We start from the raw sequence: 1,153,433 nt of genomic DNA on the forward strand, positions 1-1,153,433 counted from the left end.
CCCTCCACCACAGCCCTGGATCTCCTCCCCCTCCCTTACTCAAGGACATCGTTCCTGTTCTCCCTCATCGTCATTCTCTCATTCTCGGCTCCCCACCCGATCATCCTTATCAGCACAGACTGCTGTAAATCTCTCATCTTAAAAAGAAAGGGATCCCTTAGCCCCGTAATCTTCTCCAGGAGCTGCCTCACTTCTCTGTGACCCTTTCTAGCAAAACTTGAAAACGTGACCATCTTCAAACACTCACCTGCTGTTCTCTCTTGCACACTCTCCCATCATGCTTTTCCCCCAGCTCCACCCCCTCTTCCCATAGAGCCATAATCAAGGTCCCCAGTTGCCTTAGTCAGCTCAGACTGCTGTAACAGAATGCCATGGACTGGGAGGCCGAAACTACAAACTTTAGTTTCTCATAGTTCTAGAGACTGGGGAGTCCAAGATTAAGGTGCTGGCCAATTCACGGCAGAGCTCTGTTCTTGGCCTGTGGTCAACCACCCTCTGTGTCCTTGCATGGCAGACAGAGCCCTCTTGCCTTCTCTTCTTACAACGGCACTAATCCCACTGTGGAGGCCTCAGCCACATGACCTCAACTTAACCTAATCACCTTTCATGGACCCCACCACAAAATACCATCACACTAGGGTTTAGAATATCAATATATGAATTTGGGAGAGACACCAACATTCCATCCATAACACCGGTGATCTCTATGTGCCCAATCCCACGGCTCACTCTCAGTTCTCATTTACTGGACCTCTTAGCTGCATTTGGCATGGCGGATCCTTCTGAAAACAATATTTCCCCTTGGGTCCCAGAGTCCCACCTTCTCCTGTTCTCCCACTTCACTGGCTGCTCTTTCCCCATTGTCTTTATGGAGGCTCCTCTGCGCAGCATCCTAGTGGTGCAGGTTGCCCACTGCGCTCAGTACTTGGACCTCTTCCCTCTACTTCACTTTCTCCTTCCATGACCTCCCTCAGCCTCCCAGCTTTCAAGACTGTCTCCCAGATTTTTATCTCCAGCCCTAACCTCTCCGATGTAATCCAGGCTTGAATATTCATGCAGATGTCACTTTTGTCCCTGCACGGATGTCCAGTGGGTATTTCGCCCTTGGCACGTGCAAACTGATGCATGGTTTCTGTACCACCCTCAGCCCCCACCTAAACCTCTCTTTCCCAGGAGTCTCTAGCTCAGTCAGTGATTCCACAATCTATCCAGTGTTTCAGATAAAAAACCTGAGAGTCATCTTTGACCCCTCTCTCGCATACACCCTACATCTAACCAATCAGCAAATTCTTTTGATCCTGTCTTTAAACTGTGCCCCAAATCCAACTAAGTCTCCCCACCTCCACCACCACCAACCTGGTCCATGCCACCATTAGCTGTCTCTTGGATTACCACAGCAGTCTGCTAACCATCTCTCTACTTCTGCCTTGCCCCCCTACACTGCATTTTCCACAGAGCCAGGGAGATCCTTTAAAATGTAAATCATATCGTGAGCACCTGCCTTAAACCTCCCAGGGCTTTTCAACACTCTTAGAATAAAATCCCAAATCCTCACTGATGCCTACCAGACTTCACATCCCCTGTCCAACTTGCTTTCTGTTATGATGGTGATGTTCTGCACATATGTCATCCAGTACGGCAGCCACGAGCCACATGTGGCTATCAAGCACTTGACATGTGGCCAGTCCAACTGAGGGACTGACTTTTGAATTTTATTCCATTTTAGTTGGTTAAGACCAAGTCGCCATGTGTAGGTAGTGCCTAGCACAACCTCCCCAGCGTTTCCGGCTTTGCCTGCTACCTTCTTCCCTTCTCTCACTTGGCTCCAGCCACACTGGCCTTCTTGAGGCTCCCTGGAGCATTTTAAGCACATTCTCACCTCATGGTCTTTGCACTTGCTCTTCTCTCTGTCTGGAATTTACTTCCCCTGAATGACCAAATGTCTTACATCCTCACTTGATTCTGGTCAAATATCATCTTCTCAGAGAAATTTTTCTGAGTACCTGATACCAATAAAGGCATCACCTTTTACCCTCTGTCTTGTCCCTCACTTGATTTTCCTTCTTGGCACCTCTTCTCACCTGACATGATATTACAGAATTGTTTATTCACTTATCATCTGTCTCCTCCATTATGTTATAATCTTCATAAGGCAGAGAGTTTGTTTTGCCCACTATTGCGTCTCCTGTGCGTAGCTGGTGGCTTGATCCTTCGATGAATGAACTAGTGGTGAATGAAACAGGCTCCTGCCAAGCGAAGAGTAAGTTACCTGTGCTGAGAACTGTAAGGTCACAGGAGAAACCGGAGGCAGGGACCCTACCCAGAAGTCCACAGGAGATGACTTAGCATTGGCAGCAGGTGTTTGACAAAGATGGAAGGGCCTATGCGGGGTGCTGGGGCTCTCTGGGGCGGTATGGGGGTGTCTGCAGAGGTTGATGCAGAGAACAGAAGTGATTCAAGAGATTGTTGAAGAAGAGCGCACGAAGGCTGTGCTGTGGCTGAAAGGATGTGAGGAGGGGGTGGCTCCCGGGCCGGGGAGCACCTTGAACAAGGATGTGGAGGCCACAGACCAATGGGAAGCCTTCCTCTCTCTTGTGGGAGCCCCAAACCCCAGAACCGATCCACAGTTTCCGCTGGCCTGTGCTGTCTAAGGCAAGCTTCTCCACCTCCCTCCGCAGGGTATATTCTCACGGAGCTCTGACCTGTTCACCGTAACATTTTATGAGCTGTCTGTTATTTCTTCAGTGTTGCAGTCAGTTGTCTGTGTTCTCTGTGTTTCCTCATCACATTTAATTTAAAATCACTCAGGATGAGGAGCAGCGAGCCCCTTCAGGTCTTCAATCTAAGCTGCTTTCCCCAATTTGGCTTTACCTGTAATAAAGCAGATATTTGATCTCCCTCTGATCTCTGTGTCTGTCTCTGGCTTAACATCTGGAGTTGTGATGCATTGGCCTTCTCATAAAGCCCAGCATCTCCAGAATCAGTTGAAAATGTGGCCTCTTCTGGAAGCCTCACCCACTTCCTAGCAGACTCAGTGGCTGCTCTGAGGCCTGAAACAATTTGGACCCATGCTTGACAAGGGGCTTAAGATACTGTCTTCCGGCAAGCCCCAGTAGCCTGTAGCCTATAGCCTGTATAGCCTGTAGCCTGCATCGGCTCCTTGTGTGTTCCCTCAGCTCTGAGCTCAGAACAGAGGTCCCGTCACCTTCCCTTAAATCCAGGAATGGAAGAGACAGCCACAGCTCCTGAGACAAGGGTAGCACAAAGTCTCTGGCAAACAAAGCCCCAGGCCCAGTTTTGGAGTCTTCATGGGAGGCCCATCCCAGAGAATGGCAATAACACTACACCCAAGGCACATCTCTGTCCCCAAGGCTCCATTCCCTCAAGAGCCCAAGCTTGAAATGACTTTCTGGTGTTTAGGCCTTGTCTTTAGAAAATGTAGGCTTTTCCCATGTCCCCCTCCCCACCTTATATTTATACTGCCCATGCCTGGCTGCTTGCTAGGCCACTGCATTGGGTCACCGACTTTGGATAGAGAAAGCCAGATGCTTCTCTCAAAAACCAGCCAATGTGGATCCTAACTGAGATAGGCCAAATGTAAAGACATGCTTTTCAGACAACTGAGTCATTTGAACATGGACTGAATAGTGATAGAGGATTTTGTGAGTTTTACTGGGTGATAAATATTTGTATAGGTATTTGAAGTTTTTATCAGAAGGGAGTGTGGAAGAACTAACAAATAAAATAGAATTTGCCTCAGAATACTTTAGGAAAGTAAAAGGGAGAGATGAAACAGGGTTGGGAGAATGTTAATAATTTTTGAAGCCAGGTGATGGGTATATGGCATTTCATTTTACTGTCTCTAATTTTGTATATGTTTGAAAATTTCAATAAAAAAAAAAAAGCCGGGACGCCTGGGTGGCTCAGTGGGTTGAGCCCCTGCCTTCCTCTCTGCCTACTTGTGATCTTTCTGTCAAATAAATAAGTAAAATCTTAAAAAAAAAAAAAAAAAAAAAAAGCTAACCTCTTGATTTCTCCTCTCTCAAAGCTGCAAACTAACAGATTCCCCTTGGGGACCTTGACCGTCACCCCTTCATGGCATGCCCTATGCACTTTTTGTCTGAATATATTTCTTTCTACTTACCAGTTTAAGAACCCGCAGATCTATTATGACGGCTTTGTTAATAATCCTTAGGTTTAAAACTTTTTAAATGAATTGGCAAGGATATCAAGCAGAAGAGAAGGATAAGGTGATTCTGCAAAGGTCAAAGGGATTAGGAGAGCCCAAAGGGGTCCAGCCCCTGGTCTAGGGCAAGACCTTCATCACACTGAGCAAACTTTCTTGCCTCAGAAATAACCACACGAACCAGGGTGGATAAAAGCAGAAGCTCCAGGCCCCAGGCTTTGCTGACTGTGAGCAGAATTTGCCCCCCCGGGGCCTAGCTCCAGAGCCAGACCACCCAGCAGTGGGAGTAATTAAGCCAGGAAAGGTCACCGATTCATAATTTATGTGTAAACGTCTCAGTTTAACCAACGGCCCCCTCCTCCACTAGTGCCCACCTCAGTGGAGAGGGAAAAGGGGCCATCGGAAGTGTTCCAGGCCAGCAAAGACACCTGCCTGCCTTATCGGAGGGCAGATTCCTCCTGCTAGAGTTGAGGACACTTACGGCTGTGGGGATGTGACCGCTGTCCCGTAGGGAAGGTGTTCACTTGGAGCCTGTGACAGGGGTCCTTAGCAGTGCCATCCCCTTGTATTTGAGGCCACTCAATAATCACTTACAAAGTCTAAATAATAATCATAGAGCCACCATTTCTTTATTACTGTAAGCTAGGTCTTTTTCAGGTATTACCACATTTAAACTTCCTGGCTCCTCTAACAGTTGGTCGAATGAGCCTCCTTGGTAGATGAAAAAAAAATGGAAGCTGGGAGGAGGGCGGGTGTCATATTCATTGAATTAGTCAAACTCCCAGGATTAAGATCGATCTCTGCCATAACTCCCAGGCCCAAACCTTTAACTTCCCCTGGCTCTTGCCCATTGCCGGTTGTCTTGGGCTGAAACAGAGAGCTGTTCGACTCTGGGTGACAGTTTACTGGGGTCTGACTTCATGTTTTTATCACAGAGGTTGGTGTGGTTTGACCAGCTTATTTGAGAATGGGCAGAAACAAGGGGAAAAAAGGGGAAGTTTTCTGTTCTACCCTGAGTTCTCTAATCTCACCCAAGCTGCCCAACCACATAGCACACCAACAACCCGGAAGGGCAAGTTTGACACATTCGGAAGCCGTAGGTGGCACTTGCCCCCGGGGTCTGGACTGCTTTGGGTTAACCCTATCCCTCCTGGCCTCTGAAATTCTGGGTCTGCAGCTGGGACCTCAGTGCCTGGTGGCCTTTGACTTTGACTACTTGGCGGCCAATGCTGAGGTTAAGGTGAAGGTCAGGACCCCCTCGTTCCTGCCATTTAGTTGGTGACCTCTGGGAATCCAGCTCCAGGCCTGCCCCACTGGCACCGCCTTCCCCGGCACCTGCCCCTTCTGGCTAGAGGCTGGCGTATGGTGTCTCTACAACCAGAAGGTGACCTTGGGGATCTGACCCCCACCCAAACTCATTCACATGATCTAGAATTTCTTCCTCAGTAGTTCCTGAACTTTTTTCTTTTTATTTCTTTATTATCTTATTTTAAAGATTTTATTTCTTTATTTGAGAGAGAAAGAGAGAGAACACAAGCAGGGGCAAGAAGGAGAAGCAGGCTCCCTGCTGAGCAAGGAGGCCGATTTGGGACTCAATCCCAGGACCCTGGGATCATGACCTGAGTTGAAGGCAGACGCTTAACCGACTGTGCCGAGGTGCCCCCTGAGGTTGTTTTTAAAAATTGCTGGTCTGTCATTGCACACTGAGGAGAACCAAAGAAGAAGGTTTTGTTTTCACTTGGGCAGGAGCAGTGAGGGGTGGACCAACTCGCCTGAAAGCAGAACATGGAGGTGGCAGCAGCAGCTCCCGGGGAAACTGAGGCAAAGAAGTGAGGCCCCTGGTTCCAGGAAGAGGATTCCCAGGGGTATGGAGCCAATCAGGCAGCGCCCGCCCTGAGCTTCTCTAGAGGCACCTAGTATCAGTGCCAGGGAGATCAGAGAAGGAACACTGTGGCTTCCATGGAAGGTTGTCCTGTGGCCCCTGTCCAGGTGACCCAGGCCTCTGGCAAGATGTCAGGGCTTTCCCTGGAAGACCTTCAAAGCAGATGTTCTGACCACATGGCCATTCTTAGGAATTTCAGTCTGCAGACAGGCCCATCTCCCTTTCTGTGGCCCTCCAACTTTCCGTTTGCCTTTAGACACTTCGTGGTTAGTCGTTCCCTCCCTAGCAAGGGGGAATTGATCAAGTTAAAAACTGCCTTCTTCCCCACCCCAACACCAAATTTTGAAACTCTCATCTCAGTTAATTCATCTGATTAGAATTGATTGAGCACCTATTATGTAACGGGCACGAGAGCAGGGGCTGAGAATACCAGAGTGAACAGAACAGATATGGTTCCTGCCCTCACACTGCCGACGGCCTAGCCCCTATCTGGTCTGGGAGACAGACTGTCTGATAAGTAATTACCACGAGCCAGAGGGCAGTGAAGACAGCAGAATTAGAGGGCTCTAGGAGGGTCTGAGGGAAGGGTCCATGTCTGCATCCTGATCCTTGTGGGGGGAATGAGAGGGTAGACTTTGAGGCAGACATATGCAGGTGCTTTCTTGGACAGCAAATGGCCTTAGCAGGGTTGAGGGTAGCCAGAGGGGGCCGAGGAAAACATTGCCTAAATTCCACTTACAACCCTGAAGGCAGCACAAAGCCACGGAAGCCACCAGAATGACCTCTTACTAGCTCAGATGACAATCAGAATGGCTTTCAGAGGAAGCACAATTTCCCTTTGTTGTTGTGTGGTTTGGCTCTACCAAGTTAATCCAATGAATAATGAAAGCCCCCTCCCCATCCGCCACCCTCCCCACCAGCTCCCACCCCAGATGAGCACAGCTGTTTGGAAGGTGATTGGTTTTCAGCAATTTTCATGCACAAGAATCATAAAGAATTGGCTATGAGGCAAGCCAGGCTACCCAATCTACCCAATGCACCTCCTGCTAGGGTTAGAGGCACTCATTCCTCTGTGAGACTTCTTGCAAGCTGTGGAGCTGTGGCCTCGTTGCATCCCCAACGCCCCCCATGTCTGCTCTATCTAGAAGTTTCGTCTGCGTCCAGGCCCCTTCACTTCAGCAACCACCTGCCCCTGATTCCTCTTCTTCACAGGCTTTACCACCTTCCTCCTTCTTCCCTGTTCTCTTTTCCTCTTCTGCCCACCCTCTTTCCCTGGGCAGTGGGTGAAGCTGGGCTCCCCCCGCAGTGGGCTCTGGGCATCTCCCCGCCAGGATTTCCTCAGTAGTTTGAAAACTTGCTCTCTGTCCTACAGAGATTGCTGAGAGTTCCTAACATCTCAATGGCCTTCCAGAGGGAGAGCATGGCAGAGAATCTGCCAGGTGCTTTTAGGAGTATGCCTGAAAAATCCCCCTGGGGGTTTGTGTCTGAATGTGGTCTATGCGTGTGTCTAACTGCTTGAGTGTGTGCATGTGCACACAGTGTGTGCGTGTATGTCTGTGCATAGGGGAAATAATTACCCAGGATGAAACAAAGTATGTTTCCATTGAGCTTAGCTGCAGTTCCTACCAGCAGTCTCAACAAACACAATATCGCCCGCCCACAGCCCCATTATCTGGTTTGGCACTGGGAGAGCGCTCCACAGCTGGGGCAAATCAAATCCCCCTATTCCCAGGGTATTAGACAGGGTCCCTGGGGGGCAGACAACTTTTACCTACCCCAGAGGACAAGCTGCTCCAAGGGCTACCGGGTGCCTACCTTTTTAACCTTAGTGATGTTCTCCTCTGAGGCCAAGCTCTCCTTCTCGTTCATCCTCCAGCTTTTGTTCTCTGCCCCCTCCCCCGCCCCATGGGCACCTAGCTAATTTGGGAGGCCTGGGGGTCCAAATCCAATCTCTGACAGAGCCACGCTAGGCCCTCTTCTCCCACAGCCAGCTGGGAGGCTGGGAGGGAAAGGTCAGGGAAGAATGTGCGTGCAGGGGCGAGAGACAGAGCAGAGAGAGGCAAAAAGGGAGGGAGGGAGTGGGAAGGAAACTCTGCATTCCCCATTAGCGGTGCTAATTGCACAGTAATGACTTTGTGTTATTATCAGAAATTTATCCTGGAAAACAGTCAGCTGCCCCAGCAGACACACACTTCCTCTACAGCGATGACTTGACACTTGAGAAAAATGAACAGTTTCTTCACGTAAAGATACTTTTCAAGACCCCAACTCTGGTGTGTTCACAGAGGCAAAGGAGCTGGTTCCTCCCAGCTTCCTGTAGTGACACCACGATCTCCTTGAGGGCAGAGACAGTATCTTCCTCTGCTTCCCTTCCGACTGACTGGAACTACAGGGCTCGCCTGTAGGAATCCAGCCCAGACCGAGCAATGCAGTGGTGAATATTGGGGACATATGTGGGCTAAGGCTCCTCTCTCTCTCCTTGGTCCTCATCTGTGTTCCAGCCAAGAAAAATCTGCTCACTCTCCTTTTGTATAAATTGCAGATTTTTGCCCCAAAGCCTTGTCACAGGCTGTTCCTGTGTTCTCCAATTCCTTCCAGTCTCACCTGACTAAAATCTCAAAACTCTCCTCCCCCAGGAAGCCTTCCCTGATTTGACCCATTTAACTCAGCTCCAATTCTTCCAGCACTCACATACTGACTTTGCACTGTTATATTCAGGCATTCACCCTTCTTTGAAGCCATGGATACTCGCTGAATGTGCATGAGATGGCAAGCGCTGAGGATATAAAGGTGGATAAGACACAGATCCCACTAGAAGAGCTCACAGTCCAGTTACAGTCAACAATGTGGTGTTGCAAAACTCTACAACAAAGGTAGGCATTGTGCACAATGAGCCAATAAGAAAGGGGACATCTGAGACAGCTTTGAAGTCCGGGAAGGAACTGCTCTGAGTGCTTGTATAATCAACTCGTTTAAACCTCTCGGGAACCTGGTGAGAGCGGTATTTCTATTCTCATCTCTGTGGACAAGAAGACTGAGGCACAGAGAGGTCTAGTAGCTTGCCCACCATCACACAGCTGCTACATGGCAGATTTAAGACTTGAACCCAGGCAACCTGGCTCCAAAGTCCACACTCTGAATCTCTGTGCTTGATTGCATCCTGTAGGAACCAGCTGGGTGAGGAGAAAAAGAGGAAAGGTGCTCAGGGTGCAGAGACAAGCAGTTGCAAATTTCCATAATCTAGAGAGGGCCCTGGTGGAGAAGAAGAGGAATTGCAGGAACAAAGAGCAAAAGCATGGAAGTTTGGGTGGGATGTGAGGATGAGAGACAGGAATTATCACTCTGAGAGCACAGCACAGGCAACCTAAGGGATTCCAGGAGTGTGTGGAGAGAGGAGGCTAGATAGATGGACAGAGGCCAGGTCTGGAAGGGCTTTGAATGCCATGTGTGAGACCTCAATCTGAAAGCCTCAACCTCAATCTGAAAGCCCCCACAAGGGATTTTAAATGAGAGGGTGACATAATCACATTACCCCGTTAGGAAACTGTCACGATCCAGAAAAGGAATGCTGAGTGCCTGAGCTAGGTCAGTGACAGGAATGGGAAGGACAGGGGTTCAAACATTCTATTTTAGTTTTTAAAAGATTTTATTTATTTAATTGACAGACAGAAAGAGAGAGAGTAAAAGCAGGGGGAGCAGCAGGCAAAGAGATGGAGAAGCAGGCTCCCTGCTGAGCAAGGATCCTGATGTCGGGCTTGATCCCAGGACTCTGACTCTGGGATCATAACCCAAGCTGAAGGCAGCCGCTGAACTGGCTGAGCCACCCAGGAGTCCGAAAACATTTTAGAGATAAAATCAGGAGGATTCGGTGCCAGGCTGAATGAGGTGGATAATGGAGAGGGAAGAATCAAGGAGGGCTCTGAGATTTTTAGTTTCGTTTGGTTTAGTTTTGTCCTCCTTTAAGGAAGTGGAGCAGATTCATGAGGGAAAATATAAATTCTGTGTTGGCTGTAGGGGATTCGGGAGGTCTGGGGTAAATGTGTTCAAATGGGAATTTGGAAATGCACACGTAGAACCACAGACAGAATCGGGAGTGCTGAGGGTCTGGGCTCTGGACTGTCTGGGTTCACGTTCTGTATCTGTCACAGGTCCCTGTAACCTGCAGATAATTACAGGTTCACTGTGAGGATTTGATGCTATTGTCCCCATGAAGCAAGCAGAGGAAGTCCTGGAAGAGAGTGTGTGCTTGGTAAAGGTGCAGCGGTACTGCTAGTAACATTAGTATTATTTAGGCTTTGAAGCCTCCGGAGTGGATGAGGTCACTCAGAGAGAATATGCAGAGACAGAAGAAAGAAGGGACAAGAGCTGAGCCTGGGAGAAGATGGAAAGGCGGGGAGGAGACGGGGGAAGAGTGAAAGCATCAGGAAGGGAGGGAAATCCAGAATCATGTCACAGGAGAGAATTTCACAGTCAGATGTGGCGATAGCAACAAAGAGGTCAAAGAACTCCTTGGAAACCAATTTCAAGTATGGCCTCTCTCCGTTATGCGCCCTCCCTCAGGACAGGGTCTGTGTAATCAGGGTTCCGCTCCCACATGTGACTGAAGGCTGGGGCGGAAAGGCCATCACACAGGGCCGCCTCTCCTGGGACTGGTGCGGCACTGGGTCTGTCCAGGACCTCTGTAAATGCTCAGAGAGTGAATGAATGATGTGGAAGGACAGGCTCAGATTCTGGCTCTGCTGCTTGCCAGCTGTAACCCCGAGTCCGTTCTTTTTAGCCTCTCTGCGACCTCACCACCAAAGTTTGGATAAGATAAGAAGTGTCTGTCCACTGCCCAGGGGTATCGTCTGAAGCGAGGTAACAAACGGGAGAGTGTTGCGTCAACTGTATCACACTTCACAAACATGCGGGAGTCTTAAAACCACTTCCTGTACCTCTAACAAACAGCAGAGATGTGGATAAATCTTGGGGGCTGGGATGGAGAAGGGTTTTTGTTCTGTAGACGGGATAGGGGTTAACACTGGAGAAACCGATTTATTCTTTCTAGGGCCTTCAGTCCCTGATTTCCACAGAGGGCGGCAGGCCACCGACCCAAACATCTTCTGCTGATTCTTCTTGCTTGCACTCCAGTGAAATCACGGATTAAGACTTCCTCGTTTAGACAGAGGCCTTTTGGATTTGTCATTTTAATTAGTTTTGGCATTTTATCTGGTTTCTTTTCATTAGTGCAACACTCAGAGCTTTGAGATGGCAAACTATCTCCAGGCTCCTTGGGGAGAATTCTGGTCTTTGGGGTCCTGGTCTTATTGGAATATTGGCTTGGCCCTTTCCTGGAAGCTGGGCTCTGGACCATGGAATGCAACCCAGATGCTGCAGAGACTCCCTGAGCTGCCCGCTGAGGAGCCCTGTCTCTGTCAAGAGACAAGCATGTCCCGAACCATGAAGCTGCCTGGCCCCAGCCCTGGATTTTATCAATGACACTATCTATTCCCTAGAGCAGTGACTGGGCCCAAGATGCAACTGGTCAGAGGGCCAAGAACTTTGCAAAGAGACACAGGAGTAAATCTTTCACTGATCTGTAATTTATTTCCAAATATTTTTTATTATAAAGTCAATTTAAAAGTATTATAAATGTTTTTGTAAAAGAAGAAAAATTATTCATACCCTCATCATCCTTCCCAGTACAAGGAAGGGGTACTAACTAACCAGGTACTAGAAGGTCTAGATCCTATCCCTCTGCTGCCTCCTAGATTGGGTGGCCGGGACCACTCACTTCATTTCCCCATTTGCCAAATGGACTTTTACCATCCACCCATTCTGTCTCTCAGGGCTGTAATAAGATTAAATGAGATAAATTCCTGGGATGCCTGGGTGGCTCAGTTGGTTAGGCACCTGACTCTTGATTTTGGCTCAGATCATGATCTCAGGGTTGTGAGATGGAGCCTGCATTAGGCTTTGCACTGGGAGTGGTCTGCTTGAGATTATCTCTTTCCCTCTCCCTCTCCCCCTCCCACCACCCTAAAAGGAAAAGAGAGAGATAAATTCCCTCTTGGCAATGTTCAAGGACTTGCCTAATGGAAGAATATGGATTGAGCTCTGGACAGTGTTCCTCATGGATGTCCCTCTAGGATCTGAGAGACAGAGAGAGAGGACAAGAACCATCATTTGTTGTAATACCTACTATGAATAAGTCACAATATATTAGATGCTTAACCTTACTCATATAACCTTGTACACTATAAAATAGGCCTTATATGTCCCATTTTACAGATGAGGAAGTTGAGGTTCAGATTGCTAAAGTATGCCACCTAAAGTGATAGAGCTGGTAAGTGATAGAGCCAGGATTTCAACACAGGTCTGTCTGACTCCAAAACGTGTGCTTTTTATTCTTCATGAGGTCAGTGTGAAGAGGAACACACTTGGCTTCCTTCCTAGCTCTTCTCCTCCAATCATTCTCTTTCTCAAGTAGTACAGAGAAAGCCCCCACACACCACAGGTACTCAGGTACAGCTCTAAAACTTTCACAGATGATGTTGCCTTCTGACCTTGAACTCGTCTCTGTTTCCCCAGTCCCCGACCTGCTGGATGCAAAAAAGCCGGTCCAGTCTTCCCAAGTCTGATCTGGAACACTGTGCCTGAGCAGCAAACACAGCTCAGAGATAAGACCTCTGAAATGAGGAAGGAATAAGACAGAGGCAAATGTTCCCTGGCTCAGGAAGTTTGAACTGTTAAAGACCTTTCTTAGAATAAAAGCAAGACTGGACTCTCAGAAATACCTGGGCATTGATGCAGGGCTTTGCAATGTCCTTTGCATCTTTTCAAGCAAAGAGGAATTCCTGAAAACTCTTCTGATGGCTTGAATGGCATGGTTTGCAGAAGTCACCCAGCTTTGGCCAGAGTTGCTATGTTGGCAAGGGGATGGGAGTCAGGGGGTGACTGCTGGAAATGCTGATAAAGCTGTTCTGGCAGAAACCTCATAGGGATTCCATAGCAGTGTTTGTTTTAAATAATGATGTAAAATATTCCCAATCCCCAATATAGAACATCAACTTAATTCTCCACCAGCAGTGGAATAGGATCAACTGATATCTGCTTTCCTAGAGTAAATTTAAAACCCAGCCCAAAGCGTCCACATGCTTCACTAAGCAGGAGATGGGGGAGGTGGGGACAGGAGATCGGAGTCCTCAAGGTTGGGTCAGAGTCCTCTTGGCTCCAATCTACCTGACAAAGCCATGAGCACGCTTGTATCTTTTTCTCTCTGTCTCTCCATGTACGTCAGACAATCTGGCTGTGAACGTCAGACTGCTCCCTTTACATCTCTGCTGGGGGCTTGGAGGGGAGGAGGGAATGGGGAAAGGGCTCCCTATTTAGAAATTGCATTGAGATGGAAAGACAATATGACACATCGACTCATGTCAAAAGAGCTCATTCTTCTCGCCTACAGCATTAGCAATTTCCTACCGAGGTCTAATTTTTTTTTTTTTTTTAGAAATTATTGTTTTGTTTTAATTTATTTTATTTGTAGCATAACTCAACAGGCCATTGCTTCTCAGAGCAGAGTAGAGGACCTGTCCAAGGGCAGTCGAGCCACTGGCTAGAAGACTTGGGGTGGGGGCCCGGGATGTGCTCTTTGGCTGTTTCCGAGGAAAGGAGGGCAGAGAAGTGGGGTGCTCTGGTTTCTGCTTCAAATCTCCTCTTCTTCTGCATCCCACCCCACCTCCAGTTCCCTTCCCTGCTTCTGAGCAGTCTGGCCTGGGGACTAGGGGCCCAGACTCAGGAAGCTCTAGCCACCATTGAAGATGAGAGGAGAGCAATGGGGGACGGGAAGCCCAAAGTGAGTCTGGACATCCTCTTCTCTGGAGCCAGGAAAACTGTTCTTCTGCCCCTCTCTCCTTTCCCCACTCAGCCCTCTCCATTTTTTTTTTCATGTAAAATCCTAAAATGTTATTGCTGGAAGGAGCCTTGAAGAGCTCTTCATCTGGCTTCATCATCTTACAAATAAGGACACTGACATCCTAATAAGGGACGAGACTGCCCCATGGCTGGTTTGATGCACCAGTCCTGGAACCCAGCCTCCTGGGGCCCAGCCTAGCGCCCTTGTTTGCCACTCTGCAGTGCTGTTTCTGCTCCTCCTTCTCTCCACTCCACCCCTCAATCGAACTCAGATGGTCTTTCTCTGGAAGATAGCCTTCAGGGGCAGTAATTCTACTTCTTTCTACCTCCTTCCCTCTTCAGGTCTGGGTGGGACCTTGGGAGTCTGAATTTGGTCTCTTCATATGGGAGTGGGCTTGTCAGGGAAAGGGGTTTTAGAGAGGAATAGTTCCCACCTTCATATGTTTGTTTTGTTTGGTTGGTTGTTTGGTTTGTGGCTGGTTACATGAGCACAAGTATCAGCAGGTATCAGCATTAACCTGGGGGACAGGGAGAGAAGACAAAGAAGACAACTAAGGTGGGTTTTTTTTCCCAATATAAGGAAAAAATGTTTCTCTTTAATCTCTCTGAATGAGTGCCCCTTTATACTTGTATGGGTCCCTCTGCCCCTCTTTCCCTGTCCTCTGTATCTCTTGTCTATCTCCTATATTTGTCTCTATATGTCTCAATCCTCTGCCTCTTTCTCTTGTCTCTGTGTCTCTGTTTAGCTCTGTCTCTTTCATTTCTGTCTCTTTCATACACACTCATTCACACACTCAAATTTCAACAGTTATTGACTGACCTGGGAGCCCCAGCCCCTTCCCGCAGCCCTGTCAGAGCAGAAACTCCTCCCTGTTCTGTTGAGAAATGCCAGGTCCAGAGCTGCTGGGGCGCCAGAGAAGCCGCAGAACCGTTCGCCTACTGTGGAGGCTGAATCCGGGAACAATGAGAAATTATCTGTTAATTCTCGGCTCCTGCCACCTGCTCTGCTCCAAACAGGCTCCTTTGCCTTCAGTTTAGATGCAAATTCCCCCACTCGTTGTAAAGCAAAATATTGATTTCCCTGCATCACGGGCCTGGGCCCTTGGAAGGTCCTGTGCTTTTTCATTCTCTGCAAAGGCAAAACAAGGCTCTTTGTTCTGCGAATTTCCCCAGGAACTCGGGAGGGGGAGGGAGAAATCGCCGCGGAGTGACAGAGTTGCCATAAACATAGGCAGAGAGCAGTTCTTCTCCGTTTGTATTTTACATAAACACAAACCTGCTCCCTCGAAACTGCTAATAAGCATGTAACAAGGGGGCCTCCCCGGTGCTGAGTTCTGTATTGGGTGGGGGAGCAGGAGGTGACAGGGCTTCTGGGCTCCTCAGGTGGGTTCTTGAAGCACTGGCGGTGGGGCGAATGGGGACTCCACAGCCTCCCCTGTTCTTAGAACAGCAACTGAGCACCTCTCTCAGGAAGGCGTCCTGGATTGCATAGTGTTCCCGGGACCACGCTTGCTCGGTCCCTCCCGCCTGAGTTTCTAGCCTTCTCCCATCGCAGGCTCCGGAGGTCAGGGTGGAAGGTGTGAGCCCGCCACAACTGCCCATCCCCCCACCTTCCCTACCCTCCGCCCACGCTACGATTGTACTAACTGGGCTTTCAGCACCGTGGACAGAGCCATGGAGCCCTTCCCCAGAGCAAAAACCTGGTTAAGCCTGGGTCCTCTGAGGCCTCAGCTTGACCCTCTGTACTCCGGGCACTAGCTGCCGGGGGCTTTCCAGTCCAAGGGCCAGCTAGCGCGGCTGGCGCAGATGGCGCATGTGGAGACCGCCAGGAGCTGGGGCTCCGAATCTCCTCCCTCTGGAACGTGAGTCACCGCCCGAGCCACTTCCAATTAGCGTGATAATTAGGAGGAAAGACCCTCCTCCCCCACCCGCCACCCGGGTACACACCAGCCCCGCGGCTTCCGGAGGCTCCTGCTAAAGTTTCCTTCCCAGCTCGGGGGAGGCAAAGGGACCTGAGCCTGGACCGTCGGGTGAGCCGCACACGGGAAGGGGCCCCCACCGGCCGACAAGCCGAGGACGCGCGACTTCCGTGACAGGGCCCCCTGCAGGGCCGCGCCGGTGGCGGCCCATAGACCACCAGGGTTGAGTGAGGTGCCTTCGAGCCCCTCCGCCAACCTGTTCCTAGACCGCACGCCCCAGTTCCTGGAGGGGAAGTCTGCCTTAAGTCTAGCGTCAACCCTCCCGTTTAGTTTTCAGGCTTTCTGGCCCTGGCTATGCTTAATAGAAAGACGCATTATCTCCGGTGGCGTTGCACCGCTGTGGGGAGATGGGTCTGGCGGGAACGGAGCTCCCTCTTGAAATGCCCCCCATTCCTATTTGCGAGAAACTTTCCCCTCCCGTTGCCATGGAGAGAGACGGCCGCTGCCTCCCGTTGCCATGGCAACGTGCGGGTACCGTGGACCGCAGGATTGCGGGGCTCAGAAAGTCTTTCTGCAGTTCAAATAGCCCCGCAGTTTTAGGGTCTTCTGCCTCCGAAGCTGGGACTTGGGGCTCCCGTTAGGAACCTTAGCCAAGGTTCTCCTACTCCCAGCCGGGTCATTCTTCTTTCTATTTCGTTGCCACTTGTGTGGAATGTGGCAATTTACCCAGTGTTTTCACGAACACTATCTTTATATTCCCAGGCAGTCCGTGAAGCCCTCCTAATCATTATACCTCTTTTACAGAGTGGGGAATTGAGGCTGAGAGGCCAAGGTCACACCAGGCAGTGGATGTGAAGTCAGATGCCAGGCCCTTTCCTGGGCCTTGCACCCTCCGGGGTGCTGGACAACCGGGCTCCCCTGCCTCGAACCCCGCCGGGACTCAGACCTGTCCCTGGGTGTAGAGGGGGCGGCGGTGAGGCGCCAGACTTGCCAGCTGCCGCGGGATGCCACGTGAGGGGCGGAGACCCTGAGGGGAAGCGATTAAAAGCTGAACGGAGCCGCAGGGGGCCGCTGCGGGGAGGGTCTTCTTGGGGCTGCCTCGCCCCGCCCCAGCCCGGCGGCGGCACCGGTTCGGGCGGCTGCTTGAAGCGCCGGGGCGTCCCGGGCATGAGTGGGGTTTGGGGGGTCGGGGGGCCTCGGTGCCAGGCGGCGCTCGCGCTCCTGGCCTCGCTGTGCCGGGCCCGGCCGCCCCCTCTCGGGCTGGACGTGGAGACTTGTCGGAGCTTCGAGCTACAGCCCCCAGAGAGGAGTCCGAGCGCGGCCGACTCAGGTAACGGGAAATCCGAGGACCCCTCTCTTCCTGGATTCTCACCCTGGCTGTCCTGCCTCCCAGAGCCCCGGCCCCGGGAGCCCCGGAACCTAGGCAGAGAACTCCAGCTCAGGATCCTGGATTCGAAACCAGCCCTAGCCAGTGCCCTGTTCCATCGCCCGCAGGGCAAGCGGAGAGATATGAAAGGGGACCTGGGAGGCAGAGACTCCCCGAGCCCCCTCCCGTGTGACTCTTTGGGGGTGTCGCGCAAAGCAGCGCTCCCGGGGTGCGGCGCCCCACGGATCCTCAGTTTCCCTAGCGTCTCTCCGCTCACCCAGCGGGCAATCTGCCAGGGAAGAGGTCTGTGGAGCGACTAGGAGACCAAGGACACCCCGGCGGACGAAGTAACTCGTTTCTTAGGGGTATCGAGGTCCCAAGGTCCGTCTGTCGGTCTGCGCGTCCCTTTGTTCTCTCAGCAAACGCGGTCTGAGCCCCCTGGTGTCAGGGAGAAACTTGGGTCTGCGGGCGGCACGAGGTCTTGGTGTCCGTACCTCTCTCCGGCTGCGAGTGGCTGTCTGTGTCTCCGCCCGGGGGCGGGGGGCGGCGCGGGGGAGGGTGTCTCGGCATCCTCCCCCCGCGCCCGCCCCTATAACTCGCTCCCTCGGTCCCTCTCTGACTCACTCGGACTCGGGGCCGGTGCGCGGCTGAGCCGGTGCCTCTCGCCGACTTTGCCAAGCCGGCGCCTTCTGCCCGAACCGCGCGGACTGCGCGCCGGCAGCCCCGGCGGCTGCCGAGCCCAGGCGGGAGCCCGAGCCGAGGCGAGCTCGCCGGAGCCGGTGAGTCGGGAGCCCGAGCCCCACACGGCCCGGGCCGGCGCGCAGCGTCGGCGTCTCTCGGGAGTCGCGACAGCGGCAATGGCGTGTCGCGCCCTGGCGGCGGGAGCTGCGGGAGGGTAGGCTGCCCGCCCGCCCGCGTATTTACTTGCCTCACCAGCGCCGTTCCGCCAAGCTCGCCCGCTGCGGCCGGGCTTCTTTGTCGGAATGCCGACGTCTGGAGGGTCCTGGGCGAGAGGGAGCGTCGGGTCGCCTTCCCTCCAGGGGGAGGGGCGGGAGGGCAGTGTGAAGCCTCGAGAGGGTGAGGAGTGGGGGTGGGGAGATCCTGCAGGGACCAAGGCGCCGGGCTTCCTTTGGCTCCGCAGACACCGCCCCTCCTCGTCCCCAGACCCTGACCCCGGTGGCGCTGGGCCTCGGGGTAGGCGAGGGTCGCCCCTGTGGTTCCGCACCAACCGCGCGGGAAAGGGAGGAAGGGGCAGCGAGAGGCGGGAATTTCGTCTCCACGCGCGTCTCCTGGGACCACAAGCCAGAGACTGGAGCGGCGATTCCTGGAGCAGGTACAGGTGGGGTAAGCTCCCCAGAGACCGCAGGTTCCAGGGCTCTGTTTTCACTTGAGGTTAAAGGTCAGAACTGTTGGCAAGCTCCTGGGTTAGAAACCCGGCCGCTGGTCGCGGGAGGTGGGGGTTGGGGGGTAGAGGAATAGAAGGGAGGTAGTAGTGGGCCGAGGGGAGGATTGTGTGTGTGAGGGGATTGTGTGCAGCCTTGGAGGAGTGGAGCGCACCTCAGCCCTGCGAGGCTTGTAGGGGGCGCTGCTCTCTCGCGTGCACTCTCCCTGGCCCTGGCAACGTTGGATCAATGGGTTGATTACTGCAGCAAAAGGGACTGAGGTTAGACCTAAAGAAGAACTTTCAGAGGATGGTACAGTGATGGGTGTTGGAGACGTTGATTCTCCCTCTCGAAAAATCTCGGAATGGAGGAGGCGCATCAAGTGTTATTAGATTTTGGCTCACCTTCAGGTGCTGATCATCTGCTATCCCATCCCTCTTCCCGTATCTCCCAGACACACAATTTCCCCTAAGTTAGAGAGTCTCTTCCTGTCTGCCTACCCAGCTCCCTTCCATCCTTTCCTCCAACAATTCATCGCCAGTGGGGGGCCTTAATGCCGGTCCTGACTCTCAAACCCTAAAGGGGGTAATTCAGGGTGAGAACACACCTGTCGAGTTTTCCCTGGGATGGAGGCTGCTGCCCTCCTCCCCTGTCTGTCCAGAGCAGAAATGCTGCGTACTGGGAAGGGTGTATGTGTGTGTCTGTGTCTGTGTATAGGGAGGCCCTGATGTTCTGACTCCAGAGAGACATCCTGCAGTCTGGAACGACAGGAACCTGGTGACCAGGCTGAGAGTAAGAGAAGGTTGAGGAGTGAGAGCAAGCAGCCTCTGATGAATCAGCTTGCCTTCCCTGTAGGCTGCTTGAGCTTGACTTGTCAGCCCTGGGGGACTTGCACTTTGACTGCCGAGTCACAAGCCTCAAGAAGCACCCCCACCCCCTGGGGTCAAGCGAGGGGGCTGAAAGGGAGGAGGATCATAGCAAAAGAAAGTGGTTGAGAGTGGCTTTGCGATCTTGGGGTTTAAGTGAGCCCAAGTCTGGGGAGATATATAGTTTGGGACCTGCATCCCAGAGCCACTGCCAGATTCTCCAGTCAGAGAAATGTTGGATCTCTTCATTCGTATTTTTATGAAAAATGCAAGTGACTAGAGCATGCCCAGTTCTTTTTAGCTCTCTGTATGTTTCCCCCTACCTTCCTCCTACTGAAAGTCTCTAGCTTATGGGATTTGTAGTAACACCCTGAGATTCAACAACTGAGATTCAGACTCCACTATCATTTCCTGGGACCCTCCTCTATGTCATGGTCTGTGCTAGGAATTGCACAGGAAATCCCCCTTAATCAGATCTCCTTTGCTTTCCTGACTTGAAACACCTCAAACAAACTGTCCCAGATAGAAGCAAGTTCTATTTTACTTTAAACATTCTGAAGGTGAAGGGTCTACTATCCTCTTTAATATACAAACCCCCTCACCCCCCGCCCACCCCTGCAAGTGGACACTGGTAAGCGGTTCTCTTTCTTCTTCATGCTATTTGCCTTGTGGAGATTAATGAATTTGCTCCTAGGCCAAAGTGAAGACTGTTGGGTGTGGGTAGGAAGGTTCTGGATTTGAGGTAGCAAGCAAAGGTTCAGAGGTGTTTCAAAAAAATTCCAGAACTGTTGGGAGACCCTGAGCTGCCCTGTCCCCACCAAGCTGAAGGCCAGGAATGGTTATTCTTGGCCTTACCTGTGGCCATGAGACGTACGTACTGTTGGTTCACTTCTCTACTGACTCTGGAGATGTTCTGTGATTCATTCAGCTGGTTTGAAGTCGGCCTTCCACAGCACAGATGAGATTTTTCCTGCCTGTGATGGCAAGTTAAACGCATAGCATTTCATCAAAAGACAAATGTCCTATTTCTTTTTTTTTTTTTAATATTTATTTACTTATTTGACAGACAGAGATCACAAGGAGGCAGAGAGGCAGGCAGAGACAGAGGAGGAAGCTGGCTCCCCGCCGAGCAGAGAGCCCGATGCGGGGCTCGATCCCAGGACCCTGGGATCATGACCTGAGCTGAAGGCAGAGGCTCTAACCCACTGAGCCACCCAGGTGCCCCCAAATGTCCTATTTCTATAACTAATCGTTACTCACTCATTCCTTGCTGGCAGGAAGACATTCCACAGATGTTGCCATCTTTGAGGAAAGGTGCAGTGTAGGATCCTTTAGAACGTACATCCCTTAGATGATGTTCTGACTTTATGGTGTGTCTTCAGCTTTAAGATTCTAGAACTAGGGTAAAGTATCTAGGAGCTATAGAGCACTTAGGTTTACAGTTCTAGAAGTTTTCTTCTACTTCTGTCTGTGGGAACCGTAAGAGTAGAATGGTAAATCCATCCTCTCCATGTTCCAATATGGAAGATGTGTTCTAACCATTCTGTTCCTCTGTCCACAGAGTTGAGGGTATAACACAGGGCTGCAGAAAACTAGGACTAAGACTGGGGCATCTGCACCTGGCAAGGTTTCTTTAGGGTCTGGGTAAGACTGTCTGGCATGGGAAAAAAGTAGGGTAAGGGAAAGTCTTGCCCCAGCTCCATGGCACCCCTGCTGGTCCTGCTTAGGAAAAGAGGTCTCTGAGCACCAGAGGACTGAGTCACATTTAGGAATTTTCATGCAAGGGGATGTTGAAAGTGGAGGTGAATAGGATATCCAGCTGTGGATGCTCTAGGTACACAACACTGTCTCATCTCCCTTCTCACTCTTGCTGATCTGTTTTTCTTGCTCCATGTGTGGGCCTGAACAGACCAAATAGACCGCTCCTCTCAGTGCTTGCATGTGTAAACAGGAAGGGGGGTGTAGAGGGAAAGAACATTTCTGGGTCTCTGTCTGCCCCTCCCTCATCACCCCAGCCTTGATGTCCACAACTCAGAGAGGCCCCAAGCCCTGACTAATCAGGCAGAAAGTTACAGTTACCATCTGCCAAAATAGTAATACTAATAAATGCTAAATTAATTCCAATGCTCTGTTAGCTACAGCACTCCACATTAGTCTCCGATTTATCTCTGAATCCCCTAATGATGGTGGAAGCCGGTGCCCAGTCATAAAGCCCAGTCATAAAGCTGGTGCGGCCATAATTAGCCCGGCATTGTCTCTCCTCATCACAGCTTTTCAGGGGCATTAATTCCTTCTCTGTTTGGACTCTGCTAATTATCCCCATCGGTAGTTCAGTTCCGTCTGGATCTCTGAAAGAAGGAATGGAAGCAAAGTCTCCCTGCAACCCCCCGCCCAACCCTGAATTTTAATCACACCAGCTTCTAATAAATTTACAAGCCATGGCAGAGTTTATTATTAATGGACCACGTCTGTAAGGCTGGGAACAGAATAGCCTCTGTTCCCCCAACACACGCACATGCACGCGCACGCACACACGCACACGCACGCACACACACACACGCACACGCACGCATGCACATGCACGCACGCACACATGTGTGCACTCTTGGGTATTTCTCTGGGACATCTATCTCTGGACAAGGCCTTTCCAGGGGCCACTGGTTATGGGCCCAGCACCTGGTGGGTAACCTGCAGTGTCTATACTTTTTAGGGAAGAAGAAAGAGGTGGGGGATGAGGTTGGTCAGAATCCTAGTCTCCAGATTTCTACCCGGAGGCACAGAGGATCAGGCCAAATAGTCGATGACATGTCTCACACTCTCCTGATTATAACCAAAAATGCCACCCCAGCTTCCTCCAGCTTTCACCTCAGCCCCCAGTCCCCGCAGGGACCCGGCTCAGAAGCTCCCACTTTGGCATCAGAAGTCCCAGATTTAAATCCCAGCTCCTCCGTGTAATGCAATGTATCCTTGAAGAAGTTACTTAGTTAATAAAGCCTTTAAGCTGAGTTAATTTATCTTTGAGAGGTGCATACTAATTTCTTAGAGAGGTGGTAAAGATTAAAGGAGATAATATAAGGGGCACAGTGCTGACCATGTAGAAAGAAATAACAAATAATATTACTGGTATTAATATGAATGATTCTGCCCAGAGTCTTTTCCCTTCCTAGACTTGGTGCTATTCTCTCCAGGCTCTCAGGCCTCTGCATTTCTTGCCATGTGATCTCTGGGTTGTGCTTGTCTGTGTCTTGTTCTGTGTCTGAATGCGGGCTCCTGGGTCAGGTTGGCCCCTGCCCTACAAAGGGCGGCCGGTAACCCATTTCTCAGGGTCTACCAGAAGCCCTGAAGCCAGCTTTCTCCAGCTTTGGGGGAAGCAGAGAAAATGGTCCTTTTCTTTTCACTTCCTCTCCCCAGTTTATCTTTTCAGGTACAATCTGTTAGCAAAAATGCCTGTTACTGCTATAAAATGGATTTTCCTGACATGGAAACCTATTGGAAAAATGGGAACAATAGCAGGTGATAAGAGCTGTTGATGAATCCTAACATTCTGGGTGGGGAGAAGGGGAGGGGGCACCAGGCCTCTGTCTTTGGAGAAAGGAGAGATAAGAAAGCCCCGGGTTACTAATTAATAACCCAGCATTTTCCAGGGAAGGAAGGAGGCCATGAGCCATTACCCCTGGCAAACAGTCTCACTGAAGGTGACAAACAAATTCCTGCCCTCGTGGGCTTCAGGGAGCTCTTCACTTCCCTGAGAAGAAGGGCCTGAGGTCTCTTGGATGCCTTGCCCTGTGGTCTGGTGTCCCCGTTCTCCGTCTTAGAGGGCCTAGCTTTGGGTCCATTCTGTATTATTTGCCACCAGAAAAACAAACACATGAAAAAAAAATAGCAGCTGACCTTTGGGGAGTCCTTCTCATGGACCAGCAACAAAGCCCAAAGTCTTAGTTCATTTAATATTCATAATGACTCTATAAAGTAGAAATCTTTAGAATCCCCATGAAATCGAAGAGGAAAACCAAAGTTGGAAAAACATTAAGTAACTTGCTCAGGTTCACACAATTAGAAATGTGGACAGATGCACTCTGTGGTCATTCTGGGGCTGGTGCTCGCCTCAGCTACCTGCCCAGGGTCTGAGCACTCAGCCAAGTCTACATCCTCTGCCAGGGCTAGAAGCCACCTGCCCCTTCGCAATGCCAGGTCACTGGAGGTGTTTCCAAAGCCTACCTGTGCAGCTCTTTGCTCTCCCGGAGGCTGCTGGGTAATTGGCTAATATGATTTCCCAAACTGGGTGCCCATGGAATACTGGATTTTTCTGACACCTGAATAAAGATGTTTCACACCTAATATTGAGTAATGGACTGGACTTGCTTTTTCCAAATTTCCAAGAGAACTTTGCAAAACCATAGTATGTCCTCTTAATTGTTGATTTTTCTTCCATGATTTTCTTTTTACTCCTTTGGCGCTCCCTCCTGCTCACCAGATGGCTGGTGATGGTCCCAACGAAACTGGACAAGTAGCAAGCAAATGAGTACTGACAGAAAAACTTGGAGATGTGAGATCTTTAATGTAGTACATATTATGTCTTGGCATGTAGCTATATATGAAATACTTGTATACTTTCTGCTAGTAAGGTAGTTCCTTGTTTGCAATGACAAAATTAAAGCTCTGTCTGTTAGTGTTCATGGCTTGCAGGTGTTCTGCCAATGAAACTTTTCCAGATGAGGGGATATTCAAGACTAGACTGGGCAGAGCTAAGTGATTCTAGTAGGAACAGCTAGTATTTATTTTATTTTTTACTACATTCCAGGCACTGTCCTGGAACTTTTGATCTCACGGAAACCTCACAATGACTCTAGAAGGTAGATGCTCTTATTATACCCATATCATAGATGAGGAAACTGAGGCTTGAGAGATTAAGTACTTGCTAAAGTCACACAGTTTAAAGCCAGTGGAGATGAACATTGAAGGGCCCCAGTGTGACCCTAGGGCAGTGATTCTTACTCTCCGGGCTGAAGAGGAAATAAAGAAGGAAGAAGAAAGGGAGGAAAGGGAGGAAGAATATAGAGATTTGGCGGGGGGTGGGGTGGGGGGGGCTTTCTCCCTTACTGGAGGGTTGCCTCTCTCTCTCTCTCGTCATGAAGCTAGTGCACGATAGCTGTATGGAATATGAAGAGAACTGGATCAGGACTCAAAAGGCAGCTGAGTTGCCCATCAAAATTCTGTTTGCCCCGCAGTGTTGAGGTTCAAACAAGATGAATGGGAAAAAGGCTTTGAAGGTGACTTGTGCACCTGTGATTTGCTAGAGGGCAACATGTCCTGGTGGGTTGGTCCCAGCAGGCCTGGGGTAGGAAGGCACACATTGGAGCTGATCTGGCCCTTGGCAGAGCCCTTAGCCCATACAGGAACCTGTCCTTCCCAACCTCAGGCTATGTGGGTTGGCTGAGTTCAAGTCCGTAGGTAGTGATTTTACAAGGGCAAATCCTGTACAGTCACCTTTGCCCTGGCCTAATTCTGCTCTTTACCAGCCTTGCTCACTGCCTTCCATCTCTGGCAGGGGAGAATCCAGGCAGGAACAGGACCCCAATCTCCGTTGTAATGCCTGTGGGCGAGGTGTCCTGGAAAGAGATTGTCCAGGCAGAAGAAGGGCCTCTTGGTCTTATATAACTAGTATTGAATGCTGGGTGCTGATTCCCAATAATCCATACCTCTGCCTGCTTAATCACAGCTCCCAGGGAACAACAGCAGGGGAGGCAGTGGCGGGGGGGGGGGGGGGGGGGGCACATGCGCAAGCATTCACAATAGCAGCCACACTGAGGAAAACTGATTCCCTCCGCCCGCCCCCTTCCCCCACCTCTCTCTTCATTTATGAATTCAGTTTTTTGTCAGGCTGAACATTCAAATGCACTCAATGCTCTGGATTCCCCCCATTTCTCCCCCTTTCTCATTAAAATTCTAATTATTACCAGAGCAAGTAAGATGTATGATCAAAGGAAAGCAAAGTCTAGAAATACCTTTTTGTTTTAAGGTGACTCACACTGTAGATAATGCCTGCAGAAGAGCTGTAAGTGAGAGCAGATGTGAGGGGCCTCGAGATGCCTGGATACTTAGAATAAGGACCCGTATATCTGTGGAAGCTTTCCTCGTGAGCCCCAGGGGCATAAGGGCCTACAGAAACAGTCTCCAAACCATTTAGATAATGAACTTGTAACAGCACAAATTATTCGATTTAATGCCTCTGATATATATCTGTTGCCATGTTACATACCCAGGTGGGTCGTATTGCCATTCCTCGGCTTACCAGCCATAGGACCCCGGGACAATCTCATCCTCTGTGCCTCACCTTCCTCATCTGCGAAATGCAAATAACAATCACGCCTCTTTCACTGGAGAGTATTAAACGAGCGAATGCATAAAAAGCACTTTACCTCGGACCTCATAATGTTCAAAACTTAACTAAGTCCAAAAATAAAATGTTCTCATTTCTATTGCTACCAACTGGTATATTACAATTCTCATTTATTGTTTTTAAGATAATAGATAAATACGAAAGCAATCTGATATTTTTCCTCTTGTGCCCCCAGGATGCATGGACACTATACCAGAGACCTTTAGTTTAGAAGTGAGCTTAGGGTCGGCTTTCCAGATCCCTGGCAGTCTCTGGGTCAGGTGCTAATCCCACCCAGCTCCTTTGGCCAGGGAGAGGCTCTGATGTCTCTGTGCAGGGGCCTGGAGTTGCGGTGGGTGGCTGTGATAGTTCATCCAGGCCAGTACCCTACAGTCAGGGAGTCAGAAGGCGGTGCTAGCTCCCCAGAGAGGGTAGCTGACATTCTCACTGCCTTCCCAGGTTCCTCTGGATGGGGGATCGCTTTCCCTGGTGACTGTATGCTATGAGAGTACTTTGGATTCCCCCACGGGGGAGCTTGGCGTCTCGGTACTGCAAGCCTAGCTTAGCACCTGGTACCCACAGGTTCTCAGTAAATGCAGTTAAGAGATAATTATAGCTCTTTTATGTGCCATTCATTCATTCATTCATTCACTCATTCGTTCTCATGGGCCAGTTTCTGTGCTAGACCCTAAGTCAGACAAATATAAAAACACAGGGTTACAATAGCCTACAGTTGAATCAGGAACAAACAGGGTTGAATAGTGGAAGGACCCCCAGCCTGGGCGGCGGACATCCGGACCCTGGTCCAGGCTCTTAGTCTGACCTGTGACCCCAAACAAGTCCCTTCTCTGGACCACTTCTCCCATCTGCAAAAGCACAGCCTGACCTCAGTACTTGTAGGGTCATTTCTCACCTTAAATCCTAAATTTCCTGGGGGCACTGGGCCAGGATAATCCAGACCCTGCAAACCCACAGGCCTGCAGGGGCCACGTAGGTCACAGGGAGACTGGTGAGGACACACCCCTCCAAAGGGAGCCCAGGAGCCCAGGTCCAGTGACCAAGGCATCTAGCCTCTTCCAGAGTTTCCAGAAATTTTGTGTGATGGTGATGATGGTGGTGGAATTTCTCAAATTTTCCATTGTCACCCTAGCCATGCAAGACTCCTCCTTGGGCTTGACCTTGTGCAAACCCTGGCATGTGTGCCATTGGTTTGGAGCCTTCTGACCTCTCAGAGGGAGAAGCAGCTTTGGGCTCTAAGGATCATTCCAGAAGAGGGATGGGGGGGTTCTTTGCTTAATGACTTAATCATTAAGCAGACCTCTGCTTAATCATTTCTTCCAGAGGGAGGCATCCCCCACGGCTCTCCTGGGATCCCGGGAATCCTGCTGGGGGGCAGGGGTGGGCTGGGGGCAAGGCAGTGAGCACCCACCTCTGCACCAACCACAACATTCAAAAATATCAGCTTTACAGCAAAGCTTTCAACTGGCCATAGGAATGGGAAAAGCCGGCTACAGGAATCACTTGTATGTAGCTTGGAAATAAGCTGTGTGGCTCCAGTTCCAACTTCATCCAAGTATTTACTGAGCCTACTGTGTGCAGAGTTGAGAGTCCCAAAGAAGCCTGAGACCTAACACCTGCCTCTCATCGACTTCAAGTCAGCCCGTGTTCCTTGAGCTCTGCCTCTGGGCCCCACGGTGGGGTGGGGGTGGGGGTACCGTTAGAGATGGAGTTGGCAGAGCCTCTGGTCCCCAAGGCCACACAGCCTGTTGAGGAAGAGAGCTGTATACAAAAAATGACTCTGCTCTCAGTCTGGCCTTAGTAACAGCTCTAATAGAAATTCAAACAGCATCCGCGTGTGAACGCTTCACGAATTTGGACATTTGCTTAGGCTGCTATTTAAATTACTTTCCCTTCCCAGTGCACATGCCACATGCCACGACAGGCAGTAGGGGCGGCAAGGGAGGCGGCCCAGGTGCTCCCGGGGCTGGCAGCGGGGGAGGGGGGTAGGGGGAAAGGGGGAGGGTCAGGGGAAGGGGGGAGAAGAGGGAGGGTGCGGGTGGGGGATCAGCGGAGGCCCGTGCCAGGCTGCAGACATCTCACAAAGTGGATGGCGGAGCACCACCCCAAAAACCACCTCTCCTCTGGCGGGCAGCTTTCTCATGAGCGTTCTTTTCTCTTCTCCCGTCTTTGTCCCTTCTGTGTGCCCCCCTCTGCCGACACCCTCTCTTGCTTCTGCCCACCTCTGTCTGTCTCCGTCCCTCCCTGCCTGGCTCACGCCGAGGGCAGGCACCTCTGTCAGCCTCCTCGCAGTGGTAGTGATTGTGTGTGGCGTGGCCCTGGTGGCAGTTTTTCTCTTTCTCTTTTGGAAGCTGTGCTGGACGCGCTGGAGGGGCAAGGAAGCCTCCAGTCCCACTTCTGCTAACCCTCCCCCGGAGGCCCTCCGGGGCCCCAGCTCCAGAGGCAACATGGCAGACAAGCTGAAGGACAGCAGCACCCTGGGCTTCCTGGAGGCGGCTGTGAAGATCAGCCACACGTCCCCGGATATCCCAGCCGAGGTGCAGATGTCAGTCAAGGAGCACATCATGCGTCATGCACGGCTGCAGCGACAGACCACGGAGCCAGCGTCATCTACCAGGTGAGTGCGGACCTCTCCCCTCCCTCACCCCCACGCCTCCACATTCTCTGACTCGAGACGTTAATGAGATTCCAGCCCATGAGGAGCAGAGGCCAGAAATAGTAACACATGTACTCTGATTGGAGACTGTAACAGGTGATGGACAATGTGGTGGGTAACCACCTGGGAGGTGGATACCAGGAAAGACTGAAGGAGAGGGGAACCTTGAGGTGGGGCACTGTGCTCCGGGGCATGCGCAGGGATGTGCATGGGTGGGAGGTGGGGCGGGGGGGGGGGTGGTTGGAGGTAAGGAGAGATTGCAGGCAGAGGGCAGAGAATATGCAAAGGCCCAGGGGCATAAAAGTTCATGGTGTGTCTAGGGATATTCCAGTAAAGCCTTGTCGATGGAATATAAGACAAGAGGTTCCTAACATTTTGAGAATGAGGATTCCTTTATAACCTTTGACACAGTCCCCTGCCAGACCGCAGCTGTATCCATGGCATTCTTTAACCGAGAAAACCAAAAACAACTCCCACCGCATAGTAACAAACAACCAACTCTAAATTCAGAAACAGAAGTGGTGGCGTATTTATTCAAACCTAGGGCTCTGGCTGGCTCCTGGGTCCCTGTAATGTCTCCCCAGGCTCCGGGGGGGACCAGCCAAAGGGAAGGAGACCAGGTCTTCAGCTGTGAGTTCAGGAACAAACGTGCTGGGGGTCACATTTTCAGAATTTATCATATGACCTCGGGCAAGTTGCTCACTTTTCCTAGGCCTCACTTTTCCCAAGTATAAAATAGGGCTAATGACTTGTAAGGTTGCCATGAGAAGCCAAGGAAGGAATCCATCAGAGCTGGATTCTTTGACAATCTGGAGCCGACATGGTTTCACTTACTATACACCTGTTCTAAGTGCTTTTTATGTGTATGAATCCAGTTCCTCCTCACAGCAGTCCTGTGCAATTGTTACTTTTACTAACCTCATTTTGTCGTGCAGGGAAGTTAAATAACTTGACCAATTTCCCGTAGCCAGACAGTGGCAGAGCCAATATTAACCTACACAGTCTGACTCCCAAGCCCAATCACTGTTAACTACAGTGTCCGTGGTAGAGCTGGTGAGGATGACGAAGGGACAGACACAGCCAGGGTAAGAAAGGATGGTCCTTCCCCTAAGGAATCTCATGGTTTCATGGGGGGAACCAGAGTCACATCTACTAGGAAGAAACCCAGAAAGTAAGAAAAAAAAATGGCAGCAAAGGCTACCATTGAATTGAACTTAATATGTACCAGGCCTCATTCCAACTCCCTTCCGTGGACTTGAAATGCTCACAACCACCTGTGCACAAAGTGTGTGCAGACAGACAGAGGGTCGGCGAGCAAGAGGAAAAGGGCCCACAAAGGGTAGGATGAGCCAGGGTGGCCGGCAGGTGTCGGCCTGCACGCCCCTCCCCCAGAGCCCTGACCACCCTCTCCCTGCCCTCTCCTCCCAACCCCCTGCCAGGCACACGTCCTTCAAGCGCCACCTGCCACGGCAGATGCACGTCTCCAGTGTGGACTACGGCAATGAGCTGCCGCTGGCGGCAGAGCAGCCCACCAGCATTGGCCGAATCAAGCCTGAACTCTACAAGCAGAAGTCGGTGGACGGGGACGATGCCAAGTCCGAGGCCGCCAAGAGCTGTGGGAAAATCAACTTCAGCCTGCGCTACGACTACGAGAGCGAGACCTTGATCGTGCGCATCCTGAAGGCCTTCGACCTCCCTGCCAAGGACTTCTGTGGCAGCTCTGACCCCTACGTCAAGATCTACCTCCTGCCTGATCGCAAGTGCAAGCTGCAGACCCGGGTGCACCGCAAGACCCTGAACCCCACCTTTGATGAGAACTTCCACTTCCCCGTGCCCTACGAGGAGCTGGCCGACCGCAAGCTACATCTCAGTGTCTTCGACTTCGATCGCTTCTCCCGCCATGACATGATCGGAGAGGTCATCCTAGACAACCTCTTTGAGGTCTCCGACCTGTCCCGGGAAACCTCCATCTGGAAGGACATCCAGTACGCCACAAGTGTGAGTACAGCCTTGTCTCCTGGGCTTCTGGAGGGTTTCTAGGGTTGGGTTGAGTGGGCTGTGTCCCTATCCTCCTCCATCCTAGAGACAAGTGGGCCTTTGCCCTTCAGAACGTGAAGGGGGACTCTGGGAACAGACCAGTGGCTCCGCCTGCCCTGGGAAGGTCCTTGCACACTGCCCCAGATTGGGGAGTGGGTTGGCAACGAAGAGAATTTTTGTCCGTTGCTTCTGATTACACGTTCTGGGGTGGTTCCCTCCACCTGCTCAGCCTTAGGTCTACCGCCTATAAAATAAAGCTATCTAGGTCTTTGATCATGGGAGAGGATTGGGCAGGTCTCTAGACTGAATCAGACAGCAGCATCTGCCAACTGCACTGATGTGTACTAGAAGCCTGGAAAAGGCAATTAAGAATAGGACATGTTAATCAGGACGAATGAGGTTATGTTGCAGCAACAAATAATCCTAGGATTTGGTAGCTTAGAGCAACGAAGATCTAGTTCTTGTTCACGCTGTCCATGCTTCGCAGCACAGCTGGGGGTTCCACGTTACCTTGTGACCCAAGGTTCTGAGCAGATAGGGGTTCCGTTTGGACATGTGCTCCCATAGTTACCACATCGGGAGAAAGGGGATGTGGGGAATCACGTACTATTTCTCAAAGTTTCCACAACGAAAAGATATGTATGTTACTTCCACCTGTGTTTCGTTAGCCATAGCAAGACACATGGCACCTCAGGAGGGCAGGGCAAAGAAATCCTACCATGTGCCCGTAAGGGGAACTGGAAGCACTCAGTGACCGACACTAGTGACTACCACACAGCCATTCCCTGCCCAGGCCAGCCCAGAGGACACCTGGCTGATGCACGCATGGGACGGAGGCGCTGGGCTGCTTACGATCCACTGCATTTCACCAGGGAAGGTCTCCAGGAGCTGAGGCTCAGGCTGGCTTTTTGGAGGGAGGACAGGTTTGGCATAGAGAATGAAGAGGGCATATCTGGAGCCCTTTAGTCCAGTGTAGCTCCCACAGGTGTGGGGGAGCCTCTCTCTAAGCCCATCCAGGCAGCTGAGAGCACAGCATGGGTGTTCCCATCAGACACCAATGGCCTGTGTCTGGGGTCTTGAATGCAAACTGGTTGAGGCCCCCCGGATACTTCTTGCACTGTTTCTCTGGGGTGGGGCTCACCCCACTCAGTCTGCAGGCCCTCCTTCTGAACAGTCCATTCTCAAGGTCTCCATGTTGAATCCGTGAGGATAGAGACCGGGAAAATCATCCCCCCTGCTCTGATGGGAAAGCTGTAAGAAACTTGATTTGTTCAAAGCTTGGTGGGCTCTGTTTCTGCCCCAGGGTGGGTCTTAGGGATACCCCATTCTCCAAGCTGGGGTTGACTTTGACCAATTCAGTCCCAGTGCCTCCCCTGCCTTTGCTTCCGGGAAACCCCTAAGAACAGGACCAGCCGCAGGGCCAGCCGGATAGGGTGGGTGGACGGGGCAGGCTGGCACAGCATCTGTGCGCCGGCCCAGGCCCAAGAGCTCTGCTCTATAAATCACTGTGAAGTTTACATCTGGTGCAGCTCTTCCCTTGTGGTCTCCTTGGGCAGCAGCATCGTTATGGTGGCTGCACAGGTAGAGAAAAGCAGCTCGGTCCTCCCCACGTGAAGGTCGAGGCCCAAGGCCTCCGAGAGTGGGAAGGGGTGAGGCCGGGGGCTAGGGAAGCAGAGCTTGCCTCAGATTCTGAGGATTCCCCTCCCTCTCCTGCGACCTTAGCTGTGGGCGTGATGGAAGACCCAGGCCTGCACTGGACAGTCTGTGCCTAAGCGCGCTTAGGAGGCCAGCTTCCTAGGCCCTAGAAGGATGTGGCTGTCCCTGCCCTCGTCCCATCTCCTTTCCCCAGCCCAGCAGGTCATCCAAAAGGTGTTGGACACTTTGTCACCACCCTCATCATCCTCAGTTCTGTTCTAGTCCTCCTCCCTGTCCTCTGAGCAGAACACTGTGCCACGCAATGAGGAGTGAGAAGGACTGGGATAAAAGACAGCCTCTTTGATCCACAGAAAATTAGAATCGAATTCCAGAGACAAGAGACATCTATGCAGGAGCTGGTAATGCTAAGTAGTGAACAGTGTGTACTGTGTGAGGTTGCTTTCGGAGTTAGGACAGCGCTGGAATTTTCCCCGCATGGGGAGGGGCGGTATATATGGCGTGACAGAGGGAGGGCTAGCATCCTAGCCCGGAGCACAGGGAGGCTGGGCCCAGGAGTTTCTGAAGGGGAAGAGCAGGTGACTGTGCTCACACACTCTGTCTTGCTTGCAGTCTGTCTGAGCTGATGTTCTGCCAACAGAGGCCCCTAGGGCCCTCCGGTCCACAGCTCTTCCGGTGGGCTGGCTTATCCTCCTGGTGGACGAGGAATCAGGCAGAGGACGGGAAAGGGAAGTAAGAATGTGGGGGCTCTTACCTGTTTTTTGGTGCTGACCCTGAAATTATAGTTATTTGGGGGTCAGAGAGGCCCAAGTCATAGTCCCTGAGAATGATAAGCGGTGAGTGCGTGTGAAATCCTGCGGCCACCGTGGTGGAGGTGGTACAGATGAGCACGGGCTCCCATCTGTCCTCGTGCTAGATTCCACTTTTAGGGCTGCATTTGGGCCTCACTGAGCTCGGAACTCAGGCAGCTCCTCTGTCCTGCAGCCTGGTCCCCCGAGCGTCCCTGACATTCCTGCCCCCTGCCTGTGCTCACAGGCTTCCCTCTGTCACTCAGGCCTTTCCCCACTGCCCTGCCTGACTCAAACTGGTCCCCCTTTCAAAGTTCCCTGAGCCCTCCTGCTTTTAGAGGAATCTCTCCTCTGGATTTATTCCTGGGTCCCTCAGTTATCCCCCGAATCATCTTCAGACTTGCAAAGTCCTCCCAATGACTCAGGAATGCCTTTGGTCCCACATTTGACTTTCTCTTGTATTTTTCCTCTGGGCTGAGTGTGTCATTTAAGCAAATGTAAGAACTCAGCACATTTTTGTAGAATGGCCCACAGCGTCGTTAATTCAAGTAAAAAACCATATATTGGTACACGAAGGATGATTAAAGAAGCAGGAGGGATGGGGTGTGCTTATAACCTGGGAAGCCTTCCCAGAGAAGGTCAAACCGTATTTTGAAAATGGGTGGAGTCAGGCTTGGTGGGGAGAGACGCAGCCTGTGCGTTCAGGTGGACGGTTTTTGTCTGGAGCGGTAAGTTGATTCACCAGTTGGATCAGACAGTCTGGACGGAAGCGGAGGGTCAGTGATGCACAGGCTAAGGAGAAGGAGAGGAATTGTGAGAAACGGGGGCTTAGCAGGCTGCTTGGAGGTCACACGAGTCCATGGATACTGTTCCCTTGTTGGTCCTTCTGCTTATCTTGGAGCATTACCCTCAGCCCCGGTGGGGGGGAACTGGGTTTGTGCCTTATTTTGGCCCCAGCACCATGGCTCAAGTTGGTTTCAAGTAGCAAAGCCTGGAGCATCCTGTTGAACGAACTAGGGGCTTCCAGGCTAGTGAAGGAGAGGTGGGCATCCGGGGAGTCTAGCTCTTGGTTAATTGCAAATTTTAAGCTACAAGGGACATTGGCCTCATTCCCCACCCCCAACCTCCGGTTGTTCTGGAAGAAAGCCTGGAGGGAGCAGTGGAGGTAGTATACACCACCCCCAAAACCAGGCTGAGGGTGAGGAGCAGGCAACTTGGATGTGTTAGAGACATTGGAGGCCTCTTCTGATCCGCAGGGTCCAGGAGCTCCGAGTGGGAAGGGAATCACAGCAGTTCATTACATACACTCCGGCCGCGGCCCGGGCTGCCCCTCATGCTCTTGCTGCCCCTAAGCCGCCGGGCTTGACTGAGAACCGCTGATGGTCTCCTGGGCATTCCCAGCGGCTTGCCATTTTCCCTCCCCCTAGAACTTTGATTGGCTGAAAGCCCCCTGCTCTTCCCTCCCCGGTCTTCTGCCCCCAGTCTCATTATTTCTATATAAAGCTGTAGATTTATCATTATAATAGAGCCGCTGTCCCCGGGGTTTGCGAACGTCTCTGTAATCTTGTGGTTATTGCTACAGGGGCCTCAGACCCCACTGCACACAACTATTCCTGTTGCTGTTCCTGCTTCTTGGCGGCGGGGGGTGGGGGGGTGACGGCTGTAATTGGGGCCATAAATATGTGTTGTGCTTGGGGTGTTAATGGACTTGGCCATCTTCCTGCCTTAGCAGGTCCCTGCCAGGTCGGAGTGAGCAAGAACGGGTGTGTGTGCGCGCGCGCGTGTGTGTGTGTGCGTGCGTTGTTTTGGGGTGCTGGTGGGCTTCGTGCACTTCCAGGGGCCCGGATCCAGAGTCTGCAGGAAGGAAAAGAAGCCTAGTAGAGTGGGAATTCCAGCCTGGGAATGAGCAGGGCTGGACAGAAAGGCTCTGGCTTTGGTGCCCCCAGACCTGTGTTGTATTCTAGCTTCTCCTCTTTCTAGCTCTTAGACCTTGGCGACGTTATCTACACAGTGCCTCAGTTTCCCTATCAACACAACAGGGATCATAATGGGTAGCATAGCTCGTGGGAATAGTAAATGTAGAAAACTAAAGTAACACACATGAGATGCCTAAGTGGGCAGTGTCACAGAGCAGCCTCCCAGGCCCCATTCTCACAGTGACTCTCCTTCTGGCCCAGCCTGTGGGCCGCTGTGTGTGCCACTCTCAGACCTGACCCCTGCTTTGGTCCCAATCACCCATTCTGGCACACTGTTGGGTATTCTTATTAGTTTAGTTCTTGTCCTAGCCATGCCCTGTGTTCTCTGTGTGACCTTGTCCTCTCTGAGCTGCAGTTTACTGAGTGTTAAACCAGCTTCAAAATTCTGAGATTCTAAGACTCCTGGCTTCTCTTGGAGAGAAGTGCTTGGTTCCCTTGCTTCCAGGGCAGAGCTACCCAGGCCCTGGGAGTGTGGTCCATAAGTTAGTAGGCCACTTGGCAGAATTTCCAGACATGTCCTCCTCCCGTAAATGTCAGTAACAGTCCTCTCTTTCAGCCCCTGGGAAATGTCCTCTAGGGGGATCCTGCCACGAGGAAGCCCCTGCTCCCCACCAATAAGCTGTCTTCCTCCTTTTCCCACGAGGCCCAGTCCCATGGGAGGGAAAGGGGTGCTTAGCTCCCTCCTCAGCTGCCTCCTTTCGAATCCCTGTTTACTGGGGAAATGGGGCTTATTACTTGAGCTCCCACCAGGGGCCTAAAGCACAACAAACTTGATCACATTTTATCCTCACCACAAGCCCCATTATCATTCCCTTTATGTAAACAAAGAAATGAAGGATCTGGTTAAGTGATTCACCCAGTGTCACCCAGAGAGAAGGTGTTGGAGAGCCAAGACTCAAACCCAGGTCCTCAACCAAGCCCACGGTCCTTGCATGGTGGGAGCACGGCGGGATAACATTGCTCCCTGGGGCAGAAGGCAGCTCCAAAATTGTGCCGCTAGTTCAAGGTATCCAGAAGAGTGTTCTTGTTTTCTCTTGTGGCGCAGTTGGGTTCTCTCTTTCCTCTTGTTCCAGACGGCAGCTTTTGCCCTGATACTGGGATTCCTTTCCGATCTCCCCAGGCTTCTTCCTGTGGGCAGTAGGCTGACGTTCACTGCTCTTTCATTCAACGAACATTCGAGTGTCGAGGATGGGTGGTCAGTTGTATCACTGAGGTAGAAGCTTGTTGGATGCAGGAGCTTGAGCTGGCTCTGGGGAGGATGGCAGAGAAAGAGCCCTCCACCTCGGAGCACCCAGGCTGACGGGCGCCTTAGAGTAGACCCGGAGGCCCCGCCCCCCCCTTGCACACACGGCACATGCTTGGGGGGTGGGCCGCTCGTGCAGCAAAACCATGCCTACAGCAAGCCAGGTGCAGAAGTGCTGGGGAGAAATGGAGAAAAGAAATCAGGATCAGAAAAGGAAAGTTACAGGCTAGACTTTCATGGCAGCGGAGGTAGAGAGTGCTAAAAGGTCGGGATGGCAGGCGAGGTGGAGTGTTTTTCTTTACTTTCTCCGGATTGGGGGGAGTGTCTAGAAAGAACTTCTGTCATGTCAGATTGGGTTTTTTCCTTTGTGCAAGACGGGCTGCGGTGTAATGAACTCTGGACCAGGCGGCTAGCATGGAGAATACGAGGGCTTAAACTCCAGTCCTGTCCTTAGAGGCTCACAGTCTGATGGGGGAGGCATCCCCAAAGATGCTGTCCCGAGGGCTGTGCAAGTCCTCACTAGCCCAGCTCGTTGAGGAAGGCTGGGCTCCTGGAGTGAAACTGCCTTTCCTGGCCAGAAAAGAGTTCGGTTGAATCCTCTTCTCACGCCCACGTACTCAAGTCAAATGAGATCCAAGGGTAGCCACAAAAGGCCTCTTCAAATAGAGCCAAAGAATCAGCTAAATTGATCCGCTGTGACTCATTAAATCACTGTGGGATGAAGCCTCCCCAAGGCTCATTGACCAGCAGCTTGAGGCAACGCGCACCTTGGATCTCAGGCTCTCGTTTCCATCCTGGCTGGGAGGAATGGCAGCAAGAGGGAAGCGTGAGGACTCTTTATCCCCTCAACATGTCTTCAGTGATTGGTCAGAGAACTTATTTAGGTCCCAAAAAAGCTGAGGGGACTAATAGAGTCCTGGCTTCCAAGGAGCTTCTCGTTGAGTGAAGGTTTCAGAGCAAGGGAATGCAATCAGAAGAATACAATGGTTTGAGGTGATTTTGGAAGCCAGGAGGGTGGGTGAGTGGGCTGAGGGTACAGATGGTGGAAGGAGACGTTGGGAGCAAGAATCGAGCTTTGCAGAGGACTCACAGTCACGGAAGAGGAGGCGAGGAGCCAGCAAAGGGCAGCAAGCAGGAGGAGACCCAAGAGAAAAAAGAACTGAGGAAGTGAGAGGAGGGGTTGTTTGAGAATGGCGTCTCCAGTGATGATCTCTTTGACCAGCTGTGAGGCCCCGAGCACAGTCCTGAGCTTTGGGGTGTGATGCTAAACCAAATCCTTGCTCCCAAGGTGCTTATATTCGGGTTGAGGGACACAAATGAGTTGGTGAGGTAAATGGTACCGTCAGAGAGATACTGTGGAGAAAGCAAAGTAGGAGAGTGTGGTGGGGAGGGTGGTTTGACTAGAGGATGGCGTAAAGAGAGGGGTACGGGAAATAGGCTGGTCAAGAGAGGCCTCCCTGAGAAGGACCATTTGAGTAGAACCAAAGGATGACAAGGAGAGAGCCATGTGGATATCTGGAAGAAGGGAGATCTGGGTGGGAAAAAGTCGAATGCAAGGAACGTGGCGTGGGTTGGTTAGAAAAAATCCAAGGGCCAGTATGGTGGAAGCAGAAGTTGGTTGGGGAGGGGACAGAGCAAAAGCTGAGGTGAGAGGGGTGAAGGGGCAGGAAAGCTTAATGGGGTTCTACAGTCAGAAGCCCTTAAATATCGCTGTAGCTGGAAGGTTGGGAGCAGACTATACAACCAGGGCAGAGACAGAAATCAGTTGAGAGACCATTGCCGGAAGATACCGCGGTGGTTTGGACAAGGGTGGTGGGGGTGTAAGACCTGGCTTGATTCTGCATATATTTTGAAAGCCGAACTAGAGGAATTTGCTGACCTGTTGAGGGTAGGGTTGGGGATATGGAGAAAGAGAAGAATCAGGGTTTTCAGCTTGAGCAGCTCGAGAGGAAATCGCCATTCACTGAATTGGGGAATCCTGGAGGAAGAATCCATTTGGGGAGGAAGACCAGGCACTCAGACTTGCTCACATTATATTGGAAATGACTTTGGGACATCCCAATGGAGTTGTTGGAGAGGGACTTGGATATAGAGTCCAGGGTCCCGAAGAGAGGCCTTGGCTAAAGAAAAAAGGAGTCAGCATAGAAATGGTGTGAAAAGCCCTGAGACTAGTTGAGACCCCCTGCTTGGAGACCCATGTTCAGCCTGAGCCTCAGGACTGGGACTGTCTTGTTCAGTGGTGGGTACCAGGAGGAAAAATCAGCCAAGAGGACTGACAGCTGAGAGCCAGTGAGGGAGGAGGAAACCTGGGGAAGCAGAGGGCCCTGGGAAGCAAAGTGAGCATTTCCAGGGTGAGAGGCAAAGACCAACCGCACCAGGTGGACCCCGGAAGAGACAGACTGAGGGCTCCCCATTTTGCTCAGCATCATGTGACAAGAGCCCACCTGGGGAAGAGATCACATGTGGAAGACTGGGACATGGATTGTATCGTTTGGGGAAAATTTTACTAGGTGGCTGACCCTTGCAATGTGATTTAAAGGACTAAGAAGGCAGGTTTTGCAGTGAGCTAATAGGCTGAGTCCAGGGATGGGTCCTAACTCTGGCAAGGCTGGGTTGGGCTGGGCAGGGGGCAGGTGAGTGGCTGCAGCCCAGTCAGAGCAACCCAAGCCAAGATAACATATTCCATCAGGAGTTTGCAACAAGGGCTCAGTAGCTCTAGAATTCTGCCTTAAATCCCCAGGTGTCTGGACTCCTGCAGGCAGGCTCACGCCAGGATAGAAGCAGAGAGGGAGAGGTTCCCAAAAGAGGCCCACAGGGCAGAGCAGGGTCCCACAGAAGCCACGGGAGAAGTGAGGGAGCAAGGCCAGGCCTGGGCTGCTTGCCCAAACCATGAAGACGGCTCCCCAAGCCTTTCTACCAGCGAGGCTCTGAATAATGTATGAAGCCTGCCAGCCTTGCCCGCTGTTCCAGCGGCCTGTCTCCAAGTGAGCACTCCAGGCTGCTTGACCCTGAGCTGGAGTCAGAAGCGGCCTGGGTTCAGAGGGGCAGCAAGGTTCCCTTGTTTGCACGCTGCTCAGTGGGACTGCCTCGTAGCCTGCTCCTGTTCATTTACCCCCACACTCCCTCAGGTCTGGCCTCGTGGTGCTCTTTCTTCTCTGGAATCCAAGCCCCAAGCTCTCCTCCTGCACCCTCAGGTGGTGGGCAGAAATGTCCAGACCACGCTCCTGCGAGGGCACAGGACAGCTGGGGGGGACCCTTCCTTTGGTCTCCTCCCTGCAGAAGGGAGTAGAGGGAGGGCCTCGTTGCCACCCTGTGAGGAAGTCTTGGTCAGATGGGAACGTCAAAGCCTGGAGCTGCTTTTCCCGCCCAGAACAAGAACCGCAGCCCTACCCTCAGAGCTCATGTCTTATAATGACCGGGAGCCACCTGGAAGGATGGGCATGCAGGGGTCCCACTAGGCTCAAAGCTCAGGTCCTTAGAATGCGGCTTACCCTGCCAGGCTCCAGGTTCTGAAGCCAATGGGGCCAAGGCTTGTCTAGAAAAACATTGCTGAAAACCCACCAAGATCCCAGCAAGAGGAGGTGGCAGGGGGTGGGGCGCGAGCTCCACCCCAGAGGCAGCATGTTGGGGAGACGGGGCACACACTCCCAGAGTGACAGCAGGGCCCTGCGTGCCCCTGTGAAGCCTCCATCCAGGTCCGTGCGTTTTTTCGGCAGAGGCGATGGTCGTGCACCTGCCCTTTCAGGGTCCCACTGGGACCAGGAGCTGTTCTCGGCTCCAGAGGGTTCAAGGTTTCCCATGCGGTGCTGGAAAACAAAGCTGACTGGTCCAGACAGGGCCCTGACCTGGCTGTGGGCAGAGTTGCTCAGTAACCGCTCGGCTGGCCTTGGGGGCTCCCCACTTCATGAGAGGTCTTTCCCTGCAGTTGCAGAGGAAACAGCCCTAAGAGGCCGCCAGCCAGAGGCTCACCCCAGGAGAGACAGTTCCAATCTCACCCTTGATAAATTCCTAGCATCAAGACAGCGCCCCTGCCCGCTCTGGCGGGCTTCTGGCAGAGCCTAGCTCCCACTGGCAATTGGACGGGAGCCCGTCCTGCTTCCCTCCCCTGATTGCTGCTCGATGCAGCCCCGAGCAGGCTGGGCCACCCCCACCCCCCAACCCTGGCCCACGTGCCCTTCATTGGTATGCTGTGCCTCGTGATCGTATAAATATCTGATCTTTGCCTTACACGAGAATGAATGGGAAATCGTTAGGCAGGGAGCTCATGCATCAACAAAAATCTGTTCCTCAAACACTGGGGCGCTGTCTGGGCTTCCCCCACCTTGCTGCATGAAGCATATGCACTTGTCTTGTCGCTTCTATCACCTGATAACCCACAGTGACATTTTCTCCCAGAGAGAGATTAATTGGTCACAAGGTAAGCAACCGCCAAACCTTCCCTCTGGACACTGTCAAGGGCGTTCAGACTCCAGGATTCATTCAGGAGGAAGGGCTTGTAACTGGGTCTCCTAGATCAGCATAAATTCAGAGACTGGGGTCGCTGGGTGTTACTCTGACCAGAATAGCAACCGCTTTGGGAGAACTGGCATGGTCCCTGAGGGGTTTCTAATGTCTTGTGGCCCACACAGTGTTAGGACTCCATGTTCTCATGGACGTGGGGAAGATCAGAGCTAGAAAGGTTCTTAAAGATGATCTGGCCCAGTGTCCTTCTGCTACAGGTGAGCAAGTCAGGACCAGAGAGGTCACACTCGAGTGGGGTGGCTCGGGGAGTCCATGCAAATCTGGACCCCAAACTCTGGTCTCATGAGACCTAGTCCTGGGCTCTGCCCACTGCCTTGGATGTCTCTAGGTTTTTGCGGGGGAATTCTCTTGCCCTGGTTTTTGTTACTCACTCCCCATCCTTCTCCTTCCCTTCCAAAGCCACTGCCCACTTGCCATCTTCACTCCATGCCTGTGAGTCTCTCTATCCTGCAAGGAAGAGGCCCAAGGGAAGACCAGAAGCCCAAAGCAAGGAGTGTCAAGGGCCATAGAGCAAAGACCACATTCGCTGCCAACAGATAGCCTCTCTCTTGGAAGAGACTTCCGGTCTCCACTGAGACTGGAAATAGGGCAAACCAACAAGCAAGGTCAGCGTGAAAACCAAGGAGGGAAGAGAGGCCATTTCCCAAAGCGCCTCAGACCCGAAGCCAAGTAACCCTGACTTCAGAACCTCCTCACTGCTCATAAATATTTATACTTTGGAACAAGACGGAGACAAGGCTAGCAGTAGGGTCTAGGTCAACCTTGTCCTGTTGCTAGCGTATTTTTAGGGTGTTTTCATGTCAGCAACTATGTGGAAATAGTGGCCTCTCGAGCAGAGAGCCTCCCCTACGCCACTCTCACATCAAGCCCATGCCCCCCATTCACCCTCATCTGTTGTCCCTAACCACATTTTCCTCTCAGGTCTGAGTTGCCACGTACTCATTCTCCATGAATATCAATGTCTTCCTCTCTGGATGAAGTCTCTAGGGCTGTAGCAAAACTCAGGACAGAGCATTTTCTGTGGAGTCCACTTGGCATAGGGATGAGGAATTAGAGCAGGGAGAGCACCCCGGGATAGGAGGAGGCTGAAGGTTGAAGGTTCACCCTTCTCTGGCCACCACTGCTCTCAGACTTGATGGCCCAGTGATGGCTTCAGTAGACTCCCGTGTTCTATCCCACTGATGGGCTGGCCTTGGCACAGCCTGGCGTTCAGGGAGGCTCCAGTGTCCTCAACTATGACACTGGTTTCTCCCGGAACTAATTTATATTGTTATCGGAAAGCATGTGTTGGAGTCTGCGCAGGGTGGGCAGGGTCGAGGTACAAGGGGAAGCGGCTGGACACTGGGGCTCAGATGACTGTCAGGGCCCAATCCTACGGCAGATGGAAGCCGACATCAGCTGGGGCTTCTCTGCCTTCTCTAAGGGACGCAGCTTACTCTTCATCCTCACCACTCCCCTGCAGGGTGGACACTGTTGTCATCCCCAGTGATCCCCAGTTTCTAGATGAGGAGACTGGGACAGCATGCTCAACGGTGCAAAGCCAAGGAGATGAGGAGCCAGGAGTCAAACTGAGAGACTTGGCTCCGCTGTACATGCTGTGGGTCCTCCTCTCGGCTGCCTCTTAAAAGCTGGCTAGGGAGGGCTCTCCCCAAGGTCCTACCTCTCCTGGGGATGGGCCAGCGGATGTTCTTCCTCTGACTCTTAATTGTCTTCCTCTTCTGAAATGTCCTCTCTGCCTCTGGTGGCTCTTTCTTCACATGGACCAGTCATGGGACACGAGCCCAGCTCCACCCCACCCCTGGGGACACAAAGTGGGTTGCTGTGCCTCAGTTGGAGGTTTGTTGTCATGGGGACTGGGTATTTCTCCTCTCACTGCCCAGTAGACCCCAGTGGGTGCCTGCCCTGAGGGGCTCTCCCGCCAAACCTCCCCGAGGGCACTGGCTCCCATCCTCCTCTGGGCTCTTCTCCACCTTGCCTGCTTCTAAGCCTCAAAGCACAAACAAACGAACGAAGGCCTTCTTTAAATTGCCCTGGGCAAGTCGTTCTCTCCAGCTCCATCTCTGAACACCGAAAACCCTACAAGGTGTTTGGTTGGGGTTGGCATGACCAGCCATCACCAGGAGAAGTGGGATCCTGAGATCGGTTTCTGGCCTGTACCAGGCTCCACCCTCCGGAGAAGCCAACCGTGGCTTTAAGTAACATTTGTTTTCTCTCCTTACCTAAGAATTTCTCTGGCCATTGGTGTTCTGTGAGCCCACAAAAGAGCGTGTGGGGCCATCCCTACAGACCCAGGAAGAAGCCCCTCCTTGGGGGGCTAGGCAGAGCTACCACCGAGATGGGAGAGGGGAAGCCACCCTCTATCTCCACCCTCCCAGTTCTGCCTGTGGGTTGAGAAGGAAACAGCTCTTCCCACAAGGATAAGGCCTGAAAGGGAGGCCCCAGACTGACAGACTCATTGGACAGGGCCTCAGCCAGGAAGGGTATGGGCTGTTAGGAGACCACAGATGAATGCTGAGAAAAGCAACGATGCCTCTCTCCAGAAACAGGCAGAAGCTGCCAGGGACAAACCCAGGGAGGGGCCTGTGAGGCTGTCCCAGCCCTTTGGGGCTAGAGCCCGACGTTCCACCTGTGTTGCCCATGATTATTTCCTTTTGTTAGCTCTCAGTATTTAGAGAAGTTGCTTTGTGTATGGCCAAGCCACTTCAGGGATGCTGGGAGCCGGGATTAGAGCAGACTTGGGTCTGTACTTGGGTTGGAGCTTTAAAGAGAGTGTGCGGGCAGAACCTGATGGGAGCGGCTAGGACCAGAGAGAAACCCAGAAGGAAAGAAGGGGACACTCGGGGGCAAGAAGGAAGCTACCGTTTCAGCCCCTACTCCCCTGGCAAGTCCTCTCTGGAGCCCCTCCCTCTGAATAAGGTAGCCCCGTCTTTGTGGGGCAGGATGGGGAGAGTTGTTCCTCCCACCCCCCAGAAGAGCACTGGTGGAGGGCTCCTTGTCTAGGGACCTCTTGGTGGAGTCCACGCCTTCCCGGAGTCTTTGACTGACTCACATCTTTAATGACACAATTGGGACCATGTGCTAAGAACAGCCCAACTTCCAGAGACGAAAACAGCTTTGGTGGCATGTCATGATGCAAACATTAGAGGCACTGCCCTTCTCCACGAGCTGGGGACAGGCTGGCTTTGTGACTTGAGACACCTGCTGAAAAATACTTCGCCCACATCCCAGAAACCGTCTCCATCCAAGTCAACCCTCCAAGGCCCCTGCTGGAGTGACACTCTGAGGAACCCTCCCCACCACTTCAGCTGCAAGTAGCTGAAGGTAGGCACGCAGGAGGGAAGGCCCTAGAACAGCTAAGTTTGAGAGCCTCAGGGCAGCAAGGAAGAGGGCTGGGACGGGGAGAATCCTGGAGCCCGCCAGCTGCCCTCCCCAGGCATTTTGAAAGTGGCGGTTAGGGCTCCGAGGTGGATTTTCAGCGGAGAAACCAGGAGACTGAACTTCCTTCTTGCTTCTGGGCCTTTCTGGTAGTTCTAGGGTAAAAAAGAGGCCAGGGGGAAAGGCAGGCGGCAAGCACATTTATAATTCCAATTCCTGCTGACAGAGCTTTTTTTTTTTTTTATTATTATATTAGTAAATCCTATCCAAGACTGGGCAGCCACCCAGCTCTCTTTAGGGAGTGAGTGTTCCCTAAGAGAAAATAATCCCCCAACCCTATTTGGGCACTGTTTACAGAGGAACTCTGGCTAAGCAGTTGTCCCTTCTTGCAGGAGATAAGAAGGGTGATGTGCAGCAGAGTCCTGCCACCTCCCGTGTGGCCAGCTGGAGTCAGCCTGGGCCTCCCTGGGCCAGACCCCAGCAGCCTGTCCTGTACGAGCGTGCGCGCGCGCGCACACACACACACACACACACACACACACTCTGGGTCCCTGACACAAGCTTGCTTGATTAGCTTTGCATCCCTTCCCCTCCTCCCAGGGCTCCAGCTGTCCCGGGTGGGACACTCTTGGTGGCCCTAAGAAATCACATTTGGAAAAGGATAATCTGGGGGACGCCTTGTGTCCTAAAGATTATGTAGCTTATTATATACCCGAACAGGTGGTTATCAAAGCCCATGGCGGCTTCTGCTCTAGGTTGTGTCTCCCACGGGTTGATAAAAGAGGATAAAGATTACCTCTTGGTTTCACTGGTCAGGAAGCCTAGGATCAGGGAGGGCATCTGTTCAAGGCCAAGCAGTCCGAGAAGGCCCGTCAGTCAGGACCCACAGATGGGCCCACTGGGCAGACATGGTGCCCGCCCTGAAGGACTCGCAGATCAGCGGGACTTGGAGGCCAGAGACCAGGGCATGAATCCTGCCTTTGCTGAGTGGCCTCAGATGGATCACATCACCTCTCTGTTTCCTCACTGGTAAAACTGAGAAATTACCTGTATTTCACAAGGTTGTGAGGAGGAGGTATTAAATATCAACGAGAAAGGGCCTTCCTGGGTTCTTGCCATAGATTATAGCCCCTGATGCTAACAGCAGTAATACCTAACATGTTTCCAAAGCATCGTCTGAGTTTATTACCTCATTTAACCTCCTGAAACAGTGAGAAATCCCTATTTCGATTTTATGGATGAGGCAAACTGAGAAAATTTTTGGAATCATGTGGCTTTGAGATGCTAGAACAGAGAACCCAAACAGATCATTGTCTTTAAAGGCTGGAGGCTGTAAGATATTTCCTCCTTCCTTGCCTCAAGGCAAATTATTACAATGTTTCAGATATTTTGGAAAATACAGAAAGCCACACAAAAAAGAAACGCTGCTCCTCACCGTAAGCCCATTGTCCCAAGGTAACCACCATTACTGTTTTCACGGACTGCAGAGTCTTATTTCTTAGAAAGATCACATGGGTGCAGGGAGAGGCAGGAATGTGCTGGAGACTCAGGAAGTGCAGCTGTACTGGCTCAGTGAGGGATTTCTGGAAGTTTCTGGGATTAAGTGATTCTGGAAGAATGCTGGGGAAAAGGGCAGGATGTGTGTGGGAAACAGAAGGAAGGAGATGGTTAGGCCTGCAGGTCTGAGGTTCAGGGTAGTCATGACGGGCAAACGGGTCTGGTGGGCCCCAGGCCTACTTCTCACCATAGACTGTGCCCCCTCCTTATCTATTATTAATGAACCCCTTCATTTCCTGAGGTATGAGCAGTAGGAGTGGCTGTGCTGGTCTCCTCTTCCCTTAGACAAGGCTGACACAAGCCTAGAGGATTCTAGGGAGACTTACAACATCACGGTGAACTGCTGGCCTTCCTCTGGGGGACCCCAGTCAGCTCCTCAGTGGGCAGAGCAGCAGGGAGAGCTCTAACCGAGGCCTGCCTCCAGGTACGGAAGGTGTGAGGTCTGGTATAGCTCTGTTCCCCCATCAGAGCAGCATCGGGCCCCTCGGTGACACCTATCACAGCTGTGGGAGCCTTCCCACTACGTGGGACTGGGTCCCAGCCAGCAAGCCCCTCTTCACCAGTCCCTGGGTACAGACCGTAAATGGTGCAGGTGCCCAGGGGCAGGGACCCATCACATTATTAATAACAATGTTACTGACAGGTCTATCTTATTACCTATATATGGCACTATGGAGTTGACCAAGCTTTTCACACATTGTCTCATTTAATCCTCAACAAGTCTTTAATTCTCCAGAGAGAGAAAATAAGCTAAGAGAGACAAAGAGAACCGTCTGAAGTCTTGCACAGCAAGTACTAGAAACTGTCATTTATTTTTGTCCGTGACTTTGTGCTGCTCCAAAAAGGATTTAGCTAGCCCACGAGACCTATAATGCGATTAAAGCTAAGTTTAAAACGGCATGCAAATGTTAGGGAAGGGATCCACACAAGACAGTCCCCTGAAGTTCAGAGAGGCCACTATACATGTGCCCTGCCGTCATGCACACAGCTCCCTTTAAGCACTCTAGCAGCGAATGCAAAGAGGGAAACCTAGTCCCGGAATTCTGTGTCCATGACGTAAATACAGACCGGGTGCTTGGGGAAAACAAAGCTAGTCCTGTTCTTAGCACGGGAGAGAATAATGAACATCACGGGGGCTGTCCAGGACGTGGTCATTGAATTCCAAAACCTTGTTATCACCCTCCCCCCCGAGGCCTTAGTTTCCTCATCTGCAATGTGGCGGTAATCATAAGATCTAGTTCCTAAATTTGTTGTGACAAATGAGAGTCTCTTGAAAAGGTCTATGAAAATGAGGAGCTGGGGTAGTGTACGAAAGCACTGTCATGCCTTCCTCAATCAGGACTCCAGAAGTATTAGGGGAAACCCAAACTCTGGGTAATGAGTGTAATGAATTTGATCCCTGTGACAGCCTTGCACAAAATCAAGCTGGCTTGGCCTGGTGATTAACAGGGGGTGTGTGGGTTCGAGCCACATGACCCTCCTTTCCAGTTAAAATCTCTGGTTGCTATCTCTGCGCTTGCTTCCCTATCTGTACAATGTGGATAAGAATATCTCCTGCTCATAAACACGCAGCGTTCTCACGCAGGTGCCCAGTGAGTGTCAGCTGTGAATAGTTTTTTGAACGTTTTTCCCTGTGATCCTCCTTAACTGTGGTAGAGGTGGGCAGTCTCTGGAATCTGGGGGAATTCTCGTCCCTCTGCCACCCTTCGGTCTCATTTGTTTGTATGTCCCCTGCAGCCCTTAACCGTTAACCCTTGACCTTCATCTAGTAGGTGCTCAATTTATACATGTGGGGTGAAATTGGAAAGTGAGAGGAAGGGGTTCCAAAGTGGTCTAATAGCAGGAAACCCTATCTAGCATCACCTGGGCCACATGGCCCTTCAAAGCCTTGTTTCCCTGGTCTGTAAAATGAGAAGGGATCTCTATTATCTGAGGCCACTTGAGCTCTTACCCTGATTATCACAGAGAGGGATTTACTCAGAAACTGCTAACTGCAGAAGGTTCAGGAATCCTTTAGAGACCCAGGTCCCACCCTCGTCTTTAGGAAGGCACTGGGTTAGAAAAGGGTTATCGGGCGCTCTGCAGGGCCATGAGCCATAAGGATGGCAGTGAACACAGGCTCTGTCATTTCCCACTGCCTCGCCTGGCCTGGCGGGATGGGGCCTGGGTCTGCCTGTGAACCCGGTGTTTCCACTCCCATGTGGGTCCTCCCCACCCGAGGAAGAGTGGCCTCAGCTGACAGGACAGGAGATGCTCTTTCTGGTGTAGGAGGAGAGGCAGGTGGAGGCGGGAAGGGAGGCAGGGGTAAGAAGGAAGCACTGGCTGCTGTTTGGGAGGGCAGGAAGCTCTGGGCAGCGAGGGCCTGGGGCCTGGGGAAGGAGCCCGAGACATGGGGTCATCCATGGGGCAGCTGCCCTCCTTAGCGGCAGCCTCAGCAGCCATAGGAACCTGGGGATGCCCAGCCCAGAGGCTGAGGCCAGCCCTGCCAGGGGGTACGGCCTTGCCTCCATGCCAGGCTGTGCTCTTCCAGACTCATTCAGTGCCAAGAGGAAGTCCCTCTCAGTGAGGGAAGGCAAGACCTGGAAGAGCTTCTGCTGGGGGCTCAGGGACCCACTAGCTGTGGCTGTAGGCTGGGGGCAGGCAGGAGCCTGGGCTCCCTGGATTCCCACACCCTCAAAGCTGCCTCCTTGTCTGACCCTCATGTTGCTTTTGCCCCTCTCCACTTGGTGCCTGGAAGGGAGGAGAGAACCATTAGTGTCACCTGCTCACCAGTGGGAGACATTAGCTGGCTCCAGCAGAACATGCGACCTATAATTTTTGGAGGAGTTACAATAATGGAGCTAATTTGGTGTTTCATCATTGCACTCTTGGGTGAGCAGAGGGGGAAGAGAGAGAGGCCTGGGGTCTGGTTTCAAACAAGCAGCCAGTGCAGAGTGCTGCGGCCATCTTCTGGGGCCGGGGAGCCGGGCCTCCCCTTCCCTTGGCCTCCTCCCCCACTACTGGCTTCTCCCTCTCGTGATGTGTTGTCAGAATGCTGCTTGAAGAGGGTAGAAGTCAACTGCCAGAAGCAGCTCTGCGGCAGGACAAAGCAGGAGGGGGGTTGGAAGTTTGCAGAAATGCTCCAAGAGTCTGCCCTGCAGGGGAAAGTGCACACATCATTCAGCCGTTAACCCCCTTTTATGACGAGAAGGTGAGGCCGCCTCTACAATGCTTTCATTTCACAGCCAAGGAAACCGCAGCTCTGGGAGGCCCAGTGACTTGCCCGAGATCATTCTACAGGTTAGTGGCGGGGTTGGGATTAGAACCCAAGCCTCCTGGCTGTAAGTTTATCCTAGTGCGGAGGAACCTGGAGGCTGACAGGACGCACAAAATGTCTTCCCTCACGCTGCTTATTGAAGGTGATGATGGGTGGGGAAGCCCAGGCTGGGAGAGAGGGACGAGGTCTCCTACAAGCTGGCATGGCTTCATGTGGGCCCCAAAGCCAGAAGCTGGCTTCTGAGAGCAAGGCTAGAAGGTGTCCTCACAGCCGCCCTCCAACCAGGGACACGCCCAAGGTGGCTTCCCCGCCTTCTTCTCTTGCTGACCCAGATGTCCAGGGGGCACACATGGCCCTTCAGTCTCCCAGGGGGGCTTTGCTTAGCCTGTCCCTAGGCTGCGGGGCCACCACCTGCCCCAGTGGGGCTGGAGAGCAAGAGGGTTATACCCTGCCCGCTTGCTGCGTGTGCGTCTCGGTAGTTCCCCTGGCCACTGGCAAAGTTTACCTTGTGGTCTCCTCTTCTATCTCCACATCAGGGTTTACAGCAGCTTCCCCGGGGGGAGGCCCCTGAGAATGGCTGATACTCAGGATCAAACGAAGTCAAAGAAGTTCAATGACTTTCACAGTCATGCAGTCAGGAAACAGAAGAGCCAGGACTTGAATCCCAGTCTGTGCCCCAAACCCTGCGCATTCCCCACTCGGGTTGTTTATACTAATTCCCTTGAAGCAGACTAGTGATTCCCTCCCACTCTGGTTGGATGACAAACCAAGACCCCAGTTTCCCACCAGACCCCCAGTCAAGAGTTCTTTGTTGAATATTCTGGGTCTACATGAGGGCCACTAAAATGCCTGGAAACTATAGAAGGCCAAAGACACTGAGTTTCTGGGCTTTGGAGAAGAGAAGACCGTGAAAACTGACACAGTCTTCCAGACCCTGAGGGCGTAATGTCTGCATCATAATGAAATTGTAGGTGGGAACTGGGAGGGAAGGGCGTACCTGCCTTGGGACGCCAGGGGGTATGGCCCTGCCTTCGTGCCAGGCTGTGCTCTTCCAGGCTCATTCAGTGCCAAGAGGAAGTCCCTCTCAGGGAGGGAAGGAAAGACCTGGACATCAAGGAGAATTTCCTGAGTTCAAAGATAGTGGAATGGCTGAGAAAAGTGTGAGATGTTTTTAAAAGGGGGCTTCATTGTTGAGTTTACAAGTCCTGCTTAGAAGCTGGGACTGGATGAGTTGACCGATCACTCGTGATTTCTCGCTGTCTAGAATGTGATTGGAGTGGCCTTGCTCGGATCAACAAAGATCCGACATCAAGGGCATGAATCTCCAGATATGGCACCTGCACTCCTCTTGGAAAACTCACAGGCACCACAAACCAGCCCCTTACCCAAAACCTAGGGGAGCAAGAAGATGAAAGTGAGGGAAAATAGCTCCCGTTCTGCAGGAGACAAACTTCTCTACCTGAGGGTTTCCCCCTCCCAGTCCTGGTGTCTGCACCCTAGCTCAGGGGGTAGAGACTTGTAGAGAAAGCCTCGGGTCCTTGCACGGAGACAAGAACTTCTGCCTACCGCCAGTCCAGCTTTCTCCAGGCAGGGTGGAGGGGAGTGAGTGGCACGTGCACAGTTCCAGAGGATTCTGAGTGACATGGTGGAGAAGAGCAAAGTCTTCAGTGTCAGCAGACAAGAGTCCAAATCCAGACTTGGCCAGTTACTCCAAGAGCTTAGCAAGTTACTTAACCTCTCTGAACCTCAAGACGGCAATGATCATGGGCTCTTCCAAGGAATGTGATATGAATGCGATGAAGAACATATCTGTCAAGTATCCAAACGCTCCATATCTGTTAGTCTCCTTCTCTCTTGACTTTGGCTTTGGTCACCAAGATAAGTAGGTTAAAAGAAGGAAAAGAAAGTTCAAAATCCTGGCCAGAGCGTGCATGCTTGATTGGTTCTGCTAACTGGAAAAGGCAGTGGTTCTCATGCGGGGGGCAGGGAGGGGCGATACTTTGCTTTTCTGGCAGGTTCCAAGTGCTGCCAATGCTGCTGGTCAGGGAAACACCCTTGGAAAACTACTGCAATAGGACTATTTTACAGACTCATGTCAGACATCTTTAAAGCCCTACCCAGGTTTCTTAAACTCTCTAAATTTGGGGCAGGCGCCTTCTTGCTAAAACTTAGCTATCGGGGGATGCATGGTGCATTGAGGAAAGGTGAAGAGCGAGAGTGAGCACGCTGCTCCAGGAAGATCTCGCATGGCTTTGACCCATCAGAACCCTCGTCTGCACCTTCCATCCTAACTTTTGCTTGGTGCCATTTATACCGAATGACTTTGGTCATGTTCCGTCTCGCAGGGATTCTGCTAGGGTCTGATCTACGGCAGCTTCAGAATCCCCTCATTCCCCTTGTGCTGCAAACCGAGGATGTCCAAGAATGACCTGGGGAGCTTCTCAGTCATTCGCAGCCCACTTTCACAGGTTCTGACTCAGTCTGTCTTGGGCACAGCTCAAGAACCAAGCCTCCTCTTCCCCGAGGGAGGTCTGGTGTACCTTATGAGGCTCAACCCTGAAGCCATCTCGTTACCCAGGGGGCATGCCCCCTGGACAGACCAGAGACTGAGGTTAACCAAGGTCCACTCCTGTCACCCACCCCCCTTCACCACCTTCTAAACCGGGTGCATGCCACAAAGCTAAGATGTTCATTCATTCAGCGGTTATTTGCTGAGCATGTGTTATGTACCAGGCATTGTGCTAAGTCCTGGGAATACAGTGGGGAGTGAAATATGGAGCCAGGACTAGGGTCAGGGAAACAAGGTGCCTAGGAGGGACAAGACTGAAGGAGGCCCTCAGTCTTGGAGGCATGCATGAACCTGAGAGGGAGGGCCTCCTTCCCTTTTTGCTTCACCCTAGTCCTGCTCCTGATGAAGCAAAACCCAGTCCCTGTCCTTCGGGAACACACCATCCAGAGCAGGGGTGAGGCTTGGGAGGAAGCGGCCTGAAGGATGAGCGGACACCTGCCATGTGAAGAGCTGGGGAAAGAATGGTCAGACGGAGAGAGCAGAATGTGAGGAGTCCCAGGAGTGGGAAGACCCCGGAACGCTTCAGTTGCTGCGGGAGGGTGAAGGCGGGGACTTGGACACTAATCAGGTAGGGTCCTCCCTGTGGGTCTTGATAAGTGTTTTGGATTCTATTCTAAGTGCAAGGGGAAGACACTGGAGGGTTTTAAACAGAGGAGTGACGTGTTCCATCTTATAATTTTGCAAGAACACTCTGGCTGCTGTATGGAAAGTGGGACGCACGAACACGGGAAGCAGAGAGGTCCATTAGGAGGCGGCTGTAAGTGGGCAGGTGAGAGATGGTTTTGCCCTCTGTGTGGTACTGGAGATGGAGAGAAGTGGGCAGGCTTGAGACTGAATTTGGAGGTGGAATTGACAGGGCTTGGTGATGGACTATATGCAAAGGAGAGAAGAAGGCAGGCATCGATGAGACTGTCTCATTTCTGGCTCGAGCAACTGGGAGGATGCAGGGGTTTTTCCCCAGTTGGGCAAAACAATGGGAGGATGTACATGGCAGATCGAAGTTCACCTTTGAACATCTGAGAGATCTGCGATTTCTGTGAGACGTCCACATTGAGACGTCGGGTTGGATATATGAGTCTGGAGTCTAGAGGAGAGGTCCGAGAAGGGCCATAAATTTGGGAGTCCTGAGAATGCAAATGGGCATTAACATTATGGATGAGCAGAGAGAGAGAATGGGGGTTTAGAATTCCACTGTTTAGAGGCAGGGATGGGAGGAAGATGGAGCAGGAGCTGGGATGGAGAAGCCAGAAAGGTGGGAGGAGACCCCAGGGCAGGAGAGTCAAGGGCAGGAGAGGCTGTGGAGAGCCTCTTCACACAGCAGCCACACCACGGTGAGACGGAGAGATCCTCGAGTGTCGGAGCAGGAGGGGCTGAGGACCTGAACCCTCAGGTCAGCAAAGAAACAAGGAAGTTAAAGTCCCTGTCACCGGCCGTGCGAGCATGTGGCTGTGACTGAGACCAAAGCCCTGCCCACAGGCATCCCCAGGCCACCGGTTTGCAGAAATGCCCCTCAGCTACCCCAGGAGACCACGGCCCTGGAACCAGAGCATCTTCCCTCCTGCTGAGAGTCCCTGCCCCCACCACCCTGCTTGGGGCAGAGATTAGATGCCGAGATGCCGACCCTCTCCGGGCAGGGGGTGGGGGGCAGGGGTCGGAGGACTGACAGCGGTTTGATAACCATGCAGCAGGACAACTGGAGGCTAGAAAGGAAGACCCATTCTCACTGTTAACTTCATTAATGTGCCATTTATTCCTGTCATGAATGTGATGCCAGTGGAAGATCAGAGCAGAGTCCCTGGCCCCCCATGGATAAGCCCCCATGCGGCAGACTTTCCAGCTTGACCAGACATTGCCTCCATCTCTTCTAGAACTTTCCCAAACTCTACTCTCCTCAAGTTCCTTCCACCCCCTCACAGCCCCTCTCCCTTTCCACCCACCTTTTAAAAAGTCATTAGGAAGAGATCTGTACCTCCCAGTGTGATTCTGACTCACGGATATTTGCCCAAAAGTAATGGTGCGTGTGAAACACTAAACCTCTTTTTGAGGGCAGGTTCATGGAAGAGAGGCTGAGAAAAGTTTTCCTAAATAAAACCATCTGTTTCCCTGAAGATGCTCAGATACGGCAACATTTGCCTCCCCCTCCCCCGCCATGTGCTTTAATCTCTCAGGTCCCAGGGACACAGCCCAGCCCGAGCATCTCACCGACTTCTCCTGCACGCCCTGCCCCCCAAAGCTGGAGGGTCTCCCTCTTTCCCGGTGACCATCCAGGGCTTTCAGGGTCCACACCACAGGCTGCAGCTGGAGTCCATTGAGTTCATATAAGGCATCTCTCTCCTGCCAGATCATTTATTCACATTGCTGCAAAGCCCTTGGGGCAGAAAGCACCTGAGAGAACAAGTAGGTAGAGATGGAACGCAGAACAAATGGAACCTGCCCTAGCCCCCCGTAGGGAACCCGAGCATCACAGCAGCCCTGTCCGTGTTCCATCTTGGCCACCCCCAGCATTCTCCCCAAAACCTTAGAAGCTTGGGCCTGAGGAAGGGCAGGGAGGGAGCCAACCCAGCCTCAGTCCCTCCCCGAGCACACACACACACACACACACACACACACACACCGCTCACAGTGGGAGTCCTGGAAGCTGTGGAGGAAGGAGAACGCCCACCCCCTGGGATCCAGCGGCTCTGGGCGGGCGGGGTGTCAGTCTCTGCTCTCCGCCCCTGCAGCCCCATCATCCAGCGGGTCACTAGAACCCGCTGATCGTTGTCTCAGAAACGTGCTGCCTTTGCTTCAAGGCATTTGTAACACTTGATCTTTCAACCCAGAGGCATTGGGAACCCCAAGTGAGACCAGGAGCGTGAGAGTAGGCAACCCAAGAGGAGCGAACAGAGCAGCTGGCCTGGAAAGACAAGTGTCGTGCAAGGACATCAGAGGTAGGGACAGATGATTGCAGGCAGTGGCAAGAGCAGGACAGAAGCATGGATGTGCAGAAGTCCCCACCCTGCATCTCACCTTCTAATACAGAATCTCTCACGTCCCCGCCTCAGCCTAGAATGGCCTCACTCATTTTCCTCTGCTTGGTTTCCTTTGGCTCACCTTGCCAAAGACCCTGTTGGAAGCCTACCCTGTAACCCCAGGGCACTTTATTACTCCCTCTGCCGCCCCTTCCCCCTACATCTCGCCCAAGCCTGTCTTAAAGCACGGATCACACCAACAGATTACTTCTATGCTTTCTCTTCCCTGTCCCTGCCCCAGGACTGTGAGATCTTTATAATATTTGCAAAGATGGAAGTAATAATTATAATAGCAGCTAACAGTCACTGAAAGCCTGCTCTGAGCCTGGCACTAGGCCAAGCACTCTACACAGATGACGTCATTGAATCCTAACAGCAACCTTAAGAGGTGGATGCTGTGTTATTAGCCCCATTTTACAGATTAAGAAACCAGCACTGCTCATTAACATCACAGCTGGAGCTTGGATCGCACCCCGCCCCATCCCCCACCCCACCCCGACCCCCCCGCCCTGAGCTGACTGAGCCCCAAGTCCATACTCTCAGCCTTTCTCTCATCAGCCAGTACTTACTGAGCATTTACTGTGGATCAGGCCCTGGACTAGGTGCGACAGAGACCCCATCTCTGCCCTCAAAGAGCCCACGATCTAAGGCAAACCGAGCATTTGTCATAGAATCCACATGAGTGATAGGAAAGTTAGGGTGGTGGCCTGGGCTACGGAAGAGGAGGTCTGGGGTACTTTGGGGGCAGAGGAAAGGGCCCAGCCCCAAGAGCCAGCCAGCCTCCGCCTCTAACGCAGCTCTACCCCGATTCCAAGCCGCAGGCCTTCACAGAGGGATTGCTCCCTGGATGTTTTTCTACCCATTGGAGGCAAGTGGCTTCCACCCGTCTCTCTTGCAGGCCGCCCTACCCTGGGGTAGCTTAGCCGCACTTCCTACCCTGTGCTTCAGAGATCCTTTTCAGTCTCCTGTGGCCTTCTTAAAAGTGTAGCAGATGCTTCTCTGCCGATGATGAGAGATTCCGACAAGCCACTTAATGATTAAGAGACAAGCGTTCTCTAAGAGATGGGGAAGCATGGTTCTTACTTCGCTTAGCCTGGATTCCCAAGACAGACCCGGAGTGTGGATGCCACTCATCGCCTATATGGGAGAAAGAGAAAGCGCCGGAGAAGACTAAAACACTTGGGGGTAGTGGGGACTGAAGGAATGAGAGCGGTTGGATTTCAAGGCCAAGTTGCTAGATTCCTTGAGGCAGGCTATAGACAACAGTCAGGCATCTTTGGGTCGTCTCCATTGGTGATGTTGATGGTAGGATTTCCAGTGTGAATCCTTGGTTTTTATGGCTGGCAGGGAGGGACTAGAATGTTTAGGACGATCCTCTCATGTTATGGAGATGTGAAAGGACAAGCCCAAGTTCTCGTGGCTGACTGGTGGCTGAAGGATTCGTGGCTGATTGGTGGCTCCTGACTTGTGGTTCACTGTTTTTTCCTGGGCAGCCCCCAGACAGGAATTCTCTTCTGTGCTTACGGCTCTGTGAGTGCATCAAAGAGGAGGAGACTCTGTTGCAGACAGCCTACCGGGCAACCCACAAGAGCAGCGGTGTGCCATGGAGGGGCCTTTGAGAATCTTGCGGCTCTCTGCCCTCTCCAAATTCTAGCCAGGACTGAGAGCCAGTGCTCCTGGACCCCCATCCACCCCCATCAGCCTGCAGATTAGCAGCTGAGAGGGCCAAGTTGGTTTCTGCCAAGTTCTGGACAGCAGTGACCTCTCCATCACTGGGGAGCTCATTACCAATCAGGGGCCCTAAGGTGGCCTCCCCTGACAGCCAGTGAAGATGAAAGCAATAATGTGCGGGCTGTTCTGCAGCCCCTGGTCACCCTGGTTTTATTAAAGCCAAAGTCTCAGGCATCACTAATGAGCATAAAGGACTGGCAAGGAGTATAGGATCTGGGGCTGAAACCTCCTAAGAGAGGGGGTGGGGCAGAGCAAGGATTTGGCAAGGCCACCCAAGGGGCTGAGCTGGGGCCCAGCTTCCCAGAGAGGGAGGTGACTGCCAGGAGATGCTGACTCTGTGTTTGCTTAGCCCCCATCCCTCTATTTACTCAAAAGTAACCGCTTTATTTTCCTTTATCAAACAGGCCAGTCCTCTGCTGCCTGTGTGGGCAGGGGAACAACACCCGCTCCGTCCATTGAGCCAAGGGCATCCAACTTGCGGTCGGGCCCCATGAGGCCCAGTCACCCACGGCAGAAGGTCCTGGGTCCAGCTGCAGGCCCCTTGGCTCCTGTTGTCTCTCTGCCTGCAAGTCATGGGGGCGGATCTTGGCTTGTTTTCTTTACTGTGCATGAAGAAAGGAGTTCACGGTCAGAAGCAGGGACCACAGTGGGGGTAGGGAGCCCCACACCACGCCGTAGACTCAGCACGTGTGCTGCCCAGCTGCCACAGTCCTGTCAAGAAAGGGCACCCCTGCAGAAAAGAGGGGGCCCTGCTGGGTTGGTGTTCCCCTGGAAGGAGCCATCCTTGAGAGCAGTGCGGAGATTGAGCATGTGATTCCCCCACACCCCAAGCCAGTCTCCCGAGTCCAAAACAAATCAGCTCGGACTCCCCCAAATAAGACTGCCCTTGAAAGAGCCACTGTGCATTGTAGGGTGACAGGGGCAGGAAAACCAGCCCCTTCAGAAGGGGCAACTGACATTGAGAAGCACTCCTTCCAGGGCTCTCCTGGCTAAGACAGGGCCTTGTGTTTCAGTCTGTGTTCATGGAGCTCCTCTCACACGTGGCCGCTTCTGAAGCAGGGGTAGGTGTAAAGCAAAGCTAGACCCAAAGGGGCCTCCAGTCACCAGAGGCTAGTGGGAGGGCACGGGGGCAGCAGAGGGGGGACTTGGTAACACCGTGGCTCAGGGGCAGAAGGTGCAGCCAGGGTAGGGGGGAGAGGTGCTCTCCGTGGGCTGGACCCTGGGAGAAGACCCCTGCAAGAAACATAGGATTGTCCATGCCAGGACCGGAGGAGAAACATTCTGGCAAAAGGGACCGAAGCTCCACCAGCCCTGTGGAGCGGAGGGTTGGTGTAGAGGAGTAGAGAGGAAGTGAGGTGAGGAACTAAGATGGGACCCTCAATGCAAGCTAAGACGCAAGCTTCTTGATTCCAGAAGCCGAACAGGGGGAGCCTTTGGGGGTGTTTGAGCAGCAGCCTGGATCCGTAAAAACTGGCACCAGAGCACTCACTAGTCACGCAAGTGGCTTAACTTGGGCAAGCTACTTAACTTCACCAAACAGTCCTTTTCTCTTGTTTGCGGTGGGGATAAGAGCACCTACCTTGTGGGGGCTGTAGTAAGACTCACTGAGATGATTTGGCAAAAGACTTGGCATATGGCAGACACATGACTGAGTCTGAAAGGTTTCTCTAGCTTCGGGTAGGAATGAACCTACGAGGCTTATGAGGGAAATAAAGGGAGCTGGGGGCTCCCTCATGCCTCAGTGCCTTGGTCAGAGGTAGAACTTCCAGCCAGGTGCACCAGGGACCTGCTACATGAGGGGAAGGTTGCACTCCCTCAACACCATGTCACAGGGCCATTTCCTTTGTCTCCCTCCTTAGACTAAGGGACTAGGGGGACAGGAGACACACCGAGGGAGATGGGGACCCTGGCACCTTCTTCAAACTGTACACCCCCCCAAGACCGTGTGTGTGCTGAGGGGGGACTCTATCTCCACAGAGCATGGAGCCAAGTTCTAGAGGAGCCAGGGTCACCTTGAGGTGCTCCCTGGGTGAGCCTGATGGTGCTCCAAGATAAAGTGAGTGGGAGGAATGCTCTCCTAAGAGTCGGGAGTCCAGCTGCATCTCCCACCAGCGATGTAAGCCTGGGCAGAGCTTTGAGACCTGCGTTTTTGAACACTGAGCTCTTCAGCCTGTGAAGTGGAAGGAATAAGGACACTTCCTGCCTCACAGAGTTGCTGTGCACATGAGAGTTCGTGGCTGTGGGTGTCAGCTCACTGGCTCTGCACCGCTGTGGGGTTCTGTGTGCTGGAGGGGGTCCCACCTCTAAGGAGTGTACAGCTCTGCCCCCCTAGCTCCCCTCCTGGGGAGCTGGGGGCGTTCCCCTTCTGCTGCTCTGGGATTCAACGGTGGGGGCAAATAAAAAGACCAAGGCTGAATCTTGCACTAGAGCGAGGGTGGGCACCCATCCCACCTAGAGGAGAGCCCTGGGACCACATGCTCTGGAAGATGGTGAGAGAGGCTTGGATTCATCTGCAGCTGGGGCCAGGTATCAGGTGTTTCTAGGAGTCCTGAATAAGGCGGGGGGGGTTCTTTATGAGAAGAAGGGACAGAAATCTTGGTGTCACCCTTGACTGCTCTCTTTCTCACATGTCGTCTCCTCAGGGAGGCCTGCCCCGGCCAACCCGTCTAAAATTCAAACAACTATGGCCTCCCCTACGAGCATGATGCATCCCCCTTCCCTGCCTTACATTTTTCTCCTCGATACTTTTCACCGTCTAACTTTTTACCTTTTTTCTTGTCCTTTGCCTGAATAAAATGTAAGCTCCACGGGGCAGTGGGGGTGGGGGTGGGGGGAGGGTTGTGTATTTGGTTTTTTTCCCGTATCTCTAGCACGGAGAACAACACTTGCACACAGCAGGTGCTCAGTGAACATTTGTCGATTGACTGAATGAATGAATGAGCGAGCGGATGGCCCCATCCGAAATCAGAGCCCCTCCAAACCCTGCCCTCCTCCTTCACCCAGGGTTGGGGGTCAAGGAGGGGTGCACCAGACCAGCCTCAGAGCCTGGGGGTAGTTTTGGCAACAACAGCATCCTCCTCCATCAAGTGGGGAGCAGGGAGAAGCAGCGCAGCCAAGTGCTGTTTCACCGGACAGACAGACATTCTTGCCCTCTTTGACGTCTACTGAGAAACTTCCCAGGATTGGACTCCCCCGGGGACAGGAGGTGCTATACTCCCTGCCGGGTCATATTCGAGGGAAAAGGACAAGGTGGATCCGAGGCCTGGCACAGACCCGGGATGGGAAATGTACATCTCCTTGCTAGGCAGCATGGCCTGAGCAAGGTCACGATCCTTTGTGCTTTCGTGCCGAGGCCTGGAGGTTAGAGTGCTGGGTGGGTCTCCGGAGAGGCGGGAAAGCTGTCGGGCAGAGGGACTGGTGAGGGACAACTGAGCCTGGGGGCTGGCGGCAGACCTGCAAGGAGAGAGCCCCGGCTGGCCGGAGCGTGTCTCGTGTGGGACACTGTCATGCCCACGGCCAGGCAGGGCCTGGGGTGTGGAGTCAAAGGGGACCAGTGGTTGAGAAGGGCAAACTGGAGGGGAACGGGGCTGGGCCACTCTGGGGCTGCTGGTCTGGAGGCTGCAGCTGAGGGCCAATGGAGGGCAGGGCAGGACCCAGCAGGATGGCGAGGACTGGGACCAGCATCTGAGCAGAGCTGAGAAGGAACGATGCACAGGGCAGATTCTACTGAAGAGGCAACATCATTCTCATTGTCTTTTATTCCCAGTTACTCCCAGCACGGAGGCCAGACCCTCAGGTCCAAAAGACAAGGCACTCTGCCTCAAAGAGCCTTCTCCTAGGTCCCAGAGTGGCCCTCAGCAGCGGCCCTGGGAGCCGTGTGCCCCTCATATGCCCTCTTCTCTGCTTTTTTGCAGGAAAGCGTGGATCTGGGAGAGATCATGTTCTCCCTGTGCTACCTGCCCACAGCAGGCCGGCTCACCCTCACAGTGATCAAATGTCGGAACCTCAAGGCGATGGACATCACAGGCTACTCAGGTACCTCTTCTCCCCAAGTGGCCTGCCAATGGACATTAGCACCTCCTGTCATTTTCCCTTAAAGGAGAGAGAATAAGAAATAAACACATAGGAGAAAACAAACCAAAAAACAAAAACAAATACAAATACAAATACAAAAAATATCAAGGAAAATCTTTCTAGTTACATGAGGCCCCAGAACTTTCAAGGGTTTTGTCAAGTTTGACCGTGCAAATGTTTGTAGGTCCGCACGGCCCTGCGGCAGCCCCACAGATCTAGTCAAGGGGGCAAAGCCCCGGCAAAGCCCCTGCAAAGCCAAGTGTATTTGTATCTGAGTTTTTTCTGCAGGGCTCACGGCCCCAGGCCCTGCACCAGGATTGCTGTTAGGTACAGAATAAGTCCCGTTCTAGCAACTGAGGACATGCTTGGTTGGGGGCCACTGCAGAGACTGATCCTTTCTGTGATTCTGTAAGTCGTGATCCTTTCCATGATTCTATAAGTCGTTGTCAGAGAAGGTATCAGAGTTTTGATATAACAGAGACATTGTTTGAGTCCCAGGAGCCTCCTTTCCCGTCGGCTCACATTAGCCCGGGAAGTGTCCCAAAGAGCAGACGTGCAGAACAGCCTGGGCTGTGCTCAGAGTTGCAAATGTAGGGAAAGGCTTGTTTCCCTAGACCCATCCATCACCCAAGGGTCTCTTCTGATGAAACAGATTTCCAGTGTCAAGCCACTCCAGAGGTGCCGATGTTTCCTTTTATTCATTCATTATTTATTTTCCTCGAAAACCCCTTAGTATCAGCACAGTGACCATAAAGAGGGGATGGTCCAGCTGCAAACCTCCGGGCCCAGGTGTGACCTGGTGTAGCTGGAAGAAGATGAGGTATTAGACCTTGAAAAATTAGGTTTTGGGGGAAGGTAGTTGGAAAAAGCTGAGGTAATATGTGTCTGCTGCCGCTTTGACTCCCTCAGAGCTTCTGCTCCCAGCCCCCCATCTCTGTGCAGCGCTCGTGTCTTCCAGGCCGAAAGCTCCCCAAGGTAGCGTCCACCCTAATGCCACCTTCCGCTGGAGCTCCCACTGCACTTCGGGGAGGACGCCGGGAAGAGCTTAAAGAGCATCTTCCGACGTGTGCAAAGCTCTCAGGCCCCACCAAGTTGGCGTCCTCCAAAAATACAGCCAATGTAGATTTCATTTCAATATCAAAATAAGTGCATGCTGGGGACAGAAATTTCGCTGAGGACTGTCAAGCCTGCTGAGGGAAATAGGATTTTGCAGCCTAAGTCCCCACACTATCTTCTCTGGTGTAATTAAATTGATGTGCTAGAGAGAGAGCTTACGGCAAAGCCACTGAGGTAATCATAACGGCCGTTCCACATCAGAGGGTTGGGGGGAGAGATTTTTCTCACGCTAAATTCTAATCTTCCTCTTGCAATTGACCCTCTTTTCTACGTGGGTTTGGAATCTGCTGTTAAATCTCAGTTTGATTCTGAAAATTCAGGGGTCCTCTTTTTGTCAGGGATTTCTGCCTGTTTGGTTCACAGATGTAAGCAAGTGTCTGGAACAGAGCATGCAACACACTAGGCTTTGGATAAATATATTTTGAGTGAATGAATGAATAGTGCAAGGAGCCTTGTCAGAGGGTGAAACAGTGAGGCATGTGTGCCGGGGGCCTCTCAAACAAGATCTCTTGTTTTTGAGGATGAGTTTGAGGTTGCTGTCGGTCCAGACTTGCTTGGATCTTGGGCTAAAGCAGGGAGTGAGTGGAGCTCACTGCCTGTTCTTGATTTCTATGACATTGACCACCAAACCTGAGGGTCTATCTAGTCTCCTTGATTTTACTAGTCCTGAGTCAATTCTCTAAGCCCATCCACTGGAATGATCACAAAATAATAATAAGGATCAGGACACCGCAAAAGGGTGGTGAGCAACAGCACCCATCTTTTCCACATCTGGTCTTTACTGATTTGAGTCTAGTGGTTTAAAATGTAAACTTTGGAGTCAGACAGACCTAGTTTCAAATCCGAGGCAAGTTCCTGAATCTCTCCAGCCTCCATCTCCCTATCTGTAAAAGGGGATGATGATGATAGATATTCTATAGCATTAGTGGGAAACTTAAAAGACACAAGGTACATAAATCTCAGCACAGTGCCTGGCACATACTGAATGCTGGACTGTGATGGTTCCCATGACAATGGGGTGAAAGGTACTGCCAGGCTTTGTGCCTCCTCCCTCAGCTGCATGGAACATCATAGGCTCTTAGAGAGCAAGCAACCTCCAAGGTCTTACAGAGCCAGCATTCTGCTGGAAGCCACACACTAAGGAACAGTCATCTCTCTGCTTGGCCTCTTGGACAATCACGAGATTGATGGTCTCTCCAAGGGAGCTACACCCACTGAGTTTTATAAATGGATATGCCTCGTAGGAGTGAACAGAGTGGGGGAAGGAAGCTGAGACTCTCCCAGTTGGTGATAAGCCAGTTATCTGCCTAGTGGCCTCTGGGACAGTTGGCTCTGTCATATTTTTCCCAAGCTAGGTGGCATGGGACACCGCTGGGCTGTGGAAATGCATGGAAATGGGCATGGCAAGGGCTGGGAAAGCACTAGGGCAGCCTCAAGCCTGAAGACGCTTTCCAAGGCAGTGTCCACCTTACGGAGTGTAGACATTGCTGTGTTAGTGATGGGTCTTGTAACAAGCTTTCTCCACCTGACTGCTCGGACCTCGACCCTACCCTGGGCATATCCATAGAGAATAGAGCCCTCTGACATCAGAAAGCTGTCTCACAGAGGTTCTAGGAACCCCACCTTCCTTTTTACTGACAACACCCCCGAGAGCAGGGCCTTCCAAATGGGTCATTGGAAACAGCAGGTCGATTAAACACCTCTGCTTAATCACAGTCTTGCCAGCTCCCTCGTAAACCCGAGTGCCCCCGTGGTTAAGGCATGGCTGCCCTGTCATGTTAGTTCATCCACAGCTCCTTTGGGTGTCTGCGGCAATGCCTTCGAGGCTCGAAGTCTCCTCTCACATGTCGTAGTTCTCTCTAGCTTCCCCAGAGCTGGGTGCCTCAGCTGCCCTGTGATCGATGTCCAGGGAGCATGAGGGCCTGGTGGGTGCTCAGCGGCCAGGAGATAGAACCACGTGCCTGGGCCTCATGGCTCCAGGCAGCGGCCGCTCAGCCCACACCCCACCCCCCGCCCTGATGGCTTCCCGGGAACCCTGGCTCCTAGGCAAGAAGGTGTCTCAGTATATCAGCATCTCAGAAGCTGTTATTACCTGTGAGTCACTCTCCATTTCTTGAGCGGTGACGCATAAATAACAATTATGATGGTTCCTGAGACACCTGTGCTATGAGCTACAATAGGTGTCCCTTCACTCGGATGAGTGGGAAATTTCAGGGTAGAAGGGTGACCATGAAACATGTATTCAGAAAGCTAAAGAAGGGACAGGGAGTGGGGCATGTGGAGGCTCAGTAAAAAGCTATCTCCTCTGGCGATGGAGAGGATCCAAGGTCCCACTGGGCAATGAAATGTCACCGGACTGCCCCAAATCTCAGGAACCCGTCTTACTCCGGGCCCCAGCACAGCTCCATCCTCCTCCTCTGCCCCAAAGTGGGCAGGAAACGGCTTCCGGGGAAGCAGAGAGCAGGGTCCTTCCTGATGCCAGCTGGAAATGAGCTTGCTGGGACAATGAGACCCATAATTCCCTTGTCAGGTGGGAGGACACGAACAGCATTCCAACTGTCACCATTCCTTTACTCTGACAGCTGCGACTCCTTGCGTGTCATCGACTTCTGTTTTTACCCCCTCCCCTTATCCTTTGGTTAATAATGCTGACGAACCGGGTGCCTGGGTGGCTCAGTGGGTTAAGCCGCTGCCTTCGGCTCAGGTCATGATCTCAGGGTCCTGGGATCGAGTCCCGCATCGGGCTCTCTGCTCAGCAGGGAGCCTGCTTCCCTCTCTCTCTCTCTCTCTGCCTGCCTCTCTGTCTACTTGTGATCTCTCTCTGTCAAATAAATAAATAAAATCTTTAAAAAAAATAATAATAATAATGCTGACGAACCCCAGAGGAAAGGACTCCAAGCAGGTGAAAGGAAGGGTGCCTTTGTTCAGCTTCACCACCCTTCGGAGCCAGCTGGCCATCACGGAGCTGGGAGGTGGGGCCATGAACCGCATCCCCACAGGCAGGTGTCCTGTCTGATTTGAGGCCAGCTTCACCATTGGTGAAAGTCCATTAGGCATTCTCCCAATAATCCTGAGGTCGCTAAAGACTCTGTGTTTTATGAAGCACGAAGTGTCCTCAGAGACAGGTGTGCTGCATAAATACAAGGTGGTTTAATTATCCTAACAACCCACTGGTACCATCCGATGAGCAACAGTAGGTCCATGACTTCCATCCCTCTGCTGCAAATGATGTTCCAGGACATCTGGTTAACATGCTCCCTTCCCTTCCCATCACTCCCACTGGTGCAGATCCATATGTCAAAGTATCCCTGCTTTGTGATGGGCGGAGACTGAAGAAGAAGAAAACGACCATAAAGAAAAACACTCTAAATCCTGTCTACAATGAAGCCATCATCTTTGATATCCCCCCAGAGAACATGGATCAAGTCAGTCTGCTCATCTCGGTTATGGATTATGATCGGTAAGGTGAGGGTCCCGGAGGGCCATGGTTTCCTGCCTCTCACCCCCATGCCAGGGGCAGTGCAGGGTTTCAGGAGCCCATTGGCCTCGAGTCTGGCTCCACCCAAGAAGGGTGCAGAAGTTTGAGGAAGAGCCTGGATTCCCCTGAGCAGAAGCTCATGCTTTGCTTCCCAGCAGGCCCATTTCCACCCATCAGTTTCCCTGAATGCGCTCCTGCTGATTCCTTTTCCTCCATCTGGCACCAAGTCTGAGCACCTCTCCTCTCCATTTCTGATGCTGCTACCATTCCCACTGACAGACAGCTGTGCAGCCTCCCAGCAGACAGCCTCCATCACTCCCTGACTCAAGTCAGCCAATGCACGGGAGGCTCACCTTCCTTAAAGACCACTTTCTTCGGAACCTGCCCTTTCTTTGGAACCATCTGTGGTTCCTGTTAATCCAGGCCCTTCCCCTGGTTTCTCAAGACCTTCCAGAATCTGGACCCAGCATCATCATCCAACTTCATTTCCTCTTCCTTGCATGGATTTCTTCTCTTCCACTTAGTCAAATTCTCTCTTCCATCAAGGCTGGCTCAAAAATGTTTCCCAACCCCGCGCCAACCCCCGCCCCGAGCCACCATAACACCTCTCCAGTTCACTCCAGCTGAAGGAGGGGAAAAAAAAAAAACACAAAACAAACATGCAGTAAAGCCTTCATGTAGGATTTTTAGCACAAGTTCCCGGGCATACTGGGTACTCGCTGAACATATTTGCGTGAAGACTGATATTCTTGCTGAGTGAGTAAATCACATTCTAACCACTGGGGGTATGGAGAAATGGTGCTTAGAGCAGGGTGATTTATTTCCAAATGCCGATGTCTCGAGTGAGGGTGTGATGTGCTAGCTGAGTCAAAGAAGAGAAAAGACTGAAATTCTCCTGTTCCCTAAAGTCAGGCCATCCGCCCACCATTTCCTGAGATCCCAAAGGCGTTTATAACCTTTTTCTCATCTGTCTGAGTCAATGTCCACCCAAGGAGGCTGGGCAAAGCTTCACAGCCGCTGGTAAGTCTGAGAGACCTTGCCAAGCATCTATTTTCAGAGCTCAGCACTCCGAGTTAGCCCTGCCAGGCAGAATCCCAGACCCCCGGACCTCCCTTTCTGGCAGCATGTCCGGTCACCAGCTCCAGGCCCTTTGTTTCTCCCCCAGAGTGGGCCACAATGAGATCATAGGAGTCTGCCGTGTGGGGATCAATGCTGAGGGCCTGGGCCGGGACCACTGGAACGAGATGCTGGCGTACCCGCGGAAGCCCATCGCACACTGGCACTCCTTGGTGGAGGTAAAGAAATCCTTCAAAGAGGTGGGTGAGGTCGTGCTCGGCCCTTGGCATGTTTGCTGCATGGCCATGCGGGCTGGAGAATGGCAGTCAGCGGCTGTGTGACCTCGCCTGCGTTGCTCCTTCCCAGGGTGCGCGTCAGCGGCAGGAAGGAGGTGGAGAAGGATGGGGGGAGCTGCCTGACAGAAAGCCTCTGATGTTGAGTATATTGAAAGTGACACTGAGTCCTAACTGGAAAATTAAAACCGGGAGGAAGCCCTCCCAGCGGCTCCCCGGTGCCAGGCCCGGAATGCTTTCACAGAACGCCCTGGGCCAACTCGGTCCTCTGGGAGGAAGCCCCACGAGGGTGAGCTCAGAACTTGGCAAGAAATTCTACCCTTGTTGAATCACTATGTTCCCTGAGGCTCTAGCCAGGCCGTCCTCAGGCAGTCTTCATGGCCTCCGTGCGGATGGCCAGAGACGAGATCCTGCTGCCATGAAAGCTGGTTCTCCCACGGCTGGAGAGAGCATGGCTTCAAGGCGTCACGCTCTCTGACGGGATCCTAACAGGGATAGAACACGTGGAGCACTACCCAGGAGTCCTGAGCCCTGGGCTCCAAACTCGGCCCCTTCGGACTTGCTGTATAATCTCCAGCCAGTCATTTCTCTCAGTGGCAAAAGAAAATGTCCCTTCCCGTGATATTTACAGTTGGCTCCCCCTCCACCAAACTCCACCAGTGTGAGATCCTGCAAATTATCATCCTGGTGGCTCCCAGGCCTGCTTTTTCAAAAAGCGTTGGGATGTGGGGGTAGCCAGGCGAGCCTGAAACCTCAATTTGAGGATCTCATACCCCAGTCCATACCCTAAAAAGATAGGTGGTTGTTTGTTCATCCCAGACTTCAAGCCTAGGAAGTCCAGAGGTTAAAATGGGAAAATTGACTAATAAACAAAATAAAGCTTTAACCCTTACACCACATGGCCCCTCAGCTTAAAAGCAGTCACCTTAAAAACAGAGGACTGTGGACCTTTGAACAGCACAGTTCGAATGGTGCGGGTCCACGTGTGTGTGGAATTTTTTTTTTTTAAATAAATACAGAACAACACTGTAAATGTATTTTCTCTCCCTTACAACTTTCTTAATGACATTTTCTTTTCTGTCACTTTATTGTAAGAATACAGTATAGACCTCCTATAACATAGAAAGTATGTGTTCATGGACTGCTAATGTTATCGGTAAGGCTTCTGGTCAACAGTAGGTGATGAGTAGTCTAGTTTTGGGGGAGTCGAAGTCATAGCAGATATGACTGTGTGGAGGGTCAGTGCCCCTAATCCCAGTGTTGTTCAAGGGTTAACTGTAATCCCTTCTCCCGGCTCTGGGACACGAGAAAGGCGCGAGCAGCAAAGCCAGAGGACCTGGCAGCTCTGCCTTCTCTTCTCGGTGTGGCCAGGCCTGTCTCTCCCTGCTTGCAGCGGTGTGAGTGGTCTTAGGAGAGACTGAGGGCTCTGAGGGAGAGAGGGCTCTGGGAGCCAGGCTAACTGATTTACCTACTGCTGTAGGCACATCTTTGGGGTGAGCATGGAGAAGTAAGGCATCCACACAAAGCTCCTGTTCATCGGAGGGCTCCTGGTTCTGTCTTGTAGTTGCCTTGATTCACAGTGGTGAAGCTTGGATGACGGAGACCGGTCCCTCGGCTCTCCAGCTCCCTTCCCCCAAGGGAGCCTCTGCCCCTTCTTAGGCAGAAGGCTCCCTGCAGGGTGTGGGTGAGGCACCCACGACCACCCTCCGACTCCACAGGAGGCAGCTCCTGGAAGGAACCGAGGATGACCTGGGGTCCACCCTCTGTGCCTCACTGAACGCAGGCCTGATTCAACCAATGAAGGGCGCTGTGCCCCCTCCCCCCTCTTAAATCCCTTTGAGATATTTAAGAGTAGAATAAGCATACTAAAATGTTCAGGGTGGTTTAGGGGCAGGGACATGTAAGCTGATGGGCTGTAGGGTTTTAGGCAACTCATTGTCCCCCTCTCCAGGTTCTTGGTTGGTGAATGAGGGGGTCGGCTCCCGTCATCTCTGCTTTTCTAGGAAACTCTGACCCTAAGTGATGGGGTATAGAACCAGTGAGTACTCCTGTGGCACCAGCTCAGAAAGATAACCCTCCCTGTGTGACTGGGCCGCCCTGTCCACACAAACTGAAGCTACCGGCCCATGGCGTCTGGAGTTGGGGGTGTGTGCAGGGAGGCCAGAAGGTGCCGGCCCTCGGTTCCAGAATCACTCTATGGTGAATACAACCTAATTAAGCCAAATAATTGATTCCGACTCCCATTCCTTTGAAAACTCTGACTCACCAGTCCAGACTACAAAAGAAAGAAAGATAAAGTAGAATCAAGCCCTTGAAAATGAATATTTGATGAGACAGTAAAGGGAAAGTAACAGTATATGGAAAACGAAAAGAGAATAAATTGATTTATATCCTTTGGGTTTACTTTTTTCTTGACCTCGCACACCAAGCTCCCGAGCCCGCCCCTCCCCCTCTCATTATCCTACCATTTTGTGCTCAGGGGATCATTTCTCCATATGAAGAAGCTGAAAATGACATTCATCTTGGCAACCTAGGATTTCACCTACACTTTTAGCACCCACAGTTTGAGTATCTTTATAAAACTGCATTTAAAACCCTACCAGGCAGATAGGAAGCAAACCCTCTTTGGGCTTAAGTGATGCTTTGCACTCGAACACCTCCCCCCTCAATCACCCTTAAAGCTCCCATCTTGCCTCCTCAGTTAAGTTCTGGACATTGAACAAGAGCCTTGCTCCTGGAACTTGCTTCTCCCATTCATATCCTACATACAGAAATCTCACTCTCCCGCTCCCAGGAAGATCTATAAATTACACACATCTATAAAGTACTCTCTATTTAAATTATACCTTCCTTCGAGAAGTTTTGAGTGCCGTGATCATTTCTTTTTTATTAATGAGAACAGAGGGCACTCTACTTGCCCACTTGTTTGGGGTTTTAAAATAAGGTTGAGTGGAACAAATGAACTGAAAAGGCATTTTCCCCTGCTGGGATGTTTTTAGTGAGTAGAAATGGATTAAGCCCCAGCGAGCGTCCTTCCCTGGTGGCAGCGGTGGCAGTGGCCCCCTTCCCTCCAGGCACTGCTGCCTGGTGCTGCGTGTTACTGCTATCACCGCACACAGAGCCAAGGCTGACCAGCAGCCTTCTCCAAGGTGTTCTATCATGAATGGCCAAGTGGAGATCAGCTTCCAGAGATTTCAGATCTGTCTGAGTGTGACCCCATTGCAGAACAACAAAAGGTCTTAAGGAACACAGGCGTCCTGGCGCAATCACCTTCCCAGGCGCCAGGGAAGGGAGGCCGAGCTTTTTGATTCAGAGCCACCATGATAAGCCTGCTGGAGTCATTCACCTTCCCGTTGTCCACGAACCCCATCTCCTTCCTCTGTTTTTCTTCACAGAAACAATCAGGGGCTGGCAGGGAAGCCAGCATGCCTTCCGCATGTGTCCTGGATGGACAGTTACGCTCCGCGTGACTTGGGCTATTATAAGAAAAAAAAAAGGTACCCTGTGTGGCCATTTCGCTTTTTCTCCTCTGCACTGGCCTATCAATCAGATTGTTTAAGATCGTTTAAGTGGCATGCTTGATCAGGGGAGAAGCCAGGAATCACTGTGTAACTTTCAGCGGCCCTAAAGGCTGGCACAGAGAAAGTAGACCCCCTAAGACAGAGGTGTGTTAGATGAGAGCACTGGTGACCATCCTGTGTCGCCTTCTGGTTAAGAGGCACTGGAGTCAGAAGTCACCATGGGTTCAACAACCAGGCACTTATTTATTTAAAATATTTCACCAGGGAAACCCTCGGTTGTGATTTCATTCACGTGGACGCTGCAAGCAGAGAGACTGTCACCTGGAGTTAGGAGTAAGTACCCGGTGTGGCCCCTAAGACGTTAGGTTTCCTCTTGCCCCGTGCATCTCCTTCTCCCCCGGCTGTGGCCGGATAGAACCTGGCAGCAGGAGGGAGTGGAGGGAGCACAGAGCTGGGAGTTAGGAGACCTGGTTTCACCTGCTGGCTCTGCCCCTAACTAGCAGTGTCTTGACTTCTCTGTGTCTTGGTTTTGTTATACGTGAGAACTGGACAGTTGAGTGGATGGTGCCCCAGGCCTGCCCCCAGGTCGGCATGCTAAGATTGCTCAGGTCTAGGGCACGTAGTGGTGGTCCTCCTCTGTACCCGATGGCCCAATGTGGGGTTAGTTGTGAAGATCTGCCGGATGGCCTGTACAGGGACACGAAGGGACCAAGCCTGGGGAAGGTGACAGAGGCTTTCTGTAGAAGTGGGAGCGTGGAGATGTCCCGCAGGTCATGGTCTCTCCTCAGCGCCATGGATTTCCAGTAGGAAACACTGGCTGGCAAACATTCTATTCCTTAGGTGGCTCAGCTCTGTCTAGAGACGGCTGTGCTGTGGGGAGCATGGCATCCTTCCCCCTCCCGCCCCCATTCGTGCCCAGGTGCAGAGAGAAGCTTCTACTCAGCCCATCATTCCATCGTGGAGACCCCCAGAGCTCAGGGGCAGCAGAGGAGGCCGTACTTTGTTTCAGAAAGACCACCTCGACCACCTCCCTGACTCCCTCTGGAGCCTTGTCCCACGGGCACCTGGGAGAGGTTTGGGTCTCCTCAGCTCCCAGGAAGGATGGAGTGAACAGTGGACACTGCCTCACTTTGAAGTTACACGGCCCCAAGATGGGTCAAGAATTTTCCTGGGGTCAGATCTTTGCCCAGAAAACAGTGCCCCAGCACAACTGGCTTTTCAGTTAAGGAAGGGTCGAAGGGCTCAGGTGCGGGTCCATCCACTCTCAGCCCTCTTCTTCGCTCTGTTACGCCTCCTTACATCACCCACCTTGAGAGGAGGATCAGGGTGGGGCTGACAGGGCGACCTGTGAGGCAGAAGGCAGGGAATGGTCCTGAGGTGGGGAAGGGCTGCCCGCCTCCTACCCCCAGCTCCTCACAAGGTGGGTGTGAATGCCCACAGGAAGCATTAAACCTGAGAAAGAGAGCTGGATGCTAGAGCGATATCAGGTTTGTAGCTGCACTAACAGCTCCCAGACAAATTGCTAATAATTCATGGACGTGGGTTCTTGGCAGTAAGGGCACATTCTGTAGACGGCCTCTTTCGCTGCTAACATAATCCGATTTTCAGTGTGAAAAATGGCTGAAGCACTCAGAAATGGCCCAGTCATAGCATCTCATTAACACACACATACACACACAGTGGAGAAAACGTTCATTACCTCTGCGGTAGGTCTTAAAAAAAAAAAAAAAAAAAAATCAGGTATTCCAAACTGGAAGCTCTACAGCTCTTTTCCTTCTGTTTTTGCATGGCTGACAGCAAAATCCAAGTAAGCTTATGAAAAGCCGGGAAGGGTGAATTCAGTGCATGGGCCACAGAAGTTTCAAAAGTTGAAATACCAGTCCCCTTGGCCATCGGTAACCAGCCTTCTCCCCTCTCCACAGTGGCAGGGCCGGGCTGCCAGCTTTGACAGCGAGAGCTCGTGCCCGTCTCCGAAACCACCTCCCACACCATGAGCTGTGCAACCGGGCGACACCAACGGGACTCAGCGACGCTCTTTTTTGCACTCGTTCAGCTGTCCAAACACAGTGTTGCGCAGGGGCAGCAGCAGCCGTAGCACGAGTCTTAACTGCTCCTGCGTGGGTCAAGGTCACGACCCTTGTCGTGTGGCCAGACCTGTCTTAGTCTTTCTTGTCTCCCAAGGTGATGTTTTCTGTGGTTTTTCACTTCTTATGGATCTGCTGCCAAGAAGAGAAGGGGGGAAGAGTAGGAGAAAAAGAAGAGTAGAGAGCCCAGAAGCTGGTTCATATAAAATACAACGTAAAATAGTCTTCCCTTCTGGGGAGGTGGTGTGATTTCCTTCAGTGTTGTGTCTCCACCAAGCTCCACAACCCTGGAGGAGAAGGACGTGGGATGGAGTCATGGCTGTGTCTGCAGTAGCCTGCAGAAAGGAGCAAATCAGGCCAAGAGCCTTGACAAAGCTCTAGTTGTGACCCTTGGAAGCTCTCTGCCCCTGTGACACAGACCACGATGCAGACTCCTCGCTCGTCCTACGGTGAAATCACGAGCGCTCCGAGGTGTCCACGCAACTCCGCTGGTCGTGCAGGGCTCCTTGTGTCCCCATCTGCCCCCGCTTCCTTGTTGACTTTCCTCATCATTTGAAAATGTCTTGACTCCTCCTGAGAACTCAAACCCTCTCTTTAGGAACGATTCTGCTGAATCTAAACATGCCGAATGTTTTCTGGCACACCACAGTTAAAGACCATATTTGTTTGAACGCAGGGTCTTTGTTCTCAAAAGTAACCTTCGTTGTAAAGAAGAGAAGGCACACGTGTTTCAGAATGACTTCTGTGTCGTGTGTAGCTTTATGAATTCCGTGAAGTATCGAGCAACTGTGTAAAAATGCCTACACAGATCAAAGAAACACCTGCATAAAATGTTCTTTGGGGAATGGGGTGTTTTAATCCAAGTCACAGCTGGAATCCATCTTTCTGTGAAGAGAATCTTCTCGATTGAAACAAAGCCAGCTTAAGCCTATTTCAGCCCCCTTGACTCTGGGACAGTATTCATCTTAAACTTTAGTTCTATAGATTACTAAGTACTTCAGTGTTTGTTTTAGTGGTAGTGAACGCTTCCCCCCCACCCCCTTTAGATCTCTACCTTAGGCCAAATTCAGTTTAGGAAAAAAAAAAAGTTTCAACTATTCTGTATTGTAATAGTACGTTTCTGTTGAGTTCGTAGTGGTCTCCCCACCAACCACATATAACTCGGTTGATTTCCTCAGTCTATAGAGCCCTGGTAAATTTGTGGAGGTGAGTTTCTACTTTATCTGTGACTACACAATGCCAGCTTCCAGAGTTGTGTGTGTGACTTGCAAGAGGCAAGTCTGCTGAAGAACCCCTTCTTCCACCAGGGGAAGGTCAAGAAGGGAAAAGCTATTCACGCACCTTGTGTCTTAGTCTTTATGTCACATGCTTTAGAAGCAGAAACTCAATAAAGTAACCCTCCCCTTCAGCCAAGTTATCAGGTTTCTCTGCTGATAGAACTGTAGGCACTGTCTTCTACCCAAAGTTCAGATTGGGCGTGAGGATGACCAGGATATTGTGGCCAGAGAAGTTTTCAGCTTAGAGAAGCAAAGGCAGATACACCAAATTCCACTCTGTACTGAGCCTTAGGCTAGGAGTTAATGTGTCATTGGTATAGAGATAGTTTTCTCCCCAAATATCTTGTGATTGAGAAGCCATCCTTGTCAGGCTGTACTGAGCTGGGTCTTCTTTTGAGAGTGAGACAAAAACCCAAAGTCACGACAAGACTCAGAGCAGGCCATAAACTTCATTCTGTCTCTTGACTCTAGACTGACCTTATCAAGATAAGATGGCCATCTCGATCACTGAGCAGAGGCTGTGGGTCCTGCAACTAGGAAGGGGACAGTGGAGTTTCCTGGGTCATGAGCAGCCCAGAAATGAGTGTGAGAGGGTCTTTCCGGAAGTGATTTCAAAACGCATATCCAGCTGCCATCTTCATACCCCTGGACACATGAGGATGACCACTTAACTCTTGGAGGAGGGAGGGTGATCAGTGGAATAGTTACTGCTCTCAGACATCCCTTCTATGTCCAAGCAGCTAACTCACACAAGTGAACCTCCCAGTGGTTTTGGGAAATCATTTCCTGAGCAGATTATAGTCAGCCCCACACTACCTACCCAACTGTTCCCGCTCCCACTGCAGCAGTCTTGGTAAATTTCTACGGACTGGGAAGCCCACCCCAGGGAGGCTCTTGGCTCCAGGAGCCCCACCCCCCAGTGTCTTCTGGGGGGACTAGTCCTCAACCCAAAGCATGAATGAACCTGAATGTCTGTAAACGTCATTATCTAGCCCAATACTTCTTCCTCGCAGATGAGAGTAAAATGAATTACAAGTTTCAGAATAAAATGAAATACAAAGTCGAGTCATTTGTTAGCTTCTCTGCCACAAGAAGCCTTTTTCTTGGGTTGGTGTTTTGAGCTTTGCTGAAGTCATGATAACCAAGGCCTTTTGCATATTGATGTTTTTAAAAAAAAATGCCAAGTTCTCTTCTTTATTCAGCAGTTTTCTGGGCTGAAAGATGCCCTCCCTTCCTTCGCATACTCAGGATATTAATTAATTGCAACATCATTTAAATAATTATGTTGTTAATTACCGCTTCATGTCTCCCGCCCTGTCACAGCCTGGAGTTTTTCTTCAATTAAATCTCTGTGTCTTGCCCATTTCTCTTGTCATCGTATGTTCCTGAGGCTCAGCCGTCCGCATACACATAGGACACTGCACAGCTTTTGTCTTTAAGCGTTGTTTCCCATAGATAACCAGTTGCCTTCCATCAGAGCTACCGTGGAAGGCTTGTTTATTTTTTGTGCTGCCCAGAAAATACCCTCATACCCCATGAAGCTAAAATCCACCTGTGTTCTGCCAGGCTTATGGCTCGCAGAGCATTTGGTGCGCAAGGCTGTGCTGTTTCCTAGCTGTTCAGCTCAGCGAGCGGCCCCTCCAGATGCCCAGGCTTCTCTAGGGAAGCGGGATGCACGCTCATCGCCGGAAAGTGCAACACTTCCGCCCACCAGGGGAGGAATCCCGCTAACTCTCATAAAACACCACTTGGCCGAGTGAGGAGAAAAATCCTGCTACAGACTTGAACATTTAAAAAGAACATTCTGACTTAATAGAATATCCTCTGTGCTCACCCCCCCCTTTTAATTAATTTAGGAAGCAGCCCATAGGGAGGAACGTGGAAGGTACTGTCCGCTCTTGCACATCTGCATCTAAATTACTGGCACTCGGCAGTGAGCTGCCATGGAGAGAGCCCAAGTGCTGAAGGAAGCACTCTGCTTCCCAAACCCACAGCCTCCCAGGGCTTCCGCAGGCCGAGGGGTCGCCCATCAGCAGGCGGGGCTCGGTGATGTGCCAGTCCTATATGGAGCGGATCCTGGGACGAGGCAAATGGGTCTGGCTGGCCAGGCTGGGTCAGGCAGCTGGAACAACCTTCAGACATCCGTGGCTGGGAACAACAAAGGCTTCTCATTCGTGCTCGTGCCTGCCGCAGGTCGGCAAGGGGACCGCTGCTCATTGGATGTTTTCAGGGGGACCCAGAATGACAGAGCAGCCGACATCTCAGACATAGCTAGTTGCCACACCCGAGGGAAACGAGCACTCTGAAGCTTCTCTGTTGATGTCAACACTGTGGCCCAGAGGAGACACGTGTCCCTTTCCCTCCCTGTTCATGGCCCACGGCTACACATGGGGCCTCCCAGAACACAGGGGTTCAAGCGCCCAAGGGGAAGAAGAACTGGAAATCACTGCCCAGTGCTTGGGATGACCACAGTGAAGTTAGCAGCCCCATGGAGGGTGACAGCTGCCGCCTGGCCGAGTCAGAGAAGCAAAGAGAAGTTACAGTCCATTAGTTGTGAGTGAACTCAAGGGCTAGATGGAGCCCCAGGACTGGGCCAGCCTCAGACTCGCATGCTGCCGGCAAAAAGCTTTTGGCTGGTGAACTGGCAGCGTAAGCGATTATAGTCCGAGGTAGAAAGTGGTGAGCACGGGATGGGAGATGAAATAGAAGGCTCCAGAATTCCGAAAGCAGATCACAGTGGGGCAGAATGACCGCTTCAGATTTGGGATACAGGAAGGTGTGAGGAGGGGACGCATCCCAGGCTGAGGGGCCCATACACCATGCCACCAGGCTGCAGACCCGGCCCCTGCCTCATTCCTGCTAGGTGCCTCCACGAAATGGGCCCGCTGCCCCTCCTCCCTCCACTGCTGGCTTGGCTTCTGCTCCCGGGTGGGCTAATTCCCCCGGAACTGCAAGCTTTGCCTGACTTTGAGACTCTGTCTAGCTGTCACATGTCATCCCCTCACCCAGCCTCCCCTCCCCGGGAAGTTTTGCAGCCACAGCCCACTCAGGACTTCGTGATTTGTCCCATGGCCTGCTCCTCTTTGCAGTGAGCCCCATCTAAATGTTCTAGATGTTCCCCTAGGAAGGGGAACAGGACTGGCCTCCCCCTCAACCCCCCCCCATGGCTTTCCTCTGGCTGGTTCACAGCGGCACTCCCAGCATGGCCATTGCAAGCCCACCAGTGAGACTGGAGGCCAAGAGACTGGCAGGCAGTTGCAGCCACTCACCCAGGAGGGGGCGGAGGGCTGAGCTAGACAGAGGTCCCACGCAGGGAAACGAGGGCACCTGTACAGGACGAAGTGGACACAGGTGGACCACGCAGTGGGGCTGACGGCTTAGCAGATCTGGAAGGCAGGGAGAAGGAAGGGAGATTCAAGAGTTGAATGTTCTCACACTTGAGGCACCAGAAAAATGATGGAGCCTTCCATAGAAACTGGAGACTCAACAGATCAGCTCTGGGCTCAGCAATGAGTTGGGCTTGGGTCAACTGAATTTGAGATGCAGAAGGGATAAGCAGCAGACGGCCGTAGTTTGAGAAGCAGCTTGGCAGAGAGGTCGGGCGTGAGATGTTAATTTCTAGAAAGCTTATGCACCAGAGCGAGATGTGAAGCCAAGAGGCTGACACAGCCACATGGGTACAAGCAGACAAGGAAAGTCTCAAAGAGGGCTTCTTGGGGAACCATCAAGATTTAGAGGTCAAGGAAAAAGAAAGTGATGTGAATGATAATGGAGGTGTGCCCAAGCAAAGCTGATCAATGAGGATGGGGATGAACAAAACAGATCAGTCAAGGGCCTCATAAAACGATTCTTCACAAGTTCATCCAAAGTGCTTGGACATCGCTTGAGTCGCAAGTCTGCTCCCCCCCACATTGGCAGGAACGCATGTCTTCCTTCCCCTTGCCTCTGCTCTTGCCTTTGGTGTTGGGGGGGTGGTAGGTAGAATATACGTATCTTCAGTTTACCATTTTAACCATTTTTAACTGTACAATGCAGAGGCTTTCAATATATTCACATTGTTGGGGAACCGTCACCACCGGCCCTCCACAGAACTTTTCTCATCTCTGCACCCATTAAATAGCAGATCCCCAGCCCCTGACAACCCCATTCTATTTTCTGTGTCCATGAATTTCACTATTCCAGATACTTCATGTAAGTGGAATCATATTTTATCTGTCCTTTCGTGTCGGGATTATTTCACTTAGCAGAATATCCTCAAGGTAGACCCATGTTGTATATGTGTCATAATTTCCTTCCTTTTTAAGGCCGAATAATATTCCATTGTATGAATATACTACATTTTGTTTTCCATTGATCTGTCGCTGGACCTTTGGGTTGCTTCCACCTTTTGGCTATTGTGAATAATTCCTCTGTGAATGTGGGTATACAAAGATCTCTTCCTGTCTCTGCTTCTCTGGGGTGTACACCCAGAAGTGGAGTTGCTGGATCAGATGGTCATTCTATTTTTAATATTTGGGGGAACTGCCATACTGTTTTTCATAACGGTGGTACCATGTTACATTCCCACAGGCAGTGCCCAAAAGTTTCAATTTCTCTCCACCCTCACCAACACTTATTTTATATATTTTTGATGGTAGGCATCGGAATGGGTGTGAAATGGTATCTAATTGTGATTTTGATTTGCATTTTCCTAATGATCAGTGATGTCAAGTATCTTTTCATGTGCTTACTAGCCATCTGTATATCTCTTTTGGAAAAATGTCTATTCGAGTCCTTTGTTCATTTTTTAAAAAACTTTAAAACTTAATAAATTTTACTTCCAATGTAGTGAACATACAGTATTATATTAGTTTCAGGAGTACAATATAGTGATTCAATGCTCATTTTTTAGTTTGTTTTGTTGTTGTTGAGTTTTTTGGATTTCCTATATATTTGAGATATAAATCCCATTATCGGATTTAAGATTTACAAATAAAATTAGTATTGTATTGCCTCCCATTCTGTGGGTTGCTGTTGATCATGTCCTCTGATGAACAAAAATTTTAAAGTTTGAGGTAGTTTGATCTACCTACTTTTTTTTTTATTGTTGTTACTTGTGCTTTTGGGGTCGTATCAAAAAAAAATCATTGCCAAATCCAGTGCCATGATGCTTTGCCCCTATATTTGCTTCTAGGAGTTTTATAGGTTTAGCTCTTACACTTAGGTCTTTGATCCACTTCATTTTTTATATAGGTTGTGAGGTAAGGGTCCAACTTCATTCTTTTGCACATGGATATCCAGTTTTTTCTACATCATTTGTTGCAAAGACTGTCTTTATCCCCACTGAGTGATCTTGGCACCCTCGTTGAGAATCATTTGACCATACCTATATGTGAGAGTTTATTTCTGGGCTTTCTATTCTGTTTCATCGGTTTATATGTGTGCCTTTATACTAGTATCACATTAATTTGATTACTTGTAGCTTTGTAGTAATTTTGAAATCAGGAAGTATGAATCCTCCAACTTTGTTCTTTTTCAGATTTGTTTTGGCCACTCAGGGTCCCTTAGATTCCATATGAATTTTAGGATGAATCTATTTCGACAAAAAAAAAAAAGGGATTTTGAGAGGGACTGTATTGAATCCATAGATAGTTTCAGATATATTCATAGGGTTTCAATTTTTGAGGACACTATAAAATATCCTATAGGAATCACCTATAAGGTGCCATTTGCTGACATTCTGTCTGCAAACACATCCTCATCTCTGGGACTTCTGCTGATAAACATATGTTGTGATACTTGGTGCAGGATCAAGCACAGTGATGGAGGTTTAACCAGCTAACTAGACTTTTTACCCAGTTCTTGCCAATTTCCTATGGAGTTCATCTCCCACAACTGAAAATGTCTTGGACTAACTCCCAACGTGCCAACCAAATGCAACCCTACTTCCCAGCTTCTCTCTCCTGTCCTACTTGGCCCCAGAACACTCAAGAACTTCAGGGAACTAACTCCCATGAATGCAGGTTCATCTCTTTTTCTGAATGAGCAGAGGGATTCATTCAACAAACCTGTTGAGCACCTAGTATATATCAGATAAGGCACTAGACTGAGGGCACACCAATTAATAATAACAACTAGCCAACACTACATGCTTCTATGCTGGGCACTGTTTTAAGTGCCTTACATCCATTACCTCACTTAATTTTCTCTTTAACTCTAAGAGGTCAAGAAACCTGCCCATGGTCATACAACTAAATCCAGATACCTAAATCCCATTGTCCACCTGTTTAAGCGTGATGCTTAATCATTGATCAACCGATGCTGAGCTGCCTTCTAAGGAAGGCAGAGAAACACTTCTCTTCGATGTGTTTCATGATTCAGCTCATGATTCAGAGGAGGAGACAGACACACAAAGAGGCAATTACTACAATGTGGTAAGCCTGGAAAAGGATTGCCTAAGCCACCCACCTATGTGTATACCCTTCCTAGTGCAACCCTAAGTGTACCCTCCGAGATCCCAGCCTCATTCCTTCCAGGAGACAGCCCTGCAATGGCCTGTTTGTGAACCAGGAGTTACGCACATTCATTTGCCATCCCCCGGCCATCAGTTACTCCTTCAGGAATAGCTAAAGAATTATGGAGTCCATTCATCACCCCCAACCCGAGTCAGTCACCCCATAAACGTGTCCTGTGTTGGACAATGCCAGGAAGAGCAAAGTCTTGCTGTAACTTAGCAGCTCTAACGGAAAGCTCAGAAATGGCAGGAAGGCTCATCGCTCTACAATACACAGCTCCAAACAAAGCCTATGCCATCAGACTCGATATAAAGGGAAATGAGCTGCCATGGGAGGGGGCAGACAAAAGAACTCAGAGGGTTCGGAGGAGCTCTGCAAACTCAGGAATGCCCACGGGCTAGCTCAGCTCTCCTGCCTTCTTGAATCTCTTCCCATTCGGTGCCGGAGGGTTGAATCTCCTCCTGCAGGAGCCTCAGTGGAGGATGGCTCCCTGGCAGTAAATTGGTCCTGGGGGCAGAGTAGGGAGATGTGTGACTCTTTTCCCTGAGGTGACTCTTTTTTTCGGTACAGACAGGGTAAGTTTGGTGACACATAAGGGATTATCCAGAGAGACACAGAGCGCCCATGTGGGCAGGCGCCTTGGGCATCCCAAAATATGTAGCATTTCTTCTTTTCTCTCTGGCTTCACTTTATGCGGCTTCGGTCTGTGTCGGAGCTGGGACAATGAGGAATGAAAACCCGTGGCTAGGCATTCTCAGTGTTTTTGGAAACATGAGGCCTGGAGATGACAGAGGACTTGCTAATCACAGTTGAAAGGGCTGTGGTCCTTCATCTCCCCGGAGAAATTACTGACGAAGACACACTGCGGTGAAAGTGGATGGTGAAATCGAAGATCCAGACAAGCGTCACACACTGTCCTCCTTCAATGACTACTGGCTTTCTTTTCCAGATGGTCCAAATATGCCTGACTTCTTACGCAGAGAGGTTCTCCCTGTGCCTCCTGGTCTTGAACCGTCAGATGGCCCTGATGCTCCTGGCTTGCACTCTCCCCGGCCAGGAAGCTGGGGCAGAATGGTATTTTCCATTCTGTTCCATCCTGGTGGCTACCTGACCTGTAAATCTGTATCTTGCCACATTTGCCACGTGAGGACGGATTCAACTCTTCAACACCATTACGTTTGGTAAACTCAAGAGCCAGAAGATCTGGGTTCAGCCCTGGCTCTTCAGCTTCCTCAGTCTACCCTGGGCAAGTCAGGTAAACTCTCTGAGCCTCTTCCTGCCCCGCAGCGCCCCCCACCTCCCCGTCTATAAGACAGAGGTGGAGTGGGTGGGCTCAGCTCTGGTCTGCAGCCCAAGAGCACAGCTCAGAAGCCAGTGCTGCATGGACCATGGCCTCCCTCCTTAGAAACCTATTCACCTTTGGCAGCGGAGTAGCTGGAGAACAAAGGGAATAAGACTGCGCTGCTTTGAAATCTGGGGTGGGTGGGAGGGAGCAGGGAGGGGGAATGTACAGAATAAATCAAGTGGTTGGTAATTAATTTGGAATAACTTAAGCGCTGAACGCTGCAGAGAAAACAAAAGTAGTGACATTTAACGAATGTGTCCGTTGATATCTCACTCATTCCAGCTGTCTTTAGAAATGTCAGCTATCTCAAAATCCCTTTGCCTTGCAGCTGGAAGGTTTGTGCTAACAACCAATTCTGGTTTCTGCCCAGTGGGTTAGCACGGGCGTAGAATTTCAGAAGCAGGAGGTCCTAGCAGCGGAAGGAACAGGGGACAATGCCTGTCACCCGTGGAGAGCCCGAGCCTGCAGCTGCTCCTTGGGGCCCCCATGGTCCTGTCTCCTTGCCTTTCGCCCATCTTGTTGCCACTAACTATAAAAAACACACAGCGCATCCATGCTAAGAGAAAGACGTCCATGTTTTCATGGAGATCCTCCATTTATGCTTCATCAAACTTCTCAGAGCTTACAAGTTTTCAGGAGAAAACCTTAGCTGAACTCCAGGGAGAGAGAAAGCCAAGAGCCAGTGGCTCCAGAGAACTCCAGGCTCAGGAATTTCCATTCTGAGCTGATTGGCCCTTGGTGCAGTCCTCTATAAATACCAGATCCTGCTTCAGAGACAAACTGGGGAACAAACCAGCTGGATTTTCACTTTGGGGAAAAACATGAAGCCAAGCAGCATTGAGCAGTTTTCATCCCAAACTCTATCCCGAACCCCCAACGTGAGCTTCCCCGCTTTCATCCACAGCTGAGCGGCCGGCCAATCTCGCTTACTTTATGGGCGCCGAGAAGCAAGGTGAAGGAGCCATTAAAAGCCAAATGGAAGGGGCACCTGGGTGGCTCAGTGGGTTAAAGCCTCTGCCTTCGGCTCAGGTCATGATCCCCGGGGCCCTGGGATCGAGCCCCGTGTCAGGCTCTCTGCTAGCCTTCTTCCCTTCCTCTCTCTGCCTGCCTCTCTGCCTACTTGTGATCTCTGTCTGTCAAATAAATAAATAAAATCTTAAAAAAAAAAAAAGCCAAATGGAAAATGAGCTGGTGGAGGTTTAAGTGAGCTAGGCAGACTTCCAAGTTCTGCAAGTCCCGCTCATCTAGCGGAGTTCCGCTTCTGGCCTGAGGAGCAGAGAAGGGCCATGGTGTTCTAGGCTGCCTGGGAGCAGGACGGGGCAAGCCAGCTCAGGATAAAAGACAACAGCTCAGTCTTGGCCAAGCCCAGTTGTTCAGGGAGCGCACAGAGCACACGGTGACATGTCAGAGGAAGCCACCCTTCCACTGTCTGGTTCAAAGCCAGGTTGTGCAGGCAGTCCATGCCAGCCCCCCAGGCGAAGCCAAACACACAGGAGTCCCACCACCTAAGTGTGCTCTCACTTAGAGCTGAGCCAGACCACAGGGACACCCTCCCCCGCTGCCTTCCCACCAGTTCACAAACCCCAGGCTCCATGCGGCGAGCGTTCCAGTCCATCTTGCAGAGTGCCTCCTGTGTACTTGCCCTCCCTCCTGGAGCTTCTCTCCTGACTCTGGCCTCCACCATGGAGCCAGTTTTGCTGCCACCTCAACTTTTAGGCATATACCCTTAGAAGTGAGAAGGCCCCCAGGCCCAGTCCTCGGCCTCCCCCCCAACTTTCTATACCATTTCTGCCCCTGCATCCCCAAATCACTTCCAACCTCCGTGCTGCTGCTGGTCTATCCCCAGGTGCCATCACTTTCCCAGGGGCCACCTGCCACCTGCCCTAAGCAAGGCCCTTGGATGTCCCACGGCAGCCCAGCAGGTCCCCTTGCCGTCTGTGAACTTCAATAGCCCTCCCCCATGGGTTTAATCCTGGAACTCTCTTCTCTCCCTGCCTGAGCCACAACACCACATTTCTTTCTTTCTCTGTGTTGTCTCTCTCCCCTTCCCCCATACCCTCATCACTGACCTCCTGGGTTACCCCCGTGGCCTCTGCTGCTTGGGATTTCCACTTCTCGCCCTCCTCTATGCCGATCTGGGGATTGGAAACTCGGAGACAGCAGCGGCTAAGCAGATAGCGTAAATATGTGAAGCTGTAAGTCAAGGGTAAGGTGGCAGGTTGTGGCACTGGAGGGGGCAAGCTCTATCTAAAGACATTTAAGTTGATATTTTTAAAAAACGCACTAGCATATTAATCAGATTCAGCCCCTGGACAACTACTTCTCAGCCCCTAAAAAGCCAGTCTCCACTTTCCTGGTAGTTTCATTACCCTGACACATGTTTCTTTCTTTCTCTCTCTTTTTTTAAATTTTATTTATTTATTTGACAGAGATCACAAGTAGGCAGAGAGGCAGGTAGAGAGAGAGGAGGAAGCAGGCTCCCTGCTGAGCAGAGTGCCTGATGTGGGGTTCGACCCCAGGACCCTGGGATCATGACCTGAGCTGAAGGCAGAGGCTTAAACCACTGAGCCACCCAGGCGCTCCTCTTTTTTTTTTTTTTAAGATTTTCTGATTTGAGAGAGAGAGAGAGCAAGGAGAGGGACAGAGGGAGAGAGGAAGAAAGAGAGGGAGAGAGAGAGGAAGAGAAAGAGACAAGCAGACTGCCCACTGAGCCCAGAGCCCGACGTGGGGCTCAATCCCAAGACCCTGAGATCATGACCTGAGTCCAGATAGAGAGTCGGACGCTTCAGCGACTGAGCCACCCAGGTACCCCAATTCCGACACCTTTAGTTCACATTCCACCATTACTCCAAAATGTTACTCCCCTTTTGCCCACGGTGGGGGGAAAGGAATGATTATTGTTTGCATAAAATTTTAAGTATTATCAAGGGCCTTGCCTTACATGAAATGGTAATGACTTCATCTGGCATACAGGGCCCCTCGTGGGTCCCTGCCACCATTTCCATAGGCAACCCCACCTCTCATCGTGCTGTCCTTATGCAGACCCTGCCATCAGGATGCCCTCCCCTCCTCTGGGAAATAGAAACATAACATTCACTCTTCAAGACCTAGTTCCAGCCCCTCCTCTTGGAAAAGCTTCCCTAGCCTGGCGCATGGGGGAGTGTCCCCACCACGTTCCCGAGCAGTTCCTGGCACAGACTCCCTTACCACATGTGCGGGTGTGCATTGCCTTGTCTCGTTTTTGTTTGTTTTTTTTTTCGTGCATGCATGTGTTCTTGTCCTCCACCTGTGGCAAGCATCAAAGATTTCCTTTTATTTGGCTCCTTCCCACCGCCCTACACACCCAGGTGCCCCATCACGAGAGCCTGTCAGAGGGGAAGCCTCTCCTGCCAGGGAGGACACACTGGCCAAAACCAGAGTCAAGTACCAGATTCAGAATAGCAAGTGTGTGGTTGAGAAACTAGTTTTGAGAAGCCCCAGGGTAATGGTCATGATAATGGTTTTCAGCAGTGGCTCTCAGCCCTCATTGTGCTTTTGAACCACCTGGAAAGCTTGTTAAAAGTGTAAATAGCTACCACCACATCCTGTGGCCCTAGACCTGGGTTGGGGCCTAGGAATGCAGGTATCAACAAGCAGGCCAGCGATTCTGGTGCCAGGAACCCTGGCCCATGCTCTGAGGAACAGCTGTTTCCAGAATTAGAGGTTTGGCTCTACCTGAAGTGGGACAGTTGCTCTCAATCGTGAAGACCTTGATCCAGACCCAGCTCACAGGCGATTGCGTTCTGAATTCCACACCAAAGGTAGTCACAGAGGGCTCTTCCTGGACAGTCTTGGGGTGGGAGGACTCCCACCCTGGGTATCCTTCTGGCCGCCCCAGCCCCATGGGCAGCACACCATCAGTGTGAACAGGAGTGGGGGTTAGCAGCAAAGGCACCCAGTGTGGAAGCTCTAACAGCCCCCCTCCACGTAATCAGCCCCATGATATTACAATTCAGCCCCGACAACAGCAGGGCAGGCCATCTGCTTTCATTCCCGCACCCTTGTCCTGTGTCGCCGCAGACCAAAAGCAGAGGCAGCCAGGCTGACCATGACCAAGAGCATCTGCTCTAAGCTAGCTGACCGCAGCCTGGGCACAAAAGGGGCCAGGAGGCAATGGCGGAGTGCGACCCTGGCCTCGCACCTCTTCCCCTCTCCCTAACCCAATCTTTTCCTTCTTAGAGTCAACAAGCATTACCCAAGCCCCAAGGGACAGACACTAGAGAATTTTAGGGAAGCTTCTGCAACCATGGACTGACCTGCGATCAGGGAACAGAAGGTAAGAGAGAAGGTGGGAGACTGAGAGGGTGCTAGTGCCACCCACTAGTCCTGTGCCCGGAGTCTGAGTTGAGTCTCAGTTTTCCTACCATGAGAAAAGGTCCTGAGATGCCTCGAAAGCACTCAGCTTCCTGCTGGAGATCTCCAGGCAGAGGACTATGGGTGAGCCTTCTGCTTGCAACCGATGCTCCTCTCTCTGGCTCCCAGTCTTGGTGATGGCAACATTAACATTCTCACCCCCCAGGCCCAGGGCCTCCGAATCATTTTCTACTCCTCCCTCTCCTTGGCGCAGTCACTCACCAAGTCCTGTCCATTCCACCCACAGTCCGTCTCATACTTGTCCCGCCTTTCAGAAACTGCTCTTTCTGAAGCAGTTCTGTCCTTTCACCTGTGGCCCTGACGACGAAGGAGCCAGCACATCTCTACTGCTTGACTTCTCTACCCCCTTTGGTTCCCAAAGTGACCCTTTCAGATTATCCAGGGATCCTCAGTATTTAAAAAAAACTACTAGAAACGGTACATTTACTTCAATACAGCCTCGTGGAGATGATCTGTTACACAAGTGAATTCAAACTGTGAGACCTGTGGGAGTCCAGTAATGAAAGGGGTCTTCAGGTCATGAGAGCCTGAGACCCAGTCTATGTTTACACAATCCTAGTTAGCAAAGTCTCTGAGACAAAGGTCCAATGTCACTTCTCTTTCATCCCCCTCCCCAGTTCCTTCAGATTCCTTACTGTGGCATTCAAGGCCAGTGCCAGGTGACCCTACACATTCACCTCCTCTCTCCACACAGGCAGCATTTCCCAACCACCTATGCATTTCCACTTTTCCACGTCTTTGCTCACACTGTTCCCTCCTCCTGAGCATTCTTCCACCTTTCCTTTGCCCCTTAAAACCTTTCTTGTCTTCACATTCCTGCTCAAGTGTCCTCCCTCCATCTTCCCTGAGTTCTGCACGGCCCAGGTCAGTTCCTTCTTCTCTGTCCTGTAAGTCCAATGTTTGCTTCTTCTTTCTGGAAGACATTTCATTCTTACACACATCACAATTAGGGTCTTCCCCAAAAGAGTAGAGGCCACTTGAGAGCTGATGTCCCTACTGTCCTGTACTTTGCATAGTGCCTGGCATATAGAAGGTGCTTGGTAAATGTTTATAGGATAAATTGGGAATGTGATGAATGGGTAGATGACTTTTCCTATAAGCTAAAATCAACACCAACACAACACAACACCAGAATTATCTTACACCATCCATGGAACACAGGGTCATTTCCAGGAGCAATAGGCTAAAGAGAATCCATATTTGGAAGGTTCTGGAAGTACTTTCACTGCCCAGAGTGGTCCGGGGTGGTCCCTGAGGACTATAGTGGCCACTGTTTTCCAATAACACTAACATTAATAGTAGCAGCTATCACCTGGTCAATGTCTGGTCAATGGCCAAGCTCCACACTAGGTTCTTCTCCTGCATTAGCTGACTGGTTCTAACATCAGTGCCATGAGGAAGGTAACATAAGTATTGTTTCATAACACATAAGGAAACAAGTAAGAGAAGTCATGTCCCTTGCCCAAGGCCAAGGGGAAGAGCCAGGATTCAGGCCAAGGGGATTCTGTCCCCAGCTGCTCTGTCCTGCCTCTGCAGGGCTTGGGCACCCCCAGCCTGCACCCCACTGGCTGTCCCTGAGCCATCGGGGCAACAACATGTTTATCTCTTGCCAGAGAGTCTGTTAGCTCCACAGGCAGATTGAGCCCAGGCCACAAAGGACAGACCACTGCGCTTCCTTGAGCAAAGTGTGGGTTCCTCCCCAGCACCCCAAACACTGCTGGGGAAACAGCTTCCTTCCTGTCCCAGCCACCTGGTCCCATGCCAGTGTATCCCCAGACAAAGTACTGCCTCTGCGCCCGCCAGCCTCCCTCTCCCTGCAAGGTGGTACCTGGGAGCAGGTGCCTCTGACGATAATGCCTTCAATATTTTGGCCAGTCCCACTACGAAGGTTTGAACACAAACTGGGCCAGCAGGAAAAGGTAATTAGGCAGTGCTTTCCCGATGAAGTGGGAGGATCAGCAGGTGTAAGGTCAGGGATCTGAGTCCTGGTGTGCATTTAATTAAGTATCGCTGTTCTGTTCACACATTGGATGGCAAAGCTTGAAAAAAGCCCAACCAACCTCTTCCCTCACCCTGGGTGGGGGAGAGGAAGGAGGCCAAGGGTATCAAAACCAAAACCAAAACCAAAACAAAAACCAAAACCAAAAACCGAAAAACACCAAAACAAAGCCAACCCACCAAACAGAGCAGCCAGGATCCCAAACCTTCTGATACACGCTCAGCTCAAACCCAGCCCTTGATTACGAAAGGAATTAAACCAAAGGAACAGAGAGCCCCAGGGAGACAGGGCTCTAGATAGCCCCGTAGTGCACAAAAGGGGTGGAGGAAAGAGATGGAATGCTTAAAAAAGCACTTAAGAATAGCTGCAAGTGATCCTATTTAAATTCTAACAAGGCCACTACTCAGAGATAACAAAGGCCACTGTGTTTAATTAAGGGTAGAAAAGGTATAAATATGAGACAGGAACTCTTACTAGCTGTTAATGAGGTGGATGGGAAACCTCTAAAAAATAAACCATGGCAAGTTGAAAGGGTAATTAGGGGTGCAAAAATAAACAGAGGGTGTCAATTAGAAATTCTCTGCAAAGGCTTCTCCCAACACATCCCCAGTAGGTAGGGGACGCCCAAGAAAGAGGCCGCCCAAGGTCAAGGTCTGCAGTAGGGGTGAGTACCTTCTTAACTTGCCAGTTCTCCTTCCTGGCCTTGGAAGGAAGGATGAGAATAAGCTCCCCACGGGCTTCTGCCTCACCCCAACCAACCAGAGCCCGAGAGAGGCGGGCTGTGCTTCTTTATTGAGCAAGGAGTCCCCAGAGAGACCCGAACACGTATTAGCGGATGAGATACCTTAAGAGCTAAGTGATAAAAATCAATCTGGTTCCTGCCTCTGAGCTGAGAGCCAGGAATTACGCCTACCTGCTTGGATGCAGGGACACACAAAAGCCCACACACATCAGGGGAGACGTCCCATCGTGGCCAGCCCCCAGCATACAGGGAGCAGGTGACACTAACCTGGAGGTAGGTATGAGATGTTTTTGTAAGCCTCTGGCCTCCCACCTCCATTCTGTCTTTCTCCCCTTCCTTATTATGACTTTGAAGACCACCACATTTGGAAGTCAGTCTGCGGTCAAGTAAGTTTGGGAAAGTCTTCCGATGATAGGTCCCTCAGGGAGATGCTCGTTAACACATTGAATGCTCTGAAAACAGCGTAAAGGAGTCTTTGTGTTGCTTTAACTCAGGATTTCCCCAACAATCTGATTCTGATCCCGTGACCCTTTTTTCCACAAAATACTACTTACCATCTCTCCCCACTAGCCAACCCAACCAGTAGAATTTGGGAGCATTCAACACAGCCCTAAGGCCCTGGGAATTGACCTCGGGAGGGGTAATCGGGAACACAGACCCCTCCCTGCTCCGATGATGGGGCATCAGCCGTCTCCCCGAGAGGGGCTGTAGATAGAGCAGGTCATGGGGGCCAGGGAGGGTGAGACCCACAAAGGGAAACAAGGAGGTTCTGAGGATAAGTATCCCTCATTTCACTGATTCTCTCCCCAACTTCTCTAAATATCAGGCAGTGCCAGTGGTGCCCACCTCAAGGGGAGAATGGCAGCTAAAACATGGACCAGCCGGAAGACAGGCCCATCAACTGCTGTTGCTATCGGCTGTGTGACCTGAGCAATGGGACTGAGCCCTTTTACCACCTTTCCTTGTTTGTAAAAATTAGATTGTAATGATAGCGATCTCACAGGGTGGTTTAGAAGGGTAAGTAAAGTAATACACACAAACACTATGTGTCTTTTCAAGCCTGAAGGGTAAAGTATTTATAATGTCAGAATAGCAACATTTTCTGTTTCCCTTCATCCCTTCCTTGGGTGATTTCATCGTCTCCCACGGTCTTCATTCCGGGGCAATGTAGATGGGCCCGAAAATCACTTCCCGTCCAGGTCTCTCTCCTGAACTCTAGATGTCTGCTACAGTTTGGAATTTATTTTAAGAAAGCGGAAATCCAATGAACTCCAAGGACAGAACTCCTTGCCAGATCTGAGACGGTCTACACTTAAGATTGGGGAAAACCATTAAGAACAGAAGCAGTGACTCTGTCTCTCCCGCTCCAAGGTCTGCTCCGTTCTCTTGCACCCCGCTACCTGCCTACTTATCACCCTCCAAGTATATAGGACCCAAGTCTAGAGCCTACTCCCAATGGTGAGAGATTCCATGTCTTCTTGTTCAAGTGTTGGGAAAAAGAGTCTTCTGGGATGAGTCTATCCATTTGATCCAGATAGCAAAAGACACAGGATGGCCCCTTGGGTTAAAGGTATATGGCAGGTCCAACAGCTATGGTTCTAGACATGGAGGGGATCATGTGGCATCTAGAGCTGTCCCTGATGGCATCACTGGAAGGGACAAATAATAAAAGCCTATCAATTTTATTCTTCTGCTTGCCCTGCCCGGCACATGTAACTTTCTCCCTATTCAGACATTTGCAAAGATATTCTTATCTAACGGGATCCCATCTACAACTCTAAATTAACTTTACAGTCGTTTACAGCTATAAATCATGCACCTGCCCACCAGCATGTGAAGTCACATTCTGTTCCCCATTCGGAATCAGTGAGTGTCATGAGACGGCTGTGCGGGTGACTGCCGGCCTCAGCATCCACAATATTCAGGGGCTGTCTATCCCTCTTCTCATTCTGTGGGATCCTGTCCCAATGTACCTGCCCACTCTCTTACAATCTACGAATGAAATGGTAAATTTAACCTTTGCCATCCCCCCAACATCGACCATGAAGGAAAACCAAGATGACAGCGGAGGGGTGGAATTTACTTGGAAAAGCAGGAGAAGGAAAGAGAAAACTGGAGAAAAGGAAGAGATCTCTGGGGCAAGAACCACACAGTGGCTCCTGGTCCAAGTGTATGTCAAACCCTATAGCCACAGGGGACCCCTGACTATCAGAGTATAACCGATGTCCTTGGAAGGGGTGCTATTCTTTTTTTTTTTTTTAAAGATTTTATTTATTTATTTGACAGACAGAGATCACAAGCAGGCAGAGAGGCAGGCAGAGAGAGAGAGGGGGAAGCAGGCTCCCCGCTGAGCAGAAAGCCCGATGTGGGACTCGATCCCAGGACCCTGAGATCCTGATCTGGGCCGAAGGCAGCGGCTTAACCCACTGAGCCACCCAGGCGCCCCGGAAGGGGTGCTATTCTTACCAGCCCAAATGAACCCTGAGAACCAGGCTCCCAAATCTTTTGTTGTTTAGAACCCAGGATTATCTTCTTCCAGCTGACTGTCCTTCTCTCGATAGCGGATAGCACCTGGCACAGGAAGAATGTAGGGGAAGGTGGCTTGTCTTTCCTAGTCTGTCTGTCCTTATCCATATTCCAACCCTCACTGTGAGACTTGCCTCTCAGTGGGAAGGCTCTCCTTCTTTCGTGGGGAAGATGGAGTGAGAAATGCTGAAAAGGGCCTGTGGGGGTGTCATGATCCCCAGCAACTTCTCCTCCCAAATAATGCCTTTCCAATGGTCTCAACATCCATCTTTGTCAATCAGAGCTTTAACTTTGTCACTAGAGATTCAATGAGACAGAAAATTGGGACCAGACCACAGTTTGGCAAGGCCCATTGGTTTCTGGACTTGGCTCGAAGTAATCAGAGAGCTCCAGCTAGAGGCAAAATGGGCTTTCTGCACCAGAATTACATAATGACCCTGTTTTTCTTATTTGCTCCTAGACAGGCATTATGGACAGAAAACTCTCTCTTTGCTGCTGGCCATTATCTAAGGTTATAAGCAATAAATAATCTGCTTCATAATCCTTACATTCAGGCATCAAGCTTCCCAAAGCTTCACCTTTGGTATGCATATGGTCTGAGTCTCAAGAAACAGCAGATGACAACTTAATTAGTTGTTTTTCCACCAGAATCCACAGACTGCAAACTTCCTGGCCTATAATGAAAACAGTTTTGTATCGTATCTCATCCCAACAATACCATAGCTAGTCTCATGTGTTAGGGCTCTATCACTTTGAACCCCATTCCTGGTACCAGTTTCTATTCTAATTGTGACTTTTCTGGTTAAACACTTGAAATTACTAAAGAAAGAAAGAATTAAATGTGAGTTTATTTAACACTGAAACCTTTAGTACCCTCCCAACACCTTTCGTGTGGCCCCAGTGGCTGCTACCACAGCCCCTGACTCTAAAACATTCCAACACCAATGTCCATTAATGACTGGCGGTACTCAGTGGCTTGGTTGAAACTCTTCAGAGACAAAATCTGATTGGCGTAGCTTGCATATCTGGGCCAGACCACACACAAAAATTTACCGGTCAGCCAGTGTACTCACTGCCTTTGTGTCTGACCTCTCTCTCATGTCTAGTTGGCATTGGCAGTCATGTGAGGACCATGTAGTCTGTAATTCTGTCCCTTCCTGGAGCAAGCATCATGGATCCAGTAGCAGACTATCCAAAGACTATGTATATCTCTACGCAGAATCCACAGCCCCTGGAAATGAATTGTTGCACCCATTAAAATGATCATCTTTATATATGGCAACTCTTCTTCTTCCACAATCCTGATCTCAATGAATGGCACCACCATCCAAGCTAGAAATGGGGGTGTTACCCTTCACCATCCCTTCTATTCCCATCTTTATGTGAGTCAAACAACAAATGCCATGGATTTTACCCCCTGAACATCTCTTGAATCCATCCAGTTCTCTTCAACCGTCCAGCATTGTCTTAGATCATGCGGTCATTAACTTTTAAGTAGCTTATCCCAGTAGCCTTCTCACTGATCTTCCTCAGTCCTTCTTCCTCCCAAAATATTCCCCAGATGGTTTTCAGACAATTCTGATCATGTCACTCTTAAGACCTTTCCAAAATGTTCCAAACCCTCCGTAATCACGACTCCAACTACCCCACTAGCCCTGCTGCTTGACCTCACTCTAAGAGCCAGCTCCCCCTTCCCGGAAGCCACTATTGTCAGTCTCTCTTTTCGCTCAGCTTTGCAGGTGCCCAACACCTTTTCCGGGGGTTCTTCTCCAACCTTCCTTAGTCCAGGTTAGAGGTATTTTCCGTGCACTCTTATACTGGGCTTGGCGTTACCATAGATCTCATCACTCTGGATTGTAAACACCTATTTTCTTATCTCTATACAGCCCAGTGCTTGGGGATATACTCGATGCAGGTTTGTTGAATCAAAAAGACACATTTATCTGCTGCTGTATGTATACCTCCCAGTTCTATCAACACTTTTTGTTATTACGATTGCCAGCTTTTGTGCAGGGTCTTATATCTTGTAAAAGGTATTCACAAGTCATGTCTTATTGGATCATCCAAGCCACCTCACCCCTCCCCCAACACACACCCCAGCCCTGGCACAACACCAAGAATAGAGGAAGGGAGGAATGTTACTCTCATTTGCCCGAGAAGGAAATATGGCTCAAATGCATGAAATGACTCATCTGATGTCAACTTGCAAGGACTGGTTCCTACTGGGAAATCCATAAGTGACAGCCAGGGGAGCAGGTGCCAATCTCTGGGAGCAGAGAAAGCACAGGAATGGACAGGTTCTAAAGAAAGATGCCCTCTGAGTAGTGAGATGCGAGACTCTAACTCAGCAGACACGGAAGTTGATAAGAAAACAATGGGGGACCTATTCCAGGATCTTGCAACTGCCACTTGGTCATGAGGGAGAGGGCCACTTTGTATTCTAACCATTAGAGTGGATATTATGGTCCTTAAGTGATGATTTACGGCATTTTCTAATGGCAGCGCACACGGGTAGGCTGAGCAAGGATTAGATAAAACACCACCAGCTCAATAAGCAGCTAAAAATTATTGGCTAAGGGAAAGTTAGGCACAGGGTGACTTGGTTTTCTAGAAAACAGCATCACAAGGAAGGCCAACCAAAGGGGGGCGATCAAGGATCCAGTAGGATGGTGGAAGACAGAATAGGGCAAGCAGCTCCTGCCTACGAGGTCGGTCCATCCCACTCAACACCACCCCAACTGTATTCCAAGCACCATTCAGAGACTCTGCTCATAGTGATCAATAAGAATTCTTTGTATTCTCTGTGTGTGTATTTTAGTGCTAGGACATCAGACCACTTTAGCAACCAAATGCTTCACACACAGGGGAAAAAGACAGGCCAAGAAAGGGCTGGCTCCATTAAACAAGATTCTATCCAGAAAACCCAAGCCGTTGATAGATCCACAGTGACAGCCGCACATCTCCATTTGTCTTCCGGGTTGTACCGCAAGGAAAAGAAAAGAATGACACCCGAAACAAATCACTACCAACAAAGAGCTTTGCCCCTGGGCAGATCACAGGCCGGCAGGTCCCTTGCTGGGACCAGCACTTGTGGCTGAATTAAAGCTCTCTAAGTGCTGACATAGTGTTCTAGCAGCTAGACAGGGGTTTGCATAATTGATCCAACCAAGAGGCGGTTTGAGATCTGTGTTTCTGGACTCCACTGCTGAAATACACTCTGGTATGGCCTAGTATGGAAAAACCCATTCATTCCAGGAGCGGATAAACCAAGAGTTCTTCCTGAAGGTTGAGGACCACAACTCCGAACGGGTAGTGATTTCTTCCTGTTGCCTACCTCATACAATTCCAGAATTTCTAGGTATTCTAAATGTTTGAGCCAGTCCTCCTGTTCCCCAGCCTCTTTGCGAGCTCCTCATGGTTGAGTTGCTGACTTGGGTTCAGCCCAGCCCCAAATCCAAGAGTATAAATTTGACATGAGACAGAAGTAACTGGGAGAGCTTTAGTTCCCCACTTCCCCACCCCTGGTCTAGTGCAGAGATTGGAGAAAGCAAGCAGTGGTTTGGAATAATGGGCTCTCTCATTGGCCCCTGAGTCACTTTCTTGTTATTTTTGCCCAGGCTACCGCCATTGCCCTCCCGTGGGATCTGCAAGCTCTGTTGACTTTATCTCTAAAACCTCGGTCTTTATTTCCACCTACATCAGATCACTCTGCTCTAATCCACCATCCCCTCTCTCCCTTCTTTGGGTGACTGCCTCCTGATTGGTCTCTTTGCTTCCCCTCTTGCTCCTGCAACCCATTCTCCACACCACAGCCGAATTATTTACTTTGTAATGTTTAACATGCATTTTTAAAAGCATCCCTAAGGAGAGAGCAAAGTAAAATGGAGAGACTACTTTTAGGCAAACAGGCTTGAGCAATGGAATATACCAAGGGCTGGATACAGACCAGCCCATCAGAGAACCCACTTCAACATATCCATAGGCCCACACTGACCAATGGGCTGCTTACAACCAGGCACAATTACCAAAAAAGGGAGTACTCCATCTGTTGCCATACTTCCTTATCTTCTCCCTTTAAAAACGGCCCCCACCCACTGCCTCATTGCAGACCAGCTCTCCTTCGCTGTCCTGCCCGCTGCTCCCTTGCCGTGGGTGGATTCCATACCCTTCTAGCTCCTTTGTTCTGCCTCAGGTGAATTCTTCCACTACCACCCCACCCCCGTGCCACCCGCTTCTGCCGATCATCGCCCCACATTTGGGGGCCCCCATCGGGTCAAGAGACACCCCCACTTAGGCACCGCCTAACATGGAAGCTTGTTGATTTCTGTGCATGTGGGATGTGTCAAGACAAATCTTAGATATCATGGCCTATCACCCATAACCACCTGTGCATTATGCCTCTCAAACTAATATAGACTTTCTTTTAACCTAAGAGTCATGCTAGTATCGCACTTACCAAAATTAAGAATAATTATTTAAAATCAACGGATACCAAGTTTCCTAGGTTGTCTCCAAGATCTCTTTCACAGCTAGTTTGAATAGGGATCCAGACTAGGTCTGTAACTGAACTAATATGAGTTGGCTCTTTCATGAGACTAGACCAGGTGGATTTATCACAAAGAGGAGACTTTATTTGCAGCAAATAAAGAGACCACAGGGAATAACTTCTGAAACCCTGACTCCCCGAGCAAGTGTGAGTGGGTGCCTTTGTGTGTGTGTGTGTGTTTACGATTTTATTTATTCATTTGACAGAGAGAGACCCAGCAAGGGAGGGAACACAAGCAAGGGGAGTGGGAGAGGGAGAAGGAGTCTCCCCACTGAGCAGGAAGCCCAATGTGGGGCTCGATCCCAGAACCCCGGGATCATGACGGGAGCCAAAGGCAGACGCCCAACGACTGAGCCACCCTGGTGCCCCGGTTTCCTTTTATTTGGGGTTAGGATGGATATTCAGAAAGGGGAGTGGTCTCACAGCAAGTTTAGGCAGGCAGAACACATGCCTATAATGCATCCCATGTCATGTTAATGAAGCTCGTGCTCCTCCTTGGGACAAGATTGTGACATTATAACGAGGCTGAGGTAACTGGGACAAGCCATCATCTGCACCGCTGTGTGTGGTTGAGCTCAAACTAGTCTAGGCTCTTCCTATGGTTTGTCTCTAAAAGATAAGGTTAGGGACACCTGGGTGGCTCAGGTAAATGTCCGACTCTTGGTCTCAGCTCAGGGGTTGTGACTCCCAAGGTCCCCCACCTTGGGAGCCTACTTTTAAAAAAAGAATTAATAAATAAAAGATAAGATTAGCATTTCTGTGAAGAGAAAGAGGGGTCAGTGGGAGTCTTGCTGGTGAGTTTTAACCTCATTAACTATAGAGCGTGGTTTCAGATCTATACATTTGTTTCATTATGTTCTTTAAGGCTCTTTTAAAGATTCTTATTTATTTATTTGTCAGAGAGTGAGAGCACAAGCAAGCAGAGCGGCCGGCAGAGGCAGAGAGAGAAGCAGGCTTCCCGCTGAGCAAGGAGCCCAATGCGGGACTCAAACCCAGGACTCATGACCTGAGCTGAAGGCAGATGCTTAACCAACTGAGCCACCCAGGTGTCCCAAGGCTCTTCTATTTTATAATAGTTTCCCCTCATTTCTTTCCATGCCCTTGACTGATCTCTTTAAGTATAAATCAGATTAGTTGATTCCCTGCTCAAAACCCTGCAATTGCTTCCCCAGGAATTAGAATGAAATCCCAAGCCTTTGCCACACCCGAGACCGGCAGGATCCTGGCCCAGCACGCGTCTCCAATGGTCTCTTCACTTGCTGATTCAGTCCTGCCCTAGGGCCTTCCTGGAACACACCAAATTGTTCCCACCCAGGATTCTATACTTGCTGTTCCCACAGCCTGAAATGCTTTCTCCCCTCTCACCACGGACATAACCAGATCTTGACAAAACAGGTTCCTTGTCCTTCGGGTCAGAGCTCAAATTGCCACCTTCTCAAAGCTAAGGGCCTTCCTGGATCACACATTCTAAATTAGCTCTTCTTCTCTTGAGCCACTCTCTGTCCCATCACCCCAACTTCATTTCTTTATGTAGCTGATTACTATCTACAATTACCTTCTTGGGGCGCCTGCGTGGCTCAGTGGGTTAAGCCGCTGCCTTCAATTACCTTCTCTTTGTTTGTTTACCTGTGTAACCTGACATTAAAATAGAAGTTTCCACCAAAACACCAAGAGATGATAGACATGAATTTCAAAGCTAGATTGCTGTCTACAAAATCTACAAGGAAATTGCCAAGAACATTTCCATGATTGTTCGTCCCCTCAGCCAGATCAAGCATATAAAAAAGAGGTAAGAGGGGCGCCTGGGTGGCTCAGTGGGTTAAGCCTCTGCCTTCGGCTCAGGTCATGATCTCAGGGTCCTGGGATAGAGTCCCTCATTGGGCTCTCTGCTCAGCAGGGAGCCTCCTTCCCTCTCTCTGTCTCTCTGCCTGCCTCTCTGTCTACTTGTGATCTCTCTCTGTCAAATAAATAAATAAAATATTTAATAAAAAAAAAAGGTAAGAAAATTAAGGAGGAGGATGCCTGGGCACCCCAGTCCATTAAGCGTTTGCCTTCAGCTCAGATCATGATCCCTGGGTCCTAGGATCGAGCCCTGCATTGGGCTCCCTGCTCAGCTGGGAGTCTACTTCTCTCTCTAACCCTTCTCCGTGCTTGTGATCTCTCTCTCTCTCTCATGCCCTCTCTCAAATAAATAAAATCTTTAAAAGAAGGAGGAGGAGGAGGAGGAGAAGGAGGAAAAGGAGAGGGAGGTGGAGAAGGAGAAAAAGGGAGGAAGAAAGAAAGAGAAGAAGGAGGGATCTGTAGAGGATTTCTTTGGGAGGAGTTGTCCTAAGAGAGCCAGCTCTTTCCACCCAAGGGAAAGGGCAGTAAAATGGGGAGAGCCACCTCCCCCAAGTGTGGAGAGAGAGGGTTTTAAAGGACCACTCAGGGGCACCTGGGTGGCTCGGTCATTAAGCATCTGCCTTCAGCTCAGTCATGATCTCAGGGTCCTGGGATCAAGTCCCACATCAGGCTCTCTGCTTAGTGGGAAGTCTGCCTTTCCCTCTCTGACTCCCCCTGCTTGTGTTCCCTCTCTTTCTCTCTGTCTCTATCAAATAAATAAATAAAATCTTAAAAAGAAAGAAAGAAAGAAAGAAAGAAAGAAAGAAAGAAAGAAAGGAAGGAAGGAAGGAAGGAAGGAAGAAAGAAAGAAAGAAAGAAAGAAAGAAAGAAAGAAAGAAAGAAAGAAAGAAAGAAAAAGGACCACTCAGCTTATTATGTGATCTCTCAGGTTGGTGAGGGGAGGAGGGGTATCAGATATTGACTCACCTGAGAAACCTAAAGTGGTTAATCTAGGAAAAGAGGATAGAGGGTGCTGTCCTGGGTTCAGTCCACACATCCAGAACCCACTGGGATCAGTGATGCTTGAGTATTTCCTATGGACCAATGTGAACCATGAGAAAAAAAGTCACAAAAGGGTTTTCTGGGTTTCTGCCCAATGGGGGCTTCTAGAAGGTGCAGGGATCCCAGCAACAAGAAGCTGAGCATGAAGGCTGTTCCTAGAGGCCAAGGGAGAGTAGAAAATACCCCTCACAGTTAAGATTAAGCTACCTGGGCCAAAAGAACTCCCAATCTCCAAAGAAGGAGTCACTTTTAACCGTCTGCCAAGCCCAGGGGACACAAAATCTCCCAGTCTCGAAAGAACCGCTCTGTCCCCTTACCACACACCCTCCTGCCCCTCATGCACACAACTCCCACCTGAAAAGAGAATAACACCAGAGAACTTGAGAATAGGAAGAAGCTGCAATACGAGAAAGCAGGTGCCAGCTCCACCCCTTTCCCTGAGTCCAGAAGCCATCAACCTTTGGGTGAAATCAAAGAACTTAATTATTATCTTGCGCCAGGAATTCCAGATCTTAAACTGAGGCTGTTTTACAACTTAAAGAGGAAGAACTGTCTACAACCTAGGAGCGGACAGAACAATTGCAAGATCTGCCCACATTGGGGCGCCTGGGTGGCTCAGTGGGTTAAAACCTCAGCCTTCAGCTCAGGTCATGGTCCCAGGGTCCTGGGATCAAGCCCCGCATCAGGCTCTTTGCTCGGTGGGGAGCCTGCTTCCCCCTCTCTCTCTGCCTGCTTCTCTACCTGATTGTGATCTCTGTCAAATAAATAAAATCTTTTTAAAAAAAAATAGATCTGCCCACATTTCTGTTGCTCGAAAATCTCACCACCACTGAATTTACTTCGGACAGGCAGGGCAAGACAAAGTCAGTTATGCTTTGATCCTACAAGTCATACACTTAGTATGTCAGCTTGTTATGTTTCTCCTCCATGTAAGCCACACAGGACCATGGGCTGTGTCATCCTAGCATTGCATCCCCCGAGTGGAGAAAAGGGTCTGGCACGTGGTCATCTCTCCGTAAGTAAATAAAATCAGTATCACCCAAGACTGAAGAGTGGACTCATCCTTGGGTTTCCCCAAGTTGTGGATTACCAAATAGCTGAGCTTCCGCTCTGCGGCTTCCTGGACTTTCCTAGTTTAGCTGTCCTAGATAGGATAGGCTAATTGCCATGACAATGACTGCAATATATGATTGGATTAACACAAGGCGAATGTATTTCTTGCTTGTGACAAGTCGGATGACAATGTTCCTGGGCAGCTGTCTTCCAGGCAAGGGCTCAGGGATCCAGGCCCCCTGGCCTGCTATCATGCTGCCATCTTGAACTTAAAGCCTCCGGAGGCTGGGGAAGGGAAGGCAGTTGGGGGAAGCACCGTTGATAATCCCCTCAGCTGAAAAATGAGATACATCATTTCTACTTCGGTTCTTTTGGCCAGAGCTAGTCCTTTGGACCCAGCCAGAGACAAGTGGACTGAGCACTATGGTGCCTGGCTGGACAGCCACATTCTTGCCTTACTTCTGCATCATGGAAAGAGAGCTTGAGCCGAGCCAGACCATGCAGCCGGACGCCAGCGCCATGGACAAGTACACTCGGGAGCCTCGCCCCTGGTGAATGGTAGTCAATTGCCTTCCCTGTGGATTCATTGGCTGTGGAATCTTCCAGGCCATCAAGGCCTTCCGCAACGCCCCTGTCAAAATTTGCACTGACTGAGAGCTAGTGTCAACGCTGAGGGGATCCGAGCCCCCCGGACTGGAGGTAACTTTGCGGTGTGTGGGGGGAAGCTGTTCTCCACCATCAACTGTGGCCTGGTGTGCCACAGGGCAAAGAAGATCCCTGGAACTCCATCACGAGCCGAGAACTGACCAGGGCAGTGCTGGCAGCCCGCAGTGGCCCAATGGCCATAGTAGACTCAGCATGATGGGGGGCCTCCTCTTGGCCCTCCTAGAGGGTGTTGGTGTCCTCCTTACTCGCTACACTGCCCAGCAGTTCCACAATGCATCCTTTTTCCTGGAGGACCCCAGCCAGCTTCCGCTTAAGGAGGGTACCCCAGCCCTAGGCTATCACCTCTACCCTTAGAGACTGTCATTCCCACTCGATCCCCAGATCACCTACAGTTCTACACAAACTGAATTTTCCTTGTGCCCACGTCCCTTAAGCCTTTGCGCATCTTCTGCCTCAGCTGTCTCCCCACCCCCCCACCCCCTCACATACCCCTCCACCCCCACCAAGACGCACCTTCTCCAGGGAGCCTGCTCCTCCCCCCCGTCTGCTCCCCAGCCCATTCTTTCTCCTCAGATCCCATTTGGAATTTCTGTCCTATGTGGAGTGTGGGTCAAAAGGAGCTTTAATGACCGAGTTTACTGCCTCATGTCCCTGGTCCCCCCAATCTTCATGGATGAGGAATCGGAAGCCCTGAAGCTTAAAGTGACCCTCCTGAGCTCACACCGCTGGTGGTGGCTGTCTAAAGAAGGTAGGTGCTGCTGTCGCTCCTCTTCAGACACAGCTGGCCTCACCCTGTCTTTTCCTGCAGTCTTGGTCCTCTGTGAGCTAAGACTGTCTTCATGCTGAACCCGACAGCTGTCAACACAGCACGGCTGGCATCCTGGGGGTGACTTCCTTGTCTGTATATGCTGGGGACTTCTCTTTGGCCAGCTGTTGGAGGGACAGACCTCTGACCAGAAAGGATGGCCGCTGATGCATGAGACCTTTCTCTTTCTCCTCCAGGTAGACAGCTCGGAGATGTCTGTCAGGTGGCTTTGTAGATAAGCCCCACACAATCAGGCCACCAGGAAGTGGCTGGCCTGTCCTGCAGGGCATCTTTGAATGAGGTCTCTCCATCCCTCTCTCACTAGGCCGTCTGGCCCGCACTCTCTAGGAAAACTCCCAGGGAAGACAGCTCTGGCTTGTTGTTTAGGGGAACCCAGACTCAGAGACAGAGAAGGGGACCACTAGGAATGCCTGACTGCCCAGGAGGGGTTCCCTGCAAGGCGTCGCTCCCCATATCTGGTTCTCAGCCTTGTTGATTCAGAGATTCGATTTTTTTTAGAACCCATAGGGGGTCCCCTCCAGGGGAAGCTTGTGTCACCATCTATTTGGTCACCACAGAAAATGTAACTGTCAGTCTGGCCAGAGACTCGAGAGCACCTAGCCAGGGTGTCTTCTCCCTGTAGGTGAGAAACGCGAGAGGCCATGTGGCCAGAAAGTCCTCTGAGAGCAGCGAATCCCCAAGCAGCTGGATCTCATCGTTTAGAGGCAGATCTCTGAGCTGAGTAGCTTGAGGACCTCTCATGGCTTCAGAAGTGGCCCTTGTCAAGAAGATCTGAGCATACGCCTGCTTGGCCAAGAACTCATTTCCCAAAACAGTGCTTAGATGGGTACCATCCCTATTTGCCCCATGACATTACTATTGTTATGCTTCTATGTCCTTATTGCTGTCGTTATGATTAGCAAGAGGGCAGTATTTTGAAAAATTATTAATGTGTTTTCCTCTATTCGTCTTTCAGAGGAAAGCCGGCCTTCCCGGGTTAGCCCTAAGCACCCATCTGCCAGGGGAAAGATTAAATTGTTACAAATGAGGCAAAAAGAAATAAAGAATTAATATTCTGCTATTGGCATTTAAAATGAGATTTCTCAGCAAGACATTTATCTTTAGATCCAGGCTTCTGTCTGAGAGAGTTATAATCACCAACTGGCTAAAATGACAGACTCTCAGGTACATTATTTGGGCTCAAACCAGGTTCTTCCATTTACCTGTTATGTGACCTTCAGCAAATTACTGAATTTCTTTATGACTTACTCTCCTTATCTGTAAAATGGGAGTAATAATAATTACCTCAGAGGACTGTTTGGAGTATTTAATCAGCTAGTACGCAGAAAGCGCACGTTCAACAAGTTGGATTCCCTCTAGCTACCAAGCACTGTAACACTTAGAGGTAGTTAGAAAGTGTCTGGGACATAACAAGCATTCAGTAAGCATCATTCTCAAAATTCTCTTATCTTCCTCTTTAGCGTATCAAGAACAGGCTCTTAGAGTATCGATGAAGCCATGAAGTTCTCTCTGTGGTGACGGGGGATATGTCAGAGAGAAAGTGATAAAAGCCTTTCCTTTCAGTCCCAAGGGATTATGGGAAGAGGAGGTGGGAAAGAAAGGAGAAAACTCCCACTACACACACACACACACACACACACACACACACACACACACACACCTTACACCACACATCATACACACACACCATTCAAACACACACACATACACCATGCATCACACACTCCACACACACTATGCAAACCGTACAACACATACACACACACACACACACACACACACACGACCATTAGGACTGACCTGAAACATCCAGAGAATGAAAAGCACTAATGACAGAGAGACCTCACGCGTCGAAGCATAGCTAATGAGAACCAAGCTATGCCAGGCAGAATGAGGGTCTAGAGAAGATTAGGAGGGATCCCCAGGGTTGGGGAGCCAGTAAGGGCACATGACAGAAGCTCAGAAGGATTCCCACCTAGCCAGCAACTGTAATGTGGAGCTGAGCTTGCCAAGGAGAAACGTAGAGCCCTGAACAGCCTGAGGGACTAGATCACAAATCCTCCTAGCTGCCAGATTCAGCACTGCAAGCAGTGACCATAACTGGAGCCAGAGACAAGGCCCTGGAAACTCCAGAAACCAAGGTCACCGCCATATGATTCCAAGGGGGGCAGTAGAAAAGGGATGAGTGGGAAAAAGACTCCAGAAGCTGGGAGACTGAGCATTTTCACACAGAGAGATTGAGTATTTCCTAGAGGTATTGTTTCCATTGTTGCCTTCGATGGAATCTAGATTTTTCTTCCAGCTACCTAGAGGCTGGAGACAAAATAAAGAATCCAGTTCCCTCTGGATGTCCAAGGCATGGTGTAAGCCTTCTGATCTTAATTCAGTTTTTATTGCTGGTGTTATTTTAGTGGATGCTGTCCGCTGTGGAGTGCTCTTTTGTGCGAATTGCCCTCCACACCCCTGGGGCCGAGCCAACAAACCAAACTGCTTTCTATTAAGAGGTCCTGTTCCCTCCTCCCTGCTCTCCAAACCCCATGGGTGGTTGGTTTCCAGGCTGGACACCTGGCTCAAGCTGGGCCAATCTGAATCTCTTTTGGCATTTGGAGATTTTGGTCTGAAGAAGAGGTGCTATTAGTAGCTGGAAATTACAGCAGATTTCCAGAGCTGTGGCTCCCAAAGGACCATGGGAACACCTGGGAAGCCTCAAAAATGACCCGAAGTGCAAGCCCTTGTTCCTATTCTTTTTTTTTTTTTTTTTAGGATTTTATTTATTCAATTGACAGAGAGATAGAGCACAAGTAGGAGGAGCAGCAGGGAGGGAGAGGGCAAAGCAGACTCCCCACTGAGAAAGGAGCCTGATGCGGGGCTCAATTCCAGGACCCTGGGATCATGACCTGAGCTGAAGGCAGAACCTTAACTGACTGAGCCACCCAGGCGCCCCCCCCAACCCCGTTCATATTCTATAAATTGCAAATGACTTTAGTATATACTGCCATAAATGTTTATGTATAATGAGGGACTATTTTCTAATAATCTGCCGAATGGGTCACTATGGGTTACTAAAACTTAGGATTCATAAACTAAAGTGATTGTTAGAAGGGTGTTCTGAGAATGCCAATTCGGCATTGTGCTGGGGAAGCTGTCTGCTGGGCCAACTTGGCAATGAAGTGATGCTCTCACAGCACAGGCACCCAGATAGCTGAATTCCTGCAATTTGGGGTAATGACACTTTACCATCAGTGCTTTATTGGTGTTGTTTAGCATTGACTGTGGGTTTTGATGACTCAATTACATTGATCATTAATTATAAATGACATTAATTATAAATTACTATAAACTTGGCTTCTCGATTATTGAGCTTATAATTATCAGTTTAGTTTATTGTGGTGGTTGTGTGTAGTGATCTTTTGGACCTATCATTTTTCAATAATAAGACTTTAAAACTATGCATTATAATTCAAATGGCATCATCATGCCTCTATGTTTGCATATGCAAATGCATGCATATTGTCCCTTGGATTTTTAGGAGTAAGGTGATAATTCAGCCTGCACTGACTTTTGTCCTCTGGATATTGGGAATAACTGAAAGGTTTCAAGGTCTCCATTCCTCTTCAGTGAGTCACAGTGGAAAATGTTGAGATCCCTACTCTCGAAGAAGGACCCACAAATATCTGATGTTAAGCTTCTAGAGTTGCCCTTATTCCCAAGTACCTCGACTGTCAACTCCTTTTTGGATTCCATGAATCCAGTAAGTTCTCATTTTGATTTAAACTAGCTTGAGTTGGGTTGGGATACTTGTATCTAAAGAACCTTAACGAACAAAGTCATATTTTATTTACTTTTTTAAAGATTGTATCTATTTATTGGTCAGAGAGCGAGAATGCGCAAGTGGGAAGAGCAGCAGGCAGAGGGAAAGGAAGAAACAGGCTCCTGGCTGAGCAAGGAGCCCCACGCTAAACTCCATCCCAGGACCCTGGGATCATGACCTGAGCTGAAGGCAGATTCCCAACCGACTGAGCCACCCAAGCGCCCCAAAGTCATATCTTAGATAGGGACAAAATATTAATGTATTCAGTCTTTCCCCTCCCTCTGCATTCTAAGAAAATCCCCCCCCCCTTTTTTTTTACTTAGGGTATGGGTGGGATAAAGAATGTAAAAGTCAATCAGATTTGTTACAAGAGGCATGGCACCAGTAAAGAAAAGAGAGACTCAGAAGGCAAGAGGCAGAGATTTGGGATAGAGAGAAGTGCAAAAGAAGCCAGATGGGTCGGAATGTTCTGGAAGGAGAGTGAGAAGAGCTTTGCAAAGAACAGCTGCCATAATGAGTAGAGAGAAATATGGATTATGAGGATCTCTAAGAAGTTTTAATGGGTGCAGAGGCCACCCAAAGTGGCCAGTGATACTCTGGTTTGAACCTGAGTAATCCTCTTCAGTATGGACACATTTTCCTTAAAATGGATACAATAATAGAATGGATACAATAATGGATACAATAATACAATAATGTAACCTAATCCTCAGGTTAGGTTACAATCACATTTCAGGCCTACCCCCAGAGAGTCCTCCTATACCCCAAAAGTGGACTTTTGGGTGTTCCCAAATTTTTCAGTCTCACATTATAACTTATTTCCACAGACATACAATCATATCCATTGGAAGATGTTTTTATTAGTTATCTCTGAGGCAACCTTAATTCCGAGTTTTTAGAGGGTTGTCGACTGATGCTAAGCTGACACTGGACACTTTCTCCTGACTTTTTTTTTTTAATTAATTTATTTATTTGACAGAAATCACAAGTAGGCAGAGAGGCAGGAGAGGGTGGGGGGAGCAGGCTTCCTGCTGATTAGAGAGCCCAATTCGAGGCTTGATCCCAGGACCCTGAGACCATGACCTGAGCTGAAGGCAGAGGCTTAACCCACTGAGCCACCCAGGTGCCCCTTCCTGACTTCTTGATCTGATTGCCTAGCCTCTGAGCCCACTCTCAACCTAGAGTTCTTCCCACAATCTCTGTGGCCTACATGCCTTTTTAGTTCAGTTGTTTCTTTCATGGTGGTAAATCCAAATCAATTAGAATGCTTTCAAAAAGCATAAATTCTGGGTGGCTCAGTTGCTTAAGCAAATGCTTTCGGCTCAGGTCATGATCTCAGTGTCCTGGGATAGAGTCCCACATGGGGTTCCTTGTTCCGCCTGCCATTCCCCCTGCTTGTGCTCTCTCTCTCTCTGTCAAATAAATAAACAAAATCTTAAAAAAAAAAAAAAAAGGCAAAAAAAAAAAAAGCATACATTCCTAGGCCCCCAACTCAAACCTACCAAATATGAATTTCCCTGGGAAAGGCCCAGTCATTTGGGGGAAAAAGCAAATCTTCTCTCTGATACTGATAGGTACTCCTTCCTGATTTGAAAATAATGAAGTGTGGAATAGTCTTTAAGGACATTTCAGTATCACTGGCCTCATAGATCCTATTTACTTGAAGTCCTAGAGCGCTAGGTATAACTTGTTTATTTGACTAAACGGCGTGTTTGACTTAGTAAATATTTATTTTCTACGTTACTCAGTAGAGAAGAGGCCCTTATGAAAGTGAAGTTTTTCAGAATTATTGTATCAACAAATACTTATGTGTCATCATCAGGGATATAAGAGAGACAAAAATCAGTGTTTTAGTTGCAAACAACAGAACCCATGTTAACTAGGTTAAACAGAAAAGGAAATTATTAAAAAGTTCAGAAAATTCAAAGAATCTCTAGAAGAGCTGGAAAGTGGGCTCAGAGGCTACACAGTTAGCCTCCAACCCCCTGTGGGGTCTTTCTAGGAACACACCACTGTCCCAGCCTCCCTGATGATACAGAAAACTGAATGCAACCATTGCTGTCCATGAGAAGGTGAGACCTCCCCCACCACTCTCACTGAAGGAGGAGGAGGAGGAAGAGGAGTGACCAACGGAGAAGAGGAGGGGGAGGAGAAGATTCTGTTTTCTCTTGTCATTCCCTTCTGAATTAAACTTCACCTGGGTCCAGCTAGTTGGCAGTCACGTATCCATGCCTGAGCTTCAAGGGAGGCTAGAAGAGGCGATTGCATTTCTGGCTCTGTCTTGGAGAGTCAGGACTCAACTTCCCAAAGATGAAGAAGTTGTCCAAAAGTTGATAAGAGATTCTTCTTCCTCTTTCCACTGCTTCTTCCCTTGCCTTCTGGAACAACTCGGTACAATTAGACCGGCCAAACAAATCTGATGTCTGCCCTGGGGAGGGGAGGTATCTGTGGTGTCCGGGAGTGGGATTCGAGAGCCTGATCAAAGTGAGGCTGTCTACACCAGGAAGTGGGAGTATCCAGTGCAGAGTATCGGAGCTTGAGGACAGCAACTGCAATAGAGGGTGGGTAGCACAGGATAATGGAGCCTGAGCAGAGTAAGGAAGGAGTGTCCACGCAGGAGAGAATGCATACTCCAAGAGAGTCAGGATGGTACACACACAAGGTATAGCCCAGTGCAGCATGTCCTAAGCTGAGTAGGATGAAGGGGACATTTGAATCAAAAGGTGACCTGGGGCAGGGTGTCAGAGCCTGAGAGGAATAAGAAGGATATTCACATGGGGATGGGGACATCCCAGCATGGGTATCAGAGCTTGAGAGGAATGAGGAAGGTTTTGATCTAAGGGGTGGCCCAGTGTGCAGTTTTGGAGCCCAGACAGGCTGAAGAAGTCATCCACATGGGGTAGCTCTGCAAGCTCAGCACTGGAGCTCAAAAGGGGTGAGGAAGGGATCCTTCCACCAGGGATGGGAGATTGGTTACATGTAGGGAAATTGATCAAACAAGTAAATTAAGATTCAAGCCTAGCGGAGTTAGTTTTCTCATTATTGGACATGGGAGTTACAAACTTGGAAAGGGAGAAAACTAGAACGAACACTGATTTGGGACTTGAAATGTGTGCATGCGAGCACGTGCATGTGTTCTCTAGGGCTGGGTGCTGAGAGACCAGCGACACCTCCACTGTAATGAGCACACACAGCACCCAGACTGTGGCTTCCAAATATCATTCTCATGTAAAGGAACTAGGACTTCTTAGAGAAATGGCTGATTCCATGATGTCTTAGTTTGCCTGAATTGCCATAATTACCCTATTCAAGCTTCTCCAGTTGCTCCAGTAGAGTTCATCAGAGCAAAAAGATTCAATTCAGGATCACATGTTGCATTATCACATGTTGTCTATTTAGTCTCTTTTAATCTGAAAGTTTCCTCAATCTTTCCTTGATTTTCATGATCTTGACACTTTTAAAGATTACAGCCCAGTTATTTTGTCGAATATTCTCAACTTGGGTTTGACTATTGTTTCCTCATGATTGTATTTAGGTTATCAAACTTTGGTACAAATATCACAGAAGTGATGCTATGTTCTTCTCAGTGCATCTTATAGGCGGCACAGGATTTTTATTCACTCAGCTACCAATGATGTTAACTTTGATCACTTGATTAAAGTGGGGTCTATCAGCCTTCTCCTCCATAAAGCTACTCTTCTCCCTTTGGAAATTAGTATTTTGGGAGAAGGTATTTAGAAACAATGTAATATCTCCTTCCTTATCAAACTTTCCATTTATTTATTTATTTATATCAGTGACTCGTTGTTTTCTATTTCTTCCAAAGGATTTTAATATTTTACTTTATTAATTCTTTTTTTTTTAAGATTCTATGTATTTATTTGACAGAGCGATCCCAAGTAGGCAGAGAGGCAGGCAGAGAGATAAAGGGAAGCAGGCTCCCTGATGAACAGAGATCCCAACACGGGGCTCGATCCCAGGACCCTGAGATCATGACCTGAGTCGAAGGCAGAGGCTTAACCCACTGAGCCACCCAGGCGCCCCTATTTTATTAATTCTTTTCTTTTTTGTCTTTCAAGTAACATTTTATTTTCTTTAAGACATAAGTGTTTTTAATTTTATTATCATTATTTTTAATTTCAGTATAGTTAACATACAATGGTATTTTAGTTTTAGGTGCATACTATTTCTTTTCGTGCTCATTTTTTTCCAGATTTTGTCATTATGATCCCCTTCAAACTGGTTTTTGTATATTTCTGATACTTTTCTTTCTTTGAGAACTTCCTCACTTTTCACCAAGCAAGATGTTCCAGGCTCATCTTGCAGTTTTTTTTTTTTTAAAGATTTTTTATTTATTTATTTGACAGAGAGAGATCACAAGTAGACAGAGAGGCAGGCAGAGAGAGAGAGAGAGAGAGAGAGAGGGAAGCAGGCTCCCTGCTGAGCAGAGAGCCCGACGCGGGACTCGATCCCAGGACCCCGAGATCATGACCTGAGCCGAAGGCAGCGGCTCAACCCACTGAGCCACCCAGGCGCCCTCATCTTGCAGTTTTTATGCTCCAGTTATGTGCTATGGACTGAAGTGTGTCACTCTAAAATTTATATGATGAAGTCCTAACCTCAACATGGCTGTATTTGGAGATAGGGCCTATAAGGAGGTAATTAAGGCTAAGTGCGGTCATAAAAATGGGGTCTTGATCCAATAGGATCTCTATCCTTGTAGGAAGAGAGAGCGCTAGGTCTATGGTCCATTCCGAGTTAATTTCTTTTATGGTGTGAGATATGGATCTAAGTTCATTTTCTTTAGTATGAATTTGTAGTAATAGTTCTGGCCTGGAGTTTTCTTTGTAGAAAAAAAGGCAACTATCTATTTAGATATAAGAATACCCATTTCTTCTTGAAAGAACTTTAATAGTTTGTGTCTTTCAAGGGATTTGTTGATTTCATCTAAGTTGTTGAATTTATTGACATAAAGTTGTTCATAATATTTTCTTGTTCTCTTCCTGATATCCATAATTTATGTTTTTATTTTTTTTCTAAAGATTTTATTTATTTATTTGACAGAGAGAGATCACAAGTAGGCAGAGAGGCAGGCAGAGAGAGAGGAGGAAGCAGGCTCCCTGCCGAGCAGAGAGCCTGATGTGGGGCTCAAACCCAGGACCCTGAGATCATGACCTGAGCCGAAGGCAGAGGCTTAACCCACTGAGCCACCCAGGTACCCCCATAATTTATGTTTTTAAAGAGATCATTCTGTCTTCTCTGTGGAGAATAATGGTAGGGATGTTGGGTTTGAGGGAGTAGAAATAAAGAATTCATTTATTCTCCAACTGGTTTCTAAATTATGTGAGAGACTCTAGAATCATCTATATAATAGGAAGTTAAAATAGTTTCCATATTACTGATAAAAAGCTTGTTTGGAGAATGTGGCTTAGTTGTGACAACAATGAGTTTTCTAATACTTTATCCCTGAATTATGCAGAGTCACCAACCTCTTACTCCTGTTCTGAGAAAAGATTCACAACAACTATGTTTTTGGTTTCAAACGGGAAAAAACACTTGACTGATATTATAAAAACCTAGTAAAAACAGAAAGGAAAAAAGGGAAATGTACACATAGATGAGGACAATAGTAAGCAGTAAATAAGAATAAGACAGAGTTATATCAAATCAGGTACTTAAAACATCCAACCTCATTAGCTGGGGAAGCCCTGTGGAGACAGAGGGGCTGGAGTCCAGATTCAGGGGCCTGGGCAGAGCATCCCTCCCTAAGTGGCACTTCCCACTGACCACCCCCATAAGGGCCGCATTTATAGGGCAAATACAGGGTTTGAAGTTAAAGGTTTGTTTGCCTCTGTGCAGTTTAGGGGAGGCAGCATTTCTATGTTATCATGTTTTTACATGTTCAGGGAGCCTGGGCTATGTATGCCTGCTCTGCTCTCAGATTCCATTCTGGAGGGCCAGCAGAGCCTGGAGATAAGAGCGGACAGAAGGCAAGATTTATAGCTCTTGGCATCCAGACCAGAAGGGCCAGTTCTGAATTGGAGGCCAGATAAGTATCAACTAACCAGGCTCCCAAGGTCATTCATGTGGTTGGAGTCTCACAAACAACCTTCCTTAGCCTGCCTGCATACGTGCAGGTCTGGGTGGTCAGTTATGCGGGACAAGTCCTAGAAACCTCCATCCATACAGGACCACACAGCAATCTGTGACAGCAGCTCCCCTCTGGGGGCCATTCCTATAAACCTCTGGATAGAGAAGCAGAGCACAGCACATGCTTCCATAGAGTCCAGCCCTGAGGTGACCCTCTGTGCTTTTCTGCCTCTTGGTGTCCCTGCTTTTCTGTAATTCCTGCCATGAGTGTAGGTAGGACCTGCCTTGCTTCGAACCAGTAGAATATGGCAAGGGTGATGGACTGTCACTCTCTCGATTAGGTTGCATTACACGACAGTGTTGACGGCATGTCATTCCACCGTTACATAACTTTACAGAAGACTGTCATAGCAGTCTGGATCAAGAGATTCTCCTTGCTGGCTCGAGGAAGGAAACAGCAATGTCGAGCAAGCCCACGTGGCGACACTGCAGGCAGCCCCCATGACTGGAGGGTGGCCTCCAGCTGATAGCCAGCAAAAGCCAGGCTCCCAGGCATACAACTTCAAGTACATGAACTCTGCTAACAACGCAAATAAAATAAGCAGATTCTTCCCCAGTTGAGCCTCCAAGTGAAAACGCCCTGGCGGACACCTTGATGACAACTTTGCCAGAATGACACAGAGGTCCCAGCTAAGCCATACCCGGAGCCTTGAGCCACAGAAACTCTGGGATGACATGTGTACGTTGCATTAAGCTGCTGCGTTGGTGGTAGTTTGTCACACAGCATCAGAAAATTAACACAGCCTGCCCAGGGCAGGCAAACTATTCCGAAAGAAATCGAAGCCACGTGTGCCATCCCATTCCCCAAACTTACCACTTGGATCATGTAGAGAGGCCAACACTGTCCACCTAACAGGGAGGTGGCTCCGCAGGGAAATAGGAAATCAACCAGAGGGAAAACTCCCGCCTTCCCCTCACCCCCGTCTCAACAGGAAGGAGGGAGAACACTTAGGGGGCTACAACCCTGGCCCAGGCAAGAGGGGATGGTGGCCATCATGATGGGGAGAAGTGAACAGATCTGAAGCCTGTTCAGAAAATATATAACTTGCCAGAGTTGCTAGTTGACTTGATACAGAGGGCGAGAGAGGGGATCTGGAATGCCTGCCAGGTTTCTGGCTTGAACACCTGGGGCTATGGCTGTACCCCTGATCAAGCCCCCTGTATGACATCTCGACTTGGAGGTCTCAGAGGGGCAGCTTGGGGGAAGAGTGGAAACCAAGAGTTTACTCTGGACATGCTAAGTTTGAGCTCCTGGGAGACATCCAAGTAAAGCTGACAGTTAGGGGGCTGGATATGCCAATCCAGAGCTCGAGCTCTGAAGAGAAGTTGGGGCTGGAGATGTAAATGTGTGAGTCACCAGCATACAGATGTTATTTAAAGCCACAGAAAGGGATAGAACCGCCTAGGGAGGGAACACAGACCATGCCCTTCCAGTCTCTCCAAGCTGCCCTCAGAACAGGGTATTCTAGAATGCAAACTGATCTTTTTGTTCTGCTTAAAATTATGCAATGGTAATCAAAGGGTTTTTTTTTTCTTCTTCTTTTAAGATTCAGTTTAACTAAAATGTTGTTTAAACTGTAAAAGGAAAGTTATGTTAACACGTTGTACATTGACCTAGTTTCACAGAAGAAATTCTATAGCACTGATTAACAACCAGGACAATATTTGGCAAGTTGAGGAGAAACAGAAAAGGCAAAGAAAATATAATGAAAGCAAGTGAATAATTAAATTACAGCAAATGTGTCTCTTTTAACATTATTTTCTCTGAGTACCTATGATAATTTACAGACCCAGCCGAAGATTTTAATTGCTTAAAAGGCCATGTGCTAGCTGTTGTGACCTTGCAAACTGCTTTAACCTTTTTGTCTCCTTTTGCATTTTCTATAAGGTGGGAATAATCATGTTTGCACTACATTTCTGGAAAGGTTGCTGAGAGGGCCAAACGAGATCATGGAAATAAAAATATTGTGAAGGTTCTAGGAGGAGGAGGTGATAAGCTCCTCAAGTTCAAGGACTTCTGTGTATTGTACTTCTATCTTCTCTGCCCGGCCAGAGTGCCTAGAGTTCATTAGAGGTTTATTATTAGAAAGGAGAAACGGGCTTCAAGGGATCTCCTCACTGCCTTCAGAGTAAATGGCAGTTGGGTTCCCTGAAAGCAGAGTCTAAGATGGAGACAGGTGCAGCTGGTTTGTAGAACTATCCAGAAAGCAGGAGAAGGGGAGCAGGAAGAGAGAGATAAAGAGAAAAAGCCCACGTGGGGTGGCTGTTGGGATACCACTGCTTAAGGCAACGGGACTCCATTCTACAAAGACCCCTTCTGAGTCACTCCCAGAGTTGTTCGCCTGTAAGACAAGAGGCTAGAACCTTTGTCCACCAGCTCCAGCCCCTCCCTGGTGTGAGGTTGTCTGGGAGGGTAATACCCACTCAGCCCTCCCCCAGTGGAGAGCTCCCGGGGTAGCCTTGGAGACCCTTGGAGGCAGAAGGCAGAGTGTGCTGGAGGCGGGACCACTGTCATCGAGGCGTGATCTCTGATCTTGCCCAGAACCATCCACCACCACAGCAACGGAAATTGGGGTGGAACAAGGGGCTGGGACACAAAGCACCAAAACTGTCTGCTACGAGTTCTGAAACCTTTTGCCTCACATCTGTCTACCCTTCCATAGCTCAGAGACCCTCCAAAGGGAACTTTCTCTGCAACCAGACTCTGCTGAAGAGGCGGCCCTATCCGGCTCTTTTTGTACTTCACAGCCCTGTCCACTTCCCTGCGCCATGGCTGACTGGCCCAGGGACAGACACAGACACCTGTCCTGTCCTAGTCAACTCAGACTGCTGTAACAAAATACCATAGACTGGGCAGCTTCAACAACCGAGATTTATTTCTCATCGTTCTGGAGGCTAGGATGTCTCAGATAAAGGCTCCTGATGAGCCCTTCTTCATGGCCCACAAATGGCCACCTTTTCACTATATCCTCACAAGGTGGAGAGAGAGAAAGAGAGTGCCAGGGAGCTCTGGCCTCTTCTTAAAGGCCAGACACTAATCTCATCATGGGGTCCCCACTCTTATGATGTTACCAAAACCTAATTACCTCTCAACAGCCCTACCTCCAAATGCCATCAGACTTAGGGCATCAACAGAGGAATTTTGAAGTGACACAAATATTCAGTCCACAACATAGCCCAGTAGCAGCTAAACTTAAGGGTGACTAGGGACCTAACTACATAAGACTGACTGATCAGTTTCTCTCTTTGAGGAATTTGAACTGGAGAAAGCCAAGAGAATGAGTCCATTCATGGTGGGTATGGAAACCGGCAGGATGGAAGGTAAGGATGGGGCTGTATGAATAGGTCAGTTTTACCAGTGGTCAGGTTGATCTTTTGTTAATCATACAAGAGGTGATTCTTTTTTCTTTTTTTTTTTAAGATTTTATTTATTTATTTGACAGAGAGAAATCACAAGTAGGCAGAGAGGCAGGCAGAGAGAGAGGAGGAAGCAGGCTCCCTGCTGAGCAAAGAGCCCGATGTGGGGCTCGAACCCAGGACCTGGGATCATGACCTGAGCCGAAGGCAGTGGCTTAACCCACTGAGCCACCCAGGTGCCCCACAAGAGGTGATTCTTGAGCCTAATCTTGAAGGGTGACTGTGTTTTAGCCACACAGACAAAATGATGAGAAAGTAAGATGTAAGTTAGAGGATAGGTGAGTGTGGATGGAAATAAGCCAGTGGTGTGGCCAGACTGGCAGCACTGAATTTCCTTAATGGTCGAGGGCTACCCTGAACAGTTGTACCTGCTACCCCGGCCAGGTCAGGAGGCTGCCCTGTCCCTGTCTCTTCTCACTCCTCCTCACTCCTTCAGGCAAAGGGCCTACAGAGTTCCAGATGCACAGAAGCCTGCCCCTCTCTCAGGATAGTCCACAGTCTCTCACGCCAGTCCTGCCTCAACTTCCTGGGCTACTCTGTTCATCCTTCAAAACCCAGGTCAGGCTTCAGAGCCTTTCCCAACTCCACTGTAGCCCTCTCATTCCAAGGCACAGGTCTTTCCTGTCCTCCATATCCCCCATGCTCATTTCTATTCGAGTTCCCATTATGGATACTCATGTCTGCTGCCATGACCCTGAGAACTCTCTGAGGAGGGGAACAATGGATGAGCTGTATTTAACACATATATATTAAGTGCCAATGATGTGCCAGGCATGGCTCTAAACACTGGGGACATGAAAATAAACAAAGTAGACAGAGTCGTTGCTGGTCTGGAGCTTATACTCTAAAGGCTTGTCACATGGGTGGGTGGGTTGATGGTTGGGTGTGTGGGTGGGAAGTTGGGTGAATGGGTGGACGGAGAGATGGATGGATGGATGGATGGATGGATGGATGGATGGATGGATGGACGTGTGAGTGAATACACAGATGACACTCTGAGGTGGGTAGGCCCACTGAAAAGGAACAAAAGATCCTCTTTTCAGTTAAACTTGGAGAGATCCCTCTTAGTCCCAGGCTGATCCAACCTCATCTCCTTACTGCCTCCCACACCGGCCCATGACTGAATGGCTTACCACAGTGACAGTCCCTCATTATCTCACCGTTTTTGCATGTCATGTCTTGGACAAGACACACCAGGCATGATTCACCTCCCTCTGAGGTCTCTGGGGTCTCACCTGGGTGACTGAAAGCTGGAACCTGACGTCATCGGCAGGTGTGACTGAGGCTGAGGATGAAGAGCTGTTTCGGAGGCTGTTGGCCCACGTGGCAGGGTAAAGTTGTTTCCCCCGAACATGGGCTTCCCCTCAGGGCTGCAGGAGGGCCCTGGAGACACAGCAGTTGACCACCACCCCCACTCCCAGAGCGACTGACTCCGAAAGGAGCAGCGACGCCTTTGATGACCAAGCCTGAGAAGTTGCACCCTGTCACTTTGGCCATATTCTAGGCATTAGGATCAGGTTACGCAGTTTGGCCCACATTTAAGGGGACAGAAAATAGACTCCACTTTTGAAGTGCATGGTGTAAAAGAAGCTGTGGACATATTTTCTTTCCTTTTTTTAATTTAAGATTTTATCTATTAATTTGAGAGAGAGAGAGCACAGCAAGGGGAGAGGGAGAAACAGATCCCCCCTCATTAAGCTGGAACCCCAATGTGGGGCTCGATCCCAGGACCCTGACATCAGGACCTGAGCTGAAGACAGCCTCTTAACCATCTGAGCCACCCAGGCATCCCTGAGGACATATTTTTAAACAACCTCAATCCCTCTTCCTCAGGACCCAAAACCAGTTTTTCTTTTTTCCAGCAGTCACCATCTACCATCAAACTCCCTTCCATCACTGACTTCCCCCCACCCTCCGGTCCTGCCCCAGTAGGATACAGTCTTCTCAGTTTGACCCCCACCAGCCTTTGCTAAATAAGTAATAATCTTTTGCATTTTAAGGGTTTTATAGCTAGTTCCCAGAGAAAAGCAAAGCAAACAGAATTTTAAAATGGCAAATCTAGGGAAATTATAAAGTCCCCGAAACTGCCATGGCCTCAGCGCTATGGCTCTTGGACCCCTACCTCTCGCTTAGATGATCCTACAGGGAAATCAGTTCCCATCCTGGAAATTCACCTGTACTTCCTCTCTGGTTGGATGGCAGACTAGGCTATTGGCATTAGGCCGAAAATATCTGTTTTGACACCTCTATCTGATGGAATTTTTGGTCTCTTCCAGAACCTTCTTGCAAATCTCCTCACTCACTGTAGGCATCTCTAGCAGCTGGCACTTACAGGTTGTGCCCCGATCCTTGGACACTGGGAAAAGAAGGCCTGTCTCCACACCCCACCAACAGATCCCTCCCCTCTTTTGAGGTATACTACACAGACCTGAGGGTCACAGCACCATCATCTTCTGCTTGGAAAACTTTAATAGTCCCCTAACAGACAGTTTCCAAACCACCCTCTGTACCTCAGCCAGAGCAACCTTGCTAAGTATGTATCTGATCCCCAGTGCTCTAAGAGAAAGCCCACACTCCCTGGCAAAGCCATTCACAACACTGCTTTGGCTCACCTTCCCCAACATCAGCTTTCAACCAGGAAGATCTAGGTTGTCCATGTTCTGCCTTACCTTGTTGGGTCCGTAATCAAAGGAGCGAGACTGATACAAAGCGAAGGTCAAGGGGCGCCTGGATGGCTCAGTGGGTTAAAGCCTCTGCCTTCGGCTCAGGTCATGATTCCAGGGTCCTGGGATCGAGCCCTGCATCGGGCTCTCTGCTCGGCGGGGAGCCTGCTTCCTCCTCTTTCTCTGCCTGCCTCTCTGCCTACTTGTGATCTCTGTCTGTCAAATAAATAAATAAAATCTTTAAAAAAAAAAAAAAGTGAAGGTCAAGCAAAGCTTTATTTCGCACCAAACATCAGGAATCAAACTGACTGGCCGGGGCCGTCTCTTGCAAAGAGGCGACCTCTCTCTGCCTTGCAGACTAGCTTTTAAGGGCAAAGGCCATATGGTTGGGCCTGGCCACGCACAGGTGGCCAATGAGATTGTAACACACAGAGAAAGCTGCACAGTCATGCTAGGTCACACATAAGTCACCAATTGAATCAACTGAATTACAATTTACCCTAAGTAGACATTTGAACCAGCCTATCACCTTGGTCAGAATTGAAGCCCAAAAGGCACCCAACAGGCGGGGCCCATACTCCTTGGTAGCTAGGGAGACAGTATGCGCCCCCTCTGATTGGATACCTCCACCTGGCCTGACCCACCCTTGTATTTGGGCTTTGTTACCTGGACTTGTTTTTAAGTAAGTTCGGGGGGGGGGGGGGGGGGGGCGACGGGGGGGGGGCGGGGCAGGGTCAGTTTAAGTTTTACTGCATAAACAAAATCTCTGTTTAACCGGATGGAGCTGCTCTGGCTAAATGGGCCCTTACAACCAGCGGAAGGGATGCTATAGGTTCTACCTGGAGAGGTAGAACCTTCCACCTTTACCCGCTGCCACCCCCAACCCCAGGCCTACCTTACTCCTGTTCACTTTCAGGCGTCAGCCTGAAGCTTATCCTTGACCGTGCCCCACCCCAAGCGAGCACATTGCGCTTGCTTCCATTTTTCATACTCAGTTGAACTTGGCTTGTTCGTGTATCTGTACTATTAAAACTTTGGAGACATAAACCAGGTCATGTGTTTTTACCGGGCAACACAGCGCCTGGCTCATAGTACTTGCCCAGTGAACATTTCTGATGGAATGAATGAAGGAACAGAAGCCCTCCCCTACTCTCATCTGGGTGTCCGTCGCTCTGTTCTCTGGAAGGCCTGCCCTGGCCCCGGTCTGTTTCTGCCTCATGCAGCTGCCGGAAGAAAGCTGACTTAGTCCATCCATGGGTGTCATGGTGGGCTCGGCTCTTTTGCTGCCCTGGGTCCCCAGCAGAGCTGTCTCAGTAGCCACCAAGTGATGTGGGCGACTGCCACCACCATCCCCAGCTAAGCAGAGTCCTGTAACCCATGTGACATGGCCCTCCAAATTTCCAAGCCCTGCCATCCGCTCCTCCTCTCTGCCTGGGCAAACAGGGCCAGAGACCGAGGTATCAAACTCTCTAAAAGGACTCTCTCTCCGTACTAGTGTATGGCCTGGCCAGTGTTCACCACACTGTATAGCCACGTTTCTGATGGCGGTTGAAGCCGTCGTCAGAGGTGTCCAAAGCTGGGAAGACCCCCATGCGCTGCAGGGACAACCATTTCATTTCTCACTCCTTGTGTCAGCACGGCTCAGGGTTTGAGAACAGGGTTCTCCACTCACACTGCCCAAGGTGGACCCTGGTGCCACCACTGGCTAGTGGAATGACTTTACTTTCTCTATAAAACAGAGACAATACCTTCTCTTAGGATTGTTGGTGAGGCTTACATGAGACCATCAAGGCACAAGAGCTTAGAACAGACCTGGTCCTCCAAAATGCTAGCTGTTTGCCCAAAAGGGGAGCAAGGTGGAACATTCCTGGTGGAATATTCCTTGTTTCTAACTCTCTTCTTGACCTACTTCTTCCTCCCACTACATGCTCCCTTGAAGCCTCTCCTCTACAGGGCTCTCCTTCCGGTCCCATAGGACAATGCCAGACTCAGCCCATTCTCTTCTTGGCGTCATTCCCCTGGCGACTCTCAGTGAGTTTCCTGTCCCTGGTACTCTGCTGCTCCGCTGGGAACTACAGGGTCCAGTGGGTTAGGGAGGGCTAGTGAGCCGAGAGGTGTTTCAACTCCAGCTACCGTCCCTCGGCAAATGAGGCAGGCTGTTTTCCCCTGAACGACCTAAAGGCAAAACCCCTTGCTACAGCAACAATTTTCTTCCAAAGCCGACAGCCTGAGCTACACAGGGAGTGCGTATTCTTCCCACCAACACAACTCTGACCCTACTCTCTGGGAAGTAATTACCCTAGCCTTGTTATGCTAAAGAACCATTCATTCGCCCACTCCTGGCCTGTTTTGTTTTGTTTTGTTTTCCAAAACATCTCCCATTAACTGAAAAGGCATCGGCTTGCATCGAAACACTAACGGCGCCCTCTCCTCAGTATAATTTATCTGATCTCCCAATTTCTCTTTTAATAATAGCTGTGTTTCTTTCTGTTTACCTCAATGTCCACTTCCATTTGCCTGTGTCAAAGCGCCAGCCCTCTGTGGGACCTCCCACTCAGCTGCAGTTTCCAGCCTGAAGGGCACCTCTCGTCCCCGCTCGCTGCAGAGATGACTAACAGAGATGAATCACTCAGGTTACCAGCTCCGGCCGATTTCCTCACAGACCCTGCGACCTTCTTGGGCACCCACTCTCTTCCAGAACCATGGTTCTCAACTTTCTCCCTGTCTGCTCCCCCCCACCCCCACGCACCTGTCCTCGCTTTCCCAGCACCAGGGGTATCCCTGGATTATTTCCTTCAGTGCTCCGGGGCATTGATGAGACAGTCCCAAGGTAACGTTCAAACCCCAGTTCTGACTATAATTCCAAATCCTCCCCCAGCTGAGCAACACTCCCCCACATCCCACTGAGATCCTTGTTCTCAGTTTATTGTAGTCCAAGGCTACCCGCTCTAAAATTACTTAAACATACAGTAACACAAACATAATTCCTTTCAGGGGAAGAGAAAGCCCCCTCCTATCCCCCAAGTCTCCAAAAGACCAAGGAGAGTTCATTCTGCCTCAATCCCAAGCCGCACACTCCCAGAGGCTGCCAATAACCAGACGCCCATAATGGGTGCTCCAGCTCATCCCACCCCACCCTCCACCCCAATTTTCAAGGTCTGCTCAGCAACCGGAGCCATTAAACCCAGAAACTCATTTGTAAGGAAAACAATGAGAAGAGTAATGGTCTCTCAGGAGGGTGCCAATGGAAGGTCCCTCCTGGACCTGTGCTCTGTAAAGAATAGAACTGGGCATGGGGAGAGAAATGTCTATTAACATTCAAAACCCCCTAGTGGAATGGATGCTGACCCCGTTGCAAAATGGAAATCCACCCCAGCCCTCAGAAGCCAGCGCTCAGGTTCCCATTATTTGTCCTGCACGTGGAGGGAGCCATGGTGAGCCTGCCCCTGCGGCTCAGGGCCAGCCGGCAGAGCCGTCCCTAGGACACGTGCTTTGGAGCAGTGCTATCTGGAAAGGGAGAAAAAGAGAAAGAAAGTGGGGGAGGTGGGAGGGAGAGCCCAGAAGGCTGAAGAGAGAGTCAGCGGGCGGGTGGGCAGATGAGACAGGCCAGTCATCTTAGCACAGCCCCTGCTCAGACAGCCAACCTTGCCAGAGGTAAATGCCGATATGGTGATCTGTTCTCCACAGACCGAGGCCAGAGACTCAGAGACCCGTAGAGATTCACCTCGAGTCATCCCCTGAGTCATAGGCAGCAGGCAGAAATAGATCTTATGACCCACTGTTCCTTTTCACAGACATCTTGTAGCATCTTTGATTCAGGACTCCTGAGTTGGGGATGGATCCTGGGGCTCTTTGCAGCCAGGTTAAGGAAGGAAGGAAGGAAGGAAGGAAGGGAGAGTGGAGAAAGAAGGAAGGAAATAAGGGAGGGAGGGAGGGAGGGAAGAAGGAAGGAAGGAAGGAAGGAAGGAAGGAAGGAAGGAAGGAAGGAAGGAAGGAAGGAAGGAAGCGGGGGCGAAGAAGGAAGAAATGCCAGAATCTTCCAGCAACATCCCTGGCCAAGGCTTGTGCTCTCTGCACATCCAAGTGTGTGTGTGTCTACCATCATCAGCAAGGTGCTGCTCATTTGTTTTCTGTTTCCTTTGCCTCCACTGACTTCTCACTTCCATGCACCACACATACCAAGTCCATCCTGGACTTCTAGACATCACTGGAAGCCCACGCCCTCCAGAAAGTCTTCCTCATCAGGACCCAGTCTTGATCTTTCTCTTCCTTGTGTTCCCTTGGGGCTGTGACACAGTGGGTTGCCTGCCCAACAGCCAGGATCCCTCCTGTGCCTTTGCCACCAGAACTCTGCTTTAGTTCCAGTCTTCACCCTCCTCCTGTGCTCTAGGCAGGTGCTCCTTCCCCAGCTCATTTATGCTTACGGACTTGTCATGTGAGGATATTACTGTTTTTAAAACATAGGCTTATTATTTTTCAGGCGTGGTCAGGCCAATAGATCAGGAGACCATTGTCATTGGAAAGGGAGTTTGTTTCTCATGGCTCTCAGAGAACCGAGCATGCCGTGCCCTGTGGGGAAGCACCAGGGTCAGTCTGGAGGGAGAGGGAATGGGGGATAATGTGGACAAGGGGCTCTATTGCAATTTTCTGTGGGGCAGAACAGGTGAGGTAGGATAAGCAGACTTAGGACTGGCTAGTTAGAATAAATTCAGCCTGTTGAACGTCTGCCTTCAGCTCAGATCTTGATCCCAGGGTCCTGGGATCAAGCTCTGGGTCAGACTCCCTGCCCAGCAGGGAGCCTGTTTCTCCCTCTCCCTTGGACCCCCACCCCAGCTCATGCTCACTCTTTCTTGCTCCATCTTAAATAAATAAAATCTTAAAAAAAAAAGAACAATTTCGGCGGGCTCCGAGGCCTAGGGGAAGTCCCTAATTGCCTGGAACCTGGCTGTAGATGGCCAGGGCAGGTGGGTGGTCGGCCAGACCGTGAGAGTCTGATAAAGGTGGCGGTGGGGTGTGAAAGGCAGGCTCACAGGCCAGTGGTTTACTACCCCAGGGGTTGCGGGGGGGGGGGGGGGGGCAGTGGGGAGGGGGGGTTGGGCGGTGGGAGGGGAATGGGTATCTTCCCCAGGGCCAGCAAAGGTCTGCGAGCTCAAAGCATCAGAAATACAGAAAATAGAATGGCATGATGAACACAAGTGCCCTTGGAGCTGCTGCAGCCATCTTGCAACCCCAGGAAAAAGCCTCCAGGGTTCCTGAGAAGCCGCTTCAGGCCTCCTGAGCTGGTGGAATGACCAAGTGAAACAATCCTTTATTGCCTCACTGTGACGTTCTCATTATAAGAGACAAGCCCCAATTTTATTCAGCTGTTGATGTTACTTGCAGCCGAAAGCCCCCTCGGCAGCAGACATTTAAGCCTTTGCTTTACTCTGAAAGTAAAAATCCTAACGTTGGCTTTGTTCGTCACACTAGAACTGCTTTTTGAAGAATGAGTGGCTTGAAATAACACCATCCCCTGGCTGCAGAAACTAGGGCTGAAGTCGTAATAACACACCACATCTGTTTAGAATTTTATACTTTACAACCTTCAGTTGCTGCCTAACCTTCTCGGAGTCAAACAGGAAGTGAAAAACCAGGGCCCTGAATCCAGCCGGAGAGGGACATAGGGTTTGATTCCAGGTGGGTGTGGTGCTGGGAGAGGGAGAGGGCATGAGGAGGGGGTGAAGGTAGTGAAGTTCAAGTGCACTTGGCTGCAGGGCCGAATGAACACAGCGGAGGGGGACGTGAACTTGGAGGAGAGAAGCCAAGCTTCCCAGTCGGGGCAAGGCTGCTTGCGGACATGTGCCCTCCATCACAGCATATCACCTTCCAGGCCTCAGCTGGCTCTCTCACAAAGTGAAGGAGTTGGGACCAAATTTTCCCACGATTCTAAGTATGACTAGATTGTCGCAACTCAACTTTCTGTCAAAATGCCAACCACATACAGTTCTTTATTAGAGACAAATACCTTTTCATGAATTGGAAGAACTGGTTGTAACTGGTTCCGTTTGGCAGGGCCCTCGACCAAGATGTGGAAATACTTCTCAGTGATATTATTGGTACTACTGTCGTGGACTGTATCTTGTCCCTCTCCCCAGCCCCTATGCCTCAAAATGTGACCTTCGTTGGAAATAAGGTCCTTGAAGATGTAATTAGTTAAGGTGGGATCATGCTGGAGAAGGGTGAGCCCTTAAGTTCAATGACTGGTCTTCCTACCTTTTTTTTTTTTTAAGATTTATGTATTTATCTATTTGAGAAAGAGAATGAGGGGAGGGGCAGAGGGAGAGGGAAACAGAGAATCTCAAGCCGATTCTACACTCAGCACAGAGCCCAGTGTGGGACTCCATCTCATGACCCTGAGATCATGACCTGAGCCTGAATCAAATCAAGAGTCAGACACTTAACCCACTGAGCCACCCAGGCACCCCCCAGTGTTCTTATAAGAAGAGGAGACAGAGACACACACAGAGGGAACACCATGTGAAGACACAGAGACACACAAAAAGAAGACAGTCGTGACAACAAAGGCAGATGCAGCTACAAACCAAGGAATGCCAAGGGTAGCCCCCGGACATCGGAAGCTGGAGGAGCCAAAGAAGGAGTCTCCCCTATGGGTTTCAAAAGGGAGCACAATCTTGCTGAAAGCTTGATTTCAGACTTCTTGGCCTCCAGAACCATGAGACAATAAATTTCTGTTGTTTGAAGCCATCCAGTTGGTGGGATCTTGTTACAGCAGCCCTGAGTTACTAATGGCTAATATTTATTGAACACTTACCATGTGCCGATAGCTGTATTTAGTCCTCTCCTGCAGAATTTTTTTTGTCATCTCAACTTTATGGAGTTGATGCTATTTTTATCTGTGTTTTGTAGGTGGAGAATAGAAGGTTTTAGGAGTTAAGCACGTGCCCACAATCACCTGGTAAGTAGTAGAGTTGGAGCTTTGAGGTACAGGACCCTTTGTCATAGGGTGTGAAGTCTGGTGGGGATTTTATATATTCAAGGCCTCTTGTGAATATCCTGTTTCCTATACTATTTAAGCTGTCTTGCCTGTTCCATGTGTTTGTCCAACCAAGCTGTATCATAAAGCATCTCAAGTGTAATATGTCCAAAATGGTGCGCATCATTTTCCCACCAAACTTCTTCAATTTCCCACTACAACATCTCCTACCCCCTTCTCCCTAGCCTCAGCTGGTAGCTCTGTGCGTTTGCTCAGGTCCAAATCCCAAGAGCTGTCCTCAATTCCTGTACCCATCCCCACCCCTGGAACCTCAGGCAAGTCCTGTCCCCTTAGGCTGTCTGTTAATTCTGCTCATGTCTCACTGTCTCCACTGCCGCCACTCCTGTCCTAGCCACCAACACCCCTCCTCTGAGCTTCCTGCTGTAGTAACTACTAGTAACTCTCCCTCCTGCTCTCCTGGAGCTCACTCTCCACAAGGGGTCCAGAGTGGCCTTCCACCTCTCAAAACAAAGCAGATCATATTACTCTCCTGCTTAACACCCTTCAAGGTTTTCTCATCATACCCAGCCTAACACCTGACCCTTTCTGGGATCTGCGAGGCTCATGTGAGCTGGCCTCTGCCCTCCGTCGCCTCCCCACCTGTCACTCTCTAGCACTCTGTTTCTTGTTCCTGTGGCCCTCAAATATCCCTCAGCTTTACACTGTTTTCTTCACCTAAAACTTTCCCCACCCCTGCCCCCAGCTTTAGTTGGCTGTCTCCTCTTCATTATCCAGGCCTCAGGGGCCACCATATTTAAAACAGTCCCTTTCTCCAAGCCCACTTCATCCCATTACTCTGTTTGATATTCTTTATTCTCTGAAAATTTGCATATATATTTATCTTCTATTAAGTACTTCCTTGCTTGTTTTTTGTCTCTTTTCACTAGAATTAAACTCAACTACTCAAGTTCATGGCTTTGTTCCAATGCCAAGACAAGCACTTCATAAATGCTGTCTAGATACGTAAGTGACACGTTAAGTCTTCAAAGTGGGATCTGTGCTTTTGGTGACTTTCTCGTTTCTTTTCCTGCCCCCAGTTCAGTGCTCTGGCCCAAGGAGATGTTCATCAAATGTGTGCTGGGTGGATAACCAAAGAAACTTCTCTTCTAGAATTTCTGATCTCCTCAAATATAGTTTTCTGGCTGGTCCCAGAATTTCACAGAATTCAGAAATCTACCACAGTGTGTATAGATGGGACTCAGAGAATTTGTCCTTGATTTTTTTCTATAGAGGAAGTATCTGTTCAATGAGACAGATTCATCCTCCACACACATGCAGGCTTGACCTCCTTCAAATCTGGGGCCCTTCTGCCCTAACCAAGCTCCCATATGTAAATATTTGGGGGGTTTTTAATTACTTCCAACACAGAGAACACATTTGGATCCCCTTACCAGTCATTCTGCAACTCTTAACACACCAAACTGCTTGGGAAAATGAGTTTTTGTGCAACAGGGAACAGAGAAGAAAACCCAGGACTTATTTTTTTAAAATTAAGTCCGTATTTGGTGCTCTTCTAAGAACTGTTGCATCTACTTGTGAGAAACAAAAGTGGACTTGTATTTTGTAGCAATTGATTTCTCCATTCCCCTTAATACTTTGTTTTTTCTGACCTGTTGACTTTTTTTTTTTTAATTTTTTTTTTAAAGATTTTATTTATTTATTTGAGAGAGAGACAGTGAGAGAGAGCATGAGCTAGGAGAAGGTCAGAGAGAGAAGCAGACTCCCCGTGGAGCTGGGAGCCCGATGCGGGACTCGATCCCGGGACTCCAGGATCATGACCTGAGCCGAAGGCAGTCGTCCAACCAACTGAGCCACCCAGGCGTCCCTGACCTGTTGACTTTTAAGCCCCTCCAAAAGCTGTTCTTAACTCCAGATCTACTGGTGACATGCAGGGGTGGTAGACAATGGTTGCCCCGGTTCAGTGGCAAGAAATGTGCCAGTACATTCCTGGAGACCCTTGAAAAGACGGCAGGAAGCAGGGTCAGATGAGAGGAAACTCCTCTAGATGATGAGTCCTGGGAAGTTACTGATCAGAGGATCTAGATCTGATTCCCAATTGTCCTACTTTTCTGCTGTATGACCCTGGGAAAGTTATCTACCCCCTCTGAGCCTCAATATTCTCATCTCAAGACAGTGGATAGTGGTAACAACATGTGTTGGAGATGTGAATATACAACATTGCCCCGGACAGAAAATCTCCAGTACAGCTGTTTGTATCTTGTCCCTGCCCCACTCTCACCATATTCACCCATTCCCATTCTGACCTAATTACTCAGGCCAGGAAAGAGAAAGAGGAAAGTGATTTAAAGGAAGTTTTTTTTTTTTTAAAGATTTTATTTTTTTATTTGACAGAGAGAAATCACAAGTAGGCAGAGAGGCAGGCAGAGAGAGAGGAGGAAGCAGGCTCCCTGCTGAGCAGAAAGCCCGATGTGGGGCTCGAACCCAGGACCTGGGATCATGACCTGAGCCGAAGGCAGCGGCTTAACCCACTGAGCCACCCAGGCGCCCCAGATTTAAAGGAAGTTAAATAAGCTTGGTGTTAACCTCTAAGAAGGAAGCGGCAGTGTCCATTTTATCACCTGCCAACTAAACTGTCCAAATTCCTCTTCTTCCAGTAAAAGGTTATCAGGGAAGCCATCTGACTAAGCAACGTGTTTTGGTTAAGGTGTTTTGTTTGCAGATAACAGAAACCCATTTGAGTTAGCGTAAATAAAAGAGGAAAATGGATTGCATGGATATAAGAGTATCTCACAGAACCCAAGATCAAGCAGAAGCTATGGGTCTCAGGAGAGTCCAAACCAGAAACCAGAAAGCCCACAGAGACCAGATCAGCCGTTTTCTGGTTTTCTTTTACTTTAGTATCACATAGCCCATCATCCCTACCTCTCTCTCTCTACCTCTATTCCACTCTTCTCTCTCTCTGACAGTCATCATTTGACTCTCAAATTTATATGTTATCAATTCAAGCCACACACAGGATCTCACTGTCCTGGAATGGCAGCTCCAGGCTCTCAGGGGAAGGCGTCCGATTGGCTTAGCCTGAGTCAAGCACCAGTCCTCATCCCTTCCCATTCGACCAAGGGAACAGATACCAACACATCCCAGTGAGTAGACGGGGCGAAGCTGGGAAGATTCTCAAAGGGCTAGTGAGGGACAGGAAGCCATCCCCCTATTATCACCCTGCATGGACAGAGTTGCTTTTCCATGTCACAACTGTTGATGTTCTAGTCCAGTAACTCCATCCACTGAGTTTTTAAAAACTACTATAATCTCACACTTTACTTATTGCTTTTCTTATCTGAGAAGGTATCATTTGTTATTACCACTTTCTAATAAATCCTAAAACCATTTTTTTTCCAGGGTAAATTTCTCCTTTTTGCAAATGTCTGAACAGGGAGCTCTACGCCCCTAGCGCACAGTTGCTTATTCTCAGACCCTGGGAACTGAGGTAGCGGTCCTGGGACCATGTTAGTTAAGGCTAAGGAATAATAATAGCAATAATAACAATGGGAAGAGGGTAGAAGAAGAAATAGATGTGGAAGAGGAAGAGCGAACATATATTGCATCTTTACAACTGGCAGACATTGGAGTACGCATCTTAGAGACTCAGCGGCCAAACCTTTCCTCAAGCAAGTTAGAGACACTGGGAGCTAGCGCGTTATTACCCACCCACATTCAGGACTGCTGCTCACTCCTAAAAGCCTCTGCAAGTACTTGGTTTGATTGCACAAAATATTGCCGGCTATTTTCACTTACACAAATAGCTTTCATTTATACCTAATCACCATGTAGCACAAAGATGATTGTGTGTTGATTAACTTTGCTTTAAGATTAATTTCAACATTAAACGTCCCATTATTTTCAGACTTCCTGGTTTATTGTTTCTATGGAATTGATTTTCTACTTAAACTGAAAAATAATTAGAGGGAATGTCATATCCTGGGACACTAGGCTATAATAGAGACGGCACACGTGTCCTTCCCCCAAGCAGCAGAGGATAATTGGATATTCCAAAGAACTGAGCTTAAGATATCTGGATATCTTTTTGAAAAGGAAAGAATATTAATGTCATAGATAGATCGAGTATGGTCTGGTTGCGTTTTTAAGGTGCTAAACAGAGAGGTGGGCAGAAAAGATACTGCAGAAGAATGCTGGTACTAAAGTCAAAAGCCATGGCCAGCCTGTCCCCAGCAATCACTAGCTATGATACCACAGGGAAGTGGGGGTGTGGGGTTGTGTAGAGGGAAACGAACCTTTGCTGAATGTTGCTATTCTAAGTAATAGTACAGCCAGATACTTTAGTAAGAGTAATGACAATAATACAGAAACAACGGAAACAAGATAGCTAGCCCCTATCTAGCTCTTTCTACGTGCCACACAATATATTTAATCCTCAGAATAACCCTAAGGGATTGGTGCTGGTATCACCCTCATTTTTTCAGAAGAGGAAACCAAAGCTCAGAGATGCTGAGTAACTTGGCAAAGACCAGGCTGATCATTCATAGGTCTGCTGGGCATCAAAGTCCAAGGTCTTTCCAGTTCTAGGCTATCTTCAAGGTTATGTGATCCCTACTCTCCAAACATCTCAGCTTCCTCATTTGTAAAATTGAATAATAAATTTTACTTAAAACATGAGGTCTCGTAGGAGGTCCGATACGATCTCATACCTGAGAGCTCTTTGAAAAATGCTAGCAAGAGGGAGCCTGGGGGCTCAGTCAGTTAACTGCCTGACTTCGCTCAGGTCATACCTAATCTCAGGATCCTGGGATCGAGCCCTGCGTCATCCAGCCCCTGGTTTAGCAGGGAGTCTGCTTCTCCCTCTGCCCTCCCCCTGCTCATGCTCTCTCTCTCTCTCAATTAATAAATAAAATCTTTTAAAAATTTAAAAATGCTAGCACGTGTCAATTTGTTAAAGACTTAGAAAGTTTACCTGTTTACATTGAAAAAAAAAATAGGTTAACTTTCCTTCCTTCCTTTTTTCCTCCCTCCCTCTCTTCCTTCTCACTTTTTCTGCCTGTCTCTCCTTCCATTATTTTTGTCTGACTCTTGTTCTTTCTCTGCTTCCTTCCATCCTCCGCCCTCACCCCCAACCCCTGTCTGTTTTGGGGAAGAACGAACCAGGAAGCTCAGGACAGCATGCATTTTCATCAGTCGTCAATGATTCACTGGGAGATGGCTCTGTTGCTCTGAAGACAGGAGACCTGAAAGTTTCTCACTTACACAGAGACAGTTGCACAGCCAGTGGGGGCTCAGGGCATAGTTGCTAAACGAAGGATGATACGTTGCTCCATTCAGGGTACTCACTGGATATGAGCAATTTCCATTTTAGAAGATCATTGTCATGCTGAGTCTCAGGTGCCCACCCAGAACTCTCCTGGAGAAAAACTGGATTATCTGCCCTTGACAGGGTGTAGTGGATAAGGCATAACATCTGTGATCAGATGATCTAGATATGAGCCCCAATTGTCCTACATTTTTGCTGTGTAATCTTGGGAAAGTTATTTACCCTCTCTGAACCTTGATTTTCTCATCCCTAAAAAGCGGTAATAATATATGTTAAAGATGTATGAGATGAAGGAATAATACTTTGTAAATAGTGCTTATTAGTTGTAATTATAAATATGTATTATTTCCTTAATGGGGAGAGGCAGTGGCCTGAATTCCTGGAAACTCTTCTTCGTGGGCAGGATCTAGAGAGGGTTCACCCGGCCTCTTCTAGGAGCTTTACTTTCAGTCCTTCATCATTTTCATTAATTAGAGAAACAAGCACAGATGTCACTTATCAGAACTTGCAGAACAGACATCAGCGCCTGAGACAGACAGTGAGGCTAGTGGGCGGAAGGGATAAATTCCAGATACTGGGCTTTGGCGATGGGGGCCATTGCCCTTCAGGCAACACAATTACTGGGAGAAGCAATGAAAGGAGGGAGAGGCAAGTGTCCATTATAGACAAGCAGCAATCACACCACAGTCCGGGCCCACATGAATTCTAACAGCCCCAGAGGGGTTGCCTTTGCATAGTGTCCTCCTTCCTACTTCCAGCCCCAGCTGCCGGGACACTCCTTTTAATCCGACTCTGAGGAAGCAGGAATGCTGAGACAGCCAGTGAGGCTTGCCCCAGGGACCCTCTTGCCATTGACCATCAGGACAAGCTCAGATCTCTCACAGTCTTAGGTTCCGAAATGGCCACTTCCACCTGAGAAAGGAGTGCAGACCTCGAGCAAATGCTGAACTTGGTGCTGGAAGACAGGGAACTCCATTCAGGTCCTGCCACAAAAATGCTGTGGGACTCTGGCAGGTCGCTTAATCTCTCTGAGCCTCAAGTTTCTGCTCAGTAAATGGAAGATATGAATACTTGTCCTGACAGCCTCACCTTGCTGATACGAGGATCGAATTAAAAAACAAAACCGAAACAAAAAATTCATGGGAACGAAAAAAATCTGTTTTAATGTTTTTTGTTTTTTGTTTTTGTTTTTGTTTTTTGAGAACAATGAAGCTGTTCAAAGCAATGGGCTAGCTGTACACCTAGCAACACGGCCGGATCTTAAGAACAGGACCCTGAATAGAAAATGCAAGAAACGCAACGAGCTCTGTGCCACAATACTCTTCACCGAGATTAAAAATACACCTGCTCACAAAACAACCAAACGTGTTTTTCAATGATCCAACATTAAACACATGAGAATAGTAATCGCACCAAGGAATGGGAACAAAAGGAACAGGAGAAGGAATGGATGCCGAGGGTTCTGCAAGGACCAGTGGGAACCCTGCGCGACAGGAGCGGAGGGGCGGGCCAATCCAACCCTGTGCACTGGGAGATCAGGGGGAGAAAACGCGTGTTATTATGAAGCATCAGCTTTGTGAAGAGTCTGGACAACACTCTCTCCCACAACACGGTCTTTCATCTATTTACTCCCTGTGTTAACATTTGGTAGGCACCCACAGCTGTCCAAACAGTGCTGATACAGAGCTTTAAAAAAAAAATAGGTCCTATGGAGTGACAGAGCCAGATTGAGGCGAAGACAAGGGAGCCAAGAGCAGGAGACACCCCCCGACCCCCGCCCCACCAGCCTGGACCTGGGGGCTGAGGGAGGTGGTAGGAGAGCGAAGACTGGAGGAGGGGCACTTGAGCCCTTCTGGAAGGATGGGTCTGTGTCGATCTGGTGAAGAAGGTGAAGAGGAGACTGCAGGTGCAGGGAAGCAGAAAGTTTGGTGGCAGGCGTGCAGGGTTTAAGGAGTGACCGGCTCAGGTCAGGCTAGGGCAGGTGGCACAAAACAGGGCCCCAGAGGCGGCAGGCCCTGCTCCCCAGGGCCTCTGAGACTGAGCCGGGGAGTTCAGATCCTGCCTACAGGCACCAGAGCTGGTGTGGTTTCACCCAAGAGAACATGACAGCCCTGCATCCATTTTCCATAACCCCCCTGGATGCCGGCACAGATTGGGCTCCTGGAGGAAAGCCTGGATGTGGGGAGCCCATTCAGGAGGCTGGAGGAGCACCTGGGGGCCTGCACTAAGGCAGCCTCCATGGCGATGAAAAGAAGAGAGCAATGTTGTGAGACAGTAAGAGGAAGGACCAAGGAGTAGGCTGACTGGCGTCTGACTGGTCGTGGGGCCAGAGGAGGGCTGAGAGAGAGTCAGGGATGACATCACAGCCTCTGGTCAGGAAGCAAGGTAGCCTTCCTGCCATTTTCCAGAACAGGATATCCAGGGGGATGGCCAGATGGACAGGCTTGGGCAAGACCACAGAGTCCACGTGGGGAGGGCTGAGTTTAGGGTGCCACGGGTAGGTGCGCACATATGTATTCAGGGAGGGAGAGGGCCCTGAGTTCTAAACAGGTGCATTTGGGAGCATCACAATGCAAAGCCACTGGAGGAAAAAGAGAAGGCAGCCAAGAACAGACCCTTTCATTTCAGGGATGGGAGGAATTAGAAGCTGTGGAGGACGGAGAAGAGATGAGGAGTAAGCGAGTCCTAGATATCAAGGAGCAGGGGGGTTTCGAGCAGGAGAAAGCGGGGGCGGCAGGTAATGCAAATGGGCCAGATCACATCGAGACTGAAACAGGCACAACCACGGAAAGGCCACTGGTAACAACAGGGAGTGGATCCATGCCACGGCAGATGGAGAAACACACTGCATGTAGGCACAGCAGTTGCTGAAAAGTCAAGAATTCTGGCTGGGAAGGTAAGGAAGGAGACAAAAGTGGGACTAGAGGGAACCAAGGAAGGGAATTTTTAAGGATGAGAAGAACCTGCATTATCTATAGGGGAAAAGGATGTGGGAGAGAGGAAGAGACTGCACATTTGGGAAAGAAGAGGACAGGGATGGAAGGGAACCGTAGAGAAGGGAGGGAGGTCAGGCTTCACACAGATAGAAGGGCTACCTGTTCCCTGAGATGCAGTGGCTTTCTCAGCTCTCATGAAATAATACTACACGCATAGCTCCCTGCTCCCTATAAACTGAGACTGACATCTGTTACTGAGATTACTGTGAATTCTGTCCTGTTTCATCCTTTCCTCAACTCTTTCCAGTAAGGGCAAGAACTTAGAGGTGCCTGAGAAGCAAGAGGGAAGCCGGGGGTCCAGAGCCAGGAGAAGTGGGGACCGGAAAAAGGACTCCATCCTATAATGGACATAGACGTCTGCATCCCATAGCCTTTAACGTGATGCCTGTACTGACCATGGGCAAGCTGGGAATCCTCTCTAAGTTATGGGGACACTGGCCTGCCTTCTTTAAGGTTTAAACCTATCCTCACTTATCCTGCCTCCCAACTCTGGAAACACCTCTCAATTTTTTGCTTACCCCTGCTCTTTCAGCTTTGGTGTTCTTTCCTTTCTGTCCCTGATTCTTGGCTCCTTCTCCAGAGTTTTGTCTTGTATTCAGCACTTTGACACTCTAGTTTTTGTCTCTCGTGGGTAGAGGGATTTGACATGGTTAATAGAGATACATTGACTATAACAAGATTTTTTTAAAGAGATCATAAATGAGAAGAAAATGCAAAATTAGAAGAAGGAGTAAGGTGAAAATGCCAAAAATACATTCCATCACCATCAGTTTCTGTACTGTTTTTAATGGTCATAGACTGAGTTCTGAGTTTCCTGGCAATTAACATAAAGAGGAAACATGAGGTATGCGATTTGCTGTGCTTTTAAATAAAAACAAATGTATTAAAAAACAAAAGAATTCACAATAAAAGAGAGGCAAAGGGAACTTCCAACATGAAAATACAGGCAAATCCCAGGGTATTAGCCATGCAGCAGGCCTGGAGAGCACCAGAACATTCCAGGAGCTGTCTTCAAACAGCTGTCTCCATGGGAGGAAACCAACGGAAATCCTGATATGTTTGAGAGTATTAAAGAGTTTAGACAAGTAGGGGGAAGTTCAGCATGAAATAATGATAAATTCATAGAAATTAAGCATAATGAAAGGGCAATAATTATATCCAGTATTTTTTAAAAGTACAATAAAACTAATAACGCTGCTATGAATAGGGTTTATGTGCTCTTCATGTAATCATCAAATATCAATATAAATGTTGATCAAATTGATGCTATAATATATTAAGAGAAGTAAGTGACTTGTGAGAGATGAGTTTTTTGGTTTTAAGCTGCTAAATTTTGAGGTAATTTGTAGTTCTCGCTATAAAAATGAAAAGGTGGGAAATCACTAGATAATGCCTAAAGCAGAAAAATCAGGAAGCAGCTGTATAAGCTTGTTATTTAGAAATGTGAGAGTGAGTACCAAAAAAAGGAGCTTACGAAAGTTGGGGCCGGAGGATCCTTTCCAAGAAGGCTCACTCACAAAGCTGACCCAGTGTCGTGGGCTGTAGGCAGGAGGCATCCCTTCCTCACCACAGGACCTCTCCACAGGACCTCTCCACAGGGCTGTTTGTGCTTCCTTACAACATGGTAGCCAATGTTCCCCAGAGTGGGCAGTATAGGAAAGAACACAGCAGAAGCCACAGTATCTTTTATGACCTAGCTGCGGAAGTCATGCTCCGTCCTTCCACATATATTCCTCTTGGCAACACAGTCAGCCCTATTCACTTGTGGAAGGCGACCACATAAAGACATGACTCTCCGGGAGGCAAGGATCACTGGACGCTACCACACAAGTATTCAAAAAGTAGAAACTTGCTGATAAAGCGAACCTCAACCTTCCCATGCTTCTAAGTATATCGTTGTTAGGCCAGGTGCATAGCAGAGAAACCCTGTTCCAACAAGCTACCCAACCAGAGACCAAGATCATGTGTCTAGTCATCCAGCTCTCTGAAGATCTCTGAAGGTCTGATTTACCCAAGGATAAGACTAGGAAATCAAGAGGAATGGTGAGAATGCCTGTCTTTTGCATCTATGAATGCTACCTTTTTTTTGCCTGTGAGCATTTGGTAAGTGTTGAGCTGCAGGGAGCTCAATGTTATGCTAACTGACGAGTATGTGTAGTTCAGCTCCGCCTTCTTACCAACTGAGGGCAGATCCACATTCTTTCTTTAATAGGCTGAGTTGGAGATGGGCTGTCATTCATGTGTGAAAGTTCAGGAGACTGGCTAGGACACAGTCATGGCTGAAGGAGAGCATCTGGCATGGGATACCTATCCTAGCTGCAGAGAACCTTGGCATGTAGAGCATTCCCACTTGAGATCCACACCTCCTCCTCCTTGCCCAAGAGCAGAAAACTATCCATTCTGTCTTTTAAAGTTCTATCAACCCTCCAAAGTCCAGCTCAAAAGCTCCCTGTCCGTCAAGCCTTCCTCACTCCCTCCATACCTGCTCAAGGTTGCCTCAGTTGCCTCCAGACCAGTGTCCCAGCCTCCCAGCCCCTTTCCTGCTCCTTGGGTCAACCTTCCTGACCTATACCTCCTGACATGGAGGAAATTAACCAAGACTGAGGAGGAAAGGTGGGTACAGAGCGTGGGAACAGGGTGTATGGAGGTGTAAGTGCTGACCCCACCAAACTCCACCATTTTCTTCAGATGAAAGATTCACCTCATCCAAGTACCACTGGGTCAGCTTGTTTTGTTTTGTCTTGTTTTTTAAGATTTTATTTATTTATTTGAGAGAGAGAGACAGATAATGACAGAGAGCACAAGCAGGCAGGAGGAGGAAAAGCAGGCTCTCCACTGAGCAGGGAACTCAATGCCAAGCTCCATCCCCAGACCCTAAGATCATGACTTGAGCCTAAGGCAGACCTTAACCCCTTAACCGACTGAACCACCCAGGCGCCCCCAACTGGGTCAGCTTGTACTTTCCCGAGCCTCAGGTCCCTTCAGGAGAAGCTCTTGTCATTTCTGCCTCTATAAAGTTTGCCTTTAGAAAAGAATGATTCTGGGAGCACAAAGATGCCCACAAAGGATATCCACAATTTTTGTTTTTTCAGGCATATTTTTTCCCCTGAAGAAAAGACTATAGGGGCGCCTGGGTGGCTCAGTGGGTTGGGCCGCTGCCTTCGGCTCGGGTCATGATCTCGGAGTCCTGGGATCGAGTCCCGTGTCGGGCTCTCTGCTCAGCAGGGAGCCTGCTTCCTCCTCTCTCTCTCTCTGCCTGCCTCTCTGCCTACTTGTGATCTCTGTCTGTCAAATAAATAAAAATCTTTAAAAAAAAAAAAAAGAAGAAAAGAAAAGACTATAGTTTTCATCAGATTCTCAAGACCCAGAGAAGTTAAGAATCCTTGTCAGAGGACACAAATCAGGGCCTGCAGGACAGATGTGGCCTTCTGAGGTTATTTGTTTGGATAGCACAGTATTTGGGGGGCTTTTGGCAATGTTTAAAGGTCAGAGGATTTTAACCAACTGAGCCACCCAGGCGCCCCAAGGTCAGAGGATTTTACACAAAAATACTGATTTCTAGTTGCTGGTTTTTGTTTTTCTTTTTAAATTATTATTGGAAAATGAAGCAACCTTGAGCCCACACTCCCTGGTGGCAAGACGGCAGGACCAGGTCAGCAGCTGCCCTTCAGATGGGGCCAGATGGTCCCCAACGGACCAATTGCTTTTTGAGGAGTCTGCCTTCTTGACCGATTTAGGTCCTTTTGTGTAAGATTTTCAAAAACATGTACTGTAGCTCCCCCGGCTGCTCACCCTCCCACTGGGAACAGTTTCTGTACATGCTGAGGAACCAACCTGAGTCAACCACGCCCCGCCTGGCTTCGCCCCTGGTACGGGCCCTGGCTCCGCCCCCATTCTTGATTGGCGGACGGGCTGCCGGAAACAGGGCAGGCACCGCCCCTCCAGCTCAGAGCCACATGCCCACGGCACCCGTGTTTGGCTCTGGGTCCTCAAGCCCTTGGGGCGGGTCCCTTGCCAAAGGACCCCAGTTTGCTCCAGATGTGAGAGCTTCAGCAGGTAATAAAGGTTAAGACTTTGTTTTCCATCCGTCTACACATTGCCTGTTACTCTCTCTTTAGCCCAAGGATTTAGGAATCACAGTGCCATTCACTTACCAGCTGTGTGACAGGAGGCAAGTCGGTTCACCTCTCTTCTGCCTCAGTTTCCTGTCTGTAGAAAGAGGATGATAGATTAGTGTCAGCCTCATCAAGATATCATGAAGAAGAAATGTGATAAACCAGTTTTTTTTTTTAAGATTTCTTTACTTATTTGACGCAGAGGGAGAGAGAGACTGAGAGACAGAGCACAAGCAGGGGGAGCAGCAGGCAGGCAGGCAGAGGGAGAGGGAGAAGCATGCTCCCCGCTGAGCAAGGAGCTCCATATGGGACTCATGACCCGAGCTGAAGGAAGCCGCTTAACCAACTGAGCCACCCAGGTGCCCTGATAAACCAGTTTTTAATGCTTACCTAGCCTGATATCCAGAACATGATAGGAACTCACTAACTATAACCTATTATAATTTCTGATCTCAGTGTATTAAAAGTTAAACCAAACTGAGTTGGAAGAAACCTCCCAGTCTTTCATGTTATGTACCTCTTTATTCTCACAAGACCACCATGCTCAGAACACTTCTGACAACAGATGGTGGGGGAGGGGAGCATTTCCCCCACCAAGCAATTGTCTGCGATACCAGCTGGCTGGCCTCCAATTTAACTCAGTTCTGACACCATCTACCTGGAGATGGCATTAGACCCCGCAGGTTAAGGGCTCAGTCCCACAGGATGACCCTCACCTCGCTTCAGATGCTAGGTTGTCACCTGTGCTTCTGAAAAAGCAACTACAAATCAGAAGCTTCCACGCCTGCCTCTTCCGGTTTAATTTGCTGGAGTGCTTACAGAACTCAGGGAAGCAGTTATGGTTTATAGGTGTAATATAAAAGGATATGATAAGGATACCGATTAACATCCAAATGGAGGAGTTGTAAGGTGAGGTCTGAGAGGATAGCACAGGAGCTTCTGTCCCCATGGACATGGGGTGCTTCACCCTCTTGGTAACGTGAATGTGTTCACCAACCTGGAAGCTCTCTGACAGAAAACCACACTACTGGCATTTTATGAAGGCTTCCTTACATAGATAGACATGATCAATTATTAACTCCATTTCTTGCCCCTCTCCTCTTTCTGGAAAATGGGCAGTGGGGCTGAAAACTCCAACCTTCTACTCAACTTAGTCTTTCTGGGGAACAGCCCCCATCCAGGAGCCATCCGGGAGGCTACCCAGAGCTACCTCGTTAGAACAAAAGATGCTTCTAGTGTTCTTATCGCTTAGGAATTTATGAGGGTTCAGAAGCCCTGTGTCAAGAAGTGGGGGAAAGACCAATATTTTGATTTTTCTATTTTTTCACACAAACCAAAACAAGGAAACCAAAAACAAATAGAGAAACACAGATTTTCTCTGGTTGGAGCTCTTCCCTTCCTCCCTTCTCTGGCCTCTGAAGTGGCTCCAGAAGGTCCCCAGGGGTCCACCCAAAGGAGTCAACCAGACAGAGTTTAAAATACTACCATAGCTTTCCATTAACCCAGTGTTGGAGCCAGACACCTGAGAGTCATCCTTGATTCCTCTCTGTCCCCTCATCCATACTTAGCAATCCCAAGTCCTGTGAGCAATCTCCTAGATTTCTTTCCATCTCTCCCCTTTTCTCAACCCCACTGCTATTGCCCCTACCTTCATGATTTTTTTCGTTCATCCGTAAATTCAATAATTCACTCATTTAGCCAATATTTATTGATACTTAGTATGTGCTAGGCTCTGAGAAGATACTTCAGGGACAGCAGTGAGCAATACTGCTCTCAAGGAATTTCCCTGCCCTCAAAGAACTCCATTCTACTGAAGGAGACAGAAAATAGATAAGCAAAGGATACAGTGTAGTGGATGGAAAAAATTAATCATAGTGGAGGGTGCAAGGACTATTTTAAGTGAAATGACTCACAGGTCTTCATGGAAAAGAAAATTTTAAACAAAGGCTAAAGGAGATAAGTGAGGGAACCATGTGAATGCCTGGAGGAAGACCATTCCAGAGAAAAGAAATAGAAGGTGCAGAGGTCCTGAGGTCAGTGCTAGGCATGTTCAAGGAGCAGCTATCAGGTCAGTGTGGTTGGACCAGTAAAGACTGAGTGGGAGAGGAGGTCTCAGAAATAAGGGATCAGCCTGCAAGGACCTGGCTGGTAGGTTACTTTAATGGCTTTGGTCTTTCCTCTGAGTGCAGTGGGTAACCTTAACTGAGACTTCCCCGTTTTTCACCTGCGTTACTGCAGTAGCCTCCTAGCTGGACTCCCTGACTCCAGCCTTCACCCTGCCTGCCCCACCCATCAGTGCTGCCTGGGTCAGCTTTCTACAACACATCATTCCCATTCGTAACACCTTTACCAGGTCTCCTCTGTTGCCAGAAAATGTCAGTTTCCTTGGTGAGACTTTAAAACTTGGGTGATTTGAGCTTAGACTCACCTGTCTAATCTCGCTGCAGTCATTATGTAAGGAGCACCCCCTGCCTTCAGTAATATGGAACAGATTCTCATTCCCTCTGTGGGCCACTGCCTCTGACCCTCTGTTCCAGCTGCTCTCTCTGCATGCCAGATTTATCCCCTTTGCTATCCTCTCCTCTGACTGCTTCAGCGCTTCCCCAAGGACCTCGGAGGGGGAGGAGAACATCCGTGCTCCCCAGGATGTACCATCTTGTGCTCGTCTCCAATCCTGCGCTTTTCCCCACTGCCTCCTCATTGACCTCTCATTCATCCTGCTGCCCTAGAGAGTGCTCTGAAGGGTGGACGTGTCCTTTTCATCTCTGTACCTCTAGCAGTTGGCACAATACTTTGCACACAGTAGCAGCTCATTTAAATTTTAGCTTAAAAAGAAATGATTCTGTTTCCTATGTTCTTCAAATCTAACCTATTAAGCTAGAATTCCTCTTTCCTCTGCTCTTAAGCACCTCCTCGCATTTGATTTTGCATGAGCAAAAAAATCACTGCGTGACCTTTATCAGTTATATGTGTACATGTGTTATAACCCCTCATGCGTTCATAATCCATGTTCCAGGGTCATTGGAATTTTTTGTAACTTCACTCCACCCTCGTCCCCACACTTAGAACGATGCCTCTCATGGGGAGATTCTACTCAAATTAAGGTGTGGGCTTTGGAATGGGACTTTTGCATCTTAGCTTCCTGGCTTGTGCGTTAGGGTTTTTTTCTCCTTTTTTGGACAGTGGGTGGGGGTGGTGGAGATGGTGATGCCATGCCTGTGTCACAGTAGTGTTGAAGGACATGAATGAGCCTCTGCATGGGGGGTTGTCATTGATGAAGGGCTTTGCAAAGACAGCTGTTCTCATTAGAGGCACGAGATAGTATTTCTCAAACTGTTAGTTCAGTCTTCTTTAAAGGAGAGAATTTCTCATAGGATTCCCGAAAACACATATGCAAAAACAGTGACTCAAAATAAATTTTTATTTTTATAAATGGAATAAAAACTTTGGTAAAGCTTATCATGTCGAGAAGTCAAACCTGAAGCAATTCTTGGAAAACGTGCAGAAGCTAAGACTGTCTTGTTTACTAAGTTGACTTGGGGCTGAGCCAAAGGCAGAGGCCACTTCCACCGCCAGCAGGCCAGCAGCGTGGTTTCCTTCCAGGGCACATTCTTTGTGGTGGTCTGCAGAGACAGAGCCTTTTGTTCTTCCCATGGGGGTGGGACAAACAAAAGGGAGCCAAAAGGCCAGCGGTTTGCCCTGGCCTCTCCAGCCCGGCATGGGTCCAGCCCGTGGGTGTAAGCAAACTCCCACCAGACCCTGCAGCCAGCAGGGCCTTGCACAAGCCGGAGGGTGAAATGCACTGTGGGCAGAGGCAGAAAGAAGTTCAGGGAAAACGATGTAACTGAGGAATTTTGCGTCTCCAGCATATGGAAACATCGCCAAGACAAGAGAAGGTCTTCCAAGCAGAGAAGAACCACAGCCATTAAAAGTCAAGAACAACCCCTGTGCCCCCTCCTTTCCGCCACGGACTCTGCAGGGGCTGAGGATCCCTTGGGTGCCCTGAACAGCTGCTGTCTAAATGCCATTTCAACCCCACGCTGTCCAGAACACCCTCTTCACCTCCCCTCTCCCTTAGCAGGAGCCTGTTTCCGGCAGTCACCCGGCCACAGATCCAGAGTGGAAACATCTGGAAATTTCCCAATTTGCATTTCAAAGAGATCTCCAGAGCTCCCTCCCCACCAACAGCATATGGTAGCCCCCCCCCCACTTAGACAGGCGGGGGCCTCCATAGTAAACACCCCCCCCCACCATTCCCCCTCCCCCACACCGAAACAGAAGTCTAAATGATCAGGACAGCTATGGGCAGACTTGTTCTGTGAATGCACACGAAAATCCTTTACATTCGAGGTGAACCTGCAGAGGGCAGGGGGCAGCAGCCTTTGGAGGCTCCGTTTTCTCACCAGAGACCCTTCGTAGAGGCTGTCAAGCTTGGAATGCCATTCTCCTCCTCCCGAGAGACTTTGGAAGGAATACAGACCTTCGACCAAGCCTGGCACTCTAAAATGTTCATGCACACAGTGCCCTTGTCCCACGGCAAGGAGCTGGAAGCAGCTCCTGGCAGCTCCCCTCATCGGGGCTGTCAGATCCCCTGGGGCAGTGCCAGTGGGGGCCGGAAGGAGGGTCCAGCCTCTTCCAGGGAGGAGTTTTGGTCTAGAGGCGAAAGTAGCTCACTTCTAATTGAGGGCCCCGGAGTGCAATCAGAATGGGAAAAGAAACTCAACAAGTAACTGGAATTGAAATAAAAATTGGGGGTAAGGAAAAGAAAAGGAAAGAAAAGAAAAAAAGAAACCCACAGAGCACAAGGACCACGTTGGGCTCCCTTGTCCTGTTATTTCTTCGGAGCCCTCCGCCGGCCTCCTTCCTCCCCTCCCCACTGTACGTTGGAACAGCTTCCCAGAGAGAATTTCGTGATGTGTGCCAAAGGTCTTACTAAGTCTGACTTCTAAGAATCTACCCCAGGAGAAACAGTCTGTTTCATTTTGTCTTAAATCTGTTGAGTGTTCTCTTTGAAGTGTTATTCATAATAAATACAAATGACTCAACATAAGGGACTGAACAAATGATGGTATTTGGGGACCACTAGAATACCATGAAATCTTGGGGGAAAAAAAAGTAGGGAGAAAAGTTCATGCTCTGTTGAGAATTTTTTAAAAGCGTTTTCCAAAACATTATTTCAGTATATCTCTAATTACATCTAAAGGTGGGGGTGTTGGGGGCGGAGACGGGTATCCGGATGATTTTTTTTCTTTGTACTTTTTAAATTTTCCACAATTAGCATGCAATGTTTTTCAGTCAGCAGACAAAAACAGTAAATTGTCCACCTTCCTAAAGGACAGCCATATACTTTATCCAATACTCATTGAATGCACTTCTTATCACTTTGCTTCTGGAGAAAACCAGAGGTGGAAGGGACAGATGAACATAGGACAGGTCATTGATGGATGAAAGAATCATTGGCAGGGCCAGCTAAGTAACTTGCAGGATCTGGTGCAAAATGAAAGCAAGAACCTCCTTTTTCAAAAAGTAAGATTTTCCTGGTGGCGCCTCGGTGGCTTGTCTGCCTTCAGCTCAGGTCATGATCCTGGGGTCCCGGAATCGAGCCCCTACATTGGACTCCCTGCTCAATGGGGAATCTGTTTCTCCCTCTCCCTCAGCCTCCCACTCTCCCTGCTTGTGCTCAATCTCTCTCTCTCTCTCCCTCAAATAAATAAATTCTATAAAGAAAATTAAGATTTCTGAGACAGCAATAGCAGAGCATTATTATACCAAGGGTGGGGCCCTCTAAGGGGGCAGCCCTGTGCGGCTTCTGGGATCATGTGTCCAAGATGCCTGCACCGTCTTTGGTCTGGAGCAGGGCAGCCTGACGCCTCAGGTGAGGGCTTGCAGACCTGCACCGTTCCTGGAGGAGCTGGCGGGAGGTCACACTGCCTCCTCACCTGTTGCTGAACAGATTTTCATTTTCCTGAGTCCACTTTCCCAGCAATCAACCTCTGGAACAGTGGCATACTTTATCATATATATGCAAATCAGAAGCCAGCCAAGATTATTTAAACCCTGGATCATAACCTCCTTTTTTTCCCTTAAGGTGACTGCTTATTTATTCTATTTTAAGGATACCGGAAGGATGCCAACCCATTTTCTACCCTGAAATTAATGACAGTGCCTCCTGAGAACAGAAGTTTGTTTTTTTTTTGAAAAGCAATTTCTGCTTACTTTCTCTCCAGACTCATCAAGAACTCTGATTTGCAGAATATTATGGTCCTTCCCTGGTCTAAGACCCCCCCCCTTTCTTTTTGCCAGTCCCTACTTTTGGGGAGCAGAGAGGAAATTCATTAACAAATTCACTACAAAGCATTATTCATTCTGCATGTCTCACTCAGAGGTTTTTAATATCAGGAGTTGCAGCAAATCACCCGTGAATTGTGATCACATGAAACTAACAAGGCTCACAGAGCAGCAACCCTGCTAATGACCAAGCGAGGGCAAGGTTGGCAGAAGCATGTTGATTCCCCTTGTCTGAGGGGGAGCAAACTCATTAACTAAACCTTGTATTAAATTATGTGCAAAGCAAATCTCTCCCTTTGCAGCCAGTCACGGGGGGCCGCCTGATGCAGAAATGCAAACAAATCAGATTCAAACCACAGCCAGACACCTGCCTGAGCCAGAGCTTTTGAAAAATGGATGCAGAGTTGCTTAGGCAGAAATTCACACATTATATTTCTTCTTCCTCTAACTTCTCCAGGAGACGTCATCTGAGGTCAAGTCAGGGGTGGGGTCAGGCAGGATCCCAGTTCTACCCCTCACCCAATGGCCAGAGAACCCCTCTCATTTGTTAAAATGCACCACCCATCCCAAGTTCTTTGAACCTCTTCCCTCTTGACTTTTCCTCTTTTTTATCTTGCTGAAAAATGGAACAAAGTTTGAATGTTGGAAAATACTGTAAGGGACATCTAGTTCCACCCCTCTAACACTTGCATACTCTGTAAAGCCCCACCCAACATTCATCCAGCCTTTGCTTGCATACCTCCAGGAACAGAGACCTCACTACCGCCAAACATAGCACAGAACATTCTGACACAGGGCTGACTATTCTTCCTTTTGTTAAGTGAAACTCTCTTTTTGTGCAACTAACATGTACTGAGAGCCTCTTTCTACACTTTGGAGCCGGATAAAACAAGCATTATCCCTTTTCCTTTTCGTGACCTTTCAGACGTTTGAAGGCCATGCTCTTATTTCCCACAGGTTCTTCTCAATAGGTGTCAGCCACTCCATTGCCCAGGAACTTGGCCTGTGACAACCAGTTGGAGGCTCAGTTTTCTTACATGTAAAATGGAGATAATATCTAATTTGGGGCACCTGGGTGGCTCAGTTGGTTAAACGTCTGCCTTCAGCTCAGGTTGTGATCCCAGGGTCCTGGGATTGAGTCCCACATCAGGCTCCCTCCTCTGCAGGGAGCCTCCTTCTCCCTCTGCCCCTGCCTCTCTCTCTCTCTTTCTTTCTCACTGTCTCTCATGAATAAATAAATAAAATCTTAAAGAAAAAAGATCTAGTTTTCAGGATTGCTGTTGGGATTAAAAAGAATGCATGCAGGGGCACCTGGGTGGCTCAGTGGGTTAAAGGCTCTGCCTTCGGCTCAGGTCATGATCTCAGGGTTGTGAGACTGAGCCCCTCTTCGGGTTCCACACTTAGCGTGGAGTCTGCTTGGGATTCTCTCTGCCCCTCTGCTCCTCCCGCTGGCGCTCTCTCTCTGAAATAAATAAATCTTAACAAATAATCAGAATCAAAATCAAAAGAATGCACGCTAATGTCTCACAGGAGCCTCGCCCATGGCAGACCTCCAGTAAGTAGGAGCAGCAGTAATTATCCTCTGCCCTGGGACAGAAGGCAAGACTACTTCTCCAGCCTAACCACAGCAGAGCGACACCGGACTGACTGTTCCCCCTCCTTCACACTAATGTTGGGCTTCTACCTACGCGGCCTAAGAAGACTCATCTTTTGCAGCAGACACACTTCGTTGTACCTACTTACATAAACCTGAGATCAACCCAAATTCTTCCAGTCCTTTTGACTTTAAATCTATTGGGCAGTTAGAGGCAATTTATATTCTCAAAGAACTAGCCTAGTGGCTATTTCCCGACCAGGCCTGAGCCGACGCACCCCCCCACACCCTTGCTCACACTAGTCCCTTCTCCCAGAACCTGTTCTAGGTCCCATCTTCCCTCCAAGGCCAACCTCAGATGTCACCCCCTTACGGAGCCTCTTCAAATCTCCCTCATTGGAGAATGACCGCTTCCTCCTTGGAGATCTTACGAAGGACCCTGTCTTAAGGCACAGCTCTTTGACCCCTCAGGAAGCCTGGGTAGCAGAGGGAAGCGTGCCTGTTAATCATCCTGCCTGCAACACCTCCCTGTTCCCCAGCTTCACCTGAACCATCAGCTCATCACGGAGTCCTCCTTGACCCCCAGCATGAAGCCTGGCTCTTGTGAAATATCTGTTGGTGAGATCCATTGTTCTGAGCGTGGAGACGGCCGCACTCAGGCCATGGCCGGTGGGTGCACAGGGGTCAGTAGGTAGACGGTGCTGCTGCTTATTATTTCTATGTTATTATTGAATAACTATAAGGGCTGGTGGCCCAGCCCAGGGGTGAGGGCCCAACAGAAGCTGCAGCTTGAGGCAAATGTGAATTTGAGGCCGCACCCAGTGAATCTAGGCTGACAGGGGTGGGGGGGGGCACGGATGGGAGCCTGGCAACAAGGCCCCTGTTACTAGAAGATTCGCAGAGAAAACAGTGTGTGAAACAAAGATGGCTGCTGGGTTCCAGCCCTCTGGCTACTGGCCTTTGGCACATTTTCCATTCAGGAGAGGAGTGGCTGCATCTGGAGCGCTGACACCTGTGAAAAAGCCTCGTTGGGGAGAGGAGGGGGCACACTGGCCTCTCAAGCTCGTGGAGAATATCCCTGGGAGGAGGGGACAGCCCCCAGATGGTTAAGACCCTGCTTTCTACCTTTGCACCTTCCGGCCTGTTCATCTTTCTGTTTCTGGCAGACACCCCTCACGCTGGAGCACGTGGTAGAGAGGCAGTTCCTGTCCCGGCTGTCTGGGGGCTGCTTCCCCGCAGACAGGGGCTGTTCCACAGCTCACGTGGGGAGATGGGTCCAGTCACAAATTATGACAGTGAGACATGTGACTCGTGCGCAGGCACTGGGAGAGACTCATAGTCAAAGAGGTCAACTGGGAGCCTCTTGCAATGGGCCGGCCGAGTGGCCATGACAGCCATGCCAATGGTGTGCGGAGGAGCCTGCAGGGGTGGGGGTGGGGTGTCCCTCTGGCTCAGACGGAGGAGCTTCCAGAAGCTTCCCCCCTGCCCCAATAAGGCAAGGCTAGGGTGGAAGGTCCTCCTCTCCCATAATCCCATCACAAGGTGACATAGTTGCCTGTTGATTCATCCCGTCAAACCCCCGGTCCATAGTCCGTGAAGACATGTCCATGTCTGTCTTATCCAATATTGGGAATATGCATGCAGCACATAGTAAATACTTCGTCAATATTCATCACGTTCTTAATTAATCCATTGTCCAGTTGGCTCTGACACTGAAGTGTTCCAATGGATGCTACCTCTCACGTGGGCTCCCTTCAGGCCTCAGCGCGTCTCAGGGCCTTCCTATCTTGGACCTGTGTCTCACCCCAATTTTCTTCCTGCTCTGGGAACTAGACTTTGGGTCCCGCTCCACTCTCTCGTGTGTTCTGAACTGTGCCGTCGGAACACCATCTTTGGCTTTGTCTTCCCTGTCTACTGATGATCACTCGCAGCCGTCCGATCCCACACAGGGTCCAGGTAAGAGAGCATTTCAGAGCCTCTTTTAGAGTTTGAGATATCTACAAGTTCCCTTTGTTGCTAATAATCGACTCCCCCACTTACCACTTCTCATCTATATAACATCCCTTTGCTCCTTCTTGCTGGTCCTTGACTGCCTGAAACCCAGCACAGCCGTGAGACATCTAACTTAGAAATTGTTATTGTGAGCAGCTGGCATTTGTATACACTTGTGTGTTTTATGATTTACAAAGCCCTTTCACATACGTTATCTCATTTAGTCATCACCCTGTCCCCGGGAGGGAGGTGTTGATACCACCTATGCCATGGACCCCAACGTCAGCTCTGAGCCTTCCACCGCACTGCCCTCGGCGAGGATGAGCCAGCTGGGGCTTTCCAGACGTGAATCAGTACAAGTGTCGAGCTGCCTGATTTGCCCTCATTAAAAAAATCCCACAGAACATAAATCCCAATTTACGGCTGATAACCTATCTGCAATTTACAAGCTTTCATTTGAATACTGAAGTTTGATAGAAATGAGATTACTCCTATCTCAATTTAAAATCCAGTGATATGACTAACATTTCCCCTGTCTCTCCTCACCTCCTGAATTATTATTAAGCGAGTGCTCCTAGTTTATCCCTTTACTAGTTTACAATAGCAAGAAATAGTTCACCCCGGTCAGGATTAAGGAGGGCTGGCAAGGACAGAAGGAGGAAGAGAAGGGAGTTTACTAGGTCATAAGCAGAAATGAGAGGCGAAATCCACATCTCTGTGTGTTTCCCTCCCCTGGGCGGGGAGAGAAAAGGAGTTGAGAATCCAGGTCACTGGGTAGAGACTGCAGGGGGGCAGAAACCAGCGCACTGCCCAGCCAGTACCAGCAGCCACTGATGGTAAACTAATCACTCCAGGTGTAGAAAGGGCACAGTGAGTTAGAAGATATTTGTATGTCTTGAGGGGATGAGACCAGATGACTTCACACCACGTCCAGCCTAGAAGAGGCTGTGTTTCTGATCTCTGGAATATTCTGCCACACTCCTTGGGACTCCCATCATGGTACCTGGTGCGGGTGCCCCTTTAAATCTTTCAAAGCCCTCCACTCTAGGTCTGTCCCAGCCTAGAGGGGACAGCAATTAGAAGGTGATGCAGATTCCTCCGAGTGGATCCAGTGGCTACAGGAAGAACTGACAGGTGACAGTGAGAGAGGTAAGAGAAGAAACCTAAGTGGAAAAGCACAGTAGCCACATTCTACTGTGGTTCCGAAGGCATCAAGGCAGGGCAGCTCAGTGTAGGAATTAATGTTGATGACAACTCCAAGACATCAAGAGAGGTCAACCATCAGATAGGTCACTGAGAGCTAACTGGTCACTCGACTCATTTGCAAAATATTTATTGGCCGTCCAGGATGCACCTGACTCTGGACCCAGGGATAGCAAGATGGATAAAGTATGGTCCTCACCTTCAAAAGGTTCTGGACTTCAGTTTCTTGAGCTGTAACATGAGGGAGCCAAACTCCGCAGTTCCTAAGTTTCCTTCCTGGGGACGCTAAAAGCTTTATGCCTTATGGCTTGAACCTCAACAGTCCCGTGAGGTGGTAACCCGGGCCCCAGAATCCTGTTTTGCAAATGAACAAACTGAGGCTCAGAGGGGTTCGTGTCTGGCTCAAGGTCACACAGTCGATGCCGAGCAGGGCCAAGACACTCAGCCACATGGACCAATCACACCGATGAGATGGGTCTTCTCTCCCTTGCACTCTCTCTGCACTATCTTCCTTCCTTCAAAAGGGCGAGCAGAATAGACAGGGAACAGCCCACACACCTGACAATGGCACGGATTTCCCGGTCTGGAATACAACATTCAGCAGCTAACTAAACAAAAATCATGTGTAACTGGACAATCATAAATATCTGTACGACCACGTGCACCCGCAATGGCATGGAAGGATCTGTCAAGGTCAACAACAAGCTAAGTCATAAAAGTCAATTGTGATGTCTACCGGGCACCCATGCTGAATAGCTAAAGTACCTTTGAGACAAAATATGGTAGAAGGAAAAAGGCAGCTTGGGAGTTCTACATTTAAAAAAAGGGAGGGGGGGAAGACGAGCAAAACCCAAAAAACCAAACACACACATTACTGCTGGTAGCTTTTGTTTAGGCACAGAGAAAAGGGGGCAGGTTCAGGATCCCTGTCAACCAGAGATGGCCACCACCAGCGTACTCCTCACAAGAAGACAGTGAGAATCAGCCCTGGGAACGAGCATTCCTGGCTCTGCTGGCTGCATTCCTCACCAGCTCTGGGGTAGGTAACATTCCCTGAAGCTCAGAGAATTGGTGTGCTCAGGCTGAGGCTAGGGAGTGGCCGGGCCAGGATCTGAACTCAGCCTGAGGGGAGAGTTCCAGCTCTTTCCACTCCTCAAGCAGCCTCCAAGACACAGGTTCTGCCTCAGTACTTATTAGCCATGTGGCCTTAGACCCCTCAGGCTCCTGAGACCTGCTTCTCTTGTGGAATTGTTATAAAGATCGGAGATTAAATGCACCAGCTCTTTGCTCTCTGAAAAGACTTCTACAATCATGGTGACATTACTAACAATAACAAGAATGACACTTATTGAACATGTACTATGTGTCAGGCACTGGGCTCACTGCTTTATAGAAATTGCTCCATTCCGTCCTCATCTGTGAAATGGGTACAACTACCCACAATCTATGAAAAAAACGGAGGCTCGCAGAAGTGAAGTACGGGGCAAGCAGTGGGGGGCAGGGCTAGGGTAGGAGCAGCTTTCCTTGCTCCAGAACCGTTGCCAGGACCCAGCTGCTGAACCGGAAGCTTCTACTACCTTCTGTAGTTTTATTGCCTTCCTCCCCTGTGGTCCCAACTTGCCTAGTGTGAGACTTTGCCTTTCGATGCTGGAGCTAGAAATTGTCATGTGGGAAGGCCAGCATGTTCTACCACTGAAGGAGACTGCTTTCAGTGTTTCTCTGTAGCCGGTCTTTGTCCAGCTGAAATGAAGAATGCCGCTGAGAACATTCACGACATCCTGAGCTAGGAGACAGATACGCCCCAGGTTCTGAGTGTGTGCAGTCTAATGGGGGGGGAACCTGAAAACAAGTATTTACAGGGCTCCATCTACGTGCCAGGCTCTTGATGAGGCCTTGGGGACGCAAAGATGAGCAAGATACAGGGTGTGTTGGGGCGCCTGGGTGGCTCAGTGGGTTAAGGCTTCTGCCTTCGGCTCAGGTCATGATCTCAGGGTCCTGGGATCGAGCCCCACATTGGGCTCTCTGCTCAGTGGGGAGACGGCTTCCTCCTCTCTCTCTCTGCCTGCCTCTCTGCCTACAAATAAATAAAATCTTAAAAAAAAAAAAAACAAAAACAAGATACAGGGTATAGTGATACAGGCCAGAGCTGGGATGTGCCCGGGGTAAATTGGGGCCCAAAGAAAAGGCACCTGACTCTGCTGGGTGGGAGTGGAAACTCCAAGGAAGTGAGATTTCAGAGCCCCACGCTGATTGTCCACACTGCTCAAGAGTTTCCATTATCAGCTCTAATCCTCCCAGCAACAGTCCTGTTGGGCGGATCCTATTAGTTTATAGATAAAAGTCGTGAGGAACTTGCTCAAGGCACCACAGCAGGAAGTGGCAGACTAGAGTCTCAGACTCCAAGCCTGCCAGACTCTGAAGTCTGTGCACTTTCTAATACGGACGGCAGCCGCAGAGGACAGTGGGCTGAAGAAAGACACAGCACACCACGAATGAACCAGCAGGAAAGGGGAACCGCGCACCATCCGGAAGGTGATGAGGATGGGGTATGACAAGCTACACAGGTTTTTTCATTATCCTGGTGTGTCCTCTCGGTCATGAGGGGGGGTTGGCGTCCTAGAGGGGCAGGGCCCCCTGCCCAGCAGTCCATGGGACAGGGTGAATGTTTTCGGTGGGGAGGTTAGTCGAGGATGAGGAGTTGTCCGTCTTCATGTTGTAAGAAATAGAAACTTGAGAAATAACTTGAGAAGAAACATACTAACTGGAGAAAAAAAAGCAAAAGGTAAAGAAAGAAAAGAAAAGCAAACAAGAAAGGGAGTATCTGCTTTAAGGAGTCAGGCATTTCAGAGAAGTCAGGCTAGCAGAGCAGGGGTGAAGCACAGGGGAGATGGGTAGGGAGAGGAGAGGCCCTCAGCGGCCCGTTCTCAAGGGGCCTCAGCCTTGCCCCCCGCCGCCTCTTCCTTTCCCCTCTGCATCTAGCTCTTGCTGCCTCTCCGTAGCAGGCCAAAAGATGCTTCCAAACACTTTCTCAGATCTAACATCTCTGATCTGCAATTCTAAATCCCCAGGAAAGAGAATGTGATTTGTTCCCCCTTGGGCCACCCAGGGCGTGTGGGCGTCCATTCTCAGAGAAGGTGGGGTTTGGATGGCGGGGCAGACCCCCGGGGGTCATTCTGGAGGGCTCTGGAGAGGTGTCCACTCTAGACATTGTCAGATCCCATGTTCTGGAAAGACAGTGCTGAGAGGTCTGCCCTTTAAAGTAATACATTGGCTTCTACATTTATAATTCTTCTGTGGTGTTATTAAATCCATAAATAAAGATTTAATCTTTTAAGCTCTGCATTGTGAGAGCAGAAGTTAAAGAGCAGGCAGAGAGCTTGTCGGCCTCGGTGGTGGCTGGTGGCAGAGGTAGAAAAGGAGGGAGTTTCCAGTCTGCTGGGGCTGAGGAGACAGTGATAGGTACAGAGGGTGGAGGGACCCCCCCCCACACACACCACATACGCAGCAGAGCTCTTGGACCACACTGCCCTGCCCAGGCAGCCACAGAGAGGCTGGACAGCAGGTCCTAAAGAGAGCCATCCCCAGAGGCTGGGACAGACATCTCAACAACTCTCAAAATGAGCACGTTTTGACCTAAACAGTTAGTGGAGGATCCCAGGAGCATCAGGGAAGGATGGGGCTCCTGCACTAGGAGACGGACTGAGCCTGGAGGAGAAGGAAATGGAGGAGGGAAAGGGCTTTGCTTCCTGCTTAGTCCGGAGCCCTGTCCCAGAGGAAGCACTGACAGCTGAATCAACAACTTCAACTGTCGTCTCTGCCCTTCCCTCCTTACCATCTAGAGCTCGGACAACATTGGCTCAGGCTCCTTGATAAAAATGGCAAGATGAATACTTAGGGCTCTCTGGTGGCCAGACCCAGACGCAAAGACCAGCACCAGGGAGGAGAAGATACTGAGAACAAAGAGGAGAGCCTGGGAGTTAAGGCCGGAGGCTCAGCGCTGCAGTAGGGGGAACGGAGCCCTCTCCATCAGGCCTTGTGATGGAGAGGCACCATCTGGACCACTAATGTGGCCAACGGCTGTGGCCCAGCAGCTCAGCCTTGTCAGGCCAGGGGTTGGGGGGCAGATGTGGGGCTTCTCTTTGGGCATTTAGTCCCCTCTCCCCCATGCAGGGCTCTGCCTCCCACTGCCTTTTGTTCAACCCAAAGCAGGGGTCACAACCTGTCTCTGCCAAGTGATGGGTTATAGAGGGTCTGAGAAGGGGCACTGAGGCTGATTTGGGATGATAGGATTCAGCTACCGAAGCACTCTCCTTGAGCAGCAGATAATTTAGTTTAATGAATTTGGACAGTTCACTGGATCTGCCCACACAGTTCCACTCACCTTCCAAAACGCTTCCAAAATAGCACTAAGTATTGTATGGGAGCCAAAAAGAAAAAAAGCAAAAAGGAATAAATGACAAAGCTCCAGAGATTTCTGCCCTTTCAGAAAAGTCTCAGTGAACTTTTCCAAAGAAAATTGAAGCAAAAAAAAAAAAAAAAAAAGGATAATACATTATATGTTTATAAAAAAATTTTAAAAAATTAAAATAAACTAAAACCCTGCAAAAAAAAGGGGGGGGGTGTTTTTGCCTTTTTCTCATTGACGATGGAGGCAAAGAAAGATGCTACGAAGACAGGCCCCCCATGGGAGGCAGAAGGTCCTGGTTTTTACACCCTGGTCCTCATACTGCTGTCATGTCCACATAGTCTCAGAGCTGTTCCCTTCTGAGGGTCGTCCAAAACCATTCCTGATGTTTGCAGCCCTCTCAGGATAACTCCACAGACCCGGCCCCAGCCTCTCAGCAGCTTGTACTCACACTGTGAGGGTGTCACGCTTGTGAGGAGCGAGGAGACCATATCCTCCCCACGCGCACACACATACAATGACCCCCGCTGGGCTGGGGCCCCTCTCTCTGCAGGCCTCAAGGGAGAGCTCCCTCCTCCACACCCCTCCCCTGCACCGCCTGCCTGCCGGAGCCAGATGTTCCGTGGGCAGCCCCCTCTGTGGGTGACAGGCGGTGATTACTGTTGCCAGCCCCACATTAGGAGAGAATTGAATGGGAGAGAGCCCCCACCCGCCCAGGGCTCCTTACAATAGCGCCTTTGTGAGGTGCTTCACTGTCTCTCCTTTCCCTTCTTCACCAACCTACGTCAGGGGCAGCTCTGCCTGGGGAGAGAAGAAAAGAAGACAAAAGGAGGATCACAGAGCCCTGGCTGATCCACCCTATCCTGGGGGGGTGGTGTGTGTCCTTTAGGGAAAAGACGTGTTCCTTTCTCCTCCCTCCCCACACTGAGGTCAATGACTACCAGGACCCTCAGGCTGCCCGAGGTCTCCTTCTCCAGAAAGGCAGGGCATGTTGTCCATCACACGGCCTTGCTCCGGAGTGCGAAATGGGGGCATGAACCTGGGCTGTCCATCCCCCCACCACCCCTACCACCACCACTCCCCCCATTTCAGGAGGAGTGGTCCCCCCACCCCGGGGAGGGACCAGACTCCAAAAGCCATGGTTTTCCTCTCCGGATCCCTCTCCCTTCCCTCATGGCCTTCTATAATACCCCCCTCCGCCCCCCCCCCCCCCCCCCCGCCAGCCTGAGGGCCAGGGCAGGAAAGGGTTAAGTTTCCAGGCCTCCTGGCCAGGCTTCAGCCAGGTTCCAGGACTGTGGTGGGGGTGACCAGAGGGATGTGTTGGGAAACTGGTAAAGCTACCATCTGGGGCATGGTCGCTGGCCCTCCTCCTGGCCCAAACCGCAGACGCCGTGGCAGCAGGAAAATCAGCGCAGTTCAGAGCAAGCTCCATTGTGTAACCAGCCCTGGGGGACTGCCCCAAGCTGGAGAGGGGAGTAGGGCTGGGGCTGGGGGAGAATCCACCTCAGAAGTGAGACCCGAGGTTCTTTCTCAAAACACATTTGGGGCTCTGGTCTTCACTAGAGTCCAGAGGGACTCAAGTCCACTTTATGATTCAAACCCTCTGAGAACTGGAATGGGAAGCTCTGCCCCTGGGCCCCAGTCTGGCAGCCAAGGGCAGCTCTGGGAGGGCCACTTCGGAGGAGAGGTGGGTATGGAGGGAGGCCTTTCCTCAGCCAGCCTCAAGTGGCGGGATTCTGCGCTTCCCCAGGCGCCTCACAGTAAAATCTGTAACTCGAGAAGTCCCCTCTCCCTCAGCAAGAGAGCCCAGCCAAATCCCTCATGTGGCTTAAGGAGTGGCAGTGGGGTGGAGGAGGAAAATGCAGGGTCACAGGGAGAAATCTGAGCTGAGGGCCACCCCAAACACACACAGGCGAGGAGCAGTGGATTTTCCTTTTAATGCAAAACCTTGCAATACAAAATGATGTGGAGAAAGCCCCCATTCTCCGGGGCACTAAAGGGAAAGGGCAGAGAGCCAAAGTCTCCTCCTCCTAGAACTCTCTCCCTCCACCGGACTTGCACTGAGGCAAGAAATATTCTGTTGCCCGTTTGCTGGGGCTGCCCCCAAAGGAGGGTCAGCACTCTGGGTCTGCGTGGCCTTTGGCCTGAAATTCATTGCCAGGGGGCAGGAGGGGAGCGACACTTAGGGTTGTCTCTCTTTCAGCTCCGAAAAGATCTCTCGACATCTAAGGTCCCACAGGAAACGGAGGGGCTATGAGAATTTGGCTTCCATTGGCTGCGTTTATGGGCCCCAAACTGCAAGTTGCCCACATGAGGAGCAGGAAATGTTGTGGGGACAGAAATGTGTAGAGGTGAGGGAGATTCAACCACCAGAGCTAGGTGCTCAGACTTCTTCCTCTTTCCTTCTCATCTCCAGCTTATAGACAATCTGGTAGCCATCATCCCAGGCGTAGAGCTGGCGCTCCCGGGGGTTGTAACGGAGGCTGGCATGGGCCCCATATCGGCGGGGGAAATACGGGAGTGCCGCCCTTTCGGGGGTCAGGGTGCCGCTGGCATCAAAGGAGCACTGGATGCGGGCGCGGCTGGCAGGGCGGGTGTTATAGACAACGTACAGGGTCCCACAGATGACAAAGGCAGCCTCGGCATTCTCTCTGGGACATGGGGTGTCCCACTGCTGCTCGGTGTCCAGGGTCTGAGGGTCTAACTTGGCCAGGCACAAGTGCCTGTCATCTTCCCGAGTGGCATAGACAGCCCAAAGGCCCTCCTCGTCAGCAGCCAGGTCGATGTATGTGTCTGCTGTCAGCCCATACGGGGGGATCAAACCCTCCGCTGGGAATACCGAGCTGTCCACCACGGTCCGGTTTGCCAAGTGGAATTTGATGAGCTGCAAAGTGTTCTCCAGCTCACCTCCCCCTCCAGGTCCTCCAGGAGGCCTCCGGGCGTAATAAAGAAAGCCACCATACACCAGCTGCCCTGTGCCTACCCAGGGGAAGGGCACCCGGACCCGGGAAGCTTTCCGGGCAGCCATGGTAAGGGTGAAGTCCCGCAGCCTTGGGAAGACAAAGGCTGTGTCATTCTGTGTCCCATCTAATACATAGATCTTCTCTGTCGGCCCCATTGGATCCTTGGTCCATAGACCAGCTGGGCCACCAAACCGCTTCAGGATCTTCATTGATCTCACCTGAGAGATGGTGTAGCCACAGTCTGTCGGGGATGGAGAAGAGCACAGGACAAGCAATACACACATGAGTTAGATGCCCGCTGCGGGAAACCCCCAGAGTGGGCCGCCTTGAGGACGGCTGCCGGTGGACGCCTCCACTCATACAGAGGATAGGGAAAAGGGTGCCCCAGAGGTCTGGGTCCCCAGAAATGCTCGCAATGGACCTGTCATTATAGAGTCCCCTAAAGCAGATTCCAGATCACACCAAAGTGGCCTCTGAACCAGGAGAAAAACAGGGAAAAGCCAAGGCAGAATACATATCCTGAGAGTGTCAGGCCTCTGCTTACCTGTCAGCATATCGTACTTCTCGTTTCTTCTGCCCTTGCCTTTGATCCCAGGGCCTCCGGTCACCTTCTCATCAACTTCCACACAGGGTAGAGCTGGGTTCTGGGTCTCCAGATAGTCAACCTCCCGCTCCAGACGGTCCACTCTCCCCGAAATGCTGTCAGCCTCGGTCCTGAGAGCCTCGCGCTCCTTCTCGGCCACCTCCAGCAGCGGCAGCATCTTGTTTTTGAAATCTCTCAGCTCAGCGGCATGCCGGCTACTTTGGTCCTGGCACTGGGCCAGCCGTTCCTGCAGGGATGGGGGCCAGGAGAGGGGCTGAAGGGTTACCACTCCCAGGCAGGGAGAGGCCCAACCAGGGAGTGAGGAACAGGAAAAAGCACAAACTTGGCCAGAGATCAACTCCCCTGCAACCCCCACTGAAGGGAAACCAGATGTTCAGAGATGCCAAATGTGCAAAAAACCCAGCTGGGATCACCTAGGCCTCTACCCCTACTTCATGTCCTCAGAGCCACTGCGGGTGGCCTAAGTACATGAGGGCAGTAAGGGGTCTCGGCTCCCCTGTACTGTTCTCCTCTTGGGAATGAACAGATTTCAACTCGGGAATGCCACAGACTTCAAACTGTTAAAAAGACACAAAGCTGCAGATTCTCTGGGAACTTCCAACTCTCACAGAATCATCAGCTGCCCCTGAGATGCTGTCCTGCCATGCTAGCTCTCATGTCCGAGTCCTCAGTCCCCTTATCCCACGCAATCTCAGGGTAAAACACAAAGGCCTGTTTGCTTTGGAATCGCTCTGTCGTTGCGGGGGAAGGAGGAGGGCTTGCACTTGTAAGGATACTCTTAATAAGAGTTTTCTGTATGTCCTCACAGAGCCCTGTCTTGCCATGTCCCCAGATCCCTGACACACTGGGTGAATCAGCAAGAGATGGGAAGTCCTTCCCGCCTGGCCCAGGAGAGAAAGGAGTCACTCACCTCCAAGGCAGCTAGTCGGCGTTCCATGTACTCCACAAGGTGGTGCTGCTGTCCTTGAAGGGGTTGCAGCCATGACAAAAGGAACAAGGTGACAAGAGGCGTGCGGGGCCCCATGGCAGCAGGAGAACGGGGCCGGAGTAGAGTGTGAGGTCCTGTGCCTTTTCCACTCAAGCCCGCTGCTTAGCTTTGGAGGCGGGGTGGGGGCGGTGCTTTCTCTCTTTCTGGATCTCGGGTCTCTCTCACTCACTACTCTGGAATGCTTTCACAGTCTCCATACAGCCCCCACCCGCTCCTTTCTGCCTGGACTGATCAAACACAGATGGCCCTATGGCAGAGCAGCCAGAAGCCTTAACCGCCTCCCACCTAGGATGCAGGCTCCCCGGGAGAGGGGAAGAAGATGAAACCCCAGGGCAGAGGCCTCCCGGGCAGAGGCCTTCCGGGCAGTCACCCAGAAAAAGGAGCTGGCAGCAGGAGGGAGGGGCCCCAGAGTACACTCAGCAAACTCTATTCCTGTTTTAGGAGAATGCATGCTTCCTTCCAGTCAGTGCTGGCTTCTGAAGAAACATCCATCATTAATCTTTTCCTTTCCCAGCAATAATAGCATGAATTGTTTTCTGCCTTGTTGAGTGGAAGCTGGAAGCAGGAGAGATGAGGTTTGAGGAGAAGAGGTGGGAGAAAAGATCGGAGGTCCCAGCTACACTACCATCTTCTATAGCTCATTGGCGCCATCTTGTGATAGGCACCTGGTGTCATCTCAGGATTCACAGGGAAACCAAGGCTTAGACCACACGTCCCGTGGAAAATTTTCCACAAAGTGAGCCAAGCAGATTGAGTTTACAGGGGTTTTCATCATTAAAACACAGATTTCCCCACAGACTCACCCAACTACTTAAGGGGCTATCCCAATCTCTCTCTGATTTAGCCTAAGGAAGAGAATATAACAGATTTAAAAACAAACAAAAACAAACCCAGATCACTGACAATTTAAATTAATTCTTGATTACCTGGAAGTGAGATTGATGGCAGAGCCTTTCTACTTGGCTTTCTCTTGCCTGAACGCTTCTAGGTATATTCTCTTACCAAAACTGGGGAACGTTCAGTGAGTCCACCCTCGTTTCATGTCCATTTATTTAGGAAAAAAAAAAAAGGAAAAATATAATGTGTTGCAGTCTAAATCAAAATACATGTGTTCTGACTTCCCTACCAATGGGAGAGAAGAGCTTATTGATCATTTCTCTTGGTTATGGTCCAAAAGTGTTTCTAAATGTGTCTCATCTCTATATCCCAACCATGACTGCAGAACCCCACAATGAATTAATGACCATTGTAGGGTAGATGTGTCCTGAAACATGTGTCAAAAAAAAAAAAGCCAAGTGAGTATAGTGTTTATTCAGAGACCTGCAGTGATTGATCTAGACAAATCTCTATTTCTTTATCAGGAGAAATTTTCTTCACTTTAGAATCAAGAGAAATCTAATCAGAGGGGCTCCTTCTCCAAAAGGACTTCTAACAATGCAGCTTGAAAGGTGGGAAAAATAGCGTCTTCTGTGGTGGTTCTGATTTTCATTACGATACTTCAGATGGTTGGTGGAATGTGCTAGGAAACAAAGTTTAGTTATCCTGGGTCAGAAGTTCTGTCTCTTTCAGAGGGCCAGGACCAGATGATCTTCAGTTAGGGCCCAGACACTCCATTCTTGGGCAGTGTTTTCTACCAACTCCGATTCATTTCCATTGAGGATATTTGTATGAAAGATGGATTTGCCCCTAAGCTGCCACTGATGTTCAGATGCCATGTACTTAGCCACTCCAAAGATGCCATTTTTTGGTCCCCTTTGCACCCCTCTAACAGAAGTCAAGAACAGCCACATGAATCAGAAAATTTACCCATTTTATTGATGCATTGCAATTGCTCTACATTTTACCATATTATGTAGAAAATACTGAAAATACAAGCTACTTTGTAAAACCAAAGACAAACATTGAATCCAAAGATAAACTATGTTTTACACAATGGACCCTTTTCCCGTAGTTAGTATTAAATTTTAAATATCTATTTCTTTTGTTAAAATGATTATTTTACATACTCCCTAAGTACATCTGCATTACAAACATAGCTCAATAATTCTCAGAAACTGTTTCTAGAGGCTTGTTGTAAAAGGAAGCGCACAACCAGAAAAGGGAGAAAGCAAAAAAAGTTTAAATCGCACACAATAACTAGCATATCAAATACATTTAATAAAGTTGGAATTCCATTGCAATATCAAGGATTCAAAGCAGAAATACTAACATTACATATAATGTACATATAATGTACTGCTACATGTAGTGAGATTATTTTTCAAGCTGAATCAAAACCACACATTATATAAAGTTTAGCGACAAACAACCATGTGGACATGCTGCACCATCCATCAGTTTAAAAAAAAAACCAAAACCCAAAATAGGAAGCAGGCTTGGGCCATTCCTGTCACTGAGAGGCATTTCATTTCCTATCCTAAAACAAACCAACCTAACCAGTGGGTTTTTGCAGAATAATGCTGAATAAAACACACATTACTGTGTTTGCCTGGCTCAGGGCAATCAAGCTGAGCCCCTCTAGTGGAGGAGGATGGATGGCCAGAACTGTGTGAAATGGAGTTCTTATTTCTGGGGCTGGTATCTGAGCTGAGCACTGACGCCAGTGTCCCCGTCCCCTCCCGGGAGCTATTAAAACTCTGGAGTGATCAAGTGTCCCGATGAGAACCAGAGTGGCTGTACTTAAGCCTTCCCCACTTTCTCTCTCACCCTGAAGGGGAGAAGCTGGAAGCACAAGTTCTGAAAGGACATAAAGCCTGAAGCTGGCCTGAGGTTAGGCCACTATGACCAGGTACCAGCCGCTCACTGAATTCACAGGGCTTCCCCCCATCCTGTCAGGGCTGGCAATATGAAGCCCCAGGGACAGATTCTAAAGCCACATTGAGCACTGTATTCAGCAGACACAGATGGATTTTTATCTTGGTAAATTTGAAATGTCAATTTGCAGGTTAAGGCTGAAAATTTCTAAAATTCTTAAAGCCACAACTGCTAGTACGGATGTTTCAGATAACAATACACACTCTGGGTATTGTCTTTTCCCCATGAAGTTAGTTAAGACTTGCACCTTAAGTGGTATCTACTTATTGGATGGGGGGGCAGGAGTGGAATGTTTTGTATCCCCCCCATATCTCATTTGTTACAAAAACAACAAATCTTTTATCCCTTGTAGAGGAAAGATAAGGAATAAAAAATGTTTCTACTAGAAACTAGGTCTGCCTTTGAACAAGAAAATAAAAATACGTTTGGTAAAAAAGGAAACACAAAGATCACACACATTGACCAGAAAAATGTGTAACATTAGTGATGGAAACTATACGAGCTGCTTGGGTATCTTCAATACAGCGGTGCAAACACAACTCAGGAGAATGACCACAAGAAGAAATAAAGAAAGAAAGAAAAGAAAAGTAAAGTAAAGTAAAGAAAAGAAAAAAAGAAAGAAAGGAGAGAAGAAAGGAAAAGAGAAAAGAAAAGGAAAAAAAAAAAAAGAAAAAGAAAAAAGAAGTAAGAAAAGAGAAAAAGCAGAATACACCAACATGTTCCTGGTAGGCTGTACTGACTATCTGCCCCATCGTGGAAGCCCTTACTCTTTACAATGAAGAAACAAACTCCAAATACCTTGACAGCTCCTCGGTGTTCAACCCGGTACAGAGCTTGCTGACCAGGCTCCATGAAATCTCCCATCTCCATCCTGCACCTCCTTGACGCCATCTCTACAAAGAACCAGTCCTAGACTTAGCCCTCAAGTACATAATTTTCAATTCAGATGGAACACTTCTCTATCTTAGAGTTAACCTTCTTCCCCCAAATCTTTTATGGGCAGGAACATCCCCATCCCCAGTACCCTCCACTTGACCCAGATCCATGCAGGAGCTGAGAGTACAAGGACAATTTCACAGCCCCAAGAATATTCAAGCTGTTAAAAAGAAACGTCAAAAGCCCGATGACTCAACAGGCTTTGGTTCCTTTTTAATATTCTTCACCGGCTCAGAAACCTTCCTGTGAGTTCCCTGTCACCAGCGGCATCACAAAACTCCTCCTCATAGTATGGGGACATGGTAAGCAATACAACAGGCTCTTTGGTATAAACAGATCTGTTATATGTTTTTTTCCAACAAGCAAATACTTTACTAGGAATGGCAACTATTTGCAGGAAGGACTGCCACATGGGAAAAGGAAAAGAAAAATCTCATTCTAAAAGTGATTGCACATACTTTAAAGAAAAAGAAAACCACCATATATTTCATATTCGCTTGACTCCTCTCACCTGCTTCCCAAATTCTCACAGAAGCAAGGTAGCAATGCACCGTGAGAGAGCCACGTGGGGAAAATGCTTCTGTGAGAACTCAGCTGAGATTCCAGACTGGAAAGGGGTAGACGTGGTGCTAAAGGAGAAAAGCTGCTGTTTTTATTTTTCAACGTCGGCAGGGAAACTGACAACAATGCATTTACACGACACAGCTACTAATCCTGTTCTGATAAATCCCAGTGAACAGCTTAGGGTCCACAAGGGCTTGCTGGTCCATCCTAAGGCAAGCTCACTGTAAACTCTATGAACCACTACATTATCATATAAGGCACTACAATAAGGGAAGGAGGAGAAAGGGAAGAAGAGACACACACTGAACAACTCCTCACCAGACACACCTGTGCAAAACAATTCCAAGGGTCTCCTCTCCTTGCAGGCAATGCCCCTGCTCATTCAACACTACAGTAATATGCTCTAATATAATTGCAATTAGTTCACATACATTCCAACAAGTATCAGTTCATTTTGGTTTAAATACAATGGAGACATCCATTCCATCTCCGGGGTAACACTGGAGGATCAGATACACACTAAATACACAATTCAAGTGTAATCACTACACATTTGATTACAAATAACATTTTGGGTTAGCAGGAAAAATTGCTTGTTATATTTTTCTAATCAATATGTACATATTTAATTATGCAAAATATTAAAACACCACCATTACAAAACTTCTAAAATATTTTTAAATTCAGTAATAAATTTTTAAAATATTTTTTGCAATTCCTACATGCACTTATTGTATAAGTCTTAATAAGAGAGCATTCAATTTGCTGCTGGCATACAAAGGAAGCTACTTTAAAGTATAAAAGCTATACACAACGTTCTTATCTGGTTTCAGATTCTTTAGCTTTCTCCCCAAATAAATCATAGAACAGAAGGGAGAGATGAGGCAAAGAGAGAGAGGTGTATTATTGAAAATTCATATTAATCTTTAGGCAAAGCTCACCAATGCCAACAACCTTTAGGCAAAGCTCATCTATACCAGTATCGCATAATACAAAGAGATTTTGCATATAATAAGACAACCACCACCATACAATAATAACGACCTTAATGGCTTTTCCAATAATAAAATTTAAGCTGAATCAGAGAGAGAAATACTTTTAAAAAATAACTTAAGAAGAATGCATGGTACTTCATTTAAAAAGAGTAATACCTAGTGCTTTCACGGTAGGTATGGATTCTCTCACACTAAGTTACCAGCAAATGGTGAGCTGCCTTTTTAACACTACTTTACAATAAACACAGGAGCAACTGAGAGAATCCCAAGAGTAGTAAGGAGCAGTATATAACCAGTTTTGCAAAAATAACAATTGCCCAGTAAGTATAACATGACATGAAAACAAACTAAACACTGTAGTCTCAGGTCCCATAAGGAAAGGTAAAATTTTGAGAGGAGAAATGCCTGATAGTCAAATACAGACTTGTGTAAGCTGCTCTTAAAAGAGGCAATTAAGTCTTGGTTTTTAAATAAGCAAAAAGTGATGATTTTTCTTTCCTCACTTGTTACCAGATTTCAAGTCCTTCTATCAGCATTTTTCCTCTGACCAGCAATTATAATAAAACAAAGTTAAATAGAGGGGCTTCACTTGGTCTTAAAAACATTTATAGAAATCAAGTCAGAGAGAAAATATTTTTCAAAGGGTAACTTCAGAACGATCTCTCTTCCTTGGTAACTGCAGAAGATGGGCATCTGAACTCTTCCAAATACCAAAAATGCTGTCACAAAAATAAAGAATTAAAAAATAGGGCAGACTTTGGGAGACTACAACAATGCAGTCAACACTAAGACAGGTTCCCCAGAGAAAAACCTTCTGCTTCAGTGGGCCCCTGCAGAACAAGTTGCTGGCTAAGGAGTTTCAAGAGGGGCCTAAGGGAGGAGTTCATCATAGCCTGTTATTAAGAACTCAGGGCCAGGAACAGGCAGTCATGACCCCTCCTCCCTCTGCTCACCAACTACAAATAGGAATACTGGCTGATCTTGGTCGGACTCAATGGGTATCCAGTGTAAATTGTTGAGCCTCGGGAAGACCCAATGTAGGACTGGGTGGCAAACTGGTGTTGGTACTGAGCAGGGGCCACACTGGCAGAAGTGAGAAGGCTGGGCCCAACGCTGACAGGGACCTGGTGCACCAGAGTGCTAGGGTGGGTGCTATAGGCTGCAGCATGCCTTGAGGAGCCCTGGGGGGAGAAGAGATGAGCAATGGAGCTGGTGGAGCCCAATGCAGCAGCAGAGGTGGGGGCAGCATACGTATACAGGTGAGGCTGGCTCGGCAGGTGAGCAGGGGCTGGGGCCAGGTGTGGGTGCCCCGTCGAGTGTAGTGGGCTGCCATGCTGGAAGGCGTAGGGGGCCTGGGAGAGCGGGGCCACAAACGCCTGCTGCCTGCGGGGGGCAGGGTTGCTGCTTCTCTCCTGCGAGGTTGGAGCTGACGATGACTGCTGGTTCTGGAAGGAGGAAGAAGGGGGTGAGGAACCTTGAGGTCATTCCGGTTCAGGGACCAAAGGCCAAGTGGAGGATTGAGGTTCTAACCTGTACTGTTCCTGGGCTGCCACAGCACAGAATCTCCCAGACTGGCAATGCTGTCAGAAGTCAGACCCTATCCCTCCACCTCTTGGAAGAACAGATCCTAACCCAGTCCAGATACCAGCAGTTTGCTCCTAAGTACGACAGAGGCCACAGGGGAATCAAGAGTTCACGGGGGCAGAGGGTGGTGGTGCCTGGGTGGCTCAGTGGGTTAAGCCCCTGCCTTCGGCTCAGGTCATGATCTTGGGGTCCTGGGATCGAGCCCCGCATCGAGCTCTCTGCTCAGCAGGGAGCATGCTTCCCCCTCTCCCTCTGACTGCCTCTCTGCCTACTTGTGATCTCTCTCTGTCAAATAAGTAAAATAAAATCTTAAAAAAAAAAAAGAGTTCACAGGGTTACCCACTCCTGCAAGTTAGTAACTGTTGACTCAACTCACCCTATTTTGGTGCCAGGGAATTTGAATTTTTCCTAACCTTTCTTTCTTGCCATTGTGTTCTTTTGTTCTCCTCTAAGTTCTTCATATCCCTCTTGACTTGTGGAGCCTAAAACACATGTACTAACTCGAACTGACATTTGCACTTGCGTGTGCTTTCTCTCTCTCTCTCTCTCTCTCTCACACACACACACACACACACACAGTTACATCCTCATGTTTACACTTTCTTACTACTGGTAGACCTCATACAAGCACCAGAATTTTAGCTTAAGAAAGAATAAATAGTACCTCTTTTACAAGCAGAATAGTTCTCTCCCCACCCTATCAGATCACATAGTGGTTAGTGGGGGAATCTCAGACTCAAGGCAACACACAGCACTAGAACCAGTTGATGAAGTGGCCACAAAGCTTTGCACTGTCTCTTGCCTCAAGTAATCGGTGTGAGGCTCAAGGTTATTTATGACCTGGGTGATAAAGGAAGAGGACCTGGGAGCAAAGTATGTGGTGGTACAGAAGCGGGCATGGACTAAAGCACCCGAGGCTCTTCCTAAATTCCAGCATTTCTCTAATCTTCCAGGACAGTTTAGGGAGGTCTGATGGAAAACCTGGAATATGCATCCTCAACACACTTACAGAGGGAATAAAGGGACATAGCACATGCAGACATGACACAGGCCACAGAACACTAAACGGTCTGACACAAAAGGGGCTTCATTTGGCTTTATTCAGCAGTCCAGCCAGAAGCAGGGTTCTCCAGAGAGTGACAGTAGGGAGGGCCCCAAACAGAAGGCAGCAGCCCCTAGCGCTTACCTGGCTAAGGTTGAGTGGCTGTGCTGCGCTGGTCCCCCCGCGTGGAGCTCGATACCCTGTGGGGGTGATACAGCATCCAGATGACTGCCCACTCACTGAGGCCACTGGCTTGGTCTTACTGCTCACGAGACCTAAAAAAAGGGTCAGACCGTAATGAGTTATGAGTAGCCTCAGCTAAACCTCAGATGGCATCATATTCATCAGTCCACATCTGAAGGAGGTTTGCAAAAGTTAAGGTTTCATGTGTATCTTATTTCCTCAATTACGTTTATACCAGAGGAACAAAAACTGCACAACCCATTTCTTTTCTGGCTTGCTACAAAGCTCCATAAAGGATCTTCCAAAGATTCCCTTTAGTAAATCTTATATAGTCTCTCTCTCTTTTTTTTTTTTAATTTATTTGTCAGAGTGAGAGAGAGAGAGCGCACAGGCAGACAGAGTGGCAGGCAGAGGCAGAGCGAGAAGCAGGCTCCCTGCCGAGCAAGGAGCCCGATGCGGGACTTGATCCCAGGACCCTGGGATCATGACCTGAGCCAAAGGCAGCCGCTTAACCAACTGAGCCACCCAGGCGTCCCTCTTATCTAGTCTCTTATAATGTGCAAGGTACTACTAGGAATACAAACACCAGTGGGACACAGTCCCTATGCCCGGAAGGGGCCTAGAGTTTTATGTAGGAAGGGGTTAAACAAGTATAGAAATGGCAATGGGAAGCTGAATAAGATGTTGGTAATACTCAGGACATTTAGGTGTCAAAGGGGCTTCAAAAGAAGGTATGATTAGATCTTATTGGGCACTCACTAGCTTCAAATTCTAAGAAACTGCAGGCCAGTTGGATATAAGCAAGATCAATTTCAAAATTTTGTTTCCTCTGTAGTCCTACTAGGAAAACAGAATCATTTATTCAATGATTTGTGGAGTAGCCTCTATTCTTTGGACCCAACAGTGGACAGAGCTTCCAACAACACTGTTCAGTAGCTTGGCATCAGGAAGTTCTGCCTTGTCTTCAATGGGACAGCTACCCACTTCTGGGGGACGGGGACCATACTGAAGCTTAACACAATATCCTAAAATCAGAATCCTGTTCATGTCTCTGGCAGTAACACAATTCAGAGTAAAACACTAATTTACGTTAAGTACAGCACAGACAGCTATACTGACACCAAAAATTCATGCTTCCCTCCTTTGGTGTACAGAGTTGCCACTGGAAAACAGCTGCCTAGACAAGGACTCCGTTTCCTGGGCCCCCCAGCCTCCAGGTGGGGCCATGGGGTTAGTATGCATTGTTTCCAGGGCTCAAGAGCTAAAGCAATGTGTGTCCCTCCTCCAAACTCTTCCCTCTTCTCATCAGAGGCTGAGGATTCCTGGTCTCTGATCCTTGACTCACTGCAGGCCCACCAACCAGGAGCACTAGCACTGGGAAGTCATGTGACTGAGAAGCAAACTTCTATTATGTCAAACCCTGGAGATCTGCGGCTTGTTACTACAGCTAGCATTACCTGGTAACTGAACCAGCGAGCCCAAGCCCAGCATCTAACAGGAAAAAGATGGAGGAAGCTAGGTTGATAATAAAACCACAAAGTATCACTGCTATGACATCGGGTAAGAAAAGATCTAAGTACACACTGTTTAAAAAAAAAATAGTATCAGTTCCTTTTCACTCTGGATTATCAAATTTGAATCACTTGTGACAAAAAAATTTGCCCGCTGATTCTCCCGGCTGTACAACAGCTCTTGTCTGTGTTCTCCCATCAAAAGTGAGTACATTTCTGAGACTACAAATTCACCACTATGTTAACCTGAACAAAATAAACAAAGTAAGATAAACTGGTCGCCAAAAATATTTTCACATCCTAAGGAACTGATTTCTGAATTAAAGAACTGGTCGCTACCATTGGCATAAGTAGATTAAAGCGACACGTTCAGGACACAAACAGCGACAGAGAATTCCCATGTGGCTGTGAGGATGCTCACCTGAGGCTGGGGCTGTCCCAGTGCAGTCACCGAGCTGAGTTTTCAGTGGAGGCACAATGATGGTGCGGGTGCCGGCGCCATCCCCCGCGACTCTGCCGGGCCCCTCCACCAGGGGTCCACTGTTGCCCCGGAGAGCACTCAGGGTATCAGTGGAATATGGGCTGCTCAAGGAAGAGTCAGAGTCTGGAGAATCATTGACAGTGACATAACTGATGACGTTAGACCTTGCCTTCAGGCCAGAGCTGAGGAGAAGAAAATAGGTGAAAATTCAGCCCACTTTTAGCAATGTTTCTTTGATGATCATTGTTCCTCCCAGGACGATAATGGCAACAGAGTAACACGAGCAGCAGCAGACTTCTGAGCTCTTATTCTGCATCAGGCACTATTCTTACCCTCCACATAGGTCTCACTAAAACCTCACAACACTTCTATGAAGTAGTTACTATAACCCCCATTTTGCAGATGAGGAAGCTGAAGCACAGAGAGATTAAGACACTCAGCCAAGGTCACACAAGTGGTAAGTGGTGAAGACAGGATTCAAGCTGGCACAGAATGCTGCCAGATACACAGCTCTAACAACTCTTCCACATTGCTGCTCGGCCATTTCCACTCATGGTTATTTCCATAGTATTCTCTGTATCATCCTGCTAAACTATATTAATGATTCCTTGGTATGTCTAAACAAACTTCTCACCATATATTTTTTTTTAAATGTTCCTTCATAAACTGAACTCCACCTTCTTAACTTTAATTTTTCCTCATTTTTTAGAGAGACTTGGATCTAGTCAAAGAAATCCTGCTGGTTACACATTTTTCACCACTCCATAGTCATTTTTCCTCACTGGAAAGTTTACCTTTTCTCTTCCCCAAATCAGTTCAGAAACCACTTTCAATGCTTAGTTTCAAGTCTACATCCCATTTGTAAATACCATTTTATAACTGTTAATATCATTTGTAAATACCTCTTTTGAGGTACTTCATTCTAAATCTGCTCTTTCAGGTCATTAAACTTCATTCATATGTAACTCTGCAAAGTCTTCTCAGTTACTATCGTGTGTGAACCCCACCTCCCCAGGTAAACGCGGTGTTATTCCCTCTTCTTTATGCCTAGCACTAAAGGCCCAATAAAGCACACGACACAGAACAATTGAAGCAACTGACTATGTTCCCACTAAGAGAGGTGTATGTAACAGTTCTTCGAGGTATACACTCTCTCTTGGTTAACTGCCCAGTTAAGAACTTGGATTAAGGTGCTAAAATAAGAGGAAATTATCTGGTACTGACATTCCTCAACTTTCAGACCACAAAGCAGAAGGAGAAAGAAAGTAGCCCTCCTTCAAGTTGCACCTCTTCCAAAGTGGCCTTTGTAGATTAAGAATTTACAAATAACCTCCTATCTATTGACTTTTCCAGTTAACTGTTGTTTATGTGCTCTGCTATGGCATCTATTTTCAGACCTTAAAGGTCCTTAAAGGCAGGGAATCATGTCCATGGTATAATGTGCATTCCAAGCCAAAGCAGCTAAATATTAAGCAACTTAATATTCCCCTTCCAGCTAATGTATCTGAAAAGACGGATTTAACATGATGCTCAGTCATGGAAACTGGAGTGTTCTGACTCATGCATCCAAGGCCACACTTCCAAAATACCAATTTTTAGTCCTTCCTTTCATAGCCCAAACTGGACCACTTGTCTGAAACCAAGAGTCTAAGACTAAGGGTAGGAGCCACTGGGTCAGGGAGCCATTCACCTATCTTACCTATTGGGCTTATACTTGTTGTCCTCTTCCTCATCGGTGTCACTGCGGATGGTGATGACACTCACAGGAGGGCTGGGAGTATCTGGAATGATGATGGGCTGATGCTGATCTGGGACAGGGACTAGGGAATTGTAAGAAGATGTGGTACGGAGAGGACTGCTCCCAACAAGAGAATAGACTTGGGAAGGCAGAACATCCAGAGAAGACCTGTAGAAAAAGGCCACAAGAAACACCGTTCAGTCCCTGCCCCCCCAAATTATCCACCTTTTCCCCAGAACTCTTTCCAACTTGTTCTCTGACTCCTTTTCACCTAATCATTAATTCAGTACACTTGATTATAGAAGTTCCAATAAAAACTAAACAAACTACTCTAAAAGAGGGTTTCCATCAGGGCCAAGAACCCTAAAATACAATGTAAATTTTATTTTTGTATGCCCGTTATTCCATAGTTAAATTTCCCAATGTAACATGGACAGAAAAATAAAAACATTGGCATAAAAGAGGGCCTCCAAAGGGGCACGTGCACCCGAATGTTTATAGCAGCAATGTCCACAATAGCCAAACTATGGAAAGAACCTAGATGTCCATCAACTGATGAATGGATAAAGAAGATGTGGTATATATATACAATGGAATACTATGCAGCCATCAAAAGAAATGAAATCTTGCCATTTGCGATGATGTGGATGGAACTAGAGGGTATTATGCTGAGTGAAATAAGTCAATCGGAGAAAGACAACTATCATATGATCTCCCTGAAATGAGGAAGTGGAGAGGCAACATGGGGGGCTTGGGGGGTAGGAAAAGAATAAATGAAACAAGACGGGATCGGGAGGGAGACAAACCATAAGTGACTCTTAATGTCACAAAACAAACTGAGGGGGGTTAGGGGGAGGGGGGTAGGGAGAGGGCGGTGGGGTTATAGACACTGGGGAAGGTATGTGCTATGGTGAGTGCTGTGAAGTGTGTAAACCTGGTGATTCACAGACCTGTGCCCCTGGGGCTAATAGTACATTATATGTTTATTAAAAAAAAAAAAGTCATATAAAAAGGAAAAAAAAAGAGGGCCTGGATTCAAAGTGGCAGCAGTGAGAAAGGATGTGCATAAGGAGGACACACCTGGTATGCATGCCCAAGTGAAAAGGTTATCTCTTCCTCAATTTGGCAGCTACTCGCTGCTTCTCACCAGAAAGATCTCTACCACAGCCCTTTAAATGCTGGCGACATCTCTCTCAAAAATGGCACTTTTAACTACCAACTCTAACAAAGACTTACTTAGAAGAGACTGGAGCAGATTGCTTATTCTTCTTAGAAGGGAGAGAACTGGATTGTGGTTGTCTGACAACATGGGCAACACCAACATTCAGGGGCTGAGCAGTGGCCAGCGTCACGTGGTTAGTCAGCAAGGAGGGCTGCTGCATGATAGTGCTGTACTGGTTGCCATGAGAGTGGGCATTCCTGCACCAACAGAAAGACACAGAGAAGACTGAATGCCTAAACCACTGGGAAATTAGGTCCAGATAGGTATTAAAAGCAATTAAGACAACCAAATAGAGCTGCATTTTATTTTTTAAATTGGGCACCTGGATGACAAAGCCTTGGTTTTCATTGCATGGTTTCTAAATGCATAAGACTTTCAATCTGAAGTAAATGATTCCTGATCTCAGAACCTGTGTTTTCCTATATTCCAAGTTTCTCATTACTCCATCTCCTAGCCCGAAAAGGGTTCTTTTCTTAAAGAATCTGAAACAGAGATACATCTCTCCTTTCCTTTATTTTCTTCCTAGGAGTCTGACCAAATCATTAAGCACTCCTACCCTAAGGGATCTGCCCTTGCAGATCTCCCAGAGAGGAACACAGGGTACTTGCCTCCAGTCTGTGAGCTGCTGGCCACTGCCCATGGCCTCTGGAATCACTGCTGTGGGCTGGACAGAGTTGTGCAGAGCTACCCCAGGCAACTGTTGCCAAGTTGAAGGCAGGAGAATTTGTTGGGTTCCTCCAGGCCAAGCCTGCTGTAAGGAAACACACACAAAAAAGATCCAGACTTGACTCATTCTTGGCTTTTTCTTTTGTTTTTTAGATGAAAGAAAAATTCAATATTGTAAAAGAAGTTGCTTGTAGATTGTTAACTTGCAGAGATCAAAAAAGAAAAGTCAGAGGGGTCAAGGTTACAAGTCTTATGAATAGGGAAAGAGAAGATACTGCTTTCTCTGGGCCACCTCTGTAACATGACCACCAGGGTATTAAAGAAAAGAAGATCCCTGTGGTTAAGAGTTTCTCTATTATACTGTGGAGTCAAAGAGTCTGAAAAGTTCAGAGGTAAGCTCTGGTTAAATGATGGAATATCATTTTTGCAAGGATTCTAAAAATACACCTAGAAAGAGTTAAGACAGCTCCCTTGAGATTAAAAATAGGAATTTTAAAATTTAAGTGCCAATCAGTTAAGACATCAGGTCAATTCAACCCATAAAACAAAGAGGAGAATTATGCCTTTTTAAAAGGGCAGAACTTCGAACATGAAGCCAGATGTGAATGACCAAAGGCCAAAATCCTTTGGCAAACAAGCATATGCCAGAAACAGAAAGCCAACTTCATCGTATACAGCCATATGAGAGAATTAAATAAAGCAGTAAGTAAAATATTTCCAAAATAGATGCAGGGAGCACCATATTTTGTTTTTAATAGTTACCTAAAAAATACTGTTTAACATATCATTTATAAAAATATACTTCAACATAAAAACTAATCACTACAAGAAAATACATCATTTCTGGTTTTTAACAAGCACTTGCAATAGACAGCAACAAATATGTTTTCTGAACTTCTTACAGAAATTCTGGCATTTTCTTAAAAAATGGGAACAGATTTGAAAGTTTCCTTTTTAAACTTTAAAATTCCACAGTACAATCACCTACAATGCTAGGGTACATATGGTTCTTTCTTAAATTTCAAACTGCAAGGCCATCAACACACTGTTTTAAAAATATTTCTGCAAGTAACAGATCCACTTGTTACAAATACCGGTTCCAAACAAGAAGCCTTCAAAGCAGAGAAACTGCAAACACGTCTGCTACCATAAGCAGAATTTAAAACAAAATAAAACAAAACAAAAAATAAGAGAAGTATGTTAAGTCACACCATGCGTCTTTCCATAAGCCAACACCTGCACAAGACAAAGCATGTAGTTTAATACAGAGCAAGAAATAACATTCCAACGTGAGGCAGAAATCTGGCGTTCCAAGCGACGAACTGTTTTGACAGAGGAAGAACAAAAATATGCAAAGCTTAGCAAATGACTAGTGCAAACTTAAGAGAAGCAGCAAAGGAAAGTATCAACTAACATTCTCAAAACTATAGGTGAGCAAGTTAGAACCAGTGGCCTGGATCAATCAAATTGGAAATATATCTGACTCCCTTGCACTCATGATATAATTAATCTGGAGGTGACAAAGGCTTTTAAACTAAAAACCAAACAAATTCCAACAACCAAAGTATGTTTCTGGAAGTGTTTACACTCACATAGAGTCCTTGAGAAACAACAAAGGAAATTTAAAAGCCCCTTCACAAAAGATGCAGATAATCAGTATTCAGTAGTATCAATAAGATTTTCAAATGCTTACCTAGCTTTAAATTTCAAATAATGAAATGCTGGATGTCCAATAAACAATTCTAACTCCCCCGAATAAACCAAAATACATCAAAAGACCACTCTGAAGGGTACAAATCCTGAAATACACCTTGAGGTCCTACTCATTTTTCCTATCTCTAAGCCCCATACTACTGCATTTGCTGCTGCATTTAGTGACTTTTCCCCAGGACTTTTAGTCACAAAGGTATTGTATTAGCATAAGGGTTTTCAGCCATATTTTCATCTCTATATAAAGACCTCTTTGTAAAGTCATTAATTTCTCCATAAACCCCTAAAAATGAGTTTATATTTAATCTCAACCAACAAATGAAATATGACCTAAAAAAATTCTACAGGGAATATCTTTAAATGGAAGATAGCAGCTGCCACTGAACATGAGTGGCAAAGAGAGTTATCTTCATACGTTCATAGAAGAAAAGTTAACATCAACTGATAAAGCAATAAATTAGGAGCATCTTAAACATTTCTACACACACAAAAATTTTAGAAGCTTAAAATAGCAAATAAAGAAGGAAGCTAACTTGCCAAGGAGTTCAAATTTTGGCCATCCGGATACCTGCAGCAAAGCCAAACTAAAGGCCATTTCCTTTATTCTCAAGGATCAGAGGGTAAAAGAGCAAAAAACAGATACAGTGTTGAAGCTCTTCTGAGGCTACACCAAGAGCTTTTATCACACTAGGCTGGCAAAGAAGAATAAAGGGATCTGGTTCCTTACAGAGCCACTCTGAATATCAGAATCAAACACTGCTTCAGCAAATGTTGGGGAAGAAAACAATGAGACATTAAAGATGTAGCAAGAACACAGCCACAAGATGGCACATGCTTCCATGCCCTCTGCAAAGACTAAGTTAAATTTTTTTTTTTTTTAATGAGAAAACCAGAAGAAAACAAAACAAAAACAAGCAGGAAAAAATAAAAAAGAAAGAAACCAAAGAAACTCCGTTAGTAACACAATCAAGTGAGGGGAATTACCAGTACAGCGGCAGTCTGTTCAACCAGCGCCGGCCGGCCGGCTGCGCAGCTCAGAGTAAAGGGCACCGCATACTGCGGTGCGATGGTGGCTACTTGAGGGTGGAGAGTTGCTACCATTAGTGGTGTACAGCTTCCCTGCAACGTAGATCAGGCAGGTGAGTGAAACAGACACGGAGGCAGGTTATCTGGATTCAGAAGGGCTCTCATTCCCCCCAAGATATTACCAACAAGCAGTCATTTCGTATCACCTAAATGCACGTACAAACACAACTTGCCCCTTCAACTCTGCACAGCATCAGCCTACTAGGTCAAATGTCAAGGGCCTAAAGCAATCAAGTACAGGAATCCTTCTTGGGCCAGATTCAGAGGATCGGTTCTATAAAACTCAGGTAACAAAGGCATGTATTAATAATTCCTCTTCTTCCTACTCCCAAGAGAAGAGTTTTTGGACTTCCAAATTTCTTCTGTGTCATGGGACACAAATATTTACACACAGAATTGAAAATACAGTATCTGTTGCTTATGTAAGTCTTTCATGATGTTCTTGCCCATCTTAGTTGCATGTCCCATGGCAGGTAGAAAATTCTAAGGCTTCCTATAGCTTAAACACACAGAGTGAAGGAATGTAACACTTGAAGAGGCATCCTGATCTGATGCAGCCTCTCTGCCATGATGTCATTCTCAAAGAGTGAGCAAAGGGGCCGCTGAAGGGAACAAAAGGGCAACACTTTATCTTTAGAATCAAAATGTTACTCCATGTGTATAAAAAATTAACTACATCCCACAAAGTCGGAGTGAATTTACTCAAAACACAGTTTCTCAGGGTCAGGGTATTTATCCCTATAAGTCTAAGGAAGACACTGTCAGAGTTGCAATAGCGTTAGGAATAAGGAATCATTCCTCTAGAGCTGTCTCCTTTTAAGTCCACTGAATCAAAACCAAGAAAGATCTGACAGTCAAAGCAAATACCATCCTCGAGGACAAACACTGAGTGTCCGAGCTGCCATGGCTGTTACCTGCGTCAGCACTCCCGATTGGATCTGCAGCGGCTGCGCGGCCGGCGCCTGGGGTACAATCGGCACGGCGTTATCCATCCTCACAGGGAATCCAGAGTGTTTTGTTGTTGCTTGTAGTCCAGCTGCAGAAAACACCACCACTGTTAAAGTGCTGGGCGAGGTCTGCGCTTTGTTTGGGGCTTTCTTGTTTTTAGCTTTTCTGTTCAAATAATCCACCACCCAGGTTAGTACTAAACATGTAAAACAAAGGAGTTTCATAGAAGTCTAGGCGGCTAAGAAAAGGGAGACTGGTTTGGCTCTTTCAGGTTAAATTCATGGGAAGATGTTTGATACAAAAAGGGATGGTTTAAGGGAATTACAAAAAATTTTTTTTTGTCCTACAACACTTAAAACTAACACCCATCCCATTCCCATTAACAGCACATGCAAAAGCAAACAAACAAAAAAATCTACACTTATTAGGTTACATTCACCTTTTAATCCATTTGGGGGAAAAATTTGGATTTTTTACATGTAATCTATTAAAAGTGAAGACAAAATAATTCTTAACTTTTGGTTAGTTATGACTCTAAGTTAAGAAAAAAATTATCATTATTTATCATCTAAGTTACCCTTTGAGAATATTTTAAGATGTTTTACCCTACTCCTCAAAAAATTCACAAATTAGTTATACATTCTATCTTTAACTAGTATATGAACTGAAGAAATTATAACCCAGGATAAAAATATTTAAAAAGTAGATCCTTGGGTTTACAGAAACACTTTTTTTCTACTTATTTTAGGAATCTGCCTTTGCCTTTGACAGCTTTCTAATAAGGCTCTTTTACAACTAATGCATAGCTAAGAAAATCAAGAATTTTTGTTGCCTTGCTCTGGGCACAAATGCTGAATGAATGTTTCCTCCAAACGGGAATTTCTTATTCTGGGGAAAAGAGGGGCTCAGGACAGTTCTCCCTTTAGCCAAGAGTTGAAAAGAGAGACTTCAAAGCTTTCTTTTAAACCTGCCCTATCAAAACTGTCAATGTGGAGAATTTAAGTTTCTATTATCCACTAATAGAAGTTTCTCTAATTCACTAATGCCTACGTTTGGTGAAGTGGGAACACTTAAATTATTTATATATCTATATTAAATTTATTAAATTTATTATTAAATTTAATTAATTAAAAACTATATTAAATCTAGATATTTATATATCTAATTAAAATAATTAGAATACTTCTTCAGTGACACTTTCTAAGCTACCAACGACTAATTTCTCTTAATATTACTATAGAGACACCAAATAAGCATAACTCCTAAACTCTAATACTGTGGTTTTCAGCAAGCCTTCCAATTTTCCATTTCAGTGATTTACAAGTATTTTAGCAGTAAGATGTCACACTGGAAAACACAATCCAGAAATACACAAAGTAAGTAAGAGAGACTAGTAAGATTAGAATTAAAACACCAGAATAACTTTTTTAAAAAGTGCTACTTATATAAAAATAAAAGGTAACAAATCCAGATATCCAGATTAGAAAAAAAATCTGCCAGCTGTTCTTCATAAGGCAATGCTATCTAGTAAGATAGCTAAGCAACATCAAAATTCTTGTCTAAATTCCCAGGACATATGGCCAACTACAAGACAACATTACTGTGATAGCCTCCTAGAAATGGGCAGGAGCAAAGGGCAAAGGCAGGCAAAATTTAGGAAGAAATGTTCATGAAGTTCACCTATAAGTTTCAGGATAATGAAGTAAAAGGGGACAAAATTACAAAATAATAGTCATCACTGAGCAAAATGTGTACCTATTTTGGTCAACTGGAATAGTACAGAAAGTAATATTTAGAGTACTAACCTAAAAATGCAACTAAATAACCATCAGATTGCTTTCATAATTTAGGTTAAACCACAGCAGTTAAACTAGCTTCAAACTTGCTTCTTCAGGAAACTACAAGTGAAAACCAAGAACTAACAAAAGGCAACACTTTTGGAAGGTTCTCCCTGAACCCTGAACTAAGAAATTACTCAAGTTTTGGTTTTTGTTTTGTTTTGTTTTTGTTGAATACAACCCATTAAATAAAAAACCATGGAAGCATAGAAAGAACTATTTAATTGATGAGGGTCAATTTTCCTCTAAGTATAGTAACTTGCAAAAAAGCAGATAGTGAAAGAAAAAGAGGCAACCTGGAATACAGGACTGCTAGGAAAAAACCAGCATATGGCTGGGCTGGCAAACCAAATGACAACCTTTACAGCTGAGTTTAAATGCTAAGAGGAGGTACAGCATATTTCAAAACCCCACTGCCTAGGTTCAAGTCCCAGTTCTAACACTAACTAGTTATTAAGACTTTGGGCAGATGAAAGAATCAGGTTCAATTTTCTCATCTTTAATGGGACATATTGACATTAGGCATAATGACATTACCTACTTCCTAGGATTGTCTGCTGAGGATGAATTAATACAAGTACAAACAGAACATTATCTGGCGTGTAGTAATACTTATCAGCTATTTTCATCCTTATTACCTTAACTTAAAAACTCCCTTTTGTTTGGAAATTTTGTAATTTGCTCTAGCTCCTCAGGTTATTTGGACTTCCTAAATAGAAAAAAATTTCCAAAACTTATACTTACCTAGTTATAGCAAAAGGAGTTACACCACTTTTCCCCTCTATATCTAGTCTACATTTTTTTTTTATTAAGGGAACCAAAAAGTTCTGCCTCGTCTCATAAATACCATCTGAGAAGCAGCAGAAGACTTCAGAGGCTCATATCTGAAAACTGTTCCTGTGAGACTCACTTTGGAAAAGGTGAAGGGGAGGAGGGTGGCTAGTTTGCTAATTTCAGTAGAAAAATCACTCAACATATGACAACCCAAAGTATAGAATTTACTATCATGTAGTATACCAGAAAATTATTTGGAAGTTAGGCTAAATTTGCATTTACGGGTTTGGAATCTGCTCCTCCGCTCTCCCTGTGGTTTCTCCCTGGTTTACATCGCTATCACTCTCCTGTCCTCCCGGTAATCTCTCAGTCTCCCCTAGCCCCTCTTTTCCTTCTGCTTGCTCCGACTCTGTCAGAAACCAAACAAACAAGAGAGTCACAGTCAATAAGTAACTGAAGTTAAAAGATAAAAATGCTACCTGCTTCTACTATGACAAGACTGAATCCTGGTTTATTACCACGGAGTACAGTCAATGACTTTCTGTTGGGAAAGTCAAGTGTGCTATCAGAAAATATCCTTAAATAATTGAACCTTTTAATTGGCTCACCATATCAATAAACACATTTCCCATATTTCAGAAAAAAAGGAACTGGATGGAATGAATTACAGAACAACAACGTAAAAAATGAGGAAGGATGGGAATGTGAAACTTTAAATCTTATTGCAATGCATGGGGTCAGAGCCTTCAGCTATTCTGTTCCTCTGTTGATAGGAGTTTGCAGGAACAGTATGATTCATAAGCTGAAGCAGATAATCTAAACGTACTCCCCACAAGTACCTCAGCTTGTAGAATTTTTCAGTTCAATAAATAATAATCTTTATTTCTGAACGTAACTCATGAGGTTACATATTCCTAAGCATAATTTCTACATTTTAGGATAAAATTACCTTTTATATGAAATGTTAATTTTATTTAGTAATTGAATGATAAAGTAAGTAAGATTCAATATAGAATTTCTGTTTACAACAAATTTCTTCAAGCTTAGTATTTCTGCATATTGAGAGATATATTCTTAAACAAGATATAGGACACTGGCACAAGGTCTCAGTGGGCAAGAAATTGGTATCACAGCAGTTCAAATACAAAAAGTTAATTGAACTCCCATAATGTGTCAGACAGTATCAAAATTAAATAAATAACCAATGTAAAAAGGGTAAATCTTCATATTCAGAGACAGAGTTTAAACTTGTCAGAGATCAAAACTGAACAACTAGATACCTACTAAGGGACTGCCTAAAGCAAGATCTGTGGGTCTGATATGATACTATTCGATACAGGAGTTTCCCCACTTACTCTGAAAAGCAGGTGGACATACTATAAATGTTTGTTGGAACGGATCTGTCTGAGTGCAAATTTGGGTGGTTCCAGGCTGCAAGGACACGCCCTGCTGGGCAACTCCAGGAACTGGTGCTGCAGACGACGGATACAAAGCCGACTGGTAGTTTAGCAATGAGACATCTGAATTAGCCAGGGAAAGAGTAGCAGCTGCTGCAGTAGAACTGGAAGCTAGAACACTGGCCTAAAAACAAAAGGATAATAGTTGTATATGGACATAAAGCAGAAATAACAGTATTTTTACACATGTAGAATCTAGCCAGAAAAACTTAAAATTTTAAAATGTAGTATTAACTGTCCCTGAAATAACTCTCTGCTTAGGAAATTTTCCCAGTCTCTAAATTTAAGGCATACTATAAGGCTGAATAGGAAAACACAGAATCAAAAGCAGTCCTATACTAAGGACAGCCTCAGATAAACCCTTATCTCTTCTCTCTGTACAAAAAGTTGCTGGATGTGAGGTACCACCAAATCTCATTTTAAAAGTAGACCTAGCTAAGGGGCGCCTGGGCGGCTCAGTGGGTTAAAGCCTCTGCCTTCGGCTCGGATCATGATCCCAGGGTTCTGGGATCGAGCCCCGAGTCGGGCTCTCTGCTCAGCGGGGAGCCTGCTTCCTCCTCTCTCTCTCTCTGCCTGCCTCTCTGCCTACTGTGATCTCTGTCTGTCAAATAAATAAATAAAATCTTTAAAAAAAAAAAAAAAAAAGTAGACCTAGCTAAGAAATGAGGAAGCTCACATCTTCAATAACAAATATAAATATCACTGTTTGGCAAACAAATGCAAAATCACTCTTAAAGTTAATTATTGGAAACCCCAAACTGAACTCATAGAAACACTGAGTAGACTGGCAGTTGCCAGGGACAGGGCAGCAGGTGGGAGAGAAAGTGGGTGGAGGAAATCAAAGGTAAACTGTAAACCTGCAGTTACAAGATGAATGAGTTCTGAGGATCTAATGTACAGTAGAGAAAAAAATTACTGGAAATACCCTTCAACACATGTAATGAGAAATATAAAATCTTTCTAACAGAAAGTCAGTGGCTAAAGTCAGTACAACTAACAGCAGTAAGTAGTACAATAGCTATGGTCCACTTATGAAACTAGGTGAAAACTATAAGGACCTGGATTAGGCCTTTGTATTTAGTTTTCGGCGACACATTACTGGTAAGTGTCATGTCCACCTGGTCTTCCATCACTTTCGCCATGCAGGAAATTCGTTCAGAAATAACAAGATCACCAAAGCAAAGACTGGTTTCTTTATCTCAACATGTACTCTTAACTAGTTCCTTCCCCTTTTAGGTTCGAATTTCCAAAATCATTTACTGAATACCTGATTGTGCACTGTATTAAGCTGGTTGCTGAAGCTCATGGTTAGATTTGTGCTTGTATTTGGGGCAACGTGAGTAGTGAAGGGACTCTTGATCTGACTCACTGTATCATACATGTGAACCCTCCGCTTGCAGATCTCCATGTTCTGAAAACAGGACTTAACACTGAAAAGAAAGATTAAAGATTCAGTAAAATGTATGCTAAGATTTAAAAAGATAACAAAAACTCAAGATGAATACGGATCAAAATTTTAACCCAAGTATATTTAGATAAAATGAATCAAGAGTTTTTATAACCGTAAAGAGAAAAAACAGACATCTTATTTTTAATCTCATGATTTTTCAATGAGAAAGGAAAGCATCAGTGAGCCAAATATGCAAACACCAAGGCCGCTGCTCACGTGATCGCTCTGTTTAACTGTAAGATGGTAACAACACAGGACCACATCATGGTAAGTGCCCCAGACCATACTCACTGATTGCTATGTGGAAAATCCAGAAGGTGGGTCATTGTCACAAACTGATGGTTAAGAGTTTTCAGAGGAGTAATTCTCTTATCTGCATCAATTGTTAGCATTTTTTTTAACAGATCAATATATTCTCTTCGATCCGCCTTCTCTGCCAACATATCTGTTCCCTCCAAGTCTGTGGACATATTTACCTTACGGGAAAAATTTAGAAATATCACACTTCATCATTTAACCTTTAATGTTGATACTAAGCATATACATAATACATAGATAGATCAATAAACAGATAGAGATCTCAAGAGAAAAACCTGAGGAAATTCATTTTATTACAGAAAAATAATTTTCACAAGTGGAAACTCTTCTTACACTAAATAAAATCTTCAATTTGGTAGAGTGTGTTGGTAGAATAAAGCTGAATGAATCTTTTCATTCAAAATTTGGACAAACAAATGAAAGCAATTATTATACTTAAAAATTCCCATTATTGAAAAGATTAAATGACATAATAAATATGAAATGTTTAAACAGAATTTGGAACACAATATGCACTCAACTAATGTTAGCTCTTATGTATTTATTTAGCAGAGAAAATGGACAGTAAAGAAATCTTCAAAAACAGTATTTCAAAATACTGACAGGCAAAAAGATTAGTTAAGCAAAAGCAAGGGAGAACACGTAATTCTAAAAGTATCTTGGTTAGGATTCAAATGTTCTTTTAATACATGGCAGAATATTAATGAACTTTTATCTCTAAAAAATGAAAATGTACTAGAAGATAACAGATTGAATCTATCTTTAATATAATTAATCAATGGAAGTATGTCTCTGATTAAGAGATATGGAAATATTTGGCTTCCTGAAACTTTCTATACTCACCTGAGCCATGTCATCTAAACAATTAAAAATGTACTTTCGAGCTTCTTTTGATTTGATTCCAGTCTCCAATTCATGTTCTTCCGGTGTCTATAAAATACAGATTAAAAAAAAAAATTCCATCTGTACGTTATTTTCACATTTTGTTCAAATTAAAGCCAAAATACAAAGAAACAGGAGTCGTCACCTTGCCAATCAGAGATGGCAAACATGAAAGTAATTTACAGCCGGAAAATCTTCTAGCGTATGAATGGGACCTGGATATCTGACTACTCTTTTAATACCGCTAAATTAAATGTGGAAACAATGATGTAGCACAGTTCCTGAAGGATGTCATGTAAGAAGATCATTACCATATTTCTCTTAAAGCTACTTTCAAAGGAAATGATATTTCAAATCCTAACTATTAAACAGGCTCAGGGACAGAGATTCACAAAGTTACTCAAATTAGTTTGAGATCTCTCAAGTTAAAGGAGTAGATTCAGAAGTAAAAAGCAGGCATTTATTTCATGAAAATATATAAGGCCTTAACATGGTGAGTTAGAAAATTATGTTGTTTTCGCATATTTACTCAGAATTCTCTAAAAAACAGTCATAACTAAGTTATTCTCGTTCTTCCTGTGATTTAATGGTGAACACTGTTTTTCATACCCTCTTCTCAGCTGCTGGTTCAAATATACAAAACAACCTCAGACAACTGAAAGGTGTTTAGTTTATTTATTTGTTTTTAAGTTAAGGATCAGGTCAAATGGGTACAATGAGATAATTTTTCTAAGTACTTCTTCCTGCAAACATACATTGCCACCACCACCATCCCCTTTCCCGCCTCCACCTCAAGAATTTAATAACTAAAAAGCTGGGAGTAAGGAGTGCAGGAATGGGTAGTATAGTAGGGGAGACAGACCTTAAGCCTCCACAGCGGATACCCCAAATTAGGATCTCTGTTGAAAAACCTCGTTGTTTTTGTCCCAGCACTGAGAAGATATTCGGCGGGCAGGCCTTGTGTTTGTGAAATGTAACGAATCTGAAACATTAAAACATTGATTTGGAGTGGAAAGAGAAAATATTAAAAACTTCTACACTAAGACATCATTAGCTCTAGCCAAATCAATACAAATAAAACATATCTGTAAATACATACATATGCAAACCCACTCACAGGTGATTCCCAAATATTTATAGTTATTTCTGTGTTACTGTATCTGCCATTTACAAGGAAAACTCAGTTTTGAAAATTTTGTGTATAAACATTTTTGCTTTTCTGTAGACCTCTGATACAAGTTCAGAAAACTTCAGGTGATTTTTAGGACAGAACAGAATAATTTCCAACAAACTATCTCATGGATCACAAGGGTTTTTCCATTTCATTTGTTGATATATTTTCAAATTGAAAAGATCAGGAAAACATTTTTATAAGCTTCTTTCTTCCTTGGTTACTCTAGCTCCCTACTCTAAATTGCCATAGAGCTTCTCTCTCATACCATAAAATTAAATACTAATTCAGTTTCTCTATCCCTACATCACTAGGGGGCAGGCAGTGTGTTCATTCAACCAACATTTACTAAGTACCCACTATGAACTAACCTAACAGCTCTCAAAGTCTGGTCTGGGGAGCCTTGGGGGTCCCCAAGATCCTTTCAGGGAGTCACAAACCAAAACTATTTTTAAAATAATACTCAGAAGTTATCTGCCTTTTTCATTTCCTTATGGGTATACAATAGAGATTTCCAGAGAGGATGTGTGATGATGTCATTGCTCTGATGGCTAACGAAATATGTGCTTGTATACAGTTGTGTTTTAAAAATTTTCCAGTTTTATTGTTCAACATTTGTTTGCTTCCACAATTCCAAAGACCCAAGAAAGCAACAGAAGAGATGATTTGCTTTTCTCTCCACTACTGAGAGTGATAAAAGAGGTAATTTTTTTTTAACCACCTTTTCCATATTTGAATGGCTGTATTTAAGATAAAATTAGAGAGAAACTTGTAAGCCAGGAAATAAATCTTACTTCCCATCTCTCCCCCTAAAAACTTTTTTTAAGTTATTTTTTATTTTATTATTTTCTAAAAGATTTTATTTATTTCTTTATTTACTTACTTATTTTTTTTTTTGAGAGCGAGAGTGTGTGTTTAAGCCAGAGTAGGGGTAGAGGACAAACGGGGAGAGACAGAATCTCAAGCAGATGCTGTGCTAAATGTGGAGCCTGAAGCAGGGCTCTATCTCATGACCCCTAGATGACGACCTGAGCCAAAATCAGGAGTCCCATGCTTAACCGACAACTACCCAGGTAGCTTCTAATTAGAAGTTTTCTAATGCAGTATATACTAACAGATATAATCTATACAGACAGACTTCTTTGGGATCCTCACCAATTTTTTAACAGTGTAAAGCAGAGGTCAGCAAACTATGGCCTATAGGCCAAATCTGGCCTGCTTTCATGAGACAATTTCAGGTAACACCAGGATATCACTCTTGAATCTGTGGGAGCTACGTAATGGAAGCCAATATAGCATTAACAAAATAGAAAAAAAAATTCTAATGTAGAGAAGAACATTTTTTTAAAAAGATTTTATTTTTATTTATTTATTTGACAGAGAAAGATCACAAGTAGGCAGAGAGGCAGGCAGAGAGAGAGGGGGAAGCAGGCTCCCTACTGAGCAGAGAGCCTGATACAGGCCTGGATCCTGGGATCATGACCTGAGCTGAAGGCAGAGGCTTAGCCCACTGAGCCACCCAGGTTCCCCTAGATAAGCATATTTTAAATATGAATTTCTTTTGCGTACAAAAATGGTGAAATATTTTTTAAAATCCAGAATAAAATTTGTGCAATAAAATACTACTCAGACATTTAAAACAATAGAAGAAGGGCAACTGGGTGGCTCTGACAGTTAGGCACTGGACTCTTGATTTTGGCTCAGGTCATGATCTCAGGGTCTTGAGATCGAGTCCTAGGTCAGGACTAGATGCACTAGGCATAGAGCCTGCTTAAGATTCTCTCTTCCTATCTCTCTGCCCACTCTCATGCTCACACTCTCAAAATAAGTAAAATAAATAAATGACAGAAGTTTAATTCTTGACACATAAAGATATTTCACAGTATACCAAGTAGAAAAACAAGATTACAAATTAAATAATCTCACTTTAAAAAAAATTACATTTCACTGATTCTAAGAGGCATATTTTTTCACACTAACATCTTTGAAATCAAGATATGTCTCACAACTGATAACTGTCATGATTTAACTGGCAGCATTCTTTCTTACAGGTACGGAAAAATGGTGTATCTTTCAGTCAGTAGTGTCTTAAATATGACCAGTATATATGCTCCTCTATATCCCTAAGTTTATCATGTGGAATAGAACTATATATAGCACATATATTCATTCATTCTTTTAGGAAGTGCTTATTGAGCGAGGCACTGGTGATTTTAAAAATAGATATGGTTCCTGCTCTCATAAACCCTGCAGTCAAGTGAGGGAGACAGACACTGAATATTCAAACTGAATTGGCATTCTGAAAAAAAGAAACAAGCTTCTATAAAAATGCATAGCAAAGGAACCCAAGCTAGACTGGGGACTGGTAAGGAAAAGCTCCTTGAGAAAGCAACGCCTGAGCTAATAAATGAGTAGGCACTGACTAGATGAAATGAATGGGTGGTACAGAAGCATTCCAGACTATGAGAACAGTACGTACAAGGGGCCTTTGCTGGAAGGATGCATATTCTTAACCAGTGCTGAAATGATGCCAATAGTGCTAGAGCACTTTTCAAAAAGCAAGAAGAAATGGTACAAGATCAAACAGAGGGAAAGAGAAAGGGGAAGGACAACCTATGTAGGGGCTCAGAGGCCATATTAAGAATTTAGCCCTTCATTCCAAAAGTATTTTAAAAACCACTGAAGAACAGGGAAGTGGCATGATCAATTTGTGTTTTGTAAAAATCACTCTGTAAAAAAACTGGAGATCTATGTATATAATTGGAGATTATGTATATAATTTATATATTATGTAGAAAAGTATCATATAGTTATTTACTTAGTGTCTGTTTCCCATTACCAAACTATAGCCTCCATGAGGGAAAGTATAATGTTTTATGCAGCACTATATCCCCACTGTCTAAGGTAGGTACTCAATAAGTACATGATGAAAATTAACAAATTATACACATAAATAAATACAAAATATGCCAAATCATAAAGGGTCACCTCTGAAGGGTGAAACTACTAAAGGTTAAAAGTTTTATCTCTTGGTTTACTGCATCTTTTCTAATTTTTCTATAATGATGAACTTAAAGAATTAAAACATTTAAAAATTTTAATATTACAGAATGAGTTTCATTGTGAAAGTAGAATGGGAAGCTATCATCCAGATACTGCTTTTCACATAGCTTACAATACAGCAAAAACAAAAGTCCTGCATTTACGCAAAGAATTACTGTCATTTGTTATATTAAACAAAATGTTTTCAACAAATCCGAAGCTATTAACTAATATTTCAAGAATCACAAATACCTGCTATAATATCTGCTATAATATTCATGAAAAACCTTTAGCTGATATCATATTTAACAGTGAAATACTGAATTATTTTCCCCCTAAAATCTGGAACAAGACAAGGATTTCTGCTCTTCTATTCAACACTGTTACTATTGCTTTAATACAAAGCAATTAGGCAAGAAAAAAAAAAGGAATTCAAACTAGAAAGGAAGATGTAAAACCATTTTTTTTTGTAGATGACTTGATCTTATAGTTAGAAAACTGTAAGGATTCCATTAAAACAATGAGAACTAGAGTTCTATCAGAAAACTACTCGAGGGGGGCGCCTGGGTGGCTCAGTTGGTTAAGCAACTGCCTTTGGCTCAGGTCATGATCCCGGAGTCCCAGCATCGAGGGCCACATCGGGCTCCCTACTCAGCGAAGTGTCTGCTTCTCCCTCTGACCCTCTCCCTTCTCATTCTCTCTCTCTGCTCTCAAATTTAAAAAGAAGAAGAAGAAGGAGGAGGAGGAGGAGGAGGAGGAGAAAAGAAAACTACTAGAGGGGCACCAGGATGGCTAGTCAGTAGAGTATGCAACTCTTTATCATGAGTCCAAGTCCAATGAATTCAACCCCCACACTGGGTATACAGATTACTTAATAAAAATAATAAAATAAAAGAACCTTAAAAAAAAAAAAAGAAGAAAACTACTAGAAAAGAGTTCAACAAGTTTGAAGAATAAAAGATCAATTATAAAACTCATTGTATTTCTATACATTAGCAGTGAATAACCTGAAAATAAAATTAAGAAAATAATTCCATTTACCACATCAAAAAAACAAATAGAATACTTAGAAATAAATTTAATAAGAGAGATGTAAAACGTGTACTCTGAATATTACAAAATGTTGCTAAAGAAAACCTAAAAAATCTGGTCACATTTATGGGATCAGAAGACAATATTGTTAAGATGGTGATACCTCTCAGAGATTCAATGGACTTGACTTTTTAAACAAAACAACCAATAATTATTTTGTAGAAATTTAAAAAAAAAAAAACCTAAAATTCACATGGAATCTCAAGGTCCCCTGAATAGCCAAAACAATCTTGAAAAAGAAAAAAGTTAAGGGGTGCCTGGGTGGCTCAGTGGGTTAAACCTCTGCCTTCTGCTTAGGCCATGATCTCAGGGCATTGGCCTCTCTGCTCAGCAGGGAGCCTGCTTTCCCCCTCTCTCTCTGCCTGCCTATCTGCCTACTTGTGATCTCTCTCTCTCTCTCTGTTAAATAAATAAATAAAGTCTTTAAAAGAAAAAGAAAAGAAAAAGTTAGAGGACTCACACTTCCATGTTTCAAAACTGACCACAAAACTACAGTAATCAAAACAGTGTAATACTGGATAAACACAGATATATAGATCAATGGAACAGAGCTTAAGAGTCCACAAATAAATCACTGTTAGTTAGGGTCAATTGATTTTTTTTCTTTAAGATTTTATTTATTTGACAGACAGAGATCACAAGTAGGCAGAGAGGCAGGCAGAGAGAGAGGGGGGAAGCAGGCTCCCTGCTGAGCAGAGACCCCAATGCGGGGATCATGACCTGAGCCCAAGGCAGAGGCTTTAACCCACTGAGCCACCAGGCGCCCCTACGGTCAATTGATTTTTGATAAGGATGCAAAGAGGTAGGGAAAGAACAGTCTAACAGAAAATGGTGTTGGAAAAACTGAATATCCACATACAAAACAATGAAATTGAACCCTTGCTTTATTCTATATAGAAAAATCTACTTAAAATGGCTCAAAGACCTAAAGGCAAGAGATAAAACTATAAAATCTTAGAAGAAAACACAGGAGAAAAGCTTCATGACTTTGGATTTGGTAATAATTTCTTGGATATGATACCACAAGTACAAGCAGCAAAAGGAAAAGCAAACAAATTGGACTCCATCAAAATTAAAAACTTTTGGGGCGCCTGGGTGGCTCAGTGGGTTAAGCCGCTGCCTTCCGCTCAGGTCATGATCTCAGGGTCCTGGGATCGAGTCCCACATCGGGCTCTCTGCTCAGCAGGGAGCCTGCTTCCCTCTCTCTCTCTGCCTGCCTCTCTGTCTGCTTGTGATCTCTGTCTGTCAGATAAATAAATAAATAAAATCTTTTAAAAAAAAAATTAAAAACTTTTGTGCAAACAATGCTATCAACACAGTGAAAAGGCAACCCTAAGGAATCGGAGAGAGTTTTTGCAAATTATATATCTGATAAGGGATTAATACCCAGAATATATACAAACTCCTACAACTCAATAATAAACAACCCGGGGCGCCTGGGTGGCTCAGTGGGTTAAAGCCTCTGCCTTCGGCTCAGGTCATGGTCCCAGGGTCCTGGGATCCAGCCCCATGTCGGGCTCTCTGCTCCGCAGGGAGCCTGCTTCCTCCCCTCTCTCTCTGCCTGACTCTCTGCCTACTTGTGATCTCTTTTTCTGTCAAATAAATAAATAAAATCTTTAAAAGTAATAATAATAATAATAATAAACAACCCAATTCAAAAATGGGCAATCGACTTGAGTAGACTTTTCTAAAGATTGATTGACTGATTGATTTTTAGGGTGCTGTTGGGGAGAGATTCCTGAGTGCAGTGGGGGGAAGAGGAGAGGGAGAGGGAGAATCTCAAGCAGATTCCTCACTGAGCACAGACCCTGACTTGGGCTTTATCTAATGACCTAAAGATCATGACCTGAGCCAAAATCAAAAGTTGGACGCTCAACTGACTGAGCCACTCATGCACACCTTGAGTAGACTTCTCTAAAGAAGATATACAGATATTGGGACGCCTGGGTGGCTCAGTGGGTTAAGCCGCTGCCTTCCGCTCAGGTCATGATCTCAGGGTCCTGGGATCGAGTCCCACATCGGGCTCCTTGTTTGGCGGGGAGCCTGCTTCTCCCTCTGCCTCTGCCTGCCATTCTGTCTGCCTGTGCTCGCTCGCTCTCCTCTCTGACAAATAAATAAAATCTTTAAAAAAAAAAAAACAAAAAACAAGAAGATATACAGATATCTAGTAAGCACATAATGCTCAACATCACTAGTTGTTAGAGAAATGGAAATCAAAATCACAATGAGATTATCACTTCACATGCATAAGGATGGCTGCTATTTTTTAAAAAAAGAAAGAAAATAACTAGTGTTGGCAAGGATATAGAGAAATTGGAACTCTTGTGTATTGCTGGTAGGAATGTAAAATGATGTGACCACTGTGAAAAAGTTTGTTTAAACATAAAATTACGATATGACCCAACAATTCTACTTCTAGCTATATACCCCCAAAAATTTAAAACAGGAACTTAAACACTTGTATGTCAATGTTCATAGCACCATTTTTCACAATAGCCAAAAGATGGTAACTCAGTGTCCATCAACACATGAATGGACAAACAAAATGTGGTATACTTATATACAATGCAACATTATTCAGCCATAAAAAGTAATGACGTTCTGATAACAGGCTACAGCATGGATGAAAAACATGTTAAGTAAAAGAAGTCCATCTCAGAAAACCACACATGGTATGCGATAAATATGATCAACTACAATAGGCGACTCTATAGAGACAGAAAGTAGATTAGTGGTTGCCAGGGGGGTGGGGGAAGCAGAGGTTAGGGGAGAAAGGGCATTGACAGCTAATTAAGTATAGGGTTTCATTACAGAGGGATAAAAATGTTCTAAAACTGACCATGGTTATGGTTTACAGCCCTGTGAATGTGCTAAAAATCAGGGAGTTGTACACTTTAAATGGCTGAACTATATGGTATATGAATTATATCTCAATTAAGTTGTTTTAAAGAAACTTAACTATAAGAATAGAAATCCTGCAATAGAAATCTTTTTGTATAACCAGAGATGCACCAAGATAACCCATCCCCATCCTGCTCTACAAAAGCAGTATCCTATTTATTCAGCATGGGAAAAACGACTTCCTCCTACCACCCACAGTTTCACATCTATGCACTAGGCAAAAATTCTCTCAAAACTATCAGATCATTTCTTTATTTAAAAACAAAACAAAACAAAACAGTTGTACCTTAGCTTCTAAACCTTATTTCATTTGGCTCTACTTCCTAGGAAAATTACAGTACCAATCTGTTTACAAAGGTTGAAGGTTGGCCTAGGAATGGCACTTGTTCGGAGGCTGTAACTGCTCAGAACAAGTTTCTTAATTGGGAATCATGAATCCCCTAAATTTGAACTCAAAATACTGTACATAAATTTTTCTAAGAATATCCATACACCTATCTTTCATCAGATTCCCATAAGGGTCTAAGACCCAAAAAGGAGAATCAATGGCTTAGTTCAACCAACTGTGTTTTTGCATCATTTATCTCCCTCACACTTTGTCACTGTAAAGTAAGAAAGCTGGCTTCTCTCTCACAAGGTAGAAGAATTACAAAGCTCAAGGTAACCAGTTACTTATCACATGAGCAACTCATTTTTTGTTTCAATCAAAGACATGCCCAAAGAGTCAAATTTTTAGAAGGTGGCTCTAAAATGAATCAAGGAATCAAAAATTCTACGTTGAATAGGGGAAAATACTGTTTTACTCTTTTTTCCTATTAATAATTCCAGAGAACCATTTATTTCTTTAAAAACAAAAAACAATAATCCTCATGTACCTACTATGTGTCAGACATAATGTCAGGAGCTGAGGACACACTAGTGGAATCAGTCTAAGCCCTTAAAGAGCTTATAGTATAGTAATGAAAACCTTTTTTTTTTTTTTAAAGAACAAGAAATAAGAATTCATGGCATAATACATATAATACCTCCATGGCAAATAATACAATATATACACAATACATAATATACATAATACAGTAATACATCCATGGCAAAACCTTTTCCCTCAGGACTAGCTCCTTGGGAAACTAGAACATCTTGTAAAGCTTCTCTGTTTCGAGACACAGACCATCTTCTATACAATACTTTCCAATTCATATAATTTCCCTCCTTAATCCTATTTTACAGAAATCCAGTATACATTACAGCTTCCGGGGCCCAATGTATTTCAGTATGTAGAGAGTACTTATTTCAGCATATGTCATGTAAAAAAGGAAGTAACAGCTCTAAATGAGACAAAGTTCACTCTTAAAATTCCAATTCCTCATCCTTCTTTATTTTTGTATCTTAAAAACTCACAAGACACATTTGTTAACCAAAACCAGTCTCTAATAAATCATGATAGATCCGGAAAAGTACCAATCTAAGGTCATATGAAATAAAAAACTTAAAATTCTGAATTGCAAACATGATACCAGACTGAGAAACAGGTAGAGAAAATTCTAGTCTTCAAAAGAATCCTTTCTAATTGGACTACTCTTTCCCTAATATCTAAATACTTCACTAGTAAGTACTTCCTCTAGAATCTATTCCACTAGTAAATACTTGCATTCTATTTCCATCCAAATATACACTCTTACCTGATCATATTCTGAAGCACCAGGATAAAGAGGCCATCCCAGGAACAGCTCAGCTATCACACAGCCCAATGACCACATATCAATAGCTTCACAAAATGGTAATCCAAGAATAATTTCAGGGGCTCTAGCAAAAACAAAAATAGCAAATTAAAAAACAAATATTATTTGGGGAAATTAACTATGTTGACTAAGCCCTGTTTTAGTACCAGCTCAAGATACATACTGATTTAAAGAAACTGAAAACTATCTTTGATATAAAAATCCATCATTTGAAACTTCTGGGGCCAGATGTGTTGTGGAATTGAAAGTTTTTTTGAATTTCAGAAAGGTATCACCATACATAAAACTACATATTGCATAGTAATCCCAATGGAGTTTAGGGAAGCACCCCAAAACCAAACACATTAGTATTTCCACAATGAAATAATTGAACAGTCATACTAAGTTGGCTAAATAAAGACTTAAATTGCCTTACATTAGTTCAAGACAGAGTTTGCCAATAAATGAGCTTACGCCAAACTTAAAGTTTTTTAATTCTGAAATCTGAATTTTGAAATCACAGATAAGGGATCACAAATTTATTCTTTTTATTCTTAGCACCTTTTTAATTATAGAAAAAAATTAAGTGACCTGATCAATAAATATCCCTTGGTAACAGAAATGCCTTCTGTAGAGATATCGTGGTTGAAAGCACTATAGAAATATTCACTTCCATTAATGCTCCAAGTGAGAAACCAAACCCTATGGAGCCTTGAAGAGAAGACTAAGATAACACCATAAACTAAAAGCTTTATATATATATGAACATACCTAAGATAAAATCATTACCCACTTGGGTGCCTGGGTGGCTCAGTGGTTTAAGCCTCTGCCTTCGGCTCAGGTTATGATCCCAGGGTCCTGGGATCGAGTCCCACATCGGGCTCTCTGCTCAGCGGGGAGCCTGCTTCTCCCCCCTCTCTCTGTCTGTCTCTCTACCTACTTGTGATCTCTCTGTCAAATAAATAAAATCTTAAAAAAAAAAAATCATTACCCACTTACAGAGGAAACTGAGGCAAACAGAGTAAGTAATTTGCCCAAAATTACAGTTAATAAGTGGAAGGGCTAGAATTTGAACCCTGGCAATCTGGGCCCAGAGTTGTATTGTACTGTCTCCAAAAAAGTAAAATCTATTTGGCATGGTAGTATACGTGGCATTTTTTAAACCGTGACTAAAATTATGAGATAAATGGGTTTAAAAGGGGGATGATAACAGGTTATTACTAATATCGATAATAATAAAAGATGACACTCATATAGCGCTTACTCCGTGCTGCTCACTGTTATAAGTTCTTTACAAATGTGGTCACTTACTCCTTACCACAATCCTATGAAAATAGATACTACTACTGTTAAGTCATCAATTCTTTTTTTTTTTTTTTTAAAGTAGATTCCATGCCCTGCATGGAGCCCAGCATGAGGCTTGAACTCACAACCCTGAGATCAAGAGTCAGATGCTTAACCAACTGAGCCACCCAGGTGCCCCAAGTCATCAATTCTAAGGTGCATGTTTTTTTTCATATTTTAACATCTCTAAAATCAAGAAAATTCTTGCAAATGATGAGTATTTTAGCTTAATGGCAGTGCTTTTACCTTCTTATTGGTACATAAATGTTTCAACCTCTAATCAATGGTATCTTAGATGCTACGTAATAAAGGATCCTTTCCATTTTACAGATGAAGAAACTGGGCACTGAGAAGTTAAGTAACTCACCCAAGGCCACACAATTACTAACTGATGGGGCACAGGCAATCTGAATCTAAGAGCTGAGCTCGTAAACATTTTATCATCATCTCCAGACAATTTCCTTCCTTCTTACAAGTCATAGAATTAGAATCTGTAAGGGCACACCAAATCCAGACCCCTTGGCATATCTGTCTCCACAAGGAGCCCTCTAACAGACTGTGTCCCCTCATGGTGTGCCTAGGTTTCTCCAACTTTTAAGTATTATGTGCACGCTGCTGCTCTGGGGCAGGGAGGACTAAGCAGGGGCTATATAAAGGATATTTCCTTAAATAAGAATATCCTCCCCGAAGTAATTTTCTAAGTAAGTAGCCCTTAGAAAATAAGGTAAATTAGAGGACTTCACAGTATCCAAAGGCTTTCCTGATCCTAGAACAGGAACAGCAGGAGACTGATCCAGGCATGCTAAGACTTCACTATTTGACAGCTATCTGTGGAAAGACTAGTATCACCAGTTTTTATACTAATTGATGTGAACTGTGGTTTTGTTAGCCAAAGAAACAAACTTCAAAAGGGATATTCCTGTTGCAGGTGGCTAGAGCGACATATTACTGATGAAATTTCAGAGTTTAATTAAATCCCAACCACAGGAGCATGTTTTTAAGATGGCACAAGTTTAATAGCATTAATAAACTAGAGCATAAGAGTATCCAGAAACATAAAATCTTTTCTAAAATTAAAAAGGGACAAAATTTTTACTTTCAGTGAGCAGAATCATTAATTTCCAAGTTCATGACAGTGCCAAAAATAGCTGGCAGGGAGCGCGCAAATGGCTTTGTGCCAAAATAAAAACTAGGCTTAGAACATTCCTAAGCATCAATTGAAGAGCAGCAGATTGATTTTTGCCATTCCCACTATTCCAGGGAGACATTTTAAAATCCAAAGGTAGGTCATAGGGAGGGGCAGGCCACCCAATAACTTATTTCTTTAGAAAGGTAGCAAAAATATGTGATAACTATTAAGCTTCCAAAGCTTAAAGTTTCAGGGAAATTAAGAAAAGCATTAATTCCAGCCCCCAAGTCCCATTAGACAAAAAAATCCCCTGAAGACTGGCTGGAATCAGTTTTTCCATTTGGTCTCACTCTGCTTCCGGAGTAACAAAAGCAGCTAAGGATTTCCAGCAAAAACTCACTTAAAACAGTAACTCTACCACATCTACCATATAAAAAGGTAAGTATCAAAGAAAAAAAAAGTAAAAATAAAATAAGGTTGCTCAGTCTACTGAGGGATTTTCACTATCATTAGAAACTAGAAATACTATCTGACCTAAACTCTAGGAAGCAAAAAGACTAAGATTATTTTCTTTTACTGAACAGAACAGAACATTTAAAGCAGGTTCACCTCTAAAGACTGAATGTTTTAAACTCTGAATTCAGATTATAATTCTTGGTGCTATCTTCCTTACTGTATCATCTTTCCCCTTGCCCTCCATTATTTCTCAGTCCTTCAACATAAACTCTCAACACTAAAATTCTGCTTCTACTTCACCTGTTAGGGAGGCTGAGTGAAGTTAATTACTCTTCTAGGTCCCACTCTAGCTCTGACATTCTAACAACTGAACATTTAAAAAGATAACCTATAGAAACACATGGAAGAGAGGGAAAAAAACCCAAACTGGCAGTATTCACTTTTGTAGGAAAATGGCATTAACTGTACTTTGGACTTAGTGGGTCTCCTCTTTGAAAATACATCCCACCCTTAAAGAACAAATACTAAGCAGGCTGTAATGACTAAAACCAGGTGGCAGAAATAGCAATTCTTGCCTTTTGATTTTCCAACTTCAAATTTCTTTAAACTAAAAAAACCCTCCAAAGCCATAAAGCATTATTTCACTAGAACACGGAGTAAGTTGTGGTCAGGATCACTTAACAGCACAAATTAAACCCTGCTCATTATCATGAACACTGTTGTTTCTTCCTGCCCATCTCAGAGGCATCAAACTTACCAGATCAGAAATATTACATAAAGCCTAACTTCCTGCATCTGTGGCTCAGGTGAAACTGTCTATGTTATACTGAAAATATTCTTTCCTTCTCTAGCCCTTGTCCTTCCATATATAACAAATACAGTGATCTCAACTTTAATAAAGCCAGTTAATTTGTTCAGAATGGAAAAGCACTAAGCTTGTAAACACAGCAAACCCTTGTGCCTAACTAAACTCAAGCCCCAAAGACAGCAACTTCTTTGGAAGTAGTCTGCAAACACATTTATAGCGTCCAGGAAATAAAGTATACTATTTCCATTGGCTAAGGCATTTAGCCAAGCCGATGGCCAACAGAGAAGTATGGTGCCAAAAATTTATGTCAACTGATAAAATTTTGGCATGTAATCAGGAAGATGAAGCAATGTAAACTAAAAAGGAAGGTAAGAGGAACTCTGGCTTTGGAGCCAGGATGCTTCACTGGCCAAAGAGATTTCACAGAGGTTTTCTGAAAGACATCAGGGTGAGGACTTAACAGTCTCTAAAAGCAAAGCAAAGAAGATCACTGTGGATAAAATTAATGGTAAAGAAGGAATGCCTGAGGGGCGCCTGGGTGGCTCAGTGGGTTAAGCCGCTGCCTTCGGCTCAGGTCATGATCTCAGGGTCCTGGGATCGAGCCCCGCATCGGGCTCTCTGCTCAGCAGGGAGCCTGCTTCCTCCTCTTTCTCTCTCTCTCTCTGCCTGCCTCTCTGTCTACTTGTGATCTCTCTCTGTCAAATAAATAAATAAAATCTTTAAAAAAAAAAAAAGAAGGAATGCCTGAGCTGCTATTCCATTGGCTTGAGGTTCATTATCAAGTATTACTGTGACATAAGAACATATTCATGTTAAATTCCAAATGGAAAAAAAAATCCTAAATGCAGTTAAGCCCTGGACACTGAACTTCAGTATGCACAGTAATTACTCAGTAATATGCAGAAAGAACTCCTGTTTTTAAGGGGTAAACTGAGCTCCAGTCACAATTACTCCTCTAGTTGAGAACTAAATGCAATGGATCTGCAGGATGACTTGTTGAAGAGTAATTACCAGTGGACTTAAAAATCTGAAAATCGTATTTCCTATAAAAACAAAACATAATCAAATTACTCAAATGACAGCTGAAATTAAATCAAAAGGATAGGGTGCTTGGGTGGCTCAGTCAGTTAAGCATTTGCCTTTGGCTTAGGTCATGATCTCAGTGTCCTATGGTCAAGCCCCATGAGCCCCATGTTGAGCTCTCTGCTTGGCAGGGAGTCTGCTTCTCCTTCTCACTCTTCCTATGTGTTCTCCCCTTCTCTCAAATAAATAAAATCTTTTAAAAAAATTAATCAAGGGGCACCTGGGTGGCTCAGTCAGTTAAGCATTTGCCTTCATCCTGGGATCCAGCCCCACATCTGGCTTCCTGCTCAACAGGGAGTCTGCTTCTCTCTCCCTCTCCCCGCAGCTCATGTTCTCTCTCTCTCTCTCTCTCAAATAAATTAAAAAAAAAAAAAAATCTTAAAAAAAAAAGTACATCAAAAGGATAGGAAAAGGGGCAAAGACCAGCAACCTAACACTGAAAATTATTCAAATGAATTACTTATTAGAGAAAGCTAAGCCGCCAAAACTATTAACTCTTCAAATCTCCTTTACCCTTTAAGAGAAAATTCCATCAAAATTATTTCACAAAATAATTCTTACTTCTATTGCTTTTTCAATCTTAACATTGGCTTCCATTACCACAGACAAGGCAACGAGTTAAAGAACACCTGCAGGCTTTGACTGGAGAAGAGATCAAGAAGCAAGAGCTGATCAGCCTCCACACCCTTCAGCAGTGCTCTTCCTCCTACCTCCCCAATGCTCCAAAGGAGATGCAGAACTGAGCTCTTAAGTGCACCTGTAGAGTGTTTCTGTATATATACCTGAGTGGGTGGTGGTGGGATTGCTCAAAGGAGAATACTAAAAGAAAAAGTAATCAGAACCTAAATCTTCTAAGTCGTGAATAACTAAATGGAGGTGAGAGTTGCAAAAATAGCCAAACTGCCTAGAGCATAATGAAATGAGAAACCAAGGCCGTAGGAATCTCTTTACTCTATCTCACTCAAGAAATAATCAGAGTTTTACAAAACTATAAAAGGAAAAGATAAAAATAGAGAAGAATGGATTGGAAGACATAATGCTGTGAAGATGTTATTACTACCCAAAGTGATTTACAGATTCAGTGCAATCCCTTCAAAAACCAATGATGTTTCTTGTAGAAATAGAAGAATCCATCCTAAAATTCATATGGAATCTCAAGAGACTCCAAATAGCCAAAACTTGATTTAAAATTTTTAAAACTTACTACCAAGCTACCGGTAATCAAGACTGTGTGGTACTGGCATAAAGACAGACATACAGACCAATAGAATAGAGAAGAGAGCCAAGAAATAAACCCCTGTATTTGTGGTCAATGAATTATGACAAATGTTAAGAGCTTTCAATAGAGAAAAGATAGTCTTTTAAGCAAATGGTGCTAGGAAAACTGAATATTCACAGGCAAAAGAATGAAACCGAATCCCTAACTTACACCATATACAAAAATTAACTTAAAAATAGACCAAAGACTCAAGTATAAGAGCTATCTATGTCTGTATTCTTACATTCTTTTAAATAAGAGCTAAAAACTATATAACTCTTAGAGGAAAACAAATGGGAAAAAGTTTCATGACATCAGTCTGACAATGATTTCTTAGAATACCAAAAGTATAAGCAACAAAAAACACCAACTGAACTTCAATAAAATTTAAAACTTCTGTGCAAATACCACTGACAAAATAAATAGGCAACCCCATGGAATGAGCGAATACATTCGCAAATCAACTATCTGCAGAGGGATTAATACTTAGAATATATAAAGAACTCTTACAACTCAACCAAAAAAAAAAAAAAAAATCTAATTCAAAAATGGACAAAGGGGGCGCCTGGGTGGCTCAGTGGGTTAAGCCGCTGCCTTCGGCTCAGGTCATGATCTCAGGGTCCTGGGATCGAGTCCCGCATCGGGCTCTCTGCTCAACAGGGAGCCTGCTTCCCTTCCTCTCTCTCTCTGCCTGCCTCTCTGCCTACTTGTGATCTCTGTCTGTCAAATAAATAAATAAAATCTTTAAAAAAAAAAAAAAAAAAACAAAAATGGACAAAGGACTTGAACAGACATTTCCCCAAAGATGCACAGATGTGCAATAAATGAAAAGATGGTCGGGGCACCTGGGTGGCTCAGTCATTAAGCGTCTGCCTTCAGCTCAGGTCATAATCCCAGGGTCCTGGGATCAAGCTCTGCATCAGGTTCCCAGGTCCACAGGAAGCCTGCTTCTCCCTTTCCCACTCCCCCTACCTATGTTCCCATTCTCTCTGTCAAATAAATAAATAAATAAAACCTTAAAAAAATAATAAAATAAATAAGTGAAAAGATTCTCAGCATCATTAATCATTAGGGAAATGTAAATCAAAACCACATGAATACCATTTCATACACATAAGAATGGCTATTATCCCCCCGACTTCAAAAAAGAAAAAAAGGGGAAAAAAAGCTGTTGATGAGGAGGTGGAGAAACTGGAATCTTTATGCATTACTAGTGGAAAATAGTTTGGTGGTTCCTCAAAAAGTTAAACATAGAATTACCATATGATCCACTTCTTTTTGGCTATATACTTTTGGCTATATACCCACCAAAAGAATGGAAAACAGGGACTTAAACTCGAATGCTAATGTTCTTTGTAGCATTATACATAATAGCCAAAAATCTGGAAACCCAAGAGAATGGATAAACAAAATCTAGTATATACACGCACTGGAATATTATTTAGTCATGAAAAGGAATGAAATTCTGATACATTTTATAGTATGGCTTAACCTTGGAAACATTATGCTAAGTGAAATAAACCAGACACAAAGGGACAAATATCAAATACTGTATAATTCCACTTACATGCAGTATCTAGATAGGCAAATTCATAGGGATAGAAAGTCAAATAGAGGATACCAAGGGTAGGGGAAAGGTGGGAGTTAATACTCAATGGTCACAGAGCTTCTGTTTTGGGTGATAAAAAAAATTTAGTAGTGGTGATGGTTACACAACATGGTGAATGTCCTTAATGACACTGAATGGTTCATTTAAAAATCGTTAAAATGGTAAACTTCATGTTAGGCAGATTTTACACAATTAGGAAAAAAATATGTAGATGGCATCTCTTCTGAGCCTTGTACAGATTAAAATGTCCTATTATTTTCACACAATATAAAAATTCTAAGCTCAGACTTTCTATTTACTCAAAAGTTAATATAGGCATTTGACAGATTATCTCTTGATAAACATATCTCCTGATAAACACATATGGATTACCTATTTTTTTTTTGTTTATTGTTTCACTTCTTGATTGGGTGAGTGGGCAATCGCATTTAATGATCATTAAAATTAAGTATCAGATTCCTTAAAATTTGTAACTAGACAAATAGATAAATAAATGAGGTACTGAGGAAACAAAAGCTCACTTAAGAAGACTTCCCCCTTTTCTTTCAGTAAATCTTCTTGGTTATAGCACAGACAACATTGTATATACCGACATTTAAGAGCTGTCCTAATAATCATTATATACTAAAAAGGCAGCTTTGTTAGACATATCAATCTGGAAATATAAATCACTAAAGTATAAGGCACTTAGGTCAAGGACATTCTAGGATAACCAAATAAGGTCATAACCGAATAAGTTCGAACTATTATGGAGATGTTAAAACAGGAAGTGCCCTTAGCAATCATCAGATCCAATTCTATTACAAAAGAAAGAAAACGTCAAAGAATGAAATGTTGCTAGAGTTAAACCTGGAATTATTCCCAAGGCATCTTACCTGCCAAAAAAGGAACTTGAAAAAAGTAGCAGCATATGCCCAAATTCATTACAAGTAAGTAAACATCTTTATATTTTAAAAGACTCTTTAAAATGGGAAAACTAGGTATAATGGTACTAAAGAAGGAACCAGATGCTAGTATAATTCAACTAGGAACAACCTTCAGAATCGGACTGAATTAGATTTTCTAGTGTTAAGTAATAACTTCAGGGGCACCTGGGTGGCTCAGTGGGTTAAAGCCTCTGCCTTCGGCTCAGGTCATGATCCCAGGGTCCTGGGATTGAGTCCCGCATCGGGCTCTCTGCTCAGCGGGGAGCCTGCTTTCCCCTCTCTCTCTGCCTGCCTCTCTGCCTACTTGTGATCTCTCTCTGTGTCAAATAAGTAAATAAAATCTTTAAAAAATAATAATAATAATAATAACTTCAGAAATAAGACAATATTACATATAGGAATGCCAGACAAGAAATGAAGTAAAACATATTATCCTATTCTACTTTGGAATCTGTAAATAAACTCATTGTTTGTTATATGTGACTCTATGTAATATATGTTAAGTACAGAGACAGATCTCTAGTCTAAGATATGCTTTTTTAGCATTTGCCACTTGCCTGTAGTAACGTGACTGTAAGTAGGTTGAGCACACAGCTTTGGAAACGTGACTAGCAGAACCAAAGTCAATGACCTTCACTCGGTAGGGTTGGCGCACTGGATCGACCAGCATTATGTTTTCAGGCTTAAGGTCAGCGTGAATCAGACCAAGGCTCTTGAGCTTCATCAGGGCTGTGGCCACCTGCTGCAAGATTGGTCTGATGTACTTGAGTGGCAGTGGGCTAAACTTGTTCTGCTTTAGAAAATCATACAAGTTCTGCTCCAGCATCTCAAACACAAGGCAGGTGTGATTCTTATGCTGAAAGCACTCATAAGAACGAACAAAATTATACTCATCAGCATTTTCACTGCTTAGGCGAGAAAGGATGCTCACTTCAATCTGTCCTTGTCTGGCATAGGAGGGGTGGTTCTTCAAGATTTTAATAGCCACAATTTCCTTCGTGCTCCGCTTCCAGCACTTAGCCACCTGTCCAAATGTTCCCCGGCCTAGGAACTCCAACACTTCATAGCTATTGGTCATAGAGCAAAGGATCTCATGCTGGACCAGCTGGTAGTCCCCTTCTCCACTGGAACTGCTACTCTTTGTGGTCACAGTGGTGGTCGTGGCAGCAGCACCCACCACAGTCCTGTTTTGCAGCATGAGAGGGGGATGTTCTTCTATGATTTGCACGCTACCGTTGCTGTCAACTTCCTCACTTTTTCTTTTCAATCCACATTTTTGATATGGCTCAAGCAAAGAAACGTTGCTTCTGTGAGTCAGGGTCTGGCTGCTTTGGAAGGTTGATGGAGCAGCACTGGCCGAGCTATCAGCAGCTGTTACAACAATATGCTCCACTGCAGGAGCTGGGAGGAGGAGGCCCTGGTCGTAGGCAGGGATGTTGAAATTTGCTACCTGGTGAGAGGAGTTGGCTTGCCCTTGTGTGGCTGGGAGGGTTTTGCTGTGGGTATAATATTTGTCGTTGCTGCTCTGTCCAGAAACATCCCAGCCAGAGGGCTCTATTTTCAGTTTCTTCGCACTGCAGAAGGCACTCGACGACACTGATGGGGGGGAAAACACCTGCAGCTGTGATGCCATACCTACGTTGAGAGAGAGGAAGAATTAGACCCTCAATTTTACACAACCCCTCAATTAACAGCAGAAGACTTTTAGTTTAGAAAAACCACAAGTAAAGTATAACTACCTGCCTGGGGTTTTATTTTATACATTTTCCAAAACACATTTCCTATTACAGAAGGATCAATTTTTTGGTCAATCTCACACTCTTAATCACTCTTCAAGACTCAGCAATAGGTGGTCATATTGTTAAAAGAGCATGAACATCTATGACGGTTTATAAAATAATAACCATAATAATAATAATGGCTTAGAAGACTGATCACTTACTATGTGTCAAGTAGTTGTCTAAGCACTTCACATACATTACTCTGTTAATTGTCACCACAACTCTTTGGAAGAGATACTATCATTATTTACACTTTACAGATGAGGAAACTAAGATACAGAGTGGATAAAGTAACTTGCCCAAAACAGCAGAGCTATTAAGTAGCAGCACCAAGCTCTTTGGCCCGAGAGCTCATTCCACAGCTCTGTGTTCACTCCTGCCCCGATGAGCCTTTTGATCAACTATTTAAATTGAGACATAGAAGGCACACTTACAAAATTTAGAGAGGAATCAAATTTGGGCGCATACTCAATATTTGCTAAGTATCAGGTCCAAAAAGACCACAATAGGGTAGAAACTACAAAACTAGAAGATGAAATTTAACACAAATAGAGAATCCTACATAGTGCAAAATATGACTAGCACAAAGCAGGAGGATAAGAAATACAAGGTTTAGTGGGAGCACATGTATATGAAAGACACTTTCAGTTGGTAAGAGAAACATATAATAATGTTCCCCCCAACACACACATACCAAAAGCTAATTCAATCTTAAACTACATTCATAGAAATAGTGTCCAGAATGTACTGGACAAAGTGGATGCTATCTACTCTGTTCAGTTAACTATTTTAATAGTGTCTAGCTCTGTCCACTATAATGTAAGGGGACCACGGATAAAATGACCAGAAAACAAGATGGTGTGAAGCCTATCAAGAGGATCTTCTGAAGAACCACAGGAAGTTATTCTTAGAAAAACATGGACAAAGGGAGTAAAACAGCCCAATTTTCTGTCCTGGAATATCCCATAAACACCTCAAGCTCAATAAACCCCAAGACTTCCAAAGCTAATACTTTCAGAAAAAAGTTGAAACAACTGACAGAACAAGCCATTCCTATTTATCTTCCCCTTCTCAATCATATAACCCTCAGATGCTGTGGGGCTCTATATTAATTCTTCTCTTGTCCATACTTTCCCTCTTCTCAATAACTACTTCCCAGGATTAGTCATCTGCAAAAGAGTCTCAAATCTTTATTTCTAACCCAGACTTCTCTCTCCTCAACTCCAAATTCTTACTTCCAAATAAAATTCCACACTGCAATTTGGGTATCCTGCAGACATCCCAAATTTAACAAGTCCAAAATTAATCTTATGAGCCTCCACCCAACCCCTAGTCTTCTAACTCAATTATGATACTACATCTTAAGCCAAAAATCAGAGAGGCAATGAGTCTCCGTTTCCTCATCTATAAATTGGTGATAATACTTAACTCATGGGATTATTCTGAAAATTAAATTGTTTAATACATGTACAGTTTCAGTGCCTGGAATTCATTTAGTATGATTATCCTGAAACCTCCTCCTCCCTGATTACTCCACCTCTAATCTATAACCAAATCTTACCAATTCTACCTCCTAAGTATATTTCAAAATCAGCCATTTTTTTCCTACCCCTTTTGGGACCATTCTAGTTCAATAGCCAATAGTCTCCAAACTAATCCTGAATGCACTCTGGGGATCTTTGTTTTTAAACTATGCAAATCAGATGACTGCTCTTTCTTAACCACCTTCCTCCCCCTGCCTTCAGGGTTTTCCACTGCTTTGTGGATAAAGTCCAAAATCCTCAATCTGCCTTAAAACGCTCTCCAAAAATCTGGTTGTTGTCTTCCAGAATCTCCTCACCTTAATTCCTCCATCCCAGCCATACCGCCCATACTGCCCTTTTCAGTTCTTGGAAGGCCCTCTAATATGGTGAAGATTTTCTTCTGGAAAACCATTCATTCATTCACACACACACACACACACACACCCCTCACACACATACACCCCACAACTACCACCCATCCCCCACCCACCATGCACTCCCATAGCATCCTGTTCCTCCCTTACAACTCAAAATTATTTACTTAATGTTACTCACATTTCCAGCTACAGTGTTAATTCCATGATAGGTGCCATACAGGTCTTGTTCTTTGCTTATAGCATCAGAAACTACTGCACAAACCCTGGCAATATTCAGATATGCAGTATTTATTGGATGATTTCGACCCCTGCCTACCAACCTCGTATCTACTCCCTACCACTCATATTAAAGTTCAGGATTTTCAAATGCTTGGTTTTATTTTTCAAATATCCCTCCCTTTTCTCTGTGCATCTTTGAGATATAGAGGGAGTCTCCACTCCACTACACATAGTTTAATTTTACTAGTCATAAGAGAATAAACACACATAAGAAAGGAAGGAAGCATGACAAAGGATGTTACAGAACATAAAAAAGCAATGTGTACATTTCTTTGTGCCTGAATGCAACTAAAAACCATCTGCACTGGACTAGACAGCTGGAACGAAGAACAAATCCTCAGCCTTCGATTTCTAAAATGTGGCCTGGATTTACTTTAAAAAGAGTTTTCATAATTTATATGAATCCTGAGGAGAAAAAAAAAGTGTAAATTAAAAGCTAAAGCCAGTGCAATTTAAGTCCAAGGCTACGAATTTACAAGTCCTCTTGTTCTGCCTATATCACTGACATAATGCCAAATTAAAATAAAAGAAAGGGGCACCTGGGTGGCTCAGTCATTAAGCATCTGCCTTCGGCTCAGGTCATGATCCCGGGCTCCTGGTTTGGAGTCCTGGGATCCAGCTCGCATGGAGCTCCGCGGGAAGGCTGTTTTCCCTCTCTCACTCCCCCTGCTTGTGTTACCTCTCTCGCTGTGTCTCTCTCTGTCAAAAAAATAAATAAAATCCTTTTTAAAAAAGAAGTGAAAAGAAAAATCTGAAACCAAGCAGTACCTTTACAAAATTTACCTATTAAAATATATGCAAAAAAACTTCTCACCTATTATAAAACTGAGCCAATTTTTAAACAATGAAAGGAAGCAAATTTTTGAAATTTGTTTTCCATTGCATATCTGTTGAGCTATTAATTTTAACAACCTATCAATAAACAGGAGCACAACCTTTATGTGCCTAAAAGTATTTGATAAAAGAATTGAATACAAAATGTGCAGTTTGTAGCTATATCTAGGAATATGAAAGTTTAAAAAGTTAATAAATCTAAAAAGAATTCATGAAGTATAATACCAAATTTTTAAAAAATATGTTCATAACTAGACACTTTAAAATACTGCATTTACCAGAGTAATGTTATGGACAACTTTTCACCCAATAAATAACAGATACAGATGGTTTCAAGTCTTCAGTGAGCGCTGCAAAATGTGTAAGTTCTAGGAATTTTTCTAAAAGCTTAAGGATATAAATGGACGTAATTCTTATTTAGTATGACAAACTTTTAAGTCTATCCATAGGGAAAGAACAACCCAGAATTTGACTGGCTTTCCCCACAGTAAGGGTGCGTGGTACTTAAGTCAGTACAATGCCAGGGTGGCTGGGACTCACCCTGACCTCAACAAGCACAAAGTGAAAAGAAAATACAAAATCAAACCTGCCTGGAAAAATAAACACTCTTGGGACACCTGGGGGGCTCACTTGGTTAAGGATCTGCCCCCAGGTCATGATCTCAGGGTCCTGGGATTGAGTTCCATGTCAGGATCCCTACTCAGTGGGCAGTTGCTCCCTCTCCTTTTGCCCCTCCCCACTACTCATGTTCTCTCTAATAATAAATAAAATCTTTAAAAAAAAGAAAAAGAAAAATCAACACTCTTATCTATATGACATCCTGAAATTCAGCTAAAAGCAGTCATTCTTAGACATAAGATACAGATACTATGTTCCAGAAAACCACCTTTGCAAAATGCTGGAAAAAATTTTCTTCCTAGGGTGAGGCCTCCCCAACAAAAATATGGAACAGAATTAACATCTGCAGAAAACTTACTATGTATCAGACTCTGTTAAGTTACGAATATTACCAATTCGCAGGAGAGCAGTGCCCAATAAATTACTTGGGATTTCCTAAAAAATGTTGCACCTCTTGACTCTAGTAATAAACGTCTTTTCATTTCAAATCTGATTTCCAAGGATTTAACTATCTAAGTATATTGACAAATTTGGCCACTGTATTCATGGGGAACTAGAACTAACAGGCAAAGGGTTACTAGCATTTGTACTTATTGCTAAAGAGAACTGAGTCTTGCTAGAGCCTACAGTTTTCAAAAACAGGCTTTCAAAATTAAAGGCTTCCCTACTCCCTGCCATGCTCACATCTACTGAACATTTACAGGGTGCCCCACATTATGGGCACTACAGGTAGCTAATATTACTACAAAGGATTCAAATATTATAACTATGAAAGGAGAAGTGAGTTATGACAACCAAGGTAATCATTTGTCAGTGTTCTGCCCTTCCTTTCCAGGTAACTTACATCTTCCACACCAATAATAAACTCCTACTGCTTTTGCTTAGCATCATCTTTGCCTCTTTGATACAATTTAACAATTGGTGACCTAAATAACCTAAAATCAGTACTGTAAATTTATTGCTTTCTCTGGCACTTGTTTGTCCTCGGCTGACATGTACACAGATATACATCTTCTCTAGCACGATGATATATAAAGAATATTCCTATCATTAAGGTAGGTAAATAAGAAAACACATTCTGTAAAAATAAAGCAAGGAGTAGTGTTGGGAAGAAAACTCCTTCACCGTAACACCATCTATCTCTCCACTCCACTCATTTTTCTCCACCCTTGCTGACACTCCTGGGCTATTTCAACAGCCTAACTTGCTTTCCCCAAATGGGACTCTCAAGCCTCCTTCTTAAACTCCCTTCTCCCAACTCATTCTTCACCTTACAACTGAAACTTTAAAAAAATGCTTATCTGTCTCCTGCTTAAAACCTTGAGATAAAGTACAAAATCTCCAAATTTCCTAGAGTAGGCCTGATTTCTCCCATCCTAGTTCCTTTACACATAATATTTCCTCTCTGAACTTCATTGTCCCCTCCTAGTCTTCTCTTTTTCTAATTTCTACTTATCCTGTTAGTCTCCATTTTTTTCAGTGTGGTTATATAGGCTGTTGGTTTGGATCAAAATCTACTCTCTCCTTCACCCCAGGCTCATGGCTATGTTCACCAGCAAAAACCCATGAAGACCCAGCTCCTACCATGAAACAATGCTCAAGGATGACAGAGCTAGAGCTGGAAAGAACTGTCTCTGAATGATCCTGTAAGAGCAGAACCACCTGCCCACCAAGAATGCTCACTTGAACCTGGAACACTTACTTCAGGATGTCACATGAAAGAAAAACTATTTTCCTAGATTATGTATGTGTTAGTCAGCCTTATGCGGACAAATACACTCAGGAAAGCCTTGCCCAGGTCACTTCGTACTAGCTTAGGTTTCCTGGTAAAGGCTCCCACAGCATCCTCTACCACTTCTCAGTACTTATGACACCTGTACTTATTTATGTCATTTACTCATTTAACAAACATACTGAGTACCTAGTCTGTCTGCCTGGCACTGTTCTAGAAACTAGGGATAACAGTGGTGTTCCAGATGGACAAGATCCCTTGTCTCCTGGAATTTACTTTCTTCTGGGAAGACAACACACATATATCCCCTAAGAAAACAGAAGCTATGATGAAAACAAAACACAATGATATGACAGAGATGGTGGGAGGGGCAGAGATACTCTAGATTTGGTGGTCAAGGAAAGCCTTGTAAGGTTGTGGCACTTAAGCTAAGATCTAACTGACAAGAAGAAGCCATTCCAGTGGAAGAGAACAGTTAGTGCCAAGGCACATTCTTGGCTTATTTGAAGAAGAGAGCAGTGTAGATGGAACAGAATAGAAAAGGAAATAATAGAAGCAGGCAGACAAGAGCCAGATCACGTATTAACTCAAGAGGCCACCCTAAATGTTATTCTAAGTATGACTATTTAAAAGCTGACTTCTTGGGATGCCTGGGTGGCTCAGTCAGTCAAGCGTCTAACTCTTGATTTTGGCCCAGGATGTGATCTCAGGGTTGTGAGACTGAGCCCTGAAACAGGCTCCACGCTGGGTATGAAGCCTGCCCAAGATGCGCTCTCTCTCTCTCTCTCTGCCTCTCCCCCTCCTCCCTCCCTCTCTCAAAAAGAAAAATTGACTTCTAAACTGCAAATTCTGTAAGGGTAATTCTAAATACCAGTGTAGGTATCTTTTTGGGGGTGGGTATCACCAGCATCTATCACATACGATATGTGTCAAATGTGTGTTGGAATGAATGACTAGAAAGAGATCTTTACTTCTCCATATGTAAACATAAGGGGATCTCAGGTGTCATACTGACTGAATTAGAGAAATAATCAACTGAAATAGAAATTATAGTCTCTTGCCTACAAGAGAATACCTAAACTAGTTTTCTAAGTGTAGTGATACAGAAGAAAAAAATAAGCATGAAACCCTAAGAACACTATTTGAATGAAAGTCCACCACCCCTTTCCTGTAACACTTTCCTTCATAAGGAACCAGTAAGCCAATTACCCAACTAGTATGCAAAGAGAGGGTGTGGAATAAGTGGTGTTAGCTGATGAAAGAGTAATTCTACAATTCTATGTAACTTACAGCCACATAATCAATATTTTGTAATATTCTGGTAAACTATCCCTCTAGGCAGGATATCTTTTCCTAAATTTCAATCTCTCCATTATTTGGAATGATGAATCTATAGCAAGAGAACAAAAGAAAAGTACGTATTTTTTGTCTTTGGTAAAAAGGTATGCTCTTGGTATGTGCACCCAACAGTTTACAAGGCCTATAAAATTTAGAATGAAGAAAGCTATACCTCAAGGAGTTTCAAGCATAAGGAAAATGTCAAATTAACAAAGTAAATATCAATATGGAACATGAATCTTGAGATGACCCTGTTTAGATCAGTCAGCAAAGGCCTAAGGAAAAGAGGACTTAAATAAGGTAACAATACTTTGGCAGATAGAAGGTGGAATAACTTCTTTCAGATTATGAGATAACTTTTGCCAGTATGCCAGGGAATGTGGAAAAATGAAAAACTGTTTCAAGTAAGGAGATGTACTCGACTGAAGCAAAAAACACTGGCAAAAAAGTACAGGGATTCTTATAGCTAAAACGGACCTGATGAGACTCTTTCCAAAACCCCCTAATTCCAAGGTGAGAAAAAGGAGACCCAAGAAAGGCAAACAAGTTTTACATAGAGCTAATGAGTTGTAATGCTGGCAAAGAATTCAGGTCTTCTGATTCTTTTCCATTAAGCACTCTGGGAAAGCACCGTACCAGGTGCCCTTAAAGAATCCAAAAGAAATATACATAAGCTTCCCTATCTTCTAGGAGTTTAGAATGTTGCTTAGGTGATGTAACACACATACACACACACACAGAGGAAAAAGAAAGAAAGAGAAAAATATAAAAACAGGATATAAAAAGTTTTTTTTACAGAGCCAAATTATGCTCTACAAAAATACATAAGTCATTTAGGGAGCTGTGAAGTTAGGAACAAAAAAGGAACCAAAAAGCAAATCACTGATTGTTGAAGTGGTACTTGAAGGAAAAATGATTTTGATGGGTTGTGTTCAGAATGGCACAATGTAAGGGAAATGTAAGGGAAGAGACTAGGGAGAAATTAATAACTGTAACTTGAAAAAAAAAAGCTAAAAACATATGGATTGCTTTATGCAGTCATGAAAATGAAAAAGGGCAGATCAGGAAGTTCATGTTTGCAAAATTACTTCAAATTACAAAAAGACGAGTTACAATATATAACTAACAACAAGTTGTGCAAGTTCCAAGTGTAAGAAGTTTACAAGGCAGGTTTGGCTCACTGATTTCTCCCAACACAACCACTGACTGAGCTGTGCTTATGAAAACAAAACCACAGAATGAAGAAATTCTATTTTCCAGAGAATTGTGAATTTTGAGATTATCTTTTTTTCTTTTAGGAGGGAGTTTTGGTTTGGTTTTAAATCTCAAGTTACCAACCAACTTACTCTACAATCCATAAAACTACAATATCCAAAAATGGTATACACTATTTATGAGTATCACCAGCAGAAGTCCTACTTACCAACTAGAGCCAGTATACATATTTACAAGATCTCACTCACCATTTTACTCATCAGATGCTTTACTGGCTTGGCTGCCTCCAGTTCCAACCACAAGTTACTTTACTAAAATATCCTCCCAGCAAGGAACAGTATCTTAAAGTCACAGATATACTTCCATCATACCAGTATTGTAACACATAATTCTGGGGTAATTACATGTAAAGATCCAAAATCATAGGTAACAGGACTTGTTAGATTTTTTAAATGTTTTCAGAAAGCTTTAGAACTATATAAGTAAAAGCCTGTAATGACTTGAAATCTCAACAATCTTCAAAACACACACACTACAGACCAGGAATCAAAAATAGCTTTACACAAACAAGAGCAAAATTGTAGGTTTTGCTGAGGGCATCAGCCACTTAATTTAACCCCATTTCATCAAGAGCAGGAAGCCAGGCTGCTGTTTTCATCAGTTACTAGGGAACAAATAAGATAAAGGACAGACTAGGCAGAAGAGTCTACAGTTGAAATGAATATTTTGATGCAATTTCTGAAAATTCCCGAAGTGTCACTAAGAAAAAGCACCTAGGGCTTCCTCAAAACTAGCTGAGGGAGTGCTTTACGTGCAAGAAAGACATACTGAGGCTGAGGATTGTTTTTTCCCCTTCTCGAGCCCCTCCTCCCTTCCCCCACCTAAACAGGAAAGAAAACGCGCCCAGCATAAACACAAGGCCAGTGCTCACGGTTTGTCACAACAAACTGGAGGTTAGACCAGCGCTCTTGGAGACCGAGCCCCAAGTCCCGGTTGCTAAACACAAAAAGGGCCTCTTTCCCACAGACCTGCGAACAGTACGGGCCTTACCCAAGAGTTTTTGGTTGTTTCCTCACCTTTTCTCTCTCTCTTTTCTTTAAACGAAAGCTTTGGAAAAGTGGCGACAGACAGCAAAAGTTTCCCTCCGAGCCAGACCTCTAAATCCGCCTTGCACAGACACACATTAGGTGGGCTGGTCCCACGTAGTCTCCACCATCATTACAAATTACAAACCTAACGATTAAAGAACAGAAGCGGAGAGGATAGAAAAGCTTCCACACCCACCCCGCCACCGCCGTCCTTTCCAGACACCGCTTCCTGGTCGCAAAGAGCACAAATAACCCAAAACCATGGTGATAAGCAGAGCTGTGAAATACACACGCACAAGCCACACGATGGGAACCTGCCACGACGGCCGGGGAAAAAAACCGGCCGGGTGAGGAGGCGCAAGGCGGCCCCCTGTCATCTGAGGACAACAACACGCCCCAAAGAGAAGTGGCAGGAGGCAGGGGGAGTTGCCCCGAAAACAAGCCCGGAGCCTCCTCGCTTTCCCGGGAACGCAAGCTCCTCCGCGGCCGCTAGCGGCCGAGCCACCGGACTGGGCACCGGGTCCCGGGTGGGGGCGCGCCCAGGGAGGCGCCCCCCGCAGGCCGGGCGCCCCCGAGAGCCCGCGGCCCTCCCGGCCCCGCCTCGGGAAGCGGATGGGAGCTCGCTCCCCGCCGAGGCCCCTTCCCGCCCGGTCCGACTCACCGCCGGTGGGTCTGGTTCTCAGCCGCGAGCTGGGGCTGCCGTGAGGAGGCGGCGGAGGAGACGAGATCCGGGGCCCCGTCGCCGGGTCATCATACCCCCCGCGCGAGCCGGCCCGGGCCCCGGCCCCCGCCCCCCGGAGCCGTCCCCGCGCCCGTCCCGCGGGGGGAGCCCCCTCAGCCTCCCGCCCGCTCCGCCGCCCGGCCCCTGGCCGCCGCCGCCGCCGCCTCAGCCCCGCGCGCTCCCGCCTCGGCCTCCCGCTGCAGTCCGGGGCCACCGCCGGGCCTCTCGCTCCGCAGCCGCCGTTGTCGCCAGACTCGACGAGCCGAGCGCCGAGCGGCCGCCCCCATCCGGCGGCCCCGCCCCGCGGGAGCCATTCACAGTCCAGCGCCATGACACCTACTGAGGCGGAAGTGTCGAGGAGCGGGCGGATTAGGAGGACAGCATAGTACAGATGGGAGTGGGAGTGGGGGGACCTCCGTGAGGAGCCAGCGTGGATCGAGTGTGGGGGCCGGATTCCCCGCCCCCTCCGCGCGACAGACTCCGCGGTGATTTAAAGGTGTTTGGTGGCGGTGGGGGGGTCCAGCTGTGAAATGTCATCCCAGCCAGTGTGACATCACCACAGTCTAGTGTGACACCCCCAGAGATTGGGCAGCGCGCGGTGAAGCAGTGCCTAGGGAAGCCCCGCTGCTGGTGAGGAATTTCCTCAGTTTAGGCCTAAACGTTTCGTTGCCATCTAGAGTCGTTCTGGCAGAGTGGCATCCGTGCACGGGATCTGGAAGCCTCCTCGTACATCAGGAGCCGCTTAGGAGACTACCGCTGCCCGCCAGAGGAAAACTGTGTGCATTGCGAGGTGAGAAGGAGCAGCTGTGCTCTGGACCCAGCCCCTCAAAACGTGCAGTGAGCGAATGCTACCATAACGTTCTTGCCTCGAGCAGAAGATAGTAAGACTGGGTATTCAGGAACGGGAGTGCATTGGACACACAGCATTCAGAAAAAAATGGACTCTGTAAAAGCTAGGTTATCCTAAAAGAAAGACTGTTGCCATCTCCCAGAGTCAAGAGATTCTCTCCGTAGGACTTCAGAAACACCTCCCGCTGTGTAAAATGTTCTTGTTCCTAAAGTGGGGACCATTTTTAGAGACAGTAGTGTAACCTGTTTATTTTTTCTATCCTGCAAAGTGCTGGAGGCAGCAATGATCTGAGCCCTACAAAGTGACCGTCCAGCATCATGGTTGTTTGCATATACTCTTTGAGGAGGGGGACAGAAGTGGCTAAGTCAAGATTCTGCTATTACACTGTATTTCTCAGATCTCACTTGTATATGTTTTTGACCTATTTGGATCCCTATCTCCTCACAAAAAGAAAAAAAAAGTGAAGATGTGCTAGTACTCTTGTGAAGAAGTGGTAATACTACGTTAGTTTGTTCATTAAGGTTTCTTTTCTGGCTTAACAGCACTGGGAGCAGTTCTGTTTTATTGGGAAAAGGGAAGTTTATTTCCCTAGAGGACCAAGGTTAGCAAGTGTTCAATCCCACGGGGCAGTTTTGTTTGCTTATCTTCACAGGAACTGAGAACATAAAGTCCTACATTGGGCTGATCTGGGAAACATCAAAATACAGAGAGTGGGTGAGCATGCCCACTTGGGGAGGAGCCAGGAAAAAGGCAGAACTTGAGCTCTGGAGTAGAATAGATCCTGCTCTAAAAGCAGGCTTCAAACACACTAATTACTTACCATGACTTGGCTCAACCAAACTCAGTGACATGCTTCTAGGCTCCTATTATCTCAAGTTATGTCCCTTTCCTCTTTTCAAACACATCTCAAAGTCCAACTTGAGGGAAACTTTCCTGATTGACTCCCATTTTATTCTAATTATTTAATTCTACATCATCATCTGTGTATTTACTTCCCTCTACCTTATTTGTACTTGCTGATCTAGGTTCATGGTTCTTAGGTCATTCCTTCAGTCGGCCTCACTACATGGAGACCTTCTCAAAATCTACTATTTCCCCCTCTCTAATATACATTTATCCATCCAACAAACTGTATGCCTCCTCTACTCCAGGCATTCTCCTAGATACTGGGTCAGATGCAAAATGAATAAGACATTCCCTTGGCTCACAGTCAACAAGGAAAAAAAAATGCATGGTGACATATATAAGACTTGAATGACAGAGCTAAAGACTCCAGAAAAGGAGATATTTAAACAGGGCATGGTCAAAGAAGTTTCAAGTTTAATGTAGCTGGGTTCATTTGTCCCTTCAGCAAATGTCTATTGAGTATCTTTGTGTGCCAGGCACTATATTGGAAATTAAAGATACGAAAAAGAAAATGCATGGTCCATGGTCTGAAAGAGCCGACCCTTCAGCAGAGAAGGCAAGATACGGAATTAGTAAATTAGGTTGAGTCAGATTTTAAAGACCATGAAGAACTCTTAGAGGTTTAGCCAAACAGGTAATATGAAGGAATCTGTGCTTTAAGGAGAGAGGCAGTGGCAGTGAGAAGGATGGCTGACTGGGACATGTAAAGACTAGAGAAACAGAGACTAATTAGAAGGCTATGATGAAGGGTTGGTCAAGCAGAGACCCTGGAGAGAAGGGGTCAGAGAGGAGAACTCTTTCCTCCTAGACAAAATGAGTGCCACTAGAGAGGGAGCTGTTGCCGGTTGGAAGCATTGAATCTCACCTAGGGTATGATATTTCTCTGTGGCCTAGAGCCTAGATTCAGTGTTGCAGACAGGAAGTACTCGCTCAGGAGCTCCATTACTTAAGACCAAGTAGGAGAAGCTGACCCAAAGGCTGAGTCACAGGAGAAGTTGAATCAAAAAACTTGTCCAAGTATCCGAACAAATAGTGAATCCAAGGGTCCAGGAAAAAAAAAGAGAAAGAGAGAGAGAATTCAAGTAGACGCTGACAGTTGTAAAACTGGGAGAAACCAGCTGAGACAAAAGGTCTGAAGGAAAGGATAAGAGGCAGAACATGGAAAAAGCCTTTGAAACAAGAGGGCATCCTCAGTGGTTTTTTAAAATCTAGATCCCAGAAAACTTTTTACTTGGAAATAATTCCAAACACACAGAGAAGTTGATAATAAAAAGAGCACCCATAAATCCTTTACTTGGATTTGTTGATTAATTTGGATTTGTTGATTGCCCCTTTTGCTCTAACACTTGCAGTCTCAAATAGATAGCACACATACACACCCATTTTTTTCTGACCATTTGAAAGTAAAATGGCATCCACCATGCCCCTTTATCCCTTAATGCTTCAATGTCCTAAGAATATGTACATTCTTTTACATACACAACGTGTACCGTTATCAATTCCAAGAGACTTAACATTGGTACCATACTTCAATCTACATCCATATTCCAAATTTCATCAATTAATCCAATAATGTCATTCTTACCCATTTTCCCCTTCGAGTAAGAGGATCCATATAGTGCATGTCTCTTTAGTCTCCTTTAATCTGTATCAGTTCCTTAGCTTTTCTTTGTCTTTGATATTTTTGAAGGGTACAGCCCGCCCCCTTTGTTTGGACAAGGGAATGTTCCTCATTTCCAATTTGTTGCTTATGTTTGTCTCACCTTCATTCATTATTAGACCCCAGTTATCCATTCCTGGCCAGAATACTATTGTGATATTGTGATATTGTGTCCTTCTCAGGATATCAAACCCAAGGTCGGATGATGACTCTCTCCCTCATTGGGTGATGATAATTTTGGTCACCTTGTTGAGGTGTCTGATTCCTCCACAGTATATTTACTATTTTTTTCTCTGTAATAAGCAATTCATGGGGAGACATCTTAGACTCTGCAAATATCCTGCTCCTCATCAAATGTGTTCCCATAGTTTTAGCATCTATTGATGGTTCCTACTTGTACCAATCCTCCCTTATCTCTTATTAATTAATTAGTTATCTATTAATGATATAGACTCATGGATTACTGTGTTTTTCAATGGTTTATTCCTTACAGTCCTTAATTATTTGCATGCTAAAATTTTCCAAATTTAGTCAATGAGGACCTTTTCAAGCTCCTTTGTCTTTTTTTTTTTTTAAGATTTTATTTATTTTTTTGACAGAGAGAGACACAACAAGAGAGGAAACAGAAGCAGGGGGAATGGGAGTGGGAGAAGCAGGCTTCCCACTGAGCAGGGAGCCTAATGCGGGGCTCGATCCCGGGACCCTGGGATCGTGACCTGAGCCAAAGGCAGATGCCCAACGACTGAGCCACCCAGGCACCCCGCTCCTGTGCCTTTTTTAGCACGCCCGACTTCCACATGTTCCAGACCCATCTTGACTCTTGCAGGTTCCCCATTCCTTGGAGCGCTGGATTTCTCCACTGAATGCTTTGTATCTGGCCCGAAAAAAACAAAGGGAAGAGAAAATATGGATTATTTGTGTGGGAAGGTTTTTTTTAAGATTTTTATTTATTTACTTGGGAGGAAGAGAGAGCATAGAGAGAGAGGGGGAAGCAGACTCCCTGCTGGGCAGAGAGTCCAATGCGGGGCTCAATCCCAGGACCCTGAGATCATAACCTGAGCCAAAGGCAGCTGCTTAACCAACTGAGCCATCCCATGTGGGAAGTTTTTATAGGCCAGGCCTGCAGGTAGCAAACACATAGATTTACTTCACACACATCACACTGGTGGTAACTCAGGAACGTGGATACTGCTGCAATGATTAGGAGATGACACAATCTATCCGTGTGCCCAAGAGACCTGACATAGTAAAAATTAGGCCAGTCTCCACCATGCTTGTCCAAAAGCTATTTTCTATGTTACTTCTTCCATATTGGTAGGATCCCAGTTTTGTTCAGACAGAAGGAAGATCCTTTGATTTCAAAGAAGGTAACTTCCTCTCACCAAATCAGGAAATGAATTACAGTGGTCCAAACCAATCCTGGTAATTCCAGGTCTTGTCACCAGTGACTAGTCTAAAAGTACATATAGACTCAGTTCTGAAATAGGAAAGAAAGTCTAATGGGGGGCTCGTAGGAAAATTTTTCTTTTTGTATAAAAAAGGACCTTCACAGAAGAAATTCTTTTGTCCCTGCCTCTCTTTTTGCTGAGTGAAAACACCAGGCGTGGAGCTGTCATACCCATCTTGTGACCATAAATGTCACAGCAAACAAAGATGAAGACAGTCAGGATGTTGAGGACAGCAAAGGAGACAGAAAGGAGTCTTTGATGACAGAAGTAAGCTTTTGAATGAACCTGGGACTGCCCACTGCTTCTGGACTTTTTAAGTAAACAAACGTTCGTATGTTTCAAGAACACTGCTAGACGAGTTTTCTGTTCTTTGCTGCCAAAAATCATTCTTAAGTGACACGGGAGAGAAGTAGAAGAGCTTTTCTGGGAAAAGGAGCTAATTGGTGGTATCTGAATGTTCTGAGAAGTAAAGGAGAATAAGGATGGAAGAGTGGCCAGTGGATTTGCAATGAGATGGTCCCTACGGATCTTGGGAAGATCAAGTGGCATGGTGGGGAGGAAGAAGCAATGTGATTCCTACAAAGGATTTTTCCTGGTATGAGTGGTAACTGACAAACTGGGAAGGATGGTTTGAACCAAATGGGTGACAGAATCTACTCTGGTCAATTCCCATATTCAGTTCCTAATATCCAGGGAAGCTGTTTGGGTTCCTGCTGTCTGCTTCAGTTACACCTGGGAAATCATGAACTGAATCACTTTGCTCTCTTTGTTCTGGCCCCTGAACTGGTTTCATAGAGGGCAAATCCAGCATGTATGATGGGGACTAAATAGAACCTTTTTAAAAACATTTTCTTCCAGGATTTATTGACTGTATAATAAGTACCAGGCATTCAGTTAGACAGAATAAAGAGATGAATAAAGCATATTCTGTGTCCTCTGGGACTTCACAATCTAATTTAGGAAATAAATTAGGAACAATTATAACAAATCTGAGATTGGTCCTCAAAGTGGCATTACTAGTGGTCAGGAATATAGCAGTTACTGTCTGGAGATCACTGCAGATGCATCTAGAAGTATCACTATTGACCGAACAGGGACTTAAAGAAGACAGCACTGTTTCAGCCAGGCCATCAGTGAGATGTTATTTGGTTTTAGTAACTATCTTTAAGTACCTTTTCCATGCAAAATGTGAACAGACTAAAAACACCATTACATTATCACATGCAATGGATACGAGCTCTTCAATATGACAAGTACTCCTTGGGAAGGAGTTATTTGGTCTGCACTAGGCCACCAGGGAGCCACGGGGTTAGAAATTAAAACCAGGCAGAGATGGTGGTATACAGAGCAGTGAAGTGACATGCCCACCCATGTTACGATAACAGGTGAGTGAGTCCCTCCTCTGTATTGTAAAAAGGCTTGGTCCCCTCTTGGCTCCCACACTTCTCATGTTCCCTAGTATCTCCTCACTAGAGCTGGGTGGTTGCTGGGCTGAAGAGTGGGATTGCAAGTAGGAACTGGCATCCCTGCTCTTAGGTGTAAGTCTTGCTGGTCTTGTTCTCTTTTTGTATCAAAATAAGACATTTGGGGGACTGGGTCCTAGCAGAAATGACTTTGGGTGGAAGGGGAGTTTGGAAAGAGGCCACGGCCGTGGGATTAAAGAGAAAGAGTCAAATACAACTAGTTAACATTATGAATGCATGAAATGCCACTGAATTGTACACTTTAAAATGGTTAATTGTAGGGCACTTGGGTGGCTCAGTCATTTAATATCTATCTTCGGCTCAGCTCATGATCCCCAGGGTCCTGAAACTGAGTTCCACATCCAGCTCCCTGCTCCTTGAGAAGCCTCCTTCTCCCACTCCCACTCCCCCTGCTTGTGTTCCCTCCCTCTGTGTCAAATTAATAAATAAAATCTTTAAAAAATGGTTAATTGTGTGTCATGTGAATTTCACTTTAAAAAGGGGGGGAGGGGAGAGAGGTTTGCAGGATTTAGACATAATGGGCAAGAGACCTGACTCCTAATTTTCAAGAGTCAATCCAGAGCCTTTTGGGAGAAGAACAATGCTTTAAATACCCCTACAACCATATTTATTCCTCCTTAGACCCTCCTTCCCCCTAATCATTTCTGTTTCCTCCCTTATCGACACATCACCACCTTACTCTCTCACTTTCTCCATATACCAACTCTTTATTCAGCAAAACCAAGGGATAGTGCTTTTCTCTCCCTTTCCCTGGGTCATTGTCTTGTCTCATTATCATGTCTCCACCATTCTGTAGCTTCTTACCTTCGACCAACTGTTACACAAGCTTTTAGCACCTGCCCTCCATATGTCTTTTCCTATTTTCAATTCTAAGCCAAAGCCAAAGCCAAAACAAATGATCTGGGAAGGGACACAGAGACCCACAAGGGAAAGGGCTATGCATCGGGACAGGAACTCGAAATTCAATCATTGACTATTATTTGTGCTAAGTCATTTTGCACTTCCTGCAGGCTTGGAAATCAAAAAGGCCCTAACGAAGTATCCCTTGCCTAACACAATTCCTGATATGTGGTCAGTACCAGTAACTATTTGGCTGACTAAATTACTCTGTGTTTATTCATAGTGCTCAAAGCATCAGAATTCAATTAACTATAGAATAGAGTTTTGGAAATCCCAGCAATCTTCATCTCTGGCTGTGAAATTTTTTAACTTAATTTTTTCATTATTACTTCCGGAAACTCACTTTTATCAAATCTGCAAGCTGTTATCAAGAGGTTAGCAGGTGACTCCTTTGGAGGTGGGGAGGAGGAGGGGCCCAATCAAATCCCGGAGGGTAAATTCTCTGATGCGAAATAGGCTTCTGCCTGACCAACCTCAGTGCTCCCAGAATGTCCAATACAGAAGGAAAACATGAGCTTTGGAGTCTTGACATCAGGAGGAATCCTGAGTCTTCTAGTAACTAGGGTGATAGTGGGCATACTGATGAATTTCACGTTCCTTATTCTTAAAAAAAAAAAAAAATTCTATTTATTTATTTGAAGGAGCGGGGAGGAACAGAGGGGCAGAGGGTGAGGGACAGCAGACTCCCTGCTGAGCACGGAGCTTGATCTCAAGACCCTGAGATCAGGACCTGAGCCGAAATCTAGAGTGGGACGCTTAACTGACTATGCCCCCCAGGCATCGCGCACCTTCCTCCTTCTTAAAATGGAGATGCTAATACCTTCTCCTTACCGTCCTCATTCCAGCCATCAGAAAAACTTTTCGATATTACTTCCAAAAAATATCCTGAGTCTACTACTATTCATCTCCACTCCTACAGACGTTCTATTTCACAAAAGTAAGAAGTGAGATAGAGACGAATAATAAATACAGAATTTTCAGTCCTATCTTGATTAAAAGGGAGTGCTGATTTTAGTTATGTGTATATTTACTAAGAGCCTTACAGAGAGAGGATGCACCCTCATGAATGAAAATTTACCTGTTCATTCTGGTGCTCCTCCATAAGGATATGAAATATTATAATTTGGTGAATTAAACAAAAATGTTCGAGTCTGACTGAATTTGATTATACTCTGTTCTCTACTATATCTTACAGATCTCTGCTCATAGATTCAGATATTCAAAGATCAGGACTAATGTTATTTCCAGTAAAATTTTATGACTAAACTTTATAATAATTTAAATAATTTTAAAATTAAGTATTCTTTGATAATTTTTTTTTACTGAAGAGCCTTACTCGCTTAGAAAATATAACCTTTAACCCCAAGTCTTGTATTGACTCCAAAGCAAGTAAAACATTTTTCTTTCTCTTAAGTACATAGTTGTAAAGTATGTCTATTATAGGAAATAGGTTACATTCATAAAATATTCTAGTTACTTGTAAAACTCATTCTTTTCTTATTCCCCCCAAATATCAGAATGTACACATATATACATGCACACACTTCTCCTTAGTGAAAGCTTTGGTGGAGGAAAAGACATGTCTTTTATTTCTGTAGCTATGTGTAATAAAGAGGTTTCTCTAATAGATTTATACCCAGACACAATGCAAATTCCTTCTTCCAGAAACCCCAGGTTCAGCTCACCAGGATCTCTCACAGTTGCAAGACCTTCCTAACTTGTGTATGCCTGCTTTTGCTCTCCCCCTATTCTCCATCTGATGCTTTCAAAATATATATCAAATCATATCTCACTCCCCCCCACACACACACTTTAAGGCACACTTTAAGGCACTCTAGTAGCTTCCTATTATACCTAGACTAAAGCCCAAACTGCTTACTTTAAGTGCCTCCTTCTCTGAGCTCATCTTCTCCCTCTCTAACACATGCTCTTCTCAATGTTCCTTGGACACAAAACTCCTTCCCAACACATTGACTTTGCACTCATGCTATCAGGTCTTCCCCTGACTGGTTCCTTCTCATGACTGGAGTCTCATCTTAAGTGTCAATCCCCAATCCCTTGACACACCTTTCTTGACCTGTTTCTGAACTGCTGCCCACACCCATAAGCCAGTTTTATTTTCTTCTTAGCATTTATCACTATCTGATCTTTATGTATACTGCCTGTCTCTCGAGATTATAAGTGCTTTGTGGGCAGGACATTTTCATTGTTCACTATTTTGTATCCCCAGTGTCTGGAACACATAGTAGGTATTCAGTAAATTTCATTGAATAAGCAAATGAATGATTAAATTTGTGAATTTGTGGACACTAGTTTTCTCATAAGAGAGCTACAAGATTTAGAGGTAACATACAAAAAGCGTCTACCAAGGTAAGCCTTCAATAGGTGTTAGCTTGAGGGCTGGAACTTGCTTCACTTCCTGTTTGGGAGAAACAGTATTTATTGAGGGAGGCTTGCCTAAAGGATGAACAATCCATCCATTTCTCTAGATTCATTCATGTATTCATTCCACCAGTGTTTATTATTAAGAACCTGCCATGTGGGGCGCCTGGGTGGCTCAGTGGGTTAAGCCGCTGCCTTCGGCTCAGGTCATGATCCCAGGTCCTGGGTTCAAGCCCCACATCGGGCTTTCTGCTCAGCAGGGAGCCTGCTTCCTCCTCTCTCTCTGCCTGCCTCTCTGCCTACTTGTGATTTCTCTCTGTCAAATAAATAAATAAAATCTTAAAAAAAAAAAAAAAAAAAAAGAACCTGCCATGCGTTTGAGACATTATGGATGCAATGGTGAACAAAAGAAACCAGGGGGGGGAAAAAAAAGAGTTCTGGAGTTTACATTATAGTGCAGTGAGATACACATCAACCTCAATAGGTAAAAGAGTATGTTAGTAAGTGGCAAGGGCTCTATGGAGAAAAAGGAAGGAAGGGAGAGAGGAAGTGGCTAGCCACATGGTTGCAATTTTAAATAAGATGACCAAGAATCATTTTGCTGAGCAAAACCTTGAAGGAGGTAAGGAAGCCATGTGGGTATCGGAATGGAAGTCCTGGTAAGGAGAGGAAGCAAAGTGAGGTGAGTGCCCCTAGGGTCTGGCGTTGGGGTAACCCCAAGGAGGTCAGCAGGCTTGGAGAGTGTAAGCAAAGGGTGGGGAGTAATCGGAGAGAACAGGGCAGAGCATGTGGGCCAGGAAGCCCATGGTGAGAACTCTGGGTCTTATTCCGGGTGAGCTGGAAAGACCTTGGAGGATGTGAACAGAGAAGCAACATGGTATGATTTATATCAGGCGTGCTGGGGCTACCAGACTGTGGGTCTGCAGGGGAGAGGGCAATGTTGGAAGCAGGGAGAACATTTAAGAGGCTCTTGCAATAACTCAAGACATGACACAAAGGCTGCTCTGACAATGGCGGTAGAGGTGAAGATGGGAAAAGAAAGAACATTCAGGATACGTTTCAAGGTAGAGTCAACAGGATTTACTGATAGATGGTAGTGTGGTGGGCAGGGAGAGCCAAGAGAAGGGGAAAATTGGAAACCAAGCCCACTGAATAAACGTTAATAGGATTGCTTAGCAGAATGAAAGACCATTTTGATGTATGAGGTCATGATTTAAAACAAAACCAGCCTGGTTAGGGGTTTCTCCACTGTTCCAGTGCAGGCAAAGAGCAGAGAGATAGTAGAATTTGTTCAGAATTGGAGTTTGTCAAGACAAGTGTGTCTGAGTGAGTGCAAGCCAAGGAGTTGTATTATACTGATAGATCATGGGATGCGGTCGGGTCAAGGTGGGAAGTGAAGCTCAGAGAGGGCTCACATTGGCCATGGGGGTCCTTGAGTGAATAAGCTGGGAGAAGAGAAGATTTAAAATTGAGATTTCAGATGTAGTAAAATTTCTGGTAAAGACAGGGCGGTGCGGAAGACAGAAATAAGGTCTTTGGAGGTGAGGTCAAAGAACCTGAGGCTGGAATGTTGAAGTCATCCAGGGTGAAGACAGAGTTCTGGAGTGAACACATGGAAATTTGGGGAGAATGGCGTGCTCAGAGATCATGAAAGTTCCTCGCCCTTTCCCCATACCTTGCCTTGAGCCTCTCTTCCATCTGAGTTATATCCTTTTGTAACAAACCAGTGATTCAGTAAGTAAAGTTTCTCTGAGTTCTGTGGGCTGCTCTAGCAAATGAATCAAACCCAAGAAGATAAGAAAAGCTCCAATCTGTAGCCCGTGGTCAGAAGCACAGGGGATAACCCGGACTTGTGACTGGTGTCTGAGGGAGAAGAGAGCAGTCTTGTAGGATTGAGTCCTTCACCTGTGGGAGTGGGGGCTATCTCCAGTTAGAGAGTGTCAGAATCCAGTTGAATTATAGGACACCCAACAGGGATCAGAGACTTGTTGGCTGGTGGGGGAGTCTCCATCCCCTCTCCCCAGTTTAGGAATTGGGTGCTCAGAACCTTTTAGCGGGTTTTCTCCGAACCTTATATCCCTGACTCCCTCTATACAGGAGTCTGGCTCCACCTTGATGCTTTGTTTCCATGGAGCCCAGTTAGTAGGGAGAGTGAGCTGGACCCAAGGTTCTTGGTTCCACAGAAGCACACTTTACAGTGAACACATTAAGAATGAGATTATAGCACTGAGGACAACATTTTCATTCTCCACTCCCCAAAATTATGGAAAATTGACGGGAAGATTCAGAATTGGTAAAATAGCCGTAATTCTGTTTTTTAATATGTGAATATTTTAAGGGAAAGACTAACCCCAAGGCTAGCCAGAAGTTTTATGTGATTGAAAGATGATTCAGTGAGCCATCCGTCCAGGAAAGGAACCCAGCCTGAGATTCTGGGAGCATTCTGTGATCTGATGGGTTAAAGATGTGTTCAAAGAAGAGGAAGTTACCTAGGAATGAAATAGTCAAGATAGAAGGGTACAGCTAAATGAAATCACCGTGGTCAAAATAAAGACAAGTGTAACCATTCCGAGAATCCCCGCAGGAGCTGTAGATTTAGAAGATTATAATAGCAAGCAGAATTCTGTATTGATGTGCTGGGATGTTCCGGGGAGGATTGGGAAACACCACGAACCCAAGACAGAACCCAAGACAAAACAGCTTGTTGTGGTAGTGATTAGGGAGGGTGAAGAGTGGGAGGCAGGTAACAGATTCATAGCCATTCTGTAGTGATAGCATCAATAATATGTGAACATGGCCTCCCAGGTGGGATTTCTCTTGCTGAAGAACCACTCCAAGAATGCAGAGAGAACAGTCTCCCTGGGAGTGGACTTGACATGAGAACCCAAGTCCAAATCTCTTTTCTTAAATAAGCAGACTCGCCTATCTCCTATTTCCTACCACAAAGGGCAGTCTGGGTCAGGAGTGAGAGATGGCCCCTCAAAGCCAGCCAGGCAGATTTTTTTTCCTCTAAAGGGACTTAAGTCACTGTCCGTCTCCGTTTTGAAAGGTACATGTTTTCCCACAGATCATGAAATGACTAATTGATCTCTAGGGAATTTCCTTTCTCCGGGTATCCTTAAACCTAATTGTAAGATCTTAGATTCACGTGGTCATCCTTAGATTCTGAAAATAAATTAAGGGGCATCTGGGTGGCTCAGTTGGTTAAGCCTCTGACTCTTGGTTTTGGCTCAGGTCACGATCTCAGGGTTGTGGGAACGAGCCTTATGTCAGGCTCCACACTTGGCAAGGAGTCTGCTTGGGATTCTCTCTCCCTCCCACTCTGCCTCTTCCCTCACGTGGACACACACACACACACACACACACACACTCTCTCTCTCTCTCTCTCTAAGTAAATAATAAAATCCTAAAAAGAAATAAACTGGCTACTTACAGATATATGCTGTGCAGGACTTTTATGTGGGACTGTTGAGATAGCAATAAGGCAACTGCCAACCTCTATTATAAGCCAAATTTACTTTAGAAAAATATCCCATTATTGAAACAAACATGCCATCAACAACTAAATTCCTCAAAGAATTATTTGAGGAATAATTTGCTTCCACTCCCTCATCTGAATTCACCTAGATCCCATTTCAAGGAATGCACATGACACAGCACAGGCCAAGAGTAGACAGGTTCCCTTGTCCCTAGAAGATAATGCCAATCTGGGGGCCCTTGTATGAGGACTACCTTATCTCTCCCAGCCACCTTTGGGTAGCAGGGAAGTGAGACAGCTAGAGGCTCCTAGAGGAGCTCAAGCTAAGCCTTTGCCCACAGAGCCTTAGTAAATATTTATTAACACACAAGATGATTTGCCATATGTTCATAAGTTCCAGTCTAACAACATCATTTGAACTTGATGAATCTTCAGGGTATTCTAATCCTATCCTCTTCTGCAGAAAGGATGGTAGGGAAACCTTTCTAGAGGGCAATGAAGCACAATTTGCATTAGGAACTTAAAATTGTAGGGGCGCCTGGGTGGCTCAGTCAGTTAAGTGTCCGACTCGGTTTTGGCTCAGGTCATGATCTCAGAGTTGTGAGATCGGACTCTGCACTGGGCATAGGTTCTCTCTCTCTCAGCCCCTGCCCGCCCCCCAAAAGATAATCTAAGATGGTAATCCCACTTCTAGTAATTTACTCTAAAGAAATAAACAAAAATGGGGCGCCTGGGTGGCTCAGTGGGTTAAGCCACTGCCTTCGGCTCAGGTCATGATCTCAGGGTCCTGGGATCGAGTCCCGCATCGGGCTCTCTGCTCAGCAGGGAGCCTGCTTCCCTCTCTCTCTCTCTCTCTCTGCCTGCCTCTCCATCTACTTGTGATCTCTGTCAAATAAATAAATAAAATCTTAAAAAAAAAAGAAATAAACAAAAATGCCATGATAGATGCATAAAGATGTTCACTGTAATATGTATTTGTGAAAAAAGGGCACATAAAATGTTGACTATGGAAATGGTATTACCTCTATAAGGTATCATACAACTACTCATAAATACATTTCAAATATTTAATGGTACAAAGAAATGTTTAAGATATTAAGTAAAATGGGCACCTGGGTGGCTCAGTGGGTTAAAGCCTCTGCCTTTGGCTCAGGTCGTGATCCCAGGATCCTGGGATCGAGCCCCATATCAGGCTCTCTGCTCAGCAGGGAGCCTGCTTCCTCCTGCCTCTCTGCCTGCCTCTCTGCCTACTTGTGACCTCTATCTGTCAAATAAATAAAATCTTTAAAAAAAGAAAATAAAAAAAAAGATATTAAGTAAAATGGAAGATTGAAATTATATACAGTATTGCCCCAATTTTGAAAATTATAATACATTTATACATACAGAAAAGGACTAGAAACAATTGATGTACATGGAGGAATTAAAATTGATTTTTCTTTTCTGTTTTTATATGACTTGCAAAATTTCATGTTTTATATATTGAATAATCTCTTTAGAGAGCCAGAGGCTAAGAGAACCAATCTTTTTTTTTTTTTTTAAGATTTTATTGATTTATTTGACAGACAGAGATCACAAGTAGGCAGAGAGGCAGGCAGAGAGAGAGAGGAGAAAGCAGGCTCCTCGCTGAGCAGAGAGCCCGATGCGGGGCTCGATCCCAGGACCCTGAGATCATGACCTGAGCCGAAGGCAGAGGCTTTAACCCACTGAGCCACCCAGGCGCCCCGAGAACCAATCTTTGAAATATCCATCATGGGGTAGCCACCGAGTTAAGAATTTTACCAATTATCTAACTTCCAGAGCAACCAGGAAAAGTAGGTCTCACAGTCTATTTTACAGGTGAGGAATGGAGGAGCCACTAACTAGGCATGAGAGCTCTTTGCCCAGCATGCCCTGGACTCAAGCCCAGGACGAGCCCATGTTTCCTGCTGCCCCACAAGCCTCACCTGCTGCGGCTCTGAGTGGGCCCATGGGAGGCTTACAGTGAAGGTCACTGACAAAACAGAACTGAGCACAGCTTGCCCAAGAGCAAGGCCTCACTTTCTAAATTCTTCCTATCTTCTTCTGAAAGTAGAAACCACCTTCTTTATTGCAAGGCTCCATTCCGAAGCCATTTTTACCCCTGTACCCAGCTCCACTCGCCTGTGCCCTCTCTCAGAGCCTGTGGTATCTGCTGTCCTGCTGATTGGTTTGGCATGTTGTCAGGCTGTGAGCAGAAGGACAGGGCAGAGCTGCGCACCCCCACCCCTTCCACCAGCTGGCTCCTTGGTCTCTGCCCTGGATACTAAAACAAACAGGCTGTGTGCTCTGGTTCCCTACTCAACCCAAGGGGGTAGGGGGTGGGGAGAGTAGCAAATATCCCAGCCATGAACAATCAGGAGTATCTGGCAGCACTTTTGATCTTTTATACCTTTATTTCAGCCAAAGAGTCACAGCTTCCAGGCAGCCAGGAGGCCGTTGTACCCCTAAGTCTAATGCTCAGCTGGTTTCAGGTATGGCCTTGGTAAGGGGTGCCCAACTCCCCAGCTGGCTCTGTTCCAGAGAAATCTCCTGTGACACTAATTGTAAACTCTCATGGAAGCAGCGGGTAGTTTCTCTCCCCTGTTCCAGGGTTCTTCATTGCTTCCTGCTCGCTCCCAGAGGCAAAGAGAGGAAGCCTCTTTGATGGGGTCATGGCAAGTCAGTGACATTCAGGATTGGAACGTGCTGCCTGGATCACCACCTTATCCTCCAGCAGTGCAGTTCCTGACTAAAACAACAACAACAACAACAACATAACTACTTATGTTCTTTGATCTGGGAAGAGGGAGAAGGGGACATGGCAAATGGCATATGGCCCACCAAGAAACAATGGGAATAACCTGGTCCTTTCGGATTAAGACCACATCTCTTTCTGCACCCACATAAGAGGACTGCATGTTCAAGAGAGGTGGAGAAATACTGGGTTAAAGTAAAGCAGATTAAATTACCACAGGACTTCTCAGAACCTTTAGTGTGCTCATGTATACTATGCAGGGGGTGTAATGGGAAGTGTTTCTTAAACACAGTCAACCATAAAACTCATGAGTCTGTAGGCACTGGGATTTCAATGAACACGCTTTGAGAAATATTTCTCCAGGGTGAGCCCATAGGGATCCTGTGAAGATAGGAAAGTAAGGCCCATCACAAACCTCCTCCCCAGCCAACAGTCAGTCTTTAAAACTGCAGGCTGAACCAACCAAAGGTATCATTCTGCATTCTCCTCTCTGCACCCGAGCAACAGCTTATGGTATTTTTCCACTTGCTGGTCAAAGTCCCTAGAAGAGAACCGTGCTTGGAAAAAGTTCACTGGGGTCAGAAGGTATTTTAGTGCCAGGCCCCTGAACTCAGGAGCCAGGAGAGGAGCAGCCTTGCTGCTGTGAGACAGGAGAGACTCCCGGCCCAGCCAGGTGTTCTGGTTCCTTGTGGCCGCTGAGCCATCGTGGTTTCCCCTGGGTACCAAGTGGGGCACTACACCACTTTCTTCCCCAGTTTCTAGAGAAAGAAAGTCCTCATCTGTGGACTCTAAGTGCACTGAAAGACTCGCAGTCTGTACAGTCACCATCTTCAGGGACTCAGAGATAGGGACTGCCCCATCCCATTCTTTGCTGCAGAGGTCCGGGAACAACTGTTTCTTGATCTGCAAAGGATGGTGGGAAGCCTGCTTCTCAAGGTCCCCAGGAAGGTTCTCATTCTTGGCCCTCTTTGAGTCCCTGTCAGCTTGAGATTGATCAGCAGTTTCCTGAGAGGAGTTAAACACGACGCCCTGGGTTCGTGGCCTCCTTAGCCTCCTTTCTAACAGCCAGAGAAAGCTTGGTTTCCTTGAGGAGGAATTCATATATTGCTGCACAGAGTCTGGGATCAGAGGCACAGAGAGCCTGGGGCTCAGGCTATCCTGAAAGTAGTCCCTACAGGGCTGCCGACTGACAATGGGCACCACCCGGCCAGGCTTCAGCGCTGCAACAAAGGTCCGAAGCTCTGAGTAAGAGGAATGGTCAGAGTAAGGGATGACGTGGATGTCGGGGTGGGAGCAGCGGATCTTCCGGCTTGTGGGAAGGATAGCAATGGTAGGGTGGGTCTGGTTCCAGTGCAGCATGGCAGAATGGCAGACCTCCATGTGGTCCACCGCATGGATGCGGCCGGCCTTCTCCTCCACTGTGAACACATCCGCCAGGCCCAGCAGCTGCACCAACTCTAGGCGCCGAGGACTCAATACCACCCAGGTCTGAAACTCCAAGGCCAGCTGCTCCAGCAGTGACTCTTTTCCCAGGCTATAGAGTCCTGAACCATGTTAAAAGGAATGGGAAAAGCAAGAAATGAAAGAGAGGAGATACCGGGGAATCCTAATACGTCACCCAAATGTTTCATAAAAATACACAAATGGGGCAATCGGGGAGTGTTTCAGGGAGGAGGTGGGATTTGAGCTCAAATACATGGAAAATGGGGAAGGGCCTACCACTGATTCCACCCACTGGTTTGGTTCAACAGAGGAAAGCATTTACCAGATGCTAGGCACTGTGAAAATAAGCACAAGCCTCAGTCCTCAAGGAGTATAATCTACATGGGGACTCAGAGGCCATGTCAGAGACATGCACACAGTATTATGAGGGCACAGAAAAGTTATCTACCAGTTGACAGAGTAGGGAAACTTCCCTGAAAATGGCAACTGAGTTGTCCTAAAGGATGGGTCTGAGTTTACCTGGCAAGGGAAGGGGATGGTTCGGTGTTACGAATGTGCCAAGAAGGAACTGGTAAGAAATGACACAGGAGGGAAGGGTGGAATAATACAGGGCCCACATATATTGCTCAGGAGTTTGAACTTAATTCTGTTAAGTGAAGGGGAGCCATTAAAGAGCATGCAGCAGGAAAATGGCTTATTTTATTTTTTAAAAATGATTACTTGGGGCGCCTGGGTGGCTCAGTGGGTTAAGCCTCTGCCTTCGGCTCGGGTCATGATCCCAGAGTCCTGGGATCGAGCCCCGCATCGGGCTCTCTGCTCAGCGGGGAGCCTGCTTCCCCTCCTCTCTTTCTCTGCCTGCCTCAAGGCCTACTTGTGTTCTCTTTCTCTGTCAAATAAACAAATAAAATCTTTTTTTTTTTTTAAAGATTTTATTTATTTATTTCACAGAGAGAAATCACAAGTAGGCAGAGAAGCAGGCAGAGAGAGAGGAGGAAGCAGGCTCCCTGCTGAGCAGAAAGCCCGATGCGGGGCTCGAACCCAGGACCTGGGATCATGACCTGAGCCGAAGGCAGCGGCCCAACCCACTGAGCCACCCAGGCGCCCCAACAAATAAAATCTTTAACAAAAAAAAGACTACTTATTTATTTGTTTATTTATTTGACAAAAACATAGCAAGAGAGGGAACACAAGCAGGGAGAGTGAGAGAGGGAGAAGCAGGCTTCCTGCCAAGCTACCATCAGGGAGCCTGATGCGGGGCTCGATTCCAGGACCCTGGGATCATGACCTGAGCTAAAGGCAGGCACTTAATGACTGAGCTGCCAAGAGCCCTGAAAATGGCTGATTTTAATCACAGGAATAATATGATCAGAGGAGAGCTTGAGAAGACAAAAATGGCAGGAGTGTTACTGGATCGCCTAGATGAGTAGATGCTGAAATCAGCAGTTAGAAGGCCCCCAAATGAGGGCGCCTGGGTGTGTCATAAAGGATGGGTCTGAGTTTACCTGGCAAGGGAAGGGAACCCCTGCCTGTGCTCGGTTAAGCACCCGATTTTTGATCGGCTCAGATCATGACCTCAGGGTTCTGAGATCAAGCCCTTAGTGGGCTCCAAGCTCAGCATGGAGTCGGCTTGAGATTCTCTCTCTCCCTCTGCTCCTTCCCCTCCTCATGTGTGCTTGCACACTGTCTCCCAATAAATAAAATTTTAAAGAAAGAAAAAAAAGGCCCCAAAATGTTTTATACTATTGTGGAATCGCTAAAACAATGTTTCTGATTTCTCAGTGTGTCTGATTTTAAGCACAGCATTCACCTGAATATCTATATTCTGATAAATTTCCTGGGTGGCTCAGTCAGTTAAGTGTCTGCCTTTGGCTCAGGACATGATCTCAGAGTCCTGGGATTGAGTCCCTCATCGGGCTCCTTGTTCACCAGGGAGCCTGCTTCTCCTTCTGCCTGCCACTCCCCCTGCCTGTGCTCACTCTCTCTTTGACAAATAAATAAATAAAATCTTTTTTTTTTTAAGTTTCTTTTATTTATTTGACACAGAAAGACACAGTGAGAGAGGGAACACAAGCAGGGGGAGTGGGAGAGGGATAAGCAGGCTTCCCGATGAGCAGGGAGCCCGATGTGGGGCTTGATCCCAGGACCCTGGGATCATGACCTGAGCCAAAGGCAGATGCTTAATGACTGAGCCACCCAAGCGCCCCAAATAAATAAAATCTTAAAAAAAAATTTCACTCACTCAGATAACAAATATTGAGTGCCTCCTTAGGCATTAATCTAAGCATTTGAGATATAGCCACAAGTAAAACAAAGAGCCCTGCCATTGTGGAACTTATATTCTAGCAGGGGTAGATAGACAATAAAAATCAAATACAGCAATATGCAAATTGTGGAATACATTATAAAACAGTAAGTGCAATAGTGGCCCTCCTATTTAAAACCTTCAATAACTTTTGCCCAAATATAATCATTTGGATCAAGTTACATTCAAGGATTACATTTAGGATCAAGTTCAAGCTTACAAGCGAGCACTTCAGCCCCTCCTACCTTTATAGCCTCCTCACCCACTGTGTGCCTGTCATGCTGGCTGCTACTTCTCTGTTCCACAAGCAAGACTCCTTCCTACCTCCATCCATGTTCTCGAGGAGTTTGTGTGTGTGTGTATGGCAGGAGACGTGGAGAATAGACAAATAATAAGCAACGGCATATTAAAACATGGACAGAGTATACTGGAAGGTGATGACTACTATTAAAGAATGAAAAAATTGAGTTGGTATAGGGGATCAGGAGTTGGGAATGTCGCAGTAGAGATGGTGGGAAGATTGCATTTTTTTTTTTCAAAGATTTATTTAGAGAGAGAGCACACACATGGGGGTATGGGGATGCTGGGCGGTTGGGAGGAGCAGAGGGAGAGACAGAATCTTAAACGGATTGGGAGCTTAGCTCGGAGCCCTAGTCAGGGCTTGATCTCATGACACTGAGATCATGACTTGAGCCAAAACCAAGAGTCAGAGGCTTAACAGATGAGCCAATCAGATGCCCTGGGAAGATAACAATTTTAAATAAGGTTTCAGGGGTAAGGAGGGGATCTACAAAGACCAGAAAGATATGAGAAACCCCCCCAAAACCCAAGATTCACTATGGGTAAAAGAAAAAGGAAAGGAAACCACTTACCAATCTTTATGTTATGCTGGGGGTGCTTTCGAATGAGCTCAACAATCTGGCGGGCAGCTTCTTGTCGGGAAGGAAGAATCCAGGCTGGGTTACAATTGGTGTTGTCTAGGTATAAGGTATGGATCTGTTTCCCCAGTTTCAGGGCTGGCTCCTTTAACATGGATGGTGTATACCGAAAGTCACCTAGAAGAAGAATATATGGGGAGCAGAGAGTCAGAGACAAAAGTATAAAACACAAGCCTCTCCCAGTTTCCAACAGCTGGTGGACATTTGCTTACCAGCCTGTGCAAAAAATCATAGGAAGTCTGGCACTAACATAGTATAGCTTCTTTTTGGAAAGGTCTGAATTCTGCTTTAGTTTTTATTATTCTTTATAAGGTTTGAAACCTTAAAGAGTGGGAAATCAGTTGAGAAAGGGTCACTATGCTCATATGGGATGAAGCTAGGAGGTCTCCAGACTTCTGAGTTAAGGCTGCTCAAGAAAAAGTAGTGTCTAGGCTGGGAAGGTGGGAGGGACCCCTTGGAAGGCCCACCTGTGTAGAGGATGGTTCCAAAGTATCCTTCAAAGAGAAACATGACAGAGCCAGGGCAGTGATTGGCATCAATGAGGGTTACAGTCATGGTCTCCCTCCCAATTTCATCTAGAGGCAGGACATGGCTCTCACCAACCTCCAAGGCCCGGATCCACTCCTTAGGTACCTGAGGAAAAAGTTGGTCATTCTAGTGAACACAAAATCTCCTGCTTGATACTGCCCTGAATCAGGAACTAACCCTTTACTGAAATCAGGGAAAGCAAATGACATCCTAAGCCACCCAGGAGCAGAAGGTCTGACAGTCCCCTCAAATGCTCCCTTCTTCCTCTCACTCTCCCTTCCCACCCTTCGTACAATTTAAATTAAGAGTCCAAAAAACAGTCTAGCCAAGCGATTCTCAAACATTTCTGATCATAATAGTCCCTTGACGGGCACCCGTTAAAAAAAATTCCAACCAGCTATCCAGTACCTGCACCAGCTAGATCTACTGGAAGGGGGGTGGGGGGAGAACTGAAGAATGTGTCACCCAGCACTTTAGGTGGATTCTTGAGACTAGAGATACACTAGCCTAGTTTATCTGAAAACGTAGGTACAGTCTCCTTGGCTGGACAGAAAGATCTCCCCAACTTATAGCTGAAACATCCACATTTCTGGGTTCGAACAACTCCCACATTTGTAAAAATCAGTCCTCCAGGCCCCTACTCTACGAGTCAGGCTGTGATAGATCGGGATTCTCACCCGAATGCTCGACCCAGCTCTCGGAGGACTCCCGCCCCCTGCCCCGTACCTGCAGGTGACGATGCACGAGGTAAGCAGTGATTGGGGAGCAGTAGAGGGGCCGGGCCCAGGTGCTAGACAAACCCACGGTGTGGTCCGAGTGCATGTGGGACAAAAAGAAGAGCCGTGCGGAACCGGCCCGGCGCAGGCTCCAAAAGTCCACAGCGATGGGCGTATGGGGGATCAGGGCCCCGTTCATGGTGGCGGGGCTGGAGAGTCACCAGCGAGATCTTCATGGGCACAGAGCTCCCGCGCGAGGCTCCCGCGACCGCGCCCTGAAGGTAAGTCACGCTGGGGCAGCCACGCGCCCAAAGACCCTAACGGGAAGCCAGGCCAGCAGAGGACTACTAGGTCCCCAGCGTGGGCAAAAAGAAGGAAGTGGCGGTGCTCCTGAGAGTCCTGGGGGGAATCGCAAACCGCGGACGACGCTCCACTGAGCGCCACTCCTACCCGCGCGCGGGAGCCGGCGCTGAAGCCGGGCGCTCAAAGCGCGCGCTGCTGGGCGGAGACAGGCCGAAGCAGCGGATTTCCGAGGGCCGCCGCGCCCCCACCAGAGGGAGCCGCGCCGCCGCGCGGGGAGGTGAAAGGCGGGGGAAGGGCGCCCTAAGGTCGACGTCCGGGCGGCGCTCGGCGCTCGTTGCGAGAAGGTGAGTGGCAGCCGCCGCGCGCGGGCGGCCCCCGAGGAGGCGGGACTTCCGCAGAAAGCTCGATTGGGCCTATCCGGGCGGGCAGCCGCGCGGAGGCGCACCGAGGGCTGGAACTGGCGAGGGAGGGTTCGGCGGACCTCCGGCGGCGGGGCTGGAAATGGGGCGGAGGGTCTCGAGGTAGCGGGAGAGGTCTCGGGCGGAGCGAGCCGGCCTGCAGGTCCCGGGAAAGAACCGCAGAGCCTCGTTCGGGGCTCGCCGGGGCGCGGAGAGGGTTGGTGTGGGAGTGCTTGGGCCTGGGCTGCGGCCCCCGGGGAAGCCGAGGCTGGGGTGAGGTCACGCCTTTGGGCTCCTCGCTTACTGACATTTGCTTTACCCAGGTTCCCTCGTCAGGGCTAGGAGGAGCTCGCGAGTTACCTAGGGGTTCTGTGGGGGCTGCCCGGTGACTGTCGAAGATGCCGTACCTTGGCTCCGAGGACGTGGTGAAGGAGCTCAAGAAGGCTCTGTGTAATCCTCACGTTCAGGCCGATAGGCTGCGCTACCGGAATGTCATCCAGCGAGTGATTAGGTATCAGCTACCGCCCGCACTCCCCGCGGCGGCCCCCATCCGGGACCCCACCCCTGGCCGCTCGGAAAGTGTGAATGAACCCAGGGCAGGGTGTGATTTGGTCTTCCCGCTTCTCTGGATGGCCACGGCAGCCTCCCTTGTGGCACTTGCTTGACTTCGTTTACTCAGCAGGGTGGTTACACCCATGTCTTGAACTTAAGACTGCTGACTCCCTGATCTATAGAGTCTAGTACAGAAAGCCTTTTGTATCTTCAAACCCACATACCCTACTGCCTGCTGGGCATTCCCATCTGGATGTTTCTTCAAAGACATGCAAAGTAGCACCTGCATCCTTCCCCTCTCCCCAAACCTGCTCTTCCGCTTATATTTGGGTTGAGGAATGTCACCGTCCTGCTGACCTAGGGAGGAAGTCAGTCTTGATGACTCCTGGTTTTCACTTCTCGAGTCAGATGGTATGGATATATAGTTCTAAATATCCATCCTCTCCCCCCCCCCCCCGCCCAAGAAAATGTCTATGCATTTCTTTTTTGTTGGCACCGCTGTTCTGGTTTTATTACCAAAGCAATTGAAGTGGCTTCCTAGGTCATCTTGCCTCCTCATTTTACTCCGAAGTTTCCTAACATGAGTTTGAACGTATAATTCTTGGCTGTAGTTGTGGATCACAAACGTCAGGATGCACAAAAGTCCCTTGGGATGCTTTAAAAAAAAATGTACAATTTTCATCCAATCCAATAATGCTGCTTTCAGTCGGATGGGATGGAACCCAGGAATATGCATTTTAAACAGACATCCCATCTGATTCCTGTAGGAGACCAGGCTTGAGAAACGGATCTACAGAAGGAAATCCAAACTTCTTATCCTAGCACCCCGAGAACACCCTAACACAACTACTTGCAGACTCTTTTTTTTTTTTTAAAGATTTTATTTATTTATTTGACAGAGAGATCACAAGCAGGCAGAGAGGCAGGCAGAGAGAGAGGAGGAAGCAGGCTCCCTGCTGAGCAGAGAGCCCGATGCGGGGCTCGATCCCAGGACTCTGAGATCATGACCCGAGCCGAAGGCAGCAGCTTAACCCACTGAGCCACCCAGGCACCCCTACTTGCAGACTCTTAAAGAACGTAGCATTCTTGCTGATGTCTACACGTCTCGTAGCATGCATTATGTATTTTATGTATGTGTAATGTATTTTACTACTACACCTGCCTGGAAAATTCCAGCTCATTTAACTAACGTGTTACTTCCTATTGGAAGTGTTTTATGATTTCTTGTCAGTATTAGACTTCTGGATCCCAACTGCACTTTGTTACTTCTTTTTTTTATTTTAAGATTTATTTATTATTTGGAGGGGGGGAGAGGTAGAGAGAGAATCTCAAGCAGGCCCCCTGCTGAGCTCAGAACTGATGTGGAGCTTGAATTCACAACCCTGAGATCATGACCTGAGCTGGAACCAAGAGTCAGATGCTTAACCAACTGAGCTACCAAGGTGCCCCAACCTTGTCTATAACTTCAGTTTTAATACTTACCTATTTTAATATTTACCTATTGTACTGTATTTAGTGGTGTTTTTGTCTTGCTCCTTAGTTATACTTCAAGTTTCTAAAGATCTGAGACCAGGCCTTCTTCAGGTTTATGCCCCAGAACATATCCCTGGAATGTAGAAGCTGAATTAGACTGGAATGTACCAGGAATTCAATAAATGTTTGTTAAATGCATAGAAGAATGTTTATTATAGGTCCATGGTGTGAAGTATTGTGCAATGTAATAGACAAGACAGACTTGGTTGCTTCCTTCACAATCTAGTTGGATAACCAGGATGTGTATAGATAAAATGTCTTTCATTGTAGGCTGTGGATTATGTATTTTACTTCTGCTGTGTGTGTTGGTTTCAGGCACATGACTCAGGGCTTGGACATGTCTGGTGTCTTCATGGAAATGGTGAAGGCCAGTGCCACTGTAGATATTGTTCAGAAGAAGCTGGTTTATCTTTACATGTGCACATATGCCCCCCTGAAACCAGATCTGGCTCTCTTGGCCATTAATACGCTGTGCAAAGACTGTTCGGATCCCAATCCAATGGTGCGAGGGCTGGCACTACGAAGCATGTGTAGTCTCAGGTGAGTACCCTCTTCTCTGACTGTTAATAGTGGCTGATGGATTCAGGAGACCATGGGAAAGGTTTTCAATGGTGATAATCTATTTGAACTTCTTAATACTAGAGAAAATGCGCTTGTAACTTGAACCCAAGTTTTCAGCCATTGCTTAGACTTAAAAAACTATGTCACATTACATTAAATGTCACATGTTACATTAAAAGGAATTTTCCATCCTCACTCTTGCTGAAATAGTTCTTGATTTTGGTTAATGATTTCTTTCTTTCTTTTTTTTTTTTTAAGATTTTATTTATTTATTTGTCAGAGAGAGAGAGAGCACAGGCAGACAGAGTGTCAGAGGGAGAAGCAGGATCCCTGCAGAGCAAGGAGCCCGATGCGGGACTCGATCCCAGGACGCTGGGATCATGACCTGAGCCGAAGGCAGACGCCCAACCAACTGAGCCACCCAGGCGTCCCTGGTTAATGATTTCTAAACAATTATGTAGATAATGTATTTTTGCTGCCCTTGTAGTAGTATTCCAGATGAAAAGTCAACTATGACTTTTTAAGTTTAGCAGTGGCTTTCCATAATTCTTTATTCTCTTTTAAAGATTTTATTTACTTATTTGACACAGAGAGAGAGAGATTGAGAGTAGGAACACAAGCATGGGGGAGTGAGAGAGGGAGAAGCAGGCTTCCTGCCGAGCAGGGAGCCCGATGCAGAGCCCAATCCCAGGACCCAGGGATCACGACCTGAGCCAAAGGCAAAAGCTTAACAACTGAGCCACCCAGGCGCCCCTCCCTAATTCTTTATGATGTGATAGTTGTACATTCAAACATCTACTAAACTTTCTGTTAAGTGAATAGGAGCTGAGTTCCATCAAAGCTAGCATTTCAGGATCTGGCTGACTCCAGTATGTGTTGCTTAGGATGCCTGGTGTGCAGGAATATATCCAACAGCCCATTCTCAGTGGTCTGCGAGATAAAGCTTCATATGTCAGGAGGGTGGCAGTTCTTGGTTGTGCCAAGATGCATAATCTTCATGGAGACTCTGAAGTGGGTAAGTTTCAGTGTAATCTGTCATGACCAGTATTTATTTTTGCCTCAGTTACATGTATGACTTTGTAAAAGATGACGTGACTTTGGGAGAAAATAGTAATGTGGCCTTACTTCTGTACTTGTCTCTTTAAGTAGAAAGGCCGGTTTGGTATTTTTTGAGATCACAGAAGCCTTTTCTCTGGGGCCCAGGTGACATCCATCACGTTAGCTACTTAGAACAGTCTGCAGATGGCAATTTTTTGCCTTGCACTTTATTATTGCCTTTGTTATTTTTGTAGCAGAGAAGTTCAGCTTTGTCTGCCTGGAGCTAGTACTCTGGCTCTGTTCCTGAGACAGTGAAGCTGTTCTTTATCTGAGATCTTTGTGCTCTTTTATAGACGGTGCTCTGGTAAATGAATTATACAGTTTGCTGCGTGACCAGGATCCAATTGTGGTTGTGAACTGCCTGAGGTCTCTAGAGGAAATTCTGAAACAGGAAGGAGGCATTGTCATCAACAAGCCCATCGCCCACCATCTCTTAAATCGGTTTGGATGCCTCGGTGCTCTCTTTGTTATGAGATCTGCATCCTAGTGGGATCATGACATGACAGGAGACATTTTGAACAACTTCTGTAGAGTAGTAAAGTTAACCATGACTATTAGCTTCCTCATATTTCACTGAGAGGATTTCTTTTATTTGTCTTAGTTTCTTTTGGTGGTATAGAGAGATGGCAGAAATATCCCTTGGAAATAGGTTCTGTCCTCCCTTACAATCATTATGTTCCCCCAAACTAAGCGATTTATACTGTCTTAAACTGTAAAGACTCTGGATCTAGGTCCAGTGATCATGGTCCTTGGCCTTAGATGATGAGAATTTGTAGTATAAACTCATCTCGGAATTGAAAGCCAATTTTGTGTAAACTTTAAATAGCACATGGAAAAGAATAATTCTATTATGGCACAGCCTGTTTTCAAGAATTCTCTCCTTGTTATGATGAACAGATGACTGGTGACATGACATTTGCATGCAGATGGTCCTAATTTGGTTGCTGAAATAACACTCTTCTTTTCTTTTTTGCATAGAATGCCAAAACTGGACCAGTGGGGCCAGGCTGAAGTATTGCACTTTCTGCTACGCTATCAACCCCGCAGTGAGGAGGAGCTGTTTGACATTCTCAATCTGCTAGATAGCTTTCTCAAGAGCAGTAGCCCCGGTGTGGTGATGGGAGCCACGAAACTCTTTCTCATCTTGGCAAAAAAATTCCCCCATGTACAGACGGATGTGCTTGTGCAAGTCAAGGGCCCTCTGCTGGCTGCCTGTTCTTCGGAGAGCCGCGAGCTCTGTTTTGCTGCCCTGTGTCATGTGCGTCAGATCTTGCACAGTTTGCCCGGGCACTTTAGCAGCCACTACAAAAAGTTTTTTTGCTCCTACTCGGAGCCCCACTACATCAAGCTGCAGAAGGTGGAGGTGCTGTGTGAGCTGGTGAACGATGAGAACGTACAGCAGGTGCTAGAGGAGCTCCGAGGGTACTGTACTGACGTGTCAGCCGACTTTGCCCAGGCCGCCATCTTTGCCATAGGTAGGGGTCTGCTGCTTTTCCTTTTGGAGACCTTCGACTAACCAGATACCTGTGGAATCATGGAGACCAAAAGGGAACGAATCTTGCGTCAGAGACAAATTACCATGTACCAAATTACCATGGGGTCGGTGGCCACAGACAAAAGTGGGGAGGGAAGGGTTTTTTTGGCATCACTGGTGTTGCCTTATCTTCTAGGATAGAGAATACAGGTAACTCAAACTAGAGTAATTAACATTTATATGGCCTTTTCTTGGGTACTATCCAGAATGCTTTCCCATATATCATTTTAGCACAGTCTTGGGAGGCAGTCAGGAAAAGTAGGAAAGTGTTATCACGTCATTTTAGAGATGAAGAACCTCAGAAACAAAGAGTTTTTTAAGTGGCCAAAAGGTCATGTGGTTCCTGACCCGGGGTCAGAACCAGGCTTTCCAGACTCAAAGTCCTGTGTCAACTGGCCAGTTGTTTATTGAGCTTCTACTATGGGCTATGCATTGTGCTGAGTACAGACCAACACAATAAATCCTAAATCTTACAGGCTTTTTCATATTTGTCTGGAATTCAGAAGGCCAGACTGAGTCACAAAATGAAAGCAGCCAGGGAGCTATGTTTTGTTGGAGGACATCAAGTGGAAGAGGAGAAGGAACCCTTATGTTAGAATGAAGAATGAATATTTTCAGGGGCAGGAAGAGTGAACAAATCGGAGAGCAGAGCTCCTGTGGTCAGGTGTTCGCTCCCAGCAGGGCCATTCCTGTGAGGTGCTCTGAAGCCCACAATGCCTCGTATCTGGCTGCCGCACACATACCTTTGTTGCTGAAGGTTTTCAGCCTTGTTCAATGGAAAAATTCACTTTTACCAAACATAGGAAACTTAGGTTGTTACTTCATCAAGCAAGGGGTGGTTTTTTTTGGTGGTGGTGGTTGTTTTTTAAGATTTTGCCACTCTTCTTTGTCTTTGACTGGTGGCAAGTTTTTTTAAAATGAGGTGCTAGGATTTGACTTACCACTTTTCTCTGCTTTCTGTTCTCCTGTAGGTGGGATTGCCAGGACCTACACAGACCAGTGTGTGCAGATTCTAACAGAGTTGCTGGGGCTTCGGCAAGAGCACATTACCACAGGTAATGGCTGGCTACCCTTTGGGCTCTTTTTTTTTTTTGGCAAATGCCTGCCCTGTAGCAGTTGCTTAAAAAAAAAAAAATTATCGTTGTGTAACAGAGATTTAAGTTTTTCTTTACATCCTCAAGTGCTGCCATCAGAGAAGCATAGGGTCTGTAGATCTGACAGAGAGGGTCTTCAGGTTGCCATAACTCTGCAAGGCTGTTCTGTAGATAATGAAGGCTACCAGAATGCCCGGGCTTGTTAACTTCCCACCCTCACCCCTCTTTTTGCTTTATGGCAGCAGTGGCTTCCAGGACTGGGACTAGGGTGAGGCAAGCAAAGTACCCAGGATGCAAGAGGCACTCACTCTCAATCTTGTGCAAATGCTAACCCTGCATGTTTTCAATTTTACACCTCCAGCGCTTCGTTTGCCTCACCCTAGTCCCATCCGTGGTGGCTCCATTTAAACTCTCTTCCAAATATCATTCAACAATAATATGACCTCACATTTGCTTTACATTTTACCACGTGCTTTTGCATATATGAGCTCCTTGATCCTCATGGCCAATCCGATAAGAGCAACACCCATTTAAGAAATTATTGCCCGTGTTAGACATTTCTCAGAAAATCACTGACCACCCCTCCGACACCCATTTTACAGAAATTCACGTAGCAGTCTAGTCTGAATTTGTGACTTCTCTTAAGATTCTTTCTTGTGTGGAGCCTCTAATCCTATGCTCTTGTATCCTGAGCTGTGTTGTAGTGGTGGTGCAAACTTTCCGAGACCTGGTTTGGTTGTGTCCTCAGTGTACGGAAGCTGTGTGTCAGGCCCTGCCTGGCTGCGAGGAGAACATTCAAGACAGTGAGGTAAATGGCAAATTCTCTTTTATCTCCAGGCAGAGGGGAAATTGTTGGGACCCTGCTCTGTGAAATGGAACCTAATTCTTCTTTCTACTCGGTGTCTGAATATGGAAGTTCTTAGAATTGATTGCCACCTCAGATTCTCTTTGGGTGTAGTTAGGGTAGAAGTGATAAAAACATGAGATTTATCTATGATTTTTGCTACAAATGCTTTGATATCATTGTTTTCTTGAACAGTGTTGAACCAGAGATTTTAGACCATGGAGTGTTCAGCTGTAATGAGAATCAGAATCATTTGTGGATATTTGGGCTTCACTGCAGGTCTGCCAACTTAAATACTCAGGAGTGCTGAGCCTAGACACATAGATTTTTAAGAAGCTTCCCAGAGGTCTCCGATTTGCACTCTAGGTTAATTACCATCTTCATGAAGTGGTTTAGAGCGCTCTTTCAATAGCTTCCACTGACATATTAAACCCCAGACTGGGCCAGAGGCCCCCACACTGAGGAAGCCTCATTATATAACCAATGCAGGCTCTGGGAGTCTTGAGTCTCCTTTTGTGTAGTGACATTTTATTCCTATTTGTTGTAGAGAGTGCAGTCGGGGTGTGGGGGATCGATAACAATGCAAATTGAAGTAAATAAAAGATAATACCTTTTCTGCTGACGTTGCAGGGAACAAAACCCGTTACTGTGTTTGGTACAGTCAAATGGCAAGGACCTGCTCTCACTTCTTCATTCCTCAGGGGAAACAGGCACTTATTTGGCTCCTTGGTGTCCATGGGGAGAGAATCCCCAATGCTCCATATGTGTTGGAAGACTTTGTGGAGAACGTGAAGTCAGAGACTTTTCCAGCTGTGAAGATGGAGCTACTTACTGCACTGCTGCGCCTTTTCCTCTCCCGGCCTGCTGAGTGCCAGGACATGCTGGGGCGTCTGTTACATTACTGCATAGGTAGGTTCTCCAGAAGGAAACTGTACTTGCCATGTCAGATAGGAAACATTCTGACAGCTGACACTATTTGGTGAGTCACGCTGGGGACCCAAGAAACCACGTTAATGTTCTCTAAGATTTCCTCCCTCCTTTCTTTTTTCCCCCATTCCGGTTGGCACAGGGTAGAAGGAGTGTTTTGGTTTTGTTTGTAATTAACTCAAGTCTTTGTCTTACCTCAGAGGAAGAAAAGGATATGGCAGTACGAGACCGGGGCCTCTTCTATTATCGCCTTCTCTTAGCTGGCATTGATGGAGTGAAGCAGATCCTGTGTAGTCCTAAATCTGACCCTTCTCTTGGACTTTTGGAGGATCAGGCAGAAAGACCTGTGAATAGCTGGGCCTCAGACTTCAACACACTGGTGCCAGTCTACGGCAAAGCCCGCTGGGCAACCATCTCTAAATACCAGGGGCCAGAACGTCGGGGCCCAGAGCTTCCTAACGCTGCATCCTTTGCCACTTCAGGTAGAAATAGTCCTTACTTTACATCTTGTGAAAAATCTTTACCTTTTGCAATGACTGGTAGGAAGTAGAGTACCCTAGCTACGGCTCAGACTGTGGCCTGAATTTGAAGTCTTCGTGAGCAAGAAAGAAGTTCCTCATTGGCTATTTCAACCATTTGTCCAAAGATAAAAGTCACACTGTGTACTTATGGAAATCTAGATTTAAAAAACATAGTTTAGGGGTGCGTGGGTGGTTCAGTCGTTAAGCATCTGCTTTCTGCTCAGGTCATGATCCCAGGGTCCTGGGATCCAGCCCCGCTTAGGGTTCCCTGCTCAGTGGAGAACCTGTTTCCCCCCCACACACACACCCCCACACACCACTGCTCGTGTGGTCTCTCTCTGTCTCTCAAATAAATAAAATCTTTTTCAAAAAAAACACAGTTGGTATAGATTAAAAAGATCTCTTACACAAGCTTTCTAACTCTTTCAGGTCCCCTGATTCCTGAAGAGAGCAAGGAGACGGTTCAGGAACTTCCTGATTCTGGAGCCCTCATGCTAGTCCCCAATTGCCAGCTGACTGCTGAGTATTTTGAGAAAACTTGGTTTAGCCTGAAAGTTGCTCATCAGCAGGTGTTCCCTTGGCGGGGAGCCGTCCATCCCGACACCCTCCAGATGGCCCTACAAGTAGTGAACATCCAGACCATCGCAATGAGCAGGGCTGGGGCTCAGCCGTGGAAAGCCTACCTCAGTGCCCAGGATGACACTGGCTGCCTGTTCCTTACAGAACTGCTCTTGGAGCCCGAGAACTCCGAAATGCAGATCTCTGTGAAACAAAACGAGCCAAGGACTGAGACACTGAATAGTTTTATTTCTGTATTAGAAACTGTGCTTGGAACAATTGGAGACATAAAATCATAACAGATTCTTGCTGCTTGTCCTAGGTGAGATGAGTAGCTATCAGAATTCCTAGTTGTTTTTTTTTTTATTATTACAATTTGCTTTTAAATCCAGATGCTATCAAATACAAACGAGAATGGACAATCTCAGAATCAGGATTTTTATGTTTTTGTCCAAAGACTATTGACTTAGTCCTCTCATACCTATAGGTGAATGACCCCATTTTCTAGGTGATGTTGAAAGGTTAATGTTGGGATGGGGAGGGACTGAGGATAGGATTTGGATTCTTTTCTAATCCATTATAGGGATTGTTTTACTAAAGATGCCTGATGTTTATGGAAACTGATAAAGTCATCGTTTGTGGGGATCATCTTTTCTTCCCTGTATTACTGCAATAAATTCCTCACTGGTCTCCTGTTTCTAATCATGCTTTTCAAGGCCAGAGTCCAAAGTCTTTAGTGCGGCGTCAGAGGTAACTCTTAAGTGTCCTGTCTCACCGCTCCCCCGAACACCCTGTTCTTGCATCGGCAAACGACTTGGCCTTCCTTGAATGCACAAGGCTCTCTCTCACCTCTGTGCTTTGCTCCTGCTTATATTGCTTGGCTAGAACGTTTCCTCACCCTCATATCTTCTTTCTTTAGGCAGCATCTAGTCCTTGTCTCTCAGCGTTCTGCTCAGTCACGAGCTCTTGCAGGAAGTTTCCTGTGACCCTTATTGCTTTCATTACAGGTTCTGTCAGGCTGTCAAGGCCTCCAGTGCGTGTGTCTAGCAGGACAGTTGTAATTGTTTTCTGTCACTCTTCCTTGCTTTCAGTTTTATTCATACCTGCCCACATTTTCTACATTAACTGAGGCAACTTATGGTGAGAGCAGATGCCATAGGATGGCTTAAAGTATAAATAGTAAAGTATAAATAACCAGAGGATCCACAACAGGGAAGATGAAAATACCATCTCAGACCAGCTTAGTTAGGGATGGGGAAGTACACAAGTGTTCAGGCTTAAGGGCTGACATAATTGGTACAGTTGAGCCTCAAATTTAGCTCTTAAGTGATTTGGCTGAGTGAAGAGAACTAGGTATAAAGTCGTCATTAGAGAGGAAGAGACCTTCCAATATTAATTTCCAAAAGAAATTTACATGTAGTTTCACATAGGTGACACGGGGAAAAGTACAAGATTCTTATGGAAGTCAGTAATGGGTTTCTTATCACTTATGGTGTTCTTCAGTAAAAGCAGAGAGCATGACTTTAACATGGACCTTAGTGAGCACATTTCTTCAAGGACTTAAGATAACACAATCTAAATATCTAGCTTAATTCAAGGACTTCTACCACGTAGATACATAAATGGACTGCATACCTTTAAGTTTTTCAGCCATCATTTCTCTCAACTAGGCTCTTAATAAGAGTAAGTAACAGACGGTATTGATTTTTCTGGCAAGGGCCTGGATTTTGTGCGTTGTTTTCCCCCCTGGACAATTTCTAAGGACAGTGATGTTCTTTCCTTCCATCTCCACAGTCTGCCATATAATGATGACTCAGTAAATATTTACCAAATGAATGGCTGTCAATAATTAGATTCTGATGGTGTTTTGGGATTGGTGTTTGAAGTGTGTTTTGTTATATTGTATCAACCAAACAATAGTGGAAGTCCATCTATACTGGGGTTTCTCATAAGCAGCATTACTGACATTGGGTCCAGATGATTCTTTGTATGGAGGGTTTTCCTGTGGTCTGTAGAATGATTATCAGTAGCATCTTTGGCCTATACCCACTAGATGCCAATAGAACCCCCAGTGGTAACAAAAATGCCCAGACATTGCCAAAGGTGCCTTGGTGGGACAAAATTGCTCCCCACTGAGAAGGATCTAGATCATGGGTTCCCACGATTCCATGTAGAGAGATCAGAACGGTTTCAAAATTGCCTTTTCCATAGTTCGATTTGTTTGGTTAAACCGTGACCGTTTAATTACATACTAAAAGAAAGGAAATGGAAGTGAAAAGTGCTGCCAGTTTACAGTGTTATAAAGGAACAGGATATAAATGGTAGAGATTAAGTAAAATTATTTACTTCTTTAAAAATTAAAGGCTATAATTGAAATGTTGATCTAAAGAAAATTCGTAATGGCTCAATAATTGAACAAATGTTACCAAAATGATCCCATTTATTGGAGCTTTTAAAAGATTAAGTCCTACTTGGTCGTTTGTCTGTAATGTGTGGGGCATAGCCAAATATGAGACTGTTGCTTTTGGAAAGTGTACTTTTAAAATGGTCTGAAGGAGGAAATGATTTCTTTTAACTGTAGCCTGGTTTTGCTAATTTATAAGCAAAATGACTAAAGCTTACGTATACCATGAAGTTAATTATATTTCTTCTCCCTAGGAGCTCTCTCTAGCCTTGGCAGACATATGGTTTGACGATGTGATGTAAGTAGATGCATATTTTTAAAATCCTTGAGGGTAGTTGATATTGTGCTTTTAGAAAAATGACTTTTTAATGTCTGGGTTAGGAAATAGTATGTGACACGTGTAATGAATGGTGCTTTAAAACTTTGCAGAGGCAATCATTTGTGTAGTTCCTGACCTTAATCTTACTGCCATGGACTAGTGGCTGTTAAATGCTTCCATTTCCCCCATACCCCTCTTTGAATGGGAGTTCTGTAACCATTATTCTATCCCTTTCTCATATATTGGGTGTTTGGGGGAGGGGAGACAAAGAACTTATTTTCTCAGTTACAGATTTACACATTGAGAGGAGCAGTACCCAAGGATCCTCATTCACAGGCAGACCTGGGGCAGATGACAAGACCCTAGACTTTGAGCCAATGAAAAAAGGTGATGAGGCTTTTGAGAGAGGGATGTAAATTGTGGCCAGGGCAGCAAAAGAAGCAAGTGATGGTGAAAACACTGTGGCTTCATTTTTTGGTACTACCTGGGAGATAGTACTTGAACTGCAAGAGTGAAGGGGATGTGAGCTGTGGAAGAAGGAATGGGGTGGTTCGGGAAGACCCTATAATGAAGGCTCCAGAAGAAATACACAAAGGAGGAAACTACCCCATATTGCCCAGGAGAAGATCTACTCCTTACAACATTGATTCTACAAGATAATGCAAAGGATAGATAAGATAATGCAAAGATTAGATTCCAAAGGTGGCATTTGCCCATAAGCACATCAGCTGTGAAACAAATTACTGTGGGAAAAGCTTTATTATTTGAGGTAGGATGGGCTTGCTTTTAAATTTCTATGCTACCACTTACTGATGCCACTTACCTTGGGTATTTAACACCAGCTGGATGGTATCTTATAAACCTTTCATTTGTTTTCGTATGCACTTGGGGAATATGTCAAATTAATTTATTAGAATCCTTAAATTTTTAGTAACCCACTCTAGTGTGAAAGGATGATGGCTCAGAATTCTCTCAGAAGGATCTTCTGTCAGGTCTAAGGCTTACTCAGCAGAACCTGGTTTCAGCCCTAGTGATGGACAACAAATGAAAACAGCCCTTTATGTAATTTCTGTTTCTCATCCAAAAGCAGTTTATGATCATTTGTTTTTAGAACAGAATAGAAAACAGAAGATTGGCTCTTTTTATTTTGCAAGTAGGACTTTCGTTCTGAACAACCAGCTTACTGCTTATGCTTGAATTCCTTATCAGCTCACCAGGTCAGAATACCCTGGAAGAGCTGAGTGTTGACACCCAAATCCCAGACTTAGATGTGGCTTCATTAAGAAGGCAGCCACTGTGGGTAAGTGTCAGTCAGGAGATCTCATAAAAACAGTGATGGAGTCTAACGCCTGTTAGAAGAATCTTACTTAATTCTGTTGGAGAGCGAATCCCAGATTCCTTTCATCCTGGTCCTCAGGCCTTGGGCTAAGAGGAAAGACATTTAACACTTACTACATGTCAGAAACTGCTGGATCATCCCACATAACATTGTCTTACTTAATCCTCATATAATTTCCTTGTGAAATACTTTGTATTATCCCCATTCTTAATTCCTCAAATGCCCAAGTTTTTTTCCCCCACCTTCTCAACTTCTATATATCCTAGTCCCACCTGGAATGGTATTATTTCTCCTCTTTGCCTCATAATCCCTCCTTGTACTTCAGAGCTCATCTCAGATGTTAACAACTCCAAGGAAGCCTTCCTAACCCCCTAGGTCTGATTCCCCATTGCACAAGGTAATCACACACTATCTCAATAAGCACAAGAAATTATGGATTAATCATGTAATATCAGCTGTGCATGCAAAAGCGTAAGCTCCGCAAGGACAGGAACTGTGTCTGTGTCATTTTCCTGTGTTATTTGTAGTGCCAGGCATAGTTCCTTACCCATAGACACTCAATACATAAAACGTCTGAATATGGCAAATAAATGCCGTCTATTAGAAGTTGAATGCTGTTCTATTATAACTCTGAAACTTTCTTTAAGTAACACCAGACTCAGAACCTAACAGGAAGTATTTCTAAATGAAATTGCCCAAGAAACTCTTCCTCAACTCTATTTCAGTTCTAAATTGGCTAACAATAAAAGTTATTCATTAATCTTAAGTACTGGCTAGGGTGTGGTTCTGAGAAAAGGAACTAAAAGTTTTCAAAAAGTCTCCCCAGTTTGTGTAGGTGAGCTCTTCAGAGAAGTCCCATGTTTCTGACAGCTAGTTTTGAAAAAAAGTGGTAGGACACGCTCCAGGACTACATGTCCCATTAGGAGACTTTAGAAAGAACAGAGGTCGATGCTTCTAGTTTACCAGCAGTTCTGACTTCCTGCTGAGCTGAAACCTGCTTGTTTTGTGGAAAAGCAAAAACTCGGCAGCGAACATCTAAAATGAAGAGGCCCCGAACTTTTGAGGAGCAAACAGAATGCATCTTGAACACTTTACTCACAGACTTCTTAGGCACCCCGATGCAGGTTGCTAACCGGGACCTATGTTGTGGAGACGAACCAGATTCAGGTAAGACTCCTGGCCTGAGGTGCTGATTGCGGGTCAATAAGAGCGTCTGAGTATGCTTTCTTATTGCCTCCTAAGTTTCAAAAGGCAAACTAAGCTTTAAGCAATACCTGAAAATCAGTAGTTTCCATGGAAGGGAAAGATATTCTCAGTGAAGGGAGATTTTCTGACTATGGGGTTGAAAGGATATCGAAGGTGCTCTCGGGAGAGATCGATGCCACAATTGTTTGAAAGTCTAGAAAGCGTTCTCCAATGCCCAGATTCCTGGGACTGGCCGTCCCTTCAAGTTGTATAACGCCTGTGAATGTGTTCCTCCATCTTAGGAGAGCCTTGCTCTTTTGACGTGGCCATCATTGCTGGTCGCCTTCGGATGTTGGGTGACCAGTTCAATGGAGAATTGGAAGCTTCTGCCAAAAATGTCATTGAAGAAACCAGTCGTGGACGGGTAAAGTTGCTGCAGTTTTTCTGTTCCAGATGCTCCTTTCTTACCACTCTTGTATGACTATAACTAGAAATGTCCTGCAAAAGATTTGGGGGCTTATGTTCATCCAAGGAGACACAGCAGGAATTCTCCAGTTGCTAGTTGTTCAGGAGTTAATCAAAGGCCTAAGTGGTATTGAGAGGAAAATCTTCTGGCAAGGGCTGGTCAACCTTCAGATTGTTCCCATTTGTTTTTCGACAGAGCTGTGCTTATGTGACACGGAGCACATATGTAGCACTTTGTTCTTGGTAAAGCACTTTATTCTTTAATGCACCTATTTAATATTTATTTGGCTGGGAGTGGGTGTCTTCCTTCCCCCAACTCAAGGTCCAGCAATGAAATTATGTACTGGAAAGGCAGGCAGTCCTCAAGTACGTTTTAATGAGTACTGACAGCCGCCACCTAGGGCATATCTGGCTTTTCATCAGAATGCTGATTACTAGCGGTGGCACTTGGATGCTGCATTAGATGTAAAGACCACAGGCAGCGTTCTAGAAGATGTTGCTGCTTGTTATCAATAATGGCAGGTAATACAAACTTAACAGGTGCCAGGCAGTATTCCAAACACTGTGCACTTACTATCTCATTTAAACCTTCCACCAGTCCCTGGGGTATTATAGGAACTGAAACTCACAGTGTAACCTCCCCTCCTGTTTGTGGAATGCCGTGAGAGCCAAAATCTGACCTCTTTGTTCACTGCAGTCTTCACACAACCCAGCATAGTACCTCCTATACGGGAGACCCTCCATACATGTTTTCCTGACTCGCTATCCATTTAAGCAGATAAGGAAACTGAGGAAGAGGGAAACAAGAAATTAGGTTACTGAGTGAGTGTTGAAGTTAGGATTTTAACCCAGACTGATTCCAGAACCACACTCTTCACCATTATGCTTTATTCTTATGAAATATAGCTTGGATGGTGCGCCCATTCAGGCAGAACTGGACTTATTACTCCTAATTGCTTGCCCTGAAACTTTCCTAGGTAGCCGAGAGCTGAATTTACTTTTGTTTTTTAATTAAAAAAAAAAAAACTTTTTTGGAACTTCCAAATTCATAGGAAAGTTGCACATAATTAGTTGTACAAAGAATTTCCCTCTTGAATCATCTGAGAGTAGGTAGTTGATAAAATGTTCCATCATCCCCTAATACTTTCACATTTCCTTCAAACAAGGCCATTCTTTTATATAACCACATCAAAACCAGGAAATCAGCACTGACACATTATTATCTTGTCCTCAGATCCCATTCAAGTTTGGCCAGTTGTCCCAGTGATGTCACATACAACAAAAAGATCTAGGCCAGAGTCAGATCCTGCATTTAGTTGTCCTGTCTCTTCAGTCCCCTTCAGTTTGGAATTGTTCCTCAGTCTTTCCTTGATTTTTCATGATCTTGGTGCTTGAAGATTATGGGTCAGTCATTTTGTAGAATGTCTCTTAAACTTGGGTTTGTTTCATGTTTCCTCTTGAGTGGATTCAGGGTATGTACTTTTGGTAGGGAGGTCACAGAAGAGTTGCTGTGTTCTTCTCATTGCACCTTTTAAGTGGCACAGATTTTAATTTGTCCCATTACTGATGTTAACTTCACTTAGGATAGTATCTGCAAGGCTTCTCCACTGTAGTTAATATCTGTGGTTAATATAGTTAAGTGTTGTGGAGGTACTTTGAAACTATGTAAATATCCCCTATCTCATCAACATTTATTTATTTATTTATTTATTTATTTATTTATTTATTTATTTGACAGACAGAGATCACAAGTAGGCAGAGAGGCAGGCAGAGAGAGAGAGGAAGGGAAGCAGGCTCCCTGCTGAGCAGAGAGCCCGATGCAGGGCTCGATCCCAGGACCCCGGGATCATGACCTGAGCCGAAGGCAGCGGCTTTAACCCACTGAGCCACCCAGGCGCCCCTCTCATCAACATTTCAATCTATTCATTTATTTTTTATATCAACATGGACTCATGAATTCCTGTGTTATTCAATGGGTGTAACCTGTTACTATCATTATTATTTGGATGCTCAAATTGTCTTAGCTTTGACCAGTGGGTGTCCTCACCACCTGGACTGTGTCTTTTTAGTACGTCCCTGTCATTCTGTGAGTACTTCCTTAATTTCTGACAGCTCTCTTGTATTTTCCAAGCCGCAGCCTGCAATCAGTCTTTTTCCAGAGAGCTCTGGTATCTTTAAATGGAGAATGATATTTGGAAACCAAGATCTGGGTACATATGTGGATGCCCTCTGCAGCTTATTTGGGTTCTGACAACTGCTCTGACTACCAAGGGTCCCCCTACACTATACCACAGTAGATATTGCTTGGCCCCACCTAATGACTTTTGGATCAGTTCTGAGGGGAAGGAAAGAGGAGGAGGAAAAACAATTTTTTTTTTAAACTTTAGAATTTCACAGACTTCAGTCATTCAAGTAATACCTCTACAACTCGACCAGCTGTACTATTGTGTACTTAATATTTTTCTTTCAAATCACTTTTTACTTTCGGCCCTTTTTTCATGTCTTTAATAATATCTGAAATTATGGGTTTGATGGGCTACTTATGTTTTCTCTGTACACGTTACAATGAATAACAAAATAACACTCCTTAAGATTACCTAGATATGATCAGATACAATGTACTTGCCATTCTCTATGAAACTCTTGCTCTACTGGATGCCTGCCCCTGCAGTCTCCTGTACCTTTATATCAACACTTCACTGATATCCCGTGTCTCTCTCCAGGCAGGAGCTGCACTTCAGGACACAGTCAAAAGTCTTAGTCAGGCTTGGTGTGCTCAGGATTCCAGCTTAGCTTATGAGAGAGCCTTTCTGGCAGTGTCAGTGAAGCTTCTTGAATACGTGGCCCACATCGCTCCCGAAATGGCAAGACAGGTCGTTGTCTCCATGACAAGCATGATCAATGGGAACAATGCCATCCAAGAGTTTGTCCAGGGCCAGGGAGGCTGGGTAAGTATGTCGGGGCCCCTGGCTTTGATAGGCATTTGCACTGTTTTTGTACTAATACCCAGGACTCCCAATGCCTGATTCTTTTTGTAAGTTGGAAACCAAATAGAAGAACAGGTCTCCCTACTTTGCTGAAAATGGCAGTTTGTTGTTTTGTTTTGCTTTGTTTTTCCCCATGGGAAGGGGAGCAGTCAGAAGCTCAGGACTCTAGGTGTTGGACTCCAGAGATACTTTGCCTAAAATTTTAGTTGACTCCTAACAGTGTAAAGCTAAATCCCGCTTCCTATATATAACGGCCTGTTAAGTATACTGGTGATAGAGTACTAGCCTCAGCCCTGCTTCAGAAATTCAGAATCATCCCCTGTCATCTCACAACAAACAGTGCTATCTGCTGCTGCGGTAACTATAGGAGGCATTCTAAGCCCATGTCTTAGTAATCATTAGAACATCTGCTCTTGCTGAGCATTCCTCTTCATTTCCAGCAGCAGCAGAGGCCTCAGTAAGAGCTGTACCCCCTGGAGGTGTCTGCAGATTATTTGTGCTTTCTTTAGGATGCTCCCTTTACAAAGAAGTCCCTTTGACTGGAGGCTATTCCCTGTCCTTCCTAGGAGAACCTGGAGAGCTGACTATGAAGCGGTGGCGCTGTTTTCTAGCTTCAACATCACTGCCCCTTGATCCAGGGATTGATTGCTGGCCATTAAAACAGACAACCAGGGGCACCTGGGTGACTCAGTTGTAAAACGTCTGCCTTCAGCTCAGGTCATGATCCCAGGACCCTGGGATCAAGCCCTGCATCGAGCTCCCTGCAACCCTATTCCCACTCCCCTTGCTTGTGCTATCTTGCTGTGTCTCTCTCTGTCAAATAAAAAAACTTAAAAAATCTTTAAAGAACAAAACAGACAACCAAATCCAAAGCTGCTTTCCTTTGGACACAACTGGACTTAGCTGAATAATTTCTTTTCCACCAATTGCTAAAATTGGGAGCAGCCCTTGGAGGTCTACAGAGATTTTGTACTTTGTCTTTACGTGAATTTGGAGGAGGTTCCATTTAAGCCAAGACCTCCAGATACAAAGTAATGGTTTGTTAGGAGGAAATTTCAAGGCAACAGAGCAGGCCTCTGCTGGGCATATTTTGGGAAAGGGAACACACGGTAAACTATTAGTTCAGATTGAGCCCTGTCCTTTGGTAAGGATCTTGTCTATTTATTTTGCAGTCTAAATGACTACAAGGGAGATTTTTGTTGAAATCTTGTTATAAGTTGAGGATTTTCTTTTAAATTCCTATCCTTAGTTTTGTGTTAATTTCACCAAAGCAGAATCATTTTATGCATTTTTAGGTTGAAAGCAAAAAAAAAAAAGCAGTTTCTTCATCTGCCCTTCTAAGAGAAAGGCCAACAGAAGATAAAACAGTGCGTTTTTACTGCCACAGGATGCAGGAAGTGCTGGCCCACATCTAGGACAGTGGGGCCATCCCAGCTTAGATGAAACTAGCTGCATACCACAGTGTTTTTCAAACCAAAAAATGCTTTACATATCACTTGTGGACCTTATGAATTGCTGATTTCCAGGCCCCATCCCTAGAGATTCTGATTCTGTAGGGTCAGGCTGGGGCCTAGGAGCCAACCCTTTTAGCCAGTTCCACAGGGCATTCTTATGTCCATATAGGACTTGAGCACACTCACGTTAGAACAGGGGCCGGCCAAATCCTGCCTGCTGCTTTTTGTGTCCACAGGTTTATCAGCAAGCAGCCGCACTCACTTGTTTCCGTGTTGCCCATGCCTGTATTAGCACTTCAGCGGCACAGCTGAGGAATTGCAGCAGATCCCTAATGGCCTATAAAATGTATTTACTATCTGGCCCTTACAGAAGGGCATGTAGACACCTGCTTTAAAGCTAAAAGCTAAATGAACATTTCTCTTCAAAGAATCTAAATTCTGTTGCAACCCTGATCATTCGTGCCAAACACAATGGTATACAGGACAATTTTTTTTTTTTTTTTTTTTTTTTTTAAGAATTCAATCTAAGAGTGTTTGTCAGTTCCTCCATAGTCCACACTTTCTTGAGCTCTTTGGCAAATCAGAAAGCTACAGGACCCCTGGATAGTCAGTCAGTAGAGGGTCTACATTTCCCCAGCCCCTACCTTAAGTGATTGGAAGTGAAGCCTGTGGTATCTGCAGGTGTATCTTGTAGTAATCCTTCATAATCTCATAGATTAGTAGGCAGTCATCACATAGAGACTCTTACATTCATAAACCCCAAGGCTAGACTACTTAGTGGATTGTCAAGAAGAAAAGCATTGCTATATCTATTTTTAAAGAGAGACATTAATGGTTTGGTTACAGTTTGGCTCAAATGTAACCACATCCCCTCCCTCCAGCAACCAGCTATCTGTTTCCCCTAAATGCATAGAAATAAATATGTAGCACTGCTGCTATATTTTGACTTTTTCAAGTTATGCTATTTCCTCTCTTCATGGGCAAATCACAATAGGTTAGTAATCCCAAATGAGATTTCATGTTTCTCTTAAGTAGAAATTGTTTTTTGTTTTTTTTTTAAGATTTTATTTATTTATTTGACAGAGAGAAATCACAAGGAAGCAGAGAGGCAGGCAGAGAGAGAGGAGGAAGCAGGCTCCCCGCCGAGCAGAGAGCCCGATGTGGGGCTCGAACCCAGGACCTGGGATCATGACCTGAGCCGAAGGCAGCGGCTTAACCCACTGAGCCACCCAGGCGCCCCTTTTTTTTTTTTTTTTTGCTACCAAGTTAAGACACTCAGTGTATTCCTTTGTCCCTTACATTACTGTAAATTCAACATGGTAGGTTTTGTGGTATTTTACTTCTTGGGTGAAATCACTATTTTCACTTTGACCAATGCTGTTTTGTTCATGAAATAAAATTGTGTCTATGTATTTGAATTAATTCTTGGTAAATGCAATCTCAGTTGAATGACAGAGAAACAACAGATTGGTGGCTGTCAGGGGCAGGGGTTGGGAGGGAGGAGAAATAGGTGAAGGAGGGCAAAGGGTATGTAACCTTCCAGTTATAAGATGAAGAAGATCTGGGGATGTGATACACAGCATGGTGACTGTAATTAACAATATCATATCATATGTTGAAAAGTTGCTAAAAAAGTGGATTTTTAAAGTTCTCACCACACACATGCACACACACACACACACACACACACACCCCTCACATTATTTATTTTTTTATTTATATATTTTTTATAAGTAGTGTCTACACCCAACAGGGAGCTCAAACTCACAATCCCAAGATCAAGAGGCACAAGTTCCACTGACAGAGCCAGCCAGATGCCCCAAAACAAATTGTTTAGCTAGGCGAGGTGATAGATGTGTTAACCAACCTTATTGTGGTAATCACTTCAAAATACATACATAGAGCAAATCATTACGTTGTATGCTTTAAATTTATTATACAAGTTATATGTCTGTTATATCTCAATAAGCTGACAAAGTAAATGACAAACGTCAGAGGCCAGCAACCTCCTCTTTGTCTTTTCTTTTCCCACTTCCCTGTTTTATGCTATACTGCCAATGAAACGTCAGAATATGAATCTGCCTCCAAGTATCTTGAGATTAAGGGTATTGTGCCCCCGGGGATTATACCAAGTGAATAGGAAAATCACCCTCTCCTAGGAGGGCTGAAGTGGTGGGGTGGCAGAAAGAAAACAAAGCCCAGAGATTCCGGATAACTTCAGACCGTCTGATTTTAACAATTTAGTTTCACCATAGACTAATCAGGTGACACTGGGCCAGTTATCCAATTCCTTTGTGCCTTAGTTTCCACATTCTAAAAGAGAAATGATTGGGTTACTAATTCGTAGGATTGTGGTGAGGGATAAATGAAACGATACACTGTGGGAAGAGCTTAGCCCAGTTTCTGGACTGTTTTGAGAACTGCACCATTAACAGTTTGGGGCTGCTGTGATTTGGAGTTCATAAAATTCTGCCTTGACTTTTTTCTCTCCACTGACACTGTCTCTCACAAAGGCAAGCCAGCCTTCTGGCTTTACCTCTCACCTCAATGTGGGTGATCCCCATATCTGATTTATTTCCCTTCTTCCTAAATCCACATACACAAGCTCTAATTCTTCATGTCTATGTACCTTTCTTATCCCCTATACTTTCCCAGACGGCCATCCAGCTAGCTCGAAATCTTAGTCATTTTTCCCTATTCCCTCTGTCCAGTCTTAAACACACAATTAGTCTTCCTCACTTATTCTTTCTTTTTGTTCTAATTCTCTCACAAGAGTTTATTGCCAAGCCTCTTAGGCTGTTAATGGATCATTCTGTTCCAGGCTCGCCCCACACCAATCTGTCCTATATACTGCCACCAGATTCACCAAAGCTATGGTTTTCTTGTCTATTCTTTTGATCCATTTTTAGATACGACATAATTCATTTTGAAAATTTATATACTACTGAAGGAGGTGAGGAGACTTCCAAAAAAATTATCAGAAGGGACCATTTCTTTAAAAAAAGATATTGAGAAACATTGCTTTGACTGCCATTTTCTTAAGATTTTCCAGTGGAAAAAAAATTTTTTTAAGATTTTATTTATTTATTTGAGAGAGAGACAGTGAGAGAGAGCATGAGTGAGGAGAAGGTCAGAGGGAGAAGCAGACTCCCCATGGAGCTGGGAGCCCGATGCGGGACTCGATCCCGGGACTCCGGGATCATGACCTGAGCCGAAGGCAGTCGTCCAACCAACTGAGCCACCCAGGCGTCCCTCCAGTGGAAATTTTGAAGGTGATTGGATAAGTTCCTTACCCTGATTGTGATGATGGTTTCATGGCTGTGTACACATTTCAAACTTATCAAACCACACACTTTGAAATGTGCAGTTTATTATATGTCAGTAGTACTTCATAAAGTTATTACTAAAACAAACAAACAAAACCTTCACCGGTTTTCCACTGCCCATCAAATAAAGCCTGACTTTTCAACATGGTATTCAAATTCCCCCAGGGTCTGTCTCCAACTGCCCTTTCTAGCCTTGTCAGTCAGGATTCTACAGAACCAAGGCTCCCATCAGACTGAGCCACTCAATAGGCCACCCGACTCCTACTGTTCTCTCTTTCATAATGCTTCTTCTCAGGTTCTTTGACATATTCAAGGCCTAACTCAAATGCTGCTTCCTCTATGAAGGCTATCCAGATAACCCGAACACAAGATCTTTGCCTCCTCAAAATTTTGTTAGCATAACATTTATGGCCTTACCACATATGGCCTTAAGTTATAGTTATTTGTGTACTTAGCTTCCTTACAAGTATAAAAGAGCTTTGAATGAAGACAATTTGTTGTACACATCTGTAGTGCCCCTTGTCCCCATTCTCTTGCATGTATATAGCTCTCATAAGTATTCATTAAATAAATAGACTCAATAAACAATCAAACAAAAGATAAACATCAAGTTTGATTAGATTTTGAACAAGGTGCCAAACCTAAGAGTTTAAAAAAAAAAAAAGGTAAATTGCATCAATTGAAAATCATCAGTGGACTTTTGCCCTCTGAGGATTGTGTTTCTGAAACTGAAGGCAGAGCATGATTTCCTGTGGAATGTGGGGAGGTAACTACGAAGTTCACAGCAGCTGAACTGAAGAGCTTGATGAGGTCTCGGAATCCTGTAGTGACCAGAAGCTATCATGACCAGAAGCTGGGGAGGGGATCTTCCTGTTGTGGGTGAGGTAAAAACACAAAGCAAAGCAACAAGCTTCTTGTGTAAGCCTCACCTGTGTCCTTTTACAGAAGGGGAACTGGATCTATTGTGGAGAAGAAGGAGGTCATTTTTTCCCCAGCCATGGCAGCCCTGCAGGACTGAACTCTTGCCTCAGTGATGGCAGCCCCATTCCTTCCATAACAATGGCCCCCCGCTGCTGGGCAGTAGCCCTCAGGCAAGTGCTCTTTGCCAGGTTCCTGATGTCCCTGTAGGGAAGGCCCATCTGCTCCTGGCAAAGTGAAAGTGCCAGGTAGGAGACCTGGAGTCATTGTTGCGGTGAGTAAGCAAGTCGGGGTGGGTGTCTTACCAATATCCAACCACATTATGTGGCGTCCTTGATCACCATAGGCTTATTTCATGTGTGCTTAAGACCAGGGGTAAGCACTTAGGGTTACACAGACGCATATAGAAGACACTAGCATAAACTTAAAAGACCAGCGGGCCGTTTATGTGTTTTTTTAAAAAATTAACTCTCCTAAATAAACTTATGGGAGACAAGGAACACCTGAAGAAATGAAGAAAACTGCTATGGCTAAATATAAAGACGTAATTCCGAGAAGAGGCCTCCTGAGAGAAGTTTATTGGTGAGATGGCGTCAGGGGCAGAATTGTTGAAGAGAAGAGTAACCAGGATTTACAGCTTTACTTTCGTCTTGACGAAAATTAGGGGAAAGGCGAGAAGTAGCACATGAGGTGGCGGTAGCGTGAACAAGGCCTGTGGGGGATGTGGCTAGGTAGTTTGGGTGGGGACACATAGGGAGGGGCTTGGTAGCAAGTGGAAGAATCTGGATGCGTTCCTCTAAACCATGGGTAACTACTTTGGGTCTTTGAGCATTAAAGTGGAGTTTTAATAACATTTATCCAGTCTTGGTTCTAGGAGATGCAAGCACGGAATATAGGTGAGAGTGCATTGAGATTGCCACGATTGCTGCAGCAGTCCACGTGTGCAAAAGGGCCCGAAGGTCCACATGGGAATGGAAAAGATTGCTTGAATCTACAAGACGTTGAGGAGAAAGGACAGGCAGGCCTTGGTGACCCAGGGCATGCTCACAAAGAACCCAGTGTCTCACAGATAATACACAGAGCCCATGTATTACACTGCGAGGCAGAGAAAGGCAGGCATAGTGAAGAGGAAGCAAAGATTGGTAAGTGGCTTCCCCAGGGTAGGACAGGCTCTGCAGAGGGAGAGAAGGATGTGCTGAGAAACCTGAGTGTATTTCCCATTAGCTAATAATCATTGTCCTAATAATCTCCCCTGATATTCTCTCCGGTTCAAGGTTTTTGTTGTTGTTGTTGTTGTTGTTTTTCATCTAATTCCAACCTCCATGACAATGATGTTTCCCCTTACACTGGCATACTTTCCTCTTGCTGGTGCCGGTGACTGTGTGACAGGCCCTCCTCCCTGCTGTCCTCTTCCTCCTGAACACTCCACAGAGCCACAGGGGGCAGCAGTGAGGCGTTCCTTCCTCGGTCTTCTTCAGGTGCTCATTCACTTTTACTTTCCACTAGAACTCACCCCTGAGGGTTCTGACAGAGAGCTCGTGTGGGTCCTTTACTGTATGGAATTGTTGCGTTCACTCAGGGTTTACATCAGACTGGCTTAAATGTTTCATCCCAAATTCACAAATTCTTTTAGGTACTTGCCGGTCTTTGTTGTATAAGATATTCCTCCCCTCCCCCAGCTCTTGATCTTCCCGCAAGATATAAATGAGTCATCAGAATCTTTATCAAAAAGCCTGATGCCCCTATTGTCTGTAGACACCTGTGAGTATCTGTAGAAGGAAGTGTGAACAATTAAGTAGCAGCTTAGATTTGTTAAAAATAAAACTGAAGTTTTTTGTTTTCTCCTTCAGTTTTGTTTTTTGCTCACTTGAGTGGTCTACTCAGGAAATGGTCTTTCAGCTAAGTGGGTTTTTGAGGTTTGGTTATTTCACCATAGTTTCTGTCTCTTTTGGTTTTAGAGTGGAACAGACTCCTAAGAATTGCTGTTTGCTTTTAAAAAAAAATCTGCAGTTCTGCTAAGACACTATTTTTAGATTCTTATATTTGGGGTAAAAGGACTACAGAGGGCATCTCAGCGAGTTTCTCCTCACCTCTTATCTGTCTCTATCTTAGCTCTCCCCAAGAAGAGACTGAAGTTAGAGACTGTTCTGAAATATGAGCTTGAGAAAAAGAACACTACGTCTTATTTGATTAGGTCTCTTTTTGTTTATTAATTAGTAAATTTCTGGTTTGGTTGGAAGTGATTACATTCTAAGGGGACAGAGAGATTATGAAACTCTCTCTCTCATTAAAATACGGAAAATCATTTTCTTTTTCGGATTATGCTCTGGTACTCTGCAAAGGAGGAAGTTACTTTGGAATGTTTTTATTTTAATTAGTAATTACATCTGCGTCTTAGTCCTGAGATGCTTTATTAAGTGGTTGAGGGTTCTTTTCACTATATTCTGGCTTGTTCTCTACTGCCTCCCCAGTCCTACTATGGTGCTTAGCGTTTAGTGGGCACTCAATAAATTTGTTGAGCCAATTGTTGGATTTTTATATCTTTTTTGTAATTAAAAATGGCATAAGAATTTTAAAAGACTTTTAAAAAGTAAAAGGGGTGCCTGGGAGGCTCAGTGGGTTAAAGCCTCTGCCTACAGCTCAGGTCCTGAGCCCAGGATCCTGGGATTGAGCCCCGAATCAGGCTCTCTGCTCGGCAGGTAGCCTGCTTCCTCCTCTCTCTCTCTGCCTGCCTCTCTGCTGACTTGTGATCTCTGTCAAATAAATAAATAATTTTTTAAAAAAGTACCCTTGATCCCAGCACTTACACAATTGAGCTTTTTCTGCATCACTTAGTCTTCATCAAACCTCATAACATAGTTTTAAAGGGTTTTAGTTATTGTGAACTTTAGATTTTGTGCTTTTGAAGTCTTCCCCCCGCCATATTTTATATGTCTTAAAATCACCAAATTAAACATCGCATTTGTTAGCACAACAAAAAATTCCCCTTTATTGCTAATTGGAGAAATACTGTCCCACTCTCAACAAGTATTGTTGGAGAACTATGCTTCATTTTAATTTATTATGTGGCTCAGGATTGCAATTCTCTATTGGCTTCACCTGCCTATAAGCAGGATCCCTCCAACACCGTTCCTTTCTTGTTGTGGGGCTCAATAAAGTGGAGGCAACTTCACAGTGCTTAGAGTCATGATTTCCTGAAGGGAGTCTGAATAATGCAAAACAGAAAGGATTGCTAATATCTTAAATAGAGGAAGCTCTCATGGCACATTTCCCAGTTTTCTTCAGGATTATTTCAGACTAATTTTGTTAACAAATATTTATGGAATTTCTGTCCTCAGGCAAAGACGATATGCTGATTTTGGGTTGCGCTTACTCTGTATGAGACAGTCTTAAGTAGGTTTGTACCCATTGAGGAGAGGATTTATTCAAGCTGAGATGTGGAAGCTTTTTCTAGAACAGCCCGCCTGTCAAACAGGGCCAAAATGCCACATGCACAGCGTGGCTTCCTGAAGCGATGGCCTTTTCCAAGGCGCCAGTTGGGAGGGTAGAATGTCTTCTCTAGACTCAGCTCATGCTTTCCGCCCTGAAAGTTACACTGTTGCCAGCAAGGTGAGTGATTTTACTCTTTTTCTGTTCCTTATAGTTAACTAGCATTGCATAAGGAGACATTGTGCCAACTTCCTGGTCAGGTGCCATGGGGGCCACTGTGCTCCTGGATCCCATATAGATCAATGCTCAGTCCTAAAATCAACAATACTTCCCTTAAGCAATTCGGCACTTCCCCAGCCCTGGGAGAGACACAGGCTGTCAGAAGCAGCTGACTTTGGTTCATCCAAAAGAGAGTTTGAGGTCTATACAGCATACTTAAAATTTCTGAACAAAAATGCCTTCTCTGATGAACAGAAATTTCCCACTGATCACATGGACAAGACACTCTGGGGAGAGTAGCACAGGCAGAAGATGTCTAAACTCCAAACAGTGTCTGTCTTGCTTTCTGGCCCTAGCTGAACTTGGCTGAGTTCATTCGGGACATGAGGAAACAAGGTATCAACAGGGCCCTTGTGTTCACTGAAGAAATGGGGAGAGGCAGATCCAATCCGTGAGACCTGGCACACTGCCTTTTCTCTAGGAAACAAGAAAAAAGGTGAATCTCGCTTAAAAGGGATGGAGCGGAACAGTCTTGGAGCTAAGCAGACCACGTGTGATGCTCTGGTTAGCATCTTGTTTGTTGCAACTCGAGTTGTAACCGGGTTCCTTTCTTGAAAAGGAAGGCGCTAGGGCCCTGGAGTGACGATGGCTTTGTTGTGTGACCACAGAGGCTGGTTGCGCACTAATTTCCTCTAGGGCTTGTGATGAAGTCAGTTAACCACAGCCTTCAACATGCTCTGCTCCAGCGGCAGCCCTGGCTCCTTGGTGGTATCTCGGCCATGACATACATATGACATGCCCTCCCTTCACCCACTGGCAGACCGTTTCTCTTGTCCTGCAGCATGGACCAAAGGGAAATTCTGCACAAATTCCTGGAGGAGGCCCAATGCAAGAAAACTGACAAAGAGGAGTTTGCCGGTGAATTTCTGGTGAGTCCTACATGTGACACTCTCAGGGGAGTTACACAGACTGTTTAGCTGATGAGGATGGTCCAACTCTCCTAGACCAAATTGCTCTTGGGAGAGAATGTGCATATCAGACTGTGCAGGGCAAGAAGGGAGAAAGGCAACCTAAAACTCCAACTTTTCTACAAGTTTTTTTTTTTTTTCAAGATTTTAATTTACTTATTTGTCAGAGAGAGAGAGGGAGGGGGAGCAGCAGACAGAGGGAGAAGAAGGCTTCCCGCTGAGCAGGGAGCCCAATATGGGACTCAATCCCAGGACCCTGAGCCAAAGGCAGACACTTAACTCACTGAGCCACCAGATGTCCCAAACTGCAACTTTTCTTTCTTTGTTGCTTTTGTTTATGTTTAAAGACTCACTTTCTTTCTTTTTTTTTTTTTTAAAGATTTCACCCATTTATTTACAGAAAGAGAGAGCCACAGTGAGAGAGGGAACACAAGCAGGGGGAGTGAGAGAGGGAGAAGCAGGCTTCCCACTGAACAGGGAGCCCCATGCAGGGCTCGATCCCAGCACTCTGGGATCATGACCTGAGCTGAAGGCAGATGCTTAATAGACTGAGCCACCCAGGCACCCCCCAAACCTCAGCTTTTCTAAGTGGCTTGTGTGTTTTAAGTATTATCTCCAAAATACTGTTTTAAATATTGTGTTTGCTAGTTCTTGGAGTTGGACTAGGATTCCTACGGAAGGCCTACATAATTCCAGGTTTATAAATACTCAACATTAATTGAACATCTGGAGTTCCTAGGTATCTGAGTTGTGCCTTATGCCTCAAATGACTACTTTTACTTAAGAGGAAAGAAACCAAGATTAACTTTTCATGGAACATTATGTGTTAGCCTCCCCATGGAATTCCACTTGAATGACAAGGGCTCCTGCACCCTGAAACTACTGGCTGCCATATTTCTTTATTTCTTCTTTTATTTTTCTGGTGTATTTTCTTAAGAGGAAAAATGAGAACCTGTGTTTTTTGCAATAACAGGGTTTCCTTAAGCTTCTTTTGCTTGGAGGGGTGGAATGGCTGGGATGAGGAGTAGAGACAAGTGAGGGGCATGGAGACAAACATGAGTGCCAAGGAGAGTAGGGCTGACTAGATCTGGTCATCCAGGGAAACACTGCATCTCTTCTGACGGGACTGTGGTGACTGACCCATCAGCAGCTGGGTAGGCCTCATTCACCCTATAACCTAGCACAGCAGACGACATGGGATATCTGATAGTACCTATTATGTACTTTGGAATACTTCCAGCTGGTGTTTCAGGGCCCTAAAAACTTGAGGCCTTGGCTCTTCAGATGCAAAGAAGTGGGAAAAACAAGAGAGTTGAAGCAGAAAACCTGAAATCAAATCCTGAGTCTCTCATCAACCGAATTATCAACTCTTTGACGTGTTCCTTCATTTCCCAAGTCTTTGTTTCCTAACTTCCAAAATGGGCATGATAATTCACATCCGACGGATCCTCACATCTTGTTGTGACAATTAAATATCAGTAATAGTTAAATGTGCTCATTCATTCAGGAATATTTATTGAGCCCCTCCTGTGTACCAAGTTTAGTTCAAGGCCCTGAGGATACAGCCATGAACAAGACAACACCTCTGTGCTCATGGACCTGACATTCTGATCCCAAAGAGTAGCTGTGAAAACACTCTGTAAAGCTGAGTGATTGGATATTATGACTGAGTGATTATATGTTGTGAGAGAAGCCCTTATACCAACTCAACTTGACTAATATTATTTTCCATTCAATACCCAATTGATCTTCTAATAATACAAACCTGGTCAGTTTCCCCTGCTTAAAAACATTGTATAGTTTGTATTTTTTTCAGCTGTCTAAAATTGTGAAACATAATACATTGTTAGAAAATTACAGACAGGGGCGCCTGGGTGGCTCAGTGGGTTAAAGCCTCTGCCTTCGGCTCAGGTCATGATCCCAGGGTCCTAGGATCGAGCCCCACATCAGGCTCCCTGCTCAGCAGGGAGCCTGCTTCCCTTCCTCTCTCTCTCTGCCTGCCTCTCTGCCTATTTGTGATCTCAGTCTGTCAAATAAATAAATAAAATCTTTAAAAAAAAAAAAGAAAATTACAGACAGCATGTATAACTATAAGGTCAAGGACTAGAACATTCTCGGACTCAGGGAGACCCCTCTATATCGCTTCTCCAGCAGGTCCCTCACCCCCACTCCTATCCCCATCCCCACCCCCAATATGTCTTGCCCTGTCCTGCCCAGGGAATAATCACTATCCTGACTTTTATATTAATCACTTCCTTGCTTTTCTAGCTCTTGGTTTTAAGGACCTTGTTTTTGGGTGGTGATTAAGTGGCACCTCACTGTTCACTGACTCATGTCCTCCAGCGGAAAAACAGAGTCTTGCCCTCAGCTCCACCTAAAGGTTCAGCTGAGACACCAGAGACATTCATTTTGGGGGAGTTGGGCGGTGGTGAACAGGGCTCGGTTGCTTGCTTGGACAGGTCAATACTGCCATTAACTTGAAGGGCTTTCCATAGGGTACTGTCCCCCATCCCACCTTCAACTCTTTGATGTATTCTCCCAGGATTTGATGTTTTTGAGGTTGGAGCACTAATTCTGTGACATGAGGCCACTGCTAGCCTAAATGGTAGGGACTTTGCGGGAATTATAGAAAGTCATCTCTGGTTCCAAGGAGACAATCTGTGTACCCTGCCTCCCGCCGGGTCCGAAGCTTGGATTTCAGTCCCCGCCCCCACCCCCTTGGCTGTGTATCAGCGCACAGAGCACATGGTGCTGGTATGCCGGCTGAAGCCAATACCATGGAGTTGAGGACTTTTCCTTTGCCAACACTAAATTCAATCACCTTTCTGTAGCGGAAACTGCCATGAAACTAGTAGAAGTTTAGTTCCACTAAATTTGGCTCTTACTGGAGTGGAAACTGCCACGACTATAAGCTTTTCCCGCATTCATTCACATGTTTACTGAGCACTTACTATGTGCAAAGCATTGTGTTAGATGCTGCAAGATACAATGCCCTGCTTTGGTGGAGCTCATCTCCTAAGACATCAGAGGATGCCATAGACAGGCAGACATTAAACAGCTAATTACACTGGTAAATACTGAATCGTGATAGTCTTGGTGGGGTGCCAAGGAGGCATTGTATTCATTATCTTATTTATTACTCATTTAAAAAACACAAAACCGATCTTGTCGTTATGACCGCTGACCCACAGATGAGAAAACTGAGGCTCTGAGAGGTTAAGTAATTGGCCTAAGCTCACGCTGCTGTTCAGATGCAGATGTGAAGCTTAAGCTGGATCTGTCATTTCAGAGCCCAGGAAATGAATCCTTATGCAGTAGTGTCTTGGTTCAGCCAGTAACACCGAGTTCCTCAAAGGGTTTTTAGCCTGAGCATAAGTTCTCAGTTAGTATAGTTTCTTTCATTCTCTCTCTCTCTCTTTTTTTAAGAGAGAGAGAGAGAGAGAGAGTGAGAGCCCAGGGTTTGGCAGGGAAAGTGGGGGAGGGGGACAGAGCGAGGGAGAGAATCTCAAGCAGACTCCCCTCCTGGCACAGAGCCTGACTTGGGGCTCAATTTCATGATCCTGAAATCATGACCTCAGTGGAAATCAAGAGTCCTACCCTTAACTGACGGAGCCACGCAGGTACCCCATATTGTTGTTATTCATATAAAACAATATTATTGCAAGTTAAAATAAATTCACCGTAGGACCAATATCCCAACAAATACAGTCTACTTGGTGTGGAAATTCTAGTTCTTATCTATTTATATACTGCCTTTTACATTGTTATAATGACAGCATAGATACAATTTTGTATTCTCATATTGTCACTTAATATTATACCAAAATTATCATGTTAATTAAAATCTATATCTATGGCTTTTGATGGAGCATGGTATAATGAAAGAATAATCCTCATAATAATAGCTAATACTTCCATATTTTTTGTAGAAACTGTTCTAAACACCTTTATGTATCAAGTCATTTAATCCATTGAAGAAGGTACTATACATTTTATAAATGAAGAAACTGAGGCAGAGGTTAATTGACTCGCTCAAGGTTAGAGAGCTAGGAAGTGGTGGAACAGAGATTTAAGTTCAGGTAGTCTTGATTTACCATCTATATTTATAATGACTTCAGTGTCATATAAACCTGAGTTCGGATTTAGGTTCTGCCTACCATTAGCTCCATGACCTTGAACAAAGTCATTAAAAAGTGGGAATAAATAAATATTCATATTGCAGAATGCTGCGAGAAAAATGGAATAAATACATAAAATGCCTGACATGTGGTAGACACCCAAGTAATTTGATTTTTTCTTTTTTTTTTTAAAGATTTTATTTTTTTATTTATTTATTTGTTAGAAAGAGAGAGAGAAAGAGGGAGCGAGCATGAGCACAGGCAGACAGAGTGGTAGGTAGAGGCAGAGGGAGAGAAGCAGGCTCCCCGCTGAGCAAGGAGCCCGATGTGGGACTCGATCCCAGGATGCTGGGATCATGACCTGAGCCGAAAGCAGCCGCTTAACCAACTGAGCCACCCAGGTGTCCCTGATTTTTTCTTTTTCTTGGACATTTAGATTATTTCTAATTTTTCACCATTATTAATAACATGCAGTAAATGTGCTTGTCCACATGGTTTTCTTCTTTTGAATTATATCCTGGGGCTAGTATCATTACCAGGTCAAAAAGTCTTAGCATCTAATGGGCTAAGTGTTGCCAAATGTGCTTTTCAAAGAGTTTTTCTAACTTGCAAAGTCTGAATGTATCCTCTTTTCTACCACCTTGCTAGTCTTAATAACTATACAAGAAAATAAATCTTTTGGACTCCTTCCTATATGTTAGTCATTAAGTGGTTTACCATATATAATCTTAATCATTACAACAACCCCAAGAGGAAAGCATTATCTTCAGTTAAGCCATGAAATGGCAAAGGCAGGACTTGAAACTGGTCTCATAAAAAGTCCTTAACCTCTATACTGCATCCTAACATCCTTCCTACTCCCCGCCCCCAAGTTAGTGTAAAATAGTACTTCATTGTGTTAATTTTATTTATTTGATTTTGAAGCCTCAAAATTTTTTTTGATTTTTTTTTTATAATCAAAGTATAGCTGATGCACAGTGTTACATTAGTTTCAGGTGTACAACATAGAGATTCCACAACTCTATACTCCATGGTTATTTTTAACCCACATTTTCTCATTATAAGTTGTCTGTTCATCTACTTTTTTTTTTTTTTTAAAGATTTTATTTATTTATTTATTTGACAGACAGAGATCACAGAGGGCAGGCAGAGAGGCAGGCAGAGAGAGAGGAGGAAGCAGGCTCCCTGCTGAGCAGAGAGCCCGATGCGGGGCTCGATCCCAGGACCCTGAGATCATGACCTGAGCCGAAGGCAGCGGCTTAACCCACTGAGCCACCCAGGCGCCCCTGTCTGTTCATCTACTTTCAACAATAACTGACTCATGGAACTGTGTTCCACGCTCTATGCTCAAACACAGCCTCATTTACTTCCCAAAGAATCCTTTACAATACAAAGTCCTACATGGACCAGCCCTCGAGGGCTTTTCCAACTTCCCACAGCATGTTGAGCTTGTCCTTGTCATGCTCCTTCTGCCACAGGGCCTTTGCACACATGCTGTTCCCTTTCCTTGAATGTTCCCTCATACTCCTTTTCACCTAGTTAATACTTCATAATTCTTCAGATCTCAATTTGGTAGGCATATCCTCAAGGAAGCCTTTTTTGATCCCCCAAATCCAACAAATCTCCTATTATACTTTCTTGGTCAGCCACATCTGTCATTTCTTTTTACATCTCTTTTTTTGCCCCCAGCATTATTAATGTTTCCATAGGATTTATCACAGTTCGAATTTTACATCTCTTTGTGTGATTATTTGATTAACATTTGCTCTCCTATCAGTCTGAAGTACCACAAAGATAAGGCTCACATTTAGTTGTGCTTATCTTGGTATCTGCAGCCCCTAGCATGTGTCTGGCAAGTCCTAGACACTGAGGGACAACTTGCCTAAGTTCATGCAGTTCATTAAGTTGTGGAACTTGGATCTGAAATAGAGCTATCTAACATTAAGCCTGTGCTCTTAGCCCTGACTCTATTGCCCCCAGTTTATACATTGGCTTGAAACTTTTAAACTTGAAGAAATTGTAGAATATAACATGTACACATAAAAGTGCTTTAAACACACACATACACACATACACACACGAGGGGCACCTGAGTGGCTCAGTCGGTGAAGCATCTGACTCTTGATCTCAGCTCAGGTCTTGATCTTAGGGTTGTGAGTTCAAGCCCCAATTTGGGCTCCACTCTGGACATGGAGCCTACTTAAAAGTAAATAATAAAAATAAATAAATACAGACAGGGCCCTTGGGTGGCTCAGTTGGCTAAGCATTTGCCTTCACTCGGCTCAGGTCATGATCCCAGGGTCCTGGGATCAAAGCCCACATTGGGGTCCCAGCTCAGCAGAGAGCCTGCTTCTCTCTTTCCCTCTGCCCCTCCCCCTACTTGTGCTCATGCTCCCTGTATTTCAAATAAATAAATAAAATATTTTAAAAAGTAAACACGTGCGATTTAGCACTAGGATAAAGCAGATACCCATACAAGCATTGCTCAGATGGAGGAACAAAACATTGCTTACACTTTGTAAATCCCTTGTGTGTCCTTCTGGATCACAGCTACCCCCAAACCCCACTACATTAGAAGTAAATGCTGTCCTGAAATGGTTATGATTTTTATCTGTGAATTGTTTTCTTTATCTTTCTGCATACCTTTAAGACCTGTATTTATCACTGAACAGTAGAGATTAATTTTACCTATTTTGGAACCCTATGTAATGCAATCATGGTATGTATTTGTTGTGTGTTTTTTTTTAATGTCTTCTTCTTTTCTCTCTACATCATGTTTATAAAATCCATCCATTTTGTTACATGTAGCTGGGTCTTGATGTTTTTCTAATCATTTTTATGAATTCCATCAGGGTCGAATATATGCAGTTACTGTAGTGTTGTGATCAGAATGCACTGAACAAGGTCACGTGGTCACCTAGGATGGTATTAACTATTTTGGATCACCACAATCCAGTGTCTTGGCTTTAGCTTTGCTAGTCTAAAAATTCAGTTTTGTCAGTATGCTTTGAGTTGATCAGGACTAGGCAAACACATGAGAAATTCATCAGAAACCAGAATGCCAATTTATTAATTTTTCAGGGAGAAAAATCACTGTCAGAATAGAAGTTTGCATGACTGATAGCATATTCAATAGTTTGGAGAAAAACTAACTATAGCCAGAAAGTTGCCTGATGAGCATAATGATTTTGGTGGCCTCGAGTGCAATGGTATGATCACCACCTCCCTGTTCGAACCCTCAGGCTGGTAGCCACTACTCTTTCCTGGCCAGCACTAGGGACACAGTGACAAGTGCTGGACGTCTTGTCTTCAAGGCTAAGGAGGGCCATCTGCTTCCATTAGTGCATTCTTGATCAGACAGATTACAATTTGCAGAGGAATAGGTATTCCCTTTGGCCAATTACTGCAACTGATGGTGGTTTTTATGACATGTACATTTCAGTCATTGTATGAAATATGGATCAAGACTTGGTATGTATATTACATGCTGGTCAATTTTGTTTAAAACTCCTCTGATAGGGGCACCTGGGTGGCTCAGTGGGTTAAAGCCTCTGCCTTCGGCTTAGGTCATGGTCCCAGTGTCCTGGGATCGAGCCCCACATCAGGCTCTGTGCTCTGCAGGGAGCCTGCTTCCACCTCTCTCTCTATCTGTCTGCCTCTCTGCCTACTTGTGATCTCTGTCTGTCAAATAAATAAATAAAATCTTAAAAAAAAAACCAAAAACTCCTCTGATATACTTTTCTACATTGGAGGCAGTTGAAGTGTCTTCATTTAGAAAACATGTGTAAGTGGAACCTAGGTGGCTCAGTGGGTTAAACATCTGCTTTTAGCTCAGGTCATGATCCCAGAGTCCTGGGATCAAGTCCTGTATTGGGTTCCCTGCTGAGCAGGGAGCCTGATTCTCCCTCTGTGTGCCACTCCTCCTGCTTGCACTCGTTCTCTCCCTCTCTCTCTCTCTCTGTGTGTGTGTCGAATAAATAAGTAAAATATTTTTTTTAAGAGAAAACATGTGTAAAAGTATGAATTGTGTATAAAAAGTGAAAGCTTAGCCAATGTCAAGAATTGCACTAAATGTACATATATGAGCTATGTGTATGTGTGTATGTGTATGTAGTAGACTGGATGGGATTACAGAAATATGAACACGGTTTCATGTAGATAGGGTAATTTGATTATGGTGTATCTTCTTCCTTCTAAAGAATGTTTTGGAGTGAAGAAACTCCAAATAGAAGTATAAATAACAAAAATACCAACAACAACATTTAAGCTACCAGGTGGCCTTAATTCTTATAATATTATAATCCTAATGTTGGTCAGAGTTCAGAGAAACATGCAGTTTCATACACTGCTTTTGTAATGTTTCTGGAGGCAAAATTTGTATACCATTTCTGATATATAAATATATATATATAAATGATAATATGGATCAAAAGCCTTTATAGTGGGCAAATTCTTTGACCATTCCCAAGAATTTATCTGAAGAAAATAATGAAAGATATTTGTATAGGTTTTGGCTACCTATAATAATATTGTTTGGAGGGGCGCCTGGGTGGCTCAGTGGGTTAAAGTCTCTGCCTTTGGCTCAGGTCATGATCTCAGGGTCCTGGGATCAAGTCCCACATCAGGCTCTCTGCTCAGCAGGGAGCCTGCTTCCCCCTCTCTCTGCCTGCCTCTCTGCCTACTTGTGATCTCTGTCCGTCAAATAAATAAAATAAAATAATTTAATAAAAAATTTTTTTATAAAATAATATTGTTTGGAACTACTGTTTAGGAAGATTGAAGCACCTTTAATGTGTAATAATATGAATGAATAGACTAAATAATTTATGTTACACCCTACAGAATGGAATACTCTGCCATCACTTAAAATGTAGAACGGAAATTCATAAGTAAGAAGAGCAAGTTGCAAATCCCTGTGTGATCCTATCTTTATTACACACATAGATAAAGGACTGGCATGTAATATAAAATATTAGGAATGATTAACTCTGGGTAGTGTGGGATCCTAGGTAATTTTTATAATTTTGTTTTGCTTCTCGGTATTCTAAAATTTCTTCAATGAATATGTATTACTTTTTATTTAAGAAATCTATATTTTAAATTTTCCTTTAGTGTTGCTTGAATCCATCTAAACAAGAAAAAGCAAAAAGAGAAATGGGGGGAGGGTGATTTTTATGTTTCTTTGGGATGAGGTATTTTTATATAAAAAGTAAACACTGCACTTATCAAATACAAAGACATATTTATTAAATATGGAGGATTCAATGATCCCTAATAGAATAAAAAGACATATTTATTAAATATGGAGGATTCAATGAGCCCTAATAGAATATACCCAGTCGTGAAGGCCATGGTAATGTTGGGTTATAATACACTAGAAGTCAGACTGGTAGTATAGCAACTTCTGGAGACCTATCAAGACAGACAAGAGGGGGCACCTGGATGGCTCAGTGGGTTGGGCCTCTGCCTTGGGCTCAGGTCGTGGTCTCAGGGTCCTGGAATCGAGCCCCGCATTGGGCTTTCTGCACAGCAGGGAACCTGCTTCCCCCTCTCTCTCTCTGCCTGCCTCTTTGCCTACTTGTGATCTCTCTCTGTCAAATAAATAAATAAAAATCTTAAAAAAAAAAACAGACAAGAGAAGGCATGGTATGTTTTATTAGCTCCACAGAGAAGATCTAGATGGATCCTAGCTCTATTATTTATTTACAGTAACAATACTAACAGGGCACTCATGACCACAGTAAGTTCTACGTAGCCAGTGCACAAACATCCGTGCAATTGAAACGACTCATTTATGTGATAGAGCCTATCACTTGAACACACTTACCAGGATTTCTTGACTTTTGTGTACATGAAGTTGAAATTTTTTTGCTGCTACCACCACGCTAAATATATTACATCCCTTTGAAAGCAAATTCCTCTCAACTCCATCCCCAGCCTCTCTACTAGGGACCATCCAGTCCCACATTTTCAATTATTCACAGAATTTAAAAACAAAACAAAACACATGTCTTGTCATCACCTCACATCGTAAGTATCTAACAAGTTGAACTTCTTGGTTTACTCACCCCATTTTGGCTCCTGCTTACTCACCTACTCATTTCCCTGACTATTGGACTGAAAGCCAATTCTCATTTGTTTGGCCGGCTAGTTGGAGCCAGATTGGAGGACTGGGATAGATCATACTGACTTGTAGTTGTAGGCATTAAAGGACTGACTACCTTAAGAAGTTCCGGAAACAGCCTGACCTGATCTCCCTCTCTCATCTAGCACGGGGGTGGGGGGGCAAATTTGATTTCTTCCACTCCTAAATGTAACTTATGCAAGGTCTTCTGTACAATGATGTAGTTCTCCAAGGCAAAGATATTATGGTCTTGGGCTTTCTTTTTCTTTCTGTCCTCTTTTGGGAGTGACCTTAATCCATTTATGAGTAATTAACTTACTAGTCAATGAGAAGAACATGCTAATGACTGTCCTGATTTCTGTTTTTATGGCCAGACCTGTCTTGAAAGGAAAAGGATAGTATAGACCGTAAACCAAATGCAGGTACTATTATTAGCATATCAAGAATACACCGAATCTGGTTTGTCATACATTCCAACTGATGGGGGCCCAGGAGGGATGCTGGCCCCTTTTCTTATTCCCTTTGCAACTTTGCCTCTGATTTCTCTCATTCGTGCCCCCTCTAGTGAATGTACATCCTCATACCTTGTGCTTGTCTGAGAAATACCTTCCCCCTTTGACCTATCCTTATCCCCTCAACCCCCAACTCACTGTCATGGCTCTGATTTTTCTTTTATGCACTTTTGCTGTCTAGTCTCAAAGCTCCTCCTTTTCTGTGAGGTGTATCCATGATTCTGTCCTAATTCTGCTCTGTTTTGTTCCCTCTTGGGGTGTTGGAGCCTGCAGGTCTGGTAGGGACAGAAGGGGAATTTTTAAAAAAGGCCTTCACAGTGATCTGAGCTCATGGTAAGATATGTAAAAACAAAACAAAACAAAACAAAAACCTTTCACACTTCCCAAATGAACAATTCCATAGGCATTTCCTATGTGATGTTTTGCTAAAAGTACATTACCCTGGTCATCCAGCAGGATGACCCCAGGAGGAGGAAGGAGTAGGGAGAAAAAGCCATCCTGTTCCATTGTTGAAGGGGGCAGTTGAGGCTGCTAAACAAGCACAGGTTTACAAGCACACGTGCGCGCGCGCGCACACACACACACACACACACACACACAATCTTTATCTGTGACATTTTACCAAATTAATAGAGGCGTATCTTACAAAAAGGGCTTTTTGCCTATAGCATTCTCAGAAAGCATTGGACAAGCAAGCAAAGCAAAACAAACAAGTAGAAACAGTGTCACAAGGAGTATGCGCCAGGCTCCTTTCTAGATATTTCTAAGAGGAACAGTTCTGGGACTTGACAGCTTTTCAGCAGCCCTGGAATGAATGGCAACATAAAAAGTGATAATTCCAAAGTTCATAAGAGTGGAGACAGCTGAAAAATCAGTGTAACTTGAGTGGAACTCTAATAGTCTCCCATGTGCCTGTGGCACGTCCTTAGTTAAACTCTCAAACTAGCCCACTTGCATCCCTCTTGTGATGAAAATAGACTGTATTGTTACCAGTTCAGCATCTCTCCCCCCAAATCTAATCCTGAAAATCCACAGCAACTCAAACCATAGTCAGAAACTAGAATTTAAGAAATGACCGTACACCTGCTTTGTAATAGGTCGTCTGTGTCTGATCTACCTCTAGAAACAGAAAAAATGCTCATTAGAAGAACACACTGGTCTTTGTGGTCCAGCAACTAAGAAGGCACTGGCTATCTGTCCCCTTTGTCATCCTCAGTTGGAAAAGGCTTACATTCCTATACTCTGAGGTGGTATAATAATTTAGCGATTATGTATTATTTGTAAAGTGTCCATTTAATTAACTTCTAGATATTTGGAATTCTTTTTTTTTTTAAGATTTTATTTATTTGACAGACAGAGATCACAAGTAGGCAGAGAAGCAGGCAGAGAGAGAGGAGGAAGCAGTCTCCCTGCTGAGCAGAGAGCCCGATTCGGGGCTCGATCCCAGGACCCTGGGATCATGACCTGAGCCGAAGGCAGAGGCCTTAACCCACTGGGCCACCCAGGCGCCCTGATATTTGGAATTCTTGGTGTTAAGAACTCCCAGCTAACAAACATCTCATGACCCCAGCTTTTCATCAAGTTATCCAGAGCTGATCTTGAAATCTAACGATGGATTGGGAGGATTTATTGGAGGAAATTTCTATTTTCTACGACCTTTTTTTTTTTTTTAAGATTTTATTTATTATTTATTTGACAGAGAGAGATCACAAGTAGACAGAGAGGCAGGCAGGCAGAGAGAGAGAGAGAGAGAGAGGGAAGCAGGCACCCCGTCGAGCAGAGAGCCCAATGCGGGACTCGATCCCAGGACCCTGAGATCATGACCCGAGCCGAAGGCAGCGGCCCAACCCACTGAGCCACCCAGGCGCCCCTCTACGACCTTTTTTAATCTCTCTGTCATTGTACCTTAGTTTTAGGCTCTCCCTTCCTCACCCATTTTTTTTTTTTAAGATTTTATTTATTTATTTGACAGAGAGAGAGAGAGACAGCAAGAGAGGGAACACAAGCAGGGGGAGTGGGTGAAGGAGAAGCAGGCCTCCTGCTGAGTGGGAGCCCAATGCAGGCCTCAATCCCAGAACCCTGGGATCATGACCCAAACTGAAGGCAGATGTTTAATGACTGAGCCACCCAGGCGCCCCACCCATGTTTTTAAAATGATGTAATTATAAATGTCCTTAAGTAAATTCCTACAGATAGACACACATCCTAATTATGTGGAAACACTGTATGAAGTATAGCAACTAAGCAACAATAGGTAACACCCCCCTTTTTAATTTTTTGTTGTTGCCAGTTGCTCAAAGAAAGTTCTTTCTCTATTTCCTTATTTCTCTTTATCATTTTACCCCCTGGAACAAAATAGATCATAACCTTGGCTGAGAAATGCAAAAGCAGTACCAGATATACATTTATGAGAAAGAAAAGGAAAATCATTGTCTTAAAGTAATAATACTACATATAATGGGTAGTGACATCAATTTGTATAATCTTTTTTTTTTTCTTTTTAGAGAGAGAGAGGGTACTTGCACATGCAGAGCAAAGAGGAACAGAAGGGGAGGGAGAGAGAAAATTTTAAGAAGGCTCCCCGCAGAGCCCGACACAGGGCTTGATCTCATGACTCTGAGATCATGACTAGAGCCGAAATCCGGAGTTGAATGCTTAACTGACTGAGTTGCCCAGGTGCCCTCCAATTTGTATAATCTTAAAAGAAACTAGAAGTCAATCTTTTTTTTTTTTAAAGAAAATATTTCTTGTTTTAGTAGATAATCTTAAATACATTTTTTTCTAATATCCTTAAATATATTTTTCTGGTTAAGTGTTCACATAGACTGAAAGCAAGCCTGTTAAATTGGCTAAACAAGGATATGTGTAGACAATGAGGGAAATCCATGTAATCAGAGAGCTAGGATCCCTCAGAACCACAACCTAGGTCCAGGTTAGGAATTTTTGGTACCCGGGGCACCTGGCTGGCTCAGTCAGGGCAACATGCAACTCTTGGTCTCGGGGTTGTGAGTTCAAGCCCCACACTGGGTATAGAGTTTACTCAAAAATTTAAAAATAATCTTTAAGAATTTTATAAAAAGATTTTTAGATACCTGAAGTCATTTGCTTATTCCTATTTCCTGCATTTATTTATTCCTGCATTTATTAAACATTTATGGGGCACATATTATGTCTCCTGGGAAGTCAGTCTTAAAACACCTTACAATGGTAGGGCTGGGGTATATGGGGCATATGGGCAGGGTGGGGAATATGGGAAAATTTGCTCGGGGTCCAACTGGGGAGAATCTCAAGTACTTGGCTAAACAGTCTGGGCTCTTTCCCAGTAGCAAGGGGGATTCATTGAAGTTGTCTTGGGCATGAGAGAGATAAGGAAAGCAATTTTTTATTAAGATTAATTTGGCATGATTGTCCCTTAATGAATTTTAATGAGGAAAGAGAAAAGTGTGAAGGTGAGTTAAGAAGCAACTGGACTGGTTCAAGTTTTAAGGTAGAGGGTCTGAACGAATGGACCTGTGGTAGACACAGGAAGGAAGGTGGACACAAGATACTGCAGTGGAAGAATCAGTTGACCTTGCTGACCCAGTTAGAGGTGGGAATTGTTAGGAGCGGGGAACCCCAAGTGACTCTTGGTTTCCAGTGTGTAGTTGCCTGGGATAAAAATAATGCCAGTGTCATTGACAGTGGGAATGATGCTGATTTTAGTTTGAGGTGTGTGGAGTCTGAGACTCTAATAAGATGCAGAAGTGGAAAGGTCTAGGACATGGCCAGGAATTTAGGACTAGAACTTGGTAATCGAATCTCTGTATAGAAATTTGAGAGTTCTCCCACTGGGGTTGGAACTATAATTGATTTGAATCAGGAAAATGAATTTTAAACCCTCCCATTGGTAGGTCTTCTCTAAGAGTATGTGGTATCCCAGAGTGAGAAGGCAGAGAAGAAGGAGGACAACCAAGATAATGTAGACTAGTAAGGGCTAAGGGAGGAGGAGATTTCAAAAAGGAAGTTAAAGAAATGAAGACTGAGTAGATCCTGAGGGATTGGACCTATAGGAAGTAGTTAATGCTCTTCACATGATTGAGGCACCATTAAATAGTGGGTAGATACTGAAAATTATTTTCCATAGTTCAGTTCAACAAATATGTGTCAGCTATCACAGATGTTTCCCCTTTTCTTTCTCAGATTGAGTAAGGCTTCACAAAGGTCAGTTCTATTAAAATAGGTTTCTTTTTTTTTTTTCAAAGATTTTATTTATTTATTTGACAGACAGAGATCATAAGTAGGCAGAGAGGCAGGCAGAGAGAGAGGAGGAAGCAGGGTCCCTGCTGAGCAAAGAGCCCAATGCGGGGCTCGATCCCAGGACCATGGGATCATGACCTGAGCCAAAGGCAGAGGCTTTAACCCACTGAGCCACCCAGGTGCCCCTAAAATTGGTTTCTTTAAATGATAAGGGAGTTCAGCGACATCTGGGACCAGGTTGATTCCTAAGGAGCTAAAGAGGGACTATGATTTTCTCTGACACGAAATTCTGGTCTATAGTAGAATATTGGAAAATGGGAGTAATTTCATGGAGTTACTTCACCATCTTGAGAAATCTTTTTTTTTTTTTAAAGATTTTATTTATTTATTTGACAGAGATCACAAGTAGGCAGCGAGGCAGGCAGAGAGAGAGGGGGAAGCAGGCTCCCTGCTGAGCAGAGAGCCCGATGCGGGGCTTGATCTCAGGGCCCTGGGATCATGACCCAAGCCGAAGGCAGAGGCTTTAACCCACTGAGCCACCCAGGCGCCCCACCATCTTGAGAAATCTTGTTGAACCATATTATGCCAGTCCCAGCCTGGTCCCGATCACATTCTACCAACAGAATATGATACTATTTAAACATTGCTTGGTTGAGGGGTAGGCTTGCCATTTAGGTTATATATATATATATATATATATATATATGAAGACTGCTTTTGGGACTGAAATCTTTGAAATTTTGCTAGATATAGAGAGATTTTATTTGGCTTAAGTTCCATTTCTACTTAAAATAGTCCTGTGGTAGCTGTAAAGAAGGTAAGCTTCTAGTAGCTGATGTTTGTGTGGAACATATAGTTTGTTTTCAAAAAGACATTGGCTTTTAAAATATTTGCTAGTTTCACCTCTAGGTTTTAGTTATTTGTGGCTCAGCTGCTGTAAGTGTGATCTTTTCACTTCTCCAAACTGAAGTCTGCTGATCTTATGTTCTGGGGCTCTGTCCTGAACTGGAGGTACTTCTAGAAGAGGTTACCAGTTGCAAAAATGGACTGTTTGGGCAGAAGAGAAGGAAAGCTATCTAGAGATAGCTTCTTCCCTCTGTACCCTAGGAGGATTTAACTTTTGGAATTTTATTACAGAAGCTGAAAAGACAATCCACCAAGTACAAGGCAGACAAAACCTATCCCACCACTGTGGCTGAGATGCCCACGAATATCAAGAAAAACAGATATAAAGATATCTTGCCCTGTAAGTTTTGTTTCTCCCTATAAAAAGCATCTGCTATTCACAGTGCTAGGTCCTGACTTACAGTAAGCCCTCTGACTAAGCCCTTTTAGTTATCCTGGCTCTGTCTTTTGTATTATAGATGATCACAGCCGAGTAGAGCTGTCCCTGATAACCTCGGATGAAGATTCTGACTACATCAATGCCAACTTCATTAAGGTACACCCTGCATTCTATAGTTCTCTAGTACCTAAACAAGGGGTTGAGGTACTAGACCATATTTCTCTAGGTACCTAAAAAAAAGGTGGAGAGGATCCTAGACAAGAAGAAGAAGATACTATTTGTAGTCATCCTATATGATTTCTGTTCCCCTTTAGGGAGTTTATGGACCCAAGGGTTATATTGCCACCCAGGGACCCTTGTCTACAACTCTCCTGGACTTCTGGAGGATGGTCTGGGAATACAGCATCCTGGTAAGGACAGAGTTGCTTCTGTTACTCTCTTCCGTAGTTGTTAGGGATGGAGGGGGGCAGGGTGTCAGGATATGGGATTAAGGTTTCCTCTGCATTAGAATCGGTGCCTTTTGGGGCCAAGTCGCTAGAATTTCAGGGTTCAGGCACATTTTTGTTAAAATCACAATGTCACCTGTATTCAAGGAAATGAAAGTTCATATCTTGACAGGTTCATTTGTTAATAAGAATTTACTGATTTGAATAGGAAAAAGGGAAGTAAGGACAGAAAGAAGGGCAGTAGTGACATTTTATCATTTACCAAGATTTCTTTTGGGGGGTTAAAAAACAAAACAGAAAAAAATGATAATCCTGGAACCCATGTGTTAACTGCTCTTTCTAACCACATCAATGCTCTATCAATTTCATCCCCCCAGGTCATTGTTATGGCATGCATGGAGTTTGAGATGGGGAAGGTGAGTAGCTTTCTGGTAGACCTAAAGATAAAGGAAAGAGAAGGGGGAAAGTTGGTCGCAGAACTTTCCTTAATTGTGCCTACTTAAAAATTATCCTCATCTTATTAACTGTCAGTTTGAGAACACCAAGTGACTCCCTTTACACACCTAAGAACTCCTTTTGTCCACTTTCCCAGTAGACTCTCTATTTTAAAGTAAAGATAAGATATGCTTTTTTTTTTTAAAGATTTTATTTATTTATTTGACACAGAAAGAGAGATCACAAGTAGGCAGAGAGGCAGCCAGAGAGAGGGGGGGAAGCAGGCTCCCCACTGAACAGAGAGCCTGATGTGGGGCTCGATCCCAGGACCCTGACATCATGACCTGAGCCGAAGGCAGAGGCTTAACCCACTGAGCCACCCAGGCACCCCAAGATAAGATATGCTTTTAAAGTAACCATTTTCCCACTTTTGTTAATAAATCAGGCACCTTTAACTGGCAGTCAGCCCTTCTAACCCCATGTTGTCTAACGTGGCACCCACTGGCCACATGTGACTATCGAGCCCTTGAAACATGGCTAGTTTCACGGAGCTCAATTTTATTTCCTTTTATTTTAGTGAGTTTAAGTTTAAAAACTCGGTTTTCCAATTCAGTGTCTGGAACAACTTGGGTATGTGAATCTTTTTCAACCATATACTTGATGAGCTCTAAATGGAAATAAAATGTTTCCGATGGTAATTTAAGATACTGATATGTGCTGTCAATATAAAATACACACTGGGTTTGAAGACCGAGACAAATGTCAAATATTGAATATCTGTTTTCTATTGATTACATGTTTTTTTTTAATATACTGGCTAAGATGGATTATTAAAATTAATCTCATATTTTTTTCATTTTTGAATGTGGCTATTAGAAAACTTAAAACTGGGGCGCCTGGGTGGCTCAGTGGGTTAAAGCCTCTGCCTTCGGCTTGGGTCATGATCCCAGGGTCCTGGGATCGAGCCCCGCATTGGGCTCTCTGCTCGGCAGGGAGCCTGCTTCCACCTCTCTCTCTCTCTGCCTACTTGTGATCTCTGCCTGTCAAATAAATAATAAATAAAAATCTAAAAAAAAAAAGTGGAAATACATGAAGGATAAAACAAAAAAGTTAAAAAAAAAAAAAAGAAAACTTAAAACTGCCTGGGTAGCTCACATTATGTTTCTATTGAATAACACTCTTCTTACCTCCTATTGATATTCATAATTCCAGTTAAAACCAAGCTTTCAGGGGTGCCTGGGTGGCTCAGTTGGTTAACCATCTGCCTTTGGCTCAGGTCACGATCTCAGGGTTCTGGAATCGAGCCCCTGCAGAGTTCAGTTGGGCTTCCTGCTTATTGGGGAGTCTGTTTGTCCCTCTCCCTCTGCCCCTCCCCATTCCCTCCTTGTACCCTCTCTCAAATAAATAAAATCTTTAACAAAAAAAGAAGCTTTCACTTGGCTTGTACAGCTTTGCTTTAGTAGACATGATCTCTGTTAATCCCTTTGAAATACAGTAGTCCCCCTTATTCATGTGGGATATACTCCAAGACGCCTGGAGTGGATGCCTGACATGAGGATAATTTCAAACTCTATATACACTATGTTTTTTTCTATGCATACATGCCTATGGTAAAGTTTAATTTGTGAATAGGCACAATAGGAGTTAACAACAACAATACTATAATAGAACAATTATAACAATATTCTAGAAGTTAGGTGAATGTGATCTCTTTCTTCCTCAAAATATCTTATTGTACTGTACTCACCCTTCTGATGATGATGATGTAAGATGATCAGATGTCTACATGATGAGATGAAGTGAGGGGAATGACGTAAGTGTTGCAACATAGGGTTAGGCTACTACTGATCTTCCAACAATACATCCTGGACTATATATGGGTAACTGAAAGACCACGGTTGACCATGGGTAACTAAAACCATGGAAAATAAAACTGTGGGTAAGGTGGGACTACTGTACTGAAAAGGTCAGATCCCTATTTCTACTTCTTCAGACTTCTATGAAGTCTGAAATTGATATATCCTTTAGTGTTTTTCCCATCCTTGAAGATTCCAGACCATGATGTTGGGGATGGTCCTAACCTAAGTTAAAGGACACAGAGCTGAATTTGTGAATTTGCTTCTGAATGAGGAAGTGGATTTTGTTACCCAGAAGAGACTAGAATATCTGGAGGGGAGTCATGACATTTTGCTTTGTGCAACAGAAAAAGTGTGAGCGCTACTGGACTGAGCCAGGAGAGCTACCGCGGCAAGTTGGCCCTTTCTCCATATCCTGTGTGAGTATGATGCCTGTTTCCATTATGGCTGAGCAGATGCTCCCGAGTCTACTTTATAGAGGCTAGTTTTTGAACATTAGTCTTTGAAATAACTAATATTTGAATTTACTTCTTAGGAAGCTGAAAATAGAAAATCCGATTACATAATCAGGACTCTAAAAGCCAAGTTCAATAGTGTAAGTATAGACCTTGAGTGGTAACCTCAAGAGCCCACGGCAGCAAATACATACGTATGTGACTCGGGCTGGCCACAAGACAGTAGGAATGGTGGGGCCCTTGGAGGTTCTCGATAAATCTTCATATGCAAAAGAGACCTTTGATGTAATCCTTACTCCCCAATCTATTACACACCATGGCACGCCTATAAAATGATAATATTTGTAGGATGAATAGAGGCTATGTGGTGAATAGAGGCTGGGAACCACCTTGAGAGCTCATGTTGCCCGGTCTCTCTATGACAAAGGGGTTTACTATATCAGCATGACTGTGACCCACTTGAACCGGTGAAGCACACCAGTTGGGAAGCTCTGTTTGGACTATCTTAATATCTACCTCCTCTTGTGAGTGGGGCGGATAGAGACAGACCAATAGTCAGTTACCTGAAATCACTTTTAATTGTTCTCAGAAGGCACATGGGCCCTAGAGGCCTGTGGAGAAGAAAGCAGCATAAATCGCCAACAGGACAGAGATGCTACTTAGGAAGTCAGAATAATCTTGTGGTAGAATGAGGTGGGGTCCTGACATTGAACTCGCTTTTTATTCTGGCTACTTCTTTTTTATAGGAAACTCGAACTATCTACCAGTTTCATTACAAGAATTGGCCAGACCATGATGTGCCTTCATCCATAGACCCTATTCTTGAGCTCATCTGGGATGTACGTTCTTACCAAGAGGATGTCAGTGTTCCCATATGCATTCACTGCAGGTAAGATGCTGGTCTTTGAACCTTCCACCCAAACAAACTAAATGTCACAGTGTGGCCAGGACTCCTGCTATACCTGAAGGAAGACAGAGTCTGTTGGAATTCAAGGTGGTACAAGCATGTAGGATGTAGGCTCCTGATCCTAGTCTCACTTTTTCCAGTTGATGAGAAAGGAACAAAGCTTAGAAATGAGAGTGATTGAAAGGGCAAGGTCCATAGCAAAACCAAATCATAATAAATTCAACCTGAGCATTAAATTAATATTTTCTGACATGTTACTTGGGAACAGTGCAGAGACTCTTGTTAAGAGAAGTCACCTAGGATCTGTCCTGAGGTTCATGTGGGCATATGACAACTGACAAACATGCTCTGGGAAAGGGGGGATGCTTTGGAACATTTCATTGCCTCTAGGTTTCTTCTTCCCCAATCTGCTGGTGACATTTCCCAGCTACTGTCAATGACCCACCCTCTGCAACTGTATGTGCTCCTGTGATGTTTCATTTCAGTGCTGGCTGTGGAAGGACTGGTGTTATCTGTGCTATTGATTATACCTGGATGTTGCTAAAAGATGGGGTGAGTTTTTCTCCTCAGGCACTTCCTGTCTACTTAACCTGCTACTTTCAGACCTAGGAATTGTTTGGTTCTTCCAAACATCTATCTCCATGACTCATCTTTTCTAGAATATTCACTGTAGACCCACTTTGTCAGATGCTTAAATTAGGCCCTAGGTTGGTGGTTCTCAAAGTTAGTTCCCAGGCAAGCAACATTGGCATCACCTGAGAACTTGTTAGAAATGCAAAACCTTGGGCAGGGCCTTGGATAGATTGAAGCAGAAACTATGGAGGTAGGGGGAGGAAGGGGGAAACCAGCAAGCTCTCCTGGTGCTTCTAAGGCATGCTGTAGTTTGAGAATCACTGCCCTTTCTTTATCCAAACTACTTTAGTGGATGGACTCTATCACAAATTTTGTGTTCCAATCTCTAAGTCATTTTTAAAAGTCTAATAGGAAGTGGGAACTTTGAAACACGGGCTTGAAATCTATCTGCCAATTTCTTTTATTTCATAAAATTCTCATGCTTCCTCATCTGAACCTTATCCCTCATTATATCATTAACTTCAGACATTTGATCACCCCATGCAAAATCATGCCCGAGAGTTTCTTCAATCTTTTCTGGGGAAAATACCAGGCTCTAAATCATGACGCAAGTGATGAGAAACCTCATTCATTTAAAAAATGCATTCTTTTTTGGATATTATCTTCTGTTAGGAGAGCAGATATCATGGGAGTGACAAGACCAGTCTTGTCAATAATAGTAATAATTTATTAAATATTAAGTAATATTAAATTTTAAATAAATAAAATAATAATTAACAAAGCAGAGGAACAAAGGAGTAAGATTTTTTTCCCCCTTTTATTTGATAGATACTTCCAGAGAACTTCAGTGTTTTTAGTTTGATCCAGGAAATGCGAACACAAAGACCTTCATTTGTTCAAACTCAGGTATGCAACTATGGTGAATGGATCATAACATGTGTCTCAGTCTTGCTATATCTCTCTGTTCAATAGTAAGGCAACCCAAAACAGCTGACTGCCTAGCTATACTACCAATTTCCTCTTAGGAGCACTAGTCCATTTGCATTTCCTCGAACTCTGAATAGATAATTTTTTTCCCTGTCTTCCTTGCCTTGGGTCAAATTCCTCTCATTCCTTGTATTTTACTGTCTTTGCAGAAAATATTAAGAAACTATTGTAATATTTATTATAAAGGATGTTGAAAAAATTTCACAAGCTGTTTGATTAGAAAGAAAGAGTTAGGTTAACTTGAAGTTTTGTAGCAGCAATTCACTTCTGAAACTGTAGAAAAATCAGAGATTTGTTGTTTCTTTTTTTTTTTTTAAAGATTTATTTATTTATTTATTTATTTATTTGACAGACAGAGATCACAAGTAGGCAGAGAGGCAGGCAGAGAGGGGCGGGGAGGCAGGCTCCCTGCTGAGCAGAGAGCCCAATTGGGGTTGGATCCCAGGACCCTGGGATCATGACCTGAGCCGAAGGCAGAGGCTTTAACCCACTGAGCCACCCAGGCGCCCCAGAGATTTGTTATTTCTGCTTCAGGAAGTGGTAACAGAATCCTGAGAGTGCAGTCAGTCTGCATACTCATTTTTTGACTTGAAGAAAATTAAAAATAAAAGCAACCATACTCCTATCACCTAGAGATAGCCACAATTATTATTGTTTTGTAGTCTCTCCTGATCCTTAAGTATGCATACTTAAAAAACCATGATTATAACCATACTATAATAAGGTTACATGTCTATCACAACATTTTCATCTACCCCAAAGTGCTCACCCTCGTTCACTCTGTTAGGAATGCTCTTCTCCTGCTTTGTTCTCTCCTCTCCTGCTCAAGTTCCACCTCCTAGATGAAACACTTCAGGACAGAACTCTCACTCTCTACGATATTAATTTCACCCAGATTTCTACACCAATAATTTTACCCACATTTCCAAAAAAATGGTCTCCATCTTTAAGATGGAGTTTCGCTTTCACCCATTTATTCATTCACCAAGCATTTGTTGACAGAAGTAACAGACGTTTTTACATAATTTGTTAGAACTACTTTCTACTGCTTAAGTGGTAAGACCCTGAAGTGTTAAAAGCACTTACAAATGAACTTGCCCATAGAATTGGAGGTAAAATAACTGACAGTGGCAGTTTAGATATTTTCATCTGACATTTGTGAATTGAGGGGAAAAAATGAAGAGCTATTGTAATATAAGCCTTCTGTTTGGCCCACGTAGGTTTTCCACTAATAGCTAGTGGAAAAAAAATTTTTTTCATGCATCGACTGTAGGTGTTTTCTATATTCAACCTGAAGGAAAAAGTTTCTGTGAAGTAAAAGCATTGGCTGGATTAGTGCCACCAGACTTAAAAGCAGGTCGATCCATATAAATGTCTAAAGACCCCAGGAAGTATGCAACCTAGTTGTCTAATATTACATTGTAGTATGAATCTACAATACTACAGAGAGTATGGCTCTCTGTAGTATGAATCAATCAATAAACCCTACTTCATTTCAGAGAAAGTCCATTTCCGGCCTCCTTGTAAAGGTCGGAGACAGAGGAAACGATTTCTGGTTAGCTTTCATATGTTAATCAACATTATCAACAACTAGCTGAACAAATCCCTTACCAGTTGTCAGCTGCTTTTTCTGACACCACTCTCACCAGGAAATAGCACTGTAACCAGCTGATCACTTCCTGTCTGACTTTCCTTTTCTTAAAAAAATGGGAGAGTGTACCAACAGATGTGTGGGTGATGCAGATTCTGTATGGTTCTCCTGCTAAAATTATAATTGGCAAAAGTTGTGCTTTATTTGTATTGTGTGAAGTGCCAGGGAAACCCCATTGAGGCTCTTTCAGATGAAAAGTAGCTCCAAAATCAAGTGCTAGAGCAAGTCCCATGGCAGAACCCCACCCCCACCTGCACAGACCCTTTAAGGGTGGCGGTGTCATTTCCCGACAGTGAAATCCTTTCACAGGCACAAATTTCCAGACTCTCTTGGGTGATCTACTTTTTTTTGGTGTCTTCACTAGGAGAGCATGTCAGCAGCTTGATCTAGGTATATTAAACTAAGAGTCAGAAGACCCAGGTTCAAATCCAAGTCTGGAAATCATGGCTGAACAAACTTGTACGAAGTGTAAACAGGGATAATAGCCTAACTGCTTTAGAGATAAATTGTCAGGGTCAAATGAAGAATATAATTGAAGCTCCGTGACCACAATCTACGTCCCTTTTCCCAGAAAAGATGAAGGTGCCTGACCAAAAATGCATCCAGAATCAGATAAAACGTTTAAAATGTGAGCCAGGAAAACGAAATTGGAGGGATGATGGTGCGGGGGAAGATAAGTGAGAAAGTGGGGTCAGAACATAAAACATGCCGAAGGCCCTTGTATATTTAGAGGTAGAAGATCAAATATTTAGCTATTTCTAGTAGGCTGCAAGTGCTTTGCAATCCGAAATGGGCTTCACAAACGTAAGGGCATTACAATGAAACTATGGTTGATGGTCTTTTCAGGTCTGCTGTACTAGGGTTTGACTTATGTTCACACTCCTGAACTCTGGTTCTGTGGTTCACCAAGTTTCTTGTTTGTTTTCATTTATTTCGGTTTGTGATGCTCTTCAGGAACAGTATGAACTGGTCTACAAGGCTGTATTAGAACTGTTTAAGAGACAGATGGATGTTATTAGGGATCAACACTCGGGAACAGAGGTAAACATTAAACTTGACATTTTGTCTTTTTTTTCCCCATGTTTTATTTTGGTCACGGGATCAGAAATCAATTATAGGACTAATGATTTATTGCCAAAACTGAATTGGAGTGTCAGGGGTACATGGGGTTATACTGCAAATCTCCTGTGGAGAAGGACTGATTAATTGAAGTACTTCAACTTAGAAAATGAATCTTTTGGTTAACCTACTGTTTACAATTTTCAGCTAAATTTAGAAACAATAGGAGTGAGTGACAGGGCAAGTGTCTATTCTGTTCCCAGGTCTAATAACTATGTGGTGAGTTAAAAGTGAGAGTGATAGTTACAAAGTGAAATCATAGTTGAAAACTGATGTGATTTTTCAGGTTTCTTTAGCCTCGTTTTGATTGCATATCTCTCATCAAATTTTGGAAATATTTTAGAATATGCAGAGGGATTTTTAGCTGAGGGTCTTCGGTATAAAAATGATTATGATTTAACCAAATTCCAATTAAGAAATATTGAGTATTCTAGGATATGCTATTTTGATCACATCACAAAAATTGATAAATCAAATACTAACTGTGAAGTCACAAAGTATTAGGTTCTGAACAAACTTTAAGAAAATAAGATTACTGATTTACCTTTGAAGGGTGTGTTTTGTAACATATTCTTATTAATTTAATTTTTAATATCACATTTTGGATTCTTAATCTGAAAATATTCACTGAGGACCTTCTACCCAGTGTTAGGATACTGGGTAGTATCTACTAATACTACTAATTCTAATATTATCTAGGATTAGGAATACAAAATAATATAAGACACGATTCTGATCATAACTCTTGTCAGTCAAATGTTGAATCATGGGGAAGGAAAGCAAGAAAAACTGTTGAGGTTTGAAATGGACTAAGCAATCCTCATTAGTGTCAGCTTCAAGGGAAAACAATATGGTAGAAGGACATGGAAATAAGAGTATAGTTTTGTCAGAAATTGTTATTTATATCCTATTTATATATGTTTTATTAGCCAGTATTCCCATACCAAGGTTAAATGATAAAGGTGATTATGGACAACCAAATTTTAATGGGAAAGATTCTCATGTTTCACTACCAAGTGTGCTGCTGACTTGATTGGAGATATTTGTTTGTTTGTTTACATCTCTTAATCCCCATCATCTATTTTACCTCTTCCTCCACCTACCTCCCCTCTGGCAACCACCAGTTTGTTCTCTATAGTTAAGAGTCTGTTTTTTGCGGGGTGTCTGGGTGGTTCAGTCAGTTATGTGTCCAACTCTTGATCTTAGCTCAGGTCTTGATCTCAAGGTTGTAAGTTCAAGCCCCATGTTGGGCTCCATGCTGAGCCTGGAGCCTACTTAAAAAAAAAAAAAGTCTTTTGTTGGTTAATTTTGCTTTTCAGATTCCCCAAATGAGTGGGAGCATTTGGTATTTACCTTCCCTTATTTGACTTATTTTACTTAGCCTATTACCCTCTAGGTCCATCCATGTTGTCACAAAATGGCAAATTTCTTTCGTTTTTCTGAGTAATATTCCATTATATAAATATACCATCTTTATCCATCGAGGGATGGACACTTGAGCTGCTTCCGTAGTTTGGTTATTATAAATAATGCTACAATAAACATAGGGGTGCATATGTCTCTTGAAACTAGTGTTTTTGTATTTTTTGGGCAAATACACAGTAGTGTGATTACTGGATCAAATGGTATAGTCTTATTTTTAATTTTTTAAGGAACCTCCATACTGTTTTCCATAGTGACTGCACCAATTTACATTCTCACCAACAGTGCACGAGGGTTCCTTTTTCTTTACTTCCTCTAACACTTGTTTCTTGTGCTTTTTATTTTAGCCATTCCGACAGGTGTAGAGTGATATCTCATTGTGGTTTTGATTTGCATTTCCCTGATGACTAGTGATGTTGAGCATCTTTTCATGTGCCTATAGGCCATCTGCCTGTCTTCTTTAGAAAAATATTTATTCATGCCCTCTGCCCATTTTTTAATAAGTTTTTTCGTTTTGAGTTATACAAGTTCTTTATATATTTTGGATATTAACTCCTCATGGATATATCATTTACAAACATCTTCTTCCATTCATTAGGTTGTCTTTTTGTTTTCTTGATTATTTCCTTTGTTGTGCAGAAGTTTTTATTTTGATATAGTCTCCTTAGTTTATTTTTGCTTTTGTTTCCTTTGCCTGAGGAGACATATCCATAAATATGTTGCTAAGGCCAATGTCCAAGAGATCACTATAAGAAATTACCTATGTTGGGACACCTGGGTGGCTCAGTTGGTTAAGCGGCTGCCGTCGGCTCAGGTCATGATCCCTGGGTCCTGGGATCGAGTCCCACATCGGGCTCCTTGCTGGGCAGGGAGCCTGCTTCTCCCTCGGCCTCTGCCTGCCTCTCTGTCTGCCTGTGCTCGCTCGCTCTCTCTCCCTCTGTCTCTGACAAATAAATAAATAAAATCTTTTAAAAAAAAAAAGAAATTACCTATGTTTTCTTTTAGGAGTTTGACGGTTTTAGGTCTCACATTTAGGTCTTTAATCCATTTTGAGTTTATTTTTGTGTACAGTATAAGAGAGTGGTCAAGTTTAATTCTTTTGCATGTAGCTGTCCAGTTTTCTCAACACCATTTACTGAAAACACTGTCATTTCCACATTGTATATTCTTTTTAAAAAGTTATTTATTTATTTATTTAAGAGACAAAGTGAAAGAGAGTAAGAGAGAGGGCACAAGCAGGGGGAGAGGCAGAGAGAGAAGCAGACTCCCTGCTGAGCAGGGAGTCCGACTGCTCAGCAGTCCAATCCCAGATGCCAAGATCATGACCTGAGGCAAAGGCAGACACTCAAAAACTAAGCCACCCAGGGGCCCCATCCCATTGTATATTCTCACCCCTTTGTCATGGATTAATTGATCATATAAATGTCGGTCTCTTTCTGGTCTCTTTATCTGTTCCATTGATCTATGTGTCTATTTTTGTGTCGGTGCCATACTGTTTTGATGAATTTAGCTTTGAAATATAGCTTGAAATTGGGATTTCATCTAGCTTTCTTTTCTTTCTCAAGATTGGACTTTGACTCTTTGAGGTCTTTGTAGTTCTACAAATTTTAGGATTATTTGTTCTAGCTCTGTGAAAAATGCTCTTGGTATTTTAACATGGATTGCATTGAATCTGTAAATTGCTTTGGGTTGTATGAACATTTTAAGAATATTAGTTCTTCTAATTCATGAGCATGGTATATCTTTCCATTCATTGTGTCATCTTTAATTTCTTTAATCAATGTCTTTCACCTTTTTGGTTAAATTTATTCCTAGGTATCTTATTCATTTTTGTGCAATTATAAATTGGACTATTGTTTTTCAATTGTTTAAAGAGAGTATTCACTGATTTCTATTTTATTAGGAAAATTTTAGAGGAAGAATGTTGAATTATGTCAATTGCATATTTTGCATAAGGGAATGATCACATGGATTTCTCCTTTGATGTATTAATATAGTCACACCATTGGATTTATTAATGTCAAACTGTCCCTGTATTTTAGAATTAACCCTTCTTGAACAAAAAAGATTCTTTTGATATGTCGCTGGAGTATGTGGGCTGATATTTTATTTAGGTTTCAGGAAATGCCAATACTCAAATTTAGTCCAGTAGCAGTGTCATGGCTCCTGCTGGGTTGTTTGGAGTGGGCCCTTAGTAAGTAAATGGGAACATAAGAACACAGTCCAAACTCTCATAGAAAGAATTGGTTACAGTTAAATAAAGAGGACTTCTGTTTCTGGAAAAGATCAAGTAGACACACTTTTCCGTGTGTGGTTTTTTTTTTTTTTCTGGTCCAACTAAGTGCAACCAGAAACTATACTTATAATTGGCATTATATAAAAAAACAACTATAAGAAGGCTCTGAGAGATAGAAAAAAGACAGGCCAGTGAAGGACCTTGAGACCCAAGGAAAGACATGATGCTAAGTTCCAGTTTTCTTTTGACTCATATATCCCAGACTTGAAACTGAAGAAGTCAACAACCTGGAAATGCCAGTGATACAGACAAAAAAGCCCCAACAAAAGCCTGCTCTGTCTAGCCAAAGGACCAAAAAAAGGGGCAGTCCAGCAAGATAGAAAACTTTTAGATAATCATCACTCTACTTTAGTCAACACCACAGAAAATAGTGGTCCCCCAACCCACACATGTCGGTAAAGACTGAGTGGGGTCCTAGATCCCCACCTCAACACTGTATTAGAATTCTGGAGTGATGTCAGAGAAGGTCAGGTAAAGAGGTAGGATTTTCATCCTCAATGGCCTGAAATGAGGGTTTCCTGCAGTGTCATTGGGGACTGCATGGGGAACCTAAGCTTCTACTGGACACTAACATGGTACCCTAATGCCTCCCCACTGAAGTAGTGTCAGAAGAAGCCTAGTAGAGAATTAGGACTTCCACCATCATTGAGCAGTGATAAGACCTCTGCTTACCACAGTGTCAGTAGATACCACATGGGGAGTGTCTTCCATGATGTCTCCCCTTGGCTGTCAACAAAGACTCAGTGAGGAAACTGGTGGAGTTAGAATATACTTGGCAGTAACAAGGCAGTAATGAGGCAGCACCTTCCCTTTCCTCTGTAGAATGTAGTTAAAAATAAAAAAACCTAGCTAAAACAGAAGGTTTAACTAAGATCTAGAGCCTCATAACAATACAAAAATATCTAAGTTTCAATTGAAAATCACTCATCATACCAAGAACAGGAAGATCTCAAACCAAATGAATAAGACCATCAATAGAGGACAAAGTAAAGATGTTAGAATTATCTGACCAAGTTTTAAAAGTAGCCACAATAAAAATGCTTCAATGAGCAATTACAAACATGCTTTAAATTTTTTTTTTTTTTTTAAACAAAAAGGCTGGGGTACCTGGGTGGCTCAGTGGGTTAAGCCTCTGCCCTCGGCTCAGGTCATGATCCCAGGGTCTTGGGATCGAGCCCACGTAGGGCTCTCTGCTCAGTAGGCAGCCTACTTCCCCCTCTCCCTCTGCCTGCTGCTTTGCCTACTTGTGATCTCCATGAAATAAATAAATAAAATCTTTAAAAAAAATAAAAGATAAAAAAATGGAAAGGCTCAGCAATAAATATAAAAAGATTCAGCAAAAAATCTAGAAGATATAAAAAAGAACCAAATGGCAATTTTAGAATTAAAAAACATAGTAACTGAAACAAAATAGCTTAGTAGATGAGCTCAACAGCAGAATTCAGGGTACACACAGAAAAAAAGAACCAATAAGATAAAAGATAGAACAATAGGAATTACCCAATCTAAACATAAAAAATAAAATAGACTGGAAAAAAAGAACAAACAGAGTCTTAGGGAACCTAAGGGACTGCAAGAAAATAACTAGCATTTGTGTCAGCAAAGTCCAAGAAGGAGAGGAGAAAAAGACACAGGGTTAAAAAAGTACTTCAAGGGGTGCCTGGGTGGCTCAGTGGGTTAAGGCCTCTGCCTTCAGCTCAGGTCGTGGTCCCAGGGTCCTGGGATCAAGCCCCGCATCGGGCTCTCTGCTTGGCAGGGAGCCTGCTTCCTCCTCTCTCTCTCTCTGCCTGCCTCTCTGCCTACTTGTGATCTCTGTCAAATAAATAAATAAAATCTTGAAAAAAAAAAGTACTTCAAGGCTCATTATAATTAAACTTCTGAAAATTAAAGACAAAAGTTCTAGAAAACAGCCATGGAAAAATGATCTTAAGAGTAGGGAGAAAACAATTAGAATGATAGCAGATTTGTCATCAGAAACCATGGGAGCCAGAAGAAAGTAAAACAATATGTCTTCATGCTGAAAAAAAGTAACTGACAACCCAGAATCCCATACCCAGTGAAAATATCCTTCAGGAATGAAGAAGAAATCAAGACATTCTCAGATGAAAAACAAACAGACAAAAAACTAAGAGAATTAGTTTGTTAGACCTATCTTTTAAAAAATGACAAAGGAACTTTTCTAAGCAGAAAGGAAGTGATGAAAGGGAGAACATGATAAGGAAAACCATGGGTAAATGTAATAGGCTTTCTTTTTCTTTTTTCAGATTTTTATTTATTTATTTATTTGACAGAGAGAGAGATCACAAGTAGGCAGAGAGACAGGCAGAGAGAGATGGAGAAGCAGGCTCCCCACTGAGCAGAGAGCCCAATGTGGGACCCGACCCAGGACTCTGGGATCATGACCTGAGCCAAAGGCAGAGGCTTTAACCCACTGAGCCACCCAGGCGCCTGGCTTTCTTTTTCTTTTTGCGTTTTCTAAATTTTTTGATGATTGAAGCAAAAATTATGCAGTCTGATGTAGTTCTAAATGTATTAGAGGAAATATTTAAAATAATTATATTATAAACAGGGAAGAGTTAGGAAACGTAAAGGGAGAAGTTTCTGTACTTGAACTAGTGAAATGGTAACACCTGTGGACTGTGATAGGTTATTTTATATAATGTAATACCTAGAGCCACCACTACAAAAGCTATACAAAGGCGTACCTTAAAAAACACTATAGATAAATCAAAATGAAATTCTAAAAATGCAGGAAAAAGAAAAGAGAAGTGAAAAACAGAACTAACAAAAAACAGAAAACAAAAAACAAAATGGCACAGTTAAACCCTAACATATCAATAATTACATTAAATGTAAATGGTATAAATATACCAATTAAAAGACAGATTGGCAGAGTATTTAAAACTATATGCTATATGCTATATAGCATATATATATGCTGTCTATAAGAAAGATACTTTAAATATATAGGTTGGTTTAAAGTAAAGATTGGGAAAAAAGATGTATCAAATATTCATATAAACATGAATAAGGTAGCAAAAATACTGATTCAAAGGGGCTCATGTACTCTGATGTTTATAGTAGCATATATTATATATATATGTGTATATATATGTGTGTGTGTGTATATATATATATATATATATATGCCACAAAACAATCTCAAACATTAAAAAAAAAAAGATTTGAAATCATACAGAATGTATGCACTGACCACAATGAAGTCAAACTAGAAGTCAATAACAGAAGCATAACAGGAAAAGATCCAAACACTTGGAAACTAAACTATATTCTTCTAAATAATCCATTGATTGAAAGAGGAAGTTTCATGGGACTTTTTGAAAAACCACACATTGAACTGAATACTTGTGAAAATATAACACATTGATATATATATATATATATATGTGTGTGTGTGTGTGTGTGTATTCAGTATTATTTATATATTTTACATTATATGGGTGTATGTATATTATATATTCTATATATTCTATATTATTATTATATATTATATAATATATATATTATAGTATATATATGATATATATATACTAAAACACACACACACACACACACACCGGGCATTCTTTTTGATGGTTAGTAACCATCAAAAAGAATGCCCGGTGTGTGTGTGTGTGTGTGTGTGCGTGTGTGTGTGTGTATATGTATATATATGGTGTGTGTGTGTGTGTATATATATATATATATATATATATATATATATTAGTCAACCATCAAAAAGAATGAAATCTTGCCATTTGCAACAATGTGGATTGAGCTTGAGTGTATTATGCTAAGCAAAATTAGTCAGAGAAAAACAAATACTATATGATTTCATCCATATGTAGAATTTAAGAAACAAAACAGATGAATGTAGAAGAAGGGGAAAAAGAGAGGGAAATAAGCCATGAAGGACTCTTAACTATAGATAACAACTTGAGGGTTGATGGAGGGAGATAGGCTAAATGGGTGATGGGTATTTAGGAAATTTTTGAAAAACCACACATTGAACTGAATACAAGTGAAAATACAACACATTGACATTTGTGGAACAAAGCTACAGCAGTTTTGAGAGGAAGGTTTATAGCTCTCTAAATGCAAACATTTGAAAACAGTAAAAGTCTCAAAATCAACAATCTGAGCTCCCACTTTAAGAGAGGGAAAGAGCAAAATAAACTCAAGGAAAAGAGAAGGAAAGAAATAATGAGCAGAAATCAGTGAAACTGAAAACAGAAGAACAGTGAAAAAAAGAGCCAAAATAATCAATAAAGTTGACAAAACTTCTATGAAGACTGCTGAAGAGAAAAGATAGAAATGATATCAGGAGTGAAATGGGAGAGCCCTAGAGTCTCTGTAGATATCAAAAGGATAATAAAGGAATATAGTATGAACTGGACACATCTACACTTGACAATTTAGACAAAATGGATTGCTTCCTCATAAAACACAAACTACCACAGCTTACTCAACATGAAATAGATCATTTGAATAGCCCCATAACAGTCAAGGAAAAGGAACTTGTAATTTTAAAACTCCCAAAAAAGAAGTCTCTAGGCCCACATAATTTGAGTATTCTAGCCAAATGTTTAGGGAAGAATTACCATGAATTTTACACAATCTATACCAGAAAATAGGAGGAGGAAACACTTCCCCCATTCATATTTTCTGTTGTAGTCAAATATATCATTGTATCTCAGTGGAAAAAATTACCACCTTACCCATTTTTAAGTGTACAATGCAGTGGCAGTAAGTACCTTCGCTATGTGCATGACCATTGCTACTATTTATTTCTAGAAATTTTTCATCATCCTAAACTGAAACTCTCCATGCTTCCTACAACAGCCCCTAGCAATTTCTATTCTACTTTTTGTCTCTATAAAATGGCTTATTATAGGTACATCATAAAAGTGGAATCATGTATTTATTCTTTTGCATCTGGCTTATTTCATGTGGCATGTTTTTAAGGTTCATCTATTTTTTTTTTTTAGTATGCATCAGAATTTCATTCCTTTTTATGGTTTTATTATATTCATTGTGTGTATATCCCACATTTTGCTTATTCATTCATCCACCAATTGACACTTGAATTGTTTCCACCTTTTGGTTACTGTTAATAATGCTGCTATAAAAATTAGTGTGCAGGGGCGCCTGGGTGATTCAGTTGGTTAAGTGCCTGCCTTTAACTCAGGTCATGATCCCAAGGTCCTGCGATGGAGTTCCGCATTGGGCTCCCTGCTCAGTGGGGAGTCTGCTTCTCTCCCTGCTTGTGTGCTCTCTCTATCAAATAAATAAATAAAATCTTTTAAAAAATTGGTGTACCAATATTTGTTGAAGTCCCTACTTCAAATTCTTTGGGATATATACCCAGAAGAATCCAGAAATTTCTGGATCATACAGTAATTCTAGGTTTCGTTTTTAAAGGTACTGCCATACTGTTTTTTACAGTGGCTGCAAAATTTTACATCCCCACTAGCAATTCATAAGAGTTTCAATTTTTCCACATCCATGCCACCACTTGACATTTTCTGGTTTTTGGTTTTTGCTTTGTTTTTTTTTAGATAATAGCCATCCTAATGGGTGTGAAGTGGTATCTCATGGTTTTGATTTGCATTTCCCTAATGATTAGTTGATGTTGAGCATCATATTTTTGTGTGCTTATTGGTCATTTGCATATCTTCTTCAGACAAATATATATCCAAGTCCTTTGCCTACTTTTTTTTCCAAAATTTCTAAGTTGTAGTAAAATAGGGGCACCTGGGTGGCTCAGTCAGTTGAGCATTGACTCTCAGTTTCAGCTCAGGTCATGATCTTGGGGTTGTGGGATCAAGTCCCATCGGGCTTACGCTCAGCACAGAGTCTGCTTGGGATTCATTCTCTTTTCCTCTCCCTCCCCCTCTGCTCCTATCCTCTTTGCACACATGAACATGCACTCTCAGTCCCTAAAATAAAATGTTTAAAAAAAACTGTGGTAAGATACACGTAAATTTAACCGCCTTAACTAATTCTATGTGTATAGTTCAATGATACTATGAACATTAATATTGTGCAATTATCACCACCATCCATTTCCAGAATTATTTTTACCTGGAAAAACTGAGACTTTATACCTTTTAGAGTTTCCCTTTCCTTTCTCCCTTTCCCCCATCTTTGGCAACCACTATGCTACCATCTGAATCTATTAATTTGAGTATGCTAGGTACCTCATATCAGTGGGATCACATGATATTTGTCCTTTTGTGTCTGTCTTATTTCACTTAGCATGATGTCCTCAAGGTTCATCAATGTCATAATGTATCAGAATTTCCTTCCTTTTTAAGGCTAAATAATATTCCATCATATGCCACATTTTGTTCCTCCATTCATCCATTGGTTAATAGGTGGTTTACTTCCACCTTTTGGCTATTATGAATAATACTGCTAAGAACATGAGTGTGTAAATATCTTTTTGTGTTCCTGTTTTCAGTTCTTTGGGGTATATATGCAGAAGTGGAAATGCTGGGTCATGTGATGATTCTTTTTTTTTTTTTTTTTTAGTATTTATTAAAGTAACCTCTACACTCCATCTGGGGCTTGAACTCATGACCCTGAGATGAAGAGTCACATGCTATTCTGACCAAGCCAGCCAGGTGCTCCTCACATGATAATTCTATGTTTAATTTTTTGAGGCACTGCCATACTATTTTTTACAGCAGCTGCCCCATTTTACATCCCCACTAGCAATGTACAAGGTTCCAATTTCTCCATATCCTTAGCAACACTTTTTATTTCCTATGTTTGTTTGCTGGTTTATGGTAACCATCCAATGTGTATAAAGTGGTATCTCACTGTGGTTCTGGTTTGTGTTTTCCTGATTAGTGGTGTTGAGTATTTTTCATGTGCTCATTGGCCATTGCATATAATCTCTGGAAAGTGTCTATATAAGTCCTTTGACCATTTTTGAATTGGGTTTTGTTGTTGTTGTTGAGTCTTAGGAGTTCTCTGTATATTCTGGATTGTTTTTATCATAAATTTTGTCAAATGATTTTCTTCTGTGTCAACTGACATGCTCATATGGGAGTTTTCCCCTTTATTTTATCAATGTGGTGTATTATATTGATTGATTTTTGTATGTTGAACAATCCTTGGATTCTGGGAATAAATCCCCCTTTGTCATGGTGTATAATCCTTTTAATATGGTGCTGAATTCAGTATGATACTAAATATTTAATATTTCCTTCCTTCTTCCTTCTTCTTCTACTGATTCAATATGATACTGAATATGAGTATTTGGTTGAGGACTTTGCATCAATAATCATAAGTGATATGGATCTATAGTTTTCTTTTTCTTGTAGTATCTTTGTGTGGCCATGGTATCAGGGCAATGCTGGTGTCACAGTATGACTTAGTAAGTATCCTCTCCTATTTAATTTTTTGGGAGAGTTTGTGGAAGACTGGCATTATTTCTTCATTAAAAGTTTGGTGGAATTCACTAATGAAACCATGTGGTCCTGGCTTTTCTTTGTCAGAAGGTCTTTTGATTACTGATTCAGTCTACTTACTAGTTGTAGGTCTATTCGGATTTTCTATTTCTTCCTGAGTCAGTTTTGGTTGATCATGTGTTTCTAGGAATTTGTCCATTTCATCTAGGTTGTACAATTTGTTGATGTGCAATTGTTCACATTATTGTCTTATAATACTTTTTATTTCTGTAAAATTGGTAGTAATGTACCCATTTTTATTTCTGTAATTTGAGATTTTGGTAATTTGAGTCTTCTCTCTTTTTTCCTTAGTCACTCTAACTAAGGTTTGTCACTTTTATTGATCACTTCCAGGGATCAACTTTTGGTTTTATTTTCTCCATTGTTTTCTTAGTCTCTACTTCATTTATGTCTGCTCTAATCTTTAATATTTCCTTCCTTCTGCTAGCTTTTGGTTTAGTTTTTTTTTTCCCCTATATCCTTAGGTTTAAAGCTAAGTTATTGATTTGAGATCTTTCTTCTTTTTTTAAAATTTAAATTCAATTAATTAACATATAGTGTATCACTCAAAATCTTTCTTTTTAAGAGTAGACATCTATAGCTATAAATTCCATCTGAATATCACTTTCATTATATCTCATACATTTTGGTATGCTGCGTTTTTGTTCACTTTTAAATATTTTCTAATTTCTGTTGTGATTTCTTCTCTGACCCATTAGTCGTTTAATTTACACACATTTGTGAATTTTCTAGTTTTCCTTTTGTTATTAATTTTTAGTCTCAATTTGTTATAATTGGAAAAGATAGTTTTGTATGACTTCAATCCTTTAAAATTTATTAAGACTTGTTTTGTGGCCTACCATGTGGTCTATCCTGGACAATATTCCATACAAGTTTGAGAAGAATGTGTATGTTGTAATGTGGAGTGTCCTGTATGTGCTGTTAGATTTAATTGGTTTATGGTGTTGTTCATGTCTGTCCTCTATTTCCTTACTGATCTTCTATCTGATCTATCCATTATTGAAAGTGGGGTATTCATGTCTCTTATCAGTTTACCAGACTCGCTGTAACAAATATCACAAACTCAGGAGGACTTAAAACAAATGTATTTTCAGGCCTCTGAATGGCCCAGTCAGTTAAGCATCTGCCTTTGGCTCAGGTCATGATCCAAGGGTCCTGGGATAGAGCCCCTCATCAGGTTCCCTGTTCAGTGAGGAGCCTGCTTCTCTTCTCCCTGTCCCCCTGCTTTGCACTTCCACATTCTCTCTGTCAAATAAGAAAAAAATCTTAAATTTTAAATGCAACACACTTCATACAACTGATACTTTGTTTAAAAAATTTTATTTTCTCATAGTTCTAGACGTAGGAAGTCCAAAATCAACGTGTCAGCAAGGCCATGTTTTCTCTCATATCTCTAGTGAGTCTTTCTAGTTTCTTCTTAGTTTCTGGTGTTTGCCAGCAATCTTTGGCATTTATTGGCTTAAAGATCCATTTCTCCAGTCTGTCTCCATTATTACATGGCATTCTCCCTTTATGTCTCTGAGTCTCTGTTTGTTTTTTTTAAAATAAGGACCCAAGCCACTGTGATAGGGCCCACCTGAATCCAGTATGAGCTCATCTTGACCAATAACATCTGTAAAGACTCATTTCCATATAAGGTCACATTCACAGATACCAGGGGTTAGATTTCAACATATCTTTTTGAGAGTCATAATTAATCCCATAACAGGTGGAATCTTACAGTGGTTGATGACACTTAAAAAATGCATATAAACATTTCTAAATTCAGGATATAGTTTACAAATTGGTGGTATCCAAGATTCTACATAACATATTTCATAATGCGATAATTGCTATGAAGAAAAAGAGTGGCTGACAAGTGTGTAGGAATATGATTTTAGGTTGAGTGGTCAGAGAAGATTTCCTTATGCAGGTGACATTTAAGTAGAGCACAATTACTTAGAAAGAGCCAGTTATGCAAAATCTGGAGTAAGAGTATTTCAATCAGAGGGAATAGTAAGTGTAAAAGGCTGGAATTGAAAACAGGCTTGGTATGCTTAAGGAATGACAACAAAACCAGTATAGCTAGTAGGTTGTAAGGAAGAAAGAGGTAGAATAAGATAAGTATAAGGACCTAATAAGCACTTAGTAATTTAAGAATTGAGATGATGTCATTTCTGAAGGTAGATTTTTCTTAAAAGTTACCCCCAAAGGCATGTTAAAAGTCCCACATTTGATACTATAAGTGAACACTTTCTAGGTTCTATAACACTATTAATCCTTTGATCTTGGTACGCGAACAAGTTCTTGTTGACTCAATATTTTGGAAACTCATCTCCTTTGTGAATGATTTTAAATCTTTATGTTTTCTGAAAAGTAACTTCTCAACTTTATGAGATGTTAAAATATTGCCATTTCTTCACTAAAAACCAGTGTCTTCCTTATTTCTCTTGAAGATTCAAGCACAGGATTCCATTCTTAAGCAAAATCCCATTCTAGAAACAGAGTCTTATTCTCCCAATTTACCAAAAAGGTGAGTACAATTTTACACACCCCTGTGTTGTCTCACTGATGTGATGCTAACAGGAGACCTCTCTGGGGTACGGTGTTATCCTTCCTTTGTTTTTGTTTCAGCAGCTTAAAAGAAGAAGAGAAGATGAAACAACAGAGCAAACCAAAGCTAAGGGTGAAAAGTGCAGAAGTTTCTTCTTTTGACCTCAGGACTTCTGACAGAAGTGAAAAGGAAAGGTTAGCCTTGCACGGTGGTGAACAGAGCCGTGCTTTTGACCTTTTGGAGCTAAACTGTAGTTGTAACAAAAATGCCGACATAACCACACATTGGGAGACCAAGGCGTTTCCAATAGCTGGGAAGCCTCTTCAGAAGCATCAGAGTTTAGATTGGAGTGCCATTTTGTTTGGAGCGTGTCCAAATTCTAAAGCTGCCGATGTGGCAGGAAGGTATTTTAATTCAAAGGCGCCGATAATACGGACCAAATCAACGCCCTTTGAGCTGATACAACAGAGAAACACCGAGGAGTTGGACATCAAGGAAAATGTTTCTTGTTTGGAATCTCAACCCCACAGTTCTTATCTCGAGCAGGCTCAAAAAGCGAGGCATGCTTCTTTGGCAGAACAGAATGATTCACTGCCGTCAGACTCTCAGCCCCAAATGTACAGCGCCTCTGTTGCAAAGGAGCAGGACTCTCAGCCTCTTCGTGTATATTCTTACATGTCTGTAGAAGATCCTTATTTCTTATCATTGTCTCCTACTAGTGCTGGTTCTAAGATGTCTCCTGATTTATCTGAGAAGCCAGATGGAAACGTTTTGCCTTGTTCCTCATTGCCAGCATCTTCTACAACCCTCTTTTCTTCTTACGATTCACGTGGTTCTTTAGCACTGAGTCCTCCAACCGAATACCCCTCTCCGAACCCAGAGACAGCAGTAGTAGGTAAGTTCTTTTTCGAAGTTTATATGGCATTCTAGATTTCACTCTTCTCTATAGAAGATTTGGTTTCTTCTCATGCTCCCCCTTGTCTTTCTCAGCTTCTTTCTCCTCCTTCCTTCTCCTCCTCAAAGAAATAAATCCCCAAGGGTTTTCATGATGGGATGAGTTAAAAAAATAGCAACATGTAATCGTTGATGAAACAGGCAGCAACGGAGGCAGGCTCTATGCCAGCAAGTGTGTCCCTAAAGGAGGCAATCCCCATTCCTCGGGATGTTTATCAGAGGTCCACAATTCACCCTTGCTAGGCGGAAGCAACTTTCAAAGAAGCAGCAGAAAGGATTTGATCCACAGCACTGCATGGTGCCTCAGGACATTTTTGCTCAACCATGTGGCTGCACTGAGCTGAACAGATCGTTCAGCATTCAGTTCTCTTCTGCGGGAGTTGGAAGAGGAGGATCTGATTTCTTCCCATCCTTGCATAATAACGTAGTAGATGAGAACATGCATTTATACGCTATGTGGGACTATCATCTTATATTCACCTTTATTTTCATGCTTTTTCACCTTTATTGTCCTGGATGTTTGCATATTATGCATATTGTTTTTGTTTTATTGAGTGGTTTAAAAGTAAAAGTAAGTATCCTCCTAGAGATAGTTATAATAGCTTGATAGGGAAGAAGGTGAAGAAAAGACCAAGCTTAACTCTCCAGATATATTATCAGAAGTTTATGAATGGCATTTTACCTAAATAGGATGTAGAAAAAATTTTTTCTATAACATGATTTATTGTACAGGGTTTCTTAGTAGATAGATATGTGGATGTGTAGTTTGTGACAAAAATGTTTTACCTGGATCTAATTGCTTCTTTATTTTATGTATTTTGATCCTGTTTTATAATTTAAAGGATTTTTTTTTTTTAAGTTACCCACAATACCTTAAACTTCTCTGAGCATCATCTTCAAAAGCAAATTCGAGCTTTAGGGATTGTAACATCATTGACATGTATGCCACCTGGTGGCAGTTTCTTATAACAGCATTTGAATTTTTCTATAAAAATTCTGAATTTTTCTGTAGAAAAATAGAAAACCTTGTTATACCACTGTTTTGTAAAAAAGGAAAAAAATCCATATTCTTCACTGTAGAATGAAGAAGTGATACTAAAATCTTTAAACTTCAACCTACTCTGTAACTGAATCCTTGGCATATTTAAAAGTGCTTTATCATGCTTTATTGAATATTGTACATGAAACAAAAGGGTTATATAGAAAATAACTCAAAACTTCCTGAATTAATATAATGTTTTATATTCTGTTAACTGGTACTGAGTGACTCGACCAAAACACTTTGGGGCCTTTAAAGGAAATAGGGAATAAATTTTGAAGAAGCAGCAAAGCCTCCTGGGTTTGCAAATTAAAATGGGAGAATTTATTTTGCTTTTTCCTTGAGTAAAAACATACCAGCTTAAGTACTGTAATGATGCTTGATGGACTTTACTTCAAGATTAGAATATAAGAATTTCCTTTGGCAAAAAAATCTCTAAAAAAAAAAAAAAATGAGGTGCCTGAGTGGCTCAGTGGGTTAATCCTCTGCCTTCAGCTCAGGTCATGATCTCAGGGTCCTGGGATGGAGCCCCACATCAGGCTGTCTGCTCAGCAGGGAGCCTGCTTCCCCCTCTCTCTCCACATGCCTCTCTGGCTACTTGTGATCTCCCTCCCTCTGTCAAAAAAAAAAAAAAAACAAAAAAAAACCACCTTAAAAAAAAAAACCTTAAAAAAAAAAAAGAATTTCCTTTGGCAGGGCTCCTGGGTGGCACCATGGGTTAAGCATCCAGCTCTTGGTTTTGGCTCAGGTGATGATCTCAGGGTCCTGAGATCAAGCCTCATGTACAACGACTCCATGCTCACCATGGGGTCTCCTTGAGATTTTCTCTCCCTCCCACTCGCTCTTTCTCTCTCCCTCAAACAAATAAATAAATCTTAAAAAAGAAAAAAGAATTTCCTTTGGATGTTTCTAATGAAAAATTATGGTTCTATTTCTGGAATTTTGGATAGCAACTTGTCCAAGGATAGATGATGAAGTCCCCCCTCCACTTCCTGAACGGACACCCGAGTCTTTTATTGTGCTGGAGGAAGCTGGTGAGTACTGTTCAGATAGTGTAAAATAAAGTGGATTAACTAGAATACTTCTCAGGTCCTGTCAATGTTCTGCGTGCTGCTGTGAGTAACATTTGCATTATTCTGTAAGAATTTCAACACTCCTAAGAATTGGACCATATTTACTTTCAGGAGAATTCCCACTGAATGTTCCCAAATCCTTATCTTCAGCTGAGGAGGTAAAAGTTGGAACATCACTATGGAATAGAACATCTGAATCAAGGACATCTGATGACACTGTGAGACTTAGACCAACTAAGGTCCATAACACTTTTTCTTTTCTACTCATCTGGATTCCACAGACCAAAATTGTACTCCTTGTATTTTTAAAGCCTATCACTCAACAAATACTAAGCAGTATTTATACTGCTTATATGTATACTCCTTATACTCATTTATACTCTTTAGAAAACAATGTGCTAGAGGATATGGGGATAAGGCAATGGATAAGACACAATTCTTGCCCTTATGAAACTTTCAAGTTGGAAGTGACTAAGGAAGGCATAGTGAAAGAGGAAATGTTTGAACTGGTTCCTGAAGTACAATTAAGGCAAAAATACATCTTTTATAAGTAGGTAGCCTGTTCATAGTAGTCATTTGGTAGGCTGTATCGTGTTCTCTGATATTATGTTGTAGAGAGCAATTTTTTGAAAGACAGATGTTAAAGTCCATGCTATTTAAGATAAACTTTTCAGGATAATGCTCCCCATTTCTGGAAGTAAAATTACACTTCAACAATCTGTTATATGTTTGTATATATTCTATGAACCAACTACCTTAAAATTTCAGAGATCAGAAAAGTAATTAACTAAACAAACATTTTAAAGTGACTACAACTGCAATGCTAGTAGGCAAATATTCTTTATCTTTTTGATTACACTTTTAATATATTTGTAGTTATTATTGTTAATAATATGCTCACATGTGATGGTCTTTATCTTAACAACTGCTAGAGCCAAGAACAATCACTCCTTTTCCAGTGTCATGAAGTAATTTCAATTTCAACAATTTACCTCCAGTTAAATTTTCTGGGAAATGTTCTGTAGGAAGGAAATAAATTAAAAAAGGATCACTTTAGGACCAATTGCCATGACATACAAAAATCACCATAAGGTTATGGCAGAGGATATTTGCAAATGATATTTTTTTTAAAAGATTTTATTTATTTATTTGACAGAGAGAGATCACAAGCAGGCAGAGAGGCAGTCAGAGAGAGAGGAGGAAGCAGGCTCCCTGCTGAGCAGAGAGCCCGATGCGGGGCTGGATCCCAGGACCCTGAGATCATGACCTGAGCTGAAGGCAGCGGCTCAACCCACTGAGCCACCCAGGTGCCCCCGCAAATGATATATTTGATCAGGGGTTAATATCCAAGATATATAAAAAATTTATACAACGTATATAAAAAACCCCTACATAATCTGATTTTTTAAATGGACAGTAGATACGAATAGACGTTTTTCCAAAGAAGAAATACAGATGAACAACAGACATGAAAATATGCCCATCACTCATCATCAGGGAAATGCAAATCAAAATCACAATGAGATATCATCTCACACCAGTTACAATGGTTAAAAAAAAGAAAGAAACACAAGAAACAAGTGTTGGTGAGAATGCGAGGAAAAAGGAACCCTCATGCAAAATAAAGGAGCTAAGAAAAAAGAGACAAACAAAAAAACAGACTCATAATTATAGAGGACAAACTGATGGTTAGCAGAGGGAGGTGGGTGGGACATGGGTCAAATAGGTGAAGGGGATTAAGAGCACACTTATTGTGAATAGCACGGAATATCCATATTAATCCTTGAATAGCATGGATTAATGTATAGAATTGTTGAATCATTACATTTGACACCCAAAACTAATATAAAATTGTATGTTAATTACACTTGAAGTTTAAAAAAATAATTAAATATTTAAAAAATTCATAATTTTTCTTTATATAAAAGGGAAAAAAGAAATAAATTTAGAGAAAGAGAGTAAAACACTGTAGGAGTTCAGGATGCCTTTTCATAATTTAGTGTGCTTACAAATCAGGAAAAATAAGGTCAACATTTCATGACTGTCTCTATAAGGCTTTCAAAAATGCCTTATATTGCTTAGAGTTTCTAAATTTGTGTACTGATTCCTCTTTCACTTTTCTCTTATTTCTTTCTTTTAGAGTGTAAAACTCCGGAGTCCCAAATCAGGTAAAAAAAAAACAACTCCCCCTGGCTTTAATGACATTTAGCTCTAAGAATTTATACTCTAAGAATGACTCATTAAGTTTAGAGTAATTCACCTCAGGAGATGGCATGGTTCCCATAATAGCTCCACTATTTATTGTTTTTTTCCTGATTTTCCCAGGCTAGGAGTTTTGCCTTGTCAAGGGCAAGGAAAACACAGGATTTTAGGATTCTACTCCCTGACATATAATCCTTAAAAACAAAGACAAAGACAAAAACAATTTCAAGTAGAATTTTCTTAACATTTTGCAGCATTTCTATTTTATAGGTTTTACCATTGTTAGCAGTTTGATTCTTTAGATCTTTAATTTGCTGTTATTTCTCCAGTACTTTGTTGCTGTTTTTTTTTTAAGATTTTATTTATTTATTTGAGAGAGAATGGGCGAGAGAGAGAGAGAGAGAAGGAGCAGAGGAAGTAGCAAAGGGAGAGGGAAAAGCAGACTCCCCAGTGAGCAGGGAGCCCAACATGGGGCTTGATTCCTGGGACTCCGGGATCATGACCTGAGCTGAAGGCAGATACTTAACTGACTGAGCCACTGAAGGGCCTTGAGTTTTGCTTGTTTTATACACCAAATAACGACATCTACAGCTAACATTTATTGGGCACATACAGGTACTTTACATACATTATAACAGGTGGTAGTTGCCCTCAACATAGTTATTCATAAGAACATATTATTCAAATTACATAGGTAGTTTAACATAGCGGTTAATGAGCATGGGCTTTGGAGTCAGATAGGCTTTAAATCAAATCTTTAGCCTACCAGGAGTTATCAAAATGCATAACCTTGGTTAAATTATATACTTTCTCTATTGATTTTCCTCACTTATATTATGAGGATAATAGAACTCGTTTCTTAGAGGGTTTTTGTAAGGGTTGAGTGAGACAATGCATATAAAGCTTTTAACACAGCGATTGTCAAATAATAAGCTCTCATTAAATGTTATGTATTACCATTTTTATTAGATAATTATTAAATGAGCAATTTCTAAGCAAGTTCTATATGCTTTAAACAGTGTTAGGATAGTCAGGATATACAAGAAAAGATATTTTTTAATGTTTATATTCAAATTGGGTAGGCAAAATTAATACTTACTTGGAACCATTAACTGATAATCTGTGTGGACTGATTCTAATCACCAGGAGTCTGGAAAAAAAGGAAATATCACTGGAGTGGTTAGGAAAGTCTTCACTGAGTAGAAGAAAGAAATTTAAGAATATGGGTAGACAGAGAAAAAAAGAGGGAATTCCAGGAGCTGGAATCAGGGTAGCATTGACTTAAAAGGTAGAAATAAGCATGATGAGTATAGAGAAATGGTGAGTAGGTTAATTTAGTTGCAATAGAGAATCTATTCTGGGAACTATGGAAAATAAATTTGGATGAAATGTGGAAAGATTCTGAAGGATTTTAAAGTTAGGCAGATAAAATATCCAGGTCAAGGAAATCTATATATAGAGAAAGCAGATTCGTGGTTGCCAATCTAATCTGGGGGGAATGGGAAATTACTGCTAAGTGGATATGGAGTTTCTTTTTAGGGTGATGAAAATGTTTTCGAAATAGTGGTGATGGTTGTACAGCACTGTAAATGTACTGTCATTAATAGCAAATTTTATTATGTGTATTCTATCTACATACATAGAGCTAGGCAGAAGAATTTAGATTTAATGCAATAAGTAATAAGCATTGTAGGTTCTTCATCACAGGAGAAATAAAGATGAAAGTGGTATTTTAGGGGGCACCTTGTGGCTCAGTTGTTAAGCGTCTGCCTTTGACTCAGGCCATGATCCCAGGGTCCTGGGATCGAGCCCAGAATCGAGCCCAGAATCAGGCTCCCTGCTCAGCGGGAAGCCTGCTTCTCCCTCTCCCACTGCCCCTGCTTGTGTTCCCTCTCTTGCTGTCTCTCTGTCAAATAAATAAAATCTTTTTAAAAAAAGAAAAGAAAGTGGTATTTTAGGAAGATATTTGGCAGGATATCATTCACTGCAAGTTAGCTTTAGTTCTCAGTGTACTTTCTAACAGCAGACTGGAAGATGATAAGCAACTTCAGAGTAGTTATCAAATATTTATTAAGTGCCTGCTATATGCCAGTTATGATATTAGGTGCTAGAAATAAGGATTGTACTTTACTTTTTGCATATCACCTGGTGTATAAGAAAGAAACAACAAGAGAACTTGCTTTAGAGACAAATCCTAAGGCCTAAAGAACCCAAGACCAAAGATAGGTGAAACTCTAGCTCTGAGCCACATTTTCAGTTTCAAAAGACATTAATATGGTATGTAATTATATTCAGCACCATATAATGAGATTATCATACACTCTTTGTATCTTTAGGACTTATATTTTGGGAAAATAGCTCTATTATTTAAAATTCTTTATATCATGGAAAATTCCAAACACATTTTAAGCCTACCATAGCAGTATTATCATGCCAATGGAATTAACAATAATCCCTTAATATGATTTTATATAATTTTCTCAAATTGCCTCAAAAATGTCTTTTTACAGTTGGTTTATATGCATCTGGGTTCAAAGTCTACACATTGCATCTGGTTTATATATTTGTTAAGTCTTTTAAAATTTGTAAGAGTTTTCTCTCCTTTTTATTCCCTCATGCCATTATTTGTAGAAGAGCGTGGATCATTTGTCCTAAAGACTGTGAATATTCTGGATTTTTGTTGTTTATATTCTCATGGTTTTATTTATTAACATGTTATGCTATCCCCAGGATTCTATGTAAAATGGCGGTTAGATCTAGAAGCTTGATTAATTTCAAGTTCAATTTCTTTGGAAAACTACTTTTCTAAGGGAGTACAAGTTTTTGATGCATCATAGGTTCATTGGCTAAAAAGCTAGAACAACAAAATTCTTGTGGCTCCGGCTGTTGTTCAGATTATTTTTTATGTGTTTGTCATAGGTTAATATAGAAAAGTTGGAAACATTATACAACACCAAAAAGGAGTTTTGACTTCTAACATTTAAATGATGGATTTTTGTTTTGTCTTCTTTTGTTGTCTACTCTTCTTATCAAAGATCTACATCAAGATCGTTCTTCTCCCCCCCCACCTCCACTCCCAGAAAGAACCCTGGAGTCCTTCATTCTTGCTGATGAAGATTGTAAGTGACTACTATATTCCTCTCAAAAAAGCTATAAAAATGAGACTGCTAGAAGATTAACAATAAAGTAGGACCTAAATGGTAAAGGTATAAAGAATGATTAAACAAGATAAAAATAATACATTAAAAAAATCCATAATATAAAAATAATGCATAAAAAAGCCAAGCTAAGAATTACTGAATATGTACCTATATATATGTCTCAGAGGCTTAAAAAGCTATGCATCAAATCATTTTTTTTAAAGGTATGCAAGCTCAGCCTGTAAAGACTTATTCTACTAGCTGTCTTAATACCATGGATAATTCAACATCTTCAAAACAGATATTGAAGACTCCGGGAAAAGGTTTCACAAGGACTAAGGTAAAAAAGATGGGAGTTTTAAGAAACATGCCAGAGTCTTTTCATTTCTGAAGGTGTTCACACCCTTCACCCCTTCCCTGTTGCCAGAATCAAGATGGAAATTAGATTATTTATAAGAACAGCTGATTGGGAACAAGACTGTTAATCACTAGGGCAACTGATTAAATAAGTCATAAATCATAGTATATGCATATAATGAAATAATATATAGTTTAAAAAGGAATGAGGATGCTCTCAGTGTACTTATTTATAATTTATTAACTTTTCCTTAAGTGGTAGAAAATATGATCTATATTTGTATTGTACATTATAAGTGACTCTGGAAGGATACATAAGAAATGAATAATAATGGTTATCTGTGGAGGAAGGGTCAGAAACTGGATAGATGGAGAACAAAGATGGGAGCATTTTGACTATAATATTTTGAATTATAAATTAATGATTTATTTTTAAAAATTTAAATAAAAAATTTCCCTCCAAAAAGAATTTATTAAATATCTATTATATAGAAAACTACACTTCTGTTAGGTGTTAGAAGATAGAAACATCCTAAAGGATATCTATGTGTCCTTGAAAAGAGAACAGTTAATCCATTGGAATACAATGCCTATATGAGAAACAACATGAAGATATCAAAAAGAACAAAATACCACGAAACAGATTAAAAACATACATGCCGAGGTATGTGAAGAAGAGAAATATGGGTCGGTTCCTGGAAGAGATAAGTTAGGGACTTCACGTAAAGGAGGCAGAGTGGTTTTGCTGAACAGAAGGAGAGGGAAGTAGCATGGTAACAGTATGGAGTGGACCTTAGTAAATTTTAGTTCAGAGTAGGATTTTTAGAAGTTCTTGGCTAGAATGGGAATGGCTGGGTATCATAGCTATCTTCAGAAGCCATTGTGGTTTCTAGAATGGTCTTAATAAAGAAGAAACGTAGGAACTCCTTTTTTCTCTGATATTCTGATAGCACTCCTTCTAAATACGTAGAGTGATTCTTATGTTGATGGGAAACAAATAGCAAGATAAAATCTAGTGGAGACTTTGCACTGAATTAAAATAGCAAGATGGAAAAATAATTTTGTGCATTTGATGGCTATTTTTAGGGAAATTAATCCTTTCAACTGAAATCTGTATTTTTACTTGATGAAAGTATTTTGGATTTCATAGGAAAATAAGAAAAAACTAACATTTTCCTTTTCATTTTTGTAGAGTTTGAAAATTTTGAGAAACGTGAAAAAGAGTAAGTTTCTTTTTACTTGTTTTTTTAGAATACATATACACTTCCACAATTATGTAATTTTTCCTTATATAACCACTCTGTGTAAACATTAGCAATATTATTCCTATACAGAGCCCTGCTAGGGCCCTCTGTGTCAGAAGGATCACTCTGGGGCCTTGTAGCATGTGAGGATCCACAGTGCTAATATTGGAAGCGAGTAAAGGGTAGGGGAGTTTTTGTTTAACAGACAGGAATAATATGATGTGTGTCACTTTCCACCCATCCTGAGATGCTGTCATACAAATGTGTTATTTAAAATTCCTAGCAGTCTAACCTTGGATGTATTTTCTTTGAAAATAGTCACAGCAAAGCATATTGTGAAACAAATGTGTTGATTTAATGAAAGAAGCAAAGTATTGACACGTTTCTATTTTTGCCAAGTATTATTAGTAATAAAAGTCTGTTGCTTATTATTTTCGCTCTATTGTAATGAAAACAGAACCAAAAGACTCCTGAAACTGTGGGAAATTATCTCAGAAATCCTTATTTATAACTACATGGTATATAAAAAATAGTGATATACTTTTTATGAATTTGATCCATTTGGTTAATCACTAAGGACCAAACAGTTATTTGGCATTATACTGATATAATGGGGAGGGACAAAGAGCGCTGAGAAAACACAATTTATGGTATTGTTTATATAAGAAGGTTTATAGCTGAATCTTACCTGTTTCTGCTAAGTTTTCTCTTCACTATCCCATCAATAAACTTGTTCTAGCTTGCCTTCATTGACACTACACCTGATCTTAGAAGTGAATGGATTTCTCACCTATGATCATAAAGTATGATTTGAAAATTTACTTTTCCTCTAAAATGAGTCAAAAGGGAATTTAAACATTTCAGAGAAAACTGTAGTATAAAACAGGGGAAATAAAACAGCCTGAAGCAAAGAAGTGACTGACTTGAACAGCTAGCCAGCTTGGTTTGAACAGCTTAGCTTATGAAACACCGTTTTCTTTCTCTTAAAAAAAGAGAGAGGGACGCCTGGGTGGCTCAGTTGGTTGAGCAGCTGCCTTCGGCTCGGGTCATGATCCCAGCGTCCTGGGATCGAGTCCCACATCGGGCTCCTTGCTCATCGGGGAGCCTGCTTCTCCCTCTGCCTCTGCCTGCCATTCTGTCTGCCTGTGCTTGCTCTCTCTCCCTCTCTCTGACAAATAAATAAAATCTTTAAAAAAAAAAAAAGAGAGAGAGAGAGAGACTGACTTTTTTTTTTTTTTTTTTTTTTTTTTTGCATAGCCCCAACCCTATCTTGGGGATATCAAAGACACAGAAATTTCAGGTAAATTTAGGTTGGCATAGATTCAATATGTGGGACGCTCAGAAATTCTGAGTCTTATTTCTAAATAAGACCTCCCAGATCATTCTCTAGATCTAAACTAATTTCAGTTTCTCAGTTGCCTTCATCCTCTGGTCTTTTGTCCTTAAATGAAGAATAATACCTGGCTCTCAAAATATCCTGAAGCTAAAAAAAAAACAAAAAACAAAAAACAAAAAAACCTGAAGCTTTAGATTTATCTGCCTGTACTTGGGTATGTCTCCTCTTAACCTTCCAGATGGTTCATGACTCCTGAAGTCCAGATGTTCTCCCTTTAGCCTGGATCTCTAACTTGTCTGTAGTTAAAGCTGGTCTTACTTTTAATAAAATGAGTGTTCTTGACCTGTGGTTTTAAGCTTGCATTTAAGCATAGTGTTAGTCATTCATTGAATATTCATTGAGTGCCTACTGTGCGTCCAGCATTTTGTAAGGCACTGGGTATATGATGGGAAACACAACAGGTATTGGACTATGCCTTTGTGAAACTTAAGTCTAGTGAGGGATTCAGATATTAAACAATTCACAGATATGAACATACCAACACATGGTGATAAATGCTGTGTAGGAAACCAAGAGGGTAACTATGAGAGAGAATAACAAAGGGATTTATTTTATTTTATTTTTTCAATTTTTAAAAGATTTTATTTATTTGCCAGAGAGAGAGAGAGAGAGAGTGTGTGCACACAAGCAGGCACAGTTGCAGGCAGAGGCAGAGAGAGAAACAGGGTCCGCGCTGAGCAAGGAGCCCGATGCGGGACTCGATCCCAGGACCCTAGGATCATGACCTGAGCCAAAGGCAGCAGCCTAACCCACTGAGCCACTCAGGCATCCCCAAAGGGATTTATTATAGAAAGAGTGGTCTAGGAGGCCCTTTCTAAGTGATCATTAAACCTGAGACCTGAGAGAGAAGCCAGCCAGGAGAAAAGTGGAGAGGAGTCCTCCAGATAGAGGGAATAGCATATGCAAACCCTCTGAGGTAGGAGTTCAGTGTATTGTAGGAACAGAGAGGAAGCCATCATAGCTGCATGGTATCAAGAGTGCAGAGCAGTAAAGTGTGGCTGACAAGATGGTGGAAGTGGGGGAGAAGGTAGTTAAATCGTTACGGGTCATGCTAAGTAGTTCAGAGTTTTTTCTAAGTGTAATGGGAAGTCACTGAAGAGCTTTAGGCAGAGATGTTACATGATCTGTTTTTAAAAAAGATCCTAGGGGCGCCTGGGTGGCTCAGTGGGTTAAGCCGCTGCCTTCGGCTCGGGTCATGATCTCAGGGTCCTGGGATAGAGCCCCACGTCGGGCTCTCTGCTCAGCAGGGAGCCTGCTTCCTCCTCTCTCTCTGCCTGCCTCTCTGCCTACTTGTGATTTCTCTCTGTCAGATAAATAAAATCTTTAAAAAAAAAAAAGATCCTGCTATCTGCTGTGTGGAGAGTGAATTATAGGGTGACAAGAACTGAAGATATTGACCATGGTCCCTGACGCCTACTTTTGGTGGGAAACACTACTCAGGTATCCTTCAGTTGCAAGTGATAGAAAAACCAATGAAAGCTAGCTTAAGAGGAAAAGGGGGATTCATTGGCCTGTAACCAAGAGTTCAAATGATATAATCAGGACCTAATCTCATTCCATATTTCCAGCTTTGTTTTACTCTGTGTTTGTTCATTCATGAGGAAGCTTTTATCATGTGGTATCAGGCTTGTGATGGAAAAAATTAGCTCTTTCCTGGTTGCTCAAGGAATAGTCTGATGACTAGGACTGATTGGACCTGATTGTCTTGGTTTGATTCATTTGCCCATCCTTGAACCAATTTATTGCCAGTATATTCTGATTAAGCAGAGCAGTGTCGTACTGTCATACTGTTAACTATTATTAAAATATTTAACAATTGTTATATATGGACACTGACCAATAAGAAATGAGGTCAGATCTAAATACCTGGTATGATTATGGCAATACACCAACTGAAAATTAGCCCTATAGGTCAGTTCCATGATCTAAGAGTAGAATCAACTTCACCAGACATATAGGAGCTGAAAATTGGGGAGGGGTGGTTTCCTAAAGGAAAACTCAAATTCTGTTATCAGAAAGATGAGGAATTAATGCTGGGCAGGCAGCTTAAAAATATCTGTTACATAATATAGTTCTACCGGAGCTGCCATAGGAAAAAACCCAAGATATTTCATTAAGCAAGAAAAGCAAATTGTAGGATAATCAGTCTTATTTGCATAATAACTTAACAAAACTAGGTACTTGCAAGTATATTAAGTTCAACCATATGGCACTGCCATTTTGAAAAAGAAACAAAAAAAGCAAACCAAACTGTGACAAGTCAATATGCAAAATAGCTGTTCCCTCTGATATATTTGCAGATTTTGTCCCCTGTGATAAAACAACAACAACAAAAACAAAAAAAACCCACAACATTCCCTTTGGGCACAACTATTTTCTTTCTGAAGGATGTATACTACTGTCAGCTCACATGCAGTTTAGTGATGATTTTGATATGTCCTGAATTTCTCACCTTCGCTTACTTCTTATTCATGTCTCTATCCTGAGTGCCTAGCCCAAGGCTTGGCACATAATAGGCATTCAATAAATATATATTTTAATTGAATCTGATTGAAATTCAGTATGTACTCTAGTGATTCATACTCAAGTACCTCCATGGAGAGGGTTTTTTTTTTCTTGAATCCTAGCATTAGGCACGTGTTTACAAACACAGATGCAGTCCCCATACTGCACACTCAAAATGCTGAAAGCCAAAAAAAGGTGACTATTTAATAATTTCTCCCTAATCATATGTTCTTTTTACGTAAAGTCTTATAGGTTTATATAAACCTGAAATCATCTTTTTTCACTGCTAAGTAGTGCATGCACAAAATATGGATGATGTTTTCACTGGACTGTTTTAAAAATTGGGCAGTAACTTTTACATGAATATCTTAAGGTGCTGGGAAGAGAAACATTTTTAAACCGACCTGTAAGTAGCTAAAATAGCAAAACAAAGCAATATAACAATGCTTTTGGGAGATTCTGGGCCTAACTAGAATCATCTATAATGGGAAAAATATAGGCTGGAAAGTGAAGAAAGATATTTAGGAGTAAAGGATACTGTAAGAAAAATTATAGGTGTGCCATGGATGAGCTAATGTGCAAAACAAATTATTTAAAACGTGTTAATTTTAGTATATGTGCTGCCAAAGCGAGCACTATTTAAAACGTGTTAAGAGTGATCAGAGTGCAGTGGCTCAGTTGGTTAGGCATCTTCTTCTTGATTTTGACTCAGGTCATGGTCTTAGGACTGTGGGATCCATCAGCTTACTTAGGAATTTTCTCTCTCTGCCCCTCCTCCCTCCACCACTCCCCTGCATGGGCTTGTTCTCTCTCTCTCAAAAAAAAAAAAAAAAAAAGTGATCAGAGTGCAAAGTAAAATGAAATAAAAAACCACAATGTGAATCCCCCAAGAAGTTGACTCAAAATGTAATGGATGTTATTTCTGAATACTCCGGTGATTTCTCTTTAGTGTTGGGCTTTACTAGACAATCTGTTTCCAAGGGGGAAAAAAACCCTTAAAAAAATACCCACACCAAAATGAGATTATAGTGTTAACCCATTTGTAAGCATCTATATTTTGTTACATTATATAGTAATACGTTTATTTGGGAGTATTACTTTGGAGGAAAAGTTTAATTTCAAAATTATGTGGTCTGATAAACAGTAATTGGAGTCTGCCTTCATTTTTTCCCTTATATTTTTTTCTTTTGATTCTAGGTATCTGTAATTCTTCCCCACCAAACAAGCCTGCAGACTCTGTTCAGTCAAATTGCTCCAGCTCCTTTCTGAATTTTGGTATGTGTGTTATTTTCCAACAGAGTTAAAAAAAAATGTTTATCTTATAGTGTGTTACAACTTTAAGTATAATTCAAGGTTGATATATAAGTCCTTATACTTATATCCTTTCCATGCAATTTACCTTCTTCATTTTTGACCTTAGTTACCTCTTAACAACTTACCTAGGACTGAAATGCCTAGCATAGCAGAAGATGAAGCTAGGTAATGAAATAACTCTGTTGGCATGTAGTAAATGTTACTAGCCAAAGCCAAATGAAATTGAGATGCTATGATACTCCAGTTCATATCTAATCAAAGTTATAAAAAAATACACAAGTATGATAATAACAGCTGCTCTCTCATATTGCTCATTCTACATAGGAGCTGAAGCATAATTCTGATAGTTTAAAGGAATTGTTTGCCCCACTGCCCCTAATATTAACTTAAAATAATCTTATTTTAGTCATCCTATTATTCTATGTGACATAAATTCATGATACTCTTTAATAGTATCACATATACTACAAATTTTTATATGAAGTATAGTAATTAATGTAGGCTATTATTACTAAAAATTATTACTGAAAAAGCAGAACCCATGAAATGGTCTGGGAGCCCCCTAAGGTTCCCTAGGACAAGACCTTGAGGGCGGTTGCTCTGTGGTCTTGTCCTTGTTCATATGGTTAGAGTTGGGTTGCTGCCACATCCAGATTGCACGTGGCAAGAAGATGAGAGGAAAATGTGTAAACGTGAAAAGGTGTGGCCTCCTCTTCTGGTCTTAAGGTACTGGCCTGGAAGTGGCAATATCATGTCATCTCACATTCCCTTGAAGAGAATTTGGACATGTGTTACATCTAAATTGCAAGAGTGACTGGGAAATGTGATAATGCTAGGGAGGCAGTTGCTGAGATACAATTCCATTCCTGAAGAACCAAGGAAAGATTTTGGTGGAAAGGTAGCCATCACTGCCACACCTGGATTATGGTCTCTATTCATTCCACCTTGGCCAAATATTTAACTAGAATCTTGGGATGTTTCTTGAGCTATAAAATGTTATTTGGATTACATTAACTCTAAGGTTTAAAATGTTAGGGGAAAAAAGTTATGATTCTTATGAAATCATTTAGCTAAAAAATTCATAGATTTTCATATAACTTATGAAAAAAGCACCAAACTTTGCCAGGAACACAAATGTTCCCTTGCTTTTTTTCTCTTAATCCATGATACCACTTGAGTAATTCATGACCCCTCTAACTTTACAGCAGTCTGTAATCTAATATGAAGATAAAATATTAGAGAGCTTCCTCCATATTATTTCTTCTCAAATATGCTTAGATTTGGATATTTACTTAATTAAAAGCACAACTCTTTCATTGGGTCTTTTTTTAGAAAGGAAGCAACAGAAATTGCAGTAATATTTTACTTAAAAATGTCTCTAAATGTGAATTTTAAAATTTTGTGATTTATAAACATTTTTTATTTTTCCTGAATTGGCCTACATGAAAAACAGATAACTATTTTTCTAAACTATTCAGAAATGATCAGTGAAAATGACTGAATGTGGATATCCCTTAAATTTCAGATACTTAGTACTTGTATATTATGTTCTTACTTCTATTCTCAGTCTACTCACGTTATAGTCAAGCTATCTAGACTGAATAGATGAGTTTGTGACTATGTGTATGAAACTATTTAACCTGAAATATTTTTCCTTTTTTTTTTCTCACTCAAAGAAGTAAAATGTACATGAGCGTGGCTGTGTGCTTCTCCCCCCAATTTTTTTTATCATCACTATTATTAATTTGTTTTCCCGGTATTTAAGTTTTTATTTAAATTTCGTTTAATTAACATACAGTGTAATTTTAGTTTCAGATGGATAATTCAGTGGCTCTATTATTAAATTTAATATTAGTAGGGTTCTTGTTTTTATATTCTTTTCTTCTCTTCCATACTCTCCTTTTCTTCTAGTTTTGGTATAATGTTTTTGTGGTTCTGATTGGAGCAACACTTAAGTAGTTACGATGAGCCAGACATTGTGCTGGATGCTTTAACAAATATCTCATCTGATCTTTTCCTCAGTTCTGTTCAAAGCTTTCATTGTTCAATTTGAGTGCCGAAAGTTGCTGTGTCAGAGTACCTTGAAAATATACCATCATCAAAGAAAAGTCCTAGGTTGAAGGATAAAGAGATAATGTTATCAACCTGCAAATCTTTTTCAAAGGACCCAGAAATAGTTTTCATTTGTTGCGTAAAGTTTCCTTGTTTTCCTCCTTTTTGGGTGGGGGGGCAGAGGGGAGTGTTCAGGAGACAGAAAAGTAAAAGTAATTACTTAGTTTTTTAGGACAATACTTAAAAAAACAAAGAATTCTGGGCGCCTGGGTGGCTCAGTGGGTTAAGCCGCTGCCTTCGGCTCAGGTCATGATCTCAGGGTTCTGGGATCGAGTCCCGCATCGGGCTCTCTGCTCAGCAGGGAGCCTGCTTCCCTCTCTCTCTCTCTGCCTGCCTCTCTGTCTACTTGTGGTCTCTGTCTGTCAAATAAATAAATAAAAAATCTTAAAAAAAAAAACAACAAAGAATTCAGTTAAAAAAATGGGCAAAGGACTTGAATAGACATTTTTCTGAAAAGGACATATGCATGGCCAACAGGTAAGTGAAAAGATGCTTGATATCACTAATCATCAGGGAAACGCAAATCAAAACCACACCTGTCAGAATGGCCATTATCAAAAAGACAACAGACAAGTATTAGCTAGGCTGTGGAGAAAGGAGAACTGTAAAACGCTGGTGTGACTGTAAATTGGTATAGCCATTGTGGAAAACAGAAGTTCCTGAAAACATGAAAAATAGAACTATCATATGATCCAGCAATCCTACTTCTGGGTATATATCTAAAGGAAATGAAATCATTACCTCAGAAGAGATATCTGCACCCCGTGTTCATTGTACTGTTACTTAAAATAGACAAGACATGGAAACAACTAAGTCTCCACCTGACAGCTGAATGAAGAAAATATGTATATATACATTGTGTGTGTGAATATTATTCAGTCTTAAAAAAGAAGGAAATCCTGTTGTTTGAGACAACATGGATGAATTTTGTGGGCATTACACTGAGATAAGTAAGCTAGAGAAAGACAAATACTGTATGTTTTCAGTTATATGCAGAATCTAACAAAGCCAAACTCACAGAAATATAGAGTAGAATGGTGGCTGCCAGTGGCTATGGAGGGATGTTGGTCAAAGAATGCAAACTTCCAGCTGTAAGATGAGTAAGTTCTGGGGGTCTAATGTACAGCATGATAATTATAACAGTACTGTATTATATACTTGAAAGTTTAGAGTAAATACTAAATGTCATCACCACAGAAGAATGGTAATCTTATGAGGGGATGGAGGTGTTACTTAGTCTTAATATGGTAATCATTTCATAATATATATGTGTATCAAATCATGTTGTATACCTTAAGCTTACATATTTTATAGGTCAATAATATGTCAGTAAAACTGAGAAAAAAAGGATATTACAGTTGACCCTTGAACAATGTGGGGGACAGGGATGCCCCCCTGCTCCCTATATAGTTGACAATCCGCAAAAGCTTAGAATCTCCTAGAACTTAACTCCTAATAGTGAGCTGTTGATCAGAAGTCTTATGCACAACATAAACAGTTGATTAACACATATTTTGTTTGCTATATATATATATGTGTTCTATATATGCTAAAGAAATATATATATGCTAAATATATATATATATATATATGCTAAAGAAAATGCTGTTCAAGGGTCAACTGTATCTGCTGAATTACCAAAGGTTGTTATAACCAGGGTTCTTCATCTAAATATTACCATTATAAAATTTGTAAGTGTTCTACAAAATTAAAATATTATTAATATTCTGTCACCATTTAAGCACTAACTTAAGTACTATGCCTTTACAATCTATTATTAAAATAATCAAAGGTGTTGCCTAACTTTTTGAAAAAAAAGTCCATGTACTTGCATATGTTATAATACACTCTAAAATTTAAGTATTTATTTCTATACAAAAAGTTTTTAATTTTATTTCTGTTCTCAGGTTTTGCAAATCGTTTTTCAAAACCCAAAGGACCAAGAAAACCACCACCAACTTGGAATATTTAACACAACTTTGGAATATAGGCTGCAAGTGCATCTGCAAATAAGAGTACTAAAATACTATTAGCTAAAATAAGGTTTCCATATTCATTTCAACAATGAAGATAATGTAATGTGTTAATAGCAATATTAGAAAAGAATATTCAAATAAGTGCCAGAAACTTTACATTTTCATCTCATATTGGGCTGGAAACTGGAAATAAATTTGTCACTTGAGCTTATGTAGAGAACACTGTATGAGACACAGTTTTCAAATGGACTTATTTTTCATTTTGGAAGTTATTTTTATTCTACTTTTCTACACAAATATAAGCCTCAAAATATTTTTTTTATAAACTTCAAAATGTTTTTAAGAATTGGATCTCAACTGAATGTTTATATTGCCAAATTACTACAGAAAGTGTTTCACAAAATCTGACCTGTGCTTGTGACAATGACTATTCCCTGGGAATTATTTTTGCCTAAATGGAGTACTCCTTGCACATCTTCCCAAAGGTGGAAAACTAGAGAACTAGAGTAATAAGAAGTTGTGCTTAAGAGAATAAAATATGTAAACAAAATCATTTCTGTATGTGGATATATCTACTAACAAGATGTTCAACTACATTTCTGATAAGTTTTAACCAGTGATTTAGTTACCAAGTCTAGAATAATCAGCAAAATAGCTATCCTTTGGTAGCATTTTTCATTTCGAAGGTCCTGCATAAATACATGCAACTTATATCCAACCAATCAGAGGTTTAAAAAATTTTCTCTATGAATGTGGGTCTGCCTTAGTTTTAGAAAATCTTGAGTTTTCAAATCTGTTTTTATGTAACAAATAAGTCAATGGGTAATTACTGTTACAGAGGATTCCCGAGTTCTCCTAATGACTTTAACTTAGAAGTCTCTTTTAGAAACATGAAATACTTAAAACAGCATTTGTTCTTCAAAACCTTTCGTTAGGAAGCCTAATGATAGGGCTAATTGGATGATATGTTAACCTATTTATTACAGTACAATGTACACAATAGGTGCTGAATAAACTTTGTTTTAAAAACCAGCTTTAGTGTTCATTTAGCTGAATACTTCTCCGGGCACTAGTGGTGTTCCTGAGTACTTCATTGTAATCAATTACTCCCAAAGATCCTCATCAAGGACCAAATATGTGAACAGAATCTTAGGTAAAATCTAAAATCTTGACGATGGAATTGTGAATGAATTTCCGGGCAGCAACCTTGGTGAACAGTGACGATTTTTGTAATGTTCTGTGGTAGACACACTTCTCAAATTCATGCAACCCTATACTTGCTACTTGGCGGGTGGGGTGGGAAGGAGAAACTTGTTTAAAAAAGCTTAAAAAGAAGGTTTTCCGTCTAGAATTTTTTCGTCACCGTGGGGATTGATTCGACATAAATAATGGCCGCTACCTCTCCAGGCTCGGAGGTGAGGTGCGGCGGCGCTCACCAGGCGTCCAGGCAGTTCTTGCACCTGCCTTGCCAGCCTGGAGCTGTAAGCATAGCAGTGCCCACGAAGAGGTTAAAACATGTCTTCAGGGGCGCCTGGGTGGCTCAGTGGATTAAAGCCTCTGCCTTCAGCTCAGGTCATGATCTCAGGGTCCTGGGATCGAGCCCCACATCGGGCTCTCTGCTCAGCAGGGAGCCTGCTTCCTCCTCTCTCTCTCTCTCTCTGCCTGCCTCTCTGCCTACTTGTGATTTCTCTCTGTCAAATAAATAAAATCTTAAAACAAAAAACATGTCTTCACTGCGGCCCCGTTCGATTCTAAACCCAAATCGCCCTCATTTTACGTATGATCAAGTTCCCCTTTCCTCTTCGGTACATCGCCATGTCCGAAGATAAAAGGCCGCAGATTCTTCTACCTCACAAAGGTTATGAGAGGACTACGAAATTTAAAAGTACCTATGGAGACCACCGACTCCGTATAAAATGACGAAGCTGCACACGGACACGATAATAGGAACGCGCCGGCCGACTCTGAAAACCACTAACATTGTTTCGGCCGTTAAGGCGGTTGGCGGCAATTCTCCGCCCAGCGGCGGTTGCGTCCCCGCCCAAAGCGTGACTCGGCGCACGCTCTCTTTCCGCTCCTCCACTCCCAGAGTTAGGGACGCGGCCGGGGCCTGAGGGAACTACCGCTCCCATGAGGCTCTGCGCCGCCCAGAGTGTTTTACAATAGAGCTTGCTCGGAGAGGCCTGCGGAGAAGCGCAGGGAACTGCCGCTTCCGGCATGTTCAGCTCCGGAGGAAGGACCGCCGAGAAGTGGAGGGCGGGGGAGAGACTCCAATGCCCAGCGGGCCGTGCGCGGGCTGCGCTTGCGCGATACGCGGACGGGGGGGCGGTCGGGCCATTTAAATGTGTGTTTGTGGGTGAAATGGCTGCGCAGGTCGGAGCAGTGCGCGTAGTACGGGCGGTGGCGGCGCAGGAGGAGCCGGACAAAGAAGGGAAGGAGAAACCTCATGCTGGGGTCTCGCCGCGGGGAGTGAAGCGGCAGCGCCGAGCGAGCAGTGGGGGGTCTCAGGAGAAGCGGGGGCGGCCGAACCAGGACCCCCCTCTCGCTCCCCCTCACCGGCGGCGTCGCAGCCGCCAACATCCCGGGCCGCTGCCGCCAACGAATGCAGCCCCAACCGTCCCAGGCCCTGTTGAGCCTCTGCTCCTGCCGCCTCCGCCGCCACCTTCGCTGGCACCCGCCGGGCCCGCTGTCGCTGCCCCGCTCCCGGCCCCAGGCACCTCGGCCCTCTTCACCTTCTCTCCCTTGACGGTGAGCGCGGCCGGGCCCAAGCATAAGGGCCACAAGGAGCGGCACAAGCACCATCACCACCGCGGCTCCGATGGTGACCCTAGCTCCTGCGTTCCTGGCGATCTCAAGCACAAGGACAAGCAGGAAAACGGCGAGAGGACCGGAGGGGTGCCTCTGACCAAGGCCCCCAAGAGAGGTGAGAGCAGGCGAACTGCCCCGAGCTTGGGCTTTAGGTCTCTCTCAGTTCTGATATCCCGCCCCTTTAGCACTGAAAGACGCCAAACCCCTACTTACCTCCTGCTGCTCTACTTCCTTAAGCCCACTGGGGTGGACTCTGGATTTCAAACCGTTGACACAGCCTGACCTACTTGAGGCTTCTCATTTCGAGGCCGAGCTGTCAGTTGCTAACCCCCTTACCAGGCTACCCCTCCCCGCCCCCGCCCTTCACCCCGAGCCTCTACCAACGTTTGTTTTCAAATTCGCCAGGGTTTCCGCGCCGCGCGGTCCTTGGCGTGGGATTAGTGGCTGGGGTATTAAAAAACTGTTTTTCTAAAGTAAAGACCTGTCGCTAAAATCCTTTCTTCTTGTTATCTTTGGTGGAAATCTTAACTGTTCACTCTCCCAGGCTCCAAAATATTCACGGGTATGCTGTGGGGCTTAATGAGTTTGAATTCTTACAGAGGTTACTCGACTCACAGGTTGCTTTAGCTTCTGCAAGGTAAAAATATCAAACGTAGTTCGTAGTGGTTGTTTTTTAATTTTTACGTTAAATCTTAATTCTGGGAAGAGGATTGGGGAAGGTTTTCTCTCCCTTTTGATCCTAGGAAATAGGACTAACTGTGACTGTGACGAGTGGGAAATGTGCAGTAAGTGAATAGTTAGAAGCAAGAATTCAAGTTGCAATTTATTCTTTCTGGCACACACACACACACACACACACACGGAATTTATTTGATTCCAGTAACCCCCACTAGAGTCAAAAATATTGAACCCAGAAAATATAGGACTACCCAGTTAAATGTGGGATCTAGAGAAATTAGATTTACCAAAATTGGTGTCTTCCTGTTCACAAGTACACGTAGCATTTATTTGTATTTTCTGTGGGGTGAGGGTAGGAATTTTGATCATACCGTGGATTTTTATATGATTTTACATAATATTTAGTTCTGTTTCCTCAGGAAGATTTTAAGATATAAGTATCTTAGTATTTCTTAGTATTGGGCCAGCTGGGTTATTACATGTTAATGAACAAAGCCTTTCAATCTAAAGTTTTGTGAGTCTTGGATTCCTTCCATATACTTGGTCTTGACTTAATCAATTTTTTTGTGGTGCCACTTCCAAATAGTGCAGTTTGTTGCAAATAATTGCTCAATAAATACTTATTGAATTGAGTGAAATCTTTCTTCCTTTGGTGGTATCCAGATGTTATTTGCAGGAATAAAACTTGTGCCAATCTGATAGGACTGCCAGTTTCCACCACCAGTATGCAGTGATCTTGCTGTCTTCTATTTCTCGTCTTCTCGTGTGTGTGTGTGTGTGTGTGTGTGTGTGTGTGTGTGTGTGTGTTTTAACCATATAGAGGTAGAGGGAATCTTAGAGATCAACTAATTCAGATTTATATTGTGGAAGAGGAAACCCAGGCCCAAAGTAGTGAAGAGACTTGTCTAATTAAGTCACAATTAGTACCGAGTACAAACTTTAAAAATTTTTTATTTTAATGAATAATCGGTATAATAAGGAGTAGAACCCAGATCCTTGAATCCCAGTTCAAGCATTGTCCCCCAGTGGCTTGTAGTTCCTTTCTTTTTTTCATAGTATTTTTTTCATGGTATTCAGTCACTTTTCCCCCTTCTTTGCTTACCCCTTCCCTGTGCCTTGGGATCAGAATGGCAGTAGCCAGCTCCATCAGAAACTTCTGACCTTCCCCCCTTTTTATGGTGGGATAGGGGCAGTTAAACATATAGTAAACAACAGTGTGCTTCTTCTCTGAGGATTGCACAGGCCCCGTGTTCTTTAAAAAACAAACAAAAACAAATCTTTAACTCATTGCTGTCTGACAGAACTTTCTCCAGTGATGGAAATGTTCTATATCTGTGCTGTCCAGTATGGTAGCATCAGTCATATGTGGCCCTTGAAATAAGTCTTGAAGACTTAAATGTGGCTGGTGTAACTGAGGAACTGAATTTTTAATTTTATTTAATTCTAGTTTCTTTTGGCTAGTAGCTACCATATACGACAACACAGCTTGAAACATTTGTAGTTTGCCAGTATGTGAAGAAGTGGGTTAAGATCCAGTAATTTCAACGTCTTACCTTTTTTTCTGTTAATTGAAATACAGTAACATATAATGTTATATTAGTTTCAGGTATACAACATAACAATTTGATATTTGTATGTATTGTAGAAGGATTACCATAATAAGTCTAGTTTTAAGCATTTTAAGTTTTGAGTGAGGGTCTGTTGCATTATGTATTCTGCAGGGAAAGGTCTCCCTGGCCTTATACATGGGGGAGAAACTGTATACTATAGCCTTCTACGTACATGACATAGACTGGTATTTTAAAACTTCTGAGACCCCTATAGAAAACAAACTGGCTTAACCTTGTTTAATCCAGGCTTTTGCACCCACTTTGATGGCTATCTTTACTTTTTTTCGCTGAACATCTTTATACTTGTTACAGTGGTGTGCAGGAGGTATACCTCTGGAGTCAATTTAAGTTTAACTTGTGGCTCTACTGCTTACTGTTTGATCATGGGCAAACTACTTTAACCACTTTCAACTTCAGTTTTCATGTCTGTATAATGAGATTGGCGTATTCATTTTATAATTTTATTATGTGGATTAAATGGGGCAGTATGTGGAAAGTAAAACAGTGGCTGATATTAGGCACTTTCAGAACTGCCTTTTGTTATTTTATCAAGCTTTGTCCTTGAAACAACTCTAACATTAATAAGGAGAATGGCTAGACCCTTGTTATTTACAGAGTTATGTCTTCCCTCCCTTATCCTAAGATTTTCAGAAAGTATTTTAACTTTTTATTTAGAGATAATTATGTATTCACAGGAAATTGCAAAAACAGTCCAGAGAAGTTTTTACCCTTCATTAGTTTTTCCCAGTGGTTACATCTTACATAACTATTGTATAATACCAACACCAGGAAATTGACATTGGTACAATGGTGTGTGTTTAATTCTGTGCCATTTTATCACCTGTAGATTAGTTTAACCACCACTGCAATCAAGATCCACAACTGTTCCATCACCACAAAGATGCCCTTGTGCTAATCCCTTGAAAGTCTTAGGTACCAACTATGTCTCCCCACCTTCCTTAACCTCTAGCAACCACCAATCTGTTCTACAACTCTATATCATTTTGAGAATGTTATAGATGGAATAGTACAGTATGTGATCTTTTGAGGCTTTTTTTTACTCAGCACGATAACCTTGAGATCCGGTCAAGTTGTATGTATCGAGAGCTCACTCCTTTTTCATTGCTGAGTAATATTCTGTGGTAGGGATATGCCACAGTTTAACCATTCACCTACTGAATGATGTTTTGGTTCTTCCCAGTTTGGTTGTTAGAATAAAGCTTCTTTGAACATTCATGTTCAGGTCTTTGTGTGGATGTAAATTTTCCTTTATCTCTTTGGGAATGCAATTGCTGGGTCATAAAAATGTATGTTTAGGTGTTATTATTATTTTTTTTAAAGTTATTACCAAACTATTTTCTAAAATGTCTACACAATTTTACATTCCCACCAGCAATGTATGAGATTTTCACTTTCTCCACATCCTTGCCAGTATCGGGTATTGTTAACTCTTTTTTTTATTTTATGTGTTCTGATAGATGTGTAGTAAGTATTACCTCTCATGGACTTAAGTTGCATTTCCCTAGTGGCTAGTGACATTTAACATCTTTATTTTGACCATCATTTGCTGGCCATATATCAATAAAATATCTCTTTTTTATGTCTTATGCCCCTTTTCTAATTGAATTGTTTGCCTTTTTTTTTTTTTTTAACAATTGAGTTTTGAGAATTCTTTGTATATTACAGATAAGGGTCCTTTGTCAGATATATTGTTTGCAAATATTTCCTCCCACTTTTGTTGCTTGTCTTTCTCTCCTCTTAATGTGATCTTTCACAGAGCAAAAGTTGTAAATTTTGTTGAGGTCTAATTTTTTCTTTCTTTTTTCTTTTATGGATCATGCTTTTGGTGTCAAATCTAAGGTCTCAAGGCTTAGATCCCAAAGATTTTCATGTATTTTTTTCCTTAAAGTATTGTAATGGTAACTTTTACATTTGAATCTCTGATTCATTTGAGTTCTTTGTGTAAGGTATGAGGTGTTCAGGTTGAGGTTCATGTTTCCAGTTTTTCCAGTGCCTTTGTTGAAAGACACTTCTTCCTCCATTGGATTACTTCTATATATTTGTAAAAAATCAGTTCCATTCCCTGTTTTTGTATGATGTGTCAGATAAGGATCTTTACATTTCAAATGGTTGAAGAAAACCTCATGACATATGAATATCGTAAGAAATTTAAATTTGGTGTCTAGAAATAAATTGGAACATCACTCCACTCATTCTAATGTATTGTCCTGTTAGTTTTCACACTAGAACAATAGAGTAGTTGAGATAGACCATGTGGGCTGCTAAGCTTACTACTATCTGGCTCTTTATAGAAAAAGTTTGCCAATCTCTGAGATCATTCTGCTGAAAGATAAGTTCCTTCCCACCAGCCCAACTGTACTCAGTCCAATTTCATGTATTAGTTAATCATAGATTTCAGATTCCAGGTGTTTGGAGTTGCTAAAAAATAGTTTAAACAACGATTTCTCATCTCTAAAATGGGAACTAAAGTGAGTTTTGAAGAGGTAAAGTGACATGCTTAAGATTTTCTAGTTAGTAGGTGATAGAACTGAATTTAGGACCCAATTTTTTTGACTTGTGGTCTACTTTGCTCTTAATTTTTCACTTAAGCATACTTGGATTTTTAACTAAATAGAGAGATACTAAAATATTTTTTTATTTCTTGTAAGTAACGGGCTTGAGTCTTAAACCTATAGTTAGCTGTGTATCTTGAAATCTTAATTTTTTCTCTCCCATTTTTGCTCGTAAAAAGCATAGAACATATTTTGTTCAAAAATTACTTTTAATTCTTGTTGAGTAAATTTAGTAATATTTTAAGATTTTGTAGAAAAAAGGAAAGGGAGAGTAGTCAATCACCCTAGCTCTTTTCTCTAGTGTCGTTAAGTAACAGTATATACTCTTGTATTCACTTGTGAATCAGTCTTCCTTTCTCACATTTTTTCATCTTTGACCAACTGTCTACTTTCTGTCACAGGTAGTATCCCCAAATAAGACAACTAATTGTAATTTTCTGTGATGTCAGAAAGCTATTGGCAGGAATTTAAAATCCAAATCCTATTTGGTGGTAGGAGTGAGGAATTATTTGGGATTATACAGAGAACTCAAACAAATCCTCTCATTTATCAGAGCAGCAACTTTAGGGACTGATACTTTTGTTAATTATGGGGGGAAGACTTTAGGGTATGAAATTTTTGCATAACATAAATACTATCTTTGTGATCATGCAGAGTTACCATGTAATGGGCATTCAGTAAAATATTTGTTGAATGAAGTAATGCTCTCTTTATTGGAGATGGGTCCTCCTCCTGCTTCTCAAGTCCATTAATTGTAACCAGGTAACTTCAGTTGATTATTTCAGAGGAGTGTTGCAGAGAGTTGATAGAGAAGGGCAAAATGGAAGAGTGTAGTATAATAGTATATGCGAAGAGTTTGAGTTTTGGAATCTGACAAGGTGAGCGTTTGAAACTTGGTTCTCATGTACTAGTTTTGTGGCCTACGATAAGTAACCTATCTTATTTCAAGCTGTTTTCATCTCTGTAAAATGGACTTACATATCTTCTTCACCGGTTTATTTGAGAATTAAAATGAGATAGCATATATGATACCTAGTAGACCCTTCTTGAATAATGATTTTCTTCCCTCTTTCAGAGATTTTTTTTCCTTTTTGTGGGATTCTCTTGTAGTATACTACATTGTATTCTAGGTCCAGTAATTTCTATCTCTAGTTTTGATATCTCAGAGTTATTGCCAGTATTTCAAGGAATGCATTAAATATTATTGTGAAAATGATAAAATGATAAAGATGGGGAGCACTTACTGTGTGTTCAGTACTGTGATGAGGCCCTTATATTTATTGTATTATTTAATCCTTACAAGAGCTCTGTGAGGTAGATACTAGAATTAACATCTTAAGATAAGAAAATAGAAGTTTAAAGAGATTAATGAGTGTTCCGGAGACCTTAAGCAGTAAGTTCTAGGGCAGGGACATTAAGCTAGGTCTCTCTAACTGTGAAGCACCTGGTGGTGTAGCACTCTCTACTGCCTCTACAATCCATCTATTTTGGGGTAATAGTAGTTAACATATATTGAGTATTTGTTATATTTTAGGACTATTTTAAGTGCTTTATGTGCTTTGTTTACTCTGCTCACTGATTTTATGAGGTACAGTTAATTCCCCCGTTTTACCAATGAGGAACAAGGTACAAAGAAATTAAGTTGCAAAAGGTAATCTTACAGGAGGAAGTACTAGGACAGGGATTCAAATTCAGCCAGCCATGCTTAAACGTGATATGGAGGAATGGGGGAGTAAAGTAAGGCAGTGTTATAAACATACAGTGAGCTTTTTAGTCATATTTTTATATGGAATGGGAAAGATACCCAGTAAGACTAAAAAATTTATTTTCAGAAAACAGCTTCAGCCCTTTTCTTTAATATGATTACAAAAATATAAAACATTGTACTTGCTTTGATATGGATCCACCATCCTTTTTAAGAATTGAGGATATTACATTTCTTTCAGTTCTAATTCAACTGTGAGAGAATGATGATAAGAATTTAAGTTTTGTGTTAGAAGAAGCTAATTTTTTTTGCATTAATGAGAACTTTCAGTAGTGATATAAATAAATGATGCTATTTGATAGTTGATTATATTAGCACATGTGAGGATTTTATTTTATTTTTATTTTGGTTTCAGGTGTAGAATTTAGTGATTCCTCACTACCATAGAACACCCAGGGCTCATCCTAACAAGTGCCTCCTTAATGCCCATCACCCATTTAGCCCAACCCTCAACCCTCAGTTTGTTCTCTGTCATTAAGTCTCATGGTTTGCTTCCCTCCCTCTCTTTTTTTCCTTTCCCGTGTGTTCATCTGTTTTGTTTCCTAAATTCCACACAAGTGAAATCATACGGTATGTCTTTCCCTGATTGATTTACTTCACTTAGCATAGTAGACTATAGCTGCATCCACATCACTGCAAATGGCAAGATTTCATTCTTTTTGATGGCTGAGTAATAATATTCCATGGTGTGTGTATGTGTGTGTGTTTGTCTACACACCACATTTTCTTTATCCATTCATGACTCAATCAATGGACACTTGGGCTCTTAGGAGGATTTAATTGATAGTGTCATGCATTAATTTAGATACAGTTAGAATGACTTTTTTTTTTTTTTTTTAAGACAGCAGTTTGTCTCTCAGTTAAATATATCTTCCTCTGTAGACTTACATACTTCTCTTTATGCTTGCTCTCACAGTTTGGTATGTGAGAGCTTTCCTTAATCACAGATGTGGTTTGGCTTTTTTTCTGTAAAAGAACTCATGTCAATAAAATTTAGCTTTTGCACTGTAGGGAAATACTCAAAATGTTACTTCCTGAGTATGTTCTCTGTGGGAAAGCTAAAACAGCCAATCAGGAATGGAAAGATTGTGAAAACTTTAGACAATTTTTTTTTTGAGATATAATTGATATATAACATTGTGTAAGGTATACAACATACTGATTTGATACATTTATATTGCAAAGACATTGACTTTTAATTAATGTTTTTGTTTATTTAAGATTTTATTTGAGAGAGAGAAAATGAGGGGGGAGAGGGGTAGAGGGAGAAACAGACTCCCTTCTGAGCAGGAAGCCCAACATGGACCCCATCCCAGGACCCTGAGATTAAACCTGAGCCGAAGGCAGATGCTTAACGACTGAGTCACCCAGGCGCCCTGATTAATGTTTTTAATTCAAGGCAAGGCAACGTTGATATTCTCATAGTGCAAGAAGGGCTAACTTACTGTAATGACCTGTAACAACTTTGAATATGTATGCCACTTTCAATTAGTTGTCATCATAATAATTCAAAGGTAAATTTTGTTTATTCATTGAAGTTCGTAAACTGGTATGACACAAAGTACTCTAAAATTACTCTATAAACAAAGGTGAGCTTTCTATATCAGCCTTAGGTAAGACTCAAAATTGGAAAAACAGGATTAGTGAGGAGATAGATTGACATTTATTTCATATTTTAAATTTCTATCATGTTGAAATATGAGATTACAATCAATTTAAAGTCCTTTTCATTTCCTTGTACCGTGGTTTTTCTGATGGGCCCGTGTTGGATGATTTGAGTGGTTCTCATATAAATGAGTGTGGAATAAAACCCACAGAGACTTGGCCATGTTAGAAATACCATTGGTAAGCCGATAGTAATATAGAAAATGTGTTACAATCAAGGCAGCTCCTTCTTGGTGTTAATTTCAGTGGCAGATCTAGGTCACTATTCATCTTCTGCATACCAAATACCTTCTCTGAAGCTTAAAATAACAGATCTATTCAGAGATAGTTTCTTTCTTTTTTTTTCCTGTGAAAATGCTAAAACATTTAGCAGAGGGTAATTAGATGACTTTTAAAATTGGTCTAACCTTTGTATTTAATGGCATTAACATTTAGTTGCTTGGGAGAATTGCCTAAATTACCAATTTTTAATATGGGAAAAGCATTTAATTTTATTTGGTAAGAAATAAATGACTGTTACTAAGTGTTTTAACAAAATCTCAAAGATTTAGTTGTATATAGAATAAAAGATGGAATGCTTTTTTCTCTTTCCAGTTTAAGCAATCCGATTACATGTATATTTTGCTATATGGTCTCAGTTTAATCACAAGTGATGTTTGCAAATGAAGGGTTTTCTTTTTGTTTAAAAATGGATATTAAACAGAATGGAAGTCATTTGGTATCTGTACACGTTAAAGTCTCTGACTTATACTTTTAAATATTTTCTTTAGAAATTTTTCATAACTTGGAATATTTAGTGATTTGAAATGATTTTGTATAGAGTACTGCACCTATTATATTTGCATATTATGCCACATAAATTATTTACTGTAAATTTTACTGAATTTGTTATTCCCAGGTGTAGTCATAGGATCAACTGTAGTGTCTTTCTTAACACTGAATTACTTGAATCATGTCAGAAATACTGTTGTTGGGTGGAAAAATTCAGTAAATACCACATTGAACTTGAAAGATTGTTCAGGATATACCTGATATTTAATCCTAAAGATTTCTTGCTAGATATATTTTTGAACTAGTAAATAAAAATGCTATTCTATTTTGGGTTTGTCAATACATGATAATCCCTTAAAAATTAAAAATAAATTTTTAATTATAAAAGTAGTATGTGTTTATTGTAGAAAATTAGAAAATACAGATAAGCAAAAAAGAAAACATCTGGTTATTTATAATCCTACCACCCTAGATAACTACCATTAACACTTTGATATGTATTTCTTCAGGTACTTTTCTGTGTAATACATATACAAAACATGTGTAGATCAGTTAGACTTTTTCCTCTCTTTAGGTCCTTTGCTTCTCCCTGGAATATTTTTCCCTAGAAAACATGCCTGGCTTGTCTTAATATTTAGGGCTCAGCCTTAAAGTTACCTCCCAAAGAGAGGTTTCCTCAGCATCTAGAGTAGCTTACTGATACTTTGTTTTTCTTGTTAAACTAGATCATAATATCCAGGAGAATGAGGATTATGACTGAGCATCATATCCCTAGTGCCCAGAAATGTCCCTGGTATTTAGTGGGTACTTAATAAATGTTTGAGTGCTTAATGTTACAAACATGGGATCATATTATATACACATTAGATGTGGAAAGAAAGGTAAGATATATATTTCTCACCTTAGCTTGCTTACAATCTAGAGGAAAGGTAAAAAATTAGATATGTGATAACATAGAATATTAAGTTTTGTGATAGGCCAGTACAGTGCTAAGGAAGCACAAGGTAGGAAAGCTATCCAAACTGGGTAGGAATGAATTGTTAGAGAATGCTTCCTGGAAGATTGGCAGTGTAAGCATTTTATAACCTTGTAATTCATTAGTACTTTTCATTTGTAATATAACTTGTAATGGCTGGGTGGTATTTTGTCAGTATGTAAGTACCAGAATGTAATCAACATCCTGTTACTTAGGATAGACATTTAAGGGGGAGTCCCTGAATTTAACTGTCATGGATATTTTTGTGTATCTTCAGTTATTTTCTGAGGTAATTTTTACTTGGGAGTGGAATTTCTAGGTCTGATAATTTAAAATATTTTCAAGGCTTTTGGTGGGTGCCAAATTGCCCTCTGTGGAATTTGTACCAATTGATACTTCCAACAACAGTATATGAGAAGGCCAAAAAAGAAAAATCATGCTAATTTGGTAGGCAAAATGGTGTCTTACAGCTTAATTTGCTATTGTTTGATTTAGCTGTACGCATTATAGCAAAATATGGTAAGCTTCGGTTTAGATTTTACAGTGGTTACTGAACAGCTATTACATACAGAATGGCAGAAATGGATTTACTTGGATATTTCTTCTACTTTTGATTGCAAGTTGTATTAAATTATATGCTTACATATTCATTGTCTACTTTTTAGCATAGTTTTCAGCCCCGAATATTACCGTATTTTAAGATTTTTGTCTCAGTCATTTTATAAACATGTAAGTTGTCATGGCAAATTCAGAGAAACTGAGAATAGACCATTTAATTTGAGGTCAAGTACCATAAGAAGTTTCTATGTTGACACTAGGCCTAGCAACTAACTTCTTTTTAATTATTGTGGCCAGAAACACCAGATGAAAATGGTAAAACCCAGAGAGCTGATGATTTTGTCTTGAAGAAAATAAAGAAGAAAAAGAAAAAGAAACACCGAGAAGATATGCGAGGAAGACGCCTTAAAATGTACAATAAGGAAGTACAAACCGTCTGTGCTGGCCTGACCCGCATCAGTAAGGAAATCCTCACCCAAGGACAAATAAATAGCACTTCAGGAGTTAATAAGGAGTCCTTCAGGTATCTGAAAGATGAACAGCTGTGCCGATTAAATTTGGGCATGCAAGAATATCGGGTACCCCAGGGAGTACAAACACCTTTTATGACTCACCAGGAACATTCTATTCGTAGAAATTTCTTAAAAACAGGTACTAAATTTAGCAACTTTATTCATGAGGAACACCAGTCCAATGGTGGTGCACTTGTCCTTCATGCTTACATGGATGAACTCTCATTTTTGTCTCCAATGGAGATGGAGAGATTTTCTGAGGAGTTTCTTGCTTTGACATTCAGTGAAAATGAGAAAAATGCTGCTTACTATGCTTTAGCAATAGTGCATGGAGCGGCTGCTTATCTCCCAGACTTCTTGGACTACTTTGCTTTTAATTTTCCCAACACTCCTGTGAAAATGGAGATTCTGGGCAAGAAAGATATTGAAACAACCACCATTTCAAATTTTCACACTCAGGTAAGATAAAATCATTGTTAAATTGTTAAGTAAATATAGTTTCTTGACAGTATTAACCTCATTCTGTTTCATTTGCACATACCAGCACACTTTTTGATAAAAACTCATGGTAAACGTGATTCAAATTGTTAGTTTATTGCTCTAGTTGAAAAATCTTAATTGCTGCAGTTCTTTGGGATGTAACTTGTTACTTGCTTGGTCTAAGAAATGCTTTATACATGTTAGATATCATTACAAGTCTTTATGGAAAACCAGCTTGAAAACTAATCCAGTCTTTCAGAAATCAGGTACTATTAGTATAGAAGATGTGACTTAGATTTGGTTGCGTCAAGGTAACTTTAGTTAAGACTGACTTTTGTCATAATAAAAACATGAGGGCATTGGCCTGTTTATTTGCCAGGACTTTGCTGTTTTTGTTTCTTACAGTAACTTGTTGGCAGTCTATCCCAGAAACATACCCCATTTACGTGACTTGGAAGTGTCACTAGGAAGACCGCCGTAGCCTCTGCTCCTTCTGCCTATGCACTGTTGTAGGTGAAGACCTTTTCTAAAGCCTTGCTTGGGCAGCTAGGCTTAAGTCAGCAGGGAAATCTCTCCTTCCTAACCAGTGGTTTTTAACCAGGCATTTTTTTTAATGAGTTACTTTAGGGCACAGAAAGAAGTTAGTAACATATCCTAGCCACTTCCTTGCTTCCTTTTCTTACAAGGATAATAAACATGAATGGTCAGCTGTAACTTGATATCACAGATATAAATTCAAAACAAGTTTAGTGGAGAATATTTTACTTTTTAGAGATATATGATTATAATAACCTGTTTTTTCAGGTTATCTAATAATTTGCTGCCATTCTTTTCCTAAGATTTTTTTTTAGGTATATAGACTGTTGCATAATAAGACTCTCAGCTGCCTGCATTATAGTGGTTTCAGGCCACGTGGATTTATTTGCAACCTCCTCTAACTTGAATCTTTTTAATGATTCTTACCATCCTTGCCTCCAGTGAGGGGAGTATCCAGTTTAGATTTATGAGCTTCAGAATTTCTCTAATTGAAGTTCTCTCTGCAGTAGAGAGAGCAGGAGCAGCCAATCTGGAGAGGTCGCAAGATGGGGCTGCCCAAGATGTTGGAACACGATGTGCAATAAAGGGCTTCGTCTTGGATTTTGGCCTTGTTACCACAATCAGGTACCGAAGTGCTGACTTTGTAGTAGATTTTCTTTTTTCTTTTATTTTTTTTTTTTTAAAGGAGTTTTGCCCTTTGAAGGTTAAGAATCCTATTTTTATAAATATCGCAGAGAAGGGGCTGAAAACAGTCTTCCTGATATAGGCCATAATCCCTCTAAGTCCCTATTTAACAAAGAAGGGTATCGCTGAGAGCAGAATTAACGTGCTTCATCACTTTTTTAGTTGCAAAAATGCAGCAAATTTTCTCTTCTGATTGATAGGCCAACAAGCATATTTGAGAAATAAGCCAGAAATATGGGTGAAAAAAGTCTTGGTTTTGTTGTGGTGACTTTTTAACTTTCATGTCAGTTAGTCTATAATTGATCAAGCTCATTTGTCAATAGTACCCAATCTAAACAGCTAGTAAAAGAAGGTATCTTTAAATATTCCCTGCTGATTTTTGTCCTCCAAATAATTTTTTTTTAAATGGAGCTGAAATTTAAATGACTGTACCAACAACTTACCTTGTGATTTACTTTGAGATTTATAAAAAAAAACCTCTTCTTAAGAACATAGGAGATCATTATTAAATTAGATAGCTTTAAGCCTTCAACCAGATAAGAATATTGAGGACTAATGACTAAGTCCTGTGCTGTGGTAATCCTGGAACTTAATATTTTATTTATGAATTTTCAGTTGTTGGAGAAGTATGGGGTGGGTATGGAGGTCAAAGTAGTCCATGAAACTTTAAAGTTGCACCTGTCAAATATTTGGCAGATGTTAGTGTGGAAGCTAACACAGTAGTTGACATTGAGATAGCAGTTCATGGTTTATAGAAATAGTTCCACATTTGTAACTGAATGTTTGAAACAACCTATGGTGTAGGTAAGCAGTTTTATCTCTGTTTTCCTTGAAGAAACTCTGAAACTTGGAGATGTTCATTGTTATCCAAGGTCATGTAGCTAGTAAGTAGAAGTCAGGGTGCTAACCTAGGCCACCTAAACAATATGCCTATCATTTTGGAAGAGACAAATGCTTTTATTTGCCTAACACTGTCGTTGGTGAAATTAAAATAATCTTAAACACAATATGAGAAGGCTATTAATTTTTAGCAAATACCTTTATGTTGTTGGGAATTAAGTGAATTCCTTAAATATTTTGGACTTCGTTGTTTAATGAAGTCTTTTGAAGTTCTGTTAAGCCTATAAATAAACTGAAGAAACTTTTTTTTTTTTAAGATTTTTATTTATTTGACAGAGAGAGACAGTGGGAACAGGAACACAAGCAGGAGGAGTGGGAGAGGGAGAAGCTGGCTTCCCACCAAGCAGGGAGCCTGATGGTGGGGCTTGATCCCGGTATGCTGAGCCAAAGGTTGACATTTAACAACTGAGCCCCCCAGCTGCCCCAAACTGAAGAAACTTGTTAGACAGTTTTTTTTTTTTTTTTTAAAGATTTTATTTATTTATTTGACAGAGATTACAAGTAGGCAGAGAGGCAGGCAGAGAGAGAGAGAGAGAGAGAGAGAGAGGAAGCAGGCTCCCTGCTGAGCAGAGAGCCCGATGTGGGGCTCGATCCCAGGACCCTGGGATCATGACCTGAGCCGAAGGCAGAGGCTTTAACCCGCTGAGCCACCCAGGCGCCCCTGTTAGACAGTTTTTGAAAGTTATTTACAGTTTAAATATGTAGCCATAATAATCATTCATGACTGTTATTTCAAGATAGTTTATTTAGTGAACAGTTATTTTTCATTTATTTATTTATTTAAAGATTTTATTTATTCATTTGACAGAGATCACAAGTAGGCAGAGGCAGGCAGAGAGAGAGGGGGAAGCAGACTCCCTGCCGAGCAGAGAGCCCAACGCAGGGCTCGATCCCAGGACCCTGAGACCACGACCTGAACTAAAGGCAGAGGCCCAACCCACCGAGCCACCCAGGCGCCCCTTTTATTTATTTTTTAAAGATTTATTTATTTGAGAGAAAGAGAGTTAATGAGCATGCACCAGGGAGGGGCAGAGGAAGAGGGAAAGAGAGTCCAAAGCAGACTCTGCAGAGCCCCATGCAGGGCCTCATCCCAGGACCCTGAGATCACGACCTGAGCTATAACCAAGAGCTAGACGCTTAAGTGACTGTGCCGCCTGGTGCCCCTCAGCAAACCATGTACTGGACGTTTTGTTCTAAAAGGACTAATTGATGAGCTCAGTTTGGTGGAGGAGATGAATAGGGCAGCAATTATAATACAATTTGCCTAAGTATTATGCATAGGGAAAACCTTGTAATAGAGGGAGCACAGTTTGCGGTGTTACCTAACAGACTTGAGGTGATTAAAAAGGGCAGTTTAAAGCATGTGATGCTTGAGTAGAGTCTTAAAAGGAGATTAGTTCTTAGCTAAATAAGGGCATTTTAAGTAAAGGATAAAACAGCCTATGCAAACAACAGAGGCCTTAGAGAATGTGGTGCTTCTAGGGAGCCGCAGCTAGCAAGAGTACATGTTGACTATTGAGGGAGTTAAGTCGAGACGAAAAGATCAGGATTGTGAAGAGCTTCATATGATGTGCCAAAGAAAGTTAGTACTTTTTCCTAAAGGTAATGGGGAAGCCATTGATGAATTTTAATAGGGGAGTACTATCAAGTTATGTTTGCCAAGTTTACAAAGGAATGTGAAGGCTGGGATTGAGGACAAAAATGAGATTGGGGGCAAGAAGACTGTTACATTACTATGGTAACCAAGTCAGAAATGATCTGTGTCAAAAACTGATGCTGACACTAGAGAGGAAGGGATGAAGTTTGAGAAATAATTAGAAGATGGGATTAATTGCAGTTGGTGAGGGAGAAGGATAGAGTCTTAAAATATGGTTTGGGCAAATGGGCAGATGGTGGTGCTGGTCACAAAGTTAACACAGGGTTGAAAAAGCTGGTTTCTAGGGATGAAAGGCATTGATGAAGAGTTCAGTTTGAGATATGTTGTGTTGGAGAGTACCTGTGAAGACTGAAGGCTAGAAACATCTCTTAGGTAGTTGAAAATACAGATCTAAGCCTGGAGGACATGCGTAGGCTGGAAATGCAGCAGTTAGATCCATTAGCATATAGGTGATGCAGGCACAGCATTAGAGTGGTAAAGAGGTGAAGCTAAGAATGGAATCCTGTGATGTTCCCACATGTAAGTATGAGGAAAAGAGAAAGAAAGAGATCAAAAAGAAAGAGGTAGAAGGATGATTAGGATACGCATTTTCTAGGTTTTCAGAATGATGGAGTAATTAAGTATCACGTTTCAGGAGAGATCAAGTAAGATAAGGACGGGAAAATGTGAAGTTGCTCAATTAGGAATTTAATTGGAAAACAGTGCTTATCAAGACCAGTGCTTTGCAAACCATGGCTAAATATTGTCATTTATGGGGCTTTTTTAGAAGCTTACCACTTTTTCTGTGTATGAACTTGGCATTCAGACCCCTGCCGGCGTCTTCTGAATCAGAATCTGCATTTTAACAAGATTTGCAGGTGATTCATATGCACAGTAAGGTTTGGGAAGCACTACTTTAGAACTTAATCTGCACTAGTCAAAGGAAGTAAATTGTAGGTTTGTTTTGTGCAAGAATAATTATATCTTCTATTTTATATTTTTAAATTGTAGTTTCAAAGCTAGGATGCACATAAAAGTGTTTTTTTTTTCTTTTTGCATTCTATAAAACTCAAATATTCTAACACCAAAGAAGGTGTTAAGTTCATGATAAATATCAGTTGAAGCACCAAGCTCATCCTCAAATTTGATTACTTTCAGCAGTTGATACAGGGTAACTTTGTAAAGTTGGGTTTCTTTCTTTCTTTCTTTCTTTTTTTAAAGATTTTATTTATTTGGCAAACAGAGATTACAAGTAGGCAGAGAGGCAGGTAGAGAGAAAGAGGGGGAAACAGGCTCCCTGCTAGGCAAAGAGCCCAATGTGGGGCTCGATCCCAGGACCCTGGGATCATGACCTGAGCAGAAGGCAGAGGCTTTAACCCACTGAGTCACCCAGGTGCCGCTAAAGTTGGGTTTCTAATCTAAAGAACTACATATATATTGACACATACATATGTATGGTATTTTTATAATTTTGTAGGATTATTCAGATCTAATTAAGTTTTAAATAACCATTGGCTAAATAACAGTTTTGACCAAGAAGTTTAAGTGTTTGTGGAATCTTTGGGTTGATTAATGAAGTAAAAAATTAGTGTCCACTTAGAAATATATTTCTCCCTAATATGTTTATATATATAAGTATAATTTATTACTTTTTTGCTTAGGTGCTATGTCTAGTTATTATAATAGTCTTCCATCTTATGGACTAACAGGATTTTAGAGTAGATGGGGGCCTTTCCAAGCCTTCATTTTATAGATAAGGAAGGTCACATTTTGGTTATGACCTTCCCAAGGTTAAATAGTGGCAGATCTTCAAAGAGAAATTGTTTTTTTCTTCTGTCTCTGAGTGGAATTAAATCCTATAAGTGAGGTTAGCAAGTTTTAATGTGTATATAAATGCAGATTTTGATTTTACAGGTCTGGGTTGGGGCTTTATAGTCTGCATTTCTGATGAGTTTCCAGGTGGTGCTGATACTCCTGGTCATGAGCCATCAATGGCTGTAGACTGTAAATTCTGTATAGGAATTGCAAGTCAAAGCAACAAGAAGAAACACTAAAACACTAAAAAAATGAAATTAAATTATTAGTTGTTTTAAATATTGCCATCTGAGATTATTTTCACCTTAGAGCAACTAGGTAATTGAAGGGTGTATATGGAAAAGTAGGATGTGTGTATGTATGTGCTGGGGAGAGAGGCAGTTGATTAAAAAGCCTGCCTACCATAGTAAGATTTGTTTTCTTTATCTGGCAAATGTGCATATTTTAAGTTCTGCTTTAAAAAAAAATTCTGTATATATACAGTGTTGAAGTCTTTTTTACTGAGGCTCGTAGATCTTTAACTTTATTTAGGTGGTGGTAGAAATTCTTATAAATATTACTTTTATTACAATAAAATGGTAATGTCTTCTGCTCCAGAGAAAATCAGCAAGTGTTACTTCTTCATTGTGTGTTGTGACAAGCCCTAAAATGGGTTTATTAGGTGCTCCTCATCTTTGATCAATAAAATCAACATTTTATGGTGATTGGGTAGTACTGATTAGGAGAGCTGAACTAGAAGAATGCTTTGTAGCTGTTAAATAACTGAGAAACTATCTGTGAACTACACATCAATATGTTATATAAAAGGAGAAATAAATGCTTTAAGTCGCTGGCTTTATAAAATAAACCAGGATAGGGATGGTAGGTTTGGATCTTTTTTTCCCTCTCATTCTAAGTACATCTTATAATAAACTCATTTGAATCATACTGCTTTTTCACTGTATGTTTTAAAGTGGGAATGCCTTTCTATTCACAGATCACAAGGTTAGGAAGATTGCTGGCTAGCTTTTTTCTTTCTGTTTTTTAAACAATCAATTTGAATAAGCTTCTTCCTAAAATATGAGTTGTGTAGAATAATTACCCCTGGACTCAATTGTGTGTGTGTGTGTGTGTGTGTGTGTGTGGTGGGGGGCATGTCCATATAGTGTATCTCTAGCTTGGTGTTCTTCTAAGTGTTGTTTTTCTGTGTTTGTGTGTGTGTTTGTGTGTTTAAGAATTTCTTTTTTAGATTAGTTTTAGGTTCATGGCAAGATTGAGGAGAAGGTACAGAGATTTCCTGTATACTGTCTGACCTCCATCTGTGTACAGCCTTCCTCATTATCAACATCCACCCCCCATCTATGGTACATTTATTACAAGTGATGAACCTATGTTGATTCATCAGTCACCCAAAGTCCGTACTTCACATAGTTCACTCTTGGTGGTGTACTTCTGTGGGTTTGGACTAAGGTATAATGACATGTACCCATTTTTATGGTAGTACACAGAATATTTTCTCATCTTAAAAATTCTCTGTGCTCTGCCTCTTGATCCTTTTCCTTCCTCTCCCAAACCCTGGCAAACTCTGTGATCTTTTTACTGTCTCCATAGTTTTGCCTTTTCCAGAATGTAAAAGAGTTAGAATCAAATAGTATGTAGCCTTTTCAGATTGGCTACTTTGACTTAATAATATCTATTTAAGGCCCTTCCATGTCGTTTCATGGATTGATAGCTCTTTCTTTCTTTTTTTTTTTTTAAATAATATGCTGTTGTCTGGATATACTACTGTTATCCATTTACCTACTGAAGGACATCTTAGTTGTTTCCAAGTTTTGGCAGTTATGAATAAAACTGCTGTCTTCCAAGTTTTTAACTGACTTATGACTGTCCTTTTTAAAAAAGTACTGAAAAGTAAAATGTATTTGGAGCACAGTTAAACTTCCTTCACAATTGGTGCAGGATAACTGTGAAGGCAATTGATACACGATGACTGTGAAGTTGTTTCTTTTTTTTCTTTTTGAAGATTTTATTTGGGGGGGGGGTGCATGCACTCATACGAGTGGGGGAGGGGCAGAGGGGGAGAATCCCAAGTGACTCCCTGCTGAATGTGGAGTCCCGTGGGGCTCAATGCCAGGACCCAGACAGAGATCATGACCCAAGCCTAAGCCAAGAGTTGGGTGCTTAACTGACTAAGCCACCCAGGTGCCCCATGAAGTTACTTCTAATTTTAAAAGATTATATATTAACAGAACAGTGTGTATTTTCAAATGTAATTGCTTGAACTTTTATAGCTATAAATTATAAGAATTTTTTTTAAATGCATGCAAAGTTAACTACTATTTTCTTATAGGCATTTTCTCTCTTGATTCTACAGTCCTTCTCCCCTCCCCGTTTTTGCCTTCTGATTTTACTAATGTTGGAGTTTTCTCTGGCGTTTTGTCTTTTGCTTCCATGCAGCCTTACTTTTTTCTGTTCCTTAGTCTCTACTTACTTCCCTCCAGTCCTCTTAATACTCCTCTACTCAACTTGTTCTTTGCTTTCAAGTGTCATTTCCAGGCCAGAGATTTTCAGATTTGCCAGATCCTAAGAATGATCTGGGGTTGCTGGTTGGATCCAAATACATATTTGGAATCTCAGGTTCCTCTACTGGAAATTGTGACTAGGTCTGGAGTGAGGCCTCAGATAAATACCTCAAGTGATTCAAATCCCGTGAGCAGGCAAATTTAAGAAACTTTGAAAATATATACCATCTAGCATTACTGTGTTTTCCTTCATTTGACCTGTAGATCATCCTTTTAGAATTTCATAGAAATCATTAACTAATGGGCTCTTAGAGATAACCTGGTCTAACCTCTACGTAGCACAAATGTTTTAGAAAATCACTTGTGGGTTCAAGAGCTTGTCTGTTCTTAAGGTTTCATAAGGTTGCCAGTGGACCCTCAACATTGTGTGGGAAGCTTGCTGCTTATCTTTGGTCAAAAGCTTGTTTGTTCTTCATGAAGACTATTCAGACTCTATCTGTATACATCTTTTCTGTATTCCTGCCTATTAAAATAGAAAAGAAATCCCACCTCCTCCTCAAAAGCTAATTTTTCACCTGCGTTCTGGATTCTGCTCCCTACTTTTCTTAGGACTGTCACAAAATATGCTTAACAAAATTACGGTTTTACTATTTTTAGGTTATATAATTCATTGGCATTAAGTGCATTCACAGTGTTACATACAACCATCACCATTATCCTTTTCCACAACTTTTTCATCATCTGAAACAAACTGCACCCATTTGCTTAGGATCTTTATGCACCCCCACCCCTGTAATTTTTCCCTCTCCATTCCCATTAAAAAGTACAAATTATAGTAAGTGAATGCTTTGTTTCCTTCATTTATAATAAAATACTAAGCTTTTTTTCTTCACAGAAGTAAATCTTTCTTCTGAATTTGTGGTTTATTATTTTTGTGCACCTTCTAATATTTTGCTATGCATGTATGAACATACAGACTATATAAAACTATTTTGTGTGATTTAACACTTTATAAATAGTATTTTCTATGTATCATTCTACAGATTGCTTCACTTCAGCATTGCTGTAGAGAATTGTGTTGATACACGTAACTCTAGTTCATTCATTTTAACTATTTTTGGCATTTTGTTGTGTGATTTTATCACTGTTCTCCTGTTCTTGTACATTAAGATTGTTTATAGTTTTGTAATATTACATTATTATAATAGGGATATATGTAGAGCTATCCCCTATACATCCCATGTATCCTATACATGTTTACGCTAGAATTTCTGTTTGCCTTTTTCTCATGTCCTGGGGTTCCATGACTATTCTGTTGACTGAATTCAGTGATTCAAATGAGATTTCATGTGTTTAAAGTCTTTATCCTACATTTTTTGGGTAGTTCAGATAGGTGTGGCATTCTTGGTTGGAGATCATGTTTTTGAGATTTATGAAGGCATTTTCTTGAGATTTATGAAGGCAAAGTGTTTTTATTTAAGCTCCTTGTATTGCTATTGAGAATTCCAGTATCATAATTATTCCTGATGTTTGTAGGTTTTTTTTTTTTTTATTTCTTTGGAAACTTATTTTAAAACCTCTTTACTATAGAATTTCAGAATACTGAGGATAATGTATGTTGAGTTTTTTTAAATTGGGTTTTGTTTTTTAATTTATTATGAAATATTTCAGACATACATAGAGGTATAGAGTACTAAACACCTATGTTCTAACCACTTCGCCCAAGAAATAAAATGTTACCAATACAACTGAAGACCACCTCCAACCCACTTGATTTTCTCAGGTTTCATTGGTCTGAATTGTTTCATATTCATTCTGATAGATATTTAGGCCTTCTTAATACAGAAATGCATATCCTTTTGTTTGGGTAAGTTTTCTTGTTTTTAAATTTTTTTTTATTTTTAAAATTTAAAAAGAAATTTTTAAATTATTTATTTATTTATTTATTATTTCTTTGTTAATGTCCTTACTTTAGTGTTCACTGTTCTTTTTCCCTGAAACTTTTTTATTAGGATATTAGACTTCCTGACTGAATCTCAAAATTTTTCCTATCACTCCTTTTATTTTTCTTTGTCTTTTTATTATGCTTTCTGGGGAGATTTAACTATCTTCATTTCCTTCTGTTGATTTATTTCAACTGTAATGTTTTGAATTTAAGTTCTTGTTCTTTTTTTTAATTTAAATAACTTACTGTTTCATGCATGCAATCTCATCTTTCATCTCTTTGATGGTATTAATAATTGTTTTGAAATTTTCTTGTAATTTGTTTCATCACGTTCCTTTTTGTTTTAATCTTGTTTATGTATTTTCTTCAGATGTCTGGTGATCTGTTTATATTGAGCTAAATGTTAATACAAAAGTGATTAGCAACTGTGGACACATAGGTGGACACATAGGTGGGATTGGCCATTTGATAGCTGGGTAGGGAATCTGGCCAAATCATTGTAAGAAAAGCTCCAAATATTAACATTTAGAGATCTTTTTTCTGGGGCTCTTAATTTCTACATTTAAAACTCTACCACATTTTTCCAGGGAATAGAGTAAGTTATATCTCTGTTTGCTAGAATTCTTGGAGTTGAACTGTGGAAGTAGGTAGGTGTTTAATATATGGAATTTTACTTAATTGTCTGTTGTCAGTATAATGGTCTTTCATATTTGTGCCTGGTATCTATCTTTGTTTTCCATATCTCTTTGGTTCACTTTCTCTACAAGATAGGGTAAGAGTGTGGGCTGGGGTAGGGAGTGGGGAACATAAGCAGAGGGATCTAACTAATTCTTATATACATTTTTAACCCATCTTCTTCGTTTTTAGTTCTATGCTTTGTTTCCCGCCTTCTGCTTAGCTTTTCCATGATTCTGTATCACAAACTGACTTTTGGTTATCTTCTACATGGTACTCAGTATTCAAAGTTCTCAATTGGCTAATTCCCCTGTATACTTTTCCCCTCGTAAAAAATGGTTTGCTAACTTGTATATGTCATTTTTTTACTTCTGTTCTCTTTGATCTTCTGGGATTCATAGCCTTTCTGTTTTACTCTCACTTGAGTGGGTTTTGATAAGGAAGAGACATAAATCTTTTGTTCTGTTTGCCATGTTTAAATGGCCATTCTCTTCACCTTTTCACCTTTACCAGATTCTTCCCATTAACGTTAAGATGTCACACAAAAGAAGACTTAGGTGGAAATACATATTTTTGGATTAAGGAGAACTGACATCCAAATGATAAAAAAGAAAAGCAGTGGTGGAGGAGTGCCCTGTCAGATACCAGTACATTCTAAAGATTTAGTGATTAAATAAGTGTATAAGAGTTTTTCAACATTATTCAGTGAAACAGAAAAGTAAGTCTAGAAACAGGCCCAAATACATACAGGCAGTTGATACATAAAAATGATAGTACCTTGGTTGGGTTATGGACATTGGGAGGGTATGTGATATGGTGAGTGCTGTGAAGTCTGTAAGCCTGACAATTCACAAACCTCTGCCCCCAGGGCAAATAATATATTATATGTTAATAAAAATAATAAATAAAATGATAGTACCTCAAATCATTGATGGCAGAGAGATGATAGTGTTGGGACATCAGGGTATTTATGTAGAATTCATCTTAGTATCCATATCCCTGGATACCAAGATAAATTCCGAATGAGATCAAAGATTTAAATGTGGAAAATGGAGACATTAATGTAATAGAAGAAAACATGGAAGAATTCTTTCATAACTTAGTAGTTCAAAAGGTCTTTTTTTTTTTTTTTTTAAGATTTTATTTATTTGACAGAGAGCCCAAGTAGGCAGAGAGGCAGATAGAGAGAGAGAGGGGAAAGCAGGCTCCCTGTTGAGCAGAGAGCCGGACGTGGGGCTCAATCCCAGGACCCGGGGATCATGACCTGAGCCGAATGCAGAGGCTTTAACCCACTGAGCCACCCAGGCGCCCCTCAAAAGGTCTTTTTGACTATGACCAAAACAAAATAAAAATCTCTGTCAACGTAGTCAAAAGGCAACTTGTGAAAAATTGTATACAATTCATACAGAGGATTAACCTTCCTAAATTATTAAGGGTTCTAGAAGTAGATAAGAGAAATCAATACTAGTAGCCCAATTTAAATATAAGGGGCATCTTGAATAGATAGTTCATAGAAGAAGAAATACAAAAGGCCCTTTAATTCTCTTATTTGAAAAGATACACAGCTTCACTCCTAAGAAAGTAAATGAAAACTACTAAGATGGTAGTTTTTGCTTACCAAATTAGTAAAAATCCAAAAGTTTGATAATAGTCAATTAGGCTGTGGGGCAACATATACTTTCTTATAGTGCTAGGGGGATTGAAAGTTTATAGAGCCCTATTGAGGGTTGCTTAGTCTTTCCATTTAAGAAAATTCTCTCTTGATCTTATTTTCTCATCTTACTCCCAACCTTTTTTATTTTCACAGCCTGATTTCTTGAAAAAATTGTTTACACGTGCTGTCCACATTTTTTCATCTCTCTTCAGACTACCGATTTTGTTTCTGCCCTCATACTTCTCTGAAAAACCTCTCTTGCCAAAAATGCCAGGGGGCATTTTTTATCTTCATCTCACTGAAATCTCAGCAACATTTTGACCAAACTTCTTGAAATATTTTATTTTAGTTTTTATTATACTGTGCTGTCTTGGTTTTCTTCTTAACCTCACTGACCACTTGACAATTTCTTTACATTCTTTTTTGTCAGCTTTTCTTCTCCTTTGGTGCTTTTCAAATTGGATCTTCCTAGGCAAAGACCCGTGCTCTTTGAACTCTATATATGTTCTGTAGCCAATGACTAGGATTTATATCCTCAGTCCAAACCACTTGATTTCAGACTGAGCTGCCCTTTTGAGATACCCACTTGAATGTTACAGAGTACTTGGTATTGGTTCCAATTGCTCCTGTAACAAATTACCATAAACATAGGGCCTTAAAACGATACAAACTTATAGTTTCTTACTGTTCTAAAGGCTCTGAAGGAGAATCTGCATTTTGTTGGGTTTTTGCCTATTTCAGCTTCTAGTTGCCTTCTGTATTTCCTAGTTTGGGGCCCCTTCCTCAATCTGCAAAGTACATCACTCCACTCTCTGCTTCCATCATTGTATTGCCTTCTCTGTACTTCTCCCTGTGCTTCCTCCTTATAAGAACGCCTATGATTACATGGGCTTACCTGGATAGACTAGGCTACTCTCCCCATTTCAAGATTCTTAATTTATTCACAATTTTTTGGTTTTTTGTGTTTTTTTTTTTTCCCCCCCGTATAAGGTGATGTTCACAGGTTTCAGGGATTAGGACCTAATCCATTATTCAGCCCACCACACAATTGAAGCTCATCATGTTCAGACTTTAAGATATTACCTTCCCATCCAAACCTGGTAGTCCTCCCATAGAAAGAGTGGTTTCCTCTATCTCCTTGCAAAAGTCAGAATCTGGTAAACATCTTTGACATTCCTTTCTCTGCCCTATCATATCCAGTCTGTCTCCCAAGTCCTGGCAGTTTTATCTCCTGCATATTTTTGTTTTTTTGTTTTTTTCTTTTTTTTTTTTTAAGATTTTATTTATTGGACAGAGAGATCCCAAGTAGGCAGAGTCAGGCAGAGAGAGAGGGGGAAGCAGGCTCCCTGCCGAGCAGAGAGCCCAATGTGGGGCTTGATCCCAGGACCCTGAGATCATGACCTAAGCCAAAGGCAGAGGCTCAACCCATTGAGCGACCCAGGCACCCCTCCTCTCCTGGATATTTTTCAGATCTTTTTTTCTTTATCATTTCTAATCATCTCCACTGTTATTAACTTAGTTTATCATTTCTTATTTGGATATTACAGAAGCCTAAGTCCCTTTCAGTACCCCTCTGAGAAAATGAAACAAATACAAAATACCAAGCTTCCTCTGCCCTAAAAAGACAAAGGCAAGTCGATAACTTTCCTTTTACTACTTTAGATCCTTTAGTGATTTCCCGAATATTTAATGTAGTCTTCAGGGCTCTCCTAATCCAACTACAGCTCATTTGTCCAGCCTCATCCTTATTTTTTTCTTTTGCTTTCTGTGTTTAGCATCATTAGCTTTCTTTTAGATCTTGGCAAGGGTGATTCTTAAGGGGTTTTGTTTCCTTTAAACTTGTTTTACAGATTTCAATTCCATGTTACTTCGAGGAAAACTTTATTCTCTAAATCAGGATCTCTTGTTCTCTTTCACAGTGTCTTACTCATTCCATACTGAGGACTTGTCACAGCTTATAATTAAATATTTGCTTAGATTAGTGTCTGCCTCTCCCTACTAGACTGTAAGCTTCCAGGGGCCAAGAGTGGGTCTGGTTTGCTCTGTCTGTGGTTAGGACAGTGTCTCACATGTAATTTACAGTAAACTTGCAGGGAATCATACTGACTTTCCCATAGTTCCTTTTTTAAAATTATATGAGTCTACTTTTCTACTTCAGTCTTTTCAAGTTTTAAATACTTTAATTTCTTCAACTTTTTCTGATTTATCTGGTTTTCAAGTCACTAATCATCTTAACTGTTTCCTTTGCATATGCTCCAGTTACAGATTTTTTAAAGCTCAGAGCAGGAGCTAATACTACAGATGTCATCTGTGCAATACGGAGTATTGTCTTCCTTAGTATAGAAAATACAGGCATACCTTGGGGATATTACAGTTTTGATTCCAGACCACCACAATAAAGCAAGTCAGATGAATTTCTTGGTTTCCCAGTGTATATAAAAGTTATGTTTGGGGGTACCTGGGTGGCTCAGTGGGTTAAGCCTCTGCCTTAGGCTCAGGTCATGATCTCAGGGTCCTGGGATCAAGCCCTGCATTGGGCTCTCTGCTCAGCAGGGAGCCTGCTTCCCCCTCTCTCTCTACCTGACTCTCTGCCTACTTAGGATCTCTCTCTCTCTCTTTGTGTCAAATAAATAAAATCTTTAAAAAAAAAGTTACCTTTGCACTGTACTGCATAATCTGTTAAGTGGGCAATAGCAGTATGTCTAAAGAAACAATGCATATACCTCAATTTAAAAAAATATTGCTAAAAAATGCTAACTACCATCATCTGTGCTTTTGGCAAGTCAGTCTTTTCACTGATGGAGGGTCTTATCTCGATGTTGATATCTGCTGACTGGTCAGGGTGGTGGTTGCTGAAGGTTGGGTGGCTTTGACAATTTCTTAAGATAGCAATGAAATTTGCCACATTAATTGATTCTTTCACAAACAATATCTCTGTAGCATGTGGTGCTGTTTGATAGCATTTTACTAAAAATACAGAACCCAGGTTTATAAAAATATAACTTCTTTCAGAGTTGGAGTTAGTCCTCTCAAGCCCTGCTGTTGCTTTATCAACTAAGTTCATATAATATTCTAAATCCTTTGTTGTCATTTCAACAATCTTCATAGCATTTTCACCAGGAGTAGATTCCATCTTAAGAAACCACTTTTTTTGCTCATCCATCGGAAACATCTCCTCACCTACTTAAGTATTATTGTGAGATTGTAGTAATTCAGTCCCATCTTCACTTCCCAGCTCCACTTCTACTTAAAGTTCATTTGCTGTTTTTACCACATCTGTAGCTACTTCCTCCCCTGAAGTCTAGAACCCCTCAAAGTCATCCATGAGAGTTGGATTCAACTTCTTCCAGACTCCTGCTAATGTTGATATTTTGATCTCTTCCTATGAATCATGAATGTTTTTAATGGCTTCTAGCAATGATGAAACCTTTCCAGAAGGTTTTCCGTTTACTTTGCCCAGACCCATCAGAGGAATCACTGTTTGCGGCAGTTATGTATAGCCTTACAAATAAAGACTTGACAGTTGAAATGACTCCTTGATCCATAGGCTCCAGAAGAGATGTTGTGTTGGCAGGCATGAAAATAATACTAATCTTGTCCGTCTCCGTCAGAGCTCTTGGGTAACTAGGTGCATTGCCAGCGAGCAGTGATATTTTGAAAGGAATCTTTTTCTCTGAGCAGTAGGTCTCAACAGTGGGCTTCAAATATTCAGTAAACGTTACCGTGCAAGCAGATGTGCTGTCGTCCAGGCTTTGTTGTTCCATTTACAGAGCACAGGCGGAAGAGATTTAGCAGAGTTCTTGTGGACCCTGGGATTTTTGGAGTGGTAAGTAAGCACTGGTTTCAGCTTAAGAGTCACCAGCTACCTATCCTTTGATAAGAGAGTTTGCCTGTCCCGTAAAGCTTTGAAGCCAGGCACTGACTTCTCTAGCTATGAAAGTCCTAGATGGCATTTTCTTTTAATATAAGGCTATTTTGACTGCATTGGAAATTTGTTGTTTAGTGTAGTTACCTTCATTTGTGATCTGAGCTGGATCTTCTGGAGAACTTCCTGCAGCTTCTACATTAGTACTTGCTGCTCTACCTAGCGCTTTTCTGTTACAGATATGGCTTATTTCCTTAAATCTCATGAACCAGCAACTTCTGTTAGCTTCAGACTTTTCCTTCTGCAGCTTTGCCACCTCTCTCAACCTTCATGGAATTGATAAGAGTTGGGCCTTGCTCTGATTAGGCTTTGGCTTAAAGGAATGTTGTGGCTGGTTTGGTCTATCTACATCACTAAAACTTTCTTCATATCAGCAATACTGCTCTTTCTTATTTGTGTGTTTCATGTGTTTGCACTTTTAACTACCTTCAAGAAATTTTCCTTTATTCACAAGTTGGCTATTTGGTGCAAGATGTCTGGTTTTGGGCCTGTCTTGGTTTTGACATGCCTTCCTCACTAAGCTTAATCATTTCTAGCTTTTGATTTAAAATGAGAGACATGTGATTCTTCCTTTCACTTAAACAGAGACCATTGTAGGGTTATTAACTGGCCTAATTTCAGTTTTGTTTTGTCTCAGGAAATAGGGCCTAAGCCTGAGGAGGAGGGAGAGAGATGGGGGAATAGCCAGGCAGTAAAGCAGTCAGTACACATGCAGTTTTTATTAAGGTCACTGTCTTATGTGGGTACAGTTTGTGGTGTCCCAAAACAACTTTAGTAGTAACATCAAAGAGCACTGATTATCATAACAAATACAATAATAATGAAAAAGTTTGAAATACGGTGAGAATTGCCAAAATATGACACAGAGACTGTGACACTGAAGAGCAAACATTAGAAAAATGGTGCTGATAGACTTACTCTTGTCAGGGTTGCCTCAGACCTTCAATTTTTAAAAAAATGCAGCTACCTGTGAAGCATACTATATGTGAAATGCCATAAAGTGAAATGCAATAAAATGATGAATGCCGGTATACAAGATACAAGACATAGGCTAAACCACCACAACAAAGAGATGTCACATACAGTTGCTGGAACAAAATAAAAGTTTCTCTTGAGTAACAAGTCTGGAGGTTAAGTGGCTCGGTTCTGTCCCATGTCATCCAGGATTCTCTTTTCCTTCTGTCTTTTAAGTTTTGCCAGCCCCTTTGGTGGTGGTGTCTGTGTATTTGAACCTGGCTCTCAAGAGACAGAAAGAGGAAGTGGAGAGCAAGCTGCTTACTTATAGAGGCTTGCTTCGGAAATTGCGTATGTAACTTATACTAATGTCTCATTGGCCAGAGCTTAGTTCCAGACCACACTTGGCTGCCAAGCAGCCTAGCTTATTGGGTATATGCCCAGGAAGTTCTCTTTCTAAAAAGAAGGGTAGAATTAGTAGTTTGCTTGTTTGGCATTGGTGTCACACAGGTGGTACATGTTGAATTTCTGGTCATAAATGCTGTCTTCTAACTTGTGCTGTTAATTATTTAAATGCATTACAAACAGCATTTATGAATGTTTTTTACACAGGTGATAAATACTGTTAGCTTTGCTATTACTATTGTTTTTCTTTGGCCACAGCTTAATGTCTGATTGTTCCATTCTTTCTAGACACAGGATAAATTATAAATTTATAATACATATTTTTAAATAAAAAATAATTCAACAATTTCCTCTTTTTAGATTAAATTAACTTTCTCTTTCTAAGTAGGAAAGGATGGTTTATATCAATTCATGTCACATATTAATTATCCCAGGTGTTTGCATTTTAAGTAATTTTCAAGTTCAGTGCTATTGATTAAATTACTACTTATAGTTCAGGTAACTTCAGGCATTGTGATATAAAAATATTCTGCTTACTTCGTATGTAAAATTTAAAGTAGTGTGAATTCCTTCAAATTAATAATGCATTAAGAGTTGCATAATCTTGGGGTGCCTGGGTGGCACAGTGGGTTGAGGCCTCTGCCTTCGGCTCGGGTCATGATCCTGGAGTCCTGGGATGGAGCCCCGCATCGGGCTCTCTGTTCAGCAGGGAGCCTGCTTCCCTTCCTTTCTCTCTCTGCCTGCCTCTCTGCCTACTTGTGATCTCTGTCAAAAAAAAAAAAAAAAAAAATCTAAAAAAAAAAAGTTGCATAATCTCAAAGCTAGCAAAAGTGGCACGTGGCAGTGTACTTTTTCATTTTTCAGGATTAGTCTTGAATTTATTAAGCTTTAAATTGTGATGTTTCTCTAGGATAGTTCTCACATAAAATGCCACTCCTGTGTTTTTGAAAGTCCATCTTGGTAAAAGGAACTTCTGATAATTGGGAATAGTTGTGGGGAGATCCCTGAAAGCATGTGATTCCCAGAACTGGTATTGAAGGTTAATGAATCTGCTTTAGTTGTTTTAGGGTGCTTAGCCTAGAAAGGTTAGAATAATGCCTAGAAAAGCTTTCCTAAGTAGAAAAGCTTTCCTTATCTTTTTATCCCATGATCATTTTCTTTCCTAGTCTGTTTCCCCTGGCCTTTTCGTATGATGACCATACAAATAAATGGAAAGTAACTCATACAAATATATGCAAGGTGTCCTGGGTGGTTGCTGCTTAACGATTACATAAGGTGATCTTGAGAAATATACATAAGGAAATAAGAAATCCCTGATACTTGAGAACAGGAGTTAAGACCTTTTTTCTGTGTGTATTGTGTGTGAGTAAGGGTGCCTATTAAATTGTCTACAGAAAAAAAATAGTAGGTTCTGAAAATGCTTCTAGAGAACTAATATTTTATAAAGAACTGTGTAAGAAATACTAGATTGTCATTTATGCCTTGTATTGAGGCAAAATCAGTATATTTAAAACAATAATTGAATTTTCTTTTTTAAAGATTTATTTATTTATTTTAGAGACGAGAGTGTATGTGTGGAGGGGGCAGAGAGAGAGAAGGGGAAAGAACATCTCAAGCAGACTCCCCATTGAGTATGGAGCCTGACTCAGACCATGACCTGAGCTGAAATCAAGAGTTGGTCGCTTAACCTGCTGAGCCACTCAGGTGCCCGTTTTTAGGCTTTTCAATCTAATCTGCACCTTAACTAAGGTAGAGAATGTTTGGTTACTGATCCAAGGTGGAAATCCTGGTTAAAACTAAGCATTTTAGTCTAGTCATCTTTATGCACCGGTCTGTCTTTACTCTTGAGAAACATTAATTTTAAATTGGAGGTGGGAAGGGTGCCTGGGTGGCTCAGTTGGTTAGGGTGTGCCTTTGGCTCAGATCATGATGCAGAGTCCTAGGACGGAGCTGAGAGCCTGCTTCTCCCTCTGCCCCTCACCCCACTCATGCTCTTTCACTCTCTTCTCTCTCCCTCTCTTAAATAAAAATCTTAAAAAAAAAATAAATTGGATGTGGGAGTATAAGAAATGACTTAGAAGAATATCAGATTGTATCAAATAAATTGGTAGATTCCATTAAAAATTTTTTTTAATTTAAATTTCAGTTAGTTTGCAGACAGTGTAATATTAGTTTCAGGTCTGCTAGTAGATTCCATTGAATGCCAGGATTTTCTGGGCTACAGATTGGTATAAAATACACCCTAAGTTCACTAGAGAGTTGTTAGAAATAAAATGTCAGTGTGCTTGCAAGTAACATTAGATTTCAGAAAAGGAAAAGGTCATGAAGGGTGATCAGGAAGACTTCAGAAGAAGTCTTGAACTGATCTTTGAAAGATAAGATTTGGATTGACAGAAAAGAGGACATTCCAAGTAGGGCAGATTTATGAGAAAAATCATTGCAGGTAGAAGTAAGTTTGGCATAAGTTGGATAGACAAAAAGATCAGTTTGCCTGGGGTAGAGGATTTTATAAGCAAGTAATTGGGGGAGAGATTGGGTTTGGTAACAGTCAAGCCTGGTATCTGGCCTGATGTGAGTGAAGGTTTTCACTAGGGAATACAGAATGGATATGGGAAATTAATCTGACCATGGTATTTTTTTTTTTCTCTGCCGTGCCAATTTTACTGTTTACTGATTTTTTGCCTTAAAGATCACTTTGTTATTATTACAATTATTACTTATTTTTAGTGTTTACAGAGTACAAAAATCATCATCCTCAGAAGTTTACGTATATCTTAATGTCTTCAGTGTTTCTTTGAGATGTTGGGATCGTAGGTTAATTTGCTCTTTGAAATTTCTGTTTGTGGCACTTACTATGTTAATGTGTTTGTCAGTGTGCTAGGGTACCTTTCTGTAACTGTGGACTTTATACAAGTTACTGACCATTGAGTTCTTAGTATGTAGAAGAAGTAGCAACAGTGGAAACAATATTCTAATTCTTTAATTATATTATAGTGTACTTCAGTCCTTTCTCCCCCCTCTTTCGTTTTATCTCAGGTCAACAGGACATACTGCTGTGGCACCTACCGAGCAGGTCCCATGCGGCAGATAAGTCTTGTTGGAGCAGTAGATGAAGAAGTTGGTGATTATTTCCCAGAGTTCCTTGATATGTTAGAAGAATCACCATTTCTGAAAGTGAGTGTTAATTCCAATTATTAAAGTTCTGATCATTACTTTAGTGGACACTGTCTCTTAAAAAGTATTAATATTAAATTAATCTTGTCTGTTTAAATTTTATCCAGTGTTCTGAATAGAAATGTTTAGAAAATTATTGGTTCAGAATTTTACATGTAAATTATTATCTAATATAGCATTTATTTCTACATATACATACACAAAATAAACTTCCTAGAGCTTTCTTTTGGTTTGGGATAGTAGAGAGGTTAACTTGTAAAGAGTCAAAAACAAATTTTTTTTAATGTTATTCCTTCATCTGACTTCTAGATGACTTTGCCCTGGGGTACACTTTCCAGCCTCCGACTCCAGTGTAGGTCCCAGAGTGATGACGGGCCGATCATGTGGGTGAGGCCAGGAGAGCAGATGATCCCTACAGCAGATATGCCAAAGTCACCCTTCAAAAGACGACGGTAAACATTTATTTTTTCCAAACAAGAAAAAGCATTTTTTAAAAGTTTGGTGGCTTCTAAGAATGATTGAGACCTGAGCACAGTTTGAAAACTGTCTAGATTGAAGAGCTAACTTAAGGAAATCTTCAGTGGTCAGTTCTTCATCCAGTCTACTCATTACATAGTCATCAGAGTGAGGCATCCTTCTAAAACAACAAATTCAATTTTTTCCTATTTTCTTAAAACCTGGGTCCTAACTGCTTGCAAGATATAAGTCCAGACTCCTTTGTGTGGCTCCAAGGATCTTTCATAATCTGGCCCCAGCAGTACTTTTAGCTGGATATGTTTCTAGTCTGTTCCAGCCACGTAGAGTTCATTTTTCAAATAGCGGTCTTTCACAGCTCTATGCTTTTTGCATTGTTCTTTTTACTTAGAATGGCATCCCCTCCCCCATCTTCCTTTCTGCCTGACAAACTCTTAATAAATTTTCAAGACTGAACTTGGCTGTCACTTCCTTTGTGAAGCTTTGCTTTGTTCCCATAGGCTTTTAATTGTTCCCTTCTCTGTGTTCACACATTATTCGTTCACTAGTGATCTGTTTACGTGTTTCTATTTTTTACTAAATTTTGAATTCTGAGAGAATGATTGTATTTTATTCTTCTCAGTCTCCATGACCAACAGGTGATCAGTAGTGTTGGCTGAATGAAACCAGTCATGTATATATCCTATAGTAATTCATATTGGGCTAACACATTTTGTGTTTTAAACACTTAAAACAAATGTAGATTAATTTATTCTAGTACTATGAAAAAAAATCTCATTTTAGTAAGAGTGAAAATGACTTATATTTGCTTATTAGACTATGGAAATAACCCCAAATAAGTATCCAGAAGTGAGTTTGTTCATTTATTTATTTACTTTTACAAGATTTTATTTGAGAGAGAGCAAGAGAGAGCACGAGCAGGGAGAGGGCAGAGGAAAAGTGAGACGCAAACTCTCCACTGAGCCGGAAGCCCTATGTGGGGCACAATCCCAGGACTCTAGCTTAACCAACTGAGCTACCCAGGCGTCCCCAGAAGTGAGTTTTAATGGATTAGTCTGGACGTTACCTTAAAGCTTATAGGGGAATGATGCTAAAGCTAATTATGGAATAACCTTAAGTACTTGAGATACTGTATGAAAATACTTTGTATAAACTATATATGAACACCAGGTGGTGGCATAGTAGAAGCTGACAGTAAACTATTTCTGAACATTGCTTGGGCCACAGCCGTTTTTATATATCATGATGAGGAGTCTGGAAATCGTAAATTCTTAAGTACCGTATACATTTTTTTGTTGCATAATTTTTCCAAAAAGGAAATGACCATTGTTTGTTTCCTGATTGTTACAGACTTTTAGAGAAGTCAGATAATAGAAAAAAGTAAAAAGAAGGCAAAAAATACCCATAGTCCCACCTATTTAGGCATATTAACCTTTAAATTTCAGTCTGTATTATACTCCTAAGCTTTGTACACAAATGAACTCATTCTTCACATGATGTTTACTTTAAAACTTGTGGTTTTTATTCACCCCTTAAGTTTATGTGTTATATTAAGATGCCAACTGTATCATCATTTCTCAGTGACTATGTTCTCACTAAATGGTTGTATCAAGATTTAATTCACCAGTTCTTTTTAAATGTAAATTGCTTCCAGTTTTTCAATGTAAACAGGACTTTGACAAACATGATAGTGTTATGTTGGAGCCAGGCTCCCAGGGCCAATTCCACAGTGAACGAGATCACATTAGTTGCTTGATATTGACCATGTTGGGAGTATTTACACCACGGAAATAAGCAAATCAGCCATAAACAGCCATCTTCCCCTGAAGCCAGTTGTTAGGAATGTATAACACATCAGTGATTGTAGGTAGCTGGCTGGCTGGTAGGTAGATGGATCTATCTTTGTGCATATGCATGTTTATTTCTTGGTGGAAATTTTAAAGGTGCAGAGTGTATACATACACATTTCTAAATTGATTGAGAAGTGTACCAATATATACTCCCACCCAAATAATAAGACAGTATCCCTTTCCCCGTGCCCCTCCATTAATTTTTTTTTTAAACTTTGTTGCTCTGATTGGACAGAGATGTCTCATTTTAAATTAATTCTTCTTTGAGGGGTTTGTAGTTCTTATTTTGTGATTCCCTTTTCATTTTCATTTAAAATTCTCTCTTTTTTTTAATGACTGTTAACTTATTTTGTGTGTTGCAGATTTTCCTGCTCATTTTTTTTCTTTCAGCTTCAGTTTTTCCTTTACTCACAGTTTTGGTGTTTTTTTGTTTGTTTGTTTTGTTTTGTTTCCCTCTCAGTTTATTTTTCTTTACACACAGATCTGTCTTTTCCTCTGCAGTTTCTCTCCTGGTGGCCGACTTAGAAACATTCTTCTCTCATTCAGTATTACAAAATATTCATCTACATTTTCTCCTAGTACATTCATGATTTTAGTATTTACAGGTTTTACTTACCTGGTATTGATTTCAGGACAGAGTGAGGCATTCATTTTTTCTAAATAGTTAGGCAGCTGTACCAACATCATTTATTTTATAATTTATTTTTTCTCTACTAATCTGAGGGGCTGTCAAGTTTTATTTTTATTGGGGTTAAATATTCTTGAGTGAGGCATTCAAAAGTACTTTGAATTAGAGTGAATAAATCAGAACTTAAACACTAATGTCATCATCTTGTGTTAATGAGAACTCTTTATTGCTGAAAATGGTGGAATCAATGTGAGAAGCTATCTAGTTATCAAGGGCACTGCTAATGAAGATGATCTTTGAATTTATGGACTTTAAAGTTAAGTACATGCACAGGGTTTTAAAAAATCAAATGGTACAGTAGGTTTTATAATGAAAAATTCTGGCCACCTTTCCATCCAGAGGCAAACATGTTTTTACCAGACAGAGAAGACAATTTCTGCTTTTAATTTTTGTTTTAAGACTGTGGCAGGAAACTTGTCAATTTCTTGGTATGATAAATGGGGACTTCTTCCTGTTCTCCAAACAGTTAAATGATCCTTTCTCTCCAGTTAAATGTCCCTTTCTTTACCCTCTTCTTCCCCCTTTCAACTTTTTGCCAGCTGTACTTATACATTATTGAGGTTAATTCATATTCTGTTTTAAAACCATAGTTAGGTATTATATGCTTTGTCAATAGGTGTATTCTACAGTTTGAAAGTCAGTAAATGGCATTTATATAATATTATGGGAAGGTAAGTTTATTGCAGACCTAACCAGTAGGCTAAAAATTTGTATTCTAAAGTTCCAATGTTATGTTAACGTTCAAAGGGATACTATACAAAAGGATCTTTCATTCCTATATTTCATCTAGATATTGAAAATCATGCACACTTTAATTCAAGTTTGGATTGTGCTATTTTTAAAGACAATTGTTCTATTTTCCCTGCAGTTTCTGATTTACCCCTATTTTGAAGGGGGACATATACTTTGCTTGACCATATCCCTAATATTTTGTATTCTCTTTTTTGCTTCACATACATTTCTTCTGGAATCATACTTTCTACTCTATGACTATGACTTTGCTTTTTTAATTAGTCTTTTTTCTTTTTTTGAGAATATTGATAGTTACCTTGGATTCTCTGCTTTTATCCTATCCTCAAGAATCCAGAACTTTAATAATATTGCCTACTCTAGCACATCATTTTTTTTTTTTTAACCTGGAAATCTTTTGGATCTCTGTGTTCTCTTCAATGTGAAAAGCTTTACTTCACCATTATCAACCTAGGACTTCCCACTTAATGCGTTTCTGCATTAACCTACATTTGTCTTCTTCCTAGGCTTATTTCCTTCTCCTGCTTTGGCACAGTCTTAAGTAATATTCTAACAAAAGGAGGTATTCTGAGTCATTATATGTCTGAAAATATTTTTCTCTCATTAAATAGGATTGATAGTTTAGCTGGATTCCATAGGATGTATTTTCTCTTAAAACTTCTAGCATTGCTCCAATCTCTTCTGGTGTGTACTGTTGTTCATGAGAAGTCTTAATGCCAGTGTAATTTGGGGGTTTTTTGTAGGTAATCTTTTTTCATTTCTTCTCTAAAAGTTGAATTTCACAATGACGTATTTGGGTCTTTCATTCTTATTCTTATGTTTAATCCTTTTTGTTGTTTGGTAGGTCCCTTAAATTTTAAAGATTCATGTCTCCTTTTCTGGGGATTTTTCTTTCTTGTTTTGGTTATCTTTTCATTTTTCTCTGTTATTTCTTTCTGAAACCACTGTTGGTTGAGTAATAGATCTCTCATTTTGATTATCCTCATACTTATTATTTTTTTGCTTTTGATTTTGGGACATTTGCTTGAGTTTTGTCTTTTAACCTTTCTTTTGAATTCTTACATTTCAGCATTGTTTATTTTGGTCTTTGTCAGGCTGCTACAGGCTATCTTCAAATAGTTGGTGATTTGTGGTTGACACATCCATATTTAGAAATAAAACATTGGGCTTACTGAGCATTCTATTTATATTTTAGTGAGGCTTATCACTAGGTAGGTTTCATTATAGAGTTAATAGGCATAGAACTGGAAATTAAAGGATATGTCCACATGCCAGAGGATTACATTGGTTCTATTAATCTGGTAAGTTCAGTGTGTTTAGAGAAGACTATGAAGGGTTTTTGTTGTTGTTGTTTTTTCTGAAGGTTTATCAGGATGCTTTTGGTTACAGGCAACAAAAATTTTGATTCAAATTGGTTCATAAAAAAAAATGTTATCCCATGTATCAGGTGGTCCAGAAGCTTAGCTCTAGGTACTATATATATATATATATATATATTCTATTTCTATTTATATACATATATGGTCAGTGACTCAGTACGTTCATCAAGGAATCAGGTCTTTTCCTTTGGTCTGCTTTGTCATTCTCTTTGCCTGGGCTTCGTAATCACAATGGTTTTCTTTATGGTTGCTGGATGACTAGTATGGTTCTAGGTATCACATACGGATCTGGTTATATGCAATAGAAGAAAAACTATCTTTTCTTTTACTTCTCTCTTAGGGGCTAGGGAACTTCCCAGAAGTCTGCTGATTTCCTCTCTTAACTGCTGCCCAGAATCAGTTCATGCCCATTTTTAAATCAGTCACTAGCAAGGGGAATGCACTTACCACCATTTGTCAAGATTCATTAGGATCTGCCTCTGAAAGTTGTAAATGAGGTCCTTTATAGGGCAGGAACAGATACTCAGTGAGAATCAGTGTTTTGTCAGGGAAATAAATATGAGAGATGGATACAGGGTGGGTCAGTCATAGTCTTTTTGTGGGGGTAGATGCCTGACCTTATTTTATCCAGAGGGGTGGCAGGTGACTGGTTTATTTACAGAATTTCACTTTAGTTCCCCCCTTTCTCAGCCTTACCTCATTTCTATCTATTATCATCATTATACCTGGTTCCCACCCCACCCATCCGCCACCCACCTTTGCCTCTTAGGCTTCTCTGAGGTCTTTTGGGCAGGCCAGCTGCCTTTTTAGTTGCCATTCCCTTCATGTGTATTCTAGGCCTGTGGCTTTCTCTGCTCAGTTTTATTAGTCCAAGACATTTGTAATCATTTTCCACCTTCCAGAAATTTGTTGATATTGTTCATTAACTAACTCATTTTTTTGTTGGTTCTTATTTATCCTTTACTGTCACCTTTAGATTACTATATTTAGAAATTTTGGGGTATGTAAAAAAAGCAGAAGAGAATATAATGAATTCTCATGTATTCAGTATAACAGTTATCAGTTCATAGCCAGTTCTGTTTCATCTGTACTCCCATCCATTCATGCATTTCCTCTCTCACCCCTACCATATTAGTTTGAAGCCTCTTTAAGATTTTAATGTAGAAGGAGATCAAGTACATTCTCAGTTTGCCATCTTGAATCAGGTCTAGTAGAATGTTTTGAGAGTTAAGATGGCTCGGGGTAGAGAGACACACAGCCTTGAATTTTTGAATTGTGTTTTCCGAGTTTAGTTTTAGAAAACTACATTTTATGTATTCTAACTACACTTGAGCCAAATCAAAGATACAGCTTTTGTGTTACCATGACATCCTTAGGGAAGAAGGTAATCTCATTAAGCTTTGCAGTATAGTATGTTAAATGCTCATGATCAGAATCATTGAATCCTTATTAGTCCTGGTCTTATTTAAAATTTTACATTTTAGCAGACTTTTTCACCTTATTGCTGTTAATACTTACCCCTGCTTTACTTTACAACCAAATCAACTCCAGATCAATGAATGAAATTAAAAATCTCCAGTACCTACCTCGGACCAGTGAACCCCGTGAAGTCCTCTTTGAAGACAGGACAAGAGCTCATGCTGACCATGTAGGTCAGGGGTTTGACTGGCAGAGTACGGCTGCTGTTGGGGTTTTGAAAGCTGTACAGTTTGGTGAATGGTAAGTTAAGGGAACTAAACTACAAGGTTGGTTAATGTTGTTTGAGAAAATGTGGACTCAATTTAAAAGGTTGGGGAGTAACCTTTTTTGAAATTGTGGTAAAATATACATAACAAAATAAATGAAAAATTTTTTAAATGAAAAATCTTTGCCATTTTAAGTGTACATTTCAGAGGTGTTAAGTATATTTACATTATTGTGAAGCAGACTTAGAGAACTTTTTGTCTTGCAAAACTGTTAACTCTATACCCATTAGATAATAACTGCCTTTCTCCTCTCTCCCCAGCTCCTGGTACCCTTCATTGTACTTTCTGTTTCTGTGAATTTGACTACTTTAAATACGTCATATAAGTGGAATCATACAGTAGTTTTTTGTGACTGGCTTATTTTTGTTAGCATAATATCCTCAGGGTTCATCCATATGGTACCAAGTGCTATAATTTCCTTCCTTTTTAAGGCTGAATAGTATTCCATTATAGGTATATGGCACATTTTGTTTCTCTGCTTCATTCTTCAGTGAGCACGTGGGTTGCTTCCACCTTTTGGCTGCTGTGAACAAGTATCTCTTCCTGCCTCTGCTTTCAGTCTTTTGGGTATATACCCAGAAGTGCAATTGCTAGATCATTTCATAATTCTATTTTTAATTTTTGGAGGAACTGCTATACTATTTTCAATAGTGGCTGCACCCTTTTACATTCAATTGGAACCAAAAGCTCAGAGCATTGAATTTAGCTTATTTTAAAACTATTTTGTTTTTCATATTTATAACTTCAGGGCCTTCAGTATTCCTATAGTTTGCTCTAACCTTTTTTAGAAGTATAGTTCAATCATAGCTGGATGTATTTCAAGTACATTGCTTAGCTTTTTTTCCCTTTCTCCTTTGGAAACTGAAGGCATGATATTTATGTGGCTGATAATGTTTTCTCTCCACTTTGTTCCATCCCGACGATGACATTACTGGGTGGCCTGGAAATGGGGCAGTGTGGTGAGAAGATGCAGATGTAGCTAGTTTAGAATGAAACTGCTTTTAGTCATTGTTATTTTGATTTTGTAACAACTGATCTAGTTTTCATTTTTTTAAAAACAGCTTTATTGGTGTTTTATTTATTTTTTAAATCTTGATTAAAAAAACAAATGTACACTCTGTTTGTAGGAGCTGTGGGTCTACTTCTAGGCTAGTAGTAGCATTTCCAGGAATAGGAGAAATGAAATTTGTCATCATCTTCCATTATGTGATGCATGTTTCTAAAATTTGATTTTGTTAATCTTAGGAGTGACCAACCTCGCATAACCAAAGATGTGATTTGTTTTCATGCTGAGGATTTTACTGATGTTGTACAGAGACTTCAGTTAGACCTTCATGAACCCCCGGTTTCCCAGGTAAAACTCTTGCTTTTTTATTACCTTTCGAGTGAGATAATAGAAATAAGTGCCTGTTACCCATTTTATTTTGCATTTGATCTTATAGTTGGATACAGGGGATGGCAAATTTAATTTTATTACTATTAAAAGATATGTGTGGAGTGTGTCAGAAAGTCATTGAAACAGAGCTTCCCAAGCAGAATGCTTGCAGTCTTTAATCTTTGGGATGCCAGTTGGACCCAGATGGCCAGAGGGTCTAAGCTGCTCAGTTCTGGCTGGCAGTAGTCTCAGCTGATAACCCCATTGTCCTGTGTGTCCTTAACCTGCAGAAGGTTGAAGAACACAGGAGCAGGTAAATGTTGCCCTTCTGTATGGCAGAGAATTCATTATTGATACCTAGCTGGGTTTTGGAATAGTTGCTTAAATAGTTCCTTAGGCCATCCTGACTTTAACCTGTACTTTGTTACTAGAGAGGTAGAAAGTATGAGAAAAAGTGTTTCCCAAGCATTATAGGCAATTTCAGAAAGTTGTCTGTTACTTAGTATTGCTTGGCTTTAATTTGGCTCTACTACTGTTACCCTGTATTCATTCTGATATTTTATTTGGCGAAATTATTACATATTTTAAAGTGTCATGCAACTTCTCTTTTCTCTGCAGTGTGTACAGTGGGTGGATGAAGCGAAACTAAACCAAATGAGGCGGGAAGGCATTCGCTACGCCAGAATTCAGCTGTGTGACAATGATATTTACTTCATCCCTAGAAATGTCATTCATCAGTTCAAAACCGTGTCAGCAGTGTGCAGCTTAGCTTGGCATATAAGGCTTAAACAGTACCACCCGGTTGTGGAAGCCACTCACAACACAGAAAGCAGTTCTACCGTGGACTGTGATTTAACCGGAAAGCAAGAATTAGAAGTTGACTCACAGTGTGTGAGGGTAAAAACTGAATCCGAGGAAACATGCAGAGAGATGCAGCTTTTGACAACTGCTTCATCGTCCTTTCCTTCATCGGAACTTAAACTACAGCAAGATCAGATAACTCAGCCTATTCCAGTTTTAAAGGTGGAAAGTAGACTGGACTCTGACCAGCAACACCATCTACAGGAACATTCGAGCACTCCTGTGTGATATGTACATACTCAAACACATTTTTTAACTTTTTTAAATTTTGATGTGAAGTTATAGTTTTATAACTGGCTTAAGTTAAGTTTTATTGGAGAAATCTTGCCTATAATTCTATAAAGAGAAATGACATTCCACAAATGTCAAGCATATCTTTTTTACACAGATTATGCAAAGTTAAGAGTTGTATCTTATCCCGTTAGTACAGTATGTAATAGTGGGTCTGCTGCTACTTTCTGTTTTAAGGTGTGAGGTAACAATTCAATCTCTTCTTCAAATCAAACTGAGAATTCTCGGGAATGACAGATTCTTATTTGGTAAATTATTCACTTCCCTTAATTTTATCTTGCCTTGTCTCTTGCCACATTTGCTGTTTTTACGATAGAAGATCAGACTTATGCTTTGGTACTTGTGTCTTTATGACACAGATTCAGTTTCTACAGTAAAGATGGCATAGGTTGCAAGAAAGAGTTCCTGCATCTTGTACGTGGGCAAGTAAGTTCCAACCATAAAGAACAGGTAGTTTCTAAGGAAAATTCAGTGGCTCTCTGGTTTCTTAACAAAAGAGAAAGCACAGCACTTTCTGATCCAAACTGTCTTTTTTGTGTCTGTTATTTAAAGCCCAGTGGATATTTCAATTAAAAATATCTAAAGATGAATAGTCCTTGGTCATTCATTTTCCATGGTTCATTAATCTCTTCTAGAATACATGGTAACTATGGAAGATAATTGGGTAAAAGAGATAATGTTGACATGATACTCTATCATTCTGCTACCTAGCATTCTCACACATTGTGTGGATACTTTTGCTTCCTAAATTGATCACGAGTGTCAAACTTAGAGAATGATATCAATCTTTCTGATGAGGCTGCCATATTTTGTGCATGAAACTTAGGAAAAACTGTTTTTGTCACTTGGCATCAACTTCTTCATGATAAAGATCAGTTGATACACTTCAATTCAGTTTTAACTGGTGAATACTTGGGTTTATTTACTATTATTCTGTGTTGCTATGGCCTAATAAAGAATATGGCACTAGACTTCATCCTAGAGCTTCAGGTAACCTACTGCTTAGTGCCCGAGTACTTAAAAAAAAAATATTTTTTTTTTCTGAACAGGCACAGTTCATATAGCTAGTGTAGTCTTAACTTTCTATTATTTTAGAATGTTAACATGATACACATTTCACTTTCTCTTAGTTAATAATACAGTAGGCCTTTTGTTCATTAAAGGAAGAGTATTCCCCACACCTAAGACCAGATTCTTGTATCTACCTGGTTATTGTGCAATTTGGAGATTTTTTTTCCTGGAGGGTGAGATTTGGAATATTTACATTAACATAGGCAAAAAAGATGCTGCTTTATTATGTCTGTCACCATGAAAACTTAGCTGCATCTTTTAAAATATCAAATATGAATTTTCTCTAAAATATTCTGAAATAGGCTAAATCTTATATAAATATTACATTGTGCAATATTGTTGTGTAGTTAAATGCATATTAGCAAAGTATAGAGGTCACTGTGTAAACCGATAGAAAAGTAACCATCAGCAAATACTGCAGTGATTAGTTAGAATCTGTATTATTCCTTATATATATGTATATGTATGTATTCTCTGTTACAAAGGATGAAGACAAATAGAGAAACATTTCAATGTAAACCATTTATGAATTGGAAGTGATGTTGGTTTTAGTTATCTTTGTAAATAAGGTAATTAGAATGGTATGAAAAGTAATGTGATTATTGCAGGGGTGTTTTAAAATCTTGGGTATAAATTCTAGGGTAAATTCTAGTTTATCAAGACTAGTTTTTAAAGGGACCTGCCTTTGAGGGTGTTTTTTGTTATTTTGGAGGGGGGGAGGGGTTAATCACAAAAGTATGTGGATTTGGGTTTTCTTGTTTTTGTTTTTCTGTCCAGAAGAATTTCATAGAGCTTTACTAGGCTGTGCAAAGTAGAATTCTTCTCAGGCAACATTTGTTTTTTAAAATAATCATGAAGAACAAGGTTGTTAAAGCAAAAACTTTTTTTATTTTTATTTTTCTTGTCTTCCAAGATCCGATTTCCCCATTTCCCACTTGCCATCCAGCAGATGCCATCTGTCATCTAAGCTGGTCATTACTAATAAACAAGGAGACTGTCTCCTGACAGCCAGCACTGTGTATAATCACTCAGGAACCAGCGGATCTGCAAAGACCTACAATCAAAAGCAAATCCCCATTTTCCTTTTATAAACATTCTACCCTCACCTCCAATATAAACACATTAAAAGAGTATACAAATGTTTAAAATCATGTACTAATAAATTCATTGTAAGTTAGAATTGCAATAGAATGGAGAGAGAAACATTTAGCTAGTAATGTATCTGGAAACTGAATGTCCTATGTATTAGATTTAATAGCATGCTTTAAAGACTGATGAATATAAAGCTCAAGTTTTGAGTTCCTTACTGCTTTCAAAGTTGTATCCTAGTTGAGTGATACAAATGATTGCAACTTTTCTAAATCTTGAAATTATTTGGTTTGGTGGAGTGAGGCATGGAGCAATCTGGCGTCTTCTGATTTGTAAAGTAGTGATGGCAGTGAAGTTGTAACTGAAATTTAAGCTGATCTTCCTTTTTGGTATATTATCTGTTGTGCCAACTCTTTGAGATTACTTGCAGAATGTGGCTGTAAGTTTGAGTATTTTGTGGAGCAGAGGGATATTTTAAAAATGTGCTTAAGGAAAGGACCCAATAAATGAATATTCCTAACTTAGTAACTAGAATTTTATGGTATTCATAAATAAGGATAAATGTATTTTCCCCGTGCCCCAGAAGCATTCTGTAATTACCAAGATATGCTAGGAGTAGGATTATGATTCAGAGGTATCCCAAATTCATAAAGCAATAATAAAAACCTACATATTAGTTTTCCCCTCCAAAGTTTCAACTCTTTAAAAATGAATTCCTAAGCTTAATTGTACTTTTAATTTGCTTATTCAGTGCTTAGAATTTGTCTGACTGGTACTTTATTATTTTTAATTAAAAGACGAGAGGTGCCCTTTCCCCTTGGAGACAGTTGGAATATCAGTTGACTAATACTACAAGCTCTTGTGGGGGAAAATGGAGCTTGTTAAAACCCTTTACCAAACCTTAGGAAAAGATGTCTTGTAACATCTTGCGTCAGTCTTAATAGGTATAAAGTTCATACTTAATGCCTGGAGAAACTTTTGCTTATTGCCTTTCCCTCTATAAATAGTGTCTAGAATGAAAACTAATTTAGAAACAAGACTCCAAGATTCAAGAAAACCCTTAGTGAATATATTCTTGATCATTAATATTAGCCCATTATATTTTCATCTGTATTTGCCATTTAAAATTTATTTACATTTATACCTTTAGGATAATTGAGTTTGTGTCTTTCTGATCTATTTTATCATTGCTACAGGTTTAAAAAAAAAGAGCCTTTCACTAGTACATGGCAGAAATTCATATTTCTGCTAAGTTTTTTTTTAAACAAGTTGTAGCTGTATTTATTGGCCATGCAGTAAGTAGAGGAAATGTACAAGACAAATGTTTTTCTTTAGCACATAAGGGACCTATCCTCATCCTGAAAGTTTGTTGCTTTAAAAGCAAGTATCTCCATAAATATTATGGCCTTCCATTTTCTTCATAAATTTTTTATGATCCACTTGTGCATGTAGTTGAGACCACTGTCTCTTAATATAGCACTTTTCAATTCTCTAAAGAAATACTTATGTACTACTTCTATCACATGTTGTAAATTTTCATGTAATAGTGTTTTCTGTGACTAAACTCCATTTTGATTGGCAGCTAAGACTTTTTTTTTTTCCTGTGGCTTTAATTTATCTAAGAGGTCTTTGCATATAGATGAAATGTATAATTTGCCTGGCGGACTATTTGCGTTGTGTGGCCTTAGTTTGTTTATTGACATTAACGAGTGTTTTAAAAAGGTTTTTAATGAATAGTCTTAAATCTAAATTTGTGTGAATAATAATCCTTTTAACACAGTGCTTTTTTGTAGCTGTCTAAGTGTGTTAAATTGTTAAGCTATTTCTTTGTAAAATAGGACAATGGAATGCATAGAGGTTTTTTTTTCCCTGTAAAGTATTTTTTTAATAAACAGAAGTCTGATTTGTCCTTTACTTTTGTTTCATGAGAAAATGAATAGTGCATGTGAATTCTGGCTACCTGGAACCTGTTTTTAAAATATTAATCCCCCACTTTCTGTGTACCCTGTCATTTCCTAATCTTTTAGAAAATCTTGTGACTTTTCTTCCCTAAAGAAAAGGGGATGCATACAGAAATGCAACTAGTTTTTGGGATGAAGAAAAACTACACTTGGCATTTGTGGCACTTGTGCCTTCTGATGCTTATATCTACTTGAGAGGACAATCAAATTTTTAATTTAAAATTTTAAAATTAAAATTTTAATTGATATTTTTCAAAGTATGTGCAAACAGTGTTAGTTAATGAAGGTGGTGATAGACATTTTGGATGTCATTGATGTATTAAGTGACACAATGCAATGGATTTTTTTTCCTCAGGAATTGTGTGAACTTCTCTTTGAGATACTTAGTAAGTCCTGATAGACCTTGGTTGTGATTAGGAAACGAGAAGGAAGGGAATTAATGTTCTCTGAGTAACTGCCAAGGGCCAGGCACTTTCTAGGAGGGTATCTCATTTAAACTTCACAGCCTTTAGTATTTAGTATGAAGATAACAATAAATACAGGTGAGAAAATAGGCTTGTTAGGTCGAATAAATTGCATAAGATCACAGTTCTTTAATTGAAGTAGGGATCTAAATGCAGTTCTTGGTTCAAAGCCCATGCAGTGCTCAGTGGCAGCCTTAAAACTGAGAACTTGGTAAAAAGGGTCATTCGGAAGATGATTTGCTACTTCCTACTATTCCAAAATGCAACTTACTGATTTCAATTCTTCCATGAATCCCACCCCACAAAGTCTCTGTGCACTAAGCAGTGAAGTAAAATGTAATTTGTCTTAAAGCAAATATTTACATAGACAGTGATGACCTTTTCATTTGTCATTTATCCGTTTTTAAGTTGGCCATTTTTCCTGAAATCCAATAGAATTAAAGGGAAAAGCTGTCAGGAAGCAAAACCATAAGTGTACAATATAAAAAATAATTTAAGCCCGGGTGAAATAATTTTTAATTAATTCTGTGGGATTTACTTTTACTTCTTAGTGGCTTTTTCCTTTCAGTAAAATGGGACTTCACCTTACCCCCGATTTAATATGTTTTTAAAACCTAGAACCACATTTCTTAGGCTTTCTGAAGTGGTAGCCGGTGTGATCCTTATCTTTTACTAGCTTTACCTGACTCAGATGCTTCATGCTAAGCAAGCATGGACACTGCTTCAAGTGGAGTGGGAATGGCCGTTAGGGGTCAGTGTTCCATGAATGGCCAAAAAACCCAAAAACCGAAAACAAAAACCCGTGCAGTATAGAGGACGAGCGCAGCTTAAAATCTTGCTAAGGTACTCTTTAAATATTCATAGAGCGCAACCATTCCATTATCCTGACCTCAATCAGCCTGGACGAAAGGAAGCGAATCCCTAAGCCGCAGCCCACCTCGCCCTTCGTCCCAGGACGGCGTAAATTCAGAACATCTGTTCATTTAGTCAAGAACCTGTGTGCCAGGCCCCAGGCTCTGACCTCACGGAGCCCATAGCCCTTTAGGGAAGACCGATAGTAAATACTGAAGTACAAAGAAACCTGTAAAACAAAGATAAGTGTTACAAAGGAAGGAACTGGGAGCTATTAGAACACCATGACCGACCCCCTTTAGATCGATGGCTGGGAAAGTCATTTCTGAGGAAGTGACCTGGAGGCTGATCCGAGGCAGCTGCCTGGGCCTTGACGCTCCCGTGCCTCCCAACCCCTCCAACACCGAGGAGGCTCGGCGGGCCCGGCCTGGGCGGGGGCGGAGCCACCTTAGCAGCAAAACCCGGAAAGCGGAAGCCGCAGCGGGGCTGCACTGTGGTCTGCGGCGCGGCCCTCGCCCAGCTCTCGGCTGGCTGAGTCACGGCCCGCAGGCCGGCCCGGCCTAGCAGGACGCACGCTCGCCGCCCCGCAGCCGCAGCCTCCCGCGCCGGGCTGCCTTCGCCCCTCACCGGAACAGCCGGCACTGAGTCTTCGGCCATAGCCTTAGCCTACTCTGGCGGCGGGCGAAGACCTCCTTCACTTTTTATCCCCCTCCTTTCTCAGTTCATTGTTCGCTTCTCGGGGGGGGGGGGGGCGGCGGGGGGCCGTCTGGTGACCCTGTAGGTCGGGCTTGGAGGGCGCCGGGTCTGCGGCAACAGAGTGCCCTCCTCTGGGCGCTGGGCGGCCTGCTGCCTCCGAGGCCCGGGCGGCCTCCGCGGTCTCCATGGTAACGGCCGCGCTGGCGTCTCCGCCTCGGGGGGAAGATGCGGCCTGCGGGGCCGGCCGTCTCGCCCCCGGCCTCATGGCGGGGCCGGGGCCACTGAGGAGGAAGGTCCCGGCCACCAGACTGCGGGGCAGCGGGCACCAGGTGAGAGCCGGACGCCGGCGAGAGGAGGAGGCGGGTGCAGCTCAGCTCCAGCCAGCACCCCTTCCCCTGCCCTGCATCCCTCAACACACTCGCACCAAATATCGCAGAGAGGCTTCTCGGGGCGCCACTGCGCCAGAGGTTTTTGGTTTGCTTCTGTTTTTGTCTTTTTTTTTTTTTTTCCTGGCAAACAGCCGGAGAGAGACAGTCAGCAGCTCATGGAGAGGCTGAGAGAGGCGATTTTGGCGTTCTCCCCAAACTGGGAGAGCACCTTTCAGCAACCGGACTCACCGACTGGTTTTCCTTCATTTTCAGTGAAATCCCATTCCCTGTCTGGAGACACAGATGGCCTCAAATGAGAGAGATGCTATATCGTGGTACCAAAAGAAGGTAATATCAATTTTTTTTTTTTTTTTTTTTTTTTTTTTTTTTTTTTTTTTTTTGGTAAAGCATCATTCCTTCCAAAAGCTCCCGCAAAGAATATCCCGTTAGTTTCTCCTAGGCTTGGTAGTGCCAGGAATTCCTGCATGGTATCTTTCAACTTACATGGAAGACCTGATGCACAAGGTCATTAGGTCTTATAAACTCAGTTCCACGTCCCTGAATAAGATTTTCTAGTCCCCTCCCTCCTCCAGACCGCATCACAGTGCTGTGCTACAGCAAGGCTTTGAAAGTTCGCTTCTGATCAAACTGCTGGGTTTTTTTTAGACCTGAAACTTTTATCTTCACAGCTCAGATTGATACTGTCACCAGTCTTATTGAGCTGCCTGTTACCTTTTATTCCTCTCTAGTTTTCCTACTGATGTTTTCCTTACGAAGTGGAAATATCTTGTAAGGTAATAATTTGAAATATTTTGGACATAGCTTTTTAACTTACCTTTAGATCCAGCCACTTTTAGAATTTTGAAGGAAATGGCCTTTGGAAACAATAATTTATTCTAACCTCGGAGAATCATAATCATTTCCAGATAGCTTATTGATACTTAATAGTTTCATGACTTGTGTGAGATTTGATCTCAGTGGAAAGATTTTTCCTTTGCATCATTTAATAGCCTGCTCCCTGTTTCAGATTGGAGCATATGATCAGCAGATCTGGGAAAAGTCAATCGAACAGACTCAGATTAAGGTAAATTGATTTCTTTGATTTTAGCTTTGTTTTGCTGAATTAATGTGAAGAGTGGATTGTACTTTTTATAAAATCTGCCCTTATCACCAACTGTGGCTATTCTTTATTCTTTGGCATTTCTAAGGAAGACAACATTGCAAGCAGAATGACAAATGACAATTGACATTTGGCCTCAGTATCAGGGAAATAGAAAGGAGTGGTTGGTCTACGATGAATTAGAAAGCAAATGTCCCCTGTAAAGGGGGCTGTGGCTGCTTAATGCTGGCCAGCTTTACTCTGGGGCAATGCAGCCCTGGGACTGCCAGAGCTTCAGAGTTTTCAAGAGAAGCTGGGAAGATGCATTTTAATGTGAAATATCCAGATTTTTTTAGAGTGTCTTCCCTTCTCCCACCTTTCCTCCTCCTCCTCTCTCACCTCATTCTCCTCTTTTTTTTTTTTTCTTCTTTCTCCTTTTTCTCTTCCTGTGCAAGCCAAATCAAATCCATTTGTGTCCTGAATCACTTTTTCAATTACTGGTTTAGAGTATGGTCTTAAGTTTTCAATGCTCTCAGAACTGAGCAGATTCTTAGGGTAATTTCATTTTAACCAACCAAAAACTGACATGGATTCAGAATGCCAGTTTATTAATTTATAGTAGTGGAGGGAAGGATTAAACAACTTAATGTTCCAAAGTCAGGGTTGTGGGCTCAAGATGTGCTGGGGAGATGGAACGATGGTGCAAATTAGTCATGGGAAGGTTGCTTGGTAGCCGTATGTAATTGGATAGATGTGGAAAAAGATGTGGAAAAAGCCTAAAGACCATCCCCGCCCTTAAAAGAATGTCTCTCTATATGACTTTAATACTTAGATCTATGGATTCAGGGTCTCACTTCTTTGGAAAGTGCTGAATAATAGCTGGCAGATTCTTGTTTTTGGACCTTGCTATTTTATTTACTGCAGACCCTTTCTTAACACTTTAAAAAAATGTATTACACCCACACATACATATCATTTAATAGTTCTGTTTATCTCTAAGTCACATTGATTAGACTGGGGCGTTTAAATCTTGGGTGAAATATATTTAACCAAGACTTGTAGGGTGCATTCTTTTTATGGGTCAATCAACTCACGAGTTCTTGGAACTACATGATACATGGCTAACTTTCACAATTTTGTACAGTCCTTGATTTTTCTATATTAAAGGGACATGGGGTAGGATGAATAACACCCACATTTTATTTTGTAATTCTCTAAACCCTGTCCTGTTAGTCTTTGGGGGTTGCTGTAAAGTACTGATGGTAAGGTGTAATGGAAAGAGCACAGAACTGGGAGTTAGATCTTCTTTTTGTGATCTCTAACCTTGTGATCTTGAGCAGCACTGTAGTTTTCTTGAGTTTTGGTTTCCTTATCCTTAAGAAGGTTCTATTACTGCTATAAACTTGCCTTACCTTCTTCTGCTGCCCAACTAAAGATTTTCTCGTCTCTTAATTCCATGCCATTTTATGCTTACCTACCTTTTAGTAAACCATATCAAAGTTACTTGTTAACCTGTACATCTTCATAGCCCTCGAGGGTAGGAATTGTGTTGGTATTACATTCTTAGACTGTCTTGCTTCATATTAGGAACTCGGTGTCTGTTGCTGTGTTTAATTAACACTACCTGTTATGTCTGTTTTTATTCATTGTTCTGTCATAAGGTAATCTACCTAATAACTCCTTAACGTATACTTGTAATTTAGCAGCAGTGGAAAGAATAAAATTAAAGACAACTCTAAAGAATTTGCTGAGCTGATGTACCAATGTTCTAGGTGCTAAGAATATAGCAAACAAGAGACACCTGAATTTCATAGTCTAATGGTGGTGGGAGAAAAACTGAGATATCTTTTTAAATATGTTTAAGTCTAAATATGTTTAAGTTTTAGACAAAAATTGACCAAAGTGTAGGATACAAAGTATTTAGTGCAATTTAAAAACAGATTATACAAATATAAATTTTTAAAAAGTCAAAATTAATGAGCAATATTAACTTGAGATCACCTACAATAAAATTAGAAATTACATAATAAAAATACAATTTGAGTCAAGAATATACAATGGGGAAAACACAGCCTCTTCGGGGCACCCAGGCAGCTCAGTTGGCTAAGTGACTGCCTTCAGCTCAGGTTATGATCTCAGGGTTCTGGGATGGAGCCCCACGTTGGGCTTCCTGCTCAGTTGGGGAGTCTACTTATTCCTCTGACCCTTTCCCTTCTCCTGCTCATGAACGCTTGCACTCTCTCTCTTTCTCAAATAAGTAAATAAAATCTTAAAAAAAAAAAAAAGACACTCTTCAACAAATGGTACTGGGAAAACTGGACAGCTGCATGCAAAAGAATGAAATTGGACTACTTTCTTGTACCATACACAAAAATAACTCAAGATGCATTAAAGATCTAAATGTGAGACCTGAAAACATGAAACTCCGAAGAAAATAGCCAGTTATTTCTTTGACATTGGCCCTAGAAATTCTAGATATGTCTTCTCAGGCAAGGGAAGCAAAAACAAAATTGAGCTATTGGGACTACACCAAAATCAAAAGCTTTTGCTCAGTGGAGGAAACCATCAACAAAACAAAAAGGCAATCTACTGAATAGGAGAAAATATTTGCAAATGATATATCCAATAGGGGTTAACATCCAAAGAACTCATATAATTCAAGACTAAAAAAGCAAGTAATCTGATTAAAATGGGCAGATGACCTGAACAGATATTTGTCCAAGGGGAGGACATATAGATAGCCAACAGATGCATGAACAGAAGCTCAACATCACTCATCATCGAAACCATGATGAGATGTCACCTCGTACTAGTCAGAATGGCTAAACTCAAAAACACAGGAACTAACAAGCACTGGTGAGGATGTGGAGGAAAAGGAAACCTTGTGCACTATTGGTGGGAATGTGAATTGGTGCAGCCACTGTGGAAAACAGGATGGAAGTTGCTCAAAAAATTAAAGAATTACCATATGATCTAGTAATTCTACCAGGTATTTACCTAAAGAAAACAAAAACACTACTTCAAAAAAGATATTTGTACCCCTATGTTATTGCAGCATCATTGACAATAGCCAAGATACAGAAGCAACCTAAGTGTCCATCAGTAGATGAATGGATAAAGAAGTGGGGTGTGTGTATGTGTATATATATACACACACATATATACACACACACATATATATATATACATATAATATATACATACATATGTGTGGGTATATATATACATATGTGTGAGTGTGTGTATATATATATACATACATATATATGTGTATGAATATTAATAAAGAATGGGATCTTGCGTGCTCGCTTCGGCAGCACATATACTAAGAATGGGATCTTGCTATCTGAACAACTTGGATGGACCCAGAGGATATAATGTTAAGTGAAATGAGTGAGAAAGAGAAAGACAAATACCATATGATTTCACTCATGTGGAATTTATGAAACAAAAAATGAACAAACAAAAAAGGAGACAAAACAGACTCAAATACAGAGAACAAACTGGTGGTTGGCAGAGAGGAAGTGGATGATGATGGATGGGTAAAATAGATCAAAGGGATTAAGAGGATACTTATTGTAATTACCAAAACTACACACCTGAAAATAGGTGAGTTTTATAATATGTAAATTGTATCTCAATATAACTATTTTCTTAGGTCATGCCAATGGAAAAACAGAAATCATAACGTTGCACACAAGAATGTCATACATATTACCAATGGAAACTATCTTCTAAAATTCCTTAATTGGGAGAGTATATTAAATTTAAGGTCTAACATCATTTTCAGTGATGAAGCTCAACTTAGTCACTCCCATATCCCTTGGGATATATTTACTAAGATGAGTGCTCTAATATTTTTTCTTTTTTTTTTTTTTTTAAGTTTTCATTTAAATTCTTGTTAACATACAGGGTAATATTAGTTTCAGGTATACAACATAGTGATTCAACACTTCCATACATCACCTGGTGCTCATCAGGACAAGTGCCCTCCTTAATCCCCTTGGCCTATTTCACCCATCTTCCCACACACCGACCCCCTGGAAACCAGGAGTTTGTTCTCTATAGTTAAGAGTCTGTCTTTTAGGGCATCTGGGTGGCTCAGTTGTTAAGCATCTACCTCTCCTCAGGTCATAATCCCAGAGTCCTGGGATGGAACCCCTGCTCATCGTGAAGCCTGCTTCTCCCTCTACCACTCTCCCTGCTTGTGTTCCCTCTCTTGCTGTGTCTCTGTCAAATAAATAAATAAAATCTTAAAAAAAAAAAGTCTGTCTCTTGGTTTGCCTCTTTCTTTTTCCTCCTTTGCTCATTTGTTTCTTAAATTCCACATATGAGTGAAGTCATATGGTCTTTGTCTTTCCCTGTTTCACTTATTTCACTTAGCATAATACTCTCTAGCTCCATCCATGTTGTTGCAAATGGCATCATTCTTTTTGATGGCTGAGTAATATTCCGCTCTGTGTGTGTGTGTGTGTGTGTGTGTGTGTGTGTGTTTGTACACCACATCTTTTTTATCCATCAGTCTAGGGACACTTGGGCTGCTTCCATAATTTGGCTATTGTAGATAATGCTTCTATAAACATTGGGTGCATGTGTCTCTTCAAAGAGGTATTTTTGTATTTCCTTCCTTCCTTCTTTCCTTCCTTCCTTCTTGTTTTTTAAAAGCTTTTTTGGAGAGAGCACAAGTAGGAGAGGGAGAAAAAGTCCCAAGCAGATTCTGCACTGAGGGTGGAGTCCAATGCTGGACTCATGAACCTGAGATCACGAACTGAGCTGAAACCAAGAGCCGGATTCTCAACTGACTGTGCCACCCAGGTGCCCCTTTTTAAAATTTTTCTAATTATTAGAATAACGAAAATCAGTGTTTGAAAAAGACATGATTGTATACCTAGAAATTTTTTTTATTTTTTTATTCATAGAAAAAATTCTAAAGGGCTAATCATAAGCATAAAGGTGACTTCAACTGTATGTATAATGTTTTATTTCTTAATCTGGATGGTGGGGTACATGACAGATGAGACTCCTCATTGAAGATGATGATTTGCATATGTGACTTAATTTGATCCATTTGATCTCTTTTGAAACTCCTCTAAAATTACAATACATAAGAAAAAGATATTAGCCCACAAGGATTAAAGGAATGGGAGAGAAGACTACTGTAAATGAGAGCTATTAACAGAATTTTGAAAGTTGGAAAGTGAAGAAAGTAAAAATGTAAGTATCTATAGTAAGGAATGCCAACAGGAAACAAATGACCTTTCTGTAAAGCTCCTGTATTTAATTTCTGAAAGACAAAAGAATTAGATGCATTAGGCATATCTGCAGGTATGCGGTGGAACTGAAAATAAGATTGTTTGAGCCATTTATAAGGGGCAATTGACCGATCCCCAGATTCTCTTCCTTATTCTACATGGCCACATAGTTACCCTCACTTCCTCTGACAGAAGGTTGGATGGAAGCTTGCTGTCTAGAGAGGCGGAACCAGAGAAGTTCTGGATTCTGGAACAGCAGACACAGTAAGAGTGGGGTGAAATACTGTACTAATAATGGAGATGAAGTAAAAGTCTGGTGGCCAGGTTTATGATCTCCAACAGAAGACTGGAATTGCTTCTTGCAGAAACTGACCAGCTGGAAAGACCAAAGTGTACTGGAAATGAAATGGCTGCCTACCCCTCTACCACGAGGACCGCAGCTTAACACACTTCACCCACTGCACAGTGAACTCTGATTCAGCATGTTAATGCCTCACTTTTAAGTGTAAATGGATCATTGAAAATCATCAAATATTTGAAACCTACGGAAAAAGAGATAAAAGAAATGACAAAAGAGTCCTAAGAATGCTATTCTTTCTTTCTTTCTTTCTTTCTTTTTTTAAGATTTTATTTATTTATTCGACAGAGATCACAAGAAGGCAGAGGCAGGCAGAGAGAGAGGAGAAAGCAGGCTCCCTGAGGAACAGAGAGCCTGATATGGGGCTCGATCCCAGGACCCTGGGATCATGACCTGAGCCGAAGGCAGAGGCTTTAACCCACTGAGCCACCCAGGCGCCCCCAAGAATGCTATTCTTAAAGATATAATTAATATGTGTAAAGGACTGGATACTTAGTACGAAAGCAAAGAAAAAGAAAAAAATGGACTATAATGAAAAAGAAAACCAGAAAACAAAAATAACCAATAAACTTAGTAGAAAAGTGGAAGGTAAAGTTGGAGCCATTTCTCACAAAAAATCATACCAAAAAAACAAGGAAAAAGAAAATAGAAAAGTGAGTACAGTTCATGAAGGAAACCTAATAACCAGTTAAGAGGTCTTCCAGAAAAAGGAAATACATGGAGGGGAAGAAGTTATCAGATAAATAATACATTTCTCAGAACTGAAATATACACATTTTAAAATTGGAAAGATTTTTTTTTAAAGATTTAATTATTTGACAGAGATAGATGACAAGTAGGCAGAGAGGCAGGCAGAGAGAGAGAGGGAGAAGCAGGCTCCCTGCTGAGCAGAGAGCCCGATGTGGGGCTCGATCCCAGGGGACCCTGAGATCATGACCTGAGCCAAAGGCAGAGGCTTAACCTACTGAGCCACCCATGTGTCCCAAAACTGGAAAGATTTTTAAGAAGACCTATATTAGTTACAGTTGCATAACACAATGATCTGACATTTATATATATTACAAAATGCTCAACACGCTAAGTGCAGTTATCATCTGTCACCACAAAAGTTTATTACAACATTCTTTTTTTTTTTAATTATTTTAAAGATTTTATTTATTTATTTGACAGGGAGAGATCACAAGTAGGCAGAGAGGCAGGCAGAGAGAGAGGAAGGGAAGCAGGCTCCCTGCTGAGCAGAGAGTCCGATGCCGGACTTGATCCCAGGACCCTGAGATCATGACCTGAGCCGAAGGCAGCGGCTTAACCCACTGAGCCACCCAGGCGCCCCTATTACAATATTCTTGACTATATTTGCCATATATATATCTATATCTGTATATAGATATATATGCTGTGCTTTACATCCCCATGACTTACTCCTTTTATAAATGGAAGTTTGTATCTCTCAATCCCCTTCACCTATTTTGCCCATCCTAACCTCCCCTTTCCTCTGGCAGCCACCAGTTTGTTCTCTGTAAGTATGAGTTTGTTTATTATTTATTTTGTCTATTTGTTTTGTTCTTTAAATTCCACATATGAGTAAAGTCATGTGATATTTGTCTTTCTCTGACTTATTTCACTTAGCTCTAGGTCCACTCATGCTGGCAAAATTTCATTTTTTAATGACTAACATTCCATTGTATGTATCTCCCATATCTGCTTTAGTTGTTCATCTATCATTGGAAACTGAGGTTGCTTCTATATATTGGCCACTGTCAGTAGTGCTGCCATAAACATAAGTGTGCATGTATCTTTCTGAATTAGTGTTTTTGTTTTCTTTAGGTATATACCCAGAAGTAGAATTGCTGGATTCTATGGAATTTCTATAACTAAGTTTTTGAGGAGCCTCCACACTGTTTTCTGTAGTGGCTGCACCAGTGTGCATTCCCACCAACAGTGCATGAGGGTTCCCTTTTCTCCACGACTTTGCCAATACTTGTTATTTCTGGTCTTTTTGATACTAACCATTCTGACAGGTGTGAAGTGATATCTCATTGTGGTTTTGATTTGTATTTTCCTCAGGATGAGTGATGTTGAGCATCTTTTCATGTGTCTGTTGGCCATCTGTATGCTTCTTTGGAAAAATGTCTATTCAGTTCCTCTGCCCTTTTTTTTTTTTTTAGGTTTTTTTTTTTAATTTATTTTCAGCGTAACAGTATTCATTGTTTTTGCACCACACCCAGTGCTCTATGCAATCCGTGTCCTCTCCAATACCCACCACTTGGTTCCCCCAACCTCCTACCCCCGACCCCTTCAAAACCCTCAGATTGTTTTTCAGAGTCCATAGTCTCTCATGGTTCACCTCCCCTTCCAATTTCCCTCAACACCCTTCTCCTCTCCATCTCCCCTTGTCCTCCATGCTATTTGTTATGCTCCACAAATAAGTGAAACCATATGATAATTGACTCTCTCTGCTTGACTTATTTCACTCAGCATAATCTCTTCCAGTCCCGTCCATGTTGCTACAAAAGTTGGGTATTCATCCTTTCTGATGGAGGCATAATACTCCATAGTGTATATGGAGCACATCTTCTTTATCCATTTGTCCTTTGAAGGGCATCTTGGTTCTTTCCACAGTTTGGCGACCGTGGCCATTGCTGCTATAAACATTGGGGTACAGATGGGCCTTCTTTTCACTGCATCTGTATCTTTGGGGTAAATACCCAGTAGTGCAATTGCAGGGTCATAGGGAAGCTCTATTTTTAATTTCTTGAGGAATCTCCACACTGTTCTCCAAAGTGGCTGCACCAACTTGCATTCCTCTGCCCATTTTTAAATTGGATTATTTACTTTTTTTGTGTTGAGTTCCATGAGTTATTTATATACTTTGGATATTATCCCCTTATTGAACAGATGGTTTGCAAATATTGTCTCCCATTCAGCAAGGTGCCTTTTCATTTTGTTAATGGTTTCCTTCACTGTGCAAAAGGTTTTTATTTTGATGTAGTCCCACTTATTTATTTTTGCTTTTGTTGTCAGTGCCCAAGGAGACATATCCATAAATATGTTGGTAAGACCAGTGTCTGAGAGTTTACTGCTTATGTTTTCTTTTAGGATTTTTATGGTCTCAGATCTTACATTTAGGACTTTGATCCATTTTGAGTTTGTTTTTGCATGTGCTTTAAGAAAGTGGTCCAGTTTCATTCTTTTGCATATAGCTGTCCAGTTTTCCCCCACCATTTATTGAGGAGACTGACTTTTCCTCCTTATGTATTCTTGCTTTGTTTGTTGTAGATTAATTGACCATACAATCATGGGTTTATTTCTTGGTCCTCTATTCGTTGTGTTGATCTGTGTGTCTATTTTTGTGTCAGTACCATACTGCTCTGATGACCATAGCTATGTCATATAATTGGAAATCCGATATTCTGATACTGTCAGCTTTGTTTTTCTTTCTCAAGATTGCTTAGGCTATTTGGGGTCTTTTGTGGCCTCATACAAATTTTAGGATTATTTTGTTCTAGTTCTGTGAAAAATGCTATTGGTATTTTGATAGGGATTGCACCAAATCTGTAGATTGCTTTGGGTATTATGGGCATTTTAACAATATTAATTTTTCCAATTCATGAGCCATGGTATATCTTTTATTTGTGTCATCCTCAGTTTCTTTAATCAATGTCTTAAAGTTCTTGAATATAGTCTTTCACCTCCTTGATGAAATTTATTCCTATGTGTTATATTCTTTTTGATACAAATGTCAGTGAGATCATTTTTAAATTTCTCTTTCTGCTAGTATTTATTGGTATAGAGATACAAATTTCTGTTAATTTTCATCCTATAACTTTACTGAATTCCTTTATTCTGATAGTTTTTGGGGGGAGCCTTTGGGTTTTCTGTATATACTGTCATGTAATATAAGTAAGAACAGTTTTACTTCTTCCTTATCAATTTAGATGCCTTTTCTTTCTTTTTCTTCTCTGATTGCGGCAGCTAGGCGTTCCAGCACTATTTTGATAAAAGTCGTGAGAGGAGACATCCTTTCTTTTTCCTGATCTTAGAGGGAAAGCTTTTAGCTTTTCACTGCTTAGTGTGATATTAGCTGTGGGTTTGTCATATATGGCCTTTATTACATTGATGAAATGATCTTTTGAGTGATTAGCACCTATACTAAGGAACATTATCCTATTTCAGAACTTAAATTAAAAACAAACAAAACTTCGTTCAGTCTACCTTGCATGTTTCTCCTGCGAGTCTCTTTTACTATTCACACAGACACTTTCCTTCTGTCACCAAACATGTGGAAGTTTCCCCCAACACCATTCAGTTCTTACTGAAACCATCTGGAGGGGTCCTACAATTCAATTCAGCTCTAACACTATCTACCTGAATATAATGTCAGATACCACAAGTTAAAGGCTCAGTTCCACAAGACTGCTGCCACCCCACTTTGGATACCGATAGTAAGTAGTAGGTACCCAGGTTACCCACAACTTCTTTCCAACGTGGCTGCAAATCAGGTTCCCATGATCCCTTCCTCAGGTTTGATTAATTTGCTAGAGTGGCTTACAGAACTCAGAGAAATACTTACATTTATCAGTTTATTGAAGGATGTGATAATGGATACAGATGAACTAGATGAAGAGATACACAGGGCAAGGTCTGGGAGGATCCAGAGCATAGGAGCTTATGTCCCTGTGGAGTTGGGGTATGTCATTGTCCTGGTGTGCACGTGTTCAACAAACTAGATGCTCTCTGAACCCCATACCATTGGAGGTTTTTTTTTTTTTTTTAAAGATTTTATTTATTTATTTGACAGAGATAACAAGTAGGCAGAGAGGCAGGCAGAGAGAGAGAGAGGAGGAAGCACACTCCCTGCTGAGCAGAGAGCCCGATGTGGGGCTTGATCCCAGGACCCTGGGATCATGACCTGAGCCGAAGGCAGAGGCTTTAACCCACTGAGCCACCCAGGTGCCCCGCCATTGGAGTTTTTATGCCAAGTTTATTAGCCAAGTATAAGGCACGACATGAAGACCTATTCAGATCTTCAAAGTTTCAAAAAAATACATGACCCATGTCCCCTCTCAGAAAGCATGGGAAACATACACAGTATTATAATGATTGAGTAAACCAAAAAAGAGGAAATCATAGTACAGGAAACAGGATAGCCAGCACAGAGAGAGGTAAAGGGAATTCCAGGATATTTAAGAGATGTCCAAGGATGACAGTTTGTATCAGGTCTGGAAAACAATGAGACTAGAAAGAAGCAGGAAGACAGAAAACTGATACGGATATCTTCAAGGGGGAAAAAGAGAAACTGGTATTTGTTGTGTTTGAGTATATTGGGAACAGATTTTTAAGACTTACAAGATGTTTCAAGGTGAATTAGTAATATATATTTAGAAAATCAAGTGAATGAAAAAATGAAGCTTGCCATATATGGCCTTTATTATGGTGATGTTCATTCCCTCTGTATCTACTTTGTTGAGAGCTTTTATCATAAATCATTGTTGAATTTTGCCAAATGTTTTTTCTGCATCTATTGAGATGATAATATGTTTTATTCTTAATTTTGTTAATGTAATATATTACATTGATTGATTTGTGAATGTTGAACTATCCTTGCATCCCTGGAATAAATCCCACTTGACTGAGGTGTGTGATCCTTTTAATGTATTGTTGAATTCAGTTTGCTAATATTTTGTTGAGAATTTTTTATCTACATTCATTAGGGATATTGGCCTGTAATTTTCTTTTCTTGTAGTGTCCTTGTCTGGTTTTAGTATCAGAGTAATGCTGGCCTCATAAAATGAGTTTGAAAACATTGCTGCCTCTTCTGTTTTGGGAAGAGTTTGAGAAGGATTGGTATTAATTCTTTGAATGTTAGGTAGACTTCACTTGTAAAGCCATCTGGTATGGGAATTTTGTTTTTGTTGGGAGGTTTTTGATTACTGATTCAATCTCCTTACTATTAATCAGTCTGTCCAAATTTTCTTTTTCTTCCTGATTTAGTTTTGAGAGGTTTTTTTTTTCCCTAGGAGTTTATCCATTTCTTTTAGGTTGTCCAATTTGTTGGCATATAATTGTTCATATTAGTTTTTTTATGATCCTTTGTTTTTATGGTGTCAGTTGTAACATTTCCTCTTTCATTTCTGATTCTGTTTGAGTCCTCTTTTTTTTTCCTTGGTAAGTGTAGCTAACAGTTGTCAATTTTGTTTATCTTTTAAAGAAACCAGCTCTTAATTTGTTGATCTTCTCTATTGTCTTTTTAGTTTCTATTTTATTTCTTTCCACTCTGATCTTTGCTATTTCCTTCTATGACTTTGGACTTTGTTCCTCTTTTCTAGTTTCTTGAGATGTAGAGGTAAGCTGTTGTTTACTTGTTAGGGTTTTTTTTTTAAGATTTTATTTATTTGACAGATCACAAGTGGGTAGAGAGGCAAGCAGAGAGAGAGAGGAGGAAGCAGGCTCCCTGCAGAGCAGAGAGCCCGATGTGGGACTCTATCCCAGGACCCCGAGATCATGACCTGAGCCGAAGGCAGAGGCTCAACCCACTGAGCCACCCAGGCGCCCCTGTTAGGGTTCTTTCTTAATGTATGCATTTATCACTCTGAACTTCCCTCTCAGAACTGCTTTTGTTTCATCCCATAAGTTTTGGTATGTTGTATTTTCATTTTCATTTTCATTTGTTCTCAAATTCTAAATTCCTCTTTTGACTTCTTCTTTGACTCATTGGGTTTTTTTTTTAGTAGCATATGGTTTAATCTCCACGTTTTTCTGAATTTTCCTTTTCTTTTGGTAATTGATTTAGAGTTTCATACCATTGTGTTCAGAAAAGCTTGATATAATTTCATTCTTCTTAAATTTATTAAGACTTGTTTTGTGGCTAATATAATCCATCCTGGAGAACTTAATATGCACACTTGAGAAAGAATATGTCTGTTGCTTGTGGATGGAATGTTCTGTGTTTATCTGTTCAGCGCATCGTATCTAATGTGTCTTTTGAGGCCAATGTTTCCTTATTATATTACTTTTAATTATTATTCAACTTATTTAAACTAATAGAAAAACCCAGTTCACCTATTTCTCCCACCCCCAGCTCTTGCAACCACCAATCTCTTTTCTGTATCTATAAGCTTGGTTTGTTAGTTTTGGGTTTTTAATTTTTTTTTTAGATTCCACATATAAGATAAATCATATATTTTTTTTTCTGTGACTTATTTCAGTTACCATAATGCTCTCAAGGTCCATCCATGTTGTCACAAAAGACGAGATCTCACAGTTGACAGCTAACATTATATTCAGTGGTGAAAAGCTGAAAGCTTTTTCTCTAAGATCAGGAACAAGACAGAATGCCCATTTTTCCACTTTTATTTAACATAGTATTGGAAGTCCTAGCCAGAATAGTTAGGCAAGAAGAAGAAATAAAAAGCATTCAGATCAAAGAGGAAGAAGTAAAACTGTTACATTTTGCTGATGACTTGATACAATATTTAGAAAAACCTAAAGACTCCACCAGAAACAATGATAATAAATGAATTCAGTAGACTCACAGGATTCAAAATCAATATATAAAAATCTGTTACATTTCTCTATACTAAAAACAAACTATCAGGACAAAAAAGAAAACAATGAGAATATACCATTTTTCAATTATTATGCACCCAATATAGGGAGTACCCAAATATATAAAGCAAATATAAACAAACCTAAAGGGAAAAATAGACAATGATACAGTAATCATTGGGAGCTTCAGTACACTACTTTCAACAATGGATAGATCATCCAGACAGAAAATCCATAAGGAAACATTGAACTTGGACTATACTTTAGACCACATAGAACTAGCAGACATATAAAGAACATTCTATCCAACAGCAGCAGAATATACATTCCTTTCAATCACCCATGGAAACATATCCAGGGTAGATCAGTTGTTAGGTCATAAAACAAGTCTTAACAAATTTAAGAAAACTGAATTTATTTCAGATAACTTTTCGGACCACAATAGAATTAAACTAGAAATCAGTAACAGGATGAAAATTGAAAAATTCACAAATATGTGGAAATTAAGCAACATACTCTTGAACAACTAATAGGTCAAAGAAGAAATAAAAAATAACATGAGACAAATGAAAATGAAAATTTTTATACATTAATAGCAAGCTATTAAAAATGAAGAATACAATTCCATTTATAATAGCATCAAAAAGAATAAAATATTTAGGAATAAATTTAACCACAAAGGTGAAAGATCTGTACACTGGAAACTATGAAACATTGATGAAGGAAATTGAAGAAGACACATATAAATGGAAAGATATCTTATGTTCATTGATTGGAAGAAGGAATATTGTTTTGTTTTGTTTTTTAAAGATTTTATTTATTTATTTGACAGAGAGAAAGATCACAAGTAGGCAGAGAGGCAGGCAGAGAGAGAAGGGGAAGCAGGCTCTCTGGAGCCTGATGCGGGGCTCGATCCCAGGACCCCGGGATCATGACCTGAGCCGAAGGCAGAGGCTTAACCCACTGAGCCACCCAGGTGCCCCAAGAAGGAATATTGTTAAAATGTCCATACTATCCAAAGTGATCCACAGATTAAAAGCCATCTATCAAAATTCCAATGGTATTTTTCACAGATGCAAAAACAAACAAAAAACAATCCTAAGATCCATGTGAAACTACAAAGAACTCCAAATAGCTAAAGCAGCCTTGAGCAAGAAGGGCAAAGTCAGAGGCATCACACTTTCTGATTTCAAATTATATTATAAAGCTACAGTAATTAGAACAGCATGATATAGGCATAAAAGACACATAGATGAATGGGACAATATAGAGACCCCAGAAATAAACCTATGCTTAAACAGTCAGCTACTCTTTGGCAAAGGTGCCAATAATACATGATGGGCAAAAGAATCTCTTCAATAAATGATTTTGGGAAAACTGGATAGATATCCTCATGCAGAAGAATGATACTAGACCTTTATGTTACACCGCACATAAAAATCAACTCAAGATGGATTAAAGACTTAAATGTAAGACCTGAAATTGTCCTAGAAGATACCAGGGGCTCCTTGGTCAATAGTTTTTTGAATATGACAAAAAAAGCACAGACAACAAAAGCAAAAATTATCAAGTGAGACCATATCAAACTAAAAAGTGTTTTGCATAGCCAAGGAAGCAATAATGACAAGGCAACCTATGGAATGGGAGGAAATGTTTGTAAACCATATATCTGATAAGGGGTTTACATTCAAAATCTATAAGGAACTCTTACAACTCAATAGCTAAAAACAAGTAATCCAATTAAACATGGACAAAGGACCTGAACAGACATTTTCCAAAGAAGATATACCCAATGGGTATATTAAAAAAGCTCTTTAACATCACTAATAATCAGGGAAGTATAATTCAAAACCACAGTGAGATATCACGTCACACCTGCCACGCTGACTCTTATCAGAAAGTCAAAGGATAATAAGTGTTGGTGAGGATGTAGAGAAAAGAGAACTTTTATATACCGTTGGTGGGAATGTAAACTGGTATAAACATTATGGAAAACAGTATGGAGGCTTTTCCAAAAATTAAAAATAGAACTATGATTTGATCCATCTATCCCATTTCTGGGTGTTTGTCTGAAGGAAATAAAGGTGTACAAGGTCTTTGTCTATTAGAAAATAATACAGCGATATTTTTACTTTTAGAATTTTAATTTCTGATTTTGTATGTAGCCAAATTTTTATTCCCATGGATATTATGCATATTTCAAAAATTAGTGTACATGTTTTTCAAAGGATTATTTTTCCTCTGAAATGTTTGACTTTCAAATTTTGATTCCTCCTTAGATTTAATTTTTTACATTTAGGGTTTTAAAACCTTCTTCTATAAAATCTATAGTTTGTAGCTGAATTGGATAGAAACATAGGATCCACTTAAGAGAAATTGTTTGGCCAAATCTATTTAGTTAAACAACTAAAGATCAGTACTGGCTCTATGTCTAAAAGAGGGAAATAGCAAATGGCTATAACCTTTCATTTTTACTTTAATTTTAATGCTTAAATACCTAATTTCTAAAACTGGATTAGCATTTACACATGTTGAGTATAAAATTAAAATTCATCTTTTCAAAGTTTTATTTATTAATAGTAGTAAAACAAAACTGTTAGATAAACCGGGAATTTGAAACACAAAAGATAATTCACAAACTTACTTTTAATTTGAGGTGGTAGAAGACAAAGTCCCTGAAAGGATTCTTTCTTCATGCCCGGAAAAAAAAAAAAAAATTATCACTAGATTTTTGGTTAAACGTGGTAGATTGGCCACACACATTTATAATCTCTCCTTTCTGAGTTACCACTAAATTACATGAAAGGAATCCATAAAGGGGTTGTATAAAATGAATACATCCACAAAGTCAAGGAAAAAGATTGAGGAGGAAGATCTCAGTAGATAGTAGATCAACATGTATTTGGAAGATGAAAAATGAATGCAAGAGAGTGCCAGGAGAGCTGGGGAAAATGCCAATTGCACTGCAGAACTTCCCAGAAAGGCTTAGGACTTGAATGCATCAGGTTTCATGTGAGGCAGTTAAATGGGGTATTGAATGAACTTTGTCTACAGAGAGATTAGACCTTTTGTCTCCTCGTCAATCCCTTAAAGACTGGCTAACAATGCCCTTATGAAGGAGACTGGTGATATTTCTTCTGAAAAAATTCATTAGAAGAGGGTCTGTGGACACTGAAGGGCAGGCGAGAATCATGATACTAAAAGCAGAATTGTGAGCCTCTTGATTCAATCTCAAAACTTCCACCACAGAAATATTTAGCCTTCCTAATCTTCAACCAAAGAGAATACTGGAGAGTTCTTCAAAGAGCCTTGAATGACCCCACAAAAAAAATGCCTCCAGATATTGACATTTGGGATTCCCTCAAGCTGGTTGATTACTCTGCAGTGAAATCCCAAGTCTGTAAGCTATACTCATACACATAAAGCTTCCAGTAAGTTTTACAGGCTTTCTATTGAAGTAAAACATATTCAGTAAATATGGATATACTTATACACGTGTATATATAACAAAATTTTAAGTGTAAAGGTTGAGGAATTTTCTTTTTTCTTTTTTTTTTTTAAAGATTTTATTTATTTATTTGACAGAGAGAGCTCACAAGTAGACGGAGAGGCAGGCAGAGAGAGAGAGAGAGAGAGGGAAGCAGGCTCCCCGCTGAGCAGAGAGCCCGATGCGGGACTTGAACCCAGGACCCAGAGACCATGACCTGAGCCGAAGGCAGCGGCCCAACCCACTGAGCCACCCAGGCGCCCCGAGGAATTTTCTTAAACTTAATGTAATCATGTAATCAGCATTAAGATCAAGAGATAGATAATTAACAGTACTATAGAAGCTTCCCTTCCATACTTTTCCAGTCACTACTACCAACAGAGGTAGACCAGTATCCCAACTACTAGTGCTATAGATTAATTTTGCCTTTTTGAGCTTTATATAGGAATATTATCAGGAATCAGAAAGGCACTAGAGTTTGTAACAGCAACATTGGAAGCTAGAAAACAGTAGAACAGTGTCTTAATTCCTGAAGGAAAATTATTAACAACTTAGAATCATACACTCTAGTATAACCTTTTATTATGAAACATATATATATATATAAAATCATGTTTATATAAATGAAATTATACAATACATACACATTTGAATCTGATTTTTTTTGTTCAATTTTATGTTTGTGAGATTCATTCATGTTGTGTAATTGTAGTTTATTCAGTACAACACCACAATTATTTATGCATTCTCCTATTGATGGGCAATATCCCATTGTTGTCTCTGGGTAGTTTCCTATCTGGAGCTCTTAGAAATTATTCCTCTATGAAAATTTTTACACATTACTTAGTGAAATACATACACATTTGTCTTGGGTATATACCTTGAAGTAGAATATTGAGTCAATCACATTTCAGTGCTTCATTCTAATATATAAAGAAAGCCAGTGATTACTAGGTATTTGAATAAATCCTCCAAAAGAAAAAGAGAACAGAAATGAACTCAGAGTTAAAATGAAAAATTCAACAGGAGAATTTGAGGAAATTTTCAGAAAGCAGAACAAAAAGACAAAAGAAGTAGAAAATAGGGAAGTTATGTCTGATAAGGGAAGATATATAAAAATAAATTATAAGAAAACTTCCCTAAAGCCACATAGAAGGAATTCTCAGCACAATAGATGTAAAAGATTCATATCAAGGCATATCCTTATGAAATTTCTGAACACCATGAATAAAGTGAAGATTCAGAGGGAAGAAACAATTCACACTCAAAGGGTCAGGAATCAGAAAGGCACTGGAATTTGCAACAGCAACATTGGAAGCTAGAAAGAGTAGAACAGGGTCTTAATTCCTGAAGGAAAATTATTAACGACTTAGAATTCTACACTCTAGTGTAACTTTTTATTAGGCATAAGGGTAAAATGAATTCATTTTCAGACATGCGAGGCTTCAAAAAGTTACCTTCTGGACTGCTTTCTCAGGAAGCTTCTGAAGGATGCACTCCAGAAAGACATGGGATGTAAGAGCTAGAGATTCACTACAGAGATGAAGGGAGTTGTCAGGGTGATAGTGCGAAGTCCTGCATAGAGGTAGCTGTGCAGCAGGCCCCGAGAGCAGGAGGATAGAAGTTTTTGGGAAGGGCATTTCCAGGAAATTTTTTTTTTTTAAAGAAAAAAAGACTTTGAGTAATTTTCTGGCATTTGAGTATTTGAAAAATGATAAATGTTTTAGCTGACTCCATAAACTAGGAGATTATAAAGCATGGCTTATAGGGAACAATATTTCATAGTGATCATATCCTAACTACTGATGACTGATTTATCAATCATCATCAGTCATGTCAGGATATAGGTTTTTTGGGTGGAAGTTAGGATGTGGAAATTAGTTGTGTAAGAGAGCTAAATTCTCACATGATGTATTAGAAGTCAGTGGATTATTTCTAAAATCAATAAATTGAAAAATGGCAGCATAAACATATTATTTGGAAGTATAGATGTAGGGGCACCTGGGTGGCTCAGTCAGTTAAGCACCTGACTCTTGATCTCAGCTCAGGTCTTGGTGTCGGGGTTGTGAGTTTAAGCCCTATGATGGGCTCTGCACTACATGTGGAGCCTACTTAAAAAAGAAAAGTATGGAAGTAAATACAAAGAGAAACAGTTAAAAAAAAAAAGAAAGAAAGAAAGAAAGTTATTTGTTTTTAATGACTGAAACCAGGAGGAGAAGGAGAGGGGCTGAAGGGACCATTATTTTGTACTTCCTGATCCTTTGACATTGTTGGATCATTTTAAAAAGTGATAAAATATATTCTTGCATTACTTGGTAAGCTACATACTAAAACATTAATGATAAGTTATTTCAAGGAACAATAGGATTAAAGTGTCTCCAGTAAAAGGGAGTCAGATATAGAAAGAAAGAAATATAAGTTTACCTTTTGTATTTACCCTTATTTCTGGTTTTGTTTTGTTTTATCCTAGGGTTTCAAAAACAAACCAAAAAAGATGGGCCACATAAAACCAGACTTGATTGACGTTGACTTAATCAGAGGTGAGTTCTAAAGTTGGTTTATGTATTTTATTATATTATTTCATCACAGTGCTGGAGATTCTTTTTTAGATACCTTCCCTCTATGATGGCATGTTTTAATTTCCAAAGGGAATATTCTTCCCTCATCATTCAGGCCTTAGGATTTTTTTTCCCTTTGCTTTGGTTCTTTGTGGATATGTAAATCACATTAGGTGAAAGAGGGATGAACTTGGAAGCTGCTGTTGTGTAAAAAATACATTGTATAACATTCAAGTCAGCCTGATTTATTTTGAGCTCCTGTCCTAGTGATTGAGGCAAGAAGTTATTGTACTTAATGAACATCTAAGAGGATTTTTTTTAAAGGATTTTATTTATTTGACACAGAGAGAGAGATCACAATTAGGCAGAGAGAGGGGGAAGCAGGCTCCCTGCTGAGCTGAGAGCCCAATGCAGGAGTTGATCCCAGGACCCTCGGATCAGGACCTGAGCAGAAGGCAGAGGCTTAACCCATTGAGCCACCCAGGCGCCCCTAAGAGGATTCTTTTTAACCAGACAGGTTTTGTGGTGATTTTTGCCCTCTGCTGTTTTTAATACAGTGTTAACAAGTAGGCATTAGTATAGAGTATGTAAATGTTTGATGTTTTGTTTTATTGTATATTTAAAGGCTCAACATTTGCCAAAGCCAAACCTGAAATTCCATGGACATCTCTGACTCGGAAGGGGCTTGTACGAGTTGTGTTTTTCCCCTTGTTCAGCAACTGGTGGATTCAGGTGACCTCTTTAAGAATCTTTGTTTGGCTGCTACTGCTTTACCTCATGCAAGGTAATTAGAGGGCTGGAATAAATTATGACAGTTTCTTTTTGTTGCTTTTGCTATTAGATAATGCAGACTTTACTGTTCTTACATTTACCCTTTCATTTGAGAGTTTAAAGTGCAAAGAATGAAGGGATATACACCATTTGGAGATCTTAGATTTATTTGCACACAGAAGGCAAACCAATTGTCCAACTCATCTTTCTTGAATTTCTTTCCACCTGTCTTACTGGCCAGGCCTTTTCATTCTTTGTTCTGTGTGACGTCTGAATATTGGATTACCTCAAGGTTGGATCCTGGATTCTCTTCTCTAGGTACTCTCATCAAACCCCTTTGTTTAAACATAGCTGATAAACGTGATTCTCAAATTTATATCTTCAGGCCAGATCTCTGCTGAACTTGAAACTTGTAAATCTAACTGCCTACTTTTAGGCATTTATGTAGAGAGATTTAATAGGTATCTTGAACCTATCATATCCAGCATGGAACTCTGGGATTTTTTTTTTCCCCCGTCATAGTCCATCATAGCAGCAGCATCGCCTTGCCTAGAGCACTAGAATAATGTCTACCCTGAGCCTGCTTTCTACCAATCATTCTTTTCACAGCAATTAGAGAAATCTTTTACAGTAGAATCTGTATCATGTAATTTTCCTGCTTAAAACCCTCAGAGACTTCTCACTGGCGTTGGAGTGAAATCAGTCCTCACCACACCCTGTAGGGCCCTCCATGATCTATTCCCTGTTGGCCTCTCAGAGGTCATATCCTACCGCTCTCCTCCTTGCCCGCTGGAGGCATCATGGCCCTTTTTCCGTGCTGCACACAAAGCTCTTTCTTCTGTTTGAAACAATCTTACGGATTTTCACATGGCTATCTTTTTTCTCATCTTTAGGATCTAAACTCAGATGGAACTTTCACTGGGCAGCCATCCCTATCTATACTTTTTTTTTCTTTTCAGTGTTCCAGAATTCATTGTGTATGCTTTCTAAATAGTCCTACCGTTCCCCGGGAATCTATTTTAATTTCTGTATTACACAACTACCGGATGTTGGTTTTTCTCTTCTCACTACGTGCAGGAGCCCAGCACATTCTCTTTACCACTGTATGGCCACTGCCTACCGGGAATACTTTGTGAAATGGGACCATGTGCGCACTCTGATTATACCCGAACAACAAGACATGAATTAGAACAGAGTAGGGGAAGGTTGAGTTAGGGTGGAAGGATTTGGGGTGATTTTTGTTTTCTTTTATCTCTGTCGGTTTATTTGAGTTAAGTTATAGAGGGAAAGATAAGTGTCTGAATTTACAAATCTCTAAGTTTAATTTTCTAAAGTCTTGTACAGTGCTATCCAATACAGTTTCTGTGGTGATAGAAATGTTCTGTGTCTGCCTTATCCAGTCCTATGTGGCTGTTGAGGACATGGGAATAGTGTGAATAAGAAACCATATTTTTTAGTTTTATTTCGTTGTAATGAAATGGCTGTCATTTTAATGGCTGGATAATATTCCGTCATGGATACACCATCATGGATACACACCATCATTTAAAATGATCATTTTCATATCTGTGAGTCTCTCATAGGGATTTGCCATAAATACTTTTTATAGCTACTTAATATTCCATTATATAAAAGTACCGCAACTTATATAACTGTTCCCATATTGTAAGCATTTAGATTGTTCCTGGGTTTCTTTTTTTTTCTATTAATTATGCCATTGTGAACAAAGTTTTCCATATTTTATATTTCCTTAGAATTTCTTCTCTGAAATAGAATTAAGAGATCAAAGAATATAAATATCTTAAGACTTTTAGTACATAAAATCAAATTGCTAGTGGTACACTTCTTTTGGAAAGTAGTGGATGAGAGTGCCTGTTTTACCAGAGTCTGACCAGCATTATTATAATTTTAAAGATTGTTACCTAATTGGATATACAAAAGAATTGTGTTTTTTGCTCATTTGGTCTGCATTTTTTGGGTAGCTTGTAAAGGTGAGGTTAAATATCTTTTCATATGTTCATTATTGAAGAATTTCTTTCTTTCTTACTGAGATATATTAAATTATATATATTAAATTTTCTTTTTTTGTTTTAAGATTTTATTTTTTTATTTGTCAGAGAGTGTGAGAGAGAGCATAAGCAGGGGGAGTGGCAGACAGAGGGAGAAGCAGGGTCCCTACTGAGCAAGGAGCCCAATGCTGCACTTGATCCCAGGATCATGACCTGAGCCAAAAGCAGATGCTTAACCTACCAACCCACCCAGGAGCCCACATACATTAAATTTTCATATACACCATGGTCTCTTTCTAAACACATATTCTGCACAATTGATTTATCTTGTTATTCTCATATCTGCACCACATTTCTTTAATTACTATAGTTGTTTAATATGTAGTAGCATTGAGCAGAAATATTCCTCTAGTATTCTTTTCCAGTATTTTCTGAGGTGTTTTTACCTACTTATTTTTTTTTTCAAAATAATTTAGAATTATTTTATCCTAATCAAAACAAACAAATGATTTGGAATTAAACTGTAATCTCCCGCTTCCCATGAAGATATAGATATATTTGGGGGGGAATGGGAAGAAAATAGATCTCTCTCACCTTTTAATCAAGTCTTCTGTTCTATTTCCCAGTAAAGCTTTGTAGGATTTTTATTTCTTATGAGGCCTGCTTAGATCTTCTCAAAGTTAAACTCAAATTTTTTTATTGTGGTAAAATATACACAATATATAATTTACCCTCTTCACCATTTTTAAGTTTACAGTTGGTGGCATCAAGGCCACTTACATTGCTGTGCAACCATCACTACCATCCATCTCCAAACTTTCTTCATCTTTCCAAACTGAAACTCTACCTATAAAACAGTAATTGCCTGACTCTCCAGTTCCTCCTGAAGCTCAGGCCCCTGGCAACCATTCTATTTTCTTTTTCTGTGAATTTGACTCCTTAGATACCTCATACAAGTGGAGGCAGGGGTATTTGTCCTTTTGAGCTTGGCCTGTGGCACTTAGCCTGTTTTTAAGGCTCATCCATACACAGCATGTATGCTTCCTTCTTTTTAAATGATGAATAAGAATCCATTATACGTATGTCCCATATTTTGTTCATATACTCATCCATCAGTGGATGCTTCAGTGCTTCCCCATAAAAGTGAAATATTTGTTTTTATTTTTGTTGTTGCTCCCACAGATATGACACTTTTTTTGTTTTATAAATTTCAACTGGTTAGTGCTGTTACATTTGAAAGCTGTTAGTTTATGTTTATTAAGAATACTTCTGCTTACTGCATTCTATTAAACCCTCATTAATTTTAATAGTTTTTCAGTGCTTCTTTCACATTTTCTAACCATACAGCCACGTTGCTGGTAAATAATGAAAATCTGGTCTCCTCCTTTTTCATACATTTCATTTGCTATGATTGAATTAGTCAGCATTTTCAGAGCAGCATTAAGTAGTAACAGTAAGAATGCTTATCCTTTTGTTCCTGGTTCTGAGTGTCTTTCTCAGTATGATGCGTGTTCATTTCCTCTTTGGTATATTAGGGACATATTTTTATATTCCTAGTATTTTAGAAGAGATTGGCATTTAAGATTAATTATAGATCAGGAACAAATGTTGATTTTTATGGAATGCTTTTTTACTATAGGAGTTGGCCAAACTCACAGGTTAAAGGTATGGTCCTTCATAAGATTCCCCCACTTCAGACACCAGCCTCACTTTGGGAGTCCCCACTGCTACCCTTACTTCTGACCCACTGGCTACAGTTTTGAAGGTCCCCTATTAATTCCTTTGATAATTCACTAGAATGACTCCCAGAATTCGGGAATGTGCTATACTTACAATTACAGTTTTATTATTCTAAAAGTTATATTGAATGAATTAGAAGAGATGCATAGTTTGGGAGGATTCCAAACAGGAAGTGTTCATCATTCTCAGGGATATGGTACACTTTTTGCCATGATGGGTAGCAGTACTAATAGACTATTGCCAATCGGGGATGCTCACCCAAGCTTTGGTATCCAGAATTTTTACTGAGGATTATTATATAGACATAACCAGTTGAGTCATTGGCCAAATAGGCAACTCAGTCTTCAGCCCTCCCTCCTACCTCTCCCCCAGGGGTCAGGCTGATACACTGTGGCTCAAAGCCTCAATCCTCTAATCACATGGTTGGTTTCTCTGGTATGGCTAACCCCATCCGTAGTCACCTCGTTGGCATGAACTATCAGGTCTGGTCCAAGAGGCCCACTGTGAATAACTTCCATCACTTGAGAAATTCCAAGGATTTAGAGGTTACCTCCCAGGAATCAGGGACAAAGGCCTTTTACCCAATTGTCAATTGAGATAATTTGTATATATGTGACCCAAATTACATGTTATTAAATTATCAGATTAAATCATTTCAGTCTACAAATATGTAAATGCCTACCATGTCTATACATGTATTGTTCTATCAAGGCTCTGAGATATTTTTCCTTCCAGCATAAACCCTGCATGGTCTCGGTGGATTATTCAGATTTATTCAGATTTATGGTATTTTAATTACTCATTCAACAAATATTAAGTATCCATTATGTGCTACTTATTGATCTAGCTTTAGCAGTGAGCCAAATAGACAAAAATCCCTTCATTCACAGTGCCTGCCTTTCAGTAGTCAATTTCTGTCCACATCCACAAGCCAGCAAGGTTTGTAGTTTATTGTTTTGGTGCTACTGTTGTTATATTTGGGTGATAGGGTGTTAGGGTATGAAATGAATTTGCTAGCTTTTTCTCCACATAGGAATAGTTGATATATCACAAGAATTATCCTTATGTTAAAGTCTGAAAGAACTGATCTGTGAAATTGTATCTGGATTTTTTGGGATGTAATTTTTGATGTTTTCCTGTTCTTTCACCACTGATTCTTTGGACAGTTCATATGCATGTACGAAGAGGCAGTATAGCATAGTCGTTTAGAGTAAGGACTCTAGAGCCCAGCTGCCTTGGTTCAAATCCCAGCTTTGCTAACTGCCGCTGGTACAGGTGTGGGCCTTGGAAAAATACTGTTCCTCTGAGCAGAACAACACTTAGTAGTATGTATCATACAGCATTTAGCTGTTTGGTGGTGGAGAGCCTTTTGAAGTATCTAGATTCTTATATTGCCGGGAAGGCAAATCCTTCAAACCCATTATTCTTCTCTTGCTCTGTGACCTAAGGCCTTAAGTTTTCACTCAACTGATGTGCAGGTGGATTGCACTGTCGAAAATTATGTGCTCTTTCCTTATACTTTTCAGATTGATAGGTTTTTGTAGTAATAGTTTATGCAATTGCTAGGATTAGATATAAAGATGAGCCTTTCTTTATGTTTTACATTTTGAAACCTCTTCTTTTCAGTTCTAGCACTCGTGTTGTATTTTATGATGCCTATTGTGAATGTAAGTGAAGTGCTTGGACCCTTGTGCCTTATGTTACTCATGGGAACTGTCCACTGTCAGATCGTGTCTACTCAGATAACAAGGCCATCAGGAAACAATGGAAATCGGAGAAGAAGGTAAGATGAGAAATTCCACTTGGTAGTTGTATATTTTCTAGGAGAGGCATTGTACATGCTTACAAAATCCTCAAAGAAATTAATTACAAATCTTCTGTTTTGCATGCCTTTTGAAATTATTTTTTTGGCTCTCACTTTTCTTCCTGATGATAGGAAACACTGTCATGACCTTTTAATTCCAGGTGGGATTTTGTCATTCAGTACAGTTGTTTAAAAGGAAAAATCTGATACTATATTGTACTTTATTAAAATTTACCTTAAATAGTGATGTTGAAAACACATTCATCAAAATATAGTCTCAATCAAAATTTGGTGAAAATTCACTGTATAAATATGGGTGTTAGTACATTAGGTTAGTGCTACTAAAATTTTTACCTTTTTTTCAATGGTATATAATAAAAATGGATTTCTAAGTATTCTGAGCTTTTAATAGAGAGGTATTTGACATTTCTACACATTGAGGTCATGTCATGTTTTTATTGATTATGTGCTATGTGTGGTTTTGGAACTGTTAGAGTTTTGTTTTTGTTTTTGTTTTTGTTTTTTTTATATTATCATTCCTCAGAATATCTATAGATTTTGTTCTCCTAAACAGTTACTAAAGATTTTTTTCTAATTTGAATTTCAACATATTTATTCTTATTTTTGAATGTTATTTTCAAAACTTTTTTTCAAAAAAAGGATTCCTTGATAATTCTATTCAATTAATTGAATTGAAAAATTGAATTGAATTGAAAAAATCAATTGAATGATTTCTAAGGAAATCACATGCGATATATCCCATTGGTGATTTATAGGATATATCTTTTAACTGCTTCAGGTAGCCATACAAAGTGATCAGTTGCTATTATTTTGTGTTCTCTGATGAAGTGTGTCCAATGCATTGATTTTTGACATCCATATTTAAAGGAATTGTTCCTTCTACTAGTAGTGTTGAGTGTTCCTGAAAAGACTGTTGGTCATACGTGTGAAAATTTTCTTTTAATAATATTTTGAAATATCGGTTCCATTTCCTTAAATATTGAACTAAATGAGGGGCACCTGGGTGGCTCAGTGGGTTAAGCCTCTGCCTTCAGCTCAGGTCATGGTCTCAGGGTCTTGGGATTGAGTCCCACATCACGCTCTGCTCAGCAGGGAGCCTGCTTCCCCCCTCTCTCTCTGCCTGCCTCTCTACCTACTTATGATCTTTCTCTCTCTCTCTGTCAAATAAATAAATAAAATCCTTAAAAAAATAAATACTGAACAAAATGATAACCTAGGACTTTGGTTTGAAATCCAGTTTTGCCCCTCAGTCAGAAACATTCTTGCATGATTTATCCTCATTATATGAAATTCACTGTAATTCATTTCACGTTGTAACCCATTGGTATCAATTTCTGTAAAGATATTTAGGGCAGAAATATAAAAGTTCTTGAATAATCTGAAGTTGTTGAATTTTTGTGTGTGTGTTTGTTTGTAGAAAATTACGGAAAACTGTCAATGGTGATGGGAGCCGAGAAAATGGAAATAACTCCTCTGATAAAGTCAGAGGAGTAGAAACTTTGGAGTCTATTCCCTTTATTGGCGGTTTTTGGGAGACTCTCTTTGGGAACAGGTGAGAAAGTATCACACTGGAATGTTTATTTGATTTTATGTTCACATCAGTGTTAACCTAGTATGATTTCTAAGTAGGAGAACACAGTGTAAGCATATTATAATTGTGGTGTGAGCATTAACGGTTCTAGAAGGATTTGCTTCCTCCATACGTCTCCACTGTCTGTCAGGTTCCCCATAAGTCCAGGATTCTACCATAAAAATTTCATTCTATTTAATCTTTAATGACATTATAGATCACAAGTTTACAGAAATATAAATACTTAGAAAGGGTAAATATTTTAAACCATATTGGCTGACATCTTGAGGGAAAAAAGAATTTTAAAAGGATCAGGCATTTTTCAGTGTGAAAGCTGATACCTCTTTAGAAATGGCATGCAGGAAGCTGGTGTTGATAGGCTGTAGGTCAGAAAGGGGAATGGATCCAAGACAAATTCTATCTCCTTCACGATTTTACAGTGTCATGACAACACTAGTATGACTTGAAGAAATACTTATTTTGTCATCTGTTAATGATTATGACTCAAAAATAACGTGCTCTTCCTGCTCCTTTTTTGAAGATGAGGTACATGTTTCCCTCTCCTTTCCAAAAGTAGAGTGTTCCTGTGAAGCCTTTCGCAGGCTATAAAGCAAAGAAGCAATTACCATGAATTTATATGGAAGAGGTTTTTGAGCCTTCTCAGACCCAAACAATAGGCTCTCTTAGGCTTTTCTGATACCTTAGGTTGCATCTTGCTAAGGGATGCATGAAAGAAGTGGAGACAAAGCACAGATGCTCCCAGATGTAGTTCAAAGCCATGTTGGCTAGATGCTGAGAGGCTGAGTGTAGCTCCCAGGGCAGGAGTTCCAAGGGGCCACCCTTGCTGCTGCCGGGCATGCGGCTTCTGTCACGACTTGCTGGAAAACAAGTGCTGATTGCTAGTTGCATTTTGCACCTTCTCTTGTGAAAGCAAAAATCCTCTTCAGAGTTCTTCTGGTTAGCCAACACTGGTCCTAATGTGGGTCTCTCAGAAAAGCAAATTTTTTTATTTGCTTTTGCATACTTTTGAAAGGTGGGGAATGCCTATATATATTCACATACTTTTCTCAAGATAGGTTATACTCTTTAGTTGGGGTTCTTTGTGCTGAACGTTGTGTGCCCTACTGGGCATCCCTGTTTTTTGGTGATTTTACTCTCTAATCAGGAAGATAAGAGGATGATGCAATCATAGCAATGTAAAAATATCTGAAGTGGTTACCTGCTGACTAAAGGCCATGCTGTTCAGCAGACGGAGTGATTATTCAAGGGGGAAGTAGTCAGCAGGAGTCATGAATTCAAGAATTGCTGGTCTTTGAGGGACAGGAGAGGGAAGACATTTCTTCGAGTGACATAAACAGGTGATGTGAGGTAGGCATTGGCACCCTGTCTGAGAGGGTGAAGGGAAGATTGAACCCACTTCCTTGCAAAACAGAAAAGAAGAGGCTTACTCTCGAAATTAACTGTGGTGCCTCTTTGGAGACTAGAGATACCTCTATTCTGGCTTCCTACACCCTTAGGCAAGCCAGAAGCCTGAAAAATGGGGTTTCTGAATTTTCTTGATTTCCAGAATAATACACAGTTGACCCTTGAGTGCAGGGGCTAGGGGTGCCTGTTGACTGGAAGCCTTAGTAATAGTATGTGAATAGTTGATAAACACACATTTTGTGTGTTATATATATGATATACCGTATTCTTACAATAAAGTGAGCTAGAGGGAAAGGAATGTGATTGAGAAAATCATCAGGAAGAGGAAGTACATCTATAACGCTATATGGTATTTTTTTAAAAGATCCACGAATAAGTGGAACCTGCAGTTCAAACCCATGTTGTTCAAGGATCAACTTGGATTCTTCAAATGCAAATGATTTCATGAAAGATACTACTTTCAGAAAACAAGCTAGTAATCTTTTTTTTTCTTTTTTAAAATTAGGAGTAAAAGAGTAAAACTAATCAGTAACAAAGGGACTGAAACGGACAATGACTCAAGTTGTCTGCATCCTATCATTAAGAAGAGACAGTGTCGACCAGAGATTAAAATGTGGCAAACAAGAGAGAAAGCAAAATTTTCAGATGGAGAAAAGTGCCACAGGGTAAGAGTTAGATGATTATATATAAACATATATTTATGTGTAATAAAATCTTTCCTGTGTAAAATTTGGCCATTCTTAGACTCTGCTAGAGATGTCAAGTAGATACTAATAGGTTCGTGTAATTTGTCTTAACAAATAAGTGAAATGTGAAACCACAGGACACAAAAAGGAGAATAACACACGAGGACTGTAGTTTATTCTTTTAATTTCTGGAACAAGAGCGTGTTATTTCATTGGCTGCTGACCCAGCCTTAGCAGTGGGCTGGGAGGTATCAACAGATCCATGGAGAGACTCCTGGCTGTATTGCAGAGATGCAGTGATGATATGAGAGGGGTTTGGGAGACTATTTTCTAGGTGTAGCCGAGATGGTCTAGCTCTGAAACTACCCTTCCATTGCATCATCTTAAATATGTTCTCATTTATTAGATGGTGGCATGTAGTAATTACAAAAATAGCTAATATTCTTGAGCCATTACTGCAACTAGGCACTATCCTGAGTGCTTTATACATAGTAAGTCAGCTCATTGTTCTCACCGCTCTGTGAGATAGGTGCTTTTATTACCGTCACTGTTCAGACGAGGAAATGGAGCCTCAGGTTAGTGACTTGCCTCCAGTTACACGCTAGTGAGGAGAAGGGCTGTGCCCCAGACACAAGCCTGTGCTTCTGTCCTCTACGTAATATGTCCATGAGCCTGTTTAGTTCCAAGAGAGTTCACTGTTTTTCTTTACTGGGACCGGAGTAATATATAGGCTTGTTCACTTTTGGCTTAGTTTCATCATTTCTTGGTTTTTACGTGCTTTTTTTGTTTTCGCATGTGCGGCTTACTGGAGTATTTTGGGCTGTCCCCTGGGAAGAAATTGCTGTTCTCTTTGTAGGAGGCTTTCAGGCGACTGGGGAATGGGATTTCGGATGATCTGTCCAGTGAGGAGGACGGTGAAGCCCGGACACAGATGATGATGCTACGTAGAAGTGTGGAAGGGGCCTCAAGTGACAACGGCTGTGAAGTGAAGAATAGAAAATCCATACTTACCAGACACCTCAACACTCAGGTAATTTTGAGTTTGTAAAAGTATCAGCATCAATCCCCAGATCACTGAATAGTCACAAGATGTTGGACATGTTTTCCTTTTGTTGGTTGGCTTCATTTTTGTCAGGTAAAGAAAAGCACTCCCAAGTGGTGTCACACAGCTCGGGATTCGGATAGTCTGGCAGAATCAGAATTTGAATCGGCAGCCTTCAGTCAGGTAAGGTAGCCTTCTGACAGGTCACTGTTCCAGGCCTGGTTCCCGCTGTCATATCTTTATCCATTGCTTTTTTTTATTGGTTGTCCTAAAGTAGTGCTTCTGTCTGCCTGGCCTCCCCCGCCACCCCCTGTCTGTCTACCTGTCTGGCAGCTTTCCTGTGGCTGTTCACCCCCAAAAAGCAAAGGAGGTGTTTCACTTTGACTCTAATCTCAAAAGCATCCTAGATGAGATGAGGCTCAGTAAGGGCTTGCTCAGTCCCCAGAGGATGAGAAGGCTCCCTTATATTGACTTGGAATGTGGGCCTTATTCTCAAGCCTCATTCCTGTCTTCCACCACTAAGAGGTGGAAGCAGCAAATCTCACTATGCAGCTCATGGGCATATTGTCCATTTGGAAGGTTACCATTCAGAGGTGAGTGGGGTAGATGGTGGGAGTGTGAGTTTTGCTTCGATTGACAAGGCTGTCCAGGATGTGGAAAAACTTCCATATTTATGTTTGTCCTGCAGGAGAGCCGCACTGTGCACCCTTTTTTCAGTCTGACTGTCCTTTCCATGTTTGGCCCGGTCCCCGGGATGTGACTAGATCTGCAGTCACACTCACGTTATTTAGAGTAGGGGACACTTTGGGTATGTCAGTAGGCTTGGCCACACCCATACCCAGGGTAGATCCTTGGGATATGCAGGTAGAGGTCACTGTCATCCCAGGGAACATGAGTGGAACCATCTCATGACTGGGCGAAAACTTCTCAGAGGGTGTCCTTTTAAAGTCCTGCTTGTTAGAGAGTCATTGGAGTTCGACGTTGACTTATTAAAATGTATTATTGTTATGTGAAGCCTTGTGGGGGTCAACTTAAGAAAGCTTGCCAGCCATCACCACAGATAACTTGTTTGACTTTTATTTCAGATAAATGATTGCTTTTAAAAATGAATGAAAAAAAAATAGATAGTTTTGGTTTTCTGTTTTCCTTGAAAGGGCTCGAGGTCGGGCATGAGTGGTGGCTCCCGAAGCCTCCACATGTCGAGAAGAGACTCAGAAAGCACCCGCCATGACTCGGAGACTGAGGATATGCTATGGGACGACCTGCTGCATGGCCCAGAGTGTCGATCGTCTGTCACCAGTGACAGTGAGGGGGCCCATGTGAATACCCTTCACTCAGGGACCAAACGTGACCCCAAAGAAGATGTTTTTCAGCAGGTCTGTAAAGGTGATGGTAATAATAGGTAATACTCACTGTACTTATGGGCCAGGTACCATATTAGCCCATCGACTTTACTATAGTCGTATATGGTGGATACTATTTTTATCTCTAATTTAGAGATGAGGAAATTGAGTATAGTCTGTAAGTGAAGATGTTGGTATTAGAACAGAGGGTGGGGGGAGTTCTCTGAAGTTGCCCTAACCTAAGTTTTTCTTCATAATACTTTTTCTCATTATTTTCCTTAGAATGATCCTTAATGTTCATTTTATGTGAGCGGGGTTGTTTGGTCCAACAACCTCATATTTTTGCAGACATCACAGTGTTATATATGAATTACTAAGAAATGGCATTGCTTGCTTTTCTAATAATGTATAAACCAAGTGATGCTTTTAATTTTAGGTTTTATATTAATATCACAAAATCAGATAGCCTGAAATTAGAGATTCCTTAGAAGGTATTTGAACCTTCCAATCAATGTAGGAATTCTCAAGTGGTAATAATAGTTACCACTTCTTGGGACTATTGTGATAGATCTAACGAGGTAATAGGAAGGTGCTTAGCACAGTGTCTCGCAAAGAGTGAGCACTTGATAAATGTTAGCATTGTTATTAGTATCCCCATCAGATGATCAGTGGCCTCTGCTTAAATACTTCTAGAGCCGGAGTGATTGTTACTTCATGAGAGAGCTTTTTCCACTGCTGGATAGATTGAATGGTTAGAAGTGGTTCTCAAACCAACATTCCAGATGTTTGGGGCAATGTCATCATTTCTTCTGCTTTGGTGGTTGTCCTTTAGGCTATATATTTCCACAGTGATTTATAAATACTGGGTGGTGGATATTCATTTGTTGAATTAGTGAATTTTCTAGACTCTAGGTCACCATTGACTTAGGTTACACATTTTTATGAAAAAAGTCTTGCTTCATTAGATGTATGCAATTCTTAAAGACTAACCAGAAACAACATACACTTCTTCATTAAAGCTTTAAGCCTTTTTTCTTTCAATTTTGCCATCAAAGCTTGAATCTAAAGATTCTTTACATTTTGTCTGATGATTCATCTACATTACACTGGCCCTAGGAGTAACATAACTAGTAATATAGTAATACAGTAACCACTACATAGCATCCTGATGATCTTGATGTCCTTTGCACTTCTGGGATTTTCAGTATAATTTTAAGGCATATGTAGGGTAACATGAAACTCACCATATCAAAAGGAATTCATCATTTCCCAATTCCCCTACCTACCCTGTTCTTTTATTCCCCTTATTTTTGAATCTACCACTAACCACCAAAGGCAGAAACCTGGGAAACCCCACCTTCTCCAGCATGTTTCTAATCGGTCCTCACATCCTCTTAACTCCACTGAATAATATCTCTCTGTCTACTTGTGTGTCCTCTGCTTGGGGCTATCTGGATCATTAACAGCTTCTGTGGGCTTGCTCCCTTCATCTGCTCTTCCATACTGCAGCTGCGATCATGTCATTCCCCTTAAAATCCTTTAAGTGCTATTTCCCCCATTGGGGTTATTTGCTTCCATTTCTTTATTCATTCCAATACAGTCTCATCTCTGATCATTCCTCCCCCAGCTCTCACGTGCTCTACTTTACCACGGTTGAACTTTTCAGGGCCTTACCGTTCCCCATGGGCCTCTGGCTTATTTGCCTAGAACACACTTTTCTCTGATACTGTTCCTTCAGCTCACTCCTTTTTCTTTTTCATGTCTTGGCTTAAATGATCCTTCCTTAGGAAGCCTTTCTCATTTGCTCCTGAAGCCCTCTTTCCTTCCGTTGTCATGCCGTGCAGTAACTTTATTTAATTATGTCTCCCATCAGTCTGTAATCTCCTTGGTGTCAAGGACAGTGTCTGTCTTGTTCTCCATTGTATCTGGGGCGCATGTTACATAGTTGGCACTTCATACATTTTTTTTTGGCATCACCAATGAATAAATCAATACATGCTCATCAGCATTGTACTGAGCATTGTAGCAGAAAGAGAAGAAATACACCATGTGATTTTTTTTTTTTTTTAGAAATTTATATTTTAGCTTGAGGACAAGATGATTATAGGGGAAATAAGTAGAGGACATTAGAAAAGTAGCATATAATTACATGCTAATTTGTCTGATATAGACTCTAAGGGTCTTTAATTTCAGGGAAGGGCAGAATAGTGAGACTTGTGCCAGTGAGCTGACCATGGCGAAATGGGACTTGAGTTGGTACTTGAAGAATAAGAACTTACATAGAAGAAGGAAATGGCACTTTTTTTTTAATCTTGAGCTTTCTTCTCTTGAGATTTCTATGCTTTTCCGTGTCCTGATTAGGCCAGAGAAAGGCTTAACTCCTCAGTCATTCATGTAACATGTAAGACTTATTAGCAGTTCCCCTACCTAACTTCCTGCTGTCTCTAGTCCGGTCACTCTGCTCTAGAAATACTTTTCTCCTTAGCATACCATGAGTAAACCGAGCTTAGGCTCACTTCCAGATCTTTAGATGGGGAAGCCACCTTGAAGACCATGGAATTCTACTTCCCGTCATCACAGAAGACGTTTAGTCTCACTCCAGGTCAGAAATTGGCTTATTGAAGAAAAAGGGACCAGAGATGAGCATCACGGATGTGGCTATGGGCATGATGAGCTCTGGGAAGGAGAGAATGGAATGATGAGGTCCAGCACTGGTGAATGTGGCCTGAGAACTGAACAGTGGGGAGAAAAATCCAACAGAGGAAAGAAAGAAGGGTGGATGGAAAGAGTTTTTTCTTTTTTTCTTTTAGAACCACTTATTCTGGCTTCAGAACTCAAGTCCTGCCTCTGATCGAGTTAGTGCAATAATCTGGGAGGGGAATGAGTGCAAAAAGATGGATATGTCTGTGTTGGAAATAAGTGGCATCATCATGAGCAGGGTAAGATTTCATGAGTTTTTCAGAAAACCTGTTTAATGATCAGCTATTTCAGTTTCAGTTTCAGTTTCAGTGATCAGTTTAATGATCACTATTAGTGACCAAAGTACTGACTTTGCTTTTGAAACACAAATATATATTTTTTTCATGTTGTAGTTAGAATCTTTACTTGGGTATATTTTTGGATCTATTACAGTGTTCTCTGTGAACATAGTCATTATCCAGGTATACTTCTGCAAATATTCTTTATCTCATTTAAGCCTGATTTTTAATGAAATCAAAGAATGATAAATCATCTTTATTTGTACTTCTTTTGGCTATAAAACAGGTAGTTTTTAATAATCTAAGTAGTACTTGGTAAATACTGCTTTGTAACTCCATTAAACTGTGTAATAATGTTGGACATTTTTAAATTAATTCCCAGGTGAATGCATATCAGCAAGGAGTAGGTTATCAGATGCTAGGAAATGTCGTCACTATTGGACTAGCATTTTTTCCTTTTTTACATCGACTTTTCCGTGACAAGAGCCTTGACCAGCTAAAGTCCATTTCAGCTGAGGAGATCATGACTCTTTTTTGTGGGGCACCACCTGTTACACCTATCATTATTTTGTCTATGATTAATTTTTTTGAACGATTGTGTCTTACTTGGATTTTTTTTTTCATGATGTGTGTGGCAGAGAGAACGTATAAACAGGTCAGTAGAGAGTTAAGTAAAATTTCTTGCCTCTGCTTTTGCGTATAATATTTCATTGAGTTGATTTTGTTTTCTTGATTTGTTCTCTCTCCAAAAGTTAATGTGGGCAAAGAAGGATTGATGAATGGGTTTTTGGTATTTGTGGGTTTAAGAATCGTGATATCGGTTATTCACAAATGACATGTTGTAATCTGGCATTTCGCTGAGCTCATGTGTAGGAGTAAGTGGCTTAGGCAGGGACTCAGCCTGGCTGACCTCTGAGCTCCTGTACCTCAGTGTGCCTCTGTGCCCATTTGCCCATGACATGTGTAGTTATCCTCAAAGTCAAAATGTTTTTGTGAAAAACGGTCAAGTGAGAAATAGATTTGTTGAATTTCTATAAGAATTTGGAATTGAGGACTTGATATATTGGTGTTATGTGCAAAAAAACATGTTTGAAATTAAATTTCCACGAATGGAAATTTAATTTGGGACTAAACCAGAATTCTGTAAACGTTTGTGTTTGTGAAGTTGGGGATTCACAAAGGTCTGCCAAGAATATTCCTTGAAAATGTCAGGAGTGTACCATGTTATGGAGACACAGATTACAATGGAATGTGGTTTGGAAGCAACAGGGTCATGAGCTATTGATGATCTAAGTGATCAATTTCATCCTTTATTATTTTTTATATATGGGGAATATCGCTTGCAATTATATAAATATGTACACAGAGACACATTTGTACCTTTCACTTTATGATTTTTTTTTAACCCCTTCTAGAGATTTTTATTTGCAAAACTCTTCAGCCATATTACCTCTGCCAGGAAAGCTAGGAAATATGAAATACCTCATTTCAGACTTAAAAAAGTGGAGAACATTAAGATATGGTTATCACTGCGTTCCTTTCTAAAGGTGAGTTTCACCTGACTAACCATAGAATGTATGCAGAAACATGCAGGGAGCCCGCTCACTGAAATTGCTGGCAGCAGATTGTCAGTGGGTGGTGGAGTTAGTCGTGTGTACTGGGCGGATTGTATCAGTGGCCGACAGACATGCTGGACACCAAGCTGGAAGTGATCTGTCTGCTGCACTGCTAGAAGTAACTAAATAAGAGCTTAGAAAGGGAAAAGGCAAAATAAATTCCTAGGGCAGAATCAAAAATTGAAAGTTGCATCTTTTTCTGACTTTTGGGAAAATATTCCAGCTGAAAATACATCAGTGAATCACTCACACTCTTAATTTGGAACAGCAATGAATTTCAGTGCTTCAAGTGAAACATGTCCAAAATGTGTTAAAATCCTATGCCAGAAACTTCTTATAAACATTTATTCTCACATTCACGTAGTAAAATTCAGTATGTGAATGGCACGAGAGCCATTGCTGTCTCTAACTGTAATCCTAACCTATGTGTCTCACTCCACAGAGACGGGGTCCGCAGCGTTCAGTTGATGTGGTTGTATCTTCGGTCTTCTTGCTGACACTTTCCATTGCTTTCATTTGCTGTGCCCAGGTAAGAGTTTTATATTTGTTTTAATGAAGAACGGAAATTCTAATAAGATTCACTATCTATTCTAGACGTGTGTGTGTGTGTGTGTGTGTGTGTGTGTGTGAGAGATGAAAATTTGTTTCTCAAGAGCAAGGCACCAGCATGGTCGTGTTGAAATATGTATTTTTTTTTAAATGTATCTAAATTTCTTTTGCTATTTTGAATACTTGTTAATTTTCCTTACTTTTGAAATGAGAATTAAGTAATTCTGAGTGCTTTAAGACTCTAAGATCACTCTAATTTTAGTTGGCAATTTTTGATTGGTGATAAAACTGTCATGCCATGAGGGTTACAGAATAGTGATTTTTCTGACTCCATCTTTCCTTCCACACGTTTGTTAGTTGTCACTCTATGGTTGACCTTTCTTTTGTTTCTTCTTCGTTTCCTTCCTTCCTTCCATCCTTCCTTCCATTATGGACTCATACGTTCTGATTTTTATTGAATAGATTGTAATCTATTACTGTATTTCTTTTTTTTTTTTAAAGATTTTTTTTTAAATTTATTTGTCAGAGAGAGAGGAGAGCGAGCGAGCACAGGCAGACAGAATGGCAGGCAGAGGCAGAGGGAGAAGCAGGCTCCCCGCCAAGCAAGGAGCCCGATGTGGGACTCGATCCCAGGACGCTGGGATCATGACCTGAGCCGAAGGCAGCTGCTTAACCAACTGAGCCACCCAGGCGTCCCTACTGTATTTCTTTTGATGACTAAATTGTCCCAGATTTGGCCAGTGGGAGACCCTTGAAGCTCCCTCCTGTATCCTTTCAACAGGTCCCTGTATCTTTTTTGGGGTGTGGGGGTGGACCTCTCTGCTTTCTTCATTATAAGAAGTTACAGGCTTAGCTTGTATTGTTCCGTTTATTGAGTTTTTTTTTTTTTTTTTTAAGATTTTATTTATTTATCAGAGAGAGAGAGGGAGAGAGAGCGAGCACAGGCAGACAGAATGGCAGGCAGAGGCAGAGGGAGAAGCAGGCTCCCTGCCAAGCAAGGAGCCCGATGTGGGACTCGATCCCAGGACGCCGGGATCATGACCTGAGCCGAAGGCAGCTGCTTAACCAACTGAGCCACCCAGGTGTCCCCGTTTATTGAGTTTTAACTTAATTCTACTGTGGTCAGAGAACATATTCTGAATGTTTCACTCCTTTGAAATTTGTAGAGGCTTGCTTTATTATCTGACATATGTTCAGTTTTATTAAATCCCCATCAGCACTTTGAAAGAACTTGTGTTCTGTTGTTTGGGTGAGCAGCATTCTCTCTATGTAAATTAGTCCATGTTTATTTGTTGTGTTACCTGTATCTCCAACATCCTTAATCATGTTTTTGGTCTTCTTATTCTGTCAGCCATTGCCAGAGGTGTGTTCAAGTCTACTGTGATGGTGAATTTCTCTTTTGTTCCTTTTATTTCTGTCAATTTTATTCCTTTTTATTTCTGTCAATTTTCACTTTGTATATTTTCGAGCTGGCTTTTATGACCTTCATAATTACTTTTTCTCAACCCAAGACCACATGGTGCATTTAGTTATCTTGTCTCCTTAGTCTTCTTTAACCTGGAAAAGTGTCAGGCTGTTCTTTATCTTTCATGATCTTATGTCTCTGAATCTAATGTTTCTTAACTTAAAGTCTACTCTGTTTGATATTAACTACACCAGCTGTCTTTTGGTTAGTTTTTGCATGTTATCTTTGCCCACCCTTTCATTTATTTTGTCTTCATATTTGAGTCATGTTTCCTGTAATCAACATATCCTTTTTCTTTTTTCTTTTTTTTTGGTTGCTTATGTCTTAATCCGGCTTCACAGACTTAGTGTTTTGGATTGTCTAGCTCATTATTTAATGTAATTACCATGTATAAAATACTATTTAGTTCTTATTTGGTCTACTTATTAATTTTTCTTTCCTTTCTTGCCATCTTTTATTAATCTAATATTTTATAGTATTCCATTTAATCCTCTCTGTTAACTTGTTATATGTTCTTTTACTACTACTGACCTCAGAGATTACAACATACATCCTTAGTTTATTATAGTCTAATAAATTATTAATTTCTGCTCCCTTGATAGTGCTAGGACCTTAGAACACTTTACCTCATTTACCCATTCACCCATTAGTAGTGTCCTTCATTTAAATTTTGCATATATTTTAGGGGCACCTGGGTGGCTCAGTGGGTTGAAGCCTCTGCCTTCGGCTTAGGTCATGATCCCAGGGTCCTGTGATCGAGCCCCGCATCAGGCTCTCTGCTCAGCAGGGAGCCTGCTTCCCTTCCTCTCCCTCTGCCTGCCTCTCTGCCTACTTGTGATCTCTGTCTGTCAAATAAATAAATTAAAAAATTAAAAAAAAATACTTGTTTAAAAAAAATAAAATAAATTTTACATATATTTTAAACCTACAAGATTATTATTTTTTGTAGTTTATTATTCATTTATATTTACCTACATATTTACCCTTTTCATTAGTTCTTGCATTTCTGGTTTTTTCTGGGATTATTTTCCTCCTGTTTGAATAATTGGCTTGGTGATGAATTCTGTTTTTGTTTGTTTGAAAATGTCTTTTATCACTTTCATGTTTAAAGGATGTTTTTGCTGAGAATACATTTCTAGGTTGCCAGTTGCTTTCAGTACCTTTAAGATTCTGTTGTTTTCTGATTTCCATGTTTTATCCTGAGAAGTTAGCTGTTAGTCTTATTGCTGCTCTTTTGAAAGTAATGTCCTTTTTCTCTGGCTGTCTTTTTTTAAAAAATTTTTTATTTTTTAAATTAACATATAATGTATTATTAGCCCCAGGGGTACAGGTCTGTGAATTGCCAAGTTTACATACTTCATGGCACATACCTTCCCCAATGTCCATAACCTCACTACCCTCTCCCTACCCTCCTCCCCCTGGCATCTCTGGCTGGTTTTAAGAGTTTTTCTTTGTGTTTGGTTTTATAGCCATTTGACTATGGTTTGTGTGTTATCTATTGCTATAAACCAACCACCTTGGTGAAGAGGTGGGTTTAGGTTGCTATAGTTGTTAGTTTCATTCCCTGGTTAGAGGCAGGGGTGAACACTTGACCCAGACTAAGCTAAATGTATCCCTCTTTTGAAAACTAGAATTGAAAAGCTGAGATATCTGTGGTGGACTTTGGAGAAGGAAGGTCTGTAGGGGGTCAGTGGGACCAGTAGGGTGCTATGATAAGCCAAAGCTGGAGCAAGTCAGAGTCAGGGGTGCAGTAAATGAGGTTCTTGCAAGGCAACAGAATTAGCTAAGAGGAGTGGTGATGAGAGCCCAAAGGCCCTCAAGGAAGAGAGATGGAGAAGGGAGCTGCTCTGGGACCTCCTGGTTTTCCGAAGGCCAGCATTTGGTTTCAGTGAGGGTTCTCAGTATATTTTTCAATCAATCCCATTTTACCTTGGGCTGACTTGAGTAAATTTTGAAACAACCAAAGACTTTTACAGAAAACTTGACACATAACAGGCATTTGCTAACTGGTAGCTTCTGCTGCTGCTCTTGTTATTCATGTCCTCAAATGGAGTAAAGAATTGATCCTCAGGATTTTCTAGTCATACTAATAGGATGGGCCACATGTTTTAGGAAGCCCTACTAGTCAGATAAATGCAAATTTAATACTTTGAAAAATGGTCACCAAATAATCATGAGTGGGCATACTAGTGGTTAAAAGGCTCGAAATGTGTTTGTCTTACTTCACTTGTTGTGTGTTTTCCTCCTTTGTTACTCTCAGACTTTTGCTGTCTTTCATGCAAAGGAAAAAATCAGGGAACTTAAAGAAATAGTGATTAGTTAAAAAGATAATGCTTTGGGGCGCCTGGGTGGCTCAGTGGGTTAAGCCGCTGCCTTCGGCTCAGGTCATGATCTCAGGGTCCTGGGATCGAGCCCCGCATCGGGCTCTCTGCTCAGCAGGGAGCCTGCTTCCTCCTCTCTCTCTGCCTGCCTCTCTGCCTGCTTGTGCTCTCTCTCTGTCAAATAAATTAAAAAAAAAAAAAGATAATGCTTTATATGAGTATTTAAACTCTTCTGCTTTGAGCATAAAATTTTGGTAACTTCTAAATCTTTTTAAATTGCTAGAATAAAGGAGGGGAATCATAGATTTGGAGACAAATGAAAAACTTAACTTTTTTTGGTCTTTTGTATAGGTTCTCCAAGGGCATAAAACTTTCCTGAATGATGCTTATAATTGGGAATTTTTGATCTGGGAAACAGCTTTACTACTTTTCTTGCTGCGTCTTGCTTCACTGGGATCTGAAACCAATAAGAAATACAGCAATGTTTCAATATTACTTACTGAGCAGGTATTGGTTGGTCCTTGTCGACTTGGTGCTGTGGTTAGAGATGGCATAATAAAATCTGTGTGGAAGATTCAGGTTTGAGTTTAGATTTAGCACTTTCTAGCTGTGTGAACTTACAAGTCACTCTGCTACTATATAAGTGTTTCCTCCTCGTGAAATGAGGGTAATAATCTTCTCCACCTGTTCCCAGAATTGTAAGAATTAAGATCTTATGGATTGAAAGTATTTTGTATATTATAAAGTTATCTTTATTGGTGGTAATGGAGCATGTTTTTAATGACATATTCCACATCAAATATTAGATCTTCGTAGTACTTGTCATTTAAGCATGTTTAATAAGCTTCTTGAATTTCTTCTCTATCAGCTGTAGAATACATTCAGTGTTTGGAAAATGCTTGCTCTTTAGTATGTGACTGGATTTTAAGACTGGGAAATGTTTCTTATAAATACAGAGTAGTATAAAGGGGTTTTGTTTGTTTAATTTTGATTTCATGTTTATCCATAAGTTATAAATAAAAACATTTGGTATCATTAGATTTTCTTTTTTTGCCTTAGAATTATAGTGGGGAATATTTCCTAGCAGAGAAAAGATAAGGAAATATAGCAAGTGAAAAGCAGCAGCTATCTTCTTACATCTCATTTGTGTTTCCCAAGGATGTTAGTTTATGTGGGAGACACCAAAAAGAGTAAGAGAGAGCTTTTGAACTGAAGGAATTCATATGTTAATTGTTGTGTTATAATTAGTATTACACTTTTTGTTTTTATATATATATAAAAATTTTTATATATATATATAAAAACAAAAAGTGTAATACTAAATATATATATATTTATATATATACTAAATTATATATATGTTATATATATACTAACTATATATATACTAAATACTATATATAAATATTTATATATATATAAATATATATATATATTTATATATATATATTTTAATCCACTAAATAGCTTTTCTTTGCCAGATGTGACTGACTGGGGTGGGGTGTAGGGCATGTGACATACGTAGTCTGTAGAAATAACTGCAGGAATTTCAAAATGTATTTTATTTGAATATATTACTCTCAAATCTGCCAGACTTAATGCAGTATGTATATATCTTTTTTTGTGACATTTGCCTTAATATCTCCTTTTTCTTAGATTAATTTATATCTTAAGATGGAGAAAAAGCCGAATAAGAAAGAACAGCTTACTCTAGTTAATAATGTATTAAAGCTGTCTACCAAGTTATTGAAAGTAAGTAATATCCCGTGATACACTTTTACTAGCACTTAAATCAATGCTTTGCTTACTGAAGGAGACCGTAGGAACAGGTAGATGTCAGGCTATGTACATTCAAAATACCAACTTGATAGTTTGGGGTTAATGACTACATAGAAGAAAATTTCTCATCTCATTACCCAGGTTCAGGTGATTGCTGACATCTGTCACATTTTTCTAATGAACATTTCTTAAAAATCACAAATAACATACCATGCAAACCCACATTTAATCACGTAGCTAGTGGAAAAGTAGATGAGAGTACATTAGAGGTTTTCTGAATGCAGCTATTGAACATGAAGGAAAGATGGCCTGACGCAGTCATCCCCACCCAAGACCTAAAACACAGCCCAGAATTCAGTGGCGGCCATCGAGAGGCCATGGATCTCATCTCCGTTCTTTCATGTTTTTGTAGGAGTTGGACACACCATTTAGACTCTATGGACTGACGATGAATCCCTTAATCTACAATATCACACGAGTCGTTATCCTTTCTGCTGTCTCAGGTGTTATAAGTGATCTTCTAGGATTTAATATAAGAGTAAGTGAGACCAGTACTCTGTAGCATCTGCTTAGTCTTAAAAATGACCAAATATAATAATCCTCGCTTTTCACCCTGTGTGTGTGTGTGTGTGTGTGTGTGTGTGTGTGAGAGAGAGAGAGAGAGAGAGAGAGAGAGAGATTGGAATAAGATCTCTTGAGGTAGGGGCGCCTGGGTGGCTCAGTGGGTTAAATCCTCTGCCTTCCACTCAGGTCATGATCCCAGGGTCCTGCGATCGAGCCCCACATCGGGCTCTCTGCTCCGCAGGGTGCCTGCTTCCTCCTCTCTCTCTCTCTGCTTCTCTGCCTACTTGTGATCTCTGTCAAATAAATAAATAAAATCTTAAAAAAAAAAAGATCTCTTGAGGTAAAATAGACATTTTGATGGTGGTGCACAGGCTTCTTAGCTTAGGTTTCCTCATTTGACACAAGTGAAATAGACTGTGCTCTTGAATAGAACACAAAGTCAAGTTTGAATCTCATGTCAGTCTAATAGCATGGGCTGCGGTATGGCTGTCCTCTCATCTAGGGATGTACACAGTGGCAGAATGAATGAAAACCCAAGACCCATGAACTGCAGTGTGTCATTTTTGGCCCTGGGAATTGTTCATGTTTCTCTATGGTGTTCTGTGGTTGCTATTGTTCTTCTTATATAAAGGGTTCTTGGTTCATTATCACGTAAGTGGACTTGTAAATCCCAACTGTTGGTCTTCAAACTAACCAATTTTGGTGATTTTCTTTTCTTAGCTGTGGAAAATTAAGTCATAAGCTGAGCCATGTGCCTGGACTCTCCCCTTGCTGGCATCAGTACTGGCCCATTAAGGAAGGAGAGGACTTGCAGAAACCATGAGACACCTACCTGCTTGTTCACACCCAGAGGTGCCCTCTGCTCTGCCTAATCTTACAAATGGTGTTTTCAGAGGAACAAATCCTTTTCCAGCGTGGTGCGCATGCCAAAAATTGTATTTTCATGGTTTTCAAACATTATGAATAGTCAGATCATGCGTTATGGTAAGAAGGACAACTTTCTAAGTTAGGAAATTGATTTTGGGCATTTCAGAGCTGTGACACTTATATTTACTGCAAGTAGTCTTTTGGGTTACTATGGTAGATGCCCGACGCATGCAAAAAATATCTTCTCTTGGAAATGGCAAATTCAGTACTTTTCTATTAAGTCTATACAATTGGAGATTTCTTTTCTCTAACAAAGAGATATCAAATTTAAACTATTTTAGGTTGAACTCAAATAAAGAATTTTCTTGGAGAATTTCAGTTTCTAGGCTTTTTTTTGTTGCTGTTGCAGAAAAAAAAAATAACCTTTTAACCTGTGAGTTTCTCTTAACTGTGGAGAAAATTTTAACTCACTTACAGTTTTGAAGTTAATCCCAGTAACTGCATAGTTTTTGGGGAAAGAGACATGAATATAATGTGCCATGTAATTCAGCCAGAGATGTGTTAAGTGTATGTGTACTCATTCATGTCCGTCATACAACATGGTTTCCACATAAATCCTCTGAGCTGTTGCCTATCACAGTGCTAAGTAAGGCATGGATAGTTCATTGTACGACTCAAGATACCCAACCCTTGGTTTAGTTTCAGGTCCTTAATGTCTATACTCAGCCAAGTTATGCTTTTGATGATTTGGGTTCTCTCATCATCATTCCCTGTTACACACACATGCATATACATATGTTAACGAAAACTCTTGTAGCCTACATATAATTCTTGCTCTTTAAGCTCTCTGCTTCGAAGAATCTCTTGAAGCAAATTGAAAGTCTGAACATTTTAATGATAAGATTGTATGAATTTTTATTTTATCTTATTTTATTGGAATAGAATTAACCTACAGTGTTATATTATTTTTAGGCATACCATATGATGTTTCAACAATTCTATACTCTAGTCAGTGCTCATTACATGATAAGTGTACTTTTATTCCCCTTCATTTTGTGAATTTTTAGAAGGAAATAATTTAGAAACTTAGGTATTACCCATTAAGTATGTACCTACACAAAATCAGTGTATCAATTATATTTATCCTAATGTGCAGGAAGATTTCTGAAGTTTAAAGATGAATTTTCCAAGAGTCCAGGGATTGAGGTCAGACCTATCTGGGTTCATGCCCTTGGCAATTCACTAGCTTCATAATCTAAGGCAAATTACTTAACCTCTGTCCATCTGTTAAATGGGAATAACTACTACCTAATAGAGTTTTTAAGGTTGAATGCAATTATCATGGAAGGTACTTAACATATAGTGTGTAGTCCTTTGTAAATCCACAACAAACATTTGTTGTTACTATTTAAGACCTTTAAAAAATCTTTCACCAGTAGATTCCTACTGTGAACACAGAAACATAGGAAGCAAGGTTGCTGAACTAGGAGGGATTACTAAAAATTTGCAGCCATTTTTAAATGCTGCATGAGAGTTATAATTTCTTTTATTTTTTATTTTATTTTTTTTTTTAAAGATTTTATTTATTTATTTGACAGAGAGATCACAAGCAGGCAGAGAGGCAGGCAGAGAGAGAGGAGGAAGCAGGCTTCCTGCTGAGCAGAGAGCCCGATGTGGGGCTCGATCCCAGGACTCTGAGATCATGACCTGAGCCGAAGGCAGTGGCTTAACCCACTGAGCCACCCAGGCGCCCCATCTTTTAAATGTATAGCCCCTATATAGTGATTTGCCTGTAGAAGCAACTCTTCTGTAAAGGCACTTCAGGATCTCATCAGATGACTCCAAGAAATCATGCTTTTACTATTTTCCATAAGCAACAATAGCAACTGTGTCCATGCAAGACTGAGCTCAGTGCAAATTTCAGATGAACAAAGCTCATGCCTGTAGCTTTTTCTGCTACAAAAAATGCTGTTTGGTTTTTATTTGCAACTTTTACCCAGTGAATTGTTTAGTTTAAATGCAGCATTTAGAATAGTTTACTCTTACAGTTGTTTCAGTTACAGGTTTGATAGTGTGTAAATGGTTTACATTATTTTTTCAGGTGGATAAAATCATATAGAAGTACAGTTGCTCATGTTGGAAACAGGAATCATTCTTGATTCCTTCCTCTTCCTTCAGCCTCACATCCAGGCGCCAAGTCTTTGAATAACTACCTTCTAGATATTTTTCTAATCAGCCCACTGTTCTCCATACCCACTTCTACGACTCCAGTCAATGTCAACATTCATTGTTTTGGTAAACAAGTTTATGCTGCCTTTGCTCTTACGTATGTATTACCCCTTGTCCCCCCAGCCTGGTCTGTTCTTCACAGAAAGCTAATGTGTCTTTCTGAAAATGTAGGTCTCATCATTTAGAATCTATTAGTTGCTTACAATTACTTTGAAGATAAAAATCCAAAATCCTTTTAGCAAGGTGTACAGGCCCACCTTGTTGAGGAAAATTTTTTTGAATCTGTACTTGAAAGATCTTTTTGCTGGGTCTAAAGCTCTAGTTTTAAAGGTGTTGCTCCACTGCCTTCTGAATTGCGTTGTTTCTGATGAGAAGTCTGCTGTCGTTCTTATCTTTTTAAAATCTCTGCTGCTTTTAAAATTTTTAATCATCAAATTTGTACAGTTTAATTATGTGCATTGGTGTAGTGTTCATGATTTTTGTGCTTGGGGTTAGTTGCACTTATTGGACTTGTGGATTTATATAGTTTAATTTTGGCTGTTAGCGTTTTTTAGGAAAATTTCCTAAAATAAGTTTTCTTTACCTCACTCTCTCCTACCTCCTTCTGGGACTCCAATTTACATGTACGTTGGTCTGCTCGAAGTTGTCCCACAGCATACTGATGTTTTTGTACATCTCCTGTCTTCTTTCTCTGTGTTGAATTTTGGATAATTTCTGTTGCCATGCCTTCAAGTTCACCAACTTATTCTTCTGCACTGATTTGCTGTTAACCTTAAATAATGTATTTTTGTCTGTGGAAATTTGATTTTAAAAAATCTTTCATATCTCTCCCTAATATACTATTTCTTTTCTCTACCTTGTTTAACATAAATGTATTTACAATAGGAATAGTAAATAAGGACATTAAAAGAGTTAACATCTGTGTTATTTTGGTGTTTGTTTTTAATGCTTGATTTTTCTTGTTTTAGATAATATTTTCCTGTTACTTTGCATGCCTGGTAATTTTTAAATTGAATGTGAGTTTTATACTGTTGGATGTTGGGTTTTTGTGTACATATGTGTATTCTTTTAAATCTTCTTGAGCTTTGTTTTGGAGTACCGTCAAGTTACTCGGAAACTGATCATTTCAAGCTTGCTTAGAAGCTTTGTTAGGTGGACCAGAGCAGCCTGTAGTCGGGTCTCCTTTTCTCCCCTACTGAAGCAATAGCCTCCCGAGTATTCAACCCAATGTCCTGTTTATTATATGAGGTTTCTCCAGTTGGACCTTGGGAACACAGACTATTCCCAGCTCAGAATTTCTCTGCCACGTCTTTTTGGTAGTCCTTTCCCTGTTGTTTGATATTTCCCAACAGCAAGTATTGTGCTGATCAGTACTTACCTAAGGACTTCTACATGTTTTTTTGGAACTGTCCACTCTATGCAGCTGTCTTCTTTCCAGTACTCTGTTTTGTAAATTCCAGCTGTGTTGATCTTTCCAAATTCTTAACTTTGTCTCCTCGACACAGCAAGACTGCTTGGTTCAGTTTCGGTTCCCCCTTCCTGAACTGCAGCCTAGAAATGGCATCTAAGCAGTAATCTGGGGTAGTCATGGGGCACAATTCATTTAATTCCTTTATCCTATACTTTCTATTGTCCAAAATTTAAAACCTGTTTTTTATATATGTTTTTCCTTTTTTTGTTGTTGTTTAAGGTGGGAGAATAAGTGTCTTACCCACCTTGGTAAATTGAACAAAGTTTACTCAGTTGCTTAGGGTTTCTTCTTGGGGCTTCTCTCTTTTGTGTCAGTGCTACATTTCCTCTGCTACTAGGTTAAGCCTCCTTCACTTTCAATTGAATTAACATGCTGAGCCTTTCCATTCTTTCCTCCTACAGTTGGTTCTCCACAGCCCCATGAGTGAGCTTAAAAATATGGAAACTGTATACCTAGATCATTCCTACTAAAGCCCTTCCTGGCTTTCCCTGTGGTGGTCTCCAAGGTCCTTCATTATTAGGCTTGCCTCCATTTCTAGCTTCACTCCTCAATACCATATAATCACACTGGCTTCCCTCTGTTCCTCCATTACACCAAGTTCTTTCTCATATCAGATTTGTGTCCACCATACATTTTCTTCTGTTCTCCCCTGAATGGCTGCTCAGTTGTTTGTTCCTCTGATGACCTGAAAGTCGTTCCATGTCTCTCCTTGTTGTCAGTTATATGGCCCTATTCATTTCCTTCAGGCCACTTAACACAATCTGATTATCCTGTTTTTTAAAAATTTTTACTGCAGAGAAGTCCTTTATTTCTTTTTAAAAAATTACTTGCTTTTAATTGAAGTATAGTTGTTATGCAATATTACACTAGTTTCCGGTGTATAATATAGTGACTCGACATTTACATACATTATAAAATGCTCACCATAGTAAGTATAGTTCCCGTCTGTCACCATACAAAATTATTACAATATTATTGACTGCATTCACCATGCTGTACTTACACCCCATTTTATTTACAATAAATTAAAATCTTATTTACTTTATAACCGGAATTTTGTACCTCTTAACCCCCTTTGCCTATTTCACTCATCTTCTTATTCCCCTCCCTTCTTGCAGCCACCACTTTGTTTTCTGGATTTATGAGTCCCGTTTTCGATTTTGTTTGTTTTGTCTTTTAGATTTCACATAGAGGTGAAATCATTTGGTATTTGTGTTTCTCTGTCTTATTTCACCTAGCATAACACCTTTTAGGTCTATCCATGTCACAAATGGCAGGATTTCATTATTTTTTATGGCTAAGTAATATTCTAGAGTATGTCTGTGTGTGTATGTGTGTGTATGTACACAATGTCTTCTTTATTCATTCATCTGTCCATACTTAAGTTCCTTCCACATCTTGGCTATTGTAAATAATGCTGTAAGAAACATAGGGAAGCATATATCTTTTCAAATTAATGTTTTTGTTTTGTTTGGGCAAGTACATAGGCGAGAATTAACATTCACATTAACTAGATCGTATGTTATTTGTCTTTTTAATTTTTTGAGGAACCTCCATGCTGTTTTCCAAAGTGGCTACACCAAATGTACATTCCCAACAATAGACCAACAGTGCAAGAGGGTCCCCTTTTATCCATGTCCTTGCCAACACTTTTTATTTCTTGTGTTTCTGATACTAGACATTCTGACCGATGTCAAGTGATATCTCACTGTGGTTTTGATTTGCACTTTCCTGATGATTAGATGATGAGGTTCTTTTCATGCGTCAGTCATCTATATGTCTTTTTTATTGGGGGAAAAACATCTATTCAGATTTTCTGTCCATTTTTAAATTCCATTGTTTGTTTTTTTGGCATTGAGTTGTATGGGTTTTTAAATATATTTTGGATGTTAATCCTCACTAAGTATATTATTTGCAAATATCTTCTCCCGTTCTGTAGAATGTTTTTTTTTTGTTTGTTTTTGGTTTTCTTTGTTGGAAAAAGCTTTTTATTTTGATATAGTCCCACTTGTTTATTTTTGCTTTTGTTGCCCTTGTCTGAGGAGATATATCCAAAACAGTACTGTTAGGTAAATGTTTAAGAGTATTACTTGCCTATATTTTCTTTTAGGAGTTTTACTCTTTCAGCTCTTGCATTTACGTCTTTTATCAATTTTATTTTTGTGGATAGTATAGGAAAATGGTCTGGTTTCATTCTTTTGTGTGTAGCTGTACAGTTTTCCCAATACCATTCATTTAAGAGACTGTCTTTTCCCTGTTGTGTATTCTTGCCTCCTTTGTTGTAGATTAATTGACCATGTAAGTACAGTTTATTTTGGGGCTCTCTATTCTGTTCCATCGATCTGTGTGTCTCTATTTGTGTCAGTTCCATACTGTTTTCATGACTATAGCTCTGTATTGTAGTTTGAAATCTAATATTGTGATACCTCCAGCTTTGTTCTTCTTTCTCTCTCTCTCTCTTTTTTTTTTTTTTTTAAGATTTTATTTATTTTTTTGACAGAGATCACAAGTAGGCAGAGAGGCAGGCAGAGAGAGAGGAGAAAACAGGCTCCCTGTTGAGCGGAGAGCCTGATGTGGGGCTCAATCCCAGGACCCTGGGATCATGACCTGAGCTGAAGACAGAGGCTTTAATCCACTGAGCCACCCAGGCACCCCTGTTCTTCTTTCTCAAGATTGTTTTCACTATTTGGGGACTTTTGGAGTTCTATACCAATTTAGGATTATTCGTTCTAGTTCTATGAAAAATGCTTTTGATATTTTGATAGGGATTGCCCTGAACCTATAGATTGCTTTGGGTAGTATTGGACATTTTAACAATATTAATTCTTCCAATATGTGAGCATGGCATATCTTTTCATTTGTATCATCTTCAATTTCTTTAATAATGTCTTATAGTTTTCAGAGTACAGACCTTTCACCTCCTTGGTTAAATTTATTCCTAAGTGTTTCATTGTTCTTGGTACTATTATAAATGAGATTCTTTTTGTAATTTCTCTTACAATTCATTATTAGTGTATAGAAATACAACATATTTCTGTATATTAATTTTGTATCTTACAACTTCACTGAATTCATTTATTCTAAATTTCTGGTGGAGTCTTGAGGGTCTCTCTCTATATAGCATTATGTCATTTGCAAATAGTGACAGCTTTATTTCTTCCTTACCATTTGGATGCCTTTTATTTCTTTTTCTTGACTGATTACTGCATCTAGGGCTTCTAGTACTATGTTAAATAGAAGTGGTGAGCATGGATATCCTTGTCTCGTTTCTGATCTTAGAGGAGAAGCTTTCAGCTTTTTACCCTTGAGTACGATATTAGCCGTGGGTTTTTCATATATAGCCTTTATTTTACTGAGGTATGTTCCCTCTCTCCCCACATTGTTGAGAGTTTTTATCATGAATGGATGCTGAATTTTATCAAATGCTTTCTCTACCATCCAGATGATCATATGATTTTTTAATCATTTTTGTTGACGTGATGTATCATGTTGGCTGATTTGTGGATATCGAACTATCCCTGCATACTTGAAATAAATCTCACTTGATCATGGTGAATAATCATTATGATGTATTGTTGAATTCAATTTTCTACTAGTTTGTTGAGGATTTTTGCATCATGTTCATGAAGGATATTGGCTTGTAATTTTCTTTTTTCATAGTGTTTTTCTTTTTGGTATCAGGTTAATGCTGGCCTTATAGAATGAATTTGGAAGCATTCCTTCTTCTTCAACTTTTTTGGAAGAGTTGGAGGGTATGTATTAACTCTATTTTTTATGTTTGGTAGAATTTACTTGTGAAGCCAGCTGGTCCTAGACTTTGGTTTGTTGGGAGATTTTTGATTACTGATTCAATTTATTACTAATAATTGGTCTGTTCAAATTATCTTTTTCTTCCCTTCTCAGTTTTGGAAGATTGTGTGTTTCTAGGTATTTACCTGTTTCTTCCAGGTTGTCTAATATGTTGGCATATAATTTTTTATAGTAGTCTTTTGTAATGTTTTGTATTTCTGTGGTGCCAGTGGTAACTTCCTTTTCATTTTTGATTTTGGGTCCTCTTTTTTTCTTTATGAGTGTCCAGTGTTTTATCAGTTTTGTTCATCTTTTTAGAGAACTAGCTCTTAGTTTCATTGATCCTTTCTATTGTTTACTTAGTCTCCATTTTTTTCAACTCTGATCTTTATTATTTCCTTCCTTCTACTGACTTTAAGATTTGTTCTTCTGTTTCTATTTGTTTAGGTGTAAGATTAGATTGAGATTTTTCTTATTCCTTAAGGTAGGCCTGTGATGTTATAAACTTACCTCTTAGATGGAAGTGGGGCATCCCCTAGTATTATTGCATTACTGTTAGTTTCTCCCTTTTTATCTATTAGTATTTGCTTCATATATTTAGGTACTCCTATGTTGGGTGCATATTTACAATTGTTATATCTTCTTGTAGGCTTAATTTTTTTATATATTATATAATGCCTTCTTTGTCTCTTGTTATAGTTTTTGTTTTAAAGTCTATTTTTTCTGATATAAGTATTACTACCCAGCTTTTTTTGGATCCATTTGCATGGAGTATCTTTTTCCTCTCTTCACTTTCAGTCTGTATCTTTAGGTCTGAAGTGAGTCTCTTCTAGGCAACGTATAGATGGGTCCTTTTTTTTTTCTCCCCCATCTATTCAGTCACCCTATGTCTTTTGACTAGAACATTTAGTCCACTTACATTTAAAGTAGTTATTGATAGGTAGGTACTTATTGCCATTTGTTACTTGTTTTATTTATTCATTTATTTTTGTGGTTTGTCCCCGTTCTTGTTTTTTGCTCTCTTCTCCTGTGATTTGATGATTTTCTTTAGTGTTAGGCTTAGATTTCCTTCTCTTTATTTTTTGTGTATTTATTATGGGTTTTTGGTTTGTGGTTGCCAGGAGGTTTATGTATAACATCCTATGTATACAGGAGTCTATTTTAAGTTGATGTTCGCTTAAGTTCAAACACATTCTAAAAGTAATACATTTTTACCCCCCTTCTCCATGTTTTATGTATTTGGTGTTACATTTTACATTTTATTTTGTGTATCCCTGAACTAATTATTGTAGATATAATTGATTTTACTACTTTTGTCTTTTACCTTCATACAAATTTTATAAGTGATTGATCTGCTACCTTTACTATATATTTGCTTTTGCCAGTGTGAGTTTTAGTTTTCATAAATTTTTACTAAAGTTTTGGCCTTTTCCACTTAAGTCCTTTTAACATTTCTTGTAAGACCAGATAGTGGTGATAAACTCTTTTAACTTTTGTTTGTCTGGGAAAATTTCTCTCTCCTTCAATTCTGAATGATGACTCTTCTGTGTATAATATTGTTGGTTGAAGGTTTTTTTCTTTCAGCACTTTGAATATATCATGCTACCTGCTTTTGGAATGCAAAGTTTCTGCTAAAAAAAATCAGATGATGACCTTGTGGGGTTTCTCTTGTAGGTAACTGGTTGCTTTTCTCTTGCTGCCTTTTTTTTTTTTTTTCTTTAAAAGGTTTTAATTTAGTTACCCAGTGGTCCTCACAAGTAGAGACTCCTTAATCTCCATTGCCTATTTAACCCATCCTCTCTCCTCTGGTAATCATCAGTTTGTCTTCTATAGTTAAGAGTCTGTTTGTTTGTCTCTTTTTTCCCCCTCTTTGCTCATTTGTTTTCATATGAGTGAAATAATATCAAATTTATCTTTTTCTGACTGAGTTATTCCATTTGGCATTGTACACTTTAGCTCCATCCATGCCATTACAAATAGCAAGATTTCATTTTTTATTTTTTATTTTTATTTATTTATTTGAGAGAGTGAGAGTGAGAAAGAGAGCATGAACAGGGGCGGGAGGTGGGAGAGGGAGGAACAGACTCTCCATAAAGCAGGTATCCTGGAATCATGATCTGAACTGAAGGCAGATGTTTAACTGACTGAACCACCCATGTGCCCCAAGATTTCATTCTTTGTTATGGCTGAATAATATTCCAGTGTGTGTGTGTGTGTGTGTGTATACCACATCTTTTTATCCATTCATCAATCTTGTCTCTTATAGATAGTGCTGCTATAAACATTGGGGTGCATATATCTCTTTGCATTAATGTTTTGATTTTTTTAAATGATTTTATTTATTTGAGAGAGAGAGAGAGTACAAGCTGTGGGAGGGGGAGATGGAGAGGGACAAGTAGACTTGCTACTGAGTGGGGAGCCTGATGAAGGCCTTAATCCCAGGACCCTGAAATCATGACCTGAGCTGAAGTCAGATGTTTAACTGACTGAGCCACCCAGGCCCCCCAGTGTTTTGATATTCTTTGGGTAAATACCCAGTAGTGCAACTGCTGAATCATAGGGTAGTTCTATTTTTAACTTTTTGAGGAATCTCCATCCTGTTTTCCAGAGTGGCTACACCAGTTTGCATTCCCAGCAGTGCAACAAGGGTTCTTTTTCTTCACATCCTCACCAATACCTCTTGTTTCTTGTGTTGTTGATTTTAGCCATTTTGAGGAGTTTGAGGTGATATCTCATTGTAGTTTTGATTTGAATTTCCCTGATGACGAGTGATGTTGAGTGTCTTTTCATGTGTCTGTTGGCCATCTATATGTCTTCTTTTTAGAAGTGTCTGTTCATATTTTCTGCCCATTTTTAAATTGGATTATTTTTGTTTTAGGTGTTAGGTTTTATAAGTTCCTTATATATTTTGGATACGAACTCTTAGTTGGCTCTATCATTTGCAAATATATTCTCCCTTCTGTAGATTGCCTTTTAGATTTATTGATCGTTTCCTTCACTGCATAGAAGCTTTTTATTTCGATGAAGTCCCAATAGTTTATTTTTTAATTTTTTTAATTTTAATTTTTTAAAATAAATTTTTAAAGAATTTCTTTTCAGTGTACCAGAATTCATTGTTTATGCACCACACCCAGTGCTCCATGCAATACGTGCCCTCTACAATACCCACCACCAGGCTCACCAAACTTCCCCCCCCCCCCCTTCAAAACCCTCAGATTGTTTTTCAGAGTCCATAGTCTCTCATGGTTCATCTCCCCCTCCAATTTCCCTCAACTCCCTTCTCCTCTCCATCTCCCCATGACCCCTGTGTTATTTCTTATGCTCCACAAATAAGTGAAACCATATGATAATTGGCCCTCTCTGCTTGACTTATTTCACTCAGCATAATCTCTTCCAGTCCCGTCCATGTTGATGCAAAAGTTGGGTATTCATCCTTTCTGATGGAAGCATAATACTCCATAGTATATATGGAGCACATCTTCTTTATCCATTCGTCCGTTGAAGGACATCTTGGTTCTTTCCACAGTTTGGTGATCGTGACCATTGCTGCTATGAACATTGGAGTACAAATGGCCCTTCTTTTCACTACATCTGTATCTTTGGGGTAAATACCCAGTAGTGCAATTGCAGGGTCATAGGGAAGCTCTATTTTTAATTTCTTAAGGAATCTCCACACTGTTTTCCCAAGTGACTGCACCAACTTGTATTCCCACCAACAGTGTAATAGGGTTCCCCTTTCTCCACATCCTCTCCAACACACATTGTTTACTGTCTTAATTTTGGCCAATAGTTTATTTTTGCTTTTGTTTCCTTTACTTCAGAAGACACATCTAGAAAGATGTTGCTATAGCCAATGTTAAAGAGGTTACTGCCTGTGTTCTTCTAGGACTTTTTTGGTTTCAGATCTCACATTTAGGTCTTTAATCCATTTTGAATTTATTTTTGTGTATGATGTGAGTAAGCGGTCCAGTTTAATTCTTTTACATGTTGCTCTCTAGTTTTCCTAACACTGTTTGTTGAAGAGACTGTGTTTTTCCCATTGGATATTCTTTCCTGCCTTGTTACAGATTAATTGACCATATAATTGTGGGTTTATTTCTGGGTTTTCTATTCTGTTCTGTTGATCTGTGTCTGTTTTTGTGCTAGTACCATATTGCTTTGATCATTACAGCTTTGTAATATAACTTGAAGTCCAGAATTATAATGCCTTCAGCTTTGCTTTTCTTTTTCAAGATTGCTTTGGCTATTTAGGGTCTTTTGTGGTTCCATATAAGTTTTAGGATTGTTTGTTCTAGTTCTGTAAAAAAATGCTGTTTGTATTTTGACAGGGATTGCATTAAAGGTGTAGGTTCCTTTGGGTAGTAGATATTTTAACAATATTTGTTCTTTCAGTCCATGAACAGGGAATGTCTTTTCATTTTTTTGATAGAAGTCTTGTACAGAGTACAAGTCTTTCACCTCTTAGATTATGTTTATTCTTAGGTACATTATTATTTTGGGTGCAGTTGTAAATGTGATTTTCAAAAAAAAATTCTGCTGCTTTGTTATTGGCATATAGAAATTCAACAGATATCTGTATGTGGAATTTGTATGCTATGACTTTACTGCATTCATTTATCAGTTCCAGCAGTTTTTTGGTGGAGTCTCTCAGGTTTCTATATAGAGTATCTTGTCATCTGCAAATAGTGGAAGTTTTACTTCTTCCTTACTGATATGAATGCCTTTTGTTTCTTTTTGTTGTCTGAGTACTGTGGCTAGGACTTCTAGTACTGTGTTGAATAAAAGTGGTGACAGTGGACATCCTTGTCTTGTTCTTGACCTTAGGGGGAAGGCTGCCAGTTTTTCCCCATTAAGTATGATGTTAGCTGTGGGTTTTTCATATAAGGCCTTTATTATGTTGAGGTATGTTCCCTCTAGACCTACTTTGTAGAGGGTTTTTTTTCACGAGTAATGCTGGCCTTTGTGTTCAGATGCATGATATGATGTTGATCTTTTTGAATTTTTGCAGTTTGTTTTTTGGCCCAATATGTGATCTGTTCTGGACAATGTTCCATGTGCACTTGAAAAGAATGTGTATTCTGCTGTTTTAGGGTGGAATGTTCTGAATATATCTGTTAAATCCATATGGTCCAGGGTATCATTCAAAGCCATTATTTCCTTGTTGATTTTCTGTTTAAATGATCTGTCCATTGATGTAAGTGGGGTGCTAAAGTCCCCTACTATATTTGTAATATTATTGATTAGTTCCTTGAAGTTTGTTATTAACTATTTTATGTATTTGGGTGCTCCAGTGTGGGGGTGCATAAATATTTACAGTTGTTACATCTTCTTGTTGAATTGTCCTGTTCATCATTATATAGTGCTCTTCTTTGTCTCTTGTTCCAGTTTTTGTTTTAAAGTCTATTTTGTCCAATACAAGTATTGCTACTCAGGCTTTCTTTTGACATCCATTTGCATGATAGATGTTTCTCCAGCCCCTGGCTTTCAATTTGCAGGTGACTTTAGATTTAAAATGAGTCTCTTAAAGGCAGAATATAAATGGGTCTTGTTTGTTCATTTGTTTTTAATCCATTCTATCCCCCTGTGTCTTTTGATAGCAGTGTTGAGTCCATTTACATTGAAAGTAATTATTGATAAATGTGTATTTATTGCCATTTTGTTACATTTTTGGGTTGTTTCTGAAGTTTTTCTCTGATCCTTCTTGTGTTTCTCCCTTTCATAATTTGCTGGTTTTCTTTAGTGATATAGTGGGATTTCTTTTTCTTTATTTTGCATGTTCATTGGTGGCTTTTTGATATATGGTTACATTAGATTTGTATTTAACATCTGCATTTAGCAGTCTGTATTAAGTTGATGGTTGTTTAAGTCTGAAACCATCTTTACTCCCTGCCTCCCTGTATTTTAGGTATATGGTATCAGATTTTACATCCTTTTATTTTGTGAATTCCTTGACTGATTTTTTATTGGAATGTTCATTTTTACTACTCTTGTGTGTTCTACCTTATACTCTCCTTTCTTTCCTTTTCACTCAAAGAGTCCCCTTTAATGTTTGTTGTGGAGCCGGTTTACTGGTCATGAACTCCTTTTGTTTGGGAAACTTTTTTTTTTTTTAAGATTTTATTTATTTACTTGACAGCTCACAACTAGGCAGAGGCAGGCAGAGAGAGGGGGAATAGGCTCCCTGCTGAGCAGAGAGCCCGATGCGTGCCTGGATCCCAGGACCCTGAGATCGTGACCTGAGCCGTAGGCAGAGGCTTTAACCCACTGAGCCACCCAGGCGCCCCGTCTGGGAAACTCTTTTTCTCTCCTCCTATTCTGAAAGATAGCCTTGCTGGATAGAGTATTCTTGGCTGCCAGTTTTCCCCATTCAGCACTTTGAAAACATCATGCCACTCCTTTCTGGCTTGGAAAGTGTCTGCTGAAAAATCCACTGATAGCCTTATGGGGTTTCCCTTGTAAGTTATTGACTTCTTTTGTCTTGCTGCTTTTAATATTTTTTATTACTCTATTTTGTTATTTTAATTACATTATGTCTTGGTGTGGATCTGCTTTTATTGATTTTGTTGGGGGTTCTCTGTGCCTCCTGGATCTAGATATCTGTTTCCTTCCCAGATTAGGGAAGTTTTTAGCTATTCTTCAAATAAAATCTTTGATCTTTTTTTTCTCTCTTCTGGGATTCCTACAATACAAATGTTAGGTTCGATGGAGTCACTGAGTTCCCTAAGTTATTCTCATTTTGCATGATTCTTTTTCTCTCCTTGTTCAGCTTGATTACTTTCCATTACTCTGTATTTTAGGTCATTAATTTGTTTCTCTGTTTCTTCCATCTTGCTGTTCACTCCATCAAGCATTTTCTCACCCTGTTTATTAAGCCCTTTAACTCTGGTATATTACTCCTTCTCTCTGTTAATAGTCTCACTGATGTCCTCTACTCTTTTTTCAAGTCCAGCAAGTATCTTTCTGACCATTGGTTTAAATTCCCCATCAGTCATGTTACTTATGTGTGTTTTGCTTGTATCTCAGGTCATGGCCTGTCTGTTCTTTCATTTGGAATAAATTCCTCTATCTTCTCATTTTATCTAAGTCTTCATGTCTGTTTCTCTGTGTTAGGAATGACAGCTACATCTCCTGTTCTTGAGGGTAATGGCTTTACGAAGAAGAGGTCCTGTCGTGCCCTCCAGTGTATAGTACCATTTCCCCAGAGCCTGGCATTTCTGGGACTGTCTCTAATGTGTGCTATGTATGCTCTGTTATTGTGTCATGGCCACTTTGTCCTTCAGGCCAATCATCTGCAGAGGCTCTCTTAGGCTATTATGGGCAGTATTGGACCCTGGCCTGAATATGGTGAGTTTTAACTAGCTAAGCTCTGGTCTGCTTCTGAAATGAGAACTGTTGCCACAGCCACTAGAACTGAGGCTCTACAAAACTCCCAGAGTGTGAGTTTTTTGGTGTGGGCAGGGGTTTGGGCCAGTGTTCTGAGGGAGGGGGCCTGCGGTGCTGTGACTGAGGGAAGCTGATTGGGATGAACAGTTCCACCAAAGCGTGGGGGTGGGGCAGAGCTTGGTCTAAGCAGTGGGGTAGTGAGTGGTGGTACTGTACTGGGTCCTGCAGATGGCCCTATGCTTATGGTGAGGTGTGGGGGAGAGAAATGGTACCCACCAGTGCCTTTGTTCCCAGAGGGATCTCTCCACGAATGCTGCCTCTCTGGGACACACTCCAAAGTGAGCAACTAACCTCCCCACTGTGTGCCCCAGGTGCTCTTCAGATCACTGTGTCCACATTGCATGTCCACTGGCTGTTTGCCCTGGCTTTTCTCCAGGAGCAGCCCAATGTTCTCTGAGGTCTCCCTGAGCCAAGCACGCAACCTTTAAGAACTGACAAAATGTGGGCCCTCTCATTTCCAAGACAATTGCTATGGGAATTCATTTTCCCCATGTTCTCCCGTGTGCCAGTTTGTCTCTTGCCCTTCTGTGTGACCGTGGCAGCCACGATCAGTTTCTCTCCCAAGCTACCTCTCTACCTTCTTCAATGTGGCCTCTTCTCTACCATTAGTTGTGGTTTGTTCTGTCAGTCTCGTTTGATTTCGGACGTTTAAGATGATATAATGATCTAGTTGTAGTCAGGGGAAGAGGTGAGCCTAGGGTCCTCCTACTCCACCACCATTTTCTCCTCCTCTCTTGCTGCTTTTAAGATTTCTCTCTCTTTAATTTTTGACATTTTAATTATTTGTCTTGGCGTGGACCTTTTTGTGTTCAGCAGTTTGGGACTCTCTATGCTTCCTGGAACTGGATGTGTTTCCTTCCCCAGGTTTGGGAAGTTTGCAGGTATTATTTTTTTAAGTTCTCCTTTCTCTCTCTTCTTCTGGGACTCCTATAATGGGAGGGCCCTTTAAGAACAGAGTTCTAGTTTCCTATAGCCCTCTGGCTTTCCCCTAGTTAAGCCCTGCTGATTTTCAAAGTCCCTAGAGTTTCAAAGAAAGAGTTATGAGGTGGGGGGTGGGGGGTGGTGTTTCTGGCTCATCTTCCCAGAACAAATCCCCAGGGCTGGGGCAGGAGTACCCAATGTGGAGTTTGAACCCTTCCCTCCCCAAGGAAGACATCTGTACGTGTACTGTCCCTCCCACCTGCCAAGGATTTGGCTCCTTACTTGCCCCTCCTGCCCTTCTCAATGTGGCTTTTTCTCTGTATCTTCAGCAGCAGAAGAGATTTTTGCTAGTCCTCAAGTCATTCTCCAAGTGAGTTGCACTATATGTAGTTGCAGCCTTGGTGTGTACATGGAAGGGACGATCTTCCTACTCTGCAGGTTCCCCTCTCTTATTTTTTGCCTAGTTGTTTCTGACACCACTCCTCTCCCCACCACTAGAGTGTGAGCCCTTTAGGGTGGGAATTTTTGTCTACTCTTTAGGTCCCCAGAATGCAAAACAGTACCTGACCCCACAATAGGTCCTCAATATAAATAGAATGTATGTGTAGAATGAATGAGTAGACCTCGAGGAACTTAACGTTCATGCAACTTTTTTCTGTTAGGATGGAAGGGTTTTAACTTCATGGTTCAGGAGAACCCTCAGTGCTTCGTTTATCTCTGTATAATTTCTAGGAACTTGGGCTTTTATTTTTTTAAGATTTTATTTATTTTAGAGATAGAGCATGTGCGAATAGGGGAAGGAGCAGAGGGAGAAGGACAAGCAGACTCTGTTCTGAGAGCAGAGCCTGATGCAGGGCCCGAACCCACAACCCTGAGATCACAGGTCGAAATCAAGAGTCGGATGCTCAACTGACTGAGCCACCCAGGTGCCCCGGAACTTGGGATTCTGTTTTGATCCCCAAAAAAGAGTGAGCTATAATATACTTGGGTAAGATTTAGCTGTTACCGAGAAACAAAACCAAGATGTAAAAACAGGGCTAGATTAGGCCATTTATACATTTAATTGGAATAGTAATAATTATTGAAGGTTAAGAGAAATACCTGTTCACTTAATAATTTTTATCAGGAAAAATTATCCCTTTTAAAATTGGTATGTAGGTACAACCTGAAATTTCCTAAATATGTATAATATTATAAATATTATAGCTAATGTATAATATAAGCCAAATATTTTGTATAGTTGAATAACTAAGCACTTGCCTAACTAGCATATGGTTTCCTGACTTTCAGAGACATGTAGAAAAATTCTAAATACCACAGAGTGGTATTGAGAATGGTATCACAGAGTATTAGCTCATGGGTCTTTGCATTTTGGTTCATTGTATTTATAAGTAAGTGGACTCGGGCACCATAAAAATAACAGCCCAGCATCCTTCCAAATTAATTATTCACTTTTGAAATGTTTTAGATTTACACACTCATAGTGGGCTGAGTGGGTCTGACTCCCAATATGGCATAGGAGTTGGGATTATGGAGAAATTCATCAAAGTTAATCTCATGTATACAGGTATTGACTAATCATTTAAAGTAATCCTTTGCTTCTTGCAGTGATTGGTGTCCATCTTGAATAAGGAAGTTTGAATTTCACAAATGTGCAATAATTCCATACCTTCCCTGCAGCATGCCTGAGCATATAAGTTGTAATAAGGTATTACTCAAGGTAACAAATGATTGTTTATTAAGGACAAAATAAGCCTCTAGATTTGTGTATTTGCTAATAATAGTTCCGCTTGGCTTTACTGCAAACACTGTGAAACAGACAAATTCCCAAAGGATTCTCTGTCAAAATCATTTTAGGTTTAGACTAAGTTAAAGCACTTGGCTATGTTTTCATATTTTTAGTGTAGATGAGAAAGATTCAGAGTTCTCTAGTGGCTAGAATCACACTCTTCCCATGAGGCGGTCTTGCATAGCAACAATGAAGACCGATCCAAGTTAGTGGCTCTCTTAAACTAATTCAGTTAACTAAAGCAGAGATTACGTATTTCATGTAATAATTATGGCATGCTTAAACAAGTCGTTGTACTGCTGATGAACCTTGAGAGCAGGACCAGTCAAGAGCTGCCTGAATAAATCAGCCTGTTATGTTTAACACACGCAGATAGTTCTCAGGCATTGGAGCATGCCACAATGATGTAAAAAGTTGCTCTGATATAGTCTTCATTCTAGAGCGAAACGTCACATTCTGTGCAAAAGTCTGTTTTTATACCAGTTACCAGTGTTCTGCAGGAGCAACCTATGGACTGAGCTTCAGCTTAAACACATTTTTGTAGAGGTCGTTAGATTGTTACACAGTTTAAATAATTTGAAGAATCCTTGCTTTTCTAAACCACACTCTTTGAATGTCGGACATACTATGAAATTCTTCATTTGTGCATGTGTTTAAAAGCATCTGGCTTTTCCTACGTGGGAATACCTATTTAAAGGGAAAACCCAAGATATTTTCATGTAGAAATAAAAAGCCAAATGCTTTTGCGTCTGAGACTTCTTGGTTTATACAGTTTGATGTAACTAGGATCTCGGTGTCTCACTGGTAGCAAGACAATGCACTAGCATCCCAGGACTCCATGAGAAGACGGGTCCATCCAAACTATTTTGGTGCCACTTCCTACAGCCTTTGCCATGGGGCGCAGCTCCACTGTGGGGCTCGGGTTTCACTTTTAGTGTGAGTTCATGCAATGGTAGGACTTTGTTTTTACCTGCAAGAGTAAAATAACCATGGGCGTGAAATAGGTTTTGGGCGTCAATCACACCAAAAATTAAATGAAACCCAAGTCAAAACACTTCATTCTGAAAGTAAGTGTAAACTGTAGTAAATGAAATGACTTACTGCTGAAATGCCACAGTCTGATGAAAAATTTTCATGACCTTACGGTAAACTGGACTTACACTACTCTATCCATTAGCAAGGTCTACTCGCTGAACTTCCCATAGGACAAGTCCTTTTCTCTCCGACAGGGTAGGAAAGATTTTGGAGGGGTAGCAAATTATTTATGCAAAGCTATTTTCTTTACAATGAACAGGCATAATGATAATTTCAAGGTTTACATACAGATATAAGGAAAAGTCATCATTCTGAGTCTTCCTGATTGTAGGATTTTGAACATTCCTCACTTGGAGGAACAAAATCTCTTTGAGGACTCAGACTGTGATAGGAATTAGCCCCGTAAAGGGAAAGCAACATTAAATAAGCCTGACAGACAAAGAAATGCAGGCCATAAACAGATTTTTGTTTTTGTTTTTAATATCTATATAAAAAATAACGAGCAATTTACAGATCTTTCTCTAATCAGAACCTCAGGTGTATATATAAAGGTACTGTACAATATATAAACATTTACAACCAGTACATCCATATTTTGCTTAGCATTCCAAGGCCACATTGCTAAGTTGGTATATAATCAGTACAGTGACGGGTTACTTAGAAAGAAAAGAGCCACATCAGACTGACAACATATGACATCAAAGTTATGTCACAGTTAACAATAAAAATAGGATTTTTATCACTAATTGTGGACTATAGGGAAAATAAATCATTTCTGTGGTGCTAAATTCTTAGCATGGATCAAGTCTCCTAATTTTTCTCTATTCAAGTAGTTACAAGAGGTGGGTAAATATAGTTCTGGATGAAAGGGCATTTCAGAAATCTCACTCTGGGAAGGCATGTCTCAGTTACAAGGGCGGCTTCAGTTGGTACATTAAAGACTTTCACAGTCGGACTGTGAGAGGACAGGGCCTGGACGTACCATGTTTCACAAGAACAAGATGAACCCAGGTGACAGAACAGGTATGTTCGAATACTCCATAAAATGGTTGTGTTCTGAGATCGGTCCTTTATTCATTGCTGCTACTGAATGGTGCTTCTGGGGCCTGAAAATCCTCGATCTCTTTTATGGAGCTAAAAACGGTCTCTACCTCCCAACAAACATCTTTACTTAGACTTTTAAAATGTACAAACTAAGCAGATGTCTAGTCTCCCTTTCTTGTTTTTTAAATAAGTTACTGTAGCTAGAAATTAAAACGAAATCAGATCTAGCAAGGGCTGTCTACTGCCACGTCTGTCCTCTTGCTGAGCAGGTCTGAACGCAGGTTCTGCTTTGAAACACCTGAGCTTGGACAGCTGCTGCCGGAGGCCCGGTCTGTATCTGTGAAACTGCTTGCTGCTCGAGGCCCTCACAATCCGTACCATGTTTTGACTCTTCACGTACGCACTATGTAGTAACGACTAACGAATGAGTAGTAGGAGGTCCAACCCAAATATCCAGAAATAGAAACCTGGCAGTTTTTCTCTGAACAGCAGTAAGCAGTATTTCCACATGCTTCTTTCTGGTTTTGTAATGAAATAAACTGAAGGAAAAGGGTGACCTGAGATGCTACGACCACATCAGGGTTGGATAATACAGCAGGAGAGGAACTCTTCATTGCCTAAAGCACTAGCTCATTTTAAACATCTGATTGTAAGTAATATCTTTAAGTTACTTGAAATACCTGATCCAGCCGAATTAAAAACCCAAAGAGTGTCGCTTTCTGACTCCATTTTGTTTTTCTTTTCAGTAGTGATGTTTTGGAGTTTCATTTTTAAGCTGGGCCTGGGCCATCACCAGTAGCTGGTAGAAAAGGCAACTGCCATGTTTAATGATGAGTTAACAGTTCCTTCTTCTGCAAGGACTCAAATGTGTCTCTCTGTAAACATGCAGCATGCTATTGAGAATATCAACTTCCAAGCCAAACCTAGTTTTTTCATTCCTGTGGAAATAGCGGAGACGGATAAAAGAGACATGAAACGGTAGATAACTTGGCACAGGTATCAAGTGAGTTGTGACCGCACCGTGCATATCCGCACGTGTGGGTGGGGACACCCACGGAGGCGGGCTGGGCCCCCCAGGAGCAGGCACGTCAGCTGCACGCGGAAGGGCGGCTGCCCCGGGACAGTTGGCTCACAGCGGTCCTGAGGCCCTTCATGCAGCCTGGCTAACAGGATGCTCAAATTAAAATGCATGTGCTTCAGAATTTCTGCAAAAATGACTTTTTGGGGTTTTGTTTTGGAAAAATGCCATTTTTCAGTAAGAAAAGATTACAACTTGTTTTTCTTTGTTTTATACCAAAGGTCACAGCCGTTTCTCAGTCACACCGGTAGTGCCTGCGGCTTTGTGTGCACTTGGAACCTTCCAGGGCCCCGGAGTTATGGGTGTTTTCTTAATGGGAGAAGCACTCTCAGGTTGGAACCCTCCACTCTCTCTGGTTCTGTCGGCCGCCTCTTGTTCTTTTCCTCGGGGAGCTGGGGTTTTGTTTAAAACCATCCTTTCTTCAGGATCCTGGTTCAGCTTCTTGTCTGATATTCTGGCATTTTCTCCTGGCTTCTCTTTGCTGGAACTTGTCTCTCCTAAGATCGCCTTCTTTCCTTTCTCCCGGTCAGATAATACTCTACCAGCGGCAGTACTAGTCTTTTTGGATGGGAGAGTCTTTTCCTCCATTCTCTTGCTTTTTTTCTCTGGAGACCGTGTTCTGTTTTTTCCAGACTGGCTCTGCTTTGTGTCTTTCCGGACAACACCTGATTCTTCTCTGCCCTCGGAGATCTGCTCGGCCCCGTCCCTCGCATGGCGCCCTCCTCTCTGACTCTCAGACTCTGATAATCTGGCTTCGGTGTTCACTCGGCCTTTGTTTCCTTCAGGCTTTTGCTGCTTTTTTGGGCTGGAAGACCGTCCTCTGCTTCTTCCGCAGTGATCCTGTCCAGAATCTGCCCTGGTGTCCATCTGCCCCCCTTTCCTGTCCCCCTTCCTGGGGCTGAGTGATCGATCTCTGGGTCGTCTTTTGGGGTCAGCTGGTAGAGGACTGGGAAGCCTGTCCGAATGTTCTTCTGCGTGTCGGCCGGCGGGCTTTCTGGGACTAGCAGATCTACCTCTTTGTTTAACACCGTTTTCTACTCTGAAGAGGTTTTTCTTGTCACTCTGCCCATGACTGCTGGGTGGATCCCTTTTATTCACATTTTTCTGGAGAAAAGAGTGCTTTCTATCAGACAGATTTTCATTTAAAGTGCTTTTCTTTTCAGGCACACCATCTTTTAATTCCTCTGTCTTTTCATATATCTGACCTCTCATCAAAGATTCTTCAATTACTGGTGCGGGAAACTCCTCAAATACGGAAGCAGAATGGAAAGATGGGGGAAATGGTGGCTGCTCGTCATAAATCACATTTGAAGATGAAGGAGTATTAACATCCCAATCACCTGCAAAGAGGGATTTGAGTGGGACATTATTACATTTTAGAATTATAAAGAGGAACTGTAAGTTGTGAACTCTGACAGCTCTTTGAATTGGACTAACTGCTCAAATAGTCTGAGTATATACGCTGAGCGCGCCTGATAAAGGCGGGCCATATACACAGACAAGCACACAGACAGCTGCGCTTGTACACGAGGTGGTTGTACTCGTAGGCTGTTTAAATACACACAGAGTAACAGTCATTCTTCCAATAATTTATGTATAATTCGTGATACAAAGAATTTATACATCGTATATGGTAAGTAACGCTCAATAAAAAACTTAGAAGAAATAAAATCAAACCAAATTACTGGGTTCAGGAAGCTTACTAATTTGGCTGTTATCAAAGGATACAGCTTACAGCTATGCCAAAATCACTAGTAAAGGAGACCCAACTGTGGTAGCCAGAACGAGGTTTCGTGGGCATTTGTCAATAATTTTCTTGCATTAAGCTGTCAAATTTAATGTCAAAAGAGAACTGAAAAGTGCAGAAGATAGAAAGATGTATTTAATAGCATTTTTAATTAAACAGAAAAAAAAAAGAAGGAAGTGATTTACAAGACATGCGAATTTACCAAGTCTTTTTAAGGAAAGACCAAGAAAAGCCCTGAAAGCCTTAATGTTGCTCAGGTTTCACGTAGGAGCACAGACCGGAAGGAGCCAAACCTGAAGAAGGAAGAGAAAAAGCCTAGGACTATGTAAAAAAAAAAAAAAAAAAATCACAGCGCAGTTAGCAAAGATGTCACTGGGAACGTATGGTTTACAAGCAGGTGGTGGAAGATCACACAGTCAAAGAATTACAGGCTGGAGGGGACTGTAGGAGGTCATGTCTAGACTTGTCCCTCAATAGCTCTGGGGGCTGGGGGGAGGAAACTGGAAGGGACACTTCCCAGTGGTGTGGTGCTCTACTTCTAGGCTAGTGCACTTGATTCAACAATAAGCTGCAAATCCTGTGATACTTCAGAACTGTACAGTGAAACCCGGGAAGCTGAGGATCAGCACCCGAGTCCAGACGTGGTCCCACATCTGACTCCCTGACCCCAGGTGGGCCATAGTAACGTGTTTTCGGCAAGTGACCAGAAAAGCCTAAAGTTCTTAGCATTTGAAGAGATTTCAAATGTATCACTTGCTGCCCATATCCTTGTTTTTTTACAGGCACATTTCTCTACAAAAGCAACTATATGTTTCCTGTGGAAACTGCTTCACAAATTCCATCCCAACAAAACAATCAGGCCCGAAGGCACGGATTCTGCAGTATTATAATAGCTCTGCTGTGTAACTAGTTTCAGATGGCTCTGCTGTTTACCTCTGAACTAGCCAGTAAACCCTCTCTCTCCTTCCACCAGAGCTTCCTTTCCTGCTGTTGCCCCCTCTTTAACACCCCAGCCACCTCTGGCTCCGGGTAAGCTACGTGACTTACTGTGGTCAGGTATCAAGCCAGTTCCTGGCCTCAAAAGCAGAAGAACTTTATTTCCACCGGCCTGAATGAGCTCAATTGCTCGAGTATGTGTGATGCCTTGCGTAGGCTCTCCATTGATTTCGACGATCTGGTCACCCACCTAGAGAGGGAACATTCACAGGAACATGAAACTCTGCATCCTTCCTCTCTGCTGCTCTGGAGCCGCCCACGCTTGCTAACTGTCAGACGTGTCACTTGTACACAGTGCTATCGTGCTAAGGCCAATGATGTGTGGACAGAGGATGGCCGTCGGAAGAGACAGTGGTCAGCTTTCTTTACTCTAGAAATCCTGCAGGAGAAAGTTTTATATGACTAGTAAATGGGGTCCAGGCCCCTTGAATTCATGAATCAGATTCTAAGTTTTCCACCAAAGGATAAGTAAGTGCCACCAGAGGTAAGTTCGCTATGATCCACAGGGTACTGTATGAGGGGATATATTGGACAGGGTACTGCGGAGCATAGCGCCTGTCACAGGCCTGCCCCAGGCTTGTCACTGAATGATCCACCCGTGAAGGGTACTTTCCAACTTGACCTGAATCTTGCATTTATTTTTTAAAATCTCGGCTCCTCATCTTTGGAGGCTTTCCCGGCCTGCGGGGAGAACTGCCCGCTCCCTTGTGTTGCCCACGCACCCAGTACATGTACGAGGCATTCGGTAACTGGGATATTCAGAGATGGAAACTCTGACGAACTACAGCTTGGAGAATATATTGATATGAATACTTATTTAAAATGAGTAACTGGCTTATGCTAATGACTTTAATGTAAAATGATTTCCCTATGAAACAGAAAACTGGGGATCAGGAAAAGATGTTAGTATCACTGCTGTATACTAGAAATGCTGTTTAGTTATTAAAAAAAAAAAGGGATAATATAGATGAGTCAAGTATAACTTTTGGCAAAGGACCTGATTAATGATAACAATGGTAGTGATTTAAAAATACGTGTCAAGGGGCGCCTGGGTGGCTCAGTGGGTTAAGCCGCTGCCTTCGGCTCAGGTCATGATCCCAGGTCCTGGGTTCGAGCCCCACATTGGGCTTTCTGCTCAGCAGGGAGCCTGCTTCCTCCTCTCTCTCTGCCTGCCTCTCTGCCTACTTGTGATTTCTGTCAAATAAATTAAAATCTTTAAAAAAAAATAAATAAAAAAAAATATGTGTCAAGGTGACAAGCATGCAAAGGATACTGGCTTCAAAAGAGAAAAACTGAACAGTGGAAAACTACTGAAATTCCAAGAAGCTCAAATATTTATAAGAGCTTACTAAAATGATCCAGAAATAACACAACAGAAGATGACCCAATAATTATATAACAGAGGCTGGGGGAAGTCTGTATCCACAGACCGTGCGAAGCACAGGGGCCAGGAGGCTGGGCTTTGGCGTCTGTGGTTTGCTCCTGGGTCTACCTCCTATTGGCTGGGTGGGCTCGGTTTCCTGTTAAATGGGGACAATATCAGCACCCACCTTGGGGCACAGGGGAGGATTTAATGAGATAAAACCTGATTACCTGATAAAACAGAGACAAATGTTACTTTTCAAGTTCTCTATTTCCCCATCTTGCCAAAAAAGTCTTCAAGTGCATTACGAGAAGATTCACCTGAGGCTGTACCCCACTCTCTACACTGCAAAAAATGTCAAGTCAACTATGAGAAAGAAGGGAGATTGTTTTGCTGCATGTTTATGGGAGAAGAAATGGGAGAATATCAAATAAGATAGATGGATTTAACATAGTAGAAAAAAGATCTTTAAACAAAATGATAAACAGGATGGAAAAAGTCATATACGTATAATTAATAAACAAGCTTGTATCTAGAATATATGTGAGACAAAAGTCAATACTCAGATTTCCCTAATGAGTGACTGAAGAAAAATTATTTGCATGAGGAAATACACATGATAAGTTAGTACTGGGTATAAAATCCTGCTGATAATGAGAAAAATGAAAATTAAGGCAGACAGTACTGAGAACATGCTTTGGGTATGTCTTGTGAAACATACTGAAGTTGTCATTGATTGCAGTCACATTAAATTCACTGTCCTAAGCTGCCTAGTTCTTTCTCTTAGTATAACAAATGAATTGCAATAAAGCTTGTAATTGAACAGATCTGCCACCAGGTGTCATTTTTGTTTAACTTTAAAAGGACACTAGAGCCCCATGGCTTTAAAATTTCTGGTAGACAGGCCCTCAGTGAGGGGGAAACTTCTCTACTGGACTGTACAGAGCTGGAGATTTAAGGGAAAAAAAAAAAAAGGCACCTCTGAGACAGAAATGTGAACATTCTTAGAAAATTCTGTTAAAGATTTTTGAATGTGTCAAAAATAAAATGAGGAATACATGTTTTGATAAATAGAACCAATAATGAATGATTCAAGTTCAGGTTTGTATTATTGAAAAATAAAATTATGGGGGACAGAGGAAAGAAGAAATCAAAGGGAGGGAAAAGGAGAATAGAAAAACCAAAGGAAGAAAAGAAGTGGGAAGAGGGACTAGAGAAAAATTGTTCCTTAAAAAAGTTACTATATTAACAACAGCCACCAAAAATGTACATCTTGTATTAAAATTACAAAACGATATTTCTAGCACACTGCTTACATGATCTCAGAAGGCCTTGAGAACCTATACGCTTCCCCTAAACAGTCCAATCCAGACACATGCCAGCCAGGGCCTGATGTGGGAAGCACACAGACTAGGCTTACGGAACCAAAGCCCTGGGTCCCACTGTGGCCATCACAGGCCCAGTGACCCCAGAGAGCCTGTTTTTTTCCGGAGCCTCAGTTTTACATCGGTAAGTCGGGATAATGCCACCTCCCTTTAGTGGGTTTTTGTGAAACTAAAACTGAGTGAAAACACGTGTTGCCTAGAAGATGCCAGACTCCACATTTTCTACATCTGATTCTGTCCTACAGAGAAGATCTAACTAAATCTGATGCTATCCCCTAATACAAGCTTTTCCCATTCAGCTGATCTCATTCTCTTCTCCCAGAACACCTTTTTCACTCCTCTCCAGATCTTAACCAGATTTATGGACGGCTTAGGACTCACTAAATGTAGAGATGCCCTTGACTCTCAACACCTTTCCATCTGTATTACAGGTTAACCTTTCTTTGTCCTACTGAACTACACTCTTACACTGTCTGCCACTTGCTTTATCTATTCCAAGACCTGTCTATGCAGTAATAAGTTCTGGCAGCTAATCTTGAAAAAAGCCAATTCTCTCATTATAAGTATTTTTCATCCATTCTACTCTCAACAAGTATCTACAGAGCATCTACTATAACCATTCAAGGCACTGTATCAGGACTGAAGACATTGACATGAAAGATACAGATATCAAAGACAATACAGAAACAAAGACAAAGCCAGGGAGTTGGGGGATAGGAGATTGGGGGGAGGTAGGGCGTGGCAGGAAGGGAGTTCAGGCAGCTCCATAGCGTGAGTTTGCTGGAGATAAATTCTCCTCATTTGGCAGTAGCCCGCAGACTCCGTTGTCATTAGTAACAAAACTCCCATGATCCTTAGCAAGTCAGGATTTTGAGAGGTTGGCAGCCAGAAAAAGAATTCTCTGAAAAGCTAATTTCTGAGTTTAGAATAAACCTGGGCATAATCATAATAGTTTATTTCCTTTTGTTTTCAAATATCAGAGCTTTTGAAATTGGTTGGTTTAATCATGGAAGTCGAAAGCTCCCATTCATTTGTAAAGAATGACATGTTTTAGAAACAAACTTTGTCTGCTTCAAGGCCTGTTTGCCTTTTATTTGTTTAGTGAGATTAGTGTATCATCTGAGGGTTATATCTGGAATCAACGTTTTAAAATTATATCCTAGTTTTTGGCTTGTTTTTTTATGACACTCAATACAATGGGAGTTTTTTTTGTTTGTTTTAAAGATTTTTTAAATTTATTTGACAGACAGAGATTACAAGTAGGCAGAGAGGCAGTCAGAGAGAGGAGGAAGAAGGCTCCCTGCTGAGCAGAGAGTCTGATGTGGGGCTCGATCCCAGGACCCTGGGATCATGACGGGAGCTGAAGGCAGAGGTTTTAACCCACTGAGCCACCCAGGCGCCCCTGTTTTTTTTTTTTTTTTTTAAAGATTTTATTTATTTATACTTAGGCAGAGATCACAAGTAGACGGAGAGGAAGGCAGAGAGAGAGAGAGAGAGAGAGGGAAGCAGGCTTCCCGCTGAGCAGAGAGCCCGATGTGGGACTCGATCCCAGGACCCTGAGATCATGACCTGAGCCGAAGGCAGCGGCTTAACCCACTGAGCCACCCAGGCGCCCTGTTTGTTTGTTTTTTAACGCAGGGCTTGAACTCATGACCCTGAGATCAAGACCTAAGCTGAGATCAAGAGTCAGATGCTTAACCAACTGAGCCACCCAGGCAGCTGTACAATGGGAGATTAAAAAAACAAAACAAAACAAAAAACCCAACAGATTTAAAGTATACCTAAATAGATTTTTTTTTTTTTAAAAAGGGGAGGGGAAGGAAAAGGACCGATCTCTCTACTGAAATCTTACCCACTTTCCAATGCCACCCATACTGCAAAATCTCCACTCATCCTTACCTCCTTTGAATTTGTGCATAAGTCTGGTCATTTTGAAAAAAAAAGGTGGTGTCTTATTTGTTTTAGGGACACCCCTTCTCCCAGCTCATTCAGTACTCATTCATAAAAGCTTTGGGTAAAGCAAACACTCAACACATGTTTACCAAATGAGTAATGGGAGTGGGGCAGTGATGTGGAAAATTCAAGAGTGCAATCACCTGGAAGCCTTTTCCAAATAGAAGAATATACCATCTGATTTTTAAACAAAAATTATATTCCCTGCTGCCTGCCGGTGGGAGAGGGAGGAAATCCAAAGTTCTCTTGAGCAGTACAGGGAAGGCTGTCTAGAATTTAAAATTTCTACCGTATAACCTAACATACCAGTGAATTATTTTTTTTACAATCGAGGCCAGCACATGTCCCCTATATAACACTCCTCTTGAAGTAACATTCAGATCAGAGAAGGGGGGGAAATACCTTCAGTGCAGATACAGACAGTCTGAGCTGCAGGGACCTGTACAAAGCTACAGTGTTTCAGAGTTGAGAACACCTAGGATGAACCATTACCCAGGTGAATTCCAGTCTTTCAAATACTAGTAAAGGTTGGGAGGGTCATGGTTTTTGATCTCCGGCTACCTCAGTGGGTAGCTGAGAGGAAAAAAAAATCTTGGGCCTATTATTTCTGGGAAGAAGTTAAAGATTCTGTTTTATCCTGGCTTTTCTAAGACTTTTAATAAGATGAAAGTATATTTTATTTACTAATTCATTTGCCCCCAAACGTTGACTGTGTAAGCCAAAAGTAAGTTTCCGATGGCCCAAAGTCAAGATGGTAAAAACAGCACCACTGAGGTAGCGCCCAGGATACCAGAGCGAGGACGTGAAATCACCAGGTGTCCGAAAGTGAAACAAGGAGCAGCTGCTTTCAGGTTTAGGGACAGAAAACTTGGCTGCTTAGCTTTGGGAGGCTTCTGCATTCCCTTTGATCAACTATTTTCAGTCATTTTCAGTCTGGGCAGACCAAAGGTTGGGGGAGAAAGCCAACTCACGTGAATCCTGCCGTCTTTGATGGCGGGGCCCTCCTCAGCAAGACGCAGGATGAACAGCCCCATGTTGTACTCCTTCCCCCCGCGGAGGCTGAACCCGAAGCCCCGGGGGCCTCTCTCCAGCTCCACTGGGTAACAACCAAGGCTCTGGGAAAGAAAGAAGTAGAAGAAAAATAAGTTTTCGTGGGCTGTTCTATTGAGAGTTTGAAGAGACTACTTTTTAGAGCTGGGAGATTATGACTTATACACTCAAAATGCATTTCTATATCATAAGAAAGGAATGTAAGCTTTGGCTGAATAGCTACTTTACAAATGCAGCCTAAATTAAGCTGAAGATCACATGTTTTCTCCACTAGTGGGTCAACATACAAAAGAATGATCAGAGAATAGAATTTGGGGAAATGCTTCCTTTAAGGAGATCTTGACTATTTTTCCCTGGGAAGGGGATTCGAAATCCTATTTTGGCAAACTCCAACACCGCTGTTTCTAAGTACCTGACCCAGGGTGCACATTTCTCCAATTACAGGGTAAACTTGTTCACTCTTTACATCTCATGGAAGCTAATGGAATGCCAAATACCCAGCAAGTCTTTAAGAATCATTAACCTTGGGAACAATGTGTCCGAAATGATCTGTAGTAAAAAGTCACCAGTGTCAGTAATGTAGCCACTGAAAATAACAGTCCACATCTGGGCTGGGGGGTGCGGTATCCCTTTACCTGATTGGGCCGGGTGCCGACAACCGAAATCATCGCCGTGTCAGGCTGTGCAAGGTGCTTGTGGTCAGACCATGAATGTCTGTAAGAAGTGGAGACATCCTTCCCAATTTCACCTTCTAGAGCACTTCTACAAGAGAGAAATCAAGTCACTCTCTGAATGGAGAAAATGAAAACAGTCTGAAAGTAAAGGCAGACTAATTTCTTTAGTCCGAAGCTGGCCATTCTGACGAACCGCTGTGAAGGCAGACTGTTTCTAGAACCAGAGGTGCTGGACAATCTGGTCGTTAACTCCAGCATCGAGTCTGTCAGCAGCTCCCATTGTTTTGGTTTGGTTTTTGCTTTAAGGGCATCTCGGTGTAGTTTACAGCAAGAAAAACTGCACTCAACTAACTGACCCAGAGGGAGATGAGCTGACCTCGTCGGTGAGAAACAGCTCTCTGGCAGCGCCAGTGCCCGTGAAGATGCCGAATTTCTGGAAATCTAGTTTTTGTTACATGCTAGTATTTTCAACAAAGGAGGAAAGAAATAGGCACAAATATTGCTCTGGTCTGCTCAGGTAGTCCGAGAAGAGAGCAACGCATGTGGTTCTGTGGCTTTCCTACCAAAGTTACAAGGACCAAGAGTAGCCAAGCCAGACGCTGCTGTCACTTTTCTAATCCCCATCGTCAGGCATGACTGGATAATTGTTGTGCCCTGGGATGCAGCTGGCAGGAGGGAGGAGGTACCGAGGAAGGGGAGGGTGTAGGAAGGTAACTGAAGGTGTACCTGTGTGGGGGTGCGAGTGGGGCTGGGTGCTGAGGAGTGGGGAGATGAGAGAAAAAAGACCAGCCTCACCTGTCCCCAGCCACGTGGTTGGCCTGTGATTGTCCCATGGGTCTGTGCTGTAGGGCTGGGCTTTGCCTGGCTGAGTTTGTTCCTGATGGTGGACCATGATGCTCTGTTCACGTGAGAAGACAATAAAAATATGACTTTGTACATAAAACTGTAAAGGCCAAGTGGTGTGCAAAAGTGAGATTACGCTAGCACATGGTTCCAGCCTTCCTGATTCGAGTGACTTCGGCGCGGACAGCATGGCAGTCAGCTGTCTGGAATCAGGATGTTAACATTTTTTCCCCTGTGGCTTTGATGAATGCTCATGTTTGAAGAGAACAGGAATCGTATCCTTTTGACCATCCATACCACACGAAAATCAGAAGTGTACACACTCGACAGCATTATCTAGAGGCCAGAGCGCCAGGAACTATCCTGTATCCTATTCCATGGGCTTCCAGAGCACACATGCCACAACGGGTAAACAACTCTAGATGACACAGATGGGTCTCACGAGTGCTGAAGCCAGTCTGCAAACCACACAGAGATCTGTGAACCTGCATCTTTAATATTGGAGCCATTACTTTGCCTCACACGAATACCTAAGGCAAACTCCTAGAACCATCCCAAGAGTTGACAAATGTTTGCCAAGACTTCGCTGCTTCCGTTTTCTGAGAGCACAAATGCAGGGGGAAAAAGTTACTATTTCTTTCTGTATCATCACCAGCAGCCCCAGGCCTTCTTGAGGGCAGGTTGCCTAGCTAAGCACGGTAGAAACTGCCTGCATCGAGATGGCAAGTCACGAGAGGTACCAGTCAAGAGAGATTCTTAAGGCTGTCACACTCGGATTTGTAAAGCTGGAACTTTCGACTGTTTTATCCTGTCTATATGTTAAACACAGGATATTTAAAATATCAGAGTGAGGGAGCACAGCTTAGTGAATAAGACCATGAACTTTGTCAAGACTGACAGGGGTTGATCATTTACTAGTTGTGTGGTTTGTTTTTTTTTTTAATTTTATTTTTTTTCAGTGTTCCAAAATTCATTGTTTATGTACCACACCCAGTGCTCCATGTAATACGTGCTGTGTGTTCTTGAGGAAATTACTTACATTCTCTGTGCTTCTAATTATCTCATCCAGAAAAAGGGAATTATAGCCACCTTGTGGGGTTATCGTATTAAACAAGCTTTAAACAGCACCTGGCATATTATATTCATTATATAAATGTTTCTATTATCATTATCATCATCAAAATGATAAAGTCTTATCTGGGGCTATATTTCCTCTTAAAGTGTACATTCTGAAATACTGACCTTAACAAAAGTTTGTTCAATGCTTTAAAATCAAGTTCTTAGGAAGAAGAGTGGAGTATGAACTTTTTTTTGGGGGGGGGGGGTCCCTGGAAATTTGCTGGTCTTTTAAATTACTACCATGAATTTTGTCTTCTTATTTAGCAAAACAAGCTACTTGGGCTGGCGCTCCTTGCTGGTCTCCTTACCAACCCCACTCTGCTTCCTGGATTCCAGTCCTGGCATACAAACTGAAAACCCATCCTTCTTCTGCCTTGCTGAAAAAACCCATGGTAACTTTTTATTGCTCGTAAGATACCATCCAGACTCATCACCTGGGCACTTGTGTCTTCCCACTTCATCTCCTGTTCAAAATGTCACCTCCTCTGTGAAATCTCACCTGGCCACTTAGGCACACTGTCTTCATAGCATTTTCCGCCTTGTGTCAGAGCTAGGAGAACACCTGTTTCTTCTGCTCCACCGTGCACTCCTTGATTGCAGGAATCACACCTCATTTACGTTTATATTCCTGTACCCACCAGAAATTCCCAGAAGTCCTTCCACTTTTGCTCACTGGGTACATCAATTTCAAGTTACCTGCCTCTAACCTTAAGTGCCCATTACATAGCTGAATTCTGGTCTGTCGTAAATTCATGGCTACTATTAAGGGAATGGAAACTGATGGGAGAAATTACTTCTATCAACACGATGACGACTGGGAGATACTTGCACCTTTGTAGGAGTCCAATTTAGAAGTCCAATTTTTTGGCTTCCTAGCTTGGCTGGCGCAATGGGTGTTTTAACTTCAGGACAGGAAAGAGCAGCTGATCAATTTCCACCTCTCCTCTACCTTCCCTGAGGATGGGCGTGTCACTGGGACCATGAATTGGTGAATTCCGGGACCACGAATTGGTTTCAGTCCCATGTTCCTTCCTTGTCCTTGAAAAGTTAAATAAAACTTCCTATCATTGGTATTTTTTTCAGTTTTAGTCCTTCAACCCATGCTACCTGGATTCTCCAATTTACTTGTGTGTTAAGAGCTGTTCCAATTCTCAAAGTTAAATATCCCACGACGCCAAACAGGCCTATGCGCGCTCTGTTTTCTCTGAGATTTCTTCAGATAGTAAACCCATTGCTTAAGTAGATCTCCCTCTCTCAATGAGAATTAAACTTTTGCTAGAGTTTCTGTGTGCAATTATTTAAGAGGAAGTATAGTATCAGAGGAAAAACACAAAATTTCATAGTTAAACTATAGTGACAAACATTATAATGTACCATGAATCATCCTTTGCAAGAACAATGAGAATCTTATGAGGGTACTTTCTAAAACTCTACTGAAGGACACAAAAGATAATCTGAATAAGTAGAGAGACATCCCATGCTCTTAGGTGGTATGACTTAGTATTTAAAAGTATACATTCTTCCAAAATTAATATATATTCAATATATCTAAATAAAAATTGCAGTTGGATTTTTTTGCAGGAGCATTAGAATTTCTTCTAAAATTTTTTTTTTTTAAAGATTTTATTTATTTATTTGACAGAGAGAGATCACAAGTAGATGGAGAGGCAGGCAGAGAGAGAGAGAGAGAGAGGGAAGCAGGCTTCCTGCTGAGCAGAGAGCCCGATGTGGGACTCGATCCCAGGACCCTGAGATCATGACCTGAGCCGAAGGCAGCGGCTTAACCCACTGAGCCACCCAGGTGCCCTCTTCTAAAATTTTATACAGAAAAGTTTTATGAATTTCTAGTCAAATTTGGAGTGTGTATAGGGGGTGACTGGGTAAAAACTTCCCTCAACAGACAGATATTAGCATACACCACAAAGTTAAAGATTTTTTTTTAAAGCACGTATGGATATGTATACACGCACACACACACTTTAAAAATATATTATATATATTACCATGAAAAATGTATATGTAAATTAACCCAAGACTAGATGAGTCAATGGAAGGGAAGAGCTAGGAGACTCCTGTTGAAAGGGGAGGTACAGGAGTGGTGGTGACATGGACCAATGAGGAAAAGAAGTGATCTAACAGCCTGTGCTAGAAAAACCCACTCCATATGAGAATAAAAAAATAAAGTTGGATTCCTCCCAAAACTACACATAAAAGGGAGGCTCCAGATCCATTAAAGAACTAAATGCAAAATTACAAATCAAAAAGATGATGATGTAAGAGAAAATCTCTGTGACATGGGGTGGGCAAGGGTAACTTCTCTGAAATGAAACTTCAAAAGCATAAGTCATAAGGTAAAAACTGGCTATTGGGATCGCGTCTACATTCAGAAGCTCTGTTCAGTGGAGGGCACCATGGTCAAAGTTAACATACAGATGACAGGAAAAGATCTTTGTACTTTCTCAGACTAAACTGTACTTTCTCAAACTAAACTCCTGCAAAATTCCTAAGGAATCTCTAAATATCAACAAGGAAAAGACCGAAATCCCACAAGAAAAGGGAGTCAAGGATGTGAAGACGCAATCCAATAGAAGAAAAAAACCCAAAAAACAGGCATCTGATGAGATGCACAAATTCATGGGTAATATGAGAAATGCAAGTTAAACACCAATGAGGACACTTCCCATACTTGGGCCGGTTTGGAAGCAGGCTTACGCCCCATCCTGGTGGACGTGTACAGCTCTAGAAACGTCCGTGTTCTGCTGCTCAGAGTGTAGGTACGGCAATGATGGGAGACAGTTGGAAGCACCTGCTCAAATTAAGCACATGCCTACGCTCTGATAGATCGACTTCACTCCAAGAAATTCTCACACTGTTTATAAGGTACACATATGTGGGCATGATTATCAGAAGCGCGAGTTATGAGGTGGCTGTCTGGGGGGCGGAGCGGGTGGGTAATGTGTGGTAAACACATACTATGAAAAATTGTTAAGTCGTTAAAAGCAATTGATTATATTCCTCCAGCAAAGTGGATAAATCTTAAAATTGGTGCTATGACACCAAACAAAACACAGATTAATCAGACTTCATCAACATTAAACTTCTGGGCATCAAACGGCAGCATCTGGAGAGCGGAAAGACGACCTGCCGAATGGGAGAAAATGCTTGCAGGCACAGGTCTGGTAAGGATCTAATATCAGAATATATAAAAAAGTCTTATAGTTCGACAATAAAAAAGACAATTAAAAGGGAGGAAAATACCTGAACCTACATTTCTCCACTGAAAAATCTACGGATGGCCAAAAGGACATGAAAAGGCTCAAGGTCATTAGTCGCTGGGGAAACAAATATCAAAATCACAATGAGCTACAACGTCACATGCATGGGGGGAAAAAGCAGATGAACGAATAAATGTCCTGTGAAACCCTGGCTCAGATCCTGGAACAGTAACGGGACGCCAAAGAAACAAACATACAGTTCTGAGAATGGGGAGAAGAAAACCAACATGAAATCTATAACCCAATCCTATGTAACTCAAAAATAAATGCTAACACACACACAATTATGTTTTTTAAAAATAAACCGAGGCACACACAACACACTGGAATGGTTGCCAGTGGGAGCAGGGAGAGAAATGACAGCGGAAAAGAGAGTCAAATGGGGACAAACAGATAAATAAACGGAAAACAAAGCCAAAAATTCGTGGCAATGCTACCAGAGCCATTCTATCGTGGCCCTGGGGAGCCTGGGTGACCTGTGTCACTCTTAGACCTGGGATGGCCAGAACCTGACACGGAAGGAGAAATCAACGTGGAAAAATAGTAAATTGTGCCGTTTCCTTTACAGTCGGCAAGAAGGGCCAGGCGCGGTCCACCGCCGCGCTGTTCGGGAACACAGGTTGGTGCGGAAGCGGTGGCCGGTGGCACGGCAGCGGGCAAGGCCGGAGCCTCGAGCTACCAGTCGGTGGAGAGTTTTATAGCAGATGTGACACGTGGCTTGGGAACTTGGTTAACCCATTTCTTTGGGCAAAAAACCTTAACTATTCAATAGTATCTGGTAAAAGGGAAAAAACAGAATGGAAGGACCACTTTTTTCTCTTTCCAGCTGTCTTATCTATGAACAGCGAGCGGCTTCTGGACCGTAGGGAAGGAGTGCCCAAGGGGAAATGCTGCAGCTCTGAGCTACAGATCTGAAGGTGTGATTTCTGAAAACAGCTCTAGGGCGATGAATATTCATTTGATTCTTCGGTGTAGTTGAAAGATTTTATACTGAATATAATGAGAAACTTGGAAGACTTACAAACTCCACGAATGGGATTTTTATGGACAGAAGAGACATTTTTTCCTGAGAAGAAGAGATTCTGACTGTTTCCCTAGTTTAATAACACCTGAGTGTACAATAAAATAAGGTGTAACACTGAAATGTGATTTTTATGTGTCAAATGTGATTGCATTTTAACAGGCTGTGTCTACATATGAAATAGACTTTTTTAAAAGATTTTATTTATTTATTTGAGAGATGCAGTGAGTGAGTGAGAGAGAGAGAGCGAGCACATGAGCAGGGGCAAAGGGAGACACAGACAGAAAGAAACAGTCTCCCTTGCTGAGCTGGGAGCCCGACATGGGGCTCGATCCCATGACCCTAGGATCATGACCTGAGCTGAAGGCAGACACTGAACTGATTGAGCCACCCAGGCACCCCTGAAATAGACTCTAAAGCTTGTACTGCTGGGGGGTTTCCTTCCACTGTTCTATTTTGCCTAAAGACAGACTGGCACTATATAAAAATCTTGAGTACGTCCATAAGTACTTGGACCACAGCGTCAAAGTTAATTTTTCCTTTAAGAAAAATGCCTGAGCAATCTTGGATAACCTCTCAAACACCATCAACAATAAAGGGTAATTTTGGCCCCCCAATTTTTTTTTTTTTACTAATTCTCTTACTGAGCCCTTTATCCTGGAGCTATTGGGTGTGTGGTTCTTGGGTTGGTCAGCAGTAAGATGCCTACAGATACCAAGAGTAAGCTTTTAAAACATTTTCTGATGACTTGACAGAATGATTTTATGTCTTGCTTTTTATTTTTCATTTCATTTTTACATATGTCACAAAAATGCTGGCTGTGGTGGACTGGAAATGTCACTGGTCCTTCTGACACATGGCTAGAGAAACACTGAGCACCAGGACTGCTGGCCCCACTACTTGAGGGAGCTTCTTCTTTCGCAGCTATGTGCCAGGCACACTGATGTGAGTGTACTACAGACCTCATCCTCCAAACAAACCTACAATGCGATCTCCTATGATGCTGATGCCTGCTTTTCTTAGTGGGTCACAGAACAAATTTAAGGCTAAAAAGCAAGCTCTGGAGAGTGAAGTAATCATAGTGAGGAAAGGGAGACAAAGAAATCCGCCCCAAAGTCCTTCAAGAACTTTTTTATTGAGCACTTACTATGTGCCTGACACTGTTTTAGGCCCTTGGGATTCAGCATTGAACGTGACAAGACGTCTAACTTCAGGAATCTTGTGACTCTGCATTGTGGCTGAGGGGAGAGGGCAGTAAACAAACCACAGGTTCACTCATCTCAGGCAGGGATCAGTGCAAGGAAGCAAAGTTGAGCAGGGCAGGGCGTGAGAGGACTGGGGCGGGCAGGGTCATTCTGGATACTGTGGCTGGGAAAGGCATAGCAGTCAGGAGTGCAGATCCTGGGGCCAGTCTGCAGACTCCCACTCTGCTTCTGTCAGGAGCCTTGTAACTGTGGGCAAGTTCTCTAAGTGCTGGGAGGCTCAGTGTCCTCATCTACAGAATGGGAAAACAATAGTGCCTACCTAGGATTAGTGTGAGCATGAAACAATTGAACAGATGTCAAGTGTTTGTAACACCTGCCATAATGTTAAGTGCTTACTAAATATGGCTACTCTGTCCTTAGGCGGTGAGATGTGGGCAGAAGCCCGGATGTGGGGGGTCAGTCATGCAAAGATGGGGTGAAATGACCCAGCTACCATTAGATGAGCACCTCAGGGCACTTATGAAGACTAGGTACGTTTTCCACTGTAATCTTCATGGAGATCCTGAAAGAGATATTATCAGCTCCACTGTACAGATAAAAACCTGCAGGGTAGAAACCTTAAGTGGCTTTTTCAGGTCATCCAACTAGCTGATAGGTGTCCGTGAACGATGTCTGTTCCAGGCCTCACTTCTTCTATTGGGCATCTAATGCCTCTGAGCTAGGTACTGGCACAGAACTGAAAGTCTCCTGACTTACTTTGTTCTTTTGTTCATTCATCCTATCATTCATTCGTTCATCCACTGAACTCATTTCTTCATTCAAAAAATAATTACTGACCACCTACTAAGTATCTACTAAGTATCTAAGTATCTACTAAGTAGATACATCTACTAAGTATCACAATCAACTGGTAAGATTCTCTGTGTCTTCCAAGAGCAGAGCACTTCAGCAGGGAGACCATCACACAGGAGCGATGCTCAGTGAACTGCGGGGTGGCGGAGTGCGGGGGAGCTCACAGGACAGAGCCGGGGGGTACCCATGGGCACAGAGGTCGAAGAGGCCTTGCTCTGCAGTGGATCTGGAAGGAACACTGGAAGTTCAATGTAGAAGGCAGCTGGGAAGAAACTCACAAAACACTTTCTGTGCAGAGAATGGGGAAGCACTTGGGCTTCTGCAGGGGGGATTTTAAGGAGGAAGGAGCAGTAGAGTCTGGGACAGAGTCTTGGCAGAGCATGGACCAGACTAGAAAAGGGAAATGGGCCAGGGCAGGGATGTCGCCAGGTCCGAGGGATGGAGAGCTCACATGAAGGTGGAAATGCCCCTCCGGGCGCTGGGATGGCATCAGAGTCACGTATTACCTTGGCTATGCATGAATGTGGGAGAGAAGGGCAGTGGGAAGAGCAAAGAATGGAAGAATCAAGAACAAAGAGACCCCAAAACTGATGACACTAGAAGACCATGGGGCACCGTGGGCCATGAACACCCATTACAGTACACGGGGTTTGAACAGGAAAGATGGACGGACTTGCCCTAATTCCATGCTCTGGGGCTTCCCCGCTCTTAGTTTTGCAAATTCGGGAGAAACGAGAGGCGCATTATGTAATCCTTACCTTGTAATTCATGAACAAAGAGCATGAATGGGTGCTATTCAAAATTCCTAATTAGAAACCCTTAATGATGAAAAGGCAGCTCTAAAGCAAGGCAAGACACTAAATGCATTTTATGCCCCATTTACCGGCTGCTCCTATGCACTGCCCGGCCCCCCATTTAGACAGTGCCTCGCAGAACACAGCCCCAGTGGTGAGGACAGGCACACCGGGCCGGGCCCTGACACGAAAGGCTTGATAGCAACAGTGACTATCTTTGAATCTTTAGAGGATTTCCTCTCACTCCAGCAAGCAGAAACTGAACAAATTATTTTAAGAAAATAAGATCTGAGAAGTATGACCAATCTCTCTCCCTTCTGGGTGACTGCTTCTCCAGCCCGTAGAGAAACGGCCACCACTTGCGAGCCGGATACCTTATCTTGAGCTACTGACAACTTCTTAATAAACTGTCACTTAAATTCATTCAGTGGAAGAGGCAAACGAGGAGACTCCAGGGTATCTAAACGGTTCTATCACAGCAGTCCTGCCAGCGGTGCTGGAAGGAGCCGCTGGCTTCTGCGGGCTCTGTCCTGTGTCACTCACGTGCAAGGCGATGTGACTGGCTCCTTACCTTCCTCAGCAACGACCGTAAGTGTGACGGTGACACCAGCATCTTTGATCAGCTGAACAATGTTATCGTGGGACAGTTCCACAATGGACTGCCCGTTCACCGCAGAGATGTGATCTCCAATTTTCAGCTTTCCACAGCGATCCGCTGGGCTTCCCTCTATGACTCGGCCGATTTTGTGAGGAATAACTAGGGGAAACAAATGCCCAGGTTTTTCCATTATTTAAGATATGTTAGCGTTGGATTTATCATCATTTAAAAATTCCGCATCACAACATCAAAAAACGTTCTTTAAATGTAGGGCAAGAAAGTGTCACCTGTGGCCATCTTATCCAGCGGTGACTATCTCCCTGCGGTCCTCGGCTCTGGGCCTGCACGCGTGCATACTCCTTACACGGCAGCAACTGCAGCGCGTACACCTCTGGGCTGTCTTCCACTCACCGCAAACCTCTCCCCAGTTTTCTCACTGCCCTCCTAACACTCCTGTTTGAAGGCTACCGACCTCCCTGATACGTTACTCTCTCACGAAGCGGGTGCTCCTTACTGATTGCTGGCCATGCAGGCTGCGTCCTGTTTTGGCTATTTCAGAAACTGCCACAATGAGACCACCTTTGGTTCTGCTGAGGGGGCTTTTACTCCCACAGGGGGCCTTGTAAATAAATGCAGTTCAAATTCAAAGTTAGGACTTGGAGGTTACTGCTCAGAAATCCAGGCACAGTGAAATGACTGACCGTTAAAACGAATCCAAAATTCATTCCTTTTGTGTGTGCCTTTAGATTTTTTTTTAAATTAGAAAAGCTGAGGGGAATCAGAACATGAGACGTTTAAGGCTGAGATTATTTGGCTCATGGATAAACTCTTGCCCTAACTGCACAAAGCAGAGTCGAAGACATTTGCAAAGACATGCCACACAGTTCTATGGGCTCATGATGCTGAAGGCTTTCCTAGACTCTGAAGACACTTGGCTGTTCCAGCTTAAAACGAGTCCTCAGACCCTCTCAGGAATCTTGTCAAAATATCTTTCACCCCTTTAAAAGGGGGCATTTGCATTGAGAAACAAATATTCCTTTCATGTTCCTTAAGAATTTCCTTACCCGGGTCAGTAAACTTGTTGGGCATTTGTCTCTAGCAGACTACTGACTATTACAAATATGGATAATTAATATTTAAAATGGCACTTTGAGTATGTTTAATTTCCATAGTAAAATCGGCTCCTTATATTTCTAAGTCATGGCAGGTGTATGTCAGGGACATTGAAATAGGCTTTCATTTGAACTGAAAGTTATTCTTGGCTGTGATTTATAGCCCCACAGACAGGGGCACTCCCCTGCTCTTTCAGGATTCTACAGTGAGAGATTTTATCCTAAAATAGAGGACATCAACGTTGGAAGCAAGTGCCTTTTAGCTCTGAATTGTATCAAGCACTTATACCATTTTCTTTAAAGCACAGTAATCAGAAAAGCGTCTGGGGTAGTGGGCCATGTCCTGTGCCAGTCAGTGTGAGCAACTCATGGAGAGGACAGCAGGTTAGAAGTGTGTGCTACAGGGTCCCTGGGAGGCTCAGTCGGTTAAGCCTCTGCCTTTGACTCAGGTCATGATCCCAGGGTCCTGGGACGGAGACCCTAGGATGGATGCCTCCTTCTCCCTCCTCCTGCTGCTCATGTTCCCTCTCTCTCTCAAATAAATAAATAGAAATTTTGGAAAGAAAGAAAGAAGAAACTAACTTATGCTGAACCAGACAGTGGCCCTGTGGTGACCTTCTACCTCAATACCTTAGCATTTCTCCTGAGAAAAGATCTACTGGTACATGGTGTTCATTCTCGATGAGAAGGAAATCACTCAGCCCCTTGGCATGCTGAAAGGGTTTGTTCAGACTTGGGAAAGCATCAAACGAAGTGAATCTCTGAAGTCTCAGTGGTTTCCTTCTCATCACGTGAGCCATGTGCTCAGAAGGAATCAGCAAATCTTGGGACAGAACTTCCCGAAGGGTTAGTTGTCCAGGCGAAGGAAGGTAAGAGTAGTCAGATTATCATCTTCTCAGTGTTGACAGCTGTATTATCGAAACAGTTAAAAACAGCAGAGAGACCAGTAGAAGGATAACTTTTGAACAGACTGGGAAGTTTTCAGAGTAACCCTGTAGAGCACACAAAGCTAAGGGAAAAGTCTCAAGTCCTGTCTTGCATTTGCTGGTATACCAAGTCCACAGGCATTGGCCATAAAACCAGTTTATCCGTCTTCATCTTTGGCCTAAATCTGTCTCCCAGACTGGAATGTCCAGCTGCTGAGGTCACTGTAGTGATCTTAAAACATTTCTTTCAGGGAAAGAAAGGACAGTAACTGGAAATGTCCCCTCTCAAAGAATCCTTTGCAACCAGAGCTGAAAAGTATATGATAAGAAAGAGAAACACTAAAACCTCTGAAGCACCCAACAAAGCAAAAACTAGCTAAGTCCTTTTCATCCTAAACCCACAGAGGTCTTTTCTGGGTACTCTGTTCACTGAGCACTGACACAAGCTGGGGCTAGGGCAGTAAGGGTGCTGGACCCGGATCCCTGATCTTTGAAAAAGTCGACCGCAGAGAATCTCAGAATTTCTTTTCTTCTTAAGATTTTATTTATTTATTTGTCAGAGAGAGAGAGCACAAGCAGGGCAAGGTGGCAGAGGGAGAAGCAGACACCCTGTTGAGCCAGGAGCTCGAAGTGGGGCTCGATCCCAGGACCCTGAGATCATGACCTGAGCCGAAGACAGACACCTAACTGACTGAGCTGCCCAGGTGCCCCAAGAATCTCAGGATTTCATGACTGGTGTCAGACATGCGGCCAGGAATCTGCTTGGGACAGATGTCACCAGAAAATACATTTAATCAGAAGGAAGAAATAATCCGTCCCGAACAGAGTGCCAATCTACACCAAGACAAGGTCCATAAAGAATGAGCTATTCTGGGGCACCTGAGTGGCTCAGTGGGTTAAAGCCTCTGCCTTCGGCTCTGGTCGTGGTCTCAGGGTCCTGGGATCGAGTCCTGCATCGGGCTCTCTGCTCAGCGGGGAGCCTGCTTCCTCCTCTCCCTCTGCCTGCCTCTCTGCCTACTTGTGATCTCTGTCAAATAAATAAATAAAATCTTTAAAAAAAAAAAAAAGAATGAGCTATTCTAGTATCTTTCCTGCCTTTTCACCCGTGCTAACTCTGGTCTGTCCGCAGCTACTGCTCAGTCTCTGTGAGTGAAAGCTCCTCACCCAAGCCCCTCCACCCCCGCCCTAGCACCCTCCTTCTATCTACATGACATGCATGAGAATCCCAAGAAGAAGGCTTGCAGGGCTCAGCATTCTATGAGATGATCAACTAGCATTTCAGTGAAATTACCAGTTCTGGGGTTGCACCAATGACTGAAAAGCTCAAGGACTTTATACAAAATTCATGGGTATCCGAAGCCTAATTTACCATTCAGGTTGATAATTAATGAGCTGCAAACACTCATTTCCTGCTACACATGAGCTGCTGCTTTGATCTTACATTTTAATGGGGCTTTCTTTCCCATCTCGTTACTCAAGTATTGATAAACTTTTTAAAGTTTCTTAAAGAAAAAAAAAAAAAAGGCAAGAGACAAACAATTTTATAAATAACACAATGGCCAGAGCAGCAGAAGCTCCAACAGTCACCAGCAGCTTTTAGTAAAGGTCCGGGCTAAGGGCTCACATGCGTTATCTCCTTTAATCCTCAGACTCCTCTGAGACAGGAAGTGTTAGCATCATCCTCATCTCGAAGAGGAAATTGGAACTCTTGGAGGGTAAATAATTTGCCCGAGATCAGACAGCTATTAAAAGACATAAGCGGGGCTTGAAGCTGAGTTTGTCTGATTACAGAGCTCAACAGCTAATGACACTATCTTACACAGAGACCAGATCTGTGGTACACAAAACCATCAAAACAGTAAGAAACAATTAAGACGAATAAATATAAAAATACTAAAAAAATTTAAATATAGACAAGCATACACCAATAAAAACAATATACTTAGTATATATTAAAATGCAACATATATTTTAAATATCAACAAAAACTATAAAAAGGTTAAGCCTATATAAATAAGGCAACTTATTCTACTGAATTTTTCTATATTGCTTTGTTTTATGGTGGACCCTAGGCTCTCCCCTAATTTCGGCAGTCCTAGAAAAGGAGTATCTTCGGTATAGAAAGCAGTTAGCATCTCTCACAGTGAGTAATAATCTTGCACTGTTTTTGTTAATCTGAATGCGTGGGATTATTGTATGGCATTAGAATAAGAATATGGTTAACTAAAATGGTTATTTGGTTTGGGAAATCCTGATTTCCAACGCTTTAACACAAAACCCACCAAAAATCTGCTCTCTTTCATTTTTCCAACACAGGCCACATAATCATCCTCAGAGCCTCAGTGACAGTTCCAGTTCCAAGGGTTACCATAGCAACTGCTTTTGGAAAATGGAAACTAGTATCAGTGAGCAGTGACCTGATACTATAGTAATAACTCATCCATGTCATAGGGTCTTCTTCCTTTACACACTTGCATTAATTTTAGCAAGATTTTTGCAAATTGGTGTGGCTTCCAACACTCCTGAAAAGGGGTTTCTTCTTTTTCTAAGATTTTTGTGACCATCTAGTCTAAAAGGATCTCACTACTCAGGATATAATCAAATCCACTGGCAAAGGCAAGCACATGTTTTCCTGTGGTCATTTGACTTGGAAAAATAAAGTCACCAGACAAGTATGATAGATCAATCTCAATTTTCTGGTTCTCCTCTTACATTCACTTGGATCTTATAATTATATTTAAAGATGATTATTTCTTAGAAACATAAAGGCAAAACAAATACTTGATTTGCCGGATCGTAACAGCCCTGAACATACTAGAGGTAATTCCTCCTTTGTTGAAGGAATTAATGTATACATTTGTCCTTCCCAGATGACAATATTCTGTTAAACTGGGTTCAGGATATTTGGATTAATACTTAAAGTTCTGACAAAATTTTTACCCTTCAATGATGCATCTATAAAAGATAAGAATGCCTCTTGTCATTCAAGAAGGTTCCTTTTTAGCTGGAATGTGGCAATTATGATTAAACAACACAATAGGACTACTTAAGACATATTTGGGTTAAGATTTTTCTGTTAATCTATTTTGCTCTTCTCAACTGCTTTTAGCATTTGATTCATTTCTGCATTCAGTTTCTTCTAATTAAAACAAAACAAATAATCTATGCCTCCTTATTTGAAAAAACTCAGCATTGTCCTTTTGCTGAATCTCAGAGGGAGTGCACCTCACATCCCTTCCCTCTGGATGCAAACAGAGCAGAACTGCTAAGACTGATTTTATGAAACCTGAGATGAGAGAGAAACCTGAGGCCTGGAAGTTCAAGTTCAGACCACCTGGTCTGGAAATAAAGAAAATATTCATCGCTCTTAAAAAGATAAGTCTCTAAGGCAATGTATACATAATTCCTAATTAAGTTTCACGAAGCCCCCTGGGAGAGTCAGAAAACTCAAACTGCAGGGACAGGAAGCTACAGCAGTCCTTACCTCCCGGAGGGGGTTTGTTTTTGGAGGTGAGGATGACAAAGCCAAATCCTTCATTCTCCTTCCGTTGCAAGACTACATCATAGGCCTCCTGCGGAGCAGGCCTGGCTGGGACCTCTGCTCTGTTCGGGCGGGGTGAGCCATTCTGTGTCGACAGGAATGCTGGAGAGCTGTCCTCCTCAGGTTGTTTCTCTGTAATAAACACGACCAATTCTGATATTTCCAGTACATCGTAATTTTTGTTGACTGAAGTTTTTCTGTGCTAAGCCTCTCCCAGGACAAAGGAGATTTGAATAGTACAGAGCACAGAAAAGCAATCCCCCTACGTGAGCTCTGGACATCATGGGAGTGCAGCTGTAGGGGGCAGCACTGGGGCTGACATCTTCAGTACTCGCCCGCCTATGACCTGAAGAATGTTACGGTATCTCATTTTAAAGGAAGCTTTCTTGAAGCTTCCGTGAAAGCTCATGGTAAATCCATTCTTCTTGAAATTGTCCTAATTCCAGCAGGATTCTGATCAGTAATTTTAACAAAAGTTGGTCATGAAAACTGACACGGTATGACTTCCTTTTAAAATCAACATTAAATATAACTCAGTGCGGGACTAACGTTGGTGATGCCAGGGAGGTCACTGCATGGGACAGAGGTGCTGCCCCTCACTGGTAGAGAGGTTAGCCGTCAACACAGGATTCGTCCTACAGAGTGTGTTTTACAGGTGCAGCCTTCCTGATTGATGATACCAGATGTGCTAACCGTCAGTGGCCCACCGCCTACCACGCCCAGCAAATGACAAACTGTCCACGTGGGCAGCCAATTCTCCCAGGAGCAGAACCGGTCCTAGGGATCCCCAGCAAGCAGAGACGTAAACTTACATATTTTTTCCCATTCAAGTATGACATCAGAATTCAAGAAAGAATAACACAAGTTAGTGCTAACTGATTTAGAACAACAGGCAAATTTTGTGTCATAATTTGACATAACTTGAGCCATCATTAACAACAGCCAGAACGCACCGCCACTGAGGAATATCCATTTTTAAGTGCTCTTTTGACTCAAAATCTACATGATTCTGAGATTATGTCTTAGAATTTCAACAAAGTGCCGCCAACATCCAATCATTAATGAAAAATAAAGGTTGGTTTTTTTGTTTTTTTTTGTATAATGTGTGGTCATAATAAATTAGCTAAATGCCTCCAGGAGTATCAAACTACTATGAAATATCTTCATGATGCTCTCCGGGAGAGAGCCAGTCTCTAGTTGTACAACAGCACATTTTTTACCGCATGTGGTTATGTTCTGACTCCAACACAACCAACACAGCATTAAAATCTGTGTGTGTCTCTGTCTGGTCCATAGAAAAACAGGCAGGTCTTTCCTTTGGATGTTGCAATCAAAAACACAGAGCCTCATTTTTAAAAGTAATGCAAATATTCATCAAGTCCACAAACCTTCGGTGATGTCCGCTCTGTCCCAGGCAGACACTGTTTTACGTGTGGGGGATACAGCAGTTAGCTAAGTGCATCACTGTCCCTACCTCGATGAGGCTCACATTCTTGTGCTACAGGGTTGTCTTTTTAAGATCTTCAAGTGGCAAGAACTCACTTCTAAAATTCTGATGTAACATTCACAAAGCTATTGATGAGGAAAATGTTTTTCTACCCTCATGTAATGGTTTAGACCCTGGGCTCTATAATTAAACTCCCCGTTCTAATCCTGGCCCTACTACTCACCAGTAACGTGTCTCTCAACTGTTCTGTGGGTAACTGTAAAACACCAGTATTTATATCCTGGTGTTGTAAAGACTAAATAAAAGAATCCATACGTCTGAGACAGAGTAAGCACTCGATAAACATTTTCTTCTTACTGTTAAATGACATCATATTAAAAGTACTCAAACAGAAACATTCAGCCCTCTTTGAATATTTAGCAATTCCTCAGGAGCCAAAATCTTTTGCTATTCAGCTCAAGGGATCTCTTGATATGACTAAAAAACTGTACTTCTTTTTAAGAAAACAGACTTAACCTGATAGTCCCATCTATAACACCACATTGGCAAAATATGTTAATATGGTCTTAATATAGAGGCCCCAAATTTCTTTCTCTCTTCCGATAGTAGTATTATTTCTGGATCCTTCTGACGTTCCATGACCTCCCATGACGAGGCAGGCCCTGGCTCATCTCGTACACCAGGAAACACACTAAAGAAACTGCAAAACTGTACAGAGAGCAGACTAAGTCTCTTTGTTTCTTGATTAGCCTATGAAGCAGGGATGGGCTCACATACCACAGAAGACCTTTCTTCTGACCGTTAGCAGCACGTGGCCATTTCGAGCAGCCGTGGTCATGAGGTCCAAGACTTGTTTGTGAGACTTCCCTTTCACGGGAATCCCATCAATGCACATCAGCTCATCAGCTGCACGCAGCCGGCCGTCTTTCTCCGCGGCGCCCAGAGGAATGATGGCCCCGATGTAGATCTGGTAAGATACCAAAGCGTAGGTTGGTCTCTACAGTGGACTAGGCTCCCCTACGACCCTTAACTATTGAGCTAAAGGCTTCCTAACTCAGTACTACGCAAACCAACACTGTTTTTGCAGTTCAACCATGAACATTTTGAGAAAGGCAGTATCTTGGAAAGTGACCATTCTCCAAAAGGGCATTTCACATAACCCCACTCCGTGATCCCTCCTGGATCTTCAGGGATGCGTACACGCAAGACTGAAAATGCAAAGCCGTTCAATGACTTAAAAAGTGCCACTATCACTTCTACCAATATGACAAAAGACATTAAATTCAGAAAATGCAATTCTGTGGAGTAGCTACTAAAAAGTACAAAAAGTATACTGAATGCCATCAGCAAGGGTTTTCTACGCACTGTTCACAGCAACTGGGATGATTCTTAAGAAAATCCCATTACATATGGTTACTAGTGGAAATTCAGTATATAAACCCAGAAACATTTCTTGTTCCTAAATCGCAAAGCAGCAGAAATCTCAGGGGAACAGAATGGCCTGAGGTCCACTCACATCGAGGTAAACGGATCTGGCTCATCTTGTTTGCTGGCAATTAGACTCCTGTAATTAGGGAACCCTGAATGTTTGGGCTAGATTCAGAGCTGCTAAAACCTGACATTTAAGAGAAGGGTTTCTCCCAAGTTGTTTGATATAAACTCTGAAAATGTTTTAGTCATCATTATACGGATCAACAAAATAGGAAGCATTAAAACAGAATCACGTCCTCCACCAAGAACAATCAAGCTACTGTATAACCTGCCTGGAGCTTTATTTGTCTCTGATCATTGTTTTAACTATAGCCAATATGGCTAATTAGAACACATGTATAATATATAAATCAACTCTTCTATCCAGAAATAGAAAGAAGCCTGTCATTTTAAAAGGTTACTGTTACCTAACTTCCAAGCACGATAATAATGTCTTTCTTATATTACACAGAAAAAACTTAAATATGTTCTCCAACTCTACAAAGCACATTACTTCTCTGTCATTCAAACTGAGGGCAAGACTTAAAAATAGAACCTATTACATTTGTCCTCTAAACTTTATGTGAGAATCTTGTATAAAGTTCTAGATTTTTAAATGCTTTACAAACATAACCCTTATGCTTTCTGGACAGAAACATCAATTATTTTATATTTTTCTAGCTTCACAGGTATGGCAGATGACATGGCAGGCAAAGTACTGAGCATGAAAATGTCAACCCATTAATAAGAGTAAGTGACAGAATACGCCCGGGCTCATGCCACCTGTTTACGGAGCATTCAGTCAAAGGACAGACTGATGGTGGCAAACAGGATGCTTCTTTCTTAGAGAAGGCAAGGGTCTTAAAATTTAACAAGGGCAAAGGGAAATAGAAATTGAAAATAAGCTGTAGGTACACAGAGGAGGACAGAAATTGATCACTGCCCCACTTAGCGGACATACTCAGTTCTAGCCTCCGCCGCACCGAAGTAACCGGAAGACCCTACACTAACAGATATGCAGCTCTTCCTCCCATTCAGGAGATGCTTACAGGAAACAAAATCATAAAAAAAAAGAAAAAGAGAGAGAGAGAACAAAAGCACCATATTCTACTGAACAGCTACCTAAAATTTCATAGGAATAGCCGAATTCTGAAGTATGTGAACTTACAGACTGGTCGGGTCCCTCTCCTCCCAGAACCCGGAAGCCAAATCCCGACTCCTGTTTCCGAAGAAAAACATCCAAGTCCTTGGTGTTTGGTGCTAAGGAAAATCAGAAAAATAGAAAAATAAATACAAAAAACAAAATACTTTGATTTACTTAAAAAGGATTAAAATAAAACAGTGCAATTATTTAGTAGGATCATAGTATTGAGTTCAATGAACTATAACTTCAGAACTCTCTGGTAGGTGAAAACTTACACAAGAACATACCATTACATACTAGTACCAAAAAAAAAAAAAAAAAAAAAAATCAATCCTAAGTCTTTATTTTCAGCTCTAAACAAAACTTTGTATGGCAAGTGCTCAGGAACATTTACCCCCACTTCCATTATGCTGCCATTAAATCCTAATGGTTTCAAATCCGTGTTGTGATATTAAGTGCAGAATCATTCAATTTAAGTTTGACGTTTGATAGGTACAAATTACCTAAATTAACATTTGGACAAATACTAGGAAAAGAGAGTCTGTACAATGCCTTAATTCTACTACTAAACTAATATCTTTGCTTCTGAAAAGCATTCCATATTTGCTTAGCCTAATTTTGTAAATGGTTATAATTTTAAAAGGAAATGATGATCACTAACACCTATCATTAGCCCCATTTTCTAGCTGTGGAAGCTGAGGCCTCGCTAAGTGGCCCAGTGTCAGGCAGCAAGTAAACGCAAGAGCTAAGATTTCAAGCCAGCTTGATTTCTAGAGTCCAGGCTCTTCACCCACCCTATCCTGCACCCCAAGGGCAGGTTGCTTTCATCAGAATATTAAGTCTGGAAAAACCTACTTCATAAATAAAATAATTTGATCTTCAAGAAAATATTAATGTTATTCATAAGCAAGAAGTGTTTGCTAGAAACGTGGGGAGCTATATAAAAATTAAGATATTGGACAGGGTAAATCTTGATAATGTTCCTGAGAAGGAGTCTCTTTTAAGAAATGAGTCCTATCAGAATTACAGAACTTTAGGGATAAAAGACTCTGGAGCCCAACTCAGTTACTTTACAGATGTGGCCCAAAAGAACGGAGTAGTTTCCACCAATACTAAGAATATACCAGCCTATCAATGGCAAGTCAGAAGAAAGGGATTCTCCGTAGTTCTATTAATTTAAGTTATTGCTTTGCTGTGTTTGCCTCTGGTTTCCATCTTTCTGAATATGGCCTGGGCCTATCAAGATACAGATCGGGAATTGGTTAAATATGAAGTCGATTATACATAATATTTCCACCTGTGTACACAGTTTCCAAGGCAGATTTAGATTTCTCAGAAACAAATTTGGAAAAAATTAAGCCTACATAATCTGTAATTTTACTTTGGAAAACATTCTTCATTTTAAACAAATGAGCACAAAACTGAATTTCTGCCTTCTGCATGCTCCCTGCTCATCACCTCTCAGCTGAGCTCCTCTGAGCTAAGTCTACGCTGGTCTCCTCCTCAGGCTGCACACTCTCTGATTCACCACCCCTCACACCCCTGACAGGAAAATCTCAGAAATACAAGTCCAAGATGATTACCCCTACCTACAGTGGAACCACTGCGCGGCTCTCTATCCTTTTTATGATGGACTCCAGCTTCCTCAGAGCGGCCTCCCCTGTCCTCCCCTGCCCTCCCTCCCCAGCCTGCTGGCCCCTGCTCTCCCCTCTTTGGTTTCTGGTGCCAACTGGACCCAGCCGAACTGGGCTACTTGCAGAACCCAGGCCGCGCAAGGTCAACGTGCAAAGGTTACTCCTGCTTTCTTTCTCTTTCTCTCTGCCTCATAAATACCTCTTCATCTTCAAAGACGTGGTTCTGGCTTAACTTGCCACGTGAAGCAGTACCTGATGCTTCCTGCCACCCCCACTGGTAAACTGATCATCTCCTCCTTTGGGTCCCAGTGAGACTCATCTGGACTCATTTAGACAGACTTCTCTGATTACATATTTGTCTTTTCCAATCAGGGCTAATCATCTGTTTGGGCGCAGGGCCTGCAGAACCTATTTATCTCTCTACTCCCATCACCTACGACCGTGTTAGGTAGACAGTAGGCACTTTATCTCTGGTTTTGAAAAAAAAAAAAAAAATGGATGAATGCATGTTGAAGATAAATGGAAGAAGCCCAGAGTCATATGAAAATGGGGATGAAGGAATAACTTTATAATACGGTTTTGAAAGATGGGAAGGTCCCAGTTTTTTAGAAAACTCAAATTGATTTTGTCACATGCTTTCCTGAAATAGCCCACAACTACTTACGTTTATCTTCATATAAAGTCTTAGATTTCAGGTAGACCTCAGAAGGATCCAATTTCGGGGATCCTGACCTGATAATGCTGGGTGGAAAAGGCATAGGCTGGGGAAGGGGCTCATTTACGGCCTCCAAACTTCCTGAATTTTCCTTTTTATCTGTTTTCTGAAATGGAAAAGGGCCTTACTTAGTATTTTAGAAAACCAGATGGCTGATTAGTTCATAAGACTATTGTGTGAACCGGGTGTGTCACGGGCTGACAGGTGGGCGGGGGTGGGGCGGGTGCAGGGTCAAAGCCGGCGGTGTATTTGCAGCCTTGTAGGAATTTACCTTCACAGCCGTGTGCACTTTGTTAAAACATATTTAACTTAAATTAGAAAAGATTTATACTGCTGTCAACTGAAGGGTCTGAATTAGTCCTAAGTTTACACAATTTTGCCCTTTTCTCCAGCTCCAAGACACAAATGGAGTATGGGAAGAAGGTGGGCAGGGACATAACCCAGGGCAGCAGCATGTGGCAAGAGGGGGGGCCCCCCCCGAGCGAACAGCCCCGTGAAGCTCTAGATCCGCCCCACCTCCCCACTCACTCTATTTAATTCCCAGGGCAGATGTTTGAGATGCCGCTCTCTCTCAGAAAATGGGGTCAGAAGTGTTACCTCTAATGTGGGCTATGAAAAGGACACTATGAAAACCCCACATGGCCAGTTCAAACACAGGAAGGAAAAACGCACCATGCGGGACATTCTGCTAAGGGCAAATGGGAGCTAATTATGTTCGTACTTTTCCCATTCTTTCCCGAAATAATAGCCAGGCAAAATGACTTAATAAAATTTGGGTTGGGGGGTGATATCCAATAGACAGCCTGAGAAAATAAATATGGTTTTGAGAACAGCCTGTTCTGCATTCTTGCGGAGGGAGGCAGATTATGGATGTCTGTGGTAAAACTACAAACGCGGACTAGGATGCAGGAGCAGCGGCAGCTTATCAGGGAGCGGGATGAGGACGGCCACTACAAAGTGCTCTCCCAGTGTCACTGACCCAGACCCCCATCGGGTGGCAGGAGGACGAGAGCAGTCGCCTCCCCTCTCCCCGGCATGTCCTAGGGATCTGTCAGAGCAGCGCCAGGCCAGCAGTCATAAAGCATTAGGGTCACCTAGTGGTGCCGGCAGTCACTATGAAGTAGAATGGTAGCACCGGAGTTCAAAACAATGACCAGAGAAACACAGGGAAACATAGTGCCATTTTAACGACACAGGCTAAAAAAGCACTTCTGTTCGCACTGGTTGTTAAGTGGTGCCATCTACAGAAGTACAGAATGTGGCTTTCCTTTTGAGCCATAAGACAACAAATTTGTAGAGGATCTTATTGGGTGAACTAGAAAGAATTCACCCATTTTCTATCAGACAGTGCTTCCTTTAATAGCCTATGGTGGATGGTTAAGGAAGCCCATCTTTCCATTGCTGGATGACAGGCGCCCAATCGAGCAAACTAGATCTAAATTAGGACTTTATACATGATCATCTTCATAGCCACACCCACGTAATGTGGGTATTTCGGCAGCTACACATCTGCCCCAGCACACTTTCTTTCCTGGCACTGTTTGCTGTACCCTTTTTTAGGTCTTCTTTGCTATACGGGTCCCTAAATAGGCTACTCAGTTCTTCAGAAGAATGATAAAGAAAACACTGTTTCAAGTCTCACAGCCTATCACTTTGATGGCAAGCAAGCTGAGCACAGAGGCCACAGTTACTCTGGAAAGTCTTGCTCAGTCCACTGTGAGAATGTAATCTCATGGCGGGTGTTTACTGTCCCCAGGAAATGACGTGAAGCTCTCACTGCTCTTTGGGCGTCAGGAGAAGATGTCCCAGGTTTCATTCTCTGCCCTCACCCGTAGCCACTTCCTCCCCCTTGCTCCTCTCAAACACCAAGAGAGCAGAAGGACTCTACGTGGGCACGTTGATGTCTTCAGGCTTCACCATTTAGAGGGCAGGGCTACTGGCAGTACAGGCCGTTAGCATTCGGGAGACACACGTAACCAGGCAAGCCCACCCCCTCTCTAACTCACAGGCTACCCCAGAGTGTCTGACACAAGCCCAGGGCAGGACGCCTCCTCACTTCTCCCAGGGGTAATCACCAGCACCAAGCGCTGTTCTCACGGAGGGGGCTCCGCATCTCTCTCGCTGTGTTGGGAAAGAAGCATGTGAGGACCACTGTATACTCACCATTTTGGCAGTTTTGGTTGGTGAAGGAGGACCTTAAAAAAAAATGAGCCAAATTTTAAAAACAGAGGAAGCATTTCCAGATCACAAATACTGCTCACGCTTATGATAAAACTAGCTTCGACTTTTAGTAGGCTAGTAAACCTATGGCCAGCACCTGCTGTACGCCAGGCATTGTACGGATATGATTTCACATCATTTCCGTGCCAATCCCAAGGTGTAAGTGTTACTACCACTGTATACATCAGGTCAACAAAGACTCAAGGAGATTACATTACTTCCTCATACCACAGAACACGTAGCAAGGCAGGAAACTGACATTAGGCCTGCCTGACACCAAACCCTGGTTTCTTTGTTATATGTGCTGGAAATGTGGCTAACTCTCCAGCCCTCCCACAGAGATCCTCCCCTTACTCTGAGCACATTCTACTGCCTCACCCAGAGAAGAAACAAAAATAGTTCCAAGAAATGAGGAAATTCAAAAACATCCTAGTAAACTACCCATTTGCCTCAAAAATGAAAACTAAAAGCCAGAGAGAGAAGTGGGAATGGCTGAATTTTAGTCTTAAAAATACTAATCATTCATAGGTAGGGATTTAAGAAGGCCCATCAAAATGCAACTTGATGGTTAGTCCTTGGACCTGGATTTATGCCTGCGAGCAGTGCAAGTCAGCTGATGACCTTGGAAAACAAAAACTGTATTTCTCTCACATGAGGACTGCGGGGTTTGATTAACATTTACAGACAGATACTAAAGCTTCAGAGAAAAGCTTCGTGAGCATGAGTGCTCATGATTGCTTTACAAAACAGATTTTTTTGTTCTGTACAATATTTTGTTGTACATTTTTGCTTATTCACAGAGACACTAGCTCTTTCCAAACATCCCCGGTACATCACAGAGGCCCAGATGAAGAACCACCGGTGGAAAGCGTCAATTTCTACTACTGCCATCGACAGAGAAAATGAAATTGATATATTTCATCTGAAGTAGCACAATGCTGTGACTCTTTCTAATCACTAAAACCATAAATCAGATTTTAAAAAGAATATACAGGGAAGAAAATCCATAACGGACACTAATGAAACCACTAATAACTAAAAAAAAAAACTGCTGGCAAAGATACTGCTTACGGAAGCAGTCAGATGGAACCTTAAGGAAAAGGCACACTAATTAGCAGTTAAGTCTGCTGGGAGAAGAGAGATTCTGCCATGGAAGGAAGGACGATTAACAGATATAAATGCACAGTGAAGATTTTTCCTTGTGCTTTTTACTCACCTCCTCTTAGGATGAGCAACGGTACATCTGCACCTACTGGAAACTGCTTTAGCACCTCTACCACTTGGAGATGTGTTAAATTCTGCACATTTTGATGGTAAATTTCCTTAATTATATCCCCTTTCTGGAGGCCTTGACACCACTGACTATCCAGTATCATTTTGACCTTCTGTCCTGTTGGGCTGTCAGCAATTGCAAACCCAAAGCCTTTGGGGCCCTTAATCAGAGGGACAGTCACTAGTTCGGGCTGGGAGCTGCCCGATGATGCCAGGGATGCTCGCTGCTCGCTCAGATCCAATGGTCCATTGAGACGGTCACTGATCAAGGTGGGTCCTGGTTTTCCATTCTGGTCTAGGACCACTGCTCCTGACTTAAAATCCTGAGTATTCATGCAAGTCTCTCCCTTGGTTAATGACTGTCCATTGATGACAGAAGTAGCAGCAACAATGTCCACGACAGGATCTTCATTGTCATCAGGAAGTGGATAACCACGGCATAGAGTGAGGTTGACATACTGATTGACAGGTACCAACTGAAACATCTGGACAACGTCGGCATGGGTGTGACCAAGGACACAGTTGCTATTGATGTCTACAATAACATCACCTGTTAAGACACGTGTTAAAAATATTAAAACCACCAGCAAGTTAATGTTTTGTTGGGGTAGGGTGGGACAAAAATAAACTCATCATCTAAATTTGAATTCTGGAAACCTCTTACTATTCATTAACTGCTGAAAAGATAGATTTTTTTTTTTAAAGATTTTATTTATTTATTTGACAGAGAGATCACAAGCAGGCAGAGAAGCAGGCAGAGAGAGGAGGAAGCAGGCTCCCTGCTGAGCAGAGAGCCCGATGCGGGGCTCGATCCCAGGACTCTGAGATCATGACCTGAGCCAAAGGCAGCGGCTTAACCCACTGAGCCACCCAGGCGCCCCGAAAAGATAGATTTTGAACACAGACACATCATTCTCTCTTCTGTGGTTCTTATCTAAAAAATATATATATATAAATGTATGAAACCTTAATTATCTTTGCGGCAAAGAGTTACCACCTCAAGCTCAAGGGAATCATTTGAAAAATAACTGAATTCATATGGTCATTGTTAGTATATCCTCTGAGTCATACCTAAGCGGCCACACAAAGCAAGGCTCATGGCAGTAGGTATTCAGTCTACAGACGAGGAGCAAATAACTCCATCAGCTACTTGTATAAACAGGTGATCTTTCAATACCACCTTCTGGTTCTTGATTTTAAGAGGCCAGTAATTACAGAGGCCAATTAATTACCTAAAATTAAAAATTCATTCTAGTTTGAAAAATGTAGGGCTGAAGATTACAATAATGTATGTTATGAATGTATGTCCCTTTGGCATCTTTCTCAGTCTTAATTGTACAGATTTTTCAATTTATCCTAATTTCAGATTTTGAAAGGAGAAACAAGTAACAAGTGAATCCAACACAAGTAAAGAACGTATTATTTAAGACACGGAAAAGTCAGCTAAACACGTTCTTGTAGAAATTGTTTTTGCTTTTTTTTCTTTTTTTTTAAATTTTTTTAAGATTTTATTTATTTATTTGACAGAGATCACAAGTAGGCAGAGGCAGGCAGAGAGAGAGGAGGAAGCAGGCTCCCTGCCGAGCAGAGAGCCCAATGCGGGGCTCGATCCCAGGACTCTGAGATCATGACTCGAGTCAAAGGCAGAGGCCCCAACCAAGTGAGCCACCCAGGCGCCCCTGTTTTTGCTTTTCTGATTTTACATTATTACGACCACTTTGTGGCACAGTCATTACTCTATGACATTCATCAGTGGTGAATTTTTTTTTAATGCAGCCTTAACTTTAAAAATCTGCCCTCTAATGTCTCATCCATTTGCTGCTTTTATTTGAATATGATTATTTAAAAGGTTATTGCCAAATACAGGTGCTTTAATTTGTTCTGATTGCATGTAGGCTCAAAAAAAATCAACACAAATGGTATTTAAAACAACGTTAGTAGAGGGCACGGATTGCATAGAGCACTGGGTGTGGTGCAAAAATAATGAATATTGTTATGCTGAAAAAATAAAAAAAAAAAAACAATGTTAAAGTGTGCAGAAATGTATTTCATAATGTAAGACAACACAGTGATCAGACTAATAAGAAACAAAGTTTGGACTTTCCCTTCCCTGGCAAAAGTTTCCAGAATTTCCATGGAAGTACTGTATTGCTATACAAATTAGACATCAGTTTTAGACAAATCTGCATCTCTATTATGAAACCCTGATAACACATCCAAATGCTACCAAATGTGTTTTGTGGACAAAATGTTAAAAGAAAAAAAAAAAGGGCAAAACTGAGAGCTTAAAAATTTTTACTAGTAATTTTACTCTCTAGTTTGTTAATCTCATAAAGTCATAAGAGCACAAATCATTTTTCTTGTAACTTCTGATTATTTTAACTTTTCTTGTTTTAGGTCTTAAGTCTCTTGCTTTTAGCTTCTTGTTTTAAGTCTTAAATGGGAAAGCAAAATATGAGAGATACCATATCTTAAATGAAAATAAGTTGATATGTGCCATTAAAAATACTATGGCAACTGAACTGTCCAAATGGGGGGACACATTTGCTTTAGCGAATAGTCTAAGAAGGGACCTTAGGGGGGCCTGGGTGGCTTAGTGGGTTAAAGCCTCTGCCTTCGGCTCAGGTCATGATCCCAGGGTCCTGGGATCAAGCCCCGCATCGGGCTCTCTGCTCAGCAGGGAGCCTGTTTCTTCCTCTCTCTCTCTCCCTGCCTCCCTCTCTGCTTACTTGTGATCTGTCTGTCAAATAAATGGATAAAATCTTTAAAAAAAATTTAAAAAGAAAAATCAATACACTTACTATGCTTTCTCTAGATGTACACTTGCTTTATAAAAAATGGCCCTCCCTCAAAACGAGTATGCACTGAATTTAGAGGATAAACTATTTTATCCTCTAAAATAGGGAGGACTCTCCCTCCCCAGCTGTATAATCTAGTTCTCTATGTATATAAATGGTATCTATAATATATGCATATATAGTTATTATATATGTAAATACATATTTACTATATGTCAGTTTTATAAGTATATATGTAAATGAAACCTTTTCACCGTAGTTCTTATTACACTACCACTGCTCTTCAAACCATCTTGAGAAATTACTTACCTGGTGCAATTTTCCCATCCTGAGCTGCAGGACCATCTTTCAGCACATTTTTTACTTGTAGGAACTCATCTGGCCTGTCTCCACCAATAATGGTAAAGCCAAATCCCATCGTGCTTTTCTTCAACGATGCTCGGATAAGGATGCCTTTCAGCTGGGACGGATCTCGAGTAAAGTGGGATTTTTCCATATCTGCACCAAAACAAGAAATGGGTTTGAGAACAAAAATAAAAACAATGAACATGGCCCTCAGAGTCAACTTTAAGAGAGTCTATATAACTTAAATATAATAAACCATAAAGGGATGCACATTAGAGAGAATCTAATGTTATGAAACAGAATTTAAATTCATAAACTATTAAAAAAAAAAAAAAACCTTAGCCAGTGACTCCAGGCATCTCTTACAGGACTTCTCTATGTTATCTGAAAGGTAAAAGCATGTACTTTATCAACCCCTCATTGCTTTGTTTATTCATACTTTTTCTCAACCCAAAGAGTCCTTCATATGAAGTCAAAATATGCACCTGCGGGATAACCTTTATTATTAAATTCCTGAGAGTCTGAGACACCATTCAGCTGCACATTTCATTTAAATAAACATCTACTGAGCTCTACTGAGAAAACACTATTCTGGGAGGATGAAGGCAATGGCCACACACTTACGAAAAAGAATATACTGACATACACTGAGAACTTTTTATAATTCACAACTTGGGCTTTCTGCAGCCTTCAGTTTGTATCTGATGAAGGCATGAATTCCTGAACTATCAGTAAATAGCTTTACCTTTCTTTCCCTTTTACTCATGTTCAGTGAATACTCTGGGAAGAAAACAAACACAGCTCCACTGAAAAGCCCATTTTTAGAGGTTTCCTCAGATGATCCTAAAACTGAAATTGATCCATTTTGGCAAATAATGAATTTATACAGCTCCTTCTCCTTCCCCTCTTCTCCTCTCTGGCTGCATTTAGGCACTTTTGAGAACCGTGAAAAGATCTAATTCTGCAATTAATAACTTACAAAGAATTGTTTAAATTAACTTCTAAAAAGATGGCCTAACATTTGTTGCCAAATATTTAATAGTTTTATTGAGATATAATCACATATGATAATTGAGCCACTTAAAGTGTGCCAGTCAACGTTGTGCAATCATCACCTAATTCTAGGAACCCACGCGGCTTAGCAGCCACTCTCCATGTCTCCCTCACCTGCATTCACACACCCTAGTGTTAGGCAATCACTGAGTTGATTATTGTCTTCACCTCTATCCAATTTGGACATTTCATATAAATGGAGTCATGGACTATGTGATCTTTTGAATGATTTCTTTCACTGAGTATCATGTTTTTGAGGTTCATCTGGGTTTTAGCATGTATGAGGACTTTATTCTTTTTTACTGCCAAGTAATTTTCACTGTAGGGATATCTCTTGTTTTATCTGTTTCTCAGTAGATTGACAGCTGGGTTGTTTCCACTTTTTGGCCATTACGAGTGATGCTGTTATGACCATACAATGTACAAGGCTTTGTGTGGACATACACTGTCATGCCACTTCTGTATATACTAGGACTGGAAGGGCAGCAGTTGCCATAAACTTAAGAGTAACTATGTATAACGTTTTGAAAAACTGCCACAGTTTTCCAAAGAGGCTGCACCATTTTCTATTTCTACTGGCATCTATGAGGATTCCGACACTGGTTACTGTGTGCTTTCCGGTTCTAGCCACTCTAGTGAGCATGAGTGGTATCCTGCTGTGGTTTGGGTGCTCATTTCCCTAATGACTTCAATCAACACAGGTGACGTGTTTCATACAAAGCTCACACTCAGCACTATATCGAGCCCAGAGTTATTTGTGGATAGCTGCTGCTGCCCCTCTTAGCAAAGGTTTTTGTTTTTGTTTTTAAGGTTTTTATCTATTTGTCAGAGAGAGAGAGCTCAAGCAGGGGGTGTGGCAGAGGCAAGCTTCCCTCCCGTTGAGCAGGGAGCCCGATGTAGGACTCGATCCCAGGACCCTAGGATCATGACCTGAGCCAAAGGCAGATGCTTAATGACTGAGCCACCCAGGTGCCCTTAGCAAAGGGTTTTAAGAGGCAGTTAGAAAAGAGTCATCTTTGGAGCGGCCCCATATGGCAGCAGGGACTGGGCAGTGTAAACAGCTCCCTCCAGAGGTAGGGATGTCCTGAAGATACTGACAAAGGTAGGCCTGCGGTGGGAGTAGGTCAACTGACATGGTCCCCACCGAGTGCGTGCGTGTGTGTGTGTGTGTGTGTGTGTGTGTGTTTAAAAGAAGAGTAAATAAAGGTGGCCTTTGGTTCAAGAAAAAGAAAACTTCTCCCAATTCTGCTGATCTCTTCTAAATAAAAGTACTTGACACAAAATAAAGAAAGGCAAGAAGAAAGCAAGCAAGCAAGCAAGCAAGCAAGAAAGAAAAAAAGAAAGGAAGGAAGGAAGGAAAATCCACTATTTTGGGCTTCTGAAAGTGGAGGACTAGACCCCAGAGGGCAGTGCACTGACCACTGTAGACACTATTTTGGGAGGCCTCTCAGAGCTCAGCCAGCAAGCCTGTTCCTGGTGATCTCTCCGTACACTGCTGAGCTGAGCTCTTGTTCAGCCTCTGACATTCCAACTAGCCATCTGTCTCTGAACGAAATATTGCTTAAAAAAATTATTCAACACATTCAAAGCCTATTCCGTTGTGTAAGCTGATTATGACTGCCCACTGGGGTCGCCTCCCAGGTTGTGGACCAGATCATCTTCATAATGACTGTGTACACAAGCAATTGAGGACAAGATCTGATGAAATGTACCTTTCTCACTTTTAACCATGATACTTTGAATACTGTGATACTTCTGGTGAGCTATGTCATGCTCTAGTCCTCCTGAACATTGGAATAAGAGGGCCTCCTATGGGCAAAACTAGAAAATCAGCATAGGACACATGAGATTCAGATGTGCAAACATTAGAAGGGGGAGAAGGGAGTTCTAGCTAATACCTAATTTTGAAACTATGAATAAAACAGCCAAAGCTAATGACAAGTTGGTCAGAATTAGGTCTTGTCAGAATTAAACACAGGAAAGGGAGAATAAGAAAAGCACAAAGGAACAGTCTTTGACTCTAAAATACCTGATTTTAAGTCCAAACTGTGGGGTTTAGTTGAGTGATCTTGGAATGTTATTTGACCTCTTATTTTTATTTATTTTTATTTTTGTTATTTGACCTTGTAAAGTCTCAGTTGCTTCATCTATAAAATAGGAGTAGTAGTACACCTCATTCATGGGATTGTTATAGGGATTAAACTAGGCCAAGCTTCAAAAGCACAGGCAACAGGGCCTGACAAATAGTAAGTGCTCAATAAATGTACAGGAGCACAAACACAGGCATCCTGGCTCAGAAACTGTGTACTTCTGTCCTTGTGGCAAGTGCATCCTTGGAATGGATGCATCCAACAACTATAACCTGATGTTATCAAGGGATCTGAATGGGGACCATAATATTAACCTCGCAGAGATATTTTGAGTCTTAGCTGAGATGATATATACAAAGCATCCAACTGAGTACCTGACCCAGTAGCTCAATAAATGGTAGCCATGATTTTTCAAGAACTAGCATAACTTCTACCATTTCTAGGAAGTTTTTCTTGCCCTCTCCATAGTCAGATTTCATTTCTCTCTCCTCTGTTCCAAGTCTCTCCTTTGTTATGTCTGCTGTCATACTGTCTCTTTCCCTACCTAAATCATGAGCTCCTGAAAGACAAAGCCTAAGTTATTTTTCTCCTTTTGATGCCCAGCTCATAAGAGAGTGCCTGGTTACCCAGATTATTAACACATCCACACTCACACCCACGCTCCCTGCTCTTGAGGAGCTTAGAGTTTAGTGAGGGAGAGAAGATCTCCCTTGATATATGCCATGAAGACACGGGCATTCAGGAACTGTATGTTTTAATGCAAAGAACTCTGAATTTAAACTCAATAAAACTAAGTGCAAATTCTGGCTTGATACTCACTATGATTCTAAGCAAAAGGCTTCTCTTCACTGAAGTCTCAGTTTCCATATGTGCAGTGGGGATTCATGTCTCTCTCAACTTAGTGTCCTCCGTCTAGCCTCTTTGAATCAAGGCTATCAAAAAAAGTAACTGCACCCCATCTCTACTTCGTCACTCACCATTCCTTCTTCATTCTACTGCATTTTTACTTCCTGTCCACTTGCTTTTGCTAGAGTGACAAATCACCTCCACGTTGTTGGCCTCAGTGTACGTGTTTCAATTTTTGCCTTTCTGGACTATTCAGCAATGTGGGACACAAACACTCAACTTCTTTTTGAAACTCATTCCTTCTCGTGGTTGCCTCTCCCTACAACCTCATCTTTTTTTACTTTTTCTAACCATTTCTCTCTGTCCTCTGGCCCCTGGACCACCATTTCATGCGTCTGTGGCTTTATACATTCTGTTCCTTCTACCTGGCATGCATTCTTGTTCGTCTAAAATTATCACCTGTCTGATTTAACTTTTCTGGACACTTCAAGATCCACTCTTAATGTGTCCTCTGCTTTGAAAGTTCCTGTGTCCTTGACTTTCTCCACCAAAGGAGAAGTGAGCACTCCCTCCTTCATGCCACCTATTAATACGTTTCTATTAATACAACATGTACATCTCTATTAATAACAATGAGACCTAGTATTTATTGCCCACCATTTGCCAGATAGCATTGTAAGCACTTTCCATATATTAATTTGCATGCTCAGAACCGCCTTACGTGGTAAATACTCTTTTCATTCCTATTTCATAGATGAAGAAAAAGAAGCACAAAGAGTTTAGGGAATTCATCCAAGGTTATGTATTTGGGATTCACACCTGCTCCACCCTCCACATACTTAACTGCTCTCCGAGGATGGCACCGAACACCATCTATAACCATTAATTTCTGCATCAGCCTGTGAGCTCTTGAGGGCAAGACCTGTCTTACTCCTAATCGTTTTTGAATACTGTGTGATTGGCAGAGCACTAGGCACATAGTAGGTGCTCAGAAATATTTGTTAAGTAAAAATGCTTGCTAAATCAAATGCAAAACCTAAGGGACAGGACTATGTTTCTAAAGAGTAGTTGTAAGAAACAAGTGCCTCTTTTGTGGACGACAGAAGAGGAGTCTACTTGATTTGTACAGTATGACCGCACAGACAGAACGCCGGTTATTAGGACAGATGGAGGAGTGGGGAGAGATGGGGGGGATGAGTGGAACGTAAGAAATTCTCGGGCAGCTTTTTCAAAATACACGTGGCTAGGCTCATAAAAATGTTAGGATCTATGTATTTTAAAAATATTCCCCAAATGATACCGAATGACTGATGCCCTGCCATCCCACTTCAGGAATCAATGATACAGGCAAATACTATGATGGATTTATTCCTATCAGTTAATAAAGAATCCTGGATGGTCACACACATTAGACCTAAGCATTAACTTGGGAGAAACACATAATGGATTAGAGATCTCAGACTGTCCTGGCCTGAAACATTGGGAAACAATGCAGTCTTTGTATCACAACCTCAAGCCCATAACAAAACTATTCAATACCTTTTGCCAACAATTTCACACTTCCCATCTAAGCAACATGGGAAAATCCCAGTGTTCTCAAAAAGTTTAGATGTTTTATTAAGATTATTCCTATCTTCACAGTGACAAAAATAAACATTCTCTGTTGCACCTCAACACTTCAACAATAAAAAGTTCCAGCTTATTTTCATTAATTCAGCACATAAATTTTAAAGGCATTCTTAGAAGAAAAGACTGAGGAAAACATTCTACCTGGTTTTGAAGATCCAGTATCGGCCTGTCCTAACTGCTTTTTCCTCTTGGCTTCTTCCACTGGATTTTCAAACTGGGTTTTCTGGTTAAGGTGACTGTACCGTAGAAAAACAAGCATTTCAGTTTAAAATGAAAGAGTTATGTTATTTTTAAGTAGGCTGTTAGACCATTTCATCCCCATAGGTGAAGGGGCAAACATGTATCTCTAGACTGTGGAACTCAGAGAAGCTGAAAGATGGTAGGGGAAGGGCTTTTGGCAACGAAAGAAAGACCCATGGAAAATGCCTAAAAGTGAAAGCTGCTGAAACATTCACTATAGCTTCTGCATCGAGGTGCCCAACAGAGCCAATAATAGTTTTCAAAGCTGTAGGAGACACCCTCACATCTAATGTAATCAGAACAGCTGGTAATGGATCAGTTCACTTTCTAAAAGGCAGTTAATGATAGGAGGATTTTAATTCAAGTTTCTTTAAAATGAAGTAGCTATGAAGATGCTTTTGGAAAAATCTGAGTACAGAAGCTTTCTTGAATTTTACTATTATTTTTCCAACTGACTGACCCACATCAATTTAGCACTATAACTAAGAAAGAGATTTGCTTTTATCAATTTGTATCACAGAACAACTCTTCCACACTCAACTTTTTTCATAATTATATAATAATTAAAATAATGATGTAATCACGATAGAAATTTAGCTGGTATTTCTGGTTTGGGAACGTTCACAACTACTTTGGAAAGCACACAAGTCTGTAAGGGAAAGCAGAACGGCCTGGGGACACCAAGGGTGAGCAAATGGCTAAGAACGGTCAGTGCATGACGGGCGGTAATAGTACGTTTTGGGGTGGGGGTGGGCAGAGCACTGGTCAGTCTGGCAAATCAGTCAGTGGGATGTTGGTTAAGAATGCAATTACTGCACACAAGTTATTTAAACAGGTTCTGATACAGAAGCAATGGGAATTACAGTCTAGCACTTCCATGGTACAAATATATTTCAGCCAAATGACAGCATTTTCCCGTAGAATCCACTTTAATGAGAAGTAACATTAGCAAATACCAACAATTAAATATCAAATCATGAGAATCTCAGATTATGACTGCCTTTAGATAGGGTGAATATTACAAAATTTGCATACAAATGGTCCTACAACTTGGATAATTACTTTGCCATCTGTGAACATTAATGGCGGTGATGGAGGAGGGTAGCAAGGACCCACCAGGGCAAGGTGTGCTGGTTTTCTCTATGTCATTTAGGCTTCTAGTGCATTATTAACTCTGCAACAGATGTAGTTGTTTCAGAGTTCTAAACATGGCAAGTTCCATTTGAAATTCTTTGGGTTGTGATTTCACTAACTCTCAAGTATGCTTCTGCTTCCTACCAAGGTGAGGCCCTCGGGGGAAAATGGAGATCTTTGGTATTAAGTAAGGACCAATTATTTATTAGGTACCGATATTTTACATGTTCTTGAAAGAAAAACATAAAAACACCAGAAACTGACACTCAGCAAAGAATAAACCTGTTTAGAATAAATCCTGGCTCTCTTTAACGTCATCAGTTGGAATGACTCATTTTGCCACCTAGGCATTAAAACATAAAAAGTAGTAATTTGTATTTATACTCTATTGTACTGTGTGGGAGAGGAGAGTAGAAGTATGCAAGTGAGTAATCCCTTCCCTGAAAACTCTTTGACAAAAGACTAAGATTTTAGTGCAGGGAGTAATTGCATCTGTCACCTTAAACTACTTGGATTAAAATGCTACCCAAATAACAAAACAAAACATAAAAGTTAAAACACTCTCCTTTTCATTTAGTTACTTATACTCACAATATTGTTTAGATGTAAGAGATTTTGTTTTCCATATAACTAGCTATGGGAAGTAGGACAGGCGTACCTCACAGATTACGGAAAAAACTAAACAAGGGTAGCAAAGAAGCATGACTAAATCAAGGACGTATAACTTGGAATGTCATCTGCATTAACATTTTGTGTATCATAGGTGGATTTCAAAAGTTCATCTCCACAAACAAGACCCTTATTCTATCATGATGATTTTGAGATATGTCAGCAGAGGTATATTTTGACTTTGAAACCTAAGCGCGTCAAGACATTCAATGCAATACAGGAAGACAACATTTCTAAATACGTTAGCATTCTTATAGAAGGCCTGCCATTAAATTTTTGGGAACAATTCTTTTTTCAAAAATAAATTAATCCATTTCAGAATCTCATCCCCGAAAATAAATACTTGCAAAGAAAAAGTGCCATTGCAGTTGGTGTTACTACTACAAGGCTCTGCCAAAAGCAATCATTGTGCCATCTGGTTTGACAAAGTGAGAGAGCCAAAGAGTAGCCATTCAAGTAACAGCTTTTTATCTCCATCAGTAAACTCACTGCAGATTACTATGGTCGGGATTCAAAACCTGACTAATCTGGGAATCAAGCCACACTCCATAGCTCAGCTGACTCCCTGCTAATGTGCATCTTGAGTACAGCCTGCTCTTTCTTAATCTAATAAATTACCCTCCTGCAAAATGAGCTTGTTCTGGGAACAATCAGACAAAATCATGTCGCCACTGCTGTTGCCTCTCATTCAGGCGATCTTACACACGCTCCGTGACAACTGGGAGTGGGTCACTTCAGGATTCACCCGAAAGTTGCTTCAGTATGGTATCTTTGCTTAATGAGAATCAGATCGTTTAGCCCAAGATTTTGTAAGAGGCAAATGACTTTCACCTCTTGACCATGTATTCAAATTTACTTGGAACAGACAATAAGAGAATGAGAATCATTATTGCAGAAATGTGCAGCAGTGTCAATGGCAATTAACAGTTTACTGAAGCCAAATTTAAATAGGCTAAACAGCTGGGGGGGGGGGACCCACAAAACCTTTCCAATCGGCCTTCCAATAGTTCTTTGACCGAGAAATGGTTGTTTTATTTTAACTAAATATGCTTTATAAAAAACCACCGCAGTAAAAGAGCTGCTGTCTACTTTTCACATGACCATATCAACAAGATACTAAACAACACAGTGAAACTAAGAAGGCACAGCTTTCCAAAGGAATCAAAGTGTTGACCCTGTGAATTTATATACTGAAGAGTCAAACTGAACTGTTTTCTTAGGGTACACGTTTGATTTTAAGAAATCATTCCAAAAATCTAGCCACAGGGACTCCAAGAACAATCTACACATTCTCATAAAGATGTACACTTGAAATAAAGGTGACATTGTGTGCCAACTATACTTTGTTAAAGTAAAAAGACTAGAGTCAGGACAGGAATCAGAGATACTACAGGGATAAATACTAGGAAATGACATTTGTTTACACCAAAAAGTGATGAAAAATTAATAAGCAATCCTAGATCTAGAAGATTCCCATTTTGTTACTTTCTCAGGTAATGATATTTGGCCTTCACCACCTCGGCAGTAGGTTCAGACTCCTAGTTTCTGGGTACATGGCAGCAACATTTCTGAGGCAGTTATCTGCCTGAGGTCAAAATTCTACCCATAGCATTTGGAAAGGAAGCAATCGCTCATCGTAACAACGTCGCGATTACATACATGAAAAAAGGGAAAGAAGAATCTGAGGATGTTGAGAACACCCTGATTTCTCTAACATAGGCAGGTGTTCTGTGCTCCTTTCCGACACACACTTAAGTTTAAATTTAACCGTAACAGCTGTGTAAGAAACAACCTCGTCCCCCTGAAGTGTTTCTTGATTAACTTCTAATCCTGTACTCCAAGAAGTTTGGATCATTACGGCTCACTGCCCTTCCAGTGCTTTTGCCGCCTTCATGACCAAATAGCTGTGGGGTTGGAAGTGACCGTAACATTTCATCTAGTTCATGCCCTCATTTCACAGTCTTCTATACGCTACTTTCCTCTTCAGACGCCGTGGTCATAATGGTTACACTCCCAGCTACTCATCAGCGTGGCCACGTCCCTCTCGCTCCGTTTACTTCAAAGCCAAGTTCTGGGGAGCCCAGAATCACTGAAGTAAATGCTCCCTGCCCCAACTTCTCACTCCCCTCATGGAAAGCCTCAGAAGCTGGGTTGCCAAGACATAAAGTGTTGTGTTCCGGTGATCCCCTAAAGCTGTACAGTGAAGGGAAGACGTTTGGGAGAGTTTGAACTGAGGTAACAAACTTACTCGACATAGTATGTCCCGTACTGTGGGTCTTCTATCTTCTCCCAGCCATAAGGAAGTTCTGGGGGCAGGAAAAAAAAAGAAGTAAAAAGCCAGATTCGAAACCAACAGAGAAGAATTCACCATGAGTGAATTTAAGTGTCTTTTAGTTCATGACACTTGTATTTGGGAGACTGGCCAAAAGCTGAGGATTTGCTTTCAAAGAACAAACACTGCTTGGGTCTGACTGGCTTCTTCAGGAGCTAGCGAGTGTCTCAGCAGGTAATTAGGAGCCCAGAACAAAAGATGACCTTTAACTCAAACGTGTTTACCTGAATCAGAAGCCATAAAACGTTAATTATTTAAAAAATCGGCTGGTGTAGATCCTTCATTTAAACAGCTTGATAATGTCAGTGCAAGACACACTAGCCCTCTGGTTCAGTACAAGCAGCAGCTGCTTGTTCCGTTTTTCGCCATTATATGTAAGACTTTTCAATTATGTCTGTTATTCTGCCACACTCTCCCCCTAAAAAAAGTCCAGCCTTGGATTTTTTTCCTTTCAGGTGAGCAATTGAGATTTCCTTTATATCTAAGAAAATACCTACTTTCCCTTGCATTAACTTGAGCTTTGGAAGGAAAATGTGAAATAATGACCACAGTGCCTTGTGTAGAATCTATATTTGTGTCTGGCAACAAAGAACTATCTTACATAGGATTATTATATATTATTCATTCCAGGTAACTGACCAATGAAACAGACCTAGAAAAACGGATAGTAGGTGAATATCTGATAGCTTCAAAAAAAAAAAAAAAAAAAAAAATCTGGTCTCTACAAGGGAAACTGACCCTGTCAAAAAAGAACCCTCTTTTCCTTCCCACTGTTTTCCAAGTTAAGGCTTCTGAAGAATCATTTTATTAGTAAGACATAGATTCACTTGGCAGGAATGTTCCTAGCAGGTGGTTTTAGTGCTAACAATTTATACATAGGAGCCAAGCAAAAAGGAGTTTTCTTTAAAAAAAAAAAAAAAAAACAACCCACAGTTACACGCTATGATGATCCATACTTTTATTTTGAATTTCTTTTAAAGTGTTTTCCTGCTAGGATCTCACACACACACACACACACACACACACACACACACACACAGAGGCAATGTATGCTAGACAACAAGTAGGCTTGGATTTATTCAAAGCTTTATTAATTTTCTCCCACTTAGCTGTAGTTTTGATGCATAGACTTTCTAGGTAAAAATTTCACTGTAATGTAGCTGACAAGATATACGAACTGTTATGCACTAATAAAGTTATTTCACATTCAGAATAAAGGCAGAGAATAAAAGACTAGCCCTTTGATGAAAGCTCTGAATCACCTTCACCCCTTTTTTCCATCATATTTCTCTGCCTCTGTGTATGTGTGTGTGTGTGTATTGACTGGTGGTTTTGAAGCTTGGTGAGTTTTTGTGGTTTTCCTTTGAAGGACCGGGCTGAAATGTCTGAGGTGGAAAAGAAGGGAATAGCTGAAAATGGCTATGTGAAAACAGAATAAAACAGCTGAGAAGAACTGAGGCATTTTTCAGCTCACTTTGATCCTCCACAGCTGTGAAGAAAAGAATTGTCAATTAAGTAAGGATAATAATTTGTGACCAGGTAACAGTTATGGGGAGAAGAGTATTTGTTGGATTGCATGTGTAAAATATGTTCTTTAATAATATTACCAAAGGGGACGCCTGGGTGGCTCAGTGGGTTAGGCCGCTGCCTTCGGCTCAGGTCATGATCTCAGGGTCCTGGGATCGAGTCCCGCATCGGGCTCTCTGCTCGGCAGGGAGCCTGCTTCCCTCCCTCTCTCTGCCTGCCTCTCTATCTACTTGTGATCTCTCTCTGTCAAATAAAAAAATAAAATCTTTAAAAAAAAAAAATAATAATAATATTACCAAAGCATTACCATTAAGCATCCTCCATGAAAGAGATTTTTTTCTTTAATAGGGAGTTTCTTGAAATACCTCAGGAACTGAGTGGTGCTGAGTGAGGGTGGGCCCTATTACGGCACCACAACTGGATTTATGCTTTGTTTTTAGAAAAGTCTGGAGAGCTCCAAGAACTGTGGAAACCATGTGATATCTAAAAAACTCACTAAAAAGAATGTATTAATACTTAAAGAGGATAAACGAGCAACATAAATATATTTCAGCATTAATCTGGAAGTTGATTCAGCATTTTAATTAGCAACTAACAGAAAAAGCACATCCTTTTTTAGGACAGTAAATAAAATGGTAATTTATCCTCTGGGTTACTTTTAGTTATGGCTTTAATTCCTCACCACTGAGAGCCTTAGCCAGTTTTCTGCAGGGCAGATTAATGCAGATAAAGAAGTGGTTATTATTTACCCATTCAAAATAAAGTTAATAAAAGTAACACTAAAACACCCAACAATTCTGTACATTATCCAGTGGGTCAATTAATTCACTGGCTTCCTTCCCTTTTTTCCTCTCCCTCTCTTCCTCCTCTTTTCTTCTTCCTTAGGCAAAAATAATTAGAAACACAACACAGTTCTTGACCTCAAAAAGTTCACAGTCTAAGCAGAAAGGCAGAAAAGATAAACTACATAATAAAGATAAACACCAGCTTTTGGGGGGGGGTGTGCCGAGGAATGACATCAATTGCCTGGTAAGCTATCAAGAAAGCCTTCTAGAAGAGGGTGATGTTTGAGCAGTCTTAGAGGAGGATTTGGAAATGGGGAGAAGGGGGCCATTCCGACAGGTCAAAGAGCGCTGAGGGGTTAAGAATGGGTGGGATTTTCAGTAATTACAAATAATTTGATAGGACTGGAGTGAAGGTTGTATGCAAGGTGCTTATCTCATAGGCAAGCACCAAATCGCATTTCTTGAGTGCCACGTTAATGACTGTGATCTTCATTTAGATGACAATGTAACTGATCATGCTGGACAAAGACAAAATTAAATTTTGGGCCCAGCACCTGGCTCCCTGCTCAGCAGGGAGTCTGTTTCTCCCTCTCTCTGCCCCCCCTCACCCCTGCTCATGTGCTCTCTCTCTCAAATAAATAAAATCTTAAAAAAAAAAAAGTCACAGCAGTGGACAAAATTACCTGGATAAATTGTGAGAACAGGTAGAGAACAGAACCGCAGGAATATTCACATTTTAAGGAGGAGATGGAGAAAGTAAGAATAGTCAGGGGGAAGGGTGTCAAAGGGAAGGGGAGCATGATCAACACTAATGCACACTCTGCAAAGCTGTCAGAACCAAAGGGCTGAAAAGAGACCACCAAATCTGGGAATCAGGAGGCTACTGGTGACCTTAAGACAAGCACTCTCACTGAAAAAGTAGGAGGCGGAAGTCAGCATATTGTAGTAGTGGGAAGGAAAGCAGGAGGTGGAGTTCTTAAGAAGAGATGACCTATTTTTTTTTTTTTTGAAACTTGGTTGTGGAAAAGACAGTTGAGAACTGGGAGGAGTAGGGTCAAGAGAACGTATTTATCTACTATTGAGATAAGAAAGACCTAACACCATATCTTTCTGGGCTGGAAGCCAAAGCATTCTCCCCAAAACCATTTCTGGCAGTATTAAGCAGCTGGCTGGTTCTATAGCCCATGAATCTATCTTTGTTTCCTCTTGCCCAGATAATATTTTTCTTATTTAAATATATGAATTGCAATTTTTTTCTCATTGTGGAGCATTAGTCAGTTGATAAATCTTTTTTATCATTCCCTAAGCTCCACAATACCATCAACATTTAGTATTTTTTAGCCTTTAGTAAAAATGGAATCTTTCATCATAAAAGAGGTGATCTGGTATAAAATGGATTCCTGATGTTGTATTTTTAAGATAACTTAGATAATTTAACCAAAGCACTACCTATTTTAGTTGAATGAAGATAGATACGTACATCAATTAAACCATTGGATACAACATCAAGATACAGTTGGGTTCTGTATCAGAAGACTAGGAAGGAAAAGGGCAAGTTTTAGAAACTAAGGTTTTTCTAGAAGATCTTCAGTGTTTAGCAGAATACGAGCAATAAACATCTTAAACTACAAAAACTTACATTTAAAATATCTTCATTATTATTATCCCTTATTGAGCATCTACTCTGCAAAGCACTGTGGAGAACACCAGTGTAAGTCAGATTTAGTGTAGAGGGAAATAGTGTATTATGGGGTCATTTCTGCCATTCAGGGAGGAGACTGAGTGCACAGTAGAAGTGGTAACGTTGGCTGAGCATCAAATAGGCTCAGGGGTCGCAACTGTGGGGTTCCCACAGTAAGTACAGTAAGAAAGACCTGAGGAAGGCCTACCCAGCTGTGGGGATGGAAAGCAGTCCTTCTATCAAAAAGTTTTGAACATTCTTAGAATACTAAATGCACCTGTGGTTGCTCTATCTTAAGAAAGATATAATTAGGATGACCATATAATGTACTGCCCACTTTTGAGAGTAAAAGGAGACACTATTATTAATGATGCTGGGACAAAAGGTATAAGCTGGGTTAGTTCTGGGCCAACCAAGACATTGTCACCTTCAACGTAAAGAGCATTAGGGGGAGACATTCATCCAACTTTTCAAATTTTCACAGAGGGGAGAGAATGGGAGACACAGTCCACTTTCTCTGAGCCCTTTTCCTTTCTTCTCCAAGGAAGAAAGTCTATCCTATCTGACTGGAGACTTTTAGACATGAATTCAGCTTGGCTCAGGGCTTCTTGAGTTCCCTCACTGTTGCCAGCAGACAGTGCAGTCTGGTCTGATGTTCCGGGCCTACCTTAGGGGAGGGGTCTTAGCTGATCAGAGGCCAGAGAGCCACAGAGCCTTCAGCTGTGAGTGCTGAAGGCTGCTTCCTACGGGGGTAAAACACCAGTAAGCCTATGTAGGTGCAGAGCTAAAGCCATGTCTGCTCACCCGCTCCCATCCTAACCCATCCCTCTGCTTCCTGGGTCTTATTTCTCTATTGACTCCCAATAGGTGAACAAAGATAGGCTCACTATTCACGGCCTCTGCCCAGAGCTTCATAGAGATTAAAACATATTTTCAAGGAGGCTGAAATAATCTTGGGGATAGAGTGGCTTCTTCCCTTCCCCCTTTTCCTTCTCCCCTCCTTCCAAACATTTAAGCCTCTACTGAAGGGACAGGTAGATAAGGAAGACAAAATCATCACTCTTAGAGTATATGCATCTAGTTACTCTGTAATGTGATACATGCTCCAGTAGAAATATATCCTGTGCTACTGTTGAGCACAGAGAACACCTAATTCTGATCGTAGAAAATGACAGAGGCGGCGACAAAGAAATTAGACTCTAGAACTGAGCTTAGGAGGAGAAGTAGGTCTGAGCCAGGTGGACACAGGGAATGAGGCTTGTTCCTGGCTAAAGAGATGGGCACGTGGCAGAGGCAAAGACAAAGACAAAAATGTGTCATATTTGTGACATGAAAATACTTGGGAGAAAAGAAAGCAAGAAAATACTTCAAAAAAGGAATACAGAATAGAATTCAACTGTAAACTAGACTTTATTCTGGGACTGCATGGAGCCATTATAGGCATCTGAGCAAGAGAGAGGTGTAAGACAGTTATATTCCAGAAAGAGTCATAGCCAATGTAGCCAAAGGTTTTTGATCATGTAGCCTTATCAGCAAAACATTTAACATGCACTTCAAGAGGTATATGGTTATCCATAAATATATGTGTCCCACACTACTACCTATGTACATAATAAAGCACACACAAAACAGAAAAAAAAAGAGATAAAGATGAAATGAATGATTATCACGGTTTTACCTCAATGTGGTTTTAAAAAGCTGACATGAGGTACAGGAAGTACCAGCTTTGCTGTTTACTTACTGTTTGTTTGGGCTTGTATTATCTTCAACAAGTGGTAGAAATCCTTTGCAGAAATCCTTCTAAGCCACATTTCAGTTGTGTGGGAATTAAAAACTAAATAACAAAGTCTATATATCCTCTTAACTGGGCACAAGTAAACTATAAAATCTTACTGAGTGCCCTTGACAAACGTAATAGTGCTATGTCCATTTTCCCCCCAAGACACTCAGGGTACTGTGCACGATCATCTGACATACAGAATGAGAAAGAGCGCGTTGTCAATCTGTATGTAAAATAGGAGAGAAACTTAGTTTTTTGCCCCAGTAGAAACATTATGAAATTATGAAAAATAAGTTCTAACTGTATAGGAAATAGAGCAAGAGGAGAGGAAGAAGCAGATGTGCCCCTGATCACCTGGCCCAGGGGACTGTGAGCATGGTACCTATGACAGAAAGAGATATGGGGTGACTCTAGGAGAAAGATGTCAGTTTAGTTTTAATTATGTGTGTTAGAAGTGCTACTAGGGCACTTTTAAAAAAAAAAAAAAGTGTTTTTGGTTTACGGAGATAAAGTTGATACAAATTATGTTTTAAAATTAAAACATAAAGATAAATTAAAAAATTTAAAAGTCTCAAATGCAGTAGGAAATACAAAAATAGAATTCAAAAGAGGACCATACTAGAGATTCAAAAAGGAGGCCAGCTATAGTAAATTAATAGTTAGAGCTCTGACAATAAACACATTCTACCACGGAAACAGGAAAAGGCAAGAGAGGCAAATGGAACAATCAGCGCGCAGGAAAAGGCATGAAGAGCGGCAACAGAGATGTACCTGAGAAGACGAACACCACACTCACCCGCTTCAGAAAATCAAATTCTCTGGTATAACCTATTCAAGTTTACTTTTACAGTGGCCGATTTCACCATATGGAACTTTCTAATGAAAGCCATATAGAAAAGGGTGGTATGTTATAAACATCCAGCAAAATACAGAGATCTTAAGTGCTTGTTTAGTTTAAAAAAAAAAAATGAGTTTTGACAATTGCATGTGCCTTCCTAACCACCACTCCAAACAAGATGGAGGACATATTCATCATTCCAGAGAATTATTTCAATTCACCAACCTCCCCATCCCCCGCCTCATTTTCCAACTTCTATCAGCATAGACGGAGTCTGCCTGTTCTCAGACTTTAATGGGTAAGTGAGTATCCATTCTTTTGTGTCTGGCTTCTTCTATTCAGCAAGTTTCTGAGATGGTTGAGTGTTATCAACAGTTTTTTCTTCTTACTGATGAGTAGTATTTCATTGTTTGAATATACCAAAAAGTGTTTATCCATTCTTCTGCTGATGGGTATTTGGAATGTCTCCAGGTTTGAGTTATGGATATGGCCGTCGTGATCAGGTAGAATCTTTTGGGGAACATGGGCTTTCATTTTTCTTGAGACAATGCCTCATGGGCACTGTCCAAAGTTCTCCACAATGTTCACATAATTTTACCTCCCCACCTACGAGTGAAAGTTCCCAGATGCTCTATGATCTTCCTAGCCCTTGAATCTAGCCCTTCCAGGGAGCATGAATGGCCTCTCACTGTAGTGATGGCTAAGGATGATGAAAACCTTTCCAGGTCCTTCCCGTCTATTCTGCTGTTTTCTTTGGTGAAGTGTCCAAATTCTTTGGCCATTTTGAAAAACCACATTATTGAGGTATATTTTGCATATTATAAAATTAATCTGTTTTAAGTGTTCAATTCAAGGAGTTTTTGATCATTTACTGAGTTGTGCAACCATCACCACAATCCAGTTTTGGAACATTTCTATCACCCCAGTAATATTCCTCATGCCATTTAATCTCTGTTTCCATCCTCACCACTGGGCAACCACTACTGATCTGTCTTTCTGTCTCTGTAGATCTGCCTATTCCAGACACTTCGCACAGATGCAATCCTGTAGTAGTTGGTCTTTTGGGTCTAGTGTCTGTCATTTGGAACAATACACTGAGATTTGCTCATGTTGTTATATGTAAACTATTTCATTCCTTTTTATTGCTGAATAATATTCCACTGGATGATTTTATTCATCCATTTATTAGTTGGTGGCCATGTGAACTATTTCCACTTTGGGGCTGTTAGGAATAGTGATACTATGAATACTTACAGGCAAGTCTTTGTGTGGACATATGTTTTCATTCCTCCTGAGTAGATGACTAAGACTGGAATTGTTAGGTGATGGGGTAAATTTGTATTTAACCTTTAAGAAACGATCAAACTGCTTTCCAAAGCAGCTGTACCATCTTACATTCTGCCCAGCACTGCACCAGGGTTACCATTTCTTCCTATCCTCACCAACATTTGTTATTATCTGTCTTTTCTGATTATAGTTACTCTAGTGGATATAAAGCGGCATCTCTCTGTGGTTTTAATTTGCATTTCCTCAATGATTAATGACGTTAAGTATCTATTCTAGTGGTTTTTGGGCACATGTAGATCTTCCTTGGTGAAATGTCTATTTAAAAATTTGGTTGTCTTATTAATGAGTTATAACCATTCTTTACAGATTCAGGATATAATTTGTCAGATACATATCGTAGAGCCTACAAGTTTGTCTATCCATTTTCTTAATGGTGTCTTGAATAAAAATTTTAAATTTTTATTAAGTCCAATTTATCAAGTTTTTCTTTCATGGTTCATACTTTTTGTGGCCTAAGACATCTTTGCTAATCCTGCAATTAGGAAGTTATTCTCCTAAATTTTCCTCTAAAAGATTTAGGGTTCTAGTTTTTATGGTTAGGTCTTTGAGCCATCTGAAATTAATTTCTGTGTATGGGGTGAGGTATAGTTGAAGTTCATTTTTCCTTACGAATATCCACCCAGTTCTGCCAGCACCATTTGTTAAAGATCCTCCTCTTCTCACTGAATTGGTTTGGCACCTGGGCTATAGATTAAGTGACCACATATGTGTCCATCTATTTCTGGATTCTCTATTCTGTTCCAGTGATCTACTTGTCTACCCTTATGTCAATGCCACACTGTCTTGGTTATTGAGCTTTATAGTAACTCTTCAAATCTAGTTGCCTCTGTCCTTTACCTCTGTCCTTTTAAGGACAGTTATCTGGCAAACTGGAGCTATATATATTTTAGAATTGGCTTGTCAATTTCTGTAAGACAGACTCAGAGGATTTCGATTGGGATCGTACTGAATCTAGATATCAATTTAAGGAAAATGAACATCATTAACAGTACTGTGTCATTCGATCTGTGAACACAGTGTATCTCCTCAATTATTTCAAATCTTCATTATTTCTTTCAGGGATATTTTATAGTTTTCAGTGTGTCTTTTGCATCTTTCAGTAGATTTCCGCCAAGGTATCTCATTTTTTAAAATATGGCAAACAATTTTAAAATAATTCCATTTTCCAACTGGCTATTCCTAGAAAAAAATCTTAATATTGCAATCAGGTGGAACAAAATGTATAAATTGTTTAATTTTTTTAATAGATTGGAGTTCAGTCTATAGGAGGCCTATCTAAAACTCATTTGCAGCCATTCATTCTTTAACCAAAGTAAATAATTTCTGATCAGTGATACAAAATGAATTCAAATTTTATTCACCTTCACTCTATATTCAAGAAGATGTAGCAAACAATTTTGGTTGGGGTAAAGTCTGTATTTATGTGTAAGACTATACTATTAAAAATGGTATAATACATAAGACAGACAAGCATTACTACCTAAGAATCCTTAGAGAAATTTTTTCTACTAAACAGTAAAAACTGTGTGTGGGTAGGGATGGGAGGGTGGGGTATATTGGAGACTTTCACTGAATTTCTACCGATGCTCTAAATGAAAGCTTAGCCATAAATACTAACACACCTATCCTAGTGATACTAAACTAAATATATTTTTGAAGGTTCAATAGCCATGACGAGGCTTCCCTGTGGGTAACAATGTATCTACTTTATTAAAATATTGATTTAGAAACTGAAAACTTTGTCTTTAAAACAAATGTGCAAAAGGGCAATTTACTTTTATTAAGACTCTTAACAAGGATTCTCAAAAGGAGAGAAATAAAGTCTTTCATAAAATTAGATGCAATGGGGGCGCCTGAGTGGCTCAGTGGGTTGAGCCTCTGCCTGTGGCTCAGGTCATGATTTCAGGGTCCTGGGATTGAGCCCCGCACTGGCCTCTCTGCTCAGCAGGGAGCCTGCTTCCCTTCCCAACACCCCCCCTCCCCAACACTGCCTGCTTCTCTGCCTACTTGTGATCTCTCTATGTCAAATAAATAAAAAAATAAAATCTTAAAAAAAAATTAGATGCAAAGACATAATTATCAGAGTCAGTTGAGTATGATATCCACCTGCTGCTTATGGGCTTAGGCACATTATGGTTTGTTTAGGGTTTATGAAAACTCACTGTCTAAGCAAGAAGAACAAGAAGGGATTAAGTGAGTAAGTACAGTATAAAAGATTTCTGAATCTCTACCTCCGTCTTCACAGTCTTCAGGGGCTTTGGCTTTCTTACAAAGACGAGGATCCAACCAGGTGGTTGTCTTGGTATTGTGGCTGCAGAATAAAGATTTCAGTTAGAAACAGTCAAATAAAGAGGGAGGAAAGTATTTCAAAAGCAAAGATTAAAAGCGACTGAAAGGTATATGATGTTTGCACATTTTTCTCCTACAGGCTGTTTGTACACCTCTGATTCAATAACTCTATTGTTCTCAATCTGCTCCTTCAAAACTGCCAGAGAGGGAAGGCAATGCTAGAGGCACTAATTTGAGGGAAAAGACTCTAAAGAAGGGGTAAAATGCCAAGAACAGAATAACAGACACTGATTTAAGCAGTCAAAAATATTTCAAAGGGTGGGCATCTAGCTCCATACTGTGCATTATCCGGTTGAAAAAGCTACCTTGAAGACCTTGTTTGGTTGCTGGCTGAATTCCTTCCTCCCTCCCTTCAAAAAACCTTCTATTTCTTGAGTACCTGTGCCGCCTGGCACTGTGCTGACGGCTGGCGATACAGTGCTAGACAGACTGATTCCCCTGCCTTCTAAAGGGTTCTTTAAAATGCATAAAATAAAAAGTCTTCAAGTATCTCCTTTGGCAACATGGAAGTAAAAATCATGGGTGCAGTTAAAGTCTACTCTACAAACTATGAATCACTTGCTGGACAGAAAAAAGGCAGCAGCTCCGAAAGACCCTCCCAGCCCGCCCCTCACACACACTCCTTCTTATGAAGCAGGCCACACGTGCTTTCAAGGAGCACTGTCACCAGGCAGCAGATACCAAGGCTAAAACAAAGCCATCACACTGCTGAGCAGACAGACAGCGGTACGGTACAAACATCTGAAACACGAGGATATTAAAGAAAGAAAACACCATGGAGGAAAATATACCGAAGACAATGATATGTAAATTAAAGTTATTATCATAGTAGTGTGAGAACAACAGTGTGAACAAACTATCATTCATCGGTGTTTTTACCATGAGATAAACTCCTTAATCTTTATATTAATTACTCTTAGGAAATTAAGCCAATGGCTTCAGGGAATTAATCGTACCTTCTCTGCCTTTTCTAACTCCTGAGCTACTCTGGGCCATGCAACTCCTTTCTTACACATTGCCAGGTATGAAACTAGCTGGTAGATTGTGGTAGAAACACTTTTGTATGCTGAATAATGGATAATCCGAATAGGAGAAACTGGGATTGTTTCTAGAAAGTCTGTGTTATCCATTCTGTCAAAGAGATAATTTCTCCACACTCAAGCCAGTTAAATCAATTTTAGCAATGTGAAAAGGATCAGGGCTCCAAAGAGGCTTAGCAGCATGTAGACTGTTAGGAAAAAAAAAAAATCATGTATGTATCTTGCTGAACCAAATTCAAAATTGCTACTTGAGAAAAGCTTAACTTTGTTTCCAATGCTCCAAAATTTTTATTGCTAAATTAGCAGATGTAGGCAATCTACTAGGATTTTACCCAATATTTCCCAAGGTAAAGAAATGTCCATAGGGTCTAGACCCAAAACATGATAGCTAAAGGCTACAGACCTATTTTCTTACAGAGGCGTGATTTAACAGCAGTAGTAACGCAGATCAAATACTTCAGCTACAGCAGCAAATACTAGTCAGCTATATTGTGGTTACAAACCCCTTATCAGATACGGGTTTGCAAATATTTGCTCCTATTCTGCCGGTTGTTTTCCCACTCATTGACTGCTTCCCTTTGCCGTACAGTTTTTAAGTTTGATCAAGTCCCATTTGTCTATTTTTGGTTTTGTTGCCTATAGTTTGTGTGTCATATCCAAGAAGTCCTTGCCAAATTCAATGCCATGAAATTTCGTCCCTGTGTCTTCTTTTAGGAGTTTTAGGATTTCAGGTCTTATATCTAGGTCTTTCATGCATTTTAACTATGTTCAACTATAAATGCATTTCTTTTGTAAATTCTATCCCCTCTCTATAATTTACTAACTTATCCCCATTTACAGTATAAAGTACTGTCAGGTTCAATGTCTCATACTTTGTTTCTGAAGATACTCTAGGCACTTCTAATGACTCCACATCTTACTTGGGGATTTAGTGCTAAAATCAGAATGAAAGTCAAAAGTCTAAGTTACCCTTGAACAACCCCTTAAATTGTCCATAGAGAAAAATATACCTGATTTTGTCTGTTCTGCATAATCCTTGTCATTAATGTTTATGCATGTGTATAATATAATCAATTATGTACCATGTATGGTAAAAAGAAGACAATGCACACAAAATCTATGTCTTTTAAATACTGTAATTCCACTTGGTAAAAGCAGGAGGCTCAGTCTATGGGAAGGATGTAGAACTTGGGACCAAATGAGGAAACAGATTCAAGTCTCCCACCCCTAATTCATGTTTAAGTATATGTTCCTTGACTGTAGTGTCTGGCCCTTAATATTTTAATTGTTATTTACCTGTTATATTCTATAACTTCACTACATTCACATTCTGCCTCTGTACAAATTATTTTAAAGATGAGAATTATAGGTGCATAAGAATATAAAAATGCTTCATAATGAAACTTCCAAAAAAAATTATTGGCATACTATTATTCTCTGGTGCAAACCATATAAAATTTTAGGTTGACCAAATACATGTGGTATTCTATAGCTTCATAAATATATTTATATTTACATTACTACTGCTTTCTCATATATTAGGGTTTGTCAGTTTATATGGTACCAATGAGTCTGAGGATCAGTGATATTTCCTTCCCATATTATTCAACTATATGGCCTGAATATATCTAGAAAAGAAAATATTCAGCTCAGATAATAAATATGCTCTCCCTCCACAGGGTGGTAATTCTTGAAATGCTCAGCAAATTGGACCACCTATCAAAGTTTAAAAAAACAGCAAGCCAAAATACCCTCCGTGCCTACAGGTTTCATTATTAGTGATAAACCTGCTATTAACCCTCCTGTTTTTATAAAACCGTAAGTCAAATACAGGATTCCTTTATCCAAGTCAAATAAAAATGAAATATCCAGGGAAGTCATCAGATTAAAGAATCAATGGTTACTTGCATGAAGAATCTTTTTAAAGAAAGACAAAAGAAACTGAAGCCTTGTGAATGAGGATAAAGAAATGGGAAGACAGGCCTCACAGCAACAGGGCATGTTCAAAGAGATACAGACATTTGCTTACTCAATGAAGTAGACCATCCCCGTGTCGGTGTAGGCCATCTCCCAGTTTTTGGGCAGTGGTTCCAGATTCTCATCTCTCATCATATAGTTTCTGAAGTCCATGGAGCTGTTTGTTTGGTTATAACTCGGGACGGTCTTCATCCAATCAGATGACTCAGAATGCCTCTCTCTGCTTTCTGCCATTGAACACAGAGCAGTGAACAAAGTAGGTAAAGTTACACTCCCTTCCAACAGCTCTCTTCATTTCCAACAAAATACCAAATGTTTAATGCAAATTTCCTTGTGTATTATGTTCACATTCTGCTATCATTTTTTGAGGTAACAAATAGACGTACCGAATTTTTTTCATCTGCTAAGTGATACCAACCCAGTACAGCACCTCTGACACCAGCCTGGGAAAGCAGCGAAAGCCATACTAGAATCAATTGGGAATACTGAGAATACATACATAAGTTCTGTGCGACCCACAGAAATGTCTGCGGGGAGCTTCGGGGGTCCTTTCATGGACCAGGCTATACTTGAAGCACTTTACGTATATGAACTCATGGTCCTTACAGCAGCCCTGTGATGATTTATTATGACACGTGTATTTTAGACTGTAGATGAAGAAACTAAGGCACAGTGGGGTTAACTTAGTCAGGGTCACACAGCTGCTAAGAGCAAGATCAGGATTCAAATCTAGGTGGTCTACGCTCTGAACGGCTATACAAACCTCTCTCACACACATTTAACACAGGCCTTTAGAATAATACTAGTTTTTTAAAGCTTTTTTTTTTTTTTAAGATTTTATTTATTTGACAGAGATAGATCACAAGTAGGCAGAGAGGCAGGCAGAGAGAGAGAAAGGGAAGCAGGCTCCCTGCTGAGCAGAGAGCCCGATGTGGGACTCGATCCCAGGACCCTGAGATCATGACCTGAGCCGAAGGCAGCGGCTTAACCCACTGAGCCACCCAGGTGCCCTAGAATAATACTAGTTTTTTAAAAAAAATTACACTCACTAGACTTTCTGTTGTTAAGTATAATTCTCTGTTGGTGATAGCACAATCCTTTGAGAGTCCCAGCACCCATAAGGTAGGTGAGAATACTAAAATATGGTTACTGTCTAGGGAATTCACGATTCATGAGCTTCAAACTTACACCTCCAAGCTGTGGGTAATCAGAATCTTAGAAGAGGACTTAGAGGTCATTACATATAGTACTTCTACTCCCACTGTCCTTTATTCAAACAAGTCCTATAATCCACTATTACTGCTACTTACTACCCTTCACCATTCCTCACCCCTCATCTGCGCCTTTGCCATGTCCTCATTGCCCTACTTAGGCAACTTAAGTTCCATGATCAGCCACGATCGTCGCTCCCTTGCAAACGCTACCAATTTCTCTGCCTCAAACTTACTTCAGCATATGTGCCCGGCTGAAGCCTAACTCTGCTTAACTCTTTCTACCTACTCTATGTTAGTACATGCAGCTGGACCCACGTTACAGTAACTTGTCCACTTTTAATTCGTGATCACTAACCTCAAGAGAGCATACAATGGTGTATTATAATCACAGGAAATTCCTCTAGTCCGTTCACTCTGACAGTCTCCTGGATAACTGTTTCATACTCTTCTTCTTAAATCTACAATCACTTCCCCCTCATCCCTCATCTCATCGGATGACCCTGTTTTGTCCACAAAGCGAAATCCAACCATCAGTTCTCAGTAGCCATCTTATCTGACCTATCGATGGCATCTGACATAGTTGATCATTCTCTTCCCCTGGCTTCTAGGCCCCTCTACCCTCCTGGTGCCTTCTCAGTCTGCCTGAGCTCCACACCGTAGAGGGCCTTCCCAGGGTTCAGTCTTTGGATCTTTCCTCTTCTCTTCCTAGAGTTACTCTTTTAGTGATCTCAGTCAGTTTCACTGCTCTACATGCTGTATTGCTGATGATGTCCCAACAGGCGTCTTCAGACCAGACGAAGACTTTAGATCCAACTTCAAACAGGACATTTGCATTTGGATGTCTAACAAGCACCTCAAGTTTAAAATATCCCAACTGAAGCTCCTACTACACTTTTCCAACCCAAACTGACTCCTCTTACAATCTACCTCATCTCGGGGTGCCTGGGTGGCTCAGTGGGTTGAGCCTCTGCCTTCGGCTCAGGTCATGATCTCAGGGTCCTGGGATAGAGCCCCACGTCAGGCTCTCTGTTCAGCAGGGAGCCTGCTTCCCCCTCCCTTTCTGCCTGCCTCTTGGCCTACTTGTTGATCTCTGTCTGTCAAATAAATAAATAAAATCTTTAAAAAGACAACGACGACAACAATCTACCTCATCTCAATAAAGGCAACTCCATTCTTCTGGATACTCAAGTTAAAAACCTTGAAGTGGGGGCACCTGGGTGGCTCAGTGGGTTAAGCCGCTGCCTTCGGCTCAGGTCATGATCTCAGGGTCCTGGGATCGAGTCCCGCGTCGGGCTCTCTGCTCAGAGGGGAGCCTGCTTCCCTCTCTCTCTCTCTCTGCCTGCCTCTCTGTCTACTTGTGATCTCTCTCTGTCAAATAAATAAAATAAAAAATCTTAAAAAAAAACAAAACAAAACCTTGAAGTGATCTTTGACCCTGTGCTCTCAGACCTCAAATCCAGTCTCAGCAAATGTTACTGGCTCAGGCCACTTCCCTGTCACGCTTTCATCAGGTCCAAACCACTATCTCTCGTGTAAATTACTGCAATAACCTCTTAAACTAGTATTGCTGTTTATGCCTGCCCTCCTACTGCCTATTTTCAATTCAGTAGCCAGAATAAGCCTCTTAAAATCTGTTTTATCATGTTACTCTTCTACTCAAAACCCCTTAAAGCTTTCTCATCTCAGAATAAAAAGCAGAATTCTTTTTTTAAAAAGCAAAATTCTTCCGACGACGTATAAGATCCCACATAATATGCATTTCCACACGCCCCCAATCACCATCCGACTGATCTCATTGCTCATTGTTCTATTTCCTTCCATCCCTCTGCTCCAACCACATATAATGCATTGTCCACATTGAATCCAACTACATTGGTTTCCTCACCTTTGTCTGAATATTCCAGGCATGCTCCCACCTCAAGGCAGTTGTATTTAAAATTCCCTTCGGCTGGAATGTTCTCCTCCCAGATATTTTGAGCTTACACCATCACTTCTTTTAAAGTCCTCTTCTCAGTGAGATCTTTCCTGCTATTCTACCTAAAATCACAAACTTTGGCCACCACCACTTTTTATCCTTCTCCTCCTCTGCTTTTTCTCGTTAGCACTCTCTAATATGCCATATATCATTGATTCATGTTGGATAATTCTTTCTCTCCCACTAGAAGGCAAAGTTCATGAAGACAGGAGTTTTTCTCTGTTTTGTTCAGTGCTTTATTCCTAGCTGTTAGAAAAATGCCTACCACTTAGTGGCCTGGCAGGTGCTCAATAACTATTTGTTGAATGCGTAGCTAGAATAAAACACACGATTCATTCTCCAGGTGGAAAAAAGTGACAGAAATTAAAAGGCACCCAATCTGTAAATCAATCTGGAAGGGAGTCACAATCTTGGGACAGAAGTATGTTGGAGGAAAACAAAAGCAACTATATGATCTCTCATACTTGTCTGAACACAGTTGAGGTGACTGTGTGAGAGAGTTTGCTTAATAGCCAACGACTTGAAAATACTGTTTATGTAACAAGCAACACTTGGAAAAAAGTTTTAGGATTATTGTATAACCTATGTCTTCCTATGTGGGCATATTAGCATTCTCACGTGAATTCTTCAGCAAGATATAAAATAATACATACGGTGTATACAAATTATTCTTTAACTATCCCCTCACCCCTTCCATTGCCAACAATTTTCTGATTTTTCAAGGCAGAAATTCTAGTCCCCAAAAGCAACACACAAAGCACATTTCCACAGCTTTCAGTAAGTTAACAACTAGAGTTCGTACTTATTCAGAAAAGACCAAGGGCTTTTAGTCCTGTATTTCTGTTTTGTTTTTTTCGTTAAAATAGTGTGGATATTTTCTCTTACAAAGAAATATATAATCCAGCGGAAGTGCCCACACACAATACAAACCGCCTCCCACTCTTGGATACTCACCCTTTAAATATCACCAGCACAAAGTTAGTAACCTCTGGTTTAACCATGGGCTTATATGACAAACAAAGCTATGCTGACCACGGAGAGGTTTCCTTCCGAAGAAACTGCAGTGGTCACTGAGAAGCTCCGCATTAGGAAGTAAAAAGAGACCACCACCCCCCACACACCCCCCACGCCCCAAATGAGAATATGTAAATTCCCACCTTGGGACAGATTTATGGTCTCTAATCCCAGTCTTAAACATTTAAAAATGTTAACAGATTTCACTTGGTGGGAGAACAAAGCTGATATCAACATCAAAAGGCTGTCCTGTGTGATGATTTCCCTTAACTAAATGCCTGTAAAGAATTAGACTGAATTCACCTAAACCTTTTCAGGCCTCTTTTCAGTCTCTACACCCAAGTATACTGGGGTAATTAATTTAACATCAAACATATTATGTGGCGTAACTATGTGAGATGTTAGGACTGTAAGACAGGACTCACACTCCACAGCATGACACAAATGGACATATTAAGACAGTAAATTTTAGTAGCTGATGAAAGAAAACACAGATGCTTTGGGAAAATAATATGGTAATGGGTTCTGCAAATTTGGGGATGTGATCAAATTCATCCATTTATTGGGTATCAAGGAAATATTTTTCTTCGTTCCTACTTTGTGCCAGGCACTGTTTATGGTGCAAGGATTACAGCAATGAACAAAACAAGCAAAACTTCCAGCCCTCGTGAAGCTCATCTTGTAGTGTTTTGAATAAACATATTATAATAAACAGCCTGGAATTAGTTCTGCTGAGTTTCTGTAGCTTCCTACTTATATGCTCAATTAGAGGGGTAAGAGTCTTCCAAGCAACCACCGCATTTTTTAGGGGGTACTCGAAGGAAGATTCTTCACCACTAAATTTCTGTTGGTTTTGCATTTAATGAAAAATAAGAGAGGTTTGGAAAAAAAATTTTTTTTTTTTTTTTAGTGGTTCAGAATTTAAACTCAACATAGCACTAACACATCTTTCAGATAATTTTTACTGGCATGTTTTTAGTTGAGGCCTGTATCTTAAAACTGTATTTTGTTCATATCCTGTAAAGTATGATGTAGGCCAACCAGATTCTCATCTCCCAGAACCTCAAATCTTTCAAGCAGTGGGATCATGGCAGGTTATGTTATTTCTAATGATAGTGTATCACGGACTGATCACAACTGCCACTTGGTGCAACCTCACCTCAGCTTGTAAGACTGTTGACAGAGACACTTCATTCCACACACAACCTTTTACAAATAATTAGAATCGCATCACTTGCTCTACACATGCTTTGGGAGAGATTCTACTGCTTCCAGTTCCATGTCGTGTTCAAGCCAACCCGGAAGATCAATGAGAAGTTGTTCATCTATTTACAAACCTGCAGTTCCACTGCCATTGACAGCGTCCTTGTCCTCTTCTTCTTCCTCTTCAGGTAGAGAGCTGTCCATTCTTTCCATCTTGCTGACAGATGTAGTTCGTTTTCTTTGGGATTCTGTGTCAAACTCATTATCGAAGAGGACCTGATCAACGGGATCTGGCTGGAAAGGGCTGGGTTCTGCTGGAGGCTTGGGAGTTCCATAGAAGTTTCCTGAAATGGACGAAATAGGCAGCTGAAAGGACTGATGTTGAACTGAGAGTCAGAACAAAATGATCCCATGTCTCTGCCCTGCTGTTTTATACCAAGGTTTCTGAATGGCCAAAAGGAAACCCAAACACTTCTTCCTGGGAGTGGAGGAGGGAGAAAACAGAAGAACTAATTTCTCAAGTGTCCTTCACCATGTATATTCTAACGCTAACTTTTTAATACTATTTGTACTAAGGATAGGAAGTTGACTTTATGTACACAGATTATTTATTCCTACAGGGCTTGCTTTGCATGGGCCCTAAATTAGGGCCTGATTTGTGAATTTAAATGCATCAATGCTCTCATGTAAGACTAACTCTCATAAGAAGTGGGAGTAAAGGAAGAGAAAACGGACTCAAATAATTTTGTTCTGATGTGTAACATAATGAACTATTTTGGTAAAATGAGGAAATATCTGGGTAAAGGATAAAGCTAAGAACCAGTATGTGCTGAAATGTAGGCTGTTTATATAAAAGTAATTTTTAGGTTCTCTGAGCATTCTAATTATTTTATTTGACAATTTATTGAACAAATAGAGACATTATTAGCATAATTCACTATTGGCTTACTCTCAGGAAAGCAAGAAATACTTTAATATTCTACGTCTTGAAGATCAGGAATTTTCGCAGTAAAAATAAATGTTCCAGAGTAGGATGAAAACAACTGAATATCTTAATTCGTCACACAGTTCCCAGTAGGGAGCCAAATACAATGGAAAACCACTCGAAAGTTCTAGCTACATTAACAATCTGTGGCTCCTGCTAGTTTCTACCTTTTATCAGCCAGCCACTATGCTAATGCTATCGGAAGATATAGTTAGGGAATAAAATATTCACACTCTTCTTTCATTTATTTATTTTTAAAATCACACCTTCTAATCAAATTCCTGGACTCCTAAAGAGGCAGTTAAGATGCTCATCACATAAAATAAATCAATGGGGTATATAATGAATTATTTGTCTCTGATGAAAAAAAGCATAGGTTGTTCACCACCATACAGAGGCAAATCTACAAATCAATTTACCTTGAGCCATGTGTGTGTGCCTTGTGGGAAAAGCATTAAGATAAATTCTTTGGACATCTGACTTTGGGTGGTGATTGTCATTAAAATATTCAAGACAAAACAATGAAATCAAACCAAAAAATTTTTCAACTACATCTTGCCTCTCTCCCCACTCAAGTACTCCCTTGCTCCCAAGTCCACATTTGAAATAGAGTTACCCGTCACGCAGATGGATGCAAAGATTTGTATTAAAACAGACTCAGAGGGTCTCTGCAAACTTTCTAGCCCAGAGTAAAACAGGTCTGGTTGTGGAACAGGATGCTCCAGGATCTCAATTTTTCCTGCATTGTGTCCAACGATCACGCTACCCAGGAATCTGGACATTCTATGACAAAAATAAAAAATCCCCCTTCCCTAAGGATAATAGTTTTAGGAGCAACATTAGACACATGTTTTACTGTGTAGTCTTAGTAATTATTATCTCACTCTAGGAAGTTTACCTGTTTTCTAGGGTGAAATCAGACAAATTCAGGATATTTTGATTGCCACCCATGATCATTAAGATTTTAGGACTTCATAATAAATTCTGGCACTTCCTTATTTAAACATGATTATTGGACTTAAAAAAACTAGCATTGCTTATAAGGAAATTGGGTCTATTTTTCTTGAGTTGTTGGTAAATATCAAGATTTGAGACACAGCAAGGCATAAAAATGACATGGTCTGTGAATCTTGACTATAGTTAATGACAGAAAAAGGTTTTCATCTTTTTGAAACTGTTTTGGAGGGTTTTTTTTTCCCGCCTCTTTTTTCTTCTCTGAAGGTTTTTTTCATTTTTCAAATAGAACTACCAACTATCAAATATTTTAAATACATACAAAATCACAGATAATTATATTAGAAACTTATTTATTTATTTACTTATTTAATTTTTGCTAGATTCCTCTCAGGTCTCCATTTTCTCCCTGTTTAAGGACATACTTACACGGTCACATGTTCAATTAAGGTCCTAACTTCCTGTCAGTCCTTCCCATGCTCTCCCTGAGTTGTCCTGAAGTTGGTATGTATCATTTCCCTGCACATTGTGTACAATTAGGATGAATGTATATGCATACATAATATGTAAATATCATTGTTTTCATTAAAGATTCATAAAGGTTTTTCTAACATTTCATATCTTTTTTTATAAACAGTATGCTGTACTATATTCTTTGATAACTTTCCTTCTATACAGTTATATTTATAAGACTTGTTCCTGTTCATATATGTAGATTCAAGTTTACTTAATTGCTGTATAATAGTCCATTTTCATGAACAAGTTAAAGTAAATATTATGAATTCCCCTACTAAAACAGAGCTGTTTCTGTTCTCTCCCTATTTCAAATAATGCTGTAATGACTGTTCTGATATGTGACTATGTAGGCATATAGATAAGGATTTCTCTAGAGCAGGCTTCCAGAAAGGGAACTTCTGGGTAAGAGTTAAGTGCATCTTCAAATTTACTAGCTATTGCCAAGATGCACCCCAAAGAGATTGTATCATTTTATACTCCTGCCACCAGCATACGGGAGTTTCTTCTTCCCACAATTATCAGACTTTAAAATTTCTGTCAATCTTATGGGTGTGAAATGGTCTACCTCAATTTGCATTTCCTTTAAATTTAGCACATAGCAATTAATAATATGTAATATGCCACTTTGTCATCTCCCATGTTTTTATACTTAACAGAGAAAAATGAAGGAGAATGCCTTTGTGATCTAGGGACAGAGCAGGATTTCTTCAAGAAAACTTTAAAAGCACAAACCCTAAGAAAAACAGTGATAAATCTGACATACAAAAATTAAGGATTTCTGCTTAACAAAGAGACACACGGACAAGCATATGAAGTGACAAAATGGGAGAAAATATCTGTGTCCAATAAGGAATTAACATCTAAATAAATACCTATCTGAGGAATGTCCATAAATTGGAATGTGGATTGAGAGCACACTCCTAAAAAAAATATACGACACAAATGAAAAAACTTGCAGAAGTCCAAAACACCAACAAGCATATAAAAAGGTACTCCAACTCTCTGACTACCAGAGAAGCTAGAATTAAAAGGAGCTCCCACTCTACAAGCATCAGATTGGTCAAATGATAGAGCAGGCCGGTGAGAACATGGAATCCTTCCTCTAGTGCTACAGGAACCCAGCCCCCAAGCATGGCTCGCGGGAATGCAGCGGCGGAGCTGCCACGGCTCCTTCATCAGACTAAGAACTCGCAGACCTTATAACCTGACAATTCTGCCCCTGGGTAGGGGACATCCTCACACAGGTCTAGAGGAAGAGGATGCTGCGGCTCTATCTGTGGTGGTGCAGGGGGACTTGAAGCAATCTGGAAGTCAGTTACTAGAAGAGGGGTTCAGTAGAAGGCAGCAGAGCACTGTGCAGTGATTAAAAGGCAATGATTACATGTAAATATAGGGCAGTGACATGAATGAATCTAAGAACCTCTGAAATAACGGAGAACAGTTAAAAACTGGATGAGATCGAGAGCACAGTCCTGATGCAAATAATACATGCATGCACACAAGACACATTTTGTGAGAATGCAGACAAACCACAGCATACATGAGCAGGCAAAAAGGAGATCTCGGGAGACTCTGAAGAGGACAGACACAAGCAGGGCAGCACTAGGGGTAGACAAGCATGACAGCAATGGGCAGGTGGGTTGGACAGAGGGAAGGCACAGCCGCAGTAGCCCAGACATGAGCTTGTCTGGAGCCTGTGAGGAGGTGTGAGTGAAAAGAAAGGCATCATGAAAGCTGTTACAGAGAAAGAAATGACCAGATTTGGTGACAGACAGATGGGAACTCCAAGGAGAGGGAAGGAGTAAATGATGACTCCACCATTTTAAGCCCAGGGTGCAGCTAAAGAGAAATTACAAAGAATTATTCTTTTGGCTAGAACACCAGTGCAGACTTGGATATGTGGAATTCAAGGTTAGTGTTTATTGAACACTACTGAACCATCTCTAGGCATTAAGATACTACTAAGAAAGACGTGATATGGCTTTCCCACCAGGCCTGTGGAAAAGGCCACTACCACTGCACGAGAAAGCAATGACGGAGAAGTACAGTGTGCTATTAGGAGTGGACAAGCGTGCCAGGGAAGGGAGAACAAAGGATGGAACACAGCATCATTTAAAAATTGAAACTGAGTGAGTCTCTACTTCCCAGAAATGAGTAGAGAAGAGATATGAAAAGAAAACCAATTATTCCATTTTTGTTGTTTTCCCCCCAATCTATATTCTCTTTTCTCCAAGAGAGCCACAGTATAGATTATTTAAAGTGCACAGCATTTGGAATCCTAACCACAAATAGAAAGCAAACAACAAACACTTGTTGAGTTCATATGATGAATATGAATTACTACAAAATATGCAAACTGTCTGGTTTGAAGGCTTTCAGTATATTCTTCACAATCAGCTTTATAATATGATGGAATGCTTCTGCTTACTATTTAATCCCATTTTAGGTTGTAAATTACATATGGCTCACCAAAAGAAAACGTTCCCAAAGACAAAGAGAAAACAACTTAAAAAAAATGGTACTTTACTAATCAAATTCCCTTTGAAGTAATTCCAGTCATTTAGATAGTTTCCTGGGTTGCTGCTGTTGTTAGTATTTGGGGACATACCATCATATGTTCCACTTTCTAATAATGCTCCACTCTCTTCCAGTGCTTTGAACTGTTCAACAGAAATGAAATTATAGTCCACCCCTGGTACTTCCCCATCCCTGGGGGCCCTTGTAGTGCCTAAGGGAAAAAAAAAAGAAAAAAAAAACAGGTTGCTTTAAACTTACAAAGTATTGAGAATAGAAAATACAGTCTATAGAGAACACATGGGAGAAAACACACTACTGAATATATGGTATCTTCTAGAATGAGGATCAGAAAATTTTAGGCAATGTTTTTAGGTGAAAGTAGGACAATAATGTAGGATGACTAAATATACTTTAATATAATCTACAGATAGCTATGAAATTCAAACTACAAAGACTAACAGATTTCTACTGTCAAAGGAAGCTAACTTTCTATCACCTCAATTATCACCACTTAACATCTGAAGGAAAGAGAAATCCACAAATGATAAGACTTAATATTTTGTGGGACATGGTTATTCTTTTTTTTAAATTTAAGTATAGTTGACATACAATATTAGTTTCAGGTGTATACAGATTTCATTTTTATCAAGCTACCTTATGTATTTTTTTCTGGTATAAATCAAAACAGAAACAATTTTTAAAAGTTCTTTTAACATACTTAAGTTTTAAAATTTGGACAAATATTAATTATGAGATTAGTTTAATGAATAAAAGGCTTAAGGCTTAAGATAGGTACTCACATATTGCTTCTCAGCCATTATTCTCTTTAAGTAATTTCAAAAATTTAAGAAGTACATTATTTAATGAAATACACTATGGCAACAGAATAGCAAATTCCTATCAAGGAATTCACACTAAAGTAAAATCTTTCAGATCAGAAGTATAAAGTCAGGTTATGGCAGCATTGCTACATGTGACTGAGTTTTCCTGAATATGAACCAACATTTTTGTGAACGGATACTGAAAACATTATTTCAAATAGTAGAGAATACAAAGAAGAGACCCAAGGATTTAGCCTCAAAACAGATTTAGGATATTGTAGCAAATCCTGCATAAGAATGCCTTCTCAAAACTGTTCCTCCACTTATGCTCCCTAGTCGTTAATTGCACTCCATGCCAGAGGGCGGAGAGTCCGCCATCTTGGGTTCCTCTCTCCATTCCACATCTGGTCAGTAAATGGGGTTGATTCAATCTCCTCAATATGTCTAGGATTTATACACTTTTCTTCATTCTCACACTCACCTAATTCATATCACTATGTATGGTCTGTAATGTTGGTCTCATAGGGTCAACACTTACTCTTCCCCGGCTATGTCCCTTACCTGAACTGCAGCCAGTGACTTCTCCAAAACAATGATCTGAACAAAAAATCTCTATTAAAGGTTTCCCATGATCTTCAGTATAAAAATCCTCTTCAGGTTCTTTCTTGCCTCACCCCTTTCACATTCTAGGCTTTAGCCATAATTGGTTTTTCGTTTGTTTGGGGGGACTTTTTAAAGTTCTTTTAATGTTTCTTGAACTTGCTTACCTCCACAAGGACTTTGTCCAAGTCATCCCTTTCCCTGGAAGATTTCCTCTTCCCTTTCCCACTCTTACCTCAGCTAAACCTATCTACTCATCTTTTACATCCTGGCTTAAGAAGTTTCTTTAGAGAACCTTCCCTGATTCCTTCCTGGGATGGAACATGAAGGAATCATGTCTACATGGTTCAGAATAACAGTCCCAAGTCTTAACACAGTGAAATCATAGTAGGTACTCAATATAGACAGTTGTCAAGTAAATTACATGAAACTTTACACAAATATAATTGGCACAGTATCTGGAAATAATATTATGTATTATATATCTGTGTATTAATACACTATGTTATAATTAATGGGAAATTATTAATTGCTTATTAGTTGTATTACATTCTATTATATCCTGTAACATGAAAAAAATCCACAAAGACAATAAAACATTAACAGTAACAATCTTAGAAAATGATTTAGCCAATACTATAAGCACCAGAGATTATATTCAGTAAGTTTTTCCCCTTGTTCTTACCCAACTTTTTAAAAAAAATGAGCATTTCTTTTATCTGTTTTATCTCACAAAGGATAAAAAAAGCTCGAAACAGAACTTTCTTTTGTTAAGATATTTTTGTCATTGTCAAATTTGTTTTGTCATGCATTGGCTAAACTACATTGTTAGATTCCCCAAATCAATAGCTTTTAGCTTCATATTAACTAAAAATTAACACTGGAAAATAAATTTAATGACTAAAATTTATAATTATCTATGATAGATAGGAAAACATGGCCACAATATTTTGTACCTCCTCTTATCAAGAGATGGGGCAGCTTGCTGCTTCATCTGAAATCTGGACTGGATATATGATTTGCTTTGAAAAATTTAATGCAGAGGATGTGATGATGTACGGGTTCAGGAGTCTAGACTTCCATCTTTGCTTTCTTGGAATGGTTCCACCACCAAGTATGGAAGTCCAGGTTACACTACGATGAGAGAGCCCCAGCCAACAAATAGCACCAAGGTTCTAGACATGTGAGTGAGGCCATTTTAGCCCCTCTAACTCCAGTGAAGGTGCCAATGACTGCGGCCACATGAGTGATCCCAGTTGAGCTCATCTAACTCATAGACTCATGAGAAATAATACATGATGCTTATTTTAAGCCATTGAATTCTGGGGTGATTTGTTATGCAACAAAGGCTAATAGAAATATTTTCCAAATAAACTCCACTATGAAATATCCTGATTATATAAAACCTGAAAAACCCGATTTAAGAGCAAACTGTATTATAGATAATACTATAAAAAGAGCACTGGTCCGAGGGGCAAGCTACTCTGTTTTAGTCGGGGATTGTTAGTAATGGTACAATTTTAAGCAAGCACTTAATCCCTCTGAGCCTCATTCTCTTTCTGCAAAGTGGTGTTAAGCAAGATGATGTTCATGATTCTTTCCATTAGCAGATATGAAATGTTATGTGTGACACACATACTTATATTTCCAAGACTTAAAAAGGGCTTAAATGTTAATTCTCTACCAATATAGGTTTTACAAATTTTCACATCCTCTCTCCAAAAATGGGTAATCCCATACATATAAGAAGTTCTCACCTTACGTTTACCCTACCCTATTGCCTTCAGCATTCCAGAAAATTTATCTTGATATTCTCCTGATACTCTAGATATTTAATGTAAAGCTTTCTATATCACCTCCAGTCCCTACTGTATTTCTTTTTACATAAAAATTCCTCCAAGTTCTGTTTACTCATGGTCTCCAACTCCTCTTTTCTCCCTGTTTCTCGAGCCCAATCCAATCAGATCACTGTCCCACCACTCCACTGAGACAATGTGCTGTGTTCATCAGAGGTCTCCACTTTGCTTAGCCCAATACTTAAGTCTCAGTCCTCATAATACCTAACCTTGCAGCAACATTTGATGTAGCTGATCATTCCCCTTTTTGTGTTTTATCCTGAAATATACAGACAGGTGCATAAGACATATATGTAAAGTTTAACAAGTAATAATAAAGCAAACCCACCCAAGTGAAGAAGCAGAGTATCACCAGGAGACCAAAAGCCCCCCTGTACATCTGCAATCATAAATCTCTCCTTCCTCCAATCTTGATATTTATGATGCTGATTTCCATTCTTCTTTAAAATGTTTTTTGTTTTACCAATTACATAATGCATTCTACAGCTTAGTTTTGCCTCTTTTGTAACTTCATATGAACAGAATCATGCCATATGCATCCTTTTATGTCCACATTAACACTTGTAGTCAGGTTTTTAAACTTCCACCACCATGTGAAGGCATCTCACTGTGTATTTAACGTGCGGCTGATTTACGGAATCGCACGTTCTTTTTCAAGTATTTACTAGCCATAGAGATTTCTTCTGTTGTGAAGTGACTGTTCACGGCTTTTGCCACTTCTCTGTTGGGGTGCCTGTCTTCTAAAACTTGATTTGTAGTTCTTTACTATAGTACTTTATCAAATCTAAGTAATTAACAGCTTCCAAAACGCACCACTATTTTGTCACTAAAAAAAAGAAAAAAAAACTGGCAATTAAAATCAAAAGATTCCATCTACTGTAAGATACAATCCAATTGCAGACAGTAAGTTAAAGTGTGAAATAACTGTGGCTTAGTATTGATAAAGCACTTCAGTCCTTTGTCAGATATATGTTGCAAAGGGAGAGTTTCTACAAAAATCTGAAATAAGGGGGAGCCTGGGGGGCACAGTGGGTTGGGCATCCAACTCTTGGTTTCGGCCTAGGTCATGGTCTCCAGCCCTGCCGCAGGCTCTGTGCTCTGTGTTTAAGTTTCATCAGTGCTCGCTGATTAAGATTCTCTCTTCCTTTCCCGCTGCCCCTCCCACTTGTGCTGGCTCTCTACAACTAATAAATAAATCTTTTTAAAAAAATACTTTCAAAAAAAAAAAAACTTTCTGGGGCGCTTGGGTGGCTCAGTGGGTTAAAGCATCTGCCTTCGGCTCAGGTCATGATCCCAGGGTCCTGGGATCGAGCCCCACATCGGGCTCTCTGCTCAGCAGGGAGCCTGTTCCCCCCCGCCCGCCTGCCTCTCAGCCTACTTGTGATCTGTCAAATAAATAAATAAAATCTTTAAAAAAAATAAAAATTAAAATTAAAAAAATACTTTCTATAGGAAGAGGGTAGTAGGGTTATGGACACTGGGGTAGGTATGTTATATGATGAGCGCTATGAAGTGTAAACCTGGAGATAAACAGACCTGTACCCCTTGGGCTAATACATTATATGTTAATAAAAAATATAAAAAATTTTAAAAAGTACTTTCTAGAAACAGTACTTTCTGTAAAACTGTGTTCCCCAAAAAGTAGAGCTTACAGAGAAAATACATTAGGTTTGACTTCTCAAAACCTGTTGCAACTTTGTAACCAGAGCCTAGCAAAATCACTAACAACCCCAGTTAAAAATACTAGGACAGTTTTAAAAAGGTATTTTAAATTCCTAACAAAAATACCAGAGTAAATAAAATACTTTGTCTTTAAATAACAATTAAAAAAAAAAGATAGCTTGACAGAAAGTGTTATAAGGGGGGTTGGAGCTGCTGAATAATGAAGAAAAGGCAAAAAGTGCAATAAATGATTTTTAAGATAAAGCACATGTCTCAATTGAGAACAGAGGCCAAATCGAGGTGAATGGGCACCATGCACAGTGCATGCAACATTCAACTCTGTATATTCTGTTTACTCGCTGCTACTTAATAACACAAAACATTAGCTTGCTGGGGAAAATGGAATAAGAACCAATATTACCTCCATTAAATTGACATCATTACCCCACCTACTTACCAATCATATATGAATTTACTGGTGTTACAGAAACAAATGTTGTAGCACAACAGACAGTATCTTCTCCCACTCTGATTTTTTTCTCATCTTTTTTAATGGTCTTTTAATTATAATAGTTTTTCATTTTATTGTACTTAACTTTATGAATCCTTCCCTTTATAGCTAATGTTTCTGTGTCTTATTGAGGAAATCCTTCCTAAGAATGGAGATATTCTATATTCTTTGTTAAAAGCATCACAAATTTGCCGTTCACACCTAGTACTTTAGTGCACTAAAACAGATCTTTTTCAGCCTGATAGGGGATAGTAGTACAACTTCTTTTTTTTCCAGGCGGCTACTCAACACACTTACTGAAAAATCAATTATTTCCCCTTCTCATCAGGCATGTCACTTCTATCATAGAAATCTCATATAGAAATGTCTACGTAAAACTGGGTGTTACTGGGCTTTCTCCTCCATCCCGTTTATCCACTGACCATTCCTGCGCCATTACCAATGGTGCTATAATTATTATATTGCCATGATAAATCTTGGTATAGAGCAGAACAAGTCCATCTATTTTGTTTTTTTCTATTTTTAGCTCTTCCATGTAAAATCTGGAATCAGAGAAAGAGGCTAAACATGCTGGAATTTTTATGGGATTAGAATGAATCTATTAATCAATTTGAGGATAAATCCTGTCTTCACCATATTGAATCTTTAATCCAGGAACAAAAAATCGGTCAGTATACTCAGATCTTCTTTATGACCCCTTAATTTTATCTTGCAGAAGTCTTTACACTTCTTTAGAGATTAATTTCTAGGTATTTCAAATGCCTGTATGCTATTGTAAATATTTTTCTGTAAACTTTCATTTTCTAATTATTAATGATATAAAAGAAAACAATTGTGGGAATCTAGTTGGTCGCTCTATTTGGATATAACTGACCTACAATTAAATTCACTAAATCCAGCAGTACAATTCTGTAAGTCTTGGGATTCATCGCTCCTGAAGGTTTTCTTATGTCCCGGTGGCAGTGGCTAATCAGCTGTCACTGTAGTTTTGTGTTTAACAGAATCTCATATACATAGAATCATATACTGATTCCAGTAGTTCTCACTGATTCCAGTAGTGATTTGTACCTGGCCTCTTTCACTTAGCATGATGCTTCTGAGATCTATCCATGCTGTGGTTCAACATCCTTTTACTGCTAAGTGGTATTCTGTTGTACAGATATACCAAAATTTGATTACGCATTCACCATCGATGGACATTGGGGATGGTTCCAGATTTGGGACACTATAAATAAGGCAGCTATAAACTTACAAGTCCTTGGGCAGACACATATTTAAATTTATGTTAAGACCTAGGAGTGGAAATGCTGGATCATATGGTAAGTATATGTTTAAAAGAAAATGTCCCAAAGTAAATATATTTCACATTCTCACCAACTCCTAGATGAGAGCTGTAGTCGATTTACATTACTGTTTCCATGTAGGGATTCCTCCTTGAAGTCTCTCAGCCAATTTCCTTTTTCTAAGTCCTCAGAAAAATCAGTTGATAGAGAAAATGAGGGGAAAAAGTATTATAATTCTCCTATGAGAATTAAAGCTTGATTATCTGACATAGAGATGTTACTGATTTGAAGGAATCTAAAGATACCAACTGAAAGCAAAGAGCAGAAAATACTGACAAATGAAACCAAATGGTCAAGGCGACATTTCCAGGCATCAGGACAGAAGCACATGGGAGAGCAGCAGTCACAATCCACTTGCTGCTGTCCCTGAGCTACAAGTGTGGGGTCAAGGCCCTGTCTGCTAACAGTGAGTCTTTCTTGCAAATACACTATTAGCCCGGTTAGATGCATTTATACTTCATATAAATCCTATCAGTAGTATTCTCCAAAAATCACTGGTTTTGAAGACTAAATAAGTCTTTAAATTGGCAGTTCTGATGTGTGATTCTATGTAATGATATTAACCTTGAAGGCAGATCTGAATGTTATTTGAATACTACCCAACGATGTCCTTTGGCATTTTCCGCTGTTTGAATATGTGCTATGAGTTTCAGTGCTTTGTAAATCCTTTAATAGAAGAAATGTAGAGAAGTGAATGTTGTCGTGGAACACTGCAACCTGAAATCAGTAACTGGTGTGAAATCTGAAGTAAAAGCCATATAGATCTCAATGTCAAAACCAAAATTGGGACAAGGAGACAACATATTTTCACCATTAAAAAAGAAAGCGAGTTTATTCAAATGATCAATGACTAATGCCCAATCTGAAGATGCTTTTGGACACACAATAATTTCAGGAGCATGAATGTAATACGAAATTTTTAAAAAAAATGTCTGGAATACTTGTTACCAAAGTCAAAACTATCAAATAATACAAGTGATACTTTTTGTATTTTACAAGTTCATTTTAGGAGTGAAAATTTCAAATAGGATATATGTGTGGATTTATCTTTCAAACTTTTAACTTTTTTTGTATTAATGTTTCCTTTTAATGTTTCCTATCAGCAAATGTCTGTAACAGATATAAGTGTTGAGACTTACAGCCTTGTTTTATTGATTTATAATAATAATAAACCAGGATATTTTTAAAGTGTTTGGTACACTCAGGAGAAGCCATTCTGCACCATGGTGTTTGTAGCCATCATTCCTCTGCCATAAAGGTCGAGGGCTGCCATTTGGGTTCCCAAGGTACTTGATTCAGCTAGAACTTCACCTCAATCAACCAGTTTATACTGTCATTAAATTGTGATGCCACTTCTTGTCATGAATTACGAGCACCCTATTTCCAGTGGAAGGAACATGGCACTGGGCTCGAACCAAAGAACACGACCGAATCTAAAATTCCTTCTTGGAGGGTTTGTCTCCCAGGACTACTACCAGTACCAATTCTGTATTGACCAGCACCCAAACAGGTGAGAGAAACATGGTAACTTGAACAAGGAGAGCTTAATACAAAAAATGATTAACTATTTACAAGGAATTAACTAAGAGGAAATAAAAAAGAACTTTAAAGAATAGTACCCTAGAGCTAAGGGAGAACACTCAAATAAGGAACAAACTTGGAAGAGAGGAATGTTCCCCAACTCTGGGATTCAGGCTTCTCTGAGAAGGTGCGGTCGTAGCCTGGGGACGGATCTGGTTCATAGTTGATGGGTCAAGGCTGGCAGACAAGGAACAATCTGCTGGAGTACTGATGAAATTCACCAGCAAGCTGTCTGTGGTGGGAGCTGTTTTGAACTTCTTAGAAAACCATCTGGGACACTGGCTGGACTTGCCAGAAACCCAGTAGGAAATCACTTGTAGGGAATATTGTTGAAATCTGGGAAGCCATGTGGGGTGCCCATCAAACTCATTAAGAAACTGCAAGGAAGTCAGCAGGTGCACTGGAGGAATTCAGGCAGCCACCTGTGAGGTGGGAAACTGACTGCTGGAGCACTGCTGAAACTTACTGTCTTTTTGCAGGCAGGAGCAAAAAGAAAAGACACATTGGAAGTAGGAAAAGATGACTCTTCTTTCTCCAGTATCCTTCCTGCCAGCCCCAAGATAATTTGACGTTGTACCTACCAGTTGGCAATGGAGGAAAGTTGCAATATCATACCCAGGCAAAAAAGAGTAATTTGAAGTCAAGAGGCACTAAATAATAAATGGCAGACTAGTTTTCTGAGTGATTCTACCATGAATGGGAGTTGAATTTTGTCAAGTGTTTTTTTTTTTTTCTGCATCTATTTGAGGAGATCATGTGTTTTGTTTTTCTTTTCCAGCCCATTACTATATAAATTTCAAATGTTATCCCAACCTTGCTTTCCTGTCACAACCTCTTGGTCATAATCTATTATCCTGTTTACATATTGCTATATATATATTATATGCTAAAATATTTAAGGAGTTTTGAGTTCTATGTCCATGAAAAATTGTGGTCTAATATTATTTTCTTTTAATGTCCTTGTCTGGTTTTAGAATCAGGATAATGATCAGATCACAGAATGAGTTGGGAAGTTCCCTCCTCCTCTATTTTCTTAAAAAGTCTGTGTAGAATTGATTTTTATTTCTTCTTCAACTATTCAGAACAATTCACCTGTACCATCTTGGGCCTGATGCTTTCTTAATGGGAAAATTACAAACTACAAATTCAATTCCTTTAACAGATTGAGAACTACTATTAAGCTCATCTATTTCTTCTTTTTTATTTTTAAGGATTTTATTTATTTAAGAAAGAGTGACAGACAGAGAACAAATGAGGAGGGACAGAGGGGGAGAGATATGCAAACTCCCCACCAAGCAGGGCATCTGACTCAGGGCTCAGTCCCAGGACCCTGGGATCATGGCCTGAGCTGAAGGCAGATGCTTCACTGACTGAGCCAGGCATCTCTCATCTATTTCTTCTTGAGTGAATATTGGTAGTTTTTTTCCTCCAAGGAATTTTTTCATTTCATCTGAGTTCAGTTTACTGTTGTCAGGTTGTTTAGAATATTCCTGACTGTCCACTTAACATCTGTAGAATTTTTAATGATGCCATCTCTCTCATTCCTAATAGTGTTAAACAATGTTTTCTCTCTTTACCTTCTATGGCTAGAAGTTTACCAGTTTTACTGATCAGAAAAAAATCAACTTTGGGTTTCATTGATTTCTCTAGTCTCTGTTTTCTAGTTTTTGACTTCTTTTATCTTTATTTCCTTTCTTCTACTTAATTTGGGTTTACTTTGCTCTTCTTTCGCTAGAAGTTTAGATCACTGATTGAGATCTTTATTATTTTCTAAGTATTTAACACTATAAATTTCCCTCTAAACACCATTGTAGCAACATTCCACAAATTGGTATGTTGGGATTGTTATGTTCTGACATGCTGATTGATATGTGTAATATTTTGTATTTTCCCTGTGGCTTTAACTCACAGGTTATTTAGAAGTGTGCTATTTAATTTCCAAATATTCAGAGAGTTTCAAAATAATTTTCTGTTAAGTGATTTCTTGCAATTCCATTATGATCACAGAATACATTTTATATGATTTAAATTCTTTTAAATTTATTGAATCTTGTTTTATGGCCTAGAATATGGTCTTCATTTGTAAATGTTCCTGTACCCTAGAAAAGAATGAATATTTTATTGTTGGGAGGCATGTTCTAATACATAGCCATTAGGTCAAGTTGATTCAAAGTGTTAGCCCTGTTATAACCTTACTGATCTTTTGTTTACCTACCCTAAAGGAAGTGTTGAAATCTTAAACTCCAGTTACAAGGTTGTTCAGTTCTTCACTCTGGTATCATTTCCATTCCACCTGAAAATTTCCTTTAGTATTTCTTTTAGTGCAAGTCTGTTGGTGAAAAATTCCTTTACCATTTTTTTTTTTTTTGGCCTGAAAAATTATTTCTCTTAAGGATATTTTTGTTGCATGTAGAAATCTAGGTTGGCAGTTTTTCCTTTCAGCATGTTGAAGATGACATTTCGTTGACTTTTGGCTTGTAATGGTTTCTGCTGACAAGTCTACAGTCATTCTTTCTTCCCTTGTATTTAATGTATCTTTTTTCTGTCTGCCTTTCACATTTTCTCTATCACTGGTTTTCAGCAATTAGATTATAATATATTGATTTTTTTTTTTTAAATGTTTCTTCTTGGGGTTTGTTGAGATCCACAGCTCTGTGGATTTATAGTTTTCATCAAGTTTGGAAAAATTTCAGCCTATAGTTCCTCATTTGTTTTTTTCCGTATCTCTCCTCTTTGGTTTGACAGTGTGCATAGCTCAGTATGAACCAATCACAGTCCTGCTCTGCCTATGATGCAATATCTGAAAACAGCCCAATTTCTAGCTGTTTACAATAAGAAGGTAAATCCAATACCAGTTAGTCTTTCATGGCAGAAGTAGAAATGTCTCTTTCTTTCTTCCTTTTTCTTTCTCTTGTAACTTTAAAAAACAAAAAGCTATGTTTTCAGTCTATTTCCTCTCTGTTTCAGTCTGATTCATTTATATTGGTATGTCTTCAAGTTCACCAATCTTTTCTTCTGCAGTTTCTAATCTGCTGTTAAGCCCATCCATGAATTTTTGAAGTTCCATTTAATTCTTTTTTTAAAAAATTCCATTTTCTATTTTATTCATATTTTTCTTTAAATCCTTGAGCATATTTATAATAACTCTAAAATGCTTACTTTGGTCATACCTGTTTATATGTCATCTATTTTTTTTGTCAGCGGACTTTTCTTTTGATTATGGGCCATATTTTCTTCTTTTTTGTATATCTAATAATTTTTATCAGACACTGAGCATTGTAAATACTATGTTATTCCATGTTGAGATTTTGTTGTCTTCCTTTAAAGGCTGTTGGTTTTCCCCTTTTCTCCCTCTCCTCCTTCCTTTCTTTTTGCTAACAATTAAGTTATATGCACATTTACTTTATCCTTTCGGGGCTTAATTAAGCTTTGTTAAAATGGGCCCCAAGGAGCTTATACCTATTTTAGCCCTACTAGTAAGCTATGACCTCAAGGGTCATTGAGGTCTCTCCACTCAGGTGGACTAGAACCCAGATTCTCCCAGCACTGCATAAACTCTGAAAACTGCTAACTTATGGCTCCCAGACAATCTGTGCATGCCATGTGGGGGTCTCAACCCATACATTCTCAGCTTAGTATTCAGCAACAGAGTCAAGGGGGGTACTTATGCTTATTATTCAAGCTCCTTTTCTTCATAGCTCTCTCCTCTCCTTTCTTCATAGCTCTGTCCTGCAAATCTCAGGCACCTCAGACTTCTTGAATGCAGACTTCTGCATCCTCAACTCAGAATCCTCTGTATTCTCCCTGGGCTTTCCCTCCTTATAACATGGCCCAGAATGTGGCTCCAGGCAGAAGGCTGATGAAACCATAGGACTCCTTTGTGTGCAGTCTCCTTTCTACTTCTATTAGAGATCATAGTCTTGTCCCTTCAACAGAGTAGTAACAGTAGTCTTTCTTCCTCTTATTAATTTTGTTGCTCAAATTGTTTCAGATCTTGTCAGTGGGCACCCCTTCTAGATGGCTTAAAAAAAAAATGTGCTTCTGATATGTCCCCATAGTCTTTTAGGCATTTACATACTTTCTGGGATAATTAGATGTTCCAAGCTCATCTTGTTCTTTCCTTGCGCCAGACCTGGAATCAGAATTTTCTCCAAGAAGATTTGGTATCTTTTAGTAAAGAATGGTAATTACAGACCATTTGGTATGCTGTTACTGATATACCACTGCATTCTTGGAGGAGTTGTGGACACTTCAGTGTCTCGGTGAATAGGTCCTCTTAGGATCTGAAAAGGCTGCAGCTGTTTGGACCCTATGAATGACAACCAAATAAACTCTAACTCCTTTCTAGGACAAAACCTCACACTGAGGAGAAACTGCAAAACTAGGACATCACAAGTAAATTTAAAAGAAGACCCAAGTAAAAGTGCAGAGTACAGCCGAAAGTACATGTTTTTATTAAGTTGTTTTTAACAAGGGAAAAGGGAGCTCTAGAGCTATGAAACTAAAAATGCTACCCTGAGACACCTCATGCAGGCAAAATACCAAGTTACTTACAAGGTAATGAAAATCAGATTGTTTTTAGACCTTTAAAGAGCAACGCTTTATGCCAGAAGACAATCAGATAATCAACTAATAGAATTAAGATAGTCAAGGAAAGAAAATATAAGGCAAGGATTTCATATACATCCAAACAAACTTGCAAGCATAAAGGCCTTAGACCAACTGTGATGATCCTCTGACTCTTTCCTGGGAAATCTAGAAGAGAAGAAGCTTTAGAAAACCACAGTTATTGAAGAAACAACAACATAAGGATTGGTAGTTATATTCGATGTGTATTTACCCACAGAATAAAGAATAAATGATGATAATAAAGGGGAGAGTGCGATACGTAATGGCTGTTTGTTCTGTTAATATAGACACAGGTCAAGTATCAAAAAAAGTGAAAATGAGGAAAGCATATGTGAAACGGAATAAGCTTGCTGATTATCTTTGAGGTAAAAAAATTATTTCAAGTCAGATGATGGGAGAGAGAAGGAAGGAGTAAGAAGCAATAACTAGATAATTTAATATTGTTCACAGTTGGGACAAAAACAAAAAAAGGAAGGGAGGAAGAACAGAGTATTATATAAAAGTATAAAGGTACCCATTAAAATAAAGATATAAACCTTTCTAAAAGGAGAGAGAGGAAATAAAATGGACTATGTACGTGGTGAAGGCTTTTTATACAAAAGATGTGTGTATAGGTAAAATAGAAAACCATGACAAAACAGGAGACTAAAGACATAGATCACATCAATAAATATAAAGAAAGTTCCAGATTGGCTAAGACATCCAACACTATTTGCAAACAAAGACCTTCAGAAAGATGAAAGACTAAAACAACAGAGAAAGATACACCAGGCAAATGCAAAGAAAGTGAGGCAGGAGTTGCAATTCTGAAATTCAACCAGGTAGATTTACAGGAGGAAATCATACATAAGGAGTCAGATTTAAAAACCAAAACCAAATAATTTATAGCATGTTAAAGAGTCTGGACTTACACTCAGTGAGAGACTCTCAAAGATAATCTGAAGATGGACAAGAGTCAGACGTGCACTAAAAGACCAGAGCGAGGGGACATGGGAGGTGGGGGAGCAGCCAGAATGGGGAAGAGGAGACACTGAGGGCCTACTCCAGGACACGTGGTTTGCACTCATGTTCTCATTTCAATTCTTAGAACTATGTGAGAGGTGTCTCTTGTTATTCACATTTTATGTATGGGGAGCCTGGGGTTCAGGAAGGTCAAGTAACTTGTCCAAGGATCAAGATTTTTCACCTCACTCTTTGCCCCTACATATTGTTATCTGTTAAAAAAAAAAAAAAAAAAAAGGTTCAAGCAAGAAAGGGTGAGGGTCTAAGGCAGTACAGAAGGATTGGTATTTAAGGAACGTAATTAGGCAGGCTTAGTGGTAGAACAGACACTGTGTAAGAGTAAATTTAACAAAAAATTAAGAATTTCAGAGCCAGAGCCATTATAAAAACTACTATCTATACAAAGTTCCAAATATATTGAAAAGGAAAACAAACCAGAACATCCTTTTATAACCTTTTATTTGTTACTGCTTTTTATTATTCCCCAGACTTGTGCCAACTAAAGCCAAAATGTAAGCATACACGGTTTCTTGTTACGTATTAACACACACACACACACGCGCGCGCGCGTGCGCACGCACACACAGCATCCTTACAACCACAACAACAACCAGGCCCTATGAAAACTACTGAGACAGGAAAAGATATACAAACATCTAGATAAGGATTCAACCCGGATTACTACAGAGAAGGTACTGTGTTTCCTTCTTTTTTTTCCTTTGGGGAAGGGGCAGGTCTTAAAATTAGCAATGTCCTAATAATTAATACAAAAATGTTTGTTCTCTGTGTACGAGGCACTGAGAGTGAAAAAGTTTATTATTTTTTCTTATTGAATAAACATTTGGAACGGAATTACAGAAGACAATTTAGTTAGGAGAATATACATAGATAGTCTTAAATTCTTAAAGTCTAATGACTGTTTTTAAAGTTACAACATAGAATCTTCCAGTTTTTCTACTTTAAAAACAAAAGCCCTTCATGTCCTTGGAAAACTTTCTCCTTACCCAATTTTTGTTTCATTCTAGTGCCCCAACTCAGTCTTCCCAATTTGGTATGAGATACTCTATTGAATTACTTCTACATGTTTGATTAGTTAAATAAGGATACGTTGCCCTCCCTTCTTTTATTCAGTCTCATACTTACATGGAATTGTTCTCAGGTAGAGATTATCTCTGATCACTTGCTGCAATTTGTGGTCAATTGATCCTTTCTGAAACTGAAGACTCAGGTAATGTCGCAAATCTTTATTAATGACTTTGCCTACGAGAAAAACCGCAGAAGACAACACATAACTGTTAGATCTTCAGTTAAATATCAATGTTAGTGATTGAATACCCTTAAACCATTTAGCTATAGACAAGAAGAAATCAGAGTATTTTGCTAAAAACAACATTGTTTTACTAAAAACAAATGATTAGAGTACTATAATTAATAATATGTACCTATAGTACATAATGTGGGCATAATTTAACAACAGTAAGGGAGGGACAAGGTATAGATCAGAGAATATGACAAATACCCAAGATAATTTCCATTTATGGCTTTAAATGCCATTTATATACTGATAACTTCTACATTCTTATCATGTCTCCATCCCTGACCTATGTCCACCAGGCTCCAAAGCCATCGAACTCATTCATATACACTGCAGATATATTTGAAAGTCAAATACGCACCTCAAATTTCAGATAACCAAAACAGAACTCTTAATTCCATTCTCCACCTATTTTTCCTCTGCTCTACTTTTCCTTGTCTTAGCAAATAATAGCACCATCAACCCAGCAGAACAGACCCAAGGGCTATAAGTCATCAGAAGTTTCTGATTTCTCCTTTTCACTTCTATCCCTCAGATCCAATCCAGTAGCAACTTTTGTCAGTTCTACCTCCAAAACATGCCCCATGTCCACTTCTCTCCATTTCCAGAGCCTCCATCACTTCCCATCTCGAATTCTGCAACAGCCTTCTAATCTGTCTCCCTGTATTCATTCTTGCCTCCTTCTGCTCCCACCACTTACACAGAAGCCAGGTGAGATTTTGAACATAAACCAGATGATCACCATTCTGTTTAGTGCCCCCTCGCCAATGACTTCTTTTTGCACTTGGGATAAAATCCAAACTTCTACATGGTCTAGCTCTGGCATTCTCTGACTCAAACCCATTCACTAGCCACCCACTAGCCATGCTTCCTCCCACAGTGGCCATCTTCCAAAAGGCCAAATGGACCCTACTTTGGATCCTTCTGCCTATCTCTGACTGCACAGGCATTTGCTGTCCACTCCCTTGACTCCTAGATACAAGGTGATTCAATAAGAGGATGAAAGAGGTTTTTTTTGGGGAGGGGATGGGAGATAAAAAGAGGACTACCAGAGATCTCAAAAACATGTTAAGCAGAAAAACAGAGGATTACAGAAATCTGATAGCAGTGAATTTATAGTAAAGGTTGAACTTAAATGAAGACCAAAGCCATCCAAACACTGTTCACTAGATAAGACTTTACATGGTTACAAAAGGACAATGCTACAACATAATGGATTACTATACTGGGTAAGAAACGACTAGGCAATTAAAATACACTCTTTATCTGGAACAGCTTAATTATGACAAGCATAGATAAGCCAAAGGTTACTACAGATCAATTCATTCTTTTAACTATTATTCCATGATGTAGCATTTCTAGTCCCCCCATTTTTGGTCTTCTCTCACAGGTATAAACCAGCATAACCAAATGAGAGGATGTTAATTCAAGCAGGAAACCAGGGTGCTGCTAAAGTTTAGAGATAACATTCGGATCCTAAACTAATAAACACAAACCAAAAAGTCCCCGTTTTGCCTTGCCAAAAATAGATCCTGAGGAAGGGTGTCCCCTCTGGGATCAAAGAAGAAAGCCCGAAAGATATTTACAGGGATAACACAGAAGAATCCCTGGTCACAGAACTGGTTTCTGCCAGGCATTCTGGGGCTCTACCAAATCAAGTTCCATTTAGATGGAATCATATTATGCCATTTCTTATTTTTATCACAGCACTTGGTAACTGCTGGGTAGAAGAAAAACATAATTCATAATCAATACTGTATAGTCCAAGAACGAAGAAATAGACCCTCAACTCATGGTTAACTAATCTCCAACAAAGAAAGAATGTCCAAGGGCGCCTGGGTGGCTCAGTGGATTAAGCTGCTGCCTTCGGCTCAGGTCATGATCTCAGGGTCCTGGGATCGAGTCCCGCATCGGGCTCTCTGCTCAGCAGGGTGCCTGCTTCCCTCTCTCTCTCTCTCTCTCTGCCTGCCTCTCCGTCTACTTGTGATCTCTCTCTGTCAAATAAATAAATAAAATCTAAAAAAAAAAAAAAAAGAATGTCCAATGGAAAAAAGTCTCTTCAACAAACGGTGTTGGGAAAATTGTGGACAGCCACATGCAAAAGAATGAAACTGTACCACATTCTTACACCACACACAAAAATAAACTCAAAATGGATGAAAGACCTAAGTGTGAGACAGGAAATCCATCAAAATCCTGTAGGAGACACAGCCACAATCTGTTTGACCTCAGTCACAACAACTTCTTGCTAGACACGTCTCCAAAGGCAATGGAAACAAAAGCAAAAATGAACTCTTGGGACTTCATCAGAATAAAAAGCTTTTGCACAGCAAAGGAAACATTCAACAAAACCAAAAGCAACCTATGGAATGGGAGAAGATATTCACAAATGACTTATCAGATAAAGGGCTAGTATCTAAAATCTATAAAGAATTTATCAAACTTGGGGCACGTGGGTGGCTCAGTGGGTTAAAGCCTCTGCCTTTGGCTCAGGTCATGATCTCAGAGTCCTAGGATCGAGCCCCACATCGGGCTCTCTGCTCGGCGGGAAGCCTGCTTCCTCCTCTCTCTCTCTGCCTGCCTCTCTGCCTACTTGTGACCTCTGTCTGTCAAATAAATATTTTTAAAAAATTTTATCAAACTCAACAAAAAAGAATAATCAAGTCAAAAAATGGGCAGAAGACATGAACAGACATTTCTCCAAGAAGACATACAAATGGCCAATAGACAAATGAAAAAATGCTAGGCATCTGGGAAATACAAATCAAAACCACAATGAGATACCACCTCACACCAGTCAGAATGGCTGAAATTAATAACTCAAGAAACAACAGATGTTGGCGAGGATGTGGAGAGAGGGGAATCCTCTTACTCTGCTGTTGGATGCAAGCTGGTACAGCCTTTCCGGACAACAGTATGGAGGCTCATCAAAAAATTAAAAATAGAACTACCCTACAACCTAGCAACTGACTAGTAGGTATTTTATCCAAAGGATACAAACATAGTAACTCGAAGGGGCACCTGTACCCCAATGTTTATAGCAGCAATGTCCAAAACAGCCAAACCATGGAAAGAGCCCAGATATCCATCAACAGAGGAATGGATAAGAAGATGTAGTGTGTAGACACACACACAACACACACACACGAATATTACTCAGCCATCAAAAAGAATGGAATCTTGCCATTTGCAATGACATGGATGGACCTAGAGGGTATTATGCTAAGTGAATTAAATCAGTCAGAGAAAGACAAATGCCACATAATTTCACTTATATGTGGAGTTTAAGAAAAAATAGATGAACACAGGGAAAGGGAGGGAAAAATAAAATAAGATGAAAACAGAGAGGGAGACAAACTACAAGAGACTTTTAACTGTAGGAAACAAACAGGGTTGCTGGAGGGGAGGTGGGTGGAGGGATGGGGTAACTGGGTGATGGGTGTTAATGAGAGCACGTGACGGAATGAGCACTAGATGTTACATGCAACTGATGAATCCCTAATTTCTACCCTTGAAACTAATAATGCAGTATATGTTAACTAAACTGAATTTAAATTAAAAGAATACCATATAGTCTCATTTCTTATTGAACAAAAACATACCCAATAATGAGTTTATTAACTATTTTAAAAATTAGGTTAAGGTGTGTTCCAAATGCTTTGTAATAAATATTATACAAAAGCTATGATGGGTTGTTACATAGGTACTTTTGTTTCAGTGATATTTGTGGATGTTTAGAGCTCTTGAATAGATAAAGAATGCATATCTTGAATAGATAAAGAATGTTTTTTCCCATTTAAAATAATACAGTACTGGCTCCAATATCTAAAAATCCTCTATCCAACATATTTTCATGAATACACTTAATCTGGATAAAGGATAATGACTCTAATTCAAGAAGATGGCACGAGTCAACATTTTTTTTTTCTAACCCAGATTTTGTGTTTTAATTTGAAACTTTCCTGTAAAATATGGTATAGCTCACAGAGGTAACCATATAATGCTAAGAATTCAGACTGGATTTTAATCCAATTAAAATAACAGCCATTAAATCAGATATAATTAAAGACAAAGCCATAATAAAAGTCATAGATCACAAGTTACAGCTTAAAGGGGCTCCTTAAGGTGGAAATGAAGTTAAAACACCTCGTTTCCTGTTTCAAAGGCCTACAAGATCTCAAGACTGGGAGGCTCGTTAAAGCAAAAAACTAGATTTAAAGAATGGTACCTAGGATTACCTGGGCTGGAACTGCACTCACTCTCAATTACCACCCCGTGCTGGGATTCTGGATGCAGTGATGTAATGCACAGTTGCCAAGAACAGGGTAAGGGACAATTTCATGAATGTGATATTTTACTTCAAATGTGCAAGTCATTCAAAGAAGTCATCACACATCTTCAAGGTTGAGGACAAAATATTACAAACAGCAGTGAAATGTCAATTATAAAAGATTAACAACTTATACAGGGTTGGCCTTCTTTCAGATTAATAATTAATAGTAAAATACAATGGATATTATAGTCATCATGGACTTCCTTGCCTCAAGAAACCAAAGACATTCTGTAAGGGGACAGAATATTATGGTTCCCTCTTTGATAGGATTCCATGGAATTTGTTTAAAAAAACAAAAAGTACAAATATCCTGAGTAGGCAGATGACTGTGGAATTACTAGAAGGCCAACAGAAACGTTAACTCACAAAAACACTGCTGAGTATATCTATACTATCAAGTTGTATATAAAAGTCAGCCTTTTATTTAGGCAGAGTTTCACAGAAACTTGACATTTCAAGGGTATGAAAAACATTTACTTGGGGTTAATGTAGTTGTTGCTAAACAAGGAAGGGAAAAAGATTCTTCATAATTTAGCATTCTTACCCAGCCAGCCTTTGCTTTAAGTGTTAAGATTATTCCCTGACTTCTAAGTGATTTATTAACTTTATTCATGAAACACAAAAATGGATCGATATATCTTACACATACAGCTCAGGTGGGGAAGTCTGTAACTGAAATCTCAATCATATGAATAAATCCAGACACTCAAGTTTCAACATACAAATCCTTAGTCAAAAGAACCCATCATTACAAATCCATACTTTCTGAGTATATGCAAATTAATATTCACTAGCAGTTCTCTCTGGGGAATCTGTATGAAGAGATACCAGTTATAAGTTAGATAAACCCTATGGGATGCCAGTATGGGAGTAGCCGTTCAACCAGTTGTAAACTGGTCTCATTGTCAACATTTCACTGCCTTTTCCATAAGGATTGTCTAGAGACTTTGCCAACCACTTCATAAAGACAAGATGGTGCATGACTTTACTATTCTCTAATCCAGTAGTTAATTATAAAATTGAGTGCAGGGGATGAGATGAGTTTGACATATCTTGTTCTTATGAATTCACACGGACTCATGGTGATCATCCCATTCTTTTCTAAATACTTAAAATATTTTATATTTGTTCAATCTCTTCAAATTTTGCCATAGTTTCAAGTTAAGGCAATAGACTTGAGTTTTTATGACCAACTTCACACCTTTTGGAAACTGAACATTGGTTTCCCTTCAGTTTCCTGGTACTTTCCATATTCTCCATAATTTCATAAAGAATACTGACAATAGCTCTGAGATCAAATCTTTAGTGCCTTTAACTCCTGAAAGGCAGTTTAGTTGTGTTTTAAAAATGTAAATTCATTTAAACTGAATGAAACTTTTATGACCTTCTCATTTTTATTTATTTTTATTTTTTTTTAAAGATTTTATTTATTTATTTGACAGAGAGGTAGATCACAAGTAGGCAGAGAGGCAGTCAGAGAGAGAGGAGGAAGCAGGCTCCCCGCTGAGCAGAGAGCCCGATGTGGGACTAGATCCCAGGACTCTGGGACGATGACCCGAGCCAAAGGCAGAGGCTTTAACCCACTGAGCCACCCAGGCGCCCCTGACCTTCTCATTTTTAAAAAATTTAATTTCTCCCATTTCAGGCTGTTTGTTTTCCTTTTACTATTTGAAAAGTAATTCTGCTAGTTCAAGATTATGGAAGCAAAGCAAAAATGGTATATGTCTGATTTCTGCCTACAAACAGCTAATATTAACAACATCTTCCGACAGCAAGCCTACCTCTTCCTTCCTGTTGCTCTTGCTCCAGACACCAACTTAAAAGCATTTTGTGCTCTCTAAAGTATCTTAGCTCCTTTTGAGCTTTGGTCTGTAGAGAAGAAAATTCTTAAATGCTCATTTCTTTCTTTTTTTTTTTTAATTATTTCTATTAACATAGAATGAATGTATCATTTGCCCCAGGGGTACACGTCTATGAATTGTCAGGCTTACACACTTCACAGCACTCACCATAGCATATACCGCCCCCCCCCCCACGTCCATAACCTAACCACTCTCTCCCTACCCCCTTACCCCCAACAACCCTCAGTTTGTTTTGTGAGATTAAGAGTCTCTTACGGTTTGTCTCCCTCCCGATCCCATCTTGTTTCATTAAATGCTCATTTCCTACAGTCTACTTAGCTCTGTATAAATGTGATTATGTGCTTCTTCCATTTGCCAATCATAAACACCTTTTTAAAAAATGTGAGCTGCTTAGAGCTTTCTGTGTCCCCATAAAGCATTTCCTTATATAACTTTTCCTTTAGACATCTCTAGTCTTGAGGAGACTGGGTGGCTCAGTCAGTCAAGTGTCTGCCTTCAGCTCAGGTCAGGATCCCTAGATCCTGGGATAAAGCCCTGCGTCAGGTTTCCTGCCCAGCACGGAGCCTGCTTCTCCCTCTCCCTCTGCCTCTCCCCTCCTCTAGTGCGTTCTCTCTCTCAAATAAATAAATAAAATCTTAAAAAAAAAAAAAATCTCTAGTCTCGGAACCATACCTAGAGATGTGATAAACTTTTAAAAATCTGTTGTCCTCAACAGCAAAAAAGTACGGGCATAACCATGTCCTAGTTCTCTTCCTTACTGTAGGATAGCCTAGTGACTTTCCCCAATAAACTGTTCGATCTAACTAGCTCAACACAATGAATGTTACTCATTAGTCCTTTCCTATTAGCCCTAAAGGTGTATTTTAGTGCTTCCTCTACCTCTTGAGCTCTACAGTAGTAAGAGAGAGCTGCATGAAAGTGGTAAGAGGATATACAGAAGTTTAACTCCTTGGTTAAGGCAGGATGCCCCTAAAACAAAATAAATAAAATGGTAGTCCACTTGTTTGTGAAACTGTAAATGGTATTTGAACAAGTCTTCTCGGGACACCTGGGTGGCTCAGTCAGTTAAGTATCTGCCTTCAGCTCAGGTCATAATCCCAGCATCCTGGGACTGAGACCTGGATTGGGTTCCCTGCTCAGCAGAGAACCTGCTTCTCCCTCTCCCTCTGCCTGACACTGTGCCTACTTGTGTTCTCTCTCTGTCAGACAAATAAATAAAATCTTTTAAGAAAAGGACTTCTCTAGAAAGTCAACCTACACATTTCACAGTAAAATATATTCTATGACACAGAAGTTATTCAAAGTTATTTTTTAAAAAGATTTCTTATTTATGTATTCTGAGAGAGAGCGCACGCACACAGGTGTGCTGAAGGGCAGAGGAAGAGGGAGAAGAAGGCTCCCCACAGAGCAAGGAGCCCAGTGGAGGGACTGATCCCAGGACCCTGGAATCATGACCCAAGAGAAAGGCAGACGCTTAACTGACTAAGCCACCCAGGTACCCCCAAAATTACCTTATACAGTTGTTAAACATACAAGTTTGTCAGCTGAGCGCCAAGCCATGATTTGTTTTTACAGAGTTAGTTCTAGTATCTAGCACACAAAGTGAGTGAATCAGTTGAATTTTGTATTTGTGATTTTTCATTTGAACCTCTCCATCCTTGAATACACAAAATTTTAGAAGAGAATACTTACATGATAAAGCACTTTATAGTAGTCCATATACAACTTTATCCTAAACTGTTTCTTAAACAATGAAACTGATTTTGACTATCAAAACACTAAAATAAATTTTCATTGAGGCAGCATGCTCTGTAAGTCTTTAAAAGTAGGTTTAATTATAGTTTATATGCTAATTCCTTAAATTCTGTTCTTTATTTATTAATACTTTTAAATATATTCACAAAATGGTATCTGGCTCTCCTGAAATATAAAATAAGGCTAAACTAACCATTCATATCTACTGTGTTCAGCACCACTGGGGATAACTAGTCCAAGCAGGAAAAAACCCCCAAACCCTTCTGCTTTTCCTAGGGGGAAGATGTAGGAATGAGAAGAGTATAGGAAATAAAGATCCCTAGGACTTATTTTAGAAATGTTATTATATATACTACATGCTATGTGTTTTCACTCCATGAAAACCTTTGAGGTTGGTGTTATTATTGTTCCCACTTTAGAGAGAAGGGGCTGAGGTATAAAGAGGTTAAGTAACTTGGCCAAGACCTGGGATCTGAACCCAGTCAGCCCAGCTCCAGAACCTATCCTGGAGTACTGTGCTAAATGCCCGGCCCCCACCTATCCATCTGTCTATCTATATATTTTGATGAATTTCTTCTCTTGCATAAGCTTATTATGAGAACGTGAGCTTAGACAGCTCTCTCAGTAAGACCCTGCCCTTCCTTGAAACAGCTGCAGCTACCGTATAAACAAGGCTGTACCGTCCTGGGTAGTAGGCACCTGGGGCTGAAGCAGGGAATGAGAGTTCACCCAAATGAAACCTGAAGCCTCGAAGGTTAAATGAACATTGAAGAAGACATTTCAAACACAAGAGCATTAGGGAAGATTAGTATAGAGCACTGTGGGAATTCACAATTTAGATTCTAAGGACAGCTTGGGAAGACAATGTCACTAAGTAAGTTACAGTGGAGATGAAACCTGAAGGATAAACAGGAGCCAGCTGGGCCAAAAAAAGTGGGGGGGGGGGTTGTCGAGGGAATGGGACATGCAAAGACACTCGCGGTGGGAAAGAACACAGTGCTTACAGGAAGGGAGAGAAATCCAGTATAGCTGGTTCTTAGAAAGTGAGGAAGAATTCCCACAAGCTGAGACAAGAGTTCTGGGGACCAGTGGGTTGACTAGCACCTTACAACAATAAGAACACCAACAACTTAAGCCTGACACCAAGGCCCTTAATAATTGCTTTATGCTAACAACTATGGATATGTTCTTACTGGCCTGGCCACCTCTACATTTCGTACTTCCAATGCTATCTCATTATTTCTGTTCTGTCTTCTATTTCTACATCCATGGTTCAAAAGTTGGAAAACACGTACCTACAGAAACCTTTATGCCTCTGTCATCAGAGGCAAGTAGGAATGTAATGAATTTTTAAAATAATGTATATAATTAAATTCTGACTCAGTCCCAAATCTGAAAAGCATGAAATGCTCTGGAGTCACTTGAGCCACTGGTTGGTGTCCAGTACTGTCCCGAGTTAGTCTGAAGAAACCCAGAGCGAAGCACTCACGCAATGCTGCCATCTGCCGCAGAACCCTGCTGCCCTCCCCCCGCCCGCCTCAGTCAGGAGAAGGTCTCCTGCTCACGGAGGTCACAGTCAGCATCGATTTTATCCCCAGCTTCACAGAGATAATACTGACATACAACACAGGGAAGTTTAGGGTGTACGATGCCATGACTTGATACACACATATGCTGTGAAATCGTTACTGCAATCAGGTTACCTGGCACCTCCAACCCCTAACATAATTATCATTTTTTTGTGTGTAGATGGTGATAAGAAGTAAGATCTATTCTCTTAATGTTCAAGTATATAACCCAATAATGTTAAGTTACAGCTACCATGTTAGGTACAGTCATGTTAGTTAATCACCCAGAACTTACTCATCTTACAGATGGAAGTTTGTACCCATGGACCAACATCTCTCCATTTTCCCCACCTGCAGCCCCTGGCAACCACCCTTCTGCTCTCTATTTCCATGAGTTTGGCTTTCCTAGAGTTAGTAAGAGAACACACAAGTAAGAAAACACACAGTAGTTGTCTCTGTCAGAGGTCACATTTTTTGGCTACATTACATATTTATGGCAATTGTTAAAATGGGAGGGTCCATTCTCCAATGGTTTCTGAAAGCAGCCACCACAAATACACAGGTCACATTTCATCTTACTGCCTGGGGTCCTATGTCACGGGCAGTCTGAGGTCAGGTCTGCTATTATGTACCTGGTTCTTGCCCTGTGCACCCAAGAAAGGTTTTCTTTTTTCCCTCCCTTTCTTTCTTTCCTTCCTTTCCTCCTTCCCTTTTTCCCTGCCTCCAGAACTGAGAGCATAGCTAAACAAAGAATTCCTTGGTTTAGGTAGACTATACATCTGAAAAACCTCTGAACTGTACCGAACTAAATATATTCATTCCTGAATGCCTAATACTGCGTAGTACATGTAGAATTCAATGTTAATGTAGCACTGAACTCGTTTCATTATATTCAAATTATGTGTAAGTAAAACACATTATCATGCTTTTTAAAGAAGTTTTTATGGTTTTTATTAGTTTAAACAAAGCAAGTATTTCAGGGTAGGATGTATTTGCAAGTAACAACCATCTCTCTGAAAAAAACCCGGATGCATGGCCAGGATCAGAATTATAAAGAAAAAGGGTAGGTGTCCCAGAGGAAAATGTCATTGTACCTCTGTATGTTCTTACTTCTGAGGCAACTACACTGCTCCTGTTAACGCCCTGCCCTACCCTTCGAACCTTTACCTCCAACTATTACCCTGACCGGTTTCAGTTTTCTGTCTACTCTACCAGGCACCTCCCAGTGTTGTGTACATATAAATACTGTCAGAGCAAAAGGTCTGCACACTGGCCATTTGTCCCCCTGCTCTTTGAAGCCAAGACCCAAGCAGAGCTCTGAAGTCCGCAGTAAGAAGCTCCTGTTTTCATCTCTCTTCCCTGCTGGTTCTTGCTACAGAACAGTGGGGCACACTTCGGCCTCCCTCGCTGGGTCTTAGGCCTGTATGAAGTCAGGAACTCTGTTATATTTAACTCTCTTCTCCACAATGCCTAACGTAGTGCTGCGTAAACACTTCTCTTAAACACACCAAACTGACATTTTAAATAATATGGTTGCTATACTGATAGACTTTCAAATGGAATCCATCTCAGAAAAAATACTTCTACTGTAATTCTTAAAGACAAGGAAATCCTTTCATAAAGCAGCAGCATTAAAAATAATGTTTTCAGTGTAACAATGTGGTCAAATGCTCAGGATATATTGTAAGTGAGAAAAGCAGGTCGCAACACAGAATATTCATTTTGACCTCAAACTGAAACAATCTCAGGACATGCAAATAAACATACATAAGACAAACTCCTATTTATTTTTTTTTAAAGATTTTATTTATTTATTTGACAGAGAGAGATCACAAGTAGGCAGAGAGAGAGAGAGAGAGAGGGAAGCAGGCTCCCCGCTGAGCAGAGATCCCGATGCGGAACTTGATCCCAGGACCCTGAGATCATGACCTGAGCCGAAAGCAGCAGCTTAACCCACTGAGCCACCCAGGCGCCCCAACAAACTCCTATTTAAATACTTAAAAATACTAAGACTATTACTGCAGGGTATAATTACTGGGTAATTTTCTTTAAAATAATTTAAAATAAATTTCTTTAAAATAATTATTGCATAGTTCTTCTTTAAAAACTATTTTCCTCATGGTTTTTATATTTGCAAATTTTTTACAGTGAAAACCTATTGCTATAATACGAAAAAACTTTTAGAAAGTAGATTGTATTTTCGAAAACTGTGCCCTTCAAGGTCATTAGTGGAAAAGGAAGCTTGACCCAGTGGCCCTAACATGACCAAAAAATGTGCTAAAAATCTACATGAATGCTGAGACTATTTGTGTGGTTTTCTTTTAATCATTTGTTTTTAATAAGTGTTGTTTTCGGGGTGCCGGGGTAGCTTAGTCAGTTAATCATAATTTTTGAAGTTTTTAATCTAAAAGCTGCTTTTATCTAAATGCTTTTTCTTTAAGATACCAATCCCTTGGGATGCCTGGGTGGCTCAGTTGGTTAAGCACCTCACTCTTGATTTTGGCTCAGGTCACAATCTCAGGATCATGAGATCAAGTCCCACGTCAGGCTCTGTGCTGGGTGTGGGGTCTGCTTAGGATTCTCTGTCTCCCTCTCTCTCTACCCCTTCCCTCCACTCATGTTTATGTTTACCCATCTCTCTTTCACTCAAAAATAAACAAAAATAAAAGATAAGTTGAGGTATATTACTAAAAAAATAAGTATTATTTTTACCCTACTAGGTTAAATTGCAACCATTTTGCTTTTAACTGAAACTCTCAAAATCGATAAGCTACAGAACTAAAATCTACATTTGAAAAATAAGACAGAAATCATCAGTCTGGAAAAGACATGACAAAAATCACAATTTTCCCTTAAGAACTCATTTATCAGGAAGAGCAAAGTAAAATGAACCTTCCTAGCAGAAGACAGTGGAAAAAAATAAGGAATAAATCATCAAAAGTGGGTCCTTCTCTTTTTGAGGCTCTTATTTGATGGGATCATGTGGATTTAGTAAAGAAAAACAGTATTTGTAAAGTACTATCCTGTGGCTATTTACAATTTTTTCTTTGTGACACTCATGTCAGGAATCATTAGCAAACCTGTCATAATGCCAGATAACCAGTGCCTGCTTGGCACACCAATATCTGAATCACAGTATTAATGCTTCATCCCTTTGACAAGAGGGTACAAAGTAATCTATTGTGCACTGTCATTTTACCAAAAACAGAATAACTGGGTTCAGTAGTCTTTGCAATTCAAAGTTATATGCTTCAACAGAATGTCCAAGACTTGAGGTGGAAGATCGGTTACTGAGGTTTCATTATAACAGCTGATACAGACAGCTGCAAGGGAATACAGACGTATTTGATTAGAGCTCTGACCAGAACGATGGCTACTAGAGAGTTCATATTTTTAAGATACATCATTATGTAAACAATCTCAACCTCTGGGTTTGGATAGTAGAATAAATATAGTTAATCACTATAAAATAAGCAATTCCACAGCCTCTAATTCTCTGATTGATTTTAAATATAGGACTTTATATGAATCCTTAGAAATTATCTAAAGTAGGTGGTTAAAGGTCCTATAAATTATAGTATATACCAAAGGTGATTTGACTCTAGTGGGAATCAATACTCATTAAACAAAATTATTTAAGCATTTCCCATTTTTTCATTTCTAATCTCTATGTTTAATCAGGAACATATTTTGAAAGATTTTTAAAGTTATCCTTAAAAATACGGTTATAAAAAACGTCAAAATTCTGAAGAAACATTTTGGAGGATAAATGGCCACTTCTATGCACATCCCCCATTCAGATTTCTCCACCAAGACTACTTTCCCCCACTCACCCTACCTGTAAGGCTGAGTGAATCAGGGCCTTCCAGAAAATGTCAGCAGATCCCTAGACTTCCATTTCCCATTAAAAGATAGGAAGGAAAGAAAGAAGGAATCAATACCCCTAAAAAATAAACCAATGGCAAGAAATAAATCTATTCCAGAAGATGATGGAATTGCTATAAATTCCAGCATCAGTTAGTCAGAACTAAGAAACTGCACTCTAAGAACCATAATCAAGAGTACTAAGTGGCGTTATCTAGCTTGATAATCTTGAATTTAGGTTCAAGTACTAAAAGAAAATCTTTTGGGCTACTGGCAGTTATCAGTCACTTTTACCAAAACAAAACACCCACAAAAGACAAAAACAAACAAAACAAAAAAACCCCAAAACTGTCTCCAGTACAGAAGAAATGAGGAATAATCAAAAACTGAAAGAAAAAATATAATGTAAACCTGAAACTAATATATAACACTGTATGTTAACTGCACTGGAATTAAATTTTTAAAAAGTTGAATTAGCTATGGATATCTATCAAAGTGGAAAGCCATGTAGCTATAAAAGAAGAAATTAGACTATAAAAAATTAATTAAAAAAAAGGGGAAAAAAGTTAATCTCTGTCCATCCAACATTAACTTTAAGGGATACAAAATACTGAGAAAATACCAGAAGCTGAGAGGCAATGCTCTAGCTCATAGGCCCAGCACATTCAGCAGACTCTGAATAGGAAACATTCAGAAGGGCCCCAAAGACATCTCCAGCTCACAAGAGTTCTGGGAGGGCATAACAGAGTTGAAGGAAGAATTCGTTGGCCAAGCACAGCGATTTTTCTTGTCCTAGGGTCTTAAGTGGGAGGTGTAATGGCAGCAGGCAAACCTACTTCAAAGCTGCAGACCAGAGTGACTTTGAGAGTGGAATGATACATGCTGATCTCCAAAACAAAATGTGTGAGCTGCAGCTCCCCATTCCTAACAGCAGAGGACAGAAAGTTCAGAGAGAAACGGTGACAAAGTCCCCAAAATGTAGCTGCCCTTTGCTCTGGCTGGCTCCCGAAGGCCCTGTACCTCACCAGACATCTGAAGCTATATAGAGAGGCTAGATACTTCTACATCAAGCTGGAGAGTTCATGTGCTAATGATAAAAGCCAAGGGGAACCCAGGGACATAGGAAAGGTACTAAACAAATAGCACGGATGGGCTCTAAGCAGAGAAATAACAAGAGCAGAAACGGGCGTATTAAAAACTAACTGGAGAATACACAGGGGAAGGAGCCAAAAACAGCTGAGGGTCACTGTCCAGGTGAGAGATGATTTAGATCAGCAGTCATACTGGAGAAGAAAAACAGATTTGACATTCACCACATACAACCGCATATATGAAAAGATTTTCAACACCAAACACTATCCTTAGAAGAAGTGGTTGTGGGTGCCTGGGTGACTCAGTCCATTAAGTGTCTGCCTTAGGCTCAGGTCATGATCCCAGGGTCCTGAGGATGGAGCCCCGCATCAGGCTCCCTGCTGAGCTGCTCCCTCTGCCACTCTCCCCCACTAGTGTGAACACGCTCTCTCTCTCTCTCTCTCCCCCCTAAAAATAAATTTTAAAATCTACTAAAAAAAAGTTGTCATATTTGAACCTTACAAAGTCTCAGATTACAGAATGATCTACAAAGTATTTTATTAAAAAAAATACAAAGTATTGTCTGGAGAAGACATGTTAGCCTGAACCAACTGTTTTCAGAGATAAATTAACACAACTGCAAAGCGGGGGGGGGGGGGGGCGGGGAGGACGCAAATTAAGTAAGAAGATGTAGGGATTATTCCTTGCTGTAGGACTTCACAGTTGCATGTGGAAGATGTTGCTGGCAAGCAATCTTTCAATAATCACTCAAACAAAATGACTCAGTCCATGCTTAGGTTATGAGATCATGAATACATGCCAACAGAAGAAGTGTACTAATTGTACTTGTGGCTGGGAAAGCATTATACACGGATTTTAAAAATGCAGTACCTCAAGTGACTTGGATGGAAAGGAGGAGAGGGTGATCTGGAAAGCCATGTTACAGGGCTCATCTTGGTGCTAACAAAATACTCAAGATGTATGCTGAAGAGCTGGAACAAAATTTTTACATAAAATAGTGGGGCAAAGTATTTCTAAATTTTACATATATGTAACTAAATTAGGTATTAAACATAGAAATTGATTCTATCCCTCAAAGTTTAGATTCTTGCTGCCTAGTCAAAGGATATTTTTCAAAGTGTCTTTTTAAAAACTGTGGGGTAGCTTAACTCCAGGGTCTGCTAATATTTGGACTTACGTGATATTGTGAATAGAACCCGCAAGCCTTGGCGATCTGAAGAGTGAGAGGAAAAGAGACAATAAAAAAGATCACTTCAGTTGTCTAACTTGAATCATCAGGTGAATCTGAACTCCATTAAAAAAAAAAAAATAGACGGGAAAGAACAGTTTTGGGAATCGAAACAAGAAATTAGGCTACGATTTGGGGCATGTTATTTGAGATGCTAGTGAGGCAGACTCCATGTGAAAATTTCAAGACATCTGAATTTAGAGCTGTAAATTGGGAGTCTTCAGCTCACAGGGATTAACTGACAAAAAGTGGCCTTGGTTGGGATGTGGGGCAATAAGGATCTGATGTACTCCTGAGATGCCACTACCTTTCTCAAAGGCATTATGGCAATATCTTTAACATGTATTTGCCTATCTTCTGATGGAAGAGCTCCACTAAAGGTCTCTTCACACATAAACGTAAACAAATGTATAAGGTGAGTGTTCATTGCAGCATTATTCACAAGGAACTTAAATCTCCGACTACAGGTAACTGGTGAGTGACTGTAAATGATGAAATACACCTTCGAATACTGACACGTTATGGACTCTGACCACACTGTTGAGTAAAACAGAGGAAGCCAGAGAACAACGTTCAGTGCAAAGTGTCATTTATGAAACAGGTGCACACTTTTTATGTGTCTCTATGCAAAACTGTATTCTAAAATGGGCTCATCTCTGAATGGTGAGAGGATAAATGATTTTTACCCTCATCTCTGTAATTCTCTATTTTGTTTGAGAGGTTTATTTTAAAAATCCAAAGTATACCATTTTTAAAGAGAGCTATAAAGTTTTTTTTTCTTTTTCTTAAGTGTTTTAAGAATTAGAGCACAATATAATCTTGGAAGTAAACAATAAAAACAGGAGAGGAAGACCACCCTGGCTGAGTGCAGCTGGCTTTCCAATTTCAGGGCTGTATAACCAGAAACACATTGTCAAAGTTGGAGCACCATCCCAGGCTTGCGACCAAACAATCAGGCTAGAGAAGTTAGTCCTGATTGACCTAGGCCTGTAATTTGATTAGTGAAGTGAACAGTGTGACTGGCTATTTCCAGAGATCACTCACAGAACTGATTTCTGAACCCTGACTCCGGGACTGGGTGCGATATTGTGATTTAGGACAAGTTAGGGTGTGACCACATCCTAAGGATTAGTAAATTATAAACAAGAAAATAGACCAGAGAAAAATAATTAAATAGCCGGACTACAATAAATATATTTCCCAAAAGAAAGGAAAAAAAAAAAAGATATGACAGAGATCAGCCTCTCCCTTAAAGTAAATAAAACCAAAAGACAGGAGCATCATAAAACAAAACATGGAGCACTGCACTAGTGTTGAGGTTATAAAAATCATAACGTAGAACCTGCCTTGGTGTTATGGTATTATAGACAAGGATAAACAAATAACCAGAAAACTCAGCTAAGAAGCATGTATAAGGTGCACATTAGTATTTTTGCCAGGAGAAAATAAGTAATTGTGTTTGATGGGGAAAGACAGTAAATCTAGGCTTGGGGGTATGGATGTGGAGGATGGAAAAGGAAGCACAGCAGGCATTCCTGCAGAGGAGGAGCATGCACAGTGACATGGGGGTAAAGAGAGGGGTGGTTTATTATAAAACCAGTGAACTATCTGGGAAGCTCAGATAACAGCTCTGCTTGGGGAAAGGGAGAGTTGGAATATTACTCTGTAGTGAAGAAGTCACTAAAAATTTTGGCAGGGGAACAATATAGCCAGACGTGTTTTAGATGGATCATTCTGGCGACACTGTGGACTACAGAGATAAGAATAGTTGGAGAGCTGGATTCCAGTGCAGAATGAACTTAGCCACAATCCAATTAATACCGGCACTAGAAGCAGTAAAAGAAGAATCAACACAGCAGAAAATTGGATTGGGTGAACCAGGAGGCAGGCTCAAGAAACATACACTGAACATAAGAAATTAACCAAGACATGAAGTGAATGCTTTTAGAATTGCAGAGTGCTCTAATTCAAATTATAGAAGTCCCTGAAGGAAAAAGAAAACGAACAATTAATAAACAAGGAGTGTAGTTGAAAATTTTAAAAGAAATACGATTGGAAACAGAAAGGTTCCCACTGTCTCAAGAAAAAGAAAAACAGCAGCATCAGAAAGACACAGATTTAAATTATTTTAGTTTTTTTGAGGGGGGGGGGAAGCTCTATGCCTCCCAAAATAAAGAATAGATATTTAAAGAGTCAAAATCAAGAGAGATTAAGATGAGAGCTCCATGGTGAAAGACATGATGTGATTTGCTTGAAAACAAAGAATCTTTCAGGTTGAGGGGTGGTGGTTAAAAAAAAAATTTTTTTTTTCATCTAACTATCTTTTCTTCAGAGAACAAAGAAAGGAGAAACTGAGAACTCTAGGTCTGAAGGTAAAAGAAAACCTTGTAATTTATAGCTGCTGCAGGTAAATGCTACATTATATTGCTACCATGATGAAAAAATAAGGTGACACATGAAGAAGAAACAAGAGACCTGAGCAAGGTAACAAGACCAATAAATACCAGGAACAGGCACAAGCCACAGACTACCTTGTTTTTCACAGTGGAAAATCAAAAATTACTGCTTTACAGCAAAAACATAAATTGATCACAATTAGATTGGAAAAAGTCCATGGTAAGTTCAAGACTAACATCAATTCTTCTTTGTGGCTCCTCAAAAACATATATGATTATATCACCTTGTTACTAACATTTTGAGGCACTTTTGTAAGACACACGGTTGGAATTAATGTTTCTAAACTCTCCAAGAAACAATATGATTCACTTGTTCCTTAACCTCAGTAAATTCCACATATAGTACTTTGTTAAACTTTAAATCTAAAACTAAAACCAAGCCCACTTCTGCTGATCTTGAAAATACTATCTATCCTAGTTAAATGAAGGCCAAGGGGATGACAAAAACCACCACAGAAAATAAAATTATTCTTAATTATCAAGGGCTTTTAAAGATTTTATTTATTTGACAGGCAGAGATCACAAGTAGGCAGAGAGGCAGGCAAAGAGAGAAACAGGCTCCCCACTGAGCAGAGAGCCTGATGTGGGGCTCGATCCCACGACCCTGGGATCATGACCTGAACCAAAGGCAGAGGCTTTAACCCACTGTGTCACAAGGTGCCTCTATCAAGGGCTTTTAAAGAGTCAGATATGATTATTTTAGATGATATCTTGTAAGACAAATTGGCAAAAAATTAAATAGCCGCTAGTGATAAGACTGAATGACGGTGCCTGGAGTTTTTGTCTTAAACACTGTTTACTATTTTTTATAATTAAAAACAAACTAGAAAAAGCCCAAACAAAAATATGTGGCTATACTTTGTTCATAACTATGAAGACAAAAATATATCCATTAATAATGACTGAAAGGGAATTTGCAGACATGAAAACATGTTCAGTTCTATTTCTAGGAAGCTGTGTATATTTTTAATATAAAATTTTATGAAAAACTGAGATACAAAAAGATTCACAGTTGGCTCTATAAAAACGAAATGCACCATTTTTCTTCTCAAAGATTGAATAATATTTAAGCAGTAAGGCTATATTTAGTGATAACTATTTTAACTAAATTGTCTAGTCAATTCAATTGATAATTGGTGAAGAAACCAATTTAACTGATTTTGTTAAATTAGTGATTTCTAATTATTTTAGCCATAATGGTGTATCTGTCATTGAGCAATGGTACATGTATTACAAAATTTAAAATAACAACTCTATAGCAATGGTTTAAATATTTTTGTAAAAACAGAATTCTATCTTCATAAACATGTTATGGGGAATTCCATGTACAAAACGGCTTAAGACTGCAGAGTCCAATTTGAAAAACATTGCTTTACCAGTATGGCTCTATGGATCTACCAGACTAAAACACATGAGATGATTTTAGTTCCTCAAGAGGGCCTCAGCCACATTAAAGGGGGAAATACAGATTTCTATAAATACCATGTTATGTACCAAGACTTCCCATAAACATGATCAATTTAGTCTAAGATGGTATCCTGCTTCCCCCCCATATAACTTGTTTAAATATAGTCTTCTTTTTTTTATAAACTGAAAAGAGAGGGGGAAAGCTACTAGGGAAAAAAATGGCCAAATAAATGACTAGACCACAGAAAAAGAAATGCGATGACCTTTAAACTTCTAAAAAGATATTCAACTTCACTCATAACAAGATAAATGCTAATTAAAACACTGAGATACCATTTCTTACCCGTCAGAATGATGAAACACTCAACACTACTGCTGAGGTTGTGAAAAAACAGGCATTTTTATACATTGTTGGCGGGTGCAGTGGATACTGAGAGTGGGATGGTGGAAAGAGACCATGCCAGGTGCCCACAATAAGAAAGAACATTGTCTGTAGAGATTTTACAAACCAAAGCTTAAAGTTGACTTGCTTATCATGATATGCCAGTAATTTTTTTAAAAATATAAGCAATGAAATATCCCGTAAAAAAAAAAAATCTTTTTATTTGTTGTTCCTAATTCTAAATAATCATTGTGGTTGCTGTTGTGTTTTAATAACATTATGCAAACTCAAATTGGATGTATTTATTACTTATTTCTTAAACACTGAACTCTATATGGAAGTTAACTTGGAGAACTCCCAGTTTAGCCTCTGACATACATGGACTCAATTCTATATATTCATGTCAGAAATTAAGTTGTAATGTTTTGAAATGTTCAAGCTCCATTTGAGCACAGTTAGTCTCAAGCCCCCATGATATACTACATGGTCTTGCATGAAACAATAGACTGCAAATAAACAAGGACGGCTGTATGCAATTTCTCTTTTCTAGGTTATCTGTTTTTTTCCTGGTAGGAAGTTTTAGATGAGTTAATCAGACCCCAAAATATTTCCAGACAGCTGGAATCAGCCTCAAACAATGAATAGTAAAACACAAAGCTTTAAACACAGTTATTTAAAGAACAGTGCACGGAAACTATGGTTAAGGTCATTAATATACGACAACAAAATGTAAGGAAATGGACATTTACAAATCAAATTTGGAGGACTAGTAGGAGAGACAACAAAAGATCCTGCTCTTACTGGAAGAAACCAAAAAGGCAATGTTTATTTGAATGCTTGGTTATAAACTAGTGCATCAAATAATGTCAATATTCACGATCATTCACTCATTTTCTCTCAATATTGCAAAAGAAGAAAAACTTCAGGAGTTTTAAAATCAAATATAATAGAAATTTAAGATGATTTTCTGGCAGAGATATTTTAGGAAATATTTTCTATAATATACCATTTATTTTTATTTTTACTAGCCACAATTATATATTCAAATGCTCAATAAAAGAAAATAATGTTTTCATTTTGTTTCTATCATTATTATGGTTCATTTTATCTCATAGTTATTACTGAAAATAATTTTATCAGATAGAAGAGTAATGTACTAAAAGTTACCTGCTCAAGGCATCAAATGCACTAGGTTTGCCGCTGTGGAGTATAAAATGATTCAACCAATGTGGAAGAAAAAAAACAGGGACAGTTACAGTTCTAGTTACATAATAACAAAGAAAAACACTGCTGGGGGAGAGGGGGCCCTAAGCCGGAAATTAATAAAAATGGTTATCTACTATAGGGGCGCCTGGGTGGCTCAGTGGGTTAAGCCGCTGCCTTCGGCTCAGGTCATGATCCCAGGTCCTGGGTTCGAGCCCCGCATGGGGCTTTCTGCTCAGCAGGGAGCCTGCTTCCTCCTCTCTCTCTGCGTGCCTCTCTGCTTACTTGTGATTTCTCTCTGTCAAATAAATAAATAAAATCTAAAAAAAAAAAAAAATGGTTATCTACCACAGAAGTGGTGAAAGAACTAAGGTAGGGGGTAGGGACAGAAAAATGAAGGAAAATTCTAACTATACTTTTTAATATAGTTTGACTTCTGAACCATACAAATGTTTTAAACATTCAAGAGAATAAAACCAAGCAAAAAATCGAAATCAGCAAACCTTAACACTGAAAACAAGTGGAAATAAATGAACTGCATATCAAGTTGGTAACATAACCACATGAAGACAAAAAATATTTCAGGTCACTTTTGAACAGAGCATTCTGGCATATATACTGGGATATAACCTAAGGATAATAAAATGGCAAAGAAATCTTAATTTTCACTTGACAGTTGTAGTATTAATATTAGTTTATGTAATTTTGAACCTATTAACCTATTTTATTTGCGCTATACAATAAAACAGGTGGTTATGTAAATACTATTAGGAACCAAGATATTCAGTAGAAGACAGAAAACACCATATTGGATTGCAGTATTAAATCTTCACAGTTATCAACACGAAGCCATGACTTAAAAAACACACATGCATGTACAAACATAACTAGAAAAGTAGTATGTATGTGTATGTATGTGTACACACACACACACACACACACACCCCTTAATTATATCCACTAGAGGTAACAGCATCCCAGTAGCAATGAACATCCCTAATGCTCAGATCTTGTTTTCTAAATACCCTTCTCCATTAAAAGGAACCAGGGCTTCTTGAAGAAATGACTGGTTCCAGAACTAGGGCAGAGAAAGTATAAACGAGCATAGCTCATTATGTTTTTCTGAAAAGTAAGGAAAAAACTAATGAAGGGCTGTCAAAAAGGCACATAAGGCAGCTTTGAGAGGCTCTCACTAGCCACTTGACAGAATTTGAACATCAAAAAGAACAGCTATAATTGTTTATAACAAATAGAAATCCATGAGTCTATGATGATACTCTAACAAGAGAGAATGGCGGGGGGGAGTGCATGTGTAACCAGTGGTGGAGATTATAACACCAAATTCCCTGTCCTCAAAACTTCACATTAAAAGTAAAGAATTACACATTTATTCTGCCTTTGAGGGAAAGAACTGCTGTTTGTCTCCAGCAGAAGAGGAAAAGTGCTTTATATCAGCTAACAGCTGCAGAGAAACTGATAGAATTAATTACCACCTATGAAATAATTGGTTCAGGTCAGAATCATCAATAGACACACTAACACATGTGGTATGAAATTATTACCTCACAGAGTACTTGCTCATTTCAGAGGGGAAATGATTATGACACAGAAAAGATCAAGTTTAGTACCGCTAACAGTCTGACACTCTGACTTCCTCCTGATGAGGCACAACATGAAGTTCACAGCACCTCCTATGATGTATCCATATTCTTGCCCAAAACTTTAATCTAATTAGAGTCAAGCCATTAGACTTAGGTTCCAGTTTACAGGAATTCTAAAGGATAGAGGAGCAAGATAAAATGATACTATGAAGAAACACTCAAACAGAGGATTTAGAACATTCTGGTTTCTTAAAAAGCCAATGATCCCTTGTAAAACAAAACAATAACAGAAAAAGCATGAAGATGTTCTAGAATGAGACTACAGAGGTTTAACACCTAAAGGCAACATGTGACCCTTAAATGAATTCTGTTTAGTAAGGAAAAAAAATCTTTACAAAACATTGAGATAATCAAGAAATCTGAATATGGCCTGAATAATAAGGGATATTAAGAAATTATAGTTAATTTTCCTAAGTGTGGTAGTGGTATTACAACAAGAAATTCATGCTAAATAGTTAGGAATATTTTAGGAATGAAGTATCACAAAATCAGCAGCTTAGTTTGAAATGGTTGAAGAGTACAGAATCTGGGAGGGTTATATGGGCATTCATTGTCCTATTCCCTTCAAGTTCTGCATAGTGTTGAAAATTTTCATAACAAGAAGTTGAAAAAATAGAGAATTCTTCAGCAAACATGATGTTAACTAATTCTAGCAATATGTGTTTCAATAGAACACGTAATTCACAAAAAAGAACTTAGAACCCACTCGATGCTCTGACAATCTGAAATTGGTCTTACATCTTTTATTTCCCGCAGTCAGAAGCAAAACAGCAGTCTGCTCACTACATCCTCCCCATGTTAGCAAATTGACTTCTCTAGACTTGCAACTTTTCTCAGTGGAGGAAGAATTTTCTTCTATGTGACTGCCACTTGACCTCAGCTCAAGGTCCCCTGAAGCCCAAGTTAACATAAACGAAGTTGCACTGAAGGCTGAAAGCCTTTTAATAAACCCTCCACATGGCACCGTGTTTTAAACCTTGGCTTCTGACCTAAGTAATACATTCTTAGAGATAACACAGCCTTTAATATGCCTTCCTCCCTATTTATCATGCTCTTCTTTGGGGCGGTGGGCAGGGTCTCATTTACCCCTACAACTTCTCTATCACCTATATTCTGATAATTCCCCAAATGATATCTACTTCCAAACTCTTCAACCTACTGAATGTTTTTACCTGGGCGTCCCAAAAGTTCCTCAAAACCAGCAAGTCTAAATGTGAATTCATCATCCTTCCTCTGCTACCAAAAAAGCACCATAACTTGCCTCAGAGGCCAAACTAGAAAGTCAGGCATCAATCTTGGCCCTTCTCCCTCAATGACATATCAAATCCATAGTGATTAACAAAGTGCAACCATAATTATTATAGTAACTAACACATGGTACTTACTAGGTACCTGGCACCCGTCTAAACTCTGTACATATATTAACTCATTTAATCCTCATGACATTCTTCTGAATGTTTTTCTTCCTTTCACAGATTAGGAAATGAGGCGCTGAGCAGTTTAGTTACCTGCCAAAGTTTACAAAGCTATTCAGTGGCAGAGAGGATTGGAACTCCAACATTTTTGCTTTAGAGTCTGTTTTCTTTAATGCTGTACTTCCTCTTCCATCACCAAAGACTACTGATTTCATCTAAATAGTGCTCAAACTCAGTTCTCTCCATTTTAACAACTAGCTTGATCAGGGTCACCATCTTCTCTTGCCTAGTCAAACCAACAGCTTCCTAACTGGGCTCCCTGCCACCAGCATTGCTCTCCAGTGGAGCCAGGATGATTTTCCTAAAATACAAATCTGATTATATCACACCTCTACTTTCATACCTAACCTTCCAATGGCTTCCAACTGAACTAAGAACAGGAGCCAAAGCCTTTAATATGGTTGATGAAGCCTCCAGCTCTCCTCTTCAGCCTCAGCTCCTCTGTAGTTCCCTCTCCACATTCCACATCCACTGTAATTCTTACATCCCTCAACTGCTCGTTTTTTTCTCCTAGGGTTTTGTATGCAATGTTCTCGCTCTCTCTCTGGAATGCTTTTCCTCCAACCCCTGGTCTGGCTATTTCTCGCATACCTTTTAGATCTACATTTATGTGTGTACAGGAATGCCATTTCTTTAAAGAAGCCTCTTGATCTCCCAATTCTAAGTTTGCTGCCTCTCCTATTTGATGGCCCAGTACCAAACTTACACACACGTGTGCCTTATCACACTGTACTATAACTGCCTAATTGCTTGTCTCACTCCCGTGACTACTCCATTAGGAGAATAGGGATGATGTAGCAAGAGCTCAATAAATACTGAAAAACAAAATGCAACTAAATGACATATCAGGTAAAGGGTTACTATCCAAGATCTATAAAGAACCTGTCAAACTCAACACCCCTAAAAACAAATAATCCAGTCCAGAAATGGGCAGAAGATAGGAACAGACATTTCTGCAAAGAAAACATCCAAATGGTCAACAGACACATGAAAAAATGCTCGACATCACTAGGCATCTGGGAAATACAATTCAAAACCACAATGAGATACCACCTCACACCAGTCAGAATGGCTAAAATTAACAAGTCAGGAAATGACAGATGCTGGCAAGGATGTGGAGAAAGGGGAACCCTCTGACTCTGTTGGTGGGAATGCAAGTTGGTGCAGCCACTCTGGAAAACAGCATGGAGGTTCCTCTAAAAGTTAAAAACAGAGCTCCCCTACGACCCAGCAATCCCAGCAATCGCACTACTGGGTGTTTACCCTAAAGATACAATGTAGTGATCCGAAGGGGCAGGCGCATCCCAATGTTTATAGCGGCAATGTCCACAATAGCCAAAGTATGGAAAGAGCCTAGATGTCCATCAAAAATGAATGGATACAGAGGATACACACACACACACAATGGAATATTACTCATCCATCAGAAAGAATGAAATCTTACTATTTGCATCAACATGGATGGAACTGGAAAGAAGGATACTACTCTGAGTGAAATACATCAATCAGAGAAAGACAATTATCATATGGTTTCACTCCTATGTGGAAAATAAGAAACACTGAAGAGGATCATAGAGGAAAACTGAATGGGAAGAAATCAGAGAGGGAGACAAACCATGAGAGACTCTTAACTATAGGAAACAAACTGGCTGGAGGGGTGATGGGTAGGGTCATGGGGTACTGAGTGATGGGCATTAAGGAAAGAACATGATGTGATGAGCACTGGGTATTATATGCATTTGATGAATTACTGAACTCTCCATCTGAAACTAAAGCTGTACTATATTTTGACTAATTGGATTTAAAGTATTAAAAAAAAAAAAGAGTAGGGACGTCTGGGTGGCTCAGCCCTTAAGCATCTGCCTTTGGCTCAGGTCATGATCCCAGGGTCCTGGGATTGACCCCCACATCAGGCTCCCTGCTCAGTGGAGAGCCTGCTTCTCCCTCTCCTTCTGCTGATCCCTCTGCTTGTGCGCGCTCTCTCTCTCTGTCAGATAAATATTTTTTTAAAAAATTAATTAAAATTAAAGGGTAAAATGCAACAAAACTTAAGGCCTTTGTCAAATAAAACAACCTTTTTGGTCTAACCATTTTTTTCTTCATAAATCTAATAAATCTTATCTTCAGGAATATTTTAATCAAAACATTTATTTTATTTTTAATGATTTTTCACATCATTCAAATTATTTCCATTAGTCATTTATCTTCTCAAAGCTTTAAACTGTAGCAGTTAAGTGGACTATAGAGAAAAAACATAGTTTAACAAAGTCTACTATCTTTTAATCTCTATATGCAGTTTTCAAAAGAACATTTTACAAAGCAATTGCCCCAGACTCTTCAAAAATGTCAATGTCATGAAAGGACAAACAGAAAAAGAAAAAAAGGAAGATTAGTATAAATTAATAGACTGAAGAGTCAAGAGAAGTAAAGCAAATGTGATCCTTCTTTGGAGCCTAGGTTTTTAAAAAGAGAGAGAAAGAAAAGAAAAAGAAAAAACGCTATAGAGGACATTTCTGGAACAAGTGGGGAAATCTGGACACAGCCTGCATGTTAAATACTTTCATTGTCTCATTCTCACATTTCTTGAGGGTGCAAATGGTATTGTGGTTATGTAGGAAACCGTTGTTATTCTTAGGAGATACGTGCTGATAGATCACAATATCACGATGTGTGTATCTCACTTTCAGGTAGTTTACTTTAAAAAATTACACACACGTGCACGTGCAAACACATGAAAAAGACAAAGCAAATCTGGCATAAGTTACAAGTTAGTCTAAGCAAAGAGTATGTGAACGTTCAGTGACTCCATTTTTGAAGGTCTGAACTTCAAAAAAAAAAGTTGGGGGAAAAGAGCTGCCATTTATTGAGTGATGAATATGGGCTGGACCCCATCCTAGCATATTTGCATGAATTAACTCAATCCTCAAAAGATCCCCTGCGAGTCTTCATGTTGAACTTACTATTAATACTCACATTTGATAGATGAGTAGCCTGAGGCACTGAAAGGTTAAGTAGCTTAAAGTCACACAGCTAGTTGTATCCTTGAGGTAAAGCAGCAGCAGCAGGAAGAGGAGGAGGACAAGGGGGAAGAGGAGGAGGACAAGGGGGAAGAGGAGGAGGTCAAGGGGGAAGAGGAGGAGGACAAGGGGGAGGAGGGGGAGGAGAAAAGCACAGCCTCTCAGAGAGCAGAAGGTGAAGTCAAGCACCCAAGTAACTCTAACGACAATAAACCAGAGGTTGCACACATGGCACTGTTGGAACTTAAAGTGAAGGGGAAGAAGAGTTAGCAAAAGTCTCTCTGATCCAGAGCCCCTGCCCCCTGATTTCCCATCTTGTGTTCTTTCGAGGAGCTCTGGACAGGACAGAAGAATCCAATTATCAGGTGAAAACACAGACTGAACCAACCACCCTAGAGGAATACAGACTAGAAGGCAATTCCAACCCTATCCTGTTAAGATGGCCAAATCAAAAAGGGGGAATAAAGACACATGAAAGAAAGCAAAACTGATTCATAATTTGGTAATTCAGGAATAGAGGCAGGAGTAAAAAGACACACTGAATGGCTGTGACAGGAAACAATGATGACGGACTTCATCTAAAATTGTATGTAAAATCAAAACGTGATTATTATTAGTGTTGAAGATTAGCATTAAATGCAAAACGTTTCTGAAATCTAGTTAGTAAAATGTTTGAGGTACAACAAATGGAGCGTAAATGGGCTCCAACACAGTGATTTATCACAGCCAAGAATTATATAATCAAACACACCCCCTGACCTCCTTGTCTGACACAAAAGTCCAGAAATCTGAAAAGGATACTGAAGAAATTTAAAAAAACAAAAGCCTGAAGATTGCATAGTAGTGTCCACAGACTATACACAGTTACAAAGAGCAGCATAAGAAAATGTATTTTAAAACATCTTCTAAAATAGTATGATAAACAGGGGCGCCTGGGTGGCTCAGTTGGTTAAGCATCTGCCTTCAGCTCAGGTCATGATCCCGGGCTCCTGGGATGGAGCCCTGGCACTGGGGAGCCTGTTTCTCCCTTCCCTCTGCTGCTCCCCTTCCTTGTGCTCTCTGTCAAATACATAAACAAAATCTTTCAAAAAAATAAAAGATAAAATAGTTTGATAAACAAAACAACATCTCCTATGTTAATTTATAAACACTTAATGGTTTACATTTCTAACATCTTTGCTGGAATATGGATATCTCCAAAGCAGGAACCATGCCTGGTTCATCTCTACATCCTGGTATCTAAAGCAGGGGTAGGTACATGGCACACACTCGAATGTTACTGAATTTATCATAAGTGTTTATAGAACTTACACAATGAAGAATTGAATAAAATAAAGTCTCGGTATATTCATTCATACTGTGATTTTATAATATACAATTTTTTTGTTTATTAAAAAAATAACACAGGGCACCTGGGTGGCTCAGTGGGTTAAAGCCTCTGCCTTCAGCTCAGGTCATGATCCCAGGGTCCTGGGATCAAGCCCTGCGTCCGGCTCTCTGCTCAGCAGGGAGCCTGCTTCCTTTCCTCTCTCTCTGCCTAACTCTCTGCCTACTTGAGATCTCTGTCAAGTAAATAAATAAAATCTTAAAAAAAAAAAAACCCATCAGATCCCAAAGTTAATATGCTTGAAATATTAAAGTCTGAACTGACCATTTTATATTTACTTCAAACCACTGATATTAGCTATCATAAAACATACTGAATTTATTGTCATCTTCCAAAGCTATAATAATTAGGATAGACCAACTTCACCCATAATTATTCAAGTTATATAGCATGTGGGCGGAAACCACTTAACACAGCAGACCTGACACCGATACCCTTACAAAGGTCTACTGGCAAGACTGGTCTTTGGCTGGTCTCCGGGAATGTGGATTTTGGGAAGGTTCCCACCATTCGCAGATAAGAATGTCTCACTGTGCCTGTTTGTGAAAACAATGTGGCTCAAGCTGAACACGTGCTTTCCCTCTGGGAGTCTAGAACTCTGGTACGTGCTAGGCAGAGGATACCAGTGTGACCAGCCCCCATAAAAACTGGGCACTGACTCTAATGAGCTTCCCTGGTAGACAGTATTTCACACGTGTTGTCATAACTCAATGCTGGATGACGTATGGGCATCCTGTGGGACTCCACTGGGAGCATGAACCTGGTTTCCTCCGACTTTGTGCCGAGAGCCTTTCCTACTGCCACAATATGTCACAGATATGAGGAGGATTATACGCTGGTCTTGTGAGTCCTCCTAGCAAATCACCAAACCTGTGAGGGGGTTTGGAGACCCCTGACACAGGCGTGCTAGATCAGACAGTAGTCCCATTATTTGGAGATAATGAACATTATCAAATATTTAACACATTTCCATAAAAAGTCATAATAAAAAGAAATTTAATAGAAGCCATTAAGATTTTGACTTTGGCTGTTTTTACAATAATTACTTCTATCCAGTGGTTAATATAGGCTTCCCTCATGGGATAAGGAAGCAAAAAGATAATTAATTATGAGAAATTCAATCAAACTTTAAGCTATGAATCAGGTGTCAAGTCTCCAAGGTAACGGAATTTTTCTTAAGAAATCTCATTTTCATCCCAACCCACCCGCAAAAAGTTCATATAAACCCCAAAAGGCATACGTCTAGAACAGGTTTTTGGAGCACAAAGATTACATTTTAAAAAAAGTTTCTGAGGGTCTTGTTTCTGTTTGCATAGACAGGATTAGGTGATGTCAGAAAGCATCAGTGCCCTCCCCCATGCTTTTCTTTCTCCTAAAAGGATGTGTAGCTTATAGTAATGGGGGAACAAACTGTTGCTCAGTCCTCCGAAGAAATAAAATTTGGAAACAGAATATATTCAACAATTATCTAGCTTTCTCCTGCATTATATATATTGATTTTTAAGTAAGAACTGACATTCTCTGAATAGGATGGATAAGCATACTTTCTTAAAAGATTTATTTATTTGAGAGAGAGAGAGACACACTGTGTGTGGGGGGTGTTGCAAGCAGACGGAAAGAGAGAGAATCTCAAACAGACTCCACACTGAAAATGGAGCCCTATGTGAGTCTCAATCTCATGACCCGGAGATGATGACCTGAGCCAAAATCAAGAGTCGGACACCTAACTGACTGAGGCCCCCTTAGATCCCCCTGGATTAATAAGCATATTTCACACCAAATATTAAACAACATTCTAAAATGTAATTACTTTTTAATTAAAATGGCTATATTTAAGACCCCTTTAGAGACAATACACAATACTCTTTTTTATCATAGGGAAACGCATTTGATCTAATGAGCTTCACAGCAATTTTACTTTGAAATAATTCTGCTAGCTAAGAGAAAGATGAGGTGCTTTGTCAAAACGTTAAATCACGGTATGAATGAGGGTAACTAATAAATAGAAGTGGGGATTTGCAATTCTGATTGCGGGTGAAATGCTTCAATATCTAATCAAACAGCTAAGTTTAAGATATAAATAATTATGCTTTTTTTTAAGATTTTATTTATTTGACAGACAGCACAAGTAGTCAGAGAGGCAGGCAGAGAGAGAGGGGGAAGCAGGCTCCCTGCTGAGCAGAGAGCCTGATGTGGGGCTCGATCCCAGGACCCTAGGATCATGACCTGAGCCAAAGGTGGAGGCTTAACCCACTAAGCCACCCAGGCACCCCTAAATAATTATGTTTTTATTGTACAATATATAGATGTGTGAGAAGAAAACAAGCACAGTGACTTTTTGATAGGATTTTAACTACTCTGCTTTTCCTGACCACTAACCTGAAATTAAGTATGAGGTAATCATAATGTTCACTGGAAAGCCATTCCTTTTATAACTAAAAATATCTGGTTACTACTATTGAATGTATAAAGCATTACTCTAAGAAATATCAATGCACAGGAAACCAGTCTCCTGAACACACTGAATGGAAACTAGAGCCAAAAATCTAACTTCATTCATTCAGTTATTCTGCCAACATGAATGAACCATCCCTGGGATGGTCTTTGCACTCCAGGAACAATGTGAGCACTACATTGCTGGTGTTAATTCAGGAGCAGGTAAGATACATAGAGGGGTACACAAGAGATAGGCGTCAATTTTAAAGATACCAAAGAGTATGAGAGTACTGGAAAATCTTCCTTGTACCAATGAGGAATCATTAAAGGGTTAAGAGAAAGGGAATAAGAAGGATCAAATTTTTGCCTCAGCTCCAGCAGGGACCTAAGATACCCCGGAAGGAATCATTCAAACCTGATGTTGAGTCCTGCCACTGTCATTTATTTACTAGCTGGGTAAACGGGCTTGAGCAATTTACTTACCTCTACTCCCTCACTGTCCTCACCTGTAAATGAAGATCATATCTATTCTATTCTACAGGGTTGTTTAAGGATTAAATGAGATGCTGAGATAATCATGTAAATGGTCTGACACGCTGGCACAGAATATGCATTCAAAAAAGGTCAGATCACTTCTGGAAGTCACATATAAGTAAAAAAACAACTTAAGTTGTGAAATGTAACTGCTTTTTAATGTAATGAACTTCTTGACTAATTTGAACCAGTTGAGAAGAGACAGAAAAATTTATGCCCTAGTCTTTTTTTTTTTTTTTTTTTAGACTCTGTTTATTTTATTTGAGAGAGAGAGAGGGAGGGAGGGAGAGGGAGAGAGAATCTGAAGCAGACTGCACTACTGAACACAGAGCCCAATGTGGGCCTGGACCTCAAAACTCTGAGATTATGAGTGAGCCAAAACCAAAAGTCAGATGCTTAACTGACCAGGCCACCCAGGCACCCCATTAATGTCCTAGTCTTCATTCATTCATTCTTTTGATTCAAAACTCTACATCAAGCCTTGCTGCTACCACTTTACAAGTTAGATTCCATTACAATAAAAGTCATGTTACAAAAACCAAACATTCCCAAACATTACTTACATCACTCAAATGCCACAACAAAATGATAAAAATCAGCAGCCTTTGGGAGTGTGTTGAAATCAGATCACATTTTTTTTTTTCCATTTTTACTGAAGAACTGGTTTTCTCCTTCCCACACTTCCATTTTGGCAGTGTGAAGGTCTGCAGAAGAAAATCTTTTATTCAGAGACCAAAATCAACATCTAACTGGAAAACTCTATTGTATTTACATCAGATCTGCTTATAACAACACGTAATATACGCCCACAAATATCAGGCAAAGGTTGGAATTAGGGCACTGAGCCAGAACTACTAGATGTCAGAATTCATTACGGAATGAAAATTCCTTTCTTCCTTGTCCCTCAAACTTTATATTTTAGCATTATGCTTTGCCATCTTCCATATCCTGGAGGGAATTCCATGTTTGGCATTTGGATCTGTGGTTTAAGAAAGCTACAGGAGCACAAGTATTTTGTGCATCATCATTAGATCATTCGGAAGAGGACAGAACGAAGACAATAAGCTTCAAAAGTTTTAAACACTATGTGGCATCTGGGTGGCTCAGGTTAGGTGTCCAACTCTTGATTTCAGCTCTGGTCATGATCTCTGGGTTATGAGATCAAGCCTCACGCTGGGCTCTGTCCTGGGCATTGAACATGCTTAAGATTCTCCCTCTCCCTCCCTCTCAACATAATAATAATAATAATAATAATAATAATAATAATAATAAACTAAGTAAATAAATAAAAGTTCTAAACATTATGCCCCCAAAGCTTATTTTCATTCCTCTTCCTTATAGATGTAACAAATAATTTTCTAAGGAAATACAATAAAAGGAACACAGAGAGCTGTTGATAGCTTTTAGAGAGCAATTCTCTCCCTCATTTTCAAAGAAAACACTCAAAATTATTTAAATCTTTAAATGTTTGCTGCAGTAATAGAGTTAATTATGCTCTTTTCAAGGCCTGCAATTTACAATTAAAGCCAAATAAGGAGAGATCTTAACATTTCATTTTTAAGTCTTTTAGTTTTCAGAATAGAAGATTAATGTTCTTAAACATCTGCAAAGTAGGACTTTGATTTAAAAATCTGACACTTGACATATAGGAAGACTTTTTTTTATGATGAATCCCTTAATCCCACAAGGATACACAAATCATTTTTCCCACTCTGTCTTACCCCAAGAATAATTATTTTATTGATCTTAAATGTGGGGATTTTTTTAGCCATTTAAGTATTTTCAAATTTAAGTTTATAATTTAAAACTTAAGGTTTTAAATGTACTTGAAGTACAAAATGACTTCCAACTTTAAAGAGAACTAAAGAAGACTAAAGGGGAAACTTTATTTTTTTTTAATTTATCATGCATATAGATGGAACAAGGGCAGAAAATTGAAGCCAGGACTTCAGCCTCTCCTATGTTTGCATGAGGGGGCTTGGGAGGGTGTAATGGAGGTAATGATTTCCAATGATGCTATTCTAACTTTGAAAATCATGCTTTCCCCATTCACCTCAACTTCCCCCATACATTTCAAATAGTTAAACCTTCCATACTTGAACACTGTACTGTTTTTATGGTTCCAATTTGTAGTCCCCTGAAAACAATGTTCCTCAAAGGTGACTTCTTCCTCAATGAATTCAAATTCCATCGGGTCAAAACCATTTAAGTTATAGTCAAATATCAGCTTCATGAAATATCCTTACTAATTTTCACAAAACTAGCCACTTATAACTTCCCAGTAAGAATTCTCTCAGATTCCTGATTCAATCCTTTCATTGTACTGTACAAAGAAACTGAGGCACAGGAAAGATGAAGGACTTGTGCAAGGTTGCCTAGACAATGAATACCTTTTTTATAAAATTATCTTCAGGGGCGCCTGGGTGGCTCAGTGGGTTAAAGCCTCTGCCTTCGGCTCGGGTCATGATCCCAGGGTCCTGGGATCGAGCCCCACATCGGGCTCTCTGCTCGGCGGGGAGCCTGCTTCCTCCTCTCTCTCTGCCTGCCTCTCTGCCTGCTTGTGATCGCTCTCTGTCAAATAAATAAATAAAATCTTTAAAAAAAAAAAATTATCTTCACTCTACTTCCTATTAATTACTATCTAATACAATTACAAATTCTAACACTGGGCTTTAGGAGCCCCAAACCACAAGAAAATACTTAGGACAAAAAAATAACAACAATGAAAAAAACAAAAGAAAATAAAACTACCTTAACTTGACTTCAGATAAGAGAACATCCCTACAGTTTAGAAAAAACTAGGGAGACAGTGAGTGGGGATGGTACTACGGATTTTGCTATTAAAATAATCTCAACTGCCAGCCATCCATTTATTGAAACACATTCTGAGTACCCCACGTGTGCCAGGCCTTGTGACAGGTCACGAAGACAACTGGTTGTCCCATCTGGGGTAACAGGGTAAAGCTATCTCTCCGAGCTCTTCAGCAGTTGACCTTCAGCTCTTCACAGTTGACCTTCAGTGTGCTAGGAGGCGGCTTCCTTTTTTCCTTCAGTACTATCTGTGACGTTCAACTTAACTTGATTGTATTTAAGCAAAGATGTTTGGGTCCTTTTTGTGGATGGGAGGTGAATGCTACTATAAATATTTGCCTGATGAACGCTATTATTTAATGTGGTCCTATGCCGAATTTTTATGCAGTGATAAGCAAATTTTTATGCAGATAGAAAATAAAAATGTAATCAACCTGTAATTACCTCATGGAGGCAGGGAAGACATCTGCCATTTCATGAAGCAGAATCTTCTAAACTAATCACCTAGAGCCATAAAAATGTAAAGTACACACCTAGAACATTTGCACAGCAAATACTTAAATTCAGTCATACTTAAGTTTAAATTTGAAACTGATTTGTTGCTGACTGAAAGAAAGGAGATAACAAATCAGATGATATAAGGCAAAACTGAGGGGTGCCTGGGTGGCTCAGTGGATTAAAGCCTCTGCCTTCGGCTCAGGTCATGATCCTGGGGTCCTAGGATCGAGTCCCGCATTGGGCAATCTGCTCAGCAGGGAGCCTGCTTCCCTTCCTCTCCCTCTGCCTGTCTCTCTGCCTACTTGTGACCTCTGTCTTTCAAATAAATAAATAAATAAATAAATAAATCTTAAAAAAAAAAATAAGGCAGAACTGATTTTTTTTTTTTTTTTTGCCCCGTGAGGCAAAGGACACACCAAATCCATTCACCTGCTTCAACTGACTAGCTTCCAAGCAATCAACAGTTGGTACTCCAAACTTGACTATTTTCTAGTCAAGCAAAAACAAAACACACAAATAACTCAGGGAAGGACAACTTTATAATTTGAGAGTCTGTCTGACTAAAAATGACAATCCCTCCATTCTCTCCCAGGTTGTACACATGTATGATCACTCTCCTGTAAAATTACCGGGTAAATTGTAACAAGATTTTACAGATCATACTTTAAGGATGCCTCCCCTCACCCACAACTTAACTACCAGAATATTCTCAACAGGTGCTACTTTGGAAGAATGTGATTAGAAAGAGGACATTATATTCCTTAGGCATTTTTACTGCTGAAACAAATTCTTTGGGGAGTGAAAAATGGTTTAAAACATGTATCTGCACTCGATTCAACAACATTCAAAGGCATATGGCACACCCACTGTAAGTCAGGCACCACAATGGACACAGGAGGGAGAATTTACAAAAATAATGATCAGTCCACATCTTTGAAGAGTCCCCAATCTAGTGAGAAAGATATAAACAAGCATAAGGTAATATATTAATGTTATAAAGGATTTGGACACACGTTCTAAGGATGCAGAGTCCTAGAGAAATCAAAGGTCATTTGAATAGCAAAAATAAGAGAATGACACTCTGGGAAAACAGTGCTCGTGAAGGTGGAGTGACAGACGCAGGTTTAGAGAAGAGCAAGGTGTTTGATACAGCTTTAATACGATGTGACGGGGGAGGGGATGATCACAGGGCAGATGATAAAACTAGCAAATCGGGCTGAGGCCAGAAAGTTGAGGGACTGCCACGTCAATCTTGAGCTTAGAATTTCTCCTCTACACAATTCGAGAGGTTGGAGGTCTGCAGCACGAGTGTGGCATGACCAAGACTCCGAGTTTGGCAAAATAGTCTGGCAACAGCGTGAAAGAGAAACAGCTGAAGTATGGAAAATACTTTACGGAGAGATCCCAATTACAGTTTATTTTTTTGTCTTGGTGAAAGATGAAGTTATCAGCAGAAGGGCTGGATTCAAGAGCCATACCGAAAAGACCAAAAAGATATTTGGTGATCTGAGTCATGTGCACATTTATACACTTGAAATGTCATGGGGGTGGTTAACAGTCTCCCGAATGAAAAAGAAAACAAGTTCAGTCAGGACCTAGGATTAACTTTGTATGACACCTCTGTTGATCTTCGAAGCTTACTGCTCTTCTATGGCATGTTCAGAAGCCTCTTACCAAACACTCAGTTACTTAAGTAGCACTTACGATATCAACAATATCCAAGAGATTGTGGTTTGGAAATATCTGGCTAAAGAGAACTTAATAATTGCAGGAAAAATAGGGCCATAACTGATGAACAACAACACAAAAATACTAGTCACAGGCAACCTCTGAGACTCACTTGTATGAATTACTGAATAATCATTCTCACACACAGACTGCCAGGGAACCACACGGACATCACTTACATGAAAAGATCACTGAGGAGCACTCATTAGTGAGGACTTAAATTGAAACTTTCTCCTCATTTCAGCCGAGAGACTCCATAACAAGGCAAAAGTAAGCACGGAGTCTCTTGCTCTGTGATTGAGAAATAGGTTTTTTTTTTAAATAATAGGGATTTTCTTTTTTTTTTCTTTTTTTCTTTTTCGTAGGGGGCTCGCTTTGTTGTTTTGTGTTGGGGGAAAAAATGTCTAGATCTCAAAATGGTAATTTAAGAACAAACAAACCACTCTATCAGAGTTTTGGTAAATATGCAAACATAACAGCAGAGTTCACAAAGACTCTCTTGCTTAACATTAGGGTTGCCTGAGTGAAAACCAAATGGTTTATAAATGATACCATAATTTACTCAGTTTGTATAATTTCCTCCCACTCATTGTTAGGAGGGGAAAGAAAAAAAATCAAGAAAAATATCTTCTCCCCATCATTTATGCATAATTGTTTTCCTGTTTCGAAACAGCAATGGCAACATCCAACAAAGGCTCCTGAAGGTTTTTTAAAACATCAATCATTTTCACAGTGGGGAGGACTGATGTAGGATAAGCACCGATCAATAAAGCTTAGATGCTTCCTCCTGCTCTGACTTCACTCTCCCATTAGGGAACGCTTCCTGCACATGACAGAATGTGACACAAGTCCCTTTAGAGCAAGGAGGAGAAGCACGCTTTTTGTCAGTGAGGCAGAGAGGGGAGAGCACACCGGGGCACACTCTCCCATCTCCCAAACGGTTCCCTGTCTGGTTCTCTCCTGTCTTTCTCACACCTCCTCCACAGTTAGCACAAACAAGCTTGGCTGACTGGGAACTGGGGTAATTGCCCCTGAGCCAAGTTCGGCTAAACAAGGTGAGTTGTGATAGCTTCTTCAAAGTGCATTTATTTGCCACTTCAAGGGACCTTCGAGCCTGTGAGGAAAACCGTGGAAAAATGAGCCAGGCCTACAAACCCAGCCTGGACTTCAGACCTCCACCCACAGAAGTTAAGACCCACATAAGGAAACCTGAAAAGAGAGGTTTTCACCCTTAAGACTCCCATCATTCAATCACTTTACAGAGTCTGTCTCCTGTCTTTTTCCCCTTAATAAAAATACCTCACTGTACACTTCCCATGTTTACATAACTATGTCTCTTTCTTTTTAAAATCTTTTTTGAATTTGCACTTCTTCATAAAATCGCAGGGGTTAAGAAAGAGGCTTGCGTGGGGGGGGGGAAATCTCTCTTCTTTTGGCCATACTGACAGCCTGAAGGGCCCAGGATCCTCATTAAGGCTGACAGGTAGAGACTGGGAGATCAGACCTCTCTCTGTCCACCAGGGTGGCTAAATGGGAACAGTCAGTAGTCGTATTTTCCAGTTTCCTAACAAACCTGTCTCTCTTTAGAGGATAAAGATGGTACCAGTTACAGAGAGAAACTGGTCTCTTCATTCAGTCATTCAGTTAACATTTGCTGCACATCTGCTCCGTGCTAAGTGTTGTGCTGGGCAGCGTGGACATGAAAGCAAAGCAGTATGATGACTATTTTGTGAATCAAAAATCAAGACCTCATCAGGTGAAAGATTTTTGTGTAACTCCCAGATGTAAGAGGTCATCTGAGGGACACTGTTTTTATATAAGTTGACTGGAGCGGAAAATACTATAAAAACTGTTGCTGAGCTCTTGCAAAGGCAAAGCAGATAGTGGTAAAATATATGGCAGAAAATAGAGATAAATGCTAAGAGGGCAGCAGCCATGGTTTTTGTCGGCATCTAATCTTACCACTATAATGGGCTCTCAAACTTGGATCTGGAGTCTTGACTTGTCCCTTGAGTTCCATTCTCACATCTAATTGCCTGGTAATGTGCACTTCTCTCTCCTCTTCCTACTCATGCCGCCTTATTATCAGTCCCCAAAACATGTTATCCCTCTAGTAATGCATTCTTCAACGTTGTCACACGCTAATACATTCATATGAATGTAGACATACACACATAAACCCACACACAGTTTTTTTGTGTGTTCTACAAAAGAATAGGGTGTATTAATACATATATCTGTACATATTTCTTTCCTCATTCAATAATGCCTCACAGAAAGTCCAAGTTAGCTCAGATAATGCTGTTTTTGATGGCAATATAATATTTCACATTGTGATTTACTATCATTTATTTATCCATTCCACTACTAACAGGAATTGTTTGTAACTTTCCAAAATATAATAGGGCTAAAATAAACTTTCTTGTACACACCAGTGCTTTTTTCCTTAGAGGCAGATTTCCTGAAGTGGAATTAGTAGGGCATAGAGTATGTGTATTTTCAATTTAACAGAGATCGCCAGATTGTCTTCCTAGAAAGGCAGTAACGACTCATTTCTATCAGCAATGTATACAAATAACTTTCCATAGCCCCATCCCAAGTAACAGGTGTTTTGGATCATTTTAATTTTTGCCAATCTTACTACGGACATAATATAATAGTTGGGCATTATTTTAATCTGCATTTCACTGACTGCTCGTAAGTCTGCTCATCTTTTGAAATGCTATTGACCATCTGAATTTGCTTTTCTAAAATTCGTATCCTTTCCCTATTTTCCAACTTGATTATCTTATCAAATTGTAAGAGCTCTTTGCTTATTATACATACAAACCCTTTTATCTGATATCCCTATTGCAAATATTTTCCAAATTTGCAAGTATTAATTTTATGTTCTATTTGCAGTATGTTTCAACTTTTATATTGACATTATTTTTTCTTCTTGTCCAACATCTAGATTTCCTGTTCTATTAAGGAGGTTCTCTGAAGGATGAATTCTACTTAAATATCAAAATTCCTTCCTTCCCACATAAAATATGAGAAATCGTCCTTAAACTGTACTTTAAGAACCATACCCTTTGCTTTTTTTCACATATAGTTCTTTTGACTCTCTAGTTCCCATGCTATAAAATCTGACTTTCTAATTACTAAATAGACTTTTCACAGAAATGTGAAGATAAAAAAGATACTAGATGTCACCTTACATTTTCTGTCCATTATAGGGACTCTCTTCAACATCATTGTCAAAGAATAACCTAAGTAAGCTCTGCTTGCTCATTTCCAGTGATGAGACACTTATCACTTCTATAGACCTTACCATTCCATTTTCCAGAAGTTTCTATTCATTTCCTTCTGAGTGATATCTGTACTTTTCATATTCCCACTGAAATAACCAAACTAAGTAAAAATATAAAAGAGAATGGAAATTGGACTCAGTAATTTAATCATGATGTTCTTATACCTGAACATTATTCAATTTCTTCTTCCCTTCCTTGCAATGAATAGCTACTTTATAACAAATATTAGAAATACAAATATAAAGGGGAGCCTCGTGGCTCAGTTGGTTAAGTGTCCGAGCCTTGATTTCAGCCCAGTTCTCAATGTCAGGGTGGTGAGTTCAAGACCCACACTGGACTCCATGCTGGGTGTGGAGTCTATTTAAAAAAAAAAAAAAAAAAGGAAAGGAAATAAAAGAAAGATAAAGATAAGAAAAACACAACTTCTGACCCTAAAGTCATGATGTAGTTTATGTATATATGTATATATCTGAATATATAAATACATTGTATACAGAAGGAAAATACTGTATTGTGAAAATGCCTCTCAAGATCTGTTTCAAGGAATTCTAGTGCACATATTAGGCAATAACTGGAATACTTGCAAATTATAGAAGTTAACCAAGCTAAAGATAGAAAAAGACATTAACAGTACTGAGAAAATTAAAATTTAGCATTGTTTTCTTGAATCTGGTTCAATCAATTAAGTTCTAATTAAACTGTATTACCTAGATAATATTATATTTGGGCCTGGCAATATAATGCATTTTTATAAGAGATCTAAGAAGCCTCGGGCAATAAATCACTTATCTTGAAGAGTAGTCTGGCCTAGATAAAAATTAATTAAAAAAAAAAAATATTTCCAGGGGTGCCTGGGTGGCTCAGTAGGTTAAAGCCTCTGCCTTCAGCTCGGGTCATGATCCCAGGGTCCTGGGATCGGGCCCCGCATCAGGCTCTCTGCTCTGCGGGGAGCCTGCTTCCTCCTCTCTCTCTGCCTGCCTCTCTGCCTACTTGTGATCTCTCTCTGTCAAATTAAAAAAAATAATAAAATAAAAAAATAAAAAAAATATTTCCAGCCTGCAAATTTACTTGCTCATTAAGGGCCAAGTTTTCTTCGGTAAGCAATACTACCCCCCCAAGACCGAGCAAAAATTTGGAAAACTATAAATACAAACATTTACACATCTTAAAAATCTAAACAACTGAAGATTGGTTCAATGTCATTAAAAAAAAATCAGGAAAAAAATTTCCCAGTAAAAGGCAATCTGGATAAATACTAAGAAATTAATAAATCAATAAGCAAATAAAATGCTAGGAAAATACACAAGAAATTGAGTATCAGTGCTTATTCTGTCAAGGCAGCAGTCTGCTTCTTCTGTGAAATGCCAAGAAACTTTGCAGATCCTTATTTGGGTTTGGAGAGCAATATGCTTACTGATTTCCTCAATGGTGACAGCCACATTGAACAATCGTATGTGGGACTTCAGAGGCAGTGAGCTATTGCACGCGTTTGTCCATCCATCCATCCATCAACTGGAACACCCAATTCCTAATTCTAACATCCAACTTAGAAACATGCTACCTCTTCTAGAACAGAAACACAAGAGAATCTACTTATACTGACCAGAAATGTTATTCTTGGCAAAGACAAATTTCAACAAATTTTAAATTGAAGTAGTAATCAATTATAGTATCTACCTAAAAACATGTCTAAAGCCAAAATATTTGAAAATCATAAATAGCATTAATAACAGGCAAAAGTAGCAAATTAAAATGCAATTCCTTTATCAGACTATGAGTCTAAAATAATATCACATAAAGGTAAACAAAAAGCTGAAAAAAAGATTTTAAAAGACTTTTAAGAGATTTTTGTTTGTTTGTTTTATTTGACAGAGAGAAACACAGCGAGAGAGGGAACAGAAGCAGGGGGAGTGGGAGAGGGCAAAGCAGGCTTCCTGCTGAGCAGGGAGCCCCATGTGGGGCTTGATCCCACGACCCTGGGATCATAACCTGAGCCAGACAGACACTTAGCAACTGAACACCCAGGTGCCCCGAGATTTATAAGAGATTTAAATTTAAATTTTAAAAGATTTAAAAGCTTCAAAGTCATTAATCAGGTCTATCCGCTATATTAAAGACGACCCAGGAATATTTTAGAGGACAGCACAACTATTTGCCAATGCAAAGACCTCTATGAATCACTGCAGGTCTGATGATATCAGCTGTTTTGATTTATATAGTTATAACACAGCTCTGTTTTAATACAGCAGTTAGCTGAGCACTCTGCTGTGTTTCCATATCTTCTGATGATGATTATATATACCTTATTGTAAGTATTTGTTTATACCTCTGTCTCTCTTAGTCTGCAAGCTCCCAGGGATAAGACTTTATATCCCTAATAACAAACACAAACTTTAGCCCTAAATGATAATTCAGTTTGTTTTATTAATGATATTGTATAAACAGGATCTTAATCAGTTTAGTTCCTACCATGTTTATCTTACCTTCATAGAATTATAAAGTTACAAGTTCAAATATGCATTATAAACCAGCATGAAAAGAAAGGTACTCGAAAACTAAACCAAAGCACAAGGTCACATTCTTTGGAAATCTACAAGCTAAGTATCTTCTTGAATTCTAAAAAAGCAAGTGGAGCTTTCTCTATCAAGTACTACATTTATAGGAGAGCTTGGCAAATGGGTTTTAAAACTCTTAAGCTACTTTATAATTTCCTCAAGTCCATGTATTTAGTATTGTTTCTCATCAATTAGCAGTTACACTGGTTCCAATTGTTTTTGCATCTCTTGGAGTAAATGGAGCATCTGCCTACAGACAATATAGTCTAAGAAGCATTTTATAAAAATTAACCCCTATGAAAACCTAGAAAAAAAACAAAGTACAACAAAAGACAACATACATGGGATTTTTAATTTGTTTTTGTTTTAACGTATGGTCTTATTTTGAGAATCTATTTAAGCCAGCATAACAGATCTAGAATCAGGATTTCTTACAAATCACAAAACAAGTAAACACAACTTTGCTCCTTTAAATCATTATTAACAAAATTCAGTAATTTGTATTAAGTATATAAAAGTACTCACATCAGCTCTCACTAATGAGCTTTCAGTGTATAATCAAAATTCAAAAGGGAAAAGACCCCAGAGTTCTGTGGACATGTTAACGGAATTGTCAGGGAGTCAGGCATAAAATGTGAACTGTACTTATGACTCCTTCCACTTGAAATACTCTAGTACTGGAAATGACCTACGTTTCTGCCAAGTTTCCTACTCTAGGGAAAGAGATACTTTGATACATCATTTAACATGTATGCACCATTACTAATTTAGAGACGGATTTTTTATAAGCATCTTCACCTTAGTCATAAATGATCAAACTGAGCAACACCAATAATGAGACAAACTGACCATGATTTTCTGATGTATTCTTGCCAAAAATGTTTAATCCAAGATTAATCATGAAGAAACAACTGGGTGAATCCAAACTGGAGATACTTCTGCAAAACAATGAAACTAGAACCTAAAGATATGGGTACCAAGGAAGACCCAAAAGAGGCTGGGAAATGATTCTAATTTAAAGGAGACCAAACAGGATGACTAAATGCCGTATGTGACCCCTGATCGGGGGTGGATCAGCTATAAAGGATTTTACTGGGACATTAGGGAAAAGTTAAATATAAACTCTACATTACATATATTTACATGTATTAAATTCTCTAGTGTGATAATTATATTTATATAGTGGAAGTCCTTGTTCTTGGGAAATACATGTCAAAGTATTTGGCGGGAAAACATAATGAAATATTTAGCGAAGAAGAGTCATGATGTCTGAATCTGTTCTCAAATGGTTGGGGTGGAGGCAAAAGGATTTATATATAGAGATAAAGCAAATGTAGCAAAATGTATTCAACTGATAAATTCAAACAGAGTGTATGAGTATTGATTGTTCTCTTCTTCACAATTTGAAATTTTCAAATTATGAAAACGTTCTACAACAGAAAGTCAGAGGGACATAAATCAAATGAAAATTCTAGAACTGAAAAAGATAATAACTGAAATTAAGAACTTCATAGATGGGGTTCACAAACATGTTTGACAGAACAGGGAAACAAATTACTGAACTCTAGGGTGAGTCAGCAAAAATTATCCAGACTAAAATACAGAAAAAAGGTAAGAAAATACAGCAATGAGCATATGAACATGAGACATGGTGAAAAGGTCTCACAGATGTAACTATAGTCCCAGAGAACAGGAAAAAGAGACTATAGCAGAAGCCATATATGAAGATACAGCAGCCAAGAACTTCCCCAAACTGACCTTACACACCAAACCATGGATTCAAGAAGCAACATGGACACTTAAAAGGATAATCACTCAGCAGAATGGCTGCATAGTATTCCATTATACACACACACACACACACACACCACTTCTTCTTTATCCATTCATCTGCTGATGGACATCTAGGTTCTTTCCATAGTTTGGCTATTATGGACACTGATGCTATAAACATTCGGGTGCACGTGCTCCCTCAGCGAAATAAATCAGAGAAAGATAATTATCATATGATCTCTCTAATATAAGGAATTTGAGAGGCAGGGAGGGGGTTCGTAGTGGGTAGGAAAGGAAAAAATAAAACAAATAAGATTGGGAGGGAGACAAACCATAAAAGATTCTCAATTTCAGGAAGCCAACTGAGGGTTGCTGGGAAGGACAGGGTGGCTGGGTGATGGACACTGGGGAGGGTATGTGCTATGGAGAGTGCTGTGAAATGTGTAAGACTGATGATTCACAGACCTGTACCCCTGAAGCAAATAATACATTATACATTAATAATAAAAAATGCATGTGCATATATACATACCTATGTACCAATCAATATAGTATAAAATTAAACTGTTCATTTGCTACCACAGGGGGAAAAAAAGGAAGGACAAGCAACACAACAGAAACCATACTTAGCACATCAGAGTACAAACTGCTAAAACGAGGAGGAGAAACTCTGAAATGCAGCAGAGTGGTACCTTCAAAAGAGCAACTCCCACTTCTCAGTGGAAAACATAAGTCAGAAGAAAATTGGATAAAATATTTTAAGAGCTGGGAAAAAATAACACCCTACCTAAATTCTATAAAATACTCTTCAAAAATGGAGGTGGAATAAAGACATTTCTAAACAAATACAAATCAAGGGAATTTACCATCAGCAGAATTGCAGTACAGGGAATAATAATGAAAGGAGTTCTTCTAGCAAACAAAGAATAATCCCAGACAGAAGCGATGACACATGATAACAGTGCGTATCACTGGAAGGTGTGAAAATGTCAGTAAATCTCAATGATTATATAAAACAACAAAAATCATGTCCTGAGTTTAAAATATACAGAGAATCTAAATTCACTGTAAGAGCAGCCCAAAAGCAGAAGGGTAATAAATGGGAGTTGAAGTGTTCCAAAGTCCTCACTTTGTCGGGAAGTGATGATCAGACCAAGTTTTAAAAAAAAAAAAAAAAAAAAAAAGCAAGTTTGAACCTCTAGGAAATCACTAAAAGAATAGTAAAAAAAAAGATACAACTAACAAGTTAATAGGATAAAATGAAAGGTTAAAAAAAAATAATTCAAAAGCAGGCAGGAAAGGAGACCAAACAGTGTAGGCCAGGTAGAACAAGCAAAAAAATATCAGAAAGATTCAAACCAAAATGTTATTATAGTAAATGCAAGTGGATTAAATATTCAATTAAAAGAAAGATTATTTTACTGGATCAAAACCAAAAGTATATGCTACTAACAAAAGAGCACCTTAAGGGGCGCCTGGGTGGCTCAGTGGGTTAAGCCGCTGCCTTCGGCTCAGGTCATGATCTCAGGGTCCTGGGATCCAGCCCCGCATCGGGCTCTCTGCTCAGCAGGGAGCCTGCTTCCCTCTCTCCCTCTCTCTGCCTGCCTCTCTGCCTACTTGTGATCTCTGTCAAAGAAATAAATAAAATCTTAAAAAAAAAAAAAGAGCACCTTAAATATTAAGATGCAGAGAAGCTGAAAACTACAGGATGAGCAACATACCACACAACAACATCATCAAAATGAATTGGATCTTTATGCTTCTGTGCAATCAAATATTTTATCTACTATAATAATAGTAAAACTTATATATCACTTATTAAGGCCACCACACTCCAAAATGGCCTCCAGTGATTACTGCCTCCTTGTATTCACCTTGTGAAGTGCCCCAACCCTACTTGAGTTGGGTTGGCCTGTGTGACCACTGGAATATTCTAACAATGACGGTGTGCAGCTTCTAAAGCTAACTCACAACAGACATTGTGACTTAGTCTACCTTGCTCTCTCTGGCATCACTTGCTCTGGGGAAAGCCAAAGGAATATTCAACAGCCCTATGAAGAGAACCCCGTGGTGAAGAGCTGAGGCCTCCTGCCAACCATAGCTGGCATCAGTTTGCTGGCCATGAGAGTAACTGAGCCATCGTGAATGCATGACCCCAACCCCAATAAAGCCTTCAGATGACTGCAGCCCTGGCCTCCATCTTGAGTGTCACTTCGTGAGAGACTCTGAGCAGCAAGCCACTCCTGAATTCTTCAGCTTCAGAAACATTATGAGATAAAAATGCTTATTGTTGTCTTAGCTACTTTATTGTGGGGTAATATATCATGCTGCAACAGATAACTTATACATTCACTATGTGACAGGAACTAGCACTTCAACTTTGATTAATTCATTTATGTAGAACAGTCCTAGAGACAGAGACTGTTATCACCAGTTCACAGACGAGAACACTGAGGCACCCAAAAGTTCAGCAACCTGCTCAAGATCACAGTAGTGGAAATGGCGTTTGAGCCCAAGCAATCTACCAGAGCTGCGGTTTGTTGTTGTTGTTGTTGTTGTCATGGTTAATATTACACTCTACTTTTCACAAGCCAGGCACTATTGTTCACAAGCCATTCACGGCTCCAGGTAGTGAACAGACACAAAGCCTACTAGGGGAAATGGACTAAAACAAACTAATGTAAATCATGATGTCAGGGAGATGAATGCTATGAATTAAAACAGAGCAAGTCAAGGAAATATGCATGATGGGAAAGAACGGGGTAACTGGGTAGATAAGGTAGCCAAGTAAGATTTGAAGAGATGACATCTGAGTTGGTATCTGGATGAACGAAGGGAAGCATTTTATGCATGGTTGTGTGGATATCTAGGGGTGTTTCAGGGGAGGGTAACCAAGAGGGGGGGCCCTAAGGCTAGACTGTTCTTGGTAATGTCCAGGGAAACTAATGATGGAACTGAGAAAACATGGGAGACAGTGGCAGAAGCTATGGTCAGCAAGGTAGCCAAGCCAGACCCGGTAGGGATTTGTAAGCCATAGTAGGAACTGTGTTACTTTATCCAAAGTGCTGTGAGTGTTCATCGAAGAATTCTGAACAGGGAAGTGCGACAACTGGTTAATGTTTTTAAAAGAAAGAGTTTTAAAATCTAAAATAAATAAGATCTCTGTGGGAAGGGCCTTTAAAGAGAAAAGAGTGGACACAGAGAAAATTATTGGAAGGCCAGCAGAAGTACAACTCCAGCAGAAAGGTTAAGTCAGTTTGACTAGGGTAGGTGGAGGTGGTGGAAGCTGCCAGATGTGAGATATTCTGAAGTTAGAACCTGCAGGATTTGCTGGTGTTAGATACAAAATGTGCAAAAAAGATAGAAGCTGAAGACAACTCCAAGAGCTTGGGCCTGAATAACTCAACAAATGGAGCTGCCATTTACAGTAGAGGGAAATACATGGCAAGGAACAGGTTGGGTAGACAGACAGTAACCACGAGTCCCGTTTTAGACATGTGACGGTGAGATGCCTAGGAAACAACAAGGTAGAGACGGCAAGCAGAGGTTCCAGAAAGTGGAACCTGGAGACAGATACTGGAGAATCATGAAAGGAACTCCAAGGGTGTTTAAAAAAAAAAAAAAAAAAAAGGTGTAAAAAATTTAAGATTTTATTTGAGAGAGAGAGAGAGAGAGAGAGGCAGAGGGAGAGGGAGCCTGCATGCACAGGGGGAGGGGCAGAGAAAGAGGAAAAGAATCCCAAACAGACTCCTGGCACAGAGCCAGACTCAGGGCTCAGATATCACAACCCTGAGATCATGACCAGAGTAGAACCAAGAATCGGATGCTTAACCCAATGAGCCACCCAGGTGTCCCTGGATATTGTATTTCTATGTTTAATTTTTTACGGAACTACCTGCCATCACAGATTTTGATAGCTGCTGCACCATTTTACATTTCCACAAACAGTGCACTAAGGTTCCAATTTCTCCACATCCTCACCAACACTGGTTCTTTTCTTTCTTTCTTTTTTTAAATAGTAGCCATCCGAATGGGTGTGAGATACCTACTGTATTAAGTTGAATAATATGTTCATATGTGAATGTGTGAACATGTGCTTATACACGCACCAAACATCCTGTAAAAAGACACTAGAACAGAATAACAGTAACTGCCCCCTGGAAGGGGATCTAGGGGAATTACGGGGTGCCAGAGAAAGACCATTTTCTGTTCAGTAGTATATGTCTAAATTACCAATTAAATACTACACAAAATTTTAATTTTTCTAGATTTTTACTAGTTGTCATAAAAGTCTTTTAATTTTCCCAGTGTGCCAACCACATTTCTTTTTCATTTGCTTGTTATGCCTTTCCCCCTTTTTAATTTTTTTTTTAAGATTTTGTTTATTTAACAGAGAGCACAAGCAAGGGGAGCAGCAGGGAGCCCAGTGTGGGGCTCAATCTCAGGACCCCAGGATTATGACCTGAGCTGAAGGCAGGCACTTAACCGACTGAGCCACCCAGACACCCCACCTTTTCCCCTTTTAATAAGGTATTTTATAAAAGCAAAACTATATACAGAACACTCCTTCCCAATAGTCAACAAAGCATTGAATTTTCTAGACTTAATCCAATGGAAGGTTTAAATAATTCAGCAATGGTCCGTAAAAATGTTAGCCACAAATTAGCAAGAGAAATGACAATGAAACATTTGGTGTGTTGAACTGTCAGGGTGAAAAATGAAGGTGGATCCTTTTGAGGAGATGGGTCTGTTCTCTCATCAGCAATTTACCACTTCTGCAATTGTTTCCTCTTTACAAAGACTGAATTCTTCGTTTGACAAAGGGAATGGTTTTTAAAAATCAGGCCAGATGCACTCGATGTTATATTTGTTTTGTTTTGTTTTGTTTTAAGATTTTTATTATTTATTCAACAGAGAGCTAAAGATCACAAGTAGCAGAGCAGTGGGCAGAGGGACAGGCAGAAGCAGGCTCCCTGCTCAGTGGAGAGCCTTATGCGGGGTTCGATCCCAGGACTCTGGGATCATGACCTGAGCTGAAAGCAGCCGCTTAACCGACTAAGCCACCTAGACGCCCCTGTTATATTCCTTTTTAAAATGGTGTTTACCAAAATGTGATACTAAAATGAAAAAAAATTGGGGCGCTTGGGTGGCTCAATTGGTTAAGAGTCCGACTCTTGATTTCAGCTCAGGTCATGATCTCAGAGTCCTGGGATCAAGCCCTAAGCCAATGCTCAGCAGGGAATCTGCTTGAGATTCTTTCCCTCTGCCCCGCACCTCCCTCTCTCTTGCTCTCATATAAATCTTTAAAAAATAAATAAAATGAAAACTGATTTTATAATTTAAAACTATAATTTACATTTGGCAAGATCAATGTAAATAAATATACAGACAAGACAGAAGAGATAATGGAAAGAAAATCAAGTGACATATCGGCAGGTATTAGATTTCGATGGGATGGCTACAGATATTTTTCTTTTTAATTTCTACTTCTCTACACTTATATTTAGTTTAATATATTCTTTTCATTAAAAATTGTAATGCTTATTCGTATTTGCACTGTATCACTTACAGGAGCTTCTATTTTTGTTCAGTTAACCTAACTGAGTTACACTTGCCTGATGCTTATTAATGTAGTTAATTCCAGTTAAAATTTTTACATAAACAGGAAAACTACAATAGAAACCCGGATTTCTGTTAACAAATATTTACAACCCAGTAAAGCCTACCTATTCTCTCTCACCCAGCCCACTTTCTTCTATTTCTGAATTTTCATTGTATTTTGTTAATATATATATCTTACTGTTCTTCACATACACTTTACTTTCATCCATTGCTTCGTTACAACTTCTTTCTCCCTTGGAATTCTTAGAGATCAAAGATTATCTCCATATTTCCTAGAGCACCCAGCACAATGTTACATATTTAATAGTTAATATCTGTTAAATTATTGAAACCACAGAATTTTAGAATTCAGAGAGAACTTGACAAGAAACCTTCTACTCCATTCCCATCTCAAGACTTTGGGGTCTCCATGTTCTTATCTCCACAAAAAAAGTATGTAAATTATAAAAAAACAAACAGTACACAGAGCTTAGGACTTCACATCATTTGCTGATAGTTTTGATGCCTAAAACTGTATTTGAAAATTCACAGCTTGAATTCTCTCTGGCTTTGAACCGTACTCCAGGGCATTCATTTAGAATTTGCCATGGCTTTCACATGATAAATATTTAAAATTCTTTTCAAAGTGATTTTCCTATTTTCAAAGTAATAAATGCCCTTTCAAAATCATTTGCTATTTCAGAATCTGAAAAGTGTGGAAATCTGAATATGAACTACATAATACATAATAGTATTGTATCACTGTTAAATTTCCTGAGTGGGATACTTGCTAAAATATTTCTAAGTGAAATGTCTGCAACCAACTGTCAAATGATTCAGGGAGAAAAGAATCTGTACTTATACCTATACAGATACACACAATATACACACACACTTACACATGTTAGTTAATATTTTGCTACATTTATGCACACGCTATCAGTGAATATGGGTGAAGGGTTACCCAAGTGTTTGTTGTACTCTTCTTGCAACTATACTGAGGCTTGTTATTTTTCAAAATAAAAAGGTAGAGAAAAACATATATGTTCGAGTCCCACCCCACCCCCAACAGTATTATTTCCTTTAGATCGCTTAGATATCTTTCAAATAACAGAGCTTTGAGGCACTGGCACTGTTACTTAGTACCAGAACTGAATTTATCTAAACATCCCTAAGAAGAAATAGCATCAGAAGTCAGTTACCTAAGGACAGATCTCATATGTAAATATCAGTACCTGCTTGCTTTTGTACTAAAATGGCATTCACATGTTAAAATATGAGGCACCTTTAAATTTTCTAATAATCTTTTAAAAGGCAGGGAAAGTATAAGAGAAGTGTCCTAGACGGTCTTATTTCTGATATTGACAAAGCAACTGAAGAAAGCTTTCTCGTTTATAACCATGCTGTCAGTTCATAAACACATTTCCTTTTCCATATAAATCGCAAGACTCAAGTCAGAGTAAGATCCCCAGGTACAGTTAAAAAATGAGTTGAACAATCTGAATTAAACACGAAACTCTTAGACATCAACAATTAGAAGAGAATTTTCAAAAGACAAAAGAACTTTCATGTGTATGAGAAGGAAACTGAACCCTCAAAGGTTCAACATCATAAACGTAATCACCATCACGGTCACCATCAACATTAAAGCCTTTCTCTCCTGTCTCCTGAGCATCACAATTAAATAGAGAGCTGGAATATTGTGACTTAGATAAAACTAGTTATACTGAAGTTTTAGTCATAGAGATTAATTTTATCTCTTCTCAAATTCTAAACTAAATTCCCAATCATATTAAAAGGGATGAGGGAAGAAAAAAGGAATGAGAGTTTGCCTAAATTATTTTTTATTACTAAAGCCAAACAAGGGACTCTGCTTGAGAGCCCCTTTATATACTGGTTATACTTTATATATGTTCTATTCTACTTACAGAATATATAAATTTTATATACTTCATATTCTATTTAGAAATATAAAAACATGAGAAATGCTGTAAGAGGCAGAATGCACTCTCAAAGATGTCCCCACCCTAGGCTATCCTCCTCCATTAACCTGGGAATATGTTACTTTACACATGACAAAAGGGATTTTGCAAATGTGATTAGAGTATGAACCTTGAGATGCTGAGATTACCCTTGAAAATCCCCATGGGCCCATACTAATCACCAGTCTGATAAAGAAATTTAACTTGCTGGGCGCCTGGGTGGCTCAGGGGGTTAAGCCGCTGCCTTCGGCTTGGGTCATGATCTCGGGGTCCTGGGATCGAGTCCCGCATCGGGCTCTCTGCTCGGCGGGGAGCCTGCTTCCTCCTCTCTCTCTCTGCTTGCCTCTCTGTCTACTTGTGATCTCTCTGTCAAATAAATTAAAAAAAAAAAAAAAAGAAATTTAACTTGCTAGTCTGAGAGAAATGAGACTGAAGGAGGAGGAGAATTTCAGAGCCTGAGGAGGATTCAACCTGCTGTCCCTGCCTTTGAAAATGAAAGAAGGGGCCATAAGCCAAGAGACGTGGAGGGATGAGGATTGGGGGGGGCGGTGCTTAGGACTCTGGAAGCTCAGAACAGTTCTCAGTTGACACCCACCAAGAAAACGGGGTCTCAGTCCCAAAAGCAATGAATTCTGCCAACACCTGAGTAAGCAAGGAAGTAGGTTTCCTGCTAGAAGTCTCCAGAGGGAAGGCAGCCTTGCAACACCTTGATTTTGGTCTAGTGAGACCCGTGCTGGACTTCTGAATGCCCAAACTGAAAGATATTAAATGTTTGTAGCTTAAGCCACTAAACTTTGGTGCTTTGCTACAGGAACAGCTCAAAGCTAAATATAAATAAAGAATTAAATTTATCGTACAGGTGATTGATGGGATTCTACGGAAAATGCCAGACCTGATCTGGGAAAGAAATTAGGAATGAAAGATTTGGGTTATATGTAAGATTGAGGAATTTGCCAATCACAGTAACAAAATGCATGCTACCAGCTCTAGCTGTGTGAAGTTAAAGAATTAGAGATCAAGATAGAAGCTTACTTCTCCTTTTCAAAAATCTAAAGCTAAAAAATATAGTCTTCATTAGATCAAAACTGCAAGTTTTATAAAATGATTTTAATTGCCAGCATAACTGAACTTAACTGTTATGAAACTCAGCCATTTGTTTCTTTCAATGTGTGGTGTTCATTATTCTAGAAAAATACTTCTACCTGAACAATTCAGATATATGGGAACAGATTCAGATGGTGAACTACAAAGGCAGACCTAACAACTAACAAGGCTTATACGCGTTGGGGGATAAAGTAGAACTCTTCTAAAAAGTATCTCTAAATCCTTATGTATTCTTTGCTGAGATGCACATTCTAGAAAGTAATACTCATTACTAACTAGAAAGTTGCTTCAGGAAACTTGGAAAATTAAAAACAAAACAAAAACAAGCAAGGAATTAGAAAGACTACTTGCCAGAAAAGAAAAGAAATGTGTAGTATCAGGGGTAGTGAAAACACCAAACCAGGTATCAACAGATTAAGAGTTTGCCTTCAGATTCCCATTTCGTTAAAAAGTAGCATATTGGGTATCGAGTCTCTTGTTCCTTGGCTTTTTTGGCCCAGGTACTTTTGGCTATACTTCCCACTTCAAAGACACCATCTATGATTCTTAGGATGATAAAAGGTTTGCTACTGGTGGATTTAAAAGCAGCACAGAGTAGGACATTCTTCTTCTGTGTGTGACAGAAACACACTGAGAAAATGGAGAAGAGGAATAAAAGCTCATCTATGAAAGCAGTCTTTTCCAATTCTTCTTCATCTCCCTGATCTTTTAATGATGGAATACTCCAGTCTTTGACCTATTCTTTTTATCTACACTTATTCTCTTATTTTAAATGCCATTTATAAACTAGAAGCTACCAAATTAATGTCTTTATTCAAACCATCTATCCTAAACTCAAAGTTCACAAATACAACTGCCTATGCCACATTTTCACTTGGATTAAACAAGTATCTTAAATTTAAAATACCTTGATGCAAATCCTTGATCATCTCACTCAACATTGTGCAACGTTTTTGTTTTTGTAAATGACAGCACTATCTTTCCAGTTGCTTGAGTCAAAAATCTGGATGACCTAAACTGAGCCGTTAAAAAAAACTCTGCATCCCAGCCAGAGGACCCAATGAGAAAACAGTTAAAGCACTTAAGCATAATGTTAACATACAATAGATGCAGAATAAATGAGAATTATTCACAGGGGAGAGACTGATAATCTTCCAAGCTCATCTTTCTCTTTAAATATAACACCTGGGGCACCTGGCAGCTCAGGTCATGATCCTAGGGTCCCGGGGCTGAGCCTCAGTTCAGGCTCCCTGTTCGGCAAGGGGGTCTGTTTCTCCCTCTCCCTCTGCCACTCCCCCAGCCGATGCTCACTCCCTCCTGCTCTCTCTCAAAGAAATAAAATTTAAAAAACAAAACAAAACAAAACAAAACAAAACCTTACATTTCCGGGCCTCCAGAGCAGCTAGATGTGTCCGTGTGACTAGGTTCTAGCCAATGGGAGAGGAGGATGAAATGTTTTATGTAACTCCCAGGTTGTCTATTTTTTAAAAGCTGCTTGCTGTCCACCTGTTTTTGCCCTCCTCACACTGCCTAGAATGCGACTGTGGTGGTGGTGATCCAGATTCATCTTTGCTGGCAAGAGCAACACCTTGCTTAGAGGACAATGGGACAAGACAAAAGATCCCAAGGTCCCTTAGTGGCAGCATGAAGCAGAACTGCCAACCCAAGTGCCCACCCACCAACAAGCAAAAGAAAAAACCAATTTGCCTGCAAAATGATGATGCCTACAAGTAAATTCATTTTCACTACCTAGAATCCATCTGACTCCTTCAACATATTTTTCAAGCTAAATTTTCCAGAATGCCCTTACAAACGTATGAATCCTCAAAAGATATGTCACTACTGAAAAGAATAATGTGAACAGGGGGGGAAAAACAGCATATATGGGAATTTGTGGCAGCACGTTAAAAATGAAAAGGAATGTATCTTTTCCCTTGAATATTATACCCTGCTGCTTCATGACTATTCATTTGATAAGATTTATTCAGTATAATAGCATACTGGATTTTCAATTAGACATGAAATAAAACCTTCAGCGGGAAATGTTAATAGAAAGCTGAGGAGAAATAAACTTACATCCTTGCCTTTTCACTTTCCCCCAAAAGTAAAGTATTACAGGTCTCGTCACTGAGAAAATATTTTCCTTATTCATACAAGAAGATAGTTGATTCCTGGGACCAGTATAAAAGCAACCATTCATTTTCCTGTTTTCCCAGAAGCCGAATGACAATTTTTTACTTATACCCTATAAAGAAAGTGAGCCAAAACAAAAACAAAAACAAAAACAAAACCTGTCACTAAAAACACAAATGTAAGAGCTCACTGAATAGGCAGAATCAGATTTTAACTGCTGAACTTTAATAAATCTTAAAGTAATTAAAAGCAGACTGCAAGTTCTAAGTAAATTTCTTTCATTCCAGGAAAGCAAAGGAATCGAAACACCAAAGGTCCTCCAAGTCTAAGTGTCTCCAAGATTCACTCAAACAAATCCTTTCATACCTTTAAAGTAATTAATCATGGGTGACCAAAATTACCTTCTTCAGACATCTTAGCATACTGGTTAAAAATACAAACTATGAAGCCAGACTGCCTGAATTCAAGTCATGGGCTTGCCAGTTAATATTTTTGTGTGTTTTTTTTTTAAGATTTTATTTATTTATTTGACAGACAGAGATCACAAGTAGGCAGAGAGGCAGGCAGAGAGCGAGGAAGGGAAGCAGGCTCCCCGCTGAGCAGAGAGCCCGATGCGGGACTCGATCCCAGGACCCTGAGAAGATGACCCGAGCCGAAGGCAGCGGCTTAACCCACTGAGCCACCCAGGCGCCCCAATATTTTTGTGTTTTAGGGCAGGTTATTTAATTTTTCTGCCTCAGTTTCCTGTAAATGGAGATTATTAGTAAAACCTGCCTCCCTGATGAGCCATAGATGCTGTTTTGATGATTATAATGAAATCATTATAGAAAGTGCTCTGGAAAAGTGCTAAGACTATTGTCTTTCTAGATCGTGCTTCTTCCTTCAATGTGCAGATGTGTGAGTTATTTATGTATCATGTATCAAAATATACTATGAAATAGACACACACCTGAAGACTGGCAAAGTCCTTTCTTTAATTTAATCTGAAGTTTCAATTCTTCAAAAGGCTTCTGATTACAATTTCTAGAAACAACTTATTTCATTCATTCAACAGTTGGTTATTGGGCACCCACTACAGCAGGTGCCGTAATAGTTGTGATAAAATGAAAAGACAAGGTCCTTGCCTACAAAGGAGATCATTGTCAGAGCACCACTGTCCAAGAGAAATCTGTGAACCCCAAATGTGCATCAAACATAGAATTCTAAATTTTCTGGTGGCTATTTTAAGAAAAAGAAAAGTGAAACAGGTGAAATTATTTTAAATAATATATTTAATTTAATCTATTAAAATTATATCATTTCAATATATTATATTTAAAATTATTAATGGCATTCCTTTTTTTTTGGTATTGTCTTCAAAATTCAGAGTGTATTTTACACTTAAGGACACATTTCTTTACCCACATCTTTCCATATTCATCCTATTAGCACACTACAAAGGCTATGAACTATGCTGTCTAACCAAGGAGCTACTAGCCTCAGGTGGCTATTCACATTTAATTTATAGTAAGTAAAGTTAAAAAATTCAGTTCTTCAGTTGAAGTAGCCCCATTTAAGTGCTCACTAGCCACTTATGGCTAGGAACTACTCTACTGGACACTGCAGGTCTAGGGAGAAGACAAATCTGCAACAACTATATTTAAATAATTTCTACAGCAAAAGTATCTGCAAAGTGTAGCAGGAATATTTAAGAAGTAGCACCAGAAAAAACCCATTGAGAGAGGTAAACTGGCAGCAGAGATGTAAGGAATAAGCAGGAACTTGCTAGAGAGGCAGGTTAGGAGACAATACTACAGGTAAAAGGTACAAAAAAAAAAAAAAAGAGAGAGAGAGAGAGAGAGAGAAAAGCCCCACAAGCTTCAAAGGGTTTATTAGCAAAACTTCAAATACATCAAGATTACTGAAGACATGCAACTGGCCAGGTCTTGGGCAGGGACCAAAAATAAAGTGTTTTACAGCCCATGATATAATGCTACAGGATGCTGAAGATTTGTTGGAGGAAACCTCTCTGAATTTGCAGTGAAACTGAAGAAAGAGCTGTGTGTTGAAATGAGAGGAAAATGGAGAGAACCAAAGAAGCTAAATAAATGTTAAAATACAAAATTTATGAGCAGAAACATGTAAAATATACTTTGGCAAACATTACACTACAAATAAGCTTAACTAACCATCTTATCATTAACACTGAAGAATTTTTTAAATAGTCAACTTTACAAAATTTTGAGATCTTGCTTTTTTGGAGAATTTTAGAAACTAGGTTTGGAAGTTAGTCTGAAGGGATTTTTGAGAATGATGCTAAATAATTTCTACATCCAACAATCTCATTTAGTGAAAGCCAACCATGAAAATTTAAAAAGCCAAGACATCTGTATTATTTAACTGCCACTAGTTCCCGGAATCTCACTTAAGGAATTGTTCCAGAAAGTCTTATTGTCTAAGTAGGCTTACAATATTGAGCTATCATATCTAACACAAAGGCTTAAGGTTTTAACACAAAATAAGTAAAATAAAGAATAAAGATGAAAAGTTGTAAAGAAGATGTTTTGATTCCTGTAAATCATAAAATAATGAAGCTGGCACAACTACGTATCAAAACTGAACATTTTCTGAAAATCATATGCCAAATCTAAGGCAGATAAGAAAACTTGGGACAAGATCAGAGCCAACTTCACTGGATATAACCCTTACACAGTCTGGAGAAATACTATTTTTTAAGGAAACAAAACAGTATCCAAAATACTATTTTAAGTTCTGACTGTTTCAAACTGGCCCATTCACTAGATATTTAGTAAACTAGTTTCTACAGTAAAGGTTTTCAAGACTTTTCCCCAATTTTAATTATTTATAACTCAAAACATAAAATACATTTTCAGAATCTTTGTTCTTCATAATCCTAAGCAACGTTCATATAAGAAAACAATAGCTAAATTCAAATTTTAGAGTAGTCTAAATTAAGTGCTATTTCAGTTCATCTTATCATTTAGACAGTAATTATTATAGTTCATACAAGCCCCAAATGATAAGAAAATCTTGCTACCAGTACATTTCACTTAAAGTATTAAATATATACCAGAAAACTGGGATTTGCTTAAGATTTAATTTTTTTCCCTCTTGAAAATCAGACAAGGCAAGCCAGTACTCAGTGTTTTGTCTCTAACACACAAAAAAGCAAGTAAAAACCCTGAAAAGTTTTTTAACATTAAAAAAGGAAAAGGGAGAAGGGAGGGAGGGAGAAAGTAAGCAGTCCGGACTATTCTGTTCCTTCTTAGAGAATATTAATATAGAACCTTATGATAAGGTACCAACATCTTCCAGGCTCACACCCCCAATTCTAAGTACTCTACCCACTCCTCTCAATCCCCTAATGTGGATTAAAAGAAACGTCCACCAATTACCTACCATTTCTCTGCCTTCTCTTCACAACAAAATCCACTGACAAAGTTGTCTCTACTTTTTATCTCTACTTTCTCATTCAATCCACTATGAATGTGCTTTGGGCCCCACCATGTCAATGAAAGAGCTCTTCTCAAGGTCATCAATGATGCCTTTTCTTTTTTTTTTTTTTTTTTTTTTGCATCAATGGTTAAACTTCTCTGATCTCATTTTTTAAAAATTATCTCTTAGCATTCTTGGGCCCAACTGATTAGTTTCTCCTTAAAACACTCTTCTCTAAATACCACAGGGTCCTACCTCACTGACCACACCTTCTCAGAAACTTCTTTTCCTTCATTAAACTTCTAAAAAGTCTTGTATGCCATGGGTCTATTCCTGGCTCTTTCCTCTTTTCAATTTATACTCCCTTCCCAGGTGACCCCATCTAGACTCAAGGCTTTAAATACCAAAAATGTGTTGATGACTCTCAGATGAAATCTCTAGCCTGGCTCTCCCCAGAGCTCCAGCCTCACAGAGACAACCATTACTCCACATCACCACCAGGACATCTAATACAGAGTTCACACTTAACCCTTGGTAACACCATCAGGCTCTACTGGATCCAAGTTTTATTTCTTAATTTCTTTTTTGAGCAGTTCTATTTATAAGGATTGAAATTTCATGACTATTTTTTCCTAGAGGTCCTCCAAAGAACAAAGAGAAAATTTATTTTAAAAAATAATAAAGTCATTTTTTTCTTGCAATTACCATATAACCACATTGGACCCTTTTATAAATCCAAGATATATTATGGGACCTCAGTGTTTTTCCTATAATCTTGAAATCTTTTCTAGTTCATCATCCCTGGCAATTATTTCATCATTACTCACCAGTTATTTCCAACTATACTTTAAAAATTAAATAATAAGATAATGGAAGAATAATGGAATTGTCTAGAAGGAGGATGCACTACTGTACCATCCTTCAACTTTCTTATTGCGTTACCCAAAAAGTATTGCCTCATCTTTCATTTATTTGTCAGAGACAGAAAAAGACAGAGCACAACAAGCAGGGGGAGCAGCAGGAAGAGAAAGAAGCAGGCTCCCTGCTCAGCAGGGAGCCTGATGTGGGACTCGATCCCAGGACCCTGGGATCATGACCTGAGCTGAAGTCAGCCACTTAACCACTGAGCCACCCAGATGCCCCATGCCTCGGCTTTCAAAAAAGTCTGGACAAACCATCCTTGTATTCATTTTGGGCTTCAGTGGACATAGCTGAGAATTCAGAATATTTCATTATCCACCCATAATGGCAAAGAGATCAATGGAGAAAAATGTTTCACAACTATTAGATGCTGAGTGTGAACAGGCAGGTCATAGTAAAATTTCAGATAATGAATTTGTAAGTGGCAATAAGTCTAGATGAATCTTCTCAAATCTAAGAAGCAGTGAGTTTACAATATATTTTTAAGGACAAAAAGGAAATACAGGATTCATAGCTAATTCAATAAGGACTTTATCATGTACTATGTTACAAGAATCTGGACTATCTCACTTACCTAAAAGGATATGTGGCAGTATTCTTTCATCTTTTATAATGTTTGTACAGCAAACTTTACATTATAAAGCTCCCAGATGTATAAACGCTGTAGGCAGATATTTATACAAAGGTGTACAGAAAAGAAGGAAACTGGTGACAAAGAAATGAAAAAACTCATTGAATAGATCATTCTAATTGCGAATTTATTAATTTAAAAAACAAAAATGCTTTTCAACTGATAATGGTCATCCTTTTTTTTCCCAAACAAAATCATCAGCCGGGGGGCGCCTGGGTGGCTCAGTTGGTTAAAGCCTCTGCCTTCAGCTCAGGTCATGGTTCCGGGGTCCTGGGATGGAGCCCCGTGTTGGGCTCCCTGCTCAGTGAGGAGCCTGCTTCCCTTCCTCTCTCTCTGCCTGCCTCTCTGCCTGCCTCTCTGCCTACTTGTGATCTCTGTCAAATAAATAAATAAAATCTTAAAAAAATCAGCCATCAAAATTTTCCAAAGTATTGCTTTGACAATGAAAACACAAGAACCAGAAGTAATGATAAGCCAAAGCCTATTAGAAATGTATTTGAAATCTGAAATTAGTATGTATTCAATGTATATGTTCCAGGTTTATCAATGGCAGTTAATGAGTTAATTATATTTAAGGACTTTTCTCGTTTTGGGGTTTTTTTTTTTTTTAAGATTTTATTTATTTATTTATTTGACAGACAGAGATCACAAGCAGGCAGAAAGAGGAGGATGCAGGCTTCCCACTGAGCAGAGAGCCTGATCCGGGGCTGGATCCCAGGACCCTGGGACCATGACCTGAGCCAAAAGCAGAGGCTCTAATCCACTGAGCCACCCAGGTGTCCCATCATTTTGAATATCTATATGACTTCACAACCAGGAAACAAAATATAAATGACTCTGACTCCCAGCAAGCTATTTTGTGGCTATTGGCAAACTGATGCTAAAAATTTATATGGACTCTCTGGTCTTGTTATTGGAAACAAGATAATAAAGGGGTTATCATCATACGGACACTGTCGCAATAAGATTCACATGTGCTGCTGCTGTGGCTCTATGGTCTACCACCTTCGGAAGTCAGCCTGTGGTAAATGTGGCTATCCTGCCAAGTGCAAGAGAAAGTAACTGGAGTGCCAAGGCTAAAAAACGAAATTCCACTGGAACCTGTCAGATGAGGCACCTAAGAACTGTATTGCGCAGATCCAGGCATGGAGTCCGTGACAGAACAACACCTCAACCCAAGAGGGCGACTAATGCAGCAGGCAGTTCATTTTAAGGATTTCAATGATTGGCCACACAACAAGCGTTCTGATTTTAAATAAATAAATATATAAATAAAGTTTATATGAAGAGACAAAAAATTCAGAATAGCTGACATAATATTGAAAGACGAGAACAAAATAATCAATTTCAAGACTTTTCAAAGCTCCAGTAATTAAATCCGTGTGGTACTGGTGAAAGAAAAGACAAACATATCAGTGAAACAGAATAGAGGGCCCGGAAATAGTCCTACATAAATATAATCCACTGATCCCTGACAAAAGGGCAAAGTCAACACAATGAAGAAAAGACAGTCTTCTTTAACAAACAAACTTCTTTAACAGTGCTGGAATAAATGGACATCAACATGAAAAAAATTAATCTAGACACAGATCTTAGACTCTTTAACACAAATGAATCACAGACCTAAATAAAAGTGCCAAACTATAAAACTTCTAGAAGATAACACAGGGAAAAATATCTAGATGGATCTTGGATTTGGTGATGACTTTTTAGCTAAGACTTCAAAAGCCCAATCCACGAAAGGATTGATTAAACTGAGGACCTGACTTCATTAAAATTAAAAAGTTCTGTTCTGTGAAAGACACTGTCAAAATGATGAGAAGACAAGCCACAGACTGGGAGGAAATATTTACAAAAGTCATATGTGATAAAAGCCCGTTAACCAAACTACACAAAAAACTTTTAAAGCTCAACAACAACAAAAAACAACTCCATTACAAAATAAGCCACAGACCTTAACAGCTATCTCACCAAGGAAGATACAGAGATGGGCAAATAAGCATATGAAAAGACATTCAACATCACATGTCACCAGAGAGGCCCAAATGAAAACAATGAGATACCACTACAAACCTATAGAATGGCTCAAATCCAGAACACTGCCACCGAGAAATGCTGGTGAGGGTGTGGATCAAAAGGAATTCTTATTCACTCATGGTGGGAATGCAACATGGCACAGTGACTTTGGAAGAGAGTTTGGAGATTTCTTAACAAAATTAAATATATTCTTACCATACCATCCAGCAACCTTGCTCCTTGATATTTACCTAAAGTAGTTAAAAACTTATACACACACAAACTGGCCTAAGCAGGCAGGTTACCCATTTAAGTGTTCAGAGCCACTTTATTCATAATTGCCCAAACTTGGAAGCAACCAAGATGTCCTTCAGTAGGTAAATCGATCAACCGTGGCACATCCAGATAATGGAATATTATTCAACACTAAAAAGAAATGAGCTTTCAAGCCATAAAAAGATATGTAGGAACCTCCAATGCATATTTCTAAATGAAAGAAGCTAATCTGAAAAGGCTATATAGTGTATGATTGCAACTATATGACGTTCTGGTTAATGGGCTTTTATGATGCAAATTATTTCTCCCACTTTGTGGCTTGTCTTTTCATCATTCTGGAAAAGGCAAAACTATAGAGATGGTAAAAAGATTAGTGGTTTCCAGGGGTTATGGGGGAGGGAAGAATGAACAGGAACAGCACTGAGTATTTTTAGGGCAGTGAAAATACTCTGTATGATACTATAATGGTGGATGCATGTCATTGTACCTTTGTCCAAACCCACAGTATATACAACACCAAAAGTGAACCCTAAGGGGAACTATGGACTTCAAGTGATAATATGCCAATGTGCATTCATGAGTTGTAACAAATGTACCAATCTGGTGTGGAATGTTGATAATGGAGGAGGCTGTGCATGAGTGGGGGCAGGGGCCATATGCGTTAGCTCTGTACTTTCTGCTCAGTTTTACTATGAACCTAAAACTGATGGGGGGGAAAAAAAGTATATTTTAAAGTTGAGTTTGCAGGGTGCCTGGGTGGCTCAGTGATTAAGCCTCTGCCTTTGGCTTAGGTCATCATCTCAGGGTCCTGGGATCGAGCCCTACATCCGGCTCTCTAATCAGCGGGGAGCCTAATGACCCCTCTCGCTCTCTGCCTGCCTCTCTGCCTACTTGTGATCTCTGTCAAATAAAAAAATAAATCAAATAAAATCTTTAAAGTTGAGTTTGCTATGTTTAAATTCTTATTAACATTTCTAATAAAGCTGTTTTCATTATTCCTGTATATGTAATTCTGTACATTATCTGTAAAATAACTTAAAAATATAAAATTGAAAGTAAAAAGGGTACAATGGATTCAGATGGTAAATGAAGATGACTGTTTTCCTTGGTATACTGAAGGCTAATGTGGCCCAAATGGAGAGGATGTTCTCAACCTACATCTCCACATCCACCCTCAAGACTTGCCCAGCTCGGCAAATAGCACCATTATGCCCTTAATTACTGACAGCAAAAGATTAGGGTCATTCTGGACTCCTTCCTTCATACCATTCGTGTCTCAGCCAATTTCTACTGGCTTCACTCTTGACTCTCCACTGCAACCATGGTGATCTAAGCCACCACCATCTTCCCCCTACATCAGCAACAGTGTCCTACCTGATCTTCCTGCTTCCATTTCTGCTATCCTCTTGTCCGTCTTCCACATGGATTTATACACCTCACTTTGAAAAACCCTACGAATGTCTTCTGTCACGTGTTTAAAAATCCAAACTCCTTCCTATGGCTTACTAATCTCCATGGGACCTGGTCCCTGGCTATTTCTCCAAGCTTATCTCTTATTCCTCTTCCCCCTTGGCTCACTGTCCTTGAACATACCAGGTTTATTACCACCTTGTAGTTTTTTCTGCTGGGAATGTTCTTATACATGGCCTCTCATGGTTTTTTCCTCATCTTCACCCTTCAGGTCCCGATCCCAGAGTCACCTCTTCAATGCAGCTTTCTCTGACTTCAGCTAAACAGCTCTCACCATACCCCATGACCTTTGCAATCTACCAAAACCTGTTTTATCTTCTCCATATTTATCAACATTATCTTACTGGTAATTAAAATTATCTTATTTATGTACATGTTTATTATCTATCTACCTCCCCCCCCACATAATCTTTTTTTTTTTTTTTAACACAATCCATTCTTTTTTTTTTTTTTTAAGATTTTTTTTTTAATTTATTCATTTGACAGAGAGAGAGAGATCACAAGTAGGCAGAAAGGCAGGCAGAGAGAGGAGGAAGCAGGCTCCCTACTGAGCAGAGAGCCCGATGCGGGGCTCGATCCCAGGACCCTGAGATCATGACCTGAGCCGAAGGCAGAGGCTCAACCCACTGAGCCATCTAGGCGCCCCCACAATCCATTCTTTTTTTTTTTTTTTTTTTTTGACAGATCACAAGCAGGCAGAGAGGCAGGCAGAGAGAGAGGAGGAAGCAGGCTCCCCGAGAGAGCAGAGAGCCCGATGCGGGGCTCGATCCCAGGACTCCGAGATCATGACCTGAGCCGAAGGCAGCAGCTTAACCCACTGAGCCACCCAGGCGCCCCCCCACAATCCATTCTTAAGCGTAGAAACCATCTGAGGTGCCTGGATGGCTCAGTCAGTACAGCATCCGATTCTTGGTTTTGGCTCAGGTCATGATCTCAGGGTTGTGAGATACAGCCCCTCGTCAGGCTCCACACTCAGTGGGAAGACTGCTGGAGATTCTCTCTCTTGCTCTCCCTTCCCCTCTGTCTGCCCTCCCCCACTCAAACATGCTCTTTCTAAAATACATACATAAATACATAAACAAATAAACAAATAAAATCTTCCTTTAAAAAAGAGTAGAAAATATCTTGTTCACCACTCCATTCCCCCACCAAGAACAGGGGGGCCAGCACTTAATAGGTACTCAGTAAATACTAGCCATTTAAATAACAAAAGGGAATCCATGAAAGTTACCATAAACTCCTTGCTGAGGACAAGATGAGAAGTATAGAGGTCAGCACATTCTCTCCACACCCATACTTACTCCATTTTCCTCACTGTATAAGGTATAGAAAGGTTTGTATATTGATCCATTATTGTCATATAGTCTCAGATCTCAAATGGACTGCCCATCAGCATTAGAATGTTAAATCTGTGTGGGTCAAATAGGAAATTGCAGATACATAAGAAAAGAGAGTAACATTTCTGCCCTCCTCCAAATTCCTTTCCCTGAAGAAAAGCCTGTTTATAAATATCAAGCAAATGAAAAATTGCCAAATTTTGATCTCTCTCAACATTCATACTGGTTTAGTACCATTGAAAAGCAAAAATATGCCTCAGAACATGGTAGAGGTTGGTTGGGCTCTTTCTCCTCCCCAACTCATGAATGCACATGACCAAGCCAACCTGCAGCAAATACAACGCAAGAAGCGCACCGGGGCTTGGAAAGCCTTCGGTGAATCAGCTCACAAACATCTGTCCTGTCAGAAAAACAACCTACAGCATGTGCTCTACTGACCGTGACTCAGTGACACTGTCATTGTTTTCATGCTCAGCATCTTAGCGATTACAAATATCTAGGTATTTCAAGAAAACAATACTAGGGTACTAACAATATTCAAGACATCTCTTCTTTTGAAGTTTTGATGGAAAAGCAATGTAAAACAATAACCCTAGGGAGCATATTCCTAAAAAGTGATGGATGCATGAACCAAAACCCATCACTGACGCAGCGTTTTATGCTTCCCCTAGTCAGTGAAACAAGAACTGACAGGAGCATATAAAACTAGTTCATCCTAAAAGCAAGGGTAGTTGAAACTTAAAACATCTGTAACCCAATGATCAATACTACTTTGAAATTAAAGACTATAAAAGAACTGCATTTTTAGCCGCGGGCCTAAAAACTCACAAGTGTAGGTAGGTAATGTGCAAGTCTTGGGAGGGGCAAGTCTTGGGCTTACACAAGGACCTCTGGCCTAATGAGTGGAGTTTGATAGTAATTCTTGCTACAAGCAAGGGGGAAAAAAAAGAACTGCATTCTAGATCATGAAAACAAATTTACTCTATCTTTTGTATTACTCCTCACTTTTCAGTAAGAGCATTCTTTAAGTAAATCTTTTTTGTTGTTGTTAAGATAGGGCTCAAAGGAGTAAGAGCTGTGATCTTCTGGTGATCTTTCCTTTTTTACGCCTTTAAAAAATTTTTTAAATCCAAAAAAAAAAAAATTTTTTTTTAAATCCATCTATATACAGGACAAAGCCCTTGCTATCTATAAAATTTAATGTATCAAATTCTACTTTCTCTCCTGACTTACATTCATAATTTGAAAATAAATTCTGGGCATAACCCCCATTAAATTCCTCAATCGGTAGACAAAAGAAAAGTATGTCCAGATTCCTATTCTGATTACATCTTGGCCATTCTTAGTCATTTGAAACGTTTCCCCCCCCCCCCCCCCCCCCCCACCACACCCCCCCCATTCCCAGCCCAGCGCTGAGATAAGCTTTGGTCCCTTGGAATTGCCACCCTTCTAAAATTAACCTCTTCCTCCCCAAACAGAGCTATAGGATTTTTTAAAAAGTAATAAAGACTGAAGGAAATAAAGGCACTAATCTCGATTATAGAGAGACTAAAAGGTAGTTTCTCAGCAGCCCCAAACCACAAGGATTCAGGTTAAAAGCGTCACAGACTGAAAACAAAAAGGGATTTTAGGGATCAGTCTACCTACCTCCTTTTACAAACAAGGAAACAGAAAATACTATATATCAAATTAATTCCCTAATTGAACAACTCCTTAAAATTCCATATTTTAGATGAAGAATACCTACTGGAAAATGCAAAGAACATAAACTTTACAGTAACTTGCTTCAGAAGCACATCATCCACTTTTCATCTACTCAATGAGCTTCACTGTGAACTTGATTTGTATGTAGTACAAGTGAAAGCATTTTATTCATTCCACAAACATATGTGGAGTGCCTACTATGTGAAAACAGCTGGGGTGGGAGGAGGTACGAAATTCCCAGCCCTCAGCGAGACTACACCCTAGGCAGGGAAAAGAGACCAAAAAAAAAAAAAAAAAAAAATCAGCGGTAAGTGAAGCATAGTATGTAAGGCGGTAATAAGTGCTGTGGAGCAAAATAAAGCAGAGACTAGAAATAGAGAGTGGGATTGGAAGCTGGTAGTGACTTACATACAGTAGTCAGGGAATACCCACATATATGCCTGGAGAAAAACATTACAGGGAAGGCAAGGTCAAAGTCCCTAAAGTAAAGGTTGTCTGGAATGCTCAAGGCAAGGAAGGTAATACAGGTGGAATGCAGGAAGTGGAGAAAAGCAGGAGAGGAGGTCAGAGAGGTATCAGGAAGCCAGATCTTGTAAGTTCCTATAAGGCTACTGTAAGAACTCCAGTAAGATGGACTTATTCTAAATAAAATGATATCACACAAGGTATTGAGCAAGAGAGTGATATGACCAGACCTAGGTTTCAACATGATGACTCACTCTAGCTACTGCTGTACAGAAAGCAGGCGTAGCATCTCAAGACCACTCGAATGTCTAGAACAATTATCTAATAGTTTGGACTAGAGGAGTAGCACTGGAATAGAAAAAGGTCATTGAATTCTGGACACTTTCTGAAAGTATAGCCAACAGGATGTACTGACCAACTGGATGTGGCAGATGAGAGAAAGCTAGAAACATACATTATGTCATGATATACACAATACAGACATACATACATAATAAATTGCATCTATTTCAAGTGTAGAATTCAAAGAGTTTTGAAAGATGTATGTATCTATGAAACTACTGCCACAATCAAGAAACCGATCATTTCTTTCACCCCCAAAGTTTCCTCACACTGCTTTTCAGTCCCTAGGCAAGCAATGATCTGCTATTCTCGGTCATTGTAAATTAATTAGAAGTATTTAGAATTTTATATAAATGGAGTCCTAACAGTATAAAAGTCTTCAGAGTCCAGCATCTTTCATTCAATATAATAATTATGAGATTTATTTACACTGTTGCATGTCTCACTGGATCATTCCCTTGTTTTCCTGAATAGTGGTATATCCCCTACATAGCTACACTACTTTTTACAATCCATTCATCTGGCGGGACAAGTAGGTTGTTTCTAGTTTGGGTCTGTGATACTGTGGTATAAGAAATACATATTTTTAGGGTGCTCAGTGGGTTAAGTACCTGACTCTTGATTTCAGCTGAGGTCATGATCTCAGTGTCGTAAGATCAAGCCCCATGTCAGCACAGAGTCTGCTTGTCCCTCTCCCTCTGTTCCTCCCCCTGCTCATGATCTCTGTCTCTAAATAACTACGTAAAATCTTAAAAAAAAAAAAAAAGAAAGAAAGAAAAATATTTTCAAGACATGAAAGCAACATTGTCTACCAGTAGATGAATGGATGAAGGCAATGTGGTATATATACACAAAAGAACATTATGCAGCCATTAAAAAAAAAAAAAAAAAAAGGAAATCTTGCCATTTGTTACAATATGGATGGACCTTGAGGGCATTGTGCGAAGAAAAATAAATCAGAGAAAGCGAAAATCATATAATCTCACTTATATGTCAAATTTAAACAATTGAAACAAACGAATCATCGACACAGAGAACAGATTGGTGGTTGCCAGAGGCAAGGGAGGAAAAGAGGTGGGCCCAAAATGGATTGAAGGGGGTTCAAAAGGTACAAAATTCCAGTCATAAAAGCAGTCATGAGGATGTAAGGTACAGCATGGTGACTATAGTTATTAATACTGTATCACGTATTTGAAAGTTGCTAAAAGAGTAAATCTTAAAGTTCTCATCACACTATAAAAATTCTATAATTAGTGTCGTGTAGATATTAACTAGACTTATTGTGGTGATAACTTCACAATGTATACAAATTTCAAATCAATATGTTGTGCACCTGAGACTAACATTATATGTCAATAATATCTCAATTAAAATATACATATTTGTTGGTCTCCTCCAGTTCTTGGCACAAAGCTCCTAATCCTTGGAATTTTTTAAGTGTTAAGGGTGACAGGAACCATCTTCTGTTATTCCTAATAAGCCCCCTCTAACCATATCTGAGCTCATGCTAATTAAATGACTGTCACAGGCTCCTTGATAGCTACACAACAGGGTGCTGGTTAGCAGAGGAACCAACTGTATGACTAGAGGGTTGAAAGTACCAGCCCTAACCTGACGTTCAGAGGCTGGAGACTGAGTTCGACCACAATAGCCAACGATGTCATCAATCAATGCCTACATAATGGAAGTGTCACGAAACCCTAAGTGGGTTGGGAGGATGTCGAGGTTGGTGAACATATCTATGTGTCAGCAGGAGAATATATCCCCAACTCCATGGGGAAGAAGCTCCGCACTTGGGACTCCCAGATCGCTCATACTTCTTCATCTGGATGTTCATTTATATTCTTTATAGTATATTTATAATAAACGAGTAGTAATATGTAAAGGCTTCCACTGAATTCTATAAGACATGATATAGTAAACAATGGAAACCGAGAAGGGGTTTAAGAAACCCCGATCAGGGGGCGCCTGGGTGGCTCAGTGGGTTTAAGCCGCTGCCTTCAGCTCAGGTCATGATCCCAGGTCTGGGTTCGAGCCCCACGTCGGGCTTTCTGCTCAGCAGGGCAGCCTGCTTCCTCCTCTCTCTCTGCCTGCCTCTCTGCATACTTGTGATTTCTCTCTGTCAAATGAATAAATAAAATCTTTAAAAAAAAAAAAAAAAAAAAAAAGAAACCCCCGATCAGTAATGAGGTCAGGTGAAGTGTGGTAACCTGAGGGACCCACTCTATGTGATTGGTGCCTGAAGTAGGAGGCAGTCTTGGGACCTAAACCCTTAATCAGGAGGTCTCTGCTGACTTGTAGATTGTGTAAGAAATTAATTAAATTGCAGAATTCCCATCTGGTATCTGCACAGAATTAGAGAATTACGGATATGAAAAACCACATTTGGTGTCAGAAGTGTTGTGAGAAATTAACAGATCTTAGTAGTAAGGGTTAATGTAGATAAAGCTGATAGGAACATTTGTGGACCAGTGTTTGAGTGAACATATGTTTTCATTTCTCTTGGGTAAACTGGATTTCCATTATGTAGGCGTGATTGATGAAACTGGATTGTATGATTAGGTGTATGTTTAACTTTTTAAAAGAAGTCGCTGAACAGTTTCCTAAAATGGTTGTAACATTTTACATTTCTACCAGCCATTAATGAGAATTCTACATCTTTGTCAACAGTTGATATTGTCAGGTTTAACTTAGCCATTCTAATGGGTATATATGGGAGTATCTCAAGAGGGTCTTAATTTGCATTTGCCTGATAATAATATACTGGTCATTTTTCATGTGCTCATTGGCTGTTCATATATCTTTTGTTTTACGAAGCTAATTGCCTGATCTTTAAGTTTCTTTTACTTATTAAAAAAATTTTTTTGCCACCCCACCAGCATTTTCTTTTTAAAACCATGTATTAACTTTCTACATATCGTGAAAGGTCTTCTGGGCTTATTCGATAGGTTTGATTAGTCTTCAGCATTACATTGTTTAAATTGTTTTTTTTTTTTTTTTATAAAAATGGTATTTGGTAATACTATTTCTTCCTAATAACTATTCATTGAAAATTGTCTTTATTTTTATCCTTTACTTATTCTTCCAAATGAAGTAAATTTTCTGGTAAATTTTCAAAAGAAACATTTTGGGATTCTGACACAGTAATTATTAACCAATTTTGGAAGCAGGCATATTTTTATTCTGTCATCCCATCAGGATCATAGTATGACTTTCCATTTAAAATTTTCTTTTTTTATCTTTCAGTAAATTTCATAATTTTCTTCATTGATTAGCCTCATCTCTTTTCATTAAGGTATTCTTTGATGCTATAATAATGGAGCATTCTCCCACTACATTACCTTTTTATGTTGTAGAAAGTCATTAACCTTATCTTTTTATTCAATGTCAACTTTTCATATGAATTCATATCTATTCTGTCTTTCATTTTCTCTTTCATTTCTAGGTATAACCATTCCCACCTACAATCACAGGAACTGCATCTATTTTACCATAAATCCTACTTCTAATTTCTATTATATTCATTATGGTTGTCTTGAACTTGGCAGAAACAAAAACAAAACAAAAAAAAGTGAACTAATGGTCGGTACTACTGAAGCTTGTTTTATTCTATTTTCACAGAAATGTCTCAGGCATTCATTACATAGCATAATGTTGGTTCTTGGTTTGGACAGCAATTCTTTTTTAAAAATTAACTACAGTAATCTTCATCTATTAAAGAATACTGAATTTTATCAAACTCTTCTGGCATTGGTTGAGATAATCAGTAGTTTTCATATTTGGGCCTCTATCCCCACACATTTTTTATCAATGGGAGAAATTCTATCTGATCTATGACATTGTTTTTTTAATATCCTGTTGAATCTGATTTGCTAGAATTTCAGATTGGCTTCCCATAACTGAACTAGGTCTATAATAACTACTTTTTTGGTCTTTGTCAAATTTGATATTGGCACAGAATGAAAACTGAATGGCTTTCCATATGTATAGGTATACTATGAAAACAGTTTTAATATAGAAAATGATTTCCTGGAAAGCTTGGAAGAATGTGTCATACATCCGCTTAGTTCTGCTTTGTTGGTCTTGTTTGAAGAAAATGGGTTTGTAATTCTTGTAATTAAAGAAATGGAAAAGTTATCTGACTATACAGGTATTTATTCATCCAGCAAGTATTCATTAGTACGCATCTATGCATTAGCACTAGAGCTCCAACGGTGTGCCAAACAGCCATTAATACTACCCTCAAAGAGACTATGGTCTCGTCCAGGGGAAAAGAGACACAGATCATCAGAATCACTGTTAACAGTAGTAAGCATATGAAGAGAAGGTATAGGGAACATATTGAAAACATATGACATAAATACCCAATCAAGTCTGTGAAAATTAAGGGATTGTTTCCCAGGGACATGAAATTTTGAATTGAAACCTAAAGATACACAGAAATCAACTGCTCAAACAAGGGTAAGAGCATTTCAGGCAAAACAAACGGGATGTACAAAAGGCCTGGACTGAGAGGACAGTTGTGTACAAGATGAACAGAAAAATCGGTCTGGCCAGAGTGCAGGAACCAAAGGAGTAAGGCCACAGGGCTGGAGAGGCAGGCAGAAGTCACATGTGATTTGAAGGCAAGTAGGAGGTTTCTTTACCTCACGAACAATGGAACCCAGCTAAAGGAATTTCACAGAGGAATCACAATCACATCTTCTACTTCTCTAATTGATTTTAATGGTTTACATTTGCTAGAAAATTTTAGATTTCATCAAGATTTCCAAGAATGGTACCACAAAACTCTGCATAGCAGTCTCATAATTTTTTAGAATCTCTTCCCCAATTTACAGTATTTCTTTTTACTTTATTTTTTTAGATGGGGAGGTGGACGGGCAGAAAGAAAGAATCTATTTTATTTAAATCAATTAATTAACATATAGTATATAATTAGTTTTAGATGTAGAGTTCTGTAATTTCATCAGTTGCATAGAACACCTAGTGCTCATTAACATCACATGCCCTCCTTAATGTCCATCACCCAGTAACCCCATCCTCCACCCTCCACCCCCTCCCAGCAACCTTCAGCTTGTTTCCTCTAGTTAAGAGTCTCTTATGGTTTGTCTCCCTACTTTCATCTACTTTATTTTTCCCTCCTTCTCCTATGATCTCTGCTTGTTTCTTACATATGAGTGAAATCATGATAATTGGGCTCTTTCCACAGTTTGGGCTATTGTGGACACTTGCTGCTATGAACACTGGGGTGCAGGTGGCCCCTTCAGATCACTGTGTTTGTATCCTTTGGGTAAATACTTAGTAGTCTGATTGCTGGGTTGTAGGGTAGCTCTATTTTTAAGATTTGAGGAACCTCCATACTGCTTTCCAGGGTGGAGGCAGAGAGAGAATCTTTTTTTTTTTTTTAAGATTTTATTTATTTCTTTGACACACAGAGAGAGAGATCACAAGTAGGCAGAGCAGCACAGAGAACACGAGGGGGAAGCGGGCTCCCCGCCGACCAGAGAGCCCAATGCGGGGCTCGATCCCAGGACCCCGGGACCATGACCAGAGCCAAAGGCAGAGGCTTAACCCAATGAGCCACCCAGGCGCCCCGAGAGAGAGAATCTTAAGCAGGCTCCACACCCAGCACGGAACCCGACACCGGGTTCAATCTCACATCCCTGAGATCATGACCTGAGCTGAAATCAAGGGTCAGACGTTTAACTGACTGAGCTACCCAGGCACCTCCCCTAATGTTCCTTTTTGTTTGTACAGTCATTTCCTTCCCTTTTCCTCTATTAGATTTGCTATGGGTTCCTGTATTTTATTGGGATTTTTTTTTAAAGGTCCACTCTGGCCACTTTCATTTGCTTAATAATGAATAATCAAGTGAAATTCTTGCTATATTCTTTGCCGATAGTGAGGGCAAAAAAACCCAAACAAACAACCAACCAAAAAACCTTTTTCCTGTCCTTGAGTAAAACTACGTCAATGAATCTTTCTCCTCTTGGGTTTTCTTTTGTCCTATTTTTGTTTGTTTGGTTGTTTTCTCCCTCATCTTACATTAACCTCCTTACTTTTTGGTCTGTGCCATTTTGCTGAATTGGCACATCACCCTAGAGGTTGTATAATCCTATTCAAAGCAACAGAGGAAAAAAAATACACATCTAGAGTGTTTGTGACTCTCTTTTTGTCACTATAAAATACTAAAGCCATACTTCTAAGAGATTGTCCTGTATCAGAAGTCACTGCAAAGGCTTTGGTATACTCTTAGAGATTAAAGAAAAAAGAGAATACCTTTATTGTCAAGGTAGAACTCAAAGTACCACATCTGCACTCTCATGTCTCCTAACAGCATATAAAAGAGTCAAATAGTTTAAAACATAACATGTTCAGAGGACAATGTACGCTATGCGCAGAAACTAACCCAGTAGAATTAAACACATGAACACTTGGCTAAATATGACATCCTAACGGAATAGTTACAGCGAGATCTTTCAGAGAGGTCATCAATCCTCAAACAGATTTCAAATTAAAGTTCTGCAGTGAGGACAGCTAATTGTCTCAAAACTCCAAAGTGAATTGATGCCAGATGACTTCACTGCACTTTAATTCCCAAATAGAATCCCTGTGGCTACATACTTTAACTACCTAAAATTGCACACCAGCTCTCCAGGACAGGAACCTTAAAGCAGTTAGTGCTAACTATACTCAGTTTACCTCCTGTCTCTCTTACTCCTCCCTCTTCCTGAAAGGGGAAGTTGGGAGAAGTAAGCAAGGTCCTCTTTTGGCAGGAAAAAAGAGAAATCAACAGTTTACACTTCTGTTCAGGAAAAGAGAGACACGGGATCTCTCTCTCCTCTCTGTAAGCAAAGACCATCCCTCCAGAGCAAAAGATGATCATTTCAGTATGTCTGTAATTGGCTACTTTATTAAATGGAATACTTCAGAATCCCTGTTGGGAGCTAAGAAAGCAATCATGAAGAAACATTCATTATCCATCTATCCTCATTTCTGCTTAACCAGTCAGGGGACTGACAAGGGATATGGGCAGAGAGGAAAAACTAGTGTGTACAGACACACTCCTCTGGCAATTAAGATCACGTTTATTTCTACTATATGTTTATTTTCTTGTAGAAAATGTATCAAATAGAGAAGAAAATGCTGGAGAATAAAAACACCCACAATCCCACTATACAGAGAAAAAAATATTTGGGAGGATTTTCTCCTGTAATGGTATATCCCCAGGGGAATTATAACTCCTTGACTGTACTGCCCACCTCTGCCTCGAAAAAAGCCTCCTTAAATGAATGTTGATCTCTTTATGAGGACAAAAACCTGAAGAAAAACATTGTTCTTGTAGTGACCTTCATTCTGGAACTTTTAGGAAGACTGGTATCACAAAGTGAGCCTTACGGAACATCAGAAATTAAGAGTGATATAACTGCATATATGGGAAATTTTTTGAAAGTCCTGTAATACTGGGGGGCCTGTGTGGCTCATAGCTTAAGTGTCTGCCTCGGCTCAGGTCATGATGATCCCGGGGCCCTGGGACTGAGCCCTGCCTCTGGCTCCCTGCTCAGTGGGGAGCCTGCTTTTTCCCTCTCCCTCTGTCACTCCCCCTGTTCTCCCCAGTGAGCACACTGACTCTCTATGACAAATAAATAAATAAAATCTTTTTTTAAAAGTCTGTAATACTGTACACAAATTTATTTTAAAGATTTAAAATTTACAGAGCTTTGGCTCTATTAAAAATACACATTACAAAAAAGTACTTTAAGAAGACAAAGACGATCTAAAGAGACTCAAAGCCAGAGGGTGGAAAACCAGTCACTTATCTATATACCCTCAAAGTCATTTAGGATGAGTTCATTTTTAGAAGTTAAAGCCTAACAGAACACATAATCCCTATATAAAGTTAATCAGCTCATTCTATAGACTGACCTAATCCTGATAACAAAACTTAAGAAGAGCCTCCCTAAATAAAAAGGCCAAACCAATTTCACTTAGGCAGACCCAATTTTCTCCCAAAAAACAATCAGCAAATTGAATACAGATATTAACTGAATGGACTGAAAGAAATAATATATTTGCAGAGAATCTCCCAGGAATTTCCAAGTTATTCTGGATGGATGTCCTTCCAATTGTTTAGAATTATAAACCCAAGACGTTACAATGATGAAAAATGCAGCTCCAACCCCCAAATCTTCTAGATAGGTTATCTTGTCTTTCTTAACATTATACGACTTAAAGATGGGAGCCTACACACACACACACACGCCCCAAACATAATACAACCCTTACAAAGAATTCATTTCCTGCCCTAACATGAGACTGAATGAGGGAACTCAGGACTCACGCCTTATCTGCCAGGCCGCTGTGACGTCACTCTTACCGCCAATCACGATCAGCTCCTGCTTATCCATTTTATTCCACCTGGGCACCTAGGTTAGCACTGATCCTTTACCAACCAGTGTGTCACATTATGGCCACCTGCCACTGTAAAATTTTTTCTTCTAAGCAACTAATGTAACTTTAAAAGAATGCATTTGGATTGGGGCACCTGGCTGGCTCAGTCGGTACAGCATGAGACCCTTGATCTCGGGGCTGTGAGTTTGAGCCCCGTGTTGAGTACAGAGATTACTTAGTGAAAAAATAAAACTTTTTAATGTATTTGGTTAGTACCATAAACCATTACTTTATTTTTAAAAGATTTTATCATTGATTTGAGAGACAGAGAGAACATGTGCAGGAGTAGGAGGGAAGGGCAGAGGGAGAGACAGAAGCAGACTCCCCGCTAAGCCGGGAACCCAATGTGGAGCTTGAACCCAGGACCCCAGGATCATGACCTGAGCCGAAGGCAGTCCCTCAACCAACTGAGCCACCCAAGTGCCCCGTAAATCGTTACTTTAAAAGAAACGAGGGTCATCTATATGAAGAAATACCACTATTATTCCGAGCAGACATGTCTTAGCAACCTAAGGGCTATGATACCTACTAACAGATGAGGGAAAGAATATAGATGTACTACCACACACAGATTAGTTGTCAATTAAAAACTTTTCCTACCCATTATATACAAGAATACGGACCATTATGCTTGTACAACCTTAGGAACACTGGTGACTGGTACTATTAAAGGAGAGGCATGGATTGAGGCCTGCCAGGTACTTAACTCCAATCAGCAGCTTGGTAAAGAAAGGATCTTTACTAAGTAATCACGCTCTACCCCTATTTTATTTATTTATTTGACAGACATCACAAGTAGGCAGAGAGGCAGACAGAGAGAGAGAGGAAGAAGCAGGCTCCCTGCCAAGCAGAGCGCCCAATGTGGGGCTCAATCCCAGGACCCCGGGACCACGACCTGAGCCGAAAGGCAGAGCTTTAACCCACTGAGCCACCCAGGCACCCCATGTTACCCCTATTTTAATATTAAAAGTTAATCCTTATTCTTATATACATCCTCAAGAAGTATTTGAGAAAATTAGTCAAATTAGCTGTATATGCTCTCTCTCACACACACACACACACACACACACACACACACACACACACACCCCCAATCAATCAACAGAAAGCCCAAGCATGACTTTCAGGACAGAGAAGGATTCAAAGTTCTAACTGCTTTTCTCTCCACACGGTCTTTAAAGACACTTCTTGGATCTGTCTCAGTTCAATTGAAGAAAATGATTACAAGCATAATTAGCTCATTCTTTACTAGTATTTGCCTACTTAAAATACAGTGAGTACTACCAAAACTAGCAAAAGACATTTCTTATTATAGCTTATTTTCATTTCATTAAAGTTGCACTACCATTTCTGTGAAACTACTAAAATGCAACATTTGTGTATTTTTAAAGGAAAGACTTAAAATGCTATTTCAATTACACTTCTAATCCTATTTGAATCAGTGTGAATATATTGACAAGAGAATTGTTCTTTCACAATCAACATGAACAATCAAAGAAAAACTAAGTATTCTGTGGGCTTAAACACTTACACCTTAAGTGTATAAAATAGCAGTTCTCACATGTATTTAGGAGATGGAGTACCAAATACATTTATGAAAATTATGTGTGCGATTTTTTTAAAAGGACATTTAATTTTATGTATCTGGAGCTGGTGTAATTAATAGGTTTCAGTTATTTAATAATAGTTATAGAAGAAAATTTAAATTGAGTTAGTCTTCTGCAAACTGGAAAATAATTATTTCTTCATTAATTTATACTATGTTATAAGGAAACTCACTTATCTTAGAGATCATGCCTCCCCCGTTAGAAGGCTATCATCAAAAAGTCATAGAATAACAACTGTTGGGCAAGGATATGGAAGAATGGACTCCTTAGACATTGCTCTGCTGGCAGGAATGCAAGATGTTGCAGTCACTTTTAGAAAACAGTCTAGCATGTTCTCAAATGGCTAAACACAGACTTACCATATGACTGAATTCTGCTGCTAGGATTAGATCCCAGAGAAAGAAAACATATATTCACGTAAAAACTTGTGTACAAATGTTCAGAATGAAATTATTTATAATAGTCAAAAGCGGGGAACTCCATGCCCATCAACTGATGAAGAGATGACCACAATGTGTCCAAAGCCATAGAGTGGAACAGGATTCCAGCTTGAAAAGTAATGAAGAACTACTACATGCTGTGACATGGATAAACCTTGGAAACATGCTAAGTGAAAGAAGCCCAGGACACAAAAGGCCACGTACAGTGCAAATCCGTATGAAATGTCCAGAACAGCAAATCGATAGGGACAGAAAGTAGATCACTTGCTGCCAGGTGCTGGCTAGAGACAAGAAAGGGAAAGGCCTGCTAAAGGGCACCGATTTCTTTGTGGGGTGGATCGGTGATGGCTAGACATCTCTATGGACAGACTAACAGCCACTGAAGTACAATCTATAAATGGTAAATTTTACTATATGTAAATTATATCTCAATGTTTTAAAGTCATGAGTAAACACACAAAAAAATACAGTTATTAACATTTACAGAGATACTAAATGAAGACTATTTTAAATATTTTATCTATCATGGAAACATTAGCCCACCAATATATTTGTTAAGCAACCTTTTATGATATAAACATTTCTATTAAAAATAATGTCACAACTGGCAGCCAATAACTTTACCATGTTTCCAATGCCGCCGCCAAAGTTCTGATTAAAAAAGACTTAAAAAGACGTGATGGAAATTAAACAAAACCAAGTATAGGATTATGCCAGTTATCCATCCACATTATCCCGTAGAGTGGTTCATGAATCACTGGTACATTTTGAATACAGTAAAAGATCCTGATTACAGACTTATTTACACAAAGTAAATACCATAAATTTTTGACTCAAATTCCTACCAAGAAGCCGATGACTATTAATTTTTATTCTGTACCATAATGAATGTCCCAGACCTGATGTGTACGCTTTTGCTATGTCTCAATTCTATTAATTCCCTTCTGGAAAAAAGAATTCTACAGGAACTCGAGACAGCTGCAGGTAATAACTTAAAATCTTATAATTTCAAATTTAATATACTGGAGGACTACATGAATTATTACTACATTAAAATAATAATGTGTGAATCTTAATATACTAAAATATACCTTACTATAGCTACCACACAGAGTAATTCATTTTAATTCTAGCAAAGTATTTTCTGAATTGCCAAGCCAAGAACTTGCCAAGGTCTACCTCATTAAGTCAACAACAGTTCTCTAAGCAATTACGTCCACAATATTGCAAGGAATACAAAGATACCCCAGTCTCAAGAAGTCTACAGTGTAATGCAAGAGGAAAGTGAGCAGCTAATATAAACTGGGCGCAGACTATAAATTTTGAGAATCTTACAGTTTAACCTATAGGTAGTAAGGAAAGCATTAAATGATCTGAACCATCTACTCCTATGTCAGACAAGGAGAGAAGAGTTACAGGAACCCTGAAGAGGAGACTCACAATAGTCTGGATGATGAGGATAAAGAATCTAAATTAAAGTAATAGCAAGGGAAGGGCAGGTGAGGAAAAGCTCTCGAGCCTTATTTATGAGGTAGAACCAACAGGACTTGGGAGGCTGCGCAGAGAGAAGGCAGTATCACCTAGAAGTTAAGTCTTGCCTATGCTCTGAGAACACTTCTGGGTGAGAGGTTTGGCTCGGACTCATTTCAGCTGGGCAATGACTTCATCTCTATGGGTTTCTGTTTCCTCTGTAAAATGCAGGTAATAATATTGTCGACATACCAGGGTTGTCGTGAGGATGAATTAGAAAAGGAGGCATGTAAAGCACTTAGCATTGTGCTTGCCACAGAGGATGACAAGGTTAACAGTAATCCCACTGACCAGAACAGGAAACACAGGAAGAACTGTAAATGGGGATAAGCGTGGAGATTAGCTAAGTATACTACATTTCTGCTTGCACCCCACAGACAGAATCTGTAAGTCTAGAGAATGGGGAATACAACAAAATTTGTTAAAGTAAATTAAATTAAAATATAGCTAAAGATGTCTAGCTATGAAAAGTCTTGAACACCTTGCTATAGGATTTGGACTGAATAAAAAATCTACTGTCTCCTAAATATGATGTTTAGAGTTCATATAATATATGTCATTTATTTTCTTTTTTTTTTTTTCATTTATTTTCCAGGTGAGAAAACAAAGACCCACAGAATGAAGAAACATCCCAAAAGTCACACCAGTCATTGGTATGCATAGCATGAGCACGTTAATAAATTAAATACTGGCTCTCTACTCCTCCCCATTTGACACACAGCCACACTTTCTGGTGCAGTGCCAGCCGAGTCCCCAAGACATGACGGTGGAGTTCAGAGTAAATGGATTTGGCTATTTTTGGCACCTGATTACCAGGGCTGCTTTTAACTCTGGCAAAGTGGATACTGTCACCATCAATGACCCCTCATTGAACTCCACTACATGGTCTACATGTTCCAGGATGATTCCACCCTTGGCAAATTCAATGGCACAGTCAAGGCTGAGAACGGGAAATTTGTTTTTTTTCTGATGGAAAACCCATCTCCATCTTTCAGGAGTGATACCTGCTTCATTCAAATGGGGTGATGCTGATGCTGAGTATGTTGTGGAGTCCACTGGGGTCTTCACCACCATGGAGAAGGCTGGGGCTCACTTGAAGGGTGGGGCCAAGAGGGTCATCATCTCTCCCCCTCCCGCTGATGACTCCGTGTTTGTGATGGGTGTGAACCATGAGAAGTATGACAACTCCCTCAAGATTGTCAGCAATGCCTCCTGCACCATCAACTGCTTGACCCCTTTGGCCAAGGTCATCCCTGACAACTCTGGCATCATGGAGGAACTCAGGACTTATGACTCCACGCTATCACTGCCACCCAGAAGACGGTGGATGGCCCCTCTAGGAAGCTGTGGCGTGACGGGTAAGGGGCTGTCCAGAACACCATCCCTGCTTCTACTGGTGCCACCAAAGCTGTAGGAAAGGCTATCCCTGAGCTGAACAAAAAGCTCATTGGCATGGCCTTCTGAGTCCTCACCCTCAACGTGTCGGTCATGGATCTGACCTGCTGCCTAGAGAAAGCTGCCAAATGCAATAACATCAATAAGGCGGTGAAAGAGACATCAGAGGGGCCCCCTCAAGGGCATCCTGGGTTACACTGAGGACCAGTTTATCTCTTGCAACTTTAACAGTGACACCCACTCTTCCACCTTCAATGCCAGGGATGGCAGTACCCTCAATGACCACTTTGTCAGGTTCATTTCCTGGTAGGATGATGAATTTGGCTGCAGCAACAGGTGGTGGACCTAATGGTCTACATGGCCTCCAAGGAATAAGAGCCCCCTTGACCACCAGTCCCAGCAAGAACAAGATGAAGAGAGAAGCCCTCAGAGCTGCTGGGCAGTCCTTGCCCCAGCTCATAACTGAGAATCCCCTGACCTCCACAGTTTTCAGTTTCTATCCCAGAACCCCTGAAGAAGAGAAGGAGCTTGGGGAGCCCTACCTTGTCATGTATCATCAATAAAGTATACTGTTCCTAGCAAAAAAATAAGTAAATAAATGCTATTCATACTCTTCATTTGCTTAACAAAACTGAGTCCTTATATAAAACTTCCTTCTATCCCTATCCTTATGTTTTGGAAAATCTGAAATTACTGGGATAAAAATTAAAAGGATGTAATGCAATGTAGTGGGGATGGTTATAACACAGGTTTTCAACAAATATCATTAAAACTCTTCTTTAGGGGCACCCGGGTAGCAAGAGTCAGTTAAGTGTCTGACTCCTGGTTTGGGTCAGCTCATGATCTCAGGGTTGTGAGATCGAGCCCCATGTCAGGCTCGACGCCCAATGGGGAGTCTGCTTGAGATTTTCTCTCCCTCTCCTTTTGCCCCTCCCACTACTGCTCAGTCACTCTCTCTCTCTAAAATAAATAAATAAATCTTTGACAAATAAAACTCTTGTTTAAAAAATAAGTACAGAATTTTAGGAAAACTCAAATTATTTTCCTGATGATATGATAAATTTTGATTTGTCTTTTCTGAAATTTAAAAAATGTGAGTACAATTGACATGACAAATTTTAAATATGAAAATTTGTCCTTAATGATAATTTAAAAAAAAAAACTTTTTAAGATTTTATTTATTTATTTGACAGAGAGAGAGATCACAAGCAGGCAGAAAGGCAAGCGGGGGCGGGGGGGGGGGAAGCAGACCCCCCGCTGAGCAGAGAGCCTGACGTGGGGCTCCATCCCAGGACCTGAGCGGAAGACAGAGGTTCAACCCACTGAGCCACCCAGGCACCCCTTAAAATTGTTTTTAATCAAGTAAATATATTCCTAAAATATTTTATTACTGAAATTTAATTAACATTTTTCTTCATTTTGAGAAATAAATATAATGTAGAGAAAATAACAATTTTAAGAAGCTTTATATATATATATATGTATATATATATATATATATTTTTTTTTTTTAAAGATTTTACTTATTCATTGAGAGAGAGAGAGTGAGCATGAGCAAGAGGAGGGGCATAGGGAAAAGCAGACTCCCCACTGAGCAGGGAGCCTGACAAAGGCTCTATCCCAGGACACAGGGGGATCATGGCCTGAGCCGAAGGCAGATGCTTAATTGACTGAGCCACCCAGACACTGCAGAAGCCTTATTTCTTTCTCCTTAAGACCCCAGTTCACAAGGTACTGTATGAATTAATGGAGTATCTAGAAGACCCTGCAGTAAATCTCTAAATGCCAATAATGACCACTACTTTCCCTCTCTTTTTCTTTTTATAATTCACTCCTTTGACTGCACACATCCTTCTCTCTGTCCACTTCTAATCTAAGCTTCCTATGGTACTGCCAGAATGGTATTTAACCAAAACAAAGTTTCTTTCTCTGTACTCAAAAAGGCAAACACTACCACATTCTGTGCATAAAATATTTCAACTCCAATCAAAAGCAAAGCTATATAGGTAAAAATAAGACCAGCCAATAAGCAAAGTTTTTGTAGCTATCATAACCAGAACAATATTATAAATTATGTGGGATGCCAAGGCTCTCAGAATCCTAGCTTTTAGTTTAAAAATAAGTTATATATTGGGGCACCTGGGTGGCTCAGTCGGGTAAGCGTCCAAATTTTGGTTTTGGCTCAGGTCATGATCTCAGGGTCATGAGATCAAGCCCTACATTGAGCTCCATGCTCAATGCAAAGTCTGCTTAAGACTCTCTCTCCCGGGATGCCTGGGTGGCCAGTTGGTTGGACGACTGCCTTCAGCTCAGGTCATGATCCCGGAGTCCCGGGATAGAGTCCCGCATCGGGCTCCCAGCTCCATGGGGAGTCTGCTTCTCCCCTCTGACCTTCTCCTCGCTCATGCTCTCTCTCACTGTCTCTCTCTCAAATAAATAAATAAAATCTTTAAAAAAAAAAAAGACTCTCTCTCCCTCTCCCCCTACCCCCCACACTTTCTCATGTACACTCTCACTCTCTCTAAAATAAATAAATAAATCTTTAAAAAAATAAGTTATATATAAAGAAACTTTAATACTTTAATGAAAGGATCTCCTTCTGGATCCACAGTATTATAAAAACTATCTTCATTTAGTTCTTGAATCAAAGCAAAAGTATGTTTTCCAGTTATTGCACACCATTAATATAGGAATATGAATACCAAAGCTTATTAATTTTGTGCAACCTAGTTTCATCACACCCACACATTAATAAATGTTTGATTATACTTTTTGTTTTCACTTCAGACAAATTCTATCAGCCTTGATTTCTATAAAGTTTTAAGATATTTCATTTTACTTCTAAGAAAATCCCATGTTGTGGTTTGCAACATCTCTAATTAGTGAGGGAGAAAATTGCTGAGCCAAAGAAACTAATTACAAAGAGCTTATGTAGTATATAGAAATAATCTATGGATATAAGTTTTCAATTTTTGGTCCTGTAAGGGAAAATGGAACAAGATTATTTTAAGCACTAAAGAGTGAACTTTTAGCCTAAGTAGGCCATCCTACAGACTACCATCTATTCAATGAAAGGAGGAGGGCTTCTAGGATGAGAAAGCCCTGCCCTTCTTACCAGAAGACCATGACAGGAAGGGTCAGTGGTGCTTCCGTTTGTATTTAAATGGTCATACATCTAAATTAGGCCAAGAAGCATTTTGACAGAAAATTTTAAAATAACTGATAGATTTGACCTGAAAAAAATTCAAACAAGAACTGAACAAAAACAAAACAAAACAAAAAAACCTGTTTCATAACAGACATACAGAAGTACCAATATAAAATTATTACGTTTATATGCACCCAAATGAAATTTACTGATATAACATTTTTCACTAGTTCAAAGTGCCAAGACATGTGATGCTAATTTGAGAATGAAGACTCTATGGGTTAACAATTTTTTTTGTTTTGGAAGTGACCTTGGTATGACTTACCCACAACAAAAATCAACTTTTCGGTACACAGATGGTAGACTAGACACTGCCATGTTTAAGCTTAGAAAATGCTTTTAATTTTTTTTTATTTCCCTATGCTGTGCTTACTGCTTTACATAGGTCTCTGACTGCCAAAGAATTGTTAACTAACCAGCATGAGATACATTTTGTTAGTACACAGCTGGGTACTTCAGTCATACAACATCTGCTTCTCAACATATCTTCTACCTTTTCTTCATCTACCTCAAAACAGCTTCTATGGGTTGTCACAGTAAAGCATATATGCCTCTCAATATCTGGAAGCTGACTTGATCACCATCATTATGTTTATTATTATTTTACAGAATATCAGTGGCTTCTGAGTAACTAAAACCATTCAATGAATCTAAGTTGTAGAAAATCTGGCCTTAACCATAAATTTGTAAAACACAGTTGAGCCAAAGCATGAAACTCAATATGAGTCATGCGATAACTGGACATTATTCTTTACATATATTATCTCTAAGCTCTCTGAGTGATGCTTTAATGGAAAAATAACTGAAAACTCAAAATATGAATATTAAAAAGAAATTGCTCTCTCCCCTAGCTGGGGCAATGGCAGGACTATGGTTAGGAGAACAGTTAAGTCATTACTGTAGTCCACGCCTCCTCACTTTCTCTGGCTTTTGATATGATGCCGGAGACTTCACACATGCCCTGTGACTAGGAGAAAAAGAAACTTCAGTCATTGAAGACGAACTATCTCCAGACTTCTTATTATAGGAAGCAGTTTAAAATCTGTCTTTTGCTTGAACCTTGTTAGTCTTTCTTTTGCTTATAGCTATATATAGCGCTATCCAATTCAAAACCCTCTTCCTATAGGATTTTATTTAATGCTCCCAGAGATTTCCTCAAGTAGGTAACGTCATTAGCCACATTCTTAAAAACAGAAAACGGAGATTTCTGAGATGGTGAAACTTGCTGACAGTTGGTTAAAGGGCAGATTAGAATTCAAACCCAGATCCGTCTGCTGTCCAGGCTCGTGTTCCTCCACTGTCTTATACCATTGCTCATCGTCAATCACTCATGCCATCTGCGTGGTAAAAAGAAATCACCAGACACTGGAATCAAACCACGCCTGGGTTCAAATATGGACTCTCCCTCTTCCCGTACATCACTGGGCAAATCAGCTTCAGGTTGCTGAACTATAAAATGGAGATAACGACATGGCCTTGAGAACTGTTGTGGCAAGAGAACTCATTGAACTATTTCCCAAAGAACTACGCGTGTTTCCGGACATATGAGACATTCAGACTTCAGTGTTCTCTCCCCTCTCCATTCTGTCATTTAAGTGCTCTGTGCAAAGCATGGAGAGAGGAGTCCGTTTGTGTTCTCACAAAGCTCTTAGCCCAGCGAGCTGCAAACAATACTGTAGAGTCATCTTAGAGGCTCAGAGATGATGCCGGGGAAGCCCAGAAGAGGAAGAGGTGTCATGAAGTAATTGGAGGAAATGACCTCTGAACACGGTTCAAGGAGCTTGCTGGGTGATGAGAAAGGGCAGGGCAACAGCACAAGAATGCTCCAGGTGGAGGAACAGTATATGCAAAGGCACAGATGTAAGAGAAAACAAGATATACTTCAGGAACTACACGTAGTTCAGTACAGTTGGGCCTAATAATGAAGAGCGACCAGAGAAGCGGCTGGAGGGTTGGGCAAGAAACAGATTATAAAAGTCCTTATATTAAAAAAAAAAAAAAAAAAAAAAAAAAAGGATGATTGCAGAATGCCTGGGTGGCTCCGTCAGTTGAGCAGCTGCCTTCAGCTAGGGTCATCATCCCAGGGACCTGAGATTGAGTCCTGCATCAGGCTCCCTGCCCAGTGGGGAGTTGCCACTGTTCCCTCTGCCTGTGCGTTCTCTCTCTCTCTCTCTCTCTCTCTCTCTCTCTCTCAGACAAATAAATAAATAAATAATCTCAAAAGAAAGAAAGAAAGAAAGAAATTGTTTTAAAAAAGCATCATTGCCAGTGAGGGTCGAGGGGGTATACTGAAGAAAGATTTGACAACAACAAAAAAGGTGGCATACAACTAGAACAAGTGTGACAAGCCTCTGAACTTCGGAACTATTAACTATACTGCTCCAAATACAAGTAGGAGAAAGAAATTAATTCTATATGGTTTTGGACTGAACGAGTAACTGAATATATGTAGCTTTATGTATGATTCAATATACACAAAGGTAGTACACAGATATTCCTGCCAGTGGCAGACATAGTTTAATAAATCAGTGAATGAAAATCAAGTAATCCCTAAGTCCTACTTTCTTTCCATTTCTATTATCTGGAGAGGAGGGGGGGAATCTAAAAAATACAAATTAATTATAAGACAATGAGATAGGCAAGAAAAAGAAAGAAGGGAAGAAAGCAAGGGACTAGAAAAATCAGGCTGTTTAATGAGTAATGAATGAAGGAAGTAGTAATCCACTTAAAAGGGAACATGTGCTTGCTCTAATTCCAACTCTACTCTTCTTATTAAACATTAATAGAGAAGGACAAGGTGAATTCCAAGCTTATAAAGATTAAAAAAGGAATTTTAAAATTTAAACAATACTTATATTAAGCAATAGTTACATAAAGTAAAAAAAAAAAAAAAATAGTTATGTAAAAAGTAGACCAAGAATGAGGGTAGGGAGAAAAAGAAAAAAATCAAAGGAATTAGATTGCTAAGACTGTTACTCTTAATTACCTTATTTTAGAACAGCCTTAAGATATGTGGTACAATATTGGTTTTATTCTTATTTGAATTCTTTATTAATATCATGTTCAAATCATTCTATAGATGCACATATATATCTTCATAAAACATGAAATGTCTTAGGGGGAGAAAGGAAGACCTATGCGCTTTTTGTATATTACACAGACATCCACCCAGGACACTCCACCTTGGGAGTAGAGACTGAGTAAAATACAGTATCTAATTCATCTACTCAAAGCAAATATCAGACTAAAATAATTAGTGCCTTTCCAAGGAGCAGTTTGGAGTGTAGAACTCTTCAGTACAAAATGGAAATGGGCTTCAAAGGGACCTTCAGACTGCTTTTTAAACAAAACTTTTCAAAAGCTATAATTCAGAATTTTAAGAGTGACCTTGGTTTATATAACAATATAACTTATACAGCTACAATTTCATTCCCAAAGTGTTCCAACAATACAGAAAAAAAAAAAAAGAAAGAAAAAAAGAAAGCATGTTAATTAAAGGATTAACGGAAGGGGAAAAGCACCATTTCACATTCCAATGAAGTAGTACCTTTACCCAGATCAATACTTAAATAACATCCTTTCCATTTTAAGTAAACGAAAAAGTTAAACCCCCTCCCAATAGCCTAGCTTTTAATTTTGGATACTTTAAACTTCCTTGCTGACCTATGGATTAATTCATTAATCATGTGTAAATAAAATACAGAATAAAAATCACTTGGGCTTTAAATATATGAGCTGCTCCACTCTGGAAACAGCATGGAGGTTCCTCAAAAGTTGAAAATAGAGCTACTCTATGACCAGCAATCGCACTACTGGGTATTTACCCTAAAGATACAAATGTAGTAATCCAAGGGGGCACATGCACCCTAATGTTGATAGCATTAATGTCCACAATAGCCAAACTATGGAAAGAACCTAGATGTCCATCAAAAGATGAATGGATAAAGAAGATGTGGGATATATATATATATATGGAATACTATGCAGCCATCAAAAGAAATGAAATCTTGACATTTGCAACAATGTGGATCGAACTAGAGGATATTATGCTGAGTGAAATAAGTCAATCAGAGAAAGACATTTATCATATGAGCTCCTTGATATGAGGAATTTGAGAGGCAGGGTGGGGGTTTGTGGGGGGAAGGGAAGGAAAAAATGAAACAAGATGGGATCGGGAGGGAGACAAACCATAAGAGACTCTTTTTTTTTTTTTTTAAAGATTTTATTTATTTGACAGAGATCACAAGTAGGCAGAGAGGAAGGCAGAGAGAGAGGAGGAAGCAGGCTCCCCGCTGAGCAGAGAGCCCGATGCGGGACTCGATCCCAGGACACTGGGATCATGACCTGAGCTGAAGGCAGAGGCTTTAACCCGCTGAGCCACCCAGGCGCCCCCATAAGAGACTCTTAATCTCACAAAACATACTGAGGGTTGCTGGGGGGAGGGAGGGAAAGGGAGGGTTATTGGGTTATGGACATAGGGGAGGGTATGTGCTATGGTGAGTGCTGTGAAATGTGTAAGCCTAACGATTCACAGACCTATATCCCTGGAGCAAATAATACATTATATGTTAATAAAAATAAATTTTAAAAAAGCAAAAAAATAAATAAATAAATATATGAGCTGCTATGTAGCCTCTTTACCCTTCTTATAAACCAACTGGCCATAGAGAAATTTTCTGCTTTTATCTTATTAATGTTTTCATGTTTTAATTTGGTCCTCTACACATAACAAAATATGGAAGGTAAATTATATTATTTCACTTAGATAAAAGTATATGTCTTATATAATATACTGAATTATAAAAAGGTTAGTGAGGAAAATTATTGTCTTTCAAATTTTTCTGATCAAACTATAATTTCTCTATATCTGCAATCTAAATACTTTATATTATTCTATAAGAATTCTAATTATTCATCATTTTGAACTGCCCAGATAATAATTCATCTGATATCAGCTGTCATAAAATGCATGTTTATATACATGCTTTTCAACAATCATTATTCCCAACATTTAATTCAACTTCTATATTCACTGCACAAATATGAGACACTTAAAGATTGATAACCAGAAGCTATTAGCATTTCCAAAAATTCATCACTTATGAATGATCTATAGCCTTAAACTTTCAATTCAAAATATGAGAATATCATTTGCTTAGCATAATACCCTTTAGTTCCACCCACATCATTGGAAATGGCAAGATTTCGGGTGTTTTTTTAAATCATGGGGAAGGGAGGGAAAATGAAACAAGATGAAACCAGAGAGGGAGACTCTTAAATCTCAGGAAACAAACTGAGAGTTGCTGAGGGGAGGGAGTGGGAGAGATGGGGTGGCTGGGTGATGGACACTGGAGAGGGTATGTGCTATGGTACGTGTGGTAAACTTTGTAAGACTGATGATTCACAGACCTGTACCCCTGAAACAAATAATACATTATATGTTAATTAAAAAATAAAAAAAGTTTTAAAAAAGAGTATCATTTGCTACATTTCACAGAATAGTTACATGGGATGCCAGAAAAAGTTAAAATCCTATGGAGTCCTTCTTTGCTCTCCCCTTTCTGCCTGGTGAATATTTATATTGTAGCCTTCTGTAATATTTCAAACCTTAGAGATTTAAATATAAAATAAAGATCTCCCTCCACTCATTGACTATGTTTAATTCCTCTCTATAACAGCAGCACCTTGCACAGTGACTGATGTATTGTAAGCACTCAAAAAACACTTATTCAATAGATGAATGACTAAACCAAGAATGAAAGAATAAATAAATGATATGACTAATAACATGTTACAGAGAATAATACCATTAATTCTTTTCAGGTAATAAATCACTTCTCTAAATTGTCCTTAATTTCTACAGGCATCACTTTATAAAATTCAAACGTACATTTTCAAAATGCTTCAAACAGGTTGGCAACTGAGAAAATACAGACCCTTCAAAATTTATACATTAGATTTTCTGAGGGTCAAATGGGGGGAAAGAGAGAAAGTGAGTAATTCAGAATGAAAAGAAGTTATTATAATTATTATACTGAAGGTCAAGAATTTATTTAGCTTTTAAAAGCCAGGCAAGAATAACCATTTTGGGTGAAACTCAATTAAACAGAAAACCAAAGTGGCTATTACCATGAACAAATGCTTAAGTGCCCATTATGTATAGGGCACTATAATAAACACTAAAATCTAATTTTCCTTGAGGAAAAAGAATGTGGAACCTCAAACCTGTGTTCTAAAATGTTTAAGACATACTGTCCCTAGAGAAAGACTACCAAGAATTAAAAGTGAATGACCGAGAGGAAAGTGAACTACTAATCAAAATAGTATATGAATTTCAACATAACGATTTACTGTGCTTGGTTTTCAAAACACACATATTGCATAACATTAAAGATGTAGCTCTAAAAGTCAAAAGTGACACAGTAAATGCCTTAAAGATAAAACTTCACATGACTAAAACACAGAAGACTTATGAGCAAAATACAGTTTGGAGCCATATTGAGTAAACAAAATCTAAAATACTCATCTTGCTAAAACAAACAAACAAACAAACAAAAAACAGTATTATTAAGAAGACTACTTATGCAGTTCCATGAATGCAAGAACTTTCCTTCCTTGTCTGTTTTGTTTACTTCTACCACTTATCACAGTGCCTGACAAAGAGTAGGCAGACAACAAATATTTGTTGACCAGAAACGGAAATACGTCAATGAGGCAGGACCCTTGTCTTCAAACACCTTACTAAGGTGATACTGAGCTACTAATCACAATTCAGCATTAACCAGTGCTAAAACAGAATTAGGTCAAAGAATGTAGAGAAACAGAGTACAGGGCATACTGTCCAGGGAATGCCTCCAAGAGGTGAGCAAACTTGAAGGAAAATGGAATTAACTAAGAATATGAGGGAAGAAACTCATACTATTTTTTTTTATTCCAAAAACATAATTGAAGTATAGGAAAGTGAAAAATCAGAGGACTAGTCAGTGACATGCAACTAGGACAGAATGGCTACATTAGGGGCATATTTGGAACGTATAATGACACATGAAAATTTATTGCCATCAATAGAATATATATTCTTTTTTTTTTCTTTTTTTTTTTTTGACAGAGAGAGATCACAAGCAGGCAGAGAGGCAGGCAGAGAGAGAGGAGGAAGCAGGTTCTCTGCTGAGCAGAGAGCCCGATGCGGGGCTCGATCCCAGGACCCTGAGATCATGACCTGAGCCGAAGGCAGCGGCTTAACCCGCTGAGCCACCCAGGCGCCCCTAGAATATATATTCTACAAAGGCAAAGAGCTTTTTGTCTATTTTTCTATTCTTCGTGGGAGGCATTAGAAATGGCTATAATTGTCTCCTCCTTTTATTCACACCTCTTGAAATGTGATTTTATAGCTCCTCCCATTAAAAAAATGAAGTACTTTATTCAATCTGTTGAATTTCAGCCAACCTGTGACTTGCTTTTGCCAACAGAATATAGCAGAAACAACACTGTACCAGCTCCATATGTAAGCTACAAAAATCTTGTATGCTTCCACTCTCTCTTGGAACCCTATTGCTTCCATGAAAAGCCTAGCCTACCCTATTGGATGATAAAAGACATGTAGCCCAGTCAATTCCTTTCGCCTTGAACCAGGGATTGGCAAACTTTCTGTAAAGGCACAGATAGTAAAAAACTTTAGGCTTTAAGGGCCATATATGATCTCTGTCACATATTCTTCTGTTGTCTTTTATTTTACAACTCTTCAAACATTCTTAGCTTAGGGACTCTACAAGGATTTCCAATCCCTGCCTCAGATGATAGCCAACCAACCTGCAGAAGTAGAACTATCTAGCTGACTGTATATGACAGCCCAGCCAAGACCAAGAGAACCTCATTCATGAGCCCAGTATAAATCATCAACCTAAGACTCATGAACTAAGTAACTGGCTGCTTTTTTTGCCACTACATTTTTAGTGGTGAGTTAATCATTACAAGCTTATAGGTACACTACTCTAGCGTTCGACCCTACAACAGTACACCTGTCACTTAATAGACGCTCATTAAATACCCAGTAAATAAAATAATGAATAGGAAGAATTACAGGAGTCCCAACATGACATTTTATGTCAGGATTTGCAAACTCAAAGGTCCACAGGAACCAGAGAAGTAAGTAAAGTAATCAGTATAGAGAACAGATTTTAAAAGAGTGGCAGAGAATCTATACCAGGAGGCCAGGAAAACATCTGGGAGGCAAAGTAGGTAGAAAAAAGGCAGTGAGAGTGGGAAGAGAAAACAAGGAACAAAGATCTGAGGCAGAAACACAAGATTTTAGACAGAGACTGTCCAACTGGATAAGAATTCAAGATCTAACTCTATGTTGTCTGCAAGTAACATACTTCAGATTCAAAGAAATATTCTTTTGCAAAAATGGTGCTGGGGCAATTGGATACCCACCTGCAAAAAGATGAATTTGAATCTCTTTCTCACACTATACATAAAAAGTAACTCAGACCACAGACCTAAATGTAAGAACAAAATTATGAAACTTTTTATAGAAAAGAAAATACTGGAAAAATCTTTGAGATCTTGAATTAGGCAATGCTTTCTCAAATACAACACCAAAAGCACAAGAAAAAGACAAAACTAATCAACCGACCTTAATCAAAATTAAAATATTGTGTGTTTCAGAAGACACCATTCAAGAGAGTAAAAAAGGCAAACCAGGCAAATCCCTAGATAGAAAAAAGATAAGTGGCTGCCAGGGGATTAAGGGAGTGAGAAAGGGGGAGTTGCTGCTAATGGAAACTGGCTTTCTTCAGGAGGTAATGAAAATATTCTGAAATTACCTACTGGTGATGATGGCACAACCTTGTGAATGTACTAAAAACTACTGAATTGTGCACTTTAAAGGAGTCAATATTATGGTATGTGAATTGTAGCTCACATTTTAAAAAAATTTTTTAGTTAAAAAATAACGCATACATGAGGAGAAAATATTTGTAACTCTAATAAGGGACTTGTGTCTATACTATATAAAGAACTCATACAGCTTAACAATAAAAAGACAACTAATTCAATTTTAAAATGGGTAAAGGCAGAGTGCCTGGGTGGCTCAGTTGGTTGAGCATCTCCAGTTCTTGATTTCTGCTCAGGTCATGATCTCAGGATCCTGAGATTGATCTCCCCACCCCCGAGGCTCTGTGCTCAGTGGGAAGTCTTCTTGAGATTCTCTACTGTCCTCTACTCCTCCCTCCCCTACTCCTCCTCGCTTACACATGTACTCTCTCTCTCCCCCTCTAAAAGTAAATAAAATCTTAAAAATAAATAATAAAATGGGCAAAGACACATAAATAGCTAATAAGCACATGAAAAGATGCTCAAAATTGTTAATCATTAGGCAAACACAAATTAAAACCAAATGAAATACCACTTCTCGCCCACTAGGATGGCTATAATCAAAAAGACAATATCAAATATCAGTGAGACCACAGAGACCTCAGAACCTTTGTAGGTTGCTGGTGGAAATACAAAATGGTGTAGCCACTTTGGAAATCAGTTTGGCACCTTCTTTAAAAAGTTAAATACAGATTTACTGTAGGACCCAGCAATTCCGCTCTTAGGTATCTACCCAGAGAAATGAAAAACCATATTCACACAAAGACCCATACACAAATACTCACATAAGTATTACTCATAACAGCCCAAACCTAGAAACATCCCAAATGCCCATCAACTATTGACTGAATTGGAAAAATCTAACATATCCATACAATGAAATGCTATGCAGCAATAAAAAAGGAACAAAGTAACGGATACAAAATATACCATGAATGAACCTTAAAAACAATATGTTCAGTGAAAGAAGTCAGAAAAAAACACTTATTGTATGATTTGATTTACGTGAATGTTCAAAAAAGGGGGGCAAATAAAAAGTAGATTAATGGTGGCCTAGGATTGGGAATGAAAATGAGCAACTCTAAGTGGTTATGAGACTTCTTTTCAAGGTGATGGAAAGGTTATAAAATGAGATGTGGTGATGGTTATACCATTCTATAAATATACTAAAGTTTGCTGAATTGTACCCTTAAAACAGGGAAATTTTATGATATGTAAATCATACCTCCATAAGTCTGTTTTAAAAAAAAAAGAATCAGCAGAATTTGGTAACTGACTAGTGGTGGTGAAAAAGAGAAAGAGAGAGAGAGAAAGAAGGAGAAAGAAAGAAAGGAAGAAAGAAAGAAAAATCTAGATGTTTGGCTTTAACAACTGGTATTGATGGGAGTACCCTTTATTGAAAAGGCAGAGTGGAAAGGAGAGGGAACAGGTTTATGGGGGGTGGGTGAATGGTGAATCTGGTTTTGGCCTTACTAAATATTATGGACTGACATAAAGACATCCAACTGAAGATGACCAAAAGCAGTATGAAAAACAGATTCAAGATTCATTCACTCAACAAATGTGTAGTGAATGACAATATATAAGGAACCACATCTGGCCCTGGAAATACAGTAGTAGTTAACCAGCAAGATCCACTCCCTGCTTTCATGGAGCTCATATTTAGTGGGGATAAAAATTAAAAAGGAGAAGATTTCTCTGATATATTACTATGCAATTGAGGAGAATCAATGAAGAAGTGATAGTTTAGACACTGGTGTGACTTAAATCATAAAAGGATGAAGAGTACAGAAAAGAGAAAGAGGGCCAAGCATGTGAACAGAGATTTAATGACTAGTGACTGTACATATAGGAAGTTTAGCCATGAAGATGACAACCAACCAGAGACAGAAGAGGGAATACCTATGACTGAAGGAGAAGAGAGTTCAAGAAAGAAGGAGTAGTAAAAAGTACAAAGTATCAGCAAGATGCAGAAGGTGAAAAAAACATTTAAATGATCTGATTAAGCTCTTCATTCATGCAACAAGTATTTTTTGAGGAGCTATTACATGCCAGGGACTTTGGCTTTTATTTTGAGTGAAAGGCAGGAGCCATTACAGAGCTCTGAGGAGAGGAAAGACATGATTTGATTGAACATTTTTAAAGGTCACTCAGAGAAGATTAAGAGCACAAGGGCAGAGCTGGGGGACCAGTTAGGTGGCTCCTGCACTAAACCAAGCAAGAGATGATGGCGACAGCAGTGGAGAAAGGGAGCAAAGGTCAGACTCTGAATAAATTGTAAAGTTAGAGCCAACAGGATTTCCTGATATATTTCATGTGAGGTTTGAGAGTAACCAGTCAGTCAGACAAGACTATAACGTTTTAGCCTAGACAACAGGAATTGCATTAAATGATAAAAGGAATGGAGACATTTGGAGGAGGCAGAGGTTAGGAGTTTGTTTACAAGACACATTCCATTTGCAATGCCTCTTAGAGATAGGAGCGAAGATGGCCGACAATCACCTGGATAGAGGAGTGGAGAGCTCAGGAGAGAGGTGTGGACATTGAGAAGGCAGGGAGAGAGGAACCAGCAAAACAGAGTGAAAAGAAGCAATACTATAAAGAAAACCAAGAGAAGCAATATCTCCCAAACAAAGAGAAGAAAACATGATCATGGAAGGGTGTTCTACTGTATGTACCTGAGGTTCTCAACCAGGGCGGTGAATCTGTCCCCTCAAGGGACATGTGGCAATACTTGGAAGCATTTTTGATAGTCTGACTGGAGAAAATAGAGTATGTTACAGCATCTAGCAGAGGAGGCCAGGCATAATGCTCCACAGTCTATAATGCATGGGACAATCCTCTTCCCACCTCCTGCTGAAATTCAAACCTCTTTGGAGATGGTGAGTCAACTTTTATGTGATTAAATTTCTAAGTAATTATAATTACTTTTTTCTTGGCATAATAAGAAGTGAAAGGTCTTCTGTTAAAGTGGGATAGTTACCCTCAACCATGCACATAAAGATAAAAGCACAAGAGACCACAAAGGAATATATTATAAATCACAGTTCTCTAAATAGTTTATTATCGCCTACATGTTTGTATTTCCCAAATTTTCTTATGAGTATGTATTACTTTGAGAATTAGGGAAATTTTATACTTTTTTTTTTTTAAGTATTATGGTCACCAAATATGAATGTGTGGGAATTAAAGCTGTATGGCCTCTTATGTAACAGGATTCTGAATTCTGCTGAAAGAGAATACATTAGAAGGAAATCACTTCTGCAAAGTAAATCCTGAAGTTTTAGGTTATTTTCTAATAGCTGTGGATTTAGAGAGCATAAATCAAATGTTAATCCTTTCAAATGTTATGACCTGCACCAGCAAATTCAGTGTTCTATTAAATGATTTCGGAGTACAGCTCTAAATGAAGACAAACAAAAAATACCCTAGAAATAAAAAAAGTCCGAGAAGCAGATCTAATCACAGGTGGTTCTCTTACAAAATTTACAGATCCATGAACACCTGCAGGTTGACCTGCAATCCTCAAAATGCCAATGTCAGCCCGTGTCTTATCATCTGCAGACTCTTTGTTAAAGGAAAAATACAAATGGCCATTAATGATAGGAAGCGATGCTTATCCTCATTAAAAATTTAGGATTGCAAATTAAAACCATAAATGTATATTTTATGGCCACCAGGATCAGAAGAAGTTCCAATCGTGGAGGAAAATGTGAATCAAAAAAACTCTTATACATTATTAGTGTGGTAGGAATTTGTTATATTTATGATTGTAATCCTTTCCTGTTCTAAGTATTACAAATATCTTTTACCAATCTCTGACTTGCCTTTTCACTTACTTTATGGTACCTTCTGACAAATAGAAGTTCCTAGTTTTAAGGTAGCCAAATTTATTGATTTTTTTTGTTCCCTTATGATAAACATAAAATACTTCCTTAAAAAAAAAATCCTGGGGCGCCTGGGTGGCTCAGTGGGTTAAGCCGCTGCCTTCGGCTCAGGTCATGATCTCAGGGTCCTGGGATCGAGTCCCACATCGGGCTCTCTGCTCAGCAAGAAGCCTGCTTCCCTCTCTCTCTCTCTGCCTGCCTCTCCGTCTACTTGTGGTCTCTCTCTGTCAAATAAATAAATTTTAAAAAAAAATCTTAAAAAAAAAAAAAATCCTTCCCTTGGGGCGCCTGGGTGGCTCAGTAGGTTAAAGCCTCTGCCTTCAGCTCAGGTCATGATCCCAGGGTTCTGGGATCGAGCCCCATATGGGGCTCTCTGCTCCGTGGGGAGCCTGCTTCCTCCTCTCTCTCTGCCTCTCTGCCTACTTGCGATTTCTATCTGTTAAATAAATAAATAAAAATCTTTAAAAAAAAAAATCCTTCCCTATCTTGAGGTCACAAAAACATGCCTCTATATTGAAAAACTTAGGATTTTGTCTGCTCATTTAAGTAAAAGCAACATAGCATAGAAGTTACAGTCACTGACAAAGATGGTTCTACTATTGTGACCCTGGGGAAATTACTTGGTTTCTCTGTGCTTGCCTCAGTTTCTTCACATAAAAAAAATGGTGGTAATAACAGCACCTACAATTAAAGATAAATGTAATGATCAAAGGGCCAAATGTGTGTAAGGTGCTAGAGCAAGGTCAAGTATATAATAAGCACAACAGAAGTGTTAGTGGTTTTTTGTTAAGGCTTCAATCTGACTGAATTTGATTTTGCATAGGGTATGAAGTAGAGATTCTATTCCATTTTTCCCCATATAAACAGCTAACTATTCCAGCAGTATAGGGTGAATAGTCTATCCTCCTCCCACTCATGTGCAGCTTCACTCTGACATACTACGCTTCTGTAAAGGTCTACTTCTGTGCCTCCCTTCTGCTTCTCTGATCTATTAATCTCTGTGTTGCTGCCATACTGCCAAACTACAAGCTCTTGACAGTAATTATTACACTGGACAGTACAGACCTAGCCCCCAACCCTAACTTGTTCTTCAAGTTTCCAGGATAACTTGTCCTTTGCAAATTTTAAAATAAGATCTCATATTGCAATTTTTAAAATAATTTTATTTATTTATTTGAGAGAAAAAGAGAGAGAGAGCACAAGCAGGGTGAAGGGCAGAGGGAGAAGCAGACTCCCTGCCGAGCGAGGAGCCAGAGCCCAAGGCAGACACTTAACTGAGCCACCCAGGTGCCCCTGCGTTGCATTTTTTTTTTTTTAAAGCTATTGGAACTTTGAATGAAACTTCATAAACTTACAAGTCAATTTGTTAGAAACTGACTGAATTCTGTTATCCAGGCTCCCTATCCATAGACAGGATCTTTCTCTCCATTTACTTACGACTTTTTGTTTTCATTCAATAAAATCTTACTATACTCCCTATAAAGGTCTTGTACAGATTCTGTTTTCTTTTGAATGTTAAGCTTTAACTTTTAACTTCCGTATTTATAATAAAAAAAAAATTTAGCTTCTTCCCAAATAAACACAAGGGCCTGAAGATGTTCTAGATCTAGTTATCTCCGTCCCACTTACATCACTGTAGTACAGTACTTTAAGACTGCCCTGATATTACTGAGGCTTTCGAACTCCATAGATGTTCCTGTTTCACATCATTAATGTGTGTTTATATTTATCCCCCATCTACCATCTTACTTTGTTATACTCCTTTTTACGTCTCACACCTCCTTCCTAAGATCAGAAATACATCATTCAAAGTTACTTGGAGGAATGGGGATTTTAGCTAAACAGGTAAACTCCTTATTTTTGTATATGTGAAAATATCTTTATTTTGCCTTCATGTTTTAAAGAACTATTTCATCCTTAGAAAACAAGCAACTGTATTTCTTGGGCTTCCAAAATGCGAAGTTTACAATATTTTTTCTAAAATCTTTTTCACTTCAAATATTCAATTTTTCAATTTGTTTTTTATTTGTCATTTCTACAATTTCTAATTGGTTCATTTTCAAAACTGCCTGGTCAGTAATAGTCACTTCCTCCTTACTCATGCTATTAGTTTCTTTTATTCTTTTAACAACATCAAAATGCCTCATGCATAAACTGCATTTATATTGCAAGAACTGGAGTCTATGGAGTTTGGTTCTTTGGTATGCTGTTCCTACTGACTTTCACGCATGGTGGCTTATTATGACAGTAATTTCGGATTGTGTGCTCCTATCATATGTAAGTCTGTGGCAATTCTTTGCAGCTTGATTGAAGATGTTTACTTCCCAACGAATTACAGTATGGCTCTGCCAAGCGCCTACAGCATTTATTAAAGGCCAGGTCCCCTCTTAAATTATAATTCTAGATTTAGGCTTTTTCGGATTGTGCAAACAGTATTAATTCAAACCGCAAATGCACACATGAGGACAAGTGAGTGGCCACTAATTTTCAGGGGAGACGTTCTGCTTTTAACCTCTATTCAGAGATGAGACCACGGAGAAACTTTCCTTTGCCTACTTCTGGAGGATAAGAACGTTTCCCCTTTACACTTGCTTGCCCATTCCCTAAAGTAGTCTCCAGTCTGACTTCCCAAATTGTGGAAGCCCCCATCTTAGTCCCCAGCGCCTCTGTGCTCTAAAGTAACAGGTCACCTCAATCCATATATTTTCCCAGGGTATCCAGTGGCTTCAAAGCCATCTCACTTCCCTGATACCATGCTTGTTCCTTTTTGCAGACTCATCCCTTCTTTCAAAATGACTTTCTGGGGGTGCCTGGGTGGCTCAGTGGGTTAAAGCCTCTGCCTTCAGCTCAGGTCATGATCTTTCCAATCATGTATCATGCAACATGAGTCATACCAAATTCTATAGCACTTCTATTGTAATTATGTCTCGACACATCTTTTTTCAGAATTTTTAAGAAACATCATTACAAAGCCAAATGCCGTATATTACTTTGTATAATATTACCCATTTTAACCAAAAAGTCTCAGGTTAGAAAGGATCCTGTTTCTTAGGGAGCAGTTACACAGATGGTTATTATTATTCTTTAAACTGTATGTTTATATACAATTATATAAAAAAAAAAAGAGAGGGAGAGAGCAAGAGATATGGAAGAAGGAGAGGCAGAGAGACTTCTGAATGCTCAGGTGCATTCCTGTCATATGACATCCTGATATCTTTATAAACAGATTTTCTTCTTCCTTTCTATATATATGTTAATTGTTTATATGCGAATTTTGTTTCTTTTTATATGCTTAATTGTGGTACCCAAAACGTCATATGTTGAAGTCTACCTCACTACCTTCACTATCTCAGAATATGACTACACTGGGAGGCAGGGTCTTTAAAGAGGTGATTAAATTAAAATGAAGTCATTAGAGTGGGTCCTAGCCAGTATGACGGGTGTCATAAGAGGAGATAGAGGCAGAGAAAGTTACAAACAAAACAGAACAAAAAGAAACAAAACCATGTAAAGACATAGAAAGAAGGTGGCTACCTACAAGCCAAGGAGAAAAGCCTAAGAGGCAATCAACCGTGCCCAAACCTGACCTCAGACTTCCAGCCTTCCAGATTTGTGAGATAATAAATATGTTGTTTAATGTAAATTAAAAAAAAAATTTTAAATCTGTTTACAGTATCACAGGCCCAGCTCATAAGTTTTAAGTACAATGGTCCACATGTGAACAAAGAGTTCTGCTAAGCATATTACCTCTACTTCTTTATTCTATATTTGAATAAATATTTGAATACCTCCTATGTGTCGGGCCCTATGCTACATAATAGAAATAGTATACAGAAGTATGCAATTTCCAAAATCAACTTTTCTCTGGTCCTAACACATTCTTAGGCTCCACTCTCTGATAAAATCAGAGGAAATAAGGAAATGTCTTTATTCTTTTTTTTTCTCATACTGTATTACATTTTTAAAATCATGTGTTCTACAGCTTATATTTGTGGCTTGAACAATTGATAGTCACGGCTGTCCTGAAAAGCCTATGCCACCTCATACTATGTTTTATATATCTGCAGAGCTGCATAAAAAATGAATGGTAAAACAGTGAGGCTGATGTTTCAGAACCAGCTGTTTAGCTAGGAAAAGAACCAAGGCAACTAAGTACCCAAACTCCATATCTCAATATGGTTTTGTTTTTCTTGCTATCATTTATGTAGCTAATATAGTAAACAGTAATAACTATGAAAAAAATGCAAGTGAAAGTTGACAAAAGGATTCCAAAATTTATATGCAAATTTAAAGGATTCATAATAGACAAGAATAAAGTTGGAGTGCTTATATACCAGATATTAAGACTTATTATAAAACTATAGTAATTAAGACATTGTTATTAGAGCAAGGACAGACAATAGAAAAATGAAAAGACTGCACTGTCCAGTATAGCAGTCATCACACACGTGACCGCTGAGCACCTGAAATGTGGTTAGTGCAATTCAGGAAGCAAATTAATTTTTTTACTTTAATGAATTTAAATTCAAACTTAAACTTAAGAAACTTAAGTACAGGAATGCCTGGGTGGCTCAGTTGGTTAAGTGTCTGCCTTCAACCCAGGCCATGATCCCAGGGTTCTCGGATCAAGCCCAGCATCAGGCTCTCTGCTCGGTGGGGAGCCTGCTTCTCCCTCTGCCTGCCTCTCTCCCTACTTGTGCTCTCTCTGACAAATGAATAAACGAATGAACAAACGAACAAAAAGAAAAGAGAAAGGAAAGGGGGCTAAGGGAAAGTAAGGGAAGGAAGGAGAGAGGAAAAAAGAAAGACAAAGAAACTTTAGACTAACTTTCGGACTAGACTTAACTAGACTTAAACTTTCGGACTAACTTAGGTATGTGAATCTATTGTTTCAACTTTAAATTTTATGAAATCTAAATTCAGATCAAGTATTAATGATGACAATTTTATGTGTGAGTTGAGCTGTGCAGTAAATGTAAACTAAATGCCAGATATCAAAGACAGTACAAAAAATATATCTCAATAATTCCATATTGACTAAATATTAAGATATTATTTTATTGTACTGGGCCTAATAAGATATATTATTTTTAAAAATTTCATCAGTTTCTTTTTACTTTTTTTACTGGGCTACTAGAAAATTTATAGTCACATGTATGGCTCACATTTGTGACTTGCATTATACTTCTACTGAACAGCCCAGGGTGTAGTGTGTCCAAAAAAAGACTCACTCATATATAGCTGATTTATAAGAAAGATTATGTTGCAAGTGAAGTGGGGGAAAGGATGATCTTTTCAATAAATGGAGTTGAGTGAACTGAAGGGGAAAAAAAAAAAAGGAATCTTGAGCCTTCACATAATAAAAATCAATTCTAGTTGGATTGTATGTCTAAATGAGAAAGTCAAAATAATAAAGTTGTTGGAAGAAAACGAAGAGAGTATCTTCATTACACTGGGTTAGGCAAAGATTTCTAAACAGATTATAAAGTATTAATCATTTTTTTAAATTGCTAAATTAGACTACACTAAAATTAAGAACTTCTGCTCATCAAGACACGACTAAGGGAATGAAAAGGCAAACCAGAGTGGGGAAAAAAAGCATCTGAAGGGGGGGAAGTACATGAAAGAGATGAAGTATGTGAGACACGTGTGCACATGCACACACACAGAGAACATATCCATCGTATATACACTAATACCTTCATATTTTTAAGAGATTTTATTTTTAAGTAATCTCTACACCCAAAGTAGGGCTCGTACTCACAACCCTGAGACCAAGAATCACATGCTCTACTGAATGAGTCAGCCAGGCACCCTAATACCTTAATACTGGACCATGTTTTCCTGTTACTGTTTTACTTAAGCAAAATTTCAAGCAACTGAATGTTACCCATTCAAGAAACAAAAAATTTAACCAATTTTTATTCATTTTAGAAGTACTTATATATATTTTTGGTTGTGAAAGTAAAGATAACGCACACTAAATCAACCTTTACATAGACTACATAAGGTCACTGTTGGCATTATAAAAAGATATCCTCAAATGAAAGGTATCCTCTGAAAAAGTTACCTTCAAATTAAAAGTAATATTTAAAACCATAACATTAGGACTTATAATCCAAATAAGATGGCTTAAACCGGTTTCTCCCTACTCCTCCCTCAAAGTATAAGTATAAGCCCTAAAAATAATGCAAGAGACATCCAAAAGAGAATTTTTGTCAAAAGGAAGACACACTGGTTTGGAATCCTAGAACTAGAGGAACAATACAGAAGCAAGGCTTCTATGCCCTCCCTTCCAACCAAAAGAAAATGACCCAACCCAGAAGAAGGTGACCTAACCTGGGCATGTCCCAATCCCCAAACCAGTACAGAAGACAATCCATGCAGGCCAGTTCATCTCTGAGATTCAACAAGAATCTCTCCAATGACACCACCAATTGAGTTCACCACCAAAGGCAAGAAGGTATGACTGGAAGTCCCAATAACAACCAGCAGTCAGGGGTACACAATCTCTTTCCCTTCAAGAACTGAGATTTCCCTGTCCTACAGAGAAATAACAGGATGGCCAGATAACACTGACAAGAAGGATTCTGCCACAAGTGACCAGCCTGAGAAGCACTGTTGGTCTCAGAGGTCTGAAACTCCCCTCTTCTATACAGAGATATGAGGTGGCTCAACCTGCAGAAGCCCTTTCACTTCCTCTGGCAGCAGGAACAGGGACCGGGGGAGCCCCAGAGGCACCGGACAAACTAAGCAGATCAAAATAATACCACAAGGTTTCAGAAATTAAGCCATCATTGGAATCATATCCCCAAGAGGAGGCAAGATGTCATGCTAAACCTTAACAGAATACGTGTTAAAACAAAAGATTTAAATAGGATCCAGAGTCTGCAATAGATAAAATGCCCAGAAAACAATAAAAAATCACCTATCACACCAAGAAATAAGAATATCACAACTGGAATAAGAAAAGACAATCAACTGCCATCAACACGAAGATGAACCAGATGTTAGAATTATCTGACAGGGACTGTAAAGCGGTGGGCATAAATATGCCTTGACAGTCAACTTCATATTCTCTTGAAGCAGAAGAAAATATTAAAACCTCAGGGGAAAAAAAGAAGTTATAAAAAGGAGTCAAATGGAAATTACAGAACAGAAAAATATATTAACAGAAATAAAAAAAATACAAAAGAGCTCAATAGTAGAGATGACAGAGGACAGAATCACTAAAGCTGAGAAAAGTATGATAGAATTTAACCAATCTGAGCAACCAAGAAAACAGACTGAACACAAATGAACAAAGCTTCTCCTGAAGCTGGAGAAGTCCTGCTGGACTCTAATAAAAGAATCAACAACATTTGTATCATCAGAGTCCCAGAAAGAGGCAAGAAAGGAGAATAGGATTGAAAGAGTACTCAAAGAACTCAAAGAAATAATGGCTAGAAATGCCCCAAAACTGGTAAAACACAAACAAAGAGATGCTAGAAGCTACACAGACACCAAACCGGATAAACCCAAGAAAATCTACAGCAAGACATATCAAAATTAAACTTCTGCAACCTAAAGAAAGAAAAAATCTGGAAAGCAGCCAGAGAAAAACAATAGATTATCTACAAAAGAATACCTCATCAAACTATGGAGGCCAGAAGTAACACTCATCATTTTTTCAAGCACTGAAAGAAAAGAACTGTTACCCACAAATTCTATATCTAGAGAAACTACTCTTCAGGAATGAAGAAGGAAAAAAAAGACATTGCAAATAATAAGAATGCCTAGAAGAATTTGCCAATAGCCGACATACCCTTAAAGAATGGCTTAAGAAGTTTCTTAAAACAGAGAAAATGATAAAAAAGAAATAAAAGAATCCTGGAGCACCAAGAAGTAGTAACAGAATGAACAGAAATATGGGTATATGCAATAAACTATCCTTCTCATGAGTTTTATAGATCATATCTGAAGATGGAAACAATTATAATACCATCTGGTATTTAATATTTAAATATGGAGAAAATAAAGGAACCTAAGTAGAAATAAGGTTTTCATATTTTCCTCAAAGTGGTAGAGTGTCAATCCAGGAAACTGAGAATATACAGTAGTCCACTTTTATTCATGGGCGGGGGGAGGGGGGAGAATGTTCCAAGTGGATACCTGAAACTACAGATAATGTCGAAACCTATATATACTATGTCTATTCTATAAATACATACCTAGCATAAAATTTAATTTATAAATTAAGTACAGTAAGAGATTAAGAATAACTAAGAATAAAATAAAACAATTATAAAATATATTGTAATAAAAGTTATGTGAAAGTGGTCTCTCTCAAATATCTTACTGTCCTGTACTCACCCTTCTTGTGATGTGAGGTAATAAAACACCTGCATGACGGCATGAAGTGAGATGAATGATGGGCACTGTGATGAAGCTTTAGTCAGCTACTGACCCCCTGACCTTCAGCAGGAGGAGGATCATCTGCTTCTGGACTACAGGTGACTGCAGGTAGATCAAACTCAGGAAATAAGGGGATCTATTGTGTGTGTGTGCGCGCGCATGCGCGCGCGAGAAAGAGAGAGAGAAACCCCAAGCAAAAATCATACAGAACACAAATAACAAAATGGCAGACTTAAGCACTAACATATTAATAATCACTACCATTGGGGTGCCTGGGTGGCTCAGTGGGTTAAAGCCTCTCCCTTCAGCTCAGGTCATGATCCCAGGGTCCTGGGATCGAGCCCTGCATCGGGCTCTCTGCTCGGTGGGGAGCCTGCTTCCCTTCCTCTCTCTCTGCCTGCCTCTCTGCCTACTTGTGATCTCTGTCAAATAAATAAAAAATTAAAAAATATTTAAAAAAAATAATAATTACTACTATTGCAAATAATAATAATAATTACTACTATTCATATAGGTGAAACCTAACCTCTAATGTGACTATATTTGTAATGTAAAGGATGTAATTAAAGTCACACAAAGGATGTAATTAAAGTCACACAAAGTTAAAGGATGGGGCCTTGATCCAACAGAATTAGTGTCCTTATAAGAAGAGATACTAGAGAGCTCCATTCTCTCTCCCACACACAAAGAACAGGTCATGTGGACACACACAGAACGACAGTGGCTACCTACAAGCCAAGAGAAGAGGCTTCAGAATGAAACTTACCTTGCCAACACCTTGATCTTGGACTTCTCAGGCTCTAGAATTGTGAGGAAAATGTCTACTGCTTAAGTCAACTAGCTTACAGCATTTTGTTACAGCAGTCTGAGAAGACTTAAGACAATTATCTTAAAAGTAAATGATCTAAATACTAATCAAGACAGGGACTGACAGGATGCAGAAAGAAGAAAGAAAGAAAGATGACCCAAATACAAGCTGTCTACAAGAAACTTGGTCCAAATTCAACAACAGAAGTTGGCTGCAAGTAAAAGGACTAAAAAAGGTAAGTTATGCAAATGTTAATTTAAGAAAGCAGGAGTGATATCAATATCTGACAAAGTAGATTTCAAAACAAAGAAAATTATGAAAGACAAATAGGGATATTAAAGAATAAAAGGATCAATCTACCAGGAAAACATAATAAACCTATGTGCATGCACCAAAAAATAGACCCACAAAAAATAGGAAGCAAAATCTGACAAACCTGAAAAGAGAAATAGACAAATCCACAACTTATAGTTGGAAATTTCAATATCTCCCTCACCAATTAACAGAACTATTAGAAAGGAAATCAGCAAGGATATAGAAGGTCTAAACAAAATTAATCAACAGGATCTAATTGATGTAGATAGCACACCACGAATAACAAGAGCAGGAAACACAATTTTTTTCCACATACCTGTGGAAAATTCACTGAAAGAGATATCATGGGCTTTAAAACAAACCTTCACAAATCTTTAGAAACCAAAGTCTTATATATTAGGCTCTTTGATTGTAATGGGCTCAACAAGAAATCAATAAAAGATAACAGGATAATGTGTAAACATATGAAAATGAAGCAACCCACTTCTAAATAACCAAACATGTGTCAAACATCAAGTCCCAAAGGAACTTACAGAAATACACAAAACTGAATGAAAATGAAATTACAACATACCAAAATATGTGGGATATAGCTAAAGCAGTACTGACAGGGAAATGCGTAGCCCTAAATATTTACATTAAAAATAAGGGAAGGTCTCAAACAGTCTAAGTTATGAACTCAAGAAATTAGAAAACCCAAAGAAAGAGGAAGGAGGAAATAAAGATAAAAGCAAAATAAGCAATAGGGGGAGAGGCCAATAGAGAAAATTAATTAAACAAAAAGCTGGTTCTTTGAAAACATATCATTAGAACTGATTAACCTCTGTCTACAAAGACTAATAAAAAGAGAGCAGACACAAGTCACCAATAACAGGAATAAAATAGTAGATATCACTACAGTTCCAAAGCAATTAAAATGATAATAAGTAGGGGTCCCTGGGTGGCTTAGTTGGTTAAGCATCTGAATCTTGGTTTTGGCTCAGGTCACAATATCATGGGTCGGGGGATCAAGCCCAGTGATGGGCTCTAAGCTAAGGGGGAGTATCTGCTTGGAAATTTTTCTCCCTCTGCCCCTCCACCCACTCATATGCTCTCTCACCTTCTCTAAAACAAAGACATCTTTTTAAAACAATTTTTGGAAAAAAAGGACATTAAGTAGATATAAGCAAATTGACAACTTTATACTTACAGATTCAGTTATTTAGAAGAAAATGGTAACTCCTCAAAAATCACTCAACTAAGATGAAATAGATAATGTGAATAATCCTACAAACATTAAGGAAATTAAATTTATAGCTTCAAAACTACAAAAGAAATCTCCAGGCTTAGAAGATTCCAGTGGAGAATTTTATCAAACATATAAAATTAAAACCAATTTTATACGACCTGTCAAACTCTTCTAGAAAAGAGAAGAAGACGGAACATTTCCCAATTCATTTTATGAGGCCAATGCTACCTTTTCATTTATGCCTACGCTAAAGCCTGTGCATGAATGTTCATACTATCACTACATGCAACAACTTGAAGAAACATCCAGGAAATTATACTGAATGAGAAAAGTCAATCCCCCAAAATTACATATTGCACAACTCCATTTATATAACATTTACAAAATGACAAAACTATACAAATGTAAAACAAATCAGTAGTTGCGGGAGGGTGGAAAGGAGGTGAGTGTGATTACAAGGGACAGTTGGAAGGATCCTTGTGAAGGAATGGTCTTGTCACTTGTCTATGACGGTGGACACACAAACCTACACAAATGATAAACCTGTACAGAACCAAATACACACACACACACACACACACAAGTACTAGTAAAACTGGGTAAGACTGATGTATTCTATTAGCATTAATATCCCAGTTGTGATACTGTACTATAATCCGTACAAGATGCTACCATGCGGAAAAGGTGGGGAAAAGGTACATGGGATCTCTATTATTTCTTACAACTATATGTGGACTTACAGCAACAAAAATTTCAAGTAAACAAAAAACAGTAATTGCTATCTAAGTTCAATCCCTTACAGACAGTCAAAAGGGTAAAGACAGAGCTATAAAGTCAGTTCACGGTAAAGGAAGGAGGGAAAACTCCAAAACAACATGACTTCTACGAAAGCACGCAGTCCAGCACCCACATCACCAAATCCTGTATCAGACAAACAGTAGGCAAAGCCAAATCCAAACACACAGAGATTTAAAAAAAAAAAAAAAAGCCAACATAGTTATAGACTATAGAGCATAATGAGAACAAAACAAGAGTAGACCAGAAATACACCAGAAAGCTAAGAACCATAAGTAATCACAGAGTCATAGTCCCTTATAAGTGGTGTGATTCAGAGAGATGTCCACTTCTGATTTCCTTCCTAAAATAATCAGAACTCTGTGAGATCCACTTAGCCACAATTATTGGCACCAATTATTATAATAGTAATATAGTTCCCTAGCTCTTTTAAGGTGGGTTACCTCCTACAGGCCATGGATAAATAAAAAAGCCAAGTATGTTCAGAATTATATGTTATATTAAGAGAGAAGCCCAAGTACCTGGTACAAGTTTGACACATAACATTTATTAGAAAACAAAATGAGAGAGAGAATAATTTATCAATGAATTAGTAAGAGTCAGTGGACCCTTGTCCCATAAAAAGACACATTCACCGAAATTTTATACGCAGCTGCCGAGGGTCCTTGAAGGCCATAAAGCCAAGATTTGATGAAACCTTGGGTTTAGATTTGCCATCTCGAGGAATGTACTCCAGCAATTTACCTCCTCAAGGAACAGGGTCACATAAGACAATTTCTCAAAGCCCTCTCCCTCCAATGTTATTATTTAACGATTCGTACCCTGGTCGACCTCTCTTTCACTGTCAAGTAAGTGGCACGGATTTTTAACTGAACATGTGATTTACTTAATAGGATCCTTAAACGTATTTACCATCTGGGACAGGTTTGAAATAGAAATTGGAAGCTAAAGAAACCACGGAAATCTTCTGTGGATTGTTAGTAAAGTCAAAAGATCATTAAGTAGAAAACATGAAGCACAATAGCCTCGGGGGGAAAAAGGTCAATACCATGATGCTGCATTATGCCAGGCTGGCTGCAAAATATGCTCAATTTAGCTCTGTTTCAGCAGAAATACATCTCAAAGCAAATGCTGTAGCCCTCTCAAACAACAACAAAAAAAAAAAAAAGAGAAAGTTTTAATCTAGAAAACTCATTAAAAATGTATGGAGGAAATGAATTTGGTACATAATACATCATGAGACGTCTAAAAGTACACAAACTTTTTCCAGGTCTCCCAAAGCAATCTTTATTGACTATCAGCATAAAAGCCACTCTCCAGTGTAGAGACCTTTGACGTGGATTCCCTAAGCTGCAGCACAGCTTTTCGAGTATGCCTGAAAGTGAATTACTAATAATAGAGACTAGATCTTCCTGGAGAAACTATCAAATATTCAATACAGATAAACTGACTCTATCCTTACTGCTTTCCTCACCTGAAGTCTTCCCATTGACCTACTGAATTCCAAAAACTTGTCTTCAATTTGGAAAAATGCATGATTTTTCAAATCCTTTTACATATATAAACTTTTCAGGAATATCATCTATTCTGGTTTTTTTTTTTTTAAGGTCTGATTTTTTTTTCCACCTGAATGAAAGAATTGGAGTTTTTACAATAAATGAAAATAGGGGCACCTGGGTGGCTCAGTGGGTTAAGCATCCAACTCTTGATCTCAGCTCAGGTCTTGAGCTCAGTCAGGGTCATAAGCTCAAACCCCAATCCAATCCCCCCCAATCCCATTGGGCTCCACCCTGGGTGCAGAGTTTACTTTAAAAACAAACAAAAGAAAATAAAATAAGTAAAGCTCTATTTAATCCAGAAGATAGTTTACCAGATTGAACTGGGTCACTGTCTTAGCAGTGAGTTCCTAAATCTACAGCCTTTGTTTTCAAACTCTTTTTTCAGACTTTCATTTGCTGCAATGTTGAAAGGGTGACAATAAAGCAGTAAAGCAACTAATGGAGCCAAAATGGAATTCCTTAAGGCAGAGGCCACGTTCCATCTCCAGATGCTAATGGACCGGGCTGTGCGTAGGGCATCACTCAGTCTCCGGGCTAGCAAGGGTCTAAGGCTTGCCTCGGTCCAGCCAAAGCTGAGCACCTTCTGCAGCAATTCCAGTAAGAGGTCCTTCCTCCTCTGCTCAACACTGCCAGCGTCTGGGACATGCTGCTGCTTTCTGAGACTGCCCACTCCATTCTCACAGCTCTGGCTGTTAGAAAGTTCTCTTATAGTGGGTACAAATCTGTCTCTCTGCAATTTCCACCCACCAGTTCTAATTCTATCCCTTGGGACCACACAGAAAAAGCCTAATCCTTCTTCCATTTACCACATGTCAGCCCTTCAAATATTTGAGGAGACTTATCAAGTTTCCCATGATCATCGCAGTAGGCTGAATACATCCTAATGCCCAGAATCTGAGAATATTATCTTATACGGCAAAAGGGACTTTACAGATGTGATATATTAGGAGATAGTGATATATTAGGGAGATGGTGAGATTAGCCTGAATTATCCTGGTGGGTTCAATATAATCACAAGGGTCCTTATATAAAAGGGAAGTAGGAGGGTCACAGTGAGAGAAGATCTAGAGGAGGAAGCAGGGGCTGGAGTGATGCACTCTGAAAATGAAGGAAGGGGCTAGAAGCCCAGGAATGCTGGCAGCCTCTGGAAGCTAAAAAAGGCAAGAAGATAGATTTTTTTCCTAAGGCATATGGGAGGAATGTAGCTTTGCACACCCATGTAGACTTCTGACCTCTGGAACTGTACCACAATACACCTGTGCTCATTTAGGCCATGAAATTTATGGTATTCTGTTGTAGCAGCAACAGGAAACTAATAGATTCATTCTCTTTCCAAACTGAAAGATTTCTTCAATCACTCTTTAAATGGCACACAATTTCAAGTCTCACCCTTTGAGATACTCCCAATCTTTCTTTTGTCTAAAACACGACGTGTTTCAGTCATCCTATCCTTGCAACCTCTTCTCCTGGCCCAAAATAACTTCGAACTTTCCCTCCAGCAATGATATCTAAAGCCCTATCCATTTGATTCACTGGCCCTTACCAAGTACATTCACAGAGTAACTGTTCAATAAACAAGTGCTAAGTTGAAATGAAACAACTGCTTAGAAATCCCAACAATTACTGAAACCAAAGATGTACTGTATGTTGGCTAATTGAATTTAAATTAAAAAAAAAATCCCAACAGTTCTGATCTAAAAGATTAAAAGGGTGTATTCCTCTTCTCTCCTCCCAAATGTAGTAATAATATAATTTAACCTTTAGAAACCTCAATTTCTTCCCTATCTCTAAGGACTTATGGCATCACATAGAGGACTTCTCAAATGAGATTTTCAGTCATAGAACTCCCTGAATAATAAAACCACTGTGGAACCTGAAGATAAAAGTAAAAGTTCCCTATACTATGCATATGACTGATGTTTCCTAATACTGAATCTCCTAAACTCGACATTTATTTTTAGTTATCACGCAAACTGTAGAATTTATCACTAAAATCAATTAAATAAAAGGATAGTGTTAGTTAAGCCAAATGTTTTTACAAAATATTTAAATGGTTATAAAACAGCTTTATCTGCCAACATTAATTTCTTCCAGCAAAATAATGATACAGCAAAAAAATAATAATAAGTGAAATGTTTGACAAATGCACTATAATAAGCATTGTACCAACAGTAGAATTCATTTTATAATCTTAAAGGTTATCCTACCACAGTTCTATTCATAGATGCTAAAGTTTAGTGCACTCTGATAATTATATTTCAGAATTATATTGGATATTAAATGATTCACTGTAATACTTCCTCACTGAGCTTCTATGCATGAGGGCAAACAGGTCTCTACTCAACTCTGATCAAATATATGTTTACTGAAAATCACTGAGCCCAGGTCCTATATTAAGGAGAGTAGGAAATTCAAGTGTGTAAAAGACATGGTCCCCAGGCTCAATGTGCTTTCAACCTTATACGAGAAGATGGCATATTTATCAATAAAAGGAAGAAAAGAATAAATACAAGGCAATATAACAAATGGGCAGCATGGACAGTGAGTGCCATAGAAGAGTTCAAAGAGAGTGCTCTATGGACTAGAAGGATCACAGAAGTTTAAAGTAGGATGTGACCTGGGAAGAACTCAGAGAAAAGGAAAAGAACACCACGCCAGGCTAGTGAAACGCACACCTAAAGGCAAGATGGCAGAAGACTTATCCAAAAAACTGCAAGCAACCAAATCAGACACTGGGGAGAATTTTATGTCGGGAATTAGGAAGAGATGGCACCAAAAGTGGACTGGGAACAAATCAGAGCCAAGGAAGTCACCCGTCACAGTGCATTACAGGGATCCGACACTCAACCTTTCTAAATGAAGGTCTTCAATGTTAGGCAAATAACTTTACATCTTCTCTGGCAAACAACAAGGAGCCACTCAGGTTTCTGGGTAAGAGAATGGCTTACAGAAAACAGAATTAGCAGTAGTTTACAAAAGAAAAGGGAAAAGCAAAAAACTGAAATCAAAGAGCCCTAGATTTGAGGTGAGAAAAGCCCAGACAAGAAAGTAGATATGAAAATAAATGGGTGAGAACATAAAGAAGGATTACAAAGAAGGAACTGACAAAAGCTGGCACTGATTTTTCTTTTTTTTCAGAAGCGGGGTTTTCAAGAGCATAATGTTACTCTAAAGTATTTAAGACCAGATGAGAAGGAAAAAGCATTCGGAAATTGTTTCTCCAGTACCTACTCTGCCAGTCACTGAGCTAGGTGGTAGGGATAAACTAATGATTACGGACAGCGAACTCCATCAGTGAGGCTGAAGGACTAACAGGGCACAGAGGAGTAACTATCCTTATTAACAGTGTAACAAACACTATGGATGAGTCAAGTAACGCACTCAAAAAAAGTACAGAACCCCAAAAATGAGAGCAGGAGAGGAAATCAGTTTTAGGAAGGGCATCAAATAGGGAAGGACATGGGAGTAAGAAGCAGGAACATGCAAGGACACATATACATTAGTGTCTTAAATAACTCAGTTAAATATAAGCTATCAGAAATCAACAAATGTCCCCAATTTAAGACTCTAAATATTTGCTCTGATAATAATTCGGTTAAAACCACTAATTTTAACTTGAAGTATATTACAAGGTAAAATTAGGTGCCAAAAAGATCACCAACCTATAAAGGGGCACTAGAGAATTTTATGGGTGATGGAAATACTCTGAATTTTGATTGTGATGGTGATTATATGACCATCCAGCCATCAAAACCAACTTAAGCATGTATCTAAAAAAGGGGTGAATTTTACTGTCGGTAAGTTATATCTCAATAAATCTGACCCAAAAAACCACCAATGACTTAACTGTTGACTTCAATGGCAGTTATTCAAAGGACATTCAAGTTACTTAATGTTTTATTAGAAACAAAGTATATGCCAATATCACCTTTACTATTTATAATACTATATGCATAGGCTATAAACACACCTAGTTTCTTAATACATAATTTTATAATTTTTGTTTGAGTGGTACTCTACATATTTCATCCTGACTTCAAGAAACATGTCTTTTTTTTTTATAAACATTTTACTTTATTTGTCAGAGACAGTGCACAAGCAGAGGGAGAAGCAGGCTCCCTGCTGAGCAAGGAGCCTAATGCAGGACTTGATCCCAGAGCCCTGGGATCATGACCCAAGCTGAAGGCAGACACTTAACCGAATGAGCCCCCCAATCATCCCCGAAAAACAAGTCTTAACACTCGGGATCAGCATCTGACCTGAGGTCCCCACTCATCTCCTATCATCATTCTAACAAATTTAAAATCTCAATCATATTCCCCCTTAAACCAACTGTCCTTCCCACTCTCCTTTCTTCTGTATTTCAATATCTGGTATCTCTTGGATACCTGGTATCTCTTCCTTACCACAGTATCAGTTCTATCCTGGGAAAGAGGACTCTCCCTTTAAAGGCTTCCACAATAATCTCTACCCCCACTACTCTGTCCGACACACCAGTGCCAAATTAAGCATATATCCCTTTATTATTATATAAACCCAGTTCAAAAATATTTGGCTATGCTCACTGACTTTAGGATAAAATGCAAAGTCTCTCACTAGCTTTCAAATCCTCCATAATCTGACTTAATCCTATATATACAACTCTATCCAGAAAGTACAAAATAAACTGATTTAAAAATTATTAGAAAGATACTGGGAAAGGGTGTAAAGAGATAACATACTAGAAGTTTTAAAACTTCAAAGAAATTTTGGAGTAAGGAATACACCAATCTCATTGGTATAAGAGGAAAGAATTGGGTGTGAGGCTGGAAAAGCAGGCTAGGTCCACACTTTTAAGACTTACATGCTAACTTGAGGGGTTTAATACAAAAAAGAAATCACAGATTTTTCTGAAGATCTTATTCATTCCACAGAGGGGCCGGGGAGAGCAGAGGGAGAGGGACAAGCAGACTCCTCACTGAGCGTGGAGTCCAATGTGGGGGCTCGATCTCGGGACTGTGAGATCATGACCTGAGCTAAAACCAAGGGTCAGATGCTGGCTGACTGAGCCACCCAGGCACCCCCACCAAAAACACTGTGTCCTGTGTTTTTGGACACAGGAATGACAGAACAGAAATGATGCTCAAGGAAATTATTCCGGGGCTGGAGTACAGGATGTAATGGTGAAGATGAAATGAAAAGAAATGAAAAGCAGAGGCTAAGTAAGGAAGATCACAGGAAACAGTCTAAACAAGAAGTGAAAAGGACTTGAATGTGGCAGGAATTTAGGAAGCAAGGAGAAATGATCACTTTCAGCTACTGTAGGTAGACTCAAACCTCCCCCAAATAACCAGACAGTGGTCGGAGTCCCATCAGGCACTTGCATAGGGGTGAATGGGTAGGGATGGTTATAAGATTCATCCATATAGTATTCGATTAGAATTAACAGAAATTATTCAATCTGGAAACCAAAGGGCCTGGGTACTTCAAAAAACACCCCAAATTCCTTTATATTTAAATGAACTTCTGGCAAAAACACTACAGGAATTATAATTGCTTACTTTGGTTATTAGTATTACTCTGTTCCTGAAAAGGCTACTAGCTAAGCATTTACAAGAAAGCTACCCAAAAACACGGTAAGGAAGAGGATCTGGAATTAAAAATTGCTTATTTCTGAAAATGCAAAGATTTGCTTCAGATTTTCATTATTTGGTCTAGTAACACATTTCACACAAATACTACAAAACCTTCAATAATAAGGTCATCTTATTAAGAAAATAATATACCAAATTTCACATCACAGTGGTTTCAATTGAATTAGTGTTGCAAATATGGAAGAAACTCTTACTTCCTAATTATAGCATCAAGCCATATATTACACATAAACATCCTTTATTTAAATCTGCTTTTGTAATTTACATTAACTTGGATTGAAGTTAATTCACAGAACTATTCCATTACTATTACTAAATGTAAAGATCTATTTTTATTTTTATATAGACACTAAACAGAATAGAAAATTCAACTTCATTCTTCAAAAAATAATTTTTCCTCAAGATTCAGGGAGGAGACCAAGGAACAAATCAATTCAATTCCCTTCAAAGCAGCTAGAAATTAATTTCTTTTTTTTTTAAGATTTTATTTATTTATTTGACAGAGAGAGATCACAAGTAGACAGAGAGGCAGGCAGAGAGAGAGAGAGAGAGAGGGAAGCAGGCTCCCTGCTGAGCAGAGAGCCCGATGCGGGACTCGATCCCAGGACCCTGAGATCATGACCTGAGCCGAAGGCAGCGGCTTAACCCACTGAGCCACCCAGGCGCCCTAGAAATTAATTTCTAACAAAATTTATAGCTCATTTACTTCATCAGTTTTTCAAGAAGCATTTTGAATTAAAAAGACACTTTCAAATACTACTTGAGGTTAGATACGGGAAGTAATCTGAGGTAATAATTCACAAAAGTACCAGGACACACATGAAAATCAGCCTTTATTTACAAATTAGCCTTCTGACAAAAGATACAACAGAGATGTCTAATTACACTATCAGAAGTCGTTAATGAAAATATAAGGTTTAGAAACAATCATTTAAAAAGAAGGCCTTCTGTAGTTACTAAAATGGAGACTGTGTATGTGTCAATTTAAAAGCCTACTGCTTTCCACTAGATTAAGATCAATGTGTCCAAACAGCTCAGCTTTAATACTAAACACTGCCACTCAACAAAGAGAAGATTAAGTTTCTGAGAACAGGTTGTATATTAGGGTTTTTATATTTGTCAAGGTCGTGTTTTTAAACACTTTGGCAATTTATGGGTAGCTTACCCGAGGTTTGGTTTTGGTTTTTAATGGACTTATGGACTCAAAATTTAAGACTGATTCAGTTGTTTAAAATGGAAAGATCAGCAACTTTGGTTGTGTAGCCAAGATTACTGTGCTTTACACGAAGTCCATCTGGCTATCTCAAGGAGGTCAGCAACTAGGAAGTCAGGAGTTAAGTGCCAGAGATCCAAATGAGAGAAGATGTTTATATATAGAACACCAAGACTCTATCTTGGGCTGATCAAAGATATTACCCATGGCAAACTTTTGGGTAGAAGACAGAAATGAACCGATCTCCAATAGGTACTTGCCATCCTCACTGGGCCATTTAGCTACCAAGGCGGGGCGAACCACCTGGAAGAAGATCATTCATCAATATGCCAGTCAGTGACTGCTGTGAGGGAAGGGCTGGAGTTCTCCTGCACTGTTAATAATTTAGTAAATAATCCAAAATCAGGGAAGACTTTTTTTTTTTTTTAAGATTTTATTTGTTTGACAGAGAGAGATCACAAGTAGACAGAGAGGCAGGCAGAGAGAGAGAGAGGGAAGCAGGCTCCCTGCTGAGCAGAGAGCCCGATGCGGGACTCGATCCCAGGACCCCGAGATCATGACCTGAGCCGAAGGCAGCAGCTTAACCCACTGAGCCACCCAGGCGCCCCCCAGGGAAGACTTTTAGAACTGAAAGAAGAAAGAATCTCTTTTTGGCTAAAAGATCCCTGATGTTTGTCAAAAAAAGAAAATAAAACTCCAGAGATAGGAAGACAATAGGGTATGATGAAAACATATTGGGTAACAGTTATCAAGATCCCCCCAAAATGTTCCTCTTTTCTTACCAAGTCATCGCAGGTCTAGGAATGTCATAGCCAACATAAAATAGGACAAGAAAAAGTAATGTATATGATTGCTTCTGGGTGGTACATCACTAGCGGCCATTGTTTTGTCCAGATTCTTTATGAAACTTTTGAATACAGAATTGTGGCAGGGCTGGAGTTCAAATGTAGGAGGAACAACCAAAATCCACACTCTAGTAATCTAACACAAACCACACTTTGTAATCTAAAGAGAGGTTTGTCAACCCCACACAAAGGACTGTCACTCAGAGAAGATGAAGGTGACTTATACTTCAGTCCATACAAAATCATCTTAAAATACAGGGCACTCCCTCAATTTGTTTTGAACAGCAAAACACTGTCCCAGAAAGCAATCTGGTGAGACAACAGATGGGGAAAGGTGACCCTCAGGCAACAGAAGTGCAAGAACCTGAAGAAAATGGGATGTCGAGAAAGGGGCTAGAAGCCACAGGGACCTTACTTATTATACTTTCCAGAGTCCATTAAATTAGGCAGAAGTTTAACGGGGCAATCTGAGGAAAAGTTCTTATAGCACTGCTTGAAATTTCAAGTCACATAGGACATGAAGGGAAAAATGTGCCCGAGCAGGCTCAGCAGTGATAGAAATAATTTCTAACTGTTTAGTGTAACTTAGGATAGGTTAATCAAAGAACTCTCCTGAAACCTATCTATTATATAATGGGAAAATGCCAAGTCATGGAGGGTGCCAACCAGGGAGAGGGTACTGAGACTAGACAGTCAGGAGACAGTGTTCAGACACAGGAAAATAACACCAGGAAGTAAAAATGAGGGTGAGATAGGAGAAAATAGTGTGTGCGGTGGGGGTGGTATCAGATACTAATTCTACTTTATAATCTTACCAATGTCTAGCCCTAAGCCCGGTCTGTCCCCAGTGGAAGGACACTGATGCTTAAGTCTTATCCCATACATCCTATTTGATTCTGACCAAACTGTTACCAATTATGACCAAACTTTCCTGTGTTAAGTGTAAAATTTCAGGGTTAGTTCATGGGGAAAAAATCAGATGTCAAAGATAAAATTCATAATATGATAATTTTATTCTTTATAAAACCAGAAACATATTCACTTTACGGTAACTATATAAGTAATATCACATCTCTCTCCCTGACTGGACTTGGTTTCCAAAACTTAAATTAAGAAAAAAAAAAAGATATCAAACTTGTTTAATTCAACTAGGTCAAGTCATTTTGTGTTTGTGTTATGTTTTTAAGAACAGGTTTTTTAAAAAGTCAACTCTTGTTGAAACACAGATCTCCAAATTGGGTGTCAATTTTGGCTTCCTCTCTCCTCTATACTTTCCTTCCTTCCTTCTTTTTTTTTTTTTTTTTTTTAATTTATTTGAGAGAGAGAGAGCACGAGCAGGGTGAAAGGCAGAAGGAGAAGCAGACTCCCCTTGGAGCGGGGAGCCCAATGAGGGGCTTGATACCTGGACTCTGTAATTATAACCAGCCAAAGGCAGGTGTCTAACCAACTGAGCCACCCAGGTGCCCCTCCCCTCTATACTTTTCTAATTCTTACCAACAAGGAATTGAATTCTACTTGTCAAACCTGGAAGAGTACACTCTCTGTTCTTCTTGAACCTTTCCACCAAGGCAAATTTCTTCTTAGTCAAAGGTACAGAATTTTTTTTTTAGAATTGCCTTGCAGCCTGGAAAGTGTTTTATTATAAATGAAAACACTAGTAAGTGTTTTAATGTAAATTTGAATATTTTTCTCCGTATTGGTAATAGACCAATTTTATCATCATTGTCTTCTGGGTGGAGTCTAAGTTACTGAACTAAAGAGCTATAACATTAATAGCATATTATGGCAAAGTACAGAACTATTTAAGTATCCTGGAGTTGCAAAGTATAGAAATAAAATTTGTAATAGATTAATCCTAGAAAAATCTCTGAAGGAAATAAATTTAAGATGAGATTTTGAATAAGTATGGCAAACACTTTAGTTTGGCTCTAACAGAGTATCCACACTGGGAAATAATGAGAAATGAGTTTGGAACAATAAGACTGGAGAGAGTTGCTGAAGCATATTAAGTGTTAGAATAGAGAGCAAACACAGCAAGGAAAGAACACGATGCTCTTTTGGGTTAATTTCCTTAAAACCCAAACTATCAAAAGTCAATAAAGAGTGAAAATGTTTCTTCTACAAGAAAGCATAAAAATAACATCAATCTAAGACACTTAAGTCTGACTTTTTTTTTTTTTTTTTTTTTTTTGACGAGAGAGAGAGAGATCACAAGTAGGCAGAGAGGCAGGCAGCGAGAGAGGGGCAAGCAGGCTCCCTGCTGAGCAGAGAGCCCATTTCGGGACTCGATCCCAGAAGCCTGAGATCATGACCTGAGCCGAAGGCAGAGGCTTAACCCACTGAGCCACCCAGGTGCCCCTTAAGTCTGACTTTTAAAGATAAACATGTCTCATATTCCTATACCAACTCAAATCATTTATAACTTCCAAGCCTGATACTGACTTCAGGGACAACTTAGCTAGTTAATTCCATCAGATAGAAACATTTTTAAAATGGCCTATTTTTCACTCCTTAGAAAATAAGGTGCTCACACAACACAAATGAAAAATTTGCAGTCTGTTTCTATATACATATAGGGCTTTGCCACAGAGGCTGAAATTTTACCTAGATTAAATAAACTTCCTTACCTTTTCAAACTACAGCTTTTATTACATCTTTAAACATATAGCAAAAGATGGAAAGCGATTTCAGGAAATTGAAACAAAACACAAAGGCTAAATTCCTTGAAAGGAAATGAATCATTCCCTGTTGTATCTTGGCCTGGCGTGAGGCTAAGTGCATAGTAGGCATGCAAGGAACATTTGCTAATTAAATGCAAAGGCTTTGCCAACAAAAGGATTAATCCTTGGAAGAATCCCAAGCTACATTCTTGGACCAAATATCTGAAAATGTTCTCAAGTCTACATATACTGTACTTTCCAACAAGTCCTAAGTGATAAGCTAACTTTGTAATCCAATCAAATGCAACAGTAGTACCACATCCTTTGCATTTTGTCTTTGAAATTTGGGTCCAAGAGATTTTTAGCACACAAACCAGTTGGCAGCCAAACTTGTCCAATGTCCAAAATTCACTTTTATTCTCATTTACATGTTAAAATGTAATCAAATTAGAATCCTAGGCTAATGATAACCTGCATACTAATCCTGAATCCAAAAAATAATTAGCTACACAACCTTGAGCCTATCACCTCGGTTTTCTCATGTGGAATATGAGAAAACTAGACGTTTGAAAAACCTTCCTTGAGGAAATGTACTGATAACTGCAAGTTGCAAAAAATACTGACATGCATAAAAAATCCTGATGGATGGCTACAAGGATAACATAATATAGAATAAAGCAAAGAGGGTAAAAAGTTAGGAAAATAATCTAGATGGTAGATATACCTCTTCACAGAAAAACTTCTTCACTAGCCCTAATCCCCCATCTTTCCATTCCTGGAAATGGCACCATCACACATCCACTTGTTCAAAGCAAAGTCTAGAAGTCCGAAGTCCTCCCCTCCCTCCACTTTGCAACCCATGGGCCAAGTCATGTTAGCTCCTCCTTCAAGACCTCTCTCGAGTCCATCCACTCGTTCAGTGCCCTCCTCTCATGCTAGTCCAAGCTGACCTTCTCCCTCTTCCCTTCCTCCTCTCCTGTCCCTCCTGAATCATAAGAATCATAAACAATGATTATTTGAAACACATACTGGACATTCACTTTTCATCTCTAACTTTTTGGTGACATTAAGAATATAAATAATATTCAAACCCTTCCCATGCTGACAGACCCCTGCTGGCTTCTGTTGACTTCTTCGACCTCATTCCTAGGCCTTCTACTCCTCCTTTCCCAGGGATCAGCCATCCCAGTCTTTACTGTCCTATGACCCACCCAGCTCTTACATTAAGGTCTCTGGACTTAGTAATTCCTTCTGCGATGCTTCCTCTCAAAAATTTCACTTGACCAACTCCTTCCTTCTAGTCATACAATGTACAACTTCCATGTCCCCTCCTCAGGGAGGCCTTCCTGGACCACCCAATCTAAACAACACACTCTCTATCTCCTCATCCCAATCTATGCTTTTTAGAGGGTGAGAGTATATCACTTCTGAACACAGACTTCTGCAGTCACATTGCCTAGATTCAGGGTCCAGCTCCGTACGTCCCTAAGCTGTGTGACCTGGGGAAAGTTACTTGGCTTCTCTGTGCCTAAGTCTTTTCATATGTAAAACAGAGACAAACCAACTTCATAGGGTCATTGTGAGACTAAATAAATATGAAGGAGAACACTTAAAAGTAACACGTGGCACATAGTAAGAGCTACCAATGTCTTCTTTGATACTGTTATTATTATAATGGCATTGTTTATATTTTCTTCTTTATTATCTACCTCCCCAACTGGAATCCTAACTCCATAAGAGATCTTGCTTGCTTTGTTTATGGGCATATACCCAATGCCTAGAACACTGGCAGGGACTTAGCAAATGCTCAGTAAATTTCCACCGTATGAAAGCGTTAATATGCTCTTACATTTGACCGTGGTACTATTTCATTTGTCCTCAGTAAACATTTACCTACAACATAGCATTTTTTTCTTTGGTTTAAGAAGTTTCCCAAATTGGGGCGCCTGGGTGGCTCAGTGGGTTAAAGCCTCTGCCTTCAGCTCAGGTCATGATCCCGGAGTCCTGGGATCGAGCCCCGCATCGGGCTCTCTGCTCAGCAGGGACCCTGCTTCCCCATCTCTCTCTGCCTGCCTCTCTGCCTACTTGTGATCTGTCAAATAAATAAAATCTTTAAAAAAAAAAAAAAAGAAGTTTCCTAAATTATCTAGAAAACATAAAGGAAGATCATGCAGCCCCCCCGCGTCTTAATAGTACATATAAAGGCACAAATAGGGAACACGAGCAAGGAAACCAGTGTTAAGAAAGAGACTTACCACCTACTCTACAATGTTGTAGTCCTTTAGCCTTAGGGAATTTAGACAGTAATAAGCTTCTGTCATCTAGCATACTAATTGCTGAAAGAAAAAATATTTGACTACCCATAGCATATTAATCCTCAGTTTAATGTTATACAGAAGGTGGTCTTTTTAATATGCTGAGATGTTTCTTAAATAATGTGGGTCTATTTATCATTATAAAAAATAGACTCGTTTCTAAAGCTATTGTAACAAAGTATATACAAATCAGGCAGCTCAAAACAGTAAAAATCTATTCTCTCTCAGTCCTGGAAGCTAGAAGTCCACAATCAAGGTGTCACCAGGGCCACACTCTCCCAGAGACCCTGGGCTGAGTCTGTGCCTCTTCTAGCTGCTACGGATAGCCATTGGTCCTTAGTGCCCCCCCCCCGGCTGGCAGGTGCAGCCCTTCAGCCTCTGCCTCCAGAGTCACCTGGTCACACAGTATCCTCCTCTCATGACTCTGTGTCTCTTAAGAACCCATCCTACTCAGAAGGACTTTGTCTTAACTGCTTATGTCTGCAATGACCCTGTTTCCAAACTTCAGTACTGGAGGGAGGACATCGAGATACCTTTTGGGGGCACACAATTCAACCCATAACGCATACCTAGGTATACACTGCATGATCACCGAAAGTTGCAAAATTTTCAGCTCGCCAAGATATTTTTCAAGGCAAACAGACATATTTCTGAATTTGGGTACTTAATAAGAACCATATTCATGTCTGGTGCCAATTCTCTAGGATAACTCACAGTTATCTCTATGGTTGAATTCACAGCTTCATGATGATGAGAAATGTAATTAGATCAGTGGTCTAAAATGCTAAATATTCTAAACTAGTTACAAACAAGTGTCTTGAATAAAATAATGACCGGGGGCCCCACTTTAAAACAGTTGGGGAAAACGTCCTACACAACTGCAGCTAATACAATTTATTTTTCAGCCCCATGAGACAGGCAGTATTATCCTCACTATAGAGGAAGAATCTGAGGCGTCTAATCTGTCCAAGGTAGCAGATGAGAAGTGTAGAACTAAGATTCCACCACTGATCGACTCCAAGCCTACATTTTAAAGTCACACTTGATGGTGCTGTGCCACAGCTTTGTGTAAAATCCCACCAGGCTTTACCAAAAAGCTGTTTAGATTTGGCCCAAAGATGGGTTAGAGGTTGTGATTTCACCTCTGTGAACATAATAAAGACAATGGGTCCTACAACATGATGTGCCAAGTGAAATTACACACACCGAGCTCTATGTTTCTATTCAGTTACATTGTTTTTTAAAATGAATGAACAACAAGACAACAAAAATGGAGGAAATCTTGTCCACCCCCAGTGAAAAGATTATGACAGCAACTTGAGGTGAAAACTGTGGGCCAGAAACAGACCTGGCCAAGTGGGACATGAGGACCACACTCTTGCACAACTGTTCTTTCACTTACGGTAGGAGCAGTAAACTAAAGAACAGCTCAGTGAGGCTGCACCATGGCTTAAAGAGAGGGGCGCCATGTAAGCACAAGGAAGAAACTCTGACCATGTCCTCTCTTCTAATCAGGCCCCCCAAGCCAGAAAATGGCCACAGAAGGGCTATAAGATTTTAATATCGTTTGCATAGATGCTTCTTTAATACCACCGGTGCCAGGGATAGAGAAAAAGTAGTATCCCAGGAGGTGAAGAATTTGCCAGCTGTAGGTAGTAAGGCAAATTATACTGATTCCCATTGAGTATTTTGGGGGAATGAGAAAACATTTCTTTTTAAGATCTTATTTATTGATTTGAGAGGAGGGGAGAGAGAGTGAGAGAGATGGAGCATGTGAGAGCAGGGGAAGAATAGCAAGCAGACTCCACACTCCACCGAGGCTGATGTGGGGCTCGATATCACAACCCTGAGATCATGACCTGCGCCAAAACCAAGAGTCGGATGCTCAACTGACTGAGCCACCCAGGCGCCCCAGGGAATGACACAGTATTTCTACGTTGTTTACTTATAGTAAGTTCCTTAATGCTGATGAAATTCTCATCTGCATTATATCACTTTAACAGCAGACTAATATGCCATAATTAGACAATTTTTCATTCTTTCAATTAGTAAGAAATTATCCTAAGAGACTATCTATTGGCCTTTCAAAGATCCATTTCTAATTCCTATTTTTTTAAGATGATTTTTTCAAAGACTGGGTTTGTTTAGTATGTGCAATCCAGTTTGAACCGCTAAAACAAGGATATGAAATAAAATATTACCTAGAGACAGGCATCTGGAATATTTTCAAATCCAGAAATAGAAAAACACATACACGCATGTTCTGGGGGTACAGAGCAGCTCCCGAATATCTAAGCAAGGTCAAACGTCAAAGAAAATAGAAGGATGCCCCCCCACCGCCAGTTTCCACCTGAGCCCCTGAGAAATTGGACAATCCACGAGGGTAAGTGAAGGAACATTGCAATTGGCTGACAGGATCTCTCCAAGGTCTGTCTTTTCTTCGGAAAGCAGAGACCCGTGGGAGAAGCTATCAAGAGTCAAGAGAAAACAAAACTGGAGAGATGAGCAGAGAGCGAGCAGCTGATCAAAGGCGGCTGAGGCAGGGAGCTCCAGACATTAGTGTGAACCGTATCTGTTCCTGAAGGGACAGGCAGGAGCTACAGAAGAAGAGAGATGCTACCTGTGCCCCAGGACTCGAGCCTCTGAGGCGTAGGGCATTTATACTGTAACAAGCTAACCTATGCCCAAGCAACTGTAATACATGAAAAATGCCAGAATAAAATGCATGTATTCAGGCATCCCATAGTGGAGATTTCAATCTTATTCTAATACAGAATCTACTTTGGGGAAGGATGTGGACCATAAGCTACAAGGTACAAATGCCTCTCTCTGGAAATCCCACATATCACACTGCTCCTGGCCCTCTTGACCTTCTTTACTTGCGTCTCCATCCCAGAAAATCTGAACCCAAACTTTCAACAGACTGTCTCCTCATCATGAGTAAAGGTACTGAAACAGAAACAAATAAAACACCATAAAATTCCAGAGTGTTCTGTTAAGGTCAATGACACAGAGGAATTCACAATTTCACATAATTCCAAGAACAGGGAATAAAATAAGGCTGCACCTCCTGGAGGCTGGAGCTGTAGGATGATTCCAGAATGATTCTGGACCTTGGGAAGAGTTTGTGGCCCTTCCCTCCAGTGGTCTTCCGGAAATACACCTCAACCCTACTGCATGTGTCAATTTCTTCTGCTCATTCATGGTTTCTTCTCCCAAAATTTTAGTTTGTACATGGTTAAAAATGGCCTTTCCAACCCTGACTCTCCCTCCCCACCTCACAATCAGTGGTGTGTTTTGTAGACGCTAACAACTCCCACCACAGCCATGAAAACAGTGAAAACATGGCTGGGAAGATAACCTATTATACAGTATTTCCACCACTCAGTTACAACAGATGTAAAGAAACCCAAGAGAATAGAGAGTAGTAAAATGTAGTAGAATAATTAGGAAAGGGCATGGAATATTAAAGAAAGAAAGAAAGAAAGAAAGAAAAAAGAGAAGGTCAAAGTCACAGAAACAGTGGAGGCAAGGAGAGGCTGGTAAAAGGGGAAAGGAGAGAGGTCTGAGGATCTAATGTATAATATGATGACTATAGTTGATAATATTATATTGCATGACTGAAATATGCTAACTTGAAGTATTCTCATCAAAATAAAAAATACCATAAAATTCCAGAGTGTTCTGGGGGCGCCTGGGTGGCTCAGTCAGTTAACCATCTACCTTCGGCTCAGGTCATGATCCCAGGGTCCTGGGATTGAGCCCCACATTGGGCTCTCTGCTCAGCAGGGAGCCTGCTTCTGAACCCCTTCCTCCCAGCTCCTTCTCTCTCTCACTGTCTCTCTCTCTCTCACTCTCTCACAAATAAACAAAATCTTTAAAAAATAAAAGTAAATTCCTAATATTTAAAAAAAGAATTCAAGTGTTCTATTAAGACTGGTAACACAGAGAAGTGTGTTATATAAACCAAATCATCATGCTATATACTATTACAATTTTGTCAGTTGTACCTCAGTAGAGCTGATAAAATAAGGAAATCACTAACTTTGAGTATTAAGTAACTTTGTTGTTAATATACTTTGCTTAATTGTAATTTTATGCAACTTAATGTTTTCAAATGACTCTTTGGACAACTAACTCGCTCAGTTCCTGAACATTCAACCATCAGGCTCAAAAAAGAGTACAGCCAACTCAGGGCATCACTGGCAAAACCTCTCAGCTGAAGTGCCTACCCCTAACTGGAAATGCTTTCTTAGTTCAAATCCCCAGGAAAGAGTCTTACTGGCCCCATTCATCTTACAAAGGCACAGAAATCACAGGTTGTTGACCAGCTTATGAGCTGGTTATTTCAGCTGAGGTGCCCTCCCTGGCCTGGATGCCTGCAGGTTATAGGGAAGATGGAGATTAAGTGATAGAAAACACAGATGTCTCAGCAGCAGGGACAGAAGGTAGGACAGATGTAAGCTAGTAGCAAGATAGAGATGTTAAAAATCTATCAGCTTTGTGATCACTCCAACTACAGGCCATTTCAAAAAGACAAACTCACAGAAATGACAGTTATCAGGAAAGGATTAAATTGTATTTAAATACTATCTTTAATTAGATGAGCCTGTGGGGGTTGGCAGGGGGGACGCCTGGGTGGCTCAGTTGATTAAGTGTCTGCCTTCGGCTCAGGTCATGATCCCAGGATCCTGGGGATCCAGCCCGGTGTCAGGCTCCCTGCTCAGTGGGGAGCCTGCTTCTCCTTCTCCCTGTCTCTCCCCCTGCTTGTGCCTCATTCTCTTATGCTGTGTCAAATAAATAACATCTTTAAAAAAAAAAAAAAAAGAAGAAGACGAAGATGAGCATGTGCGGGAAAGGGTCAGCAGGCACTCAGCACCCACCTGCTTATAGTAAGCCTTCCTAAAATGCAGAGGTTGGTAAGCTAAAACCTGTATTTCCCAGGTTCCTTTACAGCTAGTATGCGGAATAAAAATTCAGTTCCACCATGTAAGATATAGGACACAAAATATGGAAGGCAGAAGTGAAGCAGAGCTCCATCAGCCTGTGGCTTTTAGTGGCCTTCAGCCAGCAAACAAGGCATGTCAGAGCCCAGTCTCCGGCCTCAGGGCTGTTGAGGGACAATGGCAGAAGTAGCAGGGCTGGCACCGAGTCAGTCAGTAGCTCAGGGGCATCTAGATGTTGTCACAGCACTGGCCAGACACTACCTTCCAGACTTCAAGCAGCTCTGACGGCAATAGCAGTGGCTGCTATGGTCCCCTCCGCCATAAGGGCCGTGGTATTTTCCTGCCTTCGTTGCAATGACAACCTCCTTAATGCCACTTTCCTGACAGTGGCAGAGGGGGCAGCTCCCACGCCATGTTGTTCCAAGGTGTCCTGGAAGTCATTCTGAGTCCTGGCCTAGAGCCCAGCTCTCCAGCCCTTTCAAAGATTCCCTAAGCAACTAATTCCCTGTATTACATCCCTTTCAGTTTCCTGCACTTAACCCCAACTGATACTACAAGAGTCTACGGTAGACTGACTATAGAGAGATCTTTCCAGGTCTACGCTCACGCTGTTCTTTCACAGACATACAAGAGGCCCCAGTGAGACATTACTATTTCCATTAGTCATACCTTCCTGAGAAGAGTCTCCCCAAAACTGTGGCCAGGTCTGTGTGGCCCGAGACATCTACTTGTCCCATACCCAGCAGGAACACAGCCCCCCATTCTCAGTCATCTTCACCATCATTACAGCCACACAAGCTCAAGGACCCTGAGCCAAAAGCGCCCTTGACGGTTCATCTATCGCATCCCTGAGCAGTTCCTAGCTCTGAAACTCCTCTTCCCCACTGCATCCCCTAGTCAGGCTGAGGGGAAGAAATAAAAGTAGAGCAGGCTCTAATTCAGACTTGTACTATCGCCCCACCAAGAAGGGAGAGAAGAGCGACAGCAGTCCACCCTACAAAGCACCCAGTCAGAAGGATTCTACTGAAAGCACTGCAAAGAACTTTTCTGATGGGAGAAATAATTTTTCAAAGCTAAAACACCTAACAAGAACCAATACTTAGATATACAGCTATTACACCAGCTAACAGTTTTCTGACTATTTAGATCTTAACCAAGCCACTGCATTACATGAGGCCACAAATGTCATAGAAACCTGTGGCACAGAATGATCAAAATTTTCTGTCCTCCAGCCCCTGGGTTACTACTGTTGTCTCTAGCAACACTTAGGCATGCTGATGGCCTAAAAGACCTAGTCTAGGCTTTGATACTTAATTGCAAAGCAACGCAAATTTCATAAAGGGACAGAATATGTTTAACAGATTACTTCTTTTTTTCATCAATTTCACTACAATTTCCTACAGAGAGCCTTATGCCAGAAACCAAAACAACAAAAACAACCAGAGTTCCAGGCCACACTCTGCCAGCTTTGTGCTGGGCCTCTGAGCAGAGCTACCTGCCTTTGCTAAGCCTCAATTCATTTCTCTGTAGACTAAGGGTATTAGTTGGATTGCTATGGTTCCTTCCAGTTGAATGGCTGACTTGAAGCCCACACAGAAGACGTAATAGCACAAACACTTAAAGAATAAGAGGTGCCAGTGTCTACAACCTGCTTTAACCACCTCTTCAAGGGGCCACCTTACCGTAGAGTACTTGACGTCCGGAAGAAGAGAGATCTACTTGAATACAATGAGTTATTCTTCCATCTAGCTTGGCTTCGTTTTATTTAAAAGTAAAGTATACCTTGAACAGATTCTGCAGACTTTAAAAAAAAATTCCTAGTCCCAAAATATATTCATTCTTACCCTCAACAGAACATTCTTTTAGGCCACCTGTCTCAAGGTATGTGTGCCAAGAAATACCTTCCTGATGAGTGGATTATACAATGAGTAGACAGGAAACGTGAGAACAAGATATTATTTGCAGTATCAAGTAGATAATCTTCCCAAGTATATTTACCCTCAGAGTATCCAGGCTTTTACAGAGAACAGCTGGAAAATTATCTTACCAAAGGTGGCAAGAATTAATGCTAACTTTCTGTCTGATGCATAATTCTGGGGGCTCCTTCATCAGGCACAGTTTAGCTATAAAGATTAAGCTGCACTGCCACAAACTTTGTTTAGAAACAGAACCAAGAAATGAAGCTTTTATTTTAAGTACTTGCCCAATGTTTTACTGCATTTAACACCCACTCAAACAGTTCAGAATTGTGGGGTTTTTTTCCTTTTAATAGAGAAAAAGGAAGTAAGGCAGATTTTTTCAGACAAAATGAAATAATACTCTATCTGGAAAGTGAAGAATGAAGACTCAAAGCTGCTTCAGTTCCTAGTCCTTGGGGTGAGTCTGCAACCTTTGGTGTGCTCATCATTCTGGATCTTAGTTTTCTCATGTGTAAAAGGGAGAGGACAGCGCCTGACTCACAGAGAATGACAACATGTAAATTTCTTTACAGAAATACATGTATGCCAATATGCATATCCTTATAAACCAAACAAAGGGGGTGTATGATGTATGGACATACAATTGTTACTCAGTAAACGGCAGCTAGTAGTATCACAAGTCCCCAAGTCAGAATATTTCCTATTACACTCAGAGCAAGGTTGCCAACTTAGAGTCACCGCCAAAGGAAGGCTGATGTGTCACCTCATTCACCAGCATCTCACTACGAGATAGCTCTAGTTAGCAATTCTAACTCTATTTAAAGGAAATTAAGTTTTTTTTAACTGAAAACACGGAAACTTGTGAAAAGCATCCTTAGCTAAAATAAATATTTTAACAAAATGTCCTCCTGCCCAAAGCTACAGAAGTGGGTTAAGATATAGTTCTGTGAGCAGAGGTAAGGAAATGGTATTATTTTAACAGCTTTCATGGCTTAATTAATCAATATGTGGAATTAACTGGAGAACTCTAATAATAGAGGATTCTGCAATAGAAGCAGTGATTTTCCAAACATGGTTTAAAGACATCCCAAGACAGACATACATTAATCTAAAAATACAAAGTCATGATATGATTTTTGATGAATCACACCCAATTCCGTGAATGTTGGCTTTGGTGTAAAATAGCATATTTATAAATAATTTAACAATATTTAACACTCAATAAAGAGGGGCGCCTGAGTGGCTCAGTGGGTTAAGCCTCTGCCTTCAGCTCAGGTCATGATCTCAGTGTCCTGGGATCGAGGCCCGCATCGGGCTCTCTGCTCAGCGGGGAGCCTGCTTCCCCCCCCCCCCCCCCGCCTGCCTCTCTACCTGTGATCTCTCTAATAAAAAAATAAAATCTTAAAAAAAAAAAAAAAAAAAAAAGCTCACTAAAGATACAACCAGACAAAACTAAGCCAAACTTCAGAACTCCTACCATGCATGTTATACATAAACTGAAGGTTGATTTTAAATTGTTTTCATGGTATTGGAGTTAAAGACACTCATCTGGTAATCAAGAATATAAAAAAGTGGGAAAAGATATTCAGTGTACACACCCCTCTCTTTCAACCTGCCAACTCTACTCCAAGTACCTTCCTCCAGTGGAGGCAGGAAAAAACAAAGGTGGGTCAGATTTTATCCTACAGTGTCTGCCAAATAACTTTTTAGATGATTAAACAGCTACTACATTACACACTTAAGCAGTGTTTCAAAGAGTCAGTGAAGTAGTTTATGTTTGACTTCTATGAGATCATGGTTTAAAGGTATTATTAGAGAACGCTTAGAAATAATAAAAATGCAGCTTCAGTTTATATTTTAAAAGACCATTGTCTTAAAAGCAAAACATCCTGGAGGCCCCTGGGTGGCTGAGTTAAGCCTTAGACTCTTGATCTTATCTCAGGTCTTGATCTCAGGATCATGAGTTCAAGCCCTGGATCAGGCTCCACAATGGGCATGGAGCCTATTTAAAATGAATGAATGAATGAATGAAGAGCAAAACATCCCGGAAAGCAATTATTTTAGAATTTCATCTTCAAAATGATGTAATAATATGAAGTTCAAAAAAATCATATTAAACAGATTAACAATCATTTTCTCAATGGCAAAAATAATTAAATGATCCTCCAAAGCATCCTATCCACCTAAGAATAAGCAGCACTGACTTAGAGAATCCTGATGTTTTAAAAAATTGAAAAAGTACAAGCAGTACCTACCTTTTAATTGCACACATTAAAAAACTGAGATGTTGATATCTTTTAAGATTTATTTATTTGAGACAGCATGTACACACACACGTGCAGGGGAGGTGGGAAGGGGTAGAAGGAAAGGGAAACAGAGAATCTCAAGCAGACTCCCCTTGGGTAAAGAGCCCGACATAGGGCTCAATCCCAGGACTCGGAGATCATGACCTGAGCGGAAATCAAAAGTCAAATGCTTAACCAACTGAGCCACCCAGGCACCCCGAGATGTTGATATCTTAAAGAGAAAGCATTTAAATAAAAGCAGCTCTTAGATTAAAAACTTCAAAATTATAATATTTAAGTAAACTATTTGAATAAAATCAGTATCTCAGTTTTGGTCTACAGTCAATATCTGGTTTTTAAAAAATGATAAGCTTTATGACAACTGTATACTGTTGGTGGTTTCAAAGTAGGAGAGATTAAATGTTTCAAAAGAGGCCATTTCCTGTAGTATTGCCTCCCCAGCATCCCATCTTTTGAGGAAATACCCATCCCTTATCTCCTAGAGTTCTAGGACAATTATTAATCACATTGTGCTTTCTATATTCAACTGCAAGAGTAGACGTGTCATGCAGGCCTGGCCAATCACAGTACCCGGCTGCCCTCTCTCTACAACTGGTCCAAGAGATGGGCACAGAGTCCCTGCATGAAATTCATTATTGGACTCCAGAATAAAGATGAGAAGCTTTAAGGACTCCATATGATTTGGGGGGTGGGTGGTTCAGAGCCACCTTTCTTGCAACACTGAGAGGTGAGCTGAAAAAGAAGCCAAGTCTGAGGAACAGGGCCAAGAGAGAGTCCCAATAACCATCACTTAAGAGCATGAATTTAGCTGCTACAGCCCTAGGCGTGGGTTTTCATGTGTGTAAGCCAATAAACTTTCTAGCCTAAATTAACCTCAGCAGTTTCTGTCACTTGCTATGGAATCCTTACAAACACAGAAACAGACATGTGAATTGGGATTGTTTTTCCCCCTTCCTGATGAGATCTGACCTACATATCACCAAATACCTGTTGCAAACTGGATAACCACATCCAAAGAGTAATAGATCTCTGGGGCTACTCCATTAAAAGGGATTTTTTTTTAAGTTATTTTATTAGAGGGGAAAAAAAGCCAAGTTCGCATAATTCTATTTGATGAAAATCAGAAATAAAGCATTTATTAATAAATACTTCCTTTTTCCCCCTCCCTTTCAGAGTATTTTTATTCCATAAAACTATTTCTGTTAAATGTCATCATGTGTACGTAAATAACCCCATTTTTGCTGGGACACCTGGGTGGCTCCATTGGTGAAGGGTCCAACTCGATTTTGGCTCAGGTCCCAGTCTCAGGGTTGTGAGACTGAGCTCCATGTCCGGCTTAGAGTCCAGTGAGGAGTCTGCTTGAGATTTTCTCTCTCCCTTTCCATCTGCTTCTGCTCCGCCCCAGCCCCCGCCCCCACTCACTCTCTCTAAAATAAATTCTTTAAAAGGAAAACAAAAATATTTTTCATAGTCACATATAATTCCCAATCAGAACAACAATGAGAAACAGGGTACCCACTCACAAACTCCCTGGAAGCAAGAAAAATAATTATGTATTTAAAACTAAAAAAAAATAGCAAAGAACCTAAGACGCTAGAAAGTTTTAATTAAGTAGATCAGGTACTGTTCATAATGTATACCCGAGACCAGGACTGCCTCCAAATAGAATAGATGCTAATTTTAACAAATTTAAAGCAAAATTTTTTTCCAATTTGCATTCCATAATATTTTTTAAAAACCCTACACTCCAGGGCACCTGGGGGGCTCAACAGGTTAAGCATCTGCCTTTGGTTCAGGTCATGATCCCGGAGTCTAGGGATCGAGTCCCGCATCAGGCTCTCAGCTCCGTGGGGAGTCTGCTTCTCCCTCTGACCTTCTCCCCTCTGCTCTCTCTCAAATAAATAAATAAAATCTTAAAAAACAAAAAAACAAAAAACCTAAACTCCAAATACATTATAGCAAAAAGTTTAACCCTCTATATTCCTGAGTCTCTGAAACTATCTCCAGCGTGTTACTAAAACAAGGTACCTTCCAATTTATGAGCACCATCTGTCCTTTCTCAGCTATTTAGTTATGTCACAAGTCAAATTATGGTGCTCAAAATGTAATCCATGTTCCCCTGGCCATGAGGCAATGACTAAAATTGGGGGGTTGGGAGGAAGCAGAGCTGCTCCTGGGAACACTGCGGAGCAATTGTGTTAGGACACACTGCTAAGGTTGGGGGGATGGGGGGGTGGGGATGGAAATATAATGGTGCTACCCTTTTCTCTGGAAGCCAGTCAACTGTGACTCTAACAAAAGAGAAGGGGGAGTTAAGGTGGAAATCTATTTCCAGTTCTCTTTTTACTAGATTAGCAAATTGCATTTTCCTATAAAATTGGCTAGGCTTCCAAGGCAACACAAGAAAGCCTATTACCATAAAGCAAAGTACTACCAATAATATTTCAGCTACATTATGGGTTAAATAAAAATACTCATTACATTATGAGTTGAATAAGGTTGAAGGTAGAAATGGCCATAAGCACTTTACCAGCATTATTTCTAGATGATTCATATTAGAACTACCTATATATTTAAACAATATGATTCTCCATTTTCCAATTATTCTATAATGCAGATTTTGTGCATTTACATAAAATAAGTTTTTACCCACATACACATACATGACTGAGATGGATTATACTGAAGATCTGTCTGTATTGAACATTCTTGTCCCATATCTGTCTCTTCCTCTGCTTCTTACATACTACTGAGAGGCTACGAATTTCACTCAACCAACACTTATCCATCTCTCAAAGCTAGGCTAAATTCAAAATTCTTCACAGTTCTCTCCTCTGCTAGCCAAAGCAGAAAATCAGGGCACAAGGGAAGGACCCTACCAAGACACAAAAGCAATGAAAGCTTTCTTTCACCTCATGGGCACATTTAACTTCTACAAATTCACTATGCACACCCAGATGAGGGTAATTTTTTAAAATTAAAAGATGGGTTTTATTAAAGAAAAAAACAAAAAACAAAAAACCTAACTCTTTAATGCAAGCAAAACTATTTCACTTAGTGTTCAGCCAAAACACAGCAATTGGTTCCAACATGGCAGGGGCGGGGGGCGGGGTAGGTAAGAAATTCTGGTCCTATAAATGGGATAATACAAATACAATGTATAAAATACACTCTGACTAAAACAGATTGTATTTTGAGGGCAATTTAACTAAGGGCTTTTCAAAAGATAATTGTGTTTATAGTTGATTTCCCTCTTTTTGTAATGACCTGAGAACCCAAATCCTAAGATGTAGCCCCACACCACTTTTTAGAACAGTGTGCTTGGCAACCAATTAATTAGTCTAGCTTCCACCAAAATTCACACTCAAACTTATCTAAAGAGTTTTATTTAAGTACTAGGAGAAGAGTGAAAAAGGTAAAACCCGTACTACAGGTCTTCTTGGCCAATGAAACCTTAAGCTCCCATTAAAGTGTGAGCTTCTTGAAGACCGAGATCATTACTGATTCATTTTTCTATCTGTTTTTATATCACCAGGGCTAGCTCACATGGGTACACCCCCAAACGGCTGCTGAGGGAATGAACATGTGCCAGGAACCAAACTTTTTCTCTTTATAAAGTAAAATCAGCACCTTTTGGGGGAAACATTCTAAATAACATACTTTCAAGGAGAAGAACAACTCTTCCCGCACAAACACGTCTCTCATAACACTAGCCTCTGAGCCACCAAAAGTCTTACCCTTAGGAGCACTTTTAAATAAAGGACATTCATTCTCTGCCAAAATGTAGTACTACAAGGAAATTATTTCTCAAAAATTCAGAGGAGAGCCAGAACTGCTTATTTAATTAAAAGGGTCACAGTTCTGGTCTTCATTACCAAAATACTTACCCTTCATCATATCACAAACAACCAAAAACTGACTTAAGAATTGGTAGAGTTTGGAATTGGTACTGAATATGGAAGTGGTTCATAAAAATGAAATTCTCTGACAACACACTCCCCAAACTCCTAAGTGCTCACAAAATTTATAAAGCACTTAGAGATTATATGGTAAAGATATTTTATGAAACTATTCACCTGAGAAGATTATGCACTGACTTCACAAGTCAGATCCTGGAGCAAATGTAGATTTGTTTTTGTTTTTTTTAATTTTATTTATTTATTTGACAGAGAGAGATATCACAAGTAGGCGGAGAGGCAGGCAGAGAGAGAGAGAGGAAGAAGCAGGCTCCCCGCTGAGCAGAGAGCCCGATGTGGGGCTCGATCCCAGGACCCTGGGATCATGACCTGAGCTGAAGGCAGAGGCTTTAACCCACTGAGCCACCCAGGCGCCGCACAAATGTAGATTTGTTTTACCATCAATTTAGATAAATTAGAGACCAAGAAACACACACACACACACACACAGAAATTTGTCTCTCAGAGGTTTTATAAAGTACTTCCCAGAACCTCCAGAGGAAAACAATTTATATTCCCCAGGAACACAGTTATGTCCCATGAAAATCAGTTTTAACATTCAACTGAATAAAACAAATGATAGGAAAACTGAAAAGGGCCAATTATTAAATATTTCTTCAGCTTCTAGGACATAAGCCCATTATTCACATGAACTGAAGGTGTCAATGAATAAAGTCCAAAACCTGAAGTTACTGGAGTTGAGACCAATTTTAGACCCAAAAAATTGCTACCAAATTTTGAGAGGACAGTAAAGTTTCCAATTTAAGGTTTATCAAAATTTAATGCTGTTTTCCCTAACAAAGAGGTTGCCTCACCCAATCTCTAGCTTCTATGTTAAAAAAGAAGATTTTTGTATTAGAAACACAGGAAGCTAGCAATTGAATTTTAACTTCTTTCACCCTTCCCTTCATCAAATATGACAACCACCTAAACAAAATTCACAAGTCCCAAATTACCCATTAAACCAAAAAGACAGACCCAAAAGTTAAAAGAAAGGGATAAAGTTATTCATTATTGGCATAACGTAACACCCTTACTCAAAAGCGTCTAGTAATGCTTCTTCACCAATGGGGAATGGATTTCTAGGAATGTGCTCATTTTAACAAAATTCCCCTATAAATCAAATGTCTCTAAGAGTCCGTGGCAAACTTTGACCTACAATTAATTGGCATTAAACAAGATCTATTTCAAATTAGTTTTTGTTTAAACAGTAATATTGTTCCTCATGATTTTCCACTCTAGATACAGTAGCAGACTTAAGGTAGTTGAAAGCATAATAAAGCAGTAGATAATGATTTCATGTACTTAATGTATCAATACTTAACCTGCGGAATAAAATCCACATAATTTGCAACCACTGAAATATGTGTTTAAAAAAGTATACGAATTGAATATTAAAGTCAAACATTCATCATCCGGAGAATTTTAGAACAAAACTGACTATTTCTATCATTAGCCAGAAAAGAAACTGCTTAAAAATACGCTCTGAAATAAAATCAAAGAAACTAAGCCTGGTCACAGGACTAGATCATGTAACAATTTCATCAGAGGTCCAAAGTTCAACTTCCTTTACTATTGTGAAACTACAAAGATCAAATTCAATTAAGAACTTTTCTCCTTGCAGACAAGAATAAAAAAAAAAGAGAGAGAAGAGAAAAAAGAGAGAAGAAAAGAAAAAAAGAAAAGGTTTGTAATTAAGATATAGGTGACCAGCTGGGCCAAAGAACAGGTGAAACTAAAGACGGTCCTCGAAGCAGGAATGTACTGACTGCTGTGTATTATGTGAATACTAAGTAAAAATAAGATTCCAATAAGATATTCCCTAATTCTCTCAAGAAAGCCTAGGATTAAGAACCATATTTTAAAGTGGGGGTTTTTTCCCGTTATAATCTTTAATGGAATTTGCAAGTAAGAAAAAAAAAAATACTAAAGCCCCAAATCAAAGCAGAAGACGGTCAATGCCAGAAAGAATCTTCCTTAAGTCATCCAGGTGTTGACGCTGGCTTTGGCTGAGCTCCTCTTAGCATGTACTAGACAAAAAGGAGAAAACTAGGAAGGATCTATATTCATCCTTTTGCCATGGACTTTGTCAGAAGACAATGAATGTGAGATCATTCCCACTATTATTACATCTCACAGAAATGTTAAATTTACTCTTGAACTGTACTAGTTTCTAGATGATGTTATGAATATAGTTTTACAAAGAGTTGCTAATCAAGACAAGAGAGAGTGCAAAGTACACTTTACAATTCCTTATTAAAATGGAAAATCCATTTCTCTCACAAAGTTTAGATAAAATGGAAAAAAAATGTGCAGAGCAAATTCCTTTTTAAACTTCCTTACTTTGTACTTTCATACTTTTCAAATTTAAGCCTAACAGTATGGAATCCCTGTCTCCTCCAGAGATAATATTTATGTGATTTGTAATCACACCCAAAGTTCTAGGAATAAACTCTTCTAGTTCCTTAATTTCTAATATTTGAAGTCTTGCACTTAGCCTGCAAAAACCTTGCTATTTTACAACAAATGTTGTTTAAACAAAGCCATTTAAGAAAGCCATTTCATGTAATGCTTAACATGAGGATACTAAAAAACTAAGAATACTATCCTTTGAGAAATTGAGATTTTTAAATTACAACTTACTTAGAAACAAAGAATAAGAATCTCAGATGACACATAGTGGTACCCTTTAGAAATTACTGAAGCAGAGCATACCTTTAAAAAAATAAGTGTTGTATTCAGAACTTTTATTATTAATGATCAGAAAATATGCTAAACCCATTAATATAAATTATTCCCCTCTTTGTTTTTTGGCTTAACATTTAAAGTAGAAAAGTAACTGTGGTTGTCAAGAGGGCAAAATTTTATTACTATAAAAATATCAACTACATCCCAGGGCATATGATTTTTATTCAACACAGCTAATGTATATTACCAAATACACTCTAAACTTTGAATTATTTTCTTAAATTTGATATAAACGTTGAGAAAATATATAACCTGCACATCAGACTAATATTAAAGATCTCCCCAGTCTTCTAAAAGAATCACAATACTTTGAGTATATATCGACTTCCTCAATCTATTAAATCTTAAACTATTTTTGAAAATAAGAGTTACATTCTCATTTATGGCCCCAACTAATCAAAACAAAACACTATGATGCAGATGTTCTCATTATTCCCTGACTCATGGGATTTGAACTAAATGGCACCTATACTAGTAAACCATGTATTATATAGTATTTTGCATATTACAGACAGTGCCTGACTCACTAAATTACAGCCCCCAAAACCTTTCCTCCACCTTTCACATACGGCTCTGAAAGTTTGAGTTAAGAATTTCTTAATTTGTGAAACTATACAGAAAATGAAGTTTAAAGTCTGCCAAAGTTTTTTAAATTAGCAATAAAAAAGAAGCCCTTACATAAACTGTAAGCTTAAAATGAGTATGATGAAACAGACCACATGAAGAAAATCTTAATTTAAGATTGCAGGGACATGTGAGTGTGTGCATATACACCCACAATACTCACACATATGTATATTGCACCACAAACCATCAGTTCCCAATAAGCCCATGGACTATGAAAGAGAGATTTCCAAAGTGAGCTGCTGAGAAAGAAAAAACAATGTGAGGGAGAGAACATGTTAAATTTTTCTCCCGATTTTTCTAGCATTTTGCAGTGAAGGGATGGACTGATCGCTCCAGCCCAAGTCACAATTAAAAAGCCCATGATATTTTGATGCACTATAGATTCAGTAGAGCACACATAACGAAATTAGTTTGATTTCTAATAACATTGTGATCGTAATTCTCTCTCCTACAAGCCTCTCAGAAAACAGAGCCACATTCCAACCAATGCTGAACAATGCTGTAGATAACAAATACATCAGGACCATTGCACACTATCAGATTTCACTGTACGCAGTCTGATCAATGCTTTGAAACATAAACGGAACGTGCTTTGCAGTAGATCTGACTTGCATAAAAGACACCAGGGCAACGGGGGTCCGTTTTACTCACCACTTCTACAAAATGTGTGTGAAATCAAAGATTTAGAAAAGATTTTACTCCGAAGAGGCACCTAGTTCTTTCGAAGCCCAGACTATTCAACAGCACCCCGCAAGAACACTCTACTCGGTCACATATCACCTACTGTACTGCATCCATACCCAGACACCTGAAACCACCTGAACTGAGTGAGTTAGGCTGTCAGCTCCCAGGTGTTGCTGGTGTGCAAGAAACACTGAAGCCGCTAAGCCCTCCTAGGTACACTAGGTGGTAACCTTGGCACCAAGTGCTTCAATAGTACAAGACCTGATTCCCGATTAGAAAATGCATAAGACTGTTCCAAAGAATACTCTACAATCATGAAGACCTTCTCCATAAAGGGGAGCATCGGAAAAGGCTGCCCCCGCCTTTTTTTCATCTCGGGTCAGAAACTCTCGGTAGGAGTCGGGGCTACAGATTTAGGAAACCCAGCTTCTGGCTGCAATACTTGCAGCCTACAGAGCAGCCCGGGCCAGCCAGAGCTCAGTTTTCCTACCAGCAAATTGGGAATCACCACCACCCCTCATCCCCTCGCCAGGGAGTCCCGCGCACCCTGGAAATAAACGATTACCCAGGGCGAGAAGCAATAAGGAGTGGCCGCCTCTCCCAGGACGCCCACCCCGACTTGCCCCCAGACCCCGAGACAAAAGGCAGAGCCGGCATACCTGGCTTCACAGTCTTGAGACGGATGGGCTCTCGGAAGTGGCGGATGACAGCCAGGGTGTCCCGGTTGGTGAGCCCGCTGACAGGCGTCCCGTTCACCTCCAGCAACACATCCCCAGGGCTGGGCGCCTTGCCCGAGACGACGCAGCAGGTGCCCCCGCCGGGCTCCTCCCGGAGCCGCCCCAGGTAAGGGAACTCGCCGCGCTCCGCGCCGCCCCGGATCTCCGCGCCCAAGTCGCCCGGGGGCCCGGCCCAGGACACCGCGCACTCCTGCACCTTGCTGAGCCAGTGCTTCTTCTTCTTCAGCGTCTTCGACATCCCGAACCCCGCTGCACCATGGGGGAGACCCCGCGCGGGCGGCGGGGGCGCCGCTCCGGCCCCCTCTCAGCCTGGGGGCCCGGCAGCCCGTGCAGCCCGGCGAGGGGGCCTCGCCGCTCTGGCGCCTCCCCCCCCCCCCCCCGCCCCGACCGCAGCCCGCCGGGGCCGGGCTGCTCCAAGCCCCGAGACGCCCCTCGGACGCCCCTCCCGGCTGCGCTCCCCGGGGCTGCCGGGCTCGGCGAGGACCACCCCGGGCTAGGCTGAAGGAAGGAGAGGGGAACTGTCCCCGGGCGGCTCCAGAGGGGTTTCGGGCGGGGTCACGGCCGCCGGCTGGCCCCCAGGCTCCGCGCCGGAGCGGCGGGAAAGGCAGAAGCAGGGGGGCGGGGAGGTGAACGGGCAAAAGCCGGAACGAGAAAAATCCGTCGGGGGGTGCGCAGAAGCGCGCGTAGACCCGTCGCAGGATCGACTGTGGCCGCTGCGGAGCTGGAGCGCGGAGACCAACGCCTGCCCAAGCTGCCAGGAAACTGCCGCTTTCAAACCCGCCGCAACCTCCTCCGCCTCCCTCTTCCCTTCCCCCCCGCCCTCGCCCATCCCTCACCCAGAGCCCCGCCCCCTCCTGCCGCGCGGCGCCCGGCGCGCTGCCGTCACAGGCCAGGCGCTAGGGAACGGGCCCCAGCGCTCGACTCCCTCGCCGTGGATTGGCCCCCAGCGGGCAGGGGGCGGAGCCTCGGCGAGAGTGAGGACCACCGATTGGTCGGTGGGAGTGGAGGAGGCGGGCAGTAGGATGAGTGAAGTTTAAAGAGGGTGGAAAAAAGAAGTTTGAAGAGTGAGGGAGGGCGAAGGGAGGGGCAGGGGAATGGAGCCGGCCACACATCGCAGGGCCCAGAGAGGCCCTCCTGGCGGCGTCTGGAGCCAAGCGAAAACTCGGACGGTAAGCTCAGAAAGAACCCCGAGGTGGAGGCGTGGCTGGAGAGCCAGGCGGAGTAGGGGGTGGAGCCCCAGAGCCCGCACGGGGCGCTTCCGAGAGAGGGTGTATTTTGGAGGGGAGACGGTGAGCAGAGTCCATCGCCCGAGGTGGCAGGGTCTCCAGGGTGGCCTCGCACAACGGATCACCTGCACTCTGGGTGCTTCTTGTTTGTTCATTCACTCAATCAACAAATGTTATTGGACGCCCATGATAGAGGGTAAAATAGAGTCCTGCATACTGCTGTGTGACCTGGGGCAAAGACAACCTCTCTGAGCCGCTGCATCTTTGGCTGGAAAGTGGAGATAATTATACCCCTCCAAGCTGTTGTGAAGGTTTCTTTTTTTTTTTTTTTTTAATCTTTTTTTTTTTTAATGTGACAGAGAGAGAGAGAGATCACAAGTAGGCAGAGAGGCAGGCAGAGAGAGAGGGGAAAGCAGGCTCCCGGCTGAGCAGAGAGCCCGATGTGGGGCTCGATCCCAGGACCCTGAGATCATGACCTGAGCCGAAGGCAGTGGCTTAACCCACTGAGCCACCCAGGCGCCCCATGTTGTGAAGGTTTCAATAGGTACATATAAAATATCCGCACAGTGCCTTACAGAAGGTGGGGGCTTACCTTTTGTTAGCTGGTGATGTTAACGATGACTTTATCTCGGAAATTGTGCTAGGTACTCGAGTTCAAAGATGAAGAAAACAGCTGTCAAGGAAGTCATAGTCTAGTGGGAGAGTCTGACAAGTTCACAGACTGCCTGAGAAGAGGTAGGGTGATGTGGAGGATTAGCACTAGCCCAGGAACTAGCAGATCTGCATGCTACCTATTTACTGTTTGACCTTGGCCAAATCTCGGGCTTCAAGTTTATTCATCTGTGAAGGAGGTGGAGGGAGGACTAACCCTGAATAAAGAACATTAGGTCCCTTCCAGCAGTGATTTTTTTTGAAAACTCTTGAGCATTATCTCTTCTCTCACTTGACTCACACTCTCACCAGTCTTTTTGTCTTTTAAAAATCTTATCCATCCTCAGCCCAAATGCCATCTCTTCCAGGTAGTCTTCTTTGATTTCTTGTCCTCAAAGTAGAAACTTGTCTCTGAGCTAGGATACTTTATTTTACTTTTGCAGAGTGACTCCTAATTATATAGTCTCCTGTCTCCCTTTTAATGGTTGAGGAAAGCTCTCATTTACATTATGAATAACTCCACAGAATCTCATGTATCAGATAGAGTGGACCAAGTTTCAACCACTACAGTGATTTAGTTCACATCATTGCATCAGCAGAGCCTAGCAGGAAACAAATGGTACTTTACAAAAATGAGGGCAGCCTGTAGGAAACCACAAGGGTAGTGTGGAACCCTAGGACTATAAGCTCCTAGGTCTGCAGAAGGGGAAGGAACCAAAATTCAGCTCCAGAAAGGCAGCAAGACAGGAGCCTATGAACTTCAATCAAGGGATGCAGTGAGCCTAAGTAATTGCTCAAGGAGGAAGCTGGGGATTTATATCTCACCTCCCTCTTCCACTCTCCTGCTGGTACATCCCAGTGGCCAAATCCAACCAGAAGCCAAAGGGCAAGAGAATCCTTTGCTGCAATCCATCTCAGTCAGTCACACAGGGAAGAGGAAACCCTGCATCTGGAGAGAAAAGGGGGAAATATCCAGCACAGACATATGGATTGCCCAGATATACCCATATCTGAGACAAAGATGGAGTGGTTTTTTTTCTGAAGTATTACCTATACTAACAGATCCCTGGGTGACATTTTGATAACCTCCACATTATCTACTTTCATAGCACCTCTGAGAAAATGTCCTTTCCTACCCAGATTGTATCCATTAGGATACATTTGGCTAGCAGGAACAAAATAATTAACAGCTTAAAGCATAAGATCATTTATTCTATCTTTAACACAAGGTTCAGATGTTAAGTAGCCTTGGTTCATTTAGAAGCACAATCATGTCACTAAGGACCCAAGTTCTTTTTGTGCCTGTTGTCTGCCATCCTATGTCTGTTGGCTTCTGTCTCCAAGCTTATCACCTCTTGATTGCAATATGGCTGCCACAGCTCCAGACAGGACATCCTCAGAGGTCACTGTACAAGCAGGAAGGGAAGCAAAGGCAGTGCTCCTCCCATTTTTACAAAGGAGAAAACCTTTCCCAGACTCCACCTTCCACCCCAACCAGTAGAATCTCCCTTATTAGCCAGACAATGGTCACATGCCCACTGCAGCCCAGTGGCAAAAAGCAAATGAGATTGCCACCATTCATTAAATTGATCCTGAGTCACCCCAAACAAAATAGAGGTTCTGTTTGAGAGGAGAAAGAACAGGTATCAAGTAGGCACCCAACAGTGTGCCACATGCCTCAACCAAGGAGGAGTTAGTTATCTTAACTCTTGGGCAGAAAACTGCAGTGATTAGGATCTTGAGCTCTGGAGTCAGAATGCAAATCCCAGTTTTTCTTCTATTAGCCCTGTAATCTTGAGTGAACTGTTTAACCATCCTAAACTCCATTTCCTCATCCATGAAAGGGGTAGAATAGCAATCTCACCTGAGTTGTTGTGAGAACTGAATGGAGCTATTTGAGTCAAGGAAGTGCTTAACATATGGTTTAGCATAAAAGCAAACATTCAATAAATTAGTGTGTGCTATTTTATGACAAGGCAAAAAAGCATTGTTCATCAATTTGTAACTCTCTAAGTGTTAAATTCACCCATCTTAGTCAGCCAAGGTCCCATTTTGAAAATATTCTAGAAATAAGCTGCTGATGCCAGTGATTTAATTCTGGCAGGACACTATTCTGGAAATTACTGCATAATTAAAAGAGTCACATTATGAGTGTTTACCTGTAAAATGGCACCTAACCAAATCATATCTATGTTGATCACTGCTTCCTAAACTTAATAGTTGGGCTAATGGTTATGATTTGCACTGCAGAGTATTAGTAAGCCAAACAATATGGAAACCGGTTTAACAAAAATAAATGATAGAGTTGAATTTGATGTTCTCCAAAGTTTCATTGAGCTACTTCTAACCATCCATAAGATAAACATAGATATGTTTCAAGACGCTGCATACCACACAAGTTAGGTTCCAAGATGGCTGTATAGACGCCAATACAAGTATCACAATGTCTAAAGATGGAAAGGAAGGAAGTGGTTGTCTCCTTTCCCCATTTGGGAAGGGGGTGGGGAATCAAGGAAACCTCTCCCCAAAGGCTGAGCTAGTCTTTCCCTCCAGCTGATTGGGTAAAATTGCTCAAATGCCCTTTCCTACACCAAAGGTACAAAGAGTAATGAAATACCCTTACCCAGTTTTACCCTCTCATGCTCAGAAGGATATCCAGTGTCTTACAAACTGCACAGCTGCACAGTATCTGAACTTGGGAGTGGGGGATGTCTCTTAGCAAATACGAAGGGAAGACTGGCTTTTAGGTAAGCAATCCACAGCGTCCTCCACAAAGAGACTGCATTGATGGGCTTCTAGTATATATTCCTTCTGACAAGGTGGGGAATTGGCTTTGTTTTATGATACCGTGCAGAGTGCTCCTAACCAGAGTTAAATAAACCCTTCTACTTTGAAAACTTCAGAATGGCAGGTATAAATCTCCAGTTTTTCTGAAACGACCCATGCTTGCTTACTCCTCTGTACAATCTGATGTGCCTTGTATGGTGGTAGAGTTTGTGGACTGACAGCCCTGGGACCATCACTCACATCTGCGTCCACATGGGTCGTGCCCCTGGAGCTGTGCGTGGCTTGGTGCCAAAGCAAGGCACGTATAGGGAGAAGTATTTGATTTCATCTATTTCTATATTCTCCCTAGTTTCTTTCATGGAAGCTTGAATCTCTAGTAATAGTAAATCAAATCATTATTGAGATGAGGTCATTCTCAAGTATTAATGGTGGCAGAAGGGTTGGGGAGAAGTAGAGTATGCCGGCAGAACAAATATTTTGCCTTCCCTGCAGAAGAGAAGAACATTCATCCTGTTTTTCTTCTCACAGATTATATAATAAAATTATCTTGAATTTTAAAAATTCTGATCAACAAAATCTTTCATGTTTGGACAAAAAATGTCCATATTTATCTATATTATGGAAATGTAGTCTAACATTAATAACCTAACCGAATTCAGTATTAATTTCTATTGTATCTTTACATTTTATTAGCATTTTTATTTGCCTATGTCTATGGGCTAATTTGTATGCTAATGCTAAGATATGCTCAATTATAAAAGCAGTTACAAGGAAGATTTTATTTCAGTTAAACAAACTAATTTATTGCCTAAAATCTATATTACTTTCTATGTTTCATACATAAACATGCATTTTTGCACATGGGCGCCCTTACCTGCAAATGACCAAATGAATCCAGCCCAAATTCACAAAACAATAGAAACATTCAAAACCAAGTGCAGTGCCAACATGCTTTGAAGGGGGGGTAGTTAAGCAGTCAGATGTCAAGTTCATCTAACAAAGCAGGACAAAGAGAACATTGAATGAAATAGAAAATACCGAAATACCTATCTTTCAGCTTTCAGCTTAAATACAATCTCCTACTCAAAGCCAGCCTTGATTTCCTACAGCTAGATGTCAGCTCTTCCCTCTCCAGAACTAATAGCAGGTAATCTCTATGTGTTTTCCTTTCCAGTAGACCTCAAGATCCTGGAGAGCAGGCTTGATCCCTGATTCACTTGTGTATCCCTCATTGGTCTGAGTATTTGGTCTTTAGTGGGGTTAACACACATTCATTAAAAAAAAAAAAAAAAAAAAAAAAAAACCAAGTACCCATTGTAAACAGGCATTGTTTTAGGTGTTGGTTTACAGCAATGAACAGACTTACAAGGTCCTTTGTTTCATGGGGAAGAGGACAGTGAAGGGGAGGAAGAGGTTTTCCTCCACCCTGTTAGGGTCCCTGGCTGGGTCTGAAAATTCAACTGACATTACCAGGAGAAAAGCATACAACTTTATTTAATGTAAGTCTTATGTGACACAGGAGCCTTCATAAGGAAATAAAGACCAGAAGAAATTATTAAACCTGAGTGGTTTTTGATGAAGAGTTGAAAGTCATGGGAAAATCTGATAAGGCAAAGAATATGAGCTGAGAGTAGTAAATCCAGGAAACTCAGCAAAGCCTGTTCGCTCAGATTCTTGATATCCCTCCATCCTGGATCTCCAGATGCTCCTTTTTTTTACTCCAGGTATGGAGAAGGCACCTGTCCTCTGAGGGTCTTCTAACCTGCTTCAGAGAGGAAGGGCCGGGAGAAGGTCAGAGAGACCTGCCTGCTTCTATTTTCTCAAATGGTTTCAGTTTCATATATTCAATACACCACTCTGCCGTATTTTAGGGTGTCCTGTTCTGAACTCTATCAATAGCAAACCCAAAGCAAATAAATGATCAAGATATTTTCCAGTAGTAACAGTACTATAATTAAAACAGAAGATGAAACAATGAAATGGTGGGTATTTCATAGAAGACATAAGTTACATCAGATGGAAATCATGAAGGAGGTCTGCTTGAGAAACTGACAGTTTTGCTGAGACATAAATGCCAAGGACGAGGGAGCCAGGTGAAGACTGGAGACCTGAATATTCCAGGCTGACAGAGACCTCAGTCACTGTGAAGTTTTCAGGAAAGGAGTGGTAGAATCTGATTGACATTTTAGACTGATGGTTCTGATGGCTCCATGGAGTAGAGGGTGACAGTGGAATCAGGGAAGCCAGATAGAAACCTGGAACAGCAACCCACTGAGAAAGCTCAGTGCTGTGGACCAGGGTAGAAACAAGGAAAATGAAAATTTATCAAGTGCACTGTGGAAATCAGAAATTATAGTTTTAATTTCTGAGACTGATCACAGTTAAAGAAATGTTACAATTGTATTTAATGAGAAGCTTTGTGAAATGTAATTGCTTTGTTGAAATGTCCCTTCCCAGTGAGAGGGAGGAACTTAGAAAATAAAAAGTGCGGAAAATACTTAATTAAGTTTAAATTTATACAGGTTCTTTCTTTTGCTGCTTATTGAGTAGCATGCCTAGAGAGATGGAATGCTAAGTTCAAGGTTTTTCTTTAATCTCTTAAGAAAGTAACATCTACTCAAAATATACGATTACCTTAAAGTTTCTGAAACAACATACTGTTCTTTTAATCTACAGGATGTGTTGTTGTATGAAGTAGAATTTGTTTCCTGTCTTACAAAGGAACTCACAAACTTTGTTTTAAAAGAGCTTCACTCCATACAAAATCTTTAGTTTTGTTGACTAGTTGGAAAACTTCAGGCCCTTGAGTCTTCTCAGCGCAGATTAGATGCAAATAAACAGTGCCTTTTACGGATTCTAATACAAAGCACAATGCGAAACTCCTTTCGTCAACAGAAGGAAAATTCTCATTTACTTGGACAAACTTAGGTGAAGTGTTTCCAAATGCACACTCCCAAATTTCACAGTAAAAATGATTGGAAACACACTACATGAGCTTAAAATAAAACACACCCCATTCAAAGTCTGTGTACTGTGGCCTCTCTTACACTTAAAAGAGTATCTAAATAAGGTCTATATTTTGCATTCAAAAATGGAGTGTGACCTTGTTGGATCTGGAGTGAAGAAGAGAAGCTTAGTTTTGTTCCAGAAGCAGGGCAACATTCTAGATAAAGTGGGTTCCGAGGAGGTGCTTCTGGGCTTTAGAACCTCACGCTAATCTTGGCACACTTAAATATGTAAGAGCCATTTGCTAAGAGTAGAATCTAAAAGTTTTCATCACAAGAAAAAGAAAATTATAACCATGTGTGGTGCTGGATGTTAGCTAGACTTGTGGTGATCATTTTGCAAAACATACAAAGATCCAATTATTATGTTGTACACCTGGAACTGTCATATGACAATTACATCTCAAGTAAATCTATATAAGCAAATATTGTCCATTCAGTTTGATAGGCACAAATAGGAAAAACAGAGGAAGTAATTACATCAATAGCAAACCTTTGGAACCATTAATATGATCATTATATGGCTAATTTTGAAGGCAATCTTTTCAACTTTGGTGTGTTTGAGAATGTTGAAATTAAATATTTTGAGTTACAAGCTACTACGGACTGAATTGTATCTCCCCCACCCAAATTTGTATGTTGAAGCCCTAACCCCCCAGTATGACTGTATTTGGAGACAGGACCTATAAGGAGGGAATTAAGGTTAAATTAGGTCACAAGCATGAGACCCTGCTTTAATAAGATTAATGGCCTCCTGAGAAGAGCCATCTCTCTTCCGCTTCCCCCCAGCAAGGAGGAGGCAGCCTGCAAGCCAGGAAGAGAGAAAAACGCTCTCACCAGAATCCAACCATGCTAACACCCTGATCTCCAACTTCCAGTCCCTAGAACTATGGAAAACTAATTTCTGTTGTTTAAGTCACCGTTCTTTGGCATTTTGTTGTAGCAGCAGAGCTGGTTTAGACACATGCAGTCACAGAGATCCTTTAAAAAAATAAATGAGATCATGTTACTCCTTGCTCAATACCAACCGTATCCCCATTTTACTCAGAATTTAAAAAAAAAAAAAAAGCCATTGCTCTACAATGTTCTACAATGACCAACAGGACCACCATCACCCAGTTAGCTCTCTGATCTCTTTTCCTACTTCCCCCTAGTGACCCATTTGTCTCCACTCCAACTATGCTGGCCTTCTTGGAATTCTTTCAACATGTCAGACATGCTCTTGCTTCAACGCACTCCCCCAACCCCACCACCCCCTCAGAGCACCCTTCCACCAGATACCTGTGTGGCTCATTCTCTCACCTCCTCTTGGCATTGGCTCAAATGTGCCTTCTCAATGTGTTCTACTTTACCATCCTTTCTAAAAATGCAACATGCTCTTATCTCCTGGACCTCTTCACTCTGCTCTATCTTTTCTTTGAACATAGCATTTATCACTTTCTTATAGACATAATAATTATTCTATATTATTTTTTGTCTGTCTTGACCTTTGAATGTAAGTTCCAGGAAGACCGAAATCTTTGTTTAGTTCAGTAATTTATCCTGGGTGCCTAGAATAGTAGCTAGCTTATAGTAGGATCTCAATAAATACTTTGCTTGAGTGCTTTCCTTTCAAAATTCTTTCAGATCTATTAACTAAACTCAATCGCTTAATCTTCATCATAATTTTAAAACAGCAATTCAATTTTTGCAATAATCCTATGAAGCAGATATCATCATATTCCCATATACTAATGAGTCAGGTTACTCTGGGTACCCCCACGTTTCACCACATCAAGTGTGAGTCAAAACTTCAAATCGGATATTTTTACTGCATATCTCTCCTCCTTTCCTCTGCCATGGTGGTCATTCTAAGACATTTTCACAGTGGAACAAAATGTCAAAATACTCAGATTAAGAAATAGTGATCTTGGGGCGCCTGGGTGGCTCAGTGGGTTAAAGCCTCTGCCTTCGGGTCAGGTCATGATCTCAGGGTCCTGGGATTGAGCCCCACATCAGGCTCTTGGCTCGGCGGGGAGCCTGCTTCCTCCTCTCTCTCTCTCTCTCCCCCTGACTACTTGTGATCTCTGTCAAATGAATAAGTAAAGTCTTTAAAAAAAAAAAAAAAAAAGAAAGAAAGAAGAAGAAGAAGAAGAAATAGTGATCTTTATCACAACCACATCAGAAAGATTAAAATGAAAAAGACTGACCCTATTAAGTGTTGGCCAAAAAAGCCAGACATGTGGACATTCTCATACGCTACAAATGAGAATGTAAACTGGTTCAACCACTTTGGTAAGCTGGCTGTTTCTACTAAAGTTAGCAAATGTCTATGCTAGGATCCAACAATTCTACTCCCAGGTAGATACCCAACAAATATGAGTGCATATGTCCTCCAGAAGATCTATTCAAGAATTATTCATAATAGCCCCAAACTGGAAACAACCCAAATGTTCATTAAGATTAGAATACCTACATAGATCTTGGTACACTCTTAGAATACTACACAACAGGGGCGCCTGGGTGGCTCAGTGGGTTAAGCCGCTGCCTTCGGCTCAGGTCATGATCTCAGGGTCCTGGGATCGAGCCCCGCATCAGGCTCTCTGCTCAGCGGGGAACCTGCTTCCTCCTCTCTCTCTGCCTGCCTCTCTGCCTGCTTGTGATCTCTCTCTGTCAAATAAATAAATAAAATCTTAAAAAAAAAAGAATACTACACAACAATGTAAGAATAAAATTCATCTGCACACAGCAAAATGGATGAATGTCATAGCCATAATTTCAAGCAAAAGAAGCCAGACACAAAATTACATACTATCAGATTCTACGGATACAAATTTCAAGAATAGGTCAAACTAATATATCGCAATTAAAGTCAGAATTATGATTACCTTTGAGAGAATATTGACTGAAGGGAGCACAGAAGATATTCTGAGGCCCTGGCAATGTTCTAGATCTTAATATGGGTCGTGCTTTAAAGGGTTATTAACATCTGTAGAAACAATCTAGCTGTATACTTTAGATGATACACCTTACCATATAAGTTACATACCAATAAACAAGTTTTTAAAAATGAACACTTTCTATCAATGAGGAAATGATAGATTATTGAATAGTTACAAAACAAATGACCGGCCATCTGAAATAAATAAATGTTGATCCTTGATCCCTGCCATATTCCTTACCTGAATTTAAATTTCAGGTGATCAGATATTTAATAATACAAATGTTCAACTAGTATTAGAGTAAAAGATGGTAAAGTTGTTTTATAATATTGGAGAAAGAAGGCCTTTCTTATAAAAACACAAACAGTAATGTGGAAGATTCTTAAATTTGACTACAAAAGACTTTGAATGACAGAACATGACAAAACAATTACCATAGACAAAGTTTAAAAGCAAATGACAGTCTTGGAACAAATACAGTATTTCTTGACAAAATCAAATTTCCTTCTTATACCAAAAATTCTTATAAATTAGTGAGCAAGCAAAACAAAACAAAATAGTCCAGTGGAAAGACAGTCTAAGTTACAGGAGAAAAAGTCAGTCTTTAAACATACAAAAAAAAAGGTTAATCTTTAAATAATAAAATTCCATTTTTCATGCAACAGATTGTCAAGGATCAAAAAGTTTGAGTTGTGTTGTTGTGTTGTTGAGACAAGACTATAAATTGGTATACTTCTTTGGTGAGTAATATGCCAGCATCAAAATTTTAAAATTCTCAATTCAGCTCTACTAGGAATTTCCAAAGACTTATGTACTAGCTAGTATTTTGCAGATTGTATGTGGTAGAAAATGTCTAGAATAGAGGCCAGTTAAATGAACTGTGATATAAACATTCAACAGAATATTGTGCAGAATGAGGTAGAGCTTCATAGGCTGATGTGGGAAGATTCTTAAGATAGATTTTTTTTTAAGTACTGATGTGTTTGCTCCTATTTGAATTTAAAAAGGGGTATGGTGGATATTTGCATGCACATGTATATGCCTGTGTCCTCTGGAAGATCTGTGAGAAATTAATGGCTATGGTTGTCTCTGGGCAGTGGGACTAGGAGACTGAAAGGGAAAATGCTTTTCCGCTAAATAACCTTTTGCACCATGAAGTATTTTTACCCTCAAACAACACAGGTTTGAACTGTGCAGATCCACTTACATGTAGATTTCTTTTATAAAGACAATACACTGCTATAAATGTATTTTCTCTGATTTTCTTTAAGCTTTTAATTCCAGTTAACACAGTGTAATATTAGTTTCAGGTGTGCAATATAGTGATTCAACACTTCCGCACAATACCCTGTGCTCAGCACAGCAAGTGCCCTCCTTAATCTCCATCACCCATTTCATCCATCCTCTACCTGCCCCCTCTGGTAACCATCAGTTTGTTCTCTACAGTTAAGAGTTTGTTTCTCGGTTTGCTTCTCTTCCCCGCCCCCCCACCCCATTATCATTTGTTCAGTTTCTTAAATTCCACATGAGTGAAATCATATGATATTTGTCTTTCTCTGACTTGTTCTGTTTAGCATAATACATTCTAGCTCCATCCAAGTCATTGCAAATGGCAAGATTTCATTCTTTTTTAAGACTGAGTAATATTCCACTGTGTGTGTGTGTGTGTGTGTGTGTGTAATAGTAAATATATATATATATATATATATATATATATATATATATATAGTGTCTGTATGTGTGTGTGTATAATGGTATATATATGTATACCATTATACCATATATATATATATACACCATTATACCATATATATAAATGTACCATTATATAATGGTGTGTGTGTATATATATATATATATATACACACACACACACCATTATACACACCCCACATCTTCTTTATCCACTCATCAGTCAACGGACACATGGTATATGTGTCTATTTGGCTATTGTAGATAATGTTGTTATAAACATCGGGGTGCATGTATCCCTTCAAATTAGTATTTTTGTATTCTTTGGTGATTTTCTTCTCATTTTTTCTCCAGCTTACTTTATTGTAAGAATACAATACATCATGCATACAATAATACAGAATGTGTATTGTTATTGGGCAAGGCTTCCAGTCAAGAGTAGGCTATTAGTAGTTAAGTTTTGGGGGAGTCAAAGGTTATACACAGATTTTCAACTACACAGGGGTTTGGGTTGTTCAAGGATGGACTGTACATGTATTACTTGAAAAAAAGAGACAAAAATAAAAATACTATGTTCAAAGAAAGGTAGGAAGAGGAGCAAAAAGAAGGACTATGGGGAAGGGAAGGAAGAGGAGGAGAAAGAAAAGTAATCAAGACCTGCCCTTCTGCATGGCCCACATGGTCTCGCCCATGTCTTAAACAGAGTAGGCTGGATAAATAAAACTCCCAAATCCAGTTTACTAGTCAGGAATCTCATTTGAGCACCAGTTTGGTATTTTCAGCTCAGGTTAATCTTTTAAAACCAAACTATTTAGATACTTTGCCTAGATACTTGAGATGAGATACTTGAGATACTTGGCCTAGAGAATTTTCTGGTTCTTGGAGCTAGTCTATGCTGACCAGAAATTAAACCTTACTAATGCTTACTGTCTTTAGAAGAGATGATGGGTGAATCAACATTTTGTGAAAACACACACATGTGTGTGTATATATACCCTTTATATGTATATAAAACACTAACATGTTACTTATCCAAAGCTAAAGATGGATTAGAAGTCACTTGGACAATTCAGCAATTCTCTATAGGAGCCAGTATTGTGCTTCTAATGATTTTAGATAAAAAATAGTTTTGCTTTCTGTTGAATTGTATTTTAAATAAAAGTGGACTTAAAAAAAAAAAAGAAACTACTAGAACAAAACCTATTGGCAGAAATTTCATCAACAGTTTTTAGAGAGACTTGGGGTTCAGTTAATTTCTAGACTTGGGGTCTTTGTTCTATAGGAAGTGTTCTAGCCCAGGTTTATCTTTCCGGGAGGTTAATGTATACCAAAAGGAAGTTACTTTAAAGGGAATTTAAACACAGTTTTAGAGAACATTGATAAAGCAATAGCCAGGGTAAACAGGTGGTAAAACCTGAGACATTCTCAAGAATTCAGTTTTGAATGTACTAGTGTCAAACTGGTTGATTTTAGTAGGTCAGTCAGATAGAAAGACAAATACTATATGATCTCACTTATATATGGAATCTAAGAAAACCCAGCTCATAGAAACAGAAAACATTGGTGTTTGCTAAAAGTCGGAGTGGGAGAGGAGGAAATGAGTGAACATGGTCAAAGGCTCAAACGTTCAGTTATAAATAAGTTCTGGGGGTCTAACATAGAGCATGGTGACGATAATTAACAATGCCGTACTGTGAATTTGAAAGTTGCTAAGAGAGTAGGTCATGCACACGCATGCACAAGGAGTGGGGGAGAAGCAGAGGGAGAAGCCAACTCCCATGGAGCAGAGAGCCTGGTGTGGGGCTCCATCCCAGAATCAGGACCTGAGCCAAAGGCAAACCAACAGATCTTAACCAACAGCTTAACCAACAGATCTGCCCAGGTGTGTGAAAACTTAATCTACTGGCCCTGTTATCTAGTTCTGTATGTTTGCCACAATTAAGAGAGAGAATAAAGCCCAAGACAATAGGTTCTAGGTATTCTTAAAAAAAAAAAAAAATCCAACCAACTGCTTGGGATATCCCAAGCCTAAGAGATTTTATCCATTCCCTTAACAATCACTACAGCAATGATGCATTACATTGAGAACAGTTCTGAATAGTGACCATGAGACACCAAAAAGCCATAGTTGTCAGAGAGAAAGATTCCTAGGCTCATAACATTTTAAATGTGGAGGAGCTAAAAATCACCTACTGCCTAGTAATGCAGGGAAATGAATTTGAGCCATTTTCAACAATATAAATTGAAATACACCTTTTGCATCAATCCTTAAGTAACTAAACAAATAAAAGAAAACAATAATTTTCCATTCCCTTCTACTAACTAAGGCTCTACAATACAAGGGAATTTTACCATGATGGGATTTCTTAGACTTGGGGAACACAAGTTTAACTAGCCCTCTTTTTCTCCATCCTACAACTCATATATAGGGACAAATATTCTATTTTTGAAGTCACCTTTGCTGAGGATCATATATTTTGATACAAAGTATTAGGAAGCACCTGGGATAGAATACAGAAGAAACTTAGGAATAGTTTTTCATTTGGATCTTAGTCTTGATCACCCATAATGGTATGAGCTGGGGAGAGGGAAGGCTACTTTTTCAAAGATTTAGAAGATCAAAATAAATGAGAGGATAATAGTCATCTATCATGAGTAAGAACCTTTCCAGTTATTAAAAAAAAACTACCCAAAATAATTGATGTACAGAATTGACGTTTAGAAACAGAGTTATACTTTTGATTACCAAAATTATTACCTTTCACAGCAGCAGATGTAGAGCACTGCGAATTTATTGTAGTTGAACAAAGCACAGGCTTATTCAAGGGACCAAAATGTCTAATTCTAGAAGAATGTGATGCTAGGACCTTTGGGGAACTTCATGCTCCCTGCATTCAGCTAAATGAGGGGCCTGCTATCACTCCTTCCCTCTCTGCAGAGCAGAAACAAATATCACAGAAGCGTTAAGACCTGTGGAGGCAGATTCTCCCACTTTTTTTTAAGTTTTCAATCATCCCTTCCAGGCTGAACCGCATGCTCTTGGTTTCTTTTCCTGGATCTCGCAAAATGCTTATGTAACAGCTTGGCCTTTTCACAAAAATTAGGTTCCGTGCTGGGACAAGTTGCTAGTTGTATCAAGAGTCCTAAACCATGAAATCCCAAAATATATTATTGTAAAGGTCTTGAGTGTTCATTCAGATTATAAGTGAGAACATCTATACAGAATCCCATCTGGGCTGAAATGTAGGCTATCTAGTACAGCTGGGGCACAGGGTCTATGGAGACAAGGGGGTAGACAGAATTCTGGAAAGAAATGTCGGAAGACCTTGATGTCAAGGAGCCTGAGCTATATTCCATAAGCATGGAAAGCCCTCGTGGATTAGAAAACAGGGTAATGGATTATGTAATCCAAGTGGTGCTTTCAGGCCATGGAAAGTAGAAGTTAAAGGAGAAGAAGTTCATTTTTAAATATTTGCATACGCCGCAAAGAATGTCAAGAAAGCATTACAAGAAGTTATTAATAGTAGTTCAGTAATTATCTCCGAGTGATAGACTTATCAGTGCTTTTTATTTTATTCATTTGTGTTGTCTAGTTTTATGGAAAATGCATAGGGGTTGCTTTGCATTAAAGAAGGTCTAAATGATGTGTTTGTTTTATAATGAAAAATACAAATGAAAACAAGAAATAATAAGATGAACCCCATACGTGTGTCACCCAGATTAAACAACCTCTCAATCCTTTTTTCTTTCTTTTTCATTCCTCCACCAGTATCTTGCCCTGAGCGGTTCCTGTGTCTTTCTGACCTGACCCATCAGTTCCTGATAGCTTCCTTGCTTTCCAGCAGAGCAAGATGTCCCAGACTCCTCTTAATTTCCTGCCACACGCCTGCAATCAGTCTATCTTTCAAGGTGACTGGTTTCCTTTCAGCGGGTACAAAAAAAAAAAAAAAAAAAGTATATATGGTTTTAAGAAATAAAAGGTATAAACAAAAAGCCAATTTTATACAGAAGTGATTTCTGGACAATTATGGGTGCTACCATCCTGGGACTTTGTGGAGAAAATGTTAGAAGTAGCATTAAATAAGTGAAACTATGTAAACATTCTGAAATGAATCTGCTTCTAAAACAAAGCAGATTGTCAGCATTAAAAACTCTCCCCAGTAGGTAAACCTTCTTCAATTTAAGAAATATTCTGCTTCTTTGTGACCCTTGCAGTAAAGATTTCAAACCAGCTCTCACTGGATAGAATTTAGCATCTGTGACACTAGATCCCTCATTTTCTAAATCTGAGCAAAACGCTGAGTACTACCTAACACCTTCTCCTTTCTGTGTCGGGGGAATCTTCATCTCATAGTCTAGCCTGAGCAGATAACGTGCCATTGCTCTGTTCATACCATGGGAGGAAAGCTTTAATCTTTAAAGCAGTGATTCTTAACTTTTTCCTCCCCACTGCAAGTGAAGGATCCTGAGCTGGCGTGGGAATAGGGGTGTGTTTAAATAACATCTAAGCTTTCTTCCTCCCTGGCTGCTTGAAGCTTAGCCGCCATCATGAACCCCACAGTAACTATCTGGATGAGGAAGTTCATGACCAACTGACTACTTCAGAAACAGATTGATGTTCTTTATCCTGGAGAGGCAATAGTACTTAAGACAGAAATTCAGGAAAAACTAGCCAAAAATGGACAAGACCACACTGGATGTCCTCTTTGCATTCAGAGGCAGAACCCATTTTGGTGGTGGCAAGACAACTGGCTTTGGCATGATTTAGGATACCTTGGATTATTCAAAGAAAACAAACCCAAACATAGACTTGCAAGACACGACCTACATGAGAAGAAAAAGAGGTCAAGAAAACAGCAAAAGGAATGAAAGAACAGAATGAAGAAAGTCAGCGGGACTGTAAAAGCCGTGTCGTTGCTGGCAAAAATCAAATAAACAAACAAACAAATAAAGTGAGCTGGAGATTGGACAATGGAAGGACTAAAGATTCTGCAATGACTTTATCTGTGGTGATGATGCAGATTTTTTATGAGAACATTAATAAACTAAGAACTTAAAAAATAATATAAATAATAGCTAAAGCATAAGGGACGTTCATGACATATATCAACACTATTCTCAGTCCTTACATGCATTAGCTCTTTTAATCTTGACAATGCTATGAAGTAGGCACTAATTACCCTATTTTTATTAGACAGACACTGAGGAATAAAAGGGAAGAAATAAGGAGCCCAAGCCCATTCAGCCATGACTTTTATGGAGCCAGAATTTGAATCCAGGCACTGGGACAACAAATCACTCAAGGTGTTTCCCCGTCTCCCTGAGCAAATGGAAAAATCCCAAATCTCAAAACCCCTGCCAGAGAGAAACTACTCTATGGAAGAGGGAAATACCAGAACCATTCACTGTGAAAGCAAGAAAACAGGGGCGCCTGGTGGCTCAATCGGTTAAGCGTGTGACTCTTGATTTTGGCTCAGGTCATGAGCTCATGGTCACGAGACCGCCCCGAGGTGATGGGCTCTGCACTTAGTGGGGAGTCTGCTTGAGATTCTTCTCCCTCTGCCCCTCCCTCCCAATAATATCTTCTAAAAACATTAAAAATAAAATTGAAAAAAAAATAGAAAACAAGAGAACAAAGTGCCCATGGTCACCATAATACAGTTCTGGCTAACCCAACAGCAACATGTTTGGTTGACAAATCTATCATTCTTATTCAGGAAAGAGCTAAAAAATGTGCTTATGGAAGGTTCACTGTCGTTATAGGGCACTTTTCACATTGTATGATGTAAGCTGCAGGTGGCCATCCGTATAGAAGGACAGTATCTTCATTTCTCTCTCTCAGTCCTGGCACAGAGGAGGTAAACAGTATATAAAGCAAATACTTTAGGAACACATGACATTTGATAACGAGCTCTGGATCTCACACATGGCACCATGACACTTACGTTCAGGTGACTGTGTCTTGCCCAAATGCACATGCTTTTGAGAGTGAAAGAAGGTGCTAGTGCATCACACCAGGACAATGAGCCCTTCCTATCGGAGCAGGGTTGCTGCATTAAAGCATGACCGACTGAATCAGCGGAATCTCAAGGAAGGTAATTTACAAAGGTGGTAGAGCACCGTATTTTAGAAGAAGAAAGGCCGATTGCTAGGACAGATTTGTCAGACAGATCTGCAGCTCCTTCCTCTTCACCTGTTTTTATGAGCCATTGGTGAAAAGTTTTCCTGCCATTTTTACAGTCCTACATTTATGCTCCTGTTCTGTTCTAAACTACCTGAGTGCTTGCAGATGTTTGCCTGTCCCTTTAGTCTCCATTCTTAGTATACATTTTAAAATAAGCTACAAATACTTTGCAGTGTTTTCAAGGTCAAACTCTAGGAGCACTTTTATTCATAATTCTAATTTTAAAGATTAAACTTTGGGTTCGTTTACATAACTTTAGGGGTGACAAAACTTTATAGGCAATTCAGAGAGATATCTGTTCTTTCTAGTAAAAGGAAAAAAAAAAAAAACCCCAACTGTGTAATTTTTCAATCTTGTCTCTGTGGCCAAGAAAAAAAAACAAAATCAGTATTTCTGGTTTCTATGAATTCCTTCCATATTCTAGCATTTGGGGACTAGGGATAGTGGGGGAAATTTGGTTGTTTACATCCTTATAAATGATTAAGCTTTCCTGTTTTGCCAACTCAGCCTTTTAGGTCTCCTAGGAGCTAGAGCAAGGATATAATATCATCTGTGGGGTTATTTGCAAACATAAAAGGAAATGACTGTGTGGCTCATAGATACCACTTACGTTCTATTGTAGAAACAAGGAAGCAGGAAACATAAGCATAGTAGTTATAGATTTAAATGGTTTGCCTGTTGTTCCATAAAACACTTGTTTCATTTACTCCTCTAAGTCTGTGCAATTCAGCTCAGCTACTGTGAAGTAGAAAATATTATCAATTAGAGTCTCAGTGTGCTGATCCTGAATCACAGCGCTTCGGTACCCTGGTGTGTTATGATACCCGAAGCTATACCCTGCTTCCCGCCCCAGCACACACATCGCAGCAGGCCTGGATGTGTTCAGGGACTAGATGTGTACAGAAAATTAATAGAGAGCAAAACCAAAACAGCACAAAATTAAGAAACAAAAGTTTGTTTTTGTTTTTGTTTTTAGAAGCCAGAGACCTGGAAAATCATAATAGAAATGAAAGAACGATATCTGTCCCATAGCTCGGGCCCCTTTTAGTTCGCTGAGGTTAGATCTCTAAATTGGCAAAATTGGGAGGGACAGACAGGTCAGTTAGGCCCTCACATCAAATTCAAGAGGTCTAACATTGAGCTTATTTTCTCCCTTCTCTGCCATCCTACTCCAGCTGCTTGGTCAGTGGCAAGACCAGTGGCAAAGGCCAGAAATTGAAGTCATTTTAACTGAAGGTCAAGCCCCTTCCATCTGCACAGCAATCAGTGGGCAAGTGCTGTGGACCATTTGTTTTGACATATTTCTTGTATCCTCTGCTCATTCCTCATTTCCATCGCCTTGCTCCGGTCCACAGATCCATTGGCAGACCATTAGAACCGCTCTCCAGCTGATTCCTCCAGCAGCCCATCATCCGCTGCTTCTAGTCTGTTCTGCTCATTCTCTGAGGGACAGGCTCATCTTCCTGAAACTCCACTTTCCCTTTCTTCCACAGGGAGGTTCAGCAGGCCCATGGACTCCGAAGCCTTCTGTAATCTAGGTTTTCTCCATCCTCCTCAATCTTCTCCTACTGGTTCCAAATATTTATTCTCTGATCTGGTCAAGGTCTTCTCTACCCAAGCCCACAAACAAACTGCAACCCCTCCCAGATGTTCACTGGCCTCCTCACCTGGCATATCCTCGTTTCCCCCCTTCTGTCCTCTATAATTCAGCAGCAAGTTCAAACCCAACATCAAACCTTGCTTTCTCTGAATTATGTTGTTTGACCAACATTTTTTTTAAATCAACAGTGGAGCACTGTGCTATCCCTGTGGGTGATCCATTCAACCTTGAACAGGGATGGCAGAGGGAGGGTCATAGTGCTTGTGGGCAGGCTTCCATGCCAGATGTTCTCTTTTAAGAATGTGATCTTGGGGGGCACCTGGGTGGCTCAGGGGGTTAAGCCTCTGCCTTCGGCTCCGGTCATGATCTCTGGGTCCTGGGATCGAGCCCCACATCAGGCTCTCTGCTCAGCGGGGAGCCTGCTTCCCATGCTCTCTCTGCCTGCTGCTCTGACTACTTGTGATCGATCGATCGATCTCTCTCTCGATCTCTCTCTCTGTCAAATAAATAAATCTTTAAAAAAAAAAAAGAATGTGATCTTGGTGTGGAACCTCCACCCACGGATGAATGGATAAAGAAGTGATATATATGCAATGGAATATTACTCAGCTGTAAAAAAGAATGAGCTCTTACCATTTGTAATGACCTGGAACTAGAGAGTACTGTGCTACATGAAATAAGTCAGACAGAAAAACAAAGGCCACATGATCGCACTTATATGTGGGATCTTAAAAAACAAGACAGACTCTTACATACAGAGAACTGGGTGCCAGAAAGGAGGTGGGTGGGGCAGTGAGTGAAATAGGGGATTACAAAGTACTAGCTTCCAGTTACAAAGTAAGTCATGGGGATAAAAGTGCACCACAGAGAATATAGTCGATAACATTGTAATAACATTGTATGGGGACAGACAGGGACTACAATTATTGTGGTGAGCATAGCCTAATGTATAGAATTGAACCAATGCTGTTCTGTAAAATTAACATAACATTGCATGTTCATTACACTTCAGTTAAAAAAAGAAAAGAATATGATCTTGGGTGACCTCTCAGCCTCAGTTTATTAATCTGTAAAATGGGGAGAATATCAAGACCTACTTTAGGGGAGTGTTGAGAGATTCAAAGACACAATCCAAACAAAGTGGTCAGTGCTGTGCCTAATACGACAAGTGCCCCTCAAATGTTAGTTATTATTACTCATGAGACATTTGCTGAGCCCAGGCTCAAGGACCCTGCCTCTAGCAGTTTGCTACCCAGTGGAAGAGAAAGACTTGGATATATGCAAGTGTTCCCATGAACGGCAGGAGGGGGAAGTCAGAGAGGACAGTGAAGCATAGAGTCACCACAAACCAGAGTAACTAATGAATCTAGGAGAAAGGTCAGGCTCATGAAGGAAAGACATGTGGTTGGTTTGGGAAATGCTGAGAATGAAGAGCCAGCCCGATATCCCTCAACAGAGCCATGCTTGTCACAAATATTTGGTTTGTCCCTTCAGACCTGCTGTTCATCCTCCCCCACTCTGCCCTAGCCTCTGGGTTCTCAGGGTATTCATCTGAGAGACTACATCTATAGCCTCCCATGCCCTCTGGCTTCTGTTTGAGTTTGGCCAAAGGGCAGCCAGAGAGAAGGAGGAAAGAGGGTGAAGTCTAGGTATTTACTTCTCTGATTTCTTTCCAAGGAGGCCACCTCAGGCTGGTAGATGGACACTCTTCTCTCCAGGCAGCCTGTTCCCCATAATGCTCTCTCCTAGGTTTTGGTAACCTCTCCCTATCCTTATCGCTTTGAATTTAGGCCTGGTGAAAGCCAGGTTCCCATTAGCCCCTTGTGGGTCCCCTACCCCCAAACCTTTGTAAACAATCTTTTTGTAAATAAATCCTTCTGGAATGGTCCCAGTTTTGATGTGCCATCTCTCTCCTGTGGAAATCCTCAGTGATACCCCATGTTGATTGTTCTGGCCATTGGGAATTCAGGTCTAGAATCTGGGAGGGAGATAAAGATTAGAGACCAGTCTAAGCTGGGGGAGCAAAGAACATTGCTGAGTGAGAGGAAGAGAAGGAAAAGAGCCAAGGCGGACTGTTGGGGGTCCTTCTACTCCCAGAAGGGAGAGAAAGAACACACCAGCTTCGAGATTGAGAATGGTGTAACAACACTCTGTTCTTCGGATTCTAATGTTCCTAATAATGTCCTTCCAGAAAGATGTAGAAATGCAGTCATCTTACGGATGGGGAAGCCATTTTAAATTATCAGGGGGCTGACAGCTTGGACTTGACTTGGAAACATTGAGTTCTTGTGCATACCTATTTCCATAGGAACTTCACCTCTCAAATTTCAAATTTTTATTTTTAATTAGCAATACATTTGATGACTCAAAATCAATAAGTAAAAATAAAAATAAAAGGAACACATTGAGAGTCCCTCTCCCATCTCTGCCCCCATTCACCCTGTTTGTCTCCTGCTTTCTCTAGTACTTTTTATTGGTTGCTTTTACGTTCTTCCCTAGTTTCTTTACATAAACACAAGCTAATATAACTATATATTCTTACTTTCCTTTCTCACACAAAAGGTATTATGCTAAAATGTACTATATCTTGATTTTTTTTTTCCCAACTTAATGATATATCCTAGAGATGGTTCCATCTTCCTCTCTAGTTTTTGCCTGTGAATGGCATAGAATCCCATAGACCGGAGGTACCGCTGTTTCTTCACTCAGATGTAGAGGAGCCTTGACCTTTGCTACCTACCAACCACAGGTCCCTAACTATAGCTCTCAAACACTTTCCCCTCCCTACAACCATCCAGCATCCCACCGCTGCCTGCTTCTCTTTAGCTTTTGTCTCCCACTTAGTAGAAAAACTGAGAGCTTCACAAGGATCTCCCTCAATTCCTTGCTATCAAATATAAAACCCCTACCTCCATCTGCACTGACCCTCTCCTTCCCTCAGGCGGCAACACAGGACACTTCACCTCTTATTAAATGCCAACCCTGTCATCTCTGATTGGGATCCCGTCTCTGTTCTGCCTTCTAGGGATCTTACGTTTGTTTTGCTCTCATATTTTCCTTTATTTTTTATTAGATTATGTTAGTCACGATACAGTACATCATTAGTTTCTGATGCAGTGTTCCATCATTCATTGTTTGCATATAATACCCCGTGCTCCATGCAATCCATGCCCTGCTTAATACCCATCACCAGGCTCACCCATCCCCCATCTAAAACTGTTTCCCAGAGTCCATAGTCTCTCGTGGTTCATATCCCACTCTGATTCCTCCCTCTTCATTTTTCCCTTCCTTCTCCTAATGTCCTCCATGCTATTTCTTATGTTCCACAAATACGTGAAACCATATGATAACTATTTTCTCTGCTTGACTTATTTCACTCAGCACAATCTCCTCTAGTTCCATCCAAGTTGATGCAAAAGCTGGGTATTCATCCTTTCAGATGATCAGGTCAAAAAGTGGGCAGAAGATATGAACAGACACTTCCTCAGAGAAGACATACTAATGGCTAACAGAAACATGAAAAAGTGTTCATCACCATCAGCCATCACGGAACTTCAAACCAAAACCACACTGAGATACCACCTTATACCAGTTAGAAGGGCAAAAATTGACTAGGCAAGAAACAACAAATGTTGGCAAGGTTACGGGGAGAGGGGAATCCTCTTACACTATTGATAGGAATACAAGCTGGGGCAGCCATTCTGGAAAACAGTGCGGAGGTTTCTCAAAAAATTAAAAACAGAGCTTACCCTATGACCCAACAATTGACTACTGGGTATTTACCCCAAAGATACAGATGTAGTGAAAAGAAGGGCCATATGCACCCCAATGTTCTAGGGATCTTACATTACCAATGACCCTGGTTTCCCTCTTGTACATTAAACTCTCTCAAAACTGTATCATATCAAAATACAACCACTGCCTTGACCCTTAACTCTATTCTCTCTCTAGCTACTGTGCCCTCCTTCTCCTTCAGAGTCACACTTCTTGGGGGAGTTGCTCATAGTCAAAGTTTCAGTCTCCCTCATGCTATTCACTCTTCCATCCATTTCAGCCCATTCCACCTTAATCAATCCACCAAGGCTTTTTACACTAAGTGACCCAGGACCCTGAGGTCATTCAACAAAAGTACATTTCAGTCTTAACCTCATTTGACTTAGCAACATTTGACATTCTGATTCTCTCCCCCTTGGAAATTCTTTTTTTTTTTTTTAAGATTTTATTTAATTTATTTGACAGAGAGAGAGAGATCACAAGTAGGCAGAGAGACAGACAGAGAGCCGGGGTAGGGGGAAGCAGGCTCCCCACTGAGCAGAGAGCTGATGTGGGACTCGATCCCTCGACCCTGGGATCATGACCTGAGCTGAAGGCAGAGGCTTAACCCACTGAGCCACCTGGGCACCCTGGAAATTCTTCCTTTGAGGACACTACCTGCTCTTGGATTTCCTCTTTCAAGTCTGGCTTCTTCGACATAAATTGGAAATGGTTTTTAACCCACAGTTAGATGTTCAAGAAATAGCCCCTGAAGTAGGGGGAAGCAAATGAGACATTTGGACTCTATTCACTTTAAAATTTAACGGAGGGGGAAGGGGGGAGGGATGCTAAATAACTCCGTAAACAGGATACTATTTTAATAAGTCTGAAAATTCAATCAAAGCAAAAAAAAAAAAAAAAAAAAAAAAAAATCCACACTGAACAAAACACCAGAATTTTAAATGAAGCCCAGTGCTGTCTGTGCTGGTTCAGATTGGAGCCCAAGATGAAAGAAAAAATGTATGCCCTTATATACATGTTTTGATGTATTTCCTAATAGCTAATTTATTCCCTGAACACTGGATTAGTTGGAAAAATACTGAAAAATTGAGAAGTACATGTATCAATATGTTGTTTAAATATATTTATACCAGAAAGGAAATGATGATTTTACTTCAATTTAAAAATTATTAAAGATGATCACTTGTCAAGAGAAATTTTAAACATGGCAATTTTGTTATGTTAAGTGAAAATGAGGAAATAAAGAAGTTGCTTTTGAAAATATTATTGAATTCATTTCCATTAAATATTTTTTTCTTCCGTCTCAAAACTCAGTATACTGTGTTATGGAACTGCCCAGAAACATAACATTGTGCTCTATTTTTTGAACCGAACTTCAGACTTCTTCCTACTGTCCCACCAGCTTGGTGAGAATTTTAACTGCAGTCATTTTTGGAACTTCCCATCCTAGAGCTGGGAGAAAGTTCTGGAAGCCACCAGGCAGATGATGCCATGGCACTGAGGGGCATTCTCTGCTCATTGGCCACTGACTCACCTATCTCCAAAATACGCTTGTCCACATCCCCCAGGGGCCTTCAGGCTCAGTGGTTCTGTGATGTCAGGGCTCTGAAAGGCTGTGGGATCTTTGCTAAGGTTGGGAGCTTGAGCGGTGTGTGGCGGTCTTTACAATTTGAGACCCTCAGGCCTGTCTTTGCCACTTAGCTTCCCTTTGCCTTCTGGACATGTATGAAAAACTGCTAGAGGCTTTAACTTCAAAACCCTTTTAATTTAGGCCCTGCCAAGATCCCTGAGGCCAGAAATCATAAAACCAGGCAATCAGCTTAAAAAGGGAAAACAAGAGAAAAACATGCCCATGCCACACTCTGCCTTCTCCCTCCAATCCAGTCTTTTCCCAGTCCTTCCCAGTTCATCCCTGAATCCCAGCCACTTCCCCTCCAACACACCTGTTGAATTCCAGGTAGCTCCATTTCCACCCCCACCCCTCTATTGCTACCACTGTCTCTTGACTATTTTGTAAAGCTCCTCTTTGACCAAAGAGGAGCACCCACTTCCCTGCACCCCCACATGGGCCTCTTCCAATCTCATCTCCATGATGCCACCAGACACACCTTTCTTGAACTACACATCTGACCATCTCACCCTCCGGCTTAAACTCTTCAAAGCCTTTCATTGCTCCTGGAAATACACTCAAGTGTGTGACAGCCCTGCTTGGTCTGGCCGCCTCCTCTCTCCCACCCGATAGCTTATCTGGCTCCATGTCCCTCCCCCGGCTCTCAGAGCTCCAGCCCCTCAAGCTGTTCTTTCCTGCACACCTGTTTCTCATTCTGGTCATTACATACTCATTTGCCTGATTATGTGTTTACTGTCTGCCTCTCCCTCTAGATTAGATGCTCCATGAGAACAGGAGCTGTGTGTCCCGGAGACTTCACTCAGAGCCTGTCACTTTATATCCAAATGTTTGTGGAAACATTAATAAACACATTCCATTATTTCTTTGAGAGTCAAATCCTTCTGAAGCTTAGAACTGTATATCTGAGGAGTTTTTCTTTCAAGAACATTTGAGAATTATTGTGTTCCAGACACTGTTCTTGAATGCTCTACATGGGGGTCTCTAGGGGGCTCAGTTGGTTAAGTGTCTGCCCTTGGCTCAGGTCATGTTCCCAGCCCCTCATTGAGCTCCCTGCTCAGTGGGGAGTCTGCTGTTCCTTCTGACTTCCCCCATGCTCATGCTCTCACTCTCTCTCTCAAATAAATAAGTAAAAAATCTTAAAAAAAAAAACTTCAAATGCCTTATATATAATATCTCAGCTAATCCTCACTAAAAGCCTAGGAGTAAGTGTTATTTTTATTCCCATTTTAAAGATATTGAAACTGAAGCACATGAAGTCAAATAACTCACCCATGGTCTCACAGCTAATAAGCAGTGGAGCTAGGGCTCAAATCCAAAATGTTTGCATTGGTCCTCTCTGTATTTGGCAAATGTTACTGAGCAAAGTATTGGGCACCATGACAGGAATGAGCTAGAACATCTTTAAAAGACAAAAATGCAGAGATTAAGGTCTATTAAAATGTAGGAGACACTATGCAGAACACATACCCCATCCTGTCTGATTCTCTCAAAGTGGAGTAAGCTAGGTATTTTTGTGCCCATTTCATAGATAAGGAAACTGAGGCTGAGAAAGTCTACATAACAGCTTGTATATCACATAAGCAAAATGACAAACCTGAAATTCCAGTCCCAAGTCAGTACGACTCCAACACCCATGCTCTTCTCACCAGAGAACATGGAGACTGCCTCCTTTCCATCACAAGCTGGTCGACTGATTTATCTGCTGGGTCAAGGATCCACAGATGTTAGTGTGCATAAGAATCACCTGGAAAACGTCTTAAAATCCTGCATTCTGGGTTTTACCATTAGAGATCTGGGTGTGGGTAGGGCCCTTTAGTCTGTGATTTTTTTTTTTAAGATTTTATTTATTTATTTGGCAGACAGAGATCACAAGTAGACAGAAAGGCAGGCAGAGATAGAGAGAGGAGGAAGCAGGCTCCCTGCTAAGCAGAGAGCCTGATGCGGGGCTCGATCCCAGGACCCTGGGATCATGACCTGAGCCGAAGGTAGAGGCTTTAACCCACTGAGCCACCCAGGTGCCCCTAGTCTGCGATTTTAAACAAGCCTCCCAGGTATGCCTGGTCTAGGTGATTCTGGGCTGGTGGTTCCAGAACTTTAGCAATAACCAGAGTCACCTGAACAGGTTGATAAGGGAAAATTGTTGGCTCTACTCCTAGATTTACGGATGCAGAAAATCTGGGGCAGACTGAGAATCTTAATTTTTAATAAGTTCTTAGTGATGTAGGGACCAGGTTTTGAGATCCACTAAATGTCCTAAGGCAAAATTCTGAGAGGGACTTCATTGGTTATTTAATTCAATTCTCTTGGATTCCACACTTTTGAAGCCGTTTCCAAAATCTATGTGCCTCCATCCTGCCAGTCCTCCACTCCTTCCCTCACTTTGAGAATTGCAGAAAATAGCAGGTTTGAAGACCTGAAGAAAATTTATCTTGGGGTAAAATCCTTTAGCAGCTTTAGATGGAGAATCTCCTACCTTTCAAAATAATGCGACCTTTGCACACAACTCCAAAATATTAGATGTTTCTAGGTAGAACTGATCCTAGATAAGAAATAGCAAAAGTAGTACTTCGAATTTTTTTTTAATCTATCCTGTTTAAGATTTAAAAGGCAGGGAGATTAATTTCTGTTCAACTATGTGGTGTTTCTGTGTGTGTGTGATTGTTTTCTTTTTTTTTTAATTAAATTTTTTATTTTTTATAAACATATATTTTTATCCCTAGGGGTACAGGTCTGTGAATCGCCAGGTTTACACACTTCACAGCACTCACCATAGCACATACCCTCCCCAAGATTGTTTTCAATAAAATATAATTTACATTTAAAGTTGTTTAGCTTTTCGCTTCTAGGAACATAGGAGGCTAAACTATCAGACATATCCCACTGAATAAGGAAGGATATTTGGGGCACCTGGGTGACTCAGTCGGTTAAGTGTCTGCTTTTGGTTCAGGTCATGATCTCAGGGTCCTGGGGTTGGAGCCCCTCATCAAGCTCAGTAGGGAGTCTGCTTCTCCCTGTCCTTCTGCCTCTCTCTCTCTCTCTCTCAAATAAATAAATAAAATCTTTTTAAAAAATAAGGAAGGATATTTTAAGTCAAAGTTAAAAACAGGATTAAAAATTTTTATTTCATACCATTCTCTGGGAAAATCACCTTGTCTTAGGTTATGTAATTGTGCCTAAGATGCAGAAAATAGTGTGTGTGTGTGTGTGTGTGTGTGTTGTCTGATTTCATGGTCCAAACTTAGCAAAGTGCACAAAGGAAACAAAAAGCATAAAGGCTGAAGATCTCGTGGTTCAGGGCCCATTCACCTGATGAATTTTTGAGATATATTAGGTAATCTCTTCCGCATATGTGATTTATGAAGATATTTTCCATAAAGGCATTTGGTGAATAAGTTCCTGACAAAACATACTTCCAGACTCTAGTATCTTCAGAAATAACTCAGTCCTTTTATACTTCTGAATTTAAAAAAAAAAAAAAAAAAAAAGATTTATCTTCTAAAAATCCATGAGGAGAGCTGTCAACATTTCATCTTGAAAAATCTTTACTAAGGGGGTATCTGGGTGGCTCAGTCGTTAAGTGTCTGCCTTTAGCTCAGGTCATGATCCCAGGGTCCTGGGATCGAGCCCCACATTGGGCTCCCTGCTCAGGGGAAAGCCTGCTTCTCCCTCTCCCACTTCCCTGCTTGTATTCCCTCTCCTGCTTTGTCTCTCTCTGTCGAATAAATAAAACCCAAAGAAAAAAAGAAAAATCTTTACCAGGACGGATGTGTCCACAGTGCCTCCTGGTCCTCCAGTTCCTCATCCCAACACCAGAGCCCCCCATCCCTGGGAAGCCAGCTTCACTGGAATCATGACACTCACACATCGACTTACCTTTTCTAAGTCTTCACGTGCTTCGTTGACTGAAAATCAACTCAACCTCACTTATTTCCCCTTTCTCTTTTTACTACTTTCAGCTTAAATACAAATAGAGAACTCTTGTTTCCCACAGCTATCCACAGGAAGTGAATATTTTAAAATTAACAAATCAAATGTCTTGGTGTGTAGGGAATTATGTCTTTGTAGACTCTTGATGATTAAGCCTTCTGAGAATGCCATTGGGTGTCGCAGACTTTTTTCTTTTCTCTGTTAAAATAGACCCAATTTCAGAAAAATGCAAGATCTATGGCAGAGAGATATACCCCACTAATAGTAATGCCTGGACTAACTTGACTCTTTACACTCAGAGGAAGTGGGACAGGGGAGAGCTGCCAAGCTCGTGGGCTCTGGTACCAGACTTGGTGAGTTCAAATTCTGGTTCCCACACTTACTCATTGTATAAACTTGTACAAGTTACTTCATTTCTCTGTAAAACGGGATTCTAGCAGTCCCTACTCCAAAGGGTTATTGTGAGGATTATATATAAAAGAGACAGGGAACAATGCCTTGAACATACTAAATGCTTAGTAAGTATTAGCGGTGCTTGTGTGGTTATGATCATTATTGAAAAGTTCATATGGTGTTAACACAGAAATGAGAAGCATTTGATTCTAAAGGAGTAAGTTTTTTTTTTTTAAGAATTTATTTATTTATTTGACAGAGATCACAAGTAGGCAGAGAGGCAGGCAGAGAAAGAGAGTGGAGGAAGCAGGCTTCCTGCTGAGCAAAGAGCCCGATGTGGGGCTCGACCCCAGGACCCTGGGATCATAACCTGAGCCTAAGGCAAAGGCTTTAACCCACTGAGCCACCCAGGCGCCCCTAAAGGAGTAAGTTTTAAGGAAAAATAGGAGACTTATTACTTTACTTGATTCCAAATTAAAATGAGAAATCTTCTTTCCGTAGAAGCCTACTACTTAATGCTAAGAAAGTTAGATGTCATAAAATAGATAACAAACACAATATAGCACAAAAACATCCCTTTAAAAAAAGCCCTAGATTTTAGTGATGAACAGAAGCCATCATATTACTACCTTGAGACATTTGCTGAGAGGGAAGCACAATTATATAATCAAACATAATGAATGCATATTCATTTATTTACATTGCACCTTATTCCAGAAAGGAATAGAGGTTCCTATAATGAGTGAGTCATAAGAGAAACATAACGATAAGGAAATCTTCTAATGTAGTAGGTTAGTTCTCCCTGCACACCGAATTCATTGTGAAGAAATATTGCAAAGAAATATAAACAAACACAAATAGAAAATGCTCCTTCTACATTTGTACTAGAACCACACTTCCTTTCTTGAAGGATCAAAGTTTTATTTGAATCTTTCCCATCCCTGATTCTCCAAGTTCAGTCCATAGCCATGACCTATTAGTTTCACTTCTGCAGTATTTTTTGGATTCCAGTCTTTTCTTTATTTCTACAGCCAATAGCTTAGTTCACATTACCTCTTTAATATGAGCAGTTTCCTATTCATCTCTTTGCCCCAGTCTCTTCTGTCTCTATCCTCCTCCTCGTCTCTTCTACTGCTGTAATTCGTCCAATACAATGCTACTGAATTAATTTTCTAAAGGACATCTCTGGTCTTGTCACTTGCCTGTTAAAAAAACCTTCTGTGTCTCCTCATCACTTTCTATTTTTGATACGTTTTATTTGTACTTCTCCTATGTCACTTAATAGTTTCTACCTTATAATAAACTTCATATACGCTTGAGCTTCTCTTCTAGAAAGTAAGCTCCTTGCATTATTTTTCCCATGGTATCTAAAATATTGTCTTAAGGTTATCATATTGAAGAAATAAATAAAGCCCTGGAAGAAAATGTTATCTTGTGATATGCATTTCTAACTACGGCAACTCTATCTTTATGATGACATAGTTTAATCAGGACAAGATAGATATAAATCATCAAATTAGGAAAATGTAACTAATTCAAGACCTTAATTACAGATTTGCAAGATGGTCACATAATTTCTCTAAATTGAAAAGAACACATTTTCATCTTGTTGCCCGCTATGTAAATTATGCCAACTAAAATATTGCTCAAATGTTAAGGAAAGCTGGTAGAATTTTAAAAAATAAAGTAATTTGTAAATAAAAACATTTTAAAAGGTAGCATGACAGCAGAGCTTCTAATGAAAATGATAAACAAGAATGCCTTTACATGTAAAGAAGCAAGCTGTTTTGTAAGTTGGGTGCTTTTGAGAAGATTTATAAATACATGACCATTGAAAGAGAGTAATTCATTTGTACATTTATGATTCTGCAGACAAACAGCATTCTTGGCAATGTGCATTTAAATGTTGTGTGACCCCAGAGTACAATTATATGAAGATGAATTTTTAGCTTGTGTACAATTTTCATTGTAGCATGTTCAGTCTCAGAAGAAAATTCATTCAGGGATTTCAGCAGACGTTAAAAAGAGCTTAGAAAAATAAGCAGTCATTTTCACAACAACTCAGGTAAGGTAAAGATAACCATTCTCAGTTATCTGTAATCATTACAAGGATTAAGGTTTGTGTCTTTCCATACAATGGTAATATCCATAGCTACTTCTAGGGATTACAATGGTTGCTGTATAAATCTCCAAAATATTTCTCTTCATGGTATCCTAAAAGTTTATTGAATTGAATTTGAATGAAAGCAGGATCCTCTATTATACATTCAGATTTTTGTATATAAGGAATTTTAAAAGCAAACCACCACCATGCCATCACCACCCTTGAGCGTGGGATAAATTTTAATGATTTACTTACAAAAACTAGAGTATCAAGAGGGAAAAATAGGAACTTGATGGTGGAGAAACCCAGCAAATGCCACCTGAGCCAAGTGTTGAAGGTTAACACCTCTAGTGTTGTGTGGATTTAAGGTTCATTCTGATGTCTTGAAGAATACTTCACCTCTGTTGGATCCTTTCCAAAAACCCATAACCTAGTTTAATCCTAAAAGAAGCATCAGACAAACCCGAACTGAAGGACTCTCTACAAAATACCTAGCCAATACTCCCCCAAACTGTCCAGGTTATGAAAACCAAGGAAAGACAGAGAAATTGTGACAACCAGGGGACACTAAGGATACCTAACGACTAAGTGCAATGTGGTAACCTGGACTGATCCTGAATTTGAAAGAGGACACTAATGGAAACACCGGGGAAAGCCACCTACAGTCTGGAGTTTAGTTCATTGTCATATGTAACGCGGTTTCTTAGATTCAACAAGTGTACCATGGTCATGGAAAACGTTAGCGGAAGTAGAAACTGCGTGAAGAGTATGGGAACTCTGTGTAGTATCTCTATAAATGTAAAATGTTTGCAGAATGAAAACTTCATTTGAAAAAAATCTTTGTTCTTCTGCCTCTGACACCCAGCAGACATACAGCCACTATGTGCTTATTGCTGTCCGGGTTAACCCATATTATGGCTTCGGGAGCGCTTGGTTAACAATGCTGTTCAGTGAAATGGACAAGAAAATGTATGGAAAGAAAGCAATTTAAAGACAGGGCATGAGAAATCTTGAAGAAAATCAAAAGCTTTGGAAAAATATATAATTTAAAAATTTTTTTGAAGAATGTATTGTACTGCTTACAGACAGCCCAGGTAATAGAAATTCACTTCCATTGTATTATGATTCCATTCAAGTACAAGTAATCTCTATGTTTATGCTTTTCTCAGGAAAGCTTCTGTCCTGTTATCTCGTAGAGTTCTAAGCTACCATTACCCTCTGGGGAGAGCTATGTTTTGTCCGATTGTGTGTAACAAGGTTGTAGCCCATATGCACCCTCTGGGAGAATATCTAACAGCGTTTCAAGTTCTTCTTTCTTTCTTTCTTTTTCTTTTTTTTAAGTAGAATTTGGCTGCTGACTTCTTTTAAATGTGAGCAAAGGGAAATGCCATTTTAAAAACTGATATAATCCTAAAACTGATATGACCAGCAAACTAGGTCATAGCGTTTTCCACCCCATCTTGGTTTCTTCGGTGCCAGATTGTTCTTGCTAAATATTCATGATGACCATGACGAGCTGTTCTTAAATATTTACAAGAATATAATTGTATTAGTGCCTTGGGGAGGCTATTTCATATTCTCACTGTAAAATTCCTTTACAATAAATGTTAATAATCCAATAAGCAAGTTTTACTCATGGTTACCAGTTTACCTCTGACCACTACTCTTAATAGATTTTAATCCTTGTCATAGCGTACATTTGCAAACACTTATATTTCACTGGTTAACCTATATTATCCTTCCATGGGCAACATTTTAGGAATTACTGCGTTTTCTACATTTGTATCTAGAGGAATGCCTTTGTATCAGATCCGTTATTGAAAGATTCATTCATCACTGTCCTGGGAAGATTACAGGTATCTCCTGAAATTTGTTCCCATAGAGTTTGCTGTTAGGTAGAATGCTGCATATCCAACCTTATTTTCCTGTGGATGCCAGTAACAAACGTTCCATGATTTTCAGTGTAGAGATAGAAAGAAGTAACAAAGTCTCTTTAGAATAGGAAGAGCAGGGACAATGAGAAAAAAGTACAGAATATCAGATGGTCAGGATTCCATGGAGCCTGACCCCCACCCCCACCCCTGTAAGAAGATGGTACAGAAAGACTGGCTATTTGTTTCCCCAAGGCTTTCTTCCTGTCTGATGCTTCCGGAGTCCTCAAGCATAATGGGACTTTGGTGGGAGGGAGAGAACACTTCTGCTGGACAAGACTGAAGGGAAAATGGCTTATCAGCCTTCCTTCATTTTCTTCCCTCCCTCGCCTGTCACCCAGATGTCAGAGCTAGACTGCGTTCAAAGGCTGGCCTAGGGACTTGAACTCCTAGTCAGTGCTGGCTCTGCTCTTTGGGATGGGCTCTAGAACACCTGCTGTGCTTAGTACAGGAAATAGCAACATTTACATTGTTGCAACATATAAAGAAAGAACTCCATGTATTTTAAGCTTCAGCTACTGAGAGGGCAAATAGCTTCTCTCTTCAACAAGATAAGCATGATTTTCCTCACATTAGAAGACATTTGTGTCACTTAAAAAACAGTTTTCTGTGTAGATCATTTTCCTTACATTTAGAACATTTCTGCTTCTAAGAGAACAGTTTGCTTCACTATGAAGCTAGTATGCCTTGGTCTTCATGGGTTCCATGTGTTTCCAGAGACTGGTCCTCTTTAGCATGATGTTACAGGTAACTTCGCATATATTTGTGCTGATTATTTTTTTCTGTCCTGGCTATGCATTTGTTAAGGAAGCTACTAAGAATGGGGACAATTTCTTATTTACAGATACTTGTATCTCCAGAGTCTAAGTGCTTCGCACATAAAAATATGTTTCATTGCCATCAATCAAAATATGCAGAAAATCATTTTCTTATCTCTTTCTTTCTAATGATGTGTGTCACTACAGTACACGCAAGAATCCAGGGTTCACGATCTTTGGATGATTCTGTGATGTCAAGGTCCTGCATCATTAATAGGTTCTGGGAGTTGTGAGCAGACTTACCAAATTTCTTTCCTGTTGGCCTGACATGGGTTCTCACAAATGACCTGATTCTACAGCAAATATCTATTACCTTTCGGTGTCTGTTATCCACTGACCTATTTTTCTGGGGGCCACTTCTTTTCTAACTTCTCAAGTTGTTGAGGTGTTTAGTTGCCTCTATTTCTGACTTCATTTGTGGAGAAATAGAACAAGTTAGAACACCTATAGCGGCTTTTAGTGAGTTGAAAGATTAGACTGGCAGATAAAAAATGATAATTCTGATGAAGGGCTTCAAGAAAGGGTAGGACCCAAGGCAGTTGAACCTGTGAGTCAACCATCAGCTCATCCTCCTCCAGAGGAAGAAATTTTGTAGACACAAAGAAGCCATTTGGAACCTTAAGATCAGCTTGGTTTCAGACTCAATTCTAGTACATTAACTGTACCCCTTCCCCAGTTCCAACATATCCTTTTAATAATCTCAGCTTTGAGGTTTATGTTTCCTTAGTGTGGGCGCACCCCTTCCCATTTCTGCCTCCTCCTCCTAAATCCTCATTTCCCATTCAGCCCTGTCTCTACTCAGATTCCCTTCGCTTGCCTCCTTTCCCTCACCCCCAACACCTTTTACTGTATTTTTGTTTTGCCTGTGTTTGCAACTGACATTACTTTGCAGAAAAATCTACTGGTCTTATATGAACACTGCTCCTTTTTCTAACTCCTGTTGACTCACTGGGCTGGGCGAAGGGGATCAGCCCACTCTGCTCCCCATTTCCTTTCCTATTGTTCCTTCAGTGTGTGCTTCCAAATTTCCATTACTGACCCCACCATGCTCAGTATTTCAAAGACTCAAAAGCAACTTCTTTTCTATATCAGTCTATGGATTATATTTCCATATATTAGAGTCTTTGCCAATGCCACCACAAACACTCAGAAACTCTTTTCTGTGCTGTAGCTATTTTTATGAAATTCCAATGAGTGACCTTGTTCCCACTCCACATACTGCTTATTTAATCTAAAAAGTCAATTCTGGGGGCACCTGGATGACTCAGTTGGTTGGGTGTCTGCCTTTAGCTCAGGTCATGATCTCACGATCTCTCATGAGATCTCACTCGATCTCATGATCGAGTCCCACGTCAGGCTCGCCGCTCGGCGGGGAGTCTGCTTCTCCCTCTCCCTCTGCTGCTCTCCCACCCACTCATACTCTCTCTCTCTCTCTCTCTCAAATAAATGAATAAAATCTTTTAAAAATAAATAAATAAAAATAAAAAGTTAATTCTGACGTAGTCAAAGAAGGAGGGTGAGGAGGAGGAAGAGGAGGAGGAGCAAGAGGGGAGGAGAGACAACCAAGGATTTCTTTGCTTTTTGGAGTGAGTTCCAGCTCCTCAGTCTGGTGTCCATGGCTCCCGATAATATGGTCTCAACATTTAACTGCGGTCTTATCTTTCAGCGTTCTCCCCTTTAACCAATACAGACTATCTGCTTTTCCCATCTTTTTTTTTTTTTAAGATTTTATTTATTTATCTGACAGAGATCACAAGCAGACAGAGAGGCAGGCAGAGAGAGAGAGAGGGAAGCAGGCTCCCCGCTGAGCAGAGAGCCCGATGTGGGACTCGATCCCAGGACCCTGAGATCATGACCTGAGCCGAAGGCAGCAGCTTAACCCACTGAGCCACCCAGGCGCCCCTGCTTTTCCCAACTTGTGGGATTTTCTGATTTTAATAGCGGGAGTCATAGTGTCAATTCACAGCACTACACTGTAGGCATCACAGTAGACACTCTCCATTTCATCAACTCAGCAACAGCGTTAAGGGTAGGAGCTACTCACCCATTTTAACAGATGAAAACATTGTTAGAGGGAGCTACCGAAATTTCCTAAATCACATGGCTAGGAAGTTGCAGATACAGATTTGAACCCTGTCTGTCTCTATAGCCCATACTCTTTCCTTTGTTTGAAATGTACTACACTTGACTTAGGACAGTTCTCTCATTCTCCAAAGACCATCTCAAATGCATTGTTCTTCACGATCCCATTTTTTGTTGCTCTACCATAGGGACCCACGCTTCCTCTGCACCCTCACCATTCTTGAGTTGCACCTCTCTTGTGCCACAAAATATTTTGCCTTATCATAAAATTGTATAGATACTTGGCTGAGCTTTTTCAAAAGCCAAGTTGATGATATGATATGGTTGCTGCCCTACTAGACATTATGTAGCCTGTGTTTCTCACCACCTTCTGCATTCCTTGTGAACATAGTAGGCGTTTATTACAAGGCCATTGCCCTGAGTTAGTATGTATGTATATATGTGGTATGTATCCATCTCTACACCAGGGTATTTTGGGGGAGGAATGTGTTAGAATGCTTTCCTAGACCATTCTTCTCAAACACAGTGGCCACAATGGTATTCTGGGGCCTCACTTTATGGTTGTCATTTGTGTAAAAAAGAGCATGCTCTATGCTCAAGAAATATTTTATTCAAGTAAAATAATAAAACTGTTTCTCTAAGTATAATGAAAGGATACATGTCATCAGCCTTTTTTTTTTTTTTTTTTTTAAGGCATATTCCTTCTGGAATCCGATGTGAAGATAGCTTGTTTTTCACTAAACAGCCCTGGGGACAAGCCAGGAGTGAGGAATGAGAAAAAAAGTGACAGTAAGGGGCAGAATCAGGATTTCAATCAAGATGCATTTGACACAAGTGTCATAGTTCTTAATATGCTATACTCTCACAAAACTATTGTCTAGCCATTATGTTACCTATAAGTACAGTCTTTTTTTTTTTTTTACGATACATTCCAGCCGTTGGGATTAGAATTTGTATTTTTCCAAAACAATTTAGCAGCAAATGGGTAATTAAGGACAAAGATTCTTTGTTCTTGTTTGATTTTTGATGTAGAGGAAATGTCCTACTACTTGTCCAAGGGGAATCCCTTTTAACTCTGCTTTAGATTCTACCCCAATGGGAGATCTTATTACTTGTCATTTTTTCCTATTACATTTCAGAAGGCAACATCAAGTTTGGGGGTAACACTCTGTCTTCCATCCTTATAAACTGAGATCAAGTGGAACTTAGAGAACAAAAAATACTATTAACTGCCCAGCAATTCTCCAAAGCAGAGATGGACCCAGGCTGCAATCCAGAACAGGGCACATGGGAGGGAAAGTCAGATTTAACCTGCACATATGATAAGTAATCTATTAAAATGGACCTTACACTAGGTCTTCCTTGCTTTCAAAATAGCACCCAGGTTCCTTCCAAAGGTGCATACTGTTCTTCATAAAATGGTCCTTCTTTACCCTTCTAGCCTCTTTTCTCACCATCTTATCCAAACCTGCTGAACTTCTTATGGGTCTTCCCCAAACCCATGCTTTTGCTCACCTCTGGAAGTCAACTCATGCTGAAATTTGCTTCCTTTCCCTCCCCTACTTAACCCTTACTGATCCTCCAGGACTGAATTCAGGCTGCACTTCCTTCTGGGCTCCCTAACTCCCCTAAACAATGCCATCATGGGGAGGCTTACTCCCCCTTTTCCCCCCACTGGTAGCACATGTCCCACTGATCTGCAATGGCCTTTTAGCTCACCTGACTTCCCAATCAGCCTGTAAACCTCCGGGAGGACATGACCATGTCTTGCTCACTGTTGTAGTTCGAGGACCTTGGATGATTTACGGAGCATAGTGGGCGCTTGTTACATTTTAACCGGATGGATGAACAGGTGGATGAAAGAATGAACTCCTTTCCAAAATGAGATAATCTGCTCTGCATCTTTTTTTTTTTTTTTTAAGATTTATTTATTTATTTATTTGACAGAGATCACAGAGAGTCAGAGAGGCAGGCAGAGAGAGAGAGGAGGAAGCAGGCTCCCCGCCGAGCAGAGAGCCCGATGCGGGGCTCGATCCCAGGACCCTGGGATCATGACCTGAGCTGAAGGCAGAGGCTTTAACCCACTGAGCCACCCAGGCGCCCCTGCTCTGCATCTTTTAAGTCTAGATATTATTCCCCATGACCTTACGACTCCCAGAAGAATTTGAATGACTGAATTATAATAGTTCAGTAGCATCAAGATTATTAAAATATTTGGGAAACTGCCAGGTTTTTCTTTATCATATGCATACTTTGCATCTGCATATTTTATTTGCGCAGGGATTATTCTTCTGGGAAATAATATAGGCATTCCCAGTGAATAAACCATCAAAAGAGATGGATCATCCTAAATTAACCAGAGAAACTAAATATAACTGAGTGGAAAGAAATAATGCTTACTGTTATTAAGAGGGAAAGCACACACTATATTTTTTCTGTAATCAATTGCAAATTTACATTTCATAACTCTGGTTGTTGTTTAATCAAAAATGATTATCTTCCTTGATTAGGAGTATTTTTTAAGGAAAAGGAATTGCTAATTAGTTTGCTAGCACTCTGTTGAAGGTGTTTGCAATTAAATTGAGGAGGTAAAGAAAGCTGCAAATGATTCCAATGCTGAAATTAATCACCAAATATTGAAGGAGTTCCTCTTTCAAAGTATGGGAAATTTTAAACTTCTTTAAAAAAAGGTGGGGCGGGGAGAGGCACCTGGATGGCTCAGTTGCTGAAGTGTCCGACTCTTGATTTAGGCTCAGGTCATGATCTCAAGGTCTTGAGACTGGAGCCCCACCTCCAGCTCCATGCTCGCAGTGAGTCTGCTTGAGTTTCCTTCCCTCTGCTTCCCGCCCCATCATGCACACTCAGGCACCCTTGGGCTCGCGTGCGCGCTCTCTCTCTCTCTCAAATAAATAAATAAATAAATCTTCAAAACCAAAACAGCCCTACTACCCAAAAATCTATTCTTATGGAAAAAATATCTGTAGATTCTTGGTCAAGGCTAAAGAGACTGAGTATTCAACATTTTAATTATACCTGTACCTAAGCAGGAAAGCAAATTGCTAGTGTGTATTTAGATACATTTAGATAAAATCATGATATCTGACCATTTTGAGGTTGTTTATTCTCTTCATTTGTATGGCACCAACTATGCATAAGAGCGACCTCTGATTAGGTCACTTAAGACTGAGTCCATGAGTCTCCCCAAAGCTGTAAGTTGCACACATCACACAACTTTAATTTCTGTTCCTCTTTTCACCTGGAGACAAGGCCAAGGGAGCAATCTAAAATGATGCATTGGTTCCTTTGATAATAATATTTGAAGACATTTTCTTCTTGGAAAATCAAATTGCCTAAAATTAATTCTTTCCATCTTAACCATCGTTAAGTGTACAGTTCTGTCACATTAAGCATATTCATGTTGTTGTGCGACGGATCTCCAGAACTTTCTCTTCTTGCCAAACTGAAACTCCGTATCCAGGGAACAACAGCTCCTCACTTCCACACTTCCCTCCCTCAGCCTCAGTCCTGGCAACCACCATTTTACTTTCTGGGGTTTTCCCTCAATTTAAAAAAAGAAATTGTAATAACATACACACAAAAAATTTACCATCTTAGCCATTTTTTTTTTTAAGATTTTATTTATTTGACAGACAGAGATCACAAGTGGGCAGAGAGGCAGGCAGAGAGAGAGGAGGAAGCAGGCTCCCCGCTGAGCAGAGAGCCCGATGCGGGGCTCGATCCCAGGACCCCGGGATCATGACCTGAGCCGAAGGCAGAGGCCCAACCACTGAGCCACCCAGGTGCCCCTTTAGCCATTTTTTAAAAAAGATTTTATTTATTTACTTGAAAGAAAGAGAATGAGAGAGAGAGAGGACGAGAGGGGCGAGGGTCAGAGGGAGAAGCAGACTCTCTAGTAAGCAGGGAGCGTGATGCAGGACTCGATCCTGGGACTCCAAAATCATGACCTGAGCTGAAGGCTGTCGCTTAACCAACTGAGCCACCCAGGTGCCCCATCTTTAAGTGTGCAGTTCAGTGGTATTAAATGCATTTATAAGGCTGCATTGCCAACAGCAGCATCCATCTCCAGTACACTTTTCATCTTGGAAAACTGAAACTCTACCTATCGAACAATAACTCTCCATTCTCCCTTCCCTTCAGCCCATGACAACCATTTTGATTCTTTAAGTACATCATATAAGTGGAGTCATACAGTATTTGTCTTTTTGTGACTGGCTTACTTCACTTTATATGTCATCAACAGCTACATGCAAAAGAATGAAACTGGACCACGCTCCTACACCATACACAAACATAAACTCAAAACGGAATAATAATGAAAATAAATGTGAGAGCTGAAACCATAAAATTCTTAAAAGAAAACATAGGCAGTAATCTCCTGGACATTGGCCTTAGCAACATATTTATGGATATGTCCCCTCAGGCAAGGGAAACAAAAGCAAAAATAAGTTATTGGGGGCTACATCAAAATAGAAAGTTTTTACCCAGTGCAGGAAACCACCAACAAAACAAAAAAGGCAACCTACTGAATGGGAGAAGATATTTGCAAATGAAATACTTGATAAAGGGTTAATACCCCAAACATATAAAGAACTCATATAACTCATCGCCAAAAAAACAATCCAATTAAAATATGGGCAGAGGACCTGAATAGATATCTTTCCAAAGAAGACATGCAGATGGCCAAAAGGCACATGAAAAGATATTCAACATCACTCATCATCAGGGAAATGCAAATCAAAACCAAACAAGATACCACCTCACACCTGTCAGAATGGCTAAAATCGAAAACACAAGAAAAAACAAATATGGGTGAGGATACAGAGAAAAGGAACCCTCATGCACTGTTGGTGGAATGCAAACTGGTGTGAACAGTGTGCAAATAATACTGTATGATTCAAGGGCACCTGGGTGGCTCAGCCAGTTGAGTGTCTGACTCTTGATTTGGCTCAGGTCATGAGATCAGGCCACACATCACGCTCTGCGCTGGGAGTCTGCTGAAGATTCATTCTCTCTCTCTCTCTCTCCCTCCCTTTCTTCCCTTCTGTCCCTTCCCCCACTGTGCTCTGCCTGTCTCTCTCTCTCAAATAAATCAAGTAAATAAAGAAAGAAAGAAAGACCATATGATCCAGTCATTCTATTATTGGGTATTTACCCAAAGAAAATAAAAACATTAATTCAAGAAGATACATGCACCTTTACATTTATTACAGCATTATTTGCAATAGCCAAGATACAGAAACAACCCAAGTGTCCATCCATAGACTAATAGATAAAGTAGATGTGGTCTATATAAACAATGGAATATTACTCTGCCATAAAAGAGAATGAAATCTTGCCATTTGTCACAACACGGACCTAGAAGGCATTATGCTAAGTGAAATGTCAGACAAAGAAAGACAAATACCACGTAATTTCACATATGTGTGAAATAAAAAAAAGAAGTGAACAAATAAAAAAACAGACCCTTAAACACAGAGAACAAACTGATGTTTCCAGGAGGAGGGGTGGAATAGGCAAAATAGATGAAGGAGATTAAGAGCTACAAACTTCCAGTTATAAAATAAATAAGTCACAGAGATGACAAATACAGCATAGGAAATATGGTCAATATCGTAATAACATTGTATGGTGACAAATGGTAACTATACTTATTATGGTGAGCATTGAGTAATGCCTAGAATTGTCAAATCAATAGATTATTCCCCTGAAAATAATACAAAGAGCTTGCACAACTCATCTACAAAAAAACTAATCCAATTAAAATATGGGCAGAGGATCTGAATAGATATCATGTATATATATAATAGGTTATATTATTATATATATTATATAATATATATTATGTAACATATATATAAGATGTCAAGATTCATTCATGTTGTAGCATATTGCATAATTTCCTTCCTTTACAAGGTTCAATACTATTCCTTCATATTTATGTACTACATTTTGTTTATCTATTCATACACTGAGGGACACTTGAGTTACTTCCAGCTCTTGGCTTTGTGAATAATGCCTCAAAGAACATGGGTGTGCAAATCTCCCTTCGAGGTTCGGTTTTTAATTCTTTTGGGTATATACCCAGCAGCGGAATTGCTGAATCATATGGTGGTTCTGTTTTTAATCTTTTGAGGACTGTTTTCCACAACGTCTGTGCCATTTTACATTCCCACCAACAGTGCACATGACTTCCAATTTCTCCACGTCCTCACCAACATTTGTTTTCTTGTTTTGATAGAGCCATCCTAGCAAGTATGAGGTACCACCTCATTATAGTCATGATTTGCATTTCCCTCATTTGTGTGAGGCTGAGCAGCTTTCCTTCTGCTTATTGGCCATTTGTGTATCTTCCTCAGAGAATTGTCTGTTCAAATCTTTGGCCCATTTTTAAATTGTGTTGTTTTCTAGTTGTGTCTCTACATTCTGGATATTAGTCCCTTCTCAGATATATGGTTTGCAAATAATTTCTCCCATTCTGTGAGTTGCTTTTTTATTCTGTTGATAATGTCTTTTGATGCAAATATTTAATTTTTTTGAAGTCCAATTAATTTTTTTTCTTTGTTGCCTGTGTCTTTGGTGTCATATCCAAGAAACCATTTAAAGTCCAGTCTGAATGCTTATGAATTTATCTTATTACCCTGCAATGAAAACATCCACATTAGTGCTTTTGTCTTGGCTTAGCCTAAAAATTAAGTAATGTATTGATCTATAGATTCAACACAATCCATATCAAAATCCCTGCTGGGCTTCAAAAGACACCATTAGGACAATAAAAAGACAAGAAATATACTTGGACAAAGTGTTTGCAAAACTCACATCTGATGAAGGACTTGTATCTAGGATATACAAAGAATGTGTAAGACTCAATAATAAGGCAAACAACCTATCAAAAATTGGTCAAGAGCAACTTGAATAGACATTTTACCACAGAAGTTACATGAATAGTTAGTAAGCACTTGGAAAGATGTTTAACATCATTTGTCATTAGGAAAAAGGAAATGAAAATCACAATGAGACGCTATTTTACACCAACTATAAAGGCTATAACAAAAAAGACAATACAGAGAGAGAGAGAAGAATATATATTTTTAATAAATAAATAAATCTCTCTCTATATATAACATTAAAAAGACAACAATGTTGGGAAGACAAGAGCCTTCATACACTGCTGATAGGAATATAAAATGGTACTTGACAAAGTAGTGTGGCAATATCTTAAAAAGCTGAACGTAAGTTTACCATATGGCCTTACCATGCTACTCTTAGACTACCCAAGAGAAGTGAAACCATATATCCACACTCAGACTGGTACATGATTGTTCTTAGTAGTATAATTCAAAAGAGCCAAAAGTTGGGAAAAAATGTAAATGTCCATCGATTGGTGAATGGACACACAGAATGTGGTATATCGACACAATAAAAGGAACAAGCGACAGACATAAGCTTACACATGGAGGAACCTCAAAAATGTTATTCTCACCACCACTCCCCCAAAAAAGGCATTCACAAGAGGCTACATACTGTATTATTCCACTTACATGAACTCTTCAGAAGGGACAAAGCTATAGAGACAGAGAGTTGTTTGGCAGTTGCCTGGAGCTGGAGGGAGGAGGAACAAGATCAACAATAGATTTGCAGAGGCACCTGGGTGGCTCAGTGGGTTCAAGCCTCTGCCTTTGGCTCAGGTCATGATCCCAGGGTCCTGGGATCGAGCCCTGCATCGGGCTCTCTTCTCAGCTGGGAGCCTGCTTCCTCCTCTCTCTCTGCCTACTTCTCTGACTACTTATGATCTCTGTCTGTCAAATAAAAACAAAAAAACAGTAGGTTTGCATATGAGATATTATTGGGGTGATGAAAGTATTCTCAAAATGACTCATGGTGATGGTTGTATGACTTTAATAATCATCAAATGGAATACCTGAGAAGGGTGAATTTTATGATACACAAAGACATGCCTAAATAATGTTAAAAATATATTTAGATAAAAAAAATCCCTGGCTTTTTTTTTTTGGCAGGAATTGACAAACTGACCCCCAAATTTATGCAAAGATCCAGAATAGCCAAGATAATCTTGACAACGAAGAACTAAGTTAGAGAATTTACACATCCCAACTTGATTTATTTAGAGAGAGAAAGAAAGAGTGTGTGAGCCAGGGGAGGGGCAAAGAAAGAGGGGGAGAGAGAACCTCAAGCAGACTCCTTGCTGAGTATGGAGCCCCACATGGGGCTGGATCATATGACCCCAAGATCACAACCTGAGCCAAAACCAAGAGTCCACCACCTAACTGACTGAACCACTCAGGCATCCCATAAACGTCCCAACCTTAAAACGTACTACAAAACTACAGTAGTCAAGACAGTGTGAAGTTTGCATAAAAACAAAGATAAACATCAATAGGATAAAACTGAGAGCCCATAAATAAGCCCTTACATTTACGGTCAATTGAGTTTTGACAATGTGCCAAAAAATAGGAAAAGAATGGCCTCTTCAACAAATTGTGTTGGGATAATTGGGTATGCCCAGCAAAAAAATGAATAAATTTGGACCTCTTCCTCATACCATACATAAAAAATGAGCTCAAAATGGATGAAAAATCTAAATGTAAGAGATAAAACTGTAAAAATTTAGAAGAGGGGTGCCGGTGTGGCTCAGTAGGTTAAGCATCTGACTCCTGATTTGGGCTCAGGTCCTGATCTCAAGGTCCTAGAATCAAGCCCCACTGCCTCCTGCACAGTGGGGAGTCTGCTTGTCTTCCTCTCCCTCTGCCCCTCCCCCTGCTCGCACTGTCTCTCTAATATAAATAAATAAATCTTTTAAAAACTTTTAGGAAAAAAAACAGGAGAAAATCTTTGTGAGCTTGGATTAGGAAAGCAATAAAAGAAAGAATTAATAAATCAGATCTAATCGAAACAAAAAACTTTAAAACATGCTATTAAGAAAAGTGAAAAGATAATCTATGGAATTGGGTAAACTATTTGCAAATTATAGATCCAATGAAGATCATATATCTAGAATATATAAAGTAATCTTACAACTCAGTAATAAAAGAAACACCTTAATTTAAAAATGAGCAAAGGATTTGAATGGGCACTTTTCTAATGAAAATATACAAATGACTCCTAAGCACATAAAAGATGATCAATATCATTATTCATTGAAGAAATGCAAATCAAAACCACAATGAGACACTTCACATTCAACAGAAATACTATAGTCAATAAGACAATGACAAGTGTTGGCGAGGACTGGAGAAATTATGCCCCATACATCATGGTGGGAAAATGGCACAGGCACTTTGGAAAACAATTTGGCAGTTTCTCAAAACGTTAAACATAGAGTTATCATACAGCCCAGCAATTCCATTCCATTCTACTGAGGAAAAATTAAAATAAAGACCCCCACAAAGCCTTGTGTGCAAATGTTCATAGCAGCATCATTCACAATAGTCAAAAGGTGGAAATAACACATATGTCCATCACTGGTGAATGAATTAAAAAATGGAATTACACAACAAAATTCAGCAATAAAAAGAAACAAAGTACTGATACATGATTTACCATGAATGATCTTTACAATAGGAATGAATCTCAAAAACCTCTTCTTCAGTAAAAGTAGCCAGACACAAAGGTACACACATTATAAAATTCCATTTATATGAAATATCCCAGAAGGCAAATCAGTAGAGATAGAGAGTATGTTAATGATTGTCCACAGCTGGGGGTAGAAATGGGAAATGACTTAAATGGGCATGAGATTCTTGTTCGTAGTGATGGAAACATTCTAGATTCTGATTGTGGTGATGGTTACACAACTTTATAAATATACTAAAAGTCATTTAATCATACACTTAAAATGGATGGATTTTATGGGATGTAAAGTATACTTCAAAAAAGCTACTACCAAAAATAATCATTTTAAAAAGCTGTTTGAAATGGAAAGGACCTAGAGATCACCTAGTCTAACCTTCTCATTTTATAGACGACCTAAATGAGGTCGAGAGGTTCAGTGATATACCTAAGGTCGCAAAGGCAGTTATTATCCTCATCAAATCTAGAACCCAGCCATTTGGAGGTTAGCATACTGATCGAGTTTCTTTCTCGGGTATGCATTTCTTGACTACCCAGACGAGGAGGGATCGCCTTCTAAGATGGTCTAACAGCACTGGGTATATTTCCCTTATGGCTTCTAATACAGATCATCGTTGTCCTTTGATGGGACGGACAAATCCACGAAAGGCCAGCTCTCTTCCACTTCTGCTCACCATTTCATCCCTTGTGCCTAACACAGTGTGCAGAAGTAATGGGGGCTCTCGAAAAATATTTGTTGAATTAATGAATAAATAAATCAAGAGATGGCCCAAACATTCCCAATAATCACTGTGAAGCAATGCCCATGGGGCACCTGTCCCGGCAAAGACCCTTCACAGAGGTCTTCGGAGAAGTGCATTACCCACTTGCAACAAGGTGAAACTGAATATTTTATTGGATTTCAAAATAAGAATTACAGATTCTGTAGAATGGAAAGAGGGGCCATTACAGAGGAGAAGACCCACGGAGTTTTGTACAACTTTAGGGAAAGAAGAGAAGTTCGGGTGAAGCTTTCCTTTAAGACAATAAAAGCCTGTAAAAAGCTGTAGATCAGGGACAGCTAATGTAAGAACTTGACAGGTTTTGCAACTGTTCAGTGGGTTCCTTTTGTTATGTTTCTGAATATGTGCTTGGGGGTGGGGCATGAAAGCAGGGGAGGGTAGAGTCCACAGCTGGGCAAAAGTCACATACTTTTAAATCCTTTTCAGTAATCCCAACAATTTTAAGTATCATGAAGATGACCTGAAAACCAGCTGAAGGCAGAATTTCCTATTGCAAATATAAGATTATGCTTGACTTCTGCTCCTAACAAAACAATGTGTTGGTCCCCGCACTGGCCATGCCATGTGTCAGCGGTCACAGTTTCTATTCCCAAGGAGCATCCGCAAGAAACTAGAGGGGGATGGATAAGTAAACTGTCGATTAAGGCCCAGATGACAAATGCTGAGTCTATCCAGATCTTCAGGGGGCAAGCAACACATGCTAATCAGCTGTCTCAGACCAAAAAACAAAAACAAAAACAAAAACGTAACAACAACAAAATAAAAACCCAAAAAACTTATGGAAGGCTATGAGACAGCTCAGAAAACTTAAGGAAAAAAAAAAAAAAGAACAAGTTCCTCAAAACAACAGAAGCTTGAATAGCATGAAGAATCTAGAGGCTAGGAAAGGACTGAGAAGCTATACAAGGCTCCACAGTTGGCATAAATCAGCTCCATCATTTCCCAACAGTGCATCAATCACTCTCGTGCCTTGCAAATTCCAGAAGAGTCTGATTGGTCCAGGTGGATCACATGCCCATCCCTCCGCCGGGGAATGCCCTGTTGCTTCACCAACGGTCCCACCAAGACTGCATGCTGCAGGGAGGGGCAGTTCCCCAGAACAAAAATGCATTTTTGCTTCCAGAACAAGCACGGACCCAAACTACAGACAGCCCCATGACAGCCTTAGAGGGTCCACCGAGCCAGGATTGTGACAGCATAGCCCTAACCAATTTATGGAGACTCTCAGTTAAGTTTCCAGAGCAAGCAACATCTCAACAGAGGCTTTCTGCAAGAGATTTCTGTAAAATCCTTTCCATCACATCTGGACAAAAGTAGAGTTAGACCTATCAGCTTCTCAAAGTCTTTTGTTTCCTTAAATTCTAAATCTTAGGGTCATCAGAAGGAACAGGAATTCTTCAATAAATCAGTATTTGATAATAACAGTAGCAACTGGGCTAGTGTTTCTGAAGGGCTTATTGTGCTCCCAAATGAATTACACGATTACATCGAAACCTGTAAAGAATCAGGGAGGCTACACCACATTCCTACAAGGGAGAAACTCCAGTGTTTCCTATAGTAGGGAAATGCAGGTTTGGCCTGGTCAGGAGACGGGGCGCCCACTGGAGGCAGTGCCATAGGATTCAAACCCAGGGGGTCTGACTCCAAAGTCCACGTTTGTAACAAATATGCACTAAACTCCCAACATCTTTTCTTTAAAAACAGAGAGAGAGAGAGAGAGAGAGAAGAAAAAAATCAATTATAAGTTCTTTTGTTAGTTTGGGTGTTGTATAAAGTTCAAGTTAGTTTAAGCCGGCTTATTTCTATTTTAATGGTAATATTGTTAAGGCTATTAAAGAAATCTAAAGGAGTCCATATTTTCTATACTTTACTAACAAATATGCCCTAAAAGACTAAAATGCTTCTCTTAAATTCAGAAACAATGATCCATAATATTAAACACTTATAATGGCCATTGTATATCCAAGGGAAAGTTTGTCTTCTCCTCAAATCTAGGTTGCTCAACTCTTTTCAATGGTGGCTATTAAAAATGCCTATGAGTACATTTACGTTTGCTTCACATTCTATGGCTTGGCTTGCCCTAACCTACTTTTTAAAATTCTAACCAATCATTAAACAATTTTTATGCTGAACTTAAATATTCAGTAAAGAATTAAGGATTCTGTTTGGTTTGAATGTGTGTGGTTCATTAAACCCATGGTTTTCATTACAGTAATATTTAGAAGACTAATTATCTTTGAGTAATCAGAGAATGAAGCAATTAAATGTCATGCCCGGCATAGGTTAGAAGCAAATCTACTTATTAAATTATGAATGTTTTACTTTATACTGGCCACTGAATAATTTAAAAATGAACATGACACTTAATTGCAGAGATGAAAAAAAAAAGATATAATGACAATAGCTTTGTATCAACTCAGGACAGCCTGGGCTTAGTTTGTTTTCTTAAAAATCGAAAACGTCTGTATTTTAGAGTTGCCATTTCAGATGTGATTTTCAAGTAATTTACTAAAAATTTTCAAAAAGTTAGCCTCTGTTTTGAAGCTTAAGGAACAGTTTAAAATAGCCATGACAAATCATATTTGAGAAAAGGGTTTATTTAGGGGCACCTGGATGGCTCAGTCAATTTAGTGTCTGCCTTTGGCTCAGGGCCTGATCTCAGGGTCCTGGGATCGAGCTCTGCATTGTGCTCCCTGCTCAGGAGGGAGTCTGCTTCTCCCTCTGCCCCTCCCCGACTCATAAGCAAGCGTGTGCGTGTGCTCTCTCTTTCTCTCTCTCTCTCAAATAAATAATATCCTTAAAAAAAAAGGATTCATTTTGTTAGTTGGACAGTGATAACACAGTGGTAGGTTGAACTCTGTTGCTATTTTTGTAAGTAAAAAAAATGATCAGAAATTGGAAATTTCAGTGTGATCTAATGAATATACCACAGCAGATGATAGGTCTTTGAAAATAGAAACTAATTTTAAAAAATCATAAATAGAATTGAAAATATTACACAAGACTTGAAAAAATAAAGAAAAATCCGTAATCTCATTACCCAAATATAAATTCTATAGTCATTCCTGTACATTCCCTTCCATTATTTTCTCTGATGTATATGTCTGTATGTTTGTAGTCATAGCATACGTTAATGTTTGTTTATATAAAACTAAAAACCTTACATTGCTGTCTTTTTAAATTTGTGGTACTATCTTTATATGTGTATAATTTTTAATAATTGTGTAGTCCACTACTCGAATGTGCCATAGTTTACTTACTCATTCTCATATTGCTCAACAATAAGGTCACTTCCAGCTTTTTGATATTACAAATATAAAAAATGTTATGATGAGCATCTTTTGGATTGCTAAGAAGAAGCTGCCTTATATTTATATCATCCATTAAAAAAATTGATGTCTCTGTATTTTTCCACTGTTTGGGTATTTTTAATCAAGTAAATTATGATGAATACTCATGGTCCATCAGGAAATAAAAAGGAGTTCCATAAGTTTTTCTTTGTAATTTATTGTTGCCACTCAAAACTGACATTTTATAGTCATTAATTCCTAAAGACAATGTAATAATAATTTTCAGAGCTCACATTCTACTATCAAACTTTCCACTGAGCTTATAATTAAAATGTCAGAACTCATTCCTGTCTTTGAAAACAATGTTTTGCTTCTGATGATTAATTCAAAACTTTGTTTTGTAGATCTTAATTCTCACATCTTCTATTTGAGCTGGAAAATGAGTCCTCAAGGTAAGGAACAAAAATAGGAGTTGAAAAAAAATTTTTTTTAAAGATTTTATTTATTTATTTGTCAGAGAGAGAGAGCGAACACAGGCAGACAGAGTGGCAGGCAGAGGCAGAGGGAGAAGCAGCTCCCTGCTGAGCAAGGAGCCCGATGTGGGACTCGATCCCAGGATGCTGGGATCATGACCTGAGCCGAAGGCAGCTGCTTAACCAACTGAGCCACCCAGGCGTCCCAGGAGTTGAAAATTTAAAATCTATTCTGATTAGGTTGACAGAGACAATGAGTTTGTCTTTTTGGCATCTCCCCCCCACACTTTTAAAAACAAAAATTTGAATTGCTGCACAACCTGGAGTTTAAACTTTTCTATTGAACTATTTGATAAGTTACAGTTCCTAAATTTTCAAGCTTTTAATTTGTGTGTGTGTGTGTGTGTGTGTGTGTGTGTGTGTGTGTGTGTGTAAAGAGAACATGTTAATTCGTTCTTAACTTAGACTCACACAACGTCATGGTCTGGGCCAGGGCTTACACTGTCATATTTGAGAGGAGGAAAGACTGCTGACACACACAGTTGTAAATTTGAGATATTCACCAATGTAACCTATTATCCACCTTTGGCTCTTACTTCCGCAAGTCACCGAATTACCTGGAACCCTGTGCTCAGGATTCATTTGGAGGATTGTTCACTATTATTCTATCTTCAAAGGGCCATAACAAGTGCTAGGAAGGGGCTGATTTACCAGTCTCTTTGTGTTGATTATTTAATCCAGAATAATGGTAATAGAAATACATGCCATCTCTCACTCCTCCCCTTTAATCATCCTCGGGGCTAATACTCAAAGTTGGAAACATCTATGTAATTAACAAGAGTGCAACTCCCAGACTGGAAGGAATGAGTCATTTTATTGAGAATCCTTCAATCTACTTTCTGCCTACCACCAAACATTCTATGAGGAGAATCACTCGATCTGACAAATACGAGTGCCTTCTCTACCTAGGGTAAGATGCATATCAGGGAAATCTGTGTCTCTGGATTTTTTTTTTTTTTTAACATTTTCCCTAGCCTAATAAAGAGCTAAATTCTTCCAAAACACATCCTGTGGCTGAAAATGTTTTTGTTCGCAGTTATGCAACCTTATGAAAAAGCATGGTCTTCTCCAAATTGGACAAACTCTAAATTGAAGACATTAGTCATAGCTGGTGCGTTTTTCTTCCATTTAAAACACACACTTTAATACTTTTTTTTTTTTCCAGGTCAGATTTTAAGTGGTATATTGAAATATTGGAGAAGAAATACCATATGTTAAAAAAAAAAAAAAGTTAGATAATATTTTAAAAAGCAATCTACATCAGGAGGAGGAGGAATAGCCGTGTCATTTCCTCACATTTCAAGCCCCAGGCGTATACGTCTAATTTAACAAAGCGCAATATGACACAGTGCTCATTCATACGCTCAGCGTATAATTATTGAGCAGTTGTCGTGGTGTCACACGGGAATCATCTCTGGGAGATACAAAGGAAACTAAGGGCCTATCCTTGCCTTCAAGCAGCTTGTAGCACCTTCGGGAAGATAGGAGAGCACAGGCAAGCTTTGGAGCAGTGTGGACCATTGATTCCCTGCCCCCCCCCCCCCCCCCCCCCCCCCCCCGCTTCTTTGAAATTCATGCATCACCTTTTGGGAAGGCTGCCGTGAAGCAGTGAGGCTTGGGCCGAGCCTTCCAGGATGAGTAGGATTTAGCTGGATGAGGACTGCCAGGGAAGGCTCTAGATAGAGGAGAACACCTAAGAAAAGGCAGGATTATGTAACAGTGTTGAGGGGGCGGTGAGTAATAGCCCGGTGGAAGTGGAAGGCTGTGTCACCGAAAATTAGACTGGAACACATTTGGGGTGGGGAGGCGCAGGGAGGGCAACTGAGTCTTAATGCCACCCCCTTTATGTGCCAGGCCCTGCATGCATCTTACTGGGTCCTTCCAACAAGTCTATTGCTTCCCAGGTTTACGGAGGAGAAAACAGGTTCAGACAGATGATGAGACTGTTTTTCACAGTCATCAGACTACTTGATGACAGCACCAGGATTCAAACCAGAATCTGTGCACTTTTCCCCCGTACTAGTTCCTTTACATGTCTTACAGAGGGATTTGAACTTGATTCTACGGGAACATGTGCACACGTGACAAGACATAGCCAGACTCGGCGAGTGGCCTTAGCCTCTAGTGGCCCGACATCCTAAACAAGGGTAAAAGAAGTACAAACTGGCCCTAACTCCCTTAGCTCACAAAAGCCAGGAATCCCCAGTTTCTGAAGACAGAAAAGTCAGGTTGGAGTTCAAGGGTGCTTGGGTTTTACAAGTGACATAATTTAACCTAATCTTTTAGTTTCGTTTTATAGAATGTAGTCCCAGTTAAATATTGTTCTGAAAAACTTTCAAGCCTTCCACGGAATTATCTGCCCTAAACTTTATGACAATAAGTTTTCCAGAAGAGGGTAAATAATGGATTGTTATTTATTTTATTTTATTTTTTTTGGTCTGATAATGTTTACAGACATCACCTGATCTCCGTTGCTGATGACGGGTATGCTGAAACATGGGACATCACAGGTTCATTGTTTCTAATTAAAAAACAAAAACAAACCAAAAAAACCCTGACTCTATAGTAAAAAGAGAACAAGAATCACCTTTCTGTCTGCACTGTTTTCCCACCATCCCTTCTTTGTTGTGCATTAGAACGTCTGCAACACACTGCACATAAAGAAGGAATGTGGGCACTTGCTACTCAATGTGTGTTTTTATTACTTCCAGCAAAGAGCATGCTATCTAATGATTAATTTAACCAGTTTACAAACTTCAAGTATCTCATTTTTATCTATCATGAACAGATTTCTGCTTTTTGGGAAAAAGAACACATTGCTCGGCCTTGCTCAGACCTTCTGGCCGCCGGCAAAAAAACCCTTGCTGGCCCCAAGTGCTCGGGCTTTAGGATCTCAGGTCTTAGAGTTGGCAAAGTGCAGTAAATGCAGACCAGAGAGAAGTGTAGAGACAATCTTCCCTCCCCGGGGTCCTACATTCTAAAGGGACTCACATTTGGCTTACTGCTTTGCTGTCGTTGTTTAGAAATTCTTTTAAAAAATTCTTTAAATTTAGGGGCGCCTGGGTGGCTCAGTGGGTTAAGCCTCTGCCTTCAGCTCAGGTCATAATCCCAGGGTCCTGGGATGGAGCCCCGCATCGGGCTCTCTGCTCAGAAGCCTGCTTCCCCCTCTCTCTGTCTCTGCCTGCCTCTCTGCCTACTTGTGATCTCTGTCAAATAAATAAATAAATAAAACCTTTAAAAAAATAAAAATTCTTTAAATTTATTATTATTTATTTATGAGGTTGAGAGAGAGAGAAAGAGAGGGAATGAGAACAGGAGCAGAGGGACAAGCAGACTCTGTTGAATGTGGAGCCTGATGTAGGGCTCCATCTCAGGACCTTGAGATCATGACCTAAGCCAAAACCAAGAGGTGGTCTCTTAACCAACTGAGCCGCCTAGGCACCCCCACGGTTTAGAAATTCATTTTAATTTTTGATCTAGGGGCCTGGCCTCACATTTACACTGTGCTCCAGGCGCTGCAAGTTACGTAGCTGGTCCTGCAGCCTAGTCAAGTATATGGTGGAAAAGATGCACATTTTGCTCAAAGCAAAAGGCTTATATCAAGCTGGCTGAAATGAAGGCAACACCAGGAAACAGAAGAAATTGATGGAGGACTGAACAAAGGAAACAGTAGTACTGGCCCTGTTTGTGACCAACAATGTTGCCTATGCAGTTTGTTCTGAAGGGAGAGGAAAAGTGTCTGGAAAGAAAAAATGTATATCTTTTTTTCTTAAGATTTTATTTATTTATTTGTCAGAGAGATTGTGAGAGAGAGTACAAGCAGGCAAAGTGGCAGGCAGAGGAGGAGAGAGAAACAGGCTCCCTGCCAAGCAAGGAGCCCAATGCGGGACTCCATCCCAGGACCCTGGGATCATGACCTGAGCCAAAGGCGGTGGCTTAACCGACTGAGCCACCCAGGTATCCTGAAAAAAAAAAAAAAAAAAATGTATATCTGATGCCTCTTTCTGTGTGGCTACCTTTAAAGAAAATATTTATGTATTTATTTATTTATTTATTTGAAAGAGCGGAGGGAGAGAGAGAGTGTGTGCACAAGTGGGGGGAGGGGCAGAAGGAGAGGGAGAGGGACAAGCCGACTCCCCATTGAGCAGGAGCCCAATGAGCAGGGCTCAACCCCAGGACCCTGAGATCCTGACCTGAGCCAAAGGCAGAAACTTAAGAGACTGAGCCACCCAGGTGCCCCAGTGTGGCTACTTTTTATCCAAATTCTACATTCCTTGTTTATATCCTCCCCATACCTACCCTGCTCTGTGATAATAGTCTACATAACTTTGTATCATTCACAATTGCTGCTGATGTCAAAAGCAAAGTATCTTATGTTGAGATTACTATTTAAAAAAAAAAAAAAAAACTGGCCCCAAATAGACTCGCTTGCACTAAGGCCACGTCACCAAAACAAGTTGTAGTATGTAACCTAAATGCAGTTTCAGCCTCTCCCAGGAATGTAATCTTAACCAGTCAATCTGGAATAAGCCAGCCAGCCCCAGTGGGGTAATCCACCTGATAGACCCCTGCTATCCCCCAAAGCGACCTTGCCTGAAACAATCAGCTTTTTGCTAGAATAACTTCCTTGTCCCACCTCCTCCTGCCTACAGGAGTCTTCCATTTTGCACAGGGCTTTGGACCTCCTATCAGCTAGATGGAATGCTGCTCAATTCATGAACTGTTGAATAAAGCCAAGAAGATCTTTGAAATTTTGTTTTTTAGCACCATTAAAACCAAGAGTTTTATCATTATTTCTATGTTCTCAAGTATAAAAATAAACGAAGATGAGCCAAATTAAAAAAAAAAAGCAAAAGCTGTTTATTCTGAGCTTGCTATATAGCAAGGGAGTCAGCCACTGTCACTTGCATTTTGGCAGAGACACAAAGGCAGGCAGTGGGGCGGGAGAGCTTTACAGTGGAAAAAAGGCGGCTTCAGGTGTGCCCTGACTGGAGGTGGTTGGCTTAGGGAAGCTGTAGACAGGCTAACTAGAAAGGGGGCACCTATTGGTCTGGGGAACTTTTTTTGCTTTTTCTTGATAGAGTCCTAAGTTAGAAGTAGAAACAAAATTTAGGGAGGCTGACAGTCATTAATCACGTCCTGACCGTTTGGGGCCGGTTGTTATACTAGTTATTATTTAGCTTCCGGGATTGTTCCTAGAGATAGCAATCTGGTGTTCTGCAGGTCTGACTTACAGCGGGCTGGATTCCTGGGTGGTTTCTGTAGATAAGGAGCTGGTCTTCTGGGTAGGATGCTGCAGGCTGTGGATCAGAGCTCTATTTTTATATATGGTCTGGCCATTGTCCTTTTGTATGTTCAGTCTTTCACATGATACCCCTTAATAGCAGAGTATTGTTAGTCTGGTTATAACAAATCTATGCCAATCCCTATACAACATGTTTTCTTCCCTGCTAGTCTAGGTAACAATCACTTTTCATAATAAATGTGCCAGATAATGTATTGCTTATTAGTCTTACTGAACAGACCTTATGAGCTGATTCATTTTGAGAGTTTACATGTTAGGGGATGAAACCAGCCTGATTTAACAATCCTTTGGTTCTGCTTCAGTGAAAATAACATGCATCCTTTAATTCTTTTTTTTTTTTTTTTTCAAAATTGCAATCTTATCTCAGCTTCCATGAAGTGATTCCTGACCTTCAAGGAAGAAAGGGGGTGAGTGCAGCCTATGTTTGGGACATAATGCTGTTAGCCATCAATTCTTAACATTCACTGGGCATTATATTCCCCTGCTTGGACCTTGTAGGCTAAGAATACATCTGGCTGAGTTTTTGTTACACTATGATTCCATTTGACAGACGGGGATTTCTGGGTGAAGGTTGTTATAATGGTATTTGACGGGTTTTTAAATCTCAACTGAATTAGCAGAGATCTCCCCTTCTTCAATTAGGTTTAAAGAATACCCATAATTGGGGCACCTGGGTAGCTCAGTCAGTAGAGTATTTGACTCTTGACCTCAGGTCTTGATCTCAGGGCTGTGAGTTCAAGCCCCACAGTGGGTGTGGAGCCTACTTTAAAAAAAAATCCATAATTCATATTAATTTCATCGATAACACAGATTAAAAGTTCAAGACCTGGATCATGAACTAAAGTCAGTAGAAATCATTGTCGTTACTGAGATTTATTGAGAGCATTTAAAAAATACAATGCTAAAAGTTTTGATGGAACATATATCTCTCTAAAAACACATACCATTTATAGAATCAGAAAGGGTAAAAGAGAATAAAAGATGTAGGACCCTAAAGCTTCTAGCAGCCACACTCACCATTCCCACTCTCGCACCTGGGAGCTCAATGTTCTCTTTCCCTCCCTACACTCCCACCAAAGCCAGCATTCTCCATCAAGTTCTTGCGACTTCACATGCAGGTTGCTGCAACAGCCCCTTGCCTCCTTTACCCCAGTCCTTCTACACAGCTGCCAAGAAGTTCCCACAAACATCCTTCCATTACGTCCCTTGGCAATGCAGCAGCATAAGAAAAAGAAGGAACATATGTGGTTGCTTCACATGTGCTGGGTACCGTGCTGCCCCCACAAGAACAGGGTTAGCAGGTAGGTTCTACCACTTTGAGCTACAGGAACTGCTACTGAGAAGGTTAAGCAACTCGCTCAAGATCTCATCCCCAGAAATTGTAGACCAATGACTTTATGACTGTTAGGGTCCCCCAATAATGGGTCCGTGATCAAACGAGCGAGACTGATAAAAAGCGCAGGTCAAGCAAAGCTTTATTTCACGCCAAGCATTGAGAATCAAACTGACCGGTCAGGGCTGTCTCTCTTCCAAGAGGCGACGGCGACCCTTCCCAGCCTCACAGACTAACGTTTATAGAGGTGGTTGAGCCTGGCTTATACACAGGTGGCCAATGAGATTGCAATACACAGGGAAAACTGCACAGTCATGCTAGATCAGCAATGCAGGTGGCCAATTGAATTTCAATTTACCATAGTAAATATATGCCCTCCCTACTGATTGGATGTCTCCACCCAGCCTGGCCTGCCCTTGTATCTGGGCTTTGCAAGTAAGTTCCTCTGGGAGGGGCAGGGTCAATCTAAGTTCACAACCAAATGGCTCCCTCTGGCTAACTGGGCCTTTACAATGACCCCAAAGCCCAAGCTCTTCTCTTAGCCACTTGGGTCTTCTATGTAGTAGAAAGGGGATCAGAAAGTCTTGGACTTGAACTCTCTCTACCATTTACTAGCTATGTGGCCTTGGGCAACTTAACCCATATGGACCTCAGTTTTTTTCATATATAAAATGTGAATGTTTTGAGAATTCATGGTGTAACAGGGCTGGGATTCAAACCAGGCATTGAGCACTGGAGTCTGGCTCTTAACCACAACGCAAGGCAATTTGCATGAAATGCCTAGCGCCAAATCTGGAATGGAGTGGATACTCAGTAAAGGTGGTTAACTAGCCAAAATTTCTCCCTAGACTAGTTCTCAAGATTCTCCATCAGCTAGATCCTCCTTCTCCCTGCTAACTCCTAAGCCTCTCCATGTATACCTCTTTAATCTTAGCAGCTCAGGAAGCAAGGTTGAAAGAAAAAAACACTGTTAGGGGTATAAACACCTAGGTACCATCCTTTTTTTTTTTTTTTTTAAGGTTTTATTTATTTATTTCACAGAGAGAGATCACAAGGAGGCAGAGAGGCAGGCAGAGAGAGAGGGGGAAGCAGGCTCCCCGCCGAGCAGAGAGCCCGATGCAGGGCTTGATCCCAGGACTCTGAGACCATGACCTGAGCTGAAGGCAGAGGCTTAAAACACTGAGCCACCCAGGTGCCCCTAGGTACCAGTCTTGACCCCACCCTATGCACTGTGTCAGCAAGGTCAAGTGTATTTTCTTTGACTCTTGCACTTGTTGTCCATACGGGGGGGGGGGGATTATGTATTTCTTGCCTGTTTCAGAGGGTGATAATGAGGGTTACAGGTGTTATTATGTCTGAAAGCCCTTTAGAAACATACAAGTGATATTGATCAGTTTACATGAAATATACAAATGATATTGATCTGTGTTCTTTGGGGAAGTAATTGTGTGTGTGTGTGTGTGTGTGTGTGCGCGCGCGCGCGCGTGCGCCAAGAAGGGGGCTACTCAGCCTGCTGGGTCAAAGAAGTCTCTCTGGAGAAGTTGATGTCAGAAAACTGACACTTGAGGAAGGTGGAGTATTAGCAGGGGAAGAGGGTTGCAGGCGGAAGCAATGGTGTGAACAAAGTCAAGAAAGATGAAACAGCAGTGTGACCTCTGAGAACTATGACAACTTATGCAGTCTTAGAGCTGGAAGTGAGACAGGACATGCAGACAGGGGTCAAGTTAGGAGGACCTTGCAAGCTCACCAAGGAACATGAACTCTTATGGCTCTTGAGCCATAAAACCACGGAGAGGCTTAAGCAAATGAATCCTGTGGTAGGTTAGTGTTGTAAGAAGATTACTTTAAAGGCAGAGAGCAGGATAAAATGGGAGGAATCAAGAATGAAGCCGAGGGAGTGGTCAGGATAGAAGCTTTCGCCAGGGCTAACAGTGGGGGCAGGCGGTAAGAAAAGGAGGGGTGATGTCAATAAATATTTAGAAGACAAAATTTGCGGCACTTGGTAATAAGCAATTAGTATCTTTGGATAATAAAAATCAACAAGTTTGATGATTGGTCCTTGACAAAATGCTATAATCAATTTTTAGAAATGGTCGAGGAGCATTTAATTTAGAAATTAGACTGGTCGATCAATATAACATCAGCATAGGTTGACTATGAACAAATTGTAACAAAGGTACATCATTTCCTTCTTAATAGAATAGTTATTTTTTTCTCTTATAACATAAGAAGTATTTGTTACAGAAAACCTGGAAAAAACAGAAAACCAGAGGAGGAAGAAGTCCTCCCTCAACTAGTAATATTTTGTTGTTAGTATTTTTTTCTAGGAATATTTTTTAATGTGATTGTAATCATTCTATACATTATATCTAATAAACTATATACATTTTTTCTCTTTTTTAAGGTGTTTTTGCTCTTAATGTGACACCATGAACATATTTATCTTATAACAAAATCTGTAAATCTGTAAATATCTGTAAATATCACTTTAAATAATTAGATATTAACTTTCTATGGATGTTCTTTAATTAATATATTATTGGATATTTAAGTTATTTCTAAGTTGGGATCATTTAAAATAGTAGTCTGATTGATACTTTTACATATAAAACACTATTCACATGTGGGACAGATTCCTTCAGTTAGATTTCTACGAAATTGCACAGTATTAAAAGATACAACTACTTAAGATTTTTGCTATATATTATCAAACACTTTCAAAAAGGGAAGTAGCAATTTATAATGCCACTAATGATGTAGGGGAATCCATTTCCCATCTTTCCTGCATAGAGTATTGTCATTATGAAAACAAAACCAAAACACTTTACTAACTCTTTTAGTAAAAATGGCATCTCACTTAATTTCTTTGGTCTTAAAATATGAATAATACATGCATACAAAGAAAAAGCCAAATGGTTTAGAAAGGCAAAAAATAAGAAAGCAAAAATCTCCCTCTTTCTGCTAATACCAAACCTCCCTACTTCTCCAGAGCAGCCACTATAAAAGCTTTCTTGTCTATATACCCTTCTGGATTTTTTTTAAAAATTAAAGTTTTGTAAACTAGTAGTAGGTACTATTTATATCAGACTATTCTGGATCTTGAAAACCTTTCCATGTCAATGCACATAGCTCTACTCCAGGAATATATGATAATTTCTTTAACCAGTACCCTATTGATTGACATTTAGGTTCTTTTCAATATTCTGCTATTTCAAATAATGCTGCAATGAACATCTTTGAATTAAGGTCTTGATAAGCTTTTGTAGAATAAATTCCTAGATGTGGAACTGTATAAAATTTTAGACCAAAAGGTGTTTGAGGCAATTTACAACCTCACCAACAATATGCAAATGTTTATTTCCCATATTTCACTGAGAAACCTTGAGTTATCAGGTTTGGTTTCTGTCAATCCGACAGATTAGTGTCATTTCAGTGTGCATTCGCTCATGAATATTTAATGAGCTCCTGCTATACGCCTGGCCCTGTTCTAGATGCTTGGGACACATAAATGAGCACCACAAAGATCTCCTATGGGGCGCGAGAAATAATAAACATAACACAGAAGCGAGTGATCCCATTAGTTAGGAGGAAGTGCTGAGGGCACTAGAACCCCTGCCTTTGAGACCGGTGTCATGGCTGCCCTTGTCCCAGTGTCACCAGAATGATCTTGGGCAGCTACTGCTTCTCAGCCTTACTGCTTTGGGCTGTGAGTTTGGCATGAAGAGTATCTGATTAGCAAAGCCTAGATCACGTGACAGCATCTTGCCCGTAAGGCAAGGATGCCTGGGAAAGTGAGCCTATGGAAATTGCAGTTTCTGTGACAAATAGAGAGCTCTGTCTCAGAAGGTGGGGGGATTCCCGAAACACAGATACTGAGTCACCAAAAGGAATGACAGATGTCCACACACTAGGTGCCTGATTCCCTTTCCCAGGTGCCTGGGCAAACCTCAGGGAATTAAGTTCCCCTGAATCAAACCAGACCTAGGAAAGTAGGTACCCAGAGTGGCCAGGGGCAGATTTATGTAATCTGATGGACAAGTGCAGGCAAGAGCCAAGGTCAAACCTTAAGGAGCATGGTCTGTCATTGGGCCTGAGGGGATAATGCAAGATGTCACAGTGGGAAAGCTACATAGCCCTGGGCATGAGGAGATTTCAGGAAAATGGAGAGCTGGCCTTCATGTGTAGAAGGGTTGTCATAGGGAAAAGTGACTATATGTGGGTCACGTGTATTTTTGGAAACTTCAGAGGGCAAAGCTACATTCATCATGTATTCAACCAATGTTTAGGGAGAACCTGATATATACCAGTCACTGGTCTAAGCACTGGAGAGAGACCTGTGAACAAGGCTCATAAATTCCGACTAATGTGAAATTGAAATGCAGTAGGGAAGCAAATGATAAAGAGAGTTCCACACACATATTTATAATATCCTGTTAGATAGTGCGCGGTGCTCTGAAATAAAATAGCACAGAGTAGAAAAGAAAAGAACGCATGGAGCGTGATGGATAAAGCAGTGGGAGAAGGCCTCTCTGACACGGTGACATTTGAACAGAGACCTGAATGAAGGGAAGAAGCAAGACCTGCAGATGTCTGAGAGAAATCCAAGGCAGAAGTGAGAACAAGTGCAAAGGCCCTGTGCTGGGAACACGGATAGCATATTTGAAAATTGTTGAGAGGCTCGTGTAGTCAGAGATCAGTGAGTAGTAGGAAATTAGGTTGGAGACACAATCATGAACCAGATGTTTAGAGCCTTAGAGGCCAAGGCCATCATGACTTGTTCTAAATGTTACAGGAAACCATCAGAGCTCCTTGAGCTAGAGGATGACTGATCTGACTCACATTTTATAAGGATTATTCCAGCGGCTGCTGGGCGGAGACTAGGTTGTAGGAGGGGGAAGTATAGAACCCCAGAGACCAAGCAAGAGGCTACTGCATGGTCCATGTCAGAGACAGTGGTGGTAACAGTGCGTGGGAGTTTCAGGAGGATATGGTGTAGCTTTGGCAAATCTGGCCAAATCTGGCCCAGTGCCTGTTTTTATAAATAAAGTTTTATTGGAACACAATCACATTCATTATTGTCAATGACTGCTTTTGTGCTAAAACAGCAGAGCTGAATAGCTCCCACAAAAGCCACGTGGCCTGCAAAACCTAAAATATTTACTGTCTAACTCTTAGAAAGAGTTTGCTGACCGTTGATCTAGAGGACTCCACACGCGCTTCCTCCCTTCCAGAGTTTCTATCATTCCATATGTAATTGTTCACTTAACACTTTTATGTTGTCTTTGTCCCATCTAGTTAATAAACTCCTCAGGGGCACATAGGGAGGAAGCTTGTTTTCTACTTCTCAAATCCTTCCTTCTATTACTTGAGTATAAGCATTCATCAGTTTCCTTAAAATATGCTTTGATTTGGGAGGTCAAGTATGAAACCATCCTAACTTTGGGGCAGCTGGGTGGCTCAGTCAGTTAAGCATCTGATTCTTGATCTCAGCTCGGGTCTTGCTCTCAAGCCCTGAGTGGAGCCTACTTAAAAACAAACAAATAAACAAATAAGCAAACAAACACACACCAAGAAAACCCACCATAACTTTGTGAAAGCATAAAAAAATTGTTCCAAACTCCCAAAGGTAAAACTACTTTTTCCTTCTAGAGAAAAAGTCTATGCCATTGGCAATATCCATGAGGTGGCTCAGTAGTTGCTTAATAAAGTCATCTTGATAATTTTAAGAAATGATATGTGGGATTAAGGACCAAATGTTTGAAGCCGGAACCTTGTTCCTGGTAGCACCCCTAGGCCAAGAGTTAAGGCAACAAGTAACTCACTGGCCAAGAAAGGCTGATCCAGTTCTCCAGTTTCTGAAGATGCAAATAGGTCTTGCCTTTGGAGAACTGAAGGAATTCCCAGCCTGAATAGTCCATTACATTTCTTTTAATGAATGAGAAGAATGTTTGTACAAGATACAAACCAATCTTAATTATCCAAAAAGCAAAACAAACAAAGAAAAACACCCCAGCCAGAGTTTCATCTTTACCATGCAAACCTCTGGAATTTGAAATGCAAACAATCTTCATTTTCTCACACAAGGCCTACGGCGTAGAAGAACAACAGCGCCGAACAAAAACAGAAATTCTTCAAAGCAACCTTTTGAAGAAAGAGGAAGGTTTCTTCCTTAACAATAGGTTCGAGATCCTGAAAAGGAAGAGAGAACAGGGGGCAAGGGTTGATACTTACTAGGGCAGATGGAGAGTCAAAGCCAAAGCTGCTGGCTCTCCAGAAAGCAGGCTTTCCTCTCCCCTTTGTCTCCATCAACAAAAGCATCAGAGGGACTTCTCTTAAGAGGGATGGGGGATGGGCAAAACAGGTGAAAAGGAGTGGGATATACAGACCTCCAGTTATGGAACGAATAAATCATGGGGATAAAAGGCACAGCATAAAGAATATATTCAGTGATATTGCAATAGCGTTGTACGGGGACAGATGGTAACTACTCGCGGTGAGCAGAGCCTAACACTTAGAGAAATTGAATCACCATGTTCTATACCTGAAACTTATACAATATTGTGTGTTGGCTGTACTTAAAAAATATTGTAATGTTATCATTAGGACCAATTTGAGGAATAGATTTTTTTTTTATTAAGATTTTATTTATTTATTTGAGAGAGAGAGAGCATGAGCAGGGGAGGGGCCAAGGGAGAGGAAGACAGGCTCCCTGCTGAGAGGAGAGCCTGATGTGGGGTTCGATCCCAGGACTCCGAGATCATGAGATCATGACCTGAGCCAAAGGCAGATGCTTACCCATTTGAGCCACCCAGGCATCTCTGAGGAATCCATTTTTTTTTTTAAATTAAAATTTCTTAAATCATTTTCAGTTCTCCATCTAATATACATACAAAGCAACTAACTTAGAGGTAATTATTCGGATAACTCAAACACCAACAATTTCAAAGCCTGCTGTTTTGTGTTCTCTGTGTAGCTATATTAACAATCATATGAAAATCCTAAAGCAACGTTCACTTGGCCTCAGCAATTGCCTGGGCCCTTCACTGGGGGAGTAGTAATCGCTGCAAAATTATTAGTTTCCTCCGTATGTTTAGTGATACGCTAGAGGGACCTCATCGATTTCACACAGTTCCGTAGAATGTTAATAGGATCGTTGCATAAAAGGCTTTCCTTCTGGAACTTCGTTTTACAAATTCTTCCTAGAGCACTCTTCTTCAAACATACCTAGGCTAATAGCTATTTGGTATGCGACTGCTCATTTATGTATACACACCCATGCTTACTCAGTACCTGTGTATGGCTCGAGGCAGATTCATCTGGCTAAACTTTACAGGCTGTGTAGAGAATGGTAATACCATTCACCTTATACCTCTGTACACGGGAGAAGCTGAGCACTGGGGAAGGAGCTGTCAAACTGTACCAGGCAGTCTGGGACAAGCCACTGGTCATCTCAAAGCTTCTGTCTGTTCCATCTATAAAATGGAAATAGGAATATATACAGGTGTATTACTAGAACAAATTATTTTAACATCATAACTGTGAATGGGCTAATTATGAATGGATGGCTCCGGGAGGATTATTATCATAAGACACCGTATCTTATGGGATCCCAGACTTCTTGGAAAGATTCTATGTCTGGGAAAGTACATGGTCATTATCAGTAATGGTCTTGGTAAGAAAATATTATGAATGCCAAGATTTCATTACTAATGTAGGAGACTGCGACAGGTCAGAGCCTTTCTCTTACAGCCAATTGCAATAACAAATTCCTCTAATTACACCCCTTTTAAAATGTGGGGTTCTGGTGGCCACCTTCTCTCAGCACCCAATCAGGATATATAATTGGACATGGGATTTTTGTACTGTGACCAGGTATAAGAGACATTTTGTGAGATACATTGTGAAAACCGAATTTACTGGAATTTCTGGGACCTTTTTTCTTGGGAAAGAATCAGAATATTTGAAATCTAGAAAGTCCCTGATAATCAAGGATTTATGGACATGATACTTACGACAGCCCACAAACGCCCAATTTTGAGAAGCAGAGTTCAACTTCAAATGCAGAAAAACCAGCTGTAACTTGGTTAATACGAGTTTTAACGAGGCAAAGGTGCTTTCTAGCCAGGAAATCCAATCCAGAAAAGAAGGCAGAAAAGCAAACACCCCTTTATCACCCAATGGTTCTCTCAGAGTTTCCTTCAAAGAACTCTTCTCAATCCTGTGACGCAAAGAAGGTGTCACTTTCCTTTCTGATTTGCTCCAGTTTTTGTTTTTTTTTTTAAAGGGGTCTGGCGTAGGAGGCAGAGAGGGCACAGGATAGGAATCTGAAAAAGTAAGAAGTCTCTACCACAAACCACATAGATCAAATATTCTAGAACATTTCATGTGAGTGGTTACTGTTATTCTCAGTTTATATTCTGTAAACTCTGCCAAGTTTGGTTTTAAACAGCATTCGGGTCTATCAGATTTAGGAGGAGTAAAGGTGGGGAGGGAAAAGAGAGGTGAAAATTATATTTTAGCGAAAACATGGAAGAAGAAAGCTACAGTGTTTGCATCCAAAATTTAGTTTCCTAGTAACCAAGGCAAAGAGGAAAATATGATGAGTTATATAACCCCTTTTTTCTAGTAGAAGCAAACAGGCCAATTATTCAGGAGAGACAAACCTTTTCTGACACCGAGCTCTGAAAATAATTTGTCGCAGAGGTTTTTGAATAAAGGACCTTGAACAATTTAATGGATGATATTTTCCAGTTAGGAGATTTTACATATGTATGAGTGCGGAACTGTTCGAGAAATGCTCTTTCGTGCAGGATAGGCAAGACAGAACCTTTATTTCTCCCTCACACCAACCCCCCAGAAGCAAACACCGGCAGCCTCATCTGTGCACACATACTTTCAAAGAGCATGTGGCCCAGATGGGCATGGCCATAGAGAAACCACACCTGTGCCATCACTCATGGCTCTTCAGAGAGGTGATAAGGGGGGGCTGCTTTCTTTGAAGCTGGCCTAATTATTCACACCATCCCAACAGCCTACATATGGAAAGTGGGATCCGTAGGGGCTGTTTGGTTTTGCTGCCTCTCCTGCCATTCCTCCTTCTATCAAGAAGTTTAAGAAATAATAATAATAAAAACTAGGGAAGGAAGGTGATCCCATCATCGCTCTCACCCCAAGTGGTTTGCGGCTGGAGTCCTTGTCCTGAAGGAAAGTTCTGGATCTCCATGTTGCGATCCTAAGGGAGCAGGAAAGCGAACTGAACATGAGACACATTGGCAGATGCAGACGGAAGTAGGGGTTCACTGGACTCTGGGTGTTCCAAAGCAGGACACCTTCGTAGAGAGAAAGGTTAGGGGGATAGCATAGAGGAAAGTTCTTCTCAGAAGACTGCCTTCTGTGTTTGGCTGCTTATTAAAAACCTATCAAAACACAGCCCGAACAGGCCACTAAATGGTGCTTTGGTAGATTGACATTGGGCTGGATCTTACATCCTGAGATTTCAAAGTTCCTTTGAAGTTAGCATATTAGGAAATCACTTTCCAAATTGCACCACTGTAAGCTTTAGATGTTCCCTAATAGCTCTGTCATGGAAATAGAGTTAACTAATTCTATAGTATTTCACAAGGGGGTAGGAAAAGGAAAAAAAATCTTTTTTTTTTTTTTTTTCATGACAAGCACGCAAATAGTAACATTCCCTCACTAATGAAAAAAACAACATGGAAGTCGCATAGATTGGCCTAAGGCGATTTTTTTCCTTCTAAAGATTCATTCCTTTCAGACGTTCAGTTCTGTTCCCTTAATGTGGCTTTACATCTTCATAGTCTTACCATTAGTGTAATTCTCTAAAATATTAAAATTTGACTTGTCATTAAAGGAGCCATTATCACCCCCAATTTTATTAATATCACTTTTGCGACCTTTCTGTCTGAGGGACGCGAAGTGCTCAGTAAGAGGAATTGGTCTTCTGCTTCCTCTTAAGATCACTTGGGTTGACTTGAGTAGTAGGCAGTGTGAACCCTGGAAGACACAAAGGGGAGGGGACAGGACACTGTCCCTGAGTCCCTCAGGGCTCACATCCTGACTCCTACCACCAAATGGAAACCACCGGCTTTCTAGGCGTGAACGTGGAAAACATACTGAGTTCCCCGAGAAGCCCTCTTTACAACCTCAGTGCTTCTTGGAAAAGTGGAAAACAAATCATGCAAAAATATATAAATAAAGGAAAAACACAACAGACTCATTAAGGAGTATGTAATAGAAAAGCACTGCTATTTTAAGGTGGCTCTAACATTTGGGTATGACTCTAATGACTTTCCTGTTAGCACATCTGTGTGTATTTATAATTCTATCTCAGCATAGAAACATGCGTCACTACTGATCCCTTGAAAGGAGTCGAGGTTATGGTGTGGGGGATGAGTGTGAGATTTAACTACAAGATGAAGCTTCTTAAAAGGTCAGTGGGGTGGAGAATAGTAATTGTTCCAGCTGAGCAACTCTCCACAATATATTTTTGATGCAGTGACTAATTATTGTGATTATTTTCATCAGCAAAGGCTCCTTTCGAGTTAACATATTCCTTTTCTCTTTTCCTCCCTAAAAACATATCTCCAGCCTTGGAGGAATTCCATATGTCTTCTACCTATACTTAGGAAGCATGGTCTTACATGCCTACAGACATGGTGAAGCCACATTCCCCACCCCTACCCCGCCCCGCTCTTCTGTCTGTGACACAGTATTTCTCTCTTCTTTTTACCTGCTCTAGAAAGCCAGCCAGAGCTTAACAAAAACAGTTGGTGCCTGAGTTGATAATCTCCTCATCCGCCCTTCAAGGACCCCGTCAGCTAACCATGCACACAGCCTTTAAACAATCAGCTACGGTTTTATATCGTGAGCTGACATCATTTGAATAGAAAGAAGTGGCAAGTGTAGAAATCGTGGGTTTTTTTTTTTAAATTATTTTTAGTCCCTGAAAAATGATTGTCCACAGTTTCACAGTTTTATGTCAAACGTGGCCTTTTTACTGAGCATTTATCCAAAGAACTTGCAGAAGAGAGTGGTTTGGGAGCTGATACACCCACAGGGCTAGAAAGAATGTGAGATGAACAGAACAATTAGATATAAAATATCACTTGTAACACCATCACCATAATAACTCCTTCAATTCCTGTAATCTCTGAGACTTTTTGGTGGGGTTTCTGCTCTTTGTGCAGCTATGGAATTTGAAACCAAATGAGCACAGCTGAAAAACAGATTACTCAACACATGACCCGTGAAGAACAGTATAATTTTCCAAATTGTGCACCATCTACACTTCCCGAAAGATGAACACTACGATGGGGTCCTCAGGAGCAAAAGAAAGAAGAAATTTAGGGGATATTAACCTGATTATCATATTCCGTCCTTTCTATCTCTTCCCCAGACTTTAATTAAGAAAAAAAAATTGTCTTGACCTGTCTGTGTTGTTTGAATTCATGTTGTTCAACTCATCTGCATTGTTTGAATTCATGGTATAATTGTCTGTTACTCACTCAAGCAAACATGTGATTAATTTGATTTTTCAGTCTTTGAACAAAATCTTTGGTAGTTTAAAATGCCTGATGAGTGAAAGATTTGGGGACCACCTTTCTTTCTGCAGGAATTATTTCTGAGAATAATCAGGCACAAGAATCAAACTCTGTTTGCCAGAGCCAATATAAGTAAACCCAAACACAATGCGTTCATTTAGTCAGCAATTCCAAAATTCAAAACTCCAGATTTTTATAACACTGGGATAGGGCGGAAAATCAGTCACAGAGGGTTGTTAAGATACTGTCCATTCAATAACAAATGTGTGAAACTCGACAGAGAATTTATGAGCAGAGATTTCAGAAAGTTTGGCTTATTTTTTATTTTTTATTTTTAAAGATTTTATTTATTTATTTCACACAGAGAGATCACAAGTAGGCAGAGAGGCAGGCAGAGAGAGAGAGAGAGAGAGAGAGGAGGAAGCAGGTTCTCCGCTGAGCAGAGAGCCCGATGCGGGACTCAATCCCAGGACCCTGAGATCATGACCTGAGCCGAAGGCAGCGGCTTAACCCACTGAGCCACCCAGGCGCCCAGAAAGTTTGGTTTAAAATGGCACTGGAACTTGCTAATATCTCAGAGAGAACTCTAAATGTCAACATATTTTTTACTGTCTTCACTCATAATAGCTCCCCTTATACTCAGATTATGACTATTTATCGCGTAACAAGTTGTAGTTTTTAAATGTCTTCAGTCTTATCTAACGATATAACAAGGACCCGCCATTACGAGTTTCTTTGCAGGTACTTTGGAAACAATCCAAAACTAGACTCTTCATCTTTGACTGCATAGCATGTCTTCATGGAACAGTTATAATGGTAATTACTTATATTTATTGTATTTTCCTAAGAATGCTTTAAATATATACTTCCCATTTCATTACTCTGTGTCACAGTGTAGCAGCATAAACTGAAACACTTGTTACAGTACGAGTACTAAACATCTCTATAAAATGGGAAATCCTCTTAAATCACACCTTGCGAAGAACTATTTTCTACATCTCTCTACATACCACCTTTCATAACTCAATTCCTTTCTGTTTTAACAGTAATTGGCTTTTCATAAAATCTTAAAGTTGGGAGGTCTATTACTCGGAAGGGTCAGATTCAGCTAAACTTGACAACCAGTAGCTTAAGCAAGAAGGGCATTTACCGGGCCCTGACCCCTTCTGTCCACCCTCTTTAGCAGATGGTTTTCATCTTCATTATCACAATGTGGCTGCCACGTGTCCAGCCTACCATTTTCATTCCAGGATGGAAGAGAAGGATTGGGAGAAAGGACGACAGGCAAGAGGCCCTACTGGTAGGCTAGCTGAGTCTCTCTTTTTTCCCTTTAAAGTATATAAAGTAGTGGTTTTTAGTACATTCAGGAGGTTGTGCAATCATCACCACTAAGTCCAGAGCCTTTCCATCATTTCCAAAGGAAACCTGTACCCATTAGAAGTCGATCCACATCTCCTGCCCCTTCCCTCTGGCCCCTGGCAACCACTATCCCCTTTCTTTCTGTGTGCCTCTTCTGGGCATTTTATATAAATGGAACCGTATGAGGCCTTTTGTGTCTGGTTTCTTTCACTTAGCATAGTATTTTCAAGGTTCATCCACTAAAGGGCAGAATCAGTGCTCTATTCTTTTTTATCACTGAGTAATATTTCACTGTAAGGATATAACACAGGGTTATATGGACATTTGGGTTGTTTCCACTTTGAGCTATTCTGAATAATGCTGCTATGAATATGTGTGTACAAGTTTTTATGTGAGTACATGGCAACTCTGTTTTAGCTTTTTTTTAAAGATTTAATTTATTTAATTGAGAGAGAGTAAGAGCAAGCATGAGCATGAGGGAAGGGCAGGGAAAGAGGGAGAAGCAGACTCCCTGCTGAGCAGGGAGCCTGATGTATGCTAGATCCCAGGATGCAAGGATCATGACCCGAACCACAGGCAGACCTTTAACCGACTGAGCCACCCAGGTGCCCCACGTTTTAGCTTTTTGAGGAACTGCCACAGTTTTCCAAAGTGGCTGCGTGCGCCACTTTACATTCCCACCAGCAGTGAAAGAGGGTTCCTATAACTCTTTCTTTTTTAAAACCTTATCTCGGGGCACCTGGGAGGCTCGGTGGGTTAAGCCTCTGCCTTTGGCTCAGGTCATGATCTCAGGGTCCTGGGATCCAGCACCGCATCAGCCTCTCTGCTCAGCAGGGAGCCTGCTTCCCGCCCCCTGCCCACCCCCCCGCCTGCTTCTCTGCTTACTTGTGATCTCTCTCTGTGTCAAATAAATAAATAAAATCTTAAAATAAAATAAAACCTTATCTCAAAAGCCTCTCCCACCCCTCCTCTTCTGCAAACATCTCACTGGCCAGAACTGGGTCACGTGGTCCCTGCTCTCTCCAACTGAGTGTGGGAAAGCTGCGGTTGAGCCTCTTCTGCAGAGAAGGAAAAGGAGGTTTGCATCTTTGTCTGCCATAGAAGTGATCCTGGTCATCTTTTCTGATAGGAAATCCCCTCTTTAAAACCCACGACAGAAGGGCATCCCACCTCTGCTTGCACACTGCCAGTGATAAGACTCTTATCTCCAAAGGGGGCCCCCACTCCACATTTGAATGGATCTTATTATTAGTTCTTCTTGTATACCGAGTCATATATCTGGTATTGTCTTTTTAGAAATAATAAAACAAAGGGAACATGGGAATCGAAGTGAAATAGAGTCATTAATAATGTAAACGTGACGTTCCAACTATTATTGCCTAGCTCACAGGAGGGCTCGGTAATTGTCTTTCTCCTTTCACCCCTACCCCACCCAGCCATTCCCTTCTTCCCTCTGTAATGGGCTGGCAGGGAGGATACGTTTGGTTGTTCTGCTAAATTATACATTCCTGGGACACTGGGGATGGTGTTGTCTAATTGACTTCAGTCCACACCTGCTACAACTCAAGCGTCCACGAGCATTTGTGATTTTTTTTCTACAGAAGAGAGGGAAGACAACCGGGGGTGGAAGACACCATTCACAGACCTCGCCATTGGATTATAAGCATGCTGGGTGCTTAATGAGCTGCTGGATAATATAACATTTCTTTAGTTCTTTGGCTGCCTCATGATTAAATGCTATAAATATTTATGATTTATTACTGATGCTTTGGCTAGATTAGGCTTTGGAAGGCTTGTGGATCACAGTGATTCTAAAGGAATATAAGAAAATACAAACTATTTTATAGCTGCTTATTGACAATGTTGATCACAGGGTTATGTCATTTTTCAGAAGCTGGTGGAAGTACAGTTATTTAACAGCTCTGCCATTTAAGTGGTTTCTTTTATAGTGGCTAATATCGTTCTCATAAGAATATATTTATATAATCAGGAAAAAATATCCAATAGAAAAAAGACAGTCTCTTCACTAAATGGTGCTGGGAAAATTGGACAGCTACATACAGAAGACTGAAACTGGACCATTCGCTTACACCATACACAAAGATAAACTCAAAATGGATGAAAGAACTCAATGTGAGGCAGCAATCCTTCAAAATGCTAGAGGAGAACATAGGCAGTAATCTCTTCGACATCGGCCACAGCAACTTCTTTCAAGACACATCTCCAAAGGCAGGGGAAACAAAAGCAAAAATGAACTTTTGGGACTTCATCAACATAAAAAGCTTCTGCACAGCAAAGGAAACAGTTAACAAAACTCAGAGGCAGCCCACATAATGGGAGAAGATATTTGCGAATGAAACTACAGATAAAGTGCTGATATCTCACATCTATAAAGAACTTTTCAAACCCACCACTCAAAAAACTAATAGCCCAGTCAAATAATGGGCAGTAGACATAAACAGACACTTCTCCAAAAAAGACATACAAATGGCTAACAGGCACATGAAAAAATGCTCAACATCACTAGCCATCAGGGAAATACAAATCAAAACCACAATGAGATACCACCTTACACCTGTCAGAATGGCAAAAATTAACAAAACGGGAAACAACAAATGTTGGCAAGGACATGGAGAGAGGGGACCCCTCTTACACTGTTGGTGGGAATGCAAGTTGGTGCAGCCACTCTGGAAAAGAGCAAGGAGATTCCTCAAGATGTTAAGAATAGAGTTACCCTATGACCCAGCAATTGCACTACTAGGTATTTACCCCTAAGATATAGATGTAGGGAAAAGAAGGGGCACGTGCACCCCAATGTTCATAGCAACAATGTCCACAATAGCCAAACTGTGGAAGGAGCCAAGATGCCCTTCGACAGATGAATGGATTAAAAAAATGTGGTACATATATACAGTGGACTATTCCTCAGCCATCAGAAAGGATGAATCCCCATCATTTGCATTGACATGGATGAAACTAGAGGGGATTATGTTAAGTGAAGTAAGTCAAGCAGAGAAAGACAATTAACATATGGTTTCACTCATATGTGGAACATAAGGAATAGAAGGGAGGACCATAGCGGAAGGGAGGGAAATCCAAAGGGCAGAAATCAGAGAGGGAGATGAACCATGAGAGACTGTGGACACCGAGAAACAATCTGGGGGTATCAGAGGGCAGGAGGGTGCAGGGAGGGGGTAACGGGGTGATGGGTATTGAGGAGGGCACTTGCTGTGATGAGCACTGGGTGTTAGACTTAACTAATGGATCATTGAACACTACATCAAGAACTAATTATGTACTATATAGCAGCTAACTGAACATAATAATAATAATAGTAGTAATAATAAAGAACATATTTATAATAAATGGGAATTGAAGTGATCGCTTTCTACTAAGAACACACTCATCTTCAAAGGTTCCATTCAGAGGGCAAGAGCAGAGAGCTCAGCATTACGTTTACTGCAAGTATGTGCCCCCCAGGAAGGGACCAACACCTGGGGCTCTTTCCCCCAACGTCAGCACACACACATCTGGGAAGCAAGACGTGAGTTAGTCCACTCCATCAACAGCAGTTCCATCTAATGACCCACTTGCAAAACTTTTTGCTCTCTGATTCCTTGGTTCCACTGCTTTAGAAGAGAAGTACCAGAGAGACCCCCATTTTGTGCAAGATACACGGTGGTGCTTCATGGGCAGCTGTAGTGTGGACTCTGAATTCAGAGAACTGTGCTTGATTCCTAACTCCATTGAGCTGCATGGCCCTTAGCAAGTCATAGAACCTCTCCCGGCTTCCATTTCTCCATAGAGTTACGATGAGGATTGAATGAGTAAGTATATGCCAAACACTGCCCCTAGCAAGTGCGCGATGAAATGTTAGGTTTCTTAGCTCATTCATAAGGCATCATAAGCAAATCTTTTGAATTACAGTATACTTCGGACAGAGGGGACAACTCTGAGCATTGTACCAGATAGCTTATTGCTCAGACAGGAGGGAATGTAATATATAGAGAAAAAGAGAAGCATTAAAAAGTTTGTCCTGAAACTGATTCCATCCCCTAGCATGTGTACCCCTAGACAAGGATTGAGGTTCACCTCCTCACATATCTTACCTCATGACATCTTTACACCCATCCTTAGAGATTCTAATTACTCTCTCCATTTTAGTATAAATATGAGGAAACCAAGTCCTTGAGAGATGAAGTAATTTGCCCTGAGAACACAAAACATAAGCCACAGAGCCAAGATTTGAACCCATCTTTCACCCAACCAAATTATACACAGCGTGATGGCAGGGATACATCTTTGTTTTGTTTTGTTGTTATAAGAAAAGGAGAGACAAGTCAGTAAGGAAGGGAGAGTATGGAAAAGAACATCTTCCTGTAATTCTCCGTGAGGGTAAATGTTGGATTCTCCTTGAAAAAGGGTCAACCCAGCCCTCCGTCATCCAGATATCCATTCCATGGTTACAAAACAGATCTCTTTTTTCCTGGATTTCCCAAATGGACTACTTTTAAGTATAAAGTTCCACTGATCGTGAGTGACCAAGGCAGGGCACTCAACAAAATTATAGCTTCTTTTTGCCGGATAGGTGTAGCCTGAGCAGAGTCTAAGAAACCTTTGCATTGCAGACTGAGGTGTTTTACTATTGCATTTACTCACACCATTTAAGTGGAGGATAAAAATTTCACAATTTCTAATATGTTAATGCCAACCAAGAAGGCAAAAGGCTGCTGGGAATTTGTGACTGACAGCTGGGTGCTTTAAGCCTGCTAATGAAGCTTCCCCTCCACGCAGAGTTGCCTCGTGTACCAGGGCTGAGGTCAGATACTTATGTCACTGAGGGAATGTCATCTGTTCCCTTATTTGAAAAAGGAGTCTTAATACCCCATAATTCCCATATCTCCCTAGTTTTGCTTCAGACAAAAAGGAATTAGATAATCATGTCACATTCGGAGAAGAGAACATTTATAATACCCATGAGAATAAAACCTTTTCAGGACTGAATAGAAGGCCACTCAGCCTCTCTGAAACAGAACTTTCTGTTTCTGGAGGGAGCAAAAATGCTAGCAAAACCAACCTGGCAGGGCGCCTGGGTGGCTCAGTCATTAAGTGTCTACCTTCGGCTCAGGTCATGATCCTGGGTCCCGGGATGGAGCCCACATCCAGCCCCATGCTCAGCGGGGAGCCTACTTCTCTCTCTCCCACTCCCCCACTTGTGTTCCCTCTCACTGTGTCTCTGTCAAATAGATAAATAAAAATATTTTTTAAAAACCACCAACCTGGCTATAGCTATGTCATACCATAATCATTCCAATAGGGGAAGTCTACAGTGATAGGTAGCATTTATTAAACATTCCATCTGCCAGATACACTATATATCTGGTTTATTATATCTACTAAATACTCTATCTGGTTTACTCCTTCAAACAGCAGGATGAGGCATAAAATATTATCTTCAGATTACAGATATGGAAACTGAGTTCTGAAGAAGACGTGGGACTAATTCTAGGTCACACAGACACTAAATGGCATGGCAGGGACTCAAACCCCGGGGCCTTCTGATATCTGTGCCCAGACTCCTTTCAATTTTCTACATCTTCTCCTTCTTTCTTCAGAATGTGAATCACCCCCCCCCCCAGCCCTTTTCTCACTGAGGTGTGCAATAGTTATCTACAGGACAAATTAGTACAAACTTAGGGGCTGAAAACAATGCACATATTATCTGTGAGTTGGGAATCTGGCATGACTTAGCTGGATTGTCCACTTCAAAGTTTCCAACGGGATTGCAGTCAGGGGATCAGCTGGGGTTGGAGTCTCAGCTGGAGCTTGACTGGGGAAGGGTCCATGTCTAAGCTCACATAGATGTTGGCAGAATTCAGTTACTCACAGGTTGTTGGACTGAGGGTCTCATCTCCTGAGGGCCTCTATCAGCCAGAGGCTGCCCTTAGTTTCCTGCTGTGGACCTCTCCCGTGGCAGTGTACTTGATCAAAGCCACCAATAGAGTGTGCGCGGGTGAGACGGAAGTTGAAATCTTATATAACGTAATCACAATAGGGACATTCCACCACCTTTGCCATAGTCTGTGGCTTAGAAGCAAGCCACAGCTCCTGTCCACACTCAAGGGATGGGGGTCATACGAGGATGTGGAGAATAGGTGTGGGTGTGGGGGGATACATATATCAGCCATAGAAAGAGGTCAAATGTTCCACATTTTCCTTTCTATCTCCACCAACTCCAAAATTTGTCATAAAGCTCCTTCTCCAGAGCTAGAGAGAGATTTATAATTTTTTGAAAATGTTTTAAAATCCCAACTGGGCTGTTTATCTCATGCTGGTTGTTAAAAATATTATTTATTTCTTAAGACATGGAATTTAATTCTTATTAGTTGTATTATCATCTTGCTTCTGGAAAGAAGCTATTGCTTACAGGACCTCAGGGAAGTGTGTGCTTAGTGGGGTTAGCAGGGTCATGAAATAAACATACAGCCTCAGTTCTAAACCCTCTGTGTGAGCTCTAGTGGCCTTTCAGCCCAGACCCTCTTAGGTCACGCAAAGCTCACCATGGTGGGGAACACAAATAGAACAGTCCTACAGAAATGCACTAGCATAAGGCTTCTGGAGGACTAAAGGGACAGGCTTACAGTAAATAGAGAATAGAATACACACAATGAGAAATCGGTTACAGCGATTATAATTATCACTGCTTTTTAGTGTCTCAAACCCAGTTGTACCATTGGAATGCAGCCTTCCTGAATTATAGCAGCTTAAAAAAATCTTTCCATCACTATCACCACATACATATGTCTGTGTGTATATATATGTATGCATGACACCCAAAATTTAGCACCATGAATTCTCACTGCGGCTGCAAAACTGTGTTTCTTCTCAACCCTCTTGACGTACACTGCATCCAAAAGAGGCTTTGGAAATCTTCCAGAGCCCAGTTACACTGGGCGGGGGGATGCCAACCCACCCATCTTCCGTCTCCCTATAATTTCTTCAATAACTTCAGCATAGAGTGACATTGGTTTACCAAGGGAAAGCTAACAGATTTTTTTCTATAAATAACTGGTTGGCTGTGCTGTGGTGACAATTTATATAATAGAACTCATGCTTAAATAATAAGGTAACAGCTTTGGACTGTGAATTTTAAAATGCTTTCCTGAAATGTAGACTGATTAACAGGCAAGATTCTTCTTCTAATTATTTTAATTATAGGCTCTTAATGACAAGAAGCTGTAGAAATAAAAACACGTTAAAATTACATTTTTAATGAAGTGGCACCTGGAAGCCTCAACTTCTCCAAAGCAGGTAGTGGTGATCTATTGTTACCTGGAAACAACACGTGTGTTCATAGAGGTTAAGAAGATGTTGGGGGAATAGGATTATTTATGTCCCAATTTCTCAGATTGCAAGGGGGATAAAGAAGACACGCAGTGTGGTAGAAAGGGCTCAAGAGGCTGACTTCTAGTTTTGGTTCTGTTAAACTGTTTGGCCATCAGTCCATTTTACCCCTCTTGGCCGCAATTTTTTCACAGTAAAACACAGAAGTTTTAGCCAATGAACTTTAAAGCCACTTTAAGCTTTATAATTCCATAATTTAATTGTCCTATTATAAAAGTGAAACTTTTAGGGGAAATAGAACATATCTATCACAAAATATAAATTCACGTGCGCACGCAGTGTTGTCAATTTTGAGGACATAAATGGGACTTTACATGGAGTTTTTCATCAAAACTAAGCTGGACATTTATTCATGCACCCAGCACTATGCTAAGTACCACAGACACATGTGTAGGTAAGGTGGTGATAGAAAGGCTAGTATTCATCCACCTACCCATTCAGTCATTCATTTCCCAAGCAAATACTCACTTCTATCGGGGAAGGTCTCTGTGATATGGTAACATTTCAAGGGAAATTTAAAGAGAATGAGAGGGGCACCTGGGTGGCTCAGTGGTTAAAGCCTCTGCCTTCAGCTCAGGTCATGATCTCAGGGTCCTGGGATCGAGCCCCACATCGGACTCTCTGCTCACAGCGGGGGGCCTCCCTCCTCCTCCTCTCTCTCTCTGCCTGCCTCTCTGCCTATTCATGATCTGTCTGTCAAAAAAAAAAAAAAAATCTTTAAAAAAAAAAAGAAAAAGAAATAAAGAGAATGAGAGAATGTGCCATAGAGATTATCTTGGGGCAAAGCATTTCAAACAGAGAAAGAGCATGTGCAGAGGCTCTAAGGTAGGAGCGGGCTTGTTTAGTTCAAGGACTGGCGACACGAGTATGGCTAAAACAGAGTGAGCAAGGAAGAACGCAGTAAGAGATGAAGTCATGGATTTAGTAAGGAGCTAGATCATGTAAGGCATTCCAGAGAAATCTATCCTGTTCAGCATGAGTTGTACATTTTTATTGGTCTTCAAGTCCAGATGATTACCAGCCACATTCTCCGCAAATACATCTTATCTGCCACTCCCTATTCTCCTTTCTGGGAATTCCTATGAGGACCATGTTGGAGTCTTTCCATCTACTTTCTGTGTTTTCTAACTGGCATCTCATATTTTTAAAAAAGTTCTTGTTTAAATTCCAGTTAGTTAACATACAGTGTAACATTAGTTCCAGGTGTACAGTATAGTCAATATAGTGATTCCACCCTTCCAGAGAACACCTGGTGCTCCTCACGACAATGCCCTCCTCAGTCCCCATCGCCAGTTTCACCCATCCTCCCACCCCATTCCCTCTGGTCACCATCAGCTTGTTCTCTAGAGTTAACAGTCTGTTTCTTGGTTTGCCTTGGCAGCTAGTAGTTTTAATCTCTTTATCATTCCATGCTGTGTTCTGGGTGAGTTTCTCAATAGTATTTTCCAGTTCTTTAATTATTTGTTCAAATATGTCCAGTCTAGGGTTTACTCCACTCGTTCTGATTTTTATTTTAACAAATGCATTTGTTGTTCTCAGGATTTCCAGTGAGTTATGTTTTTATAACCACCTGTTTTTCCTCTGTTTTGTTTCAGCATTTCTTATTCTTGTTTTTTATGAATTCTCTTCTCCCCTTTATCTCTTTGAAGGTCTTTTTTTTTTTTTTTAAGATTTTATTTACTTATTTGACAGAGAGAGAGATCACAAGTAGGCAGAGAGAGAGGGAGAAGCAGGCTCCCTGCCGAACAGAGAGCCCGACGCGGGGCTCGATCCCAGGACCCTGAGATCATGACCTGAGCCGAAGGCAGCGGCTTAACCCACTGAGCCACCCAGGCGCCCCTCTCTTTGAAGATCTTAAACATAACTTTTAAGAGACATTTTCATATTAATCTTTTCCATTCCCATTTCATTTGGAGTCAATTTATCTCCTCGTTATTTATATCTTTAATCTCAGTTTTCCCTATGTGTTTTGGAATTTTGGTTTGAAGACTCATCATGGTTAGGTTTTATTGTTTCTCTCTCTTTATTCTCCAGGCTCTGAGAATGTTGTGGTCACTTTATCCTGGCCACACAGGTCCCAATGTAGATTTCTTTTTCCTTCATTCCTTCTTTCCTTCTCTCCTTTCCTTCCTTCTCTTCCTGCCTTTCCTTTCCTTTTTCCTCTCCTCTCCCTTCCTCCCTTCCTCCTTTCCTTCCCAGCATTTCAGAAGTACTTGTCCCATTGACATCGAAAAAGGTTCTGTCACGAACTCAGGGGTACTTTTTGACTCACTTTCTTGCTTCAGAGTAAGATCCATTATTTCTAACCTTTCAAGACACTCAGCTTCATAGCCTCCACTGCTCCAGGCAAGGGTCCAATGAATCTTTTCTTCATCTTCCTTTCACACGTGGAAAAGTCCACAGAAGCATTGGATTCACTCAGTAAAACTGGCTCTGTTCCCTGCCTCTCATAGGATACACTTGGCCCCCATTTTCACACCAGATATTAACATTTTGCAGCCTGTGCTTATGTTCACCTAGCAGCCAATGATTTCAGCCTTGCTCATACTTTGGTCAATAAAGATTTTTATTTAGGGGCGCCTGGGTGGCTCAGTGGGTTAAAGCCTCTTCCTTTGGCTCAAGTCATGATCACAGGGTCCTGGGATCGAGCACCACATCGGGCTCTCTGCTCAGCAGGGAGCCTACTTTCCTTCCTCTCTCTCTGCCTGTCTCTCTGCCTACTTGTGATCTCTGTCTGTCAAATAAATAAATAAAATCTTTTTAGAAAAAAGATTTTTATTTAGTTTTTGAGCATGGCCATTTGTATTTGGATTTCTTTAACATATTTTTGTCTCCCACTGTTAATGGGTTTGGAGCCCTGGGACAGGGTATGGACCGAAAAGTGTTAACTTCTATGCCATCTTCACTAGAAATCTCTTCAGAAAGAATCTGAGACACAAGATAGACCTTAAAGAATCAATAGGCACCTTAAATAGGCTCAGTGAAAATAGAGTCCCAGACCTGAAGCCAGGAGTATGTGGGACACATGGAGAGAAATGGGAGGAAACCAATCTGGCTAGAGACACTGATGGCAATTGAGACCTCGGGGATCCCGGAGCCAAAGTTAGATGTCCTTTGCACATGTTCCTGTAACAAGCTATATGTCACACTCACCATTCCTTTGTAATTGCTAAAAGCAGAACCATGAATGTCTGATTTACCACTGGGTCCTCTCTACCTTGTATGGAGCCTGGCCCATAATAGGTACTCAACAAATATGTGTAGAATAAGTGAGTCAAAATCAGGTAGACAAATTAGGGTGTGAAACAAAAATATTGATCACATGTCACTCCCTCAAACACAAAGCGTTCATTCTTTCCTCTTCAGCTAATCAAAACCCTGCTCCTGCTCTCTTCTTTCTAGCAGTATCTTGTAATCTGTCATCCACTCTCAAAACTACTATAAAAATGCTTCACTTTAAAGTTCCCAACAGCCTTCCAGGCACAAAGTAAAACTATCTATTTTCAATTTTCACCTCATAAACCTCTCTGCAGTACCCCCGACCTTGGCTTCAGCAGTACCATGCTACCCTGTCCTGGAGGCTTTGTGACAGCTGCTAGGTTGGACAGCTGAAGATACAAATGCCTTGTTATAACCAAGCATTTGACCAAGAGCCTGAACAGAGACTGGCCAGACAAAAGCCATGTTTTAGAAAATCAGGTCTGAATGTGAGAGACAAGGCCAACTGGAGAAAGGCAAGATTCAGGGCCAGGAGAGTCTAGGAGACAACTGTCCCTGATTATCCTTACAAGTCTTTCTGGGATCTTTCTTCTCCATGAAACATTTTTTTTAAAGATTTTATTTATTTGACAGAGAAAGAGAGAGCACAAGTAGGTAGAGCGTCAGAGGAAGAGGGAGAAGCAGACTCTCCACTGAGCAGAGAGCCCAACACGGGACTCCATCCCAGGACCCATGAGATCATGACCTAAGCTGAAGGAGATGCTTAACCAACTGAGCCATCCAGGTGTCCCTCCATAAGACATTTCCTGATCTGCAGGTCTTGGTGTTCATGTGCATGGCTTAGGATTTTAGCTTTTCTTCCTAGGACGAGAACCCCAGTGATGGGTACTTTGCACACGTCTTCTACCTGTCCTACCACCTCTCTAGAACTAGGTCTTGTCTTGGTGATGCCAGCCAGCTCTCTGGGTCACTGGCTGCATGTGGGTAAAGAATGGCCACTTCCCTATCCACCTCCTCTACACAGCTCTTCCCACTGCCTTTCCTGTGAGTTCTGAAAGGAGGCTAAGACACTAATTGGGCCAGCAGCTCTTCCCTACGCACTCACCCCCTGCTTCTTCTGTCCAGGCCCTTCTCATCCCAGTGACGGTGTATCTGGTAGCTATTGCTTGGTTCTGCCTCCCTACAGGTCCCATGCCTGGTTGCTGAGGACCATGGCTGCTGGCGCTCCACACCTGTTTGGGGTCAGGACAGAATTCAGTGAGCGGGGCTGTTAGACTCAGTCCTGGAAAACCTAACATAGCAGGCAGGTGATCTAAACAATGTCTTGGGCAGAGAGTTCTTGAAGTAGAAACCCACCAGCAATTCAAGGAGATGCTAGTTATCCAAGTGGGAGCACAGGTCAAAGTTGGACTTACAGTCAGATGACCTGATGGTTTGCTCCATAAAGCTAGATTGTAGCTCCAGAATTACCTAATGTCTGAGGTCAGGACTGGTATTACAAACAGAAGTAGGGGCTTAGCTTATAGGTAGGGATCTAAATGGCTGATGGTCTGGATAGGGACCAACAGAGTGAGGAACCAAGGACAGCCTGCGGAGTGCTGGGACCTTGTATCTACATACTTCATCCAGCAACACAACTCATACGTGTACCAATATAACTCATACTGGGTTTTACATACCAAACTGCATTCGAAGTGCAAACACGATGACTCAGAATCGCAAGCTCTCTTCCCTCTGTAGGTGCTGTCTAATTCTGAAATTATTGTCCTGTAATAGTCCTGTTCTTTTTTTAGCTCCCTAAATTACTTGAGAGCTTTTCCCCCAGGGGCTGGCTGGGGATATTATGGACCACCTTTAAAGGCTGCAGTCAACAAATGAGTCACCCAAGATGAGGAAGTTGCTTTCAGCAGCCCACTGAGCAGCTCTGAACTCCAGCGTGTTCTTATTTTCTGTCCCTGTTCCTTCCTATCTGTCCTAGGTCGCCCTGTCTAGCCCTTGGTTACCTGAGTGACCCCTTTCCCTCTTGACATTTCTCACCGTGATCTCTTTTTGTATTTTTATTAATGAGCCCCAGGGCAGTGGGGTATCTGCCCACTGGTGATACGACAGCCTTTGGGGGCACACTCCTGGGAGTTGGGAGTGGGAGGGATTGGTTTGCCACTGGGCTCTGCTGAGGAGACTCCTATAGGCAGATTTGCTCAGCCTACTTTTCAGAAGACACCCAACGGCGGTCTTTTCCTTGTTGCTATTTCCTGATGCGTTCTCGGAGTTTAGGTGTTTCATCTCATGGAGGTAATTGATTCATCATTTGGTTCAAATCCTCGCATTTCCCGAGTTGATGATCCAAGCCATTAAAAAAGCAGGAAGTTGGCTCTGCTACAAACTGACAGTGATCTCCTGTGCTTTCAGACTTACCTCATTGTGAATTCCGAGGCCAAAAAAAACAAAAACAAAAACAAAAAAACCACTCCCTCCCTTCCTTGGCTCTGGGTCTCACCTGCCTCCTCTCTTTTCCTGAGAATGTGACTGAGTGGACTGGTTGTGGGATACCTTCACACACAGATTTTTCTCCTTGAAATGGGCTTGAATGTGGCCGGGAAGAGGAAAGAATTTTTCCTCCCTCTCTTCCTTCTCCCCTGGGCCGCCTTGTCAATTTCCACTCTCTGCCTCCCAGCGCCAGGTCAGTATGGTCTTCCAAAGACATCCAGGCTATTTCAGGAAGTGCTATTCTTACAAACCAAAATCATTTGGTTGATTTAGGAAGGGAGAGAGAGCCATACAATGATTCACCGACTCCTCTGAAAGTGCCAGGTCCTGTGCTAGCTGCTGGTCTTGTTTATGAACTCCTTCCGAATAAAGGAATCCCCCTGGAAGGACTTGTATAACTTAGGATGAACTTTCCAAAGCCTCCTGGGCTCTCTCTCCACCTGCTACTCAGCAGCCGTCCACTGTGCCCGTAGTTAAGTAACGATGGTGGCAACCGAGCCCTTTATTGGAAACCTGGTATCTGGGACAGGAGGTCCCCCGATAGTACCTGCGCGAATGCAGCATGCAGTGACGAATGCATTTGAGTTTCCTACAGAGTGTGCTTTCTGTGGAACCAAATGACTCCCCCTGGACTCTGAAGCTTTGTGCCCCCGTTCACTTCTGTTCCTTCAGAGTGTCCACTGAAGGAGGAATGTGCCTCTGTTCTTCCGGGCCCCTGGGCCACCCATTGTCTTTGTGCAAGTGCCAGCTCTTATCTCCCTTCTCCCTTTTCTAAGTCTGGGAAGGGTCCCTCCTCCCCCCTCCCTGAGGGTTTTATGCCTATTCATGGGGTTTTTCTTATCTGATTGCTTCTGAGCTCCTTTTATTTATCCTCTGTGCTGTGGCATATAAAACTCTCCAGAAGAGACCATGGGGGTGTTTTCTTGCTTCCTCACATCGTGTGGGTTTGGACTTTGGGGTTTCCATTTGGTTTTCAAGGGCTGGGGAACATGGCCGCTTGAATTCCTGAGTGGCCTTGGTTGGCGGTTCCCCCATCTCCTCAGCGGGACCCCCAGTGCCATGGGCATTTGCCCACACCAACCTATTTCCTTGAGGGTTGGAGACCTTCCTCCAGAGACCAGGTGGCCCTCTATCTCATTCCCACAGGACACCTGTGCGCTCCAAACTATACAAGGCGACAATTCCATCTTGAACTGAGCAGCAAGTCGCACTGATGCCACACCCCGCACTAGGTGCCCGTGATACAAAGATCAACAGGACTCGGGCCTTAACCTTAAGGAACTCCCACCTTGTGTGGAAAATACACATGTGGATTCATCAATTATAATTTGGTGATGGCTAAAGGTTGTGACAGCTGCATCACCAGGGTTCTGGGAGCCCAGGTGATTCTCCAGTGAAAACATGGAAAACAGAAGTTAGACTTTAGAAAGAATGTTCGTAAGCTCTGATGTATCATCAAGTCTGGTGTGTGACTGGGAACAGAAATGAGGGTGGGGGAGGGGAAAGAGAAGCCTTCCGCAGAATGTGCTACTTGAACACCTGGAACGACGAGCACACTGAACATCAAATAATGGATTATGCACTTACAGCACCCCCTACAAAATAGGAACTTTCTAGAAAACTAGGGAAGGAAAGATTGTTACTGGTTGGGGGAAATACCGAATTGCAAAGGCATAGCTGGTGATTCAGGGTGGGGCATAATGGAGAGCGGAGGGCAAGGGGTGTGGAGAGGTGGGTGAGGTCAAGGGAGAATGAGCAAGTTCTTGGGAAAGATGCAAGTCCTGGAACAGCATGACGACAGGGGGGTTTGGGAGCAGTTATTTACTCAGAGCAGCCAGAAGATAGGTTTTAAGGCAGTGTGTTTTCAGGCTTGTTTTGCCTATGTCTCACAGAAAAAAAAATTTACATAACAAACCAATACATACACACTGAAAATGTACTCTTATTGTGCACCATTTATTCTGTCCTAATTTCTTTCCTACTCTACCTTTAAACATGCTGGTCATGACTCTCTCAACTTCTGACCCAGTGGGTCATGACTTAAAGTTTAGAGAACGCTAAAGATCAAGTAGGAGTTACCGTCAAAGAGGGAAGCCAGGTTCAGCTCAGTTTGGGAGACAACCAGAACAGAGCAAACCAGGAACTTCTCAGGAAAGAGAGAGCATGGCTGGGAGTCCCAGATGCAGGTGGTGAAGCCAGCAAGAGTGTTGGGAACCAGTTTTTACAGTGATGGTTGCACAGCCTGGGAATGGTCTGGTTAGCCTAAATGGAACTCAGGAAGATCGATTTAAGGAATTTTGGCTTTGTTATGGAGATGATTAGAGGCATTGAAGAGTTTTAAATAGGTCTATCAGTTAGCTATGCTGAATAACAACCCCCCCCCCCAACTTAGAGACTTAAAACAACTTCCATTATTTTTCACGAGTCTATTGGCTGGTGAGGCAGTTCTGCTGCTCTGGGCTGAGCTCACTACACATTCGTAGGCAGTCAGCAGGTTGGCTGGGGCCTGTCTCATCCAAGGATGGCCCTGTCTGGGACAGTGAGGCTTTTGTACACGTGTCTCCCATGTCCCTCAGCAGGCCAGTGTGAGCATGCTCTTGTGGCACTAGCGGAGGTCCAAGAGAGGAGGAAACACATACAAGTGCTTTTTCAGGTCTCTGCTTGTATCAAGTTTGTGATTATCCCCTTGGCCCAAAGCAAGTCACAGGCCTAGAGTCAGTGTGGGAAGGCCCTATCTGGGGGCGTGGGAGGAGAGAAGCATGAAATCAGTCTTCACAAGTAGAGAAGGTATAGGGTCAGATTTGTGTTTTAGAAAGATCACATTGACTGTCTGGGTTGGAGGAAGGTGACACCAGAGGCAAGGAAGTCAGATAGAAGGGAATTTTAGTGATCCTGATGAGGGATGATGGGTGTTCAAACTGAGGGGTTAAGGTTGGGGAGAAAGGGATTGATTGCTGGAATTCTAAGGAGTGAAGAAACCATACCCTATTCCCTCCTGAGCTCAGAACCAACTAAGAGATGGATACATGGGTCAAACAAAAGAGAGCCCATCAGAGAACGTGGTTTTAAATCTGTTACCAGACTTAACTCTGCTATTCTCCCTCCAGACTCTGCTATTCTCTTTCTCCCAGCCTGGACCTTGGGCCTTGGGCCAGAGAAGAAAGAAAAGGGGATGACATCTTACAGTCTTTAATGGATTGGCTCCACCCAACCAAGAGATTCGGCTGTCAACCAGGAGTTGGAGGGAAAGGCCAGGAACAATATCTAGGGCTGGGGTCATGCATTCTCCCTTGCAAGGGCCACAGAGTCAATGTTTTACACCTTCCAGGGCATTTGGTCTCTGCTGCAATTATTTGATTCTGCCAGGAGAGTATGAAAGCAGCCATGGGCAAATACATAACCAAATGAATATGGCTGTGTTCCAATAAAACTTTTTTATGGACTCGGAATTTTCATGTGTCACAAAATATTCTTTTTATTTTCAACCATTTTTAAGAATGTTAAAACTATTCTTAGCTCAAGAGCTGGATGTGGCTTTGCCCACCCCCCTTCCACCCCCCGCCCTAGAGGAGGTCCTTTGGCAAGAAAATATGATGCCAGGAGAAAGGGGTTCCCCCTTCTATCACTAAGGGTCTGTGCAAGGGACAGATTTAAACTGAGTACTTGAGGAAACCTTAAAAATGGAGTTATTTACAAAAGTGTGAGTAGGGTTTAGGGAAATTAAGAAGGTACATCCAGGAGTGGCAACCTCAGGAACTGCTACTACTTTCCAATACAAGTCATGGACTGGCAAACGAGGGAGTACAGAGCAGACCTGGAAGAGCTGTGGTAGAGAGGGCTGCTGGGTAGAAGCCATGGCCATTTGGTGGAGGGTCACGTACGACCTGTGGTTACCTGGTAGGAAGAGATCTCAGGTTACCAATATTCTGACTTCAGAATATTCTTGCACTTTGATCTACTTCTGGGGCTTCCCATTAGCCAAGTGTAACTGGAAACCAGAGGGCAAGTGAGCCCATTGATGTAATAATCCATACGTCTAAGATGAGCCCCCAGGCCAGGGAGGAGGTTGCAGAAGGATGGCAAGTGGATCTGAATGGACAAATGGAGAACCCATCCAGCATGTTCCCTAACATGAACCAATGAGAGAGTTGGTCAGGAAGTAAGGTTCATAGGACTATCCCTTCCTTTCAAGGGCCTCAGCCCCTCCTCTCTAAAATGAGAAGGTAAGATTAAATGATCTTTGAGAGCCAATTCTAACATTTTTTTGCTTCTATGGTAATGCTCTTGACATTCCTCATTGTGCTACGAAAGGGGGCCTAGAAAAGGAGGGCCTTTCTTGACTTCTGGCCCCAGACCTCATTCCTTCTAAGGCCCTCACTCCAAGGTTATAGACCAGTTTAACTGTGACCTAATGAAGCCAGCATTGTTGCAACATTGTAGGAAATGACTTCCATGATGAGATGTTCTAACCGAGTCAGAGGGGCAAGGTGAGGGGGCTGGGAGATGGGCCAGGACAGAAGGCTATTATAATTTATTAGTGTCTCCTCTGTGCCAGACGCTTTGCAATCAGTAGTAAACTTTTCTAAAACCATGCGAGGTAGTTTTTATGATCCTCAATTTGCCAGTGAGGAAACAGAATTTCAGAGAGGTTAACTAACTTGCCTAAGGCCACACAGTTAGTTGGAGCAAAGTCAGCTTAAATCTACTGTCCATTCCCCCTACACACTGGTATTTTGTTTCCCAGCTCCCAGCCAGTAGGCAAACACCTTGCCAGTCTTCACAGACTTGTGTCCTAACCCAAAATGGCCAGAGAATGGTAGAGCCTCCAAAATACCAGAGGGGCACGGGTCAAACATAAGACAGCTGAGATATTCACACAGATATTTTGGGACCCCAAATACCCCTTCCTTTCTAAGCATTAGCCTTCTTGTCTCCAAAGATGACAGGCAAATTTTCCCAAGGATGTGGGTCTCCTCCGTTCTCCTTGCGTGTCTCTTCCCAGCACATTTTTTTAAAAATCAAGGCAAAATTCACATCATGTAAAAGTGACCCTCTTAAAGTATACAAGTCAGTGGCATCTCATACATTCACAAGGCTGCACAACCTACCAAGGGCCAAGGTTACCACGCATCTTGTCTCATATTTGTGAGCTATTTATCCATGACACCAGACACTTCAATTCTTTTTTTTTTTTTTTAAAGATTTTATTTATTTATTTGACAGAGAGAGATCACAAGTAGACGGAGAGGCAGGCAGAGAGAGAGAGAGAGGGAAGCAGGCTTCCTGCTGAGCAGAGAGCCCGATGTGGGACTCGATCCCAGGACCCCGAGATCATGACCCGAGCCGAAGGCAGCGGCTTAACCCACTGAGCCACCCAGGCGCCCCGACACTTCAATTCTTGAGGCCACGGTCTGTGTCCTGCGTTTTTTACTTGAACAGCATCCCAGATACCTTCTTCCCATTTCTGCTTCTGAGCAACAACTTTCAAGGCTAGATTTGGCATCAGAATCTAGGCCTCCTTCCTGCCATGTACCTTCATTATGCCACTGAATCAAGACAACAAGCTTCATGGTAAAAAAGACTCTCTGTCCCATCTTCTTTGAAGACATTCTTTTCATCCTTTTTTATCTGGCTGCACATTGCCCATGTGGCTATTAATTTGCATCAAGCCATGGTTACATTCTCAACATGCCTCCAAATTTATATGCTGTTTCTCAGCGAACGACCACAAATCTGAATATTGAAACTCATTAAATAATTAATTTTTCCAGGATGTCTTCTACTTGGAAGAACAGCAAATCTTATAAATACAGAAATATGAACAGAGATCTTGCAAATGGAGCTGGATGACATGTGTACATCTTCAGGGTAGAATTAGAAAAAAATTAGCACATTATGTTTTTTAAATTGATTTATGAGCCAGGAGGTTGTAATTTAGAACAGCAAAAAGTGTCTTTTTCAGATTTAGAAGGATCTTTTTGAGGTCTGACTTTTTACATTACCATAGGAGGAAAGATCACCTGGTGTTTACAGATGCAGTCCTGTGGCCGGGCCATTTGTCGGGGAGGAGTTCTTTTAAGTTCTGCTTAATGTCCAGGCGCCTTCCAAGAAAAACATGGTGAATTCTGTTTCAGGTTGACACTGTCCTCCTCCTAGAATTGGCAGTGCTGTTCTTTGTGTCTTTTCTTCTGATGCAGTGTTTTGTTTTTAACACTGATTGAAACATTTCATCTGCCGTTCCTGCCTTGTTTCTGTGGGTTGTCAATCAGCATTCTCTAACACTGGTTCCTGAGAACTAAAGGTCTCTTGATTTCTGTTGTCTTCCTAATCCCAGGGCATTTATTTCCTTTGTCATATACACTTGGTGTCCTTTACCAAGTGGTGAGTTCAATTTTTTTTTTTTTAATAAAACGTTACCTGTAAAAAAAAAAACAAACTCTAGCCTATTTGTGTCTTTACTTTAAAAAAAAAAAAAAAAGACCCTAGCCTATTTGTGTCTTCTATAAATTATCAAATGGAAAGTAAACCTTCCAGTTACTGTTACGGAATGTTTTCATCTCTAGAAATGCTATAAATTAGACCCATTCACCATAGGGTTTTCCGCGTTACAATTCTTTTTTCTTTTTTTTTTTTTTAAAGATTTTATTTATTTATTTGACAGAGAGAGATCACAAGTAGGCAGAGAAGCAGGCAGAGAGAGAGAGAGAGAGAGGGAAGCAGGTCCCTGCTGAGCAGAGAGCCCGATACGGGACTCGATCCCAGGACCCTGAGATCACGACCTGAGCCGAAGGCAGTGGCTTAACCCACTGAGCCACCCAGGCGCCCATACAATTCTATGCAATTTACCTGCTATGCCGATCTTGCTTCACTGAATACCATCTAACATATTTATTTTTCTTCAAAATTAGCCAAACACTGCCTTCTCTTCCATTCAATCAATCCCTCTGCAAAGACAAATGTAAGAACACTTGTCTGACACACGTGCTATTGCTTCTTCGCTCCTCTTTGCCAAAACATGTATGACTGGACAAGGGCAAAAAGATCTGTGGGGCCTCATTCATAAAAACCTAATTTAACATCTGGATGATACTCAAGGTATGTGGGAGGACAGAGGAGAATTTTCTGGATGTGGAGGCAGCGGGGACTTGGGACTAGAACACCAACCTGCGGGGACTATATTCACTTATTGCTATGACTTTTTTTTTTTTTTTTAATGTCAGTGAGAGAAATGGACTTAATTCCAGAACAGCGTTTCTCACCCCTCATCACATTGTAATCCTCAGCGCTACCTATTGGTATTATTGGAAGAATTCCACTATGAAGACGTGTTGGAGGGCAGTCGTTCCCAATCTCTGAGCTTCAATTACATGGCGTGGTGGGAAGGTGCTGGTATAAACAGAGGAGTTTTATACCCTGAAGACCGGATATGCTGCACTCAGCCACCATTTTGCTGAGAAACGTAAGGCATCTCACCTTAGAGCTGGATAAAGTGAAAAATAGGTTTCACTTTTCTTGAGCAAGAGCCACGGCCATCGGAAAGTGCTCTCTGCAAGACTAATTGAACTGGGAAAGGGTCCCAGAGCTCAATTAGGAAGCAATAAACCCCATCATCAACAATTCTTATGTTGTAAGAGCTAGGGAAGTCATCGCCATGCCACAGGCCCTCCTGGATTCCCCCTTTATGGCTGTGAAATCCAGGGGAAAGAACCTGACCCAAGCAGGAAGAGCCCGCAACAGGGACTGCACTTTTAGGTTGGTGGGGCCTGGAGAGGCATCATTTCATGGAGCCCATCTATTTGTCCCGTGCAATGGAGTAAGTAGCAGGACTTTACGTAAGTAACAAAGGCTCTAGAGATGGACAGTGTTCAAGACCCAACCCTTTTACTTGAGTCTCATGAGCCTGGGGAAGGTAAGCTTTCTCAGTCTCATGTGTCTCTTTAGATAAGTGGAAATAAGACTGCTACCTACCCCACAGAGCTGTTCAAGGTTTAAAGGAAATCAGAACTGAGAATCAATGCTCAGAAAGTGCTAGTTACCCTTAACCGTCAGTCACCTTATTGTCTCCCTACTTATCAGCACTAGGATGACCAACCTGACTTACCTAACCGGTAAATGCCTCCCCTTCTGCTCTACTACACATTCTGGGGAAAGGCCTTAACTGCCGCTGCCTGCCAGATATCTGGGCAGACCCCATGCAGAGGCCTAGACTCATTTTTGAAGTGTGCTTGGTTTTACCATCACGGTTAAGGCTTCAGTGCACACGCATGTTCCTCTGGTGCTAACGGATCTATAAGAGGTTTATATCTTTGCTCCATATCTATAAATCTCTGACACATTTTCTTCCCAGTAACGGTTTGCCCTGGTTTGCCCTGACACCTTCCCAGGCAAATCTCATTTTTCAGTGAAAGGTAGGATATAGATGTTTAACTTACGTGATTCGTTTTTACAGTAAGGGCCCTCCATGGGTCCTGCCTCCCTGCACTGATGCCTTTGAGCGGTGCCCTCTCACATGGACTCTGGATTTGGTCATATGACTTGTTTGGCCAATGGAATCTTAGCAAGTTTGAAAGGAGCAGATGATTAAAGAAGCCTCGGCCTGACTCTTGTGGCACTGGGCACCATGGGAAGAAAGCCAGGCTGGCCTGCTGGAGACACTGACTTAGCCAGCTGCCAGCAACAACCCCCCTACATGGAGTGAGGTTTCCTAGACTATTGGATGGCACCTGAAGTGCCAAAAGTTTGCAGCCACATGAACCCCAGGCAAAAGAATCTCCAGAAGAAGCCAGCGGAGGCCAGCGGAGGCCAGCGGAGGCCAGCCCTAATTGCTGACCTACAGAACAACAAATAAAATTGTTGTTGTCTTAAGCCAGTAAGTGCTGGGGTGGTTTGTTAACACAACAGATGACCAATACAACAAACGAAAATTTATAAATACAGTGGCAGACATTTTTGTCCTCTTTTCTGTGTTTCTAGCTAAGGCAAGAGAGAATAAAGCATCTTACGAGGTGATAAAAGAATGTGACTCATGTATGACAAATCCAGACAGCCCACTTATTCATTCTAGTTGATTCTGGAAAAATAAGAATAGAAGTGGGGTCCATGTAATTTTCAAAAAATATGGCGACAGAACCTTCACCTGAACAAAGTGAGAATTTCCGAATGGCAGGAGGGAGATTTGCTGGCTGTGAGGACATGGCCATGCTCCTGGGAATAACCCCCTGACATCACGTGTGTCACAGCACTGATTCTCGCCCCTGACCATTAATGTGTATGATCACACAGATATTTCCAAGAGTTTCTGAAGAACCTCAATTTCCCGCTGACAAATGGATGTCGCCGAGTGGTCTAGTCAAATCTGGGGACACGGGGGATGGGTATGGCTGCATGATCTCTATGGCCAGGAAGTGAGTAGGGAATTAACACCAAGAGTCTGAAGGACTCGAAATAATGACGAGAAGCAAAAGAAAGGAATGCATCCAGAACAGAGAGATAGGAAAGCCTCTGGCTTGCATGTAGTTCTGACCCAACCTCCAGACCAAAAATAAACAACTGTCAATACTTGGCAGGTTTCCCAAACAAAAAACACAAGCAACATGGGGAAGGAACTGTGTTCTCCAATAAAGGTAGCCCCCAAATCATCAGGATTGTGGGTGAGGGAGGTGGGGAATTAGTGAGAATTTTCGGGATTCAGTGGGGAAGCCAAGACTCCATGAACATCCTCACAGGAACCAGAAAGAAATATCTGTGAAACACTTTGTTCTGAAGAAGACACTGTGGGGATCTGAGTTTGCAGACGGTGGTCAGGGAGGAAGGGACACGAGTAGGGAAACCCATGACTTCCTTCAGCTTTCCTCAAACAATCGCAGATTCTAATTACAGTTTTTCCACTGGGGAAGACTCCTCCAAGTGGGGGAAGATTTTTACTTCGGGGGTCCAAAGGTTGTTTTAAAATTTTAATTTAAATACCACAAATGGTAGGAAGGCTACTTACTAGTCTTGCCCTCTCCCCACCTCCTACCCAGGGTCCTGTCTCCCTTCTTAGCACGTAGCAACTCGGCTACACACTGAGGTAGCCCTCTCCTCTCCAAACAGCCCTTGTGCTTGGAGTGACACGCTGGCTCCCATACTGCCTTCCCGGTTCAGCCACAGGACCTAGGTTCAGCCACAGGTGCACGCTCCCTGCAAGGATGGTCACGTGACCCCAGTAGAGCCAGTGAAATGCCATAAGATTTCCGGGATTGGGTGTGGGCTGCCATTTTCTACAATGTGCACTGGTGGCCAACAGCCATGTAAGCTGACCATTGCTTGAGGCCTAAATCCAGACGCTTCGGAAACTATGCTTTCCCTGTGGAGGTTTCATTTCTAGAAGCCGATAAATCCCATTTTTGCTTACGTCAGTTTCTATTAGATTTCCTGTCATTCGCAACCGAGAAAGTACTAACTGTGCATCCCTTACCAGATTTTTCATGTATAAAGTAGAGGAATTCTGTTAGAAGATAATGTCTATCTGCAACCTAGATATAATTCTGGTTTTAAGAGAAAAATGGGAGAGGAGAAGTCTTATAGTATTGTGAAGCAAAACAGGTATTTCCAGATAAATTACATTCCATGCTTCTAATCAATTCAATAAAATTTATAGAGTGCCCCCTATACTTTAAGTATGTGTTATTTCTTCCTTTCTGCATCACCATGGAAGGGAAATGCATAAATCACATGGAATGTCCTTTACGTCATGGGTGGAAACACGCCCTTGAGTGTGGTAGTGTCACAGTGATTAGAATCTAGTTGTAGAAAAAGCAATTAAAGTGAGCAAACTGCATTCTCATCTTTCAAATAGCATTTGCTGGACCTGTGTAAATGTAGTCTCTACCTTTATAAATACTGCCCAATACTGTGCCTTTAACTAGAGTTATGCAGGCATAAAATATTCTTGTCCTGCCAATTTTCTATTAGCATGAACATACTGGGAATGCTTAGCAGCAACGGAGTACGGAAAATGCCAAAGAAATTAATGGCTTTGTGCTGTTCCTACTGAAACATGTCCACTAATATTTAAAATTCCATGTCACAGGACATCACTCATATCTGCTGACCTAAGCTGCAAGCCCCAGATCTGCAGGGTAGATCAAACCATTCCTCAAGTCTCTCCCTGTGTAGTCTCCTTTCTCCCTTCTGCTTTTCTCCCTCCCTCTATCCTCTCCCCTCCCTCACCCCCAGTTTCTGGGCATTAATTGAGAATGTGGCTCATAAGACATCAGAAAAGGGGGATACATATGGAGCAGGTTATGGTTTGTCAGGATATAGTTCATATTTCTTAGGTTAAAAAAAAACAAATGTACTACATATCCACGTCTCGCTCAAAATAGTCATGTGAGGTCTACATTTATCGGCCTGGAAATCCATAGTTTTCATTGTCCTTGAGGAAACTTTTCATGTCTCGTGCAGCATCCTCATGGCCATTCATCAATGTCACATCCGAGAACGGCGGTCTGAGCCCCACCCCCACCCCAGTCATCTGGTCATGCTGCCTGTCAGATGACGGTCTGTCAGAGAAGACGGAGCATGGATGTCCACCAGGCCACACGCTGACCTACTCAAGGACCTCTGTACAATCTCACATCACCAGAGGCACCTGTACCTATTGTATTCTTTGTCACTGAAAGTAAAGGCATGGCCTTCCATAGGCATTTAGTCATTCATGTAACGCTTCATGCCTCCTCTGTATAGTCATTTCATGTCTCCACAGACACTGGTTAAGCATTCTCTAGGTTCCAGGCACTGAGAGAGGCACTAGAAATATTTAACCACCCCTCAAGCTCTCCTTATCGATGCCTGCCAAGCACCTTTCACACAAAACATCTGGCAGTCATCTTACCTCCTGCACCCAGACAGCCAGGAATGACAACAGCAGCAGCAAGAGCCATGGTGATCAGCTTTTCCACCTCGGTACCCCCCCACCCTTTACTCTAGGCTCTTGAGGTAGAAACCTCAGTCATCATTCTCAGGTCCTTGCTCACCAGATCCAATGGTCTACCCTGTCCTCCTTAACATGCCTGGTGTCAACCGACCACCCTAGCCCCCTTATCCTGGCCTTTGCTAAGGCTCTCAAAATTTCTTGGCATCTCTCGCTTGGGTGTCTCCAACTAGAATTTATTCATTTGCTGCTGCCAGAATTAATTTTCTAAGATACAGATCTGATCACATCACTTCATGCCTACAAGCCTCCCCTGGCTTCCTACCAACCTTGCGGGATCAATTCCCAAGTTCTTCGCATGACCAGGTCTTCTCATCTCGATGTGACCTATTTTCCAGCCTCCTTCCCAGGTGGCTTTTTTTTTTTTTTAAGACTTCATTTATTTGTTTGAGAAAGAGAGAGAGCATGAGCAGGGGGAGGGGCAGAGGCAGAGGGAGAAGCAGACTCCAAGGGCGAGGGGCAGAGGCAAAGGCAAAGGCTCCCCGTCTGAGCAGAGAGCCCCATGTGGGGCTCTATCCCAGGACCTTGGAATTATGACCTGAGCTGAAGGCAGACCCTTAGCCAACTGAGCTACCCAGGCGGCCCCTCCTCTGGTGTTCTTTTTTTTTTTTTTTTTAAGATTTTATTTATTTATTTGAGAGAGAGAGAGAGGATGAGAAAGAGAGAGAGCATGAGAGGAGCGAGGTCAGAGGGAGAAGCAGACTCCTTGCCAAGCAGGGAGCCCGATGTGGGACTTGATCCTGGGACTCCAGAATCATGACCTGAGTCAAAGGCAGTTGCTTAACCATCTGAGTCACCCAGGCGCCCCAGGTGTTCTTGCCCATAAGTTTGCTCTCTTACCTCACCCGGCGTGACACGTACAGGTCATGCCTCTGGGCCTTTGAAACTACTGTTCTCTGTTCCTCAAAAGGCCTTCTCTGTCTTGCCTGCTTGAGGGCTTTCGCTCTACTCTACTCACCCATCAAGAGTCAGCTCAAGGGTCACTTTGTAATGCCTGACCTGGTTTCTCCATGGAGTCAGTTCTCCTCTCTGTGCTCCCAGAATCCTTGAGGCACAGCTTTACCCCAGGCCATTTTCATACCCAGTGGTTATATGTGTTTATGTGTTGATCTATGCCGTCAGCCTGTGAGCTCCCCAATGTACTTGGTTCTTTTCCAGATTCCCAGCATTCAGCACGGTGCTCAGCTCACCGAGGTGCTCATGTGGTGCTGTGGGGGAGGTAGAGAAGTATAAGGCCTGTCCTCTATCTATCCTCCTCCCCTCAGAAAAATGCAATAAGGTATATACATTATTTGTGAGAATTAACTAGAAGTGTGTGATCATAAACAGAGGCTGGTGAATGGTGTACTCTTAACTGATTTGGGAGAAAGGAACTATGGCTTGGGAATGGAAGTCAAGGGTCCTGGACAGTTTGATTTGGGTCCTGGACAGTTCCCATTCAGTAGGTAGGGAGAGAGAAGAGGAAGGACGTAAAGGAAAAGAGAAACATGAGCTGAAATATAAAAGCAAGAAAGCACCTGCATGCTCAGGGCAGGAAGGGGGTGTGGCTAGAAGGGGCAGGACCAGGCTCTGAAGGTCCAGGAACATCGGGCTCAAGGGCATGGACTTTGTCCAGAAAGCAAATGAAAGTTTTTGGCCAAGGGAGTGAGTGTTGAAAATGGTATGTTAGGATCAATTAGTGGGTGGTACACCTGATGGACTTGCATTAGGAAAACAAGTTCAGAGGCTATTGCACAATCCAGGTCTGAGGGAAGGAGGCCGTGCCCATGGTGGTGATAAAAGGAATTGGGAGGTGGGAGGAGAGACCTTGAAGATGGAACTGAATGGCTAGGGTGACTCCTCACTGGAAAGGAAGAGACAGAGATTACCCAGAGATTTCTAGCCCCAAAAGAATAACTTTGACAAATGGGACTGTTAGTGCAAAGGCTATAATTTGAAAGGAGATAGTGAATTTTGTTTGAAACTGATTACATGTGAGAGAACTGTGAGATATCTGAAAACAAATGTCCAGCAGGGAGTTGGAGATGAAAGACCACATTGTGAGGTGGCCTGGACTGGGTTTGAATCCCGGTCATGCTACCTATTAGATGGGTGATCTGAGGTCTCAGTTTCCTCATCTGTAAGAGGGATACAATTATAGTACTTACCTTATTGGGTTCTTGGAAAGATAAATGAGATAATGATACGTAAAAGTCCCCTAAATATCATGTCTAGCACATGGTAAGGGCTCAATAAATATTAGTCATTATCATGAATAACAAAAATGGAGAAAAATTCTTCAGGGTGCAGAAAATATATTCATTTTATTTATTCATTATGCTAGGTAAGTGTTATAATTATTATCCCAGTTTAGAGTGAAAAAACTATAGGTCAGCAAGGTTAACTGATCACATAACTAGTAGGTGGCAGAGCCAAAGCTCAAATCCGGATTTTTCTGTGCCCGGTCCTGTGCTATTCTACTGAATCTGCTAACTCTGATTTAGATGGGCGGGGGTGAAGGGGAGCTGCAGGCGGCCAGTGGCACAACCTCCAAGCACCACTGAATATCAGAACTGGGTTTTAATGTAAGGTCCTTATTGTCTCCATGACAATCCCATGTGAACTACACCAAAGCTATCAATCCAGCAAAGAATAATAAATTCTTAAAGAAGGGGGTCCTTAACGGTGCTTTAGTCTCTGCCAAGTGGTTTGGTTGCTTAGGTAGTCTAATGCCCACTTCCCCCTACCAAGCCGGCAAGGCTCTGGTACATATTCAGAGACAGGTTTTCTCCTTTAATTTATAACAGAGAATGCTAATAACAGTCTGATACCTGTCAGCAAGAATCTCACCCGGCTGGAACAGCTGCCCATAAATTTCACATTTCAAGTGATTCCTCCAACATTAAAAAGATTGGGAAATTGTGTTGAAGATGAAATTGACAATGAGTTTCTGCCTGGTAGCTATGAAAATGGTTATTGCTGACCCCTTTCTGTCTTTGAATTACTGCTTAACTTTCTGTCTGGACATATGGAAAGAAAAAGTCTTTGGGGAACACTGCCAGATAAAGCTGGCTTACCTTGAATTCCTGAACGGATGGTATGTCTAAGAATAGACTCCAAGGGGAGATGCAAGAAAGCTGAGTGGAACCATAAGAACTGGGCATTTTGTTCACTTTTTCCCATAACTCCCCTGATTTGAGAAGTGAATAAAGTCATGGCATGATGCCACAAAGAATGAAGAGGAAAGAGCACTGGAGAAAGGGCAGGGTCTCTTGAGGAATGCAAGAAATGAGATGGCTAGATCACATCCTTCTACCCAGGCATCAAGGTAGGAGACGGGGCTGGTGGTTTTAGGAGATGTGGAGACAGGACATTTCAAATTTGAATCCCACCTCGGAATGCCGATTCCATCATGACCAACAGCATTTTTTATTATTTCCATGCCTCTTTTCCCACATCTATAAAAAGGAGTTAATCAAGGGTGTTGCTGAGGCTTAATTAGTTAATACTGTAGAGTGCTTTGAAGATGAAAAGAAGATTATAAATACTCACAGTTAAGTTCTCTTTTAAGAAACACAGGTTGAAGTTAAGATGTAACAAATCATACGTCCCAAAATAGCTGGGGGCAAATGAAGGTGGTTTGGCTTTGATAGGTAACTTTCCCTGACATTACTCAGACATGGCGGCTGGGTGAAGACAACTGATGGCACCCTGTCCCCGAGCTTTTCAGAATTTTGTTGAGAGAAACTGAGAGGAAATTGTTGGTCTCCATCGGGATGAGAAAGTGAAGAAATCCAAAGAAAAATAAAAATGGATGCAAGTATTCATAGTGAATCCACTTCCCCAACCCTGCACCCTACAGGATAATCTGGCCCAGAACTCAGAGTGAGCTCAGAGCCGGGACCCTGGCCTTCCCAGCCGGGCGTGTGTACACCAGCCTTCCTCAGATGGGAGTTCTGGGAGTGGTGTCGGAGAGAAGTGAGTGGAAAGAGGCTGTGGCATTGGGGAAGCCAAGTGTCAGGTTGGCCTCAATTCTCTAGCTGTGTGATGCTGAGCAAGTTACTTTACTTCTGGAAACTTGGTTTCTTCCTTTGTGAAAGGGGAATCGCTCTTTCCTCCTAGAACGCTGTGAGGAGAAACTGAAGGAACTGGTATGAAGCATTGGTACCATTGCTATGGCATATAGTTCCTCTCTGCCTTTTTACAACTATTTCACCCAATTTCTCTTTTTCCTTCTGCCAAGTCTAGCTTTCTTAGAAGCTTCTGAAATGCCAATGTGCTGGATTATTGTTTTCAGTTCAGAACTGTCAGCGCTGCTCTATTCGAACTTCCCATGTTTTCACTGGCGAATCTAAGAGCGCATTCCTACTCTGAAATAGCATTCCAGGAAGGAGACTGTTGCAGCCAAGGTTGTTTCAAGGGGAAAGTTAAGTAAAACACACACACACGTACACAACACACACACACACAAGTGTGCTCACGCACATGCGCATGCCCTAGATTATTTTTTAAATCCCAGATCTCAAAGCAGCTGTCTTTCTATTCCACTGTCTTGCAACTGACATCCTGTTATTAAATTCCTGAGAATGAAGGCTCTCTGAAAATATAACCCACAGTAAAGGGGAAAGGCCTGGACTGCCAGGTATGTGCTCTTTAGACTGTCTCGTCAAAATGACGGAAGCCCTCTTTACTTCACTTCACTTTGAAGTGGCAGAGTCCAAGTAGTCATTCCTGCAGGGCTTTTGGGAGATAGCTTGTGTTCCAAAAAAATCCCAACCATAAGTCCTCACTGAGATCCACAGGTACCTAGAAGGTTAGAACTGGGGATGCAGGGTGGGGGGTTCAGAGATGCCCCTATTTCACTGATAGGGACACTGAGTTCCAGGCTCCCAAGAGTTGCTCGTACAAAATATGTCAGAATCATTCACCAGGCAGGTAAATACCATTCAGCTCTCTACCCATTGATGAGTCCATCTATCACTACCGTCTATGACCACTGCTGCAGGAAAAAGTCACCAGGGTTTACAGTTATAGTTACCTGGATGTCAAAAAGCACAAAAGAACCCCTTTTAAAAAATCAAACTTAAAAAAAAAAGAACTTCAAATGAGGGACAGTAAATTGGGTCGTGGAGGTGGTAAAGGACAGTGGGATGCTGGGGTTGGGATGGACTGTGGATTGTAGTGCCTGGATTGTGGGAGGTACTCAAGTGAAAGCAGAAAGCAGTGTGGAATCACTGGTCTTTCCTCTCATCTCTCGACTCTCTTCAATAATGTCATGGACACCATTGGCGCTGGCATCTTTCGGTATAGAAGACAAAGAGATGAAATGATGAGCAAAGAGGGGCACCTGGGTGGCTCAGTTAGTTAAGCAACTGTCTTCAGCTCAGGTCATGATCCTGGTGTCTGAGGATAGAGTCCTACATCTGGCTCCCTGCTCAGCGGGGAGTCTGCTTCTCCCTCTGCTGCTCTCCCATCTCATGCTCTCTCTCTCTTTCAAATAAATAAAATAAAATAAAATAAAATAAATGATGAGCAAAGATAGGTGTACATTTTATACTTTGAACATACCCTCAGTGTTTGGCCATATACTGGTTTTGCCAAACATGAACCTGCTGCAACTTGATTGATAAAATAATTAATTTTGGAGGGAGGATGAAGTATTGACTACTCTGGTATCACACCACCTGTTTGAGTTACAGGGTATAAGCAGGAAGGGGAGAAAAGACAAGGAAGGGAGACTATACAATGCAATGTCACACCCCTCAGATGTCCTAACTGTCTCCAGGATTCTTTGCCATGGAGTGAAGATTGAGACAGCTCAGTTCCTAAAGTCCTCGCCTATCACCATAAAGAGGGCATGCCTGCCATTCACTGCATCTACGAAGATCAGTCACATCTTGGGTTCTGCAGCCTGAGTTGAATGAGGTACAAGGTCAAGAGGAAGGACAAGCGGAGAGAACTCACAACCAGATCATTTCACCTTCTCATTCTCCTACTTCCATGGTGTCCCAGATCCTTAACCATGTAAGAGAAACAGAAGGCCCTGCAGCAGAGTCTGTTGCTGTGATTTTAGCATAATCTCTTGGGAGTTCTGCAGCCTTGGTCCTTCTTGGCCAAGGTGGGGCATGGGAGTGAATGCAAGAGTGAGATTGGTCTTGGGTAGTAATCTTCCTTGCAGTTTTTATACCACAGATGAAAAATACAGACACTGACTATGTCATTGATGTAGAATCATTCACTGTGTTGCCACCATTTCTTTAGTTTCTGTGTTTTCAGAAATGAGATGAGTTTTCATCACCTCACTTCCATCTGTGCTCCAGGGACACTGTCCTACCGTGCCATTCTGCAAACACCATGTACCTTCATGACTCTGTGTGCCTGTATGTCTACACTTATTCTGCCTAGCATCACCTCTCCCATCTCTGCACCTAGACAGCTCTTACTCATCCTTGAAGGTCCAACTCAAACACTGCTTCCTCTAAGAAGCCAGAGTTCCATGGATTTTCCTTAACTCCATCCTTATCAAATTGGCATAGTGCATTCATTCATTTACATGTCTATTTTTTTCACTAAACTCTCAGTTCCTTGAGGACATAGAATCTGATATTCAATTAAAAAAAAATTCCATTGCTAACATACTCTTTGGCATATGAAATATATCCAATATAGGTTTACAGAATGAAGGAATGACTTTAAAAAAGCCACAGCCAAAAATAAAAGGGGACTAATAGGAAGAAAAAAATATTTTCAATGAGTACTAGAAAGAAATGATTACTATCCATATATATAAAGATATTTTTCAAATAATAAGATAAATACAAACACAAGAGTAAAATAGGCAAAGGACAATGACAATTAAGGAAAAAATACAGATAGCAAATAGAACTTATGAACATATTCTGATTTCATCATTACCAAGGAGATGCAAATTAAAGCAATGAGATAATTTTTTCCTCTATCAACTTGGCAAAAATAAAAAAATAAAAAATAAATTTTCAGGGCACCTGATGGCTCAGTCGTTAAGTGTCTGCCTTCAGTTCAGGTCATAATCCTAGGGTCCTGAGATGGAACCTCCCAACTGACTCCCTGCTCGGTGGGAAGCCTGCTTCTCCCTCTTCCCCTCCCCCTGCTTGTGTTCAGGCTCTTGTTATCTCTCTCTTTGTCAAATAACAAAATCTTTAAAAAAAAATTAAAAATAAAAAAAATAAATTTTCATTTTAGTTGGGGGTCTAGTGAGATAGGCACTTCGGTGAATATGAAATATAATCTTTCTGGAAAGCACTTTGGGTATGCATATGTATGGACCAAAAGTCTTAAAAATGTTTTATACAATTTGTACTCATAATCCCACTTCTAAGCATCTATTATAAAGAAATAACCAGAAATGGCAATAAAAATCTCTTATAAGGATGACATTAAAAGAAATATGTATAATATAAAAAAAATTGAAAATAACATAAGTGTCAAAAAATAAACGAAGAATTTAAAAATTATCTCCATAAAAAACAACCTAACCTTACACCCAAGGGAGCTAAAAAAAAAAAAAAAAAAAGAAAGAAAGAAAGAAAGAAAGAAAAAGAAAAAAGAACAGGCAAAGCCCCAAATCAGTAGAAGGCAGGAAATTAGGAAATAATTAAAGATTAGAGCTGAAATAGGGTGCCTTGGTGGCTCAGTTGTTAAGCATCTGCCTTTGGCTCAGGACATGATCTCAGGGTCCTGGGATTGAGCCCCACATTGGGTTCCCTGCTCGGCAAGAAGCCTGCTTCTCCCTCTCCCACTCCTCCTGTTTGGGTTCCCTCTCTTGCTGTGTCTCTCTCTGTCAAACAAATAAATAAAATTTTAAAAAGAAAAAAAAAGATTAGAGCAGAAATAAACAAAATAGAACCTAAAAGAAAAAAAAAAATCAATGAAAGCTTGTTCTTTGAAAAGATCAACAAAACTGATAAACCTTTAGCCAGACTCATAGAGAAGAAAAGAAAAAAACTTAAATTAAATAAACAAAATCAGAAATGAAAGAGGAGAAATAATTGACACCACAGAAATACAAAGGCCTATAAAAGAATTTATGGAAATATGCCAACAAACTGGACAACCTAGAAGAAATGGATAAATTCCTAAAAGCATGTAGCCAACCAAAGCTGAAGCAACCAGAAAAAAAAATTTGAACAGACCATTTGCCGGCAGTGAAATTAAATTAGTTATAAAAAAACACAAAGCCCAGGTCTGGATGGCTTCACATGTGAATTCTATCAAACATTTAATGAAAGAAATTAAAGAGTGCCTGGCTGGCTCAGTTGGTTCAGTGTCTGATTCTTGGTTTCAACTCAGGTCAAGACCTCAGGGTCACAGGATAGAGCTCTGTGTCAGGCTCCACTGTCACTGAGGAGTCTGCTTGGGATTCTCTCTCTCTCTCCTTCTGCCTCCCCCCACTTGTTCACTCTCTCTCCCTCTCTCTCTCCCTCTCTCTCAAATAAATAAATAAATCTTCTAAAAAAGAAAGAAATTAATGCCCATTCTTCTCAATTATTCCAAAAAATACAAGAGGAAAGAAAACTTCAAAATTCATTCTATGAGACCAGCATAACTCTAGTACCAAAACCAAATAAAAATATTATTTAAAAAAAGGAAGGCCGATAACTCTAATGAACATAGATGCACAATTCCTCCATAAAATATTAGTAAACTGAATCTAACAATATATTAAGAAAATAATTCACCATTATCAAGTAGGATTTATTCCCAGCATGTAAGTGTGGTTCAAGATTTGCAAATCAGTTATGTGACATATCACATCAATAAGAGAAAGGATAACAACCATATAATCATTTCAATAGATGCAGAAAAAAACATTTGACAAAGTGCAACAATGATTCATGGTAAAAACTCTCAACAAAGTAGGTTTAGAGGGAACAAATTTCAACATAATAAAGACCATCTATGAAAAACCCACAGCTAACATCATACTCAATGGTGAAAAACCTGAGAACTTTTCCCCCAAGGTCAGGAACAAGCCAACGATGTCCACTCTTACCACTTTTATTCAACGTAGTACTGGAAGTCTTAGCTTTAGCAATCAGACAAGAAAAAGAAATACAAGGCATCCAGATGGATAAGGAAAAAGTAAAACTTTCACTATTTACAGATGACATGATACAATATATAGAAAACCCTAAAGACTCCACCAAAAAAACTACTAGAAATGATAAATGAATTCAGTAAAGTGGCAGAATACAAAATCAGTATACAGAAATCTATTGTATTGCCATACACTAATAATGAAGCTACAGAAAAAGAAATTAAGAAAAGAGTCCTATTTACAATTACTCCCCAAATAATAAAATACCTTGGAAGAAACATAACCAAGGAGGTGAAAGACCTGTATTCTGAGAGCCCTAAACATTGATGAAAGAAATTGCAGATCACACAAACAATGAGAAGATATTCTGGGATCATGGACTGGGAGAATAAATATTGTTAAAGTGTCCATACTACCCAAAGTAATCTACAGATTTAATGCGATTGCTATCAAAATACCAATAGCATTTCTCATAGAGCTAGAACAGATAATCCTAAAATTTGTACTGAACCACAAAAGAACCCAAATAGCCAAAACAATCTTGAGAAAGAACAAAGCTGGCAATATCATACTCCCAGATTTCAAGATATACTACAAAGTTTTATTCATTAAAACAATATGGTACTGGCACAAAACATAGACACATAGATGAATGGAACAGAATAGAGAGCCCAGAAATAAATCCATGCTTATGTGATAAATCTTTGACATAGGAGGCCAGAACATACAATAGGAAAAAGTCTCTTCAACAAATGTTGTTGGGAAAACTGGAGAGCTACATGCAAAAGAATGAATCTGGACCACTTTCTTATACCATACACAAAAATAAACTCAATGGATTAAGACCTAAATGTGAGACCTGAAATCATAAAAATGCTGGAAGAGAACATAGGCAATAATTTCTTTGACATCAGGTATAGCAACATTTTTCTACATCTGTCTCCTGAGGCAAGAGAAACAAAAGCAAAAATAAACGACCAGGACTACCTGAAAAATCAAAAGCTTCTGCCTGCAAAGAAAACCATCAACAAAACAAAAAGACAACCTACCAAATGGGCGATGGTATCTGCAAATGACGTATCTGGTAAGGGGTGAGTATCCAAAATCTATAAAGAACTTACACAACTCAACACCAAAAAAACCAAATAATCCAATTTAAAAATGGGCAGAAGATACAGACATTTCTCCAAAGAAGACGTACAATGACCAAGAGGCACATGAAAAAATGCTCCACATCACTCATCATTAGGGAAATGCAAATCAAAACCACAATGAGGTATCACCTCACAACTGTCAGAATGGCTAAAATCAAAAACACAAGAAACAACAAGTGTTGGTGAGATGCAGAGGAATGGAACCCTTGTGCACTGTTGGGAATCCAAGCTGGTGCAGACACTGTGGAAAATTGTGGAGGTTCCTCAAAAAATTAAAAATGAAATATCATAAGACCCCATAATTCTACTAGGTATTTATCCAAAGAATATGAAAACACTAATTCGAAAAGATATATATATACTCCCATCCAAAGTTTATTGCGGCATCACTTATGATAGCTAAATTATGGAAGCAATCCAAGTGTCCATCAATAGGTGAATAAAGAATATATATATATGAATATTATTCAGCCATAAAAATAGAATAAAATCTTGCCATTTGCAACAACATAGATGGAGCTAGAGAGTAGTATGCTATGCAAAATAAGTTAGAGAAAGACAAATACCATATGATTTCACCCTTATGTGGAATTTAAGGAAAAAAAGAGCAAAGGAAAAAAGGAGAAAGAGAACAAACTAATGGTTACCAAAGGGGAGGGGGTTGGGGAGATGGGTGAACCAGGTGATGGGGATTAAGGAATGTACTTGTGACGAGCACTGGGTGACGTACGGAGTGTTGAATCACTATATTATACTCCTGAAACTGACATAACAGTGTATGTTAATTACACTGGGATTTTAAAAATAAATAAAAATAAAAATTATCTCCATATGATGGAATATCATATAGCCATTAAAATCATGTTTTTCCAAAACCTCAAGAAAAACAAAAAACATGTTTTCAAAGAGTATTTAATGGGCTACATTGGAAAATATTTCTCATATAATGTCATCAAAAAGAGAAAGATGCAAAATTGTATCTGTCATATGTTTCTAGTTTTGCAAAATATAGATAGCTAGACAAATATTTATGAAGAAAACACCATAAGGACACATACCAATGTTAACTATAGTTCTATCTGGATAGAAAGATCATGGGTGATTTTTTACTTCCTCTTTCTAATTTCCTAATTATCTCATTTCTTACATTTTTCATAATAAGCTTTTATACTAGGACAAAATGAGCTTTTTTACTGAGATTAAAAATTTAAGAAGAACTATAAAACATCACTACATAACTATCAAATGGCTCTTAAATAATAATGACAACACCAAATGCTGGAGAGAATGCAGAGAGACTGGATCGCTCATATATTAATGGTGGAAATGTAAAATGGTACATTCGCTTGAAAAAGAGTATGGCAGTTTCTTACAAAATGTTTACTTACCAAAAAACCCAGCACCTGCATTCATGGGCATTTATCCTAGCAAAATAATAACGTCACACAAAAACCTACAGACAAGTATTCCTTTATTTGTAATCGACAAAAACTGGAAATAACCCAGATGCCCTTCAGAGAGCAGATGGTTAAGTGAACAATGGTACGTCCATTCCATGGACAGCTACTCAGCAATAATAGAGCAAACTATGGATACACACAACAACTTGGCTGTATTTCAAGGGACTTATGCTGAGCGGAATGACAGCCAACCTCCAAAGGTTACCTACTATATGATTCCATTTATATGGCGTTCTTGCAATGACAAAATTATGAAGATGAGGAAGAGAAGAATGGTTGCCCTAGGTTAGGGAGAAGGGAGAAGAAGAAGGAGGTATTTGGCTGTGCCTATGAAAGGGTTACGCAAGCAGTCTTTATGACAGAACCGTTCTGTATCTTGACGGTAGTGGTGGATACACAAATCTACACACATGATAAAAATGCCCCAAACCAAACACAAACACCATCCACTCACGCACATGAACGAGTGGTGAGATCTGAGTAAGGCTGCTTGAGTGTATCAACAACTTCCAGGTTATGATCTTGTACTATAGTTATGTAAGACATTGACACTGAGGGGCGCCTGGGTGGCTCAGTTGTTAAGTGTCTGCCTTCGGCTCAGGTCACGATCCCAGGGTCCTGGGATCGAGCCCCACATTGGGTTCCCTGCTCGGCAAGAAGCCTGCTTCTCCCTCTCCCACTCCCCCTGCTTGTGCTCCCTCTCTCACTGTCTCTGTCAAATAAATAAATAAAATCTTAAAAAGAGAGAGAGAGATTGACATTGAGAGAAAGTGGGTGAGGGAAATAGGGATCTCCTGCATTACTTTTTAAGACTGCGTGTGACTCTCCGATTATCTCAAAATTAAGAGTTAAAAAATTAAAGAAAAGGACAGGAACCTAGATATTAAATGAGATTTAAGAGACATATCATCTAGGACACCTGGTTGTTTCCATCAGTGGAGTATGTGACTCTTGATCTCTGCCTCATGAGTTCAAGCCCCATGTTGGGTATAGAGATGACTTAAAAATAAAATCTTAAAAAAGAGAGAGAAAGACATATCCAATTGCAATATGTGTTTCGTATTTGGATCTTGATTCAAACTATAAAAACATGTGACCTTTGTGAGATACCACAAAAGTGAACATGGGCTCGATAGCTGATGCCCTCAGGAATTACAGGGTTTTCACAGGGATGTTATTTATAGTTATGTGTCAAAAAAAAAAATGAGGCTTTACCTTTTAGAGAGTCAAACAAAATATTTAGAGGTGAAGTTATATGATGCCTGTTTGTTCTTCAAAACAATGTGAGTGGGGAGAGGGAAGGGGGGCAATTGGTTAGATTCAGTGACAGGTGAATTGCTGTAATTATCCCAGTCTATTTATGTGTATTTTCAAAAGTCGCCATAATAAAACTTTTTTTTTAACAAGCAAAAAATAAAAAGAAGACCAAATCTCCAAGGAAACCCTTCCAAGGTACTTATCTGCTCATCAGAAAAGCATGTGGCTTTATTTGAGTACCTCATGTACCAGCCACTGCATTACGCTTTAAAGATACGGCCTTAAAGAGGTTGCTCCTTCCCGAAGTGCAAAGGCTAACAGAAGCGGAGAGAGACTGTAAAAACAAATAAGTACATTTCTAGATGGTAAGTGCTAATAAGGACCGTACAATCGTGGAAGTACTGAACGTTCTTCGCACCAGGGAAGGGGTATCTGGGCCGAGTCTTCAAGGACATGCGGCGGGCTGGGTCCGGTTGCAGTCAGGAGGAGAGTTCTTTCAGCGAGTTCCTGATTCCTAAATAGGACCTAACACCGCCTGTTTGCACGTCAGTGTTTTTCACTTCAGATCCTGTTCCAACCCAAACTGTAGTACATTCTTATTGTCAGCGGACTCTGCTGTCACCTTCGGGGAGTAGCCGAAACAGGGCTAATGATGTTTACCGAAGTCTTTCGGTGCTCAGAACAGGATTTGAGCTCAGAGTCAATCTCTCTCACCACCAGCCCCCACCTCCAAGGTCTTTGAACCTTTCAGCTGTGGTTCCATTATCCGGAAATTGAATCAGAGGAAACTCGTTAAATGAGCCTTTTAGAGAGAAGGAAACTTGGTCATACGTCTTAAGGGGGAAAAAAATAGGACAATAATTGCATTTGACGAGGAGAGTGATTCATTTCGCCTTGATAAAAATGGGAACTTGAGAATAAGTTGTTTTATTTGTGCTCTCTCTCTCTCTCTCTCACACACACACACACCCACACACACAATATCACACAATATAAATCCGTATATAGCATCCCATGTCTAATCAGTTGTGATAACGTAAAGGAGGCCGTGTGGTTACCGGTATTAAGGCCATAAATTACGTTTCGTAGAGTGTGGTTTCTCCACAAAGCCACTGGGGAAGGCACGCCGTGATTAATGTCACCCTAGGGAAGGAGTGATGAAGGTGACGACGACGGAAGCAAGAATAACAACACAGGGATGGTGGTGATGGCAGCCGCTTCAGCGCTTGGCCGGAGAGGCCAGTGGCCTCCAATCGTGATGGGTGCATGACACCCATCAAGCTTAGCTTATAAAAACAAAACACAAACAAACAAAACTCCCCAACACGTCAGAAAAGCGTTAACCCCTGTCCTAGCTATTGCTGCTGACTCTCGTTATGCATCAGTGCCGGGGGCCATTATTACTGAACAGAGAATCAATACATTCAAACGCAAAAGAGCTTCAGGAAGAACAATCGCCACATAGAGGTAAATCTTCTCCTGGGACTTACCGTGCAGCCCAGCCACTGGAGCAGAGCATCTGTTTCCAGCGTCGCCATTTGTCACTATTGATTCCGCCTGTGAGAGAGGGGACGCACGCCACTGCCCTGACAAGGAATGATTTATCCTCCGTCACAAAACACAATTTGCAGCCTTCAGTCTCATTTGAATCCTTATTTCTAGAGTCTTTATTCTGATAGGAGAAACCAGGGAGGAATTAGGTTTTTGTCCCAGAAGTCTGCCTATAATTACTTTTAGTATTAATGGTTCCCAAAGCTGGAACGTAACGATTCTGAGGGACACAAAGCTGGGCCTTAGATAAGAGGTTTAAACACAGTACCCACGTGGCTGTGCCAGGAAGCAGACAAGGGAGAGCTGGCGATTGGGAGGATAAGAGAAGGAAAATGCTCTCACTTGAGTCAGCCCTGGACACTGCATTTTCAAGGAGTTGCTCATTTATTCCCTCCACATGGTTTAAAAGCCTGGGTCTTCTGGTTAGGAAAGACCATTCTCTGGGAAATGGCTCAATGATCCACTCTGTCTTTCATTTTGATTATAAGAGAAAATGGCTTGATCTAAGCAGCTCATCATCAGTGAGACAGAATATATTTCTCCAGCAGAATTCGACAAACATCTGTAGAGCTTCTGTCAAAGGCCTTCGCTAGGCACTGGGGATCCGTGTTCCCTTATCGAAAGTTTGCTGAGTACCTGCTCTTTGCCAGGCAGTAGGCTAGGGGCTGGGGTCACGGCGATGAGTAAGACAATCCTTTCTGTCTTGGTGTCCTCAGTCCTAGTCCATTCAGGCTGCTATAACAAAACTACTACAGATTGGCAAGCTGAGAGTCAACGGAAATTTGTTTCTCCTCATTCCGGAGGTTGAAGATTCGGTGCCTGGTGAGAGTGAGCTTCCTGGTTCATAGGTATCTGTATTCTCTCTGTACCCTCCCATGGCTGAAGGGATGAGGGAGCTCCCTGGGGTGTCTATTGTAAGGGCACCAGTCCTCTTCATGAGCCCTCCACCCTCCTGACCTCACCACTTCTCAAAGTCCTCACCCCTTTCACCATCTCACTGGGGGTTAGAATGTCGACAAACAAATGTTAAGGGGGACACTGCGTTCCATCTATAGCACTTTCTCACATAAAGCTTTAACAAATCATCACACAATGAAGGGATTCACTGAAACTATGGAAATCCATGGAGCTGGTCAGGTGCTAGGAGGACCTACGAGGAGGATCCGTCTGAGTGCTTGAGGAAGGCTTCCCCCAGGAAGTGAAGTTGACGTTGAGAACCAAGGGAGTTCGCTAAGTGAGGAAGGGGACATGTTGGGAAGGGGGAGGTAGGCTGGTCCTCCTCTCCAAAATCTCCTGAGAGAGCGTGGACCCTGAAACATGGGTGAGTGTTCTGATCCTGGACAGACTGTAGATGTCATGTGCTGCAAGACCGTGGGTGGATTCTTGCCATGAGTCCCTGAACCTGACCCTGAACCCCCAGCTCAGTGTGGGAGACAGCAAAATGAACAGCGGCGGCCATGGAAAAAAAGAGCGACAGAGAGAGAACTGTTCTTCCCGGCCGGTCCTGCTGAACTACCGCTGATGTTTAATGAACAGAAAATAATGTGACCATCCTTGGTCTGCTTTCCTTACACAGAGAAGTACTTCAGTTTCTAATATTTCCTTTGAAAGATGAAAATGAGGACTTGGCAAAGACATAACACATCGGAGATATGAAAAATTAAAAATCATCTTCCTCTAGCTCAAGTACGGTGAAAGGTGTTGTCGTGAACGTTATGAAAAAGGCATTCCGGTTTTATGAGGTGATGCCGCATGTGGGCTGAAAGTAGGCCACACGTGCGAGTTGATTCCGGGAACTTCTCCTTCATTCCTCCGATAACTATTTAATGAGCATCTACTACATGTCAGGCAGACAGGGTCCTTGAGCCCCCGGAGCTTTGCATTGGAGTGGGAGAGACAGAGGATAAAGAAATCGAACTCCAGGTAGTTATAAGTGGATTCAGGTAATGGAGAAAGCCAGGAGAGAGAACAAAGAACCTGACAGGATATAGTGGTGGAGGAAATTCCCCTCTGCAGGGCCGGCTTCATGAGTGCAGGCCTGGGGCAGCGCACAATCCAGCACTCAAAGCGGCGGGGAGTGGGGGCGGGGGTGGGGGTGGAGAACTCTGGCCTGGACGCTAATCCCCCGCAGCTGCCAACTTAAACTGTTTAATAACATTAGATCTGCATTTGTAACTTATAGGTACAATCTGATGCAACAATAGGGCATGGGTCTGGGGCTGCCACCTCCGCTGGGTTCTTGACTGCCTGCTTCCCAGGCCCAAGCAGCAGTGGGAGCCTGGGCTAGGGCACAGGGGGAATCAGGGCCGGCACAGAGTAGAGGCCCCTATGAAGGTCTGCACTTAGCCCGTGAGCCCATAAGGCTCCTTGCACTCAAAAGAGCATGACATCATATGGCAAGTAAAACACACTGTGACAGACTGAGACCACAGAAGAAAGGAAAAGGCTTTTCTTCCTGGAACAAGGGGCCCTGCCCTGCATTTTCACGGTGTCCTGGGCCCTGTAAATTATGTGCCTGGTCCCGCCCTTCTGAGGAGGGGACATATGAGCAGAGATATGAAAGGAGAGATGTGGGCATCAGCACCCCAAACTGAGGAAATTTTAAGAGCTATGGGCTCGGGCTGGGACAAGCTTGATGAGTTGGAGAAGCAGCAGGAAAGCTGGTGTGGCTGGAGCATTCTCAGCAAAGGGGGGGTGGGGTGGGGAATGGCCAGAGATGTGGGCCTGTGGGGCTCTCTAGGTGTGACAAGGAGCCTACCCCCTCCCAGCCTAGATGGAAGCTGTGGGGGTGTTCCAGGCAGGAGAATTATATGGTCGGATTTAAGTTTTTAAAGACTGGGTTTTGGCGGGGAGATGGTGAGATTTACCTTCTTTTTAGTTTGTTAATGTATTAACTGATTCCTATTCCATCTTGTCATGGAGGGGGTTGGTGGCCTTGAATGAAGACAGTGACAGAGACAGAAACAGCAATGCAGTGACAAGGGAGGGAGACAGGTGACAGGGCCCCCGTCCATGGAGGCCGTGGGTGGAGCTGGCTGTGTGGCAGCTGAGAGAATGAGTTGAGGGGAAAGGGTATGAGGCTTTCATTCTCCTCGGCAAAGTGAGAAGCACAGTCATGTGCCAAGACTGAAGGGGAAGGGATCCGAGGAGCAAAGAGAAGTTTAGAACATGTGAGAAGAACAGGGCAGCCCCACCTTCCGACAGGAACCAGGATCTTGGCAGCACAAGAGGCCCTGTTCTGGTGGGGAACCCTTCTCCTTTGGGAAAATAAGCTCAGCCCCCTAAATTCTGCACCCCATTCTTTATCATTCCTAGAGCTCTCCTGCCGAACCCTATTCTCCTTCCTTGCTCTCCTTAAAATGCACTGATTCCTGATTTTTGTGCCACAAGGTGCCTCGTGACACAGCTGTTGGAGCCGTGTGACTGTCTCTGCTCCTAGCCCCATCTGTAAATGCCCCACACCTTTGCCCACACTGTCGCCACTCATTCCCTAGTCCCCCGCTAGAGGATCTGATGCCATCATGTTACAAAATTGCCCTTAAAGACCCCCTGGGATTCTCATCCTGTTCTCGTCATAGATTGTATGTGAACATGTTTCCGTCTTCTGCCTCCGCCTCTCATTTAAAATCCATGTTTTTGGGCGCCTGGGTGGCTCAGTGGGTTAAGCCGCTGCCTTCGGCTCGGGTCATGATCTCAGGGTCCTGGGATCGAGTCCCGCATCGGGCTCTCTGCTCTGCAGGGAGCCTGCTTCCACCTCTCTCTCTATTTGTCTGCCTCTCTGCCTACTTGTGATCTCTGTCAAATAAATAAATAAAATCTTTAAAAAAATAAAAAAAATAAAATCCATGTTTTTGCGCACCTGGGTGGCTCAGTCAATTGAGTGTTGGCCTTCGACTCAGGTCATGATCCCAGTGTCCTGGAATCAAGTCCCACATCAGGCTCAGGCTCCCTGCTCAGCAGGGAGTGTGCTTCTCCCTCTCCCTCTGCTGCCCCCCCCCCCCCCGCTATACTCTCTCTCTCTCTCTCTCTCTGAAAAATAAATAAATAAAAACAAAAACCTGTGTTTTTAATTTGCTGGACACTGATCTCCCATGACACTCCTCCTACCTCCCTGATCGCCATCATCTTCACCATTCTGTGGACTCTCGGTCCCTCATAATGGGCACTGCCTGACACTCAACTCTGGCTCACTGCATGGCCTCCTCACCCCCTCAGGAAGTTTACCTGTTTTTCTGACATCAGCTATCCCAATAAACCTGGCCTCTCACCTTAATGATCAAGTCTTAGTATCTGAGTCCCAAACATACCTTTCACCTAGACTTTTCTCCCCCAGGCACTTTTGTCATATTTCCAACCAAAAATCAGCACGTCCAAAATAAGCTCAAAACTTTTCCTGCAAAAATTCCTTTGCAGGTTCCTCAAAAAATTAAAAACAGAACTATTACACGACCCAGCAATCCCACTTCTGGGGTATATACCTCAAAGAATTGAAAGCAGAGACTCAAGGAAATATATTTGTATGCTCATGTTCATAGCAATGTTGTTCCCAATAGCCAAATGGTGGAAGCAACTTGATGAATGAATAGATAAATAAAATGTGGTCTACATGTACAATGGAGTATCATCTGGCCTTAAGAAGGGAGAAAATGATGACACCTGCTCCAACAATAGGAGAATCTTTTTTTTTTTTTAAAGATTTTATTTATTTATTTGACAGAGAGAAATCACAAGTAGGCAGAGAGGCAGGCAGAGAGAGAGGAGGAAGCAGGCTCCCTGCCGAGCAGAAAGCCCGATGCGGGGCTTGAACCCAGGACCTGGGATCATGACCTGAGCCGAAGGCAGCAGCTTAACCCACTGAGCCACCCAGGCGCCCCACAATAGGAGAATCTTGATGACATTATGCTACATGATGTCATGCAGTAATGTAGCAGAAAGTGATGGTGGAGGAGGTAGAACAGAATTCTTCCTTAAACTAGGTGATCAGGAAATCTTTTCTGAAAGAATTACATTTCAGTTCAGACCCAGATGAACAGAAGGAGACAATTATGGCTCCAGGGGTATCAGGCAGGGTACGTCGGGTGTGAAGGTCCTTGGGAATAAACCTGGCTTGTTTAGGAAACCACTAAAAGACTGATGTGGCTTAGTGCAGGGACCTAAAAGGAGAACCATGTAAGACGAATCTGGAAAGGTGGCCATGGTCAGCCATGTGGGCACTTTGGGCCAAGCTGAGGAGTTGGAGCTTCATACTAAGTTCGAGGTGAAGCCATAACGGGTTTTAAGCAAGGCAGGGATAGCCTGCTTTGCTTTTTTAGAGGATCCCTCTGGCTACTTGACTTACAGTATGGAGAATGGTTTGTAAGGCTCATGAGAGGAAGGGCACAGGAGTCCCGCTGACAGATGATGGCCTGGGCTGGGTGAGAGCAGAGCATGTGGGGACAAAGATGTGTTAAAAATACTTCGGAGAGAGAAATGGTAGGATTTGTGGGTGGACTGGATGTGGGGATAAAGGGAAGGGAAGAATCAAGGAAAGGGAAGAATCAAGGCTGACTCCCAGGTTTGGGCTCAAGCAATGGGTGGACAATGATGTCATTTCATGAGGTGGAGAAGTGTGGGCGCACAGAATCACATGTCTGCTTGCACATTCCTAATACTGGGCACTTACTACAGTGAGAGGCTATCACGCCACTGATATTTGAAAAGTCTTGTACAGACTCCAAATCTGTTTCCCTATAAGTTTATTCTTTTATCCCAAGTCTTCTCCTTCAACAAAATGAATTGAGTTTTCCCTTTTTCTTGTATGACAGTCCTCTTCTATACCTTATGTTGAGAAGAATTGCTACACCCTTCTATGTTTCCTCTTCCCTGAGCTAACTCTCCCTGACTTACTCACATTTGTTTCCTTATTCCTGGATCATTGCAAATTCAAGCTAGTCTTTCTCATACCAGCCTATCATGCAAACTTCAGCTACGGCCGTCTCCCTAACACACATTTATCAACCAAGACGTAGGCACTGTTGTGGGAAAATATATGTAATAGGTGCTAAAAATTAGATTCTTCTATCTCATTTTGCCAAGGCAAGAAGATAATAGGTGCTATCTCTTAAAAACACCACCATGCAAAAATTTCAGAATTTAGCAGCCCAGATGATCCTTAAATCCTTTTGTCCACATCTCTAATATGAGGAGAGGATGGAGATTAAGAGATTTTTGCAGGGGCACCTGGGTGGCTCAGTGGGTTAAAGCCTCTGCCTTCAGCTCAGGTCATGATCTCAGGGTCCTGGGATTGAGCCCCGCATTGGGCTCTCTGCTCAGCAGGGAGCCTCTTCCCCTCACCCCCTGCCTGCTTCTTTGCCTACTTGTGACCTCTGTCAAATAAATAAATAAATAAAATCTTTAAAAGTAAAAAAAAAGAGAGATTTTTGCAAAGGATCATGTGGCACCTGGCTGCGAATCCCATTCCTCCCAAGGGTTGGGGGAGGACTGCTCCCCTTTTACTACAGGTCAGGGGCAAAGGGCTTCGGGGGATCATTTGGTGAGCTTGATGTGTGACACCAGAGTTAGGGGGCAGCATAGACTGGTGTCTGACCCCTGCCTGGAAAATCTACAAGGTAAAGGTGGGCTGGCTAGTTGTTCTGATGGCCAGCGTGGAGAAGCAGTGGCAGCACTGGCAGCCTGCCATGCAGAGTATGTGGGAGCAATGAAGGTGAGGCTATTTCTCATGGAACTCACATGGCTCATGTGGGGATGGCGGCCGGCATGCAGCCATTTTGAGTTCTGCCCAAGAGGACCACCTGGAGGTCTGTGGAGACAGGGTTGCCAGGAAACTGGGGCTGAGGAGGGTGTCATTTGGAGGAAAACACATCACCTTTGTCACAGGAAATGCTGTTGAAATTTCCCAATGAAGCCTTCTAAGAATTCACAAAAAGGCCCAGGAAGGAGCTTTAAAATGGGTCCCCAAATAGTGAAGCCCTATTAGGCTAGTCCCAGTTGCTAATACTAGTTCCTGTTTTCTCTCGCTGTCGTCTCCTATTCCCCTTCCACCACAGAGAGTCCAGAAATCACACTTGGTGAAAAGGATGAGGAGAGGTGGAAGCAATAGGTGAGCAAGTGAAGGACCACACCCCACCTTCTCCTTCACACAGAAGGACCTAGCTGGGAAATAGGAGGAGGATTGACTTTGAAATTTTGATTCGTACATGGTCCTGCATACTATTAATTATTGAATTAAAACTGTCATTATTATTTAAAGAGGCTCTAAGGGTGAACAAGGGAAGAACTTGCCTCATTTTTAAGACATAGCCGAAGTTCAAAATAGTCTCTTTCTGATAACACTTCAAGAATCTTCCCTGTTCAACACCGTGGTTATACGCAGATGAAAGAAGCTTTTGCTTTGTCATTCTCTTGCTTTAAGAGGTCCCTTCAATACCTCTCTCTTGCCTTTTAGATTAAAGCCAACCTCCTAAGCATAGGGTTTGATGTCCTCTATTACCTATCTCATGTAGATTTTTCAACTAAATCTCCCGCAATTCCAAATAGAACATTAGACTGTCATCAGGAGCTCCTCTGTTTCGTAATAACAACTAGTATTTATGGCACATCAGTTGTGTTGAGCATTTTATTTATTTTTTTTAAAGATTTTATTTATTTATTTGACAGAGAGAGATCACAAGTAGACGGAGAGGCAGGCAGAGAGAGAGAGAGGGAAGCAGTCTCCCCGCCGAGCAGAGAGCCCGATGCGGGACCCGATCCCAGGACCCTGAGATCATGACCCAAGCTGAAGGCAGTGGCTCAACCCACTGAGCCACCTAGGTGCCCTGTTGAGCATTTTATTATTTAAGCCTCATAATAACCTCTTGACGTCGGTGTTATTATTACCCCATTTTACAGATGAAAAATCTGAAACCACTAATAAATGCAGTGAGGCTGTGATTAGAACCCAAGCAGTGGACTCCAGAGCCCACAATCCAAACAGCCAACCATACTGTGTGTCCCGCACCACATACATATATTCTTTGCTCTCAAGCTATTTTGGGCATGTCCCCCTACCCTCCTCTCCTCTGCTTATGCCATCCCAGATATCTTTCAAACACCAGCTCAAACTCCTCCTCTTTTGTGAAGCCTTCCCAGTTATTTCTATTTGCTGAGCTCCCAAAACATTGAGTTCATGTCAAGGACTTTAAAATTTGAACTGTGCTATCTGTTTTCCTGTTGTCATTTTGGGCCTGTCATCTGGGTAAGCCCCTAGAAGTTCCTCCAAGAAGAAGGCCTGTCTGTGTTTCTGGCTGTGCTTGTATTCACCAGGGCAGTGGTTTGCCAACTTCAGTACAGAAAGATATCAACAGACAGTTCACAGAATAAGAAATGTAAATGACACTAAAATGTATGGAAAGATGCTGGACCTCATTATAACAAGAGACATGCAAAGTCTCACTGAGTTATTATTTATCACCTCTCAGATATGCAAAAATCCAAAAGTGGAACGACATATTTTGATGTCAAGGCTATAGGGAAATAGGATCTCTCATACATGGCTAGGGACAATGCGAAATGATATAACTCTCATAGACGGGAATTTGGCAGGTCTAGCAAGATTACATGTGCATTCCTTTTGACCCAATAATCCCACTTTTGGGAATCTATCCTAAAGTTACACTGGCAAAAATCCGAAACGCAGTCTGTTCAAAGCTCTTCTTTGTGGTAGTCTTTGTAAAAGCCATACACTGCAGGAAAAGCCCAGTGTCAATCAATAGGGGCCTGGTTGAATAACTATGGTACCTCCACATAAAAGAGTACAGGGCAGGAAGAAGGAAGGTTGCTACAGACTGCTTTGGATGATCTCCAGGATCTATTGTTATTGAACAAAGCGAAGACAAGAAAAATGTGTACAGTATGCTACGGTTTGCTTAAGAAAGATAGGAATATGACTATTCTATATGTGCTTATTTTTCAAAAGAAAACAATGGAAGAATAAACTGGAAATGAATTAAAATTATCTGTGAAGAGGAGAAACCATTGGGGAAGAAACTAGGATGAAGACGGATATCCCTGAATGTACCTTGCTCCACAGTTTTGACTTTGGAAACAATATTCCATATAATTCAAAAACAAAATTAAACCAAAAGAAAATATTAGAAACAAACTGAAATAGTAATGTGCTAGAATTGGACAATTAAGTGAATGGACGGGAGCCAGTTTTCTCTCTGTTGGAGTGGGATATTATAGACAAATATGAGGAGGAAACTAGAATGATCCATGTTGTAATGAATTAGAGTTGGACACATTAGCATGAACTCATGTTTAGCTTAATAGTAACTATGTTATATTGAACAATATAGATCTACATCGTTACACATAGAAATATGTATAGATCAGTGTACATACACAGGTTAGTTACATGCATGTATTTCCTGGTCTGCCAGTTGAGAAGGCAGAAACAATCATACCCCAATAGCAACAAGAACACAAACACCAAGATATTGGTTTCTAATACCATTTCCTTATTTTTTTTTTAAGATTTTTTATTTTATTTGACAGAGAGAGAGAGATCTCAAGTAGGCAGAGAGGCAGGCAGAGAGAGAGGGGGAAGCAGGCTCCCTGCCAAGCAGAGAACCTGATGCGGGGCTCGATCCCAGGACCCTGACATCATGACCTGAGCCAAAGGCAGAGAGGCTTAACCCACTGAGCCACCCAGGCGCCCCTCTTATACCATTTCTTTCTTTCTTTCTTTTTTTTTTAAGATTTTATTTACTTATTTGATAGAGAGATCACAAGAAGGCAGAGAGGCAGGCAGAGAGAGAGAGAGGAGGAAGCAGGCTCCCCGCTGAGCAATGAGCCTGATGCGGGGCTCGATCCCAGGACCCTGGGATCATGACCTGAGCTGAAGGCAGAGGCTTTAACCCACTGAGCCACCCAGGCGCCCCCTCTTATACCGTTTCTTAACAAAAGGAACAGGGCTTCTGGGAGAAATGTCCAATACTAGAACTGGGGCAAGAAAACTCAAGATAAGCCTGGAGCACTTTGTAGTGCCAGAAAGTAAGGAAGTGCTTTAAAAAATTTGTGGGGTCATGTCAAAAGGACACAAAAGCCAACTAGAGAGCTCCCAATGACAAAAAGGAAAAATTTGAGCAAGGAAAATAATAAGGTAGAACTGAATTATTACTCTAAGTATAAAATAAACATCTATGCACCCACATTAATATGAAGAAGTTATTGAGTCAATCATCAACCAGAGGAGAAGACATAAATCACCCATGCAGAAGAATTCCAAATAATTTATGCAAATATCCATCCTCAAGGAGATAAAGGATAACTCCCACTCCTTACATGTAGGCTTTACATACTGACTTTCTTCCAAGGAGTATAGTATAGAAAGAGGGTAAGAAGAATTTTACAGTGGAGAAACTTGACACACACTATCTCAGCGAGACGATCAAGGTTAACATCAATAGAGATTAAGTCATGTTGAGAGTAGGTACCCTTGATATGAATAGTACTTTATGAGATGCTTCAGTGTCTCAGTCCTTAAGTGTCTGCCTTCAGTTCTGGTTATGATCCCAGGGTCCTGGGATAGAGCCCCGCATTAGGCTCCCTCCTCAGTGGGAACCCTACTTCTCCCTCTCCCACTCTCCCTGCTTGTGTTCCCTCTCTCACTCTCTCTCTGTCAAATAAATAATAAAATCTTCCAAAAAAAAAAAAAAAAAAAAGAGATTGAGAGAATAGTATTTTATGTCTGAGGTCTTCCTCCCACAAACACATAACCCCAATCTCATCATAAGAAAAATATCAGGCAAATTCCAGCTGGGAGACATTCTACAAAACACCTGGCCAGTACTCTTCAAAATTATCAAAGGTTATCCAAAACAAGGAAAGTCTGGGGAGATGGCAGAGTAGAAGGATCATAAATGTATTCATCTCATGAATACAACTACATAACACTCACATCAGTGTAAATAACACAGCAAATGACCCAAAGACTGGCAGAACAAACTCCACAACTAAATGTAGAGAAGAGGCCACATCAAAGAGGGTAGAAAGGGCAAAAATACAGTGGGGAGCTAAATCCTGTTGTGGGGGGTGGTGTCTGGCTGCTGAAGGGAGGGAGCTACAGGTGCAGAGGAGAGCAAGAAACAGACTATCACACCAGGGAGACTGTCCACGGAAGATGAATCTCCATAGCATTTGGCTTTGAAAATTAGAGGGGCTGAATTTCATGATTTCTTACAACCAGCAGGACATAAAGCCTGAAACTTAAAAAAAAAATCAGTAGGTTTGGCTCTAGGAGAGCCTGGAAGGTGATAAGAAGCTGAGTCACCACCCTTAAAGAGGCAACACACAAACAACCCACAGAGATAGAGTGTTGAAGCAGTAATTTGAAAAAAAAAAAAAAAAGCCTGAGGCATACAAGAGGAGGTAGAATTATTTACTATTCTGAGTTCACTGAGGGACTTCTCCAGGAACAAAGGAGCTGGCAGACGCCATTTCCTTCTGCTGCTTCCCAGCATAAACACACAACCACCAGTGGGAACCAGCATAACTGACACTTGCTACCTAACTTGCTTACACCAAGCACCCCCTGCCACACCCCTACCCTCTGTGCTTTAGTAGATCCACCGTTTCCAGTCACACTTGCCTCAGTTCTGGGCTGCAGGTCCCCTTCCCTGGAAGACTGTGAAACCTTGCCAACACCATGATTCCTGTTTTGTGGGACCTTGGTCTCAGGGGCAATGGTTGGTCACTTCCCAGGGAAGGCATGGACACCTTGTTAAAACTGCACCCCCTGCTCACATGCTTTTTGCAGAATAGCCAGACCAGTCCTGATCTTGGAAGTGGCTATACATCACTTGTGGAAAAGGACCAGGACTACCTTGTTAAGTATAGGTCTCTCCCTACTACGTTCAAGGACAAGAGAGATAGGGGCACCTGGGTGGCTCAGTCACTAAGCATCTGCCTTTGGCTCAGGTCATGATTCCGGGGTCCTGGAATTGAGCCCCACATTGGGCTCCCTGCTCAGCAGGAAGGCTGCTACTCCCTCACCCTCTACCCCTGCCTGTGTTCCCTCTCTTGCTGTGTCTCTCTCTGTCAAATAAATAAATAAAATATTTATTAAACAAAAAGAGAACAAGAGAGGTAGCAGATATTTCTAACACAGAGAAACAGACACAGAGAATTAAGCAAAATGAAGAGACAGAGGAATATGTTCCAAATGAAGGAACAGAACCAAACCATAGCAAGGGACCTAAGCAAAATGGAGATAAGTAATATGCCCAGTAGGAAATTTAAAGTAATGATCATAAAGGCACTCACTGGACTTGAGAAGAGAGTGAGGAACATCATTAAGACCTTTAACACAAACAAAAAAGAACAATCAGAGATGAAGAACACAGTAATTAAAATTAAAAATACACTAGATGGAATTAATAGCTGGCTAGAAGAAGCAGAAGAATGACTCCATAACCTGGAAGACAGAGTAATGGAAAGCAATCAAGTGGAGCAGGTGATAGGGAAAAAATACTATGCAAAATGAGAATAGACTTAGGGAACTCAGTGACTCCATCAACCATAATATTATTTACATTATAGAGATCCCAGAAGAATAAGAAGAGAGAAAAGGGAGCAGGAATGTTATTTGAAGAAATAATAGCTGAAAACTTCCCAAATTAAATACATTATATGTTAATTAAAACAAAAAACAACAAGTTCCCAAACTGGGGGAAGGAAACAGATTCACATACAGGAGACAGAGAGAGGTCACCCAACAAAATCAACCCAAGGAGGTGCACACCAAGACATATAGTAATTAAAATAGCAAAAAAAAAAGCAGTGATAAAGAATTTTAAAAGCAGCAAGAGAAAAGAAAACAATTACATACAAGGGAAACTCAATAAGGCTATCAGTGTATTTTTCAGCAGAAATTTTTCAGGCAGAACGGAGTGGCATATAATATTCAAAGTGCTAAAAGGAAAAAATCTGCAGGCAAGAATACTCTATGGCAAGGCTATCATTCATAATAGAAAGAGAGATAGTTTCCCAGAAAAAAAATTTAAAGGATTTCATAACCTCTAAACCAGCCCTATAAGAAATCTGAGTAGAAAGGAAAGACCATAAGTAAGGTAAGAAAAGTAGGAAACACAAAAGCAGTAAAAAGAAGTATATCTGTAAAAATCATTCAAGAGATTCACAAAATAAAAGGAAGTAAAGTATGACACATATACCTAAGATATGAAGTGAAGATTAAAGAATGAGTTCAAACTTAAGCAACTTAAGATAGACTGCTGTATGAAAAAGATGTTATATAGAAACCTAATGGTAACCACAAATCAAAACTATTAATAGATATGCAAAAAATAAAGAGAAAGGAGTCTATCACTAAAGAAAGCCAACTTATCATGAGAATAGAGAGCAAGGGAAGAAAGGAGCAGAGAAGATCCACAAAAGCAAATATAAAACAAATAATAAAGTGGCAGTAAATGCACACCTATCAGTAATCACTCTGAATTTAAATGGACTAAACGCTCCAATCAAAATATACAGGGTGATGGAATGGATTAAAAACAAAAGACCCAGGGCACCTGGGTGGCTCAGTGGGTTAAAGACTCTTCAGCTCAGGTTATGATCCCAGGGTCCTGGGATCAAGCCCCACATCAGGCTCTCAGCTCAGCAGGGAGCCTGCTTCCCTTCCTCTCTCTGCCTGCCTCTCTGCCTACTTGTGATCTCTGTCAAATAGATAAATAAAATCTTAAAAAAAAAACAAAACACAAGACCTATCTATATGCTGCCTACAAGAGACTCACTTCAGACCTAAAAACACATACAGACTGAGAGTGAGGGAATGGGGAAACATTTATGCAATGGATATCAAAAGAAAAATGGGGTAGCAATACTTAACAGCAGATAAACTGACTTTAAAACAAAGACTTTAACAACGACACTATATAACCATTAAGGGAACAATCTAACATATAACAATTGTAAATATAATATAACAATTGTAAATATTTATGTACCAAATATGGGAGCACCCAAATACATAAAACTGTTAATAACAATATAAAGGAACTAATTGATAATAATACAATAATAGGAAGGAACTTTAACACTCCACTTACATCAATGGACAGATCACCAAAGCAGAAAATCAAAAAGGAAACAGTGCCTTTGAATGACACACAGGACCAGATGGATTTAGTAGATATATTCAGAACATTTCATCCTAAAACAGAATAATACAAATTTTTTTCAAGTGGACACAGAACATTCTCCAGAAGAGATCACATATTAGGTACAAAACAAGTCTCAACAATTTCAAAATGATCAAAATTATGCATCTTTTCTGAGTACAATGCAAGGAAACTAGAAATCACACAAAAAAAAATCTGGAAAAAGCACAAATACATGGATGGTAAGTAACATGCACTAAACAATGAATGGGTCAACCAGGAAATCAAAAAGGAAATTAAAAAATACATGCAGACAAATGAAAATGAAAACACAATGATCCAAAATCTTTGGGCTTCAGCAAAAGCTCTTCTAAGAGGGAAGCTTACAACAATACAGGCCTACCTCAAGAAGGAAGAAAAATCTTAGATAAGCCCAATCTTACACCCGAAGGAGTTAGAAAAAGAAGAACAAACAAAACCCAAGTCCAGCAGAAGGGAGGATATAATAAAGATTAGAGCAGGAATAAATGATATAGAAACTAAAGAAAAATTAGAAAAGATCAATGAAACCAGGAGCTTCTTCTTTGAAAAGATCAAAAAATGTGATAAACTTCTAACCAGATTCATCAAGGGTTGGAGAAATGAAAGAGGAGAAATAACAACCAACACCACAGAAATACAAAGATTATAAGAATATTATGAAAAACTACATGCCAACAGATTGGACAACCTAGAAGAAATGGATAAATTCTTAAAAACATGAGACCTACCAAAACTGAATCAGGAAGAAATTTGAACAGAATAATTACCAGCAATGAAATTGAATCAGTGCTCAAAAAACTTCCCCCAGGAAGCCCAGGACCAGATGCTTCACAGGTGAATTTCACCAAACATTTAAAGAAGAGTTATACCTATTCTTCTCAAAGTTTTCCTGAAAATAGAAGAGGAAAGAAAATTTCCAAATTCATTCTATGAGAGCATTACCCACATATCAAAACCAGATAAAGACACAACAAAAAAAAGACAACTACAGGCCAATATCCCTGATGAACATAGATGCAAAAATCCTCAACAACATATTAACAACCTGAATCCAACAATACATTAAGAAAATCATTCAGCACAATCAAGTGGGATTTATTCCCACAAGTGTGTCAAGTGGGATTTATCCCCACTAGTATGTTTCAATATTTGCAAATCAATCAACATGATACATCACATCAATAAGAGGAAGAATAAAAATCATATGATCATTCATGTCAGAAAAAGTATTGACAAAACACAACATCCATTCATGATAAAAACCCACAACAAAGTAAGTTTGGAGGGAACATACCTCAACATAATAAAGGCCATCTATGAAAAACCATCATAGTCAATGGTAACATCATACTCAATGGTAAAAAACTGTGAGTTTTTCCTCTAAGGTCAGGAACAAGCCAAGGATGTCCACACTCACCACTTTTATTCAACATAGTACTAGAAGTCCAAGCCACAGCAATCAGACAAGAGAAAGGAATAAAAGGCAGCCAAATTGGTAATGGAGATGTAAAACTTCCACTATTTGCAGATGACATGATATTTTATATAGAAAACCCTAAAGACCTCACCAAAAAACTACTAGAAATGATAAATGAATTCAGTAAGGTTGCAATGTACAGAATCCATTGCATTTCTATACATTAAAAATGAAGCAGCAGAAAAGAGAAATTAAGAATCCTATTTATAATTACACCCCAAATAATAAAATACCTGGGAATAAACTTAACCCAAGAGGTAAAAGAGCTGTACTCTGAAAACTATAAAACACTGATGAAAGAAACTGAAGATGACATTCCAGGTTCATGGATTGGGAGAACAAATATTGTTAAAATGTCTATACTACCCAAAGCGATATACACATTTAATACAATCCCTATCAAAATACCAACAACATGGGGCGCCTGGGTGGCTCAGTGGTTAAAGCCTCTGCCTTTGGCTCAGGTCATGATCCCAGGGTCCTGGGATCGAGCCCCGCATCGGGCTCTCTGCTCTGCAGGGAGCCTGCTTCCTCCTCTCTCTCTCTCTCTCTCTCTCTGCCTGCCTCTCTGCCTACTTGTGATCTGTCTGTCAAATAGATAAATAAAATCTTAAAAAAAAAAAATACCAGTAGCATTTTTCACATAGCTAGAACAGACAATCCTAAAATTTGTATGGAACCACAAAGCCCCAAATAGCCAAAGCAATCTTGAAAATGAAAAACAGGGACCAGTGGCTGAAGTCAGTCGAGCATCCGATTCCTGATTTTGGCTCGAGTCATGATTTCAGGGTGGAGACCTGATGTCAGTCTCCACACTCAGCACAGTGTCTGCTTGAGATTTTTCTCTCCCTCTCTCCTTGCCCCTCCCCCCACTGACACACCTACTCTCTCTCTCTAAAATAAATAAACAAAACCCTTAAAAAAAAAAAGAGTGGTGCCTGAGTGGCTCAGTCATTAAACATCTGCCCTCAGCTCAGGTCATGATCCCAAGGTCCTGGGATCAAGCCCTGCATCAGGCTCTCTGCTCAACAGGAAGCCTGCTTTCCCCTCTCCCACTCCCCCTGTTTGTTTTCCCTCTCTTACTTTCTCTCTCACTGTGTCTCTGTCAAATAAATAAGTCATTAAAATTTTAAAGGAAGGAAGGGAGGAAGGAAGGAAGGAAGGAAGGCGGGAAGGAAGGAAGGAAGAAAGAAAGAAAATGAAAACTAGAGGTATCAGAATCCCAGATTTCAAGTTATATTACAAAGCTGTAGTAATCAAAACAGTATGATACTGGCACAGAAAGAGACACATAGATCAATAGAACAGAATAAAAAGGCCAGAAATACATCCACAATTATATGGTTAATTAATCTCCTGCAAAGGAGGCAAGAATATACAATGGAAAAAAGACAGTCTCTTCAACAAATGGGGTAGGGGAAACTGGACAGATATATGCAAAAGAACGACACCGGACCACTTTCTTACACAATGCATAAGAATAACTTGAAATGGATTATGGATCTAAATATGAGAACTAAAACCATAAAAACTCTGGAAAAGAGCACAGACAGTAATTTCGCTGACATTGGCCATAACAACATCTTTCTAGATATGTCTCCTGAGGCAAGAAAAACAAAAGCAAAAATAAACCATTGGGACAATATCAAAATAAAAAGCTTTTGCACAGCAAAGGAAACTATCAACAAAACAAAAAGACAATCTACTAAATGGGAGAAGATATTTGCAAATGAAATATTTGATGAAGGGTTGATGCCTAAAATATATAAAGAAGTTATATCACCAGGGAATCTGGCTGACTCAGTTGGTAAAGCTGTGACTCTTGATCTCTGGATTATGAGTTTGAGCCCCACCTTAGGTGCAGAGATTACATACATACATACATACATACATAAGAACGTATACAACTCAACACCAAAGAAAAAACAAATAATCCAATTTTAAAATGGGCAGAAGACATGAACAGTCATGTTTCCAAAGAAGACAGACAGATGGCCAACAGACACAAGAAAAGTTGCTGAACATCACTCATCATCAGAGAAATGCAAATCAAAACCACAATGAGATATCACTTCATGCCTGTCAGAATGGTTAAAATCAAAAACACAAGAAACAACAAGTGCTGGTGAGGATGTAGAGAAATGAGACCCTCACGTTTTGTTGGTAGGAATGCAAACTGGGTACAGCCACTGTGGAAAACAGTATGGAAGTCCCCCAAAAAATTAAAAATAGAACTGCTCTGTGATCCAGCAATCACACTATAGGGTATTTACCCAAAGGATACCAAAGCACTAATTCAAAGGGGTACATATACCTCGATGTTTATAGCAGCATTATTTACAATAGCCAAATGATGGAAGCAGCCCAAGTGTCCATCGATAGGTGAATGGACAAAGAATATGTGATGTGATACACACACACACACACACACACACACACACACGCGCACGCGCGCGCGCGCATGGGAATATTATGCAGCCATAAAAAGGAATGAAAACTTGTCATTTGTAATGGCATGAATGAAGCTAGAGAGTATTATGCTAAGCAAAATAAGCCAGTCAGAGAAAGACAAATACCATATGATTTTACCCTTATGTGGAATTTAAGAAATAAAACAAACAAACAAAGGGAAAAAAAAGGATATAAAAAAAAAACACACACAAAAAAACAAGACTCTTAACTATAGAGAGCAAACAGATGGTTACCAGAGGGGAGACAGGTGGGGAGAATGGGTGAAATAGGTGAAGGCGGTGAAGACTGCACCTGTCTTGACAAGCACCGAGTAATATACGGCAGAGTTGAATCACTATATTGTACACCTGAAATGAATATTGTGCTGTATGTTAACTGTGCTGCACTTAAAATTTTTTAATTTTAAAAAATCACGCCATGGGGCGCCTGGGTGGCTCAGCGGGTTGAGCTGCTGCCTTCAGCTCAGGTCATGATCCCAGGTCCTGGGTTCGAGCCCCACATCGGGCTTACTGCTCAGCAGGGAGCCTGCTTCCTCCTCTCTCTCTGCCTGCCTCTCTGCTTACTTGTGATTTCTCTCTGTCAAATAAATAAATAAAATCTTAAAAAAAAATCACGCCATGTATTTAATAGAGGAAAAAACAAATTACAATCTATTTATAAAAGGGGAGGTGGAAAAAAGGAAAGTACTTAGGTAAGGAAACAAAACAAAACAAAAAAAAAAAAATGAAAGGCTAAGAAACTATCACAGCCAAGAAAAACCTAAGGAGACATTATGTCCAAAAGTAATGTGATATCCTGGATGGGATCCTGTAAAAGAAAAAGGACATTAGGGAAAAAAGTTGGAATAAACTGTGGACTTTAGAAATGTTTCAGTAGGGCGCCTGGGTGGCTCAGTGGTTTAAGCCTCTGCCTTTGGCTCAGGTCATGATCTCAGGATCCTGGGATCGAGCCCCGCATCAGGCTCTCTGCTCAGCGGGGAGCCTGCTTTCCCCTCTCTCTCTGCCTACTTGTGATCTCTGTCAAATAAATAAATAAAATCTTTTTTTTTTTAAGATTTTATTCATTTCATTTGACAGACAGAGATCACAAGTAGGCAGAGAGGCAGGCAGAGAGAGAGAGGAGGAAGCAGGCTCCCTGCCGAGCAGAGAGCCCGATGCGGGGCTCGATCCCAGGACCCCGGGATCATGACCTGAGCCGAAAGCAGAGGCTTTAACCCACTGAGCCACCCAGGCGCCCCAATAAATAAAATCTTTAAAAAAAAAAAAAAGAAAGAAATGTTTCATATGGGTTCATTAATTGTGACAAATGCACCACATTCATATAAGATGTTAATAATAGAGGAAATTGGGGGTGGGATATATAAGAACTCTGTACTATCTTCTCTAAGACTGTTTTGAAATTAGAAGTTTATTTAAAAAAAAATGAAGCAAAGAAATCTAGGTATATATCAGGTTGATTCTATAAACACAAAGAGAAGAATTTTAAGTGACTTTAAAACACAGTATCCTGAGGACAAATTTAATACACAAAGACATCTCAGGTTGCCTTCAGTATTACTAGCATTGGTTACTATGTTGGTGTTTGATATATGATATATTGAAATACATATTAATATGTCACAATAAAATACCAATATATTATATACATAATATATATTAGATGCTAATATATATGTAAATATAAAGAGAGAACAAATACATGATTATTCTAGTATCATTAAAAGCCAAATTTTTAGCATAAGAGAACAGAGAAAATATAAAACCAAAGGAAGGGGCACCTAGGTGGCTCCATCCATTATGCATCTGCTTTCTGCTTAGGTAGTGATCCCAGTTTCCTGCGATCAGGGGCCCACATCAGGCTCTCTGCTCAGCTGGGAGTCTGCTTGTCCTTAACCCTCTGCCGTGCTCGTGTGCTCTCGCTCTCAAATAAATAAATAAAATCTTGAAAAAAACCCAAAACAAAACAAAGGAAGTATGTAAAAACTTTATTTGAATTAGAAATCTAAGTATTAGTTCATAATTGACTTTTTCTAAAGAATGCATATTTCCTAGTTCTGCCCATAAAAATGCCAGGATTGAGAAGCAGTGAGCACCCTGAGAGTCCAGACTGTAATCTCTAAATACCCTTTCCCACTAAAGGAATCAGGACTCCTTGGAGAAATGGCTAATTATTGGTCTCAGGTAGATGAGCCTGGAGCATCTCATTATGCTCGAAAGCAAGGAAGTTATGGGGACTACAGGGTCATATGAAAACAGACAAGCAAACATAAAACACAGGAGCCAACTTGAAATGGTTCCCATTGGCCAAAGATGGAAGAATTGGAATATGAAAAAGAGTAATATCTACAAACAAATAAATAAAAGAATAAAAAAGAGTAACAACTACAATGAATTAAAACCCATCAAATAAACAGAAATTTATGAGCTCATAGAATGTATCCATTTCTTCCCCACACCAAGAAAGAAAACTCCATTGTCACCTTTTGGGAATACTAGGCTATCAATCATTCTGATACATATAAATGTGATGAATAAAGGGAAGGAGGAAAGCTTTCATCTTGCCTTTTCTCCACAGACTGTATCTCTTAGTAACCAAATAGTTCATGAAGGAAATTTCTTCTGTAGAAAGAATCACAGCTAATAAATGCAGGAAGAAAATACATTTGAAAAACAAATCACCATTTTGTAAGCCCTAGTGAAACAGTAGAATGAGGCAATGATCAAAGAGGCTGTTGAAGCCCTTAAATGAAATGCTGATGGAGAACTTTATAACAGATGGATTGGACAACACCACTTGAACCCACTGATCAATCTTAACTAGAAGTGGACTTGCTGGATATAAAGTTCTTCCACCTGAAACACTGGATCTAATCAAGCCTCTAACCTTCAGCTTACAGAAAATAAGAGAGAGGTGTCAAAAGCAGCACCATGAGAATACACTCAGCCAATTCTAGAAAGTGGGAAAATCTACAGAACAAATGATACAGTCTCCTTAGCAAATAAATGATGTTGCCAAAATGGAAAGGGGCTGTCGGAAGTTGAAAGAGACATACGAACCAAACACAGTGTGTGAATCTTTTTGGACCCCAGTTTGAACACATCAAATGCAAAAAAGATATTTTTGAGGCTACTATGGAAAACTGAACATGGACTAGGAATTCGATGCCAAGAAGTTAATGTTGTTGGCTGTGATGATGGCATCGTCGTTATATTAAAAAACACAACAAAACAAAACAGTCCTTATCAGCTACAGAAACATACTGAAGAACTGATGGGCAAAAGGATAAGATGTCTGGTTTTCATTTTTTAATATTTCAGCCTCACCTCCTCCCAAAAAGTTGGTACAGATAGGTAGAATTGAAACAGGAATAACAGGATGTTGATAAATTCTTGAAGCTGAGTGATGGGTGCATGGAGTCCATCAAACCATTCTCTCTAATGTTGTGTGTGTTTGAACATGGTCACAATAAATGGAAAACAACTTTTAATTTTAAGATTTTATTTACTTACTTAAGAGAGCAAGAACGCAAGCAAGAGAGCACGAGCAGGGGTGCGGGGCAGAGAGAGAGAGGGAGAAGCAGACTCCCCACTGAGCAGGGAAACTGACTCCAGACTCAATCCCAGGACCCTGGGATCATGACCTGAGCCAAAGGCAGAAGATTAAGTAACTGAGCCACCCAGGCATCCCAACGACTTTTAATTTTTAAAAATGGTGCAGGTTTTGGGGTACCAAGGAGATTTTGATTCTAGATTGAGGATCTTTTCAACAAGCAGCTCAGGGGATTCTGAACCAGATAGTCCTGGACCAGACAGAGAGTCTGCTTAATATGGCTCTGCTCTGGGACTCCTGGGTGGCTCAGTTGGTTAAGCGGCTGCCTTCGGCTCAGGTCATGATCCCAGCGTCCTGGGATCGAGTCCCGCATCGGGCTCCTTGCTCAGCGGGGAGCCTGCTTCTCCCTCTGCCTCTGCCTACCACTCTGTCTGCCTGTGCTCATGCTCTATCTCTCTCTCTCTAACAAATAAATAAATAAAATCTTAAAAAAAAAATATGGCTCTGCTCTGGGAAATGAACAAGTCCTCAATACGAATTTACTGATTTAAAGTGAAGACTAGGAACATCTAGGTCTCGCAGTTGGCCGAGTGTCTGACTCTTGGTTTCAGCTTAGGTCATGATCTCAGGGTCATGAAATCAAGCCCTGCATTGGATTCTACCCTGAGTGTTGAGTGCGGAGTCTGCTTGGGTTTCTCTCTCCCCTTCCCTCTGCTCACACCCCCCAACACACTCTCAAATAAATAAATACTTCTTTAAAAATGCATATTTTAAAAATGAAGACTATATTTTGATCAGAAATTGAAGTTGGAAAATTCTTTCCATATGGAAAAGGTCAAATGTGTTAAGAACTGGCACAGAAGTAGTTCACGGGCCTTCAATCATTCTGATACATATAATGACCAGAATGCCCAACTCTTCGGGTCACATACTATATTATTTCAGGAGCATCTGGGTGGCTCAGTTGGTTAAGCGTCAGCCTTCAGCCGAGGTCATGACCCTTGAATCCTGGGATCGAGCCCCGCTTTGGGCTCCCTGCTCAGTGGGAGCCTGCTCCTCCCTCTCCCACTCGCCCTGCTTGCGCTGTCTTTGTCAAGTAAATAAATATCTTTAAAAAATATATCATTATTTCAGAGTCCATTTTGTAACAGGGTATTCTGGGTTCTCCAAATTCATTAACTGAAGGATCAGCTGGATTCCTGAAGACTTAAGTGGGTGCTGATTCCGTACTTGTCTTCCCTCCAGCTGCTGGGCTGTGCCTGCCGACCTTGTTTTAAGTCTGGCTTAGCGGTCTAGAAGTCTCCGTTTGTCTTCTGCCCAGAGGCCAAGAAAAGTGTGTTTTCTGAGCCTTGTGACCCGTCCATCCTCTCAATTTGCTTCTATGTATATTTTAGCTCAGTTATCAACAGCAATAAAGAGGGAAATCAGCAGAGCCCACGCTTCTGTACAGCAGTCCCATAAGATCTCTAAGAAAAGCAGATCTGTTTAGGTAAACCAGAAGTGAGAATCCTCCGGGGCACCTGAGCTACTGAGTTTAATTGGGATGCAGCTGCTTTTCCTCCTTCCGCACTCATTCCTAGTTCAGCCTGCAGACAATAGGGAGCTACCAGTTAATTGACTGTTTCTATGATTGTCATTCACTTTGGCACTCTTCCCTTTTCTGTGTTGCTATAAAACGCTCCTTTTAAAAGTATTTGCTTTCCTCTGAACCCTGACGAAAATGTGCCACACTAAAATCTTCAGGATCTGTTAAAGAGGGGCCAATCTACCAGGGAAGATGGCGTGTGTTGTAGGATTGGGGTGTTGGTGTGAACAAAGAGCTGAGTGGAGCCGGGACTAGCATCCAGGTTATACATTACATAAAGGAGCTGGACAAGTTTCCAGTCTCAGAACCAGTCTGGCAGGTTGGGGGAGTTTCTTTTTGTTTCTCCCCACACAGTTGAACAGAGGAAACTTGCGACTTCATCAGGTGAATGGTTCACTTGGAATCGTTGCGAAAGGGTTGCGAGCTGGGGACCCACAGCTCTCAGTCCAGCTCTAGTCCTGGGTTGCTAATGGTTTTTCAATTTGGTTCACTTCTGATATAAAAAGGAATGGGGAACCATTGCCAGAATCAATATAGCATGTTTGTGTGTGTGCCCGCCACGGGTTACATCATGGTATTGGATTTTGGTGGTCACCCCATCTCCTCTCCTCATTGCTTAGTGTCAAACTGCTACCCGACCTTCTGCCAAACTGGCCCAGAGCCTCCCTCCCTTGTCTCTTCAGTGGAAAGTTCCAGAATAATTCTGAGTATACCTCTTTGGAGTGCTTTGTGATTTTTATTTTAAAACAAAACAAAACAAAAAAACAGGAGTTTTGCCATTCAGGAACCCTAATTGGTTCCCAGGAGATGAAATGATTCTTTTGGCTCCCATAATCTCCAGAATTCTACAGTCCATTCTCTGTTTACCAAACAAATACACCAGTCCAGGAGCCAAGTGGAAATCTGTTCCAGGCCCTCTCTACTTAAAAGAAAAGAATGCTATATGTTGTAAATTGAAAAGGAAGGGAGGTTGAATTTCAAGAAGAGTCTCTTTGAACTTCAGAATTCACCCCAGTAAAGGTGAAGTCCAATGAATGAGTGTAAATATCTTGTAGATTTGATGGACTTTGGTAAATATTTTGCAAATATGTGTGTATTTGAAGGTACCTTGCCACTCAGTTGCCTTTTTCCTTCCCCCCACTACTCAGAATGGGGAAAAGGATTGTTTAAAACTTCCAGTGCCGGGGTGCCTGGGTGGCTCAGTGGGTTAAAGCCTTTTCCTTCTGCTCAGGTCATGATCTCAGGGTCCTGGGATCGAGCCCCGCATCGGGCTCATTGCTCAGTGGGGAGTCTGCTTCCCTTCCTCTCTCTGCCTGCTTGTGATCTCTGTCAAATAAATAAATAAAATCTTAAAAAAAAAAAGAAAAAAAAAAAAAACTTCCAGTGCCTAGAGGGCTCGCCAGACCAATTAAGTCTCTATCTCTGGGGAAGGTTTTGTTTTTGTGGGTTTTTAGGTTTTGTTTGGTTTGGTTTCAGGTGTTTGTTTTCTTGTTGTTGTTGTTGTTGCTGTTCTTTTTTTAATTTAACTCCTTGGTGACCTTACCTGCTATAAGGCCAAGAACCAAGGCTCCAGCGGAAAGACCAGTGAGCTAGGAATAACATGGGCGACTTTTCAAATTCTGCCTTTGCCACTGAGTTTGTCAACCTATAAAATTACAAATGACTTGATTCTAAGATTATGTGAGCTCTAAAATTCTCCAATTCTCTTTCAACTGGTGTCTGTCCTGGAAACCAAGAACATACCAGAGCCAGTTGTTTCCCCATAACACCTGGAATGTTTCTAAAGCTGTCCTCAGTGTAAAAAGATCTGTCTAATCGGGTCACTGTGTTGGTGAGTCCAGATCATCTTACCAGACCGGACAACAAGCAGTGTGGTTTACAAAGGAAAAATACAAGCGACATGGTGTTTCTGATACTTACGGGCCTACCTACTAGTTTCAAATGAGCAGTGGAATTTTTCTTAATGCATATTTAAGTCCTGTGGCTGCTCTAGTTTCCAATTCCTCCGATATTCAGTTAATTGGAAATACACCCTTCTCAGGAATGCCTTAAAATAAAAATGGAAGCCCCTTTCTCACCCCTCCACTGGGGAAATTTAAATACTTACGAAGCTAAGGAGACTATGTAATCCAAAATATGCATTTTTGTCTGGCCTGGACTTTAATTAGATATTACTGTAGTAGCCTAAACGGATAAAGAGAAGCTTTAACTCTTGAACTAAGACACAATTAGTCAGGCATAAAAGAACTCTAAAGGGATACTAATTGCTTTTAAAAAGATAAATTGAATTGAACCAGAGAAGCAGAAAATTACCTTTGTTGGGAATCATCTTGGTTGTTTAAGGAAAGGGAGGGCTGGTGGAAATTGGAACAATTAAGTGAGCAGGGCTGAGAGAAGGCCCTCACTAGGTTCTCCCTTCTCGGCCAAACACGGCATCCCGAAGGCAGAGGCTCTGGAAGCTTCCATGCCGCTCACTCCACCTCAGGCCAGGCCTTCTTTCAGTCTCTGGTAACCTGTGTGTGTACTTTAAACTCGTGCCAGCTATCCTTTTGACAGCAAGGATTCCCCACGTTCTTTGTAAATGTTATCTCAAAGGGCGTGTCCCAAAACTGTCTCAAAGAAGGTCATTGAAATTCGGTTTCATTTTTCAAAACGAGCCTTCAGGGAAAAGGTGAAGCGGTTTCTCCTCCCTGTGAACTCCGTAGCCCTTTGGGGTGCCTGACCCCCAGGATGGGTTCCCTGCATGTGGAAACTGTTGCATTGATAGCTCTGGGAGTCAAGCAAACTCAAAACGCCACGCAGCGTGTCACGGAGACACAAACCCTGGGAACCCCTGACCTCAAGGCCAATCCAGAGATGCTCTGTCATGGAGGAGGCATTCAGAAAAATGGCCCTGCTTGCCCCTAGGAAACCTTACAGGGGCCAAGGACGTATTTTGCTTATTCAGCACCACTGGCAACGGTCCTCGGTTCTCCCCCCCCACATAATTAAGCACTAAATTTGGAAATATTTATGTAATAAAATCCATCGGTGACCCCTGGATACTGGGGTCTTCGTGTTCCCCCAGATCTCAAAGGCATCTGTGATCCGCCAGCCCTGCCCTACCCATCTCCTCTCTGGGCGGCTTGTCTCGCCTCGCTGCCTGCCTTTCCCCAGACCCCTTTGCGGGCCCCTGGCTGGACTGCCTGGCTAATGCTGGTGAGTCTTGGCTTGACCTCACCTTTCCTCTTGGTAACCACATCCAAGGCCATGGCTTTCTTTACATCATACCTTGTCTGCTGGTGTCTCCCTCACCTGGATGCTCAGCTCAGACTTGCACCTGGGCCCAGACGCACCCGCAACCCCTGCTCCATATCTTCACTGGGGTGCCCAACAGGCATCTGAACCCTTGAGCCCTGCCCTCCCTTCGTTCTCCATTAAGTGAAGCGGGAACACAGAGGGCCCAACCTGACCGATGTCCCTATCAGAAGAGGAAATTTGGACACACAAGAGACACCAGGGAAGGGTGGGTACAGAGGAACAATCAGGTCATGACACAGAGAGGGACACCATTTGCAAGCCAAGGACGGAGGCCTCAGGAGAAACCAAACCAGCTGACACCTTGATCTTGAAACTCTAGCCTCCAGAACTGTGAGAGAATAAACATCTGCTGTTCCAGCCACGAGTCTGTGGCATTATGTTATGACTGCCCACGCAGACCAATACAGATACTAGTTTCTATAAATAACTATACAGTACATTAGAAAAGGACAAAACAGCATTTTTAAAAGGCATCTAGGAGGGGCACCTGAGTGGCTCAGTTGTTAAGCATCTGCCTTCAGCTCAGGTCATGATCTCAGGGTCCTGGGATAGAGCCCCTCATCAGGCTCCCTGCTCAGGGAGGAAGCCTGCTTCTCCCTCTCCCACTCCTCCTGCTTGTGTTCCTGCTCTTGCGCTTTCTCTCTCTGTCAAATAAATAAATAAAATCTTAAAAAAAAAAAAAAGAGCATATAAGAGGACTTGACCCAGTCCCCCCACACTACATAAGAGAGTGGAGAAAGGAGTGCCCTTCCCAGGACACAGGACAAGGAGCAGGTACAGGGGCTGAGGGGTGGGACCCTGAGCTCAGGGATGACAAGTTGTTTTTGAGGTACTGGTTTGTGTTCGGCAGCAGGAAAAGAGGAAGGAGATGAAAGTGTGTGTCACATCTATGATTCTAGAGCGCTCAGACTTGATTCTTGAGGGTGGCCTCTTTTCTGCTTAGACACCAAGGGCAGGACCCAAGATCAAGTCGAAATCACGTTCCAGGGCAGTTCCTGGGCATCCTGGGCACTCGGGCACTGCTCACACAGCTGGACTCCCCGCTCAGAAACTCTGGAAACTGCCCCTCTCACCTGGCCCCCCGCCAGGCCAGCTGCACACCCTGCTCAAGGAATGCGGCCTTGGTCGGGAAGGGATTTAGAGACAGCTCAGCTGCAGTGCCCTCTCTCTTTTTCATAAAGGCTCAAATTTTACAGTAGATTTAGGTTTACAGAAAAGTAGCGAAGAAGGTACAGAGTTCCCATTTTGCCCCACACCCAGCTTCCCCTATTATTAACATCTACGGTAGTGCCTTTGTCATATGAATGAACCAATACTGATATATTGTTATTAACAAATGTCCACCATTTATTCCTTAGTTTTTACCTCTTGTCCTTTTTCTGTTCCAGGATCTCATCAGGGGATATCCCATTACATTTAGTCATTCTGTCTCCTAGGCGTCCGCTTGATGGATGGTTTCTCAGATTTACCTTGTTTTAGATGACCTGAAAGAGTTTCAGGAGTGCTGGTCAAGTCTTTCGTAAAATGTACCTCATTTGGGATGGCCTCATGTCCTTCCCCATCCCCCTACTTTCTTGAAGCAGGAAAGACTATTGCTTCCCCCCAAACAAAAGCAGAGAACAGGTGCTGGCTTGAAGCCTTAGGCCTGGAAGGAGAGCCTCAGGGCATCTCTGTGGAACTCAGCAGAGCTCTGAAAAACCCAGTCTGGAACAATCCCTCACTTGTAGACCAGGAAGCCACCCTCAGTCTCCATCCCTTCCTGGACGGGATCTGCCCCCAATACCCACTCACTGTATCATCTCTTTCCCATGTGCATTTCCTGTCCCATGGGAATCAACAGTCTCTCTGATGGTTCAGAACCCACCCCTGTACCCCCATTTCTCACACACACACACACACACACACACACACACACACACACACACACACATTTCTCATCGCCGAGCAAATGTATTTATATTCAGATCCTTTAGCTCACCCAGAAGGCTCAGTGGGTCAAGAACCACTTTGAAAAGTTAGCCAGGGGCGCCTGGGTGGCTCAGTGGGTTAAGCCGCTGCCTTCGGCTCAGGTCATGATCTCAGGGTCCTGGGATCGAGCCCCATGTCGGGCTCTCTGCTCAGCAGGGAGCCTGCTTCTCTCTCTCTCTCTCTCTCTCTCTCTCTGCCTGCCTCTCCGTCTACTTGTGATCTCTTTCTGTTGAATAAATAAAATCTTTAAAAAAAAAAACAAACTTAAAAAAAAAAAAAAGAAAAGAAAAGTTAGCCAGAGGGGCCCCTGGGTGGCTCAGTTGGTTAAACATCTGCCTTGGGCTCAGGTCATGATCCTGGAGTCCTGGGGTTGTGTCCCTCATCAGGCTCCCTACTTAGCCCCTCCCCTCTGCCTTTCCCCCAGCTTGTGTTCTCTCGCTCACTCTCTCTCTCAAATAAATAAAATCCTTTTTAAAAAAAAGTTAGCCAGAAGAACGTACCTTTAAATTTTGATTCCACCATTTATTTCAAGGGCCCATGAACCCTCTGAGAATTGGAACATGGGCCCCATCGAGGAATCCCTGAGACAAAGCAGCTTGTGGAATACACACACACCAGGAACTGCGTATTGTGTCCCCCCCACCCCAAATTCTTCTGTAGAAACCCTAACCCTGCTTGTGATGGTATCATGAGGTAGGGCCTTGGGGAGGGGACTAGGTCATAAGGGTGAAACCCTCAGCAATGGGATTAGTGTCCTGCACTAACATGAGAGACCCCAGAGAGCTCCGGAACCTTCTTTCTACCATGTGAAGATACAACAAGTTGACAGTCTCCAACCGGGAAGAAAGCCCAGGGACCTCACTGGAACCCAGCCATGATGGGGCCCTGATCTTGGGCTCCCAGCCTCCAGAACTGAGAGAAAGAAATTTCTGCTGTTTATAAACTCCCCACCCCGAGTCTGTGGTACTTCGTTATAGCAGCCCAAGCGGACTAAGATAACGCTCTTCACAAAATTAGGAGGGACAGGTCTCCCAAGTACCTTTTCAGGAGTAAGCCCCCAACACTTGGGTTTGCCAAGACCCTCTGGTGTCCAGAGGACCTGGGCTAATATGGGCTTGGCCCCTTCATAGTGTTGTCCCCTTGGTGGGTCGTCTGTGCTCCCTTTCACACTTTGTAAAATGGGATAACAGCCAACTCAGAGGCTGTGGTGAGGACTGAGTGAGGATACAGACAGGCACAGTCAGTGTCTGGTCAAGCTCAATAAATGTTGGTATTATTATTGTTGTTGTTGTTGTTCACAGACACGAACAGTACAGCCCATCTCTTGTTTCCTGTGCCCAACTCTCACCAGCACACCATGGCCAGAACAACACTCAGATCTAACACTTTCCTAGAATCTGTACTATTTGTGGCAAGACCAAAGGGGGACATTTCTAAGCTGGCTGAGAAAGGCCCAGGAAGCAGCTCAAAACTCAAAATAACCCTTGAAGCCGGGAGAGACTTTGGGCTTCACCCGGATCGTCTCAGCTGGAAGACAAGCTCTCAGAGACAGTCTCAGCAAACCCTTCCGCTAAGTGACCTTCTCCAGACTGCAGGCTGCAGCCCATGAGTGGGTATGGAAATCGGTTCCATGGGTTGTGACCGGCCCTCCCCTGGCACACCCCAAAGAAAGGAAAAAAGGAAAGAAATAGACCACAATAGAAAATGTATAGAAAGGGCGTCATTTGTAGAAAGTATCCTTTTTGTTTTTTTCCAGGAAATTGATTTTGTTTGCATGCACGTGGTAGTGTAGGTGTTGGTGCATGTCTGTTGGATCGTGCTGGATTGTGCTGGGTCGTGCTGGAAGATGTCAGTAGTCAGAAATCTTTGTGAGCCACTCCTCTCAAATATGCCGAGGAATGAGGTCTGAGCTGTTTATTAAGCCCACCCTGAGGATCGAAAGAGAAGGGAGAGCTTTTAGGACCAAGAATCAGAACTAAGGGTAGGGACATTGTGGAAGGTTCTGGAAGCTTCTCCCTCCTCCACAGGCCCCACCCCACACCTCAGGTTGTTGTATTATCCTTTCCTGGCTCCTCTTAAGGATTAGCAGCTAAAAAAAATAAGAAGAAGAACCAACCCTGGAAACAATAAGGACTTCTGTCCCCTGTCTGCAGGGGCTGGGAGGGGCAGGAGAACAAGCTAGCGCAATGGGGCCTAAAGCCCCAGGGGATGGGAGTGGGAGACGACAGCATGCCCCAGCACTAGCATGGACAGCAGGAAAGCGGCGGCCTGAGAGGGGGACTTCAGCCCTTCTCCTGCCCTCGGGGAGAGCCCGAACTCTGATACCCCCAGTCTCTTGCCAGTTCTGGGCCCTCCCTCCAAGCACACATCCCAAGTTATATGCATTTCCCAAACCTGCCTGCTGCCCTCTCTTTCTTCCCATCTCACATGTCTTACCCTCACCTTCTCCTTGGAACATTCTTGGGCCTCCCCTGAGAAGACGCCTCATTCCTGCAAATACCAGGCCCTGTGGTCTCTCTGTGGCCTGGCTCCCCAGGTGTGCATTTCAGTGTGGCTCCCTGTTATCCCTCTGCGACTGAGCTCCCCAGGGCAGACCTGGGTCTGGGGCCCAGCATTCCCACTGCCTACCTAAGCATGGCGGACAGCAAGGGCTGCCTGGTTCGTTGTTTTTTTTTTTTTTTTAGTAAATGAATCGGTAGGGAAGAAAAGGGTGAGACCTCTCCTGAGGTCAAATCCCATTTGCTCGATGGAGCTCTGGGTCCAGAATTTCCAGGAATCTGAGCCATGCAGAGGTCTGGGAGCAGCAGGAAATGCAAGTCGGTGGACAGATGTGAGTCAGAGAGGCCAAGAAACAACACCAAGGGGGAAGCTGGTACCACCCAGACCGATGGGTGGGACCTGGCCTGTGTTCCAGAATGGGCTGTGGCTGTTCCTGGCTTTGCATGGGCCAGCAGAGGCCCAGCTCCTGTCCCTGGGGCACCTGAAAGGAACTTCAGGACCTCTGGGAAAGTAGGAGATCTGTATGGGGTGTGGCAAAGAAAGCAAAAGGACTGAGACCCATGTGGGGGGTGCCCTGGAGGGCCAGCTGTGAGTGGGTGGGGGGGCACAGAGTTGTATCCAACGTACTGGGAGACCACCACTGGGGGAGGGGCTGCAACCACCGTCCCCTAGTGTTCCATGCGAACTTAGGTATATTTTTCTAGGAAGAAGACCAGAGCTTTCATCACATTCTCAAAAATGCTGCGACCACATAGAGTAAACCAATCCTGTGTTTGCAGCTTCCCAGCAGGTTTTGGGAATCTCGCTCTGGCAACGGTGGGTATAGTAGAGCTGAGTTTCACTAGTTTCCCTGGTGGAAAAACATGTGCCATGGCAAGATAATGTGTAAATATTTGATATCCGACATTTGGTTGTTTAATAAGATTGCCTGCCTCTCCGTAGAAGAGTTAGAATTTTTATTTTCTAATAGAGCTGGCCTCCAACATGATACCTTCACCAGTTCACCTCACTGTCCAGCTGTGCACTCTCAGCCGGACATTCTTTCCTTTGTTCCTTGCCCCACAGCTGGTTCTCCCTGTCTGACTCAGAGGTCCCCTGATAGGACACACCTCCCTCCCCAGGGGAGTCCCAGGGGGTGATGGTGAGGCAGGCTGCCCTTCCCTTTTCTGGTCCTGTCCCACCATGATGGCAACAAGGGTACCCAATGTGTCCAACTTCTCTGAACACTGGGGATGAAATAGGGGGGATTGGGACATCAGAGGGGGGAAATTTTAACTGTCCATTTCATATGATTCTCCTCCTGCCCCAAGAGTTAGGCATGAGAGAAGTCTGATTCTACCTAAGGAAGCCCTTTGTGGATTCTTGAATTTTTCATCTTGCCCTCTTAACCTCCATTTCTCCTTCTAGGCTTATGATACAAATATCCACCCTCTAGGGAGTCCCCTTCCCTATCCACAGGGCTGGTTTTATCCCAGAACACGACCTCCTCTTCTCCCTAGAAGAACGTGGTAATTCCTGGTGACACTTTCCCCAAAGTCTGAGGTACTTGGTCCCTTGACACTAATCCCAGAACTTAGGGTGGGGGCAGAGAGACTATGGAGGTGGGGGGGTGGACCTTACCCAACCACTGGATCTGAGAACTGCTGTCCAATGGCCATGATAGAAAAAGGATTCTTCTTGTTCAACCATTGGGTCATCATCATTCAGGCACAAATGCCTCTCCTAAAGACACACTTAAATTCTCAGAAATGGTATAGTCTAGATCCACATTAAGGAAGGCACTCATTGCTCCAAGCACAACATCATTTGCACAGGTCCCTGCCCACAATAGATACAGCAATTCTGTGCAGAGCAGTATTCTCCCCTTTGCACAGCTCCCCTGCTCACACCCCAGCTTCTAAGCAGTGCCTTTGGCCCCACAGAAATCAAAATATGCTTTGCTGTGTTATGCAATAATATTCAGTTCTGCTACAGAAGATAAGGAAAACAAATGGGATGGTTGCCGCTCATAAGAAGTCTTAAGTAGAGATGGAAAGCAAATAGCTTGTGAACTATGAGCAAAGCTCATGTGTTAAAGCAGATAGTAAGTAATCTATAAACATGGAATGAAGAAGAGCGTTCCCTGTAGATAAAAAGTGATGGCGAGACCAAGTCATAAGGGACAAAGCAAGTCAGGCTAATAGCTAAATCATCCCTACATGGGCCAATTTGAAGACCTGCCCCCACCCCCCCCATACTGGTGCCACATAAGCCTCATGGGCGTTCTGCGTTAGAAATGGAGATCAAGCCCATGGCCATGGAGCTCACCGATGAGCAAGCTGCATCTAACATCCTTGCTACTGTGTCTGGTAGAGCATGTGTGTGTTGGCTTCTGGGTGAGGCTCCACATTCAGTCTTGTACTAGGCAGATTCTCCAAAGAAACAGAACCCATAAAGTGTGTGTGTGTGTGTGTGTGTGTGTGTGCGCGCGCACGTACGTGTGTATGGAATAAAGAATAAAGAAGTACCGCATGTGTTTATGGAGGCTGCCCAGCCCAAAATCCGCAGAGTAGGCCAATAGGCTGGACACCCAGGGAAAAGTTGCAGTTTGAGCCCAAAGGAGTCTCCTGGCAGAATTTCCTCTTTGTCCCTGGGAGGTCAGTCTTTTTCTTAAGACCTTCAACTGAGAAAACCATAGTTGTCAGCATCACAATTCCAGACATCAAGCTCTATTACAAAACTGTAATCATTAAGACAGTATGATACTGGCACAAAAACAGACACATAGATCAATGGGACAGAAAAGAGAGCCCAGAAATGGACCCTCAACTCTATGGTCAACTAAACTTCGACAAAGTAGGAAAGAATATCCAATGGAAAAAAGACAGCCTCTGCAACAAATGGTGTTGGGAAAATTGGACAGCCACATGCAGAAGAATGAAACTGGATCATTTCCTTTCACCACACACAAAAATAGACTCAAAATGGATGAAAGACCTCAATGTGAGACAGGAATCCATTAAAATCCTTGAGGAGAACACAGGCAGCAACCTCTTTGACCTCAGCCGCAGCAACTTCTTCCTAGAAACATCATCAAAACAAGGGAAGCAAGGACAAAAATGAACTATTGAATCTTCATCAAGATCAAAAGCTTTTGCACAGCAAAGAAAACAGTCAACAAAACTAAAAGACAACCGACAGAATGGGAGAGGATATTTGCAAGTGACATATCAGATAAAGGGCTAGTATCCAAAATCTATAAAGAACTTCTCAAACTCAACACCCAAAGAACAAATGATCCAATCAAGAAATCGGCAGAAGACATGAACAGACATTTCCGCAAAAAAGCCATCCAAATGGCCAACAGTCACATTAAAAACTGCTCAACATCACTCGGCATCAGGAAGATTTAAATCAAAACCACAGTGTGATACCACCTCACACCAGTCAGAATGGCTAAAATTAACAAGTCAGGAAATGACAGGTGTTGGTGAGGATGCAGAGAAAGGGGAACCCACCTACACTGTTGGTGGGAATGCAAGCTGGTGCAGCCACTCTGGAAAACAGTATGGGGGTTCCTCAAAAAGCTAAAAATAGAACTACCCTACGAGCCAGCAATTGCACTACTCAGTATTTGCCTAAAGATACAAACATAGTGCACCTGAATGTTTATAGCAGCAATGTTCACAATAGCGAAACTATGGAAAGAGCCTAGATGTCCATCAACAGATGAATGGATAAAGAAGATGTGGTATATATATATATATATATATATATATATATATATATGCGATGGAATATTATGCAGCCATCAAAAACAAAACAAAGAACTTGCCATTTGCAACGCCATGGATGTAACTAGAGGCTATTATGCTAAGCAAAATATGTTAATCAGAGAAAGACAATTATCATATGATCTCAACTGATATGAGAAATTTGAGAAACAATACAGAGGACCATAGGGGAAGGGAGGGGAAAACAAAACAAGACAAACCATAAGAGATACTTAATCTCGGGGAAACAAACTCAGAAAACAAACCTTCCTTGCTGGAGGGGAGGGAGGTGAGAGGGATAGGGTGGCTTGGTGATGGACATTTTGGAGGGTATGTGCCATAGTGACTGCTGTGAATTGTGTAATACTGATGAATCATAGACCTGTACCCGTGAAACAAATAATTCATTATATGTTAATTTTTTAAAAAGACCTTCAACTGATTGGATGAGGCCCACCCACATTATAGAGTTCAATCTGCTTTACTTACTCTACTGATTTAAATATAATCAGTATATAATCATCCAAAATATACTGGCACAGAAATATCTCAAATAGAGTTTGACCAATTATCAGGGTACCATAGCCTAGCTAAGTTGACACATACAATTGACTATCACAAACCTTAGCTCCAGTTTTCGTAATCTCCCCTTCATTGGGCAAAGCTGATGTAGCTGAGAAAGACAGAAGTAGGAGCTCACACAACCCAGGAATCAGATAGCGAGGTCCTTCTACATCATTTGCACGCTACCCTAAGTGAATTACCCTGCCTCATTTCTTTCCCCTTGCTTCTTATTTTACGTTTTAAATGAATTTAATAAACCATGTTATTGGGGCAACTTAATTTGATCTGTGAACTTTATCTCTTCCATGATCTCTGGAATAGTTTACCTGGTAGTGGTCTTGGAGGGTACTATTGCACAAGGTAATTTCTTACAATACAATGCCCAAAGACCTGGTGTCAGCTTTGCAATGACACCTTTCTGTGGGTAGTGGGGATGGGAATGGGGGTGGTAAGGATCAGAACCCTCCACCCTATCACTGGCTGAATGGGTTCCACTCTTTTCCTTTTTTTTCCCCTTTCTCTTTAGAGAGAGGGGTGGGGAGGGGCAGAGGGAGAGGGAGAGAGAAACTTTTTTTTTTTTAAGATTTTATTTATTTATTTATCTGACGGAGAGAATGTGAGAGAGCACAAGCAGTTGGAGGGACAGGCAGAGGGAGAGGAAGAAGCAGGCTTGCAGCAGAACAGGGAACCCCATGTGGGACTCTATCCCAGGACCCTGGGATCATAACCTGAGCTGAAGACAGACACTTAACTGCCTGAGCCACCCAGGCACCCCAGAGGGAGAGAAAATCAGCACAGAGCCCAATGCAGAGTCTGATCCCATGACCCCAAGACCATGACGCAAACCGAAATCAAGAGTCGGACGCTTAATCAACTCAGCCACCCAGGTGCCCCAGATTTCCATGCATTCTTCTATGTACGAACTTCCCATAATTATTCAACTATGTTTTTTAGGGACGGAGGGCCCCTCCCCACTTTCTCCTTCAGGAGCCCCAGTGTTGGCCGCCATAGAGATCACCACCTCCAGCTGGGAAAGGGAGTCTTTTCCCCTCCTGCTGTGCACGGGTGCTTACCGGAGCCAGGAGTGGCTCAGGGTGGCAGTTAAAACAGGGACTCATTTTTCTTTGAGACCCCAGCACCTATATCCTGCCTGGCTCATTAGAGGTGCTCAGAGAAAGTTAGCTGAATGGAGGCGGAACTGGAGGGAGATGTGCTGCTGACATCCCATGTTGGAAATCTGAAGGCAGCATTGCCCAGAAGCGATGATGGCGTGCTTTAGCTCCATGGCATGCACTGATCGACCAAAGTGGGTTTTTGGCAATGGATCTGGAGGCATCACTAGCATACCTAACTCTGTGTTTTATGGGCTAGGAGTTATAAATTCAAATGAATTTACTTTCAGAATCAACTTACATGTGAGTTGAGAACTGTCTGCTGTCTGTCCATATCACCCCCATTGCCAGCCTTTGCCAACCAACCCCTAAATTCAAACGTGTCTATATACTGGTAAGTCTCTGGGAAAGCTTTCAGCTTCCCTTAATCCGCTGTCTTCCTCCCCCCAGAGGACACGCAGTGATTTTGCGATCGGTCCTGCACCTCCTAGCTCGGGTGCCGTAACACCCCAGGGCAGAAACTGTTCCTTGTTTTCACTCCTTCTCACTGCACACTCTCAGCTGCCATCCGGTAAATTGTGAATGCAAGAAGTAGAGTCATCACACTACTTCTTAGGAGAGACTCATTTTCTACTCACACCTTCTCCCTGGAAAGAGGGAGGGGGAGGTTGTGAAGGGTAAGTGATGAGGAGGGGTGTGCACAGCTGTGCTCACAGCGTCCCCCGCCCCCCGCCCCGCACACCCACTCTTTCCCAAGAAGGGTGAGCCACCACATTAAGACCTTCCTGCTTCCTTTCACTGAAATTATTCCGCCTGACTTAATCCTCTAGTGTTAGCGGTAGGGGAGGGGTTTCTGCTCTTCAGAATGAATGTTTTTAATGGGGAAAAGATTCAGTTTATGAGAGAGTCAATGTCTCGAATGAATGGAACATGCTAAATGATTGTGAACTGCAACAGTACTGTGAGCCTATGCAAACGTGCTAGAGTAGCCCAGGAAATGGGGTGTGGAGAATATTTTCGTAGCCCCACATATTTGAGTTAGATCAGTGGTTCCCAGCTGGGGACAACTTTGCACACACACCTCCTGGAGACATGTAGCTATGTTTCGAGACATTTTTGGTGTTTGAGATTGGTGGGAGGGGCAAAAGCCAGAGGTGTTGCTAAACTTCCAACAGCTTTCCCCCATGAACAAAGAATTCTCTGACCAAAAATGGTGCCGAGATTAAGAAACCCTTAAAGTCCCTGTTTAAAACCCTATTGGACAGCTATATGTGGTCTGCCAACATTATGATATTACCCAGGAAAACATCCAGAGACCATTAACAAACTCCATGTTTGCAAAGGTTAAAATGTGTACAAAGGCAAATCACGTTCTTCTAAATTCCATTTCCTTAGCATTGGTTTACAGATTTTAAACCACGATTCAAGAATTTTTAAGTTTTCCTTAAAGTTTCATCTCTCCCTGTTAGCCGTCTTTCACAAATCAATCAGGTTTTCATTACTCAAATCATGTCATTATTGAGCGAACAGAAGAAAAACTACAAAATGTCCTGAGATATGGGAGCTAGGGCGCCCCCCAGCTAAGTCACTGCGGAAGATCGCATTGTATGAAGATGATGACATCGGTGTATCCCACCCTGTGTGCTCTTCTTGGTACGTGATTTGGGGTGCCTCCCATGGCCAGCTGGGACTCAGGTTCCCTCCAGCTGAATCTGGGAAAGTTTATAACTATGGTACAAGTGATGTGATGTGATGTGACTTCTGAGGCCAGATCATTAAATAGCTTCCTTGTAATCCTTTTGGAACCTAGCCTCCATGCTGTGAGGAAACCCAAGAGGCCCCATATGTATGTTCTGGCCAACAGCATCAGGTGAGGAATTGAGGTCTCCACTGACAGCCAGCGTTAATCACCAACATGCCAGTGAGCAAGGCTTTCCATGGTTTTGCCCTCGGCCCCTGAGTCACCCTCAGTCTTTGTGTGTTCCCAGGTAAGTCCTCTGACTTTGTGGAACAGAGACAAGCTGTCCCTGTTGTGTCCTGTCCAAGTTTCTAACCCATAGAATCCATAAGTATAATAAAAGCATTGATTGAAACCACAGTTTTGGAGTAATTGTAATGTAGTAAGATACAAAGGAACATTCTTTCCCCCTTGTATATCAAGTATTTCCTGCAATAAAATTGCCCAATTGCTGTACAAAGATCTTCTGTCAACATGGTAAATATGTGGCAAACGTACTATCATGGTCCTATCCTGTGCCTGAAGCAGACATCACAAATTAATCGTAGAACTCCTTCTTGATAAGCAGGGATCTAGTCTTAAGACCCTGTCAACAAAACATGTCAGCAACAAAGTGATTAGGGCTGACGCACAGTTTGAAACCTCTTTGCTATTCCCAATGTGTTTTGTAAGAGTTGAGGCTGGTTCCCACTGAATTATTCCCAGACAGAAGGATTTATCTCTTGTTTAATCAGGTGCACACAAAAGGATGTATGACTTTTCGGCACCTCTTCGCAACCATTGTTATATTAACTTGGTAGATGACTATGGGGGGGATCTTTTTATCATAATTTTTGAGAATTTGGCTATAAAACAAGAATAGCAATTGACTGATGCCAAGAGCTTCTTTTATTAAAAACAAACAAACTCAAACCCCTACCACACCAGGAGAATGTTTAAACCGCTTTTTAAAAACTGGAAGAATCTCCATAAAAAGAAAAAAAAGACTAACATAATGAGGTGGGCCTGTACATCTAGTCTGTGATTGAAGATTGTCAACTTTATGCAATAGTTCAGACACAGAACCTTCCATTTCCGTGCAATGAGCCAAGCACATGGTGAAGGGGGGTGTGGGTACACGTGTCATTTGGAGGTTTATTCAGTGCACATTATTGCACCAGGTCTGGGGAAGAGCACGAAGCAACTGTGCCCTCTCTTTTTCAATTTTCTGTTTGTGAATTTGATGCCTGCACCTTATGACTGACAAGTAAATTTTTTTCTCTCATCTATCAGGGATTCTGGGAAGCCAAAGTTGTTTTTTTTTTTTTTTAAGGAATGTAATAATGGTTATTTGAGGAAAATGACTCCCGTGATTGAATTTCTGGACAGTCAAGCAAACCACATGTCAGAAGGACTTTTTAACCCAAGATTTCAAGGATTCTAGAGATGTCACAGTCCTCTTATTCTCTCATGGTGGCTTTTTGGACTTTGAATAAATTCACCTGTCATGGGGGTAGGAGTGGGGACAGAAAGGAAAAGTCATAACAGCCAAAATTCTCTAATTATCCTTTGGATTAAATTAGGATTTTAAAAAATTCCCAATTTAGTCAAGGAAATAATCATTGGAATATTTTTGAGATAATTAAGCCTTGCCTCTTGTGACTCTTTGTCTGCTTCCCTGGGTTCCTTTCTCACCTTCAAACACATCCACTCTCCCCCCACCCCTTTTTCAAACCTACCAACAAAACCTGTGTCTTCACTTGGTTTCCTCTTTTCCTCCCCCATCCCCTTTAAGGCTTCCCAGTTCTATCCTAGTCCTCTAGAAAAACGGCGTGACCCCTTGGCTAATCTGATGATCTGATTCAAGCTGAGGTGTTACTGTCGTCTTTTTTCTATTAAGAGTCACCACCCTATAGGAAAAATCGAGAGAGCCATCAACATTTTACAAATGAATTTCATTGTTTTTATCATGTAGAAGACCACATAAAAATGGAAAATGCCTGGGACAACTAGGTGGCTCAGTCAGTTAAGCATCTGCCTTCGGCTCAGGTCATGATCCTGGAGTCCTGGGGTCAAGTCCCACATTGGGCTCCCTGCTCAGCAGGAAGCCTGCTTCTCCCTCTGCCTGCCACTCCCCCTGTTTGTGCTCGCTCTCTCTCTGACAAACAAATAAATAAAATCCTGAAAAAAAAAAAAAGGAAAATGCCAAATGAGGTAAAAAAATGTCCAAGGACATTTGACACTCAAAATTCTTTGCAATAGATATTGCTTATGGTGTCCATTTTCCTGATGTGGAAATGGAGGCTCAGGCACGTTAAGAGATTGTTGGGGGCGCCTGGGTGGCTCAGTGGGTTAAGCCTCTGCCTTCGGCTCAGTTCATGATCTCAGGGTCTAGGGATCAAGCCCCACAACGGGCCCTCTGCTCGGCAGGGAGCCTGATTCTCTCTCTCTCTCTCTCTCTCTCTCTGCCTGCCTCTCTGCCTACTTGTGGTCTCTCTCTCTCTCTTTCTCTCTCTGTCAAATAAATAAATAAAATCTTTAAAAAAAAAAGAGAGAGAGAGAGAGAGAGACTGTTGAAGGCCCCAGGATTCAAACCAAGGTGGACAGAATCGTGAAGCACATGCTTTTCATGGCCAAGCCTCCCCGCCTCCCATGACATAACTTGGCTCTGAGAGACTGAGTAGGGTCGTCTTTTCTGGGCAGTTGGGGCATTTCACCACCCTGGTTCCTCATGGCAGACTTTGAAAACAGCCCACGTTTGTGGCAGCAGCCATGTTGGAACAGTTAACAAATGACTTGCTTCCGCTAGCCAGGAGCTTACTCATTTAAACACCAATTTTTAAATGTGTGTGGAAATTTTTCTTAAGTTTATTATGTAATTCCTTGCCTTCTTAAGTTGACTATTCTAAACATAATTTAGCCTTTAGCCTTTCCTGATATACTCAAGTTTCCGCAATGTGAACGTTAGCTACAGTTAACGAGGCTCTAAGACATTGGTACCCTCGGGACTGGTGAAGTCCATAGGGCTGTTTTTAACCTACATTTTAAGTGATCCCAGACTACTGTGCTCTGTGAGTTCTTGTGTCTGCTTTTCATAGATTTTCTGTCATGCTGTCATCCCCTCAGGTATTGACTCTCGATGCTATTCGTATCTGCCCACATTAGTCCTTCTCTGCCCTCTTAGATTTGCTACTTAGATTCTCTGGTGGATGTGAAGCCAAGATATTTAGGGATATTTTGTCTTAAAAAAAAAAAAAAAAAAGAGTAAATACTCATTGAATGGCCAAGGGGATTTTTCATGAGGAGAGAACATGAATTTTAGTGGATGGAATTTATAACATCTATTTTAACTTCCTGATTCTGTGGGTCAGTAATTGATGAGATTGTCAGTTAACCAATGTACTACCAATATCCATTGGTACCTGCCTGCCCACAACCCCTTTAAGGCAATCTGTCTCTTTACCACAGTCCCTGCTTCTTAAGTGGCCAATCTTTGTGCTATTGAATCATGACCTCTCCAACCCCTGCCACCCCCATCACCTCCCCTGCATGGATCGGAGGAGTGGAGCGCCTGACCCAAGGGCAGCCAGACCACAGACTGGCCAGTGACAGGGAGAAAAGATTAGCTGAGCTTAGCCCATCCCAACTCTGGGGCATTTGAATTGAAGAACACATGAGGACAAGTTGGTTAGAGGTGGTATTTGAAACAAAAATTTCATGAAGTAGAGCTGTGGCTCATGAGGCCCCCCATATCACGAGCCACCTGACGTGAGGCTGCCGCAGAGCTCTAAGGAAGCAGGTTAGAAGAAAGAGAAGGAAGGAAATGCATGGGGAGATGCAGAGACACACTACAGGCAGGCAATGAGAGAGCGCAGGAGAGAAAGAATGGTGAGATTTGGTCCATGTGTATCTTTGCTCCAAGCGCAAGTTTTCTTGAGGCAGCTTGAGTGAGTCTCTGTGTCTCCCACACAAAAGAAGCTACATATAAAAACCAGTGTCTGGGAGCTGAGCCAGTAGTGGACCTCACTGTATTCTCAGGACTCTGCACAAGCAGGAAAACACGAACAACGGAACTGCAGAAGAAAAACAATAGAATGTGAAATGGAGACACCTAAGGTCTGAATGAACGCCAAAGACAAATATGTAGGAAGAAAAAGGTAACAGCTAATAATAGCTAATAATTATGCTAAAATACAGGACCAGCCCCCTATGGTAGCTTGAATAGTCAATGCAGCAACACAGAAGCAAAGATGAAGTGTAATTAATCACGAGGCCCTTGAGTCCCGCTAAGGTTCTTTTTTATTAAGTGATCACAACCTGCATACAACCCCTGGTTCCATGTGTCTAGCGTGGGTGGGTGCATGCGGGTGTGTAAGGGGAGCACCGGATGGGGGTAGGGAGGGACACAACAGTCCCCACGAGGTCCTACCATAGTCCGTGTCAGGAGGCATGGCTAGACGGATGCTCCCAGGAGAGCCCCATGGGGAAGAAGAGCAGACTAGAGGCAGACAGTTACAGAAATAGCCAAACCAGGGACGCCTGGGTGGCTCAGTTGGTTAAACAGCTGCCTTCGGCTCAGGTCATGATCCCAGCGTCCTGGGATCGAGTCCCACATCGGGCTCCTTGCTTGGCAGCGAGCCTGCTTCTCCCTCTGCCTCTGCCTGCCACTCTGTCTGCCTGTGCTCACTCTCGCTTCTCTCTCTATGACAAATAAATAAATAAAATCTTTAAAAAAAAAAAAAAAAAAGAAAAAGAAATAGCCAAACCAGACGCTGCCGGTCATTCCCTCGCTCATTCTTAGTAACCCTGGAGAACGGGCCTCAGCGGATGCTTTGTTACCTCCATAGATGTGAGCGAGGCCCACTGGAGAGCCTCTGAACTGTTCTTACACCATAAGGCAGTTGGCCTGAGGTCAGAAAACAGTGGATACATACCTTCCCCACACATCACACATTCCTGAGAACCCCTGACCTCCAGAGATTTCTCTGCAGTGGTCCCAAGGCAGGAGAGAGGTGGGTGGCTGGTGTTTTAAGAGCGTCTTGCTGGAACAGAGAGCCAGAGGCCAGGAAGCCAGGATTGTCACTGGAAATGTAAGAGAGTGGGCTGGGAAGGTGATGAGCAGGACAGGGTCCCAGAAAGGTGAGAATAACATACCAAAGTGCTAGGTGTCCAGGGCCCAACTACTTGGGTCTGTGTCTGAAAACCAGGCTACCGTGGGAAGCTGTCACCAAAAGGAGCCACAGTGAGGGTGGGCTGAACACAGGAACTTCCAGACACCATATTCTCTGCCTACCATAGACAATTAAGGGACAGGGATAAAAGGGAAAGAGGAAAGAGAAGGAGATTTTGGGTGGGGGACACAAAGATGATGCAGGCAGCAGCAGAGAAAGGGGAGAGCAGGGAGACCATTTAAGAAAGTGCAACTCAAGTTGGCAAAATGTGGCCCAAGCAGTTCACATTTTCCCCAGAAAATGTCCTTCCTGCAGACAACAAAATCATGACCCAAACCGGAAAAATGATTGCGGTAGTCCTCATGAAACAGATAAGAGAGTTTCATGAGATTGTAATTAACAAGTCAGTGACCTTTGGTCTAGATTCTAGAAACTGAAATTGCATTGTTCATGATGGCTTCACTAATTTCCCCTTGAGCCCCATGTCAATAGATCTTTTAAAACTGAACCCTGGCACAGCATCCATTGGAGAGGGGGTAGCGTCACCTACATAACAGCCTGGAAGTCCTACTGGCCTGAACACTGCTAAGTGTTCTGGGGGTAACAAGGACGAGGCCAGGAAGTGAGGAGGCTAAGGGAGACCCCTGCCCCAGGACACCATCCTGGATGGCAGAGAACTCACCCCCAAGTGAGGGCAGCATGTGTGTTCCTTCCCCAGGGACAGCGGGTGTCATCCTCAGGGCTCAGCTACTTAACTGGCAGTGGCATCCGGCCCATGTCACCACTCCTTCCTTCCTGAGCACTTCTTTCCTTGGATCCTTGGATAGCACACTTCCCCCAGACCTTCTTTTCTGCCTTCATTCATACCTACTCTTTGTGAAAAAAATTAAGTTTTTAAAAAAATTATTATTTTATTACTTATTTATCTTAATAGTATCTATTATTCATATTATTATAATAAATATTATCTATTTTATTTATTATGATCATATACAATGTTATATTAGTGTCAAGGGCACGGCACAGTGACTTGACAACTCGGTAACTTTCCCAATACTTCTGTTGGTAAGTGTTACTGTCTGTCACCATACGTTATTACAGTACCATGTGCTAGGCTTTCCATCTCTATGACTTATTTATTTTATAACTACAAGTGTGTACCTCTTCATCCCCTTCATGTATTTATTTGGCTTTGATTGTAAAAAAACTTCAAACACTTATAAAAGTAGAGAAAAGAGGGCAGTGAAGCCCCACACTTCCATGATCATGGTTCAATGATGATCAGCTTGTAGCCTAACCTTTTGCCCTAGACCCCCACGCACTTTCCTGCCCTGCAGATTATTTTGAAGTAAACCCTAGTCATCATATCAAGTATTTCAGCGTGCATCTTTTGAAAATCATAACTCAATTCTATCAGTCACACTCCCCCAAAATCAACAATCACTCCTCAATAGTGTTAAATACCTACTCAATGCTCACATTTCCCAAATTGTCCATTACTCATTTTCTACACCCTCCCCCCACTGTTTAATTGTTCAAATGGACCTCCAGACAAGGTTCAAGCATTGCTACTGCTTGTGTCATGTCTTTTTTTTTTTTAAGATTTTATTTATTTATTTGACAGAGATCACAAGTAGGCAGAGAGGCAGGTGTGGGTGGGGGAAGCAGGCTCCCTGCTGAGCAGAGAGCCTGATGTGGGGCTCCATCCCAGGACCCTGAGATCATGACCCAAGCCAAAGGCAGAGGCTTTAACCCACTGAGCCACCCAGGCACCCCCGTAAGTGTCTTCTAATTCATAGTCTCCCTCCAAGTCTTTTCCTCTTTTTCCTAAAATTTTTCTTTTGAAGAAGTTAGGTTATCCTTTAGAATTTCCCACAGTCTGGATGGGGCTGATTACATCCCATACATTCCTTAACATATTACTGTCACTTGTATTTCCTGTAAATCAGATCTAGAGGTCTAATCAGATTCAAGTTCTACGTTTTGGCAACATTTCACAGGTGGTGTTGGAAGTACGGAGTTTATGGTTGCGTCTTTTTATAAAGTCAGAAACCACTGATGTTCATTGCCTAATGATTGATTCCATTGATTCAGTAAGGAGGTGTACCATGGCAATATTCCTCTTTCATTCTTCCTTCCCTTATTAGCTATAATACTACAAAAAGGCAACTTCCTGTATCAGCTATGTGGTGACCCTGAGCTCACACAAGAAATTCAGCCTACATGCTTCACCCAGCATCACCCATCGCAGCTAGCTGAGCAGCCAGGGGCCATCTCATCTCCCCAAACTGGTTTTCCCACTTACAAAATGCGAATGATCGTATGGACCAGCTCACGAAATTGTTGTCAAGGTTAAGGAATAATACATGTGAAGTTCCTGACAGGCAAGCTTTTCATGGACGTGAATGGCTGGCCTTATTTTCGCTGTTGGAAGGTGGATTTCCTAACCAATACCCAGAGGACACGGCCCAAGGATGCCGAGCAGGGTTTGGCTTTTTATCACAGATCATTATCATGGACTTACTGCAGCCACCAAGAGTTGTTCACAAGAAGGACAGCCATCCCTCTGCCTAGCGCTCCTTCCCGAGGCTTCTGCCAGTCACCAGCACCCTGCTCTACCGACAGGAGACCCTGAGAATCAGAGCAAGGCAAGCCACAGGGTCGTCCTCGGTCCCAGGCCATCCCCCCTCTCCCCAGGAAATGCTCTAGAAGGCAGAAAGGATTAAATGGTACCCTTTTAGCAACATCTCCAGGCTAAGTTGCCCTTTCTTCAGAAACTCCTATTAGGAGCATACTTACTCTTCCTCTGGTGTTGGCAAGTTAGTGAATTAATTCAGCCCTATTGTCAGAACAGTTGGTTGCTCATTTATAACAAGAAGAATTTTATAGGCTTTGTAAAAACCACTCAGGCATATTTAGGACCTAAAGGCATTCGTCTCAAAACTGGCTCTGGGTTTGATTTCGGTATTTCTGTGCATATTAAATCTTTATACTGCCACTTACTTCTCCTTAATGGTCTCCACGTAGTGGAAGATCCTGGAGTCTTTGGTAGAAGTTATAAAACTAAGAAGCCATTCGTAAGTCAATCTACTTCTGTTGCAAAGGCAAATCTAATTTTAGTGGCTTAAACCAGAAGTTGAGTTTCTGACTTTTCAGAAAGAGTCTGTGCTCCCCAGCCTTTATTTAGTAGAGAGCTGGGTAACTGGCATGGCCCGCAGGGTGATTGTATTCATGAGGGGCACAGCCCATGGCCTGTCTCCTCTTGAGGCCTAGGAATAAAATGCTGTTTCCTCAATACCTGCTTGTGTCAAGAGCTTGCAAACAGGTCCAAGACCAAGCCTATTAGCTGCTTAGCCCTGAAAAAGCTACTTAACCTCTCTGAGCCTCTGTTTCCTTATCTGTGAAATGGGAGAATCAAGGTGGGGTTGTGGTGAGAGACTACCAGACTCCGGTCCTGGCTGGTCAGTTACGAGATCACAACTTCTGTTTAAAACAATATTGGTTGGGGCGCCTGGGTGTCTCAGCCATTGATCGGCTGCCTTCGGATCAGGTCACGATCCCGGGGTCCTGGGATAGAGCCCCGCATCGGGCTCCTTGCTCATTAGAAAGCCTGCTTTTCCCTCTCCCACTCCCCCTCCTTGTGTTCCCTCTCTCACTGTTTGCTCTGCCTATCAAATAAATAAATAAAATCTTAAAAACAAAACAAAAACAAAAAACTATTGGTGAGGGGGAAGCCTGTGTGACTCCGTTGGTTAAGTGTCCGACTCTTGAATTCAGCTCAGATCCTGATCTTGTGAGTCATGGCATGGGGTCCCGCATCAGGCTCCATGCTCAGCGGGGAGTCTGCTTAAAGGGTCTTACCCTCTGCCCATCCCCCAACTCTCTCTCTCTCTAAAATAAATCTTTTTTAAAAATTTTTTTAAAATAAATAAATAAATAAAAAACAATATTTAGTTGAAATATTACCCAATAATTAAAAGGAAAAACTACTGATACACACAACTTAGGTGGATCTCAGGGGCATTATGCTGAGTGTGAAAAAAGCCTGTCTTAAAGGGCCACGTACTTTGGGACTGGGTTTCTGTAACAGTCTCAAAATCATAAAATTACAGAGCTAGGGAACAGATTCAGAATTCTGCCAGGGTAACGTTAGCATGGTGGAAGGCAGGTATACAACTACAAAGGAGCAGCACGAGGGACCATTTGGGCTGATGCTTTCCTATACCGGGACTGCAGTGCTAGTCACGTGAACCCACACATGCTATAAAATGGCAAAGAAATATACACCCACATTGCACCAATGTCAGTTTCCTGGCCCCATATTATAGTGGTGTCAATGTAACCAATTCAGAAAACTGTTGACCTCTCTGCACTATCTTGGCAACTTCCTGTGCATCTGTAATTATTCTAAAAGAAACATTTTTTTGAAAATGGATATTTAGGGGCACCTGGGTGGCTCAGTCATCAAGCATCTGCCTTGGGCTCAGGTCGTGATCCCGGGGTCCTGAGATTGAGCCCCGCATCAGGCTCCCTGCTTGGCAGGAAGCCTGTTTCTCCCTCTCCCACTACCCCCTGCTTGTGTTCTCTGTCTTTTTCTCTCTCTGTATCAAATAAATAAATAAAATCTAAAAAACAAAACAAAACAAAAACCAGGTATTTAGTGTTTACATTAGAAAGTCTAAATAAGCTCATAGCTGGGCCACATTGCGTACATGTCCTTTCCTTTTTCCATTTGCATTTCCTTTCTCATGGGACATTTTTTCATCTAGATTTAAAAATCGCCTCATCTCTCATTTTTTTGTGATTCGCTATTTACTTAGTACCAGTGCTCTCTCAGGATGTGAAATCGCCCTTGAGACGATCATATACATTGGGACATCCATCAGTCTCATTGTTTCTCTTGGTAAGCACGCCCCAGAACTCTGCCAGCTCCCATCCAGCTCCAAAATGCACTTGCTGGGTGCTAGGCCGATTCTGTACCCGTTTGCTTAGGAAAATATCTGGTAGTCTGCACACCAAAGTCTTTGTTTTTTAAGATTTTATTTGTCAGAGAGAGAGCGAGCACAAGCAGGGGGAGCAGCAGAGGGAGAGGGAGAAACAGACTCCCTGCTAAGCAGGGAGCCTGACATTGGATTTGATCCCAGGACCCTGTGATCATGACTTGAGGCAAAGGCAGACGCTTCACCCACTGAGCCACCCAGGCACCCCTACATACCGAAGTCTTAAATTCAGGATTTTACAGGGGGCTGGGATTTCAAAATATCTAGCCATTATTATTATTTCCTTACTTATATTTTCTGATTTTGCTGTAATTTGTATTACTTGTCTTATACCATCATTATACCCCTTATCAAGGAAAGATAGAGGAGGGCATACAGTGAGAAAAAAGATAATAAAAGGTCTAACTCAGCTGCATGAGCACAGGCAGGAAATCCTGGGGAGTATTTAATCGGACGCTAAATGCTTGGCACATACCGCAGATCATCCCTGGCTGACAGCGATGCCCCACTCCCTGACAAGACCCCCTCATTCCCACCCTCTCTCATTTCCCTCCACCAACTCCCTTAGACAGTTTTAGTCTCTGTGTCTGCTACCCCGAGCCAGGCTCTAGCCCCAGTTACTGGTCATTGTCGTGAATCTGACTCCTGCAGCTGGATGAGGAGGAGGGAATGGAAAGGGGCCTCAGATCCTCCAGCTGGCAGAAGGCGAGGCAGAAGTCTGGCCTCAAAATGGAGTATTGAAGAGACCAGCAGATTTTCTTGTGCTAAATTTAACCTCATTCTGATTCTCTTACACCTTATTAGACCGAAGAGTTTCTTATCTCCTTTCTAGACTGGGATTATTTTACAAAAAGTGACCTTCTCTTAGGTACCACAAAAAGAGGTGGAGAGGGCATCCCATTACACTGGGGGCAAAAGGCAGTAAAAAAGAAATATTTGGGGTGGAAGGAAGGAGGCCTCTCATATGCAGAAGGCGTGAGTTGTGCAGTGCACCCTTCCCTCAAATGAAATAATTTTGTGCTGGTGCCTCTGTGGGGTCCAGCAGAGCTGGGGAAAGTACCGTGCCCACTCCCCCCCACCACTATCACAGTTCTCTGGAAGATTCTCATGGACTCCTTACAAGCTCATGTTCCGGGGGGCGGTGGCATGGAACCTCAGAAGTATGTAGAAATGCAACGAATTCTGAAGAAAAGAGCTTTAAATACAGCGTGTCAGGTGGAAATAAGCCTTATCAACTCAGAAATTCTGAGGCAGAACCAATCAAACAAGCCATAGAGCATCTCAGTGATTGTGCAGATTTTCTGTGAGCAGATATGCTGCCTTCTAGTAAAACAAAAACACGTTTAACAGGCCCCCAAATCCCCTTGGCTGGATTTGTTTTACGTTCAAGAGCAAAGTCATTAATGGTATTTCGGGTAAATCTCACATTCTCTATCTTCTGTAATCTCTCAAGGTTCTGGAGTATATTAAAAACACTTCCCAGGAACATTATAAGAAAAATGATCTTCTGAAGTGCAGCTCACCATATAATAGGATTTTTTTTTTCCTATGTCCGTTCCATAGTTCCTTTTAACAAAATGTCATGATTCAAGTACAGAAGTCCCCGGGAATCCCTTGGCATATTAAAGCATTTTGAATTTGCTAATTTGATTTAAGAAAAAGCCTGGGTAACCTACTTAGAAGACATATCAAACCTCCACTTCATATGTGGCTCGTTCTATTTCCTTAAGTGCATGAAAGACCTTGGAAATTCTTAATTTAATCAAGATTATTCACCTTGGCAAGATACCCGTGTGCAGATAGCCAACAGAGGCAGATGAGAGCAAATCTGTGTATTTGCATAAGGTGGTGATTTTACTCTGGAGGAAGAACAAGGACTGAGGACAATCCCAGAATCTAATCTTTAAAAGTAGAGAGAGCAAATGTCTTCATGGTAAATTTAAAATTTGTAAAGCATCTCAGTAGTAGGTTCTTCTCAGTCTCTCTGTCTCTCAGCTATGGTATTTCACCACTTGCATAGACAAATCATTAACAACAAAAAGTGGTTCTGCCAGAACAGAAGGGGTTTTTTTAAAGATTTTAAGATTTATTTATTTGACAAAGAGAGACCCAGCGAGAGAGAGAACACAAGCAGGGGGAGTGGGAGAGGGAGAAGCAGGCTTCCCCACTGAGCAGAGAGCCTGATGCAGGACTCTATCCCAGGACCCTGGGATCATGACCAGAGCTGAAGGCAGATGCTTAACCCACTGAGCCACCCAGGCGCCCCTTTTAAAAAGATTATATTCATTTATTCATTTTCTAGAGAGAGAGAATTTGCGTGCGTGAGCAGGGAGATGAGCAGAGGGAGAAGGACAAGCAGACCCCGGGCTGAGCACAGAGCCAGACTCAGAGCTCAATCCCAGGACCCCGAGATCACAACCTGAGCTGAAACCTAGCATCAGATGCTCAACCAACTGAGCCAGCCAAGGCATCCAGAGCATTCAGTTTTCATTAAAAATCCCCAAGAAGTCAGAGCCTTATGAGCAAAAGTATGAATCACAGGGAAAAAATGAGCTATTCATTATTTAATTTTATTTTTGTGCCAGAGGTTGTCTCTTCAATGATGGAACACTGTTGCTCTACAGAGACCTTAGACCCCCTTACCTTGGCCAGCATCTTTGAAGACAAAACATATTCATGTCCTCTCTCCTCCCCACCATCCCCTTTCCTTCATGCCCTACAATCTCTTGGAATCTTAGGGGAAGCCTTCATCTCTGCCCTTTTTCCTGAGTTTTAACAAAACTGGAATCTCCAGATCTTCACCCCACCTTTTTGTTCATGCTTTGCTTTCATTTCCTGTTTTGTAAAACCTATTTTTTCCCCTGTAAGGATGTACGAAGCAACTATAAATTGTGGTTCTCTTTGTGGAAGTAGGGTAGACAAGAGGGGACTTTTACTGTGTTCCCTTCAGCACTGTTAAGGTTTTGTTTTACTAGAAGCATACAGTACTTCTACCATGTTTAAATATCATTTTCTGATTATAAGGAGTATACGTTCACTGTAGATAATTTATAAAACAGCGAAAAAGGGAAAACTCGAAAACCATTCCCACCCTTGGCCATACCTGGTGAGGCATTGTCCGCAGTGTGGGTGCTACTCAGCTCCCCTCAGGAGGGACCCTCTGGGCTTCTGTGGGGTGGGAGGAGGGGAAAGGAACAGACCTCTGGCCGGCGAAATGTTATCTCCGTGTCTAGATAATTTTTATACCCTCTCGACCACTCTACTTTTCTCAGCTTTGCCCATACCCAGCTCCAGCATCCTGAGACCTTCCGGGGTTCTGAGGAACGGAATGGCTTGCTTCTAGTTCCCCTCTGGCCCCTGCGGTCATCTTTTCGGTATGTCAAGTCAGTTAATGCTTATCTGTTACTTTCAACCTTCTAAATTGTAGGACATCTCTTAGGGGCTCTGGTCTCCTCTTCTGTTCTTTGCCTTTACAGGCTTTTGTCTTTTTGATCATTTAATGTAATTTTTAGGGCTTCCCAAGGGAGGAGATGTAAATACACAGGTTCGACTTGCCACCTTCAACTAGGAGTGCTCGTATACTCTTTATATTTTTAGTGACTACATAATATCTTGCATATGGATGTGCCATAATTTGTTTAACCTCATTCTACAAGTCCCTTTTTGCCTACATTATTTATGCCCTTAAGATAAAACACAAAAACCTGGTCTGTTGGCCCTAAGAATTGCTCCTGTCGGAAGGGGGTCCATTTTCTATTCAGCCAGAGCTCTGGGGGAGTGCTCCCTTCTCTGTCCCCAAGAGCCGGCCACTTCCCTTGGTGCTCCACTTTCTCTGCATTGTTTCTCCTTGAAGGGTTCTCAATTCTGTTTGACTTTACCTCTGTTTGGTGGCCATTCCCTACACACAGCTCCTCTGGGCCTCGGGGAACCGGCTTCTTGCTCTGAGCTCACCCAACCAGGATCAGAATGTCCTTCTGAAACACTCCACAGGGCTCTCTTCCAATAATGTTTTGCATTTTTCATTTAGCCTGAATTTCCATTTTGGCTCTTGTGTATGGGACACGCTTCATCAGAATGCTGGTCCCTTTGCTTTTCCGCCCTGTTTTATCTCTGCAGCTTACGTTGTGACATTCTCTCTGCTCCTCTACTGGTTGGTGGGATGAATATTTGGGCCTTTGTCTTATTAGTCTGTACTTCAGAATCTCTTAGGCAATTGCATGACTAAATCTGCCTAGGATTTTGTTGGTCTACTCTCCATAGAAAAGAGAGCTTGCTTAAAAAACAAGACGAGTGCTGTGTATAGTAAAGTCTCTCTTGCCAAAACTTTGCAGGCTAATATGTTCAAGCTGCTCAATTTTTTACTGTCTATTGACTTGAGCTTGTTTTGGGGTGGGGGAGGGAGGTCCGTGAGTAGTACACAGTCCCTGTTGGTCTCACCCTCTCCTAGTTCCAGACCCATGTGGAATCCTCAAGGACATTCTAGCACATTTAAAGCCTAACAGCAAACAAGCCTGGGGGTCTTCCTCAGGGATGGGGGTTTGTGAGGGGGGGGCTGTGCCCTTAATTCCATGTATCCTTCCAGTAAAGAAAATACCACTAATACTGCACCCATTAATCCTTGAAGTCATAGAAACACAGCAGTAATTTTAGTTTTTCATGATAACCTCACAAGAGCCAAAATGATGGCAGTTAGACTCCATGAAATTCACTCTGTGCCTGTTTCTTGCTCTTTTTGTGAGTGTTTCTGTCATTTCCTACCTTCTTTCTCTGCCTATTTTTGGATATGTGTCAGCTTGTCCATTTCTGTTGCTTACTCTGTGTACCGATTTCATTCTCCTTTTCATTTTTCCCTCTCATTAGCTTTTCCACCCCTCTTTCCCTCTTCTCTCATGGGTTATGATGCAGCATTCTTCTCCCATTTACAGTTTTGTCCTGTATCTTGAATGGCTGTCCATTTCCAGTCATATATATTTAATAGTTTTCTGTTTGCAATTTTAAAAGAAGATGATGGACTTCTTTTTAAGTCTTTCTCTTTTAAATATAAATTACCTTTGAGTTGTTGGGCTTGGGGGCTGAGTTTTCCCTGTCTGTGGGTCAGTATCACCTGGTAGCAAGGTTTCTTGATAAAACAAAGCATTCTGCTATTTATTCCAGTCATTTCTGTATGTCCATATATCCTTCCTCTCGGTGATTTAGTAAGTTTTATTATTAACATAACAAGTAACATATATTTAAGATACAGATAATAAAAATAAGAGCTAACTGGCTATCTTAGTCTGTTGAGCATCTGACTCTTGATTCTGGCTCAGGTCATGATCTCAGGGTCAAGAGATGGAGTCCCACTTCGGGCTCTATACTCCTCGGGGAGTCTGCTTGGAGATTCTCTTTCTCCCTCTCCCCGCCTCAAATAAATAAATCTTTTTTAAAAAAATAGTAATAATAACCAGGGCGCCTGGGTGGCTCAGTGGGTTAAGCATCTGCCTTTGGCTCGGGTCACGATCCAGGGTCCTGGGGTCAAGTCCCACATCGGGCCCCCCTGCTGAGCTTCTCCCTCTGCCTGCTGCTCCCCCTGCTTATGCTCGCTCTTGCTCTCTCTCTCTCTAACAAATAAACAAATAAAATCTTTTAAAACAAAACAAAACAAAAAACAGCTAACACTTACCAAGTGCCAGGCATTCTTCTTGAGACTTAATGGTAATCACCAGCTTTGAGCTTTACTCAAATGTTCCCTTCTCAGAGAGGCCTTCTTCAGCCATCCTATCTAAAGTGACAACATTGACCTTTACTATCTCATTGGCTTTATTTTTTCTCCTTAGTGTTCATTCCTAACATACTTTATTTTTTATTATTTAGCCTCTTATTTCTCATTCTCTGGAATATATGCTCCCAGAGGACACAGGGTTTTTTTGTTTTTGTTTTTTTTATTAACATACAATGTGTTATTTGCCCCAGGGGTACAGGTCTGTGAATCATCCGACTTACACATTTCACAGCACTCACCATAGCACATACCCTCCCCAATGTGGACACAGGTTTTTGTATGCTTTGATCATTGCTAGATATACTGGCACCTAGAACGGCTCCTGGCATATGGCGGGCCCTCGATAAATACTTGTCAAATGAATGAATGAGTAAATGAGCTCATTTAACCTCCACCACCACCCCATAATATAGTTGCCTTTATTTATTTCCCTCTTTTAAAAGATGATATTTATTTATTTGAGAGAGATCACAGAGAGAGAAGATGAGGGAGGGGAAAAAGTGTGCAGGGCTGGATCCCAGGACCGTGGGATCATGACCTGAGCCAAAGGCAGACGCTTAACTGACTAAGCCACCCAGGAGCCCCTGTTTATCCCCATTTTAAAGATGGGAAAGCCAAGGCACAGGGTGGTTAGTGAACTTGCTGAGGTTATCTAACTTGTAAGGGAAAGAGCCGGTGACCTAACCCCAGCAGACTGGTTCCATAGTCCTGTTGTTTTTTTTTTTTTTTCCTTAAGTAGGCTCCACCCCCAGCATGAAGCCCAACACGGGGCTTGAATTCATGACCCTGAGATCAAGACCTGAGCTGAGATCGAGAGTCAGCCCCTTAATGAACTGAGCCACCCAGGTGCCCCAGAGTCCTGTTCTTAATAACTAACAATGCTTAGGTGCCCACTGTGCCCATTTAGTTTTTAAAGAAAAAAGATTTTAAGGAAAAAAAGTTACAGAAATAGTGGAAACCTTCTCAATTCTGACTCCTTCCAGCCTCAGAGTAAACACTGTCCTGAAGTTGTCTGTCTCAGGTACGTATTTTACCATTGGGAACTGCCTTTCCCAACAGCTTCCGAGCCATGGGAAAAACTGTGTGAAGGGAGAAGATCTACATAATTGAAAACTCCCCAAATCCATCTCTCAAAGTCTTGACTGCTTTTTTCCTTTCACTTTCCTATTCTTTTTTTTTTCTCCTTCTTTACTTACAGACACTCATTTCTCTAGCTGAAAATAGAAAACCTTATCAGATTGGAATAACAGTCCTTCTCGCTGTAGTTTTCTCCCCAAAGACGGGATGAATTTGAGCCTCGTCAGAAAGCCATCTGCTGTGTACGCACAGACCTATTCGGAGCCAGAAAAAGAAAATGAAGAAGCGGGAAAGCCCAGGCTTACTCATTTTAAAACAAAGAGCAGTGGCTTGCGAACTGCGGCCTTTGACAAAGGCTGACCACGGCACAGTGTGCACGACAGGGAACGGAGGGTGTGAGGAGCTCCGCACTGTTCACAGTGACCTCGCTGACCTTGGCTACCTATAAACAAGAGACGCTTAATGAACAAGAGAGAAGGCTCCACATCCAGCCCTTAGCAATCACGCCAGTTCTCCGTGGAAATTGGCCATTGGACTTACGGTTTGCTGCCCGTACCATCATTTCCATCTCCTCTACTGGTTAGAATTAACTCACTGCTATTCCTGTGGTGTCCGACCTTGCCAGTCTTGGTTCATGACTACCACAGAAAGATGCTGGGGGATCTTCAGCAGACAATCCATTCAATCCATGGGACCACACCTGCCACCCAAGGAAGCAAGGAAGCATTCGGGTTTGCTGAACCAGCAAACTGACTGAAACTGATCTGCAGAGCCGCGGATCTGAAGCTGAGGGGCTGCCACTCCTGGTTTCTGCCCAAATACTTCGTTCTCTACCTTCCTGGGCTCACTACAGCAAAAAAATAAATGGCAGCATGAAAGCTCAAGGCCAAATTCAATATCTTCATATTCTCGAGCACATTTGAATACTATTTTTTTCCCAATTTAACTTTTAATGCCTTTAATTTTTATAAATACAAAGTAATATAGGCTGGTTCTAAAACATTTAAATAATATGTAAACATATAACTTAGAAAGTTAAAGTCCTTTGCTATCCCACTTCATAGATAATTATGAACAGTATGATGTATATTCTTCCAGACGTTTTACCATCTGCACACTTTTCATTTACATAAAGCTCTATACTTTCTAGCACTCGTGTTATGTTACGGAATCTCCTTTCCATGGGAGTTATTATTCTCCCATTCACCTCCGCTCACTCATTGAACAAACATGTCTCCCCTGTTTGACCATAATCTCCATCAGGATGGAGTCCCTACCTGTCTCACGTAGGGGGTGCACCCCCCAGGGTCTATGACTGTGCCTGGCACACCACTGGCACTCAGGATAAACTGGCTGAATGGATGGTTCTCACTCTGGCATGTGAAGCAGATGGGACAGGTTCTATACTGCCTCTTTTCTGGTTAAAAAAAAAAACCAGACTCGGAAATGATTCGTGACTTGTCCACGTTCACAGCTATTCCACAGTAGGGCTGAGTCTCAGACCCAGGTCTTCTGATTCCAAATCAAGAGTTTTTCCCATTAAAGTCCAGCTTCCCTTTAAGAACCGCCAGAAAATCAGGATCGTGTCTCCAGTCAGAGGCTTCACCATGTCCAGCCTACCCCACGGAGTCTCCATTTCAGAGAGAGGGGAAATGCACTCAGTTTTGATATTTTTGAGTTAGCAGAAAATGAGTTAGAAAGCAAAGATCCCCCTTCATTACTTCAGAAGATAAACCAGTGTTCAGGGAGTGACCTGTGAGGCTGCTTGCTGAGTAAATTATTCAAACATGGTGCTCAGCTCCTTTTGGCCATGCTGATGGAAGGGTCGGCACCTCTTAACTCTTGCTCCCACACCCCTGGGCTCCCAGCTGCACACAATTAGCTTCCAGGAGCTCGGGCAAGCTTGGGTCTGGGCGGTATCCGCTGGGGGTGAGGATCCGCATGTGCGCCCTGCGGGGCAGTGAGGCGCTCCATGACTAGTTGACTACAGAATGACTTCTCTGTCCAAACACTCAAGGCTGGCCAAGGGGTAATTGAAACTGGGATGGATCCAGAGATTCTCAGGCATGTGGCTCCTGGGAGGAGAATGACCTCCCAAATGCCTCTCTTTTGTGGCATAATCCTTTTTTTATTTCCCCTGCCACTCTTGGGTAGAACTGAACTCCTTTATGTTGAGAGGGGACGATTTTCTTCAGGGAGGAATTGTGCCAATTCTTCAACAATAATGTTACTACTTAAGGGATATTTGTCTTTCTTCCCTTGTTTTGATTTTACATTAAGCCAGGTTCAGTTAGTAATTCTGGCACAGAATCGCTAAAGGCAGTGCTTTCGACACTCATGGCTTTAATCACAGAAAAAGAAATATTCTTCCCCATTTCTGCTCTGCTCTTCTCTCTTCTCCCGTCCCATCCTTCCTCCTTTATGCTCTTCCTTTCTTCCTTTCTATATAGGACATTTTAAGATATTGTTTTGTAAAGTGCTTTGATCGTGGGAGACATTGGTTTTATGTATTTTTTTTCTTTTTTTGTCCTTTCAAAAATAATACACAACACTGACTTAAACAGATAAAAATCCCATCTATTAAAGCAGTCAGATTAGATGGGCCTGATCATGAACAGATCAAGAGTATAAAACGCATGTGTAGTTGCAAGTATATATTGGAATAAAGTACATTCTAAAATTAACATTTTTTTCAGGTCAATATAGAAAAGATGGATTATCTGATAAATGGTAATGAAAAATACTGGCCTGTTGGAAAAAGTAAGCCTAATCCAAACCTCATTTTTTATATTAAAGTAAAATCCAGGGGTGCCTGGATGGCTCAGTTATTAAGCATCTACCTTTGGCTGAGGTCATGAACTCAGGGTCCTGGGATCGAGCCCCACATCCAGCTCACTGCTTGGTGGGAGGCCTGCTTCTCCCTCTCTCACTCCCCCTGCTGTGTTTCCCTCTCTCGCTGTCTCTCTCTCTGTCAAACGAATAAATAAAACCTATAAATAAATAAATAAAATCCAGAACCATCACTTTAAAAGTTCGTGTAAAAAACAGAACCATAAAAAAATATAAAATAAGTGAAAATTTTTATAATTTGGGAATGATAAAAACTGTGACATTAAAAAAACTCAAAAGAGGGCTCCTGGGTAGCTCAGTGGGTTAAAGCCTCTGCCTTCGGCTTAGGCCATGATCCCAGGGTCCTGGGATTGAACCCTGCATCTCATCGGGCTCTCTGCTCAGCAGGGAGCCTGCTTCCTCCTCTGTCTCTGCCTGCCTCTCTCCCTACTTATGATCTCTGTCTGTCAAATAAATAAAAATCTTAAAAAAAAAAAACAAACTCAAAAGAACTAGTAGATTTTGCAATATAAAAATTACATCTTCTCACCAAAAAAAAAACAAAACACTCAAAAAGTTAGATGAGAGTGGACAAGTTATGAAAATATATATGATCCACATAAGGTTAATATCGTCAATATACAAAATGCTTTCATAAATCAATAAAATTTAGTCATCTATCTTTCCATCAGGGTAGTAGGATTTGGGATAATTTTTACTTTCTTTACAGTTTTCTGTACTTCTGCTATTTTTTACAGCTAGTATTTTTATTTTTTATTTTATTTTTTTTTATTTTTTATTTTTTTTTAAAGATTTTATTTATTTATTTGACAGACAGAGATCACAAGTAGACAGAGAGGCAGGCAGAGAGAGAGAGAGGGAAGCAGGCTCCCTGCTGAGCAGAGAGCCCGATGCGGGACTCGATCCCAGGACCCTGAGATCATGACCTGAGCCGAAGGCAGCGGCTTAACCCACTGAGCCACCCAGGCGCCCCTATAGCTAGTATTTTTAATACATCAAATCCATTAGCAGTTTGAAAAAAATTACTTAAAAACATGTAGATGGGCATCTTTTTAAAAAAAACATTTAAGGGCTCCCTGCTCAACAGGGAGCCTGCTTCTCCCTCTCCTACTCCTCCTGCTTATGTTCCTTCTCTCGCTGTGTCTCTCTGTGTCAAATAAATCAATATAATCTTTAAAAGATTGAATTAAATTAAATTAAAATATACTTAAATTCAAAGCCCAAAAATCACTTTTCCAGAATTGTCCAATGGTTCTGCATTATAATATTAATCATCAAGCTTAGCCTTTAATATTTTCATGTAGTAAGATAAGACCAACTAAAAAAACAAGATACATGAGAAATAGTAAGGAAAACTCATAAGACAAAAGAATTAAAATGAAAGGGCAGGCCCCACATTGAACTTACGTGTTCTTTCAAAACATGATTTGAATCTAAATTTCTGGATTAAAATTTCTTTTTTTTTTTGGTAAGGACAAGAATCCATTGAACAAAAAGCTCTTTCACCCCTCAAATAGTTATTTTTAGCACTAAGATCTTTTCTTCTTATACGGAGTGTTTTTCCCCCTCTTTTTTCCCCTGACATCTAAGTTGTACCATTAAATAAAATGTATGATTTAAATTTCAATTTTACTGAAGCTGCAGGTAGCATTAAAGAGATCATCAGATGAGCGATTTCATTGAATGTCACTTCACATAAATTTACATAAAGCTGCAAAAATCTACACAGCCTCTAAAAATTCTTCAGAAGGAGAAAAGGGAAAAAATGTATATTTATTGAGCACGTACAGTTTGTCGAGCAGTCTAAGACTGCCTTATTTATGTCATCTCATTTAGTCCTTAGAGCCAAAAGGTGAAGTCAGCATTACCATCCTCATTTTATAGGTTAGAGGACAGGCTCTGAGAAATTAAATGATTTTTATTTTTAAGATTCTGTTTATTTGTTTGAGAGAGAGAAAGAGAGCACAAGCTGGGAGGGGCAGAAGGAGAGGGAGCCCGACACAGGGCATGATCCCAGGACTCTGAGATTTCGACCTGAGCCAAAGGCAGCTGCTTAACCAACTGAGCTACCCAGACACCTGAGAAATTAAATGATTTGCTGGAAATCACAGCCATGTGATTCAAGCCCCCATTCATGACCTTCTCCCCACGCCCATGAACTTGCTCCAATGTTCTGGCTTCCCTCACCATAGACTCTGGCCACCAGCAACTGCCAAGTTCAGTGACACTCAGGTTTTGTGTTTTGGTCATGTTGCATTTGTCTGCACTTATGCCTAACAGGCACAGAAGACTCCGGCAGAGAGGCCCAGCCTCTGGACTGGCTCTACCAGTTACTAACCAGCTGTGTGCCCCTGAACACGGACATAAGCTCCCTAAGCCTGTTTCCTTACCCGGAAAGGGGAGATGTCACCTGGACATGCCTCACCCTGCTGGGGCCTTAATGCCAGAATGCAAGGAAAGTACTTATCACAGCACCTGATGCCACCCAAGGGCTTCATAAACATGAGCTGTGGCAGCCCAGCAGCCTGGTGTCTGAGGTCCTCAGAACTACCCTTTCCTGCTCACCTGCTCACCGGCCCATCGTGTCTGAACCAAACTGGCCTTTGGCCTTCAGAACCTAGATTGCCTCAGAGCAGGTCCATAAGCCCAGGGCCGTCCACCCTCTCTCACCCAGGCTGTGGACATTCTGGGCTCACCTAGATTTTGGGATGACCCCAGGCAGGCACAAGCCTAATCTGGGGACAGACTCTGGTCTCCACTAGAACATGAGATAACTAACTGAAGGGCTGATATGCTTATGGAAGCAACAATGAAATAAATCGTTCCCTTCGGACAATACTTCCAGAAATTTGTTCCAGCAGAGGAACAGTGGCCAGCTGGTGAATAATCATCATCAGGGGAGTGGTCAGCTGCCAATGGTGAGCTACCTCTGTCTCTGCACCTCAGGGCTCCCAGCACGGCTGTCCTGGGCAAAAATGGAGCTGCTGCGAGTTACCTTCCTCCTAGATCTTTGCCTGCCTCAGCATATATCCGCTTTCTGAACTTCCTTGGTAGATCGCTGATAGGTGAGAGAAGCCACAGGCTCACTTTCCCATTACTCGTGGACTGACTGAGAGAAGGACAGGTGATTTACTGCAAATTTGGTCGAGCCCTGCTACTGGCCAGGACTCTAAAAGATGGAGAGAGAACCGAGTTACCTGTGCTCGGTGATTATTTTCTCTCCTTAACACACCTGCATTCCTTTATTTGCAAGTGTTTGCTCATGCCGTTCGCTCTGAGTGGCGTGGAATGCATTCCCCCAGCTCAGTCGTTGAAAGTCCTCAGTGTGTCCTCTGCAAAATTTCCAGACACCCGCCACCATCATCCTCTGCTCACCCCTCTATGTAACAATGCATTCCTCCATGTGCACGTGACACCCCCACGTGCTTTGATCTCATTAGTTTCCTTTGCTAGCTTATCGCATTTTATACATTTGACAAGATCATTCTCAGAAGAGGTCTATACCTCCCGTGATTTCCTAAGGCACCAAAAAGGTTAAGACTCCCTGACCTTGATTGCATTTAATGATTCAGGAGGGTGGAGACCGTACCGTATCCTGTCTTTGCCCTCTGTGTCTCACACCGCCCTGCACACACAGGGCTCTCAGCACCTATCTGTTGACCTGCACTGGGCCGACGTCAGGGACAGTGCTCCCAACAGCTGTTGCCAGTGAGTCCCCAGGCAGCACACACATACTGGTATCGCCATCCAGGGTCACTCTGATTTTGCATGTGCTGCTCTGCTGCTCTGATGACCAGGCCCCACACTGGTCTTTGGGGGTCCCGTGCTGCTGACCCAACCAGGGGGCCACATCAGGCTGGGATCCAGCTGTGAGCAGGTATGGGGATTTTCAAGGTCACCCAGTAGGCTCTGTCTTAGGGCTCAGATCTCAAGCACTAAATACAGTTGGCTAGTTTCTCTTCTTTAGTATCCAAGGACGAAAATCAGACTCATTGTTCTGCTCTTAATCAAATTCAGTCTGGAGAAGCCAAAGAAAGCGGGTGGTATGGGCTCGGTTACACAAGCCTGCTTTCCACTAAAATGGATTGATAGTTACGTGAGCATACAAAAATGATATAACTTTTATGTCCCTGGAAATTCCTCATTACACATTTTACCCCTCCTTGAGGATTTTCAGTATCGAATGGTTTCACAGTCAGAAATGTTCTAGGAAAATCTGACTAATGAAATGCAAGAAGTTGGAGCCAAGAGGGAAGGGGGAGGGGACAGCTGTCTTTGAGCATCTCATGCATCCCAGAGCCCACATTAGGCTTGTTACAAACCCTTTCTCATTTATTCTCTCAGCAATCCTCTGGGCTAAGTATAATGATCCTCACTTTACGAGGGGGGAAGCTACGGTTTAGAGAGGGTAATAAACTTGTCCAAGGCCACACGGTAGTGAGGAGCAGAGCCCGGCTAGACTCTACTTTGTCCCACTACAAAGCCTATGTACTTCCTTATCTGCCAGATGGCCTAGGCTGAGGGCAGCTTTGAACTTGACCTAGACCCCTGCAGTGGCAGGGGTCTGGTCCTTTCATCTGGGTCCATCTGACTGTCCACAGCCCATGGTGCTGCCAGACCCAGTCTTTGCTAATTGGGTGAAATATCCACTGCTTTAGTGATGGTAAACTGACCAACAGGCAAAGTCAATGCCAAAAAGCCCCAGAGCAGGCGGCAGCTCTCAGCCAGCCTCCCCGGAATCACGGGCAGAGCACTGGCTATTCTGAAATCCCCAAATTCCCAGCTGTCTTTGCTCCGTAGGGCTGCCGTCCCTTCCAGGCACCATCTTTTCTCTTCTCTCCTCTAAACATCTTCACAGCGGTTTCCTCTTCCTTTTTTTTTTTTTTTTTTTCTTGTAAAACTGCCCTAGCCAGACCAGGAGTGTATCCCTCCCAGAGGTATTTATATTTTCCAGGAACCCAAAAGCCTTATGTCTTTGGAGACAATGGACGAGGAAACCTGAGAAAAGAAAGGTACCAGGATAGAGGGAGGGAAGGAACTTCTTTTCTGTGAAGCCCCTGAAATTACATTTGGTAGGCAGTTGCCAGTAGGAAAATGCATCCTTAAAAAGGCAGAGTCCAAATGGGAATCCTTGGGCTTGGTTCCATCCCCGCTAGACCAGTCTTCTCTGAAGCCTTTTCCTGGATGCGTTTAAATTCCCTGCAGGGTTTGCACGGAGCCCTGGTGTTCCCCTTTGTTCTTGATCTTTGCCTCTTTGCAGGGGTGCTAGCTGCACCGTTGGGCTGGTAAGTGGCCTGCAAATGTAGCAAGATCCTAGGATGGACGGGAACCTCTGCTGCGCTGGGGCAGGCCTATAACTGTTGCATCTCAGCAGGATCAGCTTCAAGTCAGGCAGGGTACTTCAGGGCAAGACAGAGGCCAAAACTCAGTCCCCGTGCTTAAGGAACTTGTGACGTGGGGACTTTAAAACATGACTGCATATTTTTGGTACATGGAAGTGGAGGGCTGCCCTACCTAACAAAAACTTAAAATGTGAGAACGGCTTTGGAAGCAGGTCTGCTGACTGACTAAAGGGGAGCATGGATAGATGGATGGAAGCAGGTTTAAAAAAAAAAAAAGAACATAGAATGTTCTAGAAACTGAAATTATTTTGGATTTACTAGAGCAAGGGGTCTATTTTGACAGGAATTATAGAACTCTCTTCATTCCAAAACTATTTATTGCCTATTCTGTCCCTGATACTGTGGTATTAGTGGAGACTACAGTGACCAGCAGGCACACAGAGGCCAGGAAGTTGGCCACACAAGCTCTCCGTCTTCAGAGCCTCTTCCTTCTTTTCCCTCTCCTTAACCTTTACAGACTATGTACCTCAGCCCCTTCTCTCACTCTGCCTCCTCACTCTCTCCCCCCGCCACCCCAGCTCCCAAATCTGTCTTTCTGGCCCAGACCCTGCCTGGGCTTCGGTGTGCCTCCATTCTCCCTATGAACCCAGTGCCTCCAAGAAAAACTCGGAGGACCACCTGCTGGGTGCACTACTGGGCCTTTGTCCTGCTCCCTGGAGAACCAGGCAGAGAGCCAAAGGTGAGAAGCTCAGTTCCTGGGCGAGGTCTCACCAGGAAAAGGAAAGAGGAGGCAGGAGTAAAGAAAAATCCATTTCCACTATCTGGTAGGCAAGGTCATGATTCTTCCCTGATTCCCCTGGAAATCTCTGGCATTTTATCTATTTATATAGGATACCCATTTATTATGAATATAAGACCTAGTATATATTCATTAATATTAGTAATAATACGTTAATATACTACCTGTTTCTCCTCAATATGTAATAACAAATTGTATCTAGGATATAGATAAATATACACTGAGCCCCTCCATGTGACAGGCACAGTTTCTAAATGCACTGCGGAGCTGGCTCTGGTCGGAGGTGCGGGTAAGGGTGCCAGAGTGTGCGATGAGGTACTAAGTACAGGATCAAGGCGGGGTTGAGGCGACAGTCGAGGCCTTTCGTGGGGGCACCCCACATCTGAGTGACACACCCCTTGCACAGATATTTGTCGAGCAGCCAGGCCCTCCTGTAGGTGCACAAATATTTGTTGTATGTGGGAGGCCCTCTTGTAGGTCCTGGCAAGGCAGAATTGGACAAAGTAGGCAGAAAGTTGTTTGAGAAGCGTAAAGCTCGTCTTCTCATGGCGTGTCCATCCCCGGCCATTCTCTTGGTGTCCCACCTCAAACGCAAACGTGTTCCACGTCCTACTCCCATCCTTATCGCCACCAGACTGGCTTCTTTCGTATTTCCCATCTCTCACCTGTGTTCCAGCTCCCAGCAAAAAACACTCTTACACGTGCAGTTGCTCAGAACACAGATACGGCATCATCACTCGCTTTTCCCCATTCTTTACTCCCTAGCCCACTCTGTGCTGCTGAGACACCATCTATCAGACAAACGTTCACTGTCACATTCTCCGCCATGATCTCAGTATACCAGGGCACCCCACATACAGAAGCAGCTCAGTAAATGTTTACCTAGTAGAGGGAGGGAGGGAGCTATAATAAAGTCAGCACAGACAAAATACATCCCCCAGACCTAGGGAAATGTCCAGTTATGATCCTCCTCCCCACCTCTCCTTTCTGTCCTCTCATCCCTACTGCTCCCAAGGTGCTGGCTCTGGTCAGTTCATGACAGATCCTGCCGTCTAGTCCAACTGGTGTCAGCAGCCTCCAATCACATCTCTCTCCCTGCTCCCAGACCATCACACCCAGTCCTCTCAAGATCCATGCTGAACTCCTACCAAGGCCTGGGCTCACCCTCGCTCTGGAGGCCCACTCTGCTGAGCCTATCTGCATTTCTCAAGTCGCCTCTTCCAGAACGCTCCCTGCCCCCACCAGGTGTACGGGACCCTCTCATGCCGGGACCGCCTGTTCCTCTCAATTTAGCAGCCTCCTCAGAAATGCCATGCACACGCATACTTGTATTCAGTCTATACCTCTCCTTGTTCTGCCAAGGGTTTCTGCAGCTTACAGAGCAGAAAATGGAAAGCGTTGACAGGCAGCTGCACAGGGTGCCCACTGCACAAGAGCACTGCCTGAAGGGCCAAATGGGGGCCCCAAAGGCAATCCTCATCTGTTCACCCAGCCCTGCAGCCCAGCACAGACTATACCTGCCCAGAGGGGGCTTCTTTTCCTGGCTGGCCCAGCATCTGCCACAAACCCCAGTGAGCACTAAATAAAGCAGCATAAAAGAAGAAAGAATTAAGACTGAGGACAAAGGGCAGACAGGTACTCAAGATGAGAAAGAAGCCCAGGGCAGATCTGTGTTCAAATCCCCACCCAAGCGGGTCATGTGGGAAAAAAGAGGAGCCACATGTGACTTCCAAGACACATCCATGTGCTAAAGCAAAAGGAAAGATGAACAGTGTCAGGATATGGGAAAAGATAAGCAGGATTTTCAAGAACACACCACACCGCTTTGCACTCTGGTTGCCCCCAGCCTCACTTCTGCCGTGACGGAACTAGGGAGTCTAATCTAGTAAAGCAAATCCCTGTGGATGGAAAGGCAGCACCACTGCCTCTTCCCACGCTGACAACCAAGCATCATCATGAGTTGACTCGAATCTCTTCACACAGGCAAACTCTTGGGCCTGGGCATTGGCCACACGCTGCAGCAGACCTCCCGGGTGAGCTCAGGATTACAGTGTTACTCTGCTTACTTCCCTTTGGCCAGTCCGCTTCTGACTCTTAGGAATTCTGCAGCTGAGGAGAATGGGAAATCGGATTCTATAAAGCTACAAGACTCTCAAAGCTGAAAAATTAGGATTAGTGGGAATCCCTAACCCTCCCACGCCTGGGCCTTCCACACTGGCTTCTTTATACTTGGCAAAACAATCAAAAGGGCTTTTGCTTTAGGATCTAAGAGTCAAAACTGCAAGTGCATCTCACTCCTGCTGACGGACATTTTATTGATCTGCTGATAACTCAGATCTATTCAAGAACTTAACTCACGATAGCACTAGGAAAGGATTGCAACCTCTGTTTTCTGGCCCAAGGGGTTCAGATGAAGAATTTTATAAGTATTTTGCTTTGTTCAGTGTAATGCCTGGGAATAACTATTACAATAAACCAGAGGATAGATTTTTACCTCAGGCCCACTGCTCATAAGACACATGGGCACAAAATTATATTAACAAATGCAATCAACAAAAACTACCATATCTAACATAAACTAAGCAGGTGTTTCTAGAAGCTGATACAGCCCCTCAACTGCCACCCCACTGGGGACGGCAGCTGACTTTGTGGGTGAGCTGTCACTCCAGGGATAGCTGGGGACTAGCGAGCTTCTCACACAGGACACCTTCCTCATGTTCCTTCTCTGGGTTAGCTAGAATCCGGGAAGCTAAAGCAGAGAGCAGATGTCTTCTCACCGCATCCTAGTGGCTGCACAGGAGTTCAGGCCTGTGTACTCAACACTTGGAGTGAAGACTGCTTCGTATTCACATCACTGTGGGCCTGGAGGCTGGACGCAGCCTGGAGAAAGGTACCAGCTCTTGACCCACAGAAGCAGGTGAGGCTCTTGGAATAGCAGATCTTCATCAATAATAAAAGGCTTTTTATACAGATAGGGCAAAAGATATGTAGCCACTTTTTTTTTATCTGCTTCAAAGAAAGGACAAGAAGCAACCTTTACAGAAGGTGCAATTTGTCAATAACACAAACAGAAACATTAAAGGCAGAATAATAGCTGGGCTTTTGTCCAAACCCTCATGATATGTCACAGTGCAGGGAGAGAACCCCAAGTTGTCCAAATACCCCGTTCAAAACAAAACAGAGGATCCCAGAGATTGAATGTTCAAGGGGCGACTCTGTTTATTCCCTCTGAAAATTGAGTTAGAAAAGCTTCATTAAGGCCTTGGAGTCAGAACTCTCTCGCATTTTGCAAACCTAAGTGAAAGTGAAAATTGGAGAAGCCATTGCCCTCCGCAGATCTGGAGCCCAGTCACAGACCAAACCCAAATATAAACGGTCCTTGTCACTGGTGAGATAATCCTGGGGTGAATTTGGTCTCCATACTCGGCCCGTAATTAGTTGTATAAGAGTCAGGGCTCCAGCCAAGGGGAAACACGATAGGCTGATATCTCCGAGGAGGCTTGGTACAAACCCTGCCCCACCAGCCAGGATTCGTCCTTTTTTGCCAAGTGCCAGCAACCCAGCCCTAAGGAGTGTAAGCAGACAAGGAGATACATTGTCTCTAAGGTTTGCTTTAGCGTTCCATCTCTCAGCGCAGTTTCTCTTTGCACTTCGGCTTCATTTACTCCAGGGAGGAGATTTCCTCTGTGACTCTGTATCTTGGGGAAGAGGACTGACTCCAGGCAGCTCCAAAATTCCCCAAAGGGTTCGTTAGCCCAGAAGAAGGCAGAGTGCCCCTCCCCCTGCTTCCATAGCAACGCCTGAGGCGGACTCTGATTGGCAGTGCTTCAGTGACAATACTAACTCTGCACCAATCGCTGTGTCAAACACGAGGGGGCTATTGTCATTGGCCAGACGGAGGACAAGTATAGGAAGGGGAGGTCAGCTCTGCCCTGACCGCATGGAGTGGGTTCCTCAAAGGAAAGTGTGGTTTTATTTCCAGGAGCAGCGGGAGGGAAGCTGGGTAGGTGAAAACAACAGAGGTCCGCTACTTCCGGGCAGGAGGAGAGCTCCGGTTGATGCAGTGGGAAGTTGATACGAGTAGATCCTTTTCTAGAATAAATCTACATATTTGGAAAGAGGGCATATCTAGGGCCTTAAATTGGAATCCTGGTTTCCACGAAGAATGCTAAACCCCCTCCCCACCCCCAGGACCTTGGAAGACGAAGACCAACGTGATTGCATGTTGGGATGGGCCGCTGGGCCACTAAGAGTCAGCAGGCTGGTAAACTGGGCACATTCACAAAACAAAAACAAAAACAAACAAACAAACAAACAAACAAAAAAGATAATGTGGCAGGCCCAGACAGCCTAATTTACTGACAGAGGCCCTCCTCCACTTTACCTGCAATTCCTGAATTCCCAGCTCCTGATGCTGCAGGCTCTCTGCCCTCCTTCAGGATCAGGCAATGTCTGTGTTTACTACATACATAGGCCATACATTCATTCCATTCCCCTGCACAGCCCCAGGCACCAAGGAGGTCCTCGACAGATGTTTGTTGAGGCCCTTTCTGGCAGCTGAAGTGAATACTTTGGGAGGAATTTGGAGTAAAGGTGACCGACCAGGCCTCTCTTATTGGTAGTTCATCCTTCAGCTGATGAGAGCTCCTTATAGGACCTGGATGGGATGTTCCAGAAGATACGCACACCTGTTTCTCCCTGTGTTAGTAGCTGTTAAGAACTGACAATTCGTTTGCTACACAAAAGCATTTCAAACCCAAAAGGAAGACAGGTTTATTTGCTGAGTAAGACTGAAGGCAGAACAGCCTCAGAAGATTCCAGCCCCTCAGCAGCAGGAAATAAGCTCAGAGGTTTTGGCAGGTATCTCTTCTGCCTCTTGATGCTATAATGGAAAACAGTCAGCAAGGCTGTTTCTTACTGTGTCCTAAAGCCCGTCATGCGTAGTGCTGAGTAAGTCCAGAAAAATACATATGCTCTTATGGGCTGAATCCGCCCCAGATTCCTATGTCAAAGTCCTGAACACAGTACTTCATAATGTGACTATTTGGAGATAGGGTTTTTTTTTTGTTTTTTTTTGTTTTTTTTTTTTGGAGATAGGGTTTAAAGAGATAATCAAGTTAAAGTGAGGTCATTAAGGTGGGCCCTAAACCAAATGATGGCTGTCCCTACAAGAGATTAGGACACAATGGAAAGACCATTTGAATACTCAGAGAGAAGGTGGCCATCAATAACCCGAGGAGAGGCCTCTGAAGAAATCAGTGCTCGATCTGATGCCTTTAACTCAGATTTCCAGCCTCCAGAATTATGAGAAAATAAATTTCTGTTGTTTAAACGACCCAGTCCACGGTCTCCTGTTTGGGCAGCCCTTAGGCAAGTAGTACATAGCTGAATGTTGACCAAGGTGGTTTTCATACCTGAGCTGCCTTAATCTTCACAACAATCCAGTTGAGTAAAGTGTTTTCCTCATCTTATCGATGAGGGAACGAAAACGCTATTAGCCTCAAGTCGTAATGAGTGGCAGAGCCCTGGCCTGAACCCAAACTTCCTGACTCCAGATCCTGCGTTCTTTCCAACACACTTGCTTCCTATTTGCAAAGCGCTGGATGCCACTGTTGTCATTCATGTCCCCACCCTCAGTATCTAGAGGCCGGTTACAATGGGTCCCCTTCATCTGGAGAGTTGGCTGAGTGATTCCCTCCACTTTACACAATGGCTTGGTGGCAGAATGGTATTAAAGTGGCTCCTGAAATTCTGGGTCATTGTTAAGTGATTTTTTATTTCTCCCATTCACTCATGAAATCCAAAATGTCAAGAGCTTTTGAGCTGGCAGCTTTGTTCCGGGTGAAACAGTAATGGGCCCCACCTCTCACGCCTGCATCAGGTGAGTCCGGAATTCAGACGCTGAGCACCTGAAGGTTCCTACGGTGTTTACAGCCACAGTGCAAGGGTGGGATTGATTGGGCCTGAAGGAACTGCTTTCATCAGTCACCACCCACTGGGAGGTGAACTGAACAGGGAACCCGGTTCATGTGGGGTTTACTTTCAACCTAGAATAGTCCTGTCTTTTCCCAAGAATATTGATTGAAAAGTTGATATCAAAATAAGCACAGGAGCCAGACGAGCAAACTCCAGTGGTTCGGCTTCTTCTTCCTTTTTTGGGGTGGGATGGAAGTACCACGATTAGGGCAGTAAGCAAGATTTTAAAATAAGTCTCTTATTTAGTGCACCAACAACAAACTGATAGAATACATTTTTAAAAAGGAAAAATTGTATCCACAATCTTATCAGCCCTTTTTTTTCCTCTTTTGGTGTTCCTTTCTGTCCTTCTCCAGATGCATAGATAATCTTTACAGTTCTACTTATGGCAAAGATGAGATTTCATATTTCCCTTTATCATGGTATAAGCATTTTTCTGGGTCACCGCATAATTTTTGTGATTATATTAAATGGCCATTTGTTATCCCTTGAAGGGATAGAAACTTCATCTGCACAACCATTCTCCTCTTAGCCATTTAGGTTGTTTCCAGTTTTTCACTTCAAGTGATACACTCCCTTATCGACTGCCAAAAAGCAGCAGAGCTTCATTTCGCTAGCGGTTTTCTGGTTTCAGGCAGGGGCTCCACGTACAGGTGGGTACTCAGGAGCCGCCCCGCAGCCATGGTAACTGATGGAGGGGTCATCCTGGAGGGAAGGCTGAGCACAAAGGGCCCTTGGGAGCCAGCAGGCAAGAGCAGGGCCAGGATCATCCACTTTCCCACTCAGTCTTTGTGGCCTCGCAGGAACCCCTGGCGGATACTCAGCTGACACCCAGGTGGGAAGCAGCTGGTGAACGCAGAGGGTAACAAAGGGTCCCGATTCGGCGCAAGAAGCAAAACCAACCGCAAGCTACCTGGGGAGGCTGTGTGCCTTGCATCCTTCCCAATCCTTGAGTGCTGGGTCTTCTGAGAATAAACACACGGGATCCTCGAGGGACCTAACCATTAATCCCAGGAGACTGAGCAGAAGAAAAATGGTGTGTTTTGCTCATTTTATCAAGCTGCAGTCTGTCTGGCCTGATCCTGGCATATTTTCTGCTCCCCTGCAACTTCTGCCTGAGGGGACAGAAATCCCAGCCCAAATACAGCCACAGCACAGCCCCGTGGGTCCTGCTGGGGCCAGAAATTATTTATTGGGAACTCCTCATCCTGGAGCTTCTCACCTGACCCCTTTGGGGAAAACAGCCTGTAGATGAGAGAGCTGCCGACTGCTTTGGGAAATGAAAATAAGCAGGAAGGCAGAGGATGTTCCCGTTGCATTTAAAGTCAGCTCCATTTGGAGACAATTCAAAATGCAAACGTACTAATGCAGGCACTGTAGCCCAAATTAATTATTGCCTCCTGTGTTACAAAATCGGTCCCACCCCCTTGGAATGAGTTGCATTTTGGGCAGAAGCCTGTGGAATCTTCTCCGTTATCCTCTTCATGGCCGAACTCAAGGTCACTCAGGGCTTGTCTTGACTGGTAATAACAGAAGAAGCCAACAGTGACAGAGAATTTATTGCTAGGTACTGTGCTAACTGCCTTACATAAAATATGTCAATCCTCACAACAACCCTATGAAGAGTTATTATTAGCCCCTTTCTATAGGTGAGAAAACCAAGGCTCAGAAAGGTCAAGTAACTAACCCCAAGTCACAGAGCAGGTAAGCAGTACTGGTTAAGACTCAAGACTCGGGCGGGCTGACTTGAGGGCTCAGCTCCAAGCTGGGGACACCTCCCCCTGCTGGCCTAGCCCCACTAGTAATAGCAATAACGGAACACTTAGTAAATGCCAGGCACTTTGCTAAGATATTTGCTTGCATTCCTTTAACTCTTGAATGAGGAAACTGAGAATCAGCTTAATTCACTTCCCCAAAGTCAGAGTAAGTGAATATGACAGAGACTGTTTTTCTCTAAAATCCAATTTCTCCTTCTTAGAGAATAATAGACTTTCATTACTAGCTGAGCACATGGCCTTCTAGAATTAAAACTATATTCTCCAGGGGTGCCTGGGTGGCTCCGTCAGTTAAGCATCCAATTCCGGATTTCAGCCCAGGTCATGATCTTAGGGTCAAGGGATAGAGCTCTGTGCTCAACAGCAGGGAATCGATTACTCTCCCTCTCCCTTGCCCCACCCCCAACTCATGCATGCGCATGTGCTTTCCCACGCTCTCTCTCTCAAATAAATAAATCTTAATAACAACAACAAAAAAGACTACATTTTCCAGACTCTACTGAAGCTAGGCGTGTCCATGTGAGTAAATTGTGGGGAACAGGATCGAAACAAAAGCAACTTCCTGGACTTGTGAGCGTCCTACCCTTTCTTCCTTCCTGCTGCTGGAATGTAGTTATGCGACCCAGAGCTAGAAGGGGGCCAGCTTGAGCCAGGACATGACAGAGGGTACAGGCAGCAGAGCCACAAGGTAGAAGGAGCCTGGGTCCCCCGAAGACTCCCTGGGAGTCAACTCTGCCATCTTGAGGTGACCACCTCTAGACTTCTGACATGAAAGAGAAATAAGAGGAGTGAACACCCAACTTGTTTAAGCCATCATTGTTTGGGGTTTTCTGTCATTTACAGCCAAACCTAATCCTCATTAACATAGTGGTGGAGCTGGAACTTAAACCAGTTTGACTCCAAAGCCACACACTTAACCCTTTGGCCTGCTATTTCTACCATAAAACTTTATGTTGCCTCATCTTAATATTTCCAACATCTCCCATTCCCTTCATCTGCAGAGTCATTCAATAGATATTTGACAAGTGGGGGTTCTGTGCTAGCAAATACACCAAGAATATAAATACGAGTAAGATTTGGTCAGTGCCCTCGAGGAGCTGGCAGTCCATCTTGGAAGACAGATGGCTCGGCAAATAAATAAAATACAGTGCAGTGAGTCCTGTAATAGAGACATGAGCCAAAAGCTCTGGAGCACGGAGAGGAGTGACTCACTACCTGAGGGTCAGGAAGGCTTCATCGGGATGCAGCAAAGAAGCTGGACATGCTAAGTGCCTGCAAGAAAGCGTAAGGTACACTCGGCGATCCTACACCACTTTTGGTCTAGAAATGCCCCCCACCCTCCTAACCTGGAATTTCCGATGAAATCTCCAGCACTCTCTAGCCCTCTGGGAATCTGGACTGCTTCTGCTTGCGCACCCAAGGTCATGAAGGAAAATGGACGTGGGATCTGGAAGGCCGACAGCCCTCACGATGAGGAAGAAAATGGAGGCGGGAAGCCAGAAGGCCCCAGCGGCAGGGCCGGATAGATAAAGATTCCTCAGCATAGTCGCGAAAGCCAGAAGGAGTTCTGTCTGTAATTACTCTGTGCTTGGAAATACTGTTCCCAACGCGACCTTTCTACTTGCAATTCTAACGGCAGAGCTGTTGTCACTGTTAATAAAGCCCAGGCCCGGCTCTTCCTGATTGGAGCCAATTAGAATTACCTGGAGAGGGTAGCCAGGGCTCCTCGTGGCTAATGAGGGCAGCTGAGGTGCTGGCGTTGGCTTATTTGCCCAGCGACGAGGAGATGGAAAGCTTATCCCACCAAGTGGTCCCTCCACCCCTGACCCCCTAGCATTCAATAACTCTTCTCAACTATTCCATGCACACCAGCCTTAAGTCAAAGGAAGGAGATCTACTCGGGAAGAAGTCTCTCTCCTGAATGAGGCCAAGCAACGCTTTCCCTCACTGAGCATCTGTTTAGTAAGCAACTACTATGTGCCCAGAGCAGTGCCAGGGGCAGCACGTCATAGTGAATAAGATACAGATGGAGGCAAACTTACCATGAGGTTGAAGAAGCTCAAGTTTCAGGGTCTCCCATTGGCACAAGTTCCAAAAGAGGCCCTGGCAATGTGGTCGGTTGCACATTTTTGTAAACTTTGCAAAAGCGAACTATTTTCACCACACTGAATAAAGAATGCTGTCTCTTTCCACTCAGGCTTCCCCTCTGTCACATTCCCCCCCCAGGGTGGAGGGGCACTGAAGAGACCAGGGGCATTTGTGGGATCTGGCAAAGGGGAAGTAAAATTAGGGATATAACTGGGTTTGTGTTTTGTGGTTTGTATTTAGGGGGTTGGCGGTCACTTTTGTGTATAATAATTTTTAGGTTAGTCCTCTCGGTGTGGACATGGCTTCCAGGAATCCTCCTTACTGCTCATGGTGCCGACTCACTTGGCATTGTGTCACTAAGGAGCACGGCCAAAGATCATATCAGATTGGAGAGTGTCCTATGGGACTTGGCACTGAGAAGCATGGGGGTAGTGGAGGAGAAACAAAATTTGCATTGTATAGCGCCAAATGCTAGTCTATGGGAGTTTCTTCCAGTCACCCAATGTGCACAGTTCTACGTGCAAGATTCAGTTCTCACAGATCTCTCCTCAGATATACTCGGGATATTCAATAATACAGTGATACAACTCTGTGCTATACTGGTTTTTCTTTTCTGATGGGAATTATGTCAAATGGGATTTATCAGAATTCCTGTGTTTGTAGGGTACAAACTATAGCAGTCCTTCCTACAAACAGCAAGTATGTCTGGTTGTGAACTCACATGCTTTATGCACCCCAAATATTAATAATACATAAAAATTTTTTGTTATTCTGGAGGAAAGACTTCATTCTTTCCTCTCTCTACATAGAAAATGTTACAAAATTTTTGTCATGTGAAAAGTATTCAGATTAGAGTATTCAGCCAAAAAATGCAGAGGAAGAAAGATTACAGCGGTGTGCTAGGGTGCTAATTAATAACAACATGGTAGGAGCACCTGGTTGGCTCAGTCGGTGGAGCATGCAATGCTTGGTCTTGGGGTTGTGAGTTCAAGCCCCACAGTGGTTGTTGAGATTACTGAGAATAATAAAATCTTTAAAAATAACAATAAAGGGCTCCTGGGTGGCTCAGTGGGTTAAGCCTCTGCCTTCAGCTCAGGTCATGATCTCAGGGTCCTGGGATCGAGTCCCGCATCGGGCTCTCTGCTTAGCAGGGAGTCTGCTTACCCCTCTCTCTGCCTGCCTCTCTGCCTATTTGTGATCTCTCTCTCTCTGTGTCAAATAAATAAATAAAATCTTTAAAATAATAATAATAATAATAATAATAAAAAGGGACACCTGGGTGGCTCAGTCAGTTGAGTACCTGACTCTTGATTTTGGCTCAGGTCATGATCTCAGAGTCATGGGATAGAGTCCTGTGACAGACTCCATGCTCTGTGCAGAGTCTGCTTGAGATTCTCTCCCTTTCCCTCTCCCCTTCCCTGCTGACATGTACATGGTCTCCAAACTAAATAAAATCTTTAAAAAAAATAAAATAACAAATGCATTGTATTATTTTTCCGTATCTTGTGATACTTTTGGTATTTTCAGCTTTACAAGTCTTACAATTTGTTGTCATTTCTTTTCACAATCTAATAAAGATCCACTTTCATGCTGAATTTTGTTTTTATAATTTTGTATTTTACTTAGAGAGTAAAATTTACTTTGCAGTCCCTTATTCTTTGCCATGGTCTAATGGGAGAACACTATTGCTTTCCTCTCCTCATCACATATGTGATCAGAGCTCACTGCATGCCAGTCTTAAGCTAGGGATGGGCACACAGGGGCGGGTGAAGGAGATCAGGCCCCTTCGCACACAGAGAGGGGGACACAGACATCAGATAAACTAAATCACATAGGATGCTGTTCAGGAGAATAAGAGGGAAGAACTTTTTTTTTTAACATTTTATTTGTTTGTTTGACAGAGAGCACAAGCATGCACAGGGGCAGGGAGGTGGCATTGGAAGAGGGAGAAGCAGATTCCCTGCAGAGCAGGGAGACCAAGGCGGGGCTCCACCCCAGAACCCTGAGATCATGACCTAAGCCAAAAGTAAACACTTAACCAACTGAGACACCCAAGCATAAGGGGACAACTTCTTGTAGGAAATAACATTTCAGCTGAGGCCCAAAGGGCAAGAGTTAGTCAGATGAAGAATTAAAATATATGTCAAGCAGAAAGAACATCGTAAGTGAAGGCCCTGAGGTGGTAAGAGCTTGATGCATTACAGGTATTCAGTAAACATCTACTGAATTTTAAAAATAAATATTATGATTTGGGCAGGGCTAGGGTATTATAGGAACATATGAGGAATAAGTTAGGCCAAAATTAACTTCCTGGGGCACCCAGATGGCTGAGTCGGTTGGGTGTCTGCCTTCCACTGTGGTCATGATCCTAGGTCCTGGGATCAAGCCCCACATGGGGGTCCCTGAAGGGGACTCTGCTTCTCTCTCTCCTGCTCCCCCTGCTTGTGCCCTCTCTTTCTCTCTCTCTCTCAAATAAATAAACAAAACCTTTAAAAAAAAATGACTTCCTGACTTTTAGGAAAAAAAGGAGCTTGTGCCATGCCCTGGAGTCAGAGAGAGATCAGAAAGTAGTTCTATATCACAGTGCACATGATTTGGAGAGAAAGCTTTGGCTGAGGGGAGATTGAAAGTAGAAAGGGAGGAGAACTGGGGTAGAACTGGCAAGAAATGAGGCCAGACCATGAAAATCCTCACAAGCCATGTTAAGATGTTTGCACTTCCGGTTGGCTGCTATGGTCACGTGGCTTTAGGAAAGGCAATGAGGTGTTCAGATCAGCATGTTGGAGGCAATGACATGTTCAGATCAGCATGTTGGAAAGACTGGTTGCAGGACAGAGAGGACTGCATTAGGCGGCCAGGCGGGAAGACCAGTCCAGAATCTGTTAGAGAAATATAGTCATGAGAAGGTGGGGGCCAGAGGTAGAGGCAGTGGGGATGGGAACAAGAGAACAGAAGTAGAGAAGAAAATTATGGTACTTGATGACATCAGGCAGGCAAGATAAAGGAATGACATCAGGGTGTTGGTACCAGGCTGCTTTGTAGTTCCTCAACCTTCTGAAGCCAGCCAATCTCGTGGGACACAGGCACAGGGTCCTGTGGCACACAGGGTACTCGTTTACAAGGGATGGATTCTTTCCAGAAAGAGGATTGCCTGTGTCCTTGGCCACCGGTCACTCTGTGCTGCGTATCTTCTGTTCACCCCTCAAACCCTCTCTCTATCCTCTCACTTTTCACTGGGTTTGGCCAAGGGGGAGCCGATAGAAGACCGGAGAGCAAGGAAGTAAGATCACAGTATTCCCCATTGCCTCCTTGTGAGGACGCCCCAGTGTTTCTCAAAACAACCTTTTCATCTCTACCTTTCTCTACGCGATTCTTCTTCCTGGTTTCCTATCTACTCCCCCACCCTTCACTTAGGGCTGACCAGGAGCGGAATCACCCCAACAACCCCGTGGTTCCCCCACTCCTCACCCACACCTTTGTCTCTTCTTCTTCTTTGGTTATTCTAATGAAGGTGTCATCTGTTTCCTGCTGGGACTCCTCCGGAGTCAGGGCCTCCGCTCCCCTCGGGACACCAGGATGCGGTTCAGGGAACACCACCTCGTGCATTTAAGTCAGGCCACGCCCCCTCGAGCCCGACAGCCAATGAGGCAAAGACCACGCCCACCAGCCCTCTCCTAGCAGCCAACCAGGACTTTTCTGCACCTGTTCTCTCGGGGCCGCCCCACGGTTACCCCTAGACTAGAGTTAGGCTCCTTGGGGCTTTCCTCCCGCCCTGGTGAGACCTGAGCAAACAGTCCTCAAGTGACCAGTGACCAAGATGCCTGCTTGCCCCTCCCGAGAGCTCCAGACAAACCTCCCAAATCGTTGTTCTCAGACTCACAGTCTCCTAGGCTCCCTTGCTGACCTGTAATCAGCTTCCTTATGCCTATCTGGGTACACACGTATGATCTATGGCCGTAGCATTTTGCTGTTGCCTCCTCCCCCACCCTGAGGACCGGGACATCACCATGTTCATGCTGTATCCCAGTGCCCAGCCTAGGGCCTGGAACACAGTAATTACTATTTGCCAACTAACGGTCCGACCAACTGGCCTCCCATTGTCTGTCACAGTCTTCCCCCAGACAAGATAGGGCACCATTAATTAGGCTTCAGGTCTCCTCATTACAGTCCCTTCTAGTCTTGCCTCCCTAAGACCAGCCTCTTCAGCATCACGACTATTTCCAGCCACTGATCCGACACACATGGGTGGTATTCTTCCGGTACACTTCCGGGACCCAATTAATGTCTTTATCAGCCCTAACCCCTGACAAGTTTACAGGGACTGACTTCACATGAAATTCAAAATAAAATTTTATTTCTTGATCTAACAAGAAACATTAATTTATGCTAAAATTTTTTAAAAACCAGCTTTCTGGGCTCAGTTGTTTAAGCATACGCCTTCAGCTGATGTTATGATCCCAGAATCCTGGGATCAAGCCCTGAATCAGGTTCCTCACTCAGCGGGTAGCCTGCTTCTCCCTCTGCCTGCCAATTCCTCTCCTTTGCTCTCTCTCTCTTGCTATCTCTCTCTGGATATAAATAAATATGAATAAATAAATAAATAAATAAATATGAATAAATAAAATCTTAAAAAAGAAAAAACTTTCTAGATTTTGCAAAATTTGCCTGCAAAATTGTGAGTGATCTCAATGCAGCTGAACTTACCCTTCTTGCTGGCCGGTGCCCCATGCTTTGAGTCTGCCCTTGGGCACTAGTTACCATGATACAAGGCTAATTCCATTCACTATGTGTTTATTGTACTGGTTTGACTAGGCAAAGTCAAGCCAAGGTGGGGTTGGGGAAGGATGACCCCGGTTTTCAATTTCTTGGGAGGATGGAGATGGCAAGGAGGAGTCAATTACCACGTATGTTTTTCAACCTTGGTGCTACAGTCAGGACAATTCTTTGCATGAGACTAACCTCGTCATCGAAAGATATTTATCATTTCTGATTTCCAGGCACTAAATGCTAATAGCACTCCTCAGTCATTGTGACAACAAAAAAACCTCCAAAATCTCCTAGGGGAGCAAGGTGAAAAAACGTGAGAAAGTGTCATGACCTATGTGCTTGAGCACAGGTTGAAAGAATGTTCTTCAAATGGTTCTGTCTTGCCCTGTTTTTGTCTGGAATGAACACCCCTTTCTGCCCCTCCCTACTGACCGTGCGGACGCATGTTCCATAAGACCTTCCCCGGGCAAGAGGGCACCCAGCTTCTCCTCATGCTGAGCAGGTAATGGTATTGGTAAGCCCACTCCCTCGTTTAACATTGTGTCATGCTATGACTATGCTATGACTCTTGTTACATCACCACCTTTAATTTTAATTAAGTCTCTGGATTTGTTCCAGAACATTTCAGAACCAGCATGCATGTCTCTCTGACTGAAATATAAACTCCCTGAGGGCAGAACCCCTGTTTCATGCCCCCTCTGTTGTGGGAGGAGATGAACAGGAATTAGGTGGAAAGTGGCCCAGATGGAAGCATCCGGTGAACTACTTGGACTGTGGGCTGAGGGCGAAAGGGAGCTTGGAGCTGCCCACAGGGATAGCCTATAGGATGGCGGGAGAAGGCATGCTGTTGGCCCAAAGGCACCACTTGGAGGAATGACCAAGGGTGTGGGGGAAAAAAAATAAAGCCAGCAAAGGAAAGAGGTTGTGGGAGCTGATGGAAATGTTGCAGAGTCACAAGTCACGAGAGAGGGAACTGGTCATCAGGACCAGAGGAGGCAGGAGGAAAGCTGAGAAGTCCATGGCAGCCTTCTGGCCCCACACAGTGCAGTGGGGAGGGTGGGCCATGCCATAGGGCCTGACCAGCGAGCAAACTAAAGCAGAGAAGGCAGTTTTCAAGAATTCCAGAACCGGGGGCACCTGGGTGGCTCAGTGGTTAAAGCCTCTGCCTTCGGATCGGGTGTGATCCCAGGGTCCTGGGATGGAGCCTCACGTCTCAGCAGGGAGCCTGCCTCCTCCTCCTCTCTCTCTCTCTGCCTGCCTCTCTGCCTACTTGTGATCTGTCTGTCAAATAAATAAAAATCTTAAAAAAAAAAAAAAAAAGAATTCCAGAACCGAAGGGAAGGGAGGGCGCCACATGAAAGGACAACTTGGCACATACAAGGCATTCTATAAACATGTCCGTTTATGTAAATGTGTAATTGATACATATATTTATTTTCATAACTCTTTCTGAATAGTACAGAAGAGATAGAAACAGTGTTTGGGAGCAGAGGTGGAAGTGGAGTGTTAGCAGATGGAGCCCTCAGGTCTGGGAGGGAGAACTTGGGACCCAGAGAGCATGGGGGCCTTGGCCTTGGGAAGGAAAAGAGCGTTCCTGGAAGATAGGAATGAAGGCATGTCAGAAGGATTATTTTGAAAAATGGGTATTTTAACGGGAATGAGTTGCTTTCCTGGCAATTTTACGAAAAACATGAAGTAACTGACCCTTTCTTAATTAGGCAGAAGCATTTTTGGTGGATCCTAGCAGCTCCTGAGCCTCGTAGAGAATGCAGAATTTCTGTCACTGGCTTTAAAATACCTTTTCTTCATACCTGATCACTCTAGCTTGGATAGGTCATGTGAGGGCATCTCAGAAAAAGGAGGTAACATTACCAAAGTGTCCAGAAAATCAAAATGCCTCTTGCATTCCAAGCATGGAGTTCAGTAATAAAAAAGCGTTTCTCATAGATTAACCCACAGTCTGAACACAAAGTTTACATGGTGGGGAGGGGGGAAGAAACCCTAACCTAGATGACATGCACTCTTCCTTGTTACAACCCTGGCAAAAACAAGCAAGAGACAAATCCCATTTACAAGGACAGCAAAGCCCAGTCTCCTCTTTGACCCAGGCCCTCTCCATGCATCATAAATATTTCCATAGTCATAAATATCACTGATGAGGAAGCCGAAGGCTCTTAATTGGCTTCAAGTCATTTCATGGTGGAGGAAGCTAGGAAGAATGCATTGAGTAAGAATAAGACAGGATGAGAGATCTCCCAGGAGGAAACTAAAATTGATTCTTCCATCAACATGATGCTGTCTCTACGCACTGACTTCAGCCAGGAAAGAGCCGGCTGAGGTGAGAAGCACCTTCTCCCCCCGGCTCAGGGCCCTCCTGTCTCAGACCTGCTGGATTCCTTCAGGTCGAGTTTTGCGGCGGTTGGTGTCATTGATGATGAGCTACCGTAAGGAAAGAAGGGAGACAACTAGAATTTATTAAAAATGAGTTGCAGGATAATGGATCAACAAACGAGGTGTGTTCATCCAATGGAATCCTGCCCAGCAGTAAAAAAGAGGGACCATTAATCTCACATCATGGATAAGCTTCAAAAACACGCTGAGGGAAGGGAGCCCTGCAGAGAATTCATACTATATGAGTCCATGTATACAACTTTCTGTAACAGATGATCTAGGCCAAGGGCAAAAACCCAAATGATGGTTGCCCCTAGGAGTGGGGGAAGGATGAATAGGGAAGGGGTTCGGGGGAACTTTCTGTGGTGATGGAGTTGCTCTGTCTGTCCCAATGGGGGTTTGGATTACACAGGTGTTTGCATTTGTTAAAACTCAGTAAATGTACACTTAAGATTCATGCATTTCATTATAACTAAATTTTACATCAGATGAAAAACTAAACAAATATTGAACCCTAGTTAATGATATGCACGCTGAAGTATTCAGGAGAAAGTGTTCTGATGTCTGCAGTTTACTTTCAAATGCATCACTTAAAATAAAATAGACTCACGGATGGATAGAGGGATAGAGAGATGGATGGGTATGTGGAAAAGCAGTGTTCGATGTTAATGATGGAATTTCGGTGGTTAGTAGACAGCTGTTCCCTGGGCAATTCTTTCTTCTTTGTTCTGTGTTTGAAAATCTTCACAATAAAATGGAAGAGATAAGAATGATATGGGGCCTCTGGGTGGCTCAGCTGGGTGAGCGTCAGACTCTTGGTTTTTGCTCAGGTCATGATCTGGGGCCGTGAGATGGAGCCCCACGTTGGCTCCTCCCTTCTCCAGGAGTCTGCTTCCTCTCTCCCTCTTCTCTGCCCCTCCCCTGGGCATACACACTCTATCTCTCAAATAAATAAAGAAATCATTATATATACACATATATAGATATGTGTCTTAAAAAAAAAAAAAAGAAAGAAGAGAAAAACAACCACTGATGGAATGTCTACATCTACCAAGTGCTGTGAGTCCATTTCCCCAATCCTCATATGAACCCAATTTTGCAGACCAGAAGGTTAACATTCAGAGAAAAACAGGTTCGAGATAGAGGGATGTTTCTTGACCCTTCTTTTCCGAATGCCGTCCAGAGGCAGCATCAGGGGGTGGCCAGTCCCCGGCACCTGTATTTTGGGTAACAAACATTCTCTTCCAGAGCTGCTCCCTCTGGGCCTTCATCTCCGTTCTGGCTTCTGGATTAACCTCAAAAGTGAAGAGTAGTCCTCAACACCGGCCAACCAGTGATTCCACAAACACTGACTGAACGTCTACTGTGTGGCGGGAATTCAAAGGACTGTAAAACACAGTCTCTGTCTTCAAGGAGCAACCATAATATGAAACCCAGCCTGGGGTTTCTGGAGATCTGGCCCCGAGGTGGGGGACTTTGATCTTGAGCAAGTTACGTCAACCCTCAGGCTTCTCTCTCCTGTCCTCTGAAATAAGGCCTTGAACTAGACCATCTCTCTGTCCCTGGCAACACTCATGTGTTTGTGACTTTTGATCCATGGGAATTTTAAGAGTCAGTGACTGGTCCAGGTAGAGTTTGCTAATGGAAGACTGAGGAGGAGAAGTCCCTTGGGCGGGGAGTCACCTCACAGGGAGTGGGGTCTAAGTGTGCCTAGTGGATAGGAGGAGGAGATGGTGTTCCAGGTAGAGGAGATGCAAACGCCGGGCCTGGAAGTGGGGGGCACTTGGGGGAAGTAAGGAGAAAGTGACTGCAGAGGGGGCCTCGTGTCCATGTCCGGGGAGCAGAGACGACCCTGGGAAAGACTCTTTGACTTTAACTTCTGAGAAGCAACATCTTGTGGGGGATGGTGAGCACAGGAAGAGCGAGATGAGACAGTATCCAAGGAAAATTAATCTAGTCACTTGCAGTCGTGGAGGAAAACAGCAGCACCAACAATCCCAAATGGCAGATTATTATAATACAATGTGGCAGACTCCGGAATGTTCTCCATCAGTGGTCTTCAAGCTATGATCTTCAGAATGTGAGGGCTGCTGGGAAGGGCCACAGGGACAGTGAGTGGGGCAAGGGCGGGCCGAGGGAAGGCAGGGCCCGGCATCCTCTCTCGTTCCTGCCCGAACTGCAACAGCACGACATGTACCAGATGGCTTCCTGGGAGTTCCAGATCAAATTTATTTTGAAACAAGAATTCAACAGACCTCAGTTGAACCATATCAATTAATTACAGAAATAAGTAGCCAAACAAATGTGTCAGGAGGGGGTTGTTTGAGGATAATTTGCTGGGCATGCGCCTCACACCTCTAACCGAGATGACTGAACATTTTCACTTGTGAGAGGCCGGCTCTGACAAAGGTGGGCAGTGCCGGGAAGAGGGCAGAGCCCTCCGCCTCCCAGAGAACGGCTGAGCCCCAAGACCCAGGAAGTTACACCAACATGGTCTCACTCCCTGAATCATCCAGATGCAATGGGCTTTTGACTATCAGGCCCCGAGGACCTGCCAAGGGCCTTGCCAGGCTCTCGGTCCTGACGTGATTCCCTCCACACCTGCTCACCTCCCCTCGTGGTAAACACCAAAGTAGCTTTGGGTGGGGCACTGTCTCTCCCCGACTCCTCATTGTTTGTCACCCCAACCAAACATTCAAGAGCATTTACTCTGTAAAACTGGCCAGTGTCACCAAAACAGCCACGTTGGGGAAGTTATACAGGTTCTAGATTTTGGCTGATATTTCAGCTGAATCCCCTGGCTCCTGGCTCCTTCCCAGGAGAGAACTGCCAGACTCTGCCCTCCACATTTAGTCCTCAGTCTTCTCATCAATGGTCTCTTCTGACCGCCTGCTCTCCGCTGCCCTCAAGGTAGCGCATCGGCCCGCCCCTTGCCTCAGGCGTCCCTCACCCTCTGTTCCACAAGGCAGGCCTCCCTTTGAGGACTTCCTCATGGTTGTGCTTCCACCCGTACCACATGCGTGACCTTCTGCTAGGTGTTCTGGTTATCTGTTACGGCCTAACATATCAGTGGCTTAAAAAAACAATCCTTTGTTCCCTCTTATGGCGTCTGTTGGTCAGGAATCAGAGGAGGACTTGGCTGGATGAGACTGGAACAGGGACAGTTACAGTCATATGCCCCTCCTGGTGCAGGAGAACCCACTTCCGAGGTGGCTCCCCTCACCCGACTGGCAAGTTGTTCCTTTCCAGGTGGGCCTCTCCACAGTGCTACTTGAGTGCCGCATGGTGTGGAAGGTGGCCTCCCTCCCCCAGAGTCAGGAAGCCACGATGACTTTCATGGCCTACCTTGAGGGTCATACACTATGCCTTCTCCCTTCTTTTCCTGGTCACCTGGGACAAGTTCAGATTCAGTGTGAACGGAGATACACAAGAGAGCAAGGGTCATTGGAGGCTGGCCCAGCACACAATAGAAGGGTCAGAAGAAGAGGGGTCCCTGCTTGAGCCATTAAGTGGCTTGTGACTTATCTGTAGGGAGAAATCTTACATACTTATACCTATAATACTAAATATTATATTAAATACTTGTACAAAATTATATTGTGTTAAATGTTGTACTAAATATTAAATAATGACAAGGCAGATAGCACATGTCCTGGAATGCCACCTACGTATTGAGTGAGAAAGACAGATATAGATTCTGCCCTCTTAGAGTTTGTAATCTAGCAGGAACAGGAATGACAGGTTTCATATAAATAATTGCACTTGAAATAAAACCCTATCTCCTCGACCTTGCCCATTTACTCTTTCCTTCTACTTCTCATCTTCTTTGTCACTGGAGCTTCAACCAGTCACCTTTTCTCCAGTCCTCCAACAGACTAAGTAATCCCCTCCCTGTCTCAGGGCCTTTGCACTTGCTGTTCCCTGGAACGCCCTCCAGGTCTTCTCGCCATCCAGGTCTGTGCACTTAGTTGCCATCTGATCTTTTCTTGTGTACTTATCATCCACCTCCCCCTACTAGAGCTGCATAAGAAAAGAGACTCTGAAGTCTCCCTCACTGCTGTGTGTCCAGACCCACATGGCTAGCACTCGTGGGAGAGTAAGTGGTGAATACATGTTGTAATGAGTGAATGAAGTACCCACTTTCTGGGCCATGTATGAGATCCTCCCTCGAGGATCTCATTGAAAACATAAGTGCCAGCCCTGCCACCTGGCCATCTCCTAGTCCAAACCAAGGCTGGAGAACTGCTGACTCCTTGACCCAGAGCGAACAGTGTACGTCTGCCCCACCTGAGTTTTCACCCCCTTCTGGATTCAGTTGACCCAGCTCTGGCTGACTGTGTTCTTCCTCCCTCTCCTCAGGATCGGTCCTCAACCTCTGACCACCTTTGCTTGGCTTCCTGGACAACTTCCCTCTCCTCCAGAGAAAGGGCGATTCCAGCCCTGTTTTGCCAGACTCGCACTCGGGTGGTTCAGCTTTCCTGGTCAATAAGAATATTAAAAATGGTTGCTCATTAACATCCCAGCTTTCCTGCTTTTCAGGAGAAAGAACATGACAAATGGGAGACCCCACGCATATTTATTTTGAAAATATGTTTTGTAATTTGCAAGCAAATGGAGGCTGCTGGTCTGCAGGTCATTTCACCTGCTGTGACGTGCAATTAGCGAGGCCTTTTCTCTCTGGGTGGTGAGGCCAGCTAATGGTCTCATGCTCCTTGTGTATGTTTATCTTCAGTTAATTACAATTTTGCCAAGTCTTCCTCACAGCCCCTGTGCCCAGCAAGGCTGAGCCTTGGTTTTGGCAATGATCTGGGCTGGCAGCCTGGGAGGGGGCGGTCATCCTATCAAATATTAATCCAGAAGGGCAATCAGGCCTGTGGGCTTCCACCCCTGACGTTCTCTCCCCAGGAAGTCACAAACTGATGGCAAAACTCCATGCCTGTGACAACTCTCCCTGCCAGGCCTGAGTCAGCATCAGGCGTAATTTTTCAGAACTGTTATTTGACAATAAATCCACGCAGGACTCTGGGAGATCACTCTTAAAAACGGGAATGAATTACATGCACCTCCACCTTTGAAGGGAGTGTTAACCATCGTGTGAAACATTATAAATGGTGAACAGGCCAATTTGCCGGCATTAATTTCAAAGTTACGGGTCAGGGTCAGACTAGCTCTTCAGATGCTCGTTTTGAAAACCCGCCTTCACCAGGAATGGGGGAGGCTCTTAAGGACTGAGCTGGCACTTAAGGGCTCCATTGCCCCATTTTTGACAATGTGGAAGTTGCTCCCCACAACTTCACCTTCCCATCCCCCTACCCTTCCTCCAATCACTGTTAGGTCCTAGCTATGGAATCATTTCTGCAGACACCTTTGCCAGCAAACTTGGAAGAGAAGAAGAGCACTCCGTCGAGGGTTGAGTTGTGTCTCCCAAAACAGTAAGTTGAAGTCCTAATCCCCAGGACCACGGGGACTGTGACCTTATTTGGAAATAGAGTCTTTGCAGGTGTGATTAGTTAAGGTGAGGCCATCCTGGATTGGTGGGCCTGATCCAACAGTTGGTGTCCTCATAAGAAGAGATAACAGTGATAAAGAGACACACAGGGAGACCACCATGTGATGTCAGAGACTGGAGTGGTATATCTACCAGCCAAGGACACACCAAGGATTGCTGGCAATACCAGCAACTAGGAAGAGGCAAGGAAGGATCTTCCCCTAGAGCCTTCAGAGAGAGCATGGCCCTGCCAGTGCCTTGATTTTTTTACTTCGAGCCTCTAGAAACGAGATGATAAATGTGAGTTGTTGTTTTGGTGTTTATTTGTTTTTAATAATTCTTTTATGATGTTATGCTAGTTTTAAAGCACCACGTGTGTGGTACTGTGCTCCAGCAGGCCTAGGAAACTAATCCACACTCAATCCGGGCCCTACTGCTAACAGCCTACACTGCCTTGCCTGCCAACCCCACTGATGGGCTCGCTTCCCTGCCTGGGACGATAGCTACAATGAAGACCGAACATGCTGGAAGGCTTAGGAAGTGGGACATCAGGCTAAAAAGAAAACCTCCTCATATCTTACAGCTTGCAGATGAATTTTGAAACATCTCAGTCCACATTCTTGCCTGAGCGGAAGTCTGTGTACATAATAAGACGGCTTTTTGATGATGGAGGATGCCACTTGGCCTCAGGGGTCATCACTCCAAATTCAAGTTTCCCTGGCTGGCATCACAGATACACAAAGAGTGAGACTTTGGCGTGACTTTGTACGATCCCAACACGTACTCTGGAAATTGAATTCTTACTATCACAGTCCTGACTAACTGAATGTAACAACGACGACAAAACCAGCAACCAAGATTCTACAAAATTCTGTTGGCTTCAGAGAACTGTGGGAAGGGCTTTTGAACTTGAGGTCACAAAACTTGGACCTGAGTTCCAGCTCTGCCCATCCTCACAACGGGCTTGCCAGGTAAGCATGATCATCCCCCATTCCCTGTGGCAGGAGGACTGAGGTCGTCCTGTCCACCTGCAGACAGACACAGTCAAGGAGAGGAGCTTGGGTTTGGACTTTGTTTTGCCTAGTGGCGCACACCTTCTGAGGGGTAGGCATGATCTGCTCTGGACAACAAAAGGGGTTTTTAAAAAGTCCTAGAGGTGAATCAAAGGAAAGAGAGAAAAGAGGATTGGCAGGGAAAAGGAATTTGGGAGATGCCTGATGAGGAATTTGATTTAATTTCTATGGTGTGGTGTGTGATCTGTATCTTCTTCCCCACACCCCCCCCAAAAGATTTCTAGATGGAATTGGATCTGCTTTGGGAGGTGGGCATCAGAAAAGGAACAAAGACCACCCAAAAGAATCCAATCAGCCGATGAAGGGCTGACTAGGACATTGAATGCCTTGCTCAGGGTGATGCAGCCTTGGGTTGCAAAGTCAGATCTGTGTGACTCCACACTTGAGTTCTTTCCTCTAAATAGGGTGGACTCACTACCTGATTTCAAGCCCAGGAGGTAGTCCAGATTGAAAATTAAAATATCCCAAAATTAGGGGTGCCTGGGTGGCTCAGTCAGTTAATCGTCTGTCTTTGGTTCAGGTTATGATCAAGCCCCAAATCATGCTCAGCAGGGAGCCTGCTTCTCCATTTCCCTTTGCCTCTCCCCTTGCTTGTGCTCTCTCTCTCTCTCTCTCTCTCAAACAGCCATCTTTAAAAAGAAATAAAATGAAATATGCCAAAATTATTTGTATAAGTGCCCTGAACAACAACAACAAAAAAGCCGTTTTCATACGGCTAGAGCTTTGCAGTCTGGAGAAATACCTTCTGTTTATTGAGCATTTACTAAATGTAAAGCTCTTTTATTTGCATGATGTGATCTAACCTTCTGAGTAGATCTGAGAGGCAGACATTTTTATCCTCATTTCACAGATGAGGAAACATTAAAGAGTGGCTAGCCCAGGTCGTTGTTGGGAAGCAGCAGACCCAAGATCTAAATGCTAAAACCCGTTTCATTTATTTACTTTCTGAGTAGGTAATACACACACATACTACGATGTTTACCAATGAAAAGGCCAACAGTGTCTTCCTCTCCCCAGTGACCAGGCTCCCTTTGCTGCCACACTCAGATCACCCACTATGACCGGTTCTTGAGTGTCTTTCCAAGATATCCTTGGTATTTACAAATATGACCAAGTTCTCCTGAGAGCACAGTTGCCTCGCTTGGGGGAAAAAGAACATTTGAAGTTGACCCAAGGAGACAATACCTTCCCTCAGCCCTCCTGGTAGGTTTCTCTTTAACCTCTGGAGCTCAAATACCAAATGGAGTATGTTTTTGTGTTTCCCTGGGAGCTGGTGGGTGTACTGAAAAAGCAAGGGGTCTGGAATCTCAGGACACCAAGTTCAAGTTCATAGCCAGAGCAGGTGACTCCACTGCTTGGAACTACTTCCCTGTCTCAGAAATGAGGCACATGTCCCACCTACCTGCTGTGAGGATACTAGAAGACAGAAGAAAGGGAAAAACATCTGGCGCATCTGGCATCCTCCTTCCCTCTCCTCCTGAAGGAGAGCCTACAGTTTCCCCCATGCTCCTTTCAGAACACAGAGAAAAAGAAAAGCAAACTCCCCCAGATCTACACACTGTTTAGTGATCAGCTTTGACCTAATTCTACTTCAAAGCATTTCTGTCTCCTTCCTACCTCCCACTACCTCCCACCCAGCTGCCAAGTATAGAGAAGACATGAAAACTTGGGCCAAATGGGAACCTGGAATGTTCAAGCCTTTGAGAAAGCAGCTGTTTGTTCATGTATTACCCTGTTTTTGCCCCTGTCTTGTTTGATTACAAGCGCCCCCAGGGAGGAAGAATCCTCTGTGCTTTGGTCTACACAGTTCTCTTCCACCCTTCATTTCTCTCCCCAACAATGCTGTGAAAACAGCGAAACTGTGGTTCAGGGGTTCATGCTTTGGCTGGGAGGCACGAGGCAGAAATGCGGCTAGAACCCAGGTCTCCCCCCTGATCGCCTTGCCTCCCACTGTCCCTAGTAGTTCTTCGTGAGTCCTTGTTAATGTATCAGTTAGGATGCACTGGGCTGCCAGCAACAGAAAATCCAAGTCGCACCTGCTCAGGTAACTGGAAACCTAGAGGTTGGACGGCTTCAGGATCAGCAAGACAGCAGCTCTGTGCTCTTTCTCTGCTCCCCTCTTGCTTTTCCCCCTCCTCTGTGTGTTGGCTTCATTTCCAGGCTGGCTTCCCTCATGCCGGAGTGATTTATTGTACTCCAGACGCCACATCAACACGTCACAGTGTGCAGAGAAAAGAGAATCTCTGCTTGTGTCCCTTTTATAAATAAGGACGATTCTTTATAAGAAGTCCCAACAAACAATCCCCTTGTGCCTCATGTTCTCAAACTGGAACAAATCTTGTGGTAGACTTCTGTCATGCCTGTGGTCACTTGGGCTCTTTTGAACACTCATCCTTTGTTAGGACAAGTTCAAAATTATAAGTTCCACCTCTCTGAGGTAGAAGCCAGATTTCGCTCTTCCTTTGTTAGGACAAGTTTGAAAGTATAAGTCCCACCTCCCCAAAGTAGGGGCCAGACTACGCTCTCCTGACACAGACATGGGTCTTTTACTCAAGAGTGAGTGATGCAAGAAGAAAAGCATGGAGTGTGCCTTCTCCTAGCCCTCCCCTCTACGCCTCCCTGCATGCCAGCCAGTCATGCGTGCGCGTGCGCGCGCGCGCGCGCACACACACACACACACACACACACACACACACACGGTGGAGATATTAGTGGTGCAGAGTAAAGTCAAAGCACAGAAGCAGCTGGAAGGCAGTCTGTAGCATGGGCATCCAGATCGTGGTGACTGGGGCCATTTTCTTGTCAGCTCTGACCCGTGGAACTGTTTGGGCCAGCTTGGTCCTGAGCCTGGCTTTCCAGCTCTCCCTATGATCTGGCAAGCCACCCATTGTCCTTTCTATAAATGTTGAAAGTGCTGAATCACCCAGACTCGGCTCCTGTTGTTGCAGCTAAGAACCTGATGGAGGCACACCCCCGTTCCTGGGCACATGGCTGGGACTGGACCCGTGCCCTCTGCTGACCGGTATACACCTGAGTTCCTGAGCCAGTGGGCGGCAAGAGAGTCGGGATTTCCCTTATGCCAGTCAAGACCAGCTCTGAAGTTCAGGGTGCCGCCAGCTTTCCAGGAAGCACAGGGGGACATACGGAAACCTAAATAGAAACTGGGATTATGTGAGAAAGGGGCACTAGCCATTTTGAGGGCAGCCCACAACATCGCCAAGCCCTGCTGTGTGAGATGCTCTGTGGCTGACCACCTTCACTCTCAAGCAACTCTAAAGATAGGGGTCGCCCCCACTTCAGTCGTGGAAACAGTCACGGAGACATCAAATAACAAGATGATAGAATTCATAGGCTGGAATTCAAACCAGGCCCATTTGACTCCAAAGGCACTTGTACACTTATACACAGAGTCTTTTCACTCACGGGTCTGTGGCTCAGCTGTGGCTCTCTCGCATTTGGTTCCAGCTGCCAGTTGGGTTCGGGCTGGCTCTAGGAGCCTCATCATTTTTCTTGGACCCATGGCTCCTCGGTGGCCACCCAGATTCTCAAGGTGGCAAGGAACTATTCTGAAATGTGCTATTGGTCACACAACTCTGTGAATCTACTAAAACCCACTAAATGATACACTTTCGAAGGGTTGAATTTTATGGTATGTGAGTTACATCTCAATAAAACTTTTCTTTAAAAATAAAAGAAACGTAATCAAAGCATCTTCTAGTGGAGGGAGCCCAGCAAAGGCAGGTAGCCCAAGCTGCTCAGAGGAACTCCACCTGGAGATCATCCCAAAAATCTGGTTGTAATCCTGGTCTGTTTCTTGCCATCCTTAAATGTCATGATTTGAGACCTCAGTTCTGTCGTCACTAACATGAAGAGGCTTTATTAGATCAGTGTTTCCCAAGCTTTTGTCATTTGTGAGACCACTGCATGATTTTTAAAATTTTTTTAAATTAACATATAATGTATTATTGCTTTCAGAGGTACAGCTCTGTGATTCATCAGTCTTCTTTAATACCCAGTGCTCATTATATCACATGCCCTCCCCAGTGTTCATCACCCAGTTACCCCATCCCTCCAAACACCTCCCCTCCAGCAACCCTGTTTGCTTCCTATGATTAAGAGTCTCTGACAGTTTGTCTCCCTCCCTGTGTTCATCTTTTTTCATTTTTTCCTCTCTTCCCCTATGATCCTCTACCTTGTTTCTTAAATTCCACATGTCAGCGATTGACATATTTTGCTTAGCATAATACTCTCTAGTTCATCCACATTGTTGTAAATGGCAGGATTTCATTTTTATGATGGCTTCATAGTATTCCATTGTATATATGTGTGTACCACATCTTCTTTATCCATCCATTCACCTTCATGATTTTTGCTCTGTCACCGCACCAACCAACTAAGTGATTATTTACTTATTTTTTTTGATTCACCTTTTCTTTTAAAACCTAACATCATTCTAAACAAAAATGTTCATAAAATCATGGGTTTGCTGGACTGCTTGTATTTTCCCCAAACACATTAAAATCAACAAAGAGATAGCAAACTTAGAAATGTCCATCCACCCCCATTGGCACCAGTCTTATTCCTCCCATTTGGGAACCTTGATCGAAGGGTCTCCAAGCCGTGTCTACAGACTAGCCCGCTGCACAGGGACAAGCTCTGACCTTGCTCCTCCATCAACCAACCAATGTGGACATTTAATCATCGCTTCTTAGGACTTGGCCTTGCCTGTGGCCTAACGTTGCTCTGGATGTGGGGCTTCCTGGTCTGATCCAAGAGGAGGACGGTCCCAAGGCTAACTCTGTTTAGTAACCCAACCGTGAGTTCTAGGAGGTGCTTGCTGAGTAAGTAAACGGAGTCAACCACGCTAGGGATGGTTATTGTGATTCCCATCTTACAGACTGGGATGATGATCTCAAAAACACGAACATCCCAGAAGAGGAAGAGGCAAGATTGGGAACTAGATCTTTTCTTAATTCCTAGAGTTTTTTTTTTTTTTTAAGATTTTTATTTATTCGACAGACAGAGATCACAAGCAGGCAGAGAGGCAGGCAGAGAGAGAGAGAGGAGGAAGCAGGCTCCCTGCAGAGCAGAGAGCCCAATGTGGGGCTCGATCCCAGGACCCTGGGATCATGACCTGAGCCAAAGACAGAGGCCTTAACCCACTGAGCCACCCAGGCGCCCCAATTCCTAGAGTTTTGTAACTGTCTCATAATACGCCCTGGGGCTGGACATTTTGGGGTGGATGTACTTGGAGTCTCCATGAAATCAGTCAATGCCCATAACTCCCACCTTTGCCTGTGGGCAGCATCCGCCTGGAGGAAGGGGACACAAGGGCAGCTTCTAAGATAAAAATTGTATCCACTGAATATCTAGTATTTCTACATATCAGCAACAAACAGTAACAATCTCCCGCACTTCCTCCACTACACATCCCACTCGTAGCTGCTAGTGCAAAATCTCTCTTCCTGCTAGTCAGGGACCATGTCTTTCTCATTAATTGCTGTGTCTGCCACACTCAGCACAGTATTTGGCACAGAGCAGGCCCCTGAGAAGTCTGAGTGTAATTCACTAACAGCCCCTTGCCCCAGGGATCCTCTAGCCTGGGGAGGTGGAGTGGGATAGGCTGAGTCAAGCCCATGACAGGGGACAGGACTCACTGCTGTGTCCAGGCACCTGCTCTGCAGGCAGGAGGACACCAGTAAACCCGTCAGCCGTGTACCCCACATGATCGACAAGTATCTGCTTCCCTTTCCCTGGAGCAGGCCGCAGCCACCACCTGAGTCCATCTGTGGAGGTGGTTTCGATCTGTCCAGACAGGAGAGCAGAGCAGAGCAGGGATGCCCCTACTCCATCCAACAAATAACTACTGACGAGCAGCCCCATGCGGAGCCCGTGCCAGGCACCACGGAGGAGACTAATGTAACTCAGGCCTGCAGTGAGCCCCACGCAGGGCTCCTGAGTACAGAAACCAGCAGCCTAGGCCTGCCAATTCCTTGGGCGGTGTTCTTTCCACAAGAGCACAGCCTTCCAAAGGAGATGCCCTCGCTGCCAGAAAGGAGCTTTCTTCCAGCAGCACGCTCTAGAAGGCTGCAACTGAGATTTCTGTTTGAGGAGCCTGCCATGGGTTAGGTGCGAGGCTACAGTGGAAACAGGACTCATCCCGCCCTAGGGAGCGTCAGTATCTAGATAAGATGGGGGACAAGAAGGACCTGCTCACAGACATATGGACCAGGCGGATGCAGTGTTAGTGTCTGGGAACCTGGGAAAAAGGAAGCCACAGGCAGAGGGAGGGAGGAACAGGTGTGCAGGGGCACAGAGCGCGCTCTGTCTGGGGCTTCAGTAACCTCGGGCTTTCTGGCTGGTCCTTGTCATGGGATGGGGCACTGCTCCCTAACAAGGCAGCCGCTCCTCCTACAGCCCCTGCCTCTCACTGGACCTGCAATAACAATGGACAGGAAGGCTTTCTGGGTTTTGCTTCCTGCCTTCAGAAATCCGTCCCCATGAGGTTTATACTCTTTGGGGAACCCAAGCACCAGAGTGTGCCCCCTGGAATGCCTACGCTCCCTCAAGCGGACTGTGCCACTATGGCTACTGTCACCCAGCCCATCCCACTTTCAGTTATCCGGGCAGATCAAGAACAGAGAACCAGGCTAAAGAGCTTTGGGGAAGCCTACGGATATGATCCATCGGTAGTAGCTGGTCTACCAACCGCTGTGGGTATGTCTCAGCACGATGGACGTTTGGCCAGATCATCCTTTGTTGGGGAGGGAGAAGAGCTGTCCTTTGTGCTGTAGGACATTTAGCAGCATCCCTGGCCTCGACTCACTACATAACAGAAGCAACTCCCCAGTGGTAACAACCAAAAACGCCTCCAGACATTTCCTGTGTCCCCTGGGGGTTCAAAATCGCACCTTGTTAAGAACCACTGGTGTACAGGCTTGGAGTCTGCATCCCAGCTGTACCGTCCAGTTGCTGTGTCAGCACAGCAAGTTCGTTAGCTACTAACCTGGGCCTCCGTTTTCCTGTCCGTTAAAATGGGGGTGATAATAGTAACTTCCTCGTAAGACTGTTGTGAAATAAGTTAATACATGTAAAGAGCAGCGTCTAGCACATAATAAGCACTCGCTAGATGCCAGCTATTGTTCTTACCGGAGAGACCAAATTACATCATCCAAGTGTGATAATCCAAGCTGCACTTTTTTGAACTTTTGCTCGCCTGTTTTATTTCCCTCGTATAATTGTGATTTTTTTTTTCAGAAGTTGGTTTTAGACACGATTCTAATCTGTCCTTCATCTGAACTATTAGTTGTAATGAAAATTCACTGCTGAAAAAAAAAAAGAAAAGAAAAAAGGAACCAAACTGCAGATAAAGTGGATGGTCAGAAAGACTGCTCCATAAATACTTGTTGAGTACATAAATAAGAAATTTAATCTAATCATTCATTTTCTGCCCTGCTTATTTCTGGTAAACTATTTGAGGCAGCTTAAAATAAAAGCACAGGGTACCTGGGTGGCTCAGTCAGTTAAGCATCTGCCTTCTGCTCAGGTCATAATCCCAGGGTCTTGGGATCAAGCCCTACATCGGGCTCCCTGCTCAGTGGGGAGCCTGATTCTCCCTCTCCTTCTGTCACTCCCCCTGCCTGTGGTCTCTCACTCTCTGTCAAATAAATAAATAAAATCTTTTAAAAATAAAATAAAAGCCTACACTAACAGGCAATTAAAAAAATATTTCTACAACCCAAGGGTAAATAATTTTAATACTTGAAAATTCATATAGATCAAGAAAGGAATTATTAATATCACCTAGATTAATAAGGACAGGAGTTTATAGAAGTTTATAGAAGAAAAATGTTTATAGGAGAAAATGACTTAACATGGAAAAATGCTCAACAAAGACATAAGAATTTAAATAGCAACAAAAAATAACCTATTAAAAATGTCAATTAGCAGAGGATGGTGAAACTGGCACTCTCATATATTATAGTTAGAAACGTGGCAAATTAAAATTAATTCAGAGATCAATAACCATTAAAATGGGAGGAAAAACTGAAGGGAGGAAGTTAATTTCATCACAAACTCAAAAATCAGACAGAGTGTTCACTTAAGCAACAAATAGAACCCCAAGCTTCCTAGCAGCCACTGAGAAAATAAAAATACAGCTAAGAGAACTTCTGGCCAAGACCACTAGGAGAGATCAGATTTGTTCACAATGCTGAAAAAGAACTGTGAGTCCTAACACAGGGCCTGGAGTAACAAAATTAGACAAAGTTTCAACAGTGATATACCAGGCAGCTCAGCGGCAACAAAGTATGTTTAAGACATCACACATCTCTGCACCCCCCTAGATTGTGCCCTCACCCACCCACTCCAAACAAAGAATGAATTCCCTGAAAATGCCGACCCTCCAGCAGCAACAGAAGGCTGGCGGGAGAAGCAGCATCTCCCCACTGCCTGCCTGGCTCCGGGGTCACCAGCACATGTTGAGGTCCCTCAGTACAGGGAGGTCCATAGTGGAGCTTGGCACCAGGGAGATACTGCAGCCAACCCTCCCCCGCCTTCCCCTGGCTCAGTTCTGAATGGCGCCCTGGGCTGGACAAAGAGGCTGTGTGGAGGGGAAGAGGCCAGCTCTGTATGTGCTGAATAAAGGAAGCAGGGGCTCAGAGCAACCCAAGTAGAGGAAAACAATCACCTGGACATGACATGGTGAAGGCAGCTCCTTGCCCCTGTAGCTTCCCTGTGCCTCCATCTCCTCTTCTGTAAAATGGGGAGAGAATATTCACCTCACAGGTTGTTTAAAGGTTTGAAAGAGTTCTCCGTGTAATGCGCTTAGAGCAATGCCCAGCACACAGTACATGTTAGCCGCTATTATTGGTATAATTCTTGCCCTGGGCGCACCTGTGTGTATATTCCAGACTTAAGCAACATGTCTCCTGGGGGCGCTCCAGGGCACGGGGTGGGACAGCAGAACTTTCTGAACTTTTTCATCGCTGTGTAACCCTCAGCCTAAAGCCAAGAAACGGGACCAAGTATTAGTTCATGACGGATTAGAGGAGCTCTAGCTGGGGGTACTAGTCCCGGCCCTGCCACTAACTCCTGGCCTCTTGCGAGGATCTGGTACAAGCCCTTGCTCCAATCTGGGCCTCGGTTTACTCATCTATAAAACGAAGTGATGGGACAAAATAATTCCTAAATTTGACTAACCTTCAGAACCACTTCAGGACATCATAAAATGCAGATCCTCAGGCTCTGGAAACGGAGACTGAGAATCTGCATTTTAATGAGCTCTTTGAAGGATCCTGATGTTCTGTCAGATTTGAAAGCCACTGACTAGATGAGCTCTGAGGCCCCCCTCCAATATTCACACACTCATACTTAAAAGACTCATGGAGAAGAAAGGAGCCGGGCATGGCCATAAGCCTGGCGGTCCAGTGCAATGGCCGTAGCCTGTGAGTGAGCTCCTGAAGTCATGCTAGTGTTCTTGGTACTCCTCTAGTTGTTAATCATTCTCAGAGACCAGAGACAAGAAGTTATACTTCCTGTCTAATCAAATACTCTATCTCAGCATTCTACCTCCCAGTCTGTGGGTTTTGCTCTTGGGTTGTAGGAAAGAGCTGGTTGGTGCCTTACAGCACAACCCCTATGAACCTGAGGGCTCCTGATGTCAGCCTGGTCCTGCCAATACTCCTAGTGAGATAGCTCTTGACCTTGGCCCTTCTCTTCTGTTCCCATTGCTACCTCCCTAATGCAGGCTGTTAATACCTCTCATTTGGACCATATAACAGTTTCCTAGCTAATCTCCTGCTCTCCAGTCTCTCTCCTCTCCAAGCTTTTCTTCATGGTATCAACAGCTATTTCTGATTGTGTTATGTCTCTAGCACACAGCCCTCCACAACTGTACACCCAAACCTAACTACTCAGGCTGTCACTCAACGCCTTTCAGAGCCTAAACCAACCCACATTTTTGCTTTCATATTTACATTTCTCTTCCATAACCCCTTCTGGCCAAGAGCCACCTTGGGCTAGTTAACTCTCTTGAATTTTTTTTTAAGATTTTATTTATTTATTTGACAGACAGAGATCACAAGTAGGCAGAGAAACAGGCAGAGAGAGAGAGAGGAGGAAGCAGGCTCCTTGCTGAGCAGAAAGCCCGATGCGGGGCTCGATCCCAGGACCCTGGGATCATGACCTGAGCCAAAGGCGGAGGCTTTAACCCACTGAGCTACCCAGGTGCCCCTCTTGAATTTTTTTGATAGAGGATTTCCCAAACTTGTATACCGTGGAACTCTACCTCTGTCTATATATATATTTTTAAATTTATTTTGGGAGAGAGAGAGCATGAGCGCAGGCAGGTAGGGGGAAAGGGAGAAAGTCTTAAGCAGACTCCACATGGAGCACTGAGCATGGAGCCCAATGCAGGGCTTGATCTCAGGACCCTGAGACTATGACCTGAGCTGAAACCAAGAGTCAAAGGCTTAACGGACAGCACCACCCGGGAGCCCCTACCCCTGCGTATTTATCATGGCAAAATACCCATAACATTTCATGGATACTAAGTGATTCATGGTACTCAGTTTAGGAAACACTCTCTATGCTTTTCCATCTGTTTGTCAACAGCTTGACCCTCTATTCTAGAATCTGCTCAGGTCTCAAACTCCAACTGAGAACAACCATCTAATGTTGTCATGCCTGCTCTCTCTCCATCTGACTGTTTCTGAAGACCATCGGGGTTCTACAGGAGCGTGGAAGCCAGAACACTGATCCATCCGCCCCCCTTACCCCTTCTTTGCCTTCCTTCCTGAGCTGGTACCACATTTCCCCTAAAAGCTGAACCACTCAAGGTCTGTCCTGATTGACTTAAATGAATATAGTGGACCATTCCACCATCTCCGTTTTACCAACTTCCAAATAAACAGCCTGTGCTTCTCCTTAGCAACTCAAGCAACTAAGTCTCTACCTCTCCTGGGGCTACTCCCTTTCCTGCATCCTTGACAGCCATTGTTGACTGATCACAGCACTTGCTCCTGAGTCCCAGATCTGGGGTATAGATTCAGAGTCCTCCTCTGACAGAACCCCCCAGGCACGTGTGCTCCATCAATCAGAGTTGGCATGCCAGTTGAGACAGTCCTACTTACATCAATGACCTAATTGATTATATAGCGAATGTGTTTACTAGAAAAGCTCTGTCAAGTTTCAATTTCAACTCCCTTATGAAACCTCAAACTACAGTGGTCTCCAGTTACACTCCATCTACTCCAAGCTTTCTAGGCTAGAGGATCTGGGCTGTGGGCGAGGATCTGTTAGGAGTCTAATTTGACATAAGAACCGGAATAAGACTGCGAAGGTCAGACGGGCTTTCACTAGTATTGTCCACCTCCCATCTTTCTCTCATGCCAGACCCCACAGAAGTGTCTGGTGAGCTGGCTGGTCTCTAGACATAAAGAAGAGCACTTGAGAGGCTACAAAACGAATGACCAACTACCCCTAGAAAAACAACTCTCTGGGGAAGGCAGCAGTTGGAGACTCCTTCGATGTCTCAGAGCAGCAGCAAGGTTTCCAACTCGGCCTGAGCTGATGCAACCATCAGCAATGGAACCACGTACAGTAGAAGGACTGATATCTTTGGTCCGATAACAGGCTGCTCCAGTTTCTTCTCTCTCCTCCTCCCCCTCCTTCTCTTCCAAGCTGATCACATTTCCTCGGTGATTTTCATGCTTAGTCGGTAGGTCTTAGGGGACAAGTGTGAATTCCACAGGGATCTTGTCTGTATAAAGTACTCTGTACTAATGTTATCATCTGTCTTCCTTTCTCCCTTCCTGCCATGAACGTTTATTAAACACCTACTATGTGCTATGTGGCAAGCACCGCTATAGAAAAGAAAGCCCTTGAACTTGGACTGGAGCCACCAGGAGAGGCTATATATTAAACAAAGATAATGCCACTGCTCAGATCAGCAGAAAAATGCATTTCAAGTTGCTTCCTCTCATTTTTAGACCTCAAAAGAGCTATAACTGTGGCAGAAAACTGAGGGCCTGGAAGCTACAATGCAGGAAGTCCAGGGAATGCTACAAAATCATGAAGAGCCCCCACAGGGTAAACACAAGCCAGTTCTCAAATCCTGGATACTAAAAAGAGAGATGTGTGGAACACGTCTTAGCCTTGACTTATTGCCAGGGACTGTTTTAATTGTTATATAGTTATCCCCTAAGTCCCTAGTATATCACTATGAATTAAATACTCTATGGTCGTCACTTAAAAGATGAGAAATCGAGGTGTGAAGAGGTTAAAGGTCTTGCCCAAGGCAGCAGCTAAGAAGTGGTGGAGCTGGGATTTAAACTTGTATGGTCTCCTTGCAGAATTCTAAACTATCTGGAAAATGTACATTTAAATCAACAGAGTGCTAATTCATGGATCAGAGTGGGGTGGGATGGATCACTGAATGAGCTTTTTACCCCCAGACTTCCTAAAGTTAGAGACAGAAAGGTTTTGATAGATGGGAGCACAGAGTGCCTAGCATCCCCATCCCTCACACTTTGAAGGCAGGCTTCCGAAAGGACAGCCACACCCCCAGACCCACCCACATCTCCTAGAGTCCCCCTGACAGCAAACTGGTGCTCCAAGGCCTGACCTGAAGTTAAGTCTTCATGTTCTGGAGTGTCACACATGGAGAAGATCTGCATGGGTCCCTTTATGTACTTGCAAACTCTATTTCTGCCTGGAAAAACACATGATGTAACTGGTACCCAGAGCAGCAATGTCACTGCTCCTAGAAGCCCGAAGCCCTAACTTTTAGACTGCACTCTACCACCTACTGTCCCTTGATTAGGTTTTTTTTCACCCGTAAATATACATTCATTCAGCAAACCATTTTGAGCATTTCCACCCTGCCAAGCACCCAGCCCTAGGCTCTGAAACCACTAAGTGGAATTTAGTAGCTTCCCCTAAGGAACTCAGGATTTGCTGGTAGAGACAGACCAGGAAGGGGATCTTTCTGTTGCACTGTGCACTGCACCCTCCCAGGGCTCCTGAGAGCAAGGGAGGGGCCCATCTGCCCCTCCCCGCAGGGAATTTGTGAGCCAAAAAATGAGATCACACAGGGGAAAGCGCTTTGTAAACAGGAGAGGGTGAGAATGAGGTTCGTGGGGAGGGAGAGGGAGAAGATTTCAACCCAGATGCTGTCTGCCATGTTTTCAGACCTTGGGCAGGCAGGCAGCTGACCAAGCTAAGTGCCTGGCCTGGGGCTATGAGCCCGGGCATAGCCTCCCAGGCAGAGCCTCCTGGATGAGTGAGGACAAAGCCTGAAGCTCTGGCCTCATTATCCCAAAAGGCCAAGCCCAAACCTTATGCTACCCAGGCCAAGCTGCTCTGGGCTCTGTCCTGGCAGGAACCTAAACCTATGGATGTTATTTTGCTTGGAGCTAGAAGGTTTTGTCACCCCCACTCCCCACCTCACCCTGTTCCCTGACCTCTCCAGCGTCCCAGCTTGAACAGTGACAAAGGCTAGATCTTCCCCCCATTGCGTAGCTGGAGAAGCCGGATTTCCATGAATCCCTTTATATAAGGAGATGCTGAGAAACAGTGGCCAGAAGGGACGCCAGCTACTGTCGTTCGCTGTGTTGAAGCGCCACCTGGAGCCCAGTCCTAGATCAAACAAATGGGTAGGTGCGCTTTCCTGCCTGCCTCAGCAGGGGAAACAGGAGGAAAAGAGATGCTCAGGCAAGAAAATGGCAGAGGACCCCTAAGAGGACCCCATCAGTCCCTTCACCAGCTCCGCATCATTCACCGGTGAGACAGTAGAGAGCTGAAATGTCTCAGCTTTTCACTGAGACAGGCTATCCTCCAGGACCAGGGACCAGCATGTGACTGGCGCTGTTTCTCACAGATTCTAAAATCTGGATCCAAACAGCAAACATGCAAGAAAACCCTCCAGTTTGCCCTGCAGCCCGACCCCCCGTCCATCTGATCTCCTATCCCACACTTCAGACTCTCTGGCTAGCTTGGCAGAAGGGACTTTCAGTGGATGAGGTCTCCTTTGGGAGAGAGTTTGTTGGTTCTCCTTATATTTCTGGAATTGCCTGCTCTATACCAAGGAGGAACGCACATTTATTAAGAGCCATTTTTTCAGCAGTAGCTGGATGAGTCTATAAAGACATCAACAATAAGCCAATAGTTCAAAATCAGCATGGAGTTATTTTTGCCTAAAGAAAATCCAAGCCAGATGGTAGCAGAGGATCAAGAAAAGTAAGCCAAGCTCCCAAACTGAACAAGGATTTTTTTTTTTAATCATCCTACTTTAGGTTTTTCTGCTCAATCCTTTGCCAGACCAACAAGTTAGCGTCCTACCAACTGTGTTTATTGAACTCTTCAGTATCATTGGAAAACAAGATACATAAAGTATTTAAGCTCTCGTTGTCCATCAGAGCATTCTAGTCCACGCTGCTGGGGACAGCCGCTGTGCGCAGTATCCAAGGAGTACTCTCAGAGGCGACAATACGTCTTTGCCTGCAAGCAGCTGCTGGTCCCTCTTCAGACCAGCGACAATTCAAACAAGGGGCACCCTTGAGAGTAAACCCTGAGGAAACTTGGGGGGGACCAGAAAGGTGTTTGAATCTATTAAGAAGCTATTGCTGTCCCTCATGGGTAGCGTGCAGTCCACTGACCAGCCAAAGGGCCCAGAGGAAGTGAGGTTGCTATTTCCTTTAGCCATATTCAAGTAAGTCAGATTTACTGAAGCTGAAGGGTTTGCTTCTCCACAGTAGAAACAATTCCACCTGGTGCTCACAACAGTCTTGACATGAGACCTTGAGGTGAGTATGATCATTGCTGTCTTGCAAAGACAGAAGCAGAGGCCAAAAAAAGTTGAGTAATTTTCCTGTAAGCCAAGTAGCCAAGATTTGAACCAAGTGTTCTGCTTTCAGTTCTTCCAATGCCATCATCTACCATGGCATGAAGCCAACATATTAAGTACTGAAGAGAATATTCTGAAAAGCAATCCAGTTTGCCACAGATTATTGCAAGAATTCTTACACAAACATGAGAACTATGTTACAGGGTGGAATTTGTAGACCAATGAAGACCCCCATGGAGAAATAATGCTCACTGGAGGTCAGCTCACACAATGTACTTCCTGGGAGACTCAGAACTTCTCCAGTGAACAACAAAAAATTCTCCTTTGTCTCCCACTTCCTTCCTTTCATTTAAACCAGACAGGCTCTTCGTCCCCTCTAAAGTCCCATGCACGTATTTATAATTCTTCTTCTTCTGATAAAGTGAGTTCCCTCTCGGGAGAGTTAAGAACTGCTAAACAAGTGCAAGAAACAGGCACAACAGGGATAGTGATGAGGGTGGGTCTATGCCCCTGGAAAAACCACAGTGAAATTCAGAGCTGGAAGGGGCTGCTGAGAGCACCTGATAACAGTCCAAATTCTCTTTTGGCAGAAGACATTGAGACCCAGCAGTCAAGTGACTTCCCAAGATCATTTGAAGTGAGTGGCAGAGCCAGTCAGAATCCCAGTCCCACTGACTCCTACCTGAAGGCACTTTTCACTTAATCATCATTTAGGAGACAATGTCTTGTTTCTAAATAAAATCCAGCTAGCAATCCAGCTCTCCAGCACTATCCCTAAAAAGACTCTTTGGGGGCGGGGGGGGGGGGGGCGCCTGGTTGGCTCAGTGGGTTGAGCCTCTGCCTTCGGCTCAAATCGTGACCTCGGGGTCCTGGGATCGAGCCCCGCATGGGAGCCTGCTTCCCCCCTCTCTCTCTGCCTGCCTCTCTGACTACTTGTGGTCTCTCTCTCTCTCTCTCTCTGTCAAATAAATAAATAAAATATTAAAAAAAAAAAAAGACTCTTTGGGGAAACTATTGACATTCCCCATCTTGGGCTGTCCTAGATAGGGAAAGGAAGGAAAGAGTAAAGAAAGAAAGGGAAAAAGAAGAAGGAGCTTTCCATCCGGAGTCCCCATAACAATAAGTAACAGCAGCCAAAATTTACTGGGCACTGTGCTGGGCACTATGCTTAGCATTTTATATGTATTAGCTCATCTAATCTTCTCAACAACCATATCAGGTATGATTATTTCCACTTTACAGATGAGAAGAATACACCCCAAAGGACCTAAGGAAGCTGCTTAAGCTCCCACAACTGGTAAAAGTAAGGACTGGAGGGTAGTAGTCCAGCTCTGTTCTGTATTAAAGCCAGTACTCTGAATCACTGACTTTTAAAACCATATGGTAAGGCAGGGCCCAGGGATACCCAAATTAAATTTTGGCTAACCACAGAGAATCCTGATGCACTGGCCAACTATCCCTGCCAAAAACTGCAGCCCCCGCCTAGCTAAAAGGGGGGACTTCTACCCCAGTGGCAGATTTGGGACTTGAGTTTCTTCCTTTTTCTGCCCAGACTCTTTAACTGGGAGGCGGGGGAAGAGTAAGATGGGCAGGGAGGAAGGAAACATTCAAAACTGGAGGTTTTAGTAGGGACAGAAAGAAAACAGACAGGTTTGTTTTCTAAACCAAAGATATTCTAAAGGCCACACCCTGCCTTCAAGAGCTACAGAAGAAATTCGATGCCATTCTGAAAGTCTCCCACCACCTCAGCCACATTTCCCTAACAAGTCTTGCATCCTCTAGAACTTAAGACACAAGAAAAGGACTTCAGGTCAAAAGGAACCAGTCATTTCTCAACTGGATTTCTCTTATTTTTTTTTTTTTAAGATTTTATTTATTTGACAGACAGAGATCACAAGTAGGCAGAGAGGCAGGCAGGAGAGAGGAAGGGAAACAGGCTCCCCGCTGAGCAGAGAGCCCACTGCAGGGCTTGATCCCAGGACCCTGGAATCATGACCTGAGCCAAAGGCAGAGGCTTTAACCCACTGAGCCACCCAGGCACCCCTGGAATTCTTCTTTATAAAACCCCTTTCCCTGAGTGAAGAAAGTAACGTACCTGGCCAGCTCTCAGGGCTTCTCTAAATGGAGGCTGCCCAAAGGAAGGAGCACTGAGACTTTCCTTGGGGTAGATCAGGAGGTACTCTGCAAACTTCTTTCTTCACTGGGTATTAGTCTTTCGAGCTCAAGGGACCTTTAGGAAAAGTACACTTTTGGCAAGTGAGACAGGCAAGTAAGGTCTACAAAAGGTGTGAGAAAATGCCGATGCTTGAGGTGGAGTGGGCCCAGGAGGCAAAACTCCCGCCAACTGATGCATCACTTTTTCTCCAAATCTGCTATTTATTGCGATTTTGTGCTTCTCCAAAATTCTCAGCACCACACACTTGAATCTTAACCTTAAAAGTTCCTTTTCAGTGAAAGCATATCAGTGTGGTCCCCAAGCCACCCCCAGGTTACAGGTATAAAGAACAGGGCCCTGGATGCAGTAGGAATTTTCTGTTTGACAACAACAGTGTTTCTTCTCTGCACGGTTTCTGGCATAGAGCATATACTCATGCACTTGTCTCTAGAGCTTGCCCAAAAGTATAAATAATTCAAACTAGCCTCCATCACGGCCGACCTTAACCACATGCCTATTGTTTTTGAGACAGAGGAATTCGCATCGGCTTTGATGGCCCGTTTAAAAGGTACACAAAATTAAACTACTTGATCCAGCATATAACTCCAGAGCAATCAGTCATTCCACACACAGGATTCTACTTACAGATGTAAAAACCTGGTCTCTTTTGGGAGAAAAGAATAAAATAGCTGCCTGCCTCTCTGCCTACTTGTGATCTCTCTCTGTCAAATAAATAAATAAATAAATAATCTTAAAAAAAAAAAAAAGAAATAGGAGCTTAAAGGCACTTACTTTTGAATGCTCCAAACAGCCTGCTTCTTTGTTCCCAGATGCACTCAACTTGAGGGTACGCTGTAAACATGAGCGGCTTCTGGCGCTCTGGCAAGCATGGCTCAGAGCTGCCGTCGGTGAGGCTCGCGACGTACGTGCCGGGCGTCGGAACTACAAGCTTGCCGGCCAGGGTTTGTCAGTTTCATCTCCAGTTTCTCTACAGGGCTTTTCAGGCTAGAAAGCACCAACTGGGGCGGAAGACAACGTGGCTCAGTATACAGAACACGGGCTTTGGAGTACGTGGCTGCAGGCAAATCACGTAGCCTGTGTTCTAAGAAAATTCTGCCAACCTGGCTCGGTTGCTGAAGTCTGTGTTCGTCTGTTCGGGCTGTCATAACAAGATACCACAGATGGGGTGGCTTACACAACAGCTCTTTGCACAGTTCTAGAGGCTTGAAGTCCACAATCAGTATGCCAGCAGGCTTGATTACTTCGGAACTCTCCCCTGTTGGCCTGCAGAGGGCTGCCTTCTTGCTGTGTCCTCACATAGGCTTTCCTCTGTGAACATGCTGTCTGCTGATTAAATTTCTTCTTTAAGGACACCAGTCATATTGGATTAGGGCCCACCCTGGAGATCTCATTTTAACATCATTACCTCCCTAAGACATTATCCAGTCACATTCCGAGGTACTGGAGATTAGGGCTGCAACATCTGAATTCAGGGGACATCCAATTCAGACTGTAACAAAGACTAAGGGACAAAGGTGGTAAAAGTTCACATTCTTCCTATCTTTGGCATAAGGAAAAAACTTGTGCTTGGAAATCATAAAGCATTACTTTTGGGCATCTTGATGGCTTAGTCAGTTAAGCGTCTGCCTTCGGCTCAGGTCATGACCTTGGGGTCCTGGGATCTAGTCCTCCATCGGGCTCCCGGCTCAACGGGGAGCTTGCTTCTCCCTCTACCCTTCCGCCTGCTCATGCTCTCTCTCTCAAATAAATAAATATGTTTAAAAAAATAATAAAGCATTACTTCCAGCTCCTGGTTCTATTGCTTGCTAATTATATAAATTTGGGCAAGCGGGTTTTATCATCTGTACAATGGGTATAAGAGTATCTCCCTCAAAGGGATTGTTGTGAAGATCACATGCCTCGTGCTTAACATACGGGAAGGAGTAGGCAGAATATATCTGCTCTTACTGCATTATTTCATCTTAGCAATAATTGTGTACTAATGCTTCCTATTTGCCTCTTTTTGTCAAAGTGCTTTAGCAGCTAGCCTTGGTGATGACCGGTGAACCAAATAAACAAAGTGAGAAATTTCTTTCCTAGGGATTTCAAGAACCGTTTCTTGGTTGGCTGAATAAAGACAACAGCGGAGGTGGCAGCTGAAATTTCCCCAAGGGAGCCTTACCACAGCGATTACACAAGTCCACATCAGCCCCCAGCATCAGACCGTGTCCCTCCCAGTATGACAACCCATGCTCTTCCTCTTCCCTTCCCCTTGTGATGACGCATGCTCTTCCTCTCCCCCTTAACCTAGCTCATGACAGTCTCCCTTGTAATAAAAGTCACAGAGCTCTGGCCGAAAAACCGCAGGACTAGAAAACAAGCCACATGCTACCAAAAACTCCACCATGCAAGCGAGGAGCTTCAGGGCAGGGGTGGGTGGCTGAGCTGAAAAGGTGTTTTATTTTTTTTTTATTTTATTTTTTTTAGAGATTTTATTTATTTATTTGACAGACACATCGCAGGTAGGCAGAGAGGCAGGCAGAGAGAGAGAGAGGAGGAAGCAGGCTCCCCGCCGAGCAGAGAGCCTGATGCGGGGCTCGATCCCAGGACCCTGGGATCATGGCCTGAGCCGAAGGCAGAGGCTTTAACCCACTGAGCCATCCAGGCGCCCCTGAAAAGGTGTTTTAAATCATTGCTTCCAGTCAGGATGGCCTCAAGGGACAGAAGCCCGATTCTCCAAACCAGCAAGAATAAAAGGAACCTCCAGAAATGAGTAAGATGATCCCCATCATGACACATAACCATGTCATTACACGGTTACCACTCTTATGGTCTGCAGACCTGTGCCTATCCATAAACTATTTGCTGCTGGCCCATGACAAAGCACAGAAATCAAGAGTAACATTTAGAAACTTTAACAGCAGTTTGACAGTAATTTTATGTCTGTTAAATCTAAAATAAAAATTTTACGGCTGTACTTTGCCTTTTTATTTCATTTTTCTAGAAATTCATTCTCACTGTCCTTTACAAAAGCATTGGCGGAGGTGGGGGGGGGGAGCATTGGTCCACGGCCACAAGTCCGGCAGCAGACAGCTTCAGTGCTGGGTTACAAGTGTCTAAATAGCTGAGTGGGTACAAATCTCTCTCCTCATTCAGCAGGAGGTGGCTACTTGGGCTGTATCCCCCTCCAGATCAAAAATACAGTAAAACCATAGCACTTTTCTTCCTTCCACCCATAAGAAAATGATAGTCTGTTTTCTTATCAGGACTGTAACAAAAATCAGCTTCCAATATACAATCCAGTCCAAACTTCACCACAATGGAAGTCATCAATGTCCAGAGGGCTTTTTCTTCAAGCATTTCTGAAGACCACAGACACGATACTCTGTTCAGAACTAGAAGATATCAGTGGGGGAAATTCTGAATGTGAGACAGAAAATCTGGGTTCAAGTCCTGGCTTTACTGCCTAAAGGCTTTTTAACATTGTGTTAAGTGATCATCTCACTGAGCAGTTTCCTGAACTATAAAAAAATGGAGATTAAAATCATCTACCCAATCTATATCTTAGGAGGCTCAAATAGATAATGTCTGTGGAATGCGTCTCATAAAGTACATGATGGGGAAGGGATTGCAGGCCCAGCCAGAATAAAACAGGAGCTTCTGACAGTCTCAAAAGAAATAGTTCCAGGGGCACCTGGATGGCTCAGTCGGTTAAGGGTCTACCTTTGGCTCAGGCCGTGATCCTGGGGTCCTAGGATTAAGCCCTGAGTCAGTCTCCCTGCTCAGTGGGGAGTCTGCTTCTCCTTCTCTCTCTGTTGCTCTCCCACCTTGTGCTCTCATGCTCTGTCAAATAAAACCTTAAAAAAAAAGAAAGTCCCTAATATAGTAGAGTGAGAAAGTTGATCAGAATATTGACATTCTTCGAGTATTTTAATTTTCAATTAGAAAATGATGCCTTCAAATCTTTCCCTATTTAGAAAGCACTCTTATTTTCTAATGAACTATTAAGTTTGTTTGTTTCCATCCATACTGCCAGGCATCTAACACCACGGCAGACACGATGACAAGCAAAGGGCACACGGTGCAGGCCCTCAGGAAGCACAGGGCTGCAGGGTGTTTGGATGGCAGGCTCCAGACAGTATGTGACTCAAACACAGCAGGAACGAGAGAGGGGCCATAACTTGTACAACTCTTTGGCGACCCTCTCAAAGGACCACAAACTTAAAAATATACCACTTCACTCCTATACGTCAGGCGACAGAAAAACCAGAAAATCATAATGTATTTTAGCTTTATTGGAGACCTATTACAGTAGACAAACAAGTAGACAAACACATGCCTTATAAAATATACATTCTCGTGTGTGAGAAAATATAAATAGGTATTAGGAAAGGACCACACTGAAAAACAACTTGGCTTAGAACTCTCTTTCGATACATCTGGTATCAGGGCTACTCAGATTGACATCCTCTGATGGGAAGAAGAGGGAACAGGAAAGGGTAGAAACAGTCTCTCTATGGATCAAGAGGCCACTTTAAGTAGCCAAGAGATACACTCCAAGAGCACTTGACCACCTGATGATCAATTTCTCTTTCAAGACGGTTTAGTTGATAAAGGATCACTTTACTCTTTCTAATCTAAAAACAGGCTCAAATCAAGTTGTTTTTTCACCCTCACCCCACTCACTGGTGGAGATTATTGAGACCGCTAAGAAACACTCAACACACAACCTGAGGGGAGCAGGTCCAAATATTACTCTTCGCACACACATACCAACACATGCACACACGTGCAACACAGACACACACACGTCCCTACCTCTTATTACCCACAACATCTTCAGATGATTCATGGGCTTGCAGGTGTTGTTTTGTAAAGAGCAGCTTGTAATATATCTCTTAATTCAGAGCTTGTTATTTTCATCAACAAACCAGGCAGTTGTTCGGAAAAGGAAAAAAAAAATTAAGGCTAACTGATGTTGGTTGAGACAGCACTTTAAACAAAAAAGTTCTAAGTTAGAAGCAGAAAGGAAAAACATCTGCCAGACTGAACGGGGGAAGAGGACACGTCAGAGAAGAATGAGACATTCCTTGCAGGTTGCCAAAAATCTCAGCTCCACCTTGGAAGGCCCAACTACTTCACATTACCTCTGCAATCAGCATTAAGAAGCAAACTCAAAAATGGAGCACACAGCATGAAATGGCAGTAAATTTACCTCTGTTGCTCCATTACCTCCTGGTATTCCTGTGAATATTAAAATGATTGGAAAGGCTCCAACCCCCTTGGGTAAAATACTGGGTGTAAAGCCGAACACCGCAATTCCAACCCCATTCCAACTGGAGTCCTGCTGATAAGAAGAAACAGGCATAAAAAATTAGAGTAGGGGCGCCTGGGTGGCCCAGTGGGTTAAAGCCTCTGCCTTGGGTTCAGGTCATGATCCCAGAGTCTTGGGATCGAGCCCCACATTGGGCTCTCTGCTTGGCAGAGAGCCTGCTTTCCTTCCTCTCTCTCTGCCTGCCTCTCTGCCTACTTGTGATCTCTGTCTGTCAAATATATAAATAAAAAATTTAAAAAAAAAAGAGTAAAAAGGAGGGTCATAATACATTATATAGGCTCTTAAAGTTTTTATTATGGTAATGCCATTTCTGTTACTAACTAGTTATAGATTTCTTCAGAAGCATAAGCCCAGACTTTCATGTTTTTAGCCATTAACAGGAAAGTCTCCTTTTGTCAACCAAAAACCAAAACTCTTGAACTGAAAAAAATTTAAGTGCTCTATACTTACTGTATATAAAGGATTTTGAAAGGAGAAGTTTTAAGACTGTCAGATTGCTTCTGGAAAATTCCAATGATAAAACTGAAAGAGACCTGAAAGTCATCTTGTCCATATTCCATTCTAAGTGCAGAAATTTCTTCAACGCTATTAACAGACGATTATCTGGCTTCCACTGTGACTTTTCCCACAAAACACAGATTATTCCAATTATTGGGCAAACCTAATTGTAGAGAATTAGTTTACAGAGAATTACTAGCAAGTGTTTATTGTACCTCCCTGTTAACTTCTGCCCCACAGAATGGGAGCAGACATGACCTCTGTCCTCAAGAATAAAAACAGTGAATTTAATCCTAATTCATGGCAATACTTCAAGGTATTAAAGACATTTATCATATCTCCCATCTCTTAGGAAAATGGATAGGAGTCTAAGTTGCTAGACATCTTAATGTTGCTTTTACAACCCCACAATGGGCAGTGTGAAGGCAACTATTTTTAAATAGGAAAGTTACCTTTCAGAAAAATACACATAAAACTCTCGGAGTGGCACATTAGAGGATTCCTGATACTTCGTATCCCACAGAGTAACTTGCACAACTAGGGAGAGCAATTTAGAAGCTGCTGAATGACAGAAACCCAATGGCTTATATAGAGACCACGTGCCAGTGCAGAGTTAAAGGAAGATGCTATTTCTTCTTCCAAGTAAGACTTGAAGAATCAGTGTAAAAGGGGCACAACTTAAGAGAACTAATATATCTCTACTGATATAAGGTGGTAACTGGATGAGGGGCAGAGAGTATTTCTCCTGGCATTTCAGTTTGCCTTGCTTAACAACAATCCTGATTAAAAGAGGCATTAGGCAGACATCACACTACAGGGAAGGAACACTGATGAGCCACTAACCCTGTTTACGGTAGACGGATAAATCACTGCTTGGTAAAAAACATATGCAATTAACAAAAAATTTCAGGAAGCCCTTCTCCTAAGATTAGAATTTATTAAATTTATTATTTTTTTAAAACCAGTTTTGTTAAACTTCACGTTTAAACAAATTCTTGACTAGTTACTTAGTTACTTTGGCAAGCTAGGAGCATGTGGGAAGGCGTCTCACCATTGGTGCTGACGGAAGGGAGAACCTGGCCATTCAGGAGACCAGACTCTGACAGTCCTAAGAGGAAGAGGACCACCATATTCTAAGTTTTCTACAACACTGGTTCGCACCCTGGTTTTCAGTCCTGTCACCCATAAGAGCTGATACTCACCTGCAGCCTCGCTCCAACTACCCCTTTTCACTCAAGAGAAGTCTGTCAGAATTTGAGTGAGAGTATCAGATAGTTACAGGATCACCTGCATGAATGAAGACATCTGAAAGGTAAGGGAGTCACAAACTAGCTACAGATCAGCTGCATCGCGCCTCTCAACTGATTCCATGCTCTGGCGCGGCAGCACTGGCATTCAGACCCGCTGCCCCAGAGCGCAACTGGTGGTTTCCACTGAGTCAACAGTCTTCCTTTACTGAGCCAGTTTCAAAGCAGAAGAGCTCTTCTCACAAATACATCTTACACCGTCCCTCCTGCGAAGGAGGAAGTGAATCTGGCTCAAGTCAGAGTAAGCAGCATCACTCTTGTTACACTAACAAATGTTTCATGAAAGCAGCTTTGTATTAGAGTAGCAAAATCCTCCCTGGTCCTTGAAGGGATCACAAATTCACAGAACGTTACAGCTGGAAAGGGCTTTGGAGCATCTAGGAGAATGCCCTCATTTCAGAAATGAGAAAATCAGGCTGCGAAGCAGACACCTGCCCCTAACTGCACAGCCAATAAGGGGCAGAGCTAGGAACAAAATCAGGTCTCCTGATTCTACATCAGCCCTGTACAGATTAAAGTACAACCTAGTAAGGAAGAAGGGGAATCACAAATTGAAAGGATGGGAAAACAGTGATATTTAAGAAGTTCGAAGTAAAAATGAACAGAGGCTGACAGTTCAAAAAAGGAAACAGAATGGCTTGGTGGTACAAAACTGTTAGAGACACTACTGACTATGGGAGGAAAAAACTAGGACTGAGAACTAGATGTAATTCAACTTTCTGGCAAAATATGAGTTTAGAACCCTTGAAATGCACAATAACTTCGAAATAGATATTTTCATTTAAGTGATGGAAGTTATCCAGCATGTAACTAGTACTCACTAGACTGAGAGGACAGAATCTGACAGCCTAGGTAAGGATATCTGAAAGCACAAAGCAAAAAAGAACTTTAGTTCATTACATTCCATTATAAAGTCCTTTGTTCTCATAAAGCTTTTTGCAATCAAAAATTCAAGAGAACTGGGGTGCCTCGGTGGCTCAGTGGGTTAAAGCCTCTGCCTTCGGCCCAGGTCATGATCCCAGGGTCCTGGGATCAAGCCCCACATCGGGCTGTCTGCTCCGCAGGGAGCCTGCTTCATCTTCTCTCTCTCTCTCTGCCTGCCTCTCTGCCTACTTGTGATCTCTGTCTGTCAAATAAATAAATAAAATCTTAAAAAAAAAAAAATTCAAGAGAACTTTTTGGCTTAAATAATCTTTCCTTGTATAAAACAAGGAAAACACTCTAAAGCTTTGTAAGAATTTGTGCACATTCAACTTATTCCCAAAAGCACTCTTCCCTTAAGATACACTGTGTATTGGCAGAAGAGATATTAAAAAACAAACAAACAAAACAAAAAACAGAAAAGAAGCAATCTTTGGTTTCCTCATCACCTAAATACTTTGCTGAAAGAAGATATTCCCAAAAGAAATTTTCCTTTGTCTGCACATGACTATGATAAGACTGACTGCTAGTCTTTTGAGTCTTTTTATGCTAGAGAAAGGTAATACTACCTGGCACTTGTAAACAGACAGCAAACAATTAGACGTATGAACTTTTAGGTCTGAGTAAAGTAGCTAATTATACCAAGACTGTGTTTGTGTGTATGCAATCACTAGGTTCCCTGCCTCTATACATATACTTCTTAACAAACATATTTTTAAAACTTCAAACAAAGTTTTTAGGTTCACTAAACCAAGTCATACAAAATCTGTGGTCTGAGACGGTGCTGTCAATATTATTAACTGGATATTATATATAATTCTGGCATATCAAAAATATTTACAATGCAGCCAACACATATGGTCAATGAATACAAAAATTACTTATAAATGCACATATATTTACAATGAGATCCCTGGGTGATAGGGACCAAAAAAAAAAAAAAAGATTCACAAGAATACAAAACCCTTTGATGTGGTAACAATTGGTCAAGCCTGGGATTCTTGTCAAAGACCTTGAATATCAAAGCCCTGGTCTCAACTAGATGCTTAAAACCACTGAAGAATCCCAGACACACTTCCCAGAGGGCTCCAAAGTTATTTCTGTTCCTGGAAGACACACCAGAACAGTGATGTTTTCTCAGAATCATTCTGCAGGTTGAGACAATCCAGCACGTTAAGCAGCAATGAGACTCTCCCTAACAGGCAGTGCACAGCTGGGCACATCCCCGTGGAACCATCAGCAAGCACGTTTGTCCTGTATTTTCCTCTGCCCGTGTTGCACAGGTTTTATTAGATGTACCCATTTCTGTCAGCCGTTTCCCCTTCTTCATCAGGAATAAGCCCAAAGAAATGCCTGGCGCACCTCGGTGGGGTCAGATGTAATTGCAGACAGGGTAAAGCAAATGCTGACTTTGGGGTTTCTTCTGAACTCTGAGGTAGTAATAAATACAAAATGAAGTAACTTGAGTCTCTGCCCACATCTCCTTCTGGAGTGAGTTTCATGTGCCCTCACTACCATCTTGAATGTTCTGAGTCCTCCTAAAATCAAAAGCGTGGTCGTGCAACCTGTGACAAGGCGCGGGGGAGGCGGAACAGTCTGGGCCACTCTCTGCCAGACCCTCATTTTGATGGACTTGTGGTGGCTCAAGGACTGGCTGCTGCGAAAAGGGAGGATGAGGCAGGCCTAGCTCTTTGCTTATGTTCCACAGAGGCTGCGGCAACGTTTCTGAAAACAAAAGACAACAATCAGTGGCGAATGGAAGTTCAAAATGAATGGTTGTATTTTCTTTTATCCAAATTCTCCCAGAAATAAAGATACCCAGTATTCCAATAAGGACATTGAGAGCAAATGTACACTTGTCATCTTCTTAGCAACAGTTAACAAAAGAAAACAAAATAGAAACTAGAACCATGGTCTTTCAACAAGCTTAACCGATTATTTACTGAAATCATATGATATGTCCTCTGCTTTCATCTACGATTAGTGCTTCTGCTGCTACAAAAATTAAAAAATACAATTCTTTAGACACATGGAAACAGACTAAAATAGTATCCCTACTGTAGTGAAAGTTGCATATGATACAAAAATCACTGATTTAACACAGCCATTACATCTTTAAATAACAAATGAGCATGTTAAAAAAAATTGTTTTAAAAATAAACCATTTCCCTCCAGCTTCTAGCATGCCAGTAATCCTAACAATAAAATAATAATGAAAAGCAGCAATTTTAAATCAGATTATTATACTTTGGTTTCAAAGATATACATCTCTCATTCACCTTACTTACTGCAGTGGTGAGCTCTTTCCCCAAAGAATATTTGCTGAAAGCTATATTAACTTTATGGGGATACATTTTGGAAAAAGTCAGGCAAACGTTCTGGAAACAAACACTCAGGAATAAAAACAAAACCCATGCGTTAAAGTAAGCTAAGGCAGGGTTTCTTAAGCTCTGACGTGCATACAAATAACCTAGGGATCTTGTTAAAATAAAGACTCTGGTTCACTGGGTCCGGGGTGGGAACCTTGGTCTGCATTTCTAACAAGCTCTAGGTAATGCTGAAGCGGAGACCACACTATGAATAGCAAGGAGTGAGAGCGCCCCAGGTAGGAATGAGCAATGCACCAAAGCACTCATTTGCTGATCTCCTCACTCACGGACCAAGGTAACAATTAAGACCTCTCCAAAATGAAGAAAAAGGTGCACTGCATTTTTCGTTCTACTTAAAGCCTTTTTAGGTTTGTAACTCTTTTAGGACATGGGAACACGGAATTAGTGTTGGTGCCCTTCTTTCATGGACAATGAACTTTAAAGCCAAGAGACTAGCTTCAGTGAGTGACAGTACACTTTTCTCTGACTTGTACCGTCTTTGGAAATCTTTGGAGTTGGTCTCTGGATTAAGAACAACAGAACACATCTTAAAAGTCCCAAGTCAGATCATTCCCTCCTACCAGAAGCACCCCTGGAAGCACCTGCAGGCCTCAGCCCCACCCAATTTCCTGTGCTGACAAAAAGGGTGACAGCTGATGAAAAACCTGGATGGTCAGAAAGACATGCTCAGCAGTGCCCTTCATGGTCTAGAAAGAGTTCTGCTTTACTGACCAAGTTGTTACCAAATGCCTTCTCTGCACAATGTGACATGTGTTTCTTTTCCTGGGTCATCCCACAACTGCTTCCCCACTTTGGGACCTGATCATAAGGCCTCACAGACGAAATCAAACACTGGCTAAGTGATACTGTCATTCAGTATTTACCCTCCAGAACAGCAACCAAATCATTTTTAAATCTCAGGAAAAATCTCCACCAAATTATATCCTCAGCATTTCCAATCTTCATTATTTAAATAAAGATGGAAGAAAAAATTAAACCTATTTGAAACTTTTTTAAAGCTTTTTCTAATATAGCTTCTGAATTTTTAGAAGTGTGATCTTGATACTCCCACAGAAGCTGTTTCCATCCTACTGATGCAGACATCTCTAATTCTAATCTCTGAAAATCTCTGGCCCTAGTTTATACCAGCTAGCTGTAGCTAATTACTCTATTATTCCAATTTGTTTGCTTCCTGTCAAATCAGAGTGCTACTTATATGACAGAAGGAAAAATCAAGTAGGTGAGAGTAAAAACAAAGTAAACAAAAAAGACTGTGTCCTTTACCACTGTTCATCTGTGTGGAGGGAAGTTTCTTCTCATTTATCCTCTCATGGTTGGTGGGAAAGGTAGCCATCTCTTTGTCTGCTGATGACACCAGGCTCTCCAAGGTAGGGGCATCTGGGGGAGGATGTGCCAAATACGTCTCTTTGGGCATCTGGACCATGAGGCTGGACAGTGTCTGATCTAGAACATCTTCCTCAGCAATATACGTGTACGGACAGTATTCTCGGGTCCTGGAGTAGATGTTGGCATTGTCATAACAATCTGAGCAAATAACCCGGGTACCAGGACCACCTGATGACGACACAGGAAAGAATCCTTCAGTTAAGGAGTCAGCTTTGCCAATCACCAGTTTTCTGCACCAGCAGCCATCCCCATTTTCACCGCAGCTGGCACTGACTGAGCACTTATTTGATACACCAGGTAAAGTCTCAAGGTCCTTCTGTGCATTAACTAATTTAATCCTCACGGCATCCCTATGAGGTGGTTACTATTATTACCCCCATTTTACAGAGGGGGTAACTACAACACAGAGACATGAGGGAACTTGCTCCAAAACACTGCTACAACACAGGGCTGAAATCTAAACTTGGGCACTCTGGCTCCTGAGCCCATGCTCTTGAACGCTACAGTAAACCACTTCTGTCCAGCCTGGATAAGGTGATAGCCAATTCAAGGGAACGAAGATGCGGCTGCACTGTGCTACAAGACACATGTCTGGCTGAAGCGAACTAAAGCAGAGAACAAGGACTTGGGAGGACTTCACTTCATAAAGCCTGCATTACTTTCATGAGTCGAGGAATTAAGCAACACTCATGGCTTAAAGTACCCCTAGAGAAAGCCTCTGATGGTCAAGAGTCCTGTCTGACACATGTGCGTGTCAGGGGTAAAGTTTAATAATGAGCTCCCCAGACTGTTATGTGCTTTGAAAACTGTTCAAAGAGAAAAAAGAAAGTGAGAAATAAAGAGCAAGTAACTTCCTGATCAAGCAACAGTGTTATAACTGGAAGTTAGTTTGGCCCAGAAAGCAGTGTTATTTCCCATCAATTTCAAAGAGCAGAGGCATTTAAAGATTCTTTTAAATGTTAGAAGTACCCCTCTTTCCATGGAAAGCCAAAATAAAATCCAATTTAGTGATGAAACCGATAAATTCTGTTAACGTTCAGCCTAAAAAAATCTCCATATGAACAGAAAAGGCTTTTCATTTGTACAGTGCTGGAAGGACTACAGCTATTTGTTGAAAGGATCTGTGAGAATCCTGAGGGAAGTGCTTTATAAAATATCGCTTCTTTACTTTAAAAATGAGAAAGTTAAAGCTCAGATGTCAGTAACTTGTTCATGGTCCGAGAGCCGGAAAAAAGGAACTAGGAATCAAACCCAATTCTTCTATCCCTTAATTCACCTCCCTGAGTTCTGTCGCTCCCTGAGAGAAGGGGGGAGTGGAGAAGAGTAGTAGTACTGAGAAGCCAAGTTAATTAGGGAACATCTTGTATCTCTCTGATTTCTCCAACATATGCTGAGAATCATCACTGCCCTTTGAACTTCAGCAACTATCAACCTGTCAGCAGGAGACACAAACCTCCCCTGAATATGGTCTGAAGAATGCTCATGCCTTAAAAAGATAAGACACCTCAAAAAAGTTTCTAGAGCACCTCCTTCTCATAATAATACTTTGGTTTGGGAGACTTTGCTGGGTATGCCAATCCCTTGTTTTGGGATATGTTTCTTCTGTCAGATGATTTTCTTCTCTGGTACGATTTCAGTCAATTTCCATCCATCCTATTTCTCATGCAGTCAAATGTTTTCACTGAGTATCTTACTTTAAAATGTTGTGTCAGGTTAATGGGAAAACTATACGTTGACAAACTCAACAAAATAGGTCAAAATTGTAAGCATATACAACAAAGAGTCAGTACCATCAGTGCCTTTGTGTAAATATCCATTGGCAGGAGGCATAAGTTGCTGATGACTGCCTGCCTCAGAGTTGCTGTAGCCTTCCTGCGGCTCTGACAGTGTTCCTTGGGAAGACAAATAGCTGGGAATGTCTGCAGGCAGATTAAGCTCCTCTGTAAAAGAGACATCTGTAACTTTCAAATAACATTAGGCAACACTCAGAAGACTATAGTGCAAATGTGCTCCACTTTGATATACCCACTGGCCAGGAAAATGTTATCTAACTAGGAACAGGCCTTAGGATTTTCCCCCAAAACTCTTTCTTGCTAAAATTCTTTTCAAAGATTCATTTTAAAAGTATTACTAAAAGAGGCAAATCCTAAAGTCTAAAATCTAATACATAGGCGTACTTTCACTGTCTGACTGAGCCTCTTCTCTTTCAGGATTTCGGGGAAGGGGTGTGAAAAGCCGATCCCAGTCAGAAGGGCTCCACTCTTCACCCACAGAGAAGCTTCGACGGAAATGAGGCTTAAGTATTAAAGAAAGAAGGTGCACCTGTAACGTGTTTATAAGAGCAAAGTTTGGGGGAACTGTCTAAAAATTCTTTTTTTTTTTTTTTTTCATTCTAAAGATTTTTTTTTTTTTATTTGACAGATAGAGATCACAGATAAGCAGCGAGGCAGGCAGAGAGAGAGAGGAGGAAGCGGGCTCCCTGCCGAGCAGAGAGCCCGATGTGGGGCTCGATCCCAGGACTCTGGGATCATGACCTGAGCTGAAGGCAGAGGCTTTAACCCACTGAGCCACCCAGGCGCCCCTAAAAATTCTTAAAATTATTCATTGGAGAGGTGCCTGGGTGGCTCAGTGGGTTATGCCTCTGCCTTCAGCTCAGGTCATGATCCCAGGACCCTGGGATTGAGCCCTGCATTGGGCTCTCTGCTCAGCAGGGAGCCTCCTTCCCAAACACCCCCCCCCCCACCCCAGCCTGCCTCTCTGCCTACTTGTGATCTCTGTCAAATAAATACATAAAATCTTAAAAAAAAAAAAAAAAATTCCATTGGCGACATTCCATTATTTCAACGGAGTTGGACATTTTAACAAAAAAACTCTTCCTTCTACCATACATAAAGGATCAAAGCTCCATAGCTTTTTCTATTTTATAATAAATTGTATACTACATTCCTGACTCAAGTATAAGCTGTAGGTATCAACTGGGTACCACTCACCTGTGTTTGTGATACTGTAGTCTTCATTCTTCCTTCTCATGTGGTAAATAACAATGACCCAGATCAAAGAGGTGCCCACAACACAGCAGACCACAACAATGATGACAATGCCAACTGTGGTCCAGCCATCATCTTCATGCCCAATGCTACTCTGGGAAGAGTCACAATTGGGAGATGAAATGACATTTAGGTAAATGTGACCACGTTCTGTCCCAAGGGTGTTAGACATAATGCAGGTGTATTTCCCAGCATCTTCCAGGCCAGCATCGACAATGATGAGAAGCTGGTTGGACGCCGCAAAGAAGTGCCGTTCTGTCACCAGCAGTGGCCCGTCATCTTTGGTCCAGTTGAGACGAGGGGCAGGACTCCCTCCAGCTATGCACTGTAATACTGCAGTCTCACCTCGGGTTACTGTCTTATCCTCCAGGGGTCTGATAAATGAGGGTGTCTCTAGCAGAAAGATTGTATAAAAAATCATGTTAAACAATTTTAATTTCTTAAATCCTACTGAATTAGATGAATGAAGTAATGATGCAATAAGTAAGCAATTTCAGGGGCGCCTGGGTGGCTCAGTGGGTTAATAAGCAGCCAACTCTTGATTTCAGCTCAGGTCATAATCTATAGATCCTGGGATCAAGCCCTGCGTCGGGCTCCACATTCAGCATGCAGTCTGCTTCAGATTCTCTCTCTCCCTCTCCCTCTCTCACCCCCTAGGATAAATAAATAAATCTAAAAAAAAAAAAAAAAAAAGTAGGGGCGTCTGGGTGGCTCAGTGGGTTAAAGCTTCTGCCTTCGGCTCAGGTCATGATCCCAGGGTCCTGGGATCGAGCCCCACGTCAGGCTCTCTGCTCGGCGGGGAGCCTGCTTCCCTTCCTCTCTCTCTCTGCCTGCCTCTCTGCCTATTGAGATCTCTATCAAATGAATAAATTAAAAAATCTTAAAAAAAAAAAAAAAGTAAGCACTTTCATATACTCATGGGAAGATTAGAAGTTAGTGCTCAGAAAAGCAAAAGCCTCAAAAATCTTATCTTACTAATTCTACCTTAGGCAAGCTATCCTACGCAAGGAAGTCAAAAAGACATGATAAACCTACATGAATAGGTTTATTATGAAATTAGTTGTAATTTTTAAAAATAAAGGAAAAGATCTTTAAATCTAATAGGAAAGGTTGTTAAATAAACCACAGTACAAATACATATTTTTTGAAGACTTAATGACAGAGTAACCCTTGTGATACAGTATTTGAGAGGAAAAAAGTAGGTACGTAACTTCATGAAAATGTGTTTTTTAAAAAGTCCAGCATATGCCAAAATCTTTAACAGTGTTTTAGTGACTTTCCTTTTTTCTAATTTTCTATATATCCTAAATTTTTAAAACAATATACTTATTTTTCTGATTTGTGAAATAACACAAACCAACAAACTTTTAAAAAACCTAACATCAGGGATGCCTGGTGGCTCAGCGGGTTAAAGCCTCTGCCTTAGGCTCAGGTCATGATCCCAGGGTCCTGGGATAGGGTCCCGCATCGGGCTCTCTGCTCACCAGGGAGCCTGCTTCCTCCTCTCTCTCTCCCTGCCTCTCTGCCTACTTGTGATCTCTGTCAAATAAATAAATAAAATCCATTAAAAAAAATAAAAAACCTAACATCTAGGGAAAACAGAGAACTAGAAAGCAGAATCTGCCTTTGGGTTGAGTATGAAGAAAAGTATTCTCATAAGAAAAAAAAAAATAGGCTTGTCAGAGGAACTTAGGGAAAAGACATTTTATTTTACCATAACATAGAATCAAGAGGCGTACACTAGAAGGAGAACAGGAAATCTAAACAAAAGATGGTAATTTTTATGCATTAAATTTTTTTTCAAAAATGAGTTAGAGGAGAAACAAATTGTCTTGAGTGGCCTGTGAAGCAGTATAAAACAACTGCAAACCCACTGGTGAATACTAGAAAAAACATGTATGAATTAGAAACCTCCAGAGGGCAAGGTAACAGGATACGGGGATTTGAATTTTCAATTCATGTGAGGAAGATCTCTAATTCTGCCCTCACTGCTTCTGCAGATTTCAGTTCTCTGATCCACTAATATCCTAGGCTGACATGACCCAGCCATGTATTGGCAAAACACGGTGACCAAGATATAAGGATCACTATTAAAATCTCAAAGTTGGATCTTCTTTGCCATTAAGACCAGAGGAGACCCTTAAATATAAAGGCTCCATCCAAACCAAGGACCCATGGGGCAGTACACATACCTAATACTGTGAGAGAGGCATTTGCTGAGAGGCCTCCAGCTATATTTTGTGCCATGCAGCTATAGACTCCCATGTCTTCTATTTTCACATTGGCAATGAAGAAGACATCATCCTCAGGCATGACATGCATGCGTCTTTCTCGAGCTGCAGGAAAGTCGGTGCCACCATCTTTCTGCCAAGAAATCTGAGGTGCAGGGTGCCCCTCTGCAGCACACTCTAATCTGGCCATGGCACCAGTGCGGATAGTGAGATCCATTGGAGTCTTCAGGAAAGATGGCATCTCTGTTTCAAGAAAGATTACCAAGACAAAGTGGGTGGAGTGGTGGTGGTGGGAACATGAATACACACACACACACACACACACACACACACACACACACACACAAAGTACCAACTTGTAATATTCTATTTCTTTCAGAAGGCATGCTCTCTGATTGGCAGAGGCCATCTTTTCTCTTCGAACCTCAGAATACTTAGAGTACAGTGATGAATAGATTCTTCTAGAATGCATGACACATCTAGTACCTGATCTCTCTGATGGGGACAGGAAAGGCAGAAGGCCACAAACCTTTCAGAACTCCATACATTTATTATGACTCCCTTACTTAAGAGACTAAACGGTGCTCTCCAAGCTAACATCTACAAAGCTGACATGGCAAATGCATGTTAAAAAAATTTATACCAAAAAATGTATGCCTTCAAAAATTTCATAAAACAACACTGAAGTAAGACACAAGTATGTCCTTTGGTTGCACAAAACCTAAACTGTTTTAGTGATTCAATCCAATAGGTGACTGATTAATCAATCTGTTTTGGAGAAGTTCTTTTTTTACAGCCACAGTGAAGAAGAGCATTAATTTAAAAAATGATTCTTGGGGCACCTGGGTGGCTCAGTGGGTTAAAGCCACTGCCTTCGGCTCAGGTCATGATCTCAGGGTCCTGGGATCGAGCCCCGAATCGGGCTCTCTGCTCAGCAGGGAGCCTGCTTCCTCCTCTCTCTCTGCCTGCCTCTCTGCCTACTTGTGTTCTCTGTCAAATAAATAAATAAAATCTTAAAAAAATAAAAATAAAAATAAAAATAAAAATAAAAATAAAAATAAAAAATGATTCTGTATGACTACATTTAGACCATGATAACAATCATTGCACCCAGAAATGTCCTAAATACTGCGTTATTATAAAGTCCTGTGAACAGTGGCAGGAATACATTTCAGTTTTCAGAACAGAATTATGGTTCTAGAAAGAACAGAGAATTTCAAAAGAATTTTTTCAAAAGCAGAAACAACAAGAAAAGCAGCCTATCTCCCGGGGAGAGAACTTCCCCCCTCGCTTCCAACCAAGGACCAATTAGGGACATAACTGGACAAAATGGTAACCCAGTCTACGTATTAGCACAACCTTAATTAATACAAAACACTATAATCTCCCCTCAAATGTCAGGTTTAGCCTCATTCTCTTGTCCAAGTGGTTCAAAAATTGAACATGAAAAATCCTTCTAACTGTAGAACCATCAGGGACAAGAAGTCCTTACCATTCACAGTCAGTTTGGCTTTTTGAGAATAATTAGATCCAAAGTGATTAGTAACGATACACTGATATCTTCCTTCATCTGTGAAATTCACATTGAAAAGATGTAAGACACTCGTATATTCTAGAGCTTCTCCAGCTTGCTGCTGATAACGAACAAAATTCTCAACATCGATGTCATTCAGGATTTCACTGTCTTTGCGCCACACGGTAGACATGGGTGAGTCACTGCTGCTCACTGCGGTGCATGTCAGAGTCACATTCATGCCTCTTAGAGCAACTGTATTTTCAGGATGCATTTTTATCTGTGGCTTGAGAAAATCATCTAAGAGAAAAAAATGGGGCAGGAGCCAAGTCACTCATTTTTAATTCTACACATTTTGAAACAAATAACATAAAATTACTTGTTCTGTTTACAAAATGGCATATTAAGATTGACAAGAGACTACAGGGCTAGAATCCAATTCCCTTCTGTTCAAAGATGTGGGAAATGAGGCCCAGAGGGTCAAACAACTTGTTCAGAGACAAAGCCTGGATGGGGAACCCAGGTTTTCAGACTTCAGGGTTTAGCATACTTTCTACTATCACTCATGACCACTTACACTTAGAATGTATTTAAGTACTACCAGTTACTAGGAAAAAAGAAAAACCTAAATTCAAATCTCAAGACAAGTTCTAATCCTGTTAGCTCTTGTGAATATGTAGAGGTTACCTATATAAACATATATATAAGACCCATTATCTTTTCCTTGTCAATAAAGAAAATGGGGATTACAAATTACATTTTACAGTGTGTACCTATTAATAAAACATTATTTGTGAGCACGTGGGTGGCTCAGCTGGTTAAGTGTCTGACTCTTGGTTTCAGCTCAGGTCATGATCCCGGGGTCCTGAGATCAGGCCCCACATTAAGGGCTACGCTCATAAGGGAGTCTGCCTGTCTCTCTCCCTCTGCTCCTTCCCCTACACACTCTCTCTGAATAAAATCTTTTTTAAAAAATTAAGCATTATTGGAACATACATCACGTATGCATAACTCTCCTTCAGATAGTGAGAAATTCCAAATAGGCTTAGGAATGGCTAATATATTACAGATTCATAAGTAATAGTATATTGTTAATATGTAAAAAACAACATAAGTATTTTGTGGGCCTGAGCTTCCAAGTGTTCTAAGTATCTTTTAAGTAGATTATAAAAATAGATCTGGCAATATATGGGTATCTAAATATTCAGATATCAGTGACATGCAAGACAACTACGCTGATGTAAAAGTTCTAGTGCCTAAAGCTAGGAATCAGTTATTCTACTTTAAAGGAAATTTAAGGGGCACCTGGGTGGCTCAGTGGGTTAAAGCCTCTGCCTTCAGCTCGGGTCATGATCTCAGGGTCCTGGGATCGAGCCCTGCATCAGGATCTCTGCTCAGGGGGGAGCCTGCTTCCTCCTCCCTCTCTCTCTCTCTCTGCCTGGCTCTCTGCCTACTTGTGATCCCTGTCTGTCAATAAATAAATAAAATCTTTAATAATAATAATAAAATAAAATAAGGGAAATTCAAGTGTAAAGGAAAAATGCCCAAGTTGAGAAAGAACAATATAGATACATACTTCAAATTATGAGTACTGGAATCATGACAACTTTTTTTTTTTTTAAGATTTTATTTATTTATTTGACAGAGATCACAAGTAGGCAGAGAGGCAGGCAGAGAGTGGGGGGAAGCAGGCTCTCTGCCAAGCAGAGAGCCCGGTGCGGGGCTCGATCCCAGGACCCTGAGATCATGACCAGAGCCGAAGGCAGAGGCTTTAACCCACTGAACCACCCAGGCGCCTCTGGAATCATGACAACTTTTACATGGTTGTCCTTCTTCCCCCCAAAAAACTCTAAAACCCTGCCACCACTTTAGTCTTAAGAAACTGCATCAAAAATAGAAACAATGTGGGGCGCCTGGGTGGCTCAGTGGGTTAAGCCGCTGCCTTCAGCTCAGGTCATGATCTCAGGGTCCTGGGATCAAGTCCCGCATCAGGCTCTCTGCTGAGCAGGGAGCCTGCTTCCCTCTCTCTCTCTCTCTCTCTGCCTGCCTCTCTGTCTACTTGTGATCTCTCTCTGTCAAGTAAATAAATAAAATCTTAAAAAAAAAAAAATAGAAACAATGTGAAACTACATTCACACATTGCTGGTGACAACATAAACAAGTGCTCTCTTTCTGGAAAACAGCTGGTAGTACTTTTTAAGATCTACTTTAAAAAAAATCATTTTTGATTCAGGAATCTTACTACTGGATATTTATATTAAAGGTTAACAACCTGGGGCACCTGGGTGGCTCAGTGGGTTAAAGGCTCTGCCTTCGGCTCAGGTCATGATCCCGGGGTCCTGGGATCGAACCCCGCATCAGGCTCTCTGTTCAGCAGGGAGCCTGCTTCCCCCTACCCGTGCCTGCCTCTCTGCCTACTTGTGATCTCTGTCAAATAAATAAATAAAATCTTAAAAAAATAAAAAATAAAAAATAAAGGTTAACAACCCCCTAAAAGGGAAAAGCCTACATTCATAAAGATGCTGTTATACTATACTGACACTGAAAATGATCACTGAAGAACACACAGGAAAAAACTTGCTTATGATATATTAAGTCAAAGAATACAAAATTAAATCTACGATTACAAAATATAAAAATTTCACAGAAGAACACAGAGAAATGGAAATAGATATGCTAGTTAGAAAGCATTCTGGTTGGGGTGCCTGGGTGACTCAGTTGTTTGGGCGTCTGCCTTCAGCTCAGGGCATGACCCCAGGGTCCCAGAATTGAGCCCCAAATTGGGCTCCCGGCTCAGCGGAGAGCCCACTTCTCTCCCGCTACCTGCCGCTCTGCCAACTTGTGCTCTGTCAAGTAAGTAAATAAATAAAATAAAAAAATAAAAACTAAAAAAGTGAAAGCATCCTGGCTTAATTTTTTTCCATTCTGTTGTTAAGACAGTTAAGTGTATACCATGCATCTTTTCTGACCACAATGCTATGAAACTAGGAATCAACCACAAGGGGCTCATGGGTGGCTCAGTCATTAAGTTAAGCATCTGCCTCAGCTCAGATCATGATCCCAGGGTCCTGGGATCAAGCCTCACACTGGGCTCCCTGCTCTGTGGGATGCTGGCTTCTCCCTCTATACCACTCCCTGGACTTGTGTTCCTTCTCTTCTTGTCTCTCATTCTCTCTGTCTCTAATAAATAAACAAATAAATAAATAAATCTTTTTTTTAAAAAGAGAAAGAAAGAAAAAGAAAAAAAAGAAAGAAATCAACCACAATAAAAAATATAGAAAAGAGCACAATATATGGAGGTTAAATAACATGTTATTATACCACTGAATGGGATGGGCAGCCTGGCTGGCTTAGTTGATAGAGTGAGCATGTGGCTCTTTATCTCAGAGTTCTAAGTTCAAGCCCATGTTAGGTATAGAGATTACCTAAAAATAATTTTTTTTTGTTTTTAAGATTAATTTATTTATTTGAGAGAAGAGAGTACATGGCAGGGCGGGGGTGTGGGACAGAGAAAGAGAGAGAGAATCTTTAAGCAGACTCTGCAGAGAGTAAAGCCCGATGTGAACTTGATGCGATGACTCTGAGATCATGACCTGAGCTGAAACCAAGAGTCAGACACCTAACCAACTGCGACATCCAGATGCACCCCCAAAATAAATCTTTTAAAAAATAAACAAATAAAACAATGAATGTGGGGGGTGCCTGGGTGGCTCAGTGGGTTAAAACCTCTGCCTCAGGTCATGATCCCAGGGTCCTGGGATCGAGCCCCGCGTCGGGCTGTCTGCTCAGCAGGGAGCCTGCTTCCTTCTCTCTCTCTGTCCTGCTTCTCTGCCTACTTGTGATCTCTGTCAAATAAATAAATAAAATCTTTAAAAAAAAACAAAACAAAACAATGAATAGGTCAACCAAGAAATCAAAGAAGAAATAAAGAATTACATGAAAACAAATGAAAATGAAAACAGAGTCCATAATCTGTGGGATACGACAAAAGTAGTTCTAAGAGGGAAGTTTACAACAATACAGACTTACCTCAAGAAGCAAGAAAAACCTTTAATAAACAACCTAATCTTACACCTAAAGAAGCTAGAAAAAGAAAACCCAAACCCAGCAAAAGACAGGAAATAATAATATAAGAGCAGAAATAAATGACATAGAAACTAAAAAAAACAACAGATCAATGAAACTAGGAGCTGGTTCTCTGAAAAGATCAAGAAAAAATTGATAAACCTCTAGGCAAGATTCACTTAAAAAGAGAGAGAGAGATGTCTGTTCATGTCTTCTGCCCATTTCTTGATTGGATTATTTGTTCTTTGGGTGTTGAGTTTGCTTCTGCAAAGAAGACATCCAGATGGCCAACAGACACATGAAAAAGTGCTCCATATCACTTGGCATCAGGGAAATACAAATCAAAACCACAATGAGATATCACCTCACACCAGTCAGAATGGCTAAAATTAACAAGTCAGGAAATGACAGATGCTGGCGAGGATGCGGAGAAAGGGGAACCCTCCTACACTGTTGGTGGGAATGCAAGCTGGTGCAACTGCTCTGGAAAACAGCATGGAGGTTCCTCAAAATGTTGAAAATAAAACTACCCTATGACCCAGCAACTGCACTACTGGGTATTTACCCTAAAGATACAAATGTAGTGATCCGAAGGGGCACCTGCACCCGAATGTTTATAGCAGCAATGTCTACAATAGCCAAACTATGGAAAGAACCTAGATGTCCATCAACAGACGAATGGATAAAGAAGATGTGGTATATATACACAATGGAATACTATGCAGCCATCAAAAGAAATGAAATCTTGCCATTTGCGACGACGTAGATGGAACTAGAGGGTATCATGCTTAGCGAAATAAGTCAATCGGAGAAAGACAACTATCATATGATCTCCCTGATATGAGGGAGAGGAGATGCAACATGGGGGGTTAAGGGGGTAGGAGAAGAGTAAATAAAACAAGATGGGATTGGGAGGGAGACAAACCACAAGTGACTCTTAATCTCACAAAACAAACTGAGGGTTGATGGGGGGAGGGGGGTGGGGGGGGTGGACATTGGGGAGGGTATGTGCTATGGTGAGTGCTGTGAAGTGTGTAAACCTGGCGATTCACAGACCTGTACCCCTGGGGATAAAAATATATGTTTATTAAAAAAAAAAAAAATTTAAAAAAAAAAGAGAGAGAAAGAGAGAAAGGACCCAAATAAATAAGATTACTAATGAAAGAAGAGAAATAACAACCAACACCATAGAAATATAATTTTAACAGAGTATTATGAAAACCTAAATATCAACAAATTCAACAACTTAGAAGAAATAGGTAAATTTCTAGAAAATATAACCCCCCAAAACTAATGTAGGAAGAAAAAAAAAAAAAAAAAAAAAAAAAAGCTTGAACAGCCCAATTACCAGCAATGAAATTGAATCAATAATCAAAAAATTCTCAAAAAAACCAGTCCAGGACCAGATGAATTCATAGTTGAATTCTACCAAACATTTAAAGAAGAATTAATACCCATTCTTCTCAAACTATTCCAAAGAACACAAGAGGAAGGAAACTTCCAAATTCATTCTATGAAGCCAATATTACCCCAATACCAAAACCAGATAAAGACATTACAAAAAAAGAGAACAGACCAATATCTCTTATGAATATAGATGCAAAATCCTCAACAAAATATTACCAAACTGGGGGCGCCTGGGTGGCTCAGTGGGTTAAAGCCTCTGCCTTCGGCTCGGGTCATGGTCCCAGGGTCCTGGGATCGAGCCCCACGTCGGGCTCTCTGCTCAGCAGGGAGCCTGCTTCCTCCTCTCTCTCTCTGCCTGCCTCTCTGCCTACTTGTGATCTCTGTCTGTCAAATGAATAAATAAAATCTTTAAAAACAAAACAAAACAAAACAAAAAAAACAAAATATTACCAAACCAAATCCAATAAAATGTTTTTTAAAATCATATACTGCAATCAACAGGGATTTATTCCTATAATGCAAGGATGGTTTAATATGCACAAAACATCACATCAGTAAGAGAAAGGATAACAACCATATGATCATTTCAACAGATGCAGAAAAAGCATCTGACAAAAGTACAACATCCACTCATGATAAAAACCCTCTACCAAGTAGGTCTAAAGGGAACATATCTCAACATACTAAAGGTCTTAGATGAAAAACCCACAGCCAACATCATACTCAACGGTGAAAAACTGAGAGCTTTTCCCCTAAGGTCAAGAACAAGACAAGATGTCCACTTTCAACATTGTTATTCAACAGAGTACTAGAAGTCCTAGCCACAGCAACCAGACAACATAAAGAAATAAAAAGCATCTGAATCAGTAAGGAAGAAGTAAAACTTCTACTATTTGCAGATGACATGATATTATATATAGAAAACCTTAAGACTCTACCAAAAAAATACTCACTAGAACTGATAAATTCGGTAAGGTTGCAAAACACAAAATCAATGTACAGATATCTGTTGCATTCCTATACACTAATTATGAAGCAGCAGAAAGTGAAATTAAAAAAACAATCCCATTCACAATTAAACCAATACCAATAAAATGTCTAGGAATAAATTTAACCAAAGAGGTGAAAGCCCTGTACTCTAAAAACTATAGAACACTGATGAAAGAAGTTAAAGATGATGCAAAGAAATGGAAAGAGATTCCACATTCATGGATTAGAAGGCAAATACTGTTAAAATGTTTGCCCTACCCTAAGCAATCTACACATTTAATGCAATTCCTATCAAAATATCAACAGCATTCTCAAAGAACTAGAACAATCCTAAAATCTGTATGGAACCACAAAAGACCTCAAGTAGGCAAAGCCATCGTGACACAGAAAAACAAACTGGAGATACCACAATTCCAGATTGCAAGTTATACTATAAAGTGACAGTAGTTAATATGGCATAAAAACAGACACACAGATCAACGGAATAGAACAGAAAACCCCAAAATAAGCCCACGACTATATGGTCAATTCACCTTCAACAAAGAGGAATGAATATACAATTGGAAAAAGTTGCTTCAACAAACGGTGCTGGGAATACTGGTCAGCTACATGTGAAAGAATGAAACTGGACCACTTTCTTTCACCATACACAAACATCAACTCAGAATGGACTAAACACCTAAATGTGAGACCTGAAACCATAAAAATCCTAGAAGAGAGCACAGGCAGCAACTTCTCTGACCTAAGCAGTAGCCAACATTTTCCTAGATTTGTTTCTAGAGAAACAAAAGCAAAAATAAACTATTGGGACTACACCAATATAAAAAATTTCTGGGGACGCCTGGGTGGCTCAGTTGGTTAAGCAGCTGCCTTCGGCTCAGGTCATGATCCCAGCGTCCTGGGAATGAGTCCCGCATGGGGCTCCTTGCTTGGCGGGGAGCCTGCTTCTCCCTCTGCCTCTGCCTGCCATTCTGTCTGCCTGTGCTCGCTCGCTCTCCTCTTTCTCTGACAAATAAATAAAATCTTAAAAAAAAAAAAAATTTCTGCACAGGGGCACCTGGGTGACTCAGTCTGTTAACCATCTGCCTTCAGCTCAGTCATGACCTCAGGGTCCTGGGATCAGTCCTGCAGCAGGCTCCTTGCTCCATGGGAAGCCTGCTTCTCCCTCTCCCTCTGCCTGCCACTCCCTCTGCTTGTGTGCGTGTTCTCGTTCTCTAATAAATAAAATAAAATCTAAGCAAAAGAAAAAATTCTGCACAGCAAAGGAAACAACCAACAAAACTAAAAGGCAACCTACAGAATGGGAGAAGATGTTTGCAAATGACATATCCAATAAAGGGTTAATATCCAAAATATATAAAGAACTGATACAACACAATATACCCCAAACCAAATAATCCAATTTAAAAATGGGCAGGGGTGCCTGGGTGGCACAGTCAGTTGAGCATCTGACTTGGTTTCGGCTCAAGCCATGATCTGAGGGTCATGAGATCGAGCCCCGCACTGGGCTGCACGCTCAGTGCAGAGTCTACTTGAGATTCTCTCTCCCTCTGCCCCTCCCACTCATGTACTCTCTCTAAAGTAAATAAATAAATCCTTAAAAAAAAAAAATAGGCAGAAGACACAAACAGACATTTCTCCAAAAAGACAGAGATGGCCAACAGACACATGAAAAGATGCTCAAGAGCACTCATCATCAGGGAAATGCAAATCATAACCTCAATGAGATATCACCCCTACATGTGTCAGACTGGCTAAAATCAAAGACATAGTACACAACAAGTGTTGGAAAGGATGTGGACAAAAGGGAACCCTCCTACATTGTTGGTGGGAATGCAAACTGATGCAGCCACTACAGAAAAAAACAGTATGGAGGGTCCTCAAAAAATTAAAAATAGAACTACCCTGCAACCCAGGAGCCACACTACCCAAAGAATACAAAAACATGAACTGAAAGAGATACACGGACCCCTGTGTTTTTTATTTATAGATTTATAGATGAATGGATAAAGATGTGGTCTATACATACAATGGAATATTACTTAGCCATAAAAAAGAAAGAAAAGTTACCATCTGCAGTGACACGAATGGAGCTAGAGAGTATAACACTAAGTGAAATAAGTCAGAGAGCAAAAGACAAGTATCACAAGATTTCACTGATATACAGAATTTCAGAAACAAAACAGCAAGCAAAGGGAAAAATAAAGAGAGACAAACCAAGAAATGACTCTTAGCCATAAAGAACAAACTGATGGTTACCAGGGGTGGGGGGTGGTCAGAAGAGATGGAGATTAAAGAGTACACTTATCATGATGAAAAAAACAGTAATAATAAAATAAATAACAAATAATTAATAATAAAATAAAAAGACAGCGTGTTTTAAAAAGACAGCATGTAGTATAAAAAATTTTAAAGCAAAATACAAACCACAGACAAAGTCTTTCAGGTCCACATTCAGGATGCTCTGCCCTGCTAGCCACTCAGGGTGTGCACAGCTTACGTTCACAGAATGCTGGAAGTTATTATCGACCAGCCACCGAAGCAACCACTTCAAATGGCAGTCACAGAGTAAACTGCTTGTGTTCAGAATCCTGCAGAAGCCAAGAAAAAAAGAAAGACCCTTTACTTTTCATTCTGTTTCTTCACCATTAAAAGCTTACTGCACACCCATGCATTCTTCTCTCCAAAAAGTGCTCAACCTGAATCAAACCACAAGAACACAAATTCAGACCGTCAGCCTCAATTCCTCAAATACATCAGTGTCATCCAAGACATTAAGAAAAGGGGCAAAACAACAGTAAGAGACCTATTTTAGATTAAAGGAGACTAAAAGCTCATACCCAAATGCAGTGCACGATTCTAGACTGGAAGAAATATCTACAAGGAACATTTTTTGGCACTGGGGAAATGAGTATGGACTCCATATCAGTTACTATTACTTTATCAAAGTTAATTTAATTGAATGAGATAATAGTGCTGTGGCTATATGTAGGAAAACATTGTTGTTCTTGGGACATACATGCCGAGATATTTAGGGGTCAAGTGTCATGATGCCTGCAACTGACTATCAAATGGCTAAGCAAAGTAGTCGTGTGTGTGGAGAGGAGAGAGGGATAGAAAGAGATGGAAGAAGGAAAGAGAGATGGGAGGAGGAAGGGAGAGAAACATCACAAATTTAGCAAAAAGTTAACAAGCAGTAAATCTAGGTAAAGGGAATATGGATGTTAACTGTACCTTCCTTTCAGTTTTTGAGGTTTAAGATTTTTCCCAGAAAAGTCTAGGGGAAAGCTTACCATATACATTGCAGCACAGAGACATGTTTGTTGTGGAGAAGATATTTTCCAAAAGAATATTCCACAATAATTCCACAAGGATTATTTTCAAATTATTTCATTAAGACTAAAAACATTGGGACGCCTTGGTGACTCAGTGGGTTAAGCGTCTGCCTTCAGCTCGGGTCGTGATCCCAGGGTGCTGGGATGGAGTCCCACATCGGGCTCCCTGCTCAGCGGGGAGTCTGCTTCTCCCCCTCCTTGCTCTCTCCTCCTCCTTGCTGCTCTTCCTCTCTCTCTCTGACAAATAAATAAAATCTTAAAAGAAAAGACTGAAAACATTTCATCCCTGTGGCAATGTGTACTGCAACTTAAACTAGGAAACAGTGAAATTTTATTTGTTGTCTATGATAGGGCTATAAAACATAATCAGAAAAATAAGATCGGTTTTCTCTTAATGACCCCATGAATGTCCCATCCACCTGGAAGTAGTGAGAGCAAATGATTTGGAGAAGACTGTGACTTGTTTTATGTGCAATACCCAAATCCTCATTTAGTCTTAAAATATCTAAGATGTGATTCCGAAGACGTTTCAATCAGTCTTCAATGGTATCTCAAAAGCCTTACTTGACTAAGGGTTATTTTAATTAATCGGGCCAAAAGTTACCTTTTGCATTTCAGGGTTCTTCATTATGTTCATTCACTGATAGACAAACATTTGAGTCTCCTCTCTGCGAGGGACTGTTCTAGGCCGTGCAGATACAGACCTCACAGACCTTACATATTCATTAGAGACAAGCAGTGAACAAATAAAGGCAAAGCACAATGTCAGAAAGGTAGTGCTATCAAGAAAAACAAAGCTAGGCAAAGGTAAAGAGAGGGCAGCTACTAATTTAGATCAAGCAGTCAGGGAAAAATACTTTGAAGAGATGGCATTTAGGCAAAGACCTGAAAGAAGCAAGAGAGCAAATCCCACAAAGACCTGAGGGGAGAGTGTCGCACACATAGGAAACTGTATGCAAAGACCTTGAGGCAGACAGGCCCAGTGCTCAGGAGGAAAGGCAAGGCCACTGAGGCTAGAGCACGGTGAGGGAAGGGGCAGTGACAAGGACAAGGTCAGGGAGCTGGGCAGGGAAGACCAGGCCATGCAGGTGCTTTGCAAACTAAGAAAAGAATTTGAGGTATTTTCTTCCTATGTGTTGTACGGGAAGCCACTGGAAGGTTAAAAACAGAAGAGTGACGTGGTCTGATTTATGCTTTCTTGGGTATAAGCTGGACTCATGAGACCTGGACTTACTCCTATTCTGCTACTTACCTTGGGCAAAATACTTAATGTCTCTAAAATCTCAGTTTCTATTTCTGGAAAATGGGTTAGAGAAGGTCTACCTCAAAAATAAATTTTAAATAAAGCATTTAGCACAATGTCTGTACACAGATGCCACTGAATTCACATTACTTCCCTTTAGTTATGTTTCTTTTGCATCTTTCCAGCCTCAGTGCTAACCAACCTGCCCCCAAGGACCTCTCAGAATAGTCTGCATTCTCTCAAAAAGTGTGTGGACAGATATACACCAAAATATTAAGAGTGATTGTTTCAAGAGTAGTGGGGATCTAGGGACTTACTCTCCTTCTTGCTTTAACTATATGTTTTCTACTGTTTCTACCATGATTATGCAAGTTTAACGCAAAATATTTTTTAATTTACATATGACTTTCCCATTTCCCCCTAATATTTATGCAAAGCACTGTAAAGGATACCAGAAAGCACAAGGATACATTTTAATAAATCTTGATGTAACAGTATTGTAAATATGACTTAAAGTAAACCAAAAGCAACCAAAATTTCTCAGTAAAAAAGGTATGTTACAGTTTCCTCCGTTAGCAGTTTGTTCAAACCAATTCTCAAATTACCAAATGACTAAAGACTGAAACTACATGATCTGCTTTCACCTACTACCTAAATTACATTTTACACTTAGCTCTCATTAACAAGAGTTAAAACCTTATGGTGGCCATCAGATTACCATGGACAAAAAATGGGTAATACTGAAATGCACTAAGGTGTGCCCTTGAAAGTTAAACTGAGGGTTGCTGGAGGGGAGGGGGATGGGGGTTGGGCATTAAGGACAACACATAATATAATGACTAATAGTTATAAGACTGATGAATCACTGATCTCTGCCTCTGAAACCAATAATACATTGTTATATGTTAATGAGTTGAATTTAAATTTTTTAAAGAAGAAAAAAAAAAGTTAAGCCTAGGAGAAATAAATCAAAATATGCTGACCAGGGGCGCCTGGGTGGCTCAGCGGGTTAAAGCCTCTGCCTTCGGCTCAGGTCATGATCCCAGGGTCCTGGGATCGAGCCCTACATCGGGCTCTCTGCTCAGCAGGGAGCCTGCTTCCTCCCTCTCTCTCTCTCTGTCTCTCTCTCTGCCTGCCTCTCTGCCTGCCTCTCTGCCTACTTGTAATCTCTGTCAAATAAATAAATAAAAAATCTTTAAAAAAAAAAAAAAATGCTGACCAGAAAAAAAAAAAGCCACTTAAAAGTCTGGCAGAAAATAACTAATAATGATTCCCATAACATTTTTATTTCATTAGTATTAGTTATTCAACTTTCACTATGTGCCAGCCTCTGTGCTTAGCACCTTCTCAAAACCTTCTAAAGTTTCCTAATGAATTTAGAGGAAAAAAAAATCCAAAGTCCTCATGACTCATTAGGCCCTGGGTGGTCTGGTTCCTGATTAATTCTCTGACCTCACCTCCTACCCGCCTCTTCTTCCTCTTGCTCTCTTCCAGCTACACTGTTGTCTTTGCTGTTCTTCAAGCATAAAATGCAAGCTCCTACCTCAGGGCCTTTTCACTTGCTTTTTTCTGCCTGGAATGCTCTTCACCCAGTATTCAAGGCTTTGCCACTAAGGTCCTGACTCAAATGTTATTATCTCCACCCCCCCACCCCCCCAAAAAAAGGCCTTCCTTCACTACTTTATCTAAAATCCTGGTCACTCTCCATACCTGTGACCCACCTTTACTTTCCTTCAGAACTCTTATTACCTGATGAGATACTATGTACCTACTGACTTATTCTTTGATTCCCTTACTAGAATTCATTGTAATATGCTATGAAGACAGAGATTTTTGTCTTGTTCACTCCTGTGTTTTTAGCATCTAGGACAGTACACCTTACATAGCAGACGACAATAAATATTTCTTGAATAAACAAATCATCTAATTTATCCTTACATAAACTCTGAGGGAGGTATGTACAACTTCCATTTTGAGAAGGGAAACTGAGTCTTAGGCTAAATTTTCCCAATGTCACACAGGTGTAAAGAATGAAGCAGAAATCTGAAATCAAGGGAGTTTGACTTCACACATTTCAGTGCATCTCAAACTACCTGTGATGAAGGACCAGTTTTATAAATTTCCAATCTGTTGTAGATTAATACTGTAATATTCAACAAAAGTGTCAGAGTAATGTCAAATTGTTTAAAAGTTTCTAAACACTATGAATTTCTATCTTTATCTCTTCATGGACCAGTTCTGGTCCACAGTCCTTCTTGTGTGTGGTTCTGAAGCAAGGCCACTGATTCTTAACACTGGCTCAACAATCAAGTCACCAGAGTTTAAAACTAATAAAACTAATACTAGTGCCCAACTAACCACCCTATCCACCCCCCGGGGGGAAATCTCTAAATCAGTAAGAGCAATTTCGTAAAAATCATAAATTAAAAAGGGTATGAAGTAATATGTGTTCTTCTATCACAACTATTTTGAATAGTGTTTGACCATTTTAGTAATTTGGAAAAACAGATTAGAGACATTCCTTCTGACAATACTGAATGTGCTAAATTATCTCTAACAAATTACCTAATGCCTTAACTGTAATCCACCCTAAGGTTCCCACCTAAGGATACTAGGAACACATTTTTCCAATAATCCAAAAATAAACAGGGGGAAGAAAAGGAACAGGAAGATATACCTAAAGCACAAGGAGCCATGCTAAGGTCTTTTTAACTAAAAGCACATGAAAACAGTTTGGTGCCATAAATTCTAGGCTTTTCGATCTTGGGTTATTTTAAAATTATATCCAGTCACTAAAATAACTGAATATTAACTTTTTTTTTCCCTGCCTAAATTGTGTGTTTTTGGAAACACATGGGTCACATGCATCTCACTTTTAAGAGCAGAAGTATGGATAATGATCTAATGATCGGTGACAAAAAAACTTGTTACGTACAGTTCTTTCAAGCGAGTCTGAGAAAAAGCATTTTCTTGGATAGACATTATAGCATTGTTGTTCAAATCTCTGAAATGAAGAGAAATAAAATATTACCGGTCACCATTTCTACAATGAAATTATATGAACACTTTAAGTGGTCATAAGAACCTCTGTTAATAGCAAAGATTATTTATATACTGAGCAAATGGATGCAAAATACTTACAGATGCTCAAGGGATTCAAGGCCAATGAATGCTTTCTTTGTAATTGACTTAATTTGATTTCCTTGTAAGATTCTGAAATACAAACAGACCTTTCTAGTAAAGTTCTCCACTAAGCAAAATTTAATTCATTAAATCAAACATTTACCTATAAAAAGTGAAAATAAGCTTAACATGCATTTTTAAGAAAGTTGTGAACCTTTATCACCAACTAATGCAAAGCACAGAATGAAGGCCTCTATTAAGAGGTTGGAGCTCAACGAGGTGCTGTGAACAGTGGTGAGGACCGGTGATGCCCTGCTAAATTTCATGTGAGAAACTGGATTAGAGTCCCAATCTCTCCCTTCTTGGCAAAAGATCAGGTCAAAGAAATTCAGACAAGTGTGAAGCTTTGGAGAAATTCTCAGGAGAGAAGATCTAAAATCTTACTTGAGAGAATTCCTCTCTTTCTAGATAAATTACCCATAAATTTCATATGAGTAAAAAGAATACTGCTTCAACTCTGGTTTCTCAGTGCATTTCTTTTATGTGACTCATTAAGTCTACTTCTATGAATAACCTCTTTGAGTGCCCATTAGACAGCTTTTCTCAATAGAAATGTCCCAATACTAACTAAATAAATAAGACTTAAGGCCACCAATAAACAAAAAATTTAGTAAACAAAAAGGTTCTTCCTTTAGTGGGTGAGTCAAAAGGCTGACTTTCCAGCCATAGCAAAAAGACATAATGCAATCACACATACAACTGGTTCTTGAAAGTACACCGCATACATAAATATTATAAATACATACAATTTAGTGAGACTTGTGAGTCCAGCAAAAGCTTCACTAGCATCTTCTATGGCCCATGAAATTTCATTGTTCCTTAAGTTTCTAAAAAAAAATATCAAGGACAGGTTATGTTAGTTCACAGGGCCATGACAACGCTGGGCATCATCCTGGCATGACAATACTAATTTTCATCCTTATTTTAACAGTTACTTATGAAGATGACTCGACTCTTTTTTTAGAGAATATCTGCAATAAGCACATAAGAACCGATTCTCATAAGCAAAGGGTTAAGCTGGCCTTGATAAATAAAGCAACCTGCTAAGAGAATTAATCTTACTATCTAATAGCCCCTAATTTTGTTAGCATATTAAAAATTATAGTCAGGGTCCTGCAAAAAGGATTTCAGGACGCAGGGGATATGGCTTCCAAATGTGATTTTAGACTAATGGGATTTCGGGGTGACCCAAGTCTTCCCGTGGGCTCTTAAACGTAAAATGGCTAACAAAGAACAATGTCAGTATAAAGCTTCACAGCTCGACAGCAATTAAACATGCCCCCTTGGGAGGCAAGACTGATACACCCTTGCACTAGAGTGATCACTCTTATTTTTAAAAGGAAAAGTATGGATCTTTTAAAATCCACCGCTGCATTCTCAGAGGAAATGCAATTGCATCATGCAGTGTCCTGCTGGAAGAAGTATCAGTTAAAGATTTTTTTTTTTTTTTTAATTTATTTGACAGAAATGACAAGTAGGCAGAGAGGCAGGCAGAGAGAGAGAGGAGGAAGCAGGCTCCCGGCCGAGCAGAGAGCCCGATGCGGGGCTCAATCCCAGGACCCTGAGACCACGACCCGAGCCGAAGGCAGAGGCTTACCCACTGAGCCACCCACACGTCCCTCAGTTAAAGATATTTAATCACTGTTGCTTCCTTAAGTCATCTCATAATAAAACACAAAGCTCTTTTCTTCATAATACATTTTTAGGTTATGTAACAGTACGGCGATAGAAGATCACTCTTCCCCTTTAGCTCTATCTTTATTTGAAGTGAAAGCTAACAGGTTCATTTTATTTTACTAAGGAATAAACATTGAAACAACTCAACCTTCCAGGACTTTCCCCCACCTCCAGAGTAGAGCATAAATAGAACTCACTGACCAAAGGGAGTAAGAAGTATACACTCTGGCAGGAGTACTGGCCTCAAGCAAGATTTTCTGATCTTATCCTAATTATGCCTTAACCTTCTTTGTGGCATTAAACCATGACTTATTTCTGCAATTACTTTCCTAAACTTTAATACTAAAAGTAATAATCAGCTGAAAGAACCTGCTTGCCATTCTTTGAATTGCCAAAAGGCTGCAGCTGCATCTGAGAGAAGCTCCTGGGTTTGAACTGTTCAAGGCTCACCTCTAATAATGTAGATTTAAAAAAAAAAAAAATCACTTTAAATATTTCAAGGCCGAATGTGAAGGAAGACTGCCTCATTAAGTTAAAAAAAAAAAAAAAATCAAACAAACTTGTACAGGTAAACACACCTTCACAAAATTATCATGCTTTCTTTCTCACTGATGCCTAGGTCCCAAAGTTAAGAGCTTGCCTCTTTTCAGACCAGAAAGTCCCCTATTCAGAGACTGTAAGAATCTACAAATTCTACTAATTAGCCTTTTTCTCTTATTCTCCTCTATGTTTAAAATCACTGTATTTCGTTTAAAATACCTCTTTGTCCAATTACATTTCATGACAAGGGTAAAACATCCAACTTACAAAACCCCAGAATTTTAGAGTTGAAATTGCCTGTAGCAATCATTTATTCCTGTCTCCATCCTCTGCTGGATGAAGACATATGCAAAATGACACCTAGGGAAGGCTAAGTGATTCTGTTCATCTGGCAGTATGGTAAGAAGCACCTGAACTTTAGTGTCAAACAGACCTGGGTTCTACTTCTGGTTCAAACGTTTATGAGCTGTGTGACTTTATGCTGAATGTGCCCAATTTTGTCTAATCTCTGAAACTAAGCTGGGTCCGGCCTGGTTAGTACTTGGATGAAAGACCAGCTGGGAATACAAATTGTGTTATTTTAAACCATCATTTTAATCTCTCTGAACCTCAGCCTCCTGATATGGAAAAGAACAGTAATATCCTAGTATTCTGAAAGAACCTAACACACATCAGATCACTGATAAATATTAAGTTTTTTTCTGTTCAAAGTCATGCAGCAAATTAGCAACAATGAACAGCGCTCCTGCCAGAGCTCCTTCCACTACACACCCTTATCCTGCTGAATGAGTGTTTTCTTGTAGTAGTTCAAGGTCAGAAGAACAAAAAAACGTGCATTCTTGATTAGCAGACTGTGTTTTATTCCATAGTAACTGGCACAATAAGAGATGCCTTGTTGTTAAGTTGGTTAAATTCAGAATTAAAGCACAAACTGAACTGGCTAAAGATAAATAAGATTTATGTATAGGGACAGACACAATTAAGATTTTCTTGTCCCAAGGTATAAAATAGAAGAAGAACTGCAAAATATTAATATAAACATAAACATGTAGCTTGATTAGCTGTTTTATTCTGCTTTACTATTTTTTTTTTAAGATTGTATTTATTTATTTGAGAGAGAGAAAGAGCACAAGCAAGGGGAGGGACAGAGGGACAAGCAGATTCCCCAATGTGCAGGGAGCCCAATTCAGGGCCCAATCCCAGGACCATGAGATCACGACCAGCACCATAGTTAGACACTTAACCAACTGAGCACCCAGGCGTCCCTATTTACTATTTTTAAAAAATTAGCAAAAAAAAAAAAAAAAAAAAAAAAAAAAAAAGGACAGATGTACTTACAGTGTCTGAAGATTGGAAAGAAACCGAAATACACCATCAGCAATGTGAGTGACTCTGTTGTCCCCTAAATTCAGTCTCTCCAGTAAGCTCAGACCCACAAAGGCAGATTCATCCAGGCGGGTCAACTGGTTATAGGACAAATCACTAAGAACAGGAAACATGAAAGATAAAGAATTAGTTGTATTGTATTGTATTCAACTTTCCTATTCTCATTCTATTTATGTGATAAATTTAGAGTTTTCAACAAACTTCTAATAAAGAGGGATGTTAGATCTCATTACTGGCCATGAGAGTGATTTATTCCAATGTACACTCTAGTCTCACAGCCTCCACTGAAATGCCATCCAACACTCACAGTTCAGATAGTCTTTGGCAGAACTCCCACGCATCAGGGCTGATTCTTTCAACAGCATTCTGGCTGACATAGAGCTGTTGTAACATTCGCAAGCCATACAACCATCCCTTGTTCACTTCTGTAAGGTTATTATGCTCTAGCTCTCTGCAGAATTAGAGAAAGAAAGGAGAAAATATGTTTCAAAACAAGGCACTGCAATGAGAAGATTCCAAAACCCTCCATTAGGTCTTGCTCAGAGAGGCATATACTTTTTGCTCAATTCAAGTGAGCCAAGAAATTCTATTCAAGAAATACTAGTATTTTACTTACAATTTACTGCTAAAAGGTAGTAAGACCATCTAAAACATCAGATCTAGGGGCGCCTGGGTGGCTCAGTGGGTTAAAGCCTCTGCTTTCGGCTCAGGTCATGATCCCAGGGTCCTGGGATCAAGCCCCATATCGGGCTCTCTACTCAGCGGGGAGCCTGCTTCCCCCTCTCTCTCTGCCTGCCTTTCTGCCTACTTGTGATCTCTCTCTGTCAAATAAATAAATAAAATCTTTAAAAAAATAAATAAATAAATAAATAAAAATAAAACATCAGATCTATAAAATCAACACACTAAGAACTTTGACACACCTGTTCGAGGTAAATCCTGATCACTTTCATCAGTTCCAAGCATTAAGAAAAATATAAGCTTTCTAGACAATTTTTTTTTTTTTTTTAAAGTAGGCTCCATGCCCAGCGTGAATCCCAACATGGGGCTTGAATTTACAATCCTGAGATCAAGACCTGCACTGAAATCAAGAGCAGGACACTTAACTGACTGAGCCACCCAGGTGCCCCTAGATGAAATGTTTTTAAGAATGATGAAAAAAACACCAAATAACAATATCAATAACAAAGCTTAAAGAGCTTTGTATACAATTATTTCGCATCAGAGTAGGGAGAAAGAACTAATGAACTTGGGTATAATTAAATCAACTATCCTAGCCATTTGGCACTAATGGCACTGGCAGACGCCTTTCGAACAATATTGTATTCTATTTCACAGTACTTACAATTCTTCCATGTTATCCAAGCCAAAAAACGCTCCATCCTTAAGTTTGCTAATACCATTCCGCTGCATCTTCAAAGATCTTAAGGAGTCAAGCCCTTGGAATGTCAGACCTTCCACTACTTTAATCCTGTTTCTTTTAAGTTCCCTTTAACAAAAATGGTTTTACAGTCAGAAATTTGCCGATTTGCTCTAACAATAATTAAAATAATTTAAAAGAAAAAACAACCTTTTTAAAATCCATCTATTTAGTTACTCACAAGAACTGGAGGTGAGGTAGCTTGAAAATCTTGGGTGGAATCATGCTGATTCTGTTCCTGTTTAACTTTACCACTAGTAGGGAACTGGATAAATTATCAAAGCAACCAGCCTCCAAGATGGTTATCCTATTATTACTCAAATTTCTAAAATGAACAAGATAACAAAAAAATTTAGTGAAACATTCTACCCCTTGACAGCTACCCAAAGTCTATGAGTGAGCCCCCCCGCTCTACCACTTAGCAACTACATCCAACTTCACAGATCATTTAACTGCTTTGTTTCTTCAACTACAAAATAAGGATAATACCTGCTTCATTTAGTACATCCATCTAGTATATTCATACAGTAAATATGGATATGATTGGTAAACTGTAAAACACTAGCACACATGTTGATTATCATTATATAAGATAAGCCACTCTTTAACAAACCAATCTTATTTAACCTTTTACAAAACTGTTAGTAAAACACACCCAGAATTAAACCTCAAAAATTACCCTGGATACTTAATATTTTCTGACAATAGGAGAGAAAAAACAACCCAAAAAACTGACTCCATCAGATTTGTTTTTCATAAGCATATCAATATCACAATAATAACAGACATTTCTGAGAAGATAAGTATCAATAAATAATAAACATGAACTTTAAAATAAATCTAGATTAAACTACTTACAGGTATTTAAGCTGCATTCGAGGAAATGAAGAGGTCTTGATTTCTGATATTATATTTGAACTGAGATCTAAATTCTCGAGAGCAGGGTAAAACTGAAACGCTTCTGCATTTATTTCTGGGATTATATTATGGACTCTATTAAAAAAAAAAGATTGTAATGAAGCTATTGCCAGAGACCCACCCCAGGCCATGAGGATGTTAAACAGTTAGGATCAACAATAAGGGTACTGAAAACAAAATTTTTTTTAAAAACTGTACTATTCATAATTTAAAAGATCTGAAATCTGATTTACTTACAATGAGAGCAGAGTAATATTAGAGGTTGGTTCTCCAAAATATGGGATTTCTGTTAGCTCATTATAATTCATTTTCCTAGACAAAGGGGAAAAACAGATTTAGAAGGGGAAATGTTGCCTCTTGAGTTCTGGTTTCTGGACAATAATTATTTTTTAGGATCGGTGCCAAATTTGAAAAAGGCAGATGACTCAGAATCAGACTAAATGCATTATACTGAGAAATTGAAGATTTTAATAAGAAATGTTTCTTCATGATGTAGATTTATGACTGACATCACTATTTTGCACATCAAGTATTTTTAATCCCAGCAAGGTTCTTGAAGTTACTTTTCTGACAGCTAATACCAGTCCTTCTTTAAGAATTAACCTACCCATATCTCTTTATACATTTATAGTAAATAAGATTAAGAAATTATAAATTAAGTGAATTTTTTTTTAAAGATTTATTTAATTTATTTATTTATTTCACAGAGAGAGATCACAAATAGGCAGAGAGGCAGGCAGAGAGAGAGATAGAGGAGGAAGGAGGTTCTCCGCCGAGCGGAGAGCCCGATGCGGGACTCGATCCCAGGACCCTGAGATCATGACCTGAGCCGAAGACAGAGGCTTAACCCACTGAGCCACCCAGGTGCCCCTAAATTAAGTGAATTTTTAAAACACACACACATTTTTTAAGTTACTCAAAGTTAGAGAGGGTTGCTTGAGTCCACAAATGAATCTGCCCGAGAGATGGAGCCTATGATTAATTTTACAGATGACATGACATGTCACCATCTGATCTTAGCAGCTCTTTAAACATAATGTCTCCACTGTTTTACTAGCAAATCCAACATAATCACATTTCATTAACCTGGTTTTCAATCACTGAACAACCTCAATTACCTAGACTACAGAAAAGAAACCAGAAGTAAAAGGCCTCCAAGAAACCAGCCGAAGTTACAAAGTCCATGTCATAAAGCTCATGCATTTCCCACTGAAGCATTTTTCAGGACTTTCTTCAGTGCCTAGTCTTTAAGCCAAATAAGCTTGTCAATTGTTTATTCAGTGCAAAGCAGATCAAAACCAGTCAATTTGGAGCAGAGACAGAAGGAATTCAAGGACAATGAGCACATGAAGAAGTTAACCCCATCAGCAAGAAATCAAAAAAGAAAAATAAGTCCAAAGGTTCTGCATTTTAGCATAGAGGCAAAAGGGCTCAATACTTGTGCTTCTGGAAACATCACAATGCAATAACTGATATTAATAGTATTTCAGAAAATTTCCTCCAAAAAATACATAATAATACATCTCAATATTAAAGGAAAAACTTTAGTGAAGTGGAAAATTGAACTGTATTAACCATCACACTACAGACAATACAAAAATACTCTATTTCAGGTAACTCATTTTTTTTAAGTAGGTTCAATGCTGGGGCTAGATAATGATAATTACCTGAGATCAAAAGTCAAGACACTTAACCAACTTGAGCCGCCCAGGCATCCCCACATAACTCTACTTTAGATATGATGCTTGTATCTCAAGACAAGTCAAGACATGAAAAAGTTTAAACAACAGAGAACTTCACTGGCTGAATCCAGCAAGAAACATGCAAAATATATTTATTCTGAAAAGGGGGGGGGATCTTAAATTTTGGCCCCAAGAAAGTAGATAGAATAATATTTCTACACAGTTTGCAACTAATCACCAACCTAATAGTGCAACGCCCAGAGAGCCTGTAATGGTAGCAAAGCCAAAGACAAGTTTAGATTAAAAAATGTCTTTTAAATTTTTTCCATCAATTTCGGACAGCATCTCTGATTGAACATCCTCAAATTCGTAATACATTAAATCCACCTCTAAGAGTTTAATTTAAATTTAAACAAATAAAAGTAACTTACACTTCTTGTAAGGTTTGAGATTCCAAACTGATGTTCCAGTTAGACAACCGATTATGACTCAGATCCCTAATGGAGGACAAAAGATCATTCTTAGTTCAGTGTTGGAAAAGAGACTTAACGGGAAAAAAAACTAAACTAAACTAAAAGGTAATCTAAAAGCCCCATCGAATGTGAATTTGAGTAGTACACACAAAAAGAAATGTTTATAAAGAATAAATATCTAGATTTCAAAATAGCTATTTTACTTTTTCTTCATTTTTATGAGGTCTTTTTTAAAAACTAACTGGGGAATACAGTCACGATTCAATAATCAAAAAGTGTAAAAGGAAATACAGTTAAGTCTCCCACCCTGTCACCAGCCATTATGATTTCCATCCCCAACAGCAACAAATGAAAATATACCATTTCTTTTTTTTTTTTTAAGATTTTATTTATTTATTTGACAGAGATCACAAGTAGGCAGATAGGCAGGCAGAGAGAGAGAGGAGGAAGCAGGCTCTCTGCTGAGCAGAGAGCCTGATGTGGGGCTCGATCCCAGGACCCTGGGATCATGACCTGAGCCAAAGGCAGAGACTTTAACCCACTGAGCCACCCAGGCGCCCCGAAAATATACCATTTCTTGAGCAGCCTGCCAGATATTTTACGCACGCACCAGCAAATCTTTACAAAAACGGTAGAGTAATTTATGCACTAATTTGCCTTAGTCTTTTCACTTAACAATACATCTGGTAGACCATTCCACAGCAACATTATAAAGTTCTTTCATCCTTTTTATGATTATCTTCTACTTTTATTGTAATGAACTACACTTTACATATTTTTGAAAGAAAATACACTTTTTAAAGTAACATAAAGTATTGTATGTACTTTAAAGTATTTACATATTACAAAATAATATTGTAATGTACTGCATTATACTTTAGCAGTAGATAAAAGACTGATTTCGCAAGTCAAGATAATGAGCTTCTACATTAGAACTAAAGTTGACCATATCCTTAATAGAGATACGGTCTTCCTATAAAAAGCAATCCAGCTCCGGGGAAGAGAAATCCATCTCCAAAATTATGTTAATGATGATGATTGGTGGTAGTGGTGGTGGCTAACATTCATTAAGCATCAGGCACTCCTCTATGCACTTTATACATACACGTTAACTGCCTAAATCCACCCAACAACCTTACGAGGCAAATACCTTCACAATCCTTGCCTGCCTAAGACAGAAACAGGCAGAGAGCAATAATCTGTCAATCCAAGGCCATACAGCTAATAAGTGAGGAAGCCATAAACTTGAAAATCCATCTCACTTTTGGCAAGTACGTTTGTTAGATATAGCAGAGATTTCACTGAAATTAGTCACAAGTCTAAATATTTAAATAGGCTTTAAAAATTCACCTTGATGCTTCCTGGCATCTTTACAAGGCTGAAGTGGAATCCAGCCCACACAAGCTGTCTGCCCAAGAGATGTATTATACATTACAATATGGCTAGCAATAGGGATACACTAGAGAAACATTACAGATCACTTTATCTCACTGTGCCACCACAGGCAGTTGACAGATGCACACAGGTCTGAATGATGTCTCTATCACCGCAGAACAATTTGTTCTCAGCTAGATTCATTTCTGTCCATCTGTAAAATTTAGCCACGTTCATTTAGAAGCTTAATTTACACCGTAAGATAATTAAGGCTAGATGAAACCATTCCTTTTCCGCAACAGTTCTACTTTATTCTAAGATACCTGGCACCAGATATCAGCTCAAGGACACTCATGACTAGGGGAGGTATGTGCTGGGAAATGCTAGAGATAAAAATAGGAATTTACTCCTCATAAAAATCTTATATTCAGATACTTTCATCCAACTCACAGTTGTGACTAAACAACACTGGATTTTATAGAAGTGAAAAGATATTTTTTGTGGCATGTCAACTAAAGAAGAAATTCAGCTCTTCTAATTTAAGTGAGATAGTCCACATTCTGCTCTAAGTGGCTGGTCTGGCAACTATCACCTGTGTCGCAGGCTAGCCCAGTATGATTTAATTCCATATCTGATGCTTGCTAAAATTTATTTTCCCCCCTTTTACAGATTAAGAGCTTTCATTTTAATCGTAACAGTGCTTCTAATGCCTTCCCAAACCCTAATCTCTCTGGCAATGTAACTGTTGACTATACTCATTTCCTACAGTTCTCTCATGGATGTCAATGACCAGATAATCACTTTTTTTTTTTTTAAGATTTTATTTATTTATTTTACACAGAGAGAGAGAGAGAGATCACAAGCAGGCAGAGAGGCAGGCAGAGGAGAGGGGAAAGCAGACTCCCGCTAAGCAAAGAGCCCAATACAGGGCTTGATCCCAGGACCCCAAGACCATGACCTGAGCCAAAGACAGAGGCTTAACCCTCTGAGCCACCCAGGCACACACCCCCCTTTTTTAAAGCAATAATCACTTTTAAAGAAAACTATCATTAAAGAAATCTAAAACAAGTTAACCCAACTCACACATGGTATAAGCTACTTTGTATTAAGTATCAGTGAAAACTGTCCAGTGTCTCTACTGGGGGGAAGGAGTGATTTTCTCTATCTCTTTGAAGAACTTCTAAAGGCTTTTTGATGGAACTCAAAGGATACTGGAAATACTTTGGAGCCTCTCTACAGGATAATGCTGTCTTAAGAATATATGCCTCAAATGCTGCAAGCCCAATCTCCTGCTGCTCACAAGGGGTGTCAACGTTAGAGATCAGACTGTCTGGGCTCATGAAAGATCAACAGGCTTTGGCTAGAGATTTACTATACCTGTCCTTGAAAAGGAAAAGAAAAAAAAAAAAAACATAAAAAGAAACAGCTAGTTCAAAGCCCACATTCCTATTTTATGGATGTAAAAGGTCCAGGTTGCTACAAGATTACAAGATTACCACGGTTTTCAACCATGCTCAGATGGTCTTTATTTGTGGGGGTTGTTCAACAGTGTTGCTGTGCAAGCCAACCGAAGGAAAGGCCAGACTCACAGGGTGTTCTTCACTTAGAAGAAAGCAACACTAGCGATCCACACAACCTCCTGAACTTGTGTCATATGGCAGAAAGCCTAATCAGTCCAGTAATTCCAGTTATCTACCAAAATAATGTAATTATGTTTAATTTTGTAAGGTACACAATGGTTCTATTTTGGTCTCAGTTGTTTTTGTTTTGTTTTAGGATTTATTTATTTGACAGTGAGAGAGGGGACACAAATAGAGGGTGTGGGAGAGAGAGAAGCAGGCTCCCTGCAGAGCAAGGAGTCAGATGTAGGGCTCGATCCCAGCACCCTGGGATCAGGACCTGAGCAGAAGGCAGACACTTAACAACTAAGCCACCCAGGCACCCCCTGTCTATTTTTTAATAAAGTTTTGGTTATGGATGGATTTAAAAAAAAAAAAAAACTATATGCCTCAGAGGTCAGAACCCCATAATGAGGCTCTCTGGACCCTTCTTTGACAAATCTGCATTAGGTGGGATTTTAAAACACTAACAGTGAACTAAAATACACTCCCAAAGAAGTACTATCACAGAAAGCAACCATAGTAGTTCCCCCACTCCCCATTATTCGCAGTTTGGCTTTCCATGGTTTCAGTTGCTCACAACTGTGCTCTGGAGCAGAAGACCCTATCGCTAGCTCACAATGCCTACATCACTCACTTTACTTCATCTCATCACATGGGCATTTTATCATTCCACATCATCACAAGAAGGGTGAGTACAATAAGGTGTTTTGAAAGATCACGTTCATGTAACTATTATAGTATATGGTTAGAATTTTTTTTATTATTGCTGTTAATGTTTTATATGGTGCCTAATTTATATATTAAACTTTATCATAGGTATATATAAGAAAAAAAACAGAGTATATAGGGTTCAGTGCTATCTACAGCTTCAGGCATCATCCACTGGGAGTCTCAGAATGTATCTCCCGTGAAGATGGGGGAAGGGAGACTACTACAGTATAAATCTGTATAGCTGTTTGAGTTATCAAAATTCCAGGTGTTGGGGCGCCTGGGTGGATCAGTCAGTTGTTTCTCCCTCTCCGACTTTCCCTGCTTGTGTTACCTCTCTCGCTGTTCCTCTGTCAAATAAAATCTCTAAAAAAAAAAAAAAAAACCACACACACACAAAAAACCAGGTGTCTAAAATTATATGGATTGATCTGATCATCAGGTATTCATGCAATAAACATTTACTGAACCATGTGCCAGGCACTGTGCTAAGTACTAGGGTTACAAACTATCAACTATAGTAGTAACCTTTTTGTCTTTTTTGAAAGCAGCATTTACAATACTCAGGTGGCATCACTGGAAAACTAAAGATAGACTGAACATCAACTCAACCATTCCCCTTCTTCCCTAGTAATGTATGCACTCTTTCATACCTAAATCTCCCTCTGGAATTTAATCACAACATGTGCATATGAGAGTGCACACACATCCTTGCTTTCCATAACCATGCTCTATTTCTTTTTTTAAAGTACTTCAAGGGGCTCCTGGGTGGCTCAATTGGTTAAGCATTTGTCTTCAGCTCAGGTTGTGCTCTCGGGGTCCTAGGACTGAGCCCCACATCACATGCTAAGCAGGGAGCCTGCTTCTCCCTCTCCCATTGCTGCTGGGATCCCCTTCTTGTGCTCTCACATGTGCTAACAAACAAAATCTTTAAAAAATAAATAATAAAAAATAAAGTATTTCAAAAAGTCTGAAGAAGACTAAAATTGGAAGATTTCGATTATGAGATGTAAAACTCTTAAAGATTAAGAATTTGGAGGGGTGTTTGGATGGCTCAGTCGTTCAACGGCTGCCCTCAGCTCAGGTCATGATCCCGGAGTTCTGGGATGGAGCTCCATAGCAGGCTCCTTGCTCAATGGGAAGCCTGCTTCTCCCTCTGCCTCTTCGGCTCCCCCTGTTTGTGTTTTCGCTCTCTCTCCTGCTTGCTGTCAAATAAACAAAATCTTAAAAAAAAAAAGTATTTGGATACTTAAAGTCTCTCGCCATTCTTCCCAGGTGCAAATCATTAATTCCATTTAGTTTGCATAAGTTAATACAGGCTTGTCAGGGTTGTTTTTTGTTTTTAAGCAAAAGTCCTGAAATAGAGAACTGTCCTTCAAATATTTTCACCCTGAATATCCCTAAAATGTACTTAAAAACTTTAAGTAGGGGCACCTGGGTGGCTCAGTCGCTAAGCGTCTGCCTTCTGCTCCGGTCACAGTCCCAGGGTCCTGGGCTCAAGCCCCACATCCGGCTCCCCGCTCAGCAGGAAGCCTGTTTCTCCCTCTTCCACTCCCCCTGCTTGTATTCCCTCTCTCTGTGTGTGTCTCTCTGTCAGAAAAAAGAAAAGAAAAAAAAATCTTAAAAAAAAAAAAAACCTTGGGGCGCCTGGGTGGCTCAGTGGGTTAAGCCGCTGCCTTCGGCTCAGGTCATGATCTCGGAGTTCTGGAATCGAGTCCCGTATCGGGCTCTCTGCTCAGCGGGGAGCCTGCTTCCTCCTGTCTCTCTGCCTGCCTCTCTGCCTGCTTGTGATCTCTGTCAAATAAATAAATAAAATCTTTAAAAAAAAAAAAAAAAAAAACCTTGAGGGGCACCTGGGTGGCTCAGTGGGTTAAAGCCGCTGCCTTCGGCTCGGGTCATGGTCCCAGGGTCCTGGGATCGAGCCCCACGTCGGGCTCTCTGCTCAGCAGGGAGCCTGCTTCCTCCTCTCTCTCTCTGCCTGCCTCTCTGCCTACTTGTGATCTCTGTCTGTAAAATGAATAAATAAAATCTTTAAACAAAACAAAACAAAACCTTGAAGTAATCTAATGCTTGATAAACAAAACCTAAAGAGTCTAGCTTTGTAACAGTCAATAATCTGTTTTTTTTTCTTTCCTTTATTTTTAAACATCACTAATATCTGAATATTTATGGATATAATGCTTAGAGAGTAAGGATCTCAGAGAATGCCTTATCTCAATGTTGTAAACTCAGCTCCCACTCATGCTAATTTACAGGGATGTAGCTGTAATAAGTAATGAATTATTAAAGTTCTTGATATCATGTGGAGCCAGAGGTGCCATTAATGTAGTCGTTTAGTACCATCAGGGTGTAAATAATTTATAGAATGTACAGAGCAATCACAACACTCAGAGGAAGGGAATCAAAATCTGCAAGCTAATTGCAAAAAAGTCCTACAGCAACAGAGATGCAGAGGTTTTCTTCTGCCCAGTCACATGTGTGCACTTAAGTCATCATCAATCTTTTTTGAGAATCTGCAGCACTAATAGACTATGCTGAGAATTTCAACAATACTTTACTGAGAAGGGCCCCCTTCTCAGTTAAGAATACATCATATCCAACAGTTTAGGTATGTCAATGCTGTACGTATTTATCCAGCATAATTTGCCCTTTTGTTTTGCTTTTAGAGAGAGAGAGAGCACACATGCATGCAAGGTGGGGGGCCACAGGAGGTGAGAGAAATAATCTCCAGCACTGAGCATGGAGCCTGATGTGAGGCTTGATCCCACAATCAAGATCATGGCCTGAGCCAAAATCAAGAGTTGGCCAGTTAACAGACTGAGCAACCCAGGCACCCAAGACAGGGATTTGTTCACAAAAGAAAGGTCAGGGGCCCCTGGGTGGCTCAGACGGCTAAGTGGCCAACTCTTGATTTCAGTTCAGGTCATGATCTCACCATGGTGGGACAGAACCCCACACCAGTCTCCAGGCTCAGCGCAGGGTCTGCAGGAGAGTCTCTCTCTCTCTCACCCTCCCTTTGCCCCTCCCCCTGCCCAAATGCAGGCAAGGCAAGCGCTTGCGTGCGAGCGCACACACACACTGTTCTCTAATAAATAAAATCTTTAAAAAATTTTAAAAAAGAAATCCCTGTCTTATTAAAGTGTATCTAGCATAATTTACTTTTAAAAATAATACTCGGGATTATCATTACAATGAGTTGTAATACTGTAATTTAAACAAGTTGATGACCTTGAGTACTCCTGAAATATATTGAAGACAAGGATTCCAAAACTTTTTTTCTTTTTTAAAGATTTTATTTATTTATTTGTCATAGAGAGAGAGAGAGAGAACAAGTGCACAAGCAGGCAGAGAGGCAGGCAGAGGCAGAGAGAGAAGCAGGCTCCCTGCCAAGCAAGGAGCCCGACACGGGCCTCAATCCCAGGACCCTGGGACCGTGACCAAAGGCAACGGCTTAACTCACTGAGCCACCCAGGCGTCCCCCAAAAGAACTCTTAAAATCCTGTCTTTAGGTTTGATTTTCTTGTACCACTACCAGCTTTACACCAAAAGCTATTCCTTCTTGGAAATGTCAGCAAGAATTTCACTACCTGAAATTTTTTTAATTTGCTTTAAAAAAAAAAAAAAAGATTTTATTTGACAGAGATTACAAGTAGGTGGAGAGGCAGGCAGAGAGAGAGGGGGGAAGCAGGCTCCCCGCTGAGCAGAGAGCCCGATTCAAGGCTTGATCCCAGGACCCTGAGATCATGACCTGAGCTGAAGGCAGAGGCTTTAACCCACTAAGCCACCCAGGCACCCCCTAATTTGTTGCTTCTAATCAACCGCCATAAGCTAGGAAACCCCAGTGCTTGAACGTCTGAAGTAGGAGTAAATGAGATCTGAGTAAGAGTCTGAGCAGCTCCTTTATGAAGAAATGCTTTGACTAGAGATACTAGGTAAATTATTTTTAGGATAAATGAGATTTTATTATAGCATGAAGCATAGTGTGATTCCAAATTAAGTCTTCTATCCTTCATTTACTCTATTTATTTGTAATACACCGTACAACACTTTTTATACTCCAAAAAGTTGGAGGTGGGAGGAAGATGGCAGCATTCATTTCAAGAATCAGAGGGAAGTTTTCTTTTCTTCCATTTTATTTCACTGGGTTCTTAAGGACTGAAACTACTGCTTCACTAGAAGGAATACAATGACAAAACAGGAAATACGAATTCTACAGTTATATATATTTTTTTAATTTAAATTCAATTAGCCAACATATAGTACATCATCAGTTTTTGATGTAGTGCTCAATGTACAGTTACATTAAAGGATAGTTTCCACATGACCAGTTTTGGGGCCTTGGGCAAAGCATCCAATGTCTCTAATCTTCAGTCTCTTCTAACGTTAAATAAGAACACTATATTGGGGCGCCTGGGTGGCTCAGTGGGTTAAAGCCTCTGCCTTCGGCTCAGGTCATGATCTCAGAGTCCTGGGATCGAGCCCCGCATCGGGCTCTCTGCTCTGCAGGGAGCCTGCTTCCTCCTCTCTCTCTGCCTGCCTCTCTGCCTGCTTGTGATCTCTGTCTGTCAAATAAATAAATAAATAAAATATCTTAAAAAAAAAAAAAAAAAGAACACTATACTGATCTCACTCAACTGCTCAGGAGATTAAAGAATATATACCAAATGCTTAGCATACAAATGAGTAGGTATATAATAAGTTATTACTGGACTGAAATAGAATGATGGTCAAGCACTGTTACTTTTTCTGAGTATTTATCTGTATATATGCAGACACAATCCACTTTCCAAGATAAAACCTTAATTAATTGGAACTACTCTACGTTAACTTAAAAGTAGTAAACTAAATATTGCTTGTGAATTCCAATTTTATAAGATTCCAAAAACAAGGCAAACCACCATTTAGTCAAGTTATTGAAGTACATACCTATACCACAAGATTTGATGTTTTAGAGTAACCCAGTTGTACCTCTACAGATCTATTCTATATATGGTCACATAATTATGAAGAGGTATCTACCAGGAATTTACTGGAATTGCAAAATCATAAAATAAAAAGAAATCTAATTGTTTATTAAAATGTGATCACTTAAATAACTTAGGAAAGCTCCATAAAATAGAAATCTCTGCAGTCAGTAAAAAAGAGTAACAAATTTCTTTTAAGATTTTATTTATTTGAGAGAGAGAGAGAGAAAGAGCGCAAGCAGGGGGAGGAGCAAAGGGACAGAGAAGCAGACTGCCCACTAAGCAGGGAGCCCAGTGTGGGACTTGATCCTGGGACTCCAGGATCATGACCCGAGCTGAAAGCAGTCGCTCAACTGACTGAGCTACTACCCAAGCACCCCAAAAATAACATATTTATTTATGTATGGTACATAGTATGGCTTCATGTGTGTGCAGGCACATGTGCATTTCAAAGAAAAGAAAAAAGATGTGTGTGTGTGTGTGTGTGTGTGTGTGCGCGCAGAACTTCAAGAAGTATACCCAAGAAACAGTTAATGGTGGGTTTTCCTTAGGCAGAACAAAGGAACTGTTATTTTTGCACTTTATATGCTCCTGTACTGTTTTAATAGTTTACCATGGGAAAATATTATCTAAAAATAATAATAAACTCACATATAAGATCTATCTTCAACTAAGAATGTGCTAGAAAAGGTTTTTTTTTTTTAAGATTTTATTTATTTATTTGACAGAGAAAGAGATCACAAGTAAGCAGAGAGGAAGGCCGAGAGAGAGGGGTTAGCAGGCTCCCCGCTGAGCAGAGAGCCCCATTTGGGGCTCAATCCCAGGACCCTGAGATCCAGACCTGAGCCGAAGGCAGAGGCTTAACCCACTGAGCCACCCTGGTGCCCTTAGAAAAGATTTTAATTCAATTACTTTTCTAAGAAGTTAGAATTCTGGGGCACCTGGGTGGCTCAGTCGTTAAGCGTCTGCCTTCACCTCAGGTCATGACCTCAGGGTCCTGGGATCGAGTCCTGTATCAGGCTCCTTGCTCAGGGGAAAGCCTGCTTCTCCCTCTCCCACTCCCCCTGCTTGTGTTCCCTCTCTTACTGTGTCTCTATCAAATAAATAAAACCTTTTAAAAAAGGGGGGGTAGGGGGATTAGAATTCTTCCCACAGAATGTTTGCAGAATAATTCTCTAAACTGACCAAATCAGGTTAATTATGAACTGGACGGAAGGGAAAAAAAGGTAACTAGATGGTTCTCTTATATTCCTAATCAGTAATATGCCTCAGAAAGTGGAAAATGTAAACATACTAGACTGTTTTTAGACTGATTTATGAAACAGTAAACTCCGTTTTAGAACCTAGTGTCTGGCCTTCAAATTTCCTGCCAGTGAAGAGAGTTGAAATTTTAGCAAGCAGTACAAAACCATAGCATACTAATAAAATAATTCAGCAATAGCAAAACAAATGCTGCTGCTTATACATGAAAATATACAAAAAACTATGCATTTTCCATCATTATTAGTAAGCATTTTCTGCATATCAATTGAATTCACATCTTTGTATCAGAACATATTTTTAGATTATAAAAATTTTTAGGAGTAGATATTAAAATACGTTATCTTATCATCTACATTACTGGTAGAAAAGGAAGGTCTAATCAAAGCCAAGCATCAGTTGGGGTTCTCATTATTAATGTAATCCATCATTCCTTAATATCCACATAGTTTAACATGGCACAAATAAGCATACTTATGGCTCATGGTCGGTTATGCTTTTCCTGCAGCAACCTGCCAAGATTCTGATTATACAAGCAAGATAAAATAGTGATCCTGAAAACAGATAGGTAAAAAATAAAAATATGTACAAGGAACCCAAAGTTAAGAAGTATTGTTACAAACTTACTTATACCACACTTCACTGATATTGCATTATTTACGATTTAACTTTAAAACTGCTAATCACCACTAGTTATTCTGACAGTTATTCCTGCAGTTAATTTTGTTACAAATAACATAATTTCTTCTTTGGGGAAAAGCTGGGGAAGGACAAGGAAAAGAGAAAGGTAAAGAATATACACACTTTTTTTTTTTAAAGGCTGATAGCAAAGTAAAGTTTGCATTAACAATTCTGTTCCATTGATTTTTGTCCCAAACATGAAATTAATAATTTAGATAGGATGTAGTTACTTAAATTGCTTTTATTTTTTATTTGCATCAGCTGAACATCTTAATACTTTTGATGACTGGAATATTACAGAATAAACAAGTTGAGTCACTTACTTTGGCACAGAAAAAGTACTGGATAAAAATTTTCAGATATTTTTCAAAAATATTTTGCTAAACTGTTAATATGATATGTTTTTCTCTACTGCTAAATGCCCATCTTCCATTAGGATTGAAGAACCTTTAAAAAATAAAATATACCATATGAACGGTCATGGACCAAAGATGAGGTAAATGTATTTTCTAGCATCAGGAAGAAATGATTATCTTAATATACAAATAAGTTCTGAATATCCGTGTGCTATTGTATTTTGTAGATCAAGAAATGCAAAATATTTTTAATCTAATGAAACATAAGGACAATATTCTCTATAAAAATAAATGTCCTTCAAAGCATAAAGGACTTTCAAAGAATTAAGCGAAACACAGATCTCAATTAACATTCAATAAGCAACAACTGTCTGTGGTTCAGTGGTTCTCCATCACTGTTGCAGCATCACCAGGGAAGACTCGAACATACTGATGCTGGGGTCTCACCCCAAAACCAATCAAATCAGAATCAGTGGAGTGTGGAGCCCAAGCATTGGTATTCTGTGAAAGTTCTCCAGGTGACAGTTTATTGTGCAGTGAGCACTGAGAATCACTGCACTCATCCAGAAATCGAATAAACCAAAGCCTGTGGCCAGAGGGTGTTCTGTTAAGATTCTCTCAATTCTTTTCCTTTGCTTGCCCTACAATAAACCTGTCAACAAAGACTTGATACCCATCATTTGCCAGGCAACACACTAAGCAGACATGAACAAAACAGACATTTTTGGAGTTTACATGCTCCCTCTCGTAGTTTACAGAATCACCCTAAACTAAAGCCTCACCGGCACTGAGATGCCACTAAATTCTATTCACTATCAAGTTGAAATTCCTATAAAGTAAATTCCTGGGGCACCTGGGTGGCTCAGTTGGGTGAGCACTGGATTCTTGATTTTGGCTCAGGTCATCATCTGAGGGTCATGGGATTGATTGAGCCCCATATGTGCTCCACAGTCAACACACGGAATCTGCTTGCGATTCTCTTCTTCTCTCCTTGCCACTCCCCTGGCACGCACACTCTCTCTTAAAAAAAAAAAAAGAAAGAAAAAATTCCAGGGGCACCTGGGTGGCACCAGTGTCAGCTGAGCATCTAACTCTTGGTTTCAGCTGGGGTCTGGTCTCAGCATCGTGAGATCAAGCACCACATCCGGCTCTGCACTCAGTGGGGAGTCAGGTTGGGTTTCTCTCTCCCTCTTCCTCTGCCCCCCATAACGCTGCATGCCTGCATGTGCTCTCTCTCACTGAAATAATTTTTTTTTTTTTAAATTCCTATTTGTACCACAGGAGGATGGGATAGGAGGGTGGGATAAAAGGGTAAAGGAAGAAATGGATGCTTTTATTTTTTCTATTTTTGCTTTTTTAAATGAGAACATATGCCCTCTCATAAGTTATATATGATTTTTGAAATAAGATTTTTATTTTTTTAAGATTTTATTTTTAAGTAATCTCTACACCCAACATGGCACTCACCCTTACAACCCTGAGATCGAGAGCTGCATGTTCTCCTGACCAAGCCAGCCAGGCTCCCCAAAATGAGATTTTTTTTTTTTAAAGATTTTATTTATTTATTTGACAGAGATCACAAGTAGGCAGAAAGGCAGGCAGAGGGGGAGGGGGAAGCAGGCTCCCCGCTGAGCAGTTAGCCCAATGCGAGGCTCGAACCCAGGACCCTGGGATCATGACCTGAGCTGAAAGCAGAGGCTTTAACCCACTGAGCCACCCAGGCGCCCCCCAAAATGAGATTTTTAAAATGCATTTGTAGATAAATGCAGCAAGACATATTAATTGATTCTTTGATAATCCTTGGCTACATATTTCACTGGGGACAAGTGGGATTTGGGTTTGGGTAAGAGAGTCCATAGCAAAGTTAATGACCCTAGGCTTCTTTAATTTACAGTTACAGGCTTGTTTTTTCCAATCCCTTAACTATTGTTTCCACACCCAGCAAGATCTTATCAGAAAGGGCAAAGGTTGAAGGTAAAACTCCCTCGGGATATGAAGAGCACACTACTGCTCTTCTTTCCCAGTGGTTCTAACACCTAAAATTAAGAGCCACTGGGGCAAGGCAATCCCTAGAGGTAAAGTTAATTAAGAGAACCAAACAGACTGCTCAAACAAAAGCAATTAAAACACTTTCCTCCTACCAAATTATCAAAGACAAAATTTTTAACAATAATCAGTGCTAGGTGAAGTATGGTAAGACAAGCACTCTCAAGGGTGCCTAAAGTTTAACTTGTTAACTTGTGCTGAGTTCCACATAAACTACCAAGGTAATTCAGGGTAGACCTGTGTTAACAACCAGCCCTGTATGAGCTGTAGCAAATAATGTATTAGTTCAGATTTCTTAAGGCTCTCTCATTGTAGGCTTTCTTCTTAGGTATCTTCTGAACTAATGCTTGAAGATTGCATAAGATTTCACCGGATCACATCTTCTGTATACCACTTCCCTAGATAGACCAGGATAAAAATGAAGTATGTTAAATCTTGAATGCGATGAAAGAAAAGCACATTGTGTATGTTTGAAATGATTTTGGAAGTGAAAAGTTTCATTGTAACAGTTGTATGCAAGCCAAGGACAATATATATTGGATTCTAGAAACACTGTGGTAGCATTATTCCCTTTCCCCTCAATGTACTTTAGGAATTTACCAGTAGGTCTGTGTCTTTTGAAGAATAAAACTGGTGTTTCTCGTAGCGCCTGGAAAAATAAGGTATGTGAAAGACGAAACACCTTTTGAAGTACCCCTACTCTAGAAACAGATGACTGCTGTACAAGTTGAAATGAAGTTGTGCAGGCTATTAAAAACTCCTCAAACCACAGCTGCAAACCATGATGACACTGTGTGTGCAACTGATTATTCACTAATATTTAGTAATTAACAGATGCTGCAAAGCCCTATAAGAACAAAGATGATCAGAATAAATGAAAGATTATTTGTGCATGGAGAAGTTTCTGGGTGTACTCAGACAAAATATCCCAGACAGAGTAAGATGAGAACCAGAGTTAGCTTAATTTAATGTGCCTATATTTAGAATTTTGTTTGTAAAAAAAAAATTTTTTTAACCTTAAAATACAAATAATTAGCTAATACCCTAATTCATTCACAGTGTTTACTATGGAAAATGAAGTGCCCTGAAAAGAAACCATCTAATATATAAAAGACTAGAGAGGCAAATGAGAAAATACTGCTTTGAACTTGTCTTAATCTCTCTCTTCTCAGAAGACACAACCATACACTTTATTTACTGCATTCATTCAACAAACACAAATTTTTGAGTACTCACTGCTGATCACTGTTTGTCTCAGCAATGGACAAAAATCCATGCCCTCATGGTAGCTACAAATCTACTGAAAAGAAGACAAAAGTAGAATATGCAGCACATCAGAAAACGATGCCTGCTAAAGACAAAAAGAGAGCCAAGGAGTTGCGATTGTCTTTGGGAGGGGAGAGATAATCTGAAAGCCCGAGATTCTTGTGGAGACTGGTATAAATAAGAATCAAGGGGGGCGCCTGGGTGGCTCAGTGGGTTAAAGCCTCTGCCTTCGGCTCAGGTCATGGTCTCAGGGTCCTGGGATCGAGCCCCACATCGGGCTCTCTGCTCAGCAGGAAGCCTGCCTCCCCCCCTCTCTCTGCCTGCCTCTCTGCCTACTTGTGCTCTCTGTCTGTCAAATAAATAAATAAAATATTAAAAAAAAAAAAAAAAGAATCAAGGGCATTGGGGCACCTGGGTGGCTCAGTGGGTTAAAGCCTCTGCCTTTGGCTCAGGTCGTGATCTCAAGGTCCTGGGATGGAGCCCTGCAGCAGGCTCTCTGCTCAGAAGGGAGCCTGCTTCCCCCTCTCTCTCTCTTTCTGCCTCTCTGACTACTAGTGATCTCTCTGTCAAATAAACAAAATGAAAATCTTAAAAAAAAAAAAAGAATCAAGGTTATAATGACACTGGTGCTGATGGTCTCATGGCAGGTGCTGATTGGTAGGGAGAATGTGAGAGGTAAGAGGAATGAAGATGTAGAGCATCTTTCCAGTTTTTTACTCTGAAAAGTCAACTTGGAACAGGGTAGTATTATCCAGAGCACAAAGAGTTTACTCTGATTTCTACCTTATGGAAGCCTAGAGACCAAGAGAAGGAAGTCCTACTAGGTTTGATTAGATAGAATCAGTTTTCTAAACACACTGTATGCTCAGTTCCATATAGTCAATCTTACTTCTCTGTAATAAGTATGGTGAAAATAACACGAACACAACAAACGGATGGAGGAAGTAGAAAATAAAGGTTGACAGTAATAAATGATAGTAATAAATAAATGAAGTAAATGAGGGACCTTTGTAGAAAGGAAATCACATCAATATTGTTTTTAAAAGGACTCATTTAGGGCGCCTGGGTGGCTCAGTGGGTTAAGCCGCTGCCTTCGGCTCAGGTCATGATCTCGGGGTCCTGGGATCGAGTCCCACATCGGGCTCTCTGCTCAGCAAGAAGCCTGCTTCCCTCTCTCTCTCTCTCTGCCTACCTCTCCGTCTACTTGTGATCTCTCTCTGTCAAATAAATAAATAAAATCTTTAAAAAAAAAAAAATAAAATAAAAGGACTCATTTACAGTTCACCACCTTGTGAAAGTTCTTTTCACATTCCAGCTAGATTATTCAACTAAAGAGTATCAAATTATGTCAATGTTATGTTTCTGCCTCTCACAGTTTTCTTCACAACATACAACGGAAGGTTGAGAGTTCATTTTCAGAAAAACATACATACATCTGCAGTGAACTTAAGGCCCTCAAATCAACTTCCCTAACACATGCATCACTTTCTAAAACCTAAGATTGTTTTCCAAAGCGTATTTTAATCCTTGTCAGTATCACTATAAATGTAGAAAGGAAAGACACTACAAATTAGCTGTCCCTTTTTTTTTTTTTTAGAGATTTTATTTATTTGAAAGAGAGAGTGCACACAAGCAGGGGGAGTAGAAGGAGAGGGAGAAGCAGACTCCCCACTGAGCAGGAAGCCCCACTCAGGGCTTGATCCCAGGACTCCAGGATCATGACCTGAGCTAAAGGCAGACACTTAACCAACTGGGCCACCCAGGAACCCCTATCTGCCCCTTTAGAAAGGAAATACAAAGTATCGACAAAGCTATGTAATTTTTACTCGCTATCACACTGGTAGTGAGCTCTGGACCTTTGAAAGGATAAAGGGTGGCTCTACCTGTTAACTAACAGTGAAAACATTCTGCCAATGTTACTGACCAAGAGCAGCAGCTAAAAAGGTTGAAGCTCAAGTCACCCACAAATTTGGACTTTCTTAAGAGTTATCCAGTGTAAATCAATGTCCTCTCGGTAAGCTAAAGAACTCATCTGTTCACAACTATTCTAAAAGAACAAATGCAAACAACTCTTAAAGTTATCATCATGAGGGGCGCCTGGGTGGCTCAGTGAGTTAAAGCCTCTGCCTTCGGCTCAGGTCATGATCCCAGGATGCTGGGATCGAGTCCCACATCGGGCTCTCTGCTCAGCCGGGAGCCTGCTTCCTCCTCTCTCTGCCTGCCTCTCTGCCTACTTGTGATCTCTGTCTGTCAAATAAATAAATAAAAATCTTAAAAAAGTTATCATCATGAGAACAGAAGTGACAAGAAACTAGAAATAAATACATATGAAATTTAATTAATCAAATATAGCAGTGATTCCCAATACTGATCCATGATGAAGTTTTTACCAGTCCACAGTGAAACAAAGATAGGAAGGACAAGATTACAAGTTTTCCATAAAGCTGAATATATTTAATCTACAGAATGCCTTTATTTCTATAATTACACACTTCCTAACTTTTGGTCCTGTCATGAAATGACCATGACAACAAATAACTGGAGGACAGGGATTCTAATGGTGTCACTTGATAAACCAAGAAGGTGACTGATACATGTGGGCCTCCAATTCCTGCATGCAATTTTGTGTGTAATATCAGAATAATGTGATAACAAAGCTTAGCACCCATGGACAATCCAGTCAAATTTTGAAAAACCAAATAAAATTTGAGTTTCTGATACACAGAAGCACAAAGACAGAATCTAAACAGGTTTCTGTCTCGCAAAAATTCCATTTCTTCCTACCTTTATTTTTATACACAACACTCCTGACACCAGATGTATGATTCCCACACATACAACCAATCCTCTACCACCAACTGGATGTCCCACAATTCAGTTCTGACATTAATGGGAGTTACAGCACACCCTACAAGTTAAGAGCTCAGTCCCAGAAGACTACCCCCCAATTCAGCCCCACAGCCCATCTCACTTCTGTATAAGAAGTATGGTAAGGAGCACCTGGGTGGCTCAGTCACTTAGGCATCTGCCTTCAACTCAGGTTGTGATCTCAGGGTCCTGGGATCAAACCTGGCATTGAGCTCCCTGCTCAGCAGGAAATTTTCTCCCTCTCCCTTTGTCCTTCCACGGCCACCTCTCTCCCCCCATCCCCACCTTCCTCATGCTCATTCACTCTATTTTTTTAAAGATTTTATTTATTCATTTGAAAGTACAAAGAGTGAGAAGCAGCCCTCCTGCCGAGAAGAAAGCCTGAAATGGGGCTCAGTCCCAGGACCCCGAGATCACAAACTGAGACAAAGGCAGATGTCCAACCAACTGAGCCACTCAGGCACCCCTCTCTCTAATAAATAAATAAAAATCTGGGGCACCTGGGTGGCTCAGTTGTTCAGCATCTGCCTTCCACTCAGGTCATGATCCCAGGTCCTGGGATGGGCCCATACCCAGCTCCCTGCTCAGTGGGAAGCCTGCTTCTCCCTCTCCCACTCCCTCTGCTTATGTTCCCTCTCTCACTGTGTCTCACTCTCTCAAATAAGTAAAATCTTAAAAAAAAAAAAAAATCTAAAAAACAAATAAATAAATAAAAGAAGTATGGTGAAGATATCACAGGCACAAAAGGTAACTCTAAGTTGCAGGCGCTATGTCAGGAGTCAAAGACCAAGTATTAGAGCACAAGCTATTTCCAATGCTCTCATCACTTGGAAGTTTCAAGGAGTTCAGCTCTGCCAACAACCAGGGTCAGAGACCAGTATATACTTTTTCTATTATTTCACAGCCCAGCTTGGTCTCTGGCCATAGACCCCTTAAAGCAAAAAGATACACAACTCAAAAGATACACATTAGAATCCCATTCAGTCATTAATAATTGCACTCGTCCATCACCATCTCATATGAAATTGCTTTCCAGCCAAGGCCACTCAGGTTCACAGGCTTCTAATCTTATAAGGTCACAAAAGCAGGAGTGGTATAAGCAAACAAAGTTTCAGCAAGGCATCTGAGATAACAAAGAGATGATTATCATCTCTTACTCTGAGCCCCTTTTGAGGTGCTAACATTGGATTTCCCTCATTATACAACCCATTTATTCATCCCTCTACCCTCAGCTACTATTGCTCCTTCTCTCCACTTAACACGCACTCTTCCCCCTTTGGAAGAGACATAAGGTCTGGCTACTGTGATCTAGATTGCAAACAGCAATAACAGTCTAGCAGGAGCCACCTCCCCCTCAGTCCACTCCATTCAGTTGGGGAAAGGTTATATAGATGTAGAACCACTAGGCTCTTCTTACCACCAAGCAACAGGAGTGGCATTCACTCTGAACCTCAATTTTGCCAGAAGAGGCGAAGGCACAACCCACCCCATCAGGCCCTTAGGATTCCAACCCAAGCTTAAAAATACAGTTTCTTGCTAAGAAGAAGAATCTTAGAAGAATCTGCAATCACCTCTGTTTTCAGCACTTTCTATCTGCAGCCCTGGTCATATGACTGGTGTACCAAGCACAAAGGAAAAAAGTTGAGGTGATGTGAAGAAGAAAAAGTACAGTCATGACGCGAGGATACTGCTCTCTTGGAAAGAACTACAGTCATCCCAGCACCCTTTGCCACCCCCTCTTCCCCAGATCCACTGGAAAAAAAGAGGACTCTGCCTGGTGGGGCCACTCCCTTTAGCCCCACCTCACAATGAATGAGCATTCACTCTCATGAACATGGGTAAGCCATACGCTCAGGTCTTTACCTCCCATTTTACACAACCAATGTTTTCAGTACCTGTTCAATTCTCTACTAAACCAGTACTCTGAGGACATCTCTCTGCCCATTTGTTGGACACTATGAGCTGTATATCCCTCGGTCTGAAGAAATTATGGTTGGCCACCCAAATTGTTATAATTATCTTCTGTTCCAGTTCTTCTGTAGTAATTTGAGTATTTGCATCTACTGTCAGATAGCCAAAGCCCAGTCCAGACTCAGTGTCTACTCCTGTCAGGACCCATCTGTAACCTACCAGAATTACACCATCAGTCTCATTTGCCACCAATATGTAGGGCTTTCCTAACAGGAATCTGCCACCTAGCCATCTACAATCTCTATTTTGCTTGCCAATAAAACAGTTCTTACTGGCATTTTGTGCCTCAGAAGGTAAAGAGGATTATGTCTAAATTCAGTCATCTTTACATTGCCCCATTATCCACTCCTGTCCACCCAGGTGGCCACCTCAAGCAAGCACACAGGAGTATTTGTTTGATTCCAATTGCCTTACGAACCTGAAAACGGGTTCTTCTGATGAGCATTGAGACGCCCTACTTTAACGCACACTTCAAATTCCCACAGTGATTTCCACAGGGCTGTGCTCTATGTGGGCATCCCTCTAATAGGCCAGGTAGGTTTCCACTGTTCTTCTGCCTAGCCATATGGCCAAGCCACTGGCCACTGCCTGTGAATCAGTAAAAACCCAAACACGGGGGCTTTTACCACTGTTCAATTCATCCGTGCTTCTAGGAAAACACCATGCAATTCAATCCACCAAGCTAATTTGTCTTTACCTTCTCAAATCAGAGCGGTGGCCTTCTAAACAGGAAGTTCACCTTGGCACTGCCATCCACAAACCAAGTAGCCCCTCACTGGTCAGTTATGAACTGTTTCTAGGACACTGCCCAAGTGACAACAGAATCCAGCAGCTCCGCATAGTTCCCTAGTCGTCCTAGGGGGGAAAGAGCCTTCCTGCTCTTGAGTATCGCCTCCACTCATTTCCATTTTGGTACAGAATTCTCCGGGCACTGCCCTACCTACTGAAGTGTTATCCGACATTGTGCAAGACATCATGAGTATTTCAGTTTGCAAGATTATTTTTATGATTTTTAGTCACAGTGGCTGTTTCAATTACTGGTCAATAGCAAGGCAGTAATTGCCCTTCAAGCGGGAATTCTCTAGTCCAAAGTCCAGAAAGTCATTGCTGGGAGGCACTCAGAGGCTTCTGACATAAGCCGCAGTCTGTATGGTACACTACTACAGTAGACTAACGCAGAAACTTTGTCCATCCAAGCACCTGGACTTCTATTCTACACTGTCTGGGCTTGGGCAATCTTACAGGTTCCCCTTTAGTGTACCCAATTAATGTTGAAAGATGGCTTTACCTGACTTCGGTTTTACAATAATAGGTAAAGGAAATATTCCCCAGTCAGATATAAGGTCCATCTCCCTAAATACAATCAGGTAAAAACTTGTTCTAATACACCCATTCTCTCAAAACTTTCACCTTATATTCCTAACTATAGCCTCCAGCAGAAACTTATGAACACATCTTGGTTCTACCATACTAGGAAATCTGATCCCCAAGCCAGACACAATTCATTCCCATAAAAGATTCAGGTAAAGGAGATACCTCTTTACATACAGCCTTGTTTAAACATTCCAACTTTCAAAATTCTATCAACCCTTCTATGTTTCTGTTCCTTCAACTGCATTAGGGCTTTATCAATGGATTCTGGTATTTGAGTGCAAATACCACAGCACAAGAGACTCCCATATCAAGGAATCCTGGGAACTTTCCTTCTCCACCTCCTGATTATTTTACCCACTCTTGTGCAAAAGGCTTTGGGTGTTCCCAGGGATGAAGCCACGGGACCCTGGCCCTTCATCAATTTTTAGCTCACTGGGGCGCCTGGGTGGTTCAGTGGGTTAAGCCGCTGCTTTTAGTTCAGGTCATGATCACAGGGTCCTGGGATAGAGTCCTGCATTGGGCTCTCTGCTCAGCGGGGAGCCTGCTTCCTCCTCTCTCTCTCTGCCTGCCTCTCTGCCTACTTGTGATCTCTCTCTGTCAAATAAATAAATTAAAAAAAAATTTTTTTTAACTCACTTAATTTATCTACCCAGTGCCCCAAGCAATTACTAGTCACATTACTCATTGTAGTCTCTGCCTTTAGATTTTTTAAATTTCTCCAAAGTGGGATAAATAGAATATACTTAATTGAGGCCCTTTGGGGGGGGGGGCGCAGATAAAGGTCTCTGTGGACTGCCCAACCTTAAGTTGTGTTGTACTAAAATCTTTGTCTTAACCCCATCGATATCATCCTTATTCATCCAATTTTTTTTAAAGATTTTATTTATTTATCAGAGACAGAGCACACACAAGCAGGGAAAACAGCAGCCAGAGGGAGAAACAGGCTCCCCACTGAGCAAGGAGCTCAATGCAGGACTCAATCCCAGGACCCCAGGACCCCAGGACCATTACCTGACCCAAAGGAAGATGCTTAACCAACTGGGCCACCCAGGTATCCCTAATTCATCCATTTCTTAATAAACATCTAAAGCTTTCCATTCTCCTCGGTTGAATCCTATGGTTCTTCCCTTTCTTTTTCCTTTGTTTTGCTCCAAATGATATATGCTTTATTCACCTTATTTCTTAAAATTATTTAATATTTTCCACATTGGGGTGCCTGGGTGACTCAGTCGGTTAAACATTTGCCTTCCAATCAGGTCATGATCCCAGGGTCCTGGGATGGAGCCTGCATCAGGCTCCCTGCTCAGCAGGAAGCCTGCTTCTCCCTCTCCCACTGCTTCTGTTCTGTGTGTCTGTGTCAAATAATAAAATCTTTAAAAATAAATAAATGAGTAAAATAAAAATAAAAATAAAAATAAAAATAAAAATGTCCACCTTGCTAAGACTAGTCCCTTGATTCTTTCCTTTGCCTTTCCTCGTTCTCTTGCTAATTAACCCGATACTTTTATTAAGGGCTATAAAACCTGGGAGGGGAAGCTGAGACCGCAAATATGTAAGGCTTCCCCTATTGTCCCTAGGTTTTGCAGCACTTAAGGTTATATGGGGTGTTCATGCAAAAGAGCTCCCCTTAACCACAGCATTTACTATCAATAGAGTAACAGACATACTCAGCAGATGAATATCCCAATTATCATAAAGATAATCCCACTGAGCTTATATATGAAGCATACCATCTGCTCCATTGAGGGTGTTCCACTTGGCATTTACAGGGCCAGGTGGGCAGTCCCCATTATCAGGGTAAAGAGACCTTAGATGGCTTTTATCCAGACCATGAGGCTGGCTGTTCCCTCGGGAATAACCTGCTTTGGGTCTGGACCACAGACAGCAATCTGTGATTGCATCCTGCACCAACCCAAAACATAGTCTCCCGCACTACAGCATTTAAAACTAGATACTTCTCCTAAGTTACTCCCCAAATCCATTTTAATAAAGGTTCTTCAGGAAACTGCTACTACTGATCCACAAAATGAAAACAACTCCTTCACACAATATTTCCTGGTTTCAGTAGTTTCTCGCTTTTGCCCTCCCCTTACACCAATGGTCTTCTTGGTGACCAGAGGTTCTAGAGGTAACTTTTTGTTGTCTTTGCATAATTTTCCCCTTGAGGGAGGCAACTTTGGGGCTCGTAGTCAAAACTGACTCAGTGAAGTCTGATCTCAGTCTAGCATCAAAGTCAGAAAGTCTATTTTAATTTCATTTTAACTATCACACATAACAATAGCCAAAGGACTTAACATATCACCTTTTCCTTATTAGTTTCCATTTCCTTACATATATCTAGTGAACCAAAGTGCTGGAAACTGGATCCATCTCTAAATTCCATCTGTAACTTTTATCTTCAGTAACTGAGAGCAGCACAGCTACTGCTCCATACCAGAGGTGAACACATGTCTCCCAGGATCAATGGCTCCACATTCCCCATCCTCTACCCTCTCTTCCCAAACCATGTTTCTATAAGCCAGGGCCACTCTAGTAAATCTCACTTCTGTGACACCTGTGTTAAAAGGAAAACATTCAATGACACCTGTTAAAACCTCATGAGAAAACTTTATTCAAGGTGGTACAGGTTTTCTCTTCAGGTATAGGAACCACTGTGGTGACATTTTGCAATGAAGGGGAGACTGGGCTCAACTCCAAATACTGCACGGGCAGGTGGGAATTTATAGCCAAGGAGCAGGGTGGTCAGCCAAAATCAGTGCATGGAAAATCACTAAAAGGAAAAAACAGGGATAAGGTGGGTTCTGGCTAAACAAATATAAGCAGATTCTTGCTGAAGACAGGCCTGGGTAACCAGACAGAACATGAAGAATGCTGGAAGGTAAGAAAACCAATCAGACATCAAAGGGTGTGATTAGATACCAAGGGTGTGATCCTACAGTGAAGGCTTCTTGCTTAACTGATTTAGCAGGGTTCTTGCTAAAACTGCTTTTACAAGGACCTAGAAGGAGGAGCCTAGATGATTCAGGAGTCTAAAATTTGGTCAACCAAAGAATCTGTCTGTCCTTATTCTAGTCCAAGGAAAGAGGCATTCATCCCTCCTCTGAACAATTAAGTCTATTCTCTTGTTCAGTCGCCTTTTGTCCATTAAGGACCAGGGAAAGCTTCTGTTGGGACTTAGTATTAAAGGATATCCGCTTGATGATGCTAGGAGACAGGCATTTAATGAGGGGAGCTTCTATGAAAATACAAGAAAAACAAAAATTAATAGTTAGATTAGAAACCTAGTTTCTGAGTCCAGAGGAGTGCCAGCTGAAATTTCAGACTAGAGCTCAAAGCATCTTTAAATGGTGGAATGAGGGTGGCAGTAGCCATCTGAAGAATTTTCCTGGTTTGCAGTCTGAATGCCTCTGGTGATGGCACTGGGTGTTCTGGTGAACCTCTCGTCCATACAGCAGGAGGCACAAGGGTTGCCCATATATATGATATATGATATGTGGTGATTTTTTTTTTCGAAGTTTGTATCAAGTCATCCAGCTTTAGCTTGCAGGGTTTCAGGAAAAGAGCAGTTTTAGTTTTCGGTGATGTCAAGTCAGGAGGGTGGGCGAAAAAACTACAAACATTAGTTTGAAAAATTAGAGCCATTAGTTTGAAAAACTACAAACATTAGTTTGAAAAACTGAAAATTAAATTTTCAAAATAACTGAAAAATTAAAACTATAAACATTAGTTTGAAAAATTAGAACCAACTCTGGAGGAAACCAGAGTTGAGTACCTGGTAAGGACTGGCAAAACGTGCAAGACAGACTCCAAAAGGGTGCACTACAGATCTGCACTGAAACAAAAAAATTTCTCTCTATAGTCAATCTTTCAATGAAAGAATTCTGGTCTCACTTAAAGCCTGGGATATTTAAGTCGGTCAAGTTGTCTAAGTTGTTTCTGTGACATTTCAGTTAAAGTTTTTAGTTTTCGTCTTAAAAAAAAAAAAAAACCACCAAAGAATTCTCATCTCATTAGATTTGTCCTGATTATTTACATAGGTGCAGCAAAAATAGTGACTGCCCATCCAGCCATTTTTTGAGTTTGCTTTTACTGGACCTTTCATACAGAAATCTCAGATTAAACTTTAAAAGCCTCAGGGCACCTGGGTGGCTCAGTGGGTTAAGCCTTCCACTCAGGTCATGATCTCAGGGTCCTGGGATTGAACCCTGTATCAGGCTCTCTGCTCAGCAGGGAGCCTGCTTCCCTTTCTCTCTCTGCCTGCCTCTCTGCCTACTTGTGATTTCTGTCAAATAAATAAATAAAATATTTTTATAAATAAATAAATAAATAAACTTTTAAAAGCCTCTGTGATTATGTAGCCAATCCAGGAATTAGCTACCAGACTTTATCTTCTCATATCTACAAGCCTGAGAGAATTCCTCTTTCCTTGGGATCCCCAAGATAGCCTGAGATTCCTAGGCCTGCCAGGAAGTGACATTCCTTAGTCACCTATAACGCTGGGAACCCTGTAGGACAGATAGCAGGCCAGTTTTTCCAAGAGCACTAGCTTCATAAGGGCAATCTTAGTCCCTTTAAACCAGATTTTATGCATGTCACTCTCAAATATAACATTACAGTCGAAGTCCTGATAATAAAACCAATGTTTCCAATTGTATCCTGTTACAAGAACAGATTCTTCTTCAATTTACACAAATAACCATAGTATCATGAAAACAAGAATATGCACTAAGAGTTTCCAAATTCTGGAGGGATCAGACAGGGAGAAAAAGAAATTGTTTTACCTTTGTTCACAAAGGTATAATCAGATTGTTGTAAGCTACAGTTTAAGAGAAAAGGGGGGGGGCTTTCTTTAAATCTGGAAAACATTAAAGAAGGAGCACTGTTTCAAACAGTCATTAAAAAAATATAATCATCTTCATCAGTTCATTTGGTCCCATGTAATTAATTCTTATTCTCCTCGATCTCAGGTTAGCAGTTTTATGAATCCATCAGCTTCTTCATTAGTTCTGAAAATTCTTACTCAGCCCAATGCATTGCCTTAAAATTATTCAACTGAGGGATGCCTGGGTGGCTCAGTCAGTTAAGCATCTGCCGTCAACTCAGGTCATGATCCTAGAGTCCTAGGATCAAGCCCTGTTTTGGGCTCCTTGCTCAGTGGGGAGTCTGCTCCTTCCTCTCCCTCTGCCCTCCCACCTGCTCATGCTCTCAAATAAATACATAAATCTTTTTAAAAAAAAATTATTCAACTGACACCATTATGGAGTATTCTTGCCTGTAGCTGACTGTAACTGGTCTCAGAGAAGAATGAAAGTAAAACAACTTGTCTATGAATGAAAAAGACTTATAACAGCCATCGTTAAAATTCTGATGAGAGTTCATTTGATAAGCAAAAAAAGTTATTCTTGTATCATATAATACTTTAACATACTAGACAACAACTATAAACTTCAAACATTTCTGGGAATACCAAAATTAGTAACATATCCATACACAAATAACCTAAGAAGGTTTGTCATCATTTCTTATTTGACAATGCATTCCATGTAATCTAACATAGCAAATAAACCTAATTAGTTTAAATGTCTATTTTACAGGGTGAGCGCCGACAAATCCTTTGACATTTTTTCAGAGGCCCTCTGAAAAAATCATAATATTAAAATAATATCTCAAAGTTAGTGTGAGGTCAAAAAATTCCATGTAGGGGTCCCTGGGTGGCTCAGTCAGTTAAGCACCCAACTCTTGATCTCAGCTCAGGTCTTGATCTCAGGGTCATAAGTTCAAGCCGTGCACTGGGCTCCACACTGGGAGTAAAGCCTACTTTAAAAAAAAAAAAAAAAAAATCCATTTAGAATTTTATTTGGGGAAGTTGTCAAAAATGTCAAATGCTTTAAACGCCTGACTAAGTAAGGGGCACTTGGGTGGCTCAGTCTGTTAAGTGTCTGATTTCAGCTCAGGTCATGATCTCTGCGTCCTAGTATTGAGCCCTGTGAAGGGCTCTGCACTCAGCAGGGAATCTCCTTCTCCATCTCTCTCTGCCGCTCCCCCTGCTCATGCTCATTATCTCTCAATTAAATAAAATCAAATAAAATCTTTAAAAAAAATAAACAATTGACTTAACAGGTCACTGTGAAACAATACCTACTCATTTAAAAAGGTGGCAAAAGATTTCAAAGGCAAATACAGAAAATCACATGGTTGAAAAAAAAATCTTAGCTTTTATAATACTGAAAAGACTCAATTCTTTAAAGCAATGAAAGACTTGGGGCACCTGTATGGCTCAGTTGGATAAATGTCCAACTCAAGATTTTGGCTGGACTCATGATTTCAGGGTCATGAAATTGAGCCCAGTAGTCAGGCTCCTCATTCCGCAGCGAATCTACTTCTCTCCTTTTCCCTCTCCCTCTCCTCTGCAACCCCCAACCCCACACTCTGCACAAGCGCTCTCTCTAAAATAAATGAATCTTGGGGCGCCAGGGTGACTCAGTGGGTTAAGCCTCTGCCTTCAGCTCGGGTCACGATCTCAGGGTCCTGGGATCGAGCCCCGCATCAGGCTCTCTGCTCAGCAGGGAGCCTGCCTCCCCCTCTCTCTCTGCCTGCCTCTTTGCCTACTTGTGATTTCTGTCTGTCAAATAAATAAATAAAATTTAAAATAAATAAATAAATAAATAAAATGAATCTTTTTAAAAAAGAAATTATCAAAGAACTGATGAACACAAAAAGCACAGGAAATTATTTTTTTTAAAAAGATTTTATTTTTTTATTTGACAGAGAGAGATCACAAGTAGGCAGAGAAGCAGGCAGAGAGAGAGAGAGAGGGAAGCAGGCTCCCTGCCAAGCAGAGAGCCCAATGCGGGACTCGATCCCAGGACCCTGAGATCATGACCCAAGCCAAAGGCAGCGGCTTAAACCACTGAGCCACCCAGGCGCCCCAGCATAGGAAATTATTTTAATCAGACACAAAATCTTTGTTTCCTAGGCAAATTACATAAAAGGTAAAGGAAAATCTTTTTACAGTTTCTTAATAAAAGCAGAGAAATAATCCAAGAAAACTGACATTCTAGTTCTGCATCAGGTACACTTTTGATATTAAAGTTAAATTTTTTTAAACTTATAAATAAATCACTAAACCTTAGCAACTTGACCACATATATAATTACTGTTCAGCACATCTATAACCATTTTTCTAATATCCATTCAGTTTTCGTCTTGTATTTTTTATTCTCATTCGGAACAACCAGTCAGTCTGCCTTAGAAAATTATTTTTTTTCCCTGCACAAAAACACATCCTTCGTGCCTTGCACACTCTGAATATAAAATTGTTTCATATTATTTCTTTTTAATTTATTTATTTGACAGAGAGAGAGAGATCACAAGTAGACAGAGAGAGAGGGGGAAGCAGGTTCTCCGCTGAGCAGAGAGCCTGATGTGGGGCTCAATCCCAGGACCCTGAGATCATGACCTGAGCTGAAGGCAGAGGCTTAACCCACTGAGCCACCCAGGTGCCCCAAATTGTTTCATATTATTTTTACGGTTTCTAATAGTTCTACCTACATATACTGATTACAATTTTTTTTTAAGATTTTATTTATTTGACAGAGAGAGAAAGAGTCAGAGAGGAAACACAAGCAGGGGGAGTGAGAGAGGGAGGAGCAGGCTTCCTGCAAAGCAGGGAGCCCGACGTGGGGACTCGATCCCAGGACCTTGGGATCATGACCTGAGCCAAAGGCAGACGCTTAACGACTGAGCCACCCAGGTGCCCCTACAATTTTTAAAAGCATTAATAAACTTTCTTTTACAGAGAATACTATGACATAGATAATTGCCTTCTGTCCTATATCAGCATTCTGTAGATTAGTAAACTTATGAATATGCAATTTCACAATTTCTAGAGACATCTAATTCCTTACAAAATGATTTTTCAATGTGGCAAATGACATGTTTACTAAGAGATTCAAATATCTTTAGATTTTCTATACCACATAAAAACAAGACACCAAAAATACATAAACCCAAACAGATTCAGTAGCGAATGTTTCAGCAGTTTACCCTGCTTAGAAATGACCTACATTTGGGGTGCCTGGGTGGCTCACTTGGTTAGGCATCTGACTTGTGATTTCAGCTCAGGTCACAATCTCAAGGCCACGAGATCAATCCTCACAACAGGCTCTGCACTGGTGTGGAGCCTACATAAGATTCTTTCTCTCCCTTTCTCTTTGCCCCTGCCCACACACATACATGCACACACTCTTGTGCTCGCTCTCTCTTAAAAAAAAAAAAAAAGAAAAAAGAAAAAGAAAAACTTTCAAAAAATGGTCTACCTTTTTATTTTAGGCAGATATTAACACCAAACTAAGCCAGCCATCATCTCAAGTTATTTCCCCATTAACTATTTATTTATTTCGATTTTATTTATTTATTTGACAGAGCACAAGCAGGGGGAGTGGGAGAGGGAGAAGCAGGGTGATGTGGGACTCTATCCCAGGACACTGGGATCATGACCTGAGCCAAAGGCTTAACCAACTGAGCCTCCCAGGCACCCACCCTATTAACTATTTTTTAAATTTTATTTATTTGAGAGAGAGAGAGAGAGAGAGAGAGCAAGAGCAGGGGGAGAGGCAGAGGGAGAAGCAGACTCCCCACCAAGCAGGGAGTCTGATGTGGGGCCTAAATCCAGGACTCCGAAATCATGACCTGAGCCGAAGGCAGATACCCAACTGACTGAGCCACCCAGATGCCCCACTCCCATTAACTATTTCTAGTTATATATTTTTATGTATATAACTAATATATATAAATATAATATAAATATATATCATATATTATATATTATAGAAATATTAATATATAAATATTATATAAATATTTACTTTATATATTTATATACATATCATATATATTTTATATATGATAAACATCTCAAAAGTAAAAACCCAAGAAGATTAAATACATGGTCTCCTCACTGTCTTTTTTTTTAACTATAGTGCTTGACATACATCAAGCAATTCATTTTTATTTTATGTTTTAGTCTTAATTTGGATTTATAGTTTTATAATCTTAAAGTCTAGCAGAGATTATATAAGCTTGACTAGTAAGCTTAGGTAGAAGAAAAATTATATGTTCGCATTATATTTAATGCTGACTTTAAAGACATACTTGTTTCTATTTTACCATCAATTTTCAAAATAGCTTTATTTACAAATGTAAACTTAAAATACTGGATTAGTTTTGGAGTGCCCGGGTGGCTCAGTTATCTTCCTTCAGCTCAGGTCATGATCTCGGGGTCCTGAGACAGAGCCCTACAACGGGATCCCTGATCAGCAGGGAGTCTGCTTCTCCCTCTCCCTCCTACCAGCTCATGTACAAGCCGAACTCCCTCTCAAACAAATGAAATCTTTAAAAAAAAAAAAGGGGGGGGTGGGAGGCAATACAAAACACTGGGTTAGTTTCTCTATTTCTGAGAGTTTCAGGAATATTTAATTTATGTAAGTGCTCACTTACCTCTAAGGCAGCTTGAATTAAATTCCTTTAAGGGATTTCATAAATTAACTTGATAATATTATCCAGAGGTAGAAAAATATCACACCTTTACAACATACATACACACACACACACACACACACAGAGAGCTACTGTTTTCATTCTAAAATTTCAGTCTTAAGTTAGTAAAATATAGTAATACAAATTCACTGGGTTATACAAAATAATTCGTTCTTGTCTTTTCTCCATTTTTCTATTTTTATACAAATGGTTTCTAGGGGTGCCTGGGTGGCTCAGTATGTTAAGCATCTGCCTTCACCTCAGGTCATGATCCCAGGGTCCTGGGATCCAACCCTGAGTCGGGCTCCCTGCTCAGCAGGGAGTCTGCTTCTCCCTCTTCCTCTGACTCTTCTTTCCCTGCTTGTAAGCACATGCACACACATGTGCATGCGCTCTCTCAAATAAATAAATAAATAAAGATCTTTTTTTTTTTTTTTAATTGTGTTTCTAGGAAATGTCGGGCCAAGCTAATGTATTTGTTTACCAATTATATAAAGACCATCTTCAAGACTTTCCCTTGCCCTGATAATGTCATTTTATGGAGGTTGTGGACCAAATTTTAAGTGAGTGACCAAGGAGACACCTAGCCAACTACCTGGGTATCTCCAAAGCCCATCCGACTGGCCAAAACATCCAGTCTGTTTCCAATTAGCCTTCTCCTTTTCAGGTCAAGTAGTTGCTTATGGGGGTCCCTAAGTCCCCTAACAGCCCCTAATGGAGGGCAGGGGGCCCAAAATTCAAGTGACTATAAAGACTGTGGTGGAAAAAGGACTGGCGGAGGTAGAGAGAAGAAAAGAATTTGGAGAGGGACATAAGAAAAGATTCAATGGAACTGGAAGTTTTAAGGCAGTAAGAGGAAGGAGGAGAAAAAGCAGCAATGGGAAGGGAGAGCTCTTCAAGGAGCCAGACTGGGGAGATCTTAAGTTTCTCAAAGAAGCCAATGAAACTCTCCCTTATTCTCAGCAAAATCATGCCAACACGAATGGACGTAGGCACAGCTAGCAGCAAACATAGTTAGCAGGGGTTCAAGATGGGTATTTTGAGTCAACTGAAAACTTCCCATGGAAAAAGCAGGATCCAACACAGAAAACTAAGAGGTATTATAGAGAGCCAGGAAGCTAAACTTCAAGTACAAGGAGACGGGGGAAAAATAAAAACAGATTTCCAATCCAGAGAGTCAGAAAATAATCCCCACTCAAAAAAAAAGAGTCAAGAAGGAGAGATTTCCAGTCTGGTAAGCAGCTTTCAAAGAAAGAAGCCTAGGACTCTAACCCAGCTTCTTACAAACAGCTGTTCGCCTGGCACTCTGACTGAGCTTCTTACAGAAAAACATGGGACTCCAACCCAACCTGTGTTTATCTGAGACTCTATCTCATCTTCTGGAGTATACTCAGACTCTTAAGAATCAAAATCTGTCCTTACCAGCTTCCACGGACGTTTGTCCGGAGCAATGGTTCAGGATTCGGACTCACCAATGGATCCCCGATCAATCAGTCAGGAGTGAAGATAAAGTCTTCAAAGGTATGCACTTAGGGTCCTGGGTGAGAGGTCCGGGGGTCCAATGATGAATCTGATCCTATCCAAGTTGAGGGATCATAACTGGTAAAAGGAGAAAAATTATACTTGTTAAAGCATAGTAAGGAAGACTTTGGGAGGTGGTGAAGCTATGAAATTTTGTAGTGGAGGAAAGAGATGGGGCTCAATTCTGAATAATGCATGGGCAAGACGGACTTTATAGCAAGGCAGAAGTGAGGTCAATGAATGGAAAATTATTGAGAGGAAACTCGGGGGGCAGGGGGTAAGCACTGACTAAACAGCCTAAAGGATTCTTGCTAAAAACAAGCAAGAGCAATAAGACATCACTTTCTGGATGTTCTAGGAGGAGGAACCCAATCAGATACTGAGCGGGGGCACTTCTTGCTAAACTGACTTAGCAAGCTTCTTGCTATAACTAAATTTTACAAAGATGTATACATATGGCCCAGAAAAGTTCAGAAGTCTAACTAAAGTCTGCCCAAGCAAAGAGTCTTTGTCACCTGTTACTTCCTTTTACTCCACACATAATACTGCCGATATCAGACACGTGAGGGTTTTCCTCCCACACCAACCAATTCTCCAACACCAGCTACAATTCCATTCAATTCTAACACTACTGGAGTTACAGCAGACCTCATAACAGAAGATCTCAGCCTCATAAGTCTGCCCCCCACTTCAGACACTAATCACAAGTGGTGGGTCCCCATATTACCTACAACTTTTGTCTGACTTGGCTAAAAACTGGAGGTCCCCAGGAACCCCTCACTGGATTCAATCACTTGCTAGAACAGCTCACAGAACTCAGCGAAACACTTATGTTTACTGGCTTCTTACATAAGGATATGGTAGAGAACAGAGATAAACAACCAGGCAAAGAGATACACATGGTAAGATCTGGAAAGGTCTGGTGCTAGAGTTTCTGTCCCAGTAAAGTTGAGGTGTGCCACTCTCAGGGTGAAGGTATGTTCACCCTAGAAGCTCTTCAAGTCCATACTTTTGGGATTTTTTGGAAGGTAATCATATAGGCATGATCAATTATTAACTCAATCTCTAGTCCCTCCCCTTCCAGGAGAATAGGGATAGGGCTGAAAGTTCCAAGCTTCTAACAATGGCTTGGTCTTTCTGGTGAGGGACTCCCATCCTGAAGCTCTTCAAGAGCCTATCAAGAGTCTCCTCTTTAGATCAAAACACACTCCCATCACCCAGAAAATACCAAGGGATTTAGGAGCTTCTGTGTCAGGAATCTGTCAAAGACTGAACGTTAGAACACAAAATGCTCCTAGTGCTCTTATCATTTAGGAAATTACAAAGGTTTCAGGAGCTCTGTACCAGGAACTCAGTACAAATATACATACATACATATTTCAAAAACCAAGATTAACGGATTTCATTTATAATCTTTTTGATGATGGCCACAAGGTTCAGCATTTGAGTTTGAATCACTAATGTATTTAGAGCATGACATCTACTTTAAACATTCAAAATTACATTTAAAAACCCATGTGTACCTGGTGGTTTTATAGCGGAAGGCAATGACTAAAGAATGTTACATATCTCAGTTTATAAAAGTGCAATGTTTTATTATTCTAAAACTTCTTCTGCTAATGTAAGACTTCAATCCAATTACATTTCTACAACAGAATTACTCTCCAAGGCATTTTACTTCAACTGAAAATGTCAATTTCATTATAGGACATTTAGAATTTGGGGATGTCATTAGGCTTTAGGAAATCTGTCTAGATTAAATCAAACGCAGACACAAAATAATTGTATCTTACATAAAACTATTCCTAATTACTGTTAACCTACCAATGGAGGATCTTTAAAAAGTAAGCCATATTTACCTTGAACACAGCTAAATAAAGTGTTGGTTTTAAACCTGCATCAGATTCATTCCATCATAATCAGGAAGCTGTTCCAAGAATTTCTTAGAAAAAGGCACTTGCTGCATTACAAAGATTTTGTGCTAGGTTCAATACAGACTACACTGATCACTGATACCAATTTTTATATTTAATCTGGGTCAGCACAACCAGAGTTAGCTACAGGTGTCACTACCATAAAACAACAGAAAACATTTTTATGCCGATCAATGCTATGACATTTGGTTATTTAAGTTACCTTAATTTTCTCAAAGAATTTCTGAAGTTGCTTTCTTTCCCATCTATCTTAACCTATTTGTAAAGTTTAAATACCTTAACCTCTGAGGCTGAGAGAATTTCTACTTGTAATTTACTCGCAAGGAAAATCCAAGCAGCCTCTCATACTTTAATGGCACCTCAAACTATTTTTTTTTGTGACACTCTTCTTAGAGAAGACTCTATTAGAAGTCTGTCAATTAATAAATGCGATGCTCAGTTAGCAACAGAGGAATAACTGTTAGTGGTTAAGAAACCCCATAATTGCAGCATTTAACGCCTACTGTTGCTCCTACTGCCACCAGGCTGACTCAGACTAAGGAGCTCTCTAGGTGACACTAACACAGGCCTGTCAAGATGAGCATTCAGCAGTAGAGTCTCCAGAAGAATTCCTCCAATCACTGTACTTGCTTCTCACACATAAACAAAGAACTGATTTTTAGGTTCTTCACACAAAGAAATGCACCGAAAACAATAAAGCAACACATGATCTGGAAAAGAATACTCCCTCCTTTCTTTACAGTGAATCCTGAGTTAGATTTTTTTTAAAATGCCACTTATAAAGGTAATTCATCGGATTAGTACTAGATCTCCTAACACATGCTGTTTCAACCCTGTAGTTCAAGTATCAAAACTACAGCACCCAATGTACCAAAACGCGAACTAGAGACAAAAGGACCGTTCTTATGTATCACTGGCGACCGTGGTTATAAAATCACGTACCTGCGGAGCATTCAGGTTGCTACATCTGGATGAGGCAGCCCAAAGTGGGCGAGGATCTCCAGCCATCCAGAGTCAAGGACGGTGCCCAGGTCCAGTGAGGCGTTAACAAGATCCCCGTCCCAACTCCTCCCTAGCCCCGGAATCACAAACTCCCCAGCCTGAAGAACCTTAACCCTGGTTGTCTTACGAGCCTCCAGAACCTTAACTCCAGGTTGTTTAGGCTCCCATCCCATCCCCCAAAAAGCTCACAACATTGTAACGGCATATCCCTTCAGAACTTATGCTCCCGACTGCGACCTCCGATCAAGCGTGCCCTGGGAGCGGAAGCTCCCTTTCTTTTGGACCCCCTCCCGGCAACTCTACTCACAAGCTGGCAGCGTCGGGGGGCAGCGGGCTCGACAGCGCCCTCCAGCTCGGCGCTGGTAGTTTCCTGCGACTGCAGTCCAGCAGAGGGATGCGGCAGGAGCAGGGCGCGGGGCACAGGCCCGCCCGAGCAGCCGGCAGCAAGAGGAGAGCAGCCTGGGCGAGGAAAAGAAGCCGGGAAAGTGCTCTGGACCGACTATCCAGCCGCGGCTCCTCCCGGACGCCTTGGGGCGCCGGCGCCATTTTCCAACCCCCGATCTGGACCCAGCCGAGAAGAGCCGTCAACTAGCAAAGACAACTCGGCGGAGACGTTTGGTGGCTGCGCTGCCACCCCAGGGCCCGGCTGTCGCCAGTACCCTCGAAAGGGAGGAGGGGGCGGATACGCACAGCAGCGGGGGTGGCGGCCGAGGACACTCGGCTGAGGCCCTACGGACAACGCTCCTCCGCCCCGCCCCGCGACGCAACGTCTTCACGCACAAGAGCCAACCAATCGGTGCCACAGAACGAGGTCGCGCCGGGGGCGGGACTCCGTGAGGAGGCGGGGCCAGTGATTGGGAATTTCGTAAGGAGGATTTTAAGGTGTCCGGCACGTTGCGGCGCCCGTTTGTGGTTCCGCCGCCAATCCTCCGCTGGAGGGCGCAGTAGCTTCTTAAGAGGAATAGAGGCTAAATCTCCTAGTCCGAAGTCTGGATTTGGGGGCTATTTCCTATAATAGTAGAGAAAGATCTTTCTTCTGGGCTCCCAGGAAGGGGAATGATAGAAGGGCTCCCTTCCCAGTAGAGGACGCTGAAGATATGTTACCTGGTGTGGGGCCCCAGGGCCCAGCTGGGGCCGCCTCTGCCCCCTCCTGCTTGTCTGCGGCTGATGCAGTCCTGCAGGTGGGCGGCAACTCCCACTGTCTTAACAGGAAGCTTGTTACCACTATCAGTTGATGGACTGCTGTCGGTGGATCAGCTCCACTCAGCTGTGTACTTCTATGCGAGCTTGGAGCTTAATAAATGTGGATGGGACTCCAAGGCACGTCTCTAAAGAAAATACCCTGCTTTCTTCTGTTTCAGGAAAGCTGTCCTTTTGCTCACACTCAGAAAAGCAAGTGGGACCTATAATGAAGGCCGGAGGTAACAAAATTTTTTATTTATCCTGAAGCAGAGGCTATGAAAAACCTACGAGGAAGAGGAAAGTCTGGCCTCCTTATGCTCACTCAGCCATTTCTTATATCCAAGTTAATTAATAAGACTTTGAGAATAAGAGTGGTAGCTCACTTATACGTACTGCTTTTATGCTTTTCAAAGAGCATTTGCATCTGTTACCTCGTTTGATCTCTCAGTGACTGTGAAACTGACAGGATGATCGTTGGTGATGAGAAAACAAGCCCAGAGAGGTTTAAGTGTTAGAAACCAATTCAGCTGAGTAAATTTGAAGATCTAGTTGGCTTTACACGACATTCAGGAACCAAGCCACATCCCATCCAGCAAGTAAAAAGGAACTCTGAGGAGCTGTACAAAATGGAAGGCTTTTGTAGGCAGAAGTGGGCGGGAAAACGAAGTTTCTAGGAAAAAGTCACCTCCTTTGGTGGAAAAGGGGGGCGTCTATCAGGCACATTACCTTACCAGTGCAGACCAGGTAATTCCAGACTGAAATGATTAAATGTCACAGTCCTGGGAGTGTCGGAAACTGCATTTAGGTTAGGTATTTAATCTTGGTTTGCTGTTGTGGGGCTTAGCACAGGTGACTCCATTTTGGACCTGCTGTTTCTGTTTCAGCAAATTACCTGGAGCAGAGGCAGACCTGCATCACTATGAGTTTTCTGACTCTGGCAAATTGAAAGACTGAGCAGGTTAAAAAAAATGATAATGCCTAGGTCATATGGTTGTCCTAGAAAGTTCTAGAAAGTAATCATTCCATGAGAGACGGGGAGTCACAATTATGCTTTTAAAACCCTTTTTCCATTTTTAAGATTGAAATATTGCTTGGATTGAAATATTGCTTGGATATCCAAAGACCTATCCAATGCGGCAATCTTAACCAAACTTTAAAAGCCAAGACAGCAGGGTGAAACTTACTCTTAACCTCCCTTCCCTGGCTATTAAGCATGCTTAATAACCTCCACTAAGAAACTGGGCATAGGCAGGAGGATCTTAGTACCTCTCTGAATGATGGTTTCAGAGCTTCCCTATGAGCACAATAGAAATTCATGCTGTCTATCCTGTGTCCTCCCCAATAAGTTGTGCACGTCACACCAGCTAGGAGCCCCTCCCAGTTCTTCTGCACATTGTTTTTTTTACCATTTTGAAAGCACTTACATGCATCTTATCTATCTCTGTATTCCCCTTACAGGCTAGCACAGTACCTGGCATATAACAGATAATAAATGTTTGATGAATGAAAAGATGATATTTTACTCTCTATTTGATAAAACTACCTAAAATGTTTTCTTTTAAACTTTCAGTATGAAATTTTTATTTCATAGCAATAAAAAGAATCATAGAATAACCTCATATGTCCAACTAGCTAATACATGTTATTAACAAGTTTACTGATCAATTTCTCATTAAAAATGGAATAGAGAGTTTTTACATTCATTGTCCTAAACTTGTCTTATTAAGCCTTGAGTGCCAAGTACATGGGCTGAGTTTCTAGAGTTCAATGTAACCCATAAGCTGAGACTACCCCAACTACAGACTCCTAAAGAAAACTGCTCACTTTCAATTCCTTGTTGCAGACCCTTCTATAAACACCAGACCTTTATATTAACACCATCTCCTTAAAATTTAGCTGCTCCATCTCCCATTATCTCAGGACTTTGATCTTTGCTAAGGCATAGCTGACTGATACGGCCAATTCTAGTCTCCTAAACTAGATATCTGAAGGTCACTCACACTTCCCCCTTTTCTTTCCTCCCAAATCCAATCAGTCACTGGGCTCTAGTGATTTCCCCTAAGGAATGCCTGAAATCTTTCCCCACTTCTCATCCCCAGCACTACTGTCTTTGTTCAGACTTTCTTCTCTCATGGTTATTAATGCAATAACCTCTCAGCCCATCTTCTGTCCTCCATCTCTCCTCTCTGCCAGAATATTTTTCCAAAGCATACTGTTATAAATATGTTGTTAGCTTCTCCCTGCGTGAAAGTATTTGAGAGGTGCCTGGCTGGCTCAGTCATAGAGCATGTGATTCTTGAGCTTGAGGCTTCAAGTTCAAGTCCCACATTGTGTGGTGTTCCCAGTGGCTTTTATTCTGGTTTTGGTGTATTCCCCAACATTTCATAATGAATACGGATTATTTTGGTAATCTGTATTCATTATGAAAGATTTTTTTATTAATGACTTCCCTATTGCCTGTAATATCAAATTCCAAATTCCCTGTTCTACCTTTGAAGATTCCACAGTTAGGGCCCAACCCAACTACCTCCCACATTTCCCCTTATCTTCTCACCATTTTCTCCATATTCCAGCCACAGGAAATTATTTGCCTTTCATAAATTTGTCCATGCATGTCTATACTTATTTGTATATGTTATTTCTTCTATAGGTTGCCCCTCCCCACCTTCTCCGGCCAGACATTTCTTACTCTTCTTCTAGGTTCTTCCTCTTTAAAGATTTCTCTGACTCTTCCAGGCATTTTGTGGTTTCCACTTCCATTTTCCTACTATAGTTGTCAACTCCATCCCATTGTGTTGAAATAACTTTTTCCAGCTGTCCTCCCACTAAGTAAGATATCTCCATTCTCATTTTATATCCCCGGTGCTAAGTGCAGTGTCTGAGAGATAGTAGATGAATAGACAGATAGTAAATATAATAGTAATAGATAGTAAATAGATAGTAAATCTAAGAGATAGTAAATGAATGTTTGTGACTGAATAAATGATTGTTCATTTCACTATTTCTTGCTATTTACAATAGCCAGATTATGGAAGCAGCCCAAGTGTCAACCCAGAGATGAATGGATAAGGAAGATACCAGGGTGGGTGTGTGTGTGTGTGTGTGTGTGCATTTATTTAATGGAATATTATTTATCCCTAAAAAACAATAAAATCTTGCCATTTGCAACAACATGGATGGAGCTAAAGGGTATAATGATAAGTAAGTTAGTCAGAGAAAGGCAAATACCATATGATTTCACACATGTGGAATTTAAAAAACAAAACAAATGAGCAAAGGAAAAAAAAGAGAGAGAAACCAAGAAACAGACTCTTAACTACAGAGAACAAACTGATGATTACCAGGGGGGAGATGGGTAGAGGATTAGGGAACTAGGTGATGGGGATTAAGGAATACACTCACGATGAGCACCGGTGTTTCATGGAAGTGTTGAATCATCATATTGTACACCTGAAATTAATATTACACTAATATTAACATATGTTAACTATACTGAATTAAAATGAAAAGCTTAATGGGGAGCCTGGGTGCCACAGTCGGTTAAGAGTCCAACTCTTGGTTTCAGCTCAGGTCATGATGTCCAGGTGGTAAGATCAAGTCCCACTTCAGGCTCCAAGTTCAGTGCAGAGTCTGCTTGAGATTCTCTCCGTCTCCCACTCATGCTCTTTCTCTCTAAAATAAATAAATGAATCTTCAATAAAATAAAATAAAAAGCTTAATTTTAAAAAAAGAAACAAAATACTTCACTGCCTCTTACTGAATAAACACAGATGTATTTAGAATGCATTTCATCTCCTTCCCTCTCTTCCTTCCTCTATCTCCTTTTCGCACTGAAGTGAAGAAATAGTAATAATAATTACTACTCAATGAAGCAAAATCTAAAGCCAGAAAAAAAAAAACAAAACCCAACAAACTAGACTTCATCAAAATTAAAAATTTCAGTGCAGTTGGGGCACCTGGGTGTTAAAGCCTCTGCCTTCGGCTCTGGTCATAATCTCAAGGTCCTGGGATGGAGCCCCACGTAGGGCTCTCTGCTCAGCAGGAAGCCTGCTTCCTCCTCTCTCTCTCTTTCTCTGCCTGCCTGCCTACCTATGATCTCTGTCTGTCAAATAAATAAATAAAATCTTAAAAAAAAATTTTAGTGCAGCAAAGGATCCTATCAATAGAGTGAAAAGACAACCCATAAAATGGGAGAAAATATTTGTAAATCATCTGTCCCATAAAGATATAAAGAAGTCCTACAACATGGGTCACTTAAGTGGCTCAGTTGATTGGGCATCAGACTCTTGGTTTTGGCTCAGGTCATGATCTCAGGGTTGTGGGATTGAGCCCCAATTCAGGCTCTTCACTTGGTTCAGAGTTGGCTTGAGAATCTTCTCCCCCACCACTCTCCCCCTCTGCTCCTCCCCCCCACCAAGCATATGCAATCTATCTCTCTCAAATAAATAAATAAATAATCTTTAAAAAAACGAAACAAAACAAAAAAAGAGTGGGGCGCCTGGGTGGCTCAGTGCGTTAAGCCTCTACCTTTGGCTCATGTCATGATCTCAGAGTCCTGGGATCGAGCTCCACATCGGGCTCTCTGCTCAGCAGAGAGCCTGCTTCCCCCTCTCTCTACCTGCCTCTCTGCCTACTTGTGATCTCTCTCTGTCAAATAAATAAATAAAATCTTTAATTTAAAAAAAAAGAGCTCCTACAACAAAATAATAAAAAAAAAAGTGAAGAATGGCAAAGGACTTAGACATTTTTCTAAAGAAGATATACGATGGTCAATAAGCACATGAAAAATGCTCAATATCTTTCATCATTAAGGAAATGCAAATCAAAACCACAGTAAGATAGCACTTTACACTCATCAGGATGAATATTATTGAAAAAAAAAACCCCACAAAACAAAAAAATAAGGGGTGTTGTAAGGATGTGAAATTGGAACTCTTGTGCGTTGTTGGTAGGAATGTGAAATGGGGCAACTACTGTGGAAAATGGTATGGCATTTCCTCAAAAATGTTAACATAGAATTATCCTGTGACTCAGCAATTCCACATATGGGTATATACCCCAAAGAATTAAAGCAAGGACTTGAAGAGATATTGCATACCCATGTTTGTAGCAGCATTACTCACAGTCAGCCAAAAGGTGGAAGCAAACCAAGTGTCCATCAATAGATGAATGGGTAAAGAAATTGTGGAATATATACTCAGCGGAGTATTATTCACCCTTGAAAAGGAAGGGAATTCTGTCACATGCTACAACATGGATGAAACTTGAGGACATTATACTAAGTGAAATAAACTAGTCACAAAAAGACAATATTGTTAATTCCATTTACATGAGGTACCTAAAGTAGTCAAATTCATAGGGACAGAAAATAGAATGGTGGTTGCTGGGGGCGGGGGGGGGGGAGGAGGATATAGGGAGTTATCGTTTAATGGATACTAAGTTTCAGTTGGGATGATGAAAAGAGTTCTGGAGATGGATAGTGCGGATAATTGCAAAACAACGTAAGTGTACTTAATGACGCTGAACTGTAACTTAAAAATGGTTGAAAGTCCATAAGAGACTCTTAATGTCACAAAACAAAGGGTTGCCGAGGGGAGTGGGGGTAGGGAGAGGGTGGTGGGTTATGGACATTGGGGAGGGTATGTGCTATGGTTGAGTGCTGTGAAGTGTGTAAACCTGGCGATTCACAGACCTGTACCCCTGGGGCTAATAATACATTATATGTTAATAAATTTTTAAAAAATGAAAAAAATGGTTGAAAGGGCAAACTTTAAGTTATGTATATTTTACCACAATTTTTTTTTACAAAAAACTTAAAACCAGAAATCTAGGACTCTTTCTCAAATCTTTCCTTTCCCTTTATTCTCCATCTGCTCCCAACTGTTTCCCCACATGCAGTCCATCAACATATCCAAAATACACCTTAAAACTGACTGCTTCTTTCCTTCTCTGTTACCACCACACCAGCTCAACACATAATCATCTCTCACATACACCACTTCAGTAGCCTCCTAACCGAACTCGTTTTTCTAATCTTGTTTCCCTCAAAACCATCCACACAGCAAACAGCATGAAGGTACTCCTTGACAGGAAAATCAGAGAGTGCCAGCCATTCACTACGTTATCAGCAATTGACTACATTATGAGATAATACCAACAGTTTACGACATTACCAGATATAATACGTGTGTGTATTCATGTTATATATATTACATATATCATATAAATATACTGTATATCTATATTTTTTCATATACTAAAATAGTAAGGTTTTTTAACTCATATATATGTATACACTATATGATATATAATATAGGTCTTATATACTTTAAGAAACATGCAAGTATCATATATATAATATATCTTATATGTGTGTTTAACAAAATGTTCCAAATATATTCATTACAAAAACTTTTTGCCGGGGGGGGCACCTGGGTGGCTCAGTGGGTTAAGCCTCTGCCTTCGGCTCAGGTCATGATCCTGGGGTCCTGGGATCGAGCCCCACATCGGGCTCTCTGCTCAGCAGGGAGCCTGCTTCCCCCCATCTCTCTCTCTCTGCCTGCCTCTCTGCCTACTTGTGATCTCTGTCTGTCAAATAAATAAAATCTTTAAAAAAAAAACTTTTTGCAAACTTGGAACACAATAAACTTGCTTAAGCTGATAAAGGATATTTACCAAAACCTGTAGCAAACTTCATACTTAATATTAACACTAAAATTACAATATAATAAAGGCACCTGGCTGGCTTAGTCAGTAGACCAAGTGACTCTTGATCTCAGGGTCATGAGTTCAAGCTCCATGTTGGGTGTAGAGATAAAAAAAAAAAAAAAAAAAAACTCAGAAAAATACAATACAATACAAACATTAAAAATAGTCATCTTGGGCTCAGTAAGTTAAGGGTCTGCTTTCAGCTCAGGTCATGATCCTGGGCTCTGGGCTTGCCAACCCCCCAACCATAGGGCTCCCTGCTCAGTGGGGAGCCTGCTTCTCCCTCTCCCTCTGCTACCTCCCTGCTCCTACTCATGACTCATGCTCTTTCTCTGGCTTGCTCTCTCTCTCAAATAAATAAATAAATGAAATCTTTAAAAAATTCATATATTCATCTTATATTAGGATCAAAACAAAGATGGCTATTACTGCTTCCATACAATAAGTACTAGAGGCTGTAACCAGTGCAAGCAAAGATATAAAAGGTATAAGGATTTTTTTTTAAGATTTTATGTATTTATTTGACGGGGTGGGGGGTAGCACAAGCAGATGGAGTGGCGGGCAGAGGGAGAGGGAGAAGCAGGCTTCCCACCAAGCAGGGAGCGCAACGCAGGGCTCCATCCAAAGGCAGACCCCTAACTAACTTAGCCACCCAGGTGTCCCAAAGGAATATGGATTTTAAGACATCAAAGTACCCTTACTCATACAGGATATGATTGTCTGGAAGAAAAACCCAAAAGAATCTTCAAGTAAACTACTGGAGTTAGTAAAAAGGTTCAATAAGTTTCTGACTATAGGATTGACAAACTAAAATCAATGATTAATAAATTAGCAATTATAAAATACAATTTTTAAAAGACAGCTCATGCAATAGCAATAAAAACCAAAAGGCACCTAGGATAGAACTAAAAGACGCCTTGATCAAACAAAGAAGTGCAAGAGGAAAAGTATATGGAGAACATTATAAGATATTATTGAAAAGTATTTCTTAAAAGGTCTAAGTAAATGGAGAGTTCTACTCTGCTTTTAGATTGGAAAAATCATCATCATAAAGATGTCAATTCTTGGGGCGCCTGAGTAGCTCAGTGGGTTAAAGCCTCTGCCTTCAGCTCAGGTTGTGATCCTGAGGTCCTGGAATCAAGCCCCACATCGGGCTCTCTGCTCAGCAGGGAGCCTGCTTCCCTTCCTCTGCCTCTCTGCCTACTCGTGATCTCTGTCTGTCAAATAAATAAATAAAATCTTTGGGAAAAAAAAAAAGATGTCAATTCTCCCAGATTGATTTGTAGACAAAGCAATCGTAGTAAAAATCTCAAATGTACATGGTATCGCAAGGGGAAAATAACAGCAAAAAAATGTAGATGGAGCACCTGGGTGGCTCAGATGGTTAAACGTCTGCCTTCGGCTCAGGTGATGATTTCCAGGTTCTGGGATCCAGCCCCATGCCAGGCTCCCAGCTCAGCAGGGAGTCTGCTTCTCCCTCTCCTCTGCCTTTCCCCCTGCTTGTGCTCTCTCTGTCTCTCTCTCTCTCTCTCAAATGAATAAATAAAATCTTTTTTAAAAAACTGTAGATGAATTTGCCTTATCAAATATCAGGATGGGGCACCTGGGTGGCTCAGTGGGTTAAGCCGCTGCCTTCGGCTCAGGTCATGATCTCGGGGTCCTGGGATCGAGCCCCGCATCGGGCTCTCTGCTCAGCAGGGAGCCTGCTTCCTCCTCTCTCTCTGCCTGCCTCTCTGCCTGCTTGTGATCTCTCTGTCAAATAAATAAATAAAATCTTTAAAAAAAAAAAATCAGGATAGATGTTGAGCAAGTGCCTGACTGGCTCAGTTGGAAGAGCATGTGACTCTTGATCTCAGGGTTCTGAGTGCAAGCCCCATGTTGGGTGCAGAGAGTACTAAGCAAATATGAATAAATAAACTTTAAAAAAAGATAGGTGCTAAAGCTATAGTGATTAAAAAGTGTAGTATTGCCACAGGAAAAGCTAAATAGACTTTTGGTACATATCAGTGTCTTAGTTGGACATTTGATTTATGACCCAGGTAGAACTTCAGATCGTTGGACAAAGGACAGACTTTTCAATAAATGGATCTGAGATCATTAAATAATCACACCGGGGAAAAAATGAAACTAGATCCTTTTTCTTTTTCTTTTTCTTTTTTTTTAAGATTTTATTTATTTATTTAACAGAGAGAGACACAGCGGATGAGGGAACACAAGCAGGGGGAGTGGGAGAGGGAGAGGAAGGCATCCTGCTGAGCAGGGAGCCCAATATGGGGCTCGATCCCAGGACCCTGGGATAATGACCTGAGCAGAAGGCAGATGCTTAACAACTGAGCCACCCAGACCCTCCAAAACTAGATCCTTTTTCACACCACATACAAAAAATCAGTTCAAAACCTAAAAATGAAAATTAAAACCATAAAGCTTTTAGAAGAGAATAGTGAACACTATCTCTCTCATTTTTTAATAGAAAAGGATATCTTAAAACAGAAAAAGATCATTCATCATAAAAAAGAAAAGAATGATAATATGTAGACATCAAAATAAAATTTCATTCACAAAAGATACCAGTAAAAGATATTTACAACATACATAATCAACAAAGTATCCCATATTTGCAAAGATTTCCTGCAAATCAATGGGATAAAGGCAAACAACTTAAAGAAAAATGGGTATAAAATTATAAGGTATACTTCAGAAGGAAAAAAAATAGCCAAATAGCACATGAGACATTGTTTAATCTCATTATGTATTGGGGATGTGGAATATTAAAGCCATAATGAAATACCACTACACATATCAGATGGATAAAAATTACAAAACCTGAAAATCCTGAGTGTTGATAAGAAAATGGAGCAATGAGGGGCACCTGGGTGCCTCAGTGGATTAAAGCCTCTGCCTTCCGCTCAGGTCATGATCTCGGGGTCCTGGGATTGAGCCCTGCATCGGCCTCTCTGCTCAGCAGGGAGTCTGCTTCCTCGCTCTCTCTCTGCCTGCCTCTCTACCTATTTGTGATCTCTGTCTGTCAAATAAATAAAATCTTTAAAAAAAAAATATGGAGCAATGAGATGTCTCATCAAAACTAATGGGGATGGGAATTAGTGTAACCACTTTGGAAAACAACATGGGATTAACCTACTAAAGCTGAAAATGTATATGTATCACAATGCAACAATCCCAGTTTTAGGTATACTCCTTAGAGACAGGCATGCTTATGCATTGGGCATGTGCACCGAAATGTAGACAGCAAACTTAGTATAATTGCCAAAAACTGGAAACAACCTAAACATAATTTTGAGCCAAAAATCCAAATTACAAGAGTGCATCCTATATTATTTCTTCATATAAAGCTTAAAAACAAAGAAATATTTATGTAGAGATACAGACACAAAACTTTAAAGAAAAGCAAGGCAATTATTCCTATAAAAGCCAAGAGTGGTGACCTCTACCTAGGAAGAGGACAATTGTGACTAACACAGAACACACAGGGAACTTCTGGAGTTACCACGGTATTCTGTTTCTTAGACCTGGAGAGTGGTTACATGGGTTTTGCTTTACAACCAAGACGTAGATTTCTATTTTTTTTTACACTTTTCTATATGTTATATTTTACAAGAGAAAGATTAAAACTGACAACTCTGTCAAGATGATCCAGAGGTGCAGCACGACTCCAAAAAAGAATCTTATGAAACATGACAAGTTGATTCTAAAATCATAAAGAGCAGAGGGCCAAGAAAAACCAAGATGATTTTTATAAAAAAATAATTAAGTCAAGGGGTTCATATTTACCGATCATAAGACTTATAATAATACTCTAATTATTAAGAGACTGGGGAAGAGACATAGGGATAAACAACAAGGACAGAATACAAAGGGGCACCTGGGTGGCTCTATCGGTTGAACGCCCAAGTCTTGATTTTGGCTCTGGTCATGATCTCAGGGTCATGAGATGGAACCCCACACTGGGCTCCACACTCAGCCCAGAGTCTGCTTGAGATACTCTCTCTCCCTCTCCCTCTGCCCTTACCCCTGCTCACACATTCACTCTCTCTCTAAATAAATAGGTAAAATATTTTAAATAAATAAAGTGAATAAAATTTAAAAAATTTTTTTAAGATTTTATTTATTTATTTGACAGAGAGAAATCACAAGCAGGCAGAGAGGCAGGCAGAGAGAGAGGAGGAAGCAGGCTCCCCGCTGAGCAGAAAGCCCGATGCGGAGCTCGAACCCAGGACCTGGGATCATGACCTGAGCCGAAGGCAGCGGCCCAACCCACTGAGCCACCCAGACGCCCCTAAAATTTAAAAATTTTAAGGAAAAGAACAGCATAGACAGTCCAGATATCAAGTCATGCCCACAGGGAATCAAGTCATGCCCACAGGGGAACTTGACGGAGGTCCCATCACAAGTCAACAAATATACCAGAATGTAAGAAATAAAGTCAAAGGGACCCCCAACTCACATTATAATGAAAATAAAACCCTAATAGAATAAAGACCTCGGGGTAGAGAAGGTAGACAGAAACTACTCTTTGCCCACCAAATCTACTCTCCCATTCTTCCAGAATAATTCTTCCAGAATAATCACATTGTATCTGGGCATGTTCTCCAGCCTCGCCTGGAGATGGACCTGGTAAATGGGTTGTAAGCAGAAATGCTGACTGCCCCTTGCAGCTCTAGAACTTGACATTAGGTAGGCCTCCTCCATGTTTTCCTTTTCTTTCCTGTGGGTTGGAATTTGAATATGGCAACAATCCAGCTGTGGGTGTACAACATGGCAATATGCCCAAGGGGATGGCAAACTCATGGGATGGCATGACCTTGGCTCCCAAATGTGTAGGTACAGCAAAGCCACCTCAGCAATCGGGACTACTCATCTTGGGACTGTTTTGTGAGAGAATAAATGTCCCTAATCTTTTTTTTTTTTTAAAGATTTTATTTATTTATTTGAGAGAGAGATAGTGAGAGAGAGCATGATCGAGGAGAAGGTCAGAGAGAGAAGCGGACTCCCCGCGGAGCCGGGAGCCCGATGCAGGACTTGATCCCGAAACTCCAGGATCACGACCTGAGCCGAAGTCAGTCATCCAACCAACTGAGCCACCCAGGCGTCCCCCTAATCTTTTTTTTAAAAAGATTTTATTTATTCATTTATTTGTCAGTGAGAGAGAGAGTACACACAAGCAGGCAGAGTGGGAAGCAGAGGAAACGAGAGAAGCAGGCTCCTCGCCGAGCAAGGAGCCCGATGCGGGACTCGATTCAAGGACCCTGGAATCATGACCTGAGCCAAAGGCAGTGGCTTAACCAACTGAGCCCCCCAGGCGTCCCTAAATGTCCCTATTCTTTAACACACACCATTCTGGGGTCATAGCATCTCTGTCTTCATGGACACAGAAATATTTTGTAACCATGACTCAAAGAGCACCAATTAGATGGAAAAATGTTAATAAATCCGCCTACATTATAAAATGAAAAATATCTATACCATAAAACACCATAAATAATGTAAAAATAGAAGCTATAAATGAGGGCGCCTGGGTGGCTCAGTGGGTTAAGCCTCTGTCTTCAGCTCAGGTCATGATCTCAGGGTCCTGGAATCGAGTCCCGCATTGGGCTGTCTGCTCAGCAGGGAGCCTGCTTCCTCCTCTCTCTCTCTCTCTGCCTGCCTTTCTGCCTACTTGTGATCTCTCTCTGTCAAATAAATAAATAAAATCTTTTTAAAATTTTTTTTAAAAAGGGAGCTATAAATGAAAGCAGGGATTTATAATGCCTACCCAGGTTATATAAAAAATGCCTCAGGTCAGTGGAGAAAAGATAACCTAATAGAAACATAAAGGAAATAAACAGGGAATCACAGAAGAAACCAAAAGGCCAGGGAAACATTGTAAAATATTTTCAACTTCAGTAGTAATCAGATAAATGTAAATTTAAACTACCCCCCTAAAAATACCATTAACATCCCAAAATTGAAAAATTCAAAATAAATATTAAAGTCTAACAATACCAAATGTTGGCCATGAGCAACAGGAAATCTTGTACCCTGTTTTTGTTGCAGCTTAAATTATAGAACCACTTTGAAGAATAACTTGGAAAGATCTAGTAAAGTTGAGGGTGCATCTTACTATGATAGAGTAATTCCACTCTCAGGTATACATCCCAGAGAAACTCTTGTGCGTTGATATACAAGAGTATTAACTGCAGCATTATTTATAATAGTTGAAAACTGGAATCGACCTGAAAGTCCACCAGCAAGAAAACAGATAGAGGTAGCAGCACCAAAAATAAATCTCAAAACTTAATGGCAAATGAAAAAAGCAATCTGCCAGCAGGTATGTCTGGTATGTCCAAAATACAGTTTAAACTATGCAAAAAATACTATGTAGTAAATATGTAGTAAAAGCATGTGAATGATAAACACCAAATATGAATTTCTTGAGAATGTTGTGGCCTCTGTGGACAGAAGGTAGGGAATGAGTGTGTGTGTGTGTGTGTGTGTGTGTGCACACGCTTTAGATTGGTTTTTTTTTGTTTTTGTTTTTCTGTTTTTATAACATGAAGTTTATTTACAGTAGATGGCAGAAAGTGTTTCTTTATAAAGAATAACATGGAAAAAAAGAAGAATGTGAGCTTATAAATGCAAGTGGAATGATAGAATTAGAAAATCACCATTGGGCAAGGATGAAGCTTTAGATTGTTTTTATACCGGCAGAAATCAACTTCTGCGTGTGGGTCTTCAGGAAGAAAAGCAAAACTCCAGGGGTGCCTGGGTGGCTCATGGTTTAAAGCCTCTGCCTTCGGCTCAGGTCATGATCCCGGAGTCCTGGGATTGAGACCTGTGTCAGGCTCTCTGCTCAGTGGGGAGCCTGCTTCCCCCTCTCTCTCTGCCTGCCTCTCTGCCTACTTATGATCTCTCTCTGTCAAATAAATAATAAAATCTTTACTAAAAAAAAAAAAAAGAAGCAAAACTCCACGAAGGACACTTTGTATATTCCTAGAGGCTTTGAAACTGTCCTATTTACAATTCTGCTTGAATTTAGTCCCCTTCCCTCCATCATGGTTTTTTTTTCAAGTTGTCCTCAAACATACAGCAACAGTCTTTAAATTTCAGCAAGTGTCAGCGTTGCTCAGAGGGCTTGTTGATACACAGACTGTTGGGCTGGATCCCCGAGTTTCGGATTCTGTAAGTGTGGGGTAACACTGGAGAATCTGCACTTCTAACGAGTTCCCAGGTGACGCTGGCATGACAGCCCAGGACCACCCTTTGAGAACCACACTCTTGAGACCTACAGGGAAGTCTATTACAGGAAGCCCATGTGTTTCTGTGATTGTGGGGAATTAGACTAAGCAGTGAGAGAATATGGGGCACTCTCTACCTTCACCTTGGGCTGCAGCCAGCATGGAAGCTCATAATTCTAGGGGCAAAGAGAAGGGCCAACATTGCAGCAGGTGGGGGCCAGGTGTCAGGGAAGCGAGTTTGATAGGAACTCCCTTTTCCCTAAACACGTGCCTGAACAGGTCTCTATGGTCTAACTGTCTAGGGAAATAACTTCCCAACACAGCACGCCCTCTTCCTTTTCCCTCCCCTGTCCTCAGCAGAAATGCCAGGTTTACACCCCATGGTTGCAGGAGGAGGAGGAGGAGGCTGAAAATGCTGACTCCATTGTGTACCCAACCAACCAACCAACCTTCTTTGGGCTTCCGGAGCCTCTGAGCTAGCCTGTTAGTCCCATTGTCTTGTTTTCAGTGGGCTGGGCCGCTCCCCAGGCTTGCTCCTTTATCCTCTACAGGTCTGGCAGTGGCGGGGAGCCTGCTGTCACTGTGGATGAGACACTTGTGATGGCTGAATGGGCCCTTGGGAACCTCAGGGTTTGATTATTCTCAGTCATCAGCAGGAGCAGTCATGCGTTTCTGGGCCCTGGAGCTTCACCCTGCTCACCAGCTTTCCAGGCCTGGAACAGACCCCACTCTTTGGCTGACTAAAAGCCCGGAGAACTTGGAACTTGTGTGCGTGCCTGCATGGGTGTGTGTGTGTGTGTGTGTGTGTGTGTGTGTGTGTGTGCGCGCGCGCGCGCGTGCACGTTCAACAGGGAGGTGAAAGCTAGAGCACAGAGGAAAGCTGGAGGCTTGGGCTGATCATTATCTCCAGGCCCTAAAGGGTACCCTGGCATTCTGCCAAAAGCCAGACTCTCACTCTGTATAATGAAGTTCTCGTTGATTATCCTGTTGACGTCCCAAGAGTTGGGGGCCCAGGGAGGTCCGTCTGCTGCCAAGCCCTCCTTGTTCCACTCCCCTGTAGAAACGAGGGTGCCCCCTCCATGAGGGTGCCCCCCATCGCCTCACTTCCCCAGCATAACGGCACATCCACAAGGGACCCTGGTCCTGGGGTTGAAGTGAAGTGACAGCAACCGTTTATTAATTGGACTAATGAGAGGCCTCGGCAGGGAGACAAAGAGAAGAGCAAGAAAGAAGGGGGTGCAGACAGGAACCTCACACAGCCCGGGAGTTCAGACTGGAACAGGCAGCTCATTCCCTGAGCTTTCAGGGGCTGGGCAGGAAGGGATTTGGAATTGGTTTTGCAAAGCTCCCGTGTTTTACAGGAAATGTGCTAATTTTTCATCAGCTAATCGTAATGGCTCCCGTTTCCTGAATACCTGTGTTCAGGGACTTTGCTGTTCTGTGTGCATGATCCAAGTTCATCTTTACTAGAGCCATTGGAGAAGGGACTCCTTCTATTCGTTTGGCCCATGACAAATTGAACCCCAAAGAGGTTTGCCCAAAGTCATACGTGTAATAAATAACAGAGCCCAAACTCTGAACCACTGTCATTGTGGGAAGCGAAAGCTAACGAGGACACACACACACACAGAGCACTTACTGATCATTTCTCTTTTCAGGCAGATGGCATTAAGCCCTCTGTGGGCAGCAGCACCTCCAACCCTATTGGTATAAGGCAGGTAGGTTTATTTTTGTGGATAAAGAAACCTAGGCTCAGAGAGGTGAAGTCATTTGCCTTCAGCCACACAGCCAGGAAGAGTCAGAGCAGGGATTTGCTATCCATCTACCAGAAATTCCGACCTTATTTCCCTGCCTCCCTTCATCTCTCTTTGCCCAGAGCATGGCATCCTGCATAAGAGAAGGTGAGCTGCAGGGAGGGTGGGAAGGTTTATTTGGCTATACAGGAGGTTCTAGATGCATGGAGGGGATCAGGATCACCATGAGATTTAGCCCATGGAACCGAAACCCTTAGCAAGTGCGAGTGGTCAGGACTAGGGTCTGGAGGCTTGTAATGCATGACGGGCAAGGTTTCCTCGGGGCAACCTAACACCGCCTGGCTCCCCTCTCCAGGCAGAGGCTTGAAGGAGTTATTAATAGCATGACGATCTCCTCAACATTTTAGGACTTAAATATTTTTTCTGTCAATGAGGCCAACAGGGTAAGCTGCACCGGCAGCTGCGTCCTTCCTGTTTGTCCTTGTGAAGCAGTTCCAGCTGACCAGCCACTGGGAACCTGCTGCTTAAGCAGCTGGTAATGAACTACAAACAGCACGGGATGAGGAGGGCCTGCCAGGCAGGGGTCAGTGCCCTCCTGGGACTGCGGGCCTGCCTTGCCAAGAGAAGCCAAGGACCAAGAACACAGGAGCACAACTGATGTGTGCACATCTAGCCAGCCTCTGCTCTGGACTTCTGGTTTTTATTGTCTTTTTGCTGAATAAATAAATAAATACTTGTAGGCAAGTTCAAATCACACAGAAGAATATAAAGTAAAAACTGAAACCTCCCTCCCAGACGGTCCCAGTTAGCCTTGGCTATCCCTGGTGGGTCTATCTTTTCATGCCTTTTTCTGCTAAATCTCGGTATAAAGATGAGCTTACATTTAAAAAAAATTTTTTTTATTACAAAGTGGGATGGCTATACTGATCTTCAATGTAATAATTAGCTCTCCAAAATGTTGTAGCAATTTACATGCCATCGACAATGGACAAAAAAGCCCATTTCCTCCCATCCGAGCCAACAGAGACTTGTTGTGGAATAAAACAAGATGCCACTGTGTAGATTGCAAAACTTGTAAAAATGCCTCTCCTACGCTTTCCCTTTCCCTGTGCTTTCCCCTGCTTTCTATTAACTTTGTGACCTCTGACCCATGTATATTACACAGAATCCAGAGGTTTGTCAGTAGATGAGAAAGCAAGGGGAGGGGCACCTGGGTGTCTCAGTCGGTTCTGCCTTCGGCTCAGGTCATGATCCCGGGGTCCTGGGATGGAGCCCTGCATGGCATCAGGCTCCCTGCTCAGCTGGGAAGCCTGCTCCTTCTTCTGCCCCTCCCTTGCTCCTGCTCTCTCTCTCTCAAATAAATAAATAAAATCTTAAAAAAAAAAAAAAAAGCAAGAGGAGGGATATCTTATGGGTCGCCAACTGGGATACACAGAGATAAAACATTACTCTGTAAAGGGTGATGTGAACACATCATATATATGTATAAGCTCATTAGCCAGCAAAACATAGCGCTTAAGACTCCCTGCTAGGTTTGGGCTCTCCTTTGATCGTCAGATAATCATGTGGTTAGAAAAAGCAAGCCATACTTCCCCATTTTAGGGATGATGAAAAGGAATTGACAGCGGCACCTGGGTGGCTCAGTGGGTTGGGTCTCTGCCTTCCGCTCAGGTCGTGATCTCGGGGCCCTGGGATGAAGCCCATATCGGGCTCTCTGCTCTGCGGGGAGCCTGCTTCCCCCACTCTCTCTGCCTGCCTCTCTGCCTACTTGTGATCTCTCTCTGTGTCAAATAAATAAAATCTTAAAAAAAAAAAAGAAAAGAAAAGGAGTTAACAAATTTGGGTGATTGCCTAAGGTCACAGCACTAGTCTATGTTCTCTCCCTTATACGACACCCACAACTTTTATGCGTGTGTAAAATAAAGGTGTGTGTGTGTGTGTATAGATATAAATGCTAAATGCACAATGCATAATTTCTGAACACATATTTAGGTCACACCCCATTTTATACCTACAGATATATACTAGGTATAATCTCTGTATGTATAATACAGTGTACATAAAATATCATAGATGGTGCAAGAGACACTAAGAACCCCACCTAAATGTCACTGGCAGGTCCTGATAAAAGTGTACTAGGGATTAAAAAGGGTTGGGCCATGAACAGTAAATGAGGTCTCTCTCTTTTTTTTTAAAGGTTTTATTTATTTGGCAGAAAGAGGTCACAAGTAGGCAGAGAGGCAAGCAGAGAGGCAGGCAGAGAGGGTGGGGGGAAGCAGGCTCCCTGCTGAGCAGAGAGCCTGATGCGGGGCTCAATCCCAGGACCCTGAGATCATCACCTGAGCTGAAGGCAGAGGCTTAACCCATTGAGCCACCCAGGAGCCCCCTAAATGAGGTCTCTTAAAGTCATTGTTCTGGAACCATGTATAGCAGGTTAAGTGCACGGGAATTTGGAGTCAGATATACCTGAGTTTAAGTCGTATTTGAACCACATTCTAGATGCGTGACTTTGGACAACTGAGCTAAGTTCTCTGGGCCTCATTTTTTTCACCTTTCAAAAAGAGATACTATTCTCTATCTCGTAAGATGTTTGAGTGGGTGAAATGAGATAATGGGTGCAAAACACCCATGAAACATGTTAGGTCTCAATTAGTGTTAGTTACTACTAATTTGTATTATATGTTTGCCTATATTCCTTTTTTTTTAAAGATTCATTTAATTGAGAGTCAGAGACAGAGGGAGAGAGCTTATGGGGAAAGGAGAGAATCTCCAAGTCAATGCCCTGCTGGGCATGGAACCCGATGTGGGGCTTGATCCTGAGCCAGAATCAAGAGTCCACTGCTTAACTGACCAAGCCATCCAGGCACCCTTATTCTTACTTGTTTAGATTCAACATAGTTGAGCTGTACATAAAATTGAACCTGTGACCAAGAAGTGGCATTAAGGCAAGACAAAAGCAATGGTTCTCGGCCCCGGCTGCCCACTAGAAACCTCTGGTGAGCTCAAAACACAATGCTGATGTCCAGGCCTTGGAAATCAGAGTCTCTGAGGGTGTTAAGAATCACTGATTAAATGGAGGCTGCCAGGGGCATGAAGTTTTTGCGGGCTGCTAACAACAGTGAATGAGGTTATGTGCAAATCAAGTTTTTAACTGATGGGGTCCTCCAGAGCTCTGACACCTGAGAGCAGAGCATGGTGGTTTGGTGACTCCTTTTCACTTTCCCAGTAGCCCTGTTTTATTTACATCTGGAGGTCTGTGTAGCCCTAGGGAATGCGACTCCTTTCCTGACCCCTAAGGTCAAGCAGCAGACCCTGAGAGCTAAGGTAATCATTGCATTTTATCCACAGCCATTGGGGGTGGTTTAAAGGGTGACCAAAGCTGTCGCAGTCAGGGTGATCCGCAGACAAAGACAAAGACACTGTCTTTCCTGGTAAGCATGAATGAGAAAGCAGGTAGCCTGGGGGAGCTGGGTTTAGCCCTCTTGGGACCCCCAAAGGGAGTCAGCTTTAGTAAGAAGAGAGCAGAGAGGAAGGAAAGGCATTGTTTTTGCTGCTAGATCCAGCCTCACCTAAAACTAGCACCCCCTGGACTTCCTACCCTCATGAGCAGATAAATTCCTTAAGCAACTCAATTTTTCTATTTTTCTACCAACAGGGTACTCTTGATGTGGGTAGCAATAACCATGGGCAAGTTTCCTTCTATTTCACAGGAAAACAGTAAGTCTTTTGCTAGGGCCTCTTCCTTCCTTCCTTCCTTCCTTCCCTTCTAGAACCAAGAGCCCGAGCAGAAGCAAATAAACAACAAACAGAGCAATAACTCCTCAGCTTGTAGCAAAAGTCTTGGGTTCTCCTTGTTAACTTGTTGAGGTGAGTTAAAGCAGCATCTCTGTCCCAGCTCTCCCCCTGTTACTCTGCTCACCCACTTCCTGTGGCACCCCCGCTCACGCACAGGCCTCTTGAAGCTGCCTCCGTGCTCACCACCCACTGCACCCCCATCTCATTTCAAACTACTTGCTCTTCTCCAAATCTCATCTGCTGTCATGTTTCTTCTTCTTTTTTTTTTTTTTTAAGCTTTTATTGATTAATTTGACAGAGAACACAAGCAGGGGGAGCAGCAAAGGGAGAGGGAGAAGCTGGCTCCCTGATGAGCAGAGAGTCCAATGCTGGCCTAGATCCCAGGATCCCCAGATCAGGACCTGAGCCCAAGGCAGACCCCCAACCGACTGAGCCACCCGGGTGCTCCTCATGTTTCATTTTCCCTTGCCTTTTGTACCTGCAGCTCCCTTTGCCGGCCATACTCCTTCCCCCTTCTCACTCCAAGGTCCAGCTTCAATGCCACTCCCCCCATTTTCCACCCAGACAGGGCAGGGGCCCTTCCTCAGGCCTTTCATGGTACCTCGTACACAGTACACACCCTCCTTATAGCACTTATCACATGCTGGGCTCACTGTGTCCCTGTGCTGCCCCTGTGCCTGTCTCCTGCACCAGATCACAGGTGCTTCTAGAGCAGAAACCCTTTCTTTTTCTTTTTTTTCCCTTCTAAAGATTTTAATTTATTTATTTGACAGAGAGAGACAGTGAGAGAGGGAACACAAGCAGGGGGAGTGGCAGAGGGAGAAGCAGGCTTCCCGCTGACCTGGGAGACCAATGTGGGCTCGATCCCAGGACCCTGGAATCGTGACTTGAGCAGAAGGCAGCTGCTTAAAGGCTGAGCCATCCAGGCGCCCCTATTCTTATCTTTTTCACTTCAGGATCCCGAGCGAGGCGATAGAAAGCGATGGTTAAGTACACTAGTTCCAGAGGAAGGCTGCCTAGATTAAAATCCTCGCTCTCCCCTTATTACCTCTATTACCTCGGTGAAGATATCTAACGTCTCCCGACCTCAGTTTCCTTCACTGTAAAATGAGGATTAAACATAACTTCCACATCATCGAGGGCTGTCAGGGTTAAAGAAGATACTGCCTCTAAAGTCCGCCGGCAGAGTGCTTTGCCCAAGTTAGCTGAACAGAGATGATCATAACTGACAGCAAAGACAATTAGCACCCATCCCAGTGCCTTGCACCTTCCAAGGACTAAGTACATGTTGTTAAAACTGAACAATAACCAGATTTCTTAACCCAGAGACCTCTAACTTGATCCCAGAGTGGCAGAAGGCTATTTTCTGGTTACTGCTGAGTCCTGAAAACTTTGACTGCAAGGGAAGAGGACCGTGAGGAAAGCTTCAAGAGAGCTTACAACTCTCTAGGCCACCTCGGGGCAACTCCTTAAAGCAGCCTTTTTTTGTTCTCTATGCAAGCATTTTGAGCATTTTTTCCGAATCCATTAATTTCTGGGCTCAAACAGCCCGGATTTTTTTGTCCACGTGAATAATTAAATAGTCAAGAGCACAACAGGAGCTCTTTGTCTATGTACCTTTTTCCACACAATAGAATTATTTTGAGGGGCGCCTGGGTGGCTCAGTGGTTTAAAGCCTCTGCCTTCAGCTCAGGTCGTGGTCTTGGGGTCCTGGGATCAAGCCCCGCATCGGGCTCTCTGCTCAGCAGGGAGCCTGCTTCCTCCTCTCTCTCTGCCTGCCTTTCTGCCTACTTGTATTTCTGTGTCAAATAAAATCTTAAAAAAAAAAGAATTATTTTGAGAACCATCCTATTGTTGTGTATATGTACATTTCATTCCTTTTTATTGCTGAGCAATATTCCATGATAGGGAGATACCTCCTGTTTATCCATTCATCACTGTTAGACATTCGAACCATTGCCAGTGTTGATCAAACTCTGAATGTTTGTGCCCAAGTCCGTGAAGACATCTAACCCAGTCCGATTTGAATAACAGTTAAAACATCAAGAGCAGGCACCTGGGTGGCTCAGTGGGTTAAAGCCTCGCCTTCAGCTCAGGTCATGATCCCAGGGTCCTGGGATGGAGCCCCACATTGGGCTCTCTGCTCAGCAGGGAGCCTGCTTCTACCTCTCTCTCTCTCTCTCTCTGCCTGCCTCTCTGCCTACTTGTAATTTCTGCCTGTCAAATATATAAATAAAATCTTAAAAAAAAAAAAAAAAAAAACACAACACCACCAAGAGCAACAGCTATGAGTGACCAAGGAGGGGAGGTGGATAGAATGACAGCAGTAACATGTGAGTTCTTTCTTTTTAGTATGTGTTGGTAACGTGGGTCTAAAATCTTAAATATCAAATTATCCAAATATTTACAAATAGGAATCACTGGGTTAACTGAAAACTTAGACTTCCCAGTGCAAAGCCCTACCTGGTATAGACCCAACTCAAATATCCCTCCGCGCAGGAATCCAGCAAGAATCACTAGCTATCTTGAACACATTTTGCAAGAAACTGAAACACTGACAACTCCTGGGCGCCTGGGTGGCTCAATCATTAAACATGTATGTGCCTTGGGCTCAGGTCTTGATCCCAGGGTCCTGGGACAGAGCCCTGCATCAGGCTCCCTGCTTAGCGAGGAGTCTGCTTCTCCCTCTCCCTCTCCCCCTGCTGTGTTGCCTCTCTTGCAGTGTGTCTCTCTATCAAATAACAAATAAAATCTTTTTTAAAAAATTAATGTAAACAAAAAAGAACTCCCTGAGCACAGAAACTTGTCTCTGCCATGTTCTAGCACCCAGAGTCTGGACACACACACACATACATACACACACACACTTTTTTTTTTTAAAGCAGCTTTTCCCATTTTTGGAAAGTTCTAATGATTACAAAGTCTTTCTTTATGTGTAGCAGATACTGATCACCCTCTTTCTTCTAATTAAGAGTTCTAGAGCCATATTTTTCACATGAAATTAATACGTGAAAATACAGACCCATGCTCCTTAACCATTTCCGCTAAGGCACAGTTTAACTTGGGACCATACTGATGTGTCATTCTTCTGAAAGGTAGCATGCACAGCAGCTAGGCATAAGGGTGGGGAAGTCTGCCAGACTGTGGTCAAATCCTAATTACAGCTGTATGATTTGGGGCAAATGCTTAATCTTATAAGGCCCTTGTTTCCCCATTTGTGAAATGAGGATAGTAATAGCTATCACACAGGACTGTTGAAAGAACGAACAAGAAAATGTTTACTAAAGGCTCTTGCTCAGTGTTACTATCATTGAATATCTGCCAGTTTTTTAAGGATCATGCTAAAGAATGGTACACCAAACCATAGACTGAGCTCCAGGTGTGGCCACCCAGGGAAGAGTTCTTTAATTTTTTGTTTTTGTTGGTTTGTTTGTTTTTAGCAGTTATACTTAAAATAAAAAAGACCACTCTGCCACCCCACCTGTTTTCATAGGATTTTCCATCAACCCATTATCCAAAAGCTCATACCTATTCAATCTAGTCCTAGGCCTAATTGGAGGATTCAATAATGTTCTTGGTTTGGGGTTGGTTTGGGGTAATTATTCCAAAATAACAAGATCATTTTGAATCCTGACTCTGTTCTCTAATTCATTAAATACTGCTCCCAGATTTCTAGATGTAGAAATTTAATAAAAATGCTTTCTTAAGGGGGCACCTGGGTGGCTCAGTCAGTTAAGCATCTGCCTTTGGCTCAGGTTGTGATCTTGAGGGTCCTGGGATCGAGCCTCTGCATTGGGCTCCCTGCTCAGCAGGGACTCTGCTTGTCCCTCTGCTCCTCCCCCACCTCACCCCCACCACCCCACCCCCACTGCTAGTGCATGCTCTTTCTCTCCCTGTCTCTATCAAATAAATAAATAAGATCTTTTCAAAAAATGCATTCTTAAGTCCCTAATAAAAACACCATGCAGGACAGGATCAAAGGCCCTGAATCAGTTCTTGCTGACATGGGCGATTTAACCCATGTAACCCAGCAAACTGTATTAGAATCTTGTCACATTTTTCATGATTTCCATAATGACATCAATAGACTCTGTAACAGTGTCTTGCTAAAATCCAGATGGGGAATGTAACTATTACATCTCCCTAATTTACATATCTGATAATGTTATCATAAAATAAAATATAGATAATTTGACATGAAATATTCTTGAAAATGCAAACTCATTCCAGGTGTCAACAAAACAACTATTTAATACACTCTTCTGGGACTTTTCTTTTCTTGTGAACAAACTCTTACTTCCTGGTATGAGGTTCTGGAATCTGCCCTTCTCCTATTTATGAAATTTATGGTGTTTTCCAGCCTCTTGACACCCTTTTTCACCACAACTTCTCGAGAATATTTAAAATTAAAATCTGTATAACTTTATGCTCAAAGATAGAAAATTGCTGGTGGATCCATGATACCATCCACAAATCATTTTTCTACTATGGAACGTAACTCTCTGGGCCCAGAGATTTGGCAGGGAGGTGGGGGGATTTCTTTGTTTGTTTGTTTGTTTGTTTGTTTGTTTAAAGTAGGCTCTATGCCCAACCTGGGGCTTAAACGCACTACCCCAAGATCAAGACTGGCATGCTCTACCAACTGAGCCAGCCCAGGACCCCTTGGGAGGCATTTTTAAAAAGCTTATTTATCATCTTATTCTAATTCCAATTTCTTCTTAGCATTGTTCTTTGCCTTTAATCTTGCTATGCTTTTCACTTGCTATGCTAATCCCTTTTAACTTTGAAGTGGCCAGAGTTTTGACCTCACTGATTTGTTAGCTTATAAAAGAAAAATGGAAAACAAACAAATAAAAATCAGTCCTGGCCCATGTTCCTTCTTGTCATATCTCTCCATTAATTTTAAACTTGAGGACTTAAAATTTATTCATCAGGTATTTGATGTATAACTTTTTGAAACTTTTGAATTATAGGAATTTAAATAAATAATAGCATGTTAATATCTAGTGATATTTCAAAATATATTAACCATGAATGACTATAGGCAACTTAATTACTCTCTCTGTCTCTTGTTTCTGCATCCATAAAAATGGAATAAAAACCTTCATGCAGGGGCGACTGGGTGGCTCAGTGGGTTAAAGCCTCTGCCTTCGGCTCGGGTCATGATCCCAGGGTCCTGGGATTGAGCCCTGCATCGGGCTCTCTGCTCAGCGGGGAGCCTGCTTCCCCCTCTCTCTCTGCCTACTTGTGATCTCTGTCTGTCAAATAAATAAAATCTTAAAAAAAAAAAAAAAACCTTCATGCACTGTTGGTAGAAATGTTAATTAGTTCATCCATTATGGAAAACAGTATAAATGTTCTTCAAAAAATTAAGAGTAAGAATACCATACAATCCAGGAATCCCACTTCTGGGTACTTACCTGAAGAAAACAAAAACACTAATGCAAAAAGATAGATGTACCCCTGTGCTTATTGCAGAATTACTTACAATAGCCAAGATGTGAAAGCAATCCAAGTGTTCATCAATAGATGAATAAATAAAGAAGATGTGATATACAAAAGTAGACACCTAGATCAATATCACAGAATAAAAAGCCCAGAAATAAACCTGATTGTATGGTCAATTAATTTACAACAAAGGAGGCAAGAATACCCAATGGGAAAAAGTCTCTTCAACAAATGGTGTTGGGAAAACTGATCAGCTACATGCAGAAGAATGAAACTGGACTACTTGCTTATACTATATCCAAAAATAAACTCAAAATGGATTGAAGACTTAAATGGATTGAGACCTGAAACCATAAAATTCCTAGAAGAAAAAATAAATAAATAAAATATATAAAAATAAAATTCCTAGAAGAAAACACAGGCAGTAATCTCTTTGACATCAGTCACAGAAACATTTTTCTAGATATGCCTCCTTTGGCAAGGGAAACAAAAGCAAAAACAAACTATTGGGACTACATCAAAATAAAAAGCTTTTGCACAGCAAAGGAAACCATCAACAAAACAAAAAGGCAACCTACCAAATGGGAGAATATATTTGCAAATGATATATCAGATAAGGGGTGAATATACAAAATAATAAAGAAGATATACAACTCAACACCAAAAAATCATCATCATCATCATCATCATCATCATCCAACTAAAAATGGGCAGAAGACCTGAACAGACATTTCTCCAAAGAAGACATCCAGATGGCCAACAGACACATGAAAAGATGCTCCACATCACTCATCATCAGAGAAATGAAAATCAAAACCACAGTGAGAGGGGTGCCTGGGTGGCTCAGTGGGTTGAGCCTCTATCTTCTGCTTAGATCATAATCTCAGGGTGCTGGGATTGAGCCCCACATCTGGCTCTCTGCTCAGCAGGGAGCCTGCTTCCCCCCTCTCTCTCTGCCTGCCTGTCTGCCTACTTGTGATCTCTGTCTGTCAAATAAATGAATAAAATCTTTAAAAAAAAAAGTGAGATATCATCTCCCACCTGTCAGAATGGTTAAAATAAGAAACACAAGAAATAAGAATTGTTGGCAAAGATGCAGAGAGAAAGGAACCCTCATGCACTGTTGGTGGGAATGCAAGCTGGTATAGCCACTATGGAAAATAGTATGGAGATTCCCCCCAGAATTGAAAATAGAATTACCATATGATGCAATAATACCACTACTGGGTATTTACCCAAAGAAAATGAAAATACTAATTAGAAAAGATATATGCACCCCTATGTTTACTGCAGCATTATTTACAATAGCCAAGACATGGAAGCAGGCCAAATATCCATCCAAAGATGAATGGATAAAGAAGACATATGGGGGGGGTAGAGATATACAGATATACACTGATATATAGACAGCCATAAAAAAGAACAAAATCTTGCCATTTGCCTCAAAATGGATGAATCTAGAGGGTATTACGTGAAGTGAAATAAGTCAGTCAGAGAAAAACAAATACCATATAATTTCACTTATATGTAGAATCTAAAAAACAAAAAAATGAAAAAACAAAACAGAAACAGAGTCATAAATACAGAGAAGAAATTAATGATTGTGAAAGGGGTGTGGGGGCTGCCCCTGGGTGGTTGGTTAAGCATCTGCCTTCAGCTCAGTTGTGATCTCACAGTCCTGCGACCAAGCCCCGCATTGGGCTCCTTGCTTGGTGGGGAACCTGCTTCTCCCTCTCCCTCTACCTGTTACTCTGCCTGCTTGTGCTCTCTCTTTCTCTTTCTCTGTCAAATAAATAAATAACATTTCTTTAAAAAAAAGAAGAAGAAAGAAAGAATGGGGAGTGGGATGGGGTGGCAGACTAAATAGGTGAAGGGTATTAAAGGGCATGAACTTTCAATTATATAATAAATCAGAGAGATGAAAAGTACAGCATAGGGAATACAGTCAGTAATACTGTCATAGCATCGTATGGTGACAGATGTTGACACTTATCATGGAGAGCATTTTGTAATGTGCACAAACGTCAAGTCACCATGTTGTAACCTGAAACTAATATATTGTATATCAACTACACTTCAGTTAAAAATTAAAAGGAATCACAGTACCAACTTCATAAGGTTACTGTGAGGATTAAAGAAATTTGTGAATGTGAAGTTCTCACAATAGTATAGATACCCAGCATATATTATATGTTGTTTTATTAATTGCAGGCCCAAGGTACCTGTGTGTTCAGACTTTACTGAAGACATGAGGACAGGAAGGGATTTACATCACAGAAACACAAAACAAACTGAATATGATCATCATTTCTTCCCCAAAGCCTCCTTGCTTATTTAATTTTCAGGCTCCCCTTTTCTTTGACCTCTGGGAAACTGAGTTCCCCCTCACCTTATTAAACAAAACAATGGACCTCTTCACCCCCTTCTCAACCCCAGCTTTTCTCTTCAGACTGTGCTCAGCTAACCTGCAAGCATTTTCCCCAGAGTCAACCCCTCAGTGCCACTTAGAAATCTTTTTCTTTCTCCTTCTTCCATAGTCCCTGGGAGGATCAGGGACCAAGAGAGAGATTTCTTTCCATATCAAAGTGTATTTCATCACCTCCCTTAGCAGGAAGAAGCAGCAACGATCAATTCTTATCTTAAATAGCAATTTTAATTACTGAAACTTAGAAATAAACATTTCAAACACATATTTTAAACACATTTAAAAATACACAGTTTATGGGGCGCCTGGGTGGCTCAGTGGGTTAAAGCCTCTGCCTGCAGCTCAGGTCATGATCCCAGGGTCCTGGGATGGAGCCCCACATCGGGCTCTCTGCTCCCCAGGGAGCCTGCTTCCTCCTCTCTCTGCCTGCCTCTCTGCCTACTTGTGATCTCTGTCTGTCAAATAAATAAATAAAATATATATATATTTTTTAAGATTTTATTTATTTATTTGATAGACAGAGATTACAAGTAGTCAGAGAGGCAGGCAAAGAGAGAGGAGGAAGCAGGTTCTCCGATGTGGGGCTCTATCCCAGGACCCTGAGACCATGACCTGAGCCGAAGGCAGAGGCTTTAACCCACTGAGCCACCCAGGCGCCCAATAAAAATATTTTAAAAAAATACACAGTTTTAACATATTTAAATATGCTTTTATTATCTTCCTTAATATTTAATTTCATCAGGGTGTTGCCCCAGTTTTGATGTTTTATGACTGAGGTCTGTGAAAAGTAAGATTTGAATGCTAAGCAGGGCTTCATAATTCTAAGAAAGAAATCAGGAAGGATGTCGTTGGGTTATTCAGGCACAAATATAGCACTGATTCTGCCCAGCAGGGAAAGGAAGTAAAGTAAAACTTGAAGGGAGCTGCTTTCTCAACCTCGGGGAACACCCGACAACGTCATTTCCTCCTCTGCTCTCTGAGTTACTGACTGCTACTGTTTCTCCTCCCAAGCAAGGATCCGGCCAGATCTGCAGAAGCTTCAGGGGTGAGGGGAGTGGAGGGGGTTGGTGCACCTGGCTGGCTCAGTCAATAGAGCACGTGACTCTTGATCTCAGGGTTGTGAGATCAAGCGCCACACTGGGGGTAGAGACTACCTTAAAACATAACTTTAAAAATAAAGACAGACAGGGGCGCCTGGGTGGCTCAGTGGGTTAAGCCGCTGCCTTCGGCTCGGGTCATGATCTCAGAGTCCTGGGATCGAGCCCCGCATCGGGCTCTCTGCTCAGCGGGGAGCCTGCTTCCTCCTCTCTCTCTCTGCCTGCCTCTCTGCCTGCTTGTGATCTCTCTCTGTCAAATAAATAAATAAATAAATAATCTTTAAAAAAAAAAATAAAGACAGACAGTTGGGGGCTCAAGTGCTTAAAGAAAAATTAAAAGAGAAGACTATATTCATACCCCAAGCCACAAAGCATGTCATACCAGTTATGCCTGATTATGCAACCAAGTGTCCCAAGACTTCATTAGCCCAAGACTACAGAATCAGGTCACTTTTCTTCCATCAACACATTTCAGTGACCTCAAGTTGTCTTCTCTGGAATATGAAAAGTTGATTCTCAGTATAAGCCTCATTGGATTCCCCCTTTCCTTTCCTTTTTTTTTTTTTTTTTTTTTTTTTTCAGCGGGAGGAAAGAAAGCCAACATGATGCTGGCATTTACAGGATTTCTCCCCAAGTACATTTGCCACCCCTGGTACTTCTCCACAGCTCTGAGGCCACCTATGCCATCTGGGGACTGGCTCCTCCCCAGTACCATTGCTGCTCTCCCCCAGCTGTGTCTCCCCAACTTGGACACAGGCTCCATCCTTCCCATCCCAAAGCTAGGACCAGCAAGTGGATGTTGAAAAAAGCCTGCCAGATGCCTTGAAGATGGCAAAAGGAAGGACACTGAAATGGGGAGTATATATCACTGCTCCTTGAATTTGTTAGTCCATACCCTCCCTATGGGACCCTCTACTGGAGCTCAATGGGCCACATGTAATCACACAGTTCCCCGTGCTTACAAGGGCCCCATACTTAATGTTCTGGCGCTGCCATCCTGAAATTCTTAATTTTTGAACAAGAAGCTCTCCATTTTCACTTTGCATTCTGCCCAGCAAATTATGTAGCTACTCACACCCTCTTTTTTTATTGAGATACAATCAACATATAATATTATATTAGTTTCAGGTGTACAACATAATGATTTGATATTTATATGTATTGCAAAATGATCATTACAGTAAGTCCAATTAACATCTGTCACCATACTTTGTCACAAACACACCCTCCATTAAATACCATTCTTCTCTGGGACACCTGGGTAGCTCAGTCATTAAGCATTTGCTTTCCGCTCAGGTCATGATCCCAGGGTCCTGGGATGGAGCCCCGCATCGGTCTCCCTGCTGGGCAGGAAGCCTCTTCTCCCTCTCCCACTCCCCCTGCTTGTGTTCCCTCTCTTGCTATCTCTCTCTCTGTCAAATAAATAAACAAAATATTTAAAAATAAATAAATAAATATCTTCTTAAACTCTGGCCTGCCTGTGTCTGCATCCAAAGTACCTATGATTATGCCCCTTCTTGGAGTTCTGTTTCAATTCCAGGCACAAAATTGCTCCAGAGATGCAACTCTCCATACAATGAACACAATCAAGTAGGTTAGTTATGACAGTTGAAACTGTCTTCCAAGTATCATAATCACAAGGCAGTGTAAAGGTGCTTTGATTATTTTTTACATTTTAAAAAAGATTTTACTTATTTATTTGACAGAAACACAGCGAGAGAGGGAACACAAGCAGGGGGAGTGGGAGACAGAGAAGTAGGCTACCGGCTGAGCAGGGAGACCAATGCAGGACTCCATCCCAGGGGACCATGACCTGAGCTGAAAGCAGACACTTAAGGACTGAGTCCCCCAGGTGCCCCGGTGCTTTGATTAAAAAAAAAAAAAGCGAGGGGGGGGGGCACAAAAAAAAAGAAAAAGAAAAAAAAATTGAAGTGTAGTTGACATATAATATTATATCAATTTCATGTGTGCGACGTAGTAATTCATCATTTACATACATTAGGAACTGATCATCACATTAAATCAAGCTACCATCTGTCATCATACAAAGTTATTACATATTATTAACTGTATTCACTGTGCTGTATATCGTATTTCCAGGTCTCATTTATTTTATAACTATAAGTAAGGGTGCTTTTATTTTATTTTATTTTTTTTCAAAGATTTAATTTATTTGTTTTGGAGACAGAGAGCATAGGCAGGGGGAGGGGCAGTGGGAGAGAATCCCAAGCCCCGATGTGGGGCTCAATCTCGTTACCCAGAGATCATGACCTGAGCAAAACCCATGACTCAGACACTTAACCAACTGAGTTACCCAGGTACCCCAAAGATGCTTTGATTTGATTTTTTTTTTTTAGATTTTATTTATTTATTTATTTATTTATTTATTTGACAGAGAGAGAGAGACAGCGAGAGGGACTAGAGAGGGTGAAGCAGACTCCCTGCAGAGCAGAGAGCCTGATGCAGGACTCAATCCCAGGACCCTGGGATCATGACCTGAGCCGAAGGCAGACGCTTAACAACTGAGCCACCCAAGCACCCCAACTTCGATTTTAATACAAGTATACAACAGGCATATATCTGTGGCTATATACATAAAATTATCTAAATGTGGTTATCTAAAGATCCAGATATTTGGTCCCATGTGGACCAAAGGGCAAGCAAACAACCAAATTTTTATCTAAAAATATCTGTTTTGGTTAAGGGGCTTGGCATCACATAGATAGCCTTATTCTGTACATGAAGATGGTTTGGGGAGAGGCTAGAGTATTTCATCATGACACCAGAACATTCTGAAAAATTGAACCACAGCTCTTATCTCCTCCCCACCTGCCCTTCCTTCTCCACCCCCTACTCTTCCTCTCCCCAGTCTCCCATCCACTCTTCCCTTCCCTTCCTCGACTCCATCTGAGTCTTTTTAGGGCAGTTTAAGTAATTTTTCAGACCTGACTCTAAAGGTATCTCCCCAGCAGGAGTCCTACACTCTACAGAAGTCCCGGGGTGGGGGGGTGACGGGGTGACAGCCGGCCAGAGGCCGGCCTCCGACAGAACCAAGAAGGGGCAAAAGCAAGAACCAGGAGGAAATGGGTCACTGCCCCGAGGTTGGCAGGAGCAACTGCTGTGCCTGAGCTTTGATTCTAGGAACAAATCTTTGCTCTCTCCATCAGTGACCCACATGAACCATAATTCCCAACAGCAATAAAGTGGGGCAATAAAGAAGGGCTGACTCCACAACTGTGGGGTAAGAGTTCCCTGGCAAGGGAATAAAGATGGAAAGACATAGTGCTTTTCTGGAAACAAAGGAAACCAAGGGATTCAGAAAATGAGATTTTAAAAAAGGTCTGGGCTTTGACTAACAGCCCCTAGATGCCTCCACAGCAAAAAATTCCATCTTGTTTCATATCCTTCTGATTCTAAACACCCCTTCTTTTCAAGGTGAGGTAGGGGTGAGGAAGAGTGGGGAAAAGCAGCTGCAGAACCAAATCAAGCTGGGAGCTTGGAATCATGGGAGCCACTGGAGAGCTTGGCAGAACCCCACTGTTTGTTGGATGGATCCTGGAAACACCCACTGAATTGGCTACTTCTTCCTTCCCTGCAAACAATATCGTAAGGAGATTCTTCTAGCCTGAAGTGATGACTTTGTGACCTCTTGGCCTTAGTCACGTCCTCTCTCCCACCCCAGCCCCAGAGACTCTTCCCTTTTCCTTGGCACTTCCAGAGTCCCGGAGTGTCATTTATCGGTAGGCAGCAGAGGGCGATCTGGCCCTAGAGAATGACCGGGTCAACGCTTGCCATGTGCCTGGATTGCTAATGACTCGCAGCTCCATCAACATAAAGCTAACTCTTGACAAAGGAACATTGTCACCAAGCATTTTCCTTTTCATTCTTGAGAGCTCCACTGCCTTAGCTAACTCCGTGCTCCTCCCTCCTGCCTTCTTTCTCGCTCTCTTTCCTCTCCCAACCTCTTGGAAGCAGCAGGAAATGAACAAGGTCCACGGTGGAGAAAAACAAATCCCAGGACCTTGCTGAGGGCAGCCACAGGGAAACAACCAAGTGTCATCAGCAGCCCCAGGAGCTGTAGGCAGCCCTGTGTGCGTGTGTGTGTGTGTGTGTGTGTGTGTGTGTGTGCGTGTGTGTGTGTGTGTGTGTCTACTTATACATAAAAATGACCTTGAGCGATTATTAAAACACAGTTTCCTGGGCTTCACCCAGGAGTTCTGATTTAGTAGGTCTGGAGAAGGGCCCAAAAATTTGCATTCTTAACACTCCCAAGATAGTTTAAAGCTGTCAGGGGTGGCTACGTTTTCAATAGCACTGTTGTACACCAAATGCAGTGAATACTGTTTGGTTTGCTTGGATAAAATCCTGTTAAAATAAATTCCCCCTAGGTTTAAGCGGCTGAATCCCCGGGTCCTGCACTGGAGCCCCACACTGGGCTCCCTGCTCAGCAGAGAGCCTGCTTTTCCCTCTTCCTCTGCCTGCTGCTCTCCCCTGCTTGTACTCTCTCTCTCTGTCAAATAAATAAAATCTTAAAAAAAAAAGATGAATTCTGCTTAGAAGTCCAGATCCTTCTAAGTCTGGGCCAGAAGATCTCATAGATCAGCCTACTGTTGTTCCTTCCCTAGACAAGAGCAGAGAATGTATCAACCAGCACATTGTTTGGAGGGGGCTGAGTTCAGATAATAAGCTGGTTCTCCATTGACTGTTTCTTTCATCCCAACTGGCAGGAGAAACGTAGAAGGCCCTCCTTCACCCCTGGTCAGGAGATGGAGAACCCGGCTGTGTCTAACAGCTTGTGTCCAAAGATCTCTGTCCCCTTGTCAGCATCCTCCAGACTCCAGAGCTTCTAGATCACAGGGCCCCATGGGATGAGCTGGTTGTCCTCAAGAGAGGTGGGCACCCGAAGGCATGTCCGGTCATTGAAAGAGAACCACTTAACTTCTGTGTGTGCACCAGAACATGACAAGACAGAGAAAAGTATCAATGAACACTTCCTGTCCTCTACTCATCCCCATTTATGACATAGGCCCAAATCAATGAGGTGCTTTTACTGTTCTTTTCCCCCTCTTAGTTTGTCCAAATGGGGGATGGGTGAGCCTGGTGGAAGGTATTAAGGAGGGCACATATTGCGTGGAGCACTGGGTGTGGTGCATAAACAATGAATCTTGGAACACTGAAAAACTAAAATAAAATTTTTTTTAAATGGGCAGAGGATCTGAATTTTTCCAAGGAAAACATACAAATGGTGATCAGGTCAAGGAAAATATGCTCAACATCATTGATCATAATAGAATTGCAAATGAAAACCACAATGAGGGGCACCTGGGTGGCTCAGGGGGTTAAGCCTCTGCCTTTGGCTCAGGTCATGATCCCAGGGTCCTGGGATTGAGTCCTGAATCGGGATCTCTGCTCAGTGGGGAGCCTGCTTCCCCCTCTCTCTCTGCCTGCCTCTCTGCCTACTTGTGATCTCTGTCTGTCAAATAAATAAATAAAATCTTAAAAAAAAAAAACCCACAATGAGATCTTTGCTCCTGCTAGAATAGCTATTACCAAAAAGACAAGACACAAGTGTTGGTAAAAGTGTAGAGAAAAAGGAACACTTGTGCACTGTTGGTGGAAATGTAAATTGGTGTAGTCACTATGCAAAACTGTATAAGGGTCCTCAAAATACTAAAAATAAAACTACCATGTGAACCAGTAATTCCACCTCTGGGTATTTATGCAAAGAAAATGAAAATAAGGGTGCCTGCGTGGTTCAGTCAAACACCTGCCTTTAGGTCCAGTCATGATCCCAGCGTACTTGGATCCAGCCCCACATCGGGCTCTCTACTCAGTGGGGAGCCTGCTTCTCCCTCTCCCTCCATCTATTTATGATCTCTCTCTCTGTCAAATAAATAAATAAAATCTTTTTTAAAAAAGAAATAAAATGAAAATAAACTCAGAAAGGTATGTTCACACGGCATTGTTTATAATAGCCAAGACACGGAAACAACCTAAGTGTTGATGATTGAATGGATAAAGAAGATGTGATATATATATACACAACGGATATAATACAGTCATAAAAATAAATCTCACCAGGGGCGCCTGGGTGGCTCAGTGGGTTAAAGCCTCTGCCTTCGGCTCAGGTCATGGTCCCAGGGTCCTGGGATCGAGCCCCGCATCGGGCTCTCTGCTCAGCAGTGAGCCTGCTTCCCTTCCTCTCTCTCTGCCTGCCTCTCTGCCTACTTGTGATCTCTATCTGTCAAAAAAATAAATAAAATCTAAAAAAAAAAAAAAAAGATTTATAAAAAATAAATAAATAAATAAATAAATCTCACCAAAAAAAAACAAACAAAAAAACTCACCATTTGCAACAATATGGATGGACCTCAAGAGCATTATGCTAAGTAAAATAAGTCAAACTAAGAAAGACAAATACCATATAATATCTCTTATGTGTGGAATTTTAAAAAAAAGTTCCTACTTACAAAGAACTGACTGATGGTTGCCAGGGGTGGTAGATGGGAGAAATGGGGTTCAAAATGTAAAAAGAGAAAATAATCAATATCTCATTAGTTTTTTATATTGATTACATGCTGAAATAACATTTTGGATACACTACATTAAATAAAGTATATTAACATTTTAAAAAATGAACCCGTGTTTACTAATCAAAAAATTTGTAATCTGGTTTTTTTTGAAAGTTTTTTTTTTTTTTATATTATTTGAGTGAGAAAGCAAACAAGAGAGCACAAGCAGGGAGAGGGGGAAGAGGGAGAAGCAGGCTCCCCGCTAAGCAGGGAACCTGCTGCAAAATTTGATCCCAAGGCCCTGAGATCATGACCTGAGCCAAAGACTGATGTTTCACCAACTGAGCCCCTCAGGCACCCCACAAATCTATTGCTTTGATAAATATTACTAATCATGATATTTTTAAGCAATTAGAACCTCTGTCACTGGAAAGATTTTTTTCAAAGAGTTTCAATGTGTGCATTTTTGTTGCAGAAAATTATGTATAACAGAGGTCCAATAAAATGCTTTCAGTCACTAAATTATTTTAAGATTACATGGAAGAGGGCGCCTGCGTGGCTCAGTTGGCTAAAGCCTCTGCCCTCAGCTCAGGTCATGGTCCCAGGGTCTCTGCTCAGCAGGGAGCCTGCTTCCTCCTCTCTCTCTGACTGCCTCTCTGCCTACTTGTGATCTCTCTTTCTGTCAAATAAATAAATAAAATCTTTAAAAAAAAAAAGATTACATGGAAGAGGAATCAAAATATGATTTCAAAGAAAAGAAGAAACAATATGACCCTTCCAATTTAGGGAGTTCCGTCCTGAATTAGCTAAATCCAGGAGGATAATATCAAGTAACTGATACCAATATGAATCCTTCAGATGCATTTTATTTTTTATTTTTATTTATTTATTTATTTGACAGAGAGAGAGATCACAAGTAGACGGAGAGGCAGGCAGAGATAGAGAGAGAGAGGGAAGCAGGCTTCTTGCTGAGCAGAGAGCCCGATGTGGGACTCGATCCCAGGACCCTGAGATCATGACCTGAGCTGAAGGCAGCGGCTTAACCCACTGAGCCACCCAGGCGCCCCATTCAGATGCATTTTAAAGAGTGATTTACAAAAGGCCAATCACTGTGTTTTACAACTTTTATAACTCTTGAAGCTGATGAGCAAAAAATGTTGGGTCCCAGCTTTTAATGTACTCTTAAGAGGGCACATGGCTTTTCAAAACTCTTCTAAAAGACACGGGAGCAGGGGCGCCTGGGTGGCTCAGTGGGTTAAGCCGCTGTCTTTGGCTCAGGTCATGATCTCGGAGTCCTGGGATCGAGCCCCGCATCGGGCTCTCTGCTCTCTCGGGGAGCCTGCTTCCTCCTCTCTCTCTGCCTGCCTCTCTGCCTGCTTGTGATCTCTCTGTCAAAAAAAAAAAAAAAAAAGACACGGGAGCAAACAATGTTTGAGGACTACAACCGCAGCCAATGTCATTTCCGCAGGGGGCCCTCGCAGGGCTGTGACTCAGCATCACTTCGAGGCTCCTTCAGGCAGGGTCAGACCAGTCTTCCCCTCCAGCAACTTCCACCGCAGTTCCCAGCAACCAACACCAGTTACTCACCTCCGAGTCATATCGCCTCTGGCTGTTGCAGACTCAGTCACGTACACCAATACCTGGGGAGCCTAAGGCAAAGTACTTAACCCCTCTGTGCCTCCATTCTCTTAGTTACAGAAAGGCAGCTAAGAGTTACTGCTTCTTCTATTTCTACTTCTTTATCTACTACCACCACTACCTTGAATTTATGTACGTTACCTTAAGAAATGTTTGGCAATGGAAGCCATTGTTATTTATCTGAATACTCCACAGAAAAGGAAGAATGAGAAACTGAGAGGTCAAGCCAGATGTCAAAGGTCATTTATAGGTCATTTGCCAAGGTCCTGGACCCTGGAATGCTAGCATTTAGCCTCCTGAACTCTGCTTTCTGGCGGTAACTCAGAGCTTGTCGAAGAATCTAGAGGCATGGTGCGTAACATCTTTCCCAACACGGGCCTCAAGAACAGTCCATGCTTTGACAGGTTTGTGTTAACCACCATCCAAGAGCATGTGCGGCCAGAGTAGGGGGCCTGCACTTGTCCCTAAAGGTCTTTTTTCTCCTGGTCCTCAGGCCGGATTCCCCCAATAACAGAAGTGTACATACCCGCTAATATCTCCTACCACTTCTCATTTGCTCATTAAATCATAAAAATCTTAGATTTCAAGAATCTGATAACTGGAAGGGACTGAAGAAATCGGACTGTTTCAGCTCTGAGGCCCAAAACTTTCCCATCAGTCACTCTGCAGCAGAGTTTCAGAGAAGTATTTCCATCTCTCTCCCCCATTCTGCTGACCTTGCCGCCTTGAAGCACAGACAGGTGATTGGAATCAGTGGGTAATGGGGCCCTGATGACTCTAGGGAGTGAGTCTCCAATGTTTAAAGCTCAGGATCCCGGTGCCAGGGTAGTTCAGTCAGTTAAGTGTCTCCCTTCGGCTCAGGTCATGACCCCAGGTTCCTCGGATAGAGCCCCGAATTGGGTTCCCCGCTCTGCTGTGAACCTTGCTTCTCCCTCTCCCACTCCCTCTGCTTGTGCTCCTTCTCTGGCTCTCTCTCTCTGTCAAGCAAACAAAAAAATCATTTAAAAAAAATAAAGCTCAGGATTCCCTTTGGCTTAAACTAATAATCATAAAGTCTTACGCCTTCTTCTTATGTAAATTGAAACAATGTTTGAGATGAAAATATATGTTCTTAATTCTTTTTTTTTTTTAAAGATTTTATTTATTTATTTGATAGAGAGAAATCACAAGTAGGCAGAGAGGCAGGCAGAGAGAGAGGAGGAAGCAAGCTCCCCGCTGAGCAGAAAGCCCGATGCGGGGCTCGAACCCAGGACCTGGGATCATGACCTGAGCCGAAGGCAGCGGCTTAACCCACTGAGCCACCCAGGCGCCCCTTAATTCTTTTTTTTTTTAAGATTTTTATTATTTATTTGACAGACAGAGATCACAAGTAGGCAGAGAGGCAGGCAGAGAGAGAGAAAGGGAAAAAGGCTCCCTGCTGAGCAGAGAGCCCGATGCGGGGCTCGATCCCAGGACCCTGAGATCATGACCTGAGCTGAAGGCAGAGGCTTAACCCACTGAGCCACCCAGGCGCCCCCCTATATTCTTAATTCTTCATTAAAATATATGTTCTTAATTTATACTGATCTGCCTCCTTGGGAAGATTTGGGCTCCTGCAAAGAAACATTCCACCCCTTTATTCACACCCCTCAGACCCCACATTCCAACACACGCTTCTTGGCTCCAAGAGTGTGGAGGGTACATGCAGAAGACCACCAAAGATGAGCAGAAAGAGGTGTGAGCCAGACACCCAGCAGTGATTAGGCCCACTGCCTGTGGACGCAGGGGGATGGGGTCAGGAGGAGGCGCACAGGGGAGTTATACATTACCAGGCGAGAAGGGTAGGGGTGGGGCTGGAGGGAACGACTCCACTCAAGAAAATGCCAATGTTCTTCCCAACTAACAAAAATAAAGGCAACAGACAGGTCAGAAGGAGACTTAAGCCCCCAAAGGAAGGTGGGGAAGAGCCAAGCTTCACGACTCCCTGAAGGATTTCTATTTGGCACCTTCCCGGGGCTCTGTGTCTGACTGCAGTTTGCCTACTGCTTAGGGCTCCAACTGATCTCTCTAATTCTTGCCAGTCCCTCTTTTTCCTCTATTTTAGGTGGTTCCGCTGCAGTCCTGCCAAATTCACACACACTAAGATTAGAAGGGCCTCATTTATCATACAACACAATTCTTTCAAAATGTTTGACCGTGACAACACAGTAAGAAGTACATTTTATACCCTGACCGAGTACCCGAGTGCACAAAGTTTCACCAGACCAAGCTTCATGAAACCATCCTGACCTTACCCCAACAGGTCAGTGGTTTCAATTTGAAAATGCCAGGTACAGCCCAATAAACTGATAACACGACCTACTATGACTCACGACTCATTTTTATTTATTATTTTTTTATGAAGATTTTATTTATTTATTCAACAGAGAGAGAGAGAGCAAAAGCAGGGGGAATGGCAGGCAGAGGAAGAGGGAGAAGCAGGCTCCCCACCGAGCAAGGAGCCCAATGTGGGGCTCCATCCCAGGACCCTGGGATCATGACCCCAGCTGAAGGCAGATGCTCAACCTACTGAGCCACTCAGGCGCCCCACACAACTCATTTTAAACACAGACTCATTTTACAGATAAACAAATTAAAATGTAAGGCAAGGCCCCAGCTCACCACCAGCAGCAAAATCAGGGTTAGAGTTCTCAACTTCTCCTTCATGGAGCAAGATTCCACTCGAAGCAAAACCTTGGATTAGAACAGGATAATTTTAAAAATATGCTATTTTGGCACATCAACACGTTGCTTGTTTTTGGTGAACTCTTTGCCAATCTCAATTATTTGATGCCAGAGCAATGACACCTAGCAAATGGAGAAACTTGGGTGAATTAGGAACCCAAAATGCATTTTTTTTTTTAAATGCTCAAGGACCTCTATTGCTATTCCCTGCTGGTAACTGAAGTACACTGGTCCTTTTATCAGGCAGAGCTGGGGGGAGAAGTGGGGTAGGGGGAGTGAGGAGATGTATGGATGGGATTTCCTTGACCTTCCTTTCTCCATTTCTCCATCCCTCCCTCCCTCTCTCCCTTCCTCCCATGCACAAACTGATATTATTAAATACCTATTATATACCAGATCTGTGCTTTCCTTTTTTTTTTTTTAAAAGATTTTATTTATTTATTTATTTTTTAAAGAGATTTTACTCATTTATTTGACAGACAGAGATCACAAGTAGGCAGAGAGGCAGGCAGAGAGAGAGTCGGGGAAGGGAAGCCCCGATGCAGGGCTCCATCCCAGGATCCTGGGATCATGACCTGAGCGGAAGACAGAAGCTTTAACCCACTGAGCCACCCAGGCGCTCCATTATGCTACTTTCTATAGATGGGGTAAAAAAAATAATAAAATCTCCTAAGAAACACTGGCAAAGCAATCAACTTGTAAGCGGTCCATTACAACGCTATACAGAAGTTAAAGCTTTATGAGAAGGAAGTTTAAGCCTGTATTTAACCCAGACCGATGATGAAAGAAGTGATAAGAAAGGCTTCCCTGAGGAGGGGATGGCTGAACTGACTCCCACCAGGTCAAGAAGAGGGGAAGGAGGTCTCAGGCAGAGACCCTGCTGGAAACAGGGGATGGCCTTGCTGTTTCATAACATTCATGTGTAGAGCCCCTGATTTTAGGGAAAGCTGCTAAGTAAGTATACAGTGATTTTCAACTCCTGTCTCTGAATACACTGAACTGGAGAGAGACAGGTATCCATCAACCCCTACCTGCCCAAACCAGTTTCCAAAGGGACAGACCTCATGGGGAGCAGGGAAGAGAGCCGGCCCACACCTACCTTGCTCATTCTTTGCATTTTGAAAATGGGGTTACAATGGTGGTACATTGTTTTATTTTAAGTTACACTTTCTGGAATTATTTGAACTCAGAAATCCACCAAGAATATCCACTGACTGTGTGAATGTTGTCACTATTTCAGGATGCTTATTAATAAAAAGGGTGGGGGGCTGGGTGGCTCAGTGGGTTAAGCCTCTCTGCCTTAGGCTCAGGTCATGATCTCAGGGTCCTGGGATCGAGCCCCCCTTCAGTCCCCCCTTCCCCCCCCCCCAATCAGGTTCTCTGCTCAGCAGGGAGCCTGCTTCCCCCTCTCCCTCTGCCTGCCTCTCTGACTACTAGTGATCACTCTCTGTCAAATAAATAAATAAAATCTTAAAAAAAAAAAAAAAAAACCAAACCCACCCCCACCCCCACTCCATGGCCTGGCTTAAGAGGCACACAGAGTAGTACTAGAGAGATAACCTCCCCCCCACCCCCCCACCCCCACCTTCCTCCTTACATTCCCTAGAGAGATTGGAGAGATAGGGCCATTTGTTTGGATAGGACCCTGCCACAAGAGCTCAGCATCTGGTCTCAGGCAACAAAAATGAAACAGGAAAGTCAGAAAGAAGCTAGGGAGCTAAAACTAGACCCTCGAAATATCAAGCCTCCAACCCTGCAGATCTTGGAAGGAGCACTCGACATACAGGAATAAACAAAAATTATGTCTCAAGATCTAAATTGAAACAATGCCACTTAGTACATCCTCAGTGATCTTCATGTGGAAAGTAATTGTTTCTCAGGCTACAACCGATCCAGATGGTGTTAGAGAGCTACATGAAAAATTTTGACAATTTGGCGGCTTCCTCAGCATTCCGTCTTCCTGAGGATCAGCAAATTCATGAAGGTCTTGCTCTTCTGTTTGGCTGGCCATTCGTCTACTAAAAATATCTGAGGTTTTTCTAGTTTATTTCAACCACAACTTCTTAGTGATAATAGACTTGAAATTCATAAGAAAGTCTGAATTATGCAAGTTGTCTGATTCTGAAACCTCTTAAATCAGTACAAAATGTTAGTTCTCAAGATTTTTACAATGGCCTTTATTCAATGCCTATTAACACCAGGATTTCTTTTATCTTATTTATTTATTTAAAGATTTTATTTATTTGAGAGAAAGAGTAAGTGAGAGAGCACAAGTGGGGAAGGAGAAGCAGATTCCCCGATGAGCAGGGAGCCTGATATGGGGCTCGATCCCAGGACTCCAGGATCATGACCTGAGCTGAAGGCAGCCGCTTATCCAGCTGAGCCACCCAGGCACCCCTACCAGGATTTTTAAAAAAAGATTTTTTTTATTCATTTGACAGAGACAGAGCACATGAGCACAAGCAGGGGGAGGGGCAGAGGGAGAGGGGGAGGCAGACTCCCCACTGAGCAGGGAGGCCCCAATACCAGGATTTTTTGAAAACATATTCTGTCTCATATATAACAATCCTAAAAAGTCATTATTTTATTCCATGAGTTTCAGAAATTAGGCAAAGTAGTGAGAAAAAGCAATAATTAAAGTCCAAATGCGGGGTGCTTGGGTGACTCAGTGGGCTAAATGTTTGCTTTTGCCTCAGGTCATGATCCCAGGGTCCTGGAACTGAGTTCTAGAGCGGGCTCCCTGCTCAGTGGGAAGCCTATTTCTCCCTCTCCCTCTGCCTGCCTGTCCCCCTGCCTGTACTCTCTCTCTGCCAAATAAAAAAATAAAAATCTTACTAACAATAATAATAATAATAAAGTCCAAATGTACCTCTCTTCAGAATCCATGATCTTTCCATGGATGCCTTCCCAACTGAACCAAAGCTGGCTCTAATTTAGTTAATTAGCTAAAAGCTACAAGTGTCCTCAAGGCAGAATAACCAGAAGGACTCTCTGACCCTCTCTCACCATCCCTTCTTCTCTCCCCTCATTCCTCAGGTGCTCTGCTCTGCTCTCTTCCCTTACCATTAAACAGAGCTCTCTAAAATGCATTCTACCATAGAAGGTCAGAGCAGGGTTTTCCAACAGGGGTCCAAGTGTTTTACTCCCCCACCTCCATTACTCTGAAGGCTCCAAAGGGGTCTGAGAGCTGTTCTCTCCATTTCAAAGGAGTCTACTAGAAATTGTCAAGTCTTTTTTTAAATTTTTTTTTAAATCTTTTTTTTTAAATTTTATTTATTTATTTGACAGACAGAGATCACAAGTAGACAGAGAGGCAGGCAGAGAGAGAGGGAAGCAGGCTCCCTGCTGAGCAGAGAGCCCGATGCGGGACTTGATCCCAGGACCCTGAGATCATGACCTGAGCCGAAGGCAGCGGCTTAACCCACTGAGCCACCCAGGCGCCCCTTAGAAATTGTCAAGTCTTTTTAAGTTACTCAGGTTCCTTTGTTTTAATCTGGTTCCCATCAACTCAGTGTAATAGGCCTGATTGGGTTTTTTGGAAATTGAATTAATCAATAAATGATATTTATCTGGCAGGCTGAAATCTTGCAAACCACTGAAATCTACCCGGAGAGCTATGTAGCAGTGAAAGATTAGGTCTTGCAATGTAATCTCCACTAACAAAGTCGTAATCCAAAGGGATCAACTCCTCAGTAGACATTCAAGTAACAGGGCCATTGTGTTGGAGGAGAAGGGTATAGCCTGCAGAGCTGAAGAAATGTTGACCCGGATATCTCCATCCCTAATGCCGAAGAACCAATAGACCACAGTGGTTAAAGTAATGGATTTTTTTTTTAACTCTTATTTTCTTTTATTAAGTAGGCTCTACATCCCAGCACCCCTATGTGGGTCTTGAATTTACAACCCTGAGATCGAGACTTGAGGTGAGATAAGAGTCAAATGCTTAACCAACTGAGCCACCCAGGAGTCTCTAAGTTAATGGACTTTGACAGCAGAAAGACACCATTCAAATCCTGACTCTGTCGCTGGTTAGGAGTTAATGACCAAACTATTGGGTTCTGCATCAGTTTTCTTGTCTGTGAAATAACAGTAACTATCTCATAGGCTTGCCAACTGGATGTTGGCATCCAGCTGGATGTAATGCGATGATGCTTTTGAAGTGTAGGATGTCTGATACTGTAATTACTGTTCAACGAATGCTGTCTTAAAATTTTTTCAAGGGACCATAACCCTTGGTCTTTTGCTGTTGATGACAGAACAGAAGGCTGGCTGAGGACAAGCAGAAACAGACACCCAGCAACCTCCCCCACTCCGCCCCCACTCCTGGGAGGGACATGGATGACATTCCTCAAAGAATCTCCCAATGATCTTAATGTTCATGCCTTGCTAGAGGGGGGAAACAACTTTAACTTGACAATGGCAAGGTTCTCTTTAGCACGTGAAAGTTCTTTTATTTTTTATTTATTTATTTATTTTTTAAAGATTTTATTTATTTATTGGACAGACAGAGATCACAAGTAGGCAGAGAAGCAGGCAAGGAGAGAGGAGGAAGCAGGCTCCCTGCTGAGCAGAGAGCCCGATGTGGGGCTCGATCCCAGGACCCTGGGATCATGACCTGAGCTGAAGGCAGAGGCTTTAACCCTCTGAGCCACCCAGGCGCCCCATGAAAGTCCTTTTAAAACCTCCCTTTTTCCTTACCTCCCCCAAACCCATGATATATAACTAGCCACCCCTCACAACCCCAGGGGCATTAGCTCCTTATGCCCACGGGTCCTGTCCCCGTGCTTTAAATAAACCACCATTTTGCATGAAAGATGTCTCAAGAATTCTTCCTTGGTCGTCAGCTCCAGACATCACCTATATTCCAAAACCCCATCAGCTGTGATGCAGGACATCTCCTCCTCCCCCATCTGCCTACCATTTCCTTTTTCACCCCCTGAACTAAATGGATGTTTTGGCTGATGTTGGAAAACACCCCGGAACAAAATCAGAACTTAAGTGTAGTCTAGGTCTGAAGACCAAGCAGCCATCTTTTCACCAAGTGAGGGCTCTGGCGGGCTACAGTGTAGAGGGCCTCAGTGTTGCAGGCACAGACAGGGAGAGTGAAGAATGGAACAAAGGCCCCTTTTGCAGGAATCTCATGCTCTCATGGGGAGCCAGGAGTCACCTTGGAAAAAAAAAAAAAGAGACTTTATGTGGTTTTGGAATATAGGTGAAGTTTGGTGGGGTGAGGTCTGGAGCCGATGACAAAGAAAGAATTCTTGAGAAGTCTTTGGTGCAAAATGGTGGTTTATTAAAGCACGGGGACAGGATCTGCGGGCAGGAGATTATATACTATAGGGTTGGGGGAAGTAAGGAAAAAGGGAGGTTTCAAAAGGATTTTCTTCTGTTAAAGAAGACTCAAGAATACTGGAGGCCTTGCCATAGTCAAGTGAAGGTGGTTTTTCACTCTAGCAAGGCATTAACATGAAGATAGTTGGGAACCTCCTGGAGAAACAGTCCACTCTGCCCTCTTCAAGTATCTGTCACTGGGCTGCAGGATAAAAGGACATTTAACTGTATCTACATTTCCTTCTGGAAGTCAAACCATTGATAGAAATGCTTTGTTCTTGTAAATTGCTAAGTCATTTGTAAACTGAGGGAGACTCAGGTCTTCTTGGATTGTGATCCCTGTAGGTTAACCATTTGTTTTTCCTTTCCTTAGCTTTAGGGCAGCTAGGAGTGCCTGAGGAATGTCACATATTATCCCAGGACAAGGGGGGGCTTTGTCCTCAGCTCTCCTTCTGCTCTCTCATCAGACCCACCAAAACTAGATTTGGCTAAGTCTAATTGTTGAATGTGTAAGTGCTTAGGAGGGAAGTCCTTCCTTTGGCAGCGCTGGACTAAGATTCAGGGCAGGTGATGGGTCCAGGAACAAGGAGCTCGTGGCAGGGCTGCGCCCTCACCTCCCCCAAGCATCTATTCTTTTATCCCTCCAAGCTGCCCTTTCCCCCCACCCCCACCAGCTGCTGTGATAATCGCCCTAAAGTGCTACTTCCATCAGGTCACTCCTCCCCTAAATGTCTGTGACACCTAGGGGATTAAGCACAGACTTTGTAGCCTCTCCAGCGTGAACCCAACTTATCATCCGAGCTCCCTTTCATGTGCCAGACTGCATACTCACTGTCCCCTGAGCTCAACCTGAGCTCTGGCTCCTCTGTGCCTTCCTTCCTTCTCCTTCTTTTCACTTTAAGTGGGGGCGCCTGGGTGGCTCAGTTGGTTAAGCGTCTGCCTTTGGCTCAGGTCATGATCCCAGGGTCCTGGGAACAAGCTCAGGGAGTTGGGCTCCCTGCTCAGTGAGGCGTCTGCTTCTCCCTCTGCCTGCAGCTCTCTCTGCTTGTGGTCTCTCTCTCTCTGTTAAATAAATTAAATCTTAAAAAGAAAAGAAAAGAAAAGAAAAAGACTTTAAATAATCTCTATACCCAACATGGGCCTCGAACTTATAACCCCCAAGATCAAGAGTAGCGTGCTCCACTGACTAACCCAGCCAGGTGGCCCCTTCCTTTATTCTTTATTCTCTTTCAGGAATGTCCTCTTGTTCCCTCCCATCTCAAGTGCCACTCCCCCTTTAGCAGCTTCCCCTAACCTTCTCCCAATTCCCCCAGCATTCCCTCCTCTGAAACTGGGGCATGGAAGGTTCTTCATAAATTCAATTTTCTAGCAACTATCTGATTGTTAACTCCTTAATTAAGGGTAGGTACAGCGTCTGACTGGGTGGTTCCCTCTGCCAGTACTTAGTAAGTACTCAAGAAGCAACTGCTGAATTGAATCAGAACCGAATAACCCTTTCTTCCCACTGCACGACCCTCTGCCTATTTATTCCCCTAACAACCCCTCTCCAAGTGAAACAGAATTGATTCTTCCTATTTTACTGGAAACTTCCTATTTTACTCAGGAAACTGAGGCCTGGAGAATAAAAATAATTAGCACAGAGGGGGTTGGGGGCAAGAGTGCGACAGAGGCAATATGGAAACTTCCATAGCAAAGCGAATCCAGTGGTGATTCTGCTTCTCATTCCATTTAGTCTCTCTTGTCTCAAGGCTATGGTGACAGCCTCGAATGGATTAAACCCTGAATAGCAACTGTTGGTCTCTAGGCCTGGGGTGAAGTAATAAGTCTCTTTATATCTCTGTCCTCAGAGAGAATTTTCAAAAAGTGAAAAGAAAGAGAGAAAGAAATTTTGCCCTGAGAGAAAGGTACTGCAACATAAGATCATACGCAGCTTTCATAGTCAATGTTTTTCTTCTCCGAAGATACCCCAGGACAGCCTGTCTCTGCTGTTTTTCATCATATAAATTGCTTTGCTTAAAAGGCGAGTGGGGGTAAATATAGCAGCAGTATCTCTGATGTAACATTCTCTGACCTGGCCCGGACATGTCCTTGACATTGTCCTTTAGAAAGGAAAGAGGAGAAGAAAGCATGCCCTTGCTACTGTGTGTAAGAGGAACTCCTATTCCCAGCCATTATCAGGGGACAGGAGACTGATGGGTATAAGCAATAACGATAAAGAAGTGAAAGATGCTAGTGATTTGTCAGGTTTCCTGTGTCTGGCTGTCTGGCAGACAGGCTAGAGCCAGAGTCAGTCAGAGTATTTACCAAGGTGGATGGGGCCAGATGCCCTGCAATGGAAACCACACAAAGTCCTGTTGCATTTTGAAAAGTGTCCTGCCTAAAATATTTTGTAGGTTACCGAATCCCACTTTCTCCTCACTCTTTCCCAGCCTTTTTTCCCTGAAGGCAACAAGTTAAGGATAGCAGCAATGAAATTTTAATTTGAAAGTGGGCAGAATACACATTAAATGATGGTTGTGGTTCCCTCTGGTGAGAGGTCAGGGAGACTAGGGGCTGGCTGGAGGGCTCCTGGCTCTGTATTGTGGGACTCTTTCACAATGAGAATGATTTAGTGAATTGCATGTGTAATTTTTTTTTAATTAGGGAAGAAAGGAAACATGGATTAAGAAAGAGCTCACCAGTGATTTCTACGTGATTTCTTTTTTTTTTTTTTTTAACGATTTTATTTATTTGACAGACAGAAATCACAAGTAGGCAGAGAGGCAGGCGGGGGGTGGGGGGGGAGCAGGTTCCCTGCTGAGCAGAGAGCCTGATGAGGGGCTTGATCCCAGGACCCTGACATCATGACCTGAGCCGAAGGCAGAGGCTTTAACCCACTGAGCCACCCAGGTGCCCCTCTACATGATTTCTACGTGAAACTTGATTTAAGCATATTATGGGCTCTCAATTCCCTCCAAGTAAAAGTATCTGTTGGGTAGGGCAACTGCGATTTTCTTACTTCCAGTGTCTGGGATAATGTCTCAACTCTTTCTTTTTTTAAATGTTGCATCCCTCATGTAAATTCAAATTATGTGCCACACATCAGTATGTAATTTATGTATGTATGAATTAATTATAGTGATTTTATATGTGTGTATATATATATATATCCATCTACCCATTTCTGTCTATGGAATACCTACTTCCTTGTTTTCTGAATAAGATAGAAATCAGAGAACCTGGGGCATCTGGGTGGCTCAGTCGTTAAGCATCTGCCTTCGGCTCGGGTCATGATCCCAGGGTCCTGGGATGGAGCCCCATATCAGGCTCCCAGCTCTGCGGGAAGCCTGTTCTTCCACTCCCACTCCCCCTACTTGTGTTCCCTCTCTCACTGTGTCTATGTCAAAAAAATAAAATCTAAAAAAAAAAAAAAAGGAAAAAACAGGGTTGCCTGGGTGGCTCAGTGGGTTAAGCCTCTGCCTGCAGCTCAGGTCATGATCTCAGGGTCCTGGGATTGAGGCCCACAGGGCTCTCTGCTCAGCAGGGAGCCTGCGTCCTTCTCTCTCTCTGCCTGTCTCTCTGACTACTTGTGATCTCTGTCTATCAAATAAATAAATAAAATCTTTTATTAAAAAAAAAAAAGTGTACTGGGGCGCCTGGGTGGCTCAGTGGGTTAAGCCGCTGCCTTTGGCTCAGGTCATGATCTCCGAGTCCTGGGATCGAGCCCCGCATCGGGCTCCTTGCTCAGTGGGGAGCCTGCTTCTCTCTCTGTCTCTGCCTGCCTCTCGGCCTGCTTGTGCTCTCTCTCTCTCTCTCTGTCAAATAAATAAATAAATAAAATCTTTTATTTAAAAAAAAGCGTACTTGGGGCGCCTGGGTGGCTCAGTGGGTTAAGCCTCTGCCTTCGGCTCAGGTCATGATCTCAGGGTCCTAGGATGGAGCCCTGTATCAGGCTCTCTTCTCAGCGGGGACCCTGCTTCCCCCCTCTCTCTCTGCCTGCCTCTCTGCCTACTTGTGATCTCTGTCTGTCAAATGAATAAATAAAATCTTAAAAAAAAAAAAAAGTGTATTTTAAGGGGCTCCTGGCTGGCTCAGTCAGTACAGCATGTGACTCTTGATCTCGGGGTCATGAGCTGGAGCCTATATTGGGTGTAGAGATGACTTTTATTAAAACAAACAAACAAACAAAAACCCCTACCACTTCAAAAGCCTGAGCAGCCTCTCATCCAGAGGCAGCACCCAGGTGGCCCCCTGATGCTGAGAGTCTTCTGCAAATGATGGAAAGGCCTGCTGCCTGGGGCATGCTCCTGAAAAAGTTTACCTAACATCCACCTAGAAAAACAGAGCTCTCCTCTGGAATTCAAGCTCAGTTTAGAGAGGTCAGAGAAATTCACAGCCTGGGGCCCTGGGTCTGTCTGCCTGGTGCAAAAACAACCAAATACTCTTTCTGCTTTGCAGTTTATAAAGCCCCGTGAGAGGCAAGGGCTATTATTCAGATAACACGGGGGGAATCTGAATTAAAAAAATAATAATTAATTTTTTAAAAAAGCAGAGAGGGGCGCCTGGATGGCGCAGTTGGTTAAGCTTCTGCCTTAGGCTCAGATCATGACCCTGGGGTCCTGGGATCGAGTCCCACATGGGGCTCCCTGCTTGGCGGGGAGCCTGCTTCTCCCTCTCTCCCTGTCCCTCCCCACTGCTCCTGTCCTCTCCCTCTCTTTCTCTCTCAAATAAACAAAATATTTAAAAATAATAATGATAATCATTTAAAAAATCAGAAGGAAATGAAGAGGAAGAAAAAAAGCTAATAGGGGGAAAGGAACCCTGTGTCCTGGATGCCAGCCACCTTGCATCTTTTACCTCAGTTTTACAACCTCCCTTACTCCCCAAAGTAAGATTTGTCCCCATTTCAGAGACACTAAGGCTCACAGGCCGGGCAGCACGTCTAAGGGCACACAGCAACAACGCGGCAGAACCAGAAGTTGAACCCACCCACTTTGACCCCTGATTTAGCGCGTACACCGTTCACAGCCCCACTTGAGGAAACCAAACCCCAGAACATTTTATGTGCCCTGCAGAAGGTCACATAGCTAGTAAATAGCAGGGCAGGTATCTGACTGTAACTCTGATCTCAAACTTGAGGTAGACAGTCTGTGTTTAACAAGATATTTTGTTTGCTGATGGGAAACAAAAAGTGGGGTGGAAGAAAATAAGATGTTACATATGAACGGACCTGTTTAGATTAGATAACTGGGCTGGGGTGGAGGTTTGCAGGGAGAGGTTCTTCAACTAAAAGGTCACACTATGAAGTCACAAATCAGAGGAATAAGTAGGTCATGAAACAGAGCAAATCCAGAAGTCTATTCTTTTTTTTTTTTTTTAAGATTTTATTTATTTATTTATTTGTCAGAGAGAGAGAGGAAGAGAGAGCAAGCACAGGCAGACAGAATGGCAGGCAGAGGGAGAAGCAGGCAGCTGCTTAACCAACTGAGCCACCCAGGCGTCCCCAGAAGTCTATTCTGACCAGAAGGAACAAAGCCTTCAATTTTGCTTCCCAGCCTTAATCAAGCCTTTAAAACAACTTAAAATTTTTTTAAATAAAATGATACATGTTCACAATACAAAATTCAAAAGATACAAAATTCAAAATTCAGAAGACAAAATTCAAAAATACAAAATTCAAAAGACATAATGTGAAAAGTCACTTACTCTCCCTCCTTTGCCCTCCCAGCCAGCCTGAACAGCATAAGGTATCCAGAGACCGTGATTCAGCCCCCACACAGGGAGTTCTGGGTATTAGAGAGAGAGCGGTTCGCACAGTATGATGACAAGTGTGGAAAGATCCAATGCCTTGTCCAAAATACATCTCCACTAGCCCAGTACTACCGTCCCCTTCAAACAAGCAGGAAATTTCCCCCAGTGAGCATTAATCTTCCCACTAAAGCAAAGATGGGGATATTACTTCCAGAACTACACAGGAAAAGGGAAATGGTCAAACTCAGTACTTTTGCCTAATAGTCTTTCTGTTCACCAACCTATTATTTCCTCTGGTTATTTTTTTTCTCCCCACTCTCATCCTCAAACCATACACCCATCTGGGGAAGCCCCAGAGGGGCCCTCAGTAAGGTGAATCTAATTTTAGGATTTTAAACGTGACACATTTTCCCGACAGCCCCATGTTTTCTGGAAGAGCCAGCTAGACACTAGATTTTGCTTGCGGGCGAAATGTGAGGAATACATAAATCAAGCGCCTTCCTCCCCTTCCTAACTCCCTGCCACTGATCTCTCAAGAGCATAATTTTTTTTTTTTAAAGATTTTTTTTTTTTTAAATATTTTATTTATTTATTTGACAGAGAGAGATCACAAGTAGACGGAGAGGCAGGCAGAGAGAGAGAGAGAGAGGGAAGCAGGCTTCTTGCTGAGCAGAGAGCCCGATGCGGGACTCGATCCCAGGACCCTGAGATCATGACCTGAGCCGAAGGCAGCGGCTTAACCCACTGAGCCACCCAGGCGCCCTTTTTTAAAGATTTTATTTATTTATTTGACAGAGAGAAATCACAAGTAGGCAGAGAGGCAGGCAGAGAGAGAGGAGGAAGCAGGCTCCCCGCCGAGCAAAAAGCCCGATGTGGGGCTCGAACCCAGGACCTGGGATCATGACCTGAGCCTAAGGCAGAGGCTTAACCCACCGAGCCACCCAGGTGCCCCACAAGAGCATAATTTATGAAGACCCTTAACCCCTGCTCTCTTTTTTTCTTCTTTTTATTTCAAATTTTATTTAAATTCTGGTTAGTTGACATATAGTGTAACAATTTAAGAAGTAGAATTTAGTGATTCATCAGTTATGCATAACACCCACTGCTCATTACAAGTGTCTCTTTAATACCCACCACCTAGTTAGCCCATCCCCACCTACCTCCCTCTGTCAACCCTTCAACCCTCGGTTTGTTCTTGATGGTAAAATAACAAGAGAGGTTTGAAAGAGCCCTCTATCAACTTTCCACTGTTAATCAGGTCTTCTTCAGGCTTGCAGCTGAAATAGCTAAGGACACAGGGCTTACACCTATTTTGTCTGTGTCTTTCCAACTCGGAACAAAGCCTTTGCCCAGCTTTGCCGCTAAAGGTTCTGTCCTGTTTCTGTCCTTCTTTGTCAAACTCCCTTAACAAATTGTCTGCACTCCCGACTCTTAACTCCCAATAATTTGGTTTTGGTCTCTACTGAAAATGTAATTAGGGGGCATTATCTACTCCTGAATAGGTGGTTTCAAATGCCCCTTCCCAGTCTTTACTGACATCCAGAATTTCCTATTCAATTTGTTATGGCAAATCACACTCTTAAGGGATAGTTCTTTTTTTTTTTTTTTTTAAGATTTTATTTATTTATTTGACACAGAGAGAGAGATCACAAATAGGCAGAGAGGCAGGCAGGGAAGGGGGCAGGGAGCAGGCTCCCTGCTGAGCAGAGAGCCTGATGTGGGGCTTGATCCCAGGACCCTGAGATCATGACCTGAGCCGAAGGCAGAGGCTTAATCCACTGAGACACCCAGGCACCTCTTTATTTTTTTTGCTTAATAAATTTCTTTTAAAGATTTTATTTACTTATTTGACATAGAGGGAGAGAGAAAGCACAAGCAAGGGGAGCAGCAGAGGGAGAGGGAGAAGCAGGCTCCCTGCACCAATGTAGGACTCGATTCTAGGACCCTGGGATCATGACCTAAGCCAAAGGCAGATGCTCAACTGACTGAGGCACCCAGGTGTCCCATGTTTAATAACTTTTTTAAAAATTTAGTTACTCGACCAGTAGAACATTAATACAGTTCCACGTAAAAGCAGAAAAAGTCACCCACAATGCCACTACTTTATTTACTTAAGATTTTATTTATTTATTTGACAGAGAGAGACACAATAAGAGAGGGAACACAAGCAGGGGGAGTGGGAGAGGCTAGAAGCAGGCTTCCCGCTGAGCAGAGAGCCCAATGCGGGGCTCGATCCCAGGATCCTGAAATCATGACCTGAGTCAAAGGCAGAAGCTTAATGACTGAACCACCCAGACGCCCCTCACAAGGCCACTACTTTAAAAAAAGATGAACATTTCTTTCTTTCTTTTTTAAGATTTTATTTATTTGAGAGAGAGAGAATGAGAAAGAGCATGAGTGGAGAAAGGTCAGCGGGAGAAGCAGACTCCCTGCCAAGCAGGGAGCCGGACTCCAGGATCATGACCTGAGTTGAAGGCAGTTGCTTAACCAACTGAGCCACCCAGGCGCCCCAAGATGAGCATTTCTTTATTTATTTATTTATTTATTTTTTAAAAGATTTTATTTATTTATTTGACAGAGAGAAATCACAAGTAAGCAGAGAGGCAGGCAGAGAGAGAGGAGGAAGCAGGCTCCCTGCAGAGCAGTAAGCCCGATGTGGGGCTCGAACCCAGGACCTGGGATCATGACCTGAGCCGAAGGCAGCGGCCCAACCCACTGAGCCACCCAGGCGCCCCAAGATGAGCATTTCTTAAAAGTTATGTTTATAGGGCACCTCGCTCAATACATTATAGTTCATCTTGTGGAATGTTATGCAACATTTGAAAATGATGAGACATATCTATACATAAGAAAAAAAATTCCCACAGTATCTATAAAGTGAAAATAGCATGATGTATAACAACATATATAATGCAATACTATTTGTGTGTTTTTATAAATATATTTCATGCTGGGATATGTATGCAAATTTTCTGGGAGGACATAAAAAACACACTCAACAGTGGTTACCTGTAGACTCTAGAAAAAGGGAATGACTGATATGAAAGAGGACTTTACTTTTCTATTTATACTTTTCTGGATTGGTGGATTTGTTTACCACATAATTTAAAAAATAGTACCATCTAAAACAAAAGTTATGTTTGTGTACCATCAGTTTTCTGGAAATAAATAAAACAATTAAATGTCTACATATGTAACATGTGAAGTTCACTAATTATGTAATTAACATTCAAAAGGAGTTTATTACATTTGGAAAGTATCTGAGGGTTAACGAGAAAGAGACAAAACAAAAAACAGACTCTTTGGGAGCCTGGCTTGCTCACTCAGTGGAGCATGTGACTCTTAATCTCAGGGTTGTGTGTTTGAGCCCCACGTTGGGTGTGGAGATTACTCAAAAAAAAAATCTTAAAAAAAAAAAAAAAGAAACAGACTTTTTTTTTTAAGATTTTATTTATTTGACAGAGAGAGATCACAAGTAGGCAGAGAGAGAGGGGGAAGCAGGCTCCCCGCTGAGCAGAGAGCCTGATGCAGGCCTCGATCCCAGGACCCCGAGATCATGACCTGAGGTGAAGGCAGAGGTTTAACCCATTGAGCCACCCAGGCACCCCTAGAATTTTTTTTTTTAAGATTTTATTTATTTATTTGACAGAGATCACAAGTAGGCAGAGAGAGAGGGGGAAGCAGGCTCCCTGCTGAGCAGAGAGCCCGATGTGAGGTTCCATTCTAGGACCCTGAGATCATGACATGAGCTGAAGTCAGAGGCTTAATCCACTGAGCCACCCAGGCACCCCATGAAACGTATTTTTAACTACAGAGAACAAACCGATGGTTTGTTCTGGAGTGGAGGTGGGTGGGGGGTGGGTAAAACAGATGATGGGAATTAAGGGGAGCACTTGTAATGAGTACAGGTGATGTGTGGAAGTGTTGAGTCACTATACTGTACACCTGAAACTAAGATAGCACTGCACGTTAAGAAAAAAAAAAAAGAACAGTATTTGAAGGTTAAATTTTATTTCATTCTATACAAATTCACAAGATATGATAATTCTTGAGAAATTATAACCAAACACATATTAAACATTACTTGTTCATAACTTAATAATTTCAAAAGATAAATTATATAAAATTCTGTTAACATTTTTATAGTGAATTTTGATATCTGATTTGGAATGTGATTGGATATTTTAATACATATTTGGATACTACAAAGATCTCAGAAGGGAGCCTAGAGCACGAGAGGCTCTTAAATTGGACCTGGGTAGCAGAACAGTCCAAATTGTGTAAAGAATCAATCTGCATCGAATTCTACCTTCATACTGCTCTCCCTCCTTACCTTGGCTTTGGAACCCACAGCCATCCTTTGAGGAGGGCAGAGGACATTGCTTCTAGAAAGCAGTAGCATGTCTGCTGATAAACCAGGGAAGGTCTGCTTTTCTTTCCATCTTCTTTATGAAAGATACCTTTTATAAAAGGTGAATTTTATGGTATGTGAATTACAGCTCATTGAAAAAAAAGAAAGATAGGGACACTTGGGTGGCTCCGTTGGTAAAGCATCTGCCTTGGGATCAGGTCATAATCCCGAGGTTCTGGGATGTCCGGCATCAGGCTCCTTGCTCAGTGGGGAGTCTGCTTCTCCTTCTGCCTGCTGCTCCTCCTGCTTGTGCTTTCTCTCTGTCTCTGTTGAACAACTAAATAAAATCTTAAAAAAAAAAAAAAAGAAAGATAATTTTCATGCTGGAAGGGGAAGAACAAACAGGTGAGAAATTTGAAGTTCCACTGAGGTGAGATAAGAGATACTCTGCCACTTTTAACAAAGCCAAGATTTCTAGTCCCAAATACTGAAAGATGGTGAAAGAAATCGCCAGTGTGATGACAAATCACCAATGAAAACCTAAAAACTATTTTGACAGTGGGAGAAGTGTCAGAAGGTGAGATGTATTGATTTTTAAGTGTGAATAAGGACTTCTTTTAAACATAGAGGATTGGTCAAAACTGTTGAGTTTAAAGTAGTTGCCTATCTAGACAGTAAGACTAGGGAATAGAGCAGGGTTATTATTATTTTTTTCATTATAAGTATTCGGTACTATTTTAAAATTACCTCCATATAATATAATAACTAAATTTTACTCCAAAAAAATGTTTGTGTGTGTATGTGTGTAGAAAAAATGAGATCCTAAAAACCACAGTCTGAAAATCCTCAGTAATCCCTGGGAGATTTTGGTATGGATTACTATAAGATGTTTTAAGAGCACTTAAAGGAATTGGGGCACCTGGATGGTGCAGTTGGTCAAGCGCCCAGCTCTTGGTTTCAGCTCAGGTCATGATCTAAGCCCTCATTGGGCTCTGCGCTCAGCATGGAGTCTGCTTGAGATTCTCTCTCTCTCTCTCTCTCTCTCTGTCCCCTGCCCTGACCCCCGGCTCATGTTCTCTCTCTCTCTCAAATAAAGAAATCTTAAAAAAAAAAAAAAAAAAGAGCACTTAAAGCAATTGACTAGACACCAACATGGATCCACTAAGGGCAAGTTCATTCATTAAACAAATATTTATTGTGCACCTCCTTGGTCCTAGTTACTGGGCAAGGCACTCAGGATGAAGCAGAAAACAAAACAGGTATGTCCCTGCCCCTTGTGGGACTCTACTAAGGAAGACAAATAACAACAAAAATTATAGCATAATTGCAACTTGTGATAAGTGCTATGAAAGAAAACATAGGGATTTGTGTGAGCGCATAATTAGAGGAACTAGCCTCACTGCAGGAGGGGGCAATGCTAGAGAAATCCTCTGTGTAGAGGCAGCATGTAATCAGAGCCCTGAAGGATGAATAGGATGTAGATGGGCAGAGTTTAGGGAGTGCTGCAGAGACAACCCAAAAACCACATGTGAAAAATGCATGAGGCAGCAATAAACTTGGCATGCTAGAGGGACGGAGAAAAAGCTGACATGGCTAAAACATTCAACAGGTGAGTACAAGAGTGAGACTACCCAACTAAGGGCCATACCACACAGGCTAGTTCTTTTTTTATTTTTATTTTTATTTTATTTTATTTTATTTTTTAAAGATTTTATTTATTTATTTGACAGACAGAGACCACAAGCAGGCAGAGATGCAGGCAGAGAGAGAGGAGGAAGCAGACTCCCCGCTGAGCAGAGAGCCCGACGTGGGGCTCGATCCCAGGACCCCGGGATCATGACCCGAGCCGAAGGCAGAGGCTTTAACCCACTGAGCCACCCAGGCGCCCCTTTTTATTTTTATTTTTTTAAGATTTTATTTATTTATTTGACACAGAGAGAGCATAAGCAGGAGGAGCAGCAAGGGAGAGGAAGAAGCAGGCTCCCTGCTGAGCAGGGAGCAGGACACAGGATTTGATCCCAGGACCCTGGGATCATGACCTGAGCAGACAGCAGATGCTTAATCAACTGAGCCACCCAAGTGCCAATGCCTTTTTTTTTCCCCCCAAGTTTTTATTTATTGAAGTAATATCTACACCCAATGTGGGGCTTGAACTCATAACCCTGACATCAAAAGTCACACACTCTTCCAACTAAGCCAGCCAGACGCCCCATGGCTATTTCCTTTCTTAAAATGATGACTGGACAGGTAATTTAAAGAAATACAAAGACACACTAAATCTATTTCTAGAAAGACATTTGATCAAAGCGCTTGGGAAGAACCACGGTTATCAGTTTTATAACCAAATTTGGTCCCAAATCTACCCACTTCTTCCCTAACTTCTGCTCCCCCCTAGATGAGGCCACCGCCATCTCTTTTCCAAGGCCACTGTTTTCACTTTTACCTTCCACAGTCCATTCTCTGTACAGCAGCTGGAGTGATCTAAAAACAAAATCAGACCATCTGAATTCTTTTTTTTTTTAAGATTTTATTTATTTATTTGACAGAGATCACAAGTAGGCAGAGAGGCAGGCAGAGAGAGAGAGGAGGAAGCAGGCTCCCTGCTGAACAGAGAGCCCGATGGGGCCTCGATCCCAGTACCCCGGGATCATGACCTGAGCAGAAGACAGAGGCCTTAACCCACTGAGCCACCCAGGCACCCCAGACCATTTGAATTCTTTGCGTAAAATCCTTCAGTGGCTCCCCATTTGTAACTGACTGAGTTTTCCACAGATATGGAGACCAAGTCTGCGATCTGAGATGTTTATCAGGGTTTGACACCTCTGAAAGGAAAGGAAAGGAAGCAGGACTGAGCAGAGGAAGAAATCAGTGATACATGGCCCAGTAGAGCTTGGGCCAACCCATCAGGGAGCTCTGCACTGAGTACTGTTGGTCACAATTGCCCGGTGCCAGATCAAAAGGAGTGAGCATTTATATCCACGCCCACTCAGTCAAAGATGTGGTCTGCTCTAAGCGGAGTATGTCCTCAGGCAGCAAGACTCTGAGAGCTGCCAGCTCCAGGCTGTCTGCTGACCACACTCTTCATTTCTAGGCACCAAGCACTTCCTTAAAAGGGTATCTGGGTGTTGTATCATCTTATCCATCTCATCATTACAGTTAGACATTTAGGACTTTAAAACTGGAAATGTGATCTGGTTCCTGTCTACCTCTCCTCAACTTGCTTCCATTCACAATTGGCTCTAGGTACACTAGCCTTCCTGTTTCTTGAAGCTTATCTCCTCCTCAGGGCTTGTGTACTTGCTGACGTCCTTGCCTGCCTGTTACTAGTCCCAGTCTTCATGCAACTAGCTCCACAAGTTGTCTGCCTCCCTTCTCAGCACTCCTTATTGTGTTGCCCTGTTTCAGTTTCCTCATGCACTTGGCTAAAATTATCTAAATTATTTGCTTTTTGTGTACATTTGTCTCATCGGCTAGAATGTAAATTCCATGGTCTCTCTGGTTCACGGCTTCATCCCGTCAGTACGTAGAACATAGTACACCTTCAGTAAATTTTGTTTCCGCTAAACGACACTACAGACAGCTACCATGTTAGCGAATTAAAGAACTTGCCCAAATACTATTTATTAGTGTATTAAGGCTAACCTGAAGGGAGATCTCTAATTGTTTGACACAAACCTGCCTGGTCCTGTCAAATGGGTAAATGTCCATGATTTGCATGTAGACAAAAATGGTGTGATCACTGCGGTGCCTGGGTGACTCAGTCGACTAAGCGCCTACCCTCAGCTCAGGCCATGATCTCAGGGTCCTGGGATTAAGACCCCCACATCGGGCTCCCTGTTCAGTGGGAGCTGTCATGCTCTCTTTCTCTTTCTCTCTCACTCTGCTGGTTCATCTTCTCCTCTCACTCATTCTCTCTCTCAAATAAATAAATCTTTAAAAATAAGTGAATGAATGAATGAATGGTGTGATCTTCCAAATTTCTGATGATACAAAGATGGGAGAGTAATTGGTGGCTAATATACTGGATGACAGGTTTCAGATTCAAAAGGACCTGAAAGCCCATCAAAAACAGAATGGGTGGGAGCCTTCGTGGCTCAGTCGGTTAGGTATCTGCCTTTGGCTCAGGTCATGATCCTGGGGTCCCAGGATCGAGTTCCACATTGGGTTTCCTGCTCAGTGGGGAGCCTGCTTCTCCCTCTTCCTCTGCCTGCTGCTTCCCCCTGCTTGTGCGTGTGCTCTCTTTCTCTCTGACAAATGAATAAATAAAATATTTAAAAAAAAACCAGAATGGGTAATTAATTGTAGTATATTATTCATACAATGAACTATTGTGCAGCAATGAAAATGAGTGAACCACTGATATCTGCTACATGGAGAAACCTCACTAAGGTAGTGCCGAGGGAAAGAAATCAGACACACACCAAAGAGTGTATACTGCATGATTCTCTTCTACATACTTCAAAACCAAGCAAAACTATTCTGTGGTCTCTTGAGGAAGGAGGAAGAGGGCAATGATTAGGAGGGGGCATGAGGAAGGCTTTTGAGGTGTTACTAATGTCAATTTCTTGACCTAAATGGTGGTTATACGGATGTGTTTATTTTGTAAGGATTCATTGATCGGTGCCCTTATGATTTGTCCTCATTTTTCTATATACATTGTACATCAGTTTTAAAGTTAAGAGTCAAAAAGACCTGGTTAGGTATATTTATTTATTTATTTAAAGATATTATTTATTTATTTGACAGAGAGAGAGAGGGAGATCACAAGTAGGCAGAGAGGCAGGCAGAGAGAGAGGGGGAAGCAGGCTCCCAACTGAGCAGAGAGCCTGATGCAGGGCTTGATCCCAGGACACTGAGATCATAACCCGAACCAAAGGCAGAAGCTTAACCCACTGAGCCACTCAGGCACCCCAGTTAGGTATATTTAATTAAAAGCTTAAGGTGCAGTACCTGATTTTAAATGAAAGAGGTTTTTTTTTGTGTGTGTGTGTTTTTTTTTTTTTTTTAAAGATTGTATTTATTTACTTGAGAGAGAGCAAGAGTGGGGGAAAGGGGCAAAGAGAGAGAGAGAAGCAGACACACTGCTGAGCAGGGAGCCTGATTCGGGGCTCAACCCCAGGACCCCAGGGACATGATCTAAGCAGAAGGCAGACACTTGACTGACTGAGCCACCCGGGCACCCCTAAAGGAAAGAGTTTTAATATTTTGCCAGTTAGGATTATAACTGCTGTTGATTTGGAGTACATAATTTTTATTAGATTTAAGTAGTTTCCTTTGATCTCTTGTTTCACAGGGTTTTATTAGAATTACTTCTATAATACCTGTTGCTGCAGGGATGTAGGATATAGAGCATTTTCATGTGCCGCTATGGAAATACAAAGTATTAAAGGCTTTTTGAAAAGCAATCTGGCAATAGCTATTATTTAAAAATATATATACCCCTCGGGGCACCTGGCTGGCTCAGTTGGTAGAGCCTGCAACTCTTGATCTCGGGGTTATGAGTTCAAGTCCCCCAGTGGGTATACGGATTACTTAAAAATAAAATCTTTAAAAATATATATACCCCTTGACCCACCAAACTCAGTTCTGGGAATCTATCCTACAAAGTAAACCACTAGTTGCAAGAAAACTATTTAAGTAAGAACATAGTACATATATACATACATACATACATACATACATAGTACATATGTACCAGGTTATTTATTAAAGCAATATTTTCTATGTCAACTTACATATACACACATGCACACACATCCACATTATAAATACCATGCATGCCCATCAATAGGGGAATGGTTGCAAAAATTATAGTACACCCACAATTTAGGACATCCATTAAAAGGAATGAATTTGATTTAGAGAGATTTTATATAAGAAATTGTTTTTTGTTTTAAAGATTTTATTTATTTGACAGACAGAGATCACAAGTAGGCAGAGAGGCAGGCAGAGAGAGAAAGGGAGAAGCAGGCTCCCTGCTGAGCAGAGAGTCCGATGCGGGACTTGATCCCGGGACCCTGAGATCATGACCTCAGCCGAAGGCAGAGGCTTTAACCCACTGAGCCACCCAGGCGCCCCAAGAAATTGTTTTAAGTAAAAGTGAGAGGCAAAAATGTAGTCACTTCTTAAATTACAAAGAAAATCTATATTGAATATGTGTACATTTGTTTGTGTCTATAAGATTATAGGAGCGTGAAGAGAAATGTTAACTAGGTTGAAAAAATCGTGACGGAGGGGTAAGAGCTGTTAGGGTGACAAAGGAGGAGGGGCAAAGAGGGAGTCAAGGTGAAAAAATGAAATAAGAGCCAAAGGATATTTTGAAAGCTCCTATAAGAGTCATGTAACAGGAGGTAAAAAATCAAATGAAGTCTTAGGGACATTAATAGATTGTACTGTGTCCAAATCAAAGGATGTAATAATTACAGTGTTCAGATCAAACCTAGCATATTGTATCAATTTCTGGACACCATGTTAAAAACAAATATGTCTCTCATCCCTCACAAAAATTGTTTTTCTTGTTATAAGGGAATGGTCAAGAATTAGGCAAACCTGGGTTCCAATCTCTTTTTAGTCACTTACTTTGTGATCGTGGTAAATTATTTAATCCCTCTGTGCCTTACTTTCTTAATCTGTACAATGGGGACAATTATAGGTCCTATCTCTCAGGGTTACTGCAGGATAATTATATATGCATTCCAGGACTGGCATCTAGAACAAATCCAATAAAAATAATTCATGTTGTCAGTTATTAAATATTTATTGTGAAAATTAGAATTTACACACAAGCAAGAAATTTTTAAAACAACCACAGTCTTACCTTCCCAAGTTAACTACTATTAACTTGTGGATGTTTATCCACTATTCAGCATGATTTGAAAAAACATTATGAGTGATGGTACTTAGCTAGGATAAATTAGCAGCCAACTGATGTGTGAAGGGTTGTCCTATGGAGGAGCGGTAGACATATTCTGTTGAAGTCGCAAAGAACCACAGCAAGCAGCAAGAGTTATGATGAGAGATGTCCAGCAATGAAATGGGATTCCCAACACCATGGGGAGCTTGTCTTTTTAATTAATAACCGAGTCTTGGCTGGTGACCATTTGCCAGAAAAGTTATGGAAGAAATCCCGGTGTTGGAAGACAGGTCAAGCTAAAAGACTTCTAAAACTCTTTCTAACTCCAACATATGATCAAGAAATACTTGCTGAAGGAATACACATACTAGATTCACAGCCCTCATAAAACAGTTTGTGTGGTTCTTACCATAATACTGGGTGGTAAGGACAGTTCTAAGTTCCCATGAAAGTGAATAGGAAATTCCTAGCGTAGGTCAGGCAGGGGAACTCTCCCTCACACCCCACTGAAGACGTGCAATTCCACCAATTAATCACATTCAAATGGAGAAAGAAATCAAAGGAGGGGCAGGCCTGGAAAGAGTCATAGCTTATCTTCAGGTACTATTTGTCTGCTTTCTTAATACTCTGGGTCTCTTCCTGGGAACAGTTTCTGACCTGGCAAAATTTCATAGTAATTACTCAGGGGAAAGGAAACAACAAACAAAAAATACATTAATGTGGGTGGGTTAAAAAAAAAAAATTTAAGAACGTGGTGTTGGTGGGAGAGAAGACTAAAGGTCTATGTAAGACCCACCCAAATGCTTTTGATGTTTGAGCAATTATTATCTTATTATTTTTCCTGCTATAGATGCAGCTGCGATTTATGTAACAGGATGTTTAAAAAGATTAAAGAGAAGCTGTAGTAGGGTTTGAGGTGATAAGAGTTGCTGGAATATGTATTTGTGGACGTTTAGAATATAAGTTCCTGTACATTCTTAGAATAAACCATCTATTTGTTTTTCTTTTTTTTTTTCAAAGAAACAAGTAAAATTTGTATTTCAAGATGGCTGCTTCCTGCCCACAAGTGATATAGAAATAATAGAGTAAAGAGAGCAAACAAACAATAAAGCAAAGAGAAGCTCGTAGTGGTTCAGTCTGTTATCTTTGCTGTTTCTTAATCAGCTTTGACTTTTAGGTCCAAAATATTTTATCTCTATATTAAGATAAGTGTTTGGAATTTGTTTGGATTAATCCTGTTTATCTCCTGCTCAAGCAGGAGAGTTGCATGGAATTTGTGACTGCAATAACTCAATCTGAATATGAAAGTTAAAGAAAGAAATAATCTGGGCACCTGGGTGGCTGGGTTGGTTAAATGTTTGCCTTCAGGTCTGGTCGTGATCTCAGGGTCCTGGGATCAAGCTCCCTGCTCCATGGCTCCCTCCCCTTGCTTGTGCTCTCTCTCTCAAATACATAAATAAAATCTTAAAAAAAAAAAAAAAAGAATTTTTGGTAGAGGAGCTTGTTGTATTGAAGTTGAGGTGAGTTAAACTGATTGGGTTAGGAGAGTGTTCTAGAAGTGTCTCAAACACAGAGGATGACTCACTGGTACTCAAGATTTTCTGCCATGTGGGCTACTACCATATCTTACATCATAAATTGGCACCAGGCGCCAAATAAAAAGGGCTTTGAGGCATATTCTCAGAATTTCTGACTAGTCATGTAAAAAATGCTTGTTAGTTTCAATTCTTTCTCCTAGCAACCTAGGCCAATCTTGTGTATGCTTGTGTATTCTCTGCATTTATTTATATTTTTTTCTAAACTTTTTTTCTGTTTAAACTTTTAACTATTTAAAATTTTCCTGTTTTTTTTTTTTGTTTTTTCTGTTTTTCTAAACTATTTTTTGTAAGTTGTAGACATGATGCCCTTTCCCTCTAAGTACTTCAGTATGTATTTCCAAAAAACAAGGGCATTCTCTTGCACAATCCCGGTATAATTATGCAAATTAAGAAGTCCGTACTGATTCGATAAAACTATCTAATCTATAGACCTATTCAAATTTTGCTCAGTTGTCTCAGTAATGCCCATTAGGGTAAAAGAAAATTCCAGACCATACATTGTTATCAAGATCAACATTCAGTTGTCAAGTATCTTTAGTCTTTTTTAATCTAGACTAGATTTTCCATACTTTGTTTTTCATGACCTTGACATATATGAAGAGTTATAGGCAAGTTGTTTGTAGAGTGTTTCTCAGCTTGGCTTGTCTGATGTTTCCTCATGATTAGATTCAGGTGAGGCATTCTTAGCAGAAATACCACAGAAGTGACGTTGTGATCTTCTCAGTATATAATAGTAGTTGATTTGTTCGTTACTATTGAAGTTACCTTTAATGACTTGGTTACATTTTTTCCACTTTAAAATTACTGCATTTTCCTTCATCATTAACAAGTGCCTCGTGGGGAGATACTTTGACACTATGTACATGTCTTGTCCCTCATCAAACTTTACCCACTAGTTTTAGCATGCATTGATGATTCTTGCCTGACTCAATTATTACTATGATGATTGCCAAATGGTGATTTCATAAGTCTTTCTTCCTTTTATATTTTTTAGTTGGTATTCTACTGTAAGGAAAAATATGCCTTTCTCTATGATTTGTTTGGCTGTTTATACCAGTGGGACTCACAGAGACCTATTTTATTCAATGGGTTATAATCTGTTATTGACACTACTCATTATGATACTTACATTGTCCTTGACACATCTAGTGGGAATCTCTTCAAACTCTCCTTTTGACATGTCCCTAAAATTCTTTGAGTTTTCTAACTTTATTACACAATAAGATGGTCCAGGTTTTCCTAGTCTCCTAGCACCAATCTTGAAATCAGCCACTTTTCTAAGCTCTGGTTCTGTGAATGGAGAATAGTATTTAGGAGGACTTGGGTTCTAGGTGTGCTAATTTGCACTAGTGTGTCATTGCTGGTAGTTCCTCTCAGAAGACAACCTTTCCAACCCCCAACACACACCCACACACACACTTAGAGATTTTTCCAATTCCTGTCCAACACTGCAGATTCATCCCAGCCTTCCCCCTTTCTAAACATTTATAACTCCCTTCTCTGACAGTGAGAAATCTGTGGAACCACAGTCCCAGCTACTACATTTAACCACTCCTACAGGCACTCTTTCTTTTCTACTTCACTTCAGTGCAATCTCCTGTCATCCTTAAGCCAAAATGTTTACACACACTGATACTAGGGCCAAAGCACCAGAAGCGTGGATGTCTTTGCTACGTCACCAGTGCTCCCTAAAGTGTGACATCACCCCTGCTTCTTTGGGGGCCCTAATGTTGACCATTTCAGCCTCTGAACGCTTGCAATAGAAATTCCACTTGGAAAAAGCACTCTTCACCCCAAATTTCCTCCACACAGTGACACACTCAACCTGGAAGGGCTGTTTTAAGGTCCCGATGACTCAGAGATTTTATGGAAATGACTCTTTTGGGTTTTATAGGCCCTTTATTTTAGTTCCCTTTCCCTAGGATTCAAACATGAGTCTGGTCTGTGCCCAGAATCACTCCTCTCTTGTGGTTTACCCTGTCCTGTGGTCCTCTCTTCCATTAGAATGAGCTTTCTTTCTTTCTTTTTTTTTTTTAAAGATTTTATCCATTTACTTGACAGACAGAGATCACAAGTAGGCAGAGAGGCAGGCAGAGAGACGGGAGGTGGGGGAGCAGGCTCCCTGCTGAGCAGAAAGCTCAAGGTGGGGCTGGATCCCAGGACCCTGGGATCATGACCTGAACTGAAGGCAGAGGCTTAAACCATTGAGCCACCCAGGTGCCCCAGAATGAGCTCTTTCTTAATCCTTCACATATATGGACCCTTGGCAGCCAGGTCCTCCAGACACGTCTGAATATAAGAATGTGTCAGCTTAAATTCTCAAAACACCCTCATCACATTTGTGATGCTCTTAAAATGACCAGCATTAGTAGTCTAATTCAGAAACTCTCTTGAAGACTGAGGACTATACCATGGAAGCAGTGCAGAAATCCAAGGATTGCAGTCCCATCACCAGGATCTTATCCAAGGAAAAGAACTCCCTCATGATTCTCCTGGCTGGTAGAGACAGAAGGAAGCCTGAGAGCTTTCAGTTTGAAGACTGCCCTGGGCCACGTTTGATCACAATGACCCTATTGTCCTGCAGGCCTCTTAAAACACCATCATCAGGATGTGGATGGTTAAATTGTTTTTCTAACAGTGCTAACAGACACCTAATCTATCATCCCCTGATTTCTCTTGTTTTCAACTGCATGCCTCTGGAGGAGGACCGCCCAGGTTAGCAAAGTAGTCTGTGGCAATGAGACTTAAAGATATTAACTAGTTTGTGCCAAGAATAAGCCCAAGAGTTAATGACCTTAATGTCGTCATACCTCTCCGTATCTACTGAGCTGACTAGTCACAGACTGGTTACATTTGACCATTTTATTATTAAGTAGGTATTTAACAACATGCAATTACTTTACTCGAGTTGAGATAAAATCTCCTGATTACATGAATGAGATAATTCCAAATTAAAGCTAGAGTCTATTAAATCTTCAGTATTACAAACATTAACAATAGGGATTCTACTGTGGTTACTGAAATTGTTTCTTTTACTAGATATGGCTTCCTCTCTACGATTAACTGTGAAGTCTGTTCTGCTAGTCTTCTGCTTATTTTATGGGTCTCTGATGTAGTTGTTTTCTACACGTGTCCATGGGACAGGTGGGTTTAGGATCCTCCTACTCTTCCATCTTTCCAGAAGTTTTATGTCCTTTGCTAGACTGTAAGCTTCATGAGGGCAGGATTGCTCTACTCCCAGCTCTGACTGTGCCCAAATCATAGCAGGAGCTCAGTATGTTTGCTGAACACATGAAAATGTATGGTGGCACACAAGAGGAAATGAAAAAGTATTAAACTAAATCCTGAAAGAATTGGTGCCCAGTTATCAATGTTCTGAACAACATCAGTGAGAAAGCTAAGGAGGAACTTGGAAAACAGCTACTATTAATGTGGCCCAAAGAATAAAACCTCCCCTCCATCTCCAGTAGTTCAAAGGTTGGGGGAGAGGTGAAGTCTTGCTGAGGACTTACCTAGATCCTTTAAGGAGTATTCAAAGCCTCTGCCTTCGGCTCAGGTCATGATCTCAGGGTCCTGGGTTCGAGCCCCACATCGGGCTCTCTGCTTGGCAAGAGCCTGCTTCCCCCTTTCTCGCTGACTGCCTCTCTGCCAACTTGTGATCTCTGCCAAATAAATAAATAAAATCTTAAAAAAAAACCCCACTTCACAAGGTTTGCGAATGGCCTATTATCACTTGGAGGTCCAAAGGGCAAGGTTTAAAAGCAGGACAGAGGAGAGATATTTACATATTATAGGGTAATTAGGAAAAATGTGTATCTCCTTATGGGTTTAGATGCAGGGAACTCAAACCCAAACATTTTCAAAGGCCAGGCCAGTATATAAATGGGTGATGCAGTTGGATGTAAATAATAGTGAAGAGTAGAGACTGGGGAAAATGGGAATTGCCTCCCCCTTAAAAATCATTTAAAGGGGTGCCTGGGTGGCTCACTCATTAAGTGTCTGCCTTGGGCTCAGGTCATGATCCCAGGGTCCTATGTTGTTTGAGCCCCCACATCAGGCTCTCTCCTCAGCCGGAAGCCTGCTTCTTCCTCTCCCACTCCCCCTGCTTGTGTTCCCTTTCTCACTGTCTCTCTCTCTCTTTGTCAAATAAATCAATCTTAAAAAAAATAAAATTTAAAGACCATAAAAACAACATTAGGCAGATCAGATATGTCTTTAGCAAGAACTCGCTTTGGCAGTTTGAGGGTTTTAGGTTTTATATTGTCTCTGTGATTTAACATTTGCCCTTGAAAGGTGTGCATGTGTTTGTGTTCCAACAGTTACTGGCTAGGCAATTTTATTTTATTTTTATTTTTTAAAAATATTTTATTTATTTGTTAGAGAGAGAGATAGCATGCACAAGCAGGCAGAGTGGCAGGCAGAGGCAGAGAGAGAAGCAGACCCTCCGCTGAGCAAGGAGCCCGATGTGGGACTCGATCCCAAGAGCTAGGATCATGACCTGAGCCCAAGGCAGCGGCTCAACCCACTGAGCCACTCAGGCATCCCTGGCTAGGCAATTTTAATAAAGAGGCATATTTGATAGTCACAGCAGTGAAGAGACAAACAGGGATCACACTGGGAGGTTTCATGCGCCCATCTGGATTCTTCTGTAGGGCTGCAGCACCTAACAACCATGACTGGTTGATCTGTAGAGTTGTCTAAAGTATTTGGGTTGTTTTAACTAAATGACAGACTTGAAGAATGAACTATATATGGACAGTTCCTGGGATGAGACCAACTACACAGGAAATGACTAGAGCTTGCCAAAGATATGCAGGCAGCCAAATAGCAGAGGTTAGGAAATGGCGGGGCTCTTAGACTTGAAGGCAGGGTAGAAAGATTATAGACTGAGTTATCTACAATACAATCTCCTGGCAAAGGTGTAATGTTTTGTTCACTTTCCTGGAATGATTATAATAGTTAGGGGTACCTGGGTGGCTCAGTTGGTTAAGTGTCCAACTCTTGATTTTGGCCTGGGTCATGATCTTGGGGTTGTAGGATCAAGCCCTATGTTAAGCCCTGAGTCAGGCTTTGCAGTCAGTGGGGAGTCTGCTTGAGATTCTCTTTCCCTTTCCTTCTGCCCCTCTCCCACTCTTTCTCTTTCTCTCTCTCTCTCTCTCTCAAATGCATAAATAAATCTTTGAAACAATAAAGGATATTTAGCTGGTAACTCCCATTGATACACTAAAACTAGGAATGTACAAAAAATGTATAACTTGATCAATTAGTATCACTGATCACATTTTGTTTTCCAACCTCTGACTTTCTCTTATGGTGGAGGGGAGGTCAGAGCACTTAATTTTGCTACCTTCCCTAGGGTTCACTAGGTTGAAACCAGAGTGACATGAGAAATTCAAGAGTAGAATACGGACTTCCGTCTTGAAGCACCCATCTATGTGGCCAGGAGTCTTAGTTTCTAATTAATGATATTAAGTGGAAGTCTTGATGGGATTACCAGGAAGGCAGTTTAAATAGAGCTCCTACAGATCAAATGCACTGTGAGTTGGGTGATTATAGCAGATTCTGCATTCAGTTAAATTATTTTTTTCTCTTTCTCACTGTGATTTCCTTAACTTATTCCAACCATTTCCTAAGTCTAATAGGCCTATACTACTTTGTGTGACGGAGGTGTGGAGGATAAAGGGATGAAACAGTAAACAGAAGTGTGCCCTGCCTCATATTTACTCTTATGCTGCACCCATCACAGGGAACAACATCCTACAAGAGAACTGAATGCAGGTGTTGGGGGCACTGATCTACAGTTACAGGAGTGGTGGCCCATAATGGAACAAATAGCTGGTGAGGAGCAGATGATGCAGTGGGCACCTAGGAAGAGCATGTGATTCCCAAATTAGGAGGAGGACACAGACAAGAACCAATAATCCTCTCCTTCCTCCACTTACACTAGAGTATGGAGGTCAGGATAATTCAAGCAGTAATTTGTGTTATACCCTATGCTTTTGGTGTGCCTTAAAATCTTACAGGGGATATGACTTGTTATTACCTTGGTAAGATGTCACAGAGGGTAGAAGATAACCATTTGTATTTCAACAGTTTTCCTTTGGTCTAGAACACGTCAAAGTTAATAAAAAGAAACCTCACTAAGTGGACATGGGAGTCTAGATTGGGAGGCTGGAAGGGGGAGCCCTATATTAATTATAGGAAGAACTGTTGATTATAGACCCCAAAAGAAGAATCAACAGGAAAGAATCATCAGTTACAGGTTCCAACAAGGAAGGGCATGCACTGCATCTCATTCAAAAAAATCAAGTATCACAGCAACTCAGTTAATGAGAAAGCATCATCACCCTGAACTCTTGCTTTCCTTCAATGGACTTTCATTCAAAACAACCCCTCCCAACCTTTTTCTCCATAAAATAAGGTTCCTCTCTTTTGTTTGCTGGACTTTCCTATGGTTTTGTCATAGCTTGTGTGTCTCAAATTGCAATTCTCCCTTATTCCCAAATAAACCCATTTTGCTGGTAAAAAAACTAAGTTTAGTCTTAAGGTTAACAAACAGCTTTTCATACCATTATTTTTAACAGAGACTATGAGGCTACAGCTAAAATAATCATATTTTACAAACTGAAAATTTTCTTAACTTTATAATCTAAGGAGTAAAGGACTTCTGTGAGAAGATACATAAAATCTGGACTTGCCCTGAAATTTTAGGACATATGGTTGCCACAACTAAAACACAAGGGCAAATGCATGGACATGTAATTACCTTAATACTCTTGAAAGAGTAATTATTTTTGGCCTTTCCTCACTTAGAGCTTCATTAATTAAGGATTAAGTTCATTTTTCTATCTCTTAAATGTTAAAAGGTAAGGGGAAGGGCCAGCCTGGCTACTTTTTCAGTTCTGGGTGGTTTTTAGAAGCAGTTTGAGAATCTACAGTGGGATCAATACAGAGCCATGGGATTGAGAGAGTTTGTTAACTTTTTTCCTCTTGCTTTTTAATCATTAAAAACTCTTCAAGAGGTTATTTGCCGAGTAAAGACCAACCCTGCTGAAAGTTGTTGCCAGCTTTTCCTAGACCTAAATGACCAACTGCTGAACATAGTATGTTCTGACTCTCCAAATATCAAAGATGAACATGCAAAATATTCTGAGAGGTGAAGTCATGTCCATGCTCTTGAAGGAGGCCAGCAAAGGTGGACAAAGACATCTGCTTTAAGGGTGAAGGCCATATTCCACTCTCAAATGTTTCTATTGTTTCAGCCTAGTGAACTTTTACCCACAAAAGTCTTTCTTTGAACAGTCTGATCAAAAACAAGGTCTTTAATTTTTTTTGTTGTTTGTTTACTTACAGCCAAACCTTTAGACAGAAGGCCAACTCTCAGTGGTCAGTTTCAAACAGGTTAACTGTCAGTTACATGTCTGCCTTTGGCTCAGGTCGTGATCCCAGTGTCCTGGGATGAGCCCCACATCAGGCTCCTTGCTCAGCAGGGAGCCTGCTTCTCCCTCTGCCTGCCCTTCTCCCTGCCCATGCTCTCTCTCTCTGACAAATAAATAAAAATCTAAAGAGAAAAAAAGAAAAGAAGAAGAATGTTACTGTCTTGGGCCTCCCTGAGAAAATGAGTAACATTCAGATGTATATTTTGTTCAAGTTACTTCAGTACTTGAAGAACTATAAGAAAAGAATGAGCATTCTTTTCTTTTTAAACAAAATGGATGATAGAACAAAGAGAAGAGTTTTCTTAAAACTGTGTTTGAAAACAGTCATTTAGACTTCCAATTCCTGCGCAACCTCCTCCGGTCCCCTCCCTCCTTGGGAGTTTTGTTCTATCATGCTGCTTTCGCTCAATAAACCTTGCTCTTCTGCCCTCCAACCGCCCCCCCCAAACCCCAACTTCAAACTGCTAGTTAAGTAAGCAGATTAATTGACTGATTTTTGCAATGCCACACTTACAGGTAGGTAATGTTTCCAAAGTTCTCAAGTATCTGGAATATGGTCCGGGGACTAGATATCACTGAGTAAACAGCCATCAAAAAGTACATGCATTTTGTTTCTTCAGAAGTTTAAGTGCCCTCACACAGGCATTCAATTGTGTATAAAATAAAGAGATCAAGTACACTGACCAGAGATTCTGAGAGCAGACAGCAGAGTCCGTTCAGATGATGTAGAAGACAGAGCAACTTGCTAGAGCTGTTTAGCCCAGAAAATAACTCTGGGGGTTATTAACAACGATGATAAAATAGCTACCATTTACTGAGTGCTTATCATAGTCTACTGGGCACTATTCTATGTAGTAGGTACTTATTATCCCCAATTTACAGGTGAGAAAACTGAGACATGGATTAAATAACTTGATGTGCTACAATGGACAGAGGTAAGTTCAAAGCTACCCATGTCAAACTTCAAAACTTAAGTCCTACTTATTTTATTTTACTGGTCTATATTCCAATCCCAACTCTTTCTTAATATATTTTCAAATGAAGACATCTATATTCCATATCATCTGATAAAAAGCACAGGGAACTATGTATTTTAAGACATTTAAAATCTTTTTCTAAAGATTTTATTTATTTATTTGACAGAGAGGGAGAGCACAAACAGGGTGAGCAGCAGAAGGAGAGGGAGAAGCAGGCTCCCTGATGAGCAGGGAGCCCAATGTGGGACTCTATCCCAGGACCCTGGGATTATGACCTGAGCGGAAGACAGAGGCTTAACCATCTGAGCCACCCAGGCGCCCCAAGACATTTAAAATCTAATACATATAAACTTGTTGGTATTTAAAGAGTAAACCTTTAAGTATCTGCAAAACTCAGGGCGCCTGGGTGGCTCAGTCAGTTTTGGCTTAGGTCATGATCCCAGGGTCCTGGGATAGAGTTCCAAGTTGGGCTCCCTGCTCAGCGGGGAGTCAGCTTCTCCCTCTGCCCTTCCCCCTACTCATTATCTCAATTTCTCTCTCAAATAAATAAAATCTTTTAAAAATAAGTAAATAAATATTTGGAGAATTCATTTATATGGAAAATAAATGAGAATGCCCTCATTAATTCATGTGTTGATTCGATGAAGGCTTGCTTGTGTATCTTCTATATGTGTTTCAACACGACTTAAACGATTTTCTTTAACCAAAACTTCAGCTGTGATGAATTTGCCGTGGTTTGCATGGTACTTTTCATACTTTTAGCAACATAACTCCCACACTCCAAGAAACCCCTCAGTCCTGGGAAAATCAGGACAGTTGGTGGCTCTAGCTTTACAACACATAAGGGTGCTTTAAAGTTGCTTTTGGATGATGGTGCTGAGTATTAATAGGATCTTTATCCTTTATCCTGTTAGAGAGGCTTAAGTCCTCTCTTAGGGAGAGAGAAGTAGTTCAGTTTCTGTTTCTGCAGGAGCACCTCAAGTGATGGGGAAACTTTCCTGAAACCTCATTTCATTTTTACTTTTGTGTCAAAATTTTATACACTTCTCTTGCATTCTGAACTAAAAATCTATCTCAGTGAAGCTTCTACCCACTTTTCTTATCCCATTCGTTGCTACCATATGAAATGAACTGAATCTTTTCCCTGTGTGATTGCACTTTAAATATTTATTTATTATTATTATTTTTAGATTTATTTATTTGACAGAGAGAGAGAAAGCATAAGCAGAGCAAACAGGAGAGAGGGAAATAGTCTCCCCACTGAGCAGGAAGCCTGATGTGGGGCTGGATTCCAGGACCCTGGGATCATGACCTGAGCCAAAGGCAGAGGCTTAACCAACTGAGCCACCAGGTACCCCCTGACCCAAGCATTTTTTAAAAGTTTTTATTTATTTATTTTAATAGTCTCTACACCCACTATGGGGCTCAAACCCACAACTCAAGAGTCACATGCTGTTCTGACTGGGTCAGCCCAGATGCCTGCCCCCCAAGCATTTTTCTTCTAACATCTGTTAAGCTATATTGTTTATATTCTGTACATGCAGTTATTTTTTTCTAGCTTGAAGTACAGGATCTTACATTTAACTCTGTTAAACTTAATTTTTAATTGCCCTCCTTTAAAAAAAAAAAAAAACCTACTCATTCTCAGCTTTGTTTGATGAGCATATTTTCATGTAAATGACAGAACTGTTAAAAAAGACAAAGGCCTTCATTGGCCAACTTTCTTTATGTTTGTATTAGTCTGCTAACTAGTTACAATAATTCAATCCATTTGTAGCTAATCCAGTTTGCAAATAATAATACTAATTCTTATTTCATCCTGTACAAAACCAATGTGATAGGATAGTGAAGTCAGCCATGATAGAAAATGCCTTTTGTGACAAAGAGATATTTGCTACTTCTGTGGAATTGCTCTCTTAGCCACATGCTTTAGGCCAAAGATAGCTGTGTCTCACTATAATTCTCCATCTCACTTACTGGGCTTGGTACTGAATAAGTTTTGGTTATTAAGGAAGATCAAATCTTCTCTTAAAGAACAAAGATTTGGGGTGCCTGGGTGGCTCTGTTAGTCAAGCATCTGACTCTTGATTTTGGCTTGGGTCATGATCTCAGGGTTGTAAGACTGACCCAAACGCTAGGTTCTGTGCTGGGCGTGGAGCCTGCTTAAGATTCTCTCTCTCAGGGCACCTGAGTGGCTCAGTGGGTTAAAGCTTCTGCCTTCGGCTCAGGTCATGATCCCAGGGTCTTGGGATCGAGCCCCACATCGGGCTCTCTGCTCAGCAGGGAAATCTGCTTCCCTTTCTCTCTCTCTCTGCCTGCCTCTCTGCCTACCTGTGATCTCTGTCTGTCGAATAAATAAATAAAATCTTAAAAAAAAAAAAAGATTCTCTCTCTCCCTTTCCTTCAGCGCACCCCTACCTCATTAAAAAAAAAAAAAAGAACAAAGATTTGCCCAGGTGAGCTCAGAAGAGGAGTCCTGAATGGGCTTAAGAATAAATATACAGTCTTCCAAATTTATTCCTTTGAAGGAGACAATACTTTTTGGAAGCTCAAGGTTTGCTATATTTATTAAATCAAGAGAGACAGTTTAAGCTAATAGTTAAACGCATTAGCTTTGGCCTGGTTCAACTCCTGATTCTAGCACTTGCCAACTGTTTTGCTTTGGGCAAATATATTAATGCTCATCAGTGTGCCTAGCATTGAGTGAGAGCTCTAAAGATAAGAGTGACTGCTATTTATTTATTTATTTATTTTTTTTAAATAAAAAATTTTTTTTAAAGATTTTATTTATTTATTTGACAGAGAGAGATCACAAGCAGGCAGAGAGGCAGGTAGAGAGAGAGGAGGAAGCAGGCTCCCTGCCGAGCAGAGAGCCCGATGTGGGGCTCGATCCCAGGACCCTGAGATCATGACCCGAGCCGAAGGCAGTGGCTTAACCCACTGAATCACCCAGGCGCCCCGAGTAACTGCTATTTATTAAGCAACATTTTATGTTAGGTATTACATAGGAGCCTAGTATTCATATAGCGCATAACATGCTGTCTCATTGTCTCCTAACAATTCCATGAAGTAGACACTTCTGTTATGCCCAAATCACAGATGAGAAAATTGAGGCACAGAAAGATTTTGCTATTTGCTTAAGTTAAAAGTGAAAGAAAGGATATACACCAAGTCTATCTGACTTCAGACCAGGATCCCAAACAATTCTATCGTGCTAGTCACTGAATGTAGACAAAACCCGGATAACTTGGCAATCTGAATAGTAAGGATACTGACCACTGGCCAGTCAGGGACTTTCCAGGAGAACTGGAAACAGGAGAGGTCCTGGAACTGGAACTGGAACTCAAAAGGTCCTCCATGGTATGGTCTTATCTTTCATCAGAGTGAGGTTCTGTTCCTCAGCCCTATAGGCTTAGAAATCCAATCTGTTAATACACAGATTGTGAATTCTTCTCCCAAAGCATTCATGTTCCCAGACCCTGGTATTCTAATCCAGAACACCAGTGTACTCATAAAGAAAAGTATGAATATAAATAGAAAGAAATATAATAGCTAAGGCCCAAAACATTCATGTCCTGGGGTGCCTGGCTGGCTCCATCCCTAGAGCATGTAACTCTTGATCTTAGGGTGTGAGTTGAAGCCCCATGTTGGGATAACTTAAAAAATAAAAAATTAAAAAAAAAAAACATTCATATCCTGTGACCAACACTTGGGAATCAGATTGTAAGAGCAGGCTGCTTATGGACCATGGAACTAGAAATAAGGATGTCTGTTTTATGTGTGAATGATTGACAGAACAAAATCCATCCAACTCCAAAGCAGCAATTTACCTGCTTCCAAAACTGAACAGATCATTGTAACCTTTTACCTAAAAACACTTGGATAAACATCACCAGGATTTGCCTCCTAGATCCTTTTTCTTTCTAAGTTTTCAGGGCCGACCCGTGCTGACTCTATGTTCTTTCTTGAATTTAGGTTAATTTTTTTCAGGTTACAGCATAATTTTTTTTGCTAAGATTCTGAACAGCTATGCTTTGATGCATGATGCACTGATTTGAAGGTTTAAATCTAAAAGGGCAGCTTCATTTGGTGGGGAGTCCTCTCACTGAGGCCACAAAGTACTCATAGCAGCAATAAGAGACAGACCCCTTCTATGGAAGCGGCATTCTCCTCTATGAAAGTTTTGCTGGCTGGCTCTCCAGCTTCAGAAACAGGGACTGTTGCCAGCAATTTTCACCCACCTACTACAATCTCAAAGGTAACAAACACTGTTTCCATAACTAGTGAAAGAAATGGGCTGGTTGAAGATTTACATGGCTCTGTCGATGGCCTGGCCATGCCAGCTTTGAGGGAATTCAGTGTACAGGGTGTGAAATGATTTTCTTCTTGGCTCTTTGCTGCAGATCCAGGCAGCTAAGGCAACAGCAGCCATTGCTTCTCTCAAGCAGAGCTTCCAGGATGCCTGGGAGTCTCCTGCTGGTAACAGTATGGAATGCCTGGAACCAAACAGGTTGGAAGCCCTACCAGCTACAACAGCCAAGACTTAAAAGAAGGGCAGTTACCCCAGAACCTTCGGGCTCAGGGTAACTTCAGAACCTCAAGGCAAGGAATGGATGCCTCACTGTGTATGCGTGCCACAGGGCAGTCACGCACAGCCGATCATTAGGAAAGAATAGTGTGGACAAACTCCCCTCCTCTCCTTCCGCAGGTGAGGCCTATGTATCTTTGGACGCAAAGCAAAGGCAGAGCACCCGGGCAGGAAGCAGGAAGCAGGGTGCGGGAATTGGGTGGGGTGGGGGATTTTCCCAGCATTACTGGGAAGGTACAAGGACTGAAGCCCTTGGGTTTCAGGGCCTACCATTCCTCGTTCCCTTCTATAGCATGTTAAGAATCCCAGGGAGCCCCAGAGTTTCCAGGGCCTGGACACAAAACACTGGATGGAGTTGATGACTCCACACCCTCTTCCTGAAAAGGTTTCTAGATGATGCTGGGAGAGAGGAGTAGGGCTGATCAGGGAAGTCAAGATACAGTTACTAAGCCTCTTCTCTGAAAGCCAACCAGGAGACTAGACTATCAAGTCTACTCACTCAAGATACCATGATTTCTTACCATAGCCCACCTCTCCCCAGTATTCATACATTAAAATGAAGTTCCCATCAGTGTTTAGGGGTTAACTGAGTAGGAAGACTTGGCCCCTTTATGACTCCAGATTCTTGCAAGAAGTTTGTTTTCTGAACATTCTTCTCTGTGCACTCCCTTCTTGTCTTAATTGGCCCTACCCATTGAGGTAGATTCCACATCTTTCTCTTGTATCTTTGGATTGGCTCAAGCCTCTGACCCCTCCAGTGCAGAGACTAAAAGCAGGGAGAGGGCCAAAATAGGCAGTCAGGGAAGAACACAGACATTCCTATCGCATCTGCTCAGTCTCTCAGCAATCCTTGTGTCAGGGAGTCTCTCCAGTTTACAGGCTGGGGCCACAGAGAGTCTCCGCTTTCTCACTCACTGTGTAACACATAAAGCAAGGTCTCTCAGAAGGCTGCCTGCCGAGTACTGAAAGTCAGAGATGCTGTTGTTGAATGTGAGTGTTTCCCAGCAGCTCTGTTCTGGATGTAATTCCTCGGAGCTGCTCCCTACCTCTGTGTGAGCTGGGTTCCAGACAACTCCCAGCATGACTCCTTCCCTTTCTCTTGTTGTCACTGGTTGTCAGGAGAAATGCTGTTCATGGCTGCCACAGGTAACTCCTACAATAGTTGCTGTTGGTGTTGTGATTTTTAATACTTAGAGAGCTGGCGCACACAGCTGAAAGACTTCCACAAAGCCAGGCAACAGGTTGCCACTTTAGCAAGGCTTGCTTGAGGGATTGATTCAAAGGCATCTGTTGAACACTGGCAAGTGCAGTGTACCACCTGATGATGTGAAGGGGAGCAGAGATGAATGAGGAAGGGCTTCTCTCCTCAAAGAAGGCCACACTATAACAGAGACAGGTGCACCCAGAAATCACTGTAATAAAAGGCGAGCATGTAAGGACAAGTCACTGTTGTACTCTTCACACCTGGAAAAGTTAAAGGTGAGAATTCTCACCTACCAGGCCACTAGCCTTATGCCTACTGATCGGCTGGGGGAGTCTGAATCTCTTTTGGCCTCAGAAGCCAACGCCAAGATGAACTGTAACATGTTAGATAGCATAAGCAAATATTCTGTAATGCCCTATGTGCATGTAACAGGAGCTCAGTGTGTTAACACTTTCCTTTAAAGGGATCTCTTTTAATTTAATGAAGTGGGTTGACTGCCATTCACTTCTCCTTAATAGCAAGAGAAATAGAAGTTGAACTTCTCTTCCCTGTTCCTCAGGGCAACTAACAAGAGAACAAACAGGGTTCAGTACCAGGAATAAAGTTGACTCATACTCTTAGGCTTTCTCTCCTTTTAGAACACATTGATTGAAGACTTGGAATGGGATAACATTCATTCGCATAGAGAAACAGATGAGGTCGCCAAGAGAGGGTAGGGAGGGAACAGGGAATATGAGGTGAAGGAATAGGGACAGTAGCTGTTGTACTACCTTTGACAAAGTCTCTTCACCTTGGAAGAAAACTCTGTTTCAGGAAGACTGTATTCTAGGCATAATGATGAGGATAAGTAGAAATCATATATATATCCTGGCCCACCATCCTAAGAGAAGAGAGTAAGTCTTGTGGCAATATGAATAAATATATTTTTGTGGCGTAGTATCAGTCTAAGGTCCCCAGATCTATAAACTTAAAAACAAACTAAAAGAGTAGGTGTGCTTGACTGGTTCAGTCAGTACAGCATGTGACTCTTGACCTGAGAGTAATGAGCTGGAGTCCCATGTTGGGCATAGAGTTTATGCAGAAAAAAAACAAAAAGAGTCTATGCTCTAACATATGGGATTAGTAGCAGAGAGGAGGTGAAGCTTTCCCAAGGGAAAAATCTCAAAGGTGCCACTGAGCAACCTCAGGTTAAGAGGTAAGAATCTAAAATCCAGGAGGTATCGCACAGTACACATAAGATTTGTAGGGGACAGAGTGCCTGAGTGGCTCAGTTGGTTAAATGTCCAACTCTCGATTTTGGCTCAAGTTATGATCTCAGAGTTGTGAGATGGAGCCTGCTTAAGATTCTCTCTCTCTCCCTCTGCCTCCCCTCCACCCCCCACGCATGCTCTCTGTCATGCTCTAAAAGAAAGAAAGAAAGAAAGAAAGAAAGAAAGAAAGAAAGAAAAAAAGAGAAAGAAAAAGATTTGTAGGGGACAAGGACACCAGATCTTTTCCATAAATGTACTTCAAAACAGTGACACAAAAGAGAACAGGACATGAGGAGTTCCTACACTGGGTTCTTAGCTTTCTAGATAGAAGGGGTAGAAATCATGCCTCATCTTGCAGTGAATTCTTTGCCATTTTTTTCCTGCATCATTGCCTTTGCTATCCCTCCTACTGCTCATAACTGTCACATAGCCTTTACCTGGTATTTAAATGTTCATGTTTGTTTTATATATACTGTAAACTACCTGAGGGCAGTGATCATATCTTTATACCTTCGATGACAACTAGCTCAGGGCCTGTTCTCAGTAGGTCATTAAGAACTGTTGTTTGATTTGATGTTATAGGAGAATTGGGGTCAACAGCTGCAAGGGCTGGCAATCCATAGGTTTCTGGCCAAGAATTTCCATGAGGCAAGGCAACTTTTGGCAATTACAAGGGCATTCCAGTGAAGTGAAGAGGAGTGTCAGATTTTGCAATAGTTCTGCAAATAAGATAGATTTTCTGGAGTGGTTGGGTTCGTGGAAAAACATGTGCCGAATGGCAAAAAGTTATCTGGGTTCTCACCTTTATAGCAATCATAGCAAGATATAATCTCTGCTAGATTCAAATAGGAAAGGGTGACATTAATAAGTATTCTTAGCACTACATAGCATTATGTCAGGTATTGTACATAGAGTTTTTTAAAAAATTTTTTAAAGATTTTATTTATTCATTTGACAGAGATCACAAGTAGGCAGAGAGGCAGGCAGATAGAGAGGAAGGGAAGCAGGCTCCTTGATGAGCAGAGAGCCCGACGCAGGGCTTGATCCCAGGACCCTGAGATCATGACCTGAGCTGAAGGCAGAGGCTTAATCCACTAAGCCACCCAGGTGCCCCTAGAGAGTACTTTTTTAATACTATTACTGACCTCAAGATTAAAATCCTGGGGTGCCTGGGTGGCTCAGTCATTAGGCATCTGCCTTCAGCTTGGGTCATGATCTCAGAGTCCTGGGATCGAGCCCTGCATCAGGCTCCCTGCTCTGTGGAAAGCCTGCTTCTCCCTTTCCCACTCCCCCTGCTTGTGTTTCCTCTCTCGCTGTCTCTGTCAAATAAATAAAGAAAATCTTTTTTAAAAAAAGAAATTATTAAAATCCTAATGGGAATTCAACATATGCATTCCCAAACTAGTCAGAGAATAGTATGAGTTTTACAGTGAATTACAAATTAAACATCATAGCATTGCTGTTGGAGAAGGTGTCCTAGAGAAGATAGTCTTGAGATGGGTCTTGGAAGTTCCCTAATTTTTGTAGGTCTTTGCTCCTTTGTGTCTTCACAAAGTTCTCTATCTTGTGGATATTTGAAACATACAAAAGTTTATTGCTAAAGCACCCTCCTCCATCTCATCTCCCCCATTAGGATTTCAAGATAGCATTTCACATAGCTGGTGTAGTAATGTGTTTCGTTCATATCCTCTAGCCTGTGAGCTTGAATCTATAATCCTAACCTGTAGATTAAGCTTTGCTCCAGTTCAAGTATCCCAATTCTTCCTGCTAGAAGAACATGAAGAGAATGGATCATTAGTTCAAAGAGTCAGTCTCAAAGGTAATCAGGTTTGGGGGAGGTTCCTACCTTCTATCTCTATTCCTCAGTACTAAATTTCTTGCTAGTAACTTTCCTTCCCCAAAATAGAGTTACAGCCCCCCAAACTATCTTCTTGTCACTGGGACCTCTGGTTTCTACGGCCATGTTTTCTGGATGTCAACTTTCCATGCACCTGAATCTGAAAATTGCCTAATGCCTGTTTAGATCCACACCCTGGATCTCAGATTCATTTTGGAATTTTTACCATCAATTAAAAACTTTCTGTATGGCCCTCTGGGGCTAGTTCTGGCACCAGAGTCACAAAGATGGTACGCCGGTAGCCCAAGAGTCTTTTATTTCAAATGTTTCTGGGCTACAAGGCAGAAACAAGTGAGAGGTTATAGCTCTGCAAAGGGCTCTTGGTCACCTACTAGTTTTTGATCCAAAGATTTCAGCTTTAAAGTATGAGGCAACGAAAGGGGTTATTTTATTAATATAGCAAGCATTACATGGATTAGAAAGCAAGGTGACCGTCAAGACACTACCTGCCTTTACATTCACGCCAGATCAAGTGAAATAAGGATGCAAAGTACCCAGCATAGTCCTTGGCACTCCCTCCCTTGGCATGTGGATTTCACAGTTTACAACCTGCTTTTGTTTACATTAAACCCCTCCTAAAACCTCGTGAACTAGTTATTGCCCCCAGAACAGTACCTTGACCCCAAAAGTGGCACATCTGAAAAACTGCAGGGCTGAGAGTCAGACTCAGGTCTTCAGACCCCAAAGCCAGTTTTGTTTGCCCTGCACCCCAGCCTCTTCTTACTGCACTGTGCTAGACTAAAGGTTGTGAAGGCCTGGATCAGAGTGCTAATAATGAGGTGGAGATCAAAGAATGATCTATGAGCTCCTGCATAGCTGATACTAGGAATATAGATATGATATAAAGATATTCTATATCTTTATTTGTAAAGAAAAAAACCCCAAAACCAGTATTTTAGTTATTCCAAGACACATGTATTTTCACTTTTTAACATCTCAGAAAAAAATTTTTTTAAGATTTTATTTATTTGAGAGCGAGCGAAAGGGAGAAAGATTATTGGCGGGGGTGGGGGGGGAGAAGCAGACCTACTACTGAGTGGAGACCCCAATGAGGGGCTGGATCCTAGGACCCTGAAATCCTGACCTGAGCTACAGGCAGAAGCTTAACTGACTGAGCCACCCAGACACCCCTAACATCTCTGTAATTGAGGCAACTGACGGTTTTCACCTGTTTCCGCTGCTTAGCACTTTCGAAATCGTTGTTGTCTGCTTACCTACAAACTTGGTTGTTACTCCTGGTGGAATGACTGGACAACTGAAACCCAAGGACACTTTAGTCAATCACTTAAGTAACATTTGCACAAGAAATACGAATCCTCGTTGTCTGAAAACCTTACACTGAAACCTTCCTGTAAGTACAACAAAGTGCCAACATCAAAATTTGCAGAATCGATGTCAGAAGGCTAGAAGAAAATCTCAGAAGAAAAGGGAGCCCTGCCTCAGCACTGCTGCATTGCCACTGCTAGCCAGCTATCTATCTATCAATCTATCGATCTATTTATAGGCAGCGCAAGTAGGGCAAGGGCAGAGGGAGAGAGAGAGAGAGAATCTCAAGCAGACTCTGAACTGAGCCAGAACCAAGAGTCAGACATTCACCCGACTGAGCCACCAGGCACCCCTGCGAACTGCTTTTTGATGGCACGAGGGTAATACTGTACTGAAAAACACAGTACATCAACTTTTCAGAATTGAAAAGTGATTCAGAAGACAGACTCTGAATATGAAGACATTTTGGGCTACCTTAACTGAATTGTTTCCCTTTAATGCAAAGCTTTTATATATGATAAAAAAATGTTTAAATAAATCTAAAAAAGCCCTTTAATGAGGGCTGAGTGATAAGAAAGTATTGTGCCACAGATTAATTTGTTTCATTAGTTTTTTTCTCAGTGGAATAAAAAATAATGGTGAACCCTACAATCTGTGGTGTCTTAGATTCAATGAGAATGGTCATATTATATTTGTATAAGTGCTTCATGGCTTACCTATTAACTCATTTTGGTCATCATAATAACCTTGTAGTATCAGGAGCAGAGTATTAGCCCCAGTTTTATCTATGGGAAAAATAAGACAGATGAAATAACCTACTCAAACAGCCACAGAATCAGTGTAAGGGTTCACCCTAATTCAGCCCTCTAGAATAAGCCTAAAATCCTTTTTTTCCCTCTAAAATTACAAGGTTAATATCAATCTAAAAAAAAAAAAGGCAGCTTTGATGAGAATGAACACAGTAGTTCAGGATAAATATTGAATATGTCTCCCTTTTGGCAAGGAAAGTGAATTGTCAGTTTTAACAATAATAAATCACTATTACAAACAGCCTAATAATGTGCCTAGCACATAAAACGTGTTAAATAAGTAATACATGTTGTGTTACTCAGGATAGTTAAATGCTGCCTGTCCCAGAGGTCAAACCCTGAATCCTTAGTGGCTTAACCAATGAAAGTTTCTATCTCATGCATGTCCTATCTCTAGCACAGGGTGGCAGGCAGTGAAGGCCATGTGCGGTTCCACTCTACTCAGTAGCCAACAGGACTCAGATTCTCCCATCATATAGCTATACCATGTGCAGTATGTAACCTCCAAGCTTGCTGTGACAGGGTAAAAAGGGTTAGGAGAGGCATCAGCTTATAACTTGTTCAGTCTGAAAGTGATACAAATCACTTCTTTCACAGGTCATCAGCCAGAAGTAATCACAGGACCCCAACCTACCTGAAGGGAGGCTGGGAAAAGCAGAGCAGCAATGGAGTATTTGGTAAGTACCGTCCATACCACAGTAGTCCTATAATTATTTCTTGAGAGCAAGAATCTGTTTTATTTACTGATATTCCCAAATATCTAGAATCGTGTCTGGCTTGCAGTATTCACTAACAATTATTAAATGAGTAAGTCAGTGAATAAATGGAATCTGAAGCTGTTTTTTCTCATTTCAACTATGAATCTGAAAAGCTTTCAAAAAAGTGAAGATATTCAAGTTCAGGTTAACATTTCAGAAACACCTAGCGTTGACAAGAAGACATTTTGATAAGAATTTATTTGAAGTTGGCAAACTCATTCTCAAATGTAATTACAAATATTATAAGAAATCTTTTCTCTGGGAGCTTAATGATTCTTTAAATTGACTAAAATATGAGGAAATACAACACTCGACTCTAAAAGCCAGTTTGGATTGTTAGTTTCATTTAAAAAATGAACACAGACTGCAATCTTCCTAGAAATGATTGCTTAGGGAGTTGGGAACAATTTGCTATCATGATAAGAATTCAGATTGTGGTGATATGAGAAGGCAAACAGCAGTCAGGCATGGGGAAAGCACAATAAGTAGCTGCCTTTTGGCTCTAATTCAACACACCCGTTCTTAACATTATCTGCATGATAGGACAGCACAAAAAGTTCAATATTTGGTTTTCATAAAGGAGTCTCAAAGTGATTAGAAGATGTAATTCATAATTTATTCAACAAATGTTTATTAAGCACCAAATATGTGCATGCACAATGCTTGGTGCTAGAGATTCAGGTGCAAAAGACTGATACTGAGTCCTACCCCAATGGGACTTAGAGTCTAATAGGGAAGACAGCCACTGAACTATTGTAATAAGCATGACATAGGTTGCAAAAGGGTAAGTCACAGGTGCTATGGAGTGAACTGGGAAATTTCTTCGTTTTCAGCAGTACCAACAGGAAGAAAGTAGGGTCTAAGGCAAGATCTCAAGAAACCGATGTTTCAATTTCAATCCAGGGCATAAGGAGAATTTGGCATGGAAAAGCGAAGGAAAGAATTCCAGATGGAGGGAATAGCTTCTCTTCACAACCCCACTAGGAAATCTCAATAGGATTACATGCTTAATCATATAGCCGGAGAATTGGTAGAAGAAAGTGACTTGTTCAAAGGATGCTGTTTAACAAGCAGCTTAATTAGGACCCTAAGCCATACCCTTTACCTTACAGAGCATGGCACACAATTGTCTAAGGCAGATTCTTTCCTGACCCAAACATAGCTGACTGAGCCAGTCACTCCCATAGTCCATCAGGTACATCAATCAGCAATGAACCTGACTGATGTAACAGATATAAATTTTCAGCCTGTTTCACAGCACACAGGATAAGAACTAAAGAGCCCTAAATGGCTTTTATGCAGGAAGAGGGTGGGGTATAGTGGCAGAGGGGGAAGCTTCCTCAGTGAGAGCCAAGCGCTAAAAGCAGCTGCGTGTGACATTTCCATCAACAGCCCTCCCTCCCTCATTGTGTATGAGACACGCATCAGATATTCTGGTTTATGATTTCAGCTTCAGAGTCGAGGTCCAAGCTCATGTATCTCTTCCTGGCATGGTGCCTGCTCATTAACTGGACTCGAAAGTTCATCTGTGACGGATAACCAAATGCTCAGACTATTGGGATCCTTTTCTCCTACCCTCAAAGAGGCCTGGGATCTCATGGCGCCCAGCCTCTGTACTTGCTAGAAAGTGACAAAGCACAGGCTACCAAAAAGATTCTGTCCAGATGCCAGGACCATATCAGAACACAAGGTCACTTTATAGCTGCTGTCTTCCCCTGTTTCTATAAGCCCAGAGGACATCCATTCTCTCTCCTTTGGAGAACACAGTAGAGAGGCTAACTCTTGGAAGTCCCAGGTAAGTGCCACTTTATCCATTAGGTAGACCAGACCTTAGGAGAGCAAATGTCTTTGCCTTTCATTTTGTGTTTCCGTCCCCAGGGAAATTAAGGTAGAAAAATCTGTTATTTACAGGGGAGATAACAGGAAAGCCCTTATTAGCTTTGATTCTTTGATTCAAGAGCAGTTTCTAAAATGACGGAGATGTCAACAAATGTTAAGTTTGCATACCAATTAATCTCCCAAAATGTAAACGTTTCTGATATTCTGATCACTTAAAAATGTATTACTATTAAGAGATTACTACCTGAGATTTCTACTAAGTGTTGGTGTTGAAATCTGTTACTTGTTCTAAAAATGCTGGGTCATATAATCTCCGATTACTTTCCCAAATATCTCATACAATTATGAAAACCACTATAAAACAAATGTCAGAGGATTTTCTTTTTAAAGAACAAAATCACAATAATAACAATAATCTGTTCTAATCTAAATGACAGCAGTCTCTGAGCATCAAGGCTGCTTGTTTTATCACAGGGTGGCCATATTTACAAGACTTTTTGTCAGAAATCTTTTCATAATCAGACATTAGGCCCAATTTGGAGCGATTTGAAAGACAAATTGGCTTGGGAAGAAGCATGCTAAACTTACTAGTGAGGTTTTATCAGGTTTCCTTAGTCCACATTATTCCTCAACTGCCACAAGTAATAATGCCTGAAGTAGTAATAAACTTTTTACTTTAGGGCAAAGTAACTTGTGGGAAATTAATTCATTTAGTCTATATTCAAAGAAAATCTATATTCATTGTACTGAATAAGACATGATTGCTGCCTTTTAATATATAATTTAGTAGAGACTATTATATACTAGACTGTATGCTCCAAGGTCAGGTTTGGGGTCTGTTTCAAGTACCACTTTATATTCAAGTATAGCAGTGTCTGTCTCATGACAGGTACTCAATAAATATTGGTTAGATATACAAATGTATGACAAGATATGTACATGATGTTCCTTTTCGAATATAAGTGTGTACTACATTCTTTGACAAACACATTGTATGTGTTGTATGGGCTATTCTGAAGAAAAGTACAAAGTGTGTATTTTTTTTCTTGGCAAATATTAATTCGAAAATAGGAAGAAAAGCTATGCTACCACGTTATTTGACATATCCTTTATCCTAATGTTTTTTCTCTTTATTCTAGTTTTTCCTTTTCTTTTTTCAGACTTAAAAGACCATAGTTGACAACTACGGCATTATAATACATAAGTAGAAAGGAAGAAAGATGAGATAAGGATTTTAGGAATAAGAAAATCCAAGTATTGTTTGGATTCTAAACACTATCTTTGTGGTCTTGGTTAAGTTTGGACTTAACTTTTTCACCAGTAAAATAGAGGGAGTTAAATTATTTCTAAAACATCCTCCAGTTTGAATTTTCTGTGATTTCATCTGACAAGCAAACTCTCCCTTTTGTCATCCTTGTTGTATGCGGAATGCTCAATTTTTTTCTAGTTTGGTTTCTTTGTCTTAAATCACTTACCACAGATGCTCAAAATAAAAAGCTCTCTATATAGAATGTCTGCCTTTTTCTTTTCCCCAAGTAGTCATGGCACCACTCGAAGACTATAAAATATATCTAAATAAAGATAAAAAGAAAATAAATACTTCTCTACAACCCACTACTGAGTTATAATCTTCTATTACTTCAGTGCCCATATTTTTATGCATATTTATTTAAAAAATAAAATTGTGATCACTTTGTACTTAGTTTTTTTTTATTAATATATAATGCAATATTTGTTTCAGGGGTACAGGTCTGTGAATCATCAGTCTTACACAATTCACAGCACTCACCATAGCAAACACCCTCCCCAGTGTCCATCACCCAGCCACCCTAATCCTCCCACCCTCCCTTAGTGTTTGGAAACCTGCTTTACCTAATAATATCATAAAGATTTCCTCACATTCTTCTAAAGCATAATTTTTCTTCATGCTGCATTTGCAATCAACTATTAAATACTACAATTTAACTCATCTATTATCGTTAGACATCCAGGTTATTTATAATCTGTGCTATAAATAACATTGTAGTGAATAAATTTGTATAAGAATAAGTGGTTATTTCCTAAGAACAATTTTTCATAACTAGAGATATTCCTACTAGAAATTTATGAGTGCTGATTTTTCCAGACATCCTGGAAGTTGTAAAACAGGTTTTATAATTTAAAGAAATCTTTGTGGGGCACCTGGATGACTCAGTAGTTTGGGTGTGTGCCTTCAGCTTGGGTCATGATCCCTAGGTTCTGGGATCAAGCTCCGTGTTGCCGGGCTCCCTGCTCGCAGGGAGCCTGCTTTTCCCTCTCCCCTACCTGCTGCTCCCCCTGCTTGTGCTCTCACTCTCTCCATCAGGTAAATAAGTAAAATCTTTAAATACTACTAGTAATAGTAATAATAAAGAAATCTTTGGCACTATACCATGTGAAAAACCCTTGAGGTAGTAGGCTTTATAATTCAATATCCATTATCTGAACATCAATATCCATATCTGATTATTACTGAACATTTTTGTTCTGTTTTGGTCATTTGCATTTCTTTCTGTTGTTCTTGTTGTCTACTTCCATTACTTTATTCATTTTTCTACTTGTTCACTTTTTTTGAGACACTTCAAGTTCCTCATTATTTTCGAATGTTGCCCTGCAGATTCAGGAAGATTCAAAGTTGTTTTTGGAGATCATAATCACACTAATTATGGTCCCAGACTAAAACTTCAATTAATGTTCTTTCTTTTTTTTTTTTTAAAGATTTTTATTTTATTTATTTGAGAGACAGTGAGAGAGAGCATGAGAGAGGAGAAGGTCAGAGGGAGAAGCAGACTCCCCATGGAGCTGGGAGCCTGATGTGGGACTTGAACCCTCGACTCCAGGATCATGACCTGAGCCAAAGGCAGCTGCTTAACCAGATGTGCCACCCAGGCGCCCTTTTTTTTTTTTTCTTTTTACAGTTTTCCTCCTGCCTACCCACAAATCATTTTATGATTTTGTTTTGCTTTTTATTTTTTTAAGATTTTATTTATTTGACAGAGATCACAAGTAGGCAGAGAGGCAGGCAGAGAAAGAGGAGGAAGCAGGCTCCCCTCGGAGCAGAGAGCCCCATGTCGGGCTCAATCCCACAACCCCGGGATCATGACCTGAGCCTAAGGCAGAGGCTTTAACCCACGGAGCTACCCAGGCGCCCCTTGTTTTGCTTTTCAAATCCCACAGCAATCAGTCATTTTAGGGCGCTATTCTGGAGCGCTATTCTGAAGTATTTTGAATAAAATACTAAGACTCATTACTTTTATGCACTGAAACATTAACAAATCTTAAAACTCTATTTATTCAGTATTGCAGGGCAATACTGAATAAACTGACAGAAAGTAAGCATACTGCAGGTGTTCAATTTCAAATGGGCAACTTATTACAGAATATGTATCAAAATTACGGCAGCAAAACAAAAGATTTACATTCATCACATTGGGTTGGGGGACTAGCTAGATAAATAAACAGGCAAACACCTTGGAAGTGGCTACCTTCACCACAACATTCAGAAAACACAGAACAATGGCCTTCAGTGGCCGTAACAACTGTGGTGCTCTTTAGAGGCTTTAGAAGAAATACTAAGAGACACAGGAAAGACACAGAACCCCCTTGCTGGGCTGACATACTGGCTGAGGTTACTGTAGATAGTTGATCATTCAAAAGAACAACATGTAACTCACTGGCCGTGTACGGAATAACAAAGCACATCTTCATGCAACTTGTCCCTTTACCATTTTCTGAGCCTGCATCCATACTTTTCTCAATATACGTTATTCTTTTTACATTTCTCATGTTTTGGGTTGTCTCATGTGTATAACTATTTTTAGAATTTGTTTTTTTTTTAGAAAAGACAAATCTTTGTGATAACTTTTTGATTTGTTACAAACACTGTTTTTAATGATTTTAAGGATATCACTTTAAGGTCTTTTTGGGGCATCCTGTTTTTAACAATATTGAAATGTGTTGGTTGTGATACTGAAATTAACTAATGTACCAAAAGACAATAAATCTCAGAATCTGTTAAGTGAAAAAAGAGGGACAGAATAGTATATGCCATATACCATTATATATATATATTTTAAAAAGTGTATATATATTTTTTTTCTTTTTATTTATTTGAGAGAGACACAGTGAGAGAGAGCATGAGCGAGGAGAAGGTCAGAGAGAGAAGCAGACTCCCCGTGGAGCTGGGAGCCCGATGCGGGACTTGATCCCGGGACTCCAGGATCATGACCTGAGCGGAAGGCAGTCGTCCAACCAACTGAGCCACCCAGGCTTCCCAAAAGTGTATATTTTTATATACATAGAATATATGCAGGATACAAAGTAACAAAATGCTACTATTAATACTGGCTTACTCTGAGGTGTGGTGAATGGCTAGGTAACAGCGGTGCAAGATTTCCTTTTCACTGTACATTCCTTGTACCTTAAAAATTTTATTCCATATACAGGAATTAACAATTTAAAAATAGAATTTAATAAGTGGTGCCTGGGTGGCTTAGTGGGTTGGGTGTCTGCCTTCAGCTCAGGTCATGGTCCCAGGGAGCTGGGATCAAGCCCCGTATCTGGCTCCAGCCCTGCATTGGACTCCCTGCTCGGCAGGAAGCCTGCTCCCCACTCTCCCACTCCCCCTGCTTGTGTTCCCTCTTTCGCAGTTTCTCTCTCTGTCAAATAAAATCTTTAAAAATAAAAAATAAAAATAGATAAAAATCCCATTACACATAGTAGGCATTCAATAAACATGGAATAAAAAAATAAATGAATAAATGAATTAAGTAAAATGAATCTTAATGAATCTGAAACTTGCACTAAACTTAAACTTGCATTAAAGCCTTGCGGTGGTATGTGCCCAAACAGGAGAAAACTTTAAGGTTGTAAATGGTCAATATCTTTAAATCTTCAGAAATGACAGAATTGTGACATAGCCAAGAAAAGAGCTTTGGTTGATAGAACAGCATTTTTTAAGTGGTTCTAGGCTAGTCCTTTAAAAATTCTTAAGTAAGTAAAACCAGATTATCCTCCATCCCCCAAATCTGTGAAAGAATTACCAGTCATGGGCAAAAACACCTCTTATGGTCTAGAAGAAAAGGACTAATTCTACTGTTAATGTCAGGTCCCAAACTTGTCTAGTGGCAGTTTTTTTTGTTTTTTTTTTTTTTTTAAGATTTTATTTATTTATCTGACAGAGAGAGATCACAAGTAGACGGAGAGGAAGGCAGAGAGAGAGAGAGAGGGGGAAGCAGGCTTCTTGCCGAGCAGAGAGCCCGATGTGGGACTCGATCCCAGGACCCTGAGATCATGACCTGAGCCGAAGGCAGCGGCTTAACCCACTGAGCCACCCAGGCGCCCCTGTCTAGTGGCAGTTTTATTAACCTTCCTCTCACTGCTAAACAGTGAAATTTCATAACTGCATGAGATTAAATGGTATTTATCTATATTTTGGGGTGGAGAGAAGGGGATTATGGAGAGGGAGAATTTTTTTTTTAAAAGATTTTATTTATTTATTTGAGAGAGAGAGAGCGATCACAAGTAGGCAGAGGCAGGCAGAGACAGGGGGAGCAGGCTCCCTGCTGAGCAGAGCTCGATCCCAGGACCCCGAGACCATGACCCGAATCGGAGACAGAGGCTTAACCCACTGAGCCACCCAGGTGCCTCTTGGAGAGGGAAAAATCTTAAGCAGGCTCCATGCCCAGCACAGAAGCTGACATGAGGGCCAATCCCATGACCCCAAGACCAAGACCTGAGCCAAAATCAAGTCGGAGGCTTAACCGACTGAGCCACCCAGGTACCCTTACTAAATGACTTTCTTTTTTTCTTTATTTATTTGAGATGGAGAGAGAGGAAGAAGCAGACTTCCAACTAAGCAGGGAGCCCAACATGGAGCCTAGATCCCAGGATGCTGGATCATGACCCAAGCCAAAGGCAGATGCTCAGCAAACTAAGCCTCCCAGGCACCCCTAAATGGCTTTTAAAAACAGAAGTGAAGACTGAATTGGGGAAAAAGCTATTGTCATTTTGTTATATCTCTAAATCGAACCAATCCATTACTCTTTATTACAAGGAAGTTTTCTATACAGATGGTCCCCAATTTAGGATGATTCGACTTAGAATTTTTTTATTTCACCATGGTATAAAAGTGATACATTCAGTAGAAACTGTACTTCGAGTTTTGATTTTTCCCACGGCCAGTGATATGCATGCAGTATGTTTCTCTCTTGTGATGCTGGGCAGGCGGAGTGAGCTGCAGCTCCATGTGATCACATGGTAGCCATGTGATCACAAAGGTAAACAACCCCGACACTTACAATCATTCTGTACCTGCAGAGCCATTCTGTTTCTCACTTTCAGTACAGTATTCAATAAACTGCCTGAGATATGCAACACTTTATTACAAAACAGACTCGTGCTAGATGATTTTGTTCAACTATAGGCTAATATAAGCGTTCTGAGCACTTTTAAGGTAAGTTAGGAGTATTAAATGCATTTTTAAAAAAAGATTTTATTTATTTATTTGACGGAGAGAGATATCACAAGTAGGCGGAGAGGCAGGCACAGAGAGGGGGAAGCAGGCTCCCCGCCGGGCAGAGAGCCCAATGCGGGACTCGATTCCAGGACCCTGAGATCATGACCTGAGCTGAAGGCAGAGGCTTAACCCACTGAGCCACCCAGGCGCCCCGATTTATAATATTTTCAACTTACAATAGGTTTATTGGGATGTAACCTCATCGTAAGTCCAGGAAGAACTGCGTCTCCCTACATTTGCTGAGAAAGCTGGTTCTGATATTTTTCTGAAAAATAGTAAAAGGGAGGGCAAACAGACTTCAAATGAATAGGTTTACTGTATCATCTATGTCAGTGGAAGTAACCAAGAGTTTATACTAAGTGCAAAGTTACTTGAGGCTTTGTTTACTGCCTTATGTCCTAAGAGAAGCAAACCAGCAACCTACTGTACAGTTAGGTCAAGCCTTAGGAACAAGCATGGATCTAAAAAATGACAGTTTCTTGGAATCAAAATAATAAGGGGATGACACTGGAATTCTAGCTATTCTTGTTGAGGAAATGAAAGCTAAATTGTGGAATTCACTATAGTATACAGATTCTTAAAGAGTTTTGCCAAAAACTGAAGACAACTGGATAAAAGTGGTTTTACATTGAGCAGCTCTATGTAAAATGCTTACAACAGTGTCTGGCACAGGAGATTTGCTATGTAAAGGTAAATGCTATTTATTATCATCCTTATTATGACACTCACCACTTCAAAATAGCTGAAAGTTTTTATCAGCCATATTGTACCTTTATATAAAGTAATCTGTAGGATACCAAGAGGAGAAACAGTCCCTGTTTGTAAGAAGTTTATAGTGATACATTTTGAAGGAGAATAGAAAGTTAAATTGTTAAAGAAAAAAATATTTAGTTTCTTTGAGGCAGCATCTTTTGATAGTTTAGCTAGAGTCCTTCATCAAAGGCTGAGAAAAGTTCATAGCTCCTTCTTCCCAAACAAGTTAAAAACAGAGACCACTAATATTTAAAATAAAGTGAAACAAATGTATTGCTTTTCAACAATTCTGGTGTCGTAAAATCTATCTAAACCAAACTCCCCCTACATCTTGAATACAAGAATCAAAATTCTCAGGGAAGTAAGGCACTTGAGTGGGAGTCTATATAATATTTTCCCCCCCCTGACAAGGGTAGAATGCCAAGAGGAAAAGGCCAGGAGGAAGACTGCCTAGAGACCAGGGTACGTGGAACTGTCCTTAGCCTTCATGTATGTATACCTCCACTTCTGAACACCTTTATTTTTGGATACCTTCCAGTCTATGAAAAGGGGAAGAAAAGACAAGAAAATTAAAAAAAAAAAAAAAAAGGAAGAGGAATAAAAGGAACTGTTCTACAGCTGTACTGGACAATCGAAAGGTGGGAAATGTTCTTCAGTGAATTAAAACTCTTACAATCTCTCTGAAAAGGAGAGGGCAAAAATCTTTTTGAAAAGAAAGCCTTAATTTCTGGTAGAGATTGTCCTGGAAAGGTTAACTTTCTAAAGTGAACAGGAAGGCTCACCAAACTCCAACACATAATTTAAACTTCCCTCTGACATACAATAGAAAATCTACCCTTGAGGCATTAGGCCTTTCTTATCTACCTTAAAATAAACCCTGTCTCTCACTTCCCCCCAGATTTCTCTTCTCAGGTGGAAATTAAGGAGAAATTTAACTTGTTTTGCTAACCCGAGGAAAAGTTTTCTACATGGAGAATGTATAAATTAGATCACAACATGTTTATATGGCTCTCCGATACTGTTGAGATTATTTCTGAATTCTGCAACTTTTGCATTCTTAAGAGTGGACAATACATGGACTTTGGAATACCTGAATTTTAAAATACAAAGACTACATACATGTTTGCCTGAGGTCCTTAATACTTCAAAGGATCCACTAAGGGCTCCTCCCATGGATTGGTAACACTTAGGAATATGTTTAAAAAAAGAGAGATAGGGGCGCCTGGGTGGCTCAGTGGGTTAAGCCCCTGCCTTCGGCTCAGGTCATGATCTCAGGGTCCTGGGATCGAGTCCCGCATCGGGCTCTCTGCTCTGCAGGGAGCCTGCTTCCCTCTCTCTCTCTCTCTGCCTGCTTCTCTGCCTACTTGTGATCTCTGTCTGTCAAATAAATAAATAAAATCTTTAAAACAAAAAAAAGAGATCTAGGTCTTCCAGAGAGGAGGGATCTAGGTCTTCCAGAGGGGAGAGAGCAAGACATGGAGTTTAATTCTCAAACCAATGCTCTTCCCAAAATAATCACATACCCCCATAGAGAAAATAGGAAATGAAACATTACATTCAATTTGGATTTGGAGGTGGCCTTCCTAAGCAATTTATTCAAGTACAAACAATAATTATGTAGAAAGAACCTGGTTATAAATATAATTATGAAACCTTATTAATTCACATTTATCAGTGGGGATCCTAAATTGCATTACGAAGAGATCTGAATTATACAACAGAATTACTAAAACTGCTCCTTTGTTAGTCTATCTGCCTCTCTTTCATCCCCAGGTTGTCAGGTACACGGTTTACTAGGTAGAAGGATGAAGTGTTTCTAGGAAGAAGAAATAGCATATACAAACACTCAATGGTCAGGGTTAGGACTTTGAAACAACCCTGCATTTTCCACTTCTCATTATCCTCCTCATCACTATCTTCCCTATGACCTGAGGATTCTGAACAAAATAAAATGAAAATAGCCTAGCTTTAGCACAGGCTGAGCTAAGCAGACCTAGTTTAAATCTCAGTTTTAAAGTACTTATAAGCTAAAAATAGTTCAGTGACATATCTATAAGTTTCGGGAGATGGGATTTTCCTAGGTTCCTGGTAGAAAAACCTGGTTTGCAATGAATGAAGAGTTCTCCCCAATAATTCTTGGAATTCATCTCTGTCTCATTCCACTGGATTCTGTAAGTGGGCCTGGTTGCCAACATAGCCGGAATCATGTACTCCCACGCTATGGTTGAAGCACATCTCAGCTGTTTCATGCATAATGTGTTCTCATACCTGGGTTGGTCAAAGAAATGACTACTGGACCACAGGGGTTATACAAAATGGAGTTGGAAGGCTTCCAGATTAACTTTTCACTGGAAACAGGAGCAAAAAACTGTTTTCTAGCCTGTTTGGGTCTGATGGAACATGAGACAAAGGGCAGTATATGTATATAGCTCTCTACTTGGATGGCTACCCCAACGAGTGTTACCTGTTTGCAATTTATGTCTTTGTACCTCTTGTTAACTTCCTTTGGCATTTAACTTTTCCAGATTCTGGTTCCCACTGATGTGGCTGTGGCAAGTATACATAAGACAAAATAATGAGGTGTGTGTGCATGGTGGGGATGAGGGAGTGGTAAAAACAATGGCTATCTCAAAATCGTGTATTCTGAGCTTGGTGAGATCTACTCCACCTCTGGCCCTGAAGTACTGAGTAGACTAGCAGTCCCAGAGGCTGGTAGCATAGTACAAAGGGTATTCCCCTACTACAGGATTTTCCAGTTTCTTTCTTGCTACCAGATTGGTGGTGGTAAACAGGGGAGGTATATTTGTATACCTAGAAGACTTAAAGAGAGCTCTGCCAAAGCAGGATAGAGTTAGAGAGTCTCAGTCTGAGACCATGAGTTTGAAGACACTAGAAAGAAAAGAACTTGTCTATAAGCAGTTGCTTGGAATCTGAAGCTGAAGGCTGTCCAATGCAAAGGACATAGCCGTTTCAGTCACTGTGGCCAGGGTGACCAAAATGGAACCATGGGCCTGAAATAAAAAAATTGTGGAAGAAGTGGTCAGGAAGTCTACCCGGTCTCTTAACTGTAAATCCTGATCTGCCAAAGGTGACATTAAAAGGAGAATCTCTTAAAAAAAAAAAAAAAAAAAAGAGAATCTCCACAGGAGTCTCCAGAGGAGACTGCCAAATGTTACTAAGACTCCTGTTGTGACATTAAACTTTTCCTTGGGGATGTTACATAAATTATCACTGACACTATGAGGAAGACTAGGGGGTGGGTAGCACTTCACTTTAAAAAAAAAACAACAACACCTTTATTTATTTATTTTAGAGAGTAGGTGACCGAAGGGGGCGGGGCACAGGGAGAGAATCTTCAGACTTCCCGGTCAGGGCAGATGCCAAGGTGGGCTGGATCTCACAACCCTGAGATCACGACCTGAGCCAAAACCCAGAGTCGGATGCTTAACCAACTGAGCCACCCAGGTATCCTCCCTTTTTGCCTGCTTCTTAAATAGCTCCACAGAATCCAAGCTGGAACAAACCAGCTGCTACAATATGTATTTGGCACCCCTGCCCTAACTGCCTGTCCATTCCTCATTTTCTAACCCCCACACAATTTTCTGTCATTGTTTTTCCACTTTATGCTAATTAGAAACAAAGAATTAGGAGTTTAAAGAATTCTGCTTTCTTTTATATTACTGAATAATGTATGATGTAGAAATGTCAAGCAAACATGTCCTGTAGTTAGTGCTATAAAGGGAACGGCTTCATGAAGCACATTTGAAACATCTGAACTACTGAGGTCTAGAAGGGTACGGACTCACTTTTACTATACTGCTCTACTCCTTATTATCTTATACTGGGCTGCTTAACTTTTACTAATCCTTGAAGATTCTCTGGTTCAAATCTGTGATTCAGATTAAACTTGACTAAAACTCAGGGAAAAGCAGAATAATGCACCAAAAACAGACTTACAAAACAGAGTATTTACCTTCCCTTTTGGGTCCCAGGAAAGCCTCTTGGCCTGGCTCCTACTAGGGAGCTCTGTGGCAAAGGCCATTTCCTTCATTATCAGTAAGGGGCGCCCTCAACATTTTTTAACTCCTCTAAGTTCAAACCCTGAAAAGCTAAACCCACAAGTGCCACTTTCTACCTATTCTATGTTCCAAGTTTTTTGGTGTGAGGACCTTCTTCCTCTATGAATGATTGGTAATGAGAATCTCTTATTTAAGGAAAACTCTCCACCCTACCCAATAGAGTATAACCTTATTCTATGGCCATAAAAATAATCCTATCAGAGTACAAGAGGCATAACATCTGAACTCATGGTTTATAGGAAAAGTAAGCTGGAGGGAGGGAGGAGGCTTCACTCTTTTAACACACAGCTCAGAAGGGGGATTGGTAGCCCCTGGACCTCACTTGGGTACAGGTGTCACAGATATTGTACGGCATGAGGCATTGTGGCAGATTACAGTTCTCAGAGGTCACCACAGACTGAGTTCATGCTTTATTTAAGCCCTATCTTGTTCACCAGTGCAGCAGCATCAAGGTCCAGTTAGAACACCCAGGTCTGGCTACCCAGCCAGGTGGATACATAAAGCCAGTCATTATGATCTAAGAGGCCTCCTTCACTGCATGCACCACTCTTCTGAGTCACATCAGGCTTGAGGTACAGCTGTTCAGGAGTTCCAACTGCCTGCTGCTGCTGTTGAGTAGGGGCCATAAGGTCCAATTTCTCACAACGAAAGATCTCACAGCATGGAATATGGGCGCCAGGACACCCAGAACTTCCTGGAATACAGGTGATCTTAACATTAAGCTTTAAAAAACATGTCCCAATATCTCCATCCCCAACTTAGTGCCTAGAAGTGCCTTATGAACACAACTCTCCCAAATTCAGATAAGCAGGGAAAAGTTCTTCCCTACAGTACATTTTCTGGTTTCGAAGGCAGATTTTGTGGCCAACAACTTTTGTCAGGATTGTTTAGCCCTACAAGGGATATAAGGAAACTAGAACAGGATTTTCTTAAGTCAAGATGGCCTTCAAACTCTAGGGATTAACCTCCTATGGTATTAATAGTTATAAATGACAATTTCTGCTCATGTATTTTTGGTGAGAACGAAATGAAGAATACTTCCTGATGATTCCAGAAAATATTATGTGACCTTAAGTTACTTAACCTTTTGTATCTGTATCTGTCTGTAAAATGGGGATTATAACAGTACTTAGTTTATAGCATTTTTACATGTAGTACACGAGTTAATATGCGTAAAGTGCTTAGATCAATGCCTGGCATATAGTAAGCACTTCCTAAGTCCTAGCTATCATCAATTTATCATTATTATTATTTCCAACCCCCCCCCCCCCGCAATCTGCCTGGAATACTAAAGAAGGGCAAGTAAGGAGGAAGGAAGGAGGGAGAAAAAGTAAAAGGAAGGAGCTTAGGGTTAGCCAGGGTCAAGGAGGTAGGTCTGGAAAATATGTAGGACCGTGCCTAAAAGGAATGCTTACCAGGAAAGATCCTAAATAATGATATAGGTTACAAAGGGCAGAGGCCAAAACTGTCTCTGTGCTGGCAGAAATAAGCAGGACATAAGCTTTTTCAGACCAGGAATGGAGTGATGATAAGGGAACTGTACTGCCATATACAAACAGAGCCTTAGGCAATTTGCTTGAAACAAACTGAATTAGAGGATAAACAGATCAAAAGGAATACTCTTGGTACTTGTTACTCACATGGATTGTTTTGCAACCTTTAAAGTCTTTAAGTCTCTTAAGACTTTAAAGTCTTTAAGTATTAGCATGAGTTTATCATAATTTTTTAGGTCTTCCCCCAAATTTGCAGGCTTTTTAATCTCAATTTCAGACAATTATTAAAAAAACAATGTAAATGTCCTTTACTATCGAAGCCATTGCAAATATTAAAAAATGCAGTAAATAATTAGTACACATAATTAGTACACGTGTAATTACAATTAGTACATGTGTAATTACAATTAGCACATATGTACTAGCAAATGTAGGACAGTAGGATTCCTTGAAAAACACGTATTTTTTCACAAAAAAATTCTCGAAGACTCAAAGAAGTAGAAAAGCAAATTTCTGGCCACCAAAACTACCAAACACACAAAAAGTCAGCAGATGGATATAATCTTTTTTTTTTTTTTAAAGACTTTATTTATTTATTTCACAGACAGAGATCACAAGTAGGCAGAGAGGCAGGCAGAGAGAGAGAGGAGGAAGCAGGCTCCCCGCTGAGCAGAGAGCCCGATGCGATGCCGATGCCGGGGCTCAATCCCAGGACCCTGGGATCATGACCTGAGCCGAAAGCAGAGGCTTTAACCCACTGAGCCACCCAGGCGCCCCGGAAATAATCATTTTTGACTAATGTGGCATGTTGAGGAAATTACTATTGGGAGCATTTTTGTTTTCTACCAAATTGCTAAGGCTTCCTTCATATGCGGCAGTTTGCTTTGACTGTTTTAACCAAATCATCTCTTGCCAGCAAAGAGCCAAAGAAGCTAACTGATTAGGATGCCAAACTGCAGGCTGGTGAGATACGTGAAAGGTCAAAACAGAGCAAGAAGGGAAAAGGGAAGATGGGGAGAGCTCCGGACAAGGCCTGAAATACATCTCACCAACACTGAGTTAGTCTTCCTTCAAAGGGTAGCAAATTCATCTTAGATCTAGACTTGGCCCTTAGGATGCAGCAGGACTACACTGATAAAGGACATAAAATATGAGAAATTCTGAATGAAAGAGTTCATTATTATTATTTTTAAAGATTATATTTTTTTAAAGATTATTTCTTTGAGAAAGAGAGCGCACGATTGCATGAGTGAGAGAGGGAGAGAGAATCTCAAACAGATTCCGCACTGAGCATAGAGCCTAATGCAGGGCTTGATTTCATGACCCGAGCCAAAACCAAGAGTCAGACATTTAACTGACTACACTGCCCAGGCACCCGGGATTTTATTTTTAAGTAATCTCTACGTCCTACATGGGGCCCAAACTCATAACCCGGAGATCAAGAGTCACATGCCCCACGGACTGACTGAGCCAGCCGGGTGGCCCAAGAGTTCTCTACTTTAATATTAGCATTGACATTATCTTCTTTATGCTAGGTATTTGCTTAGCAAACTCTTTTTTTCATACATGGTACAAAAGCAAATTTCATTTTCCATATTCCCTTTTGAGTTATTACAAATTATAAATGAGGAAGTATTCTTAATCAATTAAGTATTGCTGTGTTTTTAAAAAACCCCTTTTTGCTTTGTTTGGTGTTAGTGAAATGAGGATAACAGCATCTTCCACCACAGAAATGTTGGAATAATTAAGAGAATGTAAGTGAAGCATTTGAATTCCAGAGAAAATACACTCAAATTTTATTATTTTCCTTTTCTAGATAAAGCAACTGGATAACTCACTCAGCTTAAATAATAACTAATCGTTACAAATTTTCAAACTTTTTGCATTTGCATTTCTCATCCCATTACTGATTTCTGAGGTTAAAACTCTTACCTTAGAATCTTTAGAAGTTTTGCTCACTTTACAAGCTTGCCAAGAGCAGATTACCCATGGATCATTCAGTCTATTAGCCTCTAAAACAGGAAAGTGAATTTGGGGAATTTCATGCTAAAGCCGAAAGCCACTAAAGAGCATCATGCCTTCTCGGTTTTGAGATAATGATTTTGAAAGACTCCGTGGTGAAACGCTTTTATCTTAAAAACCGCACTTGGGGAGCGCCTGGGTGGCTCAGTTCGCTGAGTGACCAACTCTTGATCTCGCCTCAGGTCATGATCAGGTCCTGGGATCCAGTCTGTGCCCTCATTGCAGAATTGCTTGTTCCTCTTCCTCTGCTCCTCCCACTCCTTCAATCTTGCCGGTGCTCTTTCTTAATAAATAAATAAAAACTTAAGGGCAAAAAAAGGACAGCCTTTCAAAAAAAAAAAAAAACCCAAAAGACAAAAAAACAAACAAACAAATAAATAACAACACACTTGGTACAGTAGAAAAACCTAGGGCCTGGAGAGCTGGTTCTTCTGATCATACCATTTATTAGACGAGTGGCCTCAGAATAATTAGCTCCTCTGGGCCTTAATTTCCATTCTGTAAAACCTCCTCTCAGCTCTAAATTTTGGATCCTGTGCTTACTAGTTTATTTCTTCAGTGTCTCATGAATTAATCAGGAAAAAATCTGGAGAAAACCAAGACTTCTACCTGTATCATTTCATCAGTTTTGCCAGCTCACCCATCCTATTTCTACTTTTAGGCTGAGAACCCTTCTCTTGCTTTTGATCTTTCCCTCTTATGCACTTTATGAACAAATTATAGTATTAATCACAAACACCTGTAGAGTGCTTTCCAAGATTTACCAACCCCTTCTGCAAATACTCTTACTTGATTATTATCTTAACAGCTCAGGCTGGTAGCTATTATATTCAGTTTACCTGGCCTGCCCAGAAGAGTTCAATGAATGAATTGTCCAAAGTGACAAAGATAGTAAGTTATGGAAACAAACCTTCTAATTCCAAAGTCTATACTCTTTCCACAACATTACCGTTCCTAGTAGGAGCAGATCCAGATTTGTGGAGCCTGAGGTTTATACAATTTTGGTGGACATTTTCAAGAAAAGGAATACAAAATTACAATAAAGCACTAACATAATCCTGTGAACACACTGTTAGGGTTCCTCTTAGGGCCCTGAAAGGGGGTCTATTCAAGTGAAGTGCTTTTAGGATTAATCTTAAGGATTGAGTTTCATGGTTTTCCGTGACTATACAATTATTTAATTCTCACTATATGCCAGACACTTAAGTAAAATACTATTTTTGTTATCATAAAAACCCTATGAGGTAGGTATTATCCTTGTTTTAGAGAGCACAGAATGAGGCTTGGAGAGCAAAATAATTTGCCTAAGGATACAGAGCTTGTAAGTGCAAAGTATCAAAACTGGAACTGAGACATGGGTTGATATTATACATCTATGGTACTTTGTTCCTATATCAGCCTTTTTTTCGGGTTTCCTGGGAATCAACTTATTCTACCACTTCCTACTACATTCTACAGTTCTGGGCCTGATAGGCCCATGTCTGAACCAGTGCCATTTTGTCTCTCCAAATCCGTTCTCCTATCATTTACCATGAATGCTGCTACCACCCTAGCAATCCTAAAGCCCTGCTGTAATTCTCTGGATTTATCAAAGGTGAAAAGCAGTTACTGCTCATACGCACTGTCTGGCGATAGATTCTGTACAGCCTTCTGAGGTGTTGAACTATTACGGAAAACTTTCTTTTGTGTGAACCAGGCACAGTGGGTGAAGGGGAAAGCACATTTACATCTCAGAACCTGATCCCTCAATCCCCACTCCTCAATCACAGTTCTTCATTTGCAACACAAAACCTTAAGACCAACCTCACAGGGTGGTGAGAATTAAGGGCAGAGGGGGCAGGGTTGGGGCCAACAGCAAGTGGTCCTCAAATGTTGGTTGATTTCTTCTGCCTCATTCAATCCCTACAAAGAACTTGTAAACTCCTTGAAGGCAGGAGCCTTCATACATTTTTGGTATTTCCCAAAAGCCAACATAAGAGACACCTCATGATTATTCAACCTGATCACCTAAACTGATACACTCCAGTGTCTGGTCTTGCTCAAGAACCTACAATGGCTGTGAGAACAAAATCAGACTCTGGAGTCTGACTTTGGATGTTGCTCACTTTCTCTGTGACCTCTGCAAAGTTACTTAACCTCTCTGAGCCTCAAGCCCCTTATTTGGAAATGTTAAGAAGTTACCTACCTCTAAGGCTATGATGATAATTCAGGTGAACTGCTAAGTACATAATCAGTTCCTCAAAACTGCTAGCTGTATTTATACCCTGTCCCCAACTTTCTGCGTCCACAAAAACTTGGCCTCTGCATTCTCATTTCTCCGTGTTTCCAACATACGCACCTCCCCGGGGACCAGTCTCACCACCCTCTGACCTGCTCTGCTTTCCTTCATCAAATGCCGCAGGGGACGCTCTGTATTAAGAAAGTTGCATCAATTCTCTCCCCAAAACCACCAAAAGTGCCCAGGAGGTCGGTTCTACTACGGTTGCCTTTTTAGAGAACAGGAAACAGGCCCTGAGGGTTTGAGTGACTTCCCTGAGTTCACCGAACTCTGCTGAGGCCGCAGCCCGCCCCTTCGGCCTCTTCCGGGCCCGAGGTGGCCGCGCGTCCATTCACACCCTGCCAGTCCCTCCACTTCCAGTCGCTTCCCCGTTCCTCCCGGTTCCGGTCGCCCCCCACACCTGAGTCAGGCCCCCGGGGGACGCCCCATCCGTCCTTGGCGGCTTTTCCCTTTTCTCTGCCAGAGACTGAGGAGGAGGCCGACGCCGAAGTCCCGCACGCGTGTAGGTCACCGCGAACTCCTTGGACTGAGGACCCGAGGGGCAAGCTCCGCAGAGGAGCGCAGCAGCCCTGTAGACGCCGCAAAGTGGGGGCGCAAGGCGCGGGTCCTGCCCGGTCCGCCGGTCACGTGGCGGGAGGGGGCGCCGGCGCGCGCGCCTGAGAGCGTGTGGAGGCGCGGAGTCGCGGTTCGGGCGTATGTATGGGGGGGGGAGGGGGCGGCGGCCGGTGAGGGCCGGACTCCGCCCCTGTGCGCATGCTCGGGCCCCGGCGGATTATAAGGCAGCCCCGCGGGCCCGGCCCGACAAAGTGCTGGCGAGCTGCGACGTGACCTGTCGGCCGCGTGGGTGCCCGAGCGAGCTAACGAGGTAGCTGGCGAAGGACGTGACCTGGACCCTGGGCCTTGCGGGACTCCAGCCGTGTCACGTACACGCTTGGCGGCGCGAACCGCGCATAACGGTTAGTTGGGTAACGGCCCGCGGCGGCGCTGGGCGCGTACCCCGCGGTGCCCCTGCCGCCCTGGCGGGTGGGAGGGGGCCTCGGGAATGGAGCGCAGACCTGGGTCTCGGGGGAAGGAGGCGGCCCGGCAGGGGCATCGTGGCTGCGGGCAGCCGCGTAGCTCCGGAACGCGGCGTTGGGGAAGGAGACCTTGAGGCGATGGGGACAGTGCCTTCCCTCGTCCGGCGGGGCTGCGGCCCGGTAGTCAGGTGCGGGCCACCGGCCTAGCCGGGAGTTGGGTTGGATGCCCGGTGACCTTGGGAAGTAGCTTTTCCCCTAGCGTTCAGGAGTCTCCTCAAGAGATGCTTTTGAATTTGGAAAGGGACGACGTGGGGCTGGCTCACGTGGTGCCTCCCCGGTCCTCCTGGCCGCGTTCTGCTCGGAGAGAAGGGACTCGGAGCGGGAGTTATTTTGGACTCGTGGCATGCCTGCCCCAACCTCGGCCAGCCAATCCTTGCCCCACCTGGTGACTTGCGAGGGTGGTTTGGGAAGCCGCAGTCCCCGCAGCCAAGACGTGACTGCAGGGTTCCAGTGGACTTTGCTGAGGGAATAGTGCAGCTGGCCGACGCGGGGACTGGTGCTGACGGGGACTCTTTGTCATTCAACCTGTGGCTGCCGAATCTCTACTGGAGCGCCCTCGCGCTCCTGGTCTTGAAGGCAGCCCTGTTGGGAGGGATCTGAAGGATAGCGTTACACTTGGTCAGATGCACGCGTTTTGTTCCAAGTACATCCTTTTCTTCCACGTGCATTTTAACATTTCATTTCTTTGTCACGACTTGTTTGGTGTGACGAGCACTGGCCCAAACCACTTTATAATTATTTTCAACCATAAACAAACGGATTTCTGCTTGAGCCGGTTTGCAGCGTTTGCTTACGAGCTAGGCGCCTACTGATAACAGTAGAATGTTTACAGAGCTACTCTTTACCATAACTAGTTTTGAAATGTTTTTTTTTTTTAATTTCCCAAAAGTTATTCCGGTTTCGAAATAAAATGCGCACATGTCAGTGCCCTGATGAAACAAATGTGGGCTTAGTAACTAGTGGAATGTCGTGATAGGGTGAACTCAGTATTGTGTGAAAGTTTGGAAGAGTATGACTAGGAATTAGGCATTAATAAACAATGTCAGTGTTGGTTACCAGAACTGTGAGTGAATTATAGACTGCGTATCTTCAGCTTTTTAGCATGACGTTAAGTAGTGCCCATAAGTCCAAGTCTTATGCTGAGAAGTACAACTTTGCCTTAAAATTGCCATAGGAAATATCAGGAATTCAAGATATCTAGGCTTTAATACAGGTAATGGGTAAGTTTTATTTCAGAGTTTAACATACTTGAGTAATTTAGGGTTTAGATAAATGCTGTTCTTTAATCGTATTGCAGTGACTCTTGTTAAATATATAAGTTAATTGTCTGGAGAGATTTTGTGAGATTTTTATAGCTGAATAGATTTAAAGGTTTGGTTGTAAGCTTAACATAATAGGCTATAACATCCCTGAACAGATTTTTTGAAAAGGATAAAAAGGTCATAGGCTGAAACCATTTGATAGTGTTTGAATAGTTTACGTGTCTTTTTGTCTTCTAAATATTAATGCATATAACATTAACCCTGGAAAAGATCTTAATGACCAGCTAGTCAGATTCCCTTATTTTACAGATTAGGAAATTGAAATTGGAGAAGTTAAGTGACTTAACATCTTAGATGTGAAAACTTGTTGTTGTGTGGGAATTAATGTCTTTTGACTCCTATTAATCAGATCGGCACTCTTGAGCTTTCTGTAAATTGTTAATATGGATATAATTATTTTATACTAAAATAGATATTTGAGTAGCTTTTGCCCAATTATGTCCTTCATTCCCATTGTGTTTTCAGTCCACTTTATAATGCATCCCTATGTAGGATTTAGGTCCCTGTAAATGCCTATATGGTCAGTCTGTTTTTTGTTGCAGTGAAGACCAGGAAGATGGAACTTGGATGTGAGAAAAACAAACCAGAGAGTTGTGGGTATTTATGTATTCAGCAATTTGTTATCAGCTGCTAGGCACTATGAGAGACTTAGGTTTCAGCAATAAACAGGTTCTGGCCCTGTTCCTCCTGGAGTTTGTAGTTTAACTGAAGAGCAGATAGACTGGTAACAATGATTACTACAAGTATTCTTTATAAAGAAATACTGAGTGTTATGATAGAGAAAGTACAGATTCCTGGGGAATGAAATGGTGTATTCTGTACTTATGCGAAGACACCCAACCTAGTATAGAAGCAATCTGGTTAGGCTTCTGTGAGGAAATGCTACTTAACTTTTTAGACTTGATGGTTAGGAGCTAACTAAGCCAGGAAGTGATGGTGGAAAAAGCATTTCAGCCATGAATGCTGAAGCTCCAGAGTATAGGGTACGTTGGAAAAACTGCAAGAATTTAGCAAAGCTAAAGCATAAGAGAGAGAAGGGAAATTTGGGAGAGGTGGAAGTTGGAGAGATAGATAATATCAGATAATGGAATGCTTTATAAATCATTTTAAAGAATTAAGGAACTACCTTAAAAATTTAAGGAAGCACTCTTGCCTTGAAGCTAATCAAAAGCAGTTTAAGGGTTTGAAGTGGAGTTGAGGATATATTTTGCTTTTTAGGAACTTCACTCTGTATACAATGTGGGAACAGGCTGAGGGAGGCTTTTGGGAGTGTGTGAGACCACAGTGATGGACAGTTGTGGGAGGACATGAGAGGGGAAATCACACAGATGTGGGAAACTAGGGCAGCCAAAGTTAAAAGTATCTCCAACCTTCCAACTTAACCAAATACGATTTTGTGGGTTTACCAGATGGTATTTGTCTCCATTTAACCAGTGGGGGCAATAAGACATTGTATGATTAGCCCAGGGCTGCTCAGGTTGTCAGTCTCGGAAATAAAACAAATCCATTCCTGTCCTCTTTGTAGTTCTGTTGGTGTTATTGATAGTGATTTTTTTTTTTTCTTATTTATTCCCCTCTAAACAAACTTCTATCAAATTTCAAACACAGTTGAGAGCCAGTGTTTTATCTATCCCTTTTCTACTTCCCTAGACCTGCTGGGTTATTCGGAAGCAAATCATATGTGTATAATTAATTTGTCTACGAATATTTAAGTATATCTCTAAAAGATAGGATTCCAGGAATCATAACCACATACTATTGTCTCATCTGTAAAAATGAACATAACCAAATAACCAGGCAGTATTCAAATTTTCCTCAGTTGGCTTTTTTTTGTTTTTGTTTTTGTTTTTTGTTTTTTTTTTAAGATTTTATTTATTTATTTGTCAGAGAGAGAGAGGGAGAGAGAGCAAGCATAGGCAGACAGAATGGCAGGCAGAGGCAGAGGGAGAAGCAGGCTCCCTGATGAGCAAGGAGCCCGATGTGGGACTCGATCCCAGGATGCTGGGATCATGACCTGAGCCGAAGGCAGCTGCTTAACCAACTGAGCCACCCAGGCGTCCCTGTTTTGTGTTTTTTTAAGTAAGCTCTACACCCAACACAGGGCTTGAGCTCAAGACCCCAAGATCTAGAGTCACATGCTCTAGTGGCTGAGCCAGCCAGGCATTGTACCCTAGGGTTTTTTGTTTGTTTGTTTTTAATTTTTTAAGATCTAAATGTTTATTTGAGAGAGAGAGAAACCATGTAGAGAGGGGCAGAGAGAGAAGTCAGGCAGATTCCATGCTGAGTGTGGACGATGGAGCCTGTCTCAGACTCCATCTTACTACCCTGATATAGTGACCTGAGCCAAAACCAAGAGTTAGGTGTTCAAGCAACTGTGCCACCCAGGCACCACCCCACTCCAGGTTGCTTTTAAGTAATTGGTTTGTTTGATTTGGAATCCAAACACAGTCACACATTACCTTTGGTTGCTATATCTTTTAATCCGCAGTTTCCCCCTTTGTCATTTGTCATAATTGATTTGCTGAAGGAACTGGGTTATTTTTCCTGGTTTCCCTCATTCTGGATTTTGTTGAATATGTCCCTCTGGAATAGTTTTAACATGTTTTAGTTCAGCATATCCCTTGATTCCCTGTATTTCCTATAAATTAGTAGCTAGTTTGAAGACTTCAAGCATGCTTAGATCAGTTCAGGTTTGATTTCTGAGAGTAGGAACAGTGTGGAGGAAAGAACAAATATAATTCATAGGTGATGATGTATGTTTCCATCAGGAGGCCTTTGATTATCACTGACTTTGGTAAATTAATGGTGTGGCTCCATTTCTTCACTAGTGGCTTGCAAATGGCCTTTAATTCTCTCATATTCCTCTTTTTTTTTTTTTTTTTTTTTAAGATTTTATTTATTTAGGGATGCCTAGGTGGCTCAGTTGGTTAAGCATCTGCCTTTGACTCAGGTTATTATCCCAGGGTCATGGGATCAAGTTCCACATGTGGCTCCCTGCTCAGTGGGGAGCCTATTTCTCACTCTGCCTGCTGCTCCCCCTGCTTGTTTTCTCTCTCTCAGATAAATAAAATCTTTTTATTTATTTATTTTTTTAAAGATTTTATTTATTTGACACAGAGAGAGGGAACACAAGCAGGGGGAGAAGGAGAGGCAGGCTTCCCGCAGAGCAGGGAGCCTGATGCGGGGCTGATCCCAGGACTCTGGTATCAGGATCAGAGCCGAAGGCAGGGAAGGCAGGCGCTTAACTGACTGAGCCAACCAAGCACCCCTCTCTAACATTCCTTCCTAATTGATTAACTAGAATACCTCTATAGAAAATAGGGTTTTTTCCCCCAGTTTTATTTTGAGATATAATTGACATTACTGTGTAAGTTTAAGATACATAGCATGATGGCTTGACTAACATATATTATGAAATGATTGCTACAAATAAGTTTAGTTATCATCCATCAGCTCATCAGATAAAATAAAAAGAGCAAAAAAATTTTTTTCCTTTCAAAGAGAACTCAGAATTTACTCTCTTAACCTTCCTATATATAATGTAATAGTGTTAACTATAGTCATCATGCTTTACCTTAACATATCTAGTACTTATAATTGGAAATTTGTTATCTTTTAACTACCTTCCTCTAAGTGGTTTTTGAATACTAAGGGCAGGTTAAAGTTTGTGTGTGTTTTGTTTTTGTTTTTTTGACAGAGAGACTGAGAGAGAGGGAACACAGCAGGGGGAGGGGAAGGGGGAGAAGGAGGTTTCCTGCCCAGCAGGGGAAACCAGGGAGCCCAATGCGGGACTCCATCCCAGGACCCTGGGATCATGACCTGAGCCAAAGGCAGATGCTTAATGACTGAGCCACCCAGGTGCCCCAAAGTTTGTGTGTTTTAATAGAATATCATATGTATTGAGACACTATCTTTTTTGGAGGTATGTATGTCTGTATTTTTAAAGATTTTATTTACTTATTTGACAGAGCACACAAGTTGGGTGAGTGACAGGCAGAGGGAGAGGGGGAAGCAGGCTTCCCACGGAGCCACGAGCCTGACATGGGGATGTGGGACTCCATCCCAGGGATCCTGACCTGAGCCTAAGGCAGATGGTTAACCCCGCTGAGCCACCCAAGCACCCCTGGAGAAATGTATTTAAATGTATCAAGATATATCCTCTTTAAAAGCCGGTATTTTGTTAAAATGTTTTTAGCACTTGATATGAGCATTTCTTTTTTTTTTTTTTTAATATTTTACTTTTATTTATTTATTTGAGAGAGAGAGACAGAGAGAGCACGAGCGAGGAGGTCAGAGGGAGAAGCAGACTCCCTATGGAGCTGGGAGCCCGATGTGGGACTCGATCCCAGGACTCCAGGATCATGACCTGAGCCGAAGGCAGTCGCTTAACCAACTGAGCCACCCAGGTGCCCCTGATATGAGCATTTCAAATGGTTTTTAGTATTTGGAATATTTAGAATTTCTATTCTTACATTGATAGGGTCTCTTTTGGTCTTCTCTGCTCTTTCAGTTTATTTGTTCCCATAGCTTTTGGGAAATTTCTGATAGAATCACTACCAAATCTAAATCTCAAGCTGTAACCGGAATATAGGTTTAAAATTCCTTAAGTACAGAGATTGATTACTCTTATCCGTGATCTGCTTTTATAGTTATCTCTTGGGCATTTCATACTTAAAATGTTGCCTGAGGTTCATTATCTCTGCCTGTTCTCAACTTGCCTTCATCCCCCAAACCTAGTCTTTTCTTCTGACTACATTCTTTCAGGTAGTTAGGCTTAAAACCTCTGAGTCATCTTAACACTTCCCTAGTGGGCCCCCTGCCCTCCCAAATGCAACTATGTGCCAGAGTTTCTCTTCTTTGTTATCTCTTGTGTCCATTCTCTCCCCCCACCAACCCCACTTTTCATTTTATCATTACTCCCTAGTTTTGGCTGCTGCTATGATTGTTGCTGTGGCCTTGTACCTCCGATCATTGCCATTCCCCTTCTCCAGTCTGTTCTATGGTGTTCTGACAGTTCCTTTTTTAAAATTTAATTTTTTGTGTGTGTGTGTTCCAAAATTCATTGTTTATGCACCACACCCAGTACTCTATGCAGTATGTGCTCTCCTTAATACCCACCACCAGCCTCACCGAACCCCCACCCCTCTCCCCTCCAAAACCCTTAATTTGTTTCTCAGAGTCCACAGTCTCAAATTGTCTCCCCCTCCAGTTTCCCCCAGCTCAGTTCTCTCATCTCCCCATGTCCTCCGTGTTATTCCTTATGCTCCACAAGTAAGTGAAACCGTGTGATACTTGACTCTCCGCTTGACTTAATTCACTCAGCATAATCTCCTCCAGTCCCATCCATGTTGATACAAAAGTTGAGTATTCATCCTTTTTGATGGAGGCATAATACTCCATAGTATATATGGACCACATCTTTATCCATTCGTCTGTTGAAGGGCATCTTGATTTTGTCCATGGTTTGGCAACTGTGGCCATTGCTGCTATGAACATTGGGGTACAGATAACCCTTCTTTTCACTATAGCTGTATCTTTGGGGTAAATACCCAGTAGTACAATTGCAGGGTCATAGGGTATTTTTAATTTCTTAAGGAATCTCCACACTGTTTTCCGAAGTGGCTGCACCAACTTGCATCCCCACCAACAGTGTAAGAGGGTTTCCCTTTCTCCACATCTTCTCCAACACTCGTTTTTACTGTCTTGTTAATTTTGGCCATTCTAAGTGGTGTAAGGTGGTATCTCAATGTGGTTTTGATTTGAATCTCCCTGATGGCTAATGATGATGAACATTTTTTCATGTGTCTGTTAGCCATTTGTATGTCTTCCTTGGAGAAGTGTCTGCTCATGTCTTTTGCCCATTTTTTGATGTGATTATCTGTTTTTTGAGGGTTGAGTTTGAGGAGTTCTTTATAGATGTTGGATATCAGCCCTTTGTCTGTAGTGTCATTTGCAAATATCTTCTCCCATTCTGTGGGTTGCCTCTTTGTTTTGTTGGCTGTTTCCTTTGCTGTGCAGAAACTTTTGATCTTGATGAAGTCCCAAAAGTTCATTTTCGCTTTTGTTTCTTTTGCCTTTGGAGACGTGTCTTGAAAAAAGTTGCTGTGGCCAATGTTGAAGAGGTTACTGCCTATGATCTCTAGGATTTTGATAGATTCCTGCCTCGTGTTGAGGTCTTCTATCCATTTCGAGTTTATCTTTGTGTATGGTGTAAGAGAATGGTCGAGTTTCATTCTTCTATACATAGCTGTCCAATTTTCCCAGCACTATTTATTAAAGAGACTGTCTTTTTTCCACTGTATATTTTTTCCTGCTTTGTTGAAGATTATTCGACCATAACTGGTGTCCTACCAGTTCTGATCATGTCATTTCTCTAATCAAAATTTTCTCATGGTTTTCTAGTGCCTACCAAATTTAATATTTGTCTGAATAAAGTCTTCAGTATATGACTCCCGAGTTACCCTTCTGAGTTGTATGTTATTCTTCCTTTAACTTGCACTGACAAACTGAAATTTTTCTCCATGCTTTTTTCCCTGTAATTTTTTTTTTCTCTTTGCCCGGTCATAGGATCCATTTTATAATGATCTATATGCCAAGTTTAGTATAGTTGAGGTGTTTGAGCCCTTGTGTCCTATTAAGAAGTAATGAAACAGCAATGATGATTTTTTTTTTTTTTTTAAGATTTTACTTATTTATTTGACTGGGAGGGTGAGGGGGGAAGAAGGCTCCCTGTTGAGCAGAGAGCCGATGCTACGCGGGGCTTGCGGGGCTCTAGGGGCTCCATCCCAGGACCCTGGGATTGTGACCTGAGCTGAAGGCAGAGGCTTAACCCACTGAGCCACCCAGGCGACCCAGCAATGCTGATCTTTTTTTTTTTTTTTTAAAGACTTTATTTATTTATTTGACAGACAGAGATCACAAGTAGGCAGAGAGGCAGGCAGAGAGAGAGAGGAAGGGAAGCAGGCTCCCTGCTGAGCAGACAGCCCGCTGCAGGGCTCGATCCCAGGACCCTGGGATCATGACCTGAGCCGAAGGCAGAGGCTTTAACCCACTGAGCCACCCAGGCGCCCCCCAGCAATGCTGATCTTAAGGAAATGATGATTTCTCTTCTGGGGTCACAGTACACACAGTGACAGCAGGAGTTCACATCTACCAAAAGGGAGACTGGCTCAGGGGCTAAGCTGTTGAGGAGTACAACTGACCACTTATGCAGAAGAAGCAGGGTCCAGCTCTTTTGGTTGTCCGTACTACTACTATAGTACTAATCACAGCTGATAGTATTGTTAAATCTAATCTGATGTGATTATAATGACTTAACCTTCATATAAAGAAGTTTCTCAAAATGTACAAGCATTGTAAGCTACATATTTGATCATTTGTTGAAAAATATTTCTTCCCTTTGATTTTGCTCTTAGTGTGTAAATCACGAAAATTATTGAGTGAATGAAAGCTTGATAATACTGCTCTAGTGTGTTAAACTGTGTTGGATAGCAACAGGGCTTTTTTTTTTAAGTTTTTATTTTAAATCTAATACATTTAACAGTGTTTGAGTTTCAGATATACAATATAGTGATTGAACAATTCTGTACATTACTCAGTGTTCATCATGATAACTGTACTTCTAACAGGGCTTTTCAAAGTTGCCTTATATAGTTTTGAGACTCAGAGGTTTTACTTTGTTAACTCTCTCTTCTCTTCCCCTATCAGCGGTTTTTAACCAAGGATCTGCAGATTGGTCTTCCATGGTCAATGGAATTCAGGGGGTCTCTGAACCTGCTGAAGAAAAAAAATTACATCTTCTCATTAACTTCTACATAAAATCTAGTTATTCCAACTATGAATGTAGGCAACAAGCAATGAGTAGTTTTGCAGTACCTGTGACTTTGTCATCAGTAGAAATTTTCATATGATACAGTGCTTGCTGCCAACTTGAAATTGTTTAAACTCAATCATTACTTTAAAGTTACTGTGATTATTAGACCAACTACTAGATCTTCTCTAACTTGTTATTTTTAAAAACACATGTCAATTAAAAATATATTTTGACAATTGTATATTTGTATTTTATGCATTTAAAAACATCATTCTGACAAGAATAATGACAGGTTTTACCAAATTGTCAAAGCAATCTGTGGCACCAAAGAGGTGCTCCTAACTCCTCCTAACTCTTACATGTCTGTTCTGATATAGGAATGGTTAGCCAAAAGCTGTGATGGAATATAGCATATAAATCATGATATCACAGGTTTATGTAAATTGTTTGGCCATTGACTTTTGTGTACTAAATCATAAATTTTGACCACACAAATGATAGGGAACAAAATATTTGTGTATTTTAAGGGCTAGTAAGATGATTTCTACAAATTTAGGCAGAATAATTTTCCTTTGTATTCAGGAAGTGTATGTTTATATAACTTAAAATTATGGTTTCCAAAATTCTGTGTTTTTTTTTTATTTTTAAAAATTTTTTTTAAATTTTTAAAAGTAAGCTCTAGACTTGAACTCACAAGTTCAAGATCAAGAGTTGTACACTCCACTGACTGAGCTAACCATGTGCCCCCCAAATTCTCTTAAATGGCATAAGTTAAATGAAATAGGTGGTGTCTTTATTGACTTGGAGGACTTTCTTACTGTCTTTTGGATATGATCAGCAAAATACTTCAAATTGCTTCCAATGTTATCTTTATCAGTTCACTCTTTTAGATGCAGGCTTTTATTTTGCTCAGCTGAATGAATCCTTAATGGGGTTAGTGGAATTCAGGTTTGAAGTACCTGCTCTGGAGATTAGAAATACATATCCTTGGGGTGCCTGGCTGGCTCATTCAGAAGAGTGTGTGAGTCATGGGTGAATTTGAGCCCCATGTTGGGTGTAGAGATTACTTAAATAAAAATGAAAGAAAGACACATCTTCTCTTTTTTCTTTCTTTTTTTAAAGATTTTATTTATTTATTTTGAGAGAGAGGGAGTGCGTGAGAGAGCGCAAGCTGAATGGAGGGGAGGGACAGAGGGAGAGGGAGGAGCAGGCTCCCTGCAGGGAGCCTAATGTAGGACTTGATCCCAGCATCTGGTATCATAACCTGAGCTGAAGGCAGACACTTAATCAGCTGAGCCAGTAAAGTGCCCAAGACATGTCCTTTCTATTGTGATTGTGTAATGATGTTTGTATTTGCTGTCATCTAGAATACTACTTGAGAAGTTAGTAGAGGGAAAACAAATGGTTTAATGATAACTACAGTTTCCAGGAAAATAAAAACACTCCTTTGAAAATTGAATATTTCTAATAAAGGAACTGATGATTATTTTAAAAGACAATATAGTCTTGTCCGCAGTTAAGGCGGCTATTTAAGTTTTTGGTTTTTTATTTTTTTTAAAGATTTTATTTATTTATTAGAGAGAGAGAGAGAGCGAGCACATGAGGGAGAAGGTTGGAGGGAGAAGCAGACTCTCTGCTGAGCAGGGAGTGCAATGTGGGACTCGATCCTGGAACTCCAGGATCATGACCTGAATGAAAGGCAGTTGCCCAACCGAGCCATCCAGGCGCCCTGGTTGTTTTTGTTTTTTAGAAAGATTTTATATATTTGTCAGAGAGAGAGACAGGCAGGGGAGTGGCAGGCAGAGGGAGAGCAAGGAGCCCAATGTGGGACTCAATTCCAGGACTGGGATCGCAGCCTGAGCTGAAGGCAGATGCTTAACCGACTGAGCCAGCCAGGCATCCCATATTTAAGTTTAACCTAGTAAATTTGGGGTAATAATGCTGACTTATTTTTGCTACATCTTTAGCATCTATGAATATCTTCTAAAAAAGTTTTCCATGTTTGCAATAGCCAAACTATGGAAAGAGCCCAGATGTCCATGGACAGATGAGCGGTTAAAGAAAATATGATATGTATACACAATGGAATATTAATTATTCAGCCATCAAAAAAAACGATATCTTGCAGTGACATGGATGGAACTAGAGGGTATTATGCTAAGGGGAATAAGTCAGTCTGAGAAAAACAAATACCATATAATTTCACTCATGTGGAATTTAAGAAAACAGAAGAGCATAGAGGAAGGGAGGGAAAAATAAAACAAGGTGAAATCAGAGGGAGAGAAACCATAAGGGACTTTTTTTTTTTTTTAAGATTTTATTTATTTGACAGAGACAGCAAGAGAGGGAATACAAGCAAGGGGAGTGTGAGAGGGAGAAGCAGGCTCCCCGCTAAGCAGGGAGCCCTATGCAGGGCTTGATCCCTGGACCCTGGGATCATGACCTGAGCTGAAGGGAGATGCTTAAGGACTGAGCCACCCAGGCGCCCAGAGACTCTTAACCATAGGAAAGAGACTGAGGGTTGTTGGAGAGGAAGGTGGGATGGGGTAACAAGGTGATTGGCATTAAGGAGGGCATGTGATGTAATGAGCGCTGGGTGTTACATAAAACTAATGAATTGCTGCACTCTACCTATGAAATTGATAATATCCTATATGTTAATTAATTGACTTTAAATAAAATTAAATTTTAAAAACTTCTCAGATAGGGACGCCTGGGTGGCTCAGTTGGTTAAGCGGCTGCCTTCGGCTTGGGTCATGCTCCCAGCATCCTGGGATCAAGTCCCACATTGGGCTCCTTGCTTGGTGGGGAGCCTGCTTCTCCCTCTGCCTCTGCTGCCACTCTGCCTGCCAGTGCTCACTCTCTCTGTCATTCTCTCTGGCAAATAAATAAATAAAATCTTAAAAAAAAAAAAACACAAAAAACAAAAAAACTTCTCAGATATACATTGAAGAATGGTGGGTAATGATTTGATTCTAGACAATACTCAATTTTAATACTCTACTGTGGTTTGTCTGTTACTGATAAAACAAGAAAATAAAACAACCTAGTTTTTTGAGAGAATGAGGGTCAAAGGTAGCATAATAATGAAGTTCAGATTCATTGAAAGGCTGTTTATTAAAGAATTACCATGTGTAGGGCACCTGGGTGGCTCATTGGGTTAAGCCTCTGCCTTGGCTCAGGTCAGGTCATGATCTCAAGGTCCTGGGATCAAGTCCCAGCATGAGGCTCTCTGCTTACCAGGGAGCCTGCTTCCCCCTCTCTCTCTGCCTGCCCGTCTGCCTACTTGTGATCTCTCTCTCTGTGTCAAATAAATAAATAAAATCTTTAAAAAAAAAAAAGAATTACCATGTGTACAAGAAGTTACTAGAAAGGGATGAAGGGAAATATGGTTTGAGAACATTTAAAATGAGAATAAAGCTTGGAAATGAAATGTTAGCATATTACTACATTGTCTCTGGTCCTCAAAACTTAAGCTATGTTTATGTGAAAGTAAGTATAATGTTAATTATTTCTGTCAGTGAACTCAGCCTTTTGCAAGAAAAAGAAAAGATTTCTTTATCTTTTAATGAATTGTAATCCACTTATGCTCCCCATTAGGGTTCAGAATCCTGGAAATGAAGTAGATTCTAGTAGAAATACCACCTACTATATTCAAATACACATGTATATTCAAAGTAATAAGTGACACAACCCTAACAGTACATATGTTTGTAATTTTAATCTAACCAGTACAGGGGTGCCTGGGTGGGCTCGGTGGGTTAAGCCTCTGCCTTGTCAGGTCATGATCTCAGGGTCCTGGGATGGAGCCAGGCATCCCATTGGGCTCTCTGCTCAGCAGGGAGTCTGCTTCCCCTCCCCTCTGCTTGCCTCTCGGCCTACTTGTGATCTCTGCCCGTCAAATAAATAAATAAATAATCTTTTAAAAAATCTAACCAGTACGTTTTTTTAGATTCTGGAACAAGACAGGTCTTATATTAATAAATTGAAATGACCCATTTAGATCTTGATTTCATGAACATATTTTTGGGTTGCTGAAGAAAACCAGAACATACACCGGTATTCCAGAATATAACTTGAAATTGTGCCAAGCAGAACCTGCCATTGAAGGATAAAGCTTCCCAACTTCCCGTTCTCTACTACTGCTCAAATTCTTTATTTTATAAAATGTGAAATGGGTTTATATTTGGAAACTCTTGTCCAAGCAAGAAATAAATTAGCATGTGAAAGGGAACAGGACTTGGCCTAAATATGGACATTAGCCAGGTTTTCAGTCTGTGAGAAACATGCAAAAACGAAGCATTACAGAAGGCACAATCTGCTGGTGTAGTAATAACTTTGAAAGTGAGGCTGATTAAATTAAATTTTAGATGCCAGAAGTTGTCTTCAGTAATTTTTTTTCGTTATTTAAAAGCAAACAAGTGGATCCTGGGTGGCTCAGTCAGTCAAATGTCCAACTCCTGATTTTGGCTTAGGTCATGATCTCAGAGTCTTGAGATCAAGCCTTTAAGATTTCTCTCTTCCTCTCTCCCCTGCTCTCATGCCCATGCTCTTTCTAAAAAAATAAAATAAAAAATAAAAACAAACAAAAAAGGTTTTCTGCCTCTTTGACTATATAGGGCACTAACTAGATCCAGAAAGCATAACATCGTATTCCTGGAAGGTTTTGCCTGGTTGCATGTTTTTCTCTGCTTCTCAAAAACTGGGGAGATCAAATTCCTTGAAGTTCATCTAATGCTGACTTTTGGAGGTAGAAGTTAAATTTTTAAAAGTAATAATAGCCTCTGTCCTTAATTCATGATCTAAAAGTACACACCTTAACTAATTAGGGAAATAGTTACTTATAAAGAAAGAAATAGACATACAGTTTAGTATGTTAGAGTTTTCACAATGCTACCTAAGATGTCATGGAGGAAGTTAACTCCATGTGACGTGATGTATTCAGAAAAACAATAAAGATATTGGTGGGCTAGAGTAGATTTTTAGTATTAGATAAAATTAGAATTAAGGAAATTGTCAGTAAGTGAGAATTTCATTTTTATAAATTACTAAATGTTTTTATCACATCATTATATGAATTTGGAATAAAACTGTACTATCTTTTTGTCTTTGTTTCTGATATGGTCTTTAAAGCAGTGCTGCCTCTTAAATTGTCTTTTTCTTCCTAGAGAATCATGGAGTTGACTTTTTCTTCCCTTTGCTCATTCACAACTGAGATTAACTGAAGTGTGAATGCATCATGAACTCTAAATACATACTTCAAAAGTCCCTTACCAGGTGCCTAGGTGGCTCAGTCCTTAAGTGTCTGCCTTCTGCTCAGGTCATGATCCCAGGGTCCTGGGATCAAGCCCTGCCTGGAGCTCCCTGCTCTGCAGGAACCCTGTTTCTCCCTCTCCCACTGTCTGTGTTTGTGTTCTCTCTCGGCATGTGTCTTTCTGTCTCTTTCTCTCTGTCAAATAAATAAAATCTTTAAAAAAAAAAAAAGTCCCTTACCTTTCCCTCCTCTACTTCCAACTCTTACATAGTAGCATTACCAGAATATCTCTTCTTTTTCCCTTTCCTTCTTTCCTCTCTGGTTTATGAGATTTAAAAAGCCTCAATCTTTGCTAATAAGTGTGAAAAGTGCTAATAATACAACAGTATGAAAGGAAAGGAAACTTTTTTTTTATAAACATATAATATATTTTTATCCCCAGGGGTACAGGTCTGTGAATCACCAGGTTTACACACTTCACAGCACTCACCATAGCACATACCCTCCCCAATGTCCATAACCCCACCCCCCTCTCTTAACCCCCCTCCCCCCATCAATCCTCAGTTTGTTTTGTGAGATTAAGAGTCACTTATGGTTTGTCTCCCTCCCAATCCCATCTTGTTTTATTTACTCTTCTCCTACCCCCTTAACCCCCCATGTTGCATCTCCTCTCCCTCATATCAGGGAGATCATATGATAGTTGTCTTTTCTCCGATTGACTTATTTCGCTAAGCATGATACCCTCTGGTTCCATCCACATCATCGCAAATGGCAAGATTTCATTTCTTTTGATGGCTGCATAGTATTCCATTGTGTATATATACCACATCTTCTTTATCCATTCATCTGTTGATGGACATCTAGGTTCTTTCCATAGTTTGGCTATTGTAGACATTGCTGCTATAAACATTTGGGTGCACGTGCCCTTTCGGATCACTACGTTTGTATCTTTAGGGTAAATACCCAGCAATTGCACTGCTGGGTCATAGGGTAGTTCTATTTTCAACATTTTGAGGAACCTCCATGCTGTTTTCCAGAGTGGTTGCACCAGCTTGCATTCCCACCAACAGTGTAGGAGGGTTCCCCTTTCTCCGCATCCTCACCAGCATCTGTCATTCCTGACTTGTTAATTTTAGCCATTCTGACTGGTGTGAGGTGATATCTCATTGTGGTTTTGATTTGTATTTCCCTGATGCCGAGTGATGTGGAGCACTTTTTCATGTGTCTGTTGGCCATCTGGATGTCTTCTTTTGCAGAAATATCTGTTCATGTCCTCTGCCCATTTCTTGATTGGATTATTTGTTCTTATGTGTTGAGTTTGCTAAGTTCTTTATAGATTTTGGACACTAGCCCTTTATCTGATATGTCATTTGCAAATATCTTCTCCCATTCTGTCAGTTGTCTTTTGGTTTTGTTAACTGTTTCCTTTGCTGTGAAAAAGCTTTTGATCTTGATGAAATCCCAATAGTTCATTTTTGCCCTTGCTTCCCTTGCCTTTGGCAATGTTCCTAGGAAGATGTTGCTGAGGCTGAGGTCGAAGAGGTTGCTGCCTGTGTTCTCCTCAAGGATTTTGATGGATTCCTTTCTCACATTGAGGTTCTTCATCCATTTTGAGTCTATTTTCGTGTGTGGTGTAAGGAAATGATCCAATTTCATTTTTCTGCATGTGGCCGTCCAGTTTTCCCAACACCATTTATTGAAGAGGCTGTCTTTTTTTCCATTGGAACATTCTTCCTGCTTTGTCGAAGATTAGTTGACCACAGAGTTGAGGGTCTATTTCTGGGCTCTCTATTCTGTTCCATTGATCTATGTGTCTGTTTTTGTGCCAGTACCATGCTGTCTTGATGATGACAGCTTTGTAATAGAGCTGGAAGTCCGGAATTATGATGCCACTGACTTGGCTTTCTTTTTCAATATTCTTTGGCTATTCGAGGTCTTTTCTGGTTCCATATAAATTTTGGGATTATTTGTTTCATTTATTTGAAAAAAATGGATGGTACTTTTTTTTTAATTCTTTTTTATTTTTTTTAAGATTTTATTTTATTTGTTTGACAGAGATCACAAGTAGGCAATGAGGCAGGCAGGGAGAGAGGAGGAAGCAGGCTCGCCACTGAGCAGAGAGCCTGATGCAGGGCTCAATCCCAAGACCCTGGGATCATGACCTGAGCCGAAGGCAGAGGCGTTAACCCACTGAACCACTCAGGCACCCCTGGATGGTACTTTGATAGGAATTGCATTAAATGTGTAGATTGCTTTAGGTAGCATAGACATTTTCACAATATTTATTCTTCCAATCCAGGAGCATGGGACATTTTTTCCATTTCTTGTGTCTTCCTCAATTTCTTTCATGAGTACTTTATAGTTTTCTGTGTATAGATTCTTAGCCTCTTTGGTTAGGTTTATTCCTAGGTATCTTATAGTTTTGGTTGTAATTGTAAATGGATTTGACTCCTTAATTTCTCTTTCTTCTGTCTTGTTGGTGTAGAGAAATGCAACTGATTTCTGTGCATTGATCTTATATCCTGACACTTTACTGAATTCCTGTACAAGTTCTAGCAGTTTTGGAGTGGAGTCTTTTGGGTTTTCCACATATAGTATCATATCATCTGCAAAGAGTGATAGTTTGACTTCTTCTTTGCCGATTTGGATGCCTTTAATTTCCTTTTGTTGTCTGATTGCTGAGGCTAGGACTTCTAGTACTATGTTAAATAGCAGTGGTGATAACGGACATCCCTGCCGTGTTCCTGACCTTAGCGGAAGAGCTTTCAGTTTTTCTGAAAACTTGAGAATGATATTTGTGGTGGGTTTTTCATAGATGGCTTTGATAATATTGAGGTATGTGCCCTCTATCCCTATACTTTGAAAAGTTTTGATCAGGAAGGGATGCTGCACTTTGTCAAATGCTTTTTCAGCATCTATTGAGAGTATCATATGGTTCTTGTTCTTTCTTTATTAATGTGTTGTATCACATTGATTGATTTGCGGATGTTGAACCAACCTTGCAGCCCTGGAATAAATCCCACTTGGTCGTGGTGAATAATCCTTTTAATGTACCGTTGAATCCTATTGGCTAGTATTTTGGTGAGAATTTTTGCATCTGTGTTCATCAAGGATATTGGTCTGTAGTTCCCTTTTTTGATGGGATCCTTGTCTGGTTTTGGGATCAAGGTGATGCTGGCCTCATAAAATGAGTTTGGAAGTTTTCCTTCCATTTCTATTTTTTGGAGCAGTTTCAGGAGAATAGGAATTAGTTCTTCTTTAAATGTTTGGTAGAATTCCCCCGGGAAGCCGTCTGGCCCTGGGCTTTTGTTTGGAGATTTTTGATGACTGTTTCAATCTCCTTACTGGTTATGGGTCTGTTCAGGGTTTCTCTTTCTTCCTGGTTCAGTTGTGGTAGTTTATATGTCTCTAGGAATGCATCCATTTCTTCCAGATTGTCAAATTTGTTGGCTAGAGTTGCTCATAGTATGTTCTTGTAATTGTCTGTATTTCTTTGGTGTTCGTTGTGATCTCTCCTCTTTGATTCATGATTTTATTTATTTGGGTCCTTTCTCTTTTCTTTTTGATAAGTCTGGCCAGGGGTTTATCAATCTTATTAATTCTTTCAAAGAACCAGCTCCTGGTTTCGTTGATTTGTTCTGTTGTATTTTTGGTTTCTATTAAATTGATTTCTCCTCTGATCTTTATGATTTCTCTTCTTCTGCTGGGTTTAGTGTTTCTTTCTTGTTCTTTCTCCAGCTCCTTTAGGTGTAGGGTTAGGTTGTGTACCTGAGACCTTTCTTGTTTCTTGAGAAAGGCTTGTATCACTATATATTTTCCTCTCAGGACTGCCTTTGTTGTGTCCCACAGATTTTGAACCGTTGTGTTTTCATTATCATTTGTTTCCATGATTTTTTTCAATTCTTCTTTTATTTCCTGGTTGAGCCATTCATTCTTTAGAAGGATGAGGTTTAGTCTCCATGTATTTGGGTTCTTTCCAAATTTCCTCTTGTGATTGAGTTCTAGCTTCAAAGCATTGTGGTCTGAAAATATGCAGGGAATGATCCCAATCTTTTGATACCAGTTGAGACCTGATTTAGGACCGAGGATGTGATCTATTCTGGAGAATGTTCCATGTGCACTAGAAAAGAATGTGTATTCTGTTGCTTTGGGATGAAATGTTCTGAATATATCTGTGATGTCCATCTGGTCCAGTGTGTCATTTAAGGCCTTTATTTCCTTGTTGATCTTTTGCTTGGATGATCTGTCCCATTTCAGTGAGGGGAGTGTTAAAGTCCCCTACTATTATTGTATTATTGTTGATGTGTTTCTTTGATTTTGTTATTAATTGGTTTATATAGTTGGCTGCTCCCTCGTTAGGGGCATAGATATTTAAAATTGTTAGATCTTCTTGTTGGACAGATCCTTTGAGTATGATATAGTGTCCTTCCTCATCTCTTATGATAGTCTTTGGCTTAAAATCTAATTGATCTGATAGAAGGATTGCCACCCCTGCTTTCTTCTGATGTCCATTAGCATGGTAAATTCTTTTCCACCCCCTCACTTTAAATCTGGAGGTGTCTTCAGGTCTAAAATGAGTTTCTTGTAGCAACATATAGATGGGTTTTGTTTTTTTTATCCATTCTGATACCCTGTGTCTTTTGATTGGGCATTAGCCCATTAACATTCAGGGTAACTATTGGGAGAGATGAATTTAGTGCCATTGTATTGTCTGTAAGGTGACTGTTATTGTATATTGTCTCTGTTCCTTACTGATCTACTACTTTTAAGGTCTCTCTTTGCTTTGAGGACCCCTTTCAATATTTCCTGTAGAGCTGGTTTGGTGTTTGCAAATTCTTTCAGTTTTTGTTTGTCCTGGAAGCTTTTAATCTCCCCTTCTATTTTCAATGATAGCCTCAAGGGACTCCCCACTGAATGCAGAGCTTGGTCCCTGAGATCATGACCTGAGCTGAAACCAAGAGTCAGCCGCTTAGCAGACTAAGCCACCCAGGTGCCCCCAGGCCGACTTCATTTTCTATTTATATAGGTATATCTTTTAATTTCTCTGTAATGAGTATGTATAACTTGTATCTTTTATTACTTTGCTACTTTGTGGGTTTTTTTTAATCATGAATAAGGTGTGTTGGTTGGAACAAATCTAACAACACAGGTATATGGAAAGAAGATTATTATCTACCCTTCACAACCTGCAACCAATATAAAGTTGCAAATGCATTACCTTTTTTTTTTTTTTTTCTTTCTTCCCTGAATCTAGACCCTTTGAGGGCAGGGACCATGTCTGTTTTATTTACTGCTTTCGCTCCAAGCACTGAAATTTTATTAATGAATGGCTGAAAAGTTTGGTGTATAACCTGATATAATTTTTTTTAAATGATTATATAGTCCTATTGTGTTTAAGCTTAAAAATCTGAATTGCAAAAACATTTATGAAATTTAGGACATAGATAATTGATCCTCTTTGGATCTCATAATGCTAAAATCCTGCTTTTGTAATAATCTTTATTATTAACAAGGTATGCCCCTTTATTGGCATGAACAGAACTAAACCTTGTTCTTTGGGATTGTAGTGTTTATTATTTTTTTTTTTTTTTGTAAAAAAGATTTTATTTTTTTAACAGAGATACACAGCGAGAGAAGGAACACAAGCAGGGGGAGTGGGAGTGGGAGAAGCAGGCTTCCCACCAGAGCAGGGAGCCCGATGCTGGGCTCGATCCCAGGACCCTGAGATCATGACTTGAGCCGAAGGCAGATGCTTAACAACTGAGCCACCCAGGTGCCCCAGGATTGTAGTGTTTATAAAGAAAGTAACACCACAGTTTGTGCTTGGGTAGTAGAAAAGATGAATTGCCCAAGGAATTCAGTATGGCATTTAAGAAGTTGGTATATACAAGAATAAAGAATTAATCTGCTACTCTGAGGCTATTACTGGAAGCCCCTGGGTGGCTCAGTCAGTTAAGCAAGCAACTGACTTTTGCTTTCAGCTCGGGTAAGGGTCTCAGGGTCCTGAGATCAAGCTCCTCAGAAGTCTGCTTGAGATACTCTGCCTCTCCCTTTCCCTTTGCCCCTCCCTTGGCTCTCAGACCCTCTCTCCCGCTCTCTCTGAAATAAATAAGTAAAATCTTTAAAAAAAAAAAAAAAGACTTCAAGTTTTTATTTGAATGTAGTTAACATAAATGTTTTATGAGTTACAGGTGTAAAGTATAGTAATTCAGCACTTCCATACATCACTCTGCTTACCACAAGCACACTGCTCATTCCCCGTACCCTGTTCACCTATTCTCCTCCCACCTCCCCTCTAGTAACCAACAGTTTATTCTAATTGTTGCTTGATTTGTCTATCTCTCAATTTTTAACCTTTGCTTGTTTCCTAAATTCTACAGATGAGTGAAATCATATGCTATTTATTTTTCTCTGACTTATTTTGTTAAGCATTATACTCTAGCTCCATCCATATCCTTTTAAATGGCAAGATTGCATTCTTTTTATGACTGTATGCTGTTGTGGGTATATACATCACCTCTTTATCCATTCGTCAATCGATGGACGCTTGGGTTGCTTCCATATCTTGGCTATTGTAAATAATGCTGCAATTAACATAGGGGTGCATGTATCCCTTTGAATTAGTGTTCTTGTCTTTTTTTTGCGTAAATATCCAGAAATATGATTGCTGGATCATGAGGTAGTTCTATTTTTAACTTTCTGAGGAACCTCCATACTGTTTTCCACAGTGACTGCACCAGTTTGCATTCCCACAAACAGTGCATTAGGGCCCATTTTTTGGCCACATCTCACCATACCTGTTGTTTCTTGTGTTGTTAATTTTAGCCATTCTGAAAAGTGTGAGGTGATACCTCATTGTAGTTTTAATTTGCATTTCCCTGATGAATGATGTTGAGCATCTTTTCATGTATCTGTTGGCCATCTATAGTTCTTCCTTGAGAAAACGTCTGTTCAGGTCTTCTGCTTATTTTTAATTGGATTATTTGTTTTTTGGGTGTTAAATTTTTTAAGTTCTTTATAGATTTTGGATACTATCCCTTAATTGGATATGTCTTTTGCAGATATCTTTACCGATTCTATAGGTTGCCTTTCAATTTTGTTGATTGTTTCTTTTCACTGCGCAGAAGCATTTTATTTTGATGTAGTCCCAATAGTTTATTTTTGCTTTTGTTTTCCTTATGTCAGGAAACATATCTGGAAAGAAGTTATGACCGATGTCAAAGAAGTTACTGCCTGTTTTGTCTCCTGAGATTTTTATGGTTTCAGGTCTCACATTTAGATCTTTAATCCATTTTGAATTTACTTTTGTATATAGTGTAATAAGTAGTCTAGTTTCTTTCTTTTGCATATAGCTGTCCAGTTTTCCCAATACCGTTAATTGAAAGAGACTGTCTTTTTGCCATGGGTATTCTTTGTTGAAGATTAGTTTACCATATAATTGTGGGTTTGTTTCTGGATTTTCTATTTTGTTCCATTGATCTGTGTATCTATTTTTGTGCCAATACCATACTTTTTTGATTACTATAGCTTTGTGATTTAACTTGAAATCTGGAATTCTGATGCTTTTAGCTTTTCTTTTTCACAATTGCTTTGGCTATTTCTGGTTCCATACAAATGGTAGGATTTCTTGTTCTAGTTCTGTGGAAAATGCTATTGGTATTTTGATAGGGATTGCATTAAGTGTGTAGATTACTTTGGGTAGTATAGACATTTAACAATATTTGTTCTTCCAATCCATGAACATGGAATGTCTTTTCATTTCTTTGGGTGGTATTTAATAGCTAATGAGCTTCACTTTTTACTTCTTGAAGTAGTAATTTAGTAGTAGTGAATCTAGTAATTCACTAGAAGCAATGTTAAACTGAAGGTTTATGTTTTTCATACTATTTTCCATTAAAAGTCTACTTATTCTTAGAAAGTTGGGAGCCAGAGCCCTAGTAATAAAAGATGCTAAGTTGGGTCTCATTATTTTACTCTGTTCTCATGTTTTGCTATTTGTCAGCTGAAGTAGAAATAACTGCTAGTTTCTTAAAACCTTTTTTAGGGGCACCTGGGTGGCTCAGTCAGTTAAGCATTCTGCCTTCTGCTCAGGTCCTGATGGGATTGGAACCCCACATTGGGCTTTTTGCTTGGCAGGAAGCCTCCTTCTTCCTCTCCGCTGCCCCTCCCCCTGCTCATGCGTGCTCTCTCTCTCTCAGATGAATAAATAAGATCTTAAAAAAAGTTTAGCATATTAAAAATCCTTTTTATAATAAACATTTTAACAGTTTCACAATTTTTTGTGTAATCTTGAGTTTTATAATAAATTATTAACGGGAGAGGCTTTTTTTTTTTTTTTAAGATTATTTATTTGAGAGAGAGAGAGAGAGAGCACACGTCCAGAGCAGGTGAGAAAGAACCTGAATAAGGGGGAGGCAAAGGGAGGAAGAAGCAAGGCTCCCCACTGAGCAGGGAGCCCGGTGTGGGGCTCTATCCCAGGACCCTGGGATCATGATCTGAGTTGAAGGCAGACGCTTAATCAACTAAGCCACCCAGGTGCCCCAAAGGGAGAGATCTTTTTATTGGAATTAGTTTGATTATGCTTATAGTTTGCAAATCAGACTTTAAAAGTAAGTAGAAGTTTCTCTTTTCCTTATTTGAAAAATTCTTATTCTCAATTTAAAATGCATAATAATATATATTAGTATTATCTATCTGTAAGTCTACAAGTAGATTACTTACCTTTGAAAGAACTTGCACTGGTACAGGCAGAAGAGAGAAATAAAATACTAAAATTAACCCTCAACAGAGAAACCAGAACCTGAATTGAAAATTTCTACACATATCAGGAACCATATTTCTTTCCCTATCCACTTGATTAAAATTATGCTTATTTGGTTGAATGAATGCCAGAAATCATTGTCTTACAAGAATTAAAGAGCATTACAGATTCAGATTATTGAGTATGACGTTGGCCGAGATTGACAAAAGAGGATTAAATAAGTAAATAGTGTATATATACACATATATATACACACACATGTGCATATATGTATAGTCACTACCTTTAAGCTTGAATATTAGTTGTTCATTTGCAGATAGGATCAATTTCATCAGTTCTCTGTAGTACTTTAAATCCTCTATTTAATTTTTCAATTTTTTTTTAAGATTTTATTTATTTATTTGACAGATCACAAGAAGGCAGAGAGGCAGGTAAAGTGAGAGGGGAAGCAGGCTCCCTGCTGAGTAGAGAGCCCGACCCGGGGCTCGATCCCAGGACCCTGAGACCATGACCTGAGCCGAAGGCAGGGGCTTAAACCACTGAGCCACCCAGGCACCCCTTAATTTTTCATTTTTTTTAAAAGATTTTATTTATTTTTATTTTGAGAGAGAAGGAAAGAGTGAACAGGAGGAGGGGCAGAGGGAGAGGGAGAGAATCTCCTGCAAAACTCCTCACTGAGTGGCAGAGCCTGATGCGGAGCTTGATCTCTCGACTCCGAGATCATGACCTGAGCCAAAATCAGAGTACATCACCCAGCCGCTGAGCCACCAGGCACCCCAGTCCTCTTTCTTAAAACAACTACAAGAAATTAGGATTGACATTTTAAAAATTGGGTTGTTAGAGCAGCATTATAGAGTGTTGGTTGTAGAGTATTAACGTCAAGACAAATTTATTGGAAGTCTGCATCAGTGTAGGCCCAGTCAAGCAGAAATAAGCAAAAATTGGTTTTCATTTACTGTTATGTCTTGGGCATTCTGTAGTTTCTCAATGAATTTATTTTTTTAGTTTTCTTTTTTTTAAGTAGGCTCCATGCCCAGTGTGGAGCCAACATGGGACTTGAGCTCACGATCCTCAGATCAAGACCTGAGCTGAGAATGAAGAGGCCCTCGGGGCACCTGGGTAGCTCAGTCAGTTAAGTGTTGACTCTTAATTTCGACTTAGATCATGATGTCAGGGTCATTAGGTTGAACCCATGTATTGTCAGAGAGGAGTCCGCTTGAGATTCTCTGTCCCTCTGCCCCTTCCCCTCACCACACACCTCTCTCCTACCCTCCTCCCTCTTTAAAGTAAATAAATCTTTAAAAAAAAAAAAAAAGTCATGTGTTTAACTGACTGAGCCACCCAGGTGCCCCTGTTAGGCAGTTTGTAGTTGAAGTTGCAAATAGCCAAAATTTCCCCATGTTTGTCATTCATTGAATAGCTTGCCTGGCCTTGTTGCTGGTACAGCAAAAGTAGCTCTGTTACCATAATAGTGATATATTGGTATAAAAAGTGATACATATTAATTGCCAGGAAGCCTTGTAGGAAAACAAACCCATTTCCTGAAATAAGCCAGGAATATTTACGATGCATGTCATTCGATGGTGGCACTAAATCCCATTCTCTGGAAGCCTTTCTTGGTACTGGGGTCTTTATGTTCACATGTCCTCTCTGTTATTGATAATTTGTATTTCTGCCTTTTCAAAAAATTTTAGCCTTGAGGTTTCGCTCAACTGAGCAAAAGGTAATTGACTAGTATTTAGAAAGATCATTCATAACACAGAAAAGTGTTATGCTTGAACAATCTGTACATAAGACTGCAGTGGACAAGAGAGGTGGCTGAAGGGCTGGAAGTTAAGGGTATTGGTTGTTATGTTTGAGAAACCCTTGTCCCTTGACTTCTGACACACCCTTCAGTCTTACATTAGGTGGTGAATGGCCCTTAGTTCAAACACCCTTAATTTCATCACATACCCTTGGCACATGATACATTTACTTGAAACAGCAGCCCTTTTCTAGATCACAGTAGTAATGAAGATAGTTACAGATGCTAGGTTTCATGTGGTTTCATGGTGCTCTGGGTCCTGACAGGTAGTAATATTGTGAGCTTTCTGTTGGGAAAAGCTTTGAATAAATTGCTGGTTTGGGTAGAAAAATACTCTCCAGGATACATATGTGTTTGGGACAACCAGAAAATCTGAGGAGGTGGTGCCTGGGTGGTACATTCAGTTGACTCTTGGTTGAGTGGTGAACTCAGGGTCATGAGATCAAGCCCACCTCTACCACCCCAGCACAAAATGTGCTTAAAGACTCTGTCTTTCCCTCTCTAGCTTTCCCTCCGCCAGCAAACACACGTGCACACTTGTTCTCTCTCTCCCTCTCTCAAATAAATCCTTAAAAAAAAAAATGTGAGGAGGATGACAGGGAATGCCAATAAGCCAAAGAACTCTTAAAGGAAAGGAAATTATTATTTTGTTTTATAATAGAATTACCACAATTGTTTTCTTTTCAACTGGCTAAATAAAAAGAACAAAGATTTGACATCCTTATTCAAAATTATTTTAATAAGTGAGAGGACTGAGGTGGCTCAGTGGGTTAAGCCTCTGCCTTTGGCTCAGGTCATGATCTCATGGTCCTGGGATCGAGCCCCGCGTCAGGCTCTCTGCTCAGCAGGGATCCTGCTTCCTCCTCTCTCTCTGCCTGCCTCTCTGCCTGCTTGTGATCTCTCTCTGTCAAATAAATAAATAAAGTCTTTAAAAAAAAAAAATAAGTGAGAGGACTTAAAATGAAAGGTAGTCCATTATGTATCATCTCCTACCACCCTTTCCTATGTATATATGCATCAGTTTTTTTTGTGTAATTAAATATGTTCAGGTTATACATCATTATTTACTAAAGCACTTCAAAAATACAGCCTAGCAGAGAGGTTCTGATTCAATTGAATGCACCAAGATGAGATAACAGTCTGAATAAACCAAAAACCAATAGATATCAATTTAGTTACTTTTGCAATCAAGTAGAGTTAATTATTTGAAACAACAGCTATTCTCAGAGTGTGGTTATAGGCCCTCAAGGACAGCAAGATTCAAGGTTGGAATCCTTAGATTGCACATTGTAACTAATCATTAAGAGATGATAGTTTATTGAGTTTTGGTGTAGTATCAAGTAAAATATCCGCAGTTATCTGAAAAGACTATTTAAATACTCCCTTGTACAACTATGTATCTGCTTAGGTTGCTTAGGCCAAAAAATTTGAGATCTGTTATATTTAAAAAAGAATAGGATAGGCTGACCATGTAAATAATAAAAATCTGGAAAGTAATTAAAACATTGCTATTTTTAGAGATTATAAATATGAGCTAAGTGAAAGTAAGATCTACAGTTACTTTTCCTGTATTATGAAGGACAAACCCAAAATCTTTCTTTAAGATAAACAATTAGCAAAATGTTAATTTCTCCTCAAGAATAGTGTATTTAGGGCTCCTGGGTGGCTCAGTGGGTTTAAACCGCTGCCTTCGGCTCAGGTCATGATCTCGGGGTTCTGGGATCGAGTCCCGCATCGGGCTCTCTGCTCAGCTGCTCAGCAGGGAGCCTGCTTCCCTTCCTCTCTCTCTGCCTGCCTCTCTGCCTACTTGTGATCTCTCTCTGTCAAATAAATAAATAAAATCTTTAAAAAAAAAAAAAAGAGTAGTGTATTTAACTCTTTGTAATGCTGGTCAGATTGGCCTTCAGTGGTAAGGGAGATACAAACAGTTGGAAGTTTGCAGAGCCAGATTTGTATTTTCTAGGTTTTTTATATTGAGTTTGGTCAAAACCATTCATTTCGTAACTGTTGAGTATTTAGCTACCTAACAATAGTATTCTTACATTTCTCCTTTTACCTGCACTTGCTTTATTTATTTATTTACTTGCTGTTCTGTTCAGTCTTTTCTTTCTCTTCTGTTTCAAGTAGGAAAAAAGGTAAAAAAAAAAAAAAAAAAACATGAGATTTCCTAAACCTTGAATCTTGGGATTTACCTTGAGGCAGGTAGTTCTGTAAACCATGAAGCTGGTTGTAAAGAGTAGTAGCTTAACCACATTAACAGCAACAGCTTCAGTAAATCAGCCTTCTGGATTTTCTATGTGAATGTTTCCATGTGAATTTGAAACCTAAAACTAGTCTATACACTTAGTAACAAATTCTTTTAAGATTATTGATTTTAGATACTTTCTGCCTCTTTTAAGTTCACAAACTGGCCATTGTCATTTTAGGAAATCACAGTGGCTTTGTTTTAAATGTCGATGGAGAAAGTGTAGGGAACATAATGAGTAGTACTATTTCCAAGGGCTTTTGTAACTCTTCTCTTCTGGAGTGGGGGCAGAACATGGCGGGTATGGAGCACAATTTCAGCTTTCCAGATTACTTTACTTGCACAATTCCTGAGAGTCATGGGAAAAGGAAAAAAAAATCAGGTGATAGAGGAGAAATTGGGTGATTCTTGCACCATGGTCATCGCCAAGAAGTTAAGATTGTTTCCCATTGTCCTTTACAAGGAAAACTGACAATGAACTTTCTCATCACCATATCACTTTTTTTTAAGTCTCCCCATCATTGTCAGGGAACTGCAAGAGAGTCCTCAAATAATAGCTAAGCTAACAGGAAGGCTACTGTGCACACTGTAAGGATTAAAATCTTAAACTTTAATCCCTTTTAGCCTCTGGACTTGAGTACTTCTCAACAGGGCTCTGAATACTAATGTGGGGGAGCTTGCTTTCATAATTTACTTGTATGAACCCTTTGTTAATAGCTGAGATGTGGTCTGTAAAGGAAATAATATATTTAGTAATGATATTACACAGTTTTTTAAACCATGTGCCATCAGAATTTTTTAAGTTAATAAGGAGAGCTACATTGTGTTGAATCCGTATCTGTTTTTTTGAAGTGTTGTTTTCAAAATTTTGTATTCTCTTATACTTCTGGCTTCCTTCTGAATCTTTTTAAAGCTTCTTCAAGTTTTAAATCTAATTTTGACACTGTGGAGTAAGATATTACTAACTTGATGAGGCAAGTCTTAGTGACTAAAAATTGTAACTGCTTTAACCAACCGGGACAAATCATAGCTGGCAGCTAAGCTCAAAGTTTCATCACGTCCAGCACGTATTAGCTGTTCGAGTCAGAGCTTGATGCATTAAATAGTTACGCCGTCTGTGTGGGTATCTCTCTATGTGTGTAAACAATCTGGGGCAGTGTTCTTTGAAAAATCTCAAGTGCTTTTCTCTTTTTTTCATACTAAGATGAAGGAAAACTCATAAAATTAATGCCTGGAGCAGTTCTGTTTAACATAATTTTAGAATCGAGACTGTTTCTTTTAGAACAAAGTAGTTACATAGCTTCCTATATTCATTCCAATAGGAATTTTAGGAAGCTTCAACTTGTAAATAATTTAATCCCTCCTGAACCATAGGTAGGTGAAATACCCCGGGACAGAGATCTTTAGTCTTTAAACTGGGTTATATTTTTAAGGGAATTATTCTTCAGATTTTCAGATTCAAAGTACTCTGAACTAAAAATCATCTCTCCTGAAAATGGATGCCTACGGTCTTTTCCTTCCTTTTTCAGTTTGTTTTCTTCAAAAGCCCTTAACCCCATTATGAAAGAAAGGTGTATCTCTCGCTCATCCTAATTCTGACTATGGTTCATTGCCCCCATACTATCAAAATCTCTTGAGCTCCCCAAACAAGAGAAAATTGCAGAATGCATTGTTCCACAGAGTGTCCCACGACAGAAATCCAAAGAGGGGTTAGGTCAGAAATATTGGGGGAGGCAGGACTTTATTCCTTCAGGACAACAAGCTCCTTCTTTTTCTGTTTTCTAAGTTAGAACTAGATTTTAAAAGTGAGGTGGTTACCACAGGGATGGTGTAAATACGTTTATTTCAGTTAAAATGAGGTATGACTTTGACAGAAATCTGGCCAATTAGACTAGATGGTATTTTCTATAAATTGGGCTAAATTTTTAGCACCAAAGTTTTGACAAATATATTTAAAGCACATAGAATACAACATATAATATGCCAAAAGTTCTATTCTATGTAACTATTAAGCTTAATAACAAATTTTAGATGTAAAGTTAATGTGTAAGACATTAGATTTTTTTTTTTTTTTTTTTTTTGGCCTATACAAAACCCTGCGTGTCGAAGTTACAGCAGCTTTATTCATAATTGCCACAACTCGGCAGCAACCAAGATTCCTTCAGAGGGTGAACAGATAAACTGTGCTACATGTAGACAGTGGAATATTATTATATAGCACCAAAAAGAAATATGCTATGAAGCCATGTAAAGACCTAAAGGGAACTTGAATGCATATTACTAAGTGAAAGAAGCCAGTTTGAAAAGGCTGCATACTGTATGATTCGAACTCTGTGGCATTCTGGAAAAGGCAAAGCTATAGAGATGGTAAAAAGATCAATGGTTGCCGGGGATTAAAGAGGAGGAAGGGATGAATATTGGGAGCACAAAAGAATTTTTAGAGCCATGAAACTACTTATTAAATACTGTAATGGTGGATACATATCATTATAAATTGTCCAGATGTAGGTTGTATAACACCAAGAGTAAACCTTAAGGCAAACTATGGAGTCTCGGGTAGTGATGTGTCATAATTGATGTACATACTGAGTAAAACAAGACTAGCATTCCAAGGAAAAGAATATTATTTTAGGATGGGACACTGTTTTTACATAGAGAACAAGTTTAAGATCTCAGATAGGCCAAGTGCCTGAAATCAGGATAAGCCTGCAGTTCTGGCTGTGCAAACAGTATTCTTTGACAATGGAGAATTATGCTTCAGGAGATTAAGACCTATCTGCACCTCAGTGAGGTTGTGACTATCTCTCAGAAATGTGTCCTCACACTGTTTGAACTTCTCACACTGTTTGAACTTCTATAAAGAAAATGGATGGTATGTTCTGTTTCTCCAGGCATTTCACCTTTTCATCAGCCATGTTTGTCTGTTCCACCAATGAACAAGAATAGGTTGAAAATTATATTATGACACAATTTCACCCATCCTGACAAGTTAATGAAGGGAAACTTCTGATAGGAACAAATTTATAATTGTCGTGGTGGCTTCCAGTCTATGTCTGATCACATCAGTCCTGGCTAGTACTTCCTCTTGGGAAGTTCCAGTACCAGGAGGGTATGGAGGAGATGCCCTTGCCTAACATTCGTGAGCATCTTTTCTCAGACAATTCTGAAGGAGTGCTACCAAGTATGGCCCAAGGGATCAGTGCTGGCCTATTGTGTATTTTCAGTTCATGATGAGATTAAGTACAAACATTAATGTTAGTGGTAAGCATTTAGAAACTTTTGTAGCAATTTTTTTTTCAATTTTGTATATGTTTGTATGTAATAGTATCAATATATACTCTTTAAAAAGACTCTGGTATAGAAATACAGATATATACACATATATAGTTTTACATGAAACACACTGTGTATGTCTAAGGTGTACTTTGGAAATGGTGTTTAGCATCCATTATACATCCTCTTCTAGTGTACATTATTGTGTTGCAGAGGCTTTAAAGCTAAGCTTCATTTCTCAGGCTTCCTTGTAACTATATTCCTGAATTTGATTTAAATTCTGCCAGTCACATGTATTCATGTGACATTTGTAAGGCAGAATGAGAACAAAGGTCTTGCTGTCTACTCACTAGCTTTGAGGTTTTGAGAAGCAGGGCATATGGGATCCATCTTGAAGATGTTATCAGAGGAGGCACATACAGTTCTGGAGCTAACTGCAAAAATTAACAGCCTTTGATTGCAACTTCCTGATTTTGATGATTACTTGATTTTGGCAGATTTTTTATATTGCTGGCTTCCTAGTTGTGCCAATAGTGATACGATTATGGAGTCCCATGGCTTTTTGGTTATAGGAGAAGGAGCAACTGTCTTGGTGGCCTGGGTAGTGCTTTGGAAAGCTTCATGGATCCAAGGGAACAAATGTTGAGAGTCTAGGGTCCGTCAAGAGTAAGAGCTCTGGTAAATCCTGTTCTTTTGAGTTGGGATCCTAAAGAGCTGTGCCATAGGAATAAGGGTACATTGGAGGTAAAACATTCCTCAAATGACTGCAGCCTGATTTCATATCATCTGTATGAACAAAACATATTGGTCCTTGAGATATTCTTGAAGAGATTCTAGGTTTATATAGCCCTAGGTAAGTGAAAATCACTGGAGGAAGATACTATCCTAAGCCTCAAATTCTCAGTACAGATGGAACTATACTAAGGATGGAAAACGCAGAAGAGAAAGAGAATAGATAACATGGGAAGGTTCAACCCACATCTAATTGGGGTGTCAGGGGAGTGGAAAAAGGGAAGGAGGAAGAAGGAATATTTGAAGACATAATGGCTGAGAGTTTTTCAAAATTGATGAGAATTCTGTTTTGTCAAGTTTGATTATCTTGTAATCTGTATTTCCTGATAATCTGTATTTTCTCAAAAAAATTTTTAAGGTTTTCCTCTTTATCTTATGGGTTTCCTCAAACTGTAGGTTCATATTATTCATCAAATCTGGAGTAACCATAGCCATTAACCCCTGAAAATTGCCTCTGTCCCATTCTTTCCATTCTCTTCCCAAGTCCATTTAGATGTATGCCAGATGCTCCCATTCTCAACTCCTGTGTTTGTAAATCTTTCTCAGCTCCAGAATAAAGCTCTCCCCTGAATTCTGTTTTCTTCAAACCTATCCTTTAGATTTATGTTCTCTCTTTTCTAGCTATATTCAGTCTGCTGGTTAACCTATTATTTCGTTGAGTATACTTTTTATTTCTGGAAGTTCTGTTTCAGGTCAGCTGGTCTTTTAATACTATTTAATGTGTTGTTTTTCATTTAGTGGTCTTAATTTCTTATCTCATGCTTTTAATAATTTTAAATATTCACATGCAATGTCTGTAGTGCTTGTGTCTAATCCAGCAATATTGAATTGGCTTTACTTCACTCATGGTTAATTGATTCTTGATGTGTTTTGAAATTTTAGATTGTCGGGGTACCTGAATGACTCAGTCAGTTGAGCATCTGACTCTTGATCTGAGCGCAGGTCTTGATCTCTGGGTTGTGAGTTCAGGCCCTGGGCTGGGCTCCATGCTGGGCATGGAGCCTACTTTAAATGAATGAATGAATGAATGAATGAATGAGTGAGTGAGAATTTATAGTTTGTCAGCTTATGTTTGGCAGGGCTTTATCTGTGGGAAATCTTTGCTAGCAAAATCAAGCGTAGTATATATCTAAAAGAACAACAGAGGTTTCCCACAGACATTGCCCTGCCAAGCACAAGCTCACCCAGACCCGTAATTGTGAATTCCCAGAAAAGTATGTCATCTCCTCTTCTGGTTTCCTTTTCTTTCTTTTAATCACCAGATAGCCAAGAGAATTTGCCTGCCATCACCTTTTGTTTCTGTATTATCTCCATATGCTACTGAACAGATTTTATCCTCCTTGTCACTGTCTGAACTATTTTTTTGATCATTTTTGTTGAGGTATTATTTTTCTAAGATTTTTATTTATTTGAGAGAGTGAGAGAGCACAAGCAGGGGGAGTGGCAGAGGGACAGGGAGAAGAAACAGGCTTCTGCTGAGCGGGAAGCCCGAAGAATGGGGCTTGATCCCAGGACCCTGGGATCATGACCTGAGCTGAAGGCAGACTCTTAACCCTCTGAGCCACCCGGATGCCCCTGAGGTATTATTTACATACCATAAATACAATTTGATGTGTAACTACTGCCACAATCATAACAGAACATTTCCATCAGCTGGAGAAATTCTCTCAGGCCCCTTTGCAGTCAGCCTCATCTCTCCAATCCCTCATCTGTTTTCTATTACTAGAGTTTGGCCTTTTCTCTTTCTTTCTTTCTTTCTTTCTTTTTTTTTTTTTTAAGATTATTTATTTATTTATTTGACAGAGAGATCACAAGTAGGCAGAGAGGGGGAAGCAGGCTCCCTGCGAAGCATAGAGCCCGATGTGGGGCTCAATCCCAGAACCCTGAGATCATGACCTGAGCCGAAGGCAGAGGCTTAACCCACTGAGCCACCCAGGTGCCCTAGAGTTTGGCCTTTTCTAGAGCATGATATAAATGTAGCCATACAGAATATAGTCTTAGATCTAATCTTTTTTCACTTAACATAATGCTTTTATGATTCATCCATATTCTTACATGCATCAATAGTTTGTTTAAGTCTGTTGTTCCAATATATGGCTATACCATGATTTGTTTATCCATTCACTGTTGAAGGACATTTGGGTTGTTTCCAGTTTGGGGCTGTTATGAATAAAGCTATTAGGGAATTCTCACATAAGTCTTTGTGAAGATGTATGTTTTCATTTACCAAGTGATGTAATGATTAAATCATATGTTTATATCTTTAACTTCTTAAGACACTTCCAAAATGTTTTTCAACCTGGCTCTACTGTTGTGCTTTACCACCAAAACAGCATTCTGTTTGCTCCATATCCTCACCAACTCTTGGTATTATCGGTCTTAATTTTAGTCATTCTAATAGATATGTATTAGTATCTTTGATTACAATTTGCGTTTTATAAATGGCTAACAAATTTGAGCATTTTTTTCATGTACTTCTTTGTCATCCGTGTATCTTCTTTGATAAATTATCTCTCCATTTCTGTTGTCCATTTTTAATTGAGTTGTCTTTACTACTGAGTCATTAAAGATCTTTTTATGTTTTGGACATGTCTTTTGTTATTTTTTGTATTTATTTTCTCCCAACCTGTAGCTTAAGATCAATTTATACACTTTTTAGAAAATGTACTGTTGCATGCCTTTAGAAATATTTGCTTGATTTAAATATTGAGTCTCTCAAACCATGAGAATGGATTATCTTTTGTTTTTTAATTTCTTAGTGATATCATGTAGTTTTCATTGTATACATCTTACACATTATTTGCCAGATGTATCCCTGTTCAATAGCTTTTTGATGTTGTTCTAAATGGTATTACTTAAAATTGCAAATTCTGATACTGGTTTATATATAAAGAGAGATAATTTCTGTTTATTACTGTTATATCCTGAAACCTAGTTAAATTCATTTTTAGTTCAGGAACGTTTTTAAAATATTCTTTAGTATTGCCTACATAGATGATTATATTATCTGTGACTAAAGACAACTTCTTCCTTCCTAGTCTTTTTACCTTTTATTCTTTTTCTTGTCTGCATGTACCAGAGGCTAGAACCTCTAGTATAATGTCGCGTAGAAGTGTTGAAACCTATACTGTTGCTTTTAGGGAAACTTCCCTTACGAGCTATATTTTTTCCTACTCCTGCAACATTCATTATCTTAAATCATATTTGAAGTGTTCAAATGGGTTGGAAGAAATAATGTTTAGCAGTTGACTACTATACTACTACTATATTATAAGCTAGGATTTGTATTTTAGACTAAAGAATGTTGTAGCAAAGAGTGAACTTGTCCTCTGTGACCAGTATTTATTGCTGTAATAAATCTAAGTGGTGATCATTTGAAATGAACATGCTAACATAGTGTTGCAGGATGAGTTGTAAGGTAGAAGTTAGCTTCAAATAAATAAAAGGAGAGCTTCATGAGAAAACAGGCAAGACTACCATCACACACTCACTCTATCATCTTGTTCACACTTTTAACAGGAAGTTACATTTTCTAGCCATGCTATTCATTAGTACTAGGCGACTTCAAGAAAAAGGAAGTTTTTGATTTGAAGTACCATCTTTTGACAGCATAGTTCAATTTGTGAGTTTATATTGACTAGCTGATGTTTAGGGTTTTTTCTTATATAATGGAAAAAAAATACCTTGAAACAAAACAATTAGATAAAAGGAAACTTTTCTGACAGAATTTTCTAGCCCACTGAATGAAATTCTTTGGTGTTCAGAATGATCTGTTTTATAAATTGCTACATATCTAGTGACCCGGGTACCCACTTCCTAATATTTTGTCAGCAAATAAATAAGAGAAAGTAAAGGTAGGATTGAAGAATAAATTTGGGGAAAGAGGGAAAACTTACAAAGACTTTGTTCAAGGCTGAAACTTGTATATGGCCTGTGTTACGTGAATTTTGCAAGCAGATAAGTCAAATGACATGGTTAGTTATGGTAATTTGAGGAGTTATACTAACTGCTGAAACAAGTCGGTTTATTTGAAATGCAAAGACTGTGTTGAACAGGATATATTTCAGGTATGGCTCCTTAAATGGTATGGAGCTATTTTCCTTTATGCTATTCTTGGCAATACCGTATCTCTGAGACTCTTTTCCTTTCTTTCTTTCTTTTTTCTTTTCTAAAGATTTTATTTATTTATTGGAGAGAGTGAGTGAGAGAGAGAGCACAAGAGGGGGGAGGTCAGAGGGAGAAGCAGCCTCCCAGGGAGGCTGATGCAGGATTCTGTCCTGGGACTCCGGGATCATGACCTAAGCCTAAGGCAGTTGCCCAACCAACTGAGCCCCAGGTGCCCCATCTAAGACTCTTTTTCTTTCTTTTCTTTTTTTTTTTTTTAATTAAGATTTTATGTATTTATGTATTTTGGCAGAGAGGGAGAGTCAGGGAAAGAGAGGGAACACAAGCAGGGGGGCAGTGTGAGAGGGAGAAGCAGGACTCCGGGATCATGACCTAAGCCTAAGGCAGTTGCCCAACCAACTGAGCCCCAGGTGCCCCATCTAAGACTCTTTTTCTTTCTTTTCTTTTTTTTTTTAAATTAAGATTTTATGTATTTATGTATTTTGGCAGAGAGGGAGAGTCAGGGAAAGAGAGGGAACACAAGCAGGGGGGCAGTGTGAGAGGGAGAAGCAGGCTTCCTGCTGAGCAGAGAGCCCAATGCAGGGTTCCATCCCAGGACCCTGGGATCATGACCTTAACTAAAGGCAGATGCTTAACAACTAAGCCACCCAGGAACCCCTAAGACTTTTTTTCCTGATAATGTCCTTAGAAGATCATCTCTATTGCTAAAGTAATATCGGGAAACAATTCCAGTTACTTGAGAGCTGGTTATAAAGGGTAGAAGTGCTTTACTGGTGGAAGTGCTTTATTACTGACATGGTATTTTAATTTTATGTCCTTCAGATACTTGGATTTGAACTGCATTTTGGAATTCATCTACACTTAAAATGCCACCAGCAGTTGGAGGTCCAGTTGGATACACTCCCCCAGATGGAGGCTGGGGGTGGGCAGTAGTAGTTGGAGCTTTCATTTCCATTGGCTTCTCTTATGCATTTCCCAAATCCATTACTGTGTTCTTCAAAGAAATTGAAGGCATATTCAATGCCACCACCAGTGAAGTATCATGGATATCCTCAATCATGTTGGCTGTCATGTATGGTGGAGGTAAGTACCTGTGAGGGCCTGTGATTTGGTTCAACTCAGTATCATTTAAAAGCTCTCAGAAAAATAACGTGCACAGCTGATTTTTCTTACTGCTCTCTGCTAGATTCTTAAGATGTAAACACAAATAAAGATTTTTTTTTTCTTTTTTAAAGATTTTATTCAATTTTTTGTCAGAGAGCTCACAAGCAAGGGGAATGGCAGGCAGAGGGAGAAGGCGGCTCCCCACTGAGCAAGGGGTCCAATGCAGGACTTGATCCCAGGATCCTGGGATCCTGACCTGAGCTGAATGCAGACGCTTAACTGAGCCACCTGGGCATCCCACAAATAAAGGTTTTTCTTAAATTGATGTTGGGAGAATTAAGGTAAATCAGGCTCACCTTAATAGCATAGTTCAAAGTCTCAGGTAAAATCTTTTCATGGTATTAGATTTAAAGAACCGAATAAAATCTTCCCATTCTTCCTTGTGATGTTATTCATCCTAAAAGCATTTCAGCTGAACTTTAAACTTAAGTTTCATTATTTTTTTTCCCTTCTGTTTTCCTTGACATGTTATAAAGGAAATGTGAAGAGTAAGTTGCTTAACTAACATCATTTAAAATACTCTGTTTCCCCTTGGACCATCAAATTACAATGTAAAATGTAAAACTCAAAACCTTCCATAGTACTTAAAATACAGTTGCTTAGTGAGATTCTAAAGCCAAGTGTATTTATTTACTGAGATTGACAGTGTCTCACGTTGCTTAGCCAAACTTTCACCTCTGTTAATACTACTTTTTGGTGGCAGTTTAGTATCTCAGATTATTTTCACATGTAGCTTCTTAATAGCCAATACAAAGATTCTGTATGTTGACTATAAAACCTTAGAATTGGAATTCTTGGAATTCCAATAACCTGGTGGCAGAGTCAACCAATGTTTAGCGGTATGCACATATTTCATACTAGGCTAGATATTGTGAGTGATAGAGAACACTTGGTCCTGATCCCTGCCTTTGGGGAGTTTATAATCCTATTGAGACAATACCATAAACTCATGAAACAAGAATAGTTAAAGTCATAATTTAACTAAATATATAATTTCATTGCATACAAAAAACAGGTTACCTGGTTGCCTTAGAGGTGAATTCGGTGACTGGGAACAGAAGTGGGAAGACTTAAGTTTTTTCACTGTATATCTTTTTATTTTATGCCTTTTGAATTTTGAAGGTATGCCTATTCTGTCAAGTACTTTTAAGAGAATATAAGTGCTGGGGCGCCTGGGTGGCTCAGTGGGTTAAGCCACTGCCTTCTGCTTGGGTCATGATCTCAGGGTCCTGGGGATCAAGCCCTGACTCTCTGCACAGTGGGGAGCCTGCTTCCCGCCCTCTCTGCCTGCCTCTCTGCCTACTTGTGATCTCTGTCCAATAAATAAATTTTAAAAAAAAATCTTAAAAAAAAAAAGTATATAAGTGCTAAATTATAGTACTTATTTTCTTTTTATAAGTTCAGAGAAGTCAAAAGGGACTTTGGATATTATCTAGCTTCTGAGAGCCAGTAGTTTTGGAGGCTTTGAACTCTCATCTGCCAGGATTTTCTAATCAGGTTTTTACTATGATGACTGGGAGAAGCTGGTATAAATATTATCCAGACGTACTCCAGGTGCTTTAAGCTGACTATAAACCAGAGGTTCACATGTACAATTTGGAGCTGCCAAAGAGCTTGAGAGCCACTTGCATTTTGCATCAGAAGTAAGTGATGTCAGTTGTACTAATGGCACATGACACTTTCTTCTGGGAAAATAGTTCCTTCTTTGTCCTCACCCAGAGATAACTAGCACATTTCTCTGAATTTGTGTTATAATAGGCCTACGAACTATACCCCTCTCTATTTTTAATGATAGCTAATTGAGGCCATCCTTCCTGAAATAACTCTGAAAGACAAATTGCGTATCGAGAGCCTTGTGGCAGAATTTTTACTAAATGGGTTATTTTGTTTCGATTGGCTCCTAGGTGGCATATCCCCTAAGAGTTATCATCAGTTTCACAACTGCCACAATTCTTTAACTTAATGTATTTGGCCCACACCCTCAATGCTGATGTTTTGAACTATGAGTGGTTTAGCATTTTTTAATTTTTTAGTACTTTGGTTCAGAGATATGTGCTGATGCTTGTTAGAGTATAAGTATTTTTAGGGAGGAGATTTTAGTTGCCTATTCTTCTATTTATTTGAGTTTTTCCTAATTTTTTTTAAGGGAAGTGTAAATTTGCCTGTTTTCAGTTTCACACTGATGTCTTTAACATTTCCTAGTTTAATATTGCAAATGTTACAGTTTTGTTTTGTTTTTTTTTAAGATTTTGTTTATTTATTTGATAGAGTTACACAGCTAGAGAGGGAACGCAAGCAGGGAGAGTGGGAGAGGGAGAATAGGCCTCCCGCTGAGCAGGGAGCCCAATGTGGGGCTCTATCCTAGGACCCTGAGATCATGACCTGAACGGAAGGCAGACCCTTAACCATCTGAGCCACCCAGGCACCCCTTACAGATGTTACAGTATTAACTTCTTCTTGTGTGTGGCAGGATTTTGATCTTTGTAATTCTTACTATACCAAAATCTATTTCATGACCAAATTATATGGAAATATTTCATGAATATTCTTTCAGTATTTAATTCTTTTCATCTTATACAAGCTGTAAATTCAGGCTATTTCCAAACCAGCCATGGTCTGATATTTTCATGAAGTGACTTAGAAATTCAATGAAAACTTCTTTATACATATCCTTGGTTGGGCAGGAAGTCTTTCCTGGCAGCCAGTTCTTGATCCGACCCTTAAAGAGACTTAGTCCTCTGAAACAGTAGGATATCAAAAAGTTTGATTCTGGACCACCTGTGTAGCTCAGACTGTAAGGCACCTGCCCTCAGCTCGGTCATGAACCTGGTGTCCTGGGGTCAAGCCCTGAGTCAGGCTCCCTGCTCAATGGGGAGCCTGCTTTTTTCTCTCCCTCTGCCACTCTCCCTGCTTGTGCTCTCACTCGTGCTCTCTCTCTGACAAGTAAATAAATAAAATCTTTAAAAAGAGAAAAATGGGGCACCAGGATCGCTCAGTTGATTAAGCAGCTGCCTTTGGCTCAAGTGATGATTCCAGGGTTCTGGGATCCAGCGCTGCATCGGGCTCCCTGCTCAGTGGAGAGCCTGCTTCTCCCCCTCCTTCTTGCATGCTTATATACACCATAATTTGAATCTGGGTTCCCTAGGGTCAGAGCTGACCTTTTAATTGCGTCATACTGCAACTTGGAGTATAATACTAGAATATAAGTAACTGCAGAATTTCCCATAGTGTTTATGGAAATAGAATATGTCAACATATAACCAATAATATATTCTGAATACATACATTCTATATTTGTTTTTAAAAATGGACTTACTGTCTTCTAAGGAACTAATTATAGAATAAACAGAATAAGGTCCGAATTTACTGTGCTAATAGAAGAAAAATATAATTTTTATGCCTTCTGCTTTATAGCTTAGTTCCAAATATATGGAGTACACATAATAGAGAGGAAATGGGCTGGATTTGAAACTTGGTCCTCGGTAGCTTTATGACTTTGCAAAGTTCACACATCAGTTCATTTCCTTGTGTGCCCTTCTCCACTGATGCATTGCACCAATCCTTTCTGTTTGCAGTCATCTGCCTTAAACAGGCAGATGAGGTATGGTGTCATGTAAAGAAAGTTGCCATTCCCACAAGTCCATATCCATGCAGTACAGACATAGGTATATTCTTCTGTAAAGAAATAAAATGCAATGAATGTCATTCAGGGTAATCAGAAAATATTGTTAGTCTACTTAAGAGTTGTGTTACAGCTCTTATTTTTTTTTAACGATTTGAGAGAGCGAGCAAGTGCATGCGGTGGCCGGGGAGGGGCAGAGAGAGAGAATCTGCCAGCTGACTCCCTGAGGAGTGTGGAGTCCCATGCAGGGCTCAATTTCACCACCCCAGATCATGACCCCAGCCAAAACCAAGAGCTGGAGGCTCAACCGACTGAGCCACCCCCAGGCACCCCATGTTATAATAAACACTTAAAAATTTGGAAAGGGGAATAGGGGAATTATAGCTTATATCTGTTTATAGCAAGTAAGGAGAGCCCATTTGATACTCATATTTGAAAACTGATACATTAACTGCATCAAGTCTTTTTCTTCCTGATCCTTATGATACTTCACATTTTATATGGGTCCCTCTCTCACACTGAAGGAAAACTGGTATTTTGGTATGGTTCTATTTAATTATCAGAGGAAATTTAATTTGATTATTTTAGATAATACTCCATTTCCCATCTTCTTGAGTTGTTAGATCCAAGATATTTTGACCATTATTTGACTTAATCTCCTGCAACCTTTTTTTTTTTTAATTTAACATTATTGCTACCATGAAACAGTATTTTGGGCATGGAACCAAGTTAACTCTAAAAGAAATATTCAATTTGGTACCTGAGACATCTAGGTGTAACTGGGAACAGTTTTTGTTTTCAATTTAGATTTCCTAATTACAAAGCTACTTAAACTTGAAAAAAATAATTACATATTTTTCAGGGAATTTTTTTTCTTTTTTTAAAAATATGACACAAACTTGGGACGCCTGGGTGGTTCAGTGGTTAAAGCCTCTGCCTTAGGCTCAGGTCATGATCCCAGGGTCCTGGGATTGAGCCACGCATCGGGCTCTCTGCTCAGCAGGGAGCCTGCCTCCTCCTGTCTCTCTCTGCCTGCCTCTCTGCCTACTTGTGATCTGTCAAATAAATTAAAAAAAAAAAAAAAAAAAGATCTTAAAAAAAAATATGACAAACTACATTTATGGTAATGGTAATGTGTAAATAATGCTCTGATAATCATCATATCAGAGTGCCTGTCCAGAAATTAAAATAGAGCAAACTTAACTAAATCTGTTTGTCATATCTTAGATCAACAAGCCTATGAATATCCGTTAACAAGTGTTTTCAGCCAGTTATGCCTTATAACAGGAAGATTAAGGAGAGAACCAGAGTCTGATATTTTAGTAAAATTCCATCCAATATTCATAAAGAAGATACACAATGATGGTTTTTAGCATCTTTATTTTCTAATACACATTCGGTATTCTTACTGTTGTCTTTGTTTTTATCTGTTTATTTTAAAGGACTTGTAATTTAGTGTCAATGCCTTGTGTAGATAGGATGGAGTTGGTTCCTTTCCTCTCTGCTACTAAATTTCTGGTTCTCTCCTAGGTCCGATCAGCAGTATTCTGGTGAATAAATATGGCAGTCGTCCAATCATGATTGTTGGTGGCTGCTTGTCAGGCTGTGGCTTGATTGCGGCTTCGTTCTGTAATACTGTTAAGGAACTTTACTTGAGTGTTGGAGTCATTGGAGGTGAGTTACTGTTGATTCATTTTCAAGCATTAATTTATTGCTGGCTATTTGGTATTCATTTAATGTTCATCTTTCAGATCGTTTGGCTTAAAGAAATTACTTGATTATCATTATGAAGAGCTGTAAATACATTAAAGGGTACAAGAAAAACAAACTTCTAAAGAAATTCTTGTTATATAGTGGGTGTTCATTGTTGAATGAATGAATGAATAATGAAAGAGATGGTGTGCCTAGGTGGCTCAGTCATTAAGCATCTGCCTTTGGCTCAGGTCATGACTCCAGGGTCCTGGGATCAAGCCCTGCATCCATCTGGCTCCCTGTTCAGCCAGAAGTCTGTTTCTCCTTCTCCCACCCCACCTGCTTGTGTTTCCTCTCTTGCTGTGTGTCTGTCAGTTAATTTTTTTTCTGTTGAATTTTGTTTGAAAGAAAATTTTTTAGTTTAGTCTTATTCCACCTTTTCCCCTTTTCATCTGCAATTTCAGGTATTCAAAACTCACAATATTTTATGATTTTTATCTAGTATATCATTATTACAAAGTTGTTCTCCTTGCCAAGATTATGAATGTATTTGCCTACTTTTTTAAAATTGTGTTTAATTCCAGTGTAGCTGGCATACTGTTATATTAGTTTCAGGTGTACAATCTGGTGATCCAGCAATTCCATATATTACTCAGTGCTCATCCAGATCAGTGTACTCTTCATTTCCTTCACCTATTTTACCCATCTCCCTAACCCTTCTCCCCTTGTTCTCTGTAGTTAGGAGTCTGGGGTTTTGGCTTGGTTTGGTTTGGTTTGGTATGTCTCCCCCCTGCCCCTTGGTTCATTTGTTTCATTTCTTAAATTCCACACATGAGTGAAATCATATGCTCTTTGTATTCTTTTGCTGAATTATTTAACATAACATACTCTCCAGATCCATCCATGTTGTTGCAAATGGCAGGATTTCATTCTTTCTATGGCTGAATAATATTCCATTGTATAGGGGTACCTGGGTTGCTCAGTGCATTGAGTGGTTGAGCATCTGACTCTTGTTTCAGCTCAGGTCATGATCTCAGAGTCCTGGGATTGAGCCCTGTCTTGGGCTTTGTTTTCAGTGGGGAGTTGAGGAGTCTTTCTGAGATCCTCTTCCTCTTCCTCTGCCCCTCCCCACTCTCACATGCATGCATGCACACTCTCTCTCTCAAATAAATAAATCCTTAACAAAAATAATATTCGTGTGTGTGTGTGTGTGTGTGTGTGTGTGTGTGTGTGACATCTTCTTTATCCATTCACCAATCAGCGGACACTTGTGTTTCTTCCATACTTGGCTATTGTAAATAACGCTACAGTAAACATCAAGGTGCATATATCCCTTCAAACTGGTGTTTTCATCTTCTTTGGGTAAATATACAGTAGTGGAATTACTGGATCATATGGTAATTTTAATTTTTTGAGGAACATCCCTGCTGTCTTCCCACAGAGGCTCTACCAGCTTGCATTCCCAGCAGTAGTGCACAAGGGTTCCTTTTTCTCCACATCATCCCCAACATTTGCCGTTTCTTGAGCTTTTGATTTTGGCCATTCTGACACATATGAGGTGTTATCTCTTTGTAGTTTTAATAGGCATTTCCCTGGTGATGAGTGATGTTGAGCGTCTTTTCATGTGTCTGTTGGCCATCTGTAGAGGGAAATGTCTAATGTCTTCTGCTCATTATTTAATTGAATTATTTGGGGTGTGTGTGTTTGTGTGTGTGTGTGTGTGTGTGTTATAAGTTATTTATATATTTTGGCTACTAGCCCTTTATCAGATATGTCATTTGCAAATATCTGTTCTCATTCACTAGGTTGTCTTTTTGTTTTGTTGACTGTTTCCTTTGTGGTGCTGGAGATTTTGTTTTGATGCAGTCCCAGTAGTTTATTTTTACTTTTGTTTCCCCTGGCTCAGGAGACATATGAGAAAGATATTATGCTGATGTCAGAGAAATCACTGCCTCTGCTCTATTCTAGGATTTTTATGGTTTCAGGTCTCACATTTAGGTCCTTACTCCATTTTAAGTTTATGATTGTAGATGGTGTAAGAAAGTGGTCCAGTGTCTTTTGCATATAGCTTGCATATAGCATATAGCTTTTGCATATAGCTTATATGCATATTCTTTTGCATATAGCTGTCTAGTTTTCCCACCACCGTTTGTTAAAGATACTCTCTTCTTCCCATTGCATATTCTTGCCTCTTTTGTCAAAGATTAATTGACCATATAATCGTGGGTCTATTTCTGGGCTCTCTGTTCTGTTCCATTGATCTATGTGTCTATTTTTGTGCTTGTACCATACTGTTTTGATTACTACAGTTTTATAATATGCTTGAAATCTGGACTTGTGATACCTCCAGCTTTGTTATTCTTTTTCAAGATTGCTTTGGCTATTTGGGGATCTTCTGTAATTCCATACAAATTTTAGGGTTTTTTGTTCTAGTTCTGTGAAAAATGCTGTTGGTAGTTTGATAAGGATTGCATTTAATCTTTCCCCCCTCCTTTTTTTACATTTAAAATTTCTGATTGGAAGAGAACATTTTACATAAAATGAGAAGAAATATGATACTCTCTTTGTTCCCACATGGTTAGTTAGTTTGTTCGTTTGCTCTTTTATTTCCTCAAATATTTATTAACAACCATGTGTGTGTCAAGCAATATTCTAGATTTTGTTGGGAATAGAGCAACAACTAGGGCTAAATCATACCCTTTAATGAGAGGACAGACAGTACTACTCACAAATGTATGTATAAGTAGGAAGAATATCAGGTAGTGATAATGCTATACAAAGCCTCAAAACAAAATGTTCTGACAGGGAAGGACTGGTAGATTGGTAGTCTACAAAGGTAGGTCGCTCTGAAGAGTTGACCTTAACTAAGAGATATGAGTAGCAACAGGAAACAAGCTTTGTGAAAATTTGGGGCAACCTAAGCCCCAAGTCAATAGTATGCTTATTGGCACAGGTGAGAATGGTCTGGTATGAGATGAGGAAGGAAGGTAAAGGCCAAGGTAAAGGTTATGGATGGGAAGCCATTAGCAAGCCTGAACTGAGAGAGTGGTCTGCCCTGGGGTATTGGTTTAAGCCTCTGTGAATACTTAAACATAAATGGTAGGGAGCTGGAGCAAGTTGGGGCCAGGGAGAGTATCTAGAAGTTATTTGAATATTTACTTTTACTAGCATTGTTTATTGAATAATTCTATAGTAATTTAAAATTTCATTTTTACATTAAATCACATATATATGTTAAATCATTTTACATTTTATATTTATATATTAAATCATTTACATTTATGGGGTGCCTGGGTGCCTCAGTGGGTTAAAGCCTCAGCCTTCCGCTCAGGTCATGATCCCAGGGTCCTGAGATCTAGCCCCGCATAGGGCTCTCTGCTCAGCGTGGTGCCTGCTCCCCCTCCCCCCTGCCTGCCTCTCTGCCTGCTTGTGATCTTTGTCAAATAAATAAATAAAATCTTTTTAAAAAAATCATTTACATTTATATATGGATATCTATCTATCTATAAAATCAGGTATGTTCGTGGACTTTCTGACCACTTTCACCCATAAGTGTTTACCTGAGTCAGAGCCACACTGTTGTAATAATTGTAGCTTTTAGAAGAACACTTAAATATCTGTTAAAGTTTGTCCCACTCCTCCTGTACCACCAAAAATTTCCTGGTTGACTCCCATGCATTCTTCTAAGTATGTTTTAGAGTCATTTTACCTATTCCAAATGAAATGCACTGACATTTCATTTGGAATAACATTAAATTAATGCATTCATTTGGGAAGTACTGACACCTTGATAATGTTGTGCTTTATTATCCGAAAACTGTGTGTATGTGTGTGTGTTGTTTTTAAATTCAGTGACTCTTTAGGAAAGTTACACAATTGTACTGAGCATATTTTTGTAGTGAATATACATTACATGTTTGGGTTTTTTTTGTTTTGTTTTGTTTTGTTTTTACTTTTTGATACTACTGTAAAAGGAGTAATTTTGTATTGCATTTTCTGTTGTAAAACTTTTGTTTCTAGTTGTAACTATCTACTTAGTGATCGTCTATTGTTACAGTGACTCCTCAGATAATCCTGTAAGACTAGACAAATAGTTATTCACCTTCAAGTAATATAAGCAACAGTAATAAAAATAACATTTATTGAGTGCTTTCAATATGCCAGGCACTCTTCTAAATGTTTTTTTTTTTTTTAAAGATTTTATTTATTTATTTGACAGAGAGAGATCACAAGTAGGCAGAGAGGCAGGCAGAGAGAGAGGAAGGGAAGCAGGCTCCCTGCTGAGCAGAGAGCCCGACATGGGACTCGATCCCAGGACCCTGAGACCATGACCTGAGCTGAAGGCAGCGGCTTAACCCACTGAGCCACCCAGGCGCCCTCTTCTAAATGTTTTACTCAAAGTAGTGTTGTATGCCTGATCTTAACAGCCAGTAAATAGTGATGCTGAGGTTTGAACCCACTTAGATCTCATACTTTAAACCATTATGCAGTATGTCCTGAACTGGTGAGGATTTTTGTCTCTTTTGCATTTTTTATACTTCTCGTCTTAATTTCTTTGTCTGGCTAAGTAATTCCTAATATGTTTGTGACATTTATGTGGTTCTTTTTCCCCCATCCTCCCAGGTCTTGGGCTTGCCTTCAACTTGAATCCCGCTCTGACCATGATTGGCAAGTATTTCTACAAGAGGCGACCGTTGGCAAATGGACTGGCCATGGCCGGCAGCCCTGTGTTCCTCTCCACCCTGGCCCCCCTCAATCAGGCTTTCTTTGGTATCTTTGGCTGGAGAGGGAGCTTCCTAATTCTCGGGGGCCTCCTCCTAAACTGCTGTGTGGCTGGAGCTCTGATGCGACCAATAGGGCCCCCAGCGACAAGTGCGGGGAAAAGGTCCAAAGAATCCCTTCAGGAACCTGGGAAATCTGAAGAGAAAAAGGGGTCAAGTGATGCAAATACAGATCTTATTGGAGGAAACCACAAAGAAGAGAAACAGTCAATTTTCCAAACAGTTAATAAATTCCTGGATTTATCTCTGTTCACACACAGAGGCTTTTTGCTATACCTGTCCGGAAATGTGCTCATGTTTTTTGGACTTTTTACCCCTTTGGTCTTTCTTAGTAATTATGGCAAGAGTCAACATTACTCTAGTGAGAAGTCTGCCTTCCTTCTTTCCATTCTGGCTTTTGTTGACATGGTAGCTAGACCTTCTATGGGACTTGTAGCCAACACCAAGTGGATAAGACCTCGAGTTCAGTATTTTTTTGCAGCTTCTATTGTTGCAAACGGAGTGTGTCATCTGCTAGCGCCTTTATCCTCCAGCTACATTGGGTTCTGTGTCTATGCTGGATTCTTTGGATTTGCATTTGGGTGGCTCAGCTCCGTGTTGTTTGAAACCCTGATGGACCTCGTTGGACCCCAGAGGTTCTCCAGCGCCGTGGGATTGGTGACCATTGTGGAATGCTGTCCTGTCCTCCTGGGGCCACCACTTTTAGGTATAGTATGCCCTATCCCTCTTTGGTTCTATTAACATGAAGCAGGCATAGGAGATGGAAGGGTGCTAGAAAGCCCAGATTAGTAAGCTGCCTGGTGGCAGAAGGTATTTCCGATTCCTCTAGCCTCAGTGCTGGCTCAGTGCTTGGCACAGCAGAACTGCTCCAATTCTTACGGAAGTGAATTATACTCAACCATCCACCTGAAAGGGGAGTCAAATATTTTTACAAATGGCATTATTTTTTGAAGTATGTTTTCTCTTCAAAAAATTTATGTGCTTGTTGTAGAAAACATGTAAAATACAACTCCATCTCTGGTAATAGCTACCATGTAAGCTCATGGTTTACCAAGGACTGTTCTAACCATTTTCTATATTCTCTTATATCTCACAAGCCTATGAAATAGAACTGTCGTAGTTCCTACTTCATAAGAAATAGAAACTTTGAAAAGTTAAATAATTTGCCTTGTGTCACATGGCTAGTAAGTGAAGATATGATTTGGGAACTGTTTCCTAAGGTTATTAAATACTTCATCTTTTTAAATTAATAGTTCATTAGATAATATTAGTGAAAATACAATTTGGCCCTCCTTTTAGATGTATACTTCTTGAAAGTATTTGGCTAGTGAGTGAGAATACATGAAAGAAGTCCTACAGCTGTCTTTTCATATTCTTTTCCACCCCATATCCAGTGATTGCCAAGACTTGTCAATTTTCACCTCCTAAGTCTCTTTCTAATCAGCCCACTTTTCCATCACACCACCGTATTCACAGCTCCTGTCTCCCATCTGGGCTGCTGCTTCCCATAGCCTCCTGGCTGGTGTACCCATATCCACTCTATCCCACCTTCAATCTGTTTTCTACACTGCAGAAAAATTTATCTGTGCAAATACAAACCTGATAGCCCAGCTGATTAGATCTCTCCAGTTGCTTCCCATTGTTCTCAGGGTGGAGATCAAATTCCCTCCTGTGGCCTGCAAGGCGTCCCCCAGCCTGGCCACCAATCTCCGCAGCCTCATTTCCTGTCACTCACCTTTTGTTCTCTCTGTTCCAGCAACCCCGCCCTTCCTCCTTCCCTCTCACGTCGCAGCTTCCTCCCACCTGCCTTTGCACTTGCTGTTCCCGGGCCCAGCCTTCTCGCACCCCCTCCTCCTGGATAACAACCCCCCCCCCCCAGGTCTCCGTTTCACTTAGGCGTTTAGAGAAGCCTCCCTGGCCTGCTTGCTGCAGCCGACCCCCGGTTTTCCGCTTGCAAACCCCCTCGTCATGGTTTGTGTAATTATTTGATTAACATTTCTCTTGTCCGCTGACTGTGGAGGTTTTCTCCTCTGTTCTCCCTTATCCTAAGGGCCAGCAGCCCAGTGCCTGGGACAAGTATAGGCACAATAAGTATTGCTGGATGGCCAGTGCCCTGAGTTAGAAAAACACATGGAATGGTGTTTGAATTGGTTCTATTCGGTCCTTCTCTGAGGGATAGAGTAGGGTTTTCCACAGTTTATTCCTTAACATACCAATTGGATGAGATGCCAATAAATTCTATTATCATAAGGATTTCATGGCCAAAAGAAGATGTTGGGAACACTGAGTTTGATAGATGTCTCTACTAGAGGACCTTGCAAAATCTTTAATATGCTAATGCACACGGTGACCCTTCACTGGAGAAGCATATGCTGAGCCATTTCCTAGGTCTGACTCTGGAAACACTTGGGAGGTTACAGATCAGGCTTCAGAGTCAGACCTCCTGGGTTTCAAGCCAGGCCACTTCACTTACTAGCTCTGTGACCTTGGACAAGTTACACAAGGTTTCTAACTTCAGTCAGCAGATTATACAGCAAGTGTGATGACAGACGCTGCCTGTTGTGAGGGTTAAGCACCTAGGATGTTGGGAAGGTGTTGCTGTTAGTTAATTCTGTAGCACAGGACCAGTGTCCCTAGGGCTGCTCTTTGGGAATGCTGATGTCAGCAAAAGAGCATTGGGCGGGATGCTGCAGTTAGGTCTGGAGCCTGGGGCAAGACTCCTACATCTCTTCTGAGCCACACGTTTTTCCATTGTGAAGGGGGAGACTTGATTCTACGTATCTCTAGGCCTTCCCCATTCCAGTTGGCCAAGATTTCATTGCTTTTAAGTTGCTAAAAGTAACGGGATAAGCAAGGCCATCTAAAATCAAGTGTGATGTCATAAAAGATGAGATCATTGTTAGCAGTCCCTTTTTAGAAGCATTTGTCATTTGTGGGCTCTTTGAGGATTGGCTGACATCTTTCTGAGTGGATCCTTCAGCTCTCTTTGGGGGAAGGTGTACGTGTTTACATCTGTCCACATAACTTTGTTTTGGGTATCTTCAGGTAGTCTGAATGACATCTACGGAGACTACAAATACACCTACTGGTCGTGTGGTGTGATCCTCATTGTAGCAGGCGTCTATCTCTTCATTGGCATGGGCATCAATTACCGACTTGTGGCGAAAGAGCAAAAAGCAGAGGAGCAGCAGAAAAAGGAGAGCAAAGAGGAGGAGACAAGTGTGGATGCTGCTGAGAAGCCAAAAGAATATGCAGCAGAATCTGCAGAGCAGAAGGACACAGAAGGAAGTCCCAAAGAGGAGGAGAGTCCAGTCTAAACCTGTGCGGCCCAAGGGTCAATGAAGTAGCTGTGACCCAAGATACCTGAAAATATCTACTGGCCTGTATTCCAGCAGTGGTGCTCAATGACGATAGTGGGCATATGTGTGTGAATCATACCAGGTGTTCATGGATGGAATTTTTGTTTCACTCCTTATCAGTAGCCTGAATTAAAAATGCCATACCTTTGGGGAGGGAGTGGTTGGCAAAGAATGAGAGAAGGCAGTAGTGTGGTGGTTTTTTGTTTGTGTGTTTGTTTAAATCCTAGCTTTTAACAGTGTCCAGAAGATTATAATATGTGCCTTAAGTTTTAGTCTTTAGAACTCTTTAGGGAGCCTTAACTTTTTAAACCATTCTGCTGAATTCATCTATTTTAAGTGTTACATTATAAGGAAAAATAACAACTAACGTGTTTGAGACAAATCTAAAATTTAAAATTAATCTTGCTTCATTGTTATTTGTAATATACTGTCAGACATCATCACTGGAAGATTTATGAATAGAAGTATTGGTTGGAAGTTGGGATATTATAAAATCCTGTCTAAAATATTTTCCCCGTATCAGTAGTTGCCTGGCATAGTGCCTGCTAGCTATATATTTAGGAAATTTAAGGCGTAAAACTTTGGAAACATCTTGGCTGTTCTAGATACATTGTACTCAACAGCATCCCTCTGGAATCTTTTCTTAGGATGCTAATATTATTAGTGCTTGAGAATTTATTTCATTAAATTACTATTTTCCCTTTTCAAAGACACATTTTGAGTGGTTATAGACCATTGCCCCCTTTGAAATTACTTAGTACTTTTCACTCTAAAAGTTAATTTTAAAATATGCAAAACTATGTATTTGTGCCTCCTTAGTAAACACATCTAATTAAATGTAGACAGATATTTCAAACAGCAGCTGAATTTAGCTTCAGTTTTACCAAAACCTTAGTTAAACTGTGAGACTTGGAATTTTTTGTTGGTGGTGTGGTGTTCCTGGAATTTTCCCCCCATTGATTCGTAGTGGTTCCATTTATATCTGCGTCTAGCTTAGAGCTGTGTGTGAGATACTCAGTCTTTGTGTGTTTAGGGTTTTTTTTTTTTTTTTTTAATGTTTGCTAATTGAAGCCAGAGTGATTTGGCCCCAGGCAAACCAGTAAGAGTAAGATAGGGAGAGAAGTTGCTCCGTTTCTTTTACTGAGAAGGCCTGGAAAAAAAATTATGTTTTGCTTATAATTATTAGACACAGTCTTACTACTCCACAGAAACCTAAAGATATTGTGACCCTTTTTACTTACTTGAAAAGCAGAGAAATGAGTTTAGCATAAAGATTGGGAGGATGGACCAGAATGAAATCTGTAAATATTTTCTAACCTAGTATCTTCTAAAATGCACATGAAGATGATAGACACTCAATAAATCATATCTAGTGCATTTTAAAGTATTGTAATTGACACAGTGAAAGTATAGGTACAAAACCTTTTGTGTAAGAGGCTGGCTTTTCCAAATAAACTTTTTTTTTCTTTTTTTTTTTTAAGAAATCTTTCTCCCTCTAAGTGTTTATTTTCTTGAGAAAGTATTACTGTGTCTTCATTTTCATTATCAGGATCCATTTTGGCCCTTACTAATATTAAATCATTCAGCTTATGTGCTGTGGGAGCTGTGTATATGGCTTATTTTTTTTTTTCTTCTTTCCTCCTTTTCTTTAAGGCAGGGAAGAGGGGAATTTTGAAATCACCTCTCTGAAAGCATCCAAAGCAGTTAACCTTAAGGACACAATGAAAATTCCCTTTCTATGCCTGAGTGTCATGGCAGATGGAAAAGGAATTTTAGGGGAGAAGCCTGCTGTGATTGTTGGCAGGCTTGGCTCCAGTTGGGACTCTGCTGTTTTCCATAGACCTGAATCCATAACCTCTATGTGCCTCTTTCCCCTTCCATAAAAATGAGGATCACTGTCCATGAGAAGGAAGTGGGAAGGGGTGGGGTGGAAGAGGAGTAGTACAGAATTATTTTCTCCTCTAAGGAAGAAAACTGCCTTTCTTTCTAGGTTCTTTGGATGGCATAATAATTGACATAAGACAGATAAGATAGAAAATTTTAATTTCATACATACAGAAACTTCACATAGACATGTGAGGGTCAAAAACAGACAGGGGCGCCTGGGTGGCCCAGTGGGTTAAGCCTCTACCTTCGGCTCTGGTCATGATCTCAGGGTCCTGGGATCAAGTCCCACATCAGGCTCTCTGCTCGGCGGGGAGCTTGCTTCCTTCTCTCTCTCTGCCTCCCTCTCTGCCTACTTGTGATCTCTGTCAAATAAATAAAATATTTTAAAAAACAAAACAAAACAATCAGCTGAGACTTACAAGCCTTCCAAAGCCAAGGAGGGGTGGGTAGGGGTCTGTAGCTTCAAAAGGAATGAAGACAATTTATACGAAGATGGGAAGAGCAAATGTTGGGTAGACCATGCCAATATAGAAAAGTCTTGCATTTAAAAAAAATAATAATAATACGTCTCTTCCTGGTACAGGCTCCCTATCTAAATTTTTTTAGGCAGTTACAGGGGAGGTAAAAAGCTCTTCTTGAGTCTGCTAGGCATTGACTGCCTTCAGCTCAAATACTCCACATTCCAAAGTGGCATATTTGGGGGCAACCTTGTCTTGAACCCCATCACTCCCATCCCAATCGTTGAGCTATGTCCATACCTAAGACCCTGCTTAGTCTTTGTTCAGTAGTTGAATCTTGTTAGTAAAGGGTTAAAAACTGGCTCAAAGCTGGAATTAAACCTTCTATTGCCCAGTCCAACCCAGTCTTTTTTTCCCCTGAAGAGGCAGAAATTAAGGTATTTATTCAAGATTAGTTGTGGTAACAGCCCACACTAAAACCCAGTACAGGCCTACTCTGTGCCATCCATTCCTTGTTATCAGTCAGCGGATCCTGTCTGTGTTGTAGGTTGTGTTCAACGCTGAGAAGCAGCTGGGCTTTCTGAGCCAAGCTATTGTCCTTTACTCCACATGACGATAGTTTTTTTCCAATTCACACAGTTTCTGTGGCTGCTTTGGAAACAAATGTATGCAAAGACCACCTGCCCATCTTTGTTTTCTCTCTGTCCCACACCTTCCGTAAGTGTCAGAGAGAACATGTACAGCTCTTCGGTAGTCATAGGCCCTAAAAACGCTTGGCACTGTTTAAGAGCTTACTCTGTAACAAGCTGCTAAGCCAAAGCTGGAGTATTACTTAAACCGATAGTTAGCAATTATAGATGATCATGGTGACAAGACTGTATTAGCCTGCACACTCCCATCTGTTGAGAATTTAAATTAACTAGGATAAATGAATAATTTCTACAAAATACTCAGGAAAGCATGATGGTAAAAACAAATTATGGAAACTTCAGAGGTGTTTTATCCCTGATAATCACACTGAAGACTAATTGTCTGAATTCTTGAGTTGTCTAAATTTAGTTTGTTTGTACCATAGATACATATGTCAATATTAATCCTGTATTTTAAAAAGAAAAAAAAATGTGTTAAGAGCCATTTAATATTTTTTAATTTTAATATTTTTGTACGAGCCAGTGTTTGACTGTATTGAATTTCAGAATGAAATGGGTATCCGTTTTTATGAAAAACCTAAATGTCTGGGTTTACATAGCAAATGGTTCACAGTATAACAAACCTAATAATCAGATATGTACCCCTCCCCTCCCTGTTTTGCTCGGAAAGATGAGGGAAGGTGAACAGTAAATTTCCACTTTTGCAACATGGCCTGTCTTAAGAATCAGGTCAGGCATTTGCCTCGAAGACATGGAGAAAGAGGTTAATGACAGACTTGTGTCAATATGAAAATTCTTTCCGTTCTTGACAGGAAGCGACAGCCCAAGCTTGCTTGGCTTGCCCAGATGTGAGCAATTAAGCCGAGTTACTTCAAAGTCTAGAAGCATTTAGAGGGTTTCAAGTACATCACTTCTGAAATGTTTTCTAGCTCTAGCATTTTAGATTCAGTCTCCCCTTTTCCCCCCAGTTCAGTCTGGGCCATAGTGACAAAATCATTCAAATGACAGCGATTGGGAAAAGTACCATGTGTATGTGTAGATTATCCCTTCCTTGAGCAGAACAGCATCGTTGGCATTTTGCTTTTACCCTCCCCAGAGGAGACTGGGATAGCTAGTAGTGGAATAGAAGTATAAGCTACCTGGGTTCAAACTGAGGCTGGGTGACCTCAACCTAGTTACCTAGCCTCCGTAAGCATAAGGTTTTTTCTTCTGTAAGTTGTTAATAATAATTAGTACCAACCCCCTCCCACGGTTATCAGAAAGGTTAGTTGATATGTAACAGCTTATGTTAAATAAGGGCTTCATGCGCATAAATACCTGACTATAAAAAAAAAGAAAGAAAATTAATACTTGGGGAAAAATTGCTCTTCTAATTCCCAAGATGGATCATTACTTAGGACAGTTTGGAAGTGACTTTTAAAGATAATATTAGCGGGGGCGCCTGGGTGGCTCAGTCAGTTAAGCAGCTGCCTTCAGCTCGGGTCATGATCCCAATGTCCTGGGATTGAGCCCCACATTGGGCTCCCTGCTCGGCAGAGAGCCTGCTTCTTCCTCTCCCTCTGCCTGCTGCTCTGCCTACTTGTGCTCTATCTCTCTGTCAAAATCTTTTTTTAAAAAATGATAATATTAGCTAAATTTGGGGTGCCTGGCTGATTCAGTCAATAGAGCATGCAACTCTCCATCTCAGGGTTGTGAGTTCAAGCCCCACGCTGGGTGTAGAGCATACTTCAAAAATAAAGAATATTAGCTAAATTATCAAATTCTCCTTTTGATCAGATCCTCCTTTTATTCTCCCCCCCCCCTCCTTTTATTCTTACAAATGTAATGGTCTTTCTTTGGTAAATGAATGGATGAAATGACCAGTTCATGAGGCTGATGCATACATGCCCAGCTCTTTGAGCAAGAGGGATGTGAGTCCTAAAACCCTTGCTCCTAATGCCCTAATGGTACATCGTTTCCAAGAAAGAGAGGCCCACCTAGCAGCAGATAAACATTTCCTCTCAATGTCTGTGATGATTCTAAAAGAATAAGTAACTAGTAAGCAGTCATGGTTAAAGCTGTCTGTCCCAGCAATGTTCTTAAATGCAAATTGAAGACTTGATGAGGTTTTAATTTTTCCATACTATATTGATAACCTGATTTAAATTATAAATTATCACTTCGTAACCAATTAAATTGGTATTTAACATATTGGCAACAATTTCATGATATGTGTCAAGTGCCATGAGTTCACATCTAAGAATTCCAGATTTGGAATTTATATAAGAAAAAGGTTTGCCTTTGAAATTTGTCAGTTTCTTTGAAAAATCCTGAAGGTGTATATCAGTAACTATTTAAATGGATGGTTATGATGTCCTTGTGGTGTAAACATGGCACGATGTTAAACAAAAAGGCAAAACACAAGGTATGCCTGGGTGGCTCAGCTGGTTAAGTGTCTGCCTTTGGCTCAGGTCACGAGGTCCTGGGATGGAGCCCCGCATTGGGCTTCCTGCTCGGCTGCTGATGCTCCCTCTGCTTGTGCTCTTGCTGTCTCTCTCTGACAAATAAAATTTTTATTTAAAAAAAAAAACGATCATGATACATGTCACACACACATAATGCATATATACACATGCATGGCAGGAGAAAATATACACAAGTAGGCTAATCATTTTGTGACTGGTGAAATTAGAGGTGACTTTCCGTATTTTTTTCATACTCTAAATTTTCTTAATGTGATGGTAACTTTTACACTTAAAAAATATTTAATGTAGCACATAATACTGGTTTACAGAGCGGGGAAAGAATAGTATAGTTGATCTAGAAGGGTTCTGGCAAGAAACAGGATTCCTAAGAACATGAAGCTCATGATTATTACAAGCAGGTTATTTTTTTCCTGCTGCTTCAAGAGTTGTATCTGGTGAAAGGGTGGTGTATGAGACCCAGGACTCAAGAGCCCAGTGGTCTCAAGTCATGGTCTTGCTGGTGCTGGACCAGGGCCGTGGAGCAAGAGTCCATGGCCCACACCTGCACCAGCCTGCAATGCCGTCTTCCCTGAGACCATGCTCTTAGGGACAGCATTCTTGTGGTTTCCCCCTCTGATCATCTTGCTGCAAGTGAATGTTTAACTCAGAAAGCCAGAGCATTCAGCACTTACCCACATCAGAGTGTTGGCAGTCTCAAAACGTTATCTTACTGGAATCAGCGTCAGAAAAAAAGTGCACTGATGTCACAAAAGGAGAATTTGCTTGTCCACATAGCTGTCATTTATTTACCAGCGAGTATTTACTGGACTGTTACTATGTCCCAAGCATTGTTCTAGGCTTTGAGAATCCAGCCATGAGCCAGGCATAGTAGGTCTCCCATACATCTTACATTCTAGGAGCAAAAGACAGACAGTGAACACTGTGTTGTAAGGAAAACAGTATTTGGCGGGTTGGCTTTGTCTTGTTTTTCTAGCATCTTCTATGTACTCATTTGCTGAATAGAGATAACTGTGACCAAAATTTTGTTCCTGGCACCCACAGCTTCTAGTATAATGGGGAGGACTCTGTAGTAAGTGTTGTGGTGGGGCAGCACATGGAGAATTCTTTAACCCAATCTCAAGAGGGCCCTAAAAAGGACAAAAAGTATATTCTTGAGCAAGTTAGTTTCTCTGAGCCTCTGGTAAAATAAACAGTGAAATTGTGAGGATTAAGTATGAAAGTACCCAGTATTCTGTTGAGTATATACTATACTTGCATTACATTGAGCTCATAGTGTTAAAAATTAAACAGCAGAGCGCCTGGGTGGCTCAGTCAGTTGAGTATCTGACTCTTGATTTTGGCTCAGGTCGTGATCTCAGGGTCATGAGATGGAGCCCCACGAAGGGCTCTGCACTCAGCCAGCGGTCCAGTAAGGAGTCTCCCTCTCTCTTTGCCCCCTCCCCCGTGGTCTCTCTCTCCCTCTCTCAAATAAATAAATCTTAAAATATATAAATTACATAGCAAGTGTCAAGTCACCAGTCAGAACAACAAGGAATACAGAACAGCTGATAACATTTGTATAGCTAATCGGTTTTCAAAGGCCTTTTGAGTATATTCTGTCCTCAGATTCACACAAAATCCTGGTGGGTGTCATGAAAAATACTGACCCTTTAGTTGGGTCTTCATCCAAGCAGGGCATCTCCCCTGCTGCAGAACAGTGCAAAGCAGGACTGCACACAGCTCAGTGGCTAGAGCTGAAGGCACCAGATGGACGTCTGAAGACCTACAAGAATGGGAGAGGCTGAATCCTGGGTAATCTTGGAACAAGGACCAGACCAATGACTTGGGCCCCGCAGCAAAATGAGTAAAATGGTCCTGCCCCCAATGAACTCACAATCTTTTCCCTTGGCGTCAGAATTCATAATGTGATTTCTTCACTTGTGGATTTCCTTTCCTAATATGCTTTACTAATTCCAGAATTAAAAGTTTGCATTTCCTGAGCTTACTCTGGCCCGGTCCCAAGAGGAAGTGGCCCGCAGCCATTAAGAAGCCGGGAGGGGAACTGGGCTGGGATTAGAAATCACCTGGTGTGCTGACAATCTGTACATCGATAATTATCAAGAGAAGGTTTCTAATAATTCTTGTCAATTGTGATTGGTCTCTTTTCCTTTCTCATCGCCCCCCACCCCACCCTTAAAACCAAAAGAGAGGGGCCTGGGTGCTTTTCCTCAGGCCCTATTTATTTATATACGCTTCTCAATAGGAGAGCTTTACTTTCGATTAACAACCCTTTGCCTTTTAAATTCCAAGTACTATCTTCTCCAATGCTAAGAGTGAGCAGGAACCGGCCTGCAGTAGGAGTCAATGAGCCAGGCACTTGGGAGGGCGCTTAAAATTCCACCCCTGCCCCAGCCTCTCCCTCTGTCTCCCCGTTCCTTCCCCCACGTGCCTCATCAGCTCCCCAAAAGCGTTTCTGTTTCTCCTTTCACCCCTTCCTTTTGTTCCCGGCTTGGCTTTTTAACAGCCTCCCCACCTAGGTTCTTGCTACTTCCAATCCAACCTCAACACTGCTGTCAAAATGATTTCTCTAGGGGCTGCCTGGGTGGCTCAGTGAGTTAAGCCTCTGCCTTCAGCTCAGGTCATGATCTCAGGGTCCTGGGATCGAGTCCCGCATCAGGCTCTCTGCTGGGCGGAGAGCCTGCTTCCTCCTCTCTCAATCTCTCTCTCTCCCTCTCTGCCTACTTGTGATCTCTTTCTGTCAAATAAATAAAATCTTTAAAAAAAAAATTTCTCTAAAAAGACCAAGTGTCTCAGCAGCTTTTATAACTTCAAATAAAAGCAATAAAGATAAAAATAATAAAACTCATCTAATCATGTCACTCCTCTGCTGAAAATTCTGTAGTTTGAGGATAAAGTCCAATTTCTGCTTGACCCCCAGGAGCCCTTCTCAATCAGCAATCAGCACCTTCGTACTGCTCCAGTCTTATCTCCCGCCAGTCCTCGCCAGCCGCACCCTGCTCTCCCGCCCTGCAGAATATCTGAGTACAGCAGGCCCGGATTCCCAACCGCCCTGCCTTCCTACGGGCTCACTTGTGCCTGGTAACCCCTCTGTACTAACTCCTCGTCATCTTTTGAAACTCGGTTTGTCTCCTCTTACAGGACGCCCTTACTGATTCTTCCCCAGTTTTGTGTGTGTGTGTTTTGTTTTGTTGTGTTTTCTTTTAAGATTCTATTTATTTGAGAGAGAGAGAGCCCACAGGAGCAGGGAGGAGAGGGAGAAGAAGGCTCCCTGCCAAGCAGGGAACCTGAGGCGGGCTCGATCCCAGGACCCTGGGATCATGACCTGAACCAAAGGCAGACACCCAACAGACTGAGCCAACCAGGCACATCCCCCCCATTCATTTTTAATTGTCTTTAGGTGTACAGCACAGAGTATGAATCTGTGTCAAATCCCAGGTGTTGGGGGCGCCTGGGTGGCTCAGTGGGTTAAGCCGCTGCCTTCGGCTCAGGTCATGATCTCAGGGTCCTGGGATCGAGTCCCGAATCGGGTTCTCTGCTCAGCGGAGATCCTGCTTCCCTCTCTCTCTCTCTCTGCCTGCCTCTCCGTCTACTTGTGATCTCTCTGTCAAATAAATAAATAAAATCTTTAAAAATAAATAAATAAATAAATAAACTTGGAAATCCCAGGTGTTGGGTACAAGTTCCAAACAGGCTGCTTACTGATTCTGAGTCCTTAAGTTATTTAACTTCTAGGCCACAGTTTGTACATCCATAAAATGGGACTGAATAGAACTTACCTTATAGTGTTGCCAAGATGGTTAAATATGGCAATGTCTATAAGACCCTTAGCATAATGCCTGAATAAATGCTCAGCAGGAATTATCACTACCTCTGTCCTAGATCTTCCCACTGTCAAAGAATATTTTTCAAAATGGTAAAATCACAGGGCACCTGGGTGGCTCAGTTTTAAGTATCTGACTCTTGATTTTGGCAAGGGTCGTGATCTCAGGGTCGTGATATTGAGCCCCAGGTCAGGTTCTGCACTCAGCAGGGAATCTACTTGAGATTCTCTCCCTCTCTCTCTGCCCTCCCAGCCTGCTCACCCCCCACCTCAAATAAATAAATCTTTCTTAAAAATGGTAAAATCAGGGCACCTGGGTGGCTCAGTCAAGTTAAGCATCTGCCTTTGGCTCAGGTCATGAACCCAGGGTCATGGGATCAAACCCCACATTGGGCTTCCTGCTCATCGGTGAGCCTGCTTCTTCCTCTCCCTCTGTTGCTCCCTCTGCTGCTCCCCCTGCTTGTGTTCTCTCACTCACCTCTATCTCTCAATTAGATAAAAAAAAAAAAATCTTTAAAAATTTAAAAAAAAAAATGGTAAAGTCAGGGACACCTGGGTGGCTCAGTCAGTTAAAACGTCCTGCTCTTGCTCTTAGCTCAGGTCATGATATCAGGACTGTGGGACTGAACCCCACGTAGGGCCCTGTGCTCAGCATAGAGTCTGCTCCTCCTTTTCCCACTGCTCCTCTCCCAGCTTGTTCTCTCTCTCTCTCTCTGTCTATATCTCTCTTTCTCTCAAATAGATAAATCTTTAAAAAATGGTAAAATCATAGCTTTCATACAGATATAAAATGCACATGTTTATATAACTCATTAAGGAGGGAACCAGTAAGATTTTACAACTGTGGATTTATGGAGATTTCTCTACTGGACAAAACGCATTTGCACTGCCATGAACAGGGGTAATTCACATTGCCCATCAGAGGGAGAGCATCTGCACCACTGTCAGTCCTCCACAGGTTAGCTCCCATCTCCACCAAGCTGTAATGCAGTCCAGCAGAAGACAGTCAGATGCAGAGCTCCCTATAGAACCAGATAGCCCAGAACTCCAGACAACTCACAGCCTTCCACAGACAGAACACCCAGGAATCCTCTGCCCATTTGTAAAGTCTCACAATTTTGCCTTGCACAATAGTGCACAGCACTCATCAGTTTGCCTTTCTAGACACTACCAGCTAGGAGCTGCTTGAGATGAGAGGGAACAACATGCAAACTCACCGTTCCCTTTTGGTTTTAGGGGCTGGAGACATTCCTGCAGGAGGTGACATTTCAGCCAGGTAGAAAAAGGGAAGGCCACGTTTCTCCTAGAGAACATCCGAAGAGCTGTGTGGGGCCAGGGTAGAAGCAACTGGCAAGCTGGTGTTAAACACAGACTGTGTGCCAGGCCCTGGGCCAGGCTAGGAAGATAGAGGAATGAGGACTGACCTCAGCTTTCAAGAAGCACTAAGTCTGTTGTGGGAAATAAAAGGAAATCAAGGCTTACAACACAGTGTGATGAGGGCCCTAAAAGTCCAGAAGCCAAACTTCAGAAAGTCAAGTGAACTACTGGCAATGTTTCCCAAGCCCAGGTTTGATGAAAGGCCCAACACAGGAGAGCCCTGTGAGGCTCTGGATGGCCTCAGAGAAATCAGTGAAGAAGTACCTGTTCGACATCCATAGTATGAGGTCTTCCTCTTTCCACCTTGTGGCTGGACATTTGTTGCCAGATGGGTGGCCATGGAGAATTAGTGTCTGATTCCCTCAGATCTCTGGGAATGGAAGTCCTTCTTATGGGCAGGGACAACCCTGAAGCATTCCCAAAGTCTGACTTAGGGAACCAGCTCACTTAAAGCCATCGCGGGGGTGACTGGGTGGCTCAGTCAGTGGAGTGTCTCTTGGTTTCAGCTTAGGTCATGATCTAAGGGTCGTGGGATCAAGCCCTGCATTGGGCTCCACACTCGGGAGTCTGCCTGATTCCTTCCCTCTGCTTCTCCCAACACTGCTCACACATGCACGAACTCACTCTCTTTCACTTTCAAATAAATCAATAAAATTTTTTTTCTTTTCTAAAGATTTTATTGATTTATTTGACAGAGAGAGACACACAGATCACAAATAGGCAGAGAGGCAGGCAGAGGGAGAAGGAGAAGCAGGCTCCCTGCTGAGCAGAGAGCCCGATGCGGGGCTCAATTCCAGGACCCCGAGACCGTGATCTGAGCCGAAAGCAGAGGCTTAACCCACTGAGCCACCCAGGTGCCCCTCAATAAAATCTTTAAAAAAAAAAAAAAGTCATTGAAAGGAAAATGGCACTCACCTGCTGAAAGGAGGATAATCAACAAGGAAACAGGAAAATGTGTTCTCCCCTGGGATTTAAGCTCTGTGAGGCAGGGAGGACCTGAATATGCTTATTATCTGATAGGCCTCATTTGTTGAATATATACAAAGAAAGGATGAATGAATGAGGGCTCCAGAGAAGGATCTGTCCAGGGAGACGGATCTGGCTCCCCTGCGCAGTGCCTTCAGATGGAATCAAGACTGGCCTCATTTAAATACTTGAAGCACCAACCAACCCCTTGGGTTTCCTTTTCTCCTCACTAGACGCTTTGGCTGCCTCTATACTGCTAGCGGCCTAATAGGAGATGACAGACATAGCATATTGGCAGGAATGTTCTGTCTGAGTGCCGGCCATACTCTCCCTCTGAATTCCGGTATACCCCTGAGCCTCCGATGTCTGTCAGGCACCCAGGCTCCCTTCAACCCTGGGCCACCAACAAGGCCAAACCACTCTAGGTTCAGCAAGGTGCTGCCACCCAAGCAAACCTCCTGCCCCACAGGCCTGGCGACATCCCCACCACACAGACCCCCTCTATTGACTTTGCACCCATCACTGAAGTGTTTCTCCAAATACTACTGGTCTGGGGCGCCTGGGTGGCTCAGTGGGTTAAAGCCTCTGCCTTCTGCTTGGGTCAAAATCCCAGGGTCCTGGGATCAAGCCCTGCATCAAGCCCCGCATCGGGCTCTCTGCTCAACAGGGAGCCTGCTTCCCCTTCTCTCTCTCTGCCTGCCTCTCTGCCTACTTGTGATCTCTGTCTGTCAAATAATTAAATAAAATCTTAAAAAAAAAAAACAACACTACTGGTCTGTTCCAACCACGGAAGGGGATGGACAGGGTCTCTCCTTGATCCTGGCTCTCTTAGCAGCCTCCCTGCGCCTCACACATCCTGTGGGGGGGGGGACCGCCCCCGCCCTTTGGGACAGCCCCCAGGACCCTGCCTCCCTGAGCGGCCTTCTTGGGGGGACAGACACCTGGAGCACCTATCGGGACCCACCACGGCTGTCCGCCCGGCCTGGGCCTGCAAGCCTATCCAGCCACCTACCGCACCTGCCACACCTCTCAACCCATTTCCGCTGAGGCCAGGTGGTCTGATGGCTCTGGGCTCACTGGCCTTGTGGCTCTGGGAAGGTCACTTCACTCCTCTGCACTTCTGTCCCCTCACCTGTCAAAGAAGGATGACAAGGGTTATACCAGCCAGAGTTCTGTGCAGAAATCCCAGCACTCTGGGTATTTGCAGCAGAAAGTGATTCACACAAGGGCTTAGGTGCTTGGGGGACTGTCCGGTGGCTGGGTGGGGGAGGGGAGGCTGAGGCTAGAGAGGATCTGCTCCCCTTTGGCCTCGGGAGTTGGGGCATCTGGAGGACAGGGGTGGGAGCCAGGGAACGGGCCGGGCCTTGGCTGCCTCCAGTGTTGTGGAACTTGCGCCCAGGACACCAGTGCAGGAAGACGCAGGTCTGCGTGACCCTGCCTGTCTGTCTGAAGGGAGCAGCCAAGCCCAGGAAGGCGGCCTCTGGCTCCCTTCCATCTGTGGAGTCCCAGGTGGGGGGCCGAGCACTGGCTCACAGTGGGCACCCACACTCTGGAAGGAGCGGTCTGGAAATGTTGCTGTAGCTTTCTGCCTGCAAAGCACAGAAAATACGGGGCAGGGGGTCCTGGGTGCTCTTCAGCCACAAGAGGGTTCCCTGCATCCCTGTTTGTGCCAGGAGAGCGCTCACCACCCCCTTCCCCCCCATCCCTCCACCCTTTCACCCACCTCCCCAGGGGCACACGGCCCGGCCCCGTGCTGAATGAAGGCGGTTCTGGTGGGGGGTAGGGGGTGACCGCCAGCCAGGGCCAGGCCCCAGGAGATTCAGCCGCGGACAAGACAGAGCCCGACCCTAAAGAAGGGCTGACCCTCCGGGGCCCGCAGAGACTGGAATCATCAAGGAATGTGGTTGGTGTAACAGGGTGTCTGTCCTAAAAGCCTGGGGAGCACAGGGAGCTGAGAGCAGAGGGGGCGCACCTGGGCCAGTGTGGGGGGTTCGGGCACAGAATGGTAAGAGCCAGCTTTCCAGTAGTAGTAGAGTCTAATACAAGGCTGGAAGGGAAAACTACAAATTAACCAAATTAAGCAGGAAGAAACAAAGGGTGCCTGAGTGCGTGTGCACGACAATGCTAATTTCCACTTGAAGGGAGCATATGCATATACAAACCCCTGGAAGCTGTTTGGCAGTGACCACAAGTAGACAGCTGAGTCCACCAGTGCACAGAGTGGTGAGTCAGGGTGGTGGACAAGAAATGAAGCTGGAGAGGAAAGCAGGGGCATGGGGATCCCAAGGGGTTTCCACAGCTCAAAGAATCTGAGCTTTATCCTGTGGGCAGTGTCGAGCCATAGTAGGTATTTAAGCAGGGACAAGAGTCCCTGTGCTGCAGTTTGTGGAATAGGCTGGAGAGGGCTGGACTGCAGGTGAGGATGTCAGTGATGACACTGAGGCAGTGTAGGCTGGAACTACTGCCTGCCTAGAAGAGGACAGGGAAAAGACAGAGCAGACAGCTGGGAGTTTAGGAGGAGGCAGAGTGCACAGGAGGGGGTGGGAGTGGGAGCAGGGAGAAACCTCGGGTGGCTGCCAGGTTTCAGCACCACATACACCTGGAAGGGTGGGGCCCCCACTAGCTCCTGGCACTGGATCCTGGGGTGGTACCCACCCACAGGCTCCCTGCCTCTGGACTGAGTTCACAAAAAGCCTCTTCCCTCCCGTGAACCTTATGGCCTACATGCAATTCAATTCCACCAACATTTGTTGAGCAGCTCTTATGGGCCAGGAACCAGGGAAGCTTCTCCCTTTCTCACCTAAGGGAGTTTGAGCTGATGACTGAGAGGCTCTGGAGCATGGATGGGGGGCTGAGGGTGGGCAGGGAGAGGCTGTGGACACAGAGCGTACATTCAGGCCTTCTCTCCTCCCCCTGTGGAGGAGGGTCTTGACCCATGACCTCTCACCCTCATGACTGAAAGGTACAAAGAGCATCCAGCACAGCCTTAGATAAAGGCCCTGGGCCTCAGCCTCTGCTGGAACAGGCAGCTACCCCTGGTCCTCTCTACTTTGAGTTCTGCATTCCTTCTGCCCTGAGATACCAGATGAAAGGAGAGACCCACCTGCCTGTTCACCGCATTCACCCTGAGGACTGGTGGTCTGCCATCCCACAGATGCACTGCTTGGAACCCAGGCATTTCCCCCCACCCCCAACCCCGGGGCTGTCAACAGAAGACAGTAGCCCATTACTTACTGCTGGGCTGACATCGGAACTTCTTACCAATTCACTCCCACAGTAGTGCAGGCCAATTATAGGAGCCTAGAAGGGAGGCCTGCTTTTTTGAAAACATGAGCGGCCAGGAGGCATCACCTGGGGGGCTGGGCCAGTAAATAGCATTCACTGTTCCTGGAAACACTCTACATTCCTACTTTCTGAGTCTCCCTAACTCTGTAAGATCATTATTGTTGCCACTTTGCAGATGATGAAACTAATGTTCAGTTGGGCCGAGAAGTTTGCTCATTTAGGGTCACACAGCTACTAGGGGGGCTGAACTAGACTTTTAACCAACCCAGACCCCACACTAATGCCTTCTTCCAAGTAACCCTTAGTGACTACAGGGTAATTAAGCCTTGCTCCCTGGACCCCTGCTCTGTGCCAGGGCCTGCCAGTAGTCCCAGGAAGATGTTCTCTCACATCTTTCTCGTGGTCGTTGGCCTGAACCTGTTCTTCTTCACCCCTGCCCAGCAGGGAGTCTCCCAGGGCACCGTGAAGTCCTGCTTTTGTCCCCGGCCTGTTTCCGAACCCTAAGGATTCCTGACCCTTGCTACTCCTTCTTCTGTTCTGGCTCCAAGAAGCCTCAGGACTTCCTCATCCCCTGGCTCTGGGACACTGTCCAGGGCGTCAGCCTACTGGCCTGAGCCTCCCACCCTGGGTTTAATTTCCACTAACCCTAATGCTCTCCAAATCCCCGGCTGAGACGCCAGACCCGGGTACAGCCTGTAGAGCTTATTCATGTGCAGTAGGAGCCCAGTACCCGTGGTGGGAGAGGGGAGAAGCCTCTAGGCTCCTGGCAGCTGTGTCCTGTGAAGGGGAAGAAAAATAATTTCTCCTATACCCTTCTGAGTTCTTGACTGAGGCCCCTGTAATAAAAAACAGATTAACATGAGAAAAACAAACAGAAGTTTATTCGTAGGTGTACCTCCGGTATATATTTGAGATAAGAGAAAAAGTCAATCGTCCCAGGGGGCCTAAACCAGTAGCTTCAGCGACTTCTTCAGCTAAAGACAAAAGAACAAAAGGTGAGGATGGTCGGGGGAGGTCTGTATGGGAGGTTACCTGGAAAAGCAGGGTAAACAAGGGGAAAGCTTCTTAGGCAGATTTAAATCACTGCTGTCCCCATTGGGTAAGCGTCTCTGGTGATTGAGAGTCATATTCTCTTCCTACTACGGAGAGGGAGACACCCTTACAAAAGAGTATTTCCTTTGCAAATATAAGTTCCCCTTTCAAAAGGGTAATTTCTACTGTTTTCCTTATTTGATAAAACAATCAGCTCAAAATAAGCCTTATGACCAAGAGGCAAATTTGGGGGTGACATATTCCGCCATCCTTCACTCCCCCTTCTAAACCTGGGCTCCCTGCCATGGCCCGAGGCAGCTTTCAGGAGGAAAAAAGAATGTTCTGGTCCAAGTGAGACCAGTGGTGTTTCTTAGGTCACAAGACCTCTGCTGGACTATGCTCCTGGACACATCTTAGTGGCACCAGGTCCCTGAGCGGCAGGAGCCGGCAGCCGCGGGGATCACAGTCTTTGCGGGGTGATGAGAAGGCCGGGGGGGCGCGGGGCGGGTTGCAGGCCCCTAGGGAAGCTCTCCCTATCCATCCCGCCGCGCCGAGCAGAAGGGGCGCCAAGCACCTTCCGCAGCCGCGGGGCTGAGAGCAGAGGCTGCGCTCTCGGCGGTCAGACCCTCCGCGGACTCGGACCGGAGGAGTCGCCCAGGGCACTTGGGCTGCTTCTTGCTTCAGACCGCTCCTCCAGGCCGCCCCAGGCAGGCCGGAACTGCACCGCCCCACGCCCCCGCCCACCCTCCACACCATCCCAGGGGAAACCTCCACACCCACACCCCTACCTACAGCTCACACCCCGAGAAACAAACATTCCCCTCCCCCACGCAGGCAGCCCCGACACATGCGCACCAACTCCTCAGGCCTGGAAGCCGGTGCCCTGAGTCCAATTGCCAGGGGGACCTTACACTGACCTTCTTCAAGGGTGACCCCACGAGGAACCCGGAAAGGGGGCCGGTCTGGGGTCAGACAGGACTCCCTCCCTCCTCGACTCCCCGCTGCCCCTCACCCCGCAGAAGGCCCCCGGCACCCCTCGGGTCCGGCGCCGCAGGCTGGACGCGGTGGCGCGGGGCGCCCTCGTGTGGCCGGAGGCGGCGCTGCACTCCCCGCCGTCGTCGTCCTTCCGCGCCCCGGAGCTGCTGGCTGAGGAGCTGCCCACTCAGGGTCCCCGCTGCGCCCCCGCTGCGCCCCCGCCCGCCGTCTCTGCTTCCCCCGGCTGGCGCCCAAGCTACAGGCCCTCCTTGCACCTCCGAAGATTTTCTCCCTATGTCTTCCAAGTCAATATTCGTGCATTTCAAAAGACAATGTAACAAAATGGTAGTTATAAAACATAATATAGTTATTATCCGGGTGCCTGCCACCTGGGAAGAGAGCTGAATCATCACTTAATAAGTTGCAGCTTCCTTTGTGTTCCTCTTATTGACCCTAATTTCATGGTTTCTCTTGCTTCTTGTTTCCATTTTTTTTTTATTGTGATAAAATACATATAAAATGTGATGTACAGCTCTGAAGTATTAAATACGTTTAGAAGGCTGTACAGGCATCACCACCATCCATCTCCAGAGCTTCTTTCCCTCTTGGAAGACTGAAACCCTGTACCAATTACATAACAACTCCCCATTCTCCCCTCCCCCGCCATGGGCAGCCACCATTGTATTTTCTGTCTCTGTGCATTGCATTTGACGAAGAATTTTAGGTCAGTGAAATCACGCAGTTTGCGTCTGTTGGTGACTGCCCTGTATCACTTAGCATAATATCTTTAAGGTTCATCCATGCTGCAGCCTGTGTCAGAACATCCTTCCTTTTTAAGGCTGAATAATATTCCATTGTGTGTATACTGCATTATACATTTTGCTGATCCATTCGTCCACCCACGGACACTTGGGTTGCTTCTGCATTTTAGCTATTACGAATAATGTTTCTATGAACATGCGGATACAAATATTTCTTTGAAACTATGCTTTTGATTTTCCAGCTATTCAGCAGAATAGCTAGGTCATACTGTAATTCTATATATATATATTTAAGATTTTATTTATTTGACAAAGAGACACAGTGAGAGGGAGCACAAGCAGGGGGACTGGGAGAGGAAGAAGCAGGCACCCCACTGAGCAGGGGGACATGCTGGGCTGGATCCCAGGACCCCGAGATCATGACCTGAGCCGAAAGCAGACACTTAACCCTCTGAGCCACCCAGGTGCCCCTCATTTTTTAAAAGTAACCTCTATGCCCTGCTTGGGGCTTGAACTCACTACCCCAAGATCAAGAGTGCCAGCCAGGTGCGCCAAGGGTTCTAACTTCACATCCTTTCCAACTCCTGTTGTTTTGGGTTTTGTTTCTGTTTTTTGTCTTTATAATAATCATCCTAATGGGTGTGAGTGGTCTCTCATTGCCATTTTGGTTCACATTTCCCTCATGATGAGTGATGCTGAGCACCTCTTCATGTGTTTATTGATCATCTGTATGTCTTCTTTAGAGAAATGCCAATTCAAGTCCTTTGCCCATTTTTGAATCAGCTTATTTATCATAGAGTTTTAGGAGTTCTCTGTATATTCTGGGTGGCACTCCTTTTTCTGTTATATAATTTGTAAATATTTTCTCCCATTCTGTGGGTTGCCTTTTTACTCCACGGAGAGTATCTTTTTTTTTTTTTTTCCTAAGATTTTATTTATTTGAGAGAGAGTGAAAGTGAGAGAGAGCAGACTCCCCGCTGGGCAGAGACCCCCCCCCCCCCGCCCCATGCAGGGCTCCATCCTAGGACCCTGAGATCATAACCTAAGCCGAAGGCAGATGCTTATTGGACTGAGCCACCCAGGAGCCCTGAAAGTATCTTCTTTTTTTTAAATTTTATTTATTTATTTCACAGACAGAGATCACATGTAGGCAGAGAGGCAAGCAGAGAGAAAGGAGGAAGCAGGCTCCCTGCTGAGCAGAGAGACCGATGCTATGCGGGGCTCAATCCCAAGACCCTAAGATCATGACCCGAGCTGAAGGAAGAGGCTTTAACCCACTGAGCCACCCAGGCACCCCTGAAAGTATCTTTTTATGCACAAACTTTAAAAACTTCCATGAAGTCAAGTTTGTCTTTTTTTTCTTACTTGTGCCTTCAATGTGAAATTTTGTCCTGTGTCTTCTTTTAAGAGTTTTATTGTTTCAGTTCTTACATTTAGGTCTTTTATGCATTTTGAATTAATTTTTGTATGTGGTGTTAGGCAGAGGTCTGACTACATTACATTCTTTCACATGTGGACATCCAGTTTTCCCAGCACCATTCCTTGAAAAGACTGTCCTTTCCCCCACTAAATGGTTCTGGCAGCCTTTTACAAATTGTTTCATCATCTTTGTGAGTGTTTTTATCTGGGGTGTCTATTCTACTCCATTCGTCTATATGTCTGTCTTTCTGTCAGTACTACTGTTCTGACTGTTGTAGCTTTGTAGTAAGTTTTAAAGTCAGGAAGTATAATTCCTCTAGTTTTGTTCTTTTCCAAGATTGTTTTGGCTGTTGAGGGTCCCTTGGATTCCATGTGAATTTGGAGATGGGTTTTTCTGTTCCAGCAAAGAAAAAAAAAATCATTGGGATTTTGCCAGGGATTGCATTGCATCTATTTGTTGCTTTGAGTAGTATTGACATTATATTTTATGTATTTATGTATTTTAGAGGGACAGAGAATCTCAAGCAGACTCGGCTCTGAGCACAGAGCCTGATGCCGGCCGGGCTCGATCTCACGACCCTGAGATCACAACCTGAGCCAAAACCAAGAGTCAGATGTTTAACGGCCATGCAGATGCTCCATATGGACCTTTTAACAGTATTAAGTCTTCTAATCCGTAAGCATGGGACATGTTTCTATTTATTTATGCCCTTAATTTCTTTTAGAAATGTGTTATAGTTTTCATTGTATAAATCCTTCATCTTCTTGGTTCTTAAGGATTTTATTCTTTTTGATGCAATTGTAAATGAAATTATTTTCATAATTTCTTCTTTAGATTGGTCATTGTTAGTGTATAGAAATACAGCTAATTTTTGTGTGTTGACTTGGTATCCTGCCACTTTGCTGAATACATTACTTCTAATCAGTGTGTGTGTGTGTGTGTGTGTGTGTGTGTGTGTGTGTGTCTAGAATCTTAAGGGCTTTCTATATATAAGATGATATCATGTGCAAACAGAGATAATTATACTTCTTCCTTTCCAACTTGGACGTCTTTTATTTATTTATTTTCCTTGACTAATTGCTCTGACTGGAACCTCCAGCGCTATGTTGAATAGAAGTGACGAAAGCAGACGTCCTTGCGTTGTTCCTGATCTTAAAGGAAAAGCATTTAGTCTTCTATCATTATGATGTTCATTGTGGATTTTTCATATATGGCTTTTTAATGTTGATGTGGTTTCTTTCTATTCCTAGTTTTTTTAGTGTGTGTGTATGTTTAAATGTGAAAGCATTTCAAATTTTGTCAAGTGTTTTTCTGTATCAATTGAGATTATTGTGTGTTTTTTTCCTTACATTCTGTTAATCTGATATATTCCCCTGATTGATTTTCTTATGTTTAACTGTTCTTTCATTCCAGGAATAAAATCCACTTGGTCATGGTGTATAATTCTTTGAGTATGCTGTTGAATTTGGTTTGCTTGTATTTTGTTGAGGATTTTTACATCAATGTTCAGAAGGAATACCAGTCTATAGTTTTATTTTCTTGTAGTGTTTTTTTTTTCTGGCATTGGTACAGGGTAATACTGGTCTCACAGAGAGTGTTAGGAAGTGTTCCTTCCACTTAAAGTTTTTGGAAAAGTTTGAGAAGTGTTACTTTGTGTGTGTGTGTGTGTGTGTGTGTGTGTGTGTGTGTGTATACATACATAAAGATAAATCTTTTTTTTTTTTTTTTTTTTTACTTATCTATTTGTCAGAAAGAGAGAGAGAGCGAGCACAGGCAGACAGAGTGGCAGGCAGAGGCAGAGGGAGAAGCAGGCTCCCCACAGAACAAGGAGCCCGATGTGGGACTCAATCCCAGGATGCTGGGATCATGACCTGAGCCGAAGGCAGCTGCTTAACCAACTGAGCCACCCAGGCATCCCAAGATAAATCTTAATGTTGATAGACTTCATCAGTGAAGCCATCTTGTCCAGGGCTTTTGTCAGATTTTTTTTTTTTTTTAAGATTTTATTTATTTGACAGAGAGAGACATGGCAAAAGAGGGAACACAGGCAAGGGGAGTGGGAGATGGAGAAGCAGGCTCCTGGGCGATCAGGGAGCCCAATGTGGGGCTCGATCCCAGGACCCTGGGATCACAACCTGAGCTGAAGGCAGAGGCTTTAACCCAATGAGCCACCCAGGCACCCCTAGTTATGTGAAGGTTTTAATTGTTACATCTTCTTGCTATATTGAAACTTTCATAAATGTATAATGTCCTTTTTTGTCTCTTAAAAACTTTTTTTTTTTAAGATTTTATTTATTTGACAGAGAGAGATCACAAGTAGATGGAGAGGCAGGCAGAGAGAGAGAGAGAGGGAAGCAGGATCCCTGCCGAGCAGAGAACCCGATGCGGGACTCGATCCCAGGACCCTGAGATTATGACCTGAGCTGAAGGCAGCGGCTTAACCCACTGAGCCACCCAGGCGCCCTTAAAAACTTCTTTGATTTAAAGTCTATTTTGTGGGGCGCCTGGGTGGCTCAGTGGGTTAAGCCGCTGCCTTCGGCTCAGGTCATGATCTCAGGGTCCTGGGATCGAGTCCCACATCGGGCTCTCTGCTTGGCGGGGAGCCTGCTTCCCTCTCTCTCTGCCTGCCTCTCTGTCTACTTGTGATCTCTCTGTCAAATAAATAAATAAAATCTTTAAAAAAAAATTAAAAAAAAAGTCTATTTTGTATGACATTCTATAGCCATTCCTGATCTCTTTGAATACTGCTCTCTTTTTCCACTCTATCTTTTCCCACTCTTTCAATTTCAATCTACTTGTGTCTTTGGCTCTTGAGTCTCTTGGTAGGTAGCATATGGACATGTGCTTCTCTTCATTCTGCGGGTCTAGGTCAATGACTGCAAAATTTAATATATTTATATTTAATGTAATTACTGATGAGGGACTTCTGTCATTGTGTTATTTGTTTTCCATATGCCTTATATCTTTGTTTGTCCCTCATTTCCCGCATTACTGTGTTTAATTGATTTTTTTTTAAGTATTTATTTATTTTGAGAGAGAGAGGGAGTGCATCAATCAGCGGGGGGAGGGGTAGAGGGAGAGAATCTCCATCAGACTCCCCACTGAATGTGGAGTCTGACTCAGGGGTCAGTCTTATGACACTGAGATCATGACCTGAGCCAAAATCAAGAGTAAGACATTCAACCAGCTGAGCCACCCAGGTACCTCAAGTTGATCTTTTTCTAGTGAATGTTTAAATTTCCTTCTCATTTCCTCCCATGTATATTCTACAGCTGTTTTCTTTGTGGTTGCCATGGGGATTACTTTAACACCCTAAAGTTAATGACACTCTAATTTGAATTATTGCCAGCTTAACTTCAATAACATAAAAACTCTGCCTCTTTATAATAGCTACATCCCTACTCCTTTTAGTTCTTGGTGTCCCCAAACTACATTTTAATGCATTGTGTGACCCAAAACCTAAACTAATGTTTTTTAATGTATCACTATTTCAAATTATATAGAAAACAAGATTTGGAGTTACAAACCAAACAATACCAACTTTTATGCTAGTAATTGTTTTTTTTTTTCCCCTTCTTTATATAGTCTCTTAAATCATGTACAAACAAAAAGTGTAGTTATAAACCATTGTTACAATAAAACTAGCTTTCATAAGTGCCTCTGGGCAATTTACCTTCATTGAAATCTCTATTTCTCCATATGGCTTCAAGTTACTGTTTATTGTCCTTTCATTTTACCTTACAGCATTTCTTTAGCATTTCTTGCAGGCAGCATTAGTGGTAATGAACTCTTCCAGCTTTTATCTGGGATTTTTTTTTAAAAATATTTTATTTAGAGAGCAGGGGAGGGGCAACCAACTGAGCCACCCGGCGCCCCTATTTGAGAATGTCTTAATTTCTCCCTCACTTTTGAAGGACAGTTTTACAAGGTATAGGATTCCTCATTGACAGTTTTTTTCCTTTTGGCACTTCTCATACATTGGCCCACTGCCTTCTGGCCTCCAAAGTTTTTGACCAAAAAGCCGCTCTGTTAAGGATCTCCTGTACGTGATAATTTGCTCCTCACTGCTTTCAAGATTCTCTTTGTCTTTGTCCTTGAAAGTTTGATTATAATATGTCTCAGTGTAGTTCTCTTTGAGGTTATCTTGTTTGGAGTTTACTGAACCTCTTGGATGTATTAGTGTCTTTCATTAAATTTGGGAATTCTTCTGTCATTATTTCCTCAAATAATCTCTCACCACTTTCTATTCTCCTTCTGGGACTCCCATGATACAAATGTGATCTACTTGATGTCTCCCACGTCTCTTAAGCTCTGTTCACTTTTCTTCCTTCTTATTTCTTTCTGCTCCTCAGACTCCATACTCTCCATTATCCTAGCTTCAAGTTCGCAATTCTTCAATCCTTTCTCCTGCCTGCTAAAGTCAGCCTTTGAATATCTCTAGTGAATTTTTTTAATTTTAATTTTAATTATTATTATTATTTTTAACATTTTATTTATTTATTTGACAGACGGAGACCACAAGTATGCAGAGAGGCAGGCAGAGAGAGAGAGGAGGAAGCAGGCTCCCCGCTAAGCAGAGAGCCCAATGCGGGGCTCGATCCCAGGACCCCGAGATCACGACCTGAGCCGAAGGCAGAGGCTTAACCCACTGAGCCACCCAGGCGCCCCAATTATTTTTATTATTATTATTATTATTTTTAAAGATTTTATTTATTTGACAGACAGAGATCACAAATAGGCAGAGAGGCAGGCAGAGAGAGAGGAGGAAGCAGGCTCCCTGCTGAGCAGAGAGCCCGATGCAGGGCTCGATTCCAGGACCCTGGGATCGTGACCTGAGCCAAAGGCAGAGGCTTAACCCACTGAGCCACCCAGGTGCCCCTCTAGTGAATTTTTTATTTCAGTTATGTTGTTTTTTTTTTTTAAGATTTTATTTTTAAGTAATCTCCACACCCAACATGGGGCTCAAATTCACAACCCCAAGATCAAGAGTTGCACATTCCACCAACTGAGCCAGCCAGGTGCCCCATTTCAGTTATACTTTTAAGCTCCAGGATTTCTTTTTGGTTTCTTTTTAAGGTCTCTATCACATCATTGCCTTGACTTTCTCAACATATTTATTTAATTCTCTGAGACAATTTTTAAAAAAGATTTATTTGAGAGAGAGAAAGAGAGAGAGCATGAGCTAAGGGAGGGGCAGAGGGAGAGGGAGAAGAGAATCTCAAGCAGACTCCCTGCTGAGCATGGAACCCAACATTGGGCTCCATCTCACAAAGATGAGATCATTACCTAAGCTGAAATCAAGAGGAAGACGTTTAACTGACTGAGCCACCCAGGTGCCCCAAGACATTTGTTTTGAAGTCTTTGCCTAGCATAAATATATCTGTAATCAAGTCTTTCTCAGGAACAGTTTCTGTCATTTTTTCTTTTGAGTGGGTCATACTTTCCTGTTTCTTTGTATGCCTTTTGATTTTCTGTTGTTGTTGAAAACTGGACATTTTAATCTAGTAATGTGCTAACTCTGGAAATCAGATTCTTCCCTTTCATCAGGATTGTTATTTATTGTTATCATTATTATTTGGATTGGTGTAGGATGTCTCATGCTAAGGATTAACCTGAGGTATAAATTTAAAGTCTTCTCAGAGGTCTTTTCTGAGACTTCCCTGGGTGTGCATAGTCACTTTCTGATTTTCCCCCCATATATGCAGTTGTTTCTGAACGTCCCAGTTTTATTTTTTTAAAGGTTTATTTATTTATTTGAGAGAGAGAGGGAGTGAGCGAGCATGGTGTTGGGGAGGGGCAGAGAGAGGGTGGGGAGAGAGGAATTTAAACAGACTCTGCACTGAGTAGAGTCTGACAGGAAGCTCAATCTCACGACCCTGAAATGATGACCTGAGCAGAAACCAAGAGTCAGACACTTAACCAACCAAGCCACCCAGGCATCCCTGAGCTTTTTAGAAATATGTTTGATTCAGTCTTCTGATTTGTTCAATAATGCCAGAAGTATTTACTGTTTGTCCTGCTTGAAACCTGTCAAGATGTTTGAAAGGATTTAATAACTCCATGATTAGAAATTTGGCCAATTAGAGGTTGGTATTCAGAGCCTGATAGGAAGCTAAAGCTAAGCTAAATGCACTCAGAGGGAAAAGCCCTTGTAAAAGGATGTATGGGAGATCAAACTATGATGTCGTTTAAATTACAACCCAATTCCTAGAGGAATTGAAAGCAGCTCTCCTTATAGGAAGCCAGTCTGGTTTTCTGGAGGGTGAGGGGTGGGCGGGACCCATTGGATTAAGAAAGTGGAGAACTTGAGCTACAGAAGATACGGAAAGAAATCTAACCTGAATTTCCCTTATCTGATTTATCTTGGCTTCCTGGAAGCACCATTAGCTCATCCTCCAAGGAGATTTTCTGTGAGTTCAGCTGCCATGAAGACAAACTGACCATTTCCATTAGCATCAAACAGCCTAATAGAAACTTCCATATTTCTCACTGAAGCCCTAATAACCCCCCTTTTGTTAAGTTGATATATATAAAACTTTATTTCTGGGAGCTCCTGTGCATATATAAAAAACCTTATCTTTTCTCCTATTAATCTGGATATTGTCAGGTAATTTACAAGTCCTGAACCACTGGACCCAAGTTGGAGGAGGAAGAATTTTCCTCACCTCAGAAAGAGTTTCCTTTCCTATGTGAAAGAAAATAGAGCAGCTTCGAAATACAGCCAGCCCCAGGGCTCCAGAACTGTGGGTGAAACCATCTTGGATCTTCCAACCCAGCTAACAGCTGAGTGTAGTCACATTAAAGTCCAGTCAATGCACAGAATTCTAAGAAAAAATAAATATTTGTTGTTTTAAACCTCTAAGTTTTGGGGGTGGCCTATTACATAGCATTAAATAGCTAAAAAATTCATAGTCCCATTTTCTATACACACACAGTACTTACCTCATTCTGTTTCCTATTTGAAATACCCCATCATTGCTCTGTTTCCTGACTAAGATTGTTTTGTTTGACCAAATTTTAGTCAGGCTCCTGAGCCTTCTACTAGGCCTATCTGTACATGTGCTTATAAAATCCAGTTTTAGCAAGAGCCCTACAAAGTCAAGTTCCTCATCCTCCCCCCTCCTCCAGGTGATGTCTGAGCACTGTAGCCTGTCTTCAGCAAGGATCCTGTTAGATCTGTTTAGCCAGAAGCCCCCTTACCTTTAATGTTTCCAATTAGTAAATTTGTTTCCTTCCTCCTATGTTTACATCCTCCCCATCCAGGGATCTCCACCTTGTTCTTTGGCTATAAATTTAAAGTCTTCTCAGAGGTCTTGCCTACCCTGTTTTCAGAGTGGAGTCCTATGTTTTCCCCCCATGCAAATACCTACTGCAGTGGTCCCCATTTCTCTGATAATGGTCTGGAATGAAATCTGCCCTACCATGCTTTAAACAATTGTCATTGCAGAATTTTTTCTTTGACAATTCACACCTATACCTCAAAGCCCAGATCGAAGAACCACACGCACCTCTGGTCAGCAATCCCCGACTCCTCCCATCAGAAGAGCTATCTTCTGTCCTCTGATTTCATCTTTACCCCCTTGTCATGTCAGTGCCCTTCTAGCTCGCACTGCAGGTGTTCATGGGTTGTCTGATTCCATTGCTGGATGGTGGACTCCTTCAGGGTGGAGTCTCTGTTCATTCTGAGCTCCTTCTATGGGCCTGGCACAGTTCTAGTCATTGCCTTTACAATAACAAACAATGGACAAATCCCTCACCCCCATGGAATGACATTTTCCTTTGGGAAGACAGGTAGTAGATACATAAATGAATAAGAAATAATCAAATGGGACCAAGTGCTCTGCTAAGCCTTAAAACAGAGTGATGTTATTTCAAATGACTAAGTAGATTCTTAAATTGGGTGCTTAGAGGAAGCATTCTCTGGGGAGGTGACATTTAAGCTGAAATCCAAAAGTCAGAGAAATGGCTGGGTGCACATTTGGAGTAAGAGCATTCCAAGCAAAGTGAACAGCTAGAGCCAAGGGATGGAAAGAAGTAAGGGGAATTTAATACCTTAAACTTATACAATGTTATATTTCAAATATATTTCAATTAAAAAAAAAAAAGCAGTTAAGGGGAATGTGGAAGACGAGGGAATTGGCCCTAAAGCTAATGAAGTATAAGCCTCCAGGGACCCTCATAGATGTCCCCAAAGCTCTGTATTGATTTTTCATTTTATCTTATTTTTTCCAATCTTTCTCCCCCATTGTTCACAGCTTATATAAGCTTCAGGTTTTCCCACCCTCCCCTCCCCAAACCTGGGTCTTCCCCTGGGCTGGAGCATAGAGGAGGATAGAAGTAGAGGATTTGTTCAGAGATGAATGATGGGACCAGGCCTGAGTACTTTGTGAGCAAGGAAGCCTAAAGAGTTTGGATTTTATTCTAAGTGTAATTGGGATGCATTAAAGAGCTTATAACTGAAGTGAGATACAACTGAGTGAAATTTTCCAAATTTGATTCTGGCTGTTCTGCAGAAATGGATTATAGCGAAGCAAAAGGGCAAGTAAGGAGAACTGTAGAGGCTACTGGGAGGGATGATGGGGGCTTGGAAGCATTGAAAATAAGGGAGGGGCACCTGGGTGGCTCAGTGGGTTAAGCCTCTGCCTTCGGCTCAGGTCATGATCTCAGGGTCCTGGGATTGAGCCCCGCATCGGGCTCTCTGCTCAGCAGGGAGCCTGCTTCCTCCTCTCTCTCTTCCTGACTCTCTTCCTACTTGTGATCTCTGCCTGTCAAATAAATAAATAAAATCTTAAAAAAAAAAAAAAAGGTAGGGGTGCCTGGGTGGCTCAGTGGGTTAAAGCCTCTGCCTTCAGCTCAGGTCATGATTCCAGGGTCCTGGAATGGAGCCCCACATCAGGCTCTCTGCTCAGCAGGGAGCCTGCTTCCTCCTCCTCTCTCTCTCTGCCTGCCACTCTGCCTACTTGTGATCTCTGTCTGTCAAATAAATAAATAAATAAATAAAAAATATAAGAAAATAATGGAAAGTGGTCAGAAGCAAAAGGAAAACTTATGTCCACACAAAACCTTTTACACGAATGCTTTTCTAAGGACTACATTTGTAATTGTCCCAAATGGAAACAACCCACATCTCCCTCAACTGGGAAATGGATAAACTAAGTTGTGATACATCCATTCAATGCATTACTGCTCAGCACTGAATCCTCACACAAGGTGTGCTTGGTGACAGAGTAAAGTGTTCTCCTTCCCAGGGGGAATCTGCGTTTTTATAGAGAGATACACATCTGTGAAGTGAAACAGGAATTTTTTGATAGGAAATGGGAAGATTTCTTGAAATCTCCCACTTGGTGGTTTGCCAGCTGCCTAAGATGACTGTGAGTGGTAAGGATTTCTCCCTCCCCCTGGGAGCCGGCTCCTGGCAGCTGTCTTAGAGCCAAGAGGCAGCTGAGTAAAGCAAAGATTAAGGAAAGAAGATTGCAGCTGAGAGAGCTGCTAACCAGAGAAAGTGAATCCATCTCTTAGCTCTGAGATCAGAACGGAACTGCCCGGAGCTGAGAGGGAAGGGAACCCACCCACGGTGGAAGCACTCGGGGCGGCCTGAGCTGATGGAAGGGTGGGAGGAGGCAGCGGAAGTTCAGATTCCTTAAGAATTCGGATGAGAAACCATTTAAGCGTTTAGCTGGGCTTGGACTCAGGGAATGTGTGCGTCTTGGAATCACTCTGCCCATATCCATCTTTGGTCCAGGCAGGGGAGAATATAGGGAAGTCCAGAATGGAGCTAACATGGTCTTTCCTTTCAAAATCTAATCTAAGATTGGATTCTCATGGTACTGTACCTGAGCTGGGAAACTCCAGAGATCTGGGAAATAGGAGAAGAGGATTTGGGGCCACGAGTGATGGGGAGCCTAGGCAATTCAGTTGTCTGGGGAGCTCCCGACCGGGCCAATACTACCTTGAGGCAAGGAGGCAAGGGATTTAAGGAGATGCTCACTCAAGATCATACAATGTAGAGTTGGTTTCTGTGAGTGGTTCCTTCAGTTTTGTGCTCTGGGTGGCTCACTTGCATCACTATAGCCCCAACCCTGATCCCTACAACAACTCATTTTTTACTCTAATCACATCCCAAAAATGAACAAAAGAGGATACACTGGACTACAGGGCTGGACTGCTGAGTCTGGGACACTGCTCCCTTTGGCCTGTGCTCTCAAACCCCATTCATCATGGGTCTGCCCTGGAAGCAAGCAAAACTCTCTCTGCTCCCCAAGCAGAAAGACCCGTATTCACTCAATCCTGCCAACTCACCTTGGAAATTTCCCGGGTTCTCCTGCTGTCCAGCCAGGACCACAGCTCCTCAGACGTGATTTATAAAGGTCAGCCATCTCTATATTGAGCTGAATTCCCAAACCTCCGGTTGTCCACAGTTTCCTGGGCAGGACTGAATGCTTGGTGGTTTGAGCCCCTCTCCCAGCTATGTTGCCATAGATCCCTCCACTCTCATGGCTCCTTTTATGACCTCAAGAGACTGGGAAGTTTTTAAATGCTTGCAGTCGCAGACTGAGGAAGACCATGTGAGTCTCTCAGCAGAGCCAGTGTCAGGCTAGGGACAGGACCCAGAAGTCCCAGATCTGAAAGCCAGGCTCTGGCCATTCCTCCTGTGACCTTGTCCTGTAGCGCACAGGACCCCCACCCCCAGTATGGGGTGGCACCTCCATTTGGCACTTCTCTTGGAACTTAGTTTGTGCTCCACTCCAGCCTGTGCGGAACCTGAACCCACCGCTGGATTAGATGAAAGGCCTGGTGACCATTTACACTGAAATGCATTTTTAGCTCTGAATTATTCATGACAGGTGATTCGAGTGGAACAACTGTCATGATTTATTAATGGTTGATTACCCATCATGGGTACTAATACACCTGTCAGCCAGAAGGATTTTAGCTACACGGGACAAGTCTAATGTGGCCAAGGGGTATTACCCAACTGTACTTTGATTTTTGAAAAACGTGTCCCAGGGACTCATCATGAGAGCCTTTCAACCACCATTTGGTGAGGGAGGGAGGGCCACAGTCGTACTCCAGGCGCAACCAGGCTGTTTTCCTCCCGCAGGTGTTTATTTCTGACACCTACATTGGATCTTGACCTTTTCGTAGTTTGTTGTCATGGACAATATTAACCTACTGTTAAGGAAATTGGGAAACTATTAAACATATATTTTGAGAGTAATATAATACAAAACCGGGTGCCTGGGTGGCTCAGTCGTTGAGCTTCTGCCTTCGGCTCAGGTCATGATCCCAGGGTCCTGGGATGGAGGCCCACATCCGGCTCCCTGCTTAGCAGGAGGCCTGCTTCTCCCTCTCCCACTTCCCCTGCTTGTCTTCCCCCTCTCTCTATGTCTCTCTCTATCAAATAAATAAAATCTTTAAAAAAAAATACAAAACCTACTCTATTCTGCATTTTTTTTACATTCATTAATTTCTGGCTTTTCAGGCCTATTTTGTATCCACTTGAGCTGTTCGCGCCTGAGGTGAGCTTACCTATCTCACCCTAGCTTAATTAGAATTGGGCACTTCCATTAAACGTTTTTTCTAAGTTTTTTATAATTAAGAGACATTTTCTTTTCTTTTTTTTTTTTTTTAATATTTTATTTATTTATTTGAGAGAGAAAGAGAGATCCCAAGCAGGCAGAAGGGCAGAGGGAGAAGCAGGCTCCTCGCCAAGCAGGGAGCCTGACACTGGACTTGATCCCAGGACCCTGAGATCATGACCTGAGCGGAAGGCAGAGGCTTAACCCACTGAGCCACCCAGGCGCCCCTGCTTTCTTTCTTTCCTTAATTAAATGCCATCCATCACACGTAAGGAAAAAAAAATTCTTGAAGAGTAACATTTTCACTTCCATCTGTGTATAGTATTTTCTTCTTTCGTTTTCTATTTGTAAGTTGTGTCTTCCTACTCACTGCCTTTTTATTGAGGGCCTATTTTATTATTTCTAAAGTTTTATTTATTTATTTATAAGGATTCATTTGTTTATTTAAGAGAGAGAGAGTGTAGGGCATGAGTGGGGGGAGGGGCAGAGGGAGAGAAACTTTAGTCCACTCCCTGCTGAGAGTGGAGCCTTCTGACAGCCGGATCTCACCTGCCATGAGATCACCGCCTGAGCCAAAAGCAAGAGTCAGACAGTCAGCTCTGAGCCACCCAGGCACCACTTATTTATTTATTTTTAAGAGGCTCCATGCCCTACGTGGGGCTTGAACTCAGAACTCTACGATAAAGAGTCATATGCTCTAGTGGCTGAGCCAGCCAGGAGCCCTGAGGGCCTATTTTAATCATAACTTTAAGTCAGATATTTATGTAGCATAGATTTTTAACCCTTTGGGACCTCTTAATAATAAATGTATTATTTCATATGCTTTCCCCAATAGGTCCTTCCTTTTTATGTCTTCCACTTGTATAGGACTCTAAGCCTGTATATCTATCTCCTATGGAAATAGCATATATGTAATATATAATCCCATGTAAATAGTATGTTATCAATAACAGCTATCAGCTGAACCCTTATTCTGTGCCAGACAGCAGGTTACTGATGTACATCTCCTTCAGCCTTTTAAACAATTCACTTTATGAAATAAGAAACCGTCTCTGAAAAGTTTAATTCACCCGTAATACTCTTTCTAATACTCCTTTAATTACTTGTTTCCTTTAATTACTTTTTTTGTCAAGGTTTTTTTCTGCATTTGAGCTGGTCATATGATTCCTATATTCTGTGTACGTGGTAAGTTACACTGATTTTTAAGATAATTTGATTTTTTTTAAAAGATTTTATTTATTTATGACAGAGAGAGAGAGAGATCACAAGTAGGCAGAGAGAGAGGGGGATGCAGGGAGCTTCTCTCTGCTCAGCAGGGAGCCTGATGCAGGGCTTGATCCCAGGACCCTGAGATCAAGACCTGAGCCAAAGGCAGAGACCCAACCCACTGAGCCACCCAGGCGCCCCAACAATTTGATTTTTTATATTAATATTTTAAAAAGATTTATAGTCAATATGAATATAATAGAAAAGGAAATTACAAAATAAAGTTAAAAGTCTATTATGATTTAATCAGCATAATGGGCAATGCTACAGAAGGAAGTATATAACAAAATTTAATGACTTATCAAAAACAAAATTTAAATTCTCTAATGTGGTTTAGTGAGGGCTCTTCTCCATCCAGTGATTAATGGTATTCTTTTTTTTTTTTTAAGATTTTATTTATTTGACAGAGAGAGAGAGATTGATCACAAGTAGACAGAACAGCGAGCAGAGGTGGGGGGGAAGCAGGCTCCCGGATGAGCAGAGAGCCCGATGTGGGGCTCGATCCCAGAACCCTGAGATCATGACCCAAGCTGAAGGCAGAGGCTTAACCCACTGAGCCATCCAGGCACTCTAATTCATGGTATTCTTTACCTTAGTCGTTCCTACAGTACTATTTTATTATTTTTTTTAAGATTTTATTTATTTACTTGACAGAGATCACAAAGTAGGCAGAGAGGCAGGCAGCAAGAGACGGGGGGAAGCAGGCTCCCTGCTGAGCAGAGAGCCCGATGGGGGCTGATCCCAGGACTACCTCCTCCTCCCCCCACGCCCCCCCCCACCGCAGAATCCTGACCTGAGCCAAAGGCAGAGGCTTTAACCCACTGAGCCACCCAGGCGCCCCTTATTGTACTTTTAATCTTTCTCTTATTCTTTCTTCCTTCCTGATGTTGAAGATTCCTCCTTTCATCATTTTCTTTTGGTTTAGAGAATTTCCTTTAGCCATTCTTTTACGGTAGGTCTGCTGGGCAATTTCTCTTAATTTTCCTTCCTCTGGGAATACCTTTTTTTTTTTTTTTAAAGATTTTATTTATTTATTTATTTGATGGAGAGAGACACAGTGAGAGAGGGAACACAAGCAGGGGGAGTGGGACAGGGAGAAGCAGGCTTCCCTCTGAGCAGGGAGCCCAATGTGGGGCTCAATGTGGGGCTCGATCCCAGGACCCTGGGATCATGACCTGAGCTGAAGGCTCAGCTCACGCTTGACGACTGAGCCACCCAGGTGCCCCTTCTCTGGGAATGTCTTCAGTTCTCCTTCATTCCTGAAGGATATGTTTGTTTGCTAGATATAGGCCACCTGGATGACTGACAGTTCTGTTCTTCCAGCATTTGGAAAATACTATAACACCTCCTTCTAGCCTCCATAGGTTTTAATGAGAAAACCTGTTGTCACTCAAGTTATTTATTCCCTAGGGATGATGCATCTTTTCTGTTTTTGCTGCTTTTAGGATTTTTGTCTTTGTTTTTAGTTTTCAGAAGTTTGACTGTGATGTATCAATGTATGGATTTCTTTGGGGTTATATTACTCAAGATTCGCTCAGTTTCTTGAATTTGTAAGCTTATGTCTTTTGGACAGATTTTCAGGAAATTTAGGAAGAGTTTCAGCCATTATATATCTGTATACTTTTTCATCTTTGCCCTCTTTCTTGTTGTTGGAAAAACAACACTCCAGTGACACAATTATTTGATCTTTTGTTATAGCTCTACAAGTTCCTGATTCTGTGTTCATTTTTTCCCCCTCTATTTTCTCTCTTTTGCTTAAACTGGGCAATTTCTATTGTGTTATCTTCAAGTTAAAGGATTCTTTCCCTGTCCCCTCAATTCTGCTATTAAGCTCATCCATTAAATTTTTACTTTGGTTATTGTATTTTTAAGTTCTAATATTCCATTTGCTCCTACTTGTCCTCAATCTCCTTACTGAGACTTTCTATGTTTGGATTGGTTTCAGGCATGTTCATAATTGCTCCCTGAAACATCATGATGGCTGCTTAAAAACTCTCTGTCAGGGGGGCGCCTGGGTGGCTCAGTTAAGCATCTGCCTTTGGCTGGGGTCGTGATCCCAGGGTCCTGTGATCGAGTCCCACATTAGGCTTTCTGCTCCATGGGGAGCCTGCTTCCCCCTCTGCCTCTCTCTCTCTTTCTCTCTGTCTTCCATAAATAAATAAAATCTTTTTTAAAAGGTGAATTTTATAGTATGTAAATTATGTACCAATTTTTAAAAATGTTTAGTGAGAAGTCGGAGATCTGACAATAAGACTTGTCCCGTTCAAAGTTTTTCTTGCATCCTAAGTCCCCTACTTCTAGTCTAAGGCCATTAACAAAAGGTCATATCTGCCTCCAAGTTTGTTCCTGAGTGCTCTCTACAGGTATTAAGGCGCCTATCCCTGCCATCTTCTTTGGACTCACCCTTCCTTTGCTTGCAGGACTGAATTAGAGTTCAGTCTGTTCTCATAGGAAAAGCTTTGGGGGTAGCTTCCAAAAGATCTTGTGCAATATCTCCCGGTTTTCAAACCCCTCTGTTTTTCTATACGCATTCTGGTCACTTAGGTTACCCTCAGGGTCTTCTTGCTCTGCCTTTCCCATCCGGTAATTTTGCATGTGGAGTGCCTACGAACACACTCGAACCGACTGATACAGATCTGGTGTCTTGGATTATGTGTTCCTGGAACCCTTCTAAATTCCTTGGTAAATTCTGTGTACTTTATCTAGGCTCTGGAAAGTCCTTGGCAATGATTCTCACTGTGTTTGTAATTCATCCCTTAACTTTCATTTTGTAAGATTCGCCAACAGAAGAGGCCAAACAGAATCCAGGTGGAGCTTTTCCCAAAGCTTCTGGGCGGCAAGTGGATGGAAGTGGTGGGAAGAGTGGACGAAGAGATGCTGTGGTTTGCCTCTGAGCCCCCCTTCTCCAGAACTGCCATGCTCCTTTGCCCAGCTGCAGGATGAGCTAAAGGCTGACAGATGACAAGGAAGTCCCTCTCTGGGATTTGCCCTCAGCTGAAGACGTCTACCTCTCCTGATGACAACATCTCTCTTGGGGGCAGCCTGTACCACCGCTGGAAGAGTATAAAGCCCCACTAGCCTCATTCTGGGACATTTCCAACAGTCGGACTCCAGAGTTCACCAAGGGGTTAGCTGAGGCCTTTGGAGTGCTCTGCAATTCAGCTTCCCCTCTGCCCAGCACTGTCCTTTCCACTTCCCACAGGCATTGTTCCTGAGAGAGTACTCCCCAGTAAACTCCCTGCGCGCAGATGTCCATCTCGGGGGCCGCTGTTCCGAGGAAGCTAACCCAGAAAGAGGCAAACATAAACTTGGAATGGAAAGGAGGACATTAGGCACCATTAACACACTGACCTTCCTGTTTATCGCATTACTCCCACCTGTTAGTTTTCCTTCCCCTCAAGGACTCTCGCAGGCCTCATCTGGGAGAATAATAAATAACAAAAACACGTACTTGCTATGTGTAGTGGCTAATCCAAGTTCTTTAGATAAAATCACTCGCTACTCACCACGACCCACTAAGTTCGTTACTGTTATTGTTGCGTGGAAAGGACACTAAAGCACGGAATGATTAAGTGATTTGCCAGGGGAAGGGGAAGTTTAGATCCAAGCTGATTCCACTTGTTTCCTTAAGCAGCCCTCAAGACTGCTGGAATCGAAGTCTGGGGAGAGGGGAGCAGCAGAAGGGGAAGTTCAAGTGGACAGGCTATGGCTGAACTTGGTGGTGTGCAGGAACTTGTAGCTAACTGAAGGCAACAAATAAGAAAGGTGGAATTCGTCTCTTAGCCAGTCAGGTTTGCTGATTTTTTTTAAGTCTAATTAAAGGTTTGACTGCCCCTCACCTCTGGATGGTCTTTGGGGCTTTTAGTGTGTATCTAGGTGGATGTGATGGTCAGAGGTAAACACTGTGTAGGGCCATGAACTTAGAAGCCATCTCTGTCACTTTTTAAAAATTACCTTTTAAAACTCATGGTAGAGGGGCACCTGGGGGGCTCAGTCGGGCATCTGCCTTCGGCTCAGGTCATGATCCTGGGATCGAGACCTGCATCCGGCTCTCTGCTTGGCAGGGATCCCGCTTCCCTCCCCCTCTCTGCCTACTTGTGATCTCTCTCTCTGTGTCAAATAAATAAATAAAATCTTGAAAAAAAAAAAACTCATGGTAGAATATACATAACATAAAATTTACCTTTTTGACCACTTTTTATTTAATTCAGCAGCATTTAGTACATCCACAAAGTTGTGTAACTATGACCATGGTCCCTTTCCAGAACTTGTTCATCATCCCAAATAGAAACTCTCCTCATTCAATGATAATCCCTCATTCTTTCCTTCTCCCAGCTCCCGGTAACCTCTACTCTACTTTCTCTGGTAACCTCTACTCTACTTTCTCTCTCTATGAAGTTGCCTATTCTGGGAACTTCACATAAATGGACTCCAAGGGACGTGCTCTGGCAAGAGTATGTGACAGGCTGCCATCTAAGGTGCACGGGTCATGGGTAGTGTTACCTGCAGGACTGGGGTAGCCTTGAGTTAAGACCAGGCACTGTCATCAAATGCCCTGAACTGGAATCCTAACTGCGCTGCTTTTTTTCCTTAAAATTTTTTTTAAAATTATGGTAAAATGCACATAACATTAAATTCACTATCTTAGTCATTTTTAAGTGTCCCGCTCGGTAGTGTTAAGTACATTTACAGTGTTGGGCAAACAGTCTCCAAAACTTCATCTTACAAAACCAAAACTCTATACCAATGAAACAATTTCTCACCTCCAAGTTCCCCTGGCTCCTGGAAACCACTCTACTACTTTCTCTCTATATAAATTTGACTACTCTGCATACCTTGTATAGGTGGAATCCTGTTGTAACTGGCTTATTTCCCTTAGCATAATCACCCATGATTAGCAGGTGTCAGAATTTCATTCCAGGCATCTGGCTGGCTCAGTGGGTAGAGCATGTGACCTTCGATCTCAGGGTCGTGAGTTCAAGCCCCGTGTTTGGGGTAGAGTTTACTTAAAAAAAAAAAAAGAATGTCTTCCTTTTTGAGGTTGAGTAATATTCCATTTAGGTACACACACATTTTATTAATCTCTTCATCTGTCAGTGGACATTTGGGTTGTTTCCACCTCTTGGCTATCGTGAATAATGCTGCTATGGACATAGTTGTACAAATATCTCAGTCCCTGCTTTTGGTTATTTTAGGTATATACTAGCAAGGAAATTTCTGGGTCATGTGGTCATTTAGTTTGACTTTGTAAGGAAGTGTGGAACTTTCGTTCCCACCAGTCATGTATGAGAGTTCTCATTTTTCCACACTCTCACCAGCACTTGTGATTTTCTTTCTGTTTTTGTTTTGATAATAGACATCCATCCTAATGGTGTGGGCCATGTGAAGTGGTATTTCATTGTGGTTTTGATTTGCAGTGCTCTAATGGCTAGCAATATGGAACATCTTTTCATGAGCTTATTGGCCATTTGTGTGTCTTGCTTGAAGAAATGTCAAGTCCTTTGCTCATTTTTGAATTGGGTTGTTTTTTTGTTGAGGTGTAGGAGTTCCTTATACATTCTGGATAGTGATTGTTGAGTAATGACATGATATGATTTACCTTTAACACTGTCACTCGGGCTCCCTGGTCTAAAATAGAATGTGGGAGAGGAAGAGAAAAAGCAGGTAGACCAATTAGGAGTGAACTAAAATAATCCAAAGGAAAGATAATGGTGGTTTAGGCCAGGCTATTAGCAGTGGAAATGTCAATGATCAGATTTTTAATCTAGTTTGATGGTACAATAGATAGGATTTGCTGATAACAGAATGTAGGGTTTGAAATAAAGAGTGGACTAAAGGATGGTTCTAGGTTTGGGGGCTGAACAACTGAAAGAATTAAGTTGTCATTCATTTACTGAGAGAAGAAGAAAAGATTTCAGAAATGGGAAGATCAAGAGCTCAGTTTTAGATGTGTTAAATTTGAGATATTTGTCACATTTCCAAGGAGGCAGCTGAATATACCATTTTGAGTTCAGAGGCGAAGAGTGGGCTGGCGACACAAAATTCAGGAGTCATCAGCATATAAATGGCATCACAGTTCGGTTCTTCCTGAAACACATTCTGAGGCCGACTTTAGTGTTTCGGCTATTTAATAGAGAATGAATGCCCTTATGATCAACATCTCCGGAAGGCAAGTAGAGGAAGCAGAATGGGGCAGAGGCAGTTGAGCTACAGTGCAGGCCTGACAGCCTCAGCTGATAGCATAGGCAGCTCTGGAGCTGAAACGGCCTGTCAGAGTTATCCTATGTGAGGCTGAAATGAGAAGTCCTCTTGCCTCAACTAGTTATTGAATTTTAACCATGCCCAGAAAGACATGGCCTTATGCAAGGTGGCTCTCTGCAGGTAATCCCTGAAGGGCCAACAGCTGAAGGCTGTCCACTGACCGTACCATTAGCAGCCGGGCAAGAGGCCATCCTTGAAGGGGTATCTGGGTGGTACATCATAGTGTCCACCGCTGATGGTATTTAACACCACAAGACTGGATGAGCTCACTGAGAGAGCGATATAGTTAAAGAAGAGGTACAATGACAGGGACCTGGGGCACCTTTAAGGATAAGGGGAATGAGAAGGAACCAGCAAGGGAGTAGAAGAAGCTAGTGAAGTAAGAGAAAAGACAAGTGAGTGTGGGATCCTCTAAGTCCAGTCAAGAAAATATAAAACAACAACAACAGCTGTTCTTAGAACAATTTAATCCTGACCACACTATGAAGTGGATTTTATTATTATCACCATCCCCACGTTATATATGACAAGCTTGAGGCACAGAATTTAAGAGTCTTTCTCAAGGCTACACAGCTGCTGCTGGTGGTGGACCTGGGATTTGAACTTCTTCTGGCTCAAGAGTCCACACTCTTGACTGCGTCACGTGGGTTCAAAGAACTGTATAAAATTCTGCCAACTGGTGAAGTAAAAAGACAAGAACTGACCATCACATTGGACAATGTGAACTTAGCTAGTTTTACTGGAAGATAGGTGTGAGAGCCTGCAAAGAGTCAGTTCAGACATAGTACTTACCACAGGGTATTGAAATGATCCACTTACTTCTTTATCTCCCTGCATGCACTCAAAGCATACTGAGGAGAGACACTGGCTTTGTCTGCTTATTTATGGTGGCTGGCACATAGTAGGTGCTTAGGAGAGAGATGTTGAATGAACACAGGTTTATTTGTTCACTCTTTTATTCAATGACAAAATCCCTTTGCCTTCACTCTACTCTTTGTCCTCCTGATAAGAGTCCAGTACTATACATACTTGTGGAATCACTAATATGATGAGAGAAGGATGCCCAAATTTGCGTGTGTGTGTGTGTGTGTGTGTGTGCATGCACAAGTCTGCTGGTGAAGAGTGTATTTGGAGGTGGAGTGATGATCTATTCCAGGCCTCTTTAGTAGACACTGTTTCATTCCTTCCATCTTAGGATTTAAGAAAGCAGCGTGGAAGGCCAGGTGTTAACATGTTGGGTGTGTTTCCCCTTTTTCAATCTTCCAGTCATTAACTCTTCTAAAGAAATAAACCAAACAATCATGTCGCCCTCTTTACTTTTTTTTTTTTTTTAAGATTTTTATTTATTTATTTGACAGACATTGCAAGTAGGCAGAGAGGTGGGGGGAGGGGGTTGCGGGGGTTGGGGGGAAGCAGGCTCCCTGCTGAGCAGAGAGCCCCATGCAGGGCTCCATCCGAGTCGAAGGCAGGGGCTTTAACCCACTGAGCCACCCAGGTGCCCCTGCCGCTTTACTTCTGAAGCAGGACTTCCCCCAAGTCTTCAGTTGGAACACGACCTTTATTTAGACAAGTTCAATGTAACAGCTGCCCACTGGTGGAAGCTGCAGGTCCTCTGTGGTCCTGAAGCAGATGCTGGAGGAAGCCTCCCCTGGGCTGCACAACGGGCTGAAGCAGGGGTTCAGCAACGCCTTTCTCTTCAGATATGTTCTCCTGCCATTTGGGCTGCAGTAATTTCCAGTGACTAACGAAGCGAATGGCTAAAGCCTATTTTTCAATCACAACTCACTTCATTCCAGCAAATAGCAGAGGGAACCAGGGGAGGGAGGAAAAGAACAGAGTGATCCAGCTCATTAGAGTACCAAGTTTCTTCTCTGCAGAAAATCCGATGGCTCGACACGGGGTAATGGCTTTTCGCTTTGAGCTCAAATTGGTTCGGGGTTTTCCCGTTACACGAGCTAGCCAGGAAATAGAAAAATGAGACCGCTGGGCACCAGCTGGGATGGGCCTGACGGGCTTGGTTTTACAACCTGGCCGTGACACTTACCGACTCACTTTAGACCAGCTGTGTAACCTCCCGAACCTGGGGCTCCATGCACACAGAAGGGAGGCAGGTGGAGTTACAAACCCTCTGTAAAATTTGAATAACGATTGGACAGTAATGCATGTGACATCTTTCCGAGCCTAGTGGTGCCGTAAAGAGCTACCGCTGACGTTCGCTTCCGCTTTGCGGGCAGGGCAACCGGAAGACGTCCGTGGGAGCAGGCGCAGCAGACACGTGACCTGCATGATCGAGGAGGAGGGCGCGCGGCGGGACGGTGGGTGTGTGGGGTGCGCCTGGATGTCAGAGGAGCCCTGGGAGTCCCCGTGGCCGCGATCTCTCCGAAGCTGACTAAGTCCACGTTCCTTTTTGTGGAGGTCTGCAGACCAGCGTGGGAGGAAAGCACGAAGGGACTCCTCAGGCAAGGGTCGTCCTTGGACTGCGGTGTGTGGGACGCCTTTCCTTGCCGCAGGAGCAGTTCTCGGCAGAGTGACAGACCTCCATCAGTTCCCGGTGACTTGTGAAAAGACGGGCCGCATGGCGCAGTTGGTTGAGCCTCTGACTCTTGGTTTCAGCTCAGGGTGGTGAGGCTAGCAACCCCTGCCCCCAACCCTAGGCTCAGTAGAATATGCTTGGGACTCGCTCTTCCTCTCCCTCTGCCCCTTTGCTGAGCTGCTAGGCATTCTCCTTCTCTCTCAAATAAATAAACACATCTTTTATTTTATTTTATGATTTTATTATTTGACACAGAGAGACACCGCCAGAGAGGGAACACAAGCAGGGGGAGTGGAAGAGGGAGAAGCAGGCTCTCCGTTGAGCAGGGAGCGGGATGCAGGGATCTATCCCAGGACTCTGGGGTCATGACCTTAGCTGAAGGCAGACGCTTAATGACTGAGCCACCCAGGTGCCTCAATCAACACATCTTTTAAAACAAAAACAAAAAAAGAAGAAACTTCACAAACCTCACTTACCTTTCACATTTCAAAAATCTTGATGACATGACCCTAAAGAACATGTCTGTGAATGTTTGTCAGTCTCTCAACAGGGAAAGGACAGCAGAAGACAGAAATGTCGGGTGTCAGCAAGGTCAGCAGGAAGAGAGGTACATGTTCCCCCTGAAATTCTACAAAACAGCCTCAAAGATGCACCTGCCTGCTACAGATATGCGTGAGGACACAGGAGTAACCATAAAACCACACGAGTAAGTAGAGGACGAGTAAGTAGAGGGAGAGGGCGTCCATGGAGGTGGGAGATGTAACAGGCACTGTGATAACGGGGTGCTGCTGGAGGGTAGCTGGACAGGGTCTCACTCTGTCTTTCTTCCTGTGCTGTCCACCCCAGTCACCTGTCTCTAAACGCCCAGTTCTAACAGGACACACAAGAAACACATATGTATGATAAGGGATATCGAGGAATACTATCTCATTTAATTCTCACAATATCCACACAAGGTAGCGGTTACGTAGGTAGGTACTTAGGTGCTACTATCTCTATTTTATAGATGAAGAAATGGAGAATCAAAGACATCACACAGCTAGCTGTAGGTGCTGGAGTCCGGGTTGACTCTCTGTCTCCTGACAGTGGCCCAGACTACTGTTATCCCTTAGCCTTGAGAGTTTGGGTTGTTGCTATCAAAGTGATTCAACCACTGTCATGTCCTTCTGATTATCAAAGACATCCATGCCTACCAGAAGACAGAGGGAAATACAGAAAACTATGAGAAAAATAATCGTGAAACGTAGTGATGCCTGTTTTCTTTTTATATTTTTTCTATGACTTTGAGAATAAGGGGGGGACGTTTGATAGAAATAAACCAAATTATTGGGGCGCCTGGGTGGCTCAGTGGGTTAAAGCCTCTGCCTTCGGATCAGGTCATGATCTCAGGATCCTGGGATCGAGCCCCGGCATTGGACTTTCTGCTCAGTGGGGAGCCTGCTTTCTCCTCTCTCTCTGCCTACTTGTGATCTCTGTCTGTCAAATAAATAAAATCTTTAAAAAATAATAAACCAAATTATCCTGCATCCTAGCAGCTCCAGCCAGTCTCCCTTTCCCTGCCCCTCTGAACAGGCTCTTGATGAATTTCAACCAGAGAGGAATTGAATTGTGTACACTTGGCTTCCCTGTGCTGGGAAGTCTTGCCCCTCAGATGGGTGGGATCTTTCATCTCTTCCTACCCAGAGCAAAGACTGTCCTTGTTGATGACAAGGTAGGGGTGGGCCCACAAAAGTCTCAAGATGGAAGGTGGAGGAGGAGAGGACTCACTAAAAATGGATAGATATTAAGTCCGGCTTTTAGGTACTCATATACCACGTGAGGCCATGCAGGCAGGGGAAAATATGCACTGGAAGCAGCAGGAGTAATATGTTGCCAAGTTACAGTACATGAACACTTCTCAGATAAGCTTGAGCCAAAGGGAGATTTATTGACCCATGTACTCAAAATGCCCAAAGACACCTTAACTTCAGGCAGATCAGTATCAGGGACTCAAAGCATGTCCTCCTAACTCTCTCTCCCTCCACATCTCTTCTCTGATTTTCTCTGAACTGGCTTCCTTCTCACTCTGGCCATGTAGGGGCAGGTTGGCAGCAGCAGTTTTGGATTGATATCTTTTTACTTTCAAATCTAGAGACCCAGAGCTTTCTTATTCTCGCAGTCCAGTTTATGTCCTAAAATTGAGTCTCATGGGCTCTCACTGGTCTAACTTGAGTCACATGCCCATCCTGAAACCAGTCAATGTAGCCCAGGAGAAATTTTGTTAGTTAGAGATGGTTTCAACTGCCAACCACAGAAAGAGCTTGATAAAGGAAAACGAAGATCACATCCCTTATTTACAGAGACTCCTGGAATGCAGAGCACCTGCTGACAGTTCTGTGGTCGAACATGTTCGGTAGTTCTTTGGCCTTTTCTTCACTATTGCAAGGTGGCTGATGCAGTCCCCCCTACACCGCCAAAATAGGACATCCAGGTTTGGGGGCAGCAGAAAGACATTGCGGGCAGCAAATGTTCCCCTTTGAGGAAAGCAAAAGTTTTCCCCAAAGCACCCAGCAAACTTCTGCTCACAACTCCCTGGTGACAACTGGGTCACAGGCTGCCTCTGCATCTGAGGGAGGTTGGGCAGCCAACTTCTTTGCTCTTCCAGACTCCAGGTGACTTAGGCCAGAAAGAGGGGGGTTGGGGATGGGAATTGGGTTAGTCAATCAGTGGGCTCTGCCGTAGACACAGTGCTCTGATTGGCCAGGCCTGACTCACACGCTCACCTCTGAAGTTGGGGTGGATGCTTCTCCCCCAGGACCAATGAACTGAACACAATAGAGGAAACTTGGGTGCTGTAAACATAAAAGGAGTAATACATGCTAGACAAGTAAAAGCTGTCCATTATTACTTATGTTTGAGATTGCTTTGGGATCTGGCCTCCCCAGAAGGGCCCAGGGTCTAACACTAGATATAAGAAAGCATTGTCTTAGGTGATGCTTCAGGTCTCTTTCTACTCTAAAAGGTAAAATAATAAGAGCAATTATTTTTTAAAATTTTTTAAAGATTTTATTTATTTATTTGACAGACAGAGATCGCAAGTAGGCAGAGAGAGAGAGAGAGAGGAGGAAGCAGGCTCCCCTCTGAGCAGAGAGCCCGAAGCAGGGCTCCATCCCAGGACCCTGAGACCATGACCTGAGCTGAAAGCAGAGGCTTTAACCCACTGAGCCACCCAGGAGCCCCAATAAGAGCAATTATTACCTGAACACCTCCCAGTTTATTTGAGGATGGCCCACTCAAAAACTTCCTGTCTCTTTCATCCGTCTATCACTCAAGAGCATCCATTGGTGTGTTAAAGCATATTTGTTTTATTTAGTGATTATTTACAGATTAAGGAAGATACACCAAGAATTTATGTTAGGTGCTTTTGCATGGATTATTTCTTGAAGTCCTTACCACAGCAATCCATTTACTGATGAGGAAGTTAAGGTTAGGTGTTTTGTTCAAGGTCACTTGGTAATATGTCGTAAGCTTCTCCTTACTCGGAAAATCGTATTCTTCTTGCTATACTGCACTGAAGCACCCTCCCTCAGAAGAGACTGGGCCCATTCAAATGAAAGCAGGTCATTTCTTGAGTAGTCCAGAAACTTTCTTTTCCTCCTTGTAGCAATGAAAGAAATGGTACGTCTGGGTAGTTCAGACTCAGCCTTAGGCTCAGGTCATGATCCCGGGGTCCTGGGATCGAGTCCTGTCAGCTCCCTGCTTAGTGGGGAGTCTGCTTCTCCTGCTACCCCTCTCCTCTCTCATGTTCTCTCTCTTTCTCAAAAATAAATTTTAAAAAATCATAAAAATTAAAAAGAAGTGAATGAAATGCCAATTACTCTTGGACCAAAGGCTCTGATCTTCTTCAAGCCCTTCTGCCTTAATTAAGTGTGGTTATGTAAGACACCCTTGCGTGGGTTTTGTGACTTTTTTCAGCTGAATGCTCCGAGGGGTTCCAAATGGAGCCTTGTGCTCTGAGGGAACCAAGCTGGTCTGACAGCCAGGGCACCGGCTCCCCAGGCCACTGACAATCCTCCGGGCGGCTGTGCCCACTGCTGTGTGCAGAGCAGTGGAACTGGCTTACTGCCACCAAGCTGACACCAGCTGAGCAGGGTGTTCCTAGGGAGGAATTCGCAAGGCTCATCTGTCCAGCCTGTCGGGCCTGGCTGCCAGGGGCTCCCTCCACATTCCCAAGTGTGGAGTTGTCGGTCATTTGCATGTTTTTGAACTCCTCCCTTGGCACAAACACAGATCTCTGAATACAGCTTCTGCCATTGCTGTGCACTCCATATGAACTTTTTTTTTTTTTGAGAACAGTGTCTTTTTTTTTTTTTTTTAAAGATTTTATCTATTTATTTGACAGAGAGAGATCACAAGTAGACAGAGAGGCAGGCAGAGAGAGAGAGAGAGAGGGAAGCAGGCTCCCTGCTGAGCAGAGAGCCTGATGTGGGACTCGATCCCAGGACCCTGAGATCATGACCTGAGCCGAAGGCAGCGGCTTAACCCACTGAGCCACCCAGGCGCCCTCCATATGAACTTTTTTTTTTTTTTTTAAAGATTTTTTATTTATTTATTTGACAGAGAGAGATCACAAGCAGGCAGAGAGGCAGGCAGAGAGAGAGGAGGAAGCAGGCTCCCTGCTGAGCAGAAAGCCCGATGTGGGGCTCGATCCCAGGACTCTGAGATCATGACCTGAGCCGAAGGCAGCGGCTTAACCCACTGAGCCACCCAGGCGCCCCCCATATGAACTTTTTAATGTGTGGTACACTAGGAAGGTGTTACCTCTTTTTAAAAATTTAAAAAAAAAATTTTTTTTAAGAGAGAGAGAGTGCACGTGAGCTGTGTG

At 41.9% G+C, this 1,153,433-nt stretch overlaps 12 protein-coding genes, 2 long non-coding RNA genes and 4 pseudogenes across 50 annotated transcripts; 12 read left to right on the forward strand and 6 right to left on the reverse strand.

Moving 5' to 3' along the window:
- Positions 1–16,986: 16,986 nt before the first annotated feature.
- Positions 16,987–74,693, forward strand: SYT6 (synaptotagmin 6). 5 transcript variants are annotated; one of them, XR_007126996.1, is made up of 8 exons: positions 16,987–17,210; positions 28,160–28,508; positions 29,987–30,545; positions 60,179–60,299; positions 64,743–64,914; positions 66,098–66,248; positions 70,067–70,135; positions 71,725–74,693. XR_007126996.1 is itself a non-coding variant. In XM_047728320.1 (7 exons), exons 1-7 carry the CDS (start codon positions 17,048–17,050, stop codon positions 71,794–71,796), a joined length of 1,587 nt encoding a protein of 528 aa, XP_047584276.1. In that variant the 5' UTR covers positions 16,987–17,047; the 3' UTR covers positions 71,797–74,693. The 5 variants fall into 5 exon arrangements, 3 of the variants coding, with proteins under 3 accessions (XP_047584276.1, XP_047584277.1, XP_047584274.1); XR_007126997.1 differs by having other exon boundaries at positions 66,098–66,227; XM_047728320.1 differs by lacking the exon at positions 70,067–70,135.
- Positions 74,694–99,683: 24,990 nt separating this feature from the next.
- LOC125097341 (mitochondrial import inner membrane translocase subunit Tim17-B-like) lies at positions 99,684–100,184 on the forward strand (annotated as a pseudogene).
- Positions 100,185–153,524: 53,340 nt separating this feature from the next.
- Positions 153,525–156,935, reverse strand: OLFML3 (olfactomedin like 3). The gene is made up of 3 exons (XM_047728256.1): positions 156,085–156,935; positions 155,115–155,400; positions 153,525–154,811 (listed from the first exon to the last, which is right to left on the reverse strand). Exons 1-3 carry the CDS (start codon positions 156,196–156,198, stop codon positions 153,991–153,993), a joined length of 1,221 nt encoding a protein of 406 aa, XP_047584212.1. The 5' UTR covers positions 156,199–156,935; the 3' UTR covers positions 153,525–153,990.
- A 1,020-nt stretch (positions 156,936–157,955) lies between these two features.
- On the reverse strand, positions 157,956–210,825 carry HIPK1 (homeodomain interacting protein kinase 1). Of its 4 annotated transcripts, XM_047724536.1 has the most exons (17): positions 210,345–210,502; positions 199,456–200,533; positions 190,247–190,370; positions 181,224–181,343; positions 180,323–180,409; positions 179,453–179,637; positions 178,979–179,141; positions 177,610–177,835; positions 173,609–173,730; positions 172,593–172,727; positions 169,841–169,983; positions 169,247–169,429; positions 167,972–168,178; positions 166,213–166,454; positions 164,242–164,372; positions 163,432–163,537; positions 162,785–162,916 (listed from the first exon to the last, which is right to left on the reverse strand). In XM_047724536.1, the coding sequence occupies exons 2-16, from the start codon at positions 200,529–200,531 to the stop codon at positions 163,433–163,435; spliced, it is 3,249 nt and encodes a 1,082-aa protein (XP_047580492.1). In that variant the 5' UTR covers positions 200,532–200,533; positions 210,345–210,502; the 3' UTR covers positions 162,785–162,916; position 163,432. The 4 variants fall into 4 exon arrangements, with proteins under 4 accessions (XP_047580489.1, XP_047580491.1, XP_047580490.1 ...); XM_047724533.1 differs by lacking the exons at positions 163,432–163,537; positions 210,345–210,502 and adding an exon at positions 210,745–210,825 and having other exon boundaries at positions 157,956–162,916; XM_047724535.1 differs by lacking the exon at positions 163,432–163,537 and having other exon boundaries at positions 157,956–162,916; positions 179,081–179,141; positions 210,345–210,503.
- A 15,081-nt stretch (positions 210,826–225,906) lies between these two features.
- On the reverse strand, positions 225,907–232,732 carry DCLRE1B (DNA cross-link repair 1B). 3 transcript variants are annotated; one of them, XR_007126493.1, is made up of 5 exons: positions 232,205–232,732; positions 231,418–231,583; positions 230,885–231,067; positions 226,683–227,811; positions 225,907–226,261 (listed from the first exon to the last, which is right to left on the reverse strand). XR_007126493.1 is itself a non-coding variant. In XM_047724551.1 (5 exons), the coding sequence occupies exons 1-4, from the start codon at positions 232,391–232,393 to the stop codon at positions 226,739–226,741; spliced, it is 1,611 nt and encodes a 536-aa protein (XP_047580507.1). In that variant the 5' UTR covers positions 232,394–232,732; the 3' UTR covers positions 225,907–226,261; positions 226,691–226,738. The 3 variants fall into 3 exon arrangements, 2 of the variants coding, with proteins under 2 accessions (XP_047580507.1, XP_047580506.1); XM_047724551.1 differs by having other exon boundaries at positions 226,691–227,811; XM_047724550.1 differs by having other exon boundaries at positions 225,907–227,811; positions 232,205–232,731.
- Positions 232,733–232,824: 92 nt separating this feature from the next.
- Positions 232,825–247,788, forward strand: AP4B1 (adaptor related protein complex 4 subunit beta 1). 6 transcript variants are annotated; one of them, XR_007126491.1, is made up of 13 exons: positions 232,925–233,058; positions 233,219–233,406; positions 235,296–235,520; positions 236,426–236,556; positions 236,933–237,080; positions 237,618–238,114; positions 239,145–239,228; positions 239,972–240,075; positions 240,813–241,020; positions 241,239–241,520; positions 241,989–242,439; positions 244,776–244,819; positions 247,667–247,788. XR_007126491.1 is itself a non-coding variant. In XM_047724549.1 (11 exons), exons 2-11 carry the CDS (start codon positions 233,294–233,296, stop codon positions 242,414–242,416), a joined length of 2,220 nt encoding a protein of 739 aa, XP_047580505.1. In that variant the 5' UTR covers positions 232,825–232,841; positions 233,219–233,293; the 3' UTR covers positions 242,417–242,819. The 6 variants fall into 6 exon arrangements, 4 of the variants coding, with proteins under 4 accessions (XP_047580505.1, XP_047580503.1, XP_047580504.1 ...); XR_007126492.1 differs by lacking the exon at positions 247,667–247,788 and adding an exon at positions 246,058–246,141; XM_047724549.1 differs by lacking the exons at positions 232,925–233,058; positions 244,776–244,819; positions 247,667–247,788 and adding an exon at positions 232,825–232,841 and having other exon boundaries at positions 241,989–242,819.
- On the forward strand, positions 247,017–252,169 carry BCL2L15 (BCL2 like 15). The gene is made up of 4 exons (XM_047724552.1): positions 247,017–247,346; positions 247,667–247,788; positions 250,553–250,777; positions 251,383–252,169. Exons 1-4 carry the CDS (start codon positions 247,220–247,222, stop codon positions 251,398–251,400), a joined length of 492 nt encoding a protein of 163 aa, XP_047580508.1. The 5' UTR covers positions 247,017–247,219; the 3' UTR covers positions 251,401–252,169.
- Positions 252,170–259,322: 7,153 nt separating this feature from the next.
- On the forward strand, positions 259,323–319,904 carry PTPN22 (protein tyrosine phosphatase non-receptor type 22). Of its 7 annotated transcripts, none has more exons than XM_047724537.1 (21): positions 259,323–261,091; positions 277,258–277,366; positions 277,485–277,561; positions 277,720–277,815; positions 278,229–278,267; positions 280,490–280,561; positions 280,678–280,737; positions 281,344–281,486; positions 281,990–282,056; positions 282,906–282,983; positions 285,670–285,756; positions 299,466–299,542; positions 299,644–300,458; positions 302,507–302,590; positions 302,741–302,868; positions 304,770–304,797; positions 307,867–307,950; positions 308,196–308,311; positions 309,521–309,551; positions 314,671–314,748; positions 318,807–319,904. In XM_047724537.1, exons 1-21 carry the CDS (start codon positions 261,005–261,007, stop codon positions 318,869–318,871), a joined length of 2,421 nt encoding a protein of 806 aa, XP_047580493.1. In that variant the 5' UTR covers positions 259,323–261,004; the 3' UTR covers positions 318,872–319,904. The 7 variants fall into 7 exon arrangements, with proteins under 7 accessions (XP_047580493.1, XP_047580496.1, XP_047580495.1 ...); XM_047724540.1 differs by having other exon boundaries at positions 302,741–302,847; XM_047724539.1 differs by having other exon boundaries at positions 302,510–302,590.
- Positions 319,905–320,985: 1,081 nt separating this feature from the next.
- On the forward strand, positions 320,986–367,563 carry RSBN1 (round spermatid basic protein 1). Its single transcript, XM_047724545.1, has 7 exons — positions 320,986–321,798; positions 332,577–333,250; positions 353,939–354,076; positions 354,386–354,528; positions 360,769–360,936; positions 362,208–362,316; positions 362,956–367,563. The coding sequence occupies exons 1-7, from the start codon at positions 321,093–321,095 to the stop codon at positions 363,424–363,426; spliced, it is 2,409 nt and encodes an 802-aa protein (XP_047580501.1). The 5' UTR covers positions 320,986–321,092; the 3' UTR covers positions 363,427–367,563.
- Positions 367,564–369,455: 1,892 nt separating this feature from the next.
- On the forward strand, positions 369,456–436,936 carry PHTF1 (putative homeodomain transcription factor 1). 6 transcript variants are annotated; one of them, XM_047726850.1, is made up of 20 exons: positions 369,460–369,951; positions 370,264–370,338; positions 370,740–370,784; positions 371,018–371,074; positions 390,202–390,271; positions 390,915–391,073; positions 396,436–396,592; positions 398,052–398,186; positions 400,135–400,294; positions 401,172–401,345; positions 401,451–401,540; positions 402,512–402,733; positions 405,511–405,639; positions 406,061–406,333; positions 407,094–407,225; positions 407,737–407,823; positions 411,981–412,136; positions 413,286–413,381; positions 413,821–413,946; positions 414,693–415,212. In XM_047726850.1, exons 5-20 carry the CDS (start codon positions 390,226–390,228, stop codon positions 414,711–414,713), a joined length of 2,163 nt encoding a protein of 720 aa, XP_047582806.1. In that variant the 5' UTR covers positions 369,460–369,951; positions 370,264–370,338; positions 370,740–370,784; positions 371,018–371,074; positions 390,202–390,225; the 3' UTR covers positions 414,714–415,212. The 6 variants fall into 6 exon arrangements, 4 of the variants coding, with proteins under 4 accessions (XP_047582805.1, XP_047582807.1, XP_047582804.1 ...); XR_007126771.1 differs by lacking the exons at positions 370,740–370,784; positions 411,981–412,136; positions 413,286–413,381; positions 413,821–413,946; positions 414,693–415,212 and adding exons at positions 422,221–422,291; positions 432,301–432,412; positions 435,860–435,970; positions 436,802–436,936 and having other exon boundaries at positions 369,457–369,951; XR_007126772.1 differs by lacking the exons at positions 370,740–370,784; positions 411,981–412,136; positions 413,286–413,381; positions 413,821–413,946; positions 414,693–415,212 and adding exons at positions 422,221–422,291; positions 432,301–432,400; positions 435,860–435,970; positions 436,802–436,936 and having other exon boundaries at positions 369,457–369,951.
- MAGI3 (membrane associated guanylate kinase, WW and PDZ domain containing 3) lies at positions 433,977–879,187 on the reverse strand. 4 transcript variants are annotated; one of them, XM_047726840.1, is made up of 22 exons: positions 662,890–663,780; positions 521,981–522,097; positions 506,924–507,043; positions 501,995–502,204; positions 496,507–496,681; positions 493,320–493,399; positions 483,047–483,104; positions 478,897–478,991; positions 473,102–473,290; positions 469,939–470,544; positions 468,666–468,697; positions 466,452–466,608; positions 464,178–464,269; positions 462,317–462,506; positions 460,036–460,224; positions 454,487–454,672; positions 445,602–445,704; positions 444,768–444,894; positions 444,054–444,197; positions 438,433–438,571; positions 436,034–436,978; positions 433,977–435,991 (listed from the first exon to the last, which is right to left on the reverse strand). In XM_047726840.1, exons 1-22 carry the CDS (start codon positions 663,203–663,205, stop codon positions 435,861–435,863), a joined length of 4,401 nt encoding a protein of 1,466 aa, XP_047582796.1. In that variant the 5' UTR covers positions 663,206–663,780; the 3' UTR covers positions 433,977–435,860. The 4 variants fall into 4 exon arrangements, with proteins under 4 accessions (XP_047582796.1, XP_047582797.1, XP_047582795.1 ...); XM_047726842.1 differs by lacking the exon at positions 433,977–435,991 and adding an exon at positions 437,588–437,678 and having other exon boundaries at positions 436,844–436,978; XM_047726841.1 differs by lacking the exon at positions 662,890–663,780 and adding an exon at positions 878,569–879,187 and having other exon boundaries at positions 433,977–436,978.
- Positions 583,109–583,490, forward strand: LOC125099077 (60S ribosomal protein L37-like; annotated as a pseudogene).
- Positions 602,783–603,769, forward strand: LOC125098250 (glyceraldehyde-3-phosphate dehydrogenase-like; annotated as a pseudogene).
- A 6,777-nt stretch (positions 879,188–885,964) lies between the features above and the next one.
- LRIG2 (leucine rich repeats and immunoglobulin like domains 2) lies at positions 885,965–953,967 on the reverse strand. 5 transcript variants are annotated; one of them, XM_047726845.1, is made up of 18 exons: positions 953,515–953,967; positions 918,682–918,747; positions 916,806–916,880; positions 916,509–916,643; positions 915,832–915,975; positions 915,576–915,719; positions 914,538–914,681; positions 914,183–914,326; positions 911,374–911,454; positions 910,586–910,657; positions 910,380–910,448; positions 905,294–905,457; positions 896,384–896,704; positions 894,853–895,134; positions 892,604–893,053; positions 891,404–891,532; positions 889,491–889,781; positions 885,965–887,562 (listed from the first exon to the last, which is right to left on the reverse strand). In XM_047726845.1, exons 1-18 carry the CDS (start codon positions 953,751–953,753, stop codon positions 887,336–887,338), a joined length of 3,177 nt encoding a protein of 1,058 aa, XP_047582801.1. In that variant the 5' UTR covers positions 953,754–953,967; the 3' UTR covers positions 885,965–887,335. The 5 variants fall into 5 exon arrangements, with proteins under 5 accessions (XP_047582801.1, XP_047582800.1, XP_047582799.1 ...); XM_047726844.1 differs by having other exon boundaries at positions 891,404–891,553; XM_047726843.1 differs by having other exon boundaries at positions 891,404–891,568.
- Positions 921,436–921,720, forward strand: LOC125099079 (40S ribosomal protein S27-like; annotated as a pseudogene).
- Positions 953,968–965,659: 11,692 nt separating the features above from the next.
- LOC125098252 (uncharacterized) lies at positions 965,660–987,711 on the forward strand. Of its 4 annotated transcripts, none has more exons than XR_007126773.1 (5): positions 965,660–965,789; positions 969,988–970,047; positions 973,794–973,950; positions 986,284–986,454; positions 987,576–987,689. It is a non-coding gene; the product is annotated as an uncharacterized LOC125098252 (long non-coding RNA). The 4 variants fall into 4 exon arrangements; XR_007126774.1 differs by lacking the exon at positions 969,988–970,047 and adding an exon at positions 973,310–973,407 and having other exon boundaries at positions 973,739–973,950; XR_007126776.1 differs by lacking the exon at positions 969,988–970,047 and adding an exon at positions 973,313–973,407 and having other exon boundaries at positions 965,662–965,789; positions 973,739–973,950.
- Positions 987,712–1,051,194: 63,483 nt separating this feature from the next.
- SLC16A1 (solute carrier family 16 member 1) lies at positions 1,051,195–1,109,436 on the forward strand. Of its 2 annotated transcripts, none has more exons than XM_047726853.1 (5): positions 1,051,195–1,051,663; positions 1,094,039–1,094,299; positions 1,099,533–1,099,676; positions 1,104,318–1,105,181; positions 1,107,521–1,109,436. In XM_047726853.1, the coding sequence occupies exons 2-5, from the start codon at positions 1,094,083–1,094,085 to the stop codon at positions 1,107,790–1,107,792; spliced, it is 1,497 nt and encodes a 498-aa protein (XP_047582809.1). In that variant the 5' UTR covers positions 1,051,195–1,051,663; positions 1,094,039–1,094,082; the 3' UTR covers positions 1,107,793–1,109,436. The 2 variants fall into 2 exon arrangements, with proteins under 2 accessions (XP_047582809.1, XP_047582808.1); XM_047726852.1 differs by lacking the exon at positions 1,051,195–1,051,663 and adding an exon at positions 1,057,508–1,057,707.
- Positions 1,109,437–1,114,258: 4,822 nt separating this feature from the next.
- LOC125098685 (uncharacterized) lies at positions 1,114,259–1,115,495 on the reverse strand. Its single transcript, XR_007126914.1, has 2 exons — positions 1,114,941–1,115,495; positions 1,114,259–1,114,421 (listed from the first exon to the last, which is right to left on the reverse strand). It is a non-coding gene; the product is annotated as an uncharacterized LOC125098685 (long non-coding RNA).
- Positions 1,115,496–1,153,433: the final 37,938 nt, after the last annotated feature.

The sequence above is a fragment of the Lutra lutra genome, chromosome 4, assembly GCF_902655055.1.
Source record: "Lutra lutra chromosome 4, mLutLut1.2, whole genome shotgun sequence".
Taxonomy (NCBI): Eukaryota; Metazoa; Chordata; class Mammalia; order Carnivora; family Mustelidae; genus Lutra; species Lutra lutra.

Bases quoted from the DNA above. Each gene is read 5' to 3' on its own strand.
- SYT6 (XM_047728318.1), top strand. From the start codon at position 17,048: ATGAGTGGGGTTTGGGGGGTCGGGGGGCCTCGGTGCCAGGCGGCGCTC. The intron at 17,211-28,159 runs GTAACGGGAAAT...CGCCGAGGGCAG, and splicing joins TCCGAGCGCGGCCGACTCAG to GCACCTCTGTCAGCCTCCTC. The intron at 28,509-29,986 runs GTGAGTGCGGAC...ACCCCCTGCCAG, and splicing joins GAGCCAGCGTCATCTACCAG to GCACACGTCCTTCAAGCGCC.
- OLFML3 (XM_047728256.1), bottom strand. From the start codon at position 156,198: ATGGGGCCCCGCACGCCTCTTGTCACCTTGTTCCTTTTGTCATGGCTG. The intron at 155,401-156,084 runs GTGAGTGACTCC...CCATCCCTGCAG, and splicing joins GCCGACTAGCTGCCTTGGAG to GAACGGCTGGCCCAGTGCCA. The intron at 154,812-155,114 runs GTAAGCAGAGGC...CATCCCCGACAG, and splicing joins GAAGTACGATATGCTGACAG to ACTGTGGCTACACCATCTCT.
- HIPK1 (XM_047724533.1), bottom strand. From the start codon at position 200,531: ATGGCATCACAGCTGCAGGTGTTTTCCCCCCCATCAGTGTCGTCGAGT. The intron at 169,430-169,840 runs GCAAGTACCCTG...CTGTTGGTGCAG, and splicing joins CAGCAGCTCACAGACTGGAG to GAATGCCCACTCTCATGGCA. The intron at 162,917-164,241 runs GTAAGCGCTAGG...TCCTCCTTCCAG, and splicing joins AGCCACTCAACCTTAGCCAG to AACCAGCAGTCATCGTCAGC.
- DCLRE1B (XM_047724551.1), bottom strand. From the start codon at position 232,393: ATGAACGGGGCCCTGATCCCCCATACGCCCATCGCTGTGGACTTTTGG. The intron at 231,584-232,204 runs GTACGGGGCAGG...CTTTTTCCTCAG, and splicing joins TCGTGCATCGTCACCTGCAG to GTACCTAAGGAGTGGATCCG. The intron at 227,812-230,884 runs GTAAGTGGTTTC...AACATGGTTCAG, and splicing joins CCAGCATAACATAAAGATTG to GACTCTATAGCCTGGGAAAA.
- AP4B1 (XM_047724549.1), top strand. From the start codon at position 233,294: ATGCCGTACCTTGGCTCCGAGGACGTGGTGAAGGAGCTCAAGAAGGCT. The intron at 237,081-237,617 runs GTTTGGATGCCT...TTTTTTGCATAG, and splicing joins GCCCACCATCTCTTAAATCG to AATGCCAAAACTGGACCAGT. The intron at 239,229-239,971 runs GTAATGGCTGGC...GCTGTGTTGTAG, and splicing joins GCAAGAGCACATTACCACAG to TGGTGGTGCAAACTTTCCGA.
- BCL2L15 (XM_047724552.1), top strand. From the start codon at position 247,220: ATGAAGAGGCCCCGAACTTTTGAGGAGCAAACAGAATGCATCTTGAAC. The intron at 247,347-247,666 runs GTAAGACTCCTG...CCTCCATCTTAG, and splicing joins TGGAGACGAACCAGATTCAG to GAGAGCCTTGCTCTTTTGAC. The intron at 247,789-250,552 runs GTAAAGTTGCTG...GTCTCTCTCCAG, and splicing joins AAGAAACCAGTCGTGGACGG to GCAGGAGCTGCACTTCAGGA.
- PTPN22 (XM_047724537.1), top strand. From the start codon at position 261,005: ATGGACCAAAGGGAAATTCTGCACAAATTCCTGGAGGAGGCCCAATGC. The intron at 304,798-307,866 runs GTAAAAAAAAAA...TTCTTATCAAAG, and splicing joins ACTCCGGAGTCCCAAATCAG to ATCTACATCAAGATCGTTCT. The intron at 307,951-308,195 runs GTAAGTGACTAC...TTTTTTTTAAAG, and splicing joins CATTCTTGCTGATGAAGATT to GTATGCAAGCTCAGCCTGTA.
- RSBN1 (XM_047724545.1), top strand. From the start codon at position 321,093: ATGTTCAGCTCCGGAGGAAGGACCGCCGAGAAGTGGAGGGCGGGGGAG. The intron at 354,077-354,385 runs GTGAGTGTTAAT...TCTGACTTCTAG, and splicing joins AAGAATCACCATTTCTGAAA to ATGACTTTGCCCTGGGGTAC. The intron at 362,317-362,955 runs GTAAAACTCTTG...TTTTCTCTGCAG, and splicing joins ATGAACCCCCGGTTTCCCAG to TGTGTACAGTGGGTGGATGA.
- PHTF1 (XM_047726848.1), top strand. From the start codon at position 370,294: ATGGCCTCAAATGAGAGAGATGCTATATCGTGGTACCAAAAGAAG. The intron at 396,593-398,051 runs GTAAGATGAGAA...GTTTGTTTGTAG, and splicing joins AATGGAAATCGGAGAAGAAG to AAAATTACGGAAAACTGTCA. The intron at 407,824-411,980 runs GTAAGAGTTTTA...TCTTTTGTATAG, and splicing joins CTTTCATTTGCTGTGCCCAG to GTTCTCCAAGGGCATAAAAC.
- MAGI3 (XM_047726839.1), bottom strand. From the start codon at position 663,205: ATGTCGAAGACGCTGAAGAAGAAGAAGCACTGGCTCAGCAAGGTGCAG. The intron at 507,044-521,980 runs GTAAGTATGAGA...TTTTTCCCTTAG, and splicing joins CTACCTGAGAACAATTCCAT to GCACTACAAGGGCCCCCAGG. The intron at 496,682-501,994 runs GTTTGTAAATAG...GTTCAATGGCAG, and splicing joins CAATGGCAGTGGAACTGCAG to AAAGCAGAGAGAGGCATTCT.
- LRIG2 (XM_047726843.1), bottom strand. From the start codon at position 953,753: ATGGCGCCGGCGCCCCAAGGCGTCCGGGAGGAGCCGCGGCTGGATAGT. The intron at 911,455-914,182 runs GTAAGTACATCT...ATTTTTTTTTAG, and splicing joins CTTTCCAATCTTCAGACACT to AAACTTAAGGAACAATGAAA. The intron at 905,458-910,379 runs GTACGTAACAAG...TGGCTTCTGCAG, and splicing joins CAGACTCGCTTGAAAGAACT to GATTCTGAACACAAGCAGTT.
- SLC16A1 (XM_047726853.1), top strand. From the start codon at position 1,094,083: ATGCCACCAGCAGTTGGAGGTCCAGTTGGATACACTCCCCCAGATGGA. The intron at 1,094,300-1,099,532 runs GTAAGTACCTGT...GTTCTCTCCTAG, and splicing joins GGCTGTCATGTATGGTGGAG to GTCCGATCAGCAGTATTCTG. The intron at 1,099,677-1,104,317 runs GTGAGTTACTGT...CCATCCTCCCAG, and splicing joins GAGTGTTGGAGTCATTGGAG to GTCTTGGGCTTGCCTTCAAC.